Source organism: Leopardus geoffroyi, chromosome B2, assembly GCF_018350155.1.
Source record: "Leopardus geoffroyi isolate Oge1 chromosome B2, O.geoffroyi_Oge1_pat1.0, whole genome shotgun sequence".
Taxonomy (NCBI): Eukaryota; Metazoa; Chordata; class Mammalia; order Carnivora; family Felidae; genus Leopardus; species Leopardus geoffroyi.
The window spans coordinates 115,074,592-116,228,024 of NC_059332.1; the positions used below are offsets into that span (position 1 = coordinate 115,074,592).

General features: G+C 36.7%; 4 protein-coding genes, 2 non-coding genes and 2 pseudogenes across 18 annotated transcripts; 4 read left to right on the forward strand and 4 right to left on the reverse strand.

The window, feature by feature from the left end:
* The first annotated feature begins 40,434 nt into the window (after positions 1-40,434).
* On the forward strand, positions 40,435-55,135 carry LOC123609947 (protein LEG1 homolog). Its single transcript, XM_045500934.1, has 6 exons — positions 40,435-40,732; positions 42,637-42,723; positions 44,764-44,948; positions 45,873-45,973; positions 52,064-52,302; positions 55,008-55,135. Exons 1-6 carry the CDS (start codon positions 40,435-40,437, stop codon positions 55,133-55,135), a joined length of 1,038 nt encoding a protein of 345 aa, XP_045356890.1.
* Positions 55,136-57,394: 2,259 nt separating this feature from the next.
* Positions 57,395-57,859, forward strand: LOC123609810 (annotated as a pseudogene).
* Positions 57,860-58,448: 589 nt separating this feature from the next.
* On the forward strand, positions 58,449-68,397 carry LOC123609948 (annotated as a pseudogene).
* Positions 68,398-92,509: 24,112 nt separating this feature from the next.
* LOC123608994 (protein LEG1 homolog) lies at positions 92,510-105,124 on the reverse strand. The gene is made up of 6 exons (XM_045499512.1): positions 104,794-105,124; positions 100,482-100,568; positions 99,088-99,272; positions 98,063-98,163; positions 96,168-96,406; positions 92,510-92,859 (listed from the first exon to the last, which is right to left on the reverse strand). Exons 1-6 carry the CDS (start codon positions 105,092-105,094, stop codon positions 92,759-92,761), a joined length of 1,014 nt encoding a protein of 337 aa, XP_045355468.1. The 5' UTR covers positions 105,095-105,124; the 3' UTR covers positions 92,510-92,758.
* Positions 105,125-139,165: 34,041 nt separating this feature from the next.
* On the reverse strand, positions 139,166-323,074 carry THEMIS (thymocyte selection associated). 2 transcript variants are annotated; one of them, XM_045499513.1, is made up of 6 exons: positions 322,687-323,074; positions 280,669-280,827; positions 245,845-246,303; positions 226,569-227,617; positions 151,379-151,526; positions 139,166-139,729 (listed from the first exon to the last, which is right to left on the reverse strand). In XM_045499513.1, exons 1-6 carry the CDS (start codon positions 322,775-322,777, stop codon positions 139,698-139,700), a joined length of 1,938 nt encoding a protein of 645 aa, XP_045355469.1. In that variant the 5' UTR covers positions 322,778-323,074; the 3' UTR covers positions 139,166-139,697. The 2 variants fall into 2 exon arrangements, with proteins under 2 accessions (XP_045355469.1, XP_045355470.1); XM_045499514.1 differs by lacking the exons at positions 280,669-280,827; positions 322,687-323,074 and adding an exon at positions 256,857-257,064.
* On the forward strand, positions 210,044-210,150 carry LOC123609984. Its single transcript, XR_006718026.1, has one exon. It is a non-coding gene; the product is annotated as a U6 spliceosomal RNA (small nuclear RNA).
* A 64,412-nt stretch (positions 323,075-387,486) lies between the features above and the next one.
* On the reverse strand, positions 387,487-944,622 carry PTPRK (protein tyrosine phosphatase receptor type K). 12 transcript variants are annotated; one of them, XM_045499516.1, is made up of 35 exons: positions 944,177-944,511; positions 809,074-809,196; positions 736,506-736,777; positions 666,739-666,820; positions 664,300-664,415; positions 642,976-643,150; positions 614,142-614,435; positions 512,442-512,744; positions 506,340-506,449; positions 505,032-505,233; positions 500,882-500,987; positions 482,581-482,854; positions 479,802-479,838; positions 428,647-428,782; positions 427,579-427,620; positions 425,557-425,586; positions 420,567-420,727; positions 419,428-419,463; positions 417,461-417,472; positions 414,977-415,161; positions 413,197-413,284; positions 411,739-411,815; positions 411,526-411,543; positions 408,888-408,924; positions 407,213-407,310; positions 406,681-406,797; positions 403,598-403,752; positions 401,123-401,258; positions 400,524-400,673; positions 399,464-399,637; positions 396,373-396,504; positions 396,098-396,223; positions 393,331-393,494; positions 392,427-392,562; positions 387,487-388,979 (listed from the first exon to the last, which is right to left on the reverse strand). In XM_045499516.1, exons 1-35 carry the CDS (start codon positions 944,271-944,273, stop codon positions 388,926-388,928), a joined length of 4,455 nt encoding a protein of 1,484 aa, XP_045355472.1. In that variant the 5' UTR covers positions 944,274-944,511; the 3' UTR covers positions 387,487-388,925. The 12 variants fall into 12 exon arrangements, with proteins under 12 accessions (XP_045355472.1, XP_045355471.1, XP_045355474.1 ...); XM_045499515.1 differs by having other exon boundaries at positions 428,647-428,785; XM_045499518.1 differs by lacking the exon at positions 427,579-427,620 and having other exon boundaries at positions 428,647-428,785.
* A 90,222-nt stretch (positions 944,623-1,034,844) lies between these two features.
* Positions 1,034,845-1,034,952, reverse strand: LOC123609995. Its single transcript, XR_006718035.1, has one exon. It is a non-coding gene; the product is annotated as a U6 spliceosomal RNA (small nuclear RNA).
* Between the last annotated feature and the right edge of the window lie 118,481 nt (positions 1,034,953-1,153,433).

Here is a 1,153,433-nt window from a genome sequence, read left to right on the forward strand (position 1 = left end):
AGAGATTGTTCCATGACCTCAGAACTATTAACGCCATTATCCAACCTATGGGGGCATTACAGCCAGGCTTGCCCAACCCTGCTATTATTCCTTCAACTTGGCCTTGTTTTAACAAAACAAGACAAAGAATGTTTTGCCTTCTCTCTACCTGTGACTAACAATCAAGAGCCTTTGTCTAGATATCAGTGGAGAGTATTACCTCAAGGAATGATTAGTATGTCAATATTTCATTTAACACGCCTTACTGCCCACTCTATCTGTCTAATTTATCATTATATGGGTGATATTCTCCTTGCTGCTCCTACACGGACCTTACTTCTCACAATATATAAACACTTACAACTTTCCAGAGAAGAACAGGGGCTTCAAACAGCTCCTGAAAAGTTTCAAATGTGGGAGCCTTGGCAATATCTAGGACATATAGTCTTTGCTCGGACAATACGGCCTCAATGCCTCTCCTTAGATACTACTAATTTACATACCTTAAATGATTTTCAAAAAAATTTAGGAGCTATTTATTGGATTTGTCCCACTTTGGGAATTACTACAGGACGACTTTCTAATTTATTTAATATTTTAAAAGGGGACACTGCTTTAGACTCTCCTTGTAATTTAACTCCCAAAGCAGAAAAAGAATTAATTATTATTGAACAGGCATTTAAAAACAGGCAACTGTGTCACTGATAGTTAGGTTACCCCATTTATCTATTTATATTTCCTACCCTTCATATGCCCACCAGACTTCTAGGCCAACGTATAAAGGAAATTCAATGTTTATAATGGCTTTCTCTTTCCCACTCATTTAAGAAAACCCTCACTTCCTATATACAACAAATGACAGAGTTACTGTTTAAGGGCAGATATCGCTGCCAACAACAGGATATGATCCTGATTTCATATACCCAGGGGTGTCTTATGAATGCTTTCAACAGATTCTTACTCAATCTTTAGAACTCCAAAGTGCCTGGAGACTTTGGCAGACTTATGCCAAAGTCTTATGGCAGACTTTGGAGACTTATGGCAGACTTTGTTGGCCAACTTGTATACTCTCTGAGATCAGATAAATTATTACAACAATTACCTCTTTTAAACATAACTTTACTCAAAAAAGTATCTCCACAGCCAATTTCACAATCACTGTTTTCATGGATGGCTCTGGGAAAACTACTAAATCTGCTATTGTTTGGTTTGACCGATGATGGCATAAAGTAATCTCAAAAGGACAAACATCTACTCAAAGAGCAAAATTAAAGGCCACTATTATGCCTTTACAACAATTTCCTGACCAACCTATTAATATTGTAGCAAATTCTCAAATGTAGTTTATGTGATACACAATATAGAACAGGCTTCTGTTAGGGAATTAAAGGATTCCTCCTTACTGTTGTTATTTTTAACTTTACAAGCCTTACTAGATAAATGAGCACACCCTCTTTTTATCACTCACGTAAGATCACATTCAGGCTTACCTGAACCTTTAATAGAAGGAAATGAGATCGCAGACCAATTTGTTGGCTACAATATGGTTTTTTTTTTTAATGTTTATTTATTTTTGAGAGAGAGAGAGAGAGAGAGAGAGAGAGAGAGTGAGCATAAGTGGGGGAGGGGCAGAGAGAAAGGGAGGCAGAATCTGAAGCAGGCTCCAGGTTCTGAGCTGTCAGCACAGAGCCCAACGTGGGGCTTGAACCCATGAACTGTAAGATCATGACCTGAGCTGAAGTTGGACACTTAACCAACTGAGCCACCCAGGCACCCCAACAATGGCTTTTAAAACTGCTTAATTATCTCACAACTTTTTTCATCAAAAATTTAAGTCTTGTATTAAACAATTCCCTCTTACAGTTACTCAAGCTAAACAAATTGTTGCTGCCTGCCTTGATTGTCAATAGAAATCAGGAGGACAAAAACAATGGGGAACAAACCCCAGGGATTACATGCAAATTAGCTTTGGTAAACTGATATTACACACTCTGAACCATTTGGGTATCACAAATATATCCACATGTCTGTAGACACCTCTTCAGGATTTTTAATGGCTTCTCTTCACACTGGAGACAATACAAACTATATCATTCATCATTTTTTACCTGCATTTTCACTAGCCGTAAACCTCAACAAATTAAAACTGACGATGGGCCTGGATATCTTTCCTCCATGGTAAAGGAATTCCTCTAAAACTGGAATATATGACACATGATGGGTATAGCAAATAACCTTACTAGACAAGCTATTATAAAATCTACACTTGCTGCTTTAAAACAAATGCTTCACAAACAAAAAAGGGGAAATTTACATAATGCCTCCCCTAGGAATTCACTATATAAAGTCTTAGGGTGCCTGGGTGGTTCAGTTGGTTAAGCGCTGACTTTAGCTCAGGTCATGATCTTGTGGTCTGTGAGTTCAAGCCCTGGGTCAAGCTCTGTGCTGGCACCTCAGAGCCTGGGGACTACTTCGGATCCTGTGTCTCCCTCTCTCTGCCCCTTCCCCACTCGCACTCTGTCTCTCTCTCTCAAAAATAAATAAACATTAAAAAAAAATTAAAAAAAAAGACTTACACACCTAAATTTTTTAAAATTGTGATTCCCATGGCCTCATAGCTGCCAAATGGCATTTTGCACCATATCAGAGCTCAAATATCAGAGCCAAGGTGCTACTTAAAGACATACAAGGACATTCATGGAAAGGACCGTATGAACCGATAACATGGGGAAAGGGATGTGCGCATATTCTTCTCCCATCAAGACCACACTGGGCACCTGTCCATCTGATTCAACCATACCAGGAGTTGGATGGATCAGCCCTTCACTCCTCTTCCTCAGATGGCCAATTTGTCATTACAAGAATAGGGGAGACCATGCCCATGACCAAGGCAAATAATGTCACCTGGAGACAACTTAAGAAGCTTGATCAACATGCCACTGAAGTCATGCGCCACGTCAGAGTGCCATCAACCCCAGAAAAGAGGTTTTTAGCATATTTAGCTGTGGATTCTCAAAACTTGGCTAAAATAATGATTTGTTTAATCATTTTAAAAAAAAAATTTTTTTTTTCAACGTTTATTTATTTTTGGGACAGAGAGAGACAGAGCATGAATGGGGGAGGGGCAGAGAGAGAGGGAGACACAGAATCGGAAACAGGCTCCAGGCTCTGAGCCATCAGCCCAGAGCCCGACACGGGGCTCGAACTCACGGACCGCGAGATCATGACCTGGCTGAAGTCGGACGCTTAACCGACTGCGCCACCCAGGCGCCCCTAATCATTTTTTTTTTAAATACAGACTGCTATTGCTTCTTCATCACTCTCTTGGGCTCATGTCATGGGTCCCCCTTTTCTTTAGTCCAGGTACATGATGGGATGCAGACCACTATTAAGCAGTAGTGATTCTCCTTGGACTGGAGGCATCTGGCTTCAGCCAAAAGGTCCTCTAACTGAATGGAGAGATTGGCTAAATCTGAATACCTCTGTTCCTTTTGTGTCACCTTTCCCTCTTATTTGTGTAACCACTACAAACACTTCTGGATGTTTAAAAGTCACAGCACAGACATATCTTCACTACATGCCTAAAACAAAAGACCATAAAGCGAATCTGACATTAGTTTCAGTAGCCTCCTTTGCTACATCCACCTCCACCAATGATTCCTATCTGCCCCCATGATCATTGCCAAGTAAAGAAGAAAGGGTCCCCTAGTAGATCTTCAGTCATCTGGCAGCCCTGCCAGACCTCCCTTGCCAATAAAGAGGAATTGATTCAAAATCTTATTCTCATTAACTCAGGTCCTAAAGGACACTTAACCTCAACAGGCAAACCTATTCGGTTTTCAGAACCTAGCAACTCCTCCATCCTTTGGACTTTCAGGACCAATATTAAGAATTGAAAACAAAGATTCATGTAGCCCATGGAGTTACAACTTACGGTGTCTTAGCTTTCCCTTTTTGTTATGCAATCTCTCTCATGGGTATTATGCTAATAATAGTGGTACCTTTTACATGAATCTCACACAGAATGTCTCAGACAGTGTCATGATCTGTACATCTCATCTCTATGTTTTCATAATTTCCACTAAGCCAGTTAATATAACATGTGACAACCCATATTATGTTTTTGAAGTACCTCCTCTAGCTTGGTACACGGCCTGTATCAGCCATTATAATATTATGAAACTTTCTATCTTATATATGTTTATGTTAAAAAGACAGCCTCAAATTTGGCTGCCAGTAAATCTACACTTGATCTTAGCCAAAAGGCTGAGAAGCGATAGCTGCCAGTAAATCTCACATGGCCCTGGGAAGGGTCCAACGGTGTTGCTGAATTAACCCAAGCCATTTCTAAGTGGAGACCTACAAGATTTGTTGGATGGCTCATTGTCTTCCTTATCTCAGCGGTTGTCATCTTAGCCACAGCCTCTGTTACAGCGGTCTCCCTGAAAGAGCTTATCCATGCTGCTAACGTAGTCAGTCACATAATGACTAATATCACCGAAGCAATGATTACTGAAGCACAGATTGATAACGGTATCATGCAGAGACTGCAAGCTGCAGGAACAGCACTTGAACGGATGGGGGACCACCAACAGGCACTTGTTGATTGTCAAAATATTCAATGTGACTGGCAACAGGACAAAATCTGTGTCACTCCCTTACAATATAACATGTCTCAACACTCCTGGGATTTAGTAAAAAAACACCTACAAGGAACTTTTTCCACCAATTTACAATCTGAGATTGATGCTCTGTCCTCGCAGCTGCATCAACAACTCTTAGATATTCAACAGGGAACACAGATACGAGTTGAACAGGAGTTATCTGACGATGAGAAATGGTTGAATCCAACCAACTGGTTCCATGGTCTCAATTTAGGTATTTGGATTACTGGAGTTCTGTGCTTGTTAATCTTTTTTGTATTTCTCATAGCCCTCTGAAGGATTGACACCATAGTGGCCCCCTCAAGATGTCGTGAACAATGAGTGATTGCCCTCCTAAACTCCATGAACAAGGAGATTCTTCAAACAAAAAAAAAGGGGATGTGGGAAATCAAATAGTTATGTCCTGGGTTAGGAGATTATAGGTAACACATTGCAAAACAGAACACTGCTTTCTGGCCTTGCTGAAAACAGCGGGCAGTGCTTCGCTTATCTAGTTAATATATATCTCGGGTTAGGTCCTGCTTATGCTCATAAATTCCTCGGACCATGTTATCGCATGGAATATTTTATCTTTTCTTAACTTGTTCCTCCGTATGTTTTCAATACGTTCTTACTAGCACGCAGCCCACTGACGTTTTGCGTAATGTTTCCCTGAATGTATGCTTAATAAATACAGGAGCTCGAGAGCAGCTCAGGGAGACTTCCTTAGCCTCTCTCTCACCATTCTTGACTTGCAGGGAGTGTTGAGTAATCTTTTCTGCCATCCTCAGCTTTTCTGGACAAAGCCGAAAGCTGAACCCACATCGTTACAATAGCTGAACTCAGACATCTTGTGAAGGTGGGGACGCAGAAGTGGAGGGGCCACTTCTCAGCAAGTCTTGTTGTTTGAGCTCAACTGATGCTGTTGAGCCACTTTAAATAAAACCCATTTATTTAGAAACCAAAAGTGATTATTCAGGCCAACATTTTTGGAATCACTTAAATTCCATATATAATTCATCTCAATTAAAAACTTAGAACAGAATTACAACATTTTTAAAAGTTATTACATAAAGATCTTTTAAAAAGTTGTTGATATTGCTTGGAATTTACCCTTTGATTTTGTCTTGGCCAGTCTTGCTAGAGGTTTATGGATTTTACGTATGTTTTCAGAGAACTAGCTATTTTTTTTTTTTTTTTGCTTATTTTTGAGCTTTTTCAGCTCTTTAAGTTTATAGGTTTCATTATTTCTTTACTTCTAGTGTCTTAAATTTCATCATCTCTCTCTAGTTTTCTAAAGTAGAATTGTAGGTTATTAATTTTGGATATTTTCTAATATAATTTTTTATAATATATGCATTTAATGCTATAAATTTTCTTCTAAGGACCATTTTTACTATATCTTATTAATTTTCATTAGCTGTATTTTTATTTCAACTTTACTCAAAATATATTTTAATTTCTTTTGAGACTTTTCATTTGAACTCCATGTTATTTAGAATACCATGTGTTTTTTTTTTTTTTTTTTTAATTTTTTTTTTTTTCAACGTTTATTTATTTTTTTGGGACAGAGAGAGACAGAGCATGAACGGGGGAGGGGCAGAGAGAGAGGGAGACACAGAATCGGAAACAGGCTCCAGGCTCCGAGCCATCAGCCCAGAGCCTGACGCGGGGCTCGAACTCACGGACCGCGAGATCGTGACCTGGCTGAAGTCGGACGCTTAACCGACTGCGCCACCCAGGCGCCCCTCCATGTGTGTTTTTTAATCTCTCAATGTTTGGGGTTTTCTAATCAGTTTTCTGTTATTATTTCTAGTTTAATTCCATTGTGGTCTCAGAACACAGTTTGTCTGAAATTTGTGTTTTAAATTCTCTATGTATGAAAATAATAAAAATGAAAGCAAAACTTTAAAAAGTTGAAAATAAGAAAATACAGAAAATAAACAGAAACTTTTTGGCAAGATTAAAAAGATGGATAAACCTCTAGCAAAGTTAATCAAGGACAAAACAAAGTGGAAGGAAGGAAGGAGGGAGAAAGAAAAGGAAAGAAAAGAAGGAAGAAAGAAAAAAATGAGAGAGAGGAGACATGAATTCCCATGGCACAAATGAAAGAGGGATCATCGCCACAGCTCCCATGGACAAAGAACAAAGAGGGAACGGTATGAATAACTCTTCCTCCAAAATTATTAACTAAATTAAACAGACCAATTTATTGAAAGACACAAGCAACCAAAACTTACTCAAGGAGAAAAGAATAACCTTAATAGCCCTGTATCTATTAAAGAAATTAACGTCATAATTTAAAATCTTGCAAAAAAGAAACACTCAGATCCAGATGATTTTACAGGCAAATTCTATTGAACAATTAACAAAGAACAACAATTCTCCACAATCTCTTCTCAAAAACAGTACCAGAGGGAACACTTCCCAATACCAAAACCAGATAGAGATATTAAAAGGTGGGGGGGACCCTACAGAATAATATAATAATAACACAGATACAAAAATCCTTAACAAAATAGTAACAATCCAGGAATATGTAAAGAGACTAATATATCACTACTAATATAGTAAAGAGACTAATATATCACTACTAATATATCACTACACTAATACATCACTAATATATCACTACCAGTGGTGTTCATTCCAGAAATACAAACCTGGTTCCATATTCTAAAATCAATTAATGCAGTCATCACATCAATATGCTAAACAAGAAAAATCTTACGTCATATCAATAGATACAGAAAAAGCATTTGATAAAATTCAATACCCATTCATGATAAAAAAAAAAAAAAAAACAACCTCTCAGCAAACTAGGAACACAGGGGGAATACCTCAACTTAATAAAGGATATCTACAAAAAAATGTACAGTTAACAATATATATAATAGTGAGAAACTAGGTATTTTCTTCTTAAGGTATGGTAGAAGGTAAGGATGTCCTTTCACTACCATTCAACATTTTATTGGAAGTCCTAGCCACTGCAATGAAACAAGGTAAATAAATAAAATACATACAGACAGTAAAGGAAAATCCACAGATGACATGATTCTCTATGTAGAATTCAGCAAGTACACTAAGGTTGTACAATACAAAGTCAATATGTAAAAGTCAATTGCTGGGGTGCCTAGGTGGCTTAGTCGGTTGAACGCCCAACTCTTGATTTTGGCTTGGGTCATGATCCCAGGGTCGTTGGATCAAGCCCCATGTTGGGCTCAGTGCTGAGTGTGGATCCTGTTTGAGATTCTCTCTCTCTCTCTCTCTCTCTCTCTCTCTCTTTCTCTTTCTCTCTCTCTCTCTCCCCCTCTGCCCCCCTCTCCCACTTGCATTCTTGCTCTAAAAAAAAAAAAAGTCAATTGCTTTCCTATACAATAAACAATTGGAATTAGAAATGGAAAAAAAAATACCATTTATAATAGCACCAAAAACCTGAAATGTTTGGGTATAAAAATCTAACAAAACATATATGGATGTGTGGGTGGAAAACTACATAAAATGATGAAAATAATCAAAATGATTAAAATATATGGATGGATAGTCCATGGTAATTCATTGGAAGATTCATTATTGTTCAAATGTCAGTTCTTCCCAACTTGAACTATTTATTCAAAGCAGACTCACAATGAAAATCTCAGTAATCTTTTTGTAAATATTGACAATCTGTGCTATTATTAATAAATACTAAATTTTAATTTAAATTAATAATTAATAATAACTGATAATTATATATTGTATGATCCCATTTAGGTGACATTCTCAGAAAGACCAAACTATAGAAATGGTAAACAGATCAATGAAGGGGGGGAGGATTGGTAGATGAAGGAAGAGGATGTTTTAGGTTAAACTATCATGTATGATAATGTCATGGTGGATATATTACACTATGCATTGAAATTTACAGCACAAAGAATAAACTTTAATATATTAAATTTTTAAAAAATTGCTTCGAAGTTTGGGAGCCCCCTGGATGGAATGCAAACTGTGATGTTACAAAATTATGAATACTCTCACAAAAAGGTTTGAGGACAAAGGATGCTAACCTAAGTAACTGTGGAAATGAGCGGAGACCTTTAGTCTCCCCTAGTATATCAACACTATAGTCTAGTTGGCAACATTGCTTTCCATAGGGGTATGGGTTAGGAATTCTAAAATCACTGTACGTATGCTGGAATTGAATAACTAATTAATTGCATGGTGGACAGTAAGAGGTTTCTCTCTTTTGTAAGAGATTGCAGACAAGCAAAGGGAGAAGGCTAGGATAGTGTATGTTGTAATAGATCAGAGTTGGAGACATCAGTATGAATTTATGTTTAGTTTAATATAGATACAGGTGGCTACTTATAGAAATATTTAGAGAAACATGGGTTAGTGTATATATATATATATATATATATATATATATATATGTGTGTGTGTGTGTGTGTGTGTGTGTGTTTCCTGATCTGTCAACGGCAAGGGCCTAGGAGAAAGGACATCTGGTAGTAAAGAGCAGATCCAGTGAGTGCCTATATCTTGGTTTCTAACTTTATTCATCAGTACAAGGAACCGAGGCTTGTTGGAGGAATGGCTGATTCTAAGACTGGGGAAAGAAACACACCTGGTAAACCTGGAGCATTACATGGTACCAGAAAGCAAGAAGTGCTCCAATCACCACCACCACCCCCAGTGAAACAAAACAAACAAGGAAAAAAAACTTACATGAAACATGAAACACAATAATGTAGATATATCAAAGAGGCCTAGGAACCAATGGAAAGAGCTCCGTATAATTAAGGCTGGAACAATTTGAGCAAAAAAAGAAAAATAGCACAGTATTGGATTAAATCCAAAATGTGAAACAAATAGTCATGAGTTTATCCTGACATAAATAGATGATTGAATAAATAACTCTCCCCCCAACATGCCGTAAGTGTGGAGTGTGCATGGTGACTCCTTCCCAAGGGAACAATATGGAAGGGGGGGAAGGGAGAAAAGGAATAAGTTCACAATGGAGAAACCTCACAAATATTACCTCAGCCAGCTGATCAAAGTTAACATCAACAGTGATGTCATGTTGACAGTATGCACACTTGATATGATGTCATGAGAATGATACTTTACCTGTGTGGTCTTCCCCCAACCCCAAAATCTCATCCTAACCATGAGAAAAATGTAATACAAACCTCAATTGAAAGACATTTTGCAAAATATCTGACCAGTATTCCTCAAAACATTTGCAGTCTTCAAAATTAGTGAAAACCTAAGAAACTATTTTTTAAAATAATTTTTTAATGTTTATTCATATTTGAGAGAGAGAGAGAGAAAGGGAGAGAGAGAGAGAGAGAGAGAGAGAGAGAGAGAGAGAGAGACAGTGTGCCAATGGGGAAGGGACAGAGAGAGAGGGAGATACAGAATCTGAAGCAGGTTCCAGGCTCTGAGTTGTCAGCACAGAGCCTGACCTGGGGCTCGAACGCAGAAGCCGTGAGATCATGACCTGAATTGAAGGCAGATGCTTAACTGACTGAGCCACCAGGCATCCCAAAACCTAAGAAACTATTACAGTCAAGAGCATCTAACAGAGACATGCCAAGTAAATGTAATTCTAAAGGATATCCCGTAACAACAACAACAACAAAAAGAGCACAAGGTGAACACTGAGAAAATCCTAATATTTAGTTAATACTGACATATCAATGTTGGCTCATTAATTGTGACACACGCATTATACTAGCATTACATGTTAACAAGAGCTCTACATACATCCTCTACTTTTATGTAAATATGAAACTATTCTAAGTATTTAAAAAAAACGAGATACTGTGTCTAACCACAATGGGTTCTAGTAGTCTAAAGCTGAAAAACAAATGTACCTTTATTGTTACATTAGCCAAAGATGATCAGTATCTACAAATTTGAGCATACTGAGCCAATGACATGGTAGATCCTCACTAGATTCAATGGGGGACTCCCTCATGACCAATGAACAATAGGATGTGTTCTAACCAATTAAGTATAGATTTATATACTGATACCTACCTTTTTCTGGGCCCAAGCTTCAATCCTTTAATTATACTAACCACAATAAACTTTCTTTAAAAAAATTTTTTTAATGTTTTATTTATTTTTAAGACAGAGAGAGAGAGACAGAGCATGAGTGGGGATGGGGTAGAGAGAGAGGGAGACACAGAATCTGAAGCAGGCTCCAGGCTCTGAGCTGTGAGCACAGAGCCTGACGCGGGGCTCAAATGCATGAACTGTGAGATCATGACCTGAGCTGAAGTCGGATGCTTAACCAACTGAGCCACCCGGGCGCCCCTAAAATTTACTTTCACTGTTTATTTATTTTTGAGAGAGAGAGACAGAGTGCAAGCAAAAGAGGGGCATAGAGAGAGGGAGACACAGAATCCAAAGCAGGCTCCAGGCTCTGAACTGTCAACACAGAGCCCGATGCAGGGCTCTAATCCATGAACCGCGAGATCATGACCTGAACTGAAGTCAGATGCTAACCAACTGAACCACTCAGGCACCCCAACCTTACGTTTGTTGATGGAGCTCCCATCCTTGACTTGTGGTCTGTTTGTACATTAAATTTTTATGGGGAGAGCACTGTGTCACCAGGATTTGAAACACATCATTAGTGGGCAACTCACTCGATTTGTGACTAGTCTATTTGCCCTCTGTATTGTCTCCCCATCTCCCAAGACATACAGACCAGAATTGGCCAAAACATTGACTAAAAGTCTGTTGATCTGCGTCATTTCTATTACCTTCATAAGTGGGGTGGGGAGGGGAGGGTGTCTCTGAATTCAAAAGAGTCAACAATCCCTGGAAGGGAATCCCAATTCTAACAGGTATATTCACTGTATTTTAATTTTTGTGCTGATTGCCTTATAATGGTTAACATATTGCTGAACTCATCTTGAAAAAGAGCAATTGAAGGATTTCTAGAAAAAATATTACTCTCTCTTGGGGCACCTGGGTGGCTCAGTCAGTTAAGTGTCTGATTTCGGCTCGGGTCATGATCTTGTGGTTTGTGAGTTCAAGCCCCACATCGGGCTCTGTGCTGACAGCTCGGAGCCTGGAGCCTGCTTCAGATTCTGTGTCTCCTGTTCTCTCTGCCCCTCCCCAACTTGTGCTGTGTCTCTCTATGTCTCTCAAAAAATAAACGTAAAAATTTTTTGTAAAAAGAAAAAATATTACTCTCAATTTAAAAAATATGTTGATCTCTTAAGAAAAATCTTTTCTTCTAAAATTTATTTTCCAAGTAAAAGGACTTTGAGTCAAGTTAGTGGCCATGTTTAAAGTGTTACTGTATAAGAGTTTATATCACACTAGGAAAAAAGATTTGCTAACAGAACTCTAGAACTTTAAAGAAAACTTAAAAGTTTTAGTAAATGGGGTACATATGTAAAAGCAGTTCAAGTGATATCCCCAAATTTAGTAAATATTTAAAAATCATATTGGGTTGATACTATCTTCTTGATTTTCTCATAGTTGTAAAATAATGTTAACATAATACTACAGTTTAAGCAAGACATAAAGTTGTATTATTAGAGACACCTGAACAGATAGGCTAAACTTACTTCAACCAAATATTAGGATTAGGGACATATAAATATAAGTGTTTAAGAGAAATTAAATTATAATAGCCAGTTTCTTTATAAAAGGGATTGATTCTTATAATTTGTTTTTTAGATATTTTAGGAATAGCAATATTTCTTCTGTCATTTTCTGACCATCTCAATTCAAGGAGAAACTATATGCTCAACTCATATTAGATTCAATGAAGACATAATTGTATCAGAAAAACTTAATAATCTTTGTATTTATTTAAGTCAGCATAATCGAAATTGAAATATTTTCTTAAACTTACAGAGAAAAATCTAATATCCATTCCGTAGTATACAAGTGGATTGTACAAATCATCAAGGAAAAGAAATAACCCAATAGGAAAACAGGTAAAGAAATCAAATGGGCAATTAATCCAAGTGAGAGGAAATGGGTAAAAATCATTTTCAAAGTTGTTGACCTTACTAAAAAAAATTAAAAAATATAACAATTAAAATTTTATTTCATCAGTTAGAATGGCAAAGATTATAACACTTTATAATAGCATCGCTGAGAATTGCTGGGTGTGCAAATTTATACAAAAAGAGCAGTAGTATACATCCTTCCTTAAGTTCCATGCGATAACATCTCTCAGAGTTATATATTGAGCTAAAGGAAACAGTTTCCTATTGCAGATAAACATTTTTTAATTTAGCAAGTATTTATTGGCAACTATTTTTTGCCAGACATTACATGAAATACCAGGAATAAAATGGTAAATGATATAAAACTTTGTAACTGTTACATAATAAACACTTAACCAAGTAAAATTTATTTTTATTTTTGTTTTTTGAGAGAGCAACAGGGAGTGAACAGGGGTGGGGCAGAGAGAGAGACAGAGAGGGAGACAGTGGTTCCGAAGACAGCTCTGCCATGACAGCAGCCAGCCAGACGTAGGCTGGATTCCAACTCAGGAGTGAGATCACGACCTGAGCCAAAGTCAATCGCTCAAACTACTGAGTCACCCAGGTGCCCTTAACCAAGTAAAATTTTAAAGATCTGGTTGACATTGTTGATTCCTGAATTGGGCAGCATCCCGTCAAGCAAGTAGTGGGCTACAGAAAAGGAAAGGTTCTTAAAGGTATAGATAGAGTGGAAAAAAAAGAAAATTATTAGCAAAGGTCCTGTGTTTTAGGAAAAGGTTGCCCTCCTAATGGAAATGGGAGGATTGGGTCAGCAAATTTCCTAGTGCTGTTCCAGGAATTCCCATGTTGATTGGTTAAAGGTTACATACCTGGGGGGTTAAAACTGCAGTGAGTTTAGGGATTAAGCCTTGGTTGTTTACAGACTTGGGACCTTAACCTAAGTGATGCCATTTTGGGCCTGCAGTTTTCTTTTTAACATAACGATTACATTTAAAATGTCCATGCTATGAGGCTGGTTTATATGTACTCATAAATTTAGCTGATGGTAGAAAAATCGATATGATTAGAGCAGGAATGGCCTTTGCAGAGAAACTGTGTTACCCGGCTCTGTTTGAACTGGGTCAAAACCTTTGGACTGGGGAAGACAGCAGTTGCTTGAGAAGTCAGCAAGACTGAGAGTTGCAGACTTTCTAAAAATAAAATCAGTAGTCAGTTTAATGGATAACCCAAAGTAGCTTAACTTGTTCCCACCCATAGAAAAACTTTTCTTTCCTTCAACTCATGAAGTTGCTCCCCTTAACTTTTCTTCATTATCCACACCCCCTTGTTTTCACCCTACCAGTGGGAACACTAAGTTTCTACCTGAATCTCTGCTCCCTGAATTGCAATTCTTCAATCTCAAATAAATGCTCACTTGTCTCTTATATGGGTCTTTATTTTCAGGTTGAAATTCTGTCATCCATAGAAAGAACAACATAAACAATGTACTGGCATTTAAAAAACATTTATCAATTTCTCAGGATAAACACACAGGATTAAAGTACATGTTACAAAAGCAAATTGAAGAACTGTATAATATAATTTCATTTTAGTAAAAGAAATTTAAGGATGCATCTGAAAGAATCTGAAGGGTATCTACCAAAATTTTGTCAGTAAGTTGTTAGTTATTTATTTGTATTATCATTAAGAACACTGGCCTAAATGAATGAATGAAGGAGTAAGGAGATAAGTTAATCAGGGCTATATTATTGAACATTTAACCCCCTGCTTTCTAAACAGTATTATTCTTTACATTTTTTCCCCAAATAGCATGATCAGAAAACTATGTTAAGAAAAGCTATTAATAGACCCTTGCATATAAAAATCATTATGATTTGTTTGCATAGTCTTTAAGGTATAGTAAATCTAAAATATTAGTAGGTATTTTACCATTAGCTGTTTGCGGGGCAGGGAACAAGGGGGACTTCCTCAAAACTTGCAATTAGGCCCCCTTTGTAATTTATCGTTTCTGCATTTTAGCTGGGATCCAGTGCCTGCTCCCTCTTGCCACATGGTGGCAGCACCTGCACACTGCCGCTCATTCCTCCTGCACACAATTGTAGTCAAAGCCTTGATCCTGCAGTATGATTAGAGGGGCATGTCTGAAAGAGACCTCTGCGCCAGAACCACTAACGTGGCATGCAATGACTTCCTATGAAGATACTCTCTGTCACAGAAGAAAATAGTATCTAACTTTTGATTGCCATGTATTAAAATTATACACATTTGAGAACATTTTAACTTTTAGAAAAATCTCACCAACAATTTAGTAGTCTTTAGAATAAATTTCTGTAATAGTCATGCTTTCTACAGTCATTGTGCTTTTTTTTTTTTTTTTTGTCTTAGGAGATTTAGTGATCCTTATTCTCAATTAACTCCTGCTGTCCTTTATTGAAAAGGAAGGTAAAATATGATTCATGTGGTGTCTGGGGAAGAATAGGTGAAGTAGGGAGAAGAGCCCTTTTAAGGTGTTATATTTTCGTTTCAGAAAATTTGAGTGTCACCGTGTGAATGTGCCTGTAGAAAGGATAGCACATAATTTTCATGTTTACCATTCTCTTCCTGGAATTTATTTGTTCTGGAATGAATGAATACATTAATAATGGTCTCGTATTCACCATCTGATGGTTCACCTTTCCTGGAGCTGATGTTTTGATTAATCCTTAATATCATAGAATGATACTTAAAATTATTCACAAAAGTAACTTCTAAAATGGACTTGCCTTTTAAAAAATGTCTGTAGCATATGCATTAAATGTTAATTAAAAAAAACATCTTTCAAGACTTTTACATTGGTTCTCTTACAGTATGGGAACGTGCTACGGTAAACACAGTTTTTGTTTCACCTGTTAAATTTGTAGCGCATAGTGAGCTCATTGTGTGAGATGACTGTTCACATAATACCAATGAAAAATTATTGGGTCAAGTAAAATTAAGGAAGTATGTCTTCTGGTCAGACATTCCAAATTTTAGTTTTACTCACCTAGATCATCTTTCCGAGCGACTTAAATTATTTAAAATGTAGTTTGCTAATTCATTAAAAAAAAAGTGTGAGCTTTGGGAGGTGGAGTAGAGGGCTTTCTTACCATTCCTGGCTCTTCCTCCCATGGCAGTTGAACTCTGCCTTTTAATGTTGAAAAGTCTTTCTCCCCCAAACTTTACTGAGATATAATTGATCTATTATATTGTGTAAGTTTAAGGTGTACAACACGATGATTTAATACACACATACATTGCAAAATAATGCCCACAATGACCACATTCATTGCTTCACATAATTATCTCTATTTTGTACATATGTGTTGTGAGAACATTTAAATGTATTCTCTTAGCAACTTTCAAGTACATAATATAGTATTGCTAGCTGTAGTCACCACGCTGTACATCAGATCCCCAGAAATTATTTGTCTTATAGCTGGGAGTTTGTACTTTTCGGCCACTACCTCTACCTCTCAGGCCCTGCCTTGCCATTCTGTTCTCTGCTTCTGTGGGAGTCAAGAAGTTTTCAGCCATTCTTCTTTAAATATACTTTCTGTTTCTTTCACGTTCTCTTCTGACGAAAGTCCCATAATAAGAATATTATTTCTTTTCATTGTGTTTCATAATTCCCATTTGCTTTCTTCACCTTGCTTCACTTTTCTTTTTGCTCCTGTGACTGTTAACTTCCAATGTCCTATCCCTCACTCAGGTGGCTGATCCTTTCTTCTGCTTGGTTGGGTCTATTTTTGAAACTCTATATTAAATTCTTCAGTTATTATATTTTTTGACTATAGGATTTCTGTTTTTTTCCTTAACCTTTTTTTTTTTAGTGACTGCTATTTTCTTGTTGAATCTCCCATTTTTTCCCCCTTTGCCTGAGCACATTTTTTTTAAATTTTATTTTTAATTTTTTTTAAATTTACATCCAAATTAGTTAGCATATGGAGCAACAATGATTTCAGGAGTAGATTCCTCAATGCCCCTTCCCCATCCCCCATCCCACAACCCCTCCAGTAACCCTCAGTTTGTTCTCCATATTTATGAGTCTCTTCTGTTTTGTCCCCCTCCCTGTTTTTATATTATTTTTACTTCCCTTCCCTTATGTTCATCTGTTTTGCCTCTTAAAGTCCTCATATGAGTGAAGTCATATGATTTTTGTCTTTCTCTGACTAATTTCACTTAGCATAGTACCCTCCAGTTCCAACCACATAGTTGCAAATGGCAAGATTTCATTCTTTTTGATTGCTGGGTAATACTCCATGGTATATATGTACCACATCTTCTTTACCCATTCATCCATCGATGGACATTTGGGCTCTTTCCATACTTTGGCTATTGTTGATAGTGCTGCTATAAACATGGGGGTGCATGTGTCCCTTCGAAACAGCACACCTGTATCCCTTGGATAAATGCCTAGTAGTGCAATTGCTGGGTCGTAGGGTAGTTCTATTTTTACTTTTTGAGGAACCTCCATACTGTTTTCCAGAGTGGCTGCACCAGCTTGCATTCCCATGAAACTCCCATTTTGTTCATGATTTTTCCCCCTCTAATTTCGTTTAGTTGTCTGTTTTCTTGTAGTTGCTTGTAGTTTCTTGTAGTGCTTGTAGTTTTCTTGTAGTCTCTAAGCTTGCTTAAGAGAATTATTCTGAATTATTTATCTGACAGTTCATCGTTCTCCATTTCTTTAGAATCAGTTATCAGAGCTTTATTAGTTTCCTTTGATGGTGTCATATTTACTTGAATTTTTGTGATCCTTGATTTCTTGTGTTAGCCCCATTTGAGTAATGGGGCTTTTCTTCCAGACTTTATAGGTTTGCTTTGGTAGAGACAGTTCTTCACCAGTCAGCTCAGTTTAGGATTCTGGGTAAATGTCACTGGTAATGTCTTTGGCCAGGTAGGTCTTGCTATTATGGTCTTTTTTGAGGGGACGCAACTGTGAGCTCTGAGGAGGGGTATACAGAGGTGTTGAGGGGTTAGGACTGCTAACTTATTCCCTACCCGGTGAGGCTGTGCCATGGGCTTCGTGATTGGATTCTCTGGTCAGGCTTACTAGATGGCTGGGACTGAGTACTATCTTCAGTGGTAGTTGGGGCTATGAATTAGCTTCCTTGCTTTGGCAGATTAGCAGGCCAGGGGCCAAGACCTGTATAGCTCGTTTTTGGGGACCCAAATCAGGTCTGAGTACACTGAACCCCTGGAGCCACTGGTTTTGCTCTGCAGAAGGGCTGTGCTCTCTGTTCAAGTGCCACTGTACATAGGGGTGTTGAATGGAGGTCACAGCCTCTCATGTGCCCTGGTTAGGTTTCCTGGTTAGACAGGCTGAAAGCTATATTTGGTACTGAGTGGGACTATGAATTATATTCCCTACCCAAGCACAGTGAGAGAAGCAGCTCTAAAATTTTCTTTTCTTTTCTTTTCAATCTTTTTTAAAAAAGTGTTTATTTATTTTCGAGAGAGAGAGAATGTGTGTGAGAGAGAGAGTGCGAGAACGAGTGGGGAAGAGCAGAGAAAGGGAGACACAGAATCCAGGCTCCAGTGTCTGAGCTGTCAGCACAGAGCCCAATAACCACCTGGAACCCATGAACCATGAGATAATAACCTGAGCCGAAGTCAGAGAGGCTTAACCACCTGAGCCACCCAGGGGTTCTCTCTTTTCTTAACTCAAGCCGACCCACACTCCAAGTTTCCTGGTTGAACGGGGCCACTGGTTCAGCTTTGCAAACTATTGGCTCTGTCTGCATTTCTTTCCACTTGAGTGCCACTGGGCCAACTGGGCCATGTAGCTTTCAGGTGTTTTTGTTAGCCCTTTTGGTCAGATGGGGCTGGGAGACATTCACCACAGCAGGTGGGGATTATGTCTTTAGCCCCCTCGCCTTGGTGGCTATTCTCTCTCAGCCTTGGCTGTGGATTAATCTCCTTGCCCCTGTATAATAGGAAAGGAAGTCTTCATGTCTGGTACTGGCTTTGCTGTAGGGGAGACCTGCTCCATCCATCTGCCTCTTAGACTCATTACTTCTGGGTTGCACAGCTTTCAGAAGTTAACACCAGCCCTTCTGGTTAGATGGGGCTGGAAGGAACTCTCCCTGTGGGTGGAGCTGTGACTCAGTACCTTTCCTGGGTGTGGGCAAACAGGGTTCTAGAGCCACAAAATTCCCTGTTAGAGGATCTGAATCAGCAGATCTGCATGCTACCTAGATCCCTGGTCAAAGTACACCCCTGAATTGGTTTTGGACATGAGCAAAGCTTCTGGTTGGGATCACTCCTTGGGCACTGCAGGTATGAACTTGATCTGTCAAGATCCATATATTGGTTATTGCAAATCCTCCCTCCTTCTCTGTCACAGTTAGATTCCCAGGGGCTAGGCCCCCAGATTTCCCTGCAGTCCCTGTAGCATAAGATCAGAGCAGAGGCCTCCACAATGTGGCCCACAATGCTGGGGGAGGCTGGCTGTCACCTCTACGTTCTCTTTTCCCAGTGGAGGAACAGGAGGCTCAGGCAAGACCTTTTCATGTTGTGCTATGCTGGCCTGGGGGAGGGGCAATGCAGTCCAAATTCAGCAACTTCTCTTACCTTCAATGATAGTCTGGCTTGGTCTCTGAGGTGCAGGGGGTTACCTCAGCCTTACCTCTGGGTTCTAGGATTCTCTCAGTGGTAGCTTATTATTCTTGAATAGATATTAGTTGTTCTTATGAGGGGGAGCAAATCAAGAACAAGCTATGTCACCATCTTGGTGATGTCCTCTCCCTATACCACATTTTCTTTATCCATTCATTTGTTGATGAACACTTAGGTTGTTTCCATACCTTAGCTGTTGTGCACAATGTTGCGATGAACATGAGGGTGCAAGTATCTCTTTCAGATAACGATTATATTTCCTCCAAATATATACCCAAAAGTGGGCTTGCTGGATCCTGTGATAGTTCTATGTTTAATTTTTTAAAGAGCCTCCATACTATTTTCCATAGTTGCTGCACCAATTCTGGTGTCAGGGGTGGGGGGAGGGGTAGTATCTCCCATAGGAGTGGGATTCCTGCCTCTCCCCAGCAGCAGCAGAACTTTCCTTTGTATCATGTATACATCTTGTATACCAGGAGGTTTCTGCCCCTCTTGCAGTGGCAGATGTCTTTGGCTTCCTTTTGTCCCTCAGCAGCAGGCAACCTTTTCCTGGGCCTTGGGAACAAGAGGGTTTTCTACCCTCCTGCAGCATCAGAGGATTTTTGCTTCACATAAGGGAATGGCCTGATACTGTACCTGCCTATCAGCAGCAGACAATCACCACCTGCAGTTCTGAACGTTGGAGGGAACTCCGGTGGGTCTCCTGCCCAGTACAAAATCATTTTCATGTGCCAAATGATGAATTTCAAGGAAAAGAGTTGATGAGTGAATCTGTATTCTTCTCATGTCAGGGACCCAGAGATTCTAAACTGCCACATTTTAGCCCACAGAAAAAATTTAAGAATTTGTTAACATTTCAGTTGTTTTCCTTTTACCCACATTATGGCTGCCACCCCTTACCCTGTGAATTCAATTCACCTAGTTGTCTTTGATTGCATTTCTCCAATGGGCTCAAACGAAGTTATAATTTTGTAGATTATATGACTTTTATTTCGTAGTGTGAGAGTGATATTCTCACATGGCTTCTACCTAAACATAAGCAGAACTCTTGCATTTTTACATTGGTTACCTCAGTTCACTGAGTAAGTAGTGTAAAAGACCCTCTTTTGCCATATTAGCTAAAATATAACAGTACATGATATAGAAAGAGTAAAAACCCTAAAGTGCTTTCCTTCTTACCCCAGCATATGTTTAAGAAAGAGAAGAGTAGCGAGGGAGGAGCCAAGATGGCGGAACAGCATGGAAGTTTTGGTGTGTCTTGTGTCATTGAAATACAGCCAGACCAACACTAAACCATCCTACACACATAGAGAACTGATTGGAGGATTAACACAACAATCTGCACAACGTGAACCATAGAATTCAGCAGGTACAAGCTGCAGAGAGGTGAATCTGGGGAGAGAGAAGCCAGCGGCGGGCAGGGAGCTGCTTTTGCAGGTGGAGAGAGGACAGAGACTGGGGTGGGGGGAGAGAATACGGGAAAAGCACTCCTCACCAAAAGTAGCTGGAGAGAAAGTGGAAAATTGGAAACAGCCACAGGGACTCAACTAAAAAGGGAGAAAGGAAAAAGGAGAGGGTTTAAATTCCATTAAGACTGTAAACAAGGGGAGTGCAAAGGCTACAACCCTGCAGCTTGATACCTGGTGGTGCTCTGGTGGGAAGGGTGAATCCCTAGGAACAGAGTGGGGTCTGAACCACATGGGGAAAAGCAGTTCCATTGCTGGAAGGACATTTGGTAAAGAGTGTTGAAGCCACCTGGTCCCAGCAGACCCCGGAAGGTGACCACATTCACTGGTGCTGGGGCAAGGTCATTGAGGGTGAAGCCGGGTGCCAGATGTGTGTTGTGATTTTCCATAATCCCTGAAAATCTGCTGCTACACTGTCTTGCAACCTTTCTCTGGGGCGGGTTGGCACCTGGCCTCAGTCTCGGGGAACCAGCAGCATCAAGGTCCAGCAAGCGTTCCTGGGTGCCGCTGACATTCAGCCATTGCTCAGTGAGACCCTTCCACAGAGGGGCGGAACAGGTCAAAGCCGCAGTCCTTCAGAAGTAAGAGGCTGGGGAAAACAGCTGCATCTGAGATAAAACTTGGGAGAGAGGTACTGCCTGGGGCTTGGTCACAGACAGTGAAAAAGCGGGGAGTGGATGAAAGCTGAAGACAGAGGATGGATGTGTGATTGCTGATCAGGGAGAACAGACTTCCAATACTAGAGACTGGGTAGCTGGGTGAAGCCATTTTCACCACTCCCGCGCATGCGCATGCACACCTACGAGCACCGCAACAATTCACCCCAGTAGCCTAGCAGCGCCACCTAGTGGAGAAAGGAGCCGTTACACCGAGCCCCGCCAAACTAGGCCAACCTCGCTCTTCAAGAACACAAGTCTCACTGCCTTCTTAGTTTATGGATGATAAAGTGCTACATAGTCTGACTTCTAGGGGAAAATGAAGTAATTTCAGTCCTATCTCAATCTCTTAGCAGGTCCATCTATTCAATTTTCTTTTTCTTTTCTCTTTTACACTACTTTTCTTTTTCTTGAATACAGAAAGAAAAAAATTCATTTTTATTTTCAATTTTTATTAAAAATATTTTTCTTTATTTTTTTCCTATATTTTTTACTTTTGTGCAAAGTTTTTCAAATTCTATCTTACTTCCATCATTTTATTTTAGTCTACTTCAGTGTATTCACCTTTTCAAATTTTCAAACGATTTCCTTTTTTCCTTTTTCTTTTTTCTCTTTTTCATTTTTCTTTTTCTTGAATGCAGAAAGAGAAAAACTTCATTTTTTCTTTCAGTTTCTATTAAAAACATTTTTCTTTAAATTTTTTACTATATTTTTTGCTTTTATGTAAATTTTCTCAAATTCTATTTTACTTCCATCATTTTATTTTAGTCTACTACAGTATATTCACTTTTTCAAATTTTCAAATGATTTATTTTTTTTCTCTTTTTAGCTTTTTTTGTTTCTTTTCTTTTCATTAAATACAGAAAGAGAAAAAATTAATTTTTATTTTTAATTTTTATTAAAAATACTTTAATTTTTTCTACTACATTCTTTACTTTTGTGTAAATTTTTTCAAATTCTCTTTTATTCCCATCATCTCATTTTAGTCTATTTCAGTGTATTCATTTTTTCGTATTCCCAAACGATTTCCTTCCCCCCCTCCTTTTTTTCTTTAATCTGTCAAACCGGTTTCAACACGACCAAACACACCTAGGATCTAGCATCATTTATTAGATTATTTTGTGTGTGTGTGTTTTTAATGTTTTATTTTAATATTTTAATTTCAATTTTTCTACCTCATTGATTCCTTTTCTCCCTTCAAAATGACAAAACAAAGGAATTCACCCCAAAAGAAAGAGCACGAAGACAGCCAGGGATTTGACCAACAGAGATATAAGCAAGATGTGTGAACCAGAATTTAGAATCATGATAATAAGAATACTAGCTGGAGTCGAAAATAGATTAGAATCCCTTTCTGCAGAGAAAAAAGAAGTAAAAAATGGTCAGAATGAAATTAAAAATGCAATCATGGTTGGATGCAGCAGAGGCAAGGATGGATGAGGCAGAACAGAGAATCAGCGATATAGAGGACAAATTTACAAAGAATAATGAAGCAGAAAAAGAGAGGGAGATTAAGGCAAAAGAGCACGATTTGAGAATTAGAGAAATCACTGACTCATTAAAAAGGAACAACATCAGAATCATAGAGGTCCCAGAAGAGGAAGAGAGAGAAATAGGGGTAGAAGGGTTATGTGAACAAATCATAGCGGAAAACTTTCCTAACCTGGGGAAAGACACAGACGTCAAAATCCAGGAAGCACAGAGGACTCCCATTAGATTCAACAAAAACCGACCATCAACAAGGCATAGCATAGTCAAATTCACAAAATACTCAGGCAAGGAGAGAATCATAAAAGCAGCAAGAGAAAAAAATTCCCTAACCTACAAGAGAAGACAGATCAGGTTTGCAGCAGACCTATCCACAGAAACTTGGCAGGCCAGAAAGGAGTGGCAGGATATATTCAATGTGCTGAATCAGAAAAATATGCAGCCAAGAATTTTTTATCCAGCAAGGCTGTCATTCAAAAAGAAGGAGAGATAAAAAGTTTCCCAGACAAACAAAAATTAAAGGAGTTTGTGACCACTAAACCAGCCCTGCAAGAAATTTAAATCTCTGAGGGAAGAAAAGACATATATATATATATATATATATATATATATATATATTCATCTTTTCTATATATATCTATATCTATATATATATCTATATATCTTTTCTATATATATATATATATATATATATATTCTTCTTTTCTATACATATATCAAAAGCAACAAAGATTAGAAAGGACCAGAGAACACCACCAGAAACTCCAATTCTGCAAGCATCATAATGGCAATAAATTCATATCTTTCAGTACTCACTCTAAACGTCAATGGACTTAATGCTCCAATCAAAATACATAGGGTGGCAGAATGGATAAGAAAACAAGATCCATCTATATGTTGTTTACAAGAGACACACTTTAGACATAAAGACACCTTCAGAATGAAAATAAGGGGATGGAGAACCATCTATCATGCTAATGGTCAACAAAAGAAAGCCAGAGTAACCATACTTATATCAGACAATCTAGACTTTAAAATAAAGACTGTATCAAGAGATTCAGAGGGGTATTATATCATAATCAAGGGGTCTATCCACGAAGAAAACCTAACAATTGTAAACATTTATGCGCCAAATGTGGGAGAACCCAAATATATCAATCAACTAATCACAAACATAAAGAAACTCATCAATAGTAATACCATAATAGTAGGAGACTTCAACACCCCACTCACAGCAATGGACAGATCATCTAATCAAAAAATCAACAAGGAAACAATGGCTTTGAATGACACACTGGACCAGATGGACTGAACAGATATATTCAGAACATTTCATCCTAAAGCAGCAGAATATACATTCTTCTCCAGTGCACATGGAACGTTCTCCAGAAGAGATCATATACTGGGACACAAATCAGCCCTAAGTAAGTACAAAAAGATCAAGATCATACCGTGCATATTTTCAGACCACAATGGTATGAAATTCAAAATCAACCACAAGAAAAAAATTGGAAAGGTAACACATACTTGGAGACTGAAGAACATCCTACTCAAGAATGAATGGGCTAACCAAGAAGTTAAAGAGGAAATTAAAAAGTATATGGAAGTCAATGAAAATGATAATACCACAACCCCAAACCTCTGGGATGCAGCAAAGGTGGTCATAAGAGGAAAGTATATAGCAATCCAGGCCTTCCTAAAGAAGGAAAAAAGATCTCAGATACACAACCTAACCTTACGCCTTAAGGAACTGAAAAAAGAACAGCAAATAAAACCCAAAACCAGCAGAAAACAGGAAATAATAAAGATTAGAGCAGAAATTAATGCTATTGAAACAAACAAACAAACAAAAAATGGTAGAACAGTTTAATGAAACCAGAAGCTGGTTCTGTGAAAGAATTAACAAAATTGATAAGCCACTAGCCAGTTTGATCAAGAAGAAAAAGGAAAGGACCCAAGCAAGTAAAATCAAGAATGAAAGAGGAGAGATCATAACCAACACAACAGAAATAAAAACAATAATAAGAGAATATTATGAGCAATTATATGCCAATAAAATGGGCAATCTGGAAGAAATGGACGACTTCCTAGAAACATATACACTACCAAAACTGAAACAGGAAAAAATAGAAAATTTGAACAGACCCATAACCAGTAACGAAATCGAATTAGTAATCAAAAATCTGCCAAAAAACAAGAGTCCAGCCAAATGACTTTCCAGGGGAATTCTACCAAACATTTAAGGAAGAGTTAACACCTATTCTCTTGAAGCTGTTCCAAAAAATAGAAATGGAAGGAAAACTTCCAAAGTCTTTCTATGAAGCCAGCATTACCTTGATTCCAAAACCCCACTAAACAGAGACCCCACTAAAAAGGAGAAGTATAGACCAATTTCCCTGATGAACAAGGATGCAAAAATCTTCAACAATATATTAGCCAACTGGATCCAACAATACATTAAAAAAATTATTCACCATGACCCAGTGGAATTTATACCTGGGATGTGGGGCTGGTTCAATATCTGCAAAACAATTAACATGATTCATCACATCAATAAAAGAAAGGACAAGAACCATATGATCCTCTCAACAGATGCAGTGAAAGCATTTGACAAAATACAGCATCCTTTCTTGATAAAAACACTCAAGAAAGTAGGGACAGAAGAAGCATACCTCGAGATCATAAAAGCCATATATGAATGACCCAACGCTAATATCATCCTCAATGAGGAAAAATTGAGAGCTTTCCCCCTAAGGTCAGGAAAAGACAGGGATGTCCACTCTTGCCACTGTTATTCAACATAGTATTGGAAGTTTTAGCCTCAGCAATCAGACAACACCAAGAAATAAAAGGCATCCAAATTGGCCAGGAGGAGGTCAAACTTTCACTCTTCACAGATGGTATGATACTCTATATGGAAACCTGAAAGATTCCACCAAAAAACTGCTAGAACTGATTCATGAATTCAGCAAAGTTGCAGGATATAAAATCAACACACAGAAATCGGTTGCATTCCTATACACCAACAATGAAGCGAGAGAAAGAGAAATCAAGGAATTGATCCCATTTACAGTTGCACCAAAAATCATAAAATACCTAGGAATAAATCTAACCAACAAGGTTAAAATTCTATACACTGAAAACTAGAAAGCTTATGAAAGAAATTGAAGAAGACACAAAAAAATGGAAAAAGATTCCATGCTCCTGAATAGGAACAACAAGTATTGTTAAAATATCGATACTACACAAAGCAATCTACATATTCAATGCAATACCTATCAAAATAACACCAGCATTCTTCACAGAGCTAAAACAAACAATCCTAAAATTTGTATGGAACCAGAAAAGACCCTGAATAGCCAAAGCGATCTTGGAAAGGAAACCAAAGCAGGAGGCATCACAATCCCAGACTTCAAGACATACCACAAAGCTGTAATCATCAAGACAGTATGGTACTGGCACAAGAACAGACACTCAGATCAATGGAATAGAATAGAGAATCCAGAAATGGACTCACAAACGTATGGCCAACTAATCTTTGACCAGGCAGGAAAGAATATCCAATGGAATAAAGACAGTCTCTGCAGCAAGTGGTGCTGGGAAAACTGTACAGCGACATGCAGAAGAATGAAACTGGGCCACTTTCTTACACCATACACAAAAATAAACTCAAAATGGATGAAAGACCTAAATATAAGATAGGAAGCCTTCAAAATCCTCGAGGAGAAAGCAGGCAAAAACCTCTTTGATCTTGGCCACAGCAACTTCTTACTCAACACGTCTCTGGAGGCAAGGGAAACAAAATCAAAAATGAACTACTGGAACATCATCAAAATAAAATCTTCTGCACAGTGAAGGAAACAATCAGCAAACCTAAAAGGCAACGGAAAGAATGCGAGAAGATATTTGCAAACGACATATCAGATAAAGGGTTAATATGCAAAATCTATAAAGAATTTCTCAAACTCAACACCCAAAAAACAAACAATCCAGTGAAGAAACGGGCAAAAGACATGAATAGACACTTCTCTAAAGAAGACATCCAGATGGCCAACCGACACATGAAAAAATGCTCAACATCACTCATCATCAGGGAAATACAAATCAAAACCACAATGAGATACCATCTTACACCTGTCAGAATGGCTAACATTAACAACTCAGGCAACAACAGATGTTGGCGAGGATGTGGAGAAAGAGGATTTCTTTTGCACTGCTGGTGCAGCCACTCTGGAAAAATGTATGGAGATTCCTCCAAAAACTAAAAATAGAATTACCCTACAACCCAGCAATTGCACTACTAGGCATTTATCCAAGGGATACAGGTGTGCTGTTTCGAAGGGACACATGCACCCCCATGTTTATAGCAGCACTATCAACAATAGCCAAAGTATGGAAAGAGCCCAAATGCCCATTGATGGATGAATGGATAAAGAAGATGTGGTATATATATATACACAATGGAGTATTACTCAGCAATCCAAAAGAATGAAATCTTGCCATTTGCAACTACGTGGATGGAACTGGAAGATATTATGCTAAGTGACATCAGTCAGTCAGAGAAAGACAAAAATCATATGACTTCCCTCATATGAGGACTTTAAGAGACAAAACAGATGAGCATAAGGGAAGGGAAACAAAAATAATACAAAAGCAGGGAGCGGGACAAAACAGAAGAGACTCATAAATATGGACAACAAAATGAAGGTTACTGGAGGGGTTGTGGGATGGGGGATGGGCTAAATGGGTAAGGGGCATTAAGGAATCTACTCTTGAAATCATTGTTGCACTATAAGCTAACTAATTTGGATGTAAATTTTAAAAAATAAAACATAAAACAAGTTAAAAAAAAGAAAATAAAAAAAAGAGAACAGTAGCAACAGGAAGCCATATGCTGTAATTCTTTTTTCCCCTAACTTTTATGTTTTTGAGATTTGTAAAAACATTCGGATATATCTGAACAACCAAAGAACATCAGAGGTGCCTGGGTGGCACAGTCGGTTAAGCGTCCGACTTCAGCCAGGTCACGATCTCGTGGTCCGTGAGTTCGAGCCCCGCGCCGGGCTCTAGGCTGATGGCTCGGAGCCTGGAGCCTGTTTCCGATTCTGTGTCTCCCTCTCTCTCTGCCCCTCCCCCGTTCATGCTCTGTCTCTCTCTGTCCCAAAAATAAATAAACGTTGAAAAAAAAATTAAAAAAAAAAAACAACAAAGAACATCAGAGAGATGTTTTTCTAGCACACTAGGAAAACTCACTGCAGTTCTGGAGGAAATCTTCTAAGGAAGCATTCTGACATGGTATGGAGAGAGGCTAGCAAGACAAGTCTGAGGTGGCACTCTTGCTTCCTACTGGGAAGGCACAGAAATAAGTCATCCATAGCGTGAAACTGCATAACTCCTAAAGGTCAGGTTGTTACTTGGCAATCACTGATACTGAGAGGAAGGCTTGCTAGCAGAACCTGTAACTATCCCTAGGCGAGCAGGAAGGTGATGAATCCTACTTTTTCCAAGAAAGAAAAGTTTAAACTCAAGTAGTTGGTAACAGTTTATTTCTCTATAAAATAATTTATTTTCTAATTCTTATAGGTGAGTATAGCAATGTCCAAAAATATTTCATGGCTGTAATAATTATAAAATAACTGCATTCTGAGGCTTTATACACTAAAGAGGCAATTCAGGCAGGATTAGCTGATCTAAGTACAAGATGCAGATGGAGTGATTTGATACTCTTGGATAATTTGGAACAAATGATACACTATTTTATTGATAAAGAAACTTCCAAAATAATCTTATGTACCTATTCAGACCTTTACTGGCCACCTATGATATTCAGCCATCAAAAATGAGAAAATATACCACAGATTGCAGATGACCTGTTGAACCAGAAACAAAGATGGCTCTCTTTTTTTGCAGATTATCTGTGTGAAACTAAAGCCCTTGACGTTGAAGAACAAGTGGGGTGAATTAAGAAAAAAAATCAACACATAAAGGAACAAACATAGAAAAGTAGATTTTAAAATGATAGCTTCAATATCAAAGCTGTACTGTCAGCTTATAGTAGAAGTGCCAAGGACATAGTAAATAAGTAAGAAACACAGTACAGCTGATGTGAAGACACTGATAATCAGAGGTGTTGGAGCATGGAGCTCTGAGCATACATGAAGGATGAGGACCTAGACTAATGCAGAGCATCCCTATGTGATCAGCAAAAGACCCAAAAAGTTCATCGCTTAAACAATACTGGTCTGAAAGTGAGCTATCCACTGCCTCATGCTTGTGGCATCAGTAAAAGAGCAGAATATATTGCTCTACATATAATAGTGCCTCATATCAACAGGATATTTCAGGCAGTGCAGGTTATGAAAACATGAACCATACCAAGACCGTGGAGGCATTTTTCTGTATCACAATGACAAGCCAAGGCAAAATAAATACAATGGAGTTCTATTGCTGGACTGTAAGATGATTGCCAAGTGATGGAACATAATAATGTAAGGTAAAGTTACAGTAAATTTAAGCAAGAGAAAAAAACCTACTGTCAACTTGAAGGTCAAGCAGAGAATATTCCCAATGGACCAACTCATACATATTGCTAAATATGCCCATAGAAAAAGTGGGCAAAAGATGGGATGAGAAAACGTAATAATAAAGAAACACAAATTGCTAATAAATTTACAAAACCATTTATCATCACAAGAATAACAAATGATTAAAACTTTTTTGATTTATCAGATCAGGAGGAGACATGTAGAGACTATCAGACCAATGCTGGATCTAGAGGGAGAAAATAGACACTATCATTAGCAGCTATATGGCACATTATTGCAGATTTTTTCATAGCAATTTGAGTGTATATATCAAAAGCCTTAAAAATGTTCATGTCCTTGGATCCAGAAATTCCAATTATAGGAATTTATTTAAGGGACACAACTGAACATGAGTGATAATACAGAGTGGCATGTAGGGAAATTGGAGAAAGTTCTAACTAGATTTCAGTTTTGTTTCCTCTACCCACCAAAATGCTGAATTGGGATAATTCCTGTCTCCCTCCTTTAAGATTAATCCATAGATAGAAAAAAAAAACCATCAAGAAAAAATGGAAAAACATAGAAATCCCTGGGGAGACTGATGGTGGTGGTGGCTTTCACTTGGAGCAGGAGGCAGCGAAGCAGAGAGAAAAAGAAACTACTTCACTTCCTGCTGCTTACAAAGGAAGAAATCAGGGCAGTATACAAGACTCCTGCTTAGGAGTAGCTAAGGAAAACAGGAGGAAACAGATTGACTTCTGGAAATCACATCTTTACATTTCTTCAAGCTACCAGGATTGGTCTACTGTAATCTAAAGAGAACCTCTTCCATAGTCTGCCTCTCTTTATGGAACAAAGAATAAAATCCTCACCTGAAGAGTTGTTTCATTGGGTAAGATGTGATTGACTGGGGTTTTCTGTTGGGGTTGGAGTTTTTTACTTAAAGCTGATCTACTTCTCACCTACTGATCTCACTGGGACAAATGTGGTCGACACAATGCAACAAAGAGTTAAACTTCCAGGGGACTGTGAACCTACAGGACAAAATACAATGGGCAGAGGTATTTAATTTTTTTTTCTTTTTACAAGCAAGATTAAAAAAAAATTTAATATAATTTATTGTCAAATTGGTTTCCATACAACACCCAGTGCTCATCCCAACAAGTGCCCTCCTCAATGCCCATCACCCATTTTCCCTGAGCCTGTAGCAGGATTCTCACACAGAGAGTCATGGCACTGAGGCTTTTCTTTCCAGGAAGCAACTTAATTTGTGCTGACATGGGCTCAGAGGGTTTGTATCCAAAAAACTGAGCTCCAAGCACCACATGGTGTAGCCTTTAATGCATTTTCTACTTCTTCGTCTCCCATATATGGGTAACGTGTAGACATACAGCCTGATTGGGTGGTCTCAGGTTACAGGGTAGTGAGGGATGTCACATACACATGTAGCCAGGTTGTCTTCCCTTATATTGAGGTCTTTTGTCATCACATTCCTTAGGGAGGAGACTCTGCGGCAAGCTGAAGTCCAACGCTCAACCAACTGAGCCACCCAAGCGCCCCCAGAATGGATACTCTTGAGGAAAAATTTTATGAAATTGGAAACCAGATGACAAAACTCAGTGATGAAAAAAAAACAAATAAAGAAAATGTCAAAATGAAAGCTAAGAAATATGGAGAGACCTAATATCCACAGAGAAATGGGACAGAGGGAATATTTTAAGATATTTTGATAAAAATGTACATTCCCCAGAATTTTAAAAATTATGAAAAAACAATGTAAAGTGGAAAAGAGGAGGGGGGAAAAGTGAAACTCACACTTAGATATGTAATAAAAATTTAAGAATATAAAAAATCATGATACACTCTAAGAACTTGCAGAGAAATATCAAGTCACAGGTAATAATCAAACATCTTAGATATTTCACCAGTAACTGCATGCAAAGGGACAATGGAGTAGTGTTTCCATAATACTGAAAGAAAACCCTTAGATCCTAGGGTTTTATAGCTAATCAAACAGTCAATTAATTTGCCAGACATAACTAAATATTTTTTCCTGAAATCTAAGGCGTTCAAAATTTTGCACAAAGACCAGCATTGAGTGAGTTTTGGATCAAGTATTTTATTTTATTTTATTTTATTTTCAACGTTTATTTATTTTTGGGACAGAGAGAGACAGAGCATGAACGGGGGAGGGGCAGAGAGAGAGGGAGACACAGAATCGGAAACAGGCTCCAGGCTCTGAGCCATCAGCCCAGAGCCTGACGCGGGGCTCGAACTCACGGACCGCGAGATCATGACCTGGCTGAAGTCGGACGCTTAACCGACTGCACCACCCAGGCGCCCCAAGGATCAAGTATTTTAAACAAGAGAAAGATAAACCCAAGAGATGTTGCAAGAGATCTATGAAGTTCATGTGGTCAGATGAATAAAATTAATCAAACACCTTGGTAAAGTTTCTTAAAAAATTTTGTCTTAGAAAAATGTCAAAGATAAATGATGAAAGTATTATGTGTATAATGTATATCATAAATATATAAATATACATATGCACATATTTTATATACCATATACTTATATATAAACATTACTTAAAAAATATATATCCAAAATGAAAATGATAGAGAGTATCAACATGATGGGGGCTGGAGGGGTTGGAGAATGAGTTTATATATGACTGAGGGAGGGTATATTTTTAAAGTAGAGAGAAGTCTAAAATCCTGGTAAAAGGTGACAAAAATTAAATAAAAAATTAAGATGAGAGAAATAGATAAACAGGAGTGCTCCTATATCTATAATATCAGATAGAATAATCTCTATAGCATAAATTATTGTTAAGACAGAAGACAGTCATTACATTTATATTCAATTAAACTGGACAACTTGATAAAATAGATAAATTCATAGAAAAAACACTTACCAGAACTTACTTAAGATGCAGTGTATTTTCTAATTTAAAAAGTAGATAAACATAAGAAACAGATTGTAAAGGCAGGTTTTACAAAAATTTTAAGAAGCATGTAATTCTGACTTTATTTGCGCTCTACCATGGGTAATGGAATAAGTGAGAATACTATCAGTTAGAGCTGTGTTTTCCGATACAGTAACCATTAACCATATGTGACTATTTAGAATCAAACAAAATTCAAGTTCCTTTCCCTAGTTATACCAGTCACATTTTTAACTTTTTATTTATTATTTTTAAAAGAGTTATTATTTTTTTTTAATTTGGGAAAGAGAGTGTAAGCAAGCAGTGAAGAGGGGTAGAGGGACAGAAAGAGAACGCCAAAACTGAGAACAAACTGAGGGTTGATGGGGGGTGGGAGGGAGGAGAGGGTGGGTGATGGGTATTGAGGAGGGCACTTTTTGGGATGAGCACTGGGTGTTGTATGGAAACCAATTTGACAATAAATTTCATATAATAAAAAAAAGTTAAAAATAGAAATAGCATATGATTTACTAATTTCACTTGTGAGTATTTAACTGAAGAAAATGAAAACGCTAATTTGAAAATAAATATGCACCCCTGAAAAAAAAAAAAAAAAAAAAAAAAAAAGAAAGAGAACGCCAAGCAGTCTTCCTGCTCAGTGGGGCCCAATTCCACCACCCTGGGATCATGAATCAGATGCTCAGCTGACTGAGACACCCAGATGCCTCACCAGTCACATTTTTAAATTGTTAGCTCAATAACTACTTGTGATTACTGGCTATCATACTGGACATCACAGATAACAGAACTTTTCCATCATTACAGAAAGCTCTATCTGGGCAATGCTGTTTTAGAGAGCAGAACCCTAATAACAAAAACAAAAAGAGCCATCATGAGAAAGCAAAATAAAAAACCCATTTTATATATGAATATAGATGCAAATATCCTAAAGAAAACATTATCACATTGAGTCAAATAGGAGTTAAAAAGAGATAAAACACTGTTTTTCTGCATGTCGCTGTCCAGTTTTCCCAGCACCACTTGCTGAAGAGATTGTCTTTATTCCATTGGATATTCTTTCCTGCTTTGTCAAAGATTAGTTAGCCATACACTTGTGGGTCCATTTCTGGATTCTCTATTCTGTTCCATTGATCTGAGTGTCTGTTCTTGTGCCAGTACCATACCGTGTTGATGAATACAGCTTTATAGTATAGCTTGAAGTCTGGGATTGTGATGCTTCCTGCTTTGGTTTTCTTTTTCCAGATTGCTTTGGCTATTCAAGGTCTTTTCTGGTTCCACACAAATTTTAGGATTGTTTGTTCTAGCTCTGTGAAGAATGCTGGTGTTATTTTGATAGGTATTGCATTGAATATGTAGATTGCTTTGGGTAGTATTGACATTTTAACAATATTTGTTGTTCCTATTCAGGAGCATGGAATATTTTTCCATTTTTGGGGGGGGTCTTCTTCAGTTTCTTTCATAAGCTTTCTATAGTTTTTGGTTTATAGATTTTTCACCTCTTTGGCTAGATTTACTCCTAGGTATTTTATGGTTTTTGGTGCAACTGTAAATGGGATCAATTCCTTGATTTCTCTTTCTCTCGCTTCATTGTTGGTGTACAGGAATGCAACCGATTTCTGTGCATTGATTTTACATCCTGCCACTTTGCTGCACTCATGGATCAGTTCTAGCTGTTTTTTTGTGGAATCTTTTGGGTTTTCTCAAAAGTATCATGTCATCTGCAAAGAGTGAAAGTTTGATTTCCTCCTGGCCAATTTGGATGCCTTTTGTGTGTGTGTGTGTGTGTGTGTGTGTGTGTGTGTGTTGTCTGATTGCTGAGGCTAAGACTTCCAATACTATGTTGAATAACAGTGATGAGAGTGGACATCCCTGTCTTTTCCTGACCTTAGGGGGGAAGCTCTCAATTTTTCCCCATTGAGGATGATATTAGCGTTGGGTCGTTCATATATGGCTTTTATGATCTCGAGGTATGCTCCTTCTATCCCTACTTTCTTGAGGGTTTTTTTTTTTAATTTTTTTTAACGTTTATTTATTTTTGAGGCAGAGAGAGACAGAGCATGAACGGGGGAGGGGCAGAGAGAGAGGGAGACACAGAATCGGAAGCAGGCTCCAGGCTCTGAGCCATCAGCCCAGAGCCCGACGCGGGGCTCGAACTCACGGACCGCGAGATCGTGACCTGAGCCGAAGTCGGACGCTTAACCGACTGAGCCACTCAGGCGCCCCACTTGAGGGTTTTAATCAAGAAAAGATGCTGCATTTTGTCAAATGCTTTCTCTGCATCTATTGAGAGGATCATATGGTTCTTGTCCTTTCTTTTATTGATGTGATGAATCACATTGATTGTTTTGCAGATATTGAATCAGCCCTGCATCCCACGTATCAATCCCACTTGGTAGTGGTGAATAATTCTTATACCATACACAAAAATAAACTCAGAATGGATGAAAGACCTAAATATAAGATAGGAAGCTTTCGAAATCTTGGAGGAGAAAGCAGGTAAAAACCTCTTTGATCTTGGCCTCAGCAACTTCTTACTCAACATGTCTCCAGAGGCAGGGACAACAAAAGCAAAAATGAATTATTGGGACCTCATCAAAATAAAAATCTTCTGCATAGCTAAGGAAACAATCAGCAAAACTAAAAGGCAACTGATGGAATGGGAGAAGATATTTGCAACCGACATATCAGATAAAAGGTTTTTATCCAAAATCTATAAAGAAATATGGCCCTTTGTAGCAACGTGGATGGAACTGGAGAGTGTGATGCTAAGTGAAATAAGCCATACAGAGAAAGACAGATACCATATGGTTTCACTCTTATGTGGATCCTGAGAAACTTAACAGAAACCCATGGGGGAGGGGAAGGAAAAAAAAGAGGTTAGAGTGGGAGAGAGCCAAAGCATAAGAGACTCTTAAAAACTGAGAACAAACTGAGGGTTGATGGGAGTGGGAGGGAGGGGAGGGTGGGTGATGGGTATTGAGGAGGGCACCTTTTGGGAATGAGCACTGGGTGTTGTATGGAAGCCAATTTGACAATAAATTTCATATATTGAAAAAAAAATAAAAAAAAAAAAAGAACTTCTCAAACTCAACACCCAAAAAACAAACAATCCAGTGAAGAAATGGGCAAAAGACATGAATAGACACTTCTCCAAAGAAGACATCCAGATGGCCAACCGACACATGAAAAAATGCTCAACATCACTCATCATCAGGGAAATACGAATCAAAACCACAATGAGATACCATCTTACACCTGTCAGAATAGCTAACAGTAACAATTCAGGCAACAACAGATGTTGGCATGGATGCAGAGAAAGAGGATCTCTTTTGCACTGCTGGTGGGAATGCAAGCTGGTGCAGCCACTCTGGAAAACAGTATGTAGGTTCTTCAGAAAATGAAAAATAGAACTACCCTGCAACCCAGCAATTGCACTGCTGGGTATTTATTCAACGGATATAGGTATGCCGGTTCAAAGGGACACATGCACCCCAATGTTTAGTCAAAGTATGGAAAGAGCCCAAATGTCCATTGCTGGATGAATGGATAAAGAAGATGTGGTATACACACACACACACACACACACACACACACACACACACTCACACACACAATGGCGTATTACTTGGCAATAAAAAAGAATGAAATCTTGCCATTTGCAAGATTGAATGCAAGTAGAGGGTATTATGCTAAGTGGAATTAGTCAGCAAAAGACAAATATCATATGACTTCACTCATATAAGGACCTTAAGGCACAGAACAGGTGAACATAAAGGAAGGGAAACAATAATAATATAAAAGCAGGGAGGGGAACAAAACATAAGAGACTCTTAAATATGAAGAACACACAGAGGGTTACTAGAGGGGTTGTGAGAGGTGGGGGTGGGTTAAATGGGTAAGGGGCATTAAGGAATCTATTCCCAAAATCATTGTTGCACTATATGATAAGTAACTTGAATGTAAATTAAAAAAAATAAATTAAATTTCAAAAATCAAAAAACAAAAAAAGAAAAAAGAGACAAAACACAACTCAGGTGTAACTAAAAATGCAAGGATTAATTAATGTTAGAAAATTTCACACCTGCAATTTATCATAATAATAGATTAAATGAAATGTAGTTATCCAAAGAAAGGCACAAATAAGATATGATAAAATTCAACATCTCTTCATGATTAAAAGAAAAATTCATGCTTAGTAACTGAGAATATAAAGGCACTACTTTTAACACTGATAAAATGCATCAACTAAAGTTTAAGCACTATCATCTTCTATCCGTGTTAGAAAAATTGGTACTGGATTTCTCTTCTCTTTGTAAACAACTGAAAAACTAAACAAAATAAACAGCAAACATGGTTTGGGACACAGGATTGCTATCCCTGAGAAAAGCAGAATATACAGGATAAGCTCTCAAGGTGCCTAGGCTTCCTGCAAGGAGGCACTTTCCTGACCACAGGGTAGATAAGAGGAACCCAGGCAGAGCATGGCGATCAAGTTGAGTGCAGGAGGTGGAGAACAGTTTAGGGAGGCCAGGCAGTTGGCACTTGCACCAGAGAGCATCAGAGAGGACTCCAGAAATCTGCATAGAGTCCTCTGGAGTCTATGCTCTGATACAACCGAGGCAAGCATAAAATGAAGAGATATCAAAAGGCTAGACAATAACAGCTCCAGACAGCTGATGCTTAATAATACCCAAGAAGAAAGGGCGCTGGATATGGCATTCATGCAGAAAATATGGAAGACATTTTTCCTCATTAAAAAAACCTTAAAAGTATAAGTGACTGTTTAAGGCAAAAATAATAATTAGCTGGTAGGCATGGTTTATAACACATGTAGAAATAAAATGCATGACCAGAGTAGTACAAAGGCTTGGTGAGGATGGGCCTCTCCTGCCAGGGTCCCAGTCTTGCCATGGCTGGGTAGGAAGGAGGCACAGATCCAACCCATGACCTGAAGTTTGGGGCATGCTGGGACTAGGAGGCTCATTTCTTTCCCTAGCTCCACACATGACCTGAAGTTTCTACTTCCCTGCATATCATGCATGGAGCAGGTGCAGAGGGAGGGGGAAGACATGACCAAGTTGGTATAAGAGAGGTCAGTGCTTCTCAGCAAGTAGCAAGCTATAGATAGTCCTTTGTGTTGAATTGAGAAAGTTCTGGTTACTGTGAACACATGGATAAATTAGCCAAGCTGAACTCTCCAGTATATATCAGTATTTTCATACCTTAAAAATTAAGACATTATTTATCTCTGTGCAGCACAAAGAGGTCTTCAACTTCAATTGTACCTCAAATTACTACTCATTATACACTTCATTCTCAGTATAAAGATAAGCGATGGACAATGAACATGGAGAGGTTTGTAAAAGTGCATGTAGTATTATAATAAAAGCCTTACAGCTTCTGCAGCTGTTCCTCTAAAGCATTGGCTACTAAACATGAAAAGGACATCTGCATGTGTCTAGCAGAGAAAACTGCTCAGCAGAACTCAAACCTTCTCAGGAGCTTGCCTTGATTCATGTGTTTTTAACGTGTTTTTTTTTTTTTTTTTTTTTAATTTTTGGGACAGAGAGAGACAGAGCATGAACGGGGGAGGGGCAAAGAGAGAGGGAGACACAGAATCGGAAACAGGCTCCAGGCTCTGAGCCATCAGCCCAGAGCCTGACGCGGGGCTCGAACTCATGGACCGCGAGATCGTGACCTGGTTGAAGTCGGACGCTTAACCGACTGCGCCACCCAGGCGCCCCGATTCATGTGTTTTTAAAGAACTGTTCCCAGACCAGAAGGAAAAAGGGACTCAACATTTCTATAACAAGAAGACAGATTTGGTATCTTAACAGAGAAATACAGAATTCCTAGGCCATATCTCCCAGGTCTTTCAATGAATAATCATGGCATTGTTTTTACACTTGGGACATTTAGTGAGCTGTGTGGAAGAACAAACAGAAGTTCTTAGCATTAAGGTACACGTGGTTATGCTGCTGCTGAGGTCCTTTTCAGTGCACTCAGCACTGAAGGAACATACACTCTTTTCAAGTGCCATTGAAGTATTCTCTGAGATAGACCATATGGTCATCAAAAAAAAATCAAGTCTTGATATATAAAAGGACTTAAAGTATGTAATATATTTTATTTACAATAGCTCATTCAGGGGCTACAGAACTAAATTAAAAATCAATGAAAAAAGATACCTGGAATATCGTCCCAAATATTAAAAAATTTAAAACACGCTTTTGAATATCTCATGAGCTAAAGAAGCAAACATAATGTAAATTAGAAAGGATTTTTATTCAATGAAAATAAGCATAACACATCAAGATTGCAAGTAAATCAATGATTAGAAGGAAGTATATACACTTAAATAAAAATTCCTAAAAGTTTTTACTTAAAAATTAAAAAAAAAAAATAAAAGTTAGGGCTCCTGGGTGCTCAGTCAGTTAAGCGTCCGACTTTTGAATTCAGCTCAGGTCATGATCTCACAGTTTGGTTTGTGAGATTATGGCCTTGCATTATCAAAGGAGCGAGAATGTCAAAGCTACTAAGGAAAATATTCCTGTTTCTACTGGAGTACTTAATTCTGAGTTTTGATTCTATTAACATAGTGAATAATTCTAAGAATGAATTGGTGTTTCATTCTAATAAAAATGGCTTTGTGATTTTGTTTTTCATGGTTTTATACTCATTCCTTTTGTCTGTGTCTTCTCATCTAAGTTTCCCAATGACTGTGCAGAAGCAGAGAATGGTTTTATTATTCTTGTTTTGCAGAAAAAAAATTAGATTAAGAGTCTCCGAGTTCACACTGCTAGTGCAAGGTTGAAATGAGGATACATGTCTTCTGGCTTTAATTTTCTGGCAGTTTTCACAACCATTTGTCATTTAACACTTTCTTTTCTTTAAATTTTTAAAAACTATTTTTATTTATTTTTGAGAGAGAGAGACAGAGTATGAGTGGGGAAGGCGCAGAAAGAGGGAGACACAGAGTCTGAAGCAGGCTCCAGGCTCTGAGCGGTCAGCACAGAGCTGAACAGGGCTCGAACTCGTGAACCACAAGATCATGACCGGAGCCGAAGTCAGACACTTAACCGATCAAGCCATCTGGGCACCCCTCTACCTTCGATCAGCATTATAGGCAAAGAATCCTGACAAATGCCTTGACATGAATAAAATGCTGAGTTGTTTAAACACAATCTCTTTCCTAAATAAATACTTTTTTTTTTCTATAATACTATTTGCATTATTATTTTGTGGCATGGTATAGCATAGCCTACAAAATCCTTGGCTTTAACCTCAGGCACACCTGGGATCAGGTTTTTCCATCTGCATCCCGTGACTTTGGGTCAGTACCTTGAACCTGATCAGCCTCGGTGTCCGTATTATAAATTAGGATGTTAGCACTCATCTCATATTGATCTTTTGGAATTTGTATTATTGCATGTATGCATGTGCCTCAAACACAAACATACACTGAATTGCTTTAGTGCTTGTGCTTCAAATTCAAATACAAAATTTCTTCTCAATAATCTCATCCAAATTTTCTCTTACACAAACTGCAAACAACTCGAAACAGTGATAATTGGTGGATTTAGGAGTATGTAACACTATTTCTACAGTACTGTTAAGGAAGGAAAATGAGGAAGAGAGATACCAAAAGACATAATTAGAGTGTCAGTTCAGATTAGGTTCTCCAGGTAGCAACAAATCCTGCCAAAAAAGAATTGTCTTGTAGAAGATAAAATTTCGTTTTTACTTTAGCAAAAGTAGTCGGAAAGTAGGTAGTCTAGAGCTCTGTGAATGTCAGAGACCTAGGTTCTTCTATGTTATTGTTCTGCCACCCTTCTTGCTACTTCATAATCTAAGAGGGTTTGTCAGCATCAAGTTATCCCAGCCAGCAGAAGGAAGAAAGAACAAATAAGAAAGGACAAACTGTCATTTAAGTAGGTTTCCTGAAAGTTGCAACATCACATTTTGGCTTCCTATCAATTGGACAGAACTTAGTCACACAGCATACCTTGCCATAAATGAGAGAGAATAACATAGCTTTTATTCCAGGAAGACTGTCCTGCACTAAAAAAAAAAAAAAAAAAATCATTCCTCCATTTCCCTATAAAAGTCTTGCCACAACTCAATCTGCAGCTTTGGAGCAATGGCTTTCCTTCCTCCTTGGGCCGGGGTACTAGTTTATTTCTTTTGTGTTTCTTTAGCAGGATCTGACTTCTCAGATCTGTATCCCCCCCTGTGGTTGAAGAGTCCTGGTCAGTTCAGTGACTACAGGGTAGAGAATGGAAAGTACATTATCGATCCCTGGGTATACTCTGAGAGAATGGGGATGTATAAAATCCTAGTGAACAAGACAGCCAGTTATTTTGAAAACTTTGTACCAGACAATGAACAAAATATTTTATGGGGATTACCTCTCCAGAATGGCTGGCAATTTAGAACAGGTAAGAATGACTCTTGTTTTCATCCTAATGATCTACCAATATAACCATGTGGGAAATAGGACTCCGTATATACCATACCATGCTTTTGAAAAGTGATTCTTTTCTCTTTCCTCTATCCCCCTCATAATCATATTTCTCTACTTCTTCTCCATAAATCCTTCTTTTATGTGTTTTCTGTTTTGACTAGAAACCACAGTGAAGAATAAGGTATAGTTGCAGATTAAAAAAAAAAGACTTCATATCAAATCTATTGAATATTCTACAAGTATTTATTGAAATTCCGCGAGGTGCCGGATACCATCCTAAGCACGTAGATGAACAAAGCAGCCAAAAGGCTATACATTAAAAACAGAAGGCGAGGTCAAATTAACTTGCATTTTTTAAAGTTCCAATTGTGATTACCTCTACATGAAGAAAGGATGTATAGACAGGGTGTGACGTCTCATTCATGAGGATATTTCTCTGCAAATTATTGATTCCTCCTGAAGATACATTCTCGTGTTTAATTAGGAGATATGTTGTGGGCCAAGGATTCACAAATTAAAAAGACATTTTTGTTGTGGCTGAAAGAAGAAGCTCATAAAAGAGAGTGGTGTCTCCTGCCTGCTCCATACAGTTAACAGCACCAATAAAGAAATTTGTTTTATTCCAATGGGAAAAAATACAGGGAGATAACAGTTTACCTTAGGTCTTAGCAGTGGTCATATTCAGGAGCCACTGAGGTTGGTAAATCATCCATCTTTGTCAGGAAATGTCCTGAGACCCAAAGCTACTCCTGTTCATCTAGCTTTCCTTGGGGTCAAAGCAACCCTGGCCCAGGAGACATCACTAACATAACGTCTACTATGGGAGGCAGGCCAGCCTCAGGGGAGAGAAGTCTAAACGGGCTGGTAGTTTAATGCCCTTTTTATTCTTTCATTGCATTTGCACCTCAGGACCAAGCCTGACTAAACTCATCCATTGATGAGCTTGTAAGTATCCAGTGTTTGCTACAACGGTGGGGAGGTGGGGTGTGAATAAGTACTTTAAGACAATTCACAACACAATTGAAACAGGAGAAGATAGTAGAAATTAAATGGAAAACAATGAACAACAGCTTTTGTTCTCAATATTTAAGAGTCTCTTTTGGTTTGCCTCTTTCCCTCTCTGTAACTTTTTTTCCCCTCCTTCCCCTCCCCCATGGTCTTCTGTTAAGTTTCTCAGGATCCACATATGAGTGAAAACATATGGTATCTGTCTTTCTCTGCCCGACTTATTTCACTTAGCATAATACCCTTCGGTTCCATCCACATTGCTACAAATGGCCAGATTTCATTCTTTCTCATTGCCAAACAGTATTCCATTATATATATAAACCACATTTTCTTTATCCATTTGTCAGTTGATGGACACTTAGGCTCTTTCCATAATGAACAACAGCTTTTGGATAAAAGTTAAAAGTGCAAAACAAGGGGCATAGTGGAGTCAGCGGGAGTAATCAGGAAAAAATAAATTTAAACAGACTTGAAATCTGGATGAAATTTTACTGCTGAAATAGAAATGAAATCTACTAGGAAATAAAAGAATGAACTAATGAAGTGTTTCTCAGGCTTGGTTGCATACTGAAAATAAATGCCCAGTTAAAAAAATACCAATGTTTAGGTCCATTCTATTCTAATATTAAGCCAAAGGACAGACCTGGAAACAGCATGGTGTAGGAACATGTGATTGAGTGTAGGGTGTGTGTGTGTGTGTGTGTGTGTGTGTAAGAAAGGGACAGAAAAAGGAAAGGAATGCGGGAGTGAGCAGGAGAGAGTCGTTGAAGATCAATGAAAAAGAAAGAGACAAAATGAAAGCAAAATATTTATTGATATTCAAGAATTAACACTAGCATATAAATAATCCCTGCACCCTCTCTTTTCTAGGAAGATTAGCTGATCCCAGACGAAGGAAAGACTGTGGCTATGAATCTGGAGATCTTTTGTGTGTCTCTGTGGACAGTTGGTGGGCTGGTAGGTTCATTTAAGTGGCAAAACAGGTAATAACCTTCCCCCAAGGAAAGTATTCAACCTAAAATCTTAGGGACAGAGACCAAACAATACTATTCTTTTGTAAGAAGGAATCTATTTCATCATGTACCTTGTGGCCCTTAGGCCACATTCTAGAATTTAACAGCCATAATGTCAATAATGATTCCTTAAGACATGTTCACCTTTAATAGAAGGACTAAAACAAGGATCTGCAAAGGACCACAGCTCCTGAAAGTCCAGCACTGACAAGTGAGGTGGGAGATCCCATGAGTGAGAGGGAGTCTCCAGAATGAGGAAGGATGAGAAATGAGGGAAGAAGGAAATAAGGCTTTTTCTCATTTTGCTCAAACCGAATGTGTTTAACTTTTAAACCATAAACATGTCAGAGTGATCTACCACAAATCAATTTATCAAATGAGAAATCTAAGGCTTCAACCAGATAATTATTTATTTATTATGAATATAATTCCAACCAGATATTTAATAGTAAAATAATTAGAAGGTATTTTCTAATTCTTTCATTCTATTTTATGCTTTAGTAATACAATTAATTTATACACAATTTCTTAGATGTATTTCCCAATAACTAGAAACAAGAATATATTAAGTTTCACTTTCTTAGAGTGACACACATCACATACACCTTTACATATTTTTCTAATACAGCACCGACTTGTTCTTTGCAAAGACAAGCAAGTAGTCGTGGCCCCAGCATTAGAATTCAGGCTTCTTTATTCTTAGATTGATTTAGTAGTTTGGAGTATCAGCTGCTCCACTGGGGCAGAGAACTACATTCATTAATGAGTGTCTATGATAAAAAATGTTCTGCATCACCAGTGAGAATCAGTGTAAGCTTTATAACCATCCAAATTATAATGTCTAAATCTGCTGGAGTAGGTTATATTTAGAAAGAAATAAAAAAAAAACTTCCATTCATTTGTCAATTTAATTATCCAAAGATTCATTGTCAACACTTATCCAAGATGTTTGCTTTAAGACCTAAAAACAAAGACTTTGTGATACCATGGTTGCACATTAAACTTGGCTAAATACAAAGCACAAAATGTCAACACTATACTCACATTAAAATGTTTTAGAAAAAAATTACATTTTATGATAAAACCTCAGTTAGAGGTGTATCATTCTGTGCACAAGTAGATAACTTTCTTCCTTTTTTACTTAATGTTTCAAAAAAAGAGAATATTGAATAGTATTAAATTAATATTAAATATTAAGATTAATTGTATTTAAAATATTAAAGGCAACTGCATGAGTCTCTGTTTATTTTCGATTGTAGGGTTATTAACAAAAACATGTTTAATTATGTAGGTGATCCTTAGGGGGATTTTCAATTTTTTTTCTTTTTTTTTTTTTTTTTTAATTTTTTTTTTAACGTTTATTTATTTTTGAGACAGAGAGAGAGAGACAGAGCATGAACAGGGGAGGGTCAGAGAGAGAGGGAGACACAGAATCTGAAACAGGCTCCAGGCTCTGAGCGGTCAGCACAGAGCCCAACATGGGGGCTCGAACTCACGGACCGCGAGATCATGACCTGAGCCGAAGTCGGCCGCTTAAACGACTGAGCCACCCAGGCGCCCCGTCAATTTTTTTTCTTTTTGCTAGTGATTAACTTTTAGCTTTCTGGATCTGTGAAGTTTTGCTTATTCGTTTACAGATTACTTAAAAATATTGTCTATCGGGGCGCCTGGGTGGCGCAGTCGGTTAAGCGTCCGACTTCAGCCAGGTCACGATCTCGCGGTCCGTGAGTTCGAGCCCCGCATCTCGCGGTCTGTGAGTTCGAGCCCCGCGTCGGGCTCTGGGCTGATGGCTCAGAGCCTGGAGCCTGTTTCCGATTCTGTGCCTCCCTCTCTCTCTGCCCCTCCCCCGTTCATGCTCTGTCTCTCTCTGTCCCAAAAATAAATAAACGTTGAAAAAAAAATTTTTTTTAAAAATAAAAAAAAAAATATTGTCTATCACCTTTTGTTAGTGCTTGTGGTAATAATAAGTATTTTGCTCCTACAGATATGAATTACTTTCTATGTGCATTACCCTTCCTTGCTGCGGTTGATTCTGGCATAATGGGGATATCATCAGACGAAGTCATGCTTTTGCCACCACCCAAGGATCAGACAAATTTCTGTCTTAATGTTTCTAGTTGTCAGTCATCCTTTCCTGAAATAATGAGCAAGTGGAATGCCTTTTACCAGGTTGCTGTTTTAAATTTTATAATTTCTTTTCTTAGGAGGTGGTAAGAGAATGTCCTTTTTTGTATAATGCTTTTTGTCTAGGTTTATTTGTGTGCATTATATAATATTTTCTTAGGTATAAAAATGTAAATTATTATGCAAATTGTATTATAATATTGCAACAGGGCACTACAGGTCATTAATACCCTCCAAACCAATACAGTATTAACACAAAGTCTATCCACACGTTTCAAATAAATTATACATAAATATGAGAGCACAAAAGATATCTTACTGAATGAAAAGATGATTCTGGTTAACTGAAACTTCATGTCAATCAAGGGTTAACCCTTGGGAGAAAAACAATTATGGAGTTGGTTTTCAGAGCAGTCAATTAACTTATTTCAATGGAATTAACAAATGATCATATATTGGTAGAACTAAGTAATTATGTGGCAATCAAAACCAAATTTTCAATGAGCAAAATACAAACCGATTAAACATAGATGTAGGCTTAGATCCACAATGAAAAGATAAATTTACTAGTTCTATAGATTATTAGTTCACCTGTTTAGATATGATTGAATTAAATATTCTAATAAAAATTTCCCCTTTTTCTTAATCTTAAAATTTGGTGGTAATTTCTACTGTGATAGCAGAAGAACAAATAACAATCCAAAAACAAAATCCTCTTGACCAGTATAAAATACTGACTCTCAGGAAAATTGTTGTAGTTCATTTCTTATAGATGCATTCAATATTACTATTTGTAATAGATATTTATTATACTCTATGGAGTATTAGTCACTGAAACCTTCCAAAATTCTTAGAAACAAAATTCCTCATGTAGAATATTTCTAAATTATATATGGGAGTAAGATGAAATTGTAGGGAGAAGAATTGTTATACTTTCTTAAATACGAAAAAGTTTCTCCTCTGCTACAGCATTTACAGTATCCTTCCAGTAGCTTCGAAGACCTATTGAAGTACTTGTGGGCTGCACATGCCTCAACCCTGGAAAATGCTGGCAAAATATTTGAAGATAGGTAAGAATGGATCCCAAATCATTTCTATTTAATATGGCGAATGATTTTTTGCCTTATTTATGCCTTTTTACTCTTCTAAAGTGGTTGTCAATCTTCTTATTAAACAATTTTAGCCATTGGGTACTTTAATGATGAGGCCTAAATATTTTAGAGTGATTAGACTAAAAAATGTTTTATGAAGAAAAGGGCAAAATTTTGAGAAAAAAAATCTCGCACTAATCAACCGGTAACTAATGAAACAACTAGCCAATTAAACAAAATAAAACATACAACCAATTTCTCTACATAAAAAAAGAAAAGAAATTATCTTCATTATTTTGACCACAGACACAAAATATGGTAGGTACATAATTAGGGAACAAGATAAACTACCATCAGGGTTAGCGCACAAGATAGCTTAAAAGATTATTAAGCCACTGCACATATACATCTAGAGGTTATTATACACCTAGATGTGAAAGTGTAAGAATGATTTGTGTTTACTTGTGAATGATTCCCAGTTCAAGTTCAAAGGTTGACAGCGGCTATAGAACCAGAAGGAGCCTATGTTCCCCTTGAAAGGCCATAGCCAGAAGAATTCTCTTTTACTCTAGGGAAGGTCAATGTTTTGTTCTATTCATGCCTTCAGCTGATTGGATGAGGCCTATTCACATTATGAAGGGAAATATGTTTTACTCTGTCAACTGATTTCAAAATGGAAGTTTCAAAAACACTTTCACAGAAACACCCCAAAGTGGACACTATCTGGGGGTGAAATCAACCACTTTGAGTGAGATAGCGGGGAGAAATCTGGATATGGTAAAAAACAGGAACAAAAAGAAAAAATCAGGGTCCTTGGTATTGTGTAAGTAGACTGGTTAATCCAGGAAGGAATGTGTGAGGACCTCTTATTTCATGGTTGTCTCTCCCACTGATTCCATCATGCAGTAAAGGTAAATGAATCACCTAAGTAGCAGATTTCCTCCTTTATCTATTGGTATGGCTTCAAAAACTGGGTATTAAATTGGGCAATGGAATTTTCTCCCTTGGCATTATCAGTGATAGGATTTCAGGCTGCAGCCACCACAAAAGTTGTAACTCAACTGCTTTTCTATTCTTATGACAGGAAATAGGAATGAGATGATCAGACAAGGATTTCAGGCTGGGATTGCCAACCTCAAGATGTGACTGATAGCAAAAGTCATCTTTCTAGATTACTTTTTAAATTTATAGATGTTTCAGTTCATATACAAGGATAAATCACTATAGAATGCAACTTTGTGCCTATTGAAACATAAAAGGACTTTAGTTAAAATTCAAGATCATAGGAATTTTTTTCTTATAGGTATATTTCCTGTCTCTTGTGGTCTCAGACATTTTAACTTATTGTATTTATTGCTGTTTACGTAATGGAACTACATTTGAAAGAATATCATATTTTTAACAGGCCAACTTTATTTAAAAGCTGCTTCAAGATCATAGAGCATATGAATTTTTTGGTGAATAATTTGAATAACTTTAAATATTTATATGAGTATTTTGATCACAAGCATATTACCTGAATTTTTTTTGGATAGTATTAGAAGCACTTTCCTCATTAATTATACTAAGAAAATTGTTTTCATTAACTCTTTTTATTCTCTAAAATTCTCTCCTTCTTACTTGACCTTCTATTTAGATGTCAACAAATGACTCTCTTAAATGAATTTTTTTAATAGTTACTATTTCTCAAGTACAATAAGTAAAAGAAATTTTACTAAGTATCTTAATGTAATATCTCACTTCAAAATAGCTCCTTTTTCTGGATCATGAGTATGTGGTTGAGCTGTTTAGTAACTTGCTTAAAATCTTACAGCTAGTGAATGGCAGAGCTAGTATTTAAATTTCTTGTGACTCCATAGCTCATCCTCTTACGTGTAAACTATACTGCCTGCAATGTATGTGGCCTAGTTTTACGAGGTCAATAACTACCAAAGTGCTTCTTCCCTTCTGAAAAGATATTAAAAGCTATTAAACAAGAAAAAAATATGCTTCCACCTTTTCAATGTATAATGAAGCAGAAATAAAATATAATATTTACTTCTTTTATGAAGGATCTTTAAATCCTTGGGAGACATGAGTCATACAGGGGAACACCTAAGTGAACAAAATATCATTCATGCCTTTTCTCCATTCCTCTTAGGTAGGTTAGCAGGAAGGTGTGTATGATCAGCACCTCCCTATCCTAGGAGTTAGAGCAGTGGATAGTCCTTAGAGTTTTCCTGCAGCTGCTGCTAAGGCTACTTCCGGAATTTGTCAGACATCCTCTCTCCCTCCCTCCCTTCCTTCCTTCCTTCCTTCCTTCCTTCCTTCCTTCCTTCCTTCTTCCTCCCTCCCTTCCTTCCTTCCTTCCTTCTTTATTTTATATATTGAATTCAGCTGTTCTCTCTTATTTTTTGTTTTGGATGATTTTTGGTTTGTATATTATACACTTCTTATATGTCAATGATTTAAGGAGTCAATTGGTTTTATGAAGTTTTGTCATCTTGCCCACCAAAAATACATACAGAAATGAAACAGCTGTATCTAGGGAGAATATCACCATAACCACTGGTTACTTTGGTATTTGGTACTATATTTCTAAAAATGAAAAGTTCTAAAACATTTCCTGATTTGAAGATTTAGGTATTATCCTTTTATTCATGACCATAGAAAATTACCACCTCATTCCCCTTACCCTCACTCCACAAAAATTCTTCCTACTTCTCACTTTCTCTGTATAATTGTTTAGTGATTTGGGTTAGGTCTGTGTTCGATGGTTACATTATTTTGACAATTAATTACTATTCACATCACATGTACTTAACTGATAGTATTTCTTTTTTCTTGTTATCTTATTCCCTTTAGAGTTGATCCTTTTTCTATTGTACCCAACACTAATTACTTCAAATTGCCAAACCAAGGAAGTTTCTTCTCAAGATGTTCAAAAGCATCCAGGATTATATCAATTTCTTCTTCTTGAAGAGGTTTCCTTCAGAACTGTTGACTTGCTCTACTCTGCCTAGGTGGTCAGATATGATTCTTAGGTCTCTAATAACTGTACTGGATTCCTTTTATCTCTTGTGTGTGTGTGTGTGTGTGTGTGTGTGTGTTGAATCACCCATTTCCAGTTTCCCACATCTATTTCCTGGATTACTTTGTTTGTTAGGACTTATACACCAGTCAATTCAGAACTGTTGTTGTATGAGAAATGATTTGCATTCTTAAAATACTCTTATTCTATCATGAGTTTTGACTGAGGCTTTGGGCAATTACAGAGATCTAGGCTGGTAATACTTAAGATTTTTGAAATCATATCTCCATTAAATTTTAGCTTCACTTTTGCTGTTGAAAGTCTACAATTTACTAGGTGTGTTGTCCTGTATTTCGTTTAGTTTTTTTCCACAAGAATGTAGCACAGTTGATAACTATTAAACCTCAATGTCATATAGCAGTGTTTATTCTTCACATGTTTGAGATTCAGCGGCAGGTCTGCTGATTTTTTCTGGGCTCACATCATATTATTAGATTTTGATCAGCATCACAGGGATGAATGGAGAAGCTCTGCTCCGCTCCACGTGTCTCTCGTTCTCCAGCAGGCAAACTTGAGTGTTTCCCATAGTGATGGCAGAATGGCAAAAGAGAGAAACCAACTTGCGAAAACGTATTGCAAAACTTATACTGTCAAGTTGATTAATATCTTATTGGCCAAACCAAATCCTTTGACTGAGCTGGAGTCAGAGAGTGATGCTTCTTTCCTTCCCACCTCCTCCCAATGTAGCAGAGAAGGGGCACTGGAAAAATATACCAAAAAACAGAGATGAAGAGTTTTGAAAAATTGGGGCCATGTTCACAATCTATTATACACTGGGACACTTCCTTCAAATCTCATGTGTTACTTTTTTAGGCAAAAGAATATATTAGGGTTTTTATATACATGAAACAATACTGACCTCTGTATTGTCTACATATACTCAAAACTCTGTGGTCTTGAATCCTAAGATTGGCTGGTGCATGCATATCTGTATTTTAAATGAAAATGGGCCTTTTAAGGTGTATTTTAATTTTTTTTACTTCACTACATCTTAACCGACTTCTTAGATAAATTGTCCAATAACACATTCAATTATATCATTTGAAAGGCTTCCACTTAATTTCACTTCTGCTTATATGCCTCTGTGTCTTGAATTGGTACCCTCGCCTCCTTCCTAGTGTTTCTGACTCTTGTGCAGTTTATTTAATCCACTGTTCCTAGGGCCTTGTGGCCACTGCTCAAAATCCTTATGGATTTACACTTATTTTTATCCTTATTTCACAGTCAGGTGTCATGTGAGTAAAAGTAGTCACCTGCAAATCCAAACCAAGATCTTCTTTCACCAAGGATGCACTGAACCCACTCTTCTACTTTTGGGTGTTGGAGACAGAGAGGAGACCATGAGCATGGGAGCCACATACAGGAAGTTTTCTCCTCTGGGTTACATTATGGTTTACTGAACATTGACAAACATAATGCAAGCATTATCTATTTAATGGTCCTTGCATATGTGCTGTGGAAACAGAGAAATTAGAGAATAGTTTAATGGGAAAATAACTTTCAAATAAATGAATGAAATGGTGCTTTGGGACTACACAGGAGGAGGAAACTTTGTGAAGGAGGTGAAATCTAATGTGATTTGAAAGAGAATGTAGGTGTAGACAGGTGTAGACAACAAAGCAAGGAATAGACAGGGGGAATGATTTGTTAAAAGAACAAAGTTCAAGTTGTTCACTATACTTAGACAACTATTGAGGACAGGAGCCTTGAGTTAAAACTATTTACTACCCTCTTAACTTTTCTCCTGTAATAATGTGTTCCCCAATTAGGTGAGAGAGTTTGGCTTCCTAGCATACTTTCTCCAGTAGGAGAAAAATCCATGTATTTAGAAAATCAGACATCACCTTTTCTAGGATGCTCAATGTTTCAGGGGCCTCCTCATTTCAGGAAATCAATAGTGTTGCAAAAGAATCTCAGTCTAGCAAACTTTTTATTTTTATCTGCCATTTCTAAAGAGTATTACTTAGTCATGATCTAACATCTATCTGATCACTATATGATATTCAATTATAAGTGTAAAGTGTTTGGTTAAAAGAGATAAAAATTCAAAATAAAATATAAACAATTGATGAAATGGTCCTTTGCAAGTTCAAAATTTTAATTACCTATTTTAATTACCTATATTCATATCTTCAAAGATAGGAGCTCAAAACATCACATTCTAAATTTTTTGTTTATATGAGAGAGAGAGAGAGAGAAAATGAGCAGGGGAGGGCCGAGAGAGACAGAGACAGACTCTGAAGCAGGCTCCAGGCTTTGAGCTGTCAGTACAGAGTCTGACGTGGGGCTCGAACTCACAAGCCATGAGATCATGACCTGAACTGAGGTCGGATGCTTAACTAACTGAGCCACCCAGGTGCCCCAAGCCATCACATTCTAAAACTAAGAACTACATTATCAGTTTATTGGCAGAAGATGATCTTTAGTCAAATTATGGGAAGAGCCCAAATTTGCACTGACTGATTAATGGATAAAGAAGATGTGGCATGCACACATACACACACACACCCACATACATACAACAGAATATTAGTCATAAAAAAGAATGAAATCTTGCCACTTACAAAGACACGGATGGAGCTACAACATATTATGCTAAACAAAATAAGCCAGTCAAAGAAAGACAAATACCATATGATTTCACTCATATGTGGAGTTTAAGAAACAAAACAGGTGAACATAGGGGAAAGGGAAAAAAAGAGAGGGAAGCAAACCATAAGAGACTCCTAACTATGGAGAACAAACTGAGGGTTGCTGGAGAAGAGACGGGTGGGAGGTGGGCTAAATGGATGATGGGTATTAAGGACGGCACTTGTGATGAGCACTGGGTGTTATATGTGAGTGATGAATCACTAAATTCTACTCCTGAAACCAATATTACACTATATGTTAACTAATCAGAATTTAAATAAAAACTTAAAACCAGAAAAAAAAAACCAATGAGGCTGAAATTCTGAGTGGACTAATTATAATTGTACATGTTTCCACTTGTCTCTTAGGCTGGAGTATTATTCTAAACCAGAAGCAGACTTTGGAAGAAATTGGTGTGTGGCTGTGGAATACTTGGCTGCATCCCTCTTTCCTACAACTTTGATTACTACACATGAATTCCAGAAAGGCCTGCCACCACGGATGCTTGTTAACGGGGATAGAGCCCCTTTCATCAGCGACTTTACTGACTTTCAAAACACTGTCCTGCTTGTTCTAAGTTTTCTTCCCAGATTGGATAACTCTTCAGGTAAGGCCCTTAAAAACAAAAGCTTGAAGAAAACTAATATTTTCATTGAATAAAGGAAGATATAATGATTTTATCAGATATAAAGGTCGTTATAACACATACTCTTAAAGAAAGTCATGACTACCTATGGGTGTCCATTCCACACTTTTTGGTCCTTCCAATCAAGGACTGTCTTTTCTTATGCATCTTTATTGACTCATAAGGCCACCAGGCTACTTCAAGTCCACTTTTCATCTACAAACCGAGATACATTCCTTTGCTGCTGTTGTGATAGTATTCCCTTTTTAAAACCCTTATATGTTGGTCTTTTTTATTTTTATTTTTAATTTTTTTAATGTTCATTTATTTTTGAGAGAGAGAGAGAGAGAGACAGAGAGACACAGCACAAACAGGGGAGGGGCACAAAGAGAGGGAGACACCGAATATGAAGCAGACTCTAGGCTCTGAGCTGTCAGCACAGAGCCTGTCACGGGGCTTGAACTCACAAGCCATGAGATCATGACTTGAGTCATGTCCTAAGTCGGACACTTAACCAACTGAGCCAAGTTGGATGCTTAACCAATTTAGTCACCCAGGAGCCCCTGGTCTTTTCTTTCTTTCTTTCTTTCTTTCTTTTGAAATATTTTAAAAAGTTTATTTATTTACTTTTGAGAGAGAGAGAGAGAACGAGAACGGGGGAGGGACAAGGAGAGAGGGAGACACAGAATGCGAAGCAGGCTCCAGGCTCTGAGCTGTCAGCACAGAGCCCAATGCAGGGCTGCAACCCACCAACCATGAGATCATGACCTGAGCTGAAGTCGGACTCCCAACCCACTGAGCCACCCAGGTGCCTCTGTTGCTCTTAAATTTAGAAAAATAAACAAATCTCAAAAGAAAATCTTCAATGATTTAATGGGAAAAACTAGCAAATTGACTTATGTGAGCTCTCTTCATCTGGCCTTACCAGTCACGGATGAGGTATTCTGCTGCAGCTCCTCAGCTATAGGGTCTCCTATCAAAGCAAAAAATAGAAAGAATCCATAATTACACATTTGAATAACCACATCATCTCAATTTTCCAGATATGCTCTTATGCAGTGAACCAAGCTTAAAACATAATTAAAATATTACTAGCTTTAAATCCCTTCAAAGAATCTGAAAGATATAAAAGCAGAGTAAACATAAATACATGAAATACATGTTTTTGAAAACTTACTTGCATTAGTTAGAGTAAAAAATAAACCCAAACATTTAAGGAAGGCCTTCATGCAATTGCAGTTTCTTCTTGCTGCAGTAATGTTTCCTGCAATATTCTCAGCAATGGTAGCTTCCCTTTACACAATCAGTAGAGGACTAATACTCCTTCCATCTGTGGTTGTTCCAATCCCTGCCTTCTATGTTATTTACACCCCACCAGTAGCAAGATGCTATAGTGTTTGGAGAAGGAAGTGGGCTAGGGAATTAAACTGTTGTCCAGGAACAAAGCACCATGAAAGGAGAAGCATGAATTTTGGTAGTCACCTGCCCATCTCTGCCAAAGTATCAGATGGTAAAATTGCATTGTAGACCTGGGTTGTATAAACTGGATCTCTCCTCTTAAGATGTACAAGGCAAAGAACTGAGTGGGGAGTTGGTAGTTATTTAATTTAAAGCTTGAAAGTACCACACTACAAGATTTTATTCCAAGATTCGGTTTTACTGAAATTTGGCTTTGGATAGATCAGGCAGTTTTGAATTGCTTTCACAAGAAAGAAATGTTAAAAACTACTGGTGAAAAATTGGTGAGCATTCATAGTATAATTGCATAGATGTTGTATAACAAGGCATTCACTATCATCTAGTCCTTCTTGCTCTCCATGCTCCCAGTGATCCTCAGAATTCAATCACAGTATCAAAGGTCTTGGAGTTTTCAAATAAGCAGAGGATGGGGAAAGCAGATGTACTGAAAACAAAGCATTAGTGAAAAACAAATTCAACAATAAGCATTTTAAATTCATCTTCAATAGAAATATATGTATACATTTGCAGTAAAGTTTCAAAGTGTCATTTAGCTACTTTTTAGTCTCCAGAAGTGTTTGCTACAAGAAACCTTAGCAAAATTCATTAATATTTTTTAAGTTTATTTATTTATTTTGAGAAAGACAGAGTGCGTGCATAGGCATGCCTGCGCATGCACATGAGCTGGGGAGTGACAGAGACAGGGAGGGAGACAGAGAACCCCAAGCAGGCTCTGCACTGTCGCAGCAGAGTCAGACATGGGACTTGATCTCACAAACTGAACGATGAGATCATGACCTGAGCTGAAATTAAGAGCCAGATGCTTAACTGACTAAACCACCCAGGTCGCCCCATTAAATTTAATCTACAAAATAAAATTAACCTTTTAAGACTTCAATTTAGCTATTTAACACTTTTGCTCATGGTAAGAATTGGCATGGAGTTTTTCATTTTTAATTATGTAAAATTCTGAACCATCTCTTTGTCTATAGTGGCATAAGTTTTAATCCTTGACTATACATATTCTAAGAGTAAAGCTCATATTAAAGTTGAAAATATTATTAGGTGTAAATTAGTAAGAAAAAAAAGCTTGCCTAGATTTTATTACTTTTCCCCCATGGGTGATGTTTAAAATAAGGAATGAAGACTGAATGAAGATTCAAAACTGTCAAATACTGATGATTCATGTTAATATAATTTAAAATGTTAAAAACTTATTAAATTTTAAGATTCAAGGCTGAGGCCAGCCACCCCTTTTGCTGCCTCCAACCTGACCAAGAAGGTTGTTTCTCCCCACTTTTCTGCTGCAATGGTCACTACCTCCTCCTTTCTTCAAATGAAGACAATTGGTGGCTGAAGTATGATGTACAAAGAGGGGGGAAGAAATGAGCTTGGGCATCTCTGAAGCTTCAGTGCAGATGATGACATAGGAGGCTCCTGAACTTACCTCCTTTCATGGATACACCCAATCTACAACTACATACAGAATAATTCACCTGACAGAAATCCAGAAGCTAGCTAAGTGACTCTTACCCTTTGAAAAAATGAGGGAAAAATCCACAATGAAGCAAGAAAGAGAGGCTGAGACACAATTTTGCCATGAACCCCAGCCTTGGTGAGGTGACACACAATCGGGAGGGATCTCACAACTCCCAGCTTCTCCTTAAGGAGTGCTGGCTTTGGAATCCCACATCTAGCACATCAATGTCTAAGACTTCCATATGAGAGAGATGGGTGCCCAAAGCATCTAGCTTTGAAAGCCAACAGGGCTTGTATCCACAAGACCCAGGAGGCTATAGCCAAGTAAGAGACAGTTCTTAAAGGGCTTGTGCAGACTCACTGTGGCAAATTCCCAAGGGTGCAGAGCAGATGAAGCAAACTGAAACATATCCAATCTTTTCATGAAAGAGGCCTATTTATTCATTTTAATAGCTATGAACTGAGGGGCAGTCTTCTAATTTAATACTACAATACTCTCTAGAAACCGAGGGCATGGTAGGTGCACTGTTGTCACTCTCTCTCTGTTTCATTTCAAGGTGGAGATATCTCCTGGAAAGAAATTGTGCACCCCTATGGTGTCATGTTTTCTTCAGTTGTCCTCCAGAGGGTACCCCTAGATGTGTGGCTCTGATGGCCGATAGGGCTTAAATTCACGGGTTCTGTAGGACTGTAACAAACAAAAGCTGCTACCTGAGGATCTAGTTTAAAATCATCTGGCATCTAGGTGCTGACTGAGTTCTGCCTCTTTGGGACACTGACAGGTGTTGGCACACCTTCAACTACTAGGGGCCATTAAGAACAAAGAAAGCTGCTTGGACAATCACAAAGGATTGAGAGACAACCAAGAGTGAGGGCAGAGTTGAATAAGATTTACCTTTTACACAGAGGCCACTTTTGCAAAACTGGAAGAGGTGACTATTTTATCTAATCCACAGAAGCCATCACAGAAAGGCAAGGAAAATGAAGAAACAGAGGAGTATGTTCCAAACAAAATAACAACATAAAACTTCATAAAGAGATTTTAATAAAATGGAGATAAGTGATTTTCCTGGTAAAGAGTTCAAAATAATGGTCATAAAGATGCTCTCTGGTGTCAGGAAAAGAATTCATGAACAAAATAAAAATTTCAACAAGGAAATATAAAATATAAGAAAGTACCAAACTGACATCATTGACCTGGAAAATATAATAACACAGCTAAAAAATTAATAGAGAGATTCAACTGCAGTCTGGATGAACTGGAAGACAGAATCAGGAACTTGAGTACAAGGCAGTGGATTTTATCCAATGAGAAGAGCAAAAAGAAAGAAGAATGCAAAATGATGAAGATAGCTTAAAGATATTTATGGCACAACATCAAGTGGACCAATCTTTGTGTTACAAGGTCTGAGAAAATAGAAGATAGAAAGAAAGGGAAGAAAACCTATCTGCATAGCCAAAGCAATCTTGTAAAAGAAGAATAAAGGTGGAGGCATATCCCGTACAGAATTCAAGCTATATTATAAAGCTGTAGTTAGCAAAACAGAAGAGTATTGGTATAAAGACCGACATATAGATCAATGGAGCAGAATAGAGAGCCCAGAAATAAACCCATACATATATGATCAGTTAATTTACAACAAAGGAGCCAAGAATATGTAATAGTGAAAGGACATTCTCTTAAACAAGTGGCTGAGAGAACTGGACAGCCATCTGCAAAAGAATGAAATTGGACAATTATCTTACACCATATGCAAATGAATGAAAAATTAATTATGTTGTACACCCACAACTAATACAATTTTATATGCCAATTATATCTCAATTTTAAAAACTTACTAAACTTCAAATCTGATAATCTATTGCATTAAACTAAAAGTACACAATGGGTGTGATATAAAGTTAAGAGGTTAACATGTAGAAAGGAACTCCTATGTATTAAACACCCACCATGTGCCTGAAATTGTGTCAGGTGCTTTTTTTCATTACCATATATAAATATCACTACAATACTTTCACAAAAATATTATTGCCAAGACTGGGGTTGAGCACTGGCATTTGTCCTTGAAGAGACCCTGTTGCTATGGACCTGGTCCTGCTCTCAGCCAGCGGCCCAGAGTGGAGCAGGGGGACAAACATGAATGTTGGAGTTGCCCACAGTGAGGTGGATGCAAGTACCTGTATAATGAACAGCCAGGGCATGTGGCCGACATACGCATCGGGAGCTGGCTTGCTTCACATTGTCGTCCTCAGTATTCCCTTCTTCATTGTTTCTGTTGTTTGCACCTAAACAAATATTATACATACTCTCAGGATGTATGGGTTTTTTGGATGCAGTAAAAAGAGTGCCTTTTGAAACTCCCGACAAAGGTAAAAGCAAGGTGTTCCCTGATTCGTTGGAAACACCTGGACTGTGGAGTGCAATTTAAACCTTCATAGAAGTTTCACACAGTTTTTCCAATAATTCTATATTATCTGGCAAGTCTCTGTCAATGTATGATCCAACTCACTTCATCCTAAACACAGCGTCTCTCCTGAGTTGCTGATTCCAAGAATGCCAAAGTTACACGGTGTTTGGATCTTTGGAATTAATGAGTATTGAAATGTTTTGAAACAGAACAAAAATTTTTAGACCTACTGAGTTTTCTGTAAGGAAGGAATGGTTAGTAAATTGCACTGTTTCTGTGATAATGTGAAATCGAAGATTTTTATATTGTAGGGCTGGTTGGTGTTCTTTCGTGTACTGTTATAAAGTGCAGATTTTTACTGGAAGAGGCCTCTGTTGAATGCATCTGGGATCTTTCTGAAGAGAAGCTTTATAGTCAGGCTGGGCAGGCCCAGCTTATAAATTAAATGGCTATAAAGTGAGGATGTACTAGATAAATTCAAGGAAATGTGAGATTTATAAGAAACTAAGACCAACTTAGTTTATAATGAATGGGATTATGTTAGAAGAAGAAAATTTCCAATCATTTACACATGGGCAATTTAGGTAAACTTACATGTAAACCAGAATCATCCCTTTACAAGTTTATTATAGATTGATTTTATTATCATACATATTCCCCTTTTATTATCTAAGAGGAAATGTATTCCCTTGTTCTATGCAATCCCTACCTTTGTTGGTTTTGCTGGCTCAACATTGTATTGATAGAGGAGGTCATTTTTACATTTATTAAGTTACCGAGTTCATGAAGATCACTTCCGTGACTGGCATTAGAAGACACCAGGCATCTTATGAACAGCCTCCGAATCCACCTTCTAATTTTGGAGCAAAGTGGGTTTTGTTGCCTTTCCAGACACAAGGTTGCTAAACCAGTTAGGAAAACAATTTATTTTATTCAGTTAAAGTATATGGTAATTTAAAGGCCTCTGCTTATTTGGTTGATCAATTGACTTGTTAAAATCTGCCATTTTTTAGAAAAGGAAATAAAATGAACAACTATGTAGCAGACTGTGGTCTGGCAGAAACCATTTCTTCAGAAACAGCACCAAAGTAAATAATTGGAGTCTTTTACAGCAGGTCCCCAGTAAAAGAAAACATCTTTTCTTAGTCCTTGCTGCTTTCAACCCCTGTATTTTTCCTATTAATATTTGCCGTTCCCCATATGGGTCTTGGTGTAGGTAAGCCAAAGTGGTAACTATTTCCAAAGCCGCAATCATGTTGAATTCTTCACTTAGAGAAGCTTCTCATAGTTGTTGACATTAACTCTAAGAAATAATACATATTTTGAGAAGTAAATATTTATTTACTTAGAGAAGTAAATATGTCAAAAAAACAAATTCTGATCTGAGATGAAACGGAAAAACCTAGTAACATTTGTAAACAAACCCCGAAGAGAGTTTATAGACCAACTTAAAAATCTGTTTCAATAGGCTGACTTTTGGGGGTAATTATCATTGTTTGGTATTTCAAAAGTATTGAGTTTAGAAACCAGTTGTATGATAATGCCTTTGTATCTTTGTCTTTTCCCATGCATTTTTAAGTAACCAGAATCTGTATTTTAATAACATTTTTCTGTGGTGTCAAAAAACGTTATTGCCAATATTTTGCCAGTAAAGAAACAGAGGTTTTGTAAGTTTAAATAATTCACTAGCTGGTAAATGAGACAGTAAATTTGCATTCTGGCACATTATTTTAAAGTCTGTGCTCTTTCTCCTTAACACATCATCCTCCTATATACTGAAATCTATACTCTAGATAAGTCTGAAATCTAGCGTCAGCCCTTTGCTTTCTTGTTGGGTGTGTTGACTGACTCAATATTAATCAAATCTGAAGATTTTAAAGTAGCCCAATTTCCTCGCTAGTTTAAATAGAAAAAAAAAAGAAAAAAGCTATCCCTGGGTCTTGAGACTTTATAATAGGTTAGCTCTAGCCAGCTGAGAAACATGAACCAAATGCTCTCACCCACCAATCAAGTAACATGCTCCATCTCCGTGGAGACGAGAAAAAGATGTTTCTGAGAATAGCTCTTCATGGAAATTAAGCATTATCCTCCCTCCCATCCCCAAAGAGTGTAGGAAGAAAATAGAGGTAGACCTGGGACCAAGTACTCGGGACACTTTCAAACCACTACCTCTCATATGTTAACAGATATAACTTGAAATATTTCTTCTCTTCAAAAATTGTTTTTAAAATGCTAACTTATTTTTTCTCTATTTAAAAAGCATTTTAATTGCTGTGACTTTTACTAATTTATTTTAAAGTGTGTAAATATATTTAAACTTAAAAAGTCTAAGTGTATCAACACATTAAATAAAAATAAAAGTCACCTTGTTCACCACTTCATTTATATCTCTTGGCCCTTTGCCCAATTTTCAGAGGTGGTGCAAATTTCTGGAATTCATTTATATATAAAACAATATGAATAAATAAAACTTGTGTTGTTTGCACAAATGAAATCAAACTGCTCTGCCCTACCCTTTTTTTTTTTTAAGTTTTTTAAGAGAGAGAGAGAGTGGGAAAGGCAGCAAAAGGGGGGGTGGAGAGAGAGAGAGAGAGAGAGAGAGAGAATTCCAAGCAGGCCCCTCGCTGTCTGCACAGAGCCCCATGAGGGGTTCGAACTCAAGAGCCCTGAGATTATGACCTGAGCCAAAATCAAGGGTCGGAAGCTTAACTAAATGAGCCACCCGGGTGCCCCTGCACTATATTTTTTTACTAAAAAATTTTCTTGAAGCTCTTTTGATATCAGGACATATTGATCCAAACATTCTGTTTAAAGGATATGTAATGTTTCATTTAATTAATTAACTATAATTCTAGGCTTTATTTTCTGTTATAAGCTATTGACAATAATGCAACAATGGCATGATACGTATATTTTTCTTGGTATAATTTATGATTTTACCAATAAATTTGTAGAGAGAAAATGAACTAAAATCAATGAGTCATATATTGTTCAGTGGCACTTAAAATAATTTTCAGGAGTTTACATTTTTGTCACAAAACTGAATAACATTTCTTGTTTTCTCTAACCCATTGTCTTATAGCAATTTCTATAACTTATGTTAGCTTGTTATGTAGAAAATGCTACTTCACTGTTGCAAAGTTCAACTCTTTTAACATGTTTGTGTACTTTTCCTAGTTTTCTGATTATTTACATTTCTTATTGATTTTTCTATGAAGAGTTGGTCAATAAATTATAAATTTGAAAACTTCATGTGTGTGATTATCATATAATGAGCATATAATTTTTATATGCAAAAATACATAGAATTTTCCTTAAAATAAACATTTCAATAATTGGGGATAAACTTAAATTTACATGTGATAATTTTATATATTTTCCAGGTTTATTGTCATTGACTGGATGGAAATTTTTAATGAAGACACAGGATGCAAGAAAGGAAGTTCTAGAGCTTTTGGAAATAATTCTTGAAATCTTTAATCCAAAATTTCGATATATTCCTAATATTTAATTAATGAACTAAAAATGAACAATTCTAATTTGTTGAGAAACAGTAATTTCAAAATTTTAATGTGATCATAACCATACAGTTTTCTTATTTCTGATATTTTTGATTTGTGCTCCTTTGTTAAGATTTTATCTATGAATTCTAACTTTAAATTTAAATTAATGCAGGGCACTTGGGTAGCTCAGTTGGTTAAGCGTCCGACTTCGGCTCAGGTCATGATCTCACGGTCTGTGAGTTTGAGCCCCGTGTCAGGCTTTGTGCTGACAGCTCAGAGCCTAGAGCCTGTTTCAGATTCTGTGTCTCCCTCTCTCTCTGCCACTCCCCCACTTGCGCTCTGTCTCCCTCTGTCTCAAAAATAAATCAACATTAAAAAAAAATAAAATAAATAAAATAATTTAAATTAATGCTATGATGATTGTGCTCAATTAATAATTCTTGATTTGTAAATTTATCAATACTTAAAATATTTTGGCTGTAAAGAAAATTATATTAAGGAATCATAAATCACTGTGAATCAATAAACAGACATTAAATTTATATGCCTCTTTTGTTTTTATCCTATGTAACCCAATTTCATGAAATTTAGAGCAATATGTCTTGCTGATTTATGACCAAAATCCAGAACATTTTAAAATTAAATACCGACAGTCAGCTAAAATTTTTAAAACTCATTAAACGGAACTGGCAGAATATGTGTGTGTGTTTTTGTGTGTGTGTTTTCACTTACTACAATTTTATAGCAATTACACATTAAGTTTCCCCTCCTTTGATCCTCACTTGATAATGATTGCTTAAGGGTCAAGTTTGTCCCTGTTACTCTCTTCTAGGAGAGACACTACTCTGGTCGGGAGGCGGTGACTTCCGGTAGCTTCCAGGGCTATGCGGAAGTTTGCGTGTGCAGGTTTCCTAGGGCCTCATCCACACACTAAATCCACCCTCTGACTGCGGCAAATAGAAACGCTTATTACCTTTGCTCTCTTTCTGATGTAAGTAATGTCCACATCATGACTGGAGGGATCTTTTCCATTATAAGTCAGATCATGTTTCTCCTCTGCTCAAGCTTAAAATTGCTTGCTGCCTCTCCCAGAGCAAAACCCACATGTGGCTCACACAGCCCAGCCAGCAGGATCTGGATTCCTCACTCCCTCTGCTCAGCTCTCCTTCCACTCTCCCCTTTCATACCTGCCTCCTTGCTCTTCCTCAGACGCTACAAACACACCCATGACTTATGATTTTTGGAGCATTGTTTCCCTTCTGTAAAGAACGTTCTTCCCCCAAATCACTGCCTGCTTCACCTCTACACTTCCTGCTGGTCTTTTTTCAATGTTAGAATAGTCTCAGACTTCTTTGTATAAATTTATGCCCACTCAACAATCTCTATTTTTTTTTATCCTGCTTAATTTTTTTCTTCCTATCACTCATCTCCACCCATCAAATGTTGTATTAGTTTCTTTGTTTCTTGTCTGCCTTTCTATGCTGGTGTGGGAGCTCCATGATAGTAGAGCTTTATTTTCTATACTGCTGCATCCCTGGGACCCAGGAGAGCAGTTTTAGTAAGCACTCAAATGTAGTCTGATTTGGATGAATAAATGAAAAAAAATAATGGTTTAAAAAATAAGAAGGAATTGGTGGAGGTTTCAAGTGCCAAAACAGAGTTTTGTTTTAATATGAAAGCCACAGGCATATACTATGGCTACTTGGAGGAAAGGGTAGAAATTACCTGACAGTTAAAGAGCATAAAATTTCAGGAAGACAAAATCAGAATAAGCCAGGAACTGCTGCTATCCAATCTGATCACTGGGACGTAGTTTAGGAAAACAGTTATGAAAATAAAGAAAAAGTAGTAAAACTAAATGTGACAAAAAGTAAATTGGCTGAATTAACATGGGTGGAGGAACGTAGCATTTCATAGACACTCTTAATACTGTGATCTTTTGAGAAGTAGAAAGCATTGGGGCCATTCCCACAGAGGGAGAAGTTGGGAAGTCAAGCTTTTTTGCATTAAGTGACACTGCTGTTTGGGGGTGGGGTGGGGGGAGGGTCATGTCTCCAGGGTAAGCAGGGTTGTGATATTCTTGGATTGGGGACACCAGGGGAAACCTGCAGACCTGCAATAACCCCCACAATAGGTGAATGAATAGAAAATTTTTCAGTAATAAAAAACTGTCCTTTCCAAACCATGTTTTTATTTTTTATGTTCTATATTGTTCCTACACATATCAAGTAGCTGTAATTTGATCTAAATACTGATTAGTAAAGGAATGATTCCATACTGTTCCAAATTAGCTTTGGAACATACTTAGGGTATGTTTCTTCTGTTTCTAAAGGAGGCATAAAACTAATAAATGAGTCCCCAGTTTCTGTCTGGCCCTATGCCCCAGTCATGTCCCCATTTTAGGATTCTGCTTTGATAGGTAACACATTGGTACAGTGAAATCTCAAGATCCTACATTATGTCCATTGAGACAAAAGAAGGAGGGAGAAAGGGAGAACCACAGGAAGAGATCTTCTGAATTGGGTTATTGCTCTAGGATTTCACACTAGAACCAAGGGTCCTGAAATCCCTTTAGTCTTGAATTTCTGAGTGTACATATCTGGGAAATGTTATGTTTAATTAATTGGTGTTCAGGGATTGAATCAGGACCTTTATAAATTAATAAAGTGAAGTCATACCACTCACCTAATGTCTAAAACTAATGAAATTACAGGTGGCAGAATGTTTGGAGTGCTTAGCCTTGCAGGCTTAGGACTGAAATGACACACCCATTTGTAGAGTGCTTGGCATTTCTGGAGGTCGTGTATCCCTTCAACCATCAAACTCGTCCTAACAAACCATAAGCTTTGACCATATTAAGCCCTTGTTTTATCTTCTGGGTTGTCTTTTGCTATTACACCCACATACTGTGAGGATTAAACCCGAACAGATTATGGGGTAACAACTTAAACTTCTTGGCTACGCTTAGGACAGAAAGAGTGACCATCTGGACTAGTAAGGAAGGATTCCTTTGGTTAAAGTGACAAAATTCCAAATCAAACAAGCCGGGGCAAAAAGCGAGCTTCGTGGAGGGACACCTTGTTGTCAAATGTGATTAAAGAAATGTTGTTAATCAATTCTTGGGACAGGAACACTGCCAGGACTCCCTGTCCTAGCCTCTTATTTCTTCTCTGTTTTTCAGTTTCATTTTTTGTTTCCAATTAGAGACTCTGGCTTCTTGCTCTGCTTGCTGTTGCTGCCCCTTCTCCCAGGAGGTGCTGGCTGGCTTTTCCTAATTCTAATTTGAAAAAAAGCCCAAGGAAGGGCACTGAGTTACTCTTTTTAGGTCATGGGCCTACCCTTGGTGTATTCAGCCAAGGCAAAGAGGCCACCATGCTATGACTGACCCAGCCTGAGGCTGGAGCCCAATCCTGAATGAGTTAATATCACAGGAAGTGGGGGGGCTTGGGGATCGGATCTGAAATAACATAACCACTCCCATTCAAACCATGTGGCCTAATTGGAAAGGGAGGCAGCTCTATCAAGGAGGAGAATGTTGACGATAAAGTGCTGGCAGATGAACCATGTGACTACAGCCTGTATGTGGAGACATTTCAAGGAAAATGAGAAGGCCTTACTCTTTCTCTAAAATTGATGTCCTATATGTTTGGCTTTTTGAGATTCCATACTAGGGATCCATGCATTTCTTTGATTAAAGGCAGTGTCCATAGTAAAAACAAACAAACAAACAAACAAACAACTATTGTTGGAGGAATGTGCAGCTACTCATAGTGTCCTGCCTAAGAGTTATCCTCTTCCACCCATTTTCCTCGCAGACAGAACCGGCCTCTCTCCATAGGAACTGAAGACGTCCCTGAACCTATCACCATTTTGGTGCATGGTAGGCACTTAATAAATGTGAATGGAGACTGAATGCATAAAGAGCCCCAGCACAGCACACTGAGAAGCTGTGGACCTGGAGGTTAATGTCATGCAGATAGTAGTTCAAGTCTCGGTTCCGATCTTGGGAAAGTTAAAATGTGGAAAATATACACATATACTCACATTTTATATATAAGTATCTGGTAGAGTGTCTGGAAAATAATAGTAACTAACCTACAAAGTGTCAAGCACTTTTCTAAATGCTGACATCTATTTGCTCACCTAAACATCGCAACAACTCTTCTGAACTAGGTAGGTACACTAATTATTTGCATTTCACAGATGAGAAAACTGAGGACAGGGAGGGTAAGTGACTTGTCTAAGGCCACTCAGCTAATAGGACACTATTTGACCAGTGTTTATGGAAGTGATTAAATAAATATTAATTATGATTTGACTTGAAATCATTAAGATGCCATTTGTACAGAATCTAAAACAGTGAACAGAAAAAAAGAGAGAGAATATATTATATTAAGGTTATATTGTGCCATCTAGTAATAATCAAGAGAATTTTATCATTGCACATATTTCACCCTATGTAATAACTAAGGATGTTTTATTTTGCTTCATGCAATCTTTAAACAGGCCTCATAAATTGGCAATATGTTTATAATTACAAATTTACATATTTTATGGGACCGGTAAGAAAATAGCCCACATTTAAAGGGTCATTCCAATTAATATTCAAAAAACCAGGTTTTCAGTGCTGATGTTGATAATAACTTTAAAATTTAACAAACACTGGTACACGTTCTCTTGCAGAAAATAGGCATTCTATTCTCAGATGCAGTATAAAATGAGCCAGATTTCAAGGTCTGCAACAGTTTTGTTGGTCTGTGAGCCTTCTTTCTGGGAAATAAATAGTTGCTACTAAGGATAAAGTAAAAAGAAGATAAGTGGTTGGTGCCCTTCCCGAGGATGTGCCCACATATCCCACAGCACACTAGAACTGCCCTGCAGTTTGCATGCAGCTAGATTAAGAGAGAGGGAGCCAGAGGGCACAGAGCTGGCCAGTCAACCTGGTTCTGAATCCACCTGTCCACTCTGGTCCCACCAAACATTTTGCTACCATGCGGCCCTACTGTTCTCTTTTGTAATTGTGTGATTTCTAACAGCAGGATAATAGCGTTTATCATTTCTACACAGTGCAGCACAATTTTAATGTGATATCAGACAGCTTCGTATAAAAAATGTTTGATTTGAGTATTTTTATTTATTTATTTTATTTTTTATTTTTTTTAATTTACATCCAAATTAGTTAGCATATAGTGCAACAATGATTTCAGGAGTAGATTCCTTAGTGCCCCTTACCCATTTAGCCCACCTGCCCTCCCACAACCCCTCCAGTAACGCTCAGTTTGTTCTCCATATTTGTGAGTCTCTTCTGTTTTGTCCCCCTCCCTGTTTTTATATTATTTTTGTTTCCCTTCCCTTATGTTCATCTGTTTTGTCTCTTAAAGTCCTCATATGAGGGAAGTCATATGATTTTTGTCTTTCTCTGACTGACTAATTTCACTTAGCATAATACTCTCCAGTTCCATCCATGTAGTTGCAAACGGCAAGATTTCATTCTTTTTGATTGCTGAGTAATACTCCATTGTATATATATATACCACATCTTCTTTATCTATTCATCCATCAATGGGCATTTGGGCTCTTTCCATACTTTGGCTATTGTTGATAGTGCTGCTATAAACATGGGGATGCATGTGTCCCTTCAAAACAGCACACCTGTATCCCTTGGATAAATGCCTAGTAGTGCAATTGCTGGGTCATAGGTTAGTTCTATTTTTAGTTTTTTGAGGAACCTCCATACTGTTTTCCAGAGTGGCTGCACCAGCTTGCATTCCCATGATTTGAGTATCTTTAAACATTATATCTAGCTCAACACCATAGGATGATTTTTAGTAGCAACTTACATTTATATTGCAGAAATAATATTTCATAACATATGTGATCAATAAATTTGTCCCTGGAGCCATAGACATTTTCCCAGAGCTTTTACATCTAGCTCCATGCTCCAGAAGCCTGGAATCTATCTAATATTCATACATTTCCAGTTATTTGATGAGGTCTTTCAAATCTTGATATTGTTAGTAGGGAGAAAAAGAAAACATGAGAAAGCCAATGTCTTGTACGTAATGTTCTTTCTCCTTGAGATAATGATACTTTATGATATGTGGACATATAATTTTATCCTGCCACAGGTGAAAAAGAGGTGCTACTAGCTTGTTCAAAGTAGTCTAATTATCAATTTCTGTATTAAATGCCGGCACAGGTAAACTAAGAGCTAATGAATGCAACTGATTGAGTGGCAACATTTAAAAGTTGAAACATTTTGAATATCAATCTCATTTTTGTCCAAGGAAAGTTGAGTTTTTTTTTGTCAAGAGGCTTTAAAGTTCTGGGGCTTTGGGACAGAGCCGCCCTCTTTCTCCCCATCAGCCCTTCCACTCACTTCAGTGCGACCATGTTTTGCTGTAGAGAATCGGTCTCTGACCCCGGGGGGTTTCACCATCCTAATGCCAGCAGTGCCTGTTGGAAATGTTGGCCAGCTTGTAATAGATTGGATTATTTCTATGCTGTATATGTGTAAGATTGGTTACTTCTACACCACTGCTCTTGGGCAGATGGTTGGAAACTGTCCATATGCAACTGCAGAAGTAAATTCAATAGAACTCAGTACAGATGCTGAAGTATATTCATTGCCTTCAAAAAAGCTGGTGGCTCTTCAGTTAAGATCCATTTTTATTAAGTACAAATCAAAGCCATTCTGTGAAAAAGCTGCTTTCCTGGGTGAAAAGTAGTAACTGTGCCAAAGTTATTGTTCTTTCAAGCAGTCATTCATATCACTGTAATGATCTACATTTCACATTGGCAAGACTCCCTTCTGATACCTGCTTACATCTTTGGTGCAAAAAAACTGTTAAAAATAAAATAGAGACCCTTAACTGGGAAGAAATGGAAAAAAGCCCATGCATTCCTGAAATAGATGATTTTGAGTTTTGTATCTATATTCCTGGAGGAAGTATCACAAAAATACTCTATACTGAAGGTTGTTTTAAAGAAATCCCAGATGCGGTTCTGTTGAAATTTGTTTCAGAAGAAGACAATATCCTAGATGCATTAATTCTTCAGTATCTTAGTGAATGGCTTCACATAAACCACGTTTACAGTGTGATGACCCTACAGCATCTATCTTGTGGTGGAAAATGCCAAGTTCATGGAGATTTCTCTTTGGAAGTGGTCTTCACCCTAGCTTTTCTGATCTGTTTTCAGTTGCATACCTAATGTCCCAAGACACTTAATATCAACACAACACAACACATAGTTACACAACTATATAGAAAGTTATATTTTCTAAGGACCTATTGGGAAGTAAATCTTTACTTTTCACAGAAACTCTCAAAGAAAATGGATTAACAAAAGATTGTTTAGCCATGCCCCTATACACAACAAATGTAAGTTTTATACAATTAAATATTTCCTAAGTAAGAAAAAGGAGGGGGCCTTAAAATAGAAAATATATACATGTATGACCGATATGTTTTTGACTTGATATAATGTGTGGATGATAATGTCTTTTATTAAATAAATCTGTAATATTGCAGAATCACCTGGTATCCTTGTGGTTGCTTAAAAATGTACCATCTTTTTTTTAGAGAGAGAGAGAGCGTGAGTGGAGAAGAAGGGTAGAGGGAGAGAGAAACAGAGAGAGACAGACAGAGAAAGAGAAAGAAAGAATCTTATGCAGGCTCCACGCTCAATGCTGAATCTGATGTAGGACTCCATCCCTTGACCCCAGGATCATGACTTGAGCCAAAATCAAAAGTTGGACATCAACTGACCGAGCCACCAGGTGCCCCTAAAAATGTACCATCTTAATAAAAATTTTAAAAGTATTTCCTTGAGATATAAAAAGCAGCACTCCTGTAATATCTTCATTTCTACCCTGTTACCTCCTTGAACAGAAATTTGGAGGTGACCAACAAATCATCTGAGATTTATCAGAAATCAATATTCATACATACACACTCAGTCAGGGCTCAACATCTTCAAAAGCCCAAAAGAGTGGCATTTGGTCATATTCTTCTGATTGGGGAAAATACACTGGAGAGCTTTTCTGTATCCAAGCAAGATGTAAGATTCATGATCATCCTCTGGGAATGGTCCATATCCTTACACACTAAAATGAAGTGAGCACCATTATTTATGAATACTTCATGGCAAGACATGATTTAGCCTGCTCTTGGCAGTGACCAGGAACAGTTCTGAAATTATTTAGGAACACTAGAGAGAAGTCAGTTCAGCTGTGGCTGTGTAGGAGCTAAGCAGGTGTATTCAAGGTCTCAGGAGTGTCTGGTCATGTCTACCATACTGTTGGGGTTTTCCTCCACACTCTGTTACAAAGGAATTGTCCTTGCCTGGGTCAGCTGTGCCTGGCCATGTCTCTTACCTGAGCTTAAGATTTAGAAACACAACTGCCTCTGACTCCTCCCCGTGAAGACCAATATTTGAAAGGAAAGATTGATTGGGTCTATTGACGATACTGATGAGACCTGGGGCTTTAGCTGAGTTGGGTTTATGATAGAAACCACATAGGCTTCTTTCCCCAGAGTGTCTGTAGGATTATTTGAAGCAGGGAGTTGGGGCAGGGAGAGGATGTGTTCTATTACATCTTAATGCATCTTAATGCACATCTTACATGCAGTGTGGTGTTGGTGTCACCTCTGTGTAAGACCATCCCAAATGAGTAGACTTTCCTGGTGGGTGCCTTTAGGTGAGGGTCCTGATACTAATGAAAGATCCCCTGTGGCTCTTTGAATGGGAAACATCACATAACTGCCTTGTTTTCCACATCCATTTCCCACATTTTCCTCAATACTATGTTTCCTATTGGAAGCCCACAGGGCTTCCACCTTCAGGAAAACTTGGAAACTATACTTTTGTAAACATCTGCCGTAATTCCTGCAGGCACAAACATTTCTATCCCACCCTATTCTCACCTTGGTCTTTTCTTCCACATTAAGTTCCTGGAATCCTTTCTAACTCTGTCTTCTACCAAGATGTGAAAGATTCTTCCTTGTGTACAATAAAGAGACCAGTCTAGGGGCGCCTGGGTGGCGCAGTCGGTTAAGCGTCCGACTTCAGCCAGGTCACGATCTCGCGGTCCGGGAGTTCGAGCCCCGCATCAGGCTCTGGGCTGATGGCTCAGAGCCTGGAGCCTGTTTCTGATTCTGTGTCGCCCTCTCTCTCTGCCCCTCCCCCGTTCATGCTCTGTCTCTCTCTGTCCCAAAAATAAATAAACGTTGAAAAAAAAAAAAAAAAAAAAAAAAAAAAAAGAGACCAGTCTATCAGCTAAATTGTGGTTCTCATTCCCAGAGCCTGCAATTAGGGCTTTTGCAACAGGCTGTCGTCCATTTTTCTTACACCTAACTTTTTTTCTAGGAACAAGTGTAGGACTAATCTGGGATAAAAAGTTAGCCTTAGGAAATACAATTTAAATCAGAGATAGAGGCAGAGATAATTTTAGCATAACAGCCCTCAGGAATTTTACTAGAAAGAGGTCCTTTTTGGTCCCTACTTGCTCCCCCACTGCTCCACTCATAACTCTAGGTCCTTGGAAATGGATAAAATGGAACACGTGACAGTCTGTACCAGGGCAGGCTGAGGGGAAGAGGCATGCAAAGGAAGCAGAAGAATCAAGGACATATGGAATTATGGCCAGTGGATCCAGAGAGGAGGTTCTCTGATTCTGTAATAATTACAGTGATAGCGTCCATGTTGAGTAGCCTTAAGACCCAAAGTCACAAACCCTTTGGGACCGGGCATGGTTTGTACAGAGTAGAAAAGCACTTCAGATACTCTATCCTTTGTGAAATATATTGATGTTGAAAGTATGCTTCAAACCTGAATCTGAGGATTGTTTTACACATTCCTCTAGACTCCTAGTGTGTGATAAAGAAACAGATTGTTCAATATGGGAGTCTATCTCCCCTCTCTTCCGCAGTTAGTGCATAGACATTATACATACACTTTTATATGACACTCTATCAGTAATGTACCATCCGTCTCCTCTTGGGCTCTTCCTATGCATGCCATGAAGAAGAAAGTTGGATAACTATGTTTTCTTCAGCCTTACTGCTATGCCACGAGAGACAACTAATAAGTTTCTCCGATCCTCTGCTAAACCAGCTCTGGAGCACCTTTGTCTTTATGAAGCCAGACCTCTGGGGAATGCATAATCATATTAATATCCAAGAGATAAATAAATAGAAACATACTTTTAGAAATTTATGAACAACACAAGTTCCTGGAGATACCTTTTGTGTGGTAGTTTCTTCTGACAGCTGACAAACTAGATCTGACACGATCTTCATAACGACCAGAAATCATTGTGTACCTAAATAATATATTCTACTAGGCTTCCATACATGGTCCCTGGACCAAGTGTTTGGGGAAGATTATAGCAGCACCATTTTCTAAAACTGCTCCCTTTCTTTGAATCACCTGCAGAACACCAAACTCTTAATTCACTTGCAATAAAAAGAGCCTCGACATACTAAGAACAGTCAATAAATCCTGGATATCAATTGGTTTCCACATCACTTTCCAACTTTACTGCCGTGTTTCACTATTTTTTTTTTTTTGAGAGAGAGAGAGAGAGAGAAAGAGAGAGAGGATGTGCCAGCAGAGGAGAGGCAGGTGGAGAGACAGAATCTTAAGCAGGCTCCATGCTCAGTACGGAGCCCAGACTGACACAGGCTCGATCCGACAATGCTGGGTTCATGACCAGAGCTGAAATCAAGAGTCCAATGTTCATCCAACTGAGCCACCCAGGCGCCCCAGTTTCACTTTTTTTTTTAATAAAAAAAGAATCTTCACCAGATCATAATAGTTTTCTATCTTTGGTGACATTAATTTCGAAGGGTGTCTATACTTAGAATTGTTCACCAGTATTTATTCTAATATTTCTAGGATTATATATTTTTCAAATTCTCTGGATCATCAAAAATTTGTTTTTTTGAATTGATACATGATTAATGTGGCTGACATAGTGATCTACTGTGATTTTTTGTCATTTAGTCCAACATATTATTGAAAGATCAAACTGATCTGAAACACCACTTTTATCCTATGCTGAATTGTTTCACATTTTTGGGTCAATTTCTGATCTTTTTCTTTTCCACTTATCTGTTCTTTCACCACTGCTACATTTTTGTATAGTTTTCTGTTTTTTTTTTTTTTTTCCCTTGGGTTTGCGGGGGTTTTTCCCCTCAAATATAGGAAAGCCTTGAATTTTCTATTTTAATTCTAGGAAAGAGGGGCTATTTTAAACTCCCTCATCTGTGCTAATGGTTCTTTTATAATCTTAGACTTCCCAGGTAACTGATCTTATCATTTGTAAAGAATCATAAATTTCATTCTTTCTTTTCCATATCTATACCCTATTGAATTCCTTCCTTCCTTCCTTCCTTTGGCTAAAACTTCCTAAACAATGCTGAATAACAGCGGGCAGTGATGTAATCTTATCTTGTTTATATTGTATTCTTCACAGTTTAAATGTTTACAGTTAGGGTTTTTTTGCTTTTGTTTCTTCCTTTAAGTAAATATTTGCTATTGGTTTCATTTACTCATATACTTTCTGGGCCAAATGCAAGATAGAAATGATAGCCCATGAACTGTATATCAGCATTTATGCACTTCATTACAATGTGGGTAGGGTGAGCTTGAGAACTCCTTTTCCCTTCTTCCCTTGTGGTAGGGTCCTGCCCTAAAGAAAAGAACAACAACAACAACCAAAAACCCCTCAAGGTAACCTAGCTATGCCATATGTGACAACATCCCTCATGACCTTGTAACATGAGACCACTTAATCAGATTGCATGTTTGTGTGTGTTACCATATATGGGGGACAAAGAAGTAAAAAATGGATAAAAAAACTACCCCACGTGGCGTTCGGGGCTCAGTTCTCAGGTATGAACCCAACTGAGCCTTGCTGGCAGGAATAAAGTTGCTTCCTGGAAAGAAAAGCCTCAGTGCCATGACTCTGTGAGAATCCTACTACACCCTACATCACCTGTCTAGCTTCAGGCTAGCCTTGTCTGCATTCTCTACACCTTGGAGCTTCATTGTGTTTCATTCTGAAAACCGGCCATTGACTCTCCAGGTGGGTTGGTGAACTGCTGGGTGGTTTGCCATTCACCATGTTAAAATCATCAATATCATGTGTTCTAGACATCGCTAGAAGTCATCTTTCTCTGATTTCCCTAATTTTTTTTTTCCTTTAGCATTTCAATGAGAATTTAGTGGAAAAGTCTGTTCAACCAACCTCTTGGACCAAAGTTTCTTTTAAACATAAGATATATTCAGGGCGCCTGGGTGGCTCAATCGTTTGTGTCTGACTCCTGGTTTTGGCTCAGGTCATGATCTCGCGGTTGCATGGGTCGAGCCCCGCATCGGGCTCTGTGCTGCCAGCGCCCAGCCTGCTTGCGATTCTCCGCCTCCCTCTCTCTCTGCCCTTCCCCCGCTCACGTTGTTTCTGTCTGTCTCAAAATAAAAAAATTAAAAATATATATATTCAACTCTCTAGTATAAAAGCATAAATGAGTCTTCTCTTAAGTAATAGAGACAGATGGAAACGATGCATTGAAACTCGCTTCCTGCCACACATCAATAATGATAACTCCTTTGTAATTGTTACCCTGCTTAGCTTAATTAACCTTAGTTAGAAGCTTTGGTTCCAGAGTGAAAATATGTATATGAATAGGTTGTCTCTTTCCAAAAGAAGTGAAAACTAAGCACTGATGTTGAAGGAGTGCTTTTCATTCCATTTATTCTATAAATTATTTTTCCCCCTTATGTTGGCAAAGAACCTTCTTAGGAAACAGTGTTGGGTTTTGGATCAACATTGTATACTAATTAGAAAAAAAAAGAACCCCTCTTATTGTTCTTTGTGAAAAACAACAGGACCACTCGAGGTTTGTGAGTGTCAATGCCTGATTTTTCTTAAGACTCAATGCTCTGATCAACGGTTTGCCTCACTAGGTCTGATTGTCTTTCACAGTGAAATGTCATCATTGTTTGAATCACATTTTTGGCAGGATGGTGTTCTGTTACATTCCCTAGGAATCAACAGAGGCTGACAGAGAAGAGTGATGGCTCTTCTTATCTATGAAGCTGTCAACCAGAAAATGAAGAGCCACAATGAAAGGCAAGAGAGTGTTTATTTGGGATTAAAGATCTGCAATTTGGGGAGCACAGATTCCCACAGTAACCAGAAGAGTGTCCTGCCTGTGGGGTGAAAACAAGGAGTTTTTATGAAAAGGAGGAAAGGGGCAACTACATGATTTGGATAAAAGAGCATGGTAGGGAAAAACAGGATAAAATAGGCAGAGAGGAAAAAGTTAGGACCTGAGGTCCCTAGGTGGGGAAAAACACGTATTTTGAGACAATGCTGGGAGCATCTGACCACAACAAACTCCCTCAAGCGTCCTCTTAAGAATGTAACAGACACCATCTACTGCCCCTCAGGTTTCCCTCAGGAATTTGACAAAAGACCTGACTAAAAATAAGAAGTAGACCATAAAACATATGACACACAGGGAACGGTATGGCCATAGACCACCCCTGATACAATGGAAATGAGCCACTCAACAAGGAATGACTAGGCATTTAGAGTTACCTAGCCAATAAGGGTAGAACCTGAGAAGGAACGAGGGAGAAGGAAGTCGGGGGTGGGGGGGCAGGGGGTGGGGAGGCTGCGACCAAAACTTTATAAAACAAAGTCCCTTGCTTATAGTCCGTGGGCATTCACTTTCGAATGTCCCCTCTCTGCAAAGAGAGCTTTCATACTATTCTTACTTTCTAATCTTATTGTCTAATAAATGTTGCTGGCTGCTCATTTTATTCTGTGTCCACCTCTTCATTCTTCCAAGCAGCCAGACAATGGATCCCAAGTATTGAGCTAAAGAATCCTGCAACACTAACAGGCTGAGCTGCTTTTGGTTACATACAGATTGACCATTCTGTTGGTGCTAACAAATGAAACTTTATCAGGTCTGCATTATTTAAGTACTCTATCTTCAGAAATTCCACAACCAACAGATTTATGATTAAGGATGCCCAATGTCCTGTCAATCTCACGCAAGGGCCTAAAACAATTGCCTTTTTGCCCAGTCCAAAGGCTTTGGCCCAGTTCAAATGAAGATGAGTAAGGCAGTTTCTCTACGGTGGCCTCTCCAACTCTATTTTAAAATGGCTCCAGTCATGCCATTTTTTTGTTTTTTTTTGTTTTTTTTTTTTGTTTTTTTTTTTTACAAATTTTATGCTCAGAATCTCTCTTGGTTTTTCTTTCTCTTTTTCTTTTGTTATTGAAGTATAATTGACATGCAACATTACATTTGTTTTGACTGTGCAACATACTCTCCTGATTTTTCTTTATTTCACTCAACTAGTTCTCTGATTTCTATGGTCCAGGTCCCTGATTTCCTAAGTAAAACCTGACTGATCTGTCAAACTACCTTTAAGTCTAGCCATAGACTCCTTTTACTCTGCTCTACAATCTCACATTATTATGACTTTTTGTTAGTAATGTGACAGTATGAGGGGCGTATGTCATTTTTCAGGGACTGAATACTTTGTTTGATAGGACTCTGCCCTAAATAGCCTGGACATTTACACTGACTCCCATATTTTCAATTATACTGAGGTTGATATATAACTAAGGTGTGTTATTTAAAAAAAAAGAGAGAGGCTGCAAGGGTCATCTCCTTCTTATACAACTTCAAATTGAAACAACTTAAAATCTTAAAATTCTAAAAGGTCCCCAAACAAGTAGTTTTACTGACACAGACTGTGTTTGTTAGTATTTATCATTTTGCTTATTCCTCAGGCTGATGGAGATTTTTTTCCATGTAGGCAGCTGTCTGCCCTCTGCTGGCAGGTGACCTCTCTGGTCTGGCCACACTGCTGGTGGAAAGGCCCATCTGTTCTCTAGAACTGTTTCTTGGTCCACACGGCCAGAACCATCTCTAGCTTGCTCTCCTGATTCATCCATAGCTTCAGCCTTTTAAATGTAGGGTATGTCTCTTGCAAACAAAAGTGCCAGATAAAAGAACTGTAGTATCTGGGTTCTAGGCCTGGTTATATCCCTGACTCAATATGTGATTTGGGGCGAATCAAATATGTCTTTGAACTAGACCTCAGTTTCTTAAGACATAGAATGAGTGTTCTGGATTTTATTTTATTTCATGCCACTTTCTGTTTTAAAGTTTAAAATTCTCACACATCTCAAGGTCCCTTCTCTATTCATTTATGACTTATTTTCATGGTCCATTGGCTGCTGGCAGAGGGTACCTGTTAACTCGCAAATTTCCAAATTGCTAGGATATTAAATATGAGCTCATATATGTCTTTTAGTTTTCTCTTCTAGATGACATAACTTAATATCCACTTGAGAATTAAAAGTTGAAATAGCAACCCATACATGGAGAGTAAGGGGATTTTATTACATCAAACTCAAATGATAAAATTCCTTGAGGAAATGATACACAGAATAGGCCATGTTTCCTAACAGTTCCAGATAATGGCAACTGGACGATCCTCTTCCACTGGTCCTTGTGGGAATGATAGGGTCTGGGGTTTACCTATTTGGCTAGAAAGCCAGAAAGGAAATGAAAAAAATCTATGGTCCGGAAAGCAATAGAAAGAACTTTTTCCTTCACATGACTTGGAATTATTCTTTCTTTCTTTTAAACGGAGGTATAATGTCCAATAACATTATACTAGTTTCAGGTATACAATGTAACAGTTCAATGTTGGTGTATATTGTGAACTGATCTCAGTAAGTCTAGTTAACATCCATCATCATACATAGTTACAAAACATCTTGTCTTATAAAAATTTTTAAGATTTACTCTCTTAGTGGGATGCCTGGGTGGCTCAGTGAATTAAGTATCTGACTTCGGCACAGGTCATGATCTGATTGTTGTGGGATTGGGCTCGTGGAACAACACAGAGCCTGCTTGGGATTCTCTCTCTCTCCCTCTCTCTCTGACCCTCCCTAGCTTGCACTTTCTCTCTCTCTTAAAATAAATAAATAAACTTAATCAGTATCATTAATTAGTTCTACTTCTAGAACTCAACTGGAATTAGTAACTCCGCAGTCTGCCTTCCCCTCAGCCACTGAAAACCATCATTCCACTTTTAGATTCTGTGAATTTAACCATTTTAGATAACTTATACGATTGAAATCATGCAGTATTTGTCTTTCTGTAACTAGTTTATTTCACTTCACATAAAGTCCACAAAGCTCATCCATGTTGTTGCATATCACAGAATTCCTTTCTTTTAAAGGTGAAATAGTATCCGTTGTATACGAACGTGACATTTTATTTATCCATTCATCTCTCAATGGACATTTAGCTTATTTTCATATCTTGGCTACCGTGAATAGTGCTGTAATGAACATGGAAGTGCTAATATCTCTTGAGATCTTGATTTCAATTCTTTTGTATACATAGTTAGAAGTGGGATTTCTGGGTAACATGGCAGTTCTGTTTTTGTTATTTTGAAGAATGTCCATACTGTTTTCCATAGTGACCACCTCAGTTTGCATTCTCACTCAGTGAGTATTCCAATTTCTCCACATCCTCGCCAGTACTTGTTGTCTTTTTTTTTTTTTTTTTTGATAATATCCATTCTGACAGGAGTGAGACGATATCTCATTATGGTTTTAATTCCCATTTCCCTGATGATTAGTGACATTGAACATTTTTCAAATTAAAGTATTCAGATATAACAAAATTTTAATAAACTAGAGACTAATTTATAAAAGTACAGTTGCTCAAAGTTACCCTTTTGGATTTTTATTTTGTTATACATAATCAGAAGCATTTAATTAAAGGGGTGATAGGGGCGCCTGGGTGGCTCAGTCGGTTGGGTGTCCGACTTCGGCTCAGGTCACGATCGCAGTCCGTGAGTTCGAGCCCCGAGTCGGGCTCTGGGCTGATGGCTCAGAGCCTGGAGCCTGTTTCCGATTCTGTGTCTCCCTCTCTCTCTGCCCCTCCCCTGTTCATGCTCTGTCTCTCTCTGTCTCAAAAATAAAATTAAAAAAAAAAAAATAATAATAAAGGGGTGATAAATAAATCCCAAAATCTTTACAAAAAGTTTTCTTGCAACTTGGAACCTCATTAAAGCTTCTGTATAGCCAAGGACAATGCTCCTAGAAATATAGTAAAGACATTAAAAAGGTATAGGTCAAAATTTAACTTTCCTCCTCAGATGTTGAAAGTTTGAAAACAAAATTCAATTGTACTAATTTTATTAGTCCAAAATTAATATAAGTTCATGTACTTTTTAAAATAAAAAGCTAATATTGATGTTTAAAATTAAGTTTTATGCTTCTTTATTCAAACTTATAAGAAACATAAGCAGGTAATATGAATGCTGCTCTCTCTACACAATGACAATTGCAGAAATAAAAATCCGTAAAACATTGAAATACACTTTCTCACACAACAGACTGACAAAAATTTAAGTTTACTGATACTCATTGTTAGTGGCTATGGGGAAACAATAATCTTAATAAACACTTCATTTTTGGCAGGAAAAAAAAACTACAACAAATTATTTTGATTTCTATTTTTCAAAACCCAAACCATTGATTTTTTTCCACTAATTAACTTTATTAGTAGTCCCATAAATGAAGCTAATAAAATACACATGCAAAGTCACTTTTGCATTGTCTGCAAGAGCATAAAACTTGAAATAATGGAAACCCATTTGATGAGAAACTATGTGTTCTTTTAAGAGAATGATATACGTCAATAAAGAGCAATATAAAGAACATAATCCCATTTTTGCAAACAACAGAGGCTTTATTTGTTTACATTCATTGGATATTCATTGTATGTATTTCATTTCATTTGCAGAAGTGAGCACCAAATTTTGTTTGAAAAATACTGGATGGGGAACCAAGCTACACAGGTGAAAAAGTGGTGTTAGAAAGGGTAACACAAGTCTACAGGACTTGTAGACTTTGAATTTTAAAAATAAAAAGCATTAAATATACTATAAAATAAATTATAGCAGTTTATAAAATCAATAAGTAAGAACAAAAAACATTAATAGCGCATCTAGAGAATGTTATGCTTTCTTTTATGAACAGTGTTGATGTGAAGTTGTGAAACCTGAAGTTTCTTTAAAATATTCTAATATTATATATATTTTGGTAAATTAAAATTTAGATTTTAAAAACAGGTTTAATTTGTTAACATTGTTAAACAGATTTTTCTAATGTCCTATGGTTTCAAAACTTTTTTTTTTTTTTTGCATTACAAGTTACTGCCAACAAGATCTTCAAAATCAGGTAATACGATAAATAAAATAGCTACCAAAAATTCAAAATATTCAGAAGTTTGGGGGAAATAGGTCCCTTTAAATAAATGCAATAGATTTCATTTTTCTCTCATTGGGATTCTAGGTTGAATAGATATCTTATAAGAAGGTTATCAGTTTGATGTTTACTGTTACAATGAACTGACTGGTCAACCAGCTGTCCACAGATATGCAAAGATGATCCCAGATTTGTGACCAGTCTGTCTTTTGGGGGGAATCAGCTAATCTGCCTAAACAAGAGACGATGTAAAGTATAGAATTGGGTTTTTTTAAGATGCATTTCTAATTTACATATTATTAAAATTCCATTATGTTTGCATGAATGTACAGACTATTCCTTAAATTAATTGTGCTGATCTTTCTCACTAACGTCTTTCAGTTTATAACTCCTCTCCCTGCCAGTCTCCCATATGAATTTACTTTCTTTCTTTAAAACCACTAAAGTGATCTACTCTCTCTCCTAGCTGTCGCTCTCTCTCTTTTTTTTTATTAAAAAAAACCTCTGTAATGCCTGTCTCTTCTACTTACTAGCTCTTTATTCTTTGCTTTCAAAGTTAAGGAGTCAATATTTATGCACAAAAAAGAAGATCTACACTCAACTTGCCTGAAATAAAATCCCTTTCCATCACTTCCACTCTGTGAGACCTTGGATAAATAACTTCTGTAAGCCTCAGTTTTTTTGTTTGATTCTGTAAAACTGGGGATACTAATTTTAACTTCCTCATTGAGTTTTCGGAAGTGTTAATAAAAGATGGCCATAGAAGGTGCTCAGTGTAATAAGCATGTGCTCCATAAATATTAGCTATCTTTTCAGCATTTTCCCGTTTGTTTTTCCACATTCTTCTTTCTATGTCCTAAACTGTTCACCCTTACCACATTCCATTTTTGTGTCTGTTGTTCCTCTTACTTTATTCCCTGCATATACCTTTTGTCATTTTCTGATTCTATGCCCCCTTCAACCCCCTTCAACCATTGTTTCCTGTACATTTCCATACCTGGCTTATTCTCACTACACTTGCTAACTCTTCTTATTTCCAGCTCCCACCTAAGCAGTGCCGTGACTCCTCACTTCCTCCAGCAGCTTCTCTTGCTTTCCAGTCCTCACTCACTACTCTAGTGCATCTCCCCTTTGCCCAGTATTTTTTTTTCCACAACCCCTTTTCTTTCTCAGTCCCTTCCTCTACATTCACTAGGTCTTTCCTCTACCAAGTTCTACATCTCTGCTTCCCACAATGTGTTTTTTTTTTTTTCCTCCTGTTGATCTGCTTATCCTCACCTTGTCAATAATAATTTTAAAAATTTGATTAGATCTGTTAATGCATGCAAACCTCCCCAAATGATTTTTCCTTAAACTAATAATCTGGAATAGTGCAGAATGTTGTTAAGTCTTGGTCTCATTGATCTCTCTCTTTTTCTTCATTTGTTTGTCTCTCATAGCAATTCAAATAAGTCACATGTTTTTACCTAAGGTACTGAAACTTTCCTCTCCTGGTTTTTATTATGTATCTTTTGGGAACTGTTTAGAATCTTGTTTCCAATACTTTATTTTCTTGTTTCATTAATGTATCCAAATCATACCCACTTTTCACAGTTCACTTCAAATCTCATTTCCTTCCCGGATCTTTCCTCAAGAAACTTTGTCTTTTTTAAGCCTTATTGCACGTTTATCCAGTATCTTTGCTTTGGCCTTTATTCTTCACTGTTTTCACTTCTACAATTACTCTTTTCTTTTAATATGAAATTTATTGTTAAACTGGTTTCCAGTGCTCATCCCAACATGGTATGGGTGCTTAATGTCATGGGACATATGAAGGACATGCTGAAAAGCATCTTAGAACTTTTGGCTTTGAGATATAGAAGTGAGAGGCCTTTATCCATCTGCTCTCATCATCCATTGTTCCAGTTGTATTAACTATCCTTTTTCTTTTCTGTATATTATGATGTTTTGACATTCTTTGGGGCTTTACACACGTGGAGAGAGATTGCCCCTCTCAGGCAGGCTAATTCCTGGGTGTGGTGGACAACTTGCCTGAAACCTGACTTTAATGTATAGACTGATGGACCCAAGACTGTGCCCTCACCCACATTCTCATCACTCACACACCAAGCCAATATTACGTCTGTCATAAATCATTCCAGAGCCACATACTAGGCAACCAGAGGTCATTCCTATTGTGCAAAGCCAATCCTGGACTGTTTACTCTGCCCTGTCTTGTCTTTGCTAAGGAAATCCCAATAAAAATCAAACCATGACTTCCCCTACTCCTGTCATTTGCCTCCTCACCATCCTGGTGTTTCCTATGAGTCCCAGTATGGCTTAGCATGTTCTCTTCTTTCTGGGAATATAGATAATAAATTCTTCTTTCAATTACGTTGGCCTCTCCATGTTTTTTCTCAGTCATACCTCCATCAACTAAATCCCAGGTATAATTTTTTAACACAAGGGTGGTCCAACAGGTAATAACTCCTGCCATTCTGGTTACACAAGTCTGAGTACCAAACAGGTTCTTCCAGATGTTCCAGGTTGCAAAGGAGGCACAGAAACCCAGGGCACTAGGTACAAGATACAAAGTGTAACTAAAATTAGCCTGCAGGTTGCACATGCACAAAGCCAGTCAGGGTGCATGTGAACTGGTCTGAGCAGTGGTGGTTGCATTCAGAATAGAGGCCACAGGGATTCAGGAGTAAGGCTCAGGAATCATTGATTCAGAACACCTGCACTGTGACCTGAATCATAGGCCATACTTAGCAATATGCAGGCTGTGGGCTCACGCAGGCCCAGCCCTTCTCTACATGCATGTGTTGTGCGTTTATTATAAACACAGCGAGCTGACAGGGAAGTCTGTTTGAACACTGTTCCTAGGACTCAGACTTTATTTGGCAGCTATTTATTGAGTAGTAACCTCATTTTTGATGCTGCATCAGCAGTGGTCTGCCATGGTGAGCAAAGTAGAAAAGACGCTTATCTTTGAGATGTTGAACAAAGGATTACTGTAAAAAATTAATCTCTAATAAGCACATAATTTGAATATATTGTACAAAAATTTTACTTTCTTTCACCTCACCCTCTGACCTTCCCTTCAGTGCAAAGGTGGGGTTTCTCTTTCTCTCTGTTGCATATGTGAGCATAGAGAATGGGCTGATATGCCAGCTCCTCTGTATCAGTTCCAAGTCTTATTATTTCACCATTCCTTTGCTGTGGTGCAACCTCACTGTATGCCAAAGGGAACACCTGGCCCCCACTACATCACCCCATGGCAACTGGGGCATGAGGAGCTGGCACCAAGCTGTTGTAGAAGTAATCAATCTGATCCAGAGGCATCTCATTTCCTGTCAAAAACAGGAATACATGGAATAATGAAATACACAATTATTTACATTATATATACATTAAATATATATACATATTTATTATATCTTATATAGTATAGAATATATATTTATATATAAACACATAAATGGAATAATGAAATACACAGTTATTTATTTATATTATGTATTATATATATAATAAATATATAATATATATTATATATAATGTAATAAATGCTTATGTATACATATATACATGAAATAATTCTTGGATATAAGGAAGAGATTCTGTAAAGGACAGAGAGTTGAAGGGAATAGTCACCCCCTTGCCACTTCCTGCTTCCCAGACTCCCAAGTATGAGGTAACACAGTCTTTTGGAAGGGTATTGGATCCCTTGATGTGCTGAATTGAACTGATAACAGATCAGTTCATAGGAAACAAAGTACATGGGATTAGGCCTAAGGGCCATACTCATATGGTTTTACCTTTTTTTAACTGCAAAATTTACTTAAACCCATTGGTTATATTCAGCATTTCAAAGAATGCAGTCACAGCTGCAAGGAGTTTGTGAGTTTTGTGTAACTATACAAAACTGTGTACATTCATCCTTCTCTAAATCACTGCAATAAAGGACTATGTTTCCAGACTCAATTCTAAAAAAATTGTCAGTAAATCAGAGCCTCCACCCCCTCCTCCCCATACACAGCAGCAGCATCTTTCCTAAGCAAGCTCTAATCTGCCAATTTCTCCCTCACTGAGAGTAGCCCAACACTTTCTACTTCTCTAGAGGAATGTCTATGAAGTGTCACTTTCCCGTGCCCATGACAGTCAGTTCCTCTGACTCACTTTTTCTCCCACTTAAATTCACTGCTTTTTGTTCATTGCCATAATTATTTCACTAAACTATAGGCCAGCTATTTGGTAGAATGTTCCATGACTTGGGTTGTCTGATGTTTATTCATAATTAGATTTAAGTTATGCCTCTCTGGTAGAAATATCACCTAATTTGATACTGTGTTCTTTCTGTGCATCAGGTAAGATAGAACACAATTTTAATTTGTCTCATTATTGATGATGGATTTTGTTCATTTGTTTAAAGTTGTGTCTGCCAGGTTTCTCTGATGAAATCACACTCTTTTTTTCTTTGTATTTATTATGTATGTATATGCATATTAATATTTTATTTTATTATTTGTTGTTGCTTATGTTTCATGTTTGTTACTTATATTTGTTACATTTCTTTCATTTATTTATGTTTATATGTTATATATGTATATATTGTATATACTATATATTGCACTTATGTATTATATATGCATATATAACTATATGTATACATATATATACATTCTTTACACGCATATATTTTATACATATATATTTGGAAGGTCCTTAGAATGCATGTAAATATCCTGTTTAAATGTACTCAATGTTTATTTATAGCTCTATATATTCTTGCTTTGTTATTTTATCAATGGGTTTTAATACTGTATTATTTATTTTAACATTCCATTGTCTTAGTATTGGCCAGTGGAAGCCCCTTTTGGGAATATTTCCATTTATTTTTGAATACTTCATTGTTTTCTGGCATAATAAATTATTCCAAGCTTATCTTTTCCTTTACCTGCCTGGCTACTATAATCAGCAATTTCTCTAAGGCATCCTGTTCCATTTATTGAAAAATGATATTTTGAAGTCAAGATCTGAATGGTAGATGTGTTCATCATTTTGGGAATGTTTCTACTCACAAGACATCTCATCTAATCTATGTATGTTGAAACCATGAGTTCATCCCAATATCTTCAATTCTAACCCAACAGCATAGGGGTTATTTTAGTTATACTTTTCACATTTGTAATTTCCTCTCTAATAGTGTAAAAACTTTGTTTCCATTAGCCTTAAATACGTGTTTACTTAATTTTTCTTTCATAAGTCAATCTGTCATCTATGCCACACCTTTGTCCTCTGTATGGATGCCCTCTTCACCCTATACGGGCTCCAATATCCCATTCTACATAGCCTTTATTAATGAATTCCCTCCTCATACTACTTGAACCGTGACAGGGCCTCTCCTCTCTGGAAATGCCTCTCTAGCCGGGTTTAGACTCTTTTCCTACACCAAGCCTCCTCTTTGTGGGTATACCTTCTTGACTTTTTTTAGGTTCTTGATCTTCATGCTGAGTCAATGACTCTCCTTTTCCTACACCCAGTTCCCATCTTGCTTTGTTTCCCTCATTGATTTTGCACTGAATTGTTTAGGGAAAAAAAGGGGAAGGGAAGGGAAAGAGGAGCTTGGAATCATTTACAACATCTTTCTTCCCTTTATACTTCACACTCAATATATTAACAAATCATGTTGGCACTATATTCAAAGTATATCCAGAATATGATCACTTATTACCCTTGCTGTTATGGTCCAAGATAATAGCATATTTCTTCTGGATGATCACAATAGCATCCTTATTATTTTCCCATTACTTCTATAGTTTAGTTTCAACTAGAGAAGCTCGTTTGGTCACTCACCTGCTCAAAATTCTTCTTTTTGTTCTCCATTAGATTGTAAGTTAAAAAAATACTCTTTACAATGAACTACAAGAAGCAACATAAATGGCCCTTATACCCAAGTCCTAACCCATGGCCTCCCAAATGCATTATTGCTCTAATTCTACCTCCTACTTTTTTTCATCTTGTTTAGTGGTCTTTTTCTGCTCTTCCAAAAGTGTACAAGACTGCTCCCAGCTTCCAATTTTTGTGCTTGCTTTTCCTCTGTGCCTGGGATAGTCTTACCCTAGATATCCTCAAGGCTCATTTGCTTTCTCCTTCGTATCTTGGTTGAAATACCTCCTCCTTAGCAAGACCTCACTGATGAACCTTCTTAAATTTAATATGCTTAATGTATTTTAGCACTCCTTATTACTTTTCTCTAAGTTATTATTTTTTTTTCTTTGCACTAATATTTACTAAGACTGTGAGGCTTGCTTATTATTCAATTCACTACTGAGAATACAATCTCCATGGGGTCACAGATTTCTATTTCTTCTGTTACTATATAGCTCCTACCAAGGACAATGCCTCTCATATAGCAAGTGAAAATAAGTATTTTTTGAATGAACTAATTTTTGTGTGTAATAAATGAAATAAACTTTTTGATGCATAAAATATATTAAAAAGACAAACTATCTTGTATCTAACCTTTTTTCTTCATTAAATCATAAATCATTCCAGGTAAGGGATAATATATTATTTATTCCTTTCCCTCCCAAACACATCATAATTAGAACAACAGTGTACCATTCAGTAAGCATTTATTTCAATCTATTAAATTCCTGGTCTATTGAAACATTGTCTCTTAAATTCTGTAACATTTGGTAAGATTGCATGGCTGTGTTTATTTCCTTGGTCCTTCCCTCCCTGACAGATTGTGGTATCAGGGAGGGTCCAGGAATTTCTCTGTAACTGCCAATTAATAATGGTTTCACTGATACAAGAAAGACTTATCATTTTGTCTTCTTCCTTGGTTACTTTTTCTCTCCCTTGTTTATTTCACTCCTTTTGTCAGATTCTTTTCTTATAGTAAGTGATGTGATTTTAAGTAGATCCTAGTGTCAGAAAAATCAGAAAATTTTCCATTAAAAAACATTCTTAGATGAATCCTGTTTTGCTAAGGAATAGAGTAGGCTAAGACTTTTTATTCAACCATATTGAAAAATGGAAATTTTCCACTTTAAAAATATAGTTTAACATTGTTAAGTTCTAAAAATATTTTGAGTTGTGTCTTCTGGAGTTATATACTGAGATGGAGTTTGGGGTACAACATATTTGTAGAGATCAACAATTTGGAAGGGGCAAGAGAAGGAAGTAGAACTGGACAGAGATACAAGTCAAACTGTAGTAGTGCAGGTCCTACAAAGCCAACAGGGATCTTGGGAAAGAATACTGCTGAGTATGGACTAGCATAAAAGAATAGGATCCATGGGAGTCTCAGATTTAAAGACACTTCTTACTCAATAGAATGTTCTTCTCCATGGGTCTTCCTGGGTAGTTCCTAGAGTTTGAGGACAGAGCAGGAACTGAAAAAGACTCCTTCTTGGTGTGTGCCTAGAGGAAACGATGCTCCACTCAGAGCTTTCCCCCCATTTCTACTCAATGGTACAAAATCCTTAAATCCTTAAATCTACTAGTAGAAAACCTGCAAGACCAATTGCCTTATTGCAGCTGGGATAAGGGTACAGAAAAAAAAATCCTAACCCCACTGGAGATGCAGAGAATCAACTTGAATTTCGATCACTGAGATCCTTACCTTCAGCAGGGCATACAGTCGCTGATAAAGAGTTAGCTTGGAGACCCAGTGATGCAGGGCCTGATTGAGACCCAGCATGAACCAGGACAATGGAGAATGACCCTATCTATTTGAGGCTAAAATACATCAAATAATAACAAACTTCTAACCCTGGAGGAAGAGGAAAAGCATAGAGAGACCCTCATTGTGGCACAGGTTGATACAGAAAAAATTCTAAAGCTGAGGGTAGAAGAGAATCATGGAGAAGACTTCTCCAGCAGTCCTGTTTACACCCTAACTGCAAAAGTGATACACTGAGAGTCATGATAGCAACAACAAAACAAGCCAGCTCAAACCTTGACTAGATTTGATCACCTTCTCCCTTCTTGCTTCTGAGCATAAACACTCTTCACTCTAGTTTCTATGGTCCTACACATGGGTTAGGCTTTCAACCAAAAATATTAAGTCGCACAAAACAGTAAGAAGCACACTGGGGCGCCTGGGTGGTTCAGTCAGTTAAACGTCCGACTTCCGCTCAGGTCATGATCTTGTGGTTCCTGAGTTCAAGACCCACCTTGGGTTCTGTGCTGACAGCTTGGAGCCTGCAACCTGCTTCAGATTCTGTCTCCCTCCCTCTCTGCCCCTTCCCCACTCACTCTCTGTCTCTGTCTCTCTCTCTCAAAAATAAGTAAACATTAAAAAACATTTTTTAAAAAAGTAAGAGGCACAGGAAGCAGCAGAACCAGTCATATGTAACTCAGATGTTGAAACTAACTAGCAGGGAATTTAAATTAGCTATAATTAAGATATTAAATGTTTTAGGGAAAAGATAGACAGCGGCTTGAACAAATAGGTAGTTTCAGCAGAGAGAATACAACTATACAAAGGGAAATATTAGAAATTTTTAAAAATTACATTGTAATAAGGGTGAAAATTCCCTTAAAGGGCTCATCAGCAGAATCCATATAGCCAAGGAAAAATTAGTAAACTCAAAGGTGAGTCAACAGAGATCAATCAAAATGAAACTGAAGAGAAAAAGAGAAGAAAACCAGAGCAGAGAATAAAGGAGTTTTGTGATTAAACTATCTAACATCGGTATACTTGGAATCTCAGAAGGAGGAAGGAGAGAAAATGGTATGGTGATATTTGAAGAGATATTGGTAGAAATTTTTTCAAAAATAATGAAAGATATCAAGATGTTCCCCTAGAGCTAAAAAAAAATCTTGGAGAACACTGAGCAGAATTAATACATCCCCAGAACACACCTAGACGCATCTTACTTGCACCAAAGGAACCCAAAGATAGAATATATTAAAGGATGCCAGGGAAAAAGAGGCAAATCACACACAGAAGAATAAATGTAAGGATTCCAACAGACATCCTATCAGAGACTACACAAGTCACTAGACTCTTAACGTGAAATCTATGCACCAAAAAAATGGACTGAGAAATAAAGACATGTTCAGTGAAACAAATGAAAGTTAACATGACTACTGCTCCATTTCCATTATCGCCACTACCAGCAAAATGGAATCCATCATCTGAAGAGGTTGAAAGAAGTTCTTCAGGCTGAAGGAATTTAATACGAGAGAGAAACTTAAAAAAAAAAAAAAGCTGCTTGATATGATAAAAAATATAAAATGTATGTACTGATTAGTAGTTTCTCTAAAAGACAATTGACATTTGAGGAAAAATTATGGCAGTCTGTTCATCCCATATGTATAAGTAAAATTTATGACAGCTCGAAGAAAAGGACAAAATGAGAATATTCTAGCACTACACTGAAGTAACACAATTTCTGATGACAGACTAATTACAGTTGTGTGCCATCATCTCAAACACAACCAATTTTTATTTTTAAAAATTGTATTTCTAAAGTGGCATGAATAATAACAAGCAAATACTAGAGATAAAATGAAATCATAAAAAATGCTCACTGCCAAAAAAAGAAGCAAAAAGAGACAGATATGATAACAAAGGGACATACTTCTTAGCTGTGGATAATCTAAACACTTAAAATTAACTAACTGATGTACAGTAATCAATGGCCTAATCTTAAAAGTTAAAGACAGTAGTTGTTTGGATAGAAAAATCAAGACCCAGGGGAGCTCCTGGCTGGCTCAGCCAGTTGAACATGTGACTCATGATTTCAGGACCATGAGTTCAAGCCCCACGTTGGGTGTGGAGCCTACTTAAAAATAAAATTTAAAAATTATAAAAAGAGAAAAAAAGAAAAATCAAGACCCAGTTACATAAGGTATAAACATAAGATAAAAATAATGACGAAATTAACATGGCAAAAACTCTAGTCTCTAAAATTTTCTACTTAAAAGTTTGATTTTCTTACAGCAATAGTGCAAATAAGAGAACATAAAAATATGTATTTTTGTTCATATTTCATACATTTTTATTTATTTATTTTTTTAATTTTTTTTTCAACGTTTATTTATTTTTGGGACAGAGAGAGACAGAGCATGAACGGGGGAGGGGCAGAGACAGAGGGAGACACAGAATGGGAAACAGGCTCCAGGCTCTGAGCCGTCAGCCCAGAGCCTGACGCGGGGCTCGAACTCACGGACCGCGAGATCGTGACCTGGCTGAAGTCGGACGCTTAACCGACTGCGCCACCCAGGCGCCCCATCATCTTTCATACATTTTTAAAGACGATATATACATATAGATATATCTCCTAAATTTTCTTTTTTTTAGATGCTTATTTATTTTTGAGAGAGAGAGAGTGCAAGCGGGGGAAGGGCAGAGAGAGAAGGAGACACAGAATCTGAAGCAGGTTGCAGGCTCTGAGCTGTCAGCACAGAGCCTGACGTGGGGCTTGAACCTATGAACTGTGAGATCATCCCCCAAAGTGGGATGCTTAACCGACTGAGCCACCCAGGTGCCCCAGTATAGGTATATCTTCTAAATATATCCTGTATATATCTATATATCTCCTGTAAGTTTTTCATGATTTGATCTGAATCTCAGGTGTAGGTGAGCATCTGTGAAGAGTTTGTACATAATTGTTGAGTGTGTATGTTCCTTTGCAAAAACCGCCCACTCACTCTCTGCATAAAATGGACCATTATTGCCGGTTATTTTTACTCTGTGACTGTATTAGTCTTTGTTCACAGCTCATTGGAGCCACTGTGCATAACTAACAGGGAAACCAATACAGAGAGTACATTCCACCAAACAAAATCTACCTCCAGGGAATTTGTAAGTTGACAAGAAGATGGTCTCACAGCCATAACTTGTAAACTGATGTAGACTCTAGAGCTCTAGGCAGAAATGGTAAGTCATGTACAGAGGGAGAAAGGGAAGCAGTCTGTGTATAGCAAGAGAAGAAGAAATACAATGCATGGAGAGAAAAGGAAATGAGTGTTCATAAAGCTAGATATGTAAAGACTACTTTATTGGGTTTCTGATGACTTTTTGGCTCTTGTTCTAATAGCCAATGAAAACCATTTGTTCTTGCATCTCACTGTTTCCATGCAGTATTCATGTACTCTTCAAGTAAATCTTTTTCCTTTTTCATGTAATTTGTTTTGGAAATTTCACTCCATGAAATTAAATTACTCTAATTTTTAATTAGTAATACTATTACTAATTAAGATACTGGCAGCCACCATTTCTGACATAGAATAGATTAATCCCTGCTGTATTATAGCCATCAGTAGAAAACAAGTATATTACTTTGTAATGATATACTCAGAAATTTATTGTGTTTATTGCTCTATAACTATTAATGGGTCATTTTGTTATATATATGTTCTTGAATGCATACAGTGCAGTGATAATTTCATGAATAATGTGTTATCAGACATAATGGCCCCCAAAGGATGTCCACATGTGAATCCCTGGACACATGAATATGTTAATTTAGATGGCAGAAGGGATTTTGCAGATGTTATTAAATTAGTGTCTTGAGATGGGGGGTTATCCTGGATAATTTGGGAGAGCTGATTAAAATCATCATGGTCCTTATAAATTAAAAAAGGGAGACCGAAAGTTCAGAATCAAAGAGATTTTTGAAGATACTGCACTATCGGCTTTGAAGATGAAGGAAGAGTCCATGAGCGGAAGAATGAGGGCAGCTTCTAGAAGCTGCAAAAGACAAGAGAACTAATTCTCTCCTGGAGCCTCCAGAAGAAACTACTCTCTATCAACACGTTGATTTTTCTATAGTGAAATCCATTTTTGACATGTCATCTCCAGAACTGTAATATAACATATTTGTTATTTTAAAGCCTCCAAGTCTGTCATAGTTTGTTACAGTAGAAAAGGGAACTAAATAAAAATGGTTAAGGGGTGCCCGGGTGGCTCAGTCAGTTGAGCGTCCAGCTCTTGACTTCAGCTCAGGTCATGATCTCATGGTTTGTGGGTTTGAGCCCCGAGTCGGACTCTGAGCTGGGAGTGGGGAGCCTGCTTGAGATTCTCTCTCTCCCTCTCTCTCTGCCCCTTCCCTGCTCACATGCTCTGTCTCTCTCTCAAAACAATACCACAAAAAATGCTTAAAAGTTATTAGCAAATGAACATGATTTGTAGGAATGGTAGAGTTGCTGTAATTCAGTATGAGTATGTTTCATGGTTTGGGCTTTCTGGAGTTTTGATGCAAGTTATCTTACTGGTAATTTGTTTATCAAATCTGTATTCTATACCATAGTTACTGGGTTATAGGTATTATACTGGATACTCATTGCCTTTTGTTTATTAAACCAGCCAATTTTTATAACCCAAATCTGTGTACTCTTCAATTATTTCCATTTTTCCCCATCATTTTCATTTTTTCAGTAAGTATATTGAGGTACAGGGGAATTTGATAAATTGTTTACGATTGACCAGCTGACATTGGTTAGAAAATGGCAGAGCTTACATGTAAACCCAGATCTTTCTGATATCAGTGCCTGTGTTGTTTTACCATACTCTCTACCTTTTGACTCAATTTATTCATTTTTTTTCCCAAATAGTTTGGAATACTGTGGTTGCGAGCCTCTGTAAAACCTGTCAGCAAACTTCATACAAGCTATGGAAGGAAAGTCACCAAGGGGGCAAGCAGGAGGGAGGACTGCCTTCCTGTCATGCACATTGTCTCTTCTTAAAGGAAAGAAATTTTGCCCCCTGTGACCCTGATGTACTCCATAATAAGTATGAGCTAAAAAAACAAAAAGAAAGAAAGAAAGAAAGAAAGAAAGAAAGAAAGAAAGAAAGAGATATTCAGAACATAATTTTTCTAACTTTCAGAGAACTTCAAAGACACGATGGATCAAATGATACATCCTAAACTAACAGTTCATTTTTAAATGTTTTAGAAATCCATAGTCATCATCCAAATTTTATTGTAAATCTTCTGCCTCTTGACTATTGATGATAAAAATATATTCCTCCAAATTTCATAAAATTAATTTGGATTGAATAAAATCCAAAATTCTAATCAGGTTTTATGAACTTTATTAATTTATCAGCATTTGTCAGTTATTCAACTGAATCTACATTAAAAAGTAAACATTTTCATTATTGATACTAATTTAAATTAAGCAAATTAATGGCAATATATTAACTCAAACTTTAAGATATAGACAATGACAAAATTATGCAAACATGCAAGGACTAATCTTGAGAATACTGTTCCTCGAGAAATTATCATCTTGGATTTTTATTTTATACACATTTCCAGAAGCATTTAGTTGAAAGAATGAAGGACGAATTCCAAAATCTCTAGAAACAGTTTCCTTGCAACTGTTGACTTCATTAAAGTTTTCCATAAAACAAAAGATAATGTACCTAGAAAATAGTAAAGATATTTAGGAGTTTTAGGTAAAATTTAATTTTAATCCCAAATGTTGAAATTATCTAAAACAAAATTCAATTAGCATGAAAGTAGCATGTTTTCATATGCATTTTTTAATAAAACAATATTTTGCTTTTTAAAATTATGTTATGCCCTCATATTCAAACATCTAAGATACATAAGTAACTAAAGAGAACAATGGATACAGCAACGATTAAAGAAATGAAAATCCATAAAAAATCAGACTCTTGAAAATTAGTAAGTTTGCTAATATTCATTTTCAGTGCCTATGCAGAAACATGAACTCTAAAAAACAATTTGTGTTGTTTCTGTTTTTGTTTTGACAAGAATGTAATCTATACTATACTTTTTAATTGCCACTTGGCAATACCTGATTCATGAATTCATTTCTAGTAATTTAATCTGTCACTATCCCAACAAATTAAGCTAATAATAGTATACACTCAATGCTGCTTTTACATTACCTAAAACTAAAAAGAATATAAATCCATTCAATGAAAAGTTATATATTACTTACAGAATAATGTGTCAATATTTGCTGACTTGCTAATTTCTCAAGTGTATATGGCTAGTGAGAAATTAATAGGACAGAACTGTGCCATACATATAACCTCTTTTAAGCAAACAGCACAGTTTTTAGTCGAATTATTGACTTATTTATTTATTTATTTATTTTTATTTATTTATTTTTTAAATATGAAATTTATTGTCAAATTAGTTTCTTTTTTTTCCAAAAAAAATCAATTTAATCAACTTTATTTTTTATTATTTTTTTTCAATGTATGAAATTTATTGTCAAATTGGTTTCCATACAACACCCAGTGCTCATCCCAACAGGTGCCCTCCTCAATACCCATCACCCACCCTCCCCTCCCTCCCACCCCCCATCAACCCTCAGTTCATTCTCAGTTTTTAGGAGTCTCTTATGAAGAAACAGACTCTTACCGATAGAGAACAAACTGATGGTTACCAAAGGGGAGGTGGGTGGGGGAATGGGTGAAATAGGTGATGAGGACTAAGGAGTGCACCTGTCATAATGAGCACCAGGTGTTGCATGGAGGTATTGAATCACTACATTTTACACATGACACCAATACAACATTGTATGTTAACTAACTGGAATTTATTTATTTTTTCAATATATGAAATTTATTGTCAAATTGGTTTCGATACAACACCCAGTGCTCATCCCAACAGGTGCCCTCCTCAATACACATCACCCACCCCCATCAACCCGCAGTTTGTTCTCAGTTTTTAAGAGTCTCTTATGTTTTGGCTCCCTCCCTCTCTAACCTTTTTTTTTTTTTTTTTCCTTCCCCTCCCCCCATGATCTTCTGTTAAATATCTCAGGATCCACATAACAGTGAAAATGTATGGTATCTGTCTTTCTCTGTATGACTTGTTTCACTTAGCATAACACTGTCCAGTTCCATCCATTAATTATTTTTATTTATTTATTTATTTATTTATTTATTTATAGTCACTAGTTCATACAAATATTTTTTGTAGGAATAGGACCAAAAGTTAAAAAATATATATCAGACAAGGAATTAAGGTAAGGAATTAAGGAAAGAGGATGGATAGAAGGTAAGTTTTATGTGTATTTAATAACTTTTAATTTTAATAATTTTTAACAAGAGGCATATATTGAATATATTTTTAAAATAAGTATAAAAGAAATTATAGCCATAAAAATGAAGTATTATTAAGAAATGGAGAAAAGTATTTAGTAATGGTATCCTATTTTTTTCTATAACTCATATTAGTTAAAAATATCTGCCAAGGCTTTAAGCACAATTTTTGAATTCTGAGTATGAGTGGATGCATGCAATTAGTATACAGGAAACATGATAACTAGTTTAACTACATTCCAATTTGTCTTTTTTTTCCTTTTTATTGTAGCCTATAGAGTAAATTCAAAATTCCTTAACAAATCCAAGCTAATTTTAATACAACTGGAACTTACAAAAATCTAAAAATCTGTTGTATACAATCTTTAAATGTAATCAATTCTATCTATTCAGTCCCTCTGTATACTAGGCCAATAGAGTTTGTTTATATCATCTAAGACTAGATTGTACTTTCCATATCTGACAGTGTGGTAATCAATACATTTTATGATTCTCCTAACAGTGGGGTTCAGACAAGAGTTAATTTTTCCAAGTCCCTCCTACCCCTCATCTAGTTGAGCTGTATGACTATTCTTACCAAAGGTATGTGAGATATAGTTAAGTTTGTCACTTCTAGTAGGCTTTTCAAAGAGGAGCCCCCTTAAGCCCTTAATTCCTTTGAATTACTTTATAGGGAGGATACAGTGATGAAGAAATGAATATTGATGGAGCCAAAGTTGGAAAGATCCTAGATCTCTTAATTACCATGGAAGAAAGCCTCTTACCAATTGAGCATCTTAAATCATCATGTGAGACATAAACAGAATCCTTCGAGTTTTGCCATTACAATCTGAAGGTTTATTTATTAAAACAGCAATGTTACCCTTGGTAATACATAAACAAGTTTTACTTTTAAAATACAATGCATTCATTTTTATTTTGAGTCATATCTTATTTCTGAATTCTTCTTTAGGGAATCTGAATTAAACACATGCACATGCACACACACACATTTTTTTCCCCTCAGTAGAACAAGGATAAATAGTATTTGGGAAACTGAATGACATAGCAATTTTCACATTTACAAATTTATGTAATTTCATCTGTGTTTTCTACTTAGTAAACCTAAGATTTTGAAATTTTGGAGAAATATACCTCTTTCAAAACCAGAATTTGGGAGGGGGGTCAAATTTTTTCCTTGATGTCTATAATCATAGTATTGGATGGGGAAAGTCCATATAACACAATTTATTTCAGGGTTTTTTTAGTTATAGCAAGTGTCATTATTATGTTTATTATCTTTTTTGTTTAAAAACAAAATAAAATTAAATAGCAAAATTTGTCCAAGAAAGAAATAGGGATTTCCATTGTCTCCTTGCCAAAGTAACATGTGGTGATATTGATCTGCTTTGTTGAAGGGCCCCAGAGGAGAAAAGGTGTTAAATAACTAAGGGCCTAACTAAGTAAGTTAAGTAATATGTACTCACTAAATGAAGCCACTCACAAACCCACAAGGATTATTGTTAAAACTTTGAAACATATCTTAAAAAGTCAACATTTCCTTCTTTAGACAGTCTGTTGTAGTAATTTATGATTCCATCGTCTTTCATTACCTATGAAATCAACACAATGGATAGAACTTACAAATAAAAGGTCTCTGTGTCTCTTACCTGTGTACTTATGTACTTTGTGGAGAACACTTAGAGCAAACAGGACTGTGTTCTGAAAGCCACTAAAGTCACAGATGAAGGGGGCTCTATCCTCATTCATAAGCATGCGTTTTGGCAGCTCCTTCTGGAATTCATATGTTCTAATTAAGGTTGTAGGAAAGAGTGGTGGAGCTAAATAATCCACAAATAAAGCCCAGCTTCTTTCAAAATCAGCTTCTTGTTTAGAATAGTATTTTAATCTAACAGAGAAGTGGGGGAAAGTATACATTTACAGTTAGTCTACCCAGAATTTTGCCAACTCAATTTTCAAACAGATAACGTGTTCAAAATGACATTTTTGAACTTTTTAGAATATAGAGTAAAGAAACTTGATGTTGATGTTAGCTCCTACACTTGAACACTTGAAAAGATGTTATTAAAATTTTTAATTTGAATATTACCATCTCAGAACATATGTGTTTTTAATCACATGTGTTTCCCTTTTCGTGAAGCATTTACATTACTTACATAAATTCTGATATGTGACCAAGTCTCATTATTTTAAAATATAAAGATAAAAATAAAAGAAAATTAGCAAAATTTCTGCTGAATTTAGACATCTCTTAACACAATGTTCATTTCAGGTAACCACTAAAAATGAAGTAACAGTTTTTTTTGTTTTTTGTTTTTTTTTGCTTTTTAAGGAGCTTGGTTTTTTTTTTTTTTTTTTTTCTTTCTCTGATGATCCTAGAAAGCCAACTTTTCTTTCTGTTTTTCAGGTATACAATGTAATGACTTGATATATGTGTATATTGTGAAATGATCACCACAGGAAATCTAGTTAACATTTGTTACCATGCAAAGTTACAAATTTTTTTTCTTGTGGTGAAAACTATTAAGATCCACTCCTTAGCAACTTTCAAATAAGCAACGTATTAACTATAATGACTATGCTGTATATTATTACATCCCCATGAACTATGTATAACTGGAAATTTGTACATTTTGTCCTCTGAGACCCCAGAGGAACAATTCCTATTGACTGATTATCTCTGTGTAAGGGAAAGGGGGCATGCATGCAATACTTTTCCTGATTGTTTGCACATCTGTCTCTTTTTTTTTTTTAAACACTGGACAGTTCACACACTATAAAGTAGACACTCTAAAAATCAGATTCCCACCCTCACCAGGGTTTTTTGTTGTTTGGTTTTCTGGTCTTTGCTGTTTACTGTTTTGCATGGACAGATTCTGTTGTTCATTCTGTGTTCTTTGTAATGAGTCATCACTGAGGTCCCTGCTCATAAGCATCATGGTCAGCTAATGATTAGTTAAAGGTTCCCTTAAGTTCCTTGAACCAATAAATCTTCCACTCTTTGCTGAGGAGCCCTGTGCATGTGTTGGGGTATATCTTCAATGCTAAGGCTTTACTTCCTATTTGGTCAGGGCCTCAAGGTAGCCAGAGGCAAGATATTAGGGTTCTCTCAGTTCTTGCCTGGGTATGCTCTCAGTTCTATTAATAGTTGTGGGCTCCCAGAAATGTTTGTGGGTCCTGAAAAAGACAAATGATCTGTAGACATAGTAACAAGTAGACACCAAACCATTTTTAGACTGACTTCAATCCATCAACAAATACTCCCTTGAGTGAACAGGTTTTGCAAGTATCCAATAAGTGACATCTCTTCATTTCTAAAAGTCAGTCAACAAGGAATGGACTCCCTGCATAAACATTTCTCTAATGACAAATGACAGCTGTCTCACCTGCATAACCCTCCTATACTGATGACTCAACTCACTTAAATGCCTAAAAATCTACCCGTTTCTGAACTCTGCTCTTCAAAGACCTCAGTGAAAAAGACAGTGTAAGATGGAAAAATTATTACCATATTGAAACAAAATAACTCTAGATCCACTCTTACCTATTGTGAAAGTTTTTACGAGCAATCTCCAAAGATGAAACATGTGCAGCCCATAAGTACTCCAACAGGTCATCAAAGGTACTAGAATGTGACTTTACGTGCTATCCAGGAAAAAAACAAGTTATTGATATGTGGGCAATTATAACAATCTCTCTTCTTGAAAATCAGTTCTATTTACAAATATAATTTTTCAACACTCTAAATAAGGGGAGAACATTTTTTTCTAAGAGTTAAGGTATGAAAGAAAGATTTAATGCTTAACACTTCCCGAAGAGCTCAATATCAGTTATTTTAATTACTAGTGATACTGAAATCATACAAAAAGAATAAACCATGTGTTTCAGAAATGTTCAGGATTTTACACTGTTCGGAACCAGATCTTTAGTATTTTGTACATTTGTTTTTTTCTTGCCATGCAACAAACTGTCCACAAAGTGTCAAAGCTAATCTTATGCAATATAATGAAGAAGTTTTCTAAAGGGAAACCCAATCTTTAGTCATTTACTCTTTCACCCATGACACTTTGCTTTGGACATCAATATTTGCTTCTGAGTGTCAAATGCTCATTTTAATCAAGTCATATGTGATTTGCTTATCAAGAGAGTTGAAATAAGCTGATCAAATTCACCACAACCTATCCCACAATTGCATTTGTATATCAGTTATTGCTCAGTTGTCCTGAAACTATGATGAGCTAGGACACTTCATGCACTGTTAAGCCATAATTTCTCTGGGTTCACCTGTGTGTATATAACTTTAGTATGAAAAGAGTAGATAGGGCAGTCTTGATACCGTATTGGCAGTGAGGATGCTATTGAGGTATGATGGCATGCAGCAATCCACTCATACTGATATTGCTGTCACCATAATATTTTCGCATTAGGAACTTTATTCCTTAGGACTACATTGTGCAATGCATAAAAAATCTACATGAAGTGCTATTCAAAAATTATCTGGCTAGCCTTGAAAAGTATTAATTAAAGCACACACACACACACACACACACACAAACACACACACAAAACCTGGTAAAATTCATTCCACTTTTTCATTGCTTCTGGAAAGGATGAATGACAGCTAGAAACATTGTAACAAAAATTCATCTGATCCTTAGGCGGTGGCAGAAAGGTGACTTTGTCTGATGGTATCCCCATTATACCAGAATCAACCGCAGCAAGGAAGGGCATTGCAGAGAGATAATAATTAAGATCTGTATAAACAAACATTTATTAATATTGTTAATATATAAAAGAGGTTGTTTTTGAAGTAAAGAAGTCTCTCATAAAAGTAAACCCACAGATCTAGAAATGTGGTAAAACTTAAGCAGTAATTTTGGGAACTTTGGGACTATTATCAGAAATTTCCCTTAATGTTGGGACACCTGGGTGACTTAGTGAGTTAAGCATCCAACTCTTGATTTTGGCTCAGGTCATGATCTCACAGTTCATGAGTTCAGGCCCCACATAGGACTCTGTCTGATAGCAGGGAACCTGCTTTGGATTATCTCTCTTTCTCTGCCCCTCCCCTGCTCATTCTCTCTCTCTCTCTCTCTCTCTCTCTCTCTCTCAAAATAAATAAGTAAACATCCAAAAAAAAAAAAAAGAATTTTCCTTAGTGTTATATACAACTTGAATATGCTTCTCTTAAAAACCTTGCTCTCATAAAGCAAAATAGATTTATGTTGTACATTTATTATTTTATTTTATTATTTTATTTTACACACACACACACACACACACACACAGAAAGAGAGAGTGGGGGAGGAGCAGAGAGGGAGACACAGAATCTGAAGCAGGCTCTAGTCTCTGAGTTGTCAGCACAGAGCTCGACGTGGGGCTCGAACTCACAAACCGTGAGATCATGACCTGAGCTGAAGTCGGACGCTTAACTGACTGAGCCACCCAGGTGCCCCATACATTTATTATTTTAAATCATGGATAATAATTGCACCGGAATTTAAAATACTAATTAAATTCCAAGGTACAGTAAGTGAAAAATTTAAAAATTAGTAACAGAATTCTAAACTTTTCTAAGTTTTTATTCTAAAGCTGAAAATCTGACATAGCTTTAAAATACAATAATATCTATCTAGATATTTCCCTTGTTAACAAGATTTTATTTCATAATATAACACAAATTTTGCTCCCGCCTTATATGTTTCAATCAAACTTTGAGGTTTCTGGTCTCCCCGATATTTTTATAATTAAATAAATTAATCAGTAAATTAAAAATATATCTATCTCAAAACCCATTTCAAGACATCCACATTTGAGCCAAACAGACTTTGTTTTGTTTTGTTTCGTTTTATAAAAGCAGTGATTCTGGGTTTGGTTTTGCTTCTCTGATTGGGATCTTAAGTTGAACTGATTTTTTATGGAAAGGTCATCTATTTGAGGTTTGACAGTCACACTGAACTCACCAGCCCACCAACTGTCCACAGAGATGCACAGATGATCCCCAGATTTACGGCCACAGTCCGTACTTTCCGTGGGATCAGCTAATCTGCCTAAAAGAGACAAAATCCAGAGTTGGTTTTACCAGGACCCCTTCCTAGCTGTAGAGACAAACGCTAACTAGACACACCATGTTTACAGGAATAAAGAATTGTGTCAGCTTTCCTATCACATTGTCTTTCCTTCACTTCATGACTGTCTGCTTCCTATCTCCCATGCATATTTTTTCCTTTTCCTTAACATCCCTACAATGATCTACTTTCTCTCACAGGCCTTATTTTTTTTTAACTTCTGTAGTCTGTGTTTTTTCCGTTTACTAACTACTCTGCATCTTCGATATTAGGGTGTGAATATTCCTGTATAGTAAGCAAGATCTGGACTCATTTGCTGAAAACCAAATCCTTTTTCATTGCTTACCGACTATTTGACCCTAGGTAAGTAACTTCTGCAAGCCTCAATTTTCTCGTGTATATATTAGAATAACAATAATTACCTCCTAGAAGTCTGGGGTTTTTAAATGAAGGACTTAAAAAGTGCTCAGCTCAGGGGCATCTGGGTGGCTCAGTCTGTTGAGCGTCTGACTCTAGATTTAGGCTCAGATTGTGATGTCACAGTCATGAGTTCAAGCCCCGGGTCGGGCTCTGTACTGACAGTGCAGAGCCTGCTTGGGATTCCCTCTCTCTCTTTCTCCCTCTGCCCCTGACTTGCTGTGCTCTCCCTCAAAATAAATAAACTTTAAAAAAAGTGCTCAGCTCAGAGAATATGTGTTTCTGTAAATATTAGCAATTATTCTATTTTTATCTTTTTGTCATTCTCTCTTACCTCCGACTTTCAAAACATGCCTTTCTGGTTTTTTTCACACTTGATATTTTTTACCTTCTGCATATACTTGCATATCCCTGAAGCTGTCTCTGACTCAATGCCCGTCTCTGTCCCTGTTTCAACCAGTTTCACACTGGCTTATTCTCTTTACTCCTGCTAACTTTCTCTTTTCTCTAGTTCTTCTTGACCAGATGAACTTTCAGTGGGCAAAAGGAAAGGTTTGAGTGGTTCTGCTCATTCATGGAAATTTCCCAAAATTGTTAATCTTCTTTTGAACTAGAATAATATTCAAGTATGTGAAACATACCTCTCCTGGTTCTTAGGTTTTGTCTCAGTTGGGAGTTATTTTAAATCTGCTTCCAAGACTCTCTGTCCTTTTAAGACCACTCAGTCTCTGAAGATGGTTGCCCATGAAGCTAATGTGAGGATTTCCTTATGTTGCTGACTTCTTTGTCGTCTACTCTATATACAAAACTGTGCTCCAGTTCCATTTTTGCCAAATCTCCACAAACCTGCTTTATTGGTGATTCCAAGTCACTTCCAACTGAGATACCTGAGAGCATACCTGAGACTGAACCCCTAATCTTGATTGTCAAGGAAGATTGCATCATGAATCTTCTGTTCTTTGTCAGAGGAGTTTCAGGACTCTTCTGGACATCTTCAGTACTTTCTTTACAGCCAAGCTGTGCCTGCTTCCAGATGTTTTATCTTCTGAAGACATTTTTTTCTTGCCTTTCCATGGCAAGAAATACGTCATCCTCCATAATCTTGACCAAACATTGTTTTTCATCATACCCACTTCTTCCAGAACAAAATTTGTTATATTTATTACTATTCAAATTAAAAATTTTGGAAAATATAGCAAACTGTATTTTCCAACTAGATTTATTTCTGTAGCATACATTATGTATCTCCTATACTCTCAACATTTTCCTCTTTCTCTATTTTTCTCATGTATACAAAACTAATTCCACTAATTCTTGCCCTTTTGCTCTTTCTAGTTCTTTGTCCCTGGATTACTATTTTAAAAGCCCATCAACATTGTACCATTTTTTCAAGATTCACTTCAAATCTTACTCTATTCCCAGATGATTCCAGCTCACGACACTCACTTTTATCTAACATCTTACGATTCGACTCTTTCTTGTTCTATGGTTGGATCATTTCTAACTCTCTTTCTTAACCATGTTGTAACTCCTTCAAGGGAAGGCAATGATATCTACTGTCAATTTCTCGTGTGTGCCAGTCTTCCCTTTTTTCATTTAAGTGTCGCTTCGTCACTTCTTTATCCTCCTTCAGACTTCCAGTATTCTCTCCCCAATTCAAACATTATTCTGATTAAAATTTCAGCTAACCAATAAAAATGAATGAATGCTGACATATGAAACTAGACAGATGAATTTCAAAATAATCATGACAATTGAAATAAACCAGACCAAAAAAAGAGCACCCAACTGTCTATATGAAAATTCTAGATAATTCTATCTAATCTGTAATGATGGAAAGCACATCAGTGGTTACTGGTGAAGTTTGGGAGTGGGGGGATGAGTAGTTGGAGGAATGGGGAAGGCTGGGAGAGACTGGGTAAAGAGAAGTTCCTGAAGATGAGAATACAAAAGGGAAAAGAACATTTTTGGAATGATACGTATGGTCATTATCTGTGGTGATGGGCTCAAAGCTATATACCTATACCAAACTTACCAAAAAATACATCTTACATATGCTGTTTATTCTATGTTTATTACATATTAATAAAACTATATTTAAAAAAAACATGTGCTAAGCAATCTAGAAGCAAACATTTAACGTATTCAAGTATTTTGTAAGCATTAGGCTCTTGTTACTAAACTAATCCAAATTGCTTAAGAGCCCAATTAAAATTCCCCAGTCTGACTTAAAGACATCTCTTTAGCTAACCTTGGTTCATCTTCTCAAATAAACCACCCACTACTCTTTCACATTCCAGTTCTTCTGCCTATGTGGTAGTCTTCTTCCAGTAAAACCTGCTATCAATGCCATCTTTGTAATTAGTATACCAGCAGTTATATTCTCGCAATGCCTCCATCAAGCTCTTTGGTCCTAATTTCTTCCCATGATATTCTCAGCCCATGGTTGTCACTGTCTTTCCTGAGCTACTCTTGTACTTACAGTCCTTATCATGTCTTTGAGACTTAGCATACTGTGGGTGAAATATTTTTATGGGCTATTTCATAATTTGTAATTCTGTTTTGGTTTTCTCTAGTCGTATCGTAGAATTCAACTCAATTAAATACATAAATCAGCCCTTAAAAAACAGTAGAATCCCATGTATTGTATTCATGAATGAAAATGATATTTTGAAAATACCTTATCCAATATTTTACTTTACTGTTTGTTCATTACTGGGCCCAGAGCTGAAAATTTTTGTAGGAGTAAGTGTGTGCACCCCTTGGGGGAGTTGATTATTGTTTACAGAGGATCTTATGTTTTTGCTTCTCCAGAACCATGTCTCAGGAGTTCATATATTCTTCTTTTCCATGCCAAGGGCAGCCCAAGAATGGGAATTATACTGGATGTCAGGAGATTCTCCCAACGAACTTGGATGTGATGCCAATTCAGACTGTCATCACAGATCAGACGTTGCAGTCTCTTTCTCTGTCTTTTCTATAATGCCACCCATCTTCTCACTGATTCCTTTCTTCCAATAGTGTTTTCTAGAAGTTGCTAGTGAAGGGCTCTTCCCATTGAACAAGATGGCTTGGGGCTTATGATATTTTTGTTCCAAAACAAATATCTACGTTTATTCCTCATTAGAGATGCTATTTTCAGGTTTTCCTACAGAGGTTTTGTTTTTTTCTCTTTTGTCACTCCGATCTCTATGACTATAGTCTAATCATATTTAGAATTATAGATAATGCAAATTAATCTTATACACCTTAGCTGTTTTGTTGTTGGATGTACTCTTCAGTGCTTAGAACTAGGCTTGGTCCTAGTAGCACATCAATTAATAGTTATTGATATTGACTGAACTAAGCCTAATATGCTGTGCTTCGGTGAGTGTGGTAATCACTAGCCATTTGTAGCTCTTCAAGTTAAATTAATTAAAATTAAACAAAATCAAGAATTCAGTTCTTCAGAAGCATTAGCCATTTCAAGTGCTTAGTAGCTTCATGTAAGAATATAAGAGCTGCTGCTCTCATAGAGAACAGTGCAAATAGAAACATTTCATCATTGTACACAATTCTTTTGGACATTTCTGGCTAGCAAAAACCATGCATGTAGGGGACATTCCATAAATACTTGATAGAGATTGGGCAAGAACGCAAATGGCTGGAAAAGGAATAGAAAGGAAAGAGAAAAAAATCAATTTTCACAAAGATGGTGCTAAATGTACAAGGTACTACTTCCTAATTAATTCACACTTAAATCAAAGGTCCTTGTAATGTAGTCATTGTAATGAAAAAGAGACACTCTTACCTGTCTGATATTGCCATCCATGATGTACAGGCAATCCCCATAAAATATTTTGTTCATTTTCTGGTGAAAATTTTGCAAAATATTTGGCTGTCTTGTTCAGTAGGATTTTGTACGTCCCCAATCTCTCAGGATAATGCCAGAAGTTAATGATATACTTTCCATTTTCTATCTTATAGTCACTGAACTGACCAGGACTCTCTTTCCACAGAGGGGGATATACATCTGAGATATTGGATGCTCTTGCTAAAGAAGCAAAAATACAACCAACGATTAGATAAGGCCAGGAAAGATCGAAAGCCATGGTGTTTAGCCCAGAGATTGAGATTATGACAGGACCTTTGTTGGGAAATGGAGGAGGAAGCTACATTGTTTTTCTGCACCTCATCTAATCAACACCTTCCACTGCCTTTCTTGGTAATGAGAAGGTGGAGGTAAACAAATGCCTTACCAAAGATAGTAGGCTACCTCCCTTGTTAATCATCTCAAAATTGTTGATTATGTATCAGTCTCTAGAATTTTTAGTAAGACTGGGTTCATCCTAAATTTATTTTTGTCTCTATCTTCTGTCTGTCTCTCATATTAATTATAATAATAAATTGTATGTCTTTCCCAGAGTTACTTGATTTTTTTTTTAATTTTTATTTTTTAGAGAGTGTGTGGATGGGGGAGAGGGGCAAAAGAGAAAAAGAATCTTAAGCAGGCTTCGTGCTCACTGTGGAGCCCAATGCAGAGCTCTATCCCATGACTCTGGGATCATAACCTGACACGAAATCAAGTCAGCTGCTCAACTGATTGAGCCACCTAAGCACCTCTAGAGTTATTTCAATTTTAAAGAACGGCTGTTTATCCAATTTTATCTCTAGTTAGTGGGATTTCAGCCACATAAGTAAACAGTTAAGTAAACAATTTTAGATAGAATTTGTAAGACATTTTAGTGATATTTGGGACTTTACCAGATTTTTTTGAAATTTTAGTTCAAGTGCAAGTCCAGACTTGTATGTCAGACATATCAACCCAAATTCCATGCTACCAGGATCTGAGCCAAAAACTTGTGTGCAGGCAGTTGCTTTGTGGTTACAGAGTAAAAGAAAAAGAGGGAGAAAAAAAAAAAAAAAAGAAAGGAGGAAAGTGAATACAAGGAGAGACTATCAGTTTGCTTCCACTAAGGGTGTGGGTGCTTAATGTTTTCTTGGGACTAAGGAGGAACACTCCTATGAAAGAGCCCCTGGCCTTGAGGGATGGAATTAAGCATTTGCTCTTATCATTCACTGGCCAAAGGCGACCCAAAATGTAGAAACTCTGCTGCACTTCTGGTTGCACAGACCTGTGTGCTAAGTTTGTTGTTATTGCTGTTGTTTTTGTTTTGGTTACACTTTCTTTCCAGATAAGGAAACAGGTTAAGTAGCTCAAAAAGCTGATGGGGCGCTTTAAGTGAGCTGAAAACTATACGTGTGTTATTCTGCTCCACCTTGAGGGTAATATGTCTTCTTACTGGTTTGGAGACACATTCTTTGCATGCCACCAATCGCAGGCTTCCTCTTTGCCCTGAAATCAGCTGCTCCAAGGATTAGAGGTGAGGCCAAAGTCTCCCTATCCCTAATAGAATGGAAGGCCCTACATATGCTGAAGAACTCCCAAGGCAGGGAGAGATTGAACTCTTCAAAGCTCTCTTGGATACAGGGACCCAAATCACCAACTTTCTCAGTCCCATATGAAAAAGGGATGCTGAGTAGAGGTGGTAAAGCTATGACTCTAGAGTAGAAACCACTGTACCATGTGAGGGAGTAGAAATAAAGAGCATCTGAGCCAGAGCACTTTCTAGGCACTGAGAAAGACACAAATGAAGCACCAACGAGGAAAAAAATCTCCAACAGCTCCAGCCATCACCTCTAGTCTAACCAACCTGCCACTCTCTGCTTCCCTAACTCTCAGGTAGGAAGCAACACAGTGTCCCGGAAGAGCAATTGGATCCCTTGATATCCTGAATTGAACTGATAACAGATCAGTTTATAAGAAACTTTTTTTATTAGAAAACCATTCCTAAGCCACACACCTAAGTTGAAAGGCGTTTATTGAGCAGTAACTTTTATTGTAGGTGCTGTATTAGCCCTGGCCTGCCGTGGTGAACAAAGTACAAAGATGCCTGTCTTTGAGATGTTGTTGGTTCACAACCCTCTCAGGAGCTTCCTAGATGTCACCTGAAACATAGGAGGAGGGCAGGGAAAGATGGAAGAAAGAGGCAGACCACTCCAGGTTGGTAGATGGCAGCCTTCCTAAATAAAGGAAGTGTACATAGGAGGCTTGTTTTGGACAGCAGGAGGATGAATGTATCCTGCATCTGTCTGCCAAATCTTAAAAGTTTCTAAAAAGGCCTTAACTGTATTTAGTCACATATACCATGTAGGTGTTTTCAACACCGCATCCCTATCCCTGTAGGTTTCAGATAGATAGGGATAGGAAAGACAAGCAGAACCCACATTCCAAGGACAGAGGTGGGGGGGGGGCGGGGAGGAGCCTCTGAAGACCAGGATCCAGCTCATGGGTCAACTGGCATCTTTTTGATGTCTTTCCCCAACAGATGTTCAACAAAGGATTTTTGTAAAAAGGTAATCTCTGAAAAAAGAAAGTAATTTGATTTGTGACAGATGAACTTTACCTTCAATTTCATTTTTCAATTTTTATTGATGTATAATTGACAAAATTTGTATATATTTAAGATACAGGGGCGCCTGGGTGGCGCAGTCCGTTAAGCGTCCGACTTCAGCCAGGTCACGATCTCGCGGTCCGTGAGTTCGAGCCCCGCGACCGGCTCTGGGCTGATGGCTCAGAGCCTGGAGCCTGTTTCCGATTCTGTGTCTCCTTCTCTCTCTGCCCCTCCCCCGTTCATGCTCTGTCTCTCTCTGTCCCAAAAATAAATAAACGTTGAAAAAAAAAAATTTAAGATACATAATGTGATGCTTTGAGATGTATATACATAATAAAATGATTACTACAGTCAAGCTAATAGTCCTTCCATTATCTCACATAGTTACCATTTTGTGTGTGCATGTGTGTGTGTGTGTGTGTGTGTGTGTTGTGAGAATACTTAAGTTCTACTCTCTTAGCAGTTTCAAATATGAAATACAGTACTATTCACCATACTTGCTATGTTGTACATTAGATCCCCAGAACTTATTCATCTTATAACTGAAAGTTTGTGCACTTTGACCAGTATCTCCCCACAGCCCCCAGTCTTTAGTCCCTTGCAACCACCATCCTACTGAGCTTATGTGAGTTCAACTTTTTTAGATTTCACATGTAAGTGAGATCATGCAATATTTGCCTTACCTGTGTCTGGTTTATTTCACTTTGTATGATGTCCTCCAGGTTTTTCTATGTTGTCACAAATGGTAGATTCCCTTCTTTTATATAGCCAAGTGATATCCCATTGATGAGTTCTTATAATTTATGTTTTATTACATGGAAGAGAACTAAGTGCATATGCAATGCTGGGAGACTCCAAAGGAGGAGGAAACATCTTAATATCTGAGAATCCTAACAGTGGAGTAAGAAGTGTTGGTTGCACATAATTTATTAGGTCAGAAAAATGTTTTTTCAATTACGATATATTTAATAGTATTATCTTAGTCTTTTAGGCAATATTGGTATTACTGATCTTAAGAGCTCAGGATGGAGTTTTAAACAGCTTTGACTTCATGAATCCAGATGAACTGGAAAATTTAAACATTTTATTTCTTCTGGAAGAGGGGCATTAATTTATTTTTTCATTTATTTTTTTTAACTATATATTTACTGAATATCAACTAAGTGCAATATATTATGGAGAATGAACATTTTAAAGGAACCAGATATTATTTATTTTCAGGGGAAAGTTTTGAGAAAATTATGAATAAAGAGAGAAGTTCAGAAAAGGGAGTGGTATCTGTAGGTTTCAGATAGAACTGGAGTCATCAAATAAGAGAAGATTTTTAAAGAGGAGATGGTATATGAGTTGGAATTTATACATGAGTTCAACGAACAATGAAGGGTCTGTTTTCTGATTCAGAGGCATCTTGATTCCAGTCAGAAACTGTATATACATGCAATAATGGAACACACAATTAAACACATATACATGAAATAATCCTTGGAGACACTCATCGCTTTATTTTTATTTACATGTATAGCTTTATTTTACAAACATAGCTTCTCTTTTCCATGTAACTTGTTCAACTTTGGTAAGACGTGCTCCAGAAACAGTTAAAAATAGATTGCTGTAAGAACAAGGTGATATGCACAGTGGGAGGGAGAATATATTTGTATGTTCTCAGTTGAGTTTTAGCCATATATTGGAGCTAGGTATGATACCAGTTCAAATTTCTGTTTTTCCATAAATCTTTTGTGACACATCATATTGCTGTGTATACAACAGGACTTCATTTGATGTATTTGATTGCACTTGTTAGTAAATGAGGATGTATTCTGGGTATATTGTAAGTAAGCCAGTAAAAGAAGAAAGAACTCAATAACTTTTAATTTTCAGTTCTAAATTAATTGTTCTGCACAGAATGGCCGTGTCTCAACATTTTTAGTGCCCATCCTAGTTATTCGTTTTCCTGAGTATATGTCAGTTTCACAGTTCTTAAAATGAAACTTGATGTCTGTTTGTGGTCCTTGTATTGGGTAAAGACATAAGCCTAGAAAAATTTGGTTACCAATTGTTAACTGCTTATTATTTATGCAGAATTTTAATATAACCTGGCAATTAAGTCAGTTGAAAGTTTGTTTAACTGCCAATATTTTTCTTGGTTAACTATCAATAAGCATTTAATAAATATTTTTTAATCACATACTTTTGTCAAATCCAATATAATTCATTCTGCTGAAATATCTTCATTTACCTGAACTTAGTGCTTTGCATAAAGGTATGACTTAGTGATAGAGATTTATGCTAACACTGAAACAGAAGTAGCCACAGAATTATTTAAGGACAGACATCACCAAAATCTTTCAGGACAGGAAGTGGTTTACTCCATCACAGACACCAGGCACAAAACTAGGATCCCTTCACTTTGGTTATATCTCTGTTGTAAAAGCTGGATAAAGATAATATAAACTGTAATTAACCTGCTTGCAATGATCCAGTCTTCCATTAGAGGTGTGTGCGAGTGTGTTTGTGTGTGCATGTGTGGGTGTTAGCATTTTGATATGCTTCTAGGTTCATTTTTTTAAAAAAAATATTTATTTATTTATGGAAAAGAAAGAGAGAGAGCATGGGAAAGGGGCAGAGAGGGAGACAGAAGCAGGCTCCACTCTGTCAGTGCAGAGTCTAAGGGCTGGAACTCACAACCTGTGAGGTCATGACCTGGGCGGAGAGTAAGATAGGACGTTTAACCAACTGAGCCACAGAGGCACCCCTAGGTTCATTTATTTATGTTAAGATTCAATTTTGATTTTTAATCTATATTCATTTTATTTTATTTATAATTTAAATTGTTAACACTTTACATGCCAAAACAATGTAAGAAGCTACACTCGAAATTTCATTCCTTTATCCCTTCCAAGCCCATTTTCACACAAGATTGGTAGTTACATAGCTTCTGGCTTATCCATTCTGTGAGTGCGTCACCGCCACATCAATCCCACCTATCAGCACCGAAAGCCTTCAGGGAGCAAAACAGTGCCACCTAGTGGACACTGGAGCCTCTTACACCAAGTCCAGACCCCCGGTGCCCTGGAGGTGGATTTCCACTAAAACATCAGCCTGAGAATCAGCGCCGCAGGCCCCTCTTCCAAAAGACCGGCATAAACCAGTCTACCAATCAAAGAGTGCTACAAAGGTTCAACTGTAGGGGAAATAGGATCTAGTTTCCTGTTTACTTTTATTCTTTATTTTTTATTATTGTTTTTTCATTTTTTCAATTCTTTTTAAAAATATTTATCATTATTTTCTATTTTTATATATGTTTATATATATCTTATTTTTTGTTTATTTTAATTTATTTTATTTATTTTTACTTAATTTTTTTCATCTAGGTTTTTTTTTAACAAGCAGACCAAAATACACCCAGGATCTAGTTTTGTTTTTTCGCTTGTTATTGTTTTATTCTTTTTTGTTTTGTTTTGTTTTTCTCATGGTCAGGGACTTAATCAATACACTTAAGTAAGATATCTGAACTAGAATTTAAATCAAGGATTATAAGGATACTAGCTGGGCTTGAAAAAAGCATAGAAGATACCAGAGAATCCCTTTCTACAGAGATTAAAGAACTAAAATTTAGGCAGGCCAAAATTAAAAATGCTATAACTGAGATGCAAACCCAAATGGAGGCCATAAAAATGAGGATGAACGAGGCAGAGAAGCAAATTAGTAATATAGAAGATAAAATTATGAAAAATAATGAAGCTGAAAAGAAGAAGGAAAGAAAGGTCATGGATCATAAAGACAGATTTAGGGAACTCGATGACTTATTAAAGTGTAATAAGATTTGTATCATAGGAGTCCCAGAAGATGAAGAGAGAGAAAAAGGGGAAGAAGGTTTATTTGAGTAAATTATAGCTGAAAACTTCCTTAATCTGGGGAAGGACACAGACATTAAAATCCAAGAAGGACAGAGAACTCTCATTAAATTTAACAAAAGCCAAACACAGCCAAGGCATATCATAGTCAAATTCACAAAATAGACAAGGAAAGAATCCTGAAAGCAACAAGCAAGGGAAAACAGGTTAGGTTTGCAAAAGATCTGTCCACAGAAATGTGGCAGTCCAGAAAGAAGTGGCAGGATATAGTCAACATGCTAAATGGGAAAAATATGCAGCCAAGAATTCTTTATCCAACAAAGCTGTCATTCAGAATACAAGGAGAGATAAAGAGTTTCCCAGAGGAACAAAGGCTAAAGGAGTTCACGACCACAAAACCAGACATGCAAGAAATTTTAAGGGGGACTCTGTGAGTGGAGAAACAAAAGACCAAAAGCAACAAAGACTAGAAAGGAACAGAGAGCATCACCAGAAGCACCAACTCTACAGGTAACACAATGGCACTAAATTCATATCTTTCAGTAATCACTGTGATGTAAATGGACTAAATGCTCCAATCAAAAGACATAGGGTATCAGAATGAATAAAAAATCAAGATCCATCTATATGCTGCCTACAAGAGACTCATTTTAGACCTAAAAACACCTGCAAATTGAAAATGAGGTGATGGAAAACCATCTGTCATGCTAATGGAGGTCAAAAGAAAGCCAGAGTAGCCATACTTATGTCAAACAAACTAGATTTTAAAACAAAGACTGTAATAAGAGATGAAAAAGGGCATTATATTAAATTGAGTAGCCTATCCATCAAGAAGATCTAACAATTGTAGGGGCACCTGAGTGGCTCAGTTGGTTGAGTGTCTGACTTTGACTCAGGTCATGATCTCATGGTTTGTGAGTTCAAGCTCTACATCGGGCTCACTGCTGTCAGTGCAGAGCCTGCTTCGGATCCTCTGTCTCCCTCTCTCTTTCTGCCCTTCCCCCATTTGCGTGCTTTTTGTCTTTCAAAATAATAAATAAACATTAAAAAATAAAAATAAATATTTAAGATCTAATAATAGTAAACATTTATGCCCCCAACTTAGAAGAGCCCAAATATATAAATTAATTAATAAAAAACATAAAGAAACTCATTGATAATAATATAATAATAGTAGAGGATTTAACACCCCACTTACAGCAAAGATCATCTAAGCAGAAAATCAACAAGGAAACAATGGCTTTGAATGACACACTGGACCAGATGGACCTAACAGATATATTCAGAACATATCACCCTAAAGCAGCACAATACACATTCTTTTTAAGTGCACATGGAACATTCTCCAGAATCAATCACATACTGGGTCACAAATCAGCCCTCAACAAGTATAAAAAGACTGAGATCATATCATGTATATTTTCAATTTACAACACTATGAAACTTGAAGTCAACCACAAGAAGAATTTTGGAAAACCCTCAAATACATGGAGATTAAGGAGCATCTTCCTAAAGAGTGAATGGGTTGGGGAGCCTGGGTGGCTCAGTCAGTTAAGTGTCTGACTTCAGGTCATGATCGGGTAGTTTGTGAGTTTGAGACCCACATAGGGCTCTGCACTGACAGGTCAGAGCCTGGAGTCTGCTTCAGATTCTGAGTCTCCCTCCGTTTCTGCCCCTCCCCTGTCTCTCTCTCTCTCAAAGATAAATAAACATTTTTTAAAAATTAAAAAGAAAAAGAATAAATGAGTTAACAAGGAAATTAAAGAAGAAACAAAAAATACATGGAAACAAATGAAAATGAAAACACGACAGTCCAAACCCTTTGGAATGCAGCAAAGGCAGTCCCAAGAGGGAAGTATATTGCATTTCAGGCCTATCTCAAGAAGCAAAAAAGGTCCCAAATACACAACCTAATCTTACACCTAAAGGAGCTAGAAAAGGAACAGAAAATAAAACCTAAATCCAGAAGAAAAAGGGGAAATAATAAAGATCAGAGCAGAAATAAATGATATAGAAACAACAACAACAAAACAGTAGAACAGACAAATGAAACTAAGAGCTGGTTCTTTCAAAGAATTAACAAAATTGATAAGCTCTTGGCCAGACTTATCAAAAATAAAATAGAAAGGACACAAATAAATCAAATCATGAATGAAAGAGGAGAGATCACAACCAACACCACAGAAATACAAGGAGTTATAAAAGAATACTATGATAAATTATTTGTCAACAAACTGGGCAATTTGGAAGAAATAGACAAATTCCTAAAAACTCACAAACTACCAAAACAGAAACAGGAAGAAATAATAAAAAATTGAACAGACCAATGAGCAGCAAAGAAATTGAATCAGTAATCAAAAATATCCTGACAAAGAAGAGTCCTGGGCTGGATGATTTCCCAGGGGAATTTTACCAATTAAAGCAGAATTAATACCTATTCTTCTCAAACTATTTCAAAAAGTAGAAATAGAAGGAAAGCTTCCAAACTCATTTTATGAAGTCAACATTACCTTGATTCCAAAACCAAAGACCCCACGTAAAAGGAGAATTACAGGCCAATATCCCTGATGAATATGGATGCAAAAATTCTCAACAAGATATTAGCAAATTGAATCCAACAGTATATTAAAAGAATTTCTCACATGATCAAGTGGGATTTATTCCTGGGCTGCAAGGCTGGTTCAGTATTTGCAAACCGATCAATGTAATACATCACATTAATAAAAGAAAGGATAAGAACCCTATGATCCTCTCAACAGATGCAGAAAAAGCATTTGACAAAGTAGGAATAGATAGAACAGACCTCAACATCATAAAGGCCATTTATGGAAGACCCGGAGATAATATCATCCACAATGGAGAAAAACTTACAGCCTTTCATTTGTCAGGAACAAGACAAGGATGTCCACTCTCACCATTACTATTTAACATAGTACTAGAAGTCTTAACCTCAGCAATCATACAGCAAAAAGAAATAAAAAACATCCAGATTGGCAAGGAAGAAGTCAAACTTCTGCTATTTGCAGATGACTTGATACTCTATATAGAAAACCCGAAAGACTCTACCTAAAATTGGTAGAACTAAAACATGAATTCTGCAAAGTTGTAGGATATAAAATCAACATGCAGAATCTGTTGCATTTCTATACATCAAGAAGGAAGCACTAGAAAAAGAAATCCAGGAATCCATTCCATTTGAAATTGTACCCAAAATAATAAGATACCTAAGAGTAAATCTAACTAAAGAGGTTAAAGATCTATACAACTATACAACACTAATGAAAGAAATTGAAGAGGACACAAAGAAATAGAAAAGCATTAAATTATCATGGATTGGAAGAACAAACATTGTTAACATGTTTATACTACCCAAAGCAATCTACACATTGAATGCAATCCCTATCAAAATACCACCAACATTTTTTTCAGAGCTAGAACAAACAATCCCAAACTTTGTATGGAACCACAAAAGACCCTGAATAGACAAAGTAATCCTCAAAAAGAAAAACAAAACTGGAGGCATCATGATTCCGGATTTCAGACCATATTACAAAGCTTTAGTCATCAAGCCAATATAGGACTGGCACTAAAAGAGATACACAGATTAATGGAACAGAATAGAAAACCTAGCAATGGACCCATAAATATATGGTTAACTAATCTTTAACAAAGCAGGAAAGAATATCTAATGGAAAAAAGACAGTCTCTTCAATAAATGGTGTTGGGAAAACTGAATGGCAACATGCAGAAGAATGAAACTGGACCACTATATTACACCATACACAAAAATAAATTCAAAATGGATGAAGGACCTAAATGTGTGACAGAAAACCATCAAAATCCTAGAGGAGAACACAGGCAGCAACCTCTTTGACTTCAGCCACAGCAACTTCTTACGAGACACGTCGCTGAAGGCAAGGGAAACAAAAGCAAACATAAACTATTGGGAATTCATCAAGAGAAAAAGCTTCTGCACAGTGAAGGAAACAGTCAACAAAACTAAAAGGCAGCCTAGGAATGGGGGAAGATATTTGCAAAAGACATATTGGATAAAGGGCTAGTATCCAAAATCTATAAAGAACTTATCAAACTCAACACCCCAAATATAAACACTACAGTTAAGAAATGGGCAGAAGACATGAATAGACACTTTTCCAAAGAAGACATCCACATAGCTAACAGACACATGAAAAGATGCTCAACAGCACTCATCATCAGGAAAATACAAATCAAAACCACAATGAGATACTTCATACCTGTCAGAATAGCTAAAATTATAAACATCAGAAACAACAGGTGTTGGAGATGATGCAAAGAAAGGGGAACACTCTTGCTCTGTTGGTGGGTATGCAAACTGGTGCAGCCCCTCTGGAGGTTCCTCAAGAAACTGAAAATAGAAATACCTTATAATAAGCAATTGCACTATTAGGTATTTACTCAAAGGATAAAAAAAATACAGAATAGAAAGTGTATATGCACCCCCAATGTTTATAGCAGCATTATCAACAATAGTCAAACTGTGGAGAGAGCCCAAATGTCCATTGACTGATGACTGATGAATGAATAAAGAGGATGTGGTATACATACACAATGGAATATTACTCAGCCATCCAAAAGAACAAAATCTTGTCATTTGCAACTATGTGGATGGAGCTAGAATGTATTATGCTAAATGAAATAAGTCAGTCAGATAAAGACAAATACCATATGATTTCACTAGTATGTGGAATTCATAGAGAACAAACTGAGGGTTGATGGAGGGAAGTGTGAGGGGAGGGGAGATGGGCTAGATGAGCGATGTGTATTAAGGGCAGTTGTGATGAGCATGGGTGTTGTATATAAGTGATGAATCACTGAATTCTAGTCCTGAAACTGTGCAGTATGTTAACAAACTAAAATTTAAATTAAAAATAATAAAGAAAAAAATCTCGAAAAAAGTAGGGTGAATAATATTTAATATAAAATTAATAACATATTAATTTTCTTACTCTTTTATAACTTTATTTTCAAAGAATTACATTACTGTGCAGTATGCCTCTCTAATTGGAGAAACTATGTATTAGCTTATCATCACAGGTAAGTGGTTTTTAAAAAGTGTAGTAATGTTTCCAATACTGTATTATGTATATGACTATAATAGTGTATGTCATAATGATTCATTCATTATGTACATTCATTCATTCATTAATGTACAGGCTAGACTACCATGAAGAAATTGTATCAATTACACTGGTAGGTTAACATAAAGAAATCATATTGCTTCTTCATTATCAATGCATGAATCATTTACCTGTAAATGAATTTGAATTTCTTTCTCCCACATTGTCTTTTCAATTTTTATATGAGTTAGTAAATGCATACAACATCTACAGTGTTTTGTGTTATATAAGACAATATTGATATAGGTACTGACAGACAGGTGATTTGTTTTATAAACAGGTGATGTAAACTTACAGTATCTGTAAATACAGAATAGTAAATGTAAATGTGTTTTCTCTTCCTAATGGCTTTCTTAATAACATTTATTTTCTCCAGTGTACTTTATTGTAGGAATTCAGTATATATTACATATTATATACCAAATGTGTTAACTGACTGATTATGTTATCAACAAAGGTTCTGGTCAACAGTAGACTCTAAGTAATTAAGTTTTGAAAGAGTTTATACATGGATTTTTGACCATGCAAGGGGTTGGCACCCAAAACCCCTATGTTGTTCAAGGGTCAACTATATGTATATACAACAAAACTGTAGCAAAAATTAGCTGCCATTCATTCTTCCCAGCAGCAATAAAAAACCAAAATGCATTTAACTACTTTTGAATTTAAGAGGACAATTGTTCGTATTTAAAAATAATAAGATATTTGGTGTATTGCATTTCACATTTGTCTAAGAATTGAGATTCCCATAATGACAATGTAAATTATTATTGAGTAATAGCATTACTATGGGGTGATATATCATTATTAACTCTTTTTAAGAAAGAATTGACATGTACTCATCCATTCCTTTCTTCATAAATTAAACATATAGCCATCTTGAAGGATGGAGAAGAAGGTGTTTAGGTTAATTGAAATTTCAAATCCACCAAGGCTAACCCTCTTTGTATAGATATGATTGTGAAATTGGTTTTTGCAGAGTTGAAAAGTGTTTAAACAATTTTGTGGTACTTAAAACTGAGTATTTGTTGGCCAAGGCTTATCACAGAAACTAGACTTGCTCTAAGTTTGATTATGGAAAATAAGTTTAGTACACTTTTATATAACCAGGTTTGTGGAGGGATGTTATTAGATTAAATGCTATATTTCCCCCTCAGTTTTCATAATATCATTCTAGCAGAAAAACACATAAACGTGTCCCCCAAATCTGGTTCTAGCCATTATGAATACTGATCCACTTTGAAAGTATTCCAGCTTATTCTTCCCGATACTTACTACCACTGAAACTCTTTCCTGTGTTTTACACATAAAAGGTTTTACATATATATGACAACCACAAATGGCATTCATGCGTCACTTATAACACTGTAAAATTATATGTGTGAAATTTTCAGTGAGAGAGATTTTACTGTGGTATAAATATTAACCAAATTCTGCCCCTTTGGTTAGCATTCATAGGCATGTTTTAGGAATTTGATAACCCACTAGGAACTAACGGACTGCATAGTTTGTCCCTGGAAGTTGCTGGCAATATTTTTAATGATCAATAATATTGGATTCATATATTACTTTAAGTCATCATTTATATTTGTATAAAAATACACTAATTCTTAAATTTTTCTAGAGAAACATAAAAATTTTGTTTATCTATATAATAGTTGAGGAGGCAAAAAGCAAAAAAATATTATATAGAGTTCAAAAATTAAAATAGGCAGAAAATAATGTGTGAAAAACAGTCATATACTTTCCTTCCAAAAGCAAAAAATTACAAGGACATTTTTTAGAAGTCCATTTATCACCAATTTCTGCCTGTAACTCTTGAAAGTGTAACGGAAAAGAAATGCCTGCATATCTGGATTTTTTTTTTTATCACAGAACTATAATATGATCAGAACACTCTTAAATAAAAACTATCATTATGATGTGACAAATGAGGCAATGCACAAGAGCCAAACGAAGTTACCTAAAAAAAAAAAAAAAATCAGTCCTTAACATACAAATATAAACACCATACAAATATGCTAGTTAACATATAACCCTGGAAGTACGTATGCTATCAAAATTAGGTCTCAATAAATGACCTGATCTGGAGCATGTCATCAACTATCCAGAGTGAGACAGATATGCATTAGAAATAGTGTATCCGTATATCCAAGCTTGCCTGATAGGGAGTTTGCCTGGCAATTTTTCACTTACAATGTATCCAGATTTGGAGGAGAAATTATATGTCACCCTAGGCCAAAACCTGGATTCAATCCCAAGAAACAAAGAAAGGAGGTGTTACTGCTTGCATGAAAACATAAATCCAGGCTTGTATGTTTCAGGAATGTTGATACGTACGTGTTGTTTCTCTCACTGACTACTTGATTCATATTACCTAATCTATCTATCTATCTACCATCATCATCATCATCTATCTATCTATTTGTCATCTATCATATCCCTCTATCTTTTGATTTTCTGTTACAACTGATCCTCAGACTGAATGGTGAAGGATTTCAGGCTCTTGGCTGCTCTGGTTTCTGTCATTTGAGGTAGGATAGTAACATGTGCAACAGTGCTTCTGGTTTGTGAAAACTGCTAAGGAATAATGGGACCGAGACCATTCCAAGTTTGAGGTGGACAAGACATGGTCAATATTTTTTAAATGTTGATTGGCAATAAGTCCTCATAGAATATGTTGGTTTTATTATTATTATTATTACTATATACAGATTTTCAGGCCCACTTTTAAGAGTGACACATTAGAAAATACCATTTTGTTTCTAGCATAATAATATTTCAAATGGTTAAAATTCAAGGAGACTGCAAAATGTTATTCTTACAGGTACACTTCTCATCATTTGTGAACTTAGTCTGTCACGCTCACTGCATTTAGTCTACCGCTGTTCCCTACCCTTGAAAAGATAGATTTAAATAAACAAAAATATATATGGAACTCCTACAACATGCAAAGGTGAGGCAGATATAAAAACTGTAAGATAGATGTTCTTCCCTGAAAAAAGATTACAATACTAAAGGAACATGGCCGCAGATCAGTTAATTAATTAGCTAATTAAATATGAGATTCCTTTAGACCCACTTGTCTCTCTCTAGAGCTGAGAACACAGATCAAGTCAGCAGTGTCACATTCAGTGTGTAACGAATCCTGAGAAGAGACTCTCAGTGAGCCCACCAGGATTCAGGAATTTATGCTTCAGGCGAAGTTTCTTTTTCTTTCTGTTTTGTAAAAAAATTGACTCATTAAAAAAATTTATTCAAGCTATGTATGCACATAATTTGGAGTCAAAATTTCTATAAATATTTTTTCTTATAAGCCAAAAATGGAATTAGATTATTGTAGAAGCTAAAAATATCCACAGCACATAATACCAACATAATTATGTTTGCTGTCTACTATGTGGGCAGGCAAAGTCCTAGGTGCTGGGACTAGTAAATGAAGAATAAATAGAAATAAATGAGCCAAGTGATTACATAATATGTTTATTTTTAATTTTTTTAATGCTTATTTATTTTTGAGAGAGACAGAGACAGAATGCGAGTGGGTTAGCGGCAGAGAGAGAGGGAGACACAGAATCTGAAGCAGGCTCCAGACTCTGAGCTGTCAGCACAGACCCTGATGCGGGGCTTGAACTCACAAGCTGTGAGATCATGACCTGAGCCGAAGTCGGACGCTCAACTGACTGAGCCACTCAGGTGCCCCTACATAATATGTTTAAATGACAAGACAAACTCCTAGAAAACAAAATTAAAACCATGGTAGATATTACTAGTTTATTATTTATATTACTAAAACACAAAATGATAAAAAAATTAATTAAAAAATAATATCATACTATTCATAAATACAATGAAAATAAAGATAATAAAAGTTAAAATAGAAATATTTAGCAAAAGGAATAAAGAAATGACAAATATAGGTACCGGCACAAAGTTCAGGATGAACTTATTTGAGGAAAAGATATTATATAGATCTACAGCTTTATGAGGATAGGGGATCTCTGACCTGGATGCCTTCTGAGGCTGAAATTTACTGCACAGGGCTTATGGGGGCTGAAATCCAAGTTTAGTTGTCCTCAAGCCAAGAGCAAAAGTTAGGGAACAGAATGGAATCATAAGCATCAATCATCAGTTTGCCCTAGCTGATTAAATCTAGCAAACAAATATATTTACATCTGATTGTGGAAGTTGCCAGGGATGGATATAATGCCAAAACAAGAAAAAACAAAAATGTCTCTATCTTTGCAGTAGGGTAACTTCCTTGAACCAATTTTTAATACCAATTTTACTTGTTACAGGAGAACATTAATTTAATCAAATACTATATACATAGGTGGTGCAATGTGCTTTTTTGCCCTATTCTGGAAAGTCTCAATAAAAGGGAATTGCAAAGACAATTGTGTCATATTAAAAATAAACTATAAAAGTTTAGGGAGTTGGATTCTAGAAGAATTTTGTACTCAGGCTACGTTTTAAGGATCCTTAAAATGTTACCTGATTTGCAGAAACCTATCCAGGAAATCATAAGGTATTGTGTGGTGGAGACAAGGACAAAGCTGAATTCTAACTAACCAAGTCAAGGGCAGGCTGTGGCTGGGGAGTAAACATTGATACATGGACAGTTCTAAGTTAGAATGAGATATTTAAGTCATTTTTGTATCTATTTGTTTTGTGATTTTCTGTCCAATTTCTTCAAATCACTGGCCAACTCCTTCATCACCCAGTTGTGGTTTTAGGAAGACTCCTGCTGAATGTTACTTTTGCTTTTATGTCCTCTGTGTCCTGATCTGTCACCCTCATGCCTTCCTCTTTTATGGGTTGCTAGCAACCCTGTAATTTACTTCATGTCTTGAAATGCTTTTGTGACGATTTTGCTGTCCTTACTAAATGTACTTACAGGCTCACTTTTCTACTCTGCTGTGTTTGAACAGCAGCTGTGGTATACTGAAAAAAGCACTGACCAATACAATATTGAAGAAGAACAAAGTTGGAGGACTGACACTACCTAACATCAAGACTTACTATAAGATGATAGTAATCAAGACAGTGTGGTATTAATGAAAGAACAGACAAATCAATGGAAAAGAATAGAGAGCCCAGAAAGAACCATACAAATAAAGTCAACTAACAGATCTTTGACAAAGGAGCAAAGGCAATACAATGGGAAAAAAGATCGTCTTTTTAACATATTTTTAATGTGAATTCTTTTTTTTTTAACGTTTATTTATTTTTGAGACGAGAGAGAGACAGAGCATGAACAGGGGAGGGTCAGAGAGAGGGAGACACAGAATCGGAAACAGGCTCCAGGCTCTGAGCTGTCAGCACAGAGCCTGAAGCGGGGCTCGAACTCACGGATCGTGAGATCATGACCTGAGCTGAAGTCGGCCGCCCAACCGACTGAGCCACCCAGGCGCCCCTTTAACATATTTTTTAAAAAAAGTTTTCTTTATTTTGAGAGAGAGAAAGAGAGAGCTGAGGAGGGGCAGAGAGAGCGGGCAGTCTTCACACTGTCAGCACGGAGACCAATGTGGGGCTCGGTCTCACGAACTGTGAAATCGCAATCTGAGCCAAAATCAAGAGTTGGAGGCTCAGCCAAATGAGTCATCCAGGTGCCCCAAAAGATTGTCTTTTTAAACAAATAGTGCTGAAATAACTGGATATTCACATACACATAAATGAATCTAGACATTAAACTTACACCTTTACAAAAATTAACTCAAAAATTAACTAAATGTAAAATACCAGGGGCTGGGGGAAGGAAGGAAGAATAGGTAGAGCATAGAGACTTTTTAGGGCAATAAACTACTCTATACAATACTTTAATGGTGGATATGTGTCATTATACATTTTTCATAAGAATGTACAAGACGAAGAGTTAACCCTAATGCAACTATGAATTCTGGGTGATAATTATGTGTGAATGTAGGTTCATCAATTGTAACACTTTTGGACACAATTAGACTTTGAGTGATAATGATCTATCAGTGTAGGCTTACCCATTGTAATAAAGGTACCACTCTGGTACAGGGTATTGATAATGGGGGAGCCTGTTCATGTATGGGGTTAGGAAGTATATGGGAACCCTCTGTACTTTCACGACCAATTTGCTGTGAACTTAAAACTACTCTAAAAATAGTCTGTTACAAGGAAAGAGGGGAGCACTGAATGCCTACCACCTGCCTCCTGGGGCGGGGGGGGGGGGGGCAGAGAATGTGTGCTATTAGCATCAAGTTCCAAAGGGAGAGCAAGCACTGTCATCTGGGTTAAGTTATTGTTTATTCACATTAAGAAGCAGGAATTAAGCAGCTACTGTGTAAGATACACAGGCTGGCTGGCTAGAGACTTGGAGATGTAGACAGCAATGAGATCTAAATACTTGTTCATTACCTGGAATGGGGAGTTTCCAGACGCACTACCCCGGAATATGGCAGTTTAGCATGTTCAGATATTTAACATGCTACTCTATACAAGGCTGAAGGAATTTGGGAATGGCTGTGGCAGGAAGTACTTTCTGATTTTCCCTTGAAGCAGGTCACACAACCTTAAAGTGAGAGGTACCCTCTCTACAAGAGGAAAGCAACATCCTTATCTCTGAAGACAAGGAACACATAGAGAAATCTGAACAAACAGTCCTGTTAAGAAATTTCCCTTAGTTTGGGTACCTGGGTGGCTCAGTTGGTTAAACATCTAACTTCGGCTCAGGTCTTGATCTCACGGTTCGTGAGTTTGAGCCCCACATCAAGTTCTGTGCTGTCAGTGTGGAGCCTGCTTGGATCCTCTGTCCCCATCTCTCTCTGCCCACCCCCCCCCCAAAATAAATAAACATTAAAAAAAGAAATTTCCCTCAGTTTAGTATATTTACCTCATATCTTTTGTCCTAACATATCTTTCCATTCTTCATCAAACCTAGTACAAAAACATTCAGGTTTAACTATTTCTCCGCATCTTCATTTCCTTCTGAAGATTCTCATGTCACATAACGCTTATATTAAATAAATTCACATGCTTTCCCTTTGTTTTCCTGTCTTTTGTTACAGTGGTTGCAATTGAGAATTTCAAAGAGTAAAGGAAAAATACATTTCCCCCCCATGGGGGAAATCAACAGGTAATATATAGTCTCTATGGAGTGTCGAGTGTGAGGGAAAAGGAAGTAATTAACTCAGCTCTGGGGGCACAAGGAAACTTCCTGAAAGATGACATACACCCCGGTCTTAAAGGGTGAATTGGATTTCACCTGGTGGAAATTAATGGCAGAAGAAATGGCACACAAAACAATTTCCAGGGAAAGTTCTTACTGCATGCCTAGACGGTCAAGTGGACCGGTGGAAGGATTTACACAGTTGTGTGAACACTATTCGCTAGCCTTAATATTTACTTTTTACTTAAGATCTCCCTTGAAGAAATCCTATCTTTTGAATTGGAAAAGCCAGCTTTTGGGTGGATTGCCACTAGAAGACTGTCACACTTAAGAAGGAATTCAAGTTCTTTCTCAATGGTGCTTCACATTCTACACGCTCCCTGATTTTAGCAAAGGGGCTCTGCTTGAAAGATCGCCAGATCTGACCAGAATTTTGCCTCAACCTCTTTGCCTTTAACTGTCTCCAGTGTTATTATATGTTTAACGTAAACATTTGTATGTGGTTTTATCTGGTATCCAATTATACTGAACATTAGTACATGAGAAAAAATAAGTAAAAATTAAACATTTGATGAGAAAATTTTTAGAAATTTAAAGTTTCAATAATCTCATCTTGTATTTCCAAAGAATGAAGATTAAGTCACCAACATCTCCCAAAATATTTATTCTAGTGAGTAAACTCATATACTTGATGTGATGGCAGATAAGATCTCCTCATCTTACTCGAAAATTAGGGAGGGTGAGACTCTGAAAAGTCAATCAGTTTACATTAACTTCTACCTTTGTTTATATATGAATATTATGAAACAGAATAAGCAAAAAGCTGAGCTGTCTTTGTGGACTGCAACACTCATTCCTATAATCTTGATGAAAAAAATCTTTTTCTAAGGGACCTATCACAGTAGATCTTATTACTGGAGATGAGGGCACCTTCTGAGTGGCTTTGCTAACTTAAAGGACAGTGTTGTCTAATTTAAGTTTTTTCCACAAACCACCTAATTCTACAGGTTCTCTAGATTCTTTGATACATTTTACATTGTATGTCATGAATAGGTAACAAATTAGAAGTTAAATCACAGATATTAAGTCATTGATAACTAATTTTAAAAAAAAAGGAAGTGTGACTTTCTTAGAAATGCCATCCAATGTTTTTGCAACAACAGTTGCTGGGTGCCTTTATGGCTCTCCTACAATCATCCTGCTGTCTCCCTGTGGGCTCAGGCAGCAGGTACCTTGTAACATCCCCTTTGATTGACCTGGAGATGATATGAAGCTTCTCTCTGTTCCTTTCCCAGGGCTCATTACTTTTGCTTCCTCCATTGCTGTTAAACAGAAAAAAAGTTAAACACAAAACTCTGCCTAACTAATGGAAGCAATAATCACAATTGTTTTACCAGAATTTTGCCCATCAAGTTCTGTAGATTTCAGACATAGCCAAAAATCTTTTTCCCAAATCTTAGTGTTCTGTAGCAGGCTTTCCCCAGCTCCTGGGTTATATAGCAAAGGAAGAAACAGAAGTACATTATAATCAAAAGTTTGAAAGTTACTCATTTAGCATAGTTACAGGATGTGTCCTGTTGAACCAAGTTAAAACATAATTGAGACATCTGTAGTCCTTATGACAAAAGTATCCAAATTAATATGGGTATGGAGGGAGGCAGGTTATACATTAAAAATATGTTAAAAATAACTTTTTAGATATCATTATGATATTCCATATTTGGATGCTATAAACTATATCTTATCTTTTAAATATAATTAAAAGATATTGAGTGGAGAGTTCAAAATATTTCTTTTAAATTTTGAGATGTTACAAGTTTTAGCTTTTTATAAGCTCTAATGTTATTGAAAGTTAGCGTTGGATTGGATACTGTATTTGGAAAACATTTGTGAACAAGTCTAAGGTATAGAATTGTCCAACCACAATGTTGTATACTTGAAACTAATATAACATTGTATGCCAATTATACTTCAATAAAAAAAGAAAAAAAGAAAGAAAGAAGACAGGAAGGAAGGAAGGAAGGAAGGAAGGAAGGAAGGAAGGAAGGAAGGAAAACATGGGTGCAGAAAAGGGAGAGGCAAATTTTTGGAAAATGTGGCTACTTAGATTTATAAACTAGATGACTAGCAACATCTAGTGGCCATTCTTATAATCAACTCTTCTATTTCTATTGCTTAGAATTCAGTCACATGACAAAAGTTTTGTCAGGCATTTTGAACCAAGCAAAAATAAAATAAAAGGATAAAATCGCTTTTTATAAGTTCTATAAATTGTCCTTCATCTCATCCTTCTGTCCAGCTGTTGATTACATGATTTCTCTGGTACATACGTTGTCAAGTGTGAACATGTCTGCCTCTGCCCCTTGCCAGATTTCCCATTTTTGTATTGAAAGCTTTCCAGTTTCAATAAAAAAATTAATGTTATTTTATTTTTAAAATTTTATAGTTACAGATAAAATTTTATATTTTAAAATAAAATAAATGTAGGAAACAACATAAATTGCAATCTAAACATTTATATATATATAAATATTTACCTGTTATAAGAAGGGTGATGACTTTGCTCAACACAGGACACTGGACTTAATTTTGCCAACTTTAGCCCTAAAAGTTAAACTAATATTTTAAGATTTCTGTAACAGATAACTCTCCATTATTTTAATTGATAAAACTGGCATGGATTTTGAACCCTTGTTTATTTTACTCAACTGTTTGAAATTATTCAATGAGAACAGCAGGTTTCAATCCTTGAATACACGTAATCTGGCAGTGAGGGCTCATACACATGCAATTACATAATAATAGCTAATAATTACTTGGCCATGAAAGAGAGTTTGCCTGGAGTTTTTATATTTTTCATGGCCAATCTACACATAAAAAAATCAAAAATTGAATACCGATTAAAAATTGGCAGGAAATGGACGATTCCTGTTAACATAATTCAAATGCTCTAAAAGATTATTTATTTCAAATATTGCTAATATAACATATAGTATTGATACTGAAAACATAAGCAGGATTCCAATCTAAAAGCAGAGGGGAAAGGAAGGAAAGAGACCAACATTAACCATGTACATTTCAAGTGCGAGACAGTGGGTAGTGCCTCATGGGCATCTACTATCTCTCGTCATCTTCATGGCAATTCCGGGGGCAGCTGTCAATAGCTGTGTCCTCCACCCCATTTTATAGGTAAAGAAATGGACTCCCACTCCTGTGATCACACAACTAGTAAGTGACAAAAGTGGCTCTGAGTTCAGCTCAATCTAACGCCAAAGTCAATGCTATTGTAGACCATGCTGCTATAAACATCAAGGTGTGTGGAACACTTTGAATGAGAATTTTTCTATTCTGTGGATAAACACCTATGAGTACAATTGCTGGATCACAGGGTAGTTAATTAAAACTTTTTAAAAAAATCAGCTTGTTCTACTACAGATTGGTTATTAAAAATTTCCCATTAGAATTGTAGAGTTCCCTGTTATCATTTCTGTCAAATTTTTGCTTTATCTATTTTAAATCTAAGATCTAAAAAACTTACAATTGTTAATTTTTTAGTCAATGTGTTAAATATTCTAATATTTTTTTATTTTAGTCTAATATTTTTATTATAATGTGTAGCCATTTATTCTTTGGCCCTTCCTTATTGGCCTTAAATCTATTTTATCTACTTCCAATAAAGCTACACTAGCTTTCAAAAAACCCCCAAAATGCATGCTGTCAGTGCTTATCAAATTTCCATATACGTACACCAAGTTTGTACTCTAGGAAAAAGGCTCTAAATTTAATATCAACAATTTTTTAGTTCTCTCAGTGTTTCACAAGCTTTGGAGAAGTGGCTCCAGGGTCACATGTGGTCTTGAAGATGCCCCACTGGTCAAGTTTGACTTCTATTCAGGTGACTAGAGAACGCTTAAGACAAGATCTAAGTTAAAGGCAACATAATAAATTGGATTTACACACATCAGAGATTCATCTACTTAAAAAACATGTATCATGTACCTACAATGGGTCACTGCAGGTAAAAACAAGCCCTGAATATCAGGAACCCAATGAAAATATTCACAAGTATTCACAACACTGAAGACACACTTGTCCCATATGGACAATATATGGTGTGGTGAGAAGATGTGGGAACAATGGTATCTGCCTCAATGAGTCCTGTAGAAATTACACAGGAGATGTTTGAATTCTGCCATTCACTAGCCTGGTTGAGGCGGGGTGAAAGCGGAGTGCATGTAAAGGCAAGAAAGGGATGCAGAGAAGTAAATGGACTCGAAATTTATTTAGAAAGTAATAATACATCTTGGGTAATGACTCTTCATGGCCTCAGAGTAATGGGAAACAGGCATCCTCACGAGGATGCAGGAGAGTTTGGTGCAATGAGAAGAAGCTGTTGACTCTTGCACATTAACTGGTTTAACCTGACATGTTCCCTCTCCCTGGTATCATTTCCAAAGTTAGGAATCATTCATTTCCTACTTTGGTAACACTTACTATTTAATATAGTTGTACCACTGTCCCATAGTTATTTTTAAAACTGTAATGTATTTATTGCCAAAGTTAAACTATACACCGCCATAATTTAGGCCCTCAGTCCTTGCTTTACATGGTGCCAAGGAACCAGAAAAATGACTGTGCAAGCTGACATTGGGCACAGTCAATGAGAACCTTTAAAATTGTTCCATGAGCTTTACAAACTCTGTCTAAACATGGACAAAACTTTACTGCCTGTTATAAATGTATAAGGAAATGACAAAGAAGAGTAAAACGAATATCGGTTTAGCATACTGTAAGTGAAAGCATTGAGAACATTGAGAATTCAGGTGTCATATTTCTTCGTAAAAGGCACATCAACAATAGTGAGGCCAGACCTTGCTCCTTCGCATGGTGAATCCTACAATACAGAGCGAGCATACCTCGAAAGGCTTCCAACATTGCATCTTTTCAGTGTTGTGAAATATCTCGGAGAGTTCCTTTAATGTGAGAATCTGTGCAGTCAGTGCCTCCTCTGAGGGCTCTTCGTTCACCTTTTTGCGGTTAGGTTGACTTTTACCAGGTTACCGCGGCTGCGGAGCTAGGGTCTCCAATGGCAGCCACGTCAACACTCTCGTGGCAGCCAGCAATTCTTCCCAATTGCATTCATGTTTCACTCAAATTTCACCGCCGGTCCTGCCATCTTCCATTTCGTTGCTGCATCTTCATTTCTGTTGACCTCTTTGATATACCCATTTTGAGTTCTCTAATTTCGTAAAGTGTCGGGTGAGTTTATCACTGGGAGACAAGGAAGCAACCCAACTACATGCTTTGCTGTCCTGTGTGAACACAAGCAATAACAGGCATGAAGGGGCAGTCGCCCGCATACCTCCAAAGAAGTGATGTGAGTAATCACTAATAAATATGTACACGTGTTCCTTCCACAGAGATTCGTGGAATGAGGAGCTAGCAGCCCTGTTCGCACTTTGTGTCCTTAGCTCATTTACCGCGATACTAAAATTTGATGTGTTGTTAGGGGACTGTTATTCTTTGGTGTGGTTTAATTAAACCATGGTAACTGAAAATTGTGCAGAGTGGAACCATGCAACACACACACACACACACACACACACACACACACACGCACACACACGCAGGATTTAACACACGGAGGTGTGGAACAATTGGAAATCTCATCATACACAGCTGATTGAAATGAACGTAAGATAATTTTGGAAAACATTTTGGGAGTTCCTTAAAAAGTTAGCATATACCTACTGTATGACCCAGACCTTTCATTCCTAGATATTTGCCCATGACAAATAGAAGCAGGTATCTGTAGAAGAACTTGTAGACAACTGTTCCTAGTAGCTTTATTTGTAGTAGCCCAAAGCTGGAAACAATCTAAATGTCCATCAATAGGTGAGTGAATAAACAACTTGCATATCCACACAGAGGAACATTACCCAGCGAAAGAAAGAATAAACAATTTATATATGCAATATAGCATGTATGACTCTCAAAATAATTACACTAAAGAAAAAGTAAAGGAAAGTAGTATATACTCCATTACTCTGCTTATAAAAAGCCTGGAAAATGCAAGCTAATTTATAGTGATAGAAAGAAGACAGAAATTTTGTTGCACGGGGATAGAAAGAAGGGACAGAGAAAAAGAGAAAGAGCTAATAAAAAGGTGCAAAAGGAAATTTTTTTTTGGCATTATGGATATATTCATTATGTTGATTGAGGTGATGGTTTTAGGTTTAAATATATGTAAAAATTAATCAAATTTTCCATTGTGAGTATGTGCAGTTTATTGTATGTCAGTTATATCTCAACGAAGCTGTTGCAAATGTAAGTAAATATAAAAATATATTCTATTTTTCTTTGTCCTTCTTTATACTGTCATTAACTTTGTATATACTTCAAAATTGTATTGTGTTTTGCTGGTTCAATGGTGGATATAAATTACTTAAAATAAATTTGGTTTAATATTTTTTTCAAAAATTTGTTCTGATCTTTGGCATTATAAGACAAGAATTGATTCATTATTGACACAATATGTATTAAGTTCCATGCCATTCTTATTGTCCAGATAATTTATAAAAATAGGTAATGAAATCTAAAAGATATTTAGACTCTTTACCTATGTGGTTAATAGATCAGTATAATTTCATCATTAAAAGTAGTTAATGAAATCTAAAAGACTGTTTTATCTTAATTGAATGGCTAAATAGATCAGTGTAATTTTATCATTAAAGGTAATTAACATAACTGCGAGCTGTTAGAATAGGATGCTAATTGGTCACAAAAACACTTAAAAATTGGGCTTCCTTTTTCTCAATAAGTAAATTTTTTCAAAAATTTAGAAAAAGCAAATTAGGATGATTTAAAATATTCATTACAATTATGGGCATAAAACTCAAATTGAAAAAGTTTTACTAAAATTCCCATTTATGGGGGTGCTTGGGTGGCTCAGTCAGTTAAGCATCTGACTTTGGCTCAGGTCATGATCTGATGGTTCATGAGTTTGAGCCCCACGTCAGGCTCTGTGCTAACAGCTGGGAGCCTGGAGCCTGCTTCGGATTCTGTCTCCCTCTCCCTCTCTGCTCCTTTCCTGTTCACACTCCGCACCTTTCTCTCTGTCTCAAAAATAAATAAAAATTTTTAAAAATTTAAAAACAAATAAATAAATAAATAAATAAATTCTCATTTATGGTTGGTTTAAGTGTACTTTGTAGAAATAAGATAAACAGTTGGTATCCTAAAATGAACTTATTGAGCAAGAAATTTGAAACAATATTTTAAAATGAATATAAGTAAGTTTTATATTTGCAGAAATCAAGGGAAAACATAGGCCTTCTCCTTCCTTCATAACTTATAGTTAAACTTATGTTTTGACATAATTGAGTCAAACTATCTATGAATCAGAACAGGAGCATGTAGGAGGGAAGTGGTCAAATCTAATCATTCATGCTTTCTTGTTGCTGTTGCCTTGTAATTTTGTGTTTGCGGCCCTGATTACTGTTAATGGTAAGGTATTCTTGCAAATAAAATTAAAATTAACAAGTTTACATACATAGTTTACTTTATATAAACTGTTGAATAGTGTTCCCCAAATATCAAATTTCAGAAGCAAAAAAGCTTTTAGTTGTCAATTTTGGCACATGATTCTGTGGAGTACTGTTAACCATACTCATAGGTTGGAATTGTTACAGTATCCTAGTAATGTTGCCTGGCATTTCCAGTGATTAAATCTTTGCTCTAGGCTGTAGCCCTTTGTAACTACTTTAACAGAAGAAATGCAAAAAGAAGATAGGAATGTTGTTGTTGAATACCCTGGTGGAATGAGAAACTGATCTAAAATCTAATACAGCCTAAGCAATACCAATTTCAATGGAAAAACCAACATCAAGCAGACAAAATATATTCATTGTTAAAATGAAAATGAGTCCATAGGAAACAACACATGCTCTAGCAACTAATCTTAATAATTCAACCGACATCAATGCAACGTTTTCTATGTGTGGAATTGTTTATCTCAGAACAATGATCAAGATTATGGATGAGGACAATTACTGCCTTATGTGTTGTAAGATTTGATTTTAAGAATAATAACTGTTAGGGGCGCCTGGGTGGCGCAGTCGGTTAAGCGTCCGACTTCAGCCAGGTCACGATCTCGCCGTCCGTGAGTTCGAGCCCCGCGTCGGGCTCTGGGCTGATGGCTCAGAGCCTGGAGCCTGTTTCCGATTCTGTGTCTCCCTCTCTCTCTGCCCCTCCCCCGTTCATGCTCTGTCTCTCTCTGTCCCAAAAATAAATAAAGGTTGAAAAAAAAAAAAAAAAAAGAATAATAACTGTTAAATAAATAAATAATTGTGTTATTATCATTTAATTTTTAATGATTTTTATTTAACATTTATTTTGTTTATGTTCCAGTCTTTAACTTTTTTTCTAATAATCAAATATCTATTTCAGGTAGACATCATTTTTACATTTTATCACAATATATTATCTCTTAAGAATAATAAATCATGCATTTATTGCCACAGCTTTATTTTTTAACCGAAAACCTCTGAGACTAAAACTCTCACACAAAATGATGCACTATTTACTATTAGGGGCATTCATTATTATTTTAAAGTATAAAAATAAATTACCATTTTCAAATCTAAGAAAAACATGATTTACAGAATTCCCCAGATTCCCCACAAATGCCAATTTCTTATGCCTAAACTCCCAGTATTAGTATCTACAGGGAATTTGAGAGCATCTGGTTAGCAGTTTTATTTATTCTCCACTTTAATAGTCCCAGATATATAGATTTATGTGAAATCTACCTTCATCTCTAGTTTCCATGGCTGTGGGGGTATTAGTGCTGGGTCTAGACTGGACCTACTTATCAAATTTCACTTCCCCATGACTTTGTTGTAAGAATAAAATGTAGTAGTATTTTGAGTATATCTTTCTGTACACATACGAAAATGAAATAATTCAGTTACTCAAACACAAACCACAATGACAAAAATTACCAAAAGTAATATAAAACAAAATATATGGTCTAATTCTCACTCTTATAAGGGAAATATATTTGTGACAGACTCTGATAAAGTGAATTAATATTTTACACTTTTAGAATCTAGATCAGAAAAAAAAACATATGGATACCTTTTACTTTTTCATACTTTAAATTTATAAACCAGTAATCCAAATGAAATTATTATCAGGCAATTATTCCCATGTAATGAGATGAGAAATCATTTGGCCATTCTCTTCCAATAGCACACTATTAGTCTAATCGAGGATATGACCACTTGAAATTTTTTTGCTACTATTTCACTACTAACCTCTAACTCAGAAATAAGAATTCTTCACATACCTTAACATGCATTGTAAGTATTCAACCCAAACCTGAGGTTTCCTCAGAATGCACAAAAGGAAATGAAATTAAATCAATTAAATATCAGGGTTATGTCTAAAACCATATAAATATCATCTGCAGTAAATGCTTTGATAACACTGACTAAAGAGTTCAGCTTTTACTTTTGAATACTGCATAAGATAAGAATTTGACAATGTGGAAGGCATTTATTTTTAACAAAAAGATTTGGAGGCATTTGAAGAAACATGCTGAAGAAAATGTGTTTCTTATCTTTTATTAGTATGTGGGATAAATATACGAAAATATTTTTGAGACTATCCCAAGGGAAAAACGCATTCCAGCAAGATAAAACTATATGCCTCCTAACAGAGTAGTTGAGCAAGAGCAAAGCAAAAGTATGCGCTTACTAACATTACATACGATAGTGCGCTCGCGGAGGATTATAATGTATACTTTGACGAAGGTTTGCCAAATCTTTACTTCCTCTGTTGGCCAAGTCAAATAGCAGTGTTTTCTTTGTATCATTTTTCTTATATTGATTAGAAAATATTTCACATACACAAAAACCTGTATATAATATGATATAATATACATACCGTATAAGTACATATAAAGAGTAGAAAGCATCCACAGATCCACCAACAAGCATAAGAAGTAGAACGTTACCAATATACTTGAAGGCCCTTATGTTCCCGTCCCAATCCCTCTTCAACTTTTACCCTGGGGTTAAAATTATTCTGAAACTTGTTCTTCTCATTCTCTTGTTTTATCATACCCATGCAGTGAAGTGCACAACTGTTAAATATAAAGTTCGCTGACTTTATATCTACATGCATCTCCATGTAACCAGATAACAGATTAAGATATGTAACATTTCTAGTACCCTAGAAAGCTCTATTGTACATCCTCCCAGTCAAACCCAAATGCAAACAGTAGACTTCCTTCTATTAATATAAGGCAGCATTGCCTATTCTTAAAATTAATATAAACGGAATCATGCAGCATATACTATTTTTGCTTCTGACTTCTATCATTCACGTTATGGTTTTGAAATATATTCAGGTTGTTGCATGTATCATTGCACTCATGTTGTTGCTGCCTCATTTTCCACAATTTGTCTATTCTACAGGTCATGGGCATAGAGTGTTTCCAATCTGGAGCTAGTATGAATAAGGCTGGTACAAACATCTTTGTACATGACTTATTGGTAGGCTAATGTATTGAGCTTTGGTGGATTTACACCTAAGAGTGGAAATTCTGGGTCATGGGTAGGTATATGCTTAGCTTTAGTAGGTACAGCAGTTGCCAAAGTGAATATATCAAACTCCCACAAGCAATATGTGTGAGTTCTGATTGCTCCACACTTTCTTCAAAACTTGTTCTTTTCATTTTTTTTTAAAAAAATTTAGCCATCTGGTGGATTTGTAATGGTATATGTCATTGTGGCTTTAATTTGCATTTTCCTAAAGACTGCTGTGATTTTGAGCACATTTACATATTCTCATTATCCATTTGGATATCCTAGTATGTGAAATGCCTGCTTAAGTCCTTTATCTTCTCTGAAAACTGGGTTGTCTGCATTTTACTTAATGATTTTTAGGAGTTATTTATATATTCTGAATATAATTCTTATGTTGGATGTATATATGTGATATATCTCTCCCATTCTGTAAATTTTCTTTTAATATACCATTCCTTCCTGATTCTCAGATTTTATTCCTGGATATATTTTCTTTCTTAGACTACATCCTTCATATAGTCTGGTACTGAGAATTCAGGTTACTGCAAATCCTGTCTGTTTTTGGTTATGTGTAAGAGACTTTATTCTTATTTTTTTAATTATTTAATTTGGTTTACAGTTCTTGAGAGTTTTTCCCCTTGCATCCTGGCTTCCAGCTTCTGTTTTGACGTTAGAAGTCTACTGTTTTCCAAATTATTACCATAGCCTTATCTTCGTATCCATCTTCTCAAATTATACTATAATAGGATGTGTTGGGAAATTACTTTTTTATCTTTCTTGAGATATGCTATACTTTTGAAATCTGAGACTCAGTATCATTTATCAATTCCAGAGTTTTCACATATCATCTCTGAACATTGCCTCACTTCAGCCTGGCACCGTTCTCTCAATTTCAATGTGTGTCTTCTTAAACACATCTCAACATCTTTTAACATTTCTTTTATATTTTCTCTTGTTTTTATTTGATGCCTCCTGAGTGATAACTTAAAGTTTACCGACTCATCGACTTTCTCTTCTATTGTGCCCAACTTTAAAAAAATATACTGTATTTTTTGTTTCTAGTATTTTTATGTTTCCTTTGTACTCTTGCAAAGAGAAGACCACTAAAATGAGTTTCACTTTCCGGTTGTCAATCAAATGTACAAGACAAAACAGGCTCACCTTGCATCAAGTTTATTTAGTTTAATACAGGGGAGAGAAGAGGAACACTATGCAGAACAAGATAACCTTGGGGGCTTCAGACACCCAGGTGCCGCATCTCATGTGCCCAAACATTGCACTGCACTAAGAAGGGACAAGAAGATGTTAAGAGTGTCAGTCACAGAGGGATAGGGAAGCCACAGAGACTTAAGTCTCAGCTTAAGTATCTTTCTAGTCACCTAAAGGGGTATGTAGTGAGATCCCATTCTTTAGTGAGGCTTCAGTACCTTAATGACAGACTATGTAATAAACAATAGTTAACAGTCATGCACACAGTGCTTGATTTTATCCTTTCATAAAGTAGGTCAAATAATAAATAGAGTCTTCCAGGCCAAGTCTATCCACAGTAAGTTTACTGGTTCCACAGACACTACCAGTGGTCATTCCCTCAGTTCTCAAATGACAATCAAAACAGACATACAGACTGGCTCTTAGAACCCTAGCAGTGATCCCTTGGTATGTGGAGACAGTCCACAGACCTATTATCGCAGAAAAAGCTGAGTTGAGGGGCTCCTGGGTGGCTCAGTCGGTTAAGCGTCTGACTTCAGCTCAGGTCATGATCTCACTGTCTGTGAGTTCAAGTCCCATGTCAAGCTGTGTGCTGACAGCTCGGAGCCTGGAGCCGGCTTCGAACTCTGTCCCCCTCTTTCTCTGCCCCTCCCCCACTCACACTGTCTTTCTCTCTCTCTCTCTCTCTCTCTCTCTCTCAAAAATAAAAATTAAAAATTAGGGGCACTTGTACCCCAATGTTTATAGCAGCACTTTCAACAATAGCCAAATTATGGAAAGAGCCTAAATGTCCATCAACTGATGAATGGATAAATTGTGGTTTATATATACAATGGAATACTACTTGGCAATGAGAAGGAATGAAATATGGCCTTTTGTAGCAACGTGGATGGAACTGGAGAGTGTGATGCTAAGTGAAATAAGCCATACAGAGAAAGACAGATACCATATGTTTTCACTCTTATGTGGATCCTGAGAAACTTAACCATGGGGGAGGGGAAGGAAAAAAAAAGAGCTAGAGAGGGAGAAAGCCAAACCATAAGAGACTCTTAAAAACTGAGAATAAACTGATGGTTGATGGGGGGTGGGAGGTGATGGGCATTGAGGAGGGCACCTGTTGGGATGAGCATTGGGTGTTGTATGGAAACCAATTTGACAATGAATTTCATATTTAAAAAAATTAAAAATTAAAAAAACTGAGTGGAATCTCTTGAATCCCTTCTTCACTTTCTTATGACCAACATACTGAACATAAAATAAATCATATCATAAGTGTATTGGCAGAAATCAGTGCCATCCTCAAACATTTGAGGATATATAGTGTATTAGACAGAATCAATCCTTAGGGAGAAAATAAAATAAAATGTGGAAGGAGATAGGAAGAACCAGGTGGGGTTGAGGTGATAGTTTGAGACAGTGTGTTCAGGGCAGGCATTTGTACAGAACCTGAGGAATATCTGGGCAAAACTACTTTCTGTGGAGCGAAAGCAAATGCAAAGGCCTTGAATCAAGACCGTCCGGCCATGTTTGATGGGCAGTGGGGAGGCCAGCATGGCTTGAGCTCAGTGAGTGAGAAGAGGCCAGAGAAGTGACAGCAGTAAATCATGTAGGATTTTGTAAATCATTTTAGGAATTTTGGCCTTTACTCTGAATGAGGTGGGAAGCAATGTGGCATGAAATAATATATGTTTTAAAAAGCTTCATGCTAGCTACTTCACTAAGAATAGATTGAATGTTAGCAAGAATAGGAGAATGGTGACAGGGTTAGTGCAAGTAGAAGCAGTAGAAATGATAAAATTGTGGAAATATTTCTGTGGCAACATCAGAAGAATACTTTCATTCTATTAGATTCAGTTTTTAGTGTTCCAGCTTATTGAGATATATTACTATGAATTTTATATATCCTCTTTCTTTTAGAAGTAACTTGTATCTTAAGCCTTTGGATAAACATCCAGAAGTCTCATTAATGTTGACTTTGATCTTAAAACAAACACTTTTTATATTAAAGTCCTGGTTTTAAGAGCCGAACACATCTCAAAAAAGAACATTTTCCTTTTTCCATTTCTCACTCCTTTCCATCTCCTTCCCAAAACTGTTTACCTGATTTAATTAGGAAGACGGTAACATTCATAATTGGAAATCTTGGCAGCTATCCATACAGCCTGACTATACTGTGAAATGTGGTCACTGGGACCATTGTTACAGGTCCCTGGTTGTGGCAGACAGGGGCAGGAGGACAGTATCTCTATTCTCCTGGCTTCTTTAACATAGGCGGCCTTCTTCTTACTAGTGAACAACTGGTTTCAGTTCTAGTTAAAAATTTTAACTTAGTTGTTATAGGAAGATAGTTATTCCACAGTTAAACATGACAAAGGACACACACACACACAAATACAAATTAAAATTAGAAAATTTATTTCCAACCTTCCAAAATCTTCCATAGATGAACATGAAGTTGATTAACACTTTTTAATAGCAACAGAGCTGGAAGCATAGTACCTATAAGGATTTGTATTGTTAGAGATGTTTATATATGATTTCCACTAGAAAGACCTTGATAGTTTATAACCAAACTAAGACATGCATTGTCTTGATTTTCTAATCAAAGAATTGTACTGACTAAAAGTACTAATTTAATTGTTCTCATATAGCAAATAAGATCCACTAATTATTCATTACTATTTGAAAAATAGAAAATTGGTCTGTGAGTTTTATGAGTTTGCCAACATCGATGAAGTGAGAAGGGACTTTCTGTGGATTTCAATAATCAAAGGTGAGGACATAAGCTTTTTGCAAAGTTCTTGTTCTTATGGGCATAAACCAGCAACATAAATAAAAGTGAAACCTTCTCAGAAAATTTCAGAAGCTGTAAATAACCAACTGTAGCATCACATGAAGTCACTAAAACAGTCTTTAGGGTATTGGAAATCAGGATTCAGTTCCACTTAAAAAGAAAAAAAAAAGGTAAGAAGAAGTAAGCTATATCAGTTTATCAATAAAGCATTGTGCGAAAGATCTCTTACTGTAGGTTTTTTTTTTTTTTTCTGTTGAAGAGATGTTTCATGATTTGTTGTCTTCAGAGACTCCTTGGTACTAAAGCAATGAATAATTGTTAGACCCAATAGAAAATAATTATGATATAGGAGATTAACTAACAGTTTTTGTATAGAGTATGACCTATGAACAAAGTCCAAAGCTTGCCATTAAATTCCTGTGTAACTAACAAGATAACTTCTCCGTCTCTTCATTTTATTAGAGGCAAAATAATATGTCCCTGTGTACTCAGTACATAATGATACATAAATGAAATGGTTTTACTATAATCCTAACAAGCATTCATCTAAAGGGTTATCTAGTATACAGTACATAAAATAATAAAGCATATTATCTGATCTTTGGTGATATTGTAGTCATGAACTCTGGTTGTTAGGAGGCAGGGGAGAAAGTTATAGAAAATTCCTGTGATTCATGATAGCTTTGGGGGCTAAGCCTCAAACATACTTATTTATAAACAAAGTGAAAATGTGAAGTCAAATTCATTTTCACAGCTCCCAGGGAATCAGATAAGAAACTTGGGTATTTTATTATTTAAAAAAAATTTTTTTTAATGTTTATTTATTTTTGAGACAGAGAGAGACAGAGCATGAACAGGGGAGGGGCAGAGAGAGAGGGAGACACAGAATCTGAAACAGGCTCCAGGCTCTGAGCTGTCAGCACAGAGCCCGACGCGGGGCTTGAACTCACGGACCGCGAGATCATGACCTGAGCTGAAGTCGGACGCTTAACCGACCAAGCCACCCAGGTGCCCCAAAACTTGGGTATTTTAAATCACTCTCAGATATAATTATTTTTTAAGTTATTTTTAGCAGGAATGATGATAATTCTAGAAAAATTCTAGAAAGAAACCAAATTCTGAAACCCTGAAAATATTTGGTGGGCTTTCAACATATTTTCAACTGGTTCACCTAGAAACTGAAATATAAAATTCATTTTCAATTGATTCATGGTTGGCAGGGGAAACAGGAATCACAGAAAGTGTGTGCACATTAAATAAATATGTCCTAAGTAACAATAAAACCATATATACAGATTTTGGCACAACAGAATAGATTATGTGAATTCCATATCATAGGTTTCTCTTTAAGTATTATCTGTTAAAACTTTTAAGGTTGTGTTTTTCCTTTGCCATGGCCAGTCAAGTTTCTTCTGAAGTCTGTTGGGGAATAGTTGTTTTCGGCTTGAAGGCTAAGCTTACTTTTCCATTGCAACATTTATGTTCACTGCCCAGGTGGCTTCAGTCGCATCTCATTACTTTTGATGTTTTTTACTTTTGGAGATTTCTATAAGTAAAGAAAAAATAAGAAGGGTTCATCAGAAATGTGTATTGGAAATAGCCAGGAAAGAAACTACGTGCTTTCAAATACTGTTTATAGTATACTCACATGCATATATGTTTTTGGGAAAATAATTAGAAGCAAAACAAGAGGAGGCAAACAAACAAACAAACAAACAAAAAGCCAACCAAAAAAACAAAATAAGACAAGGAAGTAATATAAGCTCTTCAGGAACAAGATACATATTTCTACGAGGTAGGAGACAATACCTTAAATTTGTAAAGTGTTTTTCAGTTTACAAAATGCTTTTCTTTGCATTTTAGTTTAGAAAAACTCTATTATACAGGCTATGTAAGGTAAAAACAACAACAACAACAAACCACTGAATCCACAGTGAAGAGACTTGCCCAGCAATCACACAGCTAGTAAGAGACTGAAGCTTGATTGTGCTCTGAAAGTGTCTGATTGCAGACCCATCACCTTGGCTGTGACACGAGGCCTACAGAATGGAGCCCAAACCTAGTGGAGTTCCAAAGACTGCACAAGGGGAAAAGAGTACCTATAAATGTTAAACTGAAGAAAAAGTACCAGGTCCCAAGCGTAAGCAGAATGATCTACTGTTTCTGAGGAGCACATACAGATTTTCCATTAACGTAAAATAACACTGTATCAAGCCCTCAAGCAAAGCAAGCTATACCACAGTAGGGATTCTGTCTATGTTCAGGCAAGATACTTCATTCCTTTCCATTCCATTCATTCCATTACGGCTTTGGGGAGCATGGGGGCTGGGAGGTTTAAAAAAAATTCTACTAACATCCACTATAATGGTCAAGAGGTACAGAAAACCTGTCATCTCCTTTGCTCTCCCATACCTCCATTGTACTAGTGATCTGTTGAGTGCTAGCCATGTGGCCCTGAAGAGGAACACTTCAAGGTTCTTGACTCTGAGCTCTCATTAGCCTATGACTTCTTCCCTTCCTTCCCTCCTTCCCTTACTTCCTCTCTTTCCCCCTCCATTTCCTTCTTTTCTTCTCCCTCCCTTTTTCCTTTTGTTTTTTCCCTTCTTTCCATCTGTTCCTCTCTCCCTCCCCTTCTCTTTTCTCTCCCCTCTTTTCTCCTTCTCCTCCCTCTCCCTCCTCCTTCTCCTTCCTCTTCCCTCCCTCCCTTCCTTTTCTTCCTTCCTTCCTTCCTTCCTTCCTTCCTTCCTTCCTTCCTTCTACATACTAGCTGTATAACCTTAAGGAAGTTACCTAGCCTTTATGTGCTTCATTTCCTCATGTTTAAAAAGAAGAGGGGGTAAGGGATAATAATTCCTATTTTACAGGGTTATGACAAAGATTAAATTAGGTAATAGATGCAAAGAGTTTTACATTTAACACTAAAGAGGTTTACTGTCTCACCAACTGTTAGCTATTTTTATTACATGTGTGAAATATAAAGACAAAGTATAGTTTTGTGACATCTGAGGAGCTCACAGACTAACTGGGAAAGAAGAAAGGAGATGTCAAAGCAGAAAGAAGTGGAATTTCTCCACACATCATGCTAATTTCTCTGGAAGCCTCAATTTATGTTCCTGTGTCAACATCTCTCAGTGCTAACTGGGGCGGGGAGCTGAGGGTAGGGGGTGGGATGGGGGTAGTCAGTGGCCTAATGAGAGAAAGCCTGGATTCCATGCGCTTATGATTTCATTCTTTCTCATCACCTGCCAGTCCCAACTTCTACCTTTAGATTTTTAGGTCTTCCTCACATCTCAAACAGCAATAAAACTACACACTGTCAAATATACATTATAGATGAAGGAACACAGCTTTTTAGGCGGTATGCCCAGATTTAATTCCCACTTCTATCACCTACTATCTTTATCTGTAAAAAGGGATAGCAACATTATTTCTCCCTCACAGTATTGCTTTCCTTGTGGGAAGAAGGGGGCAAGGGCAAATGAAATCAATATATTGTGATATAAAGAAAGGGAATCTGAAGAACGAGGTCTGATTCCTGAGTCTAAGACTTATGGACTGTGTGTCTGGAGGAATCTCTGAATTCCATTTCTCTATCAAGGAATGAGTTGTGATAGTAATAACTGAATCATAGAGGTGAGGAAATATCAAACGAAATAATGGATCTGCAAGTGCTTTGTACAATGTAAAGTGCTACAGAAATATTACCTGTTATTACCATCTCATATTCACATAAAACTATTTATAAGCCTGTAGTCTGAAAGTTCAATCTGTCATCTTGACAGTTATTAGTCTCATTCTCCCTTGTCAATAAACTGATTTAAGATAGTACATAGTTAAGCAGAAAAATGGGAGGTGAGGGAATTAGAATAATCAGATTATCTCAGTATAAAATAATAGGATTTAAATAATCTTAGTTTGGAGGGGACCTTACAAGTTGCCTTTCCCTGATCGAGCCCAATCTTCCATCCAGCACAAGAACGCCTCAAACAACACTTGGGTTCTTGTGGCCAGTTCAAGTTGACAGAGCAGATTTCACATTGAATAGAAAAGGAGTTCTTTATTGTATTAACTTTTAAGAATCTCAAAATGTACAGGAACTGACTTTTCTGACAATTGTTTAGGTTTTAAAATTCAAACTGATTTAAAACCTTCAACTCTTTTGGCATTCATCAACCATTCCTTTTGGAAATGTCACAAACTTTATATGGAGGTGATGTTTCTTACACTGAATTGAATATTCACTGATGGCTTTTGAATTCACATTTACTTAAATGACTAAATTAACTGAGGGATGTAGAATCATGTACACCCCTTGGAGATCAAGCCAAACACTTCATCCATAGAAGAACAGGTAAACAATGCAGTCTTGTTTTGTTTTTCTCTCTAAAAAGTATTCTTTAGTAGTTAAAATCTACATCTTTGTAAGAATAACCTATTATTCAATCCACACAATAAAGCTTTATATATGTAAAATCAGATGAATTTTTTGAATGAGAAGATTAAGGTGAAAGAAAAATATCCATTTCCTTTTAGTTTAGAGGAATCAAGTTCAAATTCAAGTTTATCTAAAATTGCTTTACATTATCTTCTAATGCTGATGCTTCCTAAGGAGTGAATTTGAACTACTGCTAGTCACACCCTGCTCATTTTCCCTTTGGGAAACTTTGGGATCCAGTCTCCTCAAATTGCTCAAGCTGATGATGAACAGTAGAACCTGCAGAAAGCACAACTACTTCTTAGAGGAGGCAGCTCAACTGTGAAATGTGGCTTCCTGGAATCTCTTCTCAAGATTTTCAACTGGATTTTCATCCATTTACCCATTTTCATATCTGTATCTAACCTCTACTTTCCTTAGGACCTTTTGTAATTAAGTTATTGGCTGAGATTGAAATAGCTGCTGTATTCTTCCTATCATCATATTTCATCATTTTCTAGGGGTGAGTCTTATATTTATACTCATGGCAACTATTTTTGTGCACAAGAAATGTTTCATAGTTGTCACACATTATCCATCAAGCTCAAAATGGGAATCTGGGGCTCATTTCTTTGTTCAAGAAATATTTATCAAGAGAGTCAGCACTCTTTTAGAATCTAAGGATAGAGCAAACCGATAAAAATCCCCGCCTCTATGGTGCCCTCATGTGGGGAAGGTGACCCCTGGTCAAAATAAAAAAGTAAGGTGTATATAATATATAGGATGGCACCAGGGAGATAGGCAGCCCCATACAGGAAGGTTATAATTTTAAATAAAGTGTTTACAGAAGGGATCACTAAGAAGCCAATGGTTAAGAAAAGACTGACCGAAGACAAACCTCAAAGTCCGTCACTCTCTGGGGGAAGATTATGCCATTTGGAGAAAACAGTCTGTGTAGGTGTTGAGGATGCAGCGCACTAGAGTTTCAGAGAAACAGTTGGGAGGCCAAAGTAGCTAGATAGTGACAAAGGAGGAGAAGTAGAGAGGCCATTGGAGGGTTTTGAGGAAAGGAGTTACATGATCTGACTAAGGTTTTCACACATGCACTCTTGGCTGCTGTGTTGAGAATGGACAGCATGAGGCAAGGGCAGAAGCAGACTGGGGCACCTGGGTGGCTCAGTTAGTTAAATGTCTGACTCTTGACTTTAGCTCGGGTCAAGATTTCACCGTTCATGGGTTTGAGCCCCACATTGGGCTCTACACTGAGAGTGAGAAGCCTGCTTGGGATTCTCTCTCTCTCCGTCTCTTTGCCCCTGCCCCACACATGTGCTCTGGAAAGAAAGAAAGAAAGAAAGAAAGAAAGAAAGAAAGAAAGAAAGAAAGAAAGAAAGAAAGAAAGAAAGAAGCAGACTGACTAGGAAGCCAATACAAGAATCCAAAAAAGAAATGATGATGACTTGGATTAGGTTGACAACAGTAAACATGGTAAAAATAAATAGTCGTATTCTAGATATTGCTTGAGGATAAACCCAGTAGGATTTGCTGATAAAATGAGTGTGATGAGTGAGAAGAGAAAAGTTGTCCATAATTCTTCCACTGCATTGTTTTTCAAAATGTGTTCCAAAGAACCTCCTGCCTCACAGTCACATAAAATATACGTCAAAATAGATTCCTAGTTTCTACTTAGAACTACTGAATTAGAGAAAACTTTCATTCTAAAGGATCAGAGAGTAAATATTTTAGGCTTTGCATATGGTTTCTGTCAAAATCACTCAACTCTGCGGATACAGTATGAAAGCAGCCATGGGTAATATTAAATGAATGAGTGTGGCTGTTGTTGCAATACAATGTTATATAGACATTGAAATTTGAATTTCATGTAATTTCCATGTCACAAAAAGTATTTTTTCATTGTCTTTTTCTAACATTTAAAAATGAAATAACAAATATTCTTAGCTCATGGGCATACAAAAACAGACAATGGGACAGGCTGACCGACTCACTGCCAGTTTGCCCATCTTGCTCTAGACAGCAGATTCCAAGAATATGTATTTTTCCCCAAGAATATGTATTTTTAAGATGCTCATAAAGTGACTTTTTTATGTGCAAGAACTTAAGAGAATCACTGCAATAAGTTTTGAAAGTTACTGTCAACTGTTCCTTTTTCCTTTACTTTGTTCATTGGTCAGAATAAAAAATGTTTCTTTAATAAAACAAGAACTAGAATTGGTAGGAAATAATGGATAAAAGAAAGATTCTCATGTGCCAACAAGAAACATGTTTAGAAAAAAAAAGGAGAAAGGAAATTTAAAATGATAAGATTGAAAGTTATTTATGAGGATTTTCAGAGAATTAGGGAAAGACTCAAAAGTATATTATTTAGAAGTAAATTCTATAGTTAAAAAGATGCCTTTATCATTAAAAAGGATCAATTGATGATTTGTGCATGACTCCATAAAGGTCAAAGGCAGAGGTCACCACACAGATTCAGGCTCCTGTTCTACACAAGTGAAGATACTGTCCTCAGTCTGGAGAAAACTATTATTTTGCCACATGAAAGGATATCACCTATTATAAGTTGGACACCATGCACGTAGCTTAGTTGTTAGGTCACAGTTAGGAGTTTACACCATGACATCTCCTTTTTTCACTTGATCATCTATCTAATGCTTTGATTGCTCTTTCTTTCTAGTGTCACACTCAAATCACAAAAAAACATGGGGGAAACAAGAAAAAAACTTCATTTACTTAAATGGATCTGTTAATCATAATCATAGTACAAAAATCATTATTCTCGGCTTAAAACCTGATTTTGATTTTTCATCTAGTATTTCTCAACTTCATCTCTACTTTTCTAGTATATTATTATCTTCTTAATCTCAAGATTTAATTCACCAAAGTTTTATTTCTGAGACTGAATCAAATATAAATTGATAATTTTTATTTCAGAGAAAATAATTTTGGAAAATATAACTCAAATGCAATGTACAGTCCTAATAGATAGATCTAAAACTATTAGCAAAGAGCCTTTGGGTACCTAAAGAATTTGCTGGTGAAAAAAACAACAAGTTTCTAAGTGTTTAGCAAGCATTGTGAAATCTATATGAGTGGAAATGAGAAGAAAAAGGAAATGGAGTGGAAGACAAGACTTCAAACAGGCTATCTCAATAATCTATCTTGGTCTAACACTCCTGACAACTAACAGCTAGAAGATATATTTCTTCAAATCTCTAACAGATTCCTTGGTATACTCACATGGTTAAATATGATGCCACAGCAATCAATATAGTGCTAAACAAAGACTGTTGATTGACCCTATAATAATAATAATATTTTAGTGTATCCTCTGTGCCAGTCTCATTACACAATTTCATGTGAGGCAGGTATTTTTATTCTCATTTTACAGATAAAGAAACAAAATCACAAGAAAATGTGACATTCATTCAAATAGAGTTCAGCCTTGGGTCTGTCTGGTTGCAAAGCCTGAATATTTCCCTCTATAACTCACCATCTTGCACAATGTTTCCCCAGTGGTTAATGTTCCTGTCCAGCCGCAGATTGAGGAGAGAATGGAGTGAGAAGAAAAGAAAAGAAAAGGGTTGCATTGCCTAGAGAACTGCTTTTCCCTTTCAATATGGTATATGATTTTGCTTTTACAATTAACATTCTGCTGATGAGATTTCCCATTGGTGAAGGCTGACGAGTCAGATTTTCCGTGAAGAGAAAACACTGCAGGAAATAAATTAATCTCTGGGGAAGATGAGGGGCAAGGCTGTCAGTACTCACACAACTGCCTAATAGGAAATGATATTTCAAAACTGTTGAAAGAATGAAATGACTGTGGGTTCTCCTTCCAGCATAATCTTAAACATTTAAACCTTCCGAGAAGAGGGAAATGGGTTGCTATAAAATGAAGAGCAATCTTACAACATTTCACTTTAGGCTGTCAGTACTTCCAAACTCAGATAGTATTCCCTGGAAATGTCAGAGGAATCATACCGGTGTCCTTGTTTTGTTTATATTATGAAAAATCTGCACTGATGTTAAATAGAAGGATGCATGATATACCAGATTTTTTGATTACCAGTTTGAAATTACAGGAACAAAACAGATGAACATAGGGGAAGGGAAGGAAAAATAAGATAAAAACAGAGGGAGGCAAACCATAAGAGACTCTTAAATACAAAGAATAAACAGGGTTGCTGGTGAGGAGGAGGGAGGGGAATGGGCTAAATGGGTGATGGGCATTAAGGAGGACACTTATTGGGATGAGCACTGGGTGTTATATGTAAATAATGAATCACTGGGTTCTACTTCTGAAACCATTATTACACTATGTGTTAATTAACTTAGATTTAAATAAAATTTAAAGAAAAGATAAGCAAGTAGGCGTCTTTCATGGAATCAATGAATAAATAAATAAATAAATAAATAAATAAATAAATAAATAAATAAAATTGTCCAATATTCTATATAACAGATTTTCCAGTCTTTGGAGTAAGGGTAATTATTGTGCTTAGAATTACACACTACTTACAATAACGCTGAATTACTGAAGTGTTCCTTTATTAAAATTGAGAAACGGAAATATGTTTTATGATATCTAAAGTACTATCTCTTGATAGCATGTTTTCAGTCATTCTTCAGTCCAGGTCTTTAATACAGAACACCAACTTTATCTAACTCTCAAAGTAGTCCCAATAGATACCTGCCTCATGTTTCATTTCTCATAATACACGTAAAATCTAAAGTTGAGATCAAATGTTAAGGTTAAATTAAAGCTCAATATAAAAATTTATTTTCCGATAGATCCATTCTTCATCTGTAGCTTCTACCTTGACTTCAGTGATGAGTTTTTCCCACGGAGCTTGTTTTCTTTCCCCTGTTTAATTGACCACAGTATGTAGGTTCCTACATGTGGTGAATCACTTCTATGTGACTTTTGCTTACAGATGACCAAAGCTGCATGCTCTATGATATCAGAATAGGCCACAGAATCTCATACTTTCAGAATTGACAGGGCACAGAGATTTCTTGGTGTACCTCCTCTTTTGGTAAGGAAACTATAACTCAGAAAAATGAAATGGCCTGTGAAGGGCAAGACATCTGGGTATGGCAGAACTGGAACTAGACCTTAGGATACCTGCTTTTTGTTTTCTGACCTAGGGACTCTTCTCACTCCTTGACAAGTTGAATTTATTATGTAAGATGAGTTGTGGCATGAATTTAATGTAAAGATGGAGGAATAATTAGAAGAACATAACTGAAGCTTCAAAAGAAAGGACATTCCAATTGATAGCCTTGTTCAGGAGAATATAGAATTTGCTCAGTAGAGCACATTTATGCAGGGCAAAAACAAATAGGCATATTTAAAAGATTATCCTTTCTGGCAAAGAGTGCAGTTTTTAGAGAGACACAGAAGGAGGAAATCTTTGTTCAGCCAGTCAGATCACCACAAGCAATCTCTGCAATTAATGAGTTGACCTACATTATAGCCAGATCCTTTTCACAACTAAATGATCATCTTCTGATACCAAATGACTTTGTCCTTGGCTGAAGGAAGCCACCTTACCCACAGTCCTGCCCCCTTCTTGGAAGCCTCTATATCCAATGACTGATAAAGACCTGGCCCCTCACCCAAAAACAGGACAACTCTGAAGAGCCATACCAGCTCCAGGCCTTCCGGTGGGAACAGCTAAGGTCTCTGTTGTGACTGTATTATGACTCAACTTCCCCCTCTGCCTAGACCTGCTTTTGTTTCTCTGCCATATGTGTTGTTCCCAAGAGCACTCCCAATAAATGTTCCACATGCAAGCCCACCCAGGGAACTAGACATGAAACAAATAGCTTAAAACAAACATTTGTACTTAACACACGTCGTCTACCAAAAATAGCACTTTAACTGAATAAACAGTGAAGTCCTGTGCTCTTCCTGAGCTATTGCAGCTGACCTAAGATGGGGAAGATGTCCATTAGGGAGGGTCAGGGCTTTCCTGTCCCTGCAGAGTTGCACTATATCTTGGACTCAGAGGAGTCAGTGTCTCATCTCCAAAGGTTTCCAATTGACTCCCAGGCACATGGGATTCAAAGGAGCCATGAATTTCCCAGGAGGATACATTCTTCGAAGGAAAAAAGGTGCCAGCAGAAACTCAGAAACCACAAGAGCCACAACAGGTGGTCACAGCCAGCACTTTGCAAAAGACACTGTCTGGAACCAAAGTTTTTCTTAGTGATCAACTCATAAGGATGAAAAAGTTAGTTACAATAGCTATGATTCAATTGGAGTTTATTATGTCCTATACCAACTTTAACCTATTTTATCTAATATAGTCTCCAAAATAGCCTATGGTGTAGCCCTATTATTAATGCAGTTTTACAAATAAAGAGCTAGAGACATTAACAAATTGCTCATGGTACACAGCTAGCAAGTGGGAGCCAAGATTTAAACCCAACAGTCTGAGTTCAGACTCCAAAGGTTAAGCACTTAATCATCCCACTTTTAGAGGACTGTTCTTTTAGTAATTTATGGACAAACCTATGTACAGGCTTAATAACAAAGTTCCTAAAATAAGACGTGGGCATTGCCAACCTGCCAAGCAACCAGAGTGAGTCAAGGACCCACAGAAGAAGGTCATGCAGGAGACTGGGGGAAGCATTTACATTGGCTGCTTAGGGAAGAAGAGCCAGGCCGGGCAGCACGGCTCCTGAGGTAGAATTTATTGCTCCCCTGGCTGCAGCAGTGCAAACTTTCATCACACGATGTGCATTCAGCCATTCACAGCAAATCTTCTCATTATTTACGTTCAATTCTAAAATAAAGAATTCCTTTTAGTATAATGATTAGATACATATTTGAATTGGTTCCACTTCATCTAAGTGGAAGAACAAGATTTGGGTGTCCAAAAGGAGCAAGCTGGGAGAAGCAGCATCCCTGTCTTCATAAGATTTTTGCTTTTGTTTTTGCTTTTGTCTGTGATGTGCTACAAAAGACTCTAAAACTGCCATTTTTACCAAGGAGAATTTAGGAAATTACTGACTTCTGTCGAAGCACTAAAAAGAGGGGAAAGTTCGGAAAGGGTATCATCTGCTTGTCCTGATCTCCGTGGTGGCTCCTGGATACTCAGAGATGAGCTATCTCTGGTATATGGTAAATATTAAGTAGAGATCCAGTGAGTCTTTTTTTTTCCAAATAGAGAGACATATATTACAGAAGATAAAATGGAATTTGAAGAATTATATTTCTGTGTTATCTAACTTTTGTATTTTTACATATGGAATTGTCATACACTTTAATTCATAATGAAGACAGCTTATTCTGTAATTGATTGTAATTACAGATGGGAAAGCAAATGAAGATATTTCTCAGATGAGCGGACTAAACAATTTCTAAATAAATGTATGTTGAAATTAACCTAAGTAAGGAGAGGTCAGTTTACTGTTCTTAAATAAAGTTAGGAGTCTCACTTGCTTAAAAACACTACTTTAATTCCAGGTGTTCTTTTTTCTTAAGCCATCACTTAGAGGCGACATCTTCAAAGCAGGTGCTGCCCGGGTCTGTGACATATTCTGCACTATTCACGCAGGGTGCAAAGCTGGGGCTGTCCAGTGCCATCCCAGGAAGAGGCACACACAGGGGTAGATCAGATAAGGTTTCCAATGATTGAAACATAAACTTTGATCTTGGGAATTTTGTTATCTGGTATTTTGTAGGATCCATAATCTTAAGGGGAAAAAAGTTTTCAATGAATTAGTAATGGCTTGAGACTCAATACACTGCAGCAATATTCATTGCAGTAGTTGTTTCTTTTATAGTCATGCTTGATTAGTATTTGAAATTTGCAGGGATTGCAATATGCATGGTTTTCAAAGCCCTTCACAGAATTTCATTTTTATCAGTCGGCAAGAGTCAATGAAAAGGCAATAAGAAAAGCTCTATGGGATATTTTTATAGGAGTGTCAAAAGTCAGTAAGCTAACTACATGAAAGAACCCAGATTGTACAGACAGAGTTTGAGCAGAAACACTTCAGAGATGTTATAGCTAGTATTTTGACTTTTACATGCCCTTGGAGAAAAAAAGGAGCGCTAGCTAAGGGAAAGGAACAAACCATATGCTTAAGAATAATTACCGTTTCCATTTTCCTACAAACGAAATGTGAAGTTTCAAAGATAAAGTGTAATAGAAATTGAGCTGCTTTGGTGTGTCTAAAATATTGCCAAGAAAGAAAATTCTCATTTCCCTTGCTAACTCATCCCAGATTTCTACAATATGGAAGTTAGTAGCAACGCTATCAACTTCTCCACAAGTCCATTTGTTCTTGTTTTGCTTTTAGTAGAGATGAAAAATATCAGATCATCACCCCTAGAAACAAAACCATCATAATTCACATATACATTAGGTTACTTCTTTGACACATCTTTAACTTAAAGACATCTCAGTTGCTATAACCTCTTCTCAAGCCATTAATCCTCTTGTTAATTCTAGCAAAAATTTAAAAATATTATTGTCATGATAATACAAGCAATCTTAAAACACATCATTGGCCATGAAAACCATAAATGAAGAGAATAAAATAGAAATAAAAAATAAAAAAGAACAATGAACAGACTTATTGTGAGTGTCTAATATTACGCTGCACTTAAAACTACATCTCAATGAGATTTGCAATTCAGGCAGTCACTTTGAGAGAGCCATATATTCCAAGCAAAGTGGTAGTAACAATCTGTAAATTATGCATTTGTCATGTGGGCAATTAAAACCATTGTCACGTGGCTTAACTAACCTGTGGTTACATTGGTGGCTGCTATGACAGTTGCCCCACTCTTGCTTTTCTCTTTCTCCAGATCGGCCGAATCATTTTGACAACCAACTGGTACTTTTGAATCCAGGCCAGCTTGATTTGAGTGCAGTTTCTTGTCTACATGGAGACTCTGAAATGACACAGGCCAGAATGATTGATTTCACAAGTAAATTATCAGTCCAAAATAAATGCTTCCCAGAGATATGACAGGGATAAACATTTATCATATGGCAAGTTATGTCTGTATATCTGAATCAGAACATTTGAAATGTCAAAGTGAGTTACAAATTACATTTTCATCAATATATTTTGGTAATCTACGTGTGGAATTTTTTAGGCAATCTGAGTGACTAGAATAAGAAGTCATCTGAGACTCAGAAAATCATCTTCAAATCCTGTTTGTGTACATCATTTTCTTCTTGTGAAGTTTATAAGATATTTCTCATTGAACACATTTTCACTCAGTTTTTATTCTTAGAGTTAAATTCTACAGCATTTCATTATGCGTTACATAATCACATATTGTATAATGAAGAGCAGGTTTCATTTCTGCATTACCTGTGGCCTTTATGTAAAACAAATCATAGCATCTACTTTAAATTAACTCATATTTTTATCAGCATTATGCAAACTTGACAAAGCTTCTCTACTCAATTTAAGAATAATGATTCCTCCTAACAATGAATTATTAAGGCACAACATCAATGGACCCTAAAACACCTCTCACATATAAGAGATGTCACAGTGTTTGATGTAATACTGACATATTGTACGCTTCAAAAGAATCATCAGATAGGAGCAAAAACTAGAGACCTGAACAGGAAACTGAACTTTCAGCACTTTGAACCATATTCAAATTCAGACTAGAGGGTTTTCAGTTTAAACATGGTTACATAATATTCAAAGATTCATAGAGTCAAAATTAGCCAGTCAACATTGGCCATCCATATTAGCCACTTTGGTTCACTAAGGGATAGGATAATGAACAATTTTCCTTAAGTTCCTCGCGCAGACTGTGTACAGCATTAAGTTTATTAAAAGCTTTATCAAAAGCTCAAATTAAAGGCTTTTAAAGCTTGGAAAAGGCCAATCAGGAAATTAGGGTCCATCATGATTAAATAATTAACCCAAATAAACAGAATGAATGGTGCCGAGCCTCAGGGATACGTCTCCCAACCCTTAGTCCAGTGCTTTTCACACCACTGTGCAATCCATTTGTTCATTTATCCATTCAATGTGGTGGAATGGTTACATTGATGGCCCCATTTCTTCACCTCTCTCTGTATCCATGTCCTTCATGTAATTTTGCCATGTCCTTCTACTTTGACTTTTGACTTGTCCATGTGACTTCTGGATCAACAGGATATTGACACATGCCACACAGAGACTTGAAAGATAGTTCCACAATTGGCTTTGCTCATTCTTGCCCTTTCACTACTCCATGAAGACATGCTTAGACTAGCCTACTGGGGGTTGAGTGGCACAGAGAGTAAAGTCAGGTTACCCCAATCATCAGAGCTGAGACAACCAACAGCCAGTAGAAACCCAGACATTTGGGTGAACCAGCCTTGATCAGGTCAGCTGAACTCCACAGTTTCGTGGACTAAATAAATGTGGTTTGGCTATATGCATTAGATTTTGCTGGTGAGTATGCAGCATTGTGCGGCCATAGATAAATGATATATCCAATTTATCTATAGAATCCCAGATACTGGGTACAGTATGAGAATACAAATGTAAATATGACATAGTTTCAGACTTTAAATTGTTCCAACATAATTTCTTAAATTGTTTAAGTGAAGAATTAAAATAGAGTGTGGTAAGTCATTTGTAGATAATTCTCAAATTCCTTCTCTACTAACAAAAGATGGGATCCAGGTGATCCTATGGGGGACAACTCAAAAGATCAGCATTTGAATGTCGGTATTGGCCAAAATGAAACTGCTACACCTGTTTATATTTGACTCATCCACAGCCCAGAAAAATTTAAGTCAGTATGAATTTTTAAATTTGTTGTCAGGCTTGTCACATAGTTTGTATTGGCCCATAGCTTTGAAAAGAAGCAGATTAAACTAGAATTTAAGTATTTTTGATATTAGATGCCTTTGGAAAATATATTCATTCAATGACTATTAAATCATAGTTTTTCAGTATTGAGTAATAAACTAGGATAAAGAAGAAATGTGGCTTCTTGTTTTTTCATTCCAAATTCAATCAATATTATTAAAATATTGAGGGAGAAATGTAAAAATTCATGAAAATTATGTGAATTATAACCAGATTTCAAAGAAGAAACACAAAACTTAAATAAATTTCTGAAACCTGAAACCTGTAACATGAAAGGCTGAGCAGATCAAGGCTGACCATTTGATCATAATGGGTCAAGTATTGCACAGGTCTGGTGCATCTTGGGGCAAATCTCTGGCAGATTGAGCATTTTATAAATACATTAGCATTTCAATAATTAAGAACCCCACTTTGCTAAATAAAGGCAGTCCCCACACTGGTCTCCTCTAGTGGAGCCATGTCAAGTTTTTCAACCTCTCCTTTTTTTTACTTGTTACAGCCTGGTTCCTATTCCCTAGTCCTAATGTAAAAGGAGTTAGATGTGTCTTAAACTGCTGATCCTGCTGTGTTCTCTCAACCTTGTTTACTTAAAGTCAGTCACTCCCTCCAGTTCCTGGCTTTTCAAACCATCCACAGGTACTAATTTTCTGCTTCAAAAAATCTCCACAATGCTCCATTTTTCACTGCCCAAAGGCCTTCCATTAAGCATCAATCCCTTCCTCTTTCTCTTCCTTCTTATCTCTCAGATTCTCTCAGATGCCTTCAGAACTTTGCTCCATAGTTTGCAGTTTTCACTACATATTCAACTTTCTTTTAGAACATTGTCACTACCTCCCTACCTTGACTAAAATTCCATTCTCCATTGAGGATAGCACTTCTCCTACAAATGAAGATGCTGCTTATTCCTCCACACTCTAGACAGCCTCAAGTTGATATTCTTTTTTTTTTAATGTTTATTTATTGTTGAGACAGAGAGAGACAGAGCATGAACGGGGGAGGGTCAGAGAGAGAGAGGGAGACACAGAATCTGAAGCAGGCTCCAGGCTCTGAGCTGTCAGCACAGAGCCTGACGAAGGACTCGAACTCACGGAGTGTTAGATCATGACCTGAGCTAAAGCCGGACGCTTAACCGACTGAGCCACCCAGGTGCCCCTAGATAGCCTCAAGTCGATATTCTTGCCATAGTACTGTCCACTGCACCCTTACCTCCTTGCTAAAAATCCCCACTGCTTTGATATTCCTGCCAGCTAGGTAGGCACCATCTCCCTTCTTGCTGGTATCATCCATCTACCAATCTCTAGTCACAATCCATTCTTCATAAAAAAAGATGGGATTATTGTTTTTCCTTCCATCCCCATGATCCTGGATGATGTTCATATTTATGAAGACATTCTATTCAACACCCTGACTGGATCTCCTTATTATGAATGAACTTTCCATTTCTCTCCCTTAGACTTTCACTCCCAGAGCCACACCTGAAACCTGTCATAATAACCTTTTCCCCCTCCAAAATCACTAAGTGTCTTCCTCCCTCACCTAATCTCCTATCTTTTATTGTCTGTACTCAAGCCAAGCTCCCATCTCCAACACTGTTTTTTCCACCAGGACAATTCTTGGACCTCATTGGAACCTGGGCTCCATTGATCGTTCTACTTTCTCTATATCCTCCAGCGTCCAAGGCTCATTTCCCCTTTTTTTCTACACAGCATCCATCCCAGTTTGAAAACTTCCATCTGTCCGACTTGATCCTGCTTTAGCCTTCAGCAGCACTTGACATGTCTAGTCACTCCCTTTCTTTGCCTTAAAGTCTCTAATACCACTTTGACCATTCACTCTTAGTCCCCTTTGCTGTTTCAACCTTCTTTACCTACACATTGACTGTTAAGACTTTCTCAGAGTTTTGTTATTGACTGAGCTGTCTTAGTACCATCCTAGATAATTCCAACAATCGTGTGGCTTAATTTACTGTCTATGTGTTTATGACTTCAGGGGTGAGGGGAGATTTATAAAATGAGATGACCAAGGGCTTGTGTGCTATGATAAGTACTCTGGATTCCAATTCTAAATGTGCTTTAGCTTTACAACTCCACCACTATTCCTTCCTGTCTTAAGGCTTGGATCTTCTGTTTGCCTAGAACATTCCTCACAAACTCTTCCTCTTTAAAAAAAAAATTAATGCATTTTTATTTTTGAGACAGAGACAGAGCGTGAGTGGGGAGGAGCAGAGAAAGAGGGAGACACAGAATCCGAGGCAAGCTCCAGGCTCTAAGCTGTCAGCACAGAGCCCGACGCAGAGCTCAAACTCATGAACTTTGAGATCATGACCTGAGCTGAAGCCAGACGCTTAACTGCCTGAGCCACACAGGTGCCCCACAAACTCTTCCTCTTTAATTTATTAAGTCTCAAGTTCCTGCAAGTCTCCTTTCACCATGTAGCCTTTAGTCAGCACCTTTGTTTTCTAGGCTTTGAGTTGTTCTCAGTCCTTATCTCAGTATTTTAAATATAGTAGGTATGACATAACTACATGCTAAATTAGTGGAGAAATGCATGAATAAATATAGACTTAATTTTTATGACTTTTTCTTTAGCTAGCCTATCAACGGCTACTATATAGTCACATGTTCATATGCTAGAAGTGATATCCAGTCACTCTGAACAGTAATACTTATTATATATTTGAAAGGAACACATATTTTTAACTTGTTTCACCCATAAAAAATACATATTGCAAATTTTGTGCTTTTAAATAAATTCACTGTTGCAATCATTGAAAACACTATGGTTATATAGTGTCCCATATATTTCTGTGACTCGATGTGGATTGGTTACTATCTATGAAAACTATAAATCAAGGAATGGTTATATTAGGGAAATAGAGAACTTAGAGTGTACACACTGTGGGCCCATATTCCATAGGCATGAGATTGTGACCTGACAATAATGGAAGAAATAAAACTCTGTCAGGCACTGCTTCAGTGATGTCAATCAAGCCTTCAACCTGAATATCAGGTCCAGAGGAAAATGAGAAAAATAATGTGTGCAAAGAATAGAGAAGAACACAGATAAATTTGAACTGGCATCATCAGGCCTTTGTGACCACTTTACAGTTGTAGTTCAAAAATAAACTGTTTATTTTGTATAACTGCCACTTAACTTGTTATTAGAAATCATTCATTATAATCCTGTCTGCTAATATAAAACAACTGTTCAATTATTTTTCATGTTATTCTTGGTGTGTAGCTTGTATATTGCTTTTAGTGGTCCTGCTGAAAGCAATGATCCAATAACAACACACTGAATATTTTTCTCATGAACAAAGAAAGGAACAAATTAATATTACGCCAAAAATATTTTCTTTCTTCAAATCCATCTTTCATCTCACCAAGGCCATGTTATGAGGGAAAAAAATCATCCTCTTCCAAACAATTTATTGAGATTCTCTGTTCATGATTACATTCATCCACGTCCCTTTTCCCCAAGGGCGAGACTCGCTTTTCTTTAGAGAGTCACAGAGGGCCTGTCTTGGCCCAGGGACTGAACATCATTTACATGTTAAACAACACGAAGTATCCCAGATAACGTACTTTACTTTTTACAAAAAATCAACCACTCTCCTAACAGGCTAAAAAAAGCGTCCTCTTTCTCTGCTTGTATAAACAACTGATCCTTTCCACTGTCTGTACTTTTTCACTTCAGAAAAGTGAGTACAAGGGACATGTGACATTTCAAGTGGTATTTGGGAAGAAATTTCCCATTAACTAACTTTCTTCCCCATAATTAAATTACACTTAAAACAAGAAAATAGTAACAGTAATTCAGCAACTATACATTAAAATAAAGAAATGAGGTTCCAAATCCAATCATAGGAAACATAGGTTTGCATATTCAAATTATCGTTCCAGAACATATAATCCTCTATGCCATCTGTCTTCTAATGGGAGAGAGAGAGAGAGAGAGAGAGAGAGAGAGAGAGAATGTGTGTATTTTCTCTTTTGTTTGTTATATGGTTGAATCACCGTAAATAATTCAGAAGATTATTAAGCAGTTTAAAAAAACTAATAAATTTCTCATTGTGCATTATAAAGACCCAATTAAATGGAGGCAAATGTTTGTTTTTTCTGACGAAAATATTTAAACAAGCAAGAATATAAACTGAAAAATAATTTAAAGTTGATCATATAAAGTCCTCTCTTTCAGACAATATCTGAGATTTCATAGAATTATCCATCTATACTAATAACCTGCCTTTTACATAGAATATGTTCTTTTGTAAATATTTTTTTTTTTGAGAGACAGAACAAGAGACTGCGTGTGTGTGCAAACGAGAGAAGGAGGGTCAGAGAGAGAGTGAGAGAGAGAGAGAATTCCAAGTAAGCTGTCAGTGCAGACCCCAACATAGGTCTCAGTTCCACGAACCATGAGGTCATGACCTGAGCTGAAATCAAGGGTAGGACACTCAACCGCCTGAGCAGAATATGCTCTTTATACAACCTGCAAGAGCATTCTTTTGAGCTTGTTCCACCCAATCCCAACAAACCATCTTTGAGAACCTTCCTGTCCCTTGCAGCCAGAGGTCGTATATAGGGGGTTGCCCAGAACTATGGTTGGTAGGCCTCATTTCATCAGCCCATCAGAAGCCCACTACCACCTCTCCCACTTATCCCAGAGTTCCAGGCTGTGTCCCTCCCATGTGAGACCCTTTGCTGGCATCCTTTATCCTCAACAAGTGTTTTCCCCCTCAACCATGCAAATGAGACCATTCTTCAAGTGAGACCATGATGGCTGGGCTCTGAGCTGGCAGCTAACTGGGCACCTCAGCAGCAATATCAAGTGCATGCATGTGGCTTGACACTTAGATACTCTTGGCCCAAATGTGGTTAACAAGTGGGATAGATCTGTCTCTCTTTTACCTGCTGCAAGTACCACCAGAAGTTCAGGACATTTAAAAGAGTTGGGGTTTTCTATCTGCCTTGCCCTTGCCCTTGGGTCAGAGAAGAGGCAATTGGCCCATGCAAAAGAAATATAGCTGTGTCTGCTTCCCAAGTTGCTCTGATTAAAAAAAAAAAAAGACATCTTTCCATCACAGCCCTTCAAGAACTTCTACCTGCTGAACTTCCTGGAATCAGGTCCAAGAAAACAAATCTCTGCTGGAACTATTAGAGATCTTATCATGCAGCATATATCAAAGATGTACCATGCTCTCTGGGAGAGAAATCCTTCATTTACCTAAAGACTGCTTTAAACCTTAACTTTCAAAGACATCTTTCCAGAGCATATTATGTATTAAAGAAGATATTATCAGTGTTAATATATTTCAGTTGCATCTTCCTCTATTTTCCCTGCTGAAAACAGGGAACTAGACAACTTGACATCTAGAAGTCCTGCCATTCTGATTTGACCACCCTCTTGAGGAAAACCAAGTCCTAGCTCATGAATATTGAGGAAGAACTCAATATAATCACAGACTCTGTTTGATTTAAACATGTTTAAGAATTTTTCCTTCAGAGTACTCAGGGTGAAGAACCTCTTCACACCCTTTTGTCAAGCTCAATTCAATCTGCTTCTTGCTTTTCTAATCTTCTATAATTTTAGCCAAAAATGAAATGGACACTTGAAGCAAGGCTTAACCAATATATCGTCACTTTAAAATGAGTCCAGAAGAGACAGCTAATCTGTACGTTTGCTAATCTTAAGGAGATAAATGAGACTAGCTGCCCTCAAAAATGTTACCCATGTCACTTCAGACAATGAACATGCATGCAAAAGGGTTTGCTATTTTAGAGCTGCTGTGACAAGTGCATTTCCTACAAAAGACCAAGGTCCTCTTATCTTTAATGTTGATCCACGGACGCTGGAATAACTCTGTATATAAATAAATTTTCTCCTTTCTTTCTATTTGCCTTCCTGCAAATTTTAAAATTATTCATTCACAGGGCTATTGTTATAACTTTCAAGCTCCCATTTTAATTGGAAAATCATAACCCTCAGACTCAGTGGGGGTAATCTGTGGCCAAAGGACAGGAAAATTAATTTTAGTTTAAATTACGGAAGCAGAAATTACAGTAGAATAAAGTATGTGACATATTTTTTGTTTAGATTAGTTTTCAGTGGATTTAGTTTTTAATCAGTAGACGTATGAATAGCATTTGAAAAGTGTCCAGCAGAGTAACACTGGCTGCAGGTGGCAGATGGGAGCTGCAATGCACCGTATAATAGTTTTGTATCCAGGAAAAGTATTCTCAATTCATTTATTAAAAACTACATTTGAAATCATTTGAATGTCCTGGGTATTAAAACACAGCCTTTCATATAAGTCTTTGAAAGTCTTCCGTATACAGCCTGATGTAAAACACTGCTGTATTATTATTTGAGCTAGAAATGATTTTGGTGAGTATGATTCATCTATTTCTTTAAGCATTCACATGACATGAAATGTAAAATGGCATGCTTCCCACTGAAGAGTTGCTAAAATGTAAACATTTCAGGCCATTGTGATCTAGTGGCTAACATACCATGTAGTCATCGAAGGATGGTTCCCACCTTCTCACCTCAACTCAAGCCTGGACACATTTCCTTGAAACACTTTCCCATGAAGGCTGCCCTTTTGACTTCTTCCTATTCACACACCCTATTCCCCATGCCCTTTATAAAGCACTGTCTGGCACTACCATTCAACACCTTCTCTAAATTTCTACAGAAACCTGGCCTGACCCTTCAGTTGTCTCCATGATCTTCCTCCACTTTCTTTATAATGCGTTCTTCAGCTCATGGCCTCCTCTCTGCCATTCCTCTGCCAACATGACATCAGAGGACCTTAATGTTCACATCTCCGTGGAACTTTTTTCCTACTCTTTTTTATCCTCTTGTAAGTACAATCGGAACCTGGACCTCATTGTCCTTCAGAATTTCTCCATCTTCAAGATCTTGGATTTTAGCACCCTCTCTGTGCCCATAATCTCTTAACAACGTTCATCTCTCTCAATCTTCAAATCGTTTCTGCCTCTCAGCTTCTTTGCCTCACCTGTTTCCCCATCCAAGGGGTCCCTGGAAACTCCTTATCATTTTTCTTATTGTGGTTATAAGATCCTCACTTTCCATTCTACTCTTGTCACCGATCTTCCAAAGGCCGCTTATTTCTGGTAATTTTTTAAAGGCTTATAATTTTCCTATTTGTCTCTAATAAATTTATGTTTCCTGGTGATATCTAGGTCCTCCAGGTTGCCCAGTTATCTGAGGATTTCTGTTTCAGTTCCTAGTGAGGGGTACATAAACGATATTTCAAATCTTTTCCTCTTTTAACAAGCTCACAGTCACAGCCTGGCATTCCTCAATCTTAGGAAGTTATTTGATCATGTAATTCATTGAGATTGTGGCTATCTGAAATCAATTCCCACAGCTTTTCTTGTCTTGTCTTAGAAATTCATTTGATCTTTCTTACGTAGATTCTTTCCTCTTTCTAAAGTCAGTACCTTCTCCTTCTTGTGTGACACTTCCCCACCTTCCTCTTTGAGTTAATCAATTATTCTGCCCACTTATATTCTTTGATTCTGCCTCTCCATTGCCCCATTCATTTTCTGCCAAACTTTAGTAAGAGTAATTGATTTTTACTGCTCTTCCCCCCCCCCCCCCGCCCCCCCCCACCTGCACTCACTTACTATCTATTTACTGAGTGGAATCTGGTTTCTGTTGTTACCACTTGATTAAAAATATTTTCACCAATAGCCTTTCAGCCATCAGTCATAAATTCCATGGCCTTTTCTCAGGCCTCACAGTTCCTGAGCTTTCTTTGTACATAACTCTGATAACCATCTCATCATCTGAAAAAAGCATTTTCCCCTCAATTTCCAGCAACTCCGTTCTGTCATTTTCCTTTTATCTCTTGGTTCTCCATTCACTCATCAGCTTTGCCATCTTTTCTCTTTCCTACCAACCTGCAAATCAGTGATTGCTGAACCATTCTGATTGCATGTTCTTAACAAAACTTTGAAGCACAAAATATAAATGTCATACATGTGCATATACATAAAATTACATATATATGTACTCTACCAACATATACGTAATTATGTACATTTACTCTACTAATAATATACCATGTATAGGGCACCTGGGTGGCCCAGTCGGTTAAGTGTCTGACTTTAGCTCAGGTCATGATCTTGTGGTTCATAAGGTTCGTGAGTTCGAGACCCATGTCGGGCTCTTTGCTGACAGCTGAGAGCCTGGAGCCTGCTTCCAATTCTGTGTCTCCCTCTCTCTCTGCCCCTCCCCTGCTCACACTCTGTCTCTCTCTCTCTCTCAAAAATAAACATTAAAATTTTTTTAATAAAAAAATAATATACCATGTGCATTATAAAACAAACTCAAAGTAGAAATTTTAAATAATAAACTGAAGTTGATTAAAGTTGAAATAAAAATATCTTAAGCAAAATTATTTTATTAATAATATTGAGAAAAATAGTTGAATATTTTTCATTACTTTTTTTACTTTATTATTTAAAAAAATTTTTTTTAAATGTTTATTTACTTTTTTTGATAGAACACAAAGTGGGGAGGAGAAGAGAGAGAGGGAGACACAGTATCCGAAGCAGGCTCCAATCTGTGAGCTGTCAGCACAGAGCCAGAGGCAGGGCTCGAACCCAAAGACCATTAGATCATGGCCTGAGCTGAAGTCAGCCGACCAACTGACTGAGCCACGCGGGTGCCCCAGTTTTCATTACTTTTTACATCTTAATTTAACACTTTGTGATACAGCAATTCAGTTGTTCACTTTATAATTCGGTTGACCGATATACTGAGTTTTAATGGCTGTCATGCTAAAAATGATACTTCACAAAGACACATAGATCCAAATGGAAAAGGCACATTGTTAGTAATTTTGCAAAGATATTGATATTGGCTAGTAAATTATTATCTTCGCTGATGTCAAAGTGATAATATTTTAATTATTGGATTAAAAACATACTGAAATTCTGTGGAAGATTTTATAAAATGGTTAGAAATTTTGTTTCCAAGTTTTTGAAGTTTGTAAGATGAGAAGTTGCCTTGTTTTCAGCAATGGAAGCACATAACATCAGAAATGCTTTAGGGGTACCTGGGTGGCTCGGTCAGTTAAGCGTCCAACTTCAGCTCAGGTCACAATCTCACAGTTTGTGAGTTCAAGCCCCACGTCGGGCTCTGTGCTGACAGCTCAGACAGAACCTGGAGGCTGCTTCGGATTCTGTGCCTCCCCCTCTCTCTGCCCTCCCCTGCTCATGCTCTCTCATTCTCTCAAAAATAAATAAACATTAAAAAAATTTAAAAAAGAGAAATATTTTAAAGCAATCTATTTTCAAAAAAACCCTATATAGGGGTATTCTTTTGGTACAGATATGTTTGCTCCTCTTAATGGAAGGGCCAGCTCAAGTATGTATGTGTGCGTTCCTGCAGGTGGCACACTACTGACAGGCAATTATGAATTAGGTAGATAAATTTGAACACTCACCTTTTAGTAAAATAAGTCTTAGTTTATGTGCTGCCGAAGCGAGCATGTAAAATAAATCTTAATATTAGTACATCTATAATTTTGGGAAAAATGATTTGTTATAAGGCAATCAGCAAATCTTTTTTTTTTTTTTCTAGAAGCATGTTTTTTTTGTTTAAATTTTATTTAGGTAGCATACAGTGCACTGGTCGTTTCAGGAGTAGAATTCAGTGATTTATCACTTCTATGGAACGCCAAGTGCTCATCACAGTAAGTGCCTTCCTTAATAGCCATCACCCATATAGCCCTTCTCCCACTCACCTCCCTCCATCAACCCTCAGTTTGTTTTCTATCGTTAAAGAGCAAATCTTTAAATGGTTCAAAAGAGTACCACCGTTATTCCTCATCTTACAAAGTGTCATGAGAGGGAGTATAGCTCAGTGGTAGAGCATTTGACTACACAAAGTGTCATGAGGGTCCTACTATATTTTAAACTTTCGTCTCTATAAATTAACTCGATATTTAAAACATCATTCAGAACTTTGTAAATTTCTGGCTACTATTTCTTTGCTGTAATAACTTGCTTACAATGGCACTGGGAATATATTTCATATGTGGAGTCATATCATTAATCTTCCTTTAGAATCACTTTTAAAAGTCTAGACAATGCAGTTTCTCTATTAGTAGTTGTACTTACTCAGTTCATCCGTAAGGTAATGCTTTTGCTAAAGAGGTAATTAAGGAATGGAATAATCTTGGGGCGCCTGGGTGGCGCAGTCGGTTAAGCGTCCGACTTCAGCCAGGTCACGATCTTGCGGTCCGTGGGTTCGAGCCCCGCGTCAGGCTCTGGGCTGATGGCTCAGAGCCTGGAGCCTGTTTCTGATTCTGTGTCTCCCTCTCTCTCTGCCCCTCTCCCGTTCATGCTCTGTCTCTCTCTGTCCCAAAATAAATAAACGTTGAAAAAAAAAAATTAAAAAAAAAAAAAAAAAAAAAAAAGGAATGGAATAATCTTTTTTCCAATGTATAAAAAAATATCTCATGGATTTCATTTTTTAAAAATTCTTTATTTATTTTTGAGAGAGAGAGACAGAGAGACAGAGTGTGGACGGGAGAGAGGCAAAGAGAGAGGGAGACACAGAATCTCAAGCAGGCTCCGAGCTGTCAGCACAGAGCCTGATGCGGAGCTCAAACTCACGGACTAAGATATCATGACCTCAGCTGATGTCAGACACTAACCAACTGAGCCACCAAGGCACCCCCTCATGGATTTCATTATTGAAGCATAATTTAGGAAATACAATGAACTCATATGTTGGAAAACAACTGAAGTCTTATGCAACTTCGCAGAAAACCTCCCTTACTGAGTCATTTGTTCATACAGATAATTATTTAAAAAAATTATTTTTCAACGTTTTTATTTTATTTTTGGGACAGAGAGAGACAGAGCATGAACGGGGGAGGGGCAGAGAGAGAGGGAGACACAGAATCGGAAACAGGCTCCAGGCTCTGAGCCATCAGCCCAGAGCCCGACGCGGGGCTCGAACTCACGGACCGCGAGATCGCTACCTGGCTGAAGTCGGGCGCTTAACGACTGCGCCACCCAGGCGCCCCCATACAGATAATTATTAACAGCTAGCATTTATTTTTTACTTTCCAAATGCCAGGTACTATTTTGTATCTGTTACATGTATTAGTCTATTGAATTCTTCAGCATTTTTTTTTCTTAACCACCTTCCAAGAGTATTTTCAGAAAAAGAAATGTGTTTCGTTTTTCATCACACTGCTTCTTTGCATTATTCTAGTCATTTTTAAGAAAAAACTGATATACTTAATAAAATGTAGTGTTTTTTTAATCTCTGGTAAAAGAAAAGCCTCAAATGGGTTTAACCTTAATTTTAGTGAATTTTAAATGTAATGAAGTACGGGACTGATTATAACATAATTATAAGCAGCACTGAAAAAGTAATTGTCTTCACATTCTTTTTGCTCAGTTTTAAAATATATTGTTAATCATGAAAGCTTCATTTTCCCAGTTTCTAATATCACATAACACAGTATAAACTATGATGAAATTCACCACCACTTATACTATTTGTGAATCTTCATTTCAATCTTCTTGAAAATTTCAAATTTGGGGCTATCTTGATGGGTATGATTAGTTTATCTTCTTTAATTTTTTTCTCCTAATATAGCCGATGGAGAAATCTGAGAAGTGTGAACACTGTCAGTTCTACTTTTCTTTTTTATCACTCTGGTCTTTTGCTCATATTATAGACACAAGATTTTAATAAATTTATCTTCTGAACGATGTAATGCTTTTAGAAATAGGCACAAATAATAAGGACAGCTCAATGACTTGACACAAATTGAATGCATTATGTAACTCCTACCCAGATCTAGAAATAGAATATTAACAGGCCTCCAGCAGCTCCGTCATGCCTCAACCAGTGACATTTCCAATCCCTCTTCCCCAAAGATAACCAGTATCCTGACTTCTAATATCATAGATTACTTTTCTCTCTTGTGTGGAAGTTTCATATACTCTAAGTCATAAAGTACATTCTCTTTTGTGTCTGGCTTCTTTCTTTTTATCCCTAACTTCAGAGTATTCCATTGTATGAATACCAAAATTTGTTTGTCTGCTCTACTACTGAAGAATGTGTAGAGTTGTTTCCAATTTTAGCTATTAGAAAAAATACTACTATGAATATTTGTATACATGTATCTTTGTGCACATATGTACACACTTCTTCACATATGCATATGCTTCTGTAGGCATCTAATTGCTGGGTCAGTGGGGGTATGTATGCCCAGCTTTAGGAGATCCCGCAAAATGGTTTTCCAGAATATTTTCTCACCAGGAGTAAACAAAGTTCTAGTTTCTCCATAATCTTGCTGTACTTTGGTACCATCAGCCTTTTTATTTTATCAGTCTATGATTCTATAGTATTATTTCATTGTGGTTTCCATTCATATTTTCCAGATGACAAGCTTAAATACTTTTTCAGTGTTTTAGTGGTCACTGTGAAATACCTATTTTGTAATGTAACTATTCAAGTATTGCCCATTCTCTCTATTGTGCTGTCTGTATTTTTGTCATTAATTAGTAGAAGTTCTTTATATATCTGAATACAAGTCCTTTTTAGTATCCTTACCTGTTTTGCACAGAAGCTTCCCCACTCTGTAGCTTACCTTTTCACTCTTTTAATGGTGTCTTTAGTCGTATAATCTTAATTGATGGGTTTGTTTGTTTGTTTGTTTGCTTTTTAGTAAAAGATGCTTGTCCATTTTGTGAGATTCTATTTTGCTTCAAGTAGGAAATACCATTTTCAAACAACTTGACCAGGCTCATTGAATCTATAGCATAGTACGATACTCCCAAATGAAGGGTGCCTAGTCAGGGTCCCATTCTCAGAGATATTCTCTGGAAACAAAAACAAGATCCAGTGGCCAGAACTGCTCTATATTTTGAGTTAACTATGATCATCAACAGCTGCTAACTTTATACATTAAAAAACACACACACACACAAAACAAACAAACAAAAACAAAAACAAAAAACTACCAGATGCCATAGATCTCCTGATAGAAAATACACAGCACACATTGTGGAGTAGTCTTCCCAGAAATTCAAATCTGAATCTATTAAGTATCAAGATTTAACTATCACAGTACAAGACGAAGGACATCTTTATAGGAAGCAACTCACAGGCAAAACAATTCTAGAATATATAACATACAGAATACATGTTATCTAGAATACATGGCATGTGATAGACCAGGGAAGAGACTGAAATACAAAAATCATATGTGAAGTCCAGTTTCTACACAGTCCAGTTTCTACACAGGTTGTTCATACAACTGGCAAAAGAAAAACCATTTCCACTGCTTCTCACTGGGAACGCAATCAGCAGAATTCATGTTTTGGGAAGTTCTGTAGAAGTAAGCCGGTTTCTCCAACAAATTGAAAACAAAACAGGAAGAAACCTATAGATTAAAAGAGATTTTAAAACAAATACTTCGATTGCATTGTGTCTACCTTATTTAGATCCTGATTCAAACTGTATGAATGCATTTATGGGGAAACCATGCAAATCTGAATCCTAACATGATTTTTTTCTAAACAATTTTTTTTAATGTTTACTTATATTTGAGACAGAGGGAGACAGAGCATGAACGGGGGAGGGGCAGAGAGAAGGAGACACAGAATCAGAAGCAGGCTCCAGGCTCTGAGCCATCAGCCCAGAGCCTGACGCGGGGCTCAAACTCATGGACCGCGAGATCGTGACCTGAGCCGAAGTCGGACACCCAACCGACTGAGCCACCCAGGCTCCCCCTAACATGATATTTGATATCCCTAAGGAATTATTGCTAATGTTTTCAGGGATGAGAACTATATTGTTTGCTTTAAGAATCTCTACTTTTTAGAGGTATCTGACGAAGTATTTGCTGAAGGAATGAAATTAAATGATATCTGCTTTTGTTTTCTCCCCAAAATATCCAGTATGGCTGAACAGTGAGGGATATAGGTAGAACAAAATTAGCCTTGCATTGATAGTTGATGAAGCTGGGTAATGGCTATTTGGACGTTCATTATGCTATTCTCTCTACCTTTGCATGTACTTGAAAATTTCCAGACTAAAAAGGTAAAAAAAAATAGTTTTGCCTGACTTGAGATCAAGGCAATAATAGACTTGTGCACAATGTGAGGACACATGAAAAATATACTGCATTTCAGAAAATAGGCTATAGTTGCTTAAATCATCTCGTCTGCCTAAAACTGGAATTGGTGATTAGGATTTACTTGGCCAGGATGACGTAGTTGGATCCCCTATGCTCTCAGAGAAGAATTTCAGATTTGGCTCCACTTGTCCAGAATCTACATGAAAAGCTGCAGTCTTGAAAATATCGCAGGGAGTTGAGGAAGGGATGAGGGGGTAAGATTGCAAGCTAACAGCAAGGTTGAAAGGCCTAGAAGGATTTGCTGGTGAACAGTGACACAGACCAGACCCTCCAAACTGGAGGCCAAACTCACCATTCAGCATGGCATTTGCTTTTGGTTAATTATAGGGAATAAAGAGAGAAAAGAAGAATGTTTGGTTCCAGGTGTCTTTTCCATCTATACCTGAAACTCTCACTTTATAAAGAACCAAAAATTGAGACACATCTCTTGATGTGTTAGTAATGTACGTCTAAAGTATTGTATCGTGAAGAAATTAATTTTATTGTATATAACTTGTATGTTGAGTAGAGAGATTTTAAATTCATACTTAGAAAATACTGAATAATAAGTGTGGTTCACTCACACACAAAACTGATTTATACATACCATTTGAAATTCTACAGAAAATGCTTCAACTTACTCACATGTTATGTAGAAGAGAAAGAAATTCAGTAGAGAATGAATTGATGGTAAGAGGCATTGAAGAGTTGAGCATTAGTAGATATCTTTATAACACCAAAATCTAGCCTCAGGATCATATTAGCACCTTAAATACATCAAAATCTCCACACAAGTACTTGTGCAATCTGTCATTATTATCTGCCAAATTAAAGCTCAGCTGACACTGAAACTATGAAGGTCAAATCTGATAAATAAAACTCAAGTACAAAAGATTAAATAATATCCTCAAATGCAAACCAGACTAGAGTCTAACTTAAAAGCTCATTGTTTTCAGATCTATGTTTAGATTATTTTTATTACTTGCCATTTTATTGATTCATCTATATTTTTGATCTCCCAAAGTAGTCAGAGTTGTGTATTACATTGCCCTTATTGTAATTACAAGGTTTATCCCGGTTTCTGAGGACTAAAAAGTGATGAGTAGGGAAAATCAGATAGAATAAAAGAAAAATATGTCAACTCCTTTTTTTTTTCACAAGTCAGAGAAAAGGTACAACAACAGAACAAAAAAAACAATATTAACAAGAATAATCACATGGTTATTAATTAAAACATGACTCAAGTGGTGTTTGATTTAAAGTATCATTTCATTTTGCTTTCAAGGTTAGGTTGTAAACAAATGCTTGACAAAGCAACAGGGAGCTTGCGACTGTATTTTAGCAGTAATTTCATTTGCCCACCAGATGGCAGGCTTCTCCGGATCTTCGCGGCTCCCTCTAGAGTCCAGCTATTCATTGCTGACAAAGCAGTCAGATTGTATCTGTGTACTCCGTTTGAATATGGGAAATCTGCCAGGACTCCGTGGCTCCAGGATTAAATGTCTCTTATTTGAAAAGAGATTTCCATGGGCAGAGGTTTTTATTTTTTTAAGTCATACATATATCTTCGGGACAAAGGCTATTTACATAAACTCCAGGCTTAAGTTGAGCTTCTCAGGATCTCAGCTGGCACTTTTTCTTGATGTTCAGCACCCCAAGAGGCTGGTAAATGCACTAGTGAATGTTTCAGAGTATTGTATTTCTTAAAGCAGAGCCAAGTAAGAAGTATTCAAATGCTACCCGTATCTCAAGTATTCTCATCTAATCTCAGCTCCTAGAGTATTTACTTAAAACATTTTCATTTTCTTGGCAAGGAGCTATGTAAATACATTCAATTTTACCTTTTTTTATACATAAGTCCTTGAGACATTTTGACTAATGTGTTAGGTTTGAGAATTTTACTCTCTAACTACATGTGCACAAATACATCATAAACTAATTCCAGAATAAAAGGCTTACCTCAATGATCAGTGACATTTACATTCAGGAATCATAAGCAAATGAAAATTCATCTACTCCCCATACTGTTAGAGAGAAACTTAATGCATTTTCACATTATGTATTTTTAATTTGTATTTCTAACAAATTCCTATCTCTGACAGAGATCGATATTAATGGACTACTTTTTCAATACAGGAAATCACACAATCCTAGACGCTATCCGTACCTTAGATTGGGAGAAGGCTAGGAACATTCTCACAGGATGCCTGCACAGAGCAAAAGGTGTGGCTTTAGGGAAAGAGACTTCTCAGGCAAGGAGAGCATGACGGGGACTCAAGGAGGCATATCTGGGGTGGGACTCTGTCCTTATCACCTTGACTTTTTCCTACTGGAGGGTAGCGGAAAATGCCATCCCCAAATATGACTGTAGGAATTCAGGACGTGCCACCCCAAAGATGCCACTTTGGAATACTGATTACTCTTAGCTGTAGGCACTAAAAAAAGGCAAACACAAGGAAAGACTGTCTCTGAGCTCCTTGTATCTACCTAGAGACAGATCCTCCAAAGGTACTTGGTTATTATAAATCTCCATCAACCAGAAGATTGCCTTGTATTATAGGAGAAGAGACTTGAAGTTGACCTCACACCCAGACAAACTTTGTCACAAACTGCCATACCTCCCATCTATTTTTCTAAAGGTCCATTCATTTTCTCTAAAAATTATTTGTAAAAAATCATTCTACCCTAAGAAGCCTGCATTCCCTAACCCCTTTCCCTATTAAAGTCTAAATTTAACGCTACCTCTTTGTGTTACTCAGTTTCCCTGGGTATCTCTCTTGTATATATGAGGTCTACATGTTAGTGAACTTCCATTTGTTTTTCTCTCATTAATTTGCTTTTTATTATATGGGTCTCAGGCAAGAACTCCGAAAGGTCGAGGAAAAATTATTTCCCCTTACTTAAACTACTCATACTTAACAGAGAAAGGCACAAGTTAGTGAGCAAACTATGGGTAAGTTCTACCCTGCCTTAGATTCTCATTCTCTCCTCTTACCCCCTACTCCACACAATGCAGTATGATGCAAGTCTAGAGAATCTACACTATTTTTCATACATGTAATATAATGCAAGTATTAGAACTCAGTGTAACTTTTCATAAAAAAAATACTCATTACCCAGAACTAAATTCACAATGATTCAGAGAGAATAGGTCTGTAATCCAGTTGCCAAATAATGTAGCGTATGTGGATACAATCATGCATAGAAAAGGGAAATTTTCTATGGATGGGGAATTGGGGACAAAATTATTCAGGTAAACAATGCAACAAGGAGAGGTTTCAGTATGATTCATGCTAGTTAAAACAGAGAGGGAATTCTATCCTATTTCAAAAGTGAAAAGCCATAGGTGCTTCATATAAAATTAGAGTTTTCCATTTAACTTCTCTATTTAAAATTCCTCTATAACTCCTATTCTGTAGCCCAAAGGATTAATTCCAGACCACTTTCTGTGACCTTTAAGATGAGTCCACAGCTCCCTTTCATGGCTCCCCTTCTCTGCTTTGCTTTGTAATTTCCTGAGTAGACTGTGAGTTTCTTATTCTCAAGTCCATCTTGCCAGATAGTATGCTCCTGGCCATTTTTCTGCTTATCTTTGAAATTTCCAGTGGATTCTCAATATGTGTGTCATGACTTTGTTAATCAATTAAGTAACCCAAGGTTAGTTTTCTGACTACACTATTTCTGTAAAATCCCAAACACCTGCGAAATATATGCCTATTCATTTTTCCCTGGAAAGCTCTGGAACATCTGTGTATTATACTAGTACCCTAGGGCTGCTGTAGCAACTACTAAAAGCTGGGTGGCTTAGAGCAGCAGACATCTATTCTCTAAAAGTTCTAGACGTCAGGGGTGCCTGGGTGGCTCAGTCAATTAAGCGACCAACTCTTGACTTTGACTCAGGTCATGACCTCACAGTTCCTGAGTTCAAGCCCCTGATCAGCTCTGTGCTGAGAGTGCAGAGTCTCTTTGGGATTCTCTCTCTCTCTCTCTCTCTCTCTCTTTCTCCCCTCCCCCACTTGTGCTCGTGCTCTCTCTCACAAAAATAAACTTTAAAAAAATTTAAAAATAAGTACAAGTTCTGGAGGTCACAAGCTTAAAATCAAGCGGGCCGTGTGCTCTTCAGAGGGTCTGGGGGAGAAACCTTTTTTACCTCTTCCAGCTTCTGGTTGTTGATATTCCTTGGCATTTCTTGGCTCTTGGCTGCACCATTTCAATCTCTATCTCCATCCTCACGTTGCTTTGTCCTCTGTGCTTTTGTGTGTCTACAGTCCCTCACCCCTCTCTTATAAGATATGCATAGTGGCATTTAGGGTCCAGCAGTTAATCCAGGATGAAATTCTCCTCTCAAGCTCCTTACCTTAATCACATCATTGCCAGATAAGGAAATATTCATTCTTCTGCCATATAAAGTGACAGTCAAATTTTCAGGTGATCAAGATGCAGACTTCTTTTTTATTTTGTTTTTAGTTAAAAATTCTTTTTTTTAATGTTTATTTATTTTTGAGAGAGAGACAGAGTGCAAGCGGGGGAGAGGCAGAGAAAGAGGGAGACACAGAATCTGAAGCAGGCTCCAGGCGCTGAGCTGTCAGCACAGAGTCCGACGCGGGGCTCGAACCCACAGACCGCGAGATCATGACCTGAGCCGAAGTCACATGCTTAACCAACTGAGCCACACAGGTGCCCATAGACTTCTTTTTAGGGGCCACATGTAGCCCACTATAACCTTAGCACAAACAATTGAGCTTATGAGAATATAAAGTCAAAACTGGGTTCAGGGTATCTATCACCAACATAGTATATTCTTGGAGAGACCTAAAGTCAGATGTTTCTATATGCTGAAATGGAACCTTTACATATAGTACATCCAGGTGGATTGCTAATGCTAAGTGAGCTTTATAAAATTTTTTTAATGTTTATTTATTTTTGAGAGGCAGAGAGAGAGAGTGTGTGAGCGAAGGAGGGGCAGATAGAGAGGGAGACAGAATCCGAAGCAGGCTCCAGGCTCTGAGCTGTTGGCACAGAGCCGGATGCGGGTCGAACTCACCAACCACAAGATCATTACCTGAGCCCGAGTCAGATGCTTAACCGACTTAAGGCACCCTTAAGTGAGCTTTAAATAAACTGACATTTCCTAGAAAAAAAAAGGAATGCAGGAGACAAAAGTACAAAAGACTCTGGGCGCGTTTGGGTGGCTCAGTCGGTTGAGCGTCCCATTCTTAATTTCAGCTCAGGTCATGAGACCCGGGTTGTGGGATCGAGCCCTCTGTCAGGCTCTCTGGGGATTCTCTCTCTCTCCCTCTCTGTCTGCCCCTCCCCTGTTTGCTTTCTCTTGGGGCGGGGGGGGGGGGACAAACAAACAACAACGACAACAACAACAAAAAACATAAATAAAAGAAGACTCTGGTGATAAAAGCATAACAAGGCCCTCTGGCTCCCCACATTGGACAGGCCAGTGTTGTGAATGTTTAGGGATGGAGACCTCAAATACATGTAGCCCAGAAAAAATATTTGGAGGCTAGATCCAAAAGGTAGATAAGAAGCTCAAGATGAAAACTTAATTTTCATTTCCCTGAAACAAAGGAGTTGAGAGAGCAAGAGTGAGCAAACTGTGGGGTAAAAATAAATAAAAAATTACTTCCACCTACCTCCAAAAGCACAGGATAAAGGAAGAACCAGCCAGTGTGAAGAAGATGTGGCGTGTGAAATGGGGGGAGGGGCGGGGCGATGGTCAGTCTACTCAGTGCTGTAAACTAACAAACTGTGCTAAGCATGTAAACTAAAATAAGGTTTTATATGAATCTGTAATCTGCCCGCCACTTTGCCAATATTCTTACACTCTAAGATTCCACTATATGGAGAAGAGATCCCTGGATTTTGAAGCAGAGATTCACCCCTGATTCCGCCAGGGAAAGAAGTCAGAAAATAATTAGAACATTGGCCATAGGAAACTAATTTTTTTTTTTTCCTGGGCAGGGTGGAAATATTTTATCACAAAGGACACAAAAAATCATTTAAAATACCTGTAAAATTATATGCTGGAAATTCAAACACCTTCTGTACCCATAAAGCAAGGCTCAAGACAGGTAATAGAAGAAAAAAAACTAAGGACTGTATTTGTGATTGACTCCAGGATTGAAGTTACCACTTTGTCAACCCTAATTAATGAGAGTATCTTGTCAGACAAATACTACTAGTTTGGAAGCCTCTAGTGGATTTGAACATTACTAAAATCTTTACTGGATATAAAGTTCAAAGTGTAGTCATAGCCCAGTGATTAAAAAAATAGAATAAAAGTGATTAATTAGGTGATTTTAACCAAACTCAATTGCATAGCCAATCCAATCGATTCTTTTAAAAGTGTCTCTTAATTGGTCTAAAACCTCCCAATGTCATTAAAAAATGGTGACCATAAGGCCACCCCCATTTTGCTGAGTTGCTGCAAACAGACATGAGAGCATAAACAACTTGACCATTATTTTTCTTTTGTTATCTGAAAATGAAGCTAGTATGTGGTTACAAATGGCTGTGGTGAAAGGGATGCTTTATTTATTGAAACAGTCTGTGGTGGACATAGCATTATTCCTCCAGAGAGCATTTACGAGTTATTAGGACTCCAATACACAAAGTATAAACTATTTACTACAATATTTTTTAAGAGAAAAGGAATAGGAACTCAGTGGGCATTTTACTATGTGTGTGTGTGTGTGTGTGTGTGTGTGTGTGTGTGTGTTTTATATTGCCAGCAAGTATTCAAACCAAAAATCAAAAGCCTTTAAAAATTTTTGCTCTTGTAATCATCTTTGAAAATATTTCCACCTGTCTCATCCCCTCATCATATATATACAAGGACATTTGCACGTGTTTGTTTTCCCACACCTGAAAAGTACTTAAATTTTATAGCTACCATCTATGAGAAACCAATAAAACCCTACAAACACTATAGCTCTGTAGAAAATTCAGTTTTAAATCTGAACATTTACTATTCAACTTCACTATGTCTCAACAAACATGTAGTTAATAGACCCAGAGCAGCAAAAGATAACCATCTACAAAACATGAATTATAAACATATAGGCAAGTTTACCATTTTCTTTAAGCTTTGACATTAAATTTTCTGGTGTGTTTTCAGTACTTTTAAGGGTCAAATAAGGACCTACAACTCATTTAAATATAAAATTATCATTTTTATTTTTTTGTCTTTTTTCTGATCTTCAAAATAGTTCCTTGAATAGCACTATTTGATGTTGCTTATCAAATTTCATTTGCAATTTATAGACTTACAATCTACAGAGGAAGAATCCCCCAGATATGATATGGAATTTGTTCCATAATAAAATGAAGATGCAAAATGAAGTGAATGAGGAGGATAAGCCAACTAAAGATAAACAACAGTGTTAGAAAGTTTTTTAAGGCCTGAATCATAAAAAAAATATCTAGAGACATGGCAGAAAATGTTCAGCTAGGAATTTAGAAACTATTCTAACTGGCTTCTCCAATTCCCTCAGTGACTTATAGAAATCATTTATGTTTACTCAGCTCTTCAGTTAATCCTTACTATACCAACGAATTCTCATTACATACCTGCTCATCTAATCTATTTCTTAATCTGCAAAATGGGAATAACAGCTACTGGCTGGCCAAGATAATGGCTCGAAGTTACATGAGGCTGCTCAGGCTAGATGGGAGTCAGAAGAAATCGCTGGAACTGAGATATCTTTCAGTCAGGTGACACTTGATACCCAAGCAAATAATAATAACACCAGTGAAAAATGACAAAAGAAATGACTGCTGCAGAAAACACTAAGGAAAAACAATTTAAAGAAGGTACTTGCGGGGCGCCTGGGTGGCGCAGTCGGTTAAGTGTCCGACTTCAGCCAGGTCACGATCTCGCGGTCCGTGAGTTCGAGCCCCGCGTCAGGCTCTGGGCTGATGGCTCAGAGCCTGGAGCCTGTTTCCGATTCTGTGTCTCCCTCTCTCTCTGCCCCTCCCCCGTTCATGCTCTGTCTCTTTCTGTCCCAAAAATAAATAAACTTTAAAAAAAAAAGAAGGTACTTGCTGGGCAGCCAAGACAGAGACATTACATACAGTGGGGTAGGGGTGGGGGCGGTGAGGGATACAGATCACTGTGGGAAAAAGTATGGTGGTTCCTAAAGAAATTAAACATAGAATTAGCATATGAGCCAGCAATGCAACTTCTGGATATTATATCCAAAAGAACCAAAAACAGGGACTAAAACAGGTATTTGTACATCATGTTCATAGCAGCATTATTCACAATAGGCAAAAGTGGAGGCAACACAAGCATCCATTGACAGATGAATGGGTAAACCAAGTGTGGAATATGCATTCAGTGGAATACTGTTCAGCCTTAAAAAGGAATAAAATTATGATACATGTTACAACATGGATGAACCTTGAAGACATTATGCCAAGTGAAATAAAGCAGACACAAAAGGACAATAATATCACTTATATGAAGCACCTGGAGTGGTCAAATTCATACAGACACAAAGCATAATGGTGGTTGCCAGGCCTGGGAGGCTGAGGGAGTGGGGAGCTATTGTTTAATGGGTGCAGAGTTTCAGTTTGGGAAGATAAAAAAAGATCCATAGATGGATGATGGTGATAGTTGTACAACAATATGAATCCACTCGCTGCTATTGAATTTTACACCTATAATAGATTAAAATGGTAAATTTATATTATGTATAGTGTATCATGGTGAAGAATATTTCTTCCTGAGTTTTACAAAACTAATTTATGAAAGAGGCTACCATATAAAAGAACAAGTTATTTTAAAAATAATATACAAGTCGGGGCGCCTGGGTGGCGCAGTTGGTTAAGCGTCCGACTTCAGCCAGGTCACGATCTCGCGGTCCGTGATTTCGAGCCCCGCGTCGGGCTCTGGGCTGATGGCTCAGAGCCTGGAGCCTGTTTCCGATTCTGTGTCTCCCTCTCTCTCTGCCCCTCCCCCGTTCATGCTCTGTCTCTCTCTGTCCCAAAAATAAATAAACGTTGAAAAAAAAATTAAAAAAAAAATAATATACAAGATGTGAAAGGTAATTTATAAGAGAAAAGAGAAATAGAAAGTGGGCCATTTTCTTGAGGAAGGTCAGCATACTAATAAAGGTCCAGAGAAGACTAAAGGCAAGAAGCACCACTAGATGACTGTCTTTTCCAGGTTAAAATAATGATACCCAGTTCTGAAGATAGTTTTACATTAGAGCCTCGTAATTTCAAGTTTATCACTTGGCTGCTAATCTTTGGGACACCAAACACTCCAGATATGAAGCCTAAGACTGAGAAAATGGCATCACCCTCAATTTTTCTCCCACCCAAAGCCAAATTAAATGAAAAAGTCGGCGTGGCATTTCCAAATTTGTGGATGTGAATGGAATGAAAGAAGTTCATGTTAGAAATATGTTTGGTGTTTAAGAGGACTTAAAGAATGATATATATGGAAAAAGAGTAGAGCAGAATTGTATTGTTCAGAGGATTAGGTATTTAATCCTTAAATGTTATGGATATGGAGTATAAAAGGTTTCTTAAGATAGAGTCTCTTAAAGAAAGGTGTACTAGTGTTTCTTAGTTGCTATGGTATTAGCTTTGTGGGCAGATGCTGAATTCAAACAAAACTACAGACATCTATCTTATTGTGCCCCAGGCTACTTGACATATTGATGATGAAGATGATAATTAAACCAATTCCTTTTGTAAATCTTAGCCCAAATTTCTCAGGTACATAATATATCACAAAAGCAAATTTGTATCTAGAATAAGTTCTACTGAAGAGAATGTATAAATAGTGAGAAGCAAGTCTATTTTTTTCAATATTATTTCAGTCATTTCTGTATTATGCCTACAGGTGTTCCCTTAGGTAAAAGAACAACAGCTCGCTAGTTTTACTTTGAACAATTTAATATGTTATCCTTTGAAAATTGCTTTTGGCCAAGAAAAAAATAAAACTATATAGTAAAGACGAATAACTGAGACTTTGAAATAAAACTTTTATTACATCATTGAAATTGACCAACCGTCCAATATCTGATATCAGGTACAATGACCAGAGTTGCCCCTAGAACACTAGATTTTTCATTGCCTGCTCCAGGCAATTATCCTCCAATAAGTTACAGAAGCTGCAAATGTCTGTATTGGGTTTGCCAGAATCATCTGGACTTACCTCAGGAAGCTAAACAGTGGTTTGATCTTTCAGAAATTTTCAGTGGAAACAAAACTTGCCTTTAGTAGTCTCTTTTCTTGCTCATTCTCCCTTCTTTAATTCTCCAAATCATCTTATTATCCTCACATTATCCCTGACCCTTCATATTGTACCAAAAGTATAATTGGAAAATAATGAGAAGGAAAGACTAATATAATGAAATAAAACATAGTGGTATTTATGTCAAGATGACCCCTGATACTTAGAGGTATTTAAATGGAATCTCTCTTAACTTCACAAATAAAATCAGCCAAAGTGACCAAAACAGCACTTTCATACATTCTAACTTGGGAGAGCATAAAGTATTCCCTAACCCTGCAATCCCTATCAAAATAACACCAGCATTCTTCACAGAGCTAGAGCAAACAATCCTAACATTTGTGTGGAACCAGAAAAAACCCCAAATAGCCAAAGCAATCATGGAGAAGAAAATCAAAGCTGGAGTCATGACAATTCCAGACTCTAAGCTGTATTACAAAACTGTAATCATCAAGACAGTACGGTACTGGCACAAAAACAGACATATAGATCAATGGAACAGAATAGAGAATCTAGAAATGGACCCACAAATGTATGGGCAACTAATCTTTGACAAAGCAGGAAAGATTATCCAATGGAAAAAAAGACAGTCTCTTCAGTAAATGGTAAAACTGGACAGTGACATGGAAAAACTGGACAGTGACATGCAGAAGAATGAGCCTGGACCACTTTCTTACACCATACACAAAAATAAACTCAAAATGGATGAAGGACCTAAACTTAAGACATAAAGCCATCAAAATCTTAGAGGAAAAAACAGGCAACAAACTTTGACCTCGGCCACAGCAACTTCTTACTTGACATGTCTCTAGAGGCAAGGGAAACCATAGCAAAAATGAACTATTGGGACCTCATCAAGATAAAAAGCTTCTGCACAGCCCATTTCTTCACTGGATTGTTTGTTTTTTGGGTGTTGAGTTTGGTAAGTTCTCTATAGATTTTGGATACTAACCTTTTATCTGATATGTCGTTTGCAGGTATCTTCTCCCATTCCGTTGGTTCCCTCTTAGTTTTGCTAATTGTTTCCTTCTCTGTGCAGAAGCTTTTTATTTTGATGAGGTACCAACAGTTCATTTTTGCTTTGGTTTCCCTTGCCTCTGGAGATGTGTTGAGTAAGCAGTTGCTGCGGCCAAGGTCAGCGGTTTTTGCCTGTTTTCTCCTTGAGGATTTTGATGGCTTCCTGTCTTAAGTTTGGGTCTTTCATCTGTTTTGAGTTTTTTTTGTGTGTATGGTGTAAGAAGTGGTCCAGGTTCATTTTTCTGCATGTCGTTGTCCAGTTTTCCCAGCACCACTTGATGAAGAGACTGTCTTTATTCCATTGGATATTCTTTCCTGCTTTGTCAAAGATTAGTTGGCCATACGTTTCTTCAAAGAAGACATCCAGATGGCCAACCGACACATGAAAAAATGCTCAACATTATTCATAATCTGGGAAATACAAATCAAAACCACAATGAGATACCACCTCACACCTGTCAGAATGGCTAATATTAACAACTCAGGCAGCAACAGATGTTGGCGAGGATGTGGAGAAAGAAGATCTCTTTTGCATTGCTGGTAGGAATGCAAGCTGGTGCAGCCACTCTGAGAAACAGTATGGAGGTTCCTCAAAAAAACTAAAAATAGAACTACTCTATGACCCAGCAATTTCACTACTAGGTATTTATCCAAGGGATACAAGTATGCTATTTCGAAGGGACACATGCACCCCAATGTTTATAGCAGCACTATCAACAATAGCCAAAGTATGAAAATAGCCCAAATGCCCATCGATGGGTGAATGGATAAAGAAGATGTCATGTATATATACACAATGGAGTATTACTCGGATATCAAAAAGAATGAAATCTTACCATTTGCAACTATGTGGATGGAACTAGAGAGTATTATGCTAAGCAAAATTAGTCAGAGAATGACAAATATCATATGACTTCACTCATATGAGGACATTAAGACACAGGACAGATGAACATAAGGGAAGGGAAGCAAAAATAATATAAAAACAGGGAGGGGGACAAAACATAAAAGACTCTTAAATATGGAGAACAAACAGAGGGTTACTGGAGGGGTTGTGGGAAGACAGATGGGCTAAATGGGTAAGGGGTTTAAGGAATCTACTCCTGAAATCATTGTTGCACCATGTGCTAACTAAATTGGATGTAAGTTATAAAAAATAAATAAATTATAGAAAAAAAATTCCCCCCCATTGAACCTTCTTGCACTGTAGGTGGGAATGCAAACTGGTGCAGCCGTTCTGGAAAACAGTGTGGAGGTTCCTCAAAAAGTTAAAAATAGAACTACCCTACGACCCAACAATAGCACTACTAGGAATTTATCCAAAGGATACAGGAGTGCCGATTCATAGGGGCACATGTATCCCAATGTTTACAGCAGCACTTTCAACAATAGCCAAAGTATGGAAAGAGCCTAAATGTCCATCAACTGATAAATGGATAAAGAAGATGTGGTTTATATATACAATGGAATACTACTTGGCATGGGAAAGAATGAAATCATGCCATTTGTAGCAATGTGGATGGAACTGGAAGGCATTATGCTGAGTGAAGTAAGTCAGTCAGAGAAAGACAGATATCACATGTTTTCACTCATATGTGGATTTTGAGAAACTTAACAGAAGACATGGGAGAAGGCAAGGGGAAAAAATAGTTACAAACAGAGAGGGAGGCAAATCATAAGAAACTCTTAAATATATAGAACAAACTGAGGGTTGATGGTTGGGGAGAGGGGAAAGTAGGTGATGGGCGTTGAGGAGGGCACTTGTTGGGATGAGCACTGGGTGTTGTATGTAAGCGATGAACCACGGGAATCTACCCTAAAAACCATAGGCACATTTTACACACTGTATGTTAGCCAATTTGACAATAAATTATATTAAAAAATCATTAAAAATATAACATTTCAAAAAAAACACACAAACAAACATAAAAGCTTCTGCACAGCCAAGGAAACAAGCAGCAAAACTAAAATGCCATTGATGGAATGGGAGAAGATATTTGCAAATGACATATCAGATATAGAGTTAGTATCAAAATCTATAAAGAACTTATCAGACTCAACACCGAAAACACAAATAATCCAGTGAAGAAATGGGCAAAGGACGTGAACAGACATTTTTCCAAAGAAGACATCCAGAATGCTAACAGACACATGAAATAAAGCTCAACATTACTCATCATCAGGGAAATATAAATCAAAACCACAATAAGAAACCACCTCACATCAATCAGATTGGCTAAAATTAACCACTCATGCAACAATAGATGTTGGTGAGGATGTGGTGAGGATGTTGCACTGTTGGTGGGAATGCAAACTTGTGTAGCTACTCTGGAAAACAGTATGGAAGTTCCTCAAATGATTAAAATTAGAACTACCCTATGACCCAGCAATTGCACTACTAAGTATTTATCCAAAGTGTACAAAAATGCTGATTTGAAGGGACACATGCACCCTATTGTTTACAGCAGCACTATAGCCAAAGTATGGAGAGAGCCCAAATGTCCATCAACTGATGAATAGATAAAGAAGATGTGGTACATATATACAATGGAGCATTATTTGGCAACCAAAAAGAATGAAATCTTGCCATTTGCAAAACGTGGATAGAACTAGAGTGTGTTATGCTAAGTGAAGTAAGTCAGAGAAAGACAAATATGATTTCAGTCACATGTAGGATTTAAGATACAAAACAGATAAACATAAAGAAAGGGAAGCAAAAATAATATAAAAACTGGGAGGGAGACAAACCATAAGAGACTCTTAAATACAAAGAACAAACTGAGGGTTGCTGGAGGGGTTTTGGGGTGGGGGAATGGGCTAAATGGGCAAGGGGCATTAAGGAGGACACTTGTTGGGATGAGCACTGGGTGTTATATGTAAGTGATGAATCACTAAATTCTATTCCTGAAATCATCATTACACTATATATTAAATAACTTGTATACAGATTTTTAAAAATGATAAAAATAAACAAATTATTCCCTAACCCTTATGAAAAGCAACTTGGAAATATGTATCAAGGCCTTTAAATATTACTATACCCTTGACTGATAATTCTACTTGTGGGATATATGCCTAAGTAACTAATCTTAAATATAAAATGTTTTACACAGAAAAATTATAAACAATCATTCAAATGACAATTAAAATCTCAAGTAATGCAGAATAACTAAGGAAACTGTAGTGAATCCATAAAGTAAATATTCAAAGCCATTTAACAAGATGATCTATAACACTTACAAATATCTTTGTGCTATCATTTATATGGAAAAAAGCAAACAGCAGTGCAGGTAGGTTGCAGAATGTATTTGCTTTACAGTATCAAATTATAGGTACTGACTGTTGGCATGAATATAACAGATCAGTATTTTACCCTGTGGATTTGGATCCCAATTCTAATTCAACATATTCAAGTATGTTACTTAAAGTTAAAAGTTTTTAACTTATTGTCTAGATCAATCATCCTATGTTTATAAATATGGGTAGAATGGTCAAAGATTGTTCAAACTACTAGAATAAGTTTTGAAAGTATAAAATGGCTGAAGTTAATATGCACACTTAGAACACTGAAACTATTTGTTTCAAATTCAGTTTCTATCCAGCTATTTCTCCATTTCTTTCCAAGTTATTCTTTTACTGTCTTCTATTTCCACCAGGTAATATTCTAACATTCTAACATTATTAGGTTGGGCTACATCGGAGACAAAACCCAAAATATTAGTGGCTCAATGGAGAGATTGTATTTCTTTTTCACAGGAAAGTACAGTAGAGGTAGTCCATCCAGGGTTGGTATAAATTGAACATTACCAGGCCTGCAGGTGTCTTTCACTTTCTTTCTCTTTCCCCTTCTCCCTCATCAAACATCCTCAAAACATTCCTTCTTCCTCAAAGCCATGATAGCTCTGAGTTGCCATAGTCACTCCAGCAACCAGCCTTCCACCTCCCATTTTAGAGACATTCCTTGGCATTTATGGATATTATTTCATGCTTATATCTGAATGCTCATAACTTTGTCACATAATCAACCTCGCTCCTAGGAAAAGCTGGGAAAAAACAGTATTTAAACTGGCAGCCATGCCCTAAAAATCAGAGACTGTATATTACTGAGGAGGAAGTACAGAAGAACAATTAGAAAATAACCAGCAATATGCTGCCCAGGTCTTGCTCTTCATTATATTCTCATGGTACCTATCACAGGGCCTTGCACAAAATAGATGTACAATAAATAGTTCATTAATAGTACTTTTAAAATTTAATTCAACTGATAGAGATTACTCGGACACAAATTTGGGAATATGATCTAGAAATGCTATGTCTAGTCATTTATATTAAGTAATAAATCAAAGATGTGCTAAAGGATTTAAAAACTGCTTATTAAAATATTGTTTTCAGGTTCAGTTGGTTAAGAGTCTGACTCTTGGTTTTGGATCAGCTCATGATTTCATGGTTCGTGAGATTGAGCTTGGCATCAGGCTCTGCATTGACAAAATGGAGCCTGCTTGGAATTCTCTCTCTCCTTCTCTCTTTCTGCCCCTCCCATGCTCGTACTCTCTTTCTCTCAAAATAAATAAATAAAATGAAAAAAAAACATTAAATATTGTTTTCAAGACTAAAAAATTGGAAATAATAAATGACCGACAATACAAGACTGATAATGTAAATTATTGTATATCCCTAAAATATGATATTATGCTTGGAAAATGTTGGTTCTATATTAAGTTGAAAAGGGCTGATTACAGGGGCTACTGGGTAGCTCAGTCGGTTAAGCGTCTGACTCTTGGTTTCGGCTCAGGTAATGATCTCACAGTTTCGTGAGTTCGAGCCCCACATCAGGCTCTGTGCTGACAGTGTGGAGCCTGCTTTGGGTTCTTTCTCTCTCCCTTTCTCCCTGCCCCTCCCCTGCTCACGCTGTCACTGTCTCTCTCAAAAGTAAATAAATAAATTAAAAAAAAAAAAAGGGCTGATTACAAAGCAGATTTAGCAGAGGAAAAGGAAACTGAAAGATTTATCAAAATTATTAAGGTAATTAACTAGGTAGTGAATTATAGGCAATTGTATGTTCACATTTATGTCTTTTGCAAAATATTTTTTCTACAATAGCATTTTTTTTTCACAAAAGACTACTCATATGATGAAGTTACTTTTCAAATCATACTATGAAAAGTAGGTCAGCATCAAAACAGGATATTGGTCATAATTCACACAATATTGTTCATACTCTGGACAAAGGATAATTGAGGGACACGAGAAATCTCCACCTTATTTTTTCTTTATTATGTATTTTTCTTTATTATGTTTGCATAGAAAACAAGCTATCTTTAAGAAAAAGAAGAAACAGGGGCGCCTGGGTGGCTCAGTCGGTTGAGCGTCCGACTTCAGCCAGGTCATGATCTCGCCGTCCGTGAGTTCGAGCCCCGCGTCAGGCTCTGGGCTGATGGCTCGGAGCCTGGAGCCTGTTTCCGATTCTGTGTCTCCCTCTCTCTCTGCCCCTCCCCCGTTCATGCTCTGTCTCTCTCTGTCCCAAAAATAAATAAACGTTGAAAAAAAAGAAAAAAAAAAAAGAAAAAGAAGAAACAATATAAATTTCCAAGGTAACTATAACAATTGTTTAAACTGAAAACAGCCTCAAAAAATGCCATATGTTATGAAGGCAATACATACAAGAAAAGCCTCAATTTTTCTGCTAGAGTTTTCTACAACTAGCCATGCTGCTGAGCTGGAGCTAATGGCTGATAGGATCTGCTGCTAGTCAGATTATAGTCTCTCCTCTGTTGAGTGGACTATATCCATTTGGATTTATTCACTTGGAAGAGTCTGCTTTACCAACATACATAAGCAAGATCTAAGGGCCAAAGGAAATATTATGGATAGTGCACCAAAATGCGAATTAAGAAACAAGTATAAAAAACTCCTAGAAGAAAACATAGGTAGCACGCTCCTTGACATCAATCTTGGTGTTGTTATTGTTGTTGTTGTTGTTTGATCTGACACCAAAAGCAAAAGCAAAAAGTAAATATATAGAATTACATTAAACTTAAAAGCTTCTGTACAGCAAAGGACTATCAACTGAATGGGAAGTTAGGGGTTAATATTCCAAATATAAGAAGAACTCATACAACTGAATAGCAAAACAAAAACAAAGACAAATAATCCAATTAGCAAATGGGCATTATATCTGAATAGACTTTTTTTCAAAGAAGACATACAGATGGCCAACAGGTCCAGGAAAAGATGCTCAACTAATCATCAGGAAAATGCAAATCAAAACCACAATGAGATATCATCTCACACCTTTAGAATGGCTATTATAAAAAAGACAAGAAAAAACAAGTGTTAGTGAGTATTTAGAGAAAATGGAACACTTGTGTAGTATTGATAGGAATGTAAATTGGTGCAGCCATTATGAAAAATAGTATGGATTTTCCTCAAAAAATTAAAAACAGAAATACCATATAATCTAGTAACTCCACTTCTGGGTACTTGTCCAAAGAAAACAAAAGCATTAACTTGAAAAGATATATGCACCCATGTTTAATGAAGCATTATTTACAATACCCAAGATAGGGAAACAGCTAAGTCTCTCTCAATAGATAAATGGAAAAGATGTGATATATATGTATACAATGGAATGTTACTTGACTATAAAAAAATTGAATGAAGTCTTGCCATGTCTGACAACATGGATAGAACGTGAGAACACTATGCTACATGAAATAAGTCAGACACAGAAAGACAAAATACCACATGATTTCATATATGTGGAATCTAAAAAATAAAAAAATCAACACTAAGCTCATAGATATGAGAACAAATTGGCAGTTGCCAGAGTGGGGGATAGGGGAGGGTGAAATGGGTGAAGGGAGTTAAAGGTGCAAACTTCCAGTTATAAAATGCGTAACTATAATAATACTGTCTTGCATATTTGAACATTGCTAAGAGAGTAAATCTTAAAAATTCTCATCACAATAAAAAAGTGTAACCATCTATAGTGATGGATATTAACTAGATTTATTGTGATGACCATGTTACAATATACACATATATCAAATCATTATATCGTACACCTGAAACTAATATGGTTTCGTCAGTAACACCTCAATATAAAGAAGGAAATAAATTATTAATCTCAGTTCTGTTACTACTACTATATAAGTCACAATTTCCCAGAAAGTTAGTTTCCATGTTAACCAACTGCAATATAATTATATGATATTTAGATACTTTACTGAATTAAAATGAGATTCATACCTCAAATTATTTCTTAGTGAAAAGCAGCCTTGGGCTGAAAGCCAGGAGATTAAATGTCCACTCTCAGTTCCAGTCCTAATTTCTTATTAATTCTAGGCTTAGACAATGTATCAGAAGCTAATAGCATATCTGTATATGAAGAGGGATATGATGAACTCTAAGGTCTCATTGAATTTATTATTCCATTATTCTGTGAGTATGGCTTCCATAACAATTTCACATGCCAGAATATTGCCTCTGGCAAAAATTTCCTCGTATGTAAAACCTGATCCAGTTTTGAGAATATTATGCCTTATTGAATCTAGAGCTCGCCATAGTGTGAAAGCTATTCATCCTTTATCTGGAAAAACGATGTGCTTTTCCAGATAAAGGAAGAATAGCATACAGTTACTCAGTCTATGCCCCTCACACTGTGGGTAACTTCTCTAGTCTGCCTTGTTCAAATATGACAAAAGCATAAAAAAATGTAGTGATTGTAAACTGAGTGTAAGCAAGGCAACTGAATTCGGTATTTATTTAAACCGCGGGATTGATGCTCTCTGTGTCAAGTTGATGGGGAAGAAAAGTCTTCATGGAACTAGATATAAAGCATGACACATTAGCAGCTTATTTTGAAAGAAAATTTGAAATAGAAAAGAATGATTCACATTCACAAAAAGGCTCTATCACATTTTAAATTCTCCCTTGGGATTTTTGCTGCATGTTCCATATGCCTTCATGGGAAGTGACATCTCTAATGTAGCAGGAAACTTTCAGGTGGGTCTAAAATTGATGCTGTGATAGGACCAGAGACTTTTAGACAATTGTGAAAAGAGGTTAAGACTCCAATTAGGTAATCTTGTTTTGTAAGACCCTGACAAAGCATTATTAGGCCATAGGGTTAAATGTTCCTAGACCTTACTAGATTGAAGATGAAGTGTAAGCCATAAAATAGGCCTTATCCTCTGGACATGTCGCTGAACTGGAAGTTTATTAGAGCATAATACATCATGCAGAATTGTGGCCAATTCCACTGACCACAATAACACCATGTCATGAGTTTCGCAGAATATAGACATAGATTTCGAATTTTGAGTAGATCAAGGTATTAATAAAAAAGCACTTAACTTTATATTTTCTGGGGCACTAATAAAAAGCCATTCCTAATCTCTATCCATTTCTTAATAAAATGGGAGCACCATTTCTTAGAGCACTTGAAAACACTTATCAGAAATGTTCCACATAAAGTGTCAGTATCCTCATTATAATCATTGTTATTAAGGGATATTACCATACTTCTGTCTAGGTTTCAGGCAACAAACTTTATTGGATCTCGGTTGGGAGAAGAAAGTTGTCCTTGCAAGGAAGAGGAAAAATTACCAATGTCTTTTCCCAACTAATTAGCATGTTCTGATCACCTGCAGTCAAAAAAATTTTTTTCTCTTAAGTGGGAGAAAAACAAGGACATATTATAGTTTATATATCATCCTTTTGAATCAGGCATAATTTTTTGTCATAGCCTTGGCCTACGAGGAAAGTATCCCTTCATATATACATTTGAAGAGCTGATTCTGTTTATCTGTTTTTATATATATTGCATATAGTATTTTGTATGGTTAACCTGAAAAGGAAAACACAAACAACTAATTATTAATAGGCAAAATTTCATTCATGCCTGATCACAAATTCTAAACCAGGATGTCAATGTATCATTAATATAAGAGTTGTTCTCCCAACACATGTTTGAATTTGGACTTTGAGACAGTGGCACAAGACATGGTCAAACAAGGTCTTTTAATCTGATTTGAGGCAGGAAAAATTTGTTTGCTCTAAGACTGGATAACTACTCATATAATTTTAAAGGTTAAAATTTATGGAACATTAAAATATTATAACTAAGTTGCTTAGTATTTATTTGACATTACTTAAATGCTTTACAAATGTTTAAAGTACTTAAATGCTATACAAATTAAATGTTTTATATAAGCAGTCCCCAACCTGTGAAGGGATTATATTCCCACACTCGAGCAAAGTGATTTGGCGAATTTTTCCTTAAATGCATTCTAAACATATGCTTAGGCTTTAGGACTTTCTCACAACAGTTCCCTTCATGTAACTGAACTTTAGTACAAATAAAAATTTTAAATTGATATTTAATACATAATTCTCATGGTGAAGTGTTTATGAAGTCGAAACTCAGGATCCTGTGGCCCAGGGATAATGTCATGGATCCAAATTAACAATGTCTCTCCACTCTCGTTTTTAGCGTGTCAATTTTGTCCACCAGCCTATTCCCCCGACGGTCACAAGATAACTACCAGCAGCAACTTTAGTCCACGTCCACTGGAAGTCAGGGAAACCTTTCCCTTAACTAAGGAATATAATATTCTCCTTCCAGTCTCACTGGGCAACCTTGGATCATGTGCCCATCTCCACACCAATAATGGCTGTTAGGGAAATTGCCTTAAATTAATGATGAAATTACCCTGGAACTCAGGACAAAAGTTTTAAAAAGCAGGGGGGTGGTGGTTTTATATTAAGAAGAAGGAAGACAGCAATGTATTTAGGGATTTGGGATTTGGGATGCAGTGGATACAATAAGAACAGATGAGGAGAGGATGGTGAATGGGGACAACTGTTCAAATTGGTGAATTGTTTACAGGTTATTGTTGATAATTTAGGGAATATTCATATTTTTTAAATAAAATATGTATGTAGGGTCATGTTTCCAGAAATTATTGCAACTAATTGGAGAATCTTCCCAAGAAATCAGGTAGAGGATTATCTTAAAACTCCATCACATCTATTCTTTTCAAAAGACCTCCTTAAAAAAATCCTGGTTGCTGAGATGGGAGGCATCTTTCCTCTAAAACTGCCAGCACTGGGGCACCTGGATGTCTCAGTTGCTGGAGAGTATGACTCTTGATCTTGGGGTTATAAATTCAAGCCCCATGTTGAGTGTAGAGATAACTTAAAAGTAGAGTCTTTAAAAAAAATTAAGCTTGGAAAAATTTTTCCCAGAACACATGATACTTCAAAACTATATTTGTCATTAGCATTATCCTCACTAATTATATTCAGACAACTCAATTTGAGGTTATAGCACATGATAGGCAATGATTCCCTAAATAAAAAAAAGACCAAAATACTTTTCAAATAATGTTATTATAAGGAACTGGTTAGTTTCTGGCTTCTTGGTCTAAGCAAGTTTTGGATTTATACTAGGAAACCAGTTGAGATGTCAATGAATAAGAATTGTGACTTTCCAATACATTGTTTAATATTTCATGTTTTCATTCAAATTACACATTTTTCCCTCATCCTACAGAATGCTGGGAGGAACCATCTAGCATAACAAGATACCATTCTTTAAAGGTTTTGTTTGTTTGTTTGCTTTTACCTTTGGTATCAGTGTGCTAGAACTTTAAGTTTGGGTTGTGAAAACACTCTCCACAATCAAAATAATTGCAAAAAATAAGCAATATTCTCATTTTCAATGTCACGAATTAGCAATCAATATCCAACTCTAACTCATCCAAGTACAAAAAGGAATTCATTGCAGGTAACAAAGACAGGTCCTTAAAGAATCCCCCTTTTTTAAAAAGAGGAAGGCTCTATCATCATTGTCTTTTAAAAAATTAGGAATTTTGTTTCAACCTTGTTCAATTTAATTTTCAAGATACCTAAATATAAGATTATCAATATGCAAGTAGGTATACATTTGTGTGATTTTGCAAGAACAATTGTACAGAGTGGCTGTCAGGCTAAAAAGGTAGCACATAGACATCTCATTAACTTGTAGATCAACGCCACAAATGCAACTATAAAACCATGGACAAATTTTACTATACAAAGGTTATTACTAATCAATTTCACTTTTTGCAGGAAAAAAGATGAAAACTCTTATATGACATTCTCTAACAGAATACTTCCATGACCAAATTCATTTTAATTCAAGATGGCTGCATGCCCATTGCTTCTAATGGCAACTTTTGACAAGATGATAATAAAAATAAAGAGGTGAGAATGCTCAACACACAAGACATTTCAGAAAGCATTCTGGCATTTTTAAATGAAGCTTCTGGCTTTTTCCTCTGATTCCTCTAACTGTCATTCAACTGCAACCTCTAATATTTTGCACCAATTATTAATTATTTACTAATATGAAAGCTACTTTATTTAGCTGAAGAAATAAAGCCTAGAGAGATAGTGCATTTTCTAGTATTTTAATATGCTGGTTGAATTAATTCCAAAAGTGAGTTTGATTACAGTTGTTCATTGTTTAGCTTTTAGGAGGGAGCAGTAATGTCACTTTGAACTCAAAAATGTGCCTGCTCTACGGTCCAGTTATTTATATCTTAACAGAAATGCTATGATTAATCTTGTTTTTTTTACTATTAAGTGGACAGTACATAGTGACTTTTCAATTCAGACGTTTCCTTATTAGAATGTTTCTCCCAACTTGTGATTTTTGTGGCAATAATAATAACGAAATCGTTTCATAATAAAAAAAATGCTGACCGCCATATATTAGAAAGGAAAAGTAGGAATTCAAAATAATTTGTACTGCAAGTCAAAAAACATTCTTCTATTCAATAATAGAGCTTCCTAACAGAACTTCTTGGGAAGATAAAAATGTTCTATATCTGTGTTATTCACTACTGGCTACATATGGCTATTGAGTACTTAAAAGGTTTGAACTAAGGAACTGTATTTTTAATTTTAGCTAATTTAAATTTAAAAAGCCCCACATGGCTACTGGCCATATTAGTCATGATATATGGTGCAATATGTTTCTGGTTTCTACAATTATTGTTGGAGTTACTGATGTATCTAAGCCTTTAATGACAATATACATATGTGTGTATATACATATATATATGAATTTATTCTTGAATACAATGTACTAAAACAATGTACTAACTGTTTAAAAATGTACTAAATGTAGTAAACTGTGACAATCTCTAAAGGCACTAATATGTTTAGGTACTTTATATGTGCATGTTTGTATATAGATATGTAAATCTATAAATCTATGTGATAAGTAAATTGACTTCTCTTTAAATACAGACACACATATATGCATATATGTATATATATTAGTATAAACTGTATTAGTTCAAATTAGTTGTGGTATCACCAACTACTAATTCTTAGTAGGCTACAACAATATAGGTTTGTTTCTTCTGTTTTTCAGGATTCAATTATAACTAGGCTCTGGGACCAAGCTAAAGGAGTGGCTACTATCAACGAATTAATCAATTTCTTGGCAGAGAGAAGAGAACGATGGTAGAACCAAGTACAGGCTCTCAAAGATTTTGCTTGGAAGTGGCATATGTCACATATATCTCATTTCATCGGCCAAGTCAAGTATGGTAGACAAGTCTGATATGAGTGGTGTTGACAATATTATCTTCCTTTAGAAATAGCCTGGTAGAGAAGAATCTGATAGAGAAGGGCAGCAAATACTTTGACAATAATATGATTCATTTTCTAGAGATACATGTATACATACATATAGATACAGATATATACCACAAATATCTATATGTATACATTAATGTATTGGTATATATACATATATACTTACACAGCTTCATTACAAAAGAGATTTGAATCATATACATGTATATATAACACCAAGAGAATACAAAAAAAGAATTAAGAATACAACAAAAATAAGAAATAGTCAAAAAGAGGGAGTACATAAATATCAAATCAAAGGTCCTTTATAATTGATAGAGTTGGGTTGTAAAATGGATTCTAAACTTACTAGTACACCAAAAGAGGGAAACATAATAAATTCTTACATTTACATTAATCATAAGATAAAAATAAATCAATTTCCTAGAGAAACATAGCTTTCATTGGTAAAACAATTTATGAAAGAAAGCACTATATGATAATGAAAAAAACTTGCCTCAAAATGAATATATATTATAAATATATGCCACTACAATAAATAAACAGCCTTAATGCCCAGTAGGCATTCAGTAGATATTGACTTCATGGAACAAAAAAGATAGGAATGTCAAGTTTCCTGTAGCAGCAATGTAAAAAGTCGCTTAATGTGTAATGTTAAAGCTCAACAGAGTAAACTATCTTTTATAAGAAGGCAAATATATAAATAATTATCTAAAATATAATTATGAAAACAATTTAAAAAAACAACAATTATGTGACTTGATACAAGAACAACTTTAAAGTATATGGAAGAATGAATGGACTAGACTATTTATGCAATAATTAATGAAAGAATTATATTAGACCATTTTGTGGAAAAAGAAACTGGTTCTTTAGTGGTAAAATAACATAATCAGAATTATAATAAAAGTTTACAAGAATTTTTAATCTAAATTGTGTACTTTAAAGTGATACTTAGGTAAAGTTTGGTGCAGTTTCATACATGTGTTAAGGATTTAAGAAATACCTATAAACAAAAGAATTCAATGCTAGAGATGCCAAGAAGTCCCAAAAGAAATATACTAAAGCACTGAAGTCATATTAGACATTCCCTTTGAAAATGACTATATTTTACATACAGAAATTGCTTATATTTTCAGAATTTAGGAATTTCCTAAACTAAAAAAGGAGTTTATTATGGAAGTATAAATTTATATAGGGGAATTAAATGCATACTAAAGGATTAGAGTAAGGGTTAGGATGAGGATTACATAATTAGAGGTGACTTCCTTTAGCTTAAGTCATTCTCTCTTTACATAGATCTGCATTATCCAATATGTAACTACTAGCGGCATGTGGCTATTGAATGCTTGAAATGCAGCCAATCTGAACTGAGATGTGTGTAAATGTAAAATACACACTAGATATTTTTTTAACTTAAAAAAATGTAAATGATCTCATTAGTAATTTTATATTGATTATATATAAATCAATGAAATTATTAATATTTTTAAAATATCAGACTGAAGTATATGAACCAGATTAATTTCACCTGTTTTTTTTTTTTTTTTTTTTGATATGGCCACTAGGAAATTTAAAATTGCATATATGGCTAACATGTGTGGTTTACATTATAGCATTATTGGATAGATAATTCTGAGATGAGACATGATAGAATCAATCATACACATACCTAAAAGCTGGCTTAACTTAGATTTAATTAAGAAGGAGATAATTGAGAACAACAAAGGTATCTATCACCAATTTAGAAAGACACAAGAAAGTGTGCAACATAATCTGTATCCAAAGATTGGCTGGTAGACACCTTAATTATTGATAACATTTACTAAGTGCTGACTAGGTACCTGACATAACACATACTTTATCCCATTTAATACTCATAAAACTCCTATGAGGTAAAGACTAAATCGGACTGAAGGCACTTGCTGTATATTTTCCATGGTCATTTGCCAAAAATTAGCTTGTCTTTCTTTTTTGTTTATCTAAAGTCTGCAAAGGTGGGGTTTTTATACTTCAGTAGCTTTCCTTTAATTTTCAGATAGAATAGAAATGTTAAAACATGAAAAAGAAAGTTGGTTCTGAAGTGTATGTATGTAGAAGAATCCGTGATCAACAAGATTAAAATATAAAATAAACTGATTATTAAGTATATAGAAAGATATCATAGCCTGAGAGAGGGACTGAATGGGGCACTAATTTATTGACACCTTATCAGAACCTTGACTTTTAAGACCCTATTTCCTAGAGTAATATATTTGGTAAAGATCTAGAACACACCCCATGGAGGGGTGTGGCATGCTGGCCTTAACTGAAGGCAATGGCAATCATTGGTAATCACACTGTGACAGATGCATATTTGTCTTACTCTTTGCATTCTCTCATTTAATTTTGAGGAGTCTATATTTTCTCCACGAGTTGCTCCAATTCTGCTTTTCCTGAAGAGATTAGTATAAAAGTTATTGTTTGTTTTGCTCTCTCTCTTCCACATTATCACAAAATCAGACCCCTCCCCCCACTACAGTAGGAGTTTATTCTTCATTTTGTTCTGACATCTCCATTTGTATGGGCCACCACCAGGGAAATCTCATTAACTGTGAGTTTTAAAGCTTCATGTAAACTACAAGTGTCTCATAAACCTAATTTTGTTATAGGAGACCCTTGCATTCTCAAGGGATACCCCCCTGAGACTTTCAAGAATTCTCAAAGTTAAGACTACTATTATAGCACATTTCTTCCTTAACAATGCAGTAATGCAGAATATATATATATATATATATATATATATATATATATATATATCTTCAGACTCTCAACAGTCTACAAACACAAGGCCAAAATCATGTATAAAGCTATTTGAGGGATAAGAACCGTTACTTTCTTAGGTCTCTATCCTGCTCACCAACATTATCATTGGGCTATTTTCTGGGGAGTATTTCACAAAGCAACAAAGTTTCCATCATGTCACGAGTGTAACTATTGAGAAGATGATGAAGAGAGAACAACAGAAACCCAAGTTGACAGATTGCCACGTAGAAAAAATGGATGGGGAAGCTAACTCGAGCACACTAGCTTCAAAACATGAGATTCAATTTCAGTTGTGGTAAATTACAAATTATTACTTGGTATTGTGTCTAAAGATCGGTTATGAAATAATGAAAGGAATTTTCTAGCACCAAATTTATTTTTTTTTTTTAATTTTTTTTCAACGTTTATTTATTTTGGGGACAGAGAGAGACAGAGCATGAATGGGGGAGGGGCAGAGAGAGAGGGAGACACAGAATCCGAAACAGGCTCCAGGCTCTGAGCCATCAGCCCAGAGCCTGACGCGGGGCTCGAACTCACGGACCGCGAGATCGTGACCTGGCTGAAGTCGGACGCTTAACCGACTGCGCCACCCAGGCGCCCCATCTAGCACCAAATTTAAAGGATTACTCAAGCAATTTAATCAAAATTGAATTGTATTGGGTATATTTGAATGCTAGCTGACCATTAGAGCATTCCTTGGACACATCTGTAATTATACTTTAGCAAATCCTTCTTTATGTAAAATCTGGAGCAAGGTTTTATTTAGTGGTTAATGTAGAAGTAAACAGATCAAAATTTAGCACCCAAAAGTCAGAGCACTTGCTCACATGACTTTCAATTTGTGGGACCTATCTGAAATCACTATTTCATTTTCTGTGTCCATGGCAACTTAATATGAGAATTGTAATAAATTCTTAATCATCATCCAATAAGCTCATTACGTTTCTGATTTAGCCCTTCTAATGACTGCTTATGTCTTTGAGATTCCCACTAGGAATCCCCAAAGTGAATTTCATACATTCTATGTAGCTTTGTTGTTTGTTTGATGCAATAACCAACAGAATTACTGAATGCAGCATGAACCATAAATCAATATTTGGAAATATTTGTTTTTAAAAAATGTTTAATGATACTTTTGGTGAAAATAGTTGGCTATTAGACACATATTTAGCCTTTTTTCTATTCTACTTCTAGAAATAAGAGAATTCCCTTCCTCACATAAGTAAAAATGTAAAATACATTCGTCAGTTCCAGTAAAACAGTTGATGAGTTCTTTATTAATAGCTTGTAATAGAACCCCCAAATATTCATAAATAAATCTCCCCCTTTCTTCTTAACATCTCTTTTTCTGAGCTGTAGAACACACGTGCACACAAATACACAATTCACTCTATTTAGTTCTGAGCCTAGGTATTTAATGATTTTTCCATTCATACAGATTATAAATTGGTGGAATATAATGCTTCTTTCATTTAATTAAAGGAGTACACTTGCAGAGCAAAATAAATCTTAAATAACATTATTTGTATTCCAGGGATTCATTTTCCATTCCTTCTAACTAACTTAAATGTCATGCTGTGTTTCTGGATTCGTTAACAACTCCAGGCACATTTCCCTCCACTTGCCTCTGTCAACCCGGCAAGCTGTTCCTTCTAACTTCAAAGTGTGAATATTTTTGCTTCATCATCAATTTTGTAGTTTGAAGGGAGAGTTGGCTTACCTAAAAAGAAACCATACTTTCCAATGAAAACAATAGAATAGGGATGCTAATTACCACTTCCTTTTAAAATATGTATGCCTTTTCTTCCAAAAAGAAAAGACAAAGGAACTTTCGTTTGTAAAATAAAGCAAAGTATAAAAGAGATCTTCGAACAGTATTAATTATATTTTTAAAATTTAGAATATTAAAACCACAACACAATTATCAGCTGAATATTCATGTATTCAGACTATTCAGATCATAAATTGAACAGTTTCAAAAATATTACAATGTTTCTAAACAAAAGTTCCCAAGTTGCTCATCATTTCTACAAAGTTACCTGGATACAGCTCAATGCTGAATATAAAAGTATCACTTTGTATTCACTATATTGGCTTTGATTCTACTAGCAGGATGTAATCATTATGGCAGTCCTGGTCTTAGTTCCAACCGCACATAATCAATCTTGCTAGTTTATCACATGGCTAACCCTAAAGAATCTTTTTACCTTAAACAATACAAAGTTGAGCTCAGTCTAAAATGCAAATATTACAGTGTTCCAAACACATCATCAGAAGACAATATTCATTTCCAATTCACTTTACTGACTTTACTAGGTGGCTCTCTGAATTCTAGTCCGTGTACAGCTCTGCAGAGAGATGGAAACAGCAATTATGTTTGGAAGAATTATTTGATTTCCTAAAGCTACCTTTCAAATGAAAGGTTTAGGAAGGAAATAAATAAATGGAAATAAAACTAACATTTTTAAGGATTCCATTAAATTGGGCAAATCTTCAGAGTTAGTGATCCTTAGCTTTCTTTACTTGGTTCTAATCAGTGATTTAAATTTCTAAGTTAGTTGTATTTATTATCAATAAGTGAAAACACGTACCAGTATCTCAGGACTTATGTGCTTGACAGTGTACGAAATGTTGTCCTCTAATATCTTCTTTGGTCTCCCCCAGGAACTTATAAGGTGTATATCACCTCCTCATTGTACAAGTGAAGAAGGAGCGGCAGAGAGATGAAGCACCATGTTCAATGTCACTAAGCCCCTACACTGAGGCTTTGCTCTCTACTGCCAGTCATGCTTATTTCCCCGGTTTGAGATTTTATTTCCGCTCCATTAGATAAAGGACTTTACAAACCACCTTTACATTCCATAGCAATTACTGACCTCACATTGAAATTTGGAACTGCGAAAGTGTTTAAATTATTTATGGTTCACCTAAGTATAGTTTAATTATGATTCACCTAGGCATAGTTTAAAACCAAAGATGGGATTCTTTTAAGTTGCGCCTGGGATATTTTCCTATTCTTTTTATTTCTGCATAATTACAAAATGAATATATGCATAGCCCTGATTTCACGATTTCTTCCACACCCATCCCCAAGATCACTGTATTCAGAATGATATGTGTTTCACATCACATATATGTATCAGAATACATGAAAGATCATATGGAAATGAGTAGTTTTGTGATTTTTTTAATAAATGGAAAAATACTGTGTATTTTGTTCTACAATTTTCTTTCTTTACTTAATAATACATCTTAGATGCTTACCTTTCACTACATCTGTCTCATTTTAAAATGTACACTATAGATTTTTTTAGATTATACAATCATTCTTCTATTAATAGATATCTATATTGATTCCATATGTTCATTATTTGAAACAATGTAATAATGATTATTCTTATGAATGCACATATGGGAAGACTTTCTCAGTCAGATAATGTTAAGTGGAATTGTCAGGTCAAAAAAGTATTCATACAGAGTATAAGAGAAGCTGTTTCCTTGTACAATCTGATTAACTTTTTATATTTTTTTATTTTGCCTGTGATGAGTTAAAACAGCTTATTTTAAAATTTGAATATATCTATTTAATGGGATTAACAAGTGTTTTATATATTTACTGGTCATTTTTACTTCTATAAATTTTCTATTCCTGTAATTTGCCCATTTTTCAAAGAGAATGTTCATTTTTCATGGAGGATTTTTAAAGAAGAGTCCTTATGTTTGAGCTAATGATGTATTTGATTTACAATTTGATTGGTTAAAGATTAAGTTCTTGGGATCATTTTTCTGGGAAAAAAAAAACTTGAATGTGATGGTTCATTTCTGTGTATCCAGAATCATTCAAATATCTTCCATTCCCTAATTCTCTTTTAATACATATTCTTGACAATAGATTCTAATTCCTATGGCTTCCCCCCCTTGACACAACAACATCTTTGAAATCTAATGTGATTTTGATGTTTATATTCCCAGAGAAGTCTAAAAATGTAAACTAGCTCTGGTGAATGACATAGAAGTCTAATCTTTTTGCTTAGGTGGTTGACTAAAAGGAGAGGAAAACTCAGTCTTTGAGGAATTCTTATTCTATGAGAAGTAAAATGTGTTTATTAGATTCCTCTTGGCTCTGCCAGTCATGATCTACTTAACAGACAAATGAGGTTATACTAAATCAAGTTGGTAACACTGGATAGGTTCCAGAATTCAAAGTCTGTCTGTGTATAAGGATATGCTGATTCAAACTATACACCTAAAGCCTCAACATTACTTGTTGCATTGTTTTGAGGACAGAAAAATAATAAGAAGCTACAGGTAATTCCAAGATTCTGCTGATAATAGAACTTTGGCCTAAAATGCACTTCCTCGGGGGGCAAGATAAAGAGCGTAGCTTGTTATAATGGTCTTATGTAATTAAGCTAATGTGGAAGCCTTAAGACTTAAAACGTTTCTGTAAAGGATCAATGTTTCTGATCATCTCACATACTCTGGATATATTTCAGCATAACTTGTATCCCAAGTGGTTATGCTAGAAATTTCCAAAAGAAGGATTTACATTTTGAGAATGTGTTTGAGCCTCTTTATCCCATTTTCCACCATTAAAAAGAAAACAGGTACAAATACTCAGAGATCCCTTAAGAATTCTTTATCTATTATTAAAAAATTATCTGCTTTCCTATGACTGAGAAGCAACTATAAATTTAAACTAACACTAAAGGATTGAAAAGACTTTTTAATGACAACAAGAAGATTATGGATAGTTCCATCACATACATGACATCTGGTATCTTCTTCCTTGCCAAGATCTATAAATGGCTTAAACTGTCACTTAACTTTGTAAGAAGCAATTCTTTTTTGAAACCAAACAACCTAAAGAATGGTAATCAATACAGCAACAACTGTAGAAGCCTTTAATATTAGTGGCTATGTAATTATATGCCAGAATAAAAGGTTTAAGATTAGCTCAAGTTCAAGTAAAATTAGCCAATATATTGATTTTATTCTATAAAATCTTATGTGCAGATACATAGTGACTTGTTTAAATGTCTTAGCTATCAACTGCTGCATAACAAATGATCTCAAAAGGTAGTGATTTGCAACGGCATTTTATTATCTCCACCATTCATTCTGTAAATCAACTAGGCCCAACTCAGTGTGATGTTATCTGGGTCTGCAATGTCCAAGATGGCTCGCTATGTGCCCAGCACTTTGGTGGAGAAAGCTGGGCTCTGCTGGGATGCTGTGACAACTGAATATCCCAGTGGTCTCTACAACAAGATAGCCAGTTCTTTTACAGCACAGTTCAGAGTTATCCTAAAAGGCAAAGCAAAACCTACCAGGCCTTCTAAAGGCTAAGGCGAGAAACTGGCTCATTGATACTTGTACCACAGTAAAATGGTTAAAGCAAATTACGGGGCTAATTCAGATCCAGTGTGGTAAAGCACTAGAGAGAGGCATGAACACTAGGAGGCGTGGTTCATTGGGGGCTGTTGAGAGTTTAGTTAAGCAACTCCATGGCACTGATGCCTTGGCATCCATTTTGTTTGACCAAGCATCCTGCAGGGGCCTTAAACTGAGATCAGCCCATCATACAAGCTGACACCCTAGATACAAGTCCACAGAGTCATAAATAAACATTAAGTTCCTGTTATGACTTCACCAGTGGTCCTGTGATAAACAGTCTCCTCTGTCTCCCAGAGCCTTTTCCTTATAAGCTCCTTAGATAAGACTCCTGCAAAGCTTACCAAAATCTCACTCTTTTTTGTTTAAATTGACCCATTTAATCTAAGCCTGGAAACTCCCCAGAGCACTCCACCCTGGGACCTAATTAAGGCATGTGCCCTTGGTCCTGCCAGCTGTTTTTGCTGTACCTTGTCTTGACCTCCCCATATGGTCTCTCCAGGCTTGCCATGTATTTTTTCCAGGACTTGTGAGTAATAAACTTCTCTAGTTCAATTCTTTTGTGATCTTTTGTTGAAATGAAGCTCACCATATGACACCCTAGTGTTTAACTTAACAAATGTTAATCTAATAAAATTACGATAGGGACTGTTTTTGGAGAATAACGACCACAGTTAGTCCTCTGGCCAGATATGATACACATCCTTCCCATTTCTGAAATACATTTACCAAACTCCCTAAACCCTCAAAGTTTCATCCCATTTCAACATCAGGAGCACACTTTAAGTCCAGGAATACATGATGTAAATCAGGTTCAGGTGCAGTTGAGGTTAGTTGTGGGGGCCTCTTCTTGATCAGAAGACAATGGAATAAAGAAATGGGAATAAAGAAAGCTATTGGGCCCCACATACCCAACGTACAATGGGGAGACCGGATCAGGAGAACTGCAGTAGTTGCTTCCATTCATAAAGAGGAGGAAAAATGGGAGCAACATAGAGTCACTGGCCTGAAAAAAGTCTGAGATCTAGCAAAGCACAGTTGCCATCTCACTTTGCTCAGAAGGGAGTATGTTGATCAGGGCCCAAATACATTCTCTGGGTGGTTCTTCTTGGCTGCTGGTGCCATGCTCTGGACACACTTTCATTTTTCCTTGGTAAGTTCCTTCAAGTGGAATGGCGAAGTCTCACAAAAGATTGATATGGAATTTCTTTTAAAAATCTGTCATACAGTTTGGTGGTTTTTTTCAAGTTGTATCATTTAATCTCCATCAGCATGTACCAGTTATTCTAGAGTTCCAACTCTTCCCAAGTGAACCAAAAGTTGATCTTGTTAGCCTTTTTAACGTTAGCTGTTTGGTACCTCATTGTGATTTAATTTTTGATAATGATTATCTTACCTGTAGAGGATTTTTTTCAGTTATCGACCATTTTGAATGACTTCTTTGTAAAATGGTCAAATATTTTTTCTTCTGTTTTTAGTTATGTTGTCTTCTCATTGTTAAATTTTAAGAGTTTTTTTTTTAATGTATAGCAAATACAAGTGCTTTGTATTTGTATATAATATTTTCTCTCAGACTGGGGCATTTCTTTCCATTTTTAATAGAATATCTTAAAAAGTGAATAAGTTTTTAAATCCAATGACATTCAATTTAATTTTTTAAAAATGGTTCATTCTTGTTGTATCCTATTTTTGAAAAATCTTTGCTGTGAATTTCTATTTTTATGAAGTCAGCTGAATTTTTATTGGAATTGGATTAAATGTATAGGTCAATACATATATATTACAAGTTATTTTTTCAGAATGATACATCTTAAAGTCAGAAAGTTCTATATGAAGTATACTTCCTTCCTTTAGATCTGATTTGGTGTAATCTCTACTACATGAAATGATTTTTTAAAAAAGTAATAATCAGGGACGCCTGGTGGCTCAGTTGGTTAAATGTCCAACTTTGGCTCAGGTCATGATCTCATGGTTCTTGAGTTTGAGCCCTGTGTCGGGCTCTTTGGTGTCAGTGCTAAGCCCACTTCAGATCCTCTGTACCCCCTCTCGCTGCCCCTCCCCCCTAGTGTGCATGTGCTCTCTCTCTCTCAAAAATAAATAAACATTTTTTAAATGCAGTAATTAAAATGGTTCAGTTAGAGATGAAGAACAACTCTTGAGCCAATAGAGGCATTTTTTTCTTGCTTATTCAAAACTCAGAGCCTTTAGGATACTAATAAATATAGCCTCAAAGAGTATTTATGATGAAGTGGGTCATTATATGAATATTATGCTTAATATATCTATAGAATAGAGGGCAAATAACTAAAAAATTTTCATAATTAATTACTATTGTTAAATATTCTGAACTGACCATTTTGATTATACATTAAACTTATTCATGGAATTGCCACGTGCTTTCTCAGACCAGCTGGAGTTCGCTGACATTTAAGGCACTGAACGAGTCCTTCTAATATCCATTCTCCCTCAGTAGAGAGTGTCTTAAAGAAGCATCTCTGTTTATCATCAAAATTTAAAACACTTTATAAAAACATCAATGACTTTGAGAGTTCTAGGTATTTCATAAAATATTGTAAATTTTATATTTGATCCCTAGGCCACCCTCTCAAAAAGTGCTGTTTTATATACCATCTTGGCAAAAGTACATACATAAGCAGGCTTGTATTCCTGAGGTAACAAAAGGCAAAATTACCCTGTTTGAGTATGGTTTTCAGCCTGCTTATAACCATAATGTCTGCAACGGCCGGCCATCAGTTACTGTTTCAAAATGCTCCGGGGAATATTCAACTGCTGTAGTCTGAAGCTTTGTGGAATAGAACCTATAAATCTACTTACCCAAATAAACCAATAAAAAAAAGTGCGACTTATGCTATGAATATAAAACCAAAATTAAAAAAAAATAATAAAGGGTAGGTTTGTTATTATTTTATTTAAAAATTTTTTTAACTTATTAATTTATTTTGAGAGAGACAGAGACAGAATAAGTGGGGGAGGGGCAGAGAGAGTGGGAGAGAGGATCCCAAGCAGGCTCTGTGTTGTCAGTGCAGAGCCTGACATAGGGCTCGATCTCAAGAACCATGAGATCGTGACCTGAGCAAAAATCAAGAGTTGAACGCTTAACCAACTGAGCCACCCAGGTGCCCCAGAACTAATATATTTTAAATAAATATACTTGATCTTAGTGGCAGGTGTTTATTGGGTGTTTGTTATGTGCCAGGCACTATTCTCAGTGATTTTCCTAAATAAACTTGCAACAACTTTCTGAGGCATGTTATTATCCCTGTATTACAAATGTAAAAACTGAGAAAAAAGGAGGTTAAATAATTTGCCCAAGATCAACAGTTAGGAATGGTGGACTAAGGACCTCCAAAATGCCACTCATCCATAAAACCAATGAACACTGGCAAAAATCACTAGAATCAACTTTTTTAGAACTCCAGAATTAACTAAATATTTTCAACAATCCGAGAAGCTTTTATTCAAAAAATGACTCAGTCTTGATGAGAACGGTGAATTTTGTGGCATCCTGCCTTGCTTTCGTCCTATTCCCCTCCCCCCAGCTCTGTAGTAGTCTCTAAACCCAGCAGACATGCAACCACCCAGAGGGGCACACTGGGTTTGGAGCTCCTTAGGAAACAGGATAGAAATTCCTCAGACAATTAAAAACACAACCAGTATATGATCTAGCAATCCAAAGTCTAGATAGTTATCCCAAAGAATTGAAATCAGGATCTCAAAGAGATATATGCATTCTCATATCCACGGCAACACTATTCACAACAGTCAAGATGTGAAAACAAGCTAAATATCCATTAGCAGAGGGATGAATAAAGAAAATGTGGTATATACACACATACTATTCAGCCTTAAAAGAGAAGGAAATTCTGCAATATGCAAAAACATAGATGAATCTTGAGTACATGATACTAAATGAAATAAACCAGTCACCAAAAGACAACTACCGCATGATTCTCCTTATAGGCACTATTTAAAGTAGTCAAATTTATAGACTCAAGGGGTGGAATGGTGGTTGCCAGAGGCTGGAAGGAGGGGAAAATGGAATTATTAATCAATAGACATAAAGTTTCAGTTAAGGAAAATGAATAAGTTCTAGAGATTTGCTATATAACATTGCACCTATTTACAATAATACAGTATTATACACTTCATTTGTTAAGACAGTAGATCTCTTGTTAAATGTTCCTAGCACAATAAAACAATTTTTTAAAAAGCTTCATTCACACACAGACTATTGTCGCTGTTACACTAATCTGGCAGCTCCCTGGAAAAGCTCCTTTTGGAGCTGACTCCACCCATTCTGGAAGCAGTCCTATCATTAGCCATTTATTGAAAACAATCAGCAGCAATTATTTAACATTGCATCATCCCAAAGCTGTGACGCTAGTTGTGGCAATCAAAACATAAGATATCAGGTTAAATATCCATATTCTAACCCCCTCCCCCGCAACTTTCTTGCTTTATTTATCTCCAAGTCTGTCCAGCACCCTTGCACACACACACACACGCACACCCCACATACCACACCTTCTTCCTTTAGCCAGAAGACAAAAACCTTGCTTATCTACTCATGCAGATAAAAAGCCTCACAAGTCACCAATCCATGGCATAAGCCAACATGACTCTCTGCTGCACTCATGTCACCATGTTCTTTGCATGACATCATCCTTCACAGCATGTTTCAGTGAAATTCAAACCTATCACCACAGCCAATGAAATGCTTTTATGCATCCATCTCAACAGTCCTGCAAATATGTGTGTGTGAAGAACTCCATATTTACACACACACTATTTCTATTATCCGTTTTGAATGTATCATAAAGAAAAAATGACACACAGAATATCTTGACAACTAACATAAAATGAGTCTCATTCTTCATCAGTACAAATATCAATGTGGCATGAGTCTCATAAAGAGAAGACATCAGTGTTGAGTCTGAAATTTAAGGGTCTGAGACAATACTTATAACACAAGAAGTTAGCCTGCCACAGTGTCAGATAGATAGATAGATGATAGAAGACAGATGAAAGATGATAGATAGATAGATAGATAGATAGATAGATAGATAGATAGATAGATATCCTGACAGGAAACACAAAGTTTTTATTATCACAGATCATCTTAGCACTGGTGAGGCTATAAAGGGCCTCACTACTAAAAGCATCCTGAAAAATGGTATTGATATAATTGTCTAATTATTTGGGGGGAAATTAGGATTTTGCACAAACAGAGGGGTTGTACCACAGACTCACAAAAGCACGACACCCAGAGCTTGGCTGGCACATTCTCCCACCCTACCGTCTGGAGAGGGAAAGGCTTTTATTCTGGGATATAAGCAAATACTACAGGAGAGAGAAGTCTCTGAATCTCTCTGAAGTAATATACTATCTCTATCTTCCAGGACATGTTTGCTATTCAATCTTTCTTTAACCAAATTTGACAGTGGTCATTCCTCAGAAAGTTTAGACCATGAGGGAATATGAAAGCATTCAGAGAATTGCCTTCCAACAATCAAGATATAGAGAGTGAAGCTAAATAGTCTAGTGACCTCTACTGATTTATCCCACAGCTTTCTATTATTGAATAATGAAAAGTTGGATAGACTAATGTAAATAGGAAAAAAGTAAAATGACGATTATTGACATTTTGATTAAAGAAATCAATGACATTCATAATTATTGCCTTAGTCTAAACTACCTGAACTTTTAGAGTAATCATTTACTGGCAGTAACATGGAACTATAATATATTTTCAAATTGTAGTTCTTTATTTGAAAGTAAGTGATTTTTAAAAATGTTTTTCTTCCTAAATCTTTTCTTGAGAAGACACAACAAAAATAACCATGCTTCAGTTATTGTCCCTTTTCATCACTGAATAGGTAATAAATTTATATATCTTATAAATTCTGGTCAGACCAGGTTACTTTACTTAAATCCTCATTACCTTCTGCCTACTTGCCCAGAATATGGCAAAACATTAGAAAAATAAAACTGACCTTATTTACTTTGATATAGCAAAGATATGTTCAAATACATTTTGAAATGAAACAAAATGGCCCTAATATCTAGAGTACCCTTTAGAAACAAAGCTTCACATCCTGAGCATGGCCTATGTGAAATAGTTGGACCCCCTCACAGCCATAGTGATTCTTTTAAAGCATAAATCATACCATGCCACATCTCCGCTCTCCCCTTTTGATAACTCCCTATCTCAGAAAAAAAATCAGAATCCTTTTGAATGGCCTATAATAACCTTCATGGTCTGCCCATCTTGAGTAACAGTTGCTTTTTGTTTCTTTTGTTTTGTATTGCTATATCTACATATTCCAACTACTTGGTGGATGGTTTGATAAACTGAGTATGATTGGCATATAGACTAGAAATAAGTCCTAGGGTTACTTAGCTTTCCATTAAAGCTAGATACATTCTGTATATAATCCAAATGGTTTCTCCTGGGAGATTTTTTAAGTGTCATGAAAATGTGTTCTCTTGTTCAACCCCAGACAGAGACTTATTAAGCATCTTTTGAGAGCAGTCAAACACTCATTCAAGACATAGTATTTGGAGTACAGACTATCCCAGGTCTAACAGAGGAGATAAGCTATGTACATCAATATTAATATGAGCAAAGTAGCAAAAGAAAAAAAATGAAATCTAAGGAATTCCAAGGAAATTATAGTCAAGATCACCTGATTACTTGGTCCAAATTGGAAAATTCTCCTGAGTGAAATGAGGAATATCTAGAGATTTAGTTTTGCCCTATTTCAGAGAAAGATAGAACAGAAGTAGGGTGACGCTAATTTTATAAATTTCAGAAAAAAAATTTGGTAGTGATATCTATATATGATATAGGTATACTGGCATAACACAGGCTTTGTTTACCTGGTTAGCACACAGAACTACAGAATTCGTGCAGATCCAACTAGGAAAAGGGCATATAACACCTGTCTCTCCAGCAATGTGTCAGCAACATCATTTTTGTATGAAAAGAAAAATGTGCTTGCTCTATATGTTACTGATGTACCTAATCACAATGACTTTCACTTAGAGGAGAAGATTTTATTTTAAATCATGGAATTTATATACAAAATTGAGCTTTTTAGGCGAGGTCATATTAATTCCCTTTTGATAGGGCTTTTTTTTTTTTTAAGATGTGTGTCATTTCTTTGTATTTTGTCTTTACAACCACCCTATGGTGAAGGTGTTATTGCTCTGTTTTGTCAGTGATGGAAACAATAAACATGGATATCAAGCAAGGAGCAGTAGAGCAGAAAAGTTGCTGGAGATATTCATACACCACCTTTCCAGAACGCATCATGGGACTATAAGGAGGGCCGGAGCTTGCTCGGCTGGCAGCAGAAAGGTCCACATGGCACTTGCCGTACATCTAGGAACTTTGGGCAATTTGCTTCAGCTATACTATGGGGACAACGATACCTATATCCCAAGGTTGTGTTATAAGAGTTAACTGAGATGAAGTACACAAAACCATGGTGTACGATTATCATGGTTCTCAGGAAAGCATAACTTAAAAAAATGTATATATTTATCAATAACCCAATGTTAGAAAATTCTGAGAATCATCATTTTGGATTGTGTTTCTGGCTCTCTCAAAATGGTTCCCATTTTGAACTATTCCCTGAAAAACTTACGTTGCCAATCAAATCTGAATTACTGCTTGCTTCTATAGACTACTTTCTTGAAGACTGATTACCTTTTGACTATGATTTGAGATTTAGTTTTCATAATGGGAAATAACAGTTTTGCAGAGTGGTCTGGCAGGGTTTTATAGAACAGCTTCAGTCAGGCTGACATGTGCTTTTATTAACCATATTTCCTGTAGCTGCACAGACAATGAGAAATCCACTTCTGTGAGCAGAACCAATTATAACTGAACAGGTACACTTTTTCCCCAGTCTGGTCATGATGTCAAATGTCTGATTAGAAAGATCTTGTGCTTTTAGCAAAGTGGGGGTGAATTTCTTTCTATTTGCAAGAACAAGCTATTTCTGCCTTTCATTCCATAGTCTCTTAGTATCTTAATTCTGGTCTCTCAATGTCAAATAGAGTCATAAATGCAATGCCCTTGAGATGAGGAAAACAATATTGTTCTGTGTTTCAAAGTAGATTGAGCTAGCTTTGGAGAGGAGCAGGCTGCACCTAGGCACAGAATCAGATGTATTATGTGATCTAAGAGAGAACAGACACAAGGTACACATGAAGAATATGACCCAGGGGAGGCAACATGGGATGGACCCTGGTAGCCCTGCAAAGGAATCTTAAGAACAGCATCAACTACAGGGAAACGTTAGGCTGAAACAGATAGAAAGGTGAATGGAAATACTGCCTTGTGCATATATAAAACAGTGACACCACCACAATAAATCAGGTTTTGAAAGTGTGGGACTGAAATAAGGAAGGGTAATTCTAAAAAGACATTTCTTAGGAAAATCTTCTTATAGATGGTGAGAAGACAAAGTAGGAACCAAGTTCCCACAAAATGCAGGATTACAAAAACAAAGCAGGCCCCATTAAGTCAAGCGTTACAGACGAGGGCCCCTCCGCTCTCAAAGAGAGAAACTTGCCAGCAATGTCAGCAGAAAGACCACCATCCCCTCAAAATACTATAAGCTTATTTTTGGAAACTTCCTAGTTCTTCTCTTAAAAATTCTTCAGCTATGGCAAAACAATCTGCTGATATTTCGAGGAACTCAAATGAAGATTTTTCAGTTACTTTTAACTCTTTCTTGACCAATGTACAGATACAGAATCATAGATGGGTAGAATATTTAAGCTCAAAGGATTAGTAGTGATCATTTGTTCTAACCTCACTGTGTAGTCAGGAATGCCTGGATTATCTCAGATCACATGGCAAGCTAGTAACAGAGCCAGGACAGGAATCACATTCTCTTGATTTCCATACAGTATTTTTTTTTTCCACCACAGCTCAATATTTTCAAAAGAGAATTGCACCTGTATAGAGTCCAAGAGAAAACTCTGTTAATAAGAGAACCCAAGTAGGAATAAGCTAAATTTAAAAGGTCACCAGCAGAGACCTACAAAATGAAGATTCTTTATTAAAAGTAGGAGGGGAAAATGGGGTGTCTCAGTGGCTCAGTCGGTTAAGGATCGACTTCGGCTCAGGTCATGACCTCACAGCTTGTGAGTTTCAGCCCCACATCGGGCTCTGTGCTGAGGGCTTGGAGCCTGGAGCCTGCTTCGGATTCTGTGTCTCTGTCTCTCCCTCTCTCAAAAATAAATAAACACTGTTAAAAAACTTAAAAAAAAAAGTAAGAGGGGGAAAAATGCAACCTAGAAAGAAATACCTTTTACTTTCACTCAAAATATATCTAAAGCTAACCATTTTTTATTATTCCCATTGCTGTCCTGCTGACACAAGGAAGCATCATGTATAGCAATGTCCCCCTAATTGACTTCCTGTTTCCATCCTTGTTCCCCTACTAACAGCAGCACAGAAGTCAGAATGAGCCCTTTAACACGTGATTGTCATTCCCCGACCCAATCCTCCAATCACGTCTTGTTTCATAAAAATTTAAGCCAAAATTACTACAATGACCTGCAAAGACCTATACAATTTGCGTCCTGCATTCCCTCTCTGATTTCATCCCCTTTTGTCTCCTTAGCTCACCATATTGCAGCCATCCTGGCCTTCCAGGTGATTCTTGAGTACATTAGGCACATCCCCGCCAAAGGGTTTGTACCATCTCTTTCTTCTGCCTGGAGCATTTACCCCACTCTCTGTCTGCAAAGCTCATCTTAACTATTCAAGTCTTTGGACAAGTGTTGTCTTTTCCATAAGGCACACCATGGCCAGCTTATTTAAAATTATTCTACTCACTTTGCACTCTAAATCCTACTTACCTTGGTCTATTCTTTTTTACATAGCACTTATCAAGAACTACTATATTATTTACTCCTACTAGAATGTAACATTAAATAGAGTATCAAGGCATTTACCAAGATGTTTTGTTATTGATGTATATGCAGCATCTAAAACAGTACCTAAAATATAATAATCAAGAAGTATCTGCTGAATGACAGACTTGACTAAAAGCAGAGGGTCACCATGTTAAAAGCCATAATCTCTGGTTTTACTCAAATGAAAATACAAAAATTCTACACTGGAGAGAGTACCAAGAACGGAGTGTTCCTAACTCTGAAGGAAGGGGTCTAATATGAAGAAATGGCAATCTGAAGAAATGTCAGAAGTATGTCAAAATTTGTTATAATGATAGTGCTTGCTTTGGCTGCACACATACTAAAATTGGAATGATACAGAGAAGATTAGCACGGCCACTGTGCAAGGAGGACACACAGATTCGTGAAGCGTTCCATATTTTAAAAAAATGTTTTAAAGATATTCAGGACTTGAATTACAAGATTTAACTAAATGGAATATCAAACAATTGGCCAAGATGGTAAAATAAAAATTCATATTCTTTTAAATTAATATTTAAGTTTAATAAAATTTCAATCTAAAGCCCCACTAGATGTTTTTACAGAAATTAATGAAATAACTTAAAGGTTCATTTGAAAGAATGAGGAGCTGAGAACCTACCTGATCAGTGATAAGAAAAAAATTATACCAATATTAAAACGAAATTAGACAATACTACTTGTGAGCTACTGATTTAAAAAAAAAAGCCAGATAAATCAAAGAAATAGAATAAAATATTGAGAAACTTCTTTCCAAACAGATGGGTAAAGAATAATTTAGTAAATGTATAGAACTGGGAAAATGTTCCAACCATTTGTTTTAAAAAAGTTTTTCATACAACATACAAAGTAAATTCCTCATGGATTAAGGAGTTAAATAAGAAAATAAACACAGATTTAGAAGAGTTATAAGTGGGTCTCATCTTAAGGCAAGTCAAGCTCTCCAAGTTTAAGATTTCATAACTAAATTATGAGATGAACATTTCTGAGAGCATTATTATTACTATTAATAATTATTATTATAATATTATATCCCATTCCTGGGATACTTTGGCAGATTACTTGGAAATAATAATAATTGTTAATATTAATAATGTTGTTACTGTTAAAAAGCAAACAGCCAATATGAGATGATCCTGGAAGGAATGGCACTAATTTTGTGAGATAAAAGCCTGATGAGGATTCAGGGTCAAGGATTAATCAGTAGGGTTTAGAACTTTCACTTTCTGTTCCCAGTTATTATTACCAGATCTTCAGCAAGTTCATTTTTACCCACAAGTGCCCTGTTGGTGGTTCCTTGAAAAATCTAAGAAAATAAATTGAATTCATAGTTTGGGGCATTAAAGACCAGAGCAATCTCTTGCAGTTGGAACACCAGAACTGAGATGAAAGATAAATATGAAGTGAGAGTGAAGAGCAATAATAAAGAGGATGGCAGGAAACTTTTGGAGCTGATGGACAGGTTTATGGCATAGACTCTATTGATGGTTTTGGGTGTATACTTATTACTAAACTCATCAGGTTATATACATTAATTATGTATCACTTTTTGTATGTCAAAAATATAAAATACAAAAATAAAATTCGGAAGAAACAGAGTGAAGAGCAAGAGAACAAAAAAACCAAAGTTGAATATATATAAATCTCCCACATAAATTTTTGAAACTAAAGGAGGAGGGCACTGGAATGCCAAAATTATATGAAATTGAGGGCTTATTTGATTTTATTTGGACATTAAAAAACTTGACATCTAGAAGGATGCTGGAAATAACAGCATTGCACATACCCACACTTCCATACTCATATACAGAGAGAGGCACACATGGGTGTACACACACACATAATCTCAAGTAATTTACTAAGAAAGTTAGACTTGATGATATAAGAAGGAACCAACTTCATTCTTGTTCTCTTATAGCCTTCATTCTTGTTCTCTTATATCCCTTCAAATTTCTGTGAACTAGTAGTTGTTCTAACTCTGCATAAAATTTTGAGGAAATCCCTTTTAATCTTTAGTGAACAGTAGTTTATAAAAATCCACATTTGTGTTAGCCACTTATATCCAAGCCAGTTTTGTATAACAACGAAAGCTCAGAGAGCTTCTCTAATTTAAGGCTTCTTCCATAGTAGCTTAATCTCCCTGACTGAGTTGAGAGTAAAATAAAGTTAAGTTTCTTCCTTCCTTCCTTCTTTTCTTCATTCCTCCTTTCCACAAATATTTATTGAGTGATTGCTCTGAACCAGGAACTTTAATAAAATACCAGGGAAGCAAGCACAAATATATATTTAAAGAAGCACAGTATCTAATTAGTAAGAGAGGTAACTAAGGGAGCCATTATAACACTTTATGGTAAAGATTCTGATAACAGTTCATTAGGCCTATTATGGAAACCCAAATTAGGAACACCAAACACAGACTTGTGAACTAGAGGACAGGAGGAAGAGCACCAAGGAAATTTCCTTACAACAGGTAACAACAGAGAGCAATTTAGATGAAGGATAAAGGATAGCTTAGAATTCTAGCTCTAACACTTATTGATAGCTCTCTTACTATGGGCAATTATTCTCTGAGCCTCAGTTTCCTTGTCTATAAATTGGGAATGATAATAACATTCATATGAACACTGAAGGGATTTAATTAGAATTATTTGGTTCTTTAGAATTTATTGAGTCCCCCATAAGTGGTTGTTAAAAACAAATAAAAATAACACAATTCCATTTGGGAAGACTGGGAACTCAGGAGAGAATAAAGTCCTCTGCAAACTGAAAATTCAGTGTGGCTGAGGTAAAAATGTGAGGCATGATAGAGAGAAGTAGGCTGAAGAAACAAATAAGGGACAGATGGTAAAAAATTAAAAGGAAAGCCACAAGGAATTTTTAGCAAGAGAGTCACACGGTAAGATTTTTCTTTTATAATGATAAATATATCAGAGTGTGGATAATAAATTTGAATATAATGTGACCAGACATAAAAAGACTAGTTAGAAGATGGTTTCAAGAATCCAGAAATGATGAAGACCTCAAGTAGAGAGGTATATACTCAAAAATGTTAAAGAAGAAGAATCCAGATGATTTCACGACTAATAAATGGGAAGGGGGGGGGGGAAGGAAGGACTGTTCCTAGAGGTCTGGTTTAGGCTACTCAGTAGATGCTGGTGGCCTTCGCAAAAATAAGAAATCAGAAGGAGGATTAATGTGATTAATTTTTTTAAGACAGTATAGCTGTCCTTTTGTTGTTTACTGTTACCCAGTTTCTTCCTACTTTGAGGGATAAGGAAAGATTACACTTTCTCACCCCCAAACAGACATATACAGTAGTCAGTGCAGTGGATAGAGCTACACATAGAGATCTCTTGGTGCATTATTTTAAGTTCATGGTTGTGTACCTTCTCTTACTCACACAGTGACAACTGGCCATGTTCCAGAAGGAGCCTCCCTTAATATGGGTCCCTAACTAGAGGATTCTGTGTTTGAGAACATTTTCTTTTGACAATGTATAGTTCCATGGAATTTTAAATTCCATATAAATTCTGTGTCTTAATGATTTCCACAATTTTTCTAGGAAAAAAAATAAGCATCACTTAGTCATAACTTGAATTTTGATTCTAAAATCACAAATACTCTCCAAGACTGACTAAGTCTCTTAAAATATTGATCATTACTTCTATTGAAGTCCAGTATTACAGACTTTTGGTCTTGGAAAGTTACCCAAAGTTGATGAGCCTTAATCACCTGTAGAATTGAGATAATAATTTTGAAACTAACTTCATTGGATTTTCGTGAGGATTAAATGAGTCTATACATGTAAAAAGCTTAGAATTGTGACTGATTCACTGTAATCACTTAGTTAATAAAGCTCTCCAGTTGGTTATTTTTAGGCTTTATATGTACTTTTTTTGTTCCTTATATTTTGGACTTCCTCACAGAAGTACACCTTTTTTTCATTTTTTTTTTCCTCATGAGCTACACACTCTCCAGCTTCATCTCATCCTGTCACAGAACTTTATTTACCATTTGCATTTGCCGACACTTGGATCACCAGATTCAGCTTGGAATTCTTTCCTAAACTGTAGATCATCGTTAACTTCATACTGGCCATCTCAGCTCAGACATCTCACTAACATTTCAAACTGAGCATACTTTAAACCAAACTCCTCCCTTGCCCTTGCCCTTGCAAAACCACCGTTCTATCTAGGTCTTGAGCTCCTGATTTAGTAAGTTTAACCACCATCTATGTTGATGCTTATGCCAGGAACCTGGGCATTTTCCTCATACTGTGACTTTCTTATTCCCTACACTTACTTCATCAACCACCTGTCCTACAAATACCACCTCATAAAGTCCTTTTTAATATTAGTCTTCCAGTCACACAGGTGGTCATCTCTCTCTGATATTAGTACTTCCGTTTTGTTTTCCTGCTTCTGTTTGAATTGATAATCTGCTCTAAAATTAGGTTGATTTTCCAAAATTGGTATTTATGGAGGTATAATTGATGTTTTCACCATTGTAAGTGTGCAATTCAATGAATTTAATAAATTTAAAGGGTTGGGCCACCATCCAGGTGTAGAACTTTTTTATCATCCAAAAATTTCCCTCTAGCCTGTTTGCAGTTCACCTCTGCTCCTACCCACCACTCTAGATAACCACCACTCTAGGCAACCACTTATCTGTTGTCTATCTCTATAAACTTGCCTTTTCTAGGTGTTTTGTATTTAACATCTAGATATTTTGTATTTAAAAATAGAAATTTTATTGTTAGTTTCCTACTGGAAACTCTAAAATGCCCTCAATTTTTCCTCTGTAGAAAGTACAAATTCCTTTAAACATAGACTAGTTTAAGGAAGGACCAGTCTTTTTTTTTTTTTTTAATATGGAATACAACTGATTTTGTTTGTCTTCATTCTTTTCTGTACTAGAAGAATAAAACGTAGTATTTTTTTTTAGGAGGGTGAGGTGAATATGGGAACTAGCTTGTTTCACGTGCTAATGTTTTAACTGTGGGCTTAATGGGGCACCAGGGTCTATGGTCAAAGGAGTGGAAGTACAAGAAAACAAAACAAAACAAGGAACAGTACCTCTTAGCAAAATCCAAAGAAAGGAAGAAATGACTAAAAGTTTGAAAGATAAGGGATTATGGGTGGAGTCCCCAAGAACATAGAGGTGATCTTTACGAAATTAGCCAGGGAGAGAGGGGTCCATAGTCATGCAATTGTCTGATGGCTGAACCAGGTAAAGGAGAGATCAAGTAACATAAAGACTGAGCCCCGAGCACTGAGAGAGCACAGTGTGGCAGGGAACCTAAGAAGGTGATATTGAAGAAGTCGCATTCTTCATCTGGAACAGAATGATTAAAGAAGTGAACTGAACTACTTGCAAGCCTGAGCTAGGAAACTTGGTAACGACACACTTTTCCTGATCTGGTCCTCTTCGCTCTTCCATTCTCATAATATTACTCTGTGCTACAGACATGATAAACCTATCCAGGATCCTGATACAGTTATGTCTACACCAGATGCTCCTCTGGCTGGATCACACTAAACATCACTGTACATCTGACTAATTCTACTTGTTTAAACTGATATACTTCAACCTGGACATCTAAATATCCTTTTCTGATCTCAATCCTAATTTTTGATAGATCATAATAAATTGTCCCCCAACTAATAGCACTCTTCCCTTGAGTTCTCATACTGAAATTGTTTTCTTGTATCTAATACGTTAGACAGAAAGTCTCTTGAGCTTAGATACTGTATTTCATTTTCTTAATGTGTCTCCAGTGCTTATCACAGCAAATGGCACGCAATTAAGATTTTACATCTACGGAGCTAAAATAAGTGTAAACAATTATAATAATAATCATTATTTTAACATTTTAAAATAATTATAGATATAAATAATTTAAAAGCATTTTACATACAATATACAATTAAAGTAATAGATTTTTAAATCCTTCTTGTCAATCTTTTCTTGCAATTATATAATTGTAGTTTTCCTCTATGTAGCAGTAATATACATTGTATTTTTCTTGGCTTATTAAGACTATGTCCATTATTTTGAGCTCTTTAACATATTGATCCTTATTAGTCCTCTTTTCTTTATTAGTTTCAACTCTCCCTTGAAAAAAAGGCTTGACAGTCTTTCTAGATCTTATGTTATCACCTACTTGATGTAGAAATTCCAAAGTTACTAGTTCTAGTGCTAGTCTGAGGTCCAGCTTTTTAAGTTTATTTCAGCTAAAACTGAATTGTTACTAAAAAAGCTTTCTGCTGATGCCAGGAATGGCCTTAGGCCTTCCCCAAAATTCTAACATCTCTCACATAGTTTAAGGTACTTTCCAGCTTTTTGCCATCACTGGAACATTAAAAAGAAAAATCCTAGGCATGACAGGGCACCTGGGTGGCTCAGTCAGTTAAGCTTCTGACTCGATTTCAGCTTAGGTCATCATCTCACAGCACATGGAGCCCTGTGTGGGGCTTTGCACCAAAACTGCAGGGCCTTCTTGGGATTCTCTCTCTGCCCCTCCCCTGCTTGTGCATGCTCTCTCTCTCTCTCTCTCTCTCTCTCTCTCAAAATAAATAAATAAATTTAAAAAAAATCCCAAGCCCGACAAACCTACATTTACAAGAATAACATCAGAAGGAAGTGTCTGTCCTCACCTTGATCACTTCCCTGACCTCTGACAACTACAATAGATCAGACACAATGTCACAGGCTACTATCTCTTAAAGATTGAACTTTCTTTTTTTTTTTTTTTGATTTTTTTAACGTTTATTCATTTTTGAGAGACAGAGAGACAAAGCATGAGTGGGGAAGGGGTAGAGAGAGAGGGAGACACAGAATCTGAAGCAGGCTCCAGGCTCTGAGTTGTCAGCACAGAGCCCGATGTGGGGCTTGAACCTATGGACCACGAGATCATGACCTGAGCCAAAGTCGGACACTCAACCAACTGAGCCACTCAGCACCCCTAAAGATTGAACTTTTTTTAGTAGACGATATCTAAGCACATAAAAATAGATTTTAAATGAAAAATATGAGATCGTTTCCAGTTGTTTTTCTTAATAAATCCATACACATGACTAATTCTCCTGAAAGCCATTTCATAGGTATAAAATAAGGAATCTGTGAGTACAGATGAGTGTAGATATGGGGAGTGAGTATGGATAGAGAAGACACTGAGGATTAAACTCTAAAGCACTCAAAAACTTACAGTTATGGGAGACCAGAGGGAAAGCCAGTCAAAAATTCAGGAGGAAATTCAACCACAACGAGATAAGAAAACCATGATGTTCCAGAAAATAAAGAAAGGATTTCAGAAAAGAGGGAGTGTTCAACTAGTATTCAAATAATACAAGGACTTTGGATACTAACCCTTTATCGGATATGTCATTTATAAAATCTTCTCCCATTCAGGAGGTTTAGTTTTGTTGATTGTTTCCTTCACTGTGCAGAAATCTTTTATTTTGATGTAGTCCTAATAGTTTATTTTTGCTTCTATTTCCCTTGCTTTGGGACACACATCTAGAAAAATGTTGCTACGGCCAATGTCAGAAACATTACAGCCTGGCTCCCTTCTAGGATTTTTATGGTTTTAGGTTTCACTTGTAAGTCTTTAATCCATATTGTTTGTATGTATGGTGTAAGAAAGTGGTCTAGTTTCATTTTTCTGCATGTAGCTGACTGCTTTCCCCAACACCATTTGTTGAAGAGACTTTTTCCCATTGTATATTCATTCCTCCCGTGTTGAAGATTCATTGACCATATGATTGTTGGTTTGTTTCTGGGTTTTCTATTCTATCTGTTGATCTATGTGTCTACTTTTGCACCAGGATCATACTGTTTTGATTACTACGGCTTTGTAACATAGCTTGAAGTCTGAAATGGTGATACTGACAACTTTGCTTTTCTTTTTCAAGATTGCTTTGGCTATTTGTTGTCATTTGTAGTTCCACATACATTTTAAGACTCTTTGTTCTAGTTTTGTGAAAATGCAATTGGTATTCTGATAGGGATTGCATTAAGAGGGGAAGTAGGTGGGGGGATGAGTGAAATAGAAGAAGCAGATTAAGGAATGCACTTGTCTTGATGAGCACTGGGTGATGTATGGAATTGTTGAATCACTATATTGTATACCTAAAACTAATATAACACTGTATGTTAACTATACTGGAATTGAAAAAAAATAATATGAGGACTAAGGATTGACCACAAAATTTGCTAATCTGAGAATCACTGATAACCAGGACACATGACCTACCTCTCAGCCTCAACTACCTCATCTTCAAAACAGGATAATAACAGCACCCATTTCATGAAGCTGTATGAAGGATTAAATAAGATAATACATGTAAGCACCTAGCATAATGCCAGAAACAGAGGAAGAGCTCAGTGATGGGCAACTATATTTTAACTAAGGAACACTGAACAGCTTTGATCATAGAACTTATGATATTTTATTGAACACAGGATGCCTGACAACCCTGTGAGAGAGAATTTGGGTACAGAAGAGTCTGGTGTGAGTAGAAACATATAGAAAGGATTCCAGCTCAGGGGAAAAGCTAGAACAAGAGACAATGAAGAGAAAAATACCTTGGGTAGAGCAATTTCCATCCTTGTATAACACAATTGATATGACTCTGGATTTTATACTATTTCACAACTAGTAAGCATGTTCTTTTTAAACATTTGTTAAGGTTTGGAAATCATGTGAAAGGAAAAACAATTTTCCATTAAGGACAAATGTTATATAAAGTTTAATCATCTGAATAAGCTTAACATCACAAGTTAAAATCACATTCGTATCTCTTAACCTAGGAGAACAGGTATTTCTTGTTTTTTATATATTGTGTAACTCCACAACTTTACAATCAGCCCTTTCCAATTCTGTGTCTACACAAATAACAATAGACTTATTATACAATTTTTGTGGTCCATGATATATTTATATTTGTTCCATTTGGCTAATTTTGTAGTCAGTGACTTGATCTTATAGGACTTCCTCTAATTTTTTTTCCTCTCTTCACCAGATTTTAAATTACCTATGTAATTGGTTCATGGCAAATACCTTAAACAGTGGCATATCTTACAAAATAGCTAAAAGACGCTTATTCTAATAGAAGTGTATATTGATAATTAAGTACTGGGTGGAGGTTTTCTAAGACATCATGATCATATTGTTGTTAGAGTCTGATGAAGTGTGATAAAAAAAACTTATTGCTATAATAGGCTGGCTGAGAGTTTGTCCTTAAATAATGTATTAATATGAGTCATTTCTTTCTCTTTTAATTTTTAGAGTTTTTATGGACCCTCTATTCTCTTAAACTCTATGTTCATTTTTACTTACTACTCGTCTATTATTGAGATAAATCTTTTTCTTAAGTTTTCTACTTTTCAAATTAAAAAAAAAAATACTGATTTTTGGAAGCCTATCCCCATGCACGCTTTCATAGCACTCTTATACTCATTTTCTCTCCTAACATTTACACAGGAAATTTGGTTTGGGAAGCAAAACATAAATGTTTTCATTTATACAGGCCTGGAAACACTACCAAAGATTAAAAGTAATGGTTCACTTGCAAGAAACTGAGTTGTAGCAAAACTTATTTGCTCAAATATATAGCTTATGTCTTATCAATTTATTTCGGGGTATGGTTTTTATTCTAAAATAAATTCAGAACTGATATAGTAATGGAAAACTCAGATAAATCAGTTTTTAAAACTGCAAAGCCAGCCAACTTACCTCCTCTAGATTTTCCCAACTACTCTTTATATTTTTTTGAAAAATTAAAAAACAGAACTGAAGGTACTGAGCTCAAAGAACAGAACTTAAATATCTAGTGAGCCCACACGTAACTCAATGAATCCCCATAGGACTACAGGAAATTGGCAATTCAAATGCCCTTACTCTATACATACTGTGCACTGAACACTCCAAATTACTGATTCTTCCGTTATAGCTGGCCATTTCTAAACAGGGATTTCTAGGTTATGAACATCTTAAAAAGATGAAAACTCTCCTAATCTTCATAAAAGCCAGAAATCTAACATGAAATGATTTACTACAGATTTCATTCACTCATTTTGCCAATCCACTGGGAAAATAAATACATTTTTTTCTTTTTCTTTTTTAATGTTTATTTATTATTGAGAGACAGAGAATGAGTGTTGGAGGGGCAGAGAGAGGAGGAGACACAGAACCCAAAGCAGGCTCCAGGCTCTGAGCTGTTAGCACAGAGCCCAACACGGGGCTCCAACTCAGGAGCTGTGAGGTCATGACCTGAGCCGAAGTCAGACACTCAGCTAACTGAGCCACCCAGGCCCCCCTGAACACATTTTTTAAATGACTTTTTTTTGAAGCTAAAAAGTAATACTCACTAATACCGAAAATGTGACAATCACATATTTGGTGGTATATTTTAGTTCTTTACCCCACAGATGGCAGAGGGAGGGAAGGAACAGTATTAACTAATGTTTTTCATCAGCATTTCCTCACTTTCCTGATGAGAACATTGTTAGTTGAAAACTCAAAGAGGGCCAAAATTTAGGTCAATTCAAGTATTTCCGAGTAGGAGTATACTTTAGTCTCCCAGAAGGAAACAGTGTTCTTTGGACATAAACTCTCTGGAGATAATGAGTATTTTATTATTAGTCAGATAACATTCATTTTGGTTGAAATTTCCTTAAAATCAGGCCATGTCTCCTAATGCCTGCCATTTAGGAGTTGTTTTCATTTAATGGTCATTTAAACCATTCTTTGGCTCTCCAGCTAGAAGTATTAATACAGTACATGTTATGCCAGAGGAAAATTTTAACAGTTCTGTTTACTCTCCCACTTCCAAAAGCACAAAAACAACTTATAACTATTCCACACTTCCCATTGGGCACAGGGTTCTACCTGCAAGGATTCAGATGGAACTTGAGTTTGGCTAATTTTCAACTCAGCACTTCCTTTATTCATCCTTTTCCTTCCCCTCCCAACTTTTTCACTTGCTCCTACTACAGTTGGCTGTTTACAGGCTCCAGACCTTGGGTAACTCAAAAACCATGGTGTATTAATCTTTATGTGTCTCAACCTTGAGGACAGCTCAAATATCTGCTAAAAATATGCCGAATTTGTCAACTTTTTATTTTTTTTTATTTTAAAAAAATGTTTATTTATTTCTGAGAGAGAAAGAAGACAGAGCACGAGAAGGGGAGGGGCACAGAGAGAGGGAGACACAGAATCGGAAGCAGGTTCCAGGCTCTGAGCTGTCGGCACAGAGCCCAATGCAGAGCTCGAACCCACAGACGGTGAGATCATGACCTGGGCCAAAGTTGGACGCTTAACCGACTGAGTCACCCAGGTGCCCCAAATTTGTCAACTTTTTAAAAGAAGATCATAAGCTCCCTGTATCTTTCTTATTTCTCAGATTTAAAATCTCAGTGTTTCAATTATGTGCATGTTTTCCACCATCTTTGCCTTTGGTGTCTGAAGACTGCTAAAACATTACTTTTCGTTATTCAAAGGGAAACAGACTTACAGCTTCTCTGTTAGACCAAGAGAATACACCACAAGTAGAGAGATAGTGATCTTTCAAAGTGCAGAGGTGGTTACAAATCCAAACATTCTTAATGTCTACACCACATTGCACTAACAAAAATAAAAAAAGGAGATATAATACTATTGTCTAACGATCTAGATTTACCCTAGGAGCATGGTTTCTTTAATGCTTTTTCAGCCACTAACTGTCACATCAGATCAGAAGTGAGTCTTAACACCCAGCAGCAGCTGGTGAAGTGTTCTCTCTACACCTCCCAGAAACGATTGCTTCCCTCTGCCTTTTTCAGCTCTCACTCTAATTCTGGTACAGGGTTTGTTTTCTGCTCAATTCACACTACCTTGCCATTACTGCCTCCCTTGCTCTTTGCCTTAATGTGTCCTATGGGTGTTCTTGTCTGACAGAAATCTAGGAATTCCGGCAGCAAAGTGGACACTTGGGCATCAAATGGCCAAACAGAGTTAGTGAAATGCAAGATTTCTGGTCCCAGGTGCAGCCTTGGAAGGAGTAGAATATCTCATCTTTCAACCAAAGGTTTGTTTTTCTATGTGGTTATAGGCCCTTTCATCAGAATACAGAAGTTACATTTCTCCTATGCGGCACTCAGCAGTCATAGCCATATATATCCAGGACAGGCAGAAACCCCAGTGAGTACATGTTCTTTCAAACTATCTGAAACTATTTCTGACATAGGAACTAACCCTCAGGAAAGGAGAGTCTGCCCCAGAAGATTCCTATTTCGAAAACAGTTTTAAGCCCATTTATTTAGTCATTTTATAATATTGTTCTCATCTCATTAAGAATCTGAATGCAAAGCTCTTAAAGATACTATGTCTACATTGTCATCAGGCTAAAAGGAATTTTGAGGGGTCACTTGGTATATTCTTATCCCTTTGTTTAGACCCCATACATTATTTTCCCTAACAGCTATCACATTTTCAAAACAACAATAAATTCCTTCAGTGTAAAACTTCATAGGCTTTGAGATGTGCTGTCATCTCTATTGAGATCTACCCCCCCCACACACACACACACCCCTCACCTGCCCTGTTCATATCCATATCACAGTTCTCAAAGTGCTACTACAATTTACAATTGATTCTTATTTTAGGCATTGCTGAAGCTACAGAACAGTTGTAATCCTACCCTGGAAAATAGTTCTTTTTATTTATTCTAGTTTCTGTAACCTGTCCTCATATTCTCTTCATTTCTAAACTTCTTTGAACATGTAGGTTCATAACTAACAGTGGATACCTGTACTCTTAGATAGCACATGTGTCTGTCCTGTTGTTTAATAGTGCAAGAAATGATCTAGTAAAACTAATGACCCACTGGGAAGGCATAAGTAAAGTTACATAATGAGGAATTTGATACTCTACATATATAATAAGGTATTTTAATGAGTTAAGTGAGTTTGAATATTTAAACACTGAATAGCCCTTGCAAATTATTCTCTGAGTTTCAAGCAATATTCCATATGCAATTCAAAATCTTAGAGGCTTATTTCCAATGGCTGCTTTCTGTCTGTGGAATATAAAAAGTGTTCTAACCAATCACTTCTAAAAGCATACATAGATAGGAGAGCTTTAATGCAGATATCAGAAGAAACATAAAAGAAGTATATGAAAGGATGACACTGTGATGATAAGAAATAGTTGGTTGCAAGACTTTTCAAGTAGATTATGCAGAAACTGACAGAGCTTCTGTTTATATTCCAAAAATGATCCACTAAGCAGATTTTTATCTTCCTGGTGAAAAAAATTGTTGAAAATGAGGTCAGTAGGTCTGAGCACAGGTAAATTATAGCATCCTCTGATTTTAATGTGATTTCAGAGAAAATATAGTTTTTTATCTACCACACTAGCATTGATGAAACTAATTACAAACAAAGAATTCTTTGTAGACCCTTTGTAGAACCCTTTGCAGACCCTTTGTAGACCCTTTGTAGACCCTTCTCAACTGACTGATAAACTGTCAACCGAGGAGAAGTGTCCTGATAACATCACTGAGCTGGGATTTTTCCTAGCTTCTGCTTTCACCTTTTCTGGGACAAGAAACCTGTTCCAAAATATCACACCAAAGTTGTCCTCCCTTTAACTCGCAACCAATGTTGTGATAGAAAATGAGAATGTGGGGTGCCTGGGTGGCTCAGTGGGTTGAGCATCCAACTCCTGATTTTGGCTCAGGTCATGATCTCCTGAATGTGAGATGGAGCCCCCCAACCTAGCTCCATGCTGAGCATGGAGCTTGCTTGGGATTCTTTTTCTCCCTCTCTCTCTGTGCCTCCCCCACTTGCACGCATATGCTAGCTCATGAGCACTCTCTCTTTTAAAATAAACAAATAAACATTAAAAAAGAGAGAGAGAAGATAACTTGGCCACACAGTAGCTCCTTAAATGTATACAATAGTATCAACTAGCTCCAAGTCATTCAAGTTTAGACTATCACTCAGTTCCCTCAACCATTTGTCAGATGAAAATGGCTCCTGGGTTTTTTAACATCGTAACAAACAACTCAACGTTTAATAAACTTTAATTAATATTCTTCAGAGGGAACTCAGAAATAGACAAAAGAATCCATGTGAGGTCTGACCAGTGAAAAAGCAGTCAGACATTATTAACTTGATATGGAATTCTACATGTAAATGGCATAGGATTTAGTCAGAGACTCTATTAGTTTTATTTTAGTAACTGTGAGATACCAGAAAATAAAAATAGGTCTCTACCTTAGGTTCCTGACACTGAGTTCCTAAATCCCCTGGAATTTCCTGGGTGATAGGAATATACATATTTTTTTTCTGATGAGGTGACCCTGAGTGGGTTTCTGGCTGGGGGCTGGTCACCAGAAAAACCACCACATAATTAGAAGCTTGGAGTTTTCAGCCCCTCTCCCACTGTCCACTCTGGAATTTTCCAGAGAGGGGAGAGGGACTGGAAATAAGGTTAATAATTGATTGTCCCTGTGTGAAGAAGCCTCCATAAAAATCCCCAAAGTATGGGGTTTGGAGAGCTTCCAGGTTAACAAGGGGGTGGCACATCCCAACTATACAGGACAGAAGCTCCTGTGTTTCCAGACCCTACCAGACCTTGCCCTGCTTATCTCTTCATCTGACTGTTTATCTGTATCCTTTATCATATCCTTTAACAAACTAGTAAACCTAAGTATTTCTGAGTTGTCTGAGCCACACTAGAGAATTCATTGAACCCGAGGAGGGGCTCGTGGGAACCTCCAATTTGAAGCCTTCTCGGACAGAAGTTATAGGTAACCTGAGGACCTACTACCTGAAATTAGCATCTTAAGTGGGGGGGCAGTCTTGCGGGACTGAGCCCTTAACATGTGGGATCTGATGCTATCTCTGGGTAGATAGTGTCAGAATCGAGTTAAGTTGTAGGATGTCCAGTTGGTGTCAATAAATCGCTTGGTATGAGAAACACTCACATATCTGGTGTCAGTATTGTGAGTGTGGCAGCCGTGTGAGAGTAAAGGAGAGACTCAGGAGGGGGTCTGGAGGTTTTTCCAAGTCAGTAACCTATGTGTAACTTGTTTTTTGAGGTTCTCTCCTAATAAGACACTTACATCATTTTCATCTGACATTCTGTGAAATGGCATTCTAAAAACTTTTAACATATTTTTTTCTATGAATTCTTCCCAATAGTTTAGGATTGTTGACTCCTTCCTTTCTGATTGTAATGGACATCTTCAGATCTTCACATACTGTTCCAGTATCTCTACTACTTGCGACAAGCAGTCCTCATTCCCTTCCCCAACAATCTTGGCTGTAGTTAGGGCAGCCAATGAACTGATTCATCCAAGAGATGGGCATGTGCTCCAAAATCCTAGACTTTTTAAATTGGAACAAAACAAAGAGATGATATTCTTATCAAGCGGTGAAACTCATGATTAAGTTGGACCTATGTGGTTAATCCAGAATAATCTCATCTCAAAGTCCTTAATTTTTAGCACATGTGCAAAGTCTCTTTTGCTACCTAATGCAACATATCCATAGGTTCTGGAGGCTTAGTCACGGACATCTTGGGAGGGCATCGGGGGGTAAGGGGGTTATTATGCCTCCTGCTAAAAATGAGACCAGCATCGCATCTCTCACATCATTCCATTCAGCAATAAAAATATATGAAACAGGAAAAGCCATATACTCTCCACATTAATAGCAGCCTGTTAATCAACATTATTTGGGAACAATGATTTAATTTAAAATGACTCTTTCAAGATTGTTTTTCTGGAAAGGAAATTTCTGCTGCTTTTATCTTTTTCTGAAGATGAGTTTGAAGATTCTTACTGGATTTATCCAGCATGCACTCAGAATGCAATCTTTGAAATGGAGAATTAAAAGTATTTTCATACCCACATACTTGAAGCCTGAGGCTGCTATCATTCCTGAGTGTAGAGAGTAAACACAGCGTCTCTCTTTGTTTTACTAATTGCTTTGTTTCCCCAAGCTGCTAGCACAACATCTGCTAGGCCAGAACCACTTCTTCCACACGCCACAGAACCACTGCCGGCCAGATGAACGACCTGCGCTCCATGGGGTAAGGGCAAGTGCTTTCCAGGCACTCAGCAGGCAGTTTTCAAGAGGCAAAGACTTCAAGTAGAAATGAAGCTGAAACCCCACCCCTCCCCAAATCTTTACAATGGTTATGGAGTTGTTGATTCTGTAATGATCTCACACTGTCTGCAATTTTATTGATTTTGTTTTTCAATAGAACTGTTAAAGATTACAATCCTCAGATAGGCAGAATGTGGGCAGATGCTCATATGCTCACACACAGTTCTGCCAAGATATTTTTACATCTTTCTGCACATAAAACAAAATGAAGACATGTGTTATAGACCCATGCTACTGGTAACCCCCCCGAAGAAGGGAGTTTATGGTATGCTCATTTCCTGGATGAAGTATTAAAACAACTGTACCTAGAAAAAACGAACAGCACTTTCAAAATAAAAGAGATTTGCTTCTGAGGCACCTTATAAAACATTCCTAATTACCAAAACCCATTGAGACGGCAATTTGGGTCATCATATCCAAATGTCATCCCTGCTATTTCTAATTCAATATAAACTTCTTGTCACATCTACTGGTTAAGCATCAAAATACAAAATGCTGCAACAGCTTATGCTCTGTTGATGTTCATTCATCTACTGTGCACCAGAAAGGCTCATTTCAAATATGGCATGAAAGAAAGAAAAGTAAGCAAAAAACAAACTCAGAACTAAGACTTGATGCCTCAAGAAAAATGCTAAAGAGGAAAAATCACAAAATCATAGCCTTACCTTGGGAGACTTAGGCAGACCTACGGCCCTGTCTTCTGCCAAGGTGAGCAGGGTTAACCTTGTTTCCTCCACTGTGGGATGTTTGGGAGGGCGAGGTGGGGGGTGGGAGAAAGAGCTTTCATATCTTCGCATCATGTAATATTGTTCTTCAGTGATCTCTTCAACCAGAGTCCTGACTAGAAATGATTTTGTGTCCTTAGAAAAACTATTAACTAACTGAACAGTCATATTTAAGCGGCTGACAGGAATTTCCCAGCACTCCTTGGGGTTGGCAAAGTCACTTATGAGTAGGTAAGAGTCTGTGATGGCTTCCTCCAACCGCAGTCCTGGTGTAGCAGCCAAAATGTCTTCGTCAATGGAAAGATCTCTCACAGATACCTTCACATTGAAAGGCAAGTGGAACTGCGAACAGAGCTCAGAAATCTGGTACTGTTTCTTGTCATGAATCAGCTCTACAAAACCTCCTTCCATGTATAAAGGGAGCAGTGCTGCCTCATAGGATTTTTTGAGGATTTTTTCACAGGCCAGAACATTCACCACTTTTTTGATTCCCTCACAAAGGACTTCAGTTGTCTGTGAGTGATGCACTAGAAACTGGTCCCCGACAGATACAGATGACAGCTCATCATGAGGGGGATGAAAGGCTTTGGTGGCCACCACATGGAGAGGCTCCTTTTCACTCTTTGCTATCTCAAGGTCATAGGCAGTTGGGAACTCCCGAGGTCGCCGCTTGAATTTGCCTTTATAGCTAGTGGGGATCAAGAAGTGCCTTTTAGGAAAATTGCTTCGAATTTCTGAAGCTAAGATCCTCGATGCCTGATACTTTTTGTGGATCACAATGGTTTTCCCAGGCTGTAAAATGCTTCTGGGCAGCTGGTTTCCTTGAGGTGCCTCTATGACTTCAGCCACTATGGGGAACTCTTTACTGGTCATTTCAAAGAGCTCTTGTGTAGATAATAGCTGAAGAAACCAGTTGGCATCATAACTGTCAGTAATGTCTTTGACTTCAACATCTAAACTGGGGAGGATGCGGACTATGTCCTTTCGGACTGAAAAAAAAAAAAAAAAAGACTATGACATTTTGTCCATCAAAATGTTGCTCCGAGATACTATTAGAATCTCTCTTGGTACCACAGATAAATTCCATTAAAAAAATCAGATACTCATGATATAACATTTCGTATGTGTGACTTCCTTTTTTCAAATTTTAAAATGAAGTAGATAATATGTAAAATTAACAGCCATAAGCCCACTGCTCAGCTTAAAACAAAGGAATTAAGCTGTCCTTTAGAGCTCTGTGAAGCTCACCAAAATCTCATCCTCCTCACTACAACCTAAGGGTGAATCATTCTCCTGATTCTAGTGTTAATTATTTCCCTGGTTTTATCATACATAACATAAATACAGAAATATATGCACATATCTGTAAATGTATACTTGGTACTCTGAATAACACCCTTCCTGTAGAAGGCCCAAGACATACATTCTTTACATAAAATTCAATCCTCTTGCAGGACAATACTGAAAGATCATGGGATATAAGGTACTTAAGATTAATATAGGGAAGTGGACAACAAGATGGAATCCTTTTCCAATGTGAAAGTTATTCTTTCTCTGCTGATGTTCCATTAACACCTGGATAGAGGAGTATCATAGGACGGGTCACAGTCAGAGGAGCCATTCAGGAGCCTTAGGTATGCTGGTGGCTGCTTACCATAGTATTCCTTGCCTAATGTGGAACTGCAGACTAAGAAATCTCTAATTCTTTCTCTAAGCATTCACTATCCTATAAGTCTTTATTTGAGACTACAGAGACACTTAAAATATTGTCCTAAAATTATTTACCTGTTGTCCATGCACTCTCCCACATAGGTTGTTATAAATAGTCTTGAATTAGAAACATAGTTACTATTAACAGGATTTTATAATGGCTCATATTTTCTTAAATTTTTTTAACGTTTATTCATTTTTGAGAGGCAGAGACAGAGTGTGAGTGGGGGAGGGGCAGAGAGAGAGGGAGACACAGAATCTGAAGCAGGCTCCAGGCTCTGAGCTGCTAGCACAGAGCCTGACGCGGGGCTTGAATCCACGAACCGTGATATCATGACCTGAGCCAAAGTCGGACCCTTAACCGACTGAGCCACCCAGGCGCCCCTTTGGCTTATATTTTCTTGACAGTTTTCTACCACTTAATGTTTTGCAACATTTTCATGTTTCCCAATATCCCCAGCCACCCTCTGTCAACACACTTTCTTCCTTGCATGCTTTTGGAAAAAAATTAAGTTGGCAGATTTCAACGACAGAATTTCCTTTTATAAAGCATTACCTATGTTACTACTTCTTATATTATTAACTTTATGCAACTTCTGGAAACTATAACTTTATTTATTTATTTATTTTTCAACGTTTATTTATTTTTGGGACAGAGAGAGACAGAGCATGAACGGGAGAGGGGCAGAGAGAGAGGGAGACACAGAATCGGAAACAGGCTCCAGGCTCTGAGCCATTAGACCAGAGCCCGACGCGGGGCTCGAACTCCCGGACCGCGAGATCGTGACCTGGCTGAAGTCGGACGCTTAACCGACTGCGCCACCCAGGCGCCCCGAAACTATAACTTTATAATTTATGTCATATTACTTGCACATGTTGTGTAACAGAGTTGCTGAAGACACAACATAAAAAAGTATTATTTTTTTGAACAGAGAACAGAAAAAAGAAAAAAATCAATGGTTATCAATAGGATAAAGGTCTGTAAAAACTGTAAAGATTCTTTATTTAAAAAAATAAAAAGGCAGCTAAAAGAACACTTCTTAACTTCATCAATTCATTGTATAACATTTAGCATACTCAAACTTTTAACATTGTTGCCACAGGATTCCCTGGACCCCAAGGTAATTTTAAAAACACTAAAATCTCAGTAATTGGATAGAAATTAATGAGGTTTAAAAATTGTAGAGCTGTCACTAGATCAGCATCTTAGGCTCATGACATTTCTCAAGTTGGAATACTTAAGCATTGGTAGAACAGATGTCATTAAGGACTTTCTGGGGGCTCTAAATTGATCCATCAGAACATAGGGACCTTAATGTAACTTAGATCCCAATCTATATTGGGGCACTATATGTACTGTGGACACAAGGGTCTTTGATTATTTTGTTGACCAATATATCACAGTGTGTTAAATGGTGCCTGGTACATTGTAGGTACTCAACAAATGAATTGAATAAATGAAAAACTATTGCCAGAATAATGCTTTTGATTGAGCATTAAAGGATGTGATCCAGTAAATAAGTAGGGTTCCACATAACATTTCATTGGGGAAAATAAACTTCTAGGACTAATATTCCTGCTATACATCATAGAAGGTATTGTACTTTCATTTAAAACATAATGGAACTGGAGGGTATTATGCTAAGTGAAATAAGTCAGGCAGAGAAAGACAGATATCATAAAACCTCACATTAAAGGCCTATTTGCCTCAGTTTCTTTTATCTGACACATCAGGTCTAGCTTTCAACAAAAAATTACAAGGTATATTAAAAGGCAAACAAACAGTACAGTGTGAAGAGACACAGCAAACCAGATATGCAGAGATTTTGGAATTTTCAGACTAGGAACTTAAAATATGATTAATATGCTAAGAGCTTCAGTGAAAGAAAATGGCAAAAAAGATGGGTAAGGTAAGCAGAGAGATGGAAATTTTTGGAAAGAATTAAAAGGATTTGCTAGGTATTGAAAACATAAAAACAGATACGAAGAATGACTTTGATGGGTTCATCAGAAGACTGGATATGGCTAAGGAAAGAATCAGTGAGCTTGAAGATATTCAAGATATATTAGTAGAAACTTCTCTAATTGAAAAGCAAAAGAAAAAGAGTGAAAAAAATGGAACATAATATCTAAGCACCATGAGACAACTACAAAAGGTGTAACATGTGCACCATGGAGATGCCAAAAGGAAAACAGAGACAGGAACAGGAACAGTATCTGAAGTAATAATGTCTGACAATTTTCCAAAATGGAGGAGGCTTAGAGAACAGCAAGCATGATAAATGCCAAAAAACCTACACCTAAGCATATTATATTCAAACTGTAGAAAAACCAAAGAAAAAGAGAAAACCTGAAGGAGCCAGAAGGAAAAAAAATCTTACCTCTAAAGGAAGAAGTATAAAAATTAGATCATATTTCTCTTCAGAAACCATTCAAGCAAGAAGAGAGTAAGCGACACACTTAAAGTATTCAAAGAAAAAGCCCATGAACCTAGTATTGTCTCCAGCAAAATTATCCTTAAAATTCAAGGGTGGCAGAATATGCCACCTCAAAATATACCACTTTGGCAAAGGTTATTTTGAGGTAAAGGGACTTGAAAAACAGCAGATATATGAAGGGTATTCTAACCTCTCCTTTTCTTCCTGAAAACAGGTGATAAAACCCCCATGTGAAAGATGCCTTCCCTATACTAGGAGAAAAGAATCATCCTTCTATAGGGAGTTAAATCCAAGAGAAATCTGTCCAAACAGACCTTGTTAAAATAATTCTTATCTTCCTTTAGCCTCTCCACATTCTTAGAGCAGCTACTCTTCCACAGTTGCCTCTCTTTGTTCAAACCGATATAAAAGTATTCAAGTTTTGCCATTTTGGGGGTCTTCATTCCTTTATGAGGGCTCCCCAGTCACATAAAACATATAAATCTGTATACATTTCTCTACTTAATCTGTCTAATGTCAGTGTAATAGGCCCAGACAATAAACCCTAAGAAGTGACTGTTCCTACAAATTCTTTAAATTTTTATTTTTTTGTGACTTCCATTCTACAAAATTTTTAAAAAGTAAGTTCTGTCAATTCTAGCCCTGCAGTTTCAATTGCTAGTTCCTCCTATATTATTATCCAATAATAATAATTCATATACTTATTGGAAATTTTTATTTTTCTAAGTTTGATTTCTTTGCCATTTACTTTCCAAGATTATAATTATTTTTTTCTCAAAAGTGTTTTCACATTTGATGGCCCAGTGAGTTGTTTTGTTTATATTTTTGTATCACATTATACTCTTTGCTATATGGTACTTATTAGATGCACAAATAATTTCCAAGATCTGCCTTATTCTAGACATTTTTAAGAAGTTTTTACTCTATCAGAGTTTTATTTGTTTATTTATTTATTTACTTATTTATTTATTTGACATCCAAGTTAATTAGCATATACTGCAATAATGATTTCAGGAGTAGGATCCAGTGACTTATCCCCTATGTATAATACCCAGTGCTCATCCCAACAAGTGTGTTTTTTAATGCCCCTTGCCCATTTAGCTATCTCCCCACCCACAAACCCTCCAAAAACCCTTAGTTTTTTCTCTATATTTAAGAGTCTCTTATGTTGTGTCCCCCTCCCTGTTTTTATATTATTTTTGCTGCCCCTCCCCTATGTTCATCTGTTCTGTATCTTAAATTCCACATATGAGTAGTCATATATTTGTCTTTCTCTGACTGACTAATTTCACTTAGCATAATACCCTCTAGTTCCATCCATATTGTTGCAAATGGCAAGATTTCATTCTTTTTGATTGCCAAGTAGTATTCCATTGTATACACACACCACATCTTCTTTATCCATCCATCTGTTGATGGACATTTGGATTCTTTTCATACTTTGGCTATTGTTGATTGCACTGCTATAAACATTGGGGTGCATGTGTCCTTTGAAAGAGCATACCTGTATCCTTTGGATAAATACATAGTAGTGCAATTGCTGGGTAGTCCTATTTTTAGTAGAACTAAAAGGTAGTTCTATTTTTAATCATTTGAGGAACCTCCATACTGTTTTCCACAGTGGTTGAACCAGTTTACATTCCCACCGGCAAAAGAGTTCCCCTTTCTCTGCATGATCGCCAACATCTGTTGTTGCTGCTTGACTTGTTAATTTTAGCCATTCTGACTCATGTGAAGTGGTATCTCACTATGGTTTTGATTTGTATTCACCTGATGATGAGTGATGTTGAGCATTTTTTCACGGGTCTATTAGCCATCTAGATGTCTTCTTTGGAAAAGTGTCTATTCATGCCTTTTGCCCATTTCTTCACTGGATTCTTTGTTTTGGGTGTTGAGTTTGATAAGTTCTTTAAAAATTTTGAATACTAACCCTTTATCTGATATGTCATTTGCAAATATCTTCTCTAATTCTGTCAGTTACTTTTAGTTTTGCTGATTGTTTCCTTCACTGTGCAGCTTTTTACCTTGATGAAGTTCCAATAGTTCATTTTTGCTTTGGTTTCCCCTGACTCTAGAGACATGTTGAGTAAGAAGTTGATGCTGCCAAGGTCAATGAGGTTTTTTCCTGCTTTCTCCTCTAGAATTTTGATGGCTTTTGCATTATGTTTATTTTGAGTTTATTTTTGTTTATGGTGTAAGAAAGTGGTCCAGGTTCAGTCTTCAACACATTGCTGTCCAGTTTTCCCAACACCATTTGCCGAAGCAACTGTCTTTTTTCCATTGGATATTCTTTCTTGCTTTGTCACAGATTAATTGGCCACACATTTGTGGGTCCATTTCTGGACATTGATCTATGTGTCTGCTTTTGTGCCAGTACCATACTGTCTTGATGATTATAGCTTTGCAATACATCTTGAAGTCCAGGATTATGATGCCTCCAGCTTTGGTTTTCTGTTTCAGGATTGCTCTGGCTATTTGGGATCTTTTTTGGTTCCGTACAGAAATTTTAGGATTGTTTGTCCTAGCTCTGTGAAGAATGCTGGTGATATTTTGATAGGGATTGCACTAAACATGTAGATTGCTTTGGGTAATATCGACATTTTAATAATATTTGTTCTTCCAATCCATGAGCATGGAATATTTTTCCATTTTTTGTGTGTGTCTTCAATTTCTTTCATAAGCTTTCTATAGTTTTCGGTGTATAGATTTTTCACCTCTTTGGTTAGGTTTATTCCTAGGTATCTTACAGGTTTTGGTGCAATTGTAAATGGGATCAATTCCTTGATTTCTCTTTCTGCTGCTTCATTATTGGTTTATAGAAATGTAACTGATTTCTGTGAAATGACTTTAAACCCTGCAACTTTGCTAAATTCATGGATCAGTTCTAGCAGGTTTTGGGGGGAATCTTTTTGGTTTTCATATAGAGTATCATGTCATCTGTGAGGAGTGAAAATTTGACTTCTTGCTGATTTGGATGCCTGTTTACTCCTTTGTGATGTCTTATTGCTAATGTTAGGACTTCCAATAATACCGTGAATAACAGTGGCAAGAGTGGACATGCCAGTCATGTTCCTGACTTTAAGGGGAAAGCTCTGTTTTTCCCCATTGAAGATGATATTAGCAGTGGGTCTCTTGTATATGGCTTTTATGATCTTGAGGTATGATCCTTCTATCCCTACTTTATTGAGGGTTTTTATCAAGAAAGGATGCTATATCTCATCAAATTCTTTCTCTGCATCTAGTGAGAGGATCATGTGGTTCTTGTCCTTTATTAATGTGATGTATCACAATGATTGATTTATTGATTTGAACTGCCCTGAATCCCAGGTATAAATCCCACTTCATCATGGTAAATAATTCTTTTAATGTATTGTTGGTTCTGGTTGGCTAGTATCTTGTTGAGAATTTTTGCATCCATGTTCATCAGGGAAATTGGTCTGTAGTTCTCCATTTTAGTGGGGACTTTGTCTGGTTTTGGAATCAAGGTAATGGTGGCCTCATAGAATGAGTTTGGAAGTTTTCCTTCAATTTCTATTTTCTGGGACAGCTTCAAAATAATAGGTGTTAACTCTTCTTTAAATGTTTTGTAGAATTCCCCTGGAAAGCCATCCAGCCCTGGACTTATTTTTTGGGAGATTTTTGATTGCTAATACAATTTATTTACTGGTTATGGGTCTGTTAAAATTTTCTATTTCTTCCTGTTTCAGATTTGATAGTTTACATGTTTCTAGGAAATTGTCCATTTCTTCCAGATTGCCCAATTTATTGGCATACAACTGTGCATAGTATTCTCTTATTATTGTTTGTATTTCTGTAGTGTTGGTTGTGAACTTCCCTCTTTGATTCTTGATTTTATTTTTGGGGGTCCTTTCCTTTTTCTTTCTTTAAAATTTTTTAAAAATATTTATTCATTTTTGAGAGACAGAGGGAGACAGAGTGTGAGTGAGAGAGGGGCAGAGAGAGAGAGAGACAGAATCCAAAGCAGGCTCCAGGCTGTGAGCTGTCCACACAGAGCCTGGCATGGAGCTCAAACTCATAAACAGCAAGATCACAACCTGAGCTGAAGTCGGAAGCTTACCTGACTGGAGCCACTCAGGCACCCCTTACTTTTTCTTTTTGATCAAACTGGCTAGGGGGGTATCAATTTTGTTAATTCTTTCAAATAAACAGCTCCTGGTTTCATTGATCTGTTCTAGTGTTTTTTTGTTTTTGTTTTTCATTTCGACAGTATTGATTTCTGCTCTAATCTTTATTATTTCCCATCTTCTGCTGTTTTGGGGTTTTATTTATTGTTCTTTTCCAGCTTTTTAAGATGTATGGTTAGGTTATGTATCTGAGACCTTTCTTCTTTCTTTAGGAAAGCCTGGATTGCTTTATACTTCCCCCTTATGACTGTATTTGCTGCATCCCAGAGGTTTTGGGCTGTGGTATTATCATTTTCATTGGCTTCCATGTACCTTTTAATTTCCTCTTTAACTTCTTGGTTAACCAATTCATTCTTCAGTAGGATGTTTTTGGTCTCAAGGTATTTTTTGTCTTTCCAAATTTTTTCTCGTGGTTGATTTTGAGTTTCATAGCATTGTGGCCTGAAAATATGTATGGGAGGATCTTGATCTTTTTGTATTTGTTTAGGTCTAATTTGTGTCCTAGTATGTGATCTATTCTGGAGAATGTTCCATGTGCATTTGAGACGAATGTGTATTCCATTGCTTTAAGATGAAATGTTCTGAATATATCTGTTAAGCCCATCTGGTCCAGTGTATCATTAAAAGCCATTGTTTCCTTGTTGATTTTCTGCATAGATGATCTGTCCATTGTTGTAAGTGGGGTGTTGAAGTTCCCTACTATTATGGTATTTTTGTCAATGAGTTTCTTTCTGTCTGTGATTAATTGATTTATGTATTTGAGTTACTGTGGCGTTACCCAATATGGATTGGGTGCATAAATGTTTACAATTGTTAGATCTTCTTGGTGGGAAGACCCCTTAATTATAATATAATGTCCTTCTTCATCTCTTGTTACAGTCTTTATTTCAAAATCTAGATTGTCTTATATAAGTATGTCTACTCTAGCTTTCTTTTGGCAACCATTAGCATGAAAGATGGTTTGCCATCCCCTTACCTTCAATCTTTAGGTGTCTGTAGGTCTAACATGGGTCTCTTGTAAACAGCATATAGATGGATCTTGTTTTCTTATACATTCTGTTATCCCATGTCTTTTGATGTGAGAGTTTTGATGTGAGAGTCCACTGACATTTAGAATGAGTACCGAAAGGCATGAATGTATTGCTATTGTGTTACCTGTAGAGTTGGGAGTTTCTGGTGGTATTCTCTGGTCCTTTCTAGTCTTTGTTGCTTTTGGTCTTTTTTGTTTTGTTTCATGTTTTCTCCCCTCAGAGAGTCCCCTTTAAAATTTCTTGCAGGGATGGTTTAGTGGTTACAAACTCCTTTAGTTTTTGTATGTCTGGGAGACTTGTTATCTCTCCTATTTTGAATGACAGCCTTGCTGGATAAATATGACTGCATATTTTCCCAATTCAGCACATTAAATATATCCTGCCATTCCTTTCTGGCTTGCTAGGATTCTGTGGATAGGTCTGCTATGAACCTAATTTGTCTTCCCTTATAGTTTAAGGAATCTTTTTCCCTTGATGTTTTCATAATTCTTTCTTTTGACTATTATGTGCCTTGTTGATGGAGAATTTGACTATTATATGCCTTACTGATGGTCATTTTTTGTTGAATCTAATGGGGGTTCTCTGTGCTTCCTGGATTTTGATGTCTGTGTCTTTTCCAAGGTTAGGAAAGTTTTCTGCTATGATTTGCTGACATAAACCTACCCCCTTTTCTCTCTTCGTCTTCTAGGATTCCTATGATTCAGATGTTATTCATTTTTAATGAGTCACTGAGTTCTCTAATTCTTATATCGTGCTCTTTTGCCTTAATATGCCTGTTTTTATCTTCATTATTTTCCATAAGTTTATCTTCTGTATAGCTGATTTGCCGCTGGACTTCATCCACCCTTGCCGCCATGGCATTCATTTGAGATTGCATCTCAGTTATAGCATTTCTAATTTCATCCTAACTAGATTTTACTTCTTATATCTACACAGAAAGAGATTCTATGCTTTTTTCAACTCCAGCTAGTATTCTTATTATCACGATTCTAAATTCTGGTTCAAACATCTTGCTTATATCTGTGCTGATTAAGTCCCTGGCCATCATTTCTTCTTGTTCTTTCTTCCGGGGTGAATTCCTTCATTGTGTCATTTTGGAGGAAGAAAGAAAAAGAATAAAATAAAAAATAAAATTTAAAAAATTAAAAACACCAAAAATATCAAGTAAAGGAAGCTAGATTTTCAGGTATGTTTTGGTCTGGTTGTTGAAAGAAGCTTGATCAAATAGAGAAAAAGGGGAAAGAAAAGGAAAAAAAAGGAAAAAAGTTAGGAAAACGTTTAAAATTTTAAAAAGATGTATACAATAAAGTAGAATAAAATGAAATGAAGTAAAATGGACTAAAAATTACAAAAAATAAAAATATAGTAGAAAAAATTTTAAGAAAAATCTTTTTTATCAAAACAAAATAAAATTTTCTCTTTCTGTACTCAATAAAGAAAAAAATGAATACATGGATCGGCGAACAGAATGAAATCAGAATGAAATTACATCCAGTTTCCCCTAGAGGTACTAAGAAGTTCTTCCCCTATGAAGTACTTCATAGTCCCTAAACTAAGCAGGCAGAGAGACTTGTGGTATTCTTCTAGGGCTTGGTTGGTGCAGCTGGATAGAGGTTGGTGTAATAGCTCCATTCTCCACTGGGTGATGCTGCTTAGCTCACTGGGGTGGATAGGTGTGGTGCTCCTATGCATGTATGCACATGTGTGGGAGAAGTGAAAATGGTGTCACCCAGCTTCCCAGTCTCTTGCATCAGAACTCTGCTCTCGCCAACTGGCAATCAAACACCCCTCCTTTGTCTCTGGCTTCCATCCACTCCTTGCTTCTACGTTGTCCGTGACAAAGCCGTCAGCCTGCCAAGTGACACCTCTCTTTTGAATTTTATCTCAGATGGGGCTATGTTTCCAAACTTAATTTCTTAGAGCCCTCTGGATTGACCCCACTCCGACCCTCTGGGGGAGGATCTTGGGGAGCAATGGCCAGGTTTTGGTCTGCCCCCAGGAACATTTACATGACCATGCCACTGCAGAGGCCCTTAGACTGCAGCCAGGTGCCAGCCAACCCTAGAAAAATTTCACATGATCGTGTAGTAGCAGTGGTTCAGGGACTATAGTAATTCACAACATGAATCTGGCCAGGCTTCACAACACCCGAGCAACCTTGTTCCAATACCGGCAAATGTGGCTGTAATCTTGGGTCTGCTGGGAACTTTGTGGGGAGGCTGAATGGCCTCTACTGAATGCCCTCCCGGTAGGGGAATCACCTCTCCCATGTGGCCCTCAGACCCCTTGGACCTCACTGTCTTCTCCTGGGAATTTGCCCTTTACACCAGAGCACTGCCAGGTATTGAGCTGTGGAGTTTCCGACTCTGCACTCCCCTGTTTATAGTCTTTATGGTATTGAAACCCTCTCCTTTCTCCCTTTCTTGTTCAGTTTCTTATGGGTGTTTCCCTTCTTTCTCTTTCTCTCCAGCTGCTTTTGAGGGGAATGTTTTTCCTGTACTCTCCCCTCTGTCTCCATCTTCTCTCTGCAAACCACAGCTCCCTAATCTCCACGGCTTCTCTTTCCCCTACTTCACCACTCTGTGCCACATACCTGCTGAGTTCTGTGGCTCAAGTTATGTAGATTTTTGTGTTAGTCCTCAGATCAATTTTCTAGGTGTGCAAAATGGTTTGGTGCTGACCTAGCTGCATTTCAAGGACGAAAGAAGCAGCAAACTGCCATCCTTATTCTAGACTTTTAAATTAAAATTTTCTTCATAGTTCATCCATTTGGTTTCAGTTTCCTTTATGAATATTCTGTGAATTATATATTTTTTTCCATTTACTTAGCTTCATTTCAATTTAAGAGCAACTATACTGTGAATTTCCATTTGGTTAGATAGTTCTTCCCCATTTCTACTGCTCTTTGTATTTATGAATAGAGAAAGTGCCTTTTGGGTTGCTGATCATGACCTTCACTGAGAAATCAAGGGTCATTTTAAATGAATATACTTAGGGGCACCTGGGTGGCTCAGTGGATTGAGCATCCAACACTTGATTTCTATTCAGGTCATGATCCCAGGGTCGTGGGATCAAGGCCCATGTCAGGCTATGTGCTGTGAGTGTGAAGCCTGCTTAAGATTCTTTCTCTCCCTCTGCCCATCTCCCTTGCTCACACACACACTCTCTCTCTCTCTAAAATAAAAATAAATAGGGCTCAGTCGGTTAAGCATCCGACTTAAGCTCAGGTCATGATCTCGTGGTTCGTGAGTTGGAGCCCCGTGTAGCACTCTGTGCTGACAGCTCAGAGCCTGAAGCCTGCTTTGGATTCTGTGTCTCCCTCTCTCTCTGCCACTTCCCAGCTTGTGCTCTCTCTCTCTCAAAAATAAACATTAATAAAATAAAATAATAACATGAATATACTTACATTTAATATGGGTTTATTTATGATACTTTTCTTTTTACATTTTTATTTAACATATAAAAGTTAGGAGAAGTGAATAGCCATTTTCATATATTGGATGATACATGTCAACCTGTGTTCTCCATTGATGTTTGTGATGGTTATTTCTATGTATCAACTTGACTGGGCTACAGTACACAGTTACTTAATCAAACACTACTCTATACCTTTCTGTGAAGGTATTTTGCAGATGTGGGTAACATCTTAATCAGTTGACTTAGGATAAAGGATGTTGTCCTCAATAAGGTAGGGGAGACTCACCTGATTAGCTGAAAGCTTTGAGAGAAAAAACTGGAGTTTCTCAGAGAAGAAAAAACACTGCCTCAAACTACAGCATCAACTTCTGCCTGATTTTCCAGCCTGCCAATCTGTCTTATGAATGCAGAACTTATAACTCCCATAATTACATAAGCCAAGTCCTTAAAATTAATTAATTGATTAATATGTAGTCTTGTATATATTAAACAATATAATTATATATGACATTATAAATACCTTCTGTTTCTCTGGAGAACCCTGACTAGTAAAATATTTATAGTTGGTAGTAAAAGAATAAATATACACAGTGAAAGCTGTACTTTCTTCTTCTTGCTGTTTGATATTTCTATTAGCAGTAAGATTACTTGCCTAAAGGAAGAAAATGAAATGGAAGCTGACTAGGGTATTCACTGGTTCTAAATATCATGTTAAGTCACAATATTTTCATAGGCACCTTAGGAAAAGCATCACTAATAAAAATTGAGTTGTTATACAAATATAAATGATATCAACTTTGGTGCCCTGAAGTGAATATTCATTCTCCTTAGGTGTTAAATTCATAAGTATGTTATCATAATAAATCAAATCTGGATATGGTGAGCGAGAAAAATCTCTTGTTACCTAAATAGGAACTCTGTACTATGCAATAAACATATGCACACGCACACACACACACACACACACACACACACACACAGAAACAAATGTTTAAGCTTCTTCATTAATTCATATATTCAATTTGTTCAATGTTGAATATTTACTTTATCTCATCATTGAGAAGATAAAAATACATAAGATCTTGACTCTGATATGTTTATAAATTACTGAAGATTACATTTTATTAGAAATATTGTTTATAAATTTTACTTACTTTTTAGCAATATTAGCAACCAGTTCTTTCAGGATTAAATTAGCTCCAGGAAAAGCTCTGGGCTATGACTAGTTTAAGTAAGTAGTGAGGTTTATAAGTAAAATATATTGCTTCCCAACCCTTTTTCTCTCTCAAATTTACCACGAAGATAAAAAGAAGAAAGACAAAGGGAAAAAAAGAATAAGATCCCATGAATCTAAAAGGCATCTACAGTCCTTACAGTGAATGAAAACAGAACTCAGATGGAAGAATAGTCAAAATTTTGGCAGAATAGAACAAGGAAAGGTCACATGCCTAAGGAGCCACAGTCCAATGAAAAGTTGTTCTTTATCGCCCCATGGGATCTCAAAAAGGCTCATAAATTGGAAGTGTAAGTCCCCTCTGACCAGTGAGTAAGAAGCTAGAGGGCAAAGGGGGTTATCTGGAGGTCTGAAGAGTGGTTAACCCATTCTCCAACTCTATGTTGGGGAAGATAGGCGGCCACCCCTTCCACCACTCTGTGCCGTTAACAGTAAATACAGAGGCCCAGAATCTGGAAGCCAGGCATTGGTGAGCAGGGAAGAAACACAGGTTAAAAGCAAAGAAGGTAAGTCTAAACCTGTAGGGAATAGTGAAACCCTCAGCAAGTTTCCCATCAGCTCCAATAGTTTCAGAATCCCTGGAAGGTATCAGAAAGATTCTTCTCAGGTGAAACTGTGCAAGTCCTAGAGGAAAGGCTCACAAGAGGCTGAATTTGGGGTATGCTCCGATGAAAAAGCTGAAAAAATGAAACCTAAAATTCATAAACAAAAAACTTGTATGTAGTGCTTCACTTGTAAATTAAAAAAAAAAAAAGTATCTCACATGTAAATGTGAACAAATGGCGAATAATCACCAGGCATTCAAGGAAAACAGTCAATGAGAATGACAGATCCAAACTTTCTTTTAAAAAGCCTGAAAGAGGCAGATAAAATGTAAGGAACACAGAAAACTTTCAGGAATTGTAAAATATTCTCAGATAAGATACTGCATTCTTAAAACAAGAACACAGTAACATTTAAAAAATGATGTGAGAAATAACTCTTGGAAATTAAAAACATGATAGCTGAAATTAAAAATTCATTAAAACAGTTGGAAATGCAGTTAAGGGATTTTCCCTAAAGGTAAACTGAAGACAAGAAAAATAGAGAAGAAAATAGTCCTAGATCAGTATGGGATCTTCAACATAAGATTAGATGTTACAGAAAGAGGAAAGAGAAAAAAAGTAGTTGAAACTGTCAAAGAAATTATCTCAGAAATGAAATATCTGCATTTCCAGACTAAAAACTGCCATGGTAATGAAAGAACAGACCTACCCAGATGGTTTTAAATGAAGTCCCAGGACAGCACTATTTTGGACTGTCTTCCTCCTCCAGGATTTACATGTTGAAACCCTACTCCAATACCATAATACCAATAGGTGCTGGTATTAAGAGACGGAGCCTTTGGGAGGTTACTAGAATTTGATGAGGTCATGAGGGTGGAGCCCTCATGAATGGGATTAGTGTCCTTCCATCCTGTATAAAGTCATTGACCTGATAAAATAGGCAGTATCTTTAGTTATTTGGAAATTTAAATGCAAATACAAGAAAGCAAGGACAAAATATTTAAAGTAGTTACCTCCAAGTAGCAAAATGTGGGGAAATTTTGGGAATGGTCAAGGGCATAAAGTGTGCTAAACACACTAATAAGTCCTTTTACCACTATTTGACTTTTTGACTTTGATAAAAATTGACATTATTTTTTAAAAATAAAATGAAAGAAAAAGGAAGTCTCAGAATACTAAAAGATCAATGTATTTTTTTTTTGCTATTGATTTATCACCTATTATACAATATTCAGACGCTGCTTTTCTGATACCATCTTTCTGCTCATGTGATGTCAGCCCTCTCCTTATAAATGAGTTAATATATCATATATCTAAGCAAAACCTGTACCCTCACATTTTGGAAGGCATTGAGGTTTCTTTCTTAAAATGAAAGGCAGCTTTTCAACTAAGAATTTTCATTAGGGGAGAAATAATTATCAATATATAAATCAAAACACAGCACAATTAACAAGTTTTAACTAGCAAGACTTCTGAGTTTTAGAAGCAACTCAAAAGAGCTGGCTCAATTTTTCATTTGTAAATATTATGCATTTGCCACACTAATATGAGTTTTATCTTCCTATGAAAGGCCAAACAGATCTTACTATTACTTATATAAGACTAGTAGTTAAAGGTCTTGGGTGGTTATTTGTATCTATTTTTCAAAGAGGCAGAAATTTTTACAAATCATGAAATGTATAGCAAGAATCAGAGGGGCTTCAGGCCTGCAATGGGGATTATGACCAAGAGTTTCCAGGAACTAATATTTCATTTAAACACGCCCTGCTACTTGTTTACGATGCCTGAATCTTCACATCAATAACATATTAAAAACGTAGCACCAGGAATAAAATATGTTATATTGTTTCTTTTCTCTATTCACTATGTTCTCTTTTAGCAAATCAATATTTCAAAACTTCCTATAGTTCTCGATCTTTTTCATCTTGCTTTTATCCCTAAGGTTTCTCTAAAATTTTCTATCCCTGACACAGACCTATTCTTTTTCTTGTCACTTTAGAAAGGAAGGACTTGAGACAGGAGGGTATTCAAATGTGCCTGACACTCAAGGCCATTGAAAAGTAACTTAGCAAGCAATATACTGTTGTATTCAAGGCAAGTTTGAATCTTCAATATAAGAAAGAATAACGTAAAACAAGACCACAACTGATTTTAAAAAATAGTCTACATTTTATATTTAGAAGAAAAAATGTCTACAACAATTTTTAAAACTGGACTTTTTGTGTTGGACAACCATCCTCTATTTCTAGGAAATATTCTGCAGTCAGTATACTGCAAAGCAGTCCCATACAGCATCTGTCCTGAAATTGCTTTACAAAAAGAACTAATGTTTAAAATAACCCCTAAGAAGTTAAAGATCCAAAATAATTTAAATCAAAATTCAATTTCAATACCATTAAATAATGGAAATTGGACCAAAAAACTTTGGAAAAGTCTTTATTTTAACCAAAGGCTTTCTTCTGGGACCTGGGTTAGCATGAAACCATATATAAGTCCATCTAAACAATTCTGTTAATAATGCCCTGCTCATCTGTCAATGTTTATATTTAGTAAATTGCATCACCAGCCAACCAGTACATCCAGTCAGACGCCTGGGAATCAGATTGATTTCTTTCCTCCTTCCAAAAGACCTCCAAATCTTGGTGGTTGTACTTCTTAAATACCCAGTAGGAGCAAGTGTCCCACTGATATCACTATTGTACTAAGCCTCCAATACCCTACTGCACATCCAATAGCCTTACTACATGACTCTGCCCCTGTCCTTTTCACTGAAACCCTTTTAATTTGCCCTGTGGAAAGACGTTAACTCCTTAACATATATTTCAAGACTCTCCATGACTGATTCCACGACCCCATTGTATGTTTTGATATTTGTCTCAATCTGCCCTCTCTTTTCTCATATCAGCTGCACTGGAGCTCCAATATCTTGCTTATTTGCCTCCCTGGAGACTGTTACCACTTCCTCCAATGCTGTTCCCTCTTTCTTCGCCTCATCAGCTCCTATTCGTCATTCAGGTGTTAGTTTAAATGCCATTTCCTTACAGAAGCCTTTGCTGACCCCTGACCTAAATTCACTGAACTCAGTAACCACCTTGTTCACATGCTTATGTTGTGGGTTGGTCTACATTTGCAGCTGTGTGATAGGAGATGTCGGTGGTTTTTAAAAACTAACAAATTTAAAAATGAGAAAATGCTATATTCATTATTTATGAAAACTGAGGAAAACTCAATTATCAATTTCAATTATACATTTGGGGATAGCTAACAAAACACTAATGTGAGGTCTAAAATTTGCTGCGACTTCCATTTTTTGTCATATTAAAAAATGATCATGCTGTTGTCTCAATTTTTTGTAGTATTAAAATATAATCACTACTTGAGTGAAATTCCTTACCTGTACCTTTAATTCAGATGAATTAATCAATTTCTAGTTCAATACTTAACATGCCACAAAATTTAACATGTGGTTCTAAAACACATTAAGTTTTTTCATATTTATATAAGTGACCAACAATATGTATAGGAACAGAGATAAATAGAATTTGAGATGTTCATGGGACAACCTTTGACCAAACATTTTTACATACTTTTTTTCTCAAGTGTATTGTATATAGTACCTTAATACCATCTTATTTCATTCTCAAAACAACTCTAAGAGGTAGGCAAAAGAGGTATCATTATCCCCTTTGCAAAGACACAGTTTAAATGGTTCACCCAAAGTTACCACCTACCAAAGTTAATGACCCAACGTTAGAATCCAGGACTTTGATTGCAAATACAGAACTCCTTGCTCCATGTGCTATAATCTTGAAAACTCCACGTGCAATACCTTGAAAACTCAAGGTATTAATTCCTTTAGGGTAACAATGCTCTCTCGAGCTTTTCCTATTTTTAAATGCAAATAATCTTATCTAAATTACATATTAAAACATACTTATGTGTGAATTATTTTGTCACATCATTTCCCTTAAGTCAGAGGGACTTTCAGCTAATAGGATTTATGACCAGTGATGGGTAGTTGAGAAAAAAAAAAAAGAAAAAAAGAAAAAAAGAAAAGGCATCACAAAAATACTAGTAAGGAACACATTAAAGGAACTTTGTATCTTTGCCACTTTGTAGGCCACTTCCGTACAAGAAAGCCTCTTTCAAACAAATTAAACTCTATCCTAAAAAGTAGCTCTTTTCTGACCATGTTTAACTGACAGAGATAGAAATGAATTAGTAGGTTAATATGTCTGCATCTGACAATTACAGCAATTTACATTTGGATAGCACCACACAATTTACAATATATATTTATATACATTATTCAATTTGATCCTTGTACCAACTAAGTGGTTTACTTATTTATAGATGAGAATCTGTAAGCAGGTTCAAAAGACAAGTCAGGACAGTGTCCCATTCTTCAAACTTTAAAGAGCCTCTTTCCCAAACCCCACAATGCTCATACTTACAGAGCATCATTCTGTTTTTTAAATTTTATTTATTTTGAGAGGGGGAGAGAGGGGTAGAGAGAGGGAGAGAGAAAATCCCAAGCAGGCTCTGCGATGTCAGTGTGAAGCCGGATGTGGGGCTCCATGAAGGGGCTTGATCTCATGAACTGTGAGATCATGACCTAAACCGAAACCAAGACTGTCACTAAACGACAGAGCCACCCAGGTGCCCCCATAGAGCATCATTCTTAGTGAATACTTACATTTCATCACAGCTTGAATTTCATAAACAGGCTTGAGAATCAGAGCACCGTAAAAGCCTTTAGGAAATGGATTTGTTAAATCCCACTTATTTGAAAAACCTGTAAGTTTCACAGTTCGTGTTCGGTTCTTGGGTATCTTCCATTCGACAATCTCCTTTAGGGTATAAATATGTTCATCTTCACACTCATAGAATTCTCCTTCTTGTGACAAAGGCAAGGTAAATGAGTGATTTTGATGATTCCTTACCACTCCACAGTTCACCATTATTTCTCCATTGATCTCTTCAACTGAGTTGAGCATGATTTGCTCACCGTGCTTTATAATGAGATTTTCTAGTTTTACATCCTTCTGATGATAGAAGGAAGGATGCCCTAGTCTACTTGATCCAATATGAATGGTCCTCGTAATTTCTTCCATAGTAAGGTATGGAGTTTTATCAGCCACAATCTTAAAAAGACCTAAGAACAGAAGAATTATGCAAATTAAAGAGAGTTCCTACAAGGCAAGTTCTCATAAGAAAATCACAGTGAGAGACTTACAAAACAAGTGCAGCGTCCTTTATTAAAAAGTGATGTATCTGTTTTAATCCTGAATACTCTAGGTAAAATTGTAATGTATTGTCTGTAGATTACTGGATTGTCGGATCCAGGCAACATAAGTAAAAACAAGGGAAAATATCTTGAAATAGAAAAGCCTCTCTTCTTAGAAATGGGAAATAGGAATGAGATATTGACTGGCTGTATACCAACTACATGTGTGATCTTGAGGAAGGCATTTAATCTCTCAAGATCACATTTTCTGTTTTTAAGCTTTAAATTGGGAGGATTGGATTAGGTTGGTGTTTCCATAAATACATTTCCTGGACATAACAAAATTAAAAGATATTCAGGAGAAAACTGTTTCATGGTGAAATTAATAATTACAAAGTTATATACCTGGAACTAGACAGTGGTGTTGGTTATATACCATCGTGAATGTACTTAATGACACTGAATTGTACATTCTTAAATGGTAAATTTTATGTTGTGTATTTTACCACAATAAAAAAGTACCTACATACTTCCAATTAAAGACTTCTCAGAAACTTTAGATGCATTGTAACTCACAAGAAGAGACTGTAACATGCAGGATTTTGCAAATTTCTTTTATTATAAAACTCTTGGGGAAATATTCATAATAAATTATAACATTATATCATGATATATTGGTGCACCATATAACTCTCCTTGGAAAATGCCTGGTTAGGTAGTTGTTCTGGATTGATACTCTTGGTTATATATCATTCTTCTCATTGCTTCTGTAATTTTGCCATTGCTTCACTATTAAAAATTTCTTCCTCTAATACTATTAGGACAGTCACTAATATGATGAAATTTTTACTGTTTAAGGTATAGCTTTTTAAGCTTGCATGTTTAATTCTCCTCTTTGAATTACTTTTATTTTATGGGCACATCTGCTTTGTAGCACTTATGGAAATGTATTTACTGAAAAGATTATAAAAAATTCCAGAGAAAATATGAGCAAAGCAAAAATTAGGTAACTGTTTTCTTAACACGAAACTAACGATAATATGATACACTAGCACAAACTAAGAAGATAGTGAGATTATCTTAGTAGATACTCATTAGACAATTAGACAATCTTACTAGAATTCAATATAGCTTGGAAAAATAGTTTAAGAGTTTACTCAATAAATATGTTCTAATTAAATTCATCTATATATCAAATCATTATTAACCAGACTATAATGTCTCATGTCTATTCTGGGTTACTACACAAAGATTTATGATCAGTTATTTTTGTAGCTGATCTTTGCTCAAACAAAAACAGGATTTGGGTTATTTTTAGAAATAAACTTCCAAACAAGTGTGTGTGATGCATCCTGGCAGTAAGTAAGGTAGCATGTGCAATCTGTCCTGCAAAGCTTCAGAAATTGACGAGGGTTCATTCACTGTATGTTGTGCTTGGAGACAGTAAGGCAAAGAAACATTTACTTTGAAGGAACTTCTTATCTTATTATATCTTGTATCACAGAAAATCCAATAAAAGAATATTCTTGAATTCTGCACAATAAATGAATTTTCATGTATGCATGTGTGTGCACGTGCACACATATGTTTAATCTCACTTGGCTATACATGAAGATTTCTGAGTCCACAATCATTATCACGGTATAGAAAATTCAGCTATTTTTGTGAAATGTTAAAAAAATAGCTACGAGAATCTCATAAATGGTAGAGACACATAGTTTTATTTCTATCCTAGATATATTGATGACATAAGTCACAGAAGAATTAATTCAGCGTCTTCTTTCTTGGGGAATTGGGTTCACCTAAGGTAATAACAGACCTAAAATGTTATGAAGTAGAAAAAGCCTGGAACCCTAAGGGCCACCATTATTTCAAGTTAATCACATACTTCAGAGCTGTCTTGTTGAATGTCTCTACTGCAAGAAAATCTATCTATGAATCTCTGTGTGTTTCCCTTACATGATGATTAAGTACACAGTTAAGCATACTAAGTGGTAGATACAGGAAAATAACTTCGATTAATTTATTTCTTCATCTACTATTGTAGCCAATCCAAAGAGTTCTTCCTTATAAATAGCACTAAATACCATATAAACCATGTCAAATATATATATATATATATATATATATATATATATATATATATCACAGTAAACTGAAGCACCATAAGCTTTAAATTTCATCAATTTTCTTACATCTTATTCACAAAGAGTACAAAAGTTTTACACTGGACAAAATATAATTTGCTTCCTAGAAAACAAAAACAAAAACTAAAAACCCCCACCACAACAACAACAACAAAAAAACAACACACATTTCAGAAGCTGAATGATCATTAGGGTAATTATAAAATAAGCCAGTGTGTAACCTTCATAAAGTAAGCTAGGAAGCAGAAAGACAATATATTTCAATTTCCAAATTTGATTGTCATCTATTAAAATGTATATTATTATTTTTAAATTAAGAAAAATTATCCATAAAGAGCATGCACTTGAGAAACAAAAATTATAAGGAAGTACAATTAATTGATCTATTGAAAGTCAGCTTTAAGTGAATTTAGTCTTTTTTTTTTTAATGTTTTTATTTATTTTTAAGAGAGAGAGAGACAGAGCATGAGCAGGGGAAGGGCAGAGAGAGGACACAGAATCTGAAGCAGGCTCCAGGCTCTGAGCTGTCAGCACAGAGCCCAACGCTGGGCTGGAACTCACAGACTGCGAGATCATGACCTGAGCTGAAGTCCCTCAACCGACTCAGCCACCCAGGCACCCCAAGTGAATTTAGTCCTTAAGATCTTTTCTCTGAGTCTTAAGTTTTTGGAGAGTTTATAATTTTAACCAGTTCTTAATGATCCACAAGTATTATTAATAGTAACAGTAATAACTGAAATTTGTTTAGAAATTTACAAGTTTGAATGATTTAAAAAAAATTTTTTTTAACGTTTATTCATCTTTGAGAGAGAGAGAGACAGAGCATGAGCGGGGAAGTGGCAGAGAAATGGGGACACAGAATCCGAAGTAGGCTCCAGGCTCCTAGGTGCCAGCACAGAGCCCCACACGGGCCTCGAACTCACAAACTATGAGATCATGACCTGAGCCAAAGTCGGATGCTCAATTGACTGAGCCACCCAGCTGCCCCTTGAATGATTTTTTTTTTTATGAATCATTTATCCTGACAAAAATACTTTAAGGACAATAAAACAAACGTTATTATTGAAGGATATAAAAATAGTCATGATTTTCATAGTCATGGCTCTAGAATCTCAAATCAGACCTTTGACATCCAAGTCTTATGCTTTTGCCACCACACAAGGCTGCCTCCCTGTCTTGCATATAATGTACAAGGACATTGCTCAGAAAAACACGTTTATTCAAGTTGGCAAACTATTTATATGGGTCTTGTGAGCCAGTCTTCCCTTTCTAGACCCTTCAGCGTAAGAAGAGCAAGAATAACTTCCTGGTTCACTGTGTACAATTTATGCTTATCAGATGTTTTTCTACTTTTTTTTATCATCAATAAATGGGTGTAATTTTAAAAATTAAAATTTCCAACTACATATAACAATATTTTTTAATATACACAAAATCATTATAAAGATTTCACAATCTTTTTCATAGACTAATCTCTAGCTTGCTTTCCAAGTTCGAACCAAATGTATTCCCTCCATCCCTGAGATAAGGAATCTTACAGTGAACTTTGCCTACTAATTCTCTGAAAGTAATGGCCCAACATAGTGTAAATAATCAGATAGTCTGTTCTTCTGTAAAAGCTTGGATGTATTCTAGTCGTTAATTGCCACATCCCCAATTCCACATCCTATGGTTCCCTCTTCCCTGTATTATCTAAGAGATTAAAAATTAACATTTGGTAACCATTGTAAAAATTTTTGCCCACTCACTCAAACACACTATTTATTTTGTTAAGGTCAAGCAGGATGATCTGTTGAGAGGTTAGTGGGAAGTGTCCAGCATGAAATATATATGCATTTTCACAGTGGGCTACAGGACAAAAGCCACAGGCAATACCCCTGACTGAAATTTCGCTCTATAGAGCTAAGCTATGACAAAGGGGGGAAGAATCAGCCACCATCTAAGAATGCCAAGGGCAAAATATTAGCACCAGATTGTTGTTGTATGTGGTAATATAGCTATGTTATGTACAAAGTTATGGACATTGACTCACTGGAATCTTTGGTTCCCCACTAACCAGGCATTTAACAGGCAAACAGGGGAATGCACAGGATAGTAGTGATTACATGTGCTTTGCTGAAAGGATAAAGGGCACTATATGTTGCTATACATAAAAGAAAGTCCTCAAAAGACCTCAAAAGACTAGATACAAACACATACATTCTATTATTCATATTTTACATATTTACCATGGAAATGATCACAATACTGTATTTGAGGGGAAAGAAACTTAACCAGAGATGTGAAAGACCTATACTGTGAAAACTATAAAAGAGCAATGAAAAAAATTTCAAGACATCACAAAGAAATAGAAAGACATTCCATGCTCATAATTTGGAAGAACAAATATGTTGTTAAAATGTGTATACTACCCAAAGCAATCTACAGATTTAATGCAATCTCTATTAAAATACCCAACATCATTTTTCTCAGAACCAAAACAAACAATCCTGAAATTTCTATGGAACCACAAAAGTCCTCAAATAGCCAAAGCAATCTTTAAAAAGAAAAGCAAAACTGGAGGTATCACAATTTCAGACTTCATTTTATATTATAAAGAAGTAGTAGTTAAAACAGTGTGGCATAAAAATAGACACATAGATCAATGGAACAGAATAGAAAACCCAGAAATAAACCCACAATTATATGATCAATTAATCTTCAACAAGGGAGGAATGAATGTTCAATGGGAAAAAGACAGTCTCTTCAACAAATGGTGTTGGGAGAACTGGACAGCTACATGCAAAAAGAATGAAATGAGACCACTTTCTTTCACCATACACAATGATAAACTCTAAATGGATTAAAGACCTAAAAGTGAGACCTGAAACAATAAAAACCCTTCATGAGAACATAGGCAGTAATGTCTCTGACATTGGCCATACTAAGATTTTTCTAGATATGTCCCCTGAGGCAAGAGAAGTAAAAGTAAAAATAAACTACTGGGACTACATCAAAATAAAAAGTTTCTGCATAGAGAAGGAAACAATTGACAAAACTAAAAGACAACCTATGAAATAGGAGAAGATGTTTGCAAATGACATTTCTTATAAAGGGTTAGAATCTAAAATATATAAAGAACATATACAACTGAACACCCCCAAACCAAATAATCAATTAAAACTGGGCAGAAAACATGAACAGACATTTCTCCAAAGAAGACATACAAATGCCTAACACACATGTAAAGATGCTCAACATTGCTCATCATCAGGGAAATACAAGTCAAAACTACAACGAGATATCACTTCCCTCCTGTCAGAATGGCTAATATCAAAAACACAAGAAACAGAAGTGCTGGGAGGAAATGGAGAAAGGGGAACTCTCTCGTATTGTTGGTGGAAATGCAAACTGGTGCAGCCACTGTGGAAGACAGTATGGAGGTTCCTCAAAAAGTTAAAAATAGAACTATCCTATGATCCAGGAATTGCACTACTGGATACTTACCCCCAAAATATAAAAATACTAATTCAAAGGATACATGCACCCCTATGTTTATAGCAACACTATTTGCAATAGCCAAATTATGGAAGCAGCCCAAGTGTCCAAAAATAAATGAATGGATAAAGAAGGTGTGGTGTATATGTGTGTGTGTGTGTGTGTGTGTGTGTGTGTGTGTGTATTATTCAGCCACGAAAAAGAGTGAAATCTTGCCATTTGCAGCAAGAATAGAGCTAGAGAGTATAAGGCTAAATCAAATAAGCCAGTCAGAGAAAGACAAATACCATTATGATTTCATTCATATGTGGAATTTAAGAAAGAAAACAAACAGACAAAAGAAAAATAGAGAGAAAGAGAAAAACCACAAAACAGACTCTTATCTATGGAGAACAAATTGATGGTTACCAGAGAGGAGGTGAGTGGCGGATGGGGGAAATATGTGCTGGGGATTAAGAGTACACTTATCATGAAGAAAAAAAAAGTAAACAAAATAATGAAAAAACAAACAACCGCCCCAAAATAAAATTATTGAAATATGCAGCTTAGAATGTGTTAGAAATGTACACGTATATTTAATTTGCACAATTGCAGTATGAGGTAGCTACAAATAAAACACCAACACTTCACAGATGAAAAAGGACATGAAAGTTTGAAAAAGATACCATAAGTCCTCTATCATCACATAGCTCACATGATACACAGTAGGTTTTTGTGTCTCCAAAGGTCAAGGGCTTAATCACAGAGTTACACATTTCAATCTTTCATTATTATTGTAAATGATAAATTGTTTGTCCAGCCTTTCGTTAGCTAACAGGGAAGGTTTCAAGGGGGATGTCCACCCTCCTTCTGGGTACAGAAAATCTTAGCACTTTTAAAATCAAGCAACGTAAGAAAGTGAACTTCACTGATATTTAAGATGTTGATTGGCACTAGTCTCATCTGTCCATGTTTCAGATGGCCAGGTGCTTGTAGGTGTAGGTGAGGCCTCTGGGGGAGGCCCAGGGATTATGCAAAGCGAAGGGATTGACAGTGCTGCCCACACAAGTTCATGTACTCCCAGGGTGCTGCAGGTCACCCAGCCATATATAAGTGGGTGTTCAGAATATATTATTGTAGTTTCTTGGGGCGCCTGGGTGGCGCAGTCGGTTGAGCGTCCGACTTCAGCCAGGTCACGATCTCGCGGTCCGTGAGTTCGAGCCCCGCGTCGGGCTCTGGGCTGATGGCTCAGAGCCTGGAGCCTGTTTCCGATTCTGTGTCTCCCTCTCTCTCTGCCCCTCCCCCGTTCATGCTCTGTCTCTCTCTGTCCCAAAAATAAATAAACGTTGAAAAAAAAATTAAAAAAAAAAAAAGAATATATTATTGTAGTTTCTAAAGAAAGTAATCCTCACAAAACAGGTAAATGCCTTCAAACATTTCCTGCAAAGAAACTATGTATTGAAAACAAACTAATACAAACACAGGTGAACAACGAAGAAATGATGGATTTGACATTTCTACTCCCACTTAAGCTTTTTCTGCAGCCATGTTATGAGCTAAAACAATGATAGACTAGTTTAATGAAATATGAAAAGTAGCTGAAACTCTTTTAACATCTCAAAGTTACTAAAATGTGGACTCATATCCACTATCATTACAAAGAAATTTGCCTTTGAAATACAGGTAAGGATATGTCAAATACACACACACAATTTTGAATAAATAGGTATTTAAGATATATGTTCAAAACTTGCTAATAAACTGAGCTATGTGAAGAAGATCTGGAGAGGAAGCAGACTGCTGTATATTTTGATTATGGGTCTTATCTCTGTGCCAATAATGCAAAGTGTGTCTCATTTATTTTTGTGGGTATGTGTTTCCACCTCTTTAAGAATTTTAACAAAAAAAAAAAAAAGAATTTTAACTGCACTCTGTTCTGCGGTCAAATTCCTAAGCATCCCTGTTATTTTATACTTTGCTGAGTAGATTTCCCTTTTTACATGCTTCCTGTGGCTTTTCTATCATTTTGTTATATTTCCAAGATAATTTTTAGGTCAGCATATCCTACAAAAACTATCTTTCTCAAGACTATCCCAAATCCAGTATTTCCACAAGAAATTCTAGCTCAGGTACCTCTATTCAGCTTCAGAATGAAATGGGTGCATAAAATACATTATCAAAGCAAAAACTCAAAATCCTTGAGCAAAGGATTGAAATTAATAATAACAATGTCCAAACTGTGAGAAAATTGTCCAGATTACTCAGAGCCAATTATAGGATTAGTAAACATCAGCAACCAATGAGTGACCCCAAAAGTCTTTATAGAAGAAGACAGAAGAACCTTGCTAGAAGGGCAGAAACAAGAAATGTGAAGGAAAGTCAAAGTTTAAGGTAACAAAATTTTGCATAGTAATTTACTGAGTATTTGAGAGAGGGGGAGCCATATCAAAGACAGTGACCATGTTTGTTAAATGTTAAATGAGATTAACTGAGACTGTAGAGTTCCTGTGTTTGAATATCTTTACATTTACAATGGGATCAAAATTATCTGTAACTGCTACTAGCAGTTTTTAACAGTTCTTTTACCTGGAGATAAAAAGAATAAATCATAAAATCTTCTGATTTATGGAACACCTGGGTGACTCAGTCCGTTGAGCTCAGGAGATGATCTCACAGTTCATAAATTTAAGCCCCACATAGAGCTCTATGCTGACAGCTCAGAGCCTAGAGCCTGCTTAGGATTCCTGTCTCCTTTTCTCTTTGCACCTCCCCCTCCCCCGCCTTGCTTGTGCTCTGTCTCTCTCTCTCTGAAAAATAATTAACATTTAAAAAAATGTTTAAACCCCCCCAAAAACCTTTAGATTTTTATCTAAAAATTTATCTAGATGTTTATCTCTTTGATTCAAATTTTGCATTAAAAAAAAAAAAAAAAAAAAAAAACCAAAAGCAAACAAGCAAAAAACTTACTTTCCCAGGAACACTTAAACTCCTTGAAAGAGTGACTATGTAATATTTAATACATTTTGGGTGTTTAACAGATAATTTACATTAATGTTAGGTCTTGAAATCAAATGATGTAACTCGACATCTATGCCAAAACTCTGTTATCATCTTAGCTTAACAATGTGTCATACATACTTGTTCATGCTAAAGTTTTCTCTCTCCCAAGCAGTGAGGAAGAGCAACAAAGAGGAGAGAGAATATGAGAACTTCTCACAAACCTTGGCAAGAGCACAGCTCCCTGGACACTTTAGTTCTTCAGAGCATGCCCCTTGCGTTATAGGAACACACACAGAGGCATCAGGACTGGAAAGAACCCCCCTAGACCTCAGGCACCCCAAAATCTCTCACTAGGCCTTTTTAGGAGGTTCTTCAAAAATACTACACATTTATTATTCCTGGCCTTGGGTGACGATTTTAGGCAACAGAATTTTCAGGGTCAGCAATACACAACTATCCCAATAGTAAAGTGGAGTGGTTTAAAAAATATTAATTGTTAATTTCAACAGCCTGGGTTGAATTCTGGCTTCAGGCCTCTCATCCCTGTGTAAACCTGAGAACTTACACTCTCAGGACTACAGTTAATTTCCTTTTCTATATAACAGAGAAAATTATATCATCTATCACATGCTTAGAGATTCCTTCACACATAGCAAGCCCCCAAAAGGCAAAATAATGATGATGATGACGATAATAATAATAATAATAATAATAATAATAATAATAGTTATTCTTGCTACTCATTTTCTTTAACTCTGGAATTCTAAACTTTTGTGGAATGATTATAAGGTCAGAGAGATTAGTCTTTACATGGTCAAAGAGGGCAAGATAAATATTCCAGTCTGTATCACATTAGATGGGACAAAATATATGGAATCTACAATGTAGCATCTGAAAGAGACTAAGCAAAAAATCCCAGCCACAATCATGTCTACAGATTTGGCCAGGGTGTTAGAATATGGAAATGAGCCTTAGGTGACCTCTTGAGGTGGACTGCCTTTGGGGAAATATTTCCAGGCTGCTTTGAGGAGTCTGTCTGACCCCATGCTTTGATAAATTGCTTAGAATTTAACTACCATAATTTTAAGCCCATAATGAGCAGATTACAGGGAGATGTAAGCAAATTTTAAATGCAAATATTGTGCTGCTTGTAGTTATTCACGAGGTATACATTATACACAGTTGCTGAAGTTCCCTTGAACAAAAGGAACAGCAACATGCCAATGCATTTTTGAAAATGTGTTTTATTCACGGCTCTGAAAGGTGGTTGAAGCCAACTGACTGAGGAGTATACCCTCCCTCTATTTTAATGATCTTAATTTTGCTAATGGACTGTTAGTGGAAGGAGTTGGGGAGCCATGTGGCGCTGATTGCGTTTTTCAGTATTGCTGTTGCCTGCAAATTAAATGTACCTAAGTAGCCACCTGTTTATGCTTACGATTATGTAAAGCCCCATATGTTTCCCTCTCTACACATGGGAGGTAAATATTGAAAAAATTATTCTGGTGTGAAGGGTGAAAACAGCAGCAATCCTTCTATAACTGTCAACATATGCTGTAGTATTTCCTTTAATGTTGTGCTTTGTCTGACATATTTGCTGATTTTTACCATGCAGTGTTCAAAAATATCTGTTACCCATGGTTATACAAAACAATTAAAAATCAGTTTACATTAAATTCAAATTAGGAAGAGACATAATTTCCTGATGCAACCATAAGTTTTAAATGGATTTCAGAGCTTATGATTTAAATAGATTTTGATTTGCACGATAAAGAAAACTGAACTTTTTTCCCCTAAATTCGCCAGCATATAAAAAGGAACATTTTCTTCCTAGGCACATCCTCTTGATTCCATATTACTAAGCAACAAAAAACTAACTTGAATAATATGAATTTGAAAATGGGCAACGGATCTTCAACTGGCTAGTCCACCACGAGGCCCACTGGATTGGCTCTGGAAAGCAGCTTCTCGGATCCCATACAGATCAGACCTGATACCTAGTCAGCAAGAGTTCTGAGAAGTTCCCAGAAGAGTTTCTTTAGAGTATTGGGAGATCTGGTGTAGGAAATGCCTGTGGAGCTGCCTCAGGCTATTCAGAGATTGGCCCAGACTGTAGCTTGCTGGAAAGACCAGAGAGACTGGACTTGCTCTTGTTGATCGTTTTAGACACTGAAGATAAATGAATTAGAGTTTTATACGGTTTTTATGTGATCAAGAGGAATTTAAATATCAACTGTCTAGCAGGCGGGACATGAAAGTCCCTGGCTTCTCTTTCTTTTGCAAAGAGACACAGAATATGATAGAAAAAGATGAAAACTTACAATACCGTCAAAAACTAAGAATAATAGATTAACTGCCCCCAAAGCCAGGGAGTTACTTTCATACTAAGGAAAACAGAACTGAAATGAGAACCCCACACTGGGTCTCATGCCACAGAGGAGCCCCTCTAAATTTTCTAAGATAACAAGATTAATAACAAAAAGAATTAAAATCATTGAGTAGTTTCTATAGACCAATGTTTGTAGTATGCACTTAATGATCATTTCATTTTTTTCTTCTTGGAAGAATTTTATGACATAAAGAGTATTCATATTTCCTAACTTAATAAATAAGGAAATTAGTAAACTGATGAACTAAAACACATCAAGGAGATCATCCAGTCTTAAAATTTTGGTATTTTTAAAAATCTTGACATACATATCAATAGATAGAGATAGAAATGCTTTAACAACATTGAAACTATATCATATACATTCATTTGGATTCCACTTGCTTCGTTAAACATTGAACCATGATTAAACCTCACGTTTTAACATATTTTTCACATGTAAGATTTCTAATGGCTGTAATAGTATGTTATAAGGAATGTATACTTGTCTTTTTCTGCACTATTGGGCATTTAAATTGATTCCATGATTTTGCTATTACAAATAATTCTAAGATGATTATTCCCTTAGAGTTTACTCTAATAAGTGCAATCACTGAGTCAAGGGCTCTTTTCTAGGCAGACAACTAGTTCCAGGAGACTGGGACCAAGACATAAGTGTATCTCTGCCATCAATCACTATTTCTATACATGTACAAAAGAAACATTTGCCAATTGAGTGGCAGATGGCTCTTTAAACAGAGTATCAAATTTATGTTGAGGAAGGTTATAACATTCTATACACCCTTCAGTTGGGTTTGAAAGTAACCATTTGATAATATCTTTCTCAATTTTATTATCCTAATTATAAAACTTAGTAAATATGTGGAAATGTTGTCATTATTGTTTTAATTTACATTGTGTCCAAACTAATTTGTATGGGTGGTTCCCAGTAGTGTCTACTAGACTAATTGGTTTTTTGTTTACATTTTAGTGATATCTAGTTTTTTTGCAATTGTGGCAGTTTGTTATTAACTGTTTTTTTTTTTTACCCTTTACTTTTCTGACATGCAGAAATTCCATTTTATGTAATAAAATACATTGTTTCTTTACGGTTTTTCATTATATTCATAATCTGAAACTTGTATCAAATCAAATAGTTTTACTTAAAATGTAACTTTTTCATCTACTTCAAATTTCCTTTGCTATGTGGTATTAAGGTGATGATCCAATTTCATTTGTTGTTTCCTAGATTGATAATCATACTACAATAATTTGCTAAATAACTTTCCTTAACCCCAGGCAGGTAGTACCAACTTCATCAAACAGAAAGTAATACTCTACATGAAGGTCTATTTTAGAGCTATAAATGAATATTAAATTCAGAGTCACTAGAGTCAAATTCAAAGCATTGCTTTGATGCTTCTATAATTAGTATCACTGTTATTAATGCATTAATTCAGCTTTTTATTTTCTATAAATAACATTCAGCAAAATTTACTATAACTTTGTAATAGGCTTTAATATTAGCAGGACAAATATTCCCTTATTGGTTTCTTTTTAATATTTTCTTGAATATTTTCACATGCTTATTCTCCCACATGAACCTTAGAATTACTTTCTTATTATGATATAATAATTATGATTATAATATGGGAATTATGTTTACCATTGTGTTAATCTCACAAATTAATTCATGTGTAATTGATACAAATATATACATATATGCACAACATTCAGTTTTCTGATTCAAGCACTTAAAGTGTTTTTTGTTTTCATTTTTTCTTTTTTGTTTTTAATGAATAAGTAAGGTTTTACAATATTGTAAGTACATAAGTAAATAATAAGTTCAAGCCTTATAATATTTCTTATACTAGGTTGTAAAGATATTAAGTCTAGTTGTTCTATGCTTTTACCTTGCTGTTTTAAATAGATTATCCTTACATATTCTAAAGGATTATAATTGAGAAGTTCTGACTGTGTTTATATATTCTTCTATATATAAACATATATTTATGTACATATTTTATATGTATTTGCTTTCTATACATTTTTTATCTTGTTATCCTGGTAAACTCACTTGCACATCTTTTTTTTTTTTTTTTTTTTTTTTTTTTACTTATTTAAAGTTTATTTATTTTGAGAAAGACAGAGACAGCATGAGCAGGGGAGGGGTAGAGAGAGAGAGAATCCCAAGGAGGCTCCACACTGTCAGCAAAGAGTCTTAAGTGGGTCTCGAATTCATGAAACCATGAGAACATGACCTGAACCATAAACCAAGAGTCAGACACTTAACTTACTGAGCCATCCAGGGTCCCTGCCCACTTGCACTTCTGGCAGTGTAACCTTCTACCACCCTGTGTCAGGCCCTCCATTTTCTAGGATTTTAAAGGTTTTTAAAACTCATGTTGCTAAAAAAGAAACAAAAACGAAACAAAACAAAACCTGAGACAGGGTCACTAAAAGCTACTGAATTGTATACTTTAAACACCTGAATTTTATGCTACATAAATTATAACTCAATAAAGTCATTATTTTTTAAAAATCGGAGGGGGAAAGGATAAACAGTTAAGTCGTAGATTCAAAAAAGCAGTTAAATTGGTCCTTTCATTAGTTCCTGGTAGAAAGTACACTGGCAGATTATTTATCAAATATGACTTTGCAATACACATCAAAATCTTTAGAAATGGGATGCATAGGTGACTCAGTCTTCTATGTGTCATACTCTTGATTTTGGCTCAGGTAATGATCTCGGTTCGTGGGTTCAAGCCCGGAGTTGGGCTCTATGCTGGCAGTGCTGAGCCTGATTGGAATTCTCTCTCTCCTTCTCTCTCTGCGCCTCCCCTGCTCCTGCATGCACACACATGCTCTCTCTCTCTCTCAAAATAAATGCATAAACTTAAAAAAAAAAACCTATAAAACATTTTTATTTCTGAAGTCATAATTTCATATACATGAAATTATAATAATTTCATGTACATGAATTATATTATATTATATTATATATATTATTATATATTATATATATTATATTATATATTTATATATACTTATTTATATATATATTATAATTATATTATATAATTATATATTATATTATATTATAGTAATTTCATGTACATGAAATTATTATAATAAACAGAAGTGCAGACGAAACTCGAGTTAAAAAGCTGCTTGTAATAGCATAGATGAATTACAGTATATGTATATGAAAAACTATTACATAGAATGTATTTCCTATTATACAGAAAATAAAAATCATGTTCTAAAGAGTATTTAATCACATGGGCAAAGCCTCAGAAACAAGCTTGTTCAGGGGTGCCTAGGTGGCTCAGTTGGTTGAGCATCCGACTTCCACTCAGGTCATGATCTTGGAGTTTCTGAATTTGAGTCCTGGGTCGGGCTCTGTGCTGACAGCTCAGAGCCTGGAGCCTGCTCCAGATTCTGTGTCTCCCTCTCTCTCTGCCCTCTACCCTGCTCACACTCTGTCTCTCTTAAAAATAAATAAAGATTAAAAAAATTTTTTAAGAGAAACAGGCCTGTTTCCCATTACATGAAAACATATGTCTATATGTATGTGCATGTAAAATATACTGGAAAACAATGGAAGGAAATGTATCAAACTGATTCACGCAAGATAGCTTTGGTGATGAGATTATAGGGAACTTTAATTTACTTCACTGCATTTTCTTCCATTTTCTAATGTTCTACAAGATATATGTGGTATTTGTAAAATTGAAAAAAATCAATACATTTTATTACTTTAAAAAGTTGTGTTCCTTATGTCCATACTAAAACTTGCACATGGATGTTTATAGCAGCTTTATTCAATTGCCAAAACTTAGAAATAACCAAGATGTCCTTCAGTAGGTGAATGGATAAATAAACTGTAGTACATCCATACAATGCAATATTAGTGAGCACTACAAAGAAATGAGCTACCAAGCCATGAAAAGACATGGGGGACACTTGGAACGCTATTACTAAGTTTAAGAAGCCAACCTGTAAAAGGCTACGTATGCCATGATCCCAATTGTATGACATTCTGGAAAAAGACAAAACTGGAAACTGTAAAAAGATCAGTGATTGCCAGGAGTTGTGAGGGAGGAAGTATGAACAGGAGGAGCACAGAGGGTTGCTAAGACAGTGAAAATAGTCTGTAAATACTATAGTGATGGAGACATGTCACTGTATTTGTGTAAACCCATGTACTACTCCAAGAGTGAACCGTAATGTAAACTTTGAACTTTGGGTGTTTATGATGCATCCAGGTAGTTTCCTCAATTATAACAAGAGTTCTACTCTGTCAGAGGACATTGATAATGGAGGAGGCTATATATATGTGGGGGTAGTGGGCATATGGGAAATCTGTGTACCTTCTGTTTAATTTTCTCTGAACCTAAAGCTGTTCTTCACAATAAAGTCTATTTTTAAAAAGCTTTTGTTCCAATGGCAGAACCTCTAAATCACCAGCATGTAATTATGAAAAAATATAGTAGTGTGCTTTATCAATGTTCAGTTAAGAGAGTCAAGGAACTGAAGACCTGAGTAGACAATGTTTTAAGGACAATCTGATTCTTCTCATGAGAGTCTCTCTATGGTGATAACATTGAAATAACACCAGAAAAAGCTTTAGAGTAATTATGCATGTAGAAAAGAGGATGGTAAGAGCCAAATGTGATGAGACAGATTTTTAGAAGATGTACATAAGATAGCAATACTATGAAAACTTATGGAAAAATGCCAGTTGTAAAAAAGCCTATTTTAAAATAATCTTTCTGACAGACTTCTGGGCTGATGATAAAATGTATATAGGTGAGTGAAAAGAACATTTTAACCTAGAATTGCAAAGTCTCTTATCTTCCAGATAATATACATTTTAGTTATCCAAAGATCAAGGATTTAGAGAAGTAATTTGATTGCATACTAAAGAATAGAAGAAAAAGACCCCCCCCCGAAAGGAACTGAAAATTAATGTAAAAACCTGCATTTCTTGTGCATTTAGATTGCTTCAGATTTTCTTGTACAGTATATGCAGAATATTCCTTTTTTGTTTAGGAAAATTATTTTGTATAGTAGACATAACTCAATTTATTTTGCCTAAGTGAGCACAGTGGGAAGAGAAGCCTTAAGAGAGGCTGACCCAGAAAATTTGGAAGAATATCCCATGATCCCTTGAATAGCAAATTATCCAAAAGGCAAGAAGCCCTATTTAGGGCTTTTCTGAATCCTATGTGATCATAACATCCAGATGGGAAAATAGGAGCAATTTCTGCACTATATCTTGCTTCTTTTAACAGAAATCCTTCAAAAAAAAAAAAAAAAGATAAAAAGGTTATTCAACTATAAATCTAGTAAATATATTTTAAATATTTTTTGCATAACAATTTTCCTATTAGGTCCTTTTAGAAACTGATATTTTAGTCAAACAGATACCTACAATCATAAAATGGCTAAACATGAAAGATCTAGTCATTTCAATGGTACATAAAACATATAACGAATGGCCATTGAATGTAATATTATATGTTGTCTACAATTAAGCACATAGTTTTCCAAATGAAACAAAGGGAAAATTCATTTTGAAAAAGTGAACTATTTTTGATAAGGCATAAAAGAAACAGTTTCATAAATTTTAGTCATTTAATCTGAATTTTTTGAAGATATAATTCTATTATTAATCCAACTTTTGCCACTGATTATTCTTAGTACTTTTCTGTACTTTTCACATTTATAATTAAAATGATTTTGAAAAGAATCTTACTGTTCAGAAGAGAGAGAGATTTTGGAAGATAATTCTCCATGGCACGTCTACATGCTTCAGAAGCTGGAGGTTTTATTTCCTGACCAGCAGAAAAGTGAGAGAATATCTCCCTCCCGAGAGACTTCTAGGATAGCAAAGTCGTCTTCCTCCTCCCTAAAGAGTTTCTTACATTCCAGGATAATAAAAACAATGTTTTCCTAGAGGGCAAAGATTGGCCAGTTTGCCAGAAGCAGCTTCCATGTCTGGGATTTCCTAAACTTACTGTTCCTCTGCTGTGCATTTAGCACCCACCTGACCCTACTCTATTATCACCCCCCCCCCCCACACACACACACACACATGGGGCTGACGGGACACTAAAGCATGAAGATAATGCTGTCTGTTGTGCCATGAGAAATAAACTGCTGCTTCATTTGGACTCACTGCTTCATTACTGACTGCATTTATGAAAGTGTGGCAATTGAACTTGGCAGCTGCATGGCGCTTAGGAATGGACTGCCCACCTGACAGATAAAATCCGTTTATCCATTTGCCTGTAGAAATTCTTTTTAAGTAAGAAGCACTGCCTGAAGCTTATCTTTAAGATATGATTTAAATCCATTAAACATATGAAGGAAATTTCATAGTTAGTGAACTTTCTAAGTCATCTAAAAATTCCAATTTCATGTTATTTTAGGACACGGATCGATTTAGTTCATTTTAATATCACAATGCTTACTGCATATGACAGAAAAATTAGGAAGGATGCCACATATCCAAGGCATCTTTGGATCTTCATCATAACCTTGATGTTGGCTGACAAGAAAATCATTTCACATTAAGCAAGAAGTGCTTCAAAGCACAGACTCTGGAATTCTACTGTTTACATCCGTATTGGTGCTTCTCCAATACAGTACTACTGTTAGAGGCACTGTTCGGAGCATTTGAAATATGGCTACTTGAAACTAGCATAGCCTGAATCGAGAGGTACTAGGAGTTAGAAAACACATCTGGATTTGAAGACTTGGCATGAGAAGAATGTGAAATATCTCAGTAGTTTTTATATTGATTAGATGTTAAAAGCATAATATTTAGATACATATTTTCAATAAGATATTTTATTAAAATTAATTTCACAACTCTCTCTCCTTTTGTTTTGTTTTGCTTTGCTTTTTTTATTTATTTAAATGTCTGTGCCAGGTAGCCTTCAAGAGAGGCCCCAGGGATTCCTGCCTCCTCCACCCTTGTGCAGTCTCCCCCTAGCATGCACCAGCATTTGTGTGATCAAAAGAAAACAGTAGAAGTGAAAGACTATTATTTCTGTCTTGCGATTTCTCTAATTCTCAGATCATTCACTCAAAAGGAGCTTTCTAGAGTGGGCATGTATCAAAGAACTGAAGCCTCCTGGAACAGCCCTATAAATGAACTTGAAGGAACATGAATGTAGAGTCTTATATTATATGTTATGTTATATCAGAGAGTGCTAACATAGAATCAATGGAACTGCTTAACAACTATTTGGCCTTGGGCAAGTTCCTTATTTTGTCATATGTAAATGTGAATTCAATTAGTTATATAGATATACATATACACACACGTACATATGGATACATATACATATGGATAATACATACGGATACACATGGATAATATATACATACATGAAAGTATTTAGAACAGTGCTCAGCACATCATCAGGATTCTAATTTAAGTGTGTGTAGGGTAGTAGAGAATTTTCTATCTCTAAGCTTTACTATCACATTTCTTACATGCCTCCACCTTCCAGCAAAATCATTCCACACAGTGATAAAATTCAGGGAGTATGACCTATAAATTCAAACAGAAAACTTCAACCTGGCTATATAACTTTAACAGTGGTTTTACAGATGCTACCACAACCGTTCTTGGACATGGTTTAGAGACACTTGTGTAAACCTGCTGTTGGGGGTGGCAGGACTCTGATTACCAAAAAAATGTATTTCTTCTTTGTAACACTTCCTCCCAGGAAATTTCTTATGTCTAAAGAGAAGGCATTTAGTATTGATGCTTTATAACATTAGAAAGAAAGATCTTTCCAGGAAGTAATCTGAAATTTGAAACTTCACTATAACGCAAACATTATATGATTTATCCATCTATGGGGACAATGTAATCCACTACCATATATCAGGATATATATTTTTGTTGTGCTTGGCAAGAATGGCATGTTTTCTAGCTCAGAAAAAAGGGTCTTAGTCAAGATGGCTGTCTTCTAAAAGAACAAATTAGGGCACCTGGGTGGCTCAGTGCGTTGAGTGTCCAACTCTTGATTTCAGCTAAGGTCATAATCTCACATTTGTGGGTTCAACCCCCACATTGGGTGCTGTGTTGTCAGCTTAGGATTCTCTCTCCCCTTCTCTCTCTGTCCCTCCCCCACTTGCTCTCTTTCTCTCTCTCTCAAAATGAATAAACAAACATTAAAAAAAGAAAAATTATATTTCTAAAGCAGTATGTTTATTTCTATAAAGGACTTAAATAATTGCTCTTTATTTTTTTAATATACTGAACAGTTTTTGAAGTGACAAAATAGACGTATGGAAATGTAACACTAACATAGAATGCAACCAGCAATATATATCGCAAGTTTATCTCCCCATTCACACTTAGCAAAAATCAACTCCAGTTTGTTCCCTGGAAGCATCTCACCAAATCCCTACAAAGCTTTCCTTTCTGGACAGTTGCTTGAGCTTCCTTCCACTTACTGGAGCATCTACAAAGCCATATTTACTGGTCAAAGGGTGGGTAACTTTTTTCAGTAGAGCATCTTTATTTTTTTTTATTTTTTAAATGTTTATTTGTTTTTGAGAGAGAGAGAGGGGGAGAGAGAGAGAGAGAGAGAGAGAGAGAGAGAGAGAGAGAAACAGAGTGTGAGTGGGGGAGAGGCAGAGAGAGAGGGAGACACAGAATCCAAAGCAGGCTCCAGACTCAGCTGTCCACACAGAGCCTGACGCGGGCTCAAACTCACAAACTGTGAAATCAAGACCTGAGCTGAAGTTGGACGATTAACCGACTGAGCCACCCAGGCACCCCGAGGAGAGCATCTTTATTAACAAAGAAATACTCTTCATGGGCACCTTTGCCAAGGGTATGATCATCCTCATCAAAACTTTTAAATTACAATGAGAAATTAAGGATCTGTGTTAACATACTTTATCATAGTAGGGTAGATGATGGCAGCAAGTATGATAGAATAAGGACCTCTGAAAATTATCTCCTCCTTTATAAAAGCAATGGAGTAATTGGGTAAAAAAACAAATGGTCAGAATTAATTTTTTCAAGAACTTTGTAAATTAGCCCAAGGATTACAGCAATCTGGGGAGCATGTATTGAAGAAAAAAATGGCTGAATCTTGGTTAAAAACAGCAAACTTTGTGACAATTTAACTTGCAGTATCCCACCCTCCCCATCCCTTTCAACTTCATAGTGAAACTAACAGCTTGCAATCATAGCAAAACCCCCAGTGCAGCAGTCACAAGAGGGGGCAGAAAGGAGCTGGAAATCTTTCAGAGTTCATTCTCAGGGAATTGTTATTTTTTGACACGTCTGGTGACTACCTGGAAGATTCTACTTGCAACATTGTCTTTATTTGATCTCATTTTGAGCTCACTCAGTGGGAAAAGACTTTTCCTAGGGATCATGTGTCAAAAACAATAAGAGATAATTATTTAATTTTTGTGACTGCCTGCGGTGATGTGTAACAGTTGGGGAAAAAATAGGCTAACCAAAAAAGTTTAAAGGGAAAAGCTGAGAAATAAGATGTCAAAAAAGTGTTGAAAAGTTCTAATATATTCCTCGTAATCTAGAAAACCACATACATGTGTAGGACTGTATGTATGTTTAAGAAAGACCTGAGAAAGTCCTCAGCTTTCAAACCCAGCTGACTTTGAGGCTCTACATGAGCAAACAAACAAGAGTTTTTACCTGCCTGATTGAGTGTAGAAGGCATGCCCCCAAATGAACACTGAGCCCCTCAAAAAGGACTGGGAGAACTCCTGTTTCCAGTTGTTTAAGGAAATCTCTGTCCAGGCATTAGTTGCCCACCAAGCTAACTGAGCAGAGATTCAGTGGCTCCACATGACAAAGAACACAGACTTCACATATACAGTTCAAAAAAATCACTCAACAACCAGCAATAACAAAACACCCTAAGGAGGGGAGAAAATTCAATTTCTAGAGTTGCCAAATTATATTGTTTAAAATATCCAACTTTTGGGGCGCCTGGGTGGTGCAGTCGGTTAAGCGTCCGACTTCGGCCAGGTCACGATCTTGCGGTCCGTGAGTTCCAGCCCCGCGTCGGGCTCTGGGCTGATGGCTCGGAGCCTGGAGCCTGTTTCCGATTCTGTGTCTCCCCCTCTCTCTGCCCCTCCCCCGTTCATGCTCTGTCTCTCTCTGCCCCAAAAATTAATAAACGTTGAAAAAAAATAAAATATCCAACTTTCAAAAACAAACTATGAAACAGGCAAAGCAACAAGAAAGTGTGACCCATCCACTAGGGGAAAAAAGCAATCAATAAAAACTATTCTTGAGGAAGCCCGGACATTAGGTTTCCTAGAGAAAGACTCTAAATAAGCTATTTTAAATGCCTTCAAAAAATAAAGAAAACTATGTCTAAAGAACTAAAAAGGAAGTATTAAAATGAAGTCTTACCAAATAGGGAATATAAATCAAATTTTAAGATGGTCAGTTGAGATTATTCATTCTGAGAAACAAAAATAAAAAAGTACAAAAAGAAATTAACAGAGTCTCAAAGACATAGGGACAGCATCAAGCATATAAATATGTGAATAATGTGTGTTCCAGAAGAAGAAGAGAAAGACATCAAAAGACTATTTGAAGAAATAATGACCAAAACCTCCAAAATTTGATGAAAAACATTAATCTACACATTCAAAAACTCAACACATTCCAAATAGGATAAACTTGAAGCTTCATGTCATTCTGATCAAGCTATTGAAAACCAAAGACAAATAGAGAATTTTGGAAACAGCAGAAGAGAAAAGACTCATCAAGTATATGGATTTTTTCAATAAGATTAAAAGTTAATTTCTACTCTGAAACCATGAAGGCCAGAAATCATTGGGATGACATATTTAAAGTATTGAAAAAAAAAAAGAATTGTGAACCAATTTTGTATACAGAAAACTTATCCTTTAAAAATGAAAGTTACTCAAAAAATTACAAATAGAAATGCCATATGAGCCAACAATTCCACTAGTATTTACCCAAAGAAAATTAAAAACACTAATTTGAAAAGATATGTGCAGCCTATGTTTATTGCAGTATCATTGACAATAGCCAAGATATGGAAGCAACCTGAGAGTTCATCAACAGATGAATGGACAAAGCAGATGTCTGTGTGTGTGTGTGTGTGTGTGTGTGTGTGTGTGTGTGTGTGTCTGTATGTATATGAATATTATGCAGCCATAAAGAGAATGAAATTGTGCCATTTGCACAACACGTATGGGCCTAGAGGATATTATGCCAAGTGAAATAAATCAGATTGAGAAAGACAGATACTATATGAGGTAACTCATACGTGGAATCTAAAAAACAAACAAACAAAAAGCGGAATCAGGCCCATAAATACAGAGAACAAACTGATGGTTGCCAGCGCGGACGCGTGTGAGGAGATGGGTAAAATGGGTGAAGCGGAGTGGGAGATACAGGTTTCCAGATATGGAATAAATACGTCACAGGAATAAAAGGCACAGCATAAGGAACATAATCAGTGATATTGTAATAGTGTTGTATGACAACAAATGGTACCTACACTTGTGGTGAGCATAGCATAATGTATGAAATTGCGGAGTCACACTACACTGTGCACCAGGAAGCGATGTCACATTGTGTGCTAACTACACTTAAATAAAGAAATAAATAAATAGGAAATTAGGACATCTCCAGATAACAAAAACTGAGAGAATTTATTACTATCAAAACTGCCACACAAGAAATCTTAAACGGAATCCTTCAGGCTGGAGGATATAAGACAGTAACTTTATTCTGGGTCAAGAAATAAAAAGTACTAGTAAAAGTAGCTATCAATGTAAAAATAAAATAAAGTTTAAGTGTATTTATTTTCAAATATTTTTCCTATCTAATTTAAAAGGCAATTGCATAAAGAATAATCATAAATCTATGTTGGTGGGCACATAATGTATAAACACATAATTTTCATGATAATAGCAATTAGAAAGATAGGGTAGGGAATAGAACTACAAAGGAGTCCAATTTTACATATTATTGAAATTAAATTAGTTAATCCAAACTAGATTGTTATAAATTAAGACATTAACTGTAATCCCTAAGCAACCACTAAAAAAAATAACTAAAAAAAAAATACAAAAAAACAAACAAACCAAAACAACAACAACAACAAAAATATATATATAGGAAAAAAACATTGGGCTTCTGGTTTCTGGCCTTGGATATAAAAAGTTTTCAAGCTGCCACTCTGCCCAGCAAAAAGTAAAAAGCCAAACAAACTGAAAAACCAGCAACTATTCTTGGATTCATTAGAGAAGTGAGTTCAGAGGATAAACCAATGCCTCCAGAATTGAAGAGACAGATAGGCAAGTACAGAGAACCACAACTTACCAGAGAAGAAACCTCGATATGAACCAATACCAGACTAGAAAATTATGAAGTATAATTGCTAGAAGCTCTGAATGGACAAGTCTGAGAGAAAAAGCTCCAGGGTCCCAATCATGGGGAAGCTCTCATAATTTTGTAAGTTCTACCTCTAGGAACTTGACCAGGCTTTCACACTAAATATCAGAGAAAAATCTCCTAATGCTTCTGGCAGGGGGAGAGAAAAAAAAAATTCAAAATAGTCAGAACATTCTGTTCTTCTTAATAAGGCTTGCCCTTAAGAGACATGATTGGTGTTTTATTAGGACTAACTGACCTAGGGTGCAGGAAAATATACAACTAACACCCCCTCTAGACTTCCATTTAGAGAAAATATGCAACTAAAACCCACTCCAGTCTTTCTATTTGAGGAAATGGAAATACCCAGATCTAGCCTGTTCTAGGCTTCCACATGTGAGAAGGGCAATACCCAACTCTACTGTAGCCACCCTTTCCCACATAAAGAGTGGGTAACAAGATTGAGAAGCACTTGTGCAGTTCATAGTTCAGAGGCACAGGTCTATAAAAATACTGAGACCTAATTATAGGACCATAGAATGCTTCCCCTCCTACCACACCTTACTGTTACATTACTAAAGTCCTATTAACTATGGTTTCTTTCTATCCAGTACATTATGTCCGGCTATCAAGAAAAAATTATAAAGCATACTACAAGGCAAAAAAGACAATTGAAGAGACACAGCAAGCTGCAGAGTCAGACTCAGATATGGCAGGGATGTTGGGATAATCAGACCAGGAATTTAAAACAATTATGATTAATATGCTAGGGCCTAAATAGATATTGTAGAAAAGGTGGGCAATGTAAGTAGAAATAGAGAAGCCTAAGAAAGAACCAAAAATAAGTGCTAAAGTTCAAAATCACTATAACAGAAATAAAGAATGTCTTTGATGGGCTCATTAGTAGACTGGACATAGCTGAAGAAAGAATCTCTCAGCTTGAGAATATATTAATACAAACTTCCAAAACATAAAAGCAAAGCAAAAACAAAAACACATAACAGAATATCTAAGTACTGTGGAACAACAAAAGGTGTACCATCTATGTAACGGGAATACCAGAAGGAAAAGAAAGAGAAATAAGAACAGAAGAAATATCTGAAGCAATGCCTGAGAATTTCACCAAATTAATGTCACGCAACAAACCACAGATCCAGGAAGCTTGGGAAAAACGAAACTGGATAAATGAAAACAAGGAAACAAACAACCCCAACTACATAGGAATATTATATTTAAACTGCAGAAAATCAAAGATAAAGAAAACATCATAAAAGAAACCACAGGAATAAAACTCCTTACATGCAGATGAACAAAGAATTACATCCAAATACTCAGACATCATGCAAGCAAAAGAGTAGAGTGAAATATTTAAAGTGCTAAGAAAGAAAAAATCAACCTAGAATTCTGTACCCTGACAAATTATCCTTCAAATGTGAAGGAGAATTAAGGACTTTCTCAGACAAACGACAACTGGGAATTTGTTGCCAGTAGACCTGCTTTGCAAGAAATGTAAAAAGAAGTTCTTCAGAGAAAAGAAAAATTGTACAGGTCAGAAACTTGGATCTACATAAAGAAAAGAAGAATATCAGAGAAGGAATAAGTGAGGGTAAAATAAAAACTTTTATTTTCTCATTATTAATTGATCTAACAGATAAAAAGCTTATAATAATAATATCAGCAATGTATTTAATTATGTATGCTTAGGTATAAGTATATGCTTATGTATGCTTATGTATAAGTGAAATGAATCAGAGCAATGATACAAGGGACAAGAGGAATGAATTAGGAATATTTTGTTATGATAAAGTATTTACACTACATGTGAAGGAATATGGAGTTATTTGAAAGTAGACTTGGATTAGTTGTAAATTTATATTGCAAATCATACAGCAAACACTAATAAAAGTTTTAAGTATAATAAGTATAATGGATATGCTAAGAAAGGAGAGAAAATGGAATCATACAAAATGCTCAATCAAACCACAAAAAGCAGAGAATGTATGGAAGACAAAAATAGGAAAAAAGAAAAAAGGCAACAAAAAGAAAACAGTAACAAATACTGTAGACATTAATGCAACTATAGTTGACCCTTGAACAACATGGGTTTGAAATGTGCAGGTCCATTTATACACAGATTTTTTTTAAGTACAGTACTAAAATATACATTATTTTCCTTGTGATTTTCTTAATAGCAATTTATTTTGTCTAGCTTACTTTATTGTAAGAATACAGTATATAATACATATAACCTACAAAATATGTGTTAATAAACTATGTTCTTGGTAAGGGTTCCAGCCAACTGTAGGCTATTAGTAGTTAAGTTCTGGGGGAGCCAAAAGTTATATGCAGATTTTCAGCTGTGTGGGGGAATTTTGCTCCTAACCTCTACATTGTTCAAGGGTCACCTGGATAGCAATAATCATTTTTAATGTCAATGGTCTAAATACATCAACTAAGAGACAGAGATTATCAGAGTCAATCAAATGACAAGACCCAACTATATATTTTCTATATGAAATCCATTTTAGGGGCACCTGGGTGGCTCAGTCGGTTGAGCGTCTGATTTCGGCCAGGTCATGATCTCATGGTTCATGAGTTCAAGCCCCGCATTGCACTTTGTGCTGACAACTCAGAGCCTGGAGCCTGCTTCAGATTCTGTGTCTCCCTCTCTCTGCTCCTCCCCAACTCGTGCTCTGTCTCTCCCTCTCTCAAAAAATGAATAAACATTAAAAAAAAGAAATCCATTTTAAATATAAAGACACATATAGATTAAAGTAAAGAGACAAAGATATACCATGGTAACACTAATCCAAAGAAAGCTGGAGTACCTATATTAATTTCAGACAGAGCAGACTTCAGAGCAAGAAAAGTTATCAGGAATAAAGAGGGGCATTGTATAATGATAAAAAGTCACTACTCCAAGAAGACATAACAATCCTTAATGTGTATATGCCTGTGCAAAAAAGTGTCAAAATATGTGAAGCAAAAACTAGGAGAACTACATGCAAAAATAGATTAATCTAATTCATAGTTGGCAACTTTAACACCCTTATATTAGAAATGGATAAATCCAACAGGTAGAAAAAAGTAAGGACATAGTTGAGCTCAACAGCACCATCAATCAGTGGATATAACTGACATCTATAGACACTTATCCAACAGCAAATTACACATTCCTTTCCATCTCACATGAAACATTCACAAATATAGACCACATTCTGGGCAATAAAACATCTTGACAAATTTCTAAAAATAGAATCATACAATAGATGCTCTGAAACCAGAGTGGATTAAAATAGAATCAATAACAGAAAGATAACTACGCCCACCCCCGTAATAAATAACACTTGGCGGGGGGCGCCTGGGTGGCTCAGTCGGTTAAGCATCCAACTTCAGCTCAGGTCATGATCTCACGGTCCGTGAGTTTGAGCCCCACGTCGGGCTCTGTGCTGACAGCTCAGAGCCTGGAGCCCGTTTCAGATTCTGTGTCTCCCTCGCTCTCCGCCCCTCCCCCGTTCATGCTCTGTCTCTCTCTGTCTCAAAAATAAATAAATGTTAAAAAAAAAATTTTTTTTTAAATAACACTTGGGGTCAAAGAAAACAATTCTCAAGAGAAATTTTAAAATATTTTTAACTAAATAAAAATGAAAATAACAACTTATCAACTGTGACATGAAGTGAAAGTACTGCTTAGAGGGAGACTGAATTAAATGAATATACTAGAAAAGAGGAAAGATCTAAAAATCAGTCTCTAAGCTTCCACCTTAGAAAACTGGAAGAAAGAAAAACAAATTAAACCCAATTAAGCAGGAGAAAAGAAATAATAAAAGTTATAGGAAAAATCAATTAAGATGGAAAAGAAGAAATCAATAGGAAAAAAATCAACAAAAATGCAAGCTTTTTCTTTGGAAATGTCAATAAAATAGATAAGTCTCTAGCCAGGTTAAAAAAAGAAAGAAAGAAAAGATACAAATTACTAAAGTCAGAAATGAAAGAGAAGACATCATGGACATTAAAAGGATAATAAAATAATATTATGATCAACAACTCCATGCCCCAAATTTGATAACCTACATGAAATGGACCAATTCCTTGAAAGACACAATCTACCAAAACTCACACAAGAAGAAACAGACAATTTAAATGGCCTATGTCTATTAGTGAAAGTGAATCAATAATTAATAACCTCCCCAAACAGAAAGCACCAGGACTAAACAGGTTCAATGGTGAATTCTACCAAACATTTAAAGAAAGAAGTCATAACAATTCTTCACAACATCTTTAGAAGACAGAAGTAAAGGGAATACTCCCTACTTCATCCTTTGAAACCAGCACTACTCTAGTATCAAAACCGGGAGAAGATATAAGAAAAAAACTACATATCAATATTTCTCATAAATATAGATGCAAAATCTTCAACAAAATACTAGAAAATCAAACCCAACAATTTATAAAAAGAATTATACACCACAATCAAGTGGGATTTATCCTTTTATGCAAAGATGCTTCAACAGCTGAGAGACAATTAATGTAATCCATTACATTATTAGGCTAAGAAGAATATCATATGATCATATCAATAGATGCCAAAAGAAAGTGACAAAAGCCAACATCCATTCAATGTAAAAAGAAAAAACAACAACAACAACAAAAACTCTAAGTAAATTAGAAATGGAGCAAAACTCCCTCAACTCAATAAAGAAAATCTAAAAAAAGCCCAAACCTACTGATAACATAATACTTAAGAAACTAGCTTTCCCACTAAGATCAGGAACAAGGCTAGGATGTCCCTTCTCTCCACTCCTTTTCAACATTGTACCAGAAGTCCTAGCTAATGCAATAAGACAAGGGAAGGAAATAAAAGGTGTATTGATTGGGAAGAACAAAAAAAAACTATGTTCACAGATAATATGATTGTCTATATATAAAACCTGAAAGAAAAGACCAAATTAATAACCGAGTGTAGCAAGATTGTAGGATAACAAGTTAATATGCAAAAACCAATCACTTTCTTATATACTAGTAATGAACAAGTGGATTTTAAAATAAAAACAGTTAGGGGCGCCTAGGTGGCTCGGTCGGTTAAGCGTCCGACTTCGGCTCAGGTCATGATCTCACGGTTCGTGGGTTTGAGCCCCGCGTCGGGTTCTGTGCTGACAGCTCAGAGACGAGCCTGTTTCAGATTCTGTGTCTCCCTCTTTCTCTGCCCCTCCCCTGCTCATGCTCTGTCTCTCTCTGTCTCAAAAATAAACAAACATTAAAAAAAAATTTAAAAAAAAAAAAAAAAGTTAGAGGCCCCAGGGTGGCTCAGTTGGTTAAGCATCTGTCTATTGACTCCAGTTCAGGTCATGATCTCACAGTTTGTGAGTTTGAGCCCTGTGTCTGTGCTGTCAACACAGAGCCTGCTTGATATTCTCTGTCTCCCTATTTCTCCCTGCCCCTCCCCTGCTCATTCTCTCTCTCTCTCTCAAAAATAAATAAACATTAAACAATAAATATAAAATTAAATTAAATAAGTAAAATAAAATAAATACACTCAAACAATGCTTGACAAAGGAGTAAAAGCAGTACAATGCAGTAAAGAAATGTTTTTCATTAAATGGTGCTGGAACAACTGGACATCCAAATGAAAAAAAAAATCTGGACACAGATCTTACACCGTTCACACACAAAAAAATTCAACATGGATCATAAACCTAAACATAAAATGCAAATCTATAAAACTTTGAGGAAATCAGGGCACCTGGGTGGATCAATTGGTTAAGCATTTGACTCTTGATATTAGCTCAGGTTATGATCTCATGGTTCATGGGTATGAGCCCAGCATCAGGCTCTGTACTGACAGTGTGGAACCTGCTTGGGATTCTCTCCCTCTCACTGTCTCTCTGCCCTTCCCCTGCTCTCTCTCTCTCTGTCTCTCTCTCTCTCAAAATAAATGAACTTTGAAAAATTTTTAAAAAAAAAAAAACTTTGAGAAAATCTAGGTGACCTTGAATTTGATGATGACTTTTTAGTTATGACACCAAAGACAATGTAGCAAAGAAATAACTAGCAAGCCAGGCTCCTGTTTTTTTAAAAAAAAAACAGTTCTTCTCTGTAATTGATGCTGCCAAAAGAATGAGAAGACAAGCCACAAAATGGAAGAAAATATCTGAAAAAGGACTTGTATCCAAAAACTCTTAAAACTCAACAATAAGGAAACAAAAAACCTGATTTAAAAAGTGGGCAAAACTCTGGACAGACATTTCACACAAGAATATATACAGATGGCAAATAGGCATGTGAAAAGATGCTCCACATCATATGTCATTAAGGAATTGAGAATTAAAACAATGATGAGATATCAAAGGTATATATATATATATATATATATGCATATATATATATATATATATATATATACACACACATATATATATACACACACACACACACACACACACACACACACAAACACACACACACCAGAATAGCCAAAATTCAAAACATTGACCACACAAAATACTGATGAGGATGTGCAACACCAGAAACTCCCGTTCACTGCTGGTGGAAATGAAAGATGGTATAGCCATTTCAGAAGACAGTTGGCAGGTTTTTTTTTAAACTAAATATATTCTTACCATATGGTCCAGCAATTATGTTTCTAGGTACTTAACCAAACAAGCTGAAAACTTACCCATGCAATCACCTCCACATGAATGTTATAGCAGCCTTATTTATAATTGTCAAAACTAAAAACAAGCAAGTTGTTCTTCAGTAGGTAAATAGCTAAATAAATTGTGGCACATCTAGACAATGAAATAGTCAGCATTAAAAAGAAATGAGCTATAAACCACAAAAATATGTTATGGTATTTTGATACTGGGGAAGCCATGCCTATTTGGAGGCAGCTATCATATGAAAAATCTCTGTACCTTCTGCTCAGTTTTGCTATGAACCTAAAACTCCTGTATAAAATAGAGTTTTAATTTTTAAAAAAAGGGTGGGGGAGATAAAATGGTGCACTAGAGGGGTGGCTGTTTGGCTTAGTTGCTAGAGTGTGTGACTCTTGATCTCAGGGTTGTGGTGCAAGCCCCACATTAAGTGTAGAGGTGACTTAAAAAACTAAAATCTTTAAAAAAAGGTACATTAGAAAACATCTATTTAACGAAAAACACAAAAAGCGTCAGACATATGGAAAACAAACAGCAAAATGGTAGATGTAAGTCCTACTTTATCAGTAATTATATTAAGTATAAATGGATTTAACATTCCAATTAAAAGGCAGAGATTGGCAGAACAGATTAAAAACATCATCTAACTGTTTGCTGCCCATAAGAAACATACTTTAAATTCAGAGACACAAATGGTCTGAAAGTTAAAGAATATAATATAGATCATGTAAACAGTAACCAAAAGAGAACTGTAGTAACCACATTAAAATCAGATAAAAACAAACTTTGGAACAAAAATTTTACCAGAGACAAAGAAGAATACTATATAATAATAAAAGTGTCACTTCATCAAGAAGAATAACAATTATAAGCACATATACACCTAACATCATAGCCCCAGAATACATGAAGCAAAAGTTGACAGTAATAGTTGAAAACTTCAAGAGTAGTTGGAACTTTCAATAATAGAAACATCTAGGCAGAAGATTCTTAAGGAAATAGAAGACTTGAACAGCACTACAAACCAACAGTCATCTGTAGAGCACTCCACTGAACAGCAAAATACTCCTTCTTCTCAAGTGCACATGCAACCTTCTCCAGGGTAGGCCATGTGTTAAGCCATAAAACAAGCCTCAAAAAATTTAAGAGGATTGAAACCACAGAAAGTATGTCTTCTGACCACAATAGAATGCAATTAGAAATCAATAACAAAAGGAAATTTAGGAAATTGCCAAATAAGAAAGGATGTGTAAAATATATATTAAAATACTTTCTGAGTTTAATTTCTGAGAGTTTAAATTGAGTTTTAAATAGAGTACAAACAAAGAGATGTTTCTATTGAAATTAATGGCCTTAATTTCTCTTTCTCCCTAGAGCTGATGTACCAAAAATACTCCTATATCTGTGATCCCTTTCATCATCAGCTAGGAGTCCTCTTTAAAAGAAAGTATATCATCACCAATCACTTTACCTTTCCATTTTAGCCCTGATTGTTACATTAAAGCCAGTTTTTTAAATAAATATTTTTTAGAAACTTAAAAAAAATTTTAACATTTATTTTTGAGAGAGAGACAGACAGAGAGTGAGTGGGGGAGGGGCAAAAGAGAGGGAGACACAGAATTTGAAGCAGGTTGCAGGCTCCAAGCTGTTAGTACATGGGCACAACGTGGGGGCTTGAGCCCATGAACCATGAGATCATGACCTGAGCTGAAGTCTGATGCTTAACTGACTGAGCTACCCCTGCGCCTCTGTAGGTAAATATTTTTAATTGTTGCTCAGTTGATGCAAGCCTATCTTATAAATTGAAAACTCAAAAAGATATTCTAAACAGCAACTCCCCAAATTAAACTCTTAATCAAAAGGTAAGTGATTTTGTGGGAAATCAGCTCTGTAGATATTGGATTTGCCAATCTCTATAATCATGTAAACTAATTACCTATCATAAATATTACATTTAAATATAATAAATAATAATATATAAAATATATATATTCCCAAAAATTAGGTGTTTTCACTACTCTAATAAGAAACAATCTTTCTACTAGAAAGTCATTATAACTTACTAAATATTTATTATATACATCTTCTCCTAAACACTGTGGGGATTATACCAATAAAGAGATTCAGATTCTGTTGTCAGCAATGTTGTAACCTATGAAGCAGTTGGTTCTCATAAGACAAGCACACAAATAATTTCAATTACATTCAAAATGTGATAAATGCAATGATTAAGGCATAAAAGAGTAAAGTGATTCAAAAAGGAAATTATTACATCCAATTAGAATACTTAGGAAAAACTTCTTATAAAGCAATGGTTGGCAACCTTAACTGCTCATTATTTTTACCCTGGTAGCTTTAGGAAACTCTGGTAACCAGACTTCACTATAGACTATCAGAATATCTCAGGGAAGTGGCCTAAGCATCAGAATATTTTAAATCTCCCTAGGTGATTGCAATGTGCAGCCAAGTTAGAAGACCATTGTTATAAAGGATGGGGGTAGGAAGGAGTAAATAGAACTGAACGATGGGTAAGATTTCAGTTGAAAGGAAGAAGATACTGGAGAACGTGGAAGAATCTTCTCCTCATATGGCTGATTATTTTCAGTTTTCAAATCAGAGCCCAAGTATAATTTTCTTTCAAATGCTCTGAAAAACTTCACTCCACTGATGATAGTAATAATAATGGTAATAAAAGCTGACACATTTTTATAGCCCTTGCTATATGACAAGTATCATTCTAAGCACTTTAAATATATTTCAAAATTTAATCTTCCCTCAAACACTAGGAGATAGAATTATTATTCCCATTTTTCATGAGAGGAGGGTAAATAACTTGGCAAGGTTATACAGCTAACAAGTGGCAGAACTAGAATTCAGATATAATGACTTCAAAATCCATGTTGAAACATGGCCAACAGGAGCTAGATGTTCCTTATCAAGACTCTCATGGAATCCAGGCATATTTCAATCACACCATGAATCACATCATATTGTAAACGTTTACTAGATTTCTCTCCTCAGCTCATCATTTATTCATTCATTCATGCATTCAATAAACAACTACTGGAAATGTGCTTGGTACTAGATATACAGTCATATATGTGATATTTTATCTGTCCTGAAGTTTTAGTCTAGAGGAGAGTTCAGCAAACTACAGTTCACAGGCCAAACTCTGCTGGACATCTGTTTTTATAAATATATTTTTTATTGAACCACAGCATGTCCATTGGTTTATATATCACCTATAGCTTCTTTCATGTTACAGGATCAGAGTGCAATAGTTGTGAGGGAGACCATCTGGTGGCAAAGTCTAAAATATTTACTATCTGTTTTCTTATATAAAAAAAAACTTTTTGCCAACCCTGGTCTAGAGAATAAGGCAAATAAGAAAATCATCAACAGGGGCACCTGGGTGGCTTAGCTGGTTGAGCATCCGACTCTTGATTTCAGCTCAGATCATGATACCAGGGATGTAGGACTGAGCCCCAAGTCGAGCTCCCTGCTAAGCATGGAGCCTGCTTAAGATTCTCTCTCTCTCTACCTTGCCCCTTCCTCTCTCTTTCTCTAAAATAATGAAAAAAAAAATTTAAGAAAATCATCAATGACTATCCAATAAGGTACATGTTATTGGTGACCAAGATATTATGGGAATATAAAATATATCTAGAGTAAGTTACATATATAAAAGAATATTATTCATTATTATGAATATTGGAATAATGGAATAATATTGCGGCTGAATATTTTCAGCCCTAATAAAGGATGAAATCTTACCATTTGCAACAACATGGATGGATCTAGAGAGTATAATGCTAAGTGAAATAAGTCAAAGAAAGACAAATACCATGACTTCACTCATACTTGGAATTTCAAAAACAAAACAAATGAAACAAAGAAAGAAGACACAAATTAAAAAAAAAAAAAAGACTCTTACTACAGAGAATAACCGATGGTTACCATAGGGGAGGTGGGTGGGAGACTGGATTAAACAGAAGGGGATTAAGAGCACACTTATCAAGATGAGCCCTGAGTAATGTATGGAACTGCTGAGTCACTATATTGTACATCTGAAACTCATATAACACTGTATGGAAAAAAAAATAATTCTAATTTTTTCACCCACTTCCCTAGAGTGAAAAAAAAAAACCAAAAGCTACCACTTTGTATTGTTTTCAACTGTATAGATGTATACATCTATTAACAATAGTTTTACAAATATGAAATCATTGCAATTTACTGTACCTGGAAAATTCATAGGCAGCTCAAATGGTTGCGGACGTTCACAACCCTCAATGTGCTCACAAATTTCAGCTATGATCTTCTTAATTTTGAGACCAATAATTTTAATTACTTCTCCTGTTGATAAACAGCATTCATTTCCAAACATTTCATAAATGGAACCTAAAAAAAAGGAAGAGTTGAAACAGCTTTAAAAAAAAAGAAATAAGGAAGAACAAAGCAAGAGTCTAAAGCCTCATCTAAAGTGTTTTTATTCAGTTCCTCTCCTAGCTACCTACTTACTAAATAGGAATTTAATCAAGCTTGGCAAAATGTACAGCATGTACCAAGAAAAATATTAGATTTTCTCTTCATGTACTGGGCAAAGTATAAACAACCTTATTTTTGTTATTATTGTAAATTAGATTTATGGTTTCCTCAGCACCTTTAGCTCATCATTCCAAGGTCAAACTACAAACATGTCTTCCCTCGCTGGGATTTATGATCTATTTTTGCTGGGTCACAGATTAAGCTCCTGTGAGTCAACAATGATCTAAGTATGTATTACAAACAAGGTTGTATTACAATCCAAGATCCAAAGAGAGAAGGTCTGCACAACAGGGCCTTATATTAAGAGCATCCTATCTACTTATTAAACCTGTTTCTCTTCATCCTTGTGAATATAAGATTTTTTGTCCATCTAATCTCTTGATTTTTGACAAGCTGGAAACATCTCTTGATATCTTAATGGCAATAGGGGGCAGACCAGCCCAGATAAACTGAAAAGCTTCACTGTAGTTCAGAATTGCAGTCTCTTTCCTAATAAACCTTTTATCATAGATACTAAAGTTAAGCTTTCCATCCATTTATTTTCCTTTTATCTCCTGATGGAAGGAAAGCGAGCAGTGAAATAACCAGAACATGAACAACAGGAAAGAGAAGAGGCAAAAATGTCTGGATAATCTACCCCAAGTAAAAAGGGAAACAACTCGAAAACTACATCTCTGAGGTATTATTACTTTACACCTGAACAGTAAATGAAAGGTTGATGTAAAAAAAAATTACAGAACTGTGGGGATTTAAACATATCAATTTTTCCCTACCTCCAATATGATTTATATCCTCTTTACCATACTAAAATGTGAACAATATGAGTACAAGATTTCAGGTTGGTTGGTTTGCTTTCTGAATTCTTCTTTATTGAATCCCCTCCTCATAGCATCTTACTGATATATAGCAGGCACCAAAAACATTTTTGTAGCATCATTGGTTATCCTAAAAGTTATTAAGAGTGGCTTCCAATCTAGCATTAAACAACTCTGCCACTGTAACAGAATGTCAACAGGGAGCAGGGGGGCACACGCGAATTAGAATAATTTAAGGAGATTTTAACAAAGGGGCAATTTACACAGAGGCACAGACAGTTCTGGGCAATGCAAGAAAATAAATATCCTGACCTCACTCTTCTCCCTCCGTCTGATCCTCTGCCAGGGTACCCTTCTTTGGCCAAAGTCAGCCAGAAGCCAGAGGACAAGGAAGCTGCTGATGCCGCCACAGAAGTCAGCCTCCAAGGTAGAAAGTGGAAATGCAAGTCCAGCACACCATCCTTACTGTTCAGTATTTAATGAGGACCATTTTTGCAAATATGCTAGTATATCTGCTCAAGTCCTGAGTATGTACTTTCATGACTCCCCTTTTTTCTTATACTATTCCCTTACTATGTACGTGTTCACAACGTTCATTAACTCCCAAACATAGTTTGCTAGCTGTCTCAAATCTTTTGTGGAACAATTGGAATATTTTAAAAAAATAATACCAAATATATAGTGACATTTTCCTCCAATGAACTCACAACAGCTATTTTTTATGATCCTCATTTGGCACTTAATCATATACTAACATGTTATATCTTCAGTATTATCTCATTCTGTACTTACCTTTTTATGACTTTAGTTTGTATTACTCTCCATTCAAACCTCATGAAAGAAAATGTTGCATTATATTATTGCATAACTACAACACATCCACCACTCTTCCTCATTCATTCAGTAAACTTTAATGAAAACCTACTATGTGTCAGGCATTGTGATTAGTGGTAGGTATCAGAGATAAAATGCATAACCTCTTCCTCCCAAAAAGCACTGCCTTGAAGCAAACAGACAAGTAAGCACACACTACAACACATTATCAGAAAGTTTTAACATAGAAAATACAGCACATTGTGGGAGAATATTGGAAGCATTTAATTAAGCAATTACAAGGTAAAATGATTAGGGAAGGATTCCTGGAGGAGACAACAGCTAAGCTGAGCTTTAAAGGAAACAACAGAAGATGTTGGAGAGACAGTATTTGAAAAGGCACTGAGATGTGAAAGAGTTTGATACATTCTGGAAATTGTAAGTAGTTTGTTAATGTCTCAAATCTAAAGCAAGGAAGGGTAAGAAAGAAGACTAGAAAAGAAAAGGAAGTCCAGATCATGCAGCATCTTTATGACATTACCAATAAACAAAGAGGTCAAAGTCTAATGCAACCTCAAAGTCAGAGAATCTTAATTTTCAGTTATCTGGGTCCAGGATCTGATACCAATTTGATGAGAGGTCATATGTATCTAGGGGCTTGCTATCCAAAGTGTGGTCTACTGTATCACCTGGGAGCTTGTTAGATTCTTGGCCTGACCCCAGAACTGCTGAATCAGAATCTGCATCTTTAACAAAGATGTGTCATCTCCAGATGACACATAAATACATTAATGTTTGGGAAGCTGTGATCTAGGCCACAAATGTATAACTAAAAAAAGTTCTGTTCTGAGACTGTTCCAAATTAACCAGAAAGGGAAGGACGTGCCATACAAAAGCATTCAGTGACACTGAGCTGGAGGACATAGTAAATGGGGACAGGGAAAAGAAAGATTTTTAGTCAGGAAGTGACATGGTAAGATTTTTCTTTGTCATATGAAATAGAACATGAGCTGAAGTCCGTTAGGCTTAATATTGATGCGATGAGTATCTAATTGTAGATGTAATGTATATCAGACTGCCTTCTCAAAGGTTCCACTGGAATTCAAAATTAAAAGATGAATTTATGCGAGATTATATATCAATTCACAGGACTAGAAGCCAGAGAATTCTACGAGGAGAAAATTCTAAGAGTATTAGTCACCACACAAAAAGGTTTTGACTCTTCAGGTCTCTTTCCAAGAATCTCTCCTTTTGAAAAAAAAAAAAAAAAAGTCACTTCTTTCATCATACAAGGAAAAGAGCCTCATGCAAATACTAATCTTTTATATTTACCTTTAAATATTTGTGACTTTCAATTTTCTCTAACCAAGAATGCCGTTAATTCATTTTTAATAAAGAAAGTGGTTGCTGACACAAAACACTAAAAAGTTATGTCCATGAAAGGTAGCAAGAACGTATGGCAAATCACAAATCCCTGAAATTTGAAGGGTTCCCGTACTCTATTACCATCAACATAATGTCTCCTAAAATATATTTTTCCTCAGTGAAAATGTAAAATGGTTAATTTTTAAAATAGCCAACTTTCATAATCTCAGAATGAGCACATATAACATATGTAATTGCCTTTTAAAAATTTGCTGAGATATGCCTGAACTATGTGTTTATGTATAATACAGATGTAGATATTAAAATAGTTTTCATTTCATTTTAACCATGACATATATTTTGAATATGCAAATCTCGAATCTATTAAATCTTTATAGACTGATTCTTTCCAAGTCAGAGCATATGTATTCAGGATAATGCCAAACATCAGAGGAAGCTGGAACAAAGCAGCCTGTTTTCAGTGATCAAACATTGCCCCTGAAGGCTGTAATGAAAGAGCCATGTGCCTCTGAAATCACCTTCTCTGTAATGCTACTTTGCTCAATAAAAACGACACATTAATATCCTTTTATGAGCTCATCCCTTATTTGACAATCCATATAAGCAATGCTATGATCACATTGGAACAGCCAAAACAATTGGTTCAATAGATTTTCTCCCATTTCGTATACAAAGTTAAAAGCATGTGGCAATCAGGGAGAAGGAAACTTACATTGTTTAGAGGCTATTTTCCCTTTACTCAAGAGGTACCCATTCTCTCCATTCCCTAATTCCTTCCCCTGCCCTACCAGGTCACTCACTCACCCCTTTACCTCATCAGCCTTTCAAAATTCAACAAAACCTAAAGATTCAGCTCATATTCATCATCTTCTTCAAAGTCTTTCTTGATTCTTACACCTAGGTGAGAATTATTCTCTCCTCTGTGCTCTAAAGCAGTTTGCATGTATCTCCATTATAGCCCCTATGTGATTATTATCACAGCCCTTATGTGATTATTATCACAGCCTGCTATTGGGATATTATCTTCTACCCACTGATATTATGTATGTTTTAGAATTTATCATGAGTTCCTAGAGAAGTGATAACTCTTAACTATATTTATACCTACCCTCACATTAAACACAACTAGTAACACAGTTTTTGACACTTAGTAGACCCTTGGTGAATATTGAATTATATATAACTTAGCTTTACTGTAAAATGACAATAAATTATTGTGAATATAGTAGAAAGAATGATTAACCAGCATATCATTTGACATATTTAATATCAAATGTAAAAGCATATGCGAGATTAACCAGACAAGGCATAGATGGGTAATTCTACAATATGAATCTCTTACTCGTTAAGTTTCCTATTTTACCATTAAGTTTACCATCTTTATATTGCTGAACCTGAGGGTGGTGCTCATGAAACAATCTGAGACAGGTGTAGAGTTAAAAAAATTACATCTGCAAAGTTTGATTGCTATCGTATGACAGTGTATATAGAGCCTTGTCAGATTGGGATTGCCAGTGAAGATGTGTTTTTACTCCTCATAAACAGGTATGAATATTTTTTCTTTGCTTAAGAATAGTGCAAATCACCAAGAAGAAGCTTTCCCACAAAGGAAACATGTAAGTATGAAAAAATTTTATTAGCAATGTCGTACTTGGTGGTTAAGGCATTCATTGTAGTGATAAATTCAATTTTCTAAATGAAACTCTAGATAGTGTACCATAGGCTTAAAGCTTGAAGTGGCCTATGGCTGTAACAGACATTTACATGGCCAGTCTCCCGTAAAAAGACCATCTCCATCCCCTGTAAAGCAGAGACAAAGTTATTCCCACTATATGAAGAATATGCCTAAAAATAGATAGATGAACATCATATTGGAACGCAGTGTGGAAATAAGTAGGCATGAAACAACAAGCCTGCAGCTTTACTAGGGTTGGATACTACCAGCTGACACTGGATATACCACAGAAATGTATACAAATTTGAACACTGATAGGAAGTGATCTCGAAAGGTCCTACAGACTCTCTCACCCTACTGCCAAAATATCAACATAAAGAGGGCAAAACTTTGGCATCAGGTAGTAAGAAAAATGATGGCCACACTAAGAAAAATTAAGGTATAATGTCTCATCTCTATAAATATGGGGTTCTTCTTGTGAGATGGGCATGTGTTATCCAGGAAGTTCAAGGTTAATGACGGGAATATGCTAGAAACTGTAGTGAATGTTGGTGAGTCTCTAGAAGTATAAACAGGGAGCCAAACTACAGAAGGAGCCCAAGTGTCCATTGATTGATGAATGGATAAAGAAGATGTGGTATACATTAAAATGGAATATTACCCAGCCATCAAAAAGAATGAAATCTTGCCATTTGCAACAGTGTGTATGGAGCTAAAGTGCATTATGCTAAGTGAAATAAGTCAGCTGGAGAACGACAAATACCATATGATTTCACTCATATGTGTAATTTAGGAAACAAAATAGATGAACTTATGGGAACAAAAAAAAAAAAGAGAGAGAAAAAACATAAGAGGCTTTTAATGATATAGAATAAACTGAAGGTTGATGGAGGGAGGTGGGTGGGGTATGGGCTAAATGGGTGATGGGTATTATGGAGGGCAGTTGTTATGATAAACACTGGGTGTTATAAGTAAGTGATGAATTACTAAATGCTACTCCCGAAACCAATATTGCACTATATGTTAACTAACTAGAACTTAAAAATTTGGCTGAAAGAAAAAGAGAAAGAAAAGGTATTAACACAGAAAAGCAATGAAGGCCACAATAGGTTGGAAAGGTTGAAGTTTGAGAACCAATATAGCAGATTAAAATAGTAGTGAGGCCAGAAACCAGAAAATGCCCACTTTTTAACCACTCTATATGATGTGTGTAACATTTAAATAACTAAGTTTTAGTGGCTAAAGAACAAAAATTCATAGTTTTCTATGTTAGCTAAAAACTTAATGTTTCATGGCAGAATCAATTAAATAGGTTCAATAAATCTATAGAGTTTGCAAATTGGTATTAAGTCATCATTGTGGTTCTTTGTGTTCACAATTACCAGAGCAAAAGGATTTGGGATGTGTATGTATGAAATGAATATCCATCTCTCCTACACATCTATGAAACATTTTCCTATGATGATGAAACAAGTCAGTGGTTCTATATCTTCTGACACTACTACTGATCAAATATTCCCCACATTTTACCCAAGTTTTAACCCTCAAAATAATATCATAAATAGTATTATAATTTTTTATATGAACAATGTTGCACTGGAAATTGGTTTATTATTGTAGGAAGACCTTGGTTTCAAGTACATTTTACATACTTTAATATAATTGCTTATGTTTTATACCCTAAATATTAAATAAAGGTACTATAGACTTCTAAGCCATTTAAAATAATAAACCTGTTCTCTTCATCTCAGTTAATGAATATAAATATGCTGATTGAATAGATTATACATGGGCTCCAATGCACTGTAATGTGTTCATTCAATGCATAAAAATTAAGCTCTACTGTATTATAAATTTTCCTTAAGTTCATTAGCATTGAACACTTCATTAAGTATTCTGCTTATGAAATATGGTTGAGAAATTGAGAATAAAGTTTTAGAAACTTTTGTAAGAATTTTGAAGCTATTTTGTGCTCACCGAATTAAATAATAAAAGATATGCCTGTATTTTGTATGTCTTTGTTTTTTAATTTTATTTTTATAATAATTCATTTATATTGCATTTTATTGTAATAAGTACCAGCCCATAATGGACTGGGGAAACAAGAGAAGTCCTTCACCACAGCCAGTTGATTCTAAACCATTAAGTACACATGTATGACCAAAGTCAATGAAGGGAACCAGGATACAGTCTCAGGAAGTTAGAAAGTTAGAGTGAAATCTGAACACACTGGGAAAAGGAAAGTTTTAAACGAATACACTAAGTCTTAGACGGTATTATTAACTCATCTATCTCAATGTCACCAGCAGCCTGAGTGCCCTGGCTAAAAAACACAGGAATTTTAATCAACTTGACAGTAATAGTTCTAATTGAAAATTATTACATTGGCATTCTAATTTGTACATTATACTCCTCTGATTGTACAAGGCAATGCTTGAACCTAATTGACCCTGGATTCTTTGAGTTTTTGGACCTACACAGCTAAGATCCAAAGCCATGAGCAGGTGAAGTCCCCTAGGAGATGAATTCCATGAGTTCTAACTAGAGTGCCAAGTATTCTGCATGAGAGAGATGACAAATATCTAGACTATATTCTACCATTTTCCTCTCCCAGCACTAATCCCAATGGCACATGTCCAGCTGAATCCCAACCAGGCCTAATAATCAACTTCAACATGAAGTTCCAGGTGACCATCCATCAACTGAAGGTGGCACGCCAGGTATGAAATATTTCCAGCCCAGTCCTGCACTATGACTTATCCTGTTGTAAGCCCCATTGGCTGATATTTATTTATTTATTTATTTATTTATTTATTTATTTATTATATTTTTAAACATTTTTAATCCTCATATTGAGCTAATTTACTCCCAAAGGCTTAGTTATAAGAAATCTGGCAGAAGAATATAGACTCCCAGAATCTACCATTTTTTTCCAGGCCATCATTCTGAATTGAGGCATAAAACACTTAACTTGATAACAATCACAACTTCATATAGCTGGATGGCAGCCATAGGATGAGTTTCAATTTCATTTACATCTCTAAGCACAGTGCTGTTAATTCTAATGATCTCTTGAATCATTAGGTTTCAGTGTCAAACAGGAGCTTAAATACCATCTAATCCTACCTACATTACTACAATGACTGAGTCTCTATGCAGCATATCTACCAAGCAGTTGTCCAAACTATATTTGAACACTTTCAGTGATTGATTCCAATTATTTCAAAGTAAATTACTCCACTTTTGAGCAGTTCTCACTGTTAAGAACCTCCACATTTTATTAAGTGCAATATGTGTTCCTATAGGATATACACATTAGAACTATTTTTAGCCATTGGAATCATACAGAAAACAACCATTTAATTCTTCTTGATGGCAGCCTTAAAATGTTTGAAGATAGCTGTCACAGTTACCCTTTCTAACAAATCAATCTGTCAAACAACTGAAATCTGTTCAGGGCCACTCCTTACAGCATAGGTTGCCCCATTATAAAACTATTTATAGTGCAACTTACATGAATGTGAATGGCATTCTCTGAGTTGTATAACATGGTATCATGCTTCTCAAAAAGTGTGCCCTTGAGTGTTTCAGGGAGGGTTAATAGTGCCTACTGAGGAGGGCTTTCTTCTTCTTCTTCTTCTTTTTCTTCTTCCTCTTCTTTTTCTTCTTCTTCTTCTTCTACTACTACTACTTCTACTTCTTCTTCTTTTTAAGTTTATTTATTGAGAGAGAGAGGGTGTGAGCGAGCATGAGTGGGGGAGGGGCAGAGAGAAAGAGAATCCCAAGCAGGCTCTGAACTCAGCGCAGAGTCCAGCACGGGGCTAGAACTCATGAACTGAGAGATCATGACCTGAGCCGAAACCTAGGTGGACATTTAACCAACTAAGCCACCTGGGCTCCTCTCAAAGGTTTCTTGCCATGAAACTAAAAATCTTTGAATGAGGAATAAGGTAGCCATTTCACACTAGCAATATTTGGCTCGCCATCCAGTGAGTCAAAGTAATTTTTATAGAAGATTAAGTAAAAATGTCCTAAGGCTAAGTAGTAAGTTTAAGGAAATAATACGTCATCAGTAACTGGATTCTTCTTCTGCATTTCTCCCACCATTAAAGCCAAGACATGAAGTTTATTTTCCCAGTCAAGGAGAGAGCTTTAGTCATTATTTAGTTCTGAGATTCAAAGAATTTGTCAATACTTGGGGAGATAATAATCCTGAAAAAATAGACTTTATTAGAAGGGGAAACTGTTTTTTTCACAACTGCCAAAATCTTTTTATGTGAATGTAAGAATCTAATAATGGGATATTATCATATAGTAGATTGTAGATGGGCGGGGGGCACTCAGTGCATGACATAAAGGAATTACCTGTCCACTTGCAAAAGAATTAGTATTTTTTGTATTTGCAAAGATGAAAAAAACCAATATGGTATTTTTTACTCCCAAAATTTGTTCTTTGTGCCATGCCAGGAAAAATTTAGTTTTGTAAATCAAAGCTTTTGATTTATAAGAGCTGTTTCTTACTGAGAGAAGTAAAAGCCAGGTCCTAAAGAGGAAGGTCATAGAATTTATACTCCAAAGTTAGTTTGTAAAGAGAATAGAGGAATCCCAGACTATCTTTTGGGAGGCCAGCTGGGAAGGAGAGAGGTGAGCTCAATGGAGAGTCATCTCTAAGAAGATTAATAGCAGAGAGGCACAGAGGCTGCCATAAGTAGCCCTCCCATTGTCCTCTATGATCAACTCCAGGAATCTGTGACTACGGTCTGGGACAAATGACCATTCTAATAAACACTAAATTAACATGAAAAAACAAGCTTAGTTTCTCAGCTCCTCACTTCTGTCTTTTAAAGGCTTCCTTCAATAGCTGCCTGAATGTCCACCCTTAGGTTTGATGATTTACCAGAAGGACTCACAGAATTCAGAAGAGCTGTTATACTTACACTCATAGCTTATTATGAAGAAATGATACAGACCAGCAGGACACAAGGTTCCAGTTGTCCTTTCCCACTGAAGTCACATGAACAGAATGTAATTCTACCAGCAATGGTGGATGACAACATATATAAATTATTGTCAACCAGGGAAGTTCACTTGAGCCTTGGTGTCCAGGGATTACATTAGAGGTGAGTTACATAGGTGTGGAGTGCCCATATGACTGACCTTAATTACTCAATGTTTAGCAACCCCCCTCAGAGGTCAAACTAAGACAGCATGGCCCAGAACCCCAGACATAGAAGAACTGACATTTACCATAAGTCACATCATGAACATAAGCTATCTAGAGTGGCCCAAGTTCCAAAGTATACACTCATATCAGGCAAGATATTCAAAAGGAGTCGGTCAAAGGCCAATCCTTTCTTTAGATTGTGCAGAGTTTGAACATCCAAAGTCTGCTGAGTTAACCCTTTAGTATACACCATGTGTCAAGATTTTGTTGAAGCTTGTCAGAAGTTGTCCAAGACTTGTAAAGAGCAAAAACAAATAACAGCTGTCTTTTTAGTGGAGAGCCGAATATCATCTAGCAGACTCTTTAGAAACTATCTGATTCTATAGAGATATGCAGCTTTGAATATGATTACATTGACTTACAGAAAATTGATAGAGATATAAATGATACTTAGCAATGCAAATGATTATTTACCATTGAAGTAAAAATAGATTTTTCCATTATACATACAATTGACCTATGGCTTGTACAAAAGATAACCCTAAACATTGCATATTCAAGGATGATAATCAGGTTTGAAAACTGGAAAATTTATTTCAGCATTTCTGACTATATTTTTGCATGCATGTATGTGTGTGCTTGACATGGGTTTAATATCTCACTGGTTCTCTGATTTACTGAGTTTAATAAAATCTTTCATGTGTTCATTTTATGTTTATATGGGGGTGATGTTTTTATCTTTGTGAAAAATTTTACCCTATCAGGCTTACCTTAGTTGCACAGGGTTTGCATTCTCTTTTCAATATGTCTACTTGTTTGTAACAGAGTGGGACCCTTGATTCCCAAAAGTGCATTGACAATGTGATAAACAGAATATTCAATGTCTACATTTGGGTGGAAATGTAAAATGTTGAAACTCACTACCCTTACATTTGTAAAGTGTTGTATAGGATTTATACTGCAGATTTCCTTTTCTGTTTTTGTCTGTTTCTTTGTTTGCCTGTTTTCGCTTCCTTGTTTTCTGATTTACTGAAGAATTTTCAAAAAAATAATTGATACATAAAGAGAAGATTAAAGATTTGTATTGTCCTCCAAATATGTTAAATTTACTCAAGTTCTTCTATCATGTGTAATATTTATTATAAGGCACCTATGCAAAATGTCTAGAGTTTATAGTTTTATTCAGTGAATAATTTTTTTAATTTTTATTTTAATTCCAGTTAGTTAACCTACAGCATTATATTAGTTTCACAAGTACAATGTAGTAGTTCAATACTTCCATACATCACCCGGTGCTCATCTTGACAAGTGCGCTCCTTAATTTCCATCAACCTATTTGACCCATTCCCCCCACCCTCCTCCACTCTGCTAACCATCAGTTTGTTCTGTATAACTAAGAGTCTGTGTCTTGATTTGTTTCTCTTTCTATTCTTCCCCTTTGCTTATTTGTAAATATTTTAAAATAAACACTGATTAAAATCATTATATAATTATGTTACTTAATATCATTTATTTTTGCAGATCAAATAATTTTTCTTATAGACTTTTTCCCATTAAAACAAGTTTGCAACAGATAAAATTTCAATATCATTTTTAAGAATGGTAAATGTTTTTTAATTTTATGTTCGAAAGAGATTGAGAAATTATAAAACATAATAAAATTCTAAAGTTCATTCTACATGTTAAATCACCCAGTTTAAAGAGCTCACCGTCCTCATAATTCTATGAAGTTTTGAAAACAGTGAAAGTTTCATATCTAATTGAGCTGACAGGTATAATATTTAAAGAATTTCCAGTACTCAATCTTATAATCACTAAATACCATCTACCGAGATCCTACACAATTCAGAACACAATACCAGAAACTAAAAATACAAAAAGTCAACCAACCCAGCCAAACAAAAACAAAAGATTATTTTTCTTTGGGAAATTTACATTCTAGGTAACTGGAAATTGAAGGCACACACAAATGGTAAAGAAAGAAAACAAGTAAACTAGTAGACACTTAGCATTGGCTAAGCCTAATAAAGTTTTTTGATATTTAATAGAACTGATCGTAGCCAAGAAAAAAGGGGAGAAGGGTTACTATACTGTAGAAAAGAAAATTTGACTACTTTTTTCAGAAGACTGCTCCTTTCTTTTGGGCAGAAAAAACACGAAGAGCTCCTTTAGTTATATAAACCGTTGTTGTTCTGGGAAAATCTCTGAGTCAACCATTGACTTGAAGGCAGCTGTGTTTAGCCAAATGATTTCTCTGTAATATTAATTGATATCTTTGAGCCAAAACTCTTTCTCTACACTGAGAAACAAAATAATGAATGGTTGTGAACCCAACCCAAGAAGCTCAATTCAGCTGCTGAAACAAATCGTAAAACAACAGTTGTTTAACAAACAAACAAATATCTATTTCTTTCTTAAGTAACAATTTACTGGTAACTTGTCAGGGTTTATATGATATCTGTATTGGTTCCAGCTTTTTTGTAACCTCTCATTTCCTCAACATGAGACTTTGTGTTATGTTCTAAGATGTCTGCTCCTGCTCCTATGATCATGTCCAAATTTCAGTTAGTGACAAAGATGAGAAAGAGAGATGGAGAAGAGGAGGAAACACTTCTTTTGTTTTAGTGGCATACAATAGAAATTTCACACATCAAATACGTTCACAACACACTGGCCAAAACTTAATCAAGCCGCCCAGATAAGCTTCAGGCGAGCTGTGTAGTATCATCTTTAGCTGGGTAGCTGTGGTAACAGCTGAAACCATTACTACAAAAGAAAGAGAGAATAGATATAGTTAGGAGGACAATTAACAGACTCTCATCCAAAAGGTGAGGGAAAGGTATGTATATTTCATGATTTAAATTAAGCTGCACTGTGTCTGTAAATCTTACATTGCAGGGGTGGGGGACATATAGTTTTCTTTGAAATACCAAAGCCAGGAGGTCTGTTGTTGAGGTAAGACTGAAGGATGGAATTTCAGGGCTGATCTTTATCTCTGCCGAAGAGATACAATTACCAAACCCACACACACACAGACACCAATGCATGCATAAAATTCCTCTATCCATTCATTCTTAGGCATTTAACTAGGTAAAAATCACAGATAAGAGTGCCACTCTAGGGTCAGGTTCAAATCCAGGATCTGAATTTAATAGATGTATGACTCAGGCAATATCGTCATCTGTAAAATGGAGATAGTACCTCAGTTTCCTTAACTTTAAAATGAGAATATTAATATTACTTTAAATAGTTACTTTGAGGATCAAAGAAGATAATTTTTAATGTTTTTTTAAATTTTTTCTTTTTTTATTTTTGAGACAGAGAGAGACAGAGATGAGCAGGGGAGGGGCAGAGAAAGAGGGAGACACAGAATCTGAAGCAGGCTCCAGGCTCTGAGCTGTCAGCCCAGAGCCCGACGTGGCGCTCGAACTCACAGACCGCGAGATCATGACCTGAGCTGAAGTCGGATGCTTAACTGACTGAGCCACCCAGGCGTCCCAAAGAAGATAATTTTTAAAAGCATATGGACCAGCACCTGGTATCTATTTAGCACTTAATAAATATTAGCCATCACTGATGTCATCATTATTACTGCATATGATGGTAAGACCAAATAAATTAGTATAATGTTATAGTATTGTAAGCTAGTGTGATTTTCTTGGTCAAGATGATAGATAAGTGGGCTCTTATGGATGAGGGTGGGGTTTTCCCTGAATAAAGAAGAAGAAAAAGAAGAAGAAGAAGAAGAAGAAGAAGAAGAAGAAGAAGAAGAAGAAATTTTCTTTGCCAATCACTCTAAGAAAGAGAAGTTTATGGAAGAGAAAACAGAAACTTGAGAATGGCAATGAACTTTATTCCCAACCTGTACCAATGAAACCTGGTATGCCACAAATAGGTTACAAGGGTAGCGACATACTGGACTCCCCATTCCTTGAAGTAACCACCTGAGGTGGTTCTGGAATGACTGGTGGTTTTGCCTGGTAGCCTCTGGCTGTAGGTTGCCTTATCTATGTATCCCATGTGCCAAATACGTATTCCTATTATATATACGTGTCTGACATAATTAAAAGAGTTGGGAGGAATGGTCTAGGAACACTCCCAGTGAAAAAAATAAGTGCTTTCTTTCATATGGAAGTTGGCTGAGAAGTAACTGTTATACCAGGCAAGGTTACAGCCCCATAGCCATTCCGAAAGGCACCCTGAATGACGCTTTGCGTGCTTATCAAATTATTCTTTTTTTTCATATTTTAATCTATTCAACAAATTAACTGAATGCATGCAATGTGCCAAACAAAAGAACTATGTTAAGTACTACTGATATAATGGTGAGCAAATGGCATATGGGCTCAACTTCATGAAGACTTAAATATATTGAAATAAAAGATGTTAATCAAATAATCATAAAAATATATAATTACAAAATGATAATTACTATGAAAGAAAATTGCATGATACTAGGAGAAAGGGACTGGGCTGCTGGGCTCTATGAATAGTACATCCATATTATATTTACTTACTAAACCATTCAATAAACATTTATTAAGTATCAGGCATACTAATCTCAAGGTTACAGTGAGGACTTATTAAAAACTTTCAGCTGGGACTTCTGCTTCTGGGAAGATGAATTAGACATAAATGTTCCTAACTTCATATACCCTAGTCTTGAAGGTGAAGAAGCTGGCAGCCTAGAAATGCCAATGGGTACAAAAAAACGAAACCACCAACAAATCCTGTTCTCTCTAGCTAAAGAGTAAGGAAAGGAACAGCCTAGTAAGAAAACCTTTTAACATTACCACTTTATCACATAAAGGAATTTGGTTCTATAGCAGGAAAGGATGAGTGGAGACTTTAGAATCCCACCGTTGATGAGTGTAATTAGACACTCATCCACCCATTACTGGGGTGGTATTAAAAAAAGGCAGAGTTGAGATGGGACTTAACACCTTTGTGAGCTGGTAATAAGCTCCCACCCCCTTTCAGGGAAACCAGGTAGAAAGAGTCTGGACTTTCACCCTCACCCAGGAATACTGAGGTGCCCTATCCCCTCCCCATCTGATGTCAGATGTCTAGTGAAAAATCACAACTTTCACCACTGTCCAATGTAATGAGGCACCTCCCCACCATAAGGCCATGTGAGTAGTAGTAATGAGGCACTACCATGCCTCCCATCAAGGGTGGTGTCGGTGAAGGCTCAATGAGGAGTCAGTTCTCCCACTCTGGCAAGCAATAAGGAGGATCCTTTCCCCTGCACGTGTCAACAGAGGATAAAGGGGAAGCCTGAATTTATAACCCCACCGGGCAATAATGAAGCAGGGCACACTATTCACTGCTGGAGAAACACAAATCAGAAACCAAACAGAAAACTAAAGATATAATGGTAGACTTGAACCTTGATATATCCAGAGTTACATAAAATGTAAATGGTCTAAATATATCAATAAAAAGACACTGACAGAGTAGATTTAGAAACATGATCTGATTCTACACTATCTACAAGAGATTCACTTCAAATATAACAATACAGGCAGGTTGAAGAAAATGAATGAAAAAGATCGATCATGCAAAACGTTTATCAAAGGAAAACAGAAGTAGCTATCTTAACAAAAGGTATGGTAAACCTCAGAGCAAAGAAAATTACTAGGTATAGAGAGAGGCATTACATAATGATACAAGGGATCTAACAGGAAGATAGAGCAGTCCTAAATGTGTATATGACAAATAACAGTTACAAATGTAAAGCAAAAACTGATATCCTGAAAGGAGACATAGACAAATCACAATTATGGTTGGAGACTTTAAATCCATTCCTCAACAACTGATAGACATACTAGACAGATTATTGCTAAGGATATAGCAGAACAACCACGTGATCAAACAACAGGATCTAATAATCTACATTTATGGAACGCTATACCTAACAACAGAAAATACACACTGTTTTCAAGTGCCCACCAGAACACATACCAAGATATCTTGTGCCATAAAACAAACCCCAACGTATTTAAGGAATTGAATCATAGTATTCTCTGACCACAATGAATTAAATTAAAAATCAGTAACAGAAAGATAACAGGAAATTCTCCAAACACTTGAAAACTAAATGCCATTCCTCCAAATAATCTGTGGACCAAAAAAAAAAATTTTTATAAAAATGTTGAACAGATTAGTGGTTGAAACGGGTTAAGGACGTGACTGGGAAAGTGGGAAGGAAGTAGGAGTAGCTTTTATAAAAGGGCAACATGAGGGGTGCCCGAGTGGCTCAGTTGGTTAAGCGTCTGTCTTGGGGTCTGATCATGATCTCACGGTTTGTGAGTTTGAGCCCCACAGGGGGCTTTCTGCTGTCAGCACAGAGCCCACTTCAGATGCTCTGCGTCCCTCTCTCTCTGCCCCTCCCCAGCTTGTGCACACACTCTCTCTAAAAAATAAAATAAATATTTTAAAAAGGGGGGAAACATGAGTGATGAGATGATAGAAATGTTCTGTATATTGAATAGATCAGTATCAATATCCTTGCTGTGATCACGTACAATCATTTGGTAAAGATGTCACAATTGAGGGAAACTGTGAAGGACACATGGAATTTCTGTATTACTGCTTATAGTTGCGTCTGAATCCTCAATAACCTCAAAATACAGAGTTTAACTTAACTCAGTGTGTGTGTCTACAATCTTCTCAAAATAGTTCAATTTAAGTGTGTTTGTGTGTGTGCGTGTGTGTATGCGTGCACTATGCATGTGCTGCAGTGCAACTTTCCATATCAGTGACAGACTGAGAAAGCCTCAAACACAGAAACACATTCAGACAAGACGAAGTAGGAGAAGCAGCCCGAAGAAAATTTTAAACCACAAAACTGCAGCCAGTCCTCAGGAGAGTCATGATAGCAGAGGCAGAGGCCGTGGGTTATATTAATATTGGAGAAGATGTGGGCCTCTTTCCCCTTTGGGGCTCCCTCAGAAACTCCAGAGCAGAACTCTCCAACAGAACTTTCTACAATGATGGACATAGTATAATTTGAGCTGTCCAACACTGCAGCTAATAGCCACACAAAGCTCAAATGAAACTAATGTAACTGAGGAACTCAATTTTTAAATGTACTTACTATAATTATTTTGAATTTAAATAGCCACATATAGCTAGTGACTACTATACTAAACAGAACTTCCCTTTTCTACTAAAAAAAATGGGGGGCGGGGAGACTTAAATGAGAGCCTAGATTTTGTTACTGATGAAGTGCTTCAGAGCTTTGGTAATTTGGGCACCCGTGCAGCACTGGATTGTCCTCTCGTTAATGATGTCAGCAACACAGTACAATCTCTTATATATGTAGTAGTGAATACGTGCTTATGGCCAAAAGGAATCGATGTGGATGGCTGGTTATTAATGATGATGGAAAGGGCATTCCAGAAAGTAAAAATATCACTTTTCAGATTTAAATTAACATGTGTTAGAAGATTATCTGACATCAAGTATCTTTCCAAAATGATCTGATTACAAAACAAAAACTCCATGGTTGGAGAAAACAGTAGATTTGAAAGACTTGAACTGCAGGCAATATAGTTCTCTTGCTCTAAGAAAGTTCTCACAAGAGCTGTTTGCGGGGTCACAAGACAGGGGCTGCTGGATGAGAGCCTAAAGTAGAATGGCAGCTGCAAACCCGAAATGGGCCTCCATGAACTGGTAAAAGAAAAGAAAAATGAGACCAGAATGACTTCCAGACCACGAAGCTGGGGCACTGAGAGAATGATGGATACTGACAAAAAGACAAAAACAGGAAAGGGATAAGGAGCTCAGTTCTGGATACACTGATTCTATTGTCCAATGATTATCTTCTGGTAAAGGTGGTCCTACCTAGTTCCTCTTAAACAACAGTTGGCCAATGGGCTGCACAAAAATTAATTGGGAAGAATTTTAAAATCCAGATTCATGGGCTATATTCCAGAAATTCTAAATTGGATTCCCCAGGGTGGAACCCAGGAATATGTAATTAATTTAAAATTCTCTAGTAGATTCCAAAGTTTACTTAGGTTTGAGAAATACTGTTATAAATCACTAACTAGTTATAGGGAAATCAGGACTACATATGTCAGCCTGGGAAATCATACACCTTTAGGACTTACATAAAACTATAAGAACAAAAACAAAACAAAAGAAACTCTAAGGATAGATCTCCACTGAGAGCTAGAAGAAGAGAGCATCTGGGGCATGTGTGAAGATAAATGTTTAGTATTACTATCATGTGCATGTAATTTATTTCAAACTTCAGCATAGACAGTGAGATACATATGTGTGTGCTCATTAGTTTTAACCTACAGACCCCCTGGGGAAGAGATGAGGAAAACGTTAACATTTTAAGTACAATAATCAGAAAAACAAACCCAAGATGACTAGTTAATATACAAAAGATTAATCAGAAGTCCATATTCTTTAAATAACTGCCACAGGTCTTACTACATTTAAATCCTATTAACACAGAACTTTCTTAATTAGCATAATGAATAGTATTAGTAAGACTGATTCGTCGGTGAAATGATGTTCAAAATGTGTTCATTAATTCCAGAGGTAACATAGGCATGTCTGTTCTTGCAAAGGGGTATTAGAATCTAATAAGTTCAATATAAGTCCTATGTTGCACAGCCCTGGTTGAGCGGCTGATTCAAAGCAGTTTTGACATTAACTAGAAAGGTAGTTGTATTCCACTTCTGGAATATTGAAGTCTCTAATGAACCTTTTCTGCAAAGTGCAATCAGAGCTTATAAAAAAGACAAACAGCTGGGATTACATCAAGCTCTCTGGTCATATAACTGTTTTTATGCCTAATTGCAAATAAGTGTTTCACATTTGGCAACATTTGATCTAGGGTTTTCTTTTATTGTTGTGTTTCCAAGGATTGAAGGCAATCCACATCTATCAAAAATAACCTAATAATGGTGAATGACCAAATCAATTCTGGTCAGTTTGCAACAAAAGTCATATTCTCCAGCAAGTCTGACATGATTTTTTTTTTTTTTAATTCTCATTATATAGGAGGAAATTAATGTTCATCAACGGGTTACTTCAATAATAGGAGCTGCTTTTAACTGAGCAGTGAGCCTGTGGTTTTTTAAAAAAACACATGATGTTTTCTTAATAATTCTTTTTTTTTTCCCCAAAGGAATATAAATTAGAAAAGCAACCAGCATGAAACCCAACAGTAAAAAATACAATGCTACAGGTCACTTGTTAGATGAATGGCAACTATCAGTAGTTAATTTCACTGTCAAATTTTTAATGAGAATTTGCAAATGAATGGCTTAGTGTTCCAAGTTAAGAAGAAAATGTTCTTAATAGCAGAAATTAAAATTTCCATTCTTACTTCTATCTTTAGTGGTTACTTCTATCACTCATTTAAGCTTAAAGGACGTGTTACAATAACAAGTAGTTTATTAAATGTCAGCTTAAAAAAAAAAGTCTACTTCAAGATAATGTTATTTACATACCAGACAAAAAAATTCTCTTAGATATATTATCTGAAAATTCAGATGGTCTAACAGTTGACAGAAACTGTATCAATTCAGAAGTGACTGCATATGATGAGCACAACCTGATGAGCATATGTTACTATAGAGCATGTCAAGACATTTAATTGCACAAAAACGTAACTTTGAACAGGTCTCTGCCTCTATAAATTAAGGTTAGTTTTGTTGCTCTAGGATGCTGTCTCATTCTAAAAACAGTAGGTTTACTAGAAGTGTAGAAAATTACTTTTTAAAAAATGGACACATTATTCGGGGGTAAGATAAAATGGATTCTTAGGGCTGTGAGGGAGGGAGGCTGGATAAACTGTTTCTGCCGTGGCTGCTCTGCTGCACCGGGAGAGGCCCGGCGGCAAGAGAGCTGCGACAGGGGTGAGGGCGGAGGCGTCACGTCCCCACAGCCTCCGGCCAGTATTTCAGGAGCTGGAGCTGCCGCTCCGTTTCCGACCTGACCTGTCTCGCTGAGCTGGTCTTCCAGGATTTACAACCCGCCCTCCCCAGAGGCTGGTGCCCCGTTTCACATTTTCCCGATGGGGCCGCCTGCACGAACCCCCCCTGTGCGCTGGAATCTAGAATCCACGCGCGAACCCGGAGCCCACTCCAGTCCCAACTCCAGTCCCAACTCCCGCTGGGTCTAATCCAATCACTAGGGTCACGGCCACGTTGTTCTCCTGATTTTTAAAAAAATAATGCAATGCCTGTATACTTGATCTGGAATTTTTGTTGTTGTTGTTGTTGTTGTTGTTGTTGTTTCTGGTGTTATCTCCATTATTATTCCCTTAATTGTCCTTTCTTTGAATGAAAAACTTGATGGCTTTGGGTTTTACACGCCCCGCCCCCAACGTGCTTTACTACAGCACTTAATGGGTAATTAAAGTACGTTACTGTTAAAGAGCATCTGTAAATGTATCCAGTTTCATTTGCCTAACGTACAAAGGGGAATGGAAGGGAGGCAGGGAGGATGGCAAGGGTAAGGACTAGTCTGTTTCTGACCTAAGACAAGTTCAAATTTCCATTATTGTCAACATTCTATAAATTCTTTTAACATGCTCAATAGTTACTTTTTTTTTAAACTTCTGTAATACATACACTATTTAAATAGGAATATATTTAAATTAGTAACTATGTTATTAATGTTCAGAAGCAGAGTGGTCTCTGACAATGAACAGTTAATTCAAAATTCAAATGATTTGATTTCATGAGTTCTGGAAGAAATAGTTTAAATATGTTTTAAGCTTTTCCTGGTGTCAAATAGGGAAGTCAAAAAACAAAATGTTCTTGGGCTTGTGGTTAGAATTCATACATTGTTTATATGTCAGGTGTTCTTTTCCTAACTGACACAAATGCTGAATCACTAAAACCAACACTTCTAACCTAGAGTCAAGCTCCTCAGACCTAATTACTGTTTATAAGAATCAGAATATTGGATAGCCAACTTCATTACATAGATTAGTAGAAAACTTGCTCCATTTTCCAATAAATAATTTTTCTTTAAAATAACAAAATCTTGCTAAATAATGACAGTCCCTTACCATTTAAAAAGCTTTATTCTATGTGAAAAAGATATGTTTCTCATCTGAGGAAATTTCATCTCATTGCTTTTGCTAAAATCTTGGTTTTAAAAAGGTGTGGTGATTCCAAATATTTATTAGGAGTAAAACAAAGTAGATGTCCCAATTAAAATGTAAAGTTCTCAAATGCAAGAATTTGGATATTGTATCAAAGACATTTCTAAAAATAATTTTTCACATTTTTTACACATTATTTGAAGTTACTTTCTCTTCCATTTTCAATACTTAACTCATTAGTCATTTAGCAGTGCCTAACAAAATGTATCAGTATGATAATAAACAAAAACATAAATCACTACACTCAAGGCAAAAGTTTCAATTTTCTTTTCCTTTTGTAAATCTTGTTCAATGTGACATAATTGACCAATAATAATTTGTACCTATTAAAATGAGTTTAGGTAATTAATATCCCAAACCAAAATGCCCATTTCACAGCACTTGAAAATCTAGCAGACAATACAATTTTTACTTAATCACTTTCTCAGTCACTTCTTTATACTTACAAAATGAAGGAAGCACATGAATAATCTGTATTTATATGGTTACATGCAAAATATACGCCAGCATTCCATTTTTTAACTTTGCGTGGCAGAGTCAGGGTTGGTACTTAACAATAAATAGGTTAGAAATTTTTAAGTTGAACACTCCACTACAGATGTGAATAATGTACTCCATTGTACAAAACTGTCTACATTTTGGAACATCTCCACTTAAGTAAACAACACAAAAAATTTTCTGGCAGTTATTTTCCTCTACAGCTTTTGTATGTAATACAACTGAAATTACTCTTTTCCGAGCTTCTTTTGTTTGTTTTTAATGTACCTATTTTAGGACTTTTTCCTAAAATAAGGCCTGTTGGAGCTAAATTTTAGGGAAAAAAGTATTCTATTTCAGAACACAAATAAAAATGCATTGAACTTTAAAAATTATTGTACATTTTTAAACTTGAATTTTGATTCTTATTTTTTTTTAATGTAATGTTTAATTACACTGAAAGGGTAACTTCTTATTGATCTGTACTGTATGGCCTGAGGGCATCCTAGGAGCATAATTATACAGTAACTGAAGTGTCAAGTCTGAGATAACAAAAATGGTTCCAAAGTTTCTGTAGAAAAAATATTTAACATAACATCATTTCCAATAATATTATGCCCTAAAAGAAGGTAGCTACAAATGTAATTTATGCATATATCAAACAGATATAATTACAATATATATTTTTAAATGAACCTGAATATTGAAGTCTTCCAAATTCTATTCTTTTTTTTTTAATATATAACTTATCGTCAAATTGGTTTCCATACAACACCCAGTGCTCATCCCAAAAGATGCCCTCCTCAATACCCATCACCCCCCCACCCCCTCCCCCCCTCACTCCCACTCCCTATCAACCCTCAGTTTGTTCTCAGTTTTTAAGAGTCTCTTATGTTTCGGCTCCCTCCCTCTCTAACCTTTTTTTTTTTCCCCTTCCCCTCCCCCATGGTCTTCTGTTAAGTTGACAAAGCAGGAAAGAATATCCAATGGAAAAAAAGACAGTCTCTTTAACAAATGGTGCTGGGAGAACTGGACAGCAACATGCAGAAGGCTGAAACTAGACCACTTTCTCACACCATTCACAAAAATAAACTCAAAATGGATAAAGGACCTGAATGTGAGACAGGAAACCATCAAAACACTAGAGGAGAAAGCAGGAAAAGACCTCTCTGACCTCAGCCGTAGCAATCTCTTACTAGACACATCCCCAAAGGCAAGGGAATTAAAAGCAAAAATGAATTACTGGGACCTTATGAAGATAAAAAACTTCTGCACAGCAAAGGAAACAACCAACAAAACGAAAAGGCAACCAACGGAATGGGAAAAGATATTTGCAAATGACATACCAGACAAAGGGCTAGTATCCAAAATCTATAAAGAGCTCACCAAACTCCACATCCAAAAAACAAATAATCCAGTGAAGAAATGGGTAGAAAACATGAATAGATACTTCTCTAAAGAAGACATCCAGATGGCCAACAGGCACATGAAAAGATGCTCAACGTCGCTCCTCATCAGGGAAATACAAATCAAAACCACACTCAGATATCACCTCACGCCAGTCAGAGTGGCCAAAATGAACAAATCAGGAGACTATAGATGCTGGCGAGGATGTGGAGAAACAGGAACCCTCTTGCACTGTTGGTGGGAATGCAAACTGGTGCAGCCAAACTCTATTTCGATAGTCCTTTTGGTGTCCAGCCATATGCCACTGACACGGAGCAAATTTATATTTAATAAATCATTATCGATTTTAAATTTGGAGATATAAGAAGTTTTACTTAATTTTAGAGCTCAGATGTAGAGGCGCCTGGGTGGCTCAGCAGGTTGGATGTCCAACCCTTGACTTCAGCTGATCTTATGATGCATGAGATGGAGCCCCATTTTGGGTTCTGGCGATGACAGTGTAGAGCCTGCTTGGGATTTTCTCTCTGCCCTTACCCATTTGTTCTCTCTCTCTCTCTCTCTCTCTCTCTCTCTCTTTCTCTCTCAAATACATAAATTTGTATAAAAATAAATTGATTTTTTTAAAAAGCTGAGATATAAAATGTTTTCAATTTTCAACATTTGTGAACTTAGGCCGTCCTGAATCTCAACAGCAGTTTCATACCTGTGAGGCTCAACAGAACGTATTACAAACAGAAACATTCTACTTTATAAATTTAATGCTTGTCTTTAATAAATATTTATAAATATAAATTCATGTAGAAAAATACTGGTATTCTATTTTCATTTAGCTAAAATTCTTTTTTAAAAATGTGCAAGTCATATTTCATTAGATTTTTACATAATTTCATTCCTCTTAAGTCCACATGAACCAGTGTCAATGTTGTGAATACATATTAAAAAGAGGAAAAAAAGTGTTCGTGTCTGAATATTTAAAGCCTATGAAATACAAATAAATGTGAGTTAAAGGCAATGCTATAATTTTATAATTTGCCCTGATTTTACTACCATGTCCCTAGCTGAGTAAGCCCGAAAAAAAATTAAGCTCAATTAGCCATAAAATAATTACGGTTGGCATTAAAATAGGTGTGATTTTTTGCTATATGAACCCTCATAAATGTATCAAATCCATAAAAGTCATGTTCATATAATGCACAATTCACTAAGTATCATTATTCAGTGTACTTTTTCAACCACTTTCAGAGTTAATTATTTAATGTCATACTAATCAAATTGTAATTGTAGTCATTAATCATAATAAGTTATTACGAGACAAAACAACCTTTATTTTAGCAATGCTATTTGTAGCCAAATCGCAGTAAGTTGTTATAAAATTTCTTAAAAACACTATGGTATATAATGATAGAATTCACTACAGAATTTCATAAACTCTTCATATGGGCAGAACAAGGAAAAACTTTTAAGTTTTATCTTTTGACCAGGGGTAAATGATGTGGAAATAGGTGACCTTGAAAAAAGAAATAATATCACACAAGATACCTCCAAAGATTAAATATCTTTAGAAAAATAATGAATTAAATAATTTAAATAGGATTATATGTGTACATTTATACATATGAATACTACATTTGTATATAGATGAGCATATATAAAGTTTCACTTATTTATATATGTTGTACTAGATATATTTATGTATAAATATACACATATATAAAATATATTTATATATGAATTATAAATGCTTACACATCCAAATCTATATACAAAGGGCATAGCACAGTGTTTGGTCCATAATAAGCCTTTAATATATAGGGCCATAATTACAATTAATAACCTAATCTACCATAAACTATGTGCTGAAAGTAAATATTTATCCCTGACACTGTCTTAACCTAGTGTTCTATGTCATTTTTTCAAAAATAAGGTACCTTACTTTTTCCTGCTTCTTCTCCAATGAACAAGAGGATTTGGGGGTTTTTTCTTGTTTTTTGGTTGTTGGTGTTTTTTGTTTTTTGTTTTATTTTGTTTTTTTGGCTTGACAGGCTCCTCCGCTTTCCATACTCCCATACTGGTATTCATTGAGACCCATATATTTCTTTGGACCTGACATATGGACTACAGGAAAATTCCTAAAATAACGAACCTTTTATCCACTTACAAATCTGTAATGTTAAACCTGTAAAGTTTACTACTTCTTTTGCATCAGGTGTACATTTTTGGTGGTCCAATGTTCATTTGCATCTGAATCTTCTATAAGGGCTTCAGACTATTGGACTATAGCTGAATCATGCCTCCATCTGCAAAACCACTGCTGCTCTTGTAATAACTCTTTAAAGTGATCTATTTTTTAATCATCTACCATGTTTATTTAGTCCAGGAACCTCAGGTCTGTCATCACCTCCCCACTCTTGCTCGCTGCCTTTCATAAACTGTCAAAACCAGAAGATTCTATCTAAAAAGACCATGGATTCTGTCTCTCTCCTATGTCTATAGCTGCTTTTAGCTTCTGGTGTTTGTCTCACATCTAGACCAACTGCATGTTATAATATTTTTTGCCTCATCATCTCATAAATTCTTCAGCTTTTTCTATAATTTTCACATTATTTACAGTGAGTATGTTATACTTTTATAATTAGAAAAACACACTATAAAAATAACATCTTTTTATAAATTTCCTATTGACTACAGAATAAATTCAATATCCTTATTACAGTTCAGAAGCCACTTAAAATACATCCACGAATTACCTGATCATCTACTATTCCCTGAGCTGTCTTTGGGCCATCTTTTGAACGTTCAAACTTATATGACATTCTAAGCACTTGTCTCTCATCCTGAGAATTTCTTATTTATCTGTTCATCTTCCATATAGTCTGCAGGCCCCAGGAAAAAATACTATAGCCTCTTGTCAAACTTTCTCTGGCTTCTTGGGTGGTGAGTTATGCTCTCCCCAGCATTCTCAAAACAGTTTGTGTCTAGTAGAGCACCTTCTGCATTGTTTCATAAATATTTATTTTAAAAAATCTACCTCCTTTTACTGACCTTTGGAGTTGTTAAGGGCAAGGACAATACTTTATTCATTTGTAGAAGGAAGAAAGGAAGAAAGAACAGAAGGAAGAAATGAAGGGAGATAGCTATGTAATTTAAGGAATAATTTCCATGATTTTAACACATTTTGGAGGGAGAAAGAAATATAATATTTAATATACTCAAAGCATGGTACTTAAAAGTTTTACCTCTCAAAAGGTGAGAAACATCTTCATGGTATTTAAAATTTTTTATAAGAAACACTTTTTAACATTATATTTATGGATTCATTTAAGCAAAACTATGCTCTGACCTCTGCGAATGTGTGGTTACATCAGCATTGCCTTTCTTTCTAAACAGTGAAAAGAAATGGGTGATGGTATCTAAATTCGTTGTGAAGAGAATTCTAGCATTGTTTTAGCTGTTTTTGTTAATTTAGACTGGTATCTCCAAGTTCCCAATTCTTCCAAGAGTAAAATTCTTACAATGCCCAGAAGACCCTTCTAAGGTTCTCCACCATTTCCTCTCTGATATAATTTCTGGTCACTCTCCCCCTCCTTCCAGTCTCACTGATTTCTCACTTTTTCTGAAATATGATAATACATTCTTGTCATAACACTTTGCTGAAGATGCTCCCTCAGCTTGGAAAGCCATTTACCCAGATATCTGTTTGATTAACTCCCTCACCTCTCTCAACTAGAGTCTTTTCTACCTGAGTTGTTCCCAGTATGCTTTGTAACTGTGTAGAAAAATTGGTTATTTCTTCCATTACTTGAATTTAAGGCTTTAGAAAATTCTGGCTAACTCAATTGGATCTCAGATGTAAAGATAAGAGTTAAAACTCTTCTAAGAGAAAACTATGCAGTAAAGGATTAACTCCATGGACTTGGAATGCCCAAACCCTGTAAATTCTAAAGAAAGGACTACCTCTTTGACAGGCTTTTAAAAGATAAAGTCTAAGTCTTTGGAATATCCTGCCAGGAAATAGTATTTCTGTAAGTCTGGGTTCTTGGACTACACCAGATAGTGTGTGATAACAGTGTGATTTATGATGAATGCCTGTTTTCATTCACATGGGTCCTGGATCACACTGTATCACTTGACCTCTGGAGGTGCTGGAGCCTCATAGCTAGAGTCAGTCACACATACTCCATACCAATGTGACTGCTCCAATAAAAACCCTGGACACAAAGGCACAGATGAACTTCCCTAAATTGGAAATACTTTGTGTTGTGACACATTAGTGCTAAGAGAATTAAGTACTCTGCATATATTTCCATTGGGAGAGGACAAATGGCAGCTTGTGCCTATTTTCGCATGGACCCTGCCTTTTTCCCTTCACTGACTTTAATCTGTATCCCTTCTCTCTATATATTTTAACTCTGAGTCTTGTATTTCTAAGAAATCATCAAAACTGGGGGCAATCTGGGAACTCCTCAATACAAACATAGGAAAAAACTTTTGTGATCTTGGGTTAGTAACATGAAAATAAATGCATTAGCCCTAAAGAAAAAAAAATGATAAATTAGACTTCATCAAAATTTAAAATATTTTTGCTTCAAAAGATAACATTAAGAAAATGAAAAGAAAAGCCACAGAAGTGAAGATAATATTTTCAATTGTATATCAAGAATATAGAAATAATTTTTATAACTCAATAAGAAGACAAACAAACAAACATGGGCAAACAATTTGAAGACATATTTCTTTTTAAAAAAGGACAAATTGCTATAAGCACAGGAAGAAAATGCCCAACACTATTTGTCATGAGAAAATGCAAATTAAAAATACAATGAGATATTATTGAACATAATATAAAGATAGACAATACCAAGTTTTGGTAAGAACTTGAAGAAACTGGAATCCTCATATATTATAAATAGAAATATAAAATGATTCATTATTCATAATATCTCCAAAAGGGCAAGTGTCCTTTAACTGGTGTTGGATAAACAAAGGTGATATATCCATACAATAAAATATATTTAGCAGCAAAAGGGAGCAAAATACTTGTTCATGTTACAACATGGATGAACCTTAAAAACATGCTAAGTAACAAGAGCTAGATGCAAAAGACTATATATTTATATGATTTATTTTATATGAAACATCAAGGAAAGGCAAATTCATACACAAAGCAGATCAGTGGTTGCCCAGGGCTGGAAATGCAAGTTAAAGTGTTGAAGGGACTTCTTTGAGAAGATAGAAGTGGTCTACAACTGGTGGTGGTTGCACAACTCCATAAATTTACTAAAAATCATTTAATTGTACACTTACAATGGATGAATTTTACAGTTTAGAAAATTATACCTCAATTAAAGTGTAAGAAAAATCTTGTACTTAAAGGCAGAAAAATAAACACCAAATAAATAACTTACTACATATGAAAGAGATAGGTCTTTTGCTACAGAAAAATGAAGAACATAATAAAGATAAGGAATATAGGGAAAGAAGATGGAAATTTTTCAGTATCAAATAAGGCGGTCAGGGTAAGCCTCACAGAGAAAGGCGTTAGCCAAGGTGACGTCCGGTAGAAGAGCTTGCCAGCCTGAAGGAAAAGCATCAGCAAAGACAGGAACATATCCCCAAGTTTGAGGAAGAGTGAGGAGGCTTGTGGCTGGAAGGAGGAGACTGGTAAATGATGAACTCAGATAAATAATGGGAGCAAGAAGAAAAAATACGGGGCCTTATTACTCATTGTAAGGTTTTTATTTTAAGAAAAAAATGGAAAGCTACTGGAGGCTTTTTAATAGAGAAGTGCATAATCAGAGGTACAATTTCAAAGCATTGGACTCTGGAGGCTCTTTTGAGAATAAATTTTAGGTATGAAAGAGTAGAAGCAGGGAGACCAATTAGGTGTCTATTTTGATAATGTTGGCAATAAATTATGGTGCCTTGAACCACGGGGGTAGATGGAATTTGTGGGGGAAGAAAAAACAAAGCATGGGGAAAGGAATTTTGGCATCAGTTTTTCTCTTTAAAAAAAAAAATTAGTGTTTATTTATTTTTGAGAGACAGAGTGTGAGTGAGGGAGGGGCAGAGAGAGGGAGACACAGAATCTGAAGGCCAGTTCCAGGCTCTAAGCTGTCAGCACAGGGCCCAACACAGGGCTTGAATCAACAAACTGTGAGACCATGACCTGAGCTGAGACACTTAACTGACTGAGCCACCCAGGCGCCCCAATTTTTCTCTTTTTGAAAGTTAACTCAGGGGCTCCTGGCTGGCTTAGTTAGTGGGGCATGTGACTCTTGATCGCAGGGTCGGTGAGTTCAAGCCCCATGTTGGGTGTGGAACCTACTTAAAATAAAATTTTTTAAAAAGTTAAATCATAATTTATGAAGAAGAGCATACACCAAAATATTAACTGTATTTTTCCATTTGAGGAAGTTATTGATAATTCTGTGCCTCTGCATTTTCCAACTTGCCAGCCATGTGCATACACTATTTCTATAAAGCAGAAAAATAATTTTTTCAATATTCGGGTCACTGAACACGATCATAATGTAACCAAACTTACTTGTTTCCCAAATTTTAAGTCAAAATGGTTACATATGTGAAGTAAACAGTGATGAATGGTAATGTTAGCAATATGAAGAGTAAAGAAGCAACAGATGCTTCCTGACCCCAGAGCAGTGAACTCACGCTCCCATTGACATGCAGTAGTATTATTACCAAGTAACTTTCCTGGCATTATAGGACTTTCTCCTGTGTTTTTCTGATGCCTAATTTTTGAAATTGATAATAAATACAGTTCCAGCCATGATAAATATAACCAGGAAAGTTACAGTTATGCTCACATTACAATCTCAAAGTCTTGGAGATTTAAACAATAAAGATAATGTTTCTTTTTTTTAAATGTTTATTTTGAGAGAGAGAGAGAGCAAGAGTGGGGAAGGGGCAGAGACAGAGAATCTAAAGCAGGCCCTGAGGTGTCAGCACAAAGCTTGACACAGCTTGAACTCACCAACTGTGAAATCATGACTTGAGCCGAAATCGGATGCTTAACCGACTAAGCCACCCAGGCACCCCATAAAGGTAATTTCTTATTCCACTACATGTCCACTACAAGTGGGTGAGGGCAAGTTATCCAATAATTGTAGTCATTTAGGGACGCAAACTGTCAAAGATTCCATTTTGACACGGCCTACCAGGATGAAATACGTTAAATTATGAACTGGTTTGTAAAGCATCTGCCTCCAAATGATATACATTACTTCTGTTGTCATTACATTGGCCAATGCAAGTTCTATGGCTAGAAAAGAACTGTAACCTTATGATGTACTCAAAAGGGATAACTGGGATAAATGAACATTAATTTTTTTTATTCTTTAAGTTTGCTTCTTGGGCATAAGCTATTCTTTCAAAGAATTGAACATGGGATGATGACACAGGTCAAGTTACCTACAATTATAATTATTCATGAACTAGCTTGCCCAGTGCTATAATCCGGGATTTGTGATGGCAATCATGCTATCTCCTAATATGGATCTCATAAGCAGGCCACATATCCCATAGAGTATTACAAGATGTGAGGTAAAAGAAGAAAATATGAGCTTCAGTTAATGTTCATTTCTACATAAAACAAATAAGAACATTAAGTTATTCTAGTAGTTAATATAAATGTTTGTAATATTTAATTTTAAGTTTCCTAATATTTAATATTAAAAAATCCTAGGGGAGCCTTTGTGGCTCAGTCAGTTAAGGGTTCAACTCTTGCTTTCAGTTCAGGTCATGATCTCATGATTTGTGGGATTGAGCCCTGCGTTGGGTTTTGCACTGAAGTGTGGAGAGGGCTTGGGATTTGCTCTCTGCCCTTCCCCCGCTCACATGTGTTTTTTTTTTCTCTCTCAAAATAAATAAACACGAAAAAATTAAATTAATAATCCTAGTTTATTTCTACATCAGATGGTACTCCACATCAGATATGTATTTCTACATCAGATATAGTCCAAAATATAATGAGTCAGACTGGGCATTCCGAAAAATGAGAGTTAAAAGAATGTCCTAATCAAGAGAAAGGAACCCTTGTGTACTGTTAGTGAGAAGGCAAACTGGTGTGGCCATTGTGGAAAACAGTATGGAGGTTCCTCAAAAAATTAAAAATAGAACTACCCTATGATCCAGTAATTGCACTACTGGGTATTTACCCAAAAGATACAAAAACATTAATTTGAAGGGATACATGCACTCCTATATTTACAGCAGGATTATTTACAATAGCCAAATTATGGAAGCAGCCCAAGTGTCCATAATAGACAAATGTATAAAGAGATGTGGAATATCTTACACACTCACACACACACACACACACACAGGAATACTATTCAGCCACAGAAAAGAATGAAAATCTTGCTATTTGCAACAACATGGATGGATCTAAAGAGTAGAATGCTAAGTGAAATGAATCAGTCAGAGAAAGACAAATACCATACGATTTCACTCATGTGGAATTTAAGAAGTAAAACAAATGAACAAAGCAGAAATAAAAAGAGGCAGAAACCAAAAAACAGACTCTTAACTATAGACAACAAACTAATGGTTACCAGAGGGGAGGTACGTGGGGTGATGGATGAAACAGGTGAAGGAGACTAAGAGTACACTTATCTTGACGAGCACTGAGTAATACATATGAAACTGTTGAATCACTATATTGTACACCTGAAACTAGTATAGCATTGTTTGTTAACTACACTGGAATTAAAATAAAAAAAAAAAAGAATTGTCCTAATCATTCATTTACCTGCAATACTTCCATATAATGGATTTTATGAGTCAAGTTAAGTTGCCTTAAGAATTGTTATAATCTAATTTTAAATATACTAACTCTCACAAAATAGACAATAACTTTGCAAGATGCTCACAAAGACACTTGAGAATTGAAGATTGCAGGGACTAACAAGAAGAAAATGACAGCATGACACATCTATTCCTAGTACAAACTTGTCATCAGCTGCATACAACTGCTACCTAAGGAAACTGCCAATATCAAGTTTATGAATATTCTTCCACATATAGATTGACAGCCACCAACATTAATGAAAATCTGCTCTAAGTACATGTTACATACAGTGCATACTGTTAATTTTATCTTTACTTTATCCTCTTAAAATTCTTACTATTGTGTATGTTTTAGAATGACCATAAATATCAATAAAGAAATATATACAATAAGGATAACATGCTCATTTTTTTTTTTAACTGATGAAGCTTGCATTCAAATAAAGTCCTGATCAATTAGGTCACTGATGGGGCATTCCAGCCATGAGCTCACTCTGTGGCCAGAACTGGCTTTTCAATTGTCTACTTGAAATTTCCACTTGGACAAATAACATATATTTGTATTTCACATGACCAAAACAACTTTTGCATTCTCATCGAAGCTTTCCTCCCCCCGGTCTCCACAACTACTCTGTCAAATGCACAAACATCTATCTTCTCTTAAGACTTTCCTTTCTGCTTTCTTCTATATGTTCGAAGTCATAGGAATATTTTTCTCTTCTTCAGATACACTAAGCTCTCTTCGCTCTCCAGATGTTTGCACTAGCTGCTCACCCTGTTTGGAACACTCATCTCTTGGCTAATTTCTTCTCAACATTCAGGCCTCTGCTCCTAAATTGGTTCTTTAGAGCAGCCTTCCCTGATCACCTTCTGTTACAGGCTCCCACCTGCTTCCCTACTGTGCACCAGATTATGTATTACGATGGCCCTGAAGGTCTACAATAACTGTGTCTCCCCACATCCTCACCCTCCTCTTCTACTGCATACCCCTCAGTTGCTCTGCTTCGGCCTCACTGGCTTCCTCTGTGTTCATCAATTAGATGAAGCAAGCTGTTATGTGGCTTGCACTTGTTCTGTCCTCTGTAGGAGTATTCTTCCAGATATGCATAGGATCATTTTCTCACTTTATTCTGGCCCCTGCTCAAATTTCACCTGTTCAGAGATACCTGCCTTAACCACCCTCTCAAAAGATCATCCCTTCTGTCTGTCTCAGTTTACTCTCTATCTACTTAGTTTTTCATGGCACTTGAACATATTTTAAATCTATCATCTGTTTGTCATTTGTCCCATTCACTGGAATATAGGCTCCAGTAGGATAAGAGCTTTGCATTTCATCCTCCCCCACCCCTTCCCTGCCACTGTAATTCTAGCCTGCTGAACAATACCTGATCTAGTTTTTGTTTTCGTTTTCAGTGCAAAAAATGTGGTTTTATTCAAACATGGGGACAGGACCTGTGGGCAGAAAGAGTTGCACTGGGGTTCTAAGGAATGACTGATTATACACTTTTAAGTTGGGAAGTTGGTTATGGATAGCTAAGTCTCTAAGGAATTTGGAAGCAAACTTTCCAGGACTGTGTGGGGTCCTTTACTGCTGTCTAGTAAAATCTTAGTCATGAGACCGTTCAGATATATATCAGTGGGCTGTATTCTTTGAGGGTAACTGCTAATACGTGTCTTGGGAGGGGGTAGAGATAAAGGAAGTTTCCAAAATGATTTTCATGTATTAAAGAAGACTTACAGGATCTTGGAGGTTGGGCTAATGTCAAGCTAAGGTTGCCTTTTGCCTCTAGCAAAGTATTCACGTCCAGCCAGTTGAGTTCCTGGAGTAAGGTCACTCTGATCAAATATTATTATAATTTATATATGCTATTCAATGCTGAGACTCACCTGTTTCTCTGTAAAACATGTTGCTATGACCATTGCAGTATAATCATTATTTTTGTTTTTTATAATTACATTTTAATTTAACTTCTAGAGGTCAGACATTTATGTGCATTATATGTTGATGCATTTGGTCAGTTGATTCCTAGAAATTCTGTAATGGTTTACATACCCACTGATCATGTCTCCTTTCATTCCTGTGCATTCATGCCTATATTGGGTTTTGTGAATCTTTTTAATATCTGTGATATAAGAGGTGATTAAGAATGATTTATTGCTTATTTGCGTTTTATGGTTAATAAATTTGAAAAATTTTTATATGATTCTGGCATGTGAATTGCCTTTTACATATTTTTCCCATTAAAATTTTTTTTATTCATTTCTATTTATTGTTATTTAATGATTTTTATACACATTTAGGTATTTTTTAATAAGGAAGTTTTCTAGGGGTGTCTGGGTGGCTCCGTAGGTTAAGTGTCCAACTTCAGCTCAGGTCATGATCTCATGGTTTGTGAGTTCAAGCCCCACATTAGGCTCTGTGCTGACAGCTCAGAGCCTGGAGCTTGCTTCAGATTCTGTGTCTCCCCCACTCTCTGCCAGTCTCTCGCTCACACTATCTATTAAAAATAAATATTTTGATTTAAAAAAAAAAATAAGTAAGTTTTCTATTTCACAAGTTCAAATTTTCGTTATTTATTTTTTATATATATAATTTATTGTCAAGTTAGCTAACATATGGTATATACAGTGTACTCCTGACTTTGGGATTCATCTTTTAAATACTTAGTTTTAATATATTCTTCTATGGTTTCTTCATTTTTATTGTTAATGTTTTAACTTTTAATGTTTTTTTCTCCTTATTTAATTTATGTTGGCATATGTAATAGTAGTGGAATTCAAATTAGTTACATTTTACTTTTTAGGAATGGTTGATCAGTTTTCCTCATCATATACCAACATTATGGTAATCATGATAATAGTTAAGATTTCCTGTGAGATTTCTATGGGCCAGTCATTTTGCTAAATATTTCATACACAATAGTTCAATTAATCTTCATATCAACCTTCAGGGTCATGATGAAGCCTATTTTTCGTGAGTGAGGGACAAAGCAAATGTCAAATGTTAGAAGTTGACTGAAATTATCATTTTTAACAGTCAGGAGGCAGTTGGGTTTTTAACCCACAGTTTTATGCTTCATATCAACAGGGCAACTTAATAAGTTTTTGAGCAACATGTTATTAAAGTAGCATTCAATCCAGTGCCACAAAACTTCATGTCAGCCTTTCTCAAGTTCCCTCAAGCCTCCAAAATCTCTTGTTGTGGAATCATGACCACAGGATGGGCAAAACCTGGTTCTACTCTCTGTGCTGTTAGAAGAATCAAAAAAAAAAGATAAAGCATATGTTTCCCTGCACTAAAAACAAGAGACACCAAGATATTGAAAGTAGATGCTTAGAAAAAAGATATTCCAAAAGAAAACTGGAGAAGTAACATTATTATTTAACAAAATAGAACTTAATAAAAAAATCATATAGGAAAAAGGATGATAAAAATAGAGTAAGAAGATATAACCCTCACTAACATAAGCACAGGCAGCAACTCAACCTCAAAAACATGAAGCAACAAAAGAGAAACGAGGAGTGAACTAGATAAATGAACAACTGCTGAAAGATTTCTTTTATAAAATCCCCTCAGAAAAGTAGATGAAAAATAAGCAGTGAGAGCAAAATCTGAATGAAACAATTTAAAAATTCAGGCTACTTGGGATATATAGAGAGATATTATACCAAACAACAAAACATATGTTTTCTTTGAGCACATGTGAAATATTCCAAAGCAGGATATATTTCATACCATGAAGAAATAGAAGCCTCAATCAATTCCGAGAAAACAATATAATACAGACTATTGTTTTCTAACAACATACAATAAAATTATTAATTAAAAGCAAAGATCCTAAAAGAAATCCCATATTATGGTAAATAAATAAAATAAATAGTCATTGGATTGCAAAGGAATAAACTGCACTTTGAAGTGCATAACAGAGAAAATACTACATGGTAAAATTCATGAGGAGTCGTTAAAGAAGTACTTAGAGGAAAAATTATAGTTTTAAACTATAATCGAGAGGATCAAGAAATGTTTTTAAAATGACTACTGATTCAACCTAGGAAACTAGAGAATAAGCAAGGGGACAAACAGAGAAATGAAAGAAAATAATGAAAATCAAGTCAGAAATCAATAAAAGAAGCAAAGGAATAGAGAATATTAATGAAACCAAATTCTGATTTCCCCTCCAAAAAATTCTGTGGTTGGTCAGTAGTTCATACAGGAGAATTCTAGCAAATTTTAGGGAAGAAATTAAAAGTTTCTCTTTTTTTTTTTAATTACCCAGAAAATGCTTAATTCTCTGTAGTTAATTTCAGGAAGCTAGTTTTATCTTGAATCTAAAACAGATGAATTTATCAGTTCATTTCAATTATGATTAAATGCAAAAATCTTAAATATAATATTAAATTTCTACATTGTATTTTGAAAATGTGGATATAATATGAAAGGATTCTTCAACTCAAAAAAATCTTTAAAGGTAATGTGTATTAACAGACTAAAGAAGCCAAAGTACATTATTATCTTATCAATGAAGAGAAAAATATTCATTGGGTTCAATATATATTTATTATGAAAACACCTAGCAAGCAGGAAATAGATGAAAACTTCCTTAATTTAGTGAAGGTTAAATACCAATTTTATTATTAATTTTTTAAGTTTACTTATTTATTTTTGAGAAATAAAGCACAAGCAGGGGAGCGGCAAAAAGATAAGGAGAGAGAGAGAATTCCGAACAGGCTCTATGCTGTCAGCACAGAGCCCAATGCAGGGCTCGAACTCACAAATCATGAGATCATGACCTGAGCAGAAATCAAGAGTTGGATGCTTAACCAACTGAACCACCCAGGCGCCCCAGGTTGAATACCAATTTTAGAACATTACACTTAAAAAGAAGGAATTTTTGATGCATTTCCTTTATGATTAGGAATTAGACAAGGATTTTCACTACTGTTTATATACTACTGGAGGCCCTGGCCTACTGTGAAGGTAAGAAAAAAAAAAGCTTGTAAAATATAGTAGGAAAGTGATGCAACTCTTGATACTTTCTAATAATATCAGTATCTATTGGTTTTAGGAAAGCCAATGAAACAAAAAAGATAAACTATTAGAATTAATGAGTGTCCATTAGTACTGTTGATATTTACTTGCATTTCTTTCGGTGATAATCAATGCGAAAACAAAAGATATATGATTATTAGTCAATAGAGCAATGTATATACACATATGTAAGTAAGTGTGTTCATTCTAGGAAACATTATCTTGAACTCTAATACATGATCTAGAAGATGAGTTTTGCTTTTCTGTTTTTGTTTTAATGAGAGAGAAACATTGCTCATAGATAGGAAGACCTTACTATTTAGAACTTGGAAGTCATAATTAAAAAGATCTCTATATTAGAAATTCCAGCTCAGAATGGTTTCATTAAGAATACTACTAAATATTTAAATGAGAAGTAACACCATATTTGCACATCTTTAAAAGAATTGAAAAAGACTCTACCCAAAGAAGTTCTATTAAGTTCAACATAACTCAGTACAAAAACATGGCTAGGACATTATAAGAAATAAAAATTATAAGCCAATTTCATTCTCTAAAAGAGATATAAAAATCCTAAAAGAAAAAAAAATTAGTGAACCAAATTTAGTGTTATATGATCAAATTGGTTTTATTCCTCATGGAAAATGCTTATTTAACATTTTAAAAATGAATCAATATAAAAAACATAATCATCACAAAAATCACAGAAAGAATATGTGATGAGTTAAATGTACATTCATGATTAAAAATTATCATTAGAAAATTGGATACTTCTTTAACTTAAAACAAACATACTTCAAGATGAATTATTGAAATTTTCTGTGGTTGTAAATAGAGATGGGGGGGTTATCATTACTCCTATTTAGTATTACATTAGAAACACTAATCAGTTCTTTAACTGAAAAAAAAAATTGGAAAGAAAAGATGAGATCTGTCAATGTTCATAAAATATATGACTGTGTATATAACAAATCCAAAATAATCTAAAGATATGTTTTTAGAATTCAACAAACACAACAAAGAGAAAATGAAAGTTTCAAAAGGTACTATTTATAATGGAATGAAAAAAAAAATCAAATTAAGAATAAAAGGAAGTGCAAGAACTCCACACACAAAAAAGCTATAAAATGAAAAGAGATCTATATAACTAGATAGCTATACCAGGTTTATGGATCAGAAGACTTAATTTAAAATGGTGCCAATTTGGGGCACCTGCGTGGCTCAGTCAGTTGAGTGTCCCACTTTGGCTCAGGTCATGATCTCATGGTCCGTGAGTTCGAGCCCCATGTTGGGCTCTATGCTGACAGCTCAGAACCTGAAGCCTGCTTTGGATTTTGTGTCTCCCTCTCTCTCTCTGCCCCTCCCCCTTCATGCTCTGTCTCTCTCTCTGTCAAAAATAAATAAACATTAAAAAAATTTTTTTAAATGGTGCCAATTCTCTCTAAACCAAGGCACTGCTAAGCAAAATGCCAAGAACACTTTTGTGGAAGTTGGTAAGTTAAATGTACATGAAATATATATGAAAATTCACACTGCCTAACCTGAAAGAGAACAATAAATTGGAAGAACTTATTCTACATTATAATTCTCAATTTTGGCTGCATGTTATAATCATCAGGGAGATTTTTCAAAACCTGATGGTGACACCGCACTTATCACATAATTAAATCCTTATCTTCTGAGGAGAGACCTAGGCATCGATATTTTCGATATTTCCCAGGTGTTTCATGTGCAACCAAGTTTGAGAACCACAGGTCTTAGAGCATATCATCATATATAACATAACCTAAATTATGTATTGTTGCAAACCTGCATTAACTAAGATAGGGTGAAATTAATGTAAGAATAGCAATTAGTTGAATGGAACATAATAGATGCTGTGGAAGGAGACCCACACATGTATGGACACTGTTAATGACTAATGTAGCCCAGTAAGGCAGTAGGAAAAAGGCAGTTTTTCAATAAAAGTCACTGCACCAATTGGCTCCATAGAAGAAAAAAATAAACACTAATCTCAACCTCAAATCATATACAAAAAAAAATCAATTTTAGTAGATTACAGATCTAAAGGAGGGAGTAAACAAATGGAATAGATGCTGAGAGAATGTCTTCATGAACTTAGGATAAAGAAAATTCTGACAACACACAAAAAGGAAAATAATTATAAACTGACTACATTAACACTAAAATTAAAAACTCCCATTCATCAAAAGGTGACATTTAGAAAATGAAATGTCAATTTATGGACTGAGAGAAGACATTTGCAACACAGGTAACTGGCAAAAACTGATAAAGTGTCAGGACCCTCTCTTTCTCTCTCTCTCTCTCTCTCTCTCTCTCCACACACACACACACACACATATATACATAAATATAAATGCATATATATACACATATGTATGTATTTAAATTTATAAACTCCAATAAAGAAATGAGCCACCGACATGAACAATGTCTTTCACAAAATGGAATTTCCTAGGTGCCTGGCTGGCTCAGTCGGTGGAGCGTGTGACTCTTGATCTCAGAGATGTGAGTTTGAGCCCCATGTTAGGTTTAGAAATTACTTAAAAATAAAATCTTTAAAAAAAATAGCATTTCTAAAAGGCCATTAGTCACCAGGGATATGCAAACTAACCATGAGCTACCCTTATACTCTTAACAGAATAACTGCAATTACGAAGACTGATAACATCAAGTGCTACCAAAGACATGGATTAATTGGGACTTTCATAGACTGCCGATGGGAATATAAATTGGTATAACTACTTACTTGGAAAAATTGTTTTTCATTATCTATCAAGGCTGAACATACACATAGCATATGACATGGCAACTCCACTTATTCATATACCCAACTGAATGCACATACAAGTGAACACACTTGGACAAGAATGTTAATGACATTACTGGTAACAGCTCCAAAGTGGAAATAATCCAAATGTCCGTTAGCAATAGAATGGATAAACAAATTGTGATATATTTATCCAACAGACTATTATACACACTATATAGAACATCATGGGTTAATTTTACAAAGATAATGTTGAACATATATGCCTACCAGAAAGAATACATACTATAATTTTTCATTTGTGTAAGTTCATAAATGGACAAAAGTCAGGATAATGGTTACCTTTGGAGAAGATGGTGGATGATGATTGAGAAAGGGCACAAACTAGAGCTTTCAGAATATTTGCAATTTTCTATTTCTTGACTACAGTGGTGGTTATATAAATGTGTTTACTTGTAAAAATTCATCAAGTTGTTCACTCTTTTCTCTTAATCGAAGTGTAACATAGTAGTGACGTAGTAAAGAATGAAGATGGTCGGAACACATGGAGAGACATGCTATATTCTTTTGTAAGATGACATAAAGATGTCAATTTTTCTCAAGTTAATCTATAAACTCAATACAATCTAATGCAAATTCTAGTAGGATTTCTTAAGTAACTAATTTCTCTAAAAACATAATTAAAAGGTCTATGAACAGCTAAGTCAACTTAGAAAAAAAGGAGTAGAAACAAGGGACTGGTCTATATATGAAATATATTTTAACACTTAGCCTGGAACCATTGTTACACACATTGGGTGATTTGGGCACAATCAAGAAAAAACAGACTGATGGAATAGAAGAAATATTTCAGAGACAGACTGATCCAGATGTGAGTACCTAATATGATGTAAAAGTAGCCACATAAATCAATTGGGAAAGGATGACTAGCTTCTCAAATGGTACTGGGAAATCAGATTTATTATATGGAAAAATCTAAAACTGGATCCCTCTATACCATATCTAATCCTCCAAATGGTTTCAAAACTAAATGAGAAATATAAAACTGTAAAGTTGGTATACAATAATAAAAATATCTCTGTAATTTCGTATGCAAAGCTTCAAAAACATAAACGATGAAACCAAAAAAAAAATGATTTGGGGCTGGCGTAGGAACAAAGATACATTTCTTAATATTGTATACGTGGAAAAATATGGTCTGATTCCGTATAATCAATTGACAAATGAATTAAACAAAATCCAGTGCTAAGCTGATATAGCAGAGGTGTGTGTGTGTGTGTGTGTGTGTGTATGAACTAGGTCTGATATTTGTCAATTTTTATTGCATAATATAATAATATATATCTAACACATTATTTTGTCTTGAATGAGAAAGATTGGACTGCCAGAAGTTATTTACCTTAATTTTCCAGTAGTTTGTCTGGATCTAATTCTATTACTGCCTCAACCCTACCACTCTTGTGACCAAAAATATATATTTTCCTAGAAAATAACTCTTTGTCTTGCATGTATTCAAAGTAATTCCTTAAAGATTCTAGGGTACCTGTTAATAGGCTTTAACATTTTTCTACTGAACTAATATCATAAGTCACATCGAAGCACACTAACTTATTAAATAATCTTAATGAAACCCCGATTTTTCAATACAGATTCTTAAAAATTATCTTGCAATTAGTAGATATTAATTTCTATGCCTTCAAATAAGAATGTCATTATCTAAAGAATTAGGAGTGAGGCCACTCCAGAAAAAGTGAGAGAAATGTTGGCATAAGCAACATTGCAAAGTGGTTCAGAGTTTGGTTAGTTTTTCTTTCTAAACACTGTGCTTTTAATAATTGTTTTGGTTTTTAAAAAATACTTTTTTTATATCCTAGAAATATAAACATGGATAGCGACTTTTCACTCTTGGAGTATAACCCATTTCAAAGAGGCAGAAATAATTTACCACTCATGTTGGACTGTCTGAAGGCCTCCAGAAAGCTCAAGCTTTTCACTCCATTCCTTTTCCCTATCTACCCCAGAGTCCTATTAGTTTCTCTTCTCTAGCACTCTTAGATTGTGACTGTTTTGTCAGTTACTTTCTCTCTTTTGTGATCACCTTCCTTTCAAAGGAACTCACATATTTTCTATTAAAATTTCCCCCTCCGGTTTCCAAGAGTACATATCTTATGAGAACTTTCTAGCCAGCCAAGAGATAGGAGAGTGCTTACCTTCAAAATAGATGCCCGACTGGACTTCTAGAACCCTGGGAAGGGTCCTGAGGTCAAGGGAGTGAACGAATTCCTCCAGCGTCATTGCCATTGCGCTGACTTGGGTCTTGTGCAGACCTGGTACTTACAGAAGCTCCTGGCTTCTGGGTGTCACTTATCTGCAGTTGTAGTTTCCCCTTCTCATTCCTCCCTCAGGCAGGCAGGGATGTCACGCTACAGTCCAACTGGGGTGGAGTAGCTCTATGTGGGTAAGACTGTGAAGAGGGAAGGAGGAGGCAGGGGACAAAAGGTGTGACAGCTCTTTTTGTTCTCATTGTGGCTTCATTTCCTTCTGATGCTGAAGTAGAACAGGATGGGGGGGGGGGGGTGGTGAGCATGTCTAAACAGACAATGCTAAAAAAATGAGAGCTGATTAGCAGCTTGCTCTGTCTGTTGCCAGCCAACAGCAGCAAGACTGGAGTGAGAGTTGCTTGTGGCTTTTCAAAACCAGAAAGGAACAGGAATACAGGATGAGAGTCTAATCTTAAAAATGGCACCATGTTAATTCTTTATCTCTTTAGTTCATTTCTAAAATTTGGCTTTGTGCCTTATTTGCATACTCTCAGTGCTTTCATATTAAATTTGGTTACAAAAGTGCTTTGTGTCAGCTCTTTTGAGAAATCTGATACTCTGAAAAGAGAGGATCGAAACCAGTTTTTATTCTTCCACATTAAAAATTTTGCTGAATCTTAAAGGACGGTGGGGGAGGGGTACAATATGCAAAGTGAAACAGTAAATTAATCCAGTAAATTAACATGAATTTTTTAATCACCACAGTATAGTGAAAGTATCTAAATCTGTTGCAAGGAAACAGTTTCCTGGGTTTGGCTCTGCTTTTGATGTAGAGGTGACTTTAGCCTTAACTTCTCTGTGCCTCATTTGGCTCAATTATTAAATGGAAAAAAAAAAAAAAAAGTAGAAGGAGTCAAATAAATTAAACAATTTCTTCCCAGGCTAAAATTCTGCAGTTTTGATTCTGTGGTCCAAACTTTAACTGGGGAAAATGCCTGAAGTCAAAGGAAGCCAGAGGAGCCTGGTTGAAACAGACCTCTTAAAAAATTCTCCCTCTCTCTATTCTTTGTATTTAGCAGAAACAATGTTTCAGACCTAGTGTATACAACTCAAGCTGATATTTTCTAAGTTTCTTTAAGGATGAGTAAAGGAAGACTAGTTGGTATACATACAGGTGAAAGATACTAAGAAGCTGCACATTCTCCTTACAAATTGGACTCCAGGCTCTCTGTTGAGAAACTTATGGCCTCAGGCTTCAGACGGCATAGGCAGACAGAGGGGGTCGGGGCTCACCCCAGCTCCACCATATCCTTCACATAAATAACCAAGCAATAAAAGCATAGCCTTAGTTTGAGACAGAGCTTGCAAAACTCTTTCAGCTCTTAGAATCATATTTGACATTTGCAATAATCTGCCTGGTTTCATTTCTTTCTTTACAAAACTAGAATTTATGGGGTCATGTTAAAAGTTTTTCACTAGGAGCTTCTACTTCCTCACTTGCAACTCTTTTGCCCCCACATCTCCCAAATTTGATCAGTCTGCTTCTGTACTCCTCCTCCCAAACTCAGGCTCCTTAATCCAGTGCAAACATTGTTTATAGCCTAACAGCATATCTTACTTGGCAGAATATATAAAACAGGCTGCTGTGGACTGCTCCTTAAAAATCACACATCTTTTAGAACTGGTGCTACAACACCTAATCCAAGCGAGACTTCACTTGCTGTTTTTGTTTTTGTTTTTTAGTTTTCCCAAATCAACTTTCTATCCTAGTAGCCAATGAAGCCTTTTTGAAACATCACCAATATCTTACAGTTATGTATAATACCCTGCTTCTGCTCTTTGAACAGATGACCCTTGGTTTGTGTCACAATCTGATTCTCCTACATTTCCAATCTCAGTTAATGAGACTATCATTCTCCCAGTTTCCTAAATCAGAAGGCTGTATCAGGGGAAAGGCCATCTCCGGCCTCCAAATCCCTCAAGCCTTCTAAAATGTGGCAATACTCAATATCACGTCTTCTGTTGTTGCTCTGTATCCCCACTGTTACTACTTTAGTCTAGATCCTAATCACTTCTGACACTGTAGGGCAAGGAAATCCTGACATGAACAGCCAAGACAGAATCGACAAAAAAAAAGGCATTGAGATGGCATTTGAATCACCAGTTAGTAAAATGGATGACTCAAGCTCAGCAACTAAAACAGCAGATTACAAGTGTAATAATAATCAGATTAATGAGGGCTCAGAAGCAAACCAGAGTACAAGCAATAATTTACCACATGAAAAAGGTGAAATCCCAAAGCGGTAGAGAAGAATGTTTTATTCAACAAATAGTTGTTAAATAATTTATGAAATAGAAGCTAGTTTCCTAAAATTCTATGCAACAAAATTAAATCTAGATAAATTTAAAAATTAAATGTAAGTAAAAATAAAACAAAGGAAAAGTAGAAAAATGTCTGGAGAAAGTAAGGAAATATTTTTTTCTTTTCCGTTTCCTTTTTTTTTTTAAAGGTTTATTATTTATTTCGAAAGCGAGAGAAAGTTTGGGGGGGAGGGGCAGAGAGAGGGGGAGAGAGAGAATCCCAAGCAGGCTCTGTGCTGACAGGGGGGAACCCCTACCTACATGGGGCTTGATCCCACGAACTGTGAGATCATGACCTGAGCTGGTATCAGGGAGGTTTAACTGACTGGGCCACCCAGGTGCCCCAGGAAAGAATTTGTTTCTAAGCAATAATGAACATCTTAAAGGAAAAGATTAATAGATTTGACAACAGAGATAGGAATTATGTCTATAAATCAAAAAGAAGCTTTAACAAAATGGGGGTGGGGAAGCACATACTCAAATTAAGAACTGATGTCCTAGATGTATAAAGAGAACTTATTAATTGATATGTAAAATAAAAATATTGAAGGACTTCTGTTTTCTGGCTATGAGCTTATATCTGGTCAACTCTCTTACAAAGGGCAACTAGAAAAGTGAATGGTTTTTTGAAACTCTGTTTTAAGGAACAGAAGAGCCATCAGGGCAGTCGGGACCTGAAAGGCCAAGTCCAGAAAAGCAGAGAAACACAATGAGGGGAACCCAACTCTCCACACTTCTTTTTTCCTCGAGGCATTTGTGGATTAGTAACTGGCACAAAGAGAGAGGCTGAGAAGCGGAACATAGGTGGTGGTTAAGGAGGAGAGAAGCCAAGTTGAAGTTTTAGCAGTTTCACATAACTAGCGAGATAAAAATTGGAATTTCGGGCTAGCAAGGCATCCAGGGAAACAGAGAAATGAATTGTCCATTTTCCCCCTTCAGGGTTTTGCCCATTCAAAAATAGTACAGGGTTGATGTATGAGACACCAATTAGAAAGTGATCGGTTAGAAGCTGACAAAACCAAGCAGCACTTTTAGCAGTTTCATTGGTGGGAAGACTGGGCCTTCATTTACGGGAAAGAGCTCCGGTAAATACCCTGTGTTTTCAGCTGGGGCCCCTGAATGCTACTCCCTAAAAGAAAGGTTGACTATAAACAGACAGGCCTTACCAATATTGAAGGCCAGATCAAAATTAGTTCAATCCCTGATTGGATTAAGGTGATCTGCCCCCATTTTAACTGCCAAACAAAAGCAAAAGTCAACCTTGTCATTGGGGAAAGCAACCATAACTTCTATAATTTTTTTAAACACAATGTCTAGGGTCTGATAATTTAAAAAGGTCCAATATGGAGTTATCAGGAACGTAATTTAAAAGAATTTTGATTCGGGGCACCTGGGTGGCTCAGTTGGTTAAGCATCCAACTTCGACTCAGGTCCTGATCTCAGGGTCTGTGGGTTCAAGTCCCGTGTTGGGCTCTGTGATGACAGCTGGGAGCCTGGAGGCCGCTTTGGATTCTGTGTCTCCTTCTCTCACTGCCCCTCCCCTGCTCACGATCTGTTTCTCTCCCTCTCTCTCTCTCTCTGTCTCTCTCCAAAATAAATAAACTTAAAAAAATAATAAAATAATTTTGATTAATATGTTCAAAACAGAAAGCAAGAAGGAGAATTTCAGTAGAAAACGGCCATCTATAAAAAGTATCAAATGAAATTCTAGAGTTGAAAACTAACAATAACTGAATTAAGAATTCAGTAGTTGGATTTAACAGAAGATTGGACAGGGGCGCCTAGGTGGCTCAGTCGGTTGAGCATCTGACTTCGGCTCCGGTCAGGATCTTACCGTCAGTGAGTTTGAGCCCCATGTCGGGCTCTGTGCTGACAGCTCAGAGCCTGGAGCCTGCTTCGGATTCTGTGTCTCCCTGTCTCTCTGTCCCTCCCCCACTCATGCTCTGTCTTTCTCTCAAAAATAAATAAACAGTAAAAAAACAAAACAAAACAGAAGATTGGACATATATTAAGAGAAGGCTGTTAGCTGGAAACAGGAAGAAGAAAAGATTACTCTATTTACAGAGACATAAAAAGAATTCAACATTAAGAACAGAAGAAACATTTTAGCCATAGCGAAAAGGTCTTCTGTTTACATTGCGTCCTAAATGAAAGGAGAGAGGGGACAGAGAGAGAAGCAACATGTTAAGAGACAGCAGCTGAACATTCTCCAAAGTTGTTCAGGGCATAGCCATGCGGTGCGGGCTCCCGGCAATCTGTCTCTTGTTTCATCAGCGTTGCGGGAAGAAACCCGGGGACGCCCCTTTTTCCAGCCTCAGACCATTCCCCAATCTCTTTCCCCAGTCACAACCTTGAGAGCCATCTTCTCAGCTATCCCCTGCCTTGAGGACGAGCCAAGGCCGATTTTTGCACTTAACTCCTTACTGCGGGTCAACCATGAGCCCCAGGTTCATCAGAATTATTCCACCAAGGTGGAGCCCCCCACCCCCCGCCCCCTGCCCCCAACGAGCATCTGCCGGCCTCCTACACCTACCTCTCTCTGGGTCTCCATTTCCAACGTGATGATGTGGCTCTGGAAGGCGCCGGCCACTTCCTCGGGAGTTTGCTGAGAAGCGTGAGGCCTTCCAGCGTCTCTTGAAGACAAAAACCCAGCTCGGAAGCCACGCCCTCTTCCCGCGCGTGCAGAAGCCTCCCCAAGATGAGTGGGTAAAACCCAGGACACTCCGAAGCCGCCACGGTCCTGGACAAGAACCCGACCCAGGCGCTTTGGCCAAGAACCCGACCCAGGCGCTTTGCATCTGCCGGTGCAGACCCCACCTCTGGGACTTCGGAGGAGCCACTTCCGGGATGAGAGGTGAACAGCATCAGGGATGGCGGCCACCCAGCTCCCCTCTGCAAGCTGGGCTGGAGAGTATCTCTCCGAAAGCTCACCCTCAAGCACAACTAGGAGCCTGCGGGGCCCAGAGCCTTGCATCCCCCTGAGGTCAGGGCTTCTGCCTGAGTCTCTCCCTGCAGCCATTGGGCAGCTTTTTAACCACCCTGGAGCTCTCTCCCAAGCTAGGGACCAAGTGGAAACAATGAAGCTTTTACACCAAAGGAAAAAAAAAAAAAAAAATTTTACAAGTGGACCAGTGTAGTTCAAATCTGTGTTGTTCAAAGGCCAATAGCACTTGGGGTGCCTGGCTGGCTCAGTTCATAGAGCATGTGACCCTTAATCTTGGGGTTCTGAATTTGAGCCCCACATTAGGTATACAGATTACTTAAAAATATAATCTTTTTTTTTTTTTTTTTTAATTTTTTTTTTTTTCAACGTTTATTTATTTTTGGGACAGAGAGAGACAGAGCATGAACGGGGGAGGGGCAGAGAGAGAGGGAGACACAGAATCGGAAACAGGCTCCAGGCTCTGAGCCATCAGCCCAGAGCCTGCCGCGGGGCTCGAACTCACGGACCGCGAGATCGTGACCTGGCTGAAGTCGGACGCTTAACCGACTGCGCCACCCAGGCGCCCCTAAAAATATAATCTTAAAAAAAAAAGGTCAACTGCAATCAACAGCTCAGAGAACAGCCATATATTTAATTCATAAAACCCATATTGCTGAGGGTGCAGTATGTAGTCACTTATATGTACTGCAAACTTATGTGATCTATCTTGAGATCAATTTGGTCTAGTAATGGTACATTAAATGTTACATTTAAACATAATCAGATAAACAGAAAGATCTACTTATACCAGTCATTGAAGCCTTTATTACTTTTAATGGCAAAAAAAAAAAAAAAGAAAAGGAAAAAACCTCAAGTAAAAGAATGGAGGTTATTTACATAAGTTATCCATATGATTATATACTACACTGCCACTAAAAAGCATGTTTTTAAAGAAAATTGTTGATATGAGAAAAATGCTAACTATATAATGCTAAAAATTGAGAATAAAGGAGAAGCAGCATAGACAACAAAATCTAGAATAAGTACCAAATTTTATATTTTTAATATGCTTGAGTGGCAATATCAAAAATTAAAAGTCAGTGAAATACTGTTTTTTTTCCTCTTGAATAAAGATCACTTTTTTAGTTCTGTAATTTCTAGCACCTTCATTTTACTGCTTTTATCTAAGCCACCTATTACTGTATCCCTCTTTATTATATCTTCTCAACATTTTTATTCCTTATCTTACTTTATACTCATAGCCATACTCTTTTCCTTGAAATACTCTCTTTACTTGGCTTCCTTAACTTTTCATTCTATTTTCTACTTACCTCTTCTAGGTCAAATTTTCAGCTTCCTTTTTCTCTACTTTTTTAAGATTTTATTTTTTTTAATGTTTATTTATTTTGGAGAGAGAAAGAGACAGAGTGTGAGTGGGAGAAGGGCAGAGAGAGGGAGACAGAATCTGAATCAGGCTCCAGTCTCTTCTCTGTCAGCACAGAACCCAACGTGGGGCTCAAACCACTCAGACACCGTGAGACCAACTAAGCCACCCAGGTTCCCCCTTTTTCTCTGATTTCTAAACGTTGTGTTCTTGTTCACATTTATTTTGGATATTCAAATGTAATTTCTACCTTAAATGCAATGTAGAAGGTAATAAGAAGCACCACAAGGTCAAGTCTAAGAAACAAGGTGTTTTGGACAAAGGGCCCCATGGAGAGCAGCTGATGCATAACTCGCCAATTGTTGTCAGGAAAAAATACAGGCCCGATGGTGTTGGGTTTTAAAATTGTCAAAAAAATAAAAATAAAAAATGACATTTTTCTTGGGAAATAAACTTTACATGTTTGCCACTAATTCTCATTTTTAAGAGTGATAGGCAAATTAACATTATGTGAAATAACCTGATCTTTTTACTAAAAGTTTTCAACTTATTCTCAGAAAAGGAAATGCTGATCAAAAACAAACCAATTAAAAGGCTGTCCAATATGATGACCTCTGACCTTGACCAGAATAGTGATAGCTTCTTTTTTTTTTTTTTTTTTTCAACGTTTATTTATTTTTGGGACAGAGAGAGACAGAGCATGAACGGGGGAGGGGCAGAGAGAGAGGGAGACACAGAATCGGAAACAGGTTCCAGGCTCTGAGCCATCAGCCCAGAGCCCGACACGGGGCTCGAACTCACGGAGTGCGAGATCGTGACCTGGCTGAAGCCTGACGCTTAACCGACTGCGCCACCCAGGCGCCCCTTGAATAGTGATAGCTTCTAAATCTGTCTCTGGTCCATAACTAGACCTATATAAAACCTTCTGGATATTTTTCAAATCTTATATTCAACATGCCCAAAATTGAATGTTTCTTTTGCTTGAAGAAACAACTCCACTGTCTGCCTCTCCTGCTATATTCTCTGTCCCAGGAAATAGCAATAACTTCCATCCAATTTTTAAGCCAGAATCCTGGGTCTTGTTAATGACATCTTGCTCTGTGTCATACCCTCTATCACACAGTCAATGAGGAAATCCAGGTCTATTGCTGGGATGTTTCTCAAGTCTTCTATGTTTCCTCAAGTCTATTGCACCTACATAAAGAAGGCCACCGCCATCTCTTGCCTACATGAGGGTGAAAGTTCTTAGACTATCAAATCTTGAAAACCTCCTTCCTCCCTCACTGTGAAATCTACTTGACCTTTCTAAAGTATTAATCTGACCAAATTCCTCCCTTCATTAAAAGACTTCTCTGAAATGAGCATAACGTTTTTTTTGTCAACTATACCTCAAAAAACAAAACTTTGGCAGCTTATTCTTTAGTGGTTATTATCTGGAGTCTCTCTGTTGCAATGAATAGGTTGCAAGTGACAAGAACTCAACTCAAGTAGTGTGCTCCACACGACTCGCGGCCACATCCTGTGCGTGCCATTTGGTCCTTTCTTTTAGGAAAAGTAGGAAGAAATCCTTGTGACCAAAAGCTTTTGTTCTCACGTAAGCGTCACCAGTGTCTGAAGGCCTCTCTCTCAGAAAGATGCACTTCACATTATGCCAATAACTCAAACGTGTTTGGAAAGTTCTTGTAGAGAAAGATCTCTGTTCAAACCCTGAGCTTGCCCCTCAATGGTTTTACCAAAGAACAGAGACAGCCCTGTGCATTAACCCACCTAAAAGGAAACAATAGAGTTCTAGCTAGTGCCATCACTGCCAATCGTATCTGCCCTAAGAGTAGTAATGTTAGAAAACAAAAACAAAAACAAAAACAAAAAACAAAAAACAAAGAAAAGCTAAAAACAAGCTTTGCTCAAGATGTCTATTCCTTTGTTAAACTCTCAGTAGCTACTTTCCTAAACATTGAGCAGAACTAGCTGAACACAAAAACAAACAAACAAAAAACTCATAAACTACAAAGCAGGGATTTAAAACCAATATTTTAATATTTGAATATGACAGAGTATTTCTTGAGTGAAGACTAAACTTAGAGACGGATCATTTTGACTGGTATCTAAATCTCTTAATTTTCCAAAACTTTCTCCTCCTTATTTCTAAAATAATAACAATAATAATAATAAAAAGGCTTTCCTTGAAAAGAGGACTTACTCCCTAATATTGGCTTAACTAAAATGTGGAATTGATGGTTTCAAGTCATTGATGAGTTAAGAAGCAATTCTAGCTACAGGATAAACTGATTCTGAGCAATCATACAACATCAGAGCATCGGGTTCAACATTCTCATGCATGAGTTGCATTTCAGGGAGATCATGCTTTCGTGGTGACACCTGGCAACTCAAAACTTCTATCTCCATAGATCCATGTGCTATGGAAAGAGACTCTTTCCTCCTAGTCATACCAGGAAAAGTCCCAGGATAAGCTCTGATTGATTCAACTTGGGTCACATGTCCATCTCTCAACCAGTCATTGTGACTGAGGACACGGAATATGCTGGTCGCCCAAGTCAAATTCATGGAATTTTATTAGGCTCTTGTCACAGCTAAGTCACAAAAATAGAGTTGGGAGAGAAGTCTCCAAGGAAAGTCAGTGTGCTATTACCAACAAAAGGAGAAATTGGTGTTTGATGGGCAAATTCACAGTATACATACTGTAGGTGTCCCCAGGGCTATCTGGCTCCCTATTTGCAGCACTTTGATCACTTTGCAGCACTTTGATCTTCATCTTCAACTGTAGATACAATTAGGTAACTTCTTAATTTATAATAAGGGTGAATTATTTTAATGATCCAGAAAGAAAATTAAAGCCTGCTATAAAACTATATATCTTGTCAAAATGCACATGGGCATATCTTTAAAAAGATTGCTAAACCACACCCTCTCCCTTCTCTAGTCACTCTTTGTATGAGTATCTCACAAACTATGAGTGTGTGCCTTTATCAGGGCCTCATTTTCAAAGTACCTGCCTCCTAGCATTCTAATTCTTCTTTTGAATGAAACTCAGAGCAAGGTTAGCATTTCTTCCCAAGTAAGTTTATCATTGTAGGTATCCTTTTTTGCTACCCTAATTTTTAATTGTTTTTTTCAGTAAACATTTATTGAACCTGCCTTTTACTTTCATAATACAAGGCACTGAGGATATAAATAGCCCTTAAATAAGGTTACATTTTAGCAGACCATGCACACAGCCTAAGAATCATAATCTAATGTATAAAGTTCTCCATAGAAATGAGCAGGCTACTTTATGGGACAGGAGGGATACTCAACCCAAGGACTTAAGTTAAGAATGGGTTTCCCTAGGAACAGTGTCCTGGGCTTATTTTTAAATGTAAATGGTGGTTAGGTAGCTTAACCTGCTCACCTTTACTCAAATGGATGGATATTTTTCCATGGCGTTCTGCCTATTGCCAGATCACCCAGAGCAGGAGCACAGGTTGAAACATGAATGTTGCAAAGAGGATAGATGTGGATGTTGGCATCATGTGAATCCTGAGCTGACATTTCCCTTGCTGTGGTACTCAAGCCCTCTCTTTGAACCATAGTGACTGATTGAAAATAGAACCCCTTCCCTCGTGAAAGATATTCCATGTTCTCTCTCCAAATGGTGAAATTCCTGTGATATAACCCTACCATTTTCTTCTGATGTTTATATGGCATTATTTAACAACTTAACTGCAATATGCCTGTAGAAAAGATATTCCCACTTTACTAGTTCTTTTCTTTTTTTCACACATTTGTTATATCTGAAAGATAATCAGGGATGTCATTTACCTATCAGTGCGATAACATTTTAGAGTCTGAGAAACAACTGAGTCCTAAGCATTAGAAAAAATAAATTTTTAAAGATTTTAAACAATTTTTCATTACAAATTAAACATTAAGTTCCAACCTCTTGAAAAAATCAGGGCTTTCTTTGCAGACTTAAAAATTTTTTTAATATATTAAATATATATTATATTAGCAGAATAAAATCTATTAGAAAAATGAAATAATAAAATATATGTTAAATGTAATTTTTTTAGTTTGAAAGATTTAACTTAGGGTATGTATTTCTTTAACCCAAATAAGTTTCATGAGCATTAAACCTTTTGCTTAACCAGTCATATATATATATGTGTATATATATATATATATATATATATATATACACATATATATGCATATATATACATATATATTGTTCATTGTGTGTGTGTATATATATATATATATATATATATATATATATATATAGTTCATTGTAAACTTTTTTTCACCTGTTACCACCAGACTGAGTCAAGGTCTAGGTGACTAAAATTCTGTACTATCAATAGCAGATTGATTATGAGAAAAGTGACTGAGATAGCAACAAAAATAAACAACATACACACATAAAATAATGACCAATGCCAAAAAATATATATACATTTATATAAATGAATTTATATATATATTGATGAAGAGAGAATGGTGGGTGTTGCACCTCAGTCAAAATTCCTATTACCTAAAGCCAGTTTGTTGAGAAACTATACCTCCCCCTACCCCAAGTAAAAATCTAAAAGAAAGGGATTGAAAAGATAACAATGTGAGAGATTTACAGATTCACTTTATTTAAAAGAATAACTTTAGATTTCATTACTTTCTAGTGCATCCAATTTCCTTCTTCCTTCCTTCTTTCCATCCTTCCTTCCTTCCTTCCTTTTTCTTTTCTTCTTTCTTTCTTCTTTCTTTCTTTCTTTCTTTCTTTCTTTCTTTCTTTCTTTTCTTTCTTCTTCCTCCCTCCCTCTTTCTTTCTTTCTTCTTTCCTTCTCTTTCTTTTGTACACATGAAATAGCTAAGAATTCATCAAGTAAAATGCTATCTTTTTCTCCAATTCCTTCAATATGGTTATGTTATGCATTTATACATAAATACATGATACATTTATGTAACCACTGTATACATAATACACATATACATAATAATAAGTTAGATTCTTTTGTCACAATCTGAATTCCATCCTGGAATTCCCAGGCAGTTATCACTTTTATAAGCTCTTTATCACCTAGCAGTGAGATGCCTAATTATTTTTTTCTAAGATACAGAAGAGAGATGCAAGAATATAGAATATTAAAGTCCGAGTTAATAATTATGTTTTGCTGTATGGAAGAATTTAGTGCATGTTAACATATGAATGTGTATGAAAACTAAAAAAAAAAAAAAACTAAAATAATCAAAAGCAATAGTAGAATGAGTAAGTACAACAGGGCCTATTCCTACACTGGAATATTATGCAGAGTAAAAAACGAATTACTGTACATACAAATGTGTACACCAACATGAGTGCATTTCAAACACAAGAATAAAAGAGGTCACAAAATAATACAAATAATATAATTACACTTAATGCAAATGTTTATTTCAATTAATATGTAATATTATAAGCAAAGAAATAAGAAACACAATCAGGTTACTACAAATATTGTAGGGAAGAAGGAAAGAGATGTGTTCAAGGACCTTAAAGGTAGTGGTAATGGTCTAATCCTTAAGCTGGTCAGATGTTTAATATTATTAATATTATTATTGTCATTTTAACTTATTAAACTTATTAAAAAGTACATATGCATATGGGCTTAGTTATCTATTTAAAGTTATAAAGTTGCAATAACCAAAGCAATATACTTATTCATTTATTTGATAGATATTGAACTTGTGCCATATGCCAGACACTGAGCTGAGTATTGGAGATATTCTACTAACCCCAAACAGGTATGATCTCTTCAGTCACAGAGCTGACTGACTAATGGTAGTTTGCCAGCAGTAGACAATCTGATATTTTCTCAAAAAATGTCATGAGCTTAATAGCCATGGACAGAGCTTATCCACTCTGTCTTACCTTCCTTTGAAAGCCAGTCTAAACCTTACTCAGATCTTAAAGCATATACTTAGCCTAAAAGGATTGAAGAGCTATGGAATTCACTTTATTATTTCCAAGCTTCCATATCATCTCAGACTCAGGAATCTCTTATGTCTAGGACTAGTCTGAGTTCTCACTGGAAACATGAACCCTTCTTTAAGAAAACTTAGACATCTAGACTCTGACTAACTTCTGTGGTCTAACTCAATTTTTAATAGACACATTATAACTGAAAAACATTTAAAAGCATCAGGCAAATGTAAAAACAAAAGCTATAATCTTTTTTTTTTTTTAATTTTAGAAAGAGAGTGAGCAGGGGAGAAGGGCAGAGGGAGAGAGAGAAAATCTTAAGCAGACTCCATACTTAGCATGGAGCCCAACACGGGACTCAATCCCACAACCCTGGGATCATGACCTGAGCCAAAATCAGGAGTCCAACACTCAACTGACTGAGCCACCCAGGCACCCTGGAAAGCCATAATCTCCTTGAAAATATGGCAAATGTCATCTGCCTTTTGGTATTCTATAGCAGAACCTTTCACACAAAAATAATTTTTTTTTGCCAAGTCCAATCCATTTAGTATGGAAGTGAAGGCCTCCAGCGCCTCGCCTGAAGTTACACATTCCAGTGCTTCTGCCGTGAATCCTGTCGTCTAAGCAGAGAACCTCATTTTTAAGGAACGTGTCCCTTTTCCAATGGGAAAAGATTGCTATTGTACGTGTTTCTCAGCAATCTGACTGGGTTACCTATCCATCCCTGAACAACCTTAGTGATCAGATGACTGTAGGGCTCTTCCTGGCCAGCTTAGACAGCCCCACTCTGACACTGAATGTAAAACAGCTGGATGGACGGTGAAGTAGGAAGTGATTCCTCAGAGAAAGGCAAATAGATACTGGGTGGGGAAAAATAATGCCTCCCACATTCATCATTTAAGTTCTAGCTTTAATTCTTTTACCTCTATGAAGCCTTTTTTTGATCTTTAAACTAGTTTCAAATATCTCTTCTTTCATAGAAGTCTCAGTAGCCAACCATCTCTTATTATGTGGCCTTTTGTATTCTTTTTCTGTTTCTGGATTTAAAATTCTAAAGGGAAAGATCTGTGTCTAATTGAGCTGCATGCACTTCATAGCTCCAAGCACTGTGCTAAGAATATTTTCTAAAAGAACAAATGAATGGCCTCTACATATTTATTGTATCTAATTGAATAATCTGAAACTGACCCAGGTTAATTTCTGCCTCTACCCTCCTTTTCTTTTCCTCAAGATAACAGTAAAGTCATGGCCAGACCTGGACACGGGCCAATGCTTGGGCATTTGTCTCACTGAGAGACTTCTCAGTTGAAGTAGGACTATAAATTCAGGCCTTTAATCCCCAAAGCATTACTTACTCTGTGTTTGAAGTAAATATTGACCACATAAAAAGGCTAAATACTTTTCTCCTGAGTAGTATTTTATAGTTCATACCTTAGAATTCAGTCACATGTACTATATTTCTAGGCTACTGGTATTGAATTGGTAATGACAATCAAGGACTGTGTATTTTGTAGCACTTAATCTAGAGGAAATATTGCTCTCAAATTCCTTACTGAACAGTACAGAGAAACATTAGATGCTAAGTCTTACACTACTAGTCCTATAAGGGCATATCTGTGAAGATACTAAGAAAAATGTATATTCCTTCTTCTTGTCACTTTGTAAATCTCTACTGCATGAATCCCTTATGCTATATATTATTCTATATAATGATAGAGTTTAAGGAAGAAGAAGAACCTTTTCTATAGTAGAATCAAGACATATCTGTATGACCTCTACAAAGTCCTATTTTGTTTGAAATAAAGTAGTATTATAAATAAAATTCCAAGTACAATATTTTATAAATGCACATAGTTTGGTTACCAGAAGAGCAATTGACTTGAAACACAGTTTGACTTTCTTTTATATACTACCAACGAACCTAAAGAATTGCTAATTTTTGGAATTGAATCATTTTTGAGAATCAGCTACATATTATTTTTTCCAGCTTTATTGAGGCATGATTGAAAAATAAAACTTTAAGACAAGCAATTTGATATTTTGATAAATGTATACATTGTGAAATGATGAATGCAATCATTAATAGAATCACAAACATATCCATCACCTCAAGTAAGTACCTATTTGTGTGTGTGGTGGGAATATTTGAGATCTAATTCTTAGCAAATTTTAAGTATGCAATACATTATTATTAACTATAGTCAGCATGTTATACATTAGGTCTCCAGAATTTATTCATCTAATAACTGAAAGTTTGCACCTTTTGATCAATATCTACCCTTTCCCCCTAGTAACCATCATTCTACTTTCTGTATTAATTACTTCAACTTTTTTTTTTTAAAGATTCTACATATACATGAGATTATGTGATATTTATTTTCTGGGTCTGGCTTATTTTACCTAGCATAATATACTCCAGGTTCATCCCTGTTGTCCTAAATAGAAGGATTTTCTTCTTTTTAAGGCTGAATCAAATGTAATATGATCACATATATTACATATATGTAATATATATAGATATATACATATATATTGGACACTTAGGTTGTTGCCATATCCTGACTGCTGTGAATAATGCTGCAGTGAACATGAGAGTGCAGATATTTCTTTGAGATGTTATTTTTATTTCCTTTGAATATAAACCCAGAATTGGGATTGCTGGATCATATGGTAGTTCTATTTTTTTTTTTTCATTTTTTTTTGAGGAAAATCTATACTGTTTTCCATTATTCTTTTGCCAATTTACATTTCTACCAACAGTGTACAAAGGTTCCCTTTTCTCCACATTTTCACCAGCAATTGTTATCATGACTTTTTGGTAATAGCCATTCTAACATGTTTGAGGTGATATTTCATTGTGGTCTCAATTTGCATTTTCTGGTAATTAGTGATGTTGAGTATCTTTTCATATACCTGTTGTGCATTTATGTGTTTTCTTTGAGAAAATGACGATTGGTTCATTTATCCATTTTTTAAAATATTTATTTTTGAGAGAGAGAGATAGAGACAGTGTGAGTTTCAGGGAGGGTGCAGAGAGAGACACAAACACACAGAATCTGAAGCAGGCTCCAGTCTCTGAGCTCTCAGCACACAGCTCCACGCAGGGCTCAAACTCATTAACCATGAGATCATGACCTGAGATGAAGTCGGACGCTTAACCGACCGAGCCACCCAGGCACTCCTCATTTACCCATTTTTAGATTGGCCTATTTGTTTTTTTGCTGTGGAGTTGTTTGAGTTCCTTATGTATTTGGGTATTAACTTCTTATCTAGTGGATGATTTGCAAATATTTTCTCCCATTCTGTAGGTTCTCTTTTCATTTTTTTTATGATTCCTTTGCTGAGAAGAAACTCTTTTAGTTTGATGTAGTCCCACTTGCTTATTTTTGCTTTCATTGCCTGTATTTTTGGTGTCAGATCTAAAAATTATTCCCAAGACCATTATCAAGTAGCTTTCCCCTATGTTTTCTTCTAGGAGTGTTATAGTTTCAGATCTTATGTTTAAGTCTTTAGTTCATTGTGAGTTGATTTCTGTGTAAGATAAGGGCCTAATTTACTCTTTTCATGTGGATATCCAGTTGTCCCCATACCATTTATTGAAGAGACTATTCTTTCTCTATTGTATATTCTTGGCCCATTGTCAAAAATTAGTTGACTGGATATGTCTGGACTAATTTCTGAAGTCTTTATTCTGTTCCATTGCTATGTATGTCTTTTTATACCAATACCATGATATTTTGCTTACTATAGCTTTGTAATAGAATTTGAAATCAGGAATTATAATTCCTCCAGCTCTGTTCTTCCTGCTCAGGATTACTTTTGCTATTTGGAGTGTTAGGTAGTTCCATACAAATTTAAAATTGTTTTTTCTATTTCTGTGGACAAATGCTACTGGAATTTTGATAGGGATTGCACTGAATTTGTAGATTGTAGATTGCTATTGCTTTGGGTAGAATGGACATTCTAACAGTATTAATTCTTCCAATCCATGAACACAAGGTCTCTTTCCATTTGTGTGTGTCTTCTTTGATTTCTTTGATCAATGTGTTATAGTTTCAGTGTACAAATCTTTCATCTCCTTGGTTATATTTATTCCTCAGCATTTTATTTTCAACTTCATGTTATCTTAACTTTACATATATTGAAGTCTGATTATAACTGTACCTTACTGATGGATCTATTTTTTGTCCTATTTGTGGAAAATCTACTTTTAGAAGAGCCACAGCAAAACCTTTTAAAGCTTTTGTTGGAGTGTTGAATGGGGCTTATCATACCTCCCCTTTAGGAACAAACAAAATTGAAAACAGACATAAGAAGCAAAATGATGACTCTTGTATTTATTTGTTGTTGTTTCTTTTGGTATAGCTGGGCTAGAGAACATATCTGTGACTATTAACTAGAATTGGATCCTCCAATCACCTTCTCCTGAGTCTAGAGTTTGGAATTGGCAGTGGAGAGAGTTGGAGTTTCAGATTCTAAATTTAGGAAAACTCACAGCCTCTTTCACAAGTCAGACTTTCAGGACTATCTCTAAAAAACAGGTCTTGGGCCTTAATTTGGCTATACTTACCAATTAAAGGTGGAGCAGAGAATAAGTGATCTTCCTGGGAGCAGGAGAGAGAAACAGATGGGTAGAGAGAGAGAAAAAGGTAAAACCACACAGGAACCTTTATCCCAATGTTGTCACAAAAGAAGCTTCTCTTATGGGAAAAGCAAGTAGGGAAGAAGAATGGACAAACTTTTTTCCAGCATTTAAAATGGAGTGCAGAATTTCCTATTTTATGTCAAGTGGAAATATGGAAAGATTCAGAAAATCAGCCAGATATTTCTTTAATTTAAAAATTATTTTATATCTTGAAACTTATAGAAAGTGTTAAAAAGAATATGTATATTGTTTTACATTGCAATTAAATTCCTTTATTGAAAAAAATAAACCTAAGCAAAGAGTTAGAATGATGACCAAAGCTAGAACCACATCCTCTCTGTGGGAAACTTAAATTATGAGAACAATAAGACAAAGGGAGTAAGAAAAATAAAATGGATGGCATTCATTCATTTCAGTAGTTAACAAGGCTTACACAAAATAGTTAATTACTTCCTGCTGCATTGTTAGATTGTAAATCTGATAGTTTCACCTTTTGATAGGATCAGTGAACTCTTCAATTTGCTTAAAAATGTTTTTCTTTTTGCCTAAACCATAGTCAATTTCTATTGCTTGTAGTCAAGGACCTTAAAGATCATACTGCCAGGCAATTGTTTTAGATTGCCCCAAGGCACCGGACAAAATGGAGGCCATTATATTGATGGACAGGTCCAAACACCCAGTCTCAAAGCCACTGATAAGGAACAGAGACTTCTAGGCCAGCATTAGAATCAAAGGGTTTGATTCTGCAATATCACTTGTTTTGAAATCTAGTCGATAGGTCTGCGAAATGGAAATAGACACAAACAATGGGAAAAAGTTTGAGCTGTATTTCTAGAGAAAACAAAGCCTGACAAATGACAAAGTATTAGATTATTCAAATTCTAAAATAATCCCAAATCTCACAAACTATAGAAGGGTTATAAAAGTGGGATAGTCCCCAAACCCTTCCCAGGGCTATCTCAGAAATGGTCTGGAAGTCAAAGTCAAGAGAGCAGAATGGAGTCAATCTTCCAGTTTCATTTTGGGACTATAATACATTACAGCTGCTTCTGCTACCAATCTCTGTATCATTTAGAGTCCCTTGGTTGCAAGCAACACATAAAAATGCTAATTAAAGTAAAAAGGGGGTATGCCTGGGTGGTTCAGTCTGTTAAGCATCTGACTCTTGGTTTCAGCTCAGGTTATGATCTCAGTTTTGTGAGTTCGAGCCCCACATGGGGCTCTGTACTATCTGTGCACAGCTTTCTTATAATTCTCTATCTGCCCACCTCCAATCTCTCTCCTTCTCTCTCTCAGAATAAATAAACTTTAAAATAAAATAAAATAAAAATAAAATAAACAGGGGGAATTTATTAGAAGGATACTGTGTATAGAATTGATAAAATACTAAAAGAGCACAGGAACTAGAGCAGCAGAATCTGGAATGTATGAGCACTGTATCTAGTCTTTCCCATTAATCCTCAGATCATCAGTTTTAAGTGCTTCCCTGAGTCAGTTCATCAGGATGATCATTATTTAACATATTTTTTTTTTAATTTTTTTTTTTTCAATGTTTATTTATTTTTGGGACAGAGAGAAACAGAGCATGAACGGGGGAGGGGCAGAGAGAGAGGGAGACACAGAATCGGAAACAGGCTCCAGGCTCTGAGCCATCAGCTCAGAGCCCGACGCGGGGCTCGAACTCACGGACCGCGAGATCGTGACCTGGCTGAAGTCGGACGCTTTAACCGAATGCGCCACCCAGGCGCCCCAACATATTTTTGATCTATCTGCCCAGCCCCTGCTTATCTTAATTCCCTTTCTCTTGGAATGTTCACAAGGGGACACCCTCTCAAGTCATATTGTTATGATCACTTTGTGGACCACAGTTGATTAAAGGGGGACCAACACCAAGACAAACGAGGTCAATAAGATTCTCTTCGTTAGAAATTTAGAATTTGAACTAAAAGACATGCTGGAAATTGGGAATTGTCACTCAAGTGAGAATTTTTAAAGAGCTAGCCAGAAACCCCTGCATCTAGGATTTGTCTTTCCTGCTTTCTACATTTAGAAGGCCTAATGGGTTCAACATTTCTTTGGATTTCATGAGATGTCATAATATATTTCTAAAAAAATTTCTCTTTCTATATAAATTAACACTAATCAGTTTATCTCAATGATATCTGGAGAAACCTAACCACTACTACTTAAGGTCCTCTTGCAAGACTTGGTATTGATTTTGAAGAATCATGCATGGCTTGGGGCACCTGGGTGGCTCAGTCGGTTAAGCGTCTGACTTCAGCTCAGGTCATGATCTCACACTCTGTGAGTTCGAGCCCTGCATCGGGCTTTGTGCTGACAGCTCAGAACCTGGAGCCCACTTCAGATTCTGTGTCTCCCCCTGTCTCTGCCCCTCCCCTGCTCATGCTCCGTCTCCCTCTGTCTCAAAAATAAATAAAAACATTAAAAAAAAAAGAAGAATCATGCATGCCTGGGGGTGCCTGGGTGGTTCATTCAGTTAAGCATCTGACTCTTGACCTTTGCTCAGGTCATGATCTCATAGTTCATGAGTTCAAGCCCCACATTAGGCTCTAGTCTGATGGCATGGAGCCTGCTTGAGATTCTGTCTTTCTGTCTCTCTGCCCCTCCTCTGCTTGTGTACTCTCTGTCTCTTTCTCTCTCTCTCTCTCTCAAAAAAAAAAATAAATAAATAAATCAACTTTAAAACATTAAAAAGAAAAAGAATCATACATAGCTGACTTTTTTTTCTTGTAAGAGAACTTTTATTTTTTTTAATTTTTTTATTATATGAAATTTATTGTCAAATTAGTTTCCATACAACACCCAGTGCTCATCCCAAAAGATGCCCTCTTCAATGCCCATCACCTACCCTCCTCTCCCTCCCACCCCCCATCAACCCTCAGTTTGTTCTCAGTTTTTAAGAGTCTCTTATGCTTTGGCTCTCTCTCCCACTCTAACCTCTTTTTTTTCTTTTTTTTCCTTCCCCTCTCCCATTGGTTTCTGTTAAGTTTCTCAGGATCCACATAAGAGTGAAAACATATGGTATCTATCTTTCTCTGTATGGCTTATTTCACTTAGCATAACACTTTCCAGTTCCATCCATGTTGCTACAAAGGGCCACATTTCATTCTTTCTCATTGCCACGTAGTACTCCATTGTGTATAAACCACAATTTCTTTATCCATTCATCAGTTAATGGACATTTAGCCTTTTTCCACAATTTGGCTATTGTTGAGAGTGCTGCTATAAACACTGGGGTACAAGTGCCCCTATGCATCAGTACTCCTGTATCCCTTGGGTAAATTCCTAACAGTACTATTGCTGGGTCATAAGATAGATCTATTTTTAATTTTTGAGGAACCTCCACACTGTTTTCCAGAGTGGCTGCACCAGTTTGCATTCCCACCAACAGTACAAGAGGGTTCCCGTTTCTCCACATCCTCTCCAGCATCTATAGTCTCCTGATTTGTTCATTTTGGCCACTCTGACTGGCGTGAGGTGATATCTGAGTGTGGTTTTGATTTGTATTTCCCTGATGAGGAGCGACGTTGAGCATCTTTTCATGTGCCTGTTGGCCATCTGGATGTCTTCTTTTTTTATTTTTTTATTTTTTTTATTTAAAAAAAAATTTTTTTTTTCAACGTTTATTTATTTTTGGGACAGAGAGAGACAGAGCATGAACGGGGGAGGGGCAGAGAGAGAGGGAGACACAGAATCGGAAACAGGCTCCAGGCTCTGAGCCATCAGCCCAGAGCCCGACGCGGGGCTCGAACTCACGGACCGCGAGATCGTGACCTGGCTGAAGTCGGACGCTTAACCGACTGCGCCACCCAGGCGCCCCCATCTGGATGTCTTCTTTAGAGAAGTGTCTATTCATGTTTTCTGCCCATTTCTTCACTGGATTATTTGTTTTTCGGATGTGGAGTTTGGTGAGCTCTTTATAGATTTTGGATACTAGCCCTTTGTCTGATATGTCATTTGCAAATATCTTTTCCCATTCCGTTGGTTGCCTTTTAGTTTTGTTGATTGTTTCCTTTACTGTGCAGAAGCTTTTTATCTTCATGGGGTTCCAATAGTTCATTTTTGCTTTTAATTCCCTTGCCTTTGGGGATTTGTCAAGTAAGAAATTGCTACGGCTGAGGTCAGAGAGGTCTTTTCCTGCTTTCTCTTCTAGTGTTTTGATGGTTTCCTGTCTCACATTCAAGTCCTTTATCCATTTTGAGTTAATTTTTTGTGAATGGTGTAAGAAAGTGGTCTAGTTTCATTCTTCTGCATGTTGCTGTCCAGTTCTCTCAGCACCATTTGTTAACAAGACTGTCTTTTTTCCATTGGATATTCTTTCCTGCTTTGTCAAAGATGAGTTGGCTATACTTTTGTGGGTCTAGTTCTGGGGTTTCTATTCTATTCCATTGGTCTATGTGTCTGTTTTTGTGCCAATACCATGCTGTCTTGATGATTACAGCTTTGTAGTAGAGGCTAAAGGCTGGGATTGTGATATGGCTGACTAACTTTAGAAGCCAGATTCTTGGATAGGTCCTAATCTCAGTATAGAGAATGCCTCATCATTAATTCCAAACTGGTGCTTAAGACTAACTATAAAGGACAGACTCCCACCATCAAAAATAAATGAATAAACAAACAAACCCATGTATAACACATTCCCTGAGATTCACATTTTAATACTAAAGAAAAAGAAATTATCAATGTGATTCTGCTGGTAACAGTAATTTTTTTTTTTTTTGGAGAAAATTCCTTTTCTAGATTAAATCTCCTTAATTGGGTACTTCAAAGGATAAAATCTTGAGAGTATAAGCATAACCAGTGATAACTGTAAACCTCAGAAATCTTATAGAAGAGGAATTATTTAAAAAAATACAAAAAACTGTACAGTTGATGGGAGACTGATTGATGTTAAGGATCATTGTCTGCATAAGGGCATAAAGGTAGCATAGGTCTCCTGTCCTGCAGGAAAGAAGGGAGCCATGAAAGGCCCTCACCCCCACCAACAGCAAAGAAGACCAACTTAAATATAAACTTTGTAAATGTAAATAAAAACTTTGAGTCTTCAGAATGCTCCATTTGTGAACCTGGTGTGTCTACAAAGGGGGTGGAGCTCTTAAATCTTGATGTGGTTAAACCTAGATTGGACTAGACTTCGTATTTCCTGCTGTGTTAGCTGAAAGTAACAGTCACCAATTCCAGTTAGATTAATTGAAGAGTAAAATTATTACAAGATTTCAGAATTGTTTAAAGGCAAGCTTGCAGCTAAGAATCAGGTGAAAACTAGAACCACAAATCAAAAAGCCATCTGGAACTTAAAGTGTTCTCTGTTCATCTTTCATTTTTATTTTCTCTGCATGTCATAAAAGAGTCTAAGTAACCCTCCCACATTCACTCAGCTAGTTTGTTATAAAGGTGGAACTGAAAGTTGAGTCTTTTCGACTCTGGTTTTGAGCAATTTCAAATTCACTTTACTCTCTGCCTTGAGAGCAACTAAAACCAGCCATGCAACTCTAACTCTTTCCATGTTTTACTAATTGGTAAATTACACCATATGAATAGGTAATAACTGAGTTTGATGAATAGTTGCATGAAGGTCCATGTATTTCCCTCCTCCCACCTGTCTGCTGCTTTTCCAACATAGTGTAGTAGGCAGAGTCATTGACCAAGAAGTCACATGGTCCCAGCTCTGAACCTCACTAGGCAGACCTTAAGCAAGTCATTTAAACTGTCCAAGTCTTGGGGCACCTGGCTGGCTGAGTCACAGGAGCATGCAACCCTTGATCTTGGGGTTGTGAGTTCAAGCTCCACGTTGGATATAGAGACTACTTAAAAATAAAATCTTAAAAATAAAAATAAACTCTTCAAGTCTTGTTTTCTTGTCTTTAAAACAAGATAGTAATTGTATCACCCACAGAGTATTGCTGCAAAAGTAAAGTGAAATATTGCACATACATGACAACCAGTAGTACACTAGCATGTGGTAAATGTTTTGATGATATTCGAGCTATTGATATCACTCTTTTCATGTCAGTTCTTCAAACAGCTATGCCATCCCTCTCCAGTTCTAAACATGAACACCATGGCCTTGAGCATTCTTAGAGCAAGATATTTATACTCATAAAAACAATCTTTTAGTGTTTTTGTGGATGAGGAGGTGAGGGGAACAGATGAACTGACATTCATTTGTGACCTAACACAAGAATCAAAGTCTGGTTTTCCAAAGAGAATGGCCAGTATTTTGGGGGCACCTCCCCCATTTATACAGATGCAACAAACACCTGCTGAATTAACCTGTGGCATTTGTCAAACCCAACTTCTGCCAAAACCAAATCTCTGTTCTCCTGGCATGCTGAATAAGAGATAGGAATGCATTAAACATTTACTGAGACACTTCAAGATGGTCTCAGGTAACAGGAAGTGTTTTGAGATTTATTTGGCATACTTTAAGTGCACATAAGACAGCGGGAGATACACAGGGAATGTTACTGAGATTTTTTTTCTTTTCAATCAGCTTCCTCTGTGACTTTTACACGATAATTTATTTTTAAGGAGGCATCATAGTTTTCTAGGTGCCATAATAAAATCTAAAATAAATGTTTTCACCCAGATAAGCACTATTAAAAGGAAAGGATACTGAATTCATTTAAATACATTTGCAAAAGATTGATTTTCCCAAGAGAGTGTACATATTCTATTTCTTTAATTACTCTTGAAGTTTTGCCTATCAACTGACAATTTCCTACAGAAGGGAAGCAAAACAGCCTGGCTTTCCTGACAGCAAAGAGCTATAATAATACTAGAATGAAAACGGGTTTGTCACTTTCCTTATCTCTTCTAATGTCTGAGTTCTGGGAGTCAGAAATGAAATAACCCCCACTCCAGTGAACACAATTGCTAAGAATATATTACACTGAAGTTTAAATTCAAAGTCAACTTCCCTAGTTTTTGAAGATTAGTAGGCTCATCTTTAAGTAACCAGTAGGACAAGTTATACAAAATTAGGGTAAAATATGATCATATTGACTTTATTTTTCTGACTACAATTCTCTATCTTTTCTAAAACCCAGCCCCTGCCCTGGTAGCTGCCAATAGCAGGGTTTCTCATCAATGCATAAGCAACCCATTAAGCCCTCCACACCCTTGTGCTTAGCCTAGGTCACCAACTCCAAATCTCCTTTCTATCTTAATATTGTTTTTTGTTTTTTTTTTAGGATCCTTAGTTTCTTTTTTGTCATTGGATTTGGTTCAGATCTTCCTGAACTTGGTCTTGTCCCAAAGGCAATGATCTCTGTTGAACAGTGGTAATGGTTACACAATACTGTGAACTAACCTAGTGTACAATATTGTGATTTGTTTACTTAACAATGGCTAAAAGTGGTAAATTGTACATTATGTATATTTTACCATACACAAAAAAGTAATGGTATCTAACTTTATTCCTAGGTAGCAGAGGGGCTTACATTCCAGAGGACACTGGCCTGTTTCCAATAGATCTTTCCTTCTCTACCTATGCATGCTAAAGGCAAACGCATTTTGTGCTAATCATAGGTATACAAAATACAACCATGTTTTTATACCCTTTCCCTTCTCCTTCAAGAGAAGGAATATAATTTCCCCCTTGAATCTATGTGGGCTTATGACTGTATTGAAACCAATTGGATGTGGGAACTACCATGCTATCTACATTGTGAGGATAGATGATTAAAGGCAATTCATCTTCCTGCTTGCTTGCTCAAACACTCACATTGGGTCCCTCAGCTACACATAGGCAGTCCAACTACCTGCCACCAGCCTGTAAGGAAGCCCAAACTAATCAATATAGAGAGACCATTGGAGAAGCCCAAATTCTACGTGAAGACAGAGAAATACAGCCCTCGGCTGCTACAGCCCTCGGCTGCTACAGCCCTCGGCTGCTACAGCTTCAGTCACTCTCTGATTGCAACTGCATGAGACTCTGTGCCAAAACTACACAGTCAACCCTTTCCACAGTTCTAGACTCAGCAAACCACAAGAGGTAATAAAATTACTGTCGCCAATTTTGATCCATAAATTGTTCTACAGCAAACAGAGAACTAGAACAGAATTTGGTGCCAAAAGCAAGTGCAGTAATAAAAACCAAAAATATATGACATTGGGTTTAAGATGAGGCAGATGTCAGAAAATCCTTGAAGAGACTGTTAAGAAAAGCTTAAAGAGCCTGGAGAAAAGTTCAGCAGAATCTTAAGAGATCTCAAGTAGGCTGTCTTTGGAATCATGAAGAAAGTAAAGAACATATTGATAGAAGGGTAAGGAAAAGAGATCCTTCCATCCAGCAACAGAAAGTTGGGCAAAGCTGTCATCTGAAGCAACATGGAAAATAGGTGTACCTAATGAACTTTATGATCTAGCTAAGGTCATTTCCAGGCAGAATGTTGAGAGGGCTGCCTGGTCTCTTCAAGGTTCCTAACTAAAAAATGAAAGAAAAACAAATTCTGCAAGTTTTGAGTTGGATTGGAAAAGACCCCCAAAATAGCCTTTCAGCTAACAAAAACTTCTCAACACAAGAAAGGATCTGAGGTCAAAGATCCAATCCAAAACGTGACCACAGGTCTATCAAAAAGACCTAAGGTAGTGCCTCATGGCACCTTTCAGACAGACAAAAGGGCCTCAAAGGACCTTAAGGTCATGGCTTTCAGTTAGACAAAGGGATTTCTAACAGCATTGTCCCTCAGCAGCCTCACAGGTAAACCCAAGGGGAAAAGGGTGTATCCTGAAGAAATCTGTGGGTGTGGCTTTTTTCTAATGAAGTAAATTAGAAATGAATACACAGGAAGCCTATACAACATTTTGAAAGAATTGTGTTTGAGAAAACTGAAAATTAAAAGAGACCTTTAGAGCTGATACACCTGGTGAGCCCCTTGTATGTCTGAGGTTTTGTGTATCTCTGAGCAGGAGCCACAGAGTGGCCCAGTTGATGAGTGACTGCCTTAGGAGACACCCCAGGAAGGGTCTGGGTCCCTTTTGTTAACTGGGTCATCCAGTTAGCTACTGTCCAAGGTCAAGGATGTCTCAACCACATCATCAGTTAAAGGGACAATGAGGAAGTGGATTTAGTTTGGAAACCCAGATACCTGTATCTGAGGGGAAGCAAAAACAGCAAAATAGAAACATACTGAGATCAGAAATAGAAAAGCAGAATGTGATGACCAAGTGAAGCTCATAACCCCAGCAGTGAAGGTACAATGAAGCAAGGGATCCTGGGATATTAAGAAGAAACACAAAAACAGATCACTGTACAGAGGATATGTGTTTGCTTCTGGTTATAACCCACTTTCTGGAAGCCCCTGAAGGTCATATTCACATCTTTCGCCACAGAGTTTTAAGGAAGTGGATAGGGGGGTGCAATTTTGATCCCTAACTTTGATGCCGTAGTAATAGAAAGGGTTCTAGACACAAACTTTCCATTTTGCTTTTTTTTTCTCAGAAAATGCCATGTCTCATTTCGTAAATTCAAAACTTAGCATGATATATTTAATTGTAGTTTCTTCCTTGGCCCAGGTAAAGTTCAATCTGAAACCGTTTCAGAGTGTTTCATTTTAATGATTGAAATGTGTATTCAATTCCTATAAAAATCCAAAGCTCCATTCTGAATGCAGTTGACATTCTCCAGCACATCATTTAAATTTCTCCTAGTAATTTTCTGCCTTCTGTGAGACAGTGATATTACATTGCCTCAAGGCATTTTGCATATTTTGTTGATTTTAACATTTAAAGTCCTGGTGATTTTTACTCTCTCATTATGTCCCTGTTCATGTCCCATATTTCCCTCCACTCCTCTCTAGAAAGCAGTGAGAGAGTTGAAATAATTTGTGTGAGTTTAAGAAGTAATTTCTCTGGGATGGGGAAAGATGAGGGTTTGAGACAGGAGCACCGATGAAGATATTAGGGATAAAGGAAGTCCTGGTTATGAAGGCCATGAGGACAAAATAATTGAATTCTTATATCTACTATGTAGAAGTCCTCAATATAAGATGAAAGCTGAAAACTAGAGTCACTTTCAGCATTCAGGCAAACAAAGAAACAAATCTGTAAAAACATATTATTTGTGATTTCTTAGGCAAAAAATTAAGAATGGCATAGGGTAAAATTGATAAGGTATTCCAGGTCTCTGGCCTTTCAAAGGTAAACTCTGCTGAGTAGAGAAGAACTTGAGTGAAAACAGGAGGGAAGAATGAGCTCATCTGATCAAAAGGCAACGCTAAGAGCCATTATATCCATTCAAAATTTCCAAACTATTCCATGTATTAGTATGAAAAAGAAAAGTCTGTCTTATATCTAATGGTTAATATATATATATAATACATATATTATATATAATATATTTTAGTTATGTATTTTATATCTTAATGTCTAGACTATAATGCATAATCCCAGGAACTTTTACTTTAAATAGTAATATTCTTTATAAATATTTTCATTTTTAATCTTTACCTATGATTTCTTGTCATTCATCTGCTTTCTTTGGCCTAGATCTTTTTCACTTATCTATACATCCATCCATCCAGCTAACACTTACTGAGAAATGCCAGTATGGTAGAGTCAAGATGGCCACACACTTTTGTTGACACTTTCAAATTGAGAGCTGTGATCTATAGCTCCTCCTTTTGAAACCAGATGGGTTTCACAACTACTCTCACCTATTAGAATGATTGATCAAGCTGAATTAATTGCTCCATTTTTTTGAGCCAGGCCTTAGAAGACTGGGAACTTCTACTTCCTATTTCTTGAAATGCTTGTCCTGGGGGATGTCACCTTGTGACAAGTTTGATGCCCTTGAGTCTACCATGGTATGATGAAGTCCAGGTTAGCCCCATGTAGGGACCCATGGAGAGAGATGACCAATTAGCCCTGGTGACAGACATGTGAGTGAGGAAGCTTCTTGGCTCCAGCCAAGGCCATCTGACTACAACCATGAGTGACACTCAAAAACCAACCTATTACAGAGCCTGTCAACACCCAGAAAAGATAAAAATAATATATTGCTATTTGAAGGAACTAAATTTTGAAATTGATTTACTACATAGCAGTAGATGACTAGAGCAACCATACACCACATGACATGTGGGGAGGATACAAAGAAAAGGTAAATAAGAACCCTGCCCTCAAGGAAACAATAGAAAAGATTTTTATCTCACATTATAAGAAGAGGTACACTTGTTATTATGGTTAATTATGGCTAGAATGAGGTTTCATAACAGGCTCACAAAGTAAAAGAGGGAAGTCAATTTCACGGTGTGAATTATTTAAATTATCTGAGTCTCAGTTTCCTTATCTGTCAATCTTGTAAAGATTAAATAGGTCAATCATGTAAAACACTTAAACTATGGTCTGGCTCACAGTAAACAATCAATACACATTAGCTGCTAAAATGATCACTATTACTGTTATTACCAGCATTAGCAGTGGCAAAGACCTCCATCCCAAGATGGTTAACTAAAAAGGCCCATAACTGTCCCACATTAGTTCTGCTGGCCCTTGGTGGCAGATGAGTATCTTTGATTTCAACAGCCACCAGAGAGTTGTATTGCTGTATGTCACACTAGTCTAAAATTATTATTTCTAGATAGCACACAAGGGAGACAATGTGGCATAATGTTTAAGAGGGGGTTCAAATCCCGTTTTGAACATACACTGGCTGTGTGACTTTCTGTGCTTCAGCTGTCTCATCTTCAAAACAAAACATAATTATTTATCTACCTCAAGAGGTTGTAGTGACGATGCAATAGGATAATACATGTAGAATCCTTAGCACATAATGTGGAATACATGTCAGTTGTTATTGTGATCATTATTATTATGGTCACTGGCAAATAAAAAAAATACAGTCCCTACTACATGCTAGTCATTTTTCTGTATTACTGATGACCCATCTCATAGTCTTTGATCATAATTTTTATCACGTCTTCAGGAACACTGAGGTTCAGAGACAAATTACTTTTCCACTATCATCTAGCAAAGAACTTAAAAAGTCAGACTTCAATCCACACCTGTTTGATTTCAAGTCTCATTCCTTTGCTGCTATGTCATTCCTTCTTAAAAAAACAGTAATATTTACCATAAGTAAGAATATGGATTCTTACTTTACTTAGGTTGCCAGATTTATCAAGTAAAACTAAAAACAATATATTCGTTTTTATCTGAAATTCAAATTTAACTGTGTGTCTTATCTGGCAACCCAATGTTTTTATATCTTTACCTGTTAAAAAAGCACTTTTGCTTTCTTGCTAACCATTGAAAATCAGAGATCTTGCCTTTTGCCACTTATATTTTCATTTGCTAGATGCAATTTGGTTGAGGGAAGGAGCATGGTCTTGTATTAGATATCTCCTACTCTTAGACTCACAGATTAGTAGGCAAACAGATCAAAAGTGCTCCTCACGGAAACGAACTTTGTCTCACTCATGTTTGTGTCTCCCAACATTACATATAACATATCTGGACACTCAAAAATGCTTGTGGAATGAAAACAGCAGTCAAGGGTGCTTCAGGGTCCTTGAGAGGGAAGATTGGTGCTGTGAGAACATGTTTAGCAAATGGTGTGCACAGCAAATATGAAACAGCAAGAACTTTGTGTAGCTGTTTGGCAACTCAGACACTAGCACTCTTTTTCCTTCCATGGCCAGAAGAAACTCCAAATGCACTTATCCAAGCCTTAAGTACATGCTTTGACTACTTGCTTATTTATGTTGAATCTCTAAACAGAGCTAACACCAGGATATCTAAAATGTTAAATCCTTTGGACCAAAGGTTGATTCAAAACTGTATTATAGCAGTAAATCTTCATCAACATCATCATCATCATCATATTACACCTAATTTGCACACTACATCATCTTTAAGATCCCATTCAGTGAGAAAATCATAAACTAAGGAAATTCTTTGAGCAAGAAGAGAAGTTCTGATTAAGGTTCAGTCACAGGAAAGGACAGTGGAGCCCCTGAAATAAAATTACCCCAAGAGACAGAAGCAGTGTGTTCGGAATGGAGGAAAAGGGAAAAAAATAAAGTTTTTGATCCATGTACTAGAAAAAAATGGGAGATCTGACTCAGAACAGACTAGCACTCTGGGGAAATACATGCATCTAAAATAACGTAACCCCAAAAACCCTGGCTGGGTTTGCATGGAGCTCTCTTGACACAGTGTCTCTGGAAGCATGGGGTTATCACCTCTGCCCAGGCCAGGAATCTGAAGTAGCAGCCATAAGAGTGGCAAGAGAAATGGAGTAATCTAACCACATCGCTGTGAACTTGACCATCAGTGATGGTACAGCTTAACCTTGCCAATCCCCAGTGCAGTTGAAAATCCATGTATAACTTCTGACACCCCGAAAACATAACTGTTAAGAGCCTGGTGTTAACTGGAAGCATAGCTGATAAAATAAGCAATTAACACATATTTTGTATGTTACATGTGTTATATATCATATTCTTAACAATAAAGTAAGCTAGAGAAAAAATATTATTAACAAAATCATAAAGAACAAAAAATGCATTTATATCACTATCCTGTATTTATTGGAAAAAAAAATTCACTTGTAAATGGACCCACCCAGTTCAAACTTATGTTGTTCAAGGGTCGATTCTTTTTTTTTAATTTTTTTTATAATGTTTATTTATTATTAAGAGACAGAGAGTGAACAGGGGAGAGTCAGAGAGAGAGCGAGACACAAAATCAGAAGCAGGCCCCAGGCTCTGAGCTGTCAGCACAGAGCCCGGCTTGGGGCTCAGGGCTTGAACTCACAAACCACAAGATCATGACCTGAGCCGAAGTCTCATGCTTAACCGACTGAGCCACCCAGGCGCCCCTGACAATTCTGTGTCTTATATAATCTTGTATAATTTATGTAACATCTCTGTGTCTATTTCCTCATCTGTAAAGTGGGGTTAAAAATAATACCTAAGTTAGAGTACGTGGCTGGCTCAGTCAGTCAAGTGTCTGACTCTTGATCTCAGGTCAGGTCTTGATCTGAGAGTTGTGTTCCAGTCCCACTTTTGGTTCCATACTGGGTGTGAAGCCTACCTAAAAATACATATAATAGATGATAATAATAATATCTCTGTCATGTCTGTCTTACAAGCTAAGGTTAAATAACAATATAATAGATGCCTAATGTTAATAATACTATTTTTCTGTAGATGCTTTACTATGCAGTGATAGTGCTTTATTATAACAAAGCTGTAGTTTGGAGAGCCCAAAACCATTTACTCAGGCCTCAAATTTCTCTGACACCTACTGAGGGAATAGGAGGGAGTTTTCCTTTTGAAGACCCATTCTGTCCTGGGCAGTAGGAGGTCAAAGGGTATAAAGATAATACATTGCTGGGGTAAAAAGGAAAACAATACATATTCTATAGATCATTGATATGAAAGCCTCCTATGTTTTGCATTTTAATCAAGAGAAAAAAAGGATACAACCCTAACATCTCATTTTTCAGGACCTGGTACATTTTTTTTCTTAAATTCTGGAAGCTAAACCCAGATTATTTTTACTTTTTCATTCATGCAGCATAGCATATTTTTCATTGTTAGCAATTTCTGGTTATGGCTGGGGTTGGGAGTTTGATGACAGCAGTATGTGACATTTGATTTTTTTAAAGAAATTTGAGAACATTTCTTTACCTTTGGAGTAGACTTTATTTGTTTAAATTCCTAAGAATTTATTCAGAAAAATGGAAAACCAAAAGAAAAAATAATAATTCTATATCCGTTTTTTAACATTTTTTTCTCCTGATGGTTCATCTTATTTTTGTTTTGCTAACTCACGGTTTCTTTGAGGGTTGTGACTCTAAAGCCACTAACCACTTCAAAGTTTTTTTGCTTAAAACAAAACAAAACAAAAACCCAACAAACAAACCAACCACAGGCTCCTGGTTAAAGCACATTTACAGGGATTTTTTTTTTCTTTTCCCGCTTCAGTACTCAACGCAAATACAGTACTTACAATTCATAAAATGACAGCATGCACTGCTCTTTTCAACACTCTTAGAAATACATTTAGTGGCATGTTTGTGGATGGCAAAATGATGTCAATGCATTTATCCATCTGCCTTTCTACTAAATTGGAGATCAACGCAAGGTATTTGATGTATTCTGTGAATTATAAGTGCTGTCCTCAACATTTCTGAAAATGGGCTATACCAAAAGCTATGAACATGAATCCATGATACTTTATTTATAATTGGAAAACTACAAATATCAGAATATCTTATTCTGTATTGATTCTTCTGCAGAAGAGGTATAATCTTTGGAGATTATGTTAGCTAGAAGTTTCTCTCTAAAGAAACAAAGCAAACAAACAAAATGGTAAAAGTCCTTTTTCTTACAGAGATACTCTTGTAAGTTTCCTAGAAACAAATGAATAAGAGCTCATCAAATAAGACTTCTATTTCTACATCTGTCTGTGATGCATATGTATGTATATATATAATTTTGAAGGCTTTGGGGAAATTGCTGAAGTACACAAAACTTGAGGATCCAAGGTCTTTAGCCACCACATAAGCATCCCAAGTATCCTTAGGCCACCAAGCTGTAAGAAAGCCCAAACTAGACCACATATAGAGTCCACATAGAAGTCCATATAGTCGTAGACTATATGAAGAAACAGGAGACCCTAAGATTACGTGACAGGCCAGTGCCCAGCTGCTCTAGCTTCACATCACTGATTGCAACTTCATAGAACACACTTAGCTGGGATCTTTTCCAATTTTTTACTCACATAAACTGAGAGATCATAAAATGATGATTGTTATTTTAAGCCACACACACGCACACGCACACACACACACAGAAGATGGAAAACAGATACTTCCTCAGGCATATGCCAGTTTTTGGAGCATAGTGAGAGACCTAGAATCTGGATGCAAGGTTTAATTGGGGACAATTGTAAAGAGGCAGAGAACCTAGAGAACATTCAAAAAATCGAGGTGCTGAAGAGACAAAACTTGGAGTTAAGACTGTCAAGTGGCCAATATTTGTTTTCTAATAGACAAAAACAGGAAACGATCCAAATATCCATCACATTAGAACAGACAAATAAATGATGTTGTATTCGTACAATGAAATACTATGCAGTAGTGAAGGTGAACGAACTGCTTCTGCATGAAATAACACAGTTTAAACCTAACAAACATTGATTAAAATAAAGGCAGACACAAAAGAATTCCTTCTATTTGATTTTATTTACATAAAGCTTGAAAACAGGCAACACTAATGTATGCTATTAGAAATTAGTGTAACTGACCTCGGAAAGGGTAATGCCTGGAAGTGGTCATTAGCAGGGTTCTGGGATGCTGCCCACGTTCTAATAGTTGACTAGGGTGCTTTTAGAAATACATGGGTATTTTCTGTTGCTGAAAATTTATTGAGCTTTACATTTATGACTTGTACATACCAGTATGTGGGCTATACTTGAATAACTAATCATTTTAAAAACATAAGATCTCGCTCTTGTATTTTTATGGGTTTTGCTTCTGGGAGCTTTCTAGGTGTTCACACAGAAGAGCCAAGAGATATCCCATCCTGGCTCTAGCAAAGGGAGGAAAAGTGATCGTCTTGAAGTATGAAATACAACTAGCACATTCTCCATAAGAAAGGCCTACTCTCCAGGGGGAAAGACTTTACCAGAGCCCTAACCCAGGTAAAGTGAAAAGCCTTTACTCAGCTCCAGCTCCTTCTAGCCTGAGGGGGTGGGAGGGGTAGGAGGGTGAGGAGAAAGTTAAGAAACATCTGTGAAAGTCAAAATCCAGGAACACAGGTGCAGTAAATGGCTGAGATTTAATTATATGATTATAGATCACGTTCCCTCCCCCACACTTTACCATCACACCAACAGGACTGTTACAATACCAGTAGATCCCAGTTAAGAGCTGCAATGTGCAGACTCATCTGAGGAGTTCTTAGGGAAACCCAAAACAACAAGGAGTGAGGGCACCAGAAAAATCTGAAGCCAATGGCACCTATAGCTCTAGCTACCATTAAACACAGCCCAACTCCTAGACAGTTTAATATAAAACCTCAGATTAAAGCCTGTTTACCTCAGGTTCTATTACCTCATGTCTAGCCTTCAATAGCAACAAAAAATCACAAGACATGCTAAGAGGTAAGAAAAAGGAAGATCTCCAGGGCGGACCAATGCACAGTTTTTATCTGTAGTATAAATTGTCTCCTGAACTACTGAATTAACCCACCTGAATATAATAAGGCTTAGTTGAATATAGGGCTTAGTTACCTGTTTGAGTTATAAATAGTATTAGACTTTTAGAGATTGTAATGCTGAATTTAATTAACGCATTTTCTGGTAACATGCAGAATAATATTCTCTACCTCAGCTCTCTGCTCAAATGTCACACTCTCAGTGAGCCTTCCCATCACTTAAATTAGCAGCACTTCTCCACATTCCTGAAATATTCTCCCTGCTTTACTTTTCTTCCTAGTATTAATCTTTGTCCAATACACTGTATCTCACTCAATTGCTTATGATTTGGCCTCCCCCGATAGAATGTAAGCTTCCTGAGTGCTCTCTGTTTTATTCATCACCCCTCCCAAAGTACCTAAAACAGTTAAGTGTTTGGTAAATATGTGTTGAATAAGGAATCAATAGATACTCCATCAATACTTATCAATAGTTAAATAAATACACTAGATTTTTTGATGGCAGCTAACATTGGTTGAATTCTTACTATGTACTAAGAACTGTGCTAAGCAGCTGTGGATATAGGATTACCTCATTAAGCTTCGAAACAACACTATGTGTCAGTGTTATTATCTTCTCCTTTTTGCAAATGAGAAAACTAAAAGCAAAGAGATGAAGTAAATTATCCAACATCCCCCATAGATAAATTGGACTTTTTTAATCTCTTAGACTATTAGTTAAATTACTGATATTATAATCCATAAATGATAGGAACTTACTCATTCTAAAGAAGAACCGATATACTTATCCGTGTAAGATTGTTAAGAAGGCATATTAAACAATCTAACATCATCAGACCATCACCCCCGTCCAATGTATATAAAAGGGAAACTAGGAATTGAAAGGGGTTTCTTAGAAGTAATATAGTTGTCTTTTTAGGTAATCATTACTAGATTGCTAGAAAGGGATATAGCTTTTTCCGTCTGCTTTCTTTCCTCCCTTGTCTCCACTCTGTCAAGAGTGATGCTATCCAGGGGCGCCTGGGTGGCGCAGTCGGTTAAGCGTCAGACTTCAGCCAGGTCACGATCTCGCGGTCCGTGAGTTCGAGCCCCGCGTCTCGGGCTCTGGGCTGATGGCTCAGAGCCTGGAGCCTGTTTCCGATTCTGTGTCTCCCTTTCTCTCTGCCCCTCCCCCGTTCATGCTCTGTCTCTCTCTGTCCCAAAAATAAATAAACGTTGAAAAAAAAATTAAAAAAAAAAAAGTGATGCTATCCAAGAGAACAATCTGGAGATGATGTGTCACTTTCATACTTATTGGACTTCAGAAACTCATAGACCGTCTGTAACTCACTGCACCAAGGTGAAGTGCAGTAAGAGAATTTACGATAGCTTAAGTTGTGTCCTCTAGAACTTGGAAGCATGCTTGGACATAGCATCATGTCTGTAACTCTCACCTGTATAATAGTGAAGTCAAACTGATATCTGAAGCAGTTTTTGATGGCAGGGCCCGAAGACAGAGCCACACATAGCCATCACTCTCAGCTATTTGCCATGATAGAGCAGGGACTATTCCATGTTGAAGGTTCCCATTTATGAATGGGGACTTCTGGGGCAGCAGAAGCTCAGCAGTGAGAGACTGTGGATTAAACCCACTAGATAAAGGACCTGAATTAAGCATGACCAGATGTCAGTTCAGAGAAGGCACTGTAGATATTATGAAACCATGCAGAAGTTCCCACGAGTTATCCAAGGAATGAAATGCATCATATGCTGACTTTGGATGTCTGTCCAGAGCAACTATTGTCAGTTTATCAGTGGTAGCCAAAAGAAAATAAAATTATAGGACCAAAGTAGTAAAAAAAAAAGTGAACAAAAAGTTTACACCCTAGACCTAATTTATTTTCTCCTTCACTGTTTTGCTTCAGATTTCTTTTATGTCAGGCAAGAGAGAGGAAAAGTGAACAGACCCTCCACTAATGTAAGACTGCAAGCCCCAGGTCAGCATTGAGTTGGGATAGAAAAGGGAATTGCTTTTAACTGGATTAAGATTTAAGTCAGTTGTGGTCTGTTATGGAATTTATAACACATAAACTTCTTTTAACTGAAAGTTCTTAGAAAGCTATGGGATCTGTCTACCCTAGATATCATCAAGAAACAAAGAAGGCAAGATTAAGTCAGACATGTTGAAAGAAGTGGTGAAGAAAAATTAAACTTTCCTGTTGTACTCTACCAAAATTAGATGATTCTATAACTAAGTTATAATGATAGTGCTCATGCTATATATATTCTTTAATATATCAGAAAATAAATAATTAAAAAGTAATATAAAATAATTCCCATAATCTCCCAAAACACTAAAATATGGCAAAATCTGGGCTAGCATCAACTTCCTATTTTGGGACTAAGGGTCTAGGCTTGTAGCATCAATTCTGTCATAAACAGGTTATTTTTGATGCAGATTCCATACTTAATCTGTCAAAAACTTTGCATCTGCTCCAATAGCCATATGTGGAATCCAAAATATGCAGTAAAGACCAACACAGTAGAGAAGACACAATGGCATATCCAATCTGCTAAGAGACCATAAGATTATCAAGATTATGTGTGAACGGATAGCAAAGGACCTACTTAGATCACCAAATAATAACCAAAATCATTTTTTATTTGAGGATGATTAACATACAGTGTTATATTAGTTTCAGGTGTACAATATAATTATTCAACAGTTCTTTGTATTTCTCAGTGTTCATCAAGGTAAGTGTACTCTTAATCCCTTTAGTTATTTCAGCCATCTTGCCACCCACCTCCCCTCTAGCAATTATGAGTTTGTTCTCTGTATTTAAGAGTCTCTTTTTGTAATTTATCTGTTTTTTCTTTGTTCCTTTGTTTTGTTTCTTAAATTCCACATATGAGTGAAATCGTATGGTATTTGTCTTTCTCTGACTGAATTATTTTATTTAGCATTATATCTCTAGGTCCACCCATGTTTGTTGCAAATGGCAAGATTTCCTTATTTTTATATATACATATCTATATATATCACATCTTTTTTTTCACATTCATCCATTGATGGACACTCGGTTGCTTCCATATTGTGGCTATTGTAAATAATGCTGCAATAAACATAGGGGTGCATGTATTTTTTTCTAATTAGTGTTTTTGTTTTCTTTGGGTCTATACCCAGTATTGGAATTACTTGGTCATATAGTAATTCTATTTTTAATTTTTGAAGAACTTCAATACTGTTTTCCAAAATGGCTGCATCAATTTACACCCCCAACAGCAGTGCATGAAGATTCCTTTGTTTCCATATCCTTACCAACACTTGTTATTTCTTTTGTTTTTGATTTTAGCCATTCTTACAAGTGTAACATGGTATCTCATTGTTGTTTTAATATTCATTTCCCTGATGATTGGTGATATTGAGCATCTTTTCATGTGTCAGTTGGTCATCTGTATGTCTTCTTTGGAAAAATGTCTATTTAAGTCCTCCACCCATTTTTAATTAGATAATTTGTTTTTTCAGTGTTGCATTGTATCAGTCTTATATATATTTTAGATATTAGCTCTTTTATCAGATATACCATTTGTAAATATCTTCTCCCATTCAGCAGGTTGCCTTTTTTTGTTGTTGATGATTTCTTTCATTGTGCAAAAGCTTTTTATTTTGGTAGTCCCAATAGTTTAATTTTGCTTTTGTTTCCCTTGACTGAAGAGACATATCTAGAAAAATGTTTCTATGGTGGATGTCAAAGAGATTACTCTCTATAGTTTCTTCTAGGGATTATATATATATATATATGAAATATATTTTTATATTTATAATATTTTATATTTTAATATATATAGTGGATAACCATGGTCATTGATTGATGCCAATCCCTGTACAAAATACTTTATTTAACTCATTTAATTTCACATTCATCCCATGAGGTGAATATACTATCATTCCCATGTATTTCACATATGAGGAAATGGAGGCATAGAGAGATTTAAAAAGTTATTTGTCGCCCAACTAGTAGGTGGCAGACAGAACCCAAGTAATTTGGATTTCAATATACACTTCCTTTAATATTTATGTCAAAGGGATGCCTCGAGTGGCAAAACAGAACTAGTCAAAATTCTTTACAAGTTCTTATAAAATTATAAGAGAGTCACTCCCTTGTGTTTCTTTAAGAACCCAGAACTCCCAATGCCAGAGGTGTCAGTTTTAAAAAATTTCCTCTGCCCAAAGTTGATTATAGCATTATTATAAAATTCTCACTGCTTGTCTCCTTTGGATCTTCAAACCCAGTATGGTGGGCAGGGATTTCTTTAAAGTCAAATTTAGCTGGAGGGGAAATATTAATCATTAAAGGTGGACTGGCCCCAAAGGCTTAGTGTTTCTATTCTTTTATCTTTACACTTACTTCCTGTAATACAAAAATTACAAGATTATATATTTTCTTTTTTCCGTTCTTTAAAAGCCCAAATATATATTGGTTTCATACTTTTTATTATTATTTTAGTAACCCTCTAGTTGAAACAAATGTGAAGTGCTCAGAAGTAATGTATTCACTTCCTCAGCTGCTAAGAGTTTGCTGGCAATGGCTCCCAATTGAATTCGTCTCTAACAATTACACTTGGCTGAGAGAAGTAAGCTCAGTCAATATTAAGACACTAACTTGAGGGCTGCTTGAATTTAATAAGTAGTCTAAGTTGTGGTACAAAGCTTTTGATACCCTTGACTCAATTGAGATAATTCTGAAGGACTATCTCAGTTTCAGAAGCCTCTGAAGAATCAGGTGTGGTCTCTTTTGCAACTCATCACAGTTCAATTTTATCCTCTGCCCTATTTTGCCTCCCTCATCCTTCATTTGTGTTGTTCCTCAGTAAAGGCACTCCCCAATAAACCTGCATGCAAATCCCAGAGTCTGCTTCCTGGGAAATGCAGCCTAAAAGAGTTGGTACTGAGAGTATGCCTAGGAAGCAAACTAAAAAATGTAATTTCAGAGTAGATCCACTGCTGGCCATGTGGCAATAAGGACCCCATCACTAGAGGTAGGTAGAGTACTTACAGTCCCCAGCATGTACTTGTAGTATAATTATTAACATTTTTACCAGTGGTGTATTAGGATGAGATACTGGTGAAATGGAATGTGCTAGCAGGTGCAATATCTTAGGACTTTGAGAGATGTGGGAAAATAATAATGATAAGAATGATGGAATCAGATGGTTACTCCTGGGATAATGGACATATTGGGAAAAATCATGAAAAGTTGAGGGTGATTAATCACCAACATGAGTTAGTGAGTCTCCTTGACACCATACAGAGACTCTCCTTTCCTTTAGTTAGAGAACAGAAAAATCTGAGGGTCAGATCCAGATAATTATAAAGGGATCTGTCCAAAGCAGGTTGAATCCTTAACTCCAACAGGTCTGATACGCCAAGGTCAGGGCACTAATTAAGAAGGAGTGGGACTCAGACTCGGAATGGGTACGTCTGAGAAAATGTACTAAAGGATCCTGGATCTCCAGAGGCTACAGAAATATCTCATTCCTCCTTTTTAACAATTACCATTCTCTCCTTATTTGAAGACAAAGCATAGTTGCTGACCTGAAAGACAACAGATTCCGTGCTTAAGATACAGCCCCATGTTCTCTCCTGACTCGTAAAAAGCAACTAGGATTGGGTCACAACATAACTAGCCTAGAAAAGTGCTAGACCTTCTAAGAAAAGAAAGTCAGTAGACACCAAAGACATTGATGGACCTAGGCAACATGTATGGGTGGGGATTGGGAGAGCACATATGAGACTGGATCTTGAGAGTGCTATAACAAAGGGGATAGAATACAAAGTTGTATGAGAACGTGTTTATCAATGTGGGATCTCCCATAAAGGACTTAATATACTGGCAAGAACCTTCAGAGATAGTGCTATTCCACTGCTAGACTAGCTCTAAGATGCTTGGAAAATGATGTTCCATACTAAGTGAAGTGGAAATAGCAAAACTATCACAACAAGTAATAAAGCAAAAAATTAAAGTGCTCAAAAATAGGCATGTTAAAGTTGATAGTCTATATAAATCCAAGAAAACCAGCAGAGAACCATATTCTGTTGGAGGTCCCAGAGAACATTCCATTTACTAAAGTGATAAAGAATGTGCTTGGGAGGAGGGTGATGACATTTTAAGAGTTTATTGGAGACTGTTCTCTATAGACCAGAGCTAATGGTAGGATGTGCTGGAGGTGGAAAGAGGCCTGACACATGGAGAGATATGGAGGTAGTTAATAGAACATGTATTTCCAGAACACAATAAGTAGACAGTCTACAAAGGTGTTCAATCTTTGCAACCAAAATAAATCAGTGGTACACTCTCAGAAGGCCATTCCAATAAAAAGTCATGATTCACTACCGTTTCCAGACCTGAGCTACTTCTTAGAGTTGGGAACACATTGACTGTAGGAGAGGCTCATTAATTATGAGAAAGGAACCTATAGCACCATGACAGGTGTATACATAAGTCCCTCAGTCCATCTCCAAAGGGAATTATGAGATTTGTAACTGTATATTAGAAAAAAATATTCAAACATTAAGATTTTAATGGGGATCAGATTATAAGAGTCTTTGCCCAACTCCAGCTCACAGTGAGTCCACTGATTCTGTGGAAACACTCTGGTCACTACTCTAACTCCAAATGTCTGACTCAAATGGATACCTTGTGAGTTGGCAGAATCTCTACCTTGATTCCTTGATCTGTGAAGTAAGAGCTATTGTAGCAGTGAAAACAAACAAAAATCCTTTGAAACTTCCTCATGAGATGGTAAGTCCAAATCAACATTGCCTAACTAAAAAAATTGAATTGTGCTGTTTATTGTTTTTTTATTTAAATTCGAGTTAGTTAATATACGGTGTAGTCTTGGTTTCAGGAGTAGAACCAAAGTGATTAATCTCTTACATATGACACCCAGTGCTCATCCCCCAGATTGCCTTCATTAATGCCCATCACGCATTTAACTCATGCCCCCACCAACCTCCCCTCCAGCAACCCTCAGTTTTTCTCTGTATTTCAGAGTCTCTTACGGTTTGCCTTTTTCTCTGTTTTTATCTTATTTTTCCTTCCCTTCCTTTATGTTCATCTGTTGTGTTTCTTAAATGCCACATATGAGTGAAATCATATTATTTCTGTCTTTCTCTGACTTATTTTGCTTAGCATGATGCCCTCTAGTTCCATCTATGTTGTTGCAAATGGCAAGATTTCATTCTTTCTCATTACTGAGTAATATTCAAATATATGTATGTCAATGGACACTTGGGCTCTATCCATAATTTGGCTATTGTTGATAGTAAGTTTTGATTTGTATTTCCCTGGTGATGAATAATACTGAGCATCTTTTCATGTGTCTGTTAGCCATTTGGATATTTTCTTTGAAAAAGTGTCTGTTCATGTCTACTGTCCATTTCTTCACTGGATTATTTGGTTTTTGGGTGTTGAATTTGGTAAGTTTTTTTATAGATTTTGGATACTAACCTTGAATATCATTTGCAAATATCTTCTCCCATTCCATTGGTTGCTTTTTAGCTGTGTTGAGTGTTTCCTTTGCTGTGCAGAAGTTTTTTTCCCCCTTTGATGAAGTCCCAACGGTTCATCTTTGCCTTTATTTACCTAGCCTCTGGAGACATGTCAAATAAGAAGTTGCTGTGGCTAAGGTCAGAGGTTGCTGTATGTTTTCTCCGGTAGGATTTTGATAGTTTCCTTTCTCACATTTAGGTCTTTCATCCATTTTGAATTTATTTTTGCGTATGGTGTAAGAAAATGGTCCAGTTTCATTCTTCTGCATGTTACCAGTGAATTTTCCCAATTCGCTGAATTTTCCCAATTTTCCCATTTGCTGAATATACTTTTTTCCATTGGATACTCTTTCCTATTTTGTCAAAGATTACTTGACCATACATTTGTGGGTCCAATTCTGAGCTTTCTATTCTATTCCATTGATCTATATGTCTGTTTTTGTGTCAGTACCATACTGTCTTGATGATTATAGTACTGGAAGTTGTTCAACAGAGTTGTGCAGTTTAAATGAGTAAATTGTATAGTGTATGAGTTATATCTCAATAAAACTGCTTAAAAATGAAACATTGGGAAATAGTGGATATTAAGGTCATCCTTTTCATATTCTTACTTCATTCACCAACCTGGCACCTAGAGAAACCAGATGGATCCTTTAAGTAACAGTGGTTCCTACCAACTCAATTAAGTAGTAGCTCCAATTATAGTTGTCATTCAGGTATATTATCTTTACTACAGAAAATTAACATGGCCTAAGGAAGGTGGTATATAGCCATTGATCTAGAAAATTAGTTCTTTCTATCCCTATCTGGAAATAGAACTGTTTGCATCTACATGGGATGAATAGCAGTATATATTTATGGTCTCGTCTGAGAGCTGCAACATTTCTTCCTCTCTCTATCATAATATAGTATAAAAGGACCTGGACATTTGAATATTTTGCAAAAGATCAAATTGGTTCACTATTCAATGTTAAGATGCTAGTCAGACCTGATGAGTAGAAGTGGCAATTACATTGTAGGACTTGGTAAGACATAAACCCTCCTGAGGTTGGAAGATAAACTCCACAAAGATTCAATGACATGCCACATCAGTAAATTTTTCAGAAATCCAATGGCCCAGGGCAGGCTGAAATATCCAAAAGTAAAGAAGAAAGATTTCACCTTTCACCTCCCATATAAGATGAAGTGCAGGAGTGCTTAGGTGGCTCAGTTGGTTAAGCATCCAACTTCTGATTTTGGCTCAGGTCATGATCTCACAGTTTATGAGAGTGAGCTCCATGGTGGGCTCTGTGCTAACAGCGCAGAGCCTGCTTGGGATTCTCTCTCTCTCTCTCTCTCTCTCTTTCTCTCAAAATAAATAAATCAACACTTTTTTTTAAAAGGGAGTGAAGTGCCTAGTAGACCTTTTCCAATTCTAGAAACAGCATACCCCATTCTTGTGGAACTACATCAACTTATTTACTGAGAACCAAAGAAGCTTGCTGGCTCCAAGGGGATCTGGAGCAAGAAGGATTCACAAGAAGGTCCAAGTTTCAGTGCAAATATCCCTGCCACTTAGGCCCAATACCTGGCAGACTTATTGTATTAAAGTTATCTGTGGTGATAAAGATGCCATGTGACTTTGGGGTAACTTCTAATAGGAGAATTGAGCTATGGGTTCCAGAACAATGCCATTCTATCTGCAGCAGAGAACTAATCATTCTAAAAACATCTCTTGGTGTGCTACTGGGCCCTGATAGGAATGGAAAAGAAAATGTGACCATAGATGTGAAGTGGCAAAGAGACGGAGCTACCCACCTTGATTTAGATTCTCCTAGACTCACCAGTCATAAGATCAGGCGGGCCTAGCCATAATCAACCCATTGGAGAATAAAAGTTGTATCACTTGGAACAAGAAACAGAAGAGAAGTACAGAAGAACGCAAGAGATAGTGCAGACCGCCAAGCCATACACTACTATTTTGCCAGGACTCTGCTCTCATGGAACATTTAGCTATGGTTAAGTGAGAAATGACCAGTAAAAGGGGTGAAAGGCCAAGCTATGTTCATAAGTTGGTTGGTTCAGTATGTGGGTGCAAAGTAAACTTAGCTTGGCCCTTTTTGCCCCTGTTGAGAAAAGAGCTCTGGTGTAACAGCACTTGGTGGTGGCCTTGAAAAAGTAAATTTTTAGCACTCTATAAAGTTTGGGGCATCACTCAACCACATAAGCTCTCAAGGCCATCAGAGGAGCTAGTCAAGAGTAGGCAAATCAAGAACGAGTAGTAGAGAAGGAAGATGTATATCCCTGAAAATAGCTGCAGCAGTGGTGTCTACACTCTGTACCATTAACTTTCCTCTTGCTCGTTTTCCTGGTATTAGAAACCAACCATAATGTTAGAAGAGCTGATTTCAGATGAGGTGAGCTCTCTGTATGAAGTACTGGATTCAAAAGACACATTGGGGGTAAGCTGCAATGAATTCTGTGGTATACCACCCAAATACCTTTTTAGATCCTCTGTATCTATTCCCCAGCTGTCAGAAATTTTGACTATTGACTATTGACTATTGCTGGCTCTTATCTGAGCCCTTCTTTAGGAATTACCCGTCATTTGTGCAAGCTTCCTTACCCGAGGTTACATCCCTTCTTCCCTCTGGGTAGTCTTCAGCCAATGGCTTGTCAATGCAAGCCTGCAAAGGCCAGGCCTCTTTGCCTCAATTGGAGCAACTCTGCAACTCTGAAGGGCCATCTCAGCTCTGTTGCAACTGCACCATGGTTGAACTCTTCCCTCTGCCCAACCCTGCTTTCCTCACCCCTCAACTATGTTGTTCTCACTACCCCAATAAACTGCCTGCCTGCTTATCTCCACTTCAGGGTCTCTTTTTAGTGAAATTGACCTATAGCGTTTACTAACTCTGTTCAAATGATGCTTCTTTTTTCCTACGTAGCTGTTGTAAACATATGCTAAATTATTTTGTTGATGATCTTCTCTCTTAGATAACGAATGGTACTTTCACACATATACTTCAATGCCTCTTTCATGTTTCTTGAAGGCCTATCTATCAGATTTCCTTTAGCATCCTTTTCCTTACCTTTCCCATAAGACAAGATTGCTAGAGCTGGGTAACTGAACACTGAGCCATGGAGATAAGACATTGATTCATCTAATATTCAAAAATACCATTATCTATTTTTTTCTATTGCTATAGCCTTGGCATAAAGAAAACCCCTGTAACAGCTCCTTTTAATATGAAACAATGCAAAATCTTTACCAAAGCCACCAATTTCCTGTACCTTTAAGCCTCTTTGTGTCATTTCAAGAACCACAAAACATTATCATTAACAAAAGCCAACAGCATTTTTCAACCTAAATTCAAATTTGGTATTTCAGTTTAACTTTACTACAAAAAACATCCTCAGAAGAGTGCTGTTATGGTTACCTGGATAACTTTTCATTGACAACAAAATAAACACCAAACTCCTGCTGTGTTGGGTCTTCCACACTTTTCCTTAAATTAATCTCTACTATGCTCTTCTCCAGCTAAACTGGCTGATATATGATTCACTGATATGTCTTGTCTAAAAAGGGACACCTTTGGGGTGCCATACTCTCTCACAATTCTCCCACTCATTATCCAAGCCCATCTCTCAAGTCATTTCTTCCATAAAGTTTTCATGACCAACAGAGGTTGTGAAAGTGTTTTCCATTGCTCATGGGAGGAAACTTTAATCCTTACCCAGCTCAGAAGGTTCTGTACAGCCTGGCTTTCCCCCAAAACCCAGCTTTATATTGCACTTCGCTCTCTAAGTTTTAGCTCTACCAGTATTTTTCCCTTCATACCACCATGCTCTTCTTCCTAAAAGGCTCATTCCTATGACACTTCCATGACTCATTCCTATAACACTTCCTCTGGCCTGAAAGCACCGGTCCTTTGCCTAGTTAATTCTTATTCTTTCAGATCTAAGATCAGTTTTCACTTCCTCAAGGAAGCTTTACCTGATTCCCCAGAATAGTAAGGATTCCTTTTTTGTATGCTCTCACAGAATACATCATTCCAGTCATGGCTCTAGCTAGGCACTAGTTAACCTTGTTTTCCTTACTGATTCAGTGCTTTTCTGATGATCTTAGTCAAGGTCTAGTAGAAAATCAGAAATACTTGAGGTATTCCAGGAGGAAAGGATGAAATACAGAAATGCAAGGCTTATACAAGTCTTTGGAAGGGTGGGAAGTGTGAAGTCTGGGGAAAAAGTGCCATCAGAATTACCGAAGTTATAATGTGAAGTAGTTACTTATGATCTCCAGTTGGTTTTGGGGCTAATTCACAAGAGGATGCCTAGAAACTGCTGGCAAAACCTACTATCAGCTGTCTGTCAAAGCCTTGAAGTTTCTTATACCCCTTAAAGAAGCTACTTTCTAATTCTTTACTTTCTTCTAAATCTCCTGTGAGCACCTCTCATTAGTGGAATCTAAGCTACTAGGAATTTGGGGCAATCTAGTTCCCAGGCTTATAGATCAGGGTTGACATTTTTTTTTCTATAAAGGACCAGATGGTCAAACATTTTAGCTTTGTCATTGTAGCATGGAAAGTACACAGAGATGCTGAAATTTGAATCTCAGATAATGTTTGCATGTTATGAACTCTTAGTTTTCTTTAGATTTCTTCCCAACCATTTACAAATATAAAGACCATTCTCAATTTGGAAGCAGTGCAAAACATGTGACAGCCTGAATTTGGTCCACAGGCACTTGTTTGCTAACTCTTATTCTAGACCTTGCAAAACAAGAAAGGAGGATATGCTGATATGCCAACAAACAACCTAACCACTAACTAATAAAACCATGATGACTTTAGAATCTCAATGAGGCCATAGGCCTGAGTTTGCGAGAAGAAGCGAAGAGTAGTAGAAGCAGATGTCAGGAGAATCTAAGCCACCACTTCTGAAATGTATTCGTGGCTTCTTAACCTGCCCAGTCTCAGTCTTATACATACCAATCACATTTCATAATGGAATGCTGGTGCACACAGACAAATTTATAATTTCTTGGGTCAGAGAACACTCAGCTATTGATGCTAGCCATTCTTATACTCTATCATCATAGTCACTTGGTGTTCCATACATAGTTGGATGTCATTTTTCTACTAGGGTCACACAACAAATCCAAAGCAGCTCTACCAATGGAAAATAGTAGTTGGCAAAGGGGAAATAGCCTTCCTCCAACATCTCAAGGAACTGCATTGTGATGTTACCACTGCTGGCTACATGAGTCATCCCTTTCTGTTGCAAAGTCTCTAAGTACCACTCAGTCTGCTGGGTCATGGGCCTAAGTGATATGTCATTTTGTGCAGAAGCCTGGACCTGTTATAAACCCCTTTTTGGTGCACATATTTCTTAGAAAAGAAGCCTTACAGGTTACCTGGTAGATGGACTAGAGCAGTATACCCAAATATAATCTCTTACGTATACTAAGTGTTAGGTATCCTTCTGCTATGGGCTGTGCAAAGTGAGGTAGCTTATCTTTCATGGAGGAGGGGATATCCTGACATTTATCACACCATTTTCCTACTAGAAACTTCATAATATCACAGGTCTGTGAACTTTCACATGGTTTTCTCTCTTCCTCAATTATGCTTATTCTTTCTAAGGCATCTGGTTGTTAGCTTCTTCCTGATGACATGGCCAAATCAATATGCCCCAACATGATATTCTGTTGCATATCAAGATGATCAAGTTCCCTCTAGACCAGAATAACAACAATTCAAAGTACCTGCATGCAATAATGAGGTAGAGAACATGCAGTTGAATGTAAATCCCTTACCAGAAAGTCTTGCCAAGAAAAAAATTGTCACCTGACTTAAACAGGGTGCATAGTTCACATTCTGGTGCAAACTCTAATTCATTAGAGATAAGCCAGAAACATGGACCAGAAGCCAGTTCACAGATGACACCTTGAGGATCACTGCTGTAGACTACAGCATGACAGAGATCAGATAGAGCTTTGATAAAAGACAGCAAAGGGGTGCCCGGGTGGCTCAGTCAGTTAAGCTTCTGACTCTTGACTTCTGCTTGGGTCATAATCTTGTGTTCATAGGTTCAAGCCTCGCATCAGACTCTGTGCTGATGTCATGGAGCCTGCTTGGGATCCTGTCTCCCTCTCTCTTTACCCCTCCCCTTCTTGCTATCTCTTTCTCAAAATGATGATAATAAGAATAAGAATAAGAATAAGAATAAGAATAAGAATAAGAATAAAAGAATAAGAGTAAAAGACAGCAAAGTGTACTGCTGAATCACTGGGCAAAAGTGAGATGTTGCAGGTGGTATTTACTGATGGAACTAAAGGGAAAGCATTTACTAGGGTAATAGGTTCATATCACATACCAGAGGCACATTTGTTTTAGCAAAGATACCAGCTTTTGTTTGCCTTAGATTACCAGTGTCCCATTTCCTCATGGCAAAGAATCTATCTATGCACTCATCAAATGTATGCATGACCCAACTCCATAGTCCAATTTGATGGACTGTGTCTTAGGGCCACTTCTGGAACCAATTACTGTATCAGTCAAGATTTGGGCAAGAAATGGATGGTGTACTTGACCAGTAAATTGAGAGATTAAAAAAAAAGATTATTTACAGTGGTGCCAGCAAGTTTAGGAGACAAAACCAAGGTTATTAAAGCATGAGGAAAGTAGCAAGGGCTGAAAGTTATTATCATCCATAGACCTGAAGGGGTAAGATAATGAAGCAGGGTTAGTGGAACCAGGAGAGCTAAAACTATGGGGTGAAGCGCTACTGTCCAGGAGATTGGTAGAGAATTGTAGCCACTACATAAAATGTGGATCAGCAAGGGGAAAGGGCCACCTCCCTGTTTTTCTGCCAGCCGATCTGTTATTGGTGCCTTGTGAAACCCAACTCTGAGTTAGAAAGCAAGGAATTCCTGGTGATGCAATCCCAAGGGATCAGCTTCCCATGACACACAGACAGCCAAAGAAAGGCTCTTAAAAGGCCAGTAAAGAACACGCACTCATGAAAGGCAAATAGAGAATAAGGTGTGTTCATTCAAAGAGAAAGTTTTGATAAAATAGCTTATATTTCTACAATCAAGTATCATACAGCAATTGAAAAAATGAACTAGCTTTCTGACATAAATACATCTCAAAATCATAAGTGAAAAACAGCATGAGCAGGATACTTACACTACAATAGTTATATAACATTTGAAATCCAATAAAACCATATTTTATGGAATCATAAATGTGTAGAAAAAAATGTTCTAGCCATAACCACTGGGGATGCAGTTCTGTATATATCATTGCTATGGGTTTAATATGCTTGAAAATATCCTCTTTCTACCTTCACACTCGAATAATTTGGTGAGGTATATTAGTTATCTTGCTGTGTGTTTGGGGACTGAATTGTGTCCTCTAAAAAGATATGTTGAAGTCCTAGCTCCCAGTAACTCAGAATGTGAACTTATTTGGAAATAGGATCATTGTAGTTGCAATTAATTCAGTTAAAATGAGATCATTGCGGAGTAGAGTGAGCCTGTAATCCAATATGACTGGTGTTACAAAGAGAAGAGACATGGGGACACCATGTGAAGGTGTAGACAGAGATCAGGAATGATGTAGCTGCAAGACAAGGAATGCCAAGCATTGCTAACAAATCACCAGAAGCTACAAGAAGCAAGGGAGGATTGTCCCCTGCAGGTGTCAGAGAAAGTATGGCCCTGCAGACACCTTGATCTTGGACTTCTAGCCTACAGAATGGAGACGATAAATTTCTGCTGTTTTAAGCCACCCAGTTTGTGGTGCTTTGTGAGGGTAGTCCTGAGAATCTAATATTCTAATTTAATCTCAGGACTCTTCCCCAAAGTAAGTGATGTGATTCTGGGCTACCAGGCCCCATTAGGAGGAGGTGGGTTTCTCCATCTTTCAGTCAGGGGAAGTCTGCTTTTCTTCTGTCTTGGAAAGGCTCAGGCCCCAGATATGCAGACACAGTGTGATCCGGAAGCCCAGCTCAGCTATGGCTTTCTATATGCTTTTTAGAAAAGCCTCTCTGTTTCTGATTGATGAGATTTTCATTTCTAGTTTTCATAGTAGGCTCTGTGTTTATAAAATATGTTTATATGCTGCTATCGTTTATCTGCCTGAACTGGAATAGAGAAAGATTTTGTTTATATTCAATCAGTGGTATTGAACTGGATGAATTGCCATAGTCTCCTTAGACCCAGATTTATTTATTTATTTTTTGTTTCTGATGGTCCTGAGTCATATTACTTTAACTAAAGAGCTCATTGAATTCATGAATACTATAAATGAAGTGCCAAAGTACTTAGGAGAATGAGCTACCCAGTGTACTCAAAGGATAATCCTGGAAAGTGCCCAGGAGCAGATGCCTGTGGGTTTCATTTATTTGTCTGCTTTTTTTTAGAAGCAGAGACACTGTATGATGTTGTGGGGGAAACATAGGAGAAGAAAGAGGAAAACTGGATTCTAGCTCTGGCTTAAATTATATCTAATAAACATTTGTTGAAATCTGCCATGTGCAATGCAATGCATTAAGCTCCAGCCTGTGTAGTGTGAAGGTTCAAAGAATGGAGGATTTGGCTGAATAATATATCCAAACTCTTGGCCTGGCTTACTAAACTCACATGCTGCAGACCACTCTGGGATGGCTGCACATTGTATCCCTCTCCTCAGTGTGCTTCAGCCTCATTGGCCACTTTATCATGGCAAATATGCAGCTTCTTCCCATTTGGGGGACTTGGGTTGAAAGAATCCTCTCCTTTATTCTCTGCAGCTATCCAGGTCCGTCTTAACATCGTCCATTATAAATTTCTGCATAGCACATATTACTATCCATTCGTCTTACTTATTTGCTCTCCATATTTTGCTTATCTTTCTGTCTTCTCTATCTGGTTTCAGTCTCTTGGGCATGGCTTTGAAAAATCAAGATTTGGATCAAAATCCTATCTCCTATTTCCTTCCTTTTGGATGCTATTAATACTCCAACAGTGAGAAGAGGAATGCTGGAAAGGAGTACTTTCTCCATTTGAAAAAGAGATTATGGACTCAGGAATTAATGGACACCTAACATTTTCTCCTAGATTCAACAAATGAGGAGCTGATTTGGATAATTTGCCACTGGGGAGTCGTTGAAAATTTTTATAGTTACATGTTGGATATAGCTGGATCACATGGCAGGTGATCTATGTGCTGTGGCATATCTTTTGATCAATAGAAAAATCTCTCTCTTCTGAGTTCCATCATTCAGGGAAGCTTGAACCGTCTATTCAAAACTAAAATACAATATCATAACTAGGATATAGACTTTGAGACAATCCACCAATCTTATTCAGAATTACCCAGTTTTACTTTTACTCATTGGTGTCTGTGTGTGTGTGTATTTAATTCTATGCAATTTTGTCACGTGGGGGGTCATGCCTCATCTGCACAGATGAGATACAGCATGGTGCCGTCACCACAAGGATCCCTTGTGTTGCCCTTAATAATCACACCCACCTCCCACTTACCTACCCCACCCACATGCCTAATCCCGGCTGTTCTCCATCTTTAAGATTCTGTCATTTCAAAACTTTACATAAATAAAGTCATACAGCATATACTCTTTTGGAATTGGCTTTTTTTCACTTAGTATAATTCCCTAAAGATTCTTTCAAGTTGTTGCCTGTATCAGTAGCTTGTTCCTTTTTATTGCTGAGTGGTATTCCATCTTACGGATATACTACAGGTTGTTTAACCGTTCACATGTTGTAGGATCTCTGGGCTGTTTCTGGTTTGGGGCTTTACAAATAAAGCTGGGGTAAATATTTATATACAGGTTTTTGTGTGAGCATAAGCTTTCATTTTTCTGAGGCGAATGCCTCGGAGTGGAATTGCTGCGCTGTATGTGATTGAATGTTTAATTTTATAAGAACCTGTCATACTCTTTTCCAGAGTGGCTGTAGCATTTTACATTTCTACCAGCAAAGTATGCTGGTATCCAGTTTCTCTGTATCTTTGCCAGTGTTTGGTGTCGGTGTTATCACTGTTTTTTTTTACCTCAGCTATTCTGATGTGTAGTGATATCTCAATGTAGTTTTAATTTGCATTTTCCTAATGGCTAACAATGTTAAACATCTTTTCATGTGCTTCTTTGCCATTTGTATATCTTCTTCAGTGAGATATTTGTTCATGTTTTTTATATATTTTCTAATTATATCTTTTTTTTTTTTTCTGCTGAGTTCTGAGAGTTCTTTATATATTCTAGATGCTGGCTCTTTAACCAGATATGTAGATTTTAATTGTGATGAGGCCCAAATATCATAAATTAAAATTTTTTTAGTGTTTATTTATTTTTGAGAGAGAGAGAGAGAAACAGAGAGGGAGAGAGAGAGAGACAGACAGAATGTGAGCGTGAGCAGGGGAGGGACAGAGAGAGAGGGAGACACAGAATCAAAAGCAGGCTCCAGGCTCTGAGCTGTCAGTACAGAGCCCGAAGCGGGACTCAGACCCACAGACTGTGAGATCGTGACCTGAGCTGAAATCAGATGCTTAACTGACTGAGCCACGCAGGCGTCCCTGTACATTTATAGCTTTAGGATTTATGCTTTGAGGACAAGTCTAAGAGTTCTGCTTAGTCCTAAATCTTGAACATTTTTTTCTAATCTTTTTTTGTCTAAAACCAATACTACAGTTTTCTGAATATGTTAATATCATAAACCTTAATGTTGGGTAGAATAATTTCTCCTACTTTGTCAAGACTGCCTTTCCATATGAATTTTAGAATAAGCTTGTCTCTATCCATAAAAATTCTTGTTGGGACTTTTATAAGAATTACATTAAACCTGTAGATAGAATTTGGGGGAAAATGATGCTTTTATTCTTTGAATCTTCCAATCCACAAATAAATATCTCTCTCCATTTATTTAGGTATACTTGATTTCTTTGATCAGAGTTGTATAATTTTGAGCATGTAAATTCTAATACATATTTCAATAAACATGTGTGAGCATTTAATTTTTAATAAAGCAATTGTAAAAAGTATCGTGTTTTTCAGTTTCATTAGGTTTATTGTTAACATATAGAAATGCAATTGAAATTTTCATATAGATTTTGTATCCCATGAGCTTACTTAACTCATTTTTAGTTCTAGGGCCTTTTTTGTGGATTCTTTGGGATTGTCTACAAAGCAATCACGTTATTTGCAAATAGTATTAACTTTCAAATCTGTATGACTTTTGTTTCTTTTTCTTGCCTCATTGCAATGCTAGAAATTTTAGTACTATGTTGAATAAAGTAGTGAGAGAGTACTTGCCTTGTCCCCAGTATTGGGGGGAAAGAAAGCATCCAGTCTTTGACCATTTAGTATAAAGTTAGCTGTAAGTATTTTTTTTAGATGTTATCAAGTGGAAGAAGTTCCTCTGTGGAGTTTTTCGCATGAATTAATGCTTTTATAGAATGCTGCTTCTCAGTCAATTAATATGATTATATGCTTTCTTTTTTTTTTTTTAATTCTAGCCTGTTGATACACAGTGTATAACACTGATTGATTTCTGGATGTTAAACCAATTTGCATACGTGGCAACAATCCCACTTGGCTATGTGCATAATTCCTTTTTACTTTATCAGATTCAATTTGCTAATATTTCACTGAAGAGTTTTATATAAAATTCATGAGATATATTCAGCTGTACTTTTGTTTATTACTATTTTTGTACTATCTTTGTTGGGTTTTGGTAGCAGGTTTAAATTTGCCTTATAAAATAAGTTTAAAAGTACTCCTTCCTCTTCTATTGTCTGAAAGAGATTGTGAAAAATTGGTATCATTTCTTTAAATGTTTGATAAAATTTTCAAAGGAAACCGCCTGGGCCTAGACATTGTTGGGGGGAGCTTTTAGTTATTAACTCATGTTCTTTTTTTTTTTTTTTTAATTTTTTTTAACGTTTTTATTTATTTTTGAGACAGAGAGCATGAACGGGGGAGAGTCAGAGAGAGGGAGACACAGAATCTGAAACAGGCTCCAGGCTCTGAGCTGTCAGCACAGAGCCCGACGCGGGGCTCGAACTCACGGACTGCGAGATCCTGACCTGAGCCGAAGTCGGCCGCTTAACCAACTGAGCCACCCAGGCGCCCCTATTAACTCATGTTCTTAATGGTTATAGGATTTTTCAGAGTATCTATCTCATCTTGGTTGAGTTTTATCAGTTTGTTTTTCTTCAGGAACTGGTCCATTTTTTCTAAATTGTACAATCTATTATATGTATATGAATATACATTTTTTATGGTATTTCTTTATCTTTTCAATGGTTACAGTATCTGTAGTAGGGTCCTCCATTACAACACTGATATTGGTGATTTATACATTCTTTTTATTTTTGTCTGTCTTGCTAGAGATTTATCAATTTTATTGATTGATTTAATTTTTTATTTTTTTAATTTTTATTTTTTAAATATAATCTATTGTCAATTGGCTAACATACAGTGTATACAGTGTGCTCTTGGTTGTGGAGTAGATTCCGGTGATTCATTGCTTACATACAATACCCAGTGCTCATCTCAACAAGTGTTATTTTTTTTTACAAGATTTATGTTTCTTTTCTATTATCTATTTTGTAATTTTCATTGCCTTTGATTTCTACTCTTATATTTATTATTTCCTTTTTGCTGCTTGCTTTGCCATTTTGTTCTTCCTTTTCTGTTTTCTTAAGGTAGGAACTTAGATAATTGATTTGAGACCTCATTTCATTTAATTAATACGAGCATTTAATTTTATAAATTTCCCCTTTAGCACTGCCTTAGCTGCATCTCGCAGATTTTGGTATGTTGTATTTTCATTTTTTTTTTCAGATCTGTTCCTTAAAATTTCCTTTGAAAACTTCTTGTCCTGTGAAATATTTAGCAGTGTGTGGCTTAATTTACATATGTTTCGAGGTATTCCCATTGCCATTTATTTATTTATTTACATGTTTATTTATTTATTTTGAGAGAGAAAGAACAGGGAAGGGCTAAGAGAGAAGGAGAGAGAGGATCCCAAATAGGCTCTGTGCTGTCAGTGTGGAGCTCAACATGGGGCTCCATCTCACGAATCCTGAGATCATGACCTGAGCTGAAATCAAGAGTCAGATAATTCACAAACTGAGCCACCCAGGTGCCCTCTATTTCTCTTTGCTTCGTGCATTTTGAGGTTCTGTGATTTGGTGTGTGCACATTGAGCAGAATTACGTCTTCCTTGAAGGTTGACTTTTTTATGATTATGTAATATCCTTTTATGTAGTAATTTTATTTGCTCAGAGGTCTATCAGATGTTAATAGTAACTACTCAGTATTTTCTAAACTGAAAACTTCCATGGCATGTCTTTTTTAATTCTGTTACTTTCAGCCTACCTATTGCATTGAATATGTAGTGAGTTTCTTGTATATAGTTTATAGCTGCCATTTTCTTTTTTTTTTAATATGAAATTTATTGTCAAATTGGTTTCCATACAACACCCAGTGCTCCTCCCAACAGGTGCCCTCCTCAATGCCCGTCACCCAACCCCCCCCCTCCCTCCCACCTCCCATCAACCCTCAGTTTATTCTCAGTTTTTAAGAGCTTCTGATGGTTTGGCTCCCTCCCCCTCTAACTTTTTTTTCCTTCCCCTCCCCCATGATCTTCTGTAAGTTTCTCAGGATCCCCATAAGAGTGAAAACATATGGTATCTGTCTTTCTCTGTATGACTTATTTCACTTAGCATAACGCTCTCCAGTTCCATCCACATTTCTATAAAGGCCATATTTCATTCTTTCTCATTGCCACGTAGTATTCTATTGTGTATATAAACCACAATTTCTTTATCCATTCATCAGTTGATGGACATTTAGGCTCTTTCCACAATTTGGCTGTTGTTGAAAGTGCTGCTATAAACATTGGGGTACAAGTGCCCCTATGCATCAGCACTCCTGTATCCCTTGGGTAAATTCCTAGCAGTACTATTGCTGGTCATAAGATAGATCTGTTTTTAATTTTTTGAGGAACATCCACACTGTTTTCCAGAGTGCTGCACCAGTTTGCATTCCCACCAACAGTGCAAGAGGGTTCCCATTTCTCCATATCCTTGCCAGCATCTATAGTCTCCTGATTTGTTCATTTTAGCCACTCTGACTGGTGTGAGGTGGTATCTCAGTGTGGTTTTGATTTGTATTTCCCTGATGAGGAGCGTCTTTTCATGTACCTGGATATCTTCTTTAGAGAAGAGTCTATTCATGTGTTCTGCCCATTTCTTCACTGGATTATTTGTTTTTGGATGTGGAGTTTGGTGAGTTCTTTATAGATTTTGGATACTAGCCCTTTGTCTGGTATGTCATTTGCAAATATCTTTTCCCATTCCGTTGGTTGCTTTTTAGTTTTGTTGGTTGTTTCCTTTGCAGTGCAGAAGCTTTTTATCTTCATGGGGTCCCAATAGTTCGTTTTTGCTTTTAATTCCCTTGCCTTTGGGGATGTGTCAAGTAAGAAATTGCTGTGGCTGAGGTCAGAGAGGTCTTTTCCTGCTTTCTCCTCTAGGGTTTTGATGGTTTCCTGTCTCACATTCAGGTCCTTTATCCATTTTCAGTTTATTTTTGTGAATGGTGTAAGAAAGTGTTCTAGTTTCATCCTTCTACATGTTGCTGTCCAGTTCTCCCAGCACCATTTGTTAAAGAGACTGTCTTTTTTCCATTGGATATTCTTTCCTGCTTTGTCAAAGATTAGTTGGCCATACTTTTGTGGGTCTAATTCTGGAGTCTCTATTCTATTCCATTGGTCTATGTGTCTGTTTTTGTGCCAATACCATGCTGTCTTGATGATGACAGCTTTGTAGTAGAGGCTAAAGTCTGGGATTGTGATGCCTCCTGCTTTGGTCTTCTTCTTCAATATTACTTTGGCTATTCGGGGTCTTTTGTGGTTCCATACAAATTTTAGGATTGCTTGTTCTAGCTTCGAGAAGAATGCCGGTGCAATTTTGATTGGGATTGCGTTGAATGTGTAGATAGCTTTGGGTAGTATTGACATTTTAACAATATTTATTCTTCCAATCCATGAGCATGGAATGTTTTTCCATTTCTTTGTATTTCCTTCAATTTCCTTCATAAGCTTTCTATAGTTTTCAGCATACAGATCTTTTACATCTTTGGTTAGATTTATTCCTAGGTATTTTATGATTCTTGGTGCAATTGTGAATGGGATCAGTTTCTTTATTTGTCTTTCTGTTGCTTCATTATTTTTTTTTATTTTTTTTTTTTTTAATTTTTTTTCAACGTTTATTTATTTTTGGGACAGAGAGAGACAGAGCATGAACGGGGGAGGGGCAGAGAGAGAGGGAGACACAGAATTGGAAACAGGCTCCAGGCTCTGAGCCATCAGCCCAGAGCCTGACGCGGGGCTCGAACTCACGGACCGCGAGATCGTGACCTGGCTGAAGTCGGATGCTTAACCGACTGCGCCACCCAGGCGCCCCTATGTTGCTTCATTATTAGTGTATAAGAATGCAACTGATTTCTGTACATTACTTTGTATCCTGCGACTTTGCTGAATTCATATATCACTTCTAGGAGACTTTTGGTGGAGTCTATCACGTTTTCCATGTATAATATCATGTCATCTGCAAAAAGTGAAAGCTTGACTTCATCTTTGCCAATTTTGATGCCTTTCATTTCCTTTTGTTTTGTTGCTGATGCTAGAACTTCCAACATTATGTTAAACAACGGTGGTGAGAGTGGACATCCCTTTCGTGTTCCTGATCTCAGGGGGAAAGCTCTCAGTTTTTCCCTATTGAGCATCCTCAATTAGCTGTGGGCTTTTCATAAATGGCTTTTATGATGTTTAAGTATGTTTCTTCTATCCCGACTGTTTTTAGGGTTTTTATTAAGAAAGAATCCTGAATTTTGTCAAGTGCTTCTTCTGCATCGATTGACAGGACCATATGGTTCTTTTCTTTTATTAATGTGATGTAACACATTTACTGATTTGCAAATGTTGAACCAGCCCTGCATCCCAGGAATGAATCCCACTTGACCATGGTGAATAATTCTTTTATAACTTGTTGAATTTGATTTGCTAGTATCTTGTTGAGAATTTTTGTGTCCATATTCATCAGGGATATTGGCCTGTAGTTCTCTTTTTTGCTGGGTCTCTTTCTGGTTTGGGAATCAAAGTAATGCTGGCTTCATAGAATGAGTTTGGAAGTTTTCCTTCCCTTTCTGTTTTTTGGAACAGCTTGAGAAGGATAGGTATTATCTCTGCTTTAAATGCCTGGTAGAATTCCCCGGGGAAGCCATCTGGTCCTGGACTTTTATTTATTGGGAGGTTTTTGTTAACTGATTCAATTTCTTCGCAGGTTATGGATCTGTTCAAGTTTTCTATTTCTTCCCGTTTGAGTTTTGGAAGTGTGTGGGTGCTTAGGAATTTGTCCATTTCTTCCAGGTTGTCCAGTTTGTTGGCATATAATTTTTTCATAGTATTCCCTGATAATTGCTTGTATTTCTGATGGATTGGTTGTAATAATTCCATTTTCATTCATGATTTTATCTATTTGGGTCATCTCCCTTTTCTTTTTGAGAAGCCTGGCTACAGGTTTATCAATTTTGTTTATTTTTTCAAAAAAAACAACTCTTGGTTTCATTGATCTGCTCTACAGGTTTTTTATATTCTATATTGTTTATTTCTGCTCTGATCTTTATTATATCTCTTCTGCTGGGCTTGGGGTATCTTTGCTGCTCTGCTTCTATTACCTTTAGGTGTGCTGCTAGATTCGGTATTTGGGACTTTTCTTGTTTCTTGTGATAGGCCTGGATTGCAATGTATTTTCCTCTCAGGACTGCCTTAGCTGCAACCCAAAGCGTTTGGATTGTTGTATTTTCATCTTCATTTGTTTCCATATATTTTAAAATTTCTTCTCTAATTGCCTGGTTGAGCCATTCATTCTTTAGTAGGGTGTTCTTTAACCTCCATGCTTTTGGAGGTTTTCCAGACTTTTTCCTGTGGTTGATTTCAAGAGGGACATGGCACTTGCCAGCGCCTTTGTTCCCCTGCCGAGCTGAGCTCTGTCTTCTGGGGCTCAATAACTCTGTCTCCCAGTGTCCTCTCACCCTCCTGCTCTCTGAGCAGAGCTGTTGACTTTTAACATTCCAGATGTTAAGTCCTGCTGGCTGTTAGAACTCACGGAGTCTGGCCCCTCTGCCTTTTCAAGGGGCTCTGCCTTGCCTGTCAGGCTGCCCCTCCACAACCCCAGCTCCTTCCCGCCAGTCCCTGTAGCGTGCACTGCCTTTCCGCCCTTCCTCCCCTCTTCTGTGGGCCTCTTGTCTATGCTTGGCTCTGGAGAGTCCATTCTGCTAGTCTTTTGGTGGCTTTCTGGGTTATTTAGACAGATGTGGGTGGAATCTAAGGGATCAGCAGGACGAGGTGAGCCCAGCGCCCTCCTATGCCGCCATCTTCCCCTGCCATTTTCTTAACCCAATATGACAATTTATTTTTTTATTGGCATACTTAGACCATTTAAGGTAATTATTCATATATATATTAGCACTTATGTTATTCAATTACTTATTTTGTTTATTTTATCTGGTTCTCATTCCAATTTCTTTTTCCTTAATTTTCTGTTATGTTAACATGTTTTAGGATTCCATCTTGATTCATTTATAGTGTTTTGAGCATATATCTTCTTTTATTTATTTGTTTATTTATTTATTCTTGAGACACAGAGAGAGGGAGAAAGAGAGAGAGAGAGAATGAGCATGAGTGGGGGAGGGGCAGAGCGAGAGAGGGATATAGAATCTGAAGCAGGGTCCAGGCTCTGAGTTGTCAGCACAGAGCCTGATGTGGGGCTTGAACTCACAAGGGGCTCGCAAGGGGCTTGAACATGTTAGATCATGACCTGAGGTGAAGTCAGTTGCTTAACTGATTGAGCCACCTAGGTACCCTGTGCATATATCTTGATACAATATTCTCAGTGGTTCTTCTAAGTATTATAATATGCATATGTGACTTATTATAACTAGTGGTATCATAACTTCATCATTTTGAGTAAAGCATGGAAACCTTATTTCTATTTAGTTCCCTTTTGCTTCCTCACTTGCAAGTATTATTTTCTTAAATATCATATGGTGTTGTAATTTTTGTTTCAATCATCAAATATGATTTATAAAGCAAATATATAAGGAAAAGGACATTCTATTGCATCCATAAGTTTGTTCTTTCCATGATTCTTTCTTCCTTTCTGATGCTTGACAATTCCATCATTTTTGCTTCTTTGAAGAACTTGCTTTAAACATTCTTTAAAGGTAGGTCTAACAAAAAAGATAACAGAGTCCAATGGCCTGGAAAAGCTTAAATATTTACTATCCAAACCTTTACTGATAGACACATGACTCTCTCGTTTTAATTTCTTAAACTTGACAATGAGGGCATTGGATTTGATAATCTTAATTATCCCTCTAATGTCTTTCATTTCATGAGGAAGATCAATCCTGATTTCCCATGTGAAGTTATTTTTTTTCCCTCAATGACCACATGTGAGTTCAGAGAATACAGAAGTTGACATTGGAAAGTAAGTAACTAAGGAATACTTCTTCACTTTATCATGCTAAGAACTAACATGAAGGTGAAAAGAAATCAATGTCAGTCTGCTGACTGTGCTTCAGCTAATTAGATTTATGGAACCAGAGTTTAGGTTCCCACAGTGGGCTGGCATGAGCCCATACTGTTTGGCACCTGTCATGGAATTCAGCATGTACCATCACAATCTGGAAGTGTGGTGCTTCTGTAGATGCTTTTCTGCACTTGTGAATAAAATGGTTCAGGCCATCCCGTGGATCATAGAACAAGCACTTCCCCTTTGAGTTATCAATACTATTATTTCCAGAATTTTTTTTCTACTCATCATTTTGGGTGTTACTTATTAAGTGAAATGTGTGAATTACCTTCTAAAATACACTTTTCGAAATTAGTCCAGATAAGAGGGAGCAGAAGGACACATAAACCTTGTTTTTTTTTTCTTTTGTCTTAGGAGGCAAGATTTATATATATGTATATATATGAATAAAAATATATATGTTAAAAAAATATATATATATATGTATGTATATATATAGCCAGCGTGGAGCTCACTCACGACCCTGAGATCAAGACCTGAACTGAGCTCAAGAGTCAGGATGCTTAACCAATTGAGCCAGCCAGGTGTCCCATCTATACATATTTTTAAAACTGAAAAATATATGAGAAGATGAGGCAAATTGGAAAAGAAGAATATGAAAAAATAGTCATGATAGGTGTTTTAAGATAGCGAAAGCTCATGTGTCTTTAAGAACATTTTTAGAAGGTCAAACAACAGTTATTCTACAATAGAAGTCACAAACTGAAAGTCGGTGGCTCTTACAGACCACATCAGATGCATCCTTCTGATAGATTTTGTTTTGCACAGGGTTGGGCCAGAGGTTTATTTTGTTTGTTTTTGACTTTAACTGGTTGCCAACATTCAACAATTTTTAAGAGTCTATGTAAAAATTTCCACACTCTTTCAAGAAATGAGACACTGTAGGGTCTGTATTCCCATGCAGCAAACACATCAGGGAGGTGAGTGCCATCTCTTTGGGCATCACATGTGCTTTCAAGTCCAAGTGGGAGTCCCTCTGTTCCCTCTGGTCCTTGTGCCAAACAGCAGTTCTCACTAATCGTTAATCTTGCTATTGTCTTTTTAAATAGTAGAACTGAAGATGGCAGAGTATCTGGTATCTATTGTTCAATCAACATTGGGAAAATGCAAGGTGGACCAGGTGGGATGTTGTGTTTTAATAAAAATGGGAGGCATACTTTTGTAGAGATGAGAAGTATTCCTATTAGAAAATGCACAAACTAAGGGTGTCTATGATAGTAATACAGCTTGAATGGCCATTCTCAAACACCTGTCCTGCTTTCCGCACAGTGTCCCTAGGCACCGCAGGCATTTGAGTCGACCTCTCTTCTTTCTTAACAAATAACAGGATACCATAGTGAGCTTATTTTTTTTCTGCTTTTCCAGTTCGATTTTGTCTCAGACCAAGCAAATAGTGGGAATGCATGGCCTTTGCTTGCCCGCATATTTTAGCATCAATTTAGGAAAAGATTTGGTTATGCAATTTAAATATTCTTGTTCTTCATATTCTATATCTACTTGCATCTAAGTACTGAGAGGTTTTATTTATTTATTTATTTATTTATTTTTGCCTCAATGCTACATATCCTCTGACTGAATCAAGACTAATAAGAGTTGTAACAGTATACTGAAATGAACCCAACTACCCAACAGAATTAGTGCCCAATACTCTGTGTTAGACTTCAGGTATTGTAGATTTTCTACAATTGACAAATGCATCGTGAGAGATGGTATCTGTCAGAAATTCTCTCTCCCATCCTGTCCCCAAGCAGGCCTTAACATTAAAAAAAAAGGGGGCTTTCTGATATTCAGTAGGGACTTTACACTGGCTTTAATGGTTTAGAAACCTCTTTTACTGGTTTCTTACAGGATTTGATAACAACAGTATCTCTCTAGTGTTTCTTTTCTTCCACGTTAGCATTTCAATTCACTTTGGAGGAGGCTGAAGTTCAGAAGGGTTATATGTCTACCACCATTGATTTTTGGACAATTTATATTCCGGAAGCCACTTCTAGCTTACTTAAAGTAGGTCCCAAGACAGAGCTTTCCCTTTTAGTTTCTGAGAGATAATATTCGAATACTCTGCAGACCACTTGAATAGACTAGAGTTATGAACAAATTCAGATACTATTGCTCCCATTCCAAGCCCCCTACACTGAGGGGAAACTTTATGAAATAATATGTAAGTAGAAATTATTACAGGAGGCATAGCCAACTGTCTTCTATCTTAACTTAGGAAAGTGTTGAGTAAAATAGCAGATTGCCCTTACACTGAGTAAAGGCGTTTACTAAAACACTGAAATGAATCCAGGAAGGCTGCGGAGTCTCTGCCTATGGAAATATTTTACCAATATCCTACATATTGCACTGGGGCATGGGGCAGAATATTGATTCTTTGCTATTTTGTTACGAAAAAGGATGGCTTGCTGAAGTGCACAAAAATTAACAATGTAAATTGTCACTCTCCCATAAAGTGAGGCAAATCTCAAAAGCGTTCTCCTAAAGCTAACAGATGATCTCATATTTCTAGGTGCACTACAGTCATTTCCCTCCTGAATTCTAATATTTACTGTTGTTTAGTACATTCTTTAGATGCTAGGAACCATTTCCTAACAACAGAGCAGATTTGAGAGGTAGCAGCTGTTGATGCCTGACTTCTACGCTTGTTACATGAGTACCTGGAACCTAAAAGATTCTCGAGAAGGTGAATAGTGAATGAGCACATAAGCACATCAGTGTAGAGGTAAGCGTGTCTCTTCTCCCTTCTTGTCCAGGTAAAAAGATCTTCTTTCTTGTGTCTCAATGTCAGATCCTTTGGTTGCAATGCAGCAGCACACTCATGTGAAAACTTTCTCCAAAGACTAAATATTAGAAAAAGGCTAGGCAGCTCAGACCAGAAACCTACCACTGACTTCTAAGAGTACTTTGTTAAAACTCATAAATTCCCAGCTGTTTGTGTGCCTCTGGTCCACATGCTTCTGGCATTTCCCTAGTGATAATATCTAAGAAGGGGATCTATAAACTTCGACTTCATGACAGCCATTCAAGGAATAACTGATAGAAAGGTCGGAGGCCTTTCACTGTGAAAAGCATGACCCCTTTTAAAAGCCCTGCCAGGACATTTCCTGCCCAGAGAGACACAGGTGACTGAACGCGGCCATCCAAGCACAGGGAGTGCCATGGGGTATTAAGTAGGACTTTTCGAATGAGTTTTGAGAAAAACATATTTACATCCCCCCATTGTTTGCGAATTAACTGGCTTCTGTGGTGCCCAAAGCAAGCGTGACACTATTTCTGCTAGAGAGAAAGAGGACTCCTTTTGTTCTTTGCTTAAATTTTGGAGGCCAAATGGACCTCTGAGCTTTGCGAACAGTGGTATTTATGGTAATTTTGGTGGAGTGTGGACACAATCACGTGAGCAGAAATTAAAGCAGGGTCATGCAGCAAAGCAGAATCCTCTATAGGATTAACATCCTGAACATTACCAGGCAAAGAAATCTTGGATGAGCTTGTGGATTTTTTGTTGAATGCATCCATGTTTAAATGTAAATTAGTCTTTCTAGGAAGAGATAAAGTCTCTTTATCTAAATTCTTACTAATGAAAGTCACAAATGTTCTAATAATGTACACAGCAAAAGAAGTTTGAAGATACCCATAATGAGACTTTATGAGAAAATCAATTAATGAGGAATAAGAACGAAGTGCCAAATTTTCTTTGTCATGTCACTGGGGAAGCAGTGTGTTTAGTGGAAGAGAATGAACTGGTAAATCAGACTCAGGTTTGAATCTGTTGACAAATCGTTTACTTTCTCATTATCTTCAATTACAACATCCATAAAACAGGGATACTTATTTGTCAAGTTTGCTATAAGGAAGAAGTATGAAAATGTCTATCACATAAAAAGATAGTGACATACATATATAGAAATTTTAAAAAAAGTATGTCAATCTTCTGGCCTTTATCCCTTCCACTCATCTGGACTGGCTGACATTCAATTAAAAAAGAAAGATATTAGTGCTTGGACATTCGTTTTACTTTTAATAGAATTTTAGTGGTCTACTAGTATCAGTGAGAAGAGACAATTTTGGGGGGAGTGAAGACATGAAGATTAAGAGAAAATGATGTGCAAACAATTGTTGTAATTATAAAAACTTTATTTCACTCTTACTTTAGTTAAATCTTGATAAGCACCATGTCATGTACTGGCAATCTAGAAGGAGGATACTGGAATGCTTCAGTCAATAACAAACTGCAAGCTGATGGTGTGAAGTTACAGCTACATGGAGCATATGAACAAGACCACATTTGGAAAGGTTCACTTGCAAATCCCATGGCCATGCACAAACAGGAATCTGGCATTGATTTGTTCACACTCTCTATGGTCCGAATCCAAAGCTTGTGCATGTAAACATCAAAAGAAACACTTTATAGTGTTGATGGTTTACAGTTTGCTAAAACGTGACTCTGAAAGCATAAATGTTGCCATTTTGTTTTCTTGACCAGTGCTTGGTCACAGGCTGAGAAAAATCAATTCCTTTAAAATTTAAACGATGCTTAAAGGCTGTGTTCAACATTGCACAAGTGATCAGCAAGGCCTTTGAATGTGTGCAATTCTCATGTATGATCACCAAACCATTATTTACCTAATGAAATTGTGGAAAATTATACATTTTCAGCAAAATGTTTTAATTTGGTCCCATATTAAAAGACCCAATTGCCAAGGTGTTTTACATAAATTTAATTCACAAGCATGTACACAAGAGAATCACTATAAAGAACATTGCTTCCTGGTTTATGAATAAAAAGTTTATCCTCTACTTACACTAAAACATACAAAAAATAATCTACAAAAATCGTTTACAATTGATTTTAGTGAAAGAAAAAGTTTTCTTCAGAAAAAAAAAAATGATTGTGTGGTGGTAGTATTTTAGCCATCAAAAAAGGAATGTAAGTAACCAATAAATATAATGTGCTTTCTCCGTATAGACATATTTACACTTGAGTCTTTGGCTTATGTTTTTTCCAAAAAGAACTTTAAATGATCTAGCCATCATTGCACATTAAAAGAAAATAAGCCAGTTATATATATTTATATATTTATATAGAGATCTGCTACACTTGAAACATATAAAAAATGAACTTTACTATGAATTTGCACAGCTTTTCTTACTTCTTCCTTAAAGATTTAACATCTTTTATCTAAAAAAGGGAGAAAAAAATGCCACATAGAAAGTATTAATTCATGCAACACATGGTGGCTGCTCTACCAAAACCAGGGGAGAAAAAGCTGCGTATTCACTGTACAAACACTGAGAAGTTCTCATTTGAATCTGGTTCTTATTAAATATAATTTATGCGGCACGAAATGTCGATGCTTTCATACGGTAATAGAAACTAGTTGAGTCCTTTTTATTAAGATACACAACTTCATAAGAAAAATACTTTTACTTCTTGAATGTAAAAGCCTCCCACCCCCCACATTAAAATCTTTCTGCACAGGTGTAACAGGTACAACAGCTGCTGGCTCAACAGATGAACAGGTTTCTGCGTGGCTGTGCTCCGAAGTCCCACCCGACTAAGAAGATTCCAGGTACTCCAGGGCTACATCATAGCAGAAACGGTACTGCTCCTGAAACAGGTGAAAACAAAAGAGTTGGGAAAAGGTGAGAAAAAGGAGACTAACGGTGAACCACAGCCGCCAAACGAACACCAAGCCACCATGTTAGATTATTCGAGAATTATCAATTATTTTTTCGATACAGAAGTTTAATCTCTGGGCATATATATGTTACATTTGAGTCTAAAGATCGGCGTTTAAGGAAAGGAACTTAAGGAAAGATATATTGTGTTTGCCTTATATTTTTTATCAAATTAAAAAAATCTCCAGTATTTTTTATCTGATTATAATAGTAAAACCTGATCATTCCAGAAAAAATTCCCAGTATAGAAAAACCCAAGGAATCAGAAAGAGTTTCATAACTCTATTACCAGAAACAATTCTTGGTAAAATACTGCCTTAGTTTTGCTTTAGTCCTTTTTTATGCATGGTTGAAATAATTCTTTTAGAATAAATATCATTGCATACATATATTCGAGAGTATAAGTTTATATTTTATCTGCCTTTAACACTGTTATGTCTTTTTCTTATGTTATTTAACATTTCTTTTCACGCTACATAAATGTATGGTATACGGATTTGACTATTAGATTGCTTTTACTTTTTCTCTATTACAAATAAATGATACAGTGAACAGGTGCAAATATTCTTCTCCAAACTTCAGATCTCTGTCCTTAGCAGGAGAAAAATAAGTCATTTTATTTCATTATTATTATTTTTTTAAATGTTTATGTATTTTGAGAGAGAGAGAGTACAATCAGGGGAGGAACAGAGAGAAACCCAAACAAGCTCCATGCTGCCAGCACAGAAACTGATGTGGGGTTGGGACCCATGAACCATGAGGTCATGACCTGAGCTGAAACCAAGAGTTGGACACTTAACCTACTGAGCCACCCAGGAGCCCCTCACACACCTTTTCATTCATCAGAATATTAAAGTAAATTTTTCAAAAATGGTTAGTGGCTCTTACACCTTTTCGAGTTTACTTATATTTGAAAATTTCTGTTTCCTCTCTTTAAATATTGAAGACAATTTGGTTGACCAAATTTGAGTTAAAACTGTCTTTCCTGACAGATACCATATGTTTTCACTCTTATGTGGATCCTGTGAAACTTAACAGAAGACCATGGGGGAGGGGAAGGAAAAAAAAAGTTAGGGAGGGAGCCAAACCATAAGAGACTCTTAAAAACTGAGAATAAACTGAGGGTTGATGGAGAGTGGGAGGGATGGGAGGGTGGGTGATGGGCATTGAGGAGGGCACCTGTTGGAAAGAGCACTGGGTGTTGTATGGAAACCAATTTGACAATAAAATAATAAATTTCATATTAAAAAAACCTGTCTTTCCTTTACATCCACCTAAGCACTGCTCCATTATCAAGAACTTAGAAAACATCAGACCGTATTACAAGTTATGACTTCTAATATGTACCTCATTAAAAATTTTTCAACTCATTCCAAGTGGGTAAAATCCAGGCTGTAATGCAGAACAACCTAAAATGCATCGTATTTCTAAAGAACTTCCCGGTGTCTCCACAATAAAGTACGGTAGTAAAATCTTTCTGAAAGAGATCTTTATCAATCCTACCCTTAATTATCAAGTAGGTGTGATTTAAATTAGGCTACCACTGTGGCAAGTGCATCTGAAGAGTCACACAGTGCTTGAAAACAGTTATGTCTCTTTAAACTGTCACCAGCTTTTGTTTAAGCTCTAAATTTTCTTACCAAACTTGTCAGTTCAATTCAACAGCACACTGAACTCATCATTAACGCTGATTAAACACAAATCAGAAGGTAGGTGTTCAGTCAGGATTAATGGGACATGAATATAAAGGTAAATAGGAACTTCTTGGAAGGTTCTAGAATAGTTGAGTTTAACCACGGATTCCCCCCCCCCCAACTTACGGCAGGAAATTAGAGTTAAATTTGGAGGTAACGTTTGAATTCTGACACTGAAGCGACCGCACTGATGAATTTAAAAAGACTTGATCTGAGAGACAGAGGCAGAGTTTACATTAAGAAATCTTCAGACAGCGAAGAGTTTAAAGACATAACCATTATATTTTAAGAAGACCTGACAAGTTCTACTTCAAAAATCCTTCAAGTCTATCCCCTTTTCTCCATCTCCATTGCCAATACTCCAGTCAAAACCGACATCATCTTGTCCAGACAACAGGCAGAGCCCAAGGGATGAGCTAGAATTGGGGCGGTTTGAGGGGACTTGTAAAAGGGGAAAAAAGTCTGTTCTCACTTTTAAAAGTGAAACGGTATAAATGTAACTTCAGATTTTGTCTCAGGAAGCAATGCACTTTTTGTGTGAACAATCCATGAGCAGGAAGTGGTGAGAATACTTTAAAGGCTTATTGAATTGCTCATTTTAGTTATCTGATCATCTTGATAAATGTAGGGCAAGCAACAATTTGCCTTGGTTTTTCTGGTTTACCTTTGTTTGAGCATAAACTACACAGCTGCTCCTGACCTTATCCCACTTTGCACATGTGTGTAACCCACAGACATCGCTCTTTAGAAGTAAAATGTGCTCGAGGAGTTTAATTTTTCTTTCTTACTCTTCATACACCTTCACACAGATGAACTCCCACATACACATTCCTATCAGCTCTTACTTTGTGAGCCGTGTTCTGATTTTATGAGCCCTGGCAAATTCAGGTGGCATCATCTGAACTGCACACTATAACTGGTAGAAGCTGAAAACTGTCAGTGATGATAGTTTAAAATTTATACTTTGACCAGAAATGAAGAATTAAAGCTAAGGACTAAAATAAATTTCATATGTTGTTTAAGGGCATTAGGTGTCTAAAGTACTGATTTAATCCATGTGTATATCCCCTGGATTAATGTTTTGCCAGTTAATTCAAGATGCTGTAAGAAATAAAAATAAGCAGGGCGCCTGGGTGGCTCAGTCAGTTAAGCGTCCAAGTCTTGATTTTGGCTCAGGTCATGACCTTCCGGCTTGTGAGTTTGAGCTCTGCATGGGGCTCTGAACGGGCAGTATGGAGTCTGCTTGGGATTCTCTCTCTCCCTCCCTCTCTGCCCCTCCCTTACTTATGCTGTCTCTGTCTCTCTCAAAATAAATAAATAAACTTAAAAAAAAAGAAATAAAAATAAGCAAGAATGAAGTCTAGAGAGTAGAATTCATTCTTACTATAGAACCATTTACTAAAGTTTATTACAGCAAATATTTATTGCCTAACACAGAGAGAAAAAAAATCTACACCTTTCCCAAATTAAGTGAAAATAGTTTTCATCATTAAGTTTCTGTGATATGCGATTACATTTATGTGGGTAGAGAGAGATGCTCAGCAATTCATCAGTTAGATGGGAAAAGTCCCCACAAGGACTCATTTATACATCTGATTTCCCTTGGGAGTGTGAAGTCAACCTGATGAGTAGGTATATGATGTCTAATCTCTGCTCCCTTCTATGTCTAAGATTCTGACTCACCGGGGCTTCCACCATGTTTGGCTTGCTGTTCCTCAGTGTCTTGACTGCGTGGAACACGTCGACAACATTTTGCCGCTTCACCATTTCAACAACAATGCCTATGGCACAGAACATACCGCTTCGCCCACCACCATTTCTGGAAGCAAAGAAAGCAAGGGCATGTAGATAGCAGCTTTTAGTCACCACAGGCCACACAATCTTACACGTTTTGTTAATAAAAACATGACCTTAATTTTTTTCCATTTTGTATTAATTTTGCTTCATTTATATGTGTGTATGCCTAGAGGACAGAGAGCAAGGATGCACGAGCATGACATTTGCTCTGTGGCTCATGTGTCGGAAGATGCTACAGGCATCGACCACTGCAACTTCAATACCTTGAAATTTTGGTACATTTGTAAAGTGTGGACATCAGAAAAGTGGTTCCAAGTAGTGTTCAAAAGAGTTTAAATAATATAATAGCTATATGATAATCAGTGTTTAAAAAATACGAAAATGAAAACTGGTAGTTAATTATGGAATCATAAGACAGGAAGATTATTTTAAAACAATATCTATGGAGATCCATAGAGATGAGTTGAGTACTCTAACATTTATTTTTTTCTAACATTTATTCATTTTTTGAGAGACAGAAAGAGACAGAGCGTGAACGGGGAAGTGGCAGAGAGAGGGAGACACAGAATCCGAAGCAGGCTCCAGGCTCTGAACTGACAGCACAGAGGCCGATGTGGGGCTCAAACTCACAGACCGTGAGATCATGACCTGAGCCAAAGTCCGACACTTAACCGACTGAGCCACCCAGGCGCCCCATGAGTTGAGGACTCTTTAACATAGAAAATATGAAAGCTACTAAGGAAATGAGCACCACGGCCCCCAGGTGGCCAAGTGGAGGCACCATACTCACAGGCAGTGGATGATGGTCCGGCCTTCCCCTTCCTCACATTCCTCCTGCCATTTTTCTACCTGCAGTATCAGTTTCAAAAATGACCGTTTGGAGCCAGGCACTTCTCGGTGAGAGGCCCACCCTAGATACTGAAACTGCTGTACCATCAGATAGCCTTCTTGTGGCTGTGGAAGGAAAAGTATTTTTCTGTAAATAACTTGGAACTAGAATTTTTACTACAAACGGAAGTTGCAGACAAAAAGGTACCATGATATAAATGGCATTTGCATCGGATTGAGTCTAGCTGCTAAGTCTAAAATATGTACATACCAATACAGAAACATTCTAAGTTACAGAAGCAAGAACCATGAGAATTACCTTTATGTAAGCTTTTCCCTCATATCCCATATCCAATAATCAATCACACTTCTTAATTAACTTTCAAATTCTTTTTCTCTTTGTCGCCACTGACATCATTGCATATGCCCAAGCATCAATTATGATAATTACTTCTTAGTTGATCTCCTTAAATAAACTTTGATCTCCTTCCAAACCATTCTGACTGCAGCATCATGATTATTTTGAAATGCAAATATGATCTTGTCATTCCCCTGCTTTAATGGCTTCCAAATGATTTTATCATAAAATCCATGTTGCACCATGGCTTAAAAATCCCTACACAATATGGCTCCATTTCCTTCCCTAACCTTCCCTTCATTCTAACACACTATTCAAGTCCTAGACGCGTTGGCCTTCTTTTAATCCATGTATCAAGGCATTTCTTGCCTTGAGAACTTTGTAAAACTCTCCATTTGGCCTCAAAGATCTCCTTGTTTGTCCCTCTCAATCCCAAATACAGTGATCAGTTTGTTTTGGGTTTGCCTGGAACTCTTCTGGTCTTTGAACAGAACTTCTTGTGTCCTGGGAAACCTCTCTGTCTTGTGAACACCAGGATAGTTGGTTCTCCCGCCCCCAATACTCCTACTGATGCTTCAAATTTTGTCTCAAAGATCACTACTCCAACGAAGTCCTCTCTACTCACCCAGCTCTGTCAGATCACCCAAACACTCTGGATTTTGTCCTTTTTCTCTAAAATTTCTCATATTTGTAAATAAAGAATTGAATTTTTCAGTGCTTGTTTTTCCTGATAAAATATAAATTCTTTAAGGACGGGGAAATCTCTTTCTTTCATTCTTTCTCCCCTAAACTCTGTATCACTAGAACCTAGCAAAATACTTTCCAGGAACAGTACTATTGAATGAATGAATCAGTACATTAAGCCGTCGTATAGAAATGTAAGGAAGAATTTGCAATACATGAGTAAGCCATATCATAAGGCATCAGATCTGAATTTCCATTTGGCCAGGGCTCACATGTCACAAGGACCTACTAGTACAACACCCAACTTCTCATTGGTACCTATTAAATATCTGATGAAGTGCGTGCTATTAAATAAGATCGGGAACAGGAAAAATTGTGCCCTAATAAGGACTGGAACGCCAAATACGGAGGAAGATAAATAAACAAATATGCCGGCAAAAAAATGTAACACAGATTTCAGATCCTGTCTTTAGAATATTTTTCATATAAATAGCTCAATTAAAAGACAAGTCTTACTTTCTTAGTTTAGCAGCGATGGTTTCTCAGCTAAAATATTACTAGAACCATAATGGAACAGATGTGCAGACATAATGAGATTCCATTTAAATTAACATCTAAGATATGCATGAATATTATGACATGATTGAAGTTATCCTTTTTTTCTCCACTGAAATGAGCGACAGAATTGGATATGATTTTATTCTCTTAGGGCTAAACATATAGACGTATTAACCAGAAACACATATATAGCCATTTTGATATGAAAACACTGAAATATGACAATCTGAATCATACACTTAAAATAATACACATACATAGAGCTGCTGCTCTAAAAACAGAGTAATCTTTCTCTTTAAAAAGAGAATAATGTTTTCTTTTTAAATTTTGCTTACTGTTTGGTTACCCAATCTAAATACTTACTAATTACTAATGTAATTTTTTTTTTTTTTTTGCTTTTTTGAAGGAGAGACCCCGAACTTAATTTGTCCTTGAGTGTAAAACATATGAAGACTCAAGGAAAGGAGGATTTCTGAGGAACACAGCTGCTGCTTTGTTGCTGGGAAAAGGCACAGTGGTACCAGTGCTGCTTCTACAGATCTGGGCAGAGCCAGACACTGGGACATTGAGAAAGGTGAAATTGTAAGTGGGAGGAGAATCAATGATGGCTGTGATTACCTGTTTCCTTGTGTGTGGGGTTCTCCCTTATATGCAGGACTTGGAACAGTGACATGGAGGCTTTCTATGACGGCTGATCCAACATATCCCTTCCTTCCAAGGTAAAGCTCTTTAGTCACTATTATTATTATTATATTCTTATTTTTCAATTATATGCCTCTTTCAGGCTGGATATCAATACTAATAAGATATGTAGTCAACCTTCAGAAAAGTCTACAGGGGCAGAGACCAGGCTCAGACAATCAAGTGCATTTGAGCCAGTGCATCCAAATTTAGTTTTCCAGATGTAACACATTAGTAACTGACCAGGACACCTCACTCTCAGCATTTCTGCTTTCCTGTTTTTGGAATGCATTTTTCTTCTAATACGAAGGTGTAAGAGGATTAGTAGCACTGGGACTGATTATGTAATGTCTATTAATTCTACTCTCCCTGTTGTCTGATTGGAATATACCCCAACATAGTTATGATCAGTTGCTCCTACAACTCAGTTAAAATATTAATGACTTACTCTTGTTAGATTGCATATCCTAAAAATCCGGTTTATCACATCACAATCCATCGAACAAGACATACATTCCACTTGGATAGGGCCATATCGTAACATCCCTTCTTCTGGCCAGTACTGAGGGCAGCCCTAGAGGATGAATGTTTTGGGAAAAGAAACAAAAAGAAAACGGGCATTATTTTTTTTCTAATTGGGGTAGTATGAAACAGATTTTAACATTTTATTACTAATTTATTAAGTTGTGTTAGAGTACACAAAAGCAACTCATAGCCATTGACCTGGGACAAGTCGACTTCATTTAACATCACAATGGAGGTACAGCCATAATCATACACTAATCTCCAGAAGTCTTTCACAGTGTTCGGCAGAGGGTATTGTGTGACGATGAAAGCAGCTGGTTGCCTGTAGCTCTGTAAAGAAATAGGATAGATGGAAAACATAAGAACTTAAGGCAAATGATCAGGTATACAAGCACATTCAATACATTTTAATAGGACCAAGTAAGATGTGATAGCTTCACATGCAGATGGAGTCAGATGGCAGCATAAGTCATAGAACAGATTTGGACCAATGGAATGTACTGGAGCTAGTAATCGGTCAACCTGATGGTAAGGCTTCAATGTCTCTGTAGCAATTCAAGACAAGAACTTAAGTTTTATTTTGTTGAGATTAGCAAATATAGGACAAATACAAAAGGAGAAACTAAAACAACTTCTCAAGGTTAAAGACCTCCATGAGGTACCTGTGGGCTTTTTCAGTTTTTCAAAGGTAATTGGTCTGAGAGGCAGACGACACAAAATTCCCTGGTGTATTTGTGTGTGTGTGTGTGTGTGTGTGTGCGTGTGTATGTACCTATCTATTTGTCCATCTGTTAATCATCTATCAATATGTATAACTGCTGGGTTCTCTTTCACTTCAGATAAGCAAAACTACATACACTTCAAACTCATGTACTTTAACATTATATGAATATTATCAACACATTCTACACGTCGTATACGCACATCCACTTTCTTGGGCATTTCTAATGTATATTAATGGTTAGAATGATAGTTTCAATCACTTAAGATTTTTCAAGTGCCAAAAAATAAAATGCACTTCCTGGCCCCACCTATAAGGGAATGGCTCCTTCTTTATTAAGTGCGCCTTAATTGGGACACAACACATTATCTCTATCCAGAAGGAGAGGGTATGCTCATCTGACCTGGGCAATCTGTCATCCTGCAGACTGATGACCTATATTTCTACGTATTCACTTAAATAGGTTGTAAAAAAATAACTAGATTGCTGCCTGAGATAGATGTCCTTAATGCTAATAAGAACTGTCCGTGATCCCCTAACTCATTTGTATCATAGGACTCTTTAAGTCTTTCCAGTTTTTTAACATCAGCGTAGAAACTGATTCTTGATGACTGATCCTATGACCATTTGGGAAATGCTGCTAACCATGGCATTCCACTCCAAGGAAGATTGTAGGATAAATATGAGCACTGGCAATTCACCCGGCTGCTTCTATATGACCTCAAGCCTCACAAAGTGTCACCTGTAGTTGGGCTGAGTATCTCCTAAGAAAGATATGAAGGCTCATGAAAAAGAATCAGAAGAAATAAGTAAACTTTCCTTACAACTACATGTCTACTCCATGGGAAGGTAAGCTATTTACTCACTTTCTGAGTCACAGGGGAGAGGAGGTGAATAAGATGATATGAAAGACAGATGATTTCCTATTTCTTTCCTCTCTAAGTTCAGGAGCACACCCAAGGCATGGAAATCATGGAATCCTTGGCCTTACCTACTAATTCTTCACAGCCATACACAAGGGTATGGAACACTGAGGACATTGCTAGAGGGTAGGGGGAGTGGGAAGTGCTGACCAATGAGCCTTGTTCTTTTAAGACAAACCAAACCTAACTTTTCTAAAGCCCCAACCACACTAGAAAATCTAGCAGATGGTCTCAGTTATAAAATGTATCTATGAAAAATAAATAAATAAATAAATAAATAAATAAATAAATAAATAAAATGTATCTATGTTGAGTCACAGGGAAATTAAGCAGAGAGTTGAAACAGGTAGAGAGCAGATTCAGTCTTCATATTGACTAGAAAACAACCTGGAAATTAAGAAAAATTTGACTGAGATAGATGCCAAAAGACAAAAAATGTCTCAAACATGTGCCTCATCAATCTCTTTCCTAATAGTATTTTCTCCTTCCCTTTTTTACACAGCCTTTTAAAATTCTAAATCTAGATTCAGAAACAAAAGGGTCTTGTGTGTTTTCTCTGTGTTTAGTATATTAGCCTTTCCAGACAACTAAATGGGAATAAAAGGTACAATGAGGATCCAGTGTGATTTCAGTGGATATGATTAATGACTAGGCAAAACTCTGGTCATGGCAAGAATGGGAACTTTTCACTTGAGCTTGTCTTTAGACCACTGTGCTCTTCAGCATAAAAAGAGCAAAGTAACCCACTGAAAGACTAGGCTCAGAGGTAGAATGCAGGCTTTCTAAGTCTCTACTATCAGGAACTAATTTTGGAAAACACAATAGAAGAAGTAACTCAGAAGGTTTTATTATTAGTCATACAGGAATGAATCCTGACTTCTAATGTCCCCTCACTATGGTTCCATAGGTTAAGAGGCAAAAGCTAGAAATGTGTATAAATGAAGATGATGAGCTGTTTAAAAGGATTCTGAACCTGGACAGCCTTCTTACTTCTTTCCAAGGTAACCGAGCAAGGTAGCCAAAGACTAACTTAAAACTCTCTTTCCATGTTGTTCTGTGTATGGGATGCTAACCAGCTGAGGATGTGCTCTACCATTTACACTTTATGAAGGTTGGAATAGGGCAAGAGAGTTCTTTCATGATGATGGATGTATTAACATGGTATCTTTGGTGCCTTCCCCTAGTTACTTATAAATGTTCTCTATTAATTAATGGAATGTTATTAATTATTGGAACGTTAAATGCCAGATATAAAGATTTCCCAAATTAACACAACTTCAGTACGAAATGGCTTTCTGTGGTTTTAAAAATTCATTCCTAACTTAACATTCAAAATACATAAGCATGATTTTCTTTTCTGAAAATAATTAAGATGAAAAATATCACCTGCAGGTATTTCCCAGAAAGAATATAATAATTGACAATCAAGTTCCAAATTTACAACGAAGCCTAAAACTTACAGTTCCTAAGAATCCCTGTAGGGGCTATTCAAAATCATTCTCCAAAAAAATTTGTATGTCAATGAAAGTTTCCAATTTTCCTTTCTAAGCCATTTTAATTTTCCTGAAAAGAAAACCAGCTAGTGTTCATCACATTATGTAGCTTTTCGTGACACTTTATCCTAACAAAGACAGCAGTCTCTTACGTCCATAAGAGCAGCATTGATGTAGTTACTACTCTCTCCATCAATTGTAATTAAAAAAGGCAGACATCTGTCAGGTGGCAGCATGTCCATAAAACGGTTCTTGTCATGGTTCCTGGGCAGACACGCTATACTGCAGTCTTCAGCTTGCAGTCGAGGGGTGACTGAATTCAAGGTCTAAAAAGAAAAGGGAACCTAGGTTAAAAGCAAGCGGCCCATCCAGTAGCATAATGCAGACCTATCAGGTATTTGGGAGGCCAAGTACAAAGTGAAGGATTTGTACAAGGCAGCGGCATTTGCCACGATGACAGACTGATAGACTTTGTAGTTAGACCTAATGAAGCCCGAGCAGTGACAAAGAAACAATATATGGATTGTTCACTGTGCTTCTCAAAAGGAAAAGGGAAGCCTAACACCACGGCTACCTGCAAAATGCATTGCCTCACCAAAGAAAATAGAATTGGGGTAGCCCATAATGATGATCCATCCACCGTCAAAGTTGGAAAGTATCATTTGCAGTAGCATTTTGGCATGCCACACTTGAAGACAGGCTGTGACATGCTAGAAAGAGCACTGCACAAGGGATCAAAGTATTGGTTTTCCAGAGCCACTCCCAACTGCATGTTCATATACCTTCAGGGATGTTTTAAGGGCAGTGAAAACATTTGGGGTTATTTAGAGACAATGTTTAGTACAAACTTCAGCTATCATTATTAATGTGCTTGATCTCACATTGTGAGTGACACAGAAGGTTAAAATCCATAAGACTGCATTAAAAAAGGTTGTAAATACACACAAATCACCGCCAAATTTGACTTTTATGATACCTTTCCCCAAACCCTTCCCTGAATCTGAACTTCCAGATACAGCAGATATGAGCTCATTAATACGAAAGTGACTCTATAATATGTATAATGAAAGAGACAGGTATTTTATTATACTTAAAGTAGGGTCAAAGGTTATAAATTTGACTTGAAAGACCTTCCTTAGAAGAATTATAATAATGCCCAGAACACACTGCAATAAGTTGCTCATAAAAGAAGCTCTAGAAATAAGTAAATACCTGGAATTCATCTTTGAGATGTGAAGAGTTAGTCTGAGAGTCTATTCTAATCATATCAAAATATGCAGCTTTAAATTCACAGACAGGTATGGCAGTTTCTCCACATAAACAGGCTTCTAAAATGGCATCATGAATAAAAATGTACTGTTCCTAAGAAAGAAAAGAAATCATACTATTTTAATAAAAATTTTCTGTCATCAAAGGTAGAGAATACAAAGAATTTTCTCTATATGGAAACATTAATAAAGATATCAATATTTTCCTATATGACTTGATGAAAAACATTCATTGTTATTATTATTTTTTAAGTTTATTCACTTTTGAGAGAGAGAGAGAGAGAGAGACAGACCGTGAGCAGGGAAGTGGCAGAGAGAGAGGGAGACACAGAACCCACAGCAGGCTCCAGGCTCCGAGCTGTCAGCACAGAGCCAGACTCGGGTCTCGAACTTACGAACCGCAAGATCATGACCCAAGCCGAAGTCGGACGCTCAACTGACCGAGCCACGCAGGTGCCCCAAACATTTATTATTTTTGATAATTGTTGGAAAGCAAAAAAAAAAAAGGGGGGGGCATTAGTGATAAATCAACAAGCAACACACCTCTGTCTGGACCATATTGATACGACGAGATCTTAAGGCTTTGACACAGTTGTAGATGTCCACAACACCCTCTCTTTCAGCCATGTCTAGCATGATGTCGATCACAATGTAACAGCCAGTTCGTCCAGCACCAGCACTGTGAAAAATGAAACAAATCTGAAGAACTGCAAGAAGCATAGTCATGCAACCTTGATTAGAAATCCTTACAACTTTCACATGGGTGGAATCAAACTGCTTTAACAAACTGCAAGACGTAATTTGTCTGTGTCGTATAAACATTTAACGTACAAATAACTTCATGAAGAGTATTTGCTTTGGTGTAACATGAAGATTGGAACAGGAGTTCAAAATTAAAAGCTCTCAACTTTGTAAATCAAATTGTGTTTTAAAAATAATATATAGGGGCGCCTGGGTGGCGCAGTCGGTTAAGCGTCCGACTTCAGCCAGGTCACGATCTCGCGGTCCGTGGGTTCGAGCCCCGCATCGGGCTCTGGGCTGATGGCTCAGAGCCTGGAGCCTGTTTCCGATTCTGTGTCTCCCTCTCTCTCTGCCCCTCCCCCGTTCATGCTCTGTCTCTCTCTGTCCCAAAATAAATGAACGTTGAAAAGAAAAATTAAAAAAAAATAAAATAAAAATAATATATACATGTTGTTCAAGTTCCATAGCTCTGTTACGCAGGTCTCCATTTTATGCAAATCTAGCGCACAGGATTTCAAGCTCAGAATTGACCAAGGGGTGGATTCATGCTTCAAAATTTAACCTCAATTTAAAATACTTATATACTTTTGGGTCCTCTGACAAAATGCAAGAACGCTGGCTCACTGTTTTAATCTCACAGACTCTTAAATACCAAGACAAAGAAAATTAATTCCAAAACATTCTGAGGAGTCATAATTCAAAGGAAGTGCTAATGGTAAGGGTGGAGGGGAAAATGGTGGTTTTCAATGAGGAGACCAATAGTAGAAGGAATATTTGAATGGTGAACTGAAGGGAAAAATGAAAATGAATAGTTAGGTTTAGAATACAATTCTTAACAGGTTACAAAGATAGCCACTATCTTACTGTATTTAATTCAGTAATTGAACCTTAAAATACTTTGGTTATTTCACCCCTTTGGAATGTTTCTTCAATTTTATATATAAAAATCAACAGAGCAAACAAGATATAGTTAGGATTTTAGGGCGGTGGGAAATTCCACTTGGTAGTCAGCTTCCTCTTTTTCATAAATTTACTGATACCTGAGTCTAAGTGTAAAATGATACTTCTGTTTCCAAGAGAGTATCTGAGAACCTTGGAGCACTTCTGAAGCAGGAAAGTAAACCTCTATGATAAGTCAAGACACTCCTGAATTGAAAACCTACTTATCTCATTTTCTAAATGCATAGATGGGCTATTAACATTATTTCTTTGTTGTCCAGATTTGGTCACTTCTCAAACTCACTGTTCTTTAAGAAATTTAAGTAGAAGATACTGTGGGTATCTCTCTTTCTTTCTTTCCTTTTTTTTTTTTTTTTTTTTGCCTGCCATCTTCTCAATCACTGTTCCCAGGGTTTGAGACAGGAAAGTAATTGAAGAGTACATCAGATTTCTTGAGGAGGACTGAAGATTTTGTTTTCAGGGTGTGTAGTATCTGATCCTTATGGGATGCCTTACTTTTATTTCATTCTCTGTGTTGTTTCCCCTTTTATATGTGGTCATTTAAATTCTGAATAGGTTGGATTTTCAGAAAAAAATGCTTAAGTACAACCTATTATGTAGCTTGGAGGGGATAGTATTTGAGAGTGGTGTGCAGCATTTAGGAAAAGCTTTTCAGATTCAGTACATAGTTTTCTGTTCACATCTCAAAATGAGGCCATGTAATTTGCTTTTAGTGTCTCTGAATGCTTGTTTTAAGAGACGTTTCTAATCAGAAGGAAGCCTGGATATAATGTGCACATTTTTCTGGCACATATTCGTTGGCTCTCGCTGATGTAGTTTTCAAGGTCCTCTGATGGATGGCTTTTTTTTTTTTTAATTCTTAAATAGCTGTTTTATAGCACAAATTCTTGCAATTTAGGCCATTTAGTAACTCTGTATGTCTCAAATTTAGTTTTAAAAGCTGAGATTCTATTGGGAATTTACTAGATTGGCAAGAAATCTCAATTTTAACCTACCATTCCATACAATATGGGATTTGAAAAAGCGGTATAAAAAAAACAACCCCAAAACACAGATGTTGCCACTAAAAGAGAGTTTCCACACTCCCATTTGTGAGCAACACTACACACGTTAGGATGAATGTATTTACTTTTTTTTAAGTTTCTGTTTTATGTCCTCTTCCCAGCTAACTTTTATTTTATTGCTGTTTTCCCTTACCTATAACACATGCAAGCTGGAACCCTGCAAGTAGGCCTTTGCTTTGTGCTTTAAGCCTTCGTCTTGCTGCCTTGAAAAGGCTGACTGTGCACAGTCAAGGCCCTTTGGTCCAGCACTCACCTGCAATGCACGACGATGGGGCCCGCGCTGGGAGGGTTGGAGAACTTCACTCGCCGGATGAAGGAGAGGAGCCCTGTGGCATGGTACGGCACTCCGTGGTCAGGCCAGCCGGTGAAGTGGAACTGCTTAACTTCACGGATCTCATTGTACCCCCTCTGTGCACACATGGAAAGAAGGTTTTCCAAAGAACCCAAATAAAGTCATCAAACACAATCACAGGCACTAGACCTGGTTGACAATGAAAAAAAAAAAAGAAGACTATACCAAAGATCATGCTTTTTCTGGAAGAAAAAAAAAAAAAAGTGCCGGCCTGACCTGGCCCAGGAGCTTTGCCTTGATTGTCAGATAACTGCCGAAGAAAGGAAATTAGACGTCTTGCTCAGTTCTATAACTCTGTGTAAATTTTATTTACCTTGACAGTCTGTTCCTTACTTGGGATGACAACACATAAAATTATTAGAAGAGGGAAAAATGGGAAAGCTAAAATGCTGCCCTATTGACCCAAGCACTGAGTTTTCAAGCGGTGAATAAAAGCAACTTTCTAGCTTCTTGCCTCAAAAAGATTTTAATGCCTTGCTTATCCATGTTGAAAATGGTTTTGAAGCACAGCATGAGGGATTTTCCAGGACAGTGCTACTCTAGATTGTTTCGTAAAACTATACAGACAGCTACACTGTTTTTTGGGCAAACGATGTTTCCTAATTCTGTGAAATACTTCAGCACAGAGTATTACTTATAGTAACAAAAATACAAGATGAAAGGGAAGCCTCATTGTTATGCCAACTCTTCTATTGGGTTAATTTAAGAGAATATTTAAATGCACACTTCAAAGCTTTCACCTTTTGGTTAAAAGAAGCCCGCAGATTGCTGTAGCACAGCTTAGAGAGCATAGAAAGAATGCTGCAGAATTTAGCTTTAAGAATCCACATTTGTAGCCAAAAAACCGCACTATAATCTAGGTAATTGCAACTGTACTGTGAGCTATCTGTGATATCTCCATCTCACTTGTTCAATCAGAAAATGGAGAAAAATCCCATGAAATAAATGAACCACACTGAGAAAGTTGAGATTCTGTCCTATATAGATAGACCAATAGCATCAAAACCATGGAAGCCAGAGATCAGGTCTTATTATTCTTTCTAGTTCCAGTTCTTACACAATACCCTACACACAGCAGGGTTTAACAGGTAATTATAATAGCGACAATGATAAACATCCTCATGGAATCATGCAAATAAAACATCATTTTTCTCCACTGTTTTCTTTACTATATTCTTTACTACTTTTCAAGTCAACTCTAGTGAGGAAGATCACTAAATTGTTCTAAGATCTGGAGTGGCTCACATGGTTGAGCATGTGACTCTTGATCTGGGGATCATGAGTTCAAGCCCCATGTTGGGTACAGAGCTTACATAAAAAAGAAATTAAAAAATTGTTCTGAGACCTGATTTCAGACAATTACCTCTCCTCCATATTAATCCTTTGACTGGAGTGGCTTGCTCTAAGGGCCTTGTTCTTATTAGTAAACTTTCGTAAAAAGTTCTTTTTAATATCTGGCAATGCACGTTGTCTTAGAGCTCTTTTTATTTAAATTTTCCTAGGTAATTTTCAAATACATGGTTAAAAAAAAGCAAACTGGGGCGCCTGGGTGGCTCAGTTGGTTAAGCACACGACTTCGACTCAGGTCATGATCTCACAGCTTGTGAGTTTGAGCCCCGCGTCAGGCTCTGTGCTGATAGCTCGGAGCCTGGAGCCTGCTTCAGATTCTATGTCTCTGTCTCTCTCTCTATCCCTCCCTGGCTCGTGCTCTGTCTCTCTCTCTCTTTCAAAAATAAATAAACATTGAGAAAAAAAAAACTACTCTTTTCCAATTCTAAATTACAAGAAAACAAATTAAAAAAAAATCCAATGATGTTCTAATTAGTATTACATTAACTACATAAAGTGGTATTAACATAAAATATTCTGATTCTGGGCCACGGTACATCTCCATTTATTTATTCAGATCATATTTGATGTCCTTTAATACACTTTTGAGGATTTAGTCACCTAGGACCTGTATCTTTGTTGAATATATTTCTAGATACTTTAGAAATTTTTATTATTGTGAAAGAGATTTTTTAATGTCTACTACTGTTTACTGCTAATATACAAAAAAGCTAACATTTATGAATATTTATCTTGAATTAGCCAACTAAATTATTATTAGTTCAGTTTTAAAATATTATCTCTAATTTTCTTGGTATAAAATAATTTCATGTAAAAATAACTTTATCTTTTCTAATAGTTAAGCAATTTATTCCTTTTGTTGTCTTATTTCATTTACTAGAACATCCCCAAATTTTGAATACTAGTGAGTATAATAATCCACATCACACTCCTGATTAAACAGTGATGCCTTTAGGGTGTGCACTCCTTAACACGCGTGCTACTAGTTACTGTTGAATCACCTTTATCCTGTTTAAGTTGCCCCCTTATTTCCCTAATATAGGTTACTTCTATAAATGTCTTTTAAGTAAAAGTACATTACAATATCTATGAAAAAATCATATGGTTTTGCTCCTTTAAGGAAGATGTGATGAAATATCCAGTTAGATTCCTACCACAGGAATGATATCCTTGCATTCCTAGAAAACTATCATTATAGATCATGTTGTGATGTTTTCTTAATTCACAGCTCATTTCAAAATTTCAGTACTTTAGCTGAAGTTTTTTCAAGCATGTTCCTGAATGAAACTGGTCTTCAAAGTGTGTGTGCAGAGAGAGAGAGAGAGAGAGAGAGAGAGAGAGAGAGAGAGAGTTAAAAAAGGGGAGGAGAGAAGAGTGTGAAAGACTCTTTTTCTAGTTTCGTGATTTTTCACATAATTCTAGATCATCTTTCAAAATAGAAATCATTTATGTATTTAATATGTATCCCAAGGTTTACAACCATGCCTGGCACATGGCATGCTCTCAAATAAATATTTGTGGAATGAATGAATGAGTGGATTTTATAGCATAATCAAAAAACAAATATTGACAGGAGCTTTAAGAGAAAAAAGTTTCAATATACATATTTTATAAGAGAATTTTAGGGTACTTACCCTTTCCAGTGTGAATGTCCTAACTACATATTCAGCAAGTGGTTCCATTTCCACACAAGTGACTTTGAAGTCACCATAAACTTCAGTATCATCAGGCCAATACTTATAGCATTTAACCTAAATGACAAAAAGGGTATATAGGTGGACCTGAGTACACGTTAACCAAGATGATTTAATTTCAGTGGTCACTCTTTAGGTTACAGTAAAAATACAGTTAAAAAAAACTATAGATGAGATAAAAGAATCTATTACACAATAAATAGAAAAACTTGCTGTAGTCTCTTTACAATATATAGCCCAATGATGCAATTGGAATCTAGTATAAAATCAAAGTTTCTTTTATTACTCAATAAGAAATCAAATAATTTCTCAGCCATCAAAGATCCACTTAGGAGCACTCATTTGAAATGCTATGCCTACAACATTTTAAAACAATTAAATGAGATTCTATTCTAAGTGTTTTATGTTTGGCTACTCAACTTACACTCATGTTTTGTGAAACAAGAAACAAAAAAATCTTTTTTTCTCTTACCCGGCCAACCTCAACTAAATTTGTAACCATCACAATGCAGGCAGACTGTTCTTGCCAGATCATTCTCCAGAAATCATATACTGTTTCATGAACTGGGCCTTTGAAGAAATTAATTTGAATACTATGTTATCAGATAAATTTTGTAGTTAGAAAAAGTAAGTGGTAATAAGTATATATATATACATAAAGTAAAAATCAGAATAAACTAAATAAACAATAAAAACATATTAAAGGTCTAACACAAAAAGTTGTCGAAATTACTTAAATTCATTCTGTATCTAAATTCACACTATAGCAAAAACAGGCATATACCACCCTTTTTTTTTTCAATTTGCCTTTTATACTTTCCATTCAGAAGAAGTTATCACTAGTTTTTAGGTTATTTATATCTGTCACTAAGTTAGTTTGATGCATCTTCAAACATACGTAAAAAATAGGAAGTCTTACATGACCATCTACCAAACAGCATATATTACCAATGAAATATATCCACATCATTTATGAAGCAGTGCATGTTTAGGGATTAATGAAGAAACATCCATACTTATAAGCAAACATCCCAACCTTATATTATCACCTCCAGACTGCAAAAGCACCTCCTGGGTTATACTCTACACAGTGCCATTAAAACAAAACCGGGTATCCTGGGTGGCTCAATCGGTTGGGTGCCCGACTTTGGCTCAGGTCATGTTCTCGCTGTATGTGGGTTCGAGCCCCACGTCGGGCCCTGTGCTGACAGTGCAGTCTGAAGCCTGCTTTGGTTCTATGTCTCCCCCTCTCTCGGCCCCTCCCCCACTCACGCTCTGTCTCTCTGTCTCTCTGTCTCTCTCAAAAATAAACAAACATAATTAAAAAAATTAAAACAAATGAAAAAATCCCCACAAAACTAGAATACTGCCCACCATGGATGATCTTTCTAACTTTCAAGAGCTTACAATTCAACTCAATTAATGCAAAGATATGTGGAAAAACTTAGAAAATGACCTCTGTCAAAAGAGCAAACATAGCTTTTGTTTTACTTCCCTCTTTTAAGAAATAAATAACTGTGCAGGTTTATGATGGACAGTGGTCAATATGGAGAGAAAACTAAAGGTGTTTTAGGATGCTCTTATTCCCCAGTGTGCCACTGTAACAAGATTTCTCCGTCTTTTTGTATTTTCTACATAGAATGAACGTGACGAAGTTCCCTTTAGCCCTTAGTTTTTCTCTGTCTTAGCTTGTAAAACGTTGCTGGAAGAGAGTCTAACATCTCATTATAACAATATCAGTCTTGGGTACTACTCCATTCCAGCCACAGACTATGCCACACACACACACACACACACACACACACACACACACACAGGCAACTTATCCAAGGTGAGACCTCTCTTGCTTTCATCAAAAGGAGTAATTCCTCTGTCCAGCACTATTGACTAGTGCTCTGGGACATCAAAATACCAAAACCCAAGTCACAAGTAAGCAGCTTCTTGTTTACTTTTAATCAAAAAACAAATCAAGCTTTAATTTATATATGTTTTACACAGATAAACCAATACGTATTATACAAATGAATAAAGAGCAGTCTCACTTAGAAGACCTGATCTTTTTTTCCAGTTCAGTCAGGTAAAAAACAGCCTATGGATGAATAAGTAAGTTTGGATGCTTTTTATCATTTAAAAAGGCAATGTTTTACCTTGAGTTGCAATGTAGTGGCTTGGTCTCTGGTAGCCCTAAAATAGGAGAAGAAATTGGTTATCATTTTACATCAGTATCAGAAATAAATGAATGAAGGCATAAAAAGATGAAGACAACCACCTGTTAAGATTAAGTTATAGTAAAAAGTCCAGAAATGAGTAGTGAACTCATAGTTCACTTCTCAAACCTAGGTTATCTGAAAGGTAAACATAAAACAAAAATTAAATGTTTTAAGAGCTCAGATTAGAATATATATTGCATAATTGAGTTTTGTTTGCTAAGGAATAACCTCATAGATATTGTTTGGTTTTACTAAAATGTTTATGCCTTCATGTTAATCTTTAGTCATTCATTCCTGGCAAATCGTGTTCAAAAATATTAATTCTCATCTTATCATCCAAAAGTACAACACACTGCATTACAAATGGACAACGACATATTAGAACCATAAAAAAATAACAGAACATTCCAATGTTAGAGCTGGACAATGCATGTGTGCATTAAGTCAAAGTCCTGCTGAGATACTTTTGAGAATATTCCTGTACTATAATATGTTCAGGAATCTGCCAAAACTATTTTGTGTGTGTTGATAATATTAATATACACACACATAATTACAGGTACACACATATATAGGGAAAAAAGAGTTTTAAATAAAATGCATCGTATCCTGAACAAAAAGTTTAGCACTTTTTTTATTTTTAGTGTGCCAAGAGATTTAGGTGCTTAAACATTTAATACGATTTCAACAAAGAAATTATTCCTGATAAGAAATAAGTTGTTAGTTGCTCTCGATATGAATTCCAGTACATCATGATTAGCAAAACTGTTAATGGTACAATAGAGTTAAGCTTCGAATTTGTTTTGTATTTATCAAAGGACTTTAGCGAAAGCCTGTGGTACAATTTGTCCACATACTGGTGTGGGCAACTCGATGCACATATAAATGGACGTAAACTGAGATTCCCCAATCTAAAACTTAATAGGTGGAGAATCATACTGCTGCAAATTTGGAAGTTTTCTATTTCCTCTTACACCAAATAGTATGAGTTTTCACGGAAAATTTTTTCCCAAGCTTTATAAAGCATTCATCTCACATTTTTCATGAAAAATTTACCAAAGAAGACTCTTTTAAGTATAATAAACTAACGGGAAAGGGAACATAATGGAATTGTGTAGTAATCAGCCAAAATACACTGGGGTCTTAGCAAAAAGACTGGATAACAACACAGTCTCATTTAGAACACACAGTTTTACCATATGTACCATAAAGTAGTATTATAACAAGGCTCCAGTGTATATGTCTTGGCAGAAAACCAAGGTTAAACAGAGTAGATAGGACCAAGTACAAATTTGTTAGAAAATGGTTGAATTTTTTATTCTAAAGAGTGGACCATTAGCTTCACTTTCTCTTTTGAGATGTCTGATAAATTTAAAATATTAACTGAGAGTAAATTGATGTTCAGAATGTTAACCAGTATACTCAGAGACTATATGTAATAAAACTAATTAGTTCAAATATATAAATAATGACAATTTGCAAAATAACTGTAAAACATGAACTTAATAAATGTGACAAATGTCATTTCCTGTTTATGGAAATTAGAAAACGTTGGGGACTAATTTTCATGTCTTTTATATAACTCTAAATGTATACTATATGTATGCTGCAATATTTGATACTTCCAACTTTTGCCTTATAATTAATGCATGTTTTGAACTGGTTAATCTCAGCACACCTAGGTATGAATTATTGAAAAAATGGCTGAAGTTTCAGGAGTGCTTAATATTTGCTAGGCATTGTGCTGAGTGTTCAATGCATTACTTTATTTCTTATAACAAATTGATGAGATTAGTACTATTATTATTATCCCCATAGTAAAGATGAGGAAATTGAGGCACAGAGAAATGAAATAACATTCGCAAGATTTCCAGCATGATTCTGACCCATGAAATAAGAATAAAGGGCCTGTCCTTCTTCTATGTAATGTAGCATCATGGCTTCTTTGACAATATTTTATCTTTTATTTGGTAATTACTTTCTATTAAATAGACAATTTGCATGTAGATGCTTGTAACCCAAATGTAACAGTGGAACGTACGCTCAAAACAAACTTTTTGATTTGCATGATTCGATATATATGTGTGATATGTGTATTTTACAAATGCAATTTAGTAATTATTTTGCCTAAGCAATTTTAATACTTTATAAGCCAATACCACACACCACAAAATAGTCTTCCTACCCATTTTTAACATCAGAAGTCAAATGTAAGAAGTAAAATTTCAGAATCACTAATACACATCATACTATCCAGCTTCTCACATGTTTGGGGAGGGGTAAGAATAAAAGCCAGAAACAGAAATCATCAACAAATAAAACTCGAGTACATAATAACTTGTCAAAAGCTAAAAATGGTCCTGTTTTTCTAAACATAGAAAAGGGAAGGAGGTAAAATAGATCTTCACACATGTAAAGGAGTTACAAAAAAAATGACATAGATATACTGTATGAGGCTAATTAGGTGAAGCATGCAGAGATAACTAGTATTAAGCATTAGTAATAACTGTAATTAAGAATAGTTATATTAAATATTTATAATAGGGTGCTGTTATTTACATATAGTGGTACTTACATCCCTGTACAGCCAAATCTACAGCCCAAACCAAAGTCAGGTGTGAAAGAAAGCACAACAACGTCAGTAAGTACTAGGACGTAGAACAAGGAAAAGTGTACAGTTTGTTCTTTATTTTAAAAAGCTAGCAATCACTTTATAGGTAATAACAAGCAAAAAGATTCACATATATAAGCCAACAAATTGGGCACACTAAACTATAAAAATACTTACATCTATGTAGTTGGCATTAATGTAATCTGAAGAAGGATCATCTTCAACAGGTTGCAGAATTACTCTGGAGTGGTCATCTAAAATTTTTAAATAATAACATCATAAAGAAAATTATTTTAAACAATAAAATAATAAATGCAAAATAAAATATTCAATTCCCCCTCTGTGCTGAGACAATGATGTTGGTAGAGACTTAAAATAATTCAGTGGTTGGATAATGGATAATGGATAATAGCTTATCCATAATATGCTATGATTCAAATTTCCTTAAAGAAATACAAGAACTTTAATGAACTCATTAATTATTATAGTATTCTGTTAATAAAGCTTCACCGACTAGCATCTTCATACTTAGGAAGTTTTTAGGGAACGTGCTAATGTCTGTCTGATGAATCATCCTTTGAGTCTTGGATTTGTGTGTAAGAACTGAACTAGCTTTAACTTCTAATTTTGCTTTCTAGACATGGTTTTAGAGGGGTGGGATCCTTTCCTACTGCACTTTAGAGCAAGTGAGCCACAGAACTAGAGTGAATTTTGAATCCCTGCTCTCAACTTCTTAGTTCTTGAGGGTCAAGATTGAATTCTGATGTATTCAGAAGATATTTAAAAATAATTTAAATTGAGGGGCGCCTGGGTGGCGCAGTCGGTTAAGCATCCGACTTCAGCCAGGTGACGATCTCGCGGTCGGGGAGTTCGAGCCCCGCATCAGGCTCTGGGCTGATGGCTCAGAGCCTGGAGCCTGTTTCCGATTCTGTGTCTCCCTCTCTCTCTGCCCCTTCCCCGTTCATGCTCTGTCTCTCTCTGTCCCAAAAATAAATAAACGTTGAAAAAAAAAAATTAAAACAAAAAAAAGAAGAAAAAATAATTTAAATTGAGAATTGAATGGTCTAAGTAAATCATTAGCTAGTTACAAACTAAAGTATGCTACTTTCCTTACTGTTCTGTGGTTTCATATGATAACTAATTTATTGATCCCATGTATACCTCTTGAAGACTTAATGAGGAATTAGTCCCTAATGATAAATAACATAGCAACAGGAGTTCAGACACTGGCTCCAAGAAAAAATAAAGGTTATGTGGAAAGAATAACACTCCCACCTTGAATAGTTTTGGTAGAAGTTGTTATAACAATTTATCACTGAAAAGACCTTTCTTTTTCATTGTTTTGATATTCTCAGCTGTCAATAACACCCTGACGCATAAGTGTGCAAACATAAAATCAAGTGGCATGTTATCTCCACTGGGTGAAAAGTCTGTCAATTTAATTAAGGAAGATGATGACAATTTTAGAGCCACTGCCAATAGGCAATGCTGTTTTAATATTAAATAGATTGTAAACAGATGTGCCACCCTCTGGGACTCTCTTAAAGTTTAAAACCATATAAGGAGGAACTGCAACCTATTACTTATCTTCCACACACAATATTTACATTTACCAAGAATTGTATGAGAACTTACATGCTATAATGTTTCCATATCGATTTTTTGCTCTATTTTGATCTTTTTTAGCTACATCCCAAGATGCTGATTGTCCTTCAAAGAAGCTCTGGAAAAAAAAAAAAAGAAGAAGAAAGTAACAAGAAGACTGAATTTAACTCCTTTTCTTGAATCAGGTTTTTCTGTTCTGATGACCAAAATAGTAAAAGCCACTTTCCTCAGGGAGGAAGGAAGTCCTAGAGCAGTAAATAAGTTCTCTTTTCAGACCTCAAACTTGTTTGTTGGCCTCTTACTTGTTCATCTTGGATGGGACTGAGTTCAAAAGGAGGACAAAAAACAACTTGAGGAAATAAAGGATCTTGAAACTATTTCAAATTTAAGATCGCTACGACTCTGAGACATGGAAGCAGAGAAAGCATCAAAACTTCAAAACTATTTTTAATGAGTATCTTTCAAATGTTTTTCTTTTAGCATTTATAGCAGGAAAAAGAAAACCTGTTTTCCCCTATAATTATTCATTAAATCATGTGCAATACATCACATTTCAGTTTCTTTGAAGATCATGAAAAGGACTGAGTCTGTACAACAAGGGACCATATGAAAATTAAAAAGAGTCACCATATCCAAGAATCTTGGAACAGATGAATTTGCTGATTGGTTTAATTACCATATGCAGCAATTTAAAATATGGGTATAGATTTCTTTTTGCAGTAAAGCTTAAACTTTGCTCAACACAGGAAATGGGGTCTTCAAAGAGTCAACGGTTTTTGAAGTGAGGTACACAGGAATACACATAAAATGAAGAAAAAAACCCACCCCAGCTCTGGCAGAACATTATAATTCCTTACACTATTTTGTTGCCACAGCCAAGTGTTTCTGGTATATGTCTAAAACCAACTTTCAAAATTCAAAGCTAATTTTATTCACAACTCAGGTATACAAGCAATCAGTCAATAAAATACAGAGCTTTGAAGATTCTTCATGAAGTTGAGTGTATTTTGGATGGTCTTTCAAGGTCAAATACTGCTTGGATACTTTCACTTTAAATATGTGTATATGGTGGTATGTATATGGTGATGGAGGAACTTCCTTCTATGCCCCAGACTGATACTTCTTAGTAAGTGAAGAGTGGCAAAAGAACTTTTTCCTTTTTGCTATGTTTATTGAGATGTTAAGGTTAAATCATTTCCTGTGCAGTAAAAATCCTGGTCTTCTGGATTGAGCAGGAAGGGGAAATAAAGTTGGAAGAAGAATTTCCCACATCCTTCTTTTGGCTTCCTAATATTGCCTGGATTTGCAGTGCTCTGTCTTTCTACGCAGCCACTCTCAACCAACAATGCACCAAGAAAACTAAGAGTGACAAGTAGGACAAAGATTAACCCCATTTCTCAACAGAGGGTCAATACGCAAAGAGGCAGAGAAGGACCTACTGCTTACGTCATTCAAATGGCAGAATCTGTAATGATATGGTGGAATTCAAAGTATCCTGTTATACAGATCTTTCCGTGGGGAAATATAGGGTCTAAATAGTAGTTTTTAAATAGCAAGAATAAAATTCTGGAATCGAACATTTAAGAAGTTTTCAAGTGAATTCAGACTCAGATATATCCCCAGAAATTGCCCTTTCTTTCAATTCCATCTCTGCCCACTCCCCATATACACATTTGAGTATATGCTCATGGACTCAAGATTAGAGAGTCTACAGAGTATTCCACTCCTTGTTATGTTAAAGGGAAGGAAAAGTGTTAAATTCCACTATTATGATTAGAAATAAGATGTAACATAGTATTGAAACTTTCACCTCGTATTCCTCTTTGAACCCATAGCTGTCTGATGTCTTCATGAGATTAATGTGCTGCAATAAGTCGGCAACCCTGATGGCTGGGTGCAGCTGACCCGTCTGGTAAGGGGATTCTGTCCCCTCACAGAGGTAGCGAGGTACATCTAGAAGACGACTGGACTCAGCTGTAGCACTGTGGTTCTCATCTGGCATTTTTCAGATTCCAAAAGATTAAAAAAAAGACAAAGTTATCTTGTTTAATACATATCTATGCAAAGAAAATTGTAAGAACTTAAGATTTTTCTGATATCAGGAAGAAGAAAAAGAAATATAGCATAGATCTGGGGCAGCTTCCCTATACAAAGTCTTTTATATCAGCTCAAGGTATGAGGTCAGAGCATATTATGCTTATATCACCACGATAACAGATGCTGTGAGATGTAGAGACATCTGATCCACTTTTAGAAAGTCTAAGTGGGAGATCTGGCTGAGTTCTTCCTTTTTCGTGTATCTGCAGTCATAGCAGCATAGGGTAGGACCAGAAGATCAAGTTGTCAATTGGAGAGGTGTTTTCATTGTTGAGTAAACTGAACAAACTCCTTCCCAACAAGATCCCAACCTCACTCATGGACCCAATCTAAGCAACCTATCCCCATAGGACTGCTGTCCTTAGTCTTGTGGGCCTACTATGCCACCTGGGGCTACTTAGAATGGTACACTCCAGACTGGGACACATGAGCATTCTACAGAATCATCCCTGGGGCCCACTATGCCTGCTAGCCAGCTTATATGTGCATTTAGTCTTAGTCTCTACTCTTTTGGTTTATTGTTATGGTTACCGTTTTGATTGTAAATATATTTTGACTTTTCTGCCCACCATGTGAAAGAAACGAGGGTGTATCTTTGGGGCAAAATGTGTAGGTAGTTCCTGTGGAATTCTTCTCTGGCCCATCCAGGCTGAGCTACAAAGCTCCTTCTTTATGTTTCCATGGCCTCCTCATGTACGTGTCATTTCACTTACTCTATATTTCAATCATTTGTTTACTGATCTTTTTTTTTTTTTTACTAAATTCTGAATGCTTAAAGTATAGAGACAGAGTCATATTTTTCTTTTTATTTCTGCTGACTGCTGCAAAGCAGTCATTCAATAAATATTTCAGTGAATGAATCAATTAAAATAAACAGAATCCCTTACCACCCACGTTTAAGTGTAGGCCCCATCCCAATTGTGTCATTAGCTTAACATGAAACTTTTAACTCTCTTTGTCATAAGGAAGAAATGAACAAGAACATTATACCTATGAAGAATAAATATTATTTTAATGACCACAGCACTAATCATTACAATGAGAAAAAGCATGCTTATATTTATCACATTTAAACTTACCACTTTCAAAAAAAAAAAAAAAACAAATGTTTTAAGGGTGTTACTTTGGAAAGCATTATACTGCCATATTCATTAACAGAAGAGAAAGTACACTCTTAGGGGAACTTTTGTTTTTAATGATAATGCATACTGTAGAGAACGATATTTAATTAACAGTGAAACATATTTCAAGGGCTGGTACATTTGCCTGTTCTATCACCAACTCTACAAATAGGATATGGCAAAAAATGAATTGTTGTCCCCATGATAAACATTTTTTCTTCCTGGAGAAGGGAAAAAAAAAGAACCCCACAATCAGATTTGTGTGCTTCTACAATTTAGTTTGATTGCATTTATTTTACTTTCCCTTGTTAGGCTGAATGCCTTTTTTTTTTTTTCTTTTTTTTGCATTTACTTCTAAAAATATCACATTGAATCCCAAAAACCCCTGGTGGATTCTTTTGTGACCTAACCACCCAACTGAATTAATCTCTTTTAACCCAGGCTTTGCCCACCCTCTACACACAACATTTGCTAACAAACATGATTCATGAGTTTCCTCTTCTTCCTATGAGGCTACACTCGGTTGATCTATCTTTGCTAAAATATTAGAATCAATAGATTAACATAGACATTAACATAAAAATTAAATTCAGAAGCCACTGATTTGGGCACTATCACAGAATATACAGCTTAGGATGAGAAGAGGACAGACAATGTTGGAAAGGGAAAATGCAATCACCCAAGCTGGGATACGGTAGCCTGGGCTGTGCGGAGCAGTACCAGAGCTCGTATCATACCTGCTGGGGCAGCGGAATATTTACAATTATAACAGGCTCAGTGAGAAATGAAGAAGTCACCCATATTCCAAATCTTCCATGATTTGTCCAATATGAAATAGACAGTGCCTTTTGTTTTGCATTAAACTTTCACACATTAATACAATGAGCAGTATTCATTAAAATAATCACATATGAATTATTAATCTCAATACATTTTCCACCTCATTACACCGCCTAATAATGACACTGGTATGAGAGTACATGTTCTAATCATTATCCTTATTACACATTTAAGAAAAATAACTTCAAATATCTCCTTGATGGAAAGCTTTCTAGAATTCTTTGCGATATACTTACCGGTTATAGGGACTTTAACCCAATGAAGCAGTAAAACACAAAAAAGCAAAAATATGAATCAATATGAAAAGATTCTAAGTGCCTTTAAAATCAGTAAGTAGGTATTAATATCAAGCAATATTTGAAGTGATTTCAAAAATTGCTTTACAAATACAAAATCAAGTGGATGTAAAATAACTGTAAATACCATGATTCCAAGAATGATGAAAATGAAACAAATCATTTCTAAATCTGATATGATTAATGAGGTTTAGCTTTTAAAGAATATTTTAAAAAACCAGCTTGACTTTCAAACTGAAATAAATGCATAACAACTGTTCATATGAATAGATTTTATGACTATAATGTTAACTCTAGCCTTCCTTAAACATACATATCTCTTTTCACAGGGCAAATTACTATAATAATCTTTTAAACTTTATAGTTTGTAAAACTCGCATATATTATTTCATTGTCTCCTTACAAAACTGTGAATAAGTTTTCAGATGGGAAAGCAGAGACATAAGGTATTTTCATAGGTTCATATTGTGAGTTCCCAAGAGAAGCATGATTTGGACCTGATTCAACATTTTCTTAAAATATTACTGTAATGGAATTTTAACATTTAGGTAACTAATTTTTCCTCAGTGGGTTTTTAATATTTTAACTGAATTTTACTTATTAATTTGATGGTGACAGCATTCTACAGCATTTTGCTCAACAGAAGATGACATTTTCAGAGGCATTTGGTGCCATCCCAATGATCATGGTTCCTGGCCCCTCCTTACTTGATAGGGCTACCGCTTGGGATGAATTCCCCAGTTCACTTCCCTGCCATTATTGGTGTGGACATCAAAAGGGGAGTACAGTTAGAGAAAGAGAACACTGACTTTCAGATTTTTTTAGAATATATATTTTTTTATAGTATAAAATTATAAGTTTAATAATAATTATTTTAGTAAAAAAGAAGTGTATTTCACTTTACTGAATTAATTGTATTGTTCCAAAATATGTTACAAATGTAATTAAATGTGGAACACATGGATAATAAAAACATGCATAAAACGTAAGATAAAGTTTTATGCTTGCAAGAAACTTAAATTTTTATATTTAATGAGAGGATTGGAAGCTTTTAAGATACATTTATCTGGCAATTTCCATATTTCTTTGGTTAAATTTTTAATATTAGAAACACTAGGATAAAACTGATATAGAAATTGTTAACATATAAGCAAGCTGGTCATGAATCATGGGTGCATAATTAGTCAAGGAACAGAGTACAAATTGAAATGAAACTCATTCCATTCTTAAATATACAGTTGATTAAACATTAATTTTACATTTGCAAAGGCCTTATTCATCACTAGCAACATCACTTGTCTTAGATGTTGTATAGTGGTAAACCTTGGCTTATTCTCAATTTCTTGAAGGATAACACATCATGCAAGCTGCATATATAGAATGCAAAACTCCACATGAATATTATAGCAACTTTACCTGCATTTATAAATTCTTAATAAAGGCAAAACTAAAGCGAATGCACACATTTTTAATGTTCACTTGGAAATGTGTTCTTTAGTTGCTATAAACTTAGGGGGATTGAGAAAAATCTCTGCATCAAGTAGATTTTTATATATAAACTAATTATTCAGGTAGCACTGGCTCCTGAGATGTGTGCATTTGGGACCTTTCTACTAACCTGCATATATATACATCAGTCATATATTGAGAACCACTGGACTTCTGTTCCAAATCTAACAGAACCAAGAATTTAAAAATACATAGTTTCTAAAAAGCATCTTACTTATTTGAAATCCACTAAATCTGACTGGGTTGACCACAGTTGCTTTCTTTGATAATATCAGGACTTAATTTTCAAAATCAAGCTGCTTCCTACCCTGTGGATAATTACTGTGTAGACAAAGCTATAACTCATGCAAGGATGTGTGATCCATGCAAGAAAGAATGATAAAGAATTAGGGCCTCACCTAACACAGCAGTCGGCACAAGTGGATCATTGGGCACTGTAGGAAAACAAAGCTCATGAAGGAATATATTGCCCTAAAGTTGTATTTTACATTTTCCTTTAAAATGGATTTATGCTTTCTTAAGAAATATAACTATTCATCTTTCTTTGATTATTGTAACCTGCAAAGGTAAAATTCTCTTTTTCAACTTGGGTTACCTCAAAACACCAGGAAAGGTGCCGCTGTAATTAAAGTTCAGTATTCTGTTTGATTTTAAAAGCCAGGAAGATTCAACTTGACATTATAAAGATTATAAAATGCGGAGGGGGACCCATTTAAATCTATCAAGTGCAAGGTACCTAGAGAAATAATGATCTCAGATTCATTCCAAATATTTTTTTTCAGTTAACTGTAAGAAATAGATTTAATGCTTTCTCCAGGTTCACAAGTGGGTTTGTACAGTTACACGGCTGAAATCAAGCTTCCTAATAAAGTACGAACAGAGACAATAGGTAGAAAAGTTTGGGGAACAAAAATGCTTCCAAATCCTTTTAGATTAATTACGAAATCAAGTGGTCAGAGAGACAGTACATCTATATTTTCAGCAAAGTTAACTTATGTTCTTCTTTATCATTTATCTTATAGTGAAATAAAAATGAAATTGATCAAGAAGGCCCTATGACGATTAAAATTAATTCCAAAGGGCCTCATACAGCATTATAGCAACGAATTTGGTGGCGATATAGATCAAGGAACATGAGGGGATGTTTTTAGGGCCAGTGATTACTGAAAATTTTCACCAAGCTGGACATTTCCCAGAATATTCTTTAACGCTTTCTCTCCTTCTGGCTGCTTCCTCCATTTCTGTTGTACTTTTTCTCACTATTCAAAAGGTGATGTGTTGAATTCAAAGTGACTTAAGGAGCTTCAAAATCATTTACTAAAATTTTAAGGAAGACGGGCACCTGGGTGGGTCAGTTGGTTAAGCCTCTGACTCTTGGTTTCAGCTCAGGCCTTGATCTCATGGTTTGTGAGTTGGGGGATAGTGCGGAGCCTGCTTGGGATCTCTTTCTCCCTCTCTCGCTGCCCCTCCCCCGCTTGCTCTCTGTCTCTCTCGAAATAAATAAATAAACTTAAGAAAACTGTAATGAAGAACTTACATCTTGGACTGAAATTATGCTGGTCCATGAACGTGATGGAAAGCGGGTCTTCTGCATGCAGGGTGCTCTGATCAGCGTAACTTCGGTCCATGGCATTCACCATGTGAGTCATCTCCTGTCGGGTGTTGCCCATAACATCTTTGCGTTTTTTAGCAAGCTTGCTGCCAAGGCAAATACAAAAGGGAAACCCCAGTGTGAGGCTTGGAGGCCAGCTGACACCAGTGGCAAGTAGTTCAGGAGGATCCAGGGATAAGTAGACAAAGATGTAGTTTGGAATCTCTAAATTTCCTAACTTCAGGAATTAGGTTTAATATTCAAACAACATCTGCTGGTAGCTGTAATATTGTCATCTGGATACTTCAACATTCAAGCGGTCAACTGAAACCTTTCATTTCTTGTATCACTAAAATAGTCATTAATTATAACTATGCTTTATTGAAGCCACAAATAAATACTTCCTTAGTAGAACTGTTCAAGGAAAATTTAAGATAAAGCCAAGTTTTGGTTTTCCTCTTGGGTAATTAATTCTTTTGATCACCTTTTAGAAGTTCTTCTGGGGAATAACATGATGATTTTTTTAAGTTTATTTTACTCTAGTCCCCCAATTAAAATAGACAAAGAAATCCCATTCTTCATTCTCTGTTTTATTACTTGGTAAAAATGCAACATGTGTAGCATTTACATATTTAGTAGCATATTTATAACATCAATCCAAACTTAATCGGGAGAACTGTAGAATTAACCACTGCTACATTTAATGCAAATACACATACATGTGGGAAAATTATACACTGTATAAGAAAAGTGCCCTGAGAAAAGGTTGGCAAATACAATGTTGACATAGTATACAGATGATCATAATCTTGAGTCATAGCCATGGTCAAATCCTAAAGATGTGTTTTAGAAGCATATGGCAGAGTATTAACTGAAGATGTGCCTTATAAATGCAGCAGGGCAAGTGACTTAGGGGATTTAGAAATCAGTGGAGTTAGACTTTTGAGCTCCTCAAATACTGACATCTTTATCTTATGTATCAAGGATGTGAAATACATTCTGGTTCTTTGTGAATGTTACACATAAAACATGCAATAAAAAGCTATTAAAGGTATATAAAACATTTATATCACATTAACAAGGCAATTTATATATAATATAAATAAAGGCACTCTAAAAGCTTGTAGGAGCCAGATTATATTTATGGCAGCAGTTTATGTACCTTGGAAATATTCCTTCGTTGTTTGAAGAATGCCTTTTCTCAGCTAAGTTATTAACTAGGACATATTCTTCTCATGCTCATTAGTATCTGTACTAGAGGAAATATACTACAAATACTTTTTAAAGGCTCATTTAATGGTTGTGTTTATGTTCAAGGGCTTCTCCTTTACAAAATTAATGTAGCAATTTGAGAGCTCCTCCAGATTATAGTACTTGGCCTCGGAGAATATGTCCCAACACACCCAATATATGGATACAACAGATCCAACACCTGAATAAGATAGTCATAGACTAGGCATTAGGATGCAAATGACGTTAACTTCTTTAAAAGAAGTAATAATAATGGTAATGACAGTACTAGTAATAAGACAACAATGACAAAAGCATAACAAGAACTTACCACCACCACCACCATCATTTATTAGTGATATCTGACGTATTCATTGAAAGAGCTATTGTCCTTTTTCTAGGCTATAGGGTAGAAACCCTGCTAAATCTTACAGATATTAGACAGGTAGTACAAATGAGTGCTGCTGCTAGGGCTGTCTGGAAGGGTGGGGACTGTGGAGAACTGGAAAGCCATTTAGGGGGCAACTTGCCTAAGTGATTATTGGCATTTGATCCCAATTTTCTGATTTTAAAATTATTTTCAAAGACAAGTCATGAATCTGAATATTTATGTTAAATTTCCTGATTTTCTCAAGTAGTTCAATTTTTTGAAACCATGGATAGGGAAAATTAAACATCAGCAGGTCCTATTTTGGTCTATAGATTTTACTTTCCAAACTTACCTGTAGACCACCATATAAGGTATTTGTTCTTTGACCTACAATATTCTTTTACCTCTAGAAGAATAGAATAGAATAGAATAGAATAGAATAGAATAGAATAGAATAGAATAGAAAGAATAGAATACAATGGAATAGAATAGAATAGAATAGAATAGAATAGAATAGAATAGAATAGAAAGAAGCTATTCTGTCTCACTGCATCAGGGAGGCTTCTCTGATCTCAATACAACCTGTCTCAGGTTAGGTTTCCCTGTTAGGTTATTTTTATAACACCATGTTTTCTGACTATAACAACACTTGTCATGTATCAGTGCAAATACCCTTTTAATTGTTTCCCCACTGTGTATTCCACGGAGGGAAGGACCATTACTGCTAACATGTACAGCAGTCTCTGGCACATAGCAGGCACTCAATAAATACTTATTGAATGGATGAAATAGGACTGTTATATGCTTGGCACTTTTCATTTGTTAACTCAATTAATTCTCAGATCAACCCACTGATTCTAATTGTATAGATGAGTTTATTGAGATTCAGACAAGTTAAATAACTTGCCCACGGTTATATATCTAATAAGCAGTGAAGAATAATCTGGTTTCAAAGCCTACGCTGTCACACTATATCCAGTTGCTGACATTTTTTTTTTTAAATTCCACATTACAAAGTGCACCATAATATGAAGAAGTGTCTACTTGGCTCTAGGAGTTAAACATTAGTTGTTACAAATTTGAGAAGAAGAATGTGAATATAGCACAAACGTTTTGCCACTTAAAAGTGTTTCAAACAGTAAAAACAAAACAATTTAAGAAATAACTTCCAATCTTTGTTTCTTGGGCAAGAAGAATGAATTCATTCCTCAAAAATTTTGAGATTGAACTTTATAAAAATAACATAACTGGAAATGTGGATTAAAAATAATGTTAAAAATTTGAGGATGGGTACTTCAAACCAATTAGAAAAGACAGGTTTAAACTTTGAGGCTTTAGTTTAAAACACATATAATTATATATATTTTGTGATTAAGGAAAAATAAGAAAAATTAATTTGTCAAATGCACAACAAAAGTTTTCATGGCAATGAAAGACTTTTCAGATTCACAAGCCTTTGTTAGATGACAAATTATGGGGGCATTTGACCTTTGTTAATATCTGCCAGCCATGCATTCTCAACTTGGTATTTATATCTTAACCCTCACAACAACCCTGTGAGGTAGGCTTTAATTCAGGTTATTACAAAACAAAAATAACATTAGAGTTAAGGGTTTTGATCATGAGTGACAGTCACTATGATGATGCCAATGAATGTTAGCTAAAGATCACAACTGGTTTTCTTTTAAATTGTATTCCAATTTATTTATTTACTTTTATTTAAAAATTCTCTGATTCAGGTTGGGTATGTTTATATTAGATTTGTTTAGATTTAGATTAGGTATGTTTAAGCAGTTTTTAAAATCATATATCTGTGACATTTTTCAAATTATGATTGATACGGCCAATTGTCCTAAGTATTATAGTAATAATAGGACCATAACCTACTAGATAGCCTAGCATACAGAAATGTTATCCATCCACTAAAAAGGCAATCCCATTCTAACATTACGGATACGTCAATGGTTAATGGTAAGCTTACTGACATTCTCATAAATACTTACTGATTCTTAGGTTTCATGATTTGTCTCCCTCTGAACAACCAACATTTTATATATAAATATAAATATAAATATAAAGTATAAATATAAATATAGTGCACTTCAGGACAGTTAAGCAATTCATTTTACAACTACTTGAGTTTGACAGATGTGCAAATGACTTTCATTATCCAAGCAGCCAACAGCATAAACTTCTGCAGGTGGATATATGGGTGGGCTATAAAAGAGGAGAAGTGCTCCATAATTGTATGAAATGGTACAGTTAATTACCTCTGGCTTCATCAAACATGATTTAACAAGGATATTATGATTCATCACAATAAGCTAAGAGCACTGTTAGTTTACACCTGCTTGTTTCAGCAGATTATAAGAAGCCAAGCGCTTGTAATATTTAAAATATTGGCAGACCTCTGTTATAGAGTCACTGAGTCACGCTTAAAAAATTTTATCGTAAAACTTACTTAAATTTATCTAGCAAAATAAATACTGTCAGATAAATGCCCCCAAACATACTTAATCACAATTATTAAGCCTTAAAAGTTGGTGAATCAACTGTCAATCAGGCAATGTCCAAGAATAATTTTGACATCATTCCTTTGGATTGGATGAATACCCTGGCATCTAAGGTAATAAACTGAAGGTGACTAGAGAAATAGAGTGAAATAGTCTCTGTCCTCACTCAAACTAACATTCCATACTTGAGTACAGTTGCTGAGCTAAGTGTTTGGAAGATCAAAAGGAAATACATGGACACTTTGGTATATTTTGTGTAGGATGACAGGGTTCTTTTTGGTCTTGGTTTTACAAAATCATTGTCCTGTTTAAGTTATAATAAATGAACTCGATTTTTCTTTTCTAAGAAGATGTTTTGTTTCTTTGTCATCGCAACATTATCACTCTATCCATTTGTTTTTATAAGAGCATACTGCTTGCCTAGATGACCAGATCAAAGGTCTTCTGAAAGTTATAACCCATCCTGGATTCCTGGAAATGTGGAGAGAGATGTTATTACAGTTGGACCTGACCTGATTTGCAGTATGAGGTATCATGTTTATAAGATACAGGTTTGACTTAAGTAAATAAATGATGTTTTGGGCTTTAGTCTAAAGCTACTAGCGGAAAATTATAAATAAAAGTAGCTGAACATACAGAAATACAATATCCCTTTTTAAAAAGATTAACAAAATAAGTTAATGGATAAACTTTATAGTTTTAGAGTCCAGAAAATATCACCCAAATCACAAACGGTTAAAATTGTTTTGTTCTTGTTTTTTTTGAAAAGGGATACTGCATCTTTAACACAGGTAAAGTTGTATATCACCCATTTTCTACTTACAGGTAGTAGGAGTAAGAATAGTAGCTCCTCCTGGCAAGCAAATCACAGACAGTGGAAAAAGAGAAGCAATGGTGAATGAAAAGCGTGACTCTGTCACATTCAATAAAGCAGAAAAATGTGCGTTAAAAAATAAAATAAAATAAAATAAAAGTCATGTTTTTTTTTGGTTTGCATTTCCATTTGCTCATGCATTTGTTAGATATTTTTTTTGCCATGCGATTAGACAGATAAGCAATAGAAAATAAAATTTAAAATACATAATTTGGAAAAAATAGCATGCTGATATTTCTCTTGCTGCCAGAAAAAATTTAAATTAAATGGATTGTGTATTTCAACATGCAGTTAAGCATACTATTATCCATTACCATCGAAAAGCCATGATAGATGGAATAGCTGTGTATAGAACTTGTACACTAATTTGACTAGTTTTCTTGAGATACAAAATGTAAATATCTATTAGGTTCATATAGAATATATGCAGAGTGACATCTAGATTTCTAAACAAGTGATTATATCTTAATGGTACAGAGGTACATACATATATTATGTGAATATACATATGCCCCATACACTATATATACACAAAGATATTTCCACAGTAGATGTATGTGATCACGATATCATACACAAACATTTACTGTATTGAAACATAATTTCAAGTTTATGTTGGGAATTAATAATGTGTTCATGCTGCACATTTAAAATATAATACAAAACCAATGGAAAAAAATGGCATACATTTGGAAATAATTCAACAGCGTTTAAAAAAAAATGACATTGCGTTTTGAAAGATGCACTATCCCTTTTCTTAGCCTAAAAACTTACTTTATATATACCCTCAGCTGTAGAATTTTACTAAATTCAATTCCAAACCATATCTTTACACAAAACCCAAAAATACATAGAACTTTTTTTTTTCAACATGAGAAATATACCTATGTAGATTATTCCCAGTGAGGGATAAAGTCTTGAGAAACTTAATTTCCCATGAAAATAAAGATCATAAAAGACTAAAAATAGTTGCTTTTCCATTATTTTATTATAAATTTGTGTATTAAAAGGGAAACATTATATAGTAGAATTGATTAAGCTTTGCTGCTATGCAATACTGTTATAAAATCTATGTGTATGTGTAAGAAACATATTTGTGATTAAATCATACATGATACATGTGAGACATACTACATATGAGTGAAAGTCATTACAAAGTTGCTTAGATAAGGGATTCAAGTAATTTAGTTATGATATTTATCAGAAGGAAATAGATCTAAATACGTAACTTGGTCTATCTATAAAGTTGCACTTTTCCTAGTCATGAAGGTAGTGGTGAGGAAGAGAAACAAAAGGCCTGGCATACTTTCTATCAAAAGACAATAAATTAATGCATAATTATGAAAACTCAAACATTAAGCATTTTAATAGAGAGGCCATCCATTTAAAATATGAACCAGAAAAAGAATTTGTTACATTATGCAATTTTAGACAGTTGTCAGAGCATTTACCCACACAAGTATAATCGTGCTTAGAAGTTATTTTGGTATACTTTAAGAAATGTATGTTTCAATTTTTTTTATTGTTGTTGTAATTTATGAAACAGAGGGCCATGGATAAGGAAGGCTACAATAACAAATAAGTGTTGAATAATAACAAATAAAACCAATAAGTTTAACCCAATTCTAACTGAGTGAGGACATAATCAGAGGCCAATTTCATGCTCTCATTTCTGATCCGAAGGGACTGGAATAGTTGCAATCCTGAAGCAGGGTTTAGTTAACTCTCTAAACAGTTTAGTTAACTCTCCAAATATAAATTTAAACTAAATAGAGACATAAGATCTGAAGGTTACAATCAGTCATTTTATTGGTCTTGATTGGCAAATTTGTATTACTGAAATACTTAAGTATTCCTGTCTCAAATATGATGTATTCTCCAACCACAGAGGTAGACAACAGCAAAAAGAGAAAGCACTGTTAGGGAAAGCACGTATGGAGCTAATTTAACACAAAACACTATAATGCATACCTAATGTTTCTAATGCAGCTGTGTCTTCTCCAACATATATATCTCCAGGGGATAATTGTAAAGAGGCAATACATTAAAATAAACTCTGATGGAACGATTAAACATGTAGTATGAGTCTTATCTATATTGTTAATGATTTATTTTGAGTACAAAACAATCCGAATAGTCTATGATTTAATGTAATGTAAGCAGTATCATTTAATACTCAATGTAATTCATAAATTGCAAACACTTCTATACACAAAACTACTTTAGGACTGTACTCTGCATGTAAAGACTTGTTTACAAGTCCTCTCAAATTGAAGTATTATCTGAAACATATGATTGGAAAGACATGAGAGTTTTATCAGTTTCTAAGACAATGCTTTACAGACAATGACATTTTATAGACTGGAAAGAAGGTCAAATTGTAAAGACTGTATACTTTGAAATGTTTTTCAGCAGGAGTATACTTTAATCTCCCGAACAGAGCTCAGTTTAAATTCCAGTAGGTCTTAATATCTTCATATAATTCCAGAAGATGGCGATATTGGTTGGTATTGTATAAAAGACCAATGCTCAATTAAAAAAAAAAGACTCTTCATACTAAAGTGCTGAAATATTTAGTCAGTGAATATTTAATATACAATTTCACAAAATAATGTTTAGATTCTTCTCATATATTACTTGTAGCCAACACTTAGAAAAACAGAGTAAGAGTACAAAATAATTCAGACCATAACTCAAGTATCATAATAAATGCTTTTCCCATTCTTAGCAAATAAGATTTCAAAATATAAGGTAAATGACTATCTCAAATGTCTCTGCATTTGAGAAATTTAAATCCATACGTTAATTTCAAAGTTAACTTGACAAGGATACGTTTAAGTGCAAAATTAAACTGCAAAGAACCAATAAGAATTTATTTTAACAAGCAGGAGAAATAGACTCAGATGCTGGCAACATGGTCAAAATTCAATTCATCTTCTTGTTTGCTCTATTTTAAAAGAGCTTAAGGAAATAAAAAAGTATTTGAAAGCTAGTGACATAAACGGTAGGTGAATGGGACAGAACAAAATCAGTTCTTACCTTTTTTTTACAATGAGTATGACAACTAGGAGGAGGAGGATGAACACCAGAATTCCAGCACTAATTCCTGCTATTTTCACCACTCTGTCTGTCTGCTTGGCTGGGTCTGGAATCACTTCTGGTTCTTCTGTTGCTGCTGCTAAATGAATTTAAAAAATAAGTTACTGAAAGCAGCTAATTATCCCAGAGATGAAGATTAGTGCTGGCCAAAAATTACTACAAAAAGACAACTTGTTTATTTTCTTTGAATAAAAATAACCTGGATATATAAATACAGAAGCGTGCTAAACTACGGCATAAGGGATTTAGGATCGAGATAAGGGGAAAGCCTCCTGAATAGGGGTTTTGTTAACACATGAAAATAAAACAAAACCTAGCAATAATCATCAAAGGGAATGGTACTATTTTTTTCTCCAAATGTCCTTAAAAGTCAGACGCCAAGATTTTTAGCCAATAGTACATGCAAAGAGATGGGGTCAGATTTAGGAATTCATTTGTTTGCTGGCTCACTCAGCAAACACTTCTGAACTCAAGAGCATGGTGCTGTGTTTGGCACCTGTCAATTGCACTTGTCTGGGACACAAGGGGTTGGGTTAAATAATGCTTCGTCTAACGGGTAGAAGACGTGTCAGTTTATGATTTGATATATAAGATTTGAAAGGAATACGTGGTTTGCAAGAAAAGAAAAACAAATACATCAAGGAATATTTCATATTCTCTTTAAAAATAAAACCCAGATAATAAACTTGGGAAATGGAACTTTGAAAAGATAAAGTTGTTTTATTATTCTTATTTAAAAATTCTTTGTATCCTCTAACTTTCCCTCTTTCTCAAAGCCCATATACACACAGTCTAAAGTATACACCTGGGGCTCCTGGGTGGCTCAGTCGGTTGAGAGTCTGACTCTTGATTTTGGCTCAGGTCATTGTCTCACAGTTCATGATATCAAGCCCCATGTTGGGCTCTGCACTGACAGTGTGGAGCCTGCTTGGGATTCTCTCTGTCTCCCTCTCTCTGCCCCTCCCCTGCTCACGTGGGCTCTCTCTCCATCTCTCTCAAAAATAAAAATAAGCACTGAAAAAGGTATATACACCTTAGTCAACTTACAAGCTCCATTAACCCCCTGAAGATATTTTCACCTTACTAACCTCGAAAACTTACATTTTGCAGATACTAAAACTGAGGCTTAGAGAGATAAGGATAGATTATAAATGTCATAAGCACAGTGACAAAATCTAACACATTTATCTTCTAAAACAGCATTTCTCAATGTTTCCAGATCCAGGGCCCCTCCTGCTAAGCATCTGTGTATCAGGAGTATGGCTGACTTGTAGGATTAGGCACATTTAGGAAATTGCCTTAAAGCATCCACCACAGTATGAGACCGTGGCTGAACGAACAAATGAGCCCCTAAATCTAACCCCATATATATTTTTTAAATATTTATTTAGTTTTGAGAGAGACAGAAAGACAGAGTGTGAGCAGGGGAGGGGCAGTGAGAGGGGGAGAGAGAATCCGAAGCAGGCTCCAGGCTCCGAGCTGTCAGCAAAGATCCCCACACGGGGCTTGAACTCACAGACCAAACTCACAAACCGCTAGATCATGACCTGAGCCGAAGCCGGACGCTCAACCAACTGAGCCACCCAGGCACCCCTAACCTCATATCTTTCCAATGGATAATTTACAAATTCCTTTTTTAACATTAGGTATATGTCTATATTTCAATTCTTCCTTCTTTAGCGTTTCTGTGCTGGCTTCTGCACCCCTCCCTGCGCTTTTGCTCCGGGTTCTGCATCTAAATATCTGCTCCAGATTCTCAACCAGCCACAGTTCCTCCCCAAAAGAGACAGATAAAAGGCTGCTAATTGTGAATTTTTCCAAGTAGGAAATTAAAGAGAACTAACATATCTGACATCAATGTCATTTCATAAAATGGTAAGTTAAAGTAAAACCAGTAGAAAACATAGTTTGAAGAAAAGTGTTAGAGAAAGTTAACTTTGTAAAACAATTCCCTATAACTGTCTTAATTTATCTTATTTCAATTGGGTAGAATAAAACTTCCCTATAGACCAGTATTTGATAACTATTATTCTCAAGTAGGAAAGGCAAGCCTTCAGGTTGTTTCTTCTGGAAAGCAAGGGAGTTTTCCTTTTTGACTTGACACTTTCATGTATCCAGGCTTCAGGAAATTTCCAATCTCATTAATTATGCATAGAAGCAGTTCAATGCTTACCACATTTCAAACTACACATTATAGTTCAAGTCATCAAAGTACATATTAAATATACTGGATACCTCTTCTTTCCCAAGAAGAATCTTAGAGGTACATACATAGCAGTGTATATGAAATCAGGTGGCATATATTTCAAAGTTGGATATAAAGCTAAAGAGAATATATCCTGTTTGTAATTCTCAATGGCATTGAAAAGTTCCTGCTTCAAACAGACAGAATGTTTGATGTAGAAATCCCTAGAAAAGACTTTAGTGCATGCAACAAATCATCATTATTCAGTAATTAATGCTTACTCTTTATAGGTTCTAGGTTACACTTGGCTTTCAGAGGGTAACGATAATGATTGCTTTGTGATCTGACCTATCTCACAGAATTAAATGTTTTTGAAACCCTTGAAAGATCGGTTCCTGTTCCATGAGTTAAATATATATTTAATACACTATTTTAATTTGACAAAACACATATTATTATGGGATACTTTTCTACAGATATCATGCCGTAAGTAGTATATATTTCATAAAAATCTTCAGAACTGCTAAGCCCGCCAGACAACCTTCAGAAGATACACAGGTGCAAATATAAACTATGATCATGAAGTATGAACAGTCAGCCTTAACACTAGCTGGGTTTAGTAATTAAATAATAAAAATGACATAAAGGTGAGTGGTAAATAATTTCAAATTCAGAGACTGAAGAGTTTTTTAAGAGTCTTAATAAATAATGTAGATTTGCTGATGAATTAACCTAAACATATTTCCAGAAACAAAAAGCCAAATCTAAAAGTACATTTCTGACCAAAGATGCTGCTAACTTTGCAAGTGTATTCAGGGTGCAAAGTAGTGAAACTTTTATAACTTATTATGTAAAACAGTGTTACTACTTTAAAGTCATAGTCTACAGACATGTCTTTGTTAAATACTGGACTCCAATTAATTTTTCCCAAGCAGTTATAAAAAACCCCACCAAGTTCATTCATTTAGATGAAGCAAGGGTGCTTGTCTGTCATGATTACAACTCTTGTGCAGACTTGTTCATCAATGCTTCAACATCATTATTAAACCTGAGTATAGAAGGTTAATCAAATTCTCCAGGAACATATATTTGGTGGCTATTTTCCCTTGACTGTGAATCCTCCTTAAAGTCTTTAGCTGTGACATTTATTATTATTATTACTACTAACAATATTTTTTATTAAATGTCTGCATAAATTTATTACTTTAGATACTTTAATCACATATAGTTTTCTAAGTTCTTGGCCTTAGAACCAAGGAACATAAATATCCTATTTAAAATCATTCAAGCTTAGAAGATTCATTAATGGAAACACAGCAGTAACCCCAAAGTGAGCATTTTCTATTTTCTTCAAAGAGAGCAAAAAGCTATTAGAGTGACTACACCCCTGAGCCCTGTTTATAATTTATGCACATACACAAAGGCAATGTGGAACACCTTTTTCAGAAATGCTTTCCTTTGCCATAAATCTTTTCCTTTTTTTATCTGTCAAAAAATATTCGAAGAGTTCCCATTGTTCTGAAGCCAAAGGCAGTATAATTCTTTGGTGAGAAAAAAATGAAGGCAGTATTTCATTTTTATTGAGCAAATTTATGAGTTGAATTTTTTTGATTTTGCAACATAGTTAAGGTAACTTTATAAACGGTGTCCTTCCTCCCACTACTTAAAAATAATTTACCTAAAAAGTTTAGGTAAAAGATACAGTTTAAAAAAATATACAAACACCGCCAAAATACACAAATTTACTTAAATTTAAAAGCTGTGATCATGTAAAAACACTCTTCGATTTATTTTCAAGATGGATGCTAGAGGTAGAAGCCTCTGAGTACAATATAGCAGGTGATCTTGTAGCAGCATTAGAGACACCATCATTCCATAAATTACTGCAAATTCTCCAGGTATTTCACTAGTGCTCTTTTTCCTTCTCAGCTATGTTTCTGAATATTGTTTACACTCACTTCCCAAGCATGAACTTAAATGCTATCATCAAGCTTATGTCTCTCAATGCCACCAATCCACCATCACCAATGTTGCTAATGACTTACTAATTGCTGAGTCCAATGTACAATTTTCTCATTGTATGCAATCGCTTGATAGCACCTGATATTGCTCGCTTTCCTTTTTGTGACCCTCCTCTCTTAGGGCTTCCAAATACTTGTTCATCTCTGAGTTTTCGTATTACCTTGCCTTCCCATTTCTAGATCTCCTTTGTGAGCCCCTCCTTGTTTCCCTTAAAAATAGGTGCCACTTTGAGTTTCTCAGAGAACTGGCCCTCTTGACATTTCTGGCGTGGTGATTTCATCCATTTTTATCCACTTCTATCACTTCAGCTGCCATCATGCTGATTGCTCCATAATGTATCTCTAACCATGGGTCAGGGCTCTGAGCTGAACTCCTGACCCATGCAGCCATCTGATTCCTTCCCTTCAATGCCTTCCCTTCAATGAAGACACCTTAGACACATCCTCTCCATTCGGAACTCCATCTCATGCTCATACCACTTCCTCCTCCAGTGAACCCCCTTTCAGTAACTAGCTCAACTATCCACGCAGGGCTTCAAGACAAACACCGAGGCCAAATTCCTCTTCTCCCTCTCATTTCCAGGATTAATACATAGTGTATAAACCAAATTAGGATACTTCTGAAAGTAAAATAATTGTGACAGGACCAAAGGGAAACACTGGAATTATGCTGGTCAAACAAGATGACTGATTACTTTTCTTTCTCATGCAATTAGTTACAAAGTACTTCTACTTCCTAAATATCTCTTGCATCTACTTTTCCCATCTCTGCTGCTACTACCTGAAGTCAGGTCAACATCATATATAACCCAGTTTACACAGTAGTCACCTCTTTTTATCTCTTCCTATTCCACATCAACTCACAGTGTGGCAACATAGTATGTCCGTGACTTCAACTGTATCAACTGTATCATGTCACTCCACTGATGGGAAACTGCCAATGGCTTCCCATTCCTGTTAAGATAGAGCCCATAAAAGCAGGGGCCATGTTTGTTTTGCATAGCACTGCATTTCCAGCTGGACCTGGAAAGGACTGGTTGAGTAAATACAAGAACGACACTAAGGCTGCCTTTGGTAGATGTACTGGCACACAGAAAATCACTTGTCTTCTGAGAAAACATAAGGATAGATTTGATCAGATGCAGATCTTGTTTGGAGGTTGGCACACATTTCTGAACTGTCTCTAGAAACTTCTAGCCCCTATGCTAGCCATTCTTTCACGAAGTTAACTGCTTCTACCATCTGCCACCATTTACCACCAAACCAAAGTGTAGGGAAATTCCAGAGTCATGGAAAGTACAGAAACTTAGTATCAGTAAGGCCCTATTTTAATTCTCAGCTCCTTCTCTTATTTGTTGTGTGACATCAAATTAGCAAGTTAGCATCTCTGAGTTAATATTTCATCTATAAAATAAAAATAACAGTGGCTATACTATATAGCTTTTAGGAATATTAAGTGACATATGATGGGAAAAGTTTCTATAAAATGTGAAAACTGTACTAAAAGTAGTGGTAGATGCTACCCTCCTAGGTGGAGATGGCCCAGATGTTAGCCCTTTGGGTCCATCACATAAAAGTTAAAAATTATGAATAGGGAAACTGACATTGCTAGAAAACAGTTTTTTAAAAATCTTAGCAGTCTATTGTATAAATATATAATGGTGAGTTTTGTAAAGTCCATGTTATTAATTAAACAGTCTGCCACATTGGACATCTAAGCCTTACGGGCATCTTGAAGCATGCATTATTTAACTCAATGATTCTTTGAAGTCCTGTTGTTTTATCATGTCATAGGATCTTATGCAACTTGTCCACTCTCAGATGGTTGATAATAAAAAACAGGGTCTTAGTGAAAAATGAAAACAGCTATATAGCACATATTTTGTTTAAGTGGTTAACTACAATATAGTTTATTCTTTTTTTTTTTTCTTTTTTTTTTTTTTTTTTTCCCAACGTTTATTTATTTTTGGGACAGAGAGAGACAGAGCATGAACGGGGGAGGGGCAGAGACAGAGGGAGACACAGAATCGGAAACAGGCTCCAGGCTCTGAGCCATCAGCCCAGAGCCCGACGCGGGGCTGGAACTCACGGACCGCGAGATCGTGACCTGGCTGAAGTCGGACGCTTAACCGACTGCGCCACCCAGGCGCCCCAATATAGTTTATTCTTGTTTAATAAAGATACGGGCGTTACCTGAAAGTTTCTGATATGGAAAATAATAGTTCAGAAGTCTATACAGCCTTTAAACAACTATGAAATAAAGGTACAGATACTTGAAATTAATTTCACACTGCTTAAGGCCTCTTCTTGCAGTCTTAGATTCTCTTATTTTTTTTTAATTTTAAAACCACTGTTTAAGTTGTACATAAAATCCTGAAGAAATTATAGAAACACTTTTTTTTTTTAAAAAAAAGCAATAAAAGAAGCATCACATTTTAGGAATGTGCTTAAAGGTTAAAAAACGTGTACAATATTTTTTGCCTCACAACAACTTAATGAAGGTCAAATATTTTACATGTGAATTTTTCATTAAGCTTTTCATTCAGTTAAATTTATTCAATTGGGTAAATTGTGTGTTCCCTGACTTCTTAAACACAGTTAGGTGTCTCTGCTACATTACGTCTGAAATCTGCCCTTAATTCTCCATTTCCATTTTCATCTAGCTTTTTCACCGAGCCTTTCTACTTCCCTTACAAGGCCTCAGATTCATCCTTTATACCGACGCAAGAATGAGTTTTCTAAAATGCAGATGTGATTAAATGACTTTTTTCACTGCTTTCCATTGAAGAGGAAAGGCAGAAGTTCTTGGTATGACATACAGAGCCCTTAAAAACTAGACTCTAATCAACCCTTTCCATCTCATCTACTGACAACTCCTTTAGGCTATCACATACCCTAATCATACAAAAACACTAGCCCTTCTCCAAATACTCCGCCATCTCTTTCAGGGTTTGGCAAACTGTGGCCCTGTGGCTTTATCCAGCGGACTGCAACTATTACATGATTGCAAATAGCTTCATAAGATAACAGTAAATTATTACGAATTTATATATCTACCAGCAGTGCACATAAACTCCATTTGAATTACATCTTAACACTCTGCATTACCAGACTTTGTGATTTTTGCCTATTTAGTGGTAGAGAATGATATCTAATATGCATTTGATTATTGAAATTATCTTTTGAGATGCTTATTTGAAATATTTATACCTATTTCTTCTCTGCTCTGAAATGCTTAGTGCATAATTTTGGCCCCCTTTTTTTGTATTTGACTTTCATCTTTTTTTTATTGGTTTATATATTATTATAAATTATTTCATGTATCGATACTAATCCTTTGTCAATTATTTATTAGAAATATCTTCTATTGGGCGGCTTTCCTTTCACTTTATTTATGATATCCTGATGAATAGTAGTTCTTAATTTCAGTATAGTCAAATATATCAATCATTTATTTGAATTTATATCAACAATCTCTCTCTCTAAAGGTTTTAAAACTATGCATTTCATATTTAATCCTGGATCCACCTGAAATTGCTTTCTGAGTGTGATATACACTAGAAAAGTATTTCAAGTCTCCCCGCTAACCCCTACCCCCTCAAATAAATTTCCAGTCATCTGTGGGCAACTTTGAATTGATCCAATGATCTACAAAACCACTTCTGTGCCATATACAAATTGCACACATGCATGAATTCTGTTTCTGGATTTTCCATTATTTTCTTAGAGGTGATATACTTATTCTGTGCTGATATGATAAAGTTTGAATTACCACAGCTCTGTAATATGTTATAATATATGATGGGCATGTTCCCATGCTTGGTCCTCTTCCTTAGCATCTTGGCTTGCCTTTATATTTTGCTGTAACTTCTTCGGATTAAAATTCAGCTGATAAATTATCTTTTCACTTCTGTCAAAGCTGCTATGCAGTCCATCCAAAGAGTTTCTAAAATTTGAAAAATTATGCTTTTTCTTTCTAAAGGTTTCATTTGATTCTTTGCAAATGGGTCTTTGTTTAGTGACTCCTAAGAGTATTTTGCTAATCCTTATGATTTGCACTTTGTTTCTTTGACTATTTTGTACATAGCTCTTTGGTATTCTGAATGTGACAATCCCAATCGCAGCAGTCCTTTGGGGAGGCAGATCTGTTGTTTCTGCTAACTCTCACAGTGAGTTACTCTCAGGAATGCTTGGTGACCTTTGATTGTGAGTTAATTGCTTTATGTTAGTCTATGGGAATCCTGCGGGGCCTCAATTCATCATGCTTTCATCTACAAAAGAACTTGCATCACCTTCTGCCAGTAACCATGAGGTACCACAGGATTCAGACCTCTGCACTCCTCAAGAATACCGCCTCTATGTGAGAGTTCCGGGCAGGGTAATCCCCTTGTTACCAGCCTGAGGACCTGTGTTTCAAGGACAATATAGCTTCAGCATCGCTTTCTGGGACTACCAACCTCTCCTTCTACCTATTGCTCACTGTTCTTAATTCTATTCACCCACTTTTTTTTGGAGGGGGGTCGGGGGCGGAGGCAGACTATTGAGTCCTTAGAGACCTCTCCTAGGTGCTATGAGCCTGGCAATGTATCTAAAGAGGTGCCCTACCTAGGTATGATTGTTCTGCTGAGATCCTCAGAGCACCTAATCTGCCAGGCATCCGAAAATGGAAGGCAGATAGATCATGGGATTTTATTTTTATTTTAGCGCTTATTCAAGACCTTAATCCTTAACTACCCTCTCATCTCTAAAAGAACAGTTAATTATTTGCCCATAACCTACATTTAAAATTGTGTTGCAAATATTTTTTTCAATAAATCTGCAATATATGCTAGATTAGAAGGTAGTTGAGGGCAGAGGTATACTCTCTTTCATCTCTTATGTCAAATGAATTACAGTGGCCAACAGTTTAATGAATGAATAACAAAAATGTTCATCATTCGTCAAAGTGTACTGCCTACATAAAAGCATATATAATGTAGCATAAAAGCATGCTTCAAGTTTTAACATTTTGGAAATAAATACATTCATGCTAAGGTTAAAAGAATTAATTTATGAAACCTGTAATCATGCTTTAAAAAAAACTGTTCTACATAGCAGTAATTGCTAAGGAACTTTAACATATCTGGAAAACATACTGATAAGGAATACTCTAATCAGGTGGCATTAAATATTTTTGTTATAACAAAGCCACTGATCATGGTTTAAGTTCCAGCTCTGCCACTTACTAGTTAGGGCACCTTAAGTATATTATTTAACCACTGAGTTCCTCCATTTTCTTATTGGAAAAATAGAAATGATAGATACATCCCTTCTCTTAAGCACATTAAAATGGATAAACTACTTAGGATAATACTTGGTACTTAATAAAGCTTCAGTAAGGGTTAGGATGGATATAATCAAATTCAGATAAAATTCTTTTCCAAATCTAAATTTCTGTACCATAACTAATATGAGTTCAAATAAACAGCAAATGGAGAGAAGTCTAATTTCTAAAAATACAGAAATACTGATGAGACAATTCAGTATTTATTACGTATTTGTTGAATACCTCAGGGGCACAAAGACTGTATGAGGCTAAAAACCACAAAGATGAACAAATGCTCTTCCTTCAGAGTGTGTATCATCTAGAAGCACAGCCAAGCACTTATACATTGTACTTATTAGCAGAATGTGGCAAGTACTACAAAGAGGCAAAAGCAGGACTCTTGCACAAGGAGATGAAATTGTATCTAGTTTGTTGACATCCTCAAACATTTCTTAGAATCATTCAGCACCACAGTCCAACTCTGATTTTTAGATTAAAAAAAACTGAGAATAAGTAAATGCCTTTTTCACGGTCATGGTATTAGTTATTGACACATAACAATATAGCCCATGCTTCCTGACTCCCACCTGGCAATTTCGCTTGGGAGAAAAGTGATTAGCGACCTATTTAGGAATATTTTTTAGTACTGTCTTCTCAGAGAGACAGAAAGATGCCAGAGGTATCAACCTCAATCACTACCTAACAAAAAGAAACAAGTAAAGTTGGAGAGATAGAAACAAAGAAATTGATAGTTAGATCAAATCCTTCCTATAAAAACTCAAACACAGATGGATAGATGGAATCTGGGACTGTTCTTAGAGGAAGTTATAAGAGATTTTTTTTTAAGTCATAAGTTACATGACCCATCTCTTTTTCTGTTTAATTTTAATCCAAGTTAGTTAACATATAGTGTAATATATATATATATAGTGTAATAATGATTTCAGGAGTAAAATTTAGTGATCCATCACTTATGTACAACACCTAGTGCCCATCCCAAGTGCCCTCCCTAATGCCCACCCGCCACTTAGCCCATCTCCCCACCCAATATCTCTCCAGCAATCCTCAGTTTGTTCTCTGTATTTAAGAATCTCTTATAGTTTGTCTCCTTCTCTTTTTATCTTATTTTTCTTATTGTATATCTATATCTATATCTATATCTATATCTATATCTCATCTATATCTATATCATCTATATCTATATCTATATCATCTATCTATCTATCTATCTATCTATCTATCTATCTATCTATACCACATCTTTATCCATTTGTCAATTGATGGACTTTTGGGCTCTTTTCATAATGTGGCTATTGCACGACCCATCTTAATTCCGTGAAGAAGGCCTGGGTTTCCTTTCTTTCACTAATAAATAAATAAATTATTTATTGTCCCTGGCATGTTCCCAGCCCCTTTATAGGCTCTGAAGAATCATCACTGAACAAGATAGAGACTATCTCTGCTCTCATGCAGTTTACATCCCTGTGTTCTGAAGCAGATGATACACAAGTAAACAAGCACCTGACACTGAGAAGTTCTTTGCCAAAACTTAAAGTAGGGAATGAGACAGAGCACACAGTGACCTCTTTAGGTTTGAAGGTGAGGGAAGACCTCTCTGAAGAAAACAGGGGGGTGGAAGGTGTGGTTTTTTTACTGAGATGAGGGCAAGTGTAGCATAGCAAGAGCAGACGGTTCAGTGCTTATGTACTAGGTAGTAAAGTGAGTTCAGAGATTATGAAGATGTCTAGTCGACTTAAAAAAATGCTTTTTTAATCAAGCTTTAATAAAGGAGATCAGAGGATAACAATAGAGTAGTAAAAATTAACTTGGGGAAGTAAGAAAATAAGACAAATAATATAATGCCATAACCCTGGCCCACATTCAAACCAAAGGTACAGGAAAGGGACAACTGTAAAGGATAAGCATCTACATCTTCCATATAGTGACTACTACATGTGGGACATACAAGCAGAAATCCTATTAAGAGTAAAGCAGGTTGAGGTGAGAATTACTGAAAAGTCAAAGGAGTAAGTAAAAATCAATGATGTTGGATTACACACCCACATGTAGTGTTTGCAGCAAAGTAGTCTACAGAACAATAAAATTTGCACCTTAAAGTAAAACGTTTATAAAATGATATGTGGGTATCTGGAACTGTTAGGTGAAAAAATATGACATTCGCGATAATGTCAGTGATTTTTTTTTTCTCTCCTATAAACTACAGGATCAGGAGAGTCTCTTCTTCAGGGAAAAAAAAATCTGGAATATTAAAATCCAGTGCATTTAATTAAAAGGCAAATAAATGCACTTGACATTTTTGTTGGCATAGAACTCAGAATGCCAAATCTAGGCCAGTCATCCAAACATGCCATTCAAAGCACAAACGGGGAAAAAGTACACATTTGAATGTAATATCATTTGAAATATTAGAGAAAAAAATAGAAACCGAATAAAACCTTTAATAGCGCTCAAGTTAGAAGGATGTGGTGTGATCTAAAATAATAAATATGACTTACCTTTTAACCTACTTCTACTTGCCTTATTTGTAAAATGAGGGGTTAAGATTAGCTGCATTTGGGCTGCTTTTAGTTATGAATTCTACTTTCATTTTCAGCAGGTCATTTTCCACCAAGGCTTGGATAATGCGTTAATCTGGCATATCTCAGGAGAACACACAACATGGTTTAAATCATATTAATAGAGGTTGCACTGCCATTTTCACAGGTGTTTATTTACGAAATTAAAGACTGCCTTAATATTGTACAGAGGAGCCAGATTAAAAAGTGATTTTATTTGAGTTCCAGCTTTTCCAGGATAATTTAAAGTCTAAATTATTAATAAATGCTTTAGAGTTTGAGATTGGGTTTTTAATCCTAAAATATCTTTTGGCCTTGAGTGAAGAGACAGGAGCCACATTTTCAAATGGCTCTTGATTGTCTCAAATGATCCAAGCATAGGCTACATTTCACAATTTGCACTGTTCAAAATATCTAGCAAACACTGACATCCAGGATACTTTAATTTACTACATTTCATCTACTTTTAGATAATGAACCTTTCTTTTTTAACAGCCAATGCCCTCCCATCATCCAAATAGGACCCTTTTGATAAGAAATTTCAATCTGTTCAGTGAAGCCTTCCCTACTCCTTCAGTCTCACTTTTCTCTTCTTATATTCCTATGCACTTACCGGTCCTATTTCTGATCTGCGCTTTAATCACGGCCTGAAAAAGGTAGGCTGGAGTTTTATGAGGAGCAAGGGTTTTTGAGGTCACCATTCACTGATTCTATGGACTTGGGGAAGCTTCATTACATCTCTGAATCTCAGTTTCTTTATCTATAAAATGGGCATAGCATTCTTCTCTACCTATTCTAAGTGTTAAATGAGATAATCGTAAAGAAAGCTCTTAAAGATTTTCTTCCTGTATTTTCCTCATCTGTCTTCTTGGTGAGCATACTCTAGCACCTGCACTCTCCAGTAAAGAGTGAGGATTCAGGACATAGGTCACCTCCAAATTCCTCACTTTTGTTAGCGATTGGCAGATTAACAATCTGCGTGCTGCTGTTTGGGAAATAGTTTTACAGTGTAAATGGAAATAGGCTACTTAACTTTTTGCCCACCATTCCAGAAGCTAAGCAGGTGGTATAAATTCATTCCTGTTGCCTATCGGTGGGGCTTTCAGCTCCCCCGTACTCTTCACAATATGCTTCCCTCCTCTATCTCCGCTTCATATTTTACTGCAACCAATTTTTAAATTGACTTTTTGCCATTCCAAATTTTGGCCCCTTTACTTCTCTTCCCTTAAAATCTAATTTTCAGCAGTCGTAAAATAAGTGGCTTCATTTTTCTTTGACCTTGGGTGTATTTACTTTTTCAATTACCTCTGAACTCACTGAATGCGTTGTTCATTTACTTCTTCCACTTACTGCGCTGAATTCCTTAAAGCTGGTTTCTAAGCGCCTCACTCCAAATGAGTCCTGCTATTGTCAAGGACTTCCGCTGATGGAGAGAGAGAAGGACTTGTATATATTCTGAAGAGATCTCTGAGGATCTGAGACACTGCCCCCCAGTATCACACAGCTTGCCTACCAGTCCCCAGTATCCCCTGGAAAACCTACCTTTCTTGTATGATGTTGATCAACCCTTAACCATTAACTTCTGTGTGAACTTGCTCCTTCTCTTGGACTTCACTGAGCCCTTAAATTTTATGAGCATATTTCTTTTCTAAATCCTCCCCCTAACCCAATGGGTTTTTAAATTTGTGAAATATAGAAAAGTCAAGCTTTTTCAAAGACGAATGTGCTCTTTTACAAAGTTGACACATACTTGGTAGAGCTGAATCTTGCCTAATCTTTACTTGATATCACTGCATCAACGAACACTCTCTGACACAGAGATTAATCACTTATAAAAATCCCATCCTCTATACATTTTTCTGCTTTAAAAATATGGAACTTCTCCTTTCTGTAGTGAACAGAGTAGTGGGATCTGCAGAAACAAGGAAAAAGAAGAGGCAACGCAAAGCCTGAAATCTGGAAAATCAAGAATAATTTATGAAAAAGATCTGTAAAGCTATTCAACAAATTATTATTATTATATAATAATTTACTACTAATAATGTCACATGTGCATATCACCACTGACTCCAGAATTCTCAGCTTAACACTGATTTCCAACTACCTTGACAAAACCAGCTGAAGTTACAAACGAAGAATCAGGTGAAATTATAGGCTCTATTGTACCTTATTTTAAAAATGTTTGTTTATTTAAATTCCTGTTAGTTAACATACAGTGTAATATTAGTTTCAGGTGAACAATATAGTGATTCAGCACTTCCATACATCATCCGGTGCTCATCACAAGTGCCCTCCTTAATCCCCATCACTTATTCCGCCCATCCCCTCACCCACCTCCCTTCTAGGATCTACTTTCTTATTAGTTTCTGCAACACAATAATTCCTTCAATTTTGCAAGGATAAAGATTAGTCTTTCTTCTAATTCTTTCACTTCCTTCTCTTAACTTTTTCCTTTCATTTCCTCTAGGTTATGTTCACAGCGTTTGCTCCAGCTCCTTTCGGTATCATATTAGATCTGCAAGATGTCTCCAAACAATCTACTCGTGTCTGCAGAAAACAGGGCAGTAGCGAGGAGGGTACTTCACATAGGCTCTCCACTTTTTCATCTTCACATCCATGTTGCATCTATGGTTTCAGGCAACATTTATGGGGGTGGGGGGAATGAACTCTCAAAATTCCACCCACCACTCTTTCATCACAAGTGGACCCAGAGTCAAAGAATTTCAATCCAAACTGGCACATGAAGGCTGGCCCTGGTCCTCTCTGGTAGCAAAATGAATGGGTCATTGACAAAGGGTGTGAGTTCTCCTGTGAACAGACGGGTCTCAGGTGGTGCGAACAGAGCCCACTGTTAGTTTGCTCGATTGTGGACATGTTTAACTACTAATGGGCAGTGGAATGAGTAGGTTTTATTAAATGGTGATGCCAAACCCAGGCTGATTGGAGATATTTCTATACTGGGTTTCAATTCTATGGGATTACAAGAAAAATGTCTTTATCTTTGTAAAGTATCCTTATATCACAGGGGCATTTAGTAAAGGGAGCCAACCACAACACAACTCTCCCTGGAAAGGAAACTGCACTGGAATTAGGTTCCTCTAGTCATGATATTCTAACATACCTAAATTTTCCTCCTTAACCCCTCTATCTGACCCCACAGACCTGAAGAAATGGAACATCTGGACAATGACTGAGGACTCCAGTTTGTAACATGCAAAGTATAACACATTCTTTTGAGGGGTCATTTGATGGTTTCTGGAAGGAGTGAGAGTCTGAAAACTCTCAGGTAGCTTTAAGAAAGAAGGAATGGGGAAGGAAGGAGGAAGTAATATCCTTAAAGAAAACCTCTTTTCTTCAGGTCTGAGAATAGAAGGATACTTCTTACTAGTGGTAAAGGAACTATGATATACTTAAGTCAGTTAAAATTCCCTAACATTTATACCTTCTTCACATACTTCTACAGTCTTCCTTCAGGACAGAACCTTGGATAACTATGTTGTTGTTTGAACCATTTGGTCCGGTGGAACAAAGTGGGGTGGACATGAGAGGATGGGCCTGATGTACTTCATTTTCAGCCATTTGGCTCTCAATGTGGATCAGCAAATCTTATGGATCTTATGAATCCTCTTATTTCTCAGAAACAATCCATAAGGAAAAAGATAAGATAAATGGTTCCCTATTATATGCTGGCAATACAATACATATATAAGTTTAGTATCGAGTTTTAAAAAGTGTGCAAAACTAAAACTACATTTTAACTAATCTCTGAAAACCACTAGAATTAACCAGAGAATATACAGGGAATTATAGGCAGCCCACCACAGTAAGAACAAACATTTTTGGCTGCTCTGCATAGCTAAGTGAAGGTAACTACTCTTGGACAGGAACAACAGGGTGTCCAGCTATATCAGGGCCTCAATTAAGATCTAGGAAGAAGGTGGAGAGCTTTTATTTGAGATCAGTGGTCAACACTCTTGAGAATTTGTGGGACCTAAACATGGAAGTGGAAACCAGTACCTCTCTTTAGAGATTCCTGGACAACCTCAGTTCTATAGTCCTTCCCTGCAAGTACTGACTTCTGACCTTGAACTCACACTTTCCTAAAGTCAAATTCTATCCATCAAACCTCTCTAGAAGCTAGATTCCTGGTCTTAGCCCCAGTAAACTTTCTCTGTTCTCCTTCAGCGGTAGGCCTCATGTTGTCAACTTTCTCTTCCTACCTGTGGTGGTTAATGTTGTGTCAGCTATGACTGGGCCACAGGTGCCTCAAAATCTGCTTAAACATTATTTTGGATGTCTCTGTGAGGTTGCTTCCTTAGGAGATTAACATCTGAATTGGTAGACTAAAGAAGGTGGTCTTCCCCATGTAGGTGGGCTTCCTCCCATCCACTGAGGGCCTGATTAGAACAAAAACACGGAGGGGCAACTGGCTCTCTGTGCCCTGCTGAGCTGAGAGATAAAGGTCTTCTGCTGTCCTTAGACTGAGCATCACTTCTCCTGGTTCACAGACCTTTGGACTCACACTAGAACTACCACTGGCTTTCCTGAGTTTCCAGCTTACAGACAATAGATGTGGAACTTCTCAGCCTCCATAACCATTTGCACCAATTTTCCCTAATAAATTATGAGAAATGCCTCTTTGGTTTTGTTTCTCTGGGGAACCCTGACTAATATCATATCCTTCATATTAACTTCACCACTGAATTGGCCACCAGCATGTTTATACGTTCTATATTTTGCTATGGTTTCCCATTACAACTCTGCTGGAAAGTATTCTCTTCATGATTATGATAAAAACAAAGAAACAATCACTTTTTACCTAGTCTATTTTAAAAGAGAACTATTTGATCTCTTGCTTTTACAAATAGAGAACATCTCTAGGGCAATCAGGTAATTCACAGATCTCAGTCTCTGTCCACTCATACTTTTCTTTTCAAAATAGGCATTTAACCTACTCCTGAAGTTCAAAGCTACTTAAATATTCCAAGTCCTAGAAGTAATCATTTAAGCACAAAACATTTCAGCCCATATGAACATACTAAAACAATTCCTTATAAGTGCTGTATAAACATCTGGAAAAATCTTATCCTATCACATCACCATGTACTTTAGCAACTGAAAGTCTATTCTAAGCACATGACCACAACTACTTGTCTTGTAACAGATGATGTTCTCGATATAAGATTATGTTGCTATGGCATTAGCAAATCATGATCTTAAAACATGAATCCTCTTGTTTACCAGAACATTTTTAATGGAAAAAGCAAATATTAATGGTTCTCTATGATGTTTGTAATAAATGCAAATTTAGTATCAAGTATGGAAATTAATTTAATATTTTCTTAGTGTATAAAACCAGAACTACATTCTAACTAATCTGATAATTCCCAGAATTTACCAGTAGACTCTGCAGCATTATCACTATTATTTTTGCAGTTCATGAACATATACTGATATAATGAATATGAGAGAATAATATGTAAACTGCAATATTTACCTTTTCAAGGTCACATGCAGTGCTAGTTTATTTTGCAGTACAATAAGTGTATCTCTGACATATGTGGAATAGATTCTATAAAGTTACAGGAATTTGCCAGTCCTTTTAAATTGGATTATCTCCAGCTCTTTCCAAATCCCCAGCAAACGGTGAAATAGAGTTTTGCATTCTGCATGTATGAACTTGGCTGACAACAGAGATTTGCATAAGACATTCTTTCCCTATGAGGCCAAGTTTTGTTTTTCTTCATTAGTTTCTATGAATTCACATTCCAAAGTTTCTGATACAGACAGATTGTTTTCTCCAACTTTTGTTATATCAAAGTAATTTCAGCTGAACCTCAAAGGAGACAAGGCATTCTTATAAATCTTTTGCTAACTTTTCTACCTTATAGAGGAAGAATAAGTAAACTCATTTAAAAGAAGATGAAAATCAATGATTTGTAGATTAGAAAACCCTGGTTCTGTCCTTGCTTAAATAAGATGCAATGCGAACTAAACAGCTACACCTCAGAGAAAATGTCATAAAAGAGTTTTCTATCTACATATTCCTTTCCAAATTCCACCTAACAAATTTACACAAAATTGGTGGCTTACAACAACATGTGTGTATTCTTTTAGAGTTCTGGGAACAGGAAACCCAATAGCAGAATCAAGGGCCCAAAATCAAGGTATTGGCAGGGCTCCATTCTCTCCAGAGGATAGGCTCCTTCTTCTGCCTCTCTCTTGCTTATATACATGACTGGATTTAGGGCCCATCCAGTTAATCTAGGACAATCTCCCCATGTAAAGATCCTTAACGTGATCACACCTGCAAATGCACTTTCCCTACGAGGTAGTACTTACAGGTTCTGGAGATATATTTGGGTGATACATTTGGGTGGCCTGATATATTTGGGTGGCCCTTACTTATAAAATCTGTATGCTTTCAATGTGTTTTAATCAGTATTTTTCAAGTTACCCACGTTATGTAATCAAGAGAATCCCATAGGAAAGAGAATAAAGTGATGGTAGTGAGAGGCAGGGAACAAGGAAAGACAAAGGTTATCCTTTGCCACATTTGACAGATCTTGTAGGCAGGTCTACTTCTCTTCATTCCCACAGTTAGTTTTTATTGCTGATGATTTCTCCTCATTCTTCGTGTACTCACATGCATGGTCCTTACAGAAGGCCCTGTGATGTGCTTCAAAACTTTACTCTTCTATGTATATTGTATACATGCATCAAAATGACCTTTCCTTTAAATCAGGAAAGACAACACAATCCAGTCACAATAGCTGTTGCTCAACAACTGAAGGGCGACCTCTGGAAAAGTATGACAATCATTCATGCCCAACCTCATTTTCACCAAGCCCTCACTATAATTACAGGAGTCCAGTACCCCAGCAGCTTCATGTGCTTCCTTATATGCTCATATGCATACGTGGCATATATATCCAGACTTCAATGGGTCTGCTGTCCTGCCCTGCCCCTCTTCTGTAAGTCCAGTCTCTTTTGTTCCTTCAACGTCTACCTCAAATCTATTTGTTTCCATAAAGCTTTCAACCACTTGCCCTGGTAATACGTTATCCCATCACAGATCAGAATCCCATGGTCTTTTAAAAAAAAACAACAGTCTTTATTATTCCTTGTTTTACGTTTAAATGTGTGTATATTGTCTCCACTATACCATAAGCTCCTTAAGGGTAAGAACTGTCTCACTCAGAATTGATGTCCTCTGCCCTGATCCCCACCCTTAACCATCCACCTCTTGCTACAGAGACATCCATACAGCCGAGACTGTAACTGTTCAATTAATTAAGCTTGTTCTTTACTTTGGGCAAAATATTTCTGACTATATGACTTTGCTTCCCTAGTGAAATTATGAAGGAGAGAGATTATCTCTTCTAATTCCTGGTAAAAAAAAAAAAAAAAGAGAGTTATGAGACACATAATACATATTTATTTCTTATGGGTTTGAATTTCTGAAGAGGGGCAAGCTTTAAACTTGAAATTGGTATTTTAAACAGCTACCCAGAATGAAAATTACCCTTTCAAAGAGGAGAAATCGCTGTTAAAGTAGTACATTACGGCATATGCTTTCGTCTCTCAAATGACAGCATTTCTTTGGAAAAACAAAACTATTTTAAAGTGTATTTTCAAATAATAACAGGGAATTCAAAAAGCATGCCTTATTTTTATTTTAATGTTTCGAAATAAAGGAGATCACAGATAAATAGATTTTATCCAAGCCATGAAGTATAGAATCTTTGCTTGTTAAACAAATGGTTGAGTGTTTCTACATGTCAAGCACTGGGTAGATGCTGGGGATGTATCACCCAATAAGACGGGGAACCTAGCTTTTTAGCTTAGAGAGGGAGACAGACAAAAAAAAATTACAATGAATTGTGATAAATCCTCTGACATAAAAGAAAGGGTATTATGAGAACACATAAGAGAAGACTCTAATCGAGTGTGGGAATAAGAAAAGATAATTCTATTGCGGCCTAAAGGATGTGTGTCCGTGACACAAAGATGTTGAGTATGTAGAATTTCAGTCATAGTGCTGTAACTCTGAAGAGAGCTCTGAGATAAGAGAAACAGGTTTGCAAGCCATTCTAAGTACAGAATGTGATTGCAGCCATAATGAAATCTTGTAGGAAGAGCCCAAGAGAAGAGGGTCCGATGCAAGTCCTGAGCAGTCGGTTACAAATGAAGGTCAAAGGGTGAGTAAACATTTCAGACAGGTTGAAAGGTCTTCTTGCAAGAAGCAATTAAAGACAGCTTAGTGTGGCTGCACTTGAAATCCAGGCAACGACCAGATAATGCAGGACTTTGCAGGCCAGACTAAAGACTTTCACCCTTATTTTAAGAGAATTTAGAATGCAGTAGAACACTTAAAAAATAACAATATTTTAGGCAAGTGATAAAATAATACTTGCATTTTTAAGTTTATTTATTTATTTTGAGAGAGAGAGAAGGAGAGAGAGAGAGAGAGAGAGAGAGACAGATTGAGAGAGAGAGAGGAAACAAGCTGGGGAGGGGCAGAGAGAAGGAGAGACAGAATCCTAAACAGGCTCTGTGACATGAGTGCCAGAGCCCAATGCAGGGCTCAAACTCACAAGTTGTGAGTTCATGACCCAAGGCGAGATCGAGAGTTAGAAGCGTAACCAACTGCACTACCCAGGCGCCCCAGATTTGCATTTTTAAATGCTTTCCCTGGCTATCACTCTGGAAAATGAACAGGAAGAAGGCAATGATAGATGCAGGAGGATTGGATACAGTGACGGTTAGCTGCGGTCCAGGGAAGAGACGGAGGTGGCTCAGACTAGACTAGCAGCAGTGGAAATGGGGGAGAAAAGCAGACAGATTTAAGAAATGTGGGCAGGGGACTCAAAGTGCTTGATGACTAGTTGGATAGGACAGGTTAAGAAAAGAGAAAAATCAACCATCATTCCCCAAGTAGTTGAGCTATTCAGTGGATGGCAGTGATATGAAGTGGAATAAAGGACACTGGGATAGGAATAGGTTTAAGGCGGGGAAACATCAGATTAGTTTTAAAGTTCTTGAGTCTGATGTGCCTGTGAGAGAGAGATATTACAGAAATAGGGCTGTAACTCAGAAGAGATATCTGAAAAAAATTTTTAAACATTTATTTATTTTTGATAGAGAGAGAGCACAAGTGGGGGAGGGGCAGAGAGAAGGAGACACAGAATCTGAAACAGGCTCCAGGCTCCGAGCTGTCAGCACAGAGCCTGACGCGGGGCTCGAACTGCGAGATCATGAGCTTAGCCAAAGTTGGACGCTTAACCGACTGAGCCACCCAGGCACCCCGAGATACCTGAGATTAGAAAAACAAGTTTGCAACACATCCTAGTACAGAATAGGATGGCAGCTACGGTGAAATATTATAGAGAGTATATGAATAAGACAACTAGAGGGCCCATGTTCAAGCCCTGAGAAACTCAAAGAGCAGTAAAAGCTAGCAAACCATACCAAGAAACTGTGGGTGGAAAAAACAAAAAACCCATGATAGTAGGTTACTATGGAAGAGGCCAAGGAAAGCAAAACTTTTGGTTTAGTCCTTTTCTAAGTTTGGGTAAACAGGGGAAGTATTTACCCAAAAGATTATTTTAAATTGTTATTTTTAAGTCTGAAAACTAGAGGGCAAAAACCATGTTTATCTGGATGTTTTCAAACTGCACAAAAGATGTAAATTCTTTGTTAAATAAAAATATATATCTCGTACACTGAAAAGTCACTAAGCATCACACATCTAAAGTCTATAATCCATTTAGAGATTCCAACTAGAAATTGACATGGAGTATTTGGGGACCCAACTTGAAAAAGCAGCAATAAATTATCAAAGTTCTCTAAAAGTTTATGGTCCATCAAAATTTCATCTACCAGTGTGTTTTTTTTTTTTTTTTGTATTATAAAGAAACATTATGTCTAGCTTGGATTTTTATAGGATTTCTCTCAAATATCTTAGAATAAGTACACAGGTTATCTTTCCTGCTGTTACAATAATCAAAAAATCAGGTATGACAACGTGTTACAGATCAGAGAGGCAGCAGAAAAAACTTGAGTCAGGAAAAATTACTGTGTACTCTGTGGAAAGTTACTCTGCTTTTTCCAGGTCTAGTTTTCTCACCTTTAAATGGGATAAATCATTCTTTTTTATTTTTTAATGTTTATTTACTTATTTTGAGAGAGAGAGAGAGCAGGGAAGGGGCAGAGAGAGAGAGAGAGAGAGAGAGAGAGAGAGAGAAAGAGACAGAATCTCAAGCAGGCTCCACACCACCAGGGCAGAGCCCAATGTGGGGCTCAAACCTACAACCGGGAGATCATGACCTGAGCCAAAACCAAGAGTCAGATGCTTAACTGACTGAGCCACCCAAGTGCTCCGGGATAAATAATTCTTGCTCTCTAGGTTTGTTTTGCAGATTACTGAATATATATCTAAAGTGCCTGGAAGTGCTTGGCACAAAAAGTAACTTAATACATAGTCATTAGTATCAGCATTAGGGAGCAAAAAATTACTGGGATGCAACACATCATATGCTTTGTCAGGACTGCATAATTGTGAAAAGTATTACTGGCATTCTTTTTGCATAGTGTGTCTCATGCAAATCTTTTTTTTTTTTTTTTTTTTCTAACAGAAAGAGGATTCAGCAGATGAGGAGTTTTTTGGATTTTTTGTTTGCATTGCAACAAGTAGAACACATCCTCACACTGAAATTGTGGCTGACCCCAACACCCTAACCAGTGTCCCATTTCATTCATTCAGTTTGTATCTGGTAATTCATTTAGTAAATATTTTTGAGCATCTGCTAAGATAGCTGCTTAAGGCAGATTCAAGTCTGATCCAAGGCCTGCTCTATGGAGCCTGCAGTCTAGAAGGGGAGAAAGATAGCAAGCAAATAATTAAAATTGAGCTCAATACCACAAAGAAAAAAATTATTCCTCTTCTAGATGTAACAAATATTTCTCAGTGCCCAGAGAACTTGTGGATTTTTTTTAATGTTTATTCATTTTTTGAGAGAGGGGGAGACAGAGTGCAAGTGGGGGAGGGGCAGAGAGGGAGAGACACACACAGGATCTGAAGCAGGCTCCAGGCTCTAAGCTGTCAGCACAGAGCCTGACACGGGGCTCGACCTCACAAACTGTGAGATCATGACCTGAACCAAAGTTGGATGCTAAACCGACTGAGCCACCCAGGCACCCTAAGAACTTGTGGATTCTTGATGAACCTCACCACTTAATTTCATAATTCACAACAATCACTTGTCCGGCCCCATTAATGTAAATCGCTAACATACACTTTCATCAGCAGAAGAAAATACCTATCGCCATGTGATGACTGAAGTATTCTGACTTTTTCATCATTTCTTGAAATAATGAATATGAATGAGTAATGAATTTTCCTCTAAAAGTAGGCTCTACTAGCATGTTTCCCACTAGACAGAACTGTTTGCTCAGTGAGCAAACAGATAATTACCTTCTGGCTGTTCATTAGTTTATTCATTGAAGAAGTATGTACGTTGGAAAATAACGTAAGTCAGGTGGTGCAGTCAGCACATGAAGATGAGTAAGACAGCACCTACTTTGAAAGAGTTCAAAGAGTCTTTCAGGAAACAGTGTGCCTAAAAGTCAAAGTGACCTTTAAAATTTCCCCCCCACAACTTCCTCTTTTGAATGAATGAGTAAGAGCTTCATAAATGCCAAGTTCTATTAATGTATTAAGTTTTCAATTAACTTTTGCAAGCACCTCTGAGGCTTGTGAGGCAGGTATTTGTACCCTGTCTTCTAGCTGATGGTGAGGACAGTGAGAGGTTGGTATTACTTCTTTCCTAGGTTATTCTGCAGGGCTTCTTCCCATACTAAAGTTCCCAGTCCCACTCATCTTGATCCACCTGCAGATTTCATGTGTGGTTTGTCTTTCTTTCTTTCTTTCTTTCTTTCTTTCTTTCTTTCTTTCTTTCTTTCTTTCTTTCTTTCTTTCTTTCTTTTACAGTATATATAATATTTGAGAGATGGTGGGGGAGGAGCAGAGAGAGAGAGAGAGAGAGAGAGAGAGTCTAAAGCAGGCTCCATGTTCAGCAGGGAGCCCAACTCGGGGCTCGATCCCACAACCCTGTGATCATGACTTAAGCCAAAACCAAGAATCGGACGCTCAACTGACTGAGCCATCCAGGCACCTCTCACGTATGGTTTTTCTAAAACACAAATATGATCCTACTACCGTCCCATTTAATAGCCTACAAAACTTTCAAGGAAATAAAAATGAGAATTTAAATTAAATACAATATTTATATCAGTGTTTAGTCACTTAAAATGAAAACAGATAATAATGTGGAAAAAAACCCATGATCTTGCCTGAACATCCCATTAACTTTCATGTTTACATACCTTTGCTTATGTTGTTCCCTACGTCTCTGATCCTTTCAACCAGCTGAATTCAGGTGTCATTTTGTATGGAATTCTGTTTTATGTCTGGGTACAGTGTATCACAGTTATTAGCTCATCTGCCAGTGTTCTTACTACTCCTAACTCCTTTAAAGCATGAGCTACATCTTACTCATTTTATTTTCTCAATGTGCTAGAGATCAGGTGTGCAACAAAATTTTGTTAATTATTCTTGTGCACTTCAAAAGTGAGGACATTTTTATTTGACATGTTTTTTTTAATCCAAAAGCATGATTACTTTTATTAATTTCAAAGCAGAAATGTGGAGTAAGCAGTTAGAAATTCTTCAAACTAAAATATTTTGAGTCTGGCCCAGAAAGTCTACCTAAAACTACAGGTTGTCTTGAGAAGGTGCTCTAATCAAATGAACAATTAGAAAGATCCTCTGTGGGGTGCCTGGGTGATACAGTCAGTTAAATGTCCAACTCTTGATTTTGGCTGAGGTCATGATACCAGGGTGGAGAGACTGAGCCCCGTGTCATGCTCCCTGTGAACATGGAGCCTGCTTAGGATTCTCTCTCCCCCTCTCTCTGCCACTCCCCTGCTCTCTCTCTCTCTTCCAAAAAAAAAAAAAAATCCTTCATAATAACTCATAGAGAGTTCAGTGATTTGAACAATGTATATGATATTTTGTTCAGTAAAGAAAACAGTTTCTTTTTTTGTTTTTATCTGATGTTTTGATGGTTTCTGATTTCAGGTTAGGATATTAAATAGACTCCACACTGACATTGTCATAACCCTGTTCTCCAGTTCTACGACTGTCCTAATACTTCAGTGAGCTAAGAATTCAGATTCAAAGTTAGGTTGGAATTGTGGAGTACTTGTGTGCAGTTGGCCAACTGAAAGTCAAATGTTTTACCTTTCCTGCTCTTCAAAGTACTTGAGAGCATCATGTCTCAGATGTGCTGGAGATGGGAGGTTGAGAGAGAAAAGATGACAGAGATGACAGTATCTATGCTCTCAAATCCATCACTGCCTTACATTAGGATCCCGGAAGCAGAGCCTGAGACAAGGATTCAGATGCACATGATTTGAGGGAGTCTGCTCAGGAGAAAGGAGAGAGGGAGGCAGGGCAGGAGGGACAGGACTGAAGTAAGAATGTGGTCTTGGCTGGAGCCTAACCTCCGCCTGATCCCTTGGGGGAGCTGTAAAGCATGAACTGCTCCGGACTTGACCTCATCTTGAGATGAAGGCTTTGTACCCCCATGTCAGTTGGCTGTAAGCAGACAGAGTTGGGAGATGGCCACATGAAGCCCTGGGCAAAGCAAATGACTTTTTAGCCATAGGTGATTCTGAAGAAGAGGGAGGAGCTGTGAGCCATTAGCAGCTAACACCCACAGAAACTGAGGAATGGGTCTAGAAGCCTGGTAAAAGAAATCCGGCCAAAGCACTAAAAGTAACTAAAGGCATAAGGCAGCACCACCTCTGAATGACAGCATCATTGGCTCTTTAAAAAGAGTATGAAGCAGCAATAAAAGAGCCATTTTGAAAGCCACACATCCTAAGATTTCGAACATAACCAGCACTGTTTCTAGCTCAACCAGAGTTGTTCACATGTACCCCTATATCCAGACATTATGTGGATAAGGTACTTGAAACCCCACTCTTCCATTAGCTGACTGTCATGTGGGACATGGATGTTTCTTCGTTCCTGTTTCTAGCTGCGCATCTTGACAACTGCTTCCTTGGCTTCTTTTAGTCTTACCAAAGCCTTCATAAGTGTGACTCAAACTGAAAAAGGACGGTTTCTTCATTTCTACAGAATAGTCCTGCAGGACTGATCAGATAGCAGCTGGATTATTCTCTCAAAAGCAGCTCCTTCTCTGCACAAAGCGTGTGCATGTCGGTTTGCTTTTTATTTCCCTATGTCAGAAATCAAATTCAAGAAGAATTTCAGGCTGACATGAAAAGAATTCTTCTCACAAGTCACAAGTGTCATTTGCTACAGGTTGCACTAAACTTTTCACACACAAACGGTTGCGATCATCGGAGTGTTGGTTGGTTGAGTCACAGCATTCATTTCCTCCCTCCAACAAATATTTACCCAGACACTCAATCCAAAGAAATGCACTAAAGGATACGGTGGATAAAATGATGAAATAAAATGAAAGTTCCAGTTTGGAAGAGATTTTAGACAGTACCACATCAGTGAAGCTTTTAATAGCAGGAGAAATTTAGAAAAAAAAATATTTTAAAATCCTCTGCAGAAGCCCAACATAGGAAAAATGAGAGGGCAGACACAGGAGCTAAAGCAGTGATAAGGAACCTCACCTTCTTACTTCTTCTTGTGCCACATCCTTAAAAACCCGCTGTCTAACTGGATTTACATTTAGGAAACCTAGATGCTGACTGGTGATTTGGCTACGGTCACACTACTAGTTTGAAGAACCTAGGTCTTCTGATTCCAAGCCTGGTAGATTTTATTTTCACATCACAGATCACAACATGGTTCCTGCCCTCTTTCGCTTTGCATCTCGTCTGTAAAGAAAATAAGTGTACAAAATAATACATGTGTGACATTAATGCTTTATAAATACTACAGAGTAAATGCCGCCAATTCAGGAGAGGGTGAGGTGTGAGGTTGAACTCCCCAGAAACGTTCTCAAGAGAAACTGAAGTGATTTCAGTCTCTGTATGTCCTGAATGTTCTATGTAAGAGCAGATTATGGCAACTGCCTTTTACTTGCAGGTGGGGTGTGTGGGGAGAAGCTCACGAGAAAAAGCCGAGTAACCAACACTTCAAATCCATTTTTAAATTACCTGTGCTCCTGCCCCCCCCAATAACCCATTCCCCAAATATTTCTGTAATCAAATGGAGTTTGGCCTTCTTTTCTCTTCCTTCGTCTATATTTGTATCTTTCAATTTGTAGATTTTGAACTAAGATAGCTTAAGAAATGTAGGAATTTAAGATGGCAAAGACAAATGGTTCTTCCCTCTACTTTTGGCCAGTTCTCGTAACCTGTCTGAATCAGCATCCTCACTCTTGTGCCTGGCCTTTTTCTGTACCCTCACCCAGTGTCAGGACCCACAGGTGTGACAAGTTACCAACCATACTGGTCTCGGGCTCTCCTAGACCAGAGTCTAGCAGCAGTCACAAGAACAAGGATTCCTTGTGGAAGGCAGGCACTATTTGAACAGTTCAAGTATTTCTGGTTCATTGCACCTGCTGTGATCTCTCAATATCTTGCCTGATCTTGACCTGTGACCTGTCCCTAATTTCTAGCTTCTGCATTAAGCAGACTATGGAGGCTTCTGGCTGCTGCCTCTTGTCTCTAGACTACTTTTAAGCTCTGCTTCCGGACTTAATCTTCCTTTCAGGGCAAGGCTGGTTGGCTTCTGCCCCACCCTACCCACTGCTTCTGGATTTTGTGCTGTGCTTGTCAGCCTCTTTGTGGTTTTCCTCCTTCTGGCTTCTGGCTCTGTGTGAGGGGTCATGCTGTGTCCCACAAGCTTCCCCAATCATCTAATTCAGATCGGTTAACAGGAAATTTGCTGTTTTGCTGAAGGTTTGTAAAGGCCACAGCTCTGATAGCTTCATCAAGTCACACTTCCAGGATTATAATCCAAGAAATTCTTGACCAAACATATGGGGCATAGTGTCTGACTTGCCTATAAACTGATTGTAACCAGATTAAAAAAAAAAATCAAGGAAACATCAAACATGAACAATTAAACTCCCAGGGTGACAACATTCACCTCTTTAAAGGGACAAATAGATGCAATCATTCAGGTTTCCAGGGGCAGAAATGTTCTGTTCATCTATACATTTAAAAAAAAATTAATGTTTATTTATTTTTGAGAGAGAGATGGAGCATGAGCAGGGGAGGGGCAGAGAAAGGGAGAGAGAGAGACAGAGAGACAGAGTGTGAGCAGGGGAGGGGCAGAAAGAGAGGGAGACACATAATCCGAAGCAGGCTCCAGGCTCCGAGCTGTTAGCACAGAGCCCGATGCAGGACTTGAACCCATGAACTGCGAGATCATGGCGTGAGCCGAAGTCGGACGCTTAACTGAGCCACCCAGGCGCCCCTATACTTAAAAAAAAAAAAATTAATCCATGAAGAAAGGAGTTGGTAGTATCTGTGATGGTGGTTTGGTTACCGAGAGGACACGAGCAGCTGTGAGGTTCATTGTGCAAGGAGCAAAAGCACACTGAAGAGAGTCTTGCTTGGACCTGACACCAGATCTTATTTCCCTGGAGGATAAGTATTTTTTTTTTAAAGATTAGCTTTGATAACCCCTAGGTACACCTGAATTAGTTCTGAGCTATGTGATCTTCCCAGGGAAAAGGCAGTGGAGTTTCTATGTCTGAATCACTGATGGGATGTGGGTGAAGACAATATGGGCTCTTGGGAAGTGAAGGGGGCGGTATGTGTGGAGAACTGAGAAAAAGAATGAGCACATTTTTAGTTTTGCTAAATTGTTTCCAGTTGTTCATGCTCCCTGAGGAGCAGCTTGGACAAGCACTACTGATTTTGGTACCAGAGGGTAGCACTTGGGGCCTGGCACAGATACCGGAGCTATGCTCTTAATTTCCAAGTGGATTTTGCTGGGGAACGTCTGGAGATGCTCAAGTATAATGGATAAATTGCGGTAGAAGGTAGCAGTTGTTGAAGTCAGATTTAGAGCATGAAAATCCAGCTGACAAATCTCTTTCCAAGGAGTTTAGTATTGTGTTCAAACTTCATGAGATCATAGCTATCTTCACAATTTTCACCTTGCCAGATTTGAGGATTTTAGAACAGCATATGTCTGCTAAGATAACTTTTTATTTTACTGACACACAGATGTAGAAGATAAATGGCGATTTCACATTTAATGAAAGATTATGTATTTTAAGGTAAAACAGGTGGGTAAAGGTCAATTTCACAAGTCAGGAAAAGTTTTGCATACAATATTGGGTCTGACTATAAGAATCTGAATGCCTCAGGTATCACACATCTTTATATAAAAATAAATGCTCCTTTACCCTTAGGACCAGCTTCTTGAATGGCCAGTCCTCCAGGACCAGCTATAATCTGGTCAATAACTGTATGGACAGGGTAACTCAACCATTGTTAACATTATGTTATCCATGTTATGATTTTTATATAAAGGGCAGTACATCTTTAAAAATCGCCAGAAAGAACTATATGCACAGTTAAAGCAACTGAAGTCTACATGCGCCTTATTATAGAGAAAGGTGGGTAAGGCAGCTCTGTCTACCTCTTTCTATTTTCAGAAATAATCTAACAACACGATAGAAAAGCTATAACCTATATTCAAATTGATAACTAATTTGTGATCAGCAGTATTTCAGCCAAAGTGCTTAGTACAAGCTTCCCTTTGATAGAGGGTGAGAATCATTAAGATCTTCATCAAAGAAATATTATGTTTAAGTGCTTTTATTTGCATGTTTAACAAACAAGTTGTATTCATTGACACATCCATTTGTTCATGCAGTCAGAACAAAAATATTAAATATCCAGAGTATTGTAAAGTAAGTGAGTTGGTATAGAGATTGATATAAACAAGGGGGGGGGGCGTGCCTGGCTGGCTTAGTCAGAAGACCATGTGACTATTGATCTCAGGGTCGTGAGTTCGAGCCCTACGTGGGGTGTACAGATTACTTAAATAAAACTTAAAACAAGTGAAAAACAGGAGTTTTGAGTTTTGTGAAACCTGTAGTCTCCACAGATTTTAAAATAGGCCGTCAACAATGTTTTACCATTTTTAAATGTTAACAGTTTTAACATTTAAAACTGTTAAAGTTTTAGATTTTATAATTCCTCTTTGGAGAATGAAACAGTTGTGTCAGATGCTATTTTTGTTTTGTTTTTAATTTGAACAGAAAGGCCTGGGAAATTAGAAGATAAGCAAGATTTGCTGACAGAGACTTGAGCTGAAGTATTTATAAGTCTTTAATAAATACTTGTGGATTAATGGAGGGAAATGTTTACAACAAAATGGTATACATTGAAAACTTGGTCACAGAGGCCACGTCTGGGGCACCTGGGTGGCTTGATTTTAGCTCTGGTCATGATCTCATGGTTGTGAGATCGAGCCCGTGTTGGGCTCTCTGGAGGTGAAGACTGCTTGGGATTCCCTCTCTCCCTCTCTTTCTGCCCCTACCCTGCTCTGCTCTCTCTCGCTTTCAAAATAAATAAACTTTTTTTTTGTAAAGAATGCCATTATCTGAAGGAATATCATGTTTCAAAGCTGTGTGAGCTACATGAGAAAGACCCATCAGCAGAGAGAAAGGTGCAGGTGGGAAAGACACAAAGATTTTGAAAAGATTTAATGTTCTTTGTGTTGTTTAGAGAAAACTCAGGGACTTCTTGTTTTCTGCTGCATAAAAAGCTTCTCTCCACTCAAAGGACATCACCTATTAAAGACAATTAAATTCTTGGGGCGACTGGGAGGCTCGGTCAGTTCAGCATCCAAATTCGGCTTAGGTGTGTGTGAGTTCGAGTTTTCCCCCCTCCCCTCCCCAAGGCATTAGGCTCTGCACTGACAGTGTGGAGCCTGCTTGGGATTCTCTGTCTCTGTCTCTGTCTCTCTCTCCCTCTCTCTCACTCATGCTTTCTCTCTCTCTCTCTCTCTCAAAATAATAAAAACTACTTATATTCTTTTTATGAAACATTACCAAATCCTTCAGTGACTGATTTCTGCCAATAACAATCTGGACACATGATGGCAATATGGTAATGACAGAGTACAAGGAGACCCAGATTTTCACTTTATAATTTGCCACTCGAAGATATACTTATTAAAACATATCATGCCCAAGTGTGGCATGTCTGGGTTCTATTTTAGGGACTTAAAATATTCTGAGATTCTGTGCTCATGAAAGCTGCTCAGCAAGATTTTTCTTGGAGGAACCAAACAGAGACAAATGCCAAAAATAAGCACTGGTGTGCAAGGTTAAGTTCTAGGACAGTGGTTCTTGGTAGGGCAGATAGTGATCTCTGGAGGCACCTAGAAAATATGTAGGGAGATTTTGGTCTTCCAATGATTAGAACTGAGACTCTATTATATTTAAGGTGGGGAGAGGGAGGCAAGGCAGTCTGCATTAATAGTTGTTGCATTCTGAGGGGCAACCTCAGCCTGGGTGGCTCAGTCAGTTGAGCACTTGACTTCGGCTGAGGTCATGATCTCACAGCTTGTGGTTGGAGCCCCACTTCGGGCTCTGTGCTGACAGCTCAGAGCCTGGAGCCTGTTTCAGATTCTGGGTCTCCCTCTCTCTCTGCCCCTCCCCTGCTTGCGCTCTTTCTCTCTCTCAAAAATAAATAAACATAAAAAAATAGTTTGTTGCATTCTTGAGAGTCTGAGATAGCAGCAGAACATTCCTTGTATCTTCTTATGTAGTCATATCCAATCTTTTAGGTAATGAGGTACACAGTACTTGAAGTCATTTCTGTTATCTCTTTTTTATATTAAGAAGATTTATTAATTACTTTAAATTGTGTATATTTGTACACTGAATGGATTTTGTTTCATGTGAGTGAAGGTCTTACAAAATAGTTATATGTGGGGACTGGTAGGATTGGGGAACCTCTGTTCCACAAACATGCCTCAAAATATGAACTAAAAGAGGCACAGACAACTGGGGCAAAAGGAGAAAGGATCCAACAAAACTGCTGAGTTGTATAAGATCAAAATTCTGTGGTGGTCTCATCCTATTGCTGGGAGTAGTGACATCTGGGAGGTCTTTCGAGACTAACACTTAACCTTTCGGAAAACCAAACTGTAAGATGGCTGTTTGCAATATAATTATATAGGGAGGACTAACTTTCTAGGTAAGAAATGATTCCAAAAAAAAAAAAAAAATTAAGAGAAGTGATAGTTATTATCCATAAACAAAACAGATAAGTTTTGTCAATGGAAAATGGCAAGACAAAGAAAGAACGTAGAAAAGTAGGGAGGAGGGGAGTATGTAAAGGTCAGTAGACATACCTTCCTCATCTTAGCATTCTCGAGAGTGTTTATATGTCACGAGCACCACATGGCAAGTATGTAATAAAATGGTGAAAAGAATATGGGAAATAAAGAATTAACAAAATGGCAAAACCCAGATATATCCTCAAATCTATAGAGGATCCCTGAGAAGGACTACCAATCATCCCTGATTTTTTTTTTTTTTTTTTGAAAACAAAAGTAAATGACTCGATTTCTTTCAGTCTCCTTCATAACTCATTCTTTTATTTTTGCTTGGGAGTCTTGTTTCCCCTGCCACTACCTTCTCCCACCCTTTAATTCTGGATGAATCAGATTTCTCCACCTTCACTTGGTAAGCAGCAGTCCTGTATATTTGATCACTAGACCTACGTGTCTCTCACTGATAGATCCTCTTTGAGAGGAACTAGAGACATATACTAAATCCTTTAAGTCATTCCAGATAAAGACTGAATTAATTTGCATCTCAGGGGAAACTTGAAACTGGAATCTCCTACCCTGAGGTCCCTCCACTTCCTGCAGAAAAGTTAATTTAGGTCATTTTCTGAGCAACTGTTCTTGTGAATGCATCCAAATAAAAGCACGGTGAAAATGTGAGGCAAGTCAGTCCTCCGAGAGGGTTACCCAATTGAGACTCCGGTATTCTCAGAGCCTCCTGAAGCATTTGCCTCTCAAGGTTTAAGAATGTGTGTCTTAAAACAATAGTTAGAAAATCCGATTGAGGTTTTCTTATTCATATGACACTGAAATTTTAGGCAGTCTAACATAATCAAGGTTTTACTCCATATTTATGTCAGTGGAGTCTTTATTTCAATAAAGAAAAATAAACGAAGACCAGGCAGATATGTTTAAAGTAACTACACAAATCATTTTAGCATCCTTTTTGTCAATAAATATCTAGCGATGATGACAACAGATGGTGCAAAGGAGATGAACACATCAGTGGGTTCTTGGTCAATTCTGAAACTGAATTCCTCTAAAAGTAAAACAGAAGTGATCCACAGTTCAGCAATGTACAGGATTCTATTTTCTCTGCAATATATTACTTTAGAAGGCTGTATGTATTGTGGTGAGCTCTTTCTTAAGATTTTTACAGTTGAGAGTAAAACTAAAATTTTTGCTTCACAAAAAATTTCCATGTGGTTTTAACACTGATTTCCAAAACCATATGTTCTTTATCAACAAACAGGATATATAGCTTAGATGGCTCACATCAATGTTTCACAGACAGTAATATATTGAACACTGAAAAAAGACTTCTATCAAAACATCTGGTAAACAGAAGTCAAACTGAACTTAAGTGGCAATGTGAATATTTTTCTAACTTTTTTTTTTTCCAACATGGCTATATCTCTTAGGAGAGATGTAACTATTTTTTTTTTCCAGGAGAAATTTACAATACTAATGTACTTTTATGTATTTTTTATGAGTGTTGTGGCATTCATCTTACTGTCATGCTGCAAGTGTTGTGGGAATTTTTCAATTAGCCACTTAAAAAAAAAAGTTCTCTGAGCAGTGTATTTAAAAATAATCTCCACATTTGCCTCTGGCTTTCTTAACGAATCCCAACTTATTCCTCTGGCTACTCATGCTTTTTTCCATTTTGGTTGTTTTTTGATACATTTTGTTTTGTTTTTTTAAGAATAAAAAGTACAGTTTTCATAACCTCGAGGAATGCTGCCCTACACAATGTGGGAAAGTCTAAAGAATTTTGAAATCAGAGACTGTCGGTGATTACTAAAAGCTTATCACAAACCAAAATGATTTAGAATCTGTAACAGCTCAGGAAATGTGACAGAACCAGTATGCACTTAAAGATATTCCAAACCAAACTAAAGTACTTCCAGGCTTTCCCTAAGCATCAGACTTAAATAAGAGCTTGGAATGTTTGCTAATCTTTTTCATTCATCAACTTGGAACAAAATGATACCTATGAATGTAGTAACAAAATGTTACTACATTCAAGGGATTGTCTCTTCATTCTTTATGGGACAGTTTTAAAATACATACATACATACATACATACATACATACATACACACATAATGATATCATTTTGCAATCATTTAAGAATAAAACATAATAAAATGTTAACCATATTTACCCGTTAGATAAGCCAAATCTTAAAAGACTGCTGTCAATTAGTAGTGATAAGGGTATGCAGAAACATGCATTCTACTGTATTGCTTGAAATGTAAATTTACATAATTCTTCTTGACTATAATTTGGCTGTAATTATCTTAAAAGTTATATATAGCATATGACTTAGAAACATAACTTGTTGAAAGTTATCCTATAAAAAAGAATGTAGAGATCTTGGCCAAGGATATTTCTTCCATTACTGTATGCAACAGAAAGAAACATGAACAATCTTATACGTCTACCAAAAGAGGAAGGATTAAACCCACATTTACACAAGGGAATATCTATGTTTTCTAACTTGAAAATATGTTCAAGACATTTTAAGTTAAAAAAATGGAAGCCTTTATCTACTATTTTAGGATGATAGCAATTTTATAAATCTGTATATATTTTTTATCTATTGATATAGAAATATATTTACCTCTATGATCATAAATAAGTCTGAAAAAGAGCCCACATTAGGTAAACATATAAAATTTTTACAACACATTAGATTAGTGATTTGTTTTATAATATCGGAACCAAAAAGCCTATATAATTTTTAGACAAGAATATATCTGCTTAATGGAGGTTATTAGCACATTCTAAATTATAGTAGATCTGTAATGTAGAACATAAATATCCTACTAAAATAAAAAGAGAAGCATCCTCTTTCCAAGAACAGATCTTGACAGAGTTGAGGAATTTCAATGAGGAGGATGGTTGATGATTGAGCACAGATGTGGCCACTGACTATATTTGCCCCAAACTACTCTGCATAGTAAATGTATTCATGTGTCCTGCTCTCCAGCCCACAACTGTCTTCCTTGGAGTTCAGTATCTGGCTTAGAGCCTGACAGAGGGTGAACACACAATAAACAGTTCTGAATGAATGACCACATTTCCAATGTTTAGCAGCTGGTGAAACTGTTAGGTATAGGAAGTTAAGCAGTGAACAAAGATGTATTTAAGGGATGACTGGTTCATCATGCTGATGTGAAATATAAATTTAAAAAAAAATGACACACCAACAAAGTAGTTGTTACCATTATCACTTCTGAAAAAGTGATGTGGCAGGAAAGCCTACAGAGGCTGAATTATATGAGGCGATGTCTTAATTACATGTTCTCTAAGACCTTTAATTTTCTTTCTTCCTTATCTCTGTACAAAAATTCTCTTATTCTGGTCCTTAGCACACTGTTAGACCACCAACAATGGAATATCTGTTTACTTTAAACTGTCTCCCTTAGTGGCTACATTTGTCAGAAAGATAATAACTGGCAATACAAAGCAGTTTTTTATTTTTTAATTTTTTTTAATTTTTATTCTTTTCAGTATATGAAGTTTATTGTCAAATTGGTTTCCATACAACACCCAGTGCTCATCCCAAAAGGTGCCCTCCTCAATACCCATCACCCACCCTACCCTCCCTCCCACCCCCCATCAGCCCTCAGTTTGTTCTCAGGTTTTAAGAGTCTCTTATGCTTTGGCTCTCTCCCACTCTAACCTCCTTTTTTTTTTTCCCCTTCCCCTCCCCCATGGGTTTCTGTTAAGTTTCTCAGGATCCACTTAAGAGTGAAACCATATGGTATCTGTCTTTCTCTGTATGTTTTATTTCACTTAGCATAACACTCTCCAGTTCCATCCATGTTGCTACAAAAGGCCATATTTCATTCTTTCTCATTGCCACGTAGTATTCCATTGTGTATATAAACCACAATTTCTTTATCCATTCATCAGTTGATGGACATTTAGGCTCTTTCCACAATTTGGCTATTGTTGAGCGTGCTGCTATAAACATTGGGGTACAAGTGCCCCTATGCATCAGTACTCCTGTATCCCTTGGGTAAATTCCTAGCAGTGCTATTGCTGGGTCGTAGCGTATGTCTATTTTTACTTTTTTGAGGAACCTCCACACTGTTTTCCAGAGTGGCTGCACCAATTTGCATTCCCACCAACAGTGCAAGAGGGTTCCCGTTTCTCCACATCCTCTCCAGCATCTATAGTCTCCCGATTTGTTCATTTTGCCACTCTGGTGTGAAGTGATATCTGAGTGTGGTTTTGATTTGTATTTCCCTGATGAGGAGCGACGTTGAGCATCTTTTCATGTGCCTGTTGGCCATCCGGATGTCTTCTTTAGAGAAGTGTCTATTCATGTGTTCTGCCCATTTCTTCACTGGGTTATTTGTTTTTCGGGTGTGGAGTTTGGTGAGCTCTTTATAGATTTTGGATACTAGCCCTTTGTCCGATATGTCATTTGCAAATATCTTTTCCCATTCTGTTGGTTGCCTTTTAGTTTTGTTGGTTGTTTCCTTTGCTGTGCAGAAGCTTTTTATCTTCATGAGGTCCCAGTAGTTCATTTTTGCTTTTAATTCCCTTGCCTTTGGGGATGTGTCAAGTAAGAAATTGCTACGGCTGAGGTCAGAGAGGTCTTTTCCTGCTTTCTCCTCTAGGGTTTTGATGGTTTCCTGTCTCACATTCAGGTCCTTTATCCATTTTGAGTTTATTTTTGTGAATGGTGTGAGAAAGTGGTCTAGTTTCAACCTTCTGCATGTTGCTGTCCAGTTCTCCCAGCACCATTTGTTAAAGAGACTGTCTTTTTTTCCATTGGATGTTCTTTCCTGCTTTGTCAAAGATGAGTTGGCCATACTTTTGTGGGTCTAGTTCTGGGGTTTCTATTCTATTCCATTGGTCTATGTGCCTGTTTTTGTGCCAATACCATGCTGTCTTGATGATGACAGCTTTGTAGTAGAGGCTAAAGTCTGGGATTGTGATGCCTCCTGTAAAGCAGCTTTTTATAAAGGAGTCAGACTCAGGATGATGGTTATCAAAGTGAGCAAAGGCAAGTTTTACTAGTCCAGTGAAACCCTCCCTCAAAAGCAGAGCCCAGTTGGATTTTCATCTGGGAAATAATAGCAGCAGGTAGACCAAGCAAGCAGGAGGTATATAAGTATTGGTGGTTTCCTCAAAAGCAAAGACTGAGATTTTTAGAGGCACAGATGCAAAGCCAGGTGTAGTGAGTAAGAGCAGCCAGTAATTAGAATATCGTCTTTCTGAATTTGTGGCGTGGAAGGCACATATGCACACACAAACAGCTATCAGGAAGAGTAGCATTGTTTTAAAAGGACTGTCTGCATTTACTTAAGGGTCAGAGATAGTCACGGGGTGCCTGGGTGGCTCAGTCGGTTAAGCATCCGACTTCGGCTCAGGTCATGATCTCGCGGTCTGTGAGTTCAAGCCCCACATCAGGCTCTGTGCTGATAGGTCAGAGCCCGGAGCCTGTTTCAGATTCTGTGTCTCCCTCCCACCAGCTCCTCCCCTGCTCACATTCTGTCTCTCTCTCAAAATAAATAAAGATTAAAAAAAAAAAAAAAAGGTCAGCGATAGTCAAACCATGAACTACTACCAGGGATAGGTAACAGGTGGGGACTATCACTATCACCACCACCATCATATTTACAAATGAATCAGTTTCTCCAGTTCCTTAAAGAATAAAGTAGAAATGACAATCTCTGCCACTAAATTCAGCAGAAGCTCTTGAATAAAGAGGAAAACAATGTAAGAAGCAAACGAGATTCCAAATTTTGAAGCTCACTCAAGATCTTTGTCCTAACAGGAGGGGATAAATCTATAACTATTTAGATGTTTGGGTGATAACCATTCACTGTCTTTAAAATGAAAAAAAAAAAATCAAACTATGTATGTGCTCAAGTATGTGACTTTTTTATATCTCATTTTCACAAAACCTGAGAAATTTTTATTTTTAAAAGAAATTAGAATTTTTCCATGGTCTTTATAAGGATAATAGGGACTTCATAATTTACTTGAGAAAACTGATCACACACACAAATACTAATCTAAAAGTTTAACACATAAATTAAAAAATATGTCATTTACTATCTTTCCCTCTTATCAATCACATAGTGGTCACTGCTTATTCAAGAAAGATCCAATTAACTTTCTACTCTAATGCCATTTATTAAATCAGAGAGATAATCTTTGAAGTAATCCACATTTCATTAAAAGCTGAATAGAATGCATAATATCAGACACTAAACTGTAGGGGATAAAGGATACTTTGTCTACTATGAAGCAAAAATCATAAACCAATGCTCTAAAACACATTTGCAGAGTGTTATTATAAGGCCAAAGTGGATTTTAATCTTTTTTCCCTACAATAGGATAAAAATATAGAAAAAAAGAGAGGCAGAGCTCTTGTTACCATAACATTGCAATAAAGCTAACGTAATCCTTTCCATGTGGGGATTCACTCTAAAGACCTGTTTTTAATTGCTAAGAATAAAAACACTTTTAAGTTTTCTATAACCTAGCATTTGCCTTCTTCAAAATCTGAAGATTAAAAGAGGGACTCTGTACTGCCACTACATAAAGATACTAATAACATCAACATATTATATATATCACATATATGATATAATTTTATATATATATACACACACACACACACACATATATATATATATATATATATATATATATATATATGCACTTGTGTGTGGAATTATGTCTCTCTGTGTCTTTCCAAACAACACACGTGTTTATAGAACGCCTGTACCTTCAACACTGCTTGGAAAACTCCTCACCTGCATGTGTTTCATTGTTCATAAATTTTGCTTTCCACATAATTCAGCTACATTTCTACCACATAATGAGGATCCCCTTTCCTTCATTTTCTAATCACATGTTCCTTAATTTCTTCTGAGACCTTGCTGGCAGACACTTTAACGTTCATATTTCTACTAACCATCTGTTAAAGGCAATCTAGGCTTTTTTGTTTCATGGTCGTTAAAATTCCTCCAGGCCTCTGCCCACTGCCCAATTCCGAAGTCACTTCCAAATTTTTAGCTTTGTTACTGCATAACCCCACTTACAGGTGCTGAAATCTGCAAAAGTTATGCTGAAGCAGATTATCACAAATTTGTGGGTTAAAGCAAAGCAAAATCATTGTTTTACATTTCTAGAGGTCAGAAGTCCTCCATGAGGCTTGTAGGACTAAAATTAAGGTGCTTGGCAGGACTGTGTTCCACCTGGAGGCTCAAGGGAGAAAGTGGTTTCTTTTCCATCTTCCTGAGGCCACCTGCATTCCTTGGCTCATGGCCCCCTTCTCTTTCCGCACCACACATCACCCCAACCCTTGCTTCTGTCCTCACATATCTTCTCTTAAGTTTGACTCTCCCACCTCCCGTTTATAAGACCTCTTGTGATAACACTGAGTCTAGCTGGATAATCCAGACTAACTTCCCCATCTAAAGATCCTTAATGAAATACATCTGCAAAATTTCTTTTGCCATAACATATTTACAGGCTCTGGAGATTAGAACATGGTCATCTTCAGGGAGGCCATTATTCAGCAACAGAACTCCAAGAATTACTATGATTACAAATCACTTATCTGCTTAATACAATATGATTCTCTGACAATGATAACAGGCTCAGTTTTGATTGATGGCTTGAAAAAAGGGATCCTGGGGAGAGATAATCCTATCAGCAGATATTCTGCCATCCTTGCTCTGTCAGATAATGTTGTTTCTGACCCTTTCTCATAAATGTCTCTGAAATGTCATGTGGGTAATAAGGTTATTTCATTTTCCTTAGTGACTGAAGCAATATTCCTAGAATTAAAGGCAACAATTTAGACTTTGCTGTTGGTATTATGTGAGTGAAACTCTAAATTACAAAATTCCCCCTGATAAATAGCATCCTTAGTTTGATGCTATTGGTATACACTACCAAATAAAAATCACTGAATTATTCTTAATCACATTAGAGAAATGATTACTATAATGGCCTCTGGTAATCTTATTGCCTTGGTTGACATGAAGATGGGGATTAAACATACATTAGTATTTAAACTGGTGATTCTAGGCAGGCAGAGTCCAGGAATAAATGTGGTATATTGAAAAAAACGTACATGGAATTGGTTTCTGTTCCTACACTCTCAACAATCCATTCCACCCTGGAAGATCAAATCATACATGAAATCAGTTTTCTCATCCATAAAATGAGGGCATAAATCAGATCATGGATTCCATACTTTTGAGTGTAGAATCATTTTGTAAAACAAATACAGAATGGAATATACTTATTAATATAAGTTTATAAGTTCAAATTTACTTACCAATACCATTTCTGTTACTTACAAAACCAATCAGTAGAACTGTAAGAACCATTCACTGTTAAATTTGGAATCAGGGCTTTTAAGTGGTAGCTGCAGTATTTTAGGAACCTATTTATTTTAATGTTCTTTTGGCTGCACATTATCAATATATGCATTTGCAAATGACACTATCATTTTAGTAACTCATTTTGCAGTTTCAAGGTATACTTAAAAACAGAGGCAGAGAAGAAGTTTTATTTTTACACCTCTTCAAAAATAAAGAAACTTAATGGCAAACCATAAGAGGAGATAATACATAATATTCTGTATATAGTAGATTCATGTATAGAGGTTTGTTTTTTCAGTTTTATAAGTAGTTTATTGCAAAAGTAGAGTAAATGCTGTTTAAATCCCTAAAATGATTGGAAAATAAACTAGGAATATCTTTGTCATATATAACTGCTAAAAAACAAGAAAATAATGAATATAATAAATAAAGTTCAATTGGCTTCTTAAGACAGAGATTAGAATTTACCACTTGCCAGAAATTTCCTATCAGTTACCTTTGCTGTTTTTGGAAACTCCTCACTTGTATAATACACATACTTATATCATATATACAATTTATATTGTATTTTTTCTAGTCTTTAACTTTTCTTAGGCCTTTATATGTGTCATGAATAAGCCTTCAAAGCCAGGGACTTCTATATCACGTGCTTCTTCTATTTACAGTAATGAAAATACTTTCTGCCCAGTAAGGGGGAGGGTAAAAATTTACTTTTACACCTGTTCTCCTTATGAAAAAACGTAAAAATTTATATAAGAAATAATGAAAATAGTAACTCAGTCAAAACTTTCCATTCTATATTTTGTTCATTTTAAGAGTATAGTCTCGTTTATATTACTTTGTTAAAAAATTTTTTTAAGTTTATTTATTTACTCTGAGAAAGAGAGAGAGCATGACCAGGAGAGGGGCACAGAGAAGGAGAGAGAGAATCCCAAGCAGGCTTCGCACTGTCAGTACAGAGCCAGAAATGAGACTTGATCTCATGAACTGTGAAATCATGACCTGAGCCGAAGTTAAGAGTCAGATGCTTAATGGACTGAGCCACCCAAGTGCCCCAAACACTTACAGTTATTTCTAAATTATGCAAAAAAAAATGTAGTAGCAAAAAGAAAACTCATATAGCTTTAGGGCATTAAAAGGTAGATCAATTCTGGAAAACATTCATTCATTTATTCATTTGTTCATCCGTTCCAAAGGGATTGACTGCATTTATATTAAATATCAGATACAGATATAACAAATATAAACAGACTATCACCTCTACCCTTGTAAATCCGACAGCCCATGCAGATGATTCTTCATTCTAAGAAATTTCTGAATAATAAACAATTTGGGACAATTTCATTAGATTTGTAATCCATTATAGAAATATTACATCTTTATTCAACTGTAGTTTTTCAAAAACAAAAGAATATCTTTGTTTCCCAAACAGGTTGAAAACCTATTAGCTATTAGTTTTTTAGTAACTATCTCTATATTAAAAAAAGAATTTACAATGATAAATCCTTCAACAAAGCACCAGGAAATACTGGTGCCTAAAGGAGGTTAGTTCCAAGCCATGAACCACTGATTTAAGCTTTATTAAAACTGTACTTGTTCCCAGCTTGTTTTCACTTAAGATATGCTTTCATTTCCCTTAGGCTGTAGTCTATTACTCTATTGCTAATATATTTTTCTGTAATGTCCTCCCTTCTGTGTTAAAAAAAGAAATGAAACCCCAAATCAGATTAATTTTTGAAAACTAATACACAGATCTCATAGGTGGGAAGAATGATGTGCAGTTGTTCCCGTGCAGGAGAAAGGAGTTTGAGAGCCAGCAAGGGCACTTGGCCATTCAGACAAAAAACAACAAAGTTGTTCTCAAGGATTACGATTTTTCAGAAGAGTTGGCAGCTTTTTGGAAGCTTAATCTTAGGGACCAAGAAAAGCTACATCCCTGCCCAGAGTTTCTTAATGGCCAGACTAAACTACCAGAGTTGACCTCAGTTTCTATCAGCTTAAAAAAGTGGCATAAAAGAATCTGAAATCTCTTCCTGATGCTTTACCACTTCCTCTAGCATGGAAGTAAAACATAAAGCATATCAGCACAACTTAAGAAATTAAAGTTAGGAATTTTAGACTCTGAAGCCCAATTAAATATATTTTTTCTTTAGACCTCACCCCTGCTTTCAATCCACCTCAGTTGTGAGCTCTATAAAAGGTAAAGCACAGGAATGCACTTTAAGAGTGGAGATTGAGCTGTACTCAAGTTCAAATTCATCTGTGGTAAATAGGTAGGAATAAAATCAGTCAAATAGCTTCTATACATGTGGCTCAACCAACTAGCGCTTCTATGGTTTTAGTGTAACTTCTAGGCAGACTAAGTGTTCTTTTTCTTCCCATGTTTGTTATTTTGAATGTCTGATCACTTCAAAAGGCACTTTTATCCATCTGTACACTCAGAAAAAAGGGCACAAAGGAAGATTTGACAAAAGCAGCATGAGACAAAATTAAGGTTACGAAAATGCTTTAAAAAAGCCTACTCTTTATCCAGTAATTAGAGAATAGACACCAAAAGAAGGAAGAACAAAGTAAATAAAAATGTTACCAGTGTTCGTATGTTCTTTCATATACTTTGAATAAAATCTTCCAGGCACACCTACTGTTTTGTGACAACTGAATTTTTTTCTTTTCTTTTCTTTTTTTTTTTTTAAAGCAAGATATCATACTTTCTTTTTAAAACTTATTTTTGAGAGAAAGAGAGAGCACGAGCCAGGGAGGGGCAGAGAGAGAGGAAGACAGAGGATCTGAAGGGGGTCTCTGCTCTGACAGTAGAGGACCCGATGCGGGACTTGAACTCACAAACCGCGAGATCATAAACTGCGCCAGAGGCAGACGCTTAACCAACTGAGCCACCCAGGCATCCCTGAAATTTTCTTAATAATGGAATGCATGTTTAAAATGCCTGCTAGCAATGAAGTCAAGATATTTCTGAGAGGTCAGAGAAGGATGTGTATCATCATTGTTTAACATAGGTAATATTCTGAGTTAATAATCCTCTGATTTAAACCATTCCCTGGTTTAAGAATTAAACCCACCTTGCAGGCATCTTTAGTCAACTTTAGTTTTATCAAAAGAATGAACAAACTGATATTAAGTAAATGGATGAATGCAAATATGCATGCCTTAGCTTTTGGAATTCCCTCTTCTCCATAGCTTCTGGGAAACTGTCTGGGTTCCTCCTTTCTAGCTCTCTCGGACAGCCAGTAAGGATGTGCTCCTTGTATTCTAGACTGACACCTAAAAGGAATTGTCTATTTTTTAAGACCCCATTGGTAATGATTAGGTCCTATGGATTTTAAGTGCTTGGTTGCAATCATTCTAATGAAATAATTGGTCCTTTACATAACACATTGGATCCAAACCACTATTTTTAAAGACATTATTCCCAACGGAAAAATAAAAGTCAAATATCAGCTCAGTTCATGATCTCATGGGTTTATGAGTTCCAGCTCTGTGTCTGACAGCTCTGTCCTGTCAGCTCAGAGCTCTGTGCTGACAGCTCGGAGTCTGGAGCCTGCTTCAGATTCTGTGTCTCCCTCTCTCTCTCTGCTCCCTACCCAAATTGTGCTCTCTTTCTCTCTCTCAAAAATAAATAAACATTAAAAAAAAAAATCTAACATCAGCCTAGACACTATCTGCTGCGGGGAACAGATACTCACTAGTAGTGGTTTTCATAAGGACTTATTTTTTCAAACATAATTATCTGGAGTTAAGGAGTTCTAGCAATGGGTAATTTGAAAGCTCAGAGTTGTTTGGAGTTAGAGTTGGCTTGTTTTTTTTTTTTTTTTTTTTTTTCCTTGACTTTCCCTTCTTTTTAACCAATTTGGCTCTCAATTTTCTCAATATCACAACTTCACAAAACAACGCCCCAAGATAAGAAAGATGGGTTGAAGATCATTCTTGCCATCTCTTTTTATAAATCAGGAAGGAACCAATTTCTTAGAATACCTGACAGAAGATCTATCCTTAGATCTCCCTGGCCAAAACCGGGTTACATACACAGCCCTACAGCAATCACTGCCCAGGTACACGGGATTTGTTTAGATCAGTGGTTCTCAAAGTGTGGTCCCTGGAGCAACAGCATCAGCAGTAAGCTTGTTAGAAATGCACATTCTGAGGCCCCTAGCCAGGCCTGCTGATGTAGAAACTCTGGAGTTCAGGCTCAGCAATCTCCTTAACACATCCTCCAGATGATTCTGGCTAAAGCTGAAGCTGAAGCTGAAGGACTGCTGATTTAGACCAATCTGATTCATTCCCTCTGTCTGAACTCCCCTTTCTTGAGCGGCTAAGGACATACTCTCCTCACGGTCTTTGCATGTTTCCCTCTCTTGCATGTTCTCCCTCGTGTCCTTTACCTTAGCAGGGAGCTTTCCTCTGATAACTGTATGTGAAATAGTAAGCCCTAGACACGTGCCCCAGCATTCTCTGCCCCCCCCCCCCCCCCGCCAATGCTTCATCTCTCTCCAAAGAAGGTATCACCATCTGAAATATCACATATTTATTCGTGTCTGGTCTGTTTCCTCTACTGGACTTAATTTCCACGGAAGTAAGGTCTTTGTTCTATTTATTTCACTGCTCTATCCCGAGGGCCCAGACACTGTGTGGCAAATTATAGGCATTAAATAAATATTTGCTAAATGAATGATTAGAATATTGATTTCCAAATGAAATTGGAAGAAGTCAAAGAATGGCTAATGGGCAGACAAACAACAGTCTGCCAAAGCAAACTATTTACAAACGCAGATTTGGAATAAAATCCATTCATGACTTGGGAATTTGAGTGTTTGTCATAATATAAAATATAGCCTTATTTTATTAACTTTAAGGAAACCCTCCTTTTTACCTTATATGCTATGTTCAAATAAATTTACATATATAACACATTTTTCTGTTCTACCAAATTTGATAGCATTTATCATTGGAAATGTCACTTTTTGGGGAAAATAAATAGATTTGAACAACACAGAAACTTCCATTGATATTGAATTTTAAAGTTTGTTTATTTATTTGTTTATTTAGAGAGAGTGAGTGGTGGAGGGGCAGAGAGAGAGGAGGGAGATAGAGAATCCCAAGCAGGCTCCATAGTCAGTGCAAAGCCTGACTGGGGGCTTGAACTAATGAACTGTGAGATCACAACCTGAGCCGAAATCAAGACACAGATGCTTAACCAACTGAGCCACTGAGGCACCCCCAAATTAAATTTCAAATAACCAGTTTTCTTTCAAAAATCCAGAAATTCGGATGAGGGAGAAATTGGACACAACCAAAACAGTTTCAAAATGTAAGGTCCTTATATAAACAGTTCAATTTATTAGTCTTATTCTAGGGAAATATTCAATATTTGGGTTTCTTATCAACAAATGCTTTACATTAAGAATAATTTTATGTAAATGAATAAATACATGATTCCACAAATGATTATTTATATATTGAGAAAATTACAAATGACATAATATACCAGATATTATTGAACAAGAGAAAATAAAAATTCAATTGAAATGCACTGCCTGTTAGTTTAATATGGATAAAGCCTATTTCCAGAGAAGTACTTCTTGGAAGTTCTTTGAGTAAATTTTGTTACAGTTTATATATTTATATAAATTGGCGCGTTTAAATCTCATTAAGGTAATTTCCTTAAAAAAGTTATAAAAATTATTTATGGCGACAAAGCACAAGGTCTTAGCTACTAATTTACAAATACTTGTGTGCATGTGTGTATATGTGCGTGTCTATGGGTTGAGAGCACTGTAGTAAGTTATATGTAAGAAGACAGAGAGCAAACCAAGCGTAAACAACCTAAAACATTTTCCTTTCAATGGAGGTTAGAGAGACTTGTGTCTAAGCACTGCTCATGCAGGCTGCACAGCGCTCCCGCCTCACATGCAAGTGATATTCCAGGGTTGCCCCCTTTTCCTTGATGTGCCACAAAAACCCTTCCTGAAACTGACTCTCCTTTGCTTTTCTTTTTCTTTTAATGCTTATTCATTTATGAGAGGGGGAGAGGGAACAGAATGAGCGGAGGAGGGGCAGAGAGAGAAGCGGGGACAGAGGATACAAAGAGGGCCCTGCGCTGCCAGCAGAGACAGCGGGGCTCAAACTCACGAACTCATGACCTGAGCCAATGTCTGACCCTTAACGGACTGAGCCACCCAGGTGCCCCTCCTTCCGCTTTACACAGATACAGCTGGTTCAACTCCTTTTCATATGTTGATAACAATTCTAGTTTGGGATCTGCTATTTTATAGATGGAATAACTTCCATGTTTTCCAGTGTAATTTAAATCCCCTCCTCCACTCTACTCCAGCTGCCTAACTTCTCGGTGACTTCCTATCTACACACGAGTCAGAGGGCAGCACACTGATCTTCTGGAACACCTCTCCTCTTGTCTCATAACATGTATTCACATCACTATTCAGTTTAGACATTAAAACCTTGATTATTTACTTTGTATGTTTTTTATAAATAATCAAGCCAATGTCTGTATCCTCTTTCTGTGTGGGCTGCCATGAGGTAAGAGTTCCAAGAAGGCAGGAGACAATCTATTACACTGGAAATTTTTTACAATTCTCACATGTAAAAAAATTTTCAAAATCTTCATGCTATTGTATTTTAGTACGTATGCTAATTATTCGTGGCTTTTAAATTCCCTCATATTCCCACAAGAATTTTTGGTGCCCTAAGCACAGTACACACTTTATTGTTTAAAGTAGGCTCCACCCCCAATCTGGGGCTTGAACTCACAACCCTGAGATCAAGGGTTGTATGCTCTACCGACTGAACCAGCCAGGTGCCCCTACACATGTTTTAAGTATATAGTTTAATCGGTTTTTATCTGTGCATTAACTATGAAATATCGCACAATTCCTTGCCGAGAAGGTTCCTTCATTCCTCTTTTCAGTCAGTATGGTGTTGCCATTTTGACTAGTAAGTCTGTCTTCAACATGTCCTGACAGAAACTTGTTTATTTTCACATCAAAAAATTTGTTCCAAAGCTAAACATACCTGTAAGGTGTTAGTTCATATAATGCAGTCAGACAATAGGTTGATTTCAAACCTAAAAAGTGTGGTTTTTCATTAGAGGAAAAATGCTAAATGTTCAGAGAGGGAATTATATTAGATCTGGAGAGAAACATTAAATTAAAAAAAAAAAAAACTACTTTTTGCCAAGTCATCTCTATAATGAAAATTCTGTTTTGTTTTTACACATACTTCTTTCATAACTATGTAACACAAACTACAATAGTTCCCCCTTATCCACGGTTTTGACTTCCTGTGGTCAACTGTGGTCAAGAAACATGACTCACCTTCTGACAATAAGTCAGAAGGTCAGTAGTAGCCTAATATCATTCACCTCACTTCATCTCTCGTGTAGGCTTTATCATTCCACATCATCCCAAGATTAAGAAGGGTGAGTACAGTATAATATTTTGAGAAAGAGAGAGAGGGGTCACATTCACATAACGTATTATAGCATACTATAATTGTTCTATTTTGTTGTTTATTCTACTTTATGTTGTTGCTGGTAATCTTACTGTGCCTAATTTATAATTAAACTTTATCATAAATACGCATTAATAGGAAAAATCACAGTGTATATACAGGGTTTGGTACTATCCATGGATTCAAGCATCCACTGGGGGTCTTGGAATGTACCCCCCACAGACAAGGGTGGACAAATTATGTCTTTCCGAATGAAGTAAGGTACAAAATATTATAATAATTATGATGGTGATAAAATAGCAATTTACTGGGGCGACTGATGGCTCTGTTGGTTAAGTGTCCAACTTCAGCTCATGTCATGATGTCGTGGTTCAGCTCCTGAGTTCAAGCCCCGCACTGGGCTCTGTGCTGACAGCTCAGAGCCTGGAACCTGCTTCTAATTCTGTGTCTCCCTCTCTCTCTGCCCCTCTCCCCCTCATGTTCTGTCTCTCTTTCAAAAATAAATAAATATAAAATTAAAAAAAAAATTTAGAGTTTTATTTATTTATTTTTGAGAGAGACAGAGAGAGTGAGTGGGGGAGGGGCAGAGAGAGAGAGAGGGAGAGAGAGAGAATCCCAAGCAGGCTCTGCACTGTCAGCATAGTGCCCGATGAGGGGCTCGAACTCACACACCGTGAGATCATGACCTGAGCCAAAACTAAGAGTCGGACTCTTAATCTACTGAGCCACCCAGATGCCCCCCACTTTTTTTAAAATTTTTTTAAGTTTTATTTATTTTTGAGAGAAAGACAGAGAGTGAGTGCAGGAGGGGCAGAGAGAGAGAAGGAGACAGAATCCAAGCAAACATAAAATTTTTTTTAAATATCAGTTTACTCTTATGTAATAGTCACCATTATTCAAGGCACTAGTCAAGCATTTCATATATATAAGCTATTTTAATCCTCACAGTAATAGTTAGAGGAAGGTACTGTAATATTCTCATTTTGGTGATGAGGGGTAAGTAATATGCTCAACACTAAGGAATAGTAAGGGGCAGAAGTCAGGATTTGAACCCAGATAGTCCAAGGCCAGAGTCTTTTTTCACTTACTCATTAAGCCACACTGTCACCTTGAGGTTCAGAAGTATAGCAGGGATAGATTATAGACAAAGCAGAAACTACCAGAAATGGACTCTTTCTTACTATCTCTTAGTATTGGGCAAATATTCTATGCCACATGATTAAGTACAATTTCCATAATCTCACCTCTCTTACAGTCTAAATATCATACGGTATTTGTTATTATAATTTTATATGTATTGAGAGAGGGACAAAATGGCATTTAAATACCACTTAAATAAATGCAAATAATCCAATAACCAAATAAAATTTAAAATTTTAGAATCATTTATAGCTTCCTTTTCTCAGTTATAGAAGCATAGAATGACCACATTGAAAGAACTTCTTGGAGGCTGATGCCAGACCATTTTTTATTTCTGGCTTTATTTTAAATCTGGAAAAGCATAGGCGATATAGATCCAAACGCCTCCTGCCATTATCTTTTAAAAGTTTCAACTCTAATTCTTGATCTATAAGCTAAGCTTTTAAAATAAAATAAATGCCTCTCTATTATATGTAGCTGTATGTATTTTCTCTTCTCCTTCATTAAGGATTTCCTAATTTTTAAAAATATTATGAGGAATGTTAGTATTTGAACTGGAAAAAGGTATACATTTTTTTCTCTTCTCTGAAGCTTTTTTATTACTTCTCATGAGTCATGGGAAAAGGCTTTCTTTATTGCTTTTACAAATCATGAGTAAAACACGAATGCTTAATTGAGCAGATTGATGATTAAATGGAGAAAAATGATGAAAGGAAAAGATGCCAGCACAAACAGAATATGGCCATTCATTTCAACCCCAAATGAATCAACTACTGCTCATGAATGTCAGTTTAATACTCATCTTGGCAGAAACTATCCGGAGCATCAACCCTCTGCAGAGTCCCACGTCTGCATGGGGACAGCTTTTTCCTGTTTCTTTTGCTAGAATACACTAAATAGCTTTCTCTCTCTCTCTCTCTCTCTCTCTCTCTCTCTCTCTCTCTCTCTCGTTGGCACAATCAATTAACTCTTAAACGAAGGATTATAAACATAGTGAATGCAGGAGACTTTCTCACACCTGAACTCTCACACCTGAACACTTTGAAATACTCATTCAAAGACGAAAATGTTTTCTCCTAAAGGAACTAGGCAACTAAGCTATAATATGCAACATTAGCATTAGCAGGAATTACCCTGGCCATTAACCATCACAGATCTCATTTCTTTGCATCAGTTGGATTAAAACAATTTTTTTTAAGTTAAAAAAAAAAGGTAAAATATCTTCAATCAAATTGCATGACTAATGAAGATAAGGACCGGTCTCTACATCTGTATGGCTAGCTCAGTTCCTTTGTATGTCTGGTCTACCACAGAAAGTGACAGAGGCTTTTAAACAAGCAATTTGCTATTTTGAGCTGATATTGCTGAGCTTTTCCTAATACACTGGTTGATCAGTAGCATAAGACCTTTCAGACGCTAACTGGCAGAAATAAGCCCTTCTAAGGTTTTCTAAATCCTTCCTATCCTCCTAACACGACTCCTCCAGTCAAGTACTAGAGGTTGGGAAGTAGAACCCTATCAGGTGTTAAAGACACCCAAGTGAGTCAGAGAACTTGGCTGGCAGTTTAACCGGGCCCTACTACAAATACTCTGTAATAGAAGTGCCACATTTAATTAGCCCTGAAGCAGGGAACAAAGCTCTTTCATTTTAGAAAGCGGGGCGAATGGAATCTCAAGGAAAAAAAAAAAGGCAAACCTCTTACCTTTTGTAGCAATTCGTACACACTGGGTTTTAGTTTCCTGATGGAGCAAAACATGAAAGACCATAGTCAGTGTACAGACAATATTTCCTATTACATAATCTGGAGTTATAAATTAGGTTTGGGAAGAACAGAATCGCAATATTAAGGAAACTTTTATTTTTAAAATGGATTTTCGGATATATTTTTTAAACCCTGAAGTAAGAACATTTACAAATTTTTCATCATTTTCTAAAAATTCAGGGGTCTGTTTTCCTCTGTAATGAAACAGGCTATCTTGTCTGGGACAAGTAGCTAAAGCATTCTATTCGTACTTACTGTACTTTTTGAATGATTAGAAAGAAAAATGTGTTTGCAGAGCTAATACAAATCAGACCCAAACACAAACTTCATTCTTGCCACACAGCTGTAGACTCAGACCAAAGCTGAACATCACATCCTCTCGCTTGGATCCTAGCACGACTAATGAGTTAAATGACAGTACTTAGAAAGATCATCCAAAGGTTGTATCCCAATGAAGGGAGGATTTACCTGTTCTTTTTTTTCTTCCCTTTTGAATTTAGGTGTTAGGAGTTAGCTATTTCTCATTGGGACTATTTTCCTATTCTTGCTAGACAGATGGAGTTGAGGAAGGAGAAGTTGACATGGGAAGGGACAAAAATGATTTCAGATTCTTTTTCTTTTCTTTTTGATGTTGTGTGGTGGCACTAAGCAGTGGAATACGTCTCTAGGCCCACACCACACACCTTTAGGACTTCGTTGATTCAGTTCAAATCTTTGAATATACAAGAGGTTGGAAAAGATGGTAAAGCCAGTGAACAAAACAAAGGCTATTTGTTTGAGGGTGTATTTATAACTCCATCTTGAGTATTTCTATATATTGATAAACCAAGAGTTTTCCACTTCCTCTTAAGCATTTATTACTTTTCAATTACACAGAACAAAGCACTGAGGAGGAATTAGTAGTAAAACATACAACTTTGAACTTCTATTACTTAATTGTGATGGGAGGCCTTTACAGTACATTCCAAGAGAGATTGTTTCGCATTCCCACAAAGGCCCAAAGGGATTCTGATTTCCTAAAAGCAATTGCTCTTAATTCTATCAGGATTTCCAGCCTCTGCTGGTAGGAAGCCCATCGATTTTGGAACTATTTGCCAAGGTAACCATGAGATATATTCTTGCTCCTCTGTAATTTGATTAAACCACGTGTAGATATATTAAGAATGCGGAGAGAACATTCATATCGAGGCTTTTAAAGAGTGCCAGGGAAAATCCTTTATAAGTAACAGACATTCATTAACACTCCTCTTATACCACAGTCCAAGTAATGAAAGTTAATTTAGAATCTCTCACATCTTTAAAGATGAATACCCAAATGCAGAACCGTGTTTTCTACCACTATGCTACTTTATACCCAGAATGGAATACCAATTTCCATAGTCTTCTCATTTTGGGGTAGTCCAATTGTACCAGTGATGTGCAATCATGTGCATGCGGGAGGCGGGCAGTCAGCCTGTCTCGAAAGACTCCCACTTATGTAGAAATAAACTAGATAGAAGATGAGAATAACATTTTCAACCAGGGGCAGCCTGTGGCTTTGGAGAACATCCTAGAAGATGCTGTGGCATTCTTCTTTGCCATATACTGGCAAAAGAATATAGGTAAGCTGAAAGATAGAGCTCTCATTCAAAAGCAGCCAGTCAATACCCCAGGTTCTCGTGGCCCCCGCAGAAAAGCAAATACATTTTGTCTTTCAATTTAACTATTCCAAAGTATAATATGTCTGTTGCAATTGGATATCACGGATGTCACATCATTTTCCAGGTACCCACCTCAGGGACTCAATTACGCAAAGCCAGAAATTTCCTATACAGCTACAAGTACACAAAATATGTCAGTTTTCTATTGGATTTTAAATTGTAGGGGTTTTCTATTCTTGGCATTTTTCCCCCCTATCCCTTCCTAAAAAAAAAAAAAATTAAATAAGTTTTAGGAAAGAAAATCTTTCAAAGAGAACAGCATGAGGCACGAAAGGCCAGGTTATTTCCCCACATATGGAACCACCGGTAGTTTCTATCTTCCTGTTGTGTTTTCCTCTTCAATATTCATTTGGGATCAGTGGCAGTGTTCAAAAACAACTGTGTCCAAAATGGGAAAAGGAGGGGCAACAGGGGAAACGGAGAACAGACTTCGCTAATGGCACAGCATCCCTCCATCTCCAGGCAGCCTCCTGTTTAGGTTGTGTCAGATTTGCCACAGGCACCCTATTACTTTGTAATCAGAGGATTGTTACTTGTTATTTACTATTTGGCTTGTACCCTCTGAAAAGTTTATAAGGGTTTATTAGCCTGCTGTGGAGCACGCATTCTGTTTATCCTGCAGTAAATTTAATCTTCTGAAGTGCGCCACTACTCAGCAAAGAAGACAGAACAATGCCCGGTATTTACTGGGCCTTCAGTCCCAGCGGCAGCACACCCAACTTCTCAAATCATTTTCCTCACAATTGTTCTTGTGGGCTTTCCTGAAGAAGGCTCACGGAGAAGCAGTTACTAGGAAACAGGAATCCAGAGCGATGGAACTGGCATGGAGCCTCAACCCTACAGTAGGCCCGGAACTGTGCGCCCTGTTGGGAACAGAAACAACACCCCCCACACACACACACCGTTTCCCCCCATCTTTTTTTTTATTTTCTTCCTGACACATGCTACTGAGTATTTATAAAATTCAACTGCAGCTCTTCCTCAGGGCAGGGAAAAAGCAAATGTGGGGGGAGGCTCACCTTCTCCACACTGCTCATTGCCTGGAAGTAGATGTTGTATCCTTTGCGTGGAGCCAAAGGAGGGTTCCAAAAGCCCTGATAGGTCCTGTTGTCGCCCACTGTGAATGGGGCAGGTTCAGGAAGATTCCCTGGGGGTAGTTCCGCAGCGAAGTAGTATGGAGAACCCCCACTCAGGGCATTTTGGTACGTAACGGGAACCTGGTAGCATTCCATGGCTCCAGCTTCTCTCTTGGTTCGGTGTGGGTGCAACTCCTCCACAACAATCTGATAGGCACTTTTTGGAAAAAGAAGAAAAAAAAGCACACATTTAGAGATTCTGGATACTAAGATTTCTGGGGGAAAATGAGGTATTTAATATTAACATGCAACAATTTAAAGTTTGAAAGTCAGTCTTAACCCACAGTATTCTTTCTGCCCACCGCCCCCCCCCACCAGCTATTTTGCCATAACATAGAATTTCATGTGGATTCTCCCTTCCCCCAAACCCAACATGGTTACTAAGGAACTGGAAAAAAGTAAGAAGAATCACCGTAGAACGCTATGCATTTTTTTTTAATGTTGAGAAATGAGTCACCTTAATAAGAAACCTGACATTAGCAAGAGACACATGATAGATTAAGTTCTTTGTCTGATATTTTTAAATCTTTAAAGTTAACATTTTCTTTGAAATGATAGAGTAGAAGGCCCTGCTCCAGGGCCCAACAGAACGGGGCCTCAGGGTGGGGCTCAAAGCGGCAGTTTGTGGGGCTGTCATCACATTAGAGACAGAGTGTGCTGACAGGCTTCTCCGCATCCTGACCTTGCCATGGCATCAACATGGGCTCAGAGCTACGCAGATCTAAAGCACAAGTGACATGCTGCAAAACGGGCACAGATGGACAGAAATCTGTCTTCCTCACCGAAATAGACAGCTTCCTTCTTCTGGAGCTGTTAATAATAAAATCTTACAAATTGTAGAAACAGACGGCATTTGCCCTATTAAAGCTTGAACTAAACCTTCTAATACCTTCCTTCAAAATCTTAAAACTTTCCTACAATAGTTGTTATCTTACAGAGGAAAGAAAAAATAATGCAACTTTAAAATAAAGGTCTGCTTAATCACTAATATTTTTTTTATCAATTACAAGTGATATATTAATATTTTTTCTTTTTAAAATTTAAAATTTGTTTTTTTCATTTTAAAAGAAATGTTAATGTTTATTTATTTTTTTTTGAGAGAGAGAGAGAGAGAGAGAGAGCAGGATAGAGAGAGGAGGACAGAGGATCCAAAGCAGGTTGTGTGCTGTCAGTACAGAGCCCAAAGCAGAGCTCGAACTCTTGAACCACGAGATCATGACCTGAGCCGAAGTCGGACGCTTAAGCAACTGGGCCACTCAGGTGCCCCAATATTTTTTCTTTGTAGGATATTCTTCAGGAAAACTTTTTTTTTTTTTTTTTTAGGTAACATACACCTGAGAAAGTTGACATTATTAATATATTTTATATGTTTTTAATGAATTTAAAATTCCCCCAAATTATGAAAAATGCATTATGGTAGGTTATATAAATTGAATATAAATAAGCTGTCTGTAGAGCTGTTTGAATATTGAATCTCTAGGGCAAATATGCTCCTTCTATATAGGGATGGCAGTCACTGAATGACTCTCCAGCAGGAATAGAATATTTTCTTTAATGAACTTCCATAAAAAGAAAGAGGAGTAGAGGTGCCTGGGTGGCTGAGTTGGTTAAGCGTCGGACTCTTGATTTCAGCTCATATGATCTCACGGTTTGTGAGATCGAGCCCCATGCCAGGCTCTGAGCTGACAGCATGGAGCCTGCTTGGGATTCTTCCTCTCTGCCCCTTCCTTGCTCGCACTCTCTCCTTTCTCAAAAAAAAGAAAAAAAAAAGAAAGAGGAGGGAAAGACATAGAGAGAGTAGAGAGACAGGCAGACATACCAAGAGAGAGACAGAGAGAGAAAAAATGAATTTGCATCTATCATAATGAAAAATTAAATTTTATATCAGTTTAGATTTAGTATAAAATTCTAACTTAATATAAGCTCTGTTATACCTACAAACAGAAAACCTTCATAGAATAAAAGAAAGCTTTATAAAAGTTTTCTTTTCTTCCTAATATTTAAATTCCCATTTTCCATTAAAATATTGCTAGGAACTTGGTAGTTTGGTATTTATCTCTTTTCCTTTAGAAATAGGACAGTAATTGTAGAAATGTCAGAAATCTAGATTTGGGCAGGCAACTAAGACAGAAATCTATGTTATTTGAAATTACATGTAGTCCATCATTCTCTATACTTCTGCCAGTTTGGGTCTCTAAGCTCCTAGGAATGCTATTGACAGGATACATGCTCTCTGAGGGGTCCATGGAGCAGTCACTCGTCAGTTTTAAAATACAGGAAGTACATAAGCATAGCCCTTGGAGAGAAAAATGAATCATAGCTGACCTATGCTATGTTAAGAAAGCCTAATCATTTTTTTCCGTTTATTTTCAATTTAGAATCCATATTTGTATGCATTATACATTGTGTATACATTTACGTATCCTGTGGATACATACTTTTAGGTAGATAAATTTACACACGCACACTCCCCAAACAAGTCTAATCTCATATTCTTGCTCTAGTGGGCGATAATGATAATTACCCATCTTCATTAATTATTTAACCTAATCCTTAAAAATAAACTCCTTGTTCATTATCCCTTTTCTCTACAAAAATCCAGAAAATCTAGTCAACAGTCTTAACTAATTCTGTTAGACCAACATAGGTTGTATATTCTAAATTAAGGAATTTCGCGCAAGAGGGCTTGTCTCTCCACATCTATTAGGAGCAAAGCAAACTAACGATGCTGGAGAGGATTAAAAGAAGAAAAGGTGCATTCTGGTCTTGGGGAAAGATCTCATTGAACTTGAGATGAAATCCCAAACTAAATATTACAAAGCTCATTTTTAAAAGAAATCATCTTCCCTTCATTGATCAATTTGTGTGAGCAGGCTGTTCTTACAAGAGCCTCACTTCTACTTTTTAACAACCTGTTCTTTTTTTCTCCCCTGCTATTTCTTATTTATCAATATGAATTAATTAAAGGAAGGAAAATAAAGAACGAGAAATCAAATTAGAAGTGATTTAGCTGATTACATGAAATGGGCCCGGGCTTTTCCATCCTTGTGGATGCCTAATTACCTAATGGTACTTAACTCTAACTGGAACTAAATATTATTTGAGCTTAGTACTCTAGCAATTTAAAATATTCCAAAGCCACCTAAATAGTTTTATTCACTCTGCCCATATTTCGTATTTCCCCCATTCCTTTTAATTGAAGTTTTAAAATATGTCTATAATTAAGATAAAATCAATATAGTGGCATTATGAATCTTCATTTGATGCTGAAAATATGATTTCCTTATGTTAAACAACTAAAAATGATTTCACTTCACTATAATTTAATTTGATTAGAATTGGTATGTAGTCAATTTTAGTTTTGAAGGAGGCCAAACGATGACTTTTCATCATACAATTTTCCTTCAGTTACAAGACTAAAAAAAATAGACAAGAGGATTTTGCCATTAGCTCAAAAAGTGATTATACGATATATATGGTAGATGGTCTTCCTGGTTTAACACTTAAAATTGTTGAAGCCGAACCCCAAATTACATATAACAGCCTGCCATGTTTTTGTTTTTAACCCATTAGTAAGAAAAACTGCTGAGAATCTGGTTTTAGTTTTAGATTGTATAACTTCTTGGTGATAGCAAAGAGCAAATTACACAATTGTACACACTTCTCATTTTGTATCTGAAATGTCTCCTTAAAGCTTCAGGAGAAATTTCCTCGCTCCAGTGTGGTGCTATTTCTCCTATGAACAAACTTCCAAAGATCTCATGGCCACCATTGCTCATATCGTCCTAATGGAAATATTTTGATGATCCACAGAGTAAAGGTTTAAATACCGTTTTGGTGACCATGATATTTCCTGTGCTTCATCTCTTACCTCCTTAAACATACAAGTCAGGTCCCTCGTGACTTCCCTATTTCTGTAAGAGGAACTATCAGTTTCTGAATCAACAAAGCTCTAAATCCTGGCATTAACTTTAATAAGTTCTATTTTTAACTATGTTCTACCTCCCTTGTAATATTTCTTTTCATTCCCACTGTTTCCATCAATAGGAGAGTATTTACAACATTATATTCACATTACTGGCTTAGTTTACTTCCTTCCATTTTTTTCTTCATGTATTCCAGGCACCCATCCATCCACCCACCCACCCACCCATCACTCCATCCACTCACTCTATTATTTTTTGAGTATTCTCTACATACCATGAACTGTTCATGAAGAATGCAAAAGAGAACCATTTTTCAAACTTCTGATACTTTCCTAAAACACTACTTTAGGCATTGACTACTCTTCTCTAACATTCCACTTTGTCAAAACTATGTGAAGCTCTCCCACTGTCAAAATCTATTCTACTGGGGTTAAAATCTTACCACATCTCTTACCTTATATCTCCACTCTTGCTCTCACTACTTCCTGATACTCATTCTCCATTTCAAACTTGAATGACCACTGTTACCAAACATACCATACATACTGTCAAAGAGCTTCCGCCTTTTTCCTTTTCTAGCTTTTCTACTTCTGCTATAAAGCCTTCTCTGACTAGTTCACTTCTTAGTGTTACTCTGTCTTCTAAAGGCAATGGAGGGAACTCTGATGGTAACTGAGGGTTGAAGTGGGAGGTTAGACATTAGAGTCAAGTGGGATGCTTTTGCAGTTTAGTCCTCAATCCATCCACAGATCATAATGACACAAATTCGTTGAGAAGAACCATCAGGGGTATCTCTCAAGAATTCTGGGTTTGAAAAAAGGCCACAGACCACTGTCTTATAATATTTATTAATTATATTTATTTACAAGGTTAGTGTTTATCACTAACCCACTACGTTAAAAATATTATCTGGTATTTAGCTACACATAATGGGAATTGTATTTTTAACTATTGTGTCCATCCATTCACTCATCAAATATGTACTGAGTGCCTATTATATGTCACGCACTATTTTAAGTGCTGAGGTTACAATGACACAGTAGTAAAAGTCCCTGCTGTCATGAAGCTTACATTCTAGTGCAAAATACAAATAAACAAATTAAAAAAACAAACACACGATATGTCAAGATGAGGTAAGTGCTCTAAAGAAAAATAAAGCAGGATAAGGGAAATGAGGAATCATAGGATTGAAGAGTTCTATTTTAATAGGTGGTTGTCAAGAGAGACTTCTGTGACAAAGTGCCCTTTAGGGAGAAGCCTGAAGGGGAAGATTCAGCTCCGTGGCTGCTTTGATCAGTTACCTCCTCCTGCAAAATAAATTCCCCTAGAATTGTGGCTCAAAACAATAAGCATTTCATATTGTGCAGTTTCTATGGGCCAGAAATTTGGGAGTGGCTTAACCAAAGAGTTCTAGGTCTGGGTGTCTTGTAAGGTCACAATCAAGTTATTAGCTGGGGCTGCAGTACTTAAAGGCTGGAGAGAAGATTTCACAGAAAGGGCGTACCTCCTTTCATTTTCAGATAGAAAACAATCTACCTCCTAGGATTCTGTGGAATAAATTAAAATGACATCTATTTGATTTTACTTGGGTCCTATAGCTTGTATAAAGGGTAAAGAGATGGCAAAATAGGGCAAAAAGAGGAATTACATCTTTGCTTAAATTTCAAAGCATTTTTACTGGAGTTCAAGTAATGTCTATGTCATGGCAGCAGTTAGAAATATCAGGTGCCACTATATAATCTCTTTAAATTGCTGAGATGAAATAGAATATTCTGCAAATTAGGATAGCAGTCCTAATGTTTCAAGTTGTATATAAGTGAACAATTGACCTGGGGAGTAACTCTAATACACAATGTTTGCATTCCAACCAATACAGATATAGTACACATATAATGTTAATGTTAATCTGTATTTCTGTTAAGTTATTACGGAACATCAGACAATGTCTTTTCCTAATACAAGTGTGGAAAATATAGTGGATTTTTTTTCAGCTATTATTTAAATTCCAGTTAATATACAATGTCATACTAATTTCATGTGTACAATATAGTGATTCAACAATTCCATATAATACCTGGTGCTCATCACAAATACACTCTTTAATCCCCACCACTTGTTTCACCCACCCCCTTGGCCACTCCCCTCTGGTAACCATTAGTTGGTTTTCCATAGTTAAATTCTGTTTCTTAGTTTCTCTCTCTCTTTCCTTTGCTCATTTGTTTTGGAAATCATATGGTATTTGTCTTTCTCTGACTGGCTTACTTTGCTTAGCATAATACTCTCTAACTCCATCCATGTTGTTGCAAATGACAAGATTTCATCCTTTTTATGGCAGAGTAATATTTCATTGTGTTTGTATGTGTATATATAAATATATATACCACATCTTATTTATTTATTTATTTATTTATTTATTTATTTATAAATTTACATCCAAATCAGTTAGCATATAGTGCAACAATGATTTCAGGAATAGATTCCTTAATGCCCCTTACCCATTTAGCCCATTCCCTCTCCCACAACACCTCCAGTAACCCTCTGTTTGTTCTCCATACTTAAGAGTCTCTTATGTTCTGTCCCCCTCCCTGTTTTTATATTATTTTTGCTTCCCTTCCCTTATGTTCATCTGTCCTGTGTCTTAAGGTCCTCATATGAGTGAAGTCATATGATATGTGTCTTTCTCTGACTAATTTCGCCTAGCATAATATCCTCTAGTTCCATCCACATAGTTGCAAATGGCAAGATTTCATTTGTTTTTGATTGCCGAGTAATACTCCATTGTATATATACACCACATCTTCTTTATCCATTCATCCATCGATGGACATTTGGGATCTTTCCATACTTAGGCTATTGTTGATAGTGCTGCTATAAACATTAGGGTGCATGTGCCCCTTCGAAACGTCATATCTGTATCCCTTGGATAAATACCTAGTAGTGCAATTGCTGGGTCGCAGGGTAGTTCTATTTTTAATATTTTGAGGAACCTCCATACTGTTTACCAGAGTGGCTGAACCTGTTTGCAATCCCACCAGCAATGCGAAAGAGATCCTTTTTCTCCGCAGCCTCACTAATATCTGTTGTCACCTGAGTTGTTAGTGTTAGCCATTCTGACAGGTGTGAGGTGGTATCTCATTGTGGTTTTGATTTGTATTTCACTGATAATGAGTGATGTGGAAATTTTTTCATGTGGTAGTTGGCCATCTGGATATCTTCCTTGGCGAAGTGTCTATTCATATCTTTTGCCCATTTCTTCACTAGATCGTTTGGTTTTTGGGTGTTGGGTTTGATAAGTTCTTTATAGATTTTGGATACTAACCCTTTATCTGATATGTTGTTTGCAAATATCTTCTCCCATTCTGTTGGTGGCCTTTTAATTTTGCTGATTGTTTCGTTTGCTGTGCAGAAGATTTTTATTTTGATGAGGTCCCAATAATTTGTTTTTGTTTTTGTTTCCCTTGCCTCTGGAGAAGTGGTGAGTAAGAAGTTGTTGTGGCGAAGATCAAAGAGGTTTTTGCGTGCTTTCTCCTGAGGATTTTGATGGCTTCCTGCCTTACATTTAGGTCTTTCATCCATTTTGAGTTTATTTTTGTGTGTGGTGTAAGAAAGTGGTCCAGGTTAATTCTGTCCAGTTTTCTCAGAACCACGTGCTAAAGAGACTATCTTTATTCTATTGGATATTCTTTCCTGCTTTGCCAAAGATTAGTTGGCCAACATTTGTGGGTCCATTTCTGGGTTCTCTATTCTGTTCTATTGATCTGAGTGTCTGTTCTTGTGCCAGTACCATACTGTCTTGATGATTACAGCTTTGTAGTACAGCTTGAAGTCCAGGACTGTGATGCCTCCTGCTTTGGTTTTCTTTTTCCAGATTGCTTTGGCTATTCGGGGCCTTTACTGGTTCCATACAAATGTTAGGATTGTTTGCTCTAGCTCTGTGAAGAATGCTGCTGTTATTTTAATAGGGATTGCATTGAACATGTAGACTGCTTTGGACAGTATCGACATTTAAACAATATTTATTCTTCCTACCCAGGTGCATGGAATATTTTTCCATTTTTTTATGTCTTCAATTTCTTTCATAAGCTTTCTATAGTTTTCAGTGTATAGATTTTTTTACCGCTTTGGTTTGATTTATTCCTAGGTATTTTATGAGTTTTGATGCAATTGTAAATGGGAATAATTCCATGATTTCTCTTTCTGTTGTTTCATTGTTGGTGTATAGGAATGCAACCAATTTGTGAGCATTGATTTTATATCTTACAACTTTGCTGAATTGATGAATCAGTTCTAGCAGTTTTTTTGGTGGAATCTTTTGGGTTTTCCATATAGAGTATCATGTCATCTGAGAAGAGTGAAAGTTTGACTTCCTCCTGGCCGGTTTGAATGCCTTTTATATCTTTGTGTTGTCTGATCTCAAAGGCTAAGACTTCCAATACTACATTGAATAACAGTGGTGAGAGTGGACATCCCTGTCTTGTTCCTGACCTTAGAGGGAAAGCTCTCAGTTTTTCCCCATTGAGGATGATATTAGTGTTGGGTCTTTAATATATGGCTTTTATGATCTTGAGGTATGATCTTCCTATCCCTACTTTCTTGAGGGTTTTTATCAAGAAAGGATGCTGTATATTGTCAAATGCTTTCTCTGCATCTATTGAGAGGATCATATGGTTCTTGTCCTTTATTTTATTGATTTGATGAATCACATTGATTGTTTTGCAGATATTGAACCAGTCCTGCACCCCAGGTATAAATTCCAATTGGCATGGTGAATAATTTTTTTAATGTATTGCTGGATCCGGTAGGCTAATATCTTGTTGAGGATTTTTGCATTCATGTTCATCAGGGAAATTGGTCTATAGTTCTCCTTTTTAATGGGGTCTCTGTCTGGTTTTGGAATCAAGGTAATTCTGGTTTCACAGAAAGAGTTTGGAAGTTTTCCTTCCATTTCTAGTTTTTGGAACACCTTCAAGAGAATAGGTGTTAACTCTTCCTTAAATGTTTGACAGAATTCCCCCGGAAAGTCATCTGGCCCTGGACTCTTGTTTTTTGGAGATTTTTGATTACTAATTCGATTTCTTTATGGTTATCGTTCTGTTTAAATTTTCTATTTCTTCCTGTTTCAGTTTTGGTAGTGCATATGTTTCTAGGAATTTGTCCATTTCTTCCAGATTGCCCATTTTATTGGTGTATAATTGCTCATAATATTCTTATTATTGTTTTTATTTCTGTTGTGTTGGTTGTGATCTCTCCTCTTTCATTATTGATTTTATTTATTTGGGTCCTTTCCTTTTTCTTTTTAAACAAACTGGCCAGTGGTTTATCAATTTTGTTAACACTTTCAAAGAACCAGCTTCTCGTTTCATTGGTCTGTTCTACTGTTTTTTTGGTTTCGATAGCATTAACTTTGGCTCTAATCTTTATTATTTCCTGTCTTCCGCTGGTCTTGGGCTTTATTTGCTGTCCTTTTTCCAGCTCCTTAAGGTGTAAAGTTAGGTTGTGTATCTGAGATCTTTCTTCCTTCTTTAGGAAGGCCTGGATTGCTATATACTTTCCTCTTATGGCCGCTTTTGCTGCGTCCCAGAGGTTTTGGGTTGTGGTGTTATCAGTTTCATTGGCTTCCGTGTTCTTTTTAATTTCCTCTTTAACTTCTTGGTTAGCCCATTCATTCTTTAGTAGGATGTTCTGTAGTCTCCAAGTATTTGTTACCTTTCTAAATTTTTTTTTGTGGTTGATTTCGAGTTTCATAGCATTATGGTCTGAAAAGATGCACGGTATGATCTTAATCTTTTTGTACTTGTTGAGGATGATTTGTGTCCCAGTATGTGGTCTATTCTGGAGAATGTTCCATGTGCACTGGAGAAGAATGTATATTCTGCTGCTTTAGGATGAAATGTTGTGAACATATCTGTTAAGTCCATCTTGTCCAGTGTGTCATTCCAAGCCATTGTTTCCTTGTTGATTTTTTGATTAGATGATCTGTCCATTGCTGTCAGTGGGGTGTTGAAGTCTCATACTATTATGGTATTACTATTGATGAGTTTCTTTATGTTTGTGATTAATTGATTTTTATATTTGGGTTCTTCCACATTTGGTGCATAACCGTTTACAATTGTTAGGTCTTCTTGGTCTATAGACACCTTGATTATGATATAATGCCCTTCTGCATCCCTTGATACAGTCTTTAGTTTAAAGTCTAGGTTGTCTGATATAAGTATGTCTACTCTGGTTTTCTTTTGTTGACCATTACCATGATAGATGGTTTTTCATCCCCTTACGTTCAATCTGAAGGTGCCTTTAGATCTAAAGTGGGTCTCTTGTAAACAGCATATAGATGGATCTTGTTTTCTTATCCATTCTGTTACCCTATGTCTTTTGATTGGAGCATTGAGTCCATCGACGTTTAGAGTGAGTACTGAAAGATATTAATTTATTGCCATTATGTTGCTTGTAGAGTTGGATTTTCTGGTGTTGTTCTCTGGTCCTTTCTAGTGTTTGCTGCTTTTGGTATTAATTAATTAATTAATTAATTAATTAATTTTCATCTTTTATCCCCTCAGAGACTCCCCCTTAAAATTTCTTGCAGTTCTGGCTTAGTGGTCACAAACTCTAATTTTTGTTTGTCTGGGAAACTTTTTATCTCTCCTTCTATTTTGAATGACAGCCTTGCTGGATAAAGAATTCTTGGCTGTATATTTTTCTGATTCAGCACATTGAATATATCCTGCCACTCTTTCTGGTCTGCCAGGTTTCTGTGGATAGGTCTGCTGCAAACCTGATCTGTCTTCCCTTGTAGATTAAGGACTTTTTTCCCCTTGCTGCTTTCATGATTCTTTCTTTGCCTGAGTATTTTGTGAATTTGACTATGCTATGCCTTGTTGATGGTCGGTTTTTGTTGAATCTAATGGGAGTGCTCTGCGCGTCCTGGATTTTGATGTCTGTGTCTTTCCCCAGGTTAGGAAAGTTTTCCACTATGATTTGCTCACATAACCCTTCTACCCCTATTTCTCTCTCTTTCTCTTCTGGGACCCCTATGATTCTGATGTTTTTCCTTTTTAATGAGTCACCGGTTTCTCTATGTCTTAAATTGTGCTCTTTTGCCTTAGTCTCCCTCTTTTCTTCTGCTTCATTATTCTCCATAAGTTTGTCCTCTATATCACTGATTCTCTGTTCTGCCTCATTCATCCTTGCTGCCCTGACATCCATTTGAGATTGCAGCTCAGTTATAGCATCTTTTATTTCATCCTGACTGGCTTTTACTTCTTTTATCTCCACAGAAAGGGATTCTAATCTATTTCAACTCCAGCTAGTATTCTTATTATCGTGATTCTAAATTCTGGTTCAGATATCTTACTTGTAACTGTGTTGGTTAAATCCCTGGCTGTCGTTTCCTCCTGTTGTTTCTTTTGGAGTGAATTCATTCATTTTGTCATTTTGAATGGAGAAAAGGAATTAATGAGGTAAAAATTAAAATAAAAAAAATTAAAATGAAAAAATTAAAAACAAAACACACATACAAAAAAAAAATCAAGTAAATGATGCTAGATCCTAGGTGTGTTTTGGTCTATGTGTTGAAAGGGGCTTGATAGAGAAAAAGGGGAAACTAAAAAAAAAGGAAATCATTTGAAAATTTGAAAAAATAAATACACTTAAGTAGAATAAAGTGAAATGATGGAAGTAAAATAGAATTTGAAAAAATTTACACAAAAGTAAAAAAAAGTAGAAAAAATTAGAGAAATGTTTCTAATAAAAGAGAAGAAACGAAAAAAGGAAAAAGAAAAAAAAAGAAAATTGAATAGATCGACTGGTGAACAGACTGAAATATGACTGAAATTAGTTTGCTTTCTCCCTGAATTCAAACTATGAAGTGCTTTATAGTCCATAAACTAAGCAGGTGGAGAGATTCATGTTCCTGAAGAGTGAGATTGGCCCAGTTGAGCGGGGCTTAGAGTAATGGCTCCATTCTCCACTGGATGGTGCTGCTTAGCATACTGGGGTAGATTGTTGTGGCCCTTGTAGGTGCCTATGCACATGCATGGGAGTGGTGATAATGGCATCACCCAGCTACCCAGTCTCTAGTATAGGAACTTTGTTTTCCCCAATCAGCAATTGCACACCTGTCCTTTGTCTTTGGCTTCTGTCCACTCCCCATTTTTACACAGTCCATGACCAAGCCCCAGGCTGTAACTCCCTTCTGAGTTTTATCTCAGATGTGGCTGTTTTACCCGACCCCTTATTTCTGAGGAACTGAGGCTTTGACCCATTTTGCCCCTCTGTGGGAGGGTCTCACCAAGCAATGGCTGGGTGCCAGCTGGACCCAGGAATGTTTACGGGACTGTGCTGCTGCCGATGCCCAGAGACTGCGTCTGAGTGTCAGCCCATCCCAGAAAAAGTTCATGAGATCATGTGGCAGCAGCCTTTCAGAGGTTATGGAAAATCACAACACACATCTGGCACAGGCTTCACCCCCAGCAACCTTGTTTTAGCACCAGTGAATGTGGTTGTTCTCCCGGGTCCACTGGGGCCTTTGCCTTTGGGGGAGCCACACAGCCTCTACCAGGTGTCCTCCCAGCAGGGGAACCGCCTCTCCCATGTGGCCCAAAGATGCCCAGACTTCACTCTGCTCCTAGAGATTTGCCCTTCTCACCAGAGCACTGCCAGGTATTGAGCTGCGGAGTTTCAGACTCTGCACTCCTGCTGTTTATAGAGTCTAAATGGAATTTAAACCCTGTCCTTTCTCCTTTCTCCCTTTTTAGTTTAGTCCCTGTGGCTGTTTCCACTTTTCCACTTTCTCTCCAGCTCCTACGTGGGGGGGGAGGGGGGTTCTTTTCCCGTATTCTCCCTCCAACCCTCCACCCTGTCTCCATCCTCTCTCCCCATGCAAAAACGGCACCCTCACCTCCATGGCTTCTCTCTCTCCCAGTTCACCTCTCTGCACCATGTACCTGCAGAATTCTGTGGTTCATGTTGTGAAGATTGTTGTGTTAATTCTCAGATCAGTTTTGTAGGTGTGCAGGACGGTTTAGTGTTGATCTGGCTGTATTTCATGGACGTGAGACACAAAAAAACTTCCATGCTGTTCCGCCATCTTGGCTCCTCCCTACCACATCTTTTTTTAATACCACATTTTCTTTATCCATTTATCAGTCAATTGACACGGGCTATTTCCATAGTTTGGCTACTACAGACAATGCTGCTATAAACATTGGCTGCATGTATTCTTTTGAGTTAGTATTTCTGTATTTTTTGGGTAAATACTACTAGTGCAATTGCTGAATCATAGGGTAATTCTATTTTTTACCTTTCTGAGGACCTCCATACTGTTTTGCAGAGTGAATGCAACAAAATGGTGATTTTGACTATATTTCATGACTATCTCCTAATTACCTAATTAAGAAAACATTGTAGTTAATGTTTTTAAAATGAAAAATTAGGTTTCGGGAGACTGGGTGGCTCAGTCAGTTAAACATCAGACTCTTGATTTTGGCTCAGGTAGAGATCTCAGGGTCATGAGATTGAGCCCTAAGTCAGGCTCAACGCTGGGTGTGGAACTTGCTTAAGATTCTCTATCCCTCTGCCCTTCCCCTGTTGTGTGCAGACGCATGCACACATATACTCTCTTTCTCAAGAAACAATAAATTAAAATGAAAAATTAGGTTTTACCTACAAAATAAATATTTAGTTACCCTATAATATGTAGATTCCTACCAGCTTAAAATAGCTTATATTTGGAAAATGCTGCAGTTAAATACACAATCATTTATTACATCTTACAATAAGCTGAGTTCATCACTGAAGAACTCTTCCCTGTGTTTTTGTAATATGTTGCTGCAATGTTCATTATTTGGAAACACAGCTACATTGGGTCAATCTTTTAATAAGTGGGACATTCTATGCATTATAATTTATAATTATATCATTCAGGCTACAATTTGAATCCATTCATCAAGAATAGAAAATGTTTTAGAAAAAAAAGAGAAAACAAATTATGCATTCTAGGGAGTTGGTTCCAAATGTGGGTAATATTTATTCTGCCAATCATACTAATGATTGTCAAGTGATGCCAGTTTTAGGGATAGATCTTAAAAAGTCGATAAGGAGATTCAAAGGTGTAGGTAAGTCAGATGGCAACTTTCAGACTTTAGAATAATTATATATTCAGAAATAATTTTGTCAAAAAACCATCAGAATTGCACTGCCCATGTTGACATTAGTGTATAGACACAGTCTTAAGGGTAACAGAAGAACAAAGTGGTTGGTGATACTGAGTGCTGCATTATTTAGAACAGGATTTTTCACTGGGGTGGACATTATGTGTTCTGTATATCTCAACTTTAGAAAGAAATACAAAAATTATATAACAAATATTGTAATTTTTCTTTGTGTGTGTATGTGTGTGTGTGTGTGTGACAGAGAGAGAGAGAGAGAGAGAGAGAGAGAGAGAGAGAGAATCGTAAGCCGTCTCCATGCCCAGCGTGGAGCCTGATACAAGGCTCGATCTCATGTCCCTGAGATCATGACCTGAGCCAAAGTCAAGAGTTGGGTACTGAACCAACTGAGTCACCCAGGCACCCCTATAATTTCTAATACACAAAAGAACTCATTCCAAAGAGAGAGCATGCCTTCTTTTTCATTTGGGGTAGCAATCAAATACAACAAATGAAAACATTTGTTATTACTTAATATTACCTCAAAAAATACCTTGAATTCTTGGATGACTTTTTGCTCTGCTACCACTTGTAAAATAAAAACTACTCTCATCTCTCACCTAGTCTCCATTCCTTTCTCTGCTCATCAAAGCTTTATATCTCCTATGTGTGTAAAACTGTGTGTAATTATCACATACATTTCCATCACTTCTATCTTAATTAATGTGGTCCGATAGCACTTCCCACTGGGACCCTTTTGCTTTCAGTCTGGTCTATTCCCAGTCCATTCCCTATGTTTCTATCAGAGTGATCTTTCCAAGAACATAACATTGCTCGTAACAATTTGTGCTCACAGTCCTTCTGTGGCCACCTTCAGTTTTTGGACTGGCACTAAACAGCTTCTCTCTCTGGCCCCTGCTTATTTCTCCAACCTGTCTTTTCCCACACACCCTTCCCTCTCAAGGATCTGAGCTACTTGCAGTTCTGGAATGCACCACATTATACCACATATCCAATCATTTGCTTTGTAATTTTTCAAGAAGACCATTGGCCCTTCTCTTCTCAGCAACCTCTCCCCTCTTGTCAAAAGTGACCCTTGGCGGAGCCCATTCTTATGTCTCCTTCAAAACTCTGCTCCAGTACCATCTTTTCTAACTGCTGTCATTTCACTTATCATATTGTATTGTCATCATTCATTGCTTTATGAGTCTGTCATCCCCCGTGGAGGACACACACTAAATTGCCTTAGGTGGATTTCTATTCCAATTATCCATCAGCCGCTGGTGCATATTGAATGTTATTGGAATCAATAAATTCATAAAAACCATTTGTAACTTTAGCTTTCTTGATAACACTAAACTAAACTACATGTACAAACTCTATATAACAAGGTGCTATGATAGAGGCTTTAGGAATTGGAGTCTGTTTGACATTACGAAGACCAGAGCAGAACAACTCAGATATTTCCACTGGAGTTGGGCAACTGGATGGGAAAATGCAGTCTGGCACAGGCTAGTAATATGGTAAAGTAGGGAAAGATAGAACCTAGTGTTTAGGGGCTGATTTAGCAGAAAAAACTAATGGACGGATGCTCTCGGGAGGTTTAGCTAGGTGGTAAATAGGTCTGGCTTTTATTAGGAGGGGAGAAGATGGGCCATATACAGAGTGGAATGGCAACAAGCATTAGCATATAAGGAATTCTAATAGCCTGACATAAATAAAGAATCTAGCAGAAGAGTCAAATACTTTAAAGAATCCAATCAAAGACTTGACGTCCTAGACATAAATACAGTGCTATGAAAATTGATTACATCAATTTGGGTCCTCATTTTCAAAGACATTAAAGCACTGGACAAGATATACCTTGAGATAAGGTTCCAGTTACTGGTAGCAATATCAAAGGTAAGAATGTGGTCAGAGGAAAGAAGACAGAATCATCTCCTGGGAAGATTCAAAAAGCAAAGGAACCAGGGTTCTTCTGAGGCCAAATTGCAGACTAGCCAGTCTAGTCCTGCCACCTGATCCTCACCTATCGGTGTTCCCAGATAGCTGGACAAGTCATTAAAAAAAAAAAAAAACACACACACATGGACACAGTGGGGTCAGAATATTAGTTGGGAAACAGATTTTTTTTCCTGCCAGTAACATTCTTTTAATATAGTTGTTATTTGTTTATATATCATTTAATTATTTCTTCTTATAGTATTCTTATTGTAATTTTTTTTTTGAGTATTAATCTCCTATACTGTAAAAGTTGTAGTTTTCAGCCACTGGGCTCAATTCCAGAAAAGGAGGAATGGCTTCCCAACAAACACAAAGAGGTACATTTCTGTGTCAGAGAAAGAGGATACAGGATTATCAAAGATGATTTTGCATGAACCCTAGTTCAGACTACATGAATTTTTGGAAATTAGAAATTTTGTAATAATGTAAATAAAGTAAAAGAAATGTTTTTGCTTTCCAAGCATGTTTTTTTATAACGTACTTACAAATTCAACAAAATTCCTTAACACCAATTATGACCAAAGGATTTACAAGGCTGCAGACTCCTTTGATTGTTTATGATGAAACTGGGCACAGGCTGTGTGTTCTGTTGGGACCATTGTGTCTTTGATTTACAAATAATGTTTGGCAAAGTGCCAGGCACATAATACATGGTCAGTTAATGTTTGTGTAATAAATTGATTAAATGAAGAGAGAGCTAATGAAAGTTACATTATGTAGCCTGGTGAGGCAATAATAATTACACACGGTGTGTGCAACTTACATTAAGTAAGGCTGAATTCACTCAAATATCTAACTCTTCAAAGATAAATGCAAGTACCTGGTAGCTCATTTAAACAACAGTAACAGAACTGAACACCTAGAAAGTAAATTTTATCACAGGTAGGAACATTTGAATGACCCTGATTACTTGTCAATAGAAAAAGATGTTGAATGCAGGCATTTTCTCTTTCTCCTCTGGATCAGCAATCAAACTCACTCACAGATCATTGACTCATGAATAGCACTATATACGTACTTTACATTTTCAAGTAGCCCGTGTTTCTCAAGTGTTTACATGACAAGTGTATTCAGTCATCTCTTCTATTCTCAGGCATGGTTTTCCCATGATTTTTAGCAAGACAAAAAACGGAGTTTTCCTATGGACTCAATTTCTTTTATTAATTTTTTAAATTAAAAAGTCTTCCTTTCCATTGATACAGATTTGTCTGAATGGTTCCTATGTGCTCAGAAGGTGAAATGTGTTTATTTTATACATGGAGCAAAGATTAACTTTATTTTCTTAATGAACATGTAAGCGACTTGAGATGAACCAATTATGACATATCTGCACTGATTTCTGTGCCTTGACTTATTTCTCAATAGAAGCATAAAAATAAAAGTATCCACAAAATCTACAAGTTTCCCATGGAAATTTGCTTAACTTTTGGTCACTTATCTAATTACAAATGTGAAGAATTAAAATCATTGGAATAATCCGAATCCCTGAAAAAAACATGGCTCATAGCTTTCTGCAAGATGAGAGTAATGTGGGAGATTTTAATGGTGGATAGATCAAGGAAATGGCAAATTGAATTTTAATATTTACTACGGAATTCCTGATAAGCAACAATTCCCGATAAGCTGCATTCATTAAAACTAATCTCCTTTTATTTCCTCAAAGCTTCCTATTTTTCAATCACTCATATGAAATTATTCGTAACACATTTAATAATGCATTGGATAAGAGTTATTTTCTCATTCTATTTCTGACAAATACCTTCAAAGCCCATATTCTATAGATACCGACAGAGGAAGTGGAATGAAATGGGACTAGAGGAAAATAAAAATCAAAGAGCAGTGCTCTTATATCAAACAGTACAGAGAATGATTCAGTGCATGAATATCTCAAAAACACCCTTAGAATTTTATTCTTAAAAGTCTATCTGCAGGCTTTGTCCAAATGAAAAACAAACAAAAATAAAACAAAACAAAAATAAAACCTCTGACAGTTATCATCAAATGAACATCTCTTAGAAATGAACCACTATATCGACCGCTAAGCAGCTATGAGAAAACAGCTTTCCTATTGCTGTTTTTCCCTATTCTTATTATTCTTTTCCCACTTACCTGATTGGTGCCCCTTTGGCCTGTGCTGGTCTCAACAATACAGTTATTGTGGTGGCCGTTTCATTGAGAGAGGCATCGACTCCTTCATAGTCCGGTAAAGTTGGAGCTGGTAAGTGATTGATGAGGGGGAAAAAGTTTCAGTCAATTAAAAGAATTATATCATAGTTCAGGATGAATAAATGATCCTGAATGGGGGAAAATAAATTTCCTATTTAATTTTCTGAAATGTACCTTATTTTGTAGAATACCAATCATAACTGGATGTTAACCCTGGGAGTATAGGCAGCAGAAGATATGAAGCCCACGGTTTGTTATTGAAATTTAAATGATCATCTGGTGACTCGGACACACACTCCAAACCTTTTGTGAAGGGGCTTTAGCTTTTAGTTTCCTGGGACCTTGAAACCAGCATTGATGGCATGGAAGTGATGTGAACAGCGTCGACTCTGGGGACTCTGGGTAAGGGGCTTGCACACGGAGATGTAGAGACAGAAATGGCAAGAAGTGAGCCAGAGGCTACCTGGTGAGGTGGTGCTGTATACGATCTAAAGGTTGTGGAATGGCCCAGTGTTAGTATCTGGACTGCTTTCACCACTGGGGCCACAACAGAAACATACCAAGGCAGTGTGATGAATGGGAATAGGAACCTTAGTTTGTATTTAGCATTAACTAGTGCATTCGTTGCCAAATTCTTGAGAAGAAGAAACTTACACATTTTCAAAATATTTGATAATATTTTGGGTGGGGGAGAGGGCTCCCTAATCTTGAACTGGGTGAAAAAGTAACCTCAAATGGCTTTTGGTTATTTCTACACAGAAAGATGTTTTAGGGAGGACATAACAGGTGAAATGTGTACACTATTAGAGAAACTGATAACAGATGGCATCCAATACAAATTTCAAAGTATTTCATTCATTTACTGAGCATTTACTGAATATATACATTGTGTCAATTTTTTTTAGTGCTATTAAGTATAAAGACAAATAAAACATGGTCTCTGATATGTATAGAGTTGAAAGTAGAGATTCATATTTACCAAGAATGAGAATTTCATAAACAACAACAACAAAAAACTATAACAAAATTTTAGGTGACTAAAAGAAGAGTCAGTTCATTTGTTAAAACAGTAGTTCTCAAACTAGTCAGATCAGAAGCCCATGGAGAACTTCTTAAAACAGATTGATGCCTTTTCCCTTAGAGTTTCTAGTTCAGTAGGTCCAGGGAGGAGCCTGATACCGTGCATTTGTAGAAAGTTTTCAGGTGATGTTGATGCTGTTGGTCTCTGGACCACACTTGGGAGAACCACTAATCTAAACTAAACCACTAGTCTAAACTAGCATGGGGAGTCAGAAAAACAAAACAAAGACAACTTCAGGATTCAGAGGATGCTTGAGCTGAATGTCACAAGAACAGTACAAACTCATCAGAACAAGAAAGTAGTCAATACAATGCCTGAGACAGGAAACAGAATATCTGAACATATCATCACATGATAGGACACGGTGCATTCTGACAGCTACAAGCAGTCTGGTAGGCCTGGAACTTTGGACTATGAGTAGGAGTGGAGGATGGGAGAAGCCATAAAGTTAAGGGATACAAATGCTAATTATGTATGGATGTTTGGGCTTTATCCTACTGAATACAATATATTAGATTTTGAAAAGATTTAGGAAGGAAATACATGCTGTACAAAGATCAATCGAAAAATACAATGAAGCAAGGTAAGTCTGAAGGCAAGGATAGTGCGTGGAAAGATATTTCAATGAGCTGTTTAAAATACGGTCCAGATGGAAAGGAAGAATCAGAAAGAGACAAATTACCTGAGAGTTATTCAGGAAGTAGAATCAATGGATATTAAATATGTACAATATGTAGACATATGTGGATAATATATGTGTGTATTAAAACACACACACACACACACACACACACACACACACACACACACACCATGCCTCCAATAACTTGATTTCACTTCTATTTAAAGTGTTTTTAAAGTGCTGAGGAATATAATTTCTGCACTCAAGGGATAAATAACAAGAGGTTACCTTAATATTTCAAATGATGCCGGGCACTACACTAACCATACATTTTATTAGCTTTAGTTTGATTACTGCACGTTCCAAAGACACAGTGATTGCAGTCTAGTTTTTTTTTTTTTTTTTTTTTTAATTTTTTTTTTCAACGTTTATTTATTTTTGGGACAGAGAGAGACAGAGCATGAACGGGGGAGAGGCAGAGAGGGAGACACAGAATCGGAAACAGGCTCCAGGCTCTGAGCCATCAGCCCAGAGCCTGACGCGGGGCTCGAACTCACGGACCGCGAGATCGTGACCTGGCTGAAGTTGGACGCTTAACCGACTGCGCCACCCAGGCGCCCCTGCAGTCTAGTTTTTAAAGTCCAATTCAAGTGCCCACGTACATAGGTTGATTCAAGTAAAACTGGGCAGCTAAATAATTCAAAGAAAATGCTACATGGGTGTTCTGGACTTTCACTATAAATTTTCTATTCAATAAAAACCACGTGTCTAAACCATAATAAATTATGATTCTCGATAGTGTCCATTGTTTTACAAGTTCACGTAATTTTGTAGCTATCTCTAGTGAAAGATCTTGACTCAAATGCAGCACTGTGGCTAATTCCAGAGGGTAAGAAACATGTTTCACTGTACAGTGATATCACCAGGTCATATTTTCTAGTGATTCAATCAATATTTTAAATTGATGATTTAGAATTGTTCCACCAGGGAGTGAATTGGCAAATTTAATACATTGTTATTTTCTAACATAATGGATGATATTCTCAAATTCTTTTTTTGTTAGAATAAGATAAATCAAATAGCTCATATTGGAATAGCTGATATTTTTCACGATATAAATTTTTAAGGTTTTATATTCAAAACATTTCCAAATAGAAACTAGACTTCAAAAAAATAGAGAATATGTAGCTTCCTTCTGATGCAAATGATACAGATTCAGAACAACAGTAGAAATTTTTAGTGATGTATGATAATATAAGGTATTATCAACATATGCTATGTAGAACTATAATGAAAATGAACATAAAGGAACAAAAAGGTAGGAACTCAACATCAGTATTTTAATATATTAAGTAGTTGATCCTGTAACACATTCGTTTTTCAGATTTAACTCTTCAGCTACATATATAAAATGTATTTATTTTAGTAATCTTAAATAACTAAGATAACACATTACATAAGCTAATGTAGAATTCGGGCATATTATAATGCTGACTGGTGGCCAAATTTAGTCAGATTAAACTGGTGACTTGACTGGAGGGGAAATCTGTATTTACATCTGTAAATAATCTAGTCATTACAAACTGAAATTATGAGCATAAAATAATGTGAAATTTAACTGTATATGCTTATCAACTTCAAATCTCCCACACATCACCATTCTGAAATTTAGATGAGTTTAGGTGAGATTTGTAAGAGAAAGAACAGCTCATGTTTGCTTAAAAATACCAGGATGTCGGGGCGCCTGGGTGGCGCAGTCGGTTAAGCGTCAGACTTCAGCCAGGTCACGATCTCGCGGTCCGTGAGTTCAAGCCCCACGTCGGGCTCTGGGCTGATGGCTCAGAGCCTGGAGCCTGTTTCCGATTCTGTGTCTCCCTCTCTCTCTGCCCCTCCCCTGTTCATGTTCTGTCTCTCTCTGTCCCAAAAATAAATAAACGTTGAAAAAAAAAATTAAAAAAAAAATACCAGGATGTCAAGGAAAATGGAAGAGAGTGACAAGGAATGTGGCACTGTAATAGATCAAAGATCTCCTATCATTCTTTGGATAAAATCCACTTATTATGATATCTGATATCATGATAATTACGAACTCCTTAAAAGTATAAATCTTTTAGCATTTATAATGAACTTTTAAATGTTTCTAGTGCAGATAAAACAACGTTTTAAAAAAGACCACTTTCGATGAAAAGTGATTATTTGAGATGTTTTTAGATTTGGACATATAACCAATTATAACCCATATTCACATAATTCTTTAAAGAAACTTCAACCATGAATAACTAGCTATATTAAAGATTTAATAAGTGAGACGACTACCCTCAGCATACATATGATTCTCTAGGATGTGCTATTATAAACCAATCCTGCTCGCACTTTATTCCTCTGCATACCTGAGATATTGGTGGTCACATTGATGGCTGTGGCTGGCCCAAAGCCTTTGACTGTGCTGGCTCTTATGAAAAACTGGTAGGTGGTTCCAGGATGCAGATGCATGAAGACATGGTGGGTGCTGTTCCATAAATTTGATACAGTCTGGGGAGGTCCAGCCACTGGAACTGCAGGATCAAATGATCTTATGCTGCTGTAGCTGACCTGTTTTAAGAAATATATTTCCTATTACATACCCAATATAAGTCATAATATAATCTAAATAAACCCCTTTTAAATAAGATAGTATTCAAGGGCATCTCTGTGGAGTGAATCCCATTTTTCTTAAACTTCTCTTCCTTCTCATTTGGATATGGTTATTTCACTATCATTACATATCTAATGTCAGTCCATCTGTCCATCCATCCATCCATCCATCTATAGATATACCTAGAGTTATAACATCTGACTGGACCAATATACAACTATTTTCTTGCATCAAAAGATAAATTAATTTACTTAACTATGAAAACACACATAGACACAATCCTATATATATATAGGATATATATACCTATATATCATATATTTTAATGTATATGAAACACAGAAACCGTTCAACAAATGTTTGTTATAACTAACATCATCTTATACTTTGTCTGAGTTACACAACAAATTTCATGTAAGTATTCAAGTATGCTAATAGAGTCACAAATTATAAGACTGCACTAGTGATTCCGGTTCCCGTGATGCTCTCTGCAGCCACTAGAAATTTAAATATTTTATGCTCGGATCAACACTGACTATGCAGGAACAGAACAACATATTTGTGCAATTAAAATGATTTTTTCTTCTTTTTAGTTTCTCATATTTAAAAATAAGATGATGATTTATGTTCAAAATTGCGATGAAGCTCTGGAATAGTCAGGTTTATAATGTATTTTCCTTTTTTGGTAATGATCCTTTATTCTGTAACAATTGGCATTCATTGGCCTCCCCTAAATTACAGTATAAAATGTGAGTTTCTTAATTTTATAAAAATTCATTCTTTACAACCATCAGTAAGTCTGCTTGAAAAGGCCTATCTTGTGTCCCTAAAACAACAACAACAACAAAACATACATTTACTTTAAGAATTAGAAAATTCTAGGTGTTATAAAATATTTGTTTTGAAACTGAATTTTGGGATCAAGGAATTTGTAAACTAAAAGAGGGGAGAACTAAAAATGATTTTAGTCTCCTAATCCTCTCTTACTTATTTTCCATTATTTCTCTAAGTTTTTCCTTTTACTCTCCCTTCAACCCACATTTCAATTAACTTCTCCTAATACCTCATATTGAGTGATGATTCCATTTGGATCCAAAGGTTCTTTCCAGTTCAAGAAGATTTTATTTTCAAAAGATGTTCCTTGAAGAGAATTGACTGGTACAGGGCCAGGCACTACAAAATATACATTTTTGGTTATAATCCTTATATCAGAAACAGAAAAAGTAAATACTGTAAGCTATATAAGCCAAATGAAAAATAAATAAATAAAACGTGTCCTTAAAAATATAAGCTATGTGACTAGTTTTCTGATTTAAACAAATGGGAATTTAAAGTAATCTATAAACTTCTAATGTGGAAAATGTACAATTGCAAAGTTATTTTTATTCAAAAGAATATTCTATCACCTTGGAGGGTTGAATAAATTGTGTAGTATAGTTTTCTCTGTTGTATACCTCCAATAACATGAAGATCTCATTTGTAATTTGTTTCAAGAACAGAGCTATATTTCCCTGAAAGATAATCAGGGATAAGCCCCTAAAGTGTCTCCATAAACACATTTCACTAAATAATGAATTATAATAATAATCAACACTCCTTGGACTTAATTTTTTTTTTATGTTTTATTTTATATTTGAGAGAAAGAGACAGACAGAGAGAGAGAAGGAAAGAGGAAGAGAGGCGGAGACAGAATCTGAAGCAGGCTCCAGGCTCCGAGCGGTTAGCACAGAGCCTGATGTGGGGCTTGAACTCACAAGCAGTGAGATCATAACCTGAGCCAAAGTTGGACATTTAACGGACTGAGCCACCTAGGTGCCCCATCACTCCTTGGACTTAAAAGCCAAATCAAAATAAAATTGAATTGAAATCTCTGTTAACAGTCAATATGACTTTTATTGCCATACTTATTAAATTTCTATAACTTAAAAAGACAGCATTGATTATTACAATTTTTTTTTTATTTAAAAAAAAAATTTTTCTTTCAACGTTTATTTATTTTTGGGACAGAGAGAGACAGAGCATGAACGGGGGAGGGGCAGAGAGAGAGGGAGACACAGAATCGGAAACAGGCTCCAGGCTCTGAGCCATCAGCCCAGAGCCCGATGCGGGGCTCGAACTCAGGGACCGCGAGATCGTGACCTGGCTGAAGTCGGACGCTTAACCGACTGCGCCACCCAGGCGCCCCATGATTATTACAATTTTTAAGAAACTTAAAGATGAATAGGTTCAAATATCATGGCTTCAGTGTTTTAAATGAAATTCCCTTTTGTAAACCTAAGCATCAAACCATTTTATAACATCAGACTTGTTTAGGACTCAACAATCAGCATAACCAGTTTTGAAGTGTCCCCAGGTATGACAAGAGCTAAGAAACCTTCAGAACAGACCTTATTTGCAAATGTCATATAACTGACAATACCCAGTGGCAGCAATGAGCAACATGTCAGCTTCTATTGACAAAATGTAAAACATCAGATACTTTTGCTATTTGCTTTTATGTATTTTATCTAAATCCATAGTTACTATTTATTCACACAAATAATCAGTTTCTTGCTCTGATAATGTTTGAATATGTATTGTATCCACCCTACTTTGCTTAAAAAATGGGTTTTCTTTTGAAATATTGACCCAATATTGAGCAAGTATGGTTTTTAATTAATATTTTTCCTTAATCTAACGTTTCAGTGAACTTCACACATGGCATTATCTAGAAATGTAGTTGCTGAGTATACAGCAATTTTGTGAGGATTGAAATAAATTAAAAATCACTGGATCAAAGGAATTCACTGCATCGTAGCTAGCAGCATCAAGAAATTCTGAACGATACGTCAAAATAGGAAGATTTATTTCAGACTACAAGGAGGCGATGAATGATGTTATGACCTCTGGGACAGCCAATATAATTTGGTGCATTAATAACAAATTCAGAAAGAAAAAAAAACATAAAAGAAAGAAACCCATCAACAGAAAAGATGTCAGCACTAGATTTCAGAAGAAATGTATATGCTTCTGTCAGCTGAAGCCTTAGGGAGAAGTTAACCAAAGGCATCCACCTCCACATGTCCCAGGTCCACAGTGTTGGCACAGACTATACAGTCTATCAAGGCAGAGGAGGCTGCCACGGGCATTAGTTTGTTTTCCAAGAGTGTTTTCCAAGAGTGTCCTTTGAGTAGAATGAAAAAAGCATAAGATTGTAATTAAGAAAAACCATTTCTTCACCTTTCCACAATGCTCATAGATGGTGGCTGTCAGCAGTAGGAGGAGGCAAGACCCCCAATTAGTGACAAAATGTTCATTTGATGGTATTATAATTACTACCTGCGTTCATTAAACACCGTTTGGCCAAAGTTTTAGAAAATGGCGTAGGTGTATTTCAAATTGTTTACCAATAGAGATAGTTTAGAATGTTTGCATAATTCTGCGTTGGAAGAGAGGTAGAATTGAGGAGGAGCCTTCCTAGAATGTGTGTATTTCTTTGCTCTACTTACATAGGTTCTCTTTTGTCAACAGGATTCACTGAAATTACCCACAGGTCATATTTGTAAGAGGGAAAAGTTTGTGGAAAAATTATGGCCAAGATAGTACCATGCTACTGACCGTGCACTGGGACTAGTATAGTGCACAAGAGAAAGACCTACACCTAGGTGAACTACAAAACAAACACATGAACAGGTGGGTCAGGGAGGGGCACAGACAAATTATACTTAATAACTCCCCACCTTTGAAGGAAGCCAATGTCTGTATATAATGTCTATATGTACTTTGATTTGTGTAAATACAACATGAAGTTACTAAGACCAGCATCATGGTCGTCTTCATATTCCAGGGAATTTCACTTCACGTTTCCACATCAACGACTTTTAATGGAGACAGAATGCTGACTTTCATTCCCCTGTTTCTGATTTATTTGAGAGCCGTTTCAGCTTTTTTTTTTTTTTTTTTTGCATATAACAAAGTCCTTTACAAGATACTCTCAAAATGGAAGAGAGAGGAAAAATGAAATGTGGGTGGGGCAAGTTATATTAAATAAGCACTACAGACTTTTAAAATATAATAAATGTACATTTAAAAATAGCTATGTATTAGCAAAAATTGTCCCCAAACCAAGCTTTTCTGCTGAGCTAACTTCATAATATTGATTTTTATAAATGCTAGGATAAAAAATGAAAACAAAATCTCATACAAAAAATTCTACCCATGCATTAAAAAAATGTATGCAATAAATTAAATATAAATTCTACCGTAGGGTTCTGGTGGGAAATCATTTTAGCTTTGCTCTCATGATTTATGGATGCCCCTAGAATTCTTTTCATGAAATTATATTCTTTTATTAGATGGTTGATAATTTATTCTTTTTCTATGTATATAGGGCAGCAATAATTTAGTAAGACTGACTTAATTAGATCATCTTAACCCATCGATCTTTGCAACAATAGATTATGATTTAGATACTCTGTCCCCCTCTCAGGAACATTGAGTCATATCAAATACTCCATGTAGAAACTGGAGCTCACATGAGCAGATCTGAAGGCTGAGTTCCTCGAAAATATTTTATACAAAGTTTGTACTTCAATCATTCAGTTTTATATATAAAACAAAAGAGAAGAAAAAAAGTTCTCACAGAAGAAAGAATGACTTTATGACCATCCTGTGAAATAATAATATGCAATTCAATATCATTATATCCAATAAAAAATTCTTCAAAACATAGGTTGAAATAAAACTAGGATAAGCAATAATACTGAAATTAGACTTATTTTCATTTTACATTTATAAAACTGCTTAGATAGATAAAATAAATATCACAGTCATGAATCTGATGAAGTTAGGGCAAAATTTAAGATTCTTTGGCAATTCTCTTTCTGATTATTAATCTAGTTGTATGTGCACCCAAAAATGCATTTAAAAATTTAATGGAATATAAAAAAGTTACATGAGCCTGTCTGCATTCTTTGGTTTATGGGAAAGGCAGGCAAAATAAAGGCCATACCAAAATATAGCATCAAAATGAATTATTATTAGAGGGTGATTGGCTGAAGTACAAATGCAGCTGAGTCTAAAATCATCAATTAATAAATCAAGTTTAAAAAATTTTAAGTGTAGGCAATACAATATGTGAGCACATTCTTATTACTAAAAACATGGGTTACAAGGTATTTAGGGTAAAGAGACATTCTAATATTTACCCAACTTTATGACATGAGAGATTTTTCAGAGTTTTTGAATCTGAGCTTAGACTTCCCATTTCTCTCATCCATCTATGAAACAATTATGCTAATTATTCTTTCTTACACAATCATGTGTTGGGTGTGTTGTGTGTGTGTGTGTGTGTGTGTGTGTGTGTGTGTGTGTGTGTAGGAGTTTATGAGCACTTATGTGCTTATTAAAGCAAGGTTTGTTGTCTGAAATATTGTTAAGGCTTCGATTAGGTACAAGTTCAAGCAGGATAGTTGAAGTAATCATGTTTGGTTACCTTAAAAACAAAAAAGTACATTTATCATAAAGAAGTCTTTGGTTTATTCCTTGAAAATTTTAGGAATATAATAATAACTCCATGCATAATTTTAGAACAATACCATTTCCTTCAAAATCTGAGCTAAATGAAGTTGAAAAGCTCTCACTTCCCTTTATTACAACAAAAATAATGGAATGAACTTGGGTCATTTCCACTTTTCAGAGTGAGAGAGCTTGAAGTGATAAGGAGAAACTTCTAGAAACTGTGGTATATTGACCTATCTTATGGCAGTCTCATAGTTGGTAGGCATCAAAACATATATCTGAGTTGAGATATCAGAACTTGAGGGAAATTGGAAACACTTGGGTATGAACTCCATCCTGTTTTCTGAAACCTAAACAAAATTGTGGCCCTATTGATAGGCTGTTCAACGAGAAGTTTAGAAGGAGATGGAACCTAAGAGATTATCTTAAACTTTTCACACAGAGATGAGAAGTGGAAATCTAGTGGAGTAAACAGATTGGGTAAGGGAACAGTTATTAGTGCCAGGACTGAAAGTTCACGATTCCTCACTCCCAGCTGATCTTTGCCTCCATTCACTAAATAGCCCACTTTTTCCCTTATATGCTTCCATTCATCATGGTAAATTTTGAAAATGAAACGTCTTACATTGAAATAATACATTATTATTATTATCAGAATATCATCATTTGTACATACTTTTGGGAAGGGCACATTTTTGTTGAATCAAGAAATATATTCATTAACATTAATGACAAACTATATGCACAGTAAATGTGCGCATATTATAATATTAATATAAATGTTTGTCCCTATTATTTAATCATTGTGAAGTAACACACATAGAAATTGGACATAATGTAGTTAAATTTCTTAGGTGGTAATAAAATGGATAAAAGATGATGACTTGTCAATATCAATATTTAGACTTAAAGATACAAACTACAACCTTCTTTTTTTTTTTAAACTTACATAAATCCATCTAAAAATGAGTGGAATAGGTAAATAGTGCCAATTAAAATTTTTTTTTGACATTTATTTATTTTTGAGAGACAGAGACAGAGCACAAGTGGGGGAAGGACAGAGAGAGAGGGAGACACAGAATCTGAAGTAGGCTCCAGGCTCTGAGCTGTCAGCACACAGCCTGATGTGGGGTTTGAACCCACAAACCATGAGACCGTGACCTGAGCTGAAGTCAGACGCTCAACCGACTGAGTCACCCAGGCGCCCCTACAGTGCTAATTTTAAGGAAAATTAGGAATATGAGGAAAATAAGGAAAATGAAAGATGCTATTATTGGTTTGTAAATGCAAAAAAAAAAACACACACTAAGTTTTAACCAAGTGCATTTCATCAATCAATAGGTAAATGATACAGTGCCACAAACAGTGAAAATTATTTTTGTACAGTTGATAGGAAAAACTTTATTTAAACTTCGGTGTCGTTGTTATTTCTCTAAAGTATAAAAACAAAACATTACAGGGATATTTCATCTAGTATTTGATGCTACTCTGAAGAATATTAAGCTTTTTTGTTAAAGACAAACTGTTTTCAAAGTTAACCTCGTTAAGAGCACGTAGCAGATTTCAGAATCCAATTCCATTTTGGTTACTCTAGGGAAAACTGTAAGCAATTACATAATCCTGTCATATAATTCCCTCTTTTTAAAATAACGAAGTATGAACATACCATCTTCATCAGTTTGAATAATCGTCTCTTCACTCTCTTTCCTGCCTTCTGGATTGGTTAGGATCATCTTGAGGCTGACATTTGTATAAGGTGGCAGATGGTTCACAACATGCTGAGGGGCTTTGGGGTCCATGTCCAAACAGTCTGCCTTGCTCTCATTGTGACCACGGAAGTAATGGTAGCAGATAGTGACATTAAAAGTGTGGCACCGAGTAATGTTATAACCCAAGGATTCCCAGTCCACAGCAATGCGTCTTGCCTGTATCTCCGCAATCTTTAAAGTCTTTGGGGTGCGCATAGGTTCTGAAAAATAAATCAAAGATGCAGACAGCTGTCAACTTTCCAATGAATAATCTTGGCAAAATGAAACACTGAGCATGACATATGTGTAAACCTAGGAAAATTTAGAAGTCATCCTTTATTGTCATTTTCTTTTTTTACTCCTGGTCTTATTCCTGAAAGTTTCAGTCAGGGGCTGTGATTTACCAATAGGAAAAGAAATGTAAAATGTTGGCAATCCATAGTACTCAGGAACATGGCGGAAAAACAAAACTCTGAAAATGTGGCCACAATGCCTTTATGGTTACTGCTGTTGTTACTGCCCAATTCCCTGTCTCTCTTTTTTTTGTCATTACTGAGCAAGTGAATTAGCTAATATATCATAATGGATAAGAGTCAACACGTTCTGCTCTATGATTTGTCATGTCACCAAGCTATGGTGTATACTAATTAGTCTAATTGTAATACTAAACTACCATTTACCAAAAAGTGACGCAGATATTAATTAACATTTATTATCTCAGTAATGATGTTGTTCATCAAAGCAGAAAAATATCTGAGAAAAATGGTGAGAACACATGTGGATATTCACATTGTCATCTATCCTTCTTGATCTCTTTCTATCTTTTTCTAGGAAGCACTCAGGTCTGACAATCCAGTCACTGTCACCCAAACCAAACTGGGAGGTGAATTTCCATTCAACTGGAAAATGCTGGCAGAACTAAACACTCTAAAGACTGGAGTCTATCCATCACTGCTTCCCAAGTGTATTCTTTCCTCATGCAAGACTAACTTTAATCGTCTAACTTAATCAAAATAATTACTCTTTGAAAGTCATGGCCATGGCAAAGTCTACATAGTAAACAAACCAATACAGAGCAAAGCTTTAATACATAGATTTGACAAAGAGATTAAAGTCAAGGCCAAGGTCAAAGCCCTGTTTGTATCTTCCTTAACTCACTAAGAATAGTCAATGCTCTTGCTAAATGGAAGTCAGTAGAAGAAAAAGAAGGAAAATAAATAATACAAAAAAGCCCAATTTGGGTGTTTTTATAAATTTTCATTTTTGAGATTAAAATCTCAGTTCTGTAAAAATAATCAGCATGGTATACAGATGGCAAGCCCAAACTGGGATTCCAGTTCAATGTATTATATGTGCCATCTGAAACACACTCTCGTGGCCATTTAAAACTTCAAAAGTACAAAAATACATACATATATATGCAAATTAATCCTTGGTAGAATCCAATGGTTAGGTTTTAAATGCTGTGTGCCAGTCTTCTGATGAATCACAGTATTCAGTCTTCTTATTTTATCACTTTTGTTTTATGTGTTTTACATTAAGCCCTGTAAGTAGGCTAGAAAAAAAGACTGTGGCTTTCTAATCATTAAAAAAAGTCTCTTTATATGTTTAGCTCTATGCTTACAATTTCCCCACCAGGTACGGGAGTGAGGTGATGACACATACAGTTCAGTCCAGTAAGACTGAAAACACATTCTTTGGCACCACTGCCCACAAAGATGACCAGGCAGTTGTAGGCAGTATCATCCTAAAATTCCAGATAAACTTTCTTCCTGTCTGCTAGGTAGCAACCTGACGCAGTTTAGGGGTCATGTTCAGGTTAGGCCATAATTTGTGACAGAATATCAAGAATAACAAAGTAGGATTTCTATCCAAAATACTTGGGAGTATATGAATGAAAATCTACCATAAAGTAATGAGAACAAACACAATAGATATTTACTGCGCTGTTTCAGGTTTCCTTTAAATCTACTACTTATATCCTTGAAACACCTCTTATTTTGAATCAGAAACTTCCCCCTGTATAAATTTCTCTATTTCCAAGTCATCACTCTCTTTCATTCTTTTCATTTTATCCCACTGTTCAACTTGCACTTGCTCTGCATTCTAAGACAATTTTAAAAGCATAAAGAAAAGTGTAAAATAAATTGAAGAAGACACAAATAAATGGGAAGATTTTCTGTGCTCATGAACTGGAAGAATTGATATTGTTAAAATGTCCATATTATACAAAGCAATCTGTAGATTCAAGGCAATAACTATCAAAATTCCAATGGTATTTTTCAAAGAAATAGAATGAACAATCTTAAAATTTGTATATAAACATTAAAGACGCTGGAAAGCCAAAGCAATCTTAAGAATGAAGTACAAAGCAAGAGGCATCATGCTCCCTGATTTCAAATTACATTACAAAGCCATAGTAATTAAAACAACTTCTTTCTGACACAAAAACAGACACACAGATCAATGGAACAGAATACAAAGCCCAGAAATAACAACCCATGCATATACGAACTATTATTTACAGCAAAGTAGCCAAGAATATACAATGGGGAGAGAACAGTCTCCTTAATATAAGATATAAGGTGTTGGGAAGGCTGTACAGCCACACAAAAAGAATGAAACTGGACCGTTATTTTGTACCAACAAAAATTAACTCAAAATAGATAAAAGTCTTCAATATAAGACCTGAAACCATAGAACCCCTAGAAGAAAATATAGGCAGTAAACCCCTTGACATAAGTCTTAGTGATGAGTTTTTAAATCAAACACAAAAAGTAAAAGCAACAAAAGGAAAAACACATAAGTGGGGCTGCATAATACTAAACAAAAAGCTTCTACTCAACAAAGGAAATCAACAAGATGAAGTCACCCTACTGAGTGAGAGAAAATACTTGCAAATCACATATTTAATAAGGGGCTAATATCCAAAATATATAAAGAACTCATATAACTCAATAGCAACACAAAATTTTTTTGATTAAAAAGTGGGCAGCATATCTGAATAGACATTTGTCCAAAGATGAAATACAGATGGCCAACAGGTACATGAAAAGATGCTCAACATCATTAATCATCAGGGAAATGCAAATGAAAAACATAAGGAGATATCACCTCATACCAATTAACATGACTACTATCAAAAAGAAAAAATAACAAGTGTTGGCAATGATGTGGAGAAAAGGGAACCCTTGGGCACTGTTGGTGGGAATGGAAACTAGTGCAGCCACTATGGGAAACAGAATGGAGTTTCCTTAAAAAAATCAAAAATAGAACTACCACATGATCTAGCAATTCCACTTTTGGGTATTTATACAAAGAAAACAAAACATTGGAAAGACACATACACCCCCATGTTTATTGCAGCATTATTTACAAAGCCAAGATATGGAAGTCATCAAAGTGTGCATGTGTATATACATATGTACAGTGGGATATTACTCAGCCATAAAAATAATGAAATCTTGACATCTGTGACAGCATGAATGGACCTTGAGGGTATTATGCTAAGTGAAATCAGTCAGGCAGACAAAGACAAATACCATATGTTTTCTCTTATATGTGGAATATATAAAAATTTAAAAATAGAAAAGAAAAAAATGAATGAAGCTCATAGATTCAGAGGATAGATTGATGGTTGCCAGAAGTGGGGGTGTGAGAGTAGAAGAATGGGTAAAAAGGTTACACATTTATTTGTAAAAGTCAAATTAAAAAAATGTAACAGTGCTAGAGATGTATGGCATAACTTCATTGGAAGGAGTAAGGAAAAATTTTACCTAAGTAACTCAGGAAATTAGTAGAGAGTTTAAGACAACAAACAAACAACAAACAAAAAAAAAAACAGTGGATATTCCTAGTAATGATTTAAAGTTTATAGATGACTTTATGGTGTAGTCATCATAGAGAGACCACATTTCTGAACAGCAAATGTAGAGGTCTGTTCAAAGAAAAAGAAAACCTGTCACACCTGTCAGAATGACTAAAATCAAATACACAAGAAACAACACATGTTGGGAGGATGTCGAGAAGAAGGAACCCTCTTGCACTGCTTCTGGGAATGTAAAGAGGGACAGCCACTGTGGAAAACAGTATGGAAGTTCCTCAAAAAATTAAAACAGAACCACTCTATGAACCAATAACCACACTACTGGGAATTTATCCCCAAATACAGAAGCATTAATTCAAAGGGATACATACACCCCTAAGTTTATGGCAGCATTATTTACAATAGTCAAATTATGGAAGGAGCCAAATATCCTCGATACGTGAATGGACAAAGAAGAGGTGATATATATATATATATATATATATATATATATATATATATATATATATATATATATATGCAGAGTAACATTATTCAGTCATAAAAATAATGAAATCTTGCCACTTGCAACAACAAGGATAGAACCAGAGTATTATGCTAAGCGAGGTAAGTCAGTCAGAGAAGGAAAAATACCACATCATCTCACTCACATGTGGAATTTAAGAAACCAAACAAATAAGGAAAGGAGGAGAAAAAGAGAGAGAGAGAGAGAGAGAGAGAGAGAGAGAGACCAAGAAACAGACTCTTAACTACAGAGAATGAACTGGTGGTTACCAGACAGAAGGTGGGTGGGTGGGATGGGAAAATAGGGGATGGGGCTTATGTGTACACTTATCATGATAAAAAAACCCTAGGAACAAAATAATAAATTTAAAAAGTAGACATATGAATGTGAAAAAAGTGGAAATGAAATGTACTAAGGAAAGAAGAAATTATTTAACACTGTATGGACTAACAGTCTTAAGAAGCAAATCTTAGGGATGCCTGGGTGGCTCAGTCAGTTAAGCATCCAACTCGATTTTGATCTCACAGTCCTGAGATCGAGCCTCACGTGGGCTCCGCACTGGGAGTCTGCTTAAAATTCTCTCCATCCCTCTCCTTCTGTCCCACCTGCACATGCACATGTATCTTCTCTCCCCCCACCTCAATAAATTTAAAAAAAAAGAAGCAAATCTGAAATCTTCTTGTTATATTACTGACTCTATATTTCTACATTTTCTCCTAAGCTAATCATAAAATAATTAAAGAATTTTCCTATTATAAGTTCAGATAATTATAGAAATATATAGAAATGTTCTTCCAACTAATCTTATTGTATTCAATTTCTTTTTGCCTTCTGGCTTCTTTTATAAAACCCATCTATGGAGACTGCAAACAGGGAATGTATGTGCTATTTAATTCTGCTCTAGCTGAACAGCTATTGGAACTGCTTGAAGAAGTTCTGAACAGCCCTAGAGCTAAGGCAAAGTTTGTACAAACGTGGTGTTTCTCTAGGCTTGGCAGAACAAGATGGGATGCCAATGTATCCAATACTCAGGCACGCAATGTCAGAAGCAGAAGCAACTCACTACCTTCTACTTTCTTAAACTCATAACCAATAGATATATAGATAGATAAATGCTAGATAGCTTAAACACTGTGAAAGAAAATATTAGATCTAAACCCTCAATACTTATATTTGTATGAGTTGGGAAAAGTTATATCTATAAATGCAGTATGTAAAAAATACATAGGGTTCACTTTGAGAGTGAGAATCTCGTTTTAGTGTATTTTTAAATGCTGCTTACTTTGATACTCATATTTTTAAAATTCTCATTTAAAATTAGGGAAGGGTAGCTTTATAAATACTATACATCTGTGTATAAATACTATACATCTGTGTATAAACCACGATCATAATTTCAGTAACCAATACTTTATTAACTGGTGTAAAAAAGAAAGAGTTGTGAAAAGAAATAGTTTTCTAAAAGACAAAGATCCATTCTACAAGGTCAATATGGTATTTTAAAATCTATGCTTATTTCTCACAATGGCTTAAATAAATGCCACAAAATGTACTGTCATTATTAAAACAGATTTAAAATATAATTTTACTTTCATCTAATGTAATATTCAGAAACACACAGCAACAAAGTAAACACACACACACACACAGTAAAAAACTCATTTTGAGCTCTATGGCATCTGCAACAACCCAGAGCAAGTCACTGTCTAATTACATTTTCTCTTAATTGGCATGTGCTCCCCCCAATCCCCCCCCCCCACTTTTTTTCTAGTTTTTACTGAGGTGGGACCTTCTTAGCTACACACACACACACACACACACACACACACACACACACACACGTGTTCATGCATGTATATTTATAGACACATAAGGTACATATATGTACACATACATACACACATACGACAGGCTCTCTGCTATGCAAACCCTCTGAATTCCATGAGGTCTGCTGTGGGTGGGCAGCTACATGCACATAGATTTTTATATTAGAGTATAAATAGCAGAGACTTGAGACTGTTCTACTATGATATTAATTTAGAGAAAATTCTATCAAAGAATTCAACAATTACCTAAATTCCTTACTCTGATCCATTATTCTTGTGCCTTACAAATACCTTCATTGTATTTCTGACACATGAATGCACAAATAAAATTTTTAATTTTCTAAACTGAAATAAATAAACTGTCATAGAATAACCTGAAGTAGAAGGATAGTTTTGAAAACTCACTATGTTAGATACAAGCTGGGTATAAGTGCTGTTTTGAGGACTAAATAATTTGAAGAAATGACCTAGCACGGTGAATGGCACCTGGAGGCATCACAGTAAATGGTATCTGTAATAAGCAACATAAATAACCATAATGATGATAAAACAATGGCGATCACATTCATTAACGTACTGTCAAGTGTTTTGAAATGCATTAAATGTTCTTTCTTCCCAGTTTTTTACTTTCCATTTTTAAATCTTTATTAGGTATTCCATACAGGTGACTTTATAAAACAGTTCTCTTTCTCTCTCATTTTTGCTTTTCTAGGAAAAGGAAATTTGGGAAAGACACAAGGAATTGAAGAAAGGTGTGGGGCAAAATTTTGGCAGAAATGGGAAAAAGTACAGCATGGGAGCAATCTTCGTGCGATAACAGATCATATGAAAATATTTTGTATAAGTCATCCACCTATTATGAAACAAAAAAAGATTGGCTATTTAACATAAAGGGTACAATACCAGACACTGTGGAGGATGCGGAAGTGAAAGAACAGTAATAGGCCTGAAGGAGCTTAACATGTAGTTAGTAAGGAAGGTACCTAAGAAAAAAAATAAAGAAGTAAGGTGCTATGATGTAAGTGTAAAGATGGTATATGAATAGCATAAAATACTATAGATCTTAACAGATAAGGCAAGAAGAACTACAGTCATAATTTGGGTAAACAGTACAAATCAGAGGAAAACAATGTAAATCCCATTGGGTTGCTGAACAGGTTATCTAGTGGGAGATTATGAAGGAAAAGTTGATTGGGAAAAGACTGAGGATACTTTGGTAAGAGATCTAACTTGATCTAAAATGCTATGGGGAGTCACCGAGCAAACACAAAATTAATGTAATCAATGAAATACTTTAGAAAACTTAATTTGGAGGTTGTATCAAGTGTGCAGGCAGTGGAGGTAGAGAAATCCAAAGATAACAATGTGTTAGGGGAGAACAAGGGGGCAAGAAGTAGTTTGACTTCAATAGAGAATGGAGGTAACTTTGGGTTGGAAAATGGTGAGTAAAGAATAGCTCAAAGTTAACATGGTGGAAAACAAAATGAAGTCAAACTCTCTAAAACATTCTACTTTATGACATCTGTGTTCAACATATACCCTAATCCAACTCTTTCCTTAAGACTTCAATCAGGGGGTTCAGACTGGGTAAAATATATGAGATAAAAACTGAAGACACCAGCAGAGGAATTAAAAAGGTTTAAGGCCATTTGCGATATACTTGGAGGACAGCGTTGGGAGGTTTACACTAAGCAGGTAAAGAAAATTAACTACAAGCAGAATCTATTCTTTTGCTATCTACGCTTTAGCTAATGAGTCAACTCCTTTTATTAAGTGCCCTGTGAACAGATGTGCAACCAAATTGGCATAAAGCCCTTTTCCATTCATTCATTTCCAATAAATCCTAGGAAAATACTAACCTGTAAATTAAAAAAAAAATGTGATGAGAAATGTCAGTATTATCTGGCTTTCTTTGTCTTCCCTTCCAAATGTTGATCAGCCAGCTTTACTAACTTTTCTCATCCCATTTTTTCCTTATATTTGTTATCTATTTCCTAATTGTTACAGTGAAAATGGCCACATAAAATCAAGAATAAAAAGAAATGGCAGAAAATTTACCTATCAAATCTATAATCAGGATTATACAGTTTAAGGAAGTAATATATCACTGCCCTTACTTAAATTCTAAACAGATCAAACTTGGGATTTATGCCTGTAATAATTTTTGTGTCAAATATTTAACCTAACTTGATAGGATAAAATGAAGAATTACTTAATAATTCTCTGAAGGTTAAGAGAAATAAAGGCGACATGAACAGACAGAACATGCTGACTTTGAGTCACCTCTCAACAGCGAGATGATTTAATAAGTGGTTCTAGATAATAGATAAAAGGGAATTCAATTTTTTTTGGTACTGGCCAAACAACACGTGACATGACAGGTCAATATCCATGTCCTTTTGTAGTGATAATCTCTAGTTATTCTGAAAGAGTTGTGAAAACAAAAGCTTTAGCAGCTACAAGAGAATCAAGAGCAAAGATCATATTACCCGAGAATCAGTTTTTAATGATAAAACTTATTATCCAGCTGTCAGTCAGAGAAAAATAGAAGATGTCCCAAAGCTCATGTCAAGAAAAAAAAAATCTTGTCAAAGATGTACACAAACTGAGAACACTGAAGCATGACAGCAAGCTTCCGTGCTCCTGGCTGCCTTTTCATCAGAAATCCTAGAAGCTGACTGCAAAGCACAATTTTCATTCCATTTATCAAAACAAATACAAGGAAAGTGAATTTCCTGACTGCCAGGGAAAATATTTGTTAGAGTAAAGTAAAAAAATTATTGAGATGAAATTTCTGAAAAAGGTGAATTAAAAAAAAATAACAAGGAAGAAAACATTGGCATACCCTGGAGGAGGAAAAACTTAAGGTCTTTGGAAGACATTGTCTTTACTTTTCTCTACCAGTGCTTTGTGTTTTTATCCTTTTCCTTATGGTAAGGATTGAGGATAATCAAGGTTTTACATTGCACATCCTTTCAATCTCATAGCATCATTAGGCTTGCCAAAAAGATTTCATCTCTGCTCCCATGGGTCAAATTGAGTTAATGATAAGTTGGCCAGATGACTTGATTAGTACTGTAACATGAGGGAGCCTCAGGTCCAGGAATAATCACAAACCAACTGTCAGCTCTTCTGGCTTTCTGGCTGTGTTGTTAAAATGACAAGCCTGGACTCAGGGGATATAGAATGACAGGGTGTATGGCTCCCTAGCCCTCCCGCAGAGTCACAGTAATATTTACCCAGCACCATCAGAACAATACTGAGCACATCATCAAATTAAACTACAAAATGTCATTTTCACTGCTTTCAAGAATCTGACTGAAGTTTATCAGATAATTCTAATAACCATAACATTTGCATCCTCTCTAAGATAATGCTAAGGAAATCATATGATTTTTTTGGAGAATAAGAATACCAGGCTGACAAGGAAAAAAGACAAAGATAATTATTTTCCAATAGATGAATCTTACTGAAAGTCTTATCATGAATCCTCATTCACCCCAAAAATGAGCAGTTGAAAATCTGGGGCCTCTTTAATGGTTTTTTCCTCTTAAATATTTATGTAATAACATTAGACTGTGTTGGAAGAAACATGTGATTACCATCAATGAATCCACTTCCATTTATCTGTGATATTGCATATTCCACTATGTTTTAGAATTTAAATAAAACTTAGGAAATAAAAGTCTTTATAGATACCTGCCTATATTTGAATAAAGCACAAAATAGAAAAAGAAAAGGTATTTTTTAACTTATGGAAGAAACAAGAAGGCAGTAATTGACTCCTACTTTAAAAATAAACTTTGGGGTGCCTGGGTGGTTCATTTGGTTAAGCATCTGACTTCAGCTCAGGTCATGATTTCAAGGTTCGTGAGTTTGAGCCCTGTGGGCTCTGTGCTGACAGCTCAGAGCCTGGAGCCTGATTCAGGCTCTGCCTCCCTCTCTCTCTGCCCCTCCCTCTCTCTCCCTCTCTCTCTCTCTCTCTCTCTCTCTCTCAAACATAAATAAACATTAAAAAAAATTTTACATAAAAAAATAAAAATGAGATTTATCTTTTCATAAAAATATTTAGCAACAGCATTAATCAGACAGAAAAAAGTAGGGTGATTTCTATATATAACCCTAAAAAAATGCAATATGGAAACACAATATATAGTATAAAAAATAAGATGGCTTTAGGGGAGCTGTATATAGCGATGACAAAACTCCAAGGAGACGGTCAATGCCTTTTTTTTAAATTTTTTTTTTTAAAGTTTATTTATTTATTTTGAGAGAGAGAGAGTGAGCAGGGGAAGGGCAGAGAGAAGAGAATCCCAACCAGGCTCCATGCTGTTACTGCAGAGCCCGCGGTGGGGCTCAATCTCACGAACAATGAAATCATGACCTGAACCAAAATCAAGAGTTGGACGCTTAAATTCTTAACCGACTGAGCCACCCAGGCGACCCTTCAATGCCTTTTTTATCCATAAAAAGAATGTAAGTGACATAGTTCTTAGGTTGTCCAAAAAAATGAGGTAAATTTCTTATATGCCGAGCACACTGTTTGGCCCATAGTATACATGCTTGGAAATTTTATTTTCTGAACAGTAAAGCAAATCATTTCAATACATGTTTAACTTCAAAAGCTAACGAGAATAGAAGCTAAGAACTCAATTCTGTGTAGCAGTTACAATGATGGCCCCAATTCTTAACTTCCTGTGTTCACACTATTTGCCATGGGATTTTGCTCACACTGAGGAAGTGGGGTCTATTTCTCCATTCCTGCTTGCATTGTCAACAGAATGTGGCAAACGTGATGGCGTGCTGGCTCTCACCCTAGATCCCAAAAAGTCCTATGAGTTCCTGCTTGTTCTTACACGTCTACCATCACTTCTAGAATAAGAGATACAGGTGGAACAGAACTGAGTTGCCCTAGTTGTAGTCCAGATGTTAGTCTAGATCAGCCAATAGCCAGTCCACCAACAGATCTGTGAGATAGCCAAGATCATCAGAGGCTCCTAGCCAAGCCATTCCAGAAGTATGAGTAGTACATACTTGCTTTATGCCACTTATGAGAAGTTGTAGTTAGCTGTTGCTCAGCATTTTGATATAATCTCTATTCCTAATCTTTCTACCTGGCAAATTATCTGAATGTTTGTTTGAAGACTATGTCAGAGATTTCTCCATTGAACAGTATTTTACAAATTTCATTTCTCCATAACGGGTTGTGTTGAGATGCTACATGCTTATTTAGTATTTTTTTGTAATACTAGTAAGTGCTTATTAAATGCTTACCATATGCCAGATACTATGATAGATGATGTATGATTTAAAAATGGCTTTCAATGAATTTGTTTTTGTCTTCATTTCCTGTATGCTCTTTGAGGATAGGTTCATTTGCTCACTATGCTCCCACAGATGCTAAGATATTAAATGTTGGACTAATAATTCTGAGTAAGTCATGTCGATACTTTATTCTAAACTATAATAACTGAGCTAGTAGTTTACCTTACTCCATCACTGAGACATAATATTTATTAAAATTGCTTCATTTGTCAAATCAATATGACTTTGTAGGCATATATAAAAGTGAATCTGTAATTGGTTATTTTTTTCTTTTGAATGGATAGGTCTGACAGAAAAAGAGTGCATTTACACATATATTTTTATCCAAACACTTCTAACAATGCTTCGATGCAGAAATAGTACATGTTTTCCTCAATGATATAACTCCCTTGTAAACATCTTACATCTGTCCTTGAGTCAGTCAGTGATTTCAAACTAGAAAAATCATTATAAAGTAAAATAGTTAATGAAATGTTAAGACGGCCCATTTTAAGTGAAGCTATCCCCACCCCCATAAACAACATTTACATTATAATGATATTCTAAGCATGTATGGTCCATTTTGCTCCTTATAAAGATTCTGACTTTAATACATCAACTTTGGTCTTTCATTCCTTCTGCAAACTTATGCAATAGACGAATTTGCTTTTGATCCCATTTCTGAAGAAAGAAGAGAAACTTCTAAATTACACAATAGGGGCGCCTGGGTGGCGCAGTCGGTTAAGCGTCCGACTTCAGCCAGGTCACCATCTCGCGGTTCGGGAGTTCGAGCCCCGCGTCGGGCTCTGGGCTGATGGCTCAGAGCCTGGAGCCTGTTTCCGATTCTGTGTCTCCCTCTCTCTCTGCCCCTCCCCCGTTCATGCTCTGTCTCTTTCTGTCCCAAAAATAAATAAAATAAACGTTGAAAAAAAAAATTTAAATTACACAATAAAAAGCTACAGTATACAAATTTCAAAAGTGATAATGGCTATTGATGCACTTTAACACATCATTTGATTTTGTAAAATTCAAGTGTCTGGTAACATGCTTGCTTCAGGGGAATAAAAAGACAGATAAGGACTGCAGGGTTGATGATTATTTGTCCATTTCCTTTTCTGAAGCCACCATTTATTCTATGCTTTCATGCATGATTAACAGCTTGCAGATCCTTCACTTGTAATCAATAGTTGTGAAGTTTTATATTAGGTTTAGAGATTAGACAGCCTTGATTATAAATTTTATCGATTTGTACAGCTTAGCTGCAGAAATCCCTGTACATTTTTCAGAGATTAAATTAAAAGGAGATATATGGCCTACACACACTAGAAATGCCAGTGTGATTATAAGGTGTGACCTCTTTATACTCATTGCTCTAGATGAATAAAACCTATCTAGTGCATTAAAACATGAATCAGCATGTCAACAAGCATCAAGCTGAGATAGTAAACACAGTGAAAATGTGACAAAAAGAATTACTAAACTGCAAGGAAACCTGCCTAAGACTATAATTAATACAGGAGACTTCCAAGAATTAATTGCTTCAGCTCATTTGTGAATTAGGAAATTGACAAAGATAAGAGGAATGAACTCCTTAACTTCTATCTGGAAAATCTGAGCCTGTATTAAAACTGAAGATTCATGATCTCCTAAGATCAAGGAAGAAGGACAATTTTTTTTTAATTACTAGGAAAATAAATATGGTCATTTTAAAGTTAGTGAATAATGACTATAAAACTCATAATTAAATCAGTTTTATGAATATCTCCCCTTTAAAACCTTTTAAAGCACCACTAATATTTTACATTCATTATCTTAAGGTCTGAGATTGTCCAGAAAAAAAAAAAAAAGAAACATTTTACACGCAACAAATATGGAGGGAGGAGCTAATATTTTCCACCTTCAAAATTTTCTTTTCTCTTTTAATTTTCTATTACAGTTTCTCTATAATACAGCTGGATCTCTCCCTGAACTCCATATTCACAAATCCAGTTGCCTACCAGATATTGCAACTTGGATGCCTAATGGGTATCTCAAACAAAATCTGTAAAACTGGGCTGGTGCTATTCCACAGCCTTTCATGCGACAGTCTTCCCATCTCCAGAAAATAACTCTGTACTCCACGTATCCAGACCAAAGCCCTGGAGTCATCCAAAGGCCGTTTTTCATTTCACACCTCATATCCATTTCATCATCAATTCTTTCCGTTCTCTCTGCAACATATGTTCAAAATCTGACCACTTGTCACTACTTCTACCACTATTTTTTTAATCTTAGCCACTATCACCTCGGGCTGTAATCAGTCAAACTGTCTCCTAACTAAACTCAAATGAACCCCTGTGTTCTCATTTGCCCCTCTTCCACACAGTTGTCAGAGGGACTCGGAAGACCCTTCCAGTGACTGCCCACCTAAGTCAGAGCAAGAGTGAATGTCAGTCATCACAACGGACCTCTGGGTCTTGCACATTCCACTCCCCATCCCATGCCCCTGTCTCCCCCATAAAAGGAGGCATCTAGCTACATAAGAGCAGGGAATGGGACTGAACAACGGTTGAAAAAGGCAGAAATTACCAACCACCTCCAGGATGCAAACAGCCAGGGAAAACCCCGGGGAGCACACATACACTGCTGCCCTAAAATAACCTATAGCTTCAATATAAATCATTCACATTGTGGCTTTGACCCCCACCTTGTGGGGGATGGCCGCCATGACAGTTCCAACAAGGACCATACTGGGCCCCAAACTTCCCCTACCCAAAGGTAGGAGGAATCCCTTAGACGATTGGAGGCAACCTCAGTCAGAGACCACCTTGGCTCTGACTCATAACTCATAAAAGTACAAAAAACCAGGACAACCTGACCCCTGGCACAGTTCTCTGCTCTCCCACCTTGAGAGTACACACTCGCTTTGACCACTATTAAACACTTGTTTGCTTAAGAGTTTGGCTGGGTATTCTTTCTTGGCCGAACTCAAGCACTGAAGCCGGGAACAGGACTCACTGCTAACAGCCCCACCCCAACCTCAGGTCCCACTGTCCTCAGTCTAATCTACTCTTTAGGCTCGGCTCAAAGAAGTCTCTGGCAGGGGCTTTGTACTTCCTCTTCTCTCGGTCTAAAATGTTCTCCCAAATATTCACTTTTCTCACCCTTTCTACTGCTACACAGCTTTACTCAAATGCCACTTGCTTAGTGAATCTTTCCTTAAACCCTCTTTTTTTAAATCCAAGATCCACTTATGCTTCATTTTCCTCCCTAGCACTTATTGCCATCTAACATCACCTATAATTTAGTTATTAACTTTATGATTTCTTGTCTTCTCATACTAAAATGTTAGGTACAAAAACACTATTCAGGACATATTTGGAGTTGATGAATGAATGGACGGATGAATATATGAATTAATGGATCTTTGCATCTTCCACAGTCAGTAAGTTCCTGAAACATAATAAAATGAGCTACAAATTTTTGCTGATTGAAGGTCACTTTAATAACAGAAAAGCCACAATTAAAATTCTATGTCTGAATTTAGTTATAAAATGAAATTTAAACTACTGACCATATGTATCCTCTAGAAATAGCATTAACATATTTAATGCTTAAGAAGCAAAGTAACAATTTCAATTTGAATAACAAAAATGTCAAATTACTGGGACAAATCAAGTAACAACAGGGCGAAAAGGTTACTGCAGAATCATTGAAAAATGAAGGTAGAAAATCTGACAGGAGGAGTATACATTTAATGTTGGAAATTTGAAAAGTACATTAAAAATTTTATCCATCACAAATATCAGGCTAGTATAATGACATTCATTTTAAACTGCCTTTTAGTGTTTTTTGATCTTTCAAGTATTTTTCTTATTTTCCCAACTAGAGAGCAAGTTTCTCCAGGGCAAGGAACATATTTACTACCTCACTTATTTCTTATTCAGTGCTAAGCATAGAGTAAGAATGCGATGAATATGAATATATTAACTTTAAGCAATTTTACCCTAAAGGAGTTGTTATGAAATCTAAGGACTTTGAACATTAAATATCAAAATAATCCTCATCAAGGCAGAGAAAAAAAAATCCTTGAAGTCAATGGATGTTAGTTTCAAAGCATAGGAAGAATAAACTTTTGGTAGCTTAGATTATTTGATATTGCAACTTAAAATTTAGATGTTCTCGAGTTTTAATTTGTAAACAATTTATTTTGTTTTAAGTTATACTGTACAACACATGGTGTCATTAAAAGCTTATTAAACATCTTTTTTCATTCAAATGGAGACTTAAAGAATTGTTCTTTAATTACAGCCTGCATCAGGACTGTTTACAGGGCTTCCTGTCTGTCAATCATGCTCTGGGATTCCTGGGGTCAAGAACTTTTGGGCACAGCTTTCATTTATACTAGTCTGTTTCACTGGCTTAGAACAAGTTTCACAAGAATACTGCCCCGGTCTCTGTGCTTCTACACATGGTATATTACCTAAATGATTGAATGTAGCCATAATGGGAGAGTAAAGACCTCTATTCATACGATAATGTATGTGTATGACACAGGTTAAAGGGAATAAGCTGTGGAATGAGACTTCCAGTTACTTAAGTGCAAATTACTTAAACATCCACATGCATCATTCCTAAATCCATGAAAAGGGGAAAGAACAGTTACTTACTTCAAAGAACTGTAGTAAGGATGAAATAAAATGTTACAAGTGAAGTGCTTAGAAAAATACTTGGCACACTGTATGAAAAAATGTGGCTATTAATTTTATTGTAATTCTATATTAGGGGTCTACTAACATTACTACTTAGAGGAATAAAATCCTGAAGATGTTTGGGAAGAGATTGTTTCTCTGTTCTGTTGTGTTCCCTGCCCCGCCCCCCCCCCCCCACCTCTCCGAAACTGGATTACCTGTTATCTGTGGCTATATAATCCATTTTCTACCCCAGATAGAAAATAAAAGCATTCACTTACAATTTTCAAAATGTAAAGTTAAATCGTTTTTGAAAGAAAAAAAAAAAAAGCATGGTTTCTGGATTATTTTGCCTGTTTTCAGGTCCTTGAAGATGTATGTGCATAAGATACTAGGGAAAACATCTAACTAGAAATAAAAACAATCCCCAAATAAGAACAGAAATCTAACAAATAGAAAACTTTAAAAAGAATAGATAATGCTTCTAAACATAAAGCTTTTCTGCTAAACTGAATCCCTTGGGCCTACCCACTCATATTCATATGTGAATGCAAACCCTTTCTCTGCAAGTGAAGTTTTCGATATATCATTAAACACTAGTACTGAAAATTTCAAGAATTCTTGTTTTGAATGTAAAGCTAAGGGGAAAGCTACTTAAAATGTTCTGTTGTTTATTTATCTTCCACACGAATGGTTGCTCAAGGACATTTCCAGCAACCAAATGTCATGATCAAACTAGCTATTTATAATATTCTAAAATACTCCCATGCTTTCTTGGAACATTTTAGTGTATCTTTTACAAATGTAAAGAGTATTTGGTGAGTACAAACCATCTGAGCACCTAATAAAGGGTACTGTACTATGAATTCTTCAAAACTGGGTTCAGTTTAAAGAAATATCCAAGTAGTGAAATTTTGATTCTTTTGAAATTGTAATGATTTTTCTTGAATATAGGAAGTATAGCCAGTCACCTCCTACTAAATTCTCAGCAGTAAACTAAAGTCAAAAATTCAAATAACTATACTTCAACAATTAAGGTTAGTTATAACTCACTTGGTCTTAGGATTTTTGCTTGCTTGTTTTCTTTCAAAAAAATTACATAATAAATGGAAGGCCTTAAAAAGTCATTAAAGTATAGTAGTCAGCAACTGAGGTATGGCTGTCCATCTCATTTCCTTTTTTCTTTTACATGCTTTAAGAATGCATTTTTGTATGCATTTTCTAAAGTCAAGTATAACTCATTTGTCCATTTCATCAAGGAATGAAGTACACCAGAAATATATATTTTAAAGACATTTTGCAACATTTTTCTTACAGCATTCACAGTTTGATTATTATAATCATTTAGGGAATGCTTTTTCAAAAATATCATTCATACTTTCCTGACATCTTAAACACTGTATATTGAAAATATTAACTAAAACACTTATTCAAGTTCATCATCATGTTTGCGTTTTTTTATCTTACTCTCCTGGTAAAGTTAATATTGTCTAACATGATGTTTCTTAGGCTTTTAGAATGTCTTCTCTCTTCCAAGGGAACTGTGCATTTTGCAATGACAAAAATTATGCCATTTCTCTTTGCATTCATCATTGATTTAAGCACAAGGTCACATAGTAGATTCTTACTTAAAATTAACCTATTGAATGAAGAATAACTTCTTTAGTTTTCACGAAATGAACACATTAAATCTGTTTCCTTTAAAGACAATCATCTTATCTTACCGATGCCCCTTGAGTGAGCAGAAGCATGTATTAGGACCTGTAACCTGTACAAGGCAAAAAATGATGGGGAAATAAATGGTACTTATTCGATGCCTTTACACACTAGTTATGTTCAAGTAAACAAACAAACAAACAAATCATCAGTTACTTTCAGTTCTTTATATCAAGAACTGAAACAAAAAAAAGTGTTAACAGTATGTCAACTTGCCTATTTTAAGTTACACATGTACTAATTCATCACAGTTCTTTTAAAACTATAATGAAAATATCTCTGTTAAAAAATAACACGATGACATTTTGGAAAAGAGGGATTTTCAGGTTTCTGCAATGGAAAGCCTGATTCCTCACTGCCGCTCTGCATCACTGGGTGGAGATTCACATTGGGAGACAGACTTGAGATGACACTGCCTGCTGAGTCAGATAGCAGCCCCCTTCATGGGAACACGCCAAGGACCCTGCAGCAAGAGGCCCCGCTTTTTCTTGGACACAATTGCATTTCTTTTCATTTGTCAATCATCTCATCATGGCAATTTTCTTTTCACTTCACATGGATCTGAAAGTGATCTCAACTGCTTCATGATGTTACCAGGTCATGCCAAAACCAAACCAAAGCCGTTATTATAAGCAAAAACAGACTTCAGTCAAAATTAGTTGTTCCTAAGCACATTCTTAAGAGTCACTATTGTTTTAGTGTCAATATAGCACTGTTTAAAAATTATACTGTTACTGCTTCCTCTCTATGCTAAGATAACAAGCGAATCTAATCATGTTAGTGAATAAAAATGAGCCCAGACAATGAAATAGTGTCGATAAAAACCCAATAGACTAATAAAAGATACATAACAAAATTTTAGCCTTTTGATACGATTACACAGTGTGGAAAAAAGTGTAGAGTCATTTAAATATTAAATCCGTAGTGTGTGCTATGTAAAAAGTGTTAAGTGTATTATTCCATTTAATGCTCAGAGCAAATCTAAAAGACCAGTATTTTTCCCCCATAATTTTATAAAACATGAAACTGACAATAGGAGGGTACTGAGTAACTTATTGATGGTGAGCCAGAATTCAAATCTAATTTTGGTGACTCCTCAAAAAAAATACTGTTTCTAATAGTGTACAAAACTTATATTAAGAAATCTGGAGAACATAAGTAATGACATACATAAAGGTTTCCACTGAAAGAGATTAAAATTTATTAGAACATGTTTAATGTAAAATGCCTACTATGTTCCCGTAGTTACATTTAATTTGTACTATTGTTATTATAGCTCTTTAAATAACATCAGAGTAGCTAAATGTAAATGAACAGCCACATCAACCTTCTAAATGAACGCTATCCTTCCCAACTTTGCCCCTTTTCATGTTTCAGAAGTTTGAAATGTAAGATTAATTATGATTTTCAATGTAACCCACTTACATTCTTAATAATTGTTACATTATTAATGCCACACACCTGCCATTCAGACGGTGCTGGTCCAGTTCTCTCATCTAACTTATTTTCAAGCTGTGTGTGTTATTATTCGTACATGTTAAATTTGCTTTTTTAATTGGTACATTTTTGTTGCTATACAGCAACAATTAAAAATGTATCAATATCACAGAATTGGTTCATCAAAGTCTAAATCCAGTGGTGAACATAAACATATCAAATTCCTTAACATAAAGGACAAGAGTCAAGTGTCAAAATATAATGTGAATCTCTTTGAGCCAGGACAAGGATAAAAAAGGAAAAAAAAGGACACAAGCACAAAAAGTGAAGCACAACTTGAGTACTTGATTTTCTTATGCTGGTGATCCACTCATCCCTAGCTCTGACTGTATTGTCTATAATAAATTGTTGCCATAGTGGCTTACATCGACTGATACCTTCTCGTCATTTTCAAAACAAGTTCAGCAACCTCTGTAGTAAACCAAACAGACTTTTACAGAAAGAGAGCAAATATTGTTTTCAACAGTAATAGTGGTAACAAATGACTCAAAGATGAGGAAAGACCAAAACTAGATTTCAAATTTATGCTATTCTTAAAGGTGTATAAAGCCACTAGGAAAGTTATTCGTTAATATTATGCACTCAAAAAATGAGGAAAGCTATAAGCCAAATGTCTTGTCAATGACCATTGTTAGAGATTGCATAATGTCAACATGGGAGGAGCTGTACGATGTAGAAGAACAGTTGCTGTCCCTTGTAAGTAGTGGACGACATACCATTTAACAGTTGAACAAACCACTGATTACAGAGGATATACTCTTGATGAATGAATGGAATAAATAAATTCGAGGGCACAAAGCTCTATAAATTTTTGACCCCGGTCATCCCTGAAAACCAACACTACATACAGATGCAGCAACAAGGAGTGGATTCAACGCTGATAGAACACAGCTATGTATGCAGAGGGGAAAGCTGGCACTTTGAAAAGAGAGTTAAATAAAACTCGAATGTCAGTACAGATATTTGGTTCATTGAGAACAGCCACGAGTTAAGCATAATACAACCTGATCCTGACTCGATGTTGAAGGAAATAATAAAATGGTGAATATAATTGCCTTGAGTCTTCCATGTATTGAGTGGGGGGGTGGGCAGGCAGTGAATACAAGACTGACTTTGCCATACTCAGGTATGCTGATTATGGAGGTGAAAGAAATTCACATAGGTTTCAAATTGAAGAATGAAAGAAACACATTTCCTCCTGACACTGATCACACTATTAAAAACCATGTCAATGATTTTGAGTGGCATGCCCAAATAATCCGATTTCAGCAATATATTCAATTTATTGAATGGTCTAAAACTATTATATCAGGGCTATAATATCATATTTCATTTTTACGATCAGAAAGGTTTTTTGACATGACTGAACAGCAGTACAAATAACACAATCACAAGCAAATTTAACCTAATTCAACACACAGTGGTTTTCTACATTCGTAGAAGAGATTGGTGTTCTATTGGTAAGTATATTTAAAACCACATCCAGGGGCACCTGGATGGCTCAGTTGGTTAGCATCTGACTCTGATTTTGGCTCAGGTCATGATCTCATGGTTCGTGGGATATAGCCCCACGTCGGGCTCTGTGCTGTCAGCACAGATTCTGGGATTCTTGGGATTCTCTTTCTCTCTCTGTCCCTCTCCCATTTGCTTGCTCTCTGAATATAAATAAACTTAAAAATAAATAAATAAAAATATACCCAATGCTGTAATGAAATATAAAAACATAATTTCTAGGGGTGACTCGGTGGCTCAGTTTGTTAAGCATCCAACCCTTGATTTCAGCTCAGGTCATGATCTCACGGTTCATGAGTTCAAGCCCTGCGCCAGACTCTGCACTGGCAGCAAGGAGCCTGCTTGGGATTCTCTCTCTCCCTCTCTCTCTGCCCTTCTCCTGCTCATGCTCTCTCTCTCTCTCTCAAAATAAATAAATATGTTTTAAAAACCCCATGATTTGTAGTGCCGAATACAACAACAAAAAAATCCATTAAAATCAATTTTATTATTATGTCCTAAATTAAAACATTTAACTCTCAAGCTTCTGAGTAGGATATGCTTGCCAACTGAGAATCTGACAGTTCGCTAAAAGTACTTTACAATAAAATATTTATTCATCATTTCTGGTTCCACATTAGAGCCAAACATTCAAAACTGACAGTCACCAAACATTTGCTAGAGACCATTCTCGTTGACCTCTAAGTTAGTACTTACTAAATTAGAGAAAATAAGGAAAAGAGAAAACACAAAATATATCTAGAACTTAAGACATTTCTCAGAATATTTATCTTTAAATCTATATACAAGTAATAATGAAACTTGTAGTTAATGACTTTTTTCTGATATGAAACAAATATCATTTTCAGTTTACGATATAGTTTTACTTTGTGTTTTCCAAGTTGCATTAAACGCCCTATGTCCTCTGTAGATACCAAAGTTATGAGTGACACTGATGTACTGGGTAAAGTTAAAATTCTTTAGCAAAGTACATGATGCACTCATTGATCCAAGCTCTCTTACTTCACTGTCTTCACACCATGGTCTCCCTCTTCATGTTTCTGGATTACCAATCTACCTGTAGTTCTCCATATCCACAGGAGTATTTCTGACCTCCACAAATCTGTTTTTGCTGTTTCTCCTGAAGTATATACACTCCTTTCTCTGATGGCCCCTCCCACATTCAACCATTTCATCTGGCTAATTTCTCCAGCCATCCTTATTATCACTCAGTTCAACACTATCACTTAGCCTTTTTATTTTTATATCAGCTCAGATATTCTCCAAGAATCCTTCTTTGATCCTATATATCTTCCTTGCTCAATTAAATGCTGTTATAGTGCTTTTTGATACTGTTATCATAGAATTTATACTTTTAAATTACTACTGCATATGCTTACCTCTACTACTGGAATGTGAGCACCTCTAATTGTTTTATTGTTGTTGTTTTTTATTCCCAGAATCCAGCACAATGTCTAACATATGGTGAGTGTATCTACAAATGACTTGTGATAAAATGAATGCTCAATTCTACCCATAAGGTAGATCGCTACTCTCACTATCCATGTTGGAATCTGGTGAAATAAATCTTGACAAGCCAGACAGCTGGTTATGAGGGCAGGTACAGATTCCCTTAACAAAAAAATTGCTTTTGGAAACTGACTCTAGCTTACTATTCAAACTTTTTAATATGGCATGCTTAATTTGTATTTTGTTTTAATGACACCAAGTCCTTGCTCTTTGCCCTTACTTTGGATTACACTGAAGAGAAATTTAATGAAGAAAATGGGGGTAAAACATCCAAAAATAACTGCATTCAGGACTGTATACACGATACAGTTTTCTGAAGTATATATTATAACTTTTTTGGATGAAAACACACAGAAAGGAAAACCAAGCCATTGAAAAATTAGTACTTTTTAAAGTAAATATGAGATCTTGGCATTTAATTTTATGGCGGAGAAAACATGTTTGAGCAAATTGCAATGAATTTTTGATTTAGTGAAGGGAAACCATTTGTTTTTCAAAACTGTGGTACAACAGAAGCATGTAACAAAGTCAACATAAAAATAACTGTATCACAGGTTCCCAGCTCTGGGAGAGTTCTCCACAGGTTATCTGGGCTGGCAAGTCCCTTGCCTTGGCAAGATCATTTTCAAAACAACAGACAAATGCATCTGTGTACTTGAAAAAAAAGCCTCTAGGGGAAGAAGAGTCATAATCTCCCTTAATAATTCACTAAGCCGGTTTTAAACATGGTACCTAAATATAGTTTAACACATAGAGTTCAGAGGCCATATTCTTTTGCTTTCAATTTAGTGATGAACACGAATAGCCTAAGTCACTGAGTAGCTGCAGTTTGATTTCTGACAGGCAACTCAAAATCATGTCAGTAACTGAACTCATCATCTTTCCCCCCGATAGTATCTTTTCCCAAAGAGGCTCCTCTCTCCATAGGCATCCGCTCATTTTCTCAAACCCAAGAGTTACCGTGGATATATTAATTTTTCTCCTCTTCCGTACACATACCAAATCAATCTCCAAATCCTACTAGTTTTTCTCGTCTTCCATACACATATCAAACCAATCCCCAAATCCTACTATTTGTTACTCCAACACTTATCCCTTCCTCATTACTCCTAGGTTTCATTTAGAACAATGAAAGGGCCTGCTAACTACACTCCTTACTTCCAATTCGATGTGCCTTCTCTTGTTTCTAGTAACACGGGGAAAAAACTCTTGATGTAACAATCCTACAAAGATGGACACAAAACGCATCTGTGGTGTTTTTTCAATTAAAAAACAATACGCATACGTACATCACGACAGGAGTAAAATTTAGTAAGAATTACAAAGTACTGTTGTTAACTGTTATTTTGTGTACACACAATAAGATACTCCTACACGTAATATATAAACACACACACATATGCCTACTAGCCTTAATAGCATAATGTAAACATCCTAATGGCATAATATATAGTTTAATCAAAGTTGTGATGAATGCTATAAAGGAAAACTAAAAGGAATTAATATACAAGAGAGCTTTGATTGGTAATAAGGCATCAAAAAAGCCTCCCTTCAAGAGGGGTCAAGGCAGTATATTTTGCAGGATGCAAAGGAGTTTATTAGTCAGGTGTTGGGGGAATGCCTCCAGGCAGGCATTTCGTCTGAAGGCTGAGAGGCAGAGCACAGGGCAGCACAGAGGGGCCATGGAAATAAAGGCAGGTAGGGTGGGAGTGTAGAGTTCGGGCAATGAGGTTTGTGAAAAAGCCAGTGCCCACATCAAGCTGTGCCATTATGTGTAAAGATCACAGTACATAGGGTTTTCTGCATTCACCAGTCTGTTTATACACGTGTCTTCAATCTGTGGTTGAAAAATTAAATGAAAATACTGTTCTCCAGGGTGATAGTCCCAAAATGTATATTATCATGCCATTCCTGTTCCCTTGTCACATTCAGGATAATGTCAAACGGTCCTGAATGCACACCAGGCACTCTTCAGTATGGGCACGTTCTGGCTGTTGGCTGCACCTTTCACCACACCCCACAGTCATGCTGGTCTCCAGCCAACCTGAACTGCTCAGTGTCCCTGGCTGGACACAATCACCTACTCTTTGTGTCTTTTAGTCTCGCTTGCTCCCCAGGATCCTCCAGGTCATACATGTAGGACAATCACAACTAAGGTCCCAGTTCCTGTGTAAAGTCCTAGGCAACACATCTGTGCTCACCATAAAATTAGGATTCTCCACCCTGCCTCTGTTTTTCCATGTGTTGCTTCATGGCACAATTCAAAGATACATTTGGATTAAAATGTGCAGGATGCCAAAAAATATGGCAGTGTTAACAGACACAAGGGAAATGATTTTATCAAAGAACATGGATTATAAAAATGAGTTTCGGCAATACCAAGTATTAATAGAAGTCATTTAGGATCAATTAAAAGAGTGCAGAGGAAAATTTCATACTACAGTTTTACGGAAGCATTTTTCTATCAATAAAATAGGAATATAAATACCTATCTTCCAATGGCTCTCAAGTTTGACATGATTATGACATGGAATAATATATATGACAGGGATTTGAGAAATATGTCTAAAAGTGTATTTGATTAATAATTTTGAGCTTCTTTGGTCATGAAAAGGTCATGCTACAAATACACATTAATGGTAATTATGTATCTGAGGGAAAATCAAGAATCATATCCACAATAATCTGAAAAAAACTTTTTTTAAGTTTTTTTTTTTAAATTTATGTATTTTGAGAGAGAAAAAGAGAGACAGTGCAAGTCAGGGAGGGATAGCAACAGGAAGAGATAAGAGAGAGTCCTAAGCAGATTCCACACTGTCATTGAAAAGCTCGATGAGGGGCTCGAACTCACAAACCATGAAATCATGAGCTGAGCTAAAATCAAGAGTCAGATGATTTACTGACTGAGCCACTAGGGTGCCCCTTCACAATAATCTTTCAAACAGATAAGACATGGCACAATCAAAGAGGAACAGGTAAGGTGTGGCACAATCATAGAGCATTAAATCCAAAGCCTAAATTAAAAATACATTGTTCTTTCTAAGACTGCAAAGGAAATCCTATACCTAAACCAGCAGGCAAGTATATCATATAGTAGATAAGGGCAGGGTCTCTGGAACTGGACTGTGTAGTTCAAATCTGGATCCAGGGTTAGCTGTGTGATCATAGAAAAGTTATAAGCCTTTGCAAGCCTTTGTTCACTTATATGTAACATGCTGGTAGAAACAGAATCTTGTGTTAAATAACCACGAGAAAAAACAAAGTTGTTCCTAAAATCTAATTTCAAGGTTTTTTTATGTTTATTTTAGAGAGAGAGATACACACACAGAGCACAAGTCGGGGGTGGGGGTGGGCAGAGATAGAGGGAGACACAGAATCTGAAATAGGCTCCAGGCTTTAAGCTGTCAGCACAGAGCCCGATGAGGGGCTCAAATTCACGAACCATGAGATCACGACCTGAGCTGAAGTCGGATGCCCAACTGACTGAGCCACCCCTGCGCCCTGCTAAAATCTAGTTTCAAATTTCAAATTACAAATTTCAAATTTATAACACTAAATTTTTAATTTTAAATTAATTAATGGGAATAGCAAAACTGTCTTGCTGAACAATTTTATCTGAATTTCAGAATCATGATGACAGCATGCATAATCCCCTAAAGTTCTCCCAGGAATACACAATTTTGTGAAATGTGGTTTGGAAACCAATTTTGTATACTAAGCTTTGTGTGACTGTAACTTAAGGTAATTATCAATATATATTCAATAGCAATCAAGCAAAACAAATTGATTAGGTAATACTGTTGAAAGGAGTGTAACATTTCAGATTGTGCAGATTTTCAAAATTTAGAAGGAAGAATCTCACATTAATAAGCTTGACTATATTCACTACAGAAGTAGGTGTTTCCCAGAGCTGACGTTTTATAATCTGCTATATTTACATTCTGCAATGTGCTGTATTCTAAAAATTCAGGCTAATTTATTTTTATCCATTAGGACCTACACAATTTTTTTAAAATGTAGTCTAGTTTTCAGGACATAAGTGTTCATACTGTTCTAAAGTTTCTTGTATTTTCTTAATTAAACTATTTATTTGTGACATAGTAAGTATGATGCAAGAGCCAGAAAATGCACAAATTCCACAAGGGCTGCCTCAGCGCAGAAGATAGAAGGAATCCGGGCATTATCCAAAGGTTTTTTTGATTACAACAACATCCACAGGCAAACAACAATGATGATAATAAATAATAATCATAGTGACCTATGATTCAAAATAACTGCACTCATTCTTCTACCCATCAGACTTTCCAGTAAAGGGATCTACGACTGACTCTATATGCACCCGATGGCAATAAATCTAGGTAACCATGGACTTGCATGGTGGCATGTGTGTGTTGAGCAAATGCCATGAACTGGTGTCAGCTGTCCTGTCCCAATACTGTGACTAAAAGAAATAAGCATTTCTGCTCTAAATACAATTTTGGTATATATGTATATATTATTTTCCTCTAATATGGATACTTCTTTTGATGAATATAGGACATAGAATTCAGAAAAGCAAGAAGAAAGCTGAATTACACACCATTTCTTCTCTTATGTTAATAATAAAGCTTGAAATGTTTTCCCCGGTTGATTTCTTTTGAGCCATTAACATGCAAATATAGAATAGCCAAGAGTTTGGAATTGACTCTTTTTTTTTTCTATAAGACCAATGAATTTTTTAAAAATGCACATTTTCTTTCAGCTGCGTTCTTAATCTTTCCTTGTTTTTATTAGGAAAAATAAAATGATGACATTAGCAATACTCCATCTTGACTTCTAAATCATTAATAGATTTAATACCATCAGTACTAAAATTGATCCTCAGGGCACCCCCTATTAACCTCTTTCCACTTGAGAAATCAGCCATTTATTTCTGGGCTTGCTTTCCATCCATTGTAGTTTTAAAACAGAAGGAAATTTTCTTGTTCATCTTTAATCGTCAACTTTGCTTAACTTTGTTTTGTAAAGAACTTTATCAGAAGTTCTGAACCCACACTAGCACTTCCCTTCCCCATACATGAGTTTTGCCAAACCTCTTCATTTCTTGGATTTCTCTCAGGTAAAGGTGTATTTAGTTTGAACAGAACAGTCAGAAACATTATTTAAATACTCTAATAGAACAAATCAGCTGCTTTGAAAAAGCCAGGCGAACAAATTAAAGTGACATGAGTAAATTTAAATTTCACCCATCTGCTAGACTAATGCATAATCCATTAATTAAATGAAATCTACTATGAGTAAAACATACTTTTATGGGCTTGATTCTCTCCAGTCATCAAAATGTCTTTTAAAAATTTTAGCGTGAAAATAGAACTAAACAAAAAATCGACATGCCATGAATCTTTTTAAAAACATATTTTTGATTGTTATTCCTTTAAATTAATTTTGAAAGATTGGAATGACATTCCGTTTTAGATGACTGTTACTTAAGTATCAACTATATTCTCTCCAAATGAAGAATATAAAGTCTCTTAGAATATAAAAGTTTTTGAATATTTAACTTCTTGCTAAAAAACATTTCATAAACTTTTTAGGCATATTGAAAAAATTCAGAACTAATATAATAGTGGCTTGAAAATATTTTCTCAAAGGATTTATTTCTAATAATGTTGCTGACTTTGGCAGTTATTTCCAGAAATAGGCTAAAGCTGCCTATAAGAAAATAATAGCTAGAAAAATAAATTTACTCAAGGACCAAATTGACTTCATCCCAAAAGAGAAATGTTTCAGTTTTACATAGCTTTCTCAATTATGATTTTTTTCCTATTAATTTCACAACACTATAATGGGCTTGAGTGCAATGGAAAATAAGTAACTACAATGATTATGAGAAAAGCTTCTAATATATTTGTGTTAGATATTCCCCATTTTCAATTGAACTAATGGACATATTTTTTTATTTTTTTATTTTTCAAATATAATTTATTGTCAAGTTAGCTAACATACAGTGTATACAGTGTGGTCTTGGCTTTGGGAATACGTTCCCATGCTTTATCGCTTACATAAAACACCCAGTGCTCATCCCAACAAGTGCCCTCCTCAATGCCCATCACCCATTTGCCATCCCCTCACCCCATCAACCCTCAGTTTGTTCTCTGTATTTAAGACTCTCATGGCTTGCCTCCCTCTCTGTTTGAAACTATTTTTTCCCCTTCCCTTCCCCTATGGTCTTCTGTTAAGTTTCTCAAGTTCCACATATAAGTGAAAATATGTAATATCAGTCTTTCTCTGTCTGACTTATTTCACTTAGCATAATACCCTCCAGTCCCATCCATGTTGTTGCAAATGGCATTCTTTTCTCATTGCCAAGTAGTGTAATGGACATATTTTAAAAAGTAATTAATGACAGCATGTATTAAGCAACAGCTCTGAGCTGGGCACTTGGGTGCTTAACATGTCAGTTCCTTGAATTCCAACAACAATAGCAAGAGATTGTTCTTATTGTTCCCTCTATACTAGAAATAGGTTAAATCTTTCTTTCCATGGTCTCATCATTGCAGGAAGAAGTCTGTATTCTAATACAATGAAATCTGAAAAACATGTTAACTGAAATAAATGTACTTAACTAATTTACTGGAGACTTACCAGTTTTCTAATATTTTGTTCTCATTATACAATTTTAGACTAATCCCATTTTCAAGGAAGATGCTATTTGTTTTTCTCACAAACCAATTCTACTTTCTTTGTTATGCAAATCTCTTCTCATAGATGTGGTTAAAAATTGAAATTATAGGGGCGCCTGGGTGGCTTAGTCAGGTAAGCATCTGACTTCGATTCAGGCCATGTTCTCATGGTTTGTGAGTTGGAGCCCCACGTAGGGCTCTGTGCTGCACTCTGCCTCTCTCAAAAATAAATAAACGTTAATTTTTTTAATTGAAATTATATTCCCATAATGAATTTGGTATTTTGCTCTTAATATTGAGATATTTGAAGATATTATTCTTAAAAGTCTTCTATCTGGAAATGCAACTTTCTTCTTGTTTTCAGTGAGTCCCAACTCGGAAGCTTCTGAGCTGATTCACCCTAAAACAAGGGTGTCACTGAACATAGAACTTTATGTCAATTTTAGATTATTTATTTTGAATACAGTAATTTCACTATTAGAAATCTATGAAAAAGACACTGGATACACATTGGCATGTGGGTAGAGTGACGATTTTTTAATGCTAATACATTACCAAACTCACAACTTAGAAACTAGGTAAGAGTGAAGGTGTGTGTTGACGATTATATTTTATGTATGTAACACTTGTTGAAATGTATGTTGCTTATTCACTGATTATTCACCTTGATCAAGGCAGAAAAGTATGATATCCTTAACTGCACAAGAAAAAAGGAAAATTTAAAGCATTAAGCTTGTTAACAAATATTTAGACAATGGAAGACAAACTTGCTTTTCAGTTTAAATTAACAAAAATCAGCATTTCAACTATTGATTGATTTCAACTTGATTTCAACTATTATCAGAGGGAATATAATGATAAAGGAAAATTATGACATATTTTAATAAAATAACATTTACGTTACTAAATATCAAGATTTTCATTACAAGGGAAAAAAAGATATAGCACAATATATACTTCCTTCCATAATAATCTGTCTCTGTATACGTACGTATATCTATGAATATGTATTTTAGAGAAAGAGGGCACAAGTGAGCAAGGGGCAGAGAGAGAGGGAGTGAGAGAGCAAATCCCACGAGATGCAGAGAGGGAAAAAGAGAGGGAGGGAGAGAGAAGCGGGGCTCACCCAAAGCAGGGCTTAAGCTCACCCGACGTGGGGCTTGAACTCACCAACCTTGAGATCATGAGCTCAGCCGAAGTTCAATGCTTCACTGACTGAGCCACCCAGGCACCCCTCTCTCTGTATATTAGCTGGACAAATTAACAACTTTAAAAGTTTGCTACCAAAAGTATATTTTACCATACTAAACTAACTGGAGTAATATTTTCCCTCTAATTATAGGGGAAAAATTCCATTCATTTTTTTTCTTGTACAGGATTGGAAGATAAGAAGTATAGTAAAAAAAAAAAAAAACAAAAAACAAAAAACTAGTTACTTACAATAGGTTTTTAGCAATCAATCAAAAGTATTTATGGAGTAATAACTATTGTCCAACAATAAGTAAAATACCTTAGAAGAGTCATGCTTACGTTCAAAGACTACAAAATTATTATAAAATTATTACTTTGTAAAACAATAAAAACAATAATGAAGCAAGCACCACTTAAAAAAACTAAATGAAAGTAAAAGAAATAAGCATGAAATGATGGCGCTGAGCAGAGCTCACATTCAGAGATTAAGAGCTGAGCAGAGGTAGAAGGGAAGTGAAGCCATTTCTCAGTTTTAATCATACAATATCAGTTGTGGTGGGGACTGAGACTCATTTGATACTTCGGCTGACAGCTGTAAATGATAGAATTGTTAAATGGAAGTACCAACCTACCAATACAAAAATAAAGTGATAATTCTCGAATGACCTAATTGGTGAATGCATTTATCTGTTTTCAAATATTTCTGTTTAAAATGATTAAAACATTAAAAACAACAGCATTAAAAGTTGTATTTGCATTCTAGTATAATACTCTTCAGGTTATAAAGAAACATATACAAACTAATCTATACACAGGGTTTTTTTTTTTTTTTTGAAAACAGTATTATAATACTCTTTTGCATATGAAACAGGTAAGTTTTTAAAAAAACTCAAAGGAATGCTTTGTAACAGCTGCTTCCCTCTCCCTAACCAATTGCCTTTTGGACTTTGTACCTTCCAAATGTCGAGTGAATTTGAAATGTCTTTTAATGTTCAGGGCTTTTTTCCCCCCACCCCAGCAATCAACGTTAAGATAACACCACACCTGCTCTCCTGTTCAAGTTTCACTTTTTCTGAACTTAGCACTAGACTCCAAGAACTGAATTTAGCTTTCTGATTCATGTCTAAAAAAATGAGCCAATAGAATTTTTACTAATTTGTGGCCATCAGTCATTTAACTGTTCCTCTCTAGTATTCAGAGATGTCTCATTCCATGATAGAAGGGCAGTTAACACCTGTAAGGTAATTATATCTACCAAATGCTGTTGGCCAGAAATCTGAATATATAATTGTTCCTGCCATCTGTTAATTGTTCTATTTGAATCACTTATTTCATCATATACATTTACTTGGCATCTACAAACATTTAGTAGCCTTCAGAAATACTACATTTGCTTGTAGCAGAGTTTATAAGTCTTTATATCATTCAGATGGGATTTTTAACTCTTTGGGGGAAGACACGAATTAAATGGAGAAAAAGGCATGTATGTGCATGTATAGGGGAAAGGGAAAGAAAATTGTACTAGAAAGAGGGTAACCCAAATAAGAAAGTAAGTCATTTTCAGAGGGTAACAGACATTGATCAGAGAAGGTAACAGTTGATGGGATTATAGTGGGAAAACTGAGATGGAATCCTACCTGACATGCTATAAATTAAAAAGTACGACTGATCTCCATCACAAGGAACCCCTAACAAAAGGGACCGAAAACTTTTCTTCACATCAAGCAGCTGAAAAAACACTCAATGCCCCCCACGGATTTAAGCCTTAAAGTGGAAGCCTCAGGTTGCACAGAGGGAGTCAGAACTTCTAAAAATGTTTAATATATTTGCAGTATTTTAACTACAACACATACTATTGACAGAAGTCTGAAAACGACCAGCTGTGTGACCTTACACAAGTTCCTTCACTTCTCAGTGCCTCAATGTCATCATCTGTAAATCAAGAAAAATTGAAATATGAAGCTTAAGGGAGATAATAAGAACAGAACACTCACATCGGTACCCAGCATATAGGAAGACCTCAACAATGATTATTTATTATTATTATAATCATCAAGACACCTCTAACACTTGGGAGACCACTAGTATGTTCACTTACACTGCAGATTAATTAATTTTTCTACAGGCTTCTTTAGCCATACAAGTGTTTCAATACCTTATGCAGGTAGCATGGCATAAATAGACTGAATGGTGGCCCCCAAGCAGATGTCATTATCTGGAACATCAGAATGGGGCCTTATTTACACTTAAGCTCTGTGAAGAGGCCATTAAAGAATTTCTACACGAGATCACCTTGGATACGGGTGGACCCTAAATCCAATGATGAATGTCCTTATGAGACAGAATAAGAGAAGAACAGAGAAGCACAGGAGACAAGACCATGTGGAGACACAGAGATGGCAGCTACGCACACATCTGTAAGCCAACGAACTCCAAGCAGACTCAGAAGTCGCCAGAAACTGGAAGAGGCAAGGAAGGGTTCTCCCCCAGACCCTTCAGAGAGGACCATGGACCTGCTGACACGTGAGTTCAGACTTCTGACCTCCAGAATTGTGAGAGAGAAACTTTCTGCTGTTTTAAGCCACCAGTTTGTGGTAATTTAAGACAGCCCTAGGACGTTAATACACCTGGCAAGAGGCAATTTGTTTGCACTGGACTTTCTAACATCAGCCCTGACTGACCACTCCAATAACACTGTCCAAGCAAGATGACTGCTCTTTTTTCTTAATAAATGATGTATTTAGACTATCTCTCTCTCTCTCTCTCTCTCTCTCTCTCTCTCTCTATCTCTATATCTCTATCTCTATACTATAGTGCATATATATATACTATATGGCTTACATAGTATATATGGTTGGCATATATATATATGTGTATATATATATGTATATATAGTATACATACATGTATAGTATATATGTGTATGTATATATATACATATGTATATATATATGCCAACCATATATACTATACTATACATATATATATGTATAGTATACTATACTATATATACTATACTATACTATATATATATAGTATATATACTATATATATGTATAGTATACTATACATATACTATACTATAGTATATGTATACTATACACATATACTATACTATAGTATATGTATATACTATACATACTATACTATACATATATAGATATAGATATAGATATAGATAGTGCAAATATAGTAGAGTTCCCATCTACCCCATTACCAAACTATGCTATTATTAATATCTTACACTGATATGGTTCCTTTGCCAATTAATGAATTGAAACATTATAAACAAGTAAACTCCTTACTTTTTTCAGATTTAATTAGATTCATTGAGCTTTTATCCAATGTCATTTTTCTAGTCCAGGTTCCCATCCAGGGTACCACGCTACATTAGTCAGCATGTCTCCATCAGCTCCTCAGGTCTATAATAGTTCCTCAGCCTTTCCTTGTTTTTGATGACCTGGACAGTTTTGAAAAGTGCTGGTCAGATATTTGGAAGGATGTCCCTCTCCTGGTGTTTGTCTGATGTTTTTCTCAGGATTATATTGGGTCTATGGTTTTGGGACAGGAGATCACACAGGTAGAGAGTGACATTCTCATCACATCACATCAAGGGTACAGAGTATCCGTGTGGCTTGTCACTGCTGATGCTGACACTGATCACTTGGCTGAAGTAGTGTTTGTTGGGTTTCTCTGTGGCAGTGCAACTCCTTTTCCCTCCACTTTGCAAACTATCATCTCTGGAAGGAAGTCACTATGTAAAGCTCAACCTCTAGGACAAGAGAAATTATATTCCATCTCTGTGAAGGTAAAATTATCTACATAAATTATTTGGAATTATTCTGCACGGGAGACTTACCTATTCTTCCTCATTTGTTTTTTATTTTTTTTAATGTTTATTTATTTGAGAGGGGGGGAGGGACAGAGAGAGGGGGAGACACAGAATCTGGAGCAGGCTCCAGACTCTGAGTGGTCAGCACAGAGCCTGATGCAGGGCTTGAAGTCACAAACTGCAAGATCATGACCTGAGATGAAGCCAGATGCTTAACCGACTGAGCTGCCCAGGCTCCCCTATTCTTTCTCATTTATTTATCCAACGATTTATAGCATTATGGACTCATGATTTTTTTTAATACTCAGGTTATAATCCAAAGCTACTTTGTTTTACTCAAATTGTTCCTGCTTTAGCTCTTGGGAGCTTTCTCAGTTGCCTCCTGTCCCTTTAACATACTCTCCCCCACCTCTCCATTATGGGTTTTCTTCTTCTTTCTTCCTTTTTTTCTTAAGGCATTTCCTTACTTTCTGACACTATAAGATGCTCCAGTGTCATCTTATATTTTTCCTGCCTCAGTCCTAGAATCTGTCATTTTTTCAAGGAGCCCTGTTTCCTTTTACTGAAAATTGGTATTGGGTGGTAACAGGAATGCTTATAACTACTGGGGTGGCATTGTTCCTATATCCTTTCAACTGACAGAGCAAGTAAATACATGTGTGTGTATATTAACCCATGTATATACACATTCTATCTACATATTTCTATTATGTAACCATCTCTGCCTATATTAAACTAAGAATAGTTCATACTCAATACCTCCAACTCTAATCTATTACCACATTGATCATTTTTGCCTTCTCTCAATGCTGATCTGTAAATTCCCATTCCCAATTCCCAAATTCCCAAGCTGAAGTACATATCTCTGACTCATGTTCTTGCCATGGTGAATTTTTTTCCTTTCCTTCTAGCGTATCATATAATTGGCTTACTAACTATATTATTGTCCAAAAAGGGCAGGAATCTTTGTTTTGTTCACTGATGTGTCCTAAACACCTGGAACAACTTCTGAGACATATCAAAGATGCAGTAAATACTGGTAGAATGAATCTCTTGGGTTGTTGTGAGTATTGCTTATTTAAATTTTAGTATTAAAACATTTCATTTGAGTTGAAATAAATACTACTAGAAAATTTCTAAATAGATTCGATGATGGAAGAGTCAAGGTCATAAAGATCAATAATAAGTAATAAATCATATTTGGACAATGTGATTTTTCTACCTGGGTAGACAATGTTGACAACAGTAAAAAAGCAATATACTCAAAATTTTTACTCAGAGCCAAAGGTTCATCTATAATATGAAAAATTTATGATTACTTCTTATCATCTACATTCACTATTTATGACAATAACAAGTGTCTGAGACCTTAGTGTGTAGAATGCAATGAATATCTGCAAAATTATTTCATGGAGGACTATAATTACAACATGACTACGAAACATAACAAAGATCTAAGTTTGTTTTAGCATATATTCTACCATATAATGTTATTAAAAAACAAAATTTATGTCTGACACTAAATATGGACTTAGTTTCAATAACAATGCTGATAATAACAGCTATAATTTGTTGATTACAGAATTCATTTCTATGGATGCTGTAACAAACTGTCACAAAACGATGGCTTAAGTGAAAAGAAATGTACACTTTCCCCACAGATATGGTTACAAGTCTGAAAGCAAGACGCTGGGAGGGCTGGCTCCTCCTAAATGTTCTGAAGGTTGTGGGCAATCTTTCGTGTTCTTTCCCTGGCTGGGTCAGCATAACTCCATTCTCTACTGTTTTCACATGGCCTTCTTTCCTGTGTGCCTGTCCTTTTGCTCTAAGGATATTAGTGAATAGACTGAGGATTCACCCTAATTCAGTACAACCACATCTTAATTTATATCTTAATTACATCTGCAAAGACCTTATTTCTAAATAAAATCACAGTCTCTGGTGCTGCGGGTTGGGATTTGAACCCCTCTCGAGAGGATACAATTCAACCCTTCATACCCACTATCTGCCTAGAACTAGGCTAATTATTTAACAGATGTTAGTTCTTTTAATCCTCATAACTATTATTTTAAAATAGTACTAGGATTATGAAGAGTACTAAGATTATCATATTATCCCATTAGGGATCAGAGAGAGAGAGAGGTCTACTACATTACCCAAGGCCACATAGAGAAGCCTTTTAGAAGAATGCTATGGCAGTGGTAGGAGAAATCACAGTGGCAAAAGTGAGGGCCTCACTGTGTTCAGGCAGCTGTGATTTATTGCACTGCCAAACACTGCTGTTTGGTAAGTGCAGCATCTTTCTGAACACTGTGAGATAATGGCCTATAAATTGTATTTCGTATTCATGTATAATCTTTACATTATAGCACTAACTTTATGACGTCTTGCTACAAACCAAAGCTCCCTGTTGGTCATGAGGCAAGTTGGTAGTGGCCATTGGAAATGAAAGGAACAATCCCTTTTTTATTTTTGCTGCTGAAGTGGCATTAATGTCTCAACTAGAACACAGATGCAATGTTTTGGCTTGCTTTTGACTCAGGATTTTATTTAGCTGAACAAGTTCACTTTCTTGATTCAGGATCAAAATGTTACTTGTAGGGAATGTGTCTTTGATGAAAGACAAAAAGTTGAAGTTTAGACTCAACATGCAAAGTAAGGTAAAAATGACTTTGCTAACTCATACTAAATATCTGAGCAGAACATTGAAATAATTGAGATGATTTTTAAATGGTACCTTACAACACTTTACTTTTTGGTTTACCTCACCCATTGAACTCTTTGCTAGTAAGCACTGAGAGCAACAGATAAACTGTCTTAGTGATTCAGCACTGAAACAATTTCCAATGATTCTTCTTTTAAGCTTCCAGATCAGCATTATAAAAGATTATCCTGGGATTGCAAATAAACTATGAAAATACATTTTTTCTAATTACATGAATTATCTACATGAATCCAGATTTTCCTGACACCATGAAACTAAAACAAAATGCAAAAATCAACTGGATATTGATACTAACAAGAGAGCAGCTGTCATCCAAACCCAATAAGGTAATTTTTTTAACCAAAATGCTCTTGGCTTATAAGGAAAGTTTACAAATTTTTGAAATAAATATATATTCATAGAAGTATTTGTTGGGCTTTCACATTGATTTCATTTAAAAAGATGGCTAAAATTTGAATGGAACCACAAAAGACCCCGAATAGCCAAAGTTACATTGAAAAAGAAAACCAAAGTGGGAGGCCCCCAAATCCCAGACTTTAGCCTCTACTACAAAGCTCTATTCATCAAGACAGCATGGTATTAGCACAAAAACAGACACGCAGAACAATGGAAGAGAATAAAGAACCCAGAATTGGACCCACAAATGTATGGCCAACTAATCTTTGACAAAGCAGGAAAGAGTATCCAATGGGAGAAAGAAGCAGTCTCTTTAGCAAATGGTTCTGGGAGAACTGGACAGCAACATGCAGAAGAATGAAACTGGACCACTTTCTTACACCATACACCAAAAATAAACTCAAAATGGATGAAAGACCTAAATGTGAGACAGGAAGCCATCAAAACTCTAGAGGAGAAAACAGGCAACAACCTCTTTGACCTCAGCCATAGCAATATCTTGCTCGACACATCTCCAAAGGCAAGGGAAATAAAAGCAAAAATGAACTATTGGGACCTCATCAAGATAAAAAGCTCCTGCATTGCAAAGGAAACAATCAACAAAACTAAAAGTCAACTGACTGAATGGGAGAAGATATTTGCAAATGACATATAGGATAAAGGGTTAGTATCCAAAATCTATACATAATTTACCAAACTCAACACCCGAAAAACAAATAATCCAGTAAAGAAATGGGCAGAAGACATGAATAGATACCTTTCCAAAACAGACATCCAGATGGCCAACAAACATGAAAAGATGCTCAACATCACTCATCATCAGGGAAATACAAATCAAAACCACACTGAGATACCACCTCACACCAGTCAGAGTGGCTAAAATTAAAAATTCAGGAAACACTAGATGCTGGAAAAGATGTGGAGAAATGGGAACCCTCTTGCACTATTGGTGAGAATGCAAATTGGTGCAGCTGCTCTGGAAAACAGTGTGGAGGTTCCTCAAAAAATTAAAAATAAAACTACCTTACAACCCAGCCATAGCACTACTGGGAATTTACCCCAAAGGATGCAGGAGTGCTGATTGATAGGGGCACATGTACCCCAATGTTTATGGCAGTGCTTTCAACAATAGCCAAATTATGGAAAGAGTCTAAATATCCATCAACTGGTGAATGGATAAAGAAGATATAGTTTATATAGACAATGGAATACTACTTGGCAATGAGAAAGGATGAAATCCTGCCATTTGCAGAATATGGAAGGAACTGGAGGGTATTATGCTAAGTGAAATAAGTCAGTCATAGAAAGACAGATACCATATGTTTTCACTCACATGTGGAACTTGAGAAAATTAACAGAAGACCATAGGGAAGGGAAGGGGAAAAAATAGTTACAAAGAGAGAGGGAGGGAGGCAAAGCACAAGAGACTCTTAAATACAGAGAATGAACTGAGGGTTGATGGGGGAGGGAAGGGTGGAAAATGGATGATGGGTACTGAGGAGGGCACTTGTTGGGATGAGCACTGGGTATTGTATGTGAGCAATAAATCATGGGAATCTACCCCCAAAACCAAGAACACACTGTATACACTGTATGTTAGTCAACTTGACAATAAATTATATTAAAAAAATCAGAATTGAAAAAAATAAAATAACATAACAAACAAGTAAAAGGATGGCTCTCAATGCTGAGTCACTCACATACTGTATAAGGACCCAAATCCCTGGTTTCCTTAGCTAGTCAAAAAGGTGATGATTATTCATCTTTCCATTTTCATCTTGAGCTACTCTCACCCCACCTCCAGCCACACTGCTTATGCATCTATAGGTGCCTTCCTTCAGACTGGAAGGTCTTCATCTTCTCCTTTTCTCAGGCTACCAAAAGCATTCTTATCTTTCAAGTTTAGCTGAAACATCTCCTTCTCAATGAACACAGGGCCATCCACCACTTCCTTTTTCAGGGCTCCCATAGTACTCAAAGCAAACATCATTTCAAATCTTCATGGTGAACTTCTTAAGAGCAACATCTGCATGTTACTGTGTTTCTCAAACGAGGATATGTGTGTGCCCACAGGAGACAGGACAAACCTCGAGTGAATAATGGCCAGCCTTCCTTGGATTCCAAAGATTTAGGGGAGATGTTATGTGAAAATGCCAGAAGAAAGAAAGAATGCAAAGTTCACATCAATTTTTAAGATATAGCAAAAATTTCCAAAGGAATTGTCCTGTTGGAGATAAAAAAAAAAAAAAAAAAAAAAAAAGGAAAGGTCAGGTTATATCTACAACACTCTCAGCGGTAGTCACTCTTTTTTTTCCTGATGCTGGAGATATTTGATAGTGAAGTTAGTTTTGTATATTCACAAGCTAATAGAAAGCACCGTGTTTGTGGAATAAATGATAAATGAGAGCTAACTAAGCGACAGAAATGACAAAAGTCAATAGGTTAACGTACTGCAGCAGGAATTCTTTCTATTAAAGCTGTTACCAGTGCCCATTTTTGAGAAGTGAGGCTAAAGGGGGCCTATCGATTTCATCAGGAAATATTTCTATTAGTTGCACTTACTGCTTATCTGACTCATGATCTGTAAAGCCAACAATCTTGGCTTAGTATGGGTCTTCTTTCTTGCTTTGAAAATTAAACAATTTGTCTTAACTTGATTTATCCTTTCTGTTTAATTTGGATCTTGACTTTGCCTAAACCTATTTATTTCTTTTAATTCTGATTATTCCACCTTTAAGCACAATGTCTCTGCTAATTATTTTTCCATACCTCTCAGAGTAAGCCATCTCTGCATTGTTTTCAAGATAAAATATTCACCAATATTGATCGTGTGTGGCACATGTTTTCGGTAATAAACTGGGCTTATAGGAAAAATAAATAATATTTTTTGCCTTATTGCACTAGAATTTATTGCTTTCATGTAACATTGTAAGTTATTTTTTTCTTTTCATCACCGATTAACTTTGATCACCAGAAATTAAGTATTTGACTAAGTTAACTTAGTGCTCTCTGATTCTCCGCTTTCTTTTTTGTTACATTCATGCAAGAGGCAGTTTCACAGTACCTAAACAGAGAAATTACTCAATAAATGTTTGCTAAATTGAACTGAAGGGAATAAGAAATGCCATCACTTTTCTGAGATACAGGAGTCAAGGCAAAAGTGAGGTGATCTATCACTGCTAACAAAAATAGTGCATGCACATAAATGTAAAAGCGTAATGGCATATTTAACCCATTTACAAGCTGAACATCATTACCTTGAGAACAATCTCAAACTAAAAGTATTTAGAAAAAAATTAAAGTAGTGCATTTTATTAGGCAAGTCCCTACTCCCATTTGTACACACTTTATTGTCATTTCATGACTAGATGTGTCATCATGTCAGTTGAGAACATTAATCTTGCTTAGACTCAAGGAAAAAAACATGCCATCCAAGGAAAGCAATGGAGCATTTCCCTGTATCTTTCATGTTTAAGGGTTTTCTGGGTGTCATCAGATAATGTCACATTCAGACAATCATCTTTCCAGTTCTGAATGTACAACTCTGCTCCTATTACTGGGCAAGGAATTTTAAGAATATGATAAGAGTTATAACATGATATATAACATGGTTGTAACATGGTCCAAATCATCATGGTCTAAACATTTTTAGAAGACAATAATGCAGAAATTAATAACTGCTTAAGTCAAAACATTAAGGCACCTTAATATGGAATAAAATTTGTTCTAATTATTCTGCTTAAACTGTTTCTATCTCCTATTTTTAAATTCAATTTCCTCACATAGCTAGAATACCAAATCTATTTCTGCAAACATCACATTTCTTTTAAAGATGTGCCCTCAATAATAAATCTTACAGTGTACTGATTGATGTGCTTTTCTTCCAGGCAAGTTTAGTCCCACTTGTTTCTAGCACATATACGAATATCATAATATACACCGAGTCTCCATTCTCAGTGAGTGGTAGCATCAACTACTGAGTTATAAGTTGGAAACTTAAGAGCATGGCTCGCCTTACGTCCATATTCCTCCCTCAAGTCTTTTAAAATTTTCCTTCTGTGTCTTTTAAATCCATGCAATTCTCTTACCTAAACATTGATCTGAGATAGTGAGATAAAAATAGGTATTATGGGGTAAAAGGGTTTTATTTAGGAAATGCTGGGTTAAACAAATTAAAGTTATTTACCATAAGACTTACTGAGCATTGAATGTGTGTATTGTCAGTTTAATGCACCATGCTGCATTTTGAAATTTCATTTGGCAATTATATTAAATGGTTGGGAAAGATTTGAACAAACTATGAGCTATTTCTTCAAAATCAAAATGATGACATTAGGTTGGAAAGTATATAAAAATGAAATCATTTCGCTTCTAATTAAAGATACCTAAAACTCCAGAAATAGACACATTAACAAGTAAGGAGATACTTGATGTAAAACACATCCAAACAAATGAATAATTGAATTATATTTTAAGGAACTCGGTTTGAAAGCAACAAGGTTCCGAGGTCAGCTCCTCCACTCCAGAATTATATAATTTGCTGTTGCATGAAGGAGCAATTGTTGTCTTCTGCCTTATAATTTCCATCCATTTCACATCCTCATGGGATTGTAAATGCCTGCTCTCTGCTCCTCTTCCCAAACACCTTGTGCCCTAATTTTTTTTTCTTTCTTCCATTTTAAGATGAGAGAATTGAGTGAAAGGTGGGACATTGAAAAGAAAAAATCAATTCTCTAAGAAGCAGTAAAAAGCATAACTGAAATAATATGCTACAAATTGTGTAGGGACAGAGCTTTGAGCATTCAATTCATGCCAAGGCTTTCTTTCAAAGTCACTGGAAGATAAAGCAGCAATTGTGACTTTGGCAATCTTCCAAATCTCAGCTGTGTGTTGCTTGAAAAACTACTTGTGTGGTGGCAAAACATGGGTGATCATGTGGGATCTGAGCAAAGGACACATGACCTAATATAAATCTATGGGGAGCCATGTTGGATGAGAGACCACCACTAAGAAAACTCTAGTCTGCACGTGCTGTGGGGGGATGACAGGTGTGCATTTGGACACTGGTAGTCTATTAACTACTGTTCAACAGTAAAATTAGCTCTTTTCTGTTCTCAGGCGTCTCAGCATCTCAGTATACAATAGATATCCAACTCTCACTCAGTTTTGGCTGAAAAATCTTCCAGTGCTCCACCAGACAGAAGTGAAATTAGGACACCTACAGAATAATATGCCCTCCTTCATGTCAAGTGGAGTTGTATAATAGTGCTTTTATTTCCCCATAATAAGATTGAGTTTTAAAAGGGATATCCTCAAACCACCGTCTCCTAGTTTATAAGAAAACACGACTAACTCTTCAAGGATTCGTTTTTTCAGCTTGATTTTGGCTCAGGTCATGATTTCACGGTGATGGGCTGGAGCCTGGTGTCGGGCTCCGCACTGAGCCTGGAGCCTGGTTGGGATTCTCTCTCTCCCAATCCTTCTCTGCTCCTCCCCTATTTGTATACTTGTGCACTCTCTCTCTCTCTCTCAAAATAAATAAACTTTAAAAAAAAGTTGCAAACTGAGTCATTAGTGTTTTTATTTTAGCTCTGATTTCGGCCAAGAAAACTATTACACTGGTTAATAATTTGTATATAAAATATTTAAAACATTATTGCACTCATGTACACAAATTATGTCTTCACAGGCAAACACCTTTTCCAGGCAAATAATTATAAAGCATTGTACTGTGAAAGACTCTATGTCTGTAATCAAAGTAGCAAAATGAAATGCATACTAAACATTATATAAAAGGTAAAGTATAGAAATAGTTACAGGTGTGTATTTTTAAAACAAGAGCTAATGTCATCAGTTGTAGTTGCTTCCTCTGAGTCTCTTTTGCCAACTAAGGCCCACTCTGGAGAAACTTACTAACATCAAGCTTTATCATAGATCTTTCCTGAATCACACAGATGGCACCACCATTACATGGACAAAAGATAAGAGTTATTAGTTAAATGTATGGCACACTTGAATCTTATTTAGTTTATGAATATCATATTCATTCTATCTTGCACAAAAATCTTCCCATCACACACAACCTGAGTTCTACCTATGCTGCTGCTAACCTAATTGATCCAATACCAAACATTAATAGCCATTCTTCATGTCATTTTGTAAAGCTTGATGCCATATAAACCAGGGGACAGTCATGATTTTCCCATCAGCCAGATTTAACCACCTGGGTGTCAACATGTTCCATTCCAGTAAGAGAGCAACCCTCCATAGAGTTAGAAGATGGTAAGACTCACATTTCCTCACATTTTCACACCGGTTATAAAATGAAGCGAAACTGGAAAACAAAAAACAAAAAACAAAAACAAAACAAGAAAAAAAAAGAAACGAAACTGATACAGTTCTAGCAAAGCGTCATTAGTCAAAAAATTCAATCTGAAGGAAGGGAGGAACATGTTGAAGATTCTATATAAGGGTATTTACACAGGAAGAGATTAAAAACAGCTATATCAGGGCACCTGGATGGCTCAGTTGGTTAGGCAGCCGACTTCGGCTCAGGTCATGATCTACTGGTTCATGGGTTCAAGCCCCGCATCCGGCTCTGTGCTGACAGCTCTTCGGACCTGGAGCCTGCTTTGGAATCTGTGACTCCCCCTCTCTCTCTGTCCCCTTCCCAGCTCATGCTCTGACTCTGTCTCTCAAAAAATAAATAAATGTTAAAAAAATAAAAAAATAAATAAAAACAGCTATATCAAATCAAATATTGAACAATTAACATTTGGAGTTTAGGCATATAATTTACAAATTAGTGTGATTTCCTTTGCTCTGTATAATACACTTACTATGGAAAATATGAAAAAAGTGACGTGATTTACAAGAAATGATACTGATAACAAATCTCTAAGGTCACCTCTACTTTAAAATCCGTATTGTTCTGATACCTAAGGTAAACATCAGAAACAAAATATTTTTGTATGTGACACACAAAGATGATAAGCTAAACTTGAGAATAGTAGGAGCCTTGGTATTTCTCATTTTCATGGACAAAATTTTAAAACATGCAGACACATTTTTTTTTGCTTTGAAACAATCTTACAAAGTGATTACATTTGACTTAAGTTTATGTATCCATAATTGATGAACAAAATTATATCTTAGATGACATTTTTAAACTTCTTTGGATGATAAAAAAGATAAAAGAGTTTTCATTTTGAGGAAATGCATTTCACAGCATAAAATTTCAAAACTGGGTATCTTAATTTGTATGCTGTTAAATAACAAAGCTACAAGCAAGTATAAAACAATAATACTTTCATAGCTCTCTGTATGGAATAATGACTAAAGGAACATTTTCAAGGTAAAAAAAATATATTTGATTTTTTGGATCCCGAATATTTATACGAACTCCATGCCCTTGATTTCTCAGAATGGTCCCAATGTCAGACATTCTAGCTTTTTCTACCTATAAATCATTAGAATTACATAAAATTCCAAATATTTTAAGATTCAAACACTGTCTTTTGCAACTAAATTGGCAAAACAATTTTGGCAAACTATGAGATCTAATATTTTTACATTAAATGGTTCCAAAAATAATATATTGCAATATCTATTAACAAAAATATTCACCAGGGATTAACAGAGAAAACTGTATGTGTGGTGATGCATGTTTTTATTTCCACACCTATTATGCATTCATATAATGCCAAAACAAACATATGGATGTATACCGCTTCTCTTAGGCATGCATAACCTTAAAAATTATTCCTGAGTTCTAACTGTTCCCAGTCTCAGAGCCTTTATTTTTTTTAAATTCTGCTAAGAATACAAATATGATATTTTCTAAAGTGTTTTTTTTTTTTTTTTTTTTTTTTGAAAGAGAGATTGAGCATGAGCAGGGGAAGGGCAGAGAGGGAGAGAGAGAATCCCAATAAGGCTCTGTGCTATCACCACAGAGCCCAGTGTAGGGCTCAATCCTACAAACCATGAGATCATGGACTGAGCCACCCAGACACCCCATGAGTGTTGTATTCTTAATTAAATTTCAGAAACCTTACATAGAGTCACCTGAGTTGATTAATTTTAGGTGTCAACTTTACTACAGCATGGTGCCCTATTGTCTGGCAAATGCCCATGTAGATGTTGTTGTGAAGGAATTTTTTAGATGAGATTAAGATTTAATCAGTAAACTCAGTAAAGTAGATTACCCTTCATAATGTAGGTGGGCCTCATCCAATAAGCTGAAGGTCTTCAGAGCTCCTCCAAAGAGGAAAGAACTCTGCCTCCAGACTGCCTCTGGGCTCAACCCGGCAACATCAACTCATGCTAGAATTGCTTGCCTATTAGCCTGCCCTGTGAATTTTAGACATACCAGCCTCCATAATCATGAGTCCATTCCTTAAAATCCGTCTCTCTCTCACATGTAACCCCTCTATGTGTACGCATGCACAGACACACCCATCAGCCATAAGGTAAGGTTTAATCATGATTGATATGTGTTCAGAAATAAAGTATGAGATGTCCTCTTTCCACCTTCACAGTACTTGGAATTGCTGTTGAACTCTGCTTCTTGACAGTTTGGAGGGTTGTTTAATGGAGAGTGGGAGCCAGAAATCTGGCATTCTACCCTCTTGGTTTGGTGAGTTATTGTGCCAGTGTCCACATTTCACTTTGGCTGAGGCTCCCCCAGATGTGCAGTTGCTCTGTCTTAGCAACTTTTTGTAACAACAAAAAAGCTTATTAACTATTTGCTTATTAACACAGTCCTCTGAATGCTGGGATTTCCCAGAACTGCTTTCAATCCTGTTAAGATGCAGTCTAGGATGTAAGCCTGAATGATGTGATGTCAACTTGCCCAGTGGGGCACCCTAATACACTTCCAAAGTGGACCCTTTTGGTGATGTTGCACTAGGGACTACCTCATTCACTTTTCTTCACAAGCAAAGCCTTTAGCTAACTTTGCATCTAGAATATTCCTGTAATTCCTGAGTCTGCCAGTGCTGCTAATCTTAAATGCTAGTTTTTGGGAACAGTGAAACCAAGTGTATGAGATGTGCTTTGGGTGTGCCCCCGAGTGTGAAAATCATGTAAAGAGGCTGACTGTTATTAAGTGCTCAAAAAAAAAAAAAAAAAAAAAAAAAGTATCTGGGAGGGTTTTAGAGGAGATCAATAGGTATATGAATAAATATGGTGCTATGGGCTTAACTGTAGCCCCATCATCCCCTGCCACAAATTCCATATGTTGAAGTCCTAACAGCCAGTACTTGAGAATGTGACTATATTTGAAGATAGGACCTTTTAAAAGGTCATTAAGTTGAAAGGAGACCCTTAGAGTGGGCCCTCTGGTTGTCCTTATAAATGAGTAGGATGTCTGGCCACACAGATACCAGGGATACAAGTGCACAGAGGAAAGACCATGTGAGGACACAGCAAGAAGACTGCCATCTGCAAGCCAAGGTGAGAGCCCTCAGGAGAGACCAAATCTGCCAACAACTTGATCTTTGAACCTCTACTTTTCAAGAACTGTGACAAAGTAAGTTTTTGCTATTAAAGCCACCCAGTCTATGGTATTTTGTTAGGGCAGCCCTGAGAAATGAATAACTATGGTATCAGAGAATGAGGAAAAGTACATCTGAGAAAGGCATGTCAGACAGGGTTTAAAGTTCTTGTTGGGCCACACGGTCTACCTATCAAATACGCATCTCAACCAAGGTCCTGAGACCTGCTGTTCAGTTGTGTAAGGGAAGGCATCCGACTCACTGAAGACTATGTCATCTTCAGGCTCTTCCTTTTTTCATGAAAGTTGAATGAAGGTATATTTATTACAATCCTGCTTCATAAAAATGCCTTTTTGTTGCCTTCTCATAGGCATATGAATTTGATCTGCTAGAAAATTCTTGGCCCACTATCCTTCCTCAAAATAAGAAATGCTGTTGCATTTTCTTCAGTATTTACTGTTGTAGAGTAATTCTGCAGTATGTTTACAAAAAAAAAAAAAAAAAAAAAAAAAGTCCTATGCTACATCTTTCTGTGTATGTATTTTTGGTCAAGTCCAGAGCTAGACTGATCTTGGGTGATAGCTAACAAACACAATGCATTCTTTGCTGTTTGGCCCACCCACATGCTCATCCATGATGTCTGAATCTCTTTCTCAGATGGACAACTGGATGGCAAGGAGATATGCATGCTTTCTATCCAAGCTCCAGAATCTAGCAGACTAGTCTGGTAAAGCTCCTCGGCCCTGAGGTCTTATTCTTCTCCCACTGTCCAGTGAGCTAATGTTCAGAACAGCTGGAATATCTCAAAAACAGGAGCTCCTGCATAAACTGTCAGGTGGCTTTTTCCTATCTCCTCTGCTTCTAGTGTCCCACTTGTAGTGTTCCCCCCTACACTCTGGAGGGTGCAAAATGTAACCACATATTCCATCCATCCTACTCCTCATTTACTCTCTGTTAGTTTCTTAAGTGGATTTTAAAACGTAGTTAGGTATTTGAAGATGTGATTTGACTTGGAAAAGCAAAACTTCTACAATTTATGAGTAGCTGCCTCATTTGTCACTTTTTAAATTTTTTTTTAAAGTTTTTTTTTTAATGTTTATTTTATTTTTGAGACAGGGAGAGACAGCATGAACAGGGGAGGGTCAGAGAGAGAGGGAGACACAGAATCTGAAACAGGCTCCAGGCTCTGAGCTGTCAGCACAGAGCCCGACGCGGGGCTCGAACTCGTGGACCACGAGATCATGACCTGAGCCGAAGTCAGATGCTTAACCGACCGAGCCATCCAGGCGCCCCATTTTTTTTTATAGTTTTTTTTTTAATGTCATTTGTCACTTTAAAGAAACTGTACTTTAAGCCAGGTTTAATATACCTTTTATGTCTGGCTTCAGGGTGGGCTCACTGAGCTCTATTTCCAGAAGCACAGCACATGTAACCCAATGGTTGCATTTTATTTATTTATTTATTTATTTATTTATTTATTTATTTATTGTTTCAATTTAAGTATAGTTGACGCATAATGTTATATTAGTTTTAGGTGTACAACACAGTGATTTGACAATTCTATACATTACTCGATGTTCACCATGATAAGTATAGTTATCATCTGTCACCCCATAAAATTGTTACAGCATTATTGATTATATTCTCCACGCTGTACTTTTCATCCCTGGGACTTATTTGTAAGTTTGTGCCTCTTAATCCCCTTCACTTATTTCACATGTCTCCCCCACCCATCTCCCCTCCAGCAACCATAGTTTGTTCTCTACATTTATGAGTCGGTTTCTCTTTTCTTGTTATTTGTTCGCTCATTTTGTTTTTTAAAATCACGCATATAAGTAAAATCATATCCACTAACTCCATTTTAAAATCCAGTTCCAACTGGGGCACTTAGGTGGTTCAAGTCCGTTAAGCATCTGACTCTTGATTTAGGCTCAGGTCATGATCACACAGTTGTGAGATTGAGACCCATGTCAGGTTCTGTACTGACAGCATGAAGACTACTTGGGGTTCTCTCTCTCTCTCTCTCTCTCTCTCTCTCTCTCTCTCTCAAAATAAATAAATAAACTTAAGAAAATACAGTTCCAACAATAGAAATATATATATATATATATATATATATATATATATATATATATATATATATACATGACCAAAAAGGTAGAGTAAAATGAAAAATAAAATCTAAGTGGTGGGTAAAGTTGTTCAATACAAAATTCTTCAATTGCTGTATTGAAATTTTATATAACTAAATATGGGGGGGGGGGAATCCAGAATTCCTTCCAAATTCTGGCAGTAAGTGGAACATCAATCTATGTTTTCCATATGTGAATTATCATCTTTTTCTGGGTATTCATGGTCAGTTTGGTGGGAAGTTTAGAGATAACGATGTTAAAGCACCATTTAAAATAGAAATCTCAGTATCTCCTAACAGTAACAAATACTTATTTACTGAATCCAAGCAGCATCCAAGATATTCTTTATGCAGCAAAGAGAGGTTCATAATCTAATGAAGAACAGTCAAAGTAATTATACTAAATGTTCCCATAAGATAAATAATACAGTAATGCAAAATTTAGTAGATCATATGAAATTTTCCAAGCAATGAATGCAAAAATTATATATCTCTTATGATCATTTCAAAAAAATACCCAGTATTAATCAAGAAAAATAAATGAGGATTATCCCACAAAATTGGTATCTCCCACTTCAGGTTTCTTCTTGTCCATCTAAAATATAAACACCTGCCACATAGTTGTTTAGAAACAGGTATTTCATTTTCAAAACATATAACTGTAGAAATAAGGGCTTATTATTATCAAGGGAAGATATGTATCTGGATCTGTGCCAAGTTACTTTTCTTTAAAAGAGCTAATATATACTCAATTCAAAATAAAAATGGAAATCACCTACATATTCTCTTGTTTACATATTAAGACACATAAAATACATGTTGAATATGTCCTGTCACTGTAAATATCGGAGACTAGACAGAATAATTTTATCTTGCCTAGTAGAGAATGTTTTTGGGCTAATCCCAGATGAACATGAAGTAGTTCTACAAACCATATAATTAAGTTACACGCCTCACTTTCTTTTCTTGATTCTTACCCGCCTTTCAGTGGAGAAGAATAGGTATGCAATCTGGGTACAGACTTCTAAACAGTGATCAACAAAGATGGGGAAACTTCATGAAATCTCACTTATTTGTATGACATTTCTACAATTTCCTTTCTTATTCAAAATGGTTTGACATTTCTGCTATGGTCTAGAAATTACTATACAATGAACTTACTGAAAATTTCATAAATTCTCCTTCCACCACCTTGATTTTTTTTGGAAAACACTGGTTGGATTATTCTCACTTCTCCTCCTTCAATTAAGTTAAATCATCCTCATTTTTCTTTATGACATTTGTTAATCGGTTTCATTTTTATACAGAAACAATGATTGTTCCACTCATTACTTAGGACTTCAGGGAACTACATACACTGTCTTTGGAGCATCAGCAATCCTAAGCCTTTCAGATCCTGTTTAGTTTCCCAAATGTCAGCATAATGGGAGATAAAGGGTTGTGCACTGGGGAAACTTAATGGACATATTCCATAATCACCTGAGTGTTTTCTCTGCCAGACAGCACTTCCCATAGCACCGTGATGTGGTAAATACAGAAGGAATTACAAGGCTTCTGTTTCCCTAAGAGACTACAACCAAAGGCGAGAAGGGTATAGGCAACTGAGCAACATATGCAGGGGTATCTATCAGTGACGGTTCAGAGAGAGGGAGAATAGGAGCTGGTGCAGCCTGAGGAAACAGAGAGAGCAAGCCTTGTGGGCAGGGCATAGTGAGGAATGAGGAGAATGGGTGTAGTGTGAGTTTAGGCTCCGGTCAGAGACCAATGGGAGGTAAAATGTGAACAGTCACATTATCGAGACTCTTAAACACTAGATGAACAATTTGGATTTCCTGCACAAAAGGATAAGCCTTTGTAGGTTTTGAGCATGGGAATCAACTACAGGTATCCCTCATTTTATTGTGCTGGACTTTATTGCGGTTCACAGAGAACACACACACACACACACACACACACAAATTGAAGGGTTGTGGCAACTCTATGCTGAACGATTTTATTGGTGCCATTTTTCCAATAACACTTATTTACTTCGTGTCTCTGTGTCACATTCTGGTCATTCTAAATGAATTTCAACATTTTTCACTTGTAATGGTGATCTGTGACCAGGGATCTTGAACGTTACTACTATAATTGTCTTGGAGGGTTATGAACTGTACCCATGTAAGACAGAGAACTTAAGAAATGTTGTGTGTGTGTTGACTGCTCCACCCACTGGCCAGCTGTTCCCCATCTCTCTTCTTCTCCTTGGGCCTCCCTATTCCCTGAAACACAGCAATATTGAAATAGGCCAGTAGCCCTACATGGCCTCTAAGTGTTCAAGAGTAAGGAAGAGTCACTTGTCTGTCACTTTATTTTTTTTTAATTTTTTTAACGTTTATTTTTGAGACAGAGAGAGACAGAGCATGAATGGGAGAGGGTCAGAGAGAGAGGGAGACACAGAATCCGAAACAGGCTCCAGGCTCTGAGCTGTTAGCACAGAGCCCGATGCGGGGCTCGAACTCATGGACCGTGAGATCATGACCTGAGCTGAAGTCGGATGCTTAACCGACTGAGCCACCCAGGTGCCCCACTTATCTTTCACTTTAAATCAAAAGCTAGAAATGATTAAGCTTCGTGAAGAAGGCACATCAAAAGCTGAGATAGGCTGAAAGCTGGGCCTCTTGTGAAACAGCCTATCTGCAGGTACAGAGAAAATTTGAGGGGTCTGGACAGAAGATTCACAGCCTTCCCTTAAGCCACAACATTCCCTTAAGCCAGATCCTGATCCAAAGCAAGGCTGTAACTCTCTTCAGTTCTATGAAGGCTGAAAGACAGGAGAAACCTGCAGAACAAAAGTTGGAAGCTAACGGAGGTTGGTTCATGAGGTTTAAGGAAAGAAGTTGTCTCCGTGACATAGAAGCACAAGGAGAAGCAGCAAGTGCTGATGTAGAAGCTTCAGCAAGTTCTCCAGAAGATCTAGCTGAGATCATTAATGAGGACGGCTACACTAAACAACAGATTTTCAGTGTAGAAGAAATAGACTTATATTGGACCAAGATGCCATCTAAGACTTTCATAGCTGGAGAAAAGTCAATTCCTGGCTTCAAAGGTTCAAAGGAGAAGCTGACTCTCTTGTTAGAGGCTAATGTAGCTTGGTGACTTACACTTGGAGCCAACGTCCACTTACCATTCCAAAACTCCTTGGGACCTTAAGAGTTATACTAAATCCACTCTGTGCTCCATAAATGGGACAACAAAGCCTGGATGACAGCACATCTGATGTTTATAGCATGGTTTATTTACTACATATTTCAAGCCCATTGTTCAGACCTATTGCTCAGAAAAAAAATATTCCTTTAAAAATATTACTGCTCATTGACAACGTACCTGGTTACCCAAGAGCTCTGATGGAGATGGGCAAGAAGAACGTTGTTTTCATGCCTCCTAACACGACATTCATTCTCTAGCCCATGGATCAAGGAGTCATTTCAACTTTCAAGTCTTACATCTAAGAAATGCATTTTGTAGGGCTATAGCTGCCATAGATAATGATTCCTCTGATGGATCTAGAAAAGGACATTGAAAACCTGGAAAGCATTCATCATTCTAAGTGCTATTAAGTACATTTGTGATTCATGGTAAGAGGTCAAAACATCAACATTCATAGGAGTTGGGAAGAAGTTGATTCCATCCCTCATGGATGACTCTGAGTGGTTCAGGATGTCAGTGGAGGAAGTCACTGTGGACGTGGTGAAAACAGCAGGAGAAACAGAATTAGAAGTGGAGCCTGAGGATGTGACTGAATCGCTGAAATCTCATGAGAAAACTTGGACAGATGAGAAGCTGCTTCTTGTGGATGAGCAAAGAAAATAATTTTTGAGATTTACTCTACTTCTGGAGAGATGCTGTCCAGACAGTTGAAATAACAACAAACTATTTCGTATATCACTCAAACTTAATTGATAAAACAGCAGCAGGGTTCGAGGAGATTGAATCCAGTTTTGGAAGAAGTTCTACTATAGGTAAAATCCTCGATCAAACAGCCTTGCATGATAAAGAGAAATCATTCATGAAAAGAAGAGTCAAGTGTTGTCGCAAACTTGATTGTTGTCTTATTTTAAGAAATTGCCACAGCCACCCTAACTTTTAGCAACCACCACTCTGTCGTTGAGTGGCCAGAGAAGCAAGACCCTCCACCAGCAAAAAGATTATGACTCACTGCAAGTTCAGGAGTTAGTTATCACTTTTTAGTAATAAGGTATTTTTTAATTAAGGCATATGCATTTTTTAGACATAATGTTACTGAATATTTAATAGACTACAAAATAGTATAAAACATAACTTTTATATGCACTGGGTAGCCAAAAAATTCATTTGACTCGCTTTATTATGATATTCACTTTATTATGGTGGTCTAGAACCAAACACAAATTATCGGCGAGGTATGCCTGTATGTTAAAAACAGTATAAAGAAAAGGTAAATCTGCTGGTGTATACAATAACTTCTGTTCTTGAGAAAAGCCTGGGAAAAAGATGGTCTTGGAAGCATCTGCAGTGGTCCACGTGTGAAGAGATGAGAGCCCAAATAGCTTTAAGGCGTCGTCTCCGACATTTTAAGAATAAAATGTCACAGAAAAGACCTGTCCCTAGCATCTTAGCATCTAACATGTGGAATTTCAACTATTTGCTTAAAGAGCTCCTATGTTCTTTTCGTTCTCAAAGGTCCCCTATTCCAGTCACCATAATTATGAAAACAGGCTTTTTATGCTAACAAAGAACTATGCAACTTTCAGGAAGGACTTTTTGATAGTAACGTTAATTCTGTCAATAAAACCCTCTCCTTTCTTCTGTTCTCTCCCTCTTTCTTTCTAATACTAATCCTCATCTACAAACATACTGAAATCCAGGTCGCCCTTCACTGACCATTCCTGAGGAGAAGTCTGGACTCTGGAATCAACATCTAGGAGGGAGTACTGGCAAACTATGGGGGGTCCCAAAGTTAATGAGAGCAAACTGCTCTAGTTCTCCAAATTTGACTGATGTCGCATAACAGTAGATGGTTTTGCAGTTCATACTTTAGGGCACAGTGCTCTTGCTCTTGTTTCTCCAACAACAATTTTTTAACCCAAATAAATTCCACTGAGTAATTATAAATAAAATCAAGAGAACAGAAAGCAGGCTGCCAACACATGCTATGAACAGGCATGGGCTCCTCAGACACCATCATCTCATCATTCCCTTCTCTGCACTGGAGGAAGACATGTCCTCCCCACGTATTACTGTGTGGTTGGCTCCCATACAGATGCCTACGTTGCTTTCTGGCTCGTTAACACTGGCATTATGTAGAATCCACTGTATGCCTTGCAATCTAATAGAAAATGAGTAATGTTTATGACGGCTAACTGTATTATTCACACTGCTTTGAGGAATAACCCTAAACATAAGGTATCATTTAGAGTCAGATAAAGAAAATGAGGAGACTACATTATAATCCTACAGAAGTGAGATAGAATTTGAAAAGGGGGGCCTTTGGAATTGGTAAAGTAAGAAACGCATAAGCTCTGCTTTTTTCCATCACAAATAATTTCAACCATTATCTTTGAAATAAATAACTCAAGGTACACTTCACAGTAGTCAAATATCTCACAATAAATGTCAACAGCTTGCCTAAAACATCTCTCTCAGTTTCATCTTCAGCCTGAATTACTGCTATGGTGTCTGTGTTTCTATGATAAGTTCAACAAAACTGGTGACATTGACTACTGAGTCATACGCATGTTATTTTTCCACAATTTGAGGGCAAATGATTTTTTTAAGAAGTATTAAAGTGATTACTTGGGCTACTGAACACACTCCCAGAACTACTATGGCTTGAATATCTAAAGATGTCCATTTTACAGGCAAATATTTTCAGGGGAATAGACCAGATCCAAATGAAGTAGGTTTGGTAAATGCAGTTGGCCTTTCGGGTTTACTTTCTTCCTTGCTTTTGCAATTTAAAAGTACTTTTAAATTCATACAAAAACCCAGTTTTCACTTTAATGAAATAATGTAATATTGGCAGGAGTGATCTATATCCCTTAAATACGAAGATTAGTGATCAGAAGAGGAGCATGGCATTTTGCTTTTTCTAGGCAGCAGATGACTCCCTCAGAAGCAGGTGTCAGAGAGGAGAGCTGTTTCTAAGGCTTTAAGCCTTCCTCTGTGTCTGTCTCTTTTCTTCCAGGAAAGCCTATTGACTTGCACTTTTACACTCAATGCATTTTGATCACCTATTAAATGCATTTTAGTTTTTTGATGGGTGAGAAAAAATTTAAGCTCATGAAGGCTTGATGCTTCATAAAAGTAAAGTACAACGAAAGATCGAGATTATTTCATTTGGGGCGGTACTTGATTAAAGCACATTTAAAGTTGTACCATAAGTCAAACTTTGAAAATGTGTAACTAACATTTTATCCTGTTTGTTTTAGTAATTCAAATTTTTTATAGCTCAAGGGAGCGATCTTGACAAAGAAAATTAAAATTTTAGTACAAATTATTGATTAATATATCTCCAAAGATAAAATAATATTGTTCTACATATATTGCAAAAGACATATATATTAGAAACATAATAAATCCTTATTCGTATCTGACTATTATCAATAAAAGTCACAAAAAGCTTATTGAATAATAAGCTGTTCTGAAAGAAATGTTAAGAGGATGATTTTAGAATACTTTTTACTCATTAAGTATTACCTTAAAAAGAAAAATAAAAGTATAAACAAAACAAAATAAGTCTCAACTAAAATCCACAAATACTCAAACAGCTAAAGCAGTATCAGAGATATAGGTCTGAGGGCAAATTTGAGGTACAGCCTTTGAATACCTTTTGAAAAGCTTTCCTATGTGCTAAAGCAAAGTTTCAAGTGGCAGGAGATAGATTAATTCCATTTTGGCTGCAAAAGCATTTTACATTTACTTGTTTTGATTATAAATACATATAATAAAATTGTTGCGTCTCATTGTGGTCTTGGCTCTCTGATGCACTGCCCTTTTTTTTAATGTACCGGGATGAGCTTTAACAATCTGTTTAATTCTCACTTTCACACAGATGCCAGAAGAAAAAAAAAAAAAAACAACATTTAAATGATTTTTTTTTTCAACGTTTATTTATTTTTTTTGGGACAGAGAGAGACAGAGCATGAACGGGGGAGGGGCAGAGACAGAGGGAGACACAGAATCGGAAACAGGCTCCAGGCTCTGAGCCATCAGCCCAGAGCCTGACGCGGGGCTCGAACTCACGGACTGCCAGATCGTGACCTGGCTGAAGTCGGACGCTTAACCGACTGCGCCACCCAGGCGCCCCTATGATTTTCTAATTTTATCTTCAATTTTATAAGGCTGTTCATTTTTTAAACACGTATGGTATAATATTTCCCCATCTAAATTATGACACATTTTTTCTTCCAAGCATCAAATTCTTTCTAATAATCAATAATCATCTCTTCTCCCTTATTCCTTAAATACTGCAAAATACATTAACATATATGTACACATATAGTTATATATTGTGTGTACTTAGAAGTATACACATGTATAAATGTATATGTGTGTATGCCTATAAAGACCAATAGATATAATATAGTCATTGTAACTGACAATCCATGAACTTGCTTTCTATTCTTTAGTTATCACCCCAAAACCAGAGAGCAGAGGGAGCTCAGAACATGGGCTCAACAAGCAACACAAATTCATTCAATTTTACTTTAAAATTCAAATTGAGAAGCCTGCAGAGAAGCTGATAAGCTGTCCAGTAGAGTATAAAATCGACCACAGGCCTTAAGATCTTGCACAGGTGGATTATGTGTAATGAAGTAAAGGGAATAAATGTCATCTAAGGTGAACAAATCCATCACAAGTCTTACTCTGGCAAGTCAAACACTGGAAGTACCTTGGAAATTATGAATATAACATTCCATTAGAAGTTACAAATATAAATACCACAAAGTATGTATATTGCTTTCACAGATATGTGTCTTCCAGATGCAAATACACTTCTTGCAGAGATGATAATATAGAGGAAAGTTTTGCACTTTTTTTTTCATAGAGAAGTGGACTCAAGAAAATTAGAATGTGTAAATAGAAATAAAATACCAGCAAATCTTAGTTTTCAACAAAAATAAAGCCTAAACTTAAGAAGGTATGAATGCTCTTTTATTCATACAACACCTCACCAACTAAGTATTCTGATATCATACATATAAATGCATTTGCACACACAGGAAGTTTTTGGCACTATCATATATAGGATAGGCTATATTTTAAGACACAGCAAAAGACAGACAATGTGGTACATTGCTTCTTAGTATAATTTTATGTCACTGTAGCATAACCATTCAAGTTACTTATGGCTTCTGAGCTAAAATACTGACTTACTTCCCAAACGCTTTGCAAAACTTATCCACATTGAAGAAATTGGAAAATTCAGTATTTTTTTTTCTAAAGCTGACTGGTGCTGAAATTTATTACAATGTCCCCTTTTTTTCCCAAAATGCAGATCCCTCCACTGTAAGTGCCCCCTTCTCCATCTCCCAGACATAAGGGAGTTAAAGGAAACAGCAAGAGATTGGCATTGAGCTACATGAGGACAGAAATATAACACAGCGCCTTGCTCTCTTTCTTTTTTTCCAGTACGCTGACCTATCACAAAACACAGAACACAGTTCACCTCTCACAGAAATGGAAGGGAGAACTATATATTCACTTAATAAAAGCATTTGATGAAAACCTTATGATTGCTTATTTGAAACATTAAATGTCACTAGTACACATAAATATTTTTAGTGGTGACTGACCTCACCTAAAACATGATAGAAACAAAACAGTTGAACAGTTGAAGGGGTGGGGGAAAAAAAAGAGAAACAAACCACAAGAGACTCTTAACAACAGAGAAAAACAGGGTTGATGGAGGGAGGTGGGTGGTCAATGGGCTAGATGAATGATTAAGGAGGGCAGTTGTGATGATGACCATTAAGTGTTGTATGTAAGTGATGAATCACTGAATTCTACCCCTGAAACCAATACTATACTATATGTTAACTAACTTGAATTTAAATAAATTCAAAAAAAGAAAGAAAACCACGATAATATAATACTGTGCTGTTCTACATACGTCTGAAAATGAGGCTCTCCATTTGTGTTTTAGCATATAGCCACAATTATGGTGACCTCTCTCCCACCTCGATCATTACCAATTATTGCAATGTTTTCAAAACACCAGTTTGGGCATCTTTCTCATTGACTTACTCTCCTCACCATTCAGGTCATGGTCTCCAATGCTCCCATTCCAGGATTTCTTTGACCTCCCTGGAACTTCTAGTCCACTGATCCAACCATCTTTACACTGGCCATCATCCTCTCATGACCTCTCTTCCCTCCTTACCCAGCTTAGATTCCAAGCGCATTATTATAATCACATCCTTTCATAAGCTCTCGACTCTTTTGTTCCTCTTAATACTTCGCTGGAGAAGTCTCAACTCCCACATAAATCCTATTCTCTGCCTATTCTGCACTTGCAATGAATTAGCTGAAAGTGACTGAAGGAGGGGGGAAAAAAAGCATAACCATGATAACTGGTTTCACATTCAATTTTTGACCACAAACTTGAGGTGGGTCATCAGCACAACCAGGCAATGATACCATTTCTTGATCTATTCTCTCTCCTGCAGGATCATTTCACATTTTTCCTGTACTTACTCTCCCTCTTAGATTAGCTCTTTTTCACTCAGAAGAGAACCTCCTCATCATCCAGCAGCTAAGTGATCCAAAGTCCCCTCTCTCCTAACTCACATCCCTGGCCCCTTCTCTTCCTCTATCACAGTGCTTCTCAAATTCTGTGTGAAGAACCAGGACCAGCCCCTGTACCCGAATCTAGTGTGAACCTGCATTTTTGTAAAATACAATAAAAACAAATTATTAATAATGAAATAAAAAGTAAAGACATGCACCGTGTATCAAATATTAGATTTAACACACAAAATTACTATATCAAATTACTATTACAGCCTACTCTCAAGTTCTGTCTTCTCTTGTTGTGCATTAGTAATAAATAGCTTGCCACAGGCACCAGGCCAGTATTTGCACTTTGAATAACAACTGGCCATTTCAGACCCAGTTCTGATTGTTTCCTTGCTGGGATATACTTCCCCCAGAGAGTCATAAGGCTTGCTCATTATCTTATTCACCTTACCTCTAATATCACCCCCTCAGAGAAGACTTCCCTGACCATCATATGTTACCTATAAAATACAAGCTAGCCATCATTTCCCATCTCAATCCATTACTTTTCCTCCTAGCTTTTATAATTTACTTGCCATTCTTACATGATTATTTTCATTGTTTGTTCTCCCAATGTAAGTTTAATTCCATGACGTCAATGACTATCTTTGTGCGGAATTCCAGCATTTAAATTCTACCTGGCACATAGTACGTCTTCAACGGTATTGAATGAATGCATGAATTTCACCAAATATATAACCAAACCTGATAACCTGTATGATATTATCACAGGTGTCTGGATCATGGCAAAAGGTCTCTGTGGGTAGGAAAAACCCATGTACAGCCTCTCTGACAATGATATACTTTTAATGCTTCTTTACAATGTGCTCTGAAATTAGATGAAAAAAATTAGCAGGCATCAGCTCTATCACTCAGGAAAGGCAGTACCATGGTGGCAGGGGCCAAATTTTGGCTGTTAGATGTGTTAGATGTGGTGTTTAAAATAAATTTCACTTCGGGGCGCCTGGGTGGCGCAGTCGGTTAAGCGTCCGACTTCAGCCAGGTCACGATCTCGCGGTCCGTGAGTTCGAGCCCCGCGTTGGGCTCTGGGCTGATGGCTCAGAGCCTGGAGCCTGTTTCCGATTCTGTGTCTCCCTCTCTCTCTGCCCCTCCCCCATTCATGCTCTGTCTCTCTCTGTCCCAAAAATAAATAAACGTTGAAAAAAAAAATTAAAAAAAAAAAAATAAATAAATTTCACTTCACAAAACCTACATGACAGCAAGTGTCTACAACTGTTTTAGGATGCTTGGGGAGAAACCAGCAGCAACAAGCTTTTATACAAAAGAAGTATCGAATGAAATGAAGGCATGAACAATAAAAAAACATTGTCTTATAAGAAAGTAGAAGTGAATCCAGAAGATTACAGCTCCTTTATTTATGAAGGATCCTGAGTCTATCTGACTTTGGTTCAAAGCTGATTTGAATGTGTACTCATTACCTTAAACAGCAAATGATTTACATGAAATTCAGATATTAAGAAAGCAAAAGAAAAAATCATATTTCTTATTCCTGAGGTAAATAAGCAAGAATAAAAAACTATTCTATTTGGAGGAGTTAAAAATAATAAAAAAAGAGTACCCTTATTTTTTAATAAACATTAAACATAAATTCTTTCAGATTATATTTGCCCTGTAAATAAATTTTTGTTTACATTAGATATAATGTGTACCCTATTACTTTACATTATAGATATTTTACAGTTAACATATTAAAAAGCCCTTCTTATTTAAAAAAATAATTGTAACTATCTTGGTAAAAGTTAATTTTTACCAAATTAGCGTAATAATTGTCATTTATTATTTTATGCTCCCAGAACTCCAAACCTTTGATTTGATGGGTGCTCAGTCCCCTCACAAAACCAGCCTTAGCCACAGCTGGGTCAGATATGGTACCCTGGCCTTCCACATGTGGTTGCTAGGGGAAGGGGGGGTCCCTGATCTAGGTCAGACAAATCAGGGGTCTTCCACTGGACCTGGCCTTAGAGGATCACTCCTTTTTTGTTGCAAGATGAGAGGCAGTAAACTACTGATGTTTAAGTTTGACCACAAAGAGGCCTGTTGGGGTGACAGAAATGTTCTATATGTTGATTATGACAGTGGTTTGGGATAAGTCATATGACTATATACTGAAAAAGACAAATTTTGCTGTATATAAATTATACCTCAATTAACCAGATTAAAAAAAATTAAAAACCCAATGTACTGCTCTACATAATCTGTTTTTGTTGTTGTATTTTACTATATTGCTTTGATATACACACCGATTCGGTAAAACTGTATTTCCTACATTCTAATCTGCAAGTATGATGTAAGAGGCCTGACAAAGTATTAAAATTAATACTTTAATATCATTCTGTGGAACAGTGTGGAATACTCGATAATTTTATCGCATTTGCAATAATCTATAAGCATCACATAATTGTTTCAATTAGGAACATGTTTTAATACAAATGAATAGCTTGAGAGAACAGGCACTAGAGAACTAAAATGGGAACATTTTTCCTCTTCCAATCTAATTAGCTCATCCTTCTACTTTGCTTTACTCTCCTGTTATCTTCTGAGGTATTGTGTTGTATAAAAAGTTTATTACTTCCATTTTTAACTATTTGCTTAAATAGTAAATATATTGTTACTTATCATCTAAAAATGTATGTGGTATAGAACATGAAATTCATACACAGTTCATACAAACACAGGCACCACTTAGGAATAAAAATAATACTTAGATGTGCTTAAACATTCTAGTAAAGTAATAATCTGCTTTAGGCTAAATAGCTACATTTTTTCCTGTAGTTCTTGTATTTAACATTACAAGAAACCAGGGGTATATTATGGTTACAGAGAAAACCACCCTTCTGGCACTAAAAAGGAAAACCTAATTCCTTTTCCATGATGGTCCTTCAGATGTTCACGATTCAAACAAGTTCATAAGTGCCTCTCTTCCAGGGGAGAAGCAATATCCAAGTATCTACCAATTCTGCAGAGTCCTTGGACTATACAATTGACAAAAACATAATATCATTAGGAATAAACACCAAACTTTGAAAAGAAAATGGATGCAGTAAGTAAATGTCATAGTTTTTAATACACATTCAGAGAAATCTTCATTGGCTATTCACTGAGAGCTGAACAGAGTACTTCAGTTGTGTTTTTAAAATTCTCTCATACAAATAGATGTGTGGATGCCCTGGCTGAGCAATAGTTCATATGAAAACAACATACAGTAAAAACGAACAAATAAACAATAAAACCTGAAGAGTGATAAAGTATTCTGCATAGGAAATTAGTTGATAGACCAAAAATCACTAGCATTTAAAGTTTATAGTCATCCCTTCTCCCACCATCCCCTAAAGCAAAGACTTTTCTTCCTGTTAATTTCCTTCCAATTCACTGCTCTTAGAATGTATGGAATTGTCTTTGTTGTACAGAAGGTTAGAAGGACAATTTATAGTATAACAACATGATGAAGGAAAATAACAAAAGACATGCAGAAATTTGAGCTGACTGGTAAACTGAGCCAAAAATGGCTGCCAACAATTACAATGTGATTTTAGCAACAGGAAAAAGGGGGGAGAAAAAACTACTACATGCAGCATTTGTTGAACATGAAGAGTCCAGCTCTTGGTATCATATTTTAAGAAGAATACCAATGAGTGGTTCCTGGGTGGCTCAGTCGGTTACGTGGCTAACTTTGGCTCAGGTCATGATCTCACCAGTTCATGAGTTCGAGCCCCACATTGGGCTCTTTGCTGCCAGTTTGGAGCCTGGAGCCTGTTTCAGATTCTGTGTGTCCCTCTCTCTCTGCCCCTCCCCCACTCACATTCTGTCTCTCTCAAAAGCAAAAATTAAAAAAAAAACAAAAAACAATGAACTTGTTTGAATGATCTATACCTGCAAGGCTACCATTGACAAGTTAAAGTCTTGTTATTTAGTGTTAGAAGAATGAAAGAGAATATATTTTCCTTAAGTAGGTAGATGCTGCCAGAAATAAAAAAGGGTTGTTTTGTGAGGTAGAGAATCCAGGTTACTGGAATTTAAAAATATTCATTCAAAAATTTCAGTTGTCTATATTATGTAAAAGGGTAGGCAAGATTCTGTGCAATTATAGTAAGTAATAATAACAAAGACGTTCTTCTCTTAAAGAACTTCTACTCCAGCAATGGCCTGGTAGGTACCAGTGACTCCTGTGTTGGGTAACTCCCTTTGGTGGGGAGCATATACAAATGTTCTTCTATAATCCCTTCCAACTCAAATGGGTAATGCTGACCATTAGCACTGATTATGCATTTCTTGAGGAGATGTGATATTCTTAATAGGTTACTGATATTTTATCAGCATTTCTTCATTGTACCAAATAGAGCAGAAAGCAAGAATTGGCAAATTGTGCGACAAGAATGTATTAGCCTACCATTTTTTTTATCTTTGCAAATTTTCCAAAACATTTTAATATTATGAACAAATTTTTTTAAAGTTCTGCTTAAAAATGTTTCTAGCTATACTGATTTACTTAGTAAGAACAATCACTAGTGTGTATGAAATTTATTTGCATGTTAATTAACTTTGGGGAAATGAGACCTGGTTTAGTCTAAGATTATATAACATCTTTCCAGAAAAAGAACAAAGCCAAAGTTTGGGAAAATGACAGAATTTAATTACCTGTTCACATGATTTCAAGGGGAATTCATCTACCATATCTTACATAAATGACTGATGCATTTTAATCAAAGGGAACCATGAACTGAATCAGCCTGCCTGATGTCACGGTGTAGGCTGTCACTGAATATCATTTAAAATCTTTATGGTATCACATAGCTAATGAAATAACAACACTGATGATGATAATAGTAATAACACTAAAATAAATATATTTAATATGAAATGTGCTATAATGCTGTTTTAGGTTTGTCTGACAGGAATAATATTTCAAGTTTTGAACAGGTATAAAGTTGCAGTAGCAATATAGTATTGCCCACACTCAGTGGACAGTTTAGAATCGGATGAGTACAGAGTTCAATTTCAATCTAGAATTCACTGTGTGATACTTACCTAATCTCACTAAGATTATATCTTCATTTCTTTTAATTCATACATCATAGGGAAGTTATGAGAATTAAAACAGATAAGGCATGCAACGTACTTGGTAAAGAACCCAGCACTTGGTAAAGTCTCATTAAATGGGGGCAAAGTCTCAATAAATGGGAGCTTTATATAATGTTGTTAGTAAAATTTTTTATTTTGAGACATTACAGCCCATTTTATTTCACTCATCGCTTTCCTTCCCTCCTCATTTCTTTCCAGAGTAAGTCAGCTTTGGGTTTGTGTGCAAATAAATGATAGGTAAGAGGAGAAACAGGAACTGCTGAATGCCTTTAAAAACTGAGATCGCTTTCAGCTACTTGTAGGTGTTCACTATGTGGAACAGTATGCTGAGAATTATCCCATGCCAGGATTTCATAAAAATTCTGAGATCTTCCTCAGTAAGCCTAAATGATTCTTATCATTCCCCTCAGTGAAAGAAACAGAATGCTGGCTCCAGGGCTAGACACAGGATGTAGTCTTAAGATATTCATTAGTACTAATTTGGGTTAAAGGGGATGCCAAGAAGGTCAGTGGATTTGGCTGTGGTTTTTGCTACAATCAATATAGCAGCAAGCCAACAAGTAAACCCCTCCCCCCCCCCCCCCCGGGGTTAGGGTGAAGATGAGGTAAAAATCTATCATTACTACACAGGCCTTAGTACTGCTTTTTTAAGCTTTTAATATCACACAACACCATTTCTGATTTTGCTCCCTTTGACTTCCACAAACAAAAACAAGGCAATAGTCCCAATAAACTGAGTGTTCCAAAAAAAAAAAACCCACTAGATTTAGGAGAGAGGAGCTACATAACTTTTCCACTGTTTGTGAAGCTAACAACCCAAAAAACTAAATTGGTATACATCCTATATTCTAGGGTCACTGGACTCTAAAGAGTCTGTACTTTGCGCTCACCATTCTCTCTCACGGGAACATGTCACCCCTTCCCTGTCTTGCCTGCCTTGCTCATCTTTCCAGAGGCATCCCAAATGCCACTCCTTATGTTCAGCCTTCCCTGCTTCCCTGCAACCTCCAAACCGTTGCCTGCTATCAATATTTTGAAAATGTGCCCTGTTCCCGCATTACATAAACATATGTTTATCTATCCCTTCCTTCCTTGAGCTTGCATTTTTGAAGAGTCACACGTTTATAAATATATGAATATGGGAAGAAAGAAATGCTAGGCTATAAAAAAGACAAATTCAAGGTCACACCCTGACTGGACCTATGTGATCTAGAAGAGTTTGGTTAAACTTTCTGTGTTTACTCTGAATCACTCCAGGAGGACAGGAAGATCAACCTTTCAGGTTTGTGTGGAGGATTAGATGTTAGGTGTATCAGGTGATTAGCACAATATCTGAGGAAGAGAATTATGTTTTCAGTTATTATTATAATTAGTCCATAACTCAAATATGGAATATCATGTAAATATCATGTATCAGTGCTTTGGTTGGAGAAAAACAAAATCCTAAAAAGACTGTAAGGTAAAAAAATCAATTTAGACTGAGATACCAGAAGCGTGAAGCCTGTCATTTAGAAATTCAGTAAATGTTTGTTATAATGGCTTGAATTTCCAGATCTGATGAAAAATGAATGGAGAGTTAGAGGATAGACAGAATTCTGAAAACCCAAAAGAGAGAGGGAGATAATTTCCCCAATTTTATGGATTTCGGCTTTATTTCTATCAATTTGTCAGGTATTCTGAACAATACCAAATCAAGAAAATCCTATATGTTTGCTATACTATATCATTTAATAAATTTATATGGCCATAAAAATAATTAAGCCAAGGAGAGAAGAGTAGAAACAACAAATCAAGGTATTCGTAAAGATAGTCTTTCATTCTAATTTGTAGCGTTAAGCATCTCTTTAGCAGATTATCTTGTACTATTAGATATATGAAGATACAAATACAAAGGATAAAAGAATCCAAACAGAGATCAGCAAACACTTAATGAGGTGATTCCCATCAAGCAGTAGGAAAGATAATAAATTCATCATAGGTGAGATCTTAGATCAAATCATCAAAAATCCATGTACATGTAGATATAGATGTAGCATAAATACAAGTAAGTGACATGCATACTCTATAAATCTATGCTTATTGTATTTTACACAAAAACTTCTGCTGTGGGGAGACTGGTATCTAAGAGAAATGACTTAAGTTGTAATTAGAAGGTTATTACAAACTTCTGAAGGAGAAATTTTAATGGAGAGGTCAAAGAAAAGAAAAATGGATACTGAATGAGTGAGTCAAAGCTAGAGAGACAAAAAAGTAGAGTATACAAAGGAAATTATTTTGAGACTTTTATTAATGAGAAAAAAAAGGACAGAGCACAGTGAGGAAAACTTGGGGTCAAAATAAAAGGTTTTTTTTTTCTTTGAGAAAGATATTTAGAATATGAATATTTGGAATATGAATATTTGGTTGTCTGGAAGAACTGGTGCAACAGATGAAGACAAATAGCTAAGATAAGTTATTTGAAAGAAAAGGTCTCTGGAAAGATACAAGGAGACAAGATTAAGCGGGTTCACGAAGGAGTTATTACACCTAGATAGTACATAGGATGTACTTGCCATAGGGTCCAGAGGAAGGGAGGAGGAAGTAAGTTCTGAAAAATGTCTTACTGAAGAAAAGGGAGAAAGGATGATCAGAGTTGAGAGCAGATGGCTTTGATTCTTACCATCAAAATCAAAGGTGAGATTTTCAACTAAGAGCTAAGAGAAAGGTTAAGTGTTTAAAAGAAACCAAATACAGATGAATGAAAGTGCTGACAGTAACCTAGGCTTGTACCAAAGCCAGTCCATACAGTGAAAGGACTTCCAGTCACGTGGTGTCAGAAAGGGGGATCCTGCAGCTTATTCATGGATGAGGCCTGGCAAAAGAGAGCTGTAGGTTAGCCTGAGTGAGTATAGTGATAAATAGTCAAGCAACAGAATCTGACTGGGGGTGTAGGGAGGCGGGCAAGCTGAGAGAAACTAACGAATTGGGATTTATAATGAGACTAGAAAAAACTAAAATCTGAGGAGTGGAGAGAAAAGAGCTTGAATTGATAAGTTTAATGCTAGATATCAAAGCATCTAGGAGTGCATGGATGGATGCATTAAAAAGAAAATACTCTAAGAAATGAGTTGTCTATCTGGCTGAATTAGTTAAGTCATGTCAGAAAGTGGTAGAGTAAAAAGGGGAAGGAAAAAGCATGACCTAGGTGGCAAAATGGTGACTGAAAATGAAAAAGTTAGCTGAGAGCTGGAGGAATGATAAGACAGTAGCATTTCTATGTTGTGACTCACAAAGCGGGAGCTACGTAGGAAGAGAGAAAGGTGATAGAATTCTCTACTTGCATCCTCTTCCTTCAGTCCGAGGAAGCACTTGTGACCTGCCTGAACAAGTATGAGAACTGACCCCACAACACCAACACAAATTGCTCTTTTGTAAAATTAAATAATCCGGTTAAACTAGAATCTGTCATGTGCCTTCCAACACTTCAATCTAAGTTGATAAACATGAGTTGATTAATAAGAAAAAATATAAATAACTGATACGTATTACATGTGAAGTCACAGTGAAGAAAAGATCAGAGACATGAGAGAAACGGGATAAGTTAAAATGGCCAAGATGAGCAATGGCAAGAGGATGAAGGCTGTATGATTAAATGAGACAATTTTCTCAGTAAGGTATATAGAATAATGTGCATTAGCCACTGGGACACAATTGAGAAAGCTATTAATACACAGTATAAGAAAAATAAGTAAATCTATTTAATCATGTTTATCTTTCTCTAGCTTGTTGTTTTTCCTATTAGTTAGAGCATATTATGTATTTGCTTTCAGAAGAAAGAACATGAGCTTTCCAGAATTTGATTTAAATTACTTGGATATAAAAAGGTACTACCAGGTAACTGGACCATTCTAACTACAATTAAGCATTATATTGTTTCAACACAGATCTAGAAATTGAAATCCACCTTGCAGGTTACAATGGATATAAGTAAATACACTTCCCCCTCCCTTAATAATCAGTAGGCTTAGAATTTAAGATAAAATCATTACATTGATGTTCTGTCAGACAATGAAGTTTTACATACAGTGCCTGCTAAATGAAAAATATAAAATTCAGCAAGGCCTTGTTAATCATTTCATTTGATGGAAATTTATTCACTCAATATTCCCATGAAAAAAATGGCCTTTTCCTCTGAAATATTAAAATAGCTAAAAAGGGTTTATGACAACCCGTATAAAGGTATAGTTAGGGCCTCCATTTATTAAAATAAGCTTCATTCTCCATGGTCCCAAGAAAAAGTGAAACTCCATAAATACTATCAATAATGATGATGGAAGATTAGGGATTCAGAGGCATGTATTCTTTAGCTAAGAATTGATTTACGACTAGAGCAGGCTATGAGTATGATGAAAAATTCCATAAGGAGAGAGAAAGCTGAGTCAGGGTTATTTGTTAAAACTTAACATATAGGTCATAACTGTGTATAATTTAATGATCTCATCTGCATGTCACATGTCTTCAGGCATTTGTTAATAATCAATATATTAATAATTAGTTAATAACTGAGATATTATATATTGACAAAAGAGACCATTCAATTCATAGTAAATGATTGTTAAATCATGAATATTTATGTATTAAAGATTATAGTGTCAGACTATCAACGGCAAAAAATATTAGTCCAAAGAGGAGAAACCAATCAAAATTCATATTTACTGATAATTATCATTGGCATTTCTAAAAGATCGCTGTAACCCAAAATGACATAGATGACCTTAATAATATAATGACGAAGAAGACTGACTAATGATAAAATACACCATTTAAAAGAGAAGTCCAAATATCTGTGCAAAAAAAAAAAAACATTCATATACTTGGTTAATGAAGAAAAGTTTAATAAATTCTGAAAGGGTGTAAGTTGCAGTACGTCATTTTTTTACCACAATGTAATACAAATAATTAAAACCAACTGGAGACTTGAAAAAGTAAATGATTCACCTAAGGAATTATTTCATCAAAGAGGAAATAAACATGCAACTAGAGATAATTTCAAAAATAATGAAAATGATAACCCAATTTCCAGCTATTATAAATTCTCAAAATTTGTTACTTGGGTAGTGGTAAAAGAGGAAATTACAATTAGATGCACAAGGTTATATTTCATTTTTATATTTATCATGGAAATGTTAAACATATGGAAAAGCAGAGAGAAAAATGTAACAAACTTTCATGTACCTAGCTTCAATAATTATTAGTTGATGTGTTCAAATGTGGATCGAAATCATGTCCAACATTCCATTTGGTTGACACATACCTTAAGTCCCTTTTAATATATATCTTCTCTCTTTCATATTAAACTTTAGTAATTAAAGAAACTAGAGCATTTACCCTAAAAAGTTTCCTATGTTCTGGATTCTTGTGCTTGCATATGCTTAGTACTACTTACACTTAGCATTATTACACAGTGCCCAGAATTTCCTATAAACTGGTGGTTAGCTATGGCAGCTTGATTAGATTCAGGCTTGCATTTTTTGGCAAGAATTTTTCATAGGTGCTGTGTACATCTATCAGAGGCAAAGAATGTTCAGTGGCCTCTCTTTGTGTGATGTTGATAGTCATTAATGACCATCAACTACATCCATTCTTATCACTGAGTTTTGCAAAGTGGAAATATTATAATTCCATCATTTCTTCTTTATTCATTAGTTGGAATAATTCTATAAAGGGAGCTATCTCTTTTCAGCTAGTTACCCTAAGTTATAGTTAATATAGGAAAGGCAGATTAAATGTTTGATGTGTTTCCTATATTTACAAGTTTTCAGAGTAATGTGTTGGTTCCTAGTATCACACAAAGATTATTAATATCAACTTTTAAGTATTATTATGAATTTACAAATTTTGACACATTTCATGATTCAATCCATTACTGTTCTTTCCTTCCTTTCTTCTATTATTCTTTCCTTCCTCCCTTTTCTTTTTTTTTCCTCAAAATATCCCAATTTTGGCCAGTGGAAACAACTTCAACCTGGCTCTTTGGTCATTGCGACACAACCCTAGCAACCTTTAACAGTTTCCTTAGGTTCTGGTGTTACAAGATGTTTCAGACTCAACCTGTATATTTCCTGCTTCAGATGTGGTATCAGTCACTTCTCCAAAGGGTCACAAAAGTTTGGATAAATTAAAAGTGCAATGCCAGTAGTATATTACTACAACTATATGATTATTACCTTATAAAGCAGAACTCAGTGCTGTATTGGATGTCAGACATAATTCAGTTGTCAGTTCTCAGTCTATATATCCCTGGTTGCAAAGATCAGATTTAAGAACTGTAATTTCTATGCCTATGCAGCAATTATTGCAAAGTCTTAAATTATAAAGTGCTGATTATGGTTTTTTCTCATGATTTACTATGAGTATATTGTGTTTGGTCATCTTAACTATTTTTCTGTAATCTGTCACAAAGTTGTAATTCTGAATATGAACAAGTACTTTACAAATTGTACCTGAAATTTAAAAAGAAATGTGGAATTTCTAGAAAATCAAACTAAATATAAGGCATATACAAAGTTCAATAGTATTTATTAATATGAATAAAAAACTTACTTAATGTCCATTAGCAGCAAAAACTTAAATGTAACATAAAATAGTTATCATAAGAATATAAACTTAAGATAATCCCATAAGTATATAGAATTTTTAGGACTCACTACCAAGTTAATTAATTGCTAGCTTATGTGTGTCTCTGTATGCATGCATATACATATGTCAGAGAAGCAGCAGAACCTCATGGCTGAGAATATGGGTTATGGAGCCAGGCTGCCTCAGTTTAAATCCTGGCCCCTTCTTTTAGTAACTGCAGAACTCAAAGTCTCCTCTTTGTTTCAGTTTCTTTGCATTTAAAATGGGGACAATAATACCTAATGCCATTACTATAAGAATTTAAATGAATTAATACAGGCCTATCATTATTTACCCAAATTCTGAACAATAATGAGGTTGTTTATAGTTTTTCATTATCCCCCTTGGTTTTTCTGCAAGGGTATTAACGTGTCTGATCACAGTATGTTGCTATTGACCCCACTGGAGAATTATTGTACATTCATGTTTGAGCCTAGGCTCTTGATTTTGTACATTCTCCTTAATCGCCGTGATTACGACTGCATCCTTTCAACAAGTATCACTTTCTCTTTTAAATGGAAAAGGTACTTCAAGACTGGTCAAAACTGTCTCGTTTCTAAAAACATATGTATCATATTATTTTCTTTATTGTGACTTAAATATATATATTTTATTCGTATGTACATGTAAGGCAAATATATGTAGTACATCAAATCTGAATAACACACAAAACACATGCACCACTGAGAATGACATTCTTCTAGTATCAGCGACCTGATTATTTGTTCTGGATTATTATGTAGTTTGTGAATGGTCAAAAACATGCCGAAATCATTTGAAGATCTAATTTCATCTTTCATCCAGAAATGTGAAATATACATACTCCAGAAAAAACATTTTTAAAGCAACCATGATAAAATGTCAACTTTTCAAGTGAATGGCCTCTCTGTCTTGTTCTTAGTGACCTAGCTGTGTTCACCCTGGAAAGTGAACAAGGCACACATTTAACAGCGGAGGAACAAGGCCACTGAGGAAAGTCTGAATGTTTCACCCACAACACACAGACATTTTAAAATAAATCACCAGGAGTTAAATTGCAGAAGTCTACATAAACTTCCCAGTTTCCATTTCCCATTTCTCATTCTTCTTTCTCATCTAAATCCACATTAGGCACTAGTGCTCTCAAATACTTGACTCTTTAAGTAACTCAAAACATATTTGCACGGTGGCCACTTCCCAGACCTTTATCAATTGGTCATTTATTATAGTTTTTTTCTTCCTTGCCATTTGAAATGGAAACCTGTTTATTTCTTCCATTTTATTCACTTAGATATATAGTATATTTCTCTTCTCTCTGCACCTAGAAAATGTAATAGTTGGCAAAAGAAGTCTCACCTCTCAGGTGATAATTTCTGACGTTCCTTTGAACTCCTCAGAACCATTTTAAGGGCCAAGTACACTGCTTTTTAAATTTCTGAACCTATATGGAGTTGTCAATGAGGTCAAAATTAGTTTTGGGTGACAAAAGACACTACTGAAATCCTTCTCTTAGATTTGAAGGATTGTACAATTCAGTAGAGAACAAAAAAACTTTGTGAAAAGAGAAGCAGAGACCATTATGGAAGGGAGAGATTCTGAAACCCAAGTTGTCAGTGTTATCTATGTGAATAATTGAATATTGAATGTACCTCCAAAAAGATATGAAAATGTTTCAAGATTTAATTTTTCGTGTTTTTGATGCATTGAAGTAGATCAAAGTCCTAGACCAGAAACTTTCCATAGACTACATATAGAAGCTCCAAGTAACTTCTGTCATCTTCTGGTTTCTTTCCCAGTATAAGAACCTACCAATGAGGTTTATTCCTAACTGCTGTATTTTTGTACAACATGATAAAGCTAGACATGCTTAGTTAGTACAGTTTCTCAGCCAGTGGTGCAAGCTAATATTAAGATATAAAAGAACAATTATATAAACATATTATTTGAATTCTTTATAAAGCATCATAATCCAGTATGGTTTTTCAAAGAAATCACAGAATAAAAAGCAAAGTTTATACAACTTTCTAAAGTAACCACTTGTAACTTTTGTATTTTAAAGGAAAATGAAAATGAAATAAAAAAGGTCAGTATCTTTAAAAGTCCACTGGTGCCAATAAAGTCTATTTTTTTCCTGCCAAGATCCTTCCTAACCTGCTGTGAAGATAGCAAGAAAAATGTAAGGTATCAATCATTTCTATGTCAATACATTGTGATGTCAAAACAGAGAGGAATGTGGATCTCTACTAAGAATGAAATGTCTGTAAGTAAACACAAAATTTGGCATAACGTCTACAGAACGTACAAAACAGGCCAGATCATAATCACTTATACCCCAGTTTTTTTCAATAGCACAAATGATTTGTTATAGAAGTGTTAAATTTCACTTATGCCCTTACATTATACAATTCTTCAAATTATTCCTTGCATTTCAGGACAATGAAAAGCTCACTAATTTTTAAATAGAACTCATACTCTAACAAATAAATATATCATTCATATTAAGTAAAAGAAATGTACACTTAAACAATCAAACAAGTAGACTAATAGAGATTTACCACATTCATTCCCAAGGGAGACAACTGGTACTTGGAAGAGACAAAAATATTATTCTTTTTTATATATATAGTACAAAAATAGATATCCAGTATATGTATGAAATTCAAATTTTATGCAAGGATGTTAAAAATAAATTATGAAATCGCTCTAGGGGAAATGGGTGTTAATGAAAAAGGTTGAGAAGCCCTGAATACACACCCATTAACTGAGGAAAGAAATCAGTAATAGGATGAAAGGGAGCAATGGCGAAGCCGCGGAAATTTAACTCAAACACAAAAGGAATGTGAACACCAACACTGAGGGGATCTGTCAGTGGAAGAGTCAAGTCAGAAAATTTGGGATTTAAGTTACAGTTCAACTATTCATCAGACATGTCCATATTACCTTTCCTAACCTCATTTCCCAAAATCTATAATGATTATTAGACTTTTGAACTAAATGCAATAATATAAACAAATAGTACAGTATCTAATATATTGACAATAATCAATAGTATTAAATAAATATTAAGTACATAGTTTTAAAAATTTATCTGGACCAAATGCAACAGAGAGGCAAATCTAGTCTTCAAAAGCCTACAAAATGACATTAGAAGATAGATATGAATAAAATAGTTTGACTATAAAAGAGTCCCTTAGCAATCAGAGTGATCAAACTCAAATTATTGAAGGAAGCTTTAGAATCTCTATTTCTATAAAATTTTAGGTGACTACACCTCCATTTGTGCAAGATGATTTATACATTCATGAGCCTTAAGGAGAGGGGCTAGACCAGATGGTCTTGGATTCTCTTCCGTCCCTATTATTTTCAACCCCTCAAATAATCTGTGTTAAATATGCTAGTTTAAAACCATATATAATGGATCTAATGGAAAGGATACGACTCTCTGGCCCACATTCTAAAGGACACAATAACTTATATTTTGAAACAATTTGTTTAGCATGTGAAATTTTGTCAAAAATAACAAATGATGACTGCATTCATAATTAACAGTTTCAGGGCTATCTGGAATATAAATCAGTGAGAAACAATATTTGATTAATGCATTACTGAAAGTTCATGTTCTAGTAGCCCTATGTGAATTGTCAGTGTTTATTCCATAGCTCGTTATGATTTATCTTCATCAGCCATAGGCCAAAATTACCAGACTCCAATTACTTTGCTTCCCAGTTTCAAGAGAGAGGGAGAAAAATTATGTCAGTCTACCACAGGAGATGGCTTAAAATGCCTGAGGTAAGGAAAGTAATCTACTGTTCTCTGACATTCACTGCCGGAAAGTCATTCACATTAACAACCATTCAAACTTGTTTAGTGCAAGCCAATTGCTTCTATTTCCCTCTTGTCAGCTGCATTAGCTTCAATTCAAATTTAACTCTTATAAAATTAAAAAAAATAAATAAAACTTTAGCAAAGCCTGACAAGGGCATATATGGGTCCTGACAGAACATAATGCCTCTGAATTTACCAACTTCAATATCATAATTTTCAAATTTTGATTTTCACAAATAACAGTCTACCCTTTAGAAAATATGCTCATTTTCATTCTCTCATTTTCCCCTTTAAACCAGGGTGTAATGGTGGGCAAATAAATGTGTGTATCAAAATTTAAAAAAAAAAGGGAAATCCTTCACTTATACTAAGTACAGCATCAGCAGAAAAAAGAAAAGAAAAACAAATATCCTTAATTTCAACAAAGACTATGCCACTATGATTATGAGACAGAGATCAAGTTACATTTCAAACTGCATAATATAAACTAATATTCTTTTACTAAGAACTATTATACTCGTATAACAGACCATTAACTTCTAGACAATTTAGAGCTCACAAGGTTAACATCAGCACTACAAAAAGGAAATGGGGATGACATTTAAATAACAGTAAGTGCCAATATACTATTATACAACCTAATGGAGATATTAGTTTTGATATTTACCTATTATGTAGGACTGCAGGATTTTGATGTCTGACCAGTGGACTAACCAGTTTTTGATATTATTCAAGACATAAATCTTACATGTGTGAATAAAAATGTATGATATAGGGGTGCCTGAGTAGCTTAGTCTGCTAAGTGTCCAACTCTTGATCTCAGCTCAGGTTTTGATCTCAGAGTTGTGAGTTCAAGCCCCACACTGGGCTCAATGCTGGGTGTGGAGCCTACATAAAAAAAACAAAACGAAACAAAACCGAAACGTATGATATATAGTACAACTACTGATGAACAGAATCTTACCCTCCTTTTTTTCTACTTTTGCTGTACTTTATCTTGTTTTCTCCTCTGTGTCTGTGGATGAATTTGTAAGTTTGTATGTAGAGAGAAAAGACATTGGGGCAGCTATTTCTAGGCTTTGCCAAGTCTATACGTGGTGGGAAAGCCAGAATGTGGACACAGTTGATACACTCACTAAAACTGCGTTATACTTTTCACATATAGAAAAAAAGTCTGAGTAAAAGCAATCGATCCAATTATATTTAGAAATAATTAATTGCCAAATCCAGGTGAAGGCTGAATTTCAATTCAGGAATGAGTCACATATCTCTTTCTGTGTCCAATTAACAAAAGAAAGAGTAGATTCCTTCTACTTAACTCCATCTGGGTGAGGTCAATTAATATTGAAAATCAAGCAGTGAAACTGTAAGGAACCTGCAAATATTGAAAAGATCTGCACAGTATCCTTCTCAAAAATGATGATCAAGACCTCAGAGAAAAATATAATGTGGACATCAACTCTGACAGGTGCTTCTGTTTCCTTTTCTATATAATTAGCACAATTTTATGTGTCATTACTTTATCACTGTATCACTTTTCTTCTCAAAGTTATTTCAAACCATCACAATAAAACCTAAAACTAGTAAGCAGTATAACTTGTGATGTTTCCCTATAACTTGTGATGTTTCATCTATTAAAATGAAATCCTGTTTTTCTAATGAGAAATTTTTATAAGTGCAGTAACATTCTGCTGTTTCTCCACGTGATGTTTTGAATGTTTTTGGTCTGGAACAGATGTAAATAAGTTACCAATTTTTCTTTCCCTCATTATAAGGGGGTGGATTTATTCCACAAAAATAAGACAATGTGATTAAACAGCTCAGTAGAAAAATACGTCTCAGCTTCCCTTAAAACTTTATGCTTGATGGAAGACAAAATGGAGAAATGTCATATTTGAAAAAGAAGGTTAAAAGAAAGCTGAGTTAGCTTAGCAATTATAGAAAAGGTTCTTACATTTATTATGCTATGACTCCCTTTGATAGTTTACTAAGTCCAGTCCTCTTATTAGAATAAGGTTTACAAATGCATAACATACAGCAAATTGCACTGGAAACCAGTTACATTGAACAATAACTACCAAATTATCTTAAATATGTGCTACAATAAAAAATGTGTTAATTTAGAATGCATTAAATAGAGGCAGATCTAATAACTACTGTAATTTCAAAGTAGTGATAAGAGTAAATGATATCCCATGCTATCTACAACATCTATAATATGATATGAAAATACCTGTGATGTCTGTTGGAAACCAAGTCATCAATGTTATTAATACTGTTGTAGGTTGTGGTCTTTATTCATAATTAAAGGAAACACTAAATTAAAGTTGGAATTAATGAAAATAAGATGTAATTTTTTTTTATGTACAAATTTTCCAATGGCCTGAGTTCAATTCAAAGTCAAAGAATACCCAAGTTCAATTCAAAGAATACCCAGGTAAAGAACCCATTTCAGAGGAATATTTTCGAGTCTCCTCCATCATCGTTTCTTACATTGCTCACTCCCAACACATACACCAATACCTCACTGCCCATTATCTTCTGGAGGACACCCCATAAACAATGGTAGTTATCTTCCTCCCGGTAATGGACAGTGCTGAAGTTACTATATGGAAACTCTTATACACATATATAAACATCCATATATAAATAAAGCTATCTGAAAGGGAACATTAATGATGAATCAGAGATACAGGCAATACTCTGAGCCAATAGTTCAAATCCAGAGGTGTAACTCTCATCATGGAGACATGGCTACTATTTTTGAATGAAGAATGATCTTATTCTTAGTTATCACAAGTTGTGACCCCATGTTTGTCTCTTAGCTGCTTCCTCCATAAAAGGAAATCTTCACCCACTGGTTATACTGGATTACTCATTGCTTTATATTTTAATTGGGTTTTGTGTGTAACATCACTATGAAATTGGCTGTCCAGTGTATTATGGCTCATTCTGGTAAAACTACAACTCTCCAACCCCTCTAACTTGTGATTAAAAAAAAAAAAAAAAAAAAAATATATATATATATATATATATATATATATATATATATGAGTCTGCTTCGACACCATTAATATCTCCACTTAAATTAATTTCTGCATTTTAATCATTAGCTGAGATGAACTGGTTTGCTGATGTGTGTATAATAAATACTGCTTCAAAAAAGCATAAAATGAAAACACAATTGGGGATTGCGGAAAATTAAAAAAAAAAACACATAAAAATCACCGAAGGTGGGAAGAAGGTTAGAGGAAAGGAATGTGTAAAAAGGCAGATAATATACATAAAAATGAAATTAGCTGAAGAAAAACAGGAAAACAGTCAAGTGTTTGCATATTTTCAAATATATCTCAGATAATAAAAATGTTGTAACTGTAAAGCATTAAAGTTCAAAGAAGGGAGCATCAAACAAAAAGGAGAGAAAATCTAAGTTGCCACAATTTACTAAGACGAAAATCCAAGTGGCCAGTGACCAGATGAGATGCTTAAGTTTGGGTAGTTAGATAAATAACCAAAATAAATAGGAATAGGAAAACAAAATTCAGTTTTACATTCAGGCTGCCAAAAGTTAACATCTAACATTACTGAATATTAGTAAAGAAGTGCAGAAACTGGGACTTCAACAATTTTAATGGGAAGGGTATTAACAAATATGAGACTTTGCAATGCAATTTGATAATTTTTGATAAAAGTGAGTATGGATATACCATATGACACTGCCATTTCAATTTTAGTTATATACCAGAGATAAACATGCACATGTTTACAAGAAGACACATACAGAACAAACAACGTTCATGGTAGCATTGCTTATAAATTGAAATAAAACTGGAAATAATTTAAATGACCATCTAGAGAGGAATGATACAATTACAAGTCACAGAGTGGGATAACTTTTCAGTCATGAAACTAATAAACAGATTAATATATTTATACATGGATAAATATCAAAACCTAAAATCAAGAGAAAATGTTATTTGTCATATTCATTTATATATTTAACACATTTTTCTAAAATATCATCAAACCACTGCATTCTCCAAAGCAACCTACTTACTGGAAAAAACCCAGTCAAAAGAGACATATGAAATAAAGACACATATGGGTCGGTAATTCATGGTAAAAGGACTAGTTATAAACACTTAAATCTGGAACTAAGATGACACAGCTTTGAGAATTATGGCTACAAAATGGAAGACAAAGGTTATATAATATCATAATATAAAATAACAATATTTCTAATGCATTATTAATAATTAAGTAGTAGTGAGCTAAGATGTTCATGCTTATAGCAAAAAGTTGAGTTACTTTCCAAAATAAGAACTAAATTTCAAAAAATAATCATGCTAAGTTCTTAATGTTTTTCATACGCCATTCCTTAACTCATGTAATCTTTAAAATATGTTGACCTCATTACTAGTTTTCCCACATTATAACAAATACAACGTTCCTTCATACAGATCTCACAGATGCAACTCCACATATGTTTGCATGGATATATATATATATCCTGTAAATTCTATGCATGCAAGGTTATGTTTAGAATTGCCATGAAGTCACCCAAGACTTTTTGGCACATTGCATTAAAAAAACTTAAAGGAAGGAAACGAAAGAAGGAACGGAAGAAACACTTATGATGGGAAAATTTTACCTAGCTGAGAGCCTTCATTTTAGTTTTACCTTGGTTTCCTATTTGTTATATATAAAACACTAAATATTTACTGTTAAGAAATAGTACACATGGAATACATTTTGCAAATTATTTTATCAGACTATTTACTCTTCCCCTCTCTTTTACCTCTTTACACACATACACACACACACATGCACATAGAAAGAGATATATAAAATGAAGTTCACCAAAAGCTAATGATTATTTTTTCTGCATGATAGAACTTTTAGGTGATTTGTTTTTGTTTGTTCTTCTTTGAGCACTTGTTTCAAAATTTAAAACTATAATGGAAATGCAAGAAAAAATCAAATTAACTTTGGGTACTGAAAACAATAAGGACATTTAAACTTTATTTTTAAAAATTTTACATACATAAAGTAATACAAAGCAGATCTAAAATGTATACATAGCTAGAAAGTAAAATAACCAAGCTTTTCATAACTAATAATAAAATAATTTAAATTTTTTTCACATTGCTTTCAGTAAGACAAATGCTTAAAAATATCTTTGCCTTAATACAATCCATAATAAAATTAATTATAAATTCATATGGTACCATGAATGAATATTCAAGTATTGATTAAAAATTAATAAACTAAAACCAAATCTATTCTCTTTGTAAAAGTTTATATCATAGAATAACTGTAGTTCAATGTTTAGATAAAAGATGATAGAAAAGTAAAATAGATTATGCAAAAAATTTAAGCTATTTAAAACATCACTGAATATTTATCAAAATTCTGCAAGATAAATGAATTTCTAGATTTAGTTCTTGGTTATAAGCGTATTTCTTCCAGATCTCAATAAGGACAAAGTTACTAAAATTCTGACCAACGAGTCTTCTGTTTGGCTTTAATATTAACTGTTCATAGGAGACATAGTTTCTAGAAAATCAATTTGCTCATAGGCTCAAGACAAAATAATTTGTAACAACAAAGAGCAAAGAGATATTCACAAGGATTGCTTAAAGGATATGCATTACAGACATTCCTCTAGTCAGATGCCACTGTAACCCTGAATCAAGCCTGAGCCCCACGGAAAAATTTTTTCTCTTTTCTTCACAATTAAAATACAAAGTATATTTTCCTGAAGCAACTGATTTATCTTATGAAAACTGGCTTCTGTGGATAACATTATAGATTTTGGAGACAAAAGTGGATTCACATCCCTGCTCAACCAGTTAATAGTTGTGTGACTTCAGACAGAACTCTTGACTTCTCTGAGATTTCCTTTCTGTATATATAAAGTAGAACAACATCACCACTTTGCAGGTTCATTGCAATAGTTAATCACATTGCAAATACTGAGCACAATTCTTAGAATACTATGTGACTGATAAACACTAGTTCTTTTATTATTATAAACGATATCATAGTTACAAATTGATACAGATCTTGCTTTTTACTACTAATAAACTCAGAACACCATCTATGGTCTTCTTTATTAATACCAGATCCTATGACATAAATGTTTGTTTACCTATTACCCTCTGAATTTATCTATGTTTTTCCCCCCTGGTGTCCTTTTTCCCTCATATTATTTTTCACTTTAGTATTCTATTCAGTTTTGCATATTCTAGTACTTATTCTTTTTTTTTTTTTTAATTTTTTTTTCAACGTTTATTTATTTTTGGGACAGAGAGAGACAGAGCATGAACGGGGGAGGGGCAGAGAGAGAGGGAGACACAGAATCGGAAACAGGCTCCAGGCTCTGAGCCATCAGCCCAGAGCCCGACGCGGGGCTCGAACTCACGGACCGCGAGATCGTGACCTGGCTGAAGTCGGACGCTTAACCGACTGCGCCACCCAGGCGCCCCTCTAGTACTTATTCTTGAAATTAAGAAGCATTTAGCAAATACATATATTCTTTCGTAAATATATAAAGACATAAAATAAAGACAATTTGGGGTTTTTTTATTAGGTAAACTCTACCACCAACGTGGGGCTCGAACTCATGATCCCAATCAAGATTCACGTGCTCTACCAACTTTGCCAGTCAGACACCCCATAAAGATTATTTGAATAATGTTTTATATCCTGTAAAATTAACATTGGCATTATGTTTTCTGTTTCCTAGGTTCACCTGAGTTATCAGTATCATCAGGAAACAACTAGGAATAAGGGATTACCACTTCAGAATAAAATATTCAATTTGCCCAAAATTAATCGATGATGATGACAAAAAACTTCTTTGGAATCAGCCCAGTGTTTTTAACTGAGACAAAGCCTGTGCTCATGCTTTATATGTAAATATATATGAAAAACTTACCACAACAAAAAATAATATTACAACTTGATTGGTGAGAAAACCAAAATGGCCCAGCAATATGTACACAGCCAGGGGAAAAAAAAATCTATTTTAATAGTAAAGATTACATTAACATATTGTTTGCTGGCAAGCACCCTAACAAATGGAGTAAATCTTAAACATACAAGTTTATATTGAACAAAACCATATATAAAATTATGTTTCTATTTGTTATTCTAGCCTTTGTCATCTGAGATATTTTAGCATTCACTTTGTTTTCCTCTCACCTCTCCGGTAGGGTTTAGTTACATTTTTACAATACCTGGTTACTAACCAAAGGCAAACAAGTCATAAACTAGGTGAGTTATAGAAAAATGTCCCATAAAGGAATTATTCCTGGATAATTTCTGGAGATTGCATTATCAAGCAGTCCACCAACTACAGTAAGATTCTCAACTAGGTAATATTCTAGTAGGGCAAAATTTAAAAGTAGAATGGACATTTCATGAATTTGATTCTTGCTATAATCACACGCTATAGTTATTAACAATATTGCTATTACACGACTGATGCATTAACTAATTTTTATAGTATTTCTACTTCTATGCCTTCCCCAAATATAATTCAAGGGCTGATTTTATTCACTGCACCTGACCTACCATTTTACTGAATTAAGTCATAAATAAAAATTCTCAGTGCAGTTATTGTCACAAACAACCTATCTTTAAATGAAAACTTAACTGAGTTCTATAGTCCAAGGCCAAATATTTTCAGTTGTGAAGTTTTTAAGAATCTAATTTAAAACATTCTAAAGAAGCAGAGCAAAGTGAGATTTTTTAAGCCTGTAAAAAGAAAATGACACTCAGAAGTTGAAATCCCCTCCAAATGAAGTTACTGGAAGGAAAATGCTGCTGAGTGATCTGTGAGTGCCAGAAAATATGTCCTCACACAGGCACAATCTTAGCTGGAAACCTTGTGACACCTTCCCCAATGGAGCAGTTATTTCATTTTCTCATGCATTTTGATGAAAAAGTAAAAAGGCTATTACTTGATATAAAACAACCCCAACCTAAATTAATTGTGGAGTTCAAAGTGCGCGACTTTACAAAACCCTCAATTATATCTATTCATAGAAAAATGTGTGTGTGAGCAACCAGAACTAAGTTTTCAATATTTACTTGCAACATCACTAGCACATTTAGTCCTTACATGGACCCTTTATGTTAATATAATCATCCCAATTTTAAAGATATGGAAAGCAAGGTCAGAAAGTTTACATGAACTCTGAATTAGTTCAATTCATGTCCATTACTAAACACCAATCTCTTCTTTGTTTATGGTAAATTTTCTTTTTAACATTTATTTTTATAAATAAATGACTTTAAATAATGTTGAGAAATAACAAAATTGCCTGTAAAATTATTACCTTATTTTCATATTTCAACATAGCTTGATTTTCTCACCTACCATTATATTATATTCAAATTAAGACTTTTTATACATAATTTCAATGGGTATGCAATATTTAATAGAGATGGCATAATTTATAAAATCATTCCCTTACTGTTGAGCATTTAGTTTCTTTCCAATTTTCACTACTATGTACCACGTTAGTTTTATTTTTATTTTATTTTATTTTAATTTTTTTTCAACGTTTATTTATTTATTTATTTATTTTGAGACAGAGAGAGATAGAGCATGAATGGGGGAGGGTCAGAGAGAGGGAGACACAGAATCCAAAACAGGCTCCAGGCTCTCAGCTGTAAGCACAGAGCCCGACGCGGGGCTCGAACTCACGGACCGTGAGATAATGACCTGAGCCGAAGTCGGCCGCTTAACCGACTGAGCCACCCAGGCGCCCCAAGTACCATGTTAGTTTTAAAAGTGTGTGTGTGTGTGTGTGTGTGTGTGTGTGTGTGTGTGAGATGAATCACCAACTGAGATGGCCTGAACATTTTTATAACAAATGCCATGCACTACCATGTTAGTTTTAAAAGTGTGTGTGTGTGTGTGTGTGTGTGTGTGTGTGTGTGTGTGTAAGATGAATCACCAACTGAGATGGCCTGAACATTTTTATAACAAATGCCATGCACTACCATGTTAGTTTTAAATATGTGTGTGTGTGTGTGTGTGTGTGTGTGTGTGTAAGTTGAATTACCAACTGAGATGGCCTGTACATTTTTATAACAAATGCCATGCACTATCCAGAACATGGGAGAAAATTATTTACATTTGAAAATAAATTACTAGTGACAAAATGCTGAAATCCTATTGAATGAATATTTTCAAGTGATATTAAGAGATTTCTTCTTTTTTAATAATTGCTTTATTACTCAAAGTTATTTCAACTGTGAACAAATTTTTTAAATGGCATATGGATTTCTTGAAGCATTAGTTTAGATATGATAATTTACACTTTGAATAACACAAAGTTTTAAACATAATTAGAATCTCCATGCCATGACTGCTATCAAGTTGACCAACCTCCCAAGTGCCACCTGCAGGAGCACAGAGCATCGGGGGAGGGCAGAACTGCCCTGCCAGCCACAAACAAGTCAGTGGGAAAATATCCACATCTTCATATCTCTGCCCACATTTAATTTATATCCATCCATATCTATATCAATATCTTTACTTCTACGCTTTTACTCAGTATAGCCTAGTCCACTGGGAAAGAATGATAAAGAGACTGAAGACTCAGGTAATTCCTGGCCAAACTATTTGGGAAGGTGGGAAAATTATTAATTTTAGTGGGTATTTTCTAAAGACAATGTTTCCAAATTCGATGACCTTATTTAAAACACAAACAGGGGGACCTGGGTGGCCCAGTTGGGTAAGCATCCAACTCTTGATTTCGACTCGGGTCATGATCTCACGGTTTGTCATTTCAAGCTCTGTGTTGGGCTCTGTGCTGATGGCGCTTGGGATTCTGTGCGTCCCTCTATTTCTCTGCCTCCCCGCCCCCCCTCTCAAAATAAATAAAAAAATAAATTAAAAAAATTAAAACACAAACAGACCTTACACGACATATTAGGTTACCAGAGAAATGACCTCTTTCTCAGGAGTACCTCATTGGGAGTTAGCTCTGAGAATTCATGTGTCATCTTTTAAAGAAATAATTTAATAAGCCTTTCATGAGAAGTTTATTTCAATGTAATAAACCTTCACTCCATGAGAATATATAGATGTAACAATTAAAGAAGAAAAAATTAAAAATACATCTGCACTACCCATGACTGTAAAGGACATTTCAGAAGAATAAAGCTCATAACTATAAAATTATAAAAGCAAAAAGGCATAATGTTTGTATTTCACCCCAACTGACAGATTCTGAATGAGTTTAAAGAGGCTAGGGTTATAGAAACTGTATCCTAGGCCTTTTTGGGAAAAGAGCCCTCATAAAGCAAGCAAAAATTTTGCAAATCCTTTAGACTGTACATCGGTGTGATGGACACAGGTACACACATAATTGAGAAAATAAAGAAGCAAACGACATACACACTTGTAAGAAAACTTTCCTTCAGTCTCACTATAAGACATTTCCTTGGCATAATGACATAGCTTATAAAAGAACAAGGAAGTAGGATGAATCTAAACTCAGGGCAAGAGTGAGGGCAGAGTGGGTTCGGGAGAGAAGGAAAGGGGAATAGAAAAATAACACCATAAGTAAAATTTTACTTTCCTCAATACAGTTAATCCAAAGTCATTTCAGCCAGCATGTCACATCCTACTTACACATCAACTGGTTTGAGTGACAAAAATTTGCCAAGCCAAAAGTGATGCAGTATTTGTCAGGAAGACTGAATTGCACTTTCATATTAGTACAAAAAAAAAAAAAACAAAAAAAAAAACGACAGTGCATGATTATTGCCACAAGCATGAGGTTGTTTAGGGGATAATTCAAGCACCTTAACAGTAGGTAGTAATGGAAAATGTCTATCTCTTTTTCTTTCCTTTGAAGGTAGGCACTTGTAATGTGCCTTGTTATACTGCCAAGCCATTTCTCACTCTAAACTCCTTAAATACCACCTGTCCAAGCTGAAATACATTTTTTTAACTGAAGACCTATGCACTATTTCTTGCTAAAAAACACAATATAACGAATGCTTTATTAGCCCCATGAAGATTAAAATATCATGTACTATCTGTAATATAGGAGTAGCTCCATTCCAATGTTCTGCTAAAAGAGGCACACATTTCTTTTCTCTATTTTTCAGAATTTTGATGACTGGTAAATTAAAGGTCTGTAACAATAGATGTGAAAGAATATTTCTAACTCTAAAAATTTCTTCATCGGATCAATTTTTGATTTTTAATTTAAGAGTAATGTTATCCAGTTTTAACTTTACTATCACAAATATATGCATACATATTTCTGTCAAAACATATTTCCAGGAGCTTAGCAGACTTCCAAATCTGACACTTTCTCTCACAGCCAATTTCATATTAGAGGCGATACTAATTCATCTTGTTAAAATATAATAAAGGAATTGATCAACCAATTTAGAATGTATTTTGAAAATCTTTTTGCTAAACTTGCACACAACTAAATAACTGATTAGACTAAACATGTCTTTAAAAAGGGCTTGCTGATTATTTACAAAATTATAGTTATAAAAATATTATAACTGAAAGAAAAAGTGGTGAGCTGGGGCACCTGGGTGGCTCAGTCAGTTAAGCATCTGACTCGGTTTTGGCTCAGGTCATGATCTCACAATTTTCGTGAGTTCGAGCCCCACATAGGGCTCTGTGCTGGCAGTGCAGCGCCCGCTTGAAATTCTCTCTCTCTCCCTTGCTCTCTGTCCCTCCCTCCCTCACTCTGTCTCTGTCTCTGTCTCTCTCAAAGTGAACTAAAAAAAAAAAAAAGTGGTGAGCTAAAAAAGTAGAAATCCAACTTCACTAGCCCATACAACTAGCATTATACTCAAAGACTAACGAATCATTTAAGGAATGAATCACTAAAGATTCTCTGTTTTTATTTAAATAATAGGCAATTGTGGACTCATTTCCTTAAGATGATATTTGTACTGCTGTTTTATAATACAGACTCAATCTTGCTGACCTACTTTTTAGTTTATAAGAACATTCCACTAAAATCTGACAGAGTAGAAATACTTATTTTCTGTTCTTCGCTCAAACAGGTGCTTGATTCCCCCACTCTGGTGAAAATCCCTGGAAAGTCTTGATATTTAACTTTGTCCTACAGAGGCTGCTGATTTAAAAGGTTTAAGCAAACAGATTAATTACTTTAGCTCATTTTTAAAATCAAGTGTAGAATTTGATACAACACTGAAAACAATAAGTTGTTATCACTGAAAATGCCAGTAAAAGATCTCTACAACACTGTCCCATACTAGCATCACAAAGAATGTGCAGGCTAGCACTGCTGTTAATCCCTGGGACACATGACTCTCTCCTGTCATGGTATAGGGGCACCTGAAGAGCATACATTCTGCAGAAGAGTACCATGAATCTTTGAGTTGAGGCACCACAAGAAGTCAGAAGGAAGATAGACATTTGTTTATTTGCAAGTTTGCCCACAATCAGCCGGTGAAAACCAACACTAAACCACATTTTGATTCTGCCTTGGCATAATAATTAATAATAAACTGAGCTGCCTGTTATGGGGAATACTTAAAATGCACCTATGGATGTCACAATTAGACAAACTAATTGGTCTTTAAAAAGCATACACTGCACAAGCTTAATGTATTTGCAAATATAAAATGCTGTATACTTTAAAACTGGTTCTTTGTAAAAGCATTAACAGTTTGAGTAATCTGGACAGTTCATGCAATAAGATACGAATGTATATAATATATCCCGCACCCCCCCAAAAGTATAATTTGTTAAATGTGATTGAATAAAATATACTTGAGTTTCTAATTCAAGAAAAGTATACCCATGACTCCCAACACCATCAATGAAAGGGTAAGGACACCCACATCTATATATCCTGCTCTCTACCTTCTCTACTCATGTGTAGACCCATGAATGTAACTGCCTACCCAATATCTCATTGTGAAAACTAAACATAGTGACTTTTCTCCTAAAACTTTCCCGAAGGTTTAACATTTTCAAGTTAAGACCTGTTACTATACTTTATTTTCCAAGCCAGAATTCACTTCCAATGTATCACAAAATGTGACTGATTGCAACGTCTCAAATCTCTTTCAACTGTGCCTCCTCATTGGAAATCTTATCTCCACTGCTTCAGTTTAGGCACTGATCAATTTTTCCTTACACTGATGTAACAGCCTTTTAATCTTCCTGAAATCTCCTTTCAGTCCTTTTCCTAAACCACCACTAGAGAAATATTTCTAAAAAAACCCCGAATCATCCTAAACATGTTAATAAAAAAATAAAATAAAATTAAGTGTTCTTTTAAAAATCACTCCCTACAGGGGCGCCTGGGTGGCGCAGTTGGTTAAGCGTCCGACTTCAGCCAGGTCACGATCTCGCAGTCCGTGAGTTCGAGCCCCGCGTCGGGCTCTGGGCTGATGGCTCAGAGCCTGGAGCCTGTTTCCGATTCTGTGTCTCCCTCTCTCTCTGCCCCTCCCCCGTTCATGCTGTGTCTCTCTCTGTCCCAAAAATAAATAAACGTTGAAAAAAAAAAAAATTTAAAAATCACTCCCTACAATAAAATATTTTAATGTATTAGTTTAAAAAATTAAAATGGATTGATGGACAAATAAAAAAATAGGTGGATTGATATGTGGTATAGTAAATATAGCAAAAGGTAAATTATAGTGGTAGATATATGGGTACTCACCACATCATTCCTGCAGATTTTATGCAAATTATAATTTTTAAAATATCACAGAAGAGCTATTTTCAGTGAAATGGCTTGTAATGTAGTAATGGTTAATATTTATTGTGATATTCTTATGTGCTAGATAAGCATTTTCCATGCATTATTTCTAGTGGTGTGCAAAACTATTTAACATTTTTGGCATGTTTTTGGCTCTCCAAAATTAGAGAAGGTGATGAGGGGAAAAAAAACAAAACCAAAACACCTGATTTGTTGCATTTGCAAATATGCTGTAATACTCTGACTACAGTTTTAAGCTTCCCAAGACCAAATTGGAGGAAATAAACATTAGTGCATCATCGTATTTATCTCCAACATAGAGATAAAATAGACATAAATAGTTAGAAAAACATAGATAATGGTGCAATATGTAAAAATAATTAGGAAGCTTTGAGAATACATTATTTTCACTCAAAATATAATTGGTATAATTTGAAGTTTATATAATTTAATTTTCAATAATCATTTTAACAACTGTCTGGTAAAATTCCTAAAAATGTAACCATCAATCCTCTGCCTTAGCACATCACTGATTATCTCACAAATATCAAATTGGGCAAGTTCAATTATTGGTCATGATTTTACGGATGACAGTATGAAACATTAGTGAGATTTAAGTTACTTGCCCAGTAGTAATTATTAGAGCCAGCTTTCAATCTACATTTTCCTGACTCACAAACTTTAACTCGTAACTGCTAATTCTCATAATCTGCTGCCTGATGAAATTCTACTTATACTTCAAGGATCTTTTGTGCCCCCAGAGAGCCTAAAAGCACATCTATTATACTACTTATCAGTTTAATTATGTACCTACATTCTCATCTTCTAACCTCTCCAGGCAGCATCACACAGAAATTCACTCAGGCAGTCTGGATTTGTAGCCATGAGTTTGTACTAGTGCCTGATGCCTAGTAAATTCTCAATCTGAAATATTATGACCATGATTCCTTAGACTTTGAAAGGTTACATAGTGAAGTCTTTGTCTTAGACTATCCAACACTTAAGGCAGTGCCTGGGATATAGGAGATAATCATATAAAAGCAAACAAGTGCAATGTGAATGATAGTCTTGGTTTTCTCATCAAACAGCTTTTTGAACTTGATGAAATCACTTCACTACTGTATGCAAACGTACAGAATGGTATTAAATGGGACATTGGACTTGATTAAGTCTAAAGTACTTTCTTAATACTTTCTTCTTTATTATTTTTTTTTGAAAGAGAGAGAGAGAGAGAGAGAGAGAGAGAGATAGGCTGAGAGAGAGAGGGAGAGAATCTCAAGCAGGCTCCATGATCAGCGTGGAGCCTGATGCAAGGCTCAATCCCATTAACTGTGAGATCATGACCTGAGCCGAAATCAACAATGAGCCTCTTAACCGACTTAACCACCCAGACACCTCCTATAAAATTCTTTCTCGCTCTAAAACTTCATGGCTGCCTGTGCGCCCCTGCAGCTGCCAGTGAAGTGCATTGATACAATACTTGCAGAGTAACTGGAAAGTATGTGTCAAAACTTTTTCAGCCATGTAGAAGAAAGCTATGTATAAAAATTCTTATTGCAGCATTTACAATAGCCAGTTGTTGAAGTCAAAATTTTCAGGAATAAGAGTGGTTAAATATATTCTAGTACATAGATCCAATAGAATATTAAGCAATCATTAAAAATAGAATGTCCTACAGAATGACAAGAAATGAGTTAACTGATGACAAGTAAAATAAGCAGAATGTAAAACTATATATCTTCGACTTACAACTTAAAGAAAAAACTCAGGCATAGAGAAAAATAATACGGCACTAACAAAAATGACAATAGTTGTATAAATATTGTAGTATTATAAGTGTTTTTTGAAAAAAATTCTATTTGCAAAATTTCGTATAATGCTTTGTTATGTATAATTTATAAAAACAATTTGGGCGTATGAATTCTAATGAAGTCTTTACAAAATCTGGGGCTTCCAGCAAGGGACCTCCAAAAACATAAGCTTAGGGATAGTTAGTGCACCCCTGACACATTTTTTCCCTCTAAGTAGGGTGGAGCTGGTTGTTTTAAAGAAAGCAGACACATTCATCACACACACACACACACACACACACACACACACACACACACGCTGCAGAATTCAGCAGAGAAGAAAATGGGGAATATGGAACAATGATTCTGCTTTTCAGTATTCCTCAGAAATGTAATTTTTAACGTAGTGTCCAAATTGCTAAAATTGATCGCAAAATTTTAAAAGAAAACCTAAATTAGTTCAAGTAAGCTGGAAAATCAAATGTTAATTTGATTCAATGAGCCGACCTTTTCCAAAAGTAACCGGTTCACTGACAGAACTTAGCCTTTATTAAAAATGAGTTTTTCCCTCGGTGGAGAGTAAGCCAGTAGTGAAGAGGGGACAGAAGTTAAAGGATTATCTGATCCAGCTGCAAGGAGGATTCCGAGAAATCCTTTGCTCACAGTTGTTTCCAGCAACAAGCAGAACTCTGTATTCTGATGGATTTAATGTGAGGTGGAAACATAGGGGGAAAACAAAGGACCCCACTGAAGTGAACCTGAATAGAAAGAGTCGGTTTCCACATCCTGTCACTTGTTAGAAGGAGATCTACATGTTCAGCAAATTACCTGGTAATTTTGCTTCTAAAAACAAGACAAATGGCAAAGGTTGTCTTCTCTTCACTACCTTATGTCTAGCTCTCCCATAGTGCCTGGTAGGGGTTCAAAGCTCATTCACTAAATCATCAAGAAAAACAAAACCACTGGCCCAACCCATCAGAGAGTCTATGTTAATAATCTGATTTAGACAGATTGCCTTGGTTTAAAAAGGACAAAGCTTCATACTCTACAGCACTATTGTGCTTCATGATGGCATACCTGGCGAGAGAATAGTTACTGTCATCTTCATTTTGCAGTTCTTAAATTACAGAGCAAGTTCCAATATACTTGTCCAAATTCACAAAAATGCATCAATATACCAGCTTCTTTTTTCAGCTACATTAGCCTTTTCCCCAAAGCATTGTGCTTTAAAATGCCATCATATAGGGGCGCCTGGGTGGTTCAGTCGGTTAAGCTCAGGTCTTGATCTCAGGGTATTGATCACAGGGTTGTGAGTTCAAGACCCACGTTGGGCTCCATGGTGGGCATGGATCCTACTTAAAATAATAATAAAAAATAAAATATAAAATACCAATATATAAAGATGGTAAGATGAATGACAGCTTAAGGTAATATTGTTTAGTATTGGGGAAATTGAAACTTTATTTTTGGGACAGAGAGAGAGCATGAACGGGGGAGGGGCAGAGAGAGAGGGAGACACAGAATCGGAAACAGGCTCCAGGCTCTGAGCCATCGCCCAGAGCCCGACGCGGGGCTCGAACTCACGGACCGCGAGATCGTGACCTGGCTGAAGTCGGACGCTTAACCGACTGCGCCACCCAGGCGCCCCAAAACTTTAAAACATTTTCTTAAATTTCCTATATTCTTATAATTTACTGAATGGGAAAAAGGAGTTAAATTTAATAAAGTACCTAATTAAAACTTTTCAAAGACTACTGCCATTTATATTTCAATACCAGATACCTATTCCTTTATTCACCTGTGAGCTCTATCATAGAGAAGAAAAACTTCTAGAAAATCTGTATATTATGATTTCCAATAGATGTTACCCTGAGTCTTGAGCAAGTATTTCAGATGCTCTTGACTTAAAGAAATACCTAATAATTGGTAAAAAATTAATTACTGTTAAAAGGGGAAACTACTATATATATTGTTTTGATAATAAAATATACATTAATATATGATGTATGCAAATTTTGAGGGTTGGATATAACATGACAGAATACAGTACCTACTTAGAAGTAAAGTAACAGGTAAAAATAAACGTTTTTATGAATGATTATTATTCTTTATTGTGAAGGACAATGTAGTGGTGGGAAATAGTAACAAAGTCAAGGAATGACAGATGAGTCATTTAAACTCAAACTTTACCCATATGATTTGGCTAAGACAATTAAAAGGGACATCACTCAATGATTTCTAGGCCATATCATATGGAGTGACAGCTGAATTTGCACAGATCTTGCTTAGGGTGACATGAAAGGCATGAATTTTGGCCCTTTGAAGTTCATTTTTTACTGGGTTCCCAAAGTATAATGTAACTTACAACACTTGAGATTAGAATTCACTCATTATCTCTTTCCTTTGAATACGATTTTTCCCCTCTGCTGTTTATATACAGGCTGCTGGAGAGGAAAGAGCATGGAGGAGCATCACTACAGCAATTGTTCGCTATAATAAGGCCACATCTGGTAGGAAGACCGTGAAGACCAGGAAATGAGATCCTAAGATGATGACCCCATCTTCAGATTTAGTTAAGAGTCAAGTTAAGTGATGAAAATAACGAGGTACATCTTTATAAAGTCACTTTTTTATACAAGAAATTGTACAGAGTGACCAACACTCTCCAAAAACACTAATTATAACTAGGGTGAGTCTGGATAAGTGAGTTCCAAAATAATCACGAAGCCCATACTACTCCCCAACGCTGCCCTAGAAAATGTGACTGCATTTTTTTGGGGGGCCAGAGCCTGATTTAAGAGTTTTCTTCCTTATTCCAAAGCAAAGAAAATAAATGATTATTCAAATAAGGAAGTAAACAGGAAGTGCTAAATGAAGGTGGAGGGAGATTCTCTGTGTAAAAATGAAGAATATCAAGGACAAGTCAATGCACCAGTCGAACCATCCAAGAGAGATCTGAGGCTCTACAGGCTGAGTTCTGGTACCCATCTTCATAATTAACAGATCCCTTAGTGTTTATCTGGATCCATAGTTGTTTTTTTTTTTTTAATTCTACCTAGGTCATATTCCTCTCCAGACCCTCTTGTGTTATTATCATTTAAGACATTATTAATATATCATTTTATTTTTATTTCTACTTCCCGATATCAAATAAAAGACCTGGGGCTGGAGAGGAAATCCAGGACATTTAATGGGATTGACGCTGTTATTTAAATCATTTCCACCTGTCAGCTTTATTGTACTATGCAAAATTCAATAAAAACAAATGAAGCCAATAAAAAGAGTACTTAATGATACAGTTAACAGACTCAGCATGTGGTAAAGTACTATGGATAAATAAAAAGTGTCATTTTCACTGGTTACCAAATGCTTTCTAGCAACAAAGCAAGTCAAAAGAAGACAATTTTAAGCTGAAAGCAATGCAGCTCTATTTGGTTAATTATACAGCTACGAATGACGTGCCCTATAAGGACATGTACGTACGGTTAACTGTACATCCAGTGCCTGAGGTAAAAAATAAGAGAGGTAGTAGAAAAGATGATTTCATAGCTGTTCAAGTTCTATGACCCTTATGTTGGGAGTTCCCAGCATTATAGACCATTGGAAGAGTTAACAGAAGTTGATTACATTATAAATCTCTCTTTCTCTCCCTCCTTCTCTCTTGGAAATTTGTAGTATATATGCTTCATAGAAATTTATAGTTACATTTCATTAATCCATGGGTCCCAGATAATTCAAAAGAACCAAACAAATTACTTTGATGATTTAATCAGGGTGTGACTTCTATTTCCCATTTAATACTTCCATCTGTGCATATAGTTTCCCTATGTGTTGGTAGAGGGGAAAGAGAAGACCAATCAGCCATATGATGGCTATTGGCTGCACCTTGTTTTATATGTCATTCCACAGTTACAGAATTAGGGATAAGTACAGTTACAGGTTCATTCATCACAAGTATTAATCCGGCTCAGTTTAGAAAAGATAAGTTGATATTGTTTTCAAACATATTGCTTGGAAAAAAAATATTTTTTGGTCAGAAGTTATCCCTCTTGACCCTGGATTTCCAAAGTACTTTATATTTCTATTATATCACTTACTACATTCTTGTCATTACTATGGGTCTAACACTAGATTTTCAGTTCCTTAGGAGTAGGAATCCTGTCTTATTAATGTTGTATCTTCTGCAGTCTTAAGTGTGGCAATGTATACAAATTTGACCCTAATGAGATTTATGAAATGAATCAATACTCCATCAAATACACTGTAGCTCTTGAACTTTTTTGTAATCTTTTATAATTTTGTCCTCTAAAATAATGTGTTATGCCATGGAATTTGCACGCATCTTAATAACATTGCACAACCCACTTATTTGAAAAAGAAAAGTGAATCTAATAATGAAGTTACATCACCTATAAAATGTCATTAAAATCCCTTTAATAAAAGGAACTTCCTTGATTATCAAGAATGACAATATTATCCACAAATTTATAGATTTCCTCTTTCTGATCTAAGATGAGAGAGACATGATGTACAGAAAATTATAGCCAAGGTTATTTTTTTTATTATTATAAGCATGTTTTCGTGGTCTCTCTGCCTCCAGTCTTTCCTTAGCTCTAACTTATTTTCTACAGAAATGGAATAATCCTTCTGAAACCAAATCTAAGAATGTCAGTCTTCTTCTTAAAAACAACAGGATAGCAGTCTGGATCATCTCAGACCTGGCCACATGCCACCGGCAGCCAGGGTTCTAGCACAGTCCAGAGTTAGCCAATGCTCTATCTTATTTTCAGAACCCAAGAAACATCAACAATGTTTACAACTTGGCTAAACATAGGTTTCCTCTGTCTTTAATTCTATTTTTTTAAATTTTTTTCTGCCTTAAAAATGCAAAGCCAATTCTTGAGATCCAGTTTTAAAGCCTTCCTTTCCTGGCAACAGCTTCTCTTAAGCTGTTACTCCTTTGGAAAAAAAAAGTTTCTGAATTCCTATCACTTTGCATTTTACTCTTTGTAGGTCTGTTCCTCGAGACTACTAGGGACTTAAGTGCAAGACACTGCTTGTAAAGACCTAGTACTTAACCCAGTGCTGTTATCAAAGAAAGAAGCCAATAAACGTTTGTCTGAATAAATACATGTCTTTCCAACTGAAATATCCTCTACAAAATCTGAAAAGGAAATCAAGTTGTTATGCACTGAAAAGAAAGAAATCTAAAAAAAAAAAAGTATTTTAGGCAAGAAATAACAAGTGTTGGTGAAGATGTGGAGAAAAGGGAGCACTTGTATGCCCTTGAAGGGAATGTAAATTGATGCAGTCACTGCAGGAAACCGTATGAAAGTTCATCAAAATGTTAAACATCGAACTATCATATGATCCAGCAATTCCACTTCTGGGTATTTATCCAAAGAAAAGAAAAACCACTAGTTCAAAACTATACAGGAACCCTTATGTTCACACAACATTAGTTACAGTAGCCAGGATATGGAAACAACCCGTGTCCAGTGATGGATGAATGGATAAAGAAATCGTGGTGTGTACACACGTACACACACACACACACACACACACACACACACACACACACACACACAGATACCACTCAGCCATAAAAAGAATGAAATTTTGCCATTCACAACAACAAGGACAGAACTTGAGGGTATTATGCTAAGTGAAATATGTCAAACAGGCAAAAACAAATACCATATGATTTCACTTATATGTGGAATCTAAAAAGTAAGTCAAATGAACAAAACAAAACAAAGCAAAACTCTTAAATATAGAGAACAGACTGATGGTTGCCGGAGGGGAGGTAGGTAGTAGGGTGGGTATGGGTGAAGGAGACCAAGAGGTACAAACTTATATAGGTATGATATAAATAAATCATGAGGATGTAATGTTTACCTTCGTGACTACAGTACATAATATTGTACTACATATTCGAAAGTTGCTTAAGAGAGTAAATCTTGAAAGTTCTCATCATAAGAAAAAAAAATGATAACTGTACATTGATGTGTGGTAACTAGACTTCCTGTGGTTACCATTTTACAATATATAGAAATGTCTTTATATTGTACTACTGAAATTAATACAATGTTATATATCAATTATACTTCAATTTTTTAAAAACATTTACTCCTGGATTTTTCAGAAAATTGAAAAATTGCTCTCTAATCCTTTCCTTTGGCTTTTTATCTTTAGTGTTTTTACCTCAATATTAATACCCTTGCCTTTTAAAATTCTTGCTCAAAAACAAAGCTGCATAAATATATTTTAGAAATTAATGCACTTTTAAAAAATTTAAAACAAGCCTTCAAATTGAATCAAATAGTATCCTTACACTGTCAAACCACACCAATTCTTACAGAGTTGTTTATTTTGTTTTAACCTCAAGGCTGAGTTTCAATGATAACTAGTCTTTGTGATTGATAACTATCTTAGACCACAGTAAAAATCAATATATGGTTCCATTTTGCTGATGAAGGTATAGCCAAAAGGCCAAAATCTAATTCCTCACCTTGTGGTTTCTGGTATATGCCTGAGCATTGTTTCATTTTGTATTGTTTTGTCTCCCATTTTGGATATATGAGAGAAAAAATGCATTTTTAGTAAATGTTATGTTTAAAATAACACACTCTCTTTGTCAATGCTTCATAGATCTACACGTTTCACTAAAAATTGTCAAGAGCATTGAACTAGAATGTAAGAATAAAGAGTAGTTTTCCCAACTGCGTAAATTTATTACACTCTGGACACTCTGAACTCTTGACCTTCCCTATAAGGGAGATACTGCTAAAATGTCAGTTAATCATAAAACAGTGCTACAATGGGTTACCCAGAAGCAGAAGGCAATTTAAAAGAGCAATTTTAACATGCAATTGCCAAGGCATGCGATGAAGACAATTTCTGATGATGGTGTATTTTATTTCCATTTAATAAGAGAAAAAGAAACTGTATTTTCTTAGCTTCTCTACCAGATGGTATACCCAGAGGAAATTGACACACAGAAAAAACAAGCATAATTTCTTTGATTGTTCAATGGAGTTTTGAATTACTTCCCATTTAAAACAAGTTCACATTTATACCTTTTTTTTTTTAAATTCATAAAATGCCTGAAGAAGCATTATGTGAACAACAACATGGGTCAGGATGTAAGCTAACAGTGAAATAATCATACCCCTCAGGTGCACAGAGAAGCATAAGGCAGGCGTGGGTGGCTATAGTCACCAGAGGCTGTAATTATCACCTCTCCTAACATGAGAGACCCTGAAGCAGGTAACTGCACTTACCAAATGATTTAAATGCACTTTAGGAAGAAAACAAAAAACAGCTTTGGCAACTAGGCAGGACATATTCAGAAAAGGAAAAATTAAAACATCGTTTTACACTTCTTTAACTGCTTAAAACATTTAAAACGCAACATAAATTTCAGTGTTAAGCACACTCATCAAGTGTGCTTTCAATAAAAGTGAAGTTGCAAACATTAAGCCATGCTTCTCAGGGAGTAAATTAGCCATGCATATACTATTTTTAAAAATCTACATCCCTTTCAGATTTTACCTGTTAGACTTTCATGCCATAATCCTCTGAAAGGGGAAAGAAATCACCCATACTAAGAGAAAGGGAAAGGAATTCAGGCTTTTCAAGCACCAGAAAATGTGTTTTGAGTCCGAGGTGCCCAGCTGTCTGACACTGGACCAGTCATTGTTTTGTTTTCTTTTTCCTGAGTCTTAGATTCACCAGCTAAAAACTTGGGAAAATAATGTATCTAACTCACAAGTCTGAAAATAAAGTATCATGATACAGTCACTCTGTATGCTGATTATAAAGCAATAATAACCAATATTTAACTATGAAAATCTAAATTTGCATTTTAAAATATAAAATTTACTCATTAATACACACAAATAAAACCACCTGATTAACTTGTAAAATTATTTATTGACAGATTTCTGCCAAGAAAATAAAATTTACTACTGCCAGAAATAAAATTTCAATGGCTTAAATATATTAAAATGGTATATTTAACATAGTAAATAGTAACCAATTTACTCTTTGGGTACTTAGTGGTCAAAAATTGTTCCTCTATGATACACCAAAACAAACTAAGAATTTCTTTTTTTTTTTTTTTTTTTTTTTTTAAATTTTTTTTTTTCAAAGTTTTTATTTATTTTTGGGACAGAGAGAGACAGAGCATGAACGGGGGAGGGGCAGAGAGAGAGGGAGACACAGAATCGGAAACAGGCTCCAGGCTCTGAGCCATCAGCCCAGAGCCCGACGCGGGGCTCGAACTCACGGACCGCGAGATCGTGACCTGGCTGAAGTCGGACGCTTAACCGACTGCGCCACCCAGGCGCCCCAAACTAAGAATTTCTAAGAGGCAGAAATAATCATCATTCCTTTGTTATTTGTAAGAATTTCATATGAAATTTATATCAGACACAAATAAAGAGCGGAGAAGTTTTTATACTTATTTTTAAGGCTTCCTGGTTGCCAATATGCAAGGTGTATCAAAATAGCTATATCATAGTAATTAGCATTGATTCAACCATATGATATTAACGCTGCAACTACAGTGTGGCACTCTCCCAGTCTTTACTAAAATGGGAAGTAGAATCAGTATTCAGAGCTTACACAAATTAACAGAATGAAATGGGAACGTTTCCAAAGGTTATTTTTGGAGTTTCCAAGGAATTATATCCCCGGATTATGAAAAAGTGTAGGCTTCTGAAATCATTACTAAATACCAGCTAATATCACAGTTAGCATAAGCTGTGTTCTATTTTGTGTTACAGGATACCAGGCTGAGGCCAGTGGAGGTGCTGGTTAAGGCTCAGAGATCTTAAACTTGGAGAAAGGAGTTTGGATCTTGAAGAAGAGATGTAGACAGACATCATACATTCAATGAATACTGACCCCGTATTTAGATACACAACATTTATCAATTATATCCAACTTCTGCTTTTCAGGCATTGTTTAAAAATTAACACAGTGCATATTTCCCCCCTTTTCTAATAAAAGAGCAAGATTAGTAGCCATTCCTGATAAAACAGTAACCACAGTTTCTCTCAAATCCAAATGTACTTGAAAACTAAGTGCTTTTTTAACCATAAAAATCTGCACCAAACACATCTTCTGAGGACATTAATAAATGAATAAATACATGTGACAAGGACTCAAAACATGTGAAAGATAGTTTTAAAAACAAATAAACTTTCTACAGTTGGAGGAAAAACTGTAAGTGTCAGTGAGTCTGACACCATTTTATGCCAGAGAGCCCACAAATTAAATGTTTTTCAAATAAAGAATTTGGAAAAAAGAGCAATATAATTCCAAAATGTCAAGGCATTTATAAATTTGAAAGCAGCTATGAGTGTAAGTTATTTTTACTCTATCCCCTCCCACACAGATAAGGTTATTCTCCAAATAAAATACCTCAAAGCACTTTATAGTCATATTTTTACTTATAGTAGTCAATATTCACTCTCAACATAAGCATTCAATAAGGATAAATCAAACACATTAACATGCTGTTTTCATCTACTTAATATAGCATAATTAGCTTTAAAACAATCTCATATACTTGCAGTCTCCATTGGCTCACACATCAATGACTGATTTCAAATAATTCCTGGTTAAACAAAAATCATGTTATATTAACAATATATTGTATGGTACTGCTAAATTTTAATGGTCTACTTTGATGAAAACTTTTAAAAATTAAAACAGATGAGATATTTAAAAGAAAGAAGGTTGAGCACAGAAGTCAGAAAGAAGTTATGAACAGTAGCCAAATTATGGAAAGATACCAAATGTCTATCGACCTATGAATGGATAAAAAAGATACGAGATGTATAGATAGAGATAGAGAGATATTGATATATAGATTAGATATAGATATAGATAGATATCTATCCATTATGTATATATAATGGAATATTACTCAGCCATTAAAAAGAATGAAATCTTGCCATCTATAACAACGTGGATGGAGCTACAGAGTATTATGCTAAGCGAAATAGGTCAATCAGAGAAAGACAAATACCATAGGATTTCATTCATATGTGGAATTTAGGAAACAAAACAAATGAACATGGTTGGGGGGGTGGCGGGGAAGAGAAGCAAACCAAGAAACAGACTTAACTCTAGACAACAAACTGATGGTTACTAGAGGGGAGGTAAATGCAGGGATGGGCTAAAAGGGTGATGGGGATTAAGGAGAGCACTTGTCGTGATGAATCACCAACTTCTACACTTGAAACTAATATTACGCTGTATGCTAATTAGCTGAAATTGAAATAAAAACTTGGGGGAGCAAAAAGTCAAAAATAAGACCACTAGAATAGTAAATTGCCATTCATTATTTTAATTTGTATGTACCTTATAAAGATTAAATATAGAAAGAAAGGTAATTTTACTAGAAAACATATGGAAGCAATATCCTTAGTAAAATGAACTCCATTGTCCATCTTTTTATGTTAGCATGGGTTATTTCATTTTGGAAGACAGAGTGAGCTACTTCCTTAGTGTCCGCAATGTCTCCTCTTCAAATTACTTCCCTAACTACCTGAGGTTGTAGTGTCCACTTGCCTCTCCCTCAGAAAGGCCACCTACTATAATGAGAATAATTTGCCACATGCCTAGAATGAAAAGACTGAGCTGTACAGAAAATCTAAAAAGCAAATTGTGTGATTCAGGCTGAGCCATAGAGACTTAACCAATGTCTTCTGGGTCAAGTGGTTTTTCAACCACAGAATCGATGTGCAATACAAAACTGCAAATGAGTAAACTCTGTTGTCTAAATCTCAGACTAAGAATTGAGCAGTTAAACACCCTGTTAGTGAGCATCTTTCAATATTAATATATAAAAATGTATATGTAAACATTAATATATAAAAATTGAGCTGGATTTTAAAATATTTAAAGATGGCAGTGTATCAGGTGATTTCATGGGTTTGGCTTTTGCTTTTTAGATCAGTTCTCTTGGTGAGTTGCCCCAAAATATTCTAAAATTAAAAATACTATAAATGCCAAACAGATGTTCAAGAAAACAAAAGACATTTATAGGCATTTACATTTTCATAGATCACTACAGTATTAGTTTTCAATTTTCAAAACCTAAATCATTAAATGTTCAAGATGCATAGATCCATGTGCTAACTCTGCAGGTGTTTCAACATGATGTTTGATGGATAAAAAATGTCTCTTTCAACTAAACTAAAAATTAAAGTACTTGCAATAATAAACAGTACACTAAAAACGCACTCTAATAACTTAAACTTTTCAGTGGCTTTTAATAAACAGCTAACAATTTCTCCCATCATAACAACATGGTACAATTAGAATGTATATTTATATATTGCTTTTTACTTCACTTTTCATTTTTGTGTTTTGTCCATATGCTATTATTTCCACCACTTTGTTTCAGACACGGGGAGGGCAATTACAAGCCTCTGTATATTCTACAACTGTGTGTCACGCTGAATAGAAGAATTGATCTCACCGAGACCTGGTTCAAAGTAACTTTTTAATCTATATTATCAGAAATGGCCTCTGCAATGACCATAGCAAAATTATCAAGGGAGACGATTTCTACATAGCCAAGAGGCATTCAGCATTTATTTGAATTGCAAAATCTGTCTCTCAGTAGTAACAGTGCCTGTACCTGCATCTATCAGAAATGTCAGACTGAATACAAGCAAGCTGAGCAAAATTGCCACATAAAAAAGATTATGAATTCACAATAATACTGAATAATAGTAGAGAAACACGTGGCTCTAAATCAGTCCAATTATGATATAAAGCTACTCTTTACCAAATTCATTGAACTTTTAGAACAGTGTGACTACATCATGCAGCAAATAATTAGAATGTTTAATATTGTACATATAGTATATGTCTAATGCTAGATTCCTTCACTGGGCAGACTGGCCTGCTATTCAGTCTTACCTGCACATTTGGTTCTCGTGATTAGAGGAGGTCCTGGGAGCCCTGTTCCACCTTCACCAGGTCTTGTAAGCAGAACACGGATCTCATATTCAGTATCTGGATCCAAATGCCATAATTTGTAAGTTGGAGCATTGACGGCATGCGTCTCTGTCCAGGATCCTGACGTCATTCGGTACTCCACCTCTTTCAGGATAATGGGACCATCCCCAATGATGGAGTTGGCATTCAGCTGAATCAGCAAGTATGTAGGCCCAACACCGAGCAGCTGGGGTGGAGCAATGGGTCTTGGTGGTTCTAGGAGAGATGAATGTGCAACCTAATTAGCTAAAAATCCAAAAGAATGCACTACATGGGTATGTTAATGTCTTTCAAAGCTCAATGAATAATTTACTTAGGAGTACATAACAAATACTTACGGAAAACCAGAACATGAGTGATTTGGAAACTGTACTTTTAAAGAGCAAATACTTTCACAGATGGGATATGACCCTTTTTACCACAATTTTTTTTTATTAAAAACATGTCTCCCCAGGAGATAAACTTGTACAGGCACAGTAACCAAGGGAAATAAAAGGAAAATATTTAAAGATGGATAGCTCTGATTAGCTACTGAGTACAGTTGATCTTTGACATTCTTGAGGTCCTAAGACCTCTACAAATCTTCAAATTAATGAAAACTGTTCTAACTCCTTATTTCATTCATGAAATATGGCAAAGCAGTGTTTTTGGTTTTGCTTTGCTTTTCAACCAAAGCCGAGTTCCTGCAGATGAGATAAAGAGGAAGGAACAGCAAAGCTGAAAGTAGAAGCTGATGCCAAGTGCTGACTTATTTCTACACACCCACCACAGAAGGTAAGGAATTGAAATTTACACTGAGGCCAAATCACAAGTCACTACATATCGCTAGCCTTTGGGAGTAGCATGTGATAAAGCAATGCATCATGCATTAAACTCAAATGTCAAAGGTACACTACAATTTAACTTTTTGGACAGCTAAGATATTTGCTTCAAAGAAACTTTGGGAAACATTACCGAAACGTTTGAACTTATAGAAATGATCAAAGATGAATTTGGGCTCCCTCCGTTCCTTTAACAATGATGTAGCTGATATTTGATACTGGACTTTATGAAGGACTCCACAGCTCTAACTTTGTCCATGTGGTCTCTCCACAGGGACTCCTATGTCATGAAGATGTTCTAATTAGTACATTGTGATCAGGTGGGACTTCTTTGAATCTCTTGAATACCACTTCTCAGGGAAGCCAAAAGACTTTAAAGGAAAGTGTTAATCTTAGCAAAGTGGTAACAACTGCCCAAATATTGTTTTAAAAGTGCATGTGTGTGTGTGTGTGTTTTAAGAGTTAAAGTAAATTATATGAAGGAAAACTTTTTTTTTAATTTTATTTTTAAGTAATCTCTATACCCAATGTGGGGCCAAACTCACAACCTGAAGCCAGCCAGGTGCCCTGAAGGAAAATGCTTAACTGCCACCACACAATGGTTCCTCTTCTCCCTCAGGAAGGGTGGACTGGAGAAGATGTAGATAGTAGGGACTTAAAAAGACAATTTCAAACTAGATTTTCTATTATAATGGCAACACATAACTGGAATAATACATAATGCAAAACCAAACCAAACCAAACCTCAGTTTTTACCTTCTGATGTAGGTTTAAATGAAGCAAGGGTTTTCAGCTGTAGCCCAAGATCTGCTTTTAAGCCCTAACAGTATAAAAGTATAGTTTTCACTTTATGAACCCCTGAGTTACAAACACCCCTAACATAAGGAATAGGACTAGCTGGCCTAGATCTCTATGCAAACTAAAGTCATTGTCAGTAATTTTCTTCCAAAATTCATATGACAAATGTTTACTGAATGACTAGTAATTATTAGGCTGTTCTATACACTGCTTTTTCAGATAATATGGCAAGGGAGGCACAGTAACAATAAGTCAATGAATTCGTTATTTTAAAATGAGTGTGATGTAGAAAACAAACAGATACATAGTGTGATAATGTTGTGTTGTAAGAGAGGGCAGCTACACTTGTGGTAAGCATAGCAGAAGACATAGTATAGACTTGTTGAATCACTACATCGTACACCTGAAACTAAGGTCCTATTGTGTGTCAGCTATACTCAGATAAAATTTAAAAGCAAAAAAAATAATAACATGGGGTGGAGATGTCTACAGAGTAACACCAACTTCCTTTTTTTCTGTCCCATATCACTTGGAGCATATGAAGTTGGTCCCATCAGTACCATGGCTCTTTATGGCAATAGCTTTCAAACTAGTAGAAACGCATGAGCTGTGTTTCACTATGCTCATGTTTCGAGTGAAAATAAAACGAAATTAAATAAGATAATGTATGTGGTACATAAACTTCACATGTAGAATTATTTCTATTTCCAGGAGAAAGTAGTTCTTAACACCATCTGTTCTTCATGGTTTAAAAATTGCTCCCACAATATAGAGTCAAAATTGGGTAGAGGGCGAACTCTTCCAATGTTCACAACCGACTTCCCTCAAGAAGTCACTCATAAAATAAAAAGTTTAAATAAAACCAAAATAGTTCAGGATTCTCATTTATCTGCTAAAGAAAGAGCTAGACATTTCATATCATAAACTTTTACCAACTAAATGACTTTTACATTTTGAGTTTACAGAAGTCTTAGTAGACAGAGAGAAAGATAAAGTTGACATATTTTCTAAACCTTAAACTGAAATGAAACTGAATAGAGAAATGAGCATAATAGAAGAAATGCAAATATCTTCGCAGACTATCTAAATGTTGCACACATTTTAAGAAGCAGTCTGTATTTTTGCGAATAAACTGAGTTGCCTCACATGTGCAAGGTTTATTTTCACTCCAGATGGCTCGTATACTGACTAATTTAAGTTAAGTAGTAAATGCAGCTAAATTCACAGCTTACTGGGGGTCTAACCCGAACCGTCAATGCTTCACTCACATCACAGCTGAAAAACAACCTGAAGAGGTCTCATATTAACATGATGGAGCGATTTGTCAAATGAATTATGAATAACAAACCTTGGTTAATCTCTCAATTTATAAATATTCTGAAACCTGAACTAATAAGTGTATACTGAATGATAAATCTCACCCTGCAAAACCCTGCACATCACTGCTGTGGAAAATAAGAAGCAAACAAAGGAGGAGAGCAGAAGGGAGAGAAGAAGAGAGAAAAAGCTAAAACATGTTATTAGAAACAAGTGAAAAAATAAAGCATGATATTTCTTCTATCATTTCTATCTTTAACCAAATGACATGTAAAAGAAAATGAAATTTCAGGGCACCTGGGTGGCTCAGTCGGTTGCACATCTGACTCTTCAGCTCAGGTCATGATCTCACGGTTTGTGAGTTCAAGTCCCGCAACAGACTCCACACTGACAGTGCAGAGCCTGCTTGGGATTTTCTCTCTCTCTGTCCCCACTCCCCCCACTTACTCTCACTCTCTCTCTGTCTCAAATAAATAAATAAACTTAAAAAAAGAAGTTACTTAAAAAATTAAAATAATAATAATAAAGAAAATGAAATTTGACATCTGGACATTCTAGTTTCACAAAATGTACACATGAATAGCTGGGTCAGTGTGAATATGTTATTTAACTTCTTGACATTACAATATCTTCATTGGTAAACTAGGGATTATTATTATAAGGGTTTTTAAAGACTTTACGTTTCTAAACCTGTCAACAAGCCCCATATTTGCTGCTATTTTTCTTCGTTTTGCCAGAGAGCATATAAATTTAAAACCAAAAATTAATATTCATAACTAGTGTTTTGTGTACATGAAGAAATGAGTTTGATATAATCAGGTGCTTAGCCTGAAGAAGGGTAATAAATCACTCTGATCAGTTTTACACTTCACTTGCTATGGTCAAGCAAAAAGGTTCAGTCCAGTCATCAAAGCAGTTGCTCATTTGGGAACTGTGACAATGCTCAGAGAGGCTTAGAAGCATATACATTGATTAACAGCACGACTAGAACTGAAATCTAGCATTAATGAGGCTAATATACCACTACATATTAAATTTTTTATGTTGGAAGTAAAAAGTAGCCTCATATTAGCATATGTATTTTGTTGTTAGGCCCTTGAGAACAGGAAGGCTTATTTATAAAATCTCTATTCATTTCAATAAATTATGCATGAATTTTAATCAGCTAGCAAATGAACAAGTAATTGTTCTGCAGCAATATTAATATTCTTCATAACTTAATACACTATCAGATCCAGAGGTGTGGTGCAAATAAATCCCAATTGTACACTAGGTATCAACTGAAGCATGCAATCCCCAAAATACAGGATAAACTTTGCCAATGTAACAATTAACTTCCAATTAATGACTTACATTCATTATTCTAGACCTAAACCTATTATACAATCATAATTGTACATTCAAATTGCTTTATTTATTTCAGATAATTTCAAAAACTGTCTCAAAATCAAGATAAGTCATTATGAGACTATATCCTCATCCAATTATTCCTATTACAATGCTATTTTACAAACACATGTGTCACTTACTAACATTCGGGTAATTAATAAAATGCAGAATCAGAAATAGAAGCCACAAAGCCAGAAAAAAAGTCAGCGAAGTAAACATCAAGGCAAATGACACTTCGATAGTCATCCATCCAAATAAGCAAATCAAATTATCTCTCAATCCTAACATCTTCCAAACTGTTTTATTTATTGCCAAAGAAGCCTTGACTAAAAAGTATCACAAGATTAGTCCTGTCACTTAAAAGCGGACAATGGCACTACACTTGTCCTCTATGGCTGTTCTAACAAATTACCACTACCTTCATGGCTTAAAACAACAGAAATGTATTCTCTCATGGTTCTGGACTCCAGATACTCAAAATCAGTATACCTGGGTCGAAGTCAAGGTGGCACCAGGCCAGACTTCCTCCAAGTGACTAGGAAAGAATCGGTTCCTTTCCTTTTCCAACATCTGCTGGCTGTTGGTATTCATTCCTTGGCTTGTGGCCACATCACTCCAATCTCTCACTTGTTACAGTGCCTTCTCCTCTTCTCCCTGTTGTCAAATCTTCCTCTACCTCCTACTTAAATTAAGGACACTTGTGACTGCATTTAGGATCCACAATGATAATCCAAGATCTCCCTACATCAAGACCCCTAACTTAGTCATATCCTCAAAGGCCATTTTCCAGATAAGGAAATAGTCATGGGTTCCAAGGATTAGGACCTGCTATCTTTAGGAGCACTTTTCACCCTACCACAGATGTGTACTACAATCTCATCCTTCTTCCTGGGAAATATCTTAGCTCTACCTTTTCTCCATTTGTTAAGAAGCCTGTGAGCAGAAAATACTTGTAGGAAAGTTTTATAGTTAGGTTCAGAGCAGTGGAAAATATAAATAACAAATAATTTATCTATAGTGCCTTTTTTTGCTATTTATATTTTTAAGGGAATAAAAAATAAAGATGAACATTATTACTTCAAGTGGCTATAGGAGTCAATGTTCCCTCACCATATCTAAATTCCTGTAAAAATCAATATTCAACTGTTAGCCTGGGAGATATTTATTTACTATCATTTATTCTCTGAAGTGAATGGATCACTTCAAAATCAATGTTATTCTATTTCTTTATCATTCCCCTCTTCAAAATTCTGATCCAGTTCCAGTTAAAAAAGAAAATTCAGGGGCGCCTGGGTGGCTCAGTCGGTTAAGCGTCCGACTTGGCTCAGGTCACGATCTCACGGTCCATGAGTTCGAGCCCCACGTCCGGCTCTGGGCTGATGGCTCAGAGCCTGGAGCCTGCTTCCCATTCTGTGTTTCCCTCTCTCTCTGCCCCTCCCCCGTTCATGTTCTGTCTCTCTCTGTCTCAAAAATAAACGTTAAAAAAAATTAAAATTAAAAAAGAAAATTCACTAGTTCATGCTTCATGTTGTTTAATTTTTCTTTCTCATCACCTATCAAATGCTGAAGTAAAGGGGGACAGACAGTAGAAATTGTGAACAGGAAGTGTGAGAGCAGGAAGAATGATATCAATGCAAGAAATAATTCAAGCATTTATTTATCAGCTACCCTATAATAATTTCAAATGAGTTTAAATTATGTCCCCCAAAAGATAACAATATAATTTAATGGTACTTGAGGGCTTCAAGAAATCTGAAAGAGTAGCACTGATGAATAAGATGCCTTTCTTCCCATAAGAAATGAAAAGCAAGGTATAGAAAATTAGAAGCATTTTCTTTGGGCATTCAATATCACACAGATAACATAATTTGGTTAATTTTTCCTTAGATGTTGACATGAAGTACACATTTGAAAATTTTCAGATTTATGTAGCAAGGTTTCTCCTGCATTCACATTTTATGAACTGTCATGCAGATATATTTATGAAAAGAGCGATAGTTCTTCTATAATTTTCACTCTGTGACTTCTTTGACACTTCAGATTTCCAGTCGTAATAAATTCCTTAAGCAGCCAAATACCTCTCCATTCACTCTTCCGGCTACTATCTCAAATTTTTTGCTCATATCAATGACGCAATTAGCAAATTCTATAAATTATCTCTCAGATAAATTGCTGTTTCAATTATGTTTACAATTTGTGCATTAATGGATTTTTAAGCAAAATAACTTTAAAATTTAATATATTGAAATCCTTTTTTTTTTAAATTCAACAATCGAATTGAGAGACATTTTTTTCAAATCCTATCATTCAGGTGGCTCCGAAACGTGACCTGGTCAAATAAAGTTAATACTAAAACATCACAAAGTTGGCATATTGTTAAGCCTGAGGCTTCTATGCCAGCACCTAGACCAAGCATCAGTCAAAAGGAGCTAGTGCCATCCCTTATCATCTCCATGAAAATTAGACGAGTGTTAGCATGTAGTTATGGTAGACTACCGAAAGCGTGTACGATGGCCACTGCCCCCACTTACGAAAAACTTCTGAGAACCATGAAATAAATACACATGATTTCTGTTAAGTATGTAGAAATACTTTAAATAAAGTGACAAAATTTTCAACTGAATAGCAAAACTCTGCTTTAGTGATATATGTTTGTTTATACTATGTATTTTTTGTCACTAATAATTCTGTAGAGCTAAACAAGAGTTTCTTCCTCTCCTCCCAGTGCCTCTTCCCTATGGGTAGTTGTTCAAATGACTGAAGAGTGTTAATGGCTTTGAGTGGGCTGAAAGTGACTTAAGATCAAGAAATGCACAGGGTAGCCTCACAAAATGAAGAACTCTCCAGTCCAAAACACCAATAGCCTCTTCTGGAGAAACACTACAACAATGTTAAAAATCACTTCACTTCAGCACTCCATGGCTTACACTTACCTAAAATTACATCGCTTACATTTCCATTTCTCAAAAGAGCAGTGGAGCAGAATTTTGAAGAAGAGGTTGCAAACACTGAATAGGTGATCATGGATTCACACAGGCTTGACCGCGGTTAATGACGCATAGTTAAATGGCATTTGAGTATACAGCTTGCTTATAGGCAAGCGAACTGATCATGTTTTTGGAAAATAATCTACCAATATAATATCAAGGAATAAAAATGTGTTTAAAGAGTAAAGTAATTTCACTTCTGGTATTTTAGTGTAAGGGGATAATTTAAATCTTTGTTTAGAAGAGCAAAAAAGGAAACAATCAAAATAGTCAACAAGAGGAACACAGAGACACAATTTATGGTCGATCAGTTCAACAGAATTTCACACAAACATCAAGAACTCAAGGTGTTAAGATTATATAACAAATGTCAGGGGACACTTAAATGTTTAAGTCTATTAGAGCTTTCATTTTAAAAAGTAAAAAGTGTGCTCCTAGGGGAGAAAAAATGAAAACCACCAACCATCACCACCAGAAGGACATACATCAAAAAGCTCCTAGCAGTGACTGGGGAACTCTGAGACCACGAGTGGTTTTACTTTTTCTTTTATCTCTGTTTTCCAATAAAATGTGTAATGTGCTCATAAAACTTCCCCATCATTACATTCTCAGTATCTGTCAATGTCTAAGTTCAGTAATTATAGAATGAATGGCTGGTTCAATAACACCTTGAAAAACAAAGTTGCCTATGCAACTGTAGGAAAAATTCCCATCTATTCCATACAACAAAATGTAGAGGACAACTTCAGCATGAGAGCCATCATTTGGAGATGGCAACAGTAAAACTTTGTTATTTGTTTATTAAGTTGTGTAATTTGTTTTCAGGAGATGAAATTAAGTCCTCAAAATGTAAGATTTACCACCTTGAGCTTTGAACCACATAGGTAGTGGATTGCTTTGACATTGATACACAGCACCTACAAAATGTTACTATTTAATTAAAGGAGTTAGTTGACTGGAACAAAAGAACATTTTCTAAGCAATTGCTTAGTAACCAAATGGCATGAAATGATTTATCCAGCTTGTAAAAAAAAAAGTAAAAAGGCACAGACACAAACATATAATTCTCAGTCTTTTTTTTTTTTTTTTTTTTTTAAGTAGGCTGCATTGCTCAGCATAGAGCCCAACACAGGGCTTAAACTCTTGACCCTAAGATCAAGACCTGATATATTTAGAAATGTTATCAAAATATACAATTGCACTAATATCAGAATACACCGACAACCTGAGTTTCTTGAACAAAATTTAATCTAGGGTAGGAAAAATTCTAATACTAAATACGCCACTCATCATATTAAACAGCAATTTTGTCTTTCAATCCCTGTGTGATACGTATTCATTTTTTTTTAACTGCAAGATCTGTAGAATTACAGTTTTTAATCTCACTGACATGGCTCTTTCCTGCTACCTAAAGTGCTGAAATAAGAAGAATCATTTCAGCAACGAAACTACAAATTTTGCATACTGAATTTTATCTCCTATGCATTACCATGGCATTTTATTCATCTTGATTTGAAAACATTGCTGCAATAACTTTATTACCTGCTTGAAATAAAAAGGCACAGAAGCAGCACACTATTTTAGATCTGCCAGCAGAAAGTAAAAATAAGGTAAAGCTCATATTTACGGGATATGAAAAGGTAAAGGGATTTTGAAAAGTGAAGTTTATTTGCTTTTTAGCCCACATAATCTAACTGCGAGATACCTATGAATTTTTATCTAATTTTGTCCCAGAACTAGATTCTGCCTCATTAATATCTATGCAATCAATTGGTTCAGAATGATGAATTATTGCCATAATTGAACAAATTTACACAAGCCTCCTTCAGTACCACAATCCATATGGCAGGAAACCACATATGTTATGATAAAAATTATGGATCCCTTTGATTGAGTCAGAAGCTAATATAGAAGATTTCTCTTATGGCCATTTAATCCCTCATTTCAGCTTTGTCAGAGCTAAAACTGTTCATGCATTTAGACAGAAGAACATCCAGTTGACTCTAAGAATAACAATCAGGTAAGTAGTAAAACTGGAAAAGCCCTCAACTCTCTTTGGTTCCCTCCAGTCTAGGGTTGTAAATAGGTAATCATATTACCATCCCATCAGTCACCTTTACAAGGCAGAATAATACACATACATACATACATACATACATACATATATACATACATACATATTTTTAGGAGAAAGGAGGAGAAACTACATTTGTAAATGACAATAACATGGTAAATATGCCTATGTTATACAGATGATTATCCCATTCTAGGTGATAGGCCAAAAGATTTGGAGTAATGACATTTATATTCTTTTTATATTAATATGTATTAAGATACAATGGCTGACTCCAGTAAACCAAGAGATAGCAATTAAAAGAAAAAAAACCCACTTCATAATTACTATAATGAGATTATGATACTTCTCTTTATCTATCAACACACACACACATATACACGTATACATGTATATGTACGTGTATTTGTAATCTGTACAACATAACCAAGAAAAAAAGTATTATTTAAAAATATCCTGACTCTTCCACAACTGGAATATAAAAAACATTGAAAAATCTCCTGAGTCTAAATTCCAGATTTTAAGGTATTTTAACACTATGCAACTAGAAAAATCTTCCAACATTTAATTGTAACCAAACACAATCTGAGTTTGCCAACTTGATCCCTGGGTCTAAATATTCTGTTGCATTGATTCATTATTAACACATAATAAGCACATGTTCACTATGAATATGTACTTTGTAATTATTCCAAGTCAATTCAAAATGATGCATGGAGCTTTTATGTATATGTAGCCAGCAACAGATGGCCTTTTAGTGCAATGACAGTCCAGTAATGAAATTAGGAGGTACCATTCACTCCCTCCACTCAATGACCCTGGTTCCCAGGCATGTAAAATCCAAGACTTTATTTACCCCCAATTAATCAGGAGAACTATTATTTACCTGACATTTCTACATGACTCTGGAGTGTACAGAATGGCTATCATTTAGCTAGACATATTCCCCTAATACACAAGTGATATATTTACTTGTTTTTTTTAATGAAAAAATAATATGTGGTGACACAATAAAAACAACTGAATAAGATTTCACTCATATAAATAATTCCTCTAGAGAATAGGCTGTGTATATGTACTACTACCTGCAGAACAGTCATAATTTGGGATTCTTTTCAGTTCAAAAAGCATAAATCTTCAGAGACTTTTAAGGATCTTCATAGCAAAGAAACTGTGTCATTAGCTTAAACAGATGCAACTCAACTTTGTAATGTAAAGATTTCCAATATAGATTTATTCCAAAAGAAAAATGACTTGGGGCACCTGGGTGGCGCAGTTGGTTAAGCGTCCGACTTCAGCCAGGTCACGATCTCGCGGTTCGTGAGTTCGAGCCCCGCGTCGGGCTCTGGGCTGATGGCTCAGAGCCTGGAGCCTGTTTCCGATTCTGTGTCTCCCTCTCTCTCTGCCCCTCCCCCGTTCATGCTCTGTCTCTCTCTGTCCCAAAAATAAATAAACGTTGAAAAAAAAAATTTAAAAAAAAAAAAAAAAAAAGAAAAATGACTTAGCAATTCTAGAACATTTCCTCAATTTTGAGATAAAACAAAACAAAACAAAAACAATTATGTGTCTATTGAGTTAGATGTCATTGATTAAGTCAGGAGATAGAGAACTTTTAATATGAAATGTGTTCGCAGATGCAATCAGTGTCTCCAGATCAACTTTCCCTGATGGTAACGACGTCAGAGTCAAGCAATCTGAACAAGGGATTAAAGGACAGATTTCTGTGCATCTGTACTTAAGTCTCTGAACTAAGAAAAGCAGGTTTCTATGGGTAACTTGAGAATGTACAGGCATAATGATGAAAAAAAGGCAATGCCATAAAAATAGAGCCATCAATCTGGTCACTATAATTACAAGGACTTCTAAATACCTATTTTAATCATACGGTTCTATTAGCCTTTCTTCAGGGAACAAAATGCCTGTCTCCAACAGTTAAAGTACCATCAAAAATAAAATCACCACACCCAGTTTTATAATCAAATGGAAATAGATAGACAAGAATAATTATAGACCTATCTGATAAAATAACAAGATACTGACATTTTAAAGATATTTAACCATGTAAATGGTTACCAGCCAAAGGACATTTTACACTGGTGTGACAGCTCAATCAGAGAGAGACATTTTATTTTCATTCCCTTCGACCACCCCTATATTCCACACTATAGTGGGGGGTATCTAGACATCCAGAATATCAAATTATAGTATAGAAAACATAAACTATTGGAAGGCAGCCCAAGTTGTGAACCATCAGCACACAGAAAGGGAAAGTTTCCAGAAGAGTAAAATAAAGTGTGTCAAGACCATAAGTAATGCAATTATACAGCTAAAGGGTTGGGCACCTCTTTCCCAGCTACTGCTACTAAATGACAAGAAACCTCCCTCTTCTACTCTGGCTAAATATCATGCCTTTTAAAAATAAGGACATGGAATGGCTACTGACCTAGACTGTTCCTGTTCATAGATCCTTTCTGTGAACTTAAAATCTTCCATCCTTCTGCAACATTAGCCAGATCAACTGAAAATTTGCTAGGGGAAAAAATTATGCATGAAATACGCAAATATTTTCATGCGCACTGAAGAATCTTGTAAACAGTACTTTCATCAGTGGACTAAAGATAAATAAGAATTAGGTAAGGAAATCTACTATTTTAAGTATTATAAAGAGGAGAAAAATGTATCATGTTTCTTTGGCATAAATTTTTATAAAATGACACACTTGTAAAAGTTGATAACTGAGAGATCTCCCTATTGTACCTGAAGGGCACCATTTCTTGTTCCAAAGCCATATACTTTATAAGGCATAATGATGTGTTTTAAATGTAAAAGCACTAACTTGGGACTGGATAGTTTTAATATTGCTTCAGAAGTTAGTTTATTTTAATACATAAATAAACATCATCTTAAATACTTCACTGACTGTAAATTTATATTCTCTTTATAAACTCAAATGACAATTACTTGGTGAGGAAAAGGAAAAATGGTCAAGCCTGCATTCTCTAAGCCATGGGGCCAGCAACTTTTCCTGAAAGAGATTTATCTATATATTTTTCTCTCTCTCTTTCATTGCTGAGCACCTAGAAACTAAGAATTTTAATGAGTTTGTGTCTTTACTGCTTGGCATATTAAGCAATCAGTTAATGATGGTTGAATAAATGCATTTATAAACAAATGAAAGAATGAACATAAGATAATTAAAAACGGAAGGTAGGATAATACCTAGTGCTGGTGAGGATATGGGGCAATTAGAACTTTCATGCTTCAAGTTGCACTATATATTGACACAACAAACCTGTTTACTACTACCTAGTAAAGCTGAACATTCGCATATCTTATTATGTGGAAATTCTACTTCCTAGTATAGGCTCCCTCCCCCCTCTGCCAAATGAGTACATCTGTTCCACCAAAGCCATGGACTAGAATATTCACATACCACTATTATAAAGAGCTCAAAGAGAAAACAAATTACATGCCTAATATCAATAAAATGAATAAATTGTGGCACTGTAACAAGATATATTTTACAACACTGACATCAAATGAGAATGGGTTTCATAAACTTCATGTTGGAGATGGAAACCAGTAAAGTACAGAATTCCTCTGGCCTAAATTAACCATTACTGTTAGAAGGCAGGGACAGTGGTCACCTTGGGTGGAGACTGGAAGGGACTGAGGTGGGCTTCTTGGGTGATGGTAATATTCTACCTTTTTATGTGGATTGTGGGTGTATTTTAATGTACAATTTCTGTATGTCTACACTGTACTTAAATAAGAAATTAAAATATGGATAAGGAGAAAGGTAACTGTGCATCTCATTGGGCCAAATCTCCTATCCAGAAACACACTTCCACACACAAGTCAAGGACCATTAATACAGTGTGAATCTCATCCTAAGTGAGATTTAAATTTTTTAAGTCTGCATTTATGGCAAAAATATAATTTAGTAAAAATTTCTCTTGAAAATTCCTAAATCACTGAAAAAGACTACTTTATATGTTTTTCTTTCTACACTTTCTTACATCAGGTCTTTGACTTCTAAAATTTTAGAATATCTTCCTTTAAAAGAAACGAGAATATCTATCTGCAGAAGTTTAGGCATTAAAATCTTCCTGCCTTTAAGATGGGTCAAATTCATCTTAGATAGAATAGTTGAGTTTTAGTCACCTTTGTATATTATGAGGTCATCCAGTCATATAAGGGCATCAAGTAAACTTACTTTCTGCTTTGTAACAATAAGTTCTTGAGAAATATTTATTTGAATTCATTTATATATGAATGCTATTTTTGCACAGTTCATCCATTTCCCATAGCATCTCTCTATCATAATTTCCTTTTATTTAACATTATTCTGGAATCATGCCAGTTTTAGGTCATCATTAATGTCCTGACATTATTTAAATTCTGATTGCACTGCCACTGTTAATTCACAGAAAAACTCTGTGAGTTCATCTAATAAACATCTGTCTAGATTTTAACTCATGTAGCAAACACAGAAATGGAGCTACTCTGCAAGTGAGTTGTTTGAAAAAGAAGGGAACTTGACCCATGATTTGATTTTCAACATAAAGAGTCCAAGCCCATCCCTACCTTGAATACAAAAATAGAGTAAGTGGAGGAGAAAACTTCCTCCATAGCATACATTAAGTTTTCTTGGGGCGCCTGGATGGCTCAGTCAGTTGTGCGTCTGACTCTTGATTTCAGCTGCGGTCATGATCTCCCGGTCATAGGATTGAGCCCTAAATCAAGTTCCTATGCAGAGCATGGAGCCTGCTTGGGTTTGTCTCTCTCTCTCTCTCTCTCTCTCTCTCTCTCTCTCTCTCTGTCTCTCCCCCCACCCCCCACCTCCATCTGTCCCTCTCCCCTGCTCACACACCACACACTCTCTAAAATTAAAAAAAAAAAAAAAAAAAAAGGAAAAAAGACTTTTCTAATCTTATTACAACAAAGCTGAAAATAATAAGATAATGGAGGTAATCTGTAAAGAAAGAGAAAAAAATAAAAATAAGCTAGGGAGTCTGAGATTTTCATTTCCATGGCTGGACCACAGAAAAGCCCAGCTTGGCAAGCATGGTCCGGGAGATGGTCTGAAGTTGTTAATAGTCATGTGAAATTAACAATAAGTGCTGATGGACCTTTTTTGATTACCAAACACTGTGACACCAGAGAGAGGGTAGGCTATTGAATTCTGATTGGTATTTTTCTTCTACAGAGATGCTTTGAAATCAAAACAACCATATGATATTATTAAAGGCATGTAACATATTCCCAAAGCTTTTGTAGAGCTACAGAAGCAATTCATAATTCTTGGTATAAAATCTAAAAATGCTCAGGAAAGAGGAGAAGAAAAATGTGGGAGGAATATCACAATAGTTTCTTTACTTTTCAAAACCACACATGTACTGGCTTCTGCCTAGATTCTAACAAAACCTCACCAGGCTTGCTGGAATCTAGGTTGAGAAGAGCACATAGGTTTGCTTGCATGTGCATGTTTCTGCTAGTACATCAGAATCTGGGAAAGGAATGTGAAGGAATCACAGATTTGTAAAGACCCTGCATTTGATTTAAAGAGGGTTATATGCATCTTCTGCTCCTCTATTGAAAACCATTGCTATAAAATTGTAGGTTAAATAAATAAATAAATAAATAAAAATAAAATGGTAGGTTATAGCTATAACATTACTTTTGTCAGGACAAGATGGAGTTAAAAACAGCAGCCAAAGCAAGTAAATGCATTGTTTCTAAAATGACAACTGAATGATCACAGTTACAAAGTAGTTGGAATGACTGAAACATTGTGAAACCTCACAAATCTGTTTCTTATTGATATTTATCTAAATCTTGCTTCAAGTAGTATTTTTCTAAATACCTCTATGTAGATGCAGTTAGTTTATGTACTGCATAATGTTACCTTGGTGTGGTGAAAGAAAAGAGTTGTGAGCTCTAGAGTCAGGCTTGGGTTAAGATGTGAGGCCAGCCCCTTAGAGTCACATGGTCTGAGCAACTCTACCTCCCAGCCTCAGGCTTCCTGGGGGTAAAATGGGGATATTAAGAGTTGCCATGAAACTAGAGAAATAATGTATGTAAACCTTCAATAATAGCACCTAGCATGCTGCAAATGTATTATAATGGATGCTTTTTTACTACAACTTATACTGAACATTTATATTGTTTTATTTAATCATCAGTCAGTTACCAAAATTAGCTTATGAGTTGGTGCTCAGCTACCTTCATCACTAATGTACATGGAAAGTGCAAAAATTTTAAGCATAAAATTTGAGTGGAAAACCAGGTCTCTAGGGACATGACTTGCTTATTGACATATTTCATTTAAAAGAAAAGCCGTATTTCCAGATAACTTAATGTGGAGTGTAATGTGGGGCTAGAACTCAACAATGCTGAGATGGAGATCTGAGCTGAGATCAAGAGTCAGCCGCTTTACCAACTGAACCACCCCACCCCCACCCCTTCAGATAACTTTTCGGTTTCCATCTTGCTATTAACTAATGTGGAAGAGTTCCTTTTTAGTTGGAAATCAAAGGAAGAAGTTTTTCTTCTAAGAAAACAGAAGTTTTGGGGCGCCTGGGTGGCGCAGTCGGTTGGGCGTCCGACTTCAGCCAGGTCGCGATCTCGCGGTCCGTGAGTTCGAGCCCCGCGTCGGGCTCTGGGCTGATGGCTCAGGGCCTGGAGCCTGTTTCCAATTCTGTGTCTCCCTCTCTCTCTGCCCCTCCCCCGTTCATGCTCTGTCTCTCTCTCTGTCCCAAAAATAAATAAACGTTGAAAAAAAAAATTAAAAAAAAAAAAAAAAAAGAAAACAGAAGTTTTCTTAGCTCTCTCATGGAAAGAAAGTGGAGGAGAGGAAGGAATTAGCATCACGTACGAAGAAGACATTATAGAATGTTATAACCTCAAGACTAGATATTCCCATAGCTATATATGAAAATTATAAGATCCCAATGATTATGTGTCTTACTTATTGTTATTAGCAACAAATATAAGGATTAACCTATCATAACTGCAGAAAAATGTTAATCAAATCAATGAATAAATTAAGAGTACTCTTATGTTTATAATAAAATAATTTTTGTTATTCAAAGTGAATTGAAGAGAAGCAAGAGGGAAAGGGTAAAACTGATGATATTTAAAACAAACTATTTTATTTTGGTATTTCAGATACATTCCCTTATAAGAATCTTCAGCAATAGGATACACTTCCATAACCCAGCAGGAAGACATGTGCTGCTAATAATAAAAGATATTCATAAAAACAACTTCCATTATATTCAATAAAGGCATGGGTAGCAACGAAATGTTATGTTTTCAGTATCAAAAGAAGATTATCAGTATCAATTGCCTAAACCCATTGTAGATAAACAAGATACTTTAAAAACTTAAGCAAGTAAAGAGAAAATTTACAGTGTTAGATATTTAAAAAAATTGTTATAAACATTTTACAATCATCTTAAGAGTAATTTCATTTAACACCTTAGGCTCAGGATGGTGAAAGGTCACTAAAATATTACCAGACACATTTTTATGAGATAAATTCAATTATAATTGTTGTGACTATTCCAGCCACAATTTAGACATTGAATCCAATTACCCATTTCATTTTCATTTATACCTCATGGGCTGGATCATTTATCATGTTTCATGATCATGATCAGAAGACACATGGAAAGTGATTTCTGGAGGTAACAAATTACCTACCATATTAGCATAGCTTACAAGATCCCGCCAACAACTACTATGCATAAATATGAGGTAATTAAATTTACAACGTGCAGGAGTGTTTGATACGCCACTTGCTTCCTTCGCAGCTGCCAAAAATCTCAGTTGCTAAATGTGGCAAACCCGTTTGGTTGCAAATCAGGAATCATTATGCCCCAGAACTCCAACAGGTAGCCAGTATGCAGTACCTCAAGACGCTAGGTGCACATCTTTCATCACCTGGTATTATTACTCGCCACCAAACCATCCATCATTACTGCAGAGACAGCAGGAAACGATAGTCCTGGACCTTCACATTACTGCTCCTTGAACTCTGTCTCATCCATCTTTTGTATCATTCCTGATTCACAACTAAGTACCCTCTGCTGCCTGCAAAACCAAGTGTGAACTTCTAACACCTTTAACCTACAGTGCTTCTCTAATAGTAATTGATTTCTCTTCATTACGGAGCCACTGTTCAGAAAACACTACTCATGCTTGCTGATGCCGAAAGACCATTTTTAAAAGACCTGCGTTACAGAATTCTAGTAGTTGGAGGAAAATGTTTTGTTTTGTAAGTTAGGCTTCAGCCTTGCATTACAATTTTAGTTTGATTAATATTTGTTAATATTTATCCATAAAACTCAGAAATACAAACTCAGATAGTACCAGACATAGATGCCTCTGCATACAAAGGGTATACCCACTGAAAAGAAAAGATAGTTACAACATGTATACCAAGGCAATATTTCAGCCTAAAATTTATTAATCAGTTTCAAATATGTCTGAAGTAAAAACAAGAACTTTAAGGTACTTAGTATGTCAAAACTGCAAAACGTGTTTATCCTAATCACAATACAAACAAAAGAGAAGGATTCAAAGTTAGATACAATAATACTCGCGAAAACTGCCTTTTAAAATAAATCTCTCACTTACACCCTTTTCACCCCTTCTTCACCAACTGCTAAGAGAACATTCAAAAATGATACCCATTACATAGTGGTTGGCATACAATAAACTATCCCAAACTAAAGGGTTTTAATTCCGCTCCATCTGAATGCTGTTATAAATGTTTAATAAATCAAAATGATCAAAATGTTCCCAGTGGCAGATTGGGATTCGGTTTCCAATTCAAATTCTCTTTAATATATGGCTTCTCTGACATCTTGCATTTCTGCCATCTACGTTGAATCTCAAACACCCTGCTTTTCATCATTACCATGCATCCACCAGTCTGGTCATGGTAACTACTTTCAAACAATCCTGCACAATACAGAGAAATGTCAAACCTGGTGGGGGTTTTAAGATAGGAAAATTACTGCAGATGAGAACTCTTATCTACCCTTAAGTAAATATTTTTAAACCACCTGCTGCAGTGAATGAATGGCATTCTTTCAGGATTGAGAAATGCTGCTGGACAAAAGTCTTAGAAAATCCCCCTCCTTCCAACGTTGTAAAAAACTGATGTAAGAAAAAGGTGTGTCTAGGAGCATTATAATCAGGGGCAATCAAATACTGAAGAGCAGAGAAAGTGAAGTCTTTAGAGAGCTTGCCTTATTTCTATGAAGTATAGTTTTTACATGCAACAGGAAAAAAGCATTTCACTTAGCCTCAAATCCAATCAGAAACCCACACTGAACTAGCAGGGAAAAGAATATTCACACATGCTATGTTTTCCATGTGTTTTTATATGTGGATAATGTCAGGAAGAAAGAAAAAAAAAGACATGTTTAAACAGGGTTCTCTTTCTAAATTTTCCATTTAATTGAATACATCTGCTTTTATCCTAAGTTTAACAACATGAAAAATTACAATAATACTGGCTAAAGTCTATGAAATGGGAGGTTACGAAATACAAAGTGTTTCTATGCACTGAGTACTTATTGTTTAATTCGTCTTGTGATGAATCCTTATTCAACATCCTATAATTAGTCAAAACTTTTCCCCGCATGCCTATAGATTTTAAAACTGTCTCTCTTAGTAACACAAGCAAAAGCTTACAACTGAAATTATGATCCATGCTATTCAATAAGTTTTTCTACAAGTCTTCTGATTTCTGTATATAGTACCATATACTTCATCTCGTATGCCAAGCTCACTGCTCCTTCCCCTGTCATCATCCCTCAGCCTTGACTTGTTCTTTCCAACAAATACTCCCTTGAGGACACCTCACCATCTCAAGCTTTTATGAATGTTAGAGCCCCCCTAAACTAACTCCATGCAAAGTCACCATTCTCCAAATCAACCCCCATCCTGGTTTTCTGAGACAATTATGAACATGTGTAACCTACTTCAAAACTCCCCAAAGTCCCCAAATCAAATCAGATTACAAAATGTATTTCTATTTCTTAGTCTGGATTCAAATTCCTCCACAATTAGGGCTCAAAGTGCACTTTTGGTTCATCTCAGACTTTTCCCCTGGAAAACACTATGCCATAGTCAATATTTAATACTGTTCACAAGAGCATGTATTTCCCCACACCTTCTGCTTGAGATTCCTTTTCCTTACCTTCAGCTATCAAGAGCCTGCCCTGCAACAGTGGTATGATGAAACTTCATCTCCCCAGTACATTCCCTGCCCACCAACGGCAGTAATGAGGCTGTCCTCCTCTGCTCTACAGATTAAACCCATGCCTTTCATAAGGCGTTCCACAACCCACGTTCTTTGTGTTTCTTTGGCAACAATTATTTGATTATATCTGCTGGGTATTGGCCAAGGTGCTGTCTATAGAGACACAGTAATGAGTGAGCAAAGAGGATAGTCCTTGACTTTGCCAGTCTAGTGATGGAGGCAGATGTTAGGAACACATTTATATTTTGAAGACTCATAAAGAAATGCTATAGGCAGAAAAAGCTGAGGCCCTAAGGTGGAAGACAGCATGCTGTATTAAAGCAAATGAAACCAAGCCAATGTTGGTGAGCAAGGAGAGTCTCACGAAGGACTGAAGAGAGCAGAACCAGGTGAAGGTGGGCTTGGACACTATGATGAGATGCAATAATATATGTGAAAACTGCCTTTTAAAATAAATCTCTCACTTACACCCATTTTTTCCTTCTTCATGAACAAAAACCCATCAGAACCTGGGGAGCACAGTCTGACTGACTTTGTGTAGTCTGAGCAGTCTGACTGCCATGGGAATACTGACTTGGAAGAGGCAGGTGCTGATGTGGGGAGAGCACTGAGGAGGCCTTTTATAAAAGCAGGTGACTCAGTGGAAATGATGGCAGCGAAGGTAAACAAAGTACTGAGCACCCAGAGGATATGTAATAAAATTCAGACAAATAAAGGAAATAGCCAATTAATATACACATTTCTGTTTACCATACCTCAACGCCGCAAACCTATTTGAGGCTATTGTCTTGTGCAAATATTTGTTCTGCACATGCTAATAAAAGACCTTTTGAAACTGTACAGTTAAATAATTTTGGAGAAGAAATTAATCATTCTCTTGTTCTAGAAAATAACTATCATTTGGCCTTCAGGTATTCCAAAAAAAAAAAAAAAACTGAAAAGAAATCAGAATGAATATGAAATGAGGATATGAAATAATATAAAATAAGAATATGAAAGCATGCATGTACTTGAGAAAAGAAGTGCAGGTGGAGGGAACAACAAAACAAAGGCCCTGAGGTAGGAGTAATTTGGAGGAGTCAATACGTCCGTGGTGGATTGAGGAAGGAGGTGAGTGATAGGAAATGAATTTTGATTGATGCCCAGGGGTTATTTCATTTAAGGCCTTTTGTCCCAGGAAAGAGCTGTGATTTCCTTCCCCCCTTAATGTGAAGGGAAGCTGTTGGAGGGGCAACAGGTAACATGAGAGTAGCAATGGTTTCCTCCATATGTATTTGAAGATGAAAGAAAATGCCAATGGAAATTAGGAAGATGTAAATAACCATGTGGGTAAAGTTTCTTCCTAACAAGGGAACAGGTAACTATTCAGTTGTTGTTTGTTTGTTTTAACACAATGACAGATTCTGTGCCATAACCACTAAATCTGATTGCAAATTGTGCAGTACTACAGAAAGACAACAAAATATTTTCTTAGTTTAAGGCTCAGAAAGCAGAAAATGAGAGCAAAACAAAGTTAACTTCCAAAGTATACCCTAAATTTAGAAGTAGCCTTGTCCTTTACCCGGTAAGAGATGAGAACACATCTGTAAGCCATGATTTTTCCAAAAGCAAACATCGGAGCTAAGACAAAGCTGTATAAAGAGAAGCTGTTGTGGATTTACAAGTCAAGAAAAGTTGCCTTCATTTTGCCACAATTATTTAGTCTCTGTTCAATTCTCATTCCCCAGCCCTCACTTTTAACACCTAAATGGTACAACTTTTTCTATTTTATAAAAACTGATAACTATGAAGTAAACACAATCCATGCCGAGGGCTAACAAAATATAAATGTTTATCTGTTCTTATTTGTGTTGGCTTGATGATGATTGTTTTTAATTCTTTCTAGACTAAATGTTCCTTAGAAAAGGAAATAACATGATTTATATTCACCCAGATGAAAGAAAAGTGCTTTCTTCAGTAATATGATAAACTTTGTTAAACAAGTTGGTTTTGACCGATTTACTAAATATTTGACTACTACCTAACATTTTGTGAATGTTTTCTGTTTTCTGTGTATTTCTTAGTTTGTATTATTAGTAAGTCAGTCCCTGATGACATTTTACTCATAAGCAGAATGTGTTTTTGCTAGCTTTTAAAAGGATGCGAACATCTCAGTGGTAAACAGTTTATGTTAACTGTAAAAGCCAACCACCAAAACTCACATGTCAGTCGTATGATGGTAATGGAAGCCAACTACTATGGACGCTCTAGAAGATGAAGTGGTCAGAGAGGAGAAAGGACTAGAGAATTATAACTCCTGAAGTAATGTCCCACATACCTCCACAACCCTTACATTGCCATCTTTACTCACTGTACTGCTAAAAATACTATGAATTAGCTCTCTGCCTCATTAATTGATTTCAATCTGTCACCTATAGAACTTCTGTTTAATTAACATTCTATAAGACTCTCACAGTATAACATTATTTACCAAAATAGTGCTTAACAGAGGGTTTGAATGGAATAGCTCCTTAGATGTGGTATTTTCTTTTTGTTCGAGGATCTTACTTTTTCCTATAGAATTAGAGATGTGACCAAAATCAAAGTCAAACATCTGTGCCAACATATTCAATACTTCTACGTTTTCCTATAAAATTAATTAAATTATAAATTGCTTTCAGAGAGCTGGACCATGTCTGCTGTTTCTTCCCAATTTCCTGGTGCTTATTACTTAACCATTTTAAATGCTCAATAAAGGCTGGTGGCTGATTTTCCAATGAAGTTGCAAACTGACTTCATTGCTTCCTTTTTAGTTTGGGGTAAGGGAAAGAAAAATAGTCAGCAGGGAGGGGAATATAAATTACAAAGACACTGTTAGCTCCTGAAGTTAATAGAAGTCCTCTGGAAGAAATGGACCCAAATTACATTTATCACAAATTCTCAAGGAAAGTACAGGCCTAGGAACAGTGCTCTGAAATCAAATTCCCTAGAGTTCACAGAGAGAATTATTCGGCATGCAAATTACTCTGCCTCCTCTTTGATCCTTCTCAAATTCTTAAGAAGTAGCTCCAACAAAAGCAAACTCCCCAGAGATTCACTAGAAAAGTCAGTGACCAGCACCTCAACTGTTAAACATTATGTAGAGCTCTGTACATGAATCACCTATGAAAATACACTCAAAAATCCTCTGGGAAAGAACTCTGATTGCATTTTTATTTTTAAAACAAACAAAACAAATAACATGAAGATAACCGCATGGGGAAAATCAGTGCTGCACTCTGCCATTTTCATGAAGTAGCCTAAGAAAACCCGGGGGAGGAGGAAATTAACAGGAAAAGGTATTTGAAATAATGGTGTACAAAAATGGATGGAACAGAGTTTCTGTACTAACATACTGTCTAAAATGAGGACATCTAGTATCCTTTTGCTCATTTAGAATTTAAAAATGTACCAGACGTCTTGTATATTGAATCACCTGAATTGCAAGTAGTTACAATGAATGAGAGGAGACTCCAAATGTTTCTTTTATCATACTCAAGGGTAGCAAAGTAACATTTTAAGGCACACAACATTTGGAGCCTACTCCGAATTTGAGACATTTTGGTACCCCCTGACTGACTGTATGTGCTTTCCTAACTGTATAGGGGCAGTATGTTGTTAATTCATGTGCTCTTAGACTTTCATTATAGTTCAGATTTCATAAAATGTAGATGTTTAAACTGAATTCTCCAGGATAACTCCAAATTTCCTGTCAAGGTGACTAGTTTTCACAACAGAAGCAAAGAAAAGAGATCTTCAAGTCACCAAAAAGAAAAAGGATCTTTTTATGAATGCATTAAAGTCTGACAGTTGTGCTATGAAAACTAGTTAAAAATCAATAGCGTGGGGTATTAAGCAGCATGCTGAAGGACTCAAGCCAGAAATTCCTTTAACTACCAACGAACAAAAGTATGAGTATGTCGTGTTTTCCACTTCCCAAATGTCCTTGCTTCAAATATTAAAATGAAATATTCAGACCTGATTTTTAATATTCTATACAAAAAAGACTAGAATACAACATATTGGTCAAGTGAAACTTAGGTTTAAGTGAAAGAAATTCATGCTAAACTTAAAGTCATCCTTACTAGTTCATAGAAGAAGAGAGACAGATTTAGACACTACAAAAAACCAGGTGCTATCATCCTTTGGTGGATACCAGAGATCTCCACACCAAGTGTAGGGGAGGCGGCACATGTCTCCTCATCCATCCCCTTTGTCTTCTAGTTTAGGGTCAGTCCCACCCCTGTGACTTTGACTAAATAATTGTATTTATTACTTGTTAGAGAAGTATCGATCATCTTCACAAAAATAGTGTGGTAGATGCTGTAGCAAACAAAGATAAACTAGATGGGCTCTGATGGAACAAAAACTACAAATGATTTCAGTAAGAACAGAACTTGGAAGAAAAGTCCAAATGGAAGGGCACCTGTGTGGCTCAGTCAGTAGAGCATTGTACTTCGGATCAGGTCACCATCTCGCGGTTCCCGGATTCCAGCCCCCATGTCCAGCTCTGAGCTGCCAGCTCAAAGCCTGGAGCCTGCTTCGCATTCTGTGTCCCCCCTCTCTCTGCCCCTCCATTGCTTGCACACGCATGTGCGCACACTCTCTCTCAAAAATAAACATTTTAAAAAATACTTAAAAAAATAAACTTAGTAAAGAAAAGAGAAAAAGGAAAGTCCAAATGGACATGCAATTAGATTGGACCTCTTTCCTTCTTCACCTGTGTGATGAGTAACTGGCCCCGAGCAAGTGATTCCATTAACAGCTTGGCATTCACCAAATAAGCTATGATCCCACTCCATACTTGTCCCACATATTATGAGAACAGCTTTCTTCCACATGACAAAATTCCAAACTGTATGTCCTTGAAAATTAAGTTGCACATCCTTTGTACATATTTCCTCAGTTCCTATCTTACCTGCATAGACTTAATAACTCTCTCTGAATAACACTGCTTGTACTCTGGAAGCCCGTGTACAAAGGTTCTCTACTGGACATTCCAGTTTTCTCTCCACACGCAACCATACAACTTTGGACACTTATGGGAGGTAGTAACCTCTCTATCCCCAAGTGGATGAGATCAAAGAAGTGTGTAGCTGTACTGGTATCCTGCAGCCCCGAGGAGAGACACTAGTTTAGGATAGAACACAAAACTATGGATTGCAGAGGGAAGGACTGGAAAGAACTTTGATCTTTCATGACTAAATGAACCAATCCTGAAACCTACATCCGTACCCTCCAGGTACAAAAGTCAGTAAATATCCTTATTTTTAAGCTAGCTTGTATTGTCTTACAAAGGAAACTAACAATAACAATCCAGATCCCTATCATTTTAAACACCAAAATCTGTTTGACAGGTCCACCTCACTGAGTAAGATTGGGTTCCGACACCCACCTTACTTATGCTACAGCTAGAGGTCACCAGTATTCAGTAGGAATAGATAAAATTATTAAGTGAATTAAGTCCAGAGCATTTTGATGATGGCGGATAGTTGGCACTAAACTTTAAAACTCAAACCAACAACAGAGACAAACAAAAACCTTGTATTTTTCACATTAAATAACTTAAAAGGTAAAGAGTTTCACAGATAAAAACACAAGCAAAGGGTAACAAATAGGAATAGAAATCGAGCATCAGTTGTAGCAGACAGAATTTTACAGAAGTTTCTTGTGGGTCAGTTGCTTAGAAATGTAAATGGACCCTTGATTTAGAGAGGTGGGGAAGAAAGAAGATGGTAAATGAGGTAAAGGATGAAAATCTGTAACATAACTTAGGCTACAAAGTCAGTGTTTTTAGTTTGAAGCTTGTAAACACCATTTCAACCTGTAGTTCACATTTTTTACACTTCAATTTTGTAGAAACATTGAGCAAAAACATCTGCTCTTTATCTCATTTCTGTAAAAACTTTTTGTCAATAAAGACCGGCTTCCACAAGCTAAAGACATTATCATTACTCAAAATGATCTGGAAGCAATGCTAAAGTCATGACAAAGTAAATTCTGCTCCAGCATACTTTTTTTCTTTTCTTTTCTTTCTTCTTCTGGCTGTGGGAAAACAGAGATCAATACTCTTCAATGCCAGAATTTTGCAGTGAAATTTTCATTTGTACCTAGCAAAAGAGCCTTAAGCATGCCCTGTCACTTTCAGTTTAGGAGAAAATGCACTAATAAACTCTTACCCTTGGGTCATTTTTGACAACAGGCAATACTATGCCAGGTCTTATTAAAGACGATTCATATCACTGCCCCCAAAATTTCCTTTAAAATTACCATCTTTTGTATCGAAGTAACAGGATGTCAGTTTTAAAACTGCCATTGAGAGACAGGACCTGTCACCATAGTTAATTCTCAGCACCGTTTTAACACCAGGACAGCTGACCCCAAAGGGTGGGTGTTTTGGTTAACAATATTTATTCGGTGGTTATCTGCACAAACAAGAAAACTTATTGCTATACATTAGTTTTCAAATAAAACAGCAAGCAAAGTATCACTTGTAAGTATTAGATACGTGACAACTGAAAATATGTTGAAAAGAAAACTGCTAAAACTATCAAAATGTTTCTAAAATGTTAGCAGACTCTGGAGAGCAAAATTCAAAGTATTTTAATCCAACAGGTCCCATGTAAAGTCTAAAACAAAATTATAGATTAAATGGCAGAACTTTCTTTAAAAAAGAAAAAAAAAACAGCCAAAGTTTTCTATGAAGTCCAAGGATCCTCCTTTTATGAATCATATCGAAAAACTTATTCCACAAGTAACGCTCCTAGGACAGCCATAATACATTTGTCGCCAGGTAAAGAAAACCCAGCTTTGATAAAATGATAAAATCTACTCTTTGATTCAGATAAACAAGAGAGATCCAGTAATGCCAAAACAAATCTCTTCTAAAATACACAGACATAAAACAGCTATATGAAAAAAAGGAAATATAGCCTCAAAAACGAGCACCTGGATAAAAGCTTCAACTCTGCCTTCTATAAACTGTTGCATATACCATAAGACCCCTTCTTCACAAAATGATATATCCTTATCTAAAAATACACACAACACCACACATACACAAATAACTCGAAGGTATTCAGAAGGACACTAACTGCACTATTAAAAGCCACCAGCTCCTTCAGTGGCTGTATCCAATGCACACAGGCTACCATGCAGACACAGTGAGCATGACTCCAGGGCACGCCCACCTTCCTGTAGCCATAGCATGCTAACCACTCTGGAGGCTACCCTAGGACACCTTCAGGCTTGCCAGAGTAGGCTCAGGTGACAAAGATGCTGCAACAGGCTCAACGGAGAGGAGCGCACAAGCATCTACGAGCATAAAAACTGTCCGCCTGAACACTGCCTGAGCACTGAACACTGAAACATTATCGTATTTCCTTATTATTCAGTTAGCTGGGGCTGTGACTTCATGAACTGAAGCACAGCCCATCAGCTGACTCTGGAGACAAGAGAGAAGTTTTATTTAAAATAAGTCATATCGAATCTACAAAGATAAACTTTTTTAATGAGCTGTAAGATGTCTCAAGACAAAAGCATTATGAAGGGCTAGTAACATTATAAGATAAAGCTGTAGTGGAAAAGAATGAGCCCAGCATCAGGAGTCAAGAAATTCAGGGTTAAATTTTGGTTTAGCCAATTATTAGATTTTTGTGGCTCTGGGCAGTTATCAAATAGTCTGAGTTTCAATTTTCTTCTCTCTAAAGTATTAAAGGTTAAAGTATTAAAATCAAGTAAATCTTGAAATAAAGTAGGTAAAGACATTCAATGTCAAGGATTGAACATAGATTAACTTGAATATGGATGTATCTCATGTTCTGCTCCAGCCTCTGGGACTTGACATGTGCCTTGTTCTCTGCCTGGCACTTCTGTTGGCACTGCTTTCTCTTGTCCCTGCCCCCACGTCCACAACCCTCACCTGGGCAACTTTTCTCAATCTTTAGATCCCATCAAAGAAGACTCGCTCACAAAGACCTTGCTTGATGCCTTGGACAAATCTCAGTCAAGGTTAGACTTTCTTGTTAGGATCTCCTAAACTTCTTAAGGAGACTTAGAAGTTTATAACTATTGTTAGTTAGTTAGTGGTTTATAACTATTTACATTTGTGTCATTATTGACTGATGCTGGAGTCTATTCAACAGAGCTGCATTTCATCAACATTTTCACATAGGAAAATAGATTACCCATCTTTAAGGGTTCAGCTCAACTGCCACCTATTAAAGAGGTCTTCCAGATCACCCTCGCTAAAATATTCATCTCCATCATTTTGAGTGTTTGTTTTTCTTCATAACACATACCATAACTTGATACTATATCTCCAGTATTTTCCTAAAGAGTATACCTAACATACCTCAGCGTTGAACTCCACAGGGTCAGGGACTTTGTATTTTATTTACAATTTTATCTGCACAACCTGGAACAATGTATGGAATATATCAGGGACCCAATAAATTTTGAACAAATTTAATACACATTTGCACTTGTATCATTTCTCCAGTATTCACCACAGGTACGTACTGACACGTCATATTCCTTACAATTCCTCTAGTAACTTTAGTATTCAAGGATATTAAGGAGGACCTCTTAGGAAGTCTAACTTCCTAAGATTCTCTAGGGGGGCAGAATTGGTGAACACCTACCACTGGGTTTTGATACTGTTAAAATTTACAGGTCCACATGGAGATAGGAACTCAACCTAGACCTCATGGCCACAATGCTCTGTGGAAGAGCAAAAGTAGTATCTGTGCAACTATTTTAAGCAGGGAAAGCAAGTCTAAAATTAAAATGCAAACTAGATGGTGACAATATGGAATAAAGTGTTTTATATGGCTAGCCCTATGAGAGCTTTTAAAAACAGATCCCTTTCTACAGAAAACACTGCTTAAAACCGTGTGCAACAAATATACAACAGTCTTATTTTCCCTTAAGACATTAGCAGAATTTTTATATGTTATAACTTTTTGGTGACTTGAGACAAGGAGCACCAGGTTTAAAAATCAATCAAAATACCTACAAGGTTGACTTTGTTCTAACAAAGACAAGCTGTTTCATGAAATAAAAGCAACTTTACCTCTTACGATAAGTTGAGCAAAATTGGACACACCGGAGCCTCGTTCTGACTGAGTTACACAGCGATACAAATCCTGGTCAGTTTTGGTCACTTCCTGCAATCTAAAGGAAGCAGCAAATCTTCTGTGATTGATGTTCTTGGTCTGGGCCACTGGTATATCTTCTCCGTTTCGTCTCTGCAAGCAGAAACCAAGCTTTAAAAACAGTTTCTTAACATTTCCATAAATCTAAAACATCTTAGCAACCAGTATATGTGATAAGTTATTCTTGTTCCTAAATTAGGAGGAAAAGGTCTATGTAGCCCCAACAAATTTTTACCATTGTAATCCAATCCAAAACAAAACAAAAACAAACATGGAAATAAATATTGGCATCCTTTAAGAGTATAGCACTGACATTATAGATTACAACTCTTTTCCATAAAATTGTTATTAGCTCAGAGTGTGTGAATGAACAGAACAGTTAATAGCCCCACGGCATATAATTCACTGCTCTCCTTTTCTGGAGGAGCTCAATGGGAGCTTCTTTTAGCCCTTACACTCCATTGCATGTGCTATAATAGGTTCGTCTCCATGAGAAAATCAAGACCACGACCAATGCATCTTAGTATGCTAAAAGTGTAGCGTATAATCGACCACAGAATGACAATAAAATACTGAAGAATAATTTAGAGTCAAACCAAAATCTGTACTCTTTGCAAACTTTATCTCTTTGGCATTAATGACAGCCCATTTATACCGTTTAAGAGAAGTAATCAAAAGAACCTAAACGCTAATAGCATATCTGTCAACTTTCAAAATGAAATACTGAAAAGCATATTTACAATATCAGGGTGTCTCACACAAGACCAGTAAGTGTAAACTATAAAGGAAATGGTTGAAAAATTCAACTATAATAAAATTTATAACTTCTATATGTTGAAAGACATCATAAATAAAGTGGGGGAGAAAAGCACGCCACAAACTGTGATAAGATATTTGTCGTGGAAATAATCCATCAAAAGATAAATAGCCAGGTTATGTAAAGATCTTCCACAATTCAATAAGAAAAAAGACAAACAACCCCATCAAGAAATGGACAGGCTATAAAAAGAGAAAATGTATATGTCTAATAACCATGAAAAGAGATCCTCAACCCAAATTTTAAAGTATCTATATGTCAAAGATAACACAAAGGACAAAGAAAAGCCGTAACTACGAGAAAGGGTCATGATCCTTAATTTCATGTGTTGTTGGTCAAATGCTAAGTATCCCTGGTATCCTTTCACACTAATAAAACTTCATTTCATACTACTAGATACAGGAAATAAAGCCCTTAAAATTACTAGTGGAAATGTAAATGCTACAGTCATTTTATAGGATAATATGTTACTATCCAGTAAATTTGAGGATGTATATACCTTGGCACCCAGCAATTCCCCATCTGCATTTCTACATCTGAATCTTTTTGCATATGATAAGAATGTTGAACTCAGAATTGTTTCAATATGGGAATACTTCAACATGGGAAAGATCCACATTTTCATATCCATCCAATAAAATATAATATAGAAGTTTAACTCTGCAAACTCAGACCAGCAGTATCCTGGTAAAATGCTGAATAGCTAGTTCTTAACCAAAAATATAAAGTGTTGATTTGTATTGTGTCTCAATTTCTGTAGTGTAAACATTCCCACTATGGTCACTTTCAAATTACCAATATAATGTCACTTGGCTCCTAAAATTACTGAAAAATTAGCAGTTGGCAATCACAACCAGCTCCCTGATTCCACTGATTCAAGGTACATGTATACATGTTTAAATCTCAAAAAAAAATCCTTAACAAAAATTAATTATATGAAATGAAAATGCAAAATGTCAATTTCTTTTAAATTCAGTGGTGGATACATTAGCGGTCATCTTACTGTTTTCTATAATTTTTATAATTAAAATACTTTGTATTTTTTTTTTTTTTTTTTTTTTTTTAAATTTTTTTTTTTCAACGTTTATTTATTTTTGGGACAGAGAGAGACAGAGCATGAACGGGGGAGGGGCAGAGAGAGAGGGAGACACAGAATCGGAAACAGGCTCCAGGCTCTGAGCCATCAGCCCAGAGCCTGACGCGGGGCTCGAACTCACGGACCGCGAGATCGTGACCTGGCTGAAGTCGGACGCTTAACCGACTGCGCCACCCAGGCGCCCCACTTTGTATTTTTTTAAAGGAGTAAATAGTAAAGGGATCATTATAATACTTCAGTAATTTTTTTTTTTTTTTTTTTTTTTTTTTTTGGAGAGAGAGAGAGAGACCCACCTACTCCATGATTTTTGCACCAAGATCTCTGACCATCCCCCTGGATAATAAGGAAGAGAAAATGCAGCTTATATTCAGAAGCCCTAAGATATAAATCCGTAAAAGCAAGTCTAAATTCTCTTTCCCTACAAACCATGTAAAAAAATATCCATTACATATGCAAATCTCAGGCTGCCTTTTTCAACTATCACATCACTTGATATGATCTTTCCAACTGGAAGGTGCTTAACACTCATTCTACCTGCATACACTCTCAGTCTTCTTCCTCTAACTTACCCTCCAGTACTGCCCTCAACCTTCCACCACCTTCTTCTCTGCCATTTATACTTTTCAGTTCTTGTGCAAGGCCAGCCAATTCCTGTGGCCACTCTGCCCTCTGAATTATCTTGTGCGGGCACACACACACCCATGTCTTTTAATGTCATGGCTTTCAAAAGCCCATCTTCTCTTGTGAAGATGTTCTAAGGCCATGTAATGTTTCCCTCTCAATAATCATTATTTCATCTTTCCATCTTAATTGCCATTCATCTCAGGATACCACCTTCCTCCAAACTTTTCTTAAAGGGGGGCATCTTTTCTCCTATGGCTTTATTCTCCTTCAGGGAAGGCCATCATTACCCAGTTCCTCCCTTACAGACGACTCCTCCACGATCCCACTCACCAACCTCTCAACTTCTGGCATTCCCAGCATGCCCACGTATCATTCCCATCACAGTTACCTACCAGGCAAAATTGTCCTCTCAACCATAGTCCTGTGAACATTCTCAGCGATCCCCAAACTCACCTGGGTCTCAGTGATGCCCGACAGCCGCTTTTACTACCTGAAAACATTCCTGTGCTATAACAGTTTCCTCTACAAGCACAATTGACCATGTGTTCTCCCATTCCTTAAATTGTCTGCATTTTCAATGTGACCTCATTTGACCCTTTACTTTACAACCAGTCATCAAAGCCTCAAATTGAATCTCTTCTAATAAATGCCCCCCTCTCTATATATACCCTTTTACTTCTTTGTATACTGAAATCATCTTAAAGGTAGGGCTTTAACTCTTACTATGTATATATTTTTTCTTCTATGCCATCATATATATTATCTTATTTAATAGGTGATTGAGTTCTTGGTTAAAATGAATTAAATTTACTGATATTTTTAAAGACAAAAATCATGTAAGCCCTCCTGAGGCTTTTATATATTATAACCAAAATATACTAAACACTGACTTAAAGTAATGATAAAGGGAAGATACATAAGTACAGAACCTCAAGGACATCTAGAGATCAGTTATGCCAAACTATTTCTGAACAATACCTCAACTTACATGGGGCACCTGGGTAGCTCAGTCAGTTAAGCATCTGACTCCAGCTCAGGTCATGATCTCACAGTTCATGGGTTTGAGCCCTGCATCAGGCTCTGTGCTGACAGCTCAGAGCCTGGAGCCTGCTCTGGATTCTGTGTCTCCCTCTCTCTCTGCCCCTCCCCACTCACACTCTATCTCTGTCAAAAATAAATATTAAAAAAAAAACAAAAAACAAAAAAACCCTCAACTTAGAGATGTTGATGGCTCTGCTTTAGGAGATCCAAGAGTACACAAAGCTTATTACATTATGTTTCTATTTGTGTTTATTAATATACTAAACTAACTACAAAATATATATGCTTTTATAGGATACATATTATTTTTATAATTAATGACTACAGTAGACATACATGCTATTTACCCTTAAAATAACTATAACTATTCATTATACCATTATACTATCATAATATTCAGGCTTGTCTTCAATAATCATTTAATAAATGCCTCCATGTACCTGATGCTATGTATGTTACTGCCTTGGTTCTGTCATTGCTATCTCAAAACCACCTACGTGATGGTTATTTCCATTTAAAGATCATAAAATTAGGAGTCAGAAAGATTAGAAATGTGATGCGTAGCCTGTTAGTAGCAGGCTTAAAACTCAAAACCAGTTTGATGACACAAAATCCAGAAGTATTTCCTCTAAACTAAACCAAAGCTGCTTTTTTTTTTTTCATTTACATTATAGGTCCAGTCGAATGAATTGATTATTTGTTGTAAAGCCTTGATCAATGCATTGTACCATGAGAAATATAACCTACTATACTAGACATTGCGTTATTTACTCAGCTTCCAGTAATGCGTTACAGTTAAAAGTGGCAATTGATGACATGTACATTTCAGAAGTCAAAAGTAACGATAACTTTTCTCTTATAATCCAGAATAATAGGTCTTTGCCCAAGTACAAGCTATCAATTTAGCAGGGTGGGCAGCACTATGAAGGAAGAAATAAGAAGTAATGTTAAATCTCTTTCTTATGCGTCAGTGTTTGCACATAGTTTTCTGCTTTTATATTCTTCAGTTCCAGATTCTTTATCCTGCTTTGAGTTTTTTATATGATTTTGCCATTGCAAATATCCCCAACTCTACTGAGAAATGAACCACAAAATTATATGATCCAAGAATTATAAGTTAGCACTTTGCCTTTTTCTCTCCCCCACTCCTCTTGTCCTTGCCATGCCTTATTCGCAGTGTCTCCAGTACAGGTTGCTGAGACCTGTCACTTACCAAATAACCTTAGGCATTACAGTCCCTGAGTACCATTACTCCTCTATTTAACTAAGTAAGCTTCATCATGCAGGCCGCATGCAGTGTTTGACAAATTCAGTTCCTGGCATGAAGTAGTATAGTGATAATATTGGTTAATTCTCAACATCTATAATAGCCAGGTTACTTTTTAATGTTTACCTATTTATTTTGAGAAAGGGGGTGGGAGAGGGAGAGAGAGAGGGGGGAGAGAAAATCCCAAACAGGCTCCACACTGTCAGTGCAGAGCCTGACACGGGGCTCGATCTCACAAACTATGAGATCATGACCTAAGTGGAAGTTAAGTGTCACCTGTTTAACCAACTGAGCCTTACCATCACCCCCTATAACAGCCAGTTATTAATCAAATTTCTTGCTATTCAAAATGTGATCTATAGACTAGTAGCATCAGAATCACCTGTCAAATTGTTACAAGTGTGAAGTCTAAAGATAACTCTAGACCTACTGAATCAAAATCTGCATTTCCATAAGATCTCTGGGTTATGCATCAAGATACTACAGTTTAAGACACACTGGTAGAAAACAATCGTGGGCGCCCTATTCCTATTAATAGGGAAAGGTCTAAAAATGGCTGTGTACTCATACTGGCCAATGAGATATGCCAGAAACAGGCCAAGTCACTTCCAGGAAGGTTCTCATACTTCTAGAGAAGACACAGTGGGTCCTCTTTTCTTATTCTCCATGTTATGCTTAAAACTAGAAGAGTGGACTTGCCTATGTGAGAGAACCCAACGTGAGGGGTAAAGCTGACACATGGAAGATGGCACATCAAGGAGAAAGAATCAAGTTCTTGATCAAGTTCCTGAAATGGAAAGAACAACTCCTAGAGCCCCCTTCTTTCTGGACTTCCTGTTAAGAGACATAATGCACTTGGTTTCATATTGCTTTCAGCTTGAACTGCTAAAAGTTAGTATGGTACAGTTAAAATATGATAAAGTTTGTCTCAGCTTTTCTTTTCAAAGCTTGAGGAATAAAATTAACCCAACTTAATTTTAAATTAAATAATGTGTCTCTTAAACTACTTACAGGGATTATTTCTTTCTATTGATTAGAAGAAAATATGAGACTACATTTATGGTTTCACTTATTTTTCACTGCCTTTCTTGGGCACATGATCATATATATGCCCTCCATCTTCTAGAATTGGAGAAACTATGAAGAGACTATTTCCCTACATTTGGTATTGAGGTTCCTGGTGAATACATTAAGTAGACTGCATATGATTTGTCAGTACATGCCTTTTGTCCAAAACTAATCCCAAAGTAAATCTGCACAATGTAATTAAGTAAGGTTAAAGTGAATCATACAACAATCCAGCCAAATTAATTCCAAGGAACTGAGGGTTCCTCACCAGACTTGTTTACCATATGAATGTTTTTTCTCTCTCATAAGCCATGATTATTATTATTATTATTATTATTATTGAACAATTTAACCAAGAATTTTAGAAACACAAAAAAATTTTTATGACAAAATTAAGGGTTTAAAAGTCTAGATGTTTCTAAAATTAAATCATGTTATTGTCTTGAGAAAAGCACTGCCTTATATCCACTAGAAATTATTATAGTTTCAATAGCTTAAGCATTTAATAAGAACATAGTGTTCTTCTAGGAAAATTACACTAAAATGACAATACTAAGTGTAGCAAAGTATTTATTATTTGGCAATGAAAGGGCTGAACAAGGTGAATGACACTGGACACAGAAAAAAAGAGAGAGGAAGTAAATATAATTCTGATAAAATGCAGGGTAAAATGTGCTGGGGGTAACACATCATTAGCCAAGAATCAATCATTAGCCAAGTTTAATAAAATGTAAATTCAGTTATTAAACAAGAAAAAGGAAATTTTAACCTACAAAGCATAGGTATTTTTGCAGCAATGAGAGAAGGTGACCAATATGAGGAACCACAAGAAGGGAGAATCAGTAAGTGGACTGAACCATGCCTGGTGGAGGATGACACCCAGGTTCTAAATCTGAAACAACCATTTATTAGCTCCACAATTTCTCCTTATTTCTCACATCTCTACCTTTTTAACTAAAAATGGGGGTATCTATTTATACCTGCTATTCAACACAGATGTCGAGAATATTAATGAAATAATTGTGCAAAAGTTCTAACTGCAAATCCTGACAACAGCAATATTATGAACATAATAATCAAAACAATACCTAAGCGAGTAACACATTTAATAACTGTGATGGTCTTTCGATATGTCAGCTTATCTAGGCTACAGTCCCAAGTTATTCAGTCAAACACTAACTGAGGTGTCCCTGTGAAGGTATTTTGTAGATGGAATTGAAGTCTATAAACAATAGACACTGAGTAAGGGAGATTTAATCACCCAAATAATCTGGGTGATTATTAAATTAAATTAGTTGAAATGTTTTAAAAGCAGAGCTGAGATTTCCCTGAAGTAGACGAAATTCCACCTGTAAATACCAACGTCAGTTTGCGCCTGTAGCACAGTCCAGCCTGCCCTTCCCAAGGGTTTGACCTGCAGACTTCTGACTTGCCTAGCCAGCCCCACAGTCACACAAACCAATTCCTTGCAATAAGTCTTTTTCGAATTTTTTGTATGTGTGTGTATACACATATGTGTGTGCTTTTCATGCTTGGACGCTGACTGATACAGATGATTTGTTACCAGAAATGCTTCTGGAGGAACAGATTTTTAAGGATGAGTTTTCTGATCTGGCTTGGTTCTGGTTTTCTAGAATTGCTTTCCTAAATCTGGTTAGGTTTAGAGGCATTAATAACTCTACTGCCAAAGATTAGTTGGCCATACGTTTGTGGGTCCATTTCTGGGTTCACTATTCTGTTCCATTGATCTGAATATCTGTTTTTTTGTCTGTACCATACTGTCTTGATGATTACAGCTTTGTAATACATCTTGAAGTTCACTATCATGATGCCTCCAGCTTTGGTTTTCTTTTTCAGGATTGCTTTGGCTATTCAGGGTCTCTTCTGGTTCCATACAAATTTTAGGATTGTTTATTCTAGTTCTGTGAAGAATGCTGGTATTATTTTGATAGGGATTGCATTGAATATGTAGATTGCTTTGGGTAGTACTGACACTTTGTTAAATGTTTATTTATTTTTGAGAGACAGACAGAGAGACAGAGAGACAGAGAGACAGAGAGAGACAGAGTGCAAGCAGGGGAGGAACAGAGACAGAGGGAGACATAGAATCTGAAGCAGGTTCCAGGCTCTGAGCTGTCAGCATGGAGCCTGACTCAGGGCTTAAACTTACAAACTGAGATCATGACCTGAACTGAAGTTGGATGCTTAACTGACTCAGCCACCCAGGTGTCCCCAGGGAGTATTGACATTTTGACAATATTTGTTCTTCCTATCCAGGAACATGGGCTGTTTTTCCTTTTTGTGTGCGTATGTGTGTCTTCTTCACTTTCTTTCATAAGCTTTCTATAGTTTTCAGTGTATAGATTTTTTACCACTTTGGTTAGGTTTATTCTTAGGTATTTTATGATTTTTGGTGCAATTATAAATGGGATCAATTCCTTGATTTCTCTTTCTGTTGTTTCATTATTGGTGTATAGGAATGCAACCGATTTCTGTGCATTTATTTTATATCCTGCGACTTTGCTGAATTCATGGATCAATTCCAGCAGGTGTTTGGTGGAATCTTTTGGGCTCTAGATAAACACACACACAATAGAGTATTACTCGGCAATCAAGAAGAATCAAGAAGAATGAAATCTTGCCATTTATAACCACATGGATGGAACTACAGAGTATTATGCTGGGTGAAATTAACTAGTCAGAGAAAGACAAATATCATATGACTTCACTCATATGAGGAATTTAAGACACAAAACAGATAAACAGAAGGGAAGGGAAGCAAAAATAATATAAAAACAAGACGGGGGACAAAACATAAGAGACTCTTAAATACAGAGAACAAACTGAAGGTTGCTGGAGGGGTTGTGGGTGGGGGGATGGGCTAAATGGATAAGGAGGATTAGGGAAGACACTTGTTGGGATGAGCACTTGGTGTTATACCTAGGGGATGAATCACTGGAATCTACTCCTGTAATCATTATAGCACCATATGCTAACTAACTTGGATGTAAATTAAAAAATAAGTAAATAACATTAAAAAAAAAAAAGAAAGAAAATAACTCTACTGCCAGTAGTAAGGAAGTCACTGTTAGTCCATGGCATGATGTATTAAAGAGATGTAAAATATTACCATTAGATATTCCTAATCAAATACCTAATTCCTAATCAAATAGAAGGTAAAGTTCTGGATGACCATGTATTTGTGACCTTAGAACATTTTAGACCAACTACTGAATATAAATAATGGGATTGGCTGGTTGCTTCAAATTGCACTGGACAGAACGCAGAATATTAAGCATGCAAGTTTACAGTTATAAAACTATCCCAATCACAGGAAGAGGGAAGTGGAGTAAAGCAAGGAGATCCATACGATTAAACTATTACATCTGAGGGACTCTGGCATGTTGGTGGAAGCAGGATAATTTTTCACTCTTTCTGAATCTGCCACATAAAAACACAAAACAAAAGAGAGAGGAAGAAAAGAAAAGATCCAGACAAAGTGGAGAGGAGAACAAAATCAAGAAATCTCAGAAAGCAAGTGGCCATATTTTTAAACATAACTCACAGGAACATAAGAGGGATTCTTGAAATCAGGAAAGTTTTCCTGAACTCCACATCTCATTTTAAAATTTCAGGAAAACATATTTCACATAAAAGTGAACAACATAAAAGGCATCAAGGTCAAATCCAACATAAAGTTATTATAAATTTAAAACAGAGTAAGGAGAATATTATCCCCAGAATCTCAGAAAGGCAGAAAAATATGCCCCTAAACAGATCACAACTGCAACCTAATATTTCAAGATGCTAAAACATTAAGAAAATTATTTATAATATGAAAGAGTAACATAAATTTAAATTAATAAAACTCATAAATGAGATGACAGAACTCAAGAAAAATTAGAAATGAAAGAAAAAAGTCATTTTAGAAATAAGATTAACTAGAGTAAATAAAATCAACACAGATGATGTTTTAAGCAAAACAGAATGTGGGAAAAAAGGAGATTTTCATTTAAAATAAAGATAATAAAAAGGATTTCAGAGAAAGTGACTATTGACGATATGCAAAGATCAAACATACAGATAACACAAGTCCACACAGAAGCAAGGGGAAAAAAACTACGAAAATAATATTTAAAAGCACCTTCTGGGGGCGCCTGGGTGGCGCAGTCGGTTAAGCTTCCGACTTCAGCCAGGTCACGATCTCGCTGTCTGGGAGTTCGAGCCCCGCGTCAGGCTCTGGGCTGATGGCTCAGAGCCTGGAGCCTGTTTCCGATTCTGTGTCTCCCTCTCTCTCTGCCCCTCCCCCGTTCATGCTCTGTCTCTCTCTGTCCCAGAAATAAATAAACGTTGAAAAAAAAAAATTAAAAAAATAAAAAAATAAAAAAATAAAAGCACCTTCTGAAAATTAAAAGAAAAATGTTTTTAAAATATACAATGGAAAAACACACCACCTACTTGAGAATAGTAACTCAGAATGACTCACAGTGATATGTATTCTGATCAAATTAGAATCTTTAAAAAAATAGGAAAAAGAATCCTTTGAATATCTAGAAAAAGCAGATAGATGATTTATAAGGAAACATAAATTATCAGACTCTGATAGCAAGGCTTTATGCCTGAACAAAATGAAGTAACATATTAAAGTTACTCAAGGAAAGAAAATGTGAACAAAGAATTTCATATCCTGCAAAACTGACTTAAAAATCAGGGGCATAAAACAAACAAACAAACAAAACAAAACAAAACACAAATCAAGGGCACATATAAAATATGATCAATATCCAAGGACTGAAGGAATATTAATTCCATGACCTATTCTTGAGGAACCTACTAGAAAATGACTTTCAAACAACCAAAGTTACCGGGAAGACATGACATATAGACTGATGGTGATTAAAAACATAGTTACCTGTAGAACTAAGTTAATAAGGGCTATATGAGACAGTATAGCATGCACTTATATGCTAACAACAGAGATATAATACAAGTATTCAAAATGCCATCAGATTTTATAAAATGAGTAACTGTGGAATATTTTATTCTCTTTTCCCCTGTGTCATTGAGAACAGAGAATATTCGCATGGAAAAAAGAAGCTGTAACTGACAAATTGTAATAGAGACAACATTAAGTGAAAATCTTTAGGCTTAAATTTGAAATATCCAAGAGACTCATAGGTATGTTATCTTTAAATACATATCTTCCCTTAGTTCTCTTCACTTAAAAGGTCTAACAAAATGAGTATCCTTGCACATCCACATCATGGTCCTGAAATTCAATTTCTCATTAAACCAAACCAGGGCACTAAGTCTAGAGAAGAAAATGTACAAGATCACAGTGGACCATCTCATAATATCAGACAGCAGGAAGCTCCTAAAAATTGCTGAGTCATATCAGAAGGACTCTGGAGCCAACTTGAAGAGGTTCTCACTGGCCAAAGATGAGATACTTTGGGTCTTAATACTAATAATAATAGTAATAATTACAATGAACTGAAATCAAATAGGTAAAACCATGAATTCATAATAACAACAATAACAAGAACAACAATAAAAAACAGAAGAATCTGTCACCAGAGAATGATAAGGAATCAATTCATTATATTGAAAACCAATAACTAAAGCAAAGATTTGAGCATTTATCCTCCTTTTCCTTAATGAACTATGTCACTGGGAAGCAAAAGGTAGAGGAGAAGGATCTCATCATTAAACTAATACAAAATAAATAATAGAATCAGAAGATCAGAATTTATAGCCTCTAGGAATGAATATAGGCATTAAGCACAGATGGCTATGAAGAGAGAGAGAGACAGAGAGAGAGAGAGAGATTTTGTACCTCCTATAATCATATGAAGCACAACCTCTACTGTTGCCAAAGAATCAAACTTGACTCTGGATCTGGCTGCCAATTTACAAAGAAATTCAGAAGAACATGTTGAACTAAGGAGGACATTTCTGTGCAATCAGTAAAATGCAGACTGAGAAACTACAAGTCAAATGGCCTGGGTGCCTCAATAGACAAAATGTGAAGAAAAGGGACAGAGGACAAAACCACAGATTAAAAGAGACTTTAAAAAACTTACTTTAAAAATTAGATGAGACTAATCTAGTGTCTAAGAATGTATACAGAATGTATACAGAATACTAATACAGAATACTAGCCTAAGAATGTATACAGAAGTGAAAAAAAAAACACTACGAAGAAACCTATGAGGGCTAAAAGCAATGAAAACCATTACTTGTAGAAGTGACGGCTGGCTCAGCTGTGGCTGGGATTGAGCCTTTGTAAAGAACCCCTAGAATGGATAGCAAAGTCCCTTTCTTATCCTTTGTGGTGTGTACCTTATAAAAATTCATTCAGTCATAGTTTTTGTTTTTGTACAGTTTCTATGTTTTGTGTTACAATAAAATGACTTTTTAAATATTAAGTCTTTATATCAGATACTTTTCATAAAGAAGAAGCCCAGCCTGCTACCAGAGCTTTCGTGTTGTAATACTGATCACAAGAAGTCAATGGAAAGTTGTAAAGTGCTTGATGTGACACACTTAGAAAATACTCTGAAAGGGCAGCTCTAAGAACAACAGAAGAGTATATTATTCTTGCGCAGAAAAAGCAGTAAATTGTTATTTATAGGTATCGATAAGAAGAAATCCTTGAGCTTCTATGACTGTCGGGCTTTTACAGTCATGCTCCAGGGATAGATAAGAAAGATAGAGTACATTCCACACATTATTCATTTTTAATCAATTATGTAATCTGTAGACAAAAAACTCAAGAGTTTATAAATTATTGAGGAAGGAAAAGAGTGCACCATATCTTCAAGGGATTGAACTCTTTATGGTAAGAAGCCACAAAGCCAACCAAAATGACCTCATGGATATTTAATAATCCTCCAAATTACATATGATTAAATGTTCTGAGCTCATCATTTACATACACACACACACAAAATGCCAAAGATAAAAGATAAACATTATACTCCATGATACATGGTCATTGATTTCACTTCAAGACCAATAGCCATAATTCTTTGTATAAAGCCATGAAGTAAGAATATGATGCCCTGAACTCAAACCAATGTGCTGAAGAAAAGCAGACTGCCCAGAGTGATAGCTTAGCTACCAAATGGTCCGTAATCTCTCTTTTTTTTTTAAGTTATTTTTTTTATATTTATTTATTTTTGAGACAGAGAGAGACAGAGCATGAATGGGGGAGGGTCAGAGAGAGAGGGAGACACAGAATCCGAAGCAGGCTCCAGGCCCTGAGCTGTCAGCACAGAGCCCGACGCGGGGCTCAAACTCACGGACCGTGAGATCATGACCTGAGCCGAAGTCGGACGCTTAACCGAATGAGCCACCCAGGCGCCCCTTGGTCCGTAGTCTCTTAAGTAGAATAGAAATAATTGTAAATGAGCATATATACAGGAGAAACAAAAAGGCACTACTGCTTAAATTAAGAATAAAAGGAGACAATTAGAATTAAATAGGAGGCTAGTGTTTATCAGTTTCTAAAAAATAGAGGGAAGCACAACAGACATGGTTAACACTCCTCTCAGACACTACTCCTGCTCTGTTTGCCATAAGGTACAGAAGAAGCCAAGGCTGAAAACACCAACAGCCTTCCGTGGATCCCAGGACCACCCAGAGGTTTAATTTGGTGGCAAGCTTCAAACTGTCTTCACAAACTTTAATTAAAGCTAAAGAGAGCCAAAAGGAATGGGAATGTCTCCTCACCTTTCACTCCTATCTAGGATAACTTATATGCAGTTATGAAGGTAGAAAGAAAAACAATAAACAAATGGGTCTAAGAGACAAATCAGTTCCAAAACAGAAAATGTGGAAACAAACTCACTGGCTTTAAAAAATAAACTTTTGAGGAAATTTAGAAAGCTGTCTCGATCATTTCACTCACATCCTCCCTAATTCTGTCACCTGGCATGATTCAAAACTACTGTCTTCTTTCATCTGTCCCTCTCCTCTACTAACATGTATTCCAACTGCACTGGCATCCTATCTGGGCTCTCAAGACTTCATATCTGCACTGCTAACAGTGACTTCTTTCTGGCTTATGTTTTCATCATGGCCTAGTCCAACCCTGACAAAAACTATATTTACTTCCGCTTCTCATTGCGAACTTTCCACTTCAATAAGATCCTTCTCCTGATGTTGCTATCCCATCCCACACACACACCCTAATCTGCAGTGATAACCATGCCCACTCAGACTTTGCTATTCAAGTCTTATATGCCCTTCAAAGACTCCATCAAATCTCTCTTAATGATTTCACCAAACATTTCAGTCTACGTAGTTCTCGCTCAACTCTGAAATAGTATCATGCATTGATTCTATACAGTCTTTTCTTCCTCAGTTTCAAAGACATTTCTCTGGGCTGAAAGGATCTTAAAAAGTATTCAGCTTCATGCTTAAACATCCTCTAGAGCTCTAGCAAGTGCTTATCCAGATTATGCTTGGATACTTCCACTAATTGTAGTTTTACTACCTCCTGGAATAGCTCATTCTAGGTTTCAACAGCCCTACAATTACAAAGTTCTCCCTTATAATCAGCTTATATCTCTCACCATATAACTTCAAACTGTTAGTTAGCATTGTACTTTAGTACCTATACAGAACCAATTAAATCCCTCTTGAATAGTCCCAATAATCTAAGACTTTAAGAAGTTTGTTTCTCCAGTCTCCCATGACTCTCAAGATATATTTATACCATGTCCCTTCAGCCATTCTGATATCGTTTCTTCAACTTTATTCACTGTCCTACTAATTATATACTGCCTTTTGTTATTCTAATATTTTAGATATGTGCCAGCCCTCTTAAGGCCAATGACCAGACAATGTCAGGACTTCCATCAAGTCCAGAGAGTAGGGCAATTTTCACTATACCTCATCCCTTTTATTTATTTTTCTTTTTTTTCCCACAGTACTCAGTGTAAGCTAGTCACAAATTACATGTTTAGTCAATTAGGCTTTGAAATATTCCTCTCAAATTATTTTTCAATGAATTGCCCACCGTAAATTCCATCTTTCTAGGCACGGATCAGTTCCTTCCAAGAATTTTCCTTCATTATAATAAATGCAAAATTATCAGACTTTTTTTCTCAAAAAGAAATAGTATCAGGGGTAGTAAAATCTCTTGTGGAGGTCAAATATGCTACAAATATCCAGGCATAGGCATGGAAAAATACCACAGCATGGAGGCATCAGAGGGAGCCTTGTGAACAATGACTGTGTGGCTGTGAAATTGTGTAGTGATATGTTTCACGAGCTAAAATTTCCATACTTTCAAATTAAGTCATGTTTTAAAAAATCATGCTTCTGATTTCCATTGCTTGTGTGATGATATTCACATGCAGTATAGGAATAAGACCATGACATTTCCCTGGCTAGACAAAACACTATGTGTCCAGAAGTTTTAGACCAACCATTTTCCTTGATCCTCAGCTGACAACAATTGGTACTACAAGAGGTCAGCCTCTCTCTGGTTGGTTTTTTTTTAGAACAATTTGCATCTCATTTTACTAATTTTACTCTCCAATTATTACTCTCAATCCATTGCTTGAATTATCTATTGCTCCATAAGGAATGACATTTCCTTTGGCTGAGAAACTAGCTGTATCCTACTACATTAGTGCCGATGAACCTCACCAAGTGCAAAGTGATGGCTGACTTGCCTGCTTTGGCAGGCCCACTGAGGAGGCACAGTGCCAGCACCTGCGGCAACTAGTGACAGATTGGCCCAATTGCCACAGCTTTGATGGCAATCTGCATAGGATTATCAGTCATACATCAAACAGCCTCTCATTTCAATTCACCAAAACAAATGGTGTCACCAAATCTACCCACACAATTCTCCACTTTCAGTAACTCCACTGTTGAATTTCTCTGTCCAATCCAATGAAGCATGCCCGCCAAGCTCTGTAATGATGGATGGAGTCATTAGCATTTTAGTTTCTACATTGAACCTGAGGCCAAAGCATATGGTCAGACAGATGTTCCAGCAGTGGGCTCTATTTGATTTGCCATGTAGGTGTCCACTTACACTGGACCTTCAGAGAAGAATACTAAGTCATAAGTTACAGTCCAACCCTGTTTCCAATTCTTTTACATCCTCAGAATTTATAACATGTTCTGAAGACAGAATACTCAGAACATGCTTTATTCTATATTTCAGCATAGATTAATGATTAAAAATTACCCCCGAACCTAATCAAATAACTTCAAATGGACAAGATGGACAAAAATCCAGGTTAATGTTCGCAGGCTATTGCCACCTATGGCTTGATTAGTACTGCCAGGACTGAGGTTATGTGATAAGATGTATCACATACTTTTCCTCATTCATGGTTTATTGAGGTAAACTGTATATTCAGAGAATTGGATGGTTCTTAACATCTAACAAATGTATATGTACCCAAAGACCCAACACGTCAATAAACATATATGAAATTAATATTACCCCCCAGCCACATCCAGTCTATCCTCATCCCCCACAGTCAAATACTCTTCTGATTTCTATCACCATAAATTAGTTGTGTTTCTTCTGGTGCTTAATATAAATGTAATCACACAGTTTGCACTCTCTTCTGTCTGTCCCCTTTCTGAAAACATAATATTGCTGAGATTTATCCATATGGGTACATGTATCAGTACCTCATTCTTTGTTATTGCTCAGTGGCATTCCATTGCTTGAATGAACCACACAGTGTTTACCCGTTCTCCTGTTAATGGGCATTGGGGTTCTTTACTGTTCTTGGTTATTATGAATAAAGCTGTTATAAACATTCTTTTACAGGTCAGTTTGTGAACACATGCCTTTATATCTCTTGTGTAAATACTTAGGAGTGGAACTGTTGTGTCATAGTCACTTTTTGCCACCGTTACTTTATTATTCATATCAGTAAGCACTGCAATAAAAGGGCAAGACTAAAACTTTTAACCTACAAAAATGTAGGTTAATTTCTCTCTTTCCTGTAAGTATCTGACACTTCTCAAAAGCATAACCAGTTGTTTTTACTATTTTATTTCAGTATAAAATTGTCCATTAAAATTTCATTAGTGATCTTATTTCCTATAACCTATGTTTTCCCATAAGCCTTAAGTTATGATCCACAAATTCTCTACCACTAGGGGTTCCTTGAAAACAAAAAATAGCATAGTTCTAAAACTTGTTGGAAGCACTGAAAAACATCTGTTCAAGTGGGGAAAAATTGCAAATCGTAACCTGACAACAAATGTTGTGCTTGTATCTAGAATGCATGCTACTTCATTGAGTTTTACGATCAAAAAGGAATTTGGAAATTCTCTACAAGCGACTAAAGTCTTAGTACTCTAAGTCCCTTTTCCAACATAAATGAACTTCGTAACACACTATTTTAAGCTATGGCCCAGAAAAGCTCATAATTTTACCATACCAGTAGCCTGGTGACACTAAATAGACTTCTAAAAACAATCATCCATATTGTTCTATGCGTCGGTAGTTCACTGAGCTTGTACAAGGAGGTTAATTTGGGTATTTTGTCATTGTTTTCTAAATGTCTAGAGTAAATGACCTAATTCTAAGACCCTGTAATTATACAATCTGAGATCTTACAGAAAAGAACACTCCCTAAAGATACATCCAGAACCACTATGATATACCTTATGAATTATCCTACATTAGCTCAGGTAACTCAGATGCTTGCTTTTCGTGCTCTGTTTTTTTAATTTACCTAATTTGTGTGTCATTTTAAACAATAAAAATGATTGACATATCAATTGTAAGCTAAAGACAATAAACAAGTGAGAGATTTATTTTTTAATGTATTTCCACACATAAATTATTTTAAATGTCAAACACTATCTATCAGGTTATTATGGTTAAAGCAGTGTTTTGTTTTTCCTTTAAGATAGAAAGTTGGCTGCTTTTCTTTGTTTGGGTTTTTTTGTTTTTGTTTTTGTTTTTTACCCCATACTTAAACATTTAACAAGTGAAGCTTAATACTGTATAATGTAAGTGATTTGGAAAACATAAAGGGTCAATTGCCATTTTTTAATTACACCTACATCGCAAGCGTAACAGCTACTCAATTATTCCATTACTTTTGTGACAGGATGCAATGACTTTTCATCTGGAGTTGCTTTCAATTGGGTCTCAGTACTGTCAGCAGATAGGTTAAGCAGTTGTTCTCATAATGATACTTAATTTTAAGGGACCATTTTTACCCATACACAACTAATAAACAATTTCACATTCTTCCATCAAACAAAAAAGGTAATGAAGGCTATGTCTTAGGCCATCAAAAAAAAAAAAATGTAAAGACCTAGTTTAGCATTTTATAGCTGGAAGGGATCTTAGTTTCTATCCACATCTCCTTTTATAATTAAGGAACTTGAAGTCCAGAATAATTCAATGAATTCTCTACGCCCATACAATTAACTGGGTTGGAAGGGCTAAAGGGTTCGAATTAAGGTTCAAATTAAGAGTTGGGCCTCCTGATTTCTCGAAGTTGTTCTGCATCAAGCAAACATGACTTGACATTTATTTGTATGGGTTGGCTTGCAGATTCCTTATGGAATCAAGATTCTTTCTGCTTTATTATATTTCTACTACTTGAAGCAAACGAAATTTTTTAAAGTTACTGGCCACATTCACCATATATTTATATACAATAACTAGTCTAGTTTGTTTGAAAACATCCCTCGACTAAGGAGTTGATAGTTTCAATGTTTCTTAAACATGAAGAATGATTTACAACAATAACTTAAGGTAATTTAAGTGGTGTTACTGAAAAAGTAGAAAAGCTTTTTAAGAGAATAAAATAAATATGTACACCGCTGAGGAATTGGGTAATCTCAATAAGAGAAATGCAAAAATTCACCTTAGGACATGTAAAGAGAAGTGGAGAAAAGTAGAATAGAGGTCTCACAGAATATTTTTATCTCACGTCTTTCTTTATAAAATGGCAGAGGGAATATTTTTAAAAACTGTAATGAAATGGGCCAATCCAGAAAGTAGGAAACAAACAATAAACGAGCAGTATTTTGACTGCAACCCACTCAGACCAGCAGAGCCAGAATGTCTTTGTTGCCACAAGGCAGCTGGTGTCTGAGCACACAAAACCCTTTTATTTCAATGTCACAATAAATCCTGGGGCATAAAACCAGGGGCAGACTGCAGAGTTTGGTTCTCCAAGACAAGACAACATGGATCACAACTAAAGTCAAATGCCAACTAATGTTCCCACCGAAATGGAAAAAATAAATAAATGAATAACAAATTGATTAGAAAAAATGTCTAAGAACATTTTTTAAATTAATTGTTTAGGCTGAGAGAAAGAGGGATTCTGACTTGATGTTCAGCTGACAAAACAGACTGCACATTATACAATACCCTCTCCAGAAAGAATGATCTCATAATTCAGAATCTATAGGGGAAATCAGCATAATCACAGAAAAAAAAAAAGTAGGGGCATCATTTCCTTTCCACATATTCAGGATGACAGGCTGATACCAGCAAATCACGTGAATTATAAAAGTAGTAATCATTAGATTTATATGAGTACATCTGTTTAACATCCAAGTGCGTATGAGAATTTGACGAAATAACAAATTTGTAACATCTAGCACAGTTTTAGGCCTTATACCAGATATGATTTCAATATTCATTTATTATAATCATGACCCCAACCTCCGGCAACTTAATGATTATTCTCAATACTAATTTTACCTCTCTGAGAATATGGTAAGTATGATAAAATAAGTGCTGATATCTATGTTCAAGTCATTCTCAGGAATTTAAAATTCTGACTATTTAAGCCCCTTCCTTCATTCTGATGCAAACAGAACAAGAAATAATAATACAAGGGCTCAGAGGATATTATTACTTATATTTCTAGCTTCAAATATTTAACTCAACAGTCATCTTTCCTACAGGACCAGGCTCCTGACTTTAGAGCTGCTCTTAGCCCTTACCCACCTCCCCCCACCGCCTCCCCTCACTCCATCACTGCTGTAGGATTGGTAGATATTCTCTGAAGGCAAGTCCCATTCCTTACTCTATTGTTTTCTCTCTGATTTTTTCAAAGCTCTTTGTATGTACCATTTACATTTCTCCAACATTATGCCAAATTGTAATTCATTAAATATTTACTGAGGATTTAATGTATGCAAAGCAAACGTCTTGACCTCAGTTCTGTGATTAACCCTTACACACAAAAGTTCTGGAAAAATTTAATTGACTCTTTTCCAATTCACATTTCCAGAAGTTTCCCAAAGTTTAGTTAAAATATTTTAAAGAAATTTATCAGAATATGACCGTTTCTACTTAAGTACTATGCTCTTGTATGTTAATTTCTCAAAATATTAAATGAGGAAATTTTCATTTTTTTTCCTACTTTGAATGGATTTAGAAAAAATTGTTTTTACAAGTTATACATAACATTAGAGAAACATTACTTTTCACTAGAAACAAACCCAAATACTTATTAAGGATATACTGTTACATGTTTATTCATATTCCAATAATGGAAATATCTGAAATGAGTCTGCAATCAATTAAATCAAACCTGATGTGGTCTGAAGAGTTTGGATTTGGAGGAGATGTCTTCAGTGCATAAAGGTAATTTTATTAAAGCACGGGGATAGGAACCCTGGGCAGAAAGAGCTTCACTGGGGTTGTGACAGGTGACTGATTATATACATTCAGGTTGGAAGGGGGTTAGGGATAGAGAGTCTCTAAGGTATCTTGGAAACAAGGTTTCCAGGACCTTGAGGGGGCTAACTATTGTTAGCTATCCTTAGGAATGGTTCATTTACTACTGTCTAGTAAACCCTCAGCCATGAGACCCTTTAGATGTATATCAGTGGGCCATAAGCTTGGAGTATGATTGCCAATATATATCTTGGGGGGTAGAGATGAAGGAAGCTTCCAAAGGAATTTTTATATGTTAAAGTAGACTTACAGGATCCTGGGGGGTTGGGCTGAGATTGCCTTTTGCCTTTAGCAAAGTATCAACATGGAGGTAGCTGGGACTCTCAGAGAAATGCCACTCTGCCTGTCTCAAGGACTCATAAATGGGACGTAAGTTGTAAGGATATTTAATTTCTTTTTCTGCCTTTGTTTCCCACAACAAAAGATGAACAAGAGAACTTGTTTCTTTCTCTCTCCCATTCTCTCTCTCTCTTTCTCTCTCCCTCTGTCACACACACACACACACACACACACACACACACACAGACACACATACACACACACACGAATGACACCACAGGCAGTATATTTGTGATGTTTTAAAAATCAAGTGTACCCTGTAGCTCAACTGCCAACTTGGCCTTACCTGCAGCCATAACTTGTTATGCACAGCATCTCTCCCTGTAGCAATACACTGAAATGTAGCGTTCTGCCCTGCATTGACCTCCACGTCCCCCAGACGGAGGAAATGAGGAGATTTATCTGTGAAGGCAGAAAAAATTTTTACTGTTTTCACATGAAGAAAACGTGCCATGTTACTTTTTCCCAAGAGAATAATGTGGTTAACACTTTTAACCTTTGGCCAAAACTAATATCGTATGGAAGAAAATTGAGTTTTCTTTGTGCTTATGTACACAATCCTTCCCACAATTCTCTTTTTTTTTCCCCTCCATAGCCCTATTACTTATTGCCCATAATTGCAGGAGCACTGTTGTATACAGCGAGAGCACTCAACAATTACTGCTGAAGGTCGGTCATAGCGTGTTACATATGGGTGATAATAAAACAGTTACAAGTCAAAGAAAGCAAAAGAGATCAAATAGGCATAAGCCAGAGCATAACGGAAAAGTATAATGAAAACATACAGTGATATCTAACATACTGATGAAGACGTGGCCACTGAACTATTAATTTACAATTAAGCAGTTAGATCTCTCTCTTTTTATTTATTTTTTTTCACTTCAAAAGCTATGATTCTCTAGTACTTCAAAGACCAAGGAAATATTTTTGTTTCTCTCAAATAGATCAGCACAACTGTTGCTAAATCCACTTCCTATCCATTCAGAGTTATAAGAAAGTTACCCAAAGACATAGCAGACCAACAAAAAGTGGTAACTTTAGTCAAAACCTACGTGAGTTATATGACTGTCAAATTAGTGTTCTCTATGATTACCTTTTAGAAATGAAGCTTATTCATGTTTTCCACTGAAAGTAAATATACACAGGAAAAGCTAAGACACGGTGACTAAAAGCAAGTTCCTAGAGGCCCAAAGCACAATAAAACTGTTGTTGTCAATTTATATTTCTACTTGTTTACTCCTGAGAGCCTTTCTTTCACATTTCTCTTTCAATAATTATAAATGAACAGTGGATGGAAACATCATTCTCATGTACTAATGGGCTGAAAGAATTTAGCAAACCAACTTGAACTGTAAGTGAGATGATTTTGTCCTCTTTTTCTTAGAACATACTACATGGAATAAATCATTAGACCCTTGCCTGCTTGCTACCTCTGTCTTAAGCACCTCATTTTTGTATAGGCATCAAAAACAGAAATGCTTGAGCTAAATGTGACCTGGAACTGTGGTTCTCAAATTGTGAACTCCAGGCCAGTAGCAGCAGCAGCATCATCTGGGAAATTATTAGAGATGAAAATTTTCAGCACCACCCCCCATACCTACTGAATCAGAACCAAGGAGGGTCACACAATCTGTGATGTGCCACCCCCAGTAGTGAGGCAGATGCACACTGGCATTTACCAAGCACTCACCAGGCACACAGCCTTGGCCCCTGGCACGGTGTCCCTCCACCCCCACCCTGTGCATGGTGCCTACAATGGCGACAAAATTTCCAACAAGAGGATCACTGAACAGATCATCTAGAAGTCATGGGCCCTTTAAAATGCCGTTGTTGGGAGATATAGGTAAGCTCTGAATTTACGCCAGTGGTTTTATATCTGGCTCCACTGAATGTGATGTACACATAAATTTAGTTATACCACCAATGTGCATCTGAGATCAACCAATGTGCATCTAGATCAACCAATGTGCATCTAGAGACATAACAAAACAAGGTATTACTAAACCGAGTCACTTTTTGTTTGCTGTCGATTATTTTGTTGTTTTATATGGATTAACCAGATATTTATTACCAAAACTTTAGTCTGAAGTTTGGAATAGGTGAACTAATTCATTCTCTTTCCTTCACTCCAACTTTCAACTGAGCAGATCACATAAGTTAGTAAGGTTTCTTTTAGTTTCCTTTCCGTTGAGCTCTGATTTGTCATTCTTCTTTACTTTCCTAGATTGTTTAATGAAACCAAAAGATAGGGTGCCTGAGTGGCTCAGTGGGTTGAGCGTCTGACTCTTGATTTTGGCTGAGGTCAAGATCCCAGGGTCATGGGATTGCGCCCTGCGATGGGCTGTGTGCTGAGCATCAAGCCTGTTTGGGAATCTCTCTTCTCTCTCTCTCCTAAATAAATAAATAAATAAATAAATAAATAAATAAATAAAACCAAAAGATGGAGCATGTCCCATCTAGAGTTTCATTTACATCTGCATTTTGTTCTCAGTAATTCAATAGCTAAAAGAATCCTTTAATCTGTGTAGAATTAGTTATAATTCTGAAAAATATTTGATTTGAAAATTCTAGAAATGCTTCAGTGTTCTTTTAAAAGTGAACAGAAGACTAGGAGTAAAAACAAAAGAGACAGGTATGGCCAAATGATGAACAGTCAACGGTCACTGCCAATATAAGACGAGTCTTGAAAGGACATAGAAAAATACAATTCTTAATCACAACCTACCACAAGGATAACTCAGTACTTGGATGTCATCAATGGCAATATAACCACTCCTTCCTCCTGAGACTTCAGCTTCAAATATTACCTGTCAGAAAGAAACAGAAACCATTGGCAACAATCATTTTTAAGGAATTTTCACAGTAAAAGAAGAATAGCTATAGCACACTTACAAAAATTAATCTTGAGTTTTATCCTATAAGAATTCAAGATATCTTATAATGTAAGTCTTCCCAAATCTTGTCTGAGTAAACAAAAAAAAATTACTGAGGTTAAGCAGCAAAAAAAAAAAAAAAAAATTAAGCAAGTGCTATTATGCATTAGAATTCCTGAATGGGCTATATCTAGGTAGAATGAATAAATAGCTAAAGTTTCTCTTATTAATTTTCTCTGTTTTTGTTATTTAAATACGTTGAGCACCTAAAATGTACCAAGCAGAATGCTAACCAATCAAATGATCTAAGCTTTTAAGTGCTAAATTTTCAAAACCAGAGGCTATTCGATAGAGTAGAAGTATTCCAGGCAAAAGAAACAATATACAATGGAATAGAATAGAGCTGTGTGTTTGGGAAACGAAATGAATGTCATCTGACTGGTTACAAAGGTTCAAAAGGGAAGAGGTGAGATTAGAGAGCTAGGCATGCAACGCCCTGAATACCATGGGACTAAAATCAGGAGTACATCCTGTGAATAATCCCATGTTAATAAATATTAAACAAAAACATTTCCATGTTCAAATATAAGCTTGTGTTATAGAGTTGTGTTGTTACAACCGATGGAGAAACTTCATATAGTGTGACTTTCCAAGAGAAACCATATTTCGCATGCCACATTTCAATATTACATTTGACTATGGGCTCCCTTATTCATGGAGATACATAGATTATTTTTGGAGTATTCTGCAAAACATTTTAGGAAATGTAATGGAAGCTGATGTTTAAAGTAGGAATATATGTAAACAAGTTGATCTATTAGAAACATATATATGCCTATAAGGTAAAGGATGGACCAAAATAAACTGAGGCTGGAAATGCTCAGGTCGTATGCTGCTAGTCATGCAAATAGACAGATGCAAAGAAAAAGGAGAGATAAAAATAAAACTAAGGAAACAGACAAAATAAAACTTATTGACTTGTTAGTTGTGGTGAAATATAGGTCAATTCTGGCTCCAGGATTGCACCACTAGGTGAATGATGCTATTGGAATCCCTAGCCAGGACTAGTGATGCAGAAAATGTACAAAGTTGAGGGAGAAATGACTAAGTACATTTCAAATCTGATTTGCCTAGGATGCACATAGGGTACAGGCTTATGAGATAACAGGACAAACATATCTCAAATGTAAGAAATAGGTTCACAATAAACCTTTATTTTTTATATTAAACATAATTTATTGTCAAATTGGTTTCCATACAACGCCCAGTGCTCATCCCAACAGGTGCCCTCCTCAATGCCCATTAACCTTTAGATTTAGATGTGATCATGGAAGTAAGTTACAGATTTGAAAGTGAACATGATGGGTGAATAAGATGGCACAGGAAGATGAAGAGGAGAAAACCACTGAAATAGAAGGCAACAATACAGCAGCAGCAGGAAAGCCAACAAAGTGTGATTCAGACATAATGATCAAGGAAAGAAGAGAAGTATCAGGAGGTTTCAGGCAGGTGAACACTCCCATCAAAAAGAAAAACAAAATTAGAAAGGGCCAGAGAAGCTATAATAACCATAATTTTAAAATATCAGATATCTGTATAAACAATGGCATCTAGATGAACACACATTTCAGGAGAGAGTCTCTCCAATGTGATTCCATGATTTGCAGCCATATCTCCTTTCCCATGGGCATTATTTGCCAATTCAGGGATCAGGGTGCGGTTCTAGCTCAGCACAAACCTAGGGCCTCTGCTGGGCGAAGATGAAAACACTGAAGCTTGTTGTGCAGCATTCTAGAAATTTGGAAGTCTAGATAAAAAAAAAGATGTAGGAAGTGGCAAAAAAAAATATGAAAGGTAAGAGAGAGTTCAAGAAAAACTAAATTAAAAAGTATTGCCAAGATGAGGCTAGGAAGACCCAGTTAAATAAATTGCTTGGGTTACAAGTGATGACAATTCTATCACAGGCGTTCTGAGTTCAACTTTCTGTTATATGAGGTACATTCTCTGTATTCAGTTTGCCAAAGGATAAAGTCCTTGTTCTTTAGGGTTTGCCTTTCCCCCCTCCCCATTTTAATTCAACCTTACTTCACTTACTTAGTTAATAATCCAAGAATGTTGCTAGAGTAGCAAAAAAATTGATTGGAATCATTACCTTCAGTATTTCAGGTAATGGAGTGGAGTGAAAACAGCATGCAAAAAGAGCCTGTTCATTCTTTTCCCAGGCTAGCCTCTTAGATGGGTGAAAGGTGACATCTGGTATGGCTTCCATTGCTCCCTTCTTCTGGGAAGCCCTGGTTGTCTACCTGACACCAAACATTAGATCTGGCCTGAGCATTTGCTCAAGCAAGCTTTCCATAATTAAGCTACTGAGATTTGTTTCCCCTGACTGGACACAGGAGCCTTACAAGGTGAGGGCTCTGTTGAAGTGATAAAGCTGATTAGATCCTTAGTAGTAAAGGAATCTGATCTTAGAAATTTCCTCCAGCTCTTGTTAATGAGGCAAAGACACACTTAGCAGGGAAAATGAGGTCACTAAAAAGAGAAACTTTTTTTTTTTTGCTATAATAAAGAACTGATTCTTTTGTTCCCTTTTAAATCAAGGCCCGAATCTATTGTCCAGAATAAAAGCTCAATTTAAACGAATTAGAAACTTTTTCCCAGGGAGTGTAGTAAACATGCACAAGCTTATCACCTACATGAAGCAAAGGAAGTAAAACAATTGGAGAAAGTAAAACAAAGATAAACAGGAAATTAAAATAATTTAATGTTGGCTACAACAAAAGTGAAATAACCAACAACAATTAATTACACAGATATGTGGTCTATTTATAAAAATGTAGTTCTTCAAAAATGGCTTTCTCACTTTTTCTTTCTGTATCTTCTCTTTTCTTGGACTACCATTAAAGCAAATAGAACTTATTTTCCTGTGATACACTTACATAAATCTCACATATTAACAACATTGATGAGCTTACTGTTTGGATTTATATAGCACTTTTACACCTGTTACTATTTAATCCTTATAAAACCTTATAATGAAAGCTGCATTATATCCATGTTAAGGATTTGGGATTTGGCTCTAAAAGGTTATGTGATTTGCTCAAGAAATTGTAAACAGAAAAGTTGGGAGTCAAGTACAAGTTTTCTCACCCCCCAGGAAAGGGGCCTCTACCACAGCTGCTCCAAGTTATACGTTAGTTAATGTCTCTGATTCTCCCTTTTATTTCTTGCTAAGCCTTTGTTCCAATACTTGGAAAGTGACATGACAATTGTTTTCATATCAGGTACACTTCTATGAAATGTAAAACACTTGCACACACACACAGGTGCGCACACACACACACACATTTCTGTGTTCATAGATTAGCCATCTTTTCATTATAAAGTATTTCTCTTCCTTCAAAGACCCCTGTTCTACTTCTCAGCTTCACTTTATTCCAGTGAAGTCAGTAAGTATGAGGACAAAGTAGGAAAGAAGTAACAAAGGACAAGGTCTACACTAGGAATGGGTGGATGGGAGACAAAACAACCACCCAGCCTCCTGTGTCCCATTGCCAATGGCTTTGGGACCATAGGAGTGAGTATAGTATGAAAATAGGCAGAGTGTAATGCTGATGGGACTGCTACCTAGTCAATGTAATATCTAATCAACGTACTATTTAAAATGATGTTAATCTTTAAAAATCTAACATGTTAGCATCTTAAAGGAAATTTGAAGCCCGTTTAAAGGAAATGCTCTCTTTGCATTTGGTTCTTTATCTTGAGACACAGGGTAGTGAACTTGATGGAAGAATAGAGGCTGGAGGTAGTTTGACTCAGGTCCTTTCCTGGCTCCGCCACTTGTTAACTGTTATGACTTTGGTCCAGTTACTTAACTTTTCTTTAAATTGAGGATAAAAATAATACCAACCTTGTATGATTGTGGTGAGGAGTGTGTGTGTGTGTGTGTGTGTGTGTGTGTGTGTCTCAGTTGGTGGGTGGGGGACACAAATAGGAGCATGATGATGTGTATGCTAGCTTAGGATAGTCTCTTGTATATAGTAAGTGTTCAGTAAGTATTGTTTTTTTTAAATGTTTATTTTTGAGAGAGAGAGAGAGACAGAGACAGAGACAGGGTGCGAGCAAGGGAGGGGGGAGGGGCAGAAGAGAGAGAGACAGAATCCAAAGCAGGCTCCAGGCTCTGAGTTGTCAGTACAGAGCCTGACACGGGGTCTCGAACTCATGAGCCAAGCCACGAGATCACGACCTGAGCCGAAGTCGGAAGCTTAACCAACTGAGTCACCCAGGTGCACCAATAAAGGTTAATTATTATCAGCTCAGTCAGCCAAGCTTCTGTCCCCTTCCTTTAGTAAAACTGTCTGTCAAAAGTTACCAGAAAACTCCTAATTGATACTTCTTTTTGAATTTTTAAGATGCCTGCCTTCCTGCCTGCCTGCCTTCCTTCCTTCCTTCCTTCCTTCCTTCCTTCCTTCCTTCCTTCCTTCCTCTTCATTCTTTCTTTCTAGAGAGCAGGCGCACAAGTGGAGGAGGGGCAAAGCGGGAGGGAGGGAGGGAGAGAGGGAGGGAGGGAGGGAGAGGGAGAGGGAGAGAGAGAAAGAGAGAGAGAGAGAGAGAGAGAGAGAGAGAGAGAGAGAGAGAGAGAATGAGAATCCCAAGCAGGCTCCATGCTCAGCATGGAGCCCAATGTGGGCCTCAATCCCATGACCTTTGGATCATGACCTGAGCCACAATCTAGAGCTAGACGCTCAACTGACTGAGCCACCCAGGAGCGCCTAATTGATACTTTCTACCATGACAGGATTGAGAATGATGAGCCTACAAAACGAGGAGGACATTGTAGAAAGAAAAACAAAATTGTGTAGAAAAATAAAAGTGAGACGGACACAAAATGTCACAAAAGCTAATAAAAAAATGTCTTAAGTGGAAGAGATGTCAGGACCTCATGGTTTGTGAGATCGAGCCCTGCATCAGGATCTGCACTGACAGCCGGGAGGCTGCTGGGGATTCTTTCTCTCCCTCTTTCTCTCTGTTCCTTCCCCACTAATGCTGTATCTGTCTCTCTCAAAATAAGTAAGTAAATTAAAAAAAAAAAATACCCCCTCATACATCTTGTAACTGGAAGTTAGCACTCTTTGACTGAAATCTCCTTATTTCCAAAACCCTTCAGACCCTGGTAACCATGATTCTAGTCTCTGCTTCTATGAGTTTGGCTTTTTTAGATCCCATATATAAATGATATCGTACTAAGAGTACAAACTTCCAGTCATTAGATGAATACGTTCTGGAGATCTAATTTACAGCATGGTGATTATAGTTAGCAATGTTGTATCACAGACTTGAATGTTGCTAGGAGAATAAATCTTAAATGTTCTCACCACAAAAATAAAATGGTATTATGTGATGTGATGGAGGTGTTAGCTAAGGCTCTGGTGGTAATCCTTTTACAAAATATATCAAATCAACACATTGTCTGCCTGAAACTTACACAGTGTTATATGTCAATTGTACCTTAATAAAGCTGAGAAAAAATACTCTTTATATGTGCCACTGAGATTAGGAATGACCAAAGGAAAAGCCATCTGTATGAAACAACAAAAATGGAAACCATATTGGACAATGATGAACACAATAGAGGAGTAGAGATGAATATAAAAATTTCCATAAGAAGTGTGCCTGAATTGGTGGGGAGAAATTTAACTAAAAAATGGAAGAAGAGGGGTGCCTGGCTGGCTCAGTTGGTAGAGCATGTGACTCCTGATCTCAGGATTGTGAGATCCACATTTGGCCTAGAGCTTATTTTAGAAAAATAAAAAAAAAATAAAAATTAAAAAAAAAATAAAATGGAAGAAGATATGGAATCAAGAGAAGTGTTTTATTTTTTTAATTATTATTGCTTTTTAAGATGGGAAACAAATGCTTAGAAATCGGTAAGGGTGATTCAATTTGGGATGAAATTTTTGAGTGCATGTGAGAAAGAAATGATAACTGTTAGTATGAGATAGGATAGGACAGGATCCAAATCATAGATTGTAGGAAGGGACTTGAGTTTTTTATAATATGAGGAGAGGGGAGATGAATTAAAATATGAATAAAATTGTAGGATTGGTAATTAAGGGATTTTCTATTACATGGTCTCAATTTTCTCAGCTATATGGGATGGGCTGGTAAAAAGAAGACTAGTTACAGACTGGAGAGTATCAAGTGGAGTGGAAGGGAAAGGAGGGCTAGAAAGGGAATTGAACAGAAAAACATAGTAGGAATTCCAGGAATCCCATGGGCTCATTTACAGTTGGTGACCACAAATTTCTAGTGCTCCTGAGCTAATAAGGGGTATGATTTTTAAACAGAATGTTTGTTCTAAGCTTATAAAAAATAGATTGAAAAACAAGCAAGCAAAGAGTTTATGAAAATGGCAAATGTGATCAAAAAGATTATGATGAGATCAAATTTTGATATGATAAGCAAGTTGATGAATTGGCAAATGAAAGATGGCTTGATGATCTGGAGCTCACCACGAAGTTGATGGATAAGCTCTGTAAAATGAATGAGGGAAACAGGGATGAGCTTATGTTATGGTCAGAAAGTGAGATGCTTACATGCAAAGTTGGAATGCTTGTGAGATATTACACGATCCATTTAACCAGAGCAGCAGGTTAAGATAAGGTAGGCGAATGTGGAGATGAAGAAGCGAAGAATCTGTCAATGGACTTTCCATAAAGAAAGCAAAATCATCAGGATGAAGGTGGGCTAAGGCAGTTGAGAGAAAGCAACTCTTAAAGATGTCAATGCTAAAGTTTATGATGAACAGAGCATGACTCAAGGTCTAATGTTAGAAAATAATGAGCATGATGGCATGTTTGTAGGAAAAGAAACTCAAAGGTGTAGAAGTGTTTCCTAACCTAATCCTAATTTACATGCTTTGACCTAATCCTAAATTACATGCAGATTAATATCTGCTCTGTAGGAGACTGGGAAGAAGTGTCCTCAGGCCAGAGCTACGAATGGAGCAAAATTATAATTACATAATTTACTATACAAATAAATTTTTGAGATTCATCTCCCCTACTAAAATATAAAGTCATTGAAGACAGTGACTTTTCTTTTCTCCACCGCATCAGTGAACCTACCACAAGAATCCTACTGAGAACTGAGGCTGGAAAGAGTTCCAATGTGCTACAAAACAACTAAGTTAATATAAGTGGATTTTAGTCAATAGTTTGCCTCAAGGGGAAGTATGGAATAAGGTACTTAGTTCACATTTACCTAACTCATAAAATTTTGTTGGCATAATAAAATGACTCTCCCTTGAGAAAGTTCCAGACAATTTTCCTAAGCTAATTTGTAAATCATGAAAACATAATTACTTCCTTTGAATAGTTAAATAATGCTGTAAGGAATAAATTTCTGGTTATAGGTCCCAGAAAATCTTACACTGAGTAAGTCAAATATCTATGTGGCAACTTCAAAATCCTGAATCTAGTTTCTTTTCAAATGTAGAGATACTCTATTTCTGTTCATACTTAAAGATTAATATACACATAAATGGCAGGTGATACCCAAGTCCAATGCATATTATAATGGTGTATGGAGAGATAACAGATAGGACCGTGTGTGTGTGTGTGTGTGTGTGTGTGTGTGTGTGTGAAAGAAAGCATATCTAAGCCCATACAGCAGCTTCCGTTGAATGGCAGACCCTATAACTATGCAAAAAAGACTGTGTGTATTCAAGTAACAGAGCGTAGGTTTCAGAATGTCTGAAATCTTTATCATTTGTTCTCCCCCAATGCAGCTCCTCGTACAGGTACTGTCAGTCTGGAGTTCTGCTTTCTAAACTAAAGGTTCACTCAGAGTGTTGAAAAAAAAAGAGGTTCTCCACGTCAGACCTGTGACAGACAGGCTGGTTTGCCTAGTGATTCACGTAACAGTTTATCTCTAAGAGTCCAATATACAAAACTGCCTTCAGTAAAAGGTCGTGGAGCTCTCTAAAGCTAATGAATTCTTCACAGTCCTTCTCTATTGGTTTCTTCCTTGCTTATTTAGTTCCTTTGAAGGAGATAAATATGTGCAATCGCAAAAGGCACACGGATAAAACATGGAAGCAAGGGAAATACTTCTACATACTCTGGCTTTAAAGCTGCTTCCAAGAGTAATCAGGGGATTCTAATTACATGTTAACTAGATGTGGGAGACAACTAAGACATATAATCAAGCCCTAATTGATTCTTCATCTGAATCTCTTTCATATTTCTGATTCTAGCTACCCTTAGCACCTCCATGATTTCTAAGTGCATAAGAATTCAAAACCAGTTCTTTGTCCTTAAAATGTCCCGAGATTAAATACGGCCAACTTCTTTTTTTTTTTTTTTAATTTTTTTTTCAACGTTTATTTATTTTTGGGACAGAGAGAGACAGAGCATGAACGGGGGAGGGGCAGAGAGAGAGGGAGACACAGAATCAGAAACAGGCTCCAGGCTCTGAGCCATCAACCCAGAGCCTGACGCGGGGCTCGAACTCATGGACCGCGAGATCGTGACCTGGCTGAAGTCGGACGCTTAACCGACTGCGCCACTCAGGCGCCCCTATATGGCCAACTGCTTAGGAGGACTCTTCCCATCAAGACTTCACAGTCTGCACAGAGTAATAAGCGTTCCAGAGATTCTAAAACCTATACTCAGTTACCTGAATATATACAGGCTTCTTGTATAGTTTCAGGGTCTGCCGCTCAACAGAAGCTGCCGTATGGGTTTAGATATTCTCTTTCTTTTGCACACACACAGACTCCTATCTATCTATCCACACATGATAATAATATAATACAGACTTGAGTTGATTTTATGATGTAAATTCTGTGTATACTGTAGCCAAGTATTCTTGAATAAAATGTCAGTGTTACAAAAATATCCCTGAGGTTTAGCATTACCAAGGTGTAAGTGATGAGAGGGCCCGCTACATTATCTTACGTGGATGACCACATTACGTATAACAAGACCACACTCGCATGAAAAGCAGTTGCATTCAACTGCAGCCCTTTTCAGAGGGATGATGTATTTGCTTGATCAACAACAGACATCAGTCAAAGCACACACCAGTGTCCAGGAGCCAGCAGAAATGCAGAAGCAAAATCAAAAGGAGAAAATAAAACCTAAGAGATTTCATGCCAAAGTAGACCATGTAAAAAGAAAAGCCCATAGAAGGTGATTTTCAGAGGGCTCCACAATGAAATGAATATGACAGGCTGGTACATTCCTGTGCTTCAAATTAGCCCAGGGAGTTGGCTCTCCCTAATGTAACCACCAATGTATCTAGAAGATCTAAATAAAGAAACTAAGAATAATCATTTTTAGAACTTATGCTAGAAAATTTAAGTTGGTAATAAGTCTATTAGTTATCTAAATTAATTTTCATTCCTAAAATCTTACACTTGCAAATTGTCAATGGTCTTTTTAATTTGAATATATATTGATGCAGGTTGATATGTATCAAAAACACATAATGTTCATAATGTGGCTAAGAGAGACCCAGACAAAGTTTTCATCTCTGAAAACAAGCTCAAAGCATGAAACAAAAATAAATAATATTCACAACATAAAAACAGGAGGAGTTTTTGTGCTCTCTGTGTGTTTTCTAGATCACTCAGACGCCTTTAGGGGAAAGCAGTATATACTGTTTTCTCAAAAAGGTTCTGGTATAAGTCCTTCATGATAATGAAGATGTATACACACAGATAAGAGCACAGACATGTTAGGCAGAGCCTCCATTCTAAATGAAAGCCCTCAACTCAAATCCCTGTGCAGACCTCCGGAGTCATTGTGAGGATTAAAAGAATCCAGAAGATTCTCCATAGCTATTAATCCTTTCCTCCCTTTCCTCCTCCAGGGACTATCATAGGTAGAGCCTTAACATCCACACCAGGGAGAAATAAAGGGGCAAGAGGGCAGTCCCAGGTGGCATGATGCCAGAGACCATGAGAAACACCTCTCAACTCTTTGCTACTACAACAAACTCAGTGCACAGACTCCCTTCTCCATTCCTAATCTCTACCACAAAACATTTTGAACAATCCTATAGCCATCTCACTAAACTACCCTTACATGACTCCTTCTTCATTTCAATTCAAGGCCCAGTACGGTAAGAAGGTTGAGACTACGAATCGCAGTATAATGTGCCCACCACCCTTCTCTCTCTAGAGGCATCGCCAATTCCAGGGCAGACAGGCAGACAGAGTCTACATTCCAAATGCTTGTAATGTGTTCAAAAATAAATTGAAATAGGGCCCACGATTTCATGGCACAGCCTAATTTATGTTAGAGTATGAGTTTAGCAAAAGAGAGAAAATCAAAAAGGCAACTAGAAGAGGGAAATGAACAAAAGTTAAGTGAAATAATCCAAGATCTAAAAATGCCACGAAACACGTTTTTCATCCTATGGGTCTGTCCTCAGATACATAAGCAAGCAACTTACACCATAAAAGATCTGGTATAAAACTGAAAGTAGAGAAGCAAAGGGTAGCAGAAAATTCATCAGCAAAATGTCATTTCTGTATCTTTACTATCATAGCTCCACCATCTGGGTTATATTTTATAGTTAGTTGTCTGAGCCAAAAATAAAAGATGACTGGTTAAGGTTGCTATTTCTATCAACATGACACTGAATTACAGTACTATTTTTCCTCACTTCTAGAGATGAGCCATTTGTCTTCCTACAATCCACAGGCAGAACCTTTTAAATTTTAGCACAGTCCAATCTTACACACAGAAGTAGATCACTTCACTTACACAGCTATATCCGAAAAAAAAAAAAAATGCCTTCAAACTAAACAGTAAGTCCGTTCCTCACCAAGCTGGGGACTCTCAAGAGGTTTAATTTGTAATTATGGGGCTCAATTAAAAAAAATTAAAACTCATAGTGCAACCTATATGCACCATAACGCCAAATATCTATTACATATGAATTCTGTTGGTTGTGCATACTATATGAGAGAGAAAAGCAATCTTTAAGTGAACCAAGTGATTAAATGCTACTCCACTGGTAGTATAACCCAAAGTTCAACTGGAGGCTAAATGTGAGCTCTCACATCACAAATGCAAACATATTAATAAGTAATTATTTTCTTCAGACGATGGACGAAAAGAGAAACCCTTTGCTTTCATGGTCCTGGTTTGAGAATGAAGTAATTCCAAAAGTACTGTAAATTTTCCCTCCTGAAAAAATAGGTTAGGATTAGCATGGGGAGAGATGATGACACAAAGTTCACCAGAATAACCAGTTTGTGTACTCCTATTTGAATTTAGGGATTTCAAAAAAACAAAAACAAAAACAAAAACAAACAAACCTCCATGATTTGTTCCCTATTTTATAAGTAAATGGGTAAGTACAGTGACATCTTTGACTATAAGGACTAAATAGCAAATATAATGAGCTATTGTATATAATTTAAGATGTCAGTGTTTTTAGCTAGTAAAAAGCCTAGTGACCACTCAAAAATATTTACTAGGGGAAGTCATGAACAATATATTTCACAGTTTCTGCAGAAGAGAATAATGGGAAACTTTAGAGAGGATTCAATAGGGCCAGCCATCCTAGCATTGCCAAAAAACAAGGTGGTGGGGGGGGGGGTCCATACACATAAAAAGGCACACACATATTTACCTTCACTTTAAAAAATCTTATTTAAGGGGCGCCTGGGTGGCGCAGTCGGTTAAGCGTCCGACTTCAGCCAGGTCACGATCTCGCTCCGTGAGTTCGAGCCCCGCGTCAGGCTCTGGGCTGATGGCTCGGAGCCTGGAACCTATTTCCGATTCTGTGTCTCCCTCTCTCTCTGCCCCTCCCCCATTCATGCTCTGTCTCTCTCTGTCCCAAAAATAAATAAACGTTGAAAAAAAAAATTAAAAAAAAAAATCTTATTTAAGATCAATTAACTAAAAGTATACATTTCATTTAATTTTTTGCAGAATATCAACTTAAATATTTGGCAATATATTAATAAAACAATCATATGTTATAAATCAGCAAAGGAGATGGTCTTCCTTTAAGAATCTTTCTTGCTAAAACTTTTAAGACAAAAAATGGTTTTGTAGGATACTCAGAGATCTGAAGCTAGCTAGTACTGAAGCCTAAAATTTCAGTCAAAAAAGAGGGAAAATGACATCCCTTTCCATATCATAAAGTCAACATCATTTTAGAAGAATACCCATAACCTTATCCTCTGGGTGTCTGGCAATCAATAAGAATGGTTTATCTGGGGCAGAGAACCTTAGAAATTATAATACCGATGAAAAGATATCCTGGGTACTCTTTGTACAATTACAAAAGCCTGAAACTATATTAAAAAATGACTGATTCACAAACTATTTTTGTTATCCATAGAAGACAAAAGGAATGGAATAAAAATAGGCTTTAAAGATAGATGGGGAGGGGCCCCTGGGTGGCTCAGTGGGTTAAGAGTCCAACTCTTGATCTCAGCTCAGATCTTGATCTCAGGGTCATGAGTTCAAGCTCTGTACTGGGCATAAAGCCCAGTTTAAAAAAAAAAAAAAAAAAAGACAGATGAGGAGATAAAGTCTATCACCCTTGAGAACAGGAGATAGGAAAAGGAGGGAGAGCCTTAATTCAATTGGCAGGATTGAGTTATAGGTGAGGGAAAGTGACAGATACTGCCATGACTAAGTGCCTTCTTTAAATAAAGACCGAAAAGAATAGAAACCAACTTCAAGTGACTTAGGTGACCTCAAAGAGTCACTGTAATGAATCCACAAGTAGCTTATGAAAATCAAAGACCTTTCCAGAGCCTTCAGGAGATATTTAACCAATTTAAAATTTGCACTGCTTCTACAAGCTGGCATTAAAGAATCAACAAATTCGAGAGACCAGGCCATGATTCTCAACAGGTGGTCCTGGCAACAGCAGCACCATCAAGGGACTAGCTGGGAAAGAAAATACTTGGGACCCAGCCACAGAGTTTCTGTAGATGGGGGGAGCGATCCATAGCCCCTCTAGGTGATTCTGACGCAGGCCAATGTCTGAGAACCACTCATCTAAGCTGATCTCCCTTAGTTTAGAAATAAACTGAACCAGAAGTCTTTGTCTTAGTCCTTTAGTTAGTAATGAAGAGTTGGTTCTAAGAACCAGTGTTGCTTCAGTATCTTTTCGTTTGCATGGAAAATCACTTCATGGCTGGACTCGCAGGTTTTCTTTTTCAGATACTCAGCTAAAATTAAAACATATCCAAGCCTGGGTTGCCTAGAGGGCTCAGTCGGTTAAGCGTCTGACTTCAACTCAGGTCACGATCTCACCACTTGTGAGTTCGAGCCCTGCTTCGGGCTCTGTGCTGACACCTAGGAGCCTGGAGCCTGCTTCTGATTCTGTGCCTCCCTCTCTCTCTACTCCTCCCCTGTTCATGTTCTGTCTCTCTCTCTGTCTCTCTCAAAAATAAGTAAACATTAAAAAAAAATCCAAGCTGTATAAAATACTAATTTTAAAAAGTTTGAACAGTTGGCCACTCATTCATACACACACACACACACACACACACACACACACACACATATGCAGTGCCTAATATTTGATAGATACTAGAAAAAGAGAAATACCGAATTTTTAATCCCTGCCCTCAACAAAGTCACAGTGTGGCAGAAGAGAGTAGTGTGTTAGGAAATAACTATAGTGCAATTATAGGTGATAAAGCTGAGTTAGAGAGATAGGAGAGGGTTCAGAGGCAGACTTGCTTCTTCAGGGCGAACAGCAAAAGACTTTGGAGAAATGACCTCTGAATGATTCTGTGGTCAAGGGACCCATCCTCTTTCCCCAAGCACTTAATGAGCACACACTAAATACCTTTGCCAGTAGTGATACAAAGACTGAAAAAAGACGGAGTCATAATTTCTAGGAGGGAAAGACCTACAACTTATGTAGAGCACTAACATACAACACGGCAAAGGGTCTATAAATCATTTTTTACCTGGGAAAGCAAACAATGATTCAAAAAGGAAATGATTCCAGAGTAGAGTTTGAAAACAGAGCAAACAGACAAAAAGCTATCAGAGAGCCAATGAGGTGCATTTGCAAAAGGCAAGACAGGAGGAAATTTCTTGACCTACTGGCACAGCAATTTATTAAACTCTTAGGGATAGTTAGGAGGAGCGAAACTGTGGAGATAAGGCCTGGGTGGTAGGAGGCTGAGACATTATCTTGCAGACACTGCAAGAAGTAGAGTCTGCCCTTTATCCCAAAAGTACCATAATGCCTTTGAAGGGTTTTACAAACCAGAGGATGTGACGGATTTATGCCTAAAAGAAGGACACTGTGGAAGCAACAAGTAGACTGAGGGACTGGAATCTCATAGAAAGATCTAAACATCTAACATTACACCTAAACACGCTTGGGTATTGTCCATCCAGTCATGAAATATTTCTTGCACACTGACTATATACAATGATGCAAAATTTTATCCCTACATTCATATACATATTACGAATAAGTAACACCAATTATGTATTATTGTATCTCCAGGAAAACGTGTGTGTGTGTGTGTGTGTGTGTGTGTGTGTGTGTGTGTGTGTGCATGCGCAGTTTCATCTCTTAAACCCAAAATTTTACTAACAAAAGAACAGTGTTTAATATAAACAATCTTAGAGATGTTACTTTAATGTGAGACTGAAAATAATGTCATAACCATTGTAAAGACTTATATAATAGTAAGTGAAGTTGGTGCAATAAAATAAAACTTGGTATTCCTTTTACCTGATGTTAAATCCTGTGTTCAGGATTTAAGAAGAGTAGGGGAAATTCATCTTTCATTTTCTGTATACTACATGTCACTGAAACCAACAACAATTTACTGAACTAACCTAATTCAAAGTTCCAACTCTCAAAAATTGGAGAGGTCTGATATATAAATAGACCTCAACTTTACTGGTGATAAACTTATCACAAATCTTGGCATTAAGAAAATCACCCAGAATGTAGTTTGTTCACAAACCACTGAAAATTAGGACCACTGAAAATTATTTAAATATGATTTTAAAGAAAGACACAGTGAGAAATAAAACCATTTTTTTACTTAAACTATAATTATTTTTTTTAAATAACACTAGTTTAGCTCTGTCTATACTCTTTATACCTATTTTCTTCTGTAGAAAAATAGAGGCCATGAGAAATCCCTTAAAATATCTATAAGACCATTAGATAATGTTAAATCAAGCAAGGTAATAATTAAAACTTCCATTTGATTATGTTAAAAGATCAAAATATTTTACATACTCAGGGATACCAAGAGCTAATCATTCATGGCTTAATTCTTTTATAGCTTAACTAAGTCTTGAGTTCATATTTTTCTTTGGCTCTCCCTGAAATGCCCATCCTAATACTAGAGAAATTCAAGGCAATGGGAAAAAGGAAATAAATGAAACAAATATGGAATAAAAAGATCAGCTTCAATTCTGATTGCCTACTGACCCTTTTAGCATAGCAAATGCATTTGCTCATTATATAACTATTTATTGAATACTTAATATGTACAAGAGATGAACCACATTCGAATAGAGAAGAAAGACAATAAGCCAACATAATATAGTAACAAAGTTTTATGGAGGCAAGGAACTAAAGAACAAAGCAGTAGGGACACTGCTGATCAGGGAACTCTCTCAGAAGGTAAAATATGAGCAGAGACCTAAATGTGAAGAAGGAAGGGATACCATTCCAAGCAAAGGAAGTAACAAGCAAAAAGACACTGAGATAGGAACAATCTTGGAACATTCCAGAAGCATAGGGCAAAGTGAAGGAGGCAGAGAGCAGCAGTCAACTTCGTGTGAACTTCATGAAGACAACTTCAACCGGAGCTGAATACATGGTAGGGATTTGAATTTTATTCTAAATGTGTTGAGAAGCCGTGGGAAGATTTGGGGTAGAATCCTTAATATCTCTTATGTGTTCTGAAAGACCAGTATGCTGTAAGAATAGCCTACTGGAGACCTAAAGGTAATACGCTGGGAGAACTGTTGGGAGGAGATGTTTGAGGTGAGAGAGGAAGGAACCCTGGACATTAGTAGCGCTTTGCTAACATTTTCACATTATAGAGGGAAAAAAAATAATCATCTGTCAGGCATCTTGGGAGTAAATGGACAAGGCTATTCATAGCTCAAGTGTCCAGACTATAGGCTAGGTTGTGCCAATAACAACTATTCTTTACATTTCTATACATCTATCTTTATACTTCTATACATCTATGATACACACACACACACACACACACACACACACACACACAGCAAATGTACACTATGACTGTAATTTCATAGAAAAAGGTCTTACAGAATACAGACCCAAATAAAGGTAGTTACCTTGAGGGAGGGTTTGGATGGAAGCGGGTGGAATAATATGAAGGAATTTCACTTTGTACTTTTTAACCTATGCATTTTAATTTTTGTAAGTATTTAATCAATGTATTATTTGTGTAATGCAGAAAATCTTTTTAGGACTATATCTTATGTTATTATTCTCTGAACTATACTTTTGATGGAATGCCTTTCTCAAAAACATGTTTTAAATTCCATTAAAAAAAAGATTGGGTTTTACTCTAAGTGTAATGGAACAGGCTTACGGCAGAGGAGTGACATAATCTGAATTTTGATCTAAAGCAGCTTATTGTGATGACTGTGGAGAGAAGTGGTTTGTGGCAGAGCAGGAGCCAGAGGCAAAGACAATATTAAGGAGACCACTGAAGGTGTTTAAGGAAAAGATGATGGTATTAACTATGAGATGACCTAGGAAATGGAGAAAATGACCTTCTCTTTGTCACCCCTAATATCTAGCGCAGCAAGTGGCATGCAGCATGCCTTCCACACACAGGTCTTTAGGTAAGAAGGAAGGAAGTTAAGAGCAAAAGGGAGGCCAGCTGGTCAGAGGGCTGTAGTATACTGCTTTCCTAATTTGAGGTGAAACCTTTTGCTTAAAGATACTTGCATAATGTCCATTGGTAAGAGCGGTTCACCAATCCCCTATGTAACTAAAGATGTGATAACCACTATTACAACAAATTAATTTTGGAAGAAAGTGAGTCAAAGATTATTTTAAAACAAACTTCTTTCTCAGTTCAGCTCCAGTATTAAAATATGCTGTCACTGAAGTTTCAAATATGTGAAAAGATATTACAAGGATATGAGGTCATAATGAGCTACTCTAAAGGCACCTAAGAAATAGTATTTTTAAAGTTTTACATTTAATGGTATAGTTCCTCTCTAAAATCTGAAACAAAATTAACCTAAATTACAAAACTGATTTGCATTCTCTTAGCTTCTCTAAGTTATAGGCTGGCATCACCAAACAGTTCTTCAACCTGAGTCTGGTCAGCAGTAATTTCTATTTTCTATCATTTGATCTGTCACTCTGTCCAGCTCTGAACATGATTTTCTATTTTACCTGCACAAATATAAAGCCTATCTTGCCATTACTTTTTCTATATATCAAACCTAATGATTAAAATAAAAATCTCAAAAAAGCCCTTCCATTTTTGTTTCAACACATTACATGATTCATTGTTTGATTTCTTTGGCTCTGATGATTAAAGATGTAAAAGCAGAAGTCAATATCCATATGGATTTTTCAATAGGTTGTATGGATTTGAAATTTGAGAATAATGTTTCTAGAGAGGAAAAAAATGTTACAAATAAAAAATGATGGTTAATTTTCCATGCTAGCCCTTAAGATGTTTTAGTCCATAGTATAGGTGAAACACTGTATATTTGTAACAGGTTTATTTTTATTATACTTTCTTTATAAAATACATCATGTCTCCAACTTTGAATTAGCAAAATGCTTACAAAACAATAGAATCTAGCCACATGCCTGCAGTTATTCAAGGGCAGGTAATATAGGGAGAGCTTCAGAGTCTAGATCAAAACTGTCTGGGACACCTTGGTGGCTCAGCAGGTTGAGTGTCTGACTCTTGATTTCAGCTCAGGCCATGATATCACTGATCTCATGGCTTGTGGGATCGAGCCTCACTTTGGGTACCTGCAGTAACAGGGCAGAACCTGCTTGGGATTCTCTCTCTCTCTCTCTCTCTCTCTCTCTCTCTCCCTTTCTTTCTCCCTCTCTCTCTGTCCTCCCTGATTCACACACGGGTGCTCTCTCTCTCTCTCAATAAATAAACTTAAAAAAAACCTGTCCAACAGAACTGTGTGCCACAATCCAAGTGTTCTTGTGTTCCATCCTATATCACCATATAAGTGATATATCATATATCATATATCATATATCACCCCCCAGCAGCATGTGAGACCTGAGCACTTGAAATGTGATTAGTGTGAATAAGGAAACAAATTTCTAATTTTACTTAATTTTAATTAAGTTAGAGTATCACATCTGGATAGAGGCTACCTCATTCGACAATGGAGCTCTGAAATATGAACTTCAACAATTTGGAGCAAAACATTGAGAAGATCTATTAATGATAGTGAAATCAAAAGTGAAAAGAAGCAACCGGAATGTTGCAGTAAATTTTCATGTAAGAGTCATATGAATCCCCTAGGTATCACAAACGTAGGCTCTACTACTAAGGAAAGTTTGAATTGGTCCCTTAACATGGTGGACTAATTATTTCATAGCCCCAACAAGCAAGAGTGTCATGACTAAATGAATCTAATACCCGTATTTACTCAGCCTGAGAAAAGTCTCTCCAATGTGTACAAATGATAACTGATCAGGGGTGCTTTTTCTGGATCGTGCAATGCTGTGTGGTTTCCATCACAGTCAAATATTACTTCCAAGTTTGGATTTCATACCAACTTTATAGATGAAAAGTTAAGAATAATGGTGGAAGTTATACTACAATGCAAAATTGTTGATACACCAACTTAATTTTGTTTCCGACATATTTTCTCCCTAGTTGCAAACAATGTGAGACGAACTCAACATTAAATTATTAAAGCCAAGTAAGTATATGCAGTGAAAACATTAGAAACAATACTTTCTTGAATGGGATCTTTTCGAGGGAGAGAGAGAGAGAGAGAGAGAGCGCAAGTGGGAAAAGGGCAGAGGGATACAGACAATCTTAAGCAGGCTCCATACTCACTGTCGAGCCAGACATGGGGTTTGATCTCACAGTTTTGAGATCAAGACCTGTGTGGAAATCAAGAGTCAGGTGCTGAACCGACTAAGCCACCCAGGCACCCCTTGAACGGGGATTTTTCTCCCAAGGAATCAGATTAAGAATCTTAATGCCAAGATTGGCTTAAATTAAAATGTCAATATTGATCATCAATATTGTATTTTATAATCCAAATGATTGGCCTTTTGTTTTTTAAATTGCAGGAGTGAATTCTTTTGAATCCTTTTGATGTTAAGCTCTCCACATGCATAGAGAATACTAACTTCCTCAGAAAAATAAATTGGTGTTTATTTATTTAAGTTATTTTTATAAAACTAAACCCTAAACTAACCCCAATCGTGGGGCTATGCAGGGATGCAGGGCAAAGGAGAGAGGGAAAATAACAGACACTTTACCCATAATTACTTAGACTCTCAGTTGCTTGTAGAAAATCCACTCAAGACTACAGCCTTACATAATAGGAATATTTACCTTTTACTTTAGTTTACATGTCAACACAAAACACTGACATGAAAAGTCTACTTTGTGAAATAACCAAAAAATATGGCTCTTTTTTGTTTTTTGTTTTTTAATAATAGAATGTTAACTGGCACTCTTTTTTTTTTTTTCTAAGAATTTGCAGCTGCAGTCCAAAAACAAGGGCAAAAAATGTTGTAGGTACTTTAAATTCTTGCGAATTGATGAACAACTGGAACCTGTCTTCCTTTAGTGTTTGCTGAACAGTGGCAGATCCTGCCTACCACTGCCCACCACCTCCAACACCCAGCTGATCAGAGCAGAATGCTGAGGACAAGGGAAAGAAGTACATTATTGACAATCATGGGCATCCCTACCTCTGGGAGAGAGGAAAAGCAGGTGCCTACCCCATGGGAACCTTCCCAGGGCCAAACAGAAGAAGATTCTAGAAGAATCACTCAAGATTAAGAGTACCTATGAGAAAGGAAGGCTAGTAAATGGCTTCCAGACAAATGCTTCATAAGACAACAGATGCAAACAACATCAAGCGCACAGATAATAAAAAGAAGTAAAATGGTTAGGAAGTATTAAGTTTTGAGTACTTTGGTTTTAGTATAATGTATCTGATTATTCTCTACATGATATAATAAGCAGTGCCTATGTTAACAAGATCACAAAAATCCTGAAAATTTAACAATTGGTTCTTCCAAGCCAGTATAAGCCATTTACTGGACAACACTAGTGTGCCTAGAAGGTGAATGGAAGTTTCCCTGAGGCCACAGAGGAGGTTCGCCTCTCTCTATATGGGAAGGTACCTTGTAAAGGTGGAACTGGGGCTCTAAGCCCTTTCCAGACAACAGCTAAGTGAGGGGCCACCCCTGTTGGAGAGCTCAGACTAGTGGGTGACTACCAGAAGTCCAGGAGGGACATAGCAGTCTCTTTCCAAGGAGTACTTTGAGACTAGAGGGGGCTGGTGTGGAGTAGAAATCATGCCAAGTCAACCACCCTCACAGCAGCTATGAGGAAAGACCACACTCATCAGCAAAGCTATAAAGGTATAAAAAAACGAAAAGTCAGAGTAAAAGCAGGGTTCCTCCTTGTATCTGACACAGGTCCAGTTAAGGAAGAAGACATCTGCCTCCTGTATGTCTGATTCTAAACCTAGTCCTTGCAAGGAAGGGACAAAAGAACTGTTGACTACATACTGACTCCTCTCCTTCGAAAGACAAGTTGCAAATGTAGGTGATGTTGGGTGGATGGAAGACAAATTAAGAGCGGAGCATGGACTGAACTGGACTGAACTGGATTTTCATAACTGAAAATGAGCAAAAGCTATGAAATTTGTCCAGCATGTCATTAAGAATCAGGGAAGAGTGAATTGACAAAGTATAACTGAATAAAATGGCCAGTGGAAGGAAAATAGGCTAAAGCTTCCCTGAGTTGAAAACATTCAACAAACTGGTTGCATACAAGCTTAAGGTGTTACTATCTAGAATACTGTGCTAGGTATCCACCACAAAGAACAAAATTAAAATAAACAACTTTTCCTTTAAAGAAAAACAGCCTGCTATTTTAAATATTGGTATTATGCAAATGGTGATATAAGTAGTCCTATTTCTTTTTTAAAAAATTTTTTCAATGTTTGTTTGTTTGTTTGTTTATTTATTTATTCATTTAAATGTTTATTTATTTTTGAGAGAGAGAGAGACAGAGCACGAGCAGGGAAGGGGCAGAAGAGAGGGAGACACAGAATCTGAAACAGGCTACAGGCTCGGAGCTGTCAGCACAGAGCCCGATGTGGGGTCTGAACCCACGAACCTTGAGATCATGACCTGAGCTGAAGTCAGATGTCCAACCAACTGAGCCACCCAGGGGCCCTAATTTTTATTTTTGAGAGAAATAGAGAAAGACAGAGTATGTATGGGGGGAAGGTCAGAGAGAGACACACACACAGAATCTAAAGCAGGCTCCACGCTCTGAGCTGTCAGCACAGAGCCCTACGTGGGGCTCAAACTCATGGACTGTTAGATCATGACCTGAGATGAAGTTGGACACTTAACCAACGGAGCCACCCAGGCGCCCAATTTCGACGTGGGCATCATTTCTGCATTGCGGAATGGCATCAAATGAGAAGAGTTGTGAAGTGCTCTACAAATGCAAGTCATGATTATCAGGATAGTGGCAGTCTAGAATCTTAACATATATTCTTTTATTTGATCTCCACAAAAGAGTTGTGAAGTAGATAAGACAGTTATTGATAGCCACTCAGGTGTTGTGGATACTAAAAATGAAGGTGAGAGAAATTAAATGACATGCTCACTTAATAGCCGAAAAATTGAATACACTCCAAGACCTACAAAGTTAGGTATTAGCTAAGGAACACTGGCTTTAGAAGTCAGGCCCAGGTTCTAATCCCGGTTATGCCATTTATACTTATGGGATACTGGGTCAAACATGCTCTCTAGGCCATGGGTCTTTCTATGAAATTAAATCACTGGACCATAATATCCGTAAGGTCTCTTCCAGAATCATGATACTATTTCATCAACAGGAAAGGCAACATGTCCAGGAGGCCAGGTTAGATTACACAACTAAGTGCATAACGATGCCAAAGGGAAGAATCCAGGCAAGGCTTACAGGGTGCCAGAAATAAAACAAACTTGTGCTAAACCAGCTCTCAATTCAACCTCTTACATGCTTCCTGAAAACAATGCTTCCAAGCATTTCCAAGTTTGCCAAACCAGCAAGATTTACATGCAGAAGTAAGTGAAAACAGAAAATTGAAGTAGAATATGAAAGAACATAGAAGAGAGTAATTTCTGGGGGGAAAAAAAGCTGCAAATCAATTCATGTGAAAATTATCTCACTCTGCGCTGGAAGTTGCCAATAAGTATTATTATGAAACATGTTATTATTTGTTATGATATTCACTATTATGTTATTAATTTTATAAAAGTATAGCTAATTAAATGTTAATTTCAATATTTATGTTTTCAGGAACAAGCAGAAACAAAATATCCTCATATGAATAAATACCCAGAAAATAACAAATCATTATCAATGATGAGTCAGTACAAAGTAAATGGAAATAAGAAGAAAGTCTCTAATTTAACCACATGCCATAAATGCATCTTTGAACAGGTAAAAATGTAATGCATTTCTTCAACCAATTTACCAAGAATAAAAATTACTAGATGAGTCCATAAAATATGAATTATTTTGTGTTCTCTCCTATATTTCTCTCTCATTTATTATTTCACCAAAACCCATTAACTGCTCTGTTATTTAAAAGTCATGTATTCTATGGGGGAGGTGTGAGGGAGGAATCTCTTTCTTATTTATATTTGTTCTTCACATCTATAACAAAATCAGAACAAAAACATGTGGGCACATAGATATGTAACATACAAACCAAAAATAGCCACAGTTAGCTAATTCAGCAAACATGAACAAGATATTATTTTCTCAAGTGATCAAAATAGTCTAACCAATAGAAAATCTTTAAAATTGACCTTGTAAATGGAGCCTGGCTTTTCTACTACAGTTATGATTCAGCCTTGACCTACTTGGGCTGGGATCCCGGGTCATCATTTACTGTGTGACTCTGCAAAAATTACATACGCCTCCCACACCCCTTCCTCATTCTGTAAAATACAGGGTTGATCTGAGGGTGTCCTGTGATAACATGTGATCCACTCTAATGTGGAGTTGGCACTCAATACATGCAATTCCTATCAAAGTCCAGCTAAGAAAGGCCACCGCTTCAGTAAGGCTTCCTTCACACTACAACTTTCAGCAAAGACCTTCAGGCTGTTGACAAAAAAGAGTCATACTGATCTAGTTCAGGAACCTCTGGAGTCACTCATGTAATCCTCAGGAATACAACAATGACTAGATGTCCTGATTGCTGTTTGTTACACAAACCTATCAACCACCACCTCGAACCCACCCACCCACCCAACCCCAATACTCCAACCAAACTTATGGACAGGATGGCAAATGCGAGATAGAAAAAAACAAACAACTTCTATCCTGAACGCTTATCTGCCAGACAGTGCCGTAGGCACTTTTGAACAAATTTGCAGCCTAGACACAATAAATAAGTTGTACAAGGAAGGAGACAGCAAGGGATGCAGCTGGGATTTTATTATAACTGGATTTGATCCTACAGCCCATGTTTCTTAAAGCTGTGTAACTCTTCCTCCAATATTTAACTACTACCAATAATGCACAAACCAGCCTCCCAGGAAAGTTTATATTAAGTAATTCAGCAAACCCACAAAACTCTACAGTTAACAACAACACGTAAACTCCCTTGTCTGTAGTCTTGGGATTGTCGCTATCTACAGTCCTTGAAACACTGAACAATATACATTTCTAGTTTGGATATTCCAAGTATAGTACTTGAGATACACAAGAGTGTATTTCAAAACTGTCAGTAGCAAGAGAATATAAGTTCACATTGGAGATTTCTGGAAAAAGATTTGGTGAGTCTTATTGGGAAAGGCATGAACAAAAAAGCTTCAGGAACATCTATTGTCTCTATTCTATCAACTGCTTGGGCTAATGGACCATTCTGATTTCCTTATGATTATAAGGAAATGCACAGTTCAGCTGAAACATATACGGAACCATCACAAAACTACCAGCATCATATTTTAGCACACGAGAAAAATTCTATTATTCCTCTTTCAGCCTAGTAGAGTAGGGGAAAAATAGGACAGAGTTGGCAAAGAAGACTGGGATGGAAGTACTCACTTATTATGAAATAATCATTATGTCAAAGGAATAGATACATTTGTCTGTACCTTTCCCATGCTTATGCCCTAGAGACGTGTGATTATCTTATAATCATTGCTGTTTCCCAGAGAAACACATTTTGCTTCATGATACAATTTTTTAAAAGTGAAAAATGTATTACCAGAGGTGCATGTTAAATCGATGATGATGACTTAAATTAACCTACATTTGTCACTAAATTTCAAGGGTCATCCATTATTGAACACAAAAAGTCATATTTTCTACATGAGAGGAAACATTAAGTGCAAAGAAAGTGAGAGAACCATTAATTAAAACTTATCTAAAAGAAGACAGAATACTACTAGAGATACCTATGATTTTAGCCTTTTTTGGGGAACAGGGTCCACATTCAGAAAGACAAAGCATCAATGGCAGTCAAAAAAGTAAAGTAGTTTACTTATATTTGCTGACTGTATTACCAACAGGAAATCATTATTCTGCAATAATCACTGTGCCCCAGTGAACAGTAAAATTATTTTTAACAATTCATTTGCTTTACAATCTCTAAAACACAATGGCTCTAGTGAAATTACTGTACAATAACCTGATCATTTATTTTTAAATCAGCACGTCATGCATAGTACTAAACCCTCTTTAGATAACAAATGTCATCTAAAGTAACATATTTTCAATACATTGAACTCATCCTTACTATTTTATTCTTTGCTGGCTACGTATTCTCTTAAAACAAAATAAGATAATTAAAGTGTTCAGCAATGAGTCTATTAACAAAAGCAAAAGATTTAATATATTGCCTTGAGAGATACTTTTCAAGTTTCTTTCCTTATCTTGGTAGGAAAGAAAGAAGTAGATTTTGAACATTCCTGAAGGGGATAATTATGCCTTATCACTTGCTTTCCACCAAAGAAAGGTAAATATGAACTCTCAATCAATATGACTTGTGACTGTTAATCTATTGTGTGATCTTCTTCAGTCATTTCCTGTCCCATTACGTTCATCAAAAGAAACAAATCAGGTGAAATCAGAAGCAGAAAGCTACCACTCTGATGTCAGACACAGAAAGAGAGATCACATCAATCAGTAATATCCTTGTCAAGTTAGAATCAGACAGGAGAAAACATACCAATAAGTGGCTCATATCTCACATGGTAAGGGCTAATTAGTTCGAGAAAAGTCCCAGAGGGCAGGAATTTATTTTCTTCAATAAAATAGACAGTTTAATGAAATGCCCTCTAAAATTCAGCTCTAAAGTTCCAGAGTTTATCAATCTTAGAAGAAAAGGAAACTGGAATCAAATTGTCCTGCAAAAATGTAACTGCCTCATTCATTGAATTTATTAATTCCTCCAATATTAGAGTAAGAATTAAATTGCCTATTTGTAAGCCAACAACTAATTACAAGTAAATGCTGTGAATCTTTCATTGCAAATACATGAAGAAAAGCTAAATTTCCACAATTACATAATAAAAAGCATTAAGTGATATTTTAAGTAAAAAAATAACAGTGTTCTGAACAGGTAAATATCTGGGAAACAAAAATCATTACAGAGCATAAATCAAGAATGCATAAATACTTAAAATAAGGACTCAATAAGGACTCACAATAAGGACTCAAGGGGCAATTCTTAATTTTAGCATCTAACTTTGCACCCATCACTGTGCAGGACAAGGTGGAGAAGGGAGATTAAAGGAAAACCCAGAGACCCTATAATCAGCAGAAAATTTACTTTAAAAAGCATCTATCTACAATGTGTCAGCCAGTACATCTGGGCATTGGGTTACAAAAGCTACGATAAAGACAAGCCCAACAGTCAAAAAGCCTGAGACCAGGTAAAATGAGGGTAGTTACAAAATGACATTATTGGGGCTATGATTAATGTAGCTACATAAGTCTGCTGAAATGCAGAAGAAACACTAAATGTCAGGTGAAACCTGGGAGGCTCAAAAGAAGGTTACATTTTAACTCACACAAAAGCAAAAAAGAAAAAAAAAGAGGTATGATTAGAGGCCTGAAAAGCAGGCAAACATTTTGATTCCCCATAGTATTTGCAGGAGAACCTAACTTTGGATGATGATGCCAGGGAGGCTGGTTTATCCAGAGAATGGCACATAGAAATCTAAATGGTGGGAATAGTGAACTTTACACAAATATGAACCACGTTGCAAAGACAATTTAATTCATTAACTGGCTTTGGTATGGAAAAATGAGGAGAGGTTCTGGCCTCTGATGAACGTTGAGTCAGTTCCAACTACAAAGTTTCCAGGCAGAGACATTCTGAGAACCACTGTCATTGACAAAAAATATAGAAACTGGGTCACAGTTGAATATAAATTCAGGTAAATATAAACGATTAATATAAACACAGGTAAATATTAACAACTAATGTCTAAATTACTGATAGCTAAAAACATAAAATAGCAGGCTATACTTATGCGAAATCTTCCTTTATTTATAGCATTCCTTTGACTACCTGCCTAAGCTCTAAGGATAAGAACAGACAGATGTTAAATTTAAGATAGTTGTTTTCAAGTTTCTTAAAATCATTGGTGTAGCATGTATAAGGTAATACATTCTCCAAAGCAACTCATCCTGTATAATGAATGTGCTGCACTTTTTCTATGTAATAAGAAAAAATCAATTTAGCATTCTCTGTGGCTGCAAGAAAAGTCTTTAAACCAATTAAATTAACTTTCCCTTCTGCTGATGGTACTTGCTAGTCGATTATCCTTAACCCATAGCAGACGGTCCTTACTTTGGGGCCATGATGATTTCCTGGAAACGTCTTATAGATAACCGTAAAGGGGATTATGCTTCCCCATAGAGATGCCACAATCTGAGTAGATTTTTTTTTTTTGACATCAATAAGTTATGATGATGTCAATCATGTATTATTAAAACAAAAGACTAATGTGAATTTCATTCATACACAAATGTAATCATTTTAAACAGTAAAATCATGCCCCAGGTCATCTCCTGGAATTCCAGTACTGAAGAAACCTTAGAAAATTTCTAAATGGAAATACTTTTTTTTTTTTTCAGATAAGAAAAAGAGACACGTACCTTAAGGATTCCAAACGGTTTCAGTACAGACATATACCTCACCTCCCAACTTTACAAAGTCACACACAACGACCACAAGTAATTAGCACTGACTATAAGAGGAGAGCCAATGGCAATGCCACCATATTAATTTGAGCATTTTCCACCTACAGTGCAGCAGTGCAGATGCTGGGAATCTTAGAAACACCATGTATATATATATATACATATATACACACACATATATATATACACATATATATGTATATATATATGTGTGTGTGTGTGTGTGTGTGTATATATATATATATATACACACACATACATTTTCCCCCCTGCATTTATGCTATATAAAACAAAGGGGAGACCACTTGGTAGCCAAGGTCTTTTCCTTTTTTTTTAAATCTGAAATAGCTGTGATTTTAACTTCCATTGTCAACTTTTGGCAAGCAAGACTTGCTTTATTCAGGTCTTTAACATCAAGAGCAGCTTGAAGAATAAAAAGGGACAGACAAAAGACTGCCTGAGAACTGTGGTCTATGGAGGGAGGGAATAGAAGCTGCAACCCTTTGCCTTGACAATAGTAGGAGAAACCTAAACCTTAAAAAAAAGAAAAGTCTTCTGTAGTCAATCCAGGGGACTGAGATGGCTGGCGGAAGACCAGGTGCCGAAGGAGCCACAGCAGTTGCCAAGTTAAAAGCAAAGGAAACATGGTACCCTACTGCCCCAGAGTCAGAGCAGTGATTACTAGTTAAGTGCTTTAAACTCTGACAGGGATAGAGAGGGGACTGACCAGGTGTCCACACTGTAGACATGGTCCTCCCTGGCTCTTAAACAAATCAAGATGAAAGCACCACAGGGAGGTTGAAAGCAGATGATTTTATTCACCCCCACCCTGTTATCAGCTTTACAAGAGCTGTAGCTGGAAAATGGCTGATAAAACCAATGTAGTAATCTCTCCTGCTATGCTTTGATCTGGTTTTCTGGCAGAAGCAGCTATTATCTACTCAAAAAAAGAAAGGTCTGATCAGGTGCAAATCTCTATTGGCACCCTGGCCTAAGCTCAGAAGCTCCCCTCCTTGATCAAAGTTTAAAGCGTTCATAAAACACTAGCACACTGGTGTGCTCAACTTTGAAGAAATCATTACTCAAATTTTGCAAACTGTGATTATAATATCTCCGGTTCTCTTCTAAGACACCAATACATAATCTCTAGCCAATGCTGTGTGTCCTTAGCCAATTTGACTGGTTTATTCACTTTATTTGGAAGAGCTGGAACAAATGCACTTAAAATTAATACCAAACTGAAAGGTTTAATGTGGAGTTTATCAGGAAAATAAGGATTATCATAGTAATAGCACTCATTATATTAATAATTCCATTTCCTGAAACAAGAACCCTGATATCAACTACAATATATGGCATGTGTTGATTATGATGGGTTTATTCACAAATGAATTTGCCATTAAAACATACATTAAAAACGACAGACAAATGGGGCACCTGGATGGCTTAGTCGGTTGAGCGTCCGACTTCAGCTCAGGTCATGATCTCATGGTTCACAAGCTCAAGCCACACATCAGGCTCTGTGCTGATAGCTCAGAGCCTGGAGCCTGCTTCAGATTCTGTGTCTCCCCCTCTCTGTCTCTGCCCCTTGCCACTCATACATCGTCTCTATCAAAAGTAAATAAACATTCAAAATAAACAAACAAAAACAGATTGAACTCTAGACCAAGGCACGTCTAAGGGTAATAGGTCAACAATCCCCCTATTTTGGATACATGTCCATCTCTAGGGTCATGGGACTTTAATATAATCATGAAATTTCCAATTAAAAAGCTTTCTAGTAAAGGACACATGAATACTGGTCAATGCAGAAGTAGAAATTTATTACTGTAATTTCTCAAAAGGTCTATGATAGTATGAACTTTACAAGCTCTCCTCTCATGATAAAAATAAATTGTTCAGCAAATAAAACAAAACTACAGTTAAACCAGGGCTCCTTATTAACTGTTATTAGTGAATACAGTTTATTACATTCATTATAGTAAGAGTGAAAACAACAGAAACCAATCGACCAGCATCACTAAAAGATCAAGATCCCATTGTGCAAGGTGCAAATTTTCCTCTTCAAAATGTTTAAATCCTACCGTTACAATATAAAGACAATTTTAAAAGTTAGCCAAGAGAATAACAAATGTAAATTGGGGTGCCTCACTGGCTCAGTCAGTTAAGCCTTGATTTTGGCTCAGATCATGATCTCACAGTTTGTGGGACCAAGCTCTACATTGGGCTCTGCACTGTCAGAGCTTGAGATTATCTCTCTCTATCCCATTCTTTCTGCCCTTACCCCATGTGAGTGCGCTCTCTCTCTCTCTCTCTCTCTCCCTCTCCCTCTCTCATAAACATTTTTTAAAAAAGAATAACAAGTCTAAATAATGACCTATTTCCAATAAATTACAACATCAAAATATTATTATTTATGTGGCTATGGTTTTTAATGTCTTGAAAGAATAGCATTCCTAGGACATAGAACATAGGGTTCTTTCTTCCTGCCTAAATTCTGTCTCTGATCAACTAAATTAGATTTGCCAGCTCTTAAAGAAATTTGTATTCTGTAAAAATCAGAAAACTACAACTCTCATCATGTGTTGGGCTAAGTAAATTATTACCTTGGGCCTATAACGATAACTTAGTAATTACTAAAAAACATGATTTGAAAATACTTTTGAGAGCATTTTAAAATTTACTATCCATGTTATAATAAACTGTTTCCTGTAATTTACAATTCCCCTAAATAAACTTAACATTGTATCACAGTCCCACGGGCAGATCAATCTGCAGAGGCAATTACTGACATTCACACCCAGATACAAAGTGCCCAGGTTGTTCCACTGGTCACCACAGAAATAGACCTGAAAGCATTTTTATCCTGGGTCCAGACAAATGATTCAGAAATACCTAAAAGTTACAAATAGGGTGTCTCACTATTAAATTTGTAGGTCAGCTCATGGAAGAGTATAAAGTAAAATAGCCCGATTTAGCCCAAATGAGTGAATGTCTGTGAAAAGGCAAATTTCTGGTGTAAGCTAACTAACAAAAGCAATACGAATGAACGTGGCCTTTTTGTTGCCGGTGAAGTCTGATAACTAAAATTATTCCACAGACTCAGATATGAAAGCATCTTGCAATACTATCAATTCAGTTACACCACGCTCCTGTTTCCAAAGAGAAGAGCGAGTAAATCTGTGTGGTTGCAATATACCACCTGCCGTGCCTATTACCTTGTGCATCAATAGCAATGAACAACATACAATACTGTTTCATTTTATTCACCACAACACACTTACCATGTAGGTGTTATCCCTATTTTGAAGATGAGACACTAAGCTTCATGTTGACTAACTTGACCAAACTCACAGTAAATGGAACTCAAAGGATCGCAAAGCCTGTGCTCCTGTGTGGATGCGATGCTGCAAGTATTATTTCTATGTGTCTGTTTAGGTTTGTCAGTGTGAAGCTGAGTGTTCAGACCTGTGAGGTAGTTAATTCTCTATTTACTTATTTGTTTACAAAAGGATTTTGTTGTTTATTTATATATAACTAATAAACAAATTCCATAATGTTACCCGGAAAAGAGTAAAGACAGAGTTCAAGGACCTATGGTCCCCTCTGGGTGAATTGTCCGTAAAGAGAAAAGAGCTAATATATTGACAAGTGAGGGCAGTGCAATTTAATATTAAGAATGGTTACAGTGATGAGGGAATGAAAGGAGAAGTGAACCAGGAGTTGAAGTCCCAGATGGTAATCATTGGGAATTAGGATTAAACTATTTGATTCTATTTGAAGTTTTGCAGAGGGTAGGCGTGGTCTTAATGAGTAGACTTTACATGGGGATTTAACGTTTATTTGAATGTTCTGGACTTAGAATGGACTATGACTATAGGCGATATGGTATAACACAAAGAGAACTGGACTTGTCATCCAGAGATAGGATTCAAATCTCACTATTAACTAATTGTATAAAATCACATAAGTGGCAAATTCAGGACCCTGACTATTTTCATCCGTAAAATGAGGTTGGCCAAATTGCTTTCTAAGGCCCCTTTCAGTATTAATATTTCATGAGGCTAAAAGATACCTTGTTACAGTTGATGAATTATAAGTTTATAAGTAACTTCTAAGATTATTTCAAGATTAAGGATCTTATTTTCCTTTGTCACATGATATATTATTGTTTCTTTTTTTGGCAAATTGAAATGCAACTAAGGCTCTAAAATGTGAATATTGAGTGTGTACCTGTGTGTATATAAATACATATATGTAGAGATAGGTAGATACAGATATACAGGATCTATTCTGTAGAATTTAATCAACATGATGGTATATGTAAACCTTTTTAAAAATTTTAAGTATGCACATAAGATAACACTAAGTGTTTAATTAAATATTAAATGGTTAAGTGTGAAAATCATTTGTTAATATAAGATAGCACGTCTTAATTAGAAATGCCAATGTACTAAATTACTGAATAAACAAGAGCATAAGATTTGCTCAAAGCAATATATGTAAAGTTTTATGATATCCATTAAGGAATTTAAACATGAATTTCTGTATTTGTGTCTATTAATAGCATTTACCAGGACATCTCACTTAAGACAACAAAAATATTGTGTTTAAGTACAGAAGTTCAAAAGAAATTCAGAAAAGAAAACAAATTTATTTCTTTCCTAATTATTCTTTTCTGCTTACAGATGTTTTACATTCATTTATTTAGATCCCACCTCCTTTGTAGAAAAAGACTGAAGGCAAATCAAAGAATAAATTAACCACAAGAAAATGCTATAAGTGTAAAATCAGAGGGAGAGAAGGAGAAAAAGAAAATGAAGACATCAGTGAAAGCCAAGAATAGAGCTCAAATGTGTTTAGTATAAACATTTATATGCTTCATATTAGAGAGTCTTACGTTGTCTCTAAGCTTTCTAGCAATAAATGCAGCATGCAGCTCCCAGAGTAATTTGATTCCATAGAACAATTCCACTGGGAGGCAAATTGATACGTTCCTTGTGCCAGTCTCCACAGATATGGCTTGATTTGGGGATACCTTTTAGATAATATGGGAAAACTAGAGGAAGAAAGGATTGCATATCTTTCCAGCAATCTTCCTCAAAAATTGGTTCTCAAAACTACAGGCTCCAATGAGTTCAAGTCCAGAAAGTTCTGTGGCATAAAACTATTCAACAATGCCATATAAACACAGACACACATTTCAATAAACTCTAAATTTTAAGAAATTATGTATATAGAGTTCATATACTCTTATGAGAATTAAGGAATCCAGTCTTAAAAATACTTTATCATGTCCAAAAGGGCTTTGCTGAATGCAATAGCACAGGAACAGATTTCTTCAGAAAAGTTTTTCTAAATCGTCTCCAAATGAAAAACAGTGCATGACCCGTTGCCTGGAAAGTCTACTCTCTATGGCCTAGTACAATAGTGTGAATCCAAAAACAAAGTTCCACTAATGTGAAAACAGCTGTCTGATTCAGTTAATTATTAAAAAAGAAGTAATTCCATAAAACACACACCGAAAGTTTAGCTCTGAGCTAAGCTTAAATGCTATCTGTGAAGTATAGACCAATGCAACTGTGTTTTTCAATAAAAGTCAGACACAGCACATTGAGAAAAGAAAATAACACATTAGTAGTAGGAGCCGTTGTCAGAAATTGAGGAGCCGTATTCAGAGACTGAGATAACAAAAGTATGAAACTGTCTATAAAAAAAAGGTTTTATCTCTTGTCCTCTATTAGAGAACAGGAGTGTGAGAGCTCTGTCAAAACACTGAGATTCAATTTATAGAGAAGAGAGGTCACAGAATACAATCATATTTTACCCTAATGAAATATGTGACCTGCTCTCTCAAAACAATATTCCTGCTGACCATGATTCTAGAAATAGTAATATAGAAACACATTCTGAAATGAGATCAATAACTGGGGTGGGGAATCTATGTTGAGCGTGGGCAGACTAGTTCATAACAGACTCCTGACCAATGAAGTAAAGGTTGGGGAAAGACTGACATTTTCTGTGAGGTTAGAATAACATTCTTGTATGATTTATAAAACTGCTTCAGCCAATCATTTAGGCTTAAGTTAATAGCCATCATGAATTAATTCCAGCCTCCTAGTCCAAACAACTTATATCCTAAATTATAGAGAAAACTTGCAGAGGTACTTAATCCTCTCTTTAGTGCTTAAAGCTATTTGAATGAATGGAAGAATGATTGGTCCAATGTGTTATTTCCTAATACTGAGAATCATAAAAATGAGCATGATGTGTGAACATGGGGACAAATACAGTCCCACTATTTTAAAAACTGAACAAAAATTGAGTTAAAAAAAAAATTCTACAGACTGGTATTTCCAATTTCTCAGTGAAACTCTATTAATATTTTAAATAATTTTTTGAGTATTTTCAAAGAAAAGCTTAAAATACAGAATAATAGATAAAGGAAATGATGCAGTTCTTAATTTGTCCATATTTCAATAAAGCATTTGGCAAAATCTCTGGCTCTCCCCTTATGGGCAAGATGCAGAAATGAGAGATGAATAATAACACAGTAGTGTTACTTCCTGACTAGTCTAACTTCTATACTAGAAAGAGTTGACTAATACATTGTTATCATCCAAGAAGAAGCCATCATACATAAGGCCACACAGCTCAGTCTTTAGCCTTAGTCTATTTGTTGTTATTATCAAACTCTTGAAAGAGAACATAACTAGCTAATACTTATCAAACACACTCAAGACTAGATACATGTCTAAAGAACTAGCTGAGAATATTAGGATAAAAGATTTAATAGGCTGTCATAATGAGATACATCTAACAAGACAAAAGATATTGGGGACAATGTGCAATCCTTGGTTTCAACACAAACCTCCTTATTTCTCAGGTCAGTGCTCCTATTAAACCCTAACACATTCATGCCTAAAAAAGAGTGGAGAATTTTAATCAGTAATAAGAATAACCCAGGAAGGGCACCTGTGCCAAGAGGCCAGGGATGGGAATAGAACCAGCCTGGTTTGTTCTGGTCTCCAGTCTACAAAGTGCTGTGTTTACCTTTCCCACTCAGTCATTAATCACCCTGAGATATGGCCTAAGCACTTATTTAGGCTAGAAGTGGAACCATTATAAGTTGAATATAATAGAATTCAGAGCTGGAAATCATAGCAATCCCTGGAGGAACAATTCTCCCAAATTTCTACTGAGGGCAGATTTTTAAAAGATGCCTGGAAAAATTGCTTAGTGCTTAAGTCTGTTTTTGAAAGTGTAACAACCTAATTGTAATTAACGACAACAAAAAATTAATATAAATCAGACCCTAGATTAAGAAAAATACAAAGGAATTGATTTGTGACGTTTGAGAAAATAGGAAAGCAACAGGCACTCCAGCATTAGACACCTTTAATTAAAAACACAAAGTAAATGGACTCATTCCCCAGTGAATGGCTTTCCTTAGCAGACAACAGAATTGCTTATCAGTTAAATCTGTTACAGCAACAGCCATTTCGATAGGGATCAATGCAGTTGGAAGCCAAGTAGATATATACTCCAGTAGTAAACCAAAGAGTTATTTGGGTTTTTTTGTTTTTTGGGTTTTTTTTTTTTTTTTTGCTGTTGTTTCCCTTTTCTTTAACTGAAACCATTGGAGGAAAGTACTCTCACCAAGTTTCTTTTGAAACATTTCAAATAGTTAGGCATCAAGAAGAATGCAAAAATGCATCCCCAAAGCAAGTATTAAAATATTATTTATTGTAATTTTGACAAGAATAGTTATGTATGATCCCTGCTACACATTTCCTGACCAAATTGTAGTTCGTGGGTGGAGGAAAGAATTCATGGATAAAAGCTAAATCCTTTTTTATTAACCTCTTCTCATATTCCATCCCAAGCCATATCCAAGCATCTAGCTGCCAGCATATTTGTAAATAATAGTTACCAGCATCCTGAAAAGCCCATGATCAGGCAGAAAGGCTGTATTAATTACTGGGTTAGAAAAGACCCAGAGAGAAAGAGTGAGAGAGAGAGAGAGAGAGAGAGATAAACACAGGGACAGAGACAAAGACAGAGAGAGGGAGGGAAAAACATTTGATATTTTCCTCTATTATCAGCAATAACTTTTTAAAAGACAAGTCAAATGTCAAAGATTTTTAAAGAATCAATGTCATCTCCTCTCCTCAGTGTCCGCTGGGGTTGCAGGATTAGGGGTGGAGCTCCACGGACTCATCACTGGCACCTGGCATCCAGGACAGTGTAGCTCCTCAAAGTCAGTGAAAACATCACAACATTGCTTTTATATGACCTTAGTAGCCATAAAATTATCACTCTCCTTCTTTCTCTGAATATCCCATCAGGAAATTTCATCAAAGAAGAAAATAATACAATCTAATAAAATAGACGTTTAACAAATAACTTGTGGTTGCACTTTTATAAAGAAATTTAACATCATAGTTTATAAGACATTCTTTCCGAGTTCATATGCATCCTTGGGGAATGAGGGTCTAAGGAAATAATATAGTAAATGATAAAATAAAAAAAACCACAAATGTGAAGTTTAAAAGAAAAAAACATGGAATCAATAACTAAGTCAACTATAAAATATTCTTAAGTATGTTTTCTAGTCTGAAAATTATGACCACACACACAAAAATGTCAAAATTCTCAAACATTTAAATGTTTAAACAGGGTGTGATTGCATACTTATACTACGATTACAATTATATGCAAAGCATACTTAGAAAAATTCAGAAAATGCTCATCTATTAATTGCAGTTATGGTAGATGTTTAGAACTTAAAATAGTCTTAAAATCTAATTTTAATATTTTTGTGCCAAATTACTTGAATAATTCTTTTAAAAAAAAATAACTTTGCTACTTAAAACTTTCCAGAAAATATCTGGTAATAGTGATTCACACAATGGAGTACTACGTGGCAATGAGAAAGAATGAAATATGGCCCTTTGTAGCAACATGGATGGAACTGGAGAGTGTTATGCTAAGTGAAATAAGCCATACAGAGAAAGACAGATACCATATGGTTTCACTCTTATGTGGATCCTGAGAAACTTAACAGAAACCCATGGGGGAGGGGAAGGAAAAAAAAAAAAGAGGTTAGATTGGTAATAGTGATTTCCTATTCGATCTTTTCAGAGGATTAGAGGGTGGTAAAATAAACCTATATTTGCAAACATTCAGCCACATTACATCACAAAGCAGCAATTATTTCTCTACATCAATACGGAAAGACAGTTTGACATAGAGCTGACCCCACCAATGTGATCCACTCTGTGAAACTCTGCTGAGCTGGTTAGGGATAGGCCTCCAAAGCCACGCCCACTGAGAGGAGTGAAGAGAGAACAGGGCATGCCCAGGTGGTACCTCTCTGAACAAGAAAAAGGTGGGAGGTGAGGACTGAGCCTTAGGGCCTAATGACAAAAAAAACAAAAAACAATCTTTAGGTTTTTTGTCTATTCAAAAATAATCAGCATCTAAAGCGCATTTAATAAAGAATATAACTTTTCTACCCCCAGGTCAACATATTCCACATGCGTGTTGAAAGGGAGTTTAGAATCCCAACAAGAAGGTCCTGTGAGGCTAAGTTGGTAATAATTTGTTTTCCCTTCATTTCACTTTTATCGCCTCACCTTTATCACCTTTAACAACCTCTAGGATCTCCCCTATGCCTGGAACTTGAGTACTCCAGAATCAAGGGTTCCAGAATATTGGAATCCAATTTTCTGTAAGTTCCTTCCAGGAAGGAGCACTTTATCTGAGTGATAAGAGAACACCTCCTTCCCATCAACCTACAGCCCACGTGCCTACAAATTAAAACTCCTTGTCTCTGCACTTACCATCTTACCACACATCCCTCTCTATTGCAATCCTAGTAGAAGACACATAGGTGCCAAGCAGCAGTCAGATACTTATACACAAACTTAATTTTCTTATAACTCCCAAGCTTCCCTGGTATACAAAAGAATCCCTACCATGATTTGCTCTCTTTTTCTGTTTAGAGAGAATGGGAATCTAAGAACAGTACTTTCCTTCTTGTTCACTATCTGCAAGAAATGGAAGGGAAAGGGGAGAGAAAGGCGACACGCATAAATTGAGCAAAGAGAGAAGAGAAACAATAGGAAAGACTTTCCTCTCTAGCCTTCCTTTTCCACTCTCTGGCTTGTTATTTTCCCAGTGAATCCATATGAAAGAGTGGAGAAAACACTAAGGCACCTTAGGACCATATCTTGCTTTCAATTTACAAATAGAGTGGAGCTCCTCCCTTAAGGGGAAAAATCTTTAGGGTGTTTTGTTTTGTTTTGAAGAAAGGGTAACCTAGATGAGCCAAATCAAACTTTGTAAAAATCAACCGCTTCTGTTTCAATAAATAGTATCAGTATAGCAATATAAAAATACTAAAAAAAAAAAAAATGTTAAAAAAATTTTTAAAAATGCTAATTATAATTCAGTTAATGAAGCTATTGTATACATATATATGAGCCACACACATGCCAGAGGCAGCTTGCTGTAATTTTTAAAAAATGCTTTCAAGAATCCGAGTTTGTCATTTGCCGAAATCGCAGTTAGTAGCTTACTGAACCTCCTCCTCACAGCCCCTCCAGAGTCAAAATAAAGGAAACAATCTGCCCAAGAGAGGTTTAGTATGCAGACCTGGAATAATTCTTTCAACACCAGAAGTTGGTAAAGCATGCTTTACAGTTGCAATTTTATGCTACAGGCACGTTCACATTCTTGCCAAGGGATTCGGTTTACATCAATCTCTACAAATTTATGTTCTCAGTGTATAAACATTTTAACATAATAATAATCCTCTATCATAATAGAGACCACATGGTCTAGCGCATTGTGTGCTGAATACTCTATCTATCCAGCCCTATCTACCTCATAGGAATTCTGTAAAGATTAATTAGTAGATACCTCCAGAAAGCACTATGAGGTTCTCCCCCGCAAAATATCTTACAAACACCATGCATTTATTATACCAGAAAGAAAAAAAAAAGGCAATAATACAGCTATGAGAGTAAAAAATAAAATAAAATAAAATAAAATGGCAGTTGGGATAAAAATGAGTCAGATTAACTGTTGAACGAGATTAGAGGGGACACTAAATACCAGAAATATGGTGTACTAGTGCTAGCAACACAACAAAAGCGGGTACTTCCCACAAGGATATTGCAACAAACCAGCCCACCACAAGGGGTTAAAACAGGCCTGGCTTTCCCTCCTCCTGGAAGGCAAGCACAGCCAGAACCCAGCTTGTCTTTGACCTGCATTCACCCCTAGACTCACTCCCTATCTGCCCTGGCTACCAGAGCCCTGAGTGTGCAAACATCCTTCACAGATCATTTCCTGCAGGGGGGCCCCAATCAATTTAGAAAATGACAAGGGTGACAGGGGACCAAAGAAAGGAGAAACTCTGTAGTAAGGCCCCATCTAGTCAATAAACAGGAGTCAGAAATCTGTATTAACCTAGGAGTAAAAGTTATGTGGGAGAGCTAAAAATGCAATTAGTACATTTTTGATCTATGAGAAGAGTTTCATTGTTATGTAAGCCACATATAACATAGTTCTTCTTTCTCATATCAGTAATATCTGCTTTGGGAGGGATTTTTAAGAGCACGGAGCTTTATGTACAAAGCATTGCTTTCCGATTATAAATTCACAAACATTGCCTGGTAGGTTAAATAATTTTCAATGTTCTACTCCATAATTTAATCCTTCCTAAATGACCATCTTCAGATACAGAAAAATAGACTGAAAAGCAATATAAGTAGAAGCAACTGGCAAATTTACACTAAAATTAAAATCAATAGTATTTACTAGGTAAGTAGACTAAATAGCTACGGGAAGAATTAAACTGTCCTTAAAGAAAGCAACAAAGCAGAAACTCCAAAGAGTCATCCCAGGATTCACACACTTTGTTGTATAGTAGAAGCAGTTGGTAACAACAGCTCTGGTATCCACCCTTCACTTGTCTTTCCTGTATTTCAGTTTTTAGGCCATTAGCACACTATACCTAGACAACTACAGCAGCCTGCTAACAAAGCCACATGACTCCCTGTGGCCTAGATATGGTAAAAATTAAATTTCCCTAAAGCAAAGCTCTGAAGATATTCATTACCAGTAAATCTGCAGAGTGGTCCTCTACTTTTTGGGTTTTTTTCAACTGGATACAGCTCAAACTTGTTAGCCTGACATCCACATCTCTTTACAATCTGGCCTCATTCAACCTGCTATGTTCTCGTTCTCTGTTCCAAAACGAATCCTAATTACATTTTGTTTGGGTTTCTATAATTCACTGAACAAGCCCATCGCTCAACTCCCAAAGCATCTTTTTAAATCTGATTTCCTCTTCCTAGGAGTAAATCCTAACAGTTCAAACACCTCCTCATCTTTACTGTCTTTCCACATTATGGTGATCAGAGGTGTACTTCTGTATCCAGCCTCCCTTCCCTTCTAGTCAGAGCACATATCCTGCAATCAGCACATGATACTTTTCATGCACTGATTTGATTGTAGATACTCACCTATGTGTGTTTGTTCTACAAAGTCTGCCTTCTACAACTCTGGGCCTCATGTGGTCCCTGATTAAAATGTTGACTCAATGAATGGCATCAAATGCAATAATGAATGTTTCTACTTTTCACCAAAAGTTCTAAAGGTCATTCTCAATTTCACTGGAGTTTGGAAGGACAAAAACCCAATGGCCTAGTTTTTTAAAAACTCTGCATGATATTTATAGAAAAGGCACATTTACAGAACATTTTATAAAGTACATGGCGTTTTAAAATTATTGTTCATAATACATACAAAGTAGGTCAAAAGCATCATCTCCCCTTTTAAACTAAGGAAAGTAGAGTGCAAACAATATTTCCATATGCCCTACTATACAATTACTTAACAGAACTTCAGGCCATTGTTATTGTGTTTGGCTCAAAAATATGTGGGATTGGCTGGGCATTTTTTTAAATCTCAGTTTATTTCTGGTATTAAATCCTATACTATGGGCCAGGCATTGTGCTATGCATTGAAAATATAAAGTTGAATAAAAAACAAAGATTGTCCCTTATTCTTTCTAAGTTTACGTATCGATACTCTATATATACATAATACTAAGAGGAGGATAGTTCATCCCAACCAGAATCTTACAAAAACAGCTAAGAATGGATTTTTGTCTTCTCTGTGCAAATATAGCAGATCACATCCACGGTCCTGAGGCCACACTGGTCACTGTCTGGGAATCTCAGCCAGTTCTCACATCAAAACGTTGTAGATCAAAAATAAGAACATTGCCACTGTTACAGGGCTGATAATCCACAGGTACCAGTACTATTCAACCTCAGTGACTCCCTTCCCTCTCTCTCCTCCTTCCAATAATCCCTGTTCCAGGTGCCCTCTGAAAGGATCACTGCCATTGTTACACTCTTCTCTGTGTGGGTCTGAACCACCTACCTTGGAATGCTGCTGCCTCAGCACACCCCAGGGGAAAAACCAGGGTCCAGCCTCTATTATCCATACCCCCCTCCTCCCACAGCAGAGGGCTGCGATTATGCCTTCTTCTTCCCACTGCTTTTAAACTTTCTTTTTATCTCTGGTATTCAGCCACTTTAGTATGATGTACCTTGGTATGGTTTCATTTACCTTTAATCTGTTTGGAATTCACTGTATTCTTGGATCTGTGGGTTTATAGTATCCATCAAATTTGGAAAATATTTGAACATTATTTTTCCAAATATTCTGTTCTTTTTTTCCCTGTCTTGTGGGACTGCGTTTACAGGTTAGATGACTTGATACTGACCCATCGCCCACTGAGATTCTGTTCATCTTTTTCTTTTGCACTTTTTCTCTTCTTGTTTCCTTTTTGATAGTTTCTACTGCTATGACTTCATAACAATAAGAATATCCCCCTAGAGGTGCCATTTGGTCCATTTTTATATATTCCACTTCTCTCCTTATCATGCTCATATTTTCCTCTATCTCTTGAGCATATAGCACATATGCATATAATACCTGTTTAACATCTTTGTTTGCAAATTTCATCACCTCTTTCTTTCCTGGGTATGTACTACTTATGGTTCATATTTTCCTGCTTCTTTGCATGCAAGGTAATTTTTTAATTGGATACTAAATATTGTGGATTTTACATTGTTTGGTGCTGGATTTTGGTGAATCCCTTTAAAAAGTATTGACCATTTTTCATCACTCATGTGTAAATCGTATGATCCTCTGGTGGACTGGTTGTAAGCCTTGTTATGGTGGATCCAGAGCAGTCTTTAAAATAAGGCCTATTTACTCACTCCAATAAGGCAATATCATTCTGAGGACTCTACCCAATGCTCTGTATATAATGAAGACTCTCCATCCTGGCTGTTGAGAATGTAAGTTAGTCCAAACTCTGGGTGAATTCTGAGAATTATTGTTCTACAGCTTTCCAGTGGTTCTTCATCCTGCCTCTTAGAGTTCCATTTGTGTATCTGCCAGTTTACAAGGACCCCCTCTGCAAATGTCTTGAACTCTTTCTATACACGTTTCTCTACATTTTCTGCCCCACAAATTCTCCTCACCTTAGCCTCCCCAGCTCTGATCTCAAATCCTCTACTCAAAGTACTGGACTGGTGTGCCTGAGTGGCTCAGTTGGTTAAGCATCTGACTTTTTATTTCGACTCAGGTCATCATCTCACAGTTTGTGCGATTGAGCCCCATGTCAGCCTCAGGCTCTATGTTTATAGCACCAAGTCTGCTTGGGATTCTCTCTTTCCCTTTCTTGCTCCCCAACACTGCCCCACACACACTCATTCTAAATAAATAAACTAACTACCTAAAAAAAAGTTGCTGGATTCTGTTTCAGTTCCTCTCCCTATGCCAGGTGTGGATACTACTTCTGGGCTATAAACTGGAGCAAATATGGATGTCACTCAAGAATCAATTCCTTGCCTTCCCCATTCCCCTACACACACTCCCTCACATTCACTTACATGCACCTTTTAGGTCATGGCCCTGATCTTTGTGCTTTCTTATCATTATTATGTTGACCTTTGTCCATTTTCCTTCTGAATCCCATCTTCAGTGATCCATTCTTTCTCCCATCAAATCTATGCCCCAACATCACTGTAACCAAGATCAGTGCTTCTCACAGTAGGGTCCCTGAGTCACTTGTATCAAAGCCATCTAAAATAAATGATACAAGTGAACACTTGTGGGTTCTACTGAAGATCTCATGAGTCATCACCTCTGAGTGTTAGGGTCCCTTTTGGACTTGCATTATTAAGAAGCAAATCAAGTGATTTTTAGGCACTCTGACATTTACAAACCACTGGTGTAGACCCTAAATTCTAGAGATTCTTGTTCCTATCTGACTTCTAGGAGCTATGTCTATTTCATGGTACAGAAATATACAATTATATTGGCTTACTAGGATATTTCAATCAACATGAACATCATACCAAATACAGCTCATTAATTCATTGTCTGTTTTAAGTGATACCCTTCTAGGAAGCAAGGCACAAATCGAATTTATAAAATCCAAGCTCACTGTAAGTCCAAAGGAATTGAAATAGAATGTCTGACTTAATAAATCACCCAAAAGTACAAAGTGCTTCAACAATGCATTGGATTCTCTATTGTCCAATCAATGCAATGACATTAAACTTCTTTAAAAAATTACCTAGTTTTTAAAGAGCAATTGACTTTGTAAGGCTATACATTTTTAACAACATACTTGAAGGTTTTAATAAGACTTCTCTGAGTTCTTTTTCCTCCCTTTAAAATATCAGTCTCTTACCACATAGACAAATACAGAAATTTTGACCTATGCCACCTTAATATATTTTATAGAGATAAAATAACTCTTGGAAACTTATTGTAGGGTTCTATATCAAAGTAAATCTGAGTTTTAAACTGGCATAAATTGTTAGGTATTTTATAGTACTATATCTCAAGGGCAATTTCAAGGATGTGTCAAGCAACATTATTAATTGAACATTTTATTTTTCACGCATAAACATCATGTTACAAAATACTAGCACTATGTTTAGTAACTTCAAGACAGAATTATTAAAAGACACTTGATTTGTGAAGCCGTAACACAATCAGATAGATAACCATTCCATTTTATGATTCACAAGTGAAAAACAGCCTGCTAAACTGACTATAACAAAAAGATGGGGAATAACCAAAATATCCATATGAATCCTCATCAGATATTCTTCCTTGGCTAGAAAGGAACAGATTTTTGACATCTACTTTATAGTTAAAATTTGCTTTATTTCAAATAACAATGTTTTAGATGGCAGATGTGCATTCTGGGATAAAGAAAACTGTTCTGCTTTTCCATTAACAATTAGCAATTTGGACCACCACCAGATCTTTTCAGTATTTGGGGAGTTTGCAACCCAAAAGTAATAATAACAAAAATAACAATCATGGAGCTTTACTTAAGGACACATGGGAACAAAGCCAACTTAACCCCATTTTCTTCATGGTTATTTCTAGGGCAGTGGTTTCCGAAGTGTGGTTACAGACCGATCCCATGGGACCCAGTTGAATTTGCGGGTTCTTCTCTAGTCTTAATGAGTCAGAAACTCTTGGGATGGGGCCCAGCAGTCCAAGTTTACCAAACCCTCCAGGTATTCTAATTCTTGCTCAGGTATGAGAACACTGGTATGGAGCTTAGTGGGACAGGAGCTCAGAATGCAGGACAGAAAATCAGAGGATGCGATAAAGGATTCTACATATAAGCAATTTAATTTTTAAGCTCTCAAAATTTGTAACGTGGTTAAGCCCCTCTGTATGCTTATTGGCATAAAAGCAAAACATCTGAAACTCCTAATCACCAGAAAAAAACCTCTGAAGATTGATCTTGGAAATAGAGCAAAATTCAATAACAAGAAATAACAACAGATACCATTTATTGAATTCCTACCATATACCAGGAACTAGACAAGGCATTTAAAATGCTTTACCTTTTTTGTTGTTAAGCTTCACAACAGTCGTATTTTACAAATGAGGAAACTGAAAATAAAAATGTAGTAGGCAGAATAATGGCCTCCAGAAAATACCTGTCTACTTATCTCCAGGAATTGTGGTGATGTTGTTACATGACAAAGGAAAATTAAGGTTGTATATGGAATTAAATTGTAAGAGGGGATTAAAATTGCTAATCAACTGGCTTTAAGATGGAGAGATTAACCTGTATCACTCAGCTGGACCCAATATAATGATAAAGAGCCATTAAAAATGGAAAAAGGAGAAGAGAATCCGACACATGGAACTACAGAAGAGATCCCAGGGATGCAATGTGGGAAGAGTTTTACCTGCTATTGCTGGTTTTGATGATGGAAAGAACCATGAGCTAAGAATGGATGTGAGTAGACTCTTGAGGCTGAAAAGGTAAGAAAAAATTCCTTCCTATAGCCTCTGCAAAGGAACACAACGCTGAACAGAATCTGATTTTATCACAGTGAGACCATGTCAGACTTCTAAGCTACTAGAACAGTAAGATCATGAACTTGGTAGTTTTAAGCCACTCAATTTGTGGTTGATTTGTTATGGAAGCAATAGAAAACTAACACAGTAAGCAATGTGTTCAAAGCCACAACATAAGGAAGGCACTGAGCTATATAATTTGAACTCAAATTCTTTCCATTGGATCCTGTTGCTTTCCTGTCAATACCCATTGATATCCAGCACTTAACAGCTCTTACAGCATACTGACATTTCTAATGCTACTCTGGTTACCATTAACAATCTCTTCAGGAGTACTAGACCCTTTCCCAGGTGGGATCACCTATCAGCAGTACTCTACCAGGCTTGCAGAGGTTTTGTGATTGACGGACACAGTGTTTGAGAAGAATATACTCCCTAGTTCTCTGGTTCTGCCATTTACAATTCTCTTACAATTGGCCCAGTTCACACATTTATGCTACCAGCTTGGCCTAGTTGGCATTTGTTTTTACTATTCTAGTTGTAGATAAAAGGTGAAGTTCTCTTATCACAACTTTCACCTCCCTTTACTACTTGAGAAAAACCTATGGTTTTAGAAGTTCATGCCAACGTACTATAGCATGAAAGAGAAAATATATTACTGTTAGAAAGGAAAAGCTCTATATGGCATTCTTTGCAGAAGATATCACTGGCTACCAACAAAGCACTTTAAATTTTTTTGGATTAAATAAATTGGTCTATAAGAAAAATCACTATATATTTTATTAACCGGCAAAAAGTAGTTAAGGATACACAAAGAAATGCACTAATATATACTACATTATAAATACACTGATATTTACACTAAAATACACTAACGCAAATATTAGTTTTACATATATATACATATACATTTTGTATAATTATATTGTTGCTTTCATGATTGTAATCCATACATTTCTCATGGGGATTATGCCATATATTTCAAACATAAATCTTGTAATACAATACTTGAAAAAAAATCCAGATACACTTTTTTAAAAAGACTTTTTTTAACACTTAGTAAATGGCATTCCTGTTGATATTCTAACTGCAGTTTTATCAAAAGTAAAATTTGGAAAACAAAACAAAACATCTTACCTTTGTTATGTGTATAAATGAGAACTTAAATTATCTTTTCTCTGTGAAACACTGACTTCATGTCAGGAAGTCTTCTACATTTATTTTTTCCAGGCTCCAACACAATGAAATTCAATTCCCAAAACATCTCTTTCACAACTCTAGATTTATATGTGTTATATTCTCTGTCTGTCATGAGCTCCCCCTTTGTCCCCAAAAAGAATGCAATGTTCCTTTTAGGATATAGTGGTTTTGCCCTATGAATTCTTGTGCCAATCTCAGGCAATAGGTAATCCCCCTCTGTGTTCCCTAGTATACTGACATACATCCATTATAGCACTTGAATTTTAATGTCATTATTTGCTGACTCCTTTGCATCCCACTGCAAAATAAGCAGCTACCCTAGAACAACATCAGTGGGTAATCCATATTTCTATCCCATCTAAAAGAATGCCTATGGGGCAGAAATAATTCCAAAAACCTTTGTTAAAGAAACATAAATGTCTTGGGGGTCAAAGAATACCCCCTGCAAGGAAACAGTTTGGGGTTCAATGCATAACTAACTTTTACTAGCTTTGTGACCCTGGTTAAGTAAATCTCACCAAGTCCAGTTTCCTTCTTCAGAGATTTGACATAATATTTCACTTCATCCATTGTTGTGAAAGTCAAAGCAGATAATGCAAATAAAGATATCAATAAAGGTTTCTCAGTCTCCATCATATTACATATTTTCCATAAGGACAATTAAAAATATTTGTACTTGGGGCGCCTGGGTGGCGCAGTCGGTTAAGCGTCCGACTTCAGCCAGGTCACGATCTCGCGGTCCGCGAGTTCGAGCCCCGCGTCGGGCTCTGGGCTGATGGCTCAGAGCCTGGAGCCTGTTTCCGATTCTGTGTTTCCCTCTCTCTCTGCCCCTCCCCCGTTCATGCTCTGTCTCTCTCTGTCCCGAAAATAAATAAACGTTGAAAAAAAAAATTAAAAAAAAAAATATTTGTACTTGAAACACTGGTATAAGAAGTACATTCCTTAAATTTATTTTTGCAATTTTACTACATTTAATTATATGTAAACAAATATTCTTTTAAAAGGACAACCAATAAATGTTTGCTGTGCATGCTTCATGAGCAGAGCATTTTGTTATTCCTAACCCTGGTACTAATAATCATTCTTTCTAGAGTGACCAATACTGTTTAAGTGACCCTTCCCTCAAGACAGTTTTCTCCTTACATCTATCGGTATGATATGTAAAGAAATCTTTCTCTTTTCTTTCTTTATGCAGTGTACCCTGAAGTTAAAATGCTGTTTGATGTCTAATTTGTCTTCTGTCACTTGAATTACCAAGTTGATCTTCTTTGGGGTTTCAAAAGCTCTAGTTTCTTGTTTCTGCCCATTATTACTGAATTTTGCCAATACGAGCCTGCATTTTGCATACCGGGTTTTATTAAGTCAATTCACTAAAGTTTTAGAGCATGAAATAAAGTCTATTGCTTTTCACCTCTCTCATTTTGGTAGACAGAGAGTATATTTAAAAATAACCTTAAATATACCTTTTAACAACCAATAAAATTGTAAGATTTAGCTAAGTAATACATTGGCTAGAAGCCCAATTTTTGCTTATCCACTATGATAGCTTAAGACCCACTAAGTGTAGAATTTACATAATATTTATATAACATATATTCTTCCTCTGTTTTATCCTAAATTCAATTAAGCTTTATTAAATTATTTATGACATAAAAATTATTATAACTTTGCAAATATGAATAAATGACAGAGGGCTGACCAACTCAAAAAAAGAAATCACAGGCCTTTGGAAACAAAGCCAGAGTCATAAAAAAATATATTTGTGAAGAATTACAGTAAGAAACAGGAATATATATAAAATATCCTACATAAACAGGTATAAAATCACATATGTGATTTCGTTATACTGTATGGAAATCCTTAAGTTATTAATATTGGATTTTTTTCCGCAAGCTAACCATGTGATTAATCTGCATTTGAGGAATAGGTTATATAATAAACTATGTATGTGTCACCATATGAATATTTTCAACTAACCTTCAAATTTAAAATAATTTAATAAAAACTTTATAGCACCATATTGCATTTACTGCTTTAAAAGATAAAAGAAACCTTGACTAGTCCAAGAAGAATGAGATTATTCAGAAAAATGAAATGCTGAATATGATTAATGTGATTATTCTGTTTAGACTAGTCATTAACATACAAGAGCATATAGAAGACTTTAGGTAGGAAGGACAGAGTAGAAAAGGGGAAATGGGTATTTTCATATTAAAATACATTCAGATATATTTTGAGAGTACAATACACATTCTGCATAATTTTCTAACATTCTGTATGCTTGTCTAGGTCTGCAACTTAGATGAGACAGATTCAAGGTTCATTCAAAGACAACCCTTTCCACCTCCTTCCTCCAAAACTGGTTAATTGCCATAAAAGATAGGGAAAGATATGGTAAGATAGATATTAAGTTCAAGAAGGACCACTTTAGGGGCACCTGGGTGACTCAGTCAGTTAAGAGTCCGACATCAGCTCAGGTCATGATCTCGAGGTTTGTGGGTTTGAACCCTGTATCAGGTTCCATGCTGACAGTTCAGAGCCTGAAGCCTGCTTTGGATTCCATGTCTCCCTCTCTCTGCCCCTCCCCACTCACGCTGTCTCTCTCTGTCTCTCAAAAAATGAAATAAAATAATACGTAAAAAAAAAAAAGACAAGAATGTTTAAAAATTGGTCCTGAGGAGGGAAGAAAGGATTGATTATGCTATAGTAATTAACAGCAAAGACCCAGAAGGAAAAGCAGTGATATGCGCAGATCAGGGCAGGTAGCTATGTAAAAGATGTAGCACTGTAATGTAAGTGGGGAAAATGGGCCAGGTTAGAACACTGAGTAAGGCACTGAGTACAAATCTGATCACAATAGGTAGTTTTCCGTTCCTGCTTCTCATTCTCATTTATACTCAGGAACCCTATTCCTACCTCTAGCAAATCTAATGGAGTAATCTTAGGCAAATTTGTTTACACATTACAAATTAAGGTGATGGTTTAAAATAAATCTTAATTCTCCAAAATGAACTTTTAGAATTCTGAAAACAAGACATATGCAAAGCCAATATACCTTAAACTTCAGGACCCTATGAAGTCACATTCCATACATGGGCAGTAGACACCACTGAAACAATTATTTATAGCATACTGTTATAAACATTAATAAGTAATGTGGAAATAATGTCAAGTTTCAAATTATATCCTTGTACAGTGTGTGATAAAGAACACGGAAAACAATTAAATTTATCAAAATCAAGTGTCTCCTCTACTCAGAAGCTTACAATTAATCTCCATGTCCTCTCAGCAAAAGTCAAGTTCTCAGGCACTACGAGTTTTCAGATAGCTTGACCCAGCTACCTCCTCAACCACATCTCCTTCAATTATCCGCCTGCTCATTGCCCTCCAGCTACAGTGGCCTCCACAGTGGCTATTCTTGGACACACTAGGTATACTTCGACCATATGGCCTTTGCTTTGGCTCTTCCCTTATGTGAAATGCTCTTCTGGCAGATACCCCCGGTGGCTTATACCTTTACATCTTTGCCCAAGAGTATATTCAGCAAAACCACCCAGACTACTCAGTGTAAAATTACCACCCCTAAACTTTCAACATACCCCCACCATCTTGCTCTATTTTCTTTTCCATAAAGTGTTACTACTTTCTAGTCTTATTTATAATGTGAGCTGTTTATTGTCTCCCATGACCCCCCAAAAGTTTCCTCAGAGTACTGATTAATCGGCTCCTTTTATTCACTGGTACACTGGAAGTATCCAGAACAGTGCCTGGCATGAAAGAGGTGCTTGAAAAATACTTATTGAACATATGAATCAATGTTTGTCTTCAAAGAAGGCAAATATCACTACTTTTTAAAATACAGGCATAAATGTGGCACATGGGTGGCTCAGTCGGTGAAGTGTCTGACTTTGGCTCAGGTCGTGATCTCACAATCCCTGAGTTTGAGCCCTGTGTCGGGCTCTGTGCTGACAGCTCGGAGCCCAGAGCCTGCATCAGAGTCCGTGTCTCCCTCTCTGTCTGTCTGCCCCCTGCTTGAGCTCTGTCTGTCTCTCTCAAAAATAAACATTAAAAAAAAATAAAACTAAAAATAAAATATAGGCATAAAAATATAACTGTGCCATTGTTAAAAAAATGCATCTTTTAAAATATAATTCTATCTTTCCCAAAATAACAATGTTTTCACTCCCAGTGTAAATTGTAAAAGCAAAGTCTTTTTTATTCTTTTTAGAAAAAAACCACAATGCTATAAACATACATCTATTATACAGTTTGTAAAATTTTGTATTAATATACATAGTCTTCAAGTCCACTTTAGAGTTATAAAGTTATCATTGCTGATACATTCTTTGATAACTAGACTGTCTTGTTTTTGCTGCTAGAAAGCTACATTATTACATTCTTCTGTTAAGATAAGCATATTATCTCAATGATTTATGTTCTAGATCTACCTAAGCTAAAATAAAATGGTCTACATTTATTGTCTTGCCTGACACAGGTAGAATATTTTCTAGCCCATTCAAAAATATCTATTAAGAGCAGGCAATGCAGATGGGATATTCATTCTAAGTTCATACTACTAAATTAAAAAACAAACAAAAACACACCAAAAAATGCCTCATTTTTAAAGAAGCCAAAGGGAAAAAATACCTGAATATCCTCTGCCCCCGAACTATCTACCCTCCTTTTGCTCTATTCTACTTACTCAAAGTATGTACTTGGAAGAAGTCAAAACTAAAGTTTTCCATGCTAAAGTCAATAAACCCCTTTTACTTGATCTTCTTTGAAATTTCTTCAGGATCTGAGGTTATTATCACTTTCTGCCTTAAGATATCTCCTCCCCTTAAAGTTTCTGATGCTCAGTTTCATGATTTTCTCTTAATTCTCTGTGTGTCCTTTCTGTCTCCTTTGCAGATGTGACTTGCTAGAATCTTTTACAGACTACCGTAAGTGCAGGTGTTCATGAGACCCTATTTTTACTCCCTTTATTTCCCCTGGGAAATACCAGCTTCCTCTGACTTGTATCAGCATCTTCATGTTGACGACTTACCAAATCTGTTTTTGGAGTTAAGATCTTTCTCCTGACCTTTAGGATATTATGAGTCAAGTCCACATGGATGATCCACACTCTCCTAAATCAGCATCATCCATAACCCCCTACACACACACACACACACACACACACACACACACACACGGCCTGCCTCCTCTAAAATAACCCATATCTCAATAAAAGTACCACATTCCACTACACTTGCACAATTAGAAAATAAGACATCACCTCTGCCTTCTTCCTCTAATCCCACATGCCAAATCAACCCTCAATTCCTATCAATTCCATCTCCAAACCATTTCTGAAATCAAATCCACACTACCTGACCTGAACTACAAAAAGAATCTCCTAAGTCAGCAGGCTAATTCCAGGACTGCCTATCAGCTCTTCATTCCCAACTAGATCTTCCAAAGTTAGCCCCCTTTTCTTGGTCCGTTGTACTTACCTCTAGATATACTGGAACTTTTTACTATTGGTCCCTATTACTGCCATTCTTTTAAGGAGTAGTGGTCTCTGTCAGTCTATAGGAGACACCCCCCTGTTGGACGGAAGGGGTGTGTGCAAAGGTGTCCCAATGGCTAAAAAGGGGGACAGAGAATAAGTGCTTAGAGATCACACCCAATAATGTAGTTGTCCTGTTATATTTCTCATATATGAGATACATATATGCCACTTCCTGGGTTTCTTTTTTTAATTTATTTTTATTTTTTTTAATTTAGTTTTTTTTTTTTTTCAACGTTTATTTATTTTTGGGACAGAGACAGAGCATGAATGGGGGAGGGGCAGAGAGAGAGGGAGACACAGAATCGGAAACAGGCTCCAGGCTCTGAGCCATCAGCCCAGAGCCTGACGCGGGGCTCGAACTCACAGACCGCGAGATCGTGACCTGGCTGAAGTCGGACGCTTAACCGACTGCGCCACCCAGGCGCCCCTTTTAATTTAGTTTTAAGAGAGAAAGCGCAAGCAGGAAAGGGGCAGAGAGAGAAGGGGACAGAAGATCCGACCGAGGCAGGCTATGTGCTGAGGGCAGCAAGCCCGACATGGGGCTCGAACCCACAAACTGCAAGGCGATGACCTGAGCCGAAGGTGGACACTCACTGACTGAGCCACCCAGGTGCCCGGGGTTATTTTTATAATAAAGTGATTTAAGTACGGATTGGATACCATTCAATGTTCACTTGTATTACGTTGTTATAAATCATGTATTCTCTAAGTAGAAGTGACTCTTTGCTACCACAAGAGGTTAACCTAATCTCTTCTATAAGTGATTTTCTTAAGCTAGAAGACTGAAGTTAAAGCTGTGGCATGAAGATACGTTGTTCAATTTTATTCCATTAAAAATAAAGTGTTCAAGCAAACTTCTTTCTAAAATGGACACTATTTTTTTTTAAAACACTTGGACTGGGGCACCTGGGTGGCTCCGTTGCTTAAGCACCCGACTCTTGATTTTCGCTCAGGTCATGATCCCATGGTTGGTCATGAGATCAGGCCCTGTGACCAAGCCCCATGTTGGGCTCTGTGCTGACAACACAGAGCCTACTTAGGATTCTCTCTTTGTCCTCTCTCTGCCCCTCCTCCTGTTTGCATGCATGTTCTCGCTCTCCCTCCCCCAAAATAAACTTAAAAAAATAAAAACACTTGGACTATCTTACACAGAATTCGCCACAGCAGTTTAAGGAACAGATTAGATGACACACCTCTATGTCTGTTTTGCTATTTCTGTATTTCTTTTCTTAAATAAAATTGTTTCTGAATATAAAAATAGGTCTTTATTCTACTTGCCTTCTAAGTATTCTCTTCGTGATTGCTATAAGAGAAAACTTAAACAGTAAGTTTGAGAAATAAAAGAGAAGTTGATATGTCTTCTGGTAGATTTTTAAAGAAGTCCCTTTTCAAAGCCAGCATTTCAGTGATTTATCAGCATCATTTTAGTATAGACCAATTAATAGCTGAAATAAAGTTGACTGATGGAAAGGCTTGAGTCAGATTTTCCCTTTTCTTCTTTTTTTCCTACCTTACGTGAATAACCAAAGAACACTGGATTCACCTTCCATATTATTAGTAGCTTGAAGAATTTAAAGTTTCCTGTCCACTTTCTGACTTGAATAGTCAGTATAGGCACATTGTATATGTTGAGTTGGGCTGGAAGATGGAAATCAAAGGTGCAGGAGAAAGGAGATAACTGTAGAGAATATACGCCACTTGTATACAGATAATAGTATAGTCTTAGACATTAAAAATCATAAGGTTGCCATTGCCTGTTAAATGGCTCACTCAACAGTCAGAAAAAAGTCACTAGGGTATATATCCCAACTCTGCTGCAGAACTGCTTATTAGTTACAGGAGTTCATTTCTTTCATTCCATTTTAACTCCACATGAAGTCTAATCCAACTGAGCACTCACTAGACTTTTTTAAAAGGTCTTTAAGGGTATGCCAGAGGCATCGCCCCTTCCACTCCCCAATTCTCCTAGCCCCTAGTCCAAGGACAAAACTCTCCTAAGAAGGAGCATTGTTCCCCTTGGGGAAGGGATGGTAGGTGTAAATGGGGCCTCCTTGGGCAAGGCACAGGCAGAGACGGACAGAGGAATCCAGATTCTAGGAGGAGTCAGAAGACTTTGGGAACCATCCAGACAGCATGGGACTGAGACCAGGTGTCCCAGTCCTGAAGTATAAGCAAGGTTCGGACCCTAGGCAAAGCAACGGCCATATCGGGATATGGGGGCTGCTCCATAAAACAGCTTAGATTTCCTCTCACTAGAATTACTACCTCCAAAATCTGTTACATCAGAAGCTGTGGTTAATTTTTTATAGGCCTAACTACTTTGTATTGCTGAAGAAGAGAACTGTAGTAATAATACTTAGGAACTAAAGCATTTTTATGTGGTCTGATTGCGATAAAAAGCACTAATGTCTTTCTAATGCATATTTTCCAAATGATTCCCTCCAAATTAAAATATTCACATTTTTTTTTTATTTCTTCTTCTTCTCAAAGTTAATAAACACCATTTTAAGAGACAGTTTCCCATTCTCAGAGTAATACCAGTTCACTCCCTCCAGGCAATCTGATTACACACTTAAGTTTATGTAATCTCCTTTATCCTCTGTCTTTCTAGTAGTGGTTATAGGATTAAAAAAAATAATAAAATAAAAAGTTCCAGTCTCTGCTTCTACAAACCAAAGTCATCCATTTATATGAGGGCTAATCAGAGATACAAAGGTACTAAAAGAAAAAAAATGAACAGCCTTTTTCTTTCCTTTCTTTCTTTTTTTAAGCTTATTGAGCTATAACCTGTCTTGGCCTAACAGATACCATGCTTTACTAAGTGAGTAGTTACTGATAACCTCTCCAAGCTTTGACTTGGAGAGCACAGGAAGTGGACTGTGCCTTTCTTTCTGATTCCCAATTATTCCCTAAGGTAGCTGATAGATACACATGATCCCACTGAGTATAGAGATGATTTGCTAGAAAGATTTACATGACTGAACACTCTCTGAACTACGTGAGGTTCAAGGCTGAAATTCAATGCAGGGCATAACCTCTTCACAAGGTATCTCACTGAATTGTAGCTAGGACAGTGATAACTAAGAAACCGTGGATAACTTTGCCTCCTGCATTCTTTGCTTGACTCTTTCCCAAAAAGAACCCTAAGAAAGATCAAAACCCAACTCATTTCAAGCCTCTGCACCTTACAAGTCAGGCCCATGACTAAACTCAACTGGCTCCAAACTGAGAAGTAAATGGCAATGAGAAAAGGAGAAAGGACCCTTTGCAGCATCACAAAGGCAGCACACTGACAATTCTGAGAGGCTAGGAACCCAGCAAAAAGAACTCTCAACATGAACAAGGAGCTTCCTGCTGCCAACCAATAGGGCACTGCTGGCTGTATAGTGAGTGAATGCCATTCACTAACTGGGATGCATTAAAACTGGCAAGTCCATTTGTGAACAAGTCACTTTATTTTCCAGATGTTGGGGCACAGAATGCCCTTTTATGGCAGAGGAAACTTACTTGGCGCACGTGACACAGAACTTGGAACCACTGGTACATAAAGCAAATAAAGGATTAGAAGCCACCCAGGTGTAGGAGATTAAGGACTTAACAGGCAGACGGGGGAGAAGAGCATCATCTGGACATCCTTCATCCTTTATAATAAGGGAAAGCTCCCCAGCGATCCCAGCAGAAAGAATAAGCTTAAATGAATAAAATTTAGCAATTCTGTTGACAAAGGCAGAATCCTTGAATAGACTTTTTTTTTTTTTTTTCTCATGCGAGTCTGTCTGCCAAAACCTGAATACCTTTCATAACAAATAAATCTCTCCCTACCAGAAAGGGAACTAAGTAACAAAAGTATGCCTTGCCCCCCACAGGTCATCATCCAACTTGTCGAACGTCACAACTTCAAGTGTCTAGTTTGGACAGATGGGGCTTGGATAGTGGAGTATGAGGAGGGTCGGCAAATGCAAAATCAAGGCCCCCCTTTCAGCTGCTCAGGTCAGTCTTAAAAGAATGACTTTAAAAAATCATGACTGCCCTCACACTGTTCTCTTAATTAGACTCTTCAGAGTAGGCCACACGCAGTTAGGAATCAAAATAAAACAAACAAATCCCTTGACCTGGATTTTAAAACCCCTCAATATTAGGATCCAGCCTAGTCAACGTAATCTATCACCCTGCCCAATTTCAAAACCCTGACTTCAGCCAGACCAGTGTGGCTGACCTCTCACACAGTAAGATCATTCTCATTTCTAAAAAGCTGAGGGCACTACCTATGCCTTATAACTGGGAAACCTAAACCCCCTTTTACTCCTGCCTTTGTTTACCCAGATCCAGCCCTGTTTCTCTCTGACCACAGGCCACATGTGTTGCTTCCTTCTTAGAGTTCCATTAATGGTATCATTTTCTTCACTCCATTGGACATTTAACTAAATAACAAGACAAGACAGCTGATATGGATGTTTCATCTCTTCAGAAGACTTGTTTTTTCCTATTATTCTATTACAGTATTTCCAAACATATATAAATTTAGAAATAATTGTGTAACAAATTCTCATTTAATCATCACCTACCACAAAAACTTATACACCCATGGCCAATCTCCTTGGTGAATTTTATATTCCCTAAACAAAAGTATGAAATTGTTTTCCTACTTGTTTGTTTTCTCCCCAAATTTAGACTTGTGCGAAGCATGTAGTAACAACTCAATAAATACTTGGTTGGTGGTGAAAATGAATTGAAATCCAGTCCATCAAAGTTCTGAGTTGCCCCTTAAGCATGAAGCTTACTTCATCCAATCAGTTCTTAGACAGACAAACCATAGAAACATTTATTTTGTAAAAGCAATATCAGAGAACGAGGGCTCACAGTCAGTTAAGCATCCAACTCTTGGTTTGGGCTCAGGTCATGATCTGGCGGTTCCTGAGTTTGAACCCTGGTCTCTGCACTGACAGTGTGGAGCCTGCTTGGGATTCTCTGTATCCCTCTCTCTCTGCCCCTCCAATGCTCTCTCGCTCTCTCTCTCTCAAAATAAATAAATAAACTTAAAAAAAAAACTTACAAAAAACGTATTAGCAAGTAATATTAAGAAAATGTCTGCTGAAAAACTGCATGAAAGTGAAAAAATTACAAACCTACTCTTATCCCATCACTTAATATTTCATCACCAAATCTAATTTTCTTTTGACACCAAGATTGGAAAGTCAGTATCATAAACAAATAGCCTGGCACACTAGAGAGATACTAGAATTTATCTTTAAGCGACCTAAGTCAATTCTAGCTAGCAACGTGACCTTAAACAAGCCACTTACATTATCCCTCAGTCTTATCACTAAAATAAAAATCTTTATACTTTTCCTAGGGACCTCATGTTATTGTGAGGCTGATTTTTTTTTTAATTTGTCAAACTGCTTTATGAAGTACAAAGCACCATGTAAATATTATACTGTCCTTATGGTATACCCAGTTCCCTTTCAAAGAGGATCTGTAGTCGACTTGGAGGCACAGGACACAAAACTATCTGAAATATTACAGGCTAAATGTCTAATTAGCAAGGGAAGTAACACAGATCTGAGGAGAACTGAAGTGTCTAGCAAAGGCTTCAAGGTAGCAAGGAAAGGAAGAAACAAAGGCTTTTCCGAAGGTAAATTGTGTGCAAATTCATACACACACACACACACACACACACACACACACACACACACACCTGCACGCACATGTGCACGCACCCAAATTGTCCAAAGCACAGCTAAAGCAGTTTGCAGTTCAGTGAAGCAGATGGTGCCAAACATATATATATATAATGGTAGAGAGATTGAAGCAGTTGACTGAAGCTAAATTATGAAGGACCTCAAATGAAGGCTAATCATTTTGACTTTCAAAGTCTGAGGAATGCAGTATCTGCAAATTAGTATCCCAAGAAAAGTAACTGATTTATAAAAGAGTCAGGAAAATGTTACCATGATCAAGAGGGAAAACAACCAGAGCTGTGACTGGAGAGTAAACACTGAAAACACGAAAGAAGAATATACATTTGGAACATGGATAACCTGACACTCAAAATGAGTAAGTAGGATCCCTTGATGACAATCTTCAAAAAGTGTTCAGACCCTTTCCCTTGGATTACAAACCTTCACATAACTAGAAGAAACTCTCTATCTCATCTTTAAAAAAGACCCCTTTGGGGGCGCCAGGGTGGCTCAGTCGACTGCATGTCCAATTCTTGATTTCAGCTCAGGTCATGATCTCAGAATTTCATGAGTTCAAGCCCCACGTGGGGCTCTGTGAGCCTGCTTGGTATTCTCATTGTCTCCCTCTCTTTCTGCCTCTCGCTCACTCACACTGTCTGTCTGTCTCTCTCTCTCAAAATAAATACATAAACTTTAAAAAAATGTTTAAAAAGTAATTAAAAATTAATAAAAAAAACACCTTTGACCCCTATGCTGGTCTCTGTCCCTCCACCATGCCAATCTCCTTCTAGATTTAGAGGCTTTGTTTAGCTGTTTTCTCTGTCTCTAACACATTTTTTTTCCTGATCTTTGTGCGCCTAGGTCCTTTTTGCCATTCCGATATCCAGGTAAAGGTCACCTTCTCAAACAACTAGTTCTTCCTGAACCACCTGATCCAAGGTGGTTTCCAAGACGGTAACTCTCATATTATTCTAATTATCTGCATAGTGCTTCTTGCATTCTAGTCTATTTCTCATTTATTTATTTGTGTATTCTCCCCACCCTCCTCTCATCCCAAGACTGGAACTCTCGGAGAACAGGAAATTTGAGAGTTCAGCACTGTATGTGCTCAGCAGCCAGACTAGTGCCTGGCACAGATTAGGTTACTTAGTAAATACTTGTCAAACTGATAGAGAATTGAGTTGTTCACAGCTGACCTTCACAGAGAAAGTCAAAGTTGTTGTCCCCAGGGTTACTCTGAGTTCTATATCTTCTTCAGCCTTCGATAGTCCACTTCCCTTATGCTGTGAGAGAATCCCAAATCTTTTCAATACTGTGTCTTTTTTATTTTGCCAGCTTTAGTTGGTGTCTTTCACTTGTAAATATGAACTTTCAATAGACCACTTTGCAGCTTTCATTACACCCTTTGAACCTCATCAAACACATGTATAAGGAGTAGACTAGTTATTTTCCCCTATTGCAGGGAAATAGTCACACAAAACAGTCATTCAAGAAGCATGGAGGTGTTGACCATGGGATGTGGAACTGAACAAAGGCCAAATGACATCTAATTTAAACCCTTATCCAATATATCAAATGGCCTGCACTCTATATTATAGGAACATAAAAAAATAAGACTTAATTCTTATGCAGCAAGTCACAGTACCTAATGTAATCGATATATTCAATAAACAAAATTATTTGATTATGTGTTTATTGTTCTGACAATCCCCCCTCCACCACAAGAAAGGGGGGAAAGCAGGAAAGAAAAAGAAGATGAAGAGCAATCAAAAAATAAGCAACAACAACAAAGAAATTCACCCTGGAATTTCTGGAGCTAAATGGACTTCATCCCTTTGTAAGCTTTATGTCACCAAAATTCACAACCAAACCAAAAGTGTTTCTTAATAAATATTAACACAAAGAATCACTGTATCTATTTCCAAATATTATATTTGTGCTATTGTTGCAAAACATCAGGATCTAAAGATGGTGTAAGTTGAACTAAACTTTCAGCTCTAGGTGCTAGAAATTTTCCATTCTTTATTATTTTATTGAATTATTACCTAGTATAAATTTATGACTTTGAACCTTATTTTTAAACACAAAATGAGAATTGATTTACTGCTTCCAGAAGAATTTACTGCTGAGCGGAATGATTTTTTAAAAGATCATTCAAAGAATTATAAGAATCTAAATCTCATCAGGGAATCCCAGTATAGTATGCAATGGTTATTTATATAACTAAATGCAGAAATAACATGTAGCAGCTAGTTTGATAATGACAGTTTTAAAAACACCTTTTGAAAATGAAAACAACTAAAATTAATCATAAATTTTCCACCAGATTACGTAAGTGGATATTTTAATTTACAGTACCCAAAGTTTGTTTCCCTTTACATTCCAACCTGTATTAGTAACACTGGAATAGATTCTATATAATATTATCTAAATGATGAGTTAGGAAACTGGTCTGCAAGACAAAGCAAATTTATGAGAAAACAATAGCAAAATCTCACTTAGTGGAGACTACAACAGGGGCAGCAAACTGAATTAATAATGTAGTCTGGGTTTTATAATTTGACAAATGGTAGTTTTGTTGTTGAATGAGGCTAGAAAGAGCCTGGAACTGGTTTAATCAAAATGATAAGTTTAGGAAAAAAAAATACTGGCTTATGTATGCAAGAGTTGTAAAAAAAAAGTTTATAAATTTTCTTTTAAATAAACTAAGTATTAACTTTGAAAAAAATTATCTAAAAGAATAGTAAGATAGATACAAACTATAACGATGCCTGACATTTCCCCTATCTTTCCTTCCTACCACACTTCTCGGTTGAAAAACTTCTACTAAAATAGATAATCAGGAGCACCTGGGTGGCAGGCACAGTCAGTTAAACATCTGACTCTTGATTTCAGCTCAGGTCATGATCTTGCGTTGGTAGGATCGAGCCCTGTACCCAGCTTTGCGTTGAGAGCACGGAGCCTGCTTGGGATTCTCTCTCTCTCTCTCTCTCTCTCTCTCTCTGCCCCTCCACGGTTTGTGCTCTCTCTCTCAAAATAAAAAAAATAAAATAAAATAGATAATTATATCCTTTTATTGTTCCATTATGTTCGAAAAATTGAAACAAATCTCCACAGCATAAAAGTTAAATTTTAAATAAAAACAATGGCACCGGGCTCCTCAGTGGCTCAGTCGGTTAAGTGTCAGACTTCAGCTTAAGTCATGATTTCACAGTTTGTGAGTTTGAGCCCCACGTTGGGCTCTGTGCTGACAGATCAGAGCCTGGAGCCTGCTTTGGTTTCTGTGTCTCCCTCTCTCTCTGCCCCTCCTCTGTTCACATTCTGTCTCTCTGTCTCTCAAAAATAAATAAACATTAAAAAAAATAATGTCACTCCGTTTTGTTTTTCCTGTGAAGAGCCATTATTTTGTTCACATACTCCACGAAGTTCAAAAAAAAAAAAAAAACTGTCTTTGAAATGGAAATGGACAAAGAGGTCACACAAAAATTCAAGTTGTACAGGAACTTGAAAGCCCCCCCAAAAAATCCAATTTACTATCAAAGTCAGCAGACCAAATAAATGAAGAATGGAATTTAAATTGTTGTGTATACTTTCCTTATACATGATGTGTGTTAATAAATGGTACAGCACTGTCAGAAACATCATTAAACAGATTAGAAGGAAAAACTTGCATTTTCTGTGTTTGGGTAGGAATCCTGCCCCACTACAGGGGCAGGATTTTCTTTAATCTTGGTACATGAAGACGAGCCCATTAAATGTAGGCTAAATAATTAATAAAGAGGTACGGAAAACAAGGAAGCAGAAACACGTTAATTTAGACTCAACAATCTGGGCTGAACGCAGGTGAATGAGCCAGCAAAGAGCTGGCATCCCTTCTCCTGCTCTTCAAAGCATCTGTCCTCCCCAGTCCCCTTGGATAAAACAAACTCCTAAAAAAAACAAAAAGTCATAAATTGAACAAACACTGCCCAACTCTCCTTACTGCTCATTATGTTTTCAATCCTCCATTAAAAGAGAAGTGAATTAATTTCATGGAAACAGTTCTCAAAAGAATTAGTGAAGGGGCACTTGACAGCTCGTGCTACTCAAAAAAAAAAAACAAAAAACAAAACAACAACAACAACAACAACAACAACAACAACAAAAAAAAAACAACAAAAAACCACGTTATGATTTAGTAGAATAACAAGAGACTTCTGTCATGTATTTGCGGTAATTATTGTGTAAACATTCAGGACTCTCTTCATTTGTTTACATTTATTTACAAACTGTAAGTTTCATCAATGAATCAATACAGGATCTAAAGGAAAAGTAAAGCAGACATTTTATAATAAAAGCAAATCACCATCAGGACACAGGGAGAGATCATCCTCACAGGCTTATAAGTTTTATGAAAACAATGACTATAATAACGTGGGAGGTTTTTTTCCAAACCCATTTGGAGTACTTTAAATGAAACAAATAGGAAATCATTAAGATTAAACATCAGCAGCAAAAGGCCTCTTTGTTAATAGCCTATCAAACAGAAGGTATTCAGACAGTGTAAAAATGAGCCAAAGTGCCTGTGTCAGGCAATTACTGTTGCCATAACTAGAATAAGCCTATCTAGTTGTGACTAAATTCAGAAGTCACTGATATGGCTAAGGTCCAAACTTTTAATAGCAAGATTAAATTACTAAAGAGGAAAAGGAGGAATAATTTTGACCACTAAGTAACCAGCAACTTAGTCCATGCATGAAGTAAGGAACCATTTGTTTAGCACTGGATCAAATACTAAATCAAACTTAAAGATGACAATTATCTAGCCTACTGTCTTAAACATGGTAGACACCCAACAATGATCTTGCCTTTCTTTCTACTCCCTCCAGTCATTGATTCATTGCCTTACAGCCCTATTTACATTGTCAAGTATATAGGTTTGCCTTCTCTGTACAACTGGACTGAGAAACAGTAATTGTTTCACTCACAGATAGATACAGTTACTTTTCATTCTACCATATGTCTCACATGTGCTATTTACAAAGGGTATTTTTGTAGGTGGGACTGACATAAAGCTCAAGAAAGATACATTAGGATACTCTGGCTGCATAGAATATTCATCTAAAAGTTGCTTAAAAATAGTTTATATTTTTAATATTATTGTTGTCATTAATTTTTGCCTGAGGTAGGATCCAGACTCCTTCCATACTTTGTTCTGTTACCCTCAGTTTGTCTCCTTCCTCGCAGTTGCAGGATACACGCAGGGCCATGCAGCCTACTCTCATGCAATAACATGTCTCTCTCTTTTTTTTTTTATCAGGAACAGACCTCTTTCCCAGAAATCCCCAGCAGACTGGCCTCATAACTCATTGGTCAGAGCTGTGTCATATGGCCACCCCTTCCCGCAAAGGAAGATAGGAGAGTAAGTAAGGTGGGAGAGAGTCCTGTCAATGTGCAAAAAAAGAGAGGAGAGTGAATACTGACTAGATAATATCAGCAATATTGTTATACAAGATGATAAGCCAGGTCATTTATAATGCTTGTAAATAAAGAGGTTCTAGATGTAATATATATCTAATGCTATGGACTTAATTGTGTCATTCGCCAAACCCCCTTTCATGTTGAAGCCCAAATCCTTAATGTCACTGTATTTGTACAGATAGGGCTTTTGGGAGTTAATTAAGGTTAAATAAGGTCATAAGGGACCCTAATCTGATAGGACTGGTGCCTTTACAGGAAGGGAAAGAAAAGCTATCTCTCTCTTTCCAACATGTGAGGACATAGTGAGAAGGTGGCCATCTACAAGCCGGGAGGGGAGCTCTCACCAAGAGCCAAAGAAGCCAGCACCTTGATATTTAGACTTCCCAGAATAAGAGAAATAAATTTCTGTTGCTTAAGCCGCCCAGTCTGTAGTACTTCGTTATGACAGCCAAGCAAACTAATACATCTAGGAAAGAAAAATCTTGCCACCCTTCTTTCTTCAGTGGGACTGTACATGGTTGAATGAGTATAAGTATAAACTGGAAACATTCCAAGAGCTCTTTCCCTCACTCTTTGAATGGATGGTTCATGAGCATGCTCCTACTTCAGCCCCATCCCCAAAGATCAATCTTTTAGAGACTTTTTATTTAAGTAAACAGTCACTTGGTTTAATTCCTAATCTTCTTAGATCCAAAGTCAGCAGTATCTCTAGAGTGTAACAATCATTCTATTGCCAAAATATCAGCACAATACATGTTAACATAAAGCTTTAAAAAGGAGACAAAAAACCAGAAAATCCCATGCCTGTCCAGTTCTTACATTTTTTTCAAGCCAACAGAAAATGTTAAGAAGAAAATGGGTTACAAAAGTTCAGTGTTTGTTTCTCAGCAAATTAGGGAGCAAAAAAGAAGAAAAAAAGACACATTCTGCTATATTATCACTTTCCAATTTCTGACCAAACCCCTATAGTTTTCATCACGCATCATTTTTGTGATTAATGATGTGCACCCAGTTAATGGAAAACAGCAGATTAGGTTTCCACTAATAGTGTTGGAAGTTATGTCTGTCTGCTTCATTTGGTAACAACCTCACTGTTCAGTAAGAAACTAATGGATGTAATACCAGAGCAGAACTGAATTTTATGCATACAAGACAGGTCAGATTTCCAGACTGGAAAAAATTACACTTTTAGAGGCGTGCTGATCTTCAGTTGAAATTTAACACTGAGATAATGCTTCATAATGTTTTGGGTGTTTTTTCTTTCTTTTTACTTCTATTTAGTGATCAATTTGAAATCTTACAGCACTCAGTTGAGGCCTATAAACATAGGTAGAATTAGCAACTTGTAACCACAGCAAATTAAAAAAATATATAATATGAAACTTTGTATAATTAGTACACTGAGCCGAAAAGACATTTATTGCTCTGAAGACACAGGTAAGAAAAAGTTCCTTATATATGAGTATATCACTGCAATGCTTATATCATAAGCAAAATTATGTTTGCCTGTTCACTTTCACTATATAAAGTATTGGCTCCAAATAACTGCAGTTTAAGAAACACAATGTGGTACAGTGAAAAGCATACTAATCTAAAAATACAGGAATCAAGAGACAAGGATTAAAGTCCCATTTATGCCTCAAATTACTTTGGAAACAAACCTATCTTTTGTTTTTATTTTCCCCACTATATTTTACATTTATCTCTCTTAAGTCATTTAACAAATACTATATTGTCTCAAGTTTTATCTCTGTGTATTTCACATTTCCCATCTGGACTAGGCCCCTTAAGGACAGACCCCACATCTGATTTACATTTTTATTTCCTCTAGTCCCCAGCTAGAATGTAAGCTTCCGGAGAAAAGGGACTTTGCCTGTATGTCCCCAGGGGTTAGCATGGTGTGACCTCATGTTAATAAGCTGTCAAATAAGTAGACATTTTAATAAAAACAAAACATGAAAAGAATAACACTAAGGAGGAGGAATGAATTGGCAGAGCACAGAGACTTCTTAAGGCAGTGAAAATCCTCTGCATGATGCTACAGTGACAGATACGTGTCATTATACACTTGTCTAAACTCCTAGAATGTATGGCACCAGGAGTGAACCCTAAAATAAAATTAACAATGGACTTTGAGTGATTACTTCGTGTCAGTATGGGTTTAGCCACTGAAGTGAGTGTACCACTCTGGTGGGGGATGGTGAGAAGGGGGGAAGCTATGGCATGTGTGGGGACAAGGGGTATATGAGAAATATCTGTACCTTCCTCTCTTAAAAAAATTAAGTCTTGAGAAAAGAAAAAGAAAAAGAAGAAAAGGAAAAAGAAAAAGGAAAAGAAAAAGAAAAAGAGCACGCTTTCAAAACAGAAGAAAATGCTGGGCACATATGAAATCCAATATAGAGCTCACAAAGGTTTCATTTACCCATCATGTTTATCTATCTTTTGGCAAACACATACTCTGTGTCAGACACTTTCCTATATATATAATATATATTGTATATATTCACTCACCTAATACAGCAACCTAATAAATAGATAGGTATTGTTGTCATCCTCATGTTTCAGAGAAGGAAATTATAGCCAAAGAAATTAAGGAATAGATTTAAGGCTGTACAACTGCTAAGGCACAGAGTCAAGATTCACCCAGGAAGAACTGGCTCCAAAGTCTATGAGCCTATACTGATCTTTGAGGTAACCAAAATTCATAATTTCACCTTTATTTCATAATTTCATATGTATAATTTATTTTTCCTTTCTCAAATAAGAGTTCGTGTTTCTTAGGGTTAAAACCTGGTATCTTCTCATTATTAAATAGTCCACAGCATAATCAATCTCCTGTTCAGGCATCTTCTATGTAGGCGTCTGGCAATATGGAATTTCTAGGAAGGGGAAATCACACGGAAGACATACTACGTCTGTTTCAGATTTTTACTTCAACAGAAAAAAGGAAAAGAGAAGGGCCAGCTTGTAGAGAGGTTTTTTTGTTTGTTTGTTTTACCTCACTTCCAGGAGTATGATTTTTATATAAATATTATCCTATACTAATTAAGGTAGTAGCATTCTGGAGCAATTTTCTTTTTGATTGTCGTTGATGAAGTTGATGATAAGGAGTATATTGGAGGGATAATCAGATAGCGAATGGATTAGGCCAATAAGAGATAGGATTCTCCACTAGAAATATAAAAGAAAAGGGAATTTTAAAAATCAGAAGGTTAAAAACTTCCTCTTTAAGAAGTTCTGGAAAGTGTAAAATGAAGTTTAATAAACTGTGGCATGAGGAAGAACAGTTTCTATGCATATCATAACTCTACTCAATCTAGAGTCTAGGGAAAAAATATATATATGCAGTGTTTCTTTAAGAATTAAAAAGTAGGTAGGCTTGCAACATAGCACAATGCAATGGCTACATTTTAATTTTTAAAAATCCAAAAAGATTCTACATTAAGCAATAATCAAAAGTTTTTCATGCTATTTCCTAATAGCAAAAATGCTACATAAAGAGTTTACGTTGTGCTGGTTGTTTCTAATAACCTAGTGTACAGGTATAACTAGGTATCTAAATGACAGAATCAATGAAATCATCAATCAAGTAATTTATTGAGCACTAAGCACATGAATAAAAATTATTCTACTCTGTTTTTTGCTGTCATTGATTGTGAAGTTTTGCAGGTTAAGGAAAACAGATGTGGAAGAAACATAATCACTTAAGTAGTGATCTATTGCTCAAATTTCAATCTGCAAGAAAGAAGCGTTTACCTATAAGTTCCAAGTTATGTAGTAGTAATCTTTTTCTCTGACAAGAGCTCTCCAGAAAGATCTCACTGGCCAGGCTGGAACTTCCACAGGCACTTTTTGCATAGCTTGCTTAAAATAACCTAAGGAGCTTTGTCATGCAAAGAAGACTGAACAAAAGAAGCATCCAGTTCTCGATTGTATAACTCCACATTAAAATTAACCTTGCAGAAATGGTGCCATAAGAAAATGTTACCAGTATCAATGACTCAAAGGCAGATCTTGCAAAAAATAAGAAAAGGTAGTTATATGTATACTATTTCTCAGTTCTGAAGGAACATTAGCATGATACCTAGATATATTATTTGTTGGATTTATCAAAATCCACTTTTATGTTTTCCTTTAAAGATATAACTAACAATTTGATTCCTTAGAGAACAATCTATATAGATAGCAAATAGCAAACGCTGTTGAATACAGGCTGTCTGACTCCAGAAACCAAATTTTTGACAATTTCACTAATTTGTTATTTGGGCTTAAATTTATTTTAAGAAGGCTGAATCCGTTGACAGTTCTATTAGGTTAAATCAGCTTTTTCTTTTCAGTGTTAAGCTCCAATGACAGTTTCTAGTGAAGTCAGTGTAATGACAATGCGTTGTGAAGGTGACCCAGCCAATGATGACCCACTGTTATCAGAGATGAGCCCACTGATCTTGCTGCTAGTGAGTTAGCATCAATTTCATACACTTTCAGCCACGCACCTCCCAAATGCAGTCCTCCCAGAGCTATGGGCCCTGGAAAAGCAGACAGCTCTCCTAGACCAAAGAACAACATCCTTCAGTTCAGGAATAACGGAATCAACTAGTACCTGATGGAAATCCATTGAAATTCCAATAAACACATAAATTTGAACAAAGAACCTTACCTGTGGAACCATACCTAGGAAGTAAGAGGCTTTTTAATAAAATAGAAAAATCAACACATGACAAAGCAATTAAAACAAGGTATTGTGTTCCCTCCCCCAGGAATAAAGACAAGTTTAACCTGAATGTTTAACCTGAATTTAAAAATGTTCATTTTTAAAAAGCAGAAATGAAACTGTTCTTAGCTTATAAATGACTCACGGATCAAAATAAAATATACTATCTATCTATATGTATATATGTATATCTATATGTAGATAAGTTTAGAAGTTTAAATCTAAAGACCTAACACAAAAATAAACTTTCAAGAGTTGGTTTTCTGTATCCAGGGGCAGTTCCCCAGCTATTGAAAGTATAGGGTTCTCATGAAACTTTTCATAAACCTAAACAGGATAAAGTGAAGAAGCCATTACCACTAATTTATATGGAAAAATTTTTGAGTGTTCCCAGACCCAAAAATAATCTCTTAGCCTTTTCAGATACCTTCGGACACATCTTGCTAACAGATGCACTAAATAAATTCAGATAAAGAACAGATGCTCACAGACACAGTTCAAAGATATGGTGGCTTGATGCTAAGATGCTAGGAAGGAGCTTGGTGGGGCCCTCACGCAGCTGGACGGTGTGCTGCTTCCATAATGGCTAGCTGCAAAAACAAAGTCTGAGTGCTATTTTAAAAATTTTTTTTCAACGTTTATTCATTTTTGGGACAGAGAGAGACAGAGCATGAACGGGGGAGGGGCAGAGAGAGAGGGAGACACAGAATCGGAAACAGGCTCCAGGCTCTGAGCCATCAGCCCAGAGCCTGACGCGGGGCTCGAACTCACGGACCGCGAGATCGTGACCTGGCTGAAGTCGGACGCCTAACCGACTGCGCCACCCAGGCGCCCCTGAGTGCTATTTTAATTTTTCATCTTTTTTCATAAAAGCAGAAATCTAGGGCACCTGGGTTGCTCAGTCAGTTAAGTGTCTAACTACAGATTTCAGCTCAGGTCATGATCTCCTAGTCCTGAGATTGAGAGACTGAGCTCTATATGGGGCTCCACACTAAGCGTAGATCCTGATTACAATTCTCTCTTTTTCCTTCTGCCCCTTCCTTGCTCATGTGTGTGCCCACACTCTACCTCTCAAAAAAATAAATAAAAATAAACAAAAAATATTTAATAAAAATAGGGCGTCTGGGTGGTTTAGTTGGTTAAGTGTCTGACTCTTGATTTCAGGTTATGATCTCACCATTGATGAGAAGGAGCCCTGCATCAGCCTCCATGATGACAGTGTGGAGCCTGCTTGGGATTCTCTCTCTCCCTCTTGCTCTCTGCCCCTCCCCCACTCACACTTTCTCCTTCTCTCTCTCAAAAATAAAATAAACTTTAAAAAGTAAAAATAATAAAAAAATAAAAATAAGCCACTCCTGTTCTTTTTTTTTTTTTTTTTTTAAGGCAGAAATCCTCTTTGGATTTCTTTTGGTTATCATAATGGTTTACTAAAACTCTACTTTAGTAAAAACAAGGTGGCATAAGGCAATGTTTCAAAAAGTAGGGGAAATCTACTGAACCTAATGGAGAAGATTACCGAACAACTCTCCAAACTGGTAAATGATCTTTTTTTGTTAAACCATATAAAATCAGCCTCACAACACATGAAGTAGATATTGATATCATTTGTTACCTGGTTTAATCATAATTAAATTAAGTATTTCTGGCAGGAAAAAAAAAAAACAAAGACATGTGGACTTTTCTTTTTTTTGTTTGCTTATTTTTAAACTCCATGTAATTGACAAAAATGTAAACAATTATTCAAAATGCCTCCTCCTTAGATGACATAATTCATGAAACACTATTTTATGTATTTTCTTAAATGTTGTTGTCAGGAAGTCAGCAAACCAATCCAGTTTGAATAGTGCACTCAAATCAAAAAGACTTTTTCTTCCTGAACAGACACATGGAAGTATGTGTTAATAAGTAGTTCGCTGCCAAACAACCAACACATTTTGACACTAAAACTACGTTCTTTTTCTGTATGTGGAAATGTTCTCTCTACTTTGAAGGTTTTGTGCCAATGTATTTCAATATTTCCTCAAGAATAGGGCTAGAGGAGGGCGAAAGAGATCATCTCTTATTCCAATGAGCTAGTGCTTTTCTCTAAGTATTACATACACAGTGAGAGCCAATGACATTAAAGCATAAACCAGGAAAGGTCAGATGATTACCTGATATTCATTGGGCCAAAAGGTGCTCACTGCTAGCTCAGCCCGAAGCCAATCTCTACCCGTGAATCCAGTCACATTCCAAATTGGATTGGCAAGAGGTCCTTTATTCACCCTAACTAATATGTTCAAAGTGCCAGGATTCAACCCCTTCTGGCTATATAACAGGTAACTGAAATCAATACAGTGAGTGTCGTTCTCCTTCATTGTAGGCAGCTGAAGTCGGGCTTTTTCTCCAGGGTCATGATCTGAAGAGTCCACTATCATATAGGAACCTGAAATGACATTACATATAATAAAGCTAAATAGACATGTAAGCAAAAAGGAATATCTAATAACAGAAGAAATACTAAAAATAATACCAATCCATTTTGAGCATTAAATTTAAGTCAGAAAGACTGGCTTCCAGAATGGATCCATAGAAAGATATCAAACAAGTAAGTAGGTGAATTCAATTTTTAGTAACAGACAATGTTCAAAGTACATAATATGCATTAATTCATTACTCTGAAACAGCCTGTTCATAAATTACTAAACTGAGGTACATTTAGTAGCTTATTCAAAATCAAATAGACTAGGTAGAGCCTGATTCAAATCCAGATCCCACCGTAAAAGTCTCTAGTCTTACTAAAAAAGATCTTTTATTACTAAACAAGCAAATGAACAAGAGGAATACCTTACTGGCCTGGTTTACATAGGGGGTACAGGCTTCCTTCTCCCTATCATAATACCATTGCAAAGAGATGGGTTAACTTAGAGTGCAGACAAAATCATTTCTGATTGCAGATTCCCAGATCATCATTTATAAAAGTGGGGTTTTTGCAACGTACTAACCACATTGAACTTAAGTTCAGGGAAAAAGGATACTTTGCAGTGTAAATCTGAGGACAGAAGTTGAAAATGTCAAATGTTTAGATCTGAGAATCTGACACATAGTGGATTTGCTTACTTGGAGCCTTGCCCACCAAGCATTCAGCTAATCACCATTGCTCTTGGCCCCAATTCTGCCATAGTCCCTGCTCCCTAGAGCAGAAAGAAACCTGGCTTGAAAATACTAGTCTAAGTCCATTACCTTTAATTTAATAAATGTTTATTGGTTGTCTGTAGCAGGGAGGTACAGGGCATAAGGAGCCCCAACATCACAGTTCCCCCCTCAAAAACAGTCTTAGCACTAAGTACAAAAATGGGTCTTATACATCAGCTGCTGCTACTAGTAATCCAAGGACCTCTGCAGAAAAACCACCAGTTTTTTTTTTCATGTCACTGTGGATTTTAACAATTATACCTATCACCAAAATGGAAATATACCTATTTGTCACACTTCAGGTAGAACACAAATGTTGTCATAATTTTTCCCCTAGGATTTCATTTTAACCAGAACGTATTAGGTGTAGTGTTACAGAATCCAGTATTAAAAGGATGACACTTGGACCTTTCTTCCTGACCAATCAACCCTGTTTCCTCTCCTAAAATACAGTAATTTTTACATAACACACCAAATACTCATTGACTACCAGTCTAACTAGTTCAATTAACTCCAAAAGCAAGTTCAAATCATGGTAGGTAAGAGGACTTTTTACTCCCTAAGAAACCAAAATTTCAAATCTGACCAATTGCCATTCTAGAGTTCAGAACTCTTGTAAAGATTTCACATGATGACACTATCAGTTATCAGGCAAAGTATGGAATAAGCTTACGCTAGTGACAGTAACTGACATTACTTTCACTACATTTTTGTCAGTTTTCATTTTCTTTCATAACCTGGAAATCCTTTTAATTTTTCGTCCTGATTCTCACAGATTGCATGCACATTAACAGAATAAATTGGTCATGTATATTTTTGGAGAAATTATGTCCTTTTTTTTTTTTTTTTTTTTTGAACAGGATATCCTGGATCCCAACCCAATTTATATAAGCAGGATGTTTCTATTCTTGGTTATACTCACATTCTGAGGTCCATGCCTGATCTGCCAAGATGTCTTTCAGATTCACCATAAGCAGAGCAGACTACTAATCACTTTTAACTAAAACCAGGCATGAGATCTTAGATAAGTTATTTAATGTTTTGGGGCTTCAGCTTCTTCACAAACATGTGACCTACTTCTCCAATGCTAGATCAGTTTTGTTTTTTTTTTTTTCCCCAGTGACATATGATGGCAGTAGTAGATTTAAATTATTTTTACAAGTCTTCATCAATTATGCTTCCTGATTGTCAATTTCTTTTTTTATTAAAAAAAATTTTTTTTAAGTTTATTTATTTTTGACAGAGACAGAGTACGAGCATGAGCTGGGGAGGTGCAGATAGAGAGAGAGGGAGACACAGAATCCAAAGCAGGCTCCAGGCTCCGAGCTGTCAGCACAAAGCTTGATGCAGGGCTCAAACTCACCAACCGTGAGATCATGACCTGGGCCCAAGTTGGACGCTTAACCGACTGAGCCACCCAGGCACCCCTGATTGTCAATTTCAAAGTAGCACTCTCTAAATGACTTACAGGGTTTCAAATCATTATTTCCTTCCATTATAAAATAAGCTTTGGCATAAAATATGCTTTGTCATCCATCTTAATTACATAGTGTGATATTTACCATTAAGACCATTTAGCAATTTTTACCCAGCTGCACTTTTAAGCTATGATAATGTTCTTATTAAGGAACTGGGATGAGCACAGTGTATTAATTTATAGGAATTACCAATTGATCATTAGAAAAGACAAAAGTCACAAAATAAAAGTTTGCTCAAACTATTCAAGCATTTCAAGACAAGTTAGTTTTTTTTCCAGTGCTGATATTTCATTTCCATAGAATGTTCTTGCTAAATGGGCTTCTTACAATGCTACCTGACTACTGCTACATTTTCCGAGTGTTATGAAATAATATGCGTTTATTGCACAGTTCCAGAAAGGAAGAAGCAAGCAATGACACCAAAAAGCCAATCAAATACTTCTGCCAAGTGATTTCATACAGTGGCAATTTACCCAGCAGGTACCATGGAGGTAACTGCCTATTTGACATAAGAGTTACTTCCAACATCCCAAACATATAGAACACAATGCTATTCTTATCAACTCCTAAAAATTACTTCTACAGTCTCCCAGAATAACTGGCTACAACACTTAGCTTCAGAATATTCTATAACATGCGTTTTCCTCATTCTTTATGTCCTAATTTAAGCTTATTTACTATAGTTCTGTCACCAGCTAACTAATCCCTCAGGTTTCTAATAAGCATTCAGTTCTATTTAGTTGTGATTTAACTATCTCCAGACTTAATAATGAAACATCTGTGTCATACATATATTATGTACTAAATTTTAATTGATGTAATTTCTTTAACATGGCCTTACAAATATTCCTTACATTCTCTTGAGCAATGGAATTCTCAAATATATCATTTAAGACATAAAAGAAAAACTAAGCTTATAATAAATTTTTTTAAGTGTAACTTTTTTGGAGAGCATTTTGACAATGAGAATCAAAAACCTTAAAAGCGATAGATCCCCTCTGCTGGTGATGACAAATAGAAGAATGTAAATTAGATAAACAATTTGTTTATATACAAAGATGTAGTTTTTAAAAAAAAAGATATCTATCTCATCATTATATTATTTAAAAAAGAAAAAAACGGGCGCCTCACTGGCTCAGTCAGTAGAGCACACGACTCTTGACGCACGTTGGGTATGGACATTAGTTGAAAAAATCTTTAAAAAACTTAAAATAAAAAATACAATAGAGAAAACAAAAGTATTTTAAACATCCAATAACAGGCAATTTGTAAAATTATGGTAAATCAGTTTGATGAATAATTATGAAGTAATTAAAAACAAATTACTAAAACCACTTGATGGAAGATGTTCACAATATGCTAAGTAAAATAGTCAATTATAAAACATTATAATCATTTAAAATATATATATATGTAAAATAAATACAACTGTGTATGTGTATGTGTTCATTTATGTACACATAAACATGCACATATGACTGGAACAAAAGAAAATATAGCAAGTAGTTAACTATATTGTCAAGGGGAGCTATAAATGTCTTCTGTTTTCTTGTTTTTATGTACATTCACTGAATGTTCTATAATGAACATGCATTAGACTTGTACTTTACAAAAAGAGAGAGAGACTATGTGAATACTATCTTACCTAAGTAACATCAAATAAACAATGAGAAATATTTAGGAAACAAACATAGGTATTTGCCTTTCAAAAATAAATCCTATTTGCATCCTACAGATTAACAGCACCTTGGCTTTCAAGAAAACACAATACAAATATCAGAAACTTCTTACTTCAATTCATTAAAGGAGGGCAGTGAGTACTTAGACTAAATGCAGTCTTTACTTAAAAGAATAACCAAAAAAAAAAAAAAAGTCCCATTTTCCTAAATGCCATAGTCTAATATCTAGATGAATAAATAATGCGCTATGAATTTTATATATTAATGAAAATTTTATCTTTGAGATACACTTCCAGGAATAGGATTAACTGAGAAAAATATAATAAATGATAAATAGGTTTCCATACTTCATCCAGAACTCCATTATATCCTTTAGTAGACTAACATAATATTTTATTAAGTCAATTCTTATTCAAAATCCAGTGAATGTGCCCTATTAATTAAACTGAGAGAGGCGCGCATGGGTGGGTCAGTCAGTTGAGAATCTGACTTCGGCTCAGGTCATGACCTCGCAGTTCATGAATTTGAGCCCTGCGTCGGGCTCTGTGCTGACAGCTCAGAGCCTGGATCCTGCTTCAGATTCTCTATCTCCCTCTCTCTCTCTCTGCCCCTCCCCCTGCTCAGGCTCTGTCTCTGTCTCTCAAAAATAAATAAAATGTTAAAAAAAATTTTTTTAAAGAGTTTTAAACTGAGAGGGAAATGTCCACTTCTCTGGTTGGTACTGACAACCTTCCATGAACTTGCCCCCAAGTACCTTTGCCAATTTACCTCCTACAACTTCTCACCAGGTACCTTCTCCAATCTGACAGAACTCTCACTATTTTCTCCCCATACCATGCTAGTTTCCTTCTCCAGAAGAAGAAGGCTCATGCCTCTGTAAGAAAGCCTCCCCTCCTCCCAATCCCTTGCCAATTCTTGCCCATTGACCTTCCTCAGCCCCCAGTGCATGTTTAGCTTTTCCTGTCTTGAAGCTTTCTGATACACGGTCTGCCTTTCTAGTTGTGGCCCTTAATTATGAACTACGTTTGTACAAATTTTAAATAATTTATATGGGTATTGTTTATCTCCCTCAGATGAGGGATAGAAAGCTAATTTATTCAGAGTCCCATCAGAAGAGAGAAGCCACATAGAAAATGTAAACAGCAAAAGTATACGATAACAAGTATAAACTGTTATACTTCGTAGATGCAGAAACCCTAAAGGTGTAAAGAGAAGCCTAAAGAGTAACCACAATACTCAAGGAAGGAAAAAAATGTGGAAAGGGGCGGGGGCTTGCTCAGAATCAGATCCCCTTAAAGAAGACGTAATTTTGCAGCATAATGGATGGCGAAGAAGTTTACCGGGTCACTCAGGCCAGAGCTAGAACCCAAGCAGGACACACTCCCATGCATCAGGGTGGCATGAGGTCGGGGGTGTGCTGTGTGCATGTTGGGAGGGCCACAGCAAGGTCACCAGGCCAGGGCTGGGGCCACAAGCACACAGAGACTGCGTGCCCTGTGCACATCACAGGGAAACTGCCAGCTATTCAGTATTAGCATGAAAAAAACAAAAATAGAAGCACAATTCAAACAAGAGTTAAAACACCTTCCTGCTAAAATCCCTTCGGGACCGGCTACCAACAAACTACCAAACGCTTGTGTGACAAACTACATAGAGCAACACTGCACTAGCTATTAAGGAGAAATGCTTAAGTGGTCAAGCTCCACTATCACAGCGCAGATATTAAAGGGTAGATTCAGAGCTGCAAAAGCAACAAATTGCAAATGGGCAGAGTATCGAACAAGGGCCTTATGTGTAGTAGAAGTTCAATAAATACTTGCTAGTAGGTTATTTGGATGAATGAATAAAGGAGAGGGAGACACAGACCAGCTCCCAAAATATAACAACATATAACTGCTGAGACAGGACCAGTTTTACCTTTATGTGAGAGAAATTATCAGAAGATGTCAAAACAGCAGCAAAATGAAACAAACAATTGAAACTAGTTTATGCTGTTTCCAGACAGAATCATTTGATGAAAGAGTATAATGTTTTGGAAGGACGCACTTAACATTTTTATGAGAACCACTCTTGTGCATATGAAAAACTCTCAAATAAAACAAAGGTCCTCAAATGTTTTAGTCTCGGGACCCCTTTTACACTCTTAAAAATTATTCAGGACATCAAAAAGCTTTTGTTTCTGTGAGCTCTACCTATCAATATTGACCATATGAGAAATTCAAATTACGAAGTCTCAAGAAAGATTATTAATTCTTTTAGGATTAACAATAACAAATCCCTTATATGTTAACCTACATAACATGTTTTTATGAAAATTACTGTATTTTTAAAAACAAAAAATAGTATGTAGGGACCGCTGTTTTACATTTTTGCAAATCTCCTTCCTGTCTGACTTAATAGAAGACAGCTTCAGGGGCGCCTGGGTGGCGCAGTCGGTTAGGCGTCCGACTTCAGCCAGGTCACGATCTCGCGGTCCGTGAGTTCGAGCCCCGCATCAGGCTCTGGGCTGATGGCTCAGAGCCTGGAGCCTGTTTCCGATTCTGTGTCTCCCTCTCTCTCTGCCCCTCCCCCGTTCATGCTCTGTCTCTCTCTGTCCCAAAAATGAATAAACGTTGAAAAAAAAAAATTAAAAAAAAAAAAAGAAGACAGCTTCATTCTTGTTTTTAATTCTCCATTCAATCTGTTGTAATATCAGTTATCATGTAGCTTCTGGGAAATTCTACCATACACTCATGAGAAAACGAGAGACAAAAAAAGGGAAAACAATATCTTAGTGCTATTATGCCAATAGTTTTGAGCATGTTGATCCATAAAAGGGTCTTAGGGACCCTGGACCCATGCAGAGAGACAATATATATTAATATACACAATTCTTTTTATCTTTATGCTCTAAAGAGAATATTATCAGTGCTTTTATTTATATTGAGTCTACTTCACTCATCCAGTCTCTTCAGGGTATAAAGATGTACTAAATGAAATGAAAGTTTTTCCTGGAATGATAGATGGCTGGAGAATGAAAATCAAAAATGCTGAATTTTTGTACACCAATATAAAGGGTGTATTAGTCAGGTGTCATCAGAGAAACACAACCAACAGGACACGCGCACACACATACACACACACACACACACACACACACACAGATTACATGGAATTGGTTCACATGATTATGCAGGCTAAGTTATCCAGACCAACGATAACCAAGGACATAGTTCCAGTTGAAGTCCAAAGTCTTAATATTCTACCCTAATAAGAATTGTTGTGTGTTCTGAAGACCATTCTGAATAGCTACCAAAGCACCAGCACAATGTACAAAAGTTCTTTCTTGGCACGGAGTGAGATTTTCCTAGTAGAAACAAACAACAGGCCAGAAACTGTTGGTGTGGAAAACCCAGAGACACTATACAGTAATATAGTTCTATGCCCAGCCAGCTTAAGAAGCAGTAATCAGGATATCTGGGAAGAGAGAAGAGTGACAACTGAAACTGTGTTTTGGGGGTCCCAGCCCATCCAGGATGATGGTTTTCTTTGTGGTAAAATTAATGTCTCTTACGCATTTCTGTTACTATTCCCATTGTGCTAACGACAGTGCCATTGCCCTATTTTTCAATGTTTCAGCTTCTCGTTACCTTTTTTCAAGCTTCTTCCCACCCCGTGTTTCTTCATCCGATTAGGTGGCAACATAATATACCAAGTGACTAAAACTAAGAACCTAGGAATCAGTTTGATTTTTTCCCCTTCCTTTACTTGCCTCTTGTAATCCACTAGCAATTTCTACCCTCTCTACTTCCAATCTATTTCCTCAATCCATCCATTTCCCTTCATCTTCAGTAGTTTATCAAACTCCTATCATCTCTCAGGAGGATGACTAGAACCACTCCTAATAGATTTCCACACTAGCAGCCCTACAATAGTTTTCTACAGACAACCTGATTAATTTTTTTCAAAACATACAATTGATCTTTTTCATCTCTACACTGCAATGAGAAGCAAATCCAAACTCTGTACTCAAGCCTATCAGCTTCGATATAATCTGGCCTCTGCCTTCCTCTCTCACATTATCTCCTACCCCTTTCTTCCCTAACTCAACATTCTCCAGATATAGTGGGCTTCCTTCTGCCCATCAAAAATACAATCTTATGACTGTCTCAGGTTGGAATACTCTCTACTGGATTATTTTCATCGTTCAGGTCTTGTTTCTAACATTTATTGGTGAAGCACTCCTTTGTCTGTTAACCAAAGTAGTTCCTTCTAAGATTCTTTCTAATGTGTATTCTTTGTTATTTCCTTCACAGCACTTGCAACTTACTGAGTTTAATTTATTTGTTTACTTGAGTGAAAAACTGCACAAAAAAAATCAGTTTTCATGTATCTTGTTCATCTAAGAATCTAGAACAGTATCTGGAGCATTCAGTGTGAAGCTGAAAGATTTTTATGACAAAATCCGACCACTATTTATTAGTGTTTCCTGTTCTGCATATCCATAGCCCTTCAGTAATGCTCTCCTATCTACCAAATACACAATATCTACCTGTGCATCTCCTCAGCCCTAGTGTAAACTTCTAAAGATCAGAAACTTTTTTTTCCACCTAGGACCTAAAAGAGGGATTTTTTGCACCTGTAAACTTTTGGTGAATTCAACTGAAAGCAAACAATAAATAAAGAATCTCAAAAATGGTAACTGTATTGGTTTTATTTCAAATATTAAACAAAAGGAAAAAAATTGTGGAAACTGAAATGACTTTAAACAATATTCTCAGGGACAACTGGGTTGCTCAGTCGCTTAAGCAGCTGGCTCTGGATTTCACCTTGGGTCATGATTTCATGGTTCATGAGATGGAGCCCCATGTGGGGCTCTGCGCCGATGGCATGAAGCATGCTTAGGATTCTCTGCCCCCCCCCCACTGCCCTTCCTCTGCTTTCTCTCTCTCTCTCAAAATAAATAAATAAACATTAAAAAAAAAAAAACCAACAGTGTTCTCAATCTTAATTCCTGAAAAGATTCCACCATTTTGGTAAGGTTGAGATAGGTGCCCTCACTTTTTTGCATGGTCTATTATTAATTCCACAAACTTCTACATTCTGTCTTAAGATTATGCCTCTCTTCTAATGGAGCTCACTCCCTATATCATATAGTTTGTTTCTAAAAGACAGACTGAGACACCCATTATAAAATGTCAGCGTGGGAAAAGTAAACTTGTCCCTCAGATTCCAATACACAGGACTGAACTTGCATCTTAGCAGAATTCTTTTTCCAACAACTGTTCTCTCCCTAAAATGTGCCTTCCATTGTCTTGGCAAAATATAAAACTGCTTCATTCATATTGTGCAGGAATAAAATTTCTTCTAATCCCTGAGAGTAACGGCTTTGTATTTGTTCTAGGTATCCAACTGAGATTCGAATCTAGAACAGCTTCTAAAACTTTCAGACACCACGAAACACTAAAAAGGTTTCACATAAAATTAGCACAACAGTTATCCTTCTTGGGAGACTAGCCTCCTCAGGGAGTTTATCAGCTACATGGTCAGGAGTTACAGACTGGACTAAACACTGTGCTATAGTTGAACCTCCATCCCCTACCTCTTAGAAAGTAGAAGCGTGAATCTACCTGGCCCCTACTTTGACCACCAAAATTTTCATTTTCCTCTGTATGACACAGAAAACCTGTGCAGTATGATTATTAGAAGTGTTAATTTATATCATCTGCCTCATCTTTAGAAAAGGCTGATTTTATAATCCGCCGTGCTTTTCTCTCCAGGGTCTTTCAAGACTCCAGTTTTCCCTACCTCCAGCCCATCTATTGAACTGCCTAGCTTAACTTTTCTCTGTCTTAGTTTCCTTATCTTGAAATCCTTCAATCCTGGAGCTCCACTCTCAGGACTAAATGAGATTGTCTCCAAGACATGCCAAAGAACGCTGATTAAGCAGGTCCTTAATATTTGTTCCTTTGGAGATATTCATTCCTTTCTCCATCAGACAGTAGACAAAACCAAACTGGAAAATGTAGGTAAAGAACATTTTCAAAGGTAAAAAATGAGGTAAGAATGTTAAGGAGTAGTATACTCAAAATCTTCTAATTCAGAGGCACTTAACCTTTCTCAACCCTTCTGTAAATTTACCACCTACTAATCCCTTTTGTCCCAGTGGGTCAACTCTTCCCTTCCAGCTCTTTCCTTCTATGCCTCTCTAACCTTCCTTTCTAACTTTCCTTTTTTTTTTTCCCTGAAATCTCAGGTAAATCTAAAACATTCTCCCCAGAAACACACATACCCCTTTAACTGACAACCGAAAAGGACCATAGAGCTAAGTTTAAGATCTCCTGTTCTAAGATTTGTCCAATTTCTGAAATCCTGGCACTCCTCCCATGGCTCTCACCCTACATAGCTTTTATGTCATGTGGTAATGAGATGTTTTAAGAAGCAGATGCTAAAATGAAAAGCAACTTCAGAAAGAATAATCAGAGTTACATTACCCCAAAAAGTAAGGAAGTCTTTGTCCTGTATCCAATTTTGTAACCATCACTTGCCTTTTCAAGGGAACCCAAATTGGAAAGAACAGTGAAAGGTAAGAGAAGGTTGTATAGCCTGCTGTCTCTGGAAACTGCCTAAAGATTAAATATCATACTATCAATTCCAAGTTTTTGTCTGGCTATACTATAACCCTGTTAGTAATAGAAGGCTAGAACTCAAGGTCAGTACAGAATGAGTGTACAGTGCTCTATATTTCCATATAAATAGATATTTCCAAGGTCAATATACTCTACTCCATAATCTCAGTATGTGTGAAGGTACCAAAACTTTATTTTAATATATTGGAAGAATCGGCTTTATTTTCCCTCAACATTAATAAGAGATAACAACTACTACTGAATAAACAATTGGCAAGTAATGGTCAATTACAGAAGAACTAAGGTTGAGCAAAGTTTCTCAACTGAGTTTTCAGGTTCAAGGAGAATCAAGCTATAAGAGCAGCTTAACTGGCAAACCAAGGAGTTGCTTCCTTTATCAAACTACAAGGACCACTAAAGTTCCTAACTATAATTAAAGATGCTTTGTAAAAAGCCCAAAAGTAAAGAATAACATATATTCCACTGTCATCCATAAAAAAGCATATTCCTAGCTACGAAATGGTTAAGAATTCAGGCTCTGAGGTCAGAGACCTGATTCCACAGCCTGGCTCTGACATTCCCCACCCCAACCATCCACCTCTCCTCTGTCATTTTACTGATGAGAATCTGAGGCCCAGAAGAGATGAGTGTTTTAGATATAACAAAAATACTGTTTGAGAAGATTGTTGTGGGGATTATAGAAATGGGAAATAGCAAAGTAAAAACATGTTTTTACTTTTTTGTTGTTTACAAAGTATTATCTGAACCAAAAATCTGTCTACTTGTTTTTGAAAATAGTGCCTGTCTTAGAACCCAAGACAAAGGAAAAGAAAACCAAAAGAGAATGAGAGGATAAAATCTGAGAAAAAGAAACTGAGTACACAGAAATGAAGAAGAGAGTCCAAGTGAGAGGAGAAAAAGACAAACTGTTTACACTTTAAAATCTAAGATATGGAAAGATAAGAAAAAAGAGGGAAGAACAGAAAGACAAACTGTTTACACTTTAAAATAGAAGATATGGAAAGATAAGAAAAAAGAGGGAAGAGCAGGGTGGTAGAGAAAATGGGTTTATATTTATTTTCTATCTCCCCAAGTAGCTTTGTAAACTATCCAAATATGATAAAAATAAACTGAGGCCTAGGAACTAAAAAGGTAAAAGAGAATGGTTTCATCACCTCAAATGTAGAGATTGGTGGTTTTGGTCACAAGATGGTTAATCATCTATAATTCCAGAATTTAATATAAAATAAAATAACACGAGACCCATTAATTAATTATTGGCTCTCCTGAGCCTGGATTAATTTAAGGTAGCTTTAGTGGAATTAGGGGTTCCCAACACCAGAGCAAAGTATAATACTGGATCCTATCACTGTACTTTAGGATAACCTATTCTGTCTCTGATCCAGCTGTTATTAAAAACAAACAAACAAACAAACAAACAAACAAACAAACAAACTCACCTGACTGGTTGTGAAATACCATATAAGCTAATGGTGAGGGGAAACAGCATACAAATTCTTCTCTGACTTTTGACACACAATTAATTCAACTTCCTCTTGGCAAATATAATCACCCAAGGATATTCTTCCAACAAAACATTCCTTTTACACACAAGCAGAAAAGCTGCATCATGCAAGTGACCTCCATTCCAACAGTGCTCTTTTTGCCCTCAGAGCAACTTAGGATTGTACTTGAATGTTTCCATAAATGCTAACTTAAGGCTGAGTGTATGAACACAAACATTGAGAAACTATGTAGAGTTACAGTTCCCACACTAACTTTTTAAAGCTTCTCTCTAGGGTGTACTGTAGAAGCTAAAATAGAAAATAATTTCAGCCCTAACAACAGTGGGAACTCTGACCAACAATCAAGCACAGGTGTTTCCCAGCATCCCCCCAAAGAGAGAGTGTCTTTCTTTTATGGCAAGGAGAGAATTTTAATAATTCCAAAATTTTGATTTTCAGATCATTCAATTACTATTGAAATGAACTTTGAGCAAGTTTAAGTAACTGGAAACACCTTAAGTACTCAGGATAAGATCAAATTTCTCTACTTTGAGAATAACCAGAAGTAAGAATATGTTTCCAACATGTTTTTTCTTCTAACTATAGTAATACCATGTATTTCCCTAACAACTCTTTACATGATTTCAAAAAAGAAAGTGACTTTTTAAAAAATAGACCTGCAAGTAGTGACTAAACTCTGCAAGGACCATGAACTGACAGTGCTTACTCCAATCATGGTGATCTACAATCCACTAGATGCAACACAGTTCTATTGGTTGAAGAATCAATTTCATGCCCAGACACAATTTCATGCCCAGACACAGATAAGGCAATATATCCCATCTGGGACTCAAAATCCTTACATGTAATCCACAGAAATCTTGAAATGCTTATAAGCATGAGCTCACAATTCATAATGCTATAATATGCATTCTTTATTTGTTTTACCCCTTCTTTTTTTCTTGAAGGCCTGTAGTCTCTTTTTCTTCTCCAGGGAGTTCAATTTCTACCGTCTCCATGAATTCCTATAATTGACCATACAACTTTGTAGGCCATTCACAAATTTCACATATCCTACCTTATAGTGTTATAATGTGTAGAATTTTCCAAACTCAATAGTAAACTTCTTAAGGTCTATTGCCTCTCCTCACGCCTTTCTACATAGTGGTCTGCACATGGCAGGTATTCCGTTAATGGAAAGGATGCTGGAGTCTAACTGGAATATACTAATTAATAGAACTGTTTAAAACTGTAAAAAATATTGAATATTACCCAACCTTTATAATTAAATAAGAAGGACTGAAAGTCTGGCTAGTGTGGAGACAATGAAGGAGATGAGAATAGAAATGCAGAAAGTAAGGGGCGCCTGGGTGGCGCAGTCGGTTAAGCATCCGACTTCAGCCAGGTCACGATCTCGCGGTCCGTGAGTTCGAGCCCCGCGTCAGGCTCTGGGCTGATGGCTCAGAGCCTGGAGCCTGTTTCCGATTCTGTGTCTCCCTCTCTCTCTGCCCCTCCCCCGTTCATCCTTTGTCTCTCTCTGTCCCAAAAATAAAATAAACGTTAAAAAAAAAAAAAAAAGAAAGAAATGCAGAAAGTAAAAAAAAAAACAAAAAACAAAAAAAAACCAAGAAGGTCTTATGAGCAAAGAGGAGTTTGTCTTTGCATTACATGTTACAGAGAGATATGAAAAAGATTTCAATGAGGGAGGTGGAGGTTGCTGTGTTAAGTCAGATTTTGGAAAATCACTCTGGCTACATCCACACAGAATAGATGGGTGATGGGGTATGTGCAGAATGGATAAGGGAGATCAGTTAGGAAACACCTGCAGCATTCCAGTATGTATATGCATGTATCTAAAAGTATGGTAGTAGATGAAGCAGATGATGCGAAGCAACCATCTGAAACCTATATAAGATGTAAAAAATCAGCAAGAATCGGTGTTGCATGAGATACAGAAGTAAAGAAGAGACAGGTGCCCAGAACATACAACTATTCTTCTTGCTCATACACCCAAATAGATAGTGGTGGTATTCCTTGGCACAGTGGATAAAGATCAATTTCGGGGGAAAGATCAGCTCAAGTTCTTTATTGTAAACAATTGAATCTACTGTACCATTTTCAGGGAAAAAAAGAATGTTATTAAAAGATATCAGGAAGCCCAAATAATGAATGACGAAGATATACTCTAGTGGACACCCATTGCTGGACACAGACAACATTGCTCCCAGCATCCAGGCTGGGTTCCGTATTTTGCTGCCTCTAGATATCTATGCTTCCACTTTCTGCAGAAGGAAATCTTCAGGGTGCCTCCTTTCTGTAGTTAATAGATTCCAGTCAAAGTTCCTTTGGGTTTTCTGAATGGTGCAGATTTGGTCACCTGTTAATATCATAACTATAAGGATGGTTGGAAAGGTGCCTGACTTGCTTCTGAGGCCATGAGAAGTAAGGCAAGAAATTCACCAAATATAGGAAAGGCTGCCAAAAAAGAATAACTATCATCCGAGAAAGAAGGGGCATTAATTTTGTTGAGACATACCAGAGAAGATGTCAAGTAGGCAGTTGGATATATGATTCTATATCTCAGAGGAAAGATTGTGGCTATAAACACTTATGAATCATCTGCATGAGGTTTTTTGGGTTTTTATAAACAGTTCAACAAAATCTTAAATACTTCATAAACATAATATAACAGTAAATGTAATTAACCAAATTAATGTCACACCACACATTATTATGGAACACAAAATACAATAATCTGGTTGCAAATCTTTTTATCACTAATAGGGATAGAAATACTACAGGAAGCAAGGGAGAAATTGATTCTAAACCTCTTATATGGCTAGCTCTGATAACTAAGAATGTTCTTACTATCTTATACTAAAATATTATTTCAATAGCAATTAACACTTTGGGTGATTTCCAAGAACCCACACAGACTCTGTCTGCAGCTGGATGAAAGCCACTTAATCTTGCACCCACAAGTGCACATAACTAGTTTGGGTATCTGGACTATATGCACCTCTTGACCCTCACTAAACCTATCTTTGAATCTGAACAGCCAGTTCCTGATTTATTTATTTTTTTTCCAAATACAAAACCAAAATTCTCTGTTGAGTATGTGTATATTTATTCTGATCAGCATTCAATTTAAAAGACAATGTGTTCCGGAAAATTTTTAAAAATTGACAAGATGCTAAAACAGACATATGCATCTGGAGGGGCAAAACTGAAACATCATTGTGATTATCCTCTTCACAGTAGTTTTGGCCTAAAAATGCTTTCTGGAACACAGAAAAGCACATAAATATCCTTCTACAACTGAAAAATAAAAATAAATAAATGAGAATCTAATGATAAGTCCACGGTGACAAGATAGCTGCAGTGACATCTGCCGCATGAAGAAATTCACCCTGGTTATCAGCCCTGAGCTTCCAGGAAGGACTGGGGGCTAAGGACTTCCTTAGGCTTTGAAAGGTCCTACATGGGACACCCATCATACCACATGGCATCTGATTCCTCTTTTACAGGTAGAAATGTCCTCATGATCAATTTCCTTAGGATAGTGATGGAAAGAGTGGTTTCACCCACTTTTCTAGTCTAACCATTTATCTGGGATGAAATGCAAAGGTCCCAATGACTACTATAACCACCCTCCTAAGCAAAACCAGACAAGGAGGGTGGTTGTAGGAGAGAGGCAGGCAGAGGAGCTCAGCAGAAGAAAGATGCAGGAGGCTGAGAAATCTAATTCAACAAACTTAATAGATTTGTTCAGATGACCTACAAGAAGGATAAGATTTCTCCAGTGGTTAGAATTTCCTCCTAAAATAAGTCACTTTGTCTAAGTATAAACTATTTCTTGGTTCTCTTTCAAATCAGTAAAAATAGCTGAGAGTCCATGGGTCTGAAGTGTCAGAGTAAACCCATATGTCTTGTAACATAAACATGGCGACCAGATAGGGTTTCCAGACTTTCATTGTTGATGAACATTTCTTTCAAGCACCAGTCTCACTATGCCGGTTTCCTTAAGGAGTGCTCATTCTAACAGACCCAGCAACTGGGTAAGCATTATTACTTTTACCTTAAAAACTCTAAATGTGCAAGAAAGCATGCTCTGTTAAATCCCTATGGGCATGAAACTGTTTAAGAGTAAAACTCCTGATTCAGTGTTTCTCAAACATGAGTAAAATACCAATCCTGAAAAAGGAATGCTTTCTCACAGACCTCAGTGTTAGTTTAAAGTACACACAGATAATCTCTGAGTATTAACTTATTATTATAAGAGTTTATTAATACAAATGTAAAAAAAATCAATAAAATTTACTTAACATTTATTTAGCCCAGTAAATTGTTTTGTGGAATCATTGTTGCACATATAACATTTAATAGTGAAAAATATATACTTCTTTGTTTTATACTTTATATTTAGCTTTTGGGTTGGATTCTTTTCATTTTGATCGCAATGAAACATCATGTGAGTTATTGTTATTATAATCTTTGTTACTTTTCTTTGATGGTGATTTTCAGCCACTGATTCATACTTTTGATGGGCCAAAAAATGTAATAACGCATTGCAAATTACAATAGGAAAACTTTAAAGCCACTTATTAAAAATTTTTACTGATTATTTATTGTTAACAAGGTTTTTCAAGCTCATACATATAAGTTCAGGAGCTGCACTATATACAGTAAAAAAAAAAGTGATCAGCTAATATAAATGTCAGTTTAATTACTATAAGTTTCCTATGCTTATGACATATATTATCTGCCACATAGTACCTAAATTCTCCCATTGCTTTATCTGTATGAACTACCATTAAACTTTCATTAGTACCCTAAATATGATGCAATTCATACTTTCATTTAGCAAAAATATAACATCAACACAAATGTAAACAATGTCTCTGAATTATTCCCCAATCATCCAGATCATCTTAAATGTGTATATAACTTTTGGACTCCTAAAAATAAAAACATCCAATTTTTAAAATGTTCACAGAACTCTGAGAATATGCCTACAGATGTTCACAGAACTCTGAGAATGTACCTACAGACTTAATAATACTGAACTCAGCCTCAAAGAAAACCTATCATTTACAATACAGGTAACTATAGACAAGTACCTAAAGGCACACTGGAACAAAATCATGTAGACACAACCCTAAATGTGTTTTCTTGGAAGAAAATCCATAACTGTCTTTCATTTTTCCAAAGAAAAACATATTTTTAAAAAGGATACTCAGAAGGATTAATCCTCTTAAAATAACCACTGCTTTATATTCTGTGCCTTCCTCTTTGACCCCAGCTTTAGAATTTAATACTTACTAGGAAAGGCTTTGCTTCCACATAAGGTAGTAAAGTATGCAGTAAGTAACTAATTTATGTGTTTCTTTTTCAAGCTGGTGCCAGGAGGCTTAGCATCTAATTTGAGGTTCAACCAGAACAACGTAGGCCTCAGTGGCTGAAAAATTTAGACTTATTCGCCACGAATTGGATTTTATAATCATATTTGAATTCTTACTTACCAGAAGTCTTTTCCCTTATTTATCTTGGCAATCTGGATAACTATCTTTGAGGTAAGTCACCTCAAATTATTTGTGTAACAATAAAAGGTAAAAGAAAGTACATAAATTAAGTAATACTTGATTAGTAAATGGAGGCAGCCCCCACTTGTTACTAAGACCAAGTTTTCCCTAAGTGTCTACCTCCCCTTGCCAAAAGCCCAAAAGCCAATTCCACATAAAATTGTGAATGGACAGGTTAGGCAACGGTGATTGACCGCTACGCTATATCTAAGAAAAAGTTAAGACCATCTACTGGCGATTTATCTCAATATTTAAAACTAAACATAGTTATGTCAGGAAAAAAAAGGCCCATTATGTAGTGACACCTCTGTTCCCACACCAGCTCATCCTCTGTGAATAGTTTGTGCTGGCTGTAGAATACGGTATATTGGGGGGCCTGGGTGGCGCAATCGGTTAAGCATCCTGCTCTTGATCTCAGCTCAGGTCATGATCTCACAGTCTGTGAGCTGGAGCCCTGGATCAGGTTCCCTGCTGATGGCGTAGAGCCTGATTAGGATTCTGTCTCTCCTTCTCTCTGTCCCTCCCCTACTTATGCTCATGCTCGCTCGCTCTCTCTCTCTTTCTCAAAATAAATAAGTAAGTAAATAAATAAATAAATAAATAAATAAATAAATAAACTTTTAAAAAAAGAATAAGGTACATTAAAATGTATTAAACATAATTTGATCCCCACTTTTAAAAGAAAACAGGAAATCCACAGAGTGAATACATTTAAAATTGTACAACCGTAAGAAAAAAACTGTGTTATAAATTCAAAGGAAACTTTTAAAATCACCTTTTTATTTTAACAAGTTCATTCTAGCAAATTTTCAAAAAAGAAACCTTTTGATTCTAAATCTTCTCATTTTGAATTTTTTTTTTAATTTACCAAAATCTACCTCGATCATCTTTTCACTGGTGAAAATTCACAAATATTCCTTTCAAATGTATTTTAATGTTGGGGTGCCTGGGTGGCTCAGTCAGTTAGGTGGCTGACTTCAACTCAGGTCATGATCTCACAGTTTTTGAGTTCGAGCCCTGCATCAGGCTCTGTGCTGACAACTCAGAGCCTGGAGCCTACTTCAGATTCTGTGTCTCCCTCTCTCTCTGACCCACCCCTGCTCATGCTCTGTGTTTTTCCCTTACAAACAAATAAACAAACAAACATTAAAAAAAATTTAATTTAAATTTTTTTAATGTTTATTATTATTTTTTTTGGAGAGGGAGAGAAAGAGAGAAAGAGAGAGTGAGTAGGGGAGGGGCAGACAGAGAGGGAAACACAGAATCTGAAGCAGGCTCCAGGTTCTGAGCTGTCAGCAGAGAGTTTGACACAGGGTTTGAACTCACGAAGCGTAGATCATGACCTGAGCCAAAGTCAGAAGCTTAACCAACTGAGCCACCCAGGTGCCCTACAAATATTCCTTTTAAAATCAGAAATGGAAGAAAGATGTCCCTTATCTTTCCATTGACCACTGTTCAGGATATTCAGGACAGTGCAGTAAGATAGATGATATAAATTTCTATACATATTTTTATTATCAGTAGATAGTTTGTTTTCTTTAATAAAAGCAATATGAGGTTTTCTAACATTTAAAGAATAAAAATAAGGAACTAGAAGATGACTGGATTTACATTTTTAAAAAGGTTATTCATATAGGTTAACTATAGTACTGTAAAACTTCTATTAACAAGTCCCCTTAGAATAAAAACTTTTAAATAGAAATTCAGCTGTTAAATGCTTTGTCCAAAAACATTTTATAAATTATGTGAAACACAGTTGTTTGCATTTTTAGCTGCTTGATAAAATATACAAGGGCAAAGTTCTTATTTCTCCCAAGTCCAGCTGAAATAAACAGGACAGATCTTAAGCTAAGAAAAATCTGCAATTTTGTCTGTTTTCCTAAGCATATAGTTAAGAGAATGACCTCTAGAGTCAGATCAAACTTGGTTCATTCAAATCTTAGCTCTATCACGTTAAGTGATTTTCACAACTCACTTCCCCTTTTATAGAATTGGGCTCCTTATTTGCAAAAGAAAGGTAACAGCATCTACCTTATAGAAATTTTGAGAGGCATACATGGACTGCATTTATCCCTTTAAATGTTTCAAATATCGCATAGAAAAACAATGACAAATTTCTGTGCTTTGGTTTCCTATGTCAAAAATATGTCCTCACTCTTCTCACCCAAAAGGAAGCCCAACTCCCTCTCATGGATCCTCTGTTGCAAACAAGCCAACAACTGTATCCTGATAAACAATCCCAAGGGGAATGTGTTTCTTATGCCACCCTCTCTTCATTCACCTATGATGCTCCCTCTCTGAGAAACCCTTCCATTACCACTTCATCAAAGAACACACTCATCTTTCAAAAACCAACTCCAGTTACATAAGGATCCTACATCTTGAATTTGCTAACACCTGGAGACCTATGTTTGCCAAAATACATAAGGTGATAACCCACAATGTAATACACATATAGCCAGACAATGAAATTAAGATTCTTCACAGTCTTTCTTCCAATCTCTCCAATCACCTTTTGTTTCCAAGAAGGGTTTCTGTTTATACTCCTCAGATTTGTCATACTCCTCATGTCCAGAGAGAATAAAAGGGGAAAATTTTAAATTAATCTAAAGAAACTATAAATTTGTTTATTTAATAAAGGGCAGAATGGGATAGGAAAGATATCCTGAATGGAGAAGAATGGGGGTGGGGAGTGGTAGGTCTCTAACTATAAAGTCACGTGATTATTTTTCACAGAGTTGCAGAAAATAGGAACAACCACTATGTGATGTGGAACACTGAGAAGTCATATAAAAAGTTTTTTTGGGGTGTCTGGGTAGCTCAGTCAGTTAAGCATCCGACTTCGGCTCAGGTCATGATCTAATAATAGCTGGTGAGTTCGAGCCTCACATGGGGCTCTGTGCTGACAGCTCAGGGCTTGGAGTATGCTTTGGATTCTGTGTCTCCATCTCTTCTCTCTCTGCCCCTCCCCCATTCTTGAACATCTCTCTCTCTCTCTCTCAAAAAACAAATAAATGTTAAAAAAATAAAATAAAAAATTTTTAAAAAGTAAGCTATTTTCCACTTACTATGACATATTTCATACAAATACATTTATATATAAATATATATATATACATATATATATCACATATAAATCTACAGAAGTCTTCCATGAATGCCTGCTATTAGAAACACTTTTTGATATTGAATATATGTTTCTCTTTGATGCGACACCAAGAGGAATTAAGCCTTCAGATATGGGCAAGAAGACGCATTTTGGTCCCCATTATATATACATAAAACACTTAACTCTGAGATTGGCACAAAGCATCCGGTGAATGGTAGCTGCTCTCATCCTATTTTTTCTTCTTTATTTATTCTCTGTGTGTTCCCCATATCCTCAAGAAGACAAGTCATTTTGTGGATGACAATACCTTACACTACTATAAGCCACAGCATCCAGTATTGTACTAAAGAAGGGGTCAGGAATCAATAAGTATTGGATAACTGAATCACTGACATTTGAGAAAATCCAGCATCTGAGACACAGATAATGAAGCTATGATGTGAAGCTCAGCTTCAGGAGAAACAGAAATGTTTTCCAATTTATTTCTCCTCCAAAAGCATCTAAGTTTCCTCTTCTGCATACGATTCAGACTGGAGAGATAATGTATGTGCTAATCCCCATACAAGGGAAGCCCACACTACTTGAATTTGTATCCCATCTCACTGATGCATCTTGATACCTTTATGGTATCAACGCTGCCTATATACCAAATGCCCTGAGATAATGAATCTAAGTGTGTAACTCTTACTTCTAGTAGAAATATATATGTGTGTGCGTATCTCAAATATGTATCTCAAGATAGCAGCACTCGATTTTAATTACCAAAGAAAGTGTTAGGTTTTTTTTTTTCCTTTTAATACCCACTGTATCCATTTTTTAAACTTATATTTTCAAAGAATATATATTTCAGGTAATAAATGCCTAATTTATCTACTTTCTCCTTAGTGAAAAGCAAAAAAGAATGTGTTTTCACCTTAGTACACATCAACTGTCGCAAAACGTTCCAATGAATAACAATCAGAAGCAGAAAAGAAAAGAGAGATGGAAGGATGTTATTCGGCTGCATTTCCCGGTTATGCTCTGAGTGACTGCAAGCCCACAAAATATGTGGGTTTTAGAGACCTTAGAAATCACTCCATTTGCCATATGTTTTATAGATTAAAAGTCTGAAAAATACTGAACTTAAGTGACATGCCTAAATGACAAATATTTTAAATATGCAAGGAAGCAAAAGAAAAGACAAGGATGAAAATTGAGAAGCAGTCTTTTATTTTTGCCTGATAGTCATAATCCTGTCATAAAAGAGCTGAAGTTCCTAGCCAATCTTCTGATACATCCCATAGTATAATAAACCTTCAATTAATTAATTTCCTGAGTACAATGATCTTATTAATAGATAGTCTGTTGTAAAGTCCCAATCCAAAAATTTCATAAATTATATGAAACAGAATTATTTTCCTTTTCAGCTGCCTGACAAATTAATCCAGTACAGATTCTATTTCTCTCAAGAAATGGACAGATCTTAGAGAAAGATAAAAGAATTATAAAGCTTATAGTTATTCCCAACAATATGGACGGGGTCAGAACAACCCAATTTAATGCATGTAAAGTGTCCGATTTGACTGCATCATTGCTCCTTGCTAAAACACAGGTCCTTCACCTATTAAATAGGACTAATACAGCTTCCTTCATAGGTCCGGCATGACGCATATAGCGGAGAGCATCAGCAAAACATTCAGCATGAGGCTTGGCATACAGTAAATCTTTAATAAATGATAACCCCATGCTATAGAATCCCTATAAAAAACTGGAACGAAATAACAAACTACTAATTTGCATGCATCAAAAGTCTGACCTTAACTGATAATACCTTAACTCTCAAGTACACTAAAACCAGTAGATGAGGCTCCTAACAAATGACTATTACAGTGTTATCTCACTAGCAACAATACAAACAGTACTTTAATCTTTGTTCTCTGTGAAAGAAATCTTAGTTACATGCCAGTAAGCTTGGTGGGACACTGGCAGCACTGGGAAGAGAAGAGAGAAGAGAGATCATTGAAATCACGGCAGCATTGTCTCGTGACCTGGAAGGAAGTCTGATTTCGCCTCTCAAAACAATGAAAATATCATCAAAGGACCGTTTTTACCTTCTGCCTTGCTAAAATGATACCATAAAAAAATGTTGCTGATGCAGGCAACTGAAAGATGAACTAAATTCATTACAGAGTCGATATCTACCCTTCTGAAGTACCTCTAAACTTGTAGAAGCTGGAGATAAATCCATAGTGAAGAGAAGTCAACATAAGATGTTGAGATTACTTTTCGTTTATTTGCTTATGTGTTTTTAAGAAGCACAAAAGTCAACCCTCCATCAGAGACCTTTCCGTTTTTCACTTCATCTGTGACGGCATATACAGGAGTGTGTGTGGGAGATGGAGGAGGGCAGCAGGTGCGTGCAAAGGGAAAGCAATCTCTTAATTCATAGGTTTCTAAGCATAATTACTGTTCTTATATTCATGTAAAATACAGTTAAAATACACACATATAACACGTAACCATTACAAATTCAGCTAGTGAATTCCATTATTTGGAAATAAGCTCTTAAATTTAAAAGTCTGCTGTATTTTACATACTTATAACACTTCAATCTCTACATTGTAGTTGAAACTTAAACATCAACATGTCATATTCCATGAATTAGCAACATGAATTAGCTGTTTTCATTTTTGCTCAAAGAGTTTACGCTAAGCTCTTAAAATCTTGCTTTGTCAGAAATACAGTACCTACAGAAATTAGATTATGTCAATAGTCCAGAGATTATGACAAAAAATATTAAGATATAGCTCTCAATATATATAAGTCAGCTATTGTAGATCTAATACAAACACAGATGCTCTGATCAAAGCTGTGGAGAATAATAATATTCAAAAATGACTACAGCATTATTAGTTTGGAAATAGGAAACGAAGCGGTATTATTTCCAAACATGTATTTGCTTTTATACTTTGCAAAAAAAAATTCTAATTAACTCATTGTATATCAAAAAGAAATGTAATATAAACTAAAACAAGTGATTAAACAGTGCCAAAAATTGTGCCAAAAGTAAGTTATTTTAGTCAAATGTCAATGCAAGACTTAGAGAAAGTTTCTAATTCAATAGCTACCACACCTAGGTCTATGAAAAAGTATCTTCCACTTGCAAATAAAATGGTTGTTGGATATATTAAAATAATTTCTTATTTACATAAACATAACAAAACTCTCTCCCAAGTCTTTAAAACATGACTGCAATGAAAACCTATGGTTATTGCATTTGATTTATAGTGAATATTAAAGCCACAACAAATTATTAAAAAATTCAGTGGAAATTATAATCCAATATCCCTTTGGAAATTGAAATATTTCAGTTTATTTTAACAAAATATACAATCAATTCCAATTTTTCCTACTTTCATTGTATGGGAAGTTTTACGGGAAATATAATCCTAACAGTCAAATTGAAGAGAAGTACTTTTCAGTTAGTCATTAAGTATTTTTAGCAATGCCTTTAATAAGTCATGTATGAAAACTTGGAAGCTCTATAACAATTTGTTTAACTTCTAAATTGAAGGTGGAGCAAATCAAACATCCTGTTGAACACTGATAAGAAAAATAATCACTAATTTGGCTACTGATGAATAAAAACATGTGCACACCACAGCATACGAATGACTGTGTCCTTATTAAATAAGAAAGTAAATGAAAACCCACCTATCTAAGAATGCTAGTAATTGCTATGGGCTTTTGCAAACAGAGATTTCTATACCACACCCAACCTGCCTTATACTACACAAGAAGGCAATTATGGGTAAAGAAAGAAATGAAGGTAAATGAGAAAGCATGAAAAGAGGTACGAATAGGCATAAGAAAAATTCTCATGAGACTACCAAAGAACTCAAGTGTGAAGTTCAGGGGAAAAAAATTTTCACAGCCAACCAAGGACAATGGGAAGTACTATAGCAAATCTAAAAACATGTGATGTGACTATTCCTCACACCCCTTAGGCTCATGCACTTAATCAAATGTAAGCAGGAAACAAAACGCAGAAATCAATTTGCCCATAACTATTCCCTAGCGGATTCTTTTTCAAGAATTAAATACCTTGGACAGTGGTTTATAATTGAATGTACAATTGCAGATGAATGAGAGATTTTATCAACAGGAAAACACAAAAATCCATTCCTGCTTTATACTTTCATGATCCTTGCCTTCTTATCTTCTTTTTATTGTACCAAATGTAAATAAATGAATAAATGAAACGTGCGGTGAATTGTCCACTGGGACAATTTAGGTAAGGAGCTTTGGCTGTTTCACTGCCTTAGTTAACAACGAATGTGCATATCTTCAGAAGCTGATGCTGCTAAGAGAGAATGAGAGGTAACACAGTATATTCACGTTACTCAACAAAGATCCATGGGCATCACAGGCTTTATTTGGAAAATACATGTAGAACTCTGATGAAAAGAAGTGCTGTTGAATAGACACAGGTATTATATTCCTTCTGTTTTGTTTCACTTGTGTAATAAGAAAATTTTCTGCTTTTGAAATCTCCTCGAGCATTGGGGTTTTCGTTAGGTTTCCAAAAACAGAAACAGTGAAAGAGTGAAACAGAGCACTACAAAACAGAAACAGAAAGAGTGAAACAGAGCACTACAAGTAACTATGCCAGGTAACAGGTACAAACCAGGACTATCCCATGAAAATCAGAACACATATGTCATGTACCCACCAGTTTCAAAACATGAAGTGGCATTTTCCCTGTGGCTAGTACCGAAAGAAAACCATGTACCAAATCCATGTAGATGGACCTACCCATGCACCTGCGTAATGCAGATGGCAGAAAGGAAGAAATAAAAACTTCAGGCAATAGGATGGGAGCCAGAAATAACAGACCAGAAGGAGGAGTTATTAGATGACCAAAGACACTTAATTTTTCAGCAGTGCCTGGTTGGCTCAGTCGGTGAAGCATGCAACAATTGATCTTGGAATTGTGGGTTCAAGCACCATGTTGGGTATGGAGATTACTTTAAAAAATCTTGAAAAAAAGACACAATTTTTTGTAGGGTACCTATGGATTATTTCGTAGCCAAGGTAGAAGGTAGCAAAGGTACCAATCAGGGTCAGATATTAAAATCTTCTTAAACTTCATTCAGTATGTTGTAAAAAGTAAGTCATCAGATATATGTGTTGGAGGTGCCAAGGTAGAGGACGGAAAGGAAGCTAACTTTGTTAAAATTCAAGAACAAGTAGAGTCATCAAAACTATCAAAACTCCTCAAAGGAAAAGAGATACAGTATAAGGATGAGCATCCAAAGAGGTATCATCAATTAAGCTAACCTTGATAACAATCCAATATGTGTGCCAGGTCAAGGTTTTCAAACTGAAGGGGAAGAGTGCAAACCTTCCACCGAAATATTTTGTTTGGCCTGCACAGTGTTTTATAAGTATTTAAGCCAACACTTTCAAATGGAAATTTTAACATAAAAATCAAGATTTCTAGCTTCTCTAGAATAACTCAAAGTAACAGATACACTAAGCCTACCCTTCTGTGTAGCAAAAAAGTACGAGATTGGAGTACTCTTTAACATTGAAACTTCAAATGAAAAAATTATCACTAGGCCAGCTTTTATTACCTATTGGCCTAGCAGACCTTTGAAAGTGCAAACTGCATTAACTCCTTTGGAGCCAGAAAGCTACCCTTTCGTCTCCAGTTTAATGTGGTACTGTTTTGCCACTAACCCTCTAACCCAGGAGAAGTTTAAAAAGGAAAAGAAAAAAGCTACAGAAAAGATAATTTCTGCTCTGCTTACTTCTTCAGTTCTAAGCACCTCTACATACAAACACATGTGATGCTTTGCTAGGTGTTGAATCGTAACAGTGAGGCACATCCTGAAATGAGCCAGGAATCTGTAAAAGACAGCATCAAGTCTATGGTTGAAACAGGACTCATTTAATCCCTGATTTGTAACTTGTACCACATCCTTCTCCTTGAAGCCTAAGGACCTGAAGAGTGAGGAATTTGATCAGGAGTGTGGATTCCTAGCACTTCAAGGAAATAAAACATAGCATCATTGTGTCAAATTAGCAGTGACTTGATATGAATATAAAACAAAACATCTGCAAATCTAAAAACAGCAGTAGTCCTATTTTATACAGGCAAGGAGACTCACGTGTGTTATGTGGTACAAAATGAAGTGCAAATTTAAACACATGTTTAGACAGGTAGAACAGAGTGAAGTCATCACTGTAATTCCTTAAAGACCTGAAGACACATTTGATAGATAACTGTCAAGGACATGGGAACTTAAACTTCAAAATTAAAAAAAAAAAAGATATCTCTAAGGATAGATCATCAGCTTCTCACATAATTTTCACAAGTCAAATTGATTAAAGTTCCTGATAGTTCATTTTCTCACCTAGTTCTTACTAAAAATGTGCCCCAGAGTTTGAAGTTTCCCTTCTCTAAATTAGAATTTACCAACCTGAATTCAAAAAAACAAAAAACAAACAAACAAACAAACCCCCACAAAACCCCTAAGGGTAAAAAAGACTTTCAATATTTTTTTCATTGAGAATTATTAAAAAATGAAATCACACAATGAAACTTACATAAAATAAAAGCTACACTGTCATGGTTAAAATGGTAACGAGGTCTCCTTGCAATGCACTCCAGCCAACAGTGGACTCGGGGTTTAGAAAAAAGGGAGTCAAGATTGGGTTGGAAGTAGGAAGGGGCAATCAGGTGGTGCTCTGGCATCTGGACCATCCATTTTAAGCACAGTAACTCAGCTCTCAGCAGTTTTACATTTTGATATGAAGCCTGTAGGTTAGTAAATAATCAATTAAAACATAAAATAAAGTTAAAACATAAAAAACATAAAACATAAAATAAAAATTATATACTACTCATAAACACCAAAGCAAACACTAAAACATCTTTGAATGTAAAACCTTTCTATAAAGTAGTAAATGTTTTAGTTGCATTTTGCTATAATTCATTCTCCATACTATAGTCAGAGGGATCTGTGTGAATTGCAGATTTAATTGGGTCTCTCTCTTGGCCTTAGTATAAAGACCCTGTGTTTCACTATAGATTCTGATATCTTTATGACCCTGCCTCCTCTTATCTTTGTAGCTTCTCTACTGCCTTTCTTACACTCTATGTTCCAGCCATACTGAACTTCTTTTATTTTCACTAAAGTACCAGTACTCTCTCATAGCTCCAAGTCTCTGCATATGTAATACTCCCACATGTCTCTGCCTCGCTAGCTCCTATTCATGTATGGACTCCAACTGAGATATCATTCTCAAAGGCTGCGTGCCTCCCCAGCCTCCCATGTGCCCCATAACAAAGCACATATCACATTTTATAGTGACTCCAGGGCTCTCGTTGGTCAGTGGTGTGGGGCTGTAAAGATGAACATCCAAGCTGAAATGGTGCAAATAAATCTTTATAATCAATGAGAAAATTTATGATTGTTCAATATCCTTTAAAAAGTTTTGTCAAAACTCTAAAAATTAAAAAAGCTCTTTTTTCAGTCATGAATTTATAGGAAAATGAAAAAAGTGAAAATTATGATTATTTAATACACTGAAATATCAAATATTAGAAATGTTGAGGAAACTTATTGAGGACACCCAAAACTAAGCACTTAAAAACACAAACAATCCAGTAAGAAAATGGGCAAAAGACAAAAATTCTTCACTAAAGACAGTTCACAAATGGCAAATAAGTACATGAAAAGATATTTAATACTATTAACCATTAGAGGAAAGCAAATTAAACCACAATGAGATCGCCAAACAATTGTCAGAATGGCTAAAATAAAGAATAGTGCAACACCCAATGCTGGAGAGGATGCTGACAAAAAATGCTCACTCATACTTCACTGATGGGAAAATAAAACAGTTCAGCCACTTTGTAAAACAGATTGACAATTTTTAATAAAATTAAACATGCATTTACCATTTTATACAGCAACTACACTCTTGGGCACTTAGATAAGAAAGAAAGAGAAAGAAAGAAAGAAAGAAAGAAAGAAAGAAAGAAAGAAAGAAAGAAAGAAAGAAAGAAAGAAAGAAAGAAAGAAAGGAAGGAAGGAAGGAAGGAAGGAAGGAAGACACAAAAACATGTAGACAGGTGTTCATAGCAGTTTTATTCATAACAGCCCAAAAGCGAACAAGAAAAATGTCCCTCAGTGAGAAAATGGTTAAAGAAACAGAGGTACATGTTGGTGAGGATGTAGACTAAAAGTACTATTACTGGGAATGCAAACAGTGGCAGCCACTGTGGAAAACAGTATGGCGGTTCCTCAAAAAGTTAAAAATAAAATTACTATATTATCTAGTAATTCCACCAGTAGGTATTTACCCAAAGAAGATAGAAATGCTAATTTGAAAACATATATGCACCCGTGTGTTTACTGCAGCATTATTTACAATAACTGAATATGGAAGTAAACCAAGGGTCCATCAATAGATGAGTGGATAAGGAAGTGGTATCTATGCATATACACTGAAATATTATTCAGCCATAAAAAAAGAGAATTAAATCTTGTCATTTGCAACAACATGCATGGAGCTAGAGGGTATAATACTAAGTGAAATATGTCAGTCAGAGAAAGACAAATACCATATGATCTCACACAAATGTGGAATTTAAGAAACAAAACAAATGAACAAAGCATGGCATGGGGCCAAGGGGGAGGGGGAAAATAAACCAAAAAACAGACTCAACTGTGGAGAACAAACAGATGGTTACCAGAGAGGAGGTAAGTGAGGGGATGGGTGAAATAGGTGAAGGAGATTAAGAGTACACTTATCATGATGAGCACTGAGTCATATATGGAATTATTGAACCTTATATTGATTGTGTACTTGAAACTAATGTCTGCTGACTACTTGTCTAATATAACACTGCAGTTAAAATTTAAAAAAAAAAAAATTGCTGAATCACTATATTGTACACCTGGAACTAACAAAATACTGAATGTTAACTATACTGGCAAGAAAGAAAGGAAGAAAGGAAGAAAGGAAGAAAGAAAGAAAGAAAGAAAGAAAGAAAGAAAGAAAGAAAGAAAGAGAAAGAAAGAAAAAGTAAACTTAATTTTTTTTAAAAGAAAGAAAGAAAAGAGGTGGAAAAAAAAGAAAGAAAGAAAAGAGGTGGAAACTGGTATATACACATTCTATGGAATGTATGAGTGTATACTACTCAGCAATAGAAAGAAAGGAAGAAGCCACCAATACACTCAGCAACTTGCATATCTCCCAAAGATATAATGCATAGTGAAAAAAAATTAAATCAAAAAGAACAAACTATATACAAATCACAAAATTACTGAGAAGGAGAAGCAATGAGTGGTCCCCTGTGGGTAATAAGGAAAGAGCAGCGAGATGTAAACATGACTATAAAAGGGAGCCTGAGGGATCCTTGTGGTTACAGACTTTAATATCTTGATCATGGTGCTGGCTACATGAACCCATACATGTGATAAAAGCTGCACAGAACTTAATACATATATACACACATACGCACAGACACATACACACTGGTATGTGTAAACTGGTAAAAATCTGCCATGGAGTTAGGTTGTATCCATATCAATTTCCAGGTTGTAGAACTGAACTGTAAGCATGCAAAACCTAAGAGAGTATCATGGGGGAAAACTGAAAGGCACATGAAAGCTCTCTGGATCAGTTTTCAAAACTGCTTGTGAATTTACAATTATCTCAAAAATTGAATTAAGAAATTATCAGAAGCAGTTTGAACAGTGCTTGCCTCCTTTCCTTCATAAAACTTATGATTCAGAACTAGCATCTTTCTAATGCCTTCAGAAATTCTCGTATTGCTCTTTAAATCTGGGTTACCTTCCATCTTTCCATCCTTTGCATTTTCATTGTCATGAAATAACTCTGAGAACTCCTTTACGGTGAATATTTTGTCAGTGTCACTTTTCTGGGACAACTTTTCTGTTTTATCACAACCACTTCCCTCATTGACGCCAATAAATCCACCTTCACTGAGTTTCTCTGGCCACAGATCTAGAGTCTCTTAAATAGTGGGAAGGCCAACATTCCCACAGTCAAAAATTTCTCCTACAACTCCATTTAGGTTTGATTCAGATTGTATTTCCAGCATTATCACTTTGTTTCTTCACTGCAGTTTCATCTTTGTCGGCCACAGATTACCCATTTTTACAAACGGTCATGTAGGGAGATATAGAGACAACACAACTACATGTTTGCTGACTGCTTGAACTGGCCAACAGATGAGCAAGCACCACTCACCAACAGACTTTGAAAGAACTGACATGATTGGTCACTAATCATCATGCATATCTGTTACACAGGTAGTGATTTGTGGGCTAAAGACCCAGCAGTAAGGTTTGTGCTTTATGCAATTACTCACAATTAATAGATTACAGTAACTGAAATTTGAAACATTTTGCTGGGGGATGGGTAAACAGTAGCAGTACAAGTGAGGACTGTTTGCATTGGTTCCATATACTACTATATGATCCTTACCAAAAAATTCCTTAACCTATCCTTTATTTTCTTATTATGTAAATAGCTAGATTTATATTAATATGTAAACTGTCGAGAAGTAAATATCTAGATTTTTTTTTAATTTTTTTTTCAACGTTTATTTATTTTTGGGGGGACAGAGAGAGACAGAGCATGAACGGGGGAGGGGCAGAGAGAGAGGGAGACACAGAATCGGAAACAGGCTCCAGGCTCTGAGCCATCAGCCCAGAGCCCGACGCGGGGCTCGAACTCACGGACCGCAAGATCGTGACCTGGCTGAAGTCGGACGCTTAACTGACTGCGCCACCCAGGCGCCCCTCTAGATTTATTTTGATGAGTGTACCCAATCGAGGTGAACTCTCATAACTATTATGAACACGTTTGCCTGAAAATAATACATACACAGTCACATTGGTATTAATAACCATGTTACGACCGAACTCTGGTGAAAGAACACTATATAAATTTTGAGGTCTAAAATCATCTCATGACTATCTACTGTTAATAAACTAAGAAATAAAAATCTCTCCAGAAATAATTTATATACATGTATGGTAGGTTTTGGCTTTGTTTTGTTTTGTGTTATTTTAATTTTACTCCTCTTTACCCGGCAATTTCCATGCTAAAATGCTGTTTTTCACTTCTTGAACAGACGCCCACTGACATTAGGATGAGCCTTCTGAAAAGTGTGCTGCAGTGTGGAGAAAGAATCTTATCCCAGGATATAAAATTGGCTAAAACTGTCCACTTAATTACTATGCTCATTGATGAAATCCAGACAAAATGCTTCCATTTTTTAGAAGAGAATTGTATCCCAACTACAAAAAAGACTCCTCTTATACTCTTGTTAACTTTGCATTTAATTTCCAAATATTTCATATTTAGAATGATCTGTATGATTTCATAACATTCGCTATGTACTTTTATAAAAATAATACATATTCCTTGAAGAAAATATGAAAAATGCAAAAAAGCTAAAAGAAAATTAAAAACACTCATAATCATATCACCCATAGATAATCACTGTTTACATTTTAACATTTGTTGTTTTTTTTTCTGTTCATGGAAAAAAAATTGTCCCCAAACAAAATTAGATTCCTAGGATACTCATTCTTATAAATTGCATTTCTTTAGATAATATATTCTGAATGTGTTATATCTTTTATTCAATTTTCTTTTACTACCTAACATAGGAATCAATATAAATGGCAATAAGAATGGCTAACATCATTAGAAAGAGTAGGGCAATGTGCTAAGAGGCTTATAAGTATTAAATGATTCAATTCTTATGACAGTGGAAGAGTACTATCATTATTCCTATTTTATATGCAATATGAGGCCTAGAGAGTTTAAACTAACCTGCTCAAGATCACACAGCAAATATATGATGGGATGTTGATTCAAGCCTGGGGCCATGTCCATCCATCTAGACTGCCCTCTTTTTTTTAGGTCCAACTAAATTAGGTCCAAACTATAGCATGTTTTAAATATATATATATATATATATATATATATATATATATGTATATATATATATATATATATATATAGCCATTTCACTGGAAAATATTTCATCAAAATTAAGAAACTAAACATAGTAGACGTCTTAATGAATTTAACACTTTACTTACTGGAGGATTGAGATTATTTTTACAGGAATAAAAAACTGTTTTTTCCTTATGGCAAAAGCTAACCCTGAGGTTCTCAAAGGTATATTGCCTTCATTGTTGCACAGCATTTAAACATTCTCTCTTTATTAGTGTTGACAGTCTGGATATTATGTTGTAAAGATCAAAGTGTTTTCCTACACCTACATGCAGAACAATTGAGTTCAGTGAATTACACTATATTCAAAAGTGGTAGAGTACAGGCTGAAGCTACTTATTAGCCAACCATTTTACCAAAGATTATAGAAAATGTTTCTTTCCATGATGCCTAAATTATTTGAAATTTAAAATAGCAGAATTGAAATACTTAAGATTGAATACTAAGTTGGTCCTTTACTTTTCCCTCCCTTTCTTATCTAGAGTAAAAAGGTTTTTAAATGCTTTTAACAAGGTACAATGGAGATATTTTCATAGAAAGGCTAGCGTGCGTAGAGCAGTATCTCTTCACTAATGATACTAATGAGTGTATAAATATATCATATTGTAAAGCAACTGCAGAGCAAAGAAAAAGATGCAGGCAAATTTTGAAAAATATTTTCACCAGTTCCCAATTTTTTCTACTAGAATTTCATAATTTGAGAATGCTGTTGACGTCAATTTTCCCCTAGTCATTCTCAAACCATCCTTCTCTGAAGTTGTGAAAGTCAATGAGCCAACAAAAAGGTACGCAGTTTCAGGATAAGTAAGTAAAGGGAAAATCAGTCCACACAACATACATAACTTAGCCAAACAGAGAAATGTCTAAGTCACAGGTGTTACTCATTCTGTTCAAGGCTCTGCCTTCTCTCTAAGTGTAGGTTTTTATCCTGTCTGGGTTCTATCCCCGCTCAGTTACATCCTTTCTCTCCTGTTATTTAGTCTTATCCCTTCTGACTAAACTAGATCCTGCAAATAATCTTCTCCATCTTAACAGCAACAACAATAGCCCCTCATTTAAGTCCAGGTTCTTCTCAATCAACTGCCTTTCTCCTTTCCTCCACCCAAGATGACTGAAGGCATAATTAATGGGGTTCCTTACTTGCACAGCAAGCTTGCCTCATTGCAACCTTTATCCTCTCGTGTGGGTGAAACAAATCCCATTAAGGTCATGAATGAGTCCTTAATTAATTAATCTGTTAGGCATTTTTCATTTCTCACCTTAGCTACATCTTTCCATATAACAAGAACAATTTACAATTCTTCTGCCTTCTTGAAACTCTCACCCCCAGGCACTTCCACTCACAAGTAGTGCTATTTTTCCTGCTACATCTCTAAATGCCTCCACAATTTTCTTATGGACTTTCTTTCTCTGCTGACCCATCAGTTAAAAACTTTTATATGAGTTTTTCTTCTTTCTTCACATCATAAAGTGCAATGTTTTGAGGACAATCTTCCACACCCATGGTTGGGCCACCTATTGGTGCAGGTGATGCATACATCCATAGTCCTGATTGCTTTCCCCAAGCTAGTATGCACAGTGGAGGTCTGGAAACCCTTCAGTTGTTCATTCTACATCACACAGGCAACCGCGGTCAGTTGGAACTGAATGCCTCCTGACTCCAGTTGGGTCCAGGTTTTTCTACTATGGTGCATAGCTTCTCTAGTTCCACAGGGAGGAAATGCTGAATTTCAAAGAAGCAGTAACTCAGGACTTTACATAAGGGTAGTACTTCACAGTGATGTGGGGGCTTAGAAATTAGGAAGGTTTAAACTTTCCCAGAAATCTTGGGAAACGAGACAGAGCACAAGAATCCATCTTTCATAAATCAAGAAACGGGGACAGTTTTTCATCTTCCACATTTTTCTTTTTGCTCTATTTTCAATTACAGACTAAAGCAATGCAAGGTAGCTCCTATCAGCCTCTTCAATCGGAGTGTTAGGAACACTCATTCTGTAGTGGTAACTTAGGAACTATTTAATCGGCTATGGATCAGAGATCACATTTTAATAGTCTCATTTGATATCACAATATTAAGCAGCAGAAAAGAGGCAAAGATAGAGATCATGGACCTCTGATTACTAGCTGCCTTTTGCAAGTTATATAACATGATCTAGGAAGTAGTCATTTCCCTTCACAGGGCAACAAAGGCATGAGTAGGAAAGATGTATGGAGAGATCTAACTTTCAGGGACTGGATTGGTGGGGAGCACCGGCTCCCAGATACCTAGTTTCATTGTGAGTGTTAAGAATTAAGTATTTCTGGCCATTTTCACAGTACACACTGTTCCCAGACTGTCTATTTATATTTATAAAACAGCTAGCTCTCTGTAGCCAGAAGATCAACACCACCCAAATAATTATAAATATTCATACTTATTATTCATAATTATAACTAAATATAAATATTCAAGAGCAACTGTCTTTATTTTTCAAAATGATAGAAAAATGATACAATATTTCCATTCCAAACACTTTACTAAATTATCTTATCATTGATCATATTATACTGGTTCTATGTCTTATTAAATTGTAACTATTGTTTATGTCTGTTTACCTGGACTGCAAACATTTCTTTCATCAGTGTATTCTTTTCTAGAAGTGTAAGATACAGCATCACATTTATGAATAACTGAAGTATTAATATGATTTAACAATAACTCGTAGTGATGTTATATAGCCATTATTCTATTCTGTTTGCCATGCCTACACTCTTATCAATTTTCTGTGAAATACATGAATAACTATATAGAATAGGACCATTCAAAGAGCCTATATCAATTATAATTTTATTTTAGATTTGCAAATTTATTTGAAAGTTGAATTCAATGTATTTTTATAACCTTTAATCCTCAGATACATCAAAACAGGTATAACTTATTCAAATGTTAAGAGTTAAGTGCAGCCCAATGAAATTCTAAGCAATTGTGATAGAGCGGAGACCAAATTCTACTTCATCCATAATAATCACTGTTTACTCTACTGGTCCTCAGCCCTGCAAGAGGGAGCATACTCAGGCCATAGTCCTATTCAGACACCATCAGTGGAGGGTGCTGCCGGTGCTCCCTCACAACTTTGTGCGCAAGCTGACCTTTCCTCTCCACGCACCACAGACCATGGTTTTGGCAGAGCTTGAGGAGTTCAGTACCTGCTACCTATTCAGAACAACCCAGCAGCGTGCAGCTGAAGGAAAACACTGCTCCAACCACAACAAAATTTTATTAAAGGGGGCTACACCTCCTTTAATTTCAGACAGAGTAGAACAAGAAAAAGATGAAAGAGGGAACCGCCAGCACAGCTCTGGAGCATTTCCGAGAGACTGGGAGGTTTAATCTACCAAAACTTCTCACTGGACAATGGGATAGCTCAATGACACACTGCTGTCATCGGTAGCAGAATACCTGAAAGTGAGATGTCTTTCTACATCTGCTGTTTCAAAGCAAACAATTAGCCTGATAAATCATGCAAATAGAACTCTTGCTCAGCTGAATGACAAAATATCCAGTGCATTATCTCAGCACATGGGTAGGCAGAAAGATAATGCAAAATGAGGGGCTTATTTCAATTTTTAAATATCTGCAGGCAGCAGCTGGAAAGCGGTAATATATTTCCACTGGGAAGAAGTAGTTCTGAAATTATCATAGACTGGTCAGATTTGAAGGCAGAAGAAGAGTGAGGAGACTGACATACATATGAATGAAAGTCTTCACTTATGGAAAGGTAAACCATGGTTTCCATCATGTGAGCTACTTAGAAAGGATGTGCAACGCAGACAGTATCCTATTTAGCTTTGTTTTTAACTAAGATGGAAACTCCTCCGGGATACTGGGACTCAAATGTGGCATAGGAGTCCACTGGAAGGCAACCACACAGCCTGATGGTTAAGAAATACAATTTCCAAATACTACATCCTAATTTGGGGACCCAAGAGTCCCCCCTTTAAAATAAGCATCCAGGGGCGCCTGGGTGGCTCAGTCGGTTGAGAGTCCGACTTCAGCTCAGGTCATGATCTCACAGTTTGTGAGATCGAGCCCTGCGTCGGGCTCTGTGCTGACAGCTCAGAGCCTGGAGCCTGTTTCAGATTCTGTGTCTCCCTCCCTCTCTGCCCCTCCCCTGCTGGTGCTGTGTCTCTGTCTCTGTCTCTCTCTCAAAAATAAACATTAAAAAATAAAATAAAATAAAATAAAATAAAATAAAATAAAATAAAATAAGCATGCAAAGAAATCCTGATGCAGGAACACATCCTGAGTATTAACCTAATATGTATGGTGAGCGTGAAGCCAATTCACCTCCAAACCCTTTCTTCTATGTCTTCTATTACCATTGGCAGAACTCCTAGACTAATTCTCCAAAATGTTCGTAATCCAGAGGACCCCAAGCAACTCCTTTCACGTTGATTTGTGCATTGATAAAAAAACTGTAATGTGCTTTTAATATGCTTTTAGATAAACACTGATAAAACTAATAGCTAGGTAACCAAGATGGGTTGGATGGCAATGTTATTCCACACCCCTACAACCAAAATTAGCCCAAGCTTGTTTTCAACATAAGAGCACTGCACTGAAAGGTTTTGTAGTGTCAGATATATAAATACTGCTAATCCAGAGCTTCTGAGTAACATGTAACTTATGTCACAATTTTGAAATAATATAATTTCAATAAAAATCAGAGAATTTTGATGCATTACATGAAATAAATTTACAATGTAAATATACAATAGCTTTTAGATGTTTTTTTTTATTTCTTTACTTTTTAGAGAGAGCAAGTGCAAGTGGGAGGGGCAGAGGGAGAGGGAGAGAGAATCCCAAGCAGGCTCTATGCCCAGCACAGAGCCCAATGCAGGGTTCTACCTCACTGCTGTGAGATCATGACCTGAGCTGGAATCAAGAGTTGAATGCTTAACTGACTGAGGCACCCAGGCACCCCTAGCTTTTAGATTTTTAAAAAATATTGAAATGGGACTTTGGATACCCACTGTCCCTATTATTGTTTTCTTACACTTAAGCATTCAAAACAAAATGAGAATCATTAACTACTGGAAATAAATAACACCAAGTGTCAAGTATCCAAATCTATTAGGACTAGCTTTTCAGTTATTTAGGATTTTTTATGATTAGCACAGTTTATAGGGATTCTAGAATTTATTTCAACCACTCAGTTTATAAACTCTACGTATAGGTAGTACCTGGACAAAGCCAGACACATAAAATGACTATCTCAAGAAAAAAAAAATCCGTAAAAAAATCGGCTCTCCCATTTTGTGCCCATGAATGGTTATCTGTTTTCCTGTGTTTAAACTAAACTTTTGTTTCTCTGTTAAAACAATTAAGGCCAGCTGCGTGGCTCAGTCACTTAAGCATCCAACTCTTCTTGACTTCAGCTTATGTCATGATCTCACAGTCGTGAGAACAAGCCCCAAATTGGGCTCCATAGTGGGTGTAGAGCCTGCTTAAGATTCTCTCTCTCTCTTTCTCTCTTTCTTTCCTTTCTTTCTATTCTTCTCTTTTCTTTCTATTCTTCTCTTTTCTTTCTATTCTTCTCCTTTCTTTCCTTCTTTCTTTTTTTCTTTCTTTCTTTCTTTCTCTTTCTCTTTCTCTCAAAAATAAAACTTAAGGAGCTCCTGGGTGGCTGAGTTGGTTGAGTGTCCAACTTCAGCTCAGGTCATGATGTTGGTGTTTGTAGGTTCGAGCCCCACATCGGGCTCTGTGCTGATGGCTCAGAGCCTGTGGAGTCTGCTTCAGATTCTGTGTCTCCCTCTCTCTGCTCCTCCCCTGTTCGCACTCTGTCTTTCTCTCTCAAAAATAAATAAACATTTAAAAAAAATTAAATAAATAAATAAATAATAAAAATTAAAACCAGTATCTAGCTACTTTTTGTTACTTTGTTCTTTTATTCTTTTATACTACACATGGGACTCTGTGGATCATTAAGCACACATTATAAAACGTATAATTTTCAATTAATATGGAACATTTTATATATTTAAGTAATATGTTAAGGAGGTTGTTGAATTCATCTAAATAAAGATATTTTTATCAGTCAAACAAATTCCTTACAAATAGCAAATTTCATAGTTTCCAGTTTATTCCCATACACTCATACAATATATCGACATCCTAATAGAGTATAATGTAAACCAGACACCTGTTGAAATAAATCTTTCATATCTTAGAACACAGAAGGGAACCTTTCATGTACTTGATTTGTCTTCAAGTCTATGATGAGTCCAAGATATAATCAGGTCATTTTAAGCAGAAACTATTCTGGAGAGGATTTATAAACACTCTAAAGATGATTTATCAAGGTCAATCATTTGATTCCTTGTTAGCCAAAAAATTAAGAGTAAGAATGGCTGTGTAACTTTTTGCTAAGGCAAAATAGAAATCCTGGTTTCTACATTTAAAATGACAGATTGAGAAGCCCTAAATTTCTAATTTTACTGCAATGAATTTTAAATGTTGAATTAAAACTTTAAAAGGGATAGTATCAATTCAATAGCGTTCCCAAAGGAAGTAAAGACCACATTTAATGCCAAAATTGCAAAGAGGACAAGTGCAAAGCATAAATATAAACATATGTGTGATAGTCTACAAAGAGAGCACAATATATAAGTTGAGACAATAAATTTAAATATAAGTTTCAAATACTCTCTCACTTTGGTACCAGTGACCTGCCATGGACATGTAACATAGGTCAGAAATAAATTTTTACCATCCTTCAATACCACAGTTAATTAGGAACTACAATGTAATCTAGTCTCGCTCAACTAAAAGACCTTCTGAAATTAAAGAGATGGTCACAACAATGGTCTATTTTAAACTATTTGGTAAAATAGCGTATCTACTCGCATTCCTATCTGCCCATCTAGAAGCCTCAGTCATGCCCCTATATTTTATCTCATAAATTACCAGAAATAGGTATAAACCCTACATCGCAATTATCTAAAATCATTTACTGATCACTCATTTCTGTCACTTTCATTACTAATGGCCGAGCAAATTATGGCAAAGTAAAAATACTCACAAAACTCAAACAGTGCCCAAAACGCCCATCACGGAGAAAGGGCGTTTGTAAATCTCATTGGAGAATTCCCTGTGTGCTTCTTTCAGGCCCAAAATTTAAGTTCCTAACCCAGTCTGTTTGCATGTTGCTTTTTGATAGTCAACACCTTTCCAAATGACATTCCCATTCCACTTTCATGGTTAATTATCTCATCAAAGTTATAGCATTTCGTGAGTAGGAAGAGCAGATTATTTAACCAGCCCCCTTCCCATTGTATGGATGAGGAAAACAAAGCCCCCAGAGGTAAAAATTAGCAGAGCAAAAACCTGAACTTTATGGTGTTATTATAACCTCCAAATTAGACAGCTAGCGATTTATCCAGTAAAGAAACCATATTCAAATTTTATTGTCTCAATTATTATATAATGATACTAGTCTAATTTGAAAACTTATACTATGTTATATAATAAAAGTCTAACATATTGGGATTCTGAGTCATGATAGATTTGTTCCAGACTTAATTTTTCTTAAATGTTCTCAATTTTAAGTAGCGAATTTTGATATATTTCTTAGAAGCAAATGGCATTCAAACAACTGCATTTTATTTCTTGTGCTATTATGGGGGGCAAGTGATCCATGCATAAACCCATCAGATTGTTACAGAAGGTTGCATTACTTTTACTGAATTCAATACATATTTTGTGTCAAGACAGGATAACTATAAAAACGTATCATTAGAAACACATCACTGATTTGTCACCTGCACAAAAACAGGTTCCGTTTATTGTCATGAAAATCTCCCAAATCTTGATAAGCTGTTGGCAATATCCAAAAAGGAAAGTGAAAGCATTAAACTTTATCAATAGAGTCAATAATGATCATTGATTGCTTCAAAACAAATTAAACTAACAAATAGCCTTCTCCTAAGCAGCAATGCTTAGATATTTTAAAGTATATGGATAATAGTTATCTCACTTATTCATTTCACTATGTAAACACAGGTTAAACGTGCACATATTAGCTTAAATTGAGTAATGAACAGTCATACCCTTTCTACTATATTTAGATTTTCCTATTATGGTGACCCACAGGCCTACAAAGTCTTTAATATTCTGAATCCATTAAAAAAAAAAAGAGAAAGAAAAGAAAACATTTCCTTTTCCTGCCAGCTCACATATCCAAGTCTGAGTTTATTAAACTAGGACTACCGTGGTAGAATCAATGACTTCATCTTTAACTAGTCATGGTGTGATTATAATGAACTGTATTTCAGTATTGGTCATGGCAAATTCGAGGTGAGCTTATAATAAACCTGTCTGCATTGGATGTATTTGGAAAATGGAAAAAAAGTATGTCTAATAAACACTATGATTCAAGCCTATCACTAATTCCTTAAAGGTGTCCTACAGAACCCAGCACAAGATGCCACATGAAATACAGAAATGAATAAAAACTTGTAAGCATCATAGGCCAAATTCAAGCTCTAATCAGAGTCATAATACGCGCACTCAATTTTCTTTCTCTTAACAATCTTATCAACATCTCCATAGCCATGAACGGTCAAAAATCCTTAAAGTCATTTCTGGGTTTAAAGTTTAAGGGCCCTAATGTGTCATTTCAGACTTTCTTTCATTTGAATATGGGTAGAGGTCAAAGGAAAATTGAGGTCATATTTAACTATGAACAGATTTATTGAAAAATGAAAGTATTTGCAGAGGATCAAAAATTAGATTACAGAAGTCTTTCCAAAGTCTTTTGCAACTAATCTGAAGTAGAACTGGCATTTCATCTAGCCAGTGGCCGTTCACACTCACTTGCCTCAACTGTCTCAATGGTACATAAGCACCAGCCATGGTGTCCCTACCTTCACCTACTGATAGCAGTTGGGCACTCTGAAACTGTATTTATGGGTTTGTTATATAATTTGTCAATACTAAAAGAGAGAACAGGTCCCCGTTCTAGTTCAAGGGTTGGGTGTTTTCCAAGACAATGAATGGACTTACATAATGTTTAAGTTAAATCAAGAACAAGGAAACCTTGATAAGACTTGTTTAAAACCACACCAGGTTTGATATCCAAATGCTAAGCCATTCCTGACTACTCTCAAAGAAACTATCAGTAGGGTTCTAACTATACCTGCCACCCAAACCTCAAGTCACAGAGAGTAGTGTTTTCCTATTCTCCCAATCTTTTGCAAACATTGTGTAAGAACTGAGACAGGAGATTTCTTCTGCGTTCAAGTCAGCCACAAGAAATGAGTTATTTGAGTACAAGACAGATAAGCCTTTCCATAGAGCACACCCGATGGACTAGCCCTTACTATTAGAAAAACTTGTCAGCGCAGGGGTCAAACAGAAAAGCCCAAGGTAAGCACAGAAATGAAATGGACCCCAGATGCTTCTGGAAGTAGTTTATCACCCAGACCAGCTCTCTTACTGTCAAATTGTTGATGTTAGGACATACTTTTGGAAAAGTCTGCAAAAAAAGAAAACTTGAATCACTTAGGCAAAAGCACTGTAGCTATCCAAAGCAGTTTTAAACTGCACAACAAATTTAGCCAAAATGCTTAAACTTTGGACTAAAGGATTTACACAAATTATGTCTCATACCTCTTCTGTTGTGATACATTAAAATTCTTATAACGTCTCTATGTCTCTATTTTAAGTATCAAGTAAAAACTGCTGGGATTCCTGGGTCACTCAGCTGGTTAAGCATCTGACTCTTGATTTCGGCTCAGGTCACAATCCCCCACAGTTCATGGGTTCCAGCCTGTGTTGGGCTCCGTGCTAACAGTGCAGAGCCTGTTTGGGATTCTCTCTCCCTCTCCCCTGCTCGTGCATGCACAAACGTGTATGTGCTCACTCTCTCTCTCTCTCTCTCTCTCTCTCTCTCAAAATAAATAAATCAACTTTAAAAAATGCTGCTCCTTTGCATAATAACACAAGTGTTTCTGTTCACAAAGCATCTAAATATAGCAAATAGGGCTAAGAGTTTTACATACATCAAACCTGCATAATATCCTTAAAAAGTGGGTATCATTTTATCAACTGTATGGCTTAAAGAAATTGAAGGTAACTTCTCCATTATAGGAGACAGGTTGAGAAATGAACCCACAGCCCAGGTCTTGCTGACTCCATAGCCTTTATGTCCACAATGCCCTGTAGCTTTACAGCAATAATGATACACAACGAGGATGTGGAGACACCTCAAGTTATATCATATTAACCATGTGAGTTAAAGAAACAGAAAAGAAAGTGAATTACAATCATGGCAGCAGTTTCCCTGCTTTTAGATTTAATGAGCATGCATGTGAGACAACAAACATAGGTCTGCTCTTCCCTTCCTCTCATCACGTCCTTCCTACCTCTCACATTACCAGGTTTGTTAGATGCAGAGGATGACTCTGGTGTTAGAAAACATGTGTCTTTATAGAAGGAGACTTGCACCTCCAAGCGCACTATCATCTGACGTTCAACTGTCTCAACACTGAGGGGATGGGAGCTGGGTTAGACCTACCGTATGATAGTACCTTGGGCCTTACATGGAATCTTCCTCAAGGACCTAAACTCTGTAAGGGAAGAATATTTTACTATTTTGTTTGCTTTTCTAACCCCTGTGCCTGGCACAGAGTAGGGCCACAATAAACATCTGTTGACATATGGCTAAATGAAATGCATTTTACTGTATGTGCTATTCTTCATGCTGGTTTGCCAACACTGGCAACGGGCAATACTGAATTATCCAGTTTTCCTCCACCATTAATTTATCCAATGTGGTAACATTTACTTACCCATATCACAGATTTTGAAATTGTAGAGATACTTAAAATCACTCATCAGAATACCCATTGGGCCCAAAACAGTGGAGTTCTTGAGTCTAAAGCTTGAATTTAGGGATTCCCTTGGTGTATCCAATAGTCTCCATCCTGACATGTCTTGGAGTACTTTTAAAAATACCAGTATGCTGGTCCTATCCCCAGAGATCTGAATTTAAGTGGTCTCAGGTGGTACCAAAACTGGTAATTGTTTAAAATCCCATAGCATCTAGGAAGTCAGGTTTGATCACCACTGCCCTTTGCTGAATCTGAGTGACACTGATGCAAGGCCCATATTTTAAAAATGATAGAACGAAATATAGCAATAGAGAATGTCTCTGCTTCCAAGTTGTTTCATATATAAACCAAACCCCTAACTTGGGTCTCATTAACACTAAGTCCCTATAACCAAACATGGATGTCTTAGCACATAATAGCAGTGATAAAATGGAAACCATTAACTATTATAAAAAATACAAAGTAATGCCCTCTTTGAGAGTTTGAGAGAACCTTCAGGAAAAAAAAAAAAAAAACTCTCACTTTACTGAGTTACAATGTTAGTTCAATTTTATAAAGCAATTAAATGAAGCAAATCCAGGACCTAATTTTTGAGATTTGACTCTCTAATGTGCACACATATAGCTGTCCCCACCTCCACAATCAAAACTAATGCAAAATGCATAGATGTCATCTCATTCCAGAATTGCTGAGCATATTTTATAAGTCACTGGGCTTAAATCTAGAGATGTCAGGAAATGATGAAATTGATTTCACTGAATTTAGATGTGGAAAAGGAAAGGTGTAGGGGGTAGGCAGGGAAAACAAAAAGCAAGGACTGAAGAAGAAAAATAACTGAATTTAGGATGACAGAGAGCAGAGAAAGTAAATTGAAGAAAGATCTGGAATGAAAAAATAAAATGGACAGGGCCATGATCTGCACTTACTCTATTTAAACAAACAACAAAATCAATTAATGTAAGAGCAATTCCACTAAAGGGAGAGGTGCCTGAACAATTAAGTATTCTGGTTAAAAACGAAACAAACAAAACAAAATGCAGGCAGATCTGTGACAAGGCCAATGAGCAAGATCCTGTCTTTACTGGTTGCTTCCTCTGACTAGCTACAGCTTCCTTTGAGTAATCCCAATTTCCCCCCAATAAAGCTTTCTCATCCTTTTCAAGTTACTTCCAATTTATTTTTAACACAAAGTAAGTGCTACTAACCCAAGATTGCTACTAACTGGAATGAGGAATGTATGAATCAGAAGTCATTTTGCTTAACTCTTTAAGCTCCTCGGACCAGAGTGAGGGACCAGCTACCCCAATTATAACCTAACTCTAGGTAATTCTGTGATCTTCACCAAGCAATTACTGCTAATTCTCTGGGACTGAGTTTTCAAATCTGTAAAGGAAGGAAGTGGGGCTAGTTTTCTAAAGGAACTGCCCAGTTCCAAAGTACTTCAAGAGAGATTGTAGACTACAATAATGGTTTTTAAAATTCAGGTACCAGAAAAATCCTTCCATCATTCAGAGAATATATGAGAATAAAACCCTTCACTTCTTTCCAAAAGAACAAAAGTCACCAAAGAACTAAACTGCACAGCTGACTTAATTCACTTTCTTTTAAACAGCCTTGGCTTTGGATGCAATTTAAATTCCACCATCTCTTCACAAGTCAACCTTTCTGCCTTGAGGATAGAGTAGGCATTTCACCAAAGGGGGAAAAAAAAGTTATCCTAAAAATATATCTATATACTGATTTTGTCTCCTCACTGTCTCACCACTTTTAACCAAAGTTTCACTGAATCATTTCCTACTTTCATATTCCTGGAGAAGAGATGAAGTTTTCAGAAGTGCAACAGTAATGATTTTAGAAAAGTAGGCTCTTCTCCAAAGTAGAAAATGAAAAGGTTCCATATGTAAATATGGTTCAACAACTGAGTAGTTTAAATAAAACCTCAGTAGATAACCACAGTATAGACAGGCGTTTTGTGAGACATTCAAAATATACTGGGCCCAGTCTGATAAATCTAATTTTGTCTTTTACCAGTGAAAACTGAAGATTCTTCATCCTGAAACGCTTGACATAGAGGTGGATATTTAAAAGAAACTTATGTGTATTCCATATCCAAAGAACGACATTTAGTACAATAAATTGTAATAAACCTATGGAAATTACTTCCTTTCAAACTCGAAGTATATTCATTTACTGAGAAGTTGGGTGGATTGCGAACATTTAATGAAAAAAAAAACTTTAGAAATTCTTAAAAATGTATTTAGTTTATATCTCTTCTCTTAGATTTTGGCATATACCACACAGATGTGGATGTCAAGTTTTTGAAGATTATTCAATGTGAAGAAATCTATTCTAGCTCTGAGCACTGTGTTCTGACGCTGGAAGAGAAGTACAAAGCAGGAATCATGTGTCCCTTTCCTCAGAATAAAACAGAAGGGAGAAAAATTTGAGGGTAAAGTGAACAGTTCATTCGTGAAGGAAATAATAGTGAAGGCAAATAAAGCTTAGAGCTCTTGTTCAAAATAAGAGTCCCTCCTAATTCAGTTTGTCCCCCCCATGCACGCACACATATATGTACTTCATGTCTTACAGCATCCTTATAAGACCCCATCCTTCATATTTATGATCTAAATAACTATTCACTGATTATTCCCATGTAGAAGATTCAAAGTAAGGTCTTGAACAGACAGGATACAATAATGAGTAAGAAATGGAAGCTGCATTTCAGGGGCTTAAAATCTACCAGGAAGGACGTATCATTTGTTCCCTTGCTCATAACAGACCCAAAATAAACCTCTTTCCATATAAACATTTTTAAAAAAAGCACAAGCATTTCAATGATAACAGCTTGTGCTCATATTGTAGCCCTTGCCTTCCCACCTACGGAGCTTAATGCACTAAATAAACATCATCATCCACCAGGGCATCCCTGTTATTGATGTAGCTGGAAAGTATTATTCATTCTTTATCCAAATGAGGAAAAGGTTTTGGAAGGTTAAATTAGTTGCTCATAGCTACAGAATTAACGGTAAAATAGGGAATAGAATTCAGAGTTCCCTAAGCTATTGCTCCAGATTTTTTTTTACCTCCTAAAGAAAATATTTCTGTTTTACAGGTCTTTAGGGGTCTTAGGTAGTTTTTCATAGTAATATTATTCATGAAGCAGTGTCTTTTGAACATCAAGATAATTCATAACAAGTTTACATGTCCCTATTTTCAAACCTACTCCAATGAACATTATTTGTTGATGAAAATTTTCCACCCATGAAAACTCTTTTAAATTCAAAAATTATCATCTAAAATTCCAAATTTTTATCTAAAAATCCCACCCCCTCCTCCAAAAATCATCATTTTGTAGCCTTTATTGTAGTTTATTACTACATTTCTTTAAAACATGAATCAAATGACCTCATTAAAAAATGTCTAACTTATACTTAAAAGGTAAAACGATTACCTTCGTGATTTGTTAGAAAAACATTCACCATTAAATTAAAGTCCGTTTGTCGGGCAAATGATTTTAAGTATTTAGTTCCAAGAAACAGCACCGACACTTAAATACAAAGCGTGCTTTCCCATTTTGCCCTTTGCTAACATGGCAATAACTTTACCATGTCTTGTGGCTATTGTTTCAGTATAATTGAATTCTTAGAAGATTTCATTTGCCTCAAAACATTTCAAGAGCACAATATGAACAACTCAATTATAATCAGACAACTCGGTGAATTGAAATGAATAAACAGAAATATTGGGATGTGCCTGCACTGCACCACACTCTTGCATGCACTAGCACTCCCACTGCCCCCATCAGCAAGAAACCCAGAAAACACATGCTTTGTCTTTGATTCTCCCCCTCGCAATTATTATCCTGCCAATTCATTTTATTAGTTACATCTGTTTAATCATTTTGGACTCTATTTGCACTATATTGTGGAGTTAGTAAAAGTAAATGGCTACTTCATGATCAATCACGTGAAATAACACTTTTATTACAAAGCATGTCTAACCCAAATGGGATAGCTTGTGAGCATATGCTAATTTTATACATTCTCATAAAAAATGGTATTTTAATGGAATCTATTCAGATTTTTACTTCAGCTGTAACACTGTCATTACTCTTACAGATCTAAACTGGTAGTTAATCAAACAACTTGGAACACTTCAAAACCTACTACAACCTATCACTATCCTTCTTCTCCTGCCTAAACACCCTTCTTCCTTCCAAAAGGTCAAACGGGGATACTGGGAGCACCCTAATCACTAACTCACCCAACCAAGCAACAACCTTTGCTTCCCCAAATAACAAGTAAATGTGTACTTAATCGCCCAAAAGACCACCCATTCCAGATTTCATTTTTCATCCCAAATTCTCAGCTCTTTAATGAACCCGTCTAACGTGTGAGTTCACTGGCATTTTACTGCAAGGAAAAATGCTTAGAGATTAAAAACTCTGGGGGAAACACAGCTACATGGAATGAACATTGGCCCGGTTGTCCTAGGCTCGTCCCTGTTATCTCAGTCCTATCCAGTTAGCTTCGGATGTGATGGTTAGAACTATGTTCACCCACGAGATCATCCAAGAACAAAAGAATCGAGTCAAATGTGAGGCTTCAGCCCACTCCAACATTCAGTGTATCCGGGAAAAACAAATGAAAAGTGACAGGGGCACAGTAGGCACACTGTATACATTGTTCATTTAACTCTTGAAGAGAATTTCCAAAGAGCTAAAAAGTTACCAGATAAGGCTATCAGGAGCTGGGTTTTCCTACTGGGTTTTAAGTTACTGATGACAGATAATGATAATGAGAATAGACGATTTTAATTAGGTTGTATATATCAGTGCTCACACATGACACTCTGATGAGCATAAATGACTGATATGAACGACACTCCATGGGACATAGAATAGGCCCCTACCCTGCTCTCAGAAGAGTATGTCTAGCTTCCTGGTATGTCACAAAGACATTTCTGGTAAATCAGTGTCCTGAATTTTTTCCCTCTATCTTGCTACATTTTCAATAGAAACATAGAATGGGAAATGAACATAAAATACTGGTATATATGTATATGTAGATTTGGGTGTATATATAATATCATATGGATACACCATACACTTAATATGATGAAAAATAATGAGAGAAATAATTTCAAGACAGGAAATGGTGACTCAAGACTGAAAACACTGTAATATATTTTTGGTTAGTATTTCCGAGTCCAATAAAGAGTACATGGTACACCATGGCTTTATCACCATTGATAAAGTAACACACTTACCAAAATTTTTGTACTAAGGCTGCTAGTCAACCAACCAACTTGATTTATTCATGTACAATTTTTATTTTTTTATTTAAAAAAATTTTAATGTTTATTTGAGAGAGAGAGAGAGAGAGAGAGCGAGCACGCGAGCATGGGGGGAGGCGGGAAAGGAGACAGGGAAAGAGAGAGAGACACAGAAACAGAGAGACAGAGACAGAATCTGAAGCAGGCTCCAGGCTCTGAGCTGTCAGCACAAAACCCGATGCGGGGCTCAAAACCACGAACAGCAAGATCATGACCTGAGCCGAAGTCAGACGTTTCACCGACTGAGCCAGGGAGGCACATCTAATTTTTTAAATCTTTCACCAAATGATCATATGCTTAAATATAATTTCAAGGTTTAAGCCTTAGACTTTATCCCTACACAGTTATGTTAATTCCTATTTTGATGTGCAGTATATATACATCAATCAGGCACTAATGCATATGCAATACCTCTATAAACAAAAACAGAATGACTCATCATATTACAAAGTGCTAGAAATGGTTTACACAAAACACACACATAAGCAATTCCTTTGCTTCCATTACTTTGATTTTTATTCCTTTGGTGTTGCTCTTAGAATCACCTGGGGGACTTAAAATAAATATCTATGCCTTGACCCTAATTCAAAACAATTAAACAAAAATTTCTGGGAGTGTGGCATTGGTCCTTTATAAAGAACTCCATTATTCTAAAATGCAGGCAGCTCCGAGAACCAGCATTCCATAACTGTCTTAAAATATTCCCTAAATGCTACTTAAAATTATCTTCCCTTCTAGACCTAGTATCCTAATTCTTCTCCATGCTAGTAATAAAACATTACAAATTATTACAGGCAACTTTATGTATGTGTCCATGTATAGTAGTCTAGAATATGGGCTTCTCCACCATGCGTTCATCCTTATGTTAGTGGTAAATCCAAATTTATGTGTGAGACAAATCTTTTGCCTGCCTATGGATATCCCTGAATCTCAGTATTTGAAACATTTATCATTCTTTTGAGTAACAAACGTCTTTCTATTGCATGTTTGTCATTTATCATATGTTGCAATTAATTGTATTTCATTTTTTCTCTTGCTATATAAAAAAAAACAAAAAACTCAGAAACAAATATGTAGTCCCCATCTTTCAATTTTCCAGGATCTCTCCAGTGTATATCTAAATATTAATCTCACATATTATTTCCTATCATTTTCATTCTTTTATTGATAAAGACAGAAAAGTAGACAGATATTTAATTCTATTCTACACTAAGTTCACCTTCATCATTCTCAATATCCGTTGCTGTATTTGTCAATATGGTACATATTCCTCTTATGAAACAGACCACTACTGGTTAGTTTCCATTGTATATTTCTCCTCATATTTGACTCTAGACATTGGAATAATGTTTCGTTCAGTCCTTGGGACTCTTCTGCACTCTATTCATATCTACCATTGTGATCTCATCTAGTTTCATGGTTTCACATATCATCTATATACCAAAGACTCGCAAATAGTCCTCTCCCTGAATATCAGACTTGGATATCAAATAAGTATTTCAAATTTAACATCTCTAAAACCCAACTCCTCCTACATTCACACCCATTCTAGTTCATATCTAATCCATCCTTCTAAGTGCTCAGGCCAGAAACTTTTTTATTCATACTTAACACCATGAATCCAATCTGTCACTCAATCCCATTAACCTTAATGCTGAAACATCTCTTTTGATTACAGCCTGGTTCCAAGTCATAATTACCAAGTCCCAAGTCACCTATATTATCACAACAGCTTCCCACTGGTCTCCCCATTACTACTCTTGCTACATCACCATATCTATTCTTCACATCCCATAGTCACTTTGACCCTGCCAAGGCAGAAGTTAAATCACATCACTCCACTTAAAACCTTGCAAAGTCCTGGGGCGCCTGGGTGGCTCAGTTGGTTTAGCGTCCAACTTCGGCTTAGGTCATGATCTCACAGTTCGTGAGTTCAAGCCCCGCATCGGGCTCTGTGCTGACAGCTTAGAGCCTGGAACCTGCTTCAAATTCTATGTCTCCCTCTCTCTCTGCTCCTCCCCAGCTCATGCTCGTCTCTCTCTCCTTCAAAAATAAATAAAAACATTATAAAACAAACAAACAAACAAAAAGAAAAAAACCTTGCAAAGTCCTGCCAATGAGCCTATAGGATCACTGTTACTACCCTAGCCTTATCTCCTACTCAACCCTCACACTCATTGTCCTTCAGCCAAACTGGCCACGTTACTGCTCTCACACACTGATATGTTCCTCCTTCAGAGATCTCCCACTCGCTAACCCCTCTGCCTGGAATGCTTTTCCCCTAGACTTTGGCATGGCTTGCTCTGTCACAATCTTGTAAGTCTTTACTTTTCTCCATATTTGTATATTTTACTTCCAACTTTTTATTATCTTTCTTCCCATCAAAATATAAGCTCCTCGATGGCAAGGAATTTCATCTGTTTTACTCATGAATTTCCCAAGTGCCTGTAAGAATGGCTGGCACATATACTATTAAATAGATATTTAAGTGAATAAATGAAATGGCAAGTATAGGTTACTAAAACTGACTAAATTATCTGTCACAGTACTTTGATTTGTTATTCAAAATCTTGAGGAAAGTTAAAAGAAATAGAAAAGTGACCAACTTCATTAAAGGAAGAAGAAGCCAAAGAAGCAGAATCAAAGTTTACTAGACAAAGAAAACGTACTTAGCTCCAAAATAAATGAAAAAATGTCCTAATTAACATGGAAGGTCAACTAAAATGAGAACTACATGCAATTTTCATTCACTCTACAGACTTTAATCAACTTCAGAACTGTTATAAGCATATAAATTAGGTTGTATTTTAAACACATTAAAACTCTTCCTTTCTTAACGTGAAAAAGAAGTCTTATTTCTAGCTCCGTTTAACCCCGATACAGTCAGGAATCATGCCGCAGATGTAATCTGTGGACGCGGTGTGCCTTTGAGAATGCACAAATCTTTACAGAAATATATCAAATTAACTACACATGTTAAAGTGAAAGTTATTTCAATAAATATGGATTATAAATTACTTCCATTTATATATATTAAGAAATTATTGCATTTATGTAGTAGAGAGTAAATATAGTAAAGTAAGATAAATAGATATAAGTTATCATTTGACTCTGAACAAAACTACATAGCTCCTATTGAAACAACCTTCTCAAAGGTAACAATTGAACACCATAAAAGTTTTGGATATTTACTGCAGTGTTAATTATGACAGAAGAAAGAAGATACAATATATGCCTAGCACTATGGAAATTTTAAATAATGTGTGCCACCTTTATATGATAAAGAGTCTTTATATGTCATCCATATCAAAATTATCTCAAAAGATGAGGAAATAATATATTACATAACAAAAAAGGAAAAGACTCATATGCTATATGGTCATGATTTCATTACATATGCATACATACACATATACAGAGATGTACACACAAACACCATATACACACAAATACAGACTCTCATGGTGGGGGTGGATAAAAAGAACATTGAAATATGGAGAGTAGTTTTCTCTTGGTTTTGGACTTACGGGTGATTTTTAAATGTTTTTCTGATTTATTTGAATATTTGTACACTATGCATGTACTAGCTTTAAAATTAGAGAAAAATGAGCATGACAAATTTCTACAAATAGAAATAGAGAAGAAATCTTGAAAAAAATATATCTTTCAGGGATCTGAACACAAAGCCTAACTCCAAAATAATTACTATTAATGTATATGTAGAATCTCTTTTTCAAAGAAGCCCAAAGAATTTCATGTGAACTACACTATGTAACTAGAAATTATATATATTTCACTTTGGGAGAAATTTTACAGAGCGGAATTTTGTCACTTTCTGGTGTCATCTATTTTCTCTTTTCAAATGCTATTTTTGTCTGTATGTAATTATCTTCTACCTTTACCTCCATTCCAGTAGAACTGTTACACTAAGTTCAAATAAGATTGAAAACAACAGAATGAAATGATGAGTTACTTGTTACGGCTAAAATGACCTTAAAGACTAAGCTTTAAGAGGCTATTTTAATTATTGAATATTTATCACAGTAAAGTACTATTGTTGGCACTATTAGGACAAGAAAGTGTCAAAACACAGTACCTACTTATTGGCCACTTTCCTCATCTCTCTGATATTCTTTTTCTTTTTAAGTTTATTTATTTATTGGGGGGGAGACGTGCAGAGAGAGAGAGAGAGAGAGAGAGAAAGAGAATCCCAAACAGGCTCTTCACTATCAGCACAGAGCCCAATAGGGGCTTGAATCCATGAATCATGAGATCATGACTTGAGCTGAAATCCAGAGTCAGAGGCTTAATCAACTGAGCTACCAAAGCACCCCTCCCTGAAATTCTTCTATTAGTCTGTCTAGTTTCTGACTAAAAGCTCAACTCTGTTCTTTTTGGAACTCAGCTATTCCACTCCCTATTCCAGCCACTTTATTTCCACATACTCCAGTGTACCTGGCTGTTGCTTGTTACTGTCTCTCTACACTCTGCCATTGCTACCTGTTGTCATGGAATACAATACCATCAATCAATTAAAGATACACAATGCATGCTGTGACCATGTAATTCACTCTCATTTTTTGAAGTACTGACTAGCAACATGACATGGAATAATTAAAGATACAAGGTCCAATCCATTTACATAACCAACACGATACACTTCTTATTTGTTGGCTTATTAAAATCTACGTTCACTGTTTTCAATGTTCACTATGTTCACTACCATAGATTACTTTGGTCCTCACAAGTACCCTCTGGGAATGGAAAGGCAACTATTAACTTCTTGATTTTATCTTCAAAAAGAGAACCATTCTCCAAATCATGTGGATGTATATCCAAGTCATAAGTGTTAGAATCTAGAGCCTGAGTCCTAAAATAATCTTTTGGTAAAATATGCTTCAACCATATTTTCTTCCTTCCTTTCTCCATAAGGCATTGGGTAGATCTCCCCAAAATATCAAACCCATTACAGGTTGCAGATATTCTCAGACTCTTGGAAAATGTTTCATAAGTCATATGTTCTTCTCTAACACTAACTAGTTGGCTAGATCAGGGAGGAAAAGCTTTGGAATTCCAGGGAATTCACTTCACGGAGTGGAGAGAAAGCTCCCTGGGGCTCATTTTGTCATTTAATAATATTTGCTATTTAATATTTTGTTGCTTAATGATACTTTAATGCTTGTTTATTTTGTTTATACTGTGGCTTTTCCAGTGAGCTATAGGAAATGGAGAACACAATGAAGCTCAAAGTAATTTATCTAAGCTTTCCAACAGACAACGGTAAGTGCATGGAAGAAAAAGTAGGAAAGGGATGTCCTAACTCCTGTTCATACTGTATGTAAAGCCCTGCAGATGGGACTTCAATCCCAACACTGCGAGGCAAGAAGAATATCAAAAAATGAGTTAATCTAGTAATAGAAATAACCTACACATATTATATTCTTGGGAGGGAAAATATTCAGAGACAAATCCTTTGAAAATAAAAGATTTTAAAACCTTTTAATTCTGGATATGACTCTCTTTGAAGCAGTGGAGATGAAATTCAAAGGAAAAAGGAGAGAGCTCTGTAGAAAGACATGATCTTTGAGTCAGTACAAGACACCAGACTAAGAGGTGAACGAAGTACAAGTTTTGTTCCCCGCTAGAACTCAACCTTCCTCTAAGGACTGTGCCTTGGAGAACTCTCCAATGCTGGACTCTAAAGAATTCTGTACTATTCTGTGTGATTTATCTAATATTCAGTGTAGAATATTTTCCAGAAAATCACATATATACTGATGCACAGATAGATAAAACCACATACACAGATACATACCTAGACACAGAGACAAGCAAAAACACATAACACTTTTCAAGCGTTTGAAAACCTCTAAAAATTCACTAACATAATATGTAGATGAGATATATAAAGGGCAGAGAAAATTGAACTTACCCTTTCTCACTCTTTAAAGGCAAATGAAGGCAAAAGAACCAACATAAGCTATTTTTTTCATGAGAACAAGAACTCACAATTGACAACCTAGGCATATCTAGTCTGTGAAAAAAGGTTAAATATTTTCCCAAATATGTAGATATGGGTACGCATACAAGTTCTGTGAAACTAAAATCAGTCTGCATGATAGAAAAATCCAGATTGAAAAATTACAAGAAGCCATAGCTTGTCTGGTTCCTGTGTCAGATTTAGATTCAGATTCAATTTTTCAAATCTAGATATTTGCTGGTGCTTGCTTGAAGATATGTGTATAGTAACAGACACTCGGTTTTTGGAGCATGAGGTACTTTTACCATTTTTCCCATTTCTCCATGTTTCAAATATTGTCACATGTCTTCTTCTATGCTTTTGTGACATTATAGGCTGAAGCTACTTTCAACATTAAATAAAATACAAATTAAAATGATGTATTTCATTTTTAAAATGTTGCAGTAATAATGATCTCACAGCAATTCAGTAAGCCAAATGAAAAAGAATAATAATGTATAAAAGGCCTTAAAGAGTTGAGAAATAATAAACCACTTCCCAAGTGATTCCATGTCTTAAATATCCTATCTTTGTTAAGAATAATATTTGAAAGTTCAAGTTACCTACAATAGTGTTCTATGAAAATCATTCCCAGACATCATTATGTGTCACAGTACAAAGCACCTGCATTCAGTGAACAGTTATGTAGGAAAGGTAATTTTCTGAATTGGACATAAAATAATTCCTAATGAGCTGCTGAAAAATTATAATTGGGAATGCAATTTATTTCTGCTAAAAAAAGTAAGTGAAAGGAATTCAAATCAATTTCTTACAGATTAATGAGATTACTAACCAGCCATGTCACCTTGGGCCAGGAGAAAGAAATCATATTTATTCAGTATCAACTACATGCTAGATAATAGCAGATACTGAACAAACATTATTTCCTTTCCTGGTACAACAAAATTGAAAGAGAGACATTATTTCTAATTTATTGACATGAAATGCAAGCTCAAGAAGATTATATGTCATAACCAAACAGAAAGCAGTAGAGCCTCGATTTGAATTCAGGTTACTCTGGTTCCTGTGTCAGTTTATTTATTTTTATACTATTTTATTTGTAAAATGAAAGGTTAAATTAGAGATAATCTCTAAGGTCTGTTTTAGATACAATGGAAACTCATTTTGAGTTCTGCTGCTACCACTCGAACAGTTTACACAACACACTGAATTTGGTGACTTCATGTATCAAAATACAAGGAAATCTGAACACAAAGGAACATGTCTTATATTATGGCATCCCATTATTATTACAGTATTATAATATAACCATGTGCAGCCAAGAGTCCATTAAAAAAAAAAAAAAGGTAGTAAATACTTGAACGCAGCATGAAGGAAATCTATATGAAAATTATAAATTGTTTTTGTTGACAACTCATTTCTCCTCATTCATTCCACTTGAATGATTTCCTGGGGCATGTATGTGTCTACTTTCTAAACACAGATATAGAGCATTTGAAATTCCAAATAACTTTTGGACCACTGTAATTAGTCCAGTAAAATATTGCTCGGCCTGCATAAATAAGAGAATTAACATGAAAGCTTGTCTTATTTTTTTAAATGGAGTCCAGTACAAAGGGTTTACATAAACAGTGAGACCAGAGAAGTCTGGACTTAGTTTGAGGAATGTTACCTATAATAGCAACAGTTGGCTCTTCCCACTGGCTTATTGTCTTCATTGATTTTAGTTTTGAGGAAAAGAACAGAAGCAACAGTCACCTCTACCAAGCTAAGAAGACTCTTGTTTCTTGATTTCACTGGTAATGAATCTACTTGTGAAATCCAGTTAAAACAAACAAACAAACAAACTCAATGTCTATCACACAGAGCAAAATTTCACTGGCACAATTATACTCTCAATAGCCAAGTTAATCTATAAAACATGAACATGAAATCTTATCTTCCAATACAGCCACAAAAATCTACAATTCCAAAGATTTCACATAGCACACAGAAAAAACATAAACAGGAACAATGAAATAGTATTACAGTGTTAACCATTAAAAAATGTGTAGTGAAAAAGGTGAGAAGAAAAAGCACCAGAAATCATTTCTACATACGGAAAGAGGAGGGAATAAAACAGGGCTGGAGTTCAACTCACTCAGACTATCAGACAAACTAGAGCCACCCCATTCCTCTTCATGGAAATGCTTAAAAAGGCCAATTTAGAAATAGCAGAATACATTAACAATAGTCAATTCAAATCGTGTCATAAAACATCCCTTTTTTTCTTTTCCATCAATATTCTCATTCCTTCTATTTATGCATTCAAAAATAATCTGAACTTCAAGGTAATTGATATATGCTCTCAAGAAAATAAGTCGAGGAAATTTCAGATTTTTAAAAGATTTCGAGTCATTCTATGTTGATGGCAGTGTTCTTAACAGGAACATAACTTGTCATGTGACACATTTATTCATGATAGGCAACTGCTCTTGCACAAAAAGCAAGGAAAAGTATCTGCTGTTTATATTCTCAACTGTATTTTTGCTCTAACAGGACTTCTTAGGGGTATTTTATGTTTCTTTTGAATTAACACACAGAAACAGACTACTTTTTATTTTTACGTATATCAATAGCTATGTGAATACAGCAGTGCCATTAAGCTCAGCTAAATTGAGAAGCATTCCAGGGCTTCAGTTTTGAGTAATTCAAACATAAAAACAAAGTAAAAACAAGCATTCTTGGGAGGAAAAAAGATTTTGAGTCATTCACTCAATTATTTACTGCTGATCCAAGTGCCAAACACAGCACTAAACTGCACAAAAGTGAACTGTGGTATTATTCCATGTCATTCTTAATTTTAAGTATCAGTCTCTTAACTCTATTTTCAAGAACTATGTCATTTTATTAGTGCTAGCATATCCTTTAGCATTGTTTTAGATATCATTTCTTTAAGCCACAAAACCGTTAAGTCACAATCAGTAGCAGGATTACATTCAAAAGTCTTTTACAGTTTAAACAAATTTTTATTTGCAGGGAGAGTTAAGATGGCAGAGAATTACGGGGACCGTGGGCTTTGCCCATCCTTCAAACACAGCTTGTATTGAGCTCAGATCACCTGGAACATCCAGTAAATTGATAGGAGGACTGGCAGAGGATCTCCACGGTTGCAGGGAGACAGCGTGGCAGGTGCGAGGCTTATTATTTTTTTAATGTTTATTTATTTATTTTGAAAGAGAGACAGAGAGAGAGAGAGAGAGAGAGAGGCAGAGACAGAGGAAGACAGAATCCCAAGCAGGCTCCTCTCTGTCAGCGCAGGGCCCAAAAGAAGACTTGAACTCATGAACCACGATCATGACTCGTGACCTGAGCCGAAAACAAGAGTCCGATGCTTAATCGACTGAGCCACCAAGGAGTCCCTGAGGCTTATTTTAACAAATCCATCAAAGCACACTTAATTAAAGGTCCAAACACTCCCCACTGCAAACAAGGAGGAGCTCTGCAGAGGACTGACCAGTGGGAAACAGCAGCAAAAACTCAACAGTAGGTGTGCACACAGCATACACCAGAAAGACTTCCTCAAGCGCCAGGCCCTGGACAGTGTATGACCCCTTTCAAATTTTTTTATTTTTGTATTTTTTTTATTTTACTTTTCATTTTTTTATGTTCATTTATTTTGGAGAGAAAGAGACAGAGCACGAGTGGGGGAAGGGCAGAGAGGGACCCCTTTTTAATACAGCAGTATTCTTAGGTGCAGGAAACATAACAAGCTTTCAAAACACACAAAAGATAGAAACTCAGTCAAAATCACAAGACAGAGGAATTCTCCCTGAAAGAGAGGTCAAGAAGAAATCACAGCCAGGGATATGCTCAAAACAAATAAACAAAGTTTTATTTTCTATGTAATTCCTAGTTATTTTTGAGCCCTGTACAGAGTAAATAATAGAACCTTGAAACAAATTAAATACCCAAATGCCATCTACAATTAATACTGAATTTATTTCTTAACAATTTCAGAGAAGGATTATGTATTCGTTTCAGTAACTATGAACTTAGGAAGTATGTTCCTACCCTAATAGGCCATTACCAACAAATAGATCAAACATTTCAAATGAACTTTTTTTCCTTTTTTAAAACTTACTCCTTTCTTTTTTTAATATTTATTTATTTTTGAGGAAGAGAGAGAGAGAGGGACAGTGCAAATGGGGAAGGGGCAGAGAGAGAGAGGGAGACACACAATCTGAAGCAGGCTTCCGGCTCTGGGCTGTCAGCACGGAGTCCAACCCCACTGTGAGATCATCACCTTAGCTGAGGTCTGACGCTTAACCGACTGAGCCACCCAGGCGCCCCTAAGATTTATTCCTTTCTCATTGAAGAGTGGCTTTGTCTTGACAACCACACACAGGTGTATCCCACAACAGGGTGAACATTTGTTATCAATATAATGATTCTGGGCTAATACCCAACTTAATAGAGGCATCTCTCAATACAAACATTTTTGGTGAACATTTTTTTGCCTGAAAAAATATTTTTACTTATGACTCAAAAACTTTACATAGTAAATGAATTAAACTATGCAGAGAAAGAACTGTGAATTCAAATACAGTTAGTAAAACATGAAAACTGCATAAATATTGGAAAGTTCAGAGCACTCTAAGTGTCATGTGTGCAGATACAGTAAACACAAAGCAATGTATTCCATTTGAAGTAACTCTATAGTGAGTTAAATTATTTGGATCATACTAATTGTTTGGACCATGAAACAATGTATCAAGCATGAACTTTAGCACCTACTTTGAAAATGTACTTTGTATGCTGTTAGCTACATTTTAATTAACTGGCCAGGAATTTTGGCTAGCATCTCACAGGTTACTATTTTTCCCATTTAAAATAATAAGAAATTGATTCCTTGTTAGCATTTTCACCCAGAATACCTGATTTTCAGAAACAGACTTTGATATTAAGTGGGAGAAGCTTATTAACTAACTGACGATCTCTTATGCACTAGCGAAGGGACGCCTGGGTGGCTCAGCTGGTTGAGCATCTGACTGGCTCAGGTCAGGGTTTGCAGTTTGTGGGTTTGAGCCCCACACCAGGCTTGCTGCTGTCAGCCTGGAGCCTGCTTCAGATCTTCTGTCCCTCTTCAGCTCTCTCTCCCTCTCTCTCTCTCAAAAATAAATAAAACATTAAAAAAAATGTTTTATTACGCGCCAGGCAAAAGACAGTTCTTTTGTCTTAGAAAAAAAGTATGATTGTTTCAGAATGAGAAACAAATTTGTCAAAAGCAAATCTTCAGTGGATATAACAAATTATAACAAGTTTGCAGAAAGAAATTTACTTAACTTGGAGCATAATACTTGCAAGTAATGAGTCCTAACAAGAAGCAACAAACTGTGTTAAAAGTTTTGTTAGCATTGACAAAGTTTTGACAGGCTTTTTTGTAACATTTTTTTTAAAGCTTTACTGCCAAATATTACAGTAATGCCAGACTGGAATTCTGTTTTCTTCCTGTTAAAATAATGAATCAATCTTAATAAGTTCAATGTAATAAGTTAATCACAGCCATTCAGTCTTACTAGCAAGTGGTTTCTGCTTTCCTCCTATACTTTGCCTGAAGACTCTGCTATAAGCTATAGGCTCTAGAAACTGGGCCCTCAACTAACGTCCTCAATGGAATGAATGGACTACAGGAGATGCTTCTAACTATAATGCCTTCAAGGACTAGCCTCATGGGGTATAAGCTTCAGTGCTGACAACACACATTAGCCAGACTGTATGTACCAGGACCCAGAGCCAGAGTTTCTAGGATGAATGACTTCCTGAAACAGATTGCAGTACCAAAATTCAAGAAATGACAAATTAGTCAAGCATAACTTAAGGACCTGATAAGGGAACTCTAATTGGAATGATTTGTTTGGAAGATTACTGGTATATTTTTAATGGTCTTAGTCTCTAAGCCATATTTTCATGGAACCTGAAATGGTATTTTGTTCCTACTGACCCCTCATATTCAGGAATACACTCTTTTTCTAAGGTTTTTTTTTTTTTTTTTTTTTTTTTCATGGCAAAGAAGTTAACATGGTAAATACAAGAAGAATATGCTCTTCTTTTTTCCCAGAATATAATTTGACAAATCAACTGAGTAAGCAAAATGTTTAAATTTTATAGAGTGTTATATTTAAGAGTAACTTTTATTAAAACATATATAATAACCCTCCAAAGTGACATTATGTGGAAGTAATACCTAACAAAACCTTCCTGGTCATCAGGTCTATTATTTGGTCTAAGTCTATAGTTTCTCACTTGAAAGGAAGGTCAATTTGTGGCAGGCTAGGAATCTCAGCAGATTTGAGAGACATAAAGAGACAGAAATTCATCCAGATTTACAGGTACTTCAGGTGATATCTGATGGAGATGAATAATGTGAGTTTGGTTTCTCAGTTTCTGAATAGAAGGGAGTAAATAAGAGATTTCAAAAAATACTTTCAAGTAGTATAAGTTATTAAAAATATAATCCTAGATTCTAACATCCCCAAACATTAGGTAATTTTCTGTCCTTACTATTTAACACTCTACGGCACTAGATATTAGATATTTTGATGTTATTATACAAGGCTTATATTTGTTAATAAACACTTCTTGCTGTACCTATGCAAATGAATCAGACAAAAAAAAAGGAAGAAGAAAGGAAAGAAAAATCTTTTTTGTCATTATTTTTAACAAGAATTTATCATTGAAGAGTATTTATGATCATAAGAGGAAACTGTTGACAATAAAAATGCACAAACCTTGGAAGTGGACAAAAAAAAAAAAAAAACAAAACTGCACGTCCTTCATTCTCTTTAAGAGCACGTACCTTTGTCTGAGTCACTATTCACTATTGATGAAGATATTTTATAAATCTGTGAGACATGTTAATTTGTAGAAAGTTCATGGCAACACAAATGATACTTATAATAATTATGCAAATAAATTTCATGTAGTAGGGAGGCAAATGAATTCTGTTTACAGTAAAGATAACCTTAAAAGGTTTCAGATTTATTGCCCTCTTGGACATTAATCTCTTTAGTAAAAAACTAGGAAACTTATCCCAGCATTCTTTCTTTCAATGAATTATAAATGCTTCCTTTGTTCCTATCTATAGTCTTTTGAACCAGCTTTACTATACTGCTGGTTCCTACATTAATAAATTAAATCAATCTTTAGCATGCATTCATCCAATTTATATAACACTCGACCCATTTTCAGGTTTTGAGTTTTTTATAAAGTATGTTACCTTATTTCTTCCATGTCATAAAAGTGGAGGGCAAAACAAGAGAGAGTTAAAAAAAAAAAAAAATTCTCAGTAGTAACAGTTGCAGGTGAGAAAGCTTAAAAAAATTTACTGAAGGCAGGAAGATTTCCCAGTTCTCAAGTTTCAGATCCAATAAACGCTTTGAAATCAAGGAAAAACTGACACCAGGCTGACAGTGCATTAGAGACTATCAGGTTGCTCTAATAAATGCTTTATTTGTCCACTCTTCCAAATTCCATAGCTTCAAAATTCCACTACTTACATATCCATTTTGCCATATCTGCATTAAATAGTTCTGCAACAGGCACTGTGGTTTACCTACCCAATATCCACCCCATCGGTATTCCACTATAATCTGGCCAGCCATGCACCTCAGGGGAAGCTGACACTAACTTCAACCTCAGTTCCAACTTGGAGAGGAGTATGGATCTGAAAGTAGAAACTAATCACACCTTACTGTCCCCCTTCACTCATTAGTTTCGGCATGGATAGGTGCCATAATTTTGGCCAATTAGACAAAATGATAAATCTGTTAATGGGCACCTCCAAAAAGTTTTTTATGCTTAAAAAAAACAGACATAATGAAGAGACAACCTCTTTTTCTTCATTTCTGAAGTTAATATCTAGAAGAGTTGCAGATCTGACACTCCTGAGAGGAGCTAGCCTGAGGTAAAAAGATGACCTATTGGGGGGCCTGGGTGGCTCAATCGGTTGGGCGTCCAGCCCTTAGTTTCAGCTCAGGTCATGATCTCAGGTTCATGGGCTCTGCTCTGCAGAATCTGCTTTGGATTCTTTCTCTCCCCCTCTCTCTCTCTTTCTGCCCCTCCCCCGCTTGTGTGCATTCTCTCTCTCTCTCTCTCTTTCTTTCTCTCTGCCCCTCTCCCGCTTGTGTGCATTCTCTCTCTCTCTCTCTCTGCCCCTCTCCTGCTTGTGTGCATTCTCTCTCTCTTTCTCTCTCAACTTTTAAAAAAAATTCAAAAAAAAAAAAAAAAAAAAAAAGGAAGATTACCCATCAAAATGGAAGAGCAGAGAGAGAAATCCAACAAAGCCAATCCTGGACCATTTGTTATGTGAATGTAGCTTTCCTTATTGTTTACAGACGTTTTAATTTGGGCTTTTCATTACTTACTTGGAGCTGGAGAAAGCAGAAAAGATACAACTTTGGCCCTACTTCCAAGTCAGCCCTGCAGCTTTTTTCTGCAGTCTCTAAAGAAGGATCTCTACTTATACTTGTTTATACAGATTTCAGAAGCTGGATCTTCTTCTCCTCTATGTCTACATACTTGGATTCCTAACCTTGGCTTTCCTAAGACCTGAAACCTCTGGCATTTACCTAACCTCTCTGAACCTCAGTTCCCTCTTCTATAGAGTGAGGTTAATACATACTCAAAGGGCTTTTATAAAAATTAAGTGAAATGTCATATTTCAAAAAATACCTGAGATTAGATAAAAGCGGTCAGAAAAGCATCTAACCTGGCTTGGATAAAAATCATACTCTCAAAACATAACTTGTGAATAGTCAGATGTGACATTCCACTTTCCTACTTAATTCACTATATATTTAAGAACAGGGGGAAGGGAGAAGGTACAGAAATATATAGTTAACCTGAAGAAATTTGTGGAATTGTTTATTTAATTTAACCTCATCAACTGCAAGAAATAAGTCAGCATATCTCTTTAATCTATGTCCTTGGGTGAGGAGTTCATGATGATCCTGGCATTTATAAGTGTCATGTACTCTGAATATATAAAACATTCACTTTTTGTTGAGAGATATTTCCCAATCAATACTTTCCTCTTTGAGGGAGGGGTGAGACGTCTGTCAACATACAGGACTCTCAGCAGAAGTTAGGTTTGAAAGCTGAAAACCTTCCAAGATTTTAAAAGCATCTTTTTATGTAATGACAATTAAGTATATAAGCATAGGTCTGTATTTTTCATAATATCCACCATATGAGATAATTAACATCACAAATTTTTAAATAATCTCTAATCATTTATCTTTTTTTTTTTTTTTTTGTATATTTTTCCCCTGGCATTATTCTCGTGTTTGAACGATAATAAGCTTTTAAACTGAGATTGCCAACGAGAATTCCTTAGCCCTCATGAGGCAAGTTTATTTTTGGTGACAGAGAGTATAAGGTCATAACTATACTTTGGGTCACACTCCTCCCAAGGAAAAGTAATTTTATTTCTTTGGACTATATATTGATTTTAAGATACACATTAAAGGTACCTGTATAGTCTTTGAAATTACTCTGTATTCTTATCCCTAATTCATTTAGGAGGTTGAACATTCTCTAGCACTGGTACCGGTATTAATTTTTCTTTTTTTTTAATATTAGCCTGTTTTTCTTCAACTGAGATATATTGGGAGATATCTAACTTAGACACATTATGCACCTGAAATATCAGGAAAATATTCCCATCCCAGCATGCCATTCCTGTCCCCAGTAATTTAGACATTCTTCATGCTGCATTTATGTCCACAAGGGTAATAGTCCTTACATTAAAAACCAGCCTTCAAGAAGTGTTTCACCCTTGATGTAGTCCATTACTGCCTTTCCCTCTCTGACCCTGCACTACCTCTAACTCCCACTGTTTTTAATAAGCAACTCAAATGTGGTGAACGATCTTCTCTGTGCTGAGGGCAAAAACACCAACAGATACATGATAACATGGTTTGGAAGAACACACTGAAAAAAGCCCATAATTCTAGTCCTAAAATACCCCATTGCAAACCAAGTCTTCAAATTATTTTCAAACCCTAAACTTTAGTCTGGTTCCTTCAGTCTATGAATTTTTCTTCTGCCATACCTGCTCTAATGAGACAGCAGATAATATATGTGTTTCTAAAGGCTGCTTTAGACAGACATGAGGCAACTGTTCATCAAATAACTAAAAATAACATCCAGGTAAACCAAAGAAAGGACAAAGTATCTCCCTAGGGGATGAGAGTATCTTGTAGGAAACTCTGAAGCCCAGCAGCCATTCCAAACAAGTCTCAGATCCCATTCCAGACAAGGATTAAGAGACAGTCACTTAAAACTTTTAAGTTTTGGAAAGAAATAGTATTTTAGATGAAGCAGTAGAAAATAAAAATAGACACCTCATTATATAGTGGATCTACATGTCCATAGACAACTCAAGGAAATGTACCAGCTACAATTGTGAAGGAGGGTGGTTCTGTGACAAGAGTAATTTTGTTATTAGACAGACAAACCATCCCTGGGATTTAGTCACTCCACTGATCTCTAAAATGTCACTAATTTTGTAAGGTTCATGTGAGGATTAAGAAAATATATCATGTCCCTGGTAAAGTAAAAACCCTTAAGCCCCCAATAAGCCATAGCTAATGGTCGTAAATACCTTCATCTCAGAGATGCTTATCTGAAAAAGTGTTGAATGTGCACCAACCTGTTGTTTTCCAAGTGTCTCTTGGAGAGTTCTATCTCTAAGTGTTTTTCACAGAAGCCATCTTGACAGAGCTGGAGTGGTGAAGAAAGGGATAAGGGTAGGGATGTAGGAGTACAAAGCAAACAGATTCTGGGACCATTAGCTCATTGTGGTTGATTTTACATATCTGAGCACTGCGAAATATTATTTTCAAAATAAGAGTTCTATTATTTAAAAAAACTGAAAATCATAGAATGATGCATGACCTTACAGCTTTGAACTTGTAGGGTTTTCAGGCTCTGTCACCTTCTTAGAATCTAATGCCTATATCCGATACTTAGAAGTTTCCCCGTCTGTGTTAATGGACTTATGCTAAGCTATATTCTCTTACCCTTTCCCTCTCTCTCCTCCATGTCTCTCTGCCCTTCATCTCCCCTCTACCACCCATCTCTCAGTTCTCCTTAGGACCACCACACAGCTTCACACACACACATATACACACTACCTTTAGTCATATTAAGAGACAATGATGAGTAGATGACAAAAAGAAAACAAACCAATATTTTGGCCTGATTTGCTCTATTCCTCTAACACAAACAAAACCAGTCATAATACTACAACTTAATATCTCTACACATACACATAACATTATTCTACCATTTCTATCATGTTCTGACTCTGGTAAATTTGCTGTCAACTACTTCTGTTCATTCAGATGTGTGAGATTTTGGCAGTTATGACCTTGTAGAAACCTGTGTCTTGTTATCAACTGTCTATAATAGAGTGGTGAAAATATTAGGCAAGGTGATCCACTCATTTTAATGAGTGATTAAGGTTCCCAGAGAGATAGACTATAGGTTAGAAATAGTAAGTCAATGCAAAAAACTCCCTTGAAATTTCTCCTCAGGTATATTAAAATGTGATACACTGCATACATAATACTGTTTAGTAAATTATGACTATAAGTCTTCTGTTATAAAACTAAGAGACTATCATCTTAACATAGCTGAAATTGTATTACCTATAAAATGTTATCATATGAATCAAATTGTGGAACCCAATGTTTTATTTGATTTTTAACTACATCACACTATCAGAAGAAAGCCAGGCACAAAATCATGTGACGCATGCACATTCCCTACTGAATACACAAACACATTTTGTCTCTCCAAATAAATATTTGGAGAAGGCAAGCTTTATTTTCACAATCTGGCTAATAATTCAAGTTTAAATGCTGAGATTCAAAAAATAAAAGGATATACAGTTCTAAATGTAATAAATTAATATAAATACATATTTATTAATAGCATCGTTCATTCCTCATCCTTCTCTGTGGAATGTATTTGTTCTCTACATTTTAGTTTGGGGGTCTTGACAAAGGGGTAGAATTGAGATCCAGTAAGTTCTTAAACTGCTGAAAAGCGCACCTCACTAGGTATTATAACAAAAGAGAATTGGTTTCTTACATCAGTCTTCAGATAAATTTAATGACAGAGGGCTTTTATTTTCTGTCATACACATAGTGCACGTGCATTTTATAGAAGAAAGTATAGTGATTTACATTATTGTTAGTGAAAAGTACCAAATTGAAGGTGGGATATGATGCAGTCATAATTTGAAATACTATCGTATGGGTTCTCTAAAGACTCTACACTAAAATTTAATTAGTCACTTTACAAAAAGCTGTTAAACTTTTAAAAAAGCAGTTATAAACACAATAAAAGTACTGAGATGTCAATCATGATACCTATTCTTAGATCTAGGACAGAACATACAGTAAAATGGTGAAATGAGTTTGTTTCATGAGGTCATAAGCATAAAAGAATATCTGACAAACAAAGTCACAGACACAGAGGTAATTTGAGATCAAAGAATAATTTCTAGTTCTATGCAACATCTCTCATTCTCATTCCAGGCTTCTGAGGAGTAAAGATTCAGATTAATTTGATGTGCAAAAGACAAAAGAGAGAGGCAGAGACAAATCCTAAAGGCAACTCCTTCTTGGTAGTATTAGTAACATTTAAAATTATATCTTAAATAAACAGGTAAGATTATAAAGGCAAAAGCCAAATATTAATAATTATGTAAAGTCTTCTAATTACATTAAAAATGTGAACTGAATGTAATGTTCAAGACACGGGGTATTTTTTATTCAATTAAATCTTTAGCAGGGGAAAGAAAAATCTTTTTTTGTTTAAAACTTGATCAAAGTATTTAACACCACATTATGTCCGTTAACACTTTTGCCTAAGGAAAATGAAATGGCATCTTGGGAAATCAAAGATGAAAACAGTTTATGTTTATGAAGGACTTACAGCATAGTGGACAGAATAACACATACAAAGATGATACTAGAATAGTAATAGCTACAATTGAAATAGGTAAAAAGTACAGTGGGAAACATATTTGGATGTGAGGATGGAAGAAATAGACGAGTTCCAAGCCAATCAGAAAAAATCTTCCCAGTGCAGCCGGAACCTGAGTAGACAATAAGAATGCATAAGAGTTTGGTGAGTGGATAAGTAGACAGAGAACTGTCTATGCAGAGGGAAGAGAACTTCGACGGCTCACAGATGCTCAAAGACCATACTATCTTTGAATGTTGGGGCGGGGATCCAGAATGGAGGGAGAGAGTTTGAGCCCATTTGAGATCTCCTCTGATATATCTTTTCTTTTAATCTATAACATTTTTAATTATTAGTTCAGTTTTCCCATAGCATCCCTGTGAACACTTTGCTGCAACTCATTATTTTGCTTTATTTTTTTGCCAACTCTCATTAATAAATAAGACAGAGAAAAGTACAGAGTTCACAACTGTACAAGTTTATGGTTTTTCAGTTTGAGCACAACTGTGAAAACATCACCCAGATCAAGAACTACAGTACTACCCATCCAGAAGCCCCTTCATGCCACTGTCCAGGCACCAATAATCCCTCACCCCTGCTAACCCCTCCTGCAAGTAAATAAAACCCTGACTTCCAACATCATCAATAGTTTTACCTGTTTTTGAAATTTATATAAATGAAACACAGTACATATTCTTTCATGCCTACTTTCTTTTAAATTTTTTTTTTCAACGTTTATTTATTTTTGGGACAGAGAGAGACAGAGCATGAACGGGGGAGGGGCAGAGAGAGAGGGAGACACAGAATTGGAAACAGGCTCCAGGCTCTGAGCCATCAGCCCAGAGCCCGACGCGGGGCTCGAACCCACGGACCGCGAGATCATGACCTGGCTGAAGTCGGACGCTTAACCGACTGCGCCACCCAGGCGCCCCTCATGCCTACTTTCTTTCCCTCAAGATTATGTTTGTGAAATTCACCTATATCATATATTGCAATAGTTCATTCATGCACATTGTTGTGTAATGTTCCCTTTTATGAATGCATCATCATAAAAGCTTATTTATCCATTGTAGTGTTGACAGACATCTTTGCACTGTTTCAATTTGGGACTATTATAAATACTGGTGCATTTCTGCACATGCCATTTGTAGAACATGTGTACTCAATTCTGCGGGGCTTATACCCAAAATTGGATTTACTGGATCAATAGGTTGTATAAAGTATGTGTACTGATTTATACTCCAACCAGTAGTACATGAGAGTTTCACTTGCTCCATACTCTTACAACCACTTGAAATTTTGATTATCATCTTTATGCTGAGTATGTAGCAGTTTCTCACTGTGGTTTTAATTCACATATTCTTGGTGACTGAGTTGGGAAGATGCTCATATTTTCATATGACTTTTGGCCATTATCCTAATACCAAATGGCCTAAATTCACTCTTTTGCATACTATTGTTAATGAACTTAACAGGGCTTCCACCCACCATCACTGTCAACTGACAAAGGGAGTGTGGAGGCTAGCAACTGCTGAAGAACATTCGAAGCAATTATTGATAGCAGTATGTCTCTAGGAAATAATTTTCTTCTTTCCTCTTGTCTTCTATTCATCTTGATTCTTCTCTTATTCTAATCTATGTGCCCACCCTATCTTTCTTCTTCCCTTCTGTGTTTCCAGTCCAAAAAGGTCAATAAACAAAAGCCAATAAAAAGTGTGCAAGTACTGTCTAGAGAGTTCAGTAGATCACTAACAAGTTTGTATCTGACACTTAGATTTCTTACTTGAGGGTTGTCCAATTTTTGAGGAGTTTTGTTTGTTTATTTTTTTTTATAAATGAAACAAGTCAGAATGCTTGACTATATATTTGAAAATAAATGGATCATTCACCAAATTGTAATAGGATAAATATAAATATCTCCTTTTTTTATAACTTATGAACAATGTTCAATGAGTATTTTAAAGAAATATCAGAAGGAAAATGGGAAAAAAAAACAGATTCTCTTGTAAAAAGAGAACAATAAAAGAAGAATATACACAAGGGTGCTTTATTTCACTTTCCCTAAAGACCAAATACAAGTCACATTCGGCAAAAATAAAGTAGTCATGACCTTTTCCCTCTTCTGCATGATTAATTACTTAATGTCCTATTAATTGGAAGACGTGGCTGAATTTCAAACACTTTCATTTTCGGTGCATATCATCCTGTACTGTAACCACCGATTAAGCTGTTCATCAAAGGTGAGCCAACAAGGTCATCTGAGCAGTATCTCTTCAGCTATTCATTATCCATCTTCAATGATAATTAACAATGGTAACATTTCCATAAATCAACATCTTTCTGATTATTCTCTGATGATAAACAGTCAAAATGTGTGCATCTCAGCCCACCCCTTTTAATTTTATATTAAAAAAATTCTAAATATACCACAGAGAAAGCTCAAGTGAAATATTACAGAAGTTTCTTTAATTAAAATGTACGAAGAAAATAAGGCTATGTATCTTTCAAAGAAAAACATAAACCTACATACGAAACTAAAGTAGACTGCTGACCACATAGGGGTGAGACATAAGAAGCAAAGGGTTTCAGCCACCTACTACCAATTTCTTCCTCTGGCAAGAAAATTATGGCTCAGGTCAGCTTCAGAGATAACCATTTATTTGCCTACTCAGCCATGGAAGGTGACAATTTAAACAGAAAGCAGCTTTAATTCACCTTACTCTCAATACACGCATTACAGTGTGGACCAATAAAACAACTTTTCAGTGGATATAATTACTATATTCCAAACCATAATGTGGAAATGTAATTTTTAGGTTTGGTTTGGTTTACTTTGTATACTTGCTGTGTGTTGTTGTTTATTCTTGATGTATGTAACTTTTTGGCTTTTTAAATCATATTGGTTAGTAAATGCAGAAATGCTATTGGTAAAATATGCTTCTTTGGTTCACTTGTATTGACATTTTCATCTGCAATATCTAGGTCTAAAACGGTCATATCTAAAATTCACTCACTATAGGAAGGTCTTTCTCAACTTGTAGAAAATTATTTATAAAGTATTTTTAAAATAACATAATAAGGGTACTGAAAACCTGTGTTAAAACTTAAGTTATTAGGGGCGCCTGGGTGGCGCAGTCGGTTAAGCGTCCGACTTCAGCCAGGTCTCGATCTCACAGTCCGTGAGTTCGAGCCCCGTGTCGGGCTCTGGGCTGATGGCTCAGAGCCTGGAGCCTGTTTCCGATTCTGTGTCTCCCTCTCTCTCTGCCCCTCCCCCGTTCATGCTCTGTCTCTCTCTGTCCCAAAAATAAATAAACGTTGAAAAAAAAATTAAAAAAAAAAACAAACTTAAGTTATTAGTAATAGATAATCGACCTATCAATTACATATGATTATATCTTACTACACAGCATATTAATATATTACATTTTTTAACATTAGATTGTATGCTACTATATACACATGATTATATAAAATATATATTTATAAATTGTACTTATTTCTAAATACTGGAAGTAAAATTGTTCATGCTTTTTATAATTGTATTTTATTATTCCTGTTTACATTTTCAATTTTTACAATTTAATAAATTACTGCTAAACATATATACACAGAGCTTGGAATTAGTCCCAAGTTCATATGTAGAATTAAAGGCACATATTCTAGTCTGGTAGTACTAATAAATGATAGTACTATAAAATGATATGTACATATTATACCCTATGCTAATGTGTTTTTCACAAGTAAGAGAAAACACAACTCAAACTGGCTTAACCAGTAAGAAGATGTATTATTTCACGAAACCAGAAATCAAGGGACATATTTTTGTCTCCTGGCTGCCTCTCCCCAGAGCCACTGCCATGCTCAAGAGCAGAGTGACAATGAGATAAGTTTTCTCCCCATCATGGAAAAGAAATCCTTCCTTTCAGTCTGATTGGACTAAACCTATATAATTCGACTGAGTAGTACGAAGTGAGCTGATCTTCATCTTAGATTATTTTTAAAGTATTTTGTTTGTTCTGCTTTTATAGGTCCCCCCCCCTTGATTTTGTTTCCATTTTGCTTCTTTATTAAATTGGGGAAAAAAAAAACACACAAATACTTCTATTTTTCCAATCAGAGATAATAACAAAGATACAGTGAGCATTCTTGAACACAAGATTATAGAAAGTTATTGAAGAAAAGTCAAAGTCAACAATAAGGCTCTGAGATGTGGTGAAGTAGCCTGACCACAGTAGTTTACTATAACAAATGATTGTGTTACACCCAAAGCAAGAAAATGCTACATATTCCAAAGCCATTCGCCCAACATTGGGAACACAGAATGATTCTCACCTTGAGGCATCTCAGGTGGCAGATAATGAGGTTCTTGGGCACTAACATGTACCCATTCGAAATCATCATATAGATCCTGGTGGTAATCACAGGCCCCTGGACCATCATCAAAAGTACAGCCACCTGAAAGAAGAAGCGAAAGATTACCATTAAATTCTACACAGATTTGCTAAAAATTGAGAATGTGCTGGAGAAGGAAAGATTATATTGAAATATGTAAAATGGCACTCTTAATAATAAATGGTACTCCTGTTTTTGACTATCTTCATTAAATTTTCATATAAAATGAATTTCTATCAGTAGTTTCTGTTTGAATAAGAAATAAATTTGAGCCTCAGAAGGAAGGCTGAGGTGCAGATTTTGAAGAATAAAAAATAGTAGAGGGGGCACCTGGGTGGCTCAGTCGGTTAAGCGTCTGACTTTGGCTCAGGTCACGATCTCACGGTTGGTGGGTTCAAGCCCTGCATCGGGCTCTGTGCTGACAGCTTGGAGCCTAGAGCCTGCTTCGGATTCTGTGTCTCCCTCTCTCTCTCTGCCCCTCCCCAGCTCATGCTAACACTCTGTCTCTGTCAAAAATAAATAAACTTAAAAAAAAAATTAAAAAAAAAATAGTAGAGGATACTTGTAAGTAAAGCTTCCCTGAAACATACAAACCACCTAAAATCTAAATAGATTATAACAACTTCAGTGAGAAGGGGAGAAAGGGAATGAGTGAAAATTATCTTCTTTCATAATGCAAGTTCAAAAAAGGTGAAGTTAATACTTAAGACTTACCAAATTCTTTGCTTTAAAAGAACACTTTGAAAGAACATTTGAAATGGCAAATAAAACATACAAAACTTCATGGTGTCTAAAAGTGTTTGGGGTCAGTGATACATTCTTCCATACTTTATCTAGATTACTTTTATAGAACTTAAAAGGGAAAAAAACTAAAACATAAACCTGATCAGATTAGTCCATCATTGTCACCTCTGCCACTTTATTTAATAACTTTTGTGGGTTTTTTTTTTTTTTTTTTTTAATGGAGGTAGCCTTTCCCCTTTACATCAGTCATTTTCCTGGGTTTATTCTCAGGGGTAATTTTTTGGTATAAGTGGAATGATTACTTACTTCTGCTTCTCAACCTACATATACAGGCACACAAAATTCAACATACTTAGTTTATTCAATTCATGAAAATAAGAACTGGCCTGAATGTCTAATCTTGAAAGAAAATGGATTAGAACTAATGAAAATTCAGCAGTGGGTTTAATGAGAAAAACCAATAACCTATCTCCTTTCAAGTAAGTTATTTGTTTAGTTTCCACGGGGATCTTTGTGAAGAAAATCAGTGAATTCTCTGACCAAACAGCAGACTACAGAGTAGTAAACTTCAGGACTATAAATGCTTCTCTGCAAACAAGGAATTCACTTTTTTTCATCAAAAGTTTGTCAGTGTATATATGAATACAAGTACTTGCCAATGACAGAGACAAGCCAGAATCACCGGCAAAGAAGGCAACATCAGAGATGTTCAGATGACATTATGGCCCTAATAACCTTTTTTCAAAAGCAGAACATGTCTGTGGGCATCGTGAATCATTCTTATGACTACATCAATCCTTTAAAATAACCAAACTTCAGCAGCTTGAAAGCTTAATAATGTCTTTTAAATATGCCCAAAAGAGCCTCTTTATCCATGCTTTCATGGAAGATGATGTACTTCTTAATTTAAAATTAATCAATGAAGAAAGGTTGCTAGGAAATGCATCTTCACATAGCAAGGAGAAAGTTTTTCTCAAAATATAATTTGCTATCACAAACTCAAAATGACTTGCCGCTTTGGAACACATGCCTTCAGGGCCCCCACTGCCCTTTATAATAGTGTGAATGCCCTCTGTATGTAAATTTAAACTACCAGTGGAACCTACGTTGCCTCATTTGGAAGACAAATGACCTTAATTGCTGCCCTTCATAGCCATTGTTAATTTTAGACTCCAGGATTCTGATTAGCAATAACCACTACAACTATCTGTACAAAAGAACTGGGTCAACCCCTACTATTTGTTGTTGCATATTACTGCCATATCATTCAAGAGCTTTGGAAATAGTTACTGATCCACTTGACTTGATTGATAAGAAAATTCTTAAAAGATGATTTTTTATTTTACAGCTTACAGTAAATTCTAACCTAAGAGGTACCATATATCTATTTACCGCACATAGGACACATCAATAAATTGTTTGTGAAAGATTTTTAAATCTTTTTGTATTTTGTATTTCAAGGGTAAGTACTAATGTAATATATTGAACTAGATGATAGGAAGTTTAAAAAAGCAAGCAAACAAATAAAAACTGTTTCTAACCTGATGAATGGTATAGTGGCATAGGCAGACATGGAGTGAAGGAAGGGGGATATATATATAATAAATATATATATTGTAGATATATGTATATATCTACACACACACACACACACACACACACACACACACACACACACACACACTGTGTTTGTTGTCTTATGAGGGATGGTAACAGTATGGTCACATAGAACACAAAGAACACAAGGTCACAAAGAACACAAAAACAAATGAATTGGCTACTTATACCAAGGTTGGTTAGGGAAGGCTTCATGGATCTAGGCCTGTAAAGATGAGTAAAGACAATGCTGGGCCAAAATGGAGATGGGACTAAAACTAGAGAAAAAGAAAGAGCAAAGGCATGCAATTCTAAAGAAACATGGGATGTTGGGGGATCTCAACTATTCTCAACAATTTCTTTGTTATGAACATGTAGGGGGACAAGGAAGAAACAAACCGTAAGAGAAACTTACACACAGAGAACAAACAGAGGGTTGCTGGAGGGGTGTTAGATGGGGGGGATGGGCTAAGTTGGGATGAGCACTGGGTGTTATATGTAAGTAAGGAATCACTAAATTCTACTCCTGAACCATTATTACACTATATGTTAACTTTATTTAAAATAAATAAATAAATAAACAAATAAATAAATACTTTTTAAAAATTATGAAACAAATATTAGAAAACTAAATATGAAAGATTTTAGATATAAAATTTTTAGATTTTATTCTGTAGTTGTATTGAAGCCATTAAATGATTTTATTCAGGAGTAAGGCAAAATTCAAGCCATGCTATAAATAACAACAACAATAACAATAGAAATAATAACTCTAGGGGCACCTGGGTGGCTCAGTCGGTTGAGTGACTGACTTCGGTTCAGGTCATGATCTCATGGTTTGTGAGTTCGAGCCCCGCGTCGGGCTCTGTGCTGACAGCTCAGAGCCTGGAGCCTGCTTCAGATTCTGTGTCTCCCTCTCTCTCTGCCCCTCCCCCACTTATGTTCTGTCTCACTCTGTCTCAGAAATAAATAAACATTAAAAAAAATTAAAAAAAAAAAGAAATAATAACTCTAGTAGCCATGCAGAGTTTAAAGAGGAATGGAGGAAAACGGAGGTAGATGTTTGGTTCAGCCTTCCAACAGAAAGGACATAATATATCTTGAGGTAATCCCATTACATAACAATCCTGTTTACCATTTAAGGCTCACTAGAAAGTCTCACAAAGTCTTCTAATACATGGTCTTAAATACACATGTTCCTGAGCTTAAGAGATTTTTATACATAGCATTAATACCTACTTAAATGAGAAGTATCTCGGTAAGTTTCTAATTCATAAAAACATAACTCATGAATTTAAAGTTTCTCTGAAACTAGATGGCAGAACAAAAGGAGGAAATCCTTAAGTGATGTTCAAGAACTTTAGTTAGGCAGAGGGAATGAGAAATGAGTAAGGAAACAGCTTATGTTTCAGTTGTTGTATTTGCCACAAGTAACTACAATGAGTATCCGCAAATCATGTCAGAGAAACAGCAGCCACAAGTTTCTTGACCCTTGGAGTAAAACTACTTCTTTAGTGTCATTTCACAGATTGCCAATTCCTCTATAGCCATCAGTTAGCTAAGGGACAGACAGATCTATCACCGCAATGGTCTGCTTCCACAACAGCAACCCACTGATGGGGCTTTGCAAACTGTTCACCTGGAGAGAAAAATCAAGCTCATTTGAATTTGCCTGAATTTCTTTCCATTCCTAAGCTGCTCACTGAAAGAACTGGTACTGAGAAACATTAATATCCCAACCCCAAAACTCTACTGCCTCAACATCCAGTATTTAGATTCTTGAGTGTTTATTTAAATAGATGGTGGCAAACTCTATGAGAGAGCATGGAAATAGAGACGCTCTCTGTGGAATGCTGAACTCAAATCCTTTCTGACGTCAAACTTTTCCATAAAAGCCACTGTTGGGTTCATTTAAAACAAAGTTAAGGGGTGCCTGGGTGGCTCAGTTGGTTGAGCGTCAGACTTCAGCTCAGGTCATGATCTCATGGTTTGTGGTTTCGAGCCCCACGTCAGGCTCTATGCTGACAGCTCAGAGCCTGGAGTCTGCTTCGGATTCTGGGTCTCCATCTCTCTCTGCTCCTCCCCTGCTCGCTCTCTATCTCTGTCTCTCAAAGATAAATAAAAATGTTAAAAAATATTTTTAAAAAAAGAACAAAGTTAAATAGGTGAAAAATAAAAAGTCAGTAGAGCCCTGGACAGCTCTGAACATTTTGTGAAAGACATTGTTTTATTATTTTTAATTTTATTTAAATCCAAGTTAGTTAACATATAGTGTAATAATGGTTTCAGGAGTAAAATTTAGTGATTTATCACTTACATATAACATCCAGTGCTCATCCCAACAAGTGCCCTCCTTAATACCCATTACTCATTTAGCCCATCCCCCCACCCACCTCCCTTCCAGCAACTCTCAGTTTGTTCTCTGTATTTAAGGGCATTATTTTAAAAGATATTGCACTAGGATCTCCCACATTCTGTCCTCCAGGGCACCCATGCAGTCATAATTTTCTCACTGAGTATAACAGCAAGAAACATAGAGGATTTTCTTTCATTGCTCTTTACTATATATATAAAGAACAAGCTTCATTTAGTTAAAGACACAGAATATTGTGCTTATTTTCTTAAATAATTTGGAATATACAAGGTTGTTTTGTTTTGTTTACAGAGAGAGCATGAGCAGGGGTAGGGGCAGAGCGAGAGAGGGAGAGGGGGAGAGGGGGAGAGGGGGAGAGGGGGAGAGGGAGAGGGAGAGAGAGAGAGAGAGAGAGAGAGAGAGAGAGAGAGAGAGAGAGAGAAGCTTAAGCAGGCTCCAAGCTGAGCCCCATACAGGGCTCGATCTCATGATGAGATCATGACCTGAGCTGAAAACAAGAGTTGGATGCTTAACCAACTGAGCCACCCAGGCCCTCCAGAATATATAAGATTTTTAAAAGAGGAAAGTCCTGGACAAAATACGTTGCCAAATACAACATCCTTAGTACAGTTGTTTTATGATCTTCAAAAATGGACAAACTAATCTTTTCCAATTGTGAATTAAGCTGTGTTCACAAATTTGCCCATGTAAGCGATCATCAACTTTGGAATGATCTTTCTTCTGTTAAGAACACAAATAAGGATTAATTCATGTTACCTGAGGACACATAAAATACTGAATTAAACTCTGAATAGATCATCTCTATCTATGCTAATCACAAACCATAATACAAGTTAACTAGTATAATCCCCAGAACTCATTACAAAGAAGCCAACACATTTTTACACAAAAAAATTCAAAAGCATAAAAAAGGAACTTATTACTAAATATCTTAAATGTAATGCCATTTATAATCTGAGTCAATAAGCCTATTCCCAGAAAAACAGATTATTAGAAAAAGGGCAAAAAATGATGCTTTTATATAAAGTCCATATTTCCTCTGAAATCTACTGGGATATCTTAATAGGTCTTTTTTTCCTTTCTCTCAACTTTACACTTCTGGGAATTACAAAGGATTGACAATGCCATGATCAATGTTCAGATATCTTACATCTACAAAATAAGCAATGTTTCTTCTCAATTTAAGTACTGAAATTCAAATAAGAAAAAAAATCCAAATAGATGCAAAGTACGAATGTCTCTGAGGACATAAGTATGAGTCATGGGTCATAATACATTGCTCTGGTTCAATACTTAAAATGATCTACTGAAGAAAAATTAGAAAATTTATGAATTAGAATTCCTTAAAAGACCATCACTTCAGAAAAAAAAAAAATCTTTTGTCCTGCTGGTAACTAATTAGTATGTGAAAATATTTGAGCCTAGCTCCTTTATAAAAGAAAAGAACATGAAACACATTTGTGGAAATCCAAACCCATCATTTATTGATAGATACAAATGACTCTTAATGATGAGAGAAGAGCTCATTTCAAACACACCCATAAATTATCTGATTGTTCATCCCTAAAGTTCCATTTCCAGCCAAGAATATATGTTTAATATATATAATCCAACATTATTTAGCTTGTAAGACTTCTATTCAAATTGTCTATGATTCAAAGCAATGCTATACTCCATCTGACGGAGTAATCTTCCTTTAATAAGAGTGACTTAACCAGAATAGAATAATAACCCAAACTCACTCCCCTCCATCCTTCCAGAGGCAATATTAAAATCTCTAAACTTCAACTGGTAAAACTTCAGTAATTTCAAGGAACTGGCAAATACCACCACTCACGTGGTAGGAGAGATGGTTTCTAGACACGGCAAGAAATAAAGGCTAAGCACATGCACAGCTTTGCTATTTTACTTCTTTGAGCTTCAGTTTCTACCCTAATAAAATCAGGACAATAAGAGCCACAGTACAGTTGTAGGAAAATTAATGGCAATGCATAAAAAGCCCCTAGCATGTAGCAAGTTTTCTTCACAGAGCCCTTATTTTCTCATGTCCCATTCTTGACACTTTATTATCTATATATGCCATACAGACGCACACTTATGCACATATCTAAGTGCTAAACCTAAATGAGAAAGGAACTTATAGTTTCCGTGTAATTTACCCAAAAAGTCTAAAGCGTTCCCATAAAAGCAGTATTACCATATTACCATCATCAGATATGCTTACAGTTAGGAAGTACCTTCCTTTAGATCAGAGGTCAGTAAATTCTATCTGTAAAAACAAGTGAATAAATATCTTAGGTTTTGCAGGCTGTACCATTTCTGTCCCAACTATGTAACTCTGTCATTGGAGCAAGAAAGCAGCCACGGACAATACCTAACAAATGCATATGGCTGTATTCAAATTAAATTTTATTTACAAAAATGGCTATAGCAGACTGGATTTGGGCTGTGGGCCACAGTCACCAATCCCTGGTTTTAGATCACTCCATCCTAAGCACTCTTGAAAATTATAGGTAGTATATAGTCTGATTCAAAGCTTACACCCAAGGATCTTTGACTTCTGCACCACCTCCATATGGCTCAATTTTTTCCCCATATATCAAGATGAGGTCCACAGCCAGGAAACTAAACTGAATGGAGATTGAATAACAGAACTACATCTGAAATCAAATTAGATTATCTGTTGGGACAGAGATTCCTTTCAGAAAGTTAGAATATGGAAAAGCTGGGGAGCCTGGGTGGCATAGTCGGTTAAGCATCCAACTTTGGTTCAGGTCATGATCTCACGGTTTGTGAGTTCAAGCCCTGAATCAGGCTCTGGGTTTATGGCTCTGTGCTGATGGCTCAGACTCTGGAGCCTGCTTCAGATTCTGTGTCTCCCTTTCTCTCTTTGCCCCTCCCCTGCTCGCTCGCTCGCTCTCTCTCTCTCTCAAAAATAAATAATTATTAAAAAAAAAAAGAATATGAAAAGGCTAAAGACACTTTCAAGGTCCTCTAAGTCTTGTTTCCAAACTTTTAAGACACAAAGGGAAATATATTTTACATTGTGACTCAGTATATACATGCACACATCATGCGAATATTTACATACAGAGTATGTGTAAAAAAAAAAACACATTTTTTCAAACATTTATTATCTTTTTCTATGGATCTCTAATCCAGTACTCTTTCTAGAAGTGAAATAAAATGAAGAGTAGTTGCATGAATCAGGGAAGTAGCTTTGGGAAAAAAAAGGCTAACAGTCCTTTGTCTCAAATACATGTGAGTACATGTCCACTGTGGGAGGAGACTCAGAAGACAGTTGCAAGCAATCCACGTTTTCTATACCTAATTTCCAAGTCTCAAAGATAAGCCTCTGTGACATAGGCAGTCCTGACAATATGGATGTGACTTTATCAAACCTCATTATGGAGCTAATGGATGATTACATGCCAAACGGCCATAGATATAATTTCACACATGAAAAGAGGTTTATTTAAATACAAACGGAATATATTAATGAAAGGCACTGCATAGTAGAAAAAAATAAAATTGCCCAGCCACAGAGCAAGAAACTATCAGAGCTAAGATCTGAACCTGGGCACTGTGGGTTCTTTACTCTTAACCCCTACACTAAATGGCTCCTCAAAATCAGGTGAGATTAGATATTTTCAGAATTATCCAATACAGCTCCCTCCCAATGGTCAAATCTTCATGACATTACTCAACAGAGAGCACATATCTATCCTACCCATATGATGGCGTGGTAGTACTCCGTTGTTAGAGAATAAACTATAGTAAACTTTGAACCACATCACACATCAAAGTCTCTCAGGTTTGAGGTCACAGATAGGAAAGGGTCGCTATTGCACCGACCTGCGAAAGCCTAGCTGATTAACTGGCAACTTTGGCAAAGAACGTATTCAAATAGTGTGATTTAAGGCTGAGAATTTATATGTTCGTAACACTCCTATCATCCTTGCTTGCTTGACAACCTTTACTTTTCACCTTATCTCCCCCAAAGCATGTAAAAACAAGTAGCATTTCTATCTTTGAAAACATGCAAATAAATTAAAAGCAATTTGTTCTGGCAATTTTTACAGTAGCCTTCACATTAATCTTAGTTTAGAAAACACGGTGTTTTTCCCCAGATCATTAATGTATTTACCCAAGTTTCTTTTCCTATTTTTTATCCTTTTATCTATTCCAGTAAAGCCTCATCTTTTTTGCTTAGTGTTAGATACACAATCTAGACAAACCCACTGAACAAAGTAATGGAGAGTAAATGTACTGAAAAATAAAATTCCCAACTGCAGCCATATTTACATTTCGGTAAAATTGGAAAACCACCCAAGCTCACATTTAAACATTTCTTTGCTTTGTTTTGTTTCTCATAAAGGGATTCCTGGTGGGCTCCACCTCACCCATATCAGACACATCCTGGTTTACTTCAGCCATTGCTCCAGACTCAGCTCAAGCATGATGGGTAATAGATCATTTTTCATTTATGAAGGGAGTTCTGTGAAATGCAGAAGCCATGTAAAACAGAATTCTGTAACCCAGCCTCCCCAAGGAAGGGTAAAGATCGGCTCTGAGGCTTTGAATTTAAAGATTTACATCAGATTGGCAAAAGAATCTTAAATATACTCAAGCACATTTTTTAAGAAGGTCAATAATTCAGTTTCATAAGACTTTCAAATATACTTCAAGGAAATGATAACCAACTAATTCAGGTAAGTAATTAAAATGCATCTCAAAAGTAAAAAACATTATGTTGCTCATTAATATGAAGCTCCTTTCCTATCAAAATCTTTCTAGATTTGGTGTAATGTATGTATAAGGCATACAGGCCAGTGTTCAGGTTTTTCAATTTTAAAACACATTCTTAAGAGCAACAAGTTATGGTTCTTCCCACCACTATCTTTATTTAGAAAAAGGAATTTGGATATCAGCATTTCAATCAGTCCATAAACTACTGATACTGGAATGTATTAACCGATTTCTCTCATTCAAAGCATCATTTCCACAGTCAGTTTGGCCTCTCACCAGGACCACAGCAAACAAGCCACTCAAACAACAAACCACAAGTAAATCACTCCATGAATACTGAGTGGTGTCAGAAACCATGTTGTCAGGACTCTCTGCCCCTTCCCTCATGAAGTAAGCATTCTCTGGGCTTCGACCAGAATTGTGATAAGAATGCTACCATAGTCTTTCCCAGCACCAACTTCTGACCAAATCAGCGGCTGCAGCCTGAATCACAATAATTTCCTCTTCTCAAATTTCCTTTCTCAAGAGAGTGCACATGGTTACCATTTAGTGGAACCACCACATACAATAACGATTTCTCAGGCAACAGAAAACACTGCTACTCACAGACACTTAAGTGATACGTAAGACACTGGTCATTCTGACCTAATGGCGAGAGTCTTCATTGCGAGAATGTTGTGTGAGGTTTTACACAGGGCCTCACCAAGATTGAGGCCTGCCTGTATCTTTGTTTGCTCATCTCTATACCAACAAAAAGACAACTTGTTTTCGCTCTCCCATCTCCACTTCCACCTACTGCACAGGAATGTTGTGCCAATTAATCTTAAAAATCTCTCCACGAGATCCTACGACATTAAAGCTAAGAGCTGTACACACTAAGGTAGCATTAAGCTAGAGTTTTAGTTGGGAAAACATCTAGGTGAGATCCTTATTTTTGTTTTACACTTACATGAAATTTTTCAGGTAATTTGACCAATAATTTGGAGGATGAAAAAAGGGAAGGTGAGAATACAATAGTATCACATCATCCGTGGGCTTTTGGGAAAAAAGAAAGTAGCTCTGTGGTAATAAATTCGGTTGTATGTCAGAAATTCATGCTACCACTGACTCTACTCCCCAGGAGAACTCCTAAAATGTAAACTACCACAATCCAACTACTCTTACATAATAAAAATATTTTACAGATGTTGACTCTGCCTATATTAGAATTTCAGATGAAATTCAAAAATATTAAAAAGTTCTTCAGTGCAAAAAAAAAGAGGTCTGGGCCTGGAAGAATAATTTAATAGACATAAGAAGTTAACTTTCTTTCGCTGCAAACCCAACGCAGATCAGGGGCTCCTGGTGCCTGTGAATAGTAAGTATGACATCTACAGACGGGAAATAGCCTGGTCTCATCAAATTTAGATTGGCGGAAGCATTATATCCATTTATTTAACATTCTCACTTTAATTGTCCCTCTAGTTCTTGCTCTAAAACATAATGACTGACTTTAAATCTATCTAACTGCACAGCTTACTGATAAAGGCAAACACATTTCTTCAGCATGAAACATAAAAACCTGGAAATTTCTAATTTCAAATATGAGGGGGTGAGAAGCTGGCAAATAAGATTTGAATAATAGATTAAAGGCAGTAGCAGTGTGATGAGCATTTAAAGTCTAGAATCTGCTGTTCAGTAGGACAGCTTTCCTGCCTCACTTCTCAGTTCAAGTCATAGCTTTTATTTTGGAATTTTCAAATCTCTAAAAATAGATCCAATAAAAGGCATTATTACATCATGGACATCCTAGCAAATAATGAGTACAAACAAATTGCCCTTAATTAATGTTTCAGTAAACTTAAGATAAGCCTGTCATGCTCACTATCCAAGTAAAGACGAATTACAACAAAAGTGTGCATTTTTTTGTCCACATCATTTGCAAAATGTCAAAGGATTGATAATATGTAGTATTGACAGTACATGGGATAACAAAGGAGGACAAAAGGCACTTTAAGGGGACAATTTGGTTTTATTTATCAAAGTTTTTAATCACTTGCCCTTTAATTCAGCAATTAAATTTACCCTACATAACTGTTCACATATGCACAGTCTGGAGTCCTACACATACAACCCAGGACTACCAACACCCCCCAAAATGAAAAACAAATTACCTATGGGCTTTTCAATGACACCCAAAGACAACAAGACTATCTCCAAGCCCACAGGGCCCTTACAGCAATCGCGCACGCAGATAAAATCACAAACTTTGGACTAATGAACGCTAATAAGGTATTATCGTAATTAATTCACATGAGGAACCTAAATGCTGAACATTATCAACTGGTGAAGATAAAAGCCCACTTTAACAAGCAATATAGAATTTAGCAATTATTTGGCAAATGTTTAGACAATAAAAATAACCAAAAGACATTAGAGATGTAAGGAAATGTTGAATCAACAGCACAAACGGTAAGAAGAAAGTGTCATAGGAGATTCAAGGATATAAAAGTATCCTTTCCTAGCTACTAGCTCTTTGAACTAGCTATTTAAGTAGATTGGGAAAACAAACACAGGGAAACCACTTATGAGAAGTAACATTTTATGATAAACCATTCAAGATAAGAGTGATTATAGCAATAGCATTGTAAGTCGGCCAAAAATAAAATTATCTAGAAGAATGGCTTTGAGTATAACTTCCTAGTATTTTCCTGACATTTAATAACATAACTTAGCTCCTTTTCACTTACCACTTCAGCAACTTCAGACCCCATCTGAAAGTACAACCACAATGCAAAATAGACTAAGGCATAATAGAGAGCTAAACATGTCAAAAGCATTTCTGATACTTCATCTGCGAAGGACAGGTTTCTAACTGTATCAGAGAATGCATTTATGTACATGTTTCCACGTGAAATGCTTGGACCATGATTGGGAGTATCTGGCTACTACTCCTAACTCTATTTAATTCAAACATTTTCTAATAATCTATTAAATCTAATAAAATAAGTAGAGTAATCTGATAAAATAAAATCTATTCCTGGAAACAGCATTTTCACTTTGTGGAATATAATGCCATCAACTAGAGATATCACATGATAAACTTATTTGAGGAAATAGAAAAGGATCCTCCAACTTCAAGCACCTTCCTAAGTCCTCTTATCGCTCAATTTCAATTTTACTTTTAGTCTACAGTTGAGATGTTAACCTAACTTTCACTTAGATCAATACAACGCACAAAGGAAATAGGGCTGGAGGAACTAGGGCATGAAAATCATGGTATAAAGCAAGCAATCAGCTGATATTCCTAGTAGTTGCATTTGACTAAGACTCTTTCAGGAGATACTCTATAGAATAGGTAACAACAGGAGAAAGGGCTGTTGGGTTAGATAACTTAGGTGATAGAGACCTGAAGCAATGAAAGCATCCCTTGGGGGAAAGAACAGAAGGAGAGAGGGGGCTGTGCTGAAGACCAGGAGACTGAACAGTCCAGAGGTTGGAAGGGGGGAGGGGGGGGAATGAGGCCCAGATGGACGAAATAGTGGATAGTGGAGTTTGTGACCTCCTCAATCTAAATGGCAAAGTCCTAATTCGAGCATAATTGGCAGACCACTCATAATACCATGAATTATGTAAAGTTAAGAATTTCTAGAACTGCCTGTATATACACAGCAGGTTTTCAGATCAGCAGTAGGCATTCAGATTCTTGCTCAACAGGTTTTAACTTACAGCCTGTTGAGGACTACCACATCTAAAGGGATTTGTGTGAAGTTAGGAACCCTCTTCCTGCTGTGATCAGGTCAACAAGTAAATATCCCTCCCCAAAATGAGAATCATTCATCCATTTATGGGATGCCACAGTCCACCTCCACCCTTCCCCTTAATAATCCATGAAAACGAATTGCTGTGTTTCATATTAGGATTTGTTTTTCATGTATTGAGGTATCTTGTAAAACAGACTTTTTGCTGTGGAAATATTAGCAATAACATGGTCGTGTTTTCAAGAAAAATTATTTCTACCAAAACATCGAGAAGCATTAAAAGTTAGTGACTGGTCACATGGCTTTGCACCAAGCTGCAGCAATGTCTACAAAATAGTCTTGAACTGGGCTATCTGTGACTTCTTTAAGACCACAAAAGCTCAGTGAGTGAAAGGCTATCAAATCTGACTCAGTGGCATTAATTACACCTCCAAGGGTGAAGCGAGAATTGTATGAGTTGAAGAATAAAATTTTATAGTACTATAAAACACTAGTCTAGAAGTCGCAAGGGAAGGGAACTGCAGGGTAAGTAATTGAAGGCAGGAGAGTTGACTTCCTGCCCAATCACTAACTTGGCTGAGCCCATAGTGGTAAAACTTTCTTCCCAGCCTTAAATTTATAATCACAGTAACAACTACAGCCTCCAAAGAAAAGCAAATGAACACACTCCTCTTCTTAAACATTTAAGATACAAAGTAAATCTCTCCAAATCCTGGGGTGCCAAGCATACCATACCTTTTCCAAATCTCAACTTTACCATAGAGAAACATTAGATCTAAACCAGTCAACATTATTGAATACACTCTACACCAGAACATACAAATATGTGTTTTCAGAGCAAGGAAAAGATTTTTAAATTTTCCACCCCTAAAGTGAAAGCAGTTTTATTTCAATCCTACAATCAAATCTATTCTTTACATCTGAAGCTTCAACTAGATATAAGTAACAGCATTTTACAATATGTGTCATTTGGTATGCAGTTCTGTTACAATCTTTAGATGCATTAGAATTCACAAACAAAACTCAGAAAGGCTTTATGAATCTCAAAGGGGATTAATGAAAATATTTAGTCAGAATACAAACAAAGTGCAACGCCAACAGTTATTATTAACATGCAAAAAATATTTAACAGAGTTCACAGCATATCATACTACATAAACATTAGTATTTTTTAATTAAAAAATCACATATATTCTTACCAAACAAAGATAACCACTGCTAACATTTTGGTGTGCTTTTCTTACTACGCTTCCCAACTGTTGTATTTTCTAAATGCTTATTGATAATATTTAGGAAAGCCATTCACTTTTTTTTTTATGTTTGTTTATTTTTGAGAGAGAGAGAGAGAGGGAGGGAGGGAGAGAGAAAGAGAGAGAGAGAGAGCGCGCGCACGCACGCATGAGTCGGGGAGGGGCAGGGAGAGGGAGACACAAAATCGGAAATAGGCTCCAGGCTCTGAGCTGTCAGCACAGAGCCCGATGTGGGGCTCGAACTCACCGACCGCGAGATCATGACCTGAGCCAAAGTCGGATGCTCAACCGACTGAGCCACCCAGGCACCCCAAGGCATTCACTTTTTTAAAATTTACAGTACCCAACCATTCTGCTAATGCTCTAATAATGTTACAGTTGATGTTCCTGGGACTTCTAAGTATAAAGTAATGTCTAAATAATGCTAAGTTTGTCCTCCTCTGCGTGTATAATTATTTAAATCCCTAGGAATTCCTTAAACAATATTAGCGGTGGTGACTGCGAACAGATGCTAATTTATTAATGCTCTTCCTATTAGCTGGAGTGTTCCTCATTGGTTAGGTTCATAAGTCTTTCCACTCCTCTTCAACGCTACTTGAAAAGGGATATTCTTGAGGCACAAGGCAGGAAAGTAGTGATAAAAGGGGTAACAGGGTCAGAGGAGGAAGAGAAATTGCTGTCACGTCAGCACAGGGCAACTGCAGCAGCAGGAAGCTACAGCAACCATAACGGCTGATGATCCTCAAGCGGCCACGAGGTGCCAGGCATGCTTCAAGAACTTTATGTGAAGTAATTCATGTAACCCTCACAACCACAGCAACCCAAAACGGTGGTACTAGTATTATGTTCATTTTACAGATGAAGAAACTGAGGTAAGCTTAGTGTACCTGAGGTTAAGTGATTACTTCAAGTCACACTGCTAGTAAGGCACCGATCCAGGATCCAAATCCAAGCAAAGTTGGTATTTCTGGAACTTCCTTCCAATGGATGGAAATAAGCACTTCAAAGGGACAAGTAGCATCAAACTTGAGGAGAAAGCCGACAAGCACGCCACCAGGTATTACCAAATAAAAATACAGACTAAACAAGCAGCCGCAAACTGTAGGCCAGATACCACGGTGCCCTACAAACACTGGACTGAAACAACACATTTTTGCAAACGATGGCAAATCACAAGAGTTCCCTTAGGAAAAGCAGATGTCATGCTCCAAACGCTCCCATGTAGTCAAGTAATGGCTTCCTCTTGGTTCAAGAATCTCACAAACTTCTCAAGCCAGTGAATTTTAAGGAACCGATTGGCATTAGCCGTCTTTCACTCCCTTGTCCCCGTTCCTTCTCTGGGAGAAGGGAAGGAGGCATAGTCTCATTTTAGCAGCTGTGACTCAGCTGTCTACTCCACATGCCCACACCAGGAATTTGGACATCCTTTCAGAGATGCCATTTACATAAAATTGTTGGGAGAGCAAGGATCCATGCCTCTCTCTGTTAGCATCTATTTCATGTAATAAATATTTTTAACGCAGTTAATTTCAACATGTACAACCCCTACATTTCTTCAGTAGTAGACTGCATTTAATTTACTAGAACCAGTTATTTGAAGATGGTGACTATATTTAAGCCCGCCTACATATCCCTAAAGCAGGACAAGGCAAGGACATTCTAACCTGACTCCAGATAGAGTTCAAAGCAATCCCATAAAGAAAGAGAAACACAATATCAAGGGTATCTGCCAAGCGTCTATCTGCATGGAGTGCTGCTCACTGAGTATAAAAAGAACATTCATTTGTACCTCAAGGAAGTCTACCTTAGTATTGTTTCTTTTGTTTGTTTGTTTGCTTGGTTTTAGGAAAATGCAGGGCTCCATTTGTTCTAAATGCTCATTTATTTAAAAATGAAGAAATCTGAAAGCGTGAAGGGTTGCAAAAGATCCTGAAGGCATTGAGTACAATTCTCCACCCAGTATAGGAATGTCCTCTAGGGTCTCAGGACAGATGGTCTCTTTGCATCTGTTTGGATATTTTCACACCCTTTATCTTAAGGCAGGATCTCTGTGGTATCAATGGTATTCAACCATGATGGCTTTGAAATCACTTGACCAAAGGGATTGCAATGGCAGGACACTTCTGAAAAATTTAATGTTTTCAAAGGCTACACTCTTCTGAGTGCAATGCAACCATTAGACTTGAGAATTGGAAAGGACTTTAAGGATCCTTTAAGCAAATGTAGCTTTTTGTTTAATCTAGACCATAGTGTAGGTTCAGTTAAGTAGGAAGGAGGTCTATAGGTGCACATATGTGATGCCTAACCTATAACAATCCCTGTAAAAGGATTATCCTTCCATTCTGAGCCAGCTTCTCAAAACAAAGCTTCATTTCCCTTGACATTTTCTTATTCAAACTGATACCCACTTGTAGCTTTTCTCTTTCCATCTTATTTAATTCACCTTAAAAACCCTGATCCAAAAGCAAAAACAACAACAACAACAACAACAACAACAACACCACAAAAGGACTATTAAAGTTAACAGGTCACTAAAGGATGCAGAAACTATAGTACTGGGGTTCTGGTGTCCCTTGGTCACAACTTAGATTAGCCTTTAAGAGGGACAGCATAGAGAAACATTCCATGTGATATTCCCCAAACTCTAAAGCACAAGCCTATTCATACTAAATATATTTGTAATATTAAGCAAAACAAATGCTCACAGGAAAAGGCCACATTTTCTCCAACCTTTACTTATTAAGTATCAGAACGACGAGGGACATCAAGATTTTACCCGAATCAGCTCCTTTTCTCCAGGTAAAACAAGTATCTTAGCTTCCATTTACACTAGGGACTCACTAAGGTTAACGGACTTTCCCAGACTCAGCATATGATGAAAGAGAGCCTCTATCCCAGGGCCCTCCCTCCTGGAGTGTTTTTGGTTCCTGATTTGCACACCACCCTACAATGCTTATTTATTATTCAGCTTGCCTCCATCAGCCAATTTAGTTGCTGTTGTTTTGTTTTGTTTTGTTTTGTTTTGTGTGTGTGTGTGTGTGTGTGTGTGTGTGTGTACAAATGAAATTTCCTGAGAGTGGAAGATTTTTTAAAGATAGCAGATTCGGTATGTTATTAACCCAGTTTTTTTCTATTTTATTTATTTACTTTTGGGACAGAGAGAGCACAAGCATGCCAGTGAACCAGCGGGGGAGGGGCAGAGAGAGAGGGAGAGACAGAATCAGAAGCAGGCTCCAGGCTCCGAGCTGTCATCAGCTGTCCCCGCTGATGTGGGGCTTGAACTCACAGCAGTGAGATCGTGACCTGAGCTGAAGTTGGACATTCAACAGACTGAGCTACCCAAGGTGCCCTATTCACCTAATTTTTAAAAAAATGAATCAAGCACACGAGAGATTGGATTGCTTTGCCACTACTTATTTTCAAAACCTCATCTTCTGAGGGAAATTAGTTCCTTTATTGCTCTGCCCAGTTGATCTAATGCAACAGAGCCACTTCTAAGCTTTTCAAAATGCAGTTTAGAATATTAGAAACCAAACACTTCAAGAAAAGATCATATTTTTTTTTTAATTTTTTTTTTCAACGTTTATTTATTTTTGGGACAGAGAGAGACAGAGCATGAATGGGGGAGGGGCAGAGAGAGAGGGAGACACAGAATCGGAAACAGGCTCCAGGCTCTGAGCCATCAGCCCAGAGCCCGACGCGGGGCTCGAACTCCAGGACCGCGAGATCGTGACCTGGCTGAAGTCGGACGCCCAACCGACTGCGCCACCCAGGCGCCCCAAGATCATATTTTTTTTAAAAGAAGGAAACCTAAGTATTTTTTGTAAATCCCATATGATATGTCAGACAACGTAGGGGGTACTTTGATCTACTATTTACAGTCACTTCATTTCATTTTATATTATTGAACTTAATATTTACAAATGTTAATGCCTATCCTTTTTCATTTAACATGAATATTTAATTTCATTTAATATTTACAAATACTGTAAGTGAACCTGTTCTCATTTTACAGTTCAGAAAACCCAAGAGGCAAAGGATTCATCGATTTTGCTCAGGACACACGTCTGTTAATTGGAAAACTGAAACCTGTATCTGTCTGATAACAGAGCTTGTGCACTTTTCAATCCCCCTGAAAAACAAAAGCAGCCGGGCTCCCGATGCCATACGGCGGAATGAGGACATGGCAGGGGCTCTTCGAAAGCACACAGTCTAGATGAGGTAAATGGCACTAACCTAATCTCACTGTTTCTCTGATAAAATGTTTCCTTTCGGCGCACTTGCTCACATGATTCAAGAGTCAGCACGACGTGGCAGAGCTATTCTCAGCATGTCACTTGCCAAACCTCCATCCCAGCAATCCCAGGATTCTCTAATGCCAAGGCTTCCGTGTGTGTGTGTGTTGGGGGGGGGGGGGGGGGCGGCTTTCCTTTAAGAAATATTGTATTTAATCTTTTTTTTTCTTAAAGGTTTATTTAATCTGGGGAGAGACAGACAGACTGTGAGCAGGGGAAGGGCAGAGAGAGAAAGGCAGACATAGAATCTGAAGCAGGCTGCAGGCTCTGAGCTGTCGGCACAGAGCCCGACGCGGGGCTCAAACTCACGAACCATGAGATCGTGACCTAAGCCAAAGTCAGACACTTAACCGACTGAGCCACCCAGGTGCCCCAGGAAATAATGTATTTATTCTTAAGAAAAATCTGGGGGCGGGAGCACCTTGGTGGCTCAGTCAGTTAAGTGTCCAACTCTTTGATTTCAGCTCCGGCCATGATCTCATGGTTCATGAGCTTGAACCCCCACATCAGTCTCTGTGCTGACAGTGTGGAGCCTGTTTGGGATTCTCTGACTCCCTCTCTCTCTGCCTCTCTCAAAAGTAAATAGGTAAACTTAAAAAAAAGAGAAAAGAAAAGAAAGGAGAAAAGAGAAGACAAGACAAGAAAAGACAAGAAAAGACAAGACAAGACAAGACAAGAAAAGAAGGAAGAGAAGAGAAGAAAAAAGAAAAGAAAGGAAAGAAAAGAAAAGAGAAAAAAATCTGGATGAGGCATCATATAAAAACTTGTGCTTATGGAGCCCCTGGATGGCTCAGTTGGTTAAGTGTCCCACTTTGGCTCAGATCATGATCCCAGGGTTCATGAGTTCAAGCCCCGTGTCAGGCTCTGTGCTGACAGCTCAGACAGACCCTGGAGCCTGCTTCAGATTCTGTGTCTCCCTCTCTCTCTACCCCTACTCCATTCACACTTTGTCTCTCTCTCTCAAAAATAAATAAAGATTAAAAAAAAATGTGCTTAATGTGCAAGGCTGCAAGAAAATTGCCACAATTAAAGAAAGCTTTTCCTCTTAAAGAACAATGGCTTAGTATTTTAATAAGCACAAAGAACTGTATTCGTATTTCAGCAGTGGAAAAGGTGCCATTTGAGACATATCTTGAGAAGAAAAAAAAAAACATTTTCACAAATCACTCTCACAAACCACTCTGGCAGAGATGACTCTTGAGGATAATTTCCATTTGTCAACTTCTCTTCTCTTCTGAAAGGACAGACTTGAGCTAAAGAGGAGTATCTGAAACCAAGAGGCCACAGATGAGTCTTGCAGAAGAGAATGCCATGGAAAAAACAAACCCTAATCCAGTAATGGTCACAATTACAGTTATGTTATGTCCCCATCTATAAAAGACTCTGGATGCTTATTTGCTCGATTACGGTGGCTTGTGTGAATATAGCAAGATTCATGGCACATTGGAAGGTTTTAATAAAAACTATTGCAAATAATTGAAAATATAAGATGAAAAACTTCATTCTCATATATCATTTTTTTTGTAACTTCGTTGTACTACATTTCTGATGGTTAGGTCTAAATATTTGGAGCTAATAATATCTTTACAGGTGATCTCAGAGCTCAATGAATCTGGTTACCGGTAAAGAATTCAATTCAACAAGCATTTATTAAAGTACTGGTACTACCAGTAGGTAATGCACTAGATACTGGGAATACACAGACAAAAAAGTGCCTGACATAAGGGGGTTAGAGAAATATAAGCAAATTGTAATATGAAAAATATACATCACATGTACAGCAGCAGGATAAACGATTAATAAACACTATACTCAGGTAGGTGGTGGTCAAGAAAGACTTCACAGAAAATTGACATATGAACTGAGTTCTGATGGAAGAATGAAGACCAAAGAAAACAGCTAGTACTAAAGCAGAGATGACCAAGATTGGATTAACTTTGTTTGGGGGAGGGGTGCCGGTATTAGGTTTAAGAGAGGGATGCTGAGAGAAGAGCCGGGAGAGATATACAATACTCAGTAACAACTGCATTGCATGTCTTGTCGAGTATTGTGGACTTCATTTATAAGTTAGGGACACAAGTGAAATTTATTTTAAAAAGATGACATTGGCAGTAGTATAATGAGCACACTGTAGAGGGCCCCACACAAGGAAGAAAGACAATATTTAAAGAGGTGAATGCAATAATCTGAGTGAGAACTGGTGAAGGTAACTGAGGTTTAAAACCAGGTCTGCTATTAATTAGTACAGTGGTATAGAGACATTTCCTTTTTTGCAAGTGTTAGGGGAAAATCACACAAAACTATAAATTACTAAGACTCATTTTTTTAAAGAAAATAAAAATCAGTTTATATATTCAATATGTCTTGGCTATCCTTTAGAATTAAAATTAGAGGGGTGCTGGGTGGCTCAGTCGGTTAAGCGTCCGACTTCAACTCAGGTCATGATCTCACCATCTGTGAGTTCCAGCCCCATGTCAGGCTCTGTGCTGACAGCTCAGAGCCTGGAGCCTGCTTCAGATTCTGTGTCTCCCTCTCTCTCTCTCTCTCTCTCTCTGCCCCTCCCTGGCTCACACTCTGTCTCTCAAAAATGAATAAATGTTAAAAAGAAAAAATTTTTTTAAAAATTAGACAAGATGCACTGACACACAAACACGTACATACGCATGCATAAAAAAAGAATAGGTAAAAAATGTATCAGTATTTCTTTCAGAATAGTGGAACTACAAGCTTCTTTATATTTTCCAATTCCTTATTATGAATTATTTTTCCTAAAATAAAGATGTTATTTATTCTTTCCACTTTCTAAACTAGGAGGAGAAAAACATTTTGAAGCAAATGTGAATTTCACATCATTCAGTAGATATTTACTAAGTAAAGACAAATCATATATATTTATATATCCTGTGAAGCAGAAAATATTATCTAAAATTCATATTTTCCTCTTTTCTTAATAGTACTCTGGCATGCAAAGAAAAAATAATCCCTTTTTTTCCCTTGGGTTAATGTTTACATTTGCAGAATATGAACTAGGTAAGTTTAAGAAATGGTCCAGGATTAAAGATTTGTAATATGTGTAAGGGGTAAAAGAGCATAAGAGTTAAAACGGTAAGACAATTAAGCCATTATGGTCATACATTGGAAAACAATAGAAAAGTTAACTCTGATTTCAAAATTGCTTTATGGATAACATAATTCTCCTTGAACCATATACAGCAATAGGCCATTAAATATCAGCACCTCCAATGAAAAGTTTATATACTATTTATACACAGAAAAAATATAACGGTTAATAATGAAAATTCAAAAAACAATAATGTTACAATGGAAAGCATGGGAGTCATTTAATAACACTAACAGGCACAGAGCGCGTTAATACAAGAAAACTAATTTGTTGGCATTAGAGGTTCCTTCTGAATCTATCACTATTATAAATCACTCCAGCTTCATTAGCAAATATTTAATAATCAGGCCATAATGCAGACCCTTCCATCTTGATTTACTTAATGACAAGAAAAATTTCTTTAATCGTAGCAATATTTTTGTCACTTAGTCCCTCTTCCTTAATTTTCTCATTCCCAATAATACCACCATGATTCAGAGTTCACTTTTCCTCCCTGAGGAACAAACAGCATTCTACAGTGAATCTCATTCACCTGAAGTGGATGAGAAAAAAACCAGAAAGAATATGGCCCTTTTCATCGCTAATTCCCAGAGACACCCTAAGCAACTCCATTCCCATTCTTCACAGTCTGGGGTAATGGACTGCTCTACTTCCAACCCATACCCACAAGATGAAAAGGAAAGTAAAAGTGGTTCAGGTGCGGGTGGGTGTGTTTTTTAATTAAGATTTATTTTTAAAAAAAATTTTTTTAACGTTTATTTATTTATGAGACAGAGAGAGACAGAGCATGAATGGGGGAGGGTCAGAGAGGGGGAGACACAGAATCTGAAACAGGCTCCAGGCTCTGAGCTGTCAGCCCAGAGCCCGACGCGGGGCTCGAACTCACGGACCGCGAGATCATGACCTGAGCCGAAGTCCGCCGCTTAACCGACTGAGCCACCCAGGCGCCCCAAGATTTTTTTTTCAAATATATATAAAGGATAGATAGTATCATTTCATAAGCTAGTATATCTTCTCACCAAAAATGTTAATGCATTTTACCAATACTACATTTTATGAATTCTATTGATTATAAAGTTACAATCATTTAAAATCCATTTGGTAGTATTTCCTTAACATGGTTGTAGTTCCTTCAACTCTCCCTCCTCAAAATTCCAAATACCCCAAATACAATTTTTTCTTTAGGAAAAAAATGTGGTTTGAACCAGAGACCACAGTCCTTATTAAAGACCTTTTTGCGTGTCCTAAAGTATGCGCCGCAAACTTATGTTTATGCCACTCTGTCTTGGAAAGGTGTCCTTGGGAATCAGCCTGTGTCCTCCTCAGGACAAGAACACCACTAAAAAGAAGCAACAAGCCCATACCCAGGACATATACTAGCTTGCCAAATTTTAAATGTTGCACAGTGTGTCTCTGACTTTTTCATAAAACCACCTTCTTTCCTACACCATTCTCTTTCCTTTTCCGTATTTTCAATGTCTTCTCGTGCTCACTGTAATGGTTCCCTCTAGCTCTGTATGGCACTGTTACCAATCGACACCATTCCTTCAATACACGCAATCAATTACAGAAAGACTTTACCCTCTTTCCTAATGAAATTCTTATCAAAATTTTATGAAGAAATTTCCAAATGTCTATAAATAACTAGGACCCAATAATCCCAAATAAAGTATAAATGGTAGCACCAGGGTTCTTTTTTGATCTTACTACATGAAGCTCAGAAAACACCTGGGGATAAAAAAAAATGGGGGGCCTGGGGGGGTCATTATTTGAAACATGAGACCCACTCTATTCAATTTGTGTATTACAGATCAATGAAGGAAGAAAATGGAGGCTGAAAGGAGCAGATGTGACCTTTAGCTGACTCTTTCAAATAATGAAAAGTGAAAAAACAGAGAACTAAAATTCAGTGGGAAACCAACCAGAGAACCTGCAGAAGAATTCAATTTCTAGTGAGATTGCTGCCCTGGACACCCATCACTGGCAGTGCTGAGAAGCCAGAGCAAGACCAATTCTGGGGTGGAAAGGATCACTCACTGTGTTCCTCCCAGAAAAGCTGTTAAGCAAAAATGGTGAGAGAAACGTGTGTTCCTCCAAAGCCTTCCCTCTGGAAAAGAAAGCATCAAGAGCTATTCCAAAAACTGTTTCCATCCTTCCCAAGATCAACCTTTTATCCTCGTGGAAACCGACAAGGTTGGTTTAGTTAGGTACATAGCAAAAGAATAATCATGCAAACATTGAACAGGTGTTAGACTTATTTTGTTGTGAGTTTTTGCCATTACATTTCTAATCTTAGTTCGTGTACCTTGCACATTGCTTAAAATATTGCTGCCTGTTCCCCCTAAAAGAGCAAAGGGAACATGTCATTGGCTATAAAATTTACAGAGAGAGAAGAGTCAACTTACACAACTGTAACAAATTGAGAGAATATGTGAACTGACTCAATGAGGTTGAAATTCTGGGAATAGTCTTTTTGTCCTATACACGGTGAAATTAATCATTTAATATAAACACAAGTCTCTCGACTGATTTGCACAATTATGCCTGAAAGTCTTCCTAGTAAAAAGCTAAAAAGCTAAAAGGTATAGTTTTCCTTCTTTGATCTGAGAATCAGCTGTTGTTTTAAATCAATAAATGTTTAATTACCACCTACTAAATCCAAGACTCTACAGTAGATGCATGGAACATGCTTTGATGAATGAGACCTTGTTGATACCCTCAGAGAGTATAGAACTCCATGGAGGAGTCTGGGCAAGAATACAAAACACAACCACACAGAGCAATCTGTGGTAATTACAACAGAAAGTACAAGCAAAATTATGTAAGCACTCAGAAGAAAGCAGGGATGCAATTGTACATTTGTTACTTATGGTCAGGAAGATTTTATGGAAATGGCAGCACTAAGATTACAGCGTAAACATGTTTGCCAACTACAGCTGAAGGAGAGCATTCAAATTGTGGGAACAGGATAGGACAGAAAGCCACAGGGTGCTGGGGAACCGGGTGTTGTGTAGCTTCTATTTGAATCAGAAAAACAGTGGTAGATAAAGATAGAAATTAGATGGCTGCTCTTAGAATAATCATCTTCAACTCTGGGCAAAATGACAGAATCCAATTTTGGCATTTGGAAGAGATTTCTATGCCCCCAAATGAGATACCCTAACTTCCTACCTTGGTGGCTCATCTGCGTCTCTCAAATTTCATCACTTTTCCTACATCAGTTTCTGGTTGTTGGTATACAATACAGCCATTCATGTTCAGATTCTTTAAAATCAGTATTTATCAAATCAGGCAGGTTTATTTTTCCTTACTGTCATTCTTAAACAAAAGATTACTGTATTTTTAGTACATTAACTGGTAAAGAAAACCATTAAAATATTTTGCCTTAAAAATGATAAAGCAACAAAGTTTAAGATGGAAAAAATCTCACCACATAGAACAAAATTGGAAACCATAATTTTTCAGTTTATGAGCTTGGAAAGATGGAGCAAAGGGGGATGAAAACAGAAGGGGGGACTAGTTGTCAGAAACATCTCATAAGTATTTTTCCCCCATTGGTGATTGTGGCAGAATACATTAGTCGGTCTTTTAACCAAAAATGTGGAAATAAGATAAGAGTGGGAAATAAGAAAATCATTTATTGTGTGGTTGGGTGTTTTCCTTTCCTTTTTCTTTTTTAATCTAACAGAAATAGTATTCTGATAAAGATTCGAAACTTGTTGAATAATAAGAACAGGATTTTTTACAAAGCTTTCAAGGCTATCTACACGAGTACTCACCCTTCCAGAGTTACAATCTATTTCATGAAGGAAGGACTCAGTAACCACACAAGAAAGCACCTCTCTGCTTCCCACCGCACACAATAAAGCCCAAATGAATTGCTAAATAGTAGAATTAGTCAGTAATGTTGTTCCTTTTAGCTGGGATCACAAAGATCTGCATACAAAAAGCAGAGTTCGAGGTTGATTATAATGACAGAATTATCATCACATAATATTTCTTCAAGCTCCACAATAAATCTGAGAAGCTAGACTTCTATTCTTAAAATCCTTCTGGTATAAAAAGGGTCTGGGTTTGGTTACCATTCTGGCAGGCTTGTAAGAACACCTTACACTTATAAACGAACAATTCATGATTCATGAGGCTGGGTCCATTCAAACACACACACACACACACACACACACACACACACACACACACACACACATTGCTAAGCAACATACAAAGGCTTACCCACCTCCGAGCCCAGGCCAGCCACCAGGAGCCAACAGAGCTGCTTTGTACTTCTACTCAGAGTTGCTCCAGCCTACAACCCCTTTTTAATGTTGTAGATTTTCTAAGTGTGTTGATAAAACGTTACGTTTGATTTTTCATGATGCATTATTTTTCCCCATGCACACGTTGATAATCTGTTATTTAAGCTATGGATTTAATTTTGTCGTTCTTGTGCGTGTGCAAGCATGTGTATGTGGACACATTGATTTTATTACCCTAGAATCGCTCTAAAATAAAAATCCCTTCTTCTCCACTGCCTTGCAACAAACATAACTATCTGTGAAAGATCCGAAGCGCCACAAAATTTTCTTATACTTGCTCTGAAAAACAAACATGTGCCACTATGCAAATCCATCCAGATACAATTACTGATAATTTATTCAGAAAATTTCAAACGAAGTAACACATGCAACTCATTATTTTCGCAGTGGCCACACACATGGAATTTTTGCCCAACACCTATCTCTGGGTGGTTCTACTGAATCCTCACCCCTAATCAACCTTGTTATTCAGGGAGCTGCACTCTCAGGTCCACAGACCACATTCTCCTACCACCGTGAATTGGCACAAGGGTGGGACCAAACCCAATACACCAGGATTCTTTGCCTGGAATTTTGGAGCCAAGTTAAGTCTCACTCCACTGACAAAAATCACAATATAAAATTTGATCATACTATTGTGTGAGAAAAAGGGTGTACCTCAAAGAAAGAAAAATGGAGCCAACACACAAAGGAAAATAGAGACGTAAAATGAAGATGCGCCCTGAGGGGTTCTGTGTCCCAGTTCTACTTGTCCCAGAGGTCAGACTGAATGCCTGACTCCCCCATGGTTTGTTGTTTATTATTCAGTTCATCCTTGGACTTCATTAGATTCCCATGTAGCTTTCTCATATATTCCTTTTCTCCTCCAAACAGTCAGCCTTTGTCTATAATCAAAAGATCTTAACTAACACATTGGTCCCATTCGTTATAGCATGGGAGAATGCTTTTTTCCCAAAGAACTCAAAATAAAAAGTATCACAGATGTCTTTTTAAAAAATAAACTGAGCATTGCCGCTCTTTAGAAATGTTGAAAAACAGAGGTTAAGAGGTCGAAGTGACTCACATAATAACGTAGGCAATCGGTGGTTATACATATTGTGCTAAAATAAAAATTTTCAAAATTATTCTTCATTGTTCCCTAATCTATGTGGTTCAAACTCAACACTAGCACACAGTCACCTTAAAACAGGTTCAGCTCTTCCCTGTCAATTAAAAACCCTTTGATGAGTCAAGTTGGGTGTGGTCTTTTCTGAGCACCTAAGATCAAATTAAAATGTCTGGCTGGAAAACCTTGGGAAGTCCAGCTTTTCTGATTTAAAATTTTTAATCTGAAAAATTTTAAATTTTTTAATTTCAAATTTTATTTAAAATTTTTTAAATTTTAAAAAATTAAAAAAATCTGACTTTAAATTGTAAATGCTCTCTCTCTCCCTCCCTCTCTCCTTTGTCAGTCTGTCTGCCTCTCTCAATGAAGGATCTGGCCATTGGTTAGTAATAACAGCTGTAACTAACAATGAACAAAACTACTCTCAGACACTTCTTAAGACCCAGGAACATTATCAACCTAAAATTTTAAAAAAGGAAAAAAGAAGAGCAACTGAATAATAAACCTTATGCCCTTTCATAATAATTTGCTGGATCACTGTTTCTGGATGGAGGGAGTTGGTGTTTTCTAATAAATATTTCTGGAGTTTTGCAGACCATAGGAATAGAATAGGTAAGGGAACACGTATTTCAATGTATTTTAATCTTTAAGAAAAAAATAACAGACTAAACTATTCAAAAGAACTATGGCAAATAAAATGTTTTGGTACAAAATGTTTTATTTTTACAGCTAGAATGTAAAAGTCTACTGAGGAGAAAGAATGGAAGCCACTGAAAAATCACTTTTCGACAGCAAGTTGAGGCTTGCTTAAACCTTGTCAAGTTAATATTTGGAAGACTGAGGGTAAGGTCCGTACCTTTCATCAAAACTGCATTTTACCTAATGTCACCCTATTCACAGCTGGGTAAAATAGGACTAAGTAAATAAATAAGCGAAAGTTCAGAAGGATTCCCTCCCTTTTATTGACAGCTCCAAAAAGCCCATGGCAAAAGTCATGAGAGAATCCTGGTTCTAATAACTCAGTCACTCTTTTTCTCTGAAACACATCACATTTCCTTTGGCCCCAGTGACAGGAGAACACTTTTCCAGTGTCTCTTCTCTTCCAAAAAGGAGTCGCAAACATCATACTGTTAGAAACTAAGTCCCAAGCTACTCTCAGGCTAACTTACTCTTTTACCTTGAAATCATCCTTGACAACAACGGCATTTTAACAAATCTAACTTCTACTAACAATCAGAAAGGCGCTGGCAACTAAACCATGACTAAAATGCTAAGATACTTCCTGATTTCAAAGATGTTAAAATGGGGGGTGGGGGGGAGCTTAAAAAAAAAACCAAGTGATTGTCTGTCCCATATTCACCACAGCCCACTAACATCAAAGAACTTCTGGCTCTTCTTCCAAAAGATCCTTCTCTTTCAAACCTTTCCTCCTATTACTGCCACAACCCTCCCAGGTTAGACCTACACTGCCTCATACCTTGTCTGCTGAACAAGACTTATTACTGAATGCCCCTCCATCAATCTTTTCCCAGTCTCCAATCCACCCATCTCATACACAGATCCCCAGATTAACTCTCCTAAAGAGTATACCAGATCATGGCTCACCCACATCAGAAAGCTTGACTCTTTTGTTCAGACCTTCTACCATCTTGCCCCAACCTACCTTTATGGACCAACATTTCCCAGTAAAGGTCTGCAAGAAATTGTTTCCTAATATTTTCATGCAACTCAATAAAAACGAGTTTCATGATTAAATAAGCTACTATAAATAACATTAAATATTTGTTTTAATAGAAGACTTCTCAGAATCTTTAATACTGGGCCATCTGTAGGAGACATATATAGTATCCAAAGTTTCCCAAACGAATTTCACCATAGAAACGTCTTTGAGCACATTACTTCTTGAGACTAGCGTTCTTGAGAAATAAACTGTGACTTACTGTTTCCTGTAATTAGTTCTCTGATTTATACCTCTAGTCCTTGCACATTCTAGTCCCTTTGACAAAGACGCATTTCCCCCTGATGACCCCAGTGTGTATGGGTGTTTATCTATTCAAGACCCAGGGCAAACACCGGTTCATTTTTTAAGCTCGCCTTGAGGTCTCCAGCAAGAAGTAATACCTCCCAAAGAACACTATTCTATTTTATTTTCAGTATCTACAGCTTTCTACTTTCTATTAAAGCTATTTTTCCAGTATTTTAGTCAATCCCTGTAATCCCTTTGAAAGCAGCATCTGGGCCTTATTCATCTTTTTATTCTTCTCAGCACCCAACAGTGGGTTTTAATTATTTCTTAAGTGAAAAATTCAAATGTAGCCTAATCCTTATAACTTTTTGTAACTCCCTGTGACCCCGATCAAACACCATGCTCCTTTCCAGTGCTCTTTGCTTTGAGAAAAATGAATAAAAAAGAGTCAGCATTTCCAGTACTTACCACATCTTTAAAATCATAGAGGAACAAAATCTAACATTTTCAAAAGAGAAGATTATGCTCAACATTTTGTCACTTCAGCTTGTCATTTGTAACTAAAAAGGCTTTATAACCCATGTTTTGGGGGAGGCAGTGAAAACAATGAAAAAGAAACTCATCTGTTCCTGCATTAGACAACCATATAAAGTCATTTTTTTTCTTGATTTACCTGAAATTAATACACAATGCTCCTATTCCAAGTTAGAACTGTCAAGGAAACATTTTTTGTTCCTTTTTGAAATAAACTGGTACACTCTGAAGATTTGAGAGCCTTTACTTTTCCTGGTATTCATCAATTTCAACCTTCCATAGGGGGCTCTCCAACTAGCCAGCATGGTAAAGGATGACACACAAGTTCTCCTTTAGAAACATGAAACACCAGTACGTTGGAAAGATTATGATTTTCCTGTATACATCATGCGTTCTCATGTGCATTAGTGCTGGACAGGCACATGTTAAGGGTGAAGAGTTAGCACTGATTGTATTAATAATAACAGCAATGACAGCTAAAACTTACAGTCACTTATGTGCTTTCTATACATGATCTTATTTAACATTCACAACAACTCTATAAAGTGCATGCTATGATTACTTCCACAAAAAAGAAAACTTAGAGGAGATTTTATAGAACTTACCCAATTCACACAGCTAGCAATGACAGCTCCGGGATTTTAACCCACATATCTGACTCCAGAGCCCAAACTCTTAGCCACCACCCTCTTCTGCCTGCCTTCTAGTAAGGCATACAAGAAACACCATGCAATTACATTCACGGTTGGAGAGCTACCCCTCTCAACCAGCACACTTCTTCTCGGCATTACCGACAGTATGAAGACATGTCAAGATACCAGAAAGCAATGATGTCCGAGTTCCTTCCTAGACCATTGAGGTATGGCTGCTAGCAAGAAGACACAGTGTAAACTATGAATATGATTTTCTAAACTTTATAGGTTTATAGATTTATAGGTTAACTAGGGAGATGCAATTAATGTATTAATTACCTCTGTACTCCTCAAAGTAAAAGTGGAAATCTTTGTCAATTCCTGGATGACTACCACACCAGAATCAGTCCTTTCTCTTAACTTCTCCGTCTACCAGCCTCCCCACTTCTGGGACCAACCACCACCATCAGCTAACAACATACAGAACTTCTAGTACTGCCCCTGCCATATACAAATAAAGCATAAGAGAATCTGTAGACACTGTGGATTAATGAATCCTTTTCAGAAGGATTTAATGGATTCACTTAGTCAGGGACAACCGTGAGTCTATTCTACCGAAGAATTAGCTGCTTGCAATTCTAGAGCAGGACTGCCCTATCACTATGCATTGTACCGCGAGCCTAGGGGAAAGCAATTCAAGCAATCTAAAAAATGCCCGTCATAAGTAGACTACTAAAAAGGCTGTAAGCCTACCACTATCCGTACGAACTTTCAGTTTGTTCTGTAAATATTTATTAAATGCTAGGCACTGTTCTGAGCATACCGTGATCAACAAGACAATGAAATGTTCAGGTAGAACATGGCAGGTAGATCTGTGAATGTTATGCCAGGCAGTAGAGGGGATGTCTCCCAAAGAAGGAGCTGGAATGACCAGATGAAGGATAGCAGTGTGAAGATCTGTGATGGACTCATTCCAGGCCAAGCAAACATCAAAGACCAAGTGCCTGAGGTAGGAGTAGTTACCTTTCAGGACTCATGAGGTGGTCCACTGGGTATTAACCTAGGACTTCAAACTGACTACTACATTATTCCAAACAAACGAGCTAGTTACCACTATCAAAATCTCCAAGGCATTCTTAATAAAAATAAACATTCATATTCCATGATCCTGTCTTACGAATTAAAAAATAACAATAACTGGTAATAAGGCACTAAAATTTACCTTTTTAACAGCAAGGGCTAGACTATGATAAAACCAAGGTAAAAAGACCACTACTGAAGTAATAGCAAAATTAATCTTGACAACCAGAAACATATCCTGTCCAACTCTTCTATAAAATATATCCCCTTATAATGCATTCCAGTCATTCCAGTGGTGATATATGGATACAGAAGTGTTTTAAAGTAGGAGCATATCTGTTAATAATAAATATAAAAATTGCAAAGTCCTTTCTAGAAGTTTGCCTTAATCATTCAGAATGCAAACGTACTCTGCTCAATGAGGTGTGCATTATTAATTGGATGACTTCAGCCTTGAAAGACTTACGATAATAACGATCAAATACAACTGAGAACATCCACTATAGTGTATGCATAATATTCACTGCTACATAAAATGTGTTTTACATTGTAGATGTAGTTTTCATCTTCTAATTCACTTCGTAAGCACGACCTTTTAGTCATAAAGAAGCACAATTCAAACCCCAATGTTTGCAAGATTTTACATGTGACTGTGATGACCAAAAGGTTACCTGTAGGTATAATGGAATCACCTTGATAAATGAGTGCAACATTGGGTATATTTTTGTAACAAGTGCAATTTAAGCAAAGAAACTTAGATTTGAAAAATTGTAGGCTCTACCATCGTAGCTTAGCAATGATTTAAGAAAGGAAAAGGAAAAAAATCTGCCAAAAAAAAAAAAGTCTCTCAGGAGACAGTTTAATGCAGTTTGATAGAAGACATTAGAGGAGAGAGCCTAGCTCTGCCCTTGTTAGCTTCACAGTTTCCTCGGTTACGGTAAAATAGGTAAAATAGTGATAGAACCTCCTTTCTCCCAGTATTATTTAAAATAGTAGATGGGCACAGAATTCTAAGGAAACTAGTAAAGGGGTGCCTGGGTGGCTCAGTCGGTTAAATGTCTAACTTGGTTTTGGCTCAGGTCATGATCTCACAGTTTGTAAGACTGAGCCCTGTGTTAGGCTCTACACTGATAGTGTGGAACCTGCTTGGGATTCTCTCTTGCTCCCTCTCTTTGTTCCTCCCCCCCCCCCCGCCAAAATAAATAAATAGACTTAAAAAAAAACTAGTGAGGAGCTGAACATAAATTAGGTAATCAATACATGTGAGTTCTCTTTCTAAGTCATCCACTTGTGAACCTCCAAAAAGATAGAAAGGACACAATAACTAATGTGGCATTATAAGAAAACGCAAAAAAAAAAAAAAAATAACAATAATAATTCTGCTGAAAACAAAAAAGAAAGAAAACCACAAAGAAGTGACTTTTAGATTTGACCTTGAAATAGAAGAAAGAACCTGCCATGGCAAAAAGACAAGAAAGGCCACATCAGGGAAAAGGAGATATAAAATCAATAAATATTGATTAAGCAGACTAGTGTGTGCTTAGTGCCAGCCTAGTACCACATATGCCTAAACAAAAGTCTGGAGATGGAAATATACATGGTATCTTCCGGGAAGAACAAGTATATACTATGAACTCCTTCCCGAATGCCTTTCCCACAATACCACATAAAAATATCAATCAGCACAGTAACCTTTTAAATATTCTTAATTACTGTGCAAATGGACATACCTTATATTGTTGGTAATGCTCTCCAAAGTTCTTCATAAATGCTAAATAAACATGCAATCCTAAAACACAAGTGTCTATTATATCTAAAATATATTTTGAAAAATAATACAAACTATCTTCGTAAGCTAAGCATTCTGAAAAATGTTTTATTTATTAAATAATGAAGACACCAGATTCCAATCCCTCCAGCTCAACTAGGTCATAGCTGATGTTAGAATGAAATCAGTTTCTTAAATACGCTTTAAAATTTATCAGATGCTACAAATAATGCCAAGAGTGTATCAACCGAAATGAAATGCCATTTCATTTAGGGCATGCTCATTATGAAGCTCAAGACATGTTCATGTTAAACCATCAAACAGTCTAGCACTCTAGTGGATCTAATTGGTTGTTTTTCTTTCTTTTTTAATGAAGCAACAGTCTCTTATAAAACCTCATTTAAGAACATAGAACAAACTAAAGCTTAACAGGAGATCTCCTCTTAAATCACAGATCTCTAACAGTAAACTATTTCCTTCTAAAGCCAGGAGAAATACCCAAATGAGTAAGACTTGGCCTAAGGATGGGGTGTAGCTGTCATGGTACCCTGACATTTTCATGAAAAAAAATTGACTATTTTCCACTCCTACCCCTTGTAGAAAGATATTTACTTCCTTACCTCTGATACTGCAAGGAAGGAAGGAGGGCCAGAAGGAAGGTGGGTAAGGCAGGTAAGGCGGAAAGGGAAGGGAAGGGAAGGGAGGGGAAGGGAGGGGAGGGAAGGGGAGGGGTGGGAAGGGAGAGGAGAGAAAGGCTGTTGACAACATAGCTCCTTATAGTTTCATTTAATACAATTTATTAGAATTGTCATAAACCACCACAGATCACCACCTATATAACTACCGTTTTGAAAGGATTTTGGTTTTAAAACCTCAAACAGAAATTCAAAAATCCCACAGAAAAATAAACATTCTTCCTCACTTCCGAATTAATAAATTGTGATAACTTGTTATTGTGTGAATACTCTGGATTTAAACAGGATTTCATTTATTAAAAGATAATCTGATATAAATACACCTTTACCTATTACCTACTATAATATATAAAATCAAAGTGCATCTTTGGTACATTCACAAATTCAATAATACAACTGAGAGCAATTCTTTGAGATACAGCTAAACGAATGCAGGTTCTTACTCCAGAACTCTGTCCATTTATTGTTCTTGAGCAATGGGCCCTAACAATTTAACATGCATACTATATAACACTGTAGAACCATTCACACCCCATTACAAATTGCTAAGATTATCAGCTCTCATCTGAACCATACAAAAATATGTCTATGTCCCAATGTTACTCCCAAAATCAAACTATGTCAAGTAGGCCTTCAATTCAAGATCTTCTAATTAATATTTTCACAAAGAGCTCAACTGAGTCATTTAACCAAAAGCATAAAGCATGAGATTAGTCTAAACCAATGTTGTGTTCACAATTACACACATGCACGTGACTCAACGTAACTATTCAATTTTAACTTTCATATTTTTACTATAAACTCTTGTTATTTATCTTGTTATTTTAAGTTTTCTTTCCTAATCCAAGTGTATCCATTTCATTGTTTTCTGGCTTTGTAACTGTATTTCACCCTGATTTTAATATTACTTTAAATATCTTCTTTTATGTCTTATTTCCACAGCATTTTAATAGCTTTTTTTTTTTTTAGATATTTCTAAGTAACTTTTATCCTCTTTTGAGTAAATATAAAGAAATCACTTGAGCACAGCAGATAAAAGTCATAGGAACACAATGCAAAACCCATACCAAAGAAGACAGAAGATCTTTCTTCTAAGAGGTTTTCTATAGAGCCACCCAGGTCCCAAGTCAGAGATCTGCTAGGCAATCTTAGATTAGATACTTGACCCTAAGCATCATTAGCCAGTCATGACTGATAGACCTCCTTTTTATCCATGTAGACAACAGTCTGGGAACTGGGAATTTTACGTGGGTAAAATTACTCCTACAGGAAGATGACAAACTAGCCTATAAAACAACCGACATAAATTAAAGCAACAATATTATCTTGTCTTTGGGACAACTCACAACCCCTCTAAGGAGGCTGGTGGATATACTAAAAACCACAAGTCTCTGAGCACGATTGTGGCTTTTTCTCCTGAGGAAGCCAGCTGTGGACAGAGAAGAAGTCATATAGGGCTTCCCTTAATAAGTCTTTTCACTCAGTTTCAAAACAACACATACTAAAGCGTAACTAAATACTTCTTAGTGCCCTTCCATCTTTTTTGGAGAGATGCACAATACAGAGGGCGGCAGGACATAGTTGTGAGCCATAGCAGAGGAGATCCACTACCCGCTAGCTCTGTGACCCTGAGCAAACTTCTTAACCTCCCGAGATCTCAGTTTATTCTTAACCTCCCGAGATCTCAGTTTATTACCTGCTGTAGGAATCAGGCAGAGAACTTGCCATAAATATATAAAAGTTTAAATGAGATCGTGCATAGGGAACATGACTGGCACTTCAAGACTCAACAAATGTAAACTAATTTAAAACAAGAACAAAAACACTAAATCCAAAGTGCTGTAATCTCTCTTATGCTGGCCCATTCCAAAATGACTTTGAAAAAAATAGTATGATTTCACTTCAAGAAAGGAATTTAAATATTCCTCATGGGCAAACCTTGCCAGTCTTCTCTGTCTTTATCATAAAAATCAAGAAAATGCTTAGGGTGGGGATTCTCCCAAATAGGTTCTATAGTTGCTTAAACCATTTCAAAGCTTAAAATTTCTAAAAGCTTGGTTTACAATGGTCATCTTGATAGTGTCAATATTACGAGCCGCAAATAGCTTCTCCTAAATTAGTCGGTCTTTTGAGGCTGAAAGGATTTGACTGGAGGGATATTGTACAACTAACACTAATAGTGTGAGATTTTTTCTTTTTAAGTTTTAACTTTTTTTTTTTTTATGTGGAATTGATCTCAACATAACTAGCCAATGATTTAGATCGGCATTTACTACCACAACTAGGAGAAGTTGGGCAAAGACCAATAGTTACACAGCACAACCTGGGTCAGTTGATGAAAGTAGAAGAAAATGATAGTTTCCTATCTTGCTAGTGGGTGGTTTTAAAGTAGTTCCTCAACTGTTACGTGAAGAGAAATGCTGATCCAAACAATCATTAGAGCCTACTCTTAAGAGACAAATCACAAAGACCTGACGGAAAAAGGTCAGGACAGCAATCACGATTGCTTGTGAAGAAGTAAACCCCTCTAGTATCACAATAGCTTGGCCACTATGTGAAGCTGGACAAAAATTTTCGGAAGAGCCAGTCCTCAGAAATTATAATGAAAACAACCTATTTTCTAGTCATCAAAAGTCTTCTAGTAAAAACTGAGCTCTCGAAGAAACCACACCAGAAACATTTTGGCATTCAGACTGTAATTTAGGAAAAGAATCCAACTAATTGGCTTGCCAAAGTGGGGGGAGGGGAGAAAAGACAATATAAAAGGCAAAATTTATACTTCCTAGAAGTTTTGGAGAATCACAGGTAAATGAACAAATAAGGTAAACAAAAAGATAATTTGTGAGTTGTTGAATTTTCTTGGGTGGTTGGACTCTCAACCATTTTTCCAAAATGGTATTTAAAACAATGATTTGTTTTTCAAGATAGCCCTCTAAAACTTGGCAGGTAGTTTAAATCCAGTTTTAAAAGACAGTTTTAAAATTCTGCATTTACACTGGAAAACGACAAAGTAGCAGCATCAGCAATTAAAACACCAAAATCCAACTGAAGGAATCCTTTAAAATATATCTCACCTGCTGGAGCTTAAAGAAAAGCAAACCTAAAAATTTGTGGAGGAGGAATATTTAGAGATATATGAAGTTTCTGAAGACAACTTTTGACATTTTATGTTGCCTTTAGAAATTGACGTAAAGCTACTTTCTCTAAAACACCTTTTCTTTTCCATGCTTTGAGTATATACTGACACTAATTTTATCAATTGAGATTATTTATGGAACATAAATGAAAGGGCACAGTGGCAGCTAAATAATAAAAGCTAACATCACTGAGTTAACTTTTTCACATAAAATGATATGCTGAGAGCTTCACATACATTATTTTAGTTTAGCCTCAAAACAACCCTGAAAGGTAGGTATTATTTCCCCCATTTTATAGATAGCAAAAGCACAGAGTACAAGCTGACTTGCCCAAGATCTCTGGGTAGGAAGTGAATTAATGCCCATTAGTAAGACTCCATAGCCTTAACATCATGCTTCATTGCTTCTGTGAAACATTTTCCCAAAATTTAGCTAGCCAAAAGTGAGAAGAGAGAAAAAATGGAAATAAATTCTTGCTAGAAAGAAATGTAATGAGATAAAATTAAGTGAGCAGCAGGTGGAGAAATCATGAAGGCACATCCAAAAGTAACAGTATAGGCAGTTCAGATCCTTCTTGGGGAGGGAGTAGGGCCACAAGGATATATAGCACAGGTGACATGAGAGCAAAGGAGCTGAACTTGAAACAGACAGCTCCCACTATTGGCCAGAAGGTGGCGCTATTCCTAGAAACGCAGGGTTCAGTGGAGTAGATGTTAGGGTCCCCTGATTGCTTTATTGCCACTTCACATTACAGGGATTTCGAAAGAGAGTCTTGTCTGTGGGTGACCCTTACTAACACTCCCACTCTGCTCAGGAGTGGAAAAGTAAATGAAGATTTGGCATGCCACTTTTAAATGGATGCCAATTCCTGGCTCTTCACTCTACCTACTCTTACACATTAACACTCTAAACCATAATAATTCTTCTACTCGAACTTTCTTTGAAATGGCAATTGCCAGTGGGGATTTCTCTAAGAAGGATGTGTTTTATCACTGCCAGGGCACAGAGAAGTTTGAATTAAGGAAACAGCTGGCTGCTTGCCACAGGCAGGGGGAATGGAGAGAGAGAGCCATTCAGCATTTATCTCTACTTCTGTCCCACTAACTACTTCTAGCTCTTTTCATCTGCCTTCATCTTACCTCCTTTGATTTGGGGATCAAATCAAAGAGCTGTTGCCCACCTCGGTTGCAACGCTTTATCAACTTACAAAGAGATAAGAAGAGTTAACCATGGCTGCCCCAAGTGCCAAGTTATACTGAGAGAAGGCTAAAAAGTGTCCTAAGTCTCAGGCTAAGTTAGCCTGAGAAAAGCCTTAAAAAGGAGTTAATGCTCCGAGACTGAAACTAGAGCACATCACCCAATACTGGCTAGCATTCACAGAGCTCCTACTGTATGCCTGACACGTTAGAGGTGTATCTCCAACTTTTGCATCAACTCTGGGCTTTTCCAATGAAAATGAAGTTCAAAGAAAAAGTAACTTAAATATGGCCATTTAATTATTGCAAGGAATTAGTATTCCAATCAGATTTCCAAATCGTATGTTGTTTCCATTATACCATGGTATATTTCTAATACTAGGGGCACACTGAGTTTTGCTTACAAAATACTGCATAGCAATCAAGAATCACTTTAAAAAATGAATAACTTTCTTAAGAGATCAAGATTCTAATAAATTATAATAAAGTTATTTGCTAAATGGGAATTGAATGCTTAGGAGAGAAACAAAACTTGAACAATTATACATTTTCTCCTTCTCTGAAATATTTTACATTGAAAGCATCAAAGGGGGGGGGCTATGAATAAACAAAATAAGTAATACCTTTATCTGTAAGACCACAAATTAAACGAAGGCAGAAATTTTGTGTAATTCACCAGTGAATTCCCAGAGACATTAAATTTTGGTGTGTGTCAAGTGGTCAATATATTTTTTATTAAAAGACTTAATTAAGAAAAGTAAAAACTATTCACACTGATACAATGTGAAACAATCAGCATTAGTACAAAGGCTAATTCAACTGTGAAATAATCACAGTAGGTTTATGATAATAGAACCTCCTTTAACATACTATATTCATGATTTCTGCTCTAATTTCAAAATTCTAAAATCTATCCTCTAGGGTAAAGAGAAAGTACTGAGAAAACAGGCCAAATACCAAGGAGTAAAGTCCACAATGAATGACAGGGTCTATAACCCTGCAAATGATTACATGCTGTTCCTAATTAGTCTCCCAAATGTTTGAGAATTAGTTTGTTGAAAATGAAAACTCAGTTGCAATCAGATACAGACTTCTAAACATTAGTAAGGTTCCCAGAGTGGATAATTAAATATATTTGGCCTGTAATATACCTCAACCCTGAACGTTCATACAAAGCATTACTTTAAATTCTGCTTCGGAATCTGATTTAAATTCTGATTCAAATAAGAAGCAGGAAAATGGAACTGGAGGAATGTCCCCATCCTAGCTATTTGCTTTGCTTGGAGTTAGTTGGCTGTAGGCAAAATTTCATAGTAGTTTATTTTAAAAATTTTTTTTTTCCACGTTTTTATTTATTTTTGGGACAGAGAGAGAGACAGAGCATGAACGGGGGAGGGGCAGAGAGAGAGGGAGACACAGAATCGGAAACAGGCTCCAGGCTCTGAGCCCTCAGCCCAGAGCCTGACGCGGGGCTCGAACTCACGGACCGCGAGATCGTGACCTGGCTGAAGTCAGACGCTTAACCGACTGCGCCACCCAGGCGCCCCAAATAGTAGTTTAAATTAGCCTTTGGCATCCTTTTCCCTCCAAATTTTTTGCCAAGCTCCTACTACCAAATTTTGAAATCTCTGAAGGGCTTCAAGATGTCTATGTTGTGGGTGTGGATGCATCCTGCCTCACCTGAGGATTTAATGCCCTACAATTGTTCAGATCCTCCTTCCTTTCCAATGAACCCCACCCCAAACCCCAACCCCAGCCCAGGGAAACAGATTTCAGATGACTATTAAGAAGGAAACAATGTCATTATCTCCCACTAAGTATAGTTTTTAAATTTAATTTTCAATAATGTATTTGCATGTTTCACAAATTAAAAAATAAATAAATAAAAGGAACACAGTAAAAATTCCCCCTTCTACCGATACTGCATTTTGTGGATCCTTCCTAAATTTCTTAAGATGAATGTATACATGAATAGAGACAAGTAGGAATATACTTTATTTTCTCTCCTATTTATTAGAAAAGCTATCACACTGTGTACACTATTGGGCACCTTTTTTTTTCTATCTTTAATGAAATCTCTTGAAGATCTTTTTATACTAGTATATAAAGGATTCTTTTTTTTTTTTTTTTTCCAACTGCTGGAGAGTATTCCAATATATAAATGGACTAAAATTGATTTAAGTAGCTCCCTATTGGTGGACATTTTGTGGCTTTTCAATCTTTTGCTATTGAAAACAAAAAATGCAATGAACACATTGTATATAGATATTTTGAATAAACTCCCAGGAGAGGTGTTATTGGATATTACCCGTCTACATTTGATGGCCACTGCTGAATTACCCTCTATGGTGTGAATTTTATTTTACACACCAAGCAACAGCATGTAAGAAAATGCCTGCTTCCAAAACATTTGCTAACAGAGAGTGTTGTCAAATTTCTGGATATTTGCCAATCAGATAGGTGAGCAAATGGCATTTCTCTGCAATTTTAATTTGCATTTCTGTATTATAAGGTAATTGAGCATCTCTTCATCTGTTTAAAGGTTTGTGTTTCCTTTTCACTAAATAGTTTGTTCACATACTACCTACATTATGAATTTGGGGTAGGCACTTAAGACTCTGAAAGGTACTTGTTGTTTTTTTAAGGAGAATTAATCACTGAAATGAGTCCTTAAGTGGTACTATTTCAGGAAAATATGAAAATGTGAAATGAAAACTTTAGGCAGTGCCAGTAGAACATACTTTTGGGCAGATTTCGGCAATAGAGACCTAGGTCAGCCTGGTGTAAGTGTTGTGAAGTGCTCTTTTATGAATAAGAAAACCAAAGATTAGAAAATTACGCGAATCAGAAAAAAAGCATTTGTTCTCATGCCGGTGAGGACCGCAGCTCACACTCAAGGCTCCTCTCCCAAAGACCAGCCCTCGCTCCCTTCAATTAAGGCCTATGTTTCTCCTCTCCGCAACCGAGTAAAGTATTAATTAGTGTAAGCTGAGGATCAAACACGTCTATCTTCCATGAATAAAGACATAACAGTAAAGGTATAACACAGTTTCAAAAAAAGGATTAAAAAACATAGATTCACTAAAACTGATCTCCCGAGAGGTTAATCATAAAATTAGTAATTTAAGCAGATATGTCCAGGGAGGTTACACAGGCAAGCTAGGCAGTTGGTGTTATTCACTATTACAGTAATAAGAAAGGTTAGGAAAGCACAAATAGTCTGCACCGTCACCCTAAAGAGAAGCCATCAGAAGAGAGAGCCTAAGAAACACAGTTCAGAAGAAACGTCAGCCCAGCACCAACATTCAGTAGCTGCAGTAAGTCTCACTGCTAAAGAATAAGCATAACCCTTCAGAGTAATCAGATTTCCAAACCCAGACCGACCAACAAGTCATCAAAGATTGATATCAAGTACTGAATCAATATCTGAATAAGTATCAAAAACAATCGGCAAAGATGAGTACTGGGTGGATGTGTCCTTAAAATAATTCATAATACTATTTACAATTCTGAATAGAGATGCAGCTTTATAAAGTTTAAATATGCAAAAGTTAGTTCTGGAGCCATAAATAAACTAAGCAGGTGGACAATCCTTACTGAATTACCTTTTACTCTGCCAGAAAAAAATCCTTCTAGCCCTACCACCATAGTCATCTCATTTTTCTGCATGTTGCCTACTCCCTTTTGTACGAGAGCCTCTTCAGAGTTTGTCCTTTCATTATTTTACCTCTGTCTGTATTCTCTTCCTCTCTTCCAGCATTAGGTGGGGCCAAAATGCACAGAGGATATATGGTCTCACAGCCCACCCCTGCTTTTCTCAGGTCCCCAAAATCACCTCAAGTAAACTACATTCCAAGTAAATAACCATTTGCTTTCTATCGAATGCAGCTTCAAAACAAGCCCCTTGGCCTCCCACCCACAACCTCATAGTTACCCATAAGCCTCTCCTTTGCAGGAAACGAAGCCACCAGTGTCCATAAAATTGGGTTTGTTTCTAAACCCAGATACTTGTTCCCTACCAATTACCTGTGTCATTTCTCCCACACGGTGATAAGATTCTAAAGAATTAAGAGTATGTCTCTATACATGGGGGAAAATATATTCAAACTGAACGTGTACAAAAATGGTGAGGCAGTCTCCACTATGTCCTGAGTAAAACAACTGAGGACAATCACAGGCACATAAAGGGTTAAGGAAACAGCTCTAATTTATTCATTAATTGACTCTTGCTTTTTCATGGCTCTAATCAGTGTAGCCAGTACATTAATACAGTATTAGTTAAGTAATGACCAGGAAACTTAATGACTAATTAAGAAAAAAAATCAAGATGCATTGTAAAAGCAATTCAAATTCTGAGAGCAATGGTGAATAACACATATATGTATATTTTTAGCAGAATTATAAAGCCAAGAACTTCAGAAGTTCCAAGTTTAAAAGGAAGCTGGCAAATTAAGTTATAATAATATAGTAATAGCAAGAGAAGCTACATTTCACAAAGAAGAAAAAAGGGAAGAGATTAATTTCTTTAAAATGGTGGCAGCAGAAACATTCTGGTCATTCTTAACAACAACAACAAAAAAAAAAAACAGATAATCTGTACATGGTCTTTAAATAAGTTCAGTCATTAAGCCTTCTAGCCCTACCACCATCATTAAGCACCACAGTATACTAAAACATGTAAGTCTTCCTCATTGCATGTGACAACCACCTGGAGAAGGGATGGGAGGAGGGGCAGGAGGAGCAGAGAGAATAGAGGGATAAAGGAGGAGGGAAGGGAGGCAGAGAAGTAGGGGAAGAGAAAAATAATATCATAATTACAATTCAGACATATGCTCAATGAAGAATGGACTTGAGGGAACTCTAAGTGAATTACAGAGCAAATCCAGTAGTCCAGGAGGCATAGACTAAAATGGTGAAGTTGGGTAAATGTAAGAAAGGAGAAAAATCTGATAATGGAGTAAAGGGAGCTTAACAAGGAGAGGGTTGGAATAAGAACGACTCCCAGGCTTGTGAGGGTAGCCACTGAGGCAAGACTAGCAGGTAGAGCTGGAGGAGGAAAACACAGACTTGTACAAGAATTTGACTATTTCAGTTTGCCTAGTAAATAACCAAATGGAGATATGGAAGGAGTGAAAGGAAGACCCAGGGTCTTGAGAAAGATTACCTCCTTGCCCAAACTTTAGACAGGCTGCTCTAAGCCCTCGTCTCCACTCAGCCACGCGTTTACCAGACCTGCGTAGCCCAATTTTAGCAAAAACCCTGCTTAGTCAGTTTAGCCAGAATTCTCACCCTCAAAATCTCATCACCCTCAATATCTGATCAAACCCCTCATCTCCCATTACCCTCCTTGGTGATATCTCAGCCCCCTACCTGCCTTCAACAAGAATCCTGTCAAGTAGTTTCAACCAGAATCCCCCCTTACTAATTCTGAGATTTCCTCTTAGGGATCTTCTATCCACTAACACCCATGCTCCTCCTTGGCTACGAATAACCACTTGTCCACACTTAATTAGGAATTGAGACCAGTTCTATACTGAGGACTGGCTTTCCCTTCTACAGTAGTTGCTGAATAAAATCTGTTGTTACCGCTTTAAATGCTGTCCAGCTCTGGTTTTCTTTAACAGCTCAGAAGAGAGATCAGGACTTGAGTTATAAATTTAGAAGTATTAAAAGGTTTATAGGTGGTACTGTCAGCTATGAGATTAGATAAAACAATCAAGGAGAGAGTATAGAATAAAAAAAAAAAAAAAAGTACCACAAAAAAGCACCAAGGACTTGAAACCAAAAATGAAAAGTTGAAAAAATAATGACTTTCAGGTTTGATCTAAGCAGAGGTGGCCAGAAAGGTAGGAGAAAAAACAGAATGATATTGGGAAAAACAAGGGAAGTGGCTTTTTAAGGAGTGTGCTATCAAAAGAGTATATATAGTCCATTCAAAGAAAAACAATTTTCCCCAAAACCGGGATTTTCACGTATGACTTAAATAGGTAAGTAATTACTGAGAGAAAAGACAAGAGCTTGAGCTTCGGTTATTTCTGCGTAAAGAATACATCACTGGACTGCTAGGAAAATTTATAAATATATATACGATGTGTGTGTGCATAATGTGTACATAATACCTGGCACATACTGAGGCTCAAAAATGAAAATTCCTTTCTATTATAAATGGAAAGGCTGAAAATAAAAATGCATTGAATGACTGTACATCTACTTATGGTATACACTTTTTTCTTCCTAATGATGGAAAGGTCACACCAAAATATGCCACTGTGGCATACTGATTATTTTGAATTAATGTTACTAAAGAAACAGCCACTGCAAGAACATTAGAGCCACCTCTGTCCCCCTTTAAAGCAGAAAATAAATTCCTCATGTGAAAGTACCCTCCCTGCACCTGAAGAGTAAAAGGCATCCTTATTGCCAGAGATCAGGAATTTAAGGCCAAGAAGGCTATATAAACAACCTTTGTTACTTCTTCTTCTTCTTTTTTTAAAATATTCATTTATTTATTTTTGAGAGACAGAGAGACAGACAGCAGGGAAGAGGCAGAGAGAGAGGGAGACAGAGAATCCCAAGCAGGCTCCGCAGTGGTCAGTGCACAGTCCGATATGGGGCTCGAACTCATGAACCGTGATAGCATGACCCGAGCCAAAACCAAGAGTCGGACACTTAAGCCACCCAGGCGCCCCCAAACCTTGTTACTTCTTTACTAATTTAGTACCCCAAACCTAAATCACTTTGCTTGACAATTCTTCACAAATTTATTGTTTCTTTGTTTGCAAAGATATAAAAGCTGACTGCTTTGGTCATTTCTTTGAGACTCCTATTTCTCTGAACTCTCGTTCGTACTAATTAAATTGCTTTTCTCCTGTTAATCTGTGTTGTGTCAACTGAATCATTAAACTAGCCAAGAACCTAGAAGGGAAAAAAGAAAAGTTTTGCTTTCCCCTACATTAACGTGTGACCTAGATGAAAAAACAAAACACTGGCAATAGGTATACAACGTTTTTATATCTTGATTTTTTAAAGTGCTTTGAAAGTTTTAGTTTTGTCTTAGGAATGTATACTGACATTTATATTATCACTACAGTTGTATGGCCCCAGTAAGAAAAACTACATTAACAATAAGATTGCTAATTCTAATTTGAGAGGGCCCCCCCCACCCCAGATAATGATTGTTGGATAAATAATACATTGCTCATTCACAATGCCAATTCTTTGCCTCTCCTTCTCTGTGTTTCCGAAACTGAGCACCAATTAACCTTGGTACAGTTGCCAGAAACCTCCATGTGTAGACAGGCTTAACACGTTCCATCTTGTCTAGGTTAAGACTGGGCCAGTTTTCTTTGCTGACAATCCTAGGCTGGCCTCCCACCAAAAAGACCAGCTAACTGAATGATCAGACCTAAAAGGAAAAAAAAAAAAAAAAAAACCCTGCAAATTTCTAGAAGTAACGGTGATGAACTCACGTATGACTTTGCAACCTACAACTTCTCAGTAATGTTTTGAGATGTCTGGCTGGATAAGCGATTTCCAGATAAACAAGAGAAAGGGTAAAACCTCTTTCAGAAAACTCCCTCAATTAGCAATCACCTTCATTTAGCAGCAGCACCTCCACTATGCCAGCTGCAGGGGAAATTAATTAAATTTAATAGAAGCCACGGGGGAAGTAATTAAATTTAATAGAAGTCACGGATTCCAAATGAAGATAAACTGTATTTGTAATCAGACCTACTGTGTCACTTACTCGCAGGTTTGTAAAAGTGTGAGCCAAGTGCAAACCACCTTCCACGGGAACACCAAGTTACCTGGAATCACTTCCTCATTCTCACTTCAAAATGTAAAATGATTGATGCAGTATGCCATGCAAAGCCTCCCTAATTTTTTTTTTGAAGTTCCTTTTTCAAAATAAAAAATCTGCACCAGCGTAACAAGTCAATTATGTGTAAACAAGCTGATCTGAATAGCACAGAAGCCGTAGCACAGACAAGAAGTAATGAAAGGTTGGCATGTTTGCTCTGGGAAGGAAAACTGGCGGCCCATTCATCTAAATGCAGTTATGTTTCAATTTAACTAAATTACAAGGTTTGAAATTAGCAATGCTTCAAGCGCTCCGGGCTACCGCTCCCACCAGAACACTTCATCTTTAATACCTGCTCCAGCTTGCAAATAAAACTAAGGAAAACAGTAGGGGGAAATGCTCAAAACATCTTTTTAACAAAGGCCTTTCTAACAACTGCAATCTTATGTTTTTTACCCTTCAGAAAATCTAAAGCTTAATGGAGTCAAAGCTAAGTAATACTTGATCCTTTTTTGTTGTTGTTGTTGTTTTTGTTTTTTGTTTTTGTTTTTCTATACGTTCTATGCATGGCTATTTAAATATTTATCTTATTCATCATGATCAACTGTAAGCCACTTTAGGACAAAAATATTTTCAGTTTCAAATTTCTTATCTCTAGAATACTTAGCAGACTGCTTTGTGCACAGTGAGGGATTAGAAAATATTTATTATCCCACTTTAATAGGAAAGAGTTGGAGAGCATTACTCTCTATGAAATCATTACCAACACTGGTTTGAGCAGGCATGCTTCTCTTGGTTGGCAGTGTAAGGGCAGGCAAGAATGCCAAGATTTCCACCTAACCTATGAAATAAGAAAGAATTCTATTTTGGAATTATTTTGAGGACTGCTATATGGTTTATTAAAGCACTTTGTTTAAGACAAAATAATAATAACTAACATATAACAAGCATCTACCAAGTGGCAGTCACCATACGAAGCACCTTATATAGATTATCTCATTAAATGCTCACCAACACCCCAGGAATTAGCCACTATTTTAAGAAAGTACAGTTTAGAGGACTTACATAACTAATTCAAGAGACTAACAGCTAATTAGTGATGGGACAAGGGTGTGAACTACACTTAACCTGTTACGGGTGCTTGACAGTAATGGGAAAACCTTGACCACTTTCAAGCATGTAGAATCAAGACCATGCTCCTTCATGATACGAAATACATACAGCACAAAAACAAAGGCCTCTTTTTATTTAAAAACATTGGTACCAAGTACATCAAAAAATATTCCATGACTCAGAAAGCATCCTTCTTCACACTGTGACAAACATAAATGTCTTGGTGAAGGGACCGGCCACTAGCCATGTTAGATGCCCCTTTGTGTGTTTCACTTTTGGGGCATGTACTAAATCAGAGTGAAATTATGTGACTCTCCCACTAGACTGTAGCCCAGTCAGTGATAAGGACCATCCATTCATGACAGCATCATCAGGGCCTGCCACATAATAGGTGCTATAGATGCTTTATAAAAATGTGTGGCCTGTAAACATCCATCAGCTGATGAATGGATAAAGAAGATGTGGTTTATACATACAATGAAATACTACCTGGCAATGAGAAAGAATGAAATCATTCCATTTGCAGCAACGTGGATGGAAGTGGAAGGTATTATGCTGAGTGAAATAAGTCAGTCAGAGAAGGACAGATATCAAATGTTTTCACTCATATGTGGATCTTGAGAAACTTAACAGACATCTATGGGGGAAAGAAAGGGGGAAAAAGTAGTTAGAAACAGAGAGGAAGGGAGGCAAACCACAAGAGACTCTTAATACAGAGAACAAACTGCGGGTGGATGGTGGGGGGAAGAGGGGAAAATAGGTGATGGGCATTGAGGAGGGCACTTGTTGGGATGAGCACTGGGTGTTGTATGTAAGCCAATTTGACAATAAATTATATTTAAAAAAAGAAAAATGAAAAAATGAAAACATGTGGGCTAAATGAAGAACTAACTTTTTTATAACCTTAGTTCTAGAGTCCTAGAGAATCAATAAATGATTGCTACTTGTAATTATTAAGTTATCGGAGTATATCTAATTCCAGTTGGCCACGTGTTCTACAGAGACTCTTCTGGTCTTTTCATTTCATATATTCCTTTCTCCATAAAATTAAATTCTTATTGAGTCCCCTGTGCATATTCCTATTATAGATCTCATAACACTTTTTCCTCACATTCTCCACTGTCTCCCTCTGTTAAACTATAAAGATCTTATCTTATTCCTCCTTTATCTTTAGTACCCAGCACAGGGCATGGTATATATGAGGCACTAAACAAGTATTAGAAGTAATTATTTATATATGCAGTTGTTTATGATGCTAGCTCTTTGTCATCGGGAATCAGAACTTTTTTTTGTTTGTTTGTTTACCTTTTATGTCTGGAATGGGATGGGGCCAAAAATTACAAATATCGTTTACAAACTAAACTTTAATCAAAAACCTAGTGCAGAACATATTAACCAGCACAACCTTTATTTTTTAAAATTTTTTTCTTAATGTTCATTTATTTCTGAGACAGAGAGAGATAGAGCATGAGTGGGGGAGGAGCAGAGAGAGAGGGAGACACAGAATCAGAAGCAGGCTCCAGGCTCTGAGCTGTCAGCACAGAGCCCGACGCGGGGCTCAAACCCACAAACCATGAAATCATGACCTGAGCCAAAGTCGGTCACTCAACCGACTGAGCCACCCAGGCACCCCAAGCACAACCTTTAAAAGTGGCCCCCTAACAAAATATTTTGCCTTGTCTAAGTTGCAAAGATCACATTGATCTCTTGCATATTTCTTAGGCCATCTCAGTTTTACAAAATGTGTTTTGCAAGGTTAATTTTTAAACATAAACATGCAGGGGTGCCTGGGGTGGCTCAGTCAGTTGAGCATCCGACTTTTGATTTTCGCTCAGGTCATGATCTCAAGGTTCTTGAGTTCGAGCCCCGTGTCGGGCTCTGTGCTGACACCACAGAGCCTGCTTGGGATCTTGTATCTCCCTCTCTCTCTGCCACTCTCCCCACCTCTCTCTGTCCCTTTCACTCTCTCAAAATATTTTTTTAAAAATAAACATGTACATGCAGTCTTCACAAAACCTTATACTGTACATGGTTGAAATGCACTCCTTCAAAACCCCTTTTACAATTTATTCCTTTTTCTACTTAACTTTGCATTATTTAAAACAATAACTAATACCTAAACTTTATTATTTCATTAGAATCTATTATTTGAATCACTGTTAGTACTTGGTATCAAGCTACACAGCCATTTTAAGTTCTTACCACACCTGTAGAACTTCAAGGGAAAATGTACTATAGGCATTATTATCAGTAGAAGGACATTTCTCTTATGGTTCCATTTAATAGTTTAGTGTTGCTTTTTTTCCCCCACAGGGGAAACTAGAAAGAAAAGGGGAAACCCAGGAAATACTAGAAAAAGTTACATAATTTAATCTGTTTCCCAGGATAAAAAATGTTATTTTTCCCAATGTGTAATTTTTAAATGAACTGTTAACCAAATTAGGAATCAATATTTAATACTTATATGTAGAAGAGACCCTATGTGAATTCAACAACTTAAGGGTCAAACACATTCACATTTAACTTATTTTTGCCCATATACCTACTGTGTGATATTGAACTGCAGAAGCATAAAAATCAAACCAAGAACTCTATAAACTAAGAAATTATTATTACTTTGACAGTGGAGAAGTATATCACCTGCTCAAACCATACTTGCTTCTAAGGATACATACAAAGTTATAATAATGAGCGAGATCACTATTAAGAAATTCACTGTGAGGCATGATTGTACTTAATTTATTTGAAAATTAAAAACAAATTATCCTCTTCTCTATAAAAGCAATTTAATTTTTTCAAGCTGTTAATGAACCAATTAAACAAAACCATTTATTCTAATACATGGAAGAAATTACACTGTTAGAAGTATTTACCAAGAGATTTTTTTTTTTTTTTTGCATAGAAGAACAATTGCTTTACATGTATATGACAACCACTGCCCTAAACCAATGATACTCAAAGTATGAGTTCTACAAGACCCTTCTAGGAATCATGAGATTAAAACTATTTTCATAACAAACTAAGACAGTATTATGTTTTTCACTAATGGTTCAAAAGTAATGGTAGGTCAAGCTGTTGATGCCATTAGCATGAATCAAAGCAGGGACACAAAATTTTACTAGTAGTCATTTTACTCTTTATTGGCATGCAATCATACTAAATAAAATTCAGTTTCACTTAAAAATGTCTTTGGGGCACCTGGGTGACTCAGTCAATTGAGCGACGAATTCTTGGTTGGAGCCCGGGCCATGATCTCTAGCCCCATGTCCGACTCCCTGCCGGGCGTGGAGACTGGTTAAGACTCTCTCCCTCCCTTCCCCTCTCCCTCCCATGCGTGCATGAGTGTGCACACTCTCAAAAAAAAAAAAGTTTTTGATAAACCTGTATAATTAGCTAATTTTAAAAATCACAATCCTTGAGCACATGCCATTTTACAAGTCTATGTGATAAAGAAGGGAGGCATGCATAAGGCATTTCTGCTGCAAATAAAATAAAATGGGATAGTTGTCTCAAGAAACTTTACTTATGTGACTGACATATGAGGTGAACTAGCCACTCTTTTCATGAAATACTATTTTTATTTGAATGAATGACTGAAGACAAACTTCTCAAAATTGGGGATGACTGACATTTGTGGGAAAAAGAACAAGTGATCCTGTCATTTCAAGGAAAATAACTGACAGTAGCTGTTGCCAATAATAAAACTTTAGCTTTTGGACTGAATAAAGAAGATGTGGTGTGTGTGTGTGTGTGTGTGTGTGTGTGTGTGTAATATTACTCAGTGATCAAAAAGAATGAAATGTTGCCATTTGCAACAATGTGGATGGAACTAGACTGTATTATGATAAGCAAAATAAGTCAGTCGGAGAAAGACAAATATTGTATGATTTCATTCATACATAGAATTTAAGATACAAAACAGATGAACATAGGGAAGCAAAAATAATATAAAAACAGAGAGTGAGACAAACCATAAGAGACTCTTAAATACAGAGAACAAACTGAGGGTTTCTGAAGGGGGGTTGAGTGGGGGGAAGGGCTAAAGGGGTGAGGGACAATAAGGAGGACACTTGTTGGAATGAGGACTGGGTGTTATATGTAAGTGATGAATCAATAAATTCTATTCCTGAAATTTTAAACACTTGAACTTTTAAGTGAAAATTAGTATCTTGAAAATTTTAGCCACCATCCTGACCTTGGCAGTTTTCCAGTACTTAAACTTTTTCTAATATTAACAAACATGATTGTTTGACTATATTATATAATGAAATGTGTCAACATCTAGAAGATATGCATAACTTAGTAAACCAATATTTTCCAATTAACCAATGCATGGTGTTATATAATATCATGCATGGGTAAAAGATCTACACAAAGTACAAAAATACCACTACAAAATGTTCCTTGATAAAGTTTTTAATTCCTCATTGAACACTTTTCCTAACTTCTAGTAAATTAAAATCTGTAGATTTTTAGTGCAGGACCAAAGAAGAATATCCACACTTACTTGGAAAGGAAAGTCTATTAAAATACATCTCCCGTCTTTCATATTCCTTACCATAAAAAAACATATCACAGGAAATTGATCTCAGAAGCTGATGCAGAAACTTGGCTGTCTTCTATTAAACTAGAAATTAAAGGGAATTATAAAATATGTAGAGAAATGCCAGTCTTATCACTTAATATTTTGTTTTGGAAATACAATGGGTGGAGAGGGTTCTCACAAAAATAGGTTTTATGTTACATGTAATGAACTTGTTAGTTACTGTTTTTTAAACTTATCAGTTTTAATTTCTTATATGGTAAGTATCAATAGACATACTCCACATAAACAAAAGTTCTTTTAGGTTCTCAATAATTTTTCAGATCATAAATGGGTCCTTGGTCCAAAAAAAGTTTGAGAGCCAATGGCCTAAACTTAAGCAAGGACTCATTACCTGCTTTCTAGCATGATTCTCAATAGAATTTTGGCCAAACCCCTAATAAAATTAAAATATGCTTTCCCTATGTACACTTAAAGAGAACCTATAAAATACCAAGCATCATGTGAATTATTCCTCATGATACAGGATGAAAATGCTTAATTCTTGCCTTCAAGTTGCTTATACTCTCACAAGGAAATGTCCTAGTCATCTCTGGACTATTTGGGGACAGGCCATGTGGCAGCTTGAACCCACTCTCAAAGCCTGCACCACTGTTCTAGTTCAGAATGTTTGTTACTAGTTCAAGTGCCACCATTAATCTCTGCTGATTATATTTCCTGTGTCTTTTGTTTCTCTTGGCCTTCTTTCCATTTTTCTGGACTTTCTAAATCTCACATAAAAGGTCCTTTATAAAGGGGAGGACCCTTTAAATAAACAAAGCTATCCATCTGTGACCTCATTTCTTTCCACTTAAAGTATACACAAGTGTGTTTGGTATAACTTTCAGATCACTTTTTATTCCCTGAGTTAATGTGTTGCTGGCTATTGATTATGTCTTCACTACCAAAGAATGTTGTATGGATTCGCTGTATGAGTACGAGCGTTTAGATTTTTAAAACTTTGGATAAGGTAAAATTCTGAACCTACAAAACGCAAGTTTTAATTACTGGAGAAAATACAAGCTTCCTTTTCTTAAGTTAAAATTCTACATCTACGATGAGGCAAACCACACAAGAATAAGATACAGCAAGATCTCTTACTGAAATCATTTCCAAATAACATGTAACACCTACTGAAAACTCAGAGCAAAATTCTAAGCTGATCATGATTAGTCAACAGCTTATTCCTCTGCTGTTCAACACCAGAGACCAACTAAAAAGTGAAAACAAACTACAAAGATATGACCAAGACCTAACTTTGGAAAAGTTCATTGGACCATAGTCTCTAAAATTCATGCTGTTCATTGCTATGTAGGTCTCCTGTATAGGCTCAGAAAGCACCTTAAATGGCTTCTGGAGAAGATTATGTGCTACTCTCCAAACCACTCTTAACTCCTATTAACTCTTCCTCCACCTAGTCAGCATAATGTGGGTAAGAATAAAGACTGCAGAGGGGCGCCTGGGTGGCGCAGTCAGTTAAGCGTCCGACTTCAGCCAGGTCACGATCTCGCGGTCAGTGAGTTCGAGCCCCGCGTCGGGCTCTGGGCTGATGGCTCAGAGCCTGGAGCCAGTTTCCGATTCTGTGTCTCCCTCTCTCTCTGCCCCTCCCCCGTTCATGCTCTGTCTCTCTCTGTCCCAAAAATAAATAAAAACGTTGAAAAAAAAAATTAAAAAAAAAAAAAAAAAAGACTGCAGAGAGGCCCTGGTTCAAAGTTCACGATGTGACAACGAGCACTTAACTTCCTGAAACCTATTTCCTAAGACACAAAGAAAGAGCTAATAACTAACCTGCAGATTTTATGACTGAATGACATCACAAAAGTGAGTAACCACATTTTAACCATGTGGAAAATGCTAGTTATAATGGTCTAATCAAAATTCCAACCATTACATGCAACTACACATCTGTCCCTTTTCCTACGGCAGAATCTTAAGATTAAAAATAGTCATTCCATTTCTTTGCCTCGGAACGAAAGTAGAAAAAGTCCACACAAAGGTTTGGAATTAAACACGCCATGCCCCATTCTGGGAGAGAAGAAGAGTATTGGGATCCACTGCACAGGATCTGGGTCTCCCAACTGTCTGCACCGTTCAGCCCCAGCCACATCTTTTGCTAATCCCATAATTGTAGACAAGTAGGTAAATTTCAGCTTCCAGTTCCTCCTCTGTTGCCTGAAGAATCTACTTCATAGGTGTTACTGGCTCAAATGAGCCAATGACTGTAAAGGACTAAGCACAAAGCTGAACACAGAATGAGACCTGAATAAATGTTAGCTATTTTATTATTATTTTCAGGTTGCCTTTGGAGTTTTTTCCATGGTTCATTTACTTTAGTTTATAATTTAACAAAAATAAGCAAGCACCTTCCAAAACACTCCTACACAAGTTTCTTTGAATTAAATCCATATACCATGATCGTTTGGCAAAAGAATATATCATGTAGCTATCTTGTAAACTTGATTTTATTATAAGTAATAAAACTTTGTGATTTGGGATATATCCAAGCACTAGACTGATGCTTCTCTACCCTGGCTGCATGTGAGAATCACCTGGAGAGATTTCTACGAGAAAAAAACAAAACAGAACAAAAAAAGAATAACAATGCATACTGAGGACCTCACTTAGTATGCTGAAAACTGATACACAAAGAATTGTCCCACTTTCCCATAATGAACTGTATTTCAAGGTAACCAAATCGCCCTAGCAGATAAGAGTTCTTCTGTATAAAACAACTCTAGATGATATATGAAGAAGGAACAATACAAGGAAATCTCCATTTTGCAACCCTTAAAAAAATAAGGCAATAGTCATCAGTGAATGACAAAATCATTAGGTGTAAGGTTGAAACAACTGGGCTTTTACCATTTGCAGCCACTAGTCAATCTTCTCACAACTAAATATGAGACGAGTTCTATACTTTTTCAGATATGATGCAACAGTCGTACTTGAGGGAGAGGGATGTGGGAGGATGGGAGGAGGGGCTTGGGGAAAGGAGAGGGACAATAGAAAAAGAAGGGGGGGAGGAGAAAGGTGAGAAAGAGGTACAGAAAGAAGAGAGGAAAAGGAAGAGAAGAGGCACAAAGAAGCAGAAAGGAGGAGAGGATGGAAAGAGTAAGTGGGGACAGAAGGGGGAAGGAGAAAAGAGAGGGTATGCTTGAGGTAGAGAAGGCAAAGAAATGAGACAGAGTCAAGTTCCTGACTCTACTTGATCCTGAAACTCACCATGTTTTCATCCTTTGGTAACTAGGCACCTCAACTTCCTTATGATCAATTTTTCTGTTTGCTTAAGATAGCCAAAGCCAGCTATGTTACTTAGAGTCTTTCAAGTTCTGGATACAAGTAAAATTGAATGCCAGAAGTGGAATCTACTTTATTCCTAACTTAAAACACAGCAAATACAGGGACTATTTCAGGTTGATTATTGATAGATATGTCAAATGACAAAACAGTAACTGAATGCAATCAATAATTTTTCCACATTGTGAAATGATTCAATCCAGTGAGTCTAAATTTGAACTATAATGAGAACCTAATGAAATAACCACCAAATAAATTAAAAAGCCAAAAATCTACTTATGAAACACACTTTTTTTAATATTTCAGAAACATAAATCTGGATTAATGGAAGGAAGGAAGGAAGGAAGGAAGGAAGGAAGGAAGGAAGGAAGGAAGGGGAGGGAGGGGGGAAGGAGGGTAGGGAAAACACTTAAGTTCAGATGCTACTTAAAAACCTTTAAGGATATTCAGAAAGGAATGCCTAACAGTAATTTGGGTAATGATAATAAAATGCTCCAAAAGACACAAGTTCTAGACCAGGTTCTGGCTAACCAACTGTGTTATCTTGAAGAAATCATTTTACTGTTCTCCTTTCACATCAAATTGATTAGTCAGAAAAATCAAGGGTTTTTCTGAGGTTTAAATGTGGTGCTATATATGAAAGCCTTTTGCAAAGAACTGATCCCTATGTAGAAAATGTTAAAGTATTTCAAAAGCCAATTAACAGCATAAACAAGACTGAAGACAGGGTGCTAATGTAAAATAAACTATTCTAGTAAGTAACTCAGAAGCTTAGTTTTTTCAGCCCCTAAATGATAGGCTAATTATATATATATATATATATATATATATATATGAGAAAAATAATAAAACTCAATTTCTATAAAATTATTGTTGCGATTTAGATTTTGTTAATGCAAGACAGGTGTTGCCCACAATTGATCTAAATTAGCAAGTTTTTACTGCAATGCAATTAAGGTGAATGGGAAAAAATTAAATGAACCCAAAATGGGTATATTTGCTCATTTGAAATCTCATTATAAGTTCTTATCATTATATATACTCATTTCCTTCTAGCTTTGTGGCAATTCTCTGCTTCTGTGACCTTGAAAGCAGGAATGCTACTGGTAGGAAACTACCATTCCCACTTAGGTGCTACAGTGAGACATTCTCAGAATTTGGAAACAAGTTCACCTTCCAAAATTGAAAACATAAGCAACATATCCCACCTTAAAAAAAAAAAAAAAAAAAGTCTATCACTCTAAGTGCCCTGACTCCAGAATGAGCAGAATCAAATTCAGATCCCAGCTCCTCCACTTATTCCAGGATGTGATTTGATGCAAATTACTGCACACTTCTCTACCTTTCCTGCCCTCTCTATTACATAGGGAGAGCAAGAGTAGCTATCTACTAAGGTATTAAAACCATTTAAATGTGATGATACGCATAAAGTACTTAGCACAACGTCAGGCACAGAATAAACCTCTGACATACACTGGCAGTCATCATCACATAGTCCGAGGGTGAATTCGCAGGGAAGTTAGAAAAGGTTTTTACAAGTTTACTGACACTCTATTGTCTATAATAATAATTAAAGGAAGGGCAAAGATATGCAAGTCCTCTTAGGAGAAGAGAAAAACATAATTATTGATGGTTGTAGGAGTCAGGGTTCTCCAAAGACACAGAACCAACAGGGATATACAATATAATATACATATATATCTTTATATAACCAATCGGATAATATGATACATCTATGCATGTATATATTTATGAGGGAACTTACTATAGGAATTGGCTTATACACTTACAGAGGCTGAAAGGTCCCACAATCTGCTATCTGCAGGCTGGAGAACCTGGAAACCCAGTGATATAATTCAGTCCGAATTTCAAAGGCCTGAGAACCAGGGGAGCCAATGATTTAAGTCCCAATCTACATTTTAAGACCCAAGACCTGGGGGCCAACGGTGGAAGTCCTGGTCTGAGTTGAAAGTCCAAGAGGAGGAGAAGATGGGTGTCTCAGTTCAAGTAGATAGCAAATTCGTCCTTCCTGTGCCTTTCTGTTCTAGCCATGTTAGAATAAGCAGTTAAATACACACGAGCAGAAGGGGAGAAAAGACAACAGATGGAAAATTGCCAGGGACTACCCCTTCTTTGCCCGGGCACCACTCCTTCTCCCTTAGACCAACTCATTTTGTGGTTTAGCACAGACTGATAAACAGAAGATATAGGCTACAAAGACTGCCCCAACTTTGGAGCATGCAAACTTAAGAAAAACTGTGTCTGCTAGAGACCCCTGAGGCTATTATCATTTTCAGAGAGGGAAAATTTGATTTATGATCCTACGTACTGGACTCAGTGGATCAACAATATATAACCCAAAGTTTATATTTTGAAACACATGTTGGGCTTTGGGCCAAGCTGCAAGATCAGAAAGCAATCCAAAATACTGTGTGTGGGCGGGCGCGGGGCTGAGGGGGTGGGGAGTGTGCAAGTAGGGAACAAATGCACTTTGAGTTGCCTTTCTGAAGCTGCAACTAGAATTGCATCCTTCTTCCTGAACAATTTGAAGCTGGAGAGCTTAAAATTCCTAGGGGATAAACAAAATAGTAATAATCTCATTATAATGCCATTTGCATTGTGGTTTGGGCCCTTCGTGGGTTGTGCTTAGGCACTCATGGTAAGATGACTAACACAAACTTGCACAAAGGGTTGGAGGGGAGAAAACCAAGGCAGATCCAAGGGTGAAGCGATAAAAACAAGATGGAAGGGAGGAGACCCAATAAAACCTCCATAAAAGAATACAGTGAGGAACTCGGCAGGCATCCTCGGATCAGACTCTCTTCTGTCTCTGGAGTGTACTTACCCTTTGCTACATAAAACCCTTTGCTGCTTTAACTCTCTATCAGGTCTCTCACTGAATTCTTGCCTTCAAGAAGACAAGAACCAAGGAATTCCACAACCCACCACCCAGTAACTGTCAAAAGACTGAATGATGCACACCAACATGGGTGAGGACAAACTTCTCTACTCAGGCTAATTCAAATGCTAATCTCCGCTGGAAACAGACTCACAGACACACCCAGACACGTTTTACCAGCTGTCTGGACATACCCTTAGCTCAGTCAGGTTGACACATAAAATTAACCACACAGTCATGTTTGTCCAACACAGTTCAGAGTGGCAGAACTTTTTCATCCTAGAGATGGCTACCAGATACCTAGACAGAAATGTTGAGACAATTTATACAGCAACCAATATTCCTTTGAACACCTAATTCACCGAGTTTCAGAATTTGTTCACCCAGGAGCCATCTAATATATCACATAATCCCTTACATGGACTTGGTCATCCAAAGAAGTTAATAGAAAGAATAAAGGAATTATCTCCAATTACATAGTGCAAGTCATTCTTTTTTTCAGTTTGTTTTATGATGCATCAGTCTCCGAAAAACACATAAAACCAAAACATTAAGCCCATGAAACTCAAAATCTAGCATTAGAACGGATACCATCAATGTTCTGAGAATCCATAATGCCCCAACAACCCATGAGATCACTTTTCAGCAGATGTAAGGTACCCAGTATTTGCCTGACACTGAGAGTATGAAGACCATCCCGTCTTCACGATCTAGTCTGAGAGGCAGAAGCCCAAACAAATTTAAAAATAATGAGACCAGCCTTATGACAGGTTACATACAAAGGGCTATGAAACAGAGAAGGACGAGAAATAACTTTAAATTTAATAAAGAAGTTTGTTCATGGCAATCAAATCTAATTGTTTCCCCTGAGAGTCAGCAACAAAGAATGGGTAGAATCACATTTGGAATAGGCAATGGAATACTAAATACTTCTCACTGGAGCACAAAATAAAACAAGAAGGAAGGCAAAGTATGGCAAAACCTTTGACACTATGCCAGCCACACACAGTGCTGAGCAATTGTAAGTATAATATTCCAAACCAAACACAGAGAGATTACATAATTGAAAGCTGAGGTACAACACATTGATAGTTCATATACATAAACTTAACTAAAAGTAAGTTATTCTGTACTACTGATTACTGCCTGCATCTTTACTCTTCTGAGTAAACATTAAATCAGATTCAAACGCTTACTTCCAACTGTCCCAAAAAGTATATATGTCTGTGTGTGTGTGCGTATACACACATAAAGATAGAAGAGTAGCATTCGTATACTTTATGTATAGTTTTATATTTTCATCTTTAGAAGTAAACAATTCTTTTTAAAAGCTTAAAATTATTTCCCAAAGATATTTCTATTTCTTAAAGACCTGTGCTTCAGTAAGAACTCCCAACCACCCTGTAATCCAAATTCTATTTGGTCCTGCAGTGAAGTCAAATGTGAGATCCTGACATCAATTTGTTGCCATGGAAATAATTGAGATGTCAATGTTTGTGCATTATGACTGTACTATAGGAGCAGATGGGCTGACAAGGGGGAAAATCTTTGCAAATATCTCTCTAATAATTAACCAAAGTGTCAGGTATTACTTTAAATTTATGTTATTATAAAAACTTGAGAAAGATCAATTTGAACAGTACAAAATACAACCAATTTCAACTTGTGAATTTTCACTAAGGAAGACATTTTTTAATTATACAAGCAGAAGCGCTTGCATATTCTTTTATCTATCTGATTGTGTTTTCCTGCTCATCGTATTACTTTTGTGGTGCCCCAAAATACATGTAACCAAGTAACTCATAGAGCCAACCATTTACAATATAATTTTACTATAAAAATGTTTGTCTGGTTCTCTATTTGCCAATATCCAATGAATTTGTTCCAGAAAATTAGCTATTTGAATACAAAGACCAAGTTCCTTCCTGAATCATCCACAGTACTTAGCCACGTCTCCTGGGCTAAGCTGAATGAACAGTCATTTGTGCATTCCCTTGCAGAGGACTTTTTCCTAAAAGTAACAAGTAATAGCATACTTAAATAAAACAGGCTGGGCAATCATGTATATGCGCATGTATCCACCATAACTGCCTAAATCCTGAGGTATAAAACTGTCACCCTCCTAATCTTTACAAGGTATTGTCATTTGGAACCAACTCTTACTCTGCCACCCACAGTGAGCCCTTTTTATCCAAACATAAAAACGTTGTTCTTCCCCATTGTGGGCTAATTATACCATCTGTTTAGCCAAAGTATTATTAATGTTAACTCCTTAACATTCCCACATGCACTGCCCTCAAACACCTTTTACTGCCAAATGTGTAAGCAGGAGACAAGGCAAGGGAATCAGTGTCCTGATTCGTATTCACAATTTTCTGTACCTGGGCAACACTATAGTCAGCATCAGAGACCGGAGCATTTGCACAATTCCCCTCCACCTCCCCTTAGTTTAATGGTGGTAGATGTAATGATTAACAATAACAACAGCAACAAAACTCAATCCCCTTCCCTCCACCAAAATGAAAACTTGGAAAAGATATAAATGTTTTGGGAAACAAGTGGGATCAAAGCGAGGAAAGGGAGGAAAATGAAGAGTAAATCCTCTGACAGTCATTGCTGAGCCTTGAAATTAAGCCAATCAGTTTGTTTTCTGTATTATAAAGACAAAATGAAGTTAATAAGAAGATGCAAATATCCTCACAGATTAGGGGTATATGGCCATATACCTGTCATACATTGAATGGATAATTCTACACCAAGAAATTAAAAATATAATCTCAGAAAAGATCATAAACTAGATATCTGAACGTTGAGTAGAAATAAATGGCTACTTCATTTAAACTGTTTACAATACAGGGGTGCCTGGGTGGCTCAGTCAGTTAAGGGTCCTACTTCGGCTCAGGTCATGATCTCGTGGTTTGTGAGTTCAAACCCCGAATCAGGCTCTGTGCTGACAGCTCAGAGCCTGGAGCCTGCTTCAGATTCTCTCTCTGGACTCCTCCCCTGCTCACACTATGTCTCCCTCTCTCTCTCAAAAATAAATAAACATTGAATAAAAATTAAATTGTTCACAATACAAAACCATACAATTTGTAAGAACCAGAGCACTTTAAAATGTAATTTTGTTAAACTTTTGAAAGAAATCCAATATACTCACCTTCTCCTGTGCTCCATACCTATCTCTATCATCAATAAAAAGGCACACACAGAATGATCTATAACTTATCTCATGACCATTTCAAAATAAATACATTCTTTTGATTATTAAAGCTCACAAATTTTGGAAATACATGCATTTACCTTAAAATTCTATGCACATAAAAAGCTATCCTCATAGCTTAAAAACTGGAACATTTAAAGATGGGTACTACGAGTTAAAATTATCAGAAGTGTATTATGAAGGAAGAAAGGGTATTAATACTAAGTGTGCAGGGATCTTTGGTCGAATCCTCATCTGGAAAATGAGGAGGGAATTGCAGTAACTCTGTGTTCCTTAAACTATAATATCCAATAAATCAAAACAATTTCTTATAGATTGTCACACTACTTAACACACCTAGTTTCTACAAAGGTCAGGACATGGTACCACAACTTGGCAAAGTTCATCGTATCCTGTAGTTTTTAAGCCCACTGCTAGAATGGGACAAAAGGGAAAAGGAAGAAGGCAGGAAACCCACAGCCACCAGGGTCCCACCTCACCAAGATCCACTCTGGAGGCGAATGATACAGGGCAAACTCCCACAACCCAGGGCTTTTCTACCAACTCTGAAAAGATTTTTCTAAGGACTTTGAAACTTTTGTATCCAGAGGTGCTATTAAAAAATAAACTGACACCCAAAGAAACAACAAATGGAGTCATTCGGACCAACAAAGAAACACAGGTCCTCCGGGAGGTTCCATCATAAAAGACAGAAGGTACTTACAAGAAGCTGTTAGTAGTCTGTTAGTCTTATTCTTTAAGATTCCACAAGTAATAAGCCTTCATGGGATGCCATTTCAAATAAATAAGGAAATAATGGTGTTTATCTATCAAATTAACAGCATTACATTGAAGATAATCGTAAAGTCTGAGTCCATTCGAGTTGCTATAAAGTACCATAGGCTGGGTGGCTTATAAACAACAGAAACTTATTTCTCACATTTATTTCTAGGACCTCTTTATGAGGGCACTAATCCCATTCATGAGAGTTCTACTCTCATGACCCAATTACCTCCCAAAGACCTTACCACCAAATACTACTGCACTAAGGATTAGGTTTTAACATACAAATTTTGTGGGGACATCAACATTCAATCCACAGTAAATAGTCTCTAACGGGAACAGATACAAAGAGGCAGGGGGTCATAATATATAATTGATGATATATTTGTTATAAGGCACAACTGTAGCTTGACAATCATGAAGAATGTCCTTCTTCCAAAAGAAGTAATCATCAAGGATGAATGCAGTTGTAAATTTGGGGTTTCCTTGCCCACTAAGTCACTGGCACAATTCAAGAGATTACAAAAATACTCAGGAGAAACAGATTATGAAATTCTTTAAGAGAAACAAAGCACTCCTAATTTAATACAGCCACAAGTGAAGCTGATGGAAAAGATGCAAGAAAAATGCTTCCTCACTGAAGCTTCTGGCTTGAAGATGCTCGCCTTCTGTAATGAACGATATAACTATCAAACTTTAATTTCTCCAAATTTTACTTACTTAAGGTCAAATGGATGAAAGGGGCAAATAGCACCTGTCAACATTTATATTAGTTTTATAACTGTTTACTTATATATTTATTTCCAAGGTTAGAAAAGTAAGCACCTCAAAATGGTGGCCAAATCTAAAATAAATGAACACTTAGAAGCACAGATGTAAAATTAATATTTTCTTAAGATATTGCAATTTGCAGCCATCTTTCAAATACTGAAAGGAAAAAAATGCAGCTTGAAAAATTATTCAAAAAATACTCTTTCACACTAACCTTTTTTTCATTTTTTATAATAGACCAATTTAACCAAAATGTTTCTCTATGGGGCTCCTGGGTGGCTCAGTCAGCTGAGCATCTGACTTCGACTCAGGTTATGATCTCATGCTTTGTAAGGTTCGAGCCCCGCATCGGGCTCTGGGCTGACAGCTCAGAGCCTGGAGCCTGCTTCAGATCTGTGTCTCCCCCTCTCTTTCACACTCTGTCTCTCTCTGTCTCTTAAAAAATGAATAAATGTTAAAAAAATTAATCAAAATGTTTCTCTTCAGCACCCAGATCCATGTATTGTCCAGGCGTTAGGAAAAAAATACGTATTTATGCACTTGTAATATAAAAGATATGTGTACCATTTGAAAAAAAAAGATGTTTTCTCTTATGTGTAATATGTATGTATACAAAATCCAGAAGTCCTAATAAGGAGCCACAATTAATCAGATGCTGGAACATCATAGAGGTTTGAAGGAACAAATAAAAATTATAAAAATGCATTAAAATGACACTGAAATACATTAGCCTAACAAGTCCCCGTAGGGGGAAAACTGCATTAAAATATCTGTTCTGCACATACACCAATTTTAAAAAGGGACTGCAACTGCTTACAAAAGTCTCAACACAAATTGACTGATGCTTTTCATTTCTTCAAGATCAAAGCATGGCTAACATTAACAAGAACACACACTTAATTTCTAGGAAGGCTAACTTGATTAATAAAGATAAGGCAGATTTGACCTAATAAGCAGAAAAAGGGTAACAGAACACCAAACAAAACCGACCCATGACACATTAATGTGAAGAGAATAATCTAACATTTATTAACAGCTTTATTGACGTGTAATTCTCATAACCATAAAATACACCCTTTAAAAGCATACAATTCAGTGGTTTTTACTGTATTCAGAGTCGTGTCACAATCACCACTGATTTTACACATTTCATTCTTCCTTAAAAAACCTATTAGTAACTTCACGTGTTCACATGGATTAGTGCTTCATGGTTGCTGATTATTCCATCTAACATTCATTTGTAAAGACAGTTGCAAAACATTTGCCATTTTCTAATTTGTGGCCTCTGTGAAAATTTTAGGGGGCTAGGGATGTGAGGATAGAACATGAAGAAAGGGGGGCGCCTGGGTGGCGCAGTCGGTTAAGTGTCCGACTTCAGCCAGGTCACGATCTCGCGGTCCGTGAGTTCGAGCCCCGCGTCGGGCTCTGGGCTGATGGCTCAGAGCCTGGAGCCTGTTTCCGATTCTGTGTCTCCCTCTCTCTCTGCCCCTCCCCCGTTCATGCTCTGTCTCTCTCTGTCCCCAAAATAAATAAACGTTGAAAAAAAAAAAAATTTAAAAAAAAAAAAAAAAAAAAAAAAAAAAAGAACATGAAGAAAGGTATCCTAAGAGATTTAGTAAAAAAAAAAAAATAATAATAATAATAATAATAATAATAATAATAAAAGAATATAGAGCATGTCCTCTCCAACAGAAATATAATTAGATCTATGTATATAATTCTAAATTTTCTAGTTAGCTACATTTTAAAAAGTAAAAGCAAATGACATTAATTTTATTTAGTCCAATATACCCCAGAATGTGATCACGTCAATATGCAATCAATAAAAAAAAAAAATGAGACATTTTACATTATTTTCTTCATCTCATATCCACCATGAAACTTACATTTATCACAGATCTCAATTTAGAGTGTCCACATTTTAAGGGCTCAAAACACACATGTGGCTAGTTGTTCCCAATTAGCATAGATTTACCAGGTGGAGTAACAGGAAAGAGACAGCAGAGAAAAAAGAGAATGGTTAGAAAGGATGAGGAATGAGGCCCCAGATGTAAAAACAAAGTGGAAAATGGAAGAATATCAAAGGCTAAAAATAGGCAAAATTAATTGACCAAATGTGTTAATGAGGAGATATAAAGAAAGGTGCAATATATGCCTATCCCCAATAAAATATCATCAAGAAAGGGAATTAAAAAGTTTTTTAAAACTCTAAGTAAGGGTTCTGGGTGGCTCAGTCGGTTAAGCGTCTGACTCTTGGTTTTGGCTCAGGTCATGATCTCACAGCTCGTGAGTTCAAGCCCCACATCGGGCTCCACACTGATAGTGTGGAGCCTGCTTGGATTCTCTCCCTCTCCTCACTGGCTTTCTGTCTCTCAAAGTAAATAAATAGACTTAAAAAACAAACAAACAAACAAACAAACAAACTCTAAGAAAATGATGCCTTCCAAATGACAAATGCAGATAAAGTGATACAGAAAGGGTTTCAAGGTGAAGGAATTCATTCACAACTAGGAAAATCCAGCACTGCCCTTCCAAGTTTGCCCTATATTCTATGCTTGTTTATATCTGAATTGCCTCTATTAGAACAGTTAAAAGTTGGCTTGATGCCAGTGTTCTCAGCACCTGGTAGCCTCTAGCATACTATATTCCAGGATTAATAAGCATTTTAGGAGCTCTGAAACATTTACATATGCTGTACGTCTGTGATGTAACTTCCCTTCTTCAAACTACTGAAGCCTCAGTTTGTGAATTTCATCTCCACACCATGGGACCACTCTAGACTTCCTATTAGTATGCCTTTCTATGTCTTCTGTATGCTATCTTAAGTGGTTTATTTATGTAAAACAAATTGACACTTTGAAGTTAAATAACCTTCTAGTTAAGGACAATATAAAATTAAGGTTGTGATTAGAAAGCAAGAAAATTGAAACATTTTAATTCAAATTTTATTATAGTTTCTGTAAAATAATTCGGTCTTCTCTTTAAAAGTCTAACTTTACTTTTGAATAAATGATTTTAACCTTGAATTCCATGACAAACTTAGAGATTAAAGTATTCCTGGAATGCAAACATCTATTCATTGTTGTATAATATTTTAGGCAAAAGGTCAAATTACAAGAAACACAAAAGGTTTATATCACTTTATAACAGTTGTTTGAACTGTGAAATCATTTTAAAAGTCACAAATTCAACTACTAAGTTGGAGAGGCAGTCTAAGCTCTAGATGGAAAGAAAATGCTAGCTCATAAACTATATAAATACTGACATGGAAACCAAAGTTAATTCCTCAAGCTCTCTAGGACTTTTAAGAAAGAAAGGAGTGCAGAAAATGTCCCTTTGTGGGATCTGCCTTAGTAGACATTAGAGAAAGCTATAAGTTAATTTGGGTAAAACCAACAAAGCAGATCTCTGGAATCTCAAAGAATTTTTAGAAAGATGCTCTACGGATAGAACTGTAAATCAAAAGTAATAAATTAGCAATCTGTGAACACCTCATTATTATGTATTTCACAAAAAGCCCTTCAGAAGCTTTATTTTAGTTGTAAAAAAAATACAACAGATGGCTCTAGTATATTCTGCATTGAGTACCTGTAACACCAGCATGATCAACTCTTCCAACTTATGACAAAGAAGACAATTCAAACAGTGATGCCAATATTTTTTTTTTAATTTAGAAGAGAATAAGGTCATGAGGTGTTTTGAAAAAAAAAAAAAAAAAAGACAACAACAACAACAAGAATATTGCCAGTTCATATGAGTGGGAACAAGAGAGGTCACAAAAGCTATGGATGGAAAGGTTAAATCTAATTTGTTCCCTCCATCTCTTGGGTTCAATTTTTACACTAAAAAAAAAAAAAGATTTTAGAATTTGCCACAGGCAGCGCTATGCTACTTTTATGTATTAAAAGGACCTGTGCAAAGCAAATAAGGCCTTCAGAAAAACAATCAAATAAAACATTTTTTCCAACAAAAGCAGATTGGTAACTTAAGTCCATTGAGGGTAACAGAACAGCTGGAATGTGCACTGGGGGCCAGGAAGAGGCAGTGATGTGATGAAATCATAATTTTATTTTTTTAAGTTTATTTATTTAATTGGGGGCAGAGAAAGAGAGAGAGAGAGAGAGAGAGAGAGAGAGAATCCCAAGCAGGCTCTGTGCTGTTAGAGAGAGCCACAGGGGCTCAATCTCACAAACCATGAGATCATGACCTGAACTGAAATCAAGAGTCATTTGCTCAACCAACTGAGCCACCCAGGCACACCTCTAAATTCATACTGTAAATTCAAATTCTACTTGTTACTGCTGGGAGGGTATAAATAGCTCAATTTCAAAAATCTTTTTTTAGTGAAAAATAAATTTAAAGACTAACAGCATGCTCTGTGGAAAAACAATTACTGTTATGAAATATTTGGTTCTAATTACAAGTAAACCCATTTATATCCCATGTTTGAAAAAAACTAAAAATTTTGAAAACTTTTTACCTTATTTCTTTTTTTTTTTTTTTTTTCAACGTTTATTTATTTTTGGGACAGAGAGAGACAGAGCATGAACGGGGGAGGGGCAGAGAGAGAGGGAGACACAGAATCGGAAACAGGCTCCAGGCTCTGAGCCATCAGCCCAGAGCCCGACGCGGGGCTCGAACTCACGGACTGAGAGATCGTGACCTGGCTGAAGTCGGACGCTTAACCGACTGCGCCACCCAGGCGCCCCATCCTTATTTCTAATAATGTAATCAATAAGCTGCAAAAGTTGGGTTAAATGGGTGATGGATATTAAGGAGGGCACTTGTGACAAACATTGGGTATTGTAGGTAAGTGATAAATCACTAAATTCTACGCCTGAAACTAATATGACATTGTATGTTAACTACCTGAAATTTAAATAAAAACTTGAAACTACAAAAAAAAATTAAAAAATAAGTTGCAAAGGTGAAGTTAGTTTCTAAGCCATTACTTCACTGTTAACAAGTGTCAGAGCCAACTACATAATTTTTTTTAATTTTTTTTAACATTTATTTATTTTTGAGAGACAGAGAGAAGCAGAGCATGAGCAGGGGAGGGGGAGAGGGAGAGGGAGAGAGATACAGAATCCGAAGGAGGCTCCAGGCTCTGAGCTGTTTGTTAGGACAGAGCCCGATGTGGGGCCTGAACTCACAAACTGCAAGACCATGACCTGAGCCGGTCAGGAGCTCAACCGACTGAGCCACCCAGGCACCCCTGGACCAACTACATAATTTGACCAAAGCAAAATAAAAATGCATGCCCCCTGTTTACACGAACGAGCGTCTCAACCTGTTGTTCTATTTTTTTTTTTTTTTTTTTATTTGCTAGTTAATGTCAAGCTCTCAGGTGTGGGAATACTCATAAGGTGATTCCAGGCCCTGACGAGTGCCTCAGGTCCTGGTTCTATAAACTCAGGGAGCAGAAGATACATGCTAGATTCAACCATCCCCACACCTGCACTCAAGCTCCCTCCAGGGGGAGAGGACTCACTGAACTGGGAAGGGGCAGGAGACTGTGTGGCCAAGAACCCACCCCAAAGGGGGATGGGAGGTGATGGGAGATGGACCCCTGCGAGGTGGGTTTCCAAGCCTCAATCTCTTACCCGTTTGTCCCAGGGGAATTCATTCACAAAAACCAAATCAAAGAAGAAATTAGTAAGAATTTCAAGACATCAAGCATGGGGCATTAAACCCTACGTGTGGGCCCTTTTCTGAATTTGAGACCCTATGTGACTACTCTAGTTGCTTGCCCATGAAACAAGGCCTGAAAAACTGTTATTCAGACTAAAGGAAAAAATTACTTTTTTTTTTTTTTTTTGTAGCACCCACTGCCAGTTTACTTGGTTGAATCTGTCTTCATAGTATCTACAATGCTACAATTACAAATAGGAGTAATCTGATGAGAAAAACTAATACACTGCATATACAATATGTCATCTGTTAATTCATGTGTGAGATAATCCATGAGCTACAAAGCAAATGAATCCTAAAATTTAAAGAAGACCACAGTATGAACAGGAATGGCAAAGATGAATATACCAATAAATAGTTTTGGGCTTTTTTTAATCTAGATAATAAAACAGTAATAGTTTTGAAGTACTTCCTATGTGTAATATACAAGGGGCTCCTACTGACCCCAGGGTAACAGGCAAGAGATGCATTTCAGGCCTTGGAAAAGCATAAAACAACCATAAATTTTTGAAAATCCTTGAGATGTAAAGTGACCAGAAGGTGAGTAGGTTTCTTCCTAATTAACTAGGGAGAGGAACAGTAATACAGTCAGATATATAGCCATTTAAAAAATAAATTATTTGTAATTGAGGGTGGGAAAAAACTAATAATGATTTTATGAGTACAAAAGCAAGAGAATATGGCTCATTTTAACAAAACAACTGAACATGCAACTAAAATGAATCAACAGAAATTGTAGGGTACACTTAGAAGCAATGTTCACAGTTCTTTCTTTCCCTAAGGTATTTAATACACAGAGAATTTATATAAAAGTTAAGAACAAAATAATACAAATGAAATCTACACCCAAATAATGTCAGGGAGACTATAGTTGAGAATAAACTAAGATTCCTAAAAGATACTAAAAATAACAAAAGAAGCTTTTATTATTGTATTTGAGATATGAGAAACAAAGAAAAGATGTTCATATCAGGGCAGATAATATATTGTTCACAATGGCAAATCCTATTTTGCAAATCTTAATTTTTAGAGAGTAAGACAAATATCACAAAGAATGAATGAATGAGAAAAGAAAAGAGAAAAAAGAAATCCTGCATTTAGACGAAGATTCCATAAAATAGCAAATGACCACTCCCAGAAGAATTACACCTACCATAAGAAAACTTATTGGTTGATGCCACTGAAATCACTTTGCCTAAAGTCACTGATGACTTTCACATCACTTGTACAACAGACATTTTTTTTGCCTTCACTGTTCTTTAAGTAGGCCCCATGCCTAATGTAGGACTTGAACTCACAACCCTGAGATCAAGCGCTGAGTGGTCTACAGACTGAGCCAGCCAGGCACCCCTCAGAGCCTCCCTATTCTTCATGCTTCATCAGAATTCAACACTGATGATCACTCCCTCTTCACACTTTTGGTTAAACTGACCTAAACCTACTAGTTTCTTCCAAACTCTCCTAGGTTTGCAGATTTACTGTCCTCTTATTGGTCATTAAATGTGTGAATTTCTCATCAGTATCAATAGCTTCAATTACAAGCCAATGCAGATATGCCATAAGTTCTCTAGCCAAAAATCTCCTTTATACTCTAGACCTATATATCTCACTGCCTAAATTGATCTCTCCACCTGTATGTCACAAAGGGATTTCAAACACATCCATATCTGTGCTTATGATCTGTACCCCCATCCTACCCCTCAAATGTGGTCCCGTTCTATGCCTCCCTCTCTCAGTAAAATATCTCCTCTCAACCAGATATGAAAGCCAGAAAAACCCCAGATACATTTTTGACCCTACCTTGTCATCCCCAATTCATCACCAAATCTTGAGATCTTAACCTTGTAACTTGCCCTAAAGCCATCACCTTCTCTGTATATACTCCAATACTAACCAAGCAACCAACTTCTCTCAGATAATTGCAGTCTCAACTCATCCCCCTACAGTCACTCCTGCCTACTTCTATTCCGCCTTATACATTGTAGCCAAAATGATCTTTTGAAACAGAAATCCAATTTTATCACCACCACCCAACTTGTTACAATACTTTAATGGTTTCCTATTGTCTATTCTTATCACTCAATGCTTTCTCCCATTCTGTACCCTGTGAACTCTAACATCTTCCAGCCACATAGTCTTTATAAATGTTTCCTCAAACTTGACTGCTTTGCCCTCCCCCCAGTTCATCTCTCTTCACTTTATTGTTTTCTATTCATCCCTCTGATCACAACTCACCTTTTGGGGGAAGCTTTTCCAGACTCTCATAGCAGTATGTACCTTAACACTGTATGATTAACTAATTAAAATGTTAGCTTCCCCATTAGACTATAAACACCATCAGGTCAGGGACTGAATTTGCTTATATTCAATATCCTACATCTACCATCTAACATAATGCCAGGCAATTAGAAGACACTCAAGTTCTTGTCAAATGAATAAAGGCTGTTCTTAATTTGAGAAATCCTACTTGACAATGGAAAGGACCAGACTTTTTTGCTACTGATTGAGTCATCGAGACAAACTAAGTTGGGAGTCACAGTTTCTAGGAATATTAACAGGTTGATATTTCTATGTTTACTAAATATATATGCAACACACACACACACACACACACACACACACACACGCCATTTTGGACAAAATTTCAGTCTGGCAGCATGACACAAATCTTGAATTTCAAGCTTTTAGTTCACTATAGTCTCCAGGAGAAGTTTATTAGGACCTTAATTTAACTGCCTGTCAATATCACAACTTGACACTTCTTACCATGTAAAGTTTATTTTCAAGGAGTGTAATTTGTCTCTATTTAGACTGATTCCTTTTTCTTTTCAGTGCTCAAGTTTATAATCCTGTTGAACCTATTATCTTTGATGTAAAGTTTCAGGAGTACAAAATTGTTCTCTAACAGATTTACAGATTTCCCAACAAACTCATCAGTAATTCCATGACTTCCACGGACAGCATCCAAACCTCCTCACTGACCATTCATTTATAGATATGCCCACTCCCTTCCCACCCCGAGAAACAGATTGCTACTAGTTCTGTTCTATTTTCTTTCACTTTTTACCTACCAATTAGTTGGAACTTTCCTTTAACCAAAGATTCCTCCAGCCCTTTGAAAATTTGCAATGTTTCTATTGCAATCAGAAAAAAACTTTCTAAAATTGCTGTACCAAACAGAAACACTGCCTCAGGCTGGGGAAATTCAATATACGCAGTAAACACCTTCACAAAACAAAAAAGTCTATCTATATCTGATTCAACCAATACTGTGCAAATTCCTTTCTCACAGAAGTTCCCTTTGATAAATCTTACAACTTTGAAACAAGGTAGTTTGTTGATAGAAATGATAAATATACTTTTCATATCTACAGAAAAATAAGATCACAATACCCATGGTAAGATTAACAAAACCAGACCGGTATCTATATCTGTAAAAAACAGAAATGACCACTATGAATGACTGCTTTCCTCCATTTATTTTATCTAGCTAGAAAGTATATTTTAAGCCATCTACCAAGAAACAAAAGGTTATCTTGTGTACCTAGCTATAGGTGTAAGCCAAGGGAAGTTGCCATTACATATGAGTAAGGTAAGAATGCGCACAAGGAGAACATGGCTGACCTGCTCATCTTCTAATAACTTGAAAACACCTCCAAATAATTTATATCCAGATCTGGAAAGTCACTTCAAATACAAAAAATAAAAATAAAATGCTGGCCATTTCCTATATTAACACCCTACAGTAAATTTAAGGAAACGTTCTAATACAAGGGTTGAGGACGGGAGAAGAAACAGGAACATTAAACAATCAAATAAATCCGTATCTGTGCCTCCAAACAAATAAGCACTTAGTTGCTTCTAGCTGTCCTTTTATTTTAATATAGGTATTTATGTTACTACTTGTTACAGACCAAAGCCTCCCCAAAGTGTCCATAACCTAATCCTTGGAGTCTATGAATATGGTAAATTATATAACAAAGAGGAATTAAGGTTGCAGATGAAGTTGAGGTTGCTAATCAGCTGACTTTGAGATGTGGAGATTACCCTGGATTGCTAGGGTAAATCCAATGCAATCATAAGTGTCCTGATATGTTAGGAGGAAGCAGCAATGCCTCACCTTGTAGGCTTTAAATATCAAGAAAGGAACCATGAGCCAAGCAAGGTAGGTGACTTCTAGAACTGCAAAAGACAAACAAAAGAATCCTTCCCTAGAGCCTCCAGAAGGAGCCCAAATTTTATTTCAGCCCACTGAGACCCATCTAGCAGCCACTAATAAACACTTTGCAATGAACAAAATTTTGTATAGCCTGTTATTTCTAATATAATAATAATAATAAATTATATACCTTGTATATATTTTATTCTATATAGCTTGTAGTTAAAAAAAACATTCACAGTCTACTTCAAACTTCATTTAAACAATTAACCAAGGGGTGCCTGGGTGGCTCAGTTGGTTAAGTGTCCAACTTCAACTCGGGTCACGATCTCACAATTCGTGGGTTCGAACCCCGCATTGGGCTCTGTACTGACAGCTCAGAGCCTGAAGCCTACTTCAGATTCTGTGTCTCCATCTCTCTCTCTGCCCCTCCTACCCCTCTCAGAAATAAATAAACATTTAAAAAAATAAATACAAATTGAAAAGAAAAACATAAAAAAAGCAATTAGTTATTTCTCCTTGGGTCACAATTTCCCTCTTTTTAATGTAAGAGAGTAGGTTGGAATGTTGTAAGGTTCCTTTGAGCTATAAAGTTCTTTGTGTCCTCATTGCATAAATGCTAATTATGGAGACTTGTCTGAGCTTTGGCTTTTTCTATGAAATCATTTTGTTAACCTCTAATGAGCTTTTTAGCAAAAGTAGTCATGTTAAAATAAATCTGATGTAAGTTCACAAAATTATTCATAATAACCTACTGCCTTTCACTTTAGGTCTCTAACAATCTCTTTGCATTACTACAGCACTTCTCTCATTGTTCAAAAAGACCAATTCAAGTGAAGGAATGCTTCAGTTAGGAATTGCATACAGCTTTTTTGTTGTTACCTCAGAAGAGGCAAGGTGGACAAAAACAACAACAACAACAACACAGTGCAGAATTTTGCTTTTCAATAATTCTTAACATACAGATTTTTAAAGCATTATCTAGAGATGAAACAATATATTTCCTTTTATATGACTAAAAAGCCTTCCCTGTAAACTAGTACAAGTCCTGCTTATCTCACTTGATATAGATCAGTTAAAAAACGTATCAAATTGGCAATGAGAAAAAATGAAATATGGCCTTTTGTAGCAAAGTGGATGGAACTGGAGAGTGTGATGCTAAGTGAAATAAGCCATACAGAGAAAGACAGATACCATATGGTTTCACTCTTATGTGGATCCTGAGAAACTTAACAGAAACCCATGGGGGAGGGGAAGGAAAAAAAAAAAAAAGAGGTTAGAGTGGGAGAGAGCCAAAGCATAAGAGACTCTTAAAAACTGAGAACAAACTGAGGGTTGATGGGGGGTGGGAGGGAGGGGAGAGTGAGTGATGAGTATTGAGGAGGGCACCTTTTGGGATGAGCACTGGGTGTTGTATGGAAACCAATTTGACAATAAATTTCATATATTAAAAATAAATAAATAAATAAATAAATAAATAAATAAATAAATAAAGTATCAATTAAAAAAAAAAGTACTCATTTTCACTGCATTTAACCATAGTGCATTTCTTTCTATTAAAAAAAGAGAGAGTATGGAGCACCTAGGTGGCTAAGTCGGTTAAGCATTCAACTTTGGCTCAGGTTATGATCTTGCAGTCTGTGAGTTCAGGCCCCACAACAGGCTCTGTGCTGACAGCTCAGAGCCTGGAGCCTGCTTCGAATTCTGTATCTCCCTCTTTTTCTGCCCCTTCCCAGCTCTCTCTCTCTCTCTCTCTCCCTCTCTCTCAAACATAAATAAACATTAAAAAAAATTTTTTTAAAGAGAGCATATGTCACCAAACTAAAAAGAAATCAAAACAAGAAAAGTTAAGTCACATTACATTAAAGGGCTAAGTTAAGTGTTCTTCAAGTTGGACAGTCAAAATATCACTCGAATACATGATAGCGCCTTCAATAAATACTATTGAAGGACAATATTGACAATATTGAAGGGCAATAAATTTTATGCAGCAATGTTTTCTTGGCACTAAATGAATTTTGTGTGAGTAGCTGTTAAGCTGTGAGTAGTTGAAAAAACTCACAGGGTACATATTTGCAACATTTTCTCATTCGTGTCATAAATATGCCAAATAGTAAAGGTAGTCGGAGGATATCCAGTTTTCTGAGAACTATCAGATACTTTTTACGTAAAATTTTATTGAATAAAATGTTTGATTTTTAATACATTTGACAACAGAAAATGAATAGACAAAAAATAAATTGGGAGGCACCTGGGTGGCTCAGTTGGTTAGGTGCCTGACTTCGCCTCAGGTCATGATCTCAGAGTTCGTGGGTTTGAGGCCCGTATGGGGCTTCACAATATGACACTGCAGACCCTGCGTGGGATTCTCTCTCTCCCTCTTTCTCTGCTCCTCCCCTACTTGTGCATGCTCTTTCTCTCTCTCTCAAAATAAATAAATAAAACTTAAAAAAAGATAAAAACAAATAAATTGGGCAGAGGATTCTAGATATTACGGAAAATGAGCAGAAAAGGTTGGAACAAACCTCTTGCCAAAGAAAAGCAATGATGACAAAAGAAGTCAAACCCATAGAACCTGAGGATAGGACAATGGTTTGCAGAGGCAGAGGGGGTGGAGGAAATGGGGAAATGGAGATCAAAGCATATAAACTTTCTCTTTTTTTTTAAGTTTCATTTACTTTTTATTTTTAAGTTTTTATTTCAATTTCAGTTAGTTAACATACAGTGTTACATTAGTTTCAGGTGTACAATGTAGTGATTCAAAAATTGCACACATCACCCGGTGCTCATCACAAGTGCCCTCCTTAATCCCTATCATCTATTTCACCCATCCCTCCACCCACCCGCTGTCTAGTAATGATCAGTTTGTTCTCTATAATTAAGAGTCTGGGGGTGCCTGGATGGCTCAGTCGGTTAAGTGTCCAACTCTTGGTGTCAGCTCAGATCATGATCTCACGGTTTGTGAGTTCAAGCCCCACACAGGTCTCCATGCTGACAGCACAGGGCCTTGGGATTCTCTCTCTCCCTCACTCTCTGCCTTTCCTGTGCCCATATTCTCTTTCTCCCACTCCCTCTCTCTCTCTCAAAATAAATAAATAAACTTATGGGGTGCTTGGGTGGCTCAGTCCGGTAAGCGTCCAACTTCAGCTCAGGTCATGACCTCACGGTCCATGAGTTCAAGTCCCGAGTCGGGCTGTGTGCTGACAGCTCAGAGCCTGGAGCCTGCTTCAGATTCTGTGTCTCCCTCTCTCTCTGCCCCTCCCCCACTCATGCTCCGTCTCTATCTCAAAAATAAAAACATTAAAAAAATTTTTTTTAATATTTAAATAAATAAGCTTATAAATAAATAAATAAATAAATAAATAAATGCCATTTCTTGGTTTGCCTCTCTCTTTTCCTTTATTTGTTTTGATTTTTAAACTCCATATATGAGTGGAATCATATGGTATTTGTCTTTTGCTGACTGGCTTACTTAGCATTATACTCTCTAGCTCCACCCATGTCATTGCAAATGACAAAATTTCATTTTTTATGGTTGAATAATATTCCACTGTATATACAACCGCATCTTTATCCATTCATCTAATGACGGACACTTGGGCTGTTTCCACTATTTGGCTATTGTAAATAATGGTGCTATAAACATGGAGGTGCATGTATTCCTTTGAATTAGTGATTTTGTATGTTTTGGGTAAAGACCCAATAGTGTGATTCCTGGATGATGGGGCAGTTCTATTTTTACCTTTCTGAGGAACTCCCACACTGTTTTCCACAGTGGTTGCACTAGTGCGCATTCCCAGCAAAAGTGCAAGAGGGTTCTCCTTTCTCCACATCCTTGCCAACACCTGTTGTTTCCTGTGTTGTTGACTTGAGCCATTCTGACAGGTGTGAGGTACTATCTCACTGTAATTTTGATTTGCATTTCCCTGATGATAAGTAATGATGAACATGTTTTCATGTGTCTGTTGGCCATCTATATGTCTTCTTTGGAGAAATGTTTGTTCATGTCTTCTGCCCACTAAATTGGAGTATTTGCTTTATGGGTGTTGAGTTTTAGAAGTTTTTTTTTTTTTTTTTTTTATAAGTTCTTTATATATATTGGATACTAACTCTTCTAACAGCTAGGTCATTTGCAAATATCTTCTCTCATCCAGCAGGTTGTGTTTTATTTCTATGGACTGTTTCCTTTGCTGTGCATAAGCTTTTTATTTTGATTTCATCTCAATAGTTTATTTTTGCCTTTTTTGTTTCCCTTGCCCCGAGAGATGTGTCTAGTAAGAAGCTGCTATGGCTAATGTCAAAAGGGTTACTGCCTATGTTCACTTATAGGATTTTTATGGTTTCAGGTCGCACATTTAGGTCTTTAATCCATTTTGAATTTTTTTTTAATGGTATAATAAAGTGGTCCAGTCTTATTCTTCTGAATGTTGCTCTCCAGTTTTCCTGCCAACATTTGCTGAATAGACTGTCCTTTTTTTCATAGAACATTCTTTCCTACTTTGTCAAAGACTAAATGACCATATGGTGGTGGGTTTATTTCTGGGTTTTCTATCCTGTTCCATTAATCTATGTGTTTATTTTTGTGCCAGGACCATATTGTTGTTTTGCTGTTGTTGTTTTATTTTGTGTGTGAGAGAGAGAGACAGAGCATGAGCAGAGGAAGGGCAGAAAGAGAGGAAGACACAGAATCTGAAACAGGCTCCAGGCTCTGAGCTGTCAACACAGAACTCGATGCAGGGCTTGAACTCATGAACGATGAAATCATGACCTGAGCTGAAGTCAGACTCTTAACGGACAAAGCCACCCAGGCAACCCTCCCGCCCCACCCCCGCCATCCCCCATTCCCCTTCACCCATGCCCACGACACTGCTTTGATTACACAACTTTGTAAAAGAACTTGAAATCCACAACTGTGATGTCTGTTTTCTTTTTCAAGATTGCTTTGGCTATTTGGGGTCTTTTGCAGCTCTATTCAAATTTTAGAATTGTTTGTTCTAGCTCTGTGCAAAATGCTATTGGTATTTTGATAGGGATTACATTAAATGTGTACAGTATTTAGAGTAGCATAGACATTTTAACAATATTTGCTCTTCCAATCCATGAGCATGGTATGTCTTTCCATTTCTTTGTGTTACCTTCAGTTTTCTTCATCAGTGTCTACTAGTTTTCAGAGTACAGGTCTTTCATCTCTTTGGTTAGGTTTATTCCTACATATCTTTTACTTTTGGTACAATTGTAAATGGGACTGATGCCTTAATTTCTCTTTCTGCTGCTTAATTACTGGTGTACAGAAATGCCACTGATTTCTGTACACTGATTTTGTTTCCTGTGACTTGACTGAACTCATTTATCAGTTCTAACAGTTTTTTGACGGAGTGTTTCAAGTTTTCCATATATAGCACACCATGTCAACTGCAAATGGTGACAAGTTTTGCTTCTTCCTCATCAATTTGCATGCCTTCTACTTCTTTTTGTTCTCTGAATGCTGTAGCTAGTACTTCCAGTACTATGCTGAATAAAAGTGATGAGAGTAGTTATCTTTGTCTTGTTCCTGATCTCAGGGGGAAAGCTCTCAATTTTTCACCATTAAGTATGATGTTAGCTGTGGGATTTTCATATATGTCCTATATTAAGTTGAGGTATATTGCCTTTAACCTACTTTGTTGAGGGTTTATATCATGAATGGATGTTGCACTTTGTCAAATGCTTTTTCTGCATCTATTGATATGATCATATCACTCTCACTCTTATCCTTTCTCTTATTGATGTGATGTATCACAATGACTGACTGGCAAATATTGAACAACCTTTCAACCTGGGAATAAATCCCCCTTGATTGTGCTGAATTATTCTTTTAATGCATTGTTGAATTCAGTTTGGTAGTATTTTGTTGAGGATTTTTGCATATATGTTCATCAGGGATATTGGCCTGTAGTTCCCTTTTCCACTAATGTCTTTATCTGGTTTTGTATCAGGGTAATGTGAGCCTCAAAGAATAAATTTGGAAGTTTTCCTTCCTTTTCTATTTTTTGAAGTAGTATGAGAAGAATAGGTATTAACTCTTCTTTAAATGTACAGTAGAATTTACCTGTGAAGCCATCTAGTCGTGGACTTTTGCTTGTTGGGAGTTTTTTGATTACTGATTCAATTTCTTTGCTGGTTATGGACAAACTTTCAATTATAAGATGAAGAAGTTCTACTGATCTAATGCACATGGTAACTATAGTTAATAATACTGCAGTGGATATCTGAAATGTGCTAAGAGAGTAGATCTTAACACCACACACACAAAAATATGCTAACTATGTGAGATGATAGATGTGACAATTAATTTGATCATGGTAATCATTTTACAGTGTATATGTATATGAAATCATCACACTGCATGCCTTTACAAAATAAAATAATACTGTTTGACATGCAATAAAAGAAAGCTGCCAGGAAGTTTGGGGTAAGGTGCAAAGGGGGCACCTTACCCACATGGAGCTGTGATGAGGGCTATATTATTGGGGGAAAGGGATGTCTTAAAGGGAAACAAATGCAAGTAAGTGAAAAACAGAAACGAGAAGTGCATTTAATAGGGGAGAAAAATCCTCCCAAACCACAAAAACACACAGACAGGCACACACACACGTGTGCACGTGCGCGCGCACACACACACACACACACACACACACCCCAAAAGCAGACCAATCAATAAGGAGAAAGTGGCCTGGCCATGAAATGGACCAAGTTAATAGACAGGTAACCACATTCTTTCATATTTTTTATCATGAGCTAGAAGTCTACCAGGTATATATGAGTATGTGTGAAGTTAACCTAACTGAAGCTAAGTTTCAAATGATTTGAACATTGTTGTGCTGATATGGTTTGTCTACAATGATTTAATTCAGTGGATGTTTAATAGGAACATATCAGAAGCAAATCCATGTACCAACTTATGAAAGAGAAGGGCGGAGGAAGAGAGAGAAAAAAGTAAAAACAAGGCCAACAACAAAACCAAAAGAAATGGGGGGAGAGGGAGAGAGAGAGTAAAAGGGGGGGAGGAATATTGAGAGAGGGAGGAATTGGGAGGTGGGTAAGGAAAGCAGAGCAAAAGCATCAGGGGTGCCTGGGTGGTTCAGTCAGTTAAGCACCCACTCTTGGTTTTGGCTCACAGTTTCGTGGGTTCGAGCCCCGAGTTGGGCTCTGTGCTGGCAGTGTGAAACCTGCCTGGGATTCCCTCTCTCTCTGTCTGCCCCTCCCTCCCTCACACTGTCTCAGTCTCTCTCAAATAAATAAAATAAAACTTTAAAAAAAAGCATCAGCAACACCTTCACATCTTACTTTCTCCCCAAGTCTGCATCCTTCAAGAGAGTTCAAAAGCCAAATGAGGTTCTGCTGAGCCTTGGTTCCTAATTCCATTCTTTGTCTTCATCTCCCTCATGAATCCTGCCTTTTATTTGAATCGTCCCCCAGAAGCCTGTTTTTGTAGCTTCTGTTTATTCACATGGTTCAGTATGTCACAGATGGTGCAACGCCACCAAATGCAGTGAGTGGGCGTGTATGCACATGCATGTTGATTGTTAGTTTTGTTTTTTGCTCCTCTCCCCACTTTTAGTCGTAGGGAGTTCTTTTAATTTGCTTTTATCTTTTTATTTCAAAATAATCCCAAACTTACAGAAAAGTAGCAAGAATAATACAAAGAACTCCTGCATATGCTTTACTAACCAAATTCATCAATTTCAACATGTTGTCACACTGATTTTCTCTTTCTGTTTCCATATGCTTAACATTTATTCTATATAATTCTATGCAACTTTTTTATATTTCCTAAACAATTTGATAGTAGGTTGCATACAGCATGCCCTTAATTCTTCCATGTTTCCATGGTATATGTCTTCCAACCACAAGAATATTCTCTTACAAACCACAATACTGTTATCAAATTCAGAAACTTTACCATTGACACAATATGCTTATGTAACACAGAGCTCAGCACATCTGTAGGCCAAACCGGGCCTGCCAACCAACTTTGTAAATAAAATTTTACTGAGACACAACCATGTCCATTCTTTCATGTACTGTCCATGGCAACAATGTGAGCAATCGCAAAGTTGGATCCTTGTTGCAAGAGAGAAAAGATGGCCTGCAAAGCCTAAAAAATTTACTACTTGGGCCTTTACAGAAAACATTTGCTGATCACAATCTAATTCATAGTCCATATTCCACTGTCAGCTGTCTCACGAATGTCCTTTTTAACTGTATTTCCCAGTCTAGGATTCCATCAAGGGTCATGAATTTCATTTAACTGTCACTTCTAGGAGACTCCTTTCATCCAGCACAGTTCCTCAGCCTTTGTCTTTCATGCCGTTGTCATTCTGAGGAAGGAAAGCCAGGTACCTTTTAGAATCCTCCTCTAGTGGGGTTTATCTGATGTTTCCTCATGATTAGATTCACGTAATGCATTTGTTGTCAGAACACTATGAAAGTGATTTCATGTTCTTCTCATGGTATCATACCCAGATCACATGATATCTGTCTCCCCCCTTTAATGATGGTAATTTTGATGTTCTGTTTCTCCACTATTATATAAGGTACCATTTTTTTGTCTTTGAAATCAACCACATATCTATAGGGAGATGCTTTAAGAGCATGTAAATATTCTGTTCTCCATCAAGCTTCTCCTGCCCCCAGTTTAACATCAATGCAGGATTCTTTCCCAAATCAATGTTTACTATTATTTTTTTAAAATTTTTTTTTTCAACGTTTATTTATTTTTGGGACAGAGAGAGACAGAGCATGAACGGGGGAGGGGCAGAGAGAGAGGGAGACACAGAATCGGAAACAGGCTCCAGGCTCTGAGCCGTCAGCCCAGAGCCCGACGCGGGGCTCGAACTCACGGACCGCGAGATCGTGACCTGGCTGAAGTCGGACGCTCAACCGACTGCGCCACCCAGGCGCCCCTAATGTTTACTATTATTAATGGCAATTGATAATTTTCCTAATTTTTTTTGTAATGTCACAGAATCCAAGATGGTATCAGTTTGTGATCAGAAATCAGATGTTCAGGAATATTAAATGGCTCGTCTATCACTACCTATTTTTCAAGTATCTCCTAGAGAACTTTAAATTTTTTTTAAGTTTATCTATTTATTTTGCACAAGAAAGAGAGAGAGAGGAAGAGAGAGAGAGAGAGAGAGAGAAAGGGTGGGGGGCGGGGGCAGAAAAAGAGAATCCCGAGTAACCTTTGCACTGTCAGCGCACAGCCCAGCTCAGGGCTCAAACCCACAAACCATGAATGAGATCATGACCTGAGCGGAAACCAAGAGCCAGACACTCAACTGACTGAGCTACCCAGGTGCCCCAGAGAACTTTACACTTGATCTTAGCCAAAAGGCTGAGAAGTGATCCCAGAGAACTTTAGAGAACTTTTAAAACTCTTGGACTTCATGCTCCTTCACGCTCCTTCTGCAGTCTCGGAGGCTGCAGAATATGAATTCTGGCAAGTGGTCTCAAGACTAAAATAATCAGAATTTCTTGCTCATCAGCATATGAACACTATTTTGTAAAACCACCACTTCTGTTCAAAGGCTGCATTTTTTATTTAAACTTCCATTGTTTTTTACTTCAGAATGAACATTCATTTCTGTAGCACAAAATATCAAAGAAACATCCTAGACAAAATAATACACACAAAAAACTGAACTGTTTTGGATAATATCAGTTTTGAGTGTGCCCATAAATCATCCCTTTCTACTGAATCTACCAGGGCCGCAAATCATGGTTCAGTAATCACTGTCATGGGCTTGAGGAATTAAGGCACAAACTGTACAGACTACATTGTTTACTAAGGCTGTCATAACCAAATGCCACATACTAGGTGGCTGAAATACCTGAAATTTATTTTCTCACGGTTCTGGAAAGGAGAAGTCCAAGATCAAGGTATCAGCACATTTGGTTTCTTCTGAGGCCTTGCTCCTTCATTTACAGATGGCCACCTTTTCAGCATACCTGTCTATGCTAATCTCTGCCTACAAGGACACCAGTCATATGGGATTAGGGCCCACCATATGACCTCGTTTTCTTTAAGTACCTCTTCAAAGGCCCTGTCTCCAAATACAGTCACATGCTGATGTCCTGGGAGTTAGGACTTCAACACGTGAATTTAAAGGGACACAACTCAGCTCCTAACAGGGACCCATAATTAGGTTCTATTTAAGATAACCGCCACTGATTTTCTAGGTGACACAAAACCATACCTACGTATACACATGGGTCTTCTAACTCAGAGTGGGATAATAATAAAAAACCTGAAAGTCACGTTGGGGTGGAACGTGAATATTTATTCAAAGGAGAGGTGGGATAGGAGGACATGATGGCCATCATCAAGTTGATGAAGGGTTCTCATGCGGAAGATGCATTTAGAAATTTACCTGTTCTGAGTCATCCACAAAAGTTTGAACTATGACCAAGAAACAATACATTTTTCAATGGAAAAAAAAAAAAAAAAGATCTTTGTAACTTATCTGACACTAGAAGGAAAAATGAATAACCTTTAGAAAGTGGGGGAAAAAATACATAGAATAGACTATGGATTGAAAAAACAGCAAAGAATTGGCAAAGTGAGGCTGTGTATTTAAATTTGTATATTCCTTTTCTCAAATGAAACTGAACTTTAGGACAGAAAGCATTCGATAGTTCCATCCATAAAAATTTTAAAGTTTTCCCAACCTCTGCAACAACTAAAAATTCATGATTGCCTCAGGCAGAAGCAAGAAGTGAAATATCTTCATACCAAAGGCTCAGTGTCATTATATTTTTCTCTGGAGCAAAATGTATGCCCCAAACTGTCAAGGACACATTGGTGGGAAAGTCCATTACTGAAAGGAGATCATGTCCGAGTGTTGCAAAAACATGTGAAAATGGCTCAACTACAATTGAAGCCACACAATGTACTTAATAGCTTAAGAGCCATTAGTACTTATGACACATCAGCTCTCAGGCCAAGATCTGTCCGTTGCCTTTCAACACTAATTTTATACCGTAAAATTTAAAACAGTCTTCTTTACAGAAAGTATCAAGGCAGACCACAAACACGGGCATGTGATGATATAAAACGAGTACATCCTCTCTGTTTACTTTGAATTTCAAACCCTTCCTTTATGGGAAGCGAAGTTAGAAGCACCAAAGCACAGTGTTTGTGAACAGGGGATCCAGCATCAGGCCGTCTGGCCAAATCCCGGCCCTGTCATTTATCAGCTGCATGAGCCTGGGCCAGGCACTTAATCTCTCTGTGTCTCTTTCCTCATTTGAAAAATGGAGATAATAAGAGTTAGTAAGTACCTCATTTACTTGCTGTGAGGATTATACAGGATAATATATTTAAAGAGTGCCTTATACAGAGAAGCCATTTAAGAGGTAAAGCTATATTCTGTTGGCAATAGGGAGGCAGTGAACATTTCAGATGGGCTCACATGATCAGATTTTTGTTTCAGATAAATCACTTTGAGAGCACTGTGAAAGAGGGACTGATTAGAGGTCATTTGTGCAGCCAAGGCAGGAGACCAGATAAAGAAACCACTGCAATAGTCCAGGAAAGATGTTTTAAGGATCTTTACGAAAACAGTATGGGAACAGGCAAGAGGTATAGATAAGGCATGGGAGATTTTAAAGAGACAGTATGAGATTTGGTGTAAGGAAGAAAAGGGGAAGAATCAGTTGGGTAACTGGAACTGGGAAGGATTATAACGAAGCATGCTTGAGAACAAATAATACAATTGCTTTTAAATGTGTTGAGTTTGAACGGCACGCCTGGGCATCTTTGTGGGATACTGTCTCAAAAAGATCTAGGGGTGCCTGGGAGATTATCTTAAAAAGATTAGTTGATTAAGCAGACAACTCTTCATTTCAGCTCAGGTCATGATCTCAGGGTCATGTGATCAAACCCGTGGCTCTGCATTGGGCATGGAGCCTGCTTAAGATTCTCTTTCCCTCTCCCTCTGCCCCTCGCATGCTCATTCTCTTTCTCTCTCTCAAAAAAAAAGGAAAGGAAAGGAAAGGAAAGGAAAGGAAAGGAAAGGAAAGGAAAGGAAAGGAAAGGAAAGGAAAGATCTAAAACATAAAGGAGAGGACTGAGCTGGAATATCATTTTGATTGAGAAGCAACTGTATTTTACTGATGAGAAACACATTTTAAAATTATTTTAGAGAAGAAACAGATGGCACTTCCTAATAAAAGAGAAGGTTTACAGTCACATTCTAGTATATAGTTCAGTGTCAAGTACTTTTGTACGGTATTTTGTAATTACATAAGGTCATTCCATCAACATTGTATTAATTTTTCAAAATTAGCACTGGTTTTGACATACCAAGTCCTTTTCTTAAAAAATGTACAAAGGATATTTTACAAACACAAGTTTTCCATTATATTTTGGTCATTATTTCATTCCGTAATTCCCCAAAGAGGACAACCTTGGTACTGATCTACTTCTGTGGCCCAAGAACTACACCTCCCCATGGCAATCCTTGTTCACCAACACCTTTTCCTTTCATACCGAGAAGTGATCTAATTTTTACTGGGATCATATAAACAGACCCTCAAAAACATCTCACACAGGGGCAACTGGTGGCTCAGTCAGTTAAGTACCTGACTTTTTTTTTTAAGTTTATTTATTTTAAGATAGCATGTGCACAAGCAGGAAAAGGGCAGAGAGAGAGAATCCCAAGCAGGCTCCGCCCTCAGTGCAGAGCCCGATGTGGGGCTCAAACTCGTGAACTGTGAGATCACGACCTGAGCTGAAATCCAGAATCAGATGCTTAACTGACTGAGCCACCCAGGTGCCCCAAGCGTCCAACTATTGATATTGGCTGAGGTCACGATCTCACAGTTCGAGAGTTCTAGCCCCTAATCTGGCTCTGTGCTGACAGTGTGGAGGCTGCTTGGGATTTTGACTCTCCCTCTTTCTGCCCCTCCCCACTTTCTCTCTCAAAATAAATAAACTTTAAGAAAAAATAAAAAAGAGTAAAGAAAAACATCTCATACACCATCTTGGCCATGAATGTGTTCAGCATGTCCTATGCACTGGGAAACATTATTTTTGTCTGAGGTCAAGTCACCCAAAAACAATGTCAGCAGTATTGTCAGCTAGGTATGAATTTTTGGATAAAATATGTATAAATAATTCACTGGAAAATCTTCAAATTATTTTAATAAAACACGTTTATTTTAATAAGGCCTAAAAGATGTATATTTAGTTTTAGTTCAACACTCTTTTTTACTATAATTTGGTAGTCTTTAAATAATTTAGCTTTCATTCATGAGTAAGCAAAGTATAATTTCATTTTGGTTTGATTCCACAAATTACTGTATATTTTTCAAGTTTATGTTTATTACTTATTTAGGTCCTAAAAACCTGCAAATAATTACTTAAGGTCCAGATGATGATAAATGTTGCCAATAAACATAGGTTCTTTCTAAACTGCTTTTTTAAAAAAATCAGTCTTGAGATTGAAAAAAAATCAAATTTTGCTAGATTGTTAGCACCACTAGGTAAAATCAAGATGCTTCCATGTGTTTAGTTTTCCAAACTTAATAAAAAGGCAATGAAAAGTTAAAATGTGATTTCCAAATTTTATGAAGAAGTCAGAGCAATCAAGAAAGCCATGAAGAATAAACATGTTTACCCATTTTTGTGTGAAATTACCCTAACCTAAATTTTAGGAAAAGTAACACACTTATGACAAATAAACAAGCCCATTTTATTTCAGGAAAGAAGCTAACCAATTCTATTAAAGAAAATACACACAGTTACACTTAGGAATCTCTAGCAGATGTAGCAGAAAGAGAGAGAGAGAGAAGTTAATAACATTATTTTCATAGTTACATTCAACATTTACCAAAAGTTGCAATCTCTTTTCTATAAGCTATAAATTAAAGTCTAAAAGCTAAACTTCAAGAGAAGTAATCACCACAAATCAACTAATATTATTTAAAAGCACTAAAGAAAAGGCTGCACTCACCTAGTTCTTTCTAAAACACTCAGAAATGAAAAACCCTTTTGTGTAAAAAACAGCAGATATTTGTGATGTAAGCTTGACATACACAGAATGTATTCAAATACACAAGTTAGACATTGACAATTTTTTTCCATTAAGAATAAAGCAAATTGATGATAATAAAGTTCCTACTTAAAAACACCGTCTTTTCACAGGTCTGTGAGAACAGGCACAGCTCAATTTCGAGGCATTACAATATCTCTTCTTGCCATCTTTCTCCAAATGCCATTGCCCTACCAGTAAACAAAGAGCCTGGAAAAATCACTATGCACTCCCTATAAAGGCATGTTTGACCATCACCTTACTTGGAGCATATGTGTTAACACTTTTTAAAACTAATGAAAGAGGGGGCGTGGCACTCCTCACTACTTGGAATTAAGGAATGCAGCCAACATTTGGAGACAATGTTTTGATATCGACGTTCCATGGGAAAAAGGGTAAAACAAAGATTAAAGAGTTTAAGACCTGCACATTCTGCTTGTGGTTCACGGACTCCTTCCCACATCTCTCCTCCCCACACTGTTGTTTTCTGATAGCAATATCAGCATATACAGAGCACTTTCACATATCCATCCTTACTGGATCCAGTCCGGAGCCATCACTGGATCTGTGCGTTGGTAGCTATAACGGGACACATCCACCCACCAGCGGGAGACGCTTGCAGTGGCTTATTTGTCCTGCACTTGAACTGCCTAGTACCTGGAGTTCTGCTAGGTACTTTAATACACTTGTGCTAGGGTTGCTCACATGGGCCTCTAGTCATCTATCTACTCTGGAAAGTGGAATACAGGTATTCAATGAACCCTAACATGACCTTTATCGTGCTAAAGGTAAACAAAATAATGCTACAAAACAAGAGTGTAGATAACAGACCATTTTGCATTCTTATGATATTTTTGTCACTCCAGGAGAGAAAGGATCTTAAATATGTGTGCGGTTTGGATGGTTTGTTTTTTAGAAAAAAGAAAGATAACTAACTGTGCCTTGGATTTCTATTACTTAAAACATTTTCATAGTTGCTTTGTTTTTCACCTGCCCACCTCAAAGAAAAGTACTATTATAGCTAGAAAAAGAATTTTTTTTCAAAAAGCAGTATTTTTAAAAAGTCTTGCTAACCTGCTGACAAAGTAAGAAGTGCTTTCAGTTGTAGGCTTCTTTATATTGCTACAAAATAAAATTCCTAGGATATGAATGTCGCAGCTGTTCCCCGGCACTTCCTTTGCCTGGACGAACAGGTGAGTGGAGCACTAAGCTCCACACCAGCCTCGCTGCGGCTTCCTTACGGCTCATCTCCCTCACCCAAGGCACCCGGGTTCTCATTCCTTCCTGAGAAGCTACAGAAAAAGCTAGATATTCTCAAGGGGTAAACAGAGGTGGGTCAGAGCCTGGGGCAAAACCTCAGCAAACAGGGACTATACGAGAGTGGACCTGGGATCGTTGAAGTTGGTTGTTGGGTGACTTGCCCATGCTCTAAGATCCAGAAGACTCCCGGTGCTGCACAGCATTAGGGGCGTGCTCAACGGTTCAGACGCTCGCTAGTGCCTTACCTCCCCCGCGTCGGTAAAACTGTACAGCGCTGGTGATAAGTCATGCAACTAATCAGATGTCTCCGATGGATTAAAAAATCCACACTTTACTTCTGAGAGGATGACGGTAGTTAATTAAATATTATTGGGGAAAAACAGTCATCTCGGCCATCCTCAGGTAGACGTTTCTCACTAGATCCATCTTCCTTCAAGTTCCTAGTTACAAACTACACAAGGTCATAAAGTCCTGTATTGACTCAATCCCGCTGTCCAAACTCCACTGCAACAAAATGCATCCAAACTCACACACAGTGTTGACACATACGGGTGGTCAAACCAAGCTGGCCCAGGGCCTCTCTATAGTAAACAGAGTGGAGGGTGGGGTAATTTTTGACCCCAGTTGAGTAGTTGTGAAAGAGTAGGTGTCATACATAGGTTTTCTCTCTGTTTTCCTGTAAAGGATATGCTTTGTTTGGGTAGACAGTAGGACAGTTTAGGTCGGATTTAAAAAGGAAATGATACGCAACTGTTAATTGTCCAATGAAGACAGCACTAAAGGGGGAGAAAGTTTTTGTTTTCTCTTGGCATTCTACTAAATTAATTGCCTTAATTTTGCTTAATACTATTTATTTTCAGGGTGCCTGGATGGCTTGGTTGATTAAGTGTCTGCCTCTTGATTTAGGCTCAGGTAATGATCTCATAGTTCTTACGATGGAGCTCCACACTGGGCTCCATGCTGACAGCGTGAAGCCTGCTTGAGATTCTGTCTCCCTCTCTCTCTGCCCCTCCCCCATGTGGGCATGCATGTGCATGCGTGTGCACGCTCGCTTGCTCTCTCTCTCTCTCTCTCTCAAAATAAATACACATTTAAAAAAATACTATTTATGGGGGTGTCCAGGTGGCTCGGTCAGTTGAGCGTCCAACTTCAGTTCAGGTCATGATCTCACAGTTCATGAGTTCCAGCCCCGTGTTAGGCTCTGTGCTGACAGCTCTGAGTCTGGAGCCTGCTTCAGATTCTGTGTCTCCCTCTCTCTCTGCCCCTCTCTCCCTCCCTCCCCACCCCTCAAAAATAAACATTAAAAAATATAGACATATACTATCTATTTTCCTACTTATTAGAGCTCTTGCATTCTGTCTTGTGGTTAAAATACACTTCAGTATTCTGGAAATAGTCCAAGGAAACTACCTGAGGCCACTACTATCAAAACCAAATCCAGTGGCTTTCTCAAGCTTTCAGCTCCCCTTGGCCCTCTCCCCCTCTAAATTCTCTCTGTTCTTACCTTCACACCACTGGCTATGAATTACATGAAGCATTTTCCCCCTATCCTCCCTCCAACCTCAGGCCTGTGTTCTTTCCTTCTTCCCATCCCTCCCTCAATGAGCTGGTTCACTTTCAATTCTACAGACAGTCTGTGGCTGACACCCAGGAGCCATCGCCTAGCCTCCCTCATTCCCCTTCCACTCTTGTACTTTCAGATGCCTGCAGGACATCTCACTCAGATGTCAGCTAAAACCTGACATGTGAAAACCTGAGCTCATCTTCTCCCCCCCAGTTATAAGCAAGTGTTTGCAAGTTTCTTGTAACTTTCCGTGTTGCCTCTGTCTCCCCAAATCCCCTAGGCTCAGAAATTTCATATTATGTTTGACTCGTCCCTCTTCCTCATCCTCAACATTCAACCTGTCTACAAAGTCAGCCATTTCCACCTCTACCATACCTCCTGGATCTATCCTCTTCGCTTCATTCTTAAATGGCATTCCAGCACAACCCTCATTCCTCACACATGAATAAAGTAAGTCCCTGGCCCATCCACCCACCTCAGTGTCCTCTACTATACTGAATTGTCAGAATAACCTGCAGAAAATACAGGAGGTACCTTACAGATCAGTCTAACCTCTATATTTTCCTCATGAAAACAAAGGTTTGAAGAGGTTTCCGTATCTAGTTGGAAAAGGAGACAAGACTATACAACACAGGGCTCATGGCATCTAGTCCAGTATTCTATCCACAGAATCAGGGTTCTTTCCAATGTCACATCAACCTCCCATGGCCAATGCCCACTCCAAGGTCTTCATAAATCATACTGTACAAGGTCTAAAATGTAATACTGTACCATTCAAGCCCTGAAAAATACTTCTGCTACTTCTCCAAATTCCCCCCTTTTTTTTTTCCCCTTGGAGAGAGAGAGTGTGTGTAAGCCAGGGAGAGGCACAGAAGGAGAGAGAGAGAGAGAGCAAGAGAGAGAGAGAGAGAGAGAGAGAGAGAGAGAGAATCTAAAGCAGGCTCTATACTCACTGCAGAGCCTGACTTATGGCTGGATCCCACAACCCTGAGATCATGACCTAAGCCTAAAGTAAGAGTTGGATGCTCAACCAACTAAAGCAACCCAAGAGCCCCCAAATTCACTTCTTTTTTTAAAACGTCTATTCACTTATTTTGAGGGGGGTGAGGCAGAGAGACAGGGGGAGAGAGAAAGAAAGAGAGAGAGACAAAGAGAGAGAGAGAATCCCAAGCAGGCTCCACACTGTCAGCGCAGAGCCCAATACATGACATCACGACCTGAGCCAAAGTCAGACACTTAACCAACTGAAGAACCCAAGCGCCCTCAAATTCACTTCTTATTTCTCATCATTACACCCCTGTTCCCTAGGTCACTCTCTTTATCATATCCACACCAACATAACTTTGAACCCCACTGCTGGTTCAGTGTACATAAAACACCCTGCAAGCACAGTCTTCTAATTGCGATACATAGTTAAGTCCTGACAACAATTTTAAGAAAAATATGGGAGGCAAATAAGCTTACATTTCTAATTCCAATTTCAGAGAGCAAAAATTTAAGAGCCCTAATTACGTCTTACTTTTGAAGTAATTTTGAAAATGTACTTCCATCATCTCACACATATTCTTTACTTTCCTAGCATTAAAACTAAATATCTAGCCAATTATGTAAGCTTACCTGTTCACTGGCCACTTACCTTACACCTCATTTACCAATGGTTTTGCCAAGATTTAGACTATGAGACCCTTTAGCATTTTACAAATTTGCAAAAAGCACATACCAAATGCTTTGCATTTTTATTGCTTTATAGTGTTGGATACTTACGACATACAACAATCCTCAAGAGACTAACCAATCCAGATCTTGAGACAGTGGGCTGAGAAAAGATGAAAGAATGGAGACACACTTTCTGCATGATAGATTAATTCACAATTCTTCTATTTCCCCATGCACCATTTACAATACTGTATTGCAGGGATTGTGGTATCAAGGTCCCCTTTATGAAGAAAACATTTCACGTCTTTTTCTCCTCCAATTCTAAATCTCTCCCTCTTCCTTGACCTGATTCAATAATTATGCCTCAGTTGCCTTAGAGATACTCTGATCACATTACATCATTTCGGTTCATTTGTTTTGAACTATAATATTATTAACTTAGTGAGAGCTAGTCCTCAATTTTTACCAAGAATTTTTATAAATATACATTTGAAGAGTCTCCAACAAGATTTACATACTTACAGGAACTGGGTATTTTATCTCTTTCAGTACTATATAGCATCCTATTTTCCAGAAGTCAAGCTCTCAACTCAAGAGGGGTTCTAAACTGGACCATCTGGCTGCTGTGTATTTTCTTCTCAAAATTTAATTCTATTCTCTTCAAATTGTTCTCAAAAAAATAAAATGCATAAAAAAATGAATAAATAAATCCTGCTTATATGGGTTTTAGGCATCAGCACAAACTAGCACTTTACAAGGTCTCTTTTATGTTGTTGTTTGCTTGCTTTTAACGCTCACATTTAGCGGCAGAAAGCACATTCTTCCTTTCTTCAAGCGAGAAGATGGACTCAAGAGCCCCAATAAGACCTTGCTGGATGATGTTAGATAATACAACTGACCCTTGAACAGCACAGGTTTCAACTATATAAGTCAGCTTATATATGGATTTTCTGCAGTACAGTTCTGTATTTTCTCTTCCTTATGATTGTCTTCATAGGCTTTTGGCTTACTTTATTGTAAAATAGGGTATATAATAATACATAAAATATATGTTAACCAATTGTTTATGTTACTGATAAGGCTTCTAGTCAACAGTATATTAGTGAAGTTTTTTGCAGGGGGTCAAAAGTTATACGTGGATTTTCAATGGCACTGAGGGTCAGCACCCCAACTGATGTGTTGTTCAAGGGTCAGCTGTATACCTCAGCCTTAGGAAGATGTGAAATACCAAGTGAAATGCCATGTACCTCAGCCTTTAAGTAAAACTGATAATATACTCCTTGTGGCCCAGCTCTATCTCCCTTCCTTCATCATTCAAACTGCACAGTATTATATGTATTTGTTTTCAGCCCCAATGTATTACTTAAGCTACTCTAAAATGGGAACAAAGATAAAGAAAATCCTGATTGTGAATGATGTTTGGTCATTAGATGAGAAATAAGGGGAGAAGGAGGTAGAGAATGAAGATCGGAATCAGAGACCAGTTTAACATGAAGTGTATACATCAGAAGCCACAAAGAGAAACACACTGTGGGAGACAGGCTCAACAGAAATGCTACCGATCAACTAGCAATGTGGGCATTTTTAGATACTGTGTGCTTACATCAAAGGAATAAAAAACATCCAGATCACAGAAAAGCAGTCTCTCTTCAAAAGCCACCAATGTGCCACTTCAGTTAGTGAAGTTTCTGCTACTGACGGACACCCATGAACAACAACAACAAAAAACGGGTAGGAGAGAATACAGAGAATCCCTAGTGTTTGCAATCAACAAGACACTAATTGTTCTTGGTTGAATGGCTTATTCTGGGAATTCTTCTGACAGGAGAGATCAGATAGCATCTGTCTCTTACAAGCAAAGGCATTAAGCCAATGAACAGTTCTCATTATCCCAGACAACAACAAATGAAGTCAGAGCAAGGAGGAACCAGGTAGTATATCCTACCCATAAAACCACTTGATGTATCCACACCATGCTTTATTCCGAGCTAAACCAATTTATGGCTAACTCCTTAGATACATGATTCTTAAAACAAAACTTTACTAATCTGAAGTCTAATTAGTAAGTATTTAGATATAGGCCCCTCAATAGTATAGTAATGCCATCAACACTGAGTCCAGCAATGTCTCTTTTCACTTTTAAATGCTTTAGCAGTGTAGTACATTATCAAGGCCTACAAGAGCAATATTTTTTCTGCCATTATATTTTTATTCTATTGACTCATTTATATTGTTTTTTCCACCACTTAGAGTGTTTAAAGGCAAAAAAGCACCATGTCTTTCAGAAAAATAGTATAATTCAAAAGTAATATAATTCTGATCTTTCGCCTTTGTTTTGTTCTCATCTTCTCTTCCTGTGACACTATGAATTAGCATTGTGCTTTTTTTTTTAACCTCCTCTTTTTTTTTAGGTTTATTTATTTTGAGACAGAGTGAGTACACGTGTGTGCATGAGTGAGCAGGGAAGGAGCAGAGAGAGGGAGGGAGAGAGAGAATCCTAAGCAGGATCCACACTGACAACACAGGGGCTTGACCTCACGAACCACAAGATCATGACCTGAGCCAATATCATGACCTGAGACCAGATCAAGAGTCAGACACTTAACTGACTGAGTCACCCAAACCTCCCAGCACAGTTTTTTTAAAGTTTTTATTTAAGTAATCTTTACACCCAATGTGGGGCTTGAACTCACGACCCCAAGATCAAAAGTCACATGCTCTTCTGACTGAGACACCCAGTAGCCCCATGAATTAGCACAGTTTAAGTATAGTAATATTGAGACTATATCTTTTCTTTTTTTTTAATTTTTTCAATGTTTACTTATTTTTGAGAGACACAGTGTGAGTGGAGGAGGGTCAGATAGAGAAGGAGACACAGAATCTGAAGCAGGATCCAGGCTCTGAGCTGTCAGCACAGAGCCCCATGTGGGGCTTGAACTCACAAACCATGAGATCATGACCTGAGCCTAAGTCCGACACTTAACCGACTGAGCCACCCAGGCACCCTGAGGCTGACTCTATTTCTGAGTAACCATTTTTTCATCAAGATGAACAAGGAAACACACACAAACGCACACAAATAGTAATGAAAATCTAATGTACTAAGGGAATCACATTTTTTCCTAAAAGTGACTAGACACTAGGCTGTGCATCCAATGTCATTTTGCACACAGTCATGGCTACCATGACTTGAAGAGTCAGTCCTAAATAAAATCTTGGTACTCTATCATCACACAGCGCCTGCAAATACTTTAGAATTATAGTGTAATTAAACTGAAACTCTAATTAAAAGTACTAGGCTAATGTGATATGAAACGTCCTTTATTATCACAGGGCAATTATGTCTCAGTTTGCCATTGTCCTCTAATATGTATAAATTTTATCTTTTTATAAAAATAATGGAGCACAGATTTGGTAATGACATCCTGGGCAGGATGTCCCGGTAATTTCCAGGGTCAGTCATTTCCTTTTCAATTTATTTCCCCTCTTCGTGACTCTGTTATATATCTCCAGTGTCCCTTGATTTTTCAGAACATATCTTAACTACTGACCAAAGTGTCCTTCAAATACAGTAACTGGTGAATCCCAGATATACACATTACGATTGCCATGTTTATCAAAGAAAACAAACATTTGGTATTAGAGGGCTTATCCATCACTTTTGGTCTTAAATTATTTTCAAGGCAGTATAAAGGAGGTTTAACAAGCAATAATCTTTCAGCGAACCTGCATTTTCCCCAAAGTGGGTTTCAGTTCCACTCGCCTTTCTTTCTAGTTCATTCTATAGAAGCCCTAACAGTAAATGCTTAGCAACATTTTAAACTCCTAACAGTAAAATTAATGTAAAATTAAGATTTTGGTTTTTTTGGAAAAGTAATACTTTCTTTAGGTTTAGTCTCATTCCTGTTTATTGGTTAATTTTCAAGTGAGGGGCCCTTGGGTGGCTCAATCGGTCGAGTGTCCGACTTTGGCTCAGGTCATCATCTCCCAGTTCGTGAATTTGAGTCCCACATCAGGCTCTGTGCTGACAGCTCAGAGCCTAGAGCCTCCTTTGGGTTCTGTGTCTCCCTCTCTCTCTCTGCACCTCCCCAGCTCACACTTTGTCTCTCTGTGAATAAACATTAATTTTTTTTTTAATTTTCAAGTGAATAATTAACCTTCAATAAACATCTGTTTCCAAGTTTTAACAAGCTAGAATACTAGCTATAACAAATTTCAGTAAGACTGAGTCTGTGCTGCCAATTTCATTGTTATTGAGCCAGTTATCAAATGATAGTATCAGTACCTCTATGTTCCCATGTTCAGTAAACCGAGGAAAGAAAATATTTCCTGAGTAATCCTCTGCAAGGTAATAAGGCACTTGTAAATGACTTTTTGTTATTGCCCTATTTAAGAAACAAAGCATTGGGGTGGCTGGGTGGCTCAGTGGGTCAAGCGTCTGACTTTGGCTCAGGTCGTGATCTTGCAGTTCGTGAGTTCGAGCCCCACGTCAGGCTCCATGCTGACAGCTCAGGGCCTGGAGCCTGTTTCAGATTCTGTGTCTCCCTCTTTCTCTGCCCCTCCTCTGCACTCTGTCTCTCTCTCTGTCTCAAAAATAAATAAATGTTAAAAAAAATTAAAAATAAATAAATAAAAACAAAGTATTAAGAAAATATTGAGTTATACTTCTCAAATGCAAAAAGAGGCAATGGAAAATTATCGCCATTTATATTTTTTCTACTAATACTGTCCTCAAAAATAAATTTAATTAGTATAGTTTGTTCAAATCAAATCATATTTTTAAACTCAATACTTTCCTTCCTTTCAGAAAATACAAATCAAATTCACAACCCTATCTGCTGTAATTTTAATTTGCTTCAAAATACATACAAACCTCATAAAAATTAAATTTCCATTTTAACAAGCAGACAATCTCCACAGGATGCTCACAGGATCAAAAGCACTAGAGTGGTATCTCTGAACGCACAATAAAAAGGAAGAATGATCTACATATAACAATGCCAATTATGTGAAGTTTTAGTGCTACCCACAAATAAAGATATATAATTACAATTCAACTACTACATGACTAGAAAAATTATCAGAAATACCTAGTAGTCTATAAAAATGTTAACCTATGGTTTTGTTGCAATCAATCCATAATGATTTTTTTAAATAACTTAAGTAATGACATTCTAAATACAAAACCATTGCTTACAATAGCACACATCACACATTTATCGTCTGGTTCTAAGGAAATAACCAGTGCTCATGCTATTTAGTCTTCATTCAGTTCTGCTGCCATCAAATTTCTAACAATTCCCTTCACTGGGGGAAAAATAAGAGTGGAAAAGAGAAAACTTGCCTGGCATCTAATATGACATCATCTCATAAAGATCCATATAATTAAAATGTTATATCTAATAAATCACTCACTGGAAACCCATACAGATGACTCTACTTAATACTGTACTGAACACTGAAAATGTGCTAAAATAGACTTCAAGGGCACTCGTCATACACACAAATGGTAATTACAGGAGGTGGCGATAGGTTAATTAGCTTGGCTGTAGTAATCATTTCACTATGTATATGTCTATCGAATCATGTCGTACAACTTAAGTATATAGAATTCTATTTAAAAATATACTGAAAAAGGAAAATACACACGTATACACACACATAAATAATACCTCCTCCACGGCAAACATTACAAAAACAAGATCCCATTCATGGAGAGGAGACACAGAACTAACTTACATGTGTTGCTACAGTGAATGAAATGAAGTAAAACAAAAGAAGAAAGGACTATTGGGGCTCGTACAAATAGCCTCACCAGTGAGGGATGTTAATAAACCGAGGGAGAGCCCATAGGGCAACCGAGAGGAGCTCTTCAAGTGGACCAAGCTGGAGGTAATCTCTACCAAAAGACATCGGAAGCAGAGGGGGGAAGTTGACTGGGTCCCAGAAGAAATAGAATGTTACTCCTCCTGAAAACATGTTATCAAAGAATAAATTAACAATGATCAGACAAGCAATAATGGAAAATACTTTCTAGGGATGAAGAATAACCAGCAGTTTTTCTTGAGCCATGAACCTACTTTTTAAAAATCTATGTACCATTTCTTTATCATTTCATCTTTATAAGAGCCAGAAGACAGGTCTTATCCCTATTTTGGACAAAGAAGTTAAACAATGGCTTAAAGTAGACTAACTTAGCAACTGGCAGAGTTGGCATTTGCAGGAAGTTTAATCAGGCTCCCGCATCCATGCCTGTTCCATTATTTTGAATTCTTTGACAAGATCAACAAGTGCCTGCCCCAACCCCAAAAATACTGTGCCTGCCACACAGTCATTTTTCTCACTAAAGTCAGTATTTGTTTGGGGACAGGGCACACCTAATGTGAATGAGGACTCTGTCAGACTATTAGAATTCTTAAGTATTCTAGAAATTTAGTACTTGTCTTGTATCTGTATTGTCTTTGTCCATGAATCTTTATCCTCAGAGTAACTGTGAACCAAGTGTACCCTAAAAAGGGAAGGGGATGATGTGAGAATTCTGCCTATAAAGAGAAAAGAATTCCCAGGAGTGCTAAAACTAGTTGTAAGCCAACAAAGACACATCCCGTAACATAGGCAACTTGCACTAGTTTCAGGGGAAGAATATAACCCAGTGCATAAGTTTCTTACTATCTTACATCCTATGTGCCAGATACCATGCTAAGCATTCTACGTGCATTATACCACTCTAATGTAGGTATTATTATCAGCTCCATCTAGATGGGTTACATGAATATTAATATCTTCTTCAAGGTTGCATGCTTAGTATGTGATAGAGACGAAATACAAGTGGCAATGGGAGAGACCCAATAATAGCTAGGAATTTATTCCAATAATACATGGAGTAAATTGACAATGGGTTGAAATAGAGTGAAAGTAAAAAAATTAAAAGAAGGGTCTAAACAAAAACTTGGTAATTAAAGGACTTAAGTAATTAAATACAGAAAGTGTTATTAAAATGTATTAATTTTTGGGGCGTGTGGGTGGCACAGTCGGTTAAGTGTCCGACTTCAGCCAGGTCGCGATCTCGCGGTCCGTGAGTTTGAGCCCGGCGTCAGGCTCTGGGCTGATGGCTCAGAGCCGGGAGCCTGTTTCCGATTCTGTGTCTCCCTCTCTCTCTGCCCCTCCCCCGTTCATGCTCTGTCTCTCTCTGTCCCAAAAATAAATAAACGTTGAAAAAAATAAAATAAAATAAAATAAAATGTATTAATTTTTAAAATTATAATAAACAAAGCTGGTACAGTTGTAAATGGTGAAACATATTGATACTATCAACATAAATGTGGAATATCCATTTAGGAAACAAATATGAAATTACATTAAAAAATATTAAAATATTCTTTTCTTTTTTTTTTAATTTTGTTAATGTTTATTTATTTTTGAGAGAGAGAGAGAATGTGAGCAGAGGGGCAGAGAGAGAGGAAAACACAGAATCTGAAGCAGGTTTCAGGCTCTGAGCTGTCAGCACAGAGCCCGATGCAGGGCTCGAACCCATGAACCATGAAATCAAAAGTCAGGCACTAAATCAACTGAGCCAAAGTGAGGCACTAAATCAACTGAGCCACCCAGGTGCCCCTCATCTTTTTCTTTTTTCTTTTTTTTTTTAATTTTTTTTAACGTTTATTTATTTTTGAGACAGAGAGAGACAGAGCATGAACGGAGGAGGGTCAGAGAGAGAGGGAGACACAGAATCTGCAACAGGCTCCGGGCTCTGAGCTGTCAGCACAGAGCCCAACGCGGGGCTCGAACTCACAGACTGTGAGATCATGACCCGAGCTGAAGTTGGACGCTCAACCGACTGAGCCACCCAGGCGCCCCACCCCTCATCTTTTTCTTGATAATCAAGCTTTTAGACCCAGGGACCCTTGTTATTTTAAACTGTTTTAAAAAAAATCTCAAAGGTATGAAAGGAAACCTAAATATTTAACGTAAGCTCAATGGTAAACCTAAACCACAGTACAAATTCATATATTATGCAGGTCTGTATAACAAATACAAATATTTAGGGAAAAAAGCATGCATTTATTAGATGTATTAATTGGGCAAAAAGCAGAAAACAATTGTATCTGTTCTGTGATTATAACTACTGGGAATAATTTATGCATAAGAGAGAAGAAATATGAATACACACAAAAAAATAATATGAGATGATTACCAGTTTGGTTGTAAGTGACTGAAATTGAACCCAAACTAGCTTAGGCAAAAGGAGAAACACTTTGACTTACGGAATCAGAAATGTTGAATAATTAAACCATAAATATGCAAGGAAAAAGCTCGTTCTCATAAAACAGTTGAGTTAAAAAATGAAATTCAACTGAGCAAATTTAAAAGCTCTTATTAGCTTTATTCAACAATTCATGAATCAGGCAGCATCCAATCTAGCAGACAGAAAGGAGCTCCAAGGACCTGTACAAAATCAAAGACTTGTACAGACAGAAGGAAGCAAGAACAAGGAAATTATCTAGTAGGCAAAAAAGTGGATTGGTTGTTGCAAGGTTACTTTTCTTGAGGGGATGCCAATGTCTATGAGGCAGATTACCTAACTAATGCTGATCAGAGGATTCCTGGTTGACTGGTTTAAGATTCAATTTCTGGTACAGCCAGAAACTGTAATTAAGTCTTGGTCTGATGACATGATTTGTTTGGGTGACACAGTTTGGTATAATAAGAAGCTTCAATTTAGGCCTGGTGTCTTGTTGGAACCAGGGATTTTTAACATGGCAGGGAATCTCCAGGTCTTCTTGCAAATACGCTTTAACTGCTTTCTCCACATGGCAGAAAAGATGAATGCCACAAGCTTTCTCGTTTTAATTTTTTTTTTAACTTTTTTTTTTTTTTTTTTTTTTTTTTTGGGACAGAGAGAGACAGAGCATGAACGGGGGAGAGGCAGAGAGAGAGGGAGACACAGAATCGGAAGCAGGCTCCAGGCTCTGAGCCATCAGCCCAGAGCCTGACGTGGGGCTCGAACTCACGGACCGCGAGATGGTGACCTGAGCTGAAGTCGGACGCTTAACCGACTGAGCCACCCAGGCGCCCCCAAGCTTTCTCATTTTAAATCTTAAAATTTTCTCTACCTGTTAGCAAATAACTTCCTAGGTCCGTTGAAGTAATCCTAGGGTAACAAGAAACAAGTGTTGGGGACAATATGGAGAAAAAGGAACCCTCTTGCACTATTGCTGAGAATGCTAATTGGTGCAGCCACTATGAAAAACAGTATGCGGGTTTCTCAAAAAATTAAAAATAGAACTGCCCTATGATCCAGAAACCACACTACTGGGTTATTTACCCCCCAAAAAATACAAAAACAGTTAATTCAAAGGGATATATGCACCCCTATGTTTATTACAGTATTATTTACAATAGCCAAATTATGGAAGCAGCCCAAGTGTCTATAGACAGATGAATGAAGAATGTATGGCGCGCGCGCGCACACACACACACACACACACACACTGGAATATTAATCAACCATAAAAAAGAGTGAGATCTTGCAATTTGCAACAGCAGGGATAGAGCTAGAGAATATAATGCTAAGCAAAGTCGGTCAAAGAAAGAGAAACACCATATGATCTCACTCACATGTGGAATTTAAAAAACAAAACAAATGAACAAAGGAAAAAGAGAGAGAGAGAGAGAAATCAAGAAACCGACTCTTCACTATAGAGAACAAACTGATGGTTACCAGAAAGGAGGTGGGTAGGGCGATGGGGGAAACGGGCGATGGGGGAAACAGGTGATGGGAATTAAAGAGTACACTTAGGGGGTGAAAAAAATAAAAATAAAATAAAATAATAAAAAAAAAATAAAACACTTAGGGGCACCTGGGTGGCTCAGTCGGTTAAGCATCAGACTCTTGGTTTCAACTCAGGCCATGATCTCACAGTTCATGAGTTCAAGACCTGCATCGGACTCTGTGCTGGCAGAGGAGAGCCTGCTTGGGATTCTCTCTCCTTCTCTCTCTCCCCTTCCCCCACTTGCTCTGTCTCTGTCAATCTCAAAATAAAATAAAAAGAAACTTAAATTTAAAAAATAATAATAAAATAAAATAAAACACATATCTTAGGGGAAAAAAATCCTAGGGTAGGGCTTTTATTTTCCTAGTTAGCTCATCTACCCAACACCTTGATTAAGGAAGGCAGGACACTTGGTTGAAAGTTCCTCCAAGATAAATACAGTGAGGTGTGTGCAGTCGACTTGCCAATGCAAAATCTGGATGCTATTATCAGAATGGGGAATAGATGCTGGGCATCCACAAACCACAGCCACTACTCTAGGATCCAAGATAATATATTTGTAACCTAAACAAAAGCAGATAATTATCTTTGAAACATGTTGAGTATTTTGATATTGTGATTTATAAGAAATATAATCTTGGTCTTCATCCTTGTTTCAGGCACAGAACTTCTAAAAAACCCTTGGAATTCCCTAAGTGCTAACAGTAATAAAGGTGTCTTGATGTTTATACAAATCCCCTTTCAACAGCACATGAGTTGATATTAATGAGCTCACCTTTAGAAAGTTTCTAAAGATGGGGGCTGGTTGCCTGGAGAACCAACCTTGTGTTTGGAGGGTTGGAACTTTCAGTCCCACACCTCATCACCTCCAGGAAGGGGAGAAGGGCTGGAGGTTGAACCAATCACCCAATGTCAATGATTCAATCGACCATGCCTCTGTAATGGAACCTCCATAAAAACCCAGAAGGACTATCTTCAGAAAGCTTCCAGCTTAGTGAGCATGTGAAGATGTGGGGAGAATGGCAAGCCCAAACATGAGGGCTCCTTGCCCCTTGCTCCATACCTTATCCTATGTTCCTCTTCCATCTTGCTGTTCGTAAATTATATCCTTTTTATAATACATTGGTAATCTAGTAAGTCGAATATTTCTCTGAGTTCTGAGAGCCACTCTAGCAAATTAATCAAATACAAGGAGGAGGCTGAGGGAACCTCCCCTCTACAGGTGGTTGGTCAGAAGCAAAGGTGACAACCTAGACTTGCAACTGGCATCTGAAGGAGAAGTGGAGGCAGTCTTATGGGAACAAGGCCTTCACCTATGGGATCTCATGTTACCTCCAAGTAGAAAGTGTCAGAATCAAGTTAATTGCTTGGTGCTGTTGAAAGAGACATACAGGCAAACTGGTGTCAGAATAAAAAGCATGCTAGATAATTCCAAGCAAAAACCTACTTAAATACAGAGAAAACCCTATTACAGTTAGTTTCAGCAACAGGTAACCCAGATTTAGCATTTCTGGGAGTTAGTATTGAGAGGATGAGGTTCAAGAAGGAAATCATTATACCTGTATTAGAGTAGTGGTATTGATGTTTTTCAATAAATTTAAATGTCATTTAATTATCGAAATGCCTGGGTGGCTCAGTCGGTTAAGCATCTGACTTCAGCTCACGTGATGATCTCACGGTTTGTGGGTTTGAGCCCCACATCAGGTTCAGTGCTGACAGCTCAGAGCCTGGATCCTGCCTTGGGTTCTGTATCTCCCTCTCTCTCTGCTCCTCCCTCACTCACACTCTGTCTCTGTCTCTCTCTTAAAAATAAACATTAAAAAAAATAAATAAAATAAATGTCATTTAATTATTTAAAATCTGATGAAAATTCTTAAAATAAAAGTGAATATTCAGCTATAATAAAAATGCAGTAATTACTTTCTTTCACTTTTCACTGGCAAATAGAATGCTTTAAAACTAGAACTAGTTACCGACATAAAAAAAATTTACACTAACACATAAAGCCATTGATCTCTAATCGAAAAGAAAAACTACTCTATATGAAAAAAAAATCTCTTTCTCATAAGTTACATTCCTTATTTTATTGTAAGTAGGCATGAGAAAAGAGCATGCTTAAAAAAAAAAAAGAACAGTTCATGTGATTCTCAGATACACTTTCCACAAATCATATAGGCTTAGGGTTTTGAAAATATTTCCACAGCAACGAATTTCAGTGCTGTAAATTGAAGAGTATACCTTCAGGTATTAAATAAACTTATAAAGACAAATGTAACTTATAAAGAAAAATGCCTCACTCTGAAATGGAATACATTTCCTACTGAAATGGACATACAGAAACGCAGACATAACAAAGTGGTTCCATGATTGGAAAAAAAAATTTCATAAATCATTCCAAAGGCAGTTTGTTTAGAGGAAAGTGCGATGGATGCAAACTCCTGTTTCTTCTCATCCTGCTAAGAGTCTTGCCCACAGAGCAGGTGATGGGTTAGTCCCTGAGCTGGGAGCAAACTTCACTAGGAAACAATGCACATTCTCAAGCCTCTATCATACCAATGAGTGAGATAATATTAAAATGGCTTCAGAAACTAAACCATGCTTAGTAGCTCTCAATCATATAAAATTAAGATATAAAATATAAAAATTTATCAATAAAATATAATTTTATTATTTTAATGTGTCAGTATTTGCATCAAAGTGCACTATTATATAAAAGGCAGTTGACAATGCATACAACTAGTCTTCATTTAATTACATCCTAAATGGAGGATTAGGAATGGAGTCCAAGTATTCACTATAAGTTTTATTTTTTTATACAACCTACATAATTACAAATTCATAGGATGTGATTAATAAGCTCAGAGGAAAACTTTCTATTATTTCCCAGACCAATATACATGTATTTTCAGGAAATATCCTACAACTTACCCTCAATGATCGCTGCATTGCATTTTTACAACTGCGTGGATATTTTAGGTTTACAGAGGCATAAGATCATATCTACCATATTTTAAAGATTATTTATAAACATGTAGGATATTAACCTATCTTTCGATAGTTAAAAAGTGCTCAACTCACAAAAAAAATGGGGGTTGCTCAATTCACCAGTTAGCAAAGTCTTGGGCATTAACAGTCACTTTCATTCTAAAACCTTTTCTTTTTTTTTCTCTCCATTTCCCTGTTCCTTTCCTTCCCCGGAAATTCCTCACCAAAAGACACCAGTCAGGGAAATACTACAAAAGCAGCCTTTAACAGAAATAATGGGACTAATGCTGGGAAAAGAACAAAGGTGAGTTTTGCTATTATTTGAAAAGTTAATGCATGACAAGAAAAATCTTAACAGTGTTTGCTGACCCTGTTCATTCTGAACCATGAAATTGCTGGAGCCACACACAGCAAATTACCAGCCGTGATAAGTGTAAGGGATTCTGCAGATGTATCGTTCCTACACCGTACAGCCCAAAGTGAACAGTCCTTGAATGCTGTGCACCAGAAGGAAGAGGGTGCAGGACAGGAGGGAAGGGAAAATGCCACAGGGGGTATGCAGTCACACTACCTAGGCCCAGGTATTGAGATGCTCTATCTTCATGAGATCCAGTATAGCCTAGTGGTTAACCACAATGATTACATAATCACACTTCCCAAGTATGAACCTTGACTGTGTCATTTTTTTTTTGGTTGTGTGACCTTGAGCCAGGGGCTGAAACTCTCCGTGCCTCCAACCCTCTGTGTGCAAAATTTGCATGTATTAGTCTATTAGGGCTGCCTTACACACAGACTAGGTAGCTTAAAGAACAAACTTATTTTCTTGCAATTCCAAAGACTTGAAGTCCAAGATCACGGTGATGGCAAGGTTCTCCTGAGGCTTCTCTCCTCAAATGGCAGAGGGCTGATGCCTCCCCTATGTCCTCCCAGGGCCTTTTGTGTGTGTGCATGCGTCCTGGCAGTGTCTTTCTCTTCTTATAAGGACGCTGGTACTATTGGATTAGGGCCCCACCCAGAAGATCACATTTAAACTTAATTGCCTCTTTAAAGGTTCTGTCTCCAAATACAGTCACATTGAGGATTAGGGCTTCAACAGAGGAATCTGGTGGGGAGGCACACAATTCAGTCTGTGAAAGTGCATAACAATAACACCTACCTTGGTTGATTGTGAAAATTAAATGTGTTCATTTGCATAAAGAGACTGGCACATGGGAAGTGCTATATAAGTGCTTAACTATTAGACTAAGCTCCATTAAATTTCCATTTCTAACAAGTACCCACAAATCACAGCATCAGGTGGATTAAAAACAGACATTTATAGTCTGTCTTTAAGATATCTTGTACTGGAATGGTGATTTCTTGAGGAAAATAAATGTAGGACACATCTTGCTGAAAACATTTATCTCCATTCAAAACCTGGGTGGTTAATATAGAAATGTTAGTGGCTCCTAACCAGGAACAAAACCAATATATAGGTTTGATTTTCTCACATTCCCAGTGGGACACAAAGGCTTTTTGTGTCTCAAGATTATGTGCTGATAAAGAATGGGGAAAGAATGTTTATGAGGAAGCATACAAAAGCAGCCTGGCTCCCATGTATCCACACTTGGCAGCTGTAATGTAGCTTGGGTTATACCAATAATTTCCAATTATTTTACCTGTGGTAATTTCCCAAGCTGGAAAACTGTGATGAGAACGTCAGGTCAATTTAAACAGACTCAAGTACTCCTGTGAACACCAAAATCTACCACCAAAATAAACACTAGACTTACATTAATACATGATTTTTTTTTTCCCCTTGTTACTTTTTCAGTCACCCTGCACGATCCTGCCTGGACCACTATGTACCACGAACATGATGGATGCAAAAGAGAATGGTGGGTAGCAGCAAGGACAAGGGTAGCAAAAATTACAGCAAGCACAGGACGCTAAAAGCAAAGGCTGCACGGTAACTTAATAGCCCAAGCATTAAAGCAGGAAGAGAGCTAGGTGGTGAAGCCTCCCCTGGGAATTGATTCACCAATGTTCCTCATTTTTGTTTAATGAATTTAACATAATCTTCTAACTGTGAAAATCAGATCACTCCCCTACCTCAAATCCTTTCATGTCTTCAGGTTGCCCCCAGGATAAAGTCAATGCTCCCTGGCCCAGGACTCAAGGGTTTCATAGTCCATCCACCTGGGTGGCTCATTGGTTAAGTGCCTGACTTCAGCTAAGGTCATGATCTCGTGGTTAGTGAGTTCGAGCCCCACATCAGGCTCTCCACTGTCAGTGTGGAGCTCACTTTGGATCCTCTGTCTCCCTCTCTCTACCCCCCTCCCTGCACCCATGCGCTCTCTCTCTCTCTCACTTGCTCTCTCAAAACTAAACATTAAAAAAAAATTAATAATAATTTTTTTTTTAAATAAATAACCCCTTTGGCTCTCCCTTTGCCCTAATTCCTGCACATCCTTAGAGCAACCAACCCTTCCTAGGTGAATTCCATCCTAGTTAAACTCCATCCACCCACCTCTAAATGAATGAATAATATACCTCTTCAGTGTGTTCCCACAATGCCAAACCTAACATTATGATCGAATTTATCACACCATTACACTGTAAATATTTAAGCCACTCCACTGCTCTTCATCTGGAAACTCCAAAGGTAAGACTTAACTTCAATTATGATGCTTTTCCCAACTTTTCCAGGTACAGTCAGTCCCCCCCCCACACCCGCCTCCACCTGTCTTTTAGCACTTCATGCCTAAGTGAGTTGTAACATTTATCAACACGTCCGTTTCTCTCAACAGACTGAAGCTGCTGGAGGTCAAAGTCTATACAGTACCTAACATGGTGCCCAGCATACAGCATACATTAGTGGCTTAACACATTTGTTGATACTATCAATGGTGAACGAATAGAGAGTGGTTACTGGAACCTGCTATTTGATGAATTTGCTTGAGGCTTTATGTTGAAGTTTATTGTAACCATTTTTTAAAAAGGACGTAATAGTTTAATTAAATTAGATTTTATATTAAAAAAATAAGCTACAATATGGTAAGTTTTGACAAAGATTTCCTGTCAAAATATATCCCTTAAAACTAGTATATTATATTTCAGATAGTTCAGATAGGACTTAGGAAGTTTTCTGATCAGCCAGAATTACAGTGTGTAAATAAGAAACAACTTTGAAACTGGTGCCCAACAGCTGAGCACTCAGTGGGAGCCCCAGAGTAAGAAAACACTTTTGTTTCCCCAGGGTAAAAGGTTAGAGCCAAACACAATGGTACAACAGAAACAACAAAACGAGAAAAAAGGTTTACAGGATTTATCTTGACTCTTTGGGAAAGAAAATAAAATATTACAAGCCTTCAATCGAAGTGGCACCATGCCGTCATGCAATCCAAAAGCATTTTAAAATCTGCCCACGACGATTTCTAGTAAACATTTCCCAAAGAGCCTGCGACTTGATTTATGTGTGTGAAAGGGAATTAGAGTATACCTCCTACATTTTACAATTCACATTAAAAGTGTCATAATGCCCCAAAAGTATGTGGGGAAAAATAATAGTAGAGTTCCTATTTTTCTGACTTTAGTAAGCCGCACAACGGTAGAATCTTTGCTATCCTGAATCGCTCCCCCCCCCGCCCCTCGCCACAAAAAAAAGATTCTCAGTTCTCAACTTTCTGCGTGTCCATTTTCTAAGGCAACCCACTAACAAAAATTTTTTTAACTTCCCTTCTTCTTCCATATTTTATTACATACCAGTTCAGTGCAATCTAAAAGAAACTGCATGAGGGGATGGGTGGATGAACACATATACATATACATGTATTTTTATATATTCTGAAGAACAGAAAGTTAACAGGAAAAGAACTTCAAAGATAATAAAGCTTATCACTCAAGGAAGCTAAGACATAAAGGAGAGAAAGAGCCAATATGGAAACGTGCCGGAGGGTAAGGACCCTGTTGTTTGGAACTGAAAACAAAGTTTTCAACAGATACACACGTACAAATCCTTACACAGGTACCTTCAACCATAACTGAAAAATAAGAATATTCAGTCATTATGCATAAAACAGAATTATGCAGGGGAAAGGTAACATGCAGATTTGTTTTTAAATTTTCAGGGCGGCAAAGGCCCAAAAGACCCAACTGGAACATTCTCCAGTAAACGTTACAGTTCAAAGTGGGTGCTCAAGCAGCACCTCTCACTACTCCATCAGCAAGCCCCATCACGTCTACTTTTAAACTACATCTCCTACATCTCCGTCCACTTCTCTCCCACCTTACCCTCCACAGGCTATCATCCCTCACTTAGATTAGAAAGATGTCCTCCTTGGGGCGCCTGGGTGGCTCAGTCGGTTAAGCATCCAACTTCATTCAGCTCAGGTCATGACCTCACCGTTAGTGGGTTCGAGCCCGCATCTGTTATCAGCACGGAGCCCACTTCGGACCCCCATCTCCCTCTCTCTGCCCCTCCCCTGCTCCTGCTCTCTCTCTCCTACTCCCCAAAAAAATTAATATTAAAAAAAAAACAAGATGTCTTCCTAACTACTCTCACCAAAATCCAGATGACTCCTTCCAAACCACTGTTTGCACGATACTGAGAGTGATCGTTATAAAATGAAAATCTGATCATGACCTTTTCAGACTTTTGTTCCACTCTTTCCCTATAAAAAACTCCCCACAATCATTTATAGTCAAGCTCCTCTTCACAGAGCCCTCTCCAAGAATGGTGGACTACTGTTAGTTGCTAAAATACACCACATTCTCTCCTGTCCCCACGCAAGCTGTGCTCTTCGCCTAGACTCTTCTGCTCATCTTCCTTCACATCAAGAATTCCTGGGACACCTGGGTGGTGCAGTCAGTTGGGCGTCGGACTCTTGGTTTCCACTCAGGTCATGATCTCGCGGTTTGTGGTGCGGAGCCCCACATGATGGGGCTCTGCACTGAGTGAGGGGTCTGCTTGGGACTCTCTCTCTTTCCCTCTCTCTCTGCCCCTCCCCCATTCATGCTCTAAATAAATAAATAAATAAATAAATAAATAAATAAATAAACAAATGTAGGTGAACAAAAAAAGAATTCCTGTTCACTCTTTCATTCTCAGTAACTGCAAGGCAGACAATCTTCCTGAGAGACATTCTACTAACTCCTTTAGGGTACTTTACAAATTTAGGATTACTTCTTTATAAGTATCTGTTTAACATCTGTCTTCCCTAGACTGTAAGGACCATAATAGAAGGTTCATGCTGAAAAGAATCATGTCCTCAGTCCCTAAAGCATGCCACAGTAAATGTGCTCAACATATTTTTAAAGATTCATTGAAAATGTCCTCCAAAAAAAAAAAAAAAAAAGAAAAGAAAAGAAAATGTCCTCCAAAACCTTGGAAGAAAAAGCAGACCTAATGAAGAAGCCTCACCTTACAGTCCAGCAACGGGACAGTGGAAAAAAACATTTTCCTAAACCTTGAGGTAGAAAAGTAGGACAGACAGAGAGGGGTCTGGTCCTAAAACCTTATCTGGGAGTAAAGTTGAAAACAGAGGATATTAATTAGGAAATTCTACCTATGATTGTTATTTATTAAAGAATTTATCATATACTTTACAGCCTTACAGTTTCTAGCTAAATGTTGTACATATAGTTAGTATTTAGTAAATAATTGTTTTTAATGTAAAATATTAAAGCAGAATGACATGCTAGAACTTTAGTTTTGGATCTTAGGATGTAAGACCAGATCCAGATTTAATGCTTACATGGTCTGGTACTAGAGGATCAGAAAGACAGCAAACCTGGAAATAATAGAACTTCCTTCAGCTTGACCATTAATAATAATATATACAGCCCTTAAAATTATTGCTATCCTTTAAAATTCATTATCTTCTAAATAGACAAATCATGTATAAACCAACCTTAACTGCTTCTATACGATGTAAGGTGACATTTTTAGGTGTGACTTGTGGAATTGTTCTTTTTTTCATCATGATAAGTGTACTCTTTAATCCCCCAACCACCTCCCCTCTGGCAACCATCAGTTCCTTCTCTACAGTTAAGAGTCTGGTTTTTTGGTTTCTCTCTCTCTCTCTCTCTTTGTGGAATTGTTCTTATTTTATCATAAAATTCTTTATAAACAAAGAAGACCACAGTTTCCCTTGGAAAAATTTTACTCAAAGTATGTTTGTAGTGCTTGGCATCGTAGTAAACTAAGGAAGGCCAAGGTGGCTGTGGAATCAGTAAAACACCATGGGTAACAAACATTAGGTTATTTATAAGCTAAAAGGGGTAAGAGCCAAAAAGGATAACAATATAACTCTATGCCATAACTCTCCCACATATAAATAGCATGTGATTAATCACTTATAAAATTGCCTTGTATCAATTGTCAAAATTGGAGAAGGCTTTGCTCTATACTCCCAGCAGTTAAGTAAATTTTCAGAGGGACAAAATAAACATGCCAGTCAGTCAGTAGCAGAAAACTAATCTTAATAGTTTCAAGATCCCAGGTAATGAAGGAAATAAGTAACATTAAAATACGCACCACTCTAAATATTTTTTTTATTTAATTATCCCTGGCTATATACCAAAAATAATAAAAATAATAATACTTTCAGCACCAACTAGACAGAAGTAAAACTGCTCTAAATACTTAGGATTTGTTGGTTTTTTTTACTTTTTTAAGTTTATTTATTTATTTTGAGAGAGAGAAAGAGCAAGTGGTGAAGGGACAGAGAGAGAGAGAGAGAGGCAGAAAGAGAGAGAGAGAGAGAGAGAGAGAGAGAGAGAGAGAGAATCCCAAGCAGATTCTGTGCTATCAACACAGAGCCTGACGGAGAAGATCGTGACCTGAACGTAAGTCAGACACTTCACTGACTATGCCACCCAGGCTCCCCTAAATACTTGAGATTTTTATCTTGCTTTGAAACGAGTACATGTAAAATTTTACACTTAATCAAATAAACATCAAAATGAGTTACATATTTAAATACCTCAGCTTTCTCGTTTTGGTTTTGACTGAATTCTTCCCACTTCCCCTCCTTTATTTCTTACTCCAACACCCTTACACATTCTCTCCCAGTTTTTATTCATCCATATTTTGATGATCCCCGTTCTCTTAGTTTAGATCTAAAGTTTATGTGATTATCACTTATTAGAATTTCTTTTTCCCTATTAGATGTAGCTAACACATAAACAGTACAATCTCATTAACTGAAGGTGGGGTAAGTTCATACTGTGAATTATTTTAAAATCTGAACTGCAGAACGCTTTAAAAGAATATGTTTTTATACTCTATTTTTTCTAATAGTAAGTGTTTTTAACATGTTGACTAACATAACTCCCCTAGAGAATTTTTCTCATGAATAGGTAGGGATGCTTTGCTATTAGCATCCTGTTCATAGCTGAAGTGTGAAAAAGGCAAACAATTAGTTCTCTTAGGAACCCTAAATAAATCCCCTGAAACTACAGTCATCTTATTTCCTTAAAACTTGCTTTCTGTCAAATTGTTAAAAAAAATAAATCACGGCCTCACTTTCATTTCAAGGAGCCTAACTTATAGTCTGTGGTCAATTCTCGATTTCGAAACAGGTCATTTTCTCCACCTAGGCTCCTGGATGGGGTAGGCCTTGCCCGCTCCTCCCAGCAGGGTCCAGGGAATCTACATTTGGGGCACTTCCTTGAGAAACCTCAGCCCTTGGAAGAATTGTTGCTCTCCCTGCCCACTTAAACTAACCAGCTCCCCCACCCCACGGGGGAGACATTTACTCTGTTCAATAAACAACACTTGGCAAAGAGCCTTCCTCTACCTAATTTGCATCCCAATATCCTCCTCTGCTTTTACTAGGACTATATTAAAGGGCTGCTGGAGAGCAGAGGCATCAATGCTCCTCTGTCCAGATAACTGCCTATTCCTCTAAATGTTTAATTATGGTAATGTTCATAACTCAAAGGTTTCAGGATGTATGCCGAATTATGAGATTACGCCATTCTGACATACAAAATGCAAAATGCATATATTCTTATCATTATATCCTGGAATTAGGCCAGAGAATAAATACGGAATAAAAACATCTATCTTAACAAGAAGTTTGGCTAGATGGCCACATAGAAAGACAGAGAACGGAGAGAAAGAAAGAATGACAGAGAGACAAAAGACAGACAGCAAGCTATTTTACTAGCTTTTATTTGATGAAATACCTCCGCTCACAAATTTTACCATCAGAGGTTTTGAGTTTGCTTTTTTGTTCCTTAAGTTGTTGTTTTTCTTTAAATCTTGGGTATCTTTTTATTCAGAACTTTTTAGGTGTTCCATTGAGTATCACCATTGGTATTTTTTTTTAATTAAATTTTACTTAACGTAGTGTTTTCTTTTAAAATCAAGATGCAGGTGGGGCGCCTGGGTGGCTCAGGTGGTCAAGTGTCTGACTTCAGCTCAGGTCATGAGCTCACAGTTCGTGAGCTGGAGCCGAGCGTCAGGCTCTGTGCTGACAGCTCAGAGCCTGAAGCCTGCTTCGAATTCTGTGCGTCCCTTTCTCTCTCTCTCTCTACCCCTCTCCTGCTCACACTCTGTGTGTGTGTGTGTGTGTGTGTGTGTGTGTGTGTCCCTCTCAAACATAAATCAACATTTAAATAAATAAATAAATAAATAAATAAATAAATAAAAATAAAATCAAGATGCAGGTTTACTTGAAGACAAATGTGAATAATGAGTTTGTATAGGCTTGTCCAAAGTACATTTGCCTTCTGTTGTTTTGTCAAGTGTAACATCAAACTAGGAAAAATAAATATAAATAAAAATTATAGCTCCTTCATTCACCACAAAAGCTATAAAAGTACCCAACCGGAGTTGGTACTCCTGAAACACTGAATTATAAACTTTTGAGTTTCAAAAATACTTTTTTTTAATAATTACATCCAACATGGGGTTCGAACTCACAACCCCAAGATTAAGAGTCGCATGATCTTCCAACTGAGCCAGCCAGGCACCCCCTGAAATATACTTTAAAAGGTACTTAATACAATCATATTTAGTCAAATCTGGTAGCCAATTCATATTTTAAGAGGCAAAAGTAAGTCATTATAACTTTCATTTGTGTACATCTTTCAAGGTGGAAAAGCACATTCACATAAATTACCTTATTTGATCCTTATAACTCTCTAAATAGTTACAGTAGTAATGGCATTACCTCCAAACTGAGGATAAGGAAATAGACTCAGCTAAATTAAATCACTCACTCACCAAATTAGGCAAACCCTATATTCTGTAAAGCACACCAGTGTGCCACAACGTAATGGTCAAAGATTAATCTTGGAGTTTATAAACTGTGTGACTTTGTGCACACCACAGACCTTACGCTACATCACATGATGGCTGTGGGCATTATATGAAAAACTGGGGTGCTTTCCTGCTGGTTTGGTCAAACCCAAGTGAGAAATTCATTTCATGCTGTGACTGAATACACATAGACAAAAATGTACAAATCTATTTAATTAAAACCAAAATTTCATGAAATAATACCTCCTCTGTGGTATGCGTACCTATTTCTATTATCGTTGTTATATTCTCTATTTCATTTTTTTTTTTAAGTTGGCTGCTACCTACTGAACTGAATTCCATACCCACTAAATGGATGGTTGCATGCAGTTTGAAAATACTGAATTGATGCTTACAAAGTACCTGGTCCAGTGCTAGACCCAGTAAAATAATACTTTTGAAAGTTAATGTCACAATAGGCTAAGGAACCCGAAAACATTAAAGAAGGATTCTTTTTTTTTTTTTTTTTTTGCCCTTGAAATGACAGTCAAGAAAAGACATGTAGGGGCACCTAGGTGGCTCAGTTGGTTAAGCATCTGACTTTGGCTCAGGTCATGATCTCTCACAGGTGGTGAGTTCAAGCCCCGCATTGGGCTCTGTGCTGACAGCTCAGAGCCTAGAGCCTGCTTCAGATTCTGTGTCTCCCTCTCTCTCTGCGCCTCCCCTGCTCACACTCTGTCTCCTGCTCTCTCTCAAAAATAAATAAACATTAAAAAATTTTTTGTTTAAAAAAAAACATGTAAACACTCCAGAAAAATAACACAAATGGCTTCAGTGTCTGACACCAGTATCAGGTAAAATTCTAATGCCCACACATTGTTGTATTACATCATTAGGCTTCAACGAAGTGGCTAAGACAGTGAGAAATGAATTACCGATCTTTATCAGACCCTGATGAGCAACAGTGTTGTGACAGAAAATAACACTATGTAGAAGTTGTCTGTTAAAAACAAATGCTCTAAAATGGTTTGTCCTGGAAAATAGAATCATTTAATTACCTTAGCAATGGGGCATTAAGGGAGGTTCTTTCGTTTCAATCACTGTGTCCAATACTGGTAAGCTTTCCAGCCTTATGAATTACTACAGTATAAATAACAATTAAATCTTTGAATGTGCTTAGCTAATTCAGCCATCATTCTTGAATATCAACTAATTGCTATGGTATTATAGGCATAAAAGTAAGAGACTGAGTTTAACATCTACTGATCCCCGACACATGGTAGAAATTGATGTATAAAGTAAATCCCTAAGAGTTTATATTAACATATGCCTCTTTCCTATAACCACGTTTAAGTGCAGAAAAGCAAAACTTCTAGCCAATTTAGTACTACACCTTTATTAATACTAAGTAATATTTGTCTTTATGTCTTCTCCCACTTGGTTTCTTCCAGGAAGAGAGACCACTAACTAAGAAGAGACCACTAACTAAGAAGGATTAAAATCTGTATTTTGTTTTGAACAAACAAGGAAACATTTTTATGAAATCTAGTTTTAAATCATACGATTTGGAATGTTCCCAAATTCTTGAAATTGTTCTTATGTGAGGGAGGAAAGTTTTTTCCAAATATGAGATGAAAATTTTTATGTAAGATATGCAGAGAAAAGTCATACAGAGAGAAATCCATTTTGCCAAAATAACACTTGGATCCTTTCAGCACTCTGTCATTATATTACTAAACTAAATTCACACACACACACACACACACACACACACACACACACACCTTCCTACCAAAAGGAACAAAACATACATATACAACATATACACAATCTGCCAATTTCACAAAATATCTTACAATACACTCCAAAGTGTGAATATCTTACTTTTAGACACTATCTTTTCAGTGGGCAGAGCCTAACAAAAGCATACAAGACACAAGAATTTTCATTTAGCACTGCAGTATTAACTTACATGACATTTTTTAGAACATGAAATATTCTTGTCTTATGGAAATAAATACTGTAAGAGCATGTGTTAAAACAACATTCCACTTTTTTGTGACACTGAGAGAGATTTAAAAATAAAGAATTTTAGGGGCGCCTGGGTGGCGCAGTCGGTTAAGCGTCCGACTTCGGCCAGGTCACGATCTCGCGGTCCGTGAGTTCGAGCCCCGCGTCGGGCTCTGAGCTGGCAGCTCAGAGCCTGGAGCCTGCTTCCGATTCTGTGTCTCCCTCTCTCTGACCCTCCCCCGTTCATGCTCTATCTCTCTCTGTCCCAAAAATAAATAAACGTTGAAAAAAATTTTTTTTTAAATTATAAATAAATAAATAAATAATTTTAGATAAGTAAAATTATCAGAAGTAACTTTGGCAAACAATTGATAATTCAGTGGAAAATAATAAAAGATCATTAAATCAAGAACTGAAATAAAGAACTATATGCCATGTATAAAAAAAATGTATATTTTGTCGATCTTAATTTCATAGACATCCAAAATACTCCATCAAAGCAGCAATGTATAGCACACCAGGATGTAAATCCATTCACTTTCACTAGCATGTTTACTCTTCAAACATTTTTAAATAAATGTTGGGTGCTCTTGTGGCCCACAGTGATATGCTATTATAAGGATTATAAAATAATTTTAAAGCTATATTGGTTGGAAACCCACTACCTACTGTGTCATATTCTGGAAGAGATAGTGCTTAGCATGAAAATGTACATAATTCAAAGGCATTTAAAAACTTACTCTTTAAGTATACTTGAGCAGGGCTCTAAGGAGAGTGACTACTCACACCAACATTTACAACCAAAGATGTTCACCCTGTGTGGTGAGAAAACTTCAATTGAGCAGGAGGACATAGTTCTTAGAACTTTTCCTGTGAACTCCAACGTGGATGCTCCCAAAGCCTTCTAGGCTGAGCACTGACTATCTATGAACCTAAACTGTTGGAAACTAAATCCTCAATAATGGGTTTCGATATGAACTTGTATTTCTCACACTAAATTCTGCTTTATTGGGAGAGTGTTATAGAAAAGCCTCATAATTTAAGAGGATTCACTCACTGTACCCATCACACCCATATCCAAGATTATAAATAGCATTGAGTGGTATGCCAGAGCCAACCCATACCAGCTGCTAACCATCAACTGTTAACATCTCCAACAATTTTGTGAGCCAGTTGTTAACAGCCATTTTTAAAAACTAAATTATATAAACTTAGAGCTGAATAAATTACATTTAAAACAGAGGTATTAACTCAAAACTCCTTACTTCCTAAATATTTTACTACATTATACAATTACTATATTACCTCTATATTCTCGAAGCTATTTACTTCTCTTGTATTTGTATGGCTCTATAATGCTGTGTCACCACTCATCATTCCCAACTCTGTGTTCAGTGATGCCACACTGGTAATTTGAAACCATTCACAGTGGTAGCATTTACCAAAGGGATTTGGCAAATGCTAAAACCTGAACTTGGGTTTTGTTGTTGTTGTTGTTGTTGTTGTTGTTGTTGTTGTTGTTTTTGGGAGTTCAGTTAAAGCATTTACCATCATCACCATTATTTCCTCAGTTTTCCATGAGCATTGTGTGGCCATGCTTGAGCATTTGCCATTCACTGATGGCCTTCTGATCCAGAAAAGCATAACTAATCACCCCAGCAGTGAGTGACTGTCTTTTCCCCACATCCAGATAGTACTCTCTCGTTGTACATCCCACTCTACATTATAACTTACTTATTTCTAGATCCTCCAACTAGTCTGTGAAGTCTTTGAGTGCAGGGACTTGGTCAACTTTTTCATCTCTTTACTCTCTGTGCTAAACACACTGCCTGGCACAAAAATGGACAATCATTAAATATTGTGTGAACTTATCTGAAATGAGACAAGCTCTGCCATACACATTGTATTGAATGAAAAAGCCACTAGCTCCCCAGCACCTCTAACAGAGATCATAGTCAATCATATGAATGCACAAATCAGTGCTGTCTGTCCCAACAAGATATTGCCAAAGAGAATGTGCTAATAATTTAGACTGGTATCACTATTTAACAAGCTCATAAGGATGTTATATTCAACAAGCTGTCATATAAAGTTCAAGTCTATTGCCATAATGGACAGAATAGATATATCCCTTTTCTCATTGTTCACATAAAAGAAAATGCTTGAGAGGCATCTGGCTGGCTTTTTATAAAAAATATGTATAAAGAGTATGTGGCTCTTTATAAAAAAAATAAACTTAAAAAAAAAGACAATGCCTGATGTAGCTCTAATTCCAACAATTAATGGGGGTGTCAACAACAAGTCTCCACCTCAAAGGAAACCTCCTAACTGTTTTCAAGGCATGGCATCTGAATAAGTAACTGCTGGTAAGACATCCTGCCTTCCTTTCTCCTCTACCCTTTATCTGACCACATTTGAAGCAACATGAGATACTCTTAACATTACATGCTTTTCTTCCCTTTTTAAGTTTTGTTTTGTTTTTGTTTTGTGTTTTGTTTTTTAGTTATCTCTACAAATCTTTAGTTTGTTTTTAGAGCTATCTCTACCTCTATCTCGTGGGGCTCAAACTCACAACCCCGAGATCAAGAGTCACATTCTCTGACTGAGCCAACCAGGGCTCCCCTATGCTTTTCTAAAATGTGCTGGCAACTGGGTAAGTTTGTGATACAATTATGAATGAGTGATGGAGGTCGATAAAGTGCCGTCCAACTACTGGTATCCTGATTCCAAACTGTAAGCAAACTGGGAGACCTGGAAAGATAGATCTTAAATGGATACTTAGGTGAACAGCGTGGGAACTGTGGGAAATCCAGAGCACTAGCCTATAGATTCCTGTACCCAAGCTAAAGGAGTGAACAACAGCCCTAGAAAGAATTCCCAGTCCTCACCTGGGATCTGCATTCCTGATTAGAATGAGCCAGAAATCTCCTTTACAGAATCTAAGAAACCAAGCCTTGAGAGCAAGGAGTCAGAGCACCTCGGTCCTTCTGGATATTTCTGCCCTAAAATTCCCTGGTTTATTCATTTCTTCAATTTCCTCATCCAAAAAGACTAGAAGTCAGTCTGAACCACACTGGTTAGAATGTATAGTTCATATAGGACACCGGGGTGGTTCAATCGCTTGAGCGTCTGACTTTGGATTAGGTCATGATCTCACGGTTTGTGGGTTCAAGCTCCATAACAAGATCAGTGCTGTCAGTGAGGAGCCTGCTTGGGATTCTTGCTTTCTCCTCTTCTCTCACCTTCCCCCACTTGCACTTTCTCTCTGGGTCAAAATAAATAAATACATTCTGTTTTTTTAAGTAGGCTCTACATCCAACACGGGACTTGAACTCAGGACCCTGAGATCAACAGTCACATGCTCTACTGAATGAGCCAGCCAGGCACTCCTGTTCCTATGTATATTATACTTAAGTATACTGTCTGTTACATAGTATTTTCAATCCACACATAGGTCCATCATTCTCAATCTTGTTCCAACTTGATATCCTTTGGGCATTTGTTGTGACATATATAAGAACCAGTCTGCTTTCCAAATAATAACTGGGTCATGATTCTAGAGCACAGAACAAGCAGTCCAGTGTGCATCCCCTTTTTGGAATAGTTCCATATTTCAGTTTATATATGCTATAAGAGTTTGTTTTGTTGTTTTTGTGCTCCTTTTTATTAAGACTATGAATTTGGGCAAATGTTCCATCAAAATGACATCTTAAGAAACCTACCTTTTGAATGGAGAGGAGCTTATGAAAACACTTTCTGCCACCACAATCACAAAAGCCTATGTTAGTAGGAACATCCAGTCAGGGTACAAAATTGCATTATTATGATAAATTGAATATTATAAAAGTATTATATCTGCGAGATTCAAATCTGCAGTGCAAAGAGCTTCTCTGATAAGAAAGTTGACAGGAATTTTTAATTGTATCTGGAGAGCAAACATTTTCATTAGAACTCAAGGAAAAGGGAGACTTATTTCAATTAAAGCTAGAGGGAGTATATATAGTAAGAAAGTGAGAGTACAAAAGATCTGAAGCTTGAATGGCACATAAAATCCTTGTTGAAGTTGAGAGATGCTTTCCTCCGCAATGACCACAATGGCCACAGAGCAATTCTGTAAGCAAGCTAACAATCCTTAAAAGTTTAGCCAGACCCTGAGTCATATGCCAGGATTCTAAAATGGCTTTTCCCTGTTGACAGTGGCTTGAAAAAGTCTTGGGGATTAAATGGATTTGAAACTACCTGAGCTAAGTAAGATTAAATATCAACAGCAACCTTCAAAAGGAAAACAAAACAGTCATCTAGAATTCATAGGGAAACAGAAGTTCTAAATGCCAGTAATTCATTTACTCAGCATGTGTCAAATGCAAATGGCACAATACAGATACCCTTTTCTCCTTCTACAGACTTTGGAGAAACAACATTCTTTAGGAACTGAGGAGGTATCTCTTTATCTTCTGCAAATTCTTATTATCTCATTCCTAAACCTGAACACTCCTTCTAGATTGGACAACAGTGTCACTGGGATGGACGCTTCTGGAAGTGATAGAGATTTCACTCCTCAACTTTCTGGTCGATGCCCATCTCAATCTTTTTCCCCAATTAGAGCTTTTGTATTTTATCTGTGATTGAATCTGTCCAGGCTGGAAGCAGTTTTATGAGTGCCCCAAATTTCCCACCTTCTCCAACCTGGATAAGAAATGTTAAATGCATTTTCTAAAGATGTCTGAGGTATACACACCTAAAATGTACAGCTTCTGATACTCTCACTGTACAGATGTAGTTTTGGGGGGTTGTTTTTATTTTGGTTTTTGTTTTTGTTTTTAGTCATTCATCCTAAGAGTCTGATTCCTTAGGAATCAGTATAAATTTCCCACTTGTTTTCATAAACATTGAATGATGTTCCTTATAATGTTTGCTGTGGCCTTTGTTAATCAGCATACGGAGTTATTTCAGACATCTACCGTTTGCTGGTTTTATTTTAAAGGAAAAGATAATGGAGTCAGAGATTTTTAAAGATATCAGCTTGGGATAGGATATTATGCAAACTTGGATTCATTTAGCCCAAACATAAGGACATGATAACAAAAGCTAAAGAGAATGAATTTTATTAATGTGTCACACACTCTTTGAAGCACTTTAACTCAATATTGAAAAAAAAAAAATCCAGGATAGGTAGGTACTTGTATTACCCTATTTCACAGATACAGTGTGGAAACCTGAAGGAACATGGTTAGGTCCAGTAGCAAGAAAACACTGGAACCATTATTCATACTCAAGTACAGTCAGTTCCAAAGTCTGTGATCTTAAACATTATGCTATATATTTTATGCCTGGAGATCAGCATTTCAGTGTCCCTTGCTTAAATATAAAATGGGCACAAAATGTTAGTGACTCAACTAAATTAATTTTTCTAAATGTGGGGCACCTGGCTGGTTCAGACAGTGGAGCATGGGACTCTTGATCTCGGGGTTGTGAGTTTGAGCCCCATGTTAAGTGTAGAGATTACTTCAAAAAATAAAGTCTTGGGGCGCCTGGGTGGCGCAGTCGGTTAAGCGTCCGACTTCAGCCAGGTCACGATCTCGAGGTCCGTGAGTTCGAGCCCCGCGTCGGGCTCTGGCCTGATGGCTCAGAGCCTGGAGCCTGTTTCCGATTCTGTGTCTCCCTCTCTCTCTGCCCCTCCCCCGTTCATGCTCTGTCTCTCTCTGTCCCAAAAATACATAAACGTTGAAAAAAAAAAAAATTAAAAAAAAAAAAAATAAATAAATAAATAAATAAAAATAAAGTCTTGGGGCGCCTGGGTGGCTCAGTCGGTTAAGTGGCCAACTTGGGCTCAGGTCATGGTCTCATGTCTCGGGGGTTGGGGCCCCGCATCGGGCTCTATGTTGACAGCTCGGGGCATGGAGCCTGCTTCAGAATCTGTGTCTCCCTCTCTCTATCCCTCCCCCATTCACACTGTGTGTGTCTCTCTCTCAAAAATAAATAAACATTAATAAAATAAAATAAAATAAAGTCTTAAAAAGTAAAAAATAACATAAGTTTTCTACATTTTAATTTCTGAAGCTCCAGTCTATGGAATTCAGGGATTTTTTTTTTTCTTTTCTTAGAACAATGTACACATCTCCAAATTTGCTTCTCTCCTTCATTCACACATTGCAGGTCGTTTAGGCCTCTTTTAATACAGAGGTTTAAAATCCCCATTTCCTGTAGGGCAATAGGTGTATTTCAATGACAATACTGTTGCCCCCTCCAAAATGAAAGACTAAAGCACCGGGTATTGAATTTGCTGCTTCCGGGAGGCAGGTGTGAGGGCAGTCTAGGGATTATCTAGCCCACTCTCGGTTGCCAGGACTCGTGGGCAGCCTCTGGCCTCTCTTCCTACGGGTCGCCCACCACTTGCGACAATGAGCTTCACTGAAGCCACAGCAGACAGAAGGCTGATCAGGGACAACAGAGGCAGTCGATAAACAGCTGTAGGTCACAGCAATATGAATCTGCAGCCAAACAGCCAGGACCTCTGCATCGGAATGTTCACACTGTGAATGTGCATTTACACACAGCCTCCGGGAGGCCACCCCCCAATCTTCCTGCTCATGTTCCCAGAGGGAGAATAAGTGATGGTGAGCCTCTAGAAAGACAACTGTGCTCGCTTCTCTGTCCAAGCTGTTTACACCTGTTTACACTTCCTATTACTCAACTTCTGGGAAATTCCACTTGATAGAATTCTATTATCATTGCAGCAAATTTTTGCATAATGCTTTTTTGGTAGGCTTCTAGCTTTTTGTGTGTAGACTCAAGGATATGGAAAGATTGCTGACACAATGGATTCTCCCAGGCAGCTTCTAAAGTGGACCGGCAAATTGTTGGAGACAGTCTGAACTCAGATTTGCCAAGCCACAGGCAAGGGTATGGTCAGTTACAAAATAGCTCCAGGCTTTACCCGTGAATCACTAGATGTGAAGCTCTGCAAAAGTAATCTTTAACCACTCCTTTAATAATCATAAAAGTCACATCTGCTCCCAAAGGGCAAGGACAATGCCTGGCTTGCTTGCCAGCATATCCAAGACCTGCCACAGCATTGACATTTAGCAGATGTTGAACGATATGTAGAGTGGAAGTATAAATAAAGACATATAAACCTTATCAGAATCACGCTCTGGCCAGCCAGGCACACCAGTTCAGATAACGAGAGCATTTTTTGTTTCTTCATGAAAATACTCAAAGGAAAAACTATACTTTCCATAAACTTGCTCTATAGGATTGCAGTCCTTAAAACATTTGCTTAATTTTTTTCAGTAAAAGTGTTCATAATCATGCAATCTTTACTGACCTATCTGGAGAAAACACAAATATTGTTTGGGAGCATTACAGAGTAGAGTTTACTTATATAGAGAGAAAATAAGTATATAGGTGAAAATGAATCCGAGAGGGTACATTTTATGATTCACGATACGAAATTTACTCACTGTTCACAAGAAATGTACTGGCTTCTTTCTCATACCACTTTCCCCAAAGCTTAGATATGCAAACAGATATACAATGTATAACTGCAAATGGGCAAAGCATCTATTGGTTTCATTTCCCTTGTTCAGCATATTATTTTTGCCTTCAACAATAATTTATTATCAAACTTCATATTCCCAACAAAAATAAATTATATTTTATGGTAGTTTACAATTATAAAAATACTTTCATATACATTATTAATTTTACCTTTCTTCTTCTTTTTTTAATGTTTATTGATTTTTGAGAGACTGTGTGAGTGGGGGAGGAGCAGAGAGAGAGGGAGACACAGAATCAGAAGCAGGCTCCAGGCTCTGAGCTGTTGGCACAGAGCCCGAAACGGGGCTCGAACCTACAAGCAGTGAGATCATGACCTGAGCCAAAGTCGGACGCTTAACTGACTGAGCCACCCAGGCATCCCTAATTGTACTTTTAAAAACTGTCTTACTAAGTAACTAAAGAAGATATTACAATCACTCTTCATTGTAATATTCCCATTTTAATGAGAAGAAAATTAAGCATTAAGCAGAAAGGTATTAACTCCAAATCTCAGAGCCGGAAAGTAACAAAACTAAGACTGGCACACAGTCATAGCATGCCCAGTGCTCCATGGAGTGCTTAATGGACTCACAGGGGTGCCTGGGTGGCTCAGTCGGTTAGGTTAAGCATCGCTCTCTTGCTTTCAGCTCAGGTCATGATCTCCGGGTTTCGTGAGTTCAAGCCCCACACTGCAATAGCAGCTCAGAGCCTGAAGCCTGCTTGGGTTTTGCTCTCTGCCTCTCTCTCTGCCCCTCCTCCACTTGCTCTCTCTCTCTCTCTCTCAAAATAAATAAATAAACTTAAAAAAAATGGACTCTTATATAGATCTTCAAAGAAACCTTTTTCTCTCTCTGAAGCAGATCACTGCCAACCTCATGACCTCATACATTACCTAAGTATTTAAATGTCAGTTTAGCTAAAGTGGCAAAAATGGGTCAATACTAGATAGCACTCTGACTCAACGGGCCAGGTTGTTAGGCAAATTATTGCAAACTTTATTCAGGAATCACACCTGATAAGGATATAAATAAGGGATAAAAAAGAGTCATGGAGGAAGCAGGAAATACATAGGGAAGAAATTAGTAATTCAGTAACTTTTTTTTTTTTAAACATTTATTTATTTTTGAGACAGAGAGAGACAGAGCATGAACGGGGGAGGGTCAGAGAGAGAGGGAGACGCAGAATCTGAAATAGGCTCCAGGCTCTGAGCTGTCAGCACAGAGCCCGACGCGGGGCTCGAACTCACATACCGCGAGATCGTGACCTGAGCCGAAGTCGGACGCTTAACCGACTGAGCCACTCAGGCGCCCCATTAATTCAGTAACTTTTTTAAGATAACGAAGATGTGTTGAAAGAAATCTCCAGTGACAAAAAGAAGCATGCTCCAGTCAATAAACCCTCTTCCACAACCACTGTCTTCACCCCTATGTTGCCAGGCCAGCTGCTCTGGCTAGAAAAGGGCCATAGCAGCCATGGAAGTTCCTGGGGATGAGACTCTGGTCTAAACTGGCACAGCCACATTTGAGCCCCTGGTCCTCAGACACACCCAGCTTTAGGCCACCAGCACAAGTATGCATCTAACACAGGCCCAGTAAATCTCTCATTATAAGTGGGGGAGGCTGGGCAAACAGCTAGTTTCCTACATTTCATTCAGTATTCAGTACCCCAAGCTATTTCTTATAGCAACTCTTTTGAATATCCAATGTTGTTCAGAAATGCATTATAAAGTTAGGCACAAGAGCTGAGAAGATCAAAATTATAAACAAGTTCACCTTCATCTCTTGAGTTTTTCAAAATTAGTTTCCGAAGTGAAGTGAAGAGTTTCTAGGCTCAATTTCTCTGGGTCAATTAGCATCATTTATCACAGCTTAGCTTATCCCCTGACTTCTACTAAAAATAAACAAATGCATGCATGCAAACACCTATACATGTACATATGGAGGATAAGTGAAAATCAAGCAGTTTCCTAAGATGGTCTCTTCTATTCACAGACATATTAATTACTATCACCTCATATCTGGATTCCAACATTTTTTAATTTTAAATTTTTATTATTATTTTTTTTGAGAGAGAGAGAGAGAGAGATGGAGTGCATGAGTGGGGGAGAGGGGCAGAAAAAGAGGAAGAGAGAATCCCAAGCAGGCTCCACTCTCAGCGTGGAGCCTGATGTGGGGCTCGATGCCAGAATCCTGAGATCATTGATTTCAGATCTCAGCTGAAATCAAGAGTCAGACACCACCCCGTGAAGCAGCCAACTCTTAATTTTGACTCAGGTCATGATCTCAGTTTGTGAGTTCGAGTACCCCACAGGGCTCTGAGCTGACAGCACAGAACCTGCCTGGGATTCTCTCTCCCTCTCTTTCTGCCCCTCTTCCACTCAGGCTCACTCTCTCTCTCTCTCTCTCTCTCTCTCTCTTTCAAAATAAATAAATAAACATAAAAAAAAAAGTCAGACACCCAACCCACTGAGCCACCCAGGAGCCCCTGGATTATAATTTTAATGAAAGCCAATCCTTAGGTCAGGCTTGCTTTTGAAAACATTGCTTTAGAACTTTAAAATACAAACCAGAATAAGTAAACAAAAGTTTAAATAATAACTACCTGTATAAATTACCATTAAGCAAAAACAATGTATATGTTGGTGACAAAAGTGACCTAAAAATTAAAAATCTTGAATTTGAGCTAAGTTCTTCCAAGCTGTATGATTTTGGACCAGTTATACCAAATGAAGGGGTATTAACTTCTAAAGTCCTTTTCACCACCTAAAATTCTGTGAATTTTTAATGTTGGACTTAATCATGAGGCAAAGACAATAAAATAATGAAAATAATAAAACCCATGCTTTAAAGCAGTCCCCAAAAGAAACACTTCCAAAATTATGAACTGCTGGTCTGCAATGCACACAAAACTGCCATGTGCAAAGTGCCTCTGTCCTCTCTTCCTCCCCTGCCCTCTTCCCCTTAGATTCTGACAAGACTAGGCCACCATGCCTTCTTGATGTTACCATTAGTGGTCCATAGCTGGGAACCAACTAATGCAACTGCCTTTTCCTCACCATATACTTTCTTTCCCCTCAAAGGATTATAAATACACACACATGTCTACCACACTTTCTTTGCTTTTACTTCTCATGCCGTACTAAATTCTATCTTGAGTAACCACACTGTAGTTTGGTTGTCTTTCCAGAACTCATCCTCCTATCTGCTGATAAATAATGGTTTGATCCACAGTGCCCCCATCAGTCCATGTGACCTGAGTGGGGATCTAGAGCTGAACCCAGAATCCTAATGGATTAAGCCAATCAGTGTACTTGCCTCCCCTCAGTTGGAGCCTTAAATCAGGGGGCTGGATATGTGATTGCTGAATCTAATCAGAGTGAACCTCGGGGCCTTTGCAGGTGCAATCACCACATAAAGCACACATTTTCCAAACACACGTGAACCAAAAATCTTGCGGTATGGGAGCCGCGAAAGCTACCATGCCTCTAAATGGAGCTTAAGAATGAAGCTCCTGGAGTGCCCCAGAGCTAAGCTGAGCAGGCAGAAAGGGATCATACCCCAGTGGAGTTATGTGAACTCGACATCAAGCTTCAGCTGAATCGTCAGTTAGGAGAGAAAATAAATTCTGCTTGTATCCGGTCTCGGTCGCCTTTTCTGCCAACAAGCAACCAAAAAAAATGTTTACCTGCTACAGACATGTAAATATTCAATAATGAATTTGGGTTCTACAAGTTCCTCACACACCTGAGGCAAGTTATGACGTAACCTCTCTAGTCCTCAGTTCACAAAGCGGAGAGGATTCCTATCTTAAAGGATTATCATGAGGATTTAAATTCATGGGAAACATTGATCATAAGGCCTGGCAGGTCGTAGGCACTCAGTACATGGCTGCTTTTATTGTTTTTTGCAAGAGCTCCTCTCCCATGTGTGCGAGAATAAATTAACCTAATTACTGCTGACAAGAATCAAAGTAGAAGTAGTACAAAAGGAAAGCTCTAGAATGTGTAGTAAATTTAGAAAATATAACAAGTCAAAATCTTCAGACTCTAAAGCTCTTTAAGGTGTCTAGAAGTACCTTTCAGAGTTTCTCTCCATCACTAAGCCACACTCTAGCACTGATCTATCTGGAATTAAGCCTCTTCCGTTAAACACCAGTGTCTAGAATAAGTACCTGTGGAAATCATTGATTTTGTAGTTTATTTATTAATCCAGCAACCATATTCTTTGTATTTCGAACAACACAGGTTAAGAGACTTTCACTTACAGTATCAAACATGCAGAGAATTCTGTTGTGTGTTGCCCCAAACTCCAGCTCCCAATATCATAACACAACCAACTATTATGGGTTAATATTAATTTATATTTCTTGGTTTTCATTAGTCTCTGCCATAACCATGTCATTATGCCAGTATTGTCTAAATTGCTAGTGAATGGCAAAAACAAATATAGCAGTGGTGATTTAATCAGAGACTTCACTGTTAAAACAGCCAGCCAAAGTAGACACGTTTAGAATAGCAAACGGATAACAAAACACACTTACAGCCTCATTAATAAGAAGGCAATTAGGTCTTCTGGGAAAATTCATTTTCTAAAAGAATGCTACAGCAAGCTATAAAATGCAAGTAAAATTGTGTTTTGACATGAATACTATACACTGTCTATTACATCATAATTTTTCTCTTGAGAAAACTGACAAGAATCTGTTCTTAAATATGAGCACAAAAGATAGTAAAAAGAACACCAGTTATATTTAATGCATTCTATCTAATTCTCATTCATTACATTTGACTGTCCTTAAATGAGCTCCTTATTACAAAGATCTTTAAATTACACGTAGAAGCAAAAGATAAATATAAAACAAGAAACTGCTGCTAGTAATATCAGAGGGAATATCATTTCCTGTATCAACATATCAGTGTGCTAAATAAAAATTATTGGCATAGGGGTGCCTGGGTGGCTCAATTGTTTAAGCGTCCAACTTCGCTCAGGTCATGATCTCACAGTTCGTGAGTTCGAGCCCTGCGTCGGGCTCTGTGCTGACAGCTTGCAACCTGGAGCCTGCTTCGGATTCTGTGTCTCCATCTCTCTCTGCCCCTCACCCGCTCATACTCTGTCTCTGTCTCTCAAACATAAACATTAAAAAAAAAATTTTTTTAATTATTGGCAGATATCACATTTGGTTCCTCGATAATATCCTTACCTTTAAATATGTTCATAGCCAAAACTATTTATATTTAGCCTTGTTTTATTCTCTTATGAAAATATTTCTTTCAAAACTGTTTGAGTATTCTTTTTAAAAAGTGAATACTACTGCTGTTTTGATGTGTCTGCGGCGTTAAATTATAATTAAGTAAATACTGATCAGAAATATAATTCCAGGGAAATAGGGAAATGTGTTTCACATTGTAATTAATCCCTTCACAATACTCTTAGAATTCTACAGGAAAGTGCATGTGACAAATCTTTTCAAGATGAGCTTTCTTTGTCCTAAAGCAATATTTCTCAAAATTCAATGTTCAAGCAAATCACCTAGGGGTTTCATTAAAATGCAGATTCTGAGTCAGTTGTTCTGAGAAGGGCTCTAATAAGTGACTCCGAGATCATCACAAGTTTCCAAGGCTGATGTTGCTGGTCCCTGGACCACAATTCAAGCAGCAAAATTCTAGGGCACCTTGGAGCTGATGAATCCAATGACCATGAAGCATTCAGTCATCAACCCCTGGGTAGGCTGTGAAGCCACCAGAAAGACTTCCTCTCTACTCTTGAATTTGCTGAATGACCCAAGGAGAATCATATCAAGGAGCTGTGGCCAGTATGTCACTTAAGCAGCTGCGTGGTCACCCCACCCCCCAACAAAGATCAGGGGAATCTCTGTAGCTGGTCAGCTGCTACTCTGGACGGGGTTTGGAGAATCAGCCTAAAAGCAGCTGGTTAAGGAACAGGCTGACTGGGAAGGGTTTATATAAATAGACACCAATCTGGAGGAAGATTTATTATTTCTTCATTAAAAGTATAGTACAATATATTATATACTCCATAGTTCATGTGTCCATGTCAGTGTTTTCATCTATGAAATAGGCAAAATAATTATCTATTTGCAATACTCTTTCCAAAATAGAAGTACAGGAGTTGGATTCCATCTGTAGATGTCCTTAGCTTCCTTCTCACCTGAACCTTTGGACGATGAAATTCTACCATTGTTAAGGTGTGTGTGTGTGTGTGTGTGTGTGTGTGTGTGTGTGTGTGACATACACAAAACACATACTTCTATCTTTCAGCCTTCCCAACAAATTAATGCAGTCACTCACCTAGACACTCTTTTATTTGGCCTTAATTCTGAGTTCCTCTTACAAAGGTAATTCCTAGAATGACTACCTGCAGAAAAATTCAGCCAGCACTGCCTTGTTCATCGTGTTTAGTAACAGAGCTCTACAATCATATAAAGTGGAAACATAGATTATTTCACTCAGGACTACTTAATTTGCTCCTAAAACAATTGTAAGTGACAAAATAAGCCACTTGTAATTTTTAATGGATTATCAACACACAGAGGAGAAAGCCAAAAACCCCAAGCAGAGTTAAGTGGTGATATGGCAATGTTCCCCAACTGGATCGAATGCGGTCCTTCCATCCCAGGCCCAGTGTTTTCCCAGAACCTCGACACTCTGCAAAACCTCACAAAACCAAGTTGAATTATGCATGTTCAAGCTTTTTTTTTTAATGTTTATTTATTTTTGAAAGAGAGAGAGACAGAGACAGAGCACGAGCAGAGGAGGAGCAGAGAGAGGGAGACACAGAATCCAAAGCAGGCTCCAGGCTTGAGATCATGACCTGAGTTTAACCGACTGAGCCACCCAGGTGCCCCTGTTCAAGTTTTTATTACTAAAATATTAACTACAAAAGAATTTCCATAAGAATACTTCAGGAAAATAAACATACTTCTCACAACACAACCTTCACGGAACTAATAAAAACTTTTATGTGGAACCAAGTTTCTTTAAGAACACTGTTCATAAGAACACATTTCTACTAAGATGGAGTTTGAAGTCTGTAAACTATCTACCTCCAGAATTCTGATATCAAACATTCAAACATATTTTCTTCATTTTCCACAGCATAGCTGTATGCAACTTATCTCACGGATGTCAAAATAACAGGCAATAAGGTCCTCAAGTGTGCTCTATCCCCATTTACAAAAAGGAACTTAAAGTCTCTCTTCCATTCAGAGATATATAAGCACAAACACTGTGACATTAAAATACCATTTCATGAAAATATAAAATATCATTTCATGGATGTACATACAAGTTTATTTCTGGCTTCAGTTAAAATTAAAATTATCCTGATGGACAGACCTACTTACCTCGTTGTCAAATCCCAGTTTAACACATCATGAACTGGTAAGATATCATTGTCAAGATATCACTGTTCAGTAACTATGACAAACAGCATGAGTTTTGGTGAAAAAACAAGTCATGTTCAAAAGCAATTATAACCTTTTTAGGCAAAGAGAAACACACTTGATAAAGGAACACAAAACAAATACATATGATCAAAGGGTAAAGTCTGAGAGGAATACACAGAGGGAAATTTTTACCTCCACAGAATAAGAAATGAATGTGTTTGGACAAAGGCAAAGGCTGATTCCAATAAACAAATCAAAAACAAGGCTTCCCCCCCTCTCTTTAGAAAATTAAAGATCAAACACACACACACACACACACACACACACACACACAGAATCCTAGTGTTCTTTGTTTTGTCTTTAAGAACAATCTGTAAACTCTCTTGATGTTTCCTGCTCTGAGTCGTGCAGTATTCCTCTTCCTGCTCTCCATGAAGAGCAAGCAGAGGAAATGGGAACAGCACAGGGCAGATGAGGACAGCATTTTCCATGCCTCTGAGAAGTACATCCATATTTAGCATGATTTACACTGTCTTTAATACCACCTTGAGCAGACCTAGATCACTGCACTTCAAAAGTATTAGTAGGCAACAACACAGTTTCTCTCTATAGGACCATATCACGTGAATCAAATGTTTTTTTTTGAAGGCCACAAAAATGTGTTGTAAACCATCATTGGTAGAAATGTGAGATTTGGTGGGAAAATTGGCGTTTGCTCTGGGTACTGGTTGAGTCACATTTCCAGTTTTTAAGAACAGGTCCAGCACCACAAGATATTCAGTGAGAACAAAAAGGCTGTGATTTTGTGTGTGCGCATGTGGGCTTTGTTGTTGCTAAAGAGGAGTGGGAAGGAGGGTGGGAGAGGGGAAGAGTGGCAGAGGGGTTGACATAGTTTTCAAATTCGCATTTATGAATACAAAGAGAAGAGCTGTCAGCAGCACACGTGCCAAAGCCCAAATAGCAGCCAGACCTGCCTCTTCCCGTCTGGGTAGGCCAGACACAAAACGACATCTTGCAATCTAGGAAAATCAGCAGAGTCAGATATATGGACAACAGTAAGAGAAAAACCAGTCCTGGAACTGTCCAGTTACGTATCATTACTAGCATCAGAATTTAAAGTTTCAATGAATTGAGGGACGAGGAAATCAACAAGCGAACCTTGAGACAAACTGTTTCTGATGTATTTTCGTAGTAGATAGTAAGTACAAAAGACATTAACTCTACATACAGAGACATCAAGGAGTCAGACAACAGGAAAGTGTCATTGTTTAGATGAGTTGCAAGGTCCTATGGGATCAAGTGAGTGTGCGCTTACAGTGTGACATGTCAGGAACTGTATGCTAGGTGAAGTGAGGATCTTGAGCTGCATTTCCAGGCTCACATCATACTAGAGACACAATAGTCCCTCTCTAGGTCACTGATAAGACTGCATCTAAAACCATGCATATTTTTTCTCCTTACTGAGATGAAAAAGCTGAATAACCAAGAGTTGAACAAACAGCTAAATGAATGGACTGAAAATATAGTTCTTCTGTTGGTAGAATACTAGAAATGTTAATGATCCTTCCACAAGAAGCTCAAGTAACAATTTACGAGAGGTAAGCAAAAAAAAAAAAAAAAAAAAGGATAATTTGTCTCACTGTGCTGATAAAATTATAGTCTGGCCAAACTAGCATGTTTATGTTTAATAAAGATTAAAATGAATGACCAGCGAGGGAAACACATACACATGCTCCTAAATTGTCACACACAGTGTGGCCAGGACACACATATACTGTCCTCACTCGGCGAGTGTGGGAGTGAGCAAAGGTGACTCATGTCAAGGTACCTACCCACCTTAATGTATGATGACTACACCCCCAGAGAACTGCATAATGCTTTACAACTTACAGTGTCCGTTCACATAAATTATTTCATACCATCCTCATAAAAACCAGGTGGAAAGGTTAGGACAGGTATTATTATCCCCATTTTATAGATGAGAAAGCTGAGCTTCCAGGTGACTTCATCTGTGACTCGTTTTGTCAGTCATCTGAGTCCTAGTACAGAAAACTTTCTCCTGTTATAATATCAAGAGATAACATTGACACAATCCAGTGAATAAATGTCCGTGCATCTTTGTGCTTCTATGCCTCAGTTTCCCCAGCTATGCCGCTGGTATCGTTTTAAGTGAAAGTAACGTAAGTTGATATTCATAGGCTGTTCTGGTTTTAAAGAGGTTCACCGTGCAGCATTTTTACACTTTAATTCCAAAAACTAAGAAAAAAAATCACAGTCATGAAAAAATATTCTTAAATTTGTGGTTTAAACAAAGCACACTGGATGAGTACATGACATATCCAATAATCCTTATTCTTTCAAAATTTGCTTTTGACACTTACTACATTAGGAGCCACATGATAATATCTAAAGTGGTAAATTGGCCTTAATGGATGTGATTTAAAAGATTTATTTAAAAGGTTATTTAAAAATTCTTAACATATATTTGTTTTAGACTTTTAAAGCATTTTGTTGAAATTCCTTGAAAGAAATAAAAGTGCATTATTTAAAGTAGAATATAAGGGAAAAAAACAGCAAGAAAGAATACAGCCCCAATGTCTGAATCTATGTATTTGCAACAAATCTGACTACCATAAAATCTGAGGGCAGCAGAATACCACATGGCTTAGGAAAGCCAAAACATGAAAATCTTTACAAGACAAACTTTTAATTCATGGAGAAAAAGGCATATTCACAATCTGACTTTAAGAAGGGGGAATAAAAAGCATTCATTTCTGGGCATCTATGTAAATCCTGAATGACAAAATTTTTAAGGCGCAGTCCTGCAAGAATTGTATTTATCAGGACTGCACATTCTCTTTTTTACATGTAAAACATAAAGTCAAATGTTTTACGTTGTCACTAAAGCAAAGTCAGGCATATTTAGTTAAATTACTTAGAAATGGATGCCAACAAATGCAATTGTTCATTAGAGATATCTAAACTCCAGGGATCAGAAAAGCTCATCTACACATTCTGTTAAGAGGAAATTTAATATTTACTAAAGGGTAAATAACATTGGAAAAGGCAAAAATAAAAGTTTCTTTATTGCTAAAAATTTGTCCATCAGCTGTTGAGACATTAATGGTTGCAACTCTTGAATACATGTAAGTTTAATCATGCAACTGGTAGGATTCAAACTTTCAATTAACAAACTACATGCCTTTTGAAGCGTAGGCTCTCAGTGCAGTGACAAACACTGTGCAGAAATCAATACCCACTCTAACTTGCCTGCATATAATGACTTACATCAAGCACGGTTCCGATACCAACCGGCATTGTATGTCAGAGACGCATGCAGTAGAAATGCTTACTCCAGAAAGAATTAAATTAAGCCATCGGATCATTCATTGCATAGATCTGTTGCACTGCATACATCACCGATATACACAGCTTTTCCTCTACACGCTGCATTTCATAATCTGCCTCAGTGCTGTTGTCCAACTCCTTTTACAGAGTTCCACAGAAGGGGAGAGGGGATGGGAGGGAAATCAACATCCCTCCGGATGAAAACACTCTGAGTTTATTTCCGGGAAACAGGACAGCCACAACAACCGACAAGTGCAAAGTAAGTTCGTTCTCGTTCTCCGCGTCCTGCGGCCTCAGCCAAGAGCGCGGCTGTCACTTCCCCGGTCTTCTCCATCACCCCTCGGCCACCAGTGCATCTCCATCTGCACCGCGAACCAGGGCAGCACTTGGGCTTGCCAGCCGAGCCGAGCTGGGTGGACTGGCGAGAAAAGTTGTCAGGACCGGCGAGAGGCAGACAAGCGCCCGGGAGGCCGCTCCCGAGCATGCACCTGGTGAAACTTCAGAGCCCCCAGAGGAGAAACCGAAAGAAGCAACCAAGGAAAGATAATAAAACTGGAAGGGTACAGAGTACAGGGCTGGGAGAGACGGGGTTTCGCGGACTTCTCTAAGTGGCTTTACCAAGAACCCCAAGAGCCAACCTGCAAGACCGCACCACATCCCTCCCTTTGGGCTCTCCCAGCTGCCTGCGGTCGTTGATAGCCCCCATCATTCAGGCGGGCTCCAGGGGTCACCGCGCCAGCTTCGCGGTGCTCCGCCGGAGGAGCGGACTGCCACCGCCCGGGGTCAAGCTTCCCCGGCTCGGCGCCCAGACCTCGCTGCGCAGGACGGCTCGGTGTAGATCCTTAGAATCATATTTCAAAACATCTTACAGTCTCCGCCAACACACACACGGAACCTACTCCACGCAGTGCCCTAACCCACAGGGCAAAACCGGGAGCAGCCAACACCGGGGGAGGAGAAAGGGACTGGGGGAGGGACAGGGAAGTAGTTAGACAATAGTCAAGGGAGGTTATTCCCAGGACAAAAAGCACCTGGCAAAGCGCGCCGAGGTCAGTCCCTTCCAGTCTCCACATTTCTGACAATGGCTTCCCGGGGACATTTTTTTTTTTTTTTTTTTTTTTTTAATGCTCCAGAGGCAGACAGCAACAAGCCCGCACCACGAGCAACAGAGTAGCCGTCCCCAGAGTCGTAACTACTTTTTCTTTCTCTCTTCCCCAGCGCGGTGAGCGTGCGCTGGGCGCCGAGGCTACCAGTTTAAAATCAAGGTCTCCCCGCGCTCCCGGACAGCCCTGCCAGCCCCGGCCCGGAGCGAGCCTCCGAGAGGAACAATGGGGTGCGGAGATGAAAGTTACCTGCGCCAAGTGGCGCCCAGCCGGGTGCCCCGCGTCCTACCTAGCACAAACTCTGGGGACATCTCTCCCTCTGCCCTGTGCCGCTCCCCCCCCCCCCCCACCCGACTCCCCGGCCGCGTAAGCTTCCCGCGAATCCTTGCCCCCGGCCCCGGCAAGGAGCCGGCTCCAGCCCCCGCGAGCCCCGGGCCGGAGGCGTTCGTCGGGACTCCGGACAGCCCCCACCCCCCTCCCCCAGCCGCCCGAGCCACTCACCTGCGGAGAACTGGCCTTGGGCCGACCCCAGGGGAGACCAAGGGGAGAGGAGCAAGAGCGGCACAAAAACAGGCAGCGCCGCCGCCGCCGTATCCATGTCGACTTTGGGAGAAGTTTCAAGCAGCTTTGCAAAGAGCTGCCGGGGGGGATCACAGCGAAACCCACGGCCGAGGTGCCGGCCGGGCCTCGCGCGGTGAGGGCGGGAAGTCCACGGCAGCCCGCCGGCACTTTTGCCTTCTTCGCGGTGCCCAAACTACCGCTGGGGCGCAAGCGTCGCCCGCGTCGCCGGCCGGCCGCGGCGGCAGCTCTCCATGCTCGGCGGAGGCTGCTCCTGTTAGTCAAGAGTTACTTTGCTCGGGGAGGGACGGGGGCGGAGCCGGGGGTGACGTCGCCCCGCGGGCTCCGGGAGCTTCGGAGGAATGCAGGCTCGGGCGCGGCGCCGCCGCCTCCTGCAGGAGAGTCGCGCGCCAGCCCCGGCCGCGCGCCCCGCGCCTCTCGCCGCCTTTGTTCGCCGCCCGCCGCCGCTCGGGGGAGCGGGAGGGAAAGGGGATCTGCGCCGTTGGCTGCCCAGTTCCAGAAATCGGAGTTTGCGAGGCGACTGTTTGGTAAGCAGTGTGGCCGGACCACAGAGGACGGGCGCAGAGAAAGCCCAGCCGCCCGGACAGGGGCGTCTTGGGCTTCTGTCCCTGCGGTGCAGGTTCCACCGGAGCGGTGGCCGGTAGGAAGAAGCGGGAGTGGAGAAGCGCCCTAAGGAAACACCCACCTGCATTGAAAACTCCCTGTTCCTTATTCTTGTAATAAGGAATAAGACACCTGACCCCACCCCCAGGAAACTTGTTGTCCCTTATTATGTAAAAATAAAACTTGAAGCCAATAAACGTTCGGTAACTTTCCAGTGTGAACAGCTGGCGTGTCTCCTTTCTGGTTTATTTGTCATTTTCCGAATGTTTGGATTTACTCTCTGCTTCGCTGACTTTGCTTGTGGTTCTGAAACCTTCCGGCCTCTTTCCACGTCTTCCCTCAGGAAGAGCCTAAGAACTGCATCAGCGCTCATTATCCCTTCCTTTCGCATAGGTCTGCTGGAGTAGAAAAGGGCTTCAGCTTTGTTTTTAATATCTAATAGGTACTTATGACATAAGTATTTAACAAAAGGACTTTGCACCGACAATGAAAACAGCAACGGATGGTTTCATCCGGAGGAAAATGATGCTATATTATGACAGTAAAGTATTTTACAGTTTGCTGGTTCTTCAACAGCTTGAAGTGGTTTCACCATATGCCACACTTAACTTGCTTCTGCGAAAAGACTATATAGTGCACACTTTATTCCTTTTTGTAAAATATCAAGTAAAATAGATGCAGTCACAATTGAATACACACTTTTATTAAGAATTTTAATGTGGTAGATACAATTCTTGGAACAATAGGATCTATTGATTGACATCTGTCAGGTACTCAGATACCTTTAGCCTTTGTAAATAAGACATTGTGAAATGCAACTTAACATTCATATAATTTATTTACCAAGCCATATATTCCTCCTTTCTACAAATGAAATATATGCTATTAGTGCTATTAGTGACCAAGTTTATGATACAACTGGAAATACATATACATATATACACATATAAAATCAGGAAGAAAAAGACTTTTTAAAATTTTTGCTTAGAATAGAAGCTTGATTAAACAGAATTTGGAGTTTTCTGACTGGCTGATTAGCACACTGACTATCCCAACACCTGTGAATTCAATTCAGCACAATAAAATTCATTCTTCCTTAGGGTGCAAAGAAACTTTTTTTTTTTTTTTCAACTCACTAACCTATAACTGCTCTCACATCACTGTTCCTATTTCTTTGAGGAACATTCCTAAATCCTAGGTAACAAAAAACTGAAAGACATACGTTTTCTTTTTGAAGGACTAAGGAGAACTTTGTAAAATTTAGCAGGAATATGCTTCAGGAAAACCAAACAAAAACCCACCACCCATATACTAATTCATCTATTCTTCTATAAAGAAAGAAAGATGAAGGAAGTTCATGACTTGGTAGATTGGTTTAAACACACAAAATGCGGGGCGCCTGGGTGGCTCAGTCGGTTAAGCAGCCGACTTCGGCTCAGGTCATGATCTCGCGGTCCGTGAGTTCCAGCCCCGCGACGGGCTCTGTGCTGACAGCTCAGAGCCTGGAGCCTGTTTCGGATTCTGTGTCTCCCTCTCTCTGACCCTCCCCCGTTCATGCTCTGTCTCTCTCTGTCTCAAAAATAAATAAACGTTAAAAAAAAATAAATAAACACACAAAATGCTTGTTTAAACAATTAACATATGGTGTGAGGGGTGAGGGTTATCCACACTGTTCTTACCTTGGGTATTCCTTGGGTCAACTGATAGAAGATTCGTTTCACTTTAACAATGCTGGAAGTAATAACAGTAATATTTACAGAGCACTTACACTGTGCTAGGCCCTGACTTAAGTAAGATATGCAACATCTCACTGAGGTCAGACAACAATCCTTTGACGTCAGTACAATTATCACTCCCATTTGACCAATGAGGAAACAGGATTAGAAATTAAGTAATTTGGTCATCACAAATGTGAGTGAAAAGTGGGTAAGGGGAAACAAAGAAATGCGAGAAAATTCTCAAAAGGAATCAGCAAACCAGCAAGAATGACTTCTCACTAAAAGTCAAAGGCATAAAACAAAACTTGTAGACAAGAAAATAAGTCCTTTTGTCAGTTGTCATGGGTGCTGGCCATAATAACTAATGCTGGCCGGAGTGCATTGAAATCCTTTGAGTAGAGTATGTTTGTCTTCCACATGGTATTTAGCAAGTATTTGGAACTTAGTAGATCTCCATTTATTTAGAAGAATGAATGAATGTATCAATCAATCCATAGAAGTATAAATCTGGTATAACTTACAAAATAATAGTCAACATACATTAAAAATCACTAAAATGTTCTTATTCCTCAATCTACTAGCTATTCTAAGGAAATAACCCAAAATATGGAAAATGTTATATACACAAAGATATTTGTCATTTTCAAAGGGGAAAAGTGGAAAAAATATAAATGTCCAACAATAGGCAGATTCATGAGCATTATCTAAATACAATTATCTCATGGCCACTAGAAACTGAAACTTATAAAAACAAGAGCAAGTTGCAACATGGGAAAAATAAGAAACAACAAAGACTTTAAAAAAACCATACACCATAATATTGATATAATTAGTAGATATAGAAAAAAAATTATAATTGCCCTTTCCTACCATTTGAGGTATATATGAGAGCGTATCTTTTAAAGAGATTTGCATTCTGATTGCAGATTTACCACATAGTAACTCCACTCATGAATTTAGATCTGTGTTGGAGAAAATATTTTCTGTGGAATCCCAGTTTTACCAAAATTTCATGAGTATGACTGGAAAATAAGTTCTGCAAATCAAATAAGCTAGGAGAACACTGAATTGAGAAAGGTAAGTAGGTACCTTTCCTATAACAGTCTTCTTTACTATATAACTCTTTTTTCCATGGTTATCAATATGGTACTATGCACTATGAATCTGGAGTGGGGACAGGGGGACAAGAATGCAATGGTTCTCAAAGTTTTGGACCACAGAACTCTTTAATAAGTATTTCTAGGGTTCCAGGGTGGCTCAGTCAGTTAAGCATCTGACTTCAGCTCAGGTCATGATTTTGAGGTTCATGAGTTCAAGCCCTGCATGGGGCTCTGTGCTGACAGCTCAGAGCCTGGAGCCTGCTTCATATTCTGTGTCTCCCTCTATCTCTGCCCCTCCCCTGCTTGCTCTCGCTCTCTCTCTCTCTCTCTCAAAAATAAATAAACATTAAAAAAATTTTTTAAAGAAGTATTACTCATAACTAGCATTTCAGGCGACAGAGTTGGGGAAGCACTGCTATATCTCTATATCTCCATTTCCTTCATATGAAAATGAGGCTAATCATTCAGATTTTCAGATGACTAAATGAAATACACTTGACTCAAACAATGTGAGGGAGGGTTAGGGGCACTGACCCCAGCACAGTCAAAAAGCCTCAGGTTACTTTGACTCTCAACAATAGCATATTGTTGGCCAGAAACACCTGGATAACGTAAACAGTTGGTTAACATATATTCTGTATGTTATATGTATTATATACTGTATTCTTACAGAAAAGCTAGAGAAAAAATGTTGAGAAAATCATAAGAGGAAATACATTTACAGTAAACTGCACTGTATTTATTGAAAACTATCTGCATATAAGTGGACCCATGTGGTTCGAATCCATGTTGTTCAAGGCTCAACTGTATATGTTTTTAATATAGATTTTTAATATAGATGGAGTAGGCATAAACATGAAATAGTCTGGATGATAATAGTTGCTGAGTAAACATTGTTTTCTTTCTCTTGTTCCAATGAAGGATTATGCACAAATCTGTACCCAGCAGAAGCAAAGTTTTTATTTACCCAGTGACAGACCAAGAGTACCCAAAGCCTATGTTCATAAGCAATTAGATAACATTATCAGCTTGTTAATAATAACTAATTGCTTACATATGCTTTTCATTTTGCAATGCCTATCCACCCACATGATCTCAATCTATCCTCAATCTATCCAACCTATGAAGTAGCCAGGGCAGGTAGGATAATTACCTGACAGAGAAAACCAAAGTTTAGAGGGATTAAAATACTTGGCCACGGTTTGGCAATGATCAGTAGCAGAGCTCTCTTTGACCTGGGTATTCTGACTGCAAATCTCATTCCCACCCTCCCTCCAATGCCTATGTACTTAACTCTCATCTCTAAAAAGATTCATCTGAGTTAGGAGCAAAATCCTCAATGCCAAGTCACCAGACCAAAACTCTTGGGCTAGCAGGTGGCAGTGAGGCTCTATTTTCTCTTTGCAAAGAGTAAAAAGAAAAAGAAAAAGAAAATAAAGCATTTTCTTAATATAATATTCTTGCCTGGGTATGTATATATCTAGGAAGGGAGGGGCAGGGAATTTCTGACAATAAAGCCCTTGAGCAGAGCAGAGCCTTCCAGAAAAGGAAAAAAAAAAGTATTATGTCTTTGAAAACTGTTTTTCTGAGTGGGTGTTGGGTCTTCCACTGTAGGGCAAAGCCCAATTGCTCCCTGGAGTAGTGCTGGGACCTGGCCAGTTACTACTTAGGTCTTGACATCAGAACATCCAGGAACAAATTGAATAGTGATGGCTGTGTGCCTAAGTCTCTAAGGAAATTCTTCTCTCTATATGTTCTTAGGTAATTTTGGATCAAATGGAAACAAATGCACTGTATTCAAAACCAGAGTTATTTTGTGAGTCCCTTGAACCCTTTAAAATATCCATAACGGGGGATTAGTTCAGAAACACTAGTCAAGAAAATGCATGCTCCAAAGGTTTTATCCAGGGAAGAAAAAAAAATTTTTTTGAGCAGCTTGAGAGCTCGGTGTTGCCAATTTGGAAGAGCAATTTGCCTACAGCTGGATATAATTAACAAGCATGGGTCAAAAAGGAAGCCAATCATAAAAGTGTGAATTGGATTGAGGTGGAGGGATGGGGACAGTGACAGTCAACTTCCAGAACTGGTGTATTCTGACTTCAGAGTCTCTCCTCATTTTCAAAAAGCCTAGTCTAATGATGTTAATAAAAGATTGAACTCAGAGGGAAAAAATTAGGGTCTTCATAGTACCCTAGTGTGTGTTTGATAAATTAGCTTTTCTGGAACACTATAGGGTGCCTTAGCCACCCTTTATACTAGCAAGTAATTTCCATGCTGAACAAAAAAAAAAAAAAAAAAAAAAAAAGAAAAGAAAAGAAAAGAAAAGGAAGGAAAAAGTTGCGTTTTTTTTCCTGGCTCACTAGAGGGGAAAAAGGTATAAAGGTACAAGTAATATAGCATCCCATTGAATACTATTTGAATTCTTCTGGTCTGAATGGACCAATTATCCTGAGGTATTTTTTTTGTTTATTTGTTATTTTAGCAAAACCAGGAAAGGGGATAACTCTTACAACTAATTAAATTCATCATGTATTCAATAATACATTTTGCAGGGTTAAGAGCTCATATGCAAAGCTGCAGCCTGAGGAGAATTAACACAGCTGAATGAGAAATTCTCTAATGATTGTGCTCCTTCCTTCCTCCCACTTATTTCTGAAGGGGGTTGGGGCTGGCTTCACATATGGAACCCTGTGGATCTTGCCATCTTTCTTCTCTGCTTATTCTGATCTTGAGACGGAATGAAATAGAATTCTGAACACACAATGTGGTACTTCCAAGACTCTGGAGATTTTTCTAATCCTCCAAATGTTCTCCAATAAAATCTTCCCTTTACACTGTTGGTGCTGCCACAGCATTCATAACCAGAGGAAGTCTGACAAGAAAATGAACCATTAAAACCTACACACAAACATAGGGGCTCATTTCAGTGCTGACGTCCTCTTTAAAGCAAAGCAAAGAATTCATTTTGTCATTTGCAAGCATTTATTAAGTATACAATACAGTACTAGTTACTCGATGGGGGATATAGGGGAATTAGTAGTTTACATTTGAATTTAACAGACAAAAAAACAAGAGACCACACACCATATGTAGCATGTGTGTGTAATATATATGTACAATTGTGTGTGTAATAATACACATGCACACACACACACACACACACACACATTTCCTAAATGTGAAAGAAAACAAAGTTTTAGTTCATGGTGAATGAAGTACAGTTGGAGGGAATAGATTTTGGAGATGACTAGTTTGGAGCTACATCTTGAAGAAAGTGATGGTTGTGGGGCCCCTGGAGGGCTCAGTCAGTGGAGCATGCAACTCTTGATCTTAGGGTTGTGAATTCTAGCCCCACACTGAGGGTAGAGACTGTGGGAAAAAAAAGTGTTGGTTGAGACTGGCAAAAAGTTCCTGATGCATAAACCACTTTTTGGAGCTTGAACTTATGCAAACTGGCTTTCTGTGAAGTAGGGTGCTCTTGAAAACTGACCAAAATGTGTCTCTCATTGGCTGTTGTACCTGTCTGTCCTTGAGATGAGTTCTTATTTTATTGTTGAATGCTTTCAAATCACCTAAGAAGTCTTGTTGGAAGATACCTAAAATACAGATTTCTTATAACATCAGTTTATATGTTTTTAAAGCTTCCTAACTGTCTAAACTGCATAGGCCCACAAAAGAGGTCATTAAGAAATAGACTTACAAGCCCAGTAGAGTATTAAAATTACATGCAGTTTCTTTGGAGCCATAATGAAATAGTCAATTAGCTCTTTTACTTGTTGACAACTACAGCTGATATAAACTAATGGTCCATTGATCTCAGCAAAAGTCAAAAAATGACAAGCAACGATTGTCTGGGGAAAGAATCAGAGGCTGAGGTAGGTCTAAACCTAGTTGTTGCTGTTTTTTTTTTAATTTTTTAATGTTTTTTTTGTATTATTGAGAGAGAGAGAGAGAGAGAGAGAGAGAGACAGAGCACGAGCAGCGGAGGGGCAGAGAGAGGGAGAGAGAGACACAGAATCCGAAGCAGGCTCCAGGCTCTGAGCTGTCAGCACAGAGCCTGATGGGGCTCAAACCCAGGAACTATGAGATCATGACCCTGGCTGAAGTCAGATGCTTAACTGAGGCACCCACATGCCCCCACATCTAAACCTAGTTTTATTTCTGTTTCTGCATGTGAAATGGTCATAAATAACTATTTTGTATAAACTTTAGAGAAGCTTGTTGCACAAGGAGAGTGTACATAAGAAATAATATTAGATAATTAAAAAAAAACACTTTACATGGGGTAGTAGGAAGAAAAATGGCAACGTCCTGTTCTCACAAAAATATCCATGTCCCTGGAACCTATGAATATGTGAATATGTTCCCTTGCGTGGCTAAAAAGACCTGAGGCTATGATGAAGTTAAGGATGTTGTCAGGTAAATTTATCCTGGAATATCTAGGTGGGCTCAATGTCATCCACAGGGTCCTTTTAAGAGAAAGGCAAAAGAGTAAGAGAGATGAGAGGGTGGAAGCAGAAATCAGAACGCAGAGAAAATGCTACACTGCTAGCTTTGGAGATAGAGGAGGGGGGCCATGAGCAAGTGGTTTCTAGAAGCTCGAAAAGTCGAGTGAATGGATTCTCCACCTTGATTTTAGTCCAGTGAAAAACAGTCAGACTTATGACCTCCAGACTGTAAGATAATAAATATGAGTAGTTTGAAGCCACTAAGTTTGCAATCATTTGTTACAGCAGCAATAGGAAGCTGATACACATGGGTTATCTCGTTTGATCCTTAAAGCGATTATACTCATCTAACATGCTCAAGTGGAAAATGAAAAAAACTGATACTTGAATAGATTAAGCAATCTGCTTAAGTAAGAGGTGAAACTAAAGAGCAAATTCAGGCCCTCTGCCTCCAGAGTCTTCAGTGATGAGAAGTATGCTATTTCAAAACACTAATTTTGAATGACAAGCATATATTGAATTACCACACAAAAGCAAATTGTGGAAGAAAATTAACAAAATTTTTAAATGTATTTGAAAATTTCTCTCTTCTATATTTGCAATGAATACATTTCTTAGCATTCTGCTACAATTCCTTTGCTATAAATGCTAGCAATCACATTCTATTCTGATATAATCATACTATTTAATCAGAGAAACACATAAACTGGGAGATAGCCTTTGTCAGTAGTTATTTAGAAGATTAACCATCATTTACATTTGGTATATTTCCTGCCATAACGATTATTATGTTGTCTTCTATAGATTATATGCCATTGAAGGGCTGAAACTATATTCCTCTATCTTCTACAAGGCTCATGCTCATGTCCTCCCACGCATTTGCTTAAATCTTTTACATGTGAATCTGCTGGTCATTACTTCTGGGGATCATTGCCTCCTTAGGAATCAAACTTAAATTGGTGCACAGGTTGTCATTCTAATTCCCTGAAAGTTAAGGATTATGTATTGTTTGTCATTGTATCCCTGCCCATAAAATAGTTAATGTTATATAGTTGTTCAAATAATGATAGCTCAGAGATGGATGGGTGGATGGATAGATGGATGAAAAGATGGATGGTCTTTTCATGGGTAGTCAAGTGGTTAAATAGTCTGAGAGGAGAAGGGAGAAGGTACAGAATTTTGAGACAATGAAAGAACAAGTCCCAGGAGAGATAGCTTTAAAAAAAAACACAGACACAGAATAAAGTAAGAAAATCTTAACTTCTATGGCATTTGAAGTTAAAAGTATCATTCTGATACAAGATATTGAAGACCATTTTTTCCTTTATTATATTTCTATTTTTTTGTTTATAGCTGCAATATTGATCAAGAATGCCAACTTAGTTTAAACTTTTATGTTCTTTTTGCTGATGAAATATTTTATTTTAGGCATAACAAATAGCTGTCAGCATCACTTATTTGCACGCAGAGATACTGAAGGTTTATATTCACAACTCATTTTTTGATATGTAGAATTCAATTTCTATTGCAGCAGTGAAATCTGTGAGTCTAATCCAGGGTATCTTGGATAAAATGAGATTGCACCCTGAAACACTTTAAGACTATATTTTTTTATGTAGGCTCCACACCCAAACTGGAGTTTGAACTCACCACCCTGATATCAAGAGTTGTGTGCTCCACTGAACAAGCCAGCCAGCCATGAACACCCAGTTTAGGGCTGCTTACATCATCACAGATCTGAGAGTTTGGGGGTTTATCCTTCCTAGATAGGTTGAAGAAAGGGAAGCTAAGTCCATACCTCTTATTTGAAATGTTGTCTTTTGTGCTCGCTTCTTCACGTATACTGAAATGTTGTCTTTTAATCATAGGATACTTTAGTAAATAAATAGTGATCAGGTTGATAGCCTGGGATCCAATTACTGGTTATAAACCCTTCATTCAGTGGTTTGGCTGAGACATCTCTTCTGCCAGCCTGCCCCACACAACCTAATTTTTTTCTTTATTTACTTAATAAATAGTACTGTGTGTGTACTTCACAGTACCGGGTACCATTCCGCGTGCTGCCTATACAGCAAGGTACAAAATACGCAAAAAAAAAAAAAAAAAATCTCTGCCCCGTGTTTATACTCCAGCTGAGAAAGATTAAATAGACAAATAAATAAAGCATATCGTTATAATTAATATTGCAATATCTGAAAAATATCAGAAAAAAGAGACTTTGATTTTATTTTGCTTTTGAAACCAAACTTTTGGCTGAGCACAGGAAAAGAATGTATGGTTAATAGACAAGAAAAAAGTTTTTTTCTAAACCACGTGTACTTGTATTTCGTGACAAATTGTAGGGCACCTGGGTGGCTCAGTAGGTTGGGCGTCCGACTTCAGCTCAGGTCATGATCTCACAGCTGGTGGGTTGGGACCCCGCGTTGGGCTCCGGGCTGACAGCTCAGAGCCTGGAGTCTGCTTCAGATTCTGTGTGTCTCTCTCTCTGTCCCTCCCACACTCACACTCTGTCTCTCCCTCACTCAAAAATAAATGAACATTACAAAATGTAAAAAAAGAAAAGAAAAGAAAAATTGTGTAGCTATAGCGGTTTTCCTTTTTTACTTTGGCTGCTAGGAAACACAGAACTAAATTTGCAGTTACGTTTAGTAATTGTGTGCAGTTTGCTGGTCTACCTCGCTATATACTAAATTCTGCTTGTCTTATTTTACTAGTCTTCCCTGTTTTCCTTTCACCTTGACTTCTTTACTCATTTATATTTTAATGTACTGGTTTCATTTTTGTAAACTAAGAGCTGAGTCTACCACTAAATAGGCAAATCATCGATCAATCAATCGATCAATCTACCCCAGGAGAATGACTACTTAAATTTTGTGGATTCACAGAATAGATCAAGAGGTTCTACCTTCCTGCTTCTTAAATCCTTTTAGATGAAAACTGCCAAGTCACAGAGAGGTAGGGTGTCTTATCTAAGATTTGTAGTGCGTCCTTAAAGCATGTGCTAATTAACCACTTGTCAGGGTGAAATGGGAATAAGGATGGCTTCTGCATTATGAAAGGCTATGGTTAAAATGTAATTTATGGTTGTGCATCTTTAAATCACAGAATGCTACTAGCTTTTAAGTTTCTATCTCCTCTATGTGACATTCTGCCAGTTATCCTTGGATTTTGGAGAGAGAAAGAGATTAAGATGGCCCACTAGGTCCTCCAAATTCTTAACAAAACTGTCAAGAAAAATAAATCTTGGTACAGAATCTATAAATCTTAGCAAATGGACATGTTTGAGGAGACTAGGTAAGACATTAGAAGTGCCTTTAAATTATCGCAACCTATTCCTGCATTAAAAAAAATTATGTGATTCAGATCTAAAGGTATGGTTTCTCAAGAAGAAAAATGACACCTGAGTTAGGAAGTGACAAGACCCATCACAGAGCTATTTTGTCCAGTAGTAATACAGCTGCTGATCAGTTTACTAAGGAGCCCAAGGGCAGATTAATTATTTAGCAGTGGAATAAATTGAAAAGTTGGCCCTAACTACTTCAATCAAAATTGAAACACCAGACTCTGCAAAACTCTCAGCAATAATCACAGAAAATGCAAGTGAATTTGAGACTAGGTTTTGCAATTGTTCTATCATCACCATCTCCTTTTTCTTCCCCTTGAACCCTCAGCCTCCATTTCCCCCACTACAGCCCGTCCAATTACCTCCACTCCTTTAATCCATATGCCCACTTCTTGTTAACCAATACCTTCCTGATATGGCCATTCCTCACTGCATCTTGCCCTCTCTCCTTCCCTCTCCCTTCCTTCCTATTTTTAATGCTCCGTACTGGGCATTTAGGGGAACAGAGATGGGACACAAGGTCCATGCATCTAACAGCTTAAGTTACCATCTAATGTTGAGCATGGGGGTAGGGAGAACGACATGGGAAAAACAAAATAGAAATAAAGGCAAATATGATAGGCACAATTAAGGTACAAACAACCTGCTGGAAAAAAACAGATGAAGAAGCAATTAATTTCTGTCATTTTTCTAGCAAGGATGGGTGACAAATATCTTTACTCTGTGTACTCCCCTCCCATCTGTCTCTCTCACTTCTAATGGGGACAATTTGGGATCTGAGTTGTCAGTTTCTGCTACTGAAATGTGAAACTGGAGGATGAAATTTATTCTGATGTCAACCACAGAAGAAGCTGTATTTAACTTAATATAGTGAAAGAGTAGTTTGGTGGCCAAATCTCTACGAGCGACAACAGTCTGAGGTCCCTGTTGCCAGTGTCTGCTTTAGGACCCCCAATACCAGTTGCTTTCAGTCATGTTTTCTCATCTCTCCCTGTCTCCCCCAACCTCTCAATGCCTTCCTAGGATTATCCAGTGTTTTGCTTTTGCTTTCTCACTAGTTCCTTGTACCAGACTATTCTAGCTGCTGTACCCTTCGAGTACAGACTAGGCTTTATACCAGGATGACCTTGATTGCCTATATGTTATGAATTTCAGGGTACTCAGGGTACTCTTCAGAGTCACTTTGTGTAAAATTCCATCATTCCATGTGTCTTATCAAATACTCAAATATTTTTGTGAGGGTGGAGCAGAAGGTCTATGCGTCATTTATACATCCGTTGGAATTATTTCAAACATCTAGTAGAGCTGAGCTACTTTCAGACCCGAACTCACTCATTCAGATACTATTTATTCAGCATCTTCTTACAGGTTAACTGGTTACAAAAATGAGTAAGGCCTGTCAGTGTCACATGCTGGTTGGGGAAAGAAACAACCTTGATTTTAATAAGTGATAGTTATTAGGAAGAGGAACCACTGACACCGCCTTGGGAATTGGGTAAAAGCTCCAGAGACAGGACCACAGATTTGAGGTAAATCTTGAAGTTTAAGTTGGAGTTGGCCAGAGCTAGGGAAGGAGGGGGAAACATTGGAATTATGAATACTTTGAAATGGGGAGGTTTTGGGTGAAGGCCAGGATAGAGACTTGAAGCAGCCAGGAATAGCATAAGACACTGTGGGTAGGGGAGAAGAGATTCAGAATCTTGGAGAAAATGCCAGAAGGGAGAAGGGAATAGGGGAAGATTATAAGACAGTCTGTGACTATTTTAGACTTTTACCATTGAGAGTTTGTTTTAAGAGGCAAAGAAACAAGGCAGCTGGGATTACATTAGTAGGATAATTTGGAAGGAATTCGAATATGAATAATGGAACTGACAGTACATGAATCGTCAACACTCCTTGTAATCACCCTTCTCCTAGTCACCTAAGATCTGCATTGTTTATTACACAGAAATATGTTGAAAAGCACCTGGTTCTATCATCAACTAACTGCTTGCAAGTACCCTAAACTCCCAGGAATCCATTTCTTCATATTTCACAGGAAAGTATGGGAAAAGATGATCCTTAAGATCTCTTTTTTAGTCCTAAAGGCTATCGTTATTTTTAGGTCTTGGAATTATTGTGCTGTGTATAGCACTATCTAAATAGACACAATCTCCTCCTACCAGGAGCATGAGCGTTACCAGAACTTTGGCACCAAAGAACTCAGGGTTTTATTATTTTAAGTTTTAAAAATAACTGTTTCCTCATTACAAAAATAACACAGAAAAATTCAAAAGAAGAACTTTACAAAGCATTACAACTCCTACCCATTTGGACACAACCATGGTTAATACTTAGTATATAGCCTTCCTAAGAATACTATTTCCATATCAAATTAATAGTAGTGAATTATTCTCTACTAGAAAAAGCTGTGGGTTTGCTTCTTCCAGAGCCAAGAGATTTTGACACAAAAAAACTATTGAGCATTTCATGGGGCTCGACAAATCCAGGCAGATTTTGTTCTCCCTAAAAAGTCACTCAACATACACTAAGTAAAAGCTAAAAGAATTACAACTCAATACAAATGTCTTCCCTGTGATTACAGATTAATGATGCTCCTTTAAAGTCCTTTCCGGGAATACACTCAAACACAAACAGGTGTGATTTATGGTGCACATACCATGCGTCAGGGACTATACAAAGTACTATGTGCTACTTTTAAACCTCATAATAATACTCTAGGGCAGCTATTTTGATCCCAGTTTTACAGATAAGATTAGAGAACCCTGAATAGATTCATTGACTTCATTATGGCCACATTGCTGGTAAAGAACTGACCCAAGATTTAGACTCAAAACTTCCTGGTGCAAATGTCATCTTCTGACCACAGTACCAACATTCACCAGGTTGTCATTCAAATTATACTAGTGTCCAGTGAGATAATAAGAGTGTTGCATGAATAAAGGTCTTATTGTCAACTATGTTTGGAAAACATCACACTATAGGAAAGAAACATATTTAACTTAACTCTTAGTTTCTTTTTTTTTTTTTTTTAACATTTTTATTTATTTTTGAGGGAAAGAAAGAGAGAGAGAGAATGAGAGAGAGAGGCGGAGGGGGGCGGGTACAGAGGTTCTGAAGCAGGCTCTGTGCTGAGAGCAGAGAGCCTGATGTGGGGCTCAAACTCATGAACCACGACATCATGACCTGAGCCAAAGTCAGACACTTGACTGACTGTGCCACCGAGGTGCCCCTTAACTCTTAGTTTCTTAATCTTATTTGGGCACTACACATCAGTTTTTCACTGACAGACCTTCTGCCATGTCACTCTACAGATTAAGGACAGAATTAATGAAGGAGGAAACCTAAGAACCATTCAGTGATCTAGGTTTTTCCCTATTTAGTACAATTTAAACAAATTTTGCCCATTAGGAACAGTTCATCTAAGTTCAGAGAACCCTTGACCAATAGAGTATACAAATACCAAAAGTCATTATTTCCTCTATAATCTCAAGTACAAACAGAAAATGATTTATCATAACATTAATAAAGCTTACTCTCTAAACCCCTTTGCATGGACCCCTTCCAAAACCCTGGGAAGTCCCTAACAATATGTTCATGTAATCATGAGCTTTTTGTGAAATTTGCAGAAAAAAGATATCGTATCTGCTATTGGTTAAGACATTGTCTCTTTTGGGGTGCCTGGGTGGCTTAGTGGGTCAAACGTCCGACTCTTGATTTTGGCTCAAGTTATGATCTCATGGTTCGTGGGATCAAGCCCCGTGTCTGGCTCTGCACTGACAGAGCAGAGCCTGCTTGGGATTCTCACTGCTCCTCCCCTGCTCACATTCTCTGTCTCAAAATAAATAAATAAACATTAAAAAAAATGTATCTCTTTTCTTTTCAGCTTGCCTTGTGCCATGTTTTGCCCTGCTGAGTGATATTGGAGGAGTGGTAGACTTTTTGGTATTCAGTTAACTGGATAAGTTCAGAAGTGTCCCCTGTCAGGGACATTCAGCAATGTCTGGGAACATTTTTGGTATCACAGCCGGGGTGGGGAGTGGGACAGAGGCCAGGGAGGCTGCCAAACACCTGGAATTCACAGAATGACCTCCCTCCCACCAACAAAAATTGATTGGGCTCAAAATGTCAATAGTGCCAACACTGAGAAATCCTGGTTTAGTGGAATAAATTTTTGTGGTTTGCAATTACTTCCATGTATAGTTAAGTTATTCCTGGTTGTCCTGCTATAGAAGTGGCTTTCATGAATATTTGTGCTGATTCACATGGGGTCATAACATGGAAATAGAAGATAGAGATTGTATATGAACTGGCTCTACAGTAATGGATACTACAAGTATATCAGTGGTGGAGGAGAAAAGAGAGTTGGAAATGTATGGATCCAGATGCTAGTCTGAGATAATTTTTTTCATATATTTAACACTTAAAGGTAAGAGGAGGATCTCCACTCAAAACAGAAGTCCTCTTCTGTTAGGAATATACACAATAATGCAACATGTATAATTACAGATGCAGCATACATTTTTTCTTTTTGGTGACAATTATGCACAATGGAATTTATAGAACTCCTCAGATCATGGGGCACATGCCTAAAGAAGTACTAAAAACATTGTGTATGTCTTTTTAAAACTTTTTTTTTAATGTTTATTATTTTTGAGAGAGAGAGGGAGACACAGAGCTCGAGAGGGGAAGGTCCAGAGAGAGGGAAACACAGAATCCGAAGCAGGCTCCCGGCTCTGAGCTGTCAGCACAGAGCCTGATACGGAGCTCGAACTCACATACTGCAAGATCACGACCCAAGCCGAAGTTGGACACCCAACTGACTGAGCCACCCAGGCAGGCACCCCTATGTATGTCTGTTTTAAAGTCACCTATTTTTAATGCATGCCAACATAGGGGGCATCTTGGCATGACATTACCAACCATGAATTATGAGGTGGAAATAAAGTTTTCTAAATCAACATTAATTTAAAACTCACTTGATCTACCAGGCTAGAAGACAGATTAGGTTATCTTTTCATTACACTTATAGAACATATAGGAAAAAATAAAGAAAATACAGGAATTGTCATATAAAGAGGTGCTTGGGGGGAGAGTTAAAGTTAGGCAGTAATTAATAATAAGGTTATATTTTCCTTGGATTTTTGTGCTTTATTTTAGTTGTCAGCTTTTTAATATATAACTGGGTATAATTTCTTTTATCATTTTAAATATTCACTTTGGAATCTAATTTTTAATTTTAATTTCTTTCCTCAAAAAGGGTCCACAAATTTGCATTAAACTTCAGGCCCTGCAGAGCCAAGATAGTCTCCTGTATGCCCATTTTATTGTGATACAAAATACTGAATTGGTATTTCTCTTACTAAGACAGTGTTTGCTTCCTATTCATGGCTCATTGCATTAAAGCAGCCCCACGGAGAAGTCCATTTTTCCTTCTTCTGCTCTGTCTTACCAGGACTGAAATATTCTCTTCCATTTCCTTTACTTAATGGAAAAATGAAGATGCAAGAAAAAAAAATTCCATTTCCTCTGTGAAAACTACTGCCTTCGAGTCACAAACATAATTTATGGATTCTAGCCATGCTTGTATTCCTTGCCATGCCAATAAAGTTTATTGAAATTGGAATTGGAATTAAAAAGCTTAAACCAAAAAACCCACTCCAGGGGTCAGGATTATATATATATATATATATATATATATATATATATATATAGGTAGGCTATATCCAAATAAGAACATTGCTCTACCTTCAGCCAGACTGTAATGCAAGTTAGCAAAAGCCACTCTGTTTTATTTTTTAATCCAAACTAATCATGTTAACATTGAGGAAAATTTTCATTTTTTATTTAATATTTTATGATCTAATACTTGTCATTCCACATTAGAATGAGGATCCAAGAAAAAAAAAAGAATCTTTTGCTTATGGCTCAGAGTTCTAGGGCTTTAAGATTTATAGGGGATGTGACAAAAAAATATCTATGGTGAGGCTAAAATTACTAGTCGGGGTGAACATTATAAAAATGTAAGTAAAAATGAATTTAAAAGTGATATGAGTACATTGAATTGGTTGAAACGTAAAATCCCACAGAGAAGTATTTGTGGATTGCTGCAGGAAATCTACATTAAAGTACATTATTTCATGCAGAGAGAATCTTACTGAAATTATAAAGTACTCCTATGGTAAAAAGGAAAGAACAACCCACAGCTTTATAGCAGCAGTCAGGGTAACAGCACACATCTCAAAATAAATCTCTCACACTTTCAGAGGAATAACTCCTGCTAATCAAATGTCTCAAAACATCTGGGCACTACTTGAAGTTCCTTGAACATTCTGGCCAAAGAGACAGAAATGTAAGTTGCAGGAGAGCATAATAATATTTCAGAGATGCGGTTTTTGAAGCCTTTCTAATATCATTCAGTCTTAAAATGCTCCAGATTGATAGAGAGACACAAAGATGATGGGCATCAAGAGCCCTAGATTGTGGATTAGGGAATACAAGAAGCTAAAAATAATTAGTTGGCTGAATGTGTGGGGATAATAGCACAAATCAAGCATTTGAGTTCCTGGTTCAACTTCTCATACTCTACTTGGTGTCACTCTGGAGTGATCAGATAGGCTTGTTGCCAGAAACTTTTGGGGGAGAATCTATATACTTTGATGTTTTAGCAGAATACTTTAATGGTGAGAATTCTATCCAGCTCATGGCACTAAAAAAATATATATATATGTATATATATATAGGTATGTATATATATGTGTGTGTGTGTGCACACACACACATATATATACATACCTATATATATATACACCCATGTGGTTCTGTTCACTTAATCTTTTCCTGGATCAGGAAGAAGGGAGTAGTCCAAAAGAAAGAAAAGGCTAGCGATCTAGAGACAGAGAAACTACATATCTGTGACCTGGGGAAATTTCTTCACCTTATCTATAAAATATATAATAGTACAAATCTGAGGTTATTGTGCTGAAAAGTAAATAATAATTATGTATGTGCAGTAACTTCACATAAGTCAGGCACAGAGTGGTGGTGGTGGTGTTTTAATCTATTTTTCTCTTTCTTTACTTAACCTCGGCTACACTTACGTGATCATGTTTAACAGAAAGCTGTTTGTCTACTACATTTTGAAATTAATCATAAACATTTTGTTTCTTTATATGGGTAAACATTTTGAAATTTGAGGACAAAATGTTAACAAATGAAGAGAAAGACTTACTCATTAGATGATTCACAGAATAACACAATTCATACTTGCTGAGGTATGGGAATGGGTACACGCCATTTTAATGGTATTTTACCTTCTTATATACTCAGACTACTTTATGTACTCAGAATTTCTTTTCAATTTGTTACATAAGTTCAATCGAACCTGAGCAAAATTCAAGTTTCTGAAAAATAATATTACATATATAAGCTATGCTGAAATTAAGTAAGTGCATATTTAAGCAGGAAGGTTGAGCTAACCAGTCCTACCATAATACGTGGAATGTCTAATATATTATTCCCAGAATGAAATCTATTTTTCCTTCCTTCCTTTCATTTATTTATTTATTTATTCATTATTCATTCATTCATTCAAAAGTTTCAGATAAAACAGAAGTCAGTTGGACTTCAATGTTCAATATACTACATTTAGACCTAAAATATTTCACTATGATGACCTAAAGGTTGTTCTACATAGAACCTGATGATACTATTGTAATGAGGTGCCAATGTAAGGGAAATATAATTTACTATCTTAAATATAAGAAGTCTGTATAAAGTATATTTTAAGTATACTATCTTAAACATGATATATTACAATTTTGATAATTCTACCTACCACACCCCTATTTGTAATTCTTGAGCTTTTTCCTCTAAAAATAACATTGGTTTCATGATCCACAGCCACACTTTCAGAAACTACATGGCCATTCTGTTAAACTCTGGAAAAATAAAACTGAAGTACAATAGTTGAAATCTAACAGCCATCTATCTATATTATCAGCACTTTAAAAGTTAATGGGAATCTATTAAATGTGTGCATGTATTTTTTCATACTTCAGCCCATCTTCTCCAGTTTTATGTAACAATTTTCTTCTCTTCAACATATTGAAATTATAAAATTGAATCCATAATGTCTTATCTGCAAATTGGAAATCCAAAATGATCTGAATACCAAAAGGTGTTTTGAAACTCATATGGCGGCAAAACCTAGTTAAACATGAGGTTATTTATAATCTCTATTTGACACATTCATGGATATTAACACATTTCCCTCCAAAAATAGCTATATCTTTGATTTCGGTGCTTCCCCAGACCCCACTGTGGAAGTACGGAATATATGGTATATGTAACACATCACTGTTCTAGAATTCTAAAAGTTTTTAACTTTGATACACATCTTGCCCCATGGTTTTCAGGAAAAAGACAGTAGACCTTCCTTCAGAATTGCTTTGTTGTATTGGTTCTCAATTTTTCTTCCTTATTTCTATTTTTAAAAATTCAATAAAATTGGATTATATTAAAGGTCAGTTGTGTTTAGAAATTGATCAAAGGTTAATAATCCAAGGCCCCTTTGTGAACTATTAAAAGTGGAATTAGAGTGGTTTTTATTAGAGAGCATCAGAGAACACTAGATTTCAAACAGGATTATTCATTTTAAACAAACAAACAAAAATATACGATTTCTTGTCAGGGAGGGAAATAGAATACTAAATCTAGGCGACCTTATTTAAATGAAACTAGGTAAACCTTAGTTTCATTTTATCAACTCATTGTCAAAAGCAGATGCCCAGCGCTGTGTTCTGCTATCAGTCCTATGAGTTTCTCTTATGATCCAGCTGTTTGCAAAGTTTTTGATAGACGGCTCTTAGTGTTTTGCCACCCTGCTCTGTGAATCATGTAATTGTTTACTGTACTGGTCCATTTAACTCCCATTTAGTACCATATCTCATACATACCCAGAATATTTATATTTCCTTTCTTTGGTGATAAAAGAAAACATTTTATTTTCTATATGTGGGATTGCAGGAGTCAAGTTATTAATGCAAAAAGATAATTTGGTGGGGGAGATCTATATAGGTCCTTTCTTCCCTTCTCCCCTCCTTCCCTGTCTCTCTCCCTTTTCCTCCTCCCTCCCTCACTTCTTCCTTTCTTCCCTCTCATTCGCTCTTCCTTCCTTCAAATGAATATTATTTTTAAGGAACACTGATGCATGTGGAGCTCTTTTCTTGTAGTATAATGCTTTTTTTTTCATGTGGAAGGTAAACACATAAATACTGCCCTATTTAAAACTATTGTAATGAACTTTTGTCTTCAATTCTAAAAGTGCTATTAGCACTTGATCAAGTGGTAATATGATGACATTAATTAAGCAAACATAGTTCATATATTAATGACATTTGTTCTGGCTAGAAAAATAGGAATTTGAAAGTAAGCATCTCTAACTTAGTAAAATTTCCAAATCACCTCAGATGGATGAAAATATCATATAATAAACTGCATGTATTTAAAGTACACAATCCGATAAATTTTGACATAGGTATACACTTGTGAAAACATCAACACAATCAAGATAATGAATATATCCATCACCCCCAGAAGTTTCTTTGAGATTCTTTGTCACCCCTTCCTCTTACTCCTCCTGGCCTTCTCCTCACTCTTGTTCATCAGACAACCACTAATCCGCTTTCTGTCACTGTAGATTAGTTTACATTTTCTATGATTTTATATAAACAGAATCATACAATGTGTACTCCTTTTTTGATTGACTTATTTCACTAGGTCTAATTATTTTGAAATCCATCCACGCTGTTCTGTGCATTAATAGTTTATTCCTTTTAATGTTGACTAGCCTGACAGCATGGATAGCCACAATTTCTTTACCAATTTACTTGTTCATGAATCAGTTTGGCTCCATTGCGGTTTTGGATATTACAAATAAAACTGCTGTGAACATATTTGTATAAGTTTTTGTAGAGACATATGCTTTCATTTTTTTAGTAAATATCCAGAAGTGGAATAGATGGATCATCTGGCATGTGTATATTTAACTTTTCAAGAAACTGCCACAGTGTTTTTCAAAGCAGTTGGTACCATTTCACATTTCCGTCAGCAGTGTCGGGGAATTCTAGTTAGTTTTCATCTTCCTCATTTGATACGGTCAGACTTTTGGTCTGGGACTTTCAAATAAGTGTGTGTGGTCTCCAACAAAATCCAAGTGTGATTTTAATTTGCATTTTTCTACTGACTAGTAATGTCAAGAATCTTTTCATGGAACTATTTTCCATCCGTGTATATTATCTAGTGAAGTGTTTTTTTCAAAATTTATATCCATCCTTTAAACATAGACTTCACTTTTCAGAACAGTTTTAGATATATAGGAAAATGAAGAAAATGGTATACACATACTCTGTGCCAGTTTCTTTTAACATTTTAGAGTAGTATGGTACCTTTTTTGTAATGAACCAATATTGATTCAATGTCATTAATTAAAATCCATACTCTTTTCGGATTTCCTTAGTTTTTACCCAATGTCCTATATTTATTCAAGGATCCCATCTAGGATATCATATCATAATTAATAATCATTACTCAGATATTCTTTGTTTTCAATGGGAAAACATTTTTTTTAAATTTTTTTTTCAACGTTTATTTATTTTTGGGACAGAGAGAGAGCATGAACGGGGGAGGGGCAGAGAGAGAGGGAGACACAGAATCGGAAACAGGCTCCAGGCTCTGAGCCATCGCCCAGAGCCCGACGCGGGGCTCGAACTCACGGACCGCGAGATCGTGACCTGGCTGAAGTCGGACGCTTAACCGACTGCGCCACCCAGGCGCCCCAATGGGAAAACATTTTTAAAGATTTTTTAAAGTAATCTCTACACCCAATCTGGGGCTTGAACTCACAACTCCAAGATCAAGAGTTGCATCCTCTACCGACTGAGCCAGCCAGGCATCCCTCAATGGATGATTTTGAGAGTATGGACCAGGGATTTCATAGAATGCTCCTCTAATTGAATTTGTCTGGTATTTTTCTCATGGTTAGACTAGGATTGTAGTTTTTTTTGGAAAAGACGACAAAAGGTAAAGTACCATTTTCATCATATCATACCAACAATACGTACTATAAACTTGATTTATCACTATTGATGTTAACCTTGATCACCTAACAAAGGTAGTGTTTGATAGAGTTCTTCACTGTAGGTTTACTCTCCTCCTCCCTTCTTTCCATACTGTACTCCTTGCAAAGAAGTCACTATGTGCAGACCACACTTAATAAGTGGGAAGTTACACTCTCTCTAGAGGGTGAAGTATTTATATACATTACTTGAAGTTCTGCATAGGCAACTTGTCTTTTTTCTTTCATTTATTTATTTAATCATTTGTTTATATTAACATGGACTGACTCATGAAAATTTATGTTACACTTTGGGTTATAAAGCCGTATTTCTTTTTTGTTGTTATTGCTCAAATTGTGCCAGCTTTGGATATTGGGAGCTCTTTCCTTGTTTTATGCATCATTTTGACATGCCTTCATCAATGTTCTGAGCATCTCTTCACTTTCTGGTTATACATAAAGGATGCTCCAGGCTAATTTTTCTTATACCCATTTTCAATTGGTTTGTTGTTTTATCACTGAGATTTTAGTGTTTTTAAATATATTTTGGATACAAGTCTACTAAATACAGAACAAGTACATATTGTCTCTAAGTCTCTGGCTTATCTTTTCATCATCTTTTTTTTTTAAATTTATTGTCACATTGGTTTCCATACAACACCCAGTGCTCATCCCAAAAGGTGCCCTCCTCAATACCCATCACCCACCCCCCTCTCCCTCCCACCCCCCATCAACCCTCAGTTTGTTCTCAGTTTTTAACAGTCTCTTATGCTTTGGCTCTCTCCCACTCTAACCTCTTTTTTTTTTCCTTCCCCTCCCCCATGGGTTTCTGTTAAGTTTCTCAGGATCCACCTAAGAGTGAAAACATATGGTATCTGTCTTTCTCTGTATGGCTTATTTCACTTAGCATCACACTCTCCAGTTCCATCCATGTTGCTACAAAAGGCCATATTTCATTTTTTCTCATTGCCACGTAGTATTCCATTGTGTATATAAACCACAATTTCTTTATCCATTTATCAGTTGATGGACATTTAGGCTCTTTCCATAATTTGGCTATTGTTGAGAGTGCTGCTATAAACATTGGGGTACAAGTGCCCCTATGCATCAGTACTCCTGAATCCCTTGGGTAAATTCCTAGCAGTGCTACTGCTGGGTCATATGGTAGGTCTACTTTTAATTTTTTGAGGAACCTCCACACTGTTTTCCAGAATGGCTGCACCAATTTGCATTCCCACCAACAGTGCAAGAGGGTTCCCATTTCCCCACATCCTCGCCAGCATCTATAGTCTCCTGATTTGTTCATTTTGGCCACTCTGACTGGCGTGAGGTGATATCTGAGTGTGGTTTTGATTTGTATTTCCCTGATAAGGAGCGACGTTGAGCATCTTTTCACGTGCCTGTTGGCCATCCGGATGTCTTCTTTAGAGAAGTGTCTATTCATGTGTTCTTCCCATTTCTTCACTGGGTTATTTGTTTTTCGGGTGTGGAGTTTGGTGAGCTCTTTATAGATTTCGGATACTAGCCCTTTGTCCAATATGTCATTCGCAAATATCTTTTCCCATTCCGTTGGTTGCCTTTTAGTTTTGTTGGTTGTTTCCTTTGCTGTGCAGAAGCTTTTTATCTTCATAAGGTCCCAGTAGTTCATTTTTGCTTTTAATTCCCTTGCCTTTGGGGATGTGTCGAGTAAGAGATTGCTACGGCTGAGGTCAGAGAGGTCTTTTCCTGCTTTCTCCTCTAGGGTTTTGATGGTTTCCTGTCTCACATTCAGGTCCTTTATCCATTTTGAGTTTATTTTTGTGAATGGTGTGAGAAAGTGGTCTAGTTTCAACCTCCTGCATGTTGCTGTCCAGTTCTCCCAGCACCATTTGTTAAAGAGACTGTCTTTTTTCCATTGGATGTTCTTTCCTGCTTTGTCAAAGATGAGTTGGCCATACGTTTGTGGGTCTAGTTCCGGGGTTTCTATTCTATTCCATTGGTCTATGTGTCTGTTTTTGTGCCAATACCATGCTGTCTTGATGATGACAGCTTTGTAGTAGAGGCTAAAGTCTGGGATTGTGATGCTTCCTGCTTTGGTCTTCTTCAAAATTACTTTGGCTATTTGGGGCCTTTTGTGGTTCCATATGAATTTTAGGATTGCTTGTTCTAGTTTCGAGAAGAATGCTGGTGCAATTTTGATTGGGATTGCATTGAATGTGTAGATAGCTTTGGGTAGTATTGACATTTTGACAATATTTATTCTTCCAATCCATGAGCAGGGAATGTCTTTCCATTTCTTTATATCTTATTCAATTACCTTCATAAGCTTTCTATAGTTTTCAGCATACAGATCTTTTAGATCTTTGGTTAGATCTATTCCTAGGTATTTTATGCTTCTTGGTGCAATTGTGAATGGAATCTGTTTCTTTGTTTGTCTTTCTGTTGCTTCATTATTAGTGTATAGGAATGCAACTGATTTCTGTACATTGATTTTGTATCCTGCAACTTTGCTAAATTCATGTATCAGTTCTAGCAGACTTTTGGTGGAGTCTATCGGATTTTCCATGTATAATATCATGTCATCTGCAAAAAGTGAAAGCTTAACTTCATCTCTGCCAATTTTGATGCCTTTGATTTCCTTTTGTTGTCTGATTGCTGATGATAGAACTTCCAACACTATGTTAAACAACAGCGGTGAGAGTGGACATCCTTGTTGTTTCCTGATCTCAGGGAAAAAGCTCTCAGTTTTTCCCCATTGAGGATGATGTTAGCTGTGGGCTTTTCATAAATGGCTTTTATGATGTTTAAGTATGTTCCTTCTATCCCGACTTTCTCGAGGGTTTTTATTAAGAAACGTTGCTGAATTTTGTCAAATGCCTTTTCTGCATCGATTGACAGGATCATATGGTTCTTATCTTTTCTTGTATTAATGTGATGTATCACGTTGATTGATTTGCGAATGTTGAACCAGCCCTGCATCCCAGGAATGAATCCCACTTGATCATGGTGAATAATTCTTTTTATACGCTGTTGAATTCGATTTGCTAGTATCTTATTGAGAATTTTTATATCCATATTCATCAGGGATATTGACCCGTAGTTCTCTTTTTTTAATGGGTCTCTGTCTGGTTTAGGAATCAAAGTAATACTGGCTTCATAGAATGAGTCTGGAAGTTTTCCTTCCCTTTCTATTTCTTGGAGTAGCTTGAGAAGGATAGGTATTATCTCTGCTTTAAATGTCTGGTAGAAGTCCCCTGGAAGCCATCTCGTCCTGGACTCTTATTTATTGGGAGATTTTTGATAACTGATTCAATTTCTTCACTGGTTATGGGTCTGTTCAAGCTTTCCATTTCCTCCTGATTGAGTTTTGGAAGTGCGTGGGTGCTTAGGAGTTTGTCCATTTCTTCCAGGTTGTCCAGTTTGTTGGCATATAATTTTTCATAGTATTCCCTGATAAATGCTTGTATCTCTGAGGGATTGGTTGTAATAATTCCATTTTCATTCATGATTTTATCTATTTGGGTCATCTCCCTTTTCTTTTTGAGAAGCCTGGCTAGAGGTTTATCAATTTTGTTTATTTTCTCAAAAAACCAACTCTTGGTTTCCTTGATCTGCTCTACAGTTTTTTTTTAGATTCTATATTGTTCATTTCTGCTCTGATCTTTATTATTTCTCTTCTTCTGCTGGGTTTGGGGTGCCTTTGCTGTTCTGCTTCTATTTCCTTTAGGTGTGCTGTTAGATTCTGTATTTGGGGTTTTTCTTGTTTCTTGAGATAGGCCTGGATTGCAATGTATTTTCCTCTCAGGACTGCCTTTGCTGCATCCCAAAGCATTTGGATTGTTGTATTTTCATTTTCGTTTGTTTCCATATATTTTTTAATTTCTTCTCTAATTGCCTGGTTGGCCCACTCATTCTTTAGTAGGGTGTTCTTTAACCTCCATGCTTTTGGATGGTTTCCAGACTTTTTCTGGTGGTTGATTTCAAGCTTCATAGCATTGTGGCCTGAAAGTATGCATGGTATGATCTCAATTCTTGTATACTTATGAAGGGCTGTTTTGTGACACAGTATGTGATCTATCTTGGAGAATGTTCCATGTGCACTCGAGAAGAAAGTATATTCTGTTGCTTTGGGATGCAGAGTTCTAAATATATCTGTCAAGTCCATCTGATCCAATGTATCATTCAGGGCCCTTGTTTCTTTATTGGCCGTGTGTCTAGATGATCTATCCATTTCTGCAAGTGGAGTGTTAAATTCCCCTGCAATTACCACATTCTTATCAATAAGGCTGCTTATGTTTGTGAGTAACTGTTTTATATATTTGGGGGCTTCCATATTTGGTGCATAGACATTTATAATTGTTAGCTCTTCCTGATGGATAGACCCTGTAATTATTATATAATGCCCTTCTTCATCTCTTGTTACAGCCTTTAATTTAAAGTCTAGTTTGTCTGATATAAGTATGGCTACTCCAGCTTTCTTTTGACTTCCAGTAGCATGATAAATAGTTCTCCATCCCCTCACTCTCAATCTGAAGGTGTCCTCAGGTCTAAAATGAGTCTCTTGTAGACAGCAAATAGATGAGTCTTGTTTTTTTATCCATTCTGATACCCTATGTCTTTTGGTTGGCACATTTAGTCCATTTACGCTCAGTGTTATTATAGAAAGATACGGGTTTAGAGTCATTTTGATGTCTGCAGCTTTCATGCTTGTAGCGATGTCTCTGATACTTTGTCTCACAGGATCCCCCTTAGGATCTCTTGTAGGGCTGGTTTAGTGATGACAAATTCCTTCAGTTTTTGTTTTTTGGGAAGACCTTTATCTCTCCTTCTATTCTAAATGATAGACTTGCTGGATAAAGGATTCTCGGCTGCATATTTTTTCTGTTCATCACATTGAAGATCTCCTGCCATTCCCTTCTGGCCTGCCAAGTTTCAGTAGAGAGATTGGTCACGAGTCTTATAGGTCTCCCTCTATATGTTAGAGCTTGTTTATCCCTAGCTGCTTTCAGAATTTTCTCTTTATCCTTGTATTTTGCCAGTTTCACTATGATACATCGTGCAGAGGATCGATTCAAGTTACTTCTAAAGTGAGTTCTCTGTGCCTCTTGGATTTCAGTGCCTTTTTCCTTCCCCAGTTCAGGGAAGTTCTCGGCTATTATTTCTTCAAGTACACCTTCAGCACCTTTCCCTCTCTCTTCCTCCTCTGGAATACCAATTATGCATAGATTATTTCTTTTGAGTGCATCACTTAGTTCTCTAATTTTCCCCTCATACTCTTGGATTTTTTTATCTCTCTTTTTCTCAGCTTCCTCTTTTTCCATAATTTTATCTTCTAGTTCACCTATTCTCTCCTCTGCCTCTTCAATCCAAGCCGTGGTCGTCTCCATTTTATTTTGCAGTTCATTTATAGCATTTTTTAGCTCCTCCTGACTGTTCCTTAGTCCCTGGATCTCTGTAGCAATAGATTCTCTGCTGTCCTCTATACTGTTTTCAAGCCCAGCGATTAATTTTATGGCTATTATTCTAAATACACTTTCTGTTATATTGTTTAAATCCTTTTTGATCAGTTTGTTAGCTGTTGTTATTTCCTGGAGATTCTTTTGAGGGGAATTCTTCCGTTTCGTCATTTTGAATAGTCCCTGGAGTGGTGCGGGACTGTGGGGCACCTCCCCTGTGCTATCTTGAAAATCTTGTGTTGGTGGGCAGGGCCGCAGTCAGACCTGATGTCTGCCCCCAGCCCGCCACTGAGGCCACAGTCAGACTGTGTGCCTTCTCTTCCCCTCTCCTAGGGGCGGGATTCACTGTGGGGTGGCGTGGCCCATCTGGGCTACTTGCACACTGCCAGGCTTGTGGTGCTGGGGATCTGGCATATTAGCTGGGGTGGATCGGCAAGGTGCACAGGGGCGGGAGGGGTAGGCTCAGCTCGCTTTTCCTTCAGAGATCCGCTTCGGGAGGGGCCCTGCAGCACCAGGAGTGAGTCAGACCCGCCGGAGGGAAGCACAGCTTTGGGTGTTTGCATGGTGCAAGCAAGTTCCCTGGCAGGAACCGGTTCCCTTTGGGATTTTGGCTGGGGGATGGGCGAGGGAGATGGCGCTGGCAAGCGCCTTTGTTCCCTGCCAAACTGAGCTCTGTCGTCCGGGCCTCAGCAACTCTGCCTCCCGTTGTCCTCCAGCCCTCCCGTTCTCCGAGCAGAGCTGTTAGCTTATAACCTTCCAGATGTCAAGTCCCTCTTGCTGTCGGAACACACTCCGTCGGGCCCCTCCGCTTTTGCCAGCCAGACTCGGGGGCTCTGCTTGGCCGGCAGGATCCCCCCTCCGCCCCAGCTCCCTCCCGCCAGTCCGTGGAGCTCGCACCACCTCGCCGCCCTTCCTACCCTCTTCCGTGGGCCTCTCGTCTGCGCTTAGCTCTGGAGACTCCGTTCTGCTAGTCTTCTGACGGTTTTCTGGGTTATTTAGGCAGGCGTAGGTTAATCTAAGTGATCAGCAGGACACGCAGTGAGCCCAGCGTCCTCCTACGCCGCCATCTTCCTCTTCCTTAGTCTCCTCTTTTCATCATCTTATCAGTATCTTTTGAAAAGCAGAAATTTTTAATTTGATTAACTCTAATTTACAATTTTTTGGGGTTTTGTTTTATGTATGATGCTTTCAGTATTTTATCTAATAAGACTTTGCCTAACCCAATATCATAAATTTTCTATGATTCCTCTAAAATCTTTAAAATTTTAGGTTTTGCATTTAGGTCTGTGATGCATTTTGATTTGTTTTGTGTATATGATGTGCAGTATGGATTGAGGTACCCTTTTTACAGAATATGGGTATATAATTATTCGACTATCATTTGATGAAGAGAATACTTTCTCCACTGAATTCCCTTTGCATATTTGTCAAAACACAATTGCCCATATATATGTGTATCTATCTTTATACTCTGTATTTTCTTCCTTTGGTCTATATTTCTATTTTTTAAAAATGTTTATTTATTGATTTTGAGAGAGAATGAGAGAGGCAGAGAGAGACAGAGACAGAGAACAAGCAGGGGAGGGGTAGAGAAAGAGGGAGACACAGAATCCGAAGCAGGCTCCAAGCTCTGAGCTGTCAGCACAGAGCCTGATGCGGGGCTTGAACTCACGAACTGTGAGATCATGACTTGAGCCAAAGCTGGATACAACCAAATGAGCCACCCAAAAATATTTCTATTTTTATACCATTAGCAAACTATCTTGATTACCATACCTGTAGATTATCTGGAGAATATGTGATTTAATTCTTCCAGCTTAATCTTCTTTCTCAAAAGTTGTTTTGATTATTCCAAGTTCCTTAAATTTCCAGATAAATTTTAGAATCAACTTCTCACTTTCTACAAAACAAAGCTGGAATTTTTCATTGAAACTGCATTGAATCTGGGGAGAATTGACATCTTAACACATTGAACTTCTGATTCATGAACATAATATCTCTCTCCATTTGTTTAGATCTTTTATTTCTCTTAGCATTGTTTTGAAATTTTTAGTGTTCATGTCTTGCACAACCTCGGTCAGATTTATTCCTAATGATTTTATCTTTTTATGCAATTGTAAATGCTATTTTAAGCTTTCAACTTCTGACTATTCATTACTAGCATAGAGATGTACAATCGAATTTATATCTTGATCTTATATACTTCAAATTGCTTAACTAACTTATTGATTCTACTAGCTTTTTTGTAAATTCTAAAAGATTTTCTTCATATCACCGTGTAAATTGAGAGTGTATATAATTGTACTTTTTCCTTTCCACTCAGAATTCCTTTTATTTTATTTTCTTGTCTCGACCTACATAGAACCTCTAGTTCTGTGTTATATAGCAGTGGTGAGGCAGTCAGCCCAGCTTTGTTCCTGATACGAAGGTGGAAGAATTCTTTCTCCGTTTAATACAATGTTACCTATTCCATATCTTAATCAGAAAGCATTCAACATTTTATTTAAAGTAGCTTCAGGTTAACTGTAGATTATAACCTTTATTAGGTTGAAGATTTTCCTTCTATTTCTAGTCAGTTAAGAGTTTTACTAGGAATGAACGTTAGATTTTGCCAAGGGGATTTTTTTTCTGAATTAATTGAGATGTTCACAGTTTTTTTTTTCTTAGTCTGTTAATATGGTGAAATATATGATTGATTTATGTATTATTGATTAAAAATTTGCAACTATTTTAAGATTTCATCTATGTCCTTCATAAATATTTGTCTGGTTTTGGTGTTAGCATAATAGTGCTAATGTCACAGAATGACATAGGAAGTATTTTTTTTCCCCTTTAATTCTCTGAAACATTATGTGGAGAATTGGTAGTAGATATTCAATAAATGTTTGGTGGAATTCACCAGTGAAGCTACTTAGGACTAGAATTTTCTTTCTGAGAACGTTACTAACTGCAAATTCAATTCTTAATGTAAATATAGAGTGATTCAAGGGGGTGAGTGAAATGTGAATTGGACAAACACAAAGAAAAACCACACAAAGCCACATCAGTGTCAAACTTCTGAAGAAAAAGACAAAGAAAACCTCTTGAAAGCAAAAAAGAGAAATGACTTTTCACAGATTTCTCATCAGAAACCGTGAAGACCACAAGAATGTGGCACAGTACTTTTCCAAGTAGTTGAAGAAAAGGACTATTAACTCATAAGTCTGCATCCAGCAGATATATGCTTCAAGAATAAAGTGGAGGGGCGCCTGGGTGGCGCAGTCAGTTGAGCATCCGACTTCAGCCAGGTCACGATCTCGTGGTCCGGGAGTTCGAGCCCCGCGTCAGGATCTGGGCTGATGGCTCAGAGCCTGGAGCCTGTTTCCGATTCTGTGTCTCCCTCTCTCTCTGCCCCTCCCCCGTTCATGCTCTGTCTCTCTCTGTCTCAAAAAAAAAAAATAAAATAAACGTTGAAAAAAATTGAAAAAAAAAAAGAATAAAGTGGAAATCAGGAAATGTGCAGAAGCACATGGCTGGCTCAGTTGGTAGAGTAGACTCTTTGTCTCAGGGTTGTGAGTTCAAGCCCCATGTTGGGTGTAGAGCCTAATTAAAAAAAAAAAAAAAAGAAAGAAAAGAAAAGAACGAAAGAAAGAAAGAAAGAAGGAAAGAAAGAAAAGATAAAAAAGAAAAAATAAAAGAAATGTCCAGATAAAGGAAAACAGAATTTGTCTTCGAATAAACAAATTAACCTGCACTTACCTTTGAAAACCTTTGTGGCTGGTGTGAGGGAAACAAGAGAGAGGAGGATTATTGTGTAGGTTGATTTTCACTGACACTAACAGAATCACTGCTATCTATTGGCTCAGTGTAATCTTTTTTCTTTTTGTGCAACTTTAACAAAGAACCTTCTAGTAACACTTGCTTTTGCCTCCTTTTGGAGGATTTCACAGAAATGTGACACTCCATTGTCATTAAACAGATAACATTGCTTACACTGCTACAGCCTTATTCAGGTGATGAGTTTCTAAAAAATTTACACTGTTTCCCATATTTTATACATCTCTCTAAACTCATTTGAAGTGAGGGATATCTCTGCCTTTTTCTCCTCCTCCTCTGCAGATGAGATGCAGACATAGACTTCTATAAAATCTTACAATTTGGCCACTCGTGTACATCATTCGTACTTCTCAAACATTTTCTTCTTAACTTCTATCGTAATCATCTCCTTCTTCTTACCACCTTTCTTTTCAACATTTTTCTGCATGGGGGCCATTGTATATGCTCGCGTGGATATTGACTACAGCACAGTATTAAGAAACTCCTGCTATATACTGTAATTAATGTAACTGGCAATAAGGCAGCACAGGAGAGGGTCTATATCTGCAGGCAGCCTGACCTAGAATGGAGCAAAGCATTCCTAAGCTTACTCTTGTATGGAAAAGTGAGGACTGTCCACGGGTGCTTTGAAGTGACAAAAAAATACACGAGTGCCAGTTGTGGGCACCTTCCAATATTCTGAAAAATCACGGATTTCTGCCAAACACTGCAGCCTGAAACTGAGCATCTGAGCATAGGAGACGATCACCCACAATCCTGCAGTGAGAGAGAGAGAACCATTGGCTCAGTTGTGATCATGTAACATTCAGCATCATGTACTAGTCGTATTGCAAGACATTGCTCATTTATCAAGTTAATTTATAAGAAATGTTTGCTCGTCTTGTGGAACACTGTCAGAACAAGTTACTCACAATCCAAGGTTTTACGTGGAATACTATTCAGCAATAAAAAGGCATGAATTATTGCCATATGTGACAATGTGGATGGATCTCAAAAGCATTATGCTGTGTTTAAAGAGCCAAATTCAAAGGTTGCATATTGTATGATTCCATTTATATAACATTTGCAAATAAAAAACTATAGAAATGGAAACTAGATTAGTCTTCTTTTAGGGTTAGAGATGGTGAGGAATATGGGATAAATGTGATTAATAAAGGGGTAGCCAGAGGGAGATCTTAGAGGTGATGAAATAGTTCTGTATCTTGATGGTTATGTGAAATTTTATGCATGATAAAGTGACAAAGAACTATACCCAAACAATGTACCAATGTCAGTTTCCTGGTTGCTATTGTACTATAGTTAGGTAAGATGTAACCACTGAAGAAATTAGATGAATGGGACATGAAATCTCATTGTACTACCTTTGCAACTTCCTGTGACTCCATAATTATTTGACAATACAAACTTTTTTAAAACTAAAGATAATGAATTATTTGTCATTTGGCAAACGATGTTGTTAAATTTTCTTCTGATAGTCTAGGTTTCAAAAATTGTTTTTACTGAGACCCAACATGAATATATAAATGAATATTTATATAGAATACAGAAAACAAAAGAAAGAGAGAAACATTTTAAATCCAGTGTGGAAAGACTAAATTATTTAATAGATATTATTAGAAAATGGCCTATCAATAAAAGTAAATTTCAAATGCATCAAGTTATAACATTATTGGGAGGAACTATGAGAGAGTATTTGATATAGTCTTGATGTGGAAACTTTGTTTTTTCAAAAAGCTGGGCAAAAAAGAATAAAATTAATTGTTAACAATTAAAAAAAGATGGATACATTTGAATTTCAAAAATAAGTCATCTAAAATAGCATTAAACCGTGGTGCCTGACTTGCTCAGTTGGTTGAGCACATGACTCTTGATCTTGAGGTTGAAAGTTTGAACCCCATGTTGGATGGAGAGATTACTTAAAAATAAGATCTTTTTTAAAAAATAAAAATAAACAGCAATAAACCAACATATTTATCAATATGGGAGTTCAGAGAACAAACCATAAATTGGAGAATAATTTTGGAATTCACATTTAAAGAATATATAAGTTGCTAAAAGTATAAACTCTGGAATCTAACAAGCTAGGTTCAGATCCCACCTATACCTATTTTATTACTTACTAGACTTTAGGCAATTTATACAAACATTCTGCCTCAACTTATCTATCTATCTATCTATCTATCTATCTATCTATCTATCATCTATCTATCATCTATTATCTATCTATCTATCTATCTATCTATCTATCTATCATCTATCTATCTACTAATTAATTTATTGTGATAAGACACTTAACATGAGATTATTTTATTTTAACAGATTACAAATATCCAAGACTGAAGAAGACAGAAAAATAAGCATTCCTATATACTGCTGAAGAGAGGGTAAATTATCAGACTTTGTTTTGTTCTCTGTGTTAAATGTTGGAGGTTTTCCTCAAATGTGTTTGGATTTGCAACTCATTGCTGGTGGTTTTGGAGATTGACAATGAACCCAGGGCCTTGTGGGAAATGGGGGAAACTGATTTGAGGGCCTATGGGCTCCAGGGCACACCTCTGCCTGGGCCAGTATTGGGAGCCTCCGTGGGCCAAGCCTTTCTGAGATTCTAAGGGGTGAATCTGCTAATATTTTGATATTCTCCTTTGTGGGGCTTAGATTGCGTCTTAATTTTGCTCCACCACTTTGATTACTCTCCATCTGCTTTCATGTTCTAAAAACTTGTTCACATCTCTTACCTGCCATTGTCTTCTCTCTCATTCTCTTTGTCTTTGCAGATTTATTCTTTTATTAGGGTGTGGAAATGAACACAAGAGTTCAATCTATGATTGAGTTAAAATAAAACCTGTTTCCTTAAAATAACACAGGAAATAAGACTTAATTTTAATAAATAAATTAATTAAAGATTTTATTTATTATTTATTTTTGGGAGGTATATTCTTTAGAATTTTATTTCCTCTTCCATGTATTTATTTATTTACTAAGTTTTTAATTTATTATTTATTTTTGAGAAAGGCAGAGAGTATGAGAGCAGGGGAGAGGCAGATAGAGAGGGAGAATCTCAAAAAGGCTCCATGCTATCAGCACATATCCCAACATGGGGCTAGAACTCATGAACCGTGAGATTGTGACCTGAACCAAAATTGGTTGCTTAACTGACTGAGCCACCCAGGTGCCCCTGTTTTTATTTAAGTTTAAGTCTGTTAAGATATAGTGTAATATTGATTTCAGGAGTAGAATTTAGTGATTCATCACTTACATATAACATCCAGTGCTCATCTCAGCAAGTGACCTTTTTAGTACCCGTCATCCATTTAGCCCATCCCCCACCCAATTCCCTTCCAGAAACCCTCAGTTTGTTCTCTATAGTTAAGAGTCTCTTGTGGCTTGCCTCCCTCTCTGTTTTTATCTTATTTTATTTTTCTCCCCTCCCCTATGCTTATCTGTTTTGTTTCTTAAATTCCACACAAGTGAAACTATATGGTATTTGTCTTTCTCTGACTTTTTTCACTTAGCAGAATGCATTCTAGTTCCATCCATGTTTTGCAAATGGCAAGATTTCATTCTTCTTGATGGCTGAGTAATATTCCATTGTGTATATATATCACAACTTTATCCTTTCATCAGTGCAGCTATTGTTGATAGTGCTGCTGTAAACATTGGGGTGCACATTCCCCTTCAGATCAGTATTTTTGTATCCTTTGGTTAACTATTTAGTAGTGCAATTGCTAGGCTACAAAGTAGTTCTATTTTTAACTTATTGAGAAGCCTCCATACCGTTTTCTGGAGTGGCTGCACGAGCTTGGTTTCCTACCAATTAAAGATTTTATTTTAAGTAATCTCTATACCCACTGTGGGGCTTGAATTTACAACCTTGAGATCAAGAGTTGCATGTTCTACTGACTGAGCCAGCCAGGCACCCCAAAATATGACTTAATTTCAAAATGTATTACTTTAGAGGCACCTGGGTGGCTCAGTTGGTTATGCGTCCAACTTTGGTTCAGGTCATGATCTTGCAGTTCATGGGTTTGAGCCCTGTGTCAGGCTGGGCTCAGAGCCTGAAGCCTGCTTCGGATTCCATGTCTCCCTCTCTCTCTGCCTCTTCCCTGTTTGCGCACTCTCTCTCTCTCTCTCAAAAATAAATAAACAATAAAAATTTTTAATGTAAAGTTACTTTAAAATTAATGTTGAGGAGCACCTGGGTGGATCAGTTGGTTAAGTGTCTTACTGTTGATCTCAGCTCTGGTCATGATCTCACAGTTGTGAGATCAAGCCCCATGTCTGGCTCCATGCCCAAGATTCTCTCTCACTCTCTTTCCCTCTGGCCCACTCATGCCTGTAAATGCATGCGTGCTCTCTCTCTCGCTCTCCCTCAAAATAAATAAATAAATAAATAAATAAATAAATAAATAAATATTAAAATAAAATGAATGTTGATTTGACAGATGAGGCCACCTCCATCTCTATATTTCTATGATTCTTTAATTAAGCATGAATCAAACACAGAGGAATTTGACTCTTTGATAATGTTCACATCCCATATATTTGCCAGAACTCCATCAACTATATTTTTACAGCTCCCTTTTCCTTTTTAGATTGAGATTTGTTTCTCAATTTGTTGAATCATTGCTTCTGTTTGATGTAGGACTACAGCATGCAGAGTGGGATTTGCCACATTGAAGAATGGTCAGCACACTATGAAGGAAACCTCCAGGATTAGAATCAGGGAATATTTGTCTAAAAATATTTGAATTTTCTTAAAGTCCAAATTGTGTGGAATTTATGAAATAAACAATTTATTAACGACAAGGGGCACCTGAATGGATCAGTTGGTTAAGCACCCAACTTTGCTCAGGTCATGATCTCACAGTTCGTGGGTTCGAGCCCCATGTTGGGCTCTGTGCTGACAGCTCAGAGCCTGGAGCCTGCTTTGGATTCTGTGTCTCCCTCTCTCTGCCCCTCACCCACTAATGGGTCTCTGTCTCTCTCTCTCAAAAATAAATAAACATTAAAAAAATTAAAAAAAAAAAAGAAATGTAAAAATGCCAGATAATCACTAGCAGTTCCAGGAAAATGTTAATTGGAATTAAAAAAAAAAAAGATAATAAAAACTTCCTTTACCTACATAGAATGTTATTGATTTGTTGGCTTGGGTCAACTTTCACAGATGTTTCCCACAAAACTTGAACATAGAAATTATGTTTAACTAGTGTCATGTGATGTGTAAATACCTACCTTATGCATGTATTTGTCAGTTTATACCTCTTCATGGGCTATAATACAGTACTCTCAAAGAGGAGCTTTATCTTTTCTGCTCTATAATTGTTTTCATTTCCATTAAAAGAGAAAGGCACAAATAATAGAATGAAAGCATGCAATCTACGTTATGTCAGTAAATCCTTGATGTGTATTAAAACCCCACCTAAACTTACAATTCCCTTGACAGAGCACGTAGGAAGGCCTTTCTCCAGCTGCTGTTTTTGCTGATGAGATGCCAAATGTCTTTACAGATATATCTAAAAAAGAGAGAGAGAGAGAGAGAGAGAAATAGAAATGCAATTACAGGAACTCTGTTCTTAAGAGTAGTAGTTCAGAAAAGGTAAGTGGTTTTTATACTTACTAGATCACCACACAAGATGATTTCAAATGATGGTCATTAACAATAAAATATAATTTTATCTGATTTTTAAATATTGACTTATGTCTAATAAATAATGTATGAAATGTTCATCAGTTGCTACTCAAAACCGTGGAGCTTCATCCTGCCATAATTTTTGGTTTAAAAAAGTCTTTCAAATGTAAACTTTGAATATTTTTTTCATTTACCTGGAATCCAATTTATGTTTATACATCAATACTCATGAGTTATACTCTAAAGACTTGTTATACCACAATTAGTATAAAGGCAATCAATATGCAAATATTACTTATTTCATGCATATCTTGTTTTTATGTAAAGGATCTAAGAAAGGTAGCATTAGTGCGTAAATATAAACTCTATAGTTCTGAAACTAAAATTTCAAAAATTTCCTTTACTGTTTTCAATTTAAAAACCCCAATATCCAAATAATTTCCATTACTTCTGCTTCTCATGCTATCCACCTTCCAAAGAGCTTGCTCCTTATGTATAGGGGATATTAGGGGATTTGGATGAATATTCATATTTATGCACATATTATTTGCATTAAGAGTCATTAATGAGGATTGGCACATCATTAAAAATTTCTAATGTCATATTTGAGGTTTCAAAAATATTGACTGTTTGTTTATTGCTATATTCTCCAAAAGTTTACAATCTGCATTACAACTTGATACTGTTATGGCCCAGTAAATAGAAATCTTAGAAGGTACAACAAAAAAGTAAATCAAAATAACTGTTTTCTCTCTCTCTCTCTCTCTGATTCTCTTTTCTTTCTCTCTCTTCCATCTTTCTTCTCCCTTTCTTCTTTTTTTTACTATAGTAAACATAGCAAATTGAGCTCACAGTTATTTGAGATTGGACGATATTTCTTATTCATCACTTCCTAAGTTAGCTTACATATCTGTTCTTAAAAGCATCAAATTGTTACAAAAGCATGTAGAAAAAATAAAACTGCTTTTGAGGCTGGGTGATACACTTTTAGTGTTCTGGAATATAGGTGTAAATTGAAATGAAATAAAACAAGCAAGAGCAAACAGGGTAAGAATTAAAAACACTTTATCTTTGTTCTTTCATTTCCTTTACTATAGAGTGCAATCAACACTTTACAACAGGGTTAATACACTCTCTTCAAACATGCTATTATTCTTTCACAAGAGCACAATAACTTTATTAGTTATGCTGTCTACAATCTTTCCAAAGTGACAAGACTGTGTGGGTGTGTAGATCACGAGAAATTCTTGGTGTCCTCTGTTGGAGTGTTTTCACTGTACAATAACAAAAGCGGCAAGAACCATACAGCTGCAGGTAATTTTAATGGTGGAAGTTCTAATTTTAATTAGTATAATTAACTGGAAAAAAAACCCCACAAAACCCAGAGGTTTACTCTTTCTGCTCAGCAGTTATTGAATATTCAGATCTTACATCTGCTCTCCATTCAAGCAAAGCCTGAGTTGCATTACTTTGTTTTAAAATAGTCTTAATTTTACTTCATATAAAACAGTATCTCAACTTATTCCTAGATATTTTAGTCTGGTTCAATTTACTTTATATGGGTTTCTGCGTTTCCAGAAATATATTAAAAAATAAAAGCAAGAATATGATTTGAACAACACATAAAATATTGAGTAACACATCATTATTAAAACTTGTATTTCAACCTGTTTTTTTATAGGTGAAAGCAAAAAATCCTTTTTCACTGATGCTTTTCTTATTACGACCATTGCCACAGAAATAACTAATAAGTGTAGAAATCAAAATCAACTAATGTGAATTAAACATCTGCAGTATATATAACATCATATTAGGTATTTCATCACTGTGGTTTCAAGTGAGAAAAGAATGAAAAGGTATCTGTTTTGGGTTGAATTGTGTCAACAAAGTCTTAACCCTGGCTGCTATAAATGTAACCTTACTTGGAAATAGGTTATCTTCGCATAATGTAATCAAATTAAGATGAGATCATACTGGATTAAAATGGACCCTAATGCTTATAAGAAGAGAAAACACACACAGGAAGAAGGCCATGAGAAGTCAATCAGATATTGGAGCGATTCTGCCATAAATGAAGGAATGCCAACGATTGCTAGCTTCTACCAAAATCTAGAAAGAGGCATGGAAGAATCCTTTCCTACAGCCTTCAGAGAGATTATGGCATTGCTGTCATCTTGATTTCAGACTTTTAGTCTTCAGAATTGTGAGACAATATATTTCTGCTGTTTTAAGCCACAGAGTTTGTGGTACTTTCTTATGGTAGCCCTAGGAAATGAACACGGTATCCTCTGGCTAAGTGAGATTCTTTCTAATCAAGGAGATTCTGTTATATAGTAAGACCCTTAAAGCCCTACAAAACACACAATTTGACTGGAAGTGTAGGCAGTGCTGAGAGAAAAGTTTGTAAGAGATGAAGACATATTAACTGCTTTTGTGCACAATTAGAAGAGGACAATTACCTACACTTAACTGGTAAAGCCAATAAGCTATACAGCAATAATAGAACACATCCTGATGCTCTTTGAATACCGAAATTCTGACAAAGGAAAACGTAATATAGGTATCCTTACTTTATCAACCACTTAACACAGGTGATGTTCTCTTTTAAAAACATTTTTTGAGCAATTAGTAAGGTAGAAAATTATCAAATAAAATGAAAGAAAGTTTCAAATAATTTTAGGGCTAAAAATCTTAGCAGAAATCTTGTGAACTTATTACCCTGTTTGCCTCTTTCCCTGGCCCTTGCTCTTCTGTGTTTTGGTCCTGGCTTAATACAAACATCAGCTTCTGATATTATTTGCAAATACTAGTAATCCTCTAATACCCAAAGAGCAAAACATAGATGATCCAGAGACGATAATGTATTAGATTGAGAGAATAGAAAAAAAAAAAAAAAAGGAACAGAACTTTTACAGATGGACTTGATACAAAATAATTAAAAGATGGCACATTACATCAAGGGAGGAAATAAACACTGGAAAGGAGGCAGGGGAAAGGAAGAATCAGAAACAGCGCTCTGGAAGAACAAAGAAGACTAAAACAATATTAGAGGCAGAAAAAAATATATCCTAAATTGCACTTGAGAGCAATATTTTAGAATACTATATAGGTTTATAACTTCCCAGATATCTTTATGAAATGATAATTTGATTCAAAACAACTATCAAATAATTATGTAAATACATATTTTGGTCATGCATGTGATTGAAGAGGTCTATAATAGATTTGTGAGAACTATAGAAGAGATCTTTAGAGGTCATAACCAATGGTTGGTGTCTATATATTAATAATAAAGCCCTATTGCTTATAGGAGCTTCTGTGATGTTTAATTCATATTTATAAATTACTTTAATCATTTTTACAAAATGTGATGTAAAATATTATCAGAGTTTTGTGTATACATCTTGCGTGTGGCAGTGTCTACAAATAAACAATATAACTTTTTATTCCAGAAAGCTTTATCTGCTCAAATAATATTCACACTCAATTACTCATATGATGAGAACAAAGTCATCTGCTCTGCTCCTATGAATAGATAGGAGGCACAAAGTATGGGAGAAGACAATGGGTGGAAGAAACATTTCATCATTTATCAAATCTGCTCTCAGTAAGTTATTAAAAAACATAAATACTTATTTTCAGGTTATTCCATTCTGTTTGCTTTTCTCTATCTATGTTATTTCCCACCTTTCCCCAAGTATTTTCTGTTTTCTACACTATGTTACTTTAGCCTTCAAAATCATTGTTTCTAAAGTACTGTTAGACTGAAAGATGTACCTTCTCACCATCCATATTAATCTATTATTCCATTAATCTCATCTCTCTCTTTTAATCATTTTTTCCCTTCATTCTAGTCTCCCATTACCTAGAGAACCATCCATGATGTCAAAATTCTCTCCACTACTTATAATGCCATCATGATGGGGATGAGGGTTGATGGATACTAGGTTTAATTCAAATCTCTTAAATTTCCATTAGACTATGAGGATATAAAATATCCGTGGGGATGGCAGGGCATATGTATGCTTCTTTACAGAATACATGCAAAGCAAACAAAGAAACAAAAACACCCAAGGTATGCCTCTCAGGGCCCCTGGAGACCAGCATCCTTGCCATCTCTACCTCTTCCCAGTCCTTTCCCGGAACACCCAGTACGAGCTGCCTTTGTCTAGCTGTATAGAAGGATTTGTACAAGTGTTTTCTGTTTAAATGGAAAACACATTAATCTATCATCAAGTAACATTTTAGTGGAGATTATCCATGATTATCCAATGGTGGCCCTGGAGTGGGGATGGGAGGGAGGAGGTGAAAGGGCCCCAAGAAGGCAGAGAACCTGAGAGATTAGGACTCCAAGGGAGGGAAGGTGACGTGGAAGGAACTTAAGACAAACTGCTTTATCATTTTGATAGCCTTGCCAACTGAAAGTGCTATGACTGCCCATTGTCGAAAACTTTGCCACAAGTTCTTGAACATTCCATATTTAATTCTCATCTGTTGCTGTTTCTGTATGTTAGATCTGATAACACAGTAGGTTTCCCTGTTCAATATCCTCAATATCAGTTTTTCTCCAATACCACTGAAAGCCTGTATTTGTTTGTTCTGTGCCCAGATGTATTAAACAAATTTTCTAACTGGAAATGTGACATGAAAAACCTGTCATGAATACTTGCGTTTTCCTTTTGGGTTTTATCATAGTTTCACTTCTTGAAAAGATTTTTCTCGGGGCATCTGCATGGCTCAGTCAGTTGGTTGAGCATCTGACTTTGGTTCAGGTCATGATCTCGCGGTTCGTGAGTTTAAGCCCTACATTGGGCTCTTGGCTGTCAGTGCTGAGCCCACTTAGATCCTCCGTCCTTCTCTCTCTGCCCCTCCATAGCTTATGCTCTCTCAAAAGTAAATAAACATCAAAAATAAATAAATAAAACAGAAGATTTTTCTCTTTCTGAGTTTAGTTACCATTTCCCTAGCACAACCCTCAGTTGCAATAACTTTAATCTTATAAATGTGGTTTTTGGTTATTCTTTTCTTGTTATTTTTGCTTGTTGTTTTCTTTTGTCACCTTTGACCAATGTGTCCCCAGTGTCCCCACTCCCCAGCCCGTGGTAACCACCAGTCTACTCTCTGTTTCTATAACTTTGTCTTTCTTAGAGTCTATCTATAAGTGACGTCATACAGTACTATTTCTCTGTCTGACTTATCTGACTTAGCATAATGTCCTCAAGTTCCATCCATATTGCTGCAAATGGCAGGATTTTCTCCTTTCTCATAGCTGAATAATATTCCAGTGTGTGTGTGTGTGTGTGTGTGTGTGTGTGTGTATCACATCTTTATCCATTCATCTGTAGACAAACACTTAGGTTGTTCTGTATAGTGGCTATTGTGAATAGTGCTGCAAGAAATACTTTGTGTGTTTAATTTTTTTTCTTTATATCATGAAAGCCCTATTATTTATAACCTTTGTAAGATGTTCAAAGTCAATTAATTAGTGACTAGGCCTTTGCTCATTCTTGGTTGTCTTTCTTTTTCAAGCTCTTTATAATCCACCATACTTTTCTGGGGGATTTGAGTAGCTTGATTATGTAAATAAGATAAAGCCTTGCTTATTTACATAAATTCAACAGGGATTTATAGAAGTTTTATTATATATCTGAATATGTTCCTATGTGGTATGAAAAATATGTATGTGTTTGAGAAACTATGAATATCTTACAGAAATGAACAATTTAATAGCCTTATCTTTGAACTTCCTATATTATGCCTTCTCTGTGCTTAAAAGGAATTATTGCCTAAGTCAGAGTTTAGCTGGGCTACAGAATTCATGTTCTGGTTACTACATTATACTATTTCATAGGACCTATTGATTATTTCTACTAAATATTTTTCATCTGTCCAGTTTTCACTATCCCACTATTACTACTTTAGTTCGAGTCTTCTTTAATAATTAATTAGATAGTTGTATTAGCCCTGCTTCCTGGTCTTCCTGCCTTCTATGTTCTTTTCTTTCTGTCTTTCTCTTTTTTCTTTCTTTCCATTCATGTCTGTTTACTTATTTATTTATTGTTTGCTATTTGCCACGCTCTTGACTAATTTCTGTTGATACTATGGAGACACCAAGGTGGTGCCTTCTTTAAGCAACTGACAGCATTGCCCAGTCTAGTTCACTACTGTTGAATTGAACCTTGTATTTTTCTTCACTAAAAACCTTTAGCATCTTCCACTGACTTTTAGTATAAGGTTCAAATTTATCAGGGCTTGCAAGACCCTTCACATTTCGGCACAATATATTATGATTTAGAGGGAAAGGCAAGAGCCAGGAATGATTGATGTCCTGCAATATGCAGGGCAGTTCTAAAAAAAACAAGGAATTATATAACAAAGAATCTTGCATGACATTCAAACACCCACAAGGTATTCAAAACTTCATCTGAACCCAGAGTTTAACTCTGTTTTCCGTTATATGCAAAGCTTGTTTTTTTTGTTGTTGTTGTTTTTGTTTTTTGAGATAGAAAGAAAACACAAGTGAAGGAAGGACAGAGGAGAGAGAGAGACAGAGACAGAGAGAGAGAAAGAGAATCCCAAGCAGGCTCCACACTGTCCATGCAGAGCCCCATGCATGGGGCTTGAACTCATGAACTGTGAGATCATGACCTGAGCCGAAATCAAGAGTTGGATGCTTAATTGACTGAGCCATCCATGTGCCCCTATATGCAAAACTTGTATTTTGTGTCATTTTTTGGGGAATGGTTTTAATACACACTGTTTTGATGCTAATTTCAACCAAGATACTACACTGGCTCAACTGCTAGAAGCCTCTCCTATTTTCAACCTCCAGGAACCAGAACAAGAAACTGAACAACACTGTGAGAGAACTCTGGGGTATTGCCTCTGCTGCCTTCTTGGCAATTGGTTGAAGTGTGTGTGTGTGCATGTGCAGATGGCTTTAGCCTTGGATGGGATGCAGCCCAACAAAGCAGTTGGATAAAATAGAAAAAGATAAAATAGATAAAATAGAAAAAGAAGAGCTGGAGTACTGTTCTCTCTCCCTGCCCCCCATTATCTTGGGACAAGCAGTGCTGGCTCCAAATCCCTGCCCAGAACTCTTGTCCCAGTATCCTTTTGTGTGTGTGTGTGTGTTTGTGTGTGTGTGTATGTCTGCGTGTGTTTAAGCAAACTCTATGCCCAACGTGGGGTTTGAACTCATGATCCAAGATAAGAGTCACATACATGCTCTACCAACTGAGCCAGTCAGGTGCCCCTTGCCCCAGTATCCTTAAGAGTGAATTTTGGACAGTAAAACACCTCTTTCTTTCTGAGGAAGTAAAACAAGAACAAAGACAAAAACAAAACAAGTGGAGGCAATCTGACTTCAGGCAGTTGTGTCTCCACCCCTCATTTTCCAAATTTTTGAGAGTGGTACTTAATCTTAGCCACACAATGGAATTATCTATGGAATTTTAAGAGATACTAATGCCTTTGTAAGATGTTCAAAGTCAATTAGTGGCCAGGACTTTGCTCATTCTTGGTTGTCTTTCTTTTTCAAGCTGTCTATAATCCTCCATACTTTTTTGGGGGATTTGAGTAGCTTGATTATATGAATAAGATAAAGCCTTGCTTATTTACATAAATTCAACAGTCATTTGTTGAAGTTTTATTATAAACCTGAGTATGCTCCTATGTGATATGAAAAATATATTTTTTCTTTATATTTTGTATTATCTTTATTATTTTGTATTATATTACAGTATTGTAATCATTTTTATGTGAATATTTTTGAGTTGTGGAATGAAACACCTGAGTTTCCATTATTTTTTATGAGGAAATTTGCTTTGACATACAAGCGCTTTGGATTACAAGTGTGTTTCTGGAACAAATTATGCTCGTAAACCAAGGTTTAACGGTAATTTGATATATAGAATTTTTAAGCCAAACTGTTTTCAGCTATGTCAGCATAATAAAAAAAATATTCTCAGTCATGGAAAGCCTTAAAAAAGACTTATACAAAACCTTATACAAAGACTCATATAGACAATAGTTTTAGATAAAGTAGGAGGAGAGAAAAATCCAAGAAATGCTGCAAAAGATACCTGAATTGAAGGTGATTAAGTAGCTTACTGAAGTTTGTTTTTATTGTAGCCATTTATTTAAGAACAATTAAAAAGACGAAATATACTCACAATACTCCAGAATTAAAAGCCTAGAAAAAAATTACATGATGGACACCATTGTGGAGGAAAATTTTTTAAACTTAAGGATTTGCTAATTTTTTGTCTGAAGGGGAGGATTGGTTTTTTTCTTTTTAAAAGGAGAAAGCATTAAAAAGAAACAGAAATGGTAAGCAAAAGTAAATGAAGGTTGGAGAAATGTGCCCAGGTATATCAGTAATAATGATGAATATAAATATATTAGACTTATGAATTTAAATTCCAATATTTAAAACTAAAATATTAAAAATAATCTACATATATAACATTTCTAAGGCACATCAACTTTATTTGCGGCCAAGAGAAAACAACAAGAACCAAATTTACAATTCTATCTGAAACAACTAAAAAATGACACATATAGAAAATAATGGTTTTTAAGACATTGGCCTTAAACAACAAAGGACAATGATTTCTGGCAGATAGGAAACAAATGTGAGCCCTGTGATTGCTCCTACCTTGAGAGAATTTCCAGATCATAAGGAGGGTAAGAGATCAATGGACTCCTTGATTTGAGGAGATTGGGCTAAGAATTCAAGGAAAAGAATGCAGTTTAAGTTCACATGGTGGCTAGGGGCACCTGGTGGGCTCAGTCAGTAGAGCATACCACTCTTGATCTTGGGGGACTCTTGATCACGGTGTCGTGAATTTGAGCCCCACGTTAGGGATAGAGTTTACTTAAAACAAACCAAGAAAAATACTTCACATGGAAACTAGAGTACCAGAGAGGAGATAGCCACACAAAGATAGAACTCTGGACAACTACAGAGAACCATCCTCTAATATTCATCAAGGTACCAATCAGTGCATGGATTTGAAAAAACTACCTCCCTCCAACAGTAATTGAGGACCACCCCAAATAAAAGAACAGGACCAAACATTCATAATGGATGGCGAATAGTGTTTATTACTACCAGCCACAATTAAAAACTACAGAATTCAAACAGCTTTGGGTATAAGGTCTAGTCTTGGCATTGGGAATATTTAGACCACACATGGCTCAAGTCTTGCATAACAAATCTTAAAAGCAGGACACCAAAAGATCAAATTGTTTCTAAGAAAAAGCTTAAAATATTTTTAGAATGCAAAATATCCAACAGTTCACGAGGTAAAATTAACCCTGCGTGATATCTAATAAGAAATTATGAGATATAAAAGGAGTGGGAAAAATGCAACCCATAGTTAGGAGACAAATCACCTGATCAAAAGTAATCAATCAATCAATCAATCAATGAGAACTGGCAAAGATGTTATAATCAGCAGACAAGGACATTAAAATACGTATAACTCCATTCTACATGTTAAAGTAGCTAGAAGAAAGATGGAATATAATAGTAAGAAAGTTGGAAGATGTAACAGAGAACCAAATAGAATTTCTGCAGGTGAAAAATACAATGTCAAGTATGAAAAAAAATACTAAGCAGTATTAACTGGATACTAAGCACTGCAGAAAAAAATTTTATGAATTTATAGATAGAACAAAAAAATTATTCAAATGAAATAGGGGGAAAAAGACTTTAAAAGAAAATGAATAGCGTATCAGTTCTGGGACAATTTCATGTGGCCTAATGTACATGTGATTGGAATTTCCAAAAGGGGAAGGAAGAAATATTTGAAGGAAGAAATTATAATGGTCAAAAACCTCTCAAATTTGGTGAAGGCTATGGGACGCCTCAGTGGCTGAGTCATTTAAGTGTCCAACTTTAGCTCAGGTCATGCTCACAGTTCATGAGTTCGAGTCCCGCATCAGGCTTTGTGCTAACAGCTCAGAGCCTGGAGCCTGCTTCAGATTCTGTGTGTGTGTCTCTCTCTCTCTCTTCCCCTTCCCTGCTCACAGTCTCTCTCTCTCTTGAAAGATGAATAGACATTAAAAAATTTTTTTTTAAATTGATGAAGGCTATAAACCTGCAGACCAAAAAAGTTTGGGGGAACACAATTTAGTTCCCAACACTTTTCAACCTACGTATATTTCATTTATTCTGTAACCTGTCAATAGTCAGTAAGAAATCTGTTGTGAAAAAGCACGGTGAAATTATTCATAAAATTTTAGATTGTCCATTTAGGTTTTCCAAATTTTTATACTGTCCCTGGGAGATAATTTTACAACTTCTTTATAAACTTTTGTTTCGTAATTGTCTGCTTATTTCATCTCAATCCATCATTTATTTCATAAAACCAATAGAAAGATGTACTTCAAATTCTAAGTACAAGTGTCTAAAACATGTCTTGGCAGGTAGCAGGCTACCAGGAAATGAGATGGATTTTCTGTGACTAATCTGTCACTGTCTCATTCCTTGCCATAAAATAAGGCCTTATTTTGAATCCATATTTATAAAACTCAGGCCATTTGTGAGGGTAGCATATTTTCCTTTTTTCCCTCCCCCATGAAAGTTTATAATCTGTCTTGACTTGTCATCAGTATTTTTATTTATTTATTTATTTATCTATTTATTTGGTGGGGGAAGGCAGAAAGAGAGAGAGAGAATTCCAAGCAGGCTCCTCATGAAGCTCAAACTCAAGAACCATGAAATCATGACCTGAACTGAAACCAAGAGCTGGAAGCTTAACCAACTGAGCCACCCAGGTGCCTTCATCCTTATTTCAATAAGGTTATGGCTCTCTCTTATCATATAGGTGAGATTGGCGTGTTTATTTTGTATAATACCATTGTGATAAATCACCACAAACTTAGTGGCTTCCAACAATACAAATTTCTTATCTTTCTGTCCTACACATTAGAAGCCTGACTTGGTTTGCACTAGGCTAAAATCAAGGTTTTGACAGGACAGTGTTTCTTTCTCGAGGCTGTAGGGGTGAATTCTTTCCTTTCCTAGGATGCCAGCCTTCCTTTCGTCTGTCTCCATCTTCACAGCTAGCAAAGGTGAGCACAGGTAAGCTGCCTCTTTTTCACATCATACCATTCTGGCCTTGCTTCTGTCTTCACATCTCTTTCTCTGACTATCTCTTCCACTTTTTTTTTTTTTTTTAATTTTTTTTTTCAACGTTTATTTATTTCTGGGACAGAGAGAGACAGAGCATGAATGGGGGAGGGGCAGAGAGAGAGGGAGACACAGAATCGGAAACAGGCTCCAGGCTCTGAGCCATCAGCCCAGAGCCCGATGCGGGGCTCGAACTCACGGGCCGCAAGATCGTGACCTGGCTGAAGTCTGACGCTTAACCGACTGCGCCGCCCAGGCGCCCCATCTCTTCCACTTTTAATGTTCTTAATGGCCCTCACGATACCCAGATGATCCAGGATAATCCCATTTTTAGGTTCGCCAATCCATCTTATTCTTTCTTTGCCATGTAGCTTAATATATATATTCACATGTTCCAAGGATTAGGATGTGGACATCTTGGGAGACGAAGGGGGAATTATTCTGACTACTACATTTTTTCATAACACCATTTTTTGTTCTAGTGTCCATACATATTTTCTTATTTTCGTTTTCCTATATTTATACAAAATGAGTTCACCTTACCCTATGTGTCAAAAATCATCTTATTCATTTCATGTATGTGCAAGCATACGGCAATTTAAAAAAAAATTTTTTTTAACGTTTATTTATTTTTGAGACAGAGAGAGACAGAGCATGAACGGGGGAGGGTCAGAGAGAGGGAGACACAGAATCTGAAACAGGCTCCAGGCTCTAAGCTGTCAGCACAGAGCCCGACGCGGGGCTCGAACTCATGGACTGCGAAATCATGACCTGAGCCGAAGTCGGTTCCTTAACCGACTGAGCCACCCAGGCGCCCCAGCATCTGGCAATTTTAATATGTCTCCTGGTGTACTTGTGCCTGAGTCCTTACATATTGGAATGGAAATTATTTTATTTTCCTATTATGACTCTAAAATTGTATAGTTAGGAATTCCTTCCTTTCTTCCAGCCTGCCTTCCTTCCTACATTCCATCCTTCCTTCCTTTCTTCCAGTCTGCCTTCCTTCCTACATTCCATCCTTCCTTCCTTCCTACCTTCCTTCCTTTCTTCTTTCTTTCCACCCTCTCCTTCCTTCCTTCCTTCTTTTCTTCCATCTTTTTTTTTCCCTCCTTCCTTACTTTTTTGAAATTATGCATATTAGTAGGTTGCATTATGTATGAATTTTATGTGAGGATCACAATGAGAGTGTAACAAAATAATTACAATAAGCAGGAGGGTTGGTTATCATAAGATTGAGAGTCACCATATTGGAAGTAGGAAGTTCACTCTGAACAACTTCAAGAGTTGTTCAAGGCTCATTGAAATGCTTTTTCCAAAAAACCCAAAAACTGAAAACCAAAACACAAAAAACCAAAACAAACAAAAAACCAACATAAAAATATCACCCATCCCCAATACACACCTCCAAATACTTTGGATATTTAGGCAGCTCTAGAGCTACTGTCAGTGAAAATATTGACCTTGGTATGTCATTTATTTTAGATTTATAAAGAATCTCTGCTTGCAGATCTGTGCCTTGAGTAGAGCTTACCTAATATATTTGTTAAAGCCTTCACAAAACAAAGCAGAAGACTAAACAAACTAACTGAATGGTTCAAACCCAAAATGGGCTACTTTAAAAAAAGTTTTAGATGGAAACTTAAAATATATCTTAATTTTATGTTGACTACCAAATGATAATGTGCATTCATTTTCAAAATAAAATATGGTATTCTTTGCAACATTTTTATTTTTACATAAATGATTTATAATGAAATTCATAACCAAAATATTTTTAATTTTATGGGGATAGTTTACATACAGTTATATGCATATGTAATATACATATATACACACACACACACACACATACACACAATTATAGAATTATATTATACTAAAAAGTTTTTGTTTCAATTCTCTACATTTTCCAATGCTGTAAATCTCATCTTTGATGTTACAAGTCAAATATGAGCCTTTAGGGTCTCCTGGGTGGTTCTGTCAGTTAAGCATCAGGCTTTGGCTCAGGTCATAATCTCATTGTTCATGAGTTCGAGCCCCATGTCCGTCTCTGTGCTGACAGCTCAGAGCCTGGAGCCTGCTTCAGATTCTATGTCTCTCTCTCTCTCTCTCTGCCCCTCCCCCACTCACTCTCTGTCTCTGTCTTTCTCTCTCAAGAATAAATAAACATTAAAAAAATTAAAAATAGCCTTTAACAGATTTCTTTGGCTTCCTTCATAAAGACAATAGAAGGACCCAATGTTCTGCTCCACATTTTTTTCTCTCAACCTTTTCCTTTCTCTGGCTATGTAGTGATGGGAGTGATAGTAAGATAGGGTTGAGCATAAAGTCTGGAAAATCCTATCTCTATCATGACTCTTTGACAGTTGGTTCCTTCAAGGAAACTACAAGAAAACAACAACACAGAATCTGGGCATTGAATAGAGATGGTTTGTGGGAATCTATCCTTAGAATGTCTTCAGGGAGAAGGAATTTTAATGATCTCCTCCGCCTAGAGACACATGTGCACCTTCTAAGCAAACTGTGGCCAAGTAGATGATGGTCTTCTGCCTCCAAGAAGCTGCCAACCAACAACTCAAATTGCCTCCACTTGCCACGAGTGTTTATTCAATTCCCAAAGAGTGCCTGGTTGAGTTCATTCACTCCCTATCTCTCTGCCCCCTCTTTTTGGTCCAGGTACTAACAGATATCTTCTTTTTAGACATGATGCTCTTTACTCACATTATTTCATTTAATGCTCACAACATCTCCATGTGTTTAGAACTATTATCGCTTTACAAAGGAAGGAAATCAAAAGACACTTAGGGAGATAAATAACTGTCAAGAGTATGCGGTACATAAATAGCAAGGCCAGGAAATAAACCATGGTTGTTTAATACTAGTTTGTCCAATTCATTTATTCAGTCAACAAAATATCTGAGTACTTAATATATGTCAAGTACAGAGATGGGTGTTGAGAATGCAGTGATCAATAAGACAGAGAAGGTACTTGCCCTTTAGAGACATACATTCTACTAAAGGAAATAGATACAAGCAAGGAAATAGATAAAGTAGTTAAGATTTATAAAAATTCTGATAAAAGAACACAAGGAACCCCAGTAAGGAAGAAAGGTATTCTAAGTAAAGTTCAGAGAAATAGAGGTGCCCAGCTGGCTAAGTCGGAGGAGCAGGCAACTATTGGTCTCTGGGTTGCAAGTTCGAGCCTCACGTTGGGTGTAGAGATAACTTAAAAATAAAATCTTAAAGAAAAAAGATAAAAGAATGTTGAGAGAAAGTGTCTCTGAGTAGACACCACTTAAACTATGTCTTTAGGAAGACAAAGATTGGGGCAGGGAGAGAGTTTAGGGGCACCCATGGCCTCCCAGGCCTTCATACAAGCCAATGTGGAGGATGGATCCCATGTAGTTTTAAGACTGGAGAGTTCATATAAGTAAAGCATTTTTGGGGGAATATAATTTGACAATATACATACACATTTAAAATACATTTTAAATTTGCTTAGATGCTGCACTTTCTTTTGTGGCAGGCTTATAAAAATATTCTTGCATTTGTGAACTAAGCTACTTTGCAATCAAGTAAATCTTTTCCTTTCCTAAGGGTAAGGATGATATGGGATCCTAGGTTGTTGTTGCTGTTTGTTCTTTTCTTTTTCAACCCTCTGGGCTATAAGTTATAATGCTCCATTTTGGATTTTTTTTTTCTCTTCTCTGCAGGCAGTCACAGATAGAGATCTTTCCGGAATAGTAATAGGAAAATAATGTACAGCGAAGCTGACACACCATATTCTGGGCGGTATTGAAGGTGCAATCATAACTTTCAATTAAAAAAAAAAAGTTTATTTTGGTAAGATAATATCTTCCCAGCTGTCCTAACAGATACCAATGAGAAATGCCGGCTGTGGACAGAATGGTGATGGGAAGTCATCTGAGATCCCCAGGGGTGTGCCCTTGGGGTGTGATCCCAGAACCCTGCACAGAGTACTAGTGCGATTGCTGCTATACCAGTAAAACCTGCTCTGTAGGAGTATACCAGGCTCGAGTTTTATTTGTGCTTTCATTTTCCTTTAACTCACTTTTGAGTTTCTATTTTTCTTTTATTTATTTATTTATTTATTTATTTATTTATTTATTTATTTTTGGGACAGAGAGAGACAGAGCATGAACGGGGGAGGGGCAGAGAGAGAGGGAGACACAGAATCGGAAACAGGCTCCAGGCTCTGAGCCATCAGCCCAGAGCCTGACGTGGGGCTCGAACTCACGGACCGCGAGATCGTGACCTGGCTGAAGTCAGACGCTTAACCGACTGCGCCACCCAGGCGCCCCGAGTTTCTATTTTTCAAGTCTGAAAGCAGCAGGCATGTAATTTTGGTAGAAACTTTCTTGGTGAGTTTCTAGTTGTTTATTGTTTATTTAGAGTGTGGGGGTGATTCATAATGAAGAGACCAGTACCCTAGGTTAAGACTGGGCAAATTTCCGTTTGCAGGGTCTGCCAATTTTCCACATTCTAGGAAAACTGGAGAGGTAAGCCAATTACTCAGGTAGTTGAAGCAAAAAGGTATAGAGGATGACTAAGTGCTTCCTCCCCCTCCTACTTGTGTCTTTCAGGTAACAGCCACAATGTTCTGCTTTAGTCTGGCTATGGAAATCTGAACCTCTCATGGTCCAAGGTGACTAATATGGCAGGACTAGACTGTCCAGCTCAGTAGGGTCTGATTTTCCTTTATATGGCAAAAAAAAAAAAAAAAAAAAAAAAGAAAAGAAAGAAAGAAAAGAAAAAGAAAAAGAAAAAGAAATGAAAAGTAAACAAAAAGATGTTTCCTCGTGTATGGAGATAGACATGATCTAATTCCTGGTATAAACTTACCTCTATAGTATTGTTCCTTTTGCTTTTTTATTTTCTTAAATCTCCAGCATAATTTGGCATTAATATATTTAGTTCTTTAAAAATTCTCACCCAAATGTCCATCGACAGATGAATGGATAAAGAAGATGTGGTGTGTGTGTGTGTATATATATATATATATATATATATATATATATAATGGAGTATTACTTGTCTATCAAGAAGAATAAAATCTTGCCATTTGCAACAACATGGATGGAACTAGAGGGTATTATTAGTCAGAGAAAGACAAATATCATATGACTTCAGTCATATGAGGAATTTAAGATACAAAACAGATGAACATAAGGGAAGGGAAACAAAAATAAAATGAAAACAGGGAGGGGACAAAGCAGAAGAGACTCTTAAATATGGAGAACAAACAGAGGGTTACTGGAGGGGTTGTGGAATGGGGGATGGGCTAAATGGGTAAGGGGCATTAAGGAATCTACCCCTGAAATCATTGTTGCACTATATGCTAACTTGGGTGTAAATGAAAACAACAAATAAATGTTACAAAATCAATGTACAGAAATCAGTTGCATTCTTATACACTAATAATGAAGCAACAGAAAGAAAAATAAAGAAACTGATCCCATTCACAATTGCACCAAGAAGCATAAAATACCCAGGAATAAATCTAACCAAAATTGTAAAAGATCTGTATGCTGAAAACTATAGAAAGCTTATGAAGGAAATTGAGGAAGATATAAAGAAATGGAAAAACATGCCATGCTCATGGATTGGAAGAATAAATATTGCAAAATGTCAATACTACCCAAAGCTATCTACACATTCAATGCAATCCCAATCAAAATTGCACTAGCATTCTTCTCGAAGCTAGAACAAGCGATCCTAAAATTCATATGGAACCACAAAAGGCCCCGAATAGCCAAAGTAATTTTGAAGAAGACCAAAGCAGGAGGCATCACAATCCCAGACTTTAGCCTCTACTACAAAGCTGTCATCATCAAGACAGCATGGTATTGGCACAAAAACAGACACATAGACCAATGGAGTAGAATAGAAACCCCGGAACTAGACCCACAAACGTATGGCCAACTCATCTTTGACAAAGCAGGAAAGAATATCCAATGGAAAAAAGACAGTCTCTTTAACAAATGGTGCTGGGAGAACTGGACAGCAACATGCAGGAGGTTGAAACTAGACCACTTTCTCACACCATTCACAAAAATAAACTCAAAATGGATAAAGGACCTGAATGTGAGACAGGAAACCATCAAAACCCTAGAGGAGAAAGCAGGAAAAGACCTCTCTGACCTCAGCCGTAGCAATCTCTTATTTGACACATCCCCAAAGACAAGGGAATTAAAAGCAAAAATGAACTACTGGGACCTCATGAAGATAAAAAGCTTCTGCACAGCAAAGGAAACAACCAACAAAACTAAAAGGCAACCAACGGAATGGGAAAAGATATTTGCAAATGACATATCGGACAAAGGGCTAGTATCCAAAATCTATAAAGAGCTCACCAAACTCCACACCCGAAAAACAAATAACCCAGTGAAGAAATGGGCAGAAAACATGAATAGACACTTCTCTAAAGAAGACATCCAGATGGCCAACAGGCACGTGAAAAGATGCTCAACGTTGCTCCTTATCAGGGAAATACAAATCAAAATCACACTCAGATATCACCTCACGCCAGTCAGAGTGGCCAAAATGAACAAATCAGGAGACTATAGATGCTGGAGAGGATGTGGGAAACGGGAACCCTCTTGCACTGTTGGTGGGAATGCAAATTGGTGCAGCCATTCTGGAAAACAGTGTGGAGGTTCCTCAAAAACTTAAAAGTAGACCTACCCTATGACCCAGCAGTAGCACTGCTAGGAATTTACCCAAGGGATTCAGGAGTACTGATGCATAGGGGCACTTGTACCCCAATGTTTATAGCAGCACTCTCAACAATAGCCAAATTATGGAAAGAGCCTAAATGTCCATCAACTGATAAATGGATAAAGAAATTGTGGTTTATATACACAATGGAGTACTACATGGCAATGAGAAAGAATGAAACATGGCCCTTTGTAGCAACGTGGATGGAACTGGAGAGTGGGATGCTAAGTGAAATAAGCCATACAGAGAAAGACAGATACCATATGTTTTCACTCTTAGGTGGATCCTGAGAAACTTAACAGAAACCCATGGGGGAGGGGAAGGAAAAAAAAAAAAAAGAGGTTAGAGTGGGAGAGAGCCAAAGCATAAGAGACTGTTAAAAACTGAGAACAAACTGAGGGTTGATGGGGGGTGGGAGGGAGGGGAGGGTGGGTAATGGGTATTGAGGAGGGCACCTTTTGGGATGAGCGCTGGGTGTTGTATGGAAACCAATTTGACAATAAATTTCATATATTGAAAAAGAAACAAATAAATGAATGAATTAATTAAAAAAAAAATTCTCCAGGTTCAGATCACGTGATCATTTGCAGTGAACTGTGGATTTTTATCCCCTTACTTTCTTCTTTTTTTTTCTTCTTTCCACAATTAATATATATAATATTCCAGGTACTGTGTTACATGTTAGAGGAACAAAGTCAAACCATAATCCATATCTTAGTAAACTCAGACTACAATTGTTGGGGAGACAGACAAGTAAATTAATAATTGTAATAAACTGTGGATGAATATTTGCATAGAAATATACATTGGGAGCTGCTGGAAAATAATACATGATAATATTATAGTATTCTGAATAATACACTCATGCACAGAGAAAATACACAAAAACAAACAAAAACAAATAAAAAACTAATAGTTAATAGCAAAACTTCCCACAAAGGAAAATCCATAATATCAACGTAGATACATATTAATATGATTTAATTGTTTTTAGTTTTACAGGAAATAAACCTGATATATAATTATTGGTGGTCTAGGAAAATAGATTGAGTAGATAAAAAAAGTTTAATCTCTCTTTCATTGAATTGAATTGAATTTAAACTCAATTATAGTTTGGGACATATTTATTTCTTTGCATTCTCTACATTTCATGACACATATAGAGGCTTAATTAAATGTTTGGAGGAAGGGTGCCTGGGTGGCTCAGTCAGCTAAGTGTCCAACTTTGGCTTCGGTCATGATCTCATGGTCTGTGGATTCAATCCCCGTGTTGGGCTCTGTGCTGACAGCTCAGAGCCTGGAGACTGCCTCTGTTTTGTCTCTCTCTCTCTCTCTGTCCTTTCCCCTGCTCGTGCTCTGTCTCTCTCTCAAAAGTAAATAAGCATTAATAAAAATTTAAAATGTTTGGAGGAAAGCAGATACCACAACTTTAAAAATTAGTGATACTTTTTATGAAGAAAAAGAATTTATGAAACATGTTACATACTTCTCTGTGTTAGTAAGGATAACACTGAATATAATTTATCATTTCTTTGAGGATCCTGAGTCACTATCATGAATAAAAGTTATTTAATAGAACTTTAGGTGTACACGCAGATAGAGATACAGGCTGTAGGGACAAATGGGTATCAATTTGAGGAAGTACATCACATTTTATTTCTTGAAAAGATCCCTAGATTGCTGAATGATTGCTTCTAGTTTATTCTCATTGATTTGTTTTCTTTCTCACATGTGTGGAAGAAAACCAATGTATTGTTTAGCCCCAAGGGAAATATCATATGGCTATTTCCTTTCCAATGTAAATTATGGAATAAAAATACACCATCTTCTCTCAAATGATTTCCTTACCCTCCAGAAAATCCTTCACTCTCATTGCCAGCTGATTTCTCGGTGGCACACAAATCATTATCTTTTTTTTCCTCAACCTGTCACTATCAACATATAGACTAATTTGTTTTTCTGTATATTTATGATAATATTCATTGAACACCCACTATATATCAAGCATTCTCCTAGGAGTTCAAAATATATCAAGAAACAAATGAGTCAGAATCCCTAACTTCATGGAGTTTATAATCTAATGTATGTAACTGAAGAATCTGTGTGTTTTAAGGATTTATCTTGTAATTGGGACCAGAACACCTATTATTTAAAGATTTTATAATATTTTACCTTTGGTAATGCTCTTTTAGGGAATATAATTTCATTAGAATCTTATAGATAAGTAGTTAGGTATCATTTCTATTTTTTGCAATGTGCAAATGCAGAATTTGGGCTTAAACAAAGTAAATTACTTCTTTTTTTTTATGTTTTTTTTTTTTTATTTTTGAGAGAGACAGAGAGAAGAAATGAGGAAGGGGCAGAGAGAGAGGGGGATAGATGATCTGAGGCGGGCTCTTGGCTGACAGCAGCAAGCCTGATGTGGGGCTAGAATCCATGTACCGAGATCATGACCTGAGCTGAAATCAAGAGTCGTACACTTAACTGACTAAGCCATCCAGGGGCCCCCAAAGTAAATTACTTAAGTCACCTAGGTCTAAGTAACTGAGCTGATTGCATCTAGAATACTTAAATATAAAACTACCTCTGTAGAAGATATTTTATATTAATTATTTAATGTGTTCTTCACAAGGATCTATGTAGTACTTGTTGATTCCTCGCTACTTTTGGTACCTACTGGTGTGGAATTGTGTTATTTGTCCAAGGTCATCTAGCTGGTAATGGTAGAACTAGGAATCCAACCATGTTTATTGAAAAAATAATCTCCGTATGTTAAGCACCAGAAAAATATTTTCTTTAATCTCTTTATATTCTTTTCAACAAAAAAAAAAAGTTCATCACAAATATGACAGAAATATTTGAATTCTTTAGGAATTAACATTCCATTAAATCGATTTTGGATTAACATTTCATATTCTGAGTAACACCCAAGTATGCAGTTTGAATAGTGAGGTGACAGGGGTGGGCAGAAAATCGCAAAAATATTATGCAATGCATTCTGCTTTTCAGTGTATATTCTACAATTTTCTCAGGTGAACCTTTCATTCTGACAAGGCTTTTTAAAAAGTACATTGCAGATGCCAAAATAAGGTTAAAACAATCAGAAGAACAAAACAAAACTCTAGCCACCTATCCATTAATACATGCCTATAAATATAGAGCTAGACATGTATATATTTTTAATTGAAGTATAGTCAACATACAATATTGTGTTAGTTTCAAGTGTACAACATAGTGATTTGACAATTATATGTATTATTAAATGCTCACCATTATAAATGTAGCAGCCATCTATCACCCTACAAATTTATTACCATATTATTTAATATATTTGCTGTGCTGTACTTTTTATCCCAAATGTACATTCTTTTCAATGGACAGGATTTCCAATAGTGTAGCTTTTATTACATAAAAGACAGAATTGATCTGTGCAAAAGCTGTTAAGGTATTCTCCTTTTCCTTAAACTCGGTGGTTTGAGATCATTACCGTTTGGCAAGCAGGAGTAAATGGGATCACAATTTCATCAACTTTGTGGAAATATTCCAGAAGACTGTGTTCATAAACAAGTTCTAAAATGCTACATAATTTTCCTGCCGCTTCATTGTTTGATGACTTACTTTCCATGGACACACTCAGTCCTGAGGTTTCTTGTCCCATTGCCAAAAGTGAAAACTGCTTGTCCAGAGGAACATACAGAGCTTCTGCCTTTTTGTTAATAGGAAACACTTTGTATAGTGATCTGGTTTCTATGCAACTATTTGTTATCCGCCTCGTATATACCTGAATGTTGCCCTGGTTGCCCTGGATATTATTATGGTTTCCTTTGTCAGTAGATATCCCAGTGAAGGGCCCCTTGTCCAATACTGTTTGGGAATAACCTCAAAATATAATATAATACAATATAACCATCTAATATAGTAGTGCTCTGGAGACTTCTATGGTCAGTAGGACTCAGATTGTCCTCCTCCATGAAAAGCCTAAACAATCTGATGAAATATAACTACCTTATATTCTGTTCTAAGAAGCTGTTGAGGTATTTAGGGTAAGATAATAAATCATCATATATTAGGCACCTAATATCTATCAGGCACTGTGAGGTACTTTTCATATGCTGTCTTATTTGTCACACAGACAAAAAAAATCCTCCATAAATTACACACAATCCCCATCTTACAGATGGGACTCAAGAAAGTTAAATAGCTTGTGTAAAGTTAAATAACAGAAGTGGGATTTCAAACTCAGATTTTTGTTGCTCCTAAAATAATGCTCTTCTACTTGTCATTTGGTTTACTGGGCTTAATTTGCCCTTAGACTAAATAAAAATGAAGTAATTTCTCTTATAGCAGGCAACCTGGCAAATTAAGTATATTTTTCTTTTCTTTTAAATTTTATTTAAGAGAGAGTGTGTGCATGCAAGTGGGGGAGAGGGGCAAAGGGAGAGAGAGAGAGAGAGAGAGAGAGAGAGAGAATCTTAAGCAGGCTCCACACTCTGTGCAGAGTCCGATTTGGGGCTCGAGCCCACCACCTGGGGATCATGACCTGAGCAGAAATCAAGAGTCAGATGCTCAACCCACTGAGCCACCCAGGCGCTCCACATATATTTTTCTTGAATGCATTTATCTTTTACTTTTCATGTCTTTATGTTTTGTTTTCTATTGGTAAAAATAGAGCATATCCAGACAGTAGTAAGTTTGGTTAAGATGCAATTTTGTTAAGTGGGGTGGGAGTAAGACTGCTTAACTATATCTTCTCACTCTTTGCCCAAAACTTTGTTATAATAGGTAAAAATTCTACACGGTCCAGATATCTGTATGTGAGAATAGGTTAGAATGAGATTTTATGATGTTGATCAAAGAATGATAAGGATGACTTGCTACACTGTAGAATGGGGACTACATTTATTTTCTATATAGATAACTGAAGTCTACCCAGGAGACAAGGGAAATAACCTTTACCTTTAATTGTTCTGGATGCTGTGTATCTTTTCACCCTTTTGGTGATTTATCTGGTCTCTACTACCTGAAATTGATACTTTGTTTCAGAACCCTTACTTAACAAGATCTTGGTCCCTGCTTGTAACAACAGCCAAAGTTCACTTTAGGTATCAGTAGATTTCTATGGAGACTACATTCCTTCAATACACTTGTTTCATTTACTTATTAATTAGCTCTTGTCTTTTCTTGCCTTTGTCTATACATATTTAGGTACCAGGTTTTTTGTTTTGTTTTGTTTTGTTTTTGTTTGTTTGTTTTTTTCTTTTGACTTCTTGTTTGTTTGGTTTGGTTAAAGTTACAAGGAGCCCAACTCAAACTGGCTTAAAAATTAAAAGTGGTTAATCCAGTCATGTAACTGAAAGGTTTAGTAGTAGTGTGGGCTTTCAGGTTCTGTCCAGTGAAGAATCCAGCTCTATTTTTCTATTATTTTCTTGGCTCTGGTCTCCTGCTATTTTAGATTTGCCCTCCTTCTGGCTTGTCTTATGATTATAAATGGTTGCCAGCAGCTTCTGGAATGACCTGTTTCTCTATTCAGGTTTATAGAAAAGAATGAAACCATTGCTTTCCAAATCATTGAAATTTTCCTCTGAATAAACCATGGATGCTCAGAGGGAATGAGTTTAACTGATTTAGTCTAATCAGGTCTCATCCTTGGAGGAAGTCAGTTGCACCACAAATGCATGGTTTCTGGGTAATGGAGAATGACAGATACTTGTTAGGAGGTGATCCAGATGCCCAACATACTGCATGAGCCTAACCATTAAATTTGTTTTTATTTTCTTTGTTTTGCTACTAACACTGGAGCAAAGAAAGTTAGAGGGAGGTTGTTGGGATCTTTTTGATGAGAAAGTCACATTCTTAATGGTAACCATGATGAAAACAGATTTTCTCCTTTATATAAGTACTGAGACACAGTGTTGTCAACTGCTTTCTGCAGTAGTTGGTATGGTGTAACCAGGTGATTCCCAAAGTATGCACACATCCCCTCTCCAGCAGTGGCAAGCATCTCCTGGGAATGATCAGAAATGCCAATACTAAAATAGACACTCTGGGATTAGGGCAAATCTGACTTTTTTTTTAAGTGTTTATTTATTTATTTTTTTAAATTTCTTTTTAATGTTTATTTATTTTTGAGACAGAGCATGAATGGGGGAGGGTCAGAGAGAGAGGGAGACACAGAATCCAAAGCAGGCTCCAGGCTCCGAGCTGTCAGCACAGAGCCCGACGCGGGGCTCCAACTCATGGACCGTAAGATCATGACCTGAGCTGAAGTTGGACGCTTAACCGACTGAGCCACCCAGGCGCCCCAAGTGTTTATTTATTTTTGAGAGAGAGAGAAACAGAGCGCAAAGAGGGGAGGGGCAGAGAGAGAGAGCTCTGGAGATACAGTGTCCGAAGCAAGATCCAGGCTCTGAGGTGTCAGCACAGAATCCCATGGGGGACTGGAAGCCACAAACTGTGGGATCATGACCTGAGCCACCCAGGCACCCCTGGGGGAAATCTGAGTTTTAACAAATACTGCAGTTGATTCTGATCAAGTTAAAGTTTGAGACCATTGGCCTAACAATTAGAACCATTGGCCTAACAATTACATTAACAGTCACTGTCCTCTAGTTTCAATGTATATATTGACAGCATCATTTACTTTCATTTAATTGCTGTTTGAGATGTGGGTATGCTTTCTTCCTCCCCTGGCAATAACTCAGCCAATGATAAACAGTCACAGTTCAGCCAATGAGAAGCCATTGTACTTCAATACCCAGTTTATCCCAAGGAACTTCTGGTTGATCACAGCCATCCCAATTTACCTGCTTTCTTCAATGAAAGAGCTTTCCTCTCCTTTGCTTGGTGGACATCTATGTAGCTGTAGCTTGCTTGTCCTGGATTGTAATGACTGCTATTCCCCAATAAATCTGTCTTTCTAGTGAAATAACTGGCCATTTTATTTTTAAGGTTGACATAGGAAACAGCACACAGCTCAGCTGAGTCTCAGAGAACACAAAAACATGTGCATACATCAGCAGCCTCCTCTAATCCACATCTGGTGTTACAACTTCCTGTTGTATCAGGAAACCTTCCTTCCACCTCTTCACTGTAACTCAGAAATGGCAACCCTTCCATAAAACAAACCTCAGGGCATTTTCTAGGTTAAGTGCCATATTTATTGCAGTATATTTGTATTTCTTATCTATTTAACAAGTATAACTTTGCCACCATTTTTACTAGGTTCTCTTCTGTCCTTTTTTTTTTTTTTTTTAATGTTCTACTTGACAAAACTTTTGAGTATCATGCCCCAATTGCATTCTTTTCCATAGTGTGGAGATTTTTAGAAACACATATGTTGCATTAAAGCAGAACTGACTGTAATTTGAACAAAACTTACCAACTTAAAACTGTTCCAATCCTTATTTCAGGATGAACTTTTTGTTTTGTAAACATAATTATTTTGTTTCCTTGTTAGCAGGCACAAAAATGGAAATTTAAGGTTTCCACCACCAGAGAGTACCAGCCTGAAAAATATTTACCACTTTTTATATTGATATATTTTGAGTCTAAAATAACAAGTTTTTTGGGGCGCCTGGGTGGCGCAGTCGGTTAAGCGTCCGACTTCAGCCAGGTCACGATCTCGCGGTCCGTGAGTTCAAGCCCCGCGTCGGGCTCTGGGCTGATGGCTCAGAGCCTGGAGCCTGTTTCCGATTCTGTGTCTCCCTCTCTCTCTGCCCCTCCCCCGTTCATGCTCTGTCTCTCTCTGTCCCAAAAAAAATAAATTAAAAAAAGTTGAAAAAAAAAATAAAATAAAATAACAAGTTTTGAAAAAAAAATAAAATAAAAGTGCAGGTTTTAGATACTAAAATATATTAGTCTATATTAGAAAACAATGTAAAAGCATTGGATTTCTCCTGAGTTTTGTCTCTTTTTGATAACCAGTTATCATTGTAACATACACACACCTGACAATGCTCAAATTATTCATATCTTTTTGGAATAAAGATTTGTTGATAAGAGCCAGAAGATTTTTAAAGAAAATTAGGAGTTTAACATAAGATTAGGAAGGTTTAATTAGGAAGGCTTACTGTCATTATTGCGATTATTATTTCTTTAAATATATATTTCTTTTTCTCATTCTTATATTTTAATCAATTCTTTAAGGAATGCAAAAATAATGTTTGTCAATTATAGTCATCTCTTAGTGTATTAAAGAGGAAAGTTCTTTGGTAATTTGCTGTGTATATGTTATGTACTGTTAAAACAATTAGCTTAAATGTTGTACAAAAATGACTCTTTGGATTTATTTATTTTTCAGTTTATGCCCCATGCTCTCTTGCCCCCTATCCAGTAATGCAGTTCTAGAAAAACATGATTTCTGGAGTAGTGAAAGCTCAGTGAGGAAATAATAGCACCTGATGGCCCTTTAAAGCATTTAGCAATCAAAGGTGGGTTGTCCAAAATGCATTTACCTTGAACAGAAATAAAGTGAAACTGCTAAGCTTTATCTTGGTAATTATTCATTGCTTCTTATTTTGCTTGCATGGCCTCTATATTTTCTAGATTAGTATTAACTCTCTTAGATTACAATCTGCCTTAACCTAGACTCTGTTTCTTAAATTGCTCTGTTCAATTAAATGCGTTGTGATTATGATAAAATGCATCACTCTAACTGTTAGAATAGAAGTCTACAAACAAAGCTGCATCCCATGGACCGCAGCTTCCATCACGGAGCAATGGCTGTGTATCCTCCGTATAAGGGCAAGACTGACGGTTACTCAGTATAGAACAGTAACTCACGCATATCTTTCAATACAGAACACCAGGCTTGGGTGTGCATTGGCATGTAATTCACTTCTTAATTTATAGCAGGGGAATAACAATTAAATTATGTTATGTAGGATGGTCAATTAATAAATTTGTTAATTGGGGAAATTTTGATGGCTTGTTGATCTCCTATGGTTTGATCTCTTAAATTTGTAGTCTTTATTCTCCCTAATAATGCACAGTAAGTTTTGAGGCATTTTCATCTATAAATATATTTTAGAATATCAGACTTTATACTTTGTACAATGAAAAAAATCCCCTGTGGTAGTCTCAAATAACTTCCAGTAATAAATCATTAGACATAGAGTCCATCATAAGCAACAAAATACTCTTTTCTAAAATAAAACTAACAGTATTTACAAAGATGGTCACATTTTTAAAGAATTTTAGATAGAGTGGGCGCACGCGCGCACACACGCACACAAAATGCATGATGGGCGGAGGGGCAGAGAGAAAGAGAGAATTCTAAGAAGGCTCCAGGCTAAGCGCATGCAGGTTCAATCCCATGACCCGAGGATTACGACCTGAGCTGAAATCAAGAGTCAGACACTCAATTGACTGAGCCACCCAGCTGCCCTAAAGATGTTCACACTTAAAAAGTAAATTGGACACAGTTACATAAAATAGGTCAATGGGCCAGAGTCAGATTCCAGAAATACAAATTTGTGACTCATTCCTTAAACAGTCTATAAAAACCTCTGGGGAAATATCAAGTCATTAACTTCTTTATTTTTGAAAGATTTTTTTCCTCGCTGAGTTTGTAGTCTTCTACTTGACACCAAATACCAACTCGGCTTTAAAAAGGAAAGAAAAAAAAAAAAACCCTAGACACAAATGTCAATCATGCATGTAAATTTTTGATGTTGTATAATGAAGTACCCTTAAATCTTTGATGAATAAACATCTTGAATGCCCAATGGATTTTCAGGGGACATATACATGGACAAGCATTACTGAAGTTTCAAAGCCGATTTCCAAGATCTAAGTTATTCTTTCATAATGTGAAAAACCGTTAAGTCTTCAACAGAAAGTACTTGTTTTAATTTAAAAAAAAAAACACAAAAACAAAAACCCTGAAGTTTGAAAATAAAAACTTACACTTTAGAGAGTTGTTGAGTCATGAAAGGCTGCTTTTATAAATACAAGCTGATGGAGGGGAACCTGGCTGATTCAGTCAGAAGAGTCTCTTGATCAGGGGGGTTATGGGTTTGAGCCCCATGTTAGAAGCAGAGATTACTTAAAAATAAATAAATAAACTTTAAAAATCAATCAATCAATCAATCAATCAATAAATAAAAGCTGCGGGGGCGGGGAGTGGATAATAATTTCAAAAGACAACAAAAACATTCTGACATCTCACCATGATGTAGCCTTGATAAAAATATGCCGTACTCGAAGTCATTGTTTTCTGGGCCTGACCTGTTCATGAACTGAAAGTTTGACTCCTGGTGGATCATTTTATTTCTCAGGTCCTTGTTTCTCACATGTCAACAGAAGACGTTTGTCTGCAAAATCTTAAAGTCCTTCTGTTTCTAAAATATTATAAAATTATTGTTCAAGCACCATGATACGATTTTTTAAAATTAATTAAATGTTGGGGTGCCTGGGTGGCTCTGTCAGTCAGGCATCTGACTTCAGCTCAGGTCATGATCTCACAGTTTGTGAGTTCGAGCCACGTCCGGTTCTGCACTGACAGCTCAGAGCCTGGAGCCTAGTTTCGATTCTGTGTCTCCCTCTCTCTCCACCCCTGCCCCACTCTCACTCTGTCTCTCTCTCTCTCAAAAGTAAATAAATACTAAAAAATTAAAAAAAATTAATTAAATGTTTACAGGAAAATATTTTGAATGCACACTGTATACTGAGCTGGTGTGTTGAAAGAATCGAAAACAATTCCAGAGGCACCACTTAAAGTGGTTGCTCTGAACCAACCACTACTGGAGAGGAGTGAAATTTCTCTCTTAAAACTTGTTTATTTGCCTCAAATGCTGATGGAGGAAAGAGTACATGGATGTCTATTATAGAAACACAGATAATTAGATACAATTTATCATAATAGATCTGTAGATAACATGGGCCATTACCTATATATTACTTGTTAAATTTAATGCCCTCTAGCGCTCAAGTAATTGTATTGAACCTCTCATTTGTGTATGTGTGTTTATCTTGAGTAAAGTTTATTTCAAAGATCAGTGCCCCTGAGTTAGTCAGGAAAAGGTCAAAGCTCTTAAATCAGTTTGATGTACTCCACTAAAAGCCTCAGAACTAGTGGCATTTCTCATTAGGGCCTTTCAACTGCAAGGTGGAAAGAGAGGAACCATGGGGTGGGTATTTTTCTAGAGTAGCTCAATTTAGTGATTGTAGCACTAGTAAACCATTAATTGAATACAAAATCATGGCATATACATATTTCTGTGTTTGTGTTGTCTGCTACCCTGATAACTAAGGGGAAAATAATGGATTTGTAGCAGCAGATAAACCTTGTGTCTCTGAGTTTCCTGGGCCTGAAATAATTGGCAGCATGAATCTGAAATGCAGACACAGAAAGTCACCTTTGATTTGATGCCTTTTTTTTTTTTTTTGCTTTTCATGTTTTTATTTTGGTGCATTTTTTCTGATATTTCAAATATTACCTTGGTGGTATAAAATCAAAAGGGGAAAATGCAGGCAGAAAAATGAGACAAATCAGCTCATTACTTCTTTCCCGTGTGTGATTGGGCTCATGTGATCGGTGCGTTAGACTTTGTACTGCCATTTCACTCTTTTCTCTGCAGACATCAATACTGAGGAATGAAAAGCAAAATTCTAAAGTGTGAGGAAAAGCACCAATTATTTATGTATGCACATAGTTTCTGACGATTCCTAACTATTGATCTGCAGGTAGGTGTCTAGGCTGCAGTAGATTTAAATGTGTAGGTAGCTGTGCTGTATTCTTACATTTATCATAATTAATATCCAAGCAGGAAGGAAAAGACAAATTGTCACTCTTACTATTATCCCCATTTGCCTCTACAAAAGCAGGAAAGAGAGGGGATTGCTTTCTATCTACCTGAAATAAGACATTTAAAATATAGTGAATTCAAAAATCCTTAGGCATTTTTCTTAAAGTTTCCTTCAGTGAAAATTGATATAAATCAAAAATTTATATTAAAAAAAAAAAATGGCAGGGCCATTGCTCCTAGCAGAGTTATCTGAATGATTTGTTAGGTCAAGCAATCTGTCAACTATTTTCCTCTAGATCAGAGGATTAGTATATCAGGCCAGATTCTTATCCTGTATAACGTAGAGCAAAGTTATTTTTGGAATCTGACAGGGTGTATGATTTGACACTCCTAAAGGAGACTTTCAAGACTTTACTTCTAAAACCGAGTGGATATTATAGTAAAATAGAATTCCTATGCTAAAGTACAGCTGTAAAATCTAAAATGCAGTTTGAATACATTCAGCGAGTCTTCAATGCTTTCTCCATTAAATAAAGAGATTGCAAATTAAAAGTACTCAAAAATTGCAGTTGACATTCAGAAACTCATTAACTTCATTCTTTTCCAAAATCACCATAGCAATTAGTCTAAACTTTAATTGACCAAAATTGTTCATCATTAAAACACTGATTTTTAAGAGACTTTTTTTTTTTTTTTTTCTGCCTTGGACTTACACTTTTTTTTAGAATTTTCAATCCATTACTCTGAAATGATCAAGCATGTTTGCATTTGCATTTTATTTGTCCAGCAAAGACACTGTCTCACACTGGCCTCTTCTGCTGGGTCAGATGTCAGTGAGCATCCTGGCCAATCAGCTAGAGATTGCATGACGATCTATATTTCCTCAGAGAAAAAGGGATAATTTTGTAACAGGGATCCAATTTATATTTAGAAATCTTGGTAGGATCTTTTTGTTAATTCTTTTTTTTTTTTTAACATTTATTTTTTTATTTTGAGAGAGAGAGAAAGGGAGAGAGAGAAGGGGAGGGGCAGAGAGAAAGGGAGAAAGAATCCTAAGTAGGCTCAGCGCTGTCAGCGCAGAGCAGGACGTGGGTCTCAGACTCTAGGCTTGAACTCACAAACTGTGAGATCATGACCTGAGCCCAAACCAAGAGTCAGATGCTTAACCAACTGAGCCACCCAGGTGCCCCTCTTCTTGTTAATTCTTAACTGTTTCTTCATGATATAATCATTACATTTCCATCTCAGTTTAACTTCTTCAGTTTAAGATAGTGCTTCCTTATGAACAGATTTACCACCTTAAAATTGCCCACTACCACTTATTATATACGAACTTTTATATTCCTTCCTTCATGTGTTCAGTTAGTAATTTGTTCATCCAACGGCATCCAGTGCTGACACTGTGCTAGCAACGTGGAAGAAGAGGAAAGGGATATGTTCTATGATTTCAAAGTGCTTATAAAAGCCAGGTAAACAAGTAAATGCATTTAAATATTAAGAGAGCAAAAGCAGCAGAATATACAAATTATGCTTGGGACCCAGAGGAAGGTATGGTTTTTTCCACCTGTGAGGGGGAGACGGAAACAGAAACCCTTGGGTGCAGATGATTCTTGACCTGAGTGTTTGGCTAGATGGTGAATTGTATGAAAGGGTTCCCCCTATAAACGCAGAATGAGAAATAAGACAGAAGAGTGAGGCAGGGCCCAATTACATGGACGCTACCGAGACTGAGAGTGTAGATTTCAAACGGCAAAATATAAGTCAGGGGAAGAATCAGCAAAGTGAAGCAAGAAAAATAATATGATATATGTATTTTTTTCTTTTGAAGAGAACACACTAGATACTGAAAGATACGGAAATAAAACACTGCAGAATCTAGCTTTTGCTTCTTGTTAACAAAGTCTTCACTAAGGTGGAACAAAACCAGAAGTATGGAAGACAGGGAGAGATGTTGCTTTCCTTCATGGAGTGACAAGGGTAGACTATAGAATTCTGGGAATGTGAGGTCCCAAGCACAGGTCCTCACTTCTGTCTTTTTCACCAGTGCTTGATCCATACGTGAGAAAATACAAAATTATATTCAAGTCGTTTCTTTAAAAGTCATATGACAGGGTGCCTGGGTAGCTTAGCCAGGGAAGCGTCCAACTTCAGCTCAGGTCATGATCTCACAGTCCATGAGTTTGAGCCCCGTGTCAGGCTCTGTCCTAACAGCCTGGAGCTTGCTTCGGATTCTGTGTCTCCCTCCCTCTCTCTGCCTCTTCCCTGCTCGTACTGTCTCTCTCTTTCTCAAAAATAAATAAGCATTAAAAAATTTAATTGAAAAAAAAAAGTCATATGACAAAAACAAAAACTATAAACCTAAGAACAGGAAAATAAACTACATAATTGAAACTATATGTTTGTAGAAATAATAGACATGACAACAATAGCAAAAAGGACAGGAGTGGATAAATGGAAATCTTACTTTGCAAAGTTCTTACATTTTGTTTGAAGCATTATAAAATGAAGTCTGAGTAGATCATGGTAAGTTAATGATGCGTGGTGTAATCCCATAAACATCCACTAAAAATAATGCAAAGATATATATTTAAAAAGCCAACCAAGGAATTCAAAGGGAAAAAAAATGCAGTTAACCTAAAAGAAGACAAGAAAGAAGGAAGACAAGAAAAACCACCACCACCACAAGAAAAAACCCAATGAGACAAACAGAAAAAAAAAAATAAAATAAAAACTTATACTTTAATAATCTTATTTATTTGTTTTTAAATTTAGGCTAAGAATCTCTGTCTTTTACTAAGAAGTAATTAATTTATATCTAATATGATTATCAATTTTGTTAGTGTAAAGTCTTATTAAAAGACAGGGATTCTTACCCTGGGTAAAAATGTAAGGCCCAATTATATCTTCCCCATAAGAGAAAAACTTTTCATTAAAAAAATTCAGATCGATTGAAGCAAAACAATGAAAAAAAAATTATACCACGGAGTCAGTAAGCATAGGAAATACGGAGTAGCACATTAATGACAGACAAAATACACTCTGAGATGAAGTGTATTATCAGATGTAAAGAGGAACATTTTATAATGATAAGCTGTTAATTCATTAAGGAAATATAACAGCCATATATGCATATGTGCCCAATAACAGACCTTTAAAATTCTTGAAAAAGCACCTGACAGAACCAATAAGAGCAATAGACATTTGCTCATGATATTTCACTCATTAAGATAGAACAACTAGACAAAAACAAAAACAAAAAAATCAGTAAGGATATAGAACATCAGAATAACACCAAATACCTTGAGCTAACTGACACCTAGCAAGTGCAGAATATACATCCTTATGTGTACATGGAATATTTACTAATATAGTTGATGTGTTAGATCCTAAGATAGGTCTGAATAAACTCAAAAGATTGCAATATTCCTGAGTATATTCTCTGACCACAATGAATGTAAATAGGAAATAAGTAACAAGATGTCTAAAAATGGCTGAAATACTCAGAAATTAACAGATTTTTTTTTCATGCCCAGCACGAGGCCCAATGTGGGGCTTGAACTCACGACCCTGAAATCAAGACCTGAGCTGAGATCAAGAGTCAGATGATTAACCACCTGAGGCATCCAGGCAGCCCTGGAAGTTAAAAGATTTTAAATAATAGGTGGATTAAAGGTGAAATCAGAAGATTATAAGAAAATATTTTAAAATGAATGATAATTTTAGTACAATGCATAAAAATTTGTGGGGTAGGATGACAAATTTTGTTTTCTTACACGAGGGAGTAACTGATATAGGACTTATCCTTTCTTTGGAAAACTGGACCAAATATATGAAACAATGGTTTTCAAACACTGGCAAACAGATAGCACAGGACTGCCTTTCCTTAAAAATTGAGTTAATCCCTACCAGCTAGAGGGAAAAAAAGACACATGAGAATGATCAAAGACTTCCCTTCAAAAACAATGCAAGTCAAGAAGTAATGAAATAATATTTTTAAAGTGCTTAAAGAATTTTACATCCAGCAAACTATTTTCAAAAAAGGCAGGCAAATTAAAACTTCTTTAGACAAACAAGAACTAGAAGAATTTGTTGCCAGCAGATTTTTAACTCCAAGAAATAGTAAACAAAATTCTTTGGGTTTCCAAGTGGAAACCTGTATGTATGCAAAGGAATAAAGAGTGCCAGAAATGGTAAATATGCAGGAAATAAAAAATCCTTTTTTTTCCTTCCTGTGGTAAAATATACATAATATAAAATTCACCATTTTAACTATTTTTAAGTGCGCAGTTCATTGGTATTAAGCACGTTCACATTTTTGTGCAACCATTAACGTCATCTGTCTCCAGAAGTTTTCATTTTCTGCAAAATTCACTTTTTGTTTCATTTTTATTTTTCACTTTTTGAAAATAAACTATTTAAATAAAACTAATGACAATGTAGTCTGTGATTTAAAAAAAAAAAAAGTTTATTTATTTATTTTGAGAGAGAGAGAAAGAGAAAGTGAGGGCAGGGTGAGGTCAGAGAGAAAGGGAGAAAGAGAGAATCCCAAGTAGATTCCACACCGTCAGCGTGGAGCCCAATGTGGGGCTCAAACTCACGAACTGTGAGATCATGACTTAAACTAAAATCAAAAGTCAGACGCTTAACCGACTGAGCCACTCAGGCGCCCTGTGTTTTGTGATTTGTAACATACATGTGGAAGTAAAGTATATGACAACAATAGCACCAGCTGAAGAGAGATATAAGTCTGTAGTTGCAATGTCTTTACAACATAAAGAAGTATATTATTTGTTGTTGAATAAATCATTTAAATCAATAACTTGAAAATCATACTCTGAAAGTTAAAGATGCATATTGTAAACCATACAGAAACTACTAAAAATATAAAATGGATATAGCTCATAAACCAACAGGGAGATGAAATGGAATACTAAAGAATACTCACAGTACTCATAAGAACCAAAATAGCAAAAAAAAAAAAAAAAAAAAAAGAACAAAGAACAAAAGAGACAAATAGAAGCCAATAGCAAGAATAAAGACCTAAATGCAACCTTATCAATAATTGTATTAATCTAAATGATTGAAGTACTCCACTTAAGGAGCAAAGTCTGGCAGATTAGATAAAAAATGGAGGACCCAACTACATGCTATCTACATGAGATACAATTTTAATATAATGACTCAATTTTAAAGGTTTAAGAGTAGAAGAATGGAAAAAGACGGACCAGGCATTAGACAGCAGTTACGATACACTGAGAAGAATATAACACCACTTCTGTGGCAGTCCTGCAAAAAATACGTATCCTGAATCTAATTATGAAGAAATAATTGGACAAACCCAAACTGAGGGACATCCCACAAAATAACGGACCTGTCCTCTCCAAAATTCTCAAGGTTATAAAAGGCAAGGAAAAACTGAAGAATTGTTCCGGACTGAGGGAGGGTAAAGAGACCCTGCAAGAGGTGATTCTGAACCAGATCTTTTATAAATATAAGAATTAGTGGACAGCGGGTGAAACTTGAATAGGGTCCAAAGAGGTGGCCTAAAGAGTTAAACTGAACGAGTTAAGTGACAGTAGTGCATCTGTGTTACTTTTCTGATTTTGACGGCTGCATTTTTTTCTGTGTAGAAGCATATCAAATGTCTTTGTAAGAAATATCCACTAAAGTAATCAGGACGTTGAGGCTTCGAAGTGAAACTTTTTCTCAAATGGTTCAAGAAAAAATTCTTTGTGCTATTTGTGCGACTTTCCTGTTTGAGAATTGTGAAAAGTCTTTTACTCTGTAAAACTGACAGTAAAAATGAACAATAGTTGTAATGAGTAACATTGAACTTCTCAATTGTAACACAATGCTGGAAATACTAGAGTAGTGCCTTCAAAATCGGAGGGTAATCACTGTTCAGCACAGAATTCAATACTCAGACCACCACCTATAGTGTCACCCATACCCATTTCCTCATGTATGAGGAAAGAACAGCAGTATTTTCAGATACACAAGAATCCAGAAAGCTTATCCTCTCTATCAGACACTGGAGAAGCTACACTGTCAAAATGAGGAAATTTAAAAATATCCCTTTGATGAAGAAACATGTTCAAACGGCAGTGTTCAGTTAGCCTGAACATTTATTTAAAGAAGATTTGGCCAAGTGTAGCCAAAATGGGAGATGGCTAGAGATATATCTGGAAATTACTATTCATTATTGTAAATCTTATTTATTTGTTTATTTTTTTTAAGTTTATTTATTTGTTTTGAAAGACAGAGAAAGCATGGTAGAGGCAGAGAGAGAGAGAGAGAGAGAGAGAGAGACAATCCCAAACAGGCTGTGCACCAGCAGTGCTGAGTCCAATGTGGGGCTCGAACCTACCAACTGTCAGATCATGACCTGAGCAGAAACCAAGAGTCAGACCCTTAACTGACTGAGCCACCCAGGTGCCCCTATTTATTTTTTATTTTTATTCTAAATTTGTTATTTTAAATCTTTTAAAAAATTATTATTATTATTATTAAATGTTTTATTTATTTTAGACAGAGAGAGAGTGTGCTCGTGTGCATGCACATATGGTGGGGGTGGGGAGGGGGGGAGCAGAGTCAGAGATTGGGGGACGAAGGACCCCCCAGGCTCCACACTAACAGCAGTGAGCTTGATGAAGGGCTTGAACTTAAGAACGATGAGATCTTGAGCTGAGCCAAAGTCGGATGTTCAACCTAATGAGCCACCCAGGTGCCCCAGTCTTTTTTTATTTTAATGTTTATTTTTTATCCTTTAAATAGATTTTAATTATTATTTAATTGAAGTATAGTTGACACACAATGTTACTTTGGTTTCAGGTGTAGAGTATAAGTCTTTTAAAATAGGTACATGCATGACTTTAATGATGATGTCAAACAATTACACTTAAAATGAATGAGAAGTGAATGAATAAGCAAAGATGGTAAGTGAAGACTATATTTCTTAACCGTAAAAGAAGGAGAAAACAGGAAAAGTAGTTAGAGAAGAACTTAGCTTTGAGAATTTTTTTTTTTTTTTTTTTTGCAGCTAATTTAAGAAAATAAACATTGGTGCTATAATCTGAGGGAAAGCCAGAAGAGTAGATGATCAAAAAAAAAAAAAAAAAAGTACTAGGGGTGCTCATAGAAACAACATGGTGTACCAGGTAGTAGAAATGATTATTTAGTCTTGTATGTTACAGAGGGTCCCACTTTTCTTTGCATAAGTGCATGCTAATATGATAGGGAAAAGATAGGATAAAGTAGGCAGAGAGGGAAGGATAGGAACTGAGGTCCCTGGGTGGGGAAAAATACATATTTTGGAACAATGCTGGGAGTGTCTGACCACAGCACACTCCTTAGGTTGTAAGTTTCCTCTTAAGAATGTAACAGACACCACCTACTCCCCCTCAGGTTTCCCTCAGGAAGTTGACAAAAGATCAAACTAAAATTCAGTAGTAGACCATGAAATGTATGGCCCACAAGGAACAGTGTGGCCATAGAACACTCCTCATACAATGGAGTCAAGCCAATTAGGAATGGACAACCCAGCACCTAGAGTTATCCAGCCAGTTAGGGTAGAACCTGAGAAGGAATGAGGTGGAAAGGAAGGGAATGCTAACCAGAACCTTATAAAACAAAGACCCTCGTCTATTGTCACAGGCATTCACTTTCGAATGTCCCCTTCTCTATAAAGAGAGCTTTCATACTATTCTTCCTTTCTGAGCTTATAATCTAATGAACTTTTGCCTGTTGTTCATTTTGTGCCCACCTCTTCATTCTTTGAAGGGGGAGACAACGAACCCTGGGTATGGAGATAAAAAATCCTGCAACATTAAGAAAAAAATAGGACATCTAGAATAAAGAGGATTGTAAACCTTGGTGAGTATCTGAAACAACATTGGTGGCTCATAGTTGAGAGAGCTGAAAGAGAGACACATAAGATTGCTAAGAAATATGGATAGCCCAACTGAAGAGATGAACGTACATTTTTAGTAGCACTAGCCACACCTATGCATGGTTATTTTTCCTCACATGTTATCACAGCCTGGGTGTAGGTACTAAATTTAGATTTGGGATTTGCCCAAAAGGTACAAACAAGTGATAAGGCAGGGGAGTGGTCCAAAGTGAAGAGAAAAGGAAGTGAAACCATATAAGAATGATAGACAGGATTAAGAGGGACGGGTTGAAGATGATGGGTTGAAAGGATGATGTGAAAATTGGAGTGCAAGGAAGAACAGAGTGGGGGAGGGGAACACTCTGCATGGGGACTGGCAATTCAAAAGAATTGCTCTTCAAAGGAAGCTTGTGCTGGTGGAAAAGACTGCCAACAAATAACCAGGGCTGCTCATGTAGAAGGAAAATAAAGCAAGGAGAAGTGCTTAGGGGAGCGTGGAACTCTCCAGTTGTTTTAGGGGAAGTTAGGCTGACTTAGAGCCTCTGCTGTTTCCTTACGATCTTGGGGATGACATTTCTTGGATGAATCAAACTTCTACCACATTAAACTATCTGTGGGCGATAAACCACTTACTATGAAGTTGGCCTTTTCCAGGTTTCTACCTTGGAACCAATTTAACACCTTAGACCTTTATGGCAAGGTTATTTTTTATTTATGTTTTCGATTTCCTCTGCATTTCAGTGATAGTTGTCTTTGCACACAGTCCCAGCTGCAGACAGCTTTTATTTTTAGGTTTCCCTGTTCTGAAAGAGTAGTCCCTGTTTAGGGACTTCACTGTCATTCTAAGCCTACCACTGAGCTGCGACCCTGCAGCTTTCTTCAAATTCAAGTCACTGGGGAGGGCTTTTGAAATGCTGAAAAGACAAGACAACATTTTGTACAAAAGAGAAAAAGCAACCAAAAAGAGATTCCAGAACCAAGTAGATACCAGAAAAAGGACAAGGAAGTAAAGACAGTGACAGGAGCCAAAAGGACAAAAGACAATACATCAAATCCTTAATAAGCCGGCCAGAAGCACCAAGACCAAGGGCAATGACTTATAGCTAAAGGTTTGCAAACAAGGAAGGAGATTCTTGCTTCATAATTCCCAAAAGTACCACCCAGGGTACTACAGGTCATAAAAATGCTTCCTGTTGTTAAAATAAGGAAGCTATTTTCTGGTCCACAATATTAGTGAACTGGTTAGTTTTGAGGATTTTTCTTGGAACTCATTCAGGTGTTGGGGCACCTGAGCAGTTCAGTTGGTTAAGCCTTCAACTCTTGATTTTGGCTCAAATCCAGTTTGTGGATTTGAACCTCCCATTGGGCAGTGTGCTGACAGCAGAGTCTGCTTGGGATTCTTTCTCTCCTTCTCTCTCTGCCCCTCCCCTATTCCCATTCTCTCTCTCTCTCTCTCTCTCTCTCTCTCTCTCTCAAAATAAATAAATAGACTTAAAATTTTTTTAAAAAAAGAAACTCATTCAGGTATAGATTGTCAAAGGGGTAAATACATTATTTGGGTGAAATAATCTTTTTCTTAAAATTTTAAAAATATGTATTTATTTTTGAGAAAGAGAGGGAAACAGAGTGCGAATGGGGTGGGGCAGACAGAGAGGGAGACATGGAATCCGAAGCAGACTCCAGGCTCTGAGCTGTCAGCACAGAACCCGACGCGGGGTTTGAACCCACAAACTGTGAGATCATGACCTGAGCTGAAATCAGAAGCTTAACTGACTGAATCACCTGGGTGCCCCCTGACAATTTCTGATAGACTGCTCATTGGTCACACATTTTGCTTTTTCCCTTTCCATTTCTGCTGATCATCCAAGAGCTATTTGCTGAGTCCTCTAAAACTCCTCTCTTGCTCTGACTTCCTGTATTTACATCTGTCCTCTTGATTCTTCTTTGTTAACCCATTTCCTTGATGTTTTAAAATGTGTTTCTCCCCAATTTTAGTGATTCTCCTGACCTGTACTTTGCCCTGACCCTGGATATCCTGTTGTAATTAACAGTTGTATGAAAGAAGCTAATCAACCAACACTTGAAATTCATCAAAACTTTGAAGTGAGAAAAATCTTGCATTTTTTTTCAATGTGTCCTCATAGATTGTGTCCCCCTTTATACAGGGGCATCAGTGGCATTAAGTGACATTACTTCTGGGGTTGTACAATGATCATGGGTCAAGTCCTCCATTCAGATCCAGTGAGTCACTGGTTCCTACTTGTGAGCTGCTGTTAATTTTGCCTCATTTGCTAACATCAGCAAGAATTTGGAGACAAACCATAGTTACCACAAGATACAGCTTTGGAATAAACTAGGCTTATATACTAGCTTTGCTATAACTTTGATCAGGAAAACAATAATAATACTTTTTTTCCTCCCCTTATCAAAGAGCTTGGCACCTACAAAATGTTCAGTATGTATTGCTATTATGATGATGAGTACAAATGTGTAATAAGTTGCCAACATTTAGACTGACTTTTAGAGGGATCTTCTTTAGCAGATGCCTGGGCTCCTCAGTTTCTCATGTCTATGGCACTCTCGCTAACCCTAGAAAAACTTATCAATATCCTTTGTTGACTGTGCTGTTCTCTAGAGTGTCTGTCTCTACACTTCCAGTTTCATGGAAATACTGTCCCTTCCAACAGTCTCTGCCAACAGGTTCTACTTGGTATGACAGTCCCTGTCCATCAGATGCTTTCTTTCTTTGGCATATCTACTAGATGCCTTGTAAAGTTCATCTCCTGATCTTCGGAACCATTTGGAAAGGTTCCCTTCTGAATATGACAACGCTCTGGCTGAGCCATTCATACCTCATCACCAAAGACTATTAGGAAACAAGGTCATTAGTGAAATGGCACTCACCTCTTTTACTATTTTTATCTTTTTCTCATTATGATGAGCTTCATACTCCTTAGGTTAAAAGGACTTACATTGCCCTGTCCCTAGAGTTCTTCCTTGACTCTTAAAAGTACTTGCCACTTGAGATTGTAATTGGCTGTCTTCAGTATGTCTTTCTTGAAAGATGCTAAGCTTTATGAAAGCACAGAAAATGTACACACTTTTTGATTGTTTTTGTATTCCCAGGTCCTAGCCCAGGGGTTGGCAGTCTTGAACAGTGGTTAAGAGCCTGTGATCTGGAGCCAGGTTTCAATTTATGAGTCTACCTCTACAGTCTGTGTGAATTCGGACAAGTTAGTTAGATTACTTGTTTAAATTCAGTTTACTTGCCTAAAAAATAGGTATTTTAATAATAGTGTTTACCTCTTAGGGAAGATTAAATAAGTTATTATGCATAAAGCACTTAGGATAATGCTTGGCACAGAGAAAATAGCTGTTAAAGTAGGTGCTCAATAAATATTTGACGGATTAATAAATGCCACAGTAGGTCCAGTCATCAGCATTCTACAGACGTCATTTAATCAATCTGAATAATTTGGGCTGCCTTGAGAACCCCTTGATTTTTTTTCACACATGTTTTTCATTTACTGCCTCTTAGGCATTATTGTATTTGTGTCAAATCCACTTGTCTAAACATTTAAAGAAGCAAAACAGTGCTACATAGTTTTAAGAATCATTATAATTTGACTTTATGGATTTCTAGAACTTCATATACAAAGTGCCTAATTGCCTCATCTGAGGTTTTACATCGCTGATCAAATGCATTTATTTCATAGAAATGTGGTCATGTGGTGTGTGGTATGTCAAAAAGGATGCTAGATTAATGTGTGTGTGCGTGTGCGTGTGTGTGTGTGTGTGTGTGTGCATGTGTGCACCTGTGTGTATTTGTGTGTGTTTTGGGAGTGGAGCTGGCAATGCCAGAGATGAATAAGATGAGGTTTCTGCTCTGTGGAATCTTGAAATTTAATAATGGAGATAACCATGCAAACATCTAACTAAATCACAAAGCCTAGTCCTCTGAGAGCCTGTGAATATCTGCCTCCTGCTCTGGGAAAGTATAATCTCTATGTCTATAATTTTACCCAGGCTGGCATCTGAGTTAGACTGTAAGCTCCTAATGTTTCACTTTATCAGTTAGTACAATGTCCTATATCTCTGTATACCAAAATAACATGTTGCTATATTAGCACAATATGAAAAGAATATTTTTTCCCTGAAAGGAACAAAAGTGGTGCACTGAAGCTATCAAAAAAGAGAAGTCTCCCAGTAAAAAGACTTTCTAAAAAGACTTCCTAAGAAACATTTAAAAGTATTTAAAAAAACAACTAAGCAAATAAAATATGGTAAAAAACTGAGTGGAGTTTAAGCCTGTGTCCCTTCCATATTCTCTCCTCTTGGTTCTAGTGACCTTTAGCGAATCACTTTTTGGGTTATTTATTTCCACCCCCCATTTTGTTGTAATACTGAGAGAATTCCCAGAGGGGAGATGATAGAAGTCTGTCAGCAGCAGGGTCTATTCTGGCAGGAAAACTATTCTATAAAAGAGAAAAGAAATGGATTTCCTTTCCCTGTAGTTCAATATTTTATTCCTCTACACATTGGCTAAATTCCTCCATCCTATTTCCTCACAAATGTCAGGGTTGGGTTGCCCCACTCTCAGACAGCTCTCTTCATTATGATTATCAGTGTTAATGCCATGTCATTAATCCTCATGGGTATATGGAGGCCTCACACTGAATGAATGGGGAAGGTCGCCATGGAAACATTTGTCTTCATAGCTGACTCACTGCAACCCCCATAACTGCTGAACCACATCCTGTCTGCCATCTGAATTGTACTGGATGAAACCACAAATTTGGCATCTCCTACAGGACCGTATTCTTCATAAGAGCTATTAAAAATCTATGCCAAAGAAACATTCCTCAGACTCAAGGTAATAATACCATCTGAGATTATGTTTAAGTGGGTGAGGCTATACAATTGGCTGTTAACACCTTTTAATAAACACACAGTAAACATAACCTGTGGTTTTTCAGCTCCTGGTTACTGCACAGTCTTGTGGTCTCTGGAGACATGCATTGGCAAGGAAGAAAAAATGCCCACCTAGAAAATAAGCAAAACACCTGCACTCTCACATTTCAGAAAGGATCCCCCTCAGGGGTTAGTGTGATCTATCAATCTGTAGCACATTGGAGGGAAATAAAATGGTCTTTGCTGGAATTTCTTCGGCTGTTTCAGTGAAAAAAGCAAGCAAGATAACCCATGTAGAAAAATCACATTTGAGGACTGCAGCCTTTCTCACTTAGCCTTATCATGGGAAGGCAGGATATCATTATTTCCTAGATGGGAAATTAGGTCTATGCTGGGAGATATAAGGCTTAAATCAAATCACATGAGAACTACAGTGCACTTCCCAGCCACCTCAGCACGGCTAAACAGAGCAATCTGTCCAGGCTTGCTATGTTCCGCTGTAATTATACAAATCTAGGCCCAGCAGGAGAAGCAAGCATGGGGGTGGAAACAGGAACAGACTATTTCCCATCGTGCCTGTTCACTTGATCTTCAGAGACAGGAAGGTTTTCATCTCTTGTTCATACCTTGGATCCCAGATGGAACAGGAGACATTTATATAGTACGTGCTTAAACATATGCCAAATATGCCAAGCTGCACATGTATTACCTCATTTGATTCTACAAATTATCATATGAAGTAGATAGTATTTTTTACTTCCTTCGACAGATAACAAAACTGGGACACCTGGGTGGCTCAGTCAGTTGGGCATCCGACTCTTGATTTTGGCTCAGGTCATGATCTCACAGTTCATGGGATGGAGCCCCACTATCAGTCAACATGGAGCCTGCTTGGGATTCTCTCCCTCCCTCTCTGTCCCTTGTCCTCCCCCCCCCCCACCTGCCCTGCTCAAAAATAAATAAATACACTAAAAAAAAGAAAAGAAGAGAAAGTGAGGCATAAAGCAACTTAGTGATTTCCTCGTGGCACATAACACTTAAGGGACTGAGCTGGCAGATAAACCAAGGCGGTCAGCCTCCAGAGTTTATTTACTTAAACATTAAGCATACTATATTTGTCTCTTGTGGAGTTGTATTGATTCAACCCTTCTTCCTGTCTACCGCCTCTCTTTCCCCCCTCCCTTTCTCCCTCTCTCCTTTCCTACCCTCTCTGTCACTTCTTTCCTGCTGCTATCCCACAACTGCCTTCCTTAGGGCCAGTCCCACACCCCCTTTGTGTTCCCACCTCTGCATCACAAAGTGGACAACTGAGGGCCTCACCTGGGTACATCAACCGGTACCAGGACAAGGGAGTTTAGTCTCTCCCAAGCTAATTTCTACCTGTAAAGCAATAACACCTACTCTTTGCTTCCAGATCCATCCCAACCGACCTTGGTCCCTCTATTACCTTTTCTTTTCCGTAGGCTTCCAGTCTCTTGTACTCTTTTCCCTGTCAATATTTTTCTCAGAAAGGATTGGATACCTTAAACTCATACAGTGAATTCAATCTCTGTTTTTATTAAAGTATTCCAATTTTATAAACCTTTCCTTCTTGTATTTATTTTTAAACTCAAACATTGTTATTGAATATACCCTATATGGTGCTATGGACTGAAATGTGTACCTCCTTCGCCCAAATTAAGATGTTGAAGCCTTTACCCCCAATGTGACTTTATTTGGAGATAGGGCCTTTAAAAAGGTAATTAAGGTTAAATGAGGTCACAAAGGTGAGGCCTTATTCCAATAGGACTGTTGTCCTTATAAGAAGATCAAGAGACACCAGGGATGTGTATGCACAGAGAAAAGGCCATGTGAGGATATAGGAGTATGTCAGCACTGTGCAAGCCAAGGAGGCAGACCTCAGGAGAACATTGTCAGTACCTGGATTTTGGACTTCCAGCTTCTAGAACTGCAAGAAAATAATCCCCAATTGTTTTAGCCACTCTATCTCTGGTATTATGTTATGGCAGCCCTAGCTGATTATTACCAATGGAGAAATATGGAAATCTTCAGGGTATGGCTTGACAGATGTTTGCATATTTATATACTCATGAAATGACTGCAGACCAAGAAATGGAATATTTTAAGTACCTAGGGGAACTCTCTCTTGCCCCTTCCGGTTCACTGTAGCGACTTGTGCCAGTATTTTCAGATCTGCCTGCCTGCAAAGAGCATGTGCTTATGCGTATCCTCTGCGATGTGGTGGGGCTCCACGTCTGCAGGCTGCTACCCTGCTGGATCAATGATTCGATTCCAGGGATCAGGTTTAGCAAGGCACTTGGCTCAAGATCTAAAGCAACATTCTCTAAGCTGTTGCACAAATGATAAAGATGATGTTATAATCAGCTGATTTCTTTCTGTATTCTCAACTGTTTCTGAATTGGAGAGGGAAAAGGGTACCATTGGCAGCTGAAAACCTAACATCTTGGTGCTTGGCTGGGCTCAAATTTGAAATTAAAAAAAATACCTTATCACGAAATATTTCTAACATTCGAAAACTTATAGGTACTAATATAATGAAACTACCGCTTGATTTCAATAAGTTGAGACAACTTACTATATTTACCTCTGAAAAAAATTTGTTTTCAGTTTATTAACTTATTCTGAGAGAGGGAAAGGGAGAGAAAGAGAATTCCAAGCAGGCTCTACTCTGTCAGCACAGAGCCCAGTGTAGGGCTTGATCCCAGGCTCTGTCCCGAGACTGCAAGATCGTGACCTTGCAAGATCGAGATGAAATCAAGAGTGGGTTGCTTAACCGAATGAACCACCCAAGTGCCCTATCTCTGAAAAAAATTTTAATTTAAACTACAGTTTAATTTAAATCACAGTTTCTTCTATTATGTTTGAAGTCTCAAGTCTCTGAGTCTTGCAAACAAATAAAGAGCACTTCTAATGAATAAAATAAAAAATACAACACAAAACCCCCATAATTGCCAATCCCATTTTTTAAAGTTTATTTATTCATTGAGAAAGAGAGGTGGGGGCACGTTGGTGGCTCAGTCGGTTGAGCTTCCGACTCTTGTTTTTGGCTCAGTTCATGATCTCAAAGTTCATGAGTTTTAGCCCCACTTTGGGCTCTGTACTGACATTGCAGAGCCTACTTGGGATTCTCTCTCTCTCCCTCTCTCCCTGACCCTTGCCCACTCATGCTCTCTGTCTCTCTCAAAACAAATAATTAAAAAAAAAAAAAAAAAAAAAAGAGTGTGTGAGCTCCAGTGGGAAAGAGACAGAGAGAAAGGGAGAGAGAATCCCAAACAGGCTCGTACTGTCAGCGCAGAACCCAACATGCGGTTCCATCTGATAAACCCATGAGATCATGAATTTAGCCGAAATCAAGAGTGGGACGCTTAACCTTAAAGGTTAACCTTAAGTGACTGAGCCACCTAGGAGCCCAGCCGATCCCATTTTTATCTGATATATTTCCTATCATGTTGCATACCATCTGTTAATCTAATTAAATGCCTCAATGCTCAAAGTGGTAAACTTTGAAACTTCTCACTTCCTTTGAAATGTGATTGAGGATCTCATCTTGATTTGGATTAGACCTCTGATGAAGGAAACAGTGGGGGCAACTGGGAGTTTAGGTATATTTGGGACTGGCCTGCATGACTAATGTCTTCTGTCTCAATTCCCAGCCTCCAGGCAGGAAATGTTCTTGGGATCCATTTACTGTCACTCCAGTGATACATATAGGAGGTGCAAGTTGTAATCCTCCCCTTGAAGATGGGGCAGCTATTCTAAGTGGTTACAGAAAGTCTGAATAGATTTGAGAGGGGATGAATGGCATAAACTCTTCAAAGAACTGCTGAATGAGTTTAGAGGTGACAAAGCTATTGCTGGTGAACAGTCAGCATGAAGAGTCCTGCATCCTGAGGGAATATACTCAAAAACTGAAAATTGGGACTGTAAGGGAAGACAGACAAATTGAATCATATTAAAGGTAAGCCAGGCAGAAGATTACATTCAGGGCAGGGTTTGTTATTGTTTTGGTGGGATTATCCATTCTAGGGTTGTGAAGGTAAACTGTGGATGATTTTGAATATAAAGAACCTAGCGACTGTGTAATTACTGCAGAGATCTAAAAAATATGTTTGAAAATCAAATGGCAAGGCCTGGAAAGAGACAGAAATTGAGAGATCATGAAAATGGAGAAGAAATTAGTTCCTCAAAGCCTGCAAACGATAAGAGCTTTACATAAAATAGAGAAGAAAAGAGACCAATTTAAGAAACAGGTTACACTGTTAAAGGGCGCAGGTTTTGATTGTCTCGTGCAATAATCCGTTAACTCTGGGATTTATCCATGTGAGTGAGAGACCACATGTATTTCAATAATAAAAGCATCTCAGGCCCCAGCTGCTGAAGAAACTTAAAACCCATCCTAGTGTCTGAATAAGATGCTTCTGCTAAGACACAGCAGTAATAGTAGAGAAAGAAATATGGACTTTACTTTCTTTGAAACTTGCAAGGGGAAGATAATTGGATTTTACAATTTAACTCTTTGGACTGTACTTATAAAGAAATTTAATTTTTTTTTTAATTTTAGTGTCTTCCAGGATACTTTCTAAGAGAAGTATATTAAAATTTGTATATTTCTAATATTTATGATTATTGGAGCATCTTTGGGTTTTATTGCATAACTTCTGAAGGTCTATGTTGAACAATTTAGCCAAAAAGAACTTGAAATAGGAGATAACATGAGAAATGAGTAGGGTATGGTGTGGTTTGGAGCTCATTTATTCAAGGCATCTGACCTGTTGTAGACCCTTCTTGGGTATAAAGTAAGGGAGAATATCTAAATGAGCTATGGTTGCTGTTAGGGAAAGTCCTTAAGAAGAGAAGAGTAAGATTATGCACATAGATTTTGGTCCTTTCACAAGGTGATTGTCATCTCTGGCTGATCTGTTTAAGAATAGTGAAATCAGTGAATAAAAGCTGTTAAATGGCAGAGGACAGATGTCTGTTTTCCTGGCCACATGTTTTCCTATGCCAGGGTTATTCCTTCAGTCTCTATCCATCTCTTATGTTTACCTACTCTTGGGAAAAGGAGAAACTTACCTGATTGGTGAGTTTGGGAAAAGTAGTTAAATATAATCAATGGAACTTCTTCCCCTCTCTTTTACTTGAATTGTTATGCCAGGAGAAGGGGTGTATTGTTATTAACTCTTTGCTATTTGATGAGGACCCTGCCCCAGTGTGGTGGGTCTGCAGCTTCCTGGTCCTCCCAGGGATCAGTGGAGGAAGGGCTTACATTTGTTCATTTCAGGATAAGGTCTTAAGTTCACTCTGCCCACAGTCTCCAATCACCTCTGCAAGTAACAACAATGGTGATATTTTTAATTTTTTTTAATGTTTATTTTGAGAGAGAGAGAGAGAGATTGAGGGGAGGAGGGACAGAGAGAGAGACACACACAAAATACAAAGCAGGCTCCAGGCTATCAGCACAGAGCCCCACGCAGGGCTTGCACTCATGAACCGTGAGATCATGACCTGAGCTGAAGTCGGGCACTTAACCGACTGAGTCACCCAGGTGACCCAGTAATAGTGATATTTTGATATTATTTGGTCCTGAACCTCAACATGGAGAGGCGATGCTATTTGATGACACCTTCAGTAATATTCTACTTTACTCCATAAATGACTGAATAGAACTAAAATAAGTTTACAACAATATCCTAACATACAGAAATAAAGCATCAGTAGTATGAATATATAAATTAGGACAGAGAATATAGACTTGGACAAGGTGGGGAACAGAATATAAGGTCTTATATAATGATTCTATTAATAGCTAACATTTGCTGAATGTTTATTCTATCCAATTAATTATGGTGATATTGGAAATCTCATTTTTAAGATGAAGAAACCAAAGCATAGTAAGGGCAAATGACAACAGCCAAAGAGAGGTAAAGCCTGAATTCATAATTAAGTGTCCTGAGGTGGTTAAGTTTAGATGTTAACCTGACTGCACTAAGTGGTGCCAGTGAGCTGGTAAAATATTATTTCTGGGTTTGTCCGTGAGGTGGGGGGGTCTTTGGAGGAGATTAGCATTTGAATCAGTAGACTTGAATAAAGAAGATAACCCTAATCAGTGTGGGTGAGCATCATTCAAAATAAATAAATAAAACCAAAAAAAAAAAAAAAAGGAAAAAGAGTGAATTCACCTCTCTGCTTGAGCTGAGACATCCATTTTCTCCTGTGCTCTGACATCAGTGTTCCTGGTTCTCAGGCTTTTGAACTCAGACCTGGAGTTATGCCATTGGCCTCAAGATTGTCAGGCCTTTGAACTTGGACTGAATTATACCACCAACTTTCCTGGTTCTCCCACTTGCAGACAGCAGATTGTGGTACCTCTCAGCCTCTAAAACCACATGAGCCAATTCCTATAATAAATCTCCTGCAATAAATTTCTAAATAAATATCTGTATGTATCCTACTTGTTCTGTTTCTCTGGAGAACCCTAACACATGGCCTGAACTCACAGAGAGTGGGTACTTTTAACTTACAATACACTGGAACTTTATTAAAATAAATTTAGCTTTGAACTTCCTGGAAAATAAAACTATTGTGACCAGGGCTAGCACCTCTTCCCTTTTTCCTTTTTATATTAGGGTAGAGTACAGGAGACAAAATGAATAATTTCTTAATCTCCTAGGACATCCTGCCAAAGTTTATTCCAAAAAGTTTGCTCAATTTTACCTGCCAATAACAGTATATAAAGTGTGCAATTTTAACACACTTTGTGAAAATAGGCTATTACCACATTTTACGTTTCATCTCAGTCAGAATAAGCTATGTAATCCACAATAACAAGCAAGCCCAAACCTCAGCGATTTACAACTTACGTGTTTATCTTGCTCAAACTATATACCTTTTGTGGGCTAAGTGGGCACTTTGCTCTGTGTCCTCCTTTCTGGAATCCTACCCAGGAGAGGTCTGGAGAGTTTTGCATTAGCGATTAAATGTTTTGGCCTAGAAGTGAAAGTTATCATTTATGATTACAACCTGTTTAGCCATAACTAATGAGTGAAGTTAATCACAGTTTGCCCAGGAAATGCAAATCTACCATGGATTTCCTTATTAGGAAGAGAGCTAGAAAATACTTCATAATCGGCACTAGGATTGTTATAAATTTTCACAAGTTTTACAGCTGAAAAAAAAGACAAATTTCTTTGTTTTACATTTGTATTACAAGAGAGGTGGAGAAGTCTTTGTCTGTGAATTTATTGTTCGTACCTTTTTGTCCTATCCATTAAACGGAGTGTGTTGGTGGAGCCCAGTAAAAAAGTTGGTTGTTCCCACGTTAACATCAAGAATTTGCCACTACCCCACCTTCACCAAGAAATTCCATATAGGGAAATATTCTGGAGGATAGTCATCACTTGGTCTGCAACATACTGTAAGCAACACATCTTAGAATTGTTTCAATAGAGGCAATGACTATTAATAGTGTTTGGTAAACTATGATTTATATTTACACCAATACAACATTAGTTGTTCTATGTAACTTACTCTGCCAAAGGTACTATTTTTTCCAAGGTATGTTTATCAGACCTCTTTCCGTTGAAAGTGACAGAATTCTAAACTTTTTTTTTTTAATTAGTTTGCACACCCAGCATGGAGCTCAACATGGGGCTTGAACTCACAATGCTGAAATCAAGACCTGTGCTGAGATCAAGAGTTAGATGCTTAACTGACTGAGTCACCCAGCCTCCCTGAAAGTGACAGAATTCTAATTCAGACTGGTTTAATGAAACAAAAATGTATGGCTTCAAGTAAGAATTATGGGGGTTCACTAGGTTTAGGCATGGCTGGATATTTTTGGACAAATGATATCACCAGAATTCTCTCTTCTTTCCATCTCCTATGTTTGCTTTTCTTATGTTGATCCTTACAGAATTTCTCTACATGGCTGCAAAGAGAAACTTTGCAGCTTATGGATAAGCTTTCAAACCTGTATCATCCTTGGAACTAGGAATCTCAGAGAATAGGAAAAGATCTTCCTTTTTCTACATTCCTATCAATCCTTAAAAAGGCAATGCTTAAACTTGCTTGAAAAATATACCCATAGGACCAACCTCTCTCTTTAGGAGCATGGGATGTACTGATTGGCTAGCTTTGGTTACATCCTGTTATAGGCCAAGTTGTGTTCTTCCAAAATTCATAGATCAAAATTGTAACTCCTAGTACCTCAGAATGTGACTATACTTCTTGAGATAGTTTCTTTAGGGAGGTAATTAAGTTAAAATAAAGTCATTTAGGTTGGGCTCAAATCCAGTATGACTGACATTTTTATAAGAAGAGGAAATTTAGACACAGACATGTACAGAGGGGAAGACCATGTGAAGACACGTGGAGAAGGCCATCTGCAACCCTAGGAGTGAGGCCTCAAAAAAAATCAACCCTGCTGATACATGGGTCTCAGATGACCAGCCCTTAGAACTAAGAGAAAATAAATTTCTATTGTTTAAGCCACCCAGTCTTTGGTACTTTGTTGTGGCAGCCCTGGCAAACGAATACACATTCCTAATCCTGCAGTGTGATAGGATAGGCATGGCACTTACATTGCCAACCCAACCTCCAGAAGGGGAAACAGGCAGTCCCCATGGGGAAAGAAGAAGTTCTAAGACTCAAAGAAGAGAATGATGCTGGACCCACCATAATTGCCAATGTTCCCATGGGTAGAGGGTAACCAATCTGCCTTGACCCAAAGGTCCTAATTGCACAGCACCGTTCTGGAAATAGAATTTATTCTTTATGATAGATTTCTCATCAAAAGTGTTCGAAAAATTGTGAACTTCATTTTCAACCACCACAATTTGGTATAGGTTGGAATGGGCAATAGAGTGTGGTGTTTAGAAGGCTTTTAGATCGGTCATGTCTCGATTTAGATACTGAAACCATATATTTAGTACTAAGATTATTTGGGGAACTTATTTGAGCCTATGTTTCCTCACATATAAAAGGGAAATAATGATAGTACTTTTCTCTTACAGTTGTTGTGAAGATTCTTTAAGTTAATGCATGTAAAATACTTAACATAATGCCTAATACAATAATAGAAACAGTGGATACTGACTACTATTGTTTGTATTATATCTACCATTATTGTTATTCTTGTTATATATAGATTGTTCAACACACTAAAGTAGCCTAGTTGCATATGAGTCATTCAGAGTTCTGAATTTTAGCTTAACTTTAGCATTGACATGTAAATTAAGGTGACGGATATAGAATGTTCAAAGCTTGTCCTGCAGCATATTTTGTGAAGATAATAGAAATTACACTTGCCAATTTCCACACATCTCATTGTGGAGTATCTTGAATTTGAGATACCTGGGTGATAACAAGATGGAGATACCCAGTTCACAGCTGGAGCCCTGATACTGTACCTAAGGACAGAGGTCAGGACAGTTGATATTAATTCAGGAGTCATTTGTAACAATTATGTCAGAGACGACAAATTAGCAACCTTGAGGAATGCATTTTTTTCTCCTAAGTAGATTTTAACAAATAAATGGGCTACCACGTAATATTGTCAGGGAGAAAGACCTTCCTCTGCCCTATGGTCCTTCTAGCTGGACTTAGAATCCAGTTGACATGAGACAGTTTAACAGGAGAAAATCAAATTTAATAGGCATACATACAGGGAATCTACAGAGGCATGAAATTCTGAAGATGATGAGGCAACCAGGAGCATATATGAGCTAAGGAGAGGGGGCGAGGACTGAGGATACAAGGGAGAAAGCTCATTAGCAGGAAGGTGAAAGGAGATGTTTGGAAAAACAAGGTTATCCTATTATGCAGATAAGTTCCTTAGGTAAGGGGGAGTCTCTGTAAATAGCTCTCCTCCTGGTACAGGCTCTCCTTTCCTATGTAAATGTAGGCAGCTATGGCAGAGGCAGAGAGCTTTCCCTGCATCTGCTGGGTTTTTATTACTTTTAACTCAAAATAAACTTTATGCCAAACCGACCTTTCTTGGGGCAGCCTGCCCTGAATCCCTAACGTTATCATCCTATATTAAATAAATAAATGCATATATACATACATACATAACTAAATAAATAAACAAATGGGTTACCATTTACTGTTCTATAATATTTGAAAAAAAGCAGATTGGGTGGCTTTTCTTAATAAAGCAGTGATCTGGGCATAGTGCTTGGCATTTTCATAAGTCAAATATAAAAGGGAACTGAGGAGTAGCTGCTTTTTTCATCATGAATCCAACTCTTCACTCAAGGTATGCATATGCATATATTCCCCATTCATTTGGGCCACCTCCCTCCTCTCTGGAGGCCTGTGAGTAAGACCCTTGATACAATTGGTAGCTGAGGACAGAGATGTAGGGGAGGTGGACATATGGAAGAAGAAAGGAAAGGGGACCAAACATGGAAAGAGGGAGAGGCAGGGGAGTCATCCAAGAAGCTCAGCGGTTAGGAAGAATGTCTAACCAGTCAGTAAGATGTTAATAAGTTAGTCAGTTAGTCAGAACATCAGAAAAGAGCACTGTCATCACACTTGAAGTGTCAGGTAGTGTTAATTAGAGCGGGGATGATCAAACAGTGTCATATTCCCAAAAACTTCTGGTAGGCAGAATGAAGAGAATCTACTAATTTTGTCAATTAGAAGATTACTAATGGCATATAATAAAGGAAGTAGTTTCATTCTTATGAATGGGTAGAAATCTACAAGGGACAGAGGAAGTGAGGAAGTCCTTTCTTTTTAAAAATCTTTCATCTAATGGAGTGATACCTACATGAGGTTTTATTGAAGGCTATTTTTTTTATTATACAATAAAAAAGTATTTATTGGCCAACTGAAAAGTAGTTCAAGTAGGAGATGCAGCAAATAGAGCAAAGAAAGAGACAACTGATAGAGCCCGGTTCTAGCCAGCTGAGACCAAGGGACAACAACATTTTTGGAAAAATATGGAGTGTTTAACAAATCTGTGTGTCATCCTTGCACAGGGGCCATGCTATTCTTCTTTGTATTGTCCCAATTTTAGTATATGTGGTGCTTATTTTAATCGCACTTAGGTATGTGATTTTAAAGACTTGCTAGTCTTGACGTGAATGCTCCATAAGTTCCTGGAGCTCAAAAGTTTAAAATTAATTTCATCAATTGATTCTACCCATCCCCAAACATATTTCTGTTCCTATATTCTCTCTCCTAATTACATAGTCTCCCAAATTAAAGTCTGGAAATTATTTTGTATTTCTTTTGTTACCCCCCATCTATTGTTCTCACCTTTCTTACCACCTCCTATCCAATCACACACAAAGTCCTATTGATTCTTCTCTTAAGTTTGTCTGGAGTCTATCTTGTATTTTATTTTATTTATTTAAAAAAAATTTTTTAACATTTATTCATTTTTCAGAGACAGAGAGAGACAGAGCAGAGCAGAGGAGGGACAGAGAGAGAGAGACACACAGATTCCGAAGCAGGCTCCAGGCTGTGAGCTGTCAGCACAGAACCTGCTGTGAGGTTTGAACCCATGAACCGTGAGATCATGACCTAAGCTGAAGTCAGATGCTTAACTGACTGAGCTATCTAGGAAGAAGCCCTTTCTTTCTTTCTTTCTTTCTTTCTTTCTTTCTTTCTTTCTTTCTTCCTTTCGTCTATCTTGTATTTTAATCACAGTTCTCTATTTTGTGGAATCCACTGAACTGGAGGCTTTTTGAGGATGAGACTTGTTCTTTATGTTTTTCCTCATTTCAGCTCCTAAAAGTATATATGAAACATATTATAAATATGTGGTAAGTTTTGTAGAGATGAGCTAAGTGTTCTCCCAGTTTCCCATCTTGCACCCTTGTTTTTTCCACTCCAGTCACACCATACAACCTACTCTTCCTCCAATACCCTGTATTATTACTTATCCTTGTTTTACTTCTGTCTGGGATGCTCTTCACAATGTATTGTCCACCTGGAAAGTGGACCATATTTCTGAAAAGTTAGTGGAGGAATTAATGCCTCTGTGAAATTGCCCTTTATTACTCTACTTTTGTGCAGACCTTGCTGCAGAATATCAAATACATTTCTTTCTCTATCTGGCACATAACAAAATCTTTCTCAGCTTCACTTGTTTGACACAGCCATAGAACGTGGGCGGGAAAATTGTGTACACGTTTAAGCTTAGCCCATAATTGCTTTCCTGTTGTCATTCTCCATGCTGTTTTTCACTTTCAGGTGGTTGGTTTAAAGATCCCCTCAAGTGGATCTTGGGAGCTATTATAAGAAGGGAGCCCAGGCCCCCAAGTCATTGGTTGGTGAACTGTCCAACCAGCAACTCCTGCATAGCACAACTGTGAGAATGAAAAATAAACTTTTATTGTGTTAAACCACAGAGATTTGGGAATTTATCCATTATAGCCACTGTAGAGGCACCATTTGCCACCCCGAAATATGTCTCTTTGGTATAAGGATTATTTTAGGCTGATTAATTTTTAAGAAACTGCAAACATAGGAGCTCTAAAAGCCAAACAGAAGTTACCTTTTTTAAAGAGACGTGTACATGTATAAGGAAAATCTTTATTTGTAAGGTTGTCTCCCTTGCTGTACCAGGAAGAGAAGGATGACTCAATCTTTAGAAACTGTTATCAGTGGAGAAGGCAATGACCTAGGTCTGAATAACCTTTCCCTTGCTTCAGTGCATGTCCAGATAATCTCTCATAACTGACTGTCCACCCCCAATATCTCGTTTTGTCTTTATCTGAAGATGGTTTTAAGGTGATGGCTTTGGCAATTTCAGAGAGTTACTCAGTTTTTCTGGGTCTCTCCCATGTATACACATTACTAAACATTTGTTTGGTTTTCTTCTGTTAATGTAATATCAGTATAATTCGTAGACTAGCCAAGAAAGCTAGAAAGGAAGACAAAAAATCTTCTGCCCCTGCAGTTTTGGCAACCTGGGTGGGATTTTTCACTGGCTGGACACTGCTGGCTCTGGGGCTGCTGCAGATCTTGGGGCCTTTGACAAAAAGCTGGCAGAAGGTAAGATTAATACCATATCAGTCTCCAGGATCTCTGCTTGCAGGATTCAGGGGAAGTGAGAATATATTTTTCTTTTCTAACTTAAGATAAGCTGGAGAAAATATTTGCAGAATTCATTCCTTGGGTATAGCAACACTGGTAAAGATTTGGTGATAAGTATTCTTGTTTTCTAGTCTTTCTTTTTCTTCCCAGAGATGGTCACTGTTTTCTATTTTCTGACCAGTGAGAATGTTCTCCCTGGTCTTTACCAGTTGGAGGATGCCTATTTGTCTGACAGGGAGCTGAATAGGCTATGGATCCAAACTTAGGAAGTAAAAAAAAGTGGGGGAAAGGGGGAACGTGATTCCCTTTGTTTGGAAAAGTCCTTTAAACCTTGGCCCCTTATAATTAGTGCTTGTGCTTTCAAGGCTGACTCTGGAAGTGACCTGTCTGGATCTTGTGAGGCCTGCACCTCTTGCATTCTCCTTGAGGATGCTTCTTGCATCCATGATTAACCCATAAAAAGGCTTATTGGTTTGAGTCCCTATTAAGATTAGTAGATCCTCGTCATCAATGGCCAGATGATGGAACATTTGGAGAAACTTCTTTATTGAAAAAACCTCTTTAGAGTGCTCTCATCCTAAATAAATATCTTATTGGTACTTATGGAAAGGCCAAATAAAAAAGATATAATTATAATGGCTAACCTTAGGGACTCTCTTAACAAGATGAAAGAACAGAAATTAGACAATTTTCGAACAAAAATTAACATTCATATCCAATGTAAATTGCCCTTCTCAAAATTTGGCTCTGATGCAGACAGACCAGGTCCAAGGACCCAGAGGGGTCCCGCAGGACCATCCAAAAGGGTCCTTGGCTATGCCCAGGAGAGAAATTAAACATAAGCCAGTAGGAAGTGAGAGCAGAGTTTATTGCAGAGATAGAGCAGATACAGATAGAGCATCTGGATGATTCAGAAAGGAGAAGAAGAATGAGTCTCATCTTTGCTTGGGATCCAGGTTTTTACTGAGGACAACAGTCTGATGTACACGTCCTGTCAGGCATCCAGGAACCGGTCAAATAAGGACAAATGCTCAGGTGTCCTCCACAAGTTGCTTATGCCCTGGAGCTAGAGGTCTTGGTGAGTCAGTGGTCTTGGAAAATAAACATTTGGACCTGGCCTGGTCACTCCTTAGATGTTATCTATTGTGCTGGAAGACTCCAAAGAAATCATTAACTGACCTTTACAAAGAGGACATATATTAAAGCATGTGTAAGGTTGAGATGCAAGTCCTAGCAAGAATAAAAGCAGGAAAAGAGCAAAGAAAACACACACACACACACACACACCCCTATTTTTTCATGGGTTCCCTTTGGTTTCCTTGTCTTATTTCCATCTGTCTATTTTAACTTTTCTTCCCCTAAAAGATTTACGGAGAGGACTCCAACCTTATCTCCAGTTCCAGGGATACAGGTTATTCATGTAAGTACTAAGACCAGGAAGTGAATTTAGCAGAAGCTCCTGAGACTGCTGACTGAGTTTGCTTTGCTGTCTCTTCCAATCCCTCCTACTTTCTGGGGCTCTGTAACCAGCCTCTGCCTGCTTCAGGCCTTCCAATGCAATGTGCTTTGTGGGAATATGCTGGACCCCCATCACAAAGAATTAATGTCTCCCAATATCAACAGGTCTAAATCATAAAGACTTTCAGGTAGAAATCTCCTTGATACAAAAATAAATAAATTTAGTTGGGAAGATGGGCCAGTTCCTTGATATTCTGGCTGTAATCCGGTTGTTTGGGGAATGGGCAATGACTATTTTGTCTTGCAGGTCTCTACAAAAACAAGAAATGTGCCTCACTGATCTTTACCAATTCCAAACCTCCCTCCATCATCTTAAAATGCTTGTAGATATTGTAAAATATCAGATTGGAAACAGAATTGTCTTCCACTTAAGGAAGGGGAAAATTGAAATAGACCTGACTCATGGCTAAAATTTTAAGGCCATAACTGTGGAGGGTCTCTATGTCGGTCTGAATGGTTATATGTCTCTCTCTCTAGTGTATATATAGTGTGTGTATATATTAGATATATACATACATACACATACATATATATGTGTGTGTGGGATATATATATATATATATATATATGATGTGTTATATTTTTCTACCTCCAGATTGTGTTGTCAAAGTGATTTGTAAAGAGCTCTATTTAATTGGCTTAGAATTAAGTACTTATCAATTAAGTATTCCTAAAGTTCACAGTAATATAACAAACTGATCCAAATGCTTTTCAGATTTATGTGATCTGGAAATATATTTGGTATTAGAGTTAGTTTACGTTGATTGGTTTAATTAAATTAGACATGTCTTTAGAGTTATCATAGTTAAATATAATGCAGACATACAACTTTTATTCTACCTGGGTTTACGAGTGAAATAAGTTTATATTATATCTCTGTTACAAAATTTGTCAGGAAGAAACATAGCTTGGGATGATGGCAGACTTTGTCTAATGTCTCATGAAATTTTCATGGGAAGTCTCAATGTAATTTTTGGGAGCAAGTGAGTTAGATACTTTGTGGGATAAGAGTTTAGGGAAACTTGCTAGCAATATTTATATTGTGTAGTATGTGTAGGTAAAAGTTACTTTTGTTAACCTTAAAAATTAAATTTCTTGTTATTTTACTAGGAAAAGATGGGTTTAGTCAAGAATAGCAGAGAATTGATATCTGGAGCAAGCTGTGGCAAAACATAGGCAAGTTTGTCCCCAAAAAGGAAGGAATGATTTTTTAGAGGCAAGTGGAAATTTGGGAAGGTTGTTATCAATACAATTGGAGGAAATTGGGATCTGGAGGTATAATAGCTTTTCATTGGCTGAGTTGTGACCTTCTCTCATTGGCTGGGCTGTTGCTGGGGGGGATGAGGAAAGTCTTTCTTCCTCCTGCTGGGATAGTAAAATATATCTAAAATAGCATCCATGCACAAGGTCTGTCCCTTCTGGTTGGATTTGCAATTGAGGATAAGTGTTGAAACATGACAGCTCCCTCTGCTGAACTTCCAGGCTCAATTTTAGTGAGGTTACACCTAATTAATTTTCACATTTTTTCCTTTTGATTGAGATCTTTTTTTGAAAGCATTGGTGACCAGTAGTCAGGTTCTTTATATTAGTGGTTTTGTGCCTCAGTGCAAGGAAGAACCTTTGCTGGTTGTCATGTCCTATGTCAGAGGGAAAGTGCTTAGCAGTTGGAGAATTCTTCAGGCTACATTTGAGTAACAAGGAAGGTTAGATAGGGAGAACCCTCAGGTACTTCTCATCTAAAGTTTCTTTCTCAAGGTCATAAGTATTGGGGATCATCTTGAAGCATTGAGCTAACAGCACCCAACTGGGTACATCTTTTAAAAAATCAACAAACAACAAAATATACGACTTAAAATAAATTTGCCAAACAGAAGAAGTAACATAACAATTCAAAATTATAGATGGTTCTAAACCAGTACTGTAGGTCTGAAAATAGCCAACTGAGATATTTATGGGCACTTATTCTGTCATAGGGGAGGAAAGTTCTCCCCAAATGGTCAACCTGGAGTCAGGTATGCCTCCTGAAGTCTCCGCTTAAAGCAACCAAGAAAGCATGATAGTGAACAGTGCAAGAGCACACTGGAAGAATTAACTGAGTGCATTTGGGAAGCTATAGTGTAGGTATAAACATGAAACAATAGCTGATGTGCATTGTAAAAGAGCAAAACTTCAAAGATGTTTTAAAACAGTATTGTTATTTCATAAAAACAATTTGGAAAAAATGTGCTATTGATAATACAAACTGTAAGGTTGCAAAATCAGAGGCCATAAATTTGGATGAGAATCCAAAGTCAGGGGCATCTGGGTGGCTCAGTAAGTTAAGCATCAAACTCTTGATTTTGGCTCAGGTCATGATCACTGTCATGAGACTGGGCTCCATACTGAGCATGGAGCTTGCTTAAGATTCTCTCTCTCTCTCTCTCTCTCTCTCTCTCTGCTCCTCCCCTGTGCTCTGTGTGTGTGTGTGTGTGTGTGTGTGTATGTGCATGCATGTGCTCTCTCTCTCTAAAAAAAAAAAAAAAAGAAAAGAATCCAAAGGCAGTTAATAGTTCAGACGAAAGGAGACTTTTGTGAATTCAGAAACTTCTAACCTTTCAGAAAAAGCAAATGAAAAATTAACTTATTTGATAATTAACTTGTTTTGATATCATGAGCAAGCCATTTCCAAAAGTCCATAATTAAAAAAACACAAAAAAAACCAAAAAAGTTTTCTTCAGGTGCCTGGCTGGTTCAGTTGGTATAACATGCAAATCTTCATCTTGTGATTGTGAGTTCAAGCCCCATGTTGGGCACAGAACTTATTTTAAGGAAAAAAAAAAAAAAAAAAAAAAAGAAAGAAAAGAAAAGAAAAGAAAAGAAAAGAAAAGAAAAGAAAAGAAAAGAGGTTCCCCCTTTTGCAAGGGCTTGGGAGATACAAACAAGGGCCTTGTCTTTCCATGAGAGAGACAGCAGAAGCAACAGTGAGAAAAAGGACTGGTATGACTGTCTTGGGAAAACTGTCTCATCAGGTATTGTCTGCTTCAATTCCAGGAAATCTTCACTTTCAGGTCACCAGTGGTGTGCAGTTTCCTTCAGGGTTTGGTGCTTTCTTTACATGTGTCACGTGAATCCAGAATCTATCCTTTGGAGTTTGGTAGCACAAAGTTTGGTTAATAGCACCTAGTAAGGGCCTTTCCAGTGACATTGAAGAATCGTTCTGGAGATTTTTTTTCAAGAGACAAAATTTCTAGGTTGCAAGTTGTGATGCTTGTCATCATCTCCCAAGGGTACATTGTAAAAAGATTTCTAAAGCATGGTTATTTATTATTTTTAAAAGTTTATTTATTTTTAAGGTTATTTATTTATTTTGAGGGAGAGAGAAAGACAGAGAGCACATACATGAGAGGGGAGGGGCAGAGGGAGAGAGAGGGAGAGAGAGAATCCCAAGTAGGCTCCACATTGTCAGCACAGAGCCCTGAGGTCATGAGATCATGACCCTTAGATCATGACCTAAGCTGAAATCAAGAGTCAGATGCTTAACAAACTGAACCAGCCTGGCACTCCTCAAGGTGGTTATTTTTGATAGAATCAATTAGGTCTTCATGCTATTGAAGTATATACCCTTTTATCAACTATGGATAAAAGGAGGCAGGGGCCATGTATATTGGATGTCCTGTGACTGTCTCAAAGGCTGAGAGTCTGCGTTCCAAATGGGGTAGATTTGACATTTAGAGGACAAACAGCAATGCTTTAGTTCAAGGTTTTTGGAGAGTTTCTGCAATTTTTGCAAATTGAGTCTTAATAATACTGTTGGTGCATTTGACTACCTCTGAGGATAGAGGATGGTATGTACAATGTAAGTGTTGTAAAAGTAGCACAGACTTGTTGACCTGACCAGTAAATAGGTTCCCTGATCACTATGTTGTTTGAGAAGGGTTACCCAGGTAGGGATAATCCTTTCTAATGGAATTTTAGCCACAAAAGACGTATTGGACTGTCTAAAAGGAAAATCCTTAGCCCAGGGAGAAAACATACAAACCATAACTAAAACATATTTATATCCATGAGATTGGGGGAGCTGCATGAAATCCATATGCCAAAACTCAAATGGTCCATTGGGCAATTTAAAATACCCAGAGGTGGTATGGACAGGTTTCCCAGGATTGTACTTTGGACAGGTGAAACAAGCAAGAGTAGGCACTTTTTGTGGCCTTATTAAGTTTTCCAACCAACATTGATTCATGAGTATTATAATTTTGTCAGCAGACCAATGGTTTAATGCATGTATGGTTGTAAGTATTGGGAATTTAAGGATTTCTGGAAGGGCCAGATCATTATTTGGATTGTTCTTTATTTTTAGTGAACTGACAATTATTAGATTTCCAATATTATTTCTCCTTACTGGGGCCAATTGTTGGGCATCTGCGGTCAATTTGTCCAAATTGTCATTTAGGAGAACATCCTCTTGTACCATGACAAAGACCTGGCTATTGATTTCCATGAAAGCAGCATTTTTAGTGGAAATATCAGTGAGTTGGATTACTCTGGGTCTAGGGATTGAGTCTGGAACACCTATGAAACTTGATAATAGCTACAGCCACTGGCAAATGCATGGCATCTAATAAATTTTGGACATGACAGCCATTTTTAATCTTATTCCCATTGGAGATAAGGAAATCTCATTTCCATAACATTCCAAAATCATGAGCTATCCCAAAGCCATCCACACTCTCAGTAGTGCAAGCCTGACTAAGGGCATATAGCCCAGCCTGCTGGGCTGAAGTAGTCAAGGGGAAAGGTGTGGCCTCAGTGACTTCAAAGGGAGTTGTAATAGCATACTCAGCATGATGTTTACCACTTTTAACTTTTAAATAAGAATTGTCACTAAACCATGAAAAATCTGCATTGGTTAGAAAATTTTCTATAAATTATCATGGGGAGTCAGAAGGTAATCTGTCAGTGTTAAGCAGTTATGAGGGGTTTCATCCAGGTCCAAATGCACCCCTATTCTGGGATCAGATGTTCTAAGTATCTAATCTGAGTTTGAACAAACTGGGATTTTTTGTTTTTGAGACTTTATTTCCCTTTAAGGCCAAAAGTTTTAACAGGTGGATGTTGCCTCCTGTGAATAGGTTTGAGAAGAACAGAGAAGCAAATCACCTATGTATTACAACAAGGTAGATGCTGCAGAAAGCTTTATATTCTCCAAATCAGCTTCTATGTTTTGTGAAAAATAAGGACTCTCTGGAACCTGGGGACATTACTGTCCAGGAGGTGTATTACTGTCATCCCAAGTGAAAACAAAATGATGCCGGCTGTCTTTATCAACTGGAATACTAAAAATGTATGGCAGAGATCAATTACAGTGAAAAATTTTGCTTTCAGTGGGGATGGATGTCAGTAGCACTTGGGGGGTTAGGAACAAGAGAATGCCAAAGGATAACAGTATTGTTCATTGCTCAGAGGTTGTGGGCAAACTTCCAGCCTCAGACACTGGATTTTCTCACAGGTAAAATAAGAGTATTACAGGGACTAATGAAGGGGATAATGAGGCCCTGAGCCTTGTAATCTTCTGTTATAGGCTTGATGCCCTGAAGGGCTTCTTTACCATAGGGCCTTGATTAATTATGGGGAGAGGTTTTGAGGGATCTATTTGAATCTTGATGGGAGTCGCACTGTGGATTCTACTGATATCAGTTGAAGATTTTGCCTATAAAGAGAGTGGTAGCTGATCCAATAGGAACAAATGCTCAATGTCCCCAGACTCAGCTATAGTGCCATCAGGGACGGAGCATAGAAAAGAAGCTGAGAGTCATTTCATCCTCCTGGTTGGTTATTTTGATTACTACTGTCAGGTTCTAGAATTATTTCTCCCTTCAGATTCTAGAATTATTCTCCCTTTTGGGAGAAATTCTGGCATGATAGTTTTCTATGGAATCTCAGCTCAATAAATTAATCGGAATGGAAGAATTAAGAGGGAAAACGATGAGTATCTCTCAAAAAACTGAAACAAAAGGGAAGAGGTTCAGAGACAGGAACCTGTTGAGGTTTGTTAGAGACCCCCTGAACTGTTTTAGTGCCCTGAGGCAGGAGCTACTTTATAGCAGTGGAGTTGTGTACTGAGAGCATAGCTCTGGTTTCACTACATAGATTCATTCCCAATCTGGAGAATGGTTTCTCAAGCTGATTAAGGGAAAAGACTGGGAAGAACCTATGTAGTTCCTCAGAACCCTCTTCCTGGAATTGGGAGGACATTGGAAAGGCTGGCTAGAGGGCTGAAGACACCAGAGTGCTTAAATTTGTAACAATATTTTTCTAGTGCCCTGACCCTTTGCAATAGTAGCAAAAACTAGAAGGTTTTTTGTTTTGTTTATGGACCTTCATTTGCCAGAATTGAAAATTGAGAATTTTAGTGGTCTTTCTTTTAGGCAACTCATTTAGGATGTGAGCAAGCTAGTTTGCCTTATTAACTAAATTTGGAGCAGGCAATTTCCCATTCCATCCTGGTCCTTTTAACTAAAAGAGAAAGATCTCAGTTAAGATCATTAATAAATATAGAGTTAAATGCTACCTGGGTGGATCCAACATTTAAAGGAGAATCAGTGGGTCACCTGGGTGGTTCAGTTGGTTGAGCATCCAACTTTTGTTCAGGTCATGATCTCTTGGTTGAAGCCTCACCTCAAGCTCGCTACTGTCAGCACAGAGCCCACTTCAGGTCCTCCATCCCCCTCTCTCTTTGCCCCTCCCCTGTTCATGCTCTCTATCAAAAATTAACAAATGTTTTTAAAAAATTAAAAAAATAAAGGAGGATCATAATATTTTTTAAAGTTTATTTATTTATTGGGGCGCCTGGGTGGCTCAATTGATTGGTCCAACTTTGGCTCAGGTCATGATCTTGCAGTTTATGAGTTCAAACTCCACGTCGGGCTCTGTGCGGACAGCTGGGAGCCTGGAGCCTGCTTCGGATTCTGTGTCTCCCTCTCTCTGCCCCTCCCCTGCTCACTCTCTGTCTCTTTCTCTCTCAAAAAGAAATAAACATTATTATTTTTTTTTAAGGCAGTTTCAATAGGCTCAGGAGAGGAGTGAATGGGGAGAGATTCAAAGGAAAAAGTAAGTTCAGCAGACAGAATAGAGCAAAATGGCATTGGAGGTGGGGCCTGAGCACAAGATGGCCACCATGTGTCTACAGACAAAAAAGATAGAAAAGGGGGAAAAAGATGCCTCAGAAGCCATTTTCCTCTTTCAATTGTTTGCCTCAGTCAATTTAGAAATAGTATTTTGCAAAAAGGCAAACTTAGAATCTTGAAAATATCTGGAAGTCTTGAGGTACCACTTAAAATAGGAATCCTGTTAGGTTTTTTTTTTTCTTTTCCTTTTCTATTCTTTTTTTTTTTTTTAAGTTTTTTTTTTTTAATGTTTATTTATTTTTGACAGAGAGAGAGAGAGACAGAGCATGAGCGGGGGAGGAGCAGAGAGCAAGGGAGACACAGAATTCGAAGCAGGCTCCAGGCTCTGAGCTGTCAGCACAGAGCCTGATGCGGGGCTCAAATGCATGAACTGTGAGATCATGACCTGAGCAGAAGTTGGATGCTTAATCGACTGCGCCACCCAGGCACCCCCCTTTTCTATTCTTTTAAGGAACCATGGCTTTCTAACTTAATTTTGAGCAAAAGAAGTGTGGGGAGATCAAAAATTCGTCATAATAGCCATTGAAGTTTCAAATTACTTTTGGTTAAGTAAGTCCACTTAGTTATAAGTGTGCATACAGGGAGAACATAGTTTTTAAACATAAAACTGGTCAGAGTCAGAGTAAGGGTGTATGGGAGTCGAGGTTGGGGGGGGGGGAGAACAATCAAGGCATTATGATGACTGGGATCCCATTTTTTAGAGGTTTTCAGAAACAACCTGATTCCAAAAGGAATCAGACCAAGACCAGCACGGTAAGGGGCAGTCCAATCCCATTCCAAAGAGGAATTGGACTGAAGGCCAGCTCACTTCCACCTGGAGTAGTCCAATCCTAAAAAGGACTCAGACCAAAAGCTAGCACAGTTCCACAGTTCCATCAGGAATATTGTGAGTCCAAAAAAGAGTTGTACTGAAAGCCAAATGAGTAATCTCAGAGATAAAAACAAAACCAAGGCCTTAAAACAGATACCAAGCAAAGCCTGGAGAGCTCAAACACAAAGCATGGAGCTCAAAATCTGGAAAAAAATTTACCTCAAACCCCATCATCGGTGAGAAAGCAGTTAGCCCAGCTGGCCCTATGGGTACCGTAACCTGTTTGCTCACCAGCCTCAGAGCTGTTGGGGGTCTTTTCTGGATCCCCATATGGGCCACTAAGTAATAGCTAATGTTAAAAACCAAACTGCCAGTTATTTCACTAGCAAAAGATGGGTTTATTCAGGAATAGCAGAGAATTGCAATCCAGACAAGTAAGCTGTGGTAAAACCATATGCAAGTCTGCTAAAACAAACAAACAAACAAACAACAACAACAACAACAACAACAACAACAAAACGAATGGATGATTTCACATAGAGGAAAGCAGGAAGTTGGGAAGGAGGTTATCGACTTAATGTTCATTGGAGTAAACTGGGAACTGAAGGTATGGTGGCTTTTCATTAGCTGAATTGTGACCATCTTTCAGTGGCTGGGCTCTTGCTGGGATGCTGAAAGCCTTTCTTCCTCCTTCTGGGATAGTAAAATAGTATCTAAAATAGCATCCATGTATGGGGCACCTGCATGGCTCGGTGGGTTAAGTGTCCAACTTGATTTTTGGCTCAGGTCATGATCTCATGGTTTGTGAGGTTGAGCCCCAGGTGGGGCACTGACAGCACAGGGCCTTCTTAGGATCAATCTCTCTGCCCCTTGCCCTGCTCATACTCTCTCTCAAAATAAATAAATAACTTAAAAAAAGAAAAGTAGGATCCATGTACAAGGTCCCTCTCTCCCAGCTGGATCTGTAATTGAAGATGAGTGGTAAGTCATGGTAGCTCCCACTGCCAAACCTCCTGACTCAATTTTAGGGAGGTTTCTCTTCATTAATTTTCACACTTCCAAATCTTTTTGATAACTTGAAACTTTAGAATTTTGCTGAGTTAAGTTAAATAATAGAAATTCATTGAATATCTAGATCACTTCCAAATAAAATAAAATAGTGAAACACTAATTACTAAACAAACGTTTATCTACTTTTGGCCTAATTAAAGAGAAACTAAAGTTAAACATGCTTTGTGCTTTGTTGAAAGATTATACTATGAAGTAGCACATGCTTCTAGAAATTATAAAATGTATTCATAAATTTGCTAATGTAGAGAATAATGGTATAACAGCTTATAGTTGCTTACTTCTTAGTTTTTACTAGAGATTAAGATTTCTAAGAGTTAAAAATGTTAATTAATATATGTAACCAGGGGTATCTGGGTGGCTTGGTTGGCCATCTGACTTTGGCTCAGGTCATGATCTCACAGTTAGTGAGTGTGAACACTGCATCAGGTTCTGTGCTGACAACTTAGAGCCTGGAGCCTGCTTCTGATTCTGTGTCTCCCTCTCTCTCCTCCCCTCCCCTGGTCGCATTCTGTCTGTCTCTCTCTCTCAAATATAAATAAACATTAAAAAAAGTTAAAAAAATATATATGTAACTAAAATTACCAGACATAATAAGGGAAACATCTTCATATACAAGGAAATTAGGATATGTGTTTTTAGTAAAAGAATGTATGAGAAATAAAAATGCGTTTTTGTTGAAGGGGAAAAAAGTAAATTTGTCTAATGGTAAAACTGGTTATTTCAAAATGGGAAAGAAGAACAAAAGAACAAAATCTGAAAGTTGTAGAAGGTTTGTGGAAAGTAATCCTTAGAAATAAATTTTATGCATGCTCAGGAGTGGCTAAGACTGGAATGAATTTAAGTGAGTAAAAGAACCTTAATATCAAGAGTGAACTGGCACAAAATTAGAATTTGGTTTTCTTTCTAACAATGGCAATGTCTTGTACTATTGGTCTGCTTTTGGTAAGAGATTGTAAAAGGTTGTTTTTTTGTTTATTTGTTTTAACTTTTAAAGTAATCTGCCTAAAAAGCAAAGATTTTGTGTTTTATCAAAATAATCCCCTAAACTTCATATTATCTTTATCATCAGGGATTTAATTATGTAAGTAAACCTAATTCTCTTGATACTAAAAGAGCTAAGCTTTGCTCAGAATAATGTAACCTTGTATATTACAAAGACCTGTGAAGTCTTTGTCACTTTGGTTAAGTAGGTATTGTTTCACAGTGGCCTGTGATCCTATTATTCAAGTGTCCAGAATTTTGATATTTTTGACAAGCTTCCCCAAATACTAAACTTTCTTAGATTATAATTGTATAGATATATATTTATAAGTGTTCTAGAAATTGTATAAAATTCCTAAAAATCTGCTATGTCCTGGTGTAATGTTACCACTTGTAACTCTAGTTATCTTGAAGTGTTGTTTGTCACAGAAATAACCCAATTTCCTTGTCAACTGCATGGTAACGAACTCTCATTAGATCTCTAACCATGGCCATTTTTAAGTCTTTATCCTTTACAGAGAGTAAGTATTTCACTCGGATGCTTTTCCAAAAATGTTTGCAAAGTACTTCATCTTCAAGGAAACTCATGGAAAGTACTCTAGAATACAGGTTTCTGACAACCTTAAGATTATAAAACTGAACTGGGTAAGAATTTCCAGAGCCAATGGGCAAACTGGATCTAGGCAGGACAAAAATTAGCATGGGCCTGAATGAACTGATGAAGATGATTGTAATTTTCGTGACTTTTTGTTGATTTTTTAAAAATGTTTTGTTTTTCCCAATTTAAGGAAAAATTTTCCCTTAAGCTAAGCATAACTTACAGGAGAAGTTTGGTAAAATACACCTTGGTGAATAATCAAAACAGTTATCTTTTTCTTCCTGCCTTAACCCTCCCTCCAGAATTTGGAAACTCTCAGTGAGCACCTTGGTATTTTCATGGTTATCTTTTTATTTGCATAAGTGCAGTAAGCATCTGTTCTCCCTGTAAGAGGACGCAATTGGAAGCATCGTTTATATTACCAAGGCTTTATGGAATGTTGTATGTGAGAGAGACACGCATAGACTCTTTAAGGAATGAGACAGACAGCTTTAAGGAGCCAATAAAGCCCCTTGGAAAAACAGCCTAGTACTTTGCTTACAGGGTTTCTAGCTCACTTACCAGATGAGAAAAAAGTCACTTCCTGGCAGGTGTAGAAAACTTGAGGATATTTTGGGGACCCTGAAAAGATTGGAACTCACCCAGTCTATATATATTGCATGTGAGTCTAATAGCCAATCTTTGGCTTGGCTTCCTGGCCTCCAGAGGCTTTAAAAGTTCAATCTGACTCGCGGTCCGTGAGTTCGAGCCCCGCGTCGGGCTCTGGGCTGATGGCTCGGAGCCTGGAGCCTGTTTCTGATTCTGTGTCTCCCTCTCTCTCTGCCCCTCCCCCGTTCATGCTCTGTCTCTCTCTGTCCCAAAAATAAATAAACGTTGAAAAAAAAAAATTAAAAGTTCAATCTGAGACTCCTTATGAAAATTTCCAGCAAAGCCGATTTAAAAAGGGTCTATATAGGGGGTGCCTGGGTGGCTCAGTCGGTTGAGTGTTCAACTCTTAATTTCGGCTCAGGTCATGACACAAGCTCTGTGTCAGACTATGTTCTCAGTGTGGAGCCTGCTTATGACACAGTCTCTCTCTCTCTCTCTCAATCCCCCTCTGCCCCTTTCCCCTGCTCTCTTTCTAAAATAAAAAAAAAATTAATTTTAAAAATTAAAAAAAAGGTCTATAGAGACAATTGCTATTCCTCCTGCACTTATATAATCAGGCCAAGTTTATTGAAACTTAAATGTATCTGGCAAGCAAATTAGTCTTATTTGCTTATCTTTGTTGGAAATGAGAGTGTTTTTAGAGAGAAACTATTTTAGTAACATATCTTTGTAGATATTAGATTCTAGTTCTGATTAATTATCTTCCAGGATTTGTTATTTGTCTATAAACCAAAATGGCTCTTGAATTCTGGTTTCCTCAAATACCTATGCTTCTTCAAACTGATGTTTCCAATTTTTTCTCAACCTTTTGATTAGGAATCATTGAGAACTAAACCTGTTCCTGCAGCTCTACAAACTGAAGCTAGATGACTTGGTATGAACTTCAGAGAAATCTTCACAAGAGCTCGATTTAGACAGTCTTAGTGCTTGTTGCTGTGTGGGCCACTGAGAGCTTACCGCCCAATGACATCATCAGAAACATTCAAACTGCAAATGATGCTTTGACTCCTACATGTGTCAATGGCATGTCCCCTTCCTGACTTCGTTCTTAAGCTTGGCCAAGAAAGAATTCAGAGCCAAACTCTTAGTCAAGCAAGGGTTTAATGGCAGTTTAAGTGAAAGTAACTTCTCCAGATGGGAGAGCCAGGCAGGCACAGTGGTGGCGGCTGCAAGACGGGAGGGGGAGGGTCAATGTTGTCTTTTCTTTTTAGGTTTGTATGGGTCATAGCCAGGGCCTATCCCTGACTAAAGTTTCAGCCAATCATCTAAGAGCCTCCTCCTACTGCTTGGGAGGGGAAGTTTTAGGCCCTATACAGGGCCTACACCCTAACAGGGTCCCTGTTGGAACTGTCACAGCAGCCATTTACTGTGGGGGGAGGGGAGTGGGGGATTGGTGAGTTAAAAGCACAATGTAAATGTATTATAATGAAGCTATAGGTTACAGTAAGGCAGCGATTACAGGGAAAAATGCCTGTATATCCTCTGGGGGCTGTCCAGGATGTTTGGAACTTGGCCTTCACCCTTGTATAGTTTGGACAACATTTGTTCCCTGCTTGTATCTAGCTAACTGCCTACTCTATCACATCTGGCAATCTTCTCATCTCTTGACTTCCCTCAAGACTCAGACTGGGTTTGTAGTCTGCTCCAATCATTAATTTTTGGTTTTCTTTCACTTCCGTGGAAATACATTAACTACCCAATTTCTCATACAATACAGGCCTAACTTTGGGTGCTCTTGCAAGGGAACACCTGCAAGACCAGCCTCCTGAAATGAAATGATGTAGGAAACAGAGGCAGAAGAAATAAGAATTCAGTTTCCTTATTGCCAACAGCCCATTGACAAGTTCTTGAAACACGCAGAGTGACCTTCCTCTGAGAGCTCCACTGCCTTGAAGTTGACACTTTGCTAAGGGCAAAAGGCAATCTTAAATCTTAGCTCAATGCACCCACCTCCCCCCCCCCCCCCAGGATCCTGTAAGTCTACTTTAACATATAAAAATTCCTTTGGAAACTTCTTTTATCTCTACCCCCCAAATATATGTTAGCAATCATCCTCCAAGCATATGGCCCCCTGATATACATCTAAAGGGCCTCATGACTGAGTTTTTACTCAATAGTAATAAGTGACCTTTTTCCTAACAATAGCTAGTCCCCTCAGGGTCCTGGAAACCTTGTTTCCAAAATTCCTTGGAGGTTTGTTCTATCCCTAAATCCCTCCCAACTTGAAAGAATATAATGGGCCACTCTTCACAACCACAGTGCAGCTCCTTCTTCCCAGAAGTCCTGTCCCAGTGCTTTAATAAAACAGCCTTTTTGTGTCCAAGATGTCTCAAAAATTCCTACTTGGCCGTTGGCTCTGAACCCCAACACTTCAAACCACATCAGAGACACAACGGTTAAACTAAACTGATCTATTCTTAGGAATGAGAGACTGGTTCAGTGACATGTGGTTCAATCTATCAATTTAGCCTCTGGGGAAATTTCAAAGGCAGGACTATAGTGGGGCCGAATTCCTTTGACATAAGGATTATGGGAAGTGTTTTTTTTTTTTTTTTTCTTTTCTCTTTAAGAGTCTGTAAACACTGGAGAAGGTCTGAAAACCAAGTTATCCTTCAGTAGGAGTTACATAAGGGACACGTCTCTTTCTAAGGGTGTGTCACTGGGCTGTATGAGGAAGGGGGTGGGGTAGGCCTCAATCTCTAGAAACTCCCATCAGTGGAGAAGGTGGCAACTTAAATCTGCATAACAACCTTACCCTTGCTTATTGTGCTTTTCCTGGTAACCTCCTATAACTGGCCATTCGCTCCCAACACCTTTTTTTTTTTTGTCTTAAGCTGAAGATGGTACTTAAGGTGATGGCTTTGGCCATTGGGGAGAGTTGTTCAGTTTTTCTGGGTCTCTCCCATGTATACATGTTACTAACCTTTTGTTTGTTTTTCTCTTGTTAATCTGTCTAATATCAACTTAACTATTAAACCAGCCAAAGAACCTAGAAGGCAAGAAGGGAAACTTTTCCACCCTTACACTACTAGTACAATCTTAACTAATACAGCTCTTACTGCATCTTGTACCTCCATTATAACTCATTATATTAGATTATAATACAATGTGGATACGTTTATTTTCCGTCTTGATTGTGTCTATCCTGTAGACATAGTCTCTATTAATGTTTCCCAATATCAGGTACAAAACAGACTCTTTTAAAAATACACAATCAATTTTTATGTGAGAACCATGATTTGCTCTACTGACTTTTTCTCAAATTATTTTTTGGGGGTAGGTTTCACACACACAAAATAGTTCTCATAAGAAACTAGATTTTTTTTTTTCTAATAATTCTCTTACTAGAAAACATCAGGGGATGCCTGGCTGCCTCAGTTGGTAGGGCATGCAACTCTTGGTCTTGGGGTTGGGAGTCCAAGCCCTACGGATGTAGAGCTTGCTTATAAACAAACAAACAAAAAAACAAACAAAATATCCGATGTAAGGAGTCATATTTTTACCCAGTTACCACAGACAGTTCCTTCTATTAGGATTTTCAAACTCAAATGTAGTTTTAAAATGTATAATTTGTTATTTGTATTTTCATTAGCTGCACGTGATGGTAGTTTTTTGATGCTGGGAATTAATGCTCGCGATAGGAGTGTTTTAGTGCTAATGAATAATAACAGTATGCAATTTGAAAGGTAATTCCATTATGGCAAGCTTCCTGGGAAAAGCAAGTGGCCTGACCATTAATAAAATTTGGGGTCACTGTTAGAAATTACAAGTTTACTGTGTAATAAATGCAGTAGTCATTTGTCCTTTAAAAGTGGAGTTTTGAATTGTTGGTAAAAAGAGGTAGTTTTGTACAGTTCTTTTTATTACCTGTTTCTTCTTTTGTCTGAATTATCAAACCCAGGATTGGAAGTAAGAGTGAGTTGTGAAGGGAGCAAAGGGGTAATTGTTGTTCAAGTCAAAATAATAGCTCTTTTAGTTCTTTCTAAGCTTTTCCCTTCATTCCAGGGCAAATAAGATATTTTCAAGCCATTTTAATTATAGTAAATGATGGTTAAAATAATAGAGAACAGGAAATTCCTTTGTTATTCACAATTACTCTAGAAAGTAATTAGTACAAGTAAGGCTAGGAAGTGCTAGTTACTAAAATTTAATACAAGAATACATGAATTTTACTGTTATATCGAATGTCATTTTATGTTTTGGCTTCAGAGTAAAAGCTCATTAATTTAAATTGATAATTATTTAGACTTAATGATAAGTCAAACATTTTAGTCTGAAGTTTGTTTTAAGATGTTGATGTTAAAGATGAAATTTCAGAACCTTTGTTTAATTTACTTGCAGTGTTTAAAAAGTAAAAATGCATAGTCTTTTTTATGAAATGAATGCCAACTGCAGTCGATTCATAGCTATTTACCAAAGTAAATATAATAGTACTTGATACATCAATAATTGAGTTTCTGTTATTATACATACTTGGTGTGGGTGCAATTACATTTCTTTAAAAATATCAAAGAATCTTAGTTTTCTGCAATTTGTTCATATATTTCTTCATTAAACAACAAGGGACAAGCAGATAGCATTTAAAAGATTATCATTATATCTTTGCCCCTGGGAAAAATATCTCTGCAGGTTAATACTCAGAGATTCAAAACAAGGAGGTTCTAGGAAGACAGTGACCTGAGTTGGATGTTCCTCGCTTCTACCACCTTCCCTATCTAAATTGTCTGTACCTCTTGATTCAAATGGCTACTGGAACCCATGGAATGAATGGGTAGAAAGGTTTTTTATCTCTTCCCTTCCCGTGGGGCAATTACCCAACACTATTGAAGGAGCCTTGAGCTAAATTGCTGAAATCACTGGAATCTGTAGAGAGCCTTGCCCTTGGAGATTAGTAGAAACCCAGTAGAAGATCAATATTTTATTTTTTATTAAAAATTTTTAAAATTTTATTAAACATTTATTTATTTAACATTTATTTATTTTTGAAAGAGAGAGAGACAGACCATGAACAGGGGAGGGGGAGAGAGAGAGAGAGAGAGGTAGACACAGAATCTGAAGCAGGCTCCAGGCTCTGAGCTGTCAGCACAAGAGCCTGATGCGGGGCTTGAACCCATGAACTGTGAGATAATGACCTGAGCTGAGCTTAACTGACTGAGGCACCCAGGCACCCTGAAGATCAACATGTTTGTGGGCCTGGGTTTCATTGGCTTCTAAGGAGGAAATAACTTTTTTTTTCTTTTCTTTCTTTTTTTTAATAATGAAAATAGGATTGAGATATCCTCAGACTTCTTCCAGGTACTCAAGCCTGGAGGAAAGTGACAAGTGCTTTAGCAAGGACTTAATGGCTGGTAGGCCACCAGAGAGACCTCTGATATTTGTGCCATTTTTATCATTTTGGTACACTACAATCAGCCCTGAGTTCCACTGAGCAGAAGAAATGAAATAAGCCAAAAACATCTAAAAGGTCCTGGGAGCCAGAGAGGGAGATCAAGGAGAACAAGCAAAACATGTAAAATGAAAGTGAGTTCCTGGAAGATGTGGACAGTAATTTGAACTGAAATATAGAATAATCAAGGAGATTGAAGTACTTCTCAAGAAGTCTTTTTTTGGAGCTACAACAAACAAACAAAACCCAAATCCACTCCCTTCCCACAAAAAAAGATTTCCTAACCAAAGAATTTATCAGAAAAATTGAAGGAGACTGCTATCGGTTCCACAAAATCTGGTGTCTCTCTATTCTGGGCATGTAAAATAGTGTCAGAGAGGAAGAATTATCTGCGCTTCAAGTTCCTTCTAGCTGGGCTAAGAATCAAACTGACATGATACAAATTAACAGGAGGAAAATCAAGTTTGAAAGCATGGGAATCTACATAGACATGAAAAAATGTTTTTAAATGTTTACTTATTTTTGAGAGAGAGAGAGTGAGAGAGAGAGAGAATGAGCAGGGGATGGGCAGAGAGAGAGAGGGGGGGACACAGGATCCAAAGCAGGCTCCCTGCTGACAGCAGAGAGCCCGATGTGAGGATCAAACTCATGAACCATGAAACCATGACCTGAGCCAAAGAATGGAGACTTATCCAATTGAGTGACCACTCCAGTACCCCAGACATGGAAATTCTACTTTTTTTAAATTTTATTTAAATCCAAGTTAGTTAACATATAGTGTAATAATGGTTTCAGAAATAGAATTTAGTGATTTATCATTACATAAAACACCCAGTGCCCATCTCAACATGTGCCCCCTTTTTTTAAAATGTTTATTTATTTTTGAGACAGAGCATGAGTGGGGGAGGGGCAGAAAGAGAGGGAGACACAGAATCCAATGCAGGCTCCAGGCTCCAAGCTGTCAGCACACAGCCCGACACGGGGCTCGAACACACAGACTGTGAGACCATGACCTGATCCAAAGTAGGACGCTCAACCTACTGAGCCACCCAGGTGACCCGAACATGTGCCCTTCTTAATGTCCATCACCCATTTAGCCCATCACCCCACCTGATACCCCTCCAGCATCCTTCAGTTTGTTCTCTGTATTTAAGAGTCTCATAAAGTTTGCCTCCCATTCTGTTTTTATCTTATTTTTCCTTCCCTCCCCCTACGTTCATCTATTTTGTTTTCAAATTCCTCATATGAGTGAAATCATATGATATTTATCTTTCTTTGACTTATTTGCTTAGCATAATATACTCTAGTTCCATTCACGTTGTTGCATATGCTAAGATTTCATTCTTTTTGATCCCTGAGTAATATTCCATTGTGTGTGTGTGTGTGTGTGTGTGTGTGTGTGTGCGCGCATGTATGCACCACGTCTTTATCCATTCATCAGTTGATGGACATTTCTATATGGGCTCTTTCTATAATTTGGCTATTGTTTCTTTTTATTTTTTAATTAAAAATATTTAAAAAATATTTATATATTTTGAGGGAGAGAGAGGGGCAGATTGTGAGTGGGAGAGGGACAGAGAGAGAGAGAGGGAGACACAGAATCTGAAGCAGACTCCAGGCTCTGGGCTGTCAGCACAGAGCCCTATACAGGTCTCCAACTCATGAACTGCAAGATCGTGACCTGAGCCAAAGATGGATGCTTAACTGACTGAGCCACCCAGATGCTCCGGTTTGGCTATTGTTGATAGAACTGCTATAAACATTAGGAGGCATGTGCCCCTTCATATCAGCATTTTGGTATCATTTGGATAAATACTAGTAGTGCAGTTGCTGGGTTGTAGGGCATCTCTATTTTTAATTTTTTAAGGAACGTCCATACTGTTTTCTAGAGTGGCTGCACCAGTTTGCATTCCCACGATCAGTGCAGAAGTGTTCTTTCTCCACATCTTCGCCAACATCTGTTGTTGCCTGAGTTGTTAATTTTAGCCATTCTGACAGTTGTAAGATGGCATCTCATTGTGGTTTTGATTTGTATTTCTCTAATGATGAGTGATGTTTAGCATCTTTTCATGTGTCTGTTAGCCATATGGACGTCTTCTTTTGAAAAGTGTCTGCTCATGTCCTTTACCTATTTCTTCACTAGATTACTTGTTTTTGTGTGTTAAGTTTGCTAAGTTCTTTATAGATTTCAGAGACTAACCCTTTATCTGATATGTTGTTTGCAAATATCTTTTCCCATTCCATAGGTTGCCTTTTAGTTTTGTTGACTGTTTACTTCACTGTGCAGAAGCTTTTTATCTTGATGAGGTCCCAATAGTTCATTTTTGCTTTCGTTTCCCTTGACTCCAGAGCCATGTCTAGTAAGAAGTTGCTGCGGCTGAGGTCAAAGGGGTTGTTGCCTGTTTTCTCCTCTAGGATTTTGATAGCTTCCTGTCTTACATTTATGTCTTTCATCCATTTTGAGTTTATTTTTGTGAATGGTGTAAGAAAGTGGTCCAGGTTCATTCTTCTGCATGTCACTGTCCAGTTTTCCCAACACCATTTCCGAAGGGACTCAGACATGGAGATTCTTCTTTCTTTCTCTCTAATTTTTTTTAACGTTTGTTTATTTTTGAGAGACAGAGAGAGACAGAGTGTGAGTGGGGGAGGGGCAGAGAGAGAGGGAGACACAGAATCCAAAGCAGGCTCCAGGCCTGCTGGAGCTGTCAGCACAGAGCCCAACGCGGGGCTTGAAATCACCGACCACGAGATCATGACCTGAGCTGAAGTCGATGCTTAACCAACTGAGCTACCCAGGTGCTCCTCAGACATGGAGATTCTAAAGACAATGAGGCAACATGACACTTTTATGAGCTAAGGAGAGGGGTAGGGATCTGAGAAAAACAAAGGGGAGAAAGATCATAAGTGGGAAGGTGAGAGGAAATATTCAGAAAACAAAGGCTGCCCTATTATATAGATAACTTTCTTAGATAAAAAGGAATTTGTTAAAAGCTTTCTTCCTGTCAATAAGTAGGCAATTGAGGGGAAGGTAAATAGCTTTTCATGAATCTGCTGGGTTCTGATTGCCTTTAACTAGAAATAATGTTCATGCCAAAGTGGCCCATCTTGGGGCAGCCTGACCTTGGTCCCTATAATAGATATCATTCCCCAGCCACTTTTGCACTTACAAATGCCCTTGTAGTCAAATTCTGGAAGGTAAATAGAAGTAATGTGCATCAATTATAGAACTGGCATGCAAAGTTAATGGTGATCCCCCACTCTCCCTATGTGTTAGCTGGAGGTAGGTGCCTAAGGTGACTTAGGAAGCCCTATGTTGAAGGTGAGAAGTCTCCATCAGACCAGGTTGACTGAGCAAAGCAGACTGCCCCTACTTTTAACATTTACACTTTATATGAATAAGAAATACAATGCTTAATTGTATTAAGAAAACTGAGTTTATCTGTTATGTCTCAAGTATACCTTAATGAATACACTGAGGTGGAAAATAGTGACCTGAAACATCAAAGAACAGAAAAATCACAATGTATACTTTATAAAAGTAGATTTATGTTAATTGTACAGCATTTGGAAGATAACCGTAAAATATAAACAAATGGAGTTCCAGAAGGAGATAAAAACAACAACAAAAAAAACCCAAATAGAGGACAGCAATGATTAAACTAATAGAAATCTTCTCTGAAATGAAGAGACTCAAGAGAACTTAATGATTTCCAAGTAGAATTGATGAGAAAAGACATGCCCATAAAGGTTTCATGGTGAAATGTTTACCAAAATATCCTTATAAGTCTCTGTCCAAAAAAATAAAAATAATTCTTACAAAGGAAAGAGGGTTTGACTGTTAATGGACTCCTCATCTGTAAGAGGTAAATACAGAAGAGATAGAATAACATCTTGAAGGGAGAAAGGCTTCAAGCCAGGAATCCCAATGTACTCATAAAAGATATTCATATTGCAGGGTATGAGAAAGATATTTATGATTATGCAAACTGTGGCGTATAGGCTGCCCTAGAAGAAAATAATTGAGAAAATAATGTATTCAAGCCATAGGTAAAATAGAAGAGAGGCCCCACAACAGAGGAGAAGAGGATATGTAGCCATATAGCTACCTCTGTATGGATAACAGTATCCTATTGTTAATGTAAGTGTTAATTATGGTGTCTTGAAATTAAAGGGAATATGGGGACTGAATATTAGCCTACAACCCAAAGCACTACATTATTTGAGCCAAACCCAAGAATTTGCAAGGGTGGGACAGGAGTTAAAGGCATTTAAATAGCTTTATCTGGGGCATGCAGAAGAGAGGAAAAACTAAGCCCAGCTCATTGGGGTCAGAGTGTGTGTGTGTGTGTGTGTGTGTGTGTGCGTGTTTATGAGTAAGGATAGAAAAGCAGGAGCTAGGATAGAATTACTGCATCTTGGTTAAAAAAAATACTTGCCATCTGAATTTTTAAGTCTTATTATTAAATATTTATCCTTTATTTTAGGTTATAAAGAGATACAAATATGGCAAGTACACAAAGACTAAATCTAGCCATCTGGTTTTTTTCTAAGATTTTAATTTTAAGTAATCTCTATACCCAAAGCGGGGCTTAAACTTACAACCTTGAGATCAAGAGTCACATGCTCTGCTCATGTGAGCCAGCCAGGCTCCCCTAGCCATATGCTTTTAATGATAATAATAGAAAGATAGGAAATAGATATGGGTCTGATTAAGAGTCTCATTAATATAACCATTACAAAGTAGAAAAATACCAGTTAACATGAATAAAGGCAGAAATGAATCCATAATCTAACCAGCAAAAATAAGGAAAATGAGAAAGAAGGAAAGGCAATATAAAAATGCAGTCTATTGTATGACTCAACATATTCATTTCTAAAATGACTGTCTTCTGCAAAATCATGGAATTAAAAAAACACAAGACTTATGGGAAAGTGGGGTGAGGAGGGCACTACTCCTAACTTTTATCAGCAACAATAAGATTGGAACCTAATAAAAATGGGGAAGACACCTTTATACATGCTAAGTTGTTAAAATAACACAAATCCTACAATAGATATGTCAAATTACCTTGAAAAAGGCTGCAGTTTGCTTGTGAAAGTCCACGCTGGAATGGTTGTAGGTTGAGATTCTGCGAAGGGGTAGGAGTGTTATCAAAATTTGCAGTGTTTTGTAGCATTAAATCTGGAATCATTTGTTTTCTGCCTTTAAGATGTAGGTCCTTCAAGGCACATGTTTACAATAGATACTTGTTGCATCAGTATTTAAAATTTGATCCAATGTCTGCTCTTCTCTTTGACTGACTTGGGTATCACTGCTGGATGCCCTCTGTGGTCTTCTCATGGGCACTCACCGCTTCACCAAAAGGGAATTGTAGCGATGTTTGAAACCACCCAGCCAGTTGCCAGTGGCACTAAAAAGGAGCCCGTTCTGCAGGGTTTGGTGATTGAGGTCTTTGTATATATAAGAGTGCTTTCTCTTTGACTGTGAGAACTCACTGTGGCACTATCTGGTCTCTAGTTCATGAGCTCAACAATCTTTCAATTTCTTCTATTTTATTTCTAGGTCTTGTTCTTATTGACTTTCACAGCACTTGGAGTCATTCCAGGCACAAACCTTTATTTTTGCAGTGTCGTCACTGATTGTCCACAATGTAGAGTACTTGTTGCTTGGGAGATGTCGTATGTTCTCTTATTTCCTCCCAAACATTCTATTCCAAGATTTTCCTCAACCCTGAAAGCTCTCTTTTATATGCATCGCTTTTGGTTTTTGAATCTGGATGCTTAGACATGTTTGAGACATTAAAAGACATTTAGTTTGAAATGGGGCACCTGAGTGGCTCAGTAGGTTGAGCATCCGACTTTGGCTCAAGTCATGATCTCTTGGTTAGTGAATTCGAGCCCTGCTTCAGACTTACTGCTGTCAGCGTACAGCCTGCTTCAGACCCTCTGTCCCCCCTCTCTCTGCCCCTCCCTGTTTGCACTCTCTCTCTCAAAAATGAATATATATATATAGGGGTACCTGGGTGGCTCAGTCGGTTAAGTGTCTGACTTCGGCTCAGGTCATATCTCACGGTTCGTGGGTTCGAGCTCTGCATCAGGCTCTGTGCTGACAGCTCCGAGCCTGGGGCCTGCTTCAGATTCTGTGTCTCCCTCTCTCTGTTCCTCCCCCGCTCGCGCTCTGTCTCTCTCTCTCTCAAAAATAAATGAAGATTGAAAAAAAAAACTAAAAAAATATTAAAAGATCTTTCAAATATATTTAGTTTGAGATATTTCTTTTCCATATAGAAAAGTTCATAAATTCAAAAGAATAGGAAAACAGAACCATGTAAGATAACACATGCAATGGACTGAGGTGGCCTGTAAATGTCAGGTGTGAGCATGTGTGTGTTTTATATATTTTTTAATTTTTGAAAAGTTTTATTTATTTTGAAAGGAAGAGAGAGAGCACAAGTGAGGGAGAGCAGATAGAGAGGAAGAGAGAGAATCCCAAGCAGGCTATGCACTATCAGCACAGAGCCCCGTGTGCGGCTCAAACTCATGAACGGGGAAATCATGACCCCAGCCAAAATCAAGAGTCAGATGCTCAACAACTGAGCCACCCAGGCGCCCATGTTTTTTATATTAATTACAAGTTGGTTTAGGCCAGTAAGTAGTTTTCTGCCTTTATTTTAAGGATATTCATGAAATGATTCATACGAAACATGAAATTTATTTCTAAAATTTTCCCTAACGTATCAATCATGTTGGAACAAATTCATATTTTAAAATAATCATTATAGCAGAACTGGCTGTATATGATAAATAAGCAACACAGGGAATAGAATGTCGTATCTGTCATTACATTAAATGTTAATTGATTGAAATCTCTTTTTACAAAAAAGAGATCATCAAATTGGAAGTAAAAAAATCACAGCTATGTACTGACTTCACAGGAAACACATTACAATAAAGATGAGCAGAGAGATATGAAGTAAATTCAAACAAAATAAAGTGGGAGTGGTATTATAAATATCAGAGAACTTGAAATTTAAGGATAATGGCACCAATCAGAATAAAGACATTATATAATAAAGCTACTATTTATAAAGCAGATATACTAATTATAACTTTTATGTACCCATCATTGCAAGTAAATAAACTGAAATCTATTAGAAACTAAATGAAATCCAGCAGAATTGATAACAAAATTTTAGGACACCCTTTTCAATCTTGAATAGGTCTGATAGGACAAAAATTGTTTTGAATAAAACATTATTGTTTATATATGTATACACATATACATGTATAGAAACATAAATATAACATTTTTCTATCCCTTAAGTAAAAAAAAAATATTATAGGTCAATCTTATATTTTAACAGATAGCTAAAAGAATTAAATATGAGAAAAAGAATTTTATAAAATATCAATTAATATACTATGATAAAGGTTTTGTTTTAGCAATGGATGGTGATTTGTTATCAGGAAATCTGCCACCAGAATTTAATCCATGATTTAATATAAAACAAACTTAAAAAGAATAAACATAAGTTCATAAAATAGATGTTAAAAACTGTTTAAAACATTTATCAGGGATTTCCAGTAAAACGTTCATAAAAAACAGGGAAGAAAAAAACACATTACAATTAAAAAGACTACTTACCAAAACACAGCTGAAGTTTATTTCTTTCCTAAATGGTGAAAGACTAAAAAAGGGGCACCTGGCTGGCTCATTTGGTAGAGCATGGGACTCTTTATCTCAGAGTCGTGAGTTAAACCCTACATTGGGAGTAGAGCTTACTAAAAAATAAAATAAAATGTTAAAAAATCCATAAGAAATCACTGCAGGTATGTATTTCGGAATGAAAAAATGGACAAAAGACATGAAGGGACAATTCATAGGATAGCAAATCCAAAATGTTGATGAACTAAATAATGATCAAACTCACTAGGACTCAGAGATGCAAATTAAATTGACTGAGATGGAATTATAACCGGGTTAGATTGGCCAAAATTAAAACAAAACAAAACAAAACACTGATATCTTCCTCCTGCTTGTGGTGGAAAAGAGTATCAGAAATTTCTGGTGCATATGTGAATTCTTACTTTTGGGAGGAATAGGATATCTAGTAACAGCTATTATAATTAAATAAGAAAAAATATCTCATCTTCTCTTTTACCCAGCATGGAATTGCTGGCTATTTAGGCCATAGAATTAAAAGCACCAATATGTAAGTATAAATATATAAGACTGATTGATTAAACATTATTCATAATACCATAAAAATGGGGAAAAAGTGAATATCCACTATAATGGTTGAATTATTGTAGTTGCATATAATGAATTATTTCACAGATATTAAAAATGAATTAGAACTATATCAAGGTACTTTGCAGAAATTTCCATGAGGTATTTATTATTGGGTGAAAAGGAAAAGAATCAGAAAAGCATATGTAACAAGACTTTCTTATAGCAAATCATGAAAATAATCCTTCTATATGTATGCATGTGTATATTGAAAAATATGTTGGAAAATTATAAAAACATTTTTAACATGATTTTCTTGGAGAGGAAAGGTAGAACAAATGTTGTAAAAAAGGGAGGGAGGGAAATGTGGTATCAAGAATAAAGAAAAGGAAAAACAAAAGGCAATAACAGCCTATAAGAAACCAAAATGTCCAAGATACGATCATGTTTATGCATCTATGTATTAATTAGTTATTAATTGGTTAATTGATTAATATTCTGCTATTCTGCTTTCTAAAAGAAGAGATAGTATTAATGGTACTTAACCATTAATAGGCTTAATTATAAATGCAGTGACAGCCCCCAAAATGAGCAGCCTTCCTCTATCAGAATATCAGGCTCCAAAAATGTGAAATTACATGGAAAATTTGGGTTTACGAAGGATGTGGTATGTCTAGGCTATATTTGTATCCTGCAGACCAGGTTGGGCACAGGCAAGATGCAATCCTTACCTTGCTTCCAGAGCAGTAGCGATGGCTTCAGAGCTTGGGTTTCTCTGTAGGGAGAAACCCTACACATGTCCAAAGGAACCAGCAGAATTATATTTACACGAGGGTCTCGTTATTCTGCTTTGCTTCTCCATCGATAGCTGGAGCCAATTGTATGGAAGACTATGGCAGGTGGCCACCTAGGTACAGGAAAATAAACAAATTCCTACTTTGTAGAAAACTTCCCTAGGTTTGAAAAATCATTCTGATGTCTAGGTCCCAAATGCGGAGGTTCTGATTCAATTCATATAGGGATTGGGGCTGGGTTTTTGAAATAAAGTGATAGAGAAACACATAGGTAGAGAGAGGGACAGTTTACTCCCCAGGTCATTCTACTGCTCAACTAGAATTGTAGAATTGTAATCAATTTCACCTCTGTCTAATATTTCTGTTATTTTTTACCATTCTACTTCTGGCTTAGTTTCTAGAAGGACAAAGATCCAAGAAGGGCTGCATCATACAATGCTTACTTATCAGTAAACTAGGGCAGAACAGAGTAATTAACTAATCATTAACTCAAAGGGTTAAAGATGGGTTAAAAGGGAGTAGGGATGTTTATCATCAAGTTAGGATGATTAAGTCAGACACAGACTAGTATAGAAGAGAAGAATCTTTTACCGTGGTCAACTTTTACATTACATTGGAATCACCTGGGGGAACATCAACAACTAGTGATGCTCCCCCTCCCCCAAGATTCTGATGCAATTGGTCTGGGCAATTTGAAAAATTGCCCAGTTGATTCTATTAGGTAGCCAGAGTGAAAACCACTGATCTAAGAGAAAAATAGTACCCCTCAATAATGTGTAGGGGTGCAAAGACACTTTGAGATGGATGTCATGCCATTCATTGATTTATTCCTGCAGTTCAGGCACTCAATTTAGTTATTCCTTTCATTACATTCAATTAATTCAATATGAAGCACCTACTTTGTATTTGGCACTAAATTAAGGGCAGAGATCTGTCACTGAATAGCCACGTGATAGCTAAAATGCAAATATGTTTTCATTAATCCCTCCTGTGCCTGGAAGGCGTCTCTCTGACTCTGGCTCTGTTGGAAAGAGAAATAAATTTCCTATTCTCTTCTCTCCTTTCTCTCTCTCTTTCACCTTTCTCTTGTTTGGTCTTAGCAAAGTGAGCAGGACAGAGATTGGAAAAGAGGAGGAAACTTCTACTGAGTACCTGGTTCCTGTTAGGCAAGGGTTAGCATTTCACATTTGGAATCCCACATATCTGTGGAGGAATTTTTAACTCCATCGTACAAACGAAGATACTGAAACTCAAAAAGTAAGTAACTTGTTCAAGATCAAAAGCCACCTATTTGCAAAGGTAGGGTATAAACCGCAAAGTTCTTCTCAAAGAACTTTCAATTACAGTATCTCTAAAGTCAGAGAAGAGTAAAATTATGTTTCCATTGGAAATTGTAAGTGTGCACCTTGGGGGGTGTCTGGAAAGGTAGTTTCCTTGAAGTTTTTTCATATATTTTAAATATTCATTTGAATTTTTATTTTATCCCTTATATGCTAGTTAACATAAAAATTATGTTTAACATAGCGTTAGGAAAAAAAAATCTTTAAAATTTTTTTTGAGTGTAACTGACACATAAGGAAAAAATAATCTTATGCTTCTGCTTTAATGGTTACAATTGCATCAAATTTATCAATTTCAGAAAATCGTGCTAAGCTAAAGACAACTGTACACACAAATTTCACTATCTGGGAAATTGTTCTGCTCTGTCTTGCGATCACTAAATTTCAGGATTTCATACCAACATAAATCTGGGGAGGGGATATGAATGGCAATGGATCCTTTCTCACTATGTTTTGATAAATCTTGCTGAAAGAGACTCTCAGATGTTACCTGAACTGTTACGAGACTGGCCAGTCTCACTGATAATGATCTTTACTCCTAATGGTATAATTCTCATCTTGTGAATCAAGAATCTCAAGTGACTCTTAGTCCCTATTATTAACTCTCTTCATCCAATTAAAACTCCATTTGCTATGTAGTGATCATATATGTATTTCAACCACTCAGTTTGCAGCACTTTGAACCCTTGTAATTATTCAACTCTTGTAATTATCTGCTTAATTTGTATATTCCCTGCTGGTATAAGCTCCAGGAGGGTAGAAATTTTGTCTGTCTTTTTAACTATTGCGTCTCCCACACTTACCATTTTGCCTGGTATATATCAGACATGTAGTTTGTTGAATGATTGCAGTGTAGGACAATCCCAAATAATTTACTCCTAAATTTACTTTTTACACGTCAAGCTTCACTGACCTTGAAGAAAGCCTAAAGTGATTTTTTAGTTTCACTGTGCTTTTTACAATATTGTCTTATCCACTATTTTTGAATAGCATAACATCCTGAACAGCTTTTGAAAGATTTGTTTTTGAGAATGTTGCTCTAAGAATGATGACTTCTTATTGCCTAGGAATTAAAAAAAACAAACCAAATTCCACCTAATATTTGGGATTATTTTATCTTTATATAAAAAATTTAGAATATAAGTGGTCATCAAGGTTCATCAACACCTTTTAGTATTAATAACTTCTATGTACTCTAAATTTACTGGTTTGGATTTGGAGGATATCTTTTGGTTGTTCCCTCTATCAAGATCATCTCAAGGATATATCAGGGACAGCTGAGGGACAACTTACCAACTATCAGATAACTATTTCTAGTTTTTGTGTTTCTATTGGTTTCAGACCTATTTTCAAATTGTTGGCTTCTCAATTCCTCTCTATATTGCCAATGGAAAATATGATTTAAAGATTTTTTTTCCTTCTTTCAAGTAAATAAAGATGATAAATTAACTTACCCACAATTTTAGAATTCTCATGTAATTGGGGAGCTCATAATGTCAGGACCTAGAGTGGTGTCAAACTTTCCCAGCGCATGTCTAGTAACCAGATAAATGCAACCGCTGTATTTCTTTTATGATATTATTTCATGTGTGTTCTTTTTATATCACATGTCAAATTCTATAGTTTTATCTCACACCTTTTATATGTCATTTTTCAGTGACACAATGACCATTTTCTATTATCTCTACATTAACACAGAAGATATTTGTTGTCTCTTAAAACAAACAATAGAAAGCAGCTGAGAAGATGAAGATTCAGTCTTGCCCAAGGTCACATAAGCCCATGCAGAGTCGGAACCAGTCACAGATCTGCTCTTTGTCTGATGCTGTCCACTCTGATTTCAAAGCAGAGGCTCTTTTTCACTTTTTCCTATTTTAATTTTCGAGTTCTGGCAGAATGGAAGAAGTATAAAGAAAATGGTTCACTGCTTCCTCTGGTATACACTTTATCTTGTGAGAATTTATGGTAGGTAGTACTTGAGAACAGTGCCTGCATGGCAATTCTTACAGCATCTCTCCTGCTGTATATCATCCCATTTTTTTTATTTGCCACACTGTAAATCAGCTTTGCAAATAGCCACTCATGCAGGGAAGTTACACTTCAGGCTGCAGAGTAGAGCACTTTCTAATCTTGTATATGGTTTAGTAAGCTATCTCTGCTAAATATACCATATTTTTTATCATTGTCACCTCCAAACCACAATTAATATTAACTGACGAGTGGTGACAGTCTCAAAACCTCTGGGGCAAAGAAACGATGCTGTTGCAGCACCTCTCTGGTCAGCAGAATGTATGTGGGTAATTAACCATTTTAGGATATCTAAATACCTATTCCAGGGGGTTGAGGTAGAAAACCTTCACCAGGAGCTGCTGACAGTAAACAAAAATGATGTGGTGTGGTAAGATGCAGCTAAAAACAAAACAAAACAAAACAAAACAAAATAACCTTGAAAGAAAGAACAGTCACAAAATACAAACTGGGAGTTCTTTGCAAGAAAAGTTTTGAGCTGATCCAACTGAGTATAAAGTAGAGCTTCATGCCCAGGGTATGGCTCTGTAGAAAGAATCGTCTGTGTACCTGTTTATGATTTTCAAAGTTGGGAGTAGTTCATGTGCCCACGGCTTTGATGGCTTGGAGTGGATGGGAAGCAGCAGGAGTCAGAGCCGGGAGGGAGAGTTGACTGGCCAGCGGCTCCTTAGTTTTAGCTAAAGAGCTGGCCTAGCATCTTGCCTGAGGCTGAGAAGCTGCAGTCAGCCTAGATCAAGGTCCTAGGGAGGGACAAAGCAGGTGGTTTGATTTGAAACATTTGAACTGGCACGAAGGCAAGTAGGTCAGACAGGTGGGGCAGAGGCAGGCTTGGCAAGAGCTCCTTGAACCTGTGGCTTTGAGAGGGGTATTTGACCTCTAAGATATTTTTGGTTAAGGGCTGCTCTGTTTGTTCTTTGTTTTACCTGCTCCCCCATGCGGTGGAATTCTCAAGTCTAAAAGGGTCAGAATGTTGGGAAAAGCCTTGTTGTCTAGTAGGATCATATCCTTATTCCGAGGAAGAGTCTTAGTGTCCTGAGTTAGAACTCGTTACTGATCTTTGGCCTCAGCAGTAAAATCATGATGCTAGTGAAAAGGGAATTTTAAAGGCAAGGGTGAATCTGTGCTTAAATGGTAAAATTCTAATCTGAGATGATCCACAAAATCTGCAGTTCTCCTTACTTCGCCCTTGACTCTGTCAGCTCCCTTACAAAGAGCGGCAGACCGATAAGATGGGATCCCCAGGGTATATCTACCCCCCTTCAACCTGTCTGTGGGTTGACAGGTTATGTAACACTAACTCTGAATGTGTGTAGCTGACAGTTGTCAAATTAATATTTATACAGAATTTGTTCCATATGCAAAACGAGTCAGGCTTGAGTTTTTAGACAATGGACACTGGTTTTACAGTTTGGGATGCTTTAAATATTATTCAGCTGTGACTGAATATTCACCTGGCATAGAAGTGTGGTAGTATGAGTGAGTGCTGGGCCACTTTAGTGCTCAGTAATTACGTGTCTCCTGCAAGATAACTTTATTATCCTTCAAGATAACCACGAGACTTTCAAAACTATTCTTTTTCTCTCTTGTCTAACTGCAGTCACAAACTCTCTGAGAAAGGAGGCTTAACTAAATGTTCATTTTCCCTACCACTTTTGTACAACTCCATCAAGGCTTCAGAATTTGGAACAAGCCCCAAACCTTCCTTTAGGGCTTTTCACTAACCAAAATATCTCTTCTCTACATTTACAATATGGACAATAAGCTTATGGCATCATCACTCCAAGAAATTGCACAAGCTGAGAATATGTGCAGAATTGAAAGATATATACTTAAAAAATTTTAAAGCATTTAGGTATGTCTAAGGAATGTCTCTATCACTTACATATTATGGAAGACAATTATTTTTATAACAGGTGTTAATGACAGGTGAATGGTCAGAGCCAACCTCTATACCTGGAGCCATGAAGATGTTCGAGGAATAAGACTGTGGTCAATGGTTAGCTACTAGAAAATTTCTGAGCAGGGAAATAAGACTAACAGGAATTAAAATAATGTAATACAATGGGGAAGGAGATCTTTCCCTCACTTCCCCATCGGATATCTTAGTTATTCTATATGTTTTTCTTTTAGGACACTTAGTTTAGAATTCTATATATTTAAGTGAGTAATGTCTATTTTCCAAATACACTATAAAATCTGCAAGGGCAGGAACATTGCTTATTTTCCTCACCTAGAATTCTCCATGTATTGTGCATGATGCACTGGGCCTGTGCAATGTGAGTGCTCAACATATTTTTGTGAAAGAATAAATGAATGAGTGGAAGAATAGATGAGCCTCATACATAAGTAGAGGTTTAGACAATGAAGGAAGTTAAGTCTAAGGATACCACAGAGAGTCAGCAGAGTTGACCTTGAATAATAGACTAAAGGTTCTGTGCTCTGACTTATAGCCTGTTGGGTAACAGTGGCTTGAATGCCCAGGTGATGACCATGGCCAGGGAGCATTGTGACACCTGGAGGTGAGTCTCCCTTCTCCCTCTGATTGTGATGGTGGCAACAAAGCTGTTATCTCACCCTGGATTCTGATTACATACAGTAATTGTTCAATAAGCCAGGTGAGCAGTAAACAAAAGCTGTTTTCATTTCTTAAACTCCCTGTGCAATTCTTTAGTGTAAGAGATGATAAACAATTTTGGCAGTCAAATGTTTTAAATATATTTTCAGGGTGGTCATGAATACATTATTATTGTAATTCCTCAAATTTTGTGGAATTTAATTGTATGTCCAATAGGAGCAAATGCATGCTGACCTAACTGGTTGGTTGTATAATAATTAATACACATAATAAAGACATTAAAAGACCATCTGAACTAATAATAGCAAGTTTATCTTCCTTAAATGGGCTATTTTTTTAAAAACAATTTGCAATATAATTTATTTGGGCTAGTTTGCATTCACCAAATTTCTTTATTTACTGTCTATTGGAAGCAATTTGTCTTCTTTTGCTAATAGGCTTATAAATTTGAGTTTTAAAGCCAATTAAAGAGAAAATCACCAAATAAACTAAGCCTAATTTATTTAGCTGACTAGCTTTTCCTTATGAGAAAACTTATTTTAAATATGAATTTTAGGTCTTATTTTGTTTTTGATGACTTTCATCGTACTTTAGACTTCAGTGCCTTTGATACATAACCTTTAAATAACTAACCCCATTCTACAGATTATCTCTGATTATGGAGAGGTTATCTTATAAGCCAAAGAATATCAGGCATGAAATGCTCAAAACAAAGTTGTATTAAGGAATTTGTTTACTACTTATTATTTACTTAAACATTTAAAAATGTGTACATGGTTTCAGAAAACATTTATTCAAATCCAGGCTAGATATTGGGGATATAGAGATGAAAAATGTAATCTTTGTTCTGAAGAAGCTCACTGTCTAGTAGGGAATATAGATAAGGAAACCAAGCATTTCATTCCAGTGTGATGAGTAATATAATAGAGGAATTCACATGATATTTAAAGATGAGAGCAGAGTTAGAGGCATGTTGTTTTACCCTGAAAATAATTTATTTTGTTGTCAAAGAAGATTTTCTAAAGGCAGTTATACTTGATGAGTTTCTTGAAGGAAAAGAAGATACCAGCTAGGAGGAAATTATGTGTGTGAGGATGGGCGCTCGCCTTTACTGTGGCAAATAGAGAAAATAGCATGTGCAAAGACATTAAAGCATCAAATTGCTCTTTATCACTTCTAGCTTTATATAGTGTTTATGTTTAGAAATCATTGATGAGAGGTGGGGGGCAGGGAGATAAATAGGAGCCAGATCATTGAGAACCTTATACAACATGCTAAACCAAGGACTCTATTCTAGGTTAACATGGACCCACTGAAGAATTTTATACAGCGTAGTTTCTTTCTTCTCTCTTTAAACAAAACAAAACAAAACGCAGGCCATCTTTCAATATACATAAACACATGGCCTTCTTTAAAATATTTTGAAGTTCAAAATAAAAATTATACTTCAAACAAAGAAATTATAATCTCCAATGAGATTCTCCAAATTATCATAAATATGGTTTGTTTAATTAGAGAAGTCTCTCTGTTTTCACCCTTCTTCCCCAACATTTGGATGGGATTATCTGATTTCCTTCCAATCACTCCATTAAGAATAATAGCTTTAGGATCTGTGTGGAATGTGGATAGAGAAATTTCAGAACAAACTGGGGAGATCTACTTGGAGACTATTGGGCAATGCAGGTAAGAAGTGATTAAGTGCCTGAGCCGAAGGAGCAGTGGTAGGAACTGAGAGGAATGGGTTGATTTAAGAGATCCTAAGAAGGTTAGATCAGTAGGACTGGGTGAGAGAGGGAGTGCAAAATGGAAAAGATAAAATGGTTAAAGTTGATTGCTCAGTTACTGGCTTACCCTAATAGTTAGATGGTGACCCTTGTCAAACAGTTTTGAAGGAGTGGGTATGGAAAACAAGTAGGAAAAATGGTGAGTTCAACTGGGGATCTATTGATTTAAAGACAGATGATGTTTAATGGGCATATGGATATATGGGTTGGAGCTCAGGAGAGATATCTGAGAGGCAAATGTAGATTTGGGACTCACTGCTGAACAAATGGAAGTTGAAATTACAGGTTTGGTTAAGATGCTCCAGGACAAAGGGTTTACTGGAATCAGAAGAGTACAAGTGAAGGAACTTTGGGAAAACACACATTTACAGGCAAGAGAGGAAGATGAAACTTAAAAGAGACTGAGAAAGAGTACCATTGAAGTAGGAATTAAACTAAGACATGCAGAACGATGGAACATGATGGAGGAAGGAATTCAAAGTAGAGTAATCACAGTGTCAAAAATGACTGAGAGGTCAAGTAAGATGAGGACCTACAAGTGTGTTTTCAATTTGCGAATTAAAAAGTCATTGTTGGAGGAGTGCCTGGGAGGCTCAGTTGATTAAGCATCTGACTCTTGGTTTTTGCTCAGGTCATGATCTCATGAGTTTGAGCTCTGCTTTGGGCTCTGTACTGGTGGCATGGAGTCTGCTTGGGATTCTCTCTCTCTCTCTCTCTCTCTCTCTCTCTCTCTCTCTCTCCCTCCCTCCCTCCTACTTTCCCTGCCTCTCCCCCATTTGTGTTTCTCTCTCTCTTTCAAAATAAACAAATGAAAAAAAATCATTGGGAAAGCAGAATCAGACTTATAAATACAGAGAACAAACTGGTGTTTCCCAGGGGTGGGCCAGGGTGGCAGTGGGAAGTGAGGGGGATGGGAAAAATGGGTGAAGGAGAGTGGGAGATACAGGCTTCCAGTTATGGAATGAGTAAATCAGGGGAATAAAAGGCATATCATAAGAAATATGGTCAATGATGTTGTAATAGTATTTTATGGTGATAGTAACTACACTTGTGAGTATAGCATAATGTATAGAGTTGTTAAACTGCTATGCTGTACATCTGAAATGAATGTAACATTGTGTGTCAACTAAACTAAACTAAAATAAAATAAAGTCATTGTTGGCCAGTTTGCCTCATTTGTGAAAATTCAGGTGACATTTTAAGGATATTTAAGGAAAAGGATTGCTCTTGAAAGGATAAAATGAACCAAACCAAACGAAAAACACTCTGATAACATAAAATTATTTTCCTGTACTTATTTTTCTAAATGGTGTCAGACTCTTTGGTTATTTGGTTTAAAAAAAATGGGAAGAGTTCTATTTGCTGCATTGATATCCTTATTCAGTCAATTGTTGATTGTAGTTAATCCATAGAATCAAAATGACAAAACTGTCCTCTCTGATTCTATTTCTTTTCATGATATTATTTGTATTTCCTTCTTTAAAAATTTTTTTTTAATGTTTATTCATTTTTGAGAGAGAGATAAAGAGCATGAGCAGGGGTAGGGGCAGAGAGAAAGGGAGACAGAATCCAAAGCAGTCTTCAGGGTCTGTGCTGTGGGCACAGAGCCCGACGGGGGGCCCAACTCACAAGCAGTAAGATTATGACCTGAGCTGAAGTAGATGCTTAACCAACTGAGCCACCCAGACACCCCTTGTGTTTCTTTTCTTAATTTAAATAATTCTGAATGTCATTTTCTAGAATAGCATCAATGGTTCTAAATTTGTAATGTAGGTATTATGTGAATTTTTTCCCGGCTTTTTTGAGATAAAATTCAAATACAGTACCATGTAGGTTTAAGGTGTACAATGTGATGATTTGGCATACAAATATATTGTGAAATGATTACCACAATAAAGTTAGTTAATCTATCACCTCACATAGCTACCCCCTTTTTTTGTGGTGAGAACTTGTCTTTTTAAGTTTGTTTACTTATTTATTCATTTATTCATTTGAGAGAGAGCATGTGCATGTGTGTGAGTGGAAGAGGGGCAGAGAGAGAGGGAGAGAGAAACCTAGCAGACTCCTCACTGTCAGTGAAGGGCTCCATGGAGTGTTGGGGTTGTGGGTGCTCTCGAACTCATGAACCATGAAATCATGACTTTAGTGGAAATCAAGAGTCTGACGCTTCACCGACTGATCTACCTAGGTGCCCCTATGGTGAGAAATTTTAAAATATATTCTTGGAGCAACTTCCAAATATACTATACAGTATTCTTAACTATAGGCACCATGCTGTATGTTAGATTCGCAGAACTGGCTCATGTTATAACCAGAAATTTGTACCCTTTGACACCTTCACCCATTTTCCCCACACACTCTTTCCTCGCAGCCACCAATCTACTCTTTGTTTCTATGAATTCATTTCTGTTTTTGTTTTTTAGATTCCACATATAAGTGAGATTACACAATATTTTTCTCTGACTCATTTTACTTAGCACAATGGTGTGGTCCATTCATGTTGTGACAAATGGTAGGATTTCCTTCCTTCTTATGGTTGAAAAATATTCCATTGTATATATACCACATTTTCTTTATCCATTTATTGATGGACACTTAGGTTGTTCCTATGTCTTGGCTATTGTAAATAATGCTGCAATGAATACAAGGTGCAGATATCTTTTTGAAATAGCGATTTCATTTCTCAGAGGTGAGATTGCTGGATCATATGGTAGTTCTATTTTTAATTTTTTCCGGAACATTCCTACTGTTTTCTATAGTGGTTGTACCAATTCGCATTTCTACCAAAGGTGTAGAAGGGTTCACTTTTCTCCACATCCTTGCCAGCATTTGTTATCTTTTGTCTTTTTGACCCATTCTAACAGATGTGAGATGATATATATAGTGTGAAATGTAACACTAACTTTGGATGAAATTAAGAGAATTCAATTATTTTAAACCCCCAGAATCTCTCAGAAAGAGGGACTTTCCTAAGTTAAACAATACATTAAAAGCATCAAGGAAAATTTGTGCCCAGAGCTGGTCTTTCCTCCAGCTGATTTAAGTTTTTCAGTTTAACTCTTAAATGTGGAAATAACTGTACATCAAGTTTGAATCTGTTGACAATAAAGACAGGAAAGGGGAAGAAAATATAAAGACTTACCTGTGTTACTTAACAGTATTGTTGTAAACAACAGCATAATTTCTATTTCAAAGTAAAACAATTACAAAAACTCAAAATAGTTATGGGAAGTACAGGAGAGCAGAGAAAGCACTGATCTCTATGCCAAAGATGAAATTTCATGAGGAGAGCAGGTGAAAAAGTGGCAGCAGGAGCAATCTTTAGGGCCTCGGAATGGCTGGGATGTTTCCAAGAGGCTACTCACTTCCTGAACCAAGACTGTGTGATTTGTGTTTCCTAGATATACAGCACCTGTATTGTAGATGGTTAGAAATTTTGGAGAAGTTAAATTGATTACTTACTTCATTCCAAGCCAGTGCAAATATTTCTCAAAAAATAGAAGAACATCTCTACCATTAACAAAGGAAAGTTTCAGAAAATGTAGCATTTCCTAAACCAAGGTCTTTTAGGTAAATGACTAGATGTATTCCTACTTCTGTGATCTCTTGTTCACCCAATGGGCAGAGACAAGGCTAATGAGAACAATTTCTATTCTCTCAATAAATCTAGCAGAGCTGGTTGAAACTCTTGGCCTTTAGAACATCTTCAGGGCTCTGATGTCCTCTAATCCAACTTGTGAAGGATGGAAGAGCTCTTGATCAGATCAGAGCTCTAGATCAGAGAGGCATCCTAGGCTTTAGGTGATGGTTAGATGCACAAAAACGTTCCAGAAATTCCTCATGAAACTATGTTTGGAAGTAATCATTTCCTTTTTAGTTCTAATTGATTTAAAAAAATGTTTCATGAAGAAACCAATTAGAAGTATTACCTAAATATTTCAATAATTTAGCACTGTGTATTTGACTTAAGACAGCCTTGAAAATCACTATCTATGTCTGTATAAGCACATGGATCATATACACATGAACATAAGATATTCAGGGTGTGACTCAAGGAAATATACAATTATACTCTGATGGAAAATTTTGGTTCCTGATATTTAAAGTTATAGCATAATTTCCTTCTTGCTAGATTTGAGTTGAAAAATTTTATGAGAGCTATGCAAAGTTAGAGAAAACACACACTTCCTTAGAATGATTATCAACCAAAAGATAACCAAAGATTGGTTATCAACAAGGAACAGACAATTGTTCAAATTTCATTCCATAACATTTGTTACCATTTTTTTTGGTAATTTTTTAAATATTTATTTTTTGAAAGAGAGGAAGAGACAGTGTGAGCAGGGGAGGGGCAGAGAGAGAGAGGGAGACACAGAATCTGAAGCAGGCTCCAGGCTCTGAGCTGTCAGCACAGAGCCCAATGTGGGGCTTGAACTCATGAACTGTGACATCATGACCTGAGCCGAAGTCAGATACTTAACTTGACTGAGACACCTAGCACTCCAATTTATTATCAGCTTTGAATATGTGAGGGTTGCTGAAATTAAAAAAGTCTTAGAGTATAAAAATCTCCCCTTGGAAAGAATAAAATTGCCACTAAAAATGTTGAGGCAATTCCTTAGCTCTTGTTTGTCAAGCTCTGGTTACAGAGGGTGACATCTTTCTGATGCCCAATGTCTACTATTCTTTTTCAAAATATTCAGTGATTTCATAGTTGCTAGCAAATAACCCTTGCCCTGGTTTTACTTGAGAAAAGTCTTAATCATTTTAAGGTTCTTTCTGAAATGTCCCTTCTTCACGAAGCCTTTTCTGAATCTTTTCAACTGAGTGTAATCTCTCCTTCCTCTGACTTGACTCTACCAGTTACCTTACTCTTCACTTTGTTACATTTATTTGCGTAATCTATTCATTTTCCACACTATTTTTGACAAATTTCCTTCAAGGCATAGAATTTCTTTTTCAGCTTTGTATTCTGTATCCTTAGCTCAATTTCAGACAGACAGACAGACAGATAGACAGACAGACAGATAATGTTTGAATATTATTTTCAATCAAAATTACATAGAAGAGAAGCAGACAGACATAAAAGACATAAAAGCAGACACACATAAAAATTTTGAAAGACAGAGAGAAAACACAATTGAGCCCAAAAGATCATCCGCAGCATACTAATGGTCTATAAATGGAAGTATTATGCCAATCCATGTAGGAAGTAGGTCATTTTTGGTTAGCACATGTTTTTTACTCTTGTCACAATAGCTTGTTTATTATATTTTGGTCTTGATTCACTTGCTTCATACTACTGGGTTTGTCTCAGGCATGCCAGAGCAGGAAATGTTTAGGAGTTTACTTATGGAATCCAACTTGTTTTAATTTCATGATCATCTTATCCCTGAATTTTTCATTTTATTATTTGTTTATTTATTTTTAACTTACATCCAAATTAGTTAGCATCTAGTGCAACAATGATTTCAGGAGTAGATTCCTTAGTGCCCCTTACCCATTTAGCCCATCCCCCCTCCCACTACCCCTCCAGTAACCCTCAGTTTGTTCTCCATATTTATGAGTCTCTTCTGTTTTGTCCCCCTCCCTGTTTTTATATTATTTTTGCTTCCCTTCCCTTATGTTCATCTGTTTTGTATCTTAAAGTCCTCATATGAGTGAAGTCATATGATATTTGTCTTTCTCTGACTAATTTCGCTTAGTATAATACCCTCCAGTTCCATCCATGTAGTTGTAAATGGCAAGACTTCATTCCTTTTGATTGCCAAGTAATACTCCAGTGTGTGTGTGTGTGTGTGTGCGCGCGTGCGCGTGTGTGTGTATACATACCACATCTTCTTTATCCATTCATCCATGGGCTCTTTCCATACTTTGGCTATTGTTGATAGTGCTGCTATAAACATGGGGGTGCATGTACCCCTTCGAAACAGCATACTTGTATCACTTGGATAAATACCTAGTAGTGCAACTGCTGGGTCGTAGGGTAGTTCTATTTTTAATTTTTTGAGGAAACTCCATACTGTTTTCCAGAGTGGCTGCACCAGCTTGCATTCCCACCAGCAGTGCAAAAGAGATCCTCTTTCTCCACATCCTCGCCAACATCTGTTGTTGCCTGAGTTGTTCATGTTAGCCGTTCTGACAGGTGTGAAGTGATATCTCATTGTGGTTTTGATCTGTATTTCCATGATGATGAGTGATATGGAGCATTTTTTTATGTGTCGGGTGGCCATCTGGAAGTCTTCTTTGGAGAAGTGTCTTTTCGTATCTTTTGCTCATTTCTTCACTGGATTATTTGTTTTTTGGGTGTTGAGTTGGATAAGTTCTTTATAGATTTTGGATACTAACCCTTTATCTGATATATTATTTGCAAATATCTTCTCCCATTCCATTGCTTGCCTTTTAGTTTTGCTGATTGTTTCCTTTATTGTACAGAAACTTTTTATTTTGATGAGGTCTCAGTAGTTCATTTTTGCTTTTGTTTCCCTTGCCTCTGGAGACTTGTTGAGTAAGAAGTTGCTGTGGCCAAGATCAAAGCTTTCTCCTCGTGGTTTTAGATGGCTTCCTGTCTTACATTTAGGTTTTTCATCCACATTGAGTTTATTTTTGTGTATGGTGTAAGAAAGTGGTCCAGGTTCATTCTGTCCAGTTTTCCCAGCACCACTTGCTGAAGAGACTGTCTTTATTCCATTGGATATTCTTTCCTGCTTTGTCAAAGATTAGGTGGCCATGTGTTTGTGGGTCCATTTCTGGGTTCTCTATTCTGTTCCAATAATCTGAGTGTCTGTTTTTGTGCCATTATCCCTGAACTTTTAATCAACTATTCAGTTCATTCTGATCTTTGGCCTTTGTATACTTCCAAATCCTGGAAGTAATGTTGCTTCTTGCTTTGGATCACATTTTATGACCTTCAATTCTGTGAGTTTTGAGTCCCAAATCCCTCTTGGCTCTCTCAGTAACTCATAACCCTGGCATGTCCTTTGTAAGGTTCTTCTTAGGTATTTTATTAGATTAAAGAGAAAGGCAGGAGAATAGTACAAAAGAAAGTAAATTTGACTGCCTTTAAGTGTTACCTAAATTTATGTGACTAATTGGGGCACCTGTCTGTCTCAGTAGGTGGAGCATGTGACTCTTGATCTTGGGGCTGTGAGTTTGAGCCGCACATTGGGTGTAGAGATTACTTAAAAAAATAAACTTATGTGATTATTATCATGTAACTCTTGCTGCTGTCTTTGACCTTAATTTTGCCTGATAGTCATTGCTATGCCAGGTGGTTCTGAAATCTTAGTGCCCCTTTTGCATTTGTAATGATCTCCATAGATCACATGCAGTCCAAAATAATCAAGCTTGGGTTTCTATCTTCTTGATTATTAATTGACTATACTTTGTAATACTCATAAGTAAAAATTTGCAGTCAACTTATAAGCAATTGATGCAATTGGAAGGACATGAGAATTTATTTCCATGGAATTTCAAAATCAAAGGAGATAAAATTTCAGAAAGCAGTATTTTAACCCTCAAATCCTCTGATTTTTATAAGCTCTTAAAGGTATAAGAAATGGGATATTCTGTGATAATAGCCTTTAGGAAATAAAGACCTGAGTAAAAATAAATTAGTAAGAAGGTAAATTAAATATTTAAAACCCTAAATATGGATGATAAAAAAGATGTCCTTAACATTAATTTATTTGAATAAACAAAATAATTTTGAAATAATTCTACTTTTATAACTTCTAAAGCAAATTATAAAATTAATTGTACCCTATAAAGTAAATTTCTGTTTTTTAGTGTTTATTTTGTGTGTGTGTGTGTGTGTGTGTGTGTGTGTGAGAGAGAGAGAGAGAGAGAGAGATGGCAGGAGGGAGAGAGAGCAGGGTTTGGGGAGAGACAGAGGGAGAGAGAGAATCCCAAGTAGGCTCTGCACTGCCAATGCAGAGTCAGGTGCAGGGCTCAAACTTACAATCCATGAGATCATGACCCAAGCCAAAACCGAGAGTTGAACACTTAACCAACTGGGCTGCCCAGGCACCCAAGTAAATTTCTTTACAATAAATCTTTCATTTAAAAATGGCACCCTGTGGGAATGCAAGCTGGTGCAGCCACTCTGGAAAACAATATGGAGGTTCCTCAAAAAACTAAAAATAGAACTACCCTATGACCTAGCAATTGCACTACTAGGCATTAATCCAAAGGATACAGGTGTGCTGTTTCTTTTTTTTTTTTTCAACGTTTATTTATTTTTGGGACAGAGAGACACAGAGCATGAACGGGGGAGGGGCAGAGAGAGAGGGAGACACAGAATCGGAAACAGGCTCCAGGCTCTGAGCCATCAGCCCAGAGCCTGACGCGGGGCTCGAACTCACGGACCGCGAGATCGTGACCTGGCTGAAGTCGGACGCTTAACCGACTGCGCCACCCAGGCGCCCCAGGTGTGCTGTTTCGAAGGGACACATGCACCCCCATGTTTATAGCAGCACTATCAACAATAGCCAAAGTATGGGAAGAGCCCAAATGTCCATCGATGGATGAATGGATAAAGAAGATGTGGTGTGTGTGTGTATATATACACACACACACACACACACACACACACACACACAGGCAATGGAGTATTACTCAGCAATCAAAAAGAATGAAATCTTGCCATTTGCAACTATGTGGATGGAACTGGAGGGTATTATGCTAAGTGAAATTAGTCAGAGAAAGACAAAAATCGTATGAATTCACTCATATGAGGACTTTAAGATACAAAACAGATGAACATAAGGGAAGGGAAGCAAAAATAATATAAAAACAGGGAGGGGGACAAAACAGAAGAGACTCATAAATATGGAGAACAAACAGGGTTACTGGAGGGGTAGTGGGAGGGGGGATGGGCTAAATGGGTAAGGGGCACTAAGGAATCTACTCCTGAAATCATTGTTGCACTAGATGCTAACTAATTTGGACGTAAATTTTAAAAAGTAAAAAATAAAAAAAAATGGCACCCTAGTATCACACAATTGTAAATACTAGAGCTCATATTTGAAATATAAGTTTATATTCTTTCTACCATCATCACAGATGGAGTACCTAAGTCTAAGGAATAACACTCAAACACTTGTTGATGTGTGCTTGTGTGTGAGAGAGAGAGGGAGGGCAGAGGGAGGAAGAGAGAAACACCGAGAGCCTTGAGCTTATGTTTGGGTGTCCATATTCAATTACCTTCACGCTAATTATTCTTTGTGGAGATCTAAACGTCCTTCCCAAACTGCTCATAAGGATAGTTTTTGAGGTCTGTTGGCTGCTGCTGCAAAGTCTTGAAGATATTTATACTTACTTTCAGAGCATTTAAAAACTTAGAGTTCTAGGAAAATTTAGATATAGATTCTCTTAGAATAGCTGAACCAGCGAGAATTTTTGTGACATTAATATTCAGCTCAAGGGAATTTTACCAAGGTCCGGGTTAGAAAATTTCAAACCAAACAAATGGTGCACAGGGAAGATCCTGGAATAAAGAAAGAAAGCCATTTGAACACAGACTAGGAGTAGTAATTGGGCCCAGAAATCACAGCCTAACAACCTAGTAAGGTTGTATTACAAAGGCAAAATCAGCAATAAAAGACATCTAAGCCAAGTGAGTAAATCAAGATCATGTATGACAATGCTCATGAATCAGCATAAATAATTGTAACACCAAAGGTGGCCAGAAACAGGTGAGTGGGAGACTCAAGTAAATTGTTGCATTTTGTGTTTTACTTCAATCTCTGTCCTTCCTTTTTCCTTTTCTTCTTCCCTCCGTGACTTCCTTCTTCTCTCTCTCCCTTCCTACCTTCCCTCCATTTTTCTTTAACTTCCTGCCCTCTTTCCCTTCCTTTTAGAAAAATAACCTCTATTATGTGCACCATGCTAAGCACTTATAAAGTTGAATAAGATGTGTTTCCTGCCTAAACAGAGTTCTTAGTTCTTGAATCTAATGCTGAACACGTGGTTTGTGCTGTGAAGAATTATGTGCTTATGGGCAGAAACTCCACCCCTGACCTTTAAACTGAAATGATTGTTCCAACTGATGTAATGTGTGTAGATCATGATGTTATACAGTAGAATTCACTTGTAATAGTGGAACTGAGAGACTTGGATAATGGCCACATGTAGATTTAGTGATCAAATGAGAGAAATTCATAAGAGGACGTTATTTTCTTACAGTATAGCTGAATCCTTGCTACTATAAGAAACATTAGGATGACATTTCATAGAATTACACAAAACACATTTAACTACCATTATAATAGCATGGTATAATAACAAATCCATACTTGGATAGAATACATGCTTAGGCTTAAAATGCATTGTATTTCAAGTGGAACTTCATGACAGCTGAATAAGGGATATGAGATTGCCTTTTAATGAGCTAATTCCTTCCCAATTTTAAGACTGATGAAAGGTCAGCCCTTTCAGATTGCACAGCACACACTTGTAAGAAACCCTTATAAATCATTCCCATGTTCAAAAACAAGCAACTATAACACAACTCCATGTATTAAACCAAAAGTACCTTTCAAAATCGGGGAGAGAGGAGCAAATGTTCATAGTGACAATATGCTAAGTGCATTATGAAATAGAAAATTTACCTTGGTAGTTTCTCAGTGGACAAGGCTTGGATAACATAGAAAGTTATTCCTTAGGGGATATCAAACCACACAGAACACTTCCCATTTGGGTGTAGATATCTGTGCGATCTGTTGAGTTCTAGGTGTTTAGTTCTTTTCTTGAAACCCAGAGTTCAGAAAATGTATACTCTATATAGCATGGCTCTAATGGATAAGTTTTACACAGGGGTTGCCTGAATATTTCTGAAACTTGTTTAGAGAGATTGAAATATACCAAGTAGTTACACCTGAAACCAATACAGAATCTGGGAGTAGGTAGTTGGTATTGGTGGGTGGCCAGAACTTGGAATTCATCTCCAAATTTCAAAGGAGATTCAGAAATGTGTTTCTAACAAAATTGTAGTTAAAGGGGGAATGGAAACAAGAATATAAATTGCTGTAACATTTTTGAACGAGAAGTTATTATTAAACACTCACTAGCATTAATCAGTACTTTCTATATGCCAGAAACTATACGAAATATTTTATTACTATGTGTCAGGAGTCTTAAAGTGTTAATTTTCTTGACCTAGTATTTTTATATCTAGGAACTTCTGCTATAGTAATAATCAATGATCCATATAAGGGATTATGCACTAAGACATTTGCTACAACATTATTTATATAGCATAGAATCTGAAACATATATCCAACAATAAAGAATGCTCAGGTAAAGTTACATGATGGGATAATTATGCACTCATTGAAATCACGTTTGCAAAGAATACCTAATAAAATTGGGAAATGGTCTCCATGCAACAATGAACAAAAATAAAGTTGGGTGCAAAATCATAAAGTATCTTCTATGTTATAATAAACATGCATTTTATAAAAGGACTTAATGGGGAAGACAGTAAAACATTAATTATGGTTTTGTCTGGGTGATAGAAACTATGAATGACTTTAGTAAGTCTTCTGAAACACATTACTGCAATTTCCAAATTTTCCACACGTATACCTTAAGTTTATAATTAGAAAAATAAGCTCAGGAAAATTTCTGACAACATACTGGCTTCTCTATAGTAAGATCCCCTTCACCTATCTCCCTGCCTAACTACCTTGTCAATGGGACCTCCTGCTCATCTGGTAATTCCTTTGAGCCGATTTTTGGATCTCCAGGTTAGACAGATTTTCTTCTGGACTGTGAGTACTTAGTTTCCTTAAGAAACCATTCCCCATGGTAGATTGTTGATAATGGCACCTTCCTTTGGTAAAGAGACCCTTCAGGTAAACTATCCCATTCTACCTTTAGTTACTCACTGGCATCCTGGCTAGCTTTGAATTTTACTGACATTACCTCTGGGGATGTAGTGAGTGTCTCAAAAAGGTACTTGAAATTTTGGGATGTCAACAGGGGAAGTCTGGTAGTCCTTTACTCTCAGAGGCTTGGTTATACCTCTCCACACCTACAATCTATTTTGAAGACTTGACTGGCAAAACAGCCTACAAAAATGTTTTCATACAAGTCTCTAGGATTCCTAGGTAAATTAAGGATAAGAGACTTTGAGATTAAAAGTCAGTGGCTGTTACAGATCTTGGAGCATTATGGGGACTAAAGAAGTACACGATGAAGGAAGGAACATGGGGAGATAAAGGTAGCATTTACTATAGTAAATATTTTTATTAATGAAAAAGTATTGCTTTTCAGAGGATAGGATGTGTAGAAGACATAGGAAGGAGGTAGAGAAATCAGTCTAAAGTAGGGAAAGTTTAGGGACAGTACCCTGTCTTGGGACAAATACTCAGAATTGATAAGGACAATGTAGGCTGATATTCTATAAATGGACACAGAGATGTTTGATATCAACTCTTCATTGAGAGAAATCATAAACTGTTTCTTCTAAAGATTCAAAGAAGTAAGATTACTTATGACCCAGACCTTCTATGGCTGAGTGTAGCACATTGGATAATGGTCACTGAAAGATCTCAATTCCTAATCCCCGGAATTTGTCAATGTTACTTTATTTGACAAAAGGGGTCTTTGTGGAGGTGACTAAATTAAGGATCTTGAGATGAAGAGATTTCCCTGGATTATCTAGTGGGGCCTAAATACCATCACAAAAGTCCTAATCACTGTATAAGCTAGAGGCAGAAGGAGACTTTATACAGAACACTGAAAAGACATACAGAAGAGGAGATAATATGATCATGGAGGCAACGACTAGAGTGGTGCCATCATGATCCAAGAAAATGTTTAGAGCCACCAGCCGGTGGAAGAGGCAAGGGTGGATACTCCCCTGAGGGCTTTGGAGAGAATGCTGCCTGCTGACACCTTGATTTCAGACTTGTGGCCTTCAGCGCTGTGAGAGAAGATATTCCGTTGTTTCAGGCCACTAAGTGTACGGTAATTTGTTCCTACATCCTCAGGAACTGAATACATAAAGCAACTCTTACTTTGGAGAACAACCTCTTATAATTGGTTGGTGGGAAATGTGATTCTAAATGTTGCGCTTGTGATACTGTGCAAAGTGAAGTCAATTTTGAAGAGCAGGTAGGCAGTGGTGGTAGGTACCTGGGAGCAAAACAGTAACATTAGCTCTTGGAAGAGAACTGGAGAGTGAACGGAGGGAAAATAAGAGGTAACGGGTCTCCTTTTCCAGTGCCCTAGTCGCTCTTTTATTTGAAACGTTAAATCTCACCAGCTAAGTGAGATGAAATTATTCTACTTACAATACTGGGAGGGAACTGGAGCATGATACTCTGTGGGTTATGTATAACCTGAATTATTAAGGGACCTGAATATTCCTGAATTATTCTTCAAAATTTCATAGCTGGGTAAACAGAATCTATACTGTCAGTTATCAACATGGAAACCAATGGAAGGAAAGTTGCCGAACTCATCTTTTTGGACTTGGAAAGCGATCCTTTTTTTTTTTTTTTTTTTTTTTTTTTTTTTTTTAAAGGAAATGGTTTAAATTACTTGTTTAAGAACAAAAGAAAACAAAAAGAACTGGCTTCGAAACTCGAACCTGATCCACTCCAAAGCATTCTTTCCTCAAAACTACCTGGTGGATGCCAGACCTAGTAAATTTACATTTGACAGAGAAATAGACAAGTTTTCCCTGTGACACAAAGGCAACATTATAATCTAGCTGTCGGGGCCTTCGCTCCACTGATGCAGGGAGATGTGGGGCAGATGCAGATAACTCAGGGAATCCACCTGCAGCGACAGTCTCAGGGAGCCTCCCTCAGTTAGCTGAAATCCCAAACGCTTATCACAAAAGCCAGAGCAATTTGATAACTACCTGGCAGTGGTGACCAGACTTATTCTTGCTAGAACGAGAGTGATATTGAGAGGTTGACATACTCTTAAAACGATCAAAAGGGAAATGCAAAGGCTTTCTTTTCAGAGGGCCAAATCACACCGAGTTTGGTCAGATAGTGTGAGGGGCCCAGTGAAGTCAGTTGTTGGAATATGTAAAATAAGTTGGGAGAGAAAGGGAAAGATGGAAAAGAATGGGGTATTTATTTACTGAAAGCGCCAATGAAATCAATCCCCTCTGAGCGTAAAAGGAGGACAGGAGGCTGCTTGGCTAGGGATTCAAGTGTGTGGACTCAGGATTATTTCTAGAGGACCCTTAGTGGATATTTGCCATGGTATGCCCTGAGGGTAATAGAATGATTGTGTCAGTTATCACAAAATAACGGATTAAAAAATCAATATTGATGTTAATGAAAGGAATACATATCATTGTTTAAAAATAAGGCAACGAGAATTGTAATAAAGGCATAGAACAAGGAAGGTGATAGTTCCAGGGTCCACTCCTTGGAGTTCGCCACAGTTAACAGCTTCATATACAAGATTGTAGAAGTTAGAACTGGTACATTTGAAAATGCCATCCAGCCTATGCCCTTATTTTATAGTGGAGGGAAGCGAGGCACAAACAAAGCACTGAGTTGAAGTTTGCACAGCTAATTAGAAAAAGATCTTTCTTTGTTCTTTTGTCACCTAAAGATACAAATGCTTTTATTCACCTGGCTTTTCTCTTGAGCTACCAGGGACACACATTCTAGATATTCTAAACCTCCTACTAAGTTGACTCAAAGCAAAGAAGGAAATAATACCAAAACATAACTGAGGACAGCTGAAGAGAACTTCTGAGGGTTATCAGATGGAGTGTTGTGATTGAATCATCAGTCTCAATAAGTTGAAGAGGATTCCATTCTTATTTTCAAACTAGAGGAAAACCATAATAGAGCAAATGCCAATCTCCAGAACTTTCTTTGATGCATAAGTGTATTTTTAGCTTTTTTTCTCTAGGAAATCAGCCTCTAGTGTCTGCATCATTTTGGCTAGTTTGTACATCCTGCTAATCTACCTTCTGCAGCATCCCCAAAGCTGCTTATTTTATGGCAAATAATGTGAGAGCATTTTTGAATTTTCTCTGAGATATCCAAAATTTCACTGAGTGCTGATGCTTTCTCCTCAAAAAGAATCCTCATGATTTATTTCTATATCTTATAAAAAATATTTAATACTTAACCTTCCCTAGGAAGATTGTTTTCAGTATTAGGAAAATCAATCTCAGAAAATTAAATAAAATCATTTACATATTCTTAGCCTATACTAACAACGCGTTTTCTCTTAAGTGTATTTCCATTTTTTTTCATGATTCTATGATTTTTCACTCTTTCAAAATAGTCAGTAGGATAAGCAGAAATATGGTCAATATAGCTTTTGCCCCTTATAGTGCCTATTACAGTTTTCAAGATGCCCAAGGAATTGTATATGACAATACTCTAAAGATATTTGTATTCATCGGTCTATATACATGTTTGTTTGTATATGTACAAAAGCATTTGATATAGAATTCAAACATTTCGTTAATAGGAAAGAAGCTTGGACTTTGAGACATAAATTTGGGATCAAATGTTGTCTCCTCCACTTGCTGGCTCTGTGATCTTGGGCAAGTCGCTTAGTTCCTGACACTAACTTTTCCTAAAACATGAAGATAATAATGACTATCTTGAGGTTTTTGTCACCGGAATTAAATATGTTAAAGAAATAAAAGCTGTGATACAAGAGGTCTGGTATCTGGTAGGTGTCAGCAAATGGAGATTAGCATTTTTTCTCATAAGTCATATTACATTTTCATGAAATGAAACAATATTGCCTGAAAACGTCCAGGTAAAATTTCTGTACCAATGTCTTTCCTTTAGAAAATGCTGCTACTTTAGAGATCATTTGCGGATTATAGCTTATTCAGTCATTCTCAAACTTGCCTCTTCTCCTCTGCTCTATCAGGATCAAAAATAGCTGCTGTGCTATTATCACTCTCTGGCTCTCCTACTTGTTGATGCATTGTTTCAGATGGATTGTAATATGTTCTAGAGCCATTTGAGGTATTCTGCCCTTTGCACTTGCCTTAGAATGAACTTCTACAACTGGTTGTCACTTGTTACATTTTTATCAGTTGACCAAAATGCTCAGTTGAACACAGATTAGGTTGTCATGCTTCCAGTGTATCTGAAGTTCAAAACTTTTTACTGGACACATTCTCTTGTCATTTGATGCTAAGAGGAACATGTCAATAGTGAAACTTATCTGGAACCTGAATGTGATGTTATGGATAGAATTAGGTGTCACATTAGAGAGTAGGCAGTAGCGTTGCCTGATAGAACACTGACTTTGTGCCAAAAGCACATTGGGTTCACTATAGCTGTCTAGCTCGTCACATAGCAGTCTGTCATTTGCTAGCATGCTAAAAATGGAGCAAGAGGCCAGGATTATTTGTAGTTGGAAAAGCTTCATTTGCTTCTTATAGGCTAAATAGATCTTTAATGAATGACTTCTGTAATTTAACCTTGTTTTTAACACATGAAAGGGGAATAAATATTCAGTGATTTGAATGATGGGTTCTCTATAACAATGAAATATTTAAATGCTCTCACCAGGAACATTAATGGACCATAATGTTTCTTTTGACAACAACAAGTATTTTCTATTCACTGAGAGTAATCTTTTTAAAGCTGAACATAAAATCACAAACATAGCTTGATTTTGAACTTTTTCATACTTAGAAGTGAGATTTTATTCAGGTTGCTCACATAGGTGTTTTCCTTAACTGTTGAATGCATAAAGATCTCTAAATCAGCATAAGTTTTGTGATTAACTTGGAAACAAAACCCTAAATTTTAGTCATGGGCATGAAATGTTTCTTGGAGCAGGAAACTGGAATTTGTTTTCCTCTAGCACTAACTCGTTCATCATTTAATGCCCACTGATATTTAATGTCATATTTTCTTTTTTTTTAAGTTTATTTATTTATTTTGAGAGAGAAAGAGAGCAAAAGGAGGGGACGGGTGTGAGAAAGGGAGAGAGAGAGAACCCCCAGCAGGCTCCCCACTGCCAGCACAGAGCCCAACACAGGGCTTGAACGCATGAACCATGAGATCATGACCTGAGCAAAACCAAGAATTGAACACTTAATGGGCTGGGCCACCCAGGTGCCCCAATGTCATATTTCCAATCATCTAAAATGGCACATAATTTACAAAATATTTCAGTTCTATTGTTATTAAGTGTGGTAGGCTCTATGTAATAACATGAGCCTACTGGTAATGGATTTGCTGAGATGAACTAAAATCTGAGCGAGAGATCTGCCTGTGGAGGAGACTGTCCTGCTTTGAGAGTAAGAACCAAAATGATGGTTTACTCATTTGATTAAAGCATTGAGTTCATGCTCATGTAGTGAACTACTTTTCCTCCAATTCCTATAACCAGGTAATGTGTTTTTGAACAATTTCTTACGGTAAATTGAGATAAGAATAGCCCTTCTATTTCCCTGATGATGAGTGATGTGGAGCACTTTTTCATGTGTCGGTTGGCCATCTGGATGTCTTCTTTGGAGGAGTGTCTATTCATGTCTTTTGCCCATTTCTTCACTGGATTATTTGTTTTTTGGGTGTTGAGTTTGATAAGTTCTTTATAGATTTTGGATACTAACCCTTTATCTGATATGTTGTTTGCAAATATCTTCTCGAGGATGCGGACAAAGAAGATCTCTTTCGCATTGCTGGCAATGCAAACTGGTACAGCCACTCTGGGAAACAGTATGGAGTTTCCTCAAAAAATTAAAAATAGAACTACCCTATGACCCAGCAACTGCACTACTAGGTATTTATCCAAGGGATACAGGTATGCTGTTTTGAAGGGACGCGTGCACCCCAATGATTATAGCAGCACTATTGACAATAGGCAAAGTATGGAAAGAACCCAAATGTCCATCAGCAGATGAATGGATGAAGAAGATGTGGTATATATATATATGTATATATATATGTATATATATATGTATATATATACACACACACACACACATACACACACAATGGAGTATTACTCAGCAGTCAAAAAGAATGAAATCTTGCCATTTGCAACAATGTGGATGAAACTAGAAGGTATTATGCTAAGCAAAATTAGTCAGAGACAAATATCATATGACTTCACTCATATGAGGACTTCAAGATATAAAACAGATGAACATAAGGTAAGGAAAGCAAAACTAATATAAAACAGGGAGGAGGACAAAACATAAGAGACTCTTAAATATGGAGAACAAACAGAGGGTTACTGGAGGGATTGAGGGAGGGGGGATGAGCTAAATGGGTAAGGAGCTTTAAGGAATCTACTCCTGAAATCATTGTTGCACTACATGCTAACTAACTGGGATGTAAATTAAAAAATAAAGAGAAAGGGGGAAAAATAAACATTAAAAAAAAGTAATAGCCCTTCTATTTCCCCTATAAGTAGCCCTTTTAGTAGATCCTTACATAGCAAAAACCTTGATTTATGTCCTCATCAGAGGATAGTATTTGTTGTTTGTTTCTTTGTGTTTTAATTTTCTAAAGGATTGTTTCTCAGATTTTTTTTTGTACTTCTCAAACTTGTGGTATTTTCCTGTATTGGTAGAATTTAGTCAGAAGATCAGAATTCTCTAGATTTTCAAACAGATAGAAGTTTGACCCAGGAATTCCAGGCATAACCATTGTTAGGGCTGAGGAGAGAAGGTAAAGGAAGCCAACCTGCTGGTTGCAGGGGCCAGTAGACGTAGAGAGGAGTCTCAATAGTTCATCTGGATGTTACTGTGAATCTTAAGATGCTCCAAAACATGGCTACTAATGTTTCTGTTTCCTCAGGCACCCAAAGTGGATGGTGTGGAAGTCGTCACCCACAGAATCTCATGTCTATCTGCTCATGTTTCTTTAATTGCTACCAGAAAGGAGTGCTACTTTCTTCTCTGCTACTTTAATGCTTGTTTGCCATTTGCAGACTGACCTAGAACCATCCAGTTAAAGGGGTCTGGGAAATGGACATTTAGGTTCTTCCTTGAAGCAGACTGGAAGATAAAATGTTGTCTTAGTTAGGGCTGCTATAACAAAAAATACCATAGACTGGTGATTCAAACAACAAACACTGATTTCTCACAGTTTTGGAGGCTGGAAAGTCCTGGTGAGTGAGATTTTCCTGGTTTACAGATGGCCATCTCCATGCTCTATCCTTACACGAAAAAGAGACAGATCTATGTCTCTGAACTTTTTTATAAGAGCCCCACTCTCATAACCTAGTCTAATCTCAATTCTTTACCAAAGGTCCTATCTTTAAATACTATCATATTGCAGATTAGGATTTCAAGGTATAAATTTTGGGTAGACATAAATGCTCAGTCCATAGCAAATGGGAGAAGGAGTGATGCCAAACTGAACACAAATCTGGCTTAGTTCACCTCTGCATCCACTTATGCCCTTCTACCCATATTTTACCTTCAAAAATAATAGCCACTCAACCCCAGCACAGCTCACCCTTTCCTCAAAAGAGTAAACAAAATTCCCTGAATCACTGTATCCCTGAATCATGTCTGTTTTTTCAAACTTGGTTTGAATTCTCCTTTGACCTCTTACAATTTATAGTGTGAACTTCACGGTTAATCTCTACTGTTGCACCTTATATTAGAAGAAGAAGGTTGGAAAACAAACTGATTAATATATGCAAATATATTATGTCATAAAGCAGAAAAGGAACTAGGCTTAGTTTCTACATGCCTTATTTCTGCAAGTGAATAAGAAGCCATAGCTGGTGTTTATAATTTCCTTCTCTCACTACCTGTTCCATTTGCCCTCAGTAAGCATCTTAGCTGGTCATGGTTCTTTACCTGATGGGTGGATGCAAAATTTCATTTTCAAAGGGCTGAAGTTATTAGTTGCCCTGTTTATGTGGGTTGCTCCGTTCTTTTCTTAACCTTTTCCACTGGACCCATGAATAGTAAGATGCAACCGAAAGGATTACTTGAATCCTCTTTGCCTTCATTTATAACAGCAACTCTATTTAGCCTTGATAATCAGGATAAATCACTCCAGTTAGTACAGCAAACTCTTCTTTGCCTATTGGCTTAGTGGCGTGAAGAGTTCAAAGTAACAGAGGATAGTTTAAACTTAAAGTTCAGTGGAATCTGTGTTAGGTCCACTAGAGCCAATGATAGGAAATGGGAAGAAAGGGTTTTGTGACTGGGTCCCTACAGATAAGAGTGAGAAGAGTCACTCCCATGCCCATTTCTTGGTTCTTTGATCCATGTCTTCTAGTTATGAGAAAAATAGTATAATATTGGTTGGTGGTTGAAAACATACGCAAACTCTTATAGGACAACATTTAGCTGGTCAAGGTGTTATTAGTATGCACCCTAACTGGGTGTTTAATAGGGTGTTTCACTGTTGAAGCAGGCAAAGAAACTTGAAGGGATAAGATCAATAAGTTCCATGGGTATAAACATTTTCCCCATTCTTTGCTGGTAAATGTGTTCTTTGGTCAGAAGCAAAGTTTTGTACATATCATGATAGAGAATGAGAAATTCCATTAACCTTTGGGTAGTGGCGCTCACAAAGCAGCACAAACAGCAAAGGCATGTCTGTATCTACTGTGTTTATTCTTGTGAAACATGTTGCTTCCTCTTCCATGAAGGAGTGGGGTGGTCATCCTGGCTGGTTGATCCCCTTGGGTATGAGGCCACAAAAGGAAGTCACAGCATGCAAGGAAGTCACATGGCGTGCTAGGTAGTTAGCAATAATGGTAGCCAGAATAGTCTTGTTGAAGGTAAGACCATGTTTTTAAACCCATGCATAGCCTTCTATCCCTGATGCTTGACTACTTTGCTCCTGAGTACATTGATCAAGCTTGAATGGCAGGAGGAAAAGGTGGCTAATATCCACAGAAAGTGTTATCATCTTCGCCGTCAGTGAAGTGAAGAAGAATTGTTGAGAAAACTCTTCGCAGTTGTTGCCTTTTTTGGTCCACTTACTTGGGATACAAATAATTTCACTCTTACCCATTCCCAGAAGTTTACCACTTCTTATTCTGACCTTGCTATCCACTTTTTTTTTTTCTTTCGAAATTTTGAGCAGTGGGAAACTGTTATCCATTTCTATGGTACAGATGTCATTTCTTTGAAGAAAAAGAAAAAATTGAATGTATGAGTTTATATACACAAATGCATCCATTTTTCAATAATTTGGTATATAATATGATGAATTTTAGCAAATGTGTATATTGTAACCTCCACAAAACCCCAAATATAGAATATTTCCTTCATCCAAAAACTAACATTGTGCCTTTTTGCAATCAATACATCCACTTACCCTTTTTCCCCAAACACTGATTTACTTTCCATCAGTATAAATTAGTTTTGACTATTCTAGAATTTCGTATCAGTCGACTTGTTAGCATCTGGTTTAATTTCACTAGGTAGTATTTCTTTCTTTTTTTTTTTTTTAATTTTTTTTTTCCAACGTTTATTTACTTTTGGGACAGAGAGAGACAGAGCATGAACAGGGGAGGGGCAGAGAGAGAGAGAGACACAGAATCGGAAACAGGCTCCAGGCTCTGAGCCATCAGCCCAGAGCCCGACGCGGGGCTCGAACTCCCGGACCGCGAGATCGTGACCTGGCTGAAGTCGGACGCTTAACCAACTGCGCCACCCAGGCGCCCCCACTAGGTAGTATTTCTGAAAGCATGCATGCGGTACATGTATCAGTAGTTGGTTCTGTTTCACTGCTGAGTAATAATCCATGAATATGCTATAATTTGTTTACCTGTCACCATGGTGGGTTTTAGAAATGTTTGTTATTCATTCTCAGGGGTAAATACTTACAATGGAATGAATGATTCAAATGTCAAGTGCATATTTCACCTTTTAAGAAACTCCCCAAATATTTTCCAAATGGTGTAGAATTCTCCATTCCTGCTGGTTTTAAGTTGCATTTCCTGTTGATCAGTAATTTTTCAAATGCATTGAATATATTGGCATTTGAATATATAAATATATATGTGTGTATATATATATATATATATATATTTATATACTTGTAAAGCATCAATTCAAATATTTTGCCTATTTATAATTTTGTTATTTTTTCTTATTATTGAGTTGTAAGATGTCTTTATATATTCTGGAAGCAAGTTCTTTGTTAGATATGTGTATTCTGAATGTTTTCTCCTAGTCTGTGGCTTACCTCTTAGTTTTTGTAAAGGTCTCCCAAAGGGCAGTCATTTTTAATCTTGATGAAGTACAAATGTCAATTTTTTTATGTTCTAGTTTTTTGTGTACTACCTAAAAATAGTGCACAGAAGTGGTAAAAATAGTGCTACAAATTCACAAAGACTTTTTGTTTTATCCTAGAAGTTTTATAGTCTTAACTTTTACACTTTGGGTTGTTTTATTTCAAGTTAATTTTTATGTGTCATTTGAGGGAAGGGTTGAAGATTATTTGTACACTATCGTCTTCATCTCCAGTTTGGTTTAGTTGTTCATATTACTCATGTCTCTGTTTAAAATGCTGAGTATTTCCTGTAATTTCTTGAACATGTGGGACCTATCACAGTTGTAATAACTGTTGTAATGTCCTTGTTTACAAATTCTGTCATCTTCATAATTTGGGGTCGGCTTTGATCAAGTTTTCTCCTCATTTGAGTCTATTTTTCTGTTCCTTTTACTTTTGGAAAACCGATTTTGTGAATTTTACTTTGTTGAGTGCTGGACATTTTTGTATTACCATAAATGTTTCTGAACTTTGTTACTTGGCATCAAATTGTGTCTTTTAGGTCCTGAGTTTAATTTTTGGTAGGTGGGATCAGAGCAGCTAATTTTGTCACACTAGAATGGAAAACCCAGTATGCATATTCTATCCAATGTCCTATTTTCCACTGTGGCTTGGGAGGAAAGAACTATTCCTAGCTCTGTGAGAACTTAGAGACTTTTCCCCTCAAATCCCTTTGGGTTGTACCATTTCCTCAGAGGTAAGGACCCACCAAGACTCTGCACAAGACTTGAGGGAAGGGGGATCCTGTGAAGATTACTGAATATCTCTCTGGGTGCAACTTTCTCTACCCTGAAACTCTGACCAGCAAAATGTAGCCTTCTCCAAAGAGACCTGAGCAGTTTGTCAAGGATTAGAGTATGCTTGTTCTGAAATGATGTTAACTGCTATGAAGATGAAATGCTATTGTGGCTACCCAGTCAATCTTAGGGCACCAGTTCTTATGCAGGTGAGAAAGTTCATGTCAGCTGACTAGGAATCCTCTTCCCTGGACAATGCTGGGGACTCCCTGTGACCCTGGCCCTCAGTCTCCTTTTCCTTTGCTGCATGCTGACATACTGTGCTTGATGAATCCTTTTTCTTTACTGATAATTGTATAGCTCTCTTTGTCTTAGTCACATCGCAGTCTTGCTGAGTAGTCATCCGACTTGGGGTTTCCAAAACTTTACTGACAAGTACTGATAGTCACATGAATCACCCCCATGAATAATGTGTTGATTTTGATCAGTTTTACTTTCAGAGATCGATTCCATTGTAACAATTGTGATGATAATTACTGTGAATTAAGAATCTTGGAACATATTCTTGATTAAAAAAAAAAAGTCTTTGCTAGGACCTGCTATTTTTTGAAAAAATTTTTAAGTAGGTTTCACACCCAACATTAGGCTCAAACTCACAATCCCAAGATCAAGACTCATGTGCTCTACGCACTGAGCCAGCCAGGTGCAGGCTTTCTATCTAATTTGTAGGAGTTCCTTCATAATACAGTCTTTTTTTTTTTTTTTCTCGGGGCGGGGAGAGTATCATTTATTTGTTAATACTTCCTAGTTTGCTCTTGCCCTTTTTGTTTCAGTTATATTTCCTTGTTTATAAAACTTACAGTCTTATATAGTAAAAGTTACTAATCTTTACATTTAGTGTTTTTTCTCTCACTTTGATGTACATGAATGAATTAATCTCTAAGCCAGAGACCTGATAATTATTAAATTCTATATTCTGCTAGATTGGTGAATATTTATTTTATATTTGCAGATACTGTTTTTTTAAGTTTATTTATTTATTTTGAGAGAGACAGGGTGTGAGCAGGGGAGGGGCAGTGGGAGTGAGAGGGAAAATTCCAAGCAGGCTCCACCCAGTCAGTGTGCAGAGCCCATATATTTGCAGACATTTTAGAGTGCTGTCTCATCTCACATATTTACCTCCTTATAATGAAGACTGTTCCTTCCTATCTGACTGCCTCCACCAATGGGTCCATGACAGCCATGTTGGCACAATATGATTCTTTCTTTTTGATGATGGTTTACTGTAACACTGTGGCCATCTGAATCAAGAGGACCAAATTGGCATTATTTTCCTGGGATTTTAAATCTGGGCTCTAAAAACTCAAGTTGGAAACAAAGAAACCACTTGAAGGGATATAATGTATTCTTAGAATGCTGTAGGATGGACCTCTTCGTTCACTGTATCTCTGAGGCCTTCAGTGAAAAATGAATAGATGAAGTTGGTGCTTAGTAAGAAACAGAGGGGAGAAGAGAGGGAATTTTCTGTTTTTTTGATGTCTTCCACTTTTCTAAAGTCAACCTACATTTCTGTCCTTAGGCATTAATGAAATGTGGCTATATCTTTATAATAGATTCTCTCTCTTTTTCTCTCCCTTGCTTACTCTAGCTAAATTTAGTTTATAGTGCTAATAACACAGGAGTTCCAACTAATAAAATATTCAACTTTTTTTCAGTAATAATTTTGGTATAAGCTGTCAGATGTGTTATCTCACATCCACCCTAAGAGTAGAAGTTGCGTAAATGATATGCCATCTTCTGGGCAGTTTGCAGAAGAAGGAAGCTAAGTTCCAGTCAGAACCTGATTGTGCAGGAATCTATCAGATTCTATAATTTCTTTTTTTAAAGTTTATTTATTTATTTTGAGATACAGACTGAGAGCGAGTATGAGTGGAAGAAGGGCAGAGAGAGAGGGAGAGAGAGAATCCTGAGCAGGCTGTCAGCATGGAGCCCAGGAGATCATGACCTGAGCCCAAATCAAGAGTCAGATAATCAACTGACTGAGCCACCCAGGTGCCACAGATTCTATAATTTCTGAGAAAAAGAGGATTATATTTGAGCCAAGTTTAAAAAAAAAAATACAAACCCCTCTCCAAAAAAGAAAAAAAAAAAAAAAAACCCAAAAACCAAAAAACAAACAAACAAAAAACTTCTGTGTAGGAAGTTTAAGAAGTACCAGTACGGGGGCGCCTGGTTGGCTCAGTTGGTTGGGCGGCCGACTTCGGCTCAGGTCATGATCTCGCGGTCCGTGAGTTCGAGCCCCGCGTCTGGCTCTGTGATGACAGCTCAGAGCCTGGAGCCTGTTTCGGATTCTGTGTCTCCCTCTCTCTGACCCTCCCTCGTTCATGCTCTGTCTCTCTCTGTCTCAAAAATAAATAAATAAACGTAAAAAAAAAAAAAAAAGAAAAAGAAAAGGAAGTACCAGTACGTAAAGCTGGAGAGGGGACAGAAGTAAAATACAAGAAAAGCAAAAAATTAGAGAAGACTGGAAGTAGCTTTTAGTAAAATGAGGTAATCCGTGCAGAATCAATCTGGAATGAATCTCAAGGACAGAGTTAAGCTCATCACTTATTTTTTTCATTGAGCAGTATAAGTGCATAAGGCACTGAATACATAGCAGAAACAAAGGCAGACACTGCTCTTTCCTTGTGGAGCTCATATTCCTGTGGGGATGAAAAAAGGAAGATCTTACATAATTAATGATTCAATATTTATTCATTGTTATTGAGATGAGTGCTATTCAGGAGAAACATTAAGAGAAGGAACTTGACTAGGTCTGCATGACACGAAATGATTTTTTGAGGAACTAAAATAAAGTGTTCTTGTATATATTTTCTAAGCCAGATGCTAAAGTGCCAGACATGTTCCAATGGGCCTGTGGATTACAAAAAAAATCACTTTATAATTACTTATAACATAGAAGTGGCAGAAATCTTAAAGTGTATGGGCATAAATCTCTGAATTTTTTTATGCCTTTGACATTAATTTTCTTCTTGAAATAAGCGTTAGTCTTGTGACTTAAAATGCAGAAATAATACACATTATCTAGCTTTGTCAGAAGCAAGTTATGAATGCAAAGACTTATCCTGCCTTAGAAATCTACCATTTTAAATGGAAAGGCCTTGACTATCAAATAGACATAATGCTGGTTATATCTATTTCCTTACACTGTTATAAGTAAGACTTTTTTCTTCTGCACAACTGACATAGCTCAGACTTCTCTCCTAAACATCATGCATTGGAAGAAGAAAGAAGGTGGGAGAACTAACCAGATTTTAAGCATGAATTATGTGCCATATTGCAGGAGGAGGTGCTTGGCCATTTTTGGCTCTTTCCTTATCTTTAGAAATCCATTCTTGTTTTCAACCAATCTAGTCCTGTTGAATCATATCTAGTCCTACTTACTTCTCCAGTAGAGTAGAACTTTCTTTTGCCAAAGCCAAGGACCTTCGGAGTTTGTGTATAGGCTTCAAGGAGTCGTGAGAACTTAGAAATTATATACATAATTGCAAGTGTATTTTGGAGGTGGGGATTGGGCAAGAAAAAGGAGTCCATAATATTTACTAGTTTTAAGAGAAAACAGTGAGTCAAAATTGTTGGGTAACCCTGCTCAATAATTGTACCTTATCTCTGAAAACTCTACGACACATTGATCTCATTCTGGAAGCACTTCTGAAAGACTTCATGAACTTAAACATGAACTGATGTACATATTACTTACTGGTTTGAGAAATAAATGCCTTATCTTACAGATCAGACAGAGAGTTCCCAGAGGTGTAGTTCTTTCATGCCTTTTGTATCTCCTTTAGCTTCTAGCACTGGGTTTTAATCTTAAAGGGTGATTAAAAATTCCTATAAACAAATAACCTAACACCTTGCTTCTTAAAATTATTAAAAAATTGAATTTTTTAGTGAAAATTTATCTACCATCATAAATTTCTACATTTCTGTAATTTAAAATTGGATTCAGTTATTGTTTGCAGGAATTTTTGTTTATAAATATATTGATCAAATATGTTTGGTTTAATGAAAAATACACATACAGATAGTTGACTTTGTATTACCTAATATCATTGGGTTATTTTGAAAAGGGATCTTATACATGTCAATCTTTTCTTATTATTTCTAACTTTAAAAAATGGTATAGTTAGTAGAATAAATAATATTGTTTGTCAGTATATGGTAAGCAGAGTAATAGCCCCCCCCACCAGTGATATTCACCTGCTAATCCTCAAATCTGTGAATAAATTATGTTGGCATAATTTCATGGCAAGAGAGAAAGAGGTTGCATCTAGAATTAAGCCTACTAATCAACTAACTTTAGAATACGGAAATTATTTGAAATTTTCAAGGTGGGTGCTGTGTAATCACAAAGGTTCTTAAACGTGGAGGAAGAAGGCAGAAGGATCGGAGTCAGAGTGCTTTGATGTGAAAAATTTGCTAGTCTGTCATTGGCTATGAAGATGGAGAGGGGCCATGAGCCAAGGATTCCAGGTGGCCTCTAAAAGTTGGCAAAGGACTTGTGAAAATGGACTCTCTTATAGAGCCTCCAGATGGAATGCAGCCCTACTGACACCTTGATTTTAGCCCAGTGAAACCCATTTCCAACTTCTGACCTCCAGAACTGTAAGATAATAAATGTGTATGGTTTTAAGTGATGAAATCAGTGATAATTTGTTACAGCAACAACAGGAAACTTGATATACACTATCTAGTAGGAATAACAACATTAGATTAACTTATTGTCTCTATATTATACAGAGAATAATTGATTCAATACTTCACATATTGTTTTTAAGTTCTCACACCACTGTATATGTCAGACTTTTATAGCAGAGGACAAAAGTAAGTTATGAATCAAGCTCTCACTCCAGAGCTTAACCACCATGCTACACAATCTTCTTTTAATAAATCACCGAATGAATGATTGAAATATGTAATGCCATATGACATATGTAATGCCATATGTAATGCTTCGTGTATATACGAAGTCCTCAGAAAATGCTCAAGAATAATTTGCGTTATAATTATAAATTGAATTTTTCTATTAGAACCCAAATCTTGATGTTCTAAAGAGAAGTACTTTGGTCAGTAGAATATTCTGAAAGCTGGAATTAGTCTACCTCTCTGGACAGAGGTGTCAGTGGCTGGAGCAACTTTGAGCGTGGCGCTTTCTATTTTAGCTGCTCATTCCATCTATCATTTGAGAGATACTCAAAGTTTTGAGAGTTCATTTCTTATAATTTTGAAAATAAGAAGGTACATAAATCTCCTAAGCACACCCTGGTGAATCACCTTAATCTGGGTGTTTCCCTCAAGGTGTTCCAAACAGACATTTTGTATAGTATGAGAAAGTGAAAGCATATTGAACCTCACGCCAAGTTATAGATTCCCTAAAGGTAAGCCTCGTATAAAACAACGGATGCATTTTTTTCTTCAACTTTCCAAACTTGCTTTTATCCATTTGCTTGAAATGTTTTCTCTCTTGCTCTATAAGTACATTATGTGTGGTGCCTGATTCTCCCTATGGTATTTGCTTTCCATTAACTTCCTATTGATTTTCGGTTATGTGTACACAGCACTGCACGAACATAAACTGCAAACACCAGACTTAAAGATGTTCTACACTGTAACTGTTTTATCTTGGTGACAGAGCACTACCCCATGAATATTGTGTGTGGCCTCTTTTAAAAAATGCATTTAAAGGCAGTTGTGACAAGTAGGGTCAAATCTAACCAAGTGATGATGTCTATAAATTGTAGTGGGAAGAAATTTGGCATGTGGGATGAAGGATGCTCATGTAAAAAGGACAGATCGGAATAGATAAAGATGAGTTTTGAAAATATAGCATTACAGAAGGTGAAGGAAAGTATAAATCATGATGAAAAGAAAAGTACAAAAAGATGAGAAAAGTGAGGGGGAGTGGTAAAGAAGAAATACATAACAAATTGAGATGATACTTAAAGGGGAACATAGTTTTTGAGACAAGGGAAATTTTAACAGTTATTTTATTTTATTTTTATTTTATTTTTTAATGTTTTTATTTATTTTTGAAGGGGGAGAGAGAGAGAGAGAGAGAGAGAGAGAGAGAGAGAGAGACAGCATGAGTAGGGGAGGAGCAGAAACAGAGGGAGACACAGAATCTGAAACAGGCTCCAAGCTTTGAGCTGTCAGCACAGAGCCTGATGCGGGGCTTGAACTCACAAACCGTGAGATCATGACCTGACCTAAAGTTGGACGCTTAACCGACTGAGCCACCCAGGAGCCCCTTAACAGTTATTTTAACTTAAAAAGATGAATAATGCATTTTACATTTTAAAAGCATTCAAATGTTTATCGTTTGCTTGAGAATCCCAAACACATTATCAATACTTTGAAATCAAGGAGATGGAGCCATATGTTGGGCAAAATACTTAATTAGTTTCAGTTATATCATCTGTAATATGGCAATAAATATTAACTCAGAGTTATTGAGTGACTTTTCCACTAGAAAATTGTCTGTGAAACTTTTATATTTTTAAAAAAGTAATAGAAATAACCGAGATTCATATTGATATTGAAGCAGATTGAAATAAACAATAAATGTAACAGAAAAGACTGACCATAAATATAAAGGATTGAAAAGATCAAGCAGAAAAGCACATGTGTCTTAATTTCTTTTAATTTTTAAGGTTTTTTTTAGTGTTTATTTATTTTGAGAGAGATTAATTTTTTTTTTTTTATTACGTTTCTTTATTTTTGAGAGGCAGAGAGACAGAGCTTGGGTGGGGGAGGGTCAGAGAGAGAGGGAGACACAGAATCCGACACAGGCTCCAGGCTCCTAGCTGTCAGCATAGAACCCAACACGGGGCTCGATCTCACGAACTGTGAGATCGTGACCTGAGCCAAAGTTGGATGCTTAACCGACTGAGCCACCCAGGCGCCCCAAGAGACAGATTTTAAAGATTTTTTTTTAATGTTTGTTTATTTTGAGAAAGAGAGTGTGCAGTGTGTGTGTGCTGGGGGAGGGGCAGAGAGAGGGAGAGAGAATCCCAAGCAGGCTCTGTGTGAGCCTGTTGTGGTGCACAATCTCGCCAAGCACCAGATCATGACCTAAACCGGGATTAAGAGTGTGGTGCTTCACTGACTGAGTCCCCCAGGCACCCCAATTATTTTAAAGGTTTTGACTGATGTCCACAATTCTGATTAAATGTATATGTCTGTTAGTAGGCATTAATAGAACAGAAGAAATAAGCTAAGGGGATTGATGGCAGAGGTGGGATTTTTAAGCTTCTATGTTGTGGAAACGATCTTCTAAATTGAAAGATTAGAGTGAGATTCCTATATATTATAATCTCATGTTTGAAGAGTTTGTGAATGTATAATTGCATTGAAATTGAGGATTTTTTTTCTCTATCAAGTCAGCAACAAGTAATTTTCTAGAATTCCAAGATTGTATTCCACTTTTAGGTAGTATTTTTAGAAATAGAGCTTACGTTATAAAAATAAGAAAAATTATACCACATTTCTGAAAAATGTTTACATGAGACCTACATTGCATAAAGAACATTGAAAAAATATTCATCTACATGAACATGTAAATATGATGTCTCCTCTGAAGCTTCTTTCCCATTAAGCAGGGGAATAAAAAAAATGTTTTGTTTTTTTGTTTTTAGAGGAAAGATAAGCTATCTGTTTTATCTTAGCTTTTATGCCTTCTCTTCTTGCATGTCATTTGTACAAATAAGAATATCTATTTATCTTTTGTTAATCATTTGAAACACTGTTTTGTTTTGCTTTTCACCATATTTTGTTTGAAGAGTTTAAGATTCCAAAGCAAGAAGCTTAGTTACTGAATAGTTTACATTGATCTTGTTTTTGTCCCCCCCCCCCCAATCAAAAGTTCTTACAAATTCTTCAAGTGCAGGAAATCACACTTTGATGTTTTTCTCCTTTGGACTGGTTGAGTTGGACCTGAGTGGGTTACTGGAGTTTAACTGACAGATACTTTTTCCTACAGAAGGACTTCTTGGATTGCTAACGAATTTGTAAACACTTAATCAAGTGTTCCCTGGTCTAACTGCAGGCATCAACCCAATTAAACATTCCTTACACAAATTATTAAAAAAGGAAAAAAAAAGTGTCTACTGAATGCCTACTTATTCATTCTTACCCTTTCTCAGGAATACCCTCCTACTTGAGACAACCCTTTCCTCTTGATACATTGTGTTGGTATATAAAGGCTCCTTCTGGACCATGGTTCAGTCTTCTAGGTCACAGTATTTCCTGACTGAGTAAGAAGAAGGTTAGCTTTCAAAGTGTCTTGGAAGAGAAGATGTGGATGTACTACCACTGGCACTAATGCAGTTATATGATAGGGGCTCAGAGCTTGTAAAAGGAACTTCCTCTAATAAGACTTGTCAGTGTGGCTGCTCCTGATGACTAATTCTCCTTCCCCAACATTGCTACATCCAGGAAGAGCATGGAGGAATTTGGGTGAGTTTTGTGTGCATTCAGATGGGGTGCATAATTCTTTGTGGCTTATTTCCTCATAATTCAGTCTAAGTGTGTATATGGCAGTATTGTCTTAACTGTTTACCTACTGCTTCTTTGGGAAACAATATTAAGAAATCAGAACACTACGCTGAATTCTATTCACCAAAGTTATCTTTGAATCATCCTAATTTAGAACCAAACCATAGTTACTCTTTGAACACAGCACTGTAGTTTATTTTTAGCTTCTGTTTTCTAAGGTGAGAAAAACCAAGGAGGAAAATTCCCACTTGTAGCCTAACTCATTTATCAACTGGAACTTCAAGGCTGTATCACCTAACCAAAGTTTAGGAAATATTCTCTACACTGGCAAAAAAATACTTCTGATCTAGATTTTATTTCACATTGGGGCATTCCTAGGCCATCAGTTCCAGATTAGGAAAGCCCATAGGTATAGCAATTGAATTTATTCTTTTTCTAACAAGTCCTTGCTTTTCTTGTGACAGAAACCCTAGATCTCTCACTGCGTTCCTCATGTCAGCCCTTTGTGTTCAAGATTTAAAGTGGCAGTGGGCATATTACAATACATCCAATTTTTTTCCCAGTGCCTTCTATGTGGAAGCATGGTGACATGTGCAGCTAGCACTGAACAGAAGTTTCTTTTTTTTTTTTTTTTTTTTTTTTTTTTAATTTTTTTTTTCAACGTTTATTTATTTTTGGGACAGAGAGAGACAGAGCGTGAACGGGGGAGGGGCAGAGAGAGAGGGAGACACAGAATCGGAAACAGGCTCCAGGCTCTGAGCCATCAGCCCAGAGCCCGACGCCGGGCTCGAACTCCCGGACTGCGAGATCGTGACCTGGCTGAAGTCGGACGCTTAACCGACTGCGCCACCCAGGCGCCCCTGAACAGAAGTTTCAATGGGAGAAGAAACTAATGCAGAAATAAGAACAGAGCAATAAGACACATAGCCAATAGTCCCTCAAGATGTGTCTACACTTGCTTCAGTCAACACTGTCTCTGTTTTAGGCAGACCCCTGATCATTTTAAGGTGGAGGAGAGAAGAAAGAAGTAGAGATGATGAAAAAAAAATATTAAGAGGCTTGACTAAAGAGTCAATGTGAAATACATATTTGATATGTTAACAATACAACCTTCATTACCAGCTTCGAAAATTAGATTACATTCTCATGGTAAAAAGAAGACGACCCCGAGACTTGAGCTTGGAGATGGCTGTTCAACAGGCTATTGACCCAGGGCAGCAGTTCCCTTCGTGCATTCATCACCATCATCAGGTCTGTCCTGCAGCCTTTCAGGCAGAATTCTTGATCCATCACACATCAGGAGATTAGTCTCAAGGAGCGAACTCACTTTGACCAAACACAGGGAATGCATATAAAATTAGATTCCTTAAGGCCACATTTTACAGAGTGTTCATTATTCATTATTGAAGACTCTGGAAAGATGGAAGCTTTCCCTGCCATGTGAAACTGCAGACATCTGTTGGAAAGTCCCAGCATTCTCCAGCTAAAGATGTTCTTTTAGATACCCTGCTCTCAGCTCTCTTCCTGAATTCCTCTTTGAACCTGTTTTCTCTCATCTTGTTCTACTCTTTCCATCCTATGCCTCTTTCCAGCTCCCCCTTTCTGGTGAATCACTTTGTATTGATGTTTCAGTCAAATGTCTCGACATTCTTATCGACCTTTCCCTTGGATGTTGCCTCTCAAGTGACTAATTTTGTTTTCAAACACTGCCGTTCAATTCCTGTACCCATGTTGGGCTCTCTGGATACCATATCCTAGTACACAACCAGAGACTTAAGCACCTACTTGACTGACTGGAGAGTTAGTTATGTAATGTGATGTTTAATGGCATCTGGCAAACAGAACCTGGTATACCCATCAGCACAATATGGATATACCTGTTACGAAAACTGTATAGGTCACATCTTTGGGCCCTAAATCCCTTCCTAAACAATGCCTAGATGAGCACTTCCAGTATTTATCTCTGAGACATTTTATTTTTCTAGGATTAGAGTCCTAACAATCCTCATATCTGATGGACCCATTGTTTTTTTTGGTATATGTAGTAACACCTTCAATAAAGTGACTGTCAGAACTGGTCAACTTTGGAGTCCAAAGACTGTCAACTTTGGAGTTATTCTCTCTTTGGTTAACTTTCATCACTTTGCTTAAATCAGTTATGTGTTAGCTTATAGTTATTCTCAGGTGGCAATCTTTTCCTCTTCTAAAATTCTTGATGGGGTACATCATTACTATTCCTTTATGTCATCCACAATATATTATACACTAGTAACTGAATATGGATTCCATATATAGAAAACACCATTCTATGTCCATTTGCTATACACGATTGAGGTTCTACTTTATGGCAAACACTAAAACCATTTGTTAATGCCCTAATTTATTCCTTTAAAGCATACTGCATTCATTGAGCATGTACTACTATATATTGGGAATTATGTTAAAAGTTTAGTATTCCACAGTGTAGACGTTGGACACAGTGTCTACCCTCAAAGTGTTTACAGAACAGTTGGGAAATCAAGTGAGCAATAATCACAACACTGCTGGTAAGAGATAACACAGAGGAAGTAATAAGGTCTTATGGGAGCAATGATGCATAAATATAGTAGTTTTTTACACTGTAAAATTTAGTGACAATGTAATTTGAACAAAACTTACAAAGTGACCCAAATCGATGAAGTAGGAAATTAAAATATTAGCTAATAGTAAAAGAATTAAATAGTTGAAATCTTCTAATGACATTTGCTGGGCTGGAAATTTTGCCACGTCTTTTTGAATGTAAGGAGAAAAAAAAAACTTAATTTAGGTTTTGTTCTCTAAAAAAAGGGAAACCAAGTCTGACAACAATCTGAGAAATAGAAAATCAGTTAAGATTAAGTCTAAAAATTACCTTATAACATTGACAAGTAACAGTGGAAACGTGGAAATCAACAGAAGTTTGGCAAAAAGACAAATACAAAAAACATAACCTTTAAGAGAAAGAAAAAAGCCTAGATCTTCATGAAACAGCCGTAAAGGGGAAAAGTTAATGTTAGAAAACCACACAAAAGCCTAAAAGCTTAAACTGTTCCAATCTCTAAAGAAATAAGGACACTATCATACAGATTTTATGGGGCATTTTATTTTCACAATAGTTGGTACTGAATGTTATTTTTTTTCCCAAAGAGAGTCTACCATATAGCACTAGTAAAACAGCAAGAACAACAGGTAAAATTGTATAAAAGACTCCATCTTCCAGCAGTCCAGGACTTTACCCTGTAATTTGTCTTTAAGTTTCTTACTTAGTCTGTTCCTGAGTGTCTCATACAACAATTGGTTTGTAGATTATCCCATCATTGAGTAGTTTGACTGTTTCTGAATCATAGGCTAGAAGGCTTAGACAGTCTGTTTTCCTGACTCCAAGCTCAATAGCATTCTAACCTAAAAACATCACTCTTGGTTCTTAAAAATCTCTTGTGAAAGGGAGACCACAGTCTTCCTTTTATAGTCTCTATGGAAAGCATCTAATTGGTAGGCTATTTTTAGATACACTTTCAAAGATTGTGCTTTTTCCAAGGCTCTTTGTAATATAGTACTAGAGCAGGTTGTCAATAGCCCATGCTAGTATCATGTCATTCTAGCCCTTTAATGAATAGACCCCTGGGAGGAGGAAAATGAGTTTATCCCTTTGAAATGATACATAGATTTCCTTTCTTAGTTTTATCTAGAGTGTAAACTTATATACCCAGATCATGTCTTTTCTTTTGTATTCTACACAACACTCTTTTTGGCTTTAGACAGAGTTTAGAAAAAAGTAATGAGGAAGAATATTTAAAATGGTAGTAGAATAAAAAGTTGAATGAGAGATTTGGGGGTGAGTTGAAGGTTCTTGAGTAGGTAGGATGGGACTTTGTCTTCAGAGGAAGCTTCTTGGAGAAGCAGACTAGTGTCTTTGTCAGAGAATATTCTGGACCAGGTGAACCAGGAACATCAATTCAGACTGGTACAGGACTTTAAACATAGGTGTGATGACCTAATTTGTCAATTGGCATACCTGTGTTTTTCCAGTGTCCAAAGAAATTGACATTGTATTTTAAAATGCTTATCTGAATATGTCTGCTACTGGATATCTGCTGCTTTTGCTTACCTAGAACCCATCACCTTTATTCTCTTGCATTGTTTTTACCACACCCCTCCCTTTTGAAAACTATCCTGCTCCCCCTTTTAGGGTTTATATTTTGAAAGGGATGACCACTAACCTAGATCCAGATATGGCTGTGATCCAAGCATAGACAATGAGTTTATTCAATTCCCGTGCCTACAGTGCACGGTAGGGACAGGAAAGGGAAGGGGGTGATTTGCACTTTTCAGAACTATTCAATTATTCAAAGGAGGAGCTCTTTCCACTGTTGTTATTGAAGGTGGAAAACAGGCTGGAACTACAAGCAGCCCCCTTGCTACTCCCTAAGACAGTTTTGCCTGCATAAAACCAGAGAAAAGCAGACCTGATATAAGAAGAGAGATCGTCTTTATTGATGTGATTTGAGCCACTGGATCTGGGGTCTTCTGAATGTTTAGTCTCTTGAGCCTACATATTACCCCCCTTCATTCTTCACAAGACACCATGACTTGCATGTTTATGTTACTCGTAACTACAACAGTCCTAGGTAACAAAATGTGTTTTATTTCTACCCTCGTAAAGCAGCTTGGGTGCTTCTATGTTTCAAATGCTGAGAATACTACACAGAATCTGCTTTCCTTCTGTCTTGCTTTACCATTTGGAGAGAGGACAGTGAGGGCGGTGTGAGTCGTCAGCCTACCAGGTACAGCTCCACAAATGGCTGCCATGGGTCATTTCTCTTATGCTGATAGCCTAATAATAAATATTTCCCTCCCTTGTTGTGGACAAGGTAGATTTATCTTCAACTAGAATTTTTTTCTGTAGAAAATAGCAGTGAAAGCTGATAATTTTAAAGAGAACACTGTCAACACACTTTGGTAGTGCTCAGGAGTCTGCAAGGAGATGTGAACGACACTTCTATTCTTTAGGCTGCTCGGCTGGAATCCTACTGTTGAAATTGTTGCTTTATAACCTTCTTCCAATCCGACAAGGCTAGTGTTGCAGGGGATCATGGATGCTAATCATTTGTTCTTGCTATCTTTCAAGGAGGTGGATGAGAGAATGAAATAGTCCCCACTGAAATGGTCTATGATATCTGCAGCTGAGTTCTTTCCTTGGAGAAGAGTGTTAGATGCTGGGATGTTATAATTCTATTCTGGTAGTTTAAAGAAAAATAGATTCACAACACTACATATTTATTATATTAGATGATACGCTTCGTTTGTAATATGAGGATAGAGAAAGTCCTTATTTTGTATTTTTTTAAATGTTTATTCTCAAGAGAGAGGGAGACAGTGCAAGTGGGGGAAGGTCAGAGAGAGGGAGACATGGAATCCGAAGCAGGGTCCAGGCTCCCAGCTGTCAGCACAGACCCTGATGTGGAGCTCAAACTCACAAACCATGAGATCATGACCTGAGGCAATGTCCAACAACACTCAACCAGCTGAGCCACCCAGGCACCCCACCTTATTTTCTTATTAATTTTCAAGTTGTTGAAACATTTTTTTTTCTTCTCGGGACTAATGGCCATTTCTATATTGCAGATAAAATGAGAAGAAGGCTCTAAGTCATGTGACAGTAAGGAAAGTGTTGAGTTTTTAACTTAGCAGTAGATTTTATCTTATTATTTTTAGAAAACATATATATATATATGTATATATATATATACATATATATGTATATATATATTTATATATATATATGTATATATATATTTACATATATATGTATATATATATTTACATATATATACATATTTACATATATATATATACACATATATATATGATTGTACAAATGAATAGTGGAAAGGTTGATGAATTCAAACAAAGTGAATATACCAGTGTAACAAACACCCAAATCAAGAAATGTAGCACCCTCAAACCCTCTATTCAGTTACTGTCTACCCACTTCTCTATTAAGGGTAAGGGTAAGTGCCATCCTGACTTCTAACACTGTAGGTTAGTTTTTGGCAGAAATTTGGAAAGGCAGAAAGTCCTACTGAAATGTGAGAAGAGTTCTATTGATGGCTTAAACCTAAAACCATATGGATCCTTTTTACAATGGAACCTATTTTCTTCAAACCCACTCCACATTGCCTCTGGAGCATATTTTATATCAAGTTTTAAATCTTGCAGTTGGATGATGTAAGAGGCTTTGTCATAAAGAGCTATACACCATTGAATAAGGTTGCCATGGGGACTGCCTGCATTAAGTAAGTACCTGTAATAGTTGTTAGGAGAAAGGGCCGAGGAGAAGGCGGTCCTGTCCTTTCTTCCTCCTTCTTGCCCTGTTCCATAACTATCATGGTTTACTCTTCAAATAAAAGGAAAAGGAAAAGAAATTCAAGTGTCATTTAAAGAGTTTAAGTTTAAATATTTTGCTTCATTCCTACAATCCACTTAATCTTTCCTGGTTTTTACTTTAAAGGGTACAAATCTCTTGGCTCACTCTACTTTCCTTCTGAGGCACCAAAATTGAACACAAGCTAACAGGTGGAGAAATAGTCCCGGAGCCACTGGCCAGTGTGTGCCCTCTGAGGCTGGGTTAAGTGAAGTGAGACAGTGACTTCCTTTGGCAGAATAATGGTCATCCCAACATCCTACTGGCTGTTCTGGGTTTCAAAGTGTGATATTCTATATTGAGCTAAACTAATCTTTTGGCCACTTGACAATGAGAATACTGAATGTTGCATAGAAACATGATTTGGTTTAAAACTAGAGACACTAGATTACACAGTTACTCGTAGCATTAAGCAAATTCAGAATTAAAAAAATGTTCCTTAAATAATATTTTATTCTTTTCATTAAACAATAATCTCAGTAACATGGACAGTGAGAATCTATGGATTTAGCAATTTTTCAGAGCAGTTATTTTAATTAGATTTCGAAGGGATAAAACCCTCAAAATATTTTCATGTAGTAATGCCATAGTTTATTACATAGAGCTCATTTAAAGACACACATGCAACATATTACATTAACTTCTTATAACCCTGTGTATTATTCATATTCTTGCATGAGTAGTTATTGAGAATTAATGAGAACTGTTGAGAGGGTGATTTTAAGAGTTTAACAAAGACAGTCTCTACTCTTAGAAGCTTGTAGTCATCTTGAAAATGAGGATTCTGAGTCTCTGCTTTGGCTCAGTGTTATTCCTGCCAGAAGTAGTATGTGGAAGACAGCAATATGGGAATGAATAGAGTGTATTGAAGGAGGAGTGGACAGGTCAGTCCATCTGAATGCTGTGCATGTGTGTGTGTGTGTGGGGGGGGGAGGGTGGGTATTTATGAACCAAGTGTAAAATAAAGTCACAAAACTGGACGTATTATAGTCTTGCATAGTGGCAGACCCGATTGTACTCAATAAGTATTGAATGAATGGATGAGGAAGAGCCTTCAATACCCAATGGAAGATCTGAGTCTTCATCCTGTAGATACTAGGGAGAAATCATGACTATAAAGTGTTTCCCTCTTTGTGACCAGAAATGTTAGCGTTCTTTTGATAGACCAAGCCACATGACAAGTAAGACGGATGGGAACTGAAACAACTTTTCAGCTTTAAAGAGAAAATCCTTCCCAACATTGTACATATTTAAATTTATGTGAAGTTATGCCTACAGACATTGGAAGAAGTTAGTCAAATAAATGATAAAGAAACTTCAAAACATCTTGTACTCGGATATAAATGTGGTGGTTCAGTATCCTATGAGCTATAACCAATCCATCTTTCTCAGGCCTAATAGCACCTTTTCTCTGTGACATTAAAAACCTTTAAATCATACCAGCAAGAGTTGTGACAATATCAAGGGTGGCTAGAATGATAAAACCAAAATGCCATATTATGTATGTATGTGTGTGTGTGTATGTACATGTGTATATGTGTGTGTACATATGTATATATATACACATACACATATATACACTAACACATATATACTAACATATATATAATTAACATACGTTAATGTTTTACACACTTCATACACCTGTTAATTAGGTTTTTAAAAATTCCATGAGACAAGATTTTGAAAACTTTCAAAAATGTTAATTCATTAGGGTTTCTGATAGAAATATAAATTTTGTAAGTATTTCCTTGAAGCTAAATCTATGACTTTAAAAATATAAACTGATTTAGGGGTGCCTAGGTGACTCAGTGGGTTAAGCATTCACCTTCAGTTCAGGTTGTATTCTCGGGGTTCACCTGCTTGAGCACGACATCGGGCTCTGTGCTGACAGCTCAGATTCTGCTTCAGATTATGTGTCTCCTTCTTTCTCTGCTCCTCCTCCCCTCTTACTCTCTCTCAAAAATAAACATTAAAAAAATTTGAATATAAACTGATTTATTTTGTTTGCTCTGATTTTATTATGATTTTATTTCTAGTAATGAGTTCTAACAGTGATCCACTCGGTTGTGCTCATACAAACTGATGTCAGCATATTATTAGCCAGATATAGGTGACATATCTCGGTCTCCGGTCTTACCTCCATCAACATTGTTACAAAATATGAGATGGGCAACATGAGCCAATTATTTTCTGGCCATAATTGTCTACAATAATACAATCTTTTTAAATAGTGTTGGGTTCTGAAAACTAGAGTGGCAAATGACATATGGGGAAGCATTCACCTGTCTTAGGCAAAAATGTAACAGATACTAGTATAAGAAGACTTGGAAGTTTCTGAGATCAGCATGAGATTTTGCTCACAAGTTTCCAACACAATACAGTGCTGAAAATAGGTAAGGAAAATGAAACTTCTTTCAGAGTGTTTAGAGCCTTTCTTGGGGGGGGGGGCAACAAATGAAAGAGTCTGGTCATCATTGCATTTGGCATCTCTGGATTATTTTAATGGATTGTGTCCCAGATGGGTATTAGCATATTGGTAGGGCATGGTCAAAATTTTTAAAAAAGCAACCACTACTGGATTGGCTTGAACTGGTTCCTTAAAATGGCAGATTAGTTTCACTAGTCATGTTTTTAATACAGCTTCACAGCAAAGCAGATTTGTGTAATTTGGCCACCTGCTATAAACATCAATTTTAATCAATCACATATATCTTTGCCAATATAGTTTATCAGTGGTAAAATGTCTGAAGATTTTGAAATAAATTTCATGGTAAAATTAAGCAGCCATCTGGAATTATAATGCCGGATTTTTTTTTTTTTAAATGATTTGCAAGGCATAGATTTGAAATGTTGTATATATAGAGAATGTACACATATAAGTGTGCTTCTGTTTTGTCCCTGTTTATAATGCTGTCTATTAGGACATTTTATTGTGAATAATACAGAAAATTTGCCTACTTAACAAGGGCCTGTTAACAGCCATGAGCAGAAAGATTCTTAGGTTCTGCTGGTCTAGCTTGTGTGCTTAGATAACGAATCCATCTGCTCTCCCAAGGGTTTCAGTGATTATGATCCAATATCTGTAGCTTTTCAGTCAGTGTAAAATCATTGCAAAACACAAAATCTGCTTTGTGGTATTTATTTTGAGTGATGTTGCCTTAATAATGTGGCCCCAATCCAAATATAATTTATAGGAAAAATATTGTATTTGTCCTGCACATGCAAGTTAGATTTGCACTCCCAACTCCCTTTCTCTATACTAGAAACTTCCCAAATTGTTCAGGAAAGAAGCATTCAAAGAATTTGCATAAAGATTATCTTACAATCTGGATCTGTGAAACCAAAGATATTGAATATTTAAATTAGTAGTAATGTCTGCATGTAACCCCTCAATCCACTTATTTCAGGGACATGATTTATTTTAGAGTTTCTTATCTTAGGCTTATTTCGGGTTTAGTGATTTATTCATCACTAGTGGAGGGGAAGGTGGGGGTTGGTTTTCCTATCCTCTGTTTCATCCCTCTTTTTATACTTTTTTTTATTACTCATTTAAATGTGCCACCTGTGGGGGTTTCTCCTTAAAGTAACTAGTATTTCTCCAACTATGAACATATTTTATTAGCTTTATGGCTTATCCTGCCTTTTATTCAAAATCATAGGCCTTGAGAAAGATGAGAGAGCAACTTAAAAATGTAGGATCTGAACAAAAGTATGTTTTAAAAAGTCTTGGGATTGCCAATGAAAGACTCATGATTAGCATTGAAAAAAAAACTATTTTAAAGTCATTAGGGATGACACGATTTACTTTTAATTTCTGTGGCATTATAGGCAGTATATGGGGCATAGAGTCCCTACTTTGAAGAGATTAACTTTGATCATGTAAATAAACCAAGCCTCATATGACCACTTTTATGCATTCTTTTTTCCATGTTACTTAAAAGTAAAATATTTTTTTTTATATTTGAAGTATCTCCTTAGATTATCACCTCAAAAATAGAAGCGAAAGTTTTAAAAATCATTTACACATTTAACAAAGCACATATAACGGGCTGGGTACTTAACATACATCATCTGGTGTGAAAATCCTGTGAACTAACGAGGCTGACTCTACATGGCTGGCTCTTGTCAGTGTACCACAGGACCTTGTATGTAAACAATCATTCGTGGCATGACTTTCATGGTATAATACTTAGGAATAAATGTCTGTTTTGAAAACAGAGGAAGCAACGCACTCTTCTTTGAATAGTAGATGATGATTTCACAGAGGAATTAACATTTATATTGGGCCTTGTAGGATGCAAAAAAGTTTACCAGGCAACGAAGAACATTCCAGCAGAAAAACAAAAAACAAACAAATGAAAAACTGATAGGAAAGAGTATAATGAATTAAGAGAAGGCTGGGAAGTTGAAGCCCATGGAATTGGATAAGGGAACAAGACAGTGCAGAAGTAGAATAAAGGACTTAGAATTCATCTAAGGTCGAATTATGAAGGATATTATTGCCATGATGAATTATTCTGTAGGCATGGAGGGCTAGCTAATATTTTAAAACAAAGGACTGACATGAATTGATAGATGTTAGTAAAGAGATTGTAAAGTGATAGTGTGGAGGTTGTACTAAACAGGAACAGACTGGTTGAAGAGTCAGTTATACAGAAATGGTAGTGAGGTGAGAATATTTTCCAGCAGGAAATAAAACCATGTTTTTTTCTAGGAAGAATTGGAAGAAAGTTGCTATTTCTGTCTTATATGTGTTATATACAAACATTGATTTTATTACTAGATTATAATAAAATATATGAAGATTAAAGATTATTGTGCACACTTAATTTTTTTTAAAGTTTATTGTCCTATGATGAATTTTTGTTCATCTTTACACTTTTTTCAAGACTTAGAAATGTTTTTGTGTATAGAAGTTACTATTATACATGGTGCAAGAGCGGTCCATCAGGTTGATGAATTAATTCCGTTATAACCCCCCAAACCTAGTTTTAAGGTATGTGTTTCCTTTATCAATATTTTGCAAATATCTAAGAGCACAACCGATTGGCTTGTGTTGTGTCTCTTTTATTTGACTGTTCTTCAAAAGCAGACACAATGGAAATTATTAGATAAATATCCAAAAAGCAGCTGGCTGTAGAGAAAAGGAAAATAAAGTATGTGAATAAGGAACATGTCAAAGATAATTTAATTCTTGTATAATTGAAAGTTGCAAAGACAAGAAGTCATGGGGCTTGGAAAGGAGGAACTCCTGTTATAATTATTATTATTGCTATATACAATGTCTTTATCTTTTATTCTACTCTTATTTACACTGTTCAAAATCCCTATTGTAATGGATTATGAAACAGGATTCACATGCCTGAGACTGTTTGTCTATGTCAAGTATTATTTGATGGTTTTGACTTGATTTGACAGGTCAGATCAATCAAAACAATGAAACAAGCCTCTACACTACATCCAGTCTAATTATACTGTCAACACATAGATGTTTTGTAATAGTAAAGCATATTAATTGTTTGCTGCAAGAAGTTTAGGATCCTTAGCTGCCCTTCTAGCATGTAAAATGTTGTTCACTTTAACAAATATGTAAAGGAATACTTGGATTAAATTTTTAGCAAAGCAATTTATTTCCTTACTTAATGCGAGACTGGTACTAATGATTCTTGTAACAATTGTCATAAAGATGATTCATATTTTTCTATGTGGCTTTATAAATGCACCATCTAGCATAAGAGAGAAGATTCTAATTTAATTGCTAACATTTATCTTTTTGGGTCTCATTTTCCCCCTGGAGTAACATTTCTAGAAATGATAAAAAATAAATCATTACTTAAAAGATTGGGCTTTAAAATAGGATTCAGTTATTAGATAAAAGTTTGTATGGGTGGTAGTAGTGGTGCATGTATTACCCTAGTTTATTTTGGGATTTTTGTCTGCTGGCCATAGATATAATTAAAGAGTTAATGGTCATAATTGTCTTTTAGGGGAGTTAAAATTTACATTAAAAATGTAAGAGCAGTAGAAATTTCCTGTAAGATTATCCCGTTAAATAAGATCTTAAATGGGTGACTCTATGTCTTTTTTCCTCTCTTGCCCTCTGCCTCTTCTCATTCCTATTACTTCCCCCTCCCTTCTTTTGCATCCACACATATTTATTGAGAGCTTACTAAGTACAAAATGTATCAGCGTAATGACAAATATATTGCCATGCAAACAAATGCAAAGATTTCTTAGATTAAAAGCACTGTTTAGGGGCACCTGGGTGGCTCGGTCGGTTGAGTGTCCAACTTCCGGCATAGGTCATGATCTCGTGGTTCACGAGTTTGAGTCCTGTGTCGGGCTCTGTGCTGACAGCTCAGAGCCTGGAGCCTGCTAAGGATTTTGTGTCTCCCTCTCTCTTTCTCTCTCTCTCTCTCTCTCTCTCTCTCTGTTCCCTCCTCGTACTCTTCTCTGTCTCAAAAATAAATAAACGTTAAAGAAATTTTTTTTTAGAAAGTACTGTTAAGATTACTCGTGAGCAATATTTGAAGAAGGAAAGAACCATATTTTTGGAGGGACAGTATATGAATGGCCAGTGACTAACTCAGGACAAAATTGGCTATATAGGACCAAGTTCAGAAGTTCCGTTAGGTAGAAGGAGTCCTGCAGGCACTGTAGGACCAGGCAAGAAGTCATGTTCCAGCTAGCAGAGGGAGGATCTATTAGACAATGAGTCAGGTAAGGAAATTACAAACAAATTACAGTTTTACATGGCCTTTTAACAAACCCTTATGAGAGAAAGTTCATGGTGCAGAAAAGAGCATGGATGGCCAAGAGAAGGAAGGTACAAGTAGTGTAGTGATGTGGGTCTCCAAAGAAGACATTCATTATAACGTCAATGTCCCTCATCCTCATCAGTGAACATTAGCTGGACCATAGTGGAGTTGGCCGAACAGGGTGGGCCCTTGTCAAGATGTTCATTTAAATCAGTTGACTAGTTGTGATGCACTTTGGAGTCAGCCTGCCTGGATTCAAACCTCAGCTTTCCTGTTTACAAAGTATGTAACTCTGGGCAACTTATTAATTAAACTTTGTTGTGTCCCAGTATTCTTATCTTCAACGTGAAGAAAATAATAACACACACTTCACAGAATTGTAATAAGGATCAGTTGAAATAATACCTGTAAAGTGAATTAGAGTAATGCCTGGCCAATAGTAACTGGTTGTTAGATGTGTTTAAAAAAATTAAAGGCTATCTGCATAAATAGCTCATCACAGAAACACTACGAACTACCATTATATAAAAAAGCAAATGTTAGGTAATTGGGGTTTGGATTAGAAGTATGGCTTGTGGTATGTAAGGGAAGGAGTGGGTCTAGAATTTATTTTCTCGAGTTTTATGAGGCCAATCCAGTTCTTGTCCAGGCATGCCAAATTAGCCTGGATATATGGTAAGCTCAGTTGTATAAATACTGAAAGAATCAAGATTTCAAATTCTTATTTGAAGGCACAAGAACTGTTGCAGCCCCCAATCTACTCTTGAGTTAGCTAAATTTGGATCAAACTTCTGTTTCCAAGAGACTTGATGATCCTCAGGTGTAGAAACTTTGGGGCTTCTGATAAAAATACCATACCATATAGTCCACATGGCTCCACAGACTAGACAAACAGGCCAAACCCAACAGCTGAAAGCATTTTAAAGCTGTTTTGGTGGCTGATAAGTGTGTGACCCATTAATAAATAGCTGACTCTTGTGATTTATATGGTTTCTGTGGGTAGCACCTGAGACTTTTTGACATTTGAAAGTCTCATTTTATCTTTGAGTCCATGATATATCCATTTAGAGAGGCTTAAAAATGTGAAGGTATTTTGTAGAAGCTGGAGAATGATGCAGATTGAGAAATGATTAATTGTCCTGTTGAAAGGTTAGTTCATATATTCTGTTATTCTAGGGGGAGAGTTCTATTGGATGACAAAAATGTGCATTTCTCTCTGTGCCACTTTGTTCAGTCTATGGAGAGCAAAGGATTATTTTTTTTTTTACAGTAGGTTTTCAAATAATTTGTCCAAACTAATTTTGTATTCCAGAGTCACATATTGCTTTTGGGTTTCTCTCCCCACATTTCCCCCTAGTGGATTATTTATACTTTTAACAAAATGATGAATGGTTCTTTGTATATTCTAAATGTGTTTATTTCCTCTGGAGAATCTGAGTGAAACAAGTATATTCTTGCAGAAGAAACCTAATATGGTTACCTATTCCTTTGAAATTCGCTTTATCTTTGATTCTCTGAGTTCTCTACAAATTGGATGTTGTATATTAAAAAGCTACAATACTTTGTATTTTTAATAGCAAAGACAAGATTGTAGAAACAAGTTATAATAGAGAAAGGATTTTAGTTTATTTTAGAGAGGAATATTTCATAACACAAACTAAATCCATTTAGGGATTTAAAAATACTATTTTCTTTACATGTTACTGTGAAAGTCTTAAAGACATGAAATTACTTTTCTCCTTCTTAGAGCTCCTTTCTCTCTTTCTGATCCCCTTCTCTAGCCCTCATCACATTTTTGTACTTTGGCACTTAAGCATTTGACTGCAATTTTGACTTCAAAGATGTATCCATTTGTTTTCATACTGAGCACGTGCACACACACATGCACAGACACAGACATACACATATGGCTAATCGTGGAGAAGAAAGAATAAGGGACCACTTAAGGCAAAGAATTCTCCAGAGGATTTCTTCATTTTTTTTCCTTCCTTTCTAATCAAAGTGTTATCAAAAAATATATTTAAGTTTTTGGAACTTCCCAAATTGGAATGGAATTAAATATCATTTGGAGATTCTTTAAAGTGTATTTGTGAACACATATATAAGTAATTGTGCAGTAGATGGCATGAATAGAAAATATGTACAAGCTTAATTGTCATTAATCTTATTGAAAATCGTTTATAAGAACTTCAATAAGCTACAAATTTTGAGCTCTAATTAAGATATTATGGCACTTATATGGAAATGTACACATGTTCACAACATGGTTCATACTCTCTAAGGATTTATAATTTAGTTACAGAGAAAATAAGTTGATTTCACGAAGATATAAGCTGGTTTGTGAGTGGCACAGAAGACTAAAAGCATTTTTGACTCTTTAGGATATTGAGCAGATGTATATACGCACAGCTCTCTGTAGAAAGGATTCATACATTATTTTATTTTTTCCTTTCCTTTAAAACCATAATTGCTCTTATTGTTTGGGGAGCTATTGAAATAATCAGGGATAGTCTCCTGGAAGAAGTATGATAAATGTGGGACATAAAAATTGTGTAAGATGCCTATGGGCCCATGGGTGGGGACATATACAGAGGACAAGGTGAGCATTCTGTGGGAGGTCAAGAGTATGAATGGATGATATAAGGCAGGGAAGTGTAAAGTAAATTTGTTTAGAAATGATGAGTAGGCAGCCAAGTTGAATTAGAGCTGAATTAAACTGGGCCAAATTGTAGAAGGCTTTGGTTTCCAATTAAGACATACTGGTAGAATGGGAACTTTAAATATTTTTGCAAGTAGAAATTGTGGTATATAAAACAGATTGGGAAGTGAAAAGAGATGAAGTTGATTTTTTTTAACACAGCATATATAAGTGCACGAAAAATTTAATATGAAGAAGAAAAAGAAGAAACAGGATGAGAGAAAATGATAAGAAAAAGACTGCAAGGTCTTTTCATGTAGATGTGCATGGATATAGGAGCTATAAATAAATACATTCATTTACCAAACAAAGAAAATGATAGAGTGTCTGTGTTATGAGCCAGGCACTGTTCTAGGGACTTGAAATACATCAGTGGGCAGAGCAAGGTTACTGCTCCTGAGGTGTTTACATTCTAGGGAATAAGACATTCTTCGTGAATGGAAAGGTTATGGTGGCAGAGCAATTTTAAAATTTTGTGCCAAAACTGTAGGCAAGAAATTTGTTCATTGGAATTTGAAAGACATATATTATTTGCCATTAATATTCCATTTGAATTAAAGAATAAAGTAACTCAAGAGTATTTATATTAAACATTTCAGAATCTCAAGGTAAGTCCCAAAGGTAGGCCAGGTAGGAAAGGGCATTTCAGGTAGAGGAAACTGTACGGGTGAATGAATCAAAGATATATAAAGTAGAGAATGCTAAGGAAATTGCAAACTAAATGGCAGAACGCTGGCAGAATTGTCAACTGCCATGACATGACCCTAGAGTGTGGCAAAGGCCACCTCATGAAAGACCTTCCACACCAGCACGTTAGAGAACATTCTGAAGTAGAGTCCTTCGAACCCTGTGATGTTAGAAGAACTAATGTTATCATTATAATCTCCAAACAAAATATTTCAAGCAATGACAGAAATCTGCAAAGTCTTGTGAAATAGGGTGGTATAGTCTAATATACAGTCAGTGGTCATATTTTCAGGATCAATCTAGATTCTCTGGAGTGAAGGAAAGTCACACCATAAATACATATAGGACATTTAATGAGCTTCCACAAGGCAATCTTCATCTAGTCAAAGTATAAAAGAGAATCACAAAAAGAATAACACTAATTTATTAATTTGTCCAATAGTTATTTATTAACTGCCTATAATGTATCACTGTGGGAGAAGAGAGTTTTGATCTTGAGGAGTTTATAAGGTACCACAAACATCCCAATCTTTGAATCTGAGGAACTAAAGTAATAGAATCTGCTGAGTGATGTTGTGGCTACTTCCTGCACCCTCCCCCCCCCCTCCCACCCCAGGTATCTTGAGTGAATTATGTTGCTGATCTTCAAAGATTAGGAAGGTTAATGGACAATTGCATTTCTTAATGTGCTTGTAAGTGCTTCTTTTGTGAACTGAATGTTAGCCTATTTATAAGACTTGCCACAAAGTGGTCTAGTGGGAACTCTTGAAGCTGGTGCTGCAAACTTGGGGTTGTGAAAAATAAATAAGTATTTTAAGTATATAACAAAAGTAAGAGAGAAAAGAATGCATGAGTAGAACAAAAAAGGTAATATTAGAAACCATGACAGACAGTGCTGGTTGGTGGTCTACAGGCAAACATTCACTGGTTTTGTTCATGCTCTGTCCAGGGAGGTTGAGCATCAGGAGAATTTGGCTTCCTCCCCAGCTCCAGGGGTGAAGTGTGATTAGTCCAAGCCAATTATGGTACTTCCATACCCCTGCCAAGTGATTCATTCTGGCATGGGCATGTGGCAGAATTTTGGCAAGTGAGATGTGAAGGGAAATCAGTTGGATAGCTTCTGGGATAGTTTTAACCCTACTTATTTAAGGATATAAGGAAGAGAATGTGTTCTCTCTTCATTCTCTCTTTTTGGATATTGTTGTGTGAGGATGTAATGTTTGAAGCTACTGCAGACATCTTGCTACTCTAAAAGGACAAGCCTAAGGACATGTGTCTACATTCTGGTGATGGCAGTATGGGAGAGATAAAGAATTGTTGTGTGAGGATGTAATGTTTGAAGCTACTGCAGACATCTTGCTACTCTAAAAGGACAAGCCTAAGGACATGTGTCTACATTCTGGTGATGGCAGTATGGGAGAGATAAAGAATCCAAATTCTTCATGGTATAATGGACTCTTGAATTAATCAACTAACCATTGTCCTGCCATAGCTATGAGTTCTCATATGACATATATGTCTTTACTGAAGTCCATTTTGTTTTAGTGCTTGTTTCTTTCCTACAAGTCAAAAACATGGCTCGGATGGAAAAACTTTCCTCTACCCTTTTAGGATCAGAGTTCAAGGTGCCTGTGAATTAAAATGACAACAGATTAACAGAAGAAAAGGCATATGTCTCTTTGTGGACATTAATATTTTCTGTGTATGCAGCCCCACAAAAAAAAGTAGTGAAAACACAAAGAGACAGTTAGATCTGGACCATATATACCATTTTAACAAAAAGTGATAGATTGCAGAGAAGTGACTAGACTAAGGAAAAGGGATTTGGGCCTACTAGGGGCAGTAAACTGTGGGAAGGATGCCTAGGAAATGTATGGTAGATAAGGGTTGTTGATATGGTTTGATATGCAGATAAGAGTTGTTTTCCTCTTCCTGGAAAGGGGAACACATCTCCAAGTAGGAGGTTATGACACCTTTATAAAAGGAAATGTATGCTCTGCTTTTAGGCAGAAAGGGAGAGAGCAGAATATTCTCTCTGTATCTGCTACTTCTCAATTGCCTTCAGCTCAAGATAATCCTTATGCCAAGTAACATATTTGGGGTGGTATATTCTGATCCCTTTCAATGACCTCCCTGATATAGCAATTATTTCATGTTATGATTGAATGTTATATGACCCTAAATTTCATATGTTGAAATCCCACCCCCAAAGTGATGCATTAGAGGTGGGGACTTTGTAAAGTGATTAGAATTCAGAGAGGTCATGAAGGTGGAGCCCTTATAAGTGAGATTAGTGCCCTTAAAATAGTCAAAAGAGAGCCCACTTTCCTCTCTGCTTTGTACCTTGTGTGGATACAGCAATAAGTCTGCAACCCGGGAGGGGCTCTTACCAGAACTCAACTATGTTGGCACCCTCTTCTTGGACTTCCAGTGTCCAGAACTGTAAGAAATAGATTTCTGTCATTTATAAGCCACCTAGCTTTATGGTATTCTGTCATAGCAACCTGAACTAAGACACCCACTCTTGTGGGTTGAACCTCTTGTTTAGGCTGGTGGATACATTTAGTACTTGCTTAGGAGCTAAAGCAGATTGGAGGGGGGTGGTTAGTTTTCATATTAGACATATTTATAATTTGTATGTCTACAGTAAAACAATTTTTAATTATCAGAGTGAAGCTGGAGGTGATAAGTGAAAAATCAAAAAAGCAAAATTGTAATCATTTACAGGCAGGTCTTAAACCAAGTCTTCAATAAAAGTTTACTATTAAGGCACTTTTCTTATTTTTACGACTACTAAGAGTAAAAACAGATCAAAAGCAAGTGATCAAAAACTAGTGAAGGAAGGGGCAGACAGCTATTTTTCAGGTGTAAAAATAAATGCAATCCATAGAGAAATTAAAGGAAGTGGATGACCCCCAATTGTCTCTTAAAACAGACATATTTACAACAATTCAAAGGTCCATTAAAACAGATATATACATGAGACAAAATTTAACCCTTAATAAAGCCTGGGTATAAGGAAATTCAGATTTGAATCGTATCATCAATGAAATGTCTCTTTTTATATCACTATTGATACATTTCTGTAGGGGTTTGAATGACATTTAAGAACCTCCTGGTTATGTGAAATTGAATCTCAGTGAAACTAGGCTATTATTTTGAGAAGTATCTGACTTAGCATTTTTTTCTTTAGGAAGATATCATTGTAATTAGTGTATTCGAAGGTTGAGTGGATAGTTTTATCCTTTCAAAGTAGTGATTTTCTTCACAGACTTCACTTCTATGTCATATATTACTGACCTTTAAAATATCTCTGAATTACTGCTGTTTTCCCTTCTTAAATTGAGAGAACTTCATTTCTGATTGAGAAGCAAGAACTGAAAATGTCAGTTCTCCCTTTGAGGTGTGAGGTGGGGAGGAAATCTTTTTGAAATGTTCAGTTTTCTAGTTTCACCAAGTGCAACTTATACTTGTATGGAACGTTAGGTCAAACTTTTGTATTTATTGGCGTTTTTCATATTCAAGTATAAGCACTTGATGGGCACATAAAAACAAGAAGTAGAACTCACACATACACACTCAAATCTCCATCTGTTTTAGGGCATTCAGTACCCAACTGAGAGCAATTAGAGGCAATATTAACATATTGGCAAGAAATGTCAGAGTTCAAATGGACATTCTGAATGTTCACTTTTTGATTTACTTGCTTTGTGATACTGGCTTAAGGAAAGACCCTTTTTAAGGAAGATTGTGATCTCACATAGATTGACAGGCAGCGGTTATGGCTCCTATAATATGTATCATGGCTCCAGACTAAGAGAACATTATTCACTCACTCGAAAAATGTCCTAAGTGTAGGATTTGATGTCCTGAATTTCATCAAATCTTTACTGTGTGATTGGCCTGTCTAATAAATGATCATAGCACTTTAAAAATTGTTCTAGCAGCTTCCTAGACTACATAGAGACAAATTTCACTTTCTCATCAATTCATTGGATACTCCCACAGGGCAGAGGCTTGTACTAGGTTCTTGACTGCTATAGATACTAAGAATATACACACTATAGAAAGAAACAAGGGTGCCTGGGTGCCTCAGTCAGTTAAGCATCTGACTTCGGCTCAGGTCATGATCTGACGGTTCCTGCGTTCGAGCGCCGCATCGGGCTCTGTGCTGACAGCTCAGAGCCTGGAGCCTGCTTTGGATTCTGTGGCTCCCTCTCTCTCTGCCCCTCCCCTTCTTGCTCACTCACTCTCTCCCTCTCTTAATAAATAAACATTAAAAAATTTTTAAAGAAAAAGATATGTACATGCAGCCTTATCTAAGCTTAACAAAGAACTGCAGGTGATATATTTGAAGTACAATTAGGTGAAGGGACAAAGATTAGATACCATTTGATGAAAAGAAAATCATCCATCCATTCACACAATAAGTATGTATTGGGTATCTCTGATGTGCCAGGGACCATGCTTTATGGAGAGTGAAGATGTAAACAAAAAAGGTGTGGAGATTGTTCTTAGATGACAAGAGATTAATTAAAACACCTCACTAATGTTTAATTACAAACTAGGCTGAGTATCTAGCTAAAATGTACTGCTGGGTAGAGATTGGGGCATAAACAGCAGAGCATTTAACTTCTATATTGTTTAATGAGCTGGGAACCATGAGATGTGTTCTAAGATTTAGCCGTGTGACACTTTGGAGCTACATTTTCTTCAACTTCTTCAAAACTAGAAGTTATATTTATCTTATCTAATGGAGCATATGAACACAAATGAAGCAGCCTTGAAAAATTAAAAACTTTGCACAGACTTAAGTTGTATATACTTCTACAGAATAATAGTTAAAAGTGCTAAGGCCAAGAACATTTTTTTGCAGAACAAGATTGTTATAGAAAATTAACTATGGTAAGGTCGATAGATGCCTTCTTTTGTTGTTGGTGCAAATATTTCACAGAAACATTTTATAGTAGGTAGTGATTTTTGGGAAAAAGAGTCAGTAGAATACTAGATATAGAAATAGATTGTAAGGGTTTCAGAAAAATTTAGTGGGGAAGAGATACAAAGTGGGGCTAGAAGTGAAAGTCCTGATTCAACTTGTTTTGTAGAAGCAGAAGTCAGTGAAAATATCCCTCTTTTAAGTTCTGATGTGTTTCCTCAGGGAGAAATTCTTCCCTTTCAACTCTCTTGCCCGAGTTCCCCCTGCTTTTTGGCCAGTGATGTCATGTCTCGAGTGGGGAGTTAGGACTTCTTTGGGGGCTCAGTCGGTGGAAGAGCCCCTAAGGACCTATGTCTCAGGTCTTTGGAGCTTTAGGTTTTGCTGCCTCTTCCTTTTTTAAACAAAGTACTCTATGTTGATATCAATTCCTTCATGTTTTTCTTCATATTTTCCTGATTTATATTAATCCTCACATTGTTCTTCTAAAGATGAATTTTTAAAGATTAAATACTGTAGATCTTGTGCTTCCTTTAACCTGACTGCACGGCACCTATAACCAGATTTGATATTGCATGTTTCTGACATCTGGTAGTCATTACAAGTACCTGTTATCAAAAGCATAACAAATCAGTAGAGGAGGTAGCCTATGGCTTTCTGTCATTCTCAAGTCACTCAAAACTATAATCTATTTCAGGAAGGAAAAAAAAAACATTCATAAAGCTCCCTGTTATCTTCCTTTATGTCAGATAAGCAAGTACTCTGACATTCTAGGTTCTTAAGGAACATATCACGTAGAATTGATAGTTTTGGGTTTTGGGATTTTTTTTTTTTTTATAGAATTCCCAACTGCGATTCTTATTTCATGCCTACACATAATTCTCAGCAGGTCAAAAATGATTGTATTATGAACACCTAATTTGATTCTTTAATATATTTATATCAGAAGCAACACATCTCCTGAAAAGCAGTGCTCAGATTCTGTGTAAACAAGGGTGATTCGGCACCGACCTCTTATCGTCCCATTAATCACTAAGGAAGATTTGGCTGAATTGATTTGTTTTGCTGATTATCCCTTTTCTCCTCTACTGTTCCATTTCTTTTCTTTACCAGGTTAAAATCTTGGACAGTTTAAAGATACTTTCTCAGAAAAAGAAAGGTTTTCATCAGAGTTATGAAAGTCAATTATGTAAATGTAACAGTGCAGTGCAGTTTCCAAATAGAAAACACCATCGGGCCTAAGGAAAGCTTTTTGTACCCCTCTATAAACCAGCACCTAAAATTCATGAGCATTTAGTGACAGTTTACTTCATGCCCGGTGTTCTCTGTAAGGTGGCCACTCGGGCTGGAGACTGGGGGTGGAGCGTGAAAGGGAACACAGGTGGAGACACACACACACACACACACACACACACACACACACACACACACACAGGAGGCACGTTGGGGCCTTTTAAATTCCGGATAAGCTGGCTGTATTTCTATTGAACTGGGAAGAATTTCTTTCTCCAATCTTTCTTTGTGGGGTGTGGTCTGTTGCCAAGTAATGTGGGTTATTTTCTCCTTTGTACTTGGAACAATCTTCTTCCTTAGTTGATATTGTCCCTGAGCGTCACATGCTCCTTCCCAGCAGCTTCACACCTGGGATAACCCTGTCTTTTTTCTTTGTTCATGACCATTTTTTCTTTTCAGGGAAAATTGGGAGGAAGTAGAAGAGGATAAATCTGTATTATTTTGTGCTAGATCTCATTTTTTTTTTTTTTGGTCTCTTTTCTGCACTAAAAATAAAAAAAAAAATCCATTGTCCATGTTTTTCCTTCTCTTCTGAATACCTTCCCCCCCGCCCCTTTTTTTTCTTCTCCTTTATCCTTGTCTTAGTTACCAGGAAAAGTCTTCTGAGGTTTTCTGAAACTATTTTTCGAAGATGTCTTATTATGCTTGTATAAAATTTCTCCACATTCCCCCACCATCGCATCTTCTATATGACTTGAATGTGCTCTCTGCCCAAACAAGAATAAATATCCTATTATTTCTCCACACATGCATAGCCTGAAAAAGACTCTGTCCTTGTATTCCCCGTCTGAAAACACTTCTACGGGGGGTGCCTGGGTGGCTCAGTCGGTTAAGCGTCCGACTTCGGCTCAGGTCATGATCTCACAGTTTGTGAGTTCGAGCCCCACATCGGGCTCTGTGCTGACAGCTCAGAGCCTGGAGCCTGCTTCACATTCTGTGTCTCCCTCTCTCTCTGCCCCTTCCCTGCTCATGCTCTGTCTCTCTCTGTCTCAAAAATAAATAAACATTAAAAAAATAAATAAAAAATCAAAACACTTCTACATATTGCAGTTCATCTTTAAGTGCCTAAAAAGTGTGCATAGAGCCTTATCTCAGCTGTATCACTTACTTATTTTAATTCCTATTTGAGTAGGGAATCCTTCTATTGACTTCTTCAGAGCATAGAGACATTAAAAGACTATTCATGTGTCAGTTGGAAAAAAATGAGGAGGCAAGTGCTGACATTTGGATTTCTGGAGAAGACATTTTATTTTTATGGAAAGATGATGGTGCCAAGTGCGGTTTTATACATTGTTGATTCATTTCACAAATACAAATTTAGAGGAAAGCCCAAAATGAAGGTTTTTGAAAAAGTGATCAGATGATAAAACATGGTATTGACATAAGAGGTGAGGCAGCCAAAAAAAAAAAAAAAAAAAAAAAAAAAAAAAAAGAAGAAGAAGAAAAAAGAAAAAGAAAAAAAAAAGGAAGAAAGAATGAAAGCTGAAGTTAGCACTATAAATTCTGCACTGGGAATGGGAAAAGTGAATGAAAATGAAATAACTATTCCAACCCTAAGCTCCTTATTTGAAAGTACTATTGATTATATATTTACTAATTTTGATAAATAACACCAATGTACTTTTTACCCCAACTCTCTCAACACTATCATTACCTTCTTCATCAGCATTATTATCACAGTACACCCACTTCATACAAAGTAAGATGCTCTGTGTTTGGGCTGTGACCAGAGATTAGGTAATAGTTCTGTTCACAAGGATGATATAATCCAGGAGTAGAGACAGAGGATATACATAGCAGTGAAGGAATGCTAATCGAAATCATTAGATACTGAAAGAATGCTGAGAATTTGCCCTAATTGTGATTTTCCCCTTTACACTATTATATATAACTCCTTTCTCTTTCTTAATTTGATTGACATTGGGTGTTAATCTGGCTCATATAAAGAAAACTGGTAAATCCAAACATGATTTGTTCTCTTTACAAAACTAATCTGGTATGAAATACATTTGACTCACTAGAGAATATAATGATTCCTAAAATTATTGATATCTGTTTGTATTAATGAATGTAATTAATGCTTATTGTTGGAACAAATAACCCTACAAATCTCATACTCCCCCCTTTTTTTTCTTTTTAAAAAGTAGGCTCCATGCCTAACATAGGGCTTGAAATCACAACTCTAAGATCAAGAGTTGTATGCCCTACAGACTGAGCCAACCAAGCACCCTGTAAATGTCATACTCTTAGCATGAGTTCTGATGGGGATTTGGGTAAAGGTCTTTCCTGAACTATACTGCTAAGCAATGACGTAGGGATCTAGCCTCTTTCAATTATGTAGCTCTGCCATCTTGGTGTGTATTATTTCTTGCCTCAGATAAGAAGAAAGGGACTTTCTCAGATGAGACTTTTTTTTTTTTTAAATTTACATCTAAGTTAGTTAGCATATAGTGCAACAATGATTTCAGGAGTAGATTTCTTAATGCCTGTTACCCATTTAGCCCACCCTCCACACACCCTTCGAGTAACCCTTTGTTTGTTCTCCATATTTAAGAGTCTCTTATGTTTTCCCCCCTCCCTGTTTCTATATTATTTTTGTTTCCCTTACCTTGTATTCATCTGTTCTGTGTCTTAAAGTCCTCATATGAGTGAAGTCATATGATATTTGTCTTTCTCTGACTGGCTAATTTTGCTTAGCATAATACCCTCTAGTTCCATCCATGTAGTTGCAAATGGCAAGGTTTCATTCTTTTTGATTGCTAAGTAATACTCCATTATATATATACCGTATCTTCTTTATCCATTCATCTCGGATGAGACTTTTTAAGAATATGTCACTTCTGCCAGTGTTCCATTGGTCTGAATTTAGTAAAGTGGCTTCAACTTAACCTAAGAAGTGTGATCTTGTTGTGGGACCTCCAAAAAAGAGAACACGTTTGGTGAATCTCTAGCATTGTCTCTGGAACCCTGCAGAATATCTGCTTAAATGACAACAGGCATTTGGAAATTAGGAACTTAAGAGAAAGGACAGAATGATAAATACAGTTTTGGAAGACAGTAACAATGGTATAGGGTTCATTAGTTTGATGTTCGGTAATGAAAGCAATTATCCAAAGAAAGGTCAACATATCAAATGATTAAAAAGGGACTTAAAGGGTGCCTGGATGGCTCAGTTGGTAGAGAATGCAACTCTTGATATTAGGGTTCTGAGTTTGAGCCCAACGGTGGGTGAGAAGCCTACTTAAAAAAAAAAGAATTTAAAGGTGTTTTTGCTTTGCTTTTTTTTTTTTTTAAGTTTTTTTTTTTTTTTCAACGTTTATTTATATTTGGGACAGAGAGAGACAGAGCATGAACGGGGGAGGGGCAGAGAGAGAGGGAGACACAGAATCGGAAACGGGCTCCAGGCTCTGAGCCATCAGCCCAGAGCCCGACGCGGGGCTCGAACTCAAGGACTGCGAGATCGTGACCTGGCTGAAGTCGGACGCCTAACCGACTGCGCCACCCAGGCGCCCCTGCTTTGCTTTGTTTTTTAAGTTTTTGAGAGAGAGAGAGAGAGATACCATGCATGCAAGGGAGTGACAGAGAGAGAAGGAGGGAGAGAATCCTAAACAGACTCAGCACTGTAAGTACAGAGCTTGAACGTGAGACTGGAACCCACTAGCCATGAGATCATGACCTGAGCTGAAACCAAGAGCTGAAACAACTAACTGAGCAACCCAGGCACCCCTAAAGAATGCTTTTTTAAAAAAGGATGGATCTCTCATGTGGCATAGACTTTTTATTGCCTCTTTTTATCCATTTGTTCCTCTTTTGTAACAAAACTGAATTACTGTCCAGGTAAATGATTACTTTGTACCTTTCCTTGTAGTTGGGTATGACCATATGACTAATTGAAATTAATTGAATTAATTGAACTTAATTGAACTAATTGAAATTAAATGGGAATTCAAATTCCCATTGAAATATAAGTGGAACTGTTACGTGAGATTGCTGCAAAGTGTCCTTTAAAAGGGAAGTATGCTTTTCATCTTTCTTTCTTTCTCTTTTATTTTTGAACCATAAGCTGACGTTTGGGATGGGAAGCATGCATGGGGATGGTGGAATAGGAAGAAAGAAGTCTGGGTCTCTGAAAGCTCTAACTGCCTTCCTCCAGAATTCTTTTACATGAGAGAAAATGATACTGTTGTATTCAAGCCACTATTAACTTTTGTTTTCTATCTCATGCAGCTGGTGCAAATCGTAAATAGGACATCAAGGAATACCAACATGTAACACAAATAACTCCCTGGCACACTGAAACTAGATTTGACACCTGTATTTCTGATTTTTCCAGGTAAGCATCAAAGTTCCATGATAGCAAAAGTACACACACACACAAAGAAGATGTAACCTCTGTCATCCTCTACTGAAAATTATAATCTATTTGCTCCACTGAAAATTATAATCTATTTTAGAAAGAAAATAAAAAAACCTCTATAGCTTCCTGTTATCTTTTATTCTGTAAGAAAAAGGACCTCTCTGACTTTCTAGGTGTTTAAGGAGCCAATATCTTTGGAAAATCATCATTCAAGAAAACAGAAAACAGTTCTCTTTTTAGGTTTTTATCTCTATATGAAATATAGAGATTTTATGAAAGGTGAAATAAAAAGTATGTGATCATAAAAAAACTTAATTTATTTTGGTAAACCTGTTCTTGCTATAGGCTAGAAGAACATCTTGGAAAATTTAGAGGGCAATGGAATCAATGAGCAGTAAATAACATGCCCTTATAAAGGATAAATCATTTTGGAATTGATAGTTCATGTAGAATTACAAACTTTGAGAATAGAGGAAAGACAGTAGATGCAATATGTAGCCCTGGAATTTAATAAACCATTAGAAGTACCTGAAGAAATATTTAAAAAATTAATTTGAATTGCCACTCTCATTTTGGCTAAGAAATGAGTGGCACTGAATGAATTGAAAACTGTCTTATGGGTGATAAATGTATGGTAAGATTAGTGGCATTGCACTGCATTTTGACAGAGCTATCTAGAAACAAATCAGTACCATATGATTCTTTCTCTCTCCTCTCTGTCTCTATCTCTCCTTCTTTCTCAGCATATTTTATTAGTCTTCTGAAAGGATAGTATTCTAACCAATTAATAAATCTACATTGCATATTGGATCATGGTGCTTACCAAGAATTTTGGTGAATTATTATTAACTGATTAGTCGATCATACATTGGTTGTTTTGTTTTATTGTAATGTCTGCTTTCCATGAAGCTGCATTTTATAAAAGTGGTTGCAAGGTTCTTTTTTACAGATTCCTGATCTGTTTTTCTTTATTTTTAACAATATTTTGGAGAGGACACAACTTACTTCAAGAACTTGGGCTTTCTTGCTATTTTTTCCTGAAAGGTCTTTTCCACCTACCCCATTGTTTATCCTTTGCTACATTTTTTTCTTTGGCTCCAATGATATCACTAAGATATTAGAGTTTTAAGTGTTCGTTAGTATAAATGAGTGATAACATTAGGATTGTGAAGTACAAAAAGGTTGGTTTTCTAGATTCAAGATCTAGATCTTTAAACCATATCTGGTTTAAAATTGCTCATATTAATTGGGTAATCTTGGGCAGTTTATCTAGCAGCTTCATGCATTTTCTTATTTATAAAAATTGGTATATAAATACACCTGTTACAGGCATGCCTTGAGAGTGGAATGATAAGACACATATAAAAATAGTTAATGGAAATAGGTGAAGGTACAAACTTTCAGTTTTAAAATAAATAAGACCTAGGGATATAAAATACAGCATAGAGAATATAGTTGGTAATATTATAATAACTTTGTATGGTGACAGATGGTAACTACATTTACTGCGGTGAGCCTTTTGTAATGTATACAACTGTTGAATTGCTATGTTTATACCTGAAACTAATGTTAATATTGTATGTCAGCTATACTTTAATTAAAATTTTAAAAATGTAAAAATAAAAAAAATGGTTAATGGGTGCATCTTATAGAGTCTGTAAGTTTTTCTTTCTTTCCTTTTTTCCTTTCTTTCTGTTTTTTTATTTTTTATTTATTTATTTTTTTTACCACCACTGATAAATCTCCTTTTAATTTTTTTTTTTATAATATATGAAATTTATTGTCCAAATTGGTTTCCATAAAACACCCAGTGCTCATCCCAAAAGGTGCCCTCCTCAATACCCATCACCCACCCTCTCCTCCCTCCCACCCCCCATCAACCCTCAGTTTGTTCTCAGTTTTTAATAGTCTCTTATGCTTTGGCTCTCTCCCACTCTAACCTCTTTTTATTTTTATTTTTTTTCCTTTTTTCCTCCCCCTCCCCCATGGGTTCCTGTTACGTTTCTCAGGATCCACATAAGAGTGAAACCATATGGTATCTGTCTTTCTCTGTATGGCTTATTTCACTTAGCATCACACTCTCCAGTTCCATCCACGTTGCTACAAAAGGCCATATTTCATTTTTTCTCATTGCCACGTAGTATTCCATTGTGTATATAAACCACAATTTCTTTATCCATTCATCAGTTGATGGACATTTAGGCCCTTTCCATAATTTGGCTATTGTTGAGAGTGCTGCTATGAACATTGGGGTACAAGTGCCCCTATGCATCAGTACTCCTGTATCCCTTGGATAAATTCCCAGCAGTGCTATTGCTGGGTCATAGGGTAGGTCTATTTTTAATTTTCTGAGGAACCTCCACACTGTTTTCCAGAGCGGCTGCACCAATTTGCATTCCCACCAACAGTGCAAGAGGGTTCCCGTTTCTCCACATCCTCGCCAGCATCTATAGTCTCCTGATTTGTTCATTTTGGCCACTCTGACTGGCGTGAGGTGATACCTGAGTGTGGTTTTGATTTGTATTTCCCTGATAAGGAGCGACGCTGAACATCTTTTCATGTGCCTGTTGGCCATCCGGATGTCTTCTTTAGAGAAGTGTCTATTCATGTTTTCTGCCCATTTCTTCACTGGGTTATTTGTTTTTCGGGTGTGGAGTTTGGTGAGCTCTTTATAGATTCTGGATACTAGCCCTTTGTCCGATATGTCATTTGCAAATATCTTTTCCCATTCCGTTGGTTGCCTTTTAGTTTTGTTGGTTGTTTCCTTTGCTGTGCAGAAGCTTTTTATCTTCATAAGGTCCCAGTAATTCACTTTTGCTTTTAATTCCCTTGCCTTTGGGGATGTGTCGAGTAAGAGATTGCTACGGCTGAGGTCAGAGAGGTCTTTTCCTGCTTTCTCCTCTAAGGTTTTGATGGTTTCCTGTCTCACATTCAGGTCCTTTATCCATTTTGAGTTTATTTTTGTGAATGGTGTGAGAAAGTGGTCTAGTTTCAACCTTCTGCATGTTGCTGTCCAGTTCTCCCAGCACCATTTGTTAAAGAGGCTGTCTTTTTTCCATTGGATGTTTTTTCCTGCTTTGTCAAAGATGAGTTGACCATACGTTTGTGGGTCTAGTTCTGGGGTTTCTATTCTATTCCATTGGTCTATGTGTCTGTTTTTGTGCCACTTTCTGTTTTTTTAAACTTATTTTATTTTTATTTTTATTATTTAAAAAAAATTTTTAATGTTTATTTATTTTTGAGACAGAGAGAGAGCATGAACAGGGGAGGGGCAGGGAGAGAGGGAGACACAATCTGAAACAGGCTCCAGGCTCTGAGCTGTCAGCACAGAGCCCGACACGGGGCTCGAACTCATGGACCGTGAGATCATGACCTGAGCTGAAGTCGGACGCTTAACCGACCAAGCCACCCAGGCGCCTCTAAACTTATTTTATTTTTAAAAATATTATTGGATTTACAGAAAAACTGAGCAGATAGTACATAGAATGTTTGTACATCTCTCCCCCTAACATACAAACAGCTTCCCTGAATAGTAACTTATTGCCTAACTGTAGTACAATTGTTAAAAATAATTTGCTGACACATTATTATTAACTAAAGTCAGTTTTTTTTTTCTTTAAGTGTGATTTATTTTTGAGAGAAAGAGGGAGCACACAGCAGAGGGAGAGAGAGGGAATCCCAACCAGGCTGTACACGGACAGCACGGAGCCCTACGCAGGGCTCAAACTCACAAACCAAGAGGTCATGGCCTGAGCCAAAACCAAGAGTTGGATGCTCAACCGACTGAGCCACCCCAGGAGGCTGTAATTATTACAGTCCTAGTCAAACCCTAGGTCCAAAAAGTGGCATCTTATTGGAGAGAGAAAACGAATGTGACGCAACCCCCATAAAAAGAACTATCTCCCACCCTGTCCCCTGTGCTCCTTTCAAGGATGGTCCTGAGTAATATCAGACATGTTTCCTTTTCTTCTTATGTCTATCTGTCCTCCCAGCCTCCCTCCTTCTTCCCTTCCTCTCACTAAAATAACATATGTGTACTTTAACAGACATCAGTGTCCTAATCTAAGATTTAACTTGAGTATACCTCTTAATTCACACTTTGCCAAATTGTTACTCAAATCTCTGGAGACTCAGATGACTTCTGTAAGAAAACAAAGGAGCAGAAAAATTTTTCTGACTATAGGGATTTTTATACTGGCACGTTCACTGTGAACTTAGGGGAAATGTTAGCATTTGCTCTTTCTGTATCATCTCTGGAGTATTTTCTCATTCCACTCTTGATTTCACTCGCCTACACATCCTGATTAACGTTATAGTGGTGGCAAGCATGTAGATGTCTAAAAATGTATAAATAGTAAGAAAGAGGCTGTTTCAAGGCAGCCTTTTGAAGTGGCTCTTTTTGTGGGAGTTGACTATATCTCTCTCCTGACAGAGTTCAAGGCTTCCGTGATAGGTCATAGTCATGAGCCAACCCACTAGTGAAGAAATAACATCATTGACAATGATTGCTGCTAAAAGCTCTCCTCCCTGCTACTGTAGAAACTCCCAGTTCTTCCCTATGATGTCTCTTCCTCTCCCTCAGCCTCCATTACTCTGAGTGGACAACCTTTGTTTGAAATGTTAAGCACCGACTCAGTTTTCCTGTCACCATTCTCTCTGTTTTCTTCCTTTCTGAAGAAGCATCTTGTAACACTAAACTATTATCAAACTGATAGATGCCATTTTCTTAACACATTTTTTTAAAGTAAACTCTGCACATAATGTGGGGCTTGAACTCACAACCCCAAGCTCAAGAGTCGTGTGCTCTACTGACTGAGCCAGCCAGGCACCTCCTGAGGCATACAATTTTAAAACTGATGAATTGGTTCATATTTTCTTAAGAACTGAAACTGCTACAGGTTGACCTCTTAGGGAGAAGTAAATACTATTCAAAAGAAGGCAAATAGGGGTGTCTGGGTGGCTCAGTCGGTTAAGTGTCTGGCTTCAGCTCAGGTCATGATCCTGCAGTCGTGGGTTCAAGCCCCACATCGGGCTCTGTGCTGACAGCTCAAGAGCCTGGAGCCTGCTTCGGAATCTGTGTCTCCCTCTCTCTCTGCCCCTCCCCGACTCGTGCTCTGTCTCTGCCTCTCCCAAAGATAAATAAACATTAAAAAAATTTTTTTTTAATTTTTTTTCAACGTTTATTTATTTTTTGGAGGACAGAGAGAGACAGAGCATGAACGGGGGAGGGGCAGAGAGAGAGGGAGACACAGAATCGGAAACAGGCTCCAGGCTCCGAGCCATCAGCCCAGAGCCCAACGCGGGGCTCGAACTCACGGACCGCGAGATCGTGACCTGGCTGAAGTCGGACGCTTAACCTACTGCGCCACCCAGGCGCCCCATGTGCCTCTTTTTCAAAATGGTCAATAGCAACTTCTTACTAATAATCCAATTTCTACAATCATAATTTGCCTGCCTCTTTTTCAAAATGGTCAATAGCAACTTCTTACTAATAATCCAATTTCTACAATCATAATTTGCCTTTTTTAAAAAATTTTTGGGGCGCCTGGGTGGCGCAGTCGGTTAAGCGTCCGACTTCAGCCAGGTCACGATCTCGCGGTCCGTGAGTTCGAGCCCCGCGTCGGGCTCTGGGCTGATGGCTCGGAGCCTGGAGCCTGTTTCTGATTCTGTGTCTCCCTCTCTCTCTGCCCCTCCCCCGTTCATGCTCTGTCTCTCTCTGTCCTCCAAAAAATAAATAAACGTTGAAAAAAAAATTTTTAAAAAAAGAAAAAGAGGCACAGTAGTGGCTGACAATCCCAAGGAAATACAGATCCATTTATGTTGAGTGTGCAGCTGCAGACATCATTTTGAATATCTGTATTATAAGTGGTGCAAATACAAAGACGTCCACATTCTGTATGGAATTAAGAGGACAAGCAATTTGTTTTCCTAAATCTATGAACAGACCCTATAACTCATCAGAAACAGCAAATTTACAAACACAAACTTGACAGAAATATGTAAAACTTTTCCAACAGTTCAGTTCTGAATATATTATAAAATATGACAGAATATAATAAATTTCATGTCATTTTATTTACTAAGAGAAGCGCTAGGTTTGTAAATCCTAGAATATCATCACACTGGGTTTTGAACTTCAATTCTTTTTGAGCTAGAATTTTCAAAGATTACATATTTTCTTGAAGAAAATGTTCATCCAGTTACTATTAACGATGCTGAAGGAATGGAAATGTAATTTTTAGAAATCACTTTCCACTTTTTAAAGTTTTATAGTTTGTGAATCAGGATGCTGAAGATTGAAGTTTGATTTAATACTTAGTGGAAAGAGGAGAGTTTATTATTTATGTCTCTGATAATAGATATTATTTGAGGTTTCTGTTATCAAACTTCATAAAATATATTTCATAAAAATGATTCCTAAATCAGGTTTTAGAGTGGGGGAAAAAAAGAGATTTGCTGAAAAGAATTAGACCTTTAACACTGGAGCTGACCTAAACAAGTTGGAGAGAGTTCTTAAACAATTTTGTTTCATTTTCCCATCAATAAAGAGAGCAATAATAATACTTAATTATTTACTGCAGGGGAGTCTTGCAATAATTAATTAATGTTTTAAAGCACTTTGAAGATGAAAACAATTTTTATAGGTCTCATTATTAAAGGTAAATTTTTACGGTAAGTATTAACCAACCAAAGTCATGCATTTGGTCTCCTCAGTTTATTTTTTAATGCTTCAGGTGGATCTCTATGTTAATTAGGAGCTTAAAACTCCCTAAAACACTGAAGGAAATCTTGTTTTGAATCTTGATGTTTAGACTATGAAATCATGGGTAACTTGCTGTTACGAATTTCGTTTTTCTCATGGTCCTAATTCTGTCTCATATCCCAGCAAGTGAACAAGTGTCACTCCTAGTTCCCTATTACAATAAGAGATGTGTCATGTTAGAGCTGCGAAGATTCATCTTTGTCTAAAGTCCTTCACGTGATGTAAGGAAAAATTCATTATATGATGCCAGTTCTGCATATGAAAAAAACAAGATTATTCATTTGGAAATATTTATTGAGCATATACTATAACCTACAAAACATACATTCCCAGGTACATTGAGAAATATAGAAGTGTTTTCATTCTCATGGTATTTTCATCTACTGAAAGAACTCAAGTAATTAAATTTGAGGAAAGTGATAGATGCTCTGTAGAAGATTAAAATCAGTATTATAATGGCTAAGAAAAGGGAAAACATCGTATATGGTTTCAGGAAACACAAAATTACTGTAAAGGTAACATCTTAGAGGTGTTGTTATTTAATAGAAAGAGAAGTAGAATTTTAAAATAGTGATTTTTTTAACAGGGAACCTGTCCCCCCTCCCGCTCCCCCTCCCCATTTCTCCTGGAGTATTTAGCAATGTCTGAAGATATTTTCATTTGCCACAGCTGGGGAAGTGATGCTGGTATGTAGTGGGGTGCTGTTAAACATCCTACAGGGCACAGGGCAGCCCTCTACAACCAAAAATAGTTTGGCCTTAATGTCAATAGGCCAGACTTTAGAAATTCTGTTCATGATCGAGAACACAGAAGTATCAAAGGTACCAGACAGAGAAAGTATAGGATATGTATCAGGAGTAGAAAAAGAGAGGTAGGTAGTATTGAAAATGAAAATTACTAGATTAGACTACAGAGTTAATTTATTCTTTTCACTCATTCATTCAATAAATATTTACATTGCAGGCAATGTGGACAGAGATGCAAAGACACAGCTCCTCCTTTCAAGTTTACAGCATAGATGGAGAGTCAGGTAAACAAGCCATTGCATGTTCAGTGAATCTTTGCCTCGTGTTTTTTTGTGAAACACCAATTCTACTAAGTGTGTTTTAAAAGAGCTTCAGTAAAAATAAAGTTTTGAGGTATGCCTGGGTGGCTTAGTTTGTTAAGCATCCGACTTTGGCTCAGGTCCTGATCTGAGAGTTCGTAAGTTGGACCCCCCATGGAGCCCCGCATCAGGCTCCGCATCGGCTGTGGAGCTTGCTTGGGATTCTCTCTCTCTCTGCCCCTCCCCTGCTCGTTGCACCTGTTCTCTCTCTCTCTCTCTCTCTCAAATAAATTATTAAAAAAAATAAAGCTTTGAAAAGACTGCATACTATATCTTTCCTCCTATCTTGGGAAAAACTGCATGAAACATGTATATATTTTCTATCTCTAGCTCAGTCTCTGTCTCTATATCCATTTGGGTTTATTTTAGCCAGCAGTTATTTTTGCCAACGTACCTTTTCTTTATTTTCCTATAACAACTCTTAGCAACCTATGATGTGCTGGACAGCTTCCATTGTTGGCCCTTCCAGATTCACTCTCCACTCTTCTTCACACTGTTCCAGGATGCTGACTGTGCCCAGGATGCTGACCTTTATGGATTTCATGCTTGAGTGCCTGTGTGTTTGGCTCAACTGGGACACTTGCAACCTCAGGAGAAAGAGGGTGAAAGGACCGAGCAGTTAGGATGTGTCTTCCTTAGCTTCCTCTTCCAAGAAACCAGCTCACCACACATTTGCTGCCTCCCTTAACTCCTTTCAGATGACCTTTCTGATAGAGCCACCCTCTCTGGGTCCTTGTAACTGCTCCCTCTCCTTACCCCTCAGACCTCCATCTAGCAATGTGCCTCACCTATTATAAGCCTTATGATTCTACACTATCCTGCTTTATGCATCTGTCTACATATTTATAAAAAAGTTCTTCATTAAGCTCTCCTCAAATTACCCATCCAGGACCTCATTGTTACGTATGGAACACATGACTTGGGAAACGCTCGTGTGGTAGCTGCTTATAAAAGATCTGCATAGCCAGGAGTCCAGTAAAGTTTAAATTTCATATTATGACCCATGAGAATCTATTGAGGAATTTCTCTGTTAGTTTATTTGTTGGTTTACTTTTAAGTATGGCACAGTTCAGAGGTTTGGCGGGTCCACAGAACCATTTTGATATTCTCTATGTAATTGTACTTTTGGTATATATTATTTTAGAGCAAATTTAAGCTTTTGGAAAGTGATGTGGCTCCAAAAAGCTGTTCTTAATTCTGGCGGATGGATTGTAAAGGAGAGAAGGAGGTAATGGGGCAAGAGAGCAACTAAGATGCATAGTCAATACTGAGTAATTAAGATATTATTCCTCAGCTTTTCTTTCCTTTTTTAATTCTCAAGAAATACAGGACTTTACAATTTTACTTTATTTTATTATTTTTCTTTTTAGGGAGAGATTGCTTGTAAGCTGGTGAGGGGCCAAAGGAGAAGGAGAAAGAGAATCCCAAGCAGTCTCCATGCCCAGAGCAGAGTCCAACATGGGGCTCGATCTCACGACTGTGAGATCATGACCTAAGCCGACATCAAGAATCAGACATTTAACTCACTGAGCCACCCATGTGCCCTAAGACAGTACTTTAAAAAGTCAACATGAGGACTCAATGTTAGCCATTGACAAGGAAGGCAAGAATGGGAAAGTGGGTATGCTAACATAGCTTACAATGCTTATTGGATAGGATATTGTAGACTGCTGATGTGGGATAAATAGGAAAGGTGGTAATAAAAAGTAAAACATGAGGCAAAGAAATTCTTTCCCCTCAATGCCTTTACAGCTACTAATTGTGTCTATCTCATATGAATATTGATTTGGATTTTTATTGAGATGAGGTTAGAATGCTGGGGTCTCGATAATAATGCGTTATGTAAATAGAGACTCAATTAATAGGGAAAGTATTCTTGGTGTTAATTAACTGGAGGAAAAGTGATTCTTTTTACAGGAAACTGGTATTTCAAAGGTAGACCCTAAATAGACTGAGGCAGGGACTCTGTGTCCCTCTTTTGATCTCTAAAGTATCTCTACATTGAGGACCTAGAATGGTTTGCATATACTACATGGAGAGGGACCACAGAGAGACTTAGGAAATATATCATCATTGTCCTAGGGTCCCATTTGGATGAAGTAGGTCTGTACTCCCCAGGGGTGAGAGAAATGTATTTATTGCAAAACAATTTAGCTGAAGCAAAGGTACCCTCTGTGTTTTCTTTTTTGTTCCGCTGAGTTAATTTATACTCACTGGATAATGTTATTTGCAAATCACTGTCATCAGTTCCAGGGATTCACAAATGAATAAGAATATGGTCTCTGCCTTCAAGGGGCTGCTAATAATCTTCTTTCCAACTAAGTCCCAACTATGTTGTGGGGAATCAAAGAACAAGTTATTTATCCAACTTGAGAAAAGAATGAATCCTCCTTGGTTAGTATGGTGGTGGTAGCAGTAAGCTGTAAGAAAACCAAGGACGAGGGGCGCCTGGGTGGCGCTCTCAGTTGGGTGTCCAGCTTTGGCTCAGGTCATGATCTCGCGGTCCGTGAGTTCGAGCCCCGCGTCGGGCTCTGTGCTGACAGCTCAGAGCCTGGAGCCTGTTTTGGATTCTGTGTCTCCCTCTCTCTCTGACCTTCCCCCATTCATGCTCTGTCTCTCTCTGTCTCAAAAATGAATAAATGTTAAAAAAAATTAAAAAAAAAAAAAGGAAACCAAAGACGAGTATGAATCTCAGAACAAAGTGATGTGGTTGGTGTGATACAGTGATTCCTCTTCATCAGGAGGTGCTCTCTGAGGGCCAACCTTGGAACATCTCTATTTTTTTTTTTTTTCCATTAGGGAGGGTGGTATTGCCTTTTAGTTAATGCTGATATTTCCCCCCTGAGGGATTACAATAATGGTTTTATAGCAAAGTTACTATCAGCCAATGTCAATTTTAGTTACAGAATTGAAAACAAAATTAACATTTTGATATTTTCTGATTAAAATGTCTGATAGTCCATCTTTCTTTTTTGAAAATTGAAAACAACAGAAATATTTTATAGTGTATTGTATCTGATATACTCAGATAAATACAGCTGGCCATTGAATAATGCTGGGTTAGGGGCTCAGTCATGAATCCTCATATAACTTTTAATTCCCTCAAATCTTTACTTTTTTTTTCTTTTTAATTTTTTAGTGTTTATTTATTCGAGAGAGAGAGAGAGAGAGAGAGAGAGAGAGAGAGTGAGCATGAGTGGGGGAGGGGCAGAGAGAGAAAGGGGGAGACACAGAATCTGAAACAGGCTCCAGGCTCTGAGCTGTCATCACAGAGCCCAATGAAGGGGTCAAACTCACGAACTGTGAGATCATGACCTGAGCTGAAGTCACCCGCTTAGCCAACTGAGCCACCCAGTCACCCCCAAAATCTTTACTAATAGCTTACTGTTTACTCAAAGCCTTACCAATAACATAGCAATTAACTCATATTTTGTATACTACATTATTATGTACTATATTCTTACATAAAGTAAGCTAGAGAAAAGCAAATGTTATTAAGAAATCATAAGGAAGAGAAAATACATTTACAGTACTGTATTGTATTTATCGTAAAAAATCTGTATGTAAGCAGACCCGTGCAGTTCAAACCTGTATTGTTTCAGGGGTCAACTGAATTTGAGAAATTGGAATTACAATTTATGTTTTGAAGTTATGCATTTGATCGTCTTCAATTTTTTTTTTTCAATTACTATCCCAACTCTTCTTTCCCTTGATTCATCAGCACCATGAAACACCAGCTCCCTTTCCCAGTGATGTATGTATCCCATCATATTTTAACAACTTCATTGGAATAGCATTTACATACCATAAAATTCCCCTATTTCAACTGTAGAATTCAGTGAAGCTTAGTAAATTTATATCATTTTGCATTCACTTATCAAAAAAAATTCCCTTGTGCCCCTTTGCAGTTACCTCCTACTCCCACACTAGGCACGGACAACCACTGATCTATTTATCTCTATAATTTTTTAGAAACTTTGTATAAATGGCATTATGAACTGTGTAGTCGTTTTGTCTAGTTTCTTCATTTAGTGTTTTTGAGGTTCATGCATATTGTTGCATGTATTTTTTGTTCCTTTAATTGCTGAGTAGTATTTCACGTTTGAATATACCATATTTTGCTCATCCATTGAAGAGTTGATGAGTATTCGGTTTGTTTAGTTTTTGCCCATTATGAATTGTTTTAAATATGCGTTTACGAATAGTGCTTATTTGTACCCAATATTTTTGTAAATGTATGTTTTCATTTCTCTTGGGTAGATGCCTAGAACTGGAATTTCTGGATTATAGGGTAAGTATGTGTCAACTTTTTTGAGAAACTACCAAACTACCCCTTTTTCAAAGTAACTGTGCCATTGTTCATTCCCACCAGCAACGTTTCTCCATATGCTTGCCAACTCTTGATATTGTCAGTTGTTTTGGTTATAACTACTCTGGTGGATGTGAGGTTATCACAATGTATTTTAATGCACATTTTCCTAATGACTGCTTATGTTGAACTTGTTTTCATAGGCTTACTAGACATTTGCACATCCATTTTTATAAGTAACCATGCACATCTTTTGCTCATCTTTAAAATTATTTCGTGTCAACTTCTGGGAGGATGGTGGAGTAGATCCTAAGCTCATTTCATCCCATGGACATACCTAGATAACAGCCACATCAGTGCATAGAACTCAAAAAACAATGAGGATTGGCAGAAGAGACTTGCCACAGTCAATATAAGAGGAGAGCACATGGAAAAGGATAGGAGGGCCAGAGATGTGGTCGGGAACCAAACTCTAGAAGAGACTAACCACAAACGGGAGGGACACCACAGGCGCAGAGGGAGAGAAGAGCACATCCTACACCAGGCACTCTAGACATGGGAGACCTGCAGTGGGAAGATGATGCCCCATAAAATCTGGCTTTGGAGCCCATGGGGCTTAACTTCACAATTTTTATAACAAGCGGGGCCTAAATCTAGGTACTTTTTTAAAAATTAATTTTATTTTTTTTAAATTACATCCAAATTAGTTAGCATATAGTGCAACAGTGATTTCAGGAGTAGATTCCTTAGTGCCCCTTACCCATTTAGCCCATCCCCCCTCCCACACCCCCTCCAGTAACCCTCAGTTTGTTCTACATATTTATGAGTCTCTTCTGTTTTGTCCCCCTCCCTGTTTTTATATTATTTTTGCTTCCCTTCCCTTATGTTCATCTGTTTTGCCTCTTAAAGTCCTCATATGAGTGAAGTCATACGATTTTTGTGTTTCTCTGACTGACTAATTTCACTTAGCATAATACCCTCCAGTTCCATCCATGTAGTTGCAAACGGCAAGATTTCATTCTTTTTGATTGCCGAGTAATACTCTATTGTGTATATATACTACATCTTCTTTATCCATTCACCCATCAGTGGACATTGGGCTCTTTCCATACTTTGGCTATTGTTGATAGTGCTGCTATAAACATGGGGTTGCATGTGTCCCTTTGAAAGAGCACACCTGTATCCCTTGGATAAATGCCCACTAGTTCAATTGCTGGGTCGTAGGGTAGTTCTATTTTTTGCTTTTTGAGGAACCTCCATACTGTTTTCCAGAGTGGCTGCACCAGCTTGAATTCCCACCAGCAGTGCAAAAGAGATCCTCTTTCTCCGCATCCTCGCCAACATCTGTTGTTGCCTGAGTTGTTAATGTTCGCCATTCTGACAGGTGTAAGGTGGTATCTCATTGTGGTTTTGATTTGTATTTCCCTGATGATGAGTGATGTTGAGCGTTTTATCATGTGTCGGTTGGCCATCTGGATGTCTTCCTCGGAGAAGTGTCTATTCATGTCTTTTGCCCATTTCTTCACTGGATTATTTGTTTTATGGGTGTTGAGTTGGATAAATTCTTTATAGATTTTGGATACTAACCCTTTATCTGATATGTCATTTGCAAATATCTTCTCCTGTTCTGTCAGTTGCCTTTTAGTTTTGCTGATTGTTTCCTTTGCTGTGCAGAAACTTTTTATTTTGATGACGTCCCAATAGTTCATTTTTGCTTTTGTTTCCCTTGTCTCCGGAGATGTGTTGAGTAAGAAGTTGCTGCTACCAAGATCAAAGAGGCTTCTGCCTGCTTTCACCTTGAGGATTTTGATGGCTTCCTATCTTACATTGAGGTCTTTCATCCATTTTGAGTTTATTTTTGTGTATGGTGTAAGAAAGTGATCCAGGTTCATTCTTCTGCATGTCGCTGTCCAGTTTTCCCAGCACCACTTGCTGAAGAGACTGTCTTTATTCCATTGGACATTCTTTCCTGCTTGGTCAAAGATTAGTTGGCCATACGTTTGTGGGTCCATTTCTGGGTTCTCTCTTCTGTTCCATTGATCTGAGTGTATGTTCTTGGGCCAGTACCATTCTGTCTTGATGGTTACAGCTTTGTAGTATAGCTTGAAGTCCGGGATTGTGATGTCTCTTGCTTTGGTTTTCTTTTTCCAGATTGCTTTGGCTATTCAGGGTCTTTTCTGGTTCCATACAAATTTTAGGATTGTTTGTTCTAGCTCTGTGAAAAATGCTGGTGTTATTTTGATAGGGATGGCATTGAATACATAGATTGCTTTGGGTAGTATCGACATTTTAACAGTATTTGTTCTTCCTATCCAGGAGCATCTTTTTCCATTTTTTTTTCTGTCTTCTTCAATTTCTTTCATAAGCTTTCTATAGTTTTCAGTGTATAGATTTTTCACCTCTTTGGTTAGATTTATTCCTAGGTGTTTTATGGTTTTTTGGTGCTAACCCCAGGTACTTTAAAACAGTGATCTCAGCTCTGGGAGAGCCAGAGGGTGGTAGGAAATGGAGTCTTTGCCCTTATAGAGACGATGTAACAAAAATACACCACTGAGACACAGCACAGAAGCAGCAGTTTGAAAAGCATCTGCGGTTTACCTTAAGGATATTTATTTGCTAATCATAGCATGTGTGCTGGAGGGGCTGGAATCTTTAGAGACTTCTCCAAGAACAAAGAGGCGACAGGTGCCGTTTCTCTCCCCTACCACCCCACCCCCAACCTAGATAGCTAATCACCTGCAGGATGTTGCAAACACTCTCTACCTAACTGGCTAACCCTGAGTAGGAGACCCTCCAAAGCCTTTCATTCTGCAAGCAGCCCTGGCAGGGACTGTGCTACTCCCAGTGACTCTTAACTCTGGGGAGAGGGGAAGATAACCACACACACCAGTGCACTCACAGCCCCAGCAACCGAACATCATAACTGCCAGTGCAGAGAGAATGCCCTGCCAATCAGTGTGTCTGCAGCCCTAGCAGGCATCTGGACTGACTGCTGGCCCCACCCACCAACAAAAGTCTCGAAGGGGAAAACACAGGGAGAATGCTTTGCAGCCCAGTGTGACCACAGCTCTGGCAAATGGGGTGAAGGCAGGCATTTAATTTGGTCCTACTGCGGCCACCATACAACTAAAATCCCATGGTGGCTCCTAACTTGTCCCTTAACAGCACAGGAATCAAAGCCTGCAAACAGGCAAAGTGGGCCATAGCAGCTCAGTGGACTGAAGGCAAACAGGGCTCAGCCACAATGGTAGGGTGTACACAGCCGATGTAAGAGACAACCATGAAGCACCTGGTTCTGGTGAATAGGAGACATTGCATTATAGGACACCACAGGACCTCTTCTTCATAAAGTCATTATTTTCAAGATCAGAAGATGTATTGGACATTCCTCATACATAGAAACAAATGCAACATTAGACAAAATGAGAAGACAGAGAAATAGGTCCCAAATGAAAGAATTCAAAGTAAGGATGATAAAGACACTCACTGAACTTGAGAAAAGAGTGGAAGATCTCAGAGAGACCTGTCAAAAAATAGAGGACTCAAGTAAATCAGAAGTATAGAAGGAGAAATGACAATTGATACCACAGAAATACAAAGGATTACAAGAGAATATTATGAAAAACTATATGCCAACAAATTGGACAACCTAAAAGAAATGGGTAAATTCCTAGAAACATATAACCTTCCAAAATGAAGCAGGAAGGAATAGAAAATTTGAACAGACTGTTTATTAGCAATAAAATCGAATCAGTAGTCAAACTTCCTAACAAACAAAAGTCCATGACCAGAGGCCTTCACAGGTGAATTCTACCAAACATTTAAAGAAGAATTAATACCTATTCTTTTCAAACATTCAAAAAATAGAAGAGGAAGGAAAGCTTTCAAATTCATTGGATAAGGCCAGCATTACCCTGATACCAAAACCAGACAAAGACACTAGAGAAAAAGAGAACTATAGGCTGATGGACATGTTTGATGAATATAGGTAGAGAAATCCTCAAAATATTAGCACACTGAATCCATTAAAAATACATTAAAAAATTGACCATGATCAAGTGAGATCTGTTCCTGGGATAAAAGGGTAATTCAATATTTGCAAATCAATTCATGTGATATATCACATTAACAAGAGAAATGAGGAAAACCATATAATCATCTCAATAAGATGCAGAAAGAGCATTTGACAAGGTACAACATCCATTCATGATAACAACTCTCAACAAAGTAGGTCTAGAGGGGACATACCTCAACAGAAAGAATGAGGCCATATGAAAAATCCACAGCTAATATCATACTCAATGGTGAAAAACTGAGAGCTTTCCCTCTAAGATCAAGAACAAAATCAGGGTGTCCAATCTCACCACTTTTATTCAACACGGTATGAGACATCGTAGCTACAGCAGACAAGAAAAAGCAAAAAAAAAGCCATCCATATTGGAAATGAAGTAAAACTTTTACTATTTGCAGATGACATGATACTACACATAGAAAATTTTAAACACTCTACCAAAAAACTACTAGAACTAATAAATTAACTCAGTGGAGTTGCAGGATACAAAATTAATATACAGAAACCTGTTGCCTTTATATACACTAATAATGAAATAGCAGAAAGAGAAATTAAGAACACAATCCCATTTACAATTATATCAGAAAGAATAAAATGCATAGAAATAAACTTAACAAAGGAGGTAAATGATCTTCATTCCAAAAAAATATAAAATACTGATGAAAGAAATTGAAGATGACACCAAAATGGAAAGATATTCTGTGCTCATGAACTGGAAGAGCCAATATTGTTAAAATTTATATATTATCTAAAGCAATCTACAGATTTAATGCAGTTCCCATCAAAATGCCAGCATTTTTTTCACAAAACTAGAACAAAGAATCTTAAAATTTGTATAAAACCACAAAGACCCCAAATAGCCAAATAATTCTTGAAAAAGAAGGGCAGAGCTGGAGGTATTGCAATTTTGGATTTCAAGATACACTACAAAGCTGCAGCAATCAAAACAGTATAGCACTGGCACAAAAATAGACACATCAATGGAACAGAATAGAATCCAAAAACAAACCCATGTGTTTATGGTCAATCGATGGCAAAGGAAGCAATAATATACAATGGGGTAAAAGACCATCTCTTCAACAAGAGGTTTTGGGAAAACTGGATACCTACATGCCAAAGAATAAAACTGGACCTCTTTCTTACAGCCTACACAAATAAACTCATAATGAATTAAATATTTCAGTGTGAGACCTGAAACCATAAAACTTCCAGAAGAAAACATAGGGATTATTTGGTCTTTTGGTTTTCTTTTTTCTTTTTTTCTTTTTTTAGAGAGAGAGAGAGAGTGAGGGAGGGAGAGGGGAGAAGGGAGGGAGGGAGAGAGAGAGAGAGAGAGAGAGAGAGAGAGAGAGAGAGAGAGAGATTGATTCCAGGCAGGCTCACACTGGGTGTGGAGCCTGATGCAGAGCTTGATCCCATAACCCTGGGATCATGACCCAAGCAGAAATGAAGAGTCTGTCACTCAACTGACTTAGTCACCCAGGTGCCCCCTCTTTTTGGTTTTATTGAGGTTGAATCCTACTTTACACCCCTTTTAGCATCTTGATTTTCTCACTCAACATTACCTTACAGAAGCTCTTCCACTGGTTCAAATTCATTATTTTTAATGACTGTTTACTGTTCTAGCGTATGCATTCCTCTGTTGATGAGTATTCAATTTGTTTATTTTTTTCTCCAGAGTAGGTTTATTTTTTCCTTCTACAACAGTCAGTGAAGCAATAACCATACCTGTACATCTATATCTATATCTATATCTATATCTATATCTATATCTATATCTATATCTATATTTATCTATATAGAATACATAGATATTCTAATTCTAGGAAGTGGTGACTTTCTTTCTATAGCTTGGAGCCCAGGAGTTAGAAATTTGGCTTAAAGACTGTAGATACTTATTTTGCTAGATGTTGCTATACTGATTTCTGAAATGGGTATGATAACTCACTTTACTACTAAGTGTGTGAGCATTATTTCTCTCTTATTCACACAAGTCAGCAAAATGTCCATTTAAAAATATTTGCCAGTGAGAAAGGTAAAATGTGATGGGACATTTGAATTTCTATGATAACTAGCAAATTTGGACATTTTCCATGTTTGCTCCTTGACTGGATTTGTTCATCTATTAACTTCCATTTAAACCTTCATACACATTTCCATTGGTTGTTTGCCCTTTACAATTTTAGGTTATAAGCGTATTTGGATATTATATATATTATCTTTTACCATTTGATATACAATTATCTCTTACAGTCAGTCATATTGTTTGACTATTGGTTTTGCTTTTGGTATTCCTTGCTGTAAGGATTTTTAAAATTTTATAGCATTTGGTATAATTTGAAAAAATTTGAACATTAAAAAATAGAGAAGAAATAACAATGGTGGTAAATACTTATAACACATTTGAATAAACAAAAAAAATCCATGAGTCAATAGACATATTCCAAAAACACACAAACAAAAAAAGAAATGAGACAGATAAACTAATAAATGTAGCCAAAAAAGGTAGATTTAAAAAGTCACTATTATAGTATCAATATAATATCCAGTTTAGTCAGGAATATCAATAGAAGCTATTGTTGGAGAGGCCAGTAGTCTCACAGTGATAAAGTATCACTCCATAGGTTTTTTACTATTTGCAAAGGGGAAAATGTAAATTTACTCTGGAAATATCTGGCTGTCACTACCCCATCCATATTGACAATCTAAGAATTTGCTAATAATAGGACCACCTGACAGTTTGGATCTCCTCTGCTATGCAATATAAAATATATAACTTATTACCAATAACATAATCTTTTTTTAAATAAATATGTTTTTTAACTTTATTTATTTTGAGAGACAGAAAGAGAGAAAGAGAGACAGCATGTGCAGGGGAGGGGAGGAGAGACAGTGAGAGAGAATCCCAAGCAGTCTACACACTGTCAGCACAGAACCCAATGCCAGGCTCCAAACCAAGAACCATGAGATCATGACCTAAGCTGAGATCCAGTGTCAGACGCTCAACCGAATGAACCACCCAGGCTCCCCACCAATAATGTGGTCTTAATTAATTAAAAAAATTTTTTTTTATTTGTTTTTGAGAGAGATAGAGTCAGAGTGTGAGTGGCAGAGGGGCAGAGAGAGAGGGAGACATAGAATCTGAAGCAGGCTCCAGGCTCCAAGCTGTCAGCACAGAGCCCAATGCGGGGCTTGAACTCATGAACCATGAGATCATGACCTGAGTCAAAGTTGAATGCTCAACCGACTGAGCCACCCATGCGTCCCTTAATTAATTTTTTTTTAAGATTTATTTATTTTTGAGAGAGAGAAAGAGAGAGAGCAGAGATGGGCAGAGAGAGAGGAAGACAGAATTTGAAGCAGGCTTCAGGCTCTGAGCTGCCAGCACAGAGCCCAATGCGGGGCTTGAACTCATGAGAGCCATGAGGTCATGACCTGAGGTGAAGTTGAACACTTAACCAACTGAGCCACCCAGGTGCCTCCAATAATGTAGTCCTAACAAAAATGTTTATTCTTAATAATGTCTTTAACTTGTAGTTGAAAAGAAGTATGGGAATTAGAGAAACAAGTTAAATCACATCACTATGAAATAATCAGGCAAATCCATATTATGAAATACTCTTGAAACCAACTGGTCTTGACTTTTTAAGAAAGTCATAGTCAAGAGAAAAGAGAAAATGCTCTCCAAAAGAGTCAGAGGGATCTGGATTCAAAGTGATTTCAGGGACATAAGAATCTTTCTTGCAATACGTGACATTTTAACTGGCTACTGGAGTTTAGAAAAACAATAAAACATATTTTGAGTGCAATTGGGGAACTCTGAATAACAACTGAGTGATATGACATTGAAATTATTAGTTTTTTTCAGTCGTGATAGTGGTGGTGTATGTGTGTCAAAGCATGTCCTTATTAGGATATGTGAACTGAAATGTTTCAGTTTTGCATTTCAATGGTTTAAATGTAGATTTTACAAAATATACAAAAATATGCATTTTAATTGTTGCAAAAGTCTTCATACAGAATGAAAATCTTTTAAGTACTACCTACTGGTCATCATTCTGCTACTTGGTGCTCAACAAAAAAATACTTTGTTATTAATGAAATAAATTATATACATATAAAAGAGAATAACAAAAATTGTGTATCCTAATACTATTATATTAATTATATGCCACTGTAGCTCACAACCTTTCAAATTCATGATTCTTTCTAACAGATATGTCTAGGTAGAAGTCAAATACGCCATCTGTTTCCTACCACTCAGAGGTCCCTAGGTTGCAGTCAATCAAATAAAGATTTGTTTGGTGGTAGTCTGCAAAAATAATTTATTTTAAAAGGTTTCTTGAGGTGCCTGGGTGGTCAGTTGGTTGCGTCCAACTTCAGCTCAGGTCATGGTCTCGTGGTTCATGGGTTCGAGCCCCGCATGGGGCTCTGTGCTGACAGCCCAGAGCCTGGAGCCTGCTTCGGATTCTGTATCTCCCTCTCTTTCTGCCCCTCCTCCACTTGTGCTCGGTCTGTCTCTGTTTCAAAAATAAATAAACATTAATTTTTTTTAATTTTAATGTTTCTTGAATGGGGCGCTTGGGTGGCTCAGTCTGTTAAGCATCCTGACTCCAGTTCAGGTTATGATCTCGTGATTCATGAGTTCGAGCCCCATGTTGAGCTCTGTGGTGATAGCTCAGAGCCTGGAGCCTGCTTTGGATTCTGGGTCTCTTTCTCTCTCTGCCCCTCCCCTGCTTGCACTCTGTCTCTCAAAAATAAATAACCGTTAAAAAAATTTAAATGTTTCTTGAAGAGTGTGTGTGTGTGTGTGTGTGTGTAAAGAGAGAGGTACAGGCATATATATTCCTGTGTGTGAATTTTTTTACAGAGAATATATTTTCTACAATAAGTATTACATATATTATGTAATATATTATCACATTATTATAAAAGAATATGGTCTAAAAATGTACTTGAATTTGTTAAAGTATGCTTTGCCATTTTGTACTTGATATGCATTGCGAGAATTTCAAGGACATACAAAAATAAAGCATATTATCTTGAGTAACTCTCTTTACTTCTTATTCTATCCTACTTTTGGCAAAAAAAGTGATCTGATGGTGAGTGGCGACTATGTAACACCATTGTTTCATGTTGTTGGGTGTTAAAAGTCACTCACCCATGTGGACTCTATCTTTGCAACCCACTAAGTATTTGAAGGATTCTTCTTCCAGTTATCTGCGTAAGACGATCTGTCTCTACCTGGAGTCTCAAACTGTCCATCAGAGGGGAGTCTCAAAGTTTACACTTAAGTGGGAGTACCAGGAAGCCCATACTTACAAGTTTAGAATGAATCCTCCAATTTAACAACAGTGCTGGTATTTTGATATCTATCTCTTGATACCTGTTTCTATTTCTGAATTGCATAGCACTTGAAATGAGAGAGAAAATTTAGTGTCCACATGACAATCTCCACTAGTTAGTAATGCGTAGACATTACGTATTTTAAACATGTATGACAGTAGCCAAAGGGAAGCCAGAATAGTGCTGTGTATTTGCATTTTAATTTGACTACAGAATTGTTTACTTTAGGCCCTTTGGTCCAATGCTAATTTAAATCACTTTCAACAAACATTATTTTCTTCCCTTCATGCTTTACAACCCTAAATAATAAAAGTTATCATAACTTACTTTAAAGTCTATATTTATTCTATAGGCATGAATTTTTAGCTTTATGAGGGATTAGAAGAAAGACTGATGAATGTAGCAATACAGTGGTTATAGAAGCAGTAGCCCAAGAATGTGGTTTTAAATCCCAGCTCTGCCTTATAGTAGCTGTGTGAACGGTTTAAAATTACTTCTCTCTATATCTCAGGTTCCTTATATGTAAAATAAGAATAGTTATAGTATGTACCTCATAGAGTAGTTGGAAAGATGAAACGAGCTGAGGCATGTGCAGTGCTTGCTGTGATAACTGCCATATAATCCAAAATTTAGCACCTATTATGCACACTTATTTGATAAGTAGATAAAGAATTAGTTGGAAAACGTGGGAATTCATTCTTGCCATAGTTATAGTGAATGATGGTCCAGTTTCAAAGGTTGTGAAGAAAGCTAAGGATAGACATTTTCTAAAATAAGGATGGGCAATAGTCATGGTCTTTGTCCTAGAGAATTGAAAACAAGTGGAACTATATAAAAGATAAAGAATTAAAAATATCAAGGACAGATTTCTGTGAAGAAGGAAAGAAAGAGATAAATTATGTAGGGGGGGAGCTCAAAAGAAGAAATCTCCAAAAAGAGAACTAAGGAAATATAAAGGTAATTATTCTGAGCTGATCCACCCATCAATAGGTTAATTGAATTATGAGACAGCAAATTGAAGTATGTATTTTTTTCTGACCATCATTTACATAGACATTTTTCTACTGTCTGAGAACAATAGGCACCTGGAAAATGTCAGTTAGCCAGCCTGTCCAGCTGGATCTTCCTTGATGTTCATGGTGAAAGCTTTGTCTATGGATAGACGACATCTTATTCTAGATACCAGACTGACCATTGAGGTAAGTCACGCGTATTCTTGGGAGTTTGTAGTTTCCTATCTAATTTTTTTTTAGTTGGTTCTTTGTAGTTTTGGAGAGAA

Bases quoted from the DNA above. Each gene is read 5' to 3' on its own strand.
- LOC123609947 (XM_045500934.1), top strand. From the start codon at position 40,435: ATGGCTTTCCTTCCTCCTTGGGCCGGGGTACTAGTTTATTTCTTTTGT. The intron at 40,733-42,636 runs GTAAGAATGACT...TCTCTTTTCTAG, and splicing joins TGGCTGGCAATTTAGAACAG to GAAGATTAGCTGATCCCAGA. The intron at 42,724-44,763 runs GTAGGTTCATTT...TTGCTCCTACAG, and splicing joins TGTGGACAGTTGGTGGGCTG to ATATGAATTACTTTCTATGT.
- LOC123608994 (XM_045499512.1), bottom strand. From the start codon at position 105,094: ATGGCTTTCGATCTTTCCTGGCCTTATCTAATCGTTGGTTGTATTTTT. The intron at 100,569-104,793 runs GTAAGAGTGTCT...TGTCTCTTTTAG, and splicing joins TGGATGGCAATATCAGACAG to GCAGATTAGCTGATCCCACG. The intron at 99,273-100,481 runs GTGAGTTCAGTG...TTGTTTATACAG, and splicing joins TGTGGACAGTTGGTGGGCTG to ATCTTAATTATTATCTCTCT.
- THEMIS (XM_045499513.1), bottom strand. From the start codon at position 322,777: ATGGCAATGACGCTGGAGGAATTCGTTCACTCCCTTGACCTCAGGACC. The intron at 227,618-245,844 runs GTAAGTATTCAC...TTTTTTTTTCAG, and splicing joins AATTCAAGCTGTGATGAAAT to TCCGAAAGGACATAGTCCGC. The intron at 151,527-226,568 runs GTAAGGCTATGA...GTGTCATTTCAG, and splicing joins GTCTGCCTAAGTCTCCCAAG to AGTCTCCATGTAGACAAGAA.
- PTPRK (XM_045499515.1), bottom strand. From the start codon at position 944,273: ATGGATACGGCGGCGGCGGCGCTGCCTGTTTTTGTGCCGCTCTTGCTC. The intron at 643,151-664,299 runs GTAAGGCCAAGT...TTCTGCTTGCAG, and splicing joins ATAACAAGTTATGGCTGCAG to AGACGAAACGGAGAAGATAT. The intron at 403,753-406,680 runs GTAAGTACCCTA...ATGTGTGCACAG, and splicing joins GGACATTCACACTGGAAAGG to AGGGGGTACAATGAGATCCG.